General features: G+C 43.4%; 4 protein-coding genes, 5 long non-coding RNA genes, 3 other non-coding genes and 5 pseudogenes across 76 annotated transcripts, besides 67 other annotated features; 8 read left to right on the top strand and 9 right to left on the bottom strand.

Annotated features, from left to right (window-relative positions):
- Window positions 1-30,603: 30,603 nt before the first annotated feature.
- Window positions 30,604-59,913, top strand: MUC13 (mucin 13, cell surface associated). Its single transcript, NM_033049.4, has 12 exons — window positions 30,604-30,694; window positions 37,362-37,823; window positions 41,706-41,828; window positions 43,052-43,158; window positions 45,066-45,121; window positions 48,875-49,038; window positions 51,674-51,793; window positions 52,115-52,244; window positions 53,214-53,251; window positions 54,856-54,940; window positions 57,007-57,208; window positions 58,613-59,913. The coding sequence occupies exons 1-11, from the start codon at window positions 30,643-30,645 to the stop codon at window positions 57,206-57,208; spliced, it is 1,539 nt and encodes a 512-aa protein (NP_149038.3). The 5' UTR covers window positions 30,604-30,642; the 3' UTR covers window positions 58,613-59,913.
- Window positions 57,084-57,585: an enhancer, noted in NCBI's record as "NANOG hESC enhancer chr3:124626617-124627118 (GRCh37/hg19 assembly coordinates)". NCBI's record gives its function as "activates a minimal SCP1, AML or CMV promoter by ChIP-STARR-seq in naive H9 embryonic stem cells {active_cell/tissue: H9 hESC(naive)}" and the evidence as "EXISTENCE:reporter gene assay evidence [ECO:0000049][PMID:30033119]".
- Window positions 59,914-63,936: 4,023 nt separating the features above from the next.
- Window positions 63,937-203,407, top strand: ITGB5 (integrin subunit beta 5). Of its 10 annotated transcripts, none has more exons than NM_001354764.2 (15): window positions 63,937-64,089; window positions 91,824-91,909; window positions 105,909-106,113; window positions 116,797-117,046; window positions 123,804-123,972; window positions 143,881-144,042; window positions 145,521-145,616; window positions 147,645-147,734; window positions 156,199-156,333; window positions 168,538-168,967; window positions 191,443-191,665; window positions 196,242-196,342; window positions 199,010-199,129; window positions 200,798-200,964; window positions 201,637-203,407. In NM_001354764.2, exons 3-15 carry the CDS (start codon window positions 106,077-106,079, stop codon window positions 201,730-201,732), a joined length of 2,076 nt encoding a protein of 691 aa, NP_001341693.1. In that variant the 5' UTR covers window positions 63,937-64,089; window positions 91,824-91,909; window positions 105,909-106,076; the 3' UTR covers window positions 201,733-203,407. The 10 variants fall into 10 exon arrangements, with proteins under 10 accessions (NP_001341693.1, NP_001341695.1, NP_001341694.1 ...); NM_001354765.1 differs by lacking the exon at window positions 63,937-64,089 and adding an exon at window positions 77,671-77,755; NM_002213.5 differs by lacking the exon at window positions 63,937-64,089 and adding an exon at window positions 77,990-78,424.
- Window positions 75,730-76,614: an enhancer, noted in NCBI's record as "OCT4-NANOG-H3K27ac hESC enhancer chr3:124607588-124608472 (GRCh37/hg19 assembly coordinates)". NCBI's record gives its function as "activates a minimal SCP1, AML or CMV promoter by ChIP-STARR-seq in naive H9 embryonic stem cells {active_cell/tissue: H9 hESC(naive)}" and the evidence as "EXISTENCE:reporter gene assay evidence [ECO:0000049][PMID:30033119]".
- Window positions 76,615-77,497: an enhancer, noted in NCBI's record as "NANOG-H3K27ac hESC enhancer chr3:124606705-124607587 (GRCh37/hg19 assembly coordinates)". NCBI's record gives its function as "activates a minimal SCP1, AML or CMV promoter by ChIP-STARR-seq in naive H9 embryonic stem cells {active_cell/tissue: H9 hESC(naive)}" and the evidence as "EXISTENCE:reporter gene assay evidence [ECO:0000049][PMID:30033119]".
- Window positions 77,612-78,051: a silencer, noted in NCBI's record as "silent region_14656". NCBI's record gives its function as "represses an Ori minimal core promoter by ATAC-STARR-seq in GM12878 lymphoblastoid cells {active_cell/tissue: GM12878}" and the evidence as "EXISTENCE:reporter gene assay evidence [ECO:0000049][PMID:35858748]".
- Window positions 78,512-78,601: a silencer, noted in NCBI's record as "silent region_14655". NCBI's record gives its function as "represses an Ori minimal core promoter by ATAC-STARR-seq in GM12878 lymphoblastoid cells {active_cell/tissue: GM12878}" and the evidence as "EXISTENCE:reporter gene assay evidence [ECO:0000049][PMID:35858748]".
- Window positions 79,266-80,150: an enhancer, noted in NCBI's record as "H3K27ac hESC enhancer chr3:124604052-124604936 (GRCh37/hg19 assembly coordinates)". NCBI's record gives its function as "activates a minimal SCP1, AML or CMV promoter by ChIP-STARR-seq in primed H9 embryonic stem cells {active_cell/tissue: H9 hESC(primed)}" and the evidence as "EXISTENCE:reporter gene assay evidence [ECO:0000049][PMID:30033119]".
- Window positions 81,659-81,953: a silencer, noted in NCBI's record as "tiled region #8988; K562 Repressive non-DNase unmatched - State 11:FaireW". NCBI's record gives its function as "represses a minimal TATA promoter and a strong SV40 promoter by Sharpr-MPRA in K562 cells {active_cell/tissue: K562}" and the evidence as "EXISTENCE:reporter gene assay evidence [ECO:0000049][PMID:27701403]".
- Window positions 95,651-96,151: an enhancer, noted in NCBI's record as "H3K27ac hESC enhancer chr3:124588051-124588551 (GRCh37/hg19 assembly coordinates)". NCBI's record gives its function as "activates a minimal SCP1, AML or CMV promoter by ChIP-STARR-seq in primed H9 embryonic stem cells {active_cell/tissue: H9 hESC(primed)}" and the evidence as "EXISTENCE:reporter gene assay evidence [ECO:0000049][PMID:30033119]".
- Window positions 96,152-96,652: an enhancer, noted in NCBI's record as "H3K27ac hESC enhancer chr3:124587550-124588050 (GRCh37/hg19 assembly coordinates)". NCBI's record gives its function as "activates a minimal SCP1, AML or CMV promoter by ChIP-STARR-seq in primed H9 embryonic stem cells {active_cell/tissue: H9 hESC(primed)}" and the evidence as "EXISTENCE:reporter gene assay evidence [ECO:0000049][PMID:30033119]".
- On the top strand, window positions 102,039-103,258 carry ENO1P3 (enolase 1 pseudogene 3; annotated as a pseudogene).
- Window positions 106,010-106,547: an enhancer, noted in NCBI's record as "H3K27ac-H3K4me1 hESC enhancer chr3:124577655-124578192 (GRCh37/hg19 assembly coordinates)". NCBI's record gives its function as "activates a minimal SCP1, AML or CMV promoter by ChIP-STARR-seq in primed H9 embryonic stem cells {active_cell/tissue: H9 hESC(primed)}" and the evidence as "EXISTENCE:reporter gene assay evidence [ECO:0000049][PMID:30033119]".
- Window positions 119,544-120,043: an enhancer, noted in NCBI's record as "H3K4me1 hESC enhancer chr3:124564159-124564658 (GRCh37/hg19 assembly coordinates)". NCBI's record gives its function as "activates a minimal SCP1, AML or CMV promoter by ChIP-STARR-seq in naive H9 embryonic stem cells {active_cell/tissue: H9 hESC(naive)}" and the evidence as "EXISTENCE:reporter gene assay evidence [ECO:0000049][PMID:30033119]".
- Window positions 122,052-122,551: an enhancer, noted in NCBI's record as "H3K27ac hESC enhancer chr3:124561651-124562150 (GRCh37/hg19 assembly coordinates)". NCBI's record gives its function as "activates a minimal SCP1, AML or CMV promoter by ChIP-STARR-seq in naive and primed H9 embryonic stem cells {active_cell/tissue: H9 hESC(naive and primed)}" and the evidence as "EXISTENCE:reporter gene assay evidence [ECO:0000049][PMID:30033119]".
- Window positions 122,552-123,053: an enhancer, noted in NCBI's record as "H3K27ac hESC enhancer chr3:124561149-124561650 (GRCh37/hg19 assembly coordinates)". NCBI's record gives its function as "activates a minimal SCP1, AML or CMV promoter by ChIP-STARR-seq in primed H9 embryonic stem cells {active_cell/tissue: H9 hESC(primed)}" and the evidence as "EXISTENCE:reporter gene assay evidence [ECO:0000049][PMID:30033119]".
- Window positions 129,619-129,913: a silencer, noted in NCBI's record as "tiled region #831; K562 Repressive non-DNase unmatched - State 7:EnhWF". NCBI's record gives its function as "represses a minimal TATA promoter and a strong SV40 promoter by Sharpr-MPRA in K562 cells {active_cell/tissue: K562}" and the evidence as "EXISTENCE:reporter gene assay evidence [ECO:0000049][PMID:27701403]".
- Window positions 129,876-130,085: an enhancer, noted in NCBI's record as "active region_20407". NCBI's record gives its function as "activates an Ori minimal core promoter by ATAC-STARR-seq in GM12878 lymphoblastoid cells {active_cell/tissue: GM12878}" and the evidence as "EXISTENCE:reporter gene assay evidence [ECO:0000049][PMID:35858748]".
- Window positions 130,326-130,415: an enhancer, noted in NCBI's record as "active region_20406". NCBI's record gives its function as "activates an Ori minimal core promoter by ATAC-STARR-seq in GM12878 lymphoblastoid cells {active_cell/tissue: GM12878}" and the evidence as "EXISTENCE:reporter gene assay evidence [ECO:0000049][PMID:35858748]".
- Window positions 130,780-131,279: an enhancer, noted in NCBI's record as "H3K27ac hESC enhancer chr3:124552923-124553422 (GRCh37/hg19 assembly coordinates)". NCBI's record gives its function as "activates a minimal SCP1, AML or CMV promoter by ChIP-STARR-seq in primed H9 embryonic stem cells {active_cell/tissue: H9 hESC(primed)}" and the evidence as "EXISTENCE:reporter gene assay evidence [ECO:0000049][PMID:30033119]".
- Window positions 134,754-135,417: an enhancer, noted in NCBI's record as "H3K27ac hESC enhancer chr3:124548785-124549448 (GRCh37/hg19 assembly coordinates)". NCBI's record gives its function as "activates a minimal SCP1, AML or CMV promoter by ChIP-STARR-seq in primed H9 embryonic stem cells {active_cell/tissue: H9 hESC(primed)}" and the evidence as "EXISTENCE:reporter gene assay evidence [ECO:0000049][PMID:30033119]".
- Window positions 135,418-136,081: an enhancer, noted in NCBI's record as "H3K27ac-H3K4me1 hESC enhancer chr3:124548121-124548784 (GRCh37/hg19 assembly coordinates)". NCBI's record gives its function as "activates a minimal SCP1, AML or CMV promoter by ChIP-STARR-seq in primed H9 embryonic stem cells {active_cell/tissue: H9 hESC(primed)}" and the evidence as "EXISTENCE:reporter gene assay evidence [ECO:0000049][PMID:30033119]".
- Window positions 137,410-138,073: an enhancer, noted in NCBI's record as "NANOG-H3K27ac hESC enhancer chr3:124546129-124546792 (GRCh37/hg19 assembly coordinates)". NCBI's record gives its function as "activates a minimal SCP1, AML or CMV promoter by ChIP-STARR-seq in primed H9 embryonic stem cells {active_cell/tissue: H9 hESC(primed)}" and the evidence as "EXISTENCE:reporter gene assay evidence [ECO:0000049][PMID:30033119]".
- On the bottom strand, window positions 137,655-148,863 carry LOC124906277 (uncharacterized). Its single transcript, XR_007096042.1, has 3 exons — window positions 148,693-148,863; window positions 144,675-144,838; window positions 137,655-137,695 (listed from the first exon to the last, which is right to left on the bottom strand). It is a non-coding gene; the product is annotated as an uncharacterized LOC124906277 (long non-coding RNA).
- Window positions 138,074-138,737: an enhancer, noted in NCBI's record as "OCT4-NANOG-H3K27ac-H3K4me1 hESC enhancer chr3:124545465-124546128 (GRCh37/hg19 assembly coordinates)". NCBI's record gives its function as "activates a minimal SCP1, AML or CMV promoter by ChIP-STARR-seq in naive H9 embryonic stem cells {active_cell/tissue: H9 hESC(naive)}" and the evidence as "EXISTENCE:reporter gene assay evidence [ECO:0000049][PMID:30033119]".
- Window positions 152,293-152,897: an enhancer, noted in NCBI's record as "H3K27ac-H3K4me1 hESC enhancer chr3:124531305-124531909 (GRCh37/hg19 assembly coordinates)". NCBI's record gives its function as "activates a minimal SCP1, AML or CMV promoter by ChIP-STARR-seq in naive H9 embryonic stem cells {active_cell/tissue: H9 hESC(naive)}" and the evidence as "EXISTENCE:reporter gene assay evidence [ECO:0000049][PMID:30033119]".
- LOC124909422 (uncharacterized) lies at window positions 168,980-174,239 on the top strand. The gene is made up of 2 exons (XR_007096043.1): window positions 168,980-171,434; window positions 172,083-174,239. It is a non-coding gene; the product is annotated as an uncharacterized LOC124909422 (long non-coding RNA).
- Window positions 173,729-174,261: an enhancer, noted in NCBI's record as "H3K27ac hESC enhancer chr3:124509941-124510473 (GRCh37/hg19 assembly coordinates)". NCBI's record gives its function as "activates a minimal SCP1, AML or CMV promoter by ChIP-STARR-seq in primed H9 embryonic stem cells {active_cell/tissue: H9 hESC(primed)}" and the evidence as "EXISTENCE:reporter gene assay evidence [ECO:0000049][PMID:30033119]".
- Window positions 180,122-180,361: an enhancer, noted in NCBI's record as "active region_20405". NCBI's record gives its function as "activates an Ori minimal core promoter by ATAC-STARR-seq in GM12878 lymphoblastoid cells {active_cell/tissue: GM12878}" and the evidence as "EXISTENCE:reporter gene assay evidence [ECO:0000049][PMID:35858748]".
- Window positions 184,199-184,258: an enhancer, noted in NCBI's record as "active region_20404". NCBI's record gives its function as "activates an Ori minimal core promoter by ATAC-STARR-seq in GM12878 lymphoblastoid cells {active_cell/tissue: GM12878}" and the evidence as "EXISTENCE:reporter gene assay evidence [ECO:0000049][PMID:35858748]".
- Window positions 187,536-188,249: an enhancer, noted in NCBI's record as "H3K27ac-H3K4me1 hESC enhancer chr3:124495953-124496666 (GRCh37/hg19 assembly coordinates)". NCBI's record gives its function as "activates a minimal SCP1, AML or CMV promoter by ChIP-STARR-seq in primed H9 embryonic stem cells {active_cell/tissue: H9 hESC(primed)}" and the evidence as "EXISTENCE:reporter gene assay evidence [ECO:0000049][PMID:30033119]".
- Window positions 189,681-190,396: an enhancer, noted in NCBI's record as "H3K27ac-H3K4me1 hESC enhancer chr3:124493806-124494521 (GRCh37/hg19 assembly coordinates)". NCBI's record gives its function as "activates a minimal SCP1, AML or CMV promoter by ChIP-STARR-seq in naive and primed H9 embryonic stem cells {active_cell/tissue: H9 hESC(naive and primed)}" and the evidence as "EXISTENCE:reporter gene assay evidence [ECO:0000049][PMID:30033119]".
- Window positions 190,397-191,111: an enhancer, noted in NCBI's record as "H3K27ac-H3K4me1 hESC enhancer chr3:124493091-124493805 (GRCh37/hg19 assembly coordinates)". NCBI's record gives its function as "activates a minimal SCP1, AML or CMV promoter by ChIP-STARR-seq in naive H9 embryonic stem cells {active_cell/tissue: H9 hESC(naive)}" and the evidence as "EXISTENCE:reporter gene assay evidence [ECO:0000049][PMID:30033119]".
- Window positions 191,828-192,542: an enhancer, noted in NCBI's record as "H3K27ac-H3K4me1 hESC enhancer chr3:124491660-124492374 (GRCh37/hg19 assembly coordinates)". NCBI's record gives its function as "activates a minimal SCP1, AML or CMV promoter by ChIP-STARR-seq in naive and primed H9 embryonic stem cells {active_cell/tissue: H9 hESC(naive and primed)}" and the evidence as "EXISTENCE:reporter gene assay evidence [ECO:0000049][PMID:30033119]".
- Window positions 192,543-193,258: an enhancer, noted in NCBI's record as "H3K27ac-H3K4me1 hESC enhancer chr3:124490944-124491659 (GRCh37/hg19 assembly coordinates)". NCBI's record gives its function as "activates a minimal SCP1, AML or CMV promoter by ChIP-STARR-seq in naive and primed H9 embryonic stem cells {active_cell/tissue: H9 hESC(naive and primed)}" and the evidence as "EXISTENCE:reporter gene assay evidence [ECO:0000049][PMID:30033119]".
- Window positions 194,199-194,278: an enhancer, noted in NCBI's record as "active region_20403". NCBI's record gives its function as "activates an Ori minimal core promoter by ATAC-STARR-seq in GM12878 lymphoblastoid cells {active_cell/tissue: GM12878}" and the evidence as "EXISTENCE:reporter gene assay evidence [ECO:0000049][PMID:35858748]".
- Window positions 196,358-196,407: a silencer, noted in NCBI's record as "silent region_14654". NCBI's record gives its function as "represses an Ori minimal core promoter by ATAC-STARR-seq in GM12878 lymphoblastoid cells {active_cell/tissue: GM12878}" and the evidence as "EXISTENCE:reporter gene assay evidence [ECO:0000049][PMID:35858748]".
- Window positions 203,779-204,073: an enhancer, noted in NCBI's record as "tiled region #9344; HepG2 Activating non-DNase unmatched - State 1:Tss, and K562 Activating DNase unmatched - State 12:CtcfO". NCBI's record gives its function as "activates a minimal TATA promoter and a strong SV40 promoter by Sharpr-MPRA in HepG2 and K562 cells {active_cell/tissue: HepG2 | K562}" and the evidence as "EXISTENCE:reporter gene assay evidence [ECO:0000049][PMID:27701403]".
- Window positions 204,610-205,199: an enhancer, noted in NCBI's record as "H3K27ac-H3K4me1 hESC enhancer chr3:124479003-124479592 (GRCh37/hg19 assembly coordinates)". NCBI's record gives its function as "activates a minimal SCP1, AML or CMV promoter by ChIP-STARR-seq in naive H9 embryonic stem cells {active_cell/tissue: H9 hESC(naive)}" and the evidence as "EXISTENCE:reporter gene assay evidence [ECO:0000049][PMID:30033119]".
- Window positions 205,200-205,789: an enhancer, noted in NCBI's record as "H3K27ac-H3K4me1 hESC enhancer chr3:124478413-124479002 (GRCh37/hg19 assembly coordinates)". NCBI's record gives its function as "activates a minimal SCP1, AML or CMV promoter by ChIP-STARR-seq in primed H9 embryonic stem cells {active_cell/tissue: H9 hESC(primed)}" and the evidence as "EXISTENCE:reporter gene assay evidence [ECO:0000049][PMID:30033119]".
- Window positions 207,340-208,309: an enhancer, noted in NCBI's record as "NANOG-H3K27ac hESC enhancer chr3:124475893-124476862 (GRCh37/hg19 assembly coordinates)". NCBI's record gives its function as "activates a minimal SCP1, AML or CMV promoter by ChIP-STARR-seq in naive H9 embryonic stem cells {active_cell/tissue: H9 hESC(naive)}" and the evidence as "EXISTENCE:reporter gene assay evidence [ECO:0000049][PMID:30033119]".
- Window positions 213,685-214,351: an enhancer, noted in NCBI's record as "NANOG-H3K27ac hESC enhancer chr3:124469851-124470517 (GRCh37/hg19 assembly coordinates)". NCBI's record gives its function as "activates a minimal SCP1, AML or CMV promoter by ChIP-STARR-seq in naive and primed H9 embryonic stem cells {active_cell/tissue: H9 hESC(naive and primed)}" and the evidence as "EXISTENCE:reporter gene assay evidence [ECO:0000049][PMID:30033119]".
- On the bottom strand, window positions 216,082-234,903 carry UMPS (uridine monophosphate synthetase). 4 transcript variants are annotated; one of them, NR_033437.2, is made up of 7 exons: window positions 234,728-234,903; window positions 233,751-233,849; window positions 230,109-230,262; window positions 227,116-227,787; window positions 225,156-225,331; window positions 223,089-223,203; window positions 216,082-221,440 (listed from the first exon to the last, which is right to left on the bottom strand). NR_033437.2 is itself a non-coding variant. In NM_000373.4 (6 exons), exons 1-6 carry the CDS (start codon window positions 234,881-234,883, stop codon window positions 221,271-221,273), a joined length of 1,443 nt encoding a protein of 480 aa, NP_000364.1. In that variant the 5' UTR covers window positions 234,884-234,903; the 3' UTR covers window positions 216,082-221,270. The 4 variants fall into 4 exon arrangements, 1 of the variants encoding a protein (NP_000364.1); NM_000373.4 differs by lacking the exon at window positions 233,751-233,849; NR_033434.2 differs by lacking the exons at window positions 230,109-230,262; window positions 233,751-233,849.
- On the top strand, window positions 231,601-231,937 carry RPS26P22 (ribosomal protein S26 pseudogene 22; annotated as a pseudogene).
- MIR544B (microRNA 544b) lies at window positions 232,839-232,916 on the bottom strand. The gene has a single exon (NR_036088.1). It is a non-coding gene; the product is annotated as a microRNA 544b (primary transcript).
- Window positions 234,646-235,245: an enhancer, noted in NCBI's record as "NANOG-H3K27ac-H3K4me1 hESC enhancer chr3:124448957-124449556 (GRCh37/hg19 assembly coordinates)". NCBI's record gives its function as "activates a minimal SCP1, AML or CMV promoter by ChIP-STARR-seq in naive H9 embryonic stem cells {active_cell/tissue: H9 hESC(naive)}" and the evidence as "EXISTENCE:reporter gene assay evidence [ECO:0000049][PMID:30033119]".
- Window positions 234,824-235,233: an enhancer, noted in NCBI's record as "active region_20402". NCBI's record gives its function as "activates an Ori minimal core promoter by ATAC-STARR-seq in GM12878 lymphoblastoid cells {active_cell/tissue: GM12878}" and the evidence as "EXISTENCE:reporter gene assay evidence [ECO:0000049][PMID:35858748]".
- Window positions 239,030-931,986, bottom strand: KALRN (kalirin RhoGEF kinase). 51 transcript variants are annotated; one of them, XM_006713810.4, is made up of 60 exons: window positions 931,542-931,986; window positions 737,291-737,365; window positions 730,412-730,526; window positions 700,665-700,857; window positions 696,100-696,612; window positions 666,442-666,564; window positions 639,184-639,375; window positions 635,363-635,494; window positions 630,860-631,090; window positions 618,090-618,212; window positions 580,319-580,510; window positions 570,012-570,220; window positions 566,484-566,658; window positions 551,690-551,885; window positions 542,377-542,543; window positions 534,580-534,699; window positions 530,830-531,048; window positions 526,318-526,467; window positions 523,296-523,410; window positions 519,079-519,194; window positions 518,470-518,592; window positions 509,996-510,178; window positions 508,627-508,745; window positions 503,399-503,465; window positions 502,722-502,831; window positions 490,623-490,692; window positions 488,021-488,110; window positions 482,455-482,547; window positions 477,040-477,151; window positions 474,471-474,661; window positions 473,931-474,032; window positions 472,473-472,615; window positions 468,942-469,044; window positions 402,266-402,512; window positions 332,652-332,935; window positions 331,402-331,506; window positions 328,052-328,147; window positions 314,417-314,547; window positions 309,688-309,754; window positions 307,804-307,907; window positions 307,552-307,621; window positions 306,838-306,924; window positions 305,898-305,990; window positions 304,382-304,432; window positions 303,427-303,504; window positions 298,721-298,906; window positions 298,172-298,343; window positions 293,457-293,695; window positions 290,741-290,994; window positions 287,042-287,165; window positions 285,838-285,897; window positions 271,524-271,551; window positions 270,852-271,023; window positions 269,100-269,221; window positions 267,631-267,762; window positions 265,322-265,486; window positions 263,239-263,317; window positions 252,220-252,420; window positions 247,970-248,108; window positions 239,030-246,430 (listed from the first exon to the last, which is right to left on the bottom strand). In XM_006713810.4, exons 1-60 carry the CDS (start codon window positions 931,612-931,614, stop codon window positions 245,885-245,887), a joined length of 8,967 nt encoding a protein of 2,988 aa, XP_006713873.1. In that variant the 5' UTR covers window positions 931,615-931,986; the 3' UTR covers window positions 239,030-245,884. The 51 variants fall into 51 exon arrangements, 48 of the variants coding, with proteins under 48 accessions (XP_006713873.1, XP_011511581.1, XP_011511582.1 ...); XM_011513279.3 differs by having other exon boundaries at window positions 290,741-290,991; XM_011513280.3 differs by having other exon boundaries at window positions 331,402-331,503.
- Window positions 264,332-267,404, top strand: LOC124906276 (uncharacterized). The gene is made up of 3 exons (XR_007096039.1): window positions 264,332-264,506; window positions 265,202-265,439; window positions 266,762-267,404. It is a non-coding gene; the product is annotated as an uncharacterized LOC124906276 (long non-coding RNA).
- Window positions 321,741-321,790: an enhancer, noted in NCBI's record as "active region_20401". NCBI's record gives its function as "activates an Ori minimal core promoter by ATAC-STARR-seq in GM12878 lymphoblastoid cells {active_cell/tissue: GM12878}" and the evidence as "EXISTENCE:reporter gene assay evidence [ECO:0000049][PMID:35858748]".
- Window positions 326,591-327,185: an enhancer, noted in NCBI's record as "OCT4-NANOG-H3K4me1 hESC enhancer chr3:124357017-124357611 (GRCh37/hg19 assembly coordinates)". NCBI's record gives its function as "activates a minimal SCP1, AML or CMV promoter by ChIP-STARR-seq in primed H9 embryonic stem cells {active_cell/tissue: H9 hESC(primed)}" and the evidence as "EXISTENCE:reporter gene assay evidence [ECO:0000049][PMID:30033119]".
- Window positions 330,034-330,535: an enhancer, noted in NCBI's record as "H3K27ac hESC enhancer chr3:124353667-124354168 (GRCh37/hg19 assembly coordinates)". NCBI's record gives its function as "activates a minimal SCP1, AML or CMV promoter by ChIP-STARR-seq in naive H9 embryonic stem cells {active_cell/tissue: H9 hESC(naive)}" and the evidence as "EXISTENCE:reporter gene assay evidence [ECO:0000049][PMID:30033119]".
- On the bottom strand, window positions 342,823-343,645 carry MEMO1P6 (MEMO1 pseudogene 6; annotated as a pseudogene).
- Window positions 344,442-344,531: an enhancer, noted in NCBI's record as "active region_20400". NCBI's record gives its function as "activates an Ori minimal core promoter by ATAC-STARR-seq in GM12878 lymphoblastoid cells {active_cell/tissue: GM12878}" and the evidence as "EXISTENCE:reporter gene assay evidence [ECO:0000049][PMID:35858748]".
- Window positions 345,299-345,368: an enhancer, noted in NCBI's record as "active region_20399". NCBI's record gives its function as "activates an Ori minimal core promoter by ATAC-STARR-seq in GM12878 lymphoblastoid cells {active_cell/tissue: GM12878}" and the evidence as "EXISTENCE:reporter gene assay evidence [ECO:0000049][PMID:35858748]".
- Window positions 371,915-372,034: an enhancer, noted in NCBI's record as "active region_20398". NCBI's record gives its function as "activates an Ori minimal core promoter by ATAC-STARR-seq in GM12878 lymphoblastoid cells {active_cell/tissue: GM12878}" and the evidence as "EXISTENCE:reporter gene assay evidence [ECO:0000049][PMID:35858748]".
- Window positions 372,215-372,294: an enhancer, noted in NCBI's record as "active region_20397". NCBI's record gives its function as "activates an Ori minimal core promoter by ATAC-STARR-seq in GM12878 lymphoblastoid cells {active_cell/tissue: GM12878}" and the evidence as "EXISTENCE:reporter gene assay evidence [ECO:0000049][PMID:35858748]".
- Window positions 380,393-380,572: a silencer, noted in NCBI's record as "silent region_14653". NCBI's record gives its function as "represses an Ori minimal core promoter by ATAC-STARR-seq in GM12878 lymphoblastoid cells {active_cell/tissue: GM12878}" and the evidence as "EXISTENCE:reporter gene assay evidence [ECO:0000049][PMID:35858748]".
- Window positions 380,796-420,113, top strand: LOC105374076 (uncharacterized). 3 transcript variants are annotated; one of them, XR_001740872.2, is made up of 4 exons: window positions 380,796-380,881; window positions 388,592-388,691; window positions 410,134-410,268; window positions 419,975-420,113. It is a non-coding gene; the product is annotated as an uncharacterized LOC105374076 (long non-coding RNA). The 3 variants fall into 3 exon arrangements; XR_007096040.1 differs by lacking the exon at window positions 419,975-420,113 and having other exon boundaries at window positions 410,134-410,752; XR_007096041.1 differs by lacking the exons at window positions 410,134-410,268; window positions 419,975-420,113 and adding an exon at window positions 407,424-407,509.
- Window positions 387,367-387,656: an enhancer, noted in NCBI's record as "active region_20396". NCBI's record gives its function as "activates an Ori minimal core promoter by ATAC-STARR-seq in GM12878 lymphoblastoid cells {active_cell/tissue: GM12878}" and the evidence as "EXISTENCE:reporter gene assay evidence [ECO:0000049][PMID:35858748]".
- Window positions 400,119-400,413: an enhancer, noted in NCBI's record as "tiled region #5497; HepG2 Activating non-DNase unmatched - State 8:EnhW". NCBI's record gives its function as "activates a minimal TATA promoter and a strong SV40 promoter by Sharpr-MPRA in HepG2 cells {active_cell/tissue: HepG2}" and the evidence as "EXISTENCE:reporter gene assay evidence [ECO:0000049][PMID:27701403]".
- Window positions 400,119-400,413: a silencer, noted in NCBI's record as "tiled region #5497; K562 Repressive DNase matched - State 12:CtcfO". NCBI's record gives its function as "represses a minimal TATA promoter and a strong SV40 promoter by Sharpr-MPRA in K562 cells {active_cell/tissue: K562}" and the evidence as "EXISTENCE:reporter gene assay evidence [ECO:0000049][PMID:27701403]".
- Window positions 409,474-409,665: a silencer, noted in NCBI's record as "fragment chr3:124274537-124274728 (GRCh37/hg19 assembly coordinates)". NCBI's record gives its function as "represses an EF-1alpha promoter that drives an FKBP-Casp9 reporter gene in an ReSE screen in phorbol 12-myristate 13-acetate-treated (for megakaryocytic differentiation) K562 erythroleukemia cells {active_cell/tissue: K562(+PMA)}" and the evidence as "EXISTENCE:reporter gene assay evidence [ECO:0000049][PMID:32094911]".
- Window positions 419,726-419,895: a silencer, noted in NCBI's record as "fragment chr3:124264307-124264476 (GRCh37/hg19 assembly coordinates)". NCBI's record gives its function as "represses an EF-1alpha promoter that drives an FKBP-Casp9 reporter gene in an ReSE screen in K562 erythroleukemia cells {active_cell/tissue: K562}" and the evidence as "EXISTENCE:reporter gene assay evidence [ECO:0000049][PMID:32094911]".
- Window positions 453,955-455,154: an enhancer, noted in NCBI's record as "CDK7 strongly-dependent group 2 enhancer chr3:124229048-124230247 (GRCh37/hg19 assembly coordinates)". NCBI's record gives its function as "activates an origin of replication core promoter dependent on BRD2, BRD4, P300/CBP, MED14 and CDK7 cofactors, with strong dependence on CDK7, by STARR-seq in HCT116 cells {active_cell/tissue: HCT116}" and the evidence as "EXISTENCE:reporter gene assay evidence [ECO:0000049][PMID:35650434]".
- Window positions 473,476-474,675: an enhancer, noted in NCBI's record as "MED14-independent group 3 enhancer chr3:124209527-124210726 (GRCh37/hg19 assembly coordinates)". NCBI's record gives its function as "activates an origin of replication core promoter dependent on BRD2, BRD4, P300/CBP and CDK7 cofactors, and independent of MED14, by STARR-seq in HCT116 cells {active_cell/tissue: HCT116}" and the evidence as "EXISTENCE:reporter gene assay evidence [ECO:0000049][PMID:35650434]".
- Window positions 522,844-523,343: an enhancer, noted in NCBI's record as "H3K4me1 hESC enhancer chr3:124160859-124161358 (GRCh37/hg19 assembly coordinates)". NCBI's record gives its function as "activates a minimal SCP1, AML or CMV promoter by ChIP-STARR-seq in naive H9 embryonic stem cells {active_cell/tissue: H9 hESC(naive)}" and the evidence as "EXISTENCE:reporter gene assay evidence [ECO:0000049][PMID:30033119]".
- Window positions 526,049-526,618: an enhancer, noted in NCBI's record as "OCT4-NANOG hESC enhancer chr3:124157584-124158153 (GRCh37/hg19 assembly coordinates)". NCBI's record gives its function as "activates a minimal SCP1, AML or CMV promoter by ChIP-STARR-seq in naive and primed H9 embryonic stem cells {active_cell/tissue: H9 hESC(naive and primed)}" and the evidence as "EXISTENCE:reporter gene assay evidence [ECO:0000049][PMID:30033119]".
- Window positions 554,578-555,777: an enhancer, noted in NCBI's record as "BRD4-independent group 4 enhancer chr3:124128425-124129624 (GRCh37/hg19 assembly coordinates)". NCBI's record gives its function as "activates an origin of replication core promoter dependent on BRD2, P300/CBP, MED14 and CDK7 cofactors, and independent of BRD4, by STARR-seq in HCT116 cells {active_cell/tissue: HCT116}" and the evidence as "EXISTENCE:reporter gene assay evidence [ECO:0000049][PMID:35650434]".
- RNU6-143P (RNA, U6 small nuclear 143, pseudogene) lies at window positions 557,572-557,664 on the bottom strand (annotated as a pseudogene).
- Window positions 590,918-591,023, bottom strand: MIR6083 (microRNA 6083). The gene has a single exon (NR_106731.1). It is a non-coding gene; the product is annotated as a microRNA 6083 (primary transcript).
- Window positions 592,169-592,697: an enhancer, noted in NCBI's record as "OCT4-NANOG hESC enhancer chr3:124091505-124092033 (GRCh37/hg19 assembly coordinates)". NCBI's record gives its function as "activates a minimal SCP1, AML or CMV promoter by ChIP-STARR-seq in naive H9 embryonic stem cells {active_cell/tissue: H9 hESC(naive)}" and the evidence as "EXISTENCE:reporter gene assay evidence [ECO:0000049][PMID:30033119]".
- Window positions 592,179-592,473: a silencer, noted in NCBI's record as "tiled region #1098; K562 Repressive non-DNase unmatched - State 24:Quies". NCBI's record gives its function as "represses a minimal TATA promoter and a strong SV40 promoter by Sharpr-MPRA in K562 cells {active_cell/tissue: K562}" and the evidence as "EXISTENCE:reporter gene assay evidence [ECO:0000049][PMID:27701403]".
- Window positions 695,311-696,081: an enhancer, noted in NCBI's record as "NANOG-H3K4me1 hESC enhancer chr3:123988121-123988891 (GRCh37/hg19 assembly coordinates)". NCBI's record gives its function as "activates a minimal SCP1, AML or CMV promoter by ChIP-STARR-seq in naive H9 embryonic stem cells {active_cell/tissue: H9 hESC(naive)}" and the evidence as "EXISTENCE:reporter gene assay evidence [ECO:0000049][PMID:30033119]".
- Window positions 698,393-698,916: an enhancer, noted in NCBI's record as "NANOG hESC enhancer chr3:123985286-123985809 (GRCh37/hg19 assembly coordinates)". NCBI's record gives its function as "activates a minimal SCP1, AML or CMV promoter by ChIP-STARR-seq in primed H9 embryonic stem cells {active_cell/tissue: H9 hESC(primed)}" and the evidence as "EXISTENCE:reporter gene assay evidence [ECO:0000049][PMID:30033119]".
- Window positions 707,801-707,860: a silencer, noted in NCBI's record as "silent region_14652". NCBI's record gives its function as "represses an Ori minimal core promoter by ATAC-STARR-seq in GM12878 lymphoblastoid cells {active_cell/tissue: GM12878}" and the evidence as "EXISTENCE:reporter gene assay evidence [ECO:0000049][PMID:35858748]".
- Window positions 716,319-717,518: an enhancer, noted in NCBI's record as "BRD4-independent group 4 enhancer chr3:123966684-123967883 (GRCh37/hg19 assembly coordinates)". NCBI's record gives its function as "activates an origin of replication core promoter dependent on BRD2, P300/CBP, MED14 and CDK7 cofactors, and independent of BRD4, by STARR-seq in HCT116 cells {active_cell/tissue: HCT116}" and the evidence as "EXISTENCE:reporter gene assay evidence [ECO:0000049][PMID:35650434]".
- Window positions 747,546-747,746: a silencer, noted in NCBI's record as "peak4803 fragment used in MPRA reporter construct". NCBI's record gives its function as "represses an SCP1 promoter by STARR-seq MPRAs in K562 erythroleukemia cells {active_cell/tissue: K562}" and the evidence as "EXISTENCE:reporter gene assay evidence [ECO:0000049][PMID:32103011]".
- Window positions 757,413-757,462: an enhancer, noted in NCBI's record as "active region_20395". NCBI's record gives its function as "activates an Ori minimal core promoter by ATAC-STARR-seq in GM12878 lymphoblastoid cells {active_cell/tissue: GM12878}" and the evidence as "EXISTENCE:reporter gene assay evidence [ECO:0000049][PMID:35858748]".
- Window positions 793,643-798,347, bottom strand: LOC105374077 (uncharacterized). The gene is made up of 2 exons (XR_924424.4): window positions 796,841-798,347; window positions 793,643-793,922 (listed from the first exon to the last, which is right to left on the bottom strand). It is a non-coding gene; the product is annotated as an uncharacterized LOC105374077 (long non-coding RNA).
- Window positions 806,658-807,303: an enhancer, noted in NCBI's record as "OCT4-NANOG-H3K27ac-H3K4me1 hESC enhancer chr3:123876899-123877544 (GRCh37/hg19 assembly coordinates)". NCBI's record gives its function as "activates a minimal SCP1, AML or CMV promoter by ChIP-STARR-seq in naive and primed H9 embryonic stem cells {active_cell/tissue: H9 hESC(naive and primed)}" and the evidence as "EXISTENCE:reporter gene assay evidence [ECO:0000049][PMID:30033119]".
- RPL7P15 (ribosomal protein L7 pseudogene 15) lies at window positions 812,793-813,474 on the top strand (annotated as a pseudogene).
- On the bottom strand, window positions 832,330-832,426 carry MIR5002 (microRNA 5002). The gene has a single exon (NR_049798.1). It is a non-coding gene; the product is annotated as a microRNA 5002 (primary transcript).
- Window positions 932,011-932,470: a silencer, noted in NCBI's record as "silent region_14651". NCBI's record gives its function as "represses an Ori minimal core promoter by ATAC-STARR-seq in GM12878 lymphoblastoid cells {active_cell/tissue: GM12878}" and the evidence as "EXISTENCE:reporter gene assay evidence [ECO:0000049][PMID:35858748]".

The raw sequence follows: 964,181 nt of genomic DNA, 5'->3' as shown, positions 1-964,181 counted from the left end.
CTGCAGAACTTTAAGATGGTGGGCCATGGATCTTACACTCATGGTGGCCGAGGGATGTGGCTGCCTGTTTAGGTATACATTCGTGAATGAATTGCTTCCTTGGATGCCTTGCAGGTCAGGGATGATGAGCCTCTCATATGCTTTATGGCAAAAACCTTGGCACTGGGGGAGGCCAATAATGGCAGTTTGGGGCATGAAGGTGACCTTTTGGCAGGTTGGATCAGGGCTACGGCCTTCCAAATGAATGGAGGTGGCCAGTAGCACTCTCCTCTCCTGAGCCAGCCCCACCCACTCAGCTCTCCCTTCCCCACAGCTCACAATCCCAACTGAGGTCTGAGCAGGAACCCAGGACTGACCCCTTTCTTGTTCCCACTCAGCTTAGGCAGACTCATAAACATCGCATCATTTCCAGACCTTCTCTCCCCTCATACTAATTTTTGTTTGTATTTTATTTTTAAATTGTGTATATTTAAGGTATACAACATGATGTTTTGAAATACACAGTGAAATAGCTATTATAGTCAAGCAAATTATTGTATCTATCATCTCATTGATACGTGTGTCTGTGTGTGTGGTAAGAGCGCCTAAAATCTATTCTCTTAGCAAATGTTCAGTATACAACACAGTATTACTAACTATGGTACTCTGACCGTACATTACATCTCCAGGCTGATTCATCTTACATAAGTGCAAGTATGTACCCTTTGATCTATTTCTCCCCATTTCTGTGCCCTCCCACCGTTCTACTCTCTGTTTCTATGAGTTCAACTTTTTTTAGATTCCACATGTAAGTGAGATCATTCAGTGTTTGTCTTTCTGTGCCTGGCTGATTTCACTTAGCATAATGTCCTCCAGGTTCCTTGTTGCCCACATTGTTGCAAATGGCAGGATCTCTGTTTTTAATACTGAATAATATTCCACATGTGGTAATACGCAACACAGTTTCTTTATCCATTCATCTGTTGATGGGTACTTAGGTTGTTTCTATGTTTTGGCTATTGTGAATAATGCTGCACCCTGGTGATTGTTTTGAACCTAAAATGGAAGGAACTTCTGTGCATGATAAGCTAGCCTGAGTGCTTTATCCTACTTGTGCCACTGACCTGGCAACACAGAACCTCCACCTCAGGCTTTGATTACCAGCAAGTAAAGAGCTAAAAAGTGATTTTAAACTGTTGGGCTAAACCTCAGCAATGTGCAATGAGCCATTTTCCAGTTGCTTGGGAAGTAAAAGGTAAGGGGCACAATGCATAGATCATACAGGTCAGAGTCCTCTCCCGTACTGGATATTGAACGGCTGTGGCAGCTTTCAGTTCCTAGGGCTGGATTGTGGTAGCCACTTGGCACAGTGAGCAGGAACTTCAGGTCAGAAAGATAAAAAGATGCCAGGAGTAAAGGTATTTATGTCGATGTGTGTTGACCCCATAAATACTTGCAGCACCATCAGCTGGTACAAGACACTCTCCAGCCATTTTGTGGCTGTTTTCCCAGATCATGATGTCAGGCCTAAGAGGCTGCCCAGTTCTCTGAGCCTCAGTGTCCTGATCAGTAAAGTGGGGATAATAATCATTGCCTCACAAAGTTCTCATGAGGGTTAAAGGGGAGAACTCACAGGAAAACACTATGAGTGTTTCCTATGATTTTAATATAAATCAACATAAATATCTTTACCCCTGGGATCTTTTTATCTTTCTGACCTGAAGTTCCTGCTCTCTGTGCCAAGTGGCTACCACAATCCAGCCCTAGGAATTGAAAACTGTGAAGAAATAGCACATTGGTTCTCTTCAATAGGTCCCTCCTGTTACCAAAAGAAGGAAAGATGCCACTGTGGGAAGCCGAGGTGGGAGAATCGCTTGAAGCCAGGAGTTCAAGACCAGCCTGGACAACAAAGCAAGACTCTGTCTCTACAAATTTTTTTTTTTTAAATTAGCCAGGCATGGCGGCTCATGCCTGTAGTCTCAGCTACTCAGGAGTCTGAGGCTGGAGGATCGCTTGAGTCCAGGAGTTCAAGGCTGCAGTGAGTTAGGATCAAGCCACTGTACTCCAGCTTGGGTGACAGGGTAAGACACCACTACCGCCAACAAAACAATAGCAACCACAAAATAGAGGAAAGACAGTTGCAGAATTGAATGTCATCTCCATACTGATATGCTAGTAACTCCCCCTGAAGACCTTGGACTTGTGGTCAAAATGTTCTAATATTTCCCCTTTACTCCTTTTCCAACCTGTTTCCTATATCATCAAGGGATTAATGGGCTCAAAATCATAAATCCTGTGGGGATAGGAACCAATCCTATCCTTGTTAAATATTATCTGCTCAGTGCCTGGCACCTAGCAGGCATTCACTAAAACAAAGAATGAGTAAGTGGGCAGACCAATCAGCCAACAAAATAAATAAATCATGGCAATTAAAGATTCTGGAGCTCTAGCTCCTCTAGTAGCTGCAGGCTGATGACTGGCTGACAGTGGAAAAATATATAGCTGTGACATATCACTGAACAGGAGCACTTAGCAAAGATCTCTTGTAGCAAAGCCCAGGCAAACATCTGTGGAGGAAACACTTTTAAAACACACTAGAAAGTCCTTTCCCTGGGGAATTGTGGAACTGTGCAATAGAATCTCACTCAGCAATTTAAAGGAACAAAGTACTACAACAGGCAATGACAGATGAGTCTCAAAGTGTTGTGCTAAGTGAAAAAAGCTGGACACAAAAAGTCTCAAAGCATTGTGCTAAGTGAAAAAAGCTGGACACAAAAAGTCTCAAAGCAATATGCTAAGTGAAAAAAGCTAGACACAAAAAGGACACAAAAGGCTTTTCCATTTACATTACATTTGAGAAAAGATAAAACTATAGGAACAGGACACAGATGAGTGGTTGCCTGGAGGTGGAGGAGATTTCTGCTATTTACCAAATACGTCTTGCTTTCTTCCTTCCAGGCGCATGGTAGGATGTACTTTTCTACCCTTTTGAAATGTAGCCACATGAGTTGCTTTGACCAAAGAAATGTAGATGGGAGTGAAATGTGTCACTTCTGGGAAGATACATTTTTTTTTTTTTTGAGATGGAGTCTCACTCTGTTGCCCAGGCTGGAGTGCAATGGCATGATCTTGGCTCACTGCAACCTCTGCCTTTTAGGTTCAAGCAATTCTCCTGCCTCAGCCTCCTGAGTAGCTGGGAATACAGGCATACGCCACCATGCCTGGCTAATTTTTTTGTATTTTTTTAGTAGAGATGGGGTTTCACCACATTGGCCAGACTGATCTCGAACTCCTGACCCTGTGATCCACATGCCTCAGCCTCCCAAAGTGCTGGGATTACAGGCATGATCCACTGCGCCCGGCCCCAGGAAGATGTTTTAAGAGCCCGTGTATGATGTTCACTTCTCTAGTCTCAGCAATCATGGAAATATGTGCTGGGATGGAGCTGTTGGTGGCCTGGGACACTGACCGCCTCAAATGAACATAGTGCCTTGCTGACCAGAGTTGGACTGGTATGAGAAATAAATGTTGTTATGTTAAGGTACTGAGACTTAGGCATCACTTGACTTACTGCAGCATTACTTAGCTGGAGTGCTGATGAGTACAGCTCTCCAAAAGTAACCCTATTACTACAGTTCATGCAAATTGTTTGATTCCTAGTTCAATGCCATGGGACATTTATGTTACCTTTTTTTTTTTTTTTTTTTTTTTTTTTGAGACAGATGATTTTTTTTTTTGAGACGAGGTCTTATTATATTGCCCAGGATGAAGTGCAGTAGTACAATCACAGCTTGCTGTAGCCTCGAACTCGGCCCAAGCAATTCTCCCATCCCACCACAGCCTCCTGAGTAGCTTAGACTACAGGCGTGAGCCACCATACCCAGCTAATTTAAAAATAATTATAGAGATAAGATCTTGCCATATTGCCCAGGCTGGTCTTGAACTCCTGGCCTCAAGCAATCCACCTGCCTTGGCCTCCCGAAGTGTTGAGATTACAGGCATGAACCACCATGCCCAGCCCCATTTATGATTATCATTAACATTCTTCAACAAAGTTGTTTTAATTTGTTTTTAAAAATTTAAATCAGAAGCACTTATTGTGTGTCTAATATTTGCCAAAGCTGCTGTGTGAAGCTTTGTGATATGAGTGTGCTGTTGAACCAGAAGGACCTAGATTTGAAACTCACCTCTACTGCAGTGAGACCTTGATGAATATCTTAACCACTCCAGTCATTTGTTTCCTCCTCTATAACATAGAAGCAATGAACTAGAGAATTTAGACGTATGCTGAGGGATTGAATGATAGGATGTCTCTAAATTGTGTCTAAACGATAGGGTGCATCTGAGGGTCTGGGCCTGAAAGGAAGCAGGTGTGAGGAACTGTGTATTAGGCTCTGTGGCAGGCATACTTGAAGCAGCTGTCTTGTTACAGAACAGAAAAAACTAAAACATTAATTCCTCTGCCCTTCCCTCCTGCTTACTTCACGGTTGTGCAAGTAAGGCATTATCACTGTGATACTATTATCATCAATAAGATAAGAGCAGCTGGGCATGGTGGCTCACACCTGTAATCCCAGCAGTTTGGGAGGCCCAGATGGGAAGTTCGCTTGAGCCCAGGAATTCGAGACCACCCTGGCCAACATGGCAAAACCTTGTCTCTACAAAAAAATACAAAACTTAGTCAGGCATGGTGGTGTGTGCATGTAGTTCCAGCTACTCAGGAGGCTGAGGTGGGAGAATCGCTTGAGCCCAGGAGGCGGAGGTTGTAGTGAGCCAAGATCATGCCACTGCACTCCAGCCTGGGCAACAGTCAGTCCCTGTCTTAAAAAAAAAAAAAGACAAAAGCTGTATTGGACAATACATCACAATTTGATAATCCATGTAGAACTCGATCTATATTTAGCCTGGTGATAATTAAGTTAATCAGGAGCAAGGTCCAAGTTTCCTGCCTGTCCATACCCACCACTCCCAATGTGGAGTCCCTTGTCCCTCATTTCCTTTCTGGTTGCTTCACATGTTGCACTGAGGCTAATTCCTTTATAAAGATCAAGGGACAGATTATAGCCATCTTAGCCTGTAAAATAGGAGCAGCTTTCCCTTTAATCAAAGTATCAGAATGTGAGACCTGGACAACTTTTTAGTGAGGTCATGTGGGCCAGGGCTTTAAAAATCCTGCTTATATATATAGAGAGAGAGATGCTGATTCAGGAAGACGTTATCGCTGGGCAGAGGCCAAATGCATAAAATAAGTAGGGAGATTTTCTAAAAGCAATATTTACTCAATTTAAATGCTACCTCATTGATATGCGATAATGTCCTTTCTACATTTTTGGTAATAAAAAGTCCCTTATAATGGTGATAGAAGATGGTAGTTTTCTGTACCTACACTTAGTCGGCAGCTCCATGTCAGTCCCCTCCACAATCAATTTTTTTTTGACATGTCACTAATTTTTCTAAGCCTTTAAATCTATGAGCCACTAATGTAGTCCAGTCCTGCCATGTTACAAAAGAGGATTTTCAGGCCCAGTGAGGCTGAATGACTTTACCCAAAGTTTCCTAATGTCCCTGGTTGTATTTTCCCCAGCAGGACAGAAACATCCTCATATGGTGGGATAGAAGAATGCAGGCTTCACAGACAGATCTAGATGCAAATCCTGGGCTCAAATGAGCTACTTACTAGGATAGGACCTTGGCAAGACCATGGAATTCTCAGATCTTAGTTGTTGCTTTTGTTTGCTACTTTTAAAACCAGGACAGTTCTGGCATTAAAAGGAAGTCCTGGCCAGGCGCGATAGCTCATGTCTGTAATCCCAGCACTTTGGGAGGCTGAGGCAGGTGGGTCACCTGAGTTCAGGAGTTCAATACCAGCCTGGCCAACATGATGAAACCCTGTCTCTGCTAAAAATACAAAAAGTTAGCCAGGTGTGGTGGGCGGGTGCCTGTAACTCCAGCTACTCAGGAGGCTGAGGCAGGACAATCGCTTGAACCCGGGAGGCAGAGGTTGCAGTGAGCCAAGATCGCACTACTGCACTCCGGCCTGGGCAACAAGAGCAAAACCGTCTCAAAAAAAAAAAAAATTAAGTGAAGTCCCTTTCAAAGGGCAGAACCAGACTTCTTCACAGCAACATGCAAAGCCAGAAGGCAATGAGTCAACATCTATGAGGTTATTAATTTAATCATGAAAGCAATAGGCAGATTTTGTCCAACAGAAATGATTTTAGGGAACCTGGCATGCAAGGAAAACCACTCCACGGGGACATCTGCCAACTAAGAGAGGAATCAAAATGCAGAATTTGGGAATGAAAAAGCTATGAGGGATAAGTATTGGATGTGTTTAGATATAGAATTAGTGCTAAAAACTGAATGAATTAAGATTTGGAAATAGAATATGTTATAAAACTCTGATAGAGTAAAAATAATATAGGCAACAAAACAGGAGGTATGGAAAGAAGAATGAGATGTTCTTCTGCTTATTTTTGGTGTATATCTATATATATCCTAGCACAGTTCCTGGCATATTGTAGGCACTCAATAGATGCTGAGGGCTATTATTATGGCTTTCTTGAGGAGGTGAATAAGAGCTTTAAATTCTAACTATCATACCCCCCTGTATTAGTTGGGGTTCTTAGTTGCAGACGTAAGCATCCAATCTGTTTGATTTAAAGGATATCAAGTGACTCACAGAATTTCCAGAGGGTCTTGGAAGATCCGCAGACAGGAACAGGGGTCAAATCACTTTGCAGGAGGGCTCTAGTGAAGACAGCCACACTGCCACCACCACAAGGCATGGACCACACAGTACCCACCACTGATCCTGGCAAAAAAAGGACTCTGTTTGTGCCTGCTTCCTTTCTCTCTTCTTTTTTTTTTTTTTTTTTTTTTTTTGAGACAGAGGCTCACTCTGTCACCCAGGCTGGAGTGCAGTGGCATGATCTTGGCTTGCTGCAACCTCTGCCTCCCGGGTTCAAGCAATTCTCCTTCCTCAGCCAGCTGAGTAGCTGGGATTATAGGAATGAACCACCATGCTCAGCTAATTTTTGTATTTTTAGAGAGATGGAGTTTCACCATGTTGGCCAGGCTGGTCTCAAACTCCTGACCTCAAGTGATCTGCCTGCCTCATCCTCCCAAAGTGCTGGGATTACAGCCATGAGCCACCGCATCCGGCCCATTTATCTCTTCTAAATACAAGTCCTAGGCAGGTGCCTCTGACTTATGGTGCCAAGTAACAGGCCAGTATCCCAGCAACAAGAAAGGCTGTGGTACCAAGGTCCTGGCTTCTACCTTGCAGAGGCTGGCCTCATGATGCGGGAGATCCCCAGCTGCAGGGAGGGCTGCAAAGATGCCATGCAGCCTCAGAAAGGGCAATTGCTGTCCACTCCACCTCCTAAATACCCCTTCCGATGCTTGGTGATCCAAAAACCAAAAGAATCCTGAGAGCACCTGAAACCTATGGTAAATTGATTTCTTACTTATTCAAAGGTTCTGCTAATTCACGGAAATATATTTACGTAAAATTCTAAAATCTCAGAGAAGGGACCCCTCATCCAATGTAAAAACACTGTTATCAGAGACCTCTCAGTTCTTAGCTGAAAGAAGGAGAGAGTTGATGTTATTAAAAAATATAGGCTGGGCATGGTGGCTCACACCTGTAATCCCAGCACTTTGGGAGGCCGAGGTGGGTGGATCACCTGAGGTTAGGAGTTCAAGACCAGCCTGGCCAAGATGGTGAAGCCCTGTCTCTACTAAAAATACAAAAAATTAGCCGGGCGTGGTGGGGGGCACCTGTAATCCCAGCTACTCAGGAGGCTGAGGCAGGAGAATCACTTGAACCTGGGAGGCAGAGGTTGCAGTGAGCCAAGATCGTGCCATTGCACTCCAGCCTGGGCAACAGAGAAAGACTCCATCTCAAAAAAATAAAAAAAATAAAAAATATATATATATGTGTATATATATGTGTGTGTGTATATATATGTTATATATGTTTTATATGCATGTTATATATATGTTATATATGTTATATATGTGTTATATATATGTTATATATATGTAATATATATAACATATATATTACATATATATATACTTGGTGTAAAGAAAAACATAGTTTTACTGTACATATAGAGTTCAGTACTATCCATGGTTGCAGACATCCACCTGGGGGTCTTGGAACAAATGCTTCATGGAGAAGGAGGAACTACTGTTCCTGACCCTTAGCCTGCAAGGACACAGGCATTCTGAAGAGGATGGCTATAGAGAAGGAAGAAGTAGAGAAACCTCTCCAGATGAAGCAGATGTGTCCCAACAGCATCCTTTGTGATAAACAACAGTATTAAAGGTAAAACTAGCATAGGTGGAAGAGAAATGTTTTAAGACATCAGATGGAGATCCTTTGCTTTAAAAAATATTAAATACACCTCAACAAACTAGGCATAGAAGGCACATGCCTCAAAATAATAAAAGCCATCTATGACAAACCCACAGCTAACATCATACTGAATGGGGAGAAGTTGAAACCATCCCCCCTAAGAACTGGAACAAGACAAGGATGCCCACTGTCACCATTTCTGTTAAATATAGTACTGGAGGCCAGGCGCGGTGGCTCACGCCTGTAATCCCAGCACTTTGGCAGCCTGCAGTGGGTGGATCATGAGGTCAGGCATTCAAGACCAGCCTGGCCAACATAGTGAAACCCCGTCTCTACTAAAAATACAAAAAATTAGCTGGACGTGGTGGTGGGCACCTGTAATCCCAGCTACTCGGGAGGCTGAGGCAGGAGAATCACTGGAACCTGGGAGGTGGACGTTGCAGTGAGCCAAGATGGCGCCACTGCACTTCAGCCTGGGTGGCAGTGTGAGACTCCATCTCAAAAAAAAAAAAAAAAAAAAAAAAAAATATATATATATATATATATATATATATATATATATATATATATATACTTATTTATCTATTATATATATGTATCTGGAAATCCTAGCCAGAGCAGTCAGGGAAGAGAAAGAAAGAAAGGGCATCCACATTGGAAAAGAGAAAGTCAAACGATCTCTGTTTGCCAATGATATGATTGTATGATTGTATACTTAGAAAACCCTAAAGACTCCTCCAAAAGACTCCTAGACTGATAACTAAATTCAGTAAATTCTCAGGTTACAAAAATCAATGTGCACAAATTAGTAGCACTGCTATACACCAACAATGACAAAGCTGAGAATCAAATCAAGAACTCAATGCCTTTTACAATAACTGCAAAAAAATAAAAATAAATAAAATACCTACACATATACTCAACCAAGGAGGTAAAAGATCTCTACAAGGAGAATTACAAAACACTGCTGAAAGAAATCACAGATTATGCAACCATATGGAAATTTGTTACATTCCATGCTCATGGATTGGAATTATCAGTATCAAGAATAAATATACTGCCCAAAGCAGGTTGAATGCAATTCCTATCAAAATACCAACATCATTTTTCACAGAATTAGAAAAAAAATCCCAAAATTCATATGGAACCAAAAAAGAGCCCATAGCCAAAGCAATCCGAAGCAAAAAAAAATTAATAATAATAATAAATAAATTCTGGAGGCATCACATTACTCAACTTCAAATTATACTGCAAGGCTATAATAATCAAAACAGCATGGTTCTGGTATAAAAGTAGATACATAGACCAATAGAACAGAATAGAGAACCCAGAAATAGTCAAATACTTACAACCAACTGATTTTTGACAAAGCATACAAAAATACAAACTGGGGAAAGGACACCATATGCAATAAATGGTGCTAGGAAAACTGGATAGCCATATGTAAGAGAATGAAATTTGATCCCTATCTCTCACCTATACAAAAAATCAACTCAAGATGCATCAAAGACTTAAAATAAGACCTGCAACCATAAAAAGTATAGAAGAAAACCTAGCAAAAACAATCTTGGACATTGGTCTAGGCAAAGAATTTATGACTAAGACCCCAAAAGCAAATGCAATAAAAAGCAAAAATAAATCAATGGGACCTAATTAAACTAAAAAGCTCCTGTACAGCAAAAGAAATAACCATCAGAGTAAACAGACAACCCACAGAGTGGGAGAAAATATTTGTAAACTATGCATCTGGCACAACTAATATCCAAAATCTACAAGAAACTCAAACCAGCAAGAAAAAAACAAATAATCCCATCAAAAAGTGGGCAAAAGGCTGGGTGCAGTGGCTCACACCTATAATCCCAGTACTTTGGGAGGCCCAGGCAGTAGGATCACTTAAGCCCAGGAATTTGAGACCAGCCTAGGCAACATGGCAAAACCCTATCTCTACAAAAAATACAAAAATTATCTGGGCTTGGTGGTGTGACCCTGTAGTCCTAGTTACCCAAGAGACTGAAGTAGGAGGATCACTTGAGCCTGGGAGGTCGAGGCTGCAGTGAGCCTTGATCACACCACTGCATGACAGAGTGAAACCCTGTCTCAAAAAAAAAAAAAAAAAAGAAACAAACAAACAAAAAGTAGGCAAATGACATGAATAGATATCTCTCAAAAGAAGAAAAAGAAGATATACAGGTGGTCAATAAACATGAAAAAATGCTCAACATCACTAATCATCAGAGAAATGCAATTAAAACCACAATGAGATACTACTTTGCCCCTACCAGAATGGCTGTTATTAAAAAGCCAAAAAACAATAGATGCTGGTATGGATGTGGTAAAAAGGGAATGCTTATATACTGCTGGTAGTAATGTAAATTAGTACAACCTTTATGGAAAACAGCATGGAGATTTGTCAAAGAACTAAGGGTAGATCTACCATTCAATTCAGCAATCTCACTACAGGGTATCTACCCAAAGGGAAAGAAGTCATTATATCAAAAAGATGCCTGCATGCATGTGTTTATCACAGCTCAATTCACAGTTGCAAAAATATGGAACCAACCTAAATGCCTATCAACTGATGATGGATAAAGAAAGTGAGATATATATACACCATGGAATACTCCTTAGTCATAAAAATGAGTGAAATAATGTCTTTTGCAGAAACTTGGATGGAGCTGGAGGCCATTATTCTAAGTGAAGTAATTCAGGAGTGGAAAACCAATTGCTGTATGTTCTCAGTTGTAAGTGGAAGCTAAGCTATGAGTATGCAAAGACATAAAGAGTGGTATAATGAACATTAGATATTTGGAAAGGAGGGTTGGGGGTGAGGGATAAAAAAAACTACATATTGGATACAATGTACACTACTCAGGAGACAGATGCAGTAAAATCTCAGAATTCACCACTATACAAGTCATCCATGTAACCAAAAACCACTTGTACCTCAAAAGCTATTGAAATAAAAAATATATATATTAATAACACCAGAAATATAGAATACTGAAATCTCAAGATGAGAAGAGATCTTAGCCATCAACTACCCTAAAATGCCTAAAAACTCTTCAAAAATGCCTAAATCCTCTCTCATCTGAGTAAATGTCCCAGGGACAGGGAGCTCGTTTGCTCCGATGAAGACCCCTATAGAGCTCCGTAGCTTCAACTGGAGGAACGTCCTTTCCTAATTTCAACCCAGCGATTTTCTCTGCTTGGAAGAGAGTCCTCTCAGAAGGGGTAAGGAGCTTGGAGAGAGGAGTGGAGAAAGTGGATTTAGGTTAGGGCTGCATGGGGACAGATATAAGCAAACTAATCAGGAGAGAGGAGAGTTGACAGTGCAGAGGAGGGTCTGTTGTCCTCCTACATGAAGGTAGGGTAGGCTCCACATACTGAGAAGCACTGGCCAAAGGGGACAGATTCTTTTGCTCTGGGTCCCAGGGTGAGGCCTCAGCAGACACAGCCAACTTTCCAGGGACTCTGGAAAAATGTGTGAAGAGCAAGAACTCCCTGCTCATCTCTGTGACTTCTCCCCAGCCATCCTCACAGGCATGGTGGGGAGGGCAGAGGCTGAAGAGATAGTGGGTGAGGGTGGATGACATTGGCTATTCATGCAGGCTTCCTGGGTGCACATCCCCACTTACTAGCTCCGTGACCCTGGGCACATTATTTTTAATCACTTTGTGCCTTAGTTTCTTCAAATGTTAACAATAATAGAATGTACCTGTTGGAGTTATCATGAGAATTAAACGAGTCAATATTCATGAAATACGGCATTTATTAATACAATCATATGTATTAAATTGCATGTATAAATGTACCTATTTGTTAAATGTAATACATTTTGTAGTTCACACTGTGAATCAATCAATTGAACTGTGACTTGGGTTTCACCATGTATGTAGCTGATTTCACATAATGCCGTGTTTTTTTTTTAGCATATTCCCAACAACCTCCTAAACTGTGAAACAAGTTGAGAAGCACACTGTAATGAGAGGAGCACATCCTACTCACTCTCTTGCCCCCTAACACGGTGCTTGTGTCCAAAGAATTAAGTCAGAGTAACCTTTAATGGTAATGGAAATTTGAGGCCATGAATATTCACTGAGCCTCTCTCTGTCCCCTTATTGATAGGCATCACAATAAAGCAAATTTTCTCCTCCTACTTCTCTACAGTGGCAGATAGGTCGAAAGACTCACTGACATCAATGCTATTGATTCATAAATGTGTATTATTCTTAAATTTCTATTATTAGCTTCTTGGTCATCACCCACTAGACTGTGGACTCCTCAAGAACAAAGACCTCAGTCTTACTTATCTATTTGTTTTGGTATCAACCCCTACTCCCCCTGTGAACACATGGTAGGTGCTTAATAAGTACTTGTAAAATTGGCTTTCATTTCAGTCCCTCCCCATTCCATAATGCCCCATTCTCTACCCTCTTTAGTTCGTGCATTTGGCTAAAGATCAAAGATCAAGTTGGCCTCTTTGGCTAATTTATTCTTTTTTTTTTTTTGACGCCCAGCAGGAAACGCAGTTAATTTTTTCTTAAATACCCTTGTGAATGTGCCAACCAGTTGACATTTCAGGGGTAGTATGCTTAGTAATAGACAATTGTGTCATATACCTAAAACAAGGTTCAGGGTCCATGATTCTCTGGTCTATCAGCAGTAACAACTTTCTGTAAGTTACTAATAATGTGACGTTGCAACATGTGGGTAATAAAACAGGGAATCAATTGACTTATGGAAGGCTAAAATTAGAAATGAGCTCAGGAAATGTTGGTATCACTCAACTTCCCAGTCCTATTTTACAGATAAGAAAACTAAAGATCAGAGAAGGCAAAGTATTTTGCAGGTTACATAGCTGGTTTATAGAAGGTTGGAATAAGAGTCCAGTTTATTATCCTTTCTGTGGCATACGTAGTCATTGAAAGTGTGTGTCATAAAAGCACGTAAGCTACAGAAGCGTACGGGAGAGGGCAGGCCCACAAGCACAGCTGTGTTGACTGACTAGGCAGGATACAGGCAGATGTCATCGGTGATTCTGGAAGAAGGCCTGGTTGGAGAACATGGGCAGGGATGTGGGGCAGGCATAGATAAGTGTCTAGATTAAACAGTGACAGTGTGGCGTGGTGAGTACAGCATGGCCTTGAAACCTGGGACTTAATCCCAGATCTGACACATATCCCTTCGTTACTTAACTTCTCTATTGCTGAATTTTTTAGTCAGTAAAAATGTGCCCGTAAAACTGACTTCTCAGAGTTGAGTTAAAGGAGACAATGGATGTCTTATAATATTCAACCTAGCCTCAGGAAAGAGTTCTGAAAGATGGTGGTTTCTGACATCCTAATGGAGGTCAAGCCTTGTGGTCATTCTAGGAGGTTAAAATTGAGAGCCCATTTCCCCTGTCAATCTTTGGGACACTGCTGGACAATGATGAGCTCTTATGTTGGTGAGGGAGCACCTATCCTCATTGAGCTGATAGCTCTCTAGATCAGGGGTTGGCAAGCTATACGCCATGAGTTAGAATCAGCCAGTTGCCTATTTTTGTAGGATCCACAAGCTAAGAATTATTTTTGCATTTTAAATCACTAAAATAAAATTTTAAAGTAATAATTTGTAAAATGTGAAAATTATATAGAATCCAAATTTTAGTGTCCACAAAGTTTTATTGGAACACAGCCACACTCATTTGAGTGTATATAATCTGTAGCTGCATTTGTGCTGTAATAGCAGAGTATAATAGTCATGACAGAGATTGTATGTGATGCTGTCACCACTGCACGCTGAAACAGAACACTACACATCCCAGTGATGAAGCTATGACTCAACAATATTTCAAATGCCATGCATATGGTCATACCGTGACATTATCTTTCTTTCTTTCTCCCTTCCTTCCTTCCCTTCCTTTTCTTTCTTTCTTTTTCTTTTTCTTTCTTTCTTTCTTTCTTTCTTTCTTTCTTTCTTTCTTTCTTTCTTTCTCTTTTCTTTCTTTCTCTTCTTTCTTTCTTTCTTTGTTTCTTTCTTTCTTTCTTCTTCTTTTCTTTTTTTTTTTTTTGAGATAGAGTCTTACTCTGTCACTGAGGCTGGAGTGTAGTGGCATAGTCTTGGCTCACTGCAACTCTGCCTCCCAGGTTCAAGTGATTCTCCTGCCTCAGCCTCCCAAGTAGCTGGGATTACAGGTGCCTGCCACCACACCTGGCTAATTTTTGTATTTTTTGTAGAGACAGGGTTTCACCATGTTGTCCAGGCTGGTCTCGAACTCCTGGCCTCAAACAATCTGCCTGGCTCGGCCTCCAAAAGTGCTGGAATTACAGGCATGAGCCACAGCGCCTAGCCCATTTTCTTTTCTTTTTATTAAATTACCAATGCATACCCATCATGTCAAAACAAGAAAAGAAGAGAAAAGGGGACTTTAAATGTCATGCATTTAAGTCACAGTATGAATTATTTTGGGGTGTGGAATAGGGATTATTTTGTTATCAAAATAGATGGCAAAGCATTGTGTGTACTATGCAATGACAGTATAGGTAGGCTAAAATAATAGTTCATGTTAATATTACTACACTAAGCACATATCACAATATTCCCAAGTCATAGGAAAGCAGCCATAGAAAAAAACAGAAAATTTAAAATGGAACGTCTCATCATAGCAGAATTTCTTCTTAAAATTAAATAATGAAAAGGAGGCTGCAACTAAAGCAAGTTTCTGAGTGCTTCATTTGTAAGCCAAGCAAGGAAAGCCATTTAGGGATGAGTTGATTACATTGTGTTTGATTGCAACAGCCAAAGAAATGTATCCAGAGGAAAGAAACTTGTTCAAGACCATGCAAAACTTGCTTAAGACTGCTTTGGAGAGAATAGTTGCTCGGAGAGTTGAAATCATTGGGAACAGTATCAACAGTTAATTTAAAAACAAGGCAAATGACTTTGGGTGGTTTTCTTTGAATCTTGATGAGCTGACAGTTGCTACCAATACGGCTCTGCTGTTTATTTAAGGAGTCAATGACAAGTTTGAAATGACTAAAGAATTAGCCTATATAGCCTCTGTGGAACAACTATAGGCAAGAATAATTTTAATGGAATTATACACTTTAAATGGGTGCATTTTATAATATGTGGATTAAATCTCAATAAATCTGGGTTTTTTTTGTTGTTTAATGAATATTTTCAAAGAACTTAGAAATGCAATATTTTGGTATAAACTGAAGTAGACTCCTCTAAGATGTATTACAATTGACGGTGGTAGAAATATGTTGGAACAGAACCATCTGCAGTTGGGCACGCTTGCAAAGCTTGTAAAATTGTGAGGCATTTAAAATATATGGTTATTCACTGTACGCAGGAGCAAGTATTTTGCAGAAAATGTTTGAATACATCATGTGTTATTGAACCAGTAGTGTCGAGTGAGCCTTATACCCTCTAAATAGACTTAATCATCATTGGTTCCATGAATTTTTGTCAGATAGAGAAGCTGAATACTCTCACTCACCCTACTGTACAGCAGTTTCATGGCTTAGCAGTGGCAACATTTTATTGCAAGTTTTTGAGCACAGTGCTAAGATTAAAATTTTGAGTCAGAAGAACCACTTTCAACCACTATTATCAAACACTGGATGGCTTTTGAAATAATCTTTGGTTGAAGGTTAGATAATACTTCTCTTTTTTTGTTTGTTTTGTTTTGTTTTGTTTTGTTTTTTGGCTTGAGATAGAGTCTCGCTGTCGCCCAGGCTGGAGTGCAGTGGCCCAATCTCAGCTCACTGCAACCTCCGCCTCCTGGATTCAAGCGATTCTCCTGCCTCATCCTTCTGAGTAGCTGGGACTATGTGTGTGCCACCACACTCGGCTATTTTTGTATTTATAGTAGCAACAGGGTTTCACCATGTTGGCCAGGCTGGTCTCGAACTCCTGACCTCAAGTGATCTGCCCACCTCAGCATCCCAAAGTGTTGGGATTATAGTCATGAGCCACTGCACCTGAGCAGATAATGCTTCTTAATGAATTCAACTTATAATTACCAGGCAAAACGGCACTTACATGCAAATTTTATCCTTCGGTAAAGTCATTTTAACAACTGATGTTGTATGACTCATGAGTAATGTAAAGCAGTTTTCCTTACTTACCAGGTGGTCAAAAGTTACAATGAGAAGCAAGATCTCCCTTCCCACACAAATTTGCAGCAGACATATTTTATGAAGTTAAACTATCGTCTCAACAGCTGCTTTCTGTCCCCCAGTGCAAGTGCAAAGAAAGTTTTTTGAAATTTCCGTATCTCAAAATCTATTTTCTGTGGTCATTGCAAAAGATTATGTGTAGCAGAGGAAGGCCTTTTCTGAGTAAAAATTTCCTTTAAGTCGGTCCTGTCTCAAATTGCCCTGGAGGGGTTTCCATCTAATCAGTCCTAACTCATTAAAAGAAAAAAATTCTTTTTTTTTTTTTTTGGTAACAGTTTTATTGAGATATAATTCACACACCAAACAATTTAATTCACTCATTTCAATTCAGTGCATCAGCCAGGTACAGTGGCTCAAACTGCACTTTGGGATGCCAAGGCGGGAGGATCACTTGAGGTCAGGAGTTTGAGACCAGCCTGGCCAACATGGTGAAACCCCAACTCTGCTAAAAATACAAAAATTAGCTGGACGTGGTGGTGAGCACCTGTAATCTCAGCTACTCGGAAGGTTGAGGCAGGAGGATCACCTGAGCCCAGGAGGCAGAGGTTACAGTGAGCCAACATCATGCCACTGTACTCCAGTCTGAGCAACAAAGTGAGACTCTGTCTCAAAAATAAAAAATAAAAATAAAAAGTAAATTCAGCGCATCACCACAATCATTAACAATCAATTTTAAAACATTTCCATCATTCCAACAAGAAACCTGAACTTCTCAGCCATCATACTCCAAGCCCCCCATGCCCCTCAATCCCTTGACAACTACTAGACTGTTTTTCGCCTCTGTGGATTTGCTTATTCTGAACATTTATTATAAATGGAATCATACAATATGTGGTCTTTTTTGTCTGGCTCCTTTCACTTAGCATAATATTTTCAAGGTTCATCTATGTTGTAGCATGTAGTTAGTACTTCATTCCTTTTTATGGTCAAATAATATAGACGGTCCTTGACTTATAATAATTTGACTTATGATCTTTTGACTTTACAGTGGTACCCATACTGTTTTCACTTTCAATACAGCATTCAAGAAATTACATGAGATATTCAAAACTTATTATAAAATAGACTTTGTGTTACATGGTTTTACCCAACCATAGACGATGTAACTGTTCCAAGCATGTTTAAGGTAGGCCAGATTAAGTAATAATGTGTGGTAGGTTGGATGTATTAAATGCATTTTCAACTTATGATGTTTTCAACTTATAATGGGTTTATTGGAACATAACTCTATTGTAAGCTGAAGAGCATCTGTATTCCATTACATAGATATACCACGTTTTGTTTATCTATTCATCAGTTGATGACATTGAGTTGTTTCTACCTTTTGGCTATTATGAATAATGCTGCTATGTATATTCATGTATGAGTTTTTTGTGTGGACATATTTTCATTTCTCTTGAGTATATATTTAGGAATGGAATTACTGCATCAAAATCATAACTCTATGTCTAACTTTTTGAGGAATTGTCATACTATTTTCCAGATTGGCTGCACCATTTTACATTCTCACTAGCAGTGTATCACAGTTCCAATTTCTCCACGTACCCACCAACACTTGCAATTACCTTTTTTGTTGATGGTTATTCTAGCGACTATGAAATGGTATCCAGCTCACTCTTAATTCTCCAAGTTGGGGCAATGGGGAAAGCAATCATTCATACTACTCCATGCTTGGTCCATGTGAGGACACCACCCTAGGAGCTCAGCTCTGTAAGAACTTCAGGTTATTTCCATTGAAAATGTAAGTTTTTTTCAAGGTAGGAAAGAATCCCAGAGATTACGTCCTATTGGTAACTAGTTTTTATTTTCTTTTTCTGTTTTTTTTTTTTTTTTTTTTTTTTTTTTTGGCAGAGTCTCACTTTGTCCTTCAGGCTGAAATGCTGTGGCGCGATCTCGGCTCACTGCAACCTCCACCTCCTGAGTTCAAGTGATTCTCGTGCTTCAGCCTCCCAAGAAACTGGGATTACAGCCATGTGCCACCACATCTGCCCAGTCTTTCTTTCTTTCTTTCTCTTTCTTTCTTTCTTTCTTTCTTTTTCTTTCTTTCTTTCTTTCTTTTTCTTTCTTTCTTTCCTTCTTTCTTTCGTTCTTTCCTTCGTTCTTTCTTTTCCTTTTCCTTTTTTTTTAGATGGCGTTTTGCCATGTTGGCCAGGTTGGTCTCGAACTCCTGGCCTCAAGTGATCCACCTGCCTTGGCCTCCCAAAGTGTTGGGATTACAGGCGTGAGTTACCACGCCCGGCCAATAATTAGTTTTTCAATTCACAAACCCACATATTATGTCACCCTCTAAGAAGCCATTATTGGCAATATGGAGATATTTTTCAAGGCACTGTAAATATTTGCAGGGCAGGTTATTTACGCAGCAGGCATTAGGATGTGATCCCTTCTGGAGAGTTCCATAGACAGTATTGCCCCAGCCTCACCTCTTACCTCTCACCCTCCTTCTAGTGATTTATAGAGACCCTAAAGGATCTTTCTGACGAAGGGAGGTGACTTGAATTCTGCAAACAGTATTAAGACAAATGCAAACACTGACCAAGGCTAAATTGCAAAGGAGAAACCAGGACCTCTGGAGAGGAGTTGCTGTAAAGAAAGGAGCCTCATGAGGGAGTCAGGCCCAGCATCAGGGCAGGAGCTCAGAGGGAAGGGTGGTTTCTGGTCCTGACCTGCATGGCAGCTGCTAACCAGGGTAGTGCTGAGATTGGGATATTTGCCCCTAAAGAAACTCAATCAAGGGCTATTTATTGAGTGCCTACTGTATGCCTACCCCTGCTGGGTATTGTTCTTACTGGGTGAACATCACAATGTTTCAAGGTGAGGTTTTCCTGTTAAACATGCTCCCACCATATCCTGAATGTGTCCTTTATAAAAGTACTCTGCACAGTTCTTGCTGCAGAAATGATGGCTCTAGTTCATTGCTGTATCTCCAGAGCCTAGAACAGTGTCTGTCCCTGATAGTGCTCATGGTACTCTCAAGTATTTGGTGAATGAAGGAAAAACCCTAAATTCAACATATTGTTGCAAGTTTCCTTTGTTATCAACTATAAGCTGAGTTTTAATGGCTACACAAGACCCTTCTCATGAACTCACCAAATTTGTCTTGACCAAGCCACAACTTTTAGACATTTATATAGTTTTACTGGGTGTGGTGGCTCACACTTGTAATCCCAGCACTTTGGGAGGCTGAGGCAAGAGGATCACTTGAGCCCAGGAGTTTGAGACCTGCCTGGGCAACATGGTGAGACCTTATCTCTGAAAAAAAAAAAAACTAAATTTTTTTCTTTGAAAAACAATAATGAGACCGGGTGCGGTGGCTCACGCCTGTAATCCCAACACTTTGAGAGGCCAAGGCGGGCGGATCACCTGAGGTTGGGAGTTCGAGACCAGCCTGACCAACATGGAGAAACCCCGTCTCTACTAAAAATACAAAATCAGCTGGGTGTGGTGGCACATGCCTGTAATCCCAGCTACTCGGGAGGCTGAGGCAGGAGAATTTCTTGAACCCGGGAGGCGGAGGTTGCGGTGAGCTGAGATCACGCCACTGCACTCCAGCCTGGGCAACAAGAGCGAAACTCCATCTCAAAACAAAACAAAAAAACACAAAAAAATACAAAAATAATGATATATTTATACAAATGTATTTGAGCATATGTCTGGCTATTTCCTTGGGATAAATTCCTAGAATGGAATTGCTTGATCAAGAGATAGATCCATTTTAAAGGTCTGTGATACATATTGCTGAATTTCCCTCCTCCAAAGGCTGTTTAAATACCTTCCCTACTGCTGTGTTTGAGGCCTGTTTCCCACACATCATTGCCAACAGCAACCATTGCCATTCTCTTCATCTTTGCCAGTTAAATAACCTCAACATCATGGTATCTAATTGGTTCCCAGGGCTAAAGCAATCTCTAGGAAATTGCTTATGAGTATGTGTCAAAGGCAAATTTGCCATCAAGTAAAAGGTTTCTGAGAAAGTCAAATCAAAGATTTCCTCTGGCAAAGGTGACTTGGAGCAACAACAATAAAATAGAACGTGTAGTTAAAGATTATGGAGATAGTTGTGAGTTGAGTTCAAGCTTTGCATGTCTGTCTAAATGTCATTATGTTCTCCCGGAACTGTCAGCTACACGGAGAGACTTTCCAGGAATGGGTTCCTATTGCATTAAAGTTGATAAGTTTAGCTCTAGCTCTGGCATTGTTCAATTTTCTCTTTTATTAGCATGTTGTGACATTTTTCATGTGGTAGAAAATGTGTATTTCTTTTTTAGTTAACTCACCTGTTTGCTTCTCTGCTCTCACACTTTCGAAGGCCCTCTTCCTTGCCATTCACCCTACGGTGTGCCCTAGCACAGTGTTTTCCAAACCTGTCGGTTTTGTACCTCCCTCATGATTTTTGACAAATCATGTATTATCACTACACTTTCTTACATATTTTTGTTGAAATTGACCTTTTTTAAAAAAATAATTAACTGAATTTTCTTTTTCTTTTTCTTTTTTTTTTTTTGAGACATTGTCTGGCTCTGTCACCTAGGCTGGAGTGCAGTGGCACGATATAGCTCACTGCAGCCTCAGCCTTGAACTCCTGGGTTCAAGCGACCCTACTGCTTCAGACTCCTGAGTAACTGGAACTACAGGCATGTGCCACCATGCTTGGCTAATTTTTATAACCTTTTTTGTAGAGATGGGGGTCTCACCATCTTGCCCAGGCTGGTCTCAAACTCCTGGCCTCAAGTGATCCTCCTGCACTGGTCTTCCAAAGCTCTGGGATTATAGTCATGAGCCAATGTGCCAGGCCAAACTTAATTTTAAAATAAACTTTACAGCTTGGTGTGGTGGTTCACACCTGTAATCTCAGCGCTTTGGGAGGCCAAGATGGAGGATCACTTGAGCCTAGGAGTTTGAGACGAGCTTGGGCAAGATGCTGAGACCCTGTCTCTATGAAAAAAAAAAAAATTTTTTTCTGATTTAGCCAAGCATGGTGGTACATGCCTGTAGTTCCAGCTACTCAGGAGGCTGAGGCGGGAGGCTCACTTGAGCCCAGCAGTTTGAGGCTGCAGTGAGCTGTGACGGTGCCACTGTTCTCCAGCTTGGGTGATAGAGCAAGGCCCTGTCTCCAGAAAATAGATAAATAAATAAAAGCAAATTAACTTTACATCACCACCCCAAATTTAGAAGAAAAAAAAACTAGTTTCCTTTGCCATGGATAGAAAATAGCCATAAGAAACATAAACAAAAATAAAGTGTTATTAGATTACCAGGAGTTTGGTTGCCAAAGGCTCTGTGTCTGGGGCCTGAGCTCTCTTCCTCACAAAGAGAAATATGTAATTATTAGAGAAGAGTTAAAGATATCTTAGCAATACATGAGATTTTCTCATTGTGTAATCAGAATGACTGAAATTTGAAAAGGCATAACTTTCCCCTCCAAGTGAATCACTGTTATCTAACGCTGTGTCCATGGACACTTAAAATCATCTTGTGTGCCACGAAGGCAGTGGTCCTCAGAGCTGAGCACCAGCAGAGTCACACTAAAAATACAAAAATTATCCAGGTGTGGTGGCACATGCCTGTAATCCCAGCTACTCAGGAGGCTGAGGCAGGAGAATCACTTGAACCTGGGAGGCCGAGGTTGCAGTGAGCTGAGATCATGCCATTGCACTCCATCCTGGGCAACAAGAGTGAAACTCCATCTCAAAACAAAACAAACAAACAAACAAACAAACACAGATTGCTGATTCAGTAGGCCTAGGTGGGGCCTGAGAATATGCATTTCTAAAATGTTTCCAGGTCATGCTGGTGCTGCTGGTCTGGGGAACACATTTTTGAGGACTGATGCCCTAGTTGTATCATCTCTCATTTTAGGAATAACTGGACTGGGTAAGGCTGAGAGGTACAAACCCCAAAGAGGGGCAAACCTACTCCCACCCATTGTTTTCAGTTTTCCTCAGAGCAACAAGTCCAGGCCTGGTGCTAGCATCTCTGAGGACAATGTTTTAATCTCTGGAACCACTCGCTTCCTCTCTGAAGAGATCTGAATTACAATTTGTGGCCACCGCAAGAGCTTTCTGATCTCAGTCAAACCTCCCATAGTCTTGATGGGTGAGTAGAGGAGGAAGTGGGTGAGAAATCAAACTCCTTCCTGGGGAAAATCTCTTTATAGAACTTCTCCAAGAGTTTCATTCCAAAAGATAATAAAATGAAATAAAATAACAAAATAAGAAGCCCACAAAATCTCTCATGATGTGAAATTTATTTTTAGAGCTGACTAAACTCAGTGAGGTGAGTAGATAAGCAATTGTGAAATTTTATAAGCCAAGACTCAAAAAGCCAATGCCTGCTCCTTTTGAAGGTCAAGGTGTTTTGGAACACATCTCCAGTGGTTAAACACATGGCTCGGCGCAGCGGCTCTCGTCTGTAATCCCAACACTTTGGGAGGCCAAGGCGGGCAGACTCCTTGAGCTAAGGAGCTCAAGACAAGCCTGGGCAACATAGTAAGACCCCATCTCTATTAAAAATACAAAATTTAGGCAGGCGTGATGGTTGCAACGCCTGTAGTCCCAGCTACTTGGAAGTCTGAGGTGGGAGGATTAGGCGGAGGTTGCAGTGAGCAGAGATTGCACCACTGCACTGCAGCCTGGGCGACAGAGTGAGACCCTGTCTCTCAAAGAAAAAGAAAATCTATACATTCGTACTTGACCCTTTCTCTGAGCCCATTACATCGTGGGTGTAAGAAGTGGAAGTCGCCATGAGAGTGCTCGACCGCCGTCCTGCCACCCAACAAAGCAAGTCATTTTCATGTGTTCGTGTTTCCTGCCAGCGCTTATCTTTATGGAGGCAAATTATGGAGGCATGGTTTTTACATAATTAGAGATATAATGAGAATCCTGCCTCTTCAACTTCTATTGTAGTAGAATAAGCACTTCCCCATAAGCACTTCCCCTCACGGCTGCGGTCTTCTGCATCGTACCGTGTGTGGATAGAGTCCTACCTCTCATCAAGGGTGGTCACCACATTTAAACCTCTGTTGTTGGGTAAGGTTGTTTTCAATTATTTATACTGTATATATGTAATACTGCAGCAAACATATCTGTACATATAATTTTCCCTTCATTTGAAATTATTCCTTGACCAGGCACTGTGGCTCACGCCTGTAATCCCAGCACTTCGGGAAGCCGAGGCAGGAAGATTGCTTGAGGCCAGAGTTCAAGACCCCCGTCTCTACAAAACTTAAAAAAAAGATTTTTTTGAAGAAATTATTTAAGATAAAGTTCCAGAAGTAAATTTCTCAGTCACAGGGTAAAAACTTTTTTGTTTGTTTGTTTGTTTGTTTTTTAAGACAGGGTCTGGCTCTGTCACCCAGGCTACAGTGCAATGGCACAATCACAGCTCACTGCAGCCTCAACCTCCTCCCACCGGCTCATGAGGCTCAAGCAATCCTCCCACCACAGCCTCCTGAGTAGCTGGGACCACAGGCATGCAACACCATGCTCGACTAATTTTTTAATTTTTTGTAGAGATGGTGTCTCACTGTATTGCCCAGGCTGGTCTCAAACTCATGGACTTAAGTGATCCTCCCACACTGGCCTCTCAAAATCATGCCCAGCCAAGAACATTTTTAAATTGCTCTTAATACCTGTTGCCAAATTGTAGCATATTACAACGTAGCAATTGTAAAGCATATTGAATTATTTGCACCCCCACCAGAGTTGGATATATCATTGTACACATTTTTAAAAGATGTAAAATATTACACCAGTGTGGTGGCTCACACCTGTAATCCCAGCACTTTGGGAGGCCGAGGCAGGTGGGTCACTAGAGGTCAGGAGTTCGAGACCAACCTGGCCAATTTGGTGAAACCCATCTCTACTAAAAATACAAAAATTAGCCAGGTGGGGTGGTGTGCACCTGTAATCCCAGCTACTCAGTAGGCTGAGGCAGGAGAATTGCTTGAACCTGGTAGGTGGAGGTTGCAGTGAGCAGAGATCATGCCACTGCACACTAGCCTGGGTGGCACAGTGAGACTCCATCTCAAAAAAAAAAAAATTAAAATAAAAAAAAAGAGGTAAAATATAATCTCACTTTTGTTTTAGTTGTAACATCTTTAAGATGAGTAAAGGCCGGGCACAGTGGCTCACACCTATGATCCCAGCGCTTTGGGAGGCCGAGGCGGGTGGATCACGAGGTCAGGACATTGAGACCATCCTGGCTAACACGGTGAAACCCCATCTCTACTAAAAAATAAAAATAAAAAAATTAGCCAGGTGTGGTGGCGGGCGCCTGTAATCCCAGCTACTCGAGAGGCTGAGGCAGGAGAATGGCATGAACCCAGGAGGCGGAGCTTGCAGTGAGCCGAGATTGCGCCACTGCACTCCAGCCTGGGTGACAAAGCGAGACTCCCTCTCAAAACAAACAAACAAACAAAAAAAGATGAGTAAAAAGCTAAATATTCTTCCCCCACATATTTACTTACTAATAATATTTTCTCTTTTGAATAATTTGATCATGACAACCAACTTTTGGAAGATAAATTGTCTGAATGCACTGTGGGTCTGAAGACCCCAAACTGTGTCTTATTTCTTTGCATTCCCTGTTCCCTGCACCTAGAACAAATCGGACGGCCTTCATTCATTCCTTCCTTTCTTCCATAAATCTTTACTGAGCACCTGCCATGTGCCAGCTGTTCTGGATGCTGGAGACAGAGGAGTGGACAGGGAAGAGAAACTCTCATGGAAGTTAGGCAACAGGTAGCTAAACCAGCAAAGAGACAAAGTAATTACATATTGTGATGAGGGCTATGGAGGAAACGAACTGAGGTGGGATGGTCAGGCGAGTAGACCAGCTCCTTTAGATAAGGCCCCCAAGGAAGATCTGGCCTGTCGTTCTCCTGCTTAAATGTTCCCATGGCTTCTGCCATTGTGCTTAGAATAAAATCCACATTCCTTTCCACAGCCTCTAAGATCCTGTAGGATCAGGCCCCAGCCTGCCTCTCTGACAACATCTCCCCCCAGTCTCCTCCTAAATCATGGTGCTCTTCAAACACACCAGACTTGTTCTGGCCTCAGGCCTTTGCACTTACTACTTTTCTAGCTGGAATGCCCTTTTTCTGATGTTTATATGGCAGGCTTCCCTTCAATAGCAGCTCTCAGTTCCGATATCAGCTCCTGCAAGAAGGTTTTGCTGACCATCCTATTTAAAGTAGCACCTCATACCCCACAAGTCACTATCCCATTGTTGTGTTTTATTTTCTTCAGAGCATTGACCACTCTCTAAAATCATTGTATTTAATTACTTTTTTTGCCGACCTCCACTACCCATGATCTCACAGAAGCTTCAGGAGAGCAGAGACCTTCATCATCTTGTTCACTGCTTCATCTTCGATACCTGATGGATGTGCAGAGATGCCTCGAGTACCTGGGAGTGACTGAACAGCCCCCTCCTGAACATTACTCATGTAAAGCAACCATTCACTGAAAAGTTAATTTCAGAGGGTATAAAAAGCAAGAGTGGAAATGGTTCTGTCAATGTGTCATCAATTAGACATTTGAGTTGGGAATATTGCATTCCACAAGTCATTTCTCTGGGAATGGTCTTCTGAATTAGAGAGGAAAATGCTGATCAGCTTCATGTAGTATCTAAATGTGATATCCGTAAATGGTAGTAGTGACTCTGGGAAGGCTATACTCACACCTCTATTGAGGGGCTGGAATTAGTGAGAAGGAGATAGGAGCTTAACATGTATTTACATTTGGTTCTATAGACAGAAAATAATCTTTGGGTCTAACTATTTAATCTTGATAGAATTTTATGTTTTAATGATCCTCTAGAGCCTTATCATGGTACTGCAGTGTTGCAGAATCAAAGTAGCCAAAGAGGAGCTCTTTTGTTTGAGACAGGGTCTCGCTCTCTCGCCCATGCCGTGGTGCAGCAGTGCAATCTCGGATCACTGCAACCTCCGCCTCCAGGGTTCAAGGGATCCTCCTGCCTCAGCCTCCCAAGTATCTGGTACTACAGGCATGCATTACCATGTTAAGATAATTATTTTAAAATTGTTTTGTAGAGACAAGGTCTCACTATATTGCTTAGGCTGGTCTCAAACTCCTGGGCTCAAGCAACCCTCCCACTTTGGCCTCCCAAAGTGCTGGGATTACAGATGTGAGCCACCTCACCTGGCTAGAGAGGCTCTTGATGGATCAAATTCTAATTCTAAATGGCTCTGATATAGCTCTCTTGAGTTTATGCCTAAATAACTGGATATTGCTTTAGATTAATGGGCATGTCCCATTCCTCTGCATAGTCAATAGAATTATTGAAAAGCTCACCCTGAACAATAGTTCTTTTGCAACCAGGTAATTATGGGTAAACAGCTTTTTTTTTTTAGCTGACTTGGTGACAACGTTACCAACATATAACATTGTTTCTGTGGGAAAATGGAGTCTGTGTTCTTGACTTATAGATAAATACTTAGAATTTAGCCATTTCATACTAATAAATATCAACCCTTTTTCCTATCCAGGTTTTGAGTTCTGTGAGAAGTAAAACACAGAGTACAACAGATGGAGACAAAATATTACTTTTATAGAAGCTTATTTTTGAGAATGTGGCTTAGGGCTCCCTCCTTCTGGATCCTTACCTTCTTGGGCACAACAATCCTGAATCCAGGTTATCTCCCCAAATGGAAACTGCAGGATCTGAGGTGAGTATTCCCAGTTTATTCTGAAATAAGTCACTACTCTTCCTTTAGGGCAAAATGAATAAAGACATGCCAAGAGGCCAGGAGTGTTTCAGGAATTAAACTCCCTCCATTAGTGAGGAAACATCAGCCCTGAGGAAGAAGAAGTTTCCCTCATGAAAGCTCTGTGTATTGTCTCTGTCATCCTGCAGTACTGAAGTCCTGTGTGGATGCTTTAGGAGCGGGCATACCGGTGATTGCTGATTTATACTTTGAGGACTGCCTGACTTTCTGGCTGCCCATATTTTTCCAGATGATAAGGCCAGGGAAGAGTCAGGGAGCCAGATGCTTGGCAGTACTCCATGCCTTCCTGGTTATACTTTTCATTCTATGCTCAGCAGATAAGTAATATAGAAAACCATGGAAATATTGACACTGTTGTAATATGGTGGCATCAGTAGACATTAGTGATAGAGCACTGTGGGCGCTACTCACTTGATATCTTGAATCTAAGACATGATGGGGTGTGATAGGCTTCTCCCAGTTTAGGAGACAGGATTTGAGACCCTGCATTTGAGATCCTGCAGCTACTTATGTGACCCCAGGCCACTTTTTCAATTTTTCTAGATTCCTGGTTAGGCTTTTATAAAGTGAATATAGTAAGTTTAAAATGCCATATAAAAATGACAGAAAAGGAGAAAAGATTTGCAATACATATGTAAAGAACTTTTACCATTAAAAACCAAGAAGAAAACCAATTCAACGATACAATGTGCAAATTATTTGAACAGGTACTTTACAAAAGAAGAGACACGAGTGACTAATATGCACATAAAATGATGTTCAACATCATTTGTCATCAGGAGATGCAAATTAAAACAAAAGTGAGATGCCACTACATACCCTTTAGGGTAGCTAATATAAAGACGGACAATACCAAGTGTTGGCAAGGATAGGGAACAACTGGAATTCTCATATATTGCTGATGTAAAATGGCATAACAACTTAGGAAAACCATTTGACCATTTATTAAAAAGTTATATAGCTACCATGTGATGCAGCCATTCCATTCTAAATATTTACCCTAAAGAAATGAAAGTGTATGTTCATACAAAAACTTGTACATGAATACTTATAACTTTTTTTTTTTTCTCGAGATGAAGTCCCGCTCTGTTGCCCAGGCTGGAGTGCAGTGACGTGATCTTGGCTCACTGCAAATAATACTTCCGGGGTTCAAGGGATTCTCCTGCCTCAACCTCCTGAGTAGCTGGGGTTACAGGTGCCTGCCACCATGCCTGGCTAATTTTTGTATTTTTAGTACAGATGAGGTTTCGCCACATTGGCCAGGCTGATCTCCAGCTCCTGATCTCAGGTGATCCACCTGCCTCAGCTTCCCAAAGTGCTGGGATTACAGGTATGAACCACCACACCTGGCCTTATTTATAATCTTTTTGTTTGTAATAGTCAAAACTAGAAACAACTCAAATGTCCATCGACAGATGAATTACCAAACACGCCATGGTACATTGATACAGTGGAATAGTGTTCAGATATAAGAAGAAACAAACTATGAATTCACACAGCAAGGATGAGTCTCAAAATGGTTATAAGTGAAAGAAACTGGCTCAAAAAACAAAACAAAACAAAAAACTACATCTGTATGATTCCATTTACATAAAATGCTAGAAAATGCAGACTAATTTATAGAGACAGAAAGCAGATCAATGGTTACCTGGGGTTGGGGTGGAGTATAGGGGATGTAGCACTAAAAAGGGACAAGAGGAAAGTCCCAAAGGGTGTGTTGGGAATGCTCGGTATCTTGGTTGCAACGGTAGCTACACATGTATATACATCAATCAAAATTCGTTGAACTGTACACTGTAAATAGATACAGTTTATTGACATAAATTATAGCTCAATAAAGCTAGTTTAAAAAGAAAAGAAAAACAAGCCTTTGTTTAAATCCTGATGCCAGGAGTTATTCAAGCTGAGAATAATAGCATAACATAATGGGCCTTAGAAGTGTCTTTGCTTTGGAAAAAGTGTTTAAATGGACCTCTCAGCCATGTAAGAACAAACCCCTGTCTTATTCTTGAATGGAGACTCTAGGACAATAAGCAGCTTATCTGCTGGGCGATCATACAAAAATGTTTTGTTTTCATCAAGGTCAGGGTTAAAATTTAAACCCAAAGGCCAGGTATGGTGGCACACGCTTGTAATCACAGCACTTTGGGAGGCTGTGGTTGGGGATTGCTTGAGTCTAAGAGTTTGAGACCAGCCTGGACAACATGACAAAACCCCATCTCTTCTGAAAATACAAAAATCAGCCAAGCATTGTGGTGTATGCCTGTAATCCCAGCTACTTGGGTGACTGAGGCAGGAGGATCACTTGAGCCCTGGAGGCAGAGGTTGCAGTGAGCTGAGATCGTGCCACTGCACTTCAGCCTGGGCGACAGAGTGAGACTCTGTCTCAAAAAAAAAAAAAAAAAAAAAAAAAAACTTAAACTCAAAACTCTAGCCACAACTCACAAGGTATCATTAGTTTATATTCCTCTGGCTGGGGCTAGACACAGTAGAGTTGGGGCCCTGGACTTTAAGGAGGGAAAATTAGATTAAGAAGACCCAAATCCAAGCAGTAAAGCTGGTTCCTGACACATGGTGAGAGGTGAGGGGCTGAGGAACTAGAGAGAGGGTGAGAAAGGGAACTGAGAAGTGGGGCCTGCCCAATGAGTGGCCAGGAGCAGAGAGATCAAATCAGCTGTTCTAAGTTTTCTCTTTTCTGTACTTTATTGCCAACTCCCCAACACACCAGTCACCCACAAGACTTCAGTAAAGTTAGGTTAAATGCCATGATGTGATGTCCATTGTGCTTGGGAACTTTATTGGGGGCTGTATCCAGGTAGAGTCACAGAAGCTTGGAGATGTGATTACAAAGTTGCTAGACATGACCATCAGAGAGGCCCGGAATGGTAGTCCCCAGCATACAGTGACAAAAGTTAAGCAACTAATAATTTTGGGAAACATGTAAGTCCTCTTCAGGGATTCTCAGAACTACAGCTGGAGGAAAGTGGTTTCCTGCACTCATATGTGGGTGAGTAGAGCACAGTTTGTTATTGAATGTTTAATGGAATGGTGACCTCCTAAAAGATGGCGGCTTGGAGACATTTGAGATATCAAGAGATTAACCAAACTCATGTGCCACCAACCTCACAAGGATATTTGGAATGTCCTGACTTATTTTGGGCTTTGAGTCAGAAAAATGATTCGTAAGGCCAGCTCCACCTCTTCTATCTCAAAAGCTCGGAAGAGATCTATGGTATTTGGCCAAATGCTAGCTATAATTGCCTTTCTGTGGTTTGACGTCAATTAATGACTGGACTTTGTACCCGAAAGACAGTTAAAACGAAAGGTAGCCAGGAAGGGAAATCATTTCCTCCTCAGATTACCAAGCAAGAACAGCTAAAATGAAAGCCATCATTCATCTTACTCTTCTTGCTCTCCTTTCTGTAAACACAGGTAAGGAATATTTTTACATTTTAATTCTTCCAATCATGTATGTTGTCTTTGAGGTAGAATCAGCAGGCCTATAGCTACCAATTCTCCCAGCCCAGCACATGGTCTATTTTATAAATGAAGTTTCCTCTCCAGCTCAGCTCAAAGACACAGACATTTTATCCTGTGATGGGGAAGATAGAGCAATAGCAAAAGTGGTCTGTGGGCTGGGCGCGGTGGCTCACGCCTGTAATCTCAGCAATATGGGAGGCCGAGGCAGATGGATCACTTGAGGTCAGGAGTTTGAAACCACCCTGGCCAACATGGTGAAACTCCATCTCTACTAAAAATACAAAAAAATTAGCCAGGTGTGGCGGTGGGCACCTGTAGTCTCAGCTACTCAGGAGGCTGAGGCAGAAAGAATCGCTTGAACTCGGGAAGTGGAGGTTGCAGTGAGCTGAGATGACACGGAGTGACAGAGCGAGACTCCATCTTGTAGGGGTGGGGGGAAGAAGTGGTCTATGGAGTGAGATCTGGGGGCTCAGCAAACCAGAGGTTTCTCTTTGAGAGTTCCTGAGGCCAGATAAGAAGGACTAAGTAGGTTGCAAGGACCCAGTTCTCTACTATAGCGTTCTGGATCCCCTCTCATGATAATCAGAGAGCTGACCACAGCAAAAAGCCTCCTTTCACAAATGTACTTGAATTTGAGAATGCTAAACCATAGGGAGTAATTGTCACGTTGATTAGACTTCAGACATGTACTCTCTGTTCTGAGTTAGGAAGGGTTCTATGGGCCACATGTGGGTGAGGTCAGCAGTATGTTGAGAGGTGAGGGTTGTGGAGGCCAATTGGCTTCCTAAAATTTTGCAGAAAAATCACTGGCATGAAGTAGATGGACTAATAGGAAAAAAGGCATACAACTGTATTTAATGTGTGTACCCAGGAACCTTCAGCATGAACACCCAACTTCCTGATGAGGTATAGAAGCTTATACACCATCTTGAGGTTACAGAAAGAAAGGGGGCTTGGATCTTGGTAAAACAAGTTATGGAAGAAGGGAGAAGAGGAATTCTGTTGAGGGGCAATAAATGATTATTAGGGAGAATAATTGGATCTGGGAACAAAAATGAACTTGTAGATAATTCTCCTTGGAATTTAAAGATCCTTGGAGACAGTCCTTATCTTGATGAAGGGTCAGCTCAGGGGTGGTTTCCTTCTCGGTCTTCTTTCCTGTAGTGGATAATGACATAACAGGGAGGGGAACAGGAGCAATAGTTCTTCTTTGGTGGATCAGTCCTTACAGCGCTTGTTGACCTCTAAGAGTTTTTAATTTAAAATACTCATTATATCATGGAGCTATATTTGGGGGTGAAATATTTTTATTTCCTTCAGGTTCAATGAGTTGAAATCTAGAAGCTGCTTGCAGAAAGGAAGAAAGTATTTGATAAGGCAGATGTATGAAGAGAAATTAAGCCCTTTCAGAGAACTGGAATGAATGGCATCAGGATTAGAGTTTTTTGAGAGCTGGTTTCAAGCTCTTAATGCTGGAAGGTTGGAGAAGGCTAGCTGCACAGGAGGGGAGGGCTCACCAGATCTCTCCTGCCAACCTTGGGGGCAGATGCTAGGTCCAAGCCTTCAGGACAAAGGAAGAATTGGTGAGGCTTGTATGACTTTCAGGAGCCACTGTTAAAAAAGGCTTGACTTTTTAAAAATAGAATAGAAGGGCGGTAGAAAGGGGAAAGTTGGCTGGGAGGGGACAAGGAGATGAATAGAGAGTTAAGGGAATCAGGAATCATTGAGGCTCAAGGGACCTTAGGGGAATGGAGATGTTTCTTGACCCAGAGAACCCAGGGGGAAGGGCAAAAGTAGGGCAAGCAGGGATTCAGATGGCATGCCACCACTTATTAGCTGTGGGGTGTCTCTGACCCTCAGTGTCTTCCTGTGTAGCAATAGAGGGGAAATCCCTATACTGAAGAGTGACTGAGAGGATTAAATGAGACAAAGAGCCTGATGTGCCGGGATACTGCCTGGCACATAGGGGCTTAATAAATGATTTCCCTTTTTGTCATGTCTGCACTTGGATCTGATTTTCTTTTCTTTCTTTCTTTTTTTTTTTTTGAGACCGAGTTTCACTCTTGTCGCCCAGGCTGGAGTGCAATGGCACGATCTCTGCTTACTGCAACCTCCGCCTCCCAGGTTCAAGCGATTCTCCTGCCTCAGCCTCCAGACTAGCTGGGATTACAGGCACCTGCCACCACACCTGGCTAATTTTTGTATTTTTAGTAGAGATGGGGTTTCACCATGTTGGCTAGGCTGGTCTCAGACTCTTGACCTCAGGAGATCCACCTGCCTTGGCCTCCCAAAGTGCTGGGATTACAGGCGTGAGCCACCACGCCCAGCCTGGATCTGATTTTCAAACTTTGGTTTTGATTTCCTCTTCTTTGTTTAAAAAAGTTATACAAGTAATGCAGACCCACTGTAACAAATCCAAACAATACAGATGTATATGAAATAAAAATTGAGCATCCAATCTGACTTCCCACCCATCTACCTCCAGATATATTAATACTGACAGTTTTGTGGCTACTAAGGTTTGCTTTTGAAAAAAATATTTATTTTATTATTTATTTATTTATTTTGAGACAGAGTTTTGTTCTTGTTGCCCAGGCTGGAGTGCAATGGCGCCATCTTGGCTCACTGCAACCTCCGCCTGCCAGGTTCAAGCAATTCTCCTGCCTCAGCTTCCCAAGTAGCTGGGATTACAGGTGCTCACTACCACACCTGGCTAATTTTTTTGTATTTTTAGTAGAGACGGGGTTTCACTACATTGGCCAGGCTGTTCTCGAACTCCTGACCTCATGATCCGCCCGCCTTGGCCTCCCAAAGTTCTGGGATTACAGGCGTGAGCCACCGCGCCTGGCCTTATATTACTTTTTGAGATGGAGTTTTGCTCTTGTCGCCCAGGCTGGAGTGCAATGGCACTATCTCAGCTCACTGCAACCTCTGCCTCCCAGGTTCAAGTGATTCTCCTGCCTCAGTTTCCCGAGTGGCTGGGATTATAGGTGCCTGCCACCACGCCCAGCTAATTTTTGCATTTTTGGTAGAGATGGCGTTTCATCATGTTGGCCAGGCTGATCCCAAACTCCTGACCTCAGGTGATCTGCCCGCCTCGGCCTCCCAAACTGCTGGGATTACAGGCATGAGCCACCGCGCCTGGCCTGAAAATTTTTAAAAAGTTGCTTTTTTTTTTTTTTGAGACAGAGTCTCGCTCTGTTGCCAGGCTGGAGTGCAGTTGTCACGATCTTGGCTCGCTGCAACCTCTGCCTCCTGGGTTCAACCAATTCTCCTGTCTCAGCCTCCCAAGTAGTTGGGACTACAGGCGTGTGCCACCATGCCCAGATAATTTTTGTATTTTTAGTAGAGACAGGGTTTCATCATGTTGGCCAGGATGGTCACAATCTCTTGATCTCATGATCCACCCACCTCAGCCTCCCGAAGTGCCGGGATTACAGACATGAGCCACCGCTCCTGGCCTGAAAATTTTTAAAAAGTTGCTTTTTAATGTAACGTTAAGGATTTTGGAGGTGTGTGTAAGGAATCACTACTTCAAACATGAGTTCCATCTCAGATTCTGAGCAACCAAGGGCAGGAAGTGTGTCTTGTACACCTTTACGTTCCTCCTCACCCCTATGCCTTGTATAGCACCTTGACTGCAAGAACCCCCGCACAAGCATTTACTGAAACAAATGAAAAATGTGCCAGTGACATTTGAAGAGCCTTTAACAGGCAAAACTTCCCAGGTTGTTTTTGCTTTCTCTGAGAGACTAGGACTGCATTATTCCACAGAATCTGATGAGTGCCTTTGGGAACCAACATCTCATCATAATGAAGAATTCAGATCTGGGAGAAAGGCGTTTGATTGTGACTTTCAGCTAGCTTTGAATAAAGCAGTTATAGGTGTGCCCTGGACAGGGGTGGTGATTATGGAGTGTTCCCCAGAAAGAAACCAGGTCAGGGCATATATTTTCCCATTGAAACCTATGATTTGTACCTCTGTGGACGTTGTGCTATCCTTGTGTTATTTAGAAGCTTTAGGACCTAAGGAAATAAAAAGACTAAAGTTATTTCTACTGCACAGATGTCTTCATATATTTCTGTTATCTATAGATTGAACAAAATAGGTTATTTTACAGTTCCTCTTGGGTATTTTTACTAGATAATTTAAGCCTGGGATATCAGCTCTAAGCTGTCTTCCCTGAAATCTATACAACCCTCAGATAAAACACATATATACACATAGACACACACAAGTGTATTTTAGTTTAAAAAAAAATCGTAGCTATTCACAGCAATGAATTGCTGTCAGCTTGGAATGTGTCTCATTTATTAAAACTAATTGAGCATTCTGAAATGTATTCTCCCTAGTGAACAGAAATTTAAAACCAAAATAAACAAGCCACCAAGTCCAAAACTCCTTGTCATAATTCCAAAGACCTGCAAAAACCTCTCAAGAAGTCCCAATTTGTTTTATGCACATCTACAGAAACATGTTGGTTCTTTGGCATCGGCCGAGAATGAATATTCCCAAAGCATGAAATTCAGGGTCTGGTGGGGTTGGGGTTGTTTGCACCCACAGTCTGCCAAGTCCTTTTCTTCTGTCCAGAGTTTTCCACAGCGAGAGCCAGCCCCTGGCCACTCTCACTGCTACTCCGATGATAGAGGGCACCGTGGAGGTCACTTCTATTTCCACCGCTTTCATTCTGATCCCCAATTTTCTCTATTTGCTTTTCTTGTGTTTGTTCCTCGGGGGTCTTGGCTTTTTCATTAAATGGATGGCCTTCCCCATAACTTTAATCAAGTGATAGTTAGGACATTGTCATCTCACAGACCTGGCTTTGCCTCTGGGCAAATTCCTTAACCCTTCTGAGTATTGGTGGGCTCTTCTGTCAAATGTGGGCACTTATGTCTACTTCACAGGTACAGTCGGGCACAGGGCCAGTGCTTGATAGATGAGAACTATCCTGAGTGGCAGGAATAGGAAGACTGGCAGTCAACATTGCCAGTTGCTGATGTATTTCTTACCTAGGAAGAGCAATTGCTGATCTCTTCAACACTTCTGAATGGCTATGTTAGCCAAGCCCTCTTCAAGGTGAAGAATCAGGCTCTGCCCTCAAGGGGCTCATAGACCCATCGGGGAATCAGGAAGCATATTCTGCAGTTCTCTGCACCCTAAGGTTTAGAAATTGCTTCCTCACTAAACCTTTTTCTTTCAATAATTTTTTTAACCTATTGTCAAGGTCAGAGTTCTTAGAGACAAGGAAAAGTTCTAGAAAACTTATCACTGGGCCAGGCAAGGTGGCTTACACCTGTTATCCTAACACTTGGGCGGCCAAGGTGGGAGGATCACTTGAGCCCAGGAGTTTCAGCGCTGCAGTGAGCTATTATGGCACCACTGCACTCCAGCATGTGTGACAGAACAAGACCATGTCTCTAAAAAAAAAAAATAAAATAAAAGAGTGGGGGAAGAAAATGGATCACTGGATCCCTAGAGTTTACTACTCCATGTGTCCAGGGGTTCCTAAAAGTTGTGAAAATGCGACTTTGATATCCATCATAGCTCAGAGGGCAAAGATCACTTATTCATCTTACTCTTAGTCAATGTATCTAGAATTGTGAATGGGAAAACACTACTAGAATAAAATTTTGGAAGAAGTATAATAAGCACTTAATGAGGTATTTTTATTTTATTATTCTTTAAATTACCCAACCCTAACCTTTCCCTCCCTCAATCTATCAAGGTAATGAAAAAATGGGACAGTTGCCTTAAAGTGCAGAAAGACAAAAGTAGTCCATTTCTGGGTAGTCACTGCGCCACCTTGTGGCATTCTCAATTGTCCTCACTGAGAATGGTCTGAAGTATATTAAACCCTGATCTACAGTTACGTGACTACAGGCATAAATAATATTACTTCTTAGTATTCAACTTAAAAAACATTAACTCTTCTGCGGGACTGGTGGGTCACATCTGCAATCCCAGCACTTTGGGAGGCTGAGGCAGGAGGATCATTTGAGGCCAGGAGTTAAGAGACCAGCCTAGCCAGCATAGTGAGACCCTCATCTCTAAAACACACAAAAAAATTAGCCAGCCATGGAGGTGTTACAACTGTAGTCCTAGCTATTTGGGAGGCTGAGGTGGGAGGATTGCTTGAGCCTAGGAGCTCAAGGCTGCAGTGAACTATGATCACACTACTGCACTCCAGCCTGGGTGGCAGAGCAAGACCTTATTCCTAAAATAAATAAATAAACATTAACTCTTTATTTGTCACATTTTTCAATAACATTTTTTCCAGTTTTGTCTGTTTAATTTTTAATGTTATTTATTGTGGGTTTTTTGTGTTTAGAAATAACCATGTATTTTAATTTTTAATGTAGTCATATATTTTCATTTTTCCAGAAAAGAATGAGTTGAGGCTGGGCATGGCACTTCATACCTATAATCTCAGCACTTTGGGAGGCCAAGGAGGGTGGACTGCTTGAGCCCAGGGGTTTATGACCAATCTAGGCAACTTGGGGAAACCCTACCTCTAAAAAAAAAAAAAAAAGAATGAGTTGGATATGATTTAGTATTAAGTAACTGCCATTAGTTATTCAATGTACTGTCTCCTCAAACTTGGTATCTTTGTTCCTCCAGCCACCAACCAAGGCAACTCAGCTGATGCTGTAACAACCACAGAAACTGCGACTAGTGGTCCTACAGTAGCTGCAGCTGATACCACTGAAACTAATTTCCCTGAAACTGCTAGCACCACAGCAAATACACCTTCTTTCCCAACAGCTACTTCACCTGCTCCCCCCATAATTAGTACACATAGTTCCTCCACAATTCCTACACCTGCTCCCCCCATAATTAGTACACATAGTTCCTCCACAATTCCTATACCTACTGCTGCAGACAGTGAGTCAACCACAAATGTAAATTCATTAGCTACCTCTGACATAATCACCGCTTCATCTCCAAATGATGGATTAATCACAATGGTTCCTTCTGAAACACAAAGTAACAATGAAATGTCCCCCACCACAGAAGACAATCAATCATCAGGGCCTCCCACTGGCACCGCTTTATTGGAGACCAGCACCCTAAACAGCACAGGTAAGGACAATTCCCTCAAAGACTCCCCAAGGATGGAGAGTACAATTGTGGAGGGAGGGAGGTGGGTATGTTCTGGTGGGGTAGGAAAATGGGTCTAAAGAGGCCCAAGGTTTCTTTGGAAATGAACTGTGGGCTTGAAATCTGTGTCACAATGTAGTGACAGCAGAGGCCCTAAAATCCTCAGTTTCCTTCTGTTCTCCTTTCCTTCCCTCCCATCCTACCTCAAGTTATTTGCTAGCTGTGCAGTATTTTTTTTAATGAACTTGGGCTTTGTGAAAGGTAGCTCTATAGCTTTCCTCTCCCTAGGGGATTTTTAGAAATAGTTTCAGCTGCTCTGAGAAGACCAGGTCCAAATAAGCACAGACTGTCCAGCACCACTGGTCTAGCTCTCTGGTCTACCTAAGGAAGAAGTCAGTTCTACCCTTGTAAGATGGTGGCTGATCACAATGTGGAACTTGAGCCAAGTCATAGAATTTGAGACTGAGGGGTAGAAAGCAAAACAACAGCAGTGTTCAAACAATCCTAGGCATAACCAGGGCCATTGTCCAAAGGACAGATGCTTTGGGAACACTAAGAGATGACAAGTGACCTCAAGCAGAAGTTAATGAAACAGGAACCATTTGCTTCACTTCCCCAAGCTCAGCCTATAACAGAAATCAACTACGTTTATCAGTAAAGGCTAAATGGCCTTGTGGGCCATGTGGGGTCTCTGTTGTAACTCCTGCACTCTACTATTTTAACATGAAAGCAGCCACAGTTAACAAACAAAAGGTTGGTCAGATATGACTCGTGAACCATAGTTTGCCAGCCCTTGATCTAGAAGAATCGTCACACTTTAGAGCCTAAAGAATCTAGATAAATCCTATCATTCTCAGATGGGAAATCTGGGACCCAGTGAGGGCCATGACTCACCCAGGGTCAAAGATCAAGTGGATGTCTCCCTACCCTTAACTTCTGGTAGCTTCCTCAATGTTCTTTGATAGATTTAAGAAATAGATGGTTAAGCAAGTAGACCCCAGAGGCTGTATCTAAGACCTCTTTCCCCAATCTTTCATGTTTGGAGGGGCCACTCTGAAGGCGGGATCCAATGGGACACAGCTGTCCTGGGATCAGGAAAGAGAGGTTTTCTAAGCCATTTCTGCTTCGCCAGGTGTTCCCTCAGAGTCAGGCCATCTTCCTGTGTTCTGGCCCTACCATGAACAAACTGTGGGGCATGGGGCAAGTCATTTCTCTCTTGGCTTCAACTTAGTGATCTGCAATAAGGCGAGACTGAACTAAAAAGCCCCCCAAATCTCTTCTGGCTGTAACATCCTGTGACTTAATCAATTCCTGGCCATGAAACAAGTTAATGAGTCTGTCCTTCGTTGCTGAAGAGAAAGCACCTCAGAGTTGTTTGTCTGGTGTCTCCAGAAGGAGACACATTCTTCCTTAAGATTTCCCAAGTCATCTTTGCAAGGTGGCTGAGGCTTTTCTTAAAGAAGCCATTAATTTTATTTAGAAGACTGGTTCATACTTTGTCAGAGGGGTGACGCTTATTTTTGTTTATAAGATACTGAACTATGCCTCCTTTTATCCCATATAGTCTATTTTTTTTCTCTTTAAAAAATTGTTAATGGAAGCCGAGCATGGTGGCTCACGCCTGTAATCCCAGCACTTTGGGAGGCTGAGGTGGGTGAATTGCTTGAGCTGAGGAGTTCAAGACCAGCCTGGGAAACATGGCAAAACCCCATCTCTACAGAAAAATACAAAAATTAGCCAGGTGTGGTAGCATGCACCTGTAGTCTCAGCTACTCAGGAGGCTGAAGTGGGAGTATCACTCAAGCCTGGGAGGCAGAGGTTGCAGCCAGCCAAGATTGTGTCAGTGCACTCCAGGCTGGGCAACAGAGCAAGGCCCTGTCTCAAAAATATAATGTTAATGAACTTTATTTTTAGAGCAGTTTTAGACTCACAGCAAGATTTAGAGAAAGGTACAGAGGTTTCCCATATACTCCCTGGCCTGACACATATATTATCAACATCCCCCACCAGAGCAGTGTGTTTATTACAATTGATAAACCTCCAGTGACACATCATTATCACCTACAGACCATAGTTTACATTAGAGATCACTCGTGGTGCTGTGCATTTTATGAATTTGGACAAATAAATGTATAATGGCATGCATCCACTATTATAGGATCACAACCCTAAATATCTTTTGCACTTTTCATCCTCCCCTCTAACTCCTGGCAACCACAGATCTTTTTACTGTCTCCACAGTTTTGCCTTTTCCAGAAAGTCATATAGTTGGAATCATACATTATGTAGCCTTTCGAGATTGGCTTCTTTTACATAGTAGCATGCATTTCCTCCATGTCTTTTCATGGCTTGATAGCTCATTTTTTAGTGCTGAATAATATTCCATTGTCTAGATGTACCAGTTTGTTTATCCATTCACCTACTGAACGGTATCTTGGTTGCTTCCAAGTAGTGGCACTCATGAACAAAGCTGATATTAACATGGATGTGCAGGCTTTTGTGTGGACATAAATTTTCCACACCTTTGGTTAAATACCAAGGAGGGTGACTCTCAGATCTTCTCGTAAGAGTATGTTTATTTTTGTAAGAAACCACCAAACTTTCCTCTCAAAGTGGCTGTGTCATTTTGCATTCCCACCAATGAATGAGAGTTCCCATTGCCCCATATTCTCACCAGCATTATTTTACTTTTTATTTTTTAATAAAAGTAAATTAGGCCTATAATTATGGAAAAAACAGCTCAAACAGGGCAAAATCATGTACAATAAAAAATAAATCTCCCTCTCATCCTAAACCCCCAGGACCCAGACCCCCAGTTTCCTTCCCCAGAGGCAACTTCTGTGCCCAATTCCTTGTATCTCCCTCCTGAAATTACCTATGCAAATATAAGCAAATATTTGCTTGTGTATAATCCTTCCCTTCTTTTATTCACAAAAGAGAGCATGTTATACACATTGTACCTTACATACAGCTTTTAAAGAAATCAGTGGTTTCTACATATAGGTTTGTAAGACTCTCAAGACAGCTCTGAAGGTTATCAAACACATAAGCTATTCTGACATCACAGCTCAGAATCATTCCACTTGACAGAAGTGAAGAAAACTCATAGCCCAGATCACCACTGGACCACTGAGCTAACTCTCCTCCTCAGATCTCATCAGTTCCCCAGAGAAAGAAAGATGCTACACCCTGCCTGGCCTGGGAGTCTCAGCCCACAGTGTAGAACCCATTGCAGTGTTATTTTCACCATTTATTCAGATGATCCACTTAGAAAGCCAGAGGCTGGAATGTCTTCTCATGGCCTCTTAGAATTTTCACTGAGTTAATCCACATTTCTCTCCTTTACTATCCCATTCCTGTTTTTATGGCTATGTCTCCTAGGTATGCCTAACAGAATGTGACATCTAGTTTCTTTTGGAGCTTCTTGGCTGTTTCTTCCTATATGACAATTATTCATACCTTTCTAAAAATAAGATGTTTTATCTAGAATGTTTTGGGGAGCCCCACCTAGTGTTAGAGGACCATGCTTCAAGGTTCTGGAGGGACTTTGAGATCTGAAGATTCCTGACTCCTTGGAGTCAGAAGACTGCAATCTCTCTTTCTTTGGGCAAGCCCTTGTACACTAATCTCTGATCTTTACTATTGACAAGTATTATACTTGGCTCTAGAATTTCAGAAACAAACTCTCTAGAGACCTAAGCAAGCAAATATTTGTTTTTAACTCTTCCAAAAGTGTGCTGTGGAGTAACACAAGCAAGGAATGGAAAGGGCCCAGGGGGGAGGCATGAAGATGGAAAAATACGTTTCCAGTTGTTATTTATTGTCATTTCTCTGGATTTCTAATCTCTTTCTACTCCATCTAAGGTCCCAGCAATCCTTGCCAAGATGATCCCTGTGCAGATAATTCGTTATGTGTTAAGCTGCATAATACAAGTTTTTGCCTGTGTTTAGAAGGGTATTACTACAACTCTTCTACATGTAAGAAAGGTGAGTTACAAGGGATGAGCCATGGCTGAGCTCTGTATCTCACACCAAAAGTGGAATCGAAAACTCAAAATGATGGCAAAAGGAGATTCCAAAATATGAGAGATAAAGAAAATGCAGAGGCAACAAAGGCCAGCAAAGTAGAGAAAAGTGCTGTTACCTAGGGACACTGAGGCAGAACAAGGTGATCTATCAAAGACCACACAGTCCAGCAACCCTGGGAGCCTGATCTTCAGTTCTGTGTCACAAGATTTGTTTGCTCCATAACATCAGATCCCCCTCTTAGAGACATAAGAGCCCTTCAGCTCTAAAAATGGATTTCAGGAGTACATTTATACACTTGTGGCATAATGATGTTTTGATTAGATCACCAGGGTGCAGTGAAGGTCTGAGGGCTGACTGTCTGAGTTCTGTTTTTTTTTTTTTTCTGTTTTATGAATGAGAAATATCTTCATTTTCCAGAGCAGCCAATTCTATAAGAAATGAATGCATTGCATTGCCCACTGGGGTTAGGGATATACCAAAAGGCCCCCAAATGCTCATATTTTTAGCACTAATAATCTCACTCCTGGGGATTTACTCTAAGTAAGTGACCCCAAATACAGAAGAACAGTTTGTGTGTGAAGATGTTCATTGCAACTTTTTCTTTTCCTTTTAAATAATTAAAAGCACTAAGTCCAATAACAAAAAATGATTACATCAAGGAAGGGGACATGTACTTCACAGAATATTATGCAACCTTTAAAAATGATGGTTATGAGACCAGGCATAGGAGCTCACACCTGTAATCCCAGCACTTTGGGAGGCCAAGGCAGGAGGATCACTTGAGCCCAGGAGTTCAAGCCTGCAGTGACCCAGTTGTGCCACTGCACTCCAGCCTGGGTGATAGAGCAAGACCCTATCTGTCTCTCTCTCTCAAAAAAAAAAAAAAAAAAAAAGACTAGGCAACGATTTGGAAAATACCTATTATATAATAAGAAGAAAAAAAATATGGCATAAACTTGGAATTACAACAATGTAAACTGTAAATGGAAAGAAATATACCAAAATTAAAATGGTTGTGCTAGGTTGGGCAGGATGATGGGTAACTTTTAAAATATTTCCAGATTTCCTGTAGTGTCGTTATATAATGTTGGGAATTCTAAAAAATAATCTATGTTTTAAAACAAAATGGAAATGACCCTCTTTTCATCAAATAGTACAGAAAGATTCTGCTTAACTTTCAGGAAAGGTATTCCCTGGGAAGATTTCAGTGACAGTATCAGAAACATTTGACCCAGAAGAGAAACATTCCATGGCCTATCAAGACTTGCATAGTGAAATTACTAGCTTGGTAAGTATTTTCCAACTTTCCTTTCTGTAAAGCATTCTTTGTTCTAACACTGAGTTGCAGAGTGTAGAGCTGGTCTTCAGGTGGTTCACGCTCGTACCATCGTACCAGTTGTTCAAACAGTGAAATGTACCTTTACTGGTCGGTAAACAGCAGCTGTCCTGAGCGCCTCCACCGGTGCCACCACTTCTTCATTGCCCAGGCCTCTCCCCTGGGACCCTTGGACCACCCCATGGTCTTGCACCTGGAGGCGTGGCACCTGGCCTGGCATGGCAGAGGGCCTGCAGAAGCTGGCTCCAGCCATACCATACCCATTGTTTTATAAGCTATTAACACAGTTTTAAATGGACAGATAAATATCATGAAGTTTTAAAATAAATTATTTCCACAGAATGAAAGAGAAAAAATTTAAAGATGTTGTTTTTCTTTTTTATATTCAAATTTGCATAAATTTTCATACTAGTCTGGCTTTTAAAAAAATGTCTAGAAGAAGAATTACATCTGAATATCTGTTACTTATTTTTCCCATTTTCAAAAATGTTGGCATGAACAATAGTTTCCCATCATTTAGATTATTGTGAGCAAGTGCACACATGTGAGCAAGCATGAAAGGAAAGGGTCTTTCCATTCTGCAGCCACAGATGTTAGCTCTGGAAGGACCCTCAGAGCATGTCCAGCCAATACAGCTCAAAGTTCAGTTTTAAAGGAAAAAATATTAGCCTTAAATATGTCTTAGAAGTTGAGGTGGAGGCTGGGCATGGTGGCTCATGTCCGTAATCCTAGCACTTTGGGAGGATGAGGCGGGCAGATTACTTGAGGTCAGGAGTTTGAAACCAGCCTAGCCAACATGGTGACACCCCATCTCTACTAAAAATACAAAAATTTAGCCAGGCGTGGTGGCAGGCGCCTGTAATCCCAGCTACTCAGGAGGCTGAGGCAGGAGAATCTCTTGAACCCAGGAGGTGGAGGTTGCAGTGACCCAAGATCATGCCACTGCACTCCAGCCTGGGCAACAGAGTGAGACTCTGCCTGGAGAAAAAAAAAAGGAAGTAGAGATGGAGAGACATTTTTTTAAAGCTGAAGTCTTATTCCATGACAATGTCTCTCAATTTGAAATTATATCACTATTAGAACTGGTAACATGTAAAAAATGTATCGTGGAAATGATTTTACAGATGGTGCAAAGAGAGCTAGTGCTTCCGACTGCACAGCCAGCCAGTACGTGACAACGCTAGGATAGGATCTGTGGCTGCTGTCTCACAGAGTTTGCTCTGTCCCTTTGCCATGTCACCTCTGCCCTGTGGGCCAGCTGGCAGTGACTTGCCCTCTCATCTTGGATCTGCTTTCAAATGTGCCAGCACGGATGTTTTCAGTACATTGAAGACAGCAACATCAATGTGGTCCTACTTCCAGGGAACCCCTGAAGAACTTCATGTGGCTTTACTGAGCAATGGTCACTTAGCACTACTTTCCCCAAACTTGACTTTGAGTGTGAGTGTCACAAAAGCCCCCTCCAGTTACAGGCCTTATGCCCCGGTCTTCAGAGATCAGATTAGATACTTGATCTCAGTCAGGGTTTGATGTTCCTGGGGGAACCAGTGAGGGGATGAAGCATTCTTATAGTTTCTGGGAGATTTGTAATCCAGAAGGGATGCACCAGAACTCCCTTGCAACCATTAGAGTAGAGTTAGGAAAATAGAGACAACTTACTTTCTTCAAGGTCCTCTTAGCAGCCTTTGTGGGGGCAGTCCCAGCTCAGACCCTAAGAAGTCTCCCAGGGTCCATTTTCTACCCAGTTGGATCCTGTTAAAAGCTAGATAGAGCATTATTTTTTTCTGCCTCATTTGATTTGTAGAAAATGTGAAAAAAAAATTTTTTTTACTTGTTATTAAATCTGTTTTCCTCCACAGTTTAAAGATGTATTTGGCACATCTGTTTATGGACAGACTGTAATTCTTACTGTAAGGTAAGTTTGTTATGGACAATTTTGGAGGCAGATGTGTGTCTGTCTAACTTCCGAGCTTCTCTTGAGGTCTGCATGTAACATTAAGGCCCTCTGTGGCAAGTCACAAGTTAAGAGGAGAGGGTCAGTCTCAGTCTGAGCACTGCAAAGGGGACTGTGTGCCTTGGCCCTGCCTCTGATGTCACCCCAACTCTGGGCAGGGCATGGCCTGGGGAAGGCAAAATTCTGTCTGTGATTGGCTATGCAACAACTTGTGCACATGGTCCAGGACATCATCTGGATCTCTTTGTTTGTCTTGATCCCATGGCTGCAAACCATATCTAGTCAATCTCTGGAATGTGCATTCCAGTGGGCCGGGGGGAGACTGAATGGCCCGTGATCATCTCTTCCCTCATATGGCAAGTGTGAGGGGGACAAGAACACCCAAATCACACTCCTGGCTAGAGAAGGGTCAGTGGTGAGCTTTCTGCAGTGAGAACAAGCACTTATTGAGCACTTCAATATGTAATGGCAAGTGCTGGGTGCTATTTAGGGAAACAAAGAGGCAGAAGATTCTCAAGAAATTAGCAATTGCATCTCAGCCTCCTCTGGAGCACATTAATACACACGTACTTAGGCTGAGGAAAGAATGCTCTAAGACAGATGAAGTTAGGTAGGAAAAGCAGCCCTCGTGTAGCAATGCACCATTTACATCTTAAGTCTTACTATTGTATTTATCCTTATAAGCCATATCAAATCCTTTGTGAAGGCCAGACATGGTGGCTCACATCTGTAATCCTAGCACTTTGGGAGACTGAAATGGGAGGATCACTTGAGGCCAGGAGTTCAAGACCAGCCTGAGCAACATAGTGACATTACATCTCTACAAAAAAAAAAAAAACCATTTTTTTTTTTTTTTTGAGATGGAATCTCACTCCTGTCATGCAGGCTGGAGTGCATTGGTGTGATATCAGCTCACTGCAACCTCCACCTCCCAGGTTCAAGCGATTCTCCTTCCTCAGCCTCCCAAGTAGCTGGGATTATGGGTGTGCACCACCACGCCCAGCCTAATTTTTGTATTTTTAGTAGAGACGGGGTTTCACCATGTTGGCCAGGCTGGTCTCGAACTCCTGACCTCGTGATCCACCCGCCTCGGCCTCCCAAAGTGCTGGGATTACAGGTGTGAGCCACCACTCCCAGCCTAAATAAAAACTTTTAAAAATCTTTGGTGGAATAAGAGAGAGAGAGAGAGTATGTGTATAAAATTTCAGAGAGGTATTTTAAAAGTGATGGATTTCTAGCTTGGTCTTGAATGAAGGGCAAGTCTGGTTGGCAGTGAAGAGGCACAGTTTTCATGGTGGGAGGCTGGCAGCAAACAGACAGGCTGGGCCCAAACACAGTGGCTCTGAAGCTGGAGGTGTACAGCGGACAGCTGCTGGAGGGCTGTGAATTGTTTCTGGGAATTAGGTTTGGTTTAGTGGACAATAGCCAGTTCATGTGTAGGGGATGACTGGATACAAACAGGAATGGTGAAATTGGAATGGAGTTAGCTAAGCCTGTACTTGAATCCTGGCCTTGGCACTTTGTCCCTGAGTGACCAGGCAGGTGTTCTAACCTCTCGGAACCTTTGTCACTGCCTCTGTATAATTGGGATAATCTGATCAACTTCCCTGGAGCCTTGTGAGGAGTAACTGAGATAAAATTTGGAAGATTCCCTGTATGCAGTGCCTGGCACATAGTTGATTTCAACATCATCTGTTTCCTTTCTAGAATATGGGACCCTGCAGTGTGATGGACAGCTGGTCCCACAAGGTCATTTGGGGGATCCCCAAAACTGTGGCACTCCTTTGATTCTTAAGGAGTTACTAAAAGGGAGCCAAGGGTGTTTGGAGGCAAACCTTCACCTGTGAGCTCAGAGGCATGGAGGGAACTACTTCCCCCACCTCAGGGGCCAGTGCAGGGCAAATGCACCTGGGGCTCACCTAGAAAGGCATTTCTTAGGCTCCAGCCCAAAATTATCTCTCCACTCTGACTCCCCAAGCTCTTTCAGCCCCAAATTGTCTCTCCCCTCTGACTCCCCAAGCTCTTTCCTACTATAGCAATGTTGGAATTGGAAGGATCCTCAGAATTTCTCTCTTTAAAACCTCTCTTTGGACAGAGGAAGAAACTCGGGCCTGGAGAAGCTGACTGGTCTCGGGCCACAAGGGTCCGGACCTCCTGTCTTAACTCCAAGCCTAGTGCCCTCGTCATTTATACTCAAGTGTGCAGTGGCTCCAATGTTCCCTTTAACCGTTTCACAGGTGTAACGTCTTGCCTCTCCTGAATTAGTGTATAAACTGGTAGATTCTTTTAATGAATAAATTATGGATGGCATTTGCTTTCCTAGTCCCAGTGCAAAGCTATGCCATATATTTCAACCAATATAGAATAATTTTTATCAAGTACACCTTTCTCACTGCCCTATTACATTCCACTGCCACTCCCTGCCGCCTCCCCCGCCCCCGCCCCCGCCCCACCAAATCCCATCATAAATGAATTATGGTAGAAAATATTAAATTACAATGCTGAAGCCCATTACATTTTTTGGGCTCCCTTTTGAGATGATTGTGCCTAAAAATGGAATTTGATTCATGTTTTGGATTTTTCTTGATTGTTCTGAGGACCCAAGGTGGCTGCAAACATTGCTTAAATAGGTTGGCTATATTTTCAGGCTTCTGCATTTATTCGAGAGTCAAAATGAAATTTTAGCTGGGCACGGTGGCGCGTGCCTGTGGTCCCAGCTACTTGGGAGACTGAGGCGGCAGGATAAGCTGAGCCCAGGAGGTCTAGGCTGCAGTAAGACGTGATCTCACCACCGCACTCCAGCCTGGTGACAGAGCAAGACCCTGTCTCAAAAAAAAAAAAATGTCAAAAAGGTGTATAGAAAAAAACATTTAGACAACAAAAATATATCCTGAGGCTTAAAAGCACAGAGCGACAAATCAGATAGTGAATGTTTTTAAAAGTCATTTTTCCCCCTGTTTCAGTGATTGTATCACTTGATTCATTTTGGACAATGAAATAATTAAACTTGGCACAGCTGTGCTTAGGGCTCCGAACTGCAGTGCTGATTAGAGAGAGAGAGAGAGAGACAGTGACAATGTCTTGCTCATGGCAGGCACTTCATATTGCTGGTAGGATTTGCTCATGTTTCCCGCAGCCCCGGCCCTCTTTGTTTCAGTTCTCCTCTGGGTCGTGTGTGTCCAGGCCCAATCATGTTCCCACTCTGAAACTGCCTGCTGACTTCCTGGTCCTTTCTGGGAGTGATCCAGGCTCTCTATGGCTGGTTACTGCTTTCTCCATGCAGAGGGAGGGACACGCGCCCCTCTGTCTCTCCCAAAGAACCAGACTGAGATTTAACAGCTGCTGTCCTACAGAAAGTGACAATTTCCCATTTCAGGTATTACTTGTTCTAATTCTGGTTAGCTCTAGGCTCCTAGATCCTTAAAATGTGATTCATAATTTTTCCAAAAATGGTTATCCACAATTTTCCTAAGTTTTCTCCAACAGAACATTGTTTTCACCATAGGTTTCCTCTGAATACACATCAAATAGAGACCTCCAAGCCTGTACATTGCCATCTTTTTGCAGCCCCCGGCCTCCATATGTGGGTCCGAATCATAGGGACAGGACAGCGGGTCAGGACTAGGGCCGGGAGATTCGGGAGTCTGGGAGATTAGAATTATTTGTTGATTCTTCAGTTCAATTCATTAAGTGACAGATTCATCTCATTTTTAGCACATCTCTGTCACCAAGATCTGAAATGCGTGCTGATGACAAGTTTGTTAATGTAACAATAGTAACAATTTTGGCAGAAACCACAAGTGACAATGAGAAGACTGTGACTGAGAAAATTAATAAAGCAATTAGAAGTAGCTCAAGCAACTTTCTAAACTATGATTGTAAGTATTGTATAATTTTATTCAAAGTTCACCTGAAGACCTACCTACCTTTTTTGTAAACCTTTTCATTATATGTGAAAAGGAGACAAGAACTGCATCATTGAACTGACAACTGTCTCTAAATTTCTTTTTATCCAATTCTTCTTCCCTTTTCTTGTTCGCTTGCCCTCTGCTTCTTTCCAACCATGTCCCAAGTCATCAAACTGACCAGTGTGTTCCTCTCTACGAAGGTATAAATGACCAGACAAACCACTGCTGGGCAGGGAAAGAAAAAGGAGAAACAACAGGGCTTTATGTCAGGTTAAAGATTTCCAAATGATTACAGAAAATTTTACCTGTGGCTGGGTGTGGTGGCTCATGCCTGTAATCCCAACACTTTGGAAGGCTGAGATGGGCGGATTCCTTGAGCCCAGGAGTTTGAGACCAGCCTGGGCAACATGGCAAAATCCCATCTCTACAAAAAATTAGCCAGGTGTGGTGGTGCAGGTCTGTGGTCTCAGCTACTTGGGAGGCTGAGGTGGGAGGATTGCATAAGCCCAGGAGGTTGAGGCTGCAGTGAGCTGAGATCACGACACCACACTCCAGCCTGAGCAATAGAGCAAGACCAAGCATTACCCGTACTATTTTCCCCTTTAGACACACACGAACCCACCATGTAGCTGTAGCAATTTGCGTTTGCTGTGTTACGAAGGTAGTGGCCAAAAACAACCATCATTTATTTACTGCAACCCTAGAATTCTATGGGTCTGAATTTGAGCTGGGCTCAAGTGGATAGTGTGCTGATCTGGGCCAGGCTTAATTGATCTCTGCTGGGCTCACTTAAGCATCTGCCATTAGCTGCTGGGTATAAATGGTTTGTCTCTGCTCCACATGGTCTCTTATCAGCAGACCCATCCAAAGGATTTCAAGAGCAGCAAGAGGGTAAGATTCAATGCACAAATATTTCTCAAGTCTCTGCTTACATCACAGTTACAACTGTCCAATTGGCTAAAGCAATTCGCATTACCAAGCACAGTGTGGAAGGGCCCTGCCCAAGGGGTACAGAAAGGTGTGAGTAAATTGATGTCATGACTGCAGTCAACCCACCATAACAGTCATCAGAAGTTCCTCACCCCAGAGGTGACCCACTGGGGCCAGTCCCGGGAAGAGGTGTTTGCAGCTGGTTCTCAGTCCTGGTTGCCAAATCCAGAATCCTCTGTTGAGCCACAACTTATTTGACTTTTCTATAGCATTTGACACTAGTATCCTTCCCTTCTAGATGTTCCCTTCTTCCTGGGCCCGCATCCACCATTCTCCTAATCGCCTTCGTGCCTCCCTCATCCTTCTTTTTGCTCCTTCTAAGACTCCTTTCTTCATCTCTTAAGTGTTTGCTTTTTTGTTTGTTCATTTGTTTGTCAGGGTCTCACACTGTTGCCCAGGCTGGAGTGCAGTGGGATGATCTTGGCTCACCACAACCTCCAACTCCCGGGTTCAAGCGATTCTCCTGCCTCAGCCTCTCGAGTAGCTGGGATTATAGGCATGTGCCACCACGCCCAGCTAATTTTTGTATTTTTAGTAGAGACGGTTTTCGCCATTTTGGCTGGGCTGGTCTCGAACTCCTGACCTCAGGTGATCTGCCCGCCTTGGCCTCCCAAGGTGCTGGGATTACAGGTGTGAGCCACCATACCTGGCCGGAAAACACTTTCCTGTTCTCCGGCTTCAGTGGCAAAGATAAATTGTTTTCTTTGCCCAAAATTGTAGAATCTCTTGCTCTAGGCTTTTAATCAGAGGCATTTTCATGTGGCAGGTGATGAAGGAGGCTCAGTTACAGTTTGGGATGTTTAGTAGAGAGGAGCCATATGACTCTACCTACTCCTATTCTCTCCCCCACTCCATTCTCAGACTCATCATTTTTTTTTTTCTCCCCGAGACGGATTCTTGCTCTGTCACCCAGAGCTGGAGTGCAATGGCACGATCTCGGCTCACTGCAACCTCCGCCTCCTAGGTTCAAGCAATTCCCCTGCCTCAGCCTCCTGAGTAGCTGATATTACAGGCACATGCCACCACACCCAGCGAATTTTTGTATTTTTAGCAGAGATGGGGTTTCACCATGTTGGTCAGGCTGGTCTCAAACTTCTGACCTCGTGATCCACCAGCCTCGGCCTCCCAAAGTGCTGAGATTACAGACGTGAGCCACCACACCCAGCCCAGACTCATCTTTTAACCCTAATGCCTTCCAACCCATTTTTATTTCTTTATTTATTTTTATTTATATTTTGAGACAAGGTCTCACTCTCGCTCAAGTTGGAGTGCAGTGGCATGATCATGGCTCACTGTAACCTTGAACTTCTGGGCTCAAGTGATCCTCCCACTCCAGTCTCCTGAGTAGCTGGGACTACAGGAGCTTGCCACCATGCCCAGCTAACTTTTAAATATTTTCACTGTGTTGCCCAGGCTGGTCTTGAACTCCTAGGCTCAAACGATACTCCTGCCTTGGCCTTCTAAAGTGCTGGGATTACAGTTGTGAGCCACTGCACTTGGCCCCAAAACTTATTAAAAGGCAAAGTATAACAGCAATGGGGTGGGGTAATTTTCACAAATTACCTTATCCATATTGTCATGCTGAATATATTTTTAAACTATTTGTGCTTCTCAGTGACCCTTCGGTGTGATTATTATGGCTGTAACCAGACTGCGGATGACTGCCTCAATGGTTTAGCATGCGATTGCAAATCTGACCTGCAAAGGCCTAACCCACAGAGCCCTTTCTGCGTTGGTAAGTGTTTCACCTGCTTCTAAATGTTCTTCATAACATCACTTTCTCTTCTTTTGCAACATAAAAAATTCACTCCTTTAGTTTCCACATGCATTTCAGAGTCCGAGTGATCTGACTTCTGACTTTAGACATATGGACCATGGCTGGGACCTTTGCTAGCCCATGTCCAGCTTCACAGGGGGCACATCATGTGTGGAGTCAATAAGCATCTCATTTTACCTAGAAAAAGCAATGTGAAAGACACTGTCATGTTGTCACATGTGACTTTGGGGTTAAAGAGATTGTTTCTGAAAATTACCCAGAAATCATTCTGTTTTGAAGCTTCCAGTCTCAAGTGTCCTGATGCCTGCAACGCACAGCACAAGCAATGCTTAATAAAGAAGAGTGGTGGGGCCCCTGAGTGTGCGTGCGTGCCCGGCTACCAGGAAGATGCTAATGGGAACTGCCAAAAGTAAGAAAAATAACTTTGTTTTTGTCTTGCCACAGCTGGAGCTAGGCAAAGTAGAGAGACCTTACAACACGTATATAGGTGTTGAGTCAGGAAGCTGGTAAGCTGTCATAGGTTGGTAGAGACAGCATCCTCATCATTGTCATCATCAATAGTTTTTTTTTTTTTTTTTTTTTTTGAGATGGAGTCTCACTCTGTCCCCCAGGCTACAGTGCAATGGTGCAATCTCGGCTCACTGCAACCTCCACCCCCCAGGTTCAAGTGATTCTCCTGCCTCAGCCTCCCGAGTAGCTGGGATTACAGGTGCCTGCCACCCTGTCCAGCTAATTTTTGTATTTTTAGTGGAGACGGGGTTTCATCATCTTGGCCAGGCTGGTCTTGAACTCCTGACCTCATGATCCACCTGCTTCGGCCTCCCAAAGTGCTGGGATTACAGGCGTGAGCCACCATGCCCAGCATCATCAATAGTTTTTGAGCATTCTCTATGCTCCAGGAAACACACTAGGTAATACCTATCACACAGCAACATTGTCAGGAATGTCTTAATTTCCATTTTCAGGTGAGGAAACTGAAACTGATTGTAAATAACATCCTCCAGCTCACAGGGCAACAAATAAGTGGCAGAGCCATGTGGCGTCACAGCCTGAGATGGTCCCACTACCCTCCATGCCTCTTGGGTTCAGCTTTGCCTGAACTGCAGAATCTTCCTGAAGCCCGGAGGATGGAGTGTTCAGTCAGTAGCAAATGAGCCTGCATGAGATTGCGTACCCCCCTCACCCTTCCAGAACCCCATGGAAGGTGGTCTCCTGGAAGAATGAGAGTGTAAGGAAGGCAAAAGAAAGAGGAAAAAAAGCAAGGGAGGACAGAATAAAAGGAAGATGGAAAGGAAGAGGTGGAGATTGGGGTGGGAACTCTGACATGCTCCCCACAGGGGCTCTTTAACACTGTTTCCTATTGCTCACTGTATTTCAGGTGTGCATTTGGCTACAGTGGACTCGACTGTAAGGACAGTGAGTATGAAAGTCTTGCTATTATAAACAAGTTATTAAACATCTGAGAAATCAATAGTGACCCCATTCAACATCCTGCCCAGTCCTTCAAAGTCTCTGTCCTCTTTCATAAAGAGAGAGACCATCTGCCTCCAGTTTGCCTTCTGGGTCCTGCCATGCCATGCCCACCCTTAGGTTATGAACAGCAGCCCCTCTGCCATAGAAAATAACAGAACTCAGCACCAGGAGTGGGCTGGCACCTCTGGACTTGCTTGAGACCAGAGAAGGGCATCTTAGCATTATGTTGATTTCCTGCATTAGCTTACATATGCATTATCTGCTGCTACTAGAGATAAAAGACCAGTAATTCCAAAAATTCTGGTGGTTATAGAAGAGCAGACCTAGAAACCAGACATTTAAATACTCAAATCCTTTTGTCTCAGAGCTATTTACTGGTTTGGGATATTTTGCTGCAAATTCAAATTCTGTACCCTCCCATGCCCCACCCCCACCAGATTAAGACAATACTAACTTTAAATTTTCAATTATTTTATATTCTAAAATTTACATAATGAACTAAAGATCAGTCTTCCAAGATGAAGGAAATATTACTGTCAGCCTTCCTGCCAGCCATGAAGATAGTGATGAGTGACATTCTCCATTTCTACTGTATTTTATTGCAAGGAATAATTTGCTAAGTCTTTCTTCAGGGCTTTCAATTTCCACATCTATAAAATGAGAAGTTTGGACCAGACAAACTTTGAGGTCTTTCCCAGATTTGCCAGTCTGTGGCCCCATGAATTCACATTAAAGGCAGCATTTGGGGAAGCCATATAGCAGAAAGAGACGAAGAGGTCTAGAGCAGTGTTGTGCAATAGAAATATTATGTGAGCTACACATTTCATTTGAAATTTTAGAAATTTCAAGTAAATTGTTAGAAGTAAAAAGAAACAGATGAGGTTGATTTTAAGAACATATTTTATTTAATCTATATATCCAAAATATCATTTCAACATGGAATCAATAAAAAAAGATAAACCAATTCTCTCACATTTTTTTCACATGAAGTGTTTGCAATCTGGTGTGTCTGTTACATTGTGTCTCATAGCCGCAGTCAAGTGTCAATAGTGCCAACCAGGGCAGAGTTAGGAGAGGAGAATGGGTGATAATGAACGTCTAGACTCTTCCCTCATTGATGTTATTATCAAGCCATTAGCTGGCTCCTCTAGCAGTGACATTTAACTCCAACCTAGTTTCCTTAGCTTATCAGTAAGGTGAGGTATGGAGGGCAGGCAAAGGCAGCAGAGGTAAGGAGGGAGGTGTGGCCCTCAGCTGATACTCCACTCCCCACAAAGTCCAGGAAGACCCTGCCACCATCCTTTGTATTTACAGTGTTTTGTCTGGCAGGGCTGCCCTTTCCAATTGAGTTCTGAAGACACAGTTTAGGAGGTGTGAGGAGGGAATGCTAAAGGAAATAGGCCAACTACCCAACCTGGCCTGGAGGGTTGGAGACCAGAACCTGATCGTCTTCACAGCTAGGAGTCCCTGGGAATACACGAACCTGTGCAGTAGACAGTTGGGGGCCAGCTTGTTGGAGACTGTTCTTATTTTCTTCTTCCTTTCAGAATTTCAGCTGATCCTCACTATTGTGGGCACCATCGCTGGCATTGTCATTCTCAGCATGATAATTGCATTGATTGTCACAGCAAGGTATGGGATGAAAGTGTCCTTTTTAAATTTTTTTTTTTTATAGAGAGATGGGGGGGTCTCACTATGTTGCCCATGTTGGTCTCGAACTCCTGAACTCAAGCCATCCTCCCACCTTGGCCTCCCAAAGTGCTGGGATTACAGGCATGAGCCATCACACCTGCCAGAAGTGGCCTTTTCCTGCGGCACAGGACCACCAGCATGACACTCTCTAGTTTCCAAACATACTCATCCTCTCCTGGGCAAGAGAAGGGAGATAAGGAGAGGCCTTTCTAGTACCACTGACTTTTTTTCCTTACCTTAATTGTCTTCTTATTATATAGGCAATAGCAGGACCATGGAAGAAAATCAAGAAAATAGAGAAGTGGGTAAAGGGGCGGAATTTAAAAATCACTCACAAAACCCACCATGCTGAGGCAACTAACATTTTGAGATATAACCTTCCAGATTTATTTCTATCTTTTAAAATAATATTATATACATAATTTTGTGTCTTTTGTGTTTTTAAAATTTTGGATTGAGGTTTTTTTTGGTTTAACACCGTAAGATGACATAGCAACCATTTCCTTATGTCATTAAAAACTCTTTGTTAATGTAATAATATTTAACTCCACTGAAGTTGTCAAATACAATTTTCATCAGGTCACTTCCCTGTCCAGGACTCTGCTGCAAATGGTCTAAAATCAACCTCAACTGAACCCCCTGGGTTGTTGTTTTTTTTTAACTTTTTTTAAGAAAGTTTATCACGTTAGCCGGGCATGGTGGTGGCACCCCTGTAATCCTGCTACTCAGGAGGCTGAGGCAGGAGAATTCCTTGAACTGGGAGGCAGAGGTTGCAGTGAGCCAAGATTACCCCACTGCACTCCAGCCTGGGTGACAGAGCAAGACCCTGTCTCACATACACACACACACACACACACACACACACACACGCAAGCACACACGTGTCATCTCTGCATGGCTATTAGCTTGGTGCCTTAAGGTCTCTTCTCTTAAGGAAGGGGCACTAGAGTTCATTCATTCAACAAATATTTAGATAGACTAAAGTCCCCCCATTAACAGGGAGGCAAATGCTGTGATCTTTTTCCCATTCTCAATGTGCCAAGTGGGGATCCACTTTGATTTTTTAAAGCTACTGTTTTCTAACATTTAGTTCATATCTTATATTTTGGCAAAATAGGTAGTTTTCCACTATAATGTGACAGGATAAACAGATTTTAGGTTCCTACAATATTTTGTTCTTGTTTTTTCTCTTTTTTTTTTTGAGACAGAGTCTTGGTCTGTCGCCCAGGCTGGAGTGCAGTGGCATGATCTTGGCTCGCTGCAACCTCCACCTCCCAGGTTCAAGCGATTCTCCCGCCTCGGCCTCCCGAGTAGCTGGGACTAGAGGCACATGCCACTGTGCCTGGTTAATTTTTGTATTTTTAGTGGAGACGAGGTTTCACCATGTTAGCCAGGCTGGTCTCGAACTCCTGGCCTCAAGTGATCTGCCCACCACGGCCTCCCAGAGTGCTGGGATTACAGAGGTGAGCCACCAAGCCCAGCCTCGTTTCAAGTCTTTGAACTTGTTTTACTCATTTTACCCACCAACGTGATTCTTAGATGTTGACTTTGCTGAATGAAATGCTGTATCTCAAATTATTTTCTAATATTATGAGCAAAATATGAATGAGGCCAGTGGAATTAGATTGTTATGTTGGATCAGCATTGAAGTCCAGGTTTTGTCGCTACACAGAGCTCATGACCTTAAACTTAGGAAACCTACACTGAATAAAATAATGAAGTGCTTTATTTCATTATTTGTGGGGCATCAAGTCTGCAACTTATTCTTTCATAAAACTGTTAGTGTTCTTTGGTTATGCAACTTATTCTTAATTGGTTCAGAAATGTTAATAATTAGGGAATCTGGGTGATAAGTGTGTGAGAACGCCGTAATATATGTATTTTGTAACTTACAAATAAATGTGAGATTATTTCAGAATTTAAAAATATTTTTAAAAAGAACATTAACATTTACTTCAAGAAACTTTCTGCCATTGTCAAATCCTAATTCCTCTTACTGATTACAGATCAAATAACAAAACGAAGCATATTGAAGAAGAGAACTTGATTGACGAAGACTTTCAAAATCTAAAACTGCGGTCGACAGGCTTCACCAATCTTGGAGCAGAAGGGAGCGTCTTTCCTAAGGTCAGGATAACGGCCTCCAGAGACAGCCAGATGCAAAATCCCTATTCAAGACACAGCAGCATGCCCCGCCCTGACTATTAGGTGAGTCAGTGGGCTTTTTCTCCTGCTTTTGGGAGTGAATGCACCAGGGCAGAGCAGAGACCTGGTTGCTGAATCTTCAATCCTTGGCTGCCCCGCAGGCTTTCTTTTTCTTTTTCTTAATTGAAAGAGAGAGAGAGAGAGAGATCAAAAAGGAAGTTCCCTGCTGTCGTAACTCTGAGCATCTATGTGACTACAGACACATCACTTAATTTCCCTGGCCTTTGATTTTCTCATCTGTAAAAAGGTCAGCTTAATTTAGATACCCCTAAGGTCCCTTTAGATTACCAACTCCATGAATACGACTCCAGAGATTATGATGATGACACTTCTCAGGCTGTTTGAAGACCTAGGTCCTCAGCCAGGACCAGGGAAGGACACTGGATGTAAACATAGTTCTGTGGGATCCTTTTCACCAGGCTGTGTAAAGGCAACGCTCTCTTTCCCTGCCGCTTGATCTCAAGGCAACTCTCTCTCTCTCTCTCTCTCTCTATATATATATATAAGTTCTATTTGTTGTTGTTGTTGTTTTGAGACAGGGTCTCACTCTGTCACCCAGACTTGAGTCCAGTGGTACGATCTTGGCTCACTGTAGCCTCAACCTCCTGGGCTTAAGTGATCCTCCTACCTCAGCCTCCCAAGTAGCTGGGACTACAGGCACATGCCGCTATGCCTGGCTAATTTTGGTATTTTTTGTAGAGACAGGGGTTTCTGCCATGTTGCCCAGGCTGGTCTCAAATTCCTAAGCTCAAGTGATCCTCTCGCCTCGTCCTTCCAAAGTGCTGGGATTACAGGCATGAGCCACTGAACTGGGCATCAGTCCACTTCTAAAGAGATGAAATGGAACTTAGCTTGTTGGCTCATCCCATACTCCTAGCACTTTGGGAGCCTGAAGCAGGAGAATTGCTTGAGCCCAAGAGTTCGAGACCAGCCTGGGCAAATAATGAGACCCCATTTTTACAAAAAATAATAATAATAAAAGATAGCTTTTTAAAAAAGGAGATAAAGCTAGTTAGGCTGGTGATACTGTATTTCTCTAGGGAGAACTTTCAAGGACAACAGCTTGTACCCACTGGGTTTGTATTGGATAATCATAGCTGTCACTGCTTAGTGTGATTGAATGAAATGTTGAAAGAAGGAAGCCTGTAAGAGACTTTAGGAGGAAGAGTGACAGGAGACAGATGGAAAGAAGGAAGATGGTAAAGGAAGAGGAGAAAGGGAGCTGGGAAAGAGATGGGGAATGGAAGAGACGTGAGAGAAATGATAGGGAGAATATGGGATAAAGCTGAAGAAGACAAATAATGTTAATGAAAGTAATGTTAATAATTTACAGATCTAAACGATCTCATATGTTTCTGTTGGAGTATTTTCTAAGAGTATTGTCTCTCCCTCTCTCTTTCTGTCTAGAATCATAAGAATGTGGAACCCGCCATGGCCCCCAACCAATGTACAAGCTATTATTTAGAGTGTTTAGAAAGACTGATGGAGAAGTGAGCACCAGTAAAGATCTGGCCTCCGGGGTTTTTCTTCCATCTGACATCTGCCAGCCTCTCTGAATGGAAGTTGTGAATGTTTGCAACGAATCCAGCTCACTTGCTAAATAAGAATCTATGACATTAAATGTAGTAGATGCTATTAGCGCTTGTCAGAGAGGTGGTTTTCTTCAATCAGTACAAAGTACTGAGACAATGGTTAGGGTTGTTTTCTTAATTCTTTTCCTGGTAGGGCAACAAGAACCATTTCCAATCTAGAGGAAAGCTCCCCAGCATTGCTTGCTCCTGGGCAAACATTGCTCTTGAGTTAAGTGACCTAATTCCCCTGGGAGACATACGCATCAACTGTGGAGGTCCGAGGGGATGAGAAGGGATACCCACCATCTTTCAAGGGTCACAAGCTCACTCTCTGACAAGTCAGAATAGGGACACTGCTTCTATCCCTCCAATGGAGAGATTCTGGCAACCTTTGAACAGCCCAGAGCTTGCAACCTAGCCTCACCCAAGAAGACTGGAAAGAGACATATCTCTCAGCTTTTTCAGGAGGCGTGCCTGGGAATCCAGGAACTTTTTGATGCTAATTAGAAGGCCTGGACTAAAAATGTCCACTATGGGGTGCACTCTACAGTTTTTGAAATGCTAGGAGGCAGAAGGGGCAGAGAGTAAAAAACATGACCTGGTAGAAGGAAGAGAGGCAAAGGAAACTGGGTGGGGAGGATCAATTAGAGAGGAGGCACCTGGGATCCACCTTCTTCCTTAGGTCCCCTCCTCCATCAGCAAAGGAGCACTTCTCTAATCATGCCCTCCCGAAGACTGGCTGGGAGAAGGTTTAAAAACAAAAAATCCAGGAGTAAGAGCCTTAGGTCAGTTTGAAATTGGAGACAAACTGTCTGGCAAAGGGTGCGAGAGGGAGCTTGTGCTCAGGAGTCCAGCCGTCCAGCCTCGGGGTGTAGGTTTCTGAGGTGTGCCATTGGGGCCTCAGCCTTCTCTGGTGACAGAGGCTCAGCTGTGGCCACCAACACACAACCACACACACACAACCACACACACAAATGGGGGCAACCACATCCAGTACAAGCTTTTACAAATGTTATTAGTGTCCTTTTTTATTTCTAATGCCTTGTCCTCTTAAAAGTTATTTTATTTGTTATTATTATTTGTTCTTGACTGTTAATTGTGAATGGTAATGCAATAAAGTGCCTTTGTTAGATGGTGTCCTTGTGTCTGGGGCTTTTTTTTCATTTCTTTTTCTTTCTTTCTTTTTTTTTTTTTTTTTTTTGAGACACTGTCTTGCTCTGTCACCCAGGCTGGAGTGCAGTAGTGTGAACATGACTCACTGTAGCCTCAAACTCCTGGGTTCAAACAATCCTCCCATATAAGCCTCCTGAGTAGGTGGGGCTACAGAAGTGTGCTGTCATGCCCAGCTAATTTTTTTTTGTTGTTGTTAGAGACAGGGTCTCACTATGTTGCCCAGGCTGAGTTTGGGGGTTTTGATGATGCACACAGCAGTTAGTCTCATTTTAAATAGCAAACGTGACACATGGTAAATGGGAGTGACTGATATCTGCTATCCTTATTAGGGGTTATTGGATTACCCAAGATAACGTTCTACTGCATAGTAGACATTTGCTTCCTCCACGCACATCCCACTCCTACCCCATGATGATGAGCATTTTGGGTGGGGCTGATCCTGCTCCCAGCTACAGAGGTTGGCTCTGGTTGGCTCAAGCCAATCAGCGAAATCCCATGCCTCCTTGCCACAGTAATCGTCCTAAAAGTGAACGTGTGGCATAAGTGGATACAATTAGAATAAAGCCTAAACTTTGGTAGGAAGTTTGGAGAAAGAGAAACTTTCTTCTTCTGGAAAGTGGGCTTGAGGGTGTGAAGTCTTGAACTGCTTCTGTTTTGCTGGGGACAAAGCTGACACACACAGAGGAGAAGAACTGAGAGAACCAGAGAGAAATGGACCTGGCACCTTGATCAAACCATACCTGAAGCCTCTGGAATTTCCTCTGCTACAAGGCCAGTTTGAGTAGTTTTTTCCTGTTATTTGCAGTCAAAAAATCCTCACTGATACCACTTATGTTTATTCTTGTATTCTCATGGCTAAATGGTGAATCACATATAAGAAACATACTCTTATGAGCTATTAATGCCCACACTGAAGACATTAGCCATAAACCAATCAGTTAACAGCAGCAGAGTTATTGCAGGCAGAACTTAAAATTGGCTGGCCACTGTATTTTGTCATCACAGACTCTATTTCTGACCTGCATATTACCCCCTTTGTATTTAAATATGATTCTGGATTCAGTACTAGTAGAAGGCTATTTCTAAAGAGGCCTTTCCCCCTTCCTGATCCCCCTTTGGACCAGAGCATGCCAACTCCTGTCACTTCTCAAAGGTCCTGAGCCATACTAATTCTGGGCTTCCTGGGCCATTCTTCAAAGACTTGCATTGCTATTGTTTGACTAAAAATAATCTCCTAAAGATATATATGTATAATGTTTATGAAAATGGCTTTTGCATTTGGATTCAAAAAGTTCTTTTTGATTATTGTGCAATATGACCTATAATTCATTTGTTTCTGCTTGCTGGTAACTTTGCAAAGGTTCTCTTACTAATTGTTCTGCCACTTTGGAGGGCTGTCAGAGTGAACTTTCTACGATGCATATCTGATTGTGACACTCCCTTGCTTAAGCTTTCAGGGGTCATCCACTGAGAAATAGAGCTCATAGAATAAAGTCAGACTCCTGGTGGCATGGCACTCCTAGACATCCAGTTACTGCCGCTGATTGTGCTGGCTTTGCCTCATGACCCTCCCCACGATGCACTACCACTTTGGCCATACCTGCTGTTTCCTAAACATACCACCTCTTTAATTTATTATTATTATTATTATTTTATTTTATTTTTTTGAGACAAGGTCTGGCTCTGTTGCCCAGCCTGGAGTGCAGTGGTGTGATCTTGGCTCATTGCAAACTGCCTCCCAGGCTTAAACCATCCTCCCACCTCAGCCTCCTGAGTAGCTGGGACTACAGGCACTTGCCACCACACCTGGCTAATTTCTGTGTTTTTGTAGAGACGAGGTTTTGCCATGTCACCAGGCTGGTCTCGAATTCATGAGCTCAAGCAATCCACCTGCCTTGGCCTCCCAAAGTGCTGAGATTACAGACATGAGCCATCGTGCCCAGCCAACATATCATCTCTTCATGCCTCCATTCCTTTGCTCATGCTTTCCCTCTTGCTTTTCCTCATGCTCATGCTTTCCCATTTTGGAATGCCCGTTTCCTTCAACTACCTAATGTCTTAATCTGTTTGAGCTGTATTACAAACTACCACAGACTGAGTGGCTTACAAACAACATAAGTTATTTCTCACAGTTCTGGAGGCTGGGAAGTCCAAGATCAAGGTGTCAGCCAATTTGGTGTCTGGTGAGGACCCAGTTCCTCATAGATGGCCATCTTTTCACTGTAACCTCGCATGTTGGAAGGAGCAAGAGATCTCTCTGGGTTTTTTTTTTTGTTTGTTTTGTTTTTTTGATGGAGTCTTGCTCTGTCACCCAGGCTGGAATACAGTGGTGCGATCTTGGCTTACTGCAACCTCTGCCTCTTGGGTTCAAGCAATTCTCCTGCCTCAGCCTCCCAAGTAGCTGGGACTACTACTGCAGCCATCACGCCCGGCTAATTTTTTGTATATTTAGTAGAGACGAGGTTTCACCATGTTAGCCAGGATGGTCTCTATCTCCTGACCTTGTGATCCACCCGCCTCAGCCTCCCAAAGTGCTGGGATTACAGGTGTGAGCCACTGCGCCTGGCCTGGGGTCTCTTTTATAAGGACATTAATCCCATCCATGAGGGCTCCACCCTCATTAACTAATAACTTCCCAAAGGTCCCACCTCCTAATAGCATCATATCAGGCTTTAGGATTTAATACATGAATCTTGAGGGTACCTAAACATTTAGACCACAGCACCTGATAAATACCTCCATCTGTCTAGATCAACTAAACCATTTTCTCCTCTGGCTACCCCAGTACTCTCAAGTAGAGTTGCCTCCTTCATGTCCCAACTGGTCCTGTAACCAGTTCCCCCAGAGAAGTGGTTGTATCCATGGTTCCTTCTAACCCAGCACAATGCCTGGCATAGAACAAGTATTAAATAATTGTGAAATGGGAGTGTAAAACAGGACTCTTGCAGCTCAACCTTGAAGAATATGATCATTATCTTGATTGTGGCACTGGTTTCACAAGTATACACATGTCAAACATTGTCCAATTGTACACTTTATAAATGTACACTTTGGTGTATGTCAATTATACCTTCACAAAGCTGGGTTTTTTTATTTTTATTTTTTAAGTGGGGAGTGAACTATTATGCAGAGCTGTCTCCAACCTTGAGGGCGGCACCTTCTAGGCACAGCCCTAAGACAGGACGAGAAAACGCACATGTCACACTGCTGGCTTGTCGCATTAGACCGAAGGTCCTCTGAGGTTGGCTTTGGGTGAAACAACAGGAATGGCCCGCTGCCCTGACAGCGGCAGGTCTTAGCTTCACATTGGGATCCCCTGAGGAGGTATAAAAGTTACTGATGCCTGGGTCCCATTCCAGAGCACATCAGTCTAGGGCAGACCTGAGTCTCAGGAGTATTTAAACTCTCACCTGCACGTTTTTTTGTTTTGTTTTGTTTTGTTTTTGTTTTTGACAGAGTCTCCCTCTGTCACCCAGGCTGGAGTGCAGTGGCACGATCATGGCTCATGGCAGGCTCTAACTCCGGCCTCAAGCCATTTTCCCCGCTCAGCCTCCTGAGTAGCTGGGATTCCAGGAGCCACCCGCCACGCCCTGCGCTCCCAGGTGCTTCTAATGTGCGGTGGAGTTTGAGAACCACTGTTTCAGGTCACTGCGTTGGCTAATGGTCCAACTCGAGGTCACATCACATCATTTCCCATTCCTTCCTCCAAGAGTCTAGAAGCCAAGAGTCACATTGTGGACAAGAAGCCCCAGTAAGCTCCAAGTCTCTCTATGGAGAAGGTGACCAGGCATCCAGATTGCATCAACACCAAAACCGTTTGAGGCTGAACTCTTTTGTGCCATTTTGCCCCCAAACCTACCCTGGCCTTCCGCCCCTTTCTGCGGCTGGGCAAATCTCGGGGCCGGTAGGTGGCGCTGTCTCCTATGGCTTGCAGAAAACTCAACTTCCGGCGGGGCGGAGCTTTTAAAAGGCTTTTTTGAAATCATTAACTTTCATTTTATTATTTCTTTTTATCGAGACAGAGTCTCACCCTGTCGCCCAGGCTGGAGTGCAGTGGCGAGATCTCGACTCACTACAACCTCTGCCTCCTGGGATCAAGCGATTCTCCTGCCTCAGCCTCCCGAATAGCTGGGATTACAGGTGAGCACCACCATGCCCGACTAATTTTGTATTTTTAGTAGAGACAGGGTTTCACCATGTTGGCCAAGCTGGTCTTGAACCCCTGACCTCAAGTCATCCTACCGCTTTGGCCTCGCAAAGTGCTGGGATTACAGGTGTGAGCCACCGCACCTGACCTTAAAACCATTAACTTTTAATGCACCATTTCTAAATTTCTCCTTGGACTTTTCCTTGGTTGGTCTCTTTATTCCTTGTTCTTGTGCTAGGGAGAAATGAATGTTACGCTGTTTGCTCTTGTTGAGATATTTGCATCATTTTTACTGAATCATTAGAGATCATATATTGTCCTCTTTATTGCTCTTATAATACATAACCATAAGCAATGTTAATGTCATATTAATGGTGCATAAAGTTTGGTACAATTGTTCAGAGAAATCAATGTTTTATTTAGCGGTGATTGTACAAAATTAAAAAGGAGATAAATCCATTTTCATTGAAAAATTCTTCAGTTAAATAAAAAACAAAATGCCACCCGTGGGAGGTGAGGTGAGCAAGATCTGTCTGGGTTTTCCCTGAGGGTTCTCCGAGAACTCCAGTTTGCCATTAATTGACAATCCACAGTGCAAAAAGCAAGGTTGGAGATTAGGTTGGGGAGAGCCCTGGAAAACATATGGGGGTGTTCTTCTCAGTCTCAGGGCTATGAAATGTGGTGCTTTTATTCAAAGACAGAAGCCTGGGGCAAACCATCAAAGGCCTCATAATTTCTGCAGGCCTGGTAACATTTTTCCTGAGCCCACAATCACGACATGTGGGCCAATAAGGAAATTCTCTGCTACTTCCAGGTGAGAGAGCCAGTTTGAAAATCAACAACAACAATAATATTTCATATATTATGAAGCACTCCCTATATGCCAGGCACAATTCTTGTGCCTCACACATATTAACCCCTTTAATTCTCACGATAATTATGAAGTAGGTACTGTTTTCATGCCTGTTCAATAGTAGGGGAAATAGAGGCAAGTAACTAGTCTGCAGTCACATATCTAGGAAGTGACACAGCCAGGATTTGAGCCAGGCAGTCCGACTCCATTGCCTACCTCTCTGTCATTTAATGTTAAAGTATTAACAGAGGTAATATATTTCAATAGTCAGTAGGAACAATGTGACATATATTTGAAGCTGAGAGTGTCCTGTATTTACCAGGACCTGGTGCCAGATGCAAATAGAGTGGTGGATGAAACACAGGCTTCATCGTCCTGGAGCTCTCAGGTTAATGGCCTTTATTACCAAAAGTGCAAAACTCTTTCTTTACTTATGTCATTGTTCAAATTTCATAAAGTATTCTCATATTCTCTCCAGTAAAGTAACTCATCTAAAACTACCTGCAACATGCCTGCTGCTGCTTTTTTTTTTTTTTTTTTTTTTTTTTTTTTGAGACAGGGTCTTGCTATGCTGGCGAGGCTGGAGTGCAGTGGCATGATCATGGCTCACTGCAGCCCTGACCTCCTGGGCTCAAGCAACCCTCCCACTTCAGCCTCCTGAGTGGTGGGACCACAGGTGAATGCCACCACACCCAGCTAATTTTTAAAATATTTTGGAGCGATGAAGTCTCACTATGCTGCCCAGGCTGGCTATGATCCCTGGGCTCAAGTGATCCTCCCACCTTGGCCTCCCAAAGTGCTTGGATTCCAGGTGTGAGCCACCATGCCTGGCCTGCTTCTCATTTATTACCCCAGATATGACTTCCTCTTTGTTTGGGAACCCTCCAGCTTTTCTATCTTGTGTGAAGGCTCTCCATTCTCTAATCAGCTGTGGTGTCCTGCCCTTATGCAGTGATGGGAGGAATCTTGGAGGCTTCTTTCCTTTTGGTGGAAACAATAGCCTCCTGACTGGGTCCAAGTCAAAAATGAATCCCCACTGGACAGCCAGCCCCTTTGCTGCACCTGAACTTCCTGAGGGAAAATCCTCTGTTTTATTTCTTTGCTATGTAAAAAGCCCTCAACAAAATTTATTGAATGTAAAAATTAAGTCCCTATTTCAATGAAGTGGCATGGCATCCTAGAGCAAAGCGTGTCCTGGAATATGAAAACAAATAAATAGAATCAGGGCTAAGATTTGAAAGCATCTCTTAGCCAGCCCTGAGTAAGGGGTCTTTACCATTTTCTTTCTTTCTTTTTTCTTCTTTTCTTTTTTTTCTTTTCTTTTTTTTTTGAGACAGAGTCTCACTCTTATCACCCAGGCTGGAATGCAATGGCGCAATCTAGGCTCACTGCAACCTCCGCCTCCCTGGTTCAAGTGATTCTCCTGCCTCAGCCTCCCAAGTAGCTGGGATTACAGGCATTTGCCACTTCTCTGGCTAATTTTTGTATTTTTAGTAGAGACAGGGTTTCACCACGTTAGTCAGGCTGGTCTTGAACTCCTGACCTCAGGTGATCCGCCTGCCTCGGCCTCCCAAAGTACTGGGATTACAGGTGTGAGCCAGTGCGCCCGGCCTTTTTTTTTTTTTTTTTTTTAAGACATGGGGTTTTGCGGTTTTGCTGTGTTGACCAGGCTGGTCTCAAACTCCTGGCTTCAAGTGATCCTCCTGCTTCAACCTCCCAAAGTGCTGTCATTTTCTTTTTTTTTTTTTTTTTTTTTTTTTTTGAGACGGAGTCTCGCTGTGTCGCCTAGGCTGGAGTGCAGTTGCACAATCTTGGCTCACTGCAAACTCTGCCTCCCGGGTTCACGCCATTCTCCTGCCTCAGCCTCCCGAGTAGCTGGGACTACAGGTGCCTGCCACCACGCCTGGCTATTTTTTTTGTATTTTTGGTAGAGATGGGGTTTCACTGTGTTAGCCAGGATGGTCTCGATCTCCTGACGTCGTGATCCGCCTGCCTCGGCCTCCCAAAGTGCTGGGATTACAGGCGTGAGCCACCGCGCCCGGCTGTCATTTTCTTAATGAAGAGAATTAACTTACACGATATCCTCTAAATGGTACATAAGTCTCATTCCATAATAGAGTATCTGTCATTTTTAACTAATCATTTTTTGCTGCTGTTATCCACAGTCTCAAGTTAAAAAAAAAAAAAGACCTCAAAGCATCAATACAAATAGATATTTGGACAATGGACCTCACCTGAATATTCTAATCAAGCCACATCTATTATTGCTCATGTGTCTTCCTGATAAGCCCCCTACCCCTACCCCCATAAAGTGGTGATTCAGGTCCTTCCTGTTTTGTTTTCAAGGTCATTACTGCTCTGCATCAATCCAGTAGAAAGCCAAAGAATATAGAGGATTTTGCAAGAGAGATTTTTTTATGAATCAAGTCTGGTATTACTGCACCTCATTTCCCCCCACATCATATTGGCTTAGAACTTGTCACATAACAGCACCCAACACCCCAAGGGAGGCAGGGGGAATATAGAAGAGCTACTTGTCTAGGAAGATAGCACTTTGTGAACAGCTCTCTAGTCTGTTTCTCTCCCTTCCTTCACCTTACAAAATTTCCTTATCCTTTGAGACCCAGCATAAACACCATTATTTATCCCTAACCCTGGAACAGTATTTGTCACATGGTATACACTCAATAAATACTTGTTGGATAAATGCATCATTCCACAAACATTTAAAAAAAAATTTTTCTTTATTTTGTAGAGATGGGGTCTTGCTATGTTGCCTAGGCTGGTCTTGAATCCCTGAGCTCAAGCCCTCCTGCCTCGGCCTCCCAAGTGCTGGGATTACAGGCATGAGCCACTACGCCTAGCCAACAGACACTTTTTTCAGTGCCCACTCTCAGGGAGTTGAGTAATAAGTCAGAGATTAATTACATAAGCAAATAACTTCAACCTCAACTCTTCCAATGGAGGCAAGGACCAAGTTCTCTAAGAACATGAAGGAAGCCAGCTGTGGTGGCTCACACCTGTCATCCCAGTACTTTGGGAGGGCAAGCAGGGAGGATTAATAGAGCCCAGAAGCTCAGGCAACATACTAGGTTGATCAGACTGGGCAACATAGTGAGATCCCACCTCTCCCTCCAAAACAACAATAACAACAAAAACAAACAAAAAAGAAGGACATGGAGGAAAACATTCTGTCAACAGTAGTTCTGGAAGGCTTCACAAAGGAAGCAACATTTGAGCGGGGTATCAAAAGACAAATAGGAGTTTACCAGTCAGAAAAGATCAGGGATAGGGCCTTTGGAGGAAGAAACACAATCTGCAAAGATAAGAATGTATCTGTCTGTGAGGGTGGGAGTAGGGGCCAGGCTCTGAAGGGCTTTGTGAGTTGTGCAATCTGATTCCTGGTCTACTTCAGTATACTTTGATCTTTCAAATATACCTGGTATATGTGCTCTGCCTCCTTTTTCTTTTTAAATTTTTTTTTTTTTTGGCTTTTCTTTTTTCTTTTGTAGAGACAAGGTCTCACCATGTTTCCCAGGCTAGTCTTGAACTCCTGGGCTCAGGTGATCCTCTCACCTCAGCTTCCCAAAATGCTGGGATAACAGGCATGAGCCACGTGCATGCCCAGCTTCTTCTTCTCCCTTTTTTTTTTTTTTTTTAAGACAAGGTCTCACTCTGTGTCCCAGGATGGAGTACAGAGTGGTGCAATCATAGCTCACTATAACCTCGAACTCCTGGGCTTAAGCAATTCTTCCACCTCAGCCTCTCAAGTAGCTGGGACAACATGCATGTCATTACTGTGCCTGGCTAATTTTTCATGAGACGAGCTTTCACCATATTGCCCATGCTGGTCTGTTTCAAGCTCCTGGGCTCAAGCAATCCTCCTGCTTTGGCCTCCCAAAGTGCTGGGATTACAGGCATGAGGCACCACACTCAGCCCCCTACATCTTTTTGAGTTGACTAAAGCCAAGTGTGGTCTCTGAAAGGCTAAGAGTCTGAATGTCTAGTCTAACATAAGAAGAACCCCTAGTGAGCATTGCAGGCATCATGTTTTATATTATGGTCTCTGAAATATTGGAGGGGACAGTGATCAATCTCCACTGAAGCTGGGAGAAGAGGAAACTATCAAATGCCCCTGAGTTACAAGGAATGAAGTATTTCCTGATTGATGATTAAATAATTGGGGTGGATTCGCTAGGAAGCTGATGGAGGCCTCTTGGGACAGCCTTTAAAGAGGAAAGGTGATCATTTTTAGAGTCCACCCGTAAGACAGGCCCTCATAGTCTTCCCACATAAAGAACACGTTCAAACAGGCATTCCGTCTTCTATGCAAGCACATTGCTTTTTTGTAGAAGAATTTTTAGTCGGCATATCAGGTTATGTAAAGTAGAGCCTGCTGCCAAGTGCGGAACACATTTGGCTTTGCAAGTGGTAATTATAGAGCCAGCTCTGGCAGGGACCAGGCCCTTCACTTTCCAGATGAGCAAACTGAGGTCCAGAGGGTGGCAGGCAGTTGCACGGTTGCTCAGCTAATTGATGGCAATGAGGACTGGAACTCAATTCTTCTGATCCTGGGCCCAGATTTCTCATTTTCCTCCACCAGCAATTGAATATGAGGGGCCGTATTCTACAAAAGGGGCATCAGCTACTGCAAACAGGTGAAAGCTGGGTCCTGGGCTGGTGGCTGATGGCTGAGCCATGGCTTCTTGTGTACCTGGTCCTTGAGCAGCTGCTCAGCCTCCATTCCCCACCCCAGCCCCAAACATGACACCCCAAGAAGGGTAGGGGTCCAGAAGCTTGTCCCATCTTTTGAAAGGCTGCTGAACTGCTAGCTAAGCACTGTTTTAAAGGCCACTAGTATACCTAAGACAAGGTAAAGGTGAGAGGCATGATGGTTCATGCCTGTAATCCCAGCACTTTGGGAGGCCAGGGGCAGGAGGATTGCTTGAGCCCAGGAGTTCAAGACCAGCATGAGCAACATAGGGGACCCCTGTCTCTACAAAAAATAAAATAATTAGTCTGGTGTGGTGGTGCCCACGTGGGCCCAGCTACTTCAGAGGCTGAGGCGGGAGGATTGCCGGAGCCCACAAGGTTGAGGCTGTAGTGAGCTATGATGGTGCCACTGCACTCCAACCTGGGCAACAGTGTGAGACCCTGTCTCAAAAGAAAAGGAATTCCAAGAAAGTGGTGCCGAGGTGGCTGAGGAATAATGCTGGCTCAGCTTCCAAGAGTGTTCCCATGTACTGGTTCTTCCATCTTCAGGTATCTCTGTCCTTGCTTGGAGCTGTGATATTCTGGGCCTTCTGTCTTATCACTCCACTCCTATAGCATTTCTCCCCAAGCCACATCTGTGTAGAACAAGCTTGTTCAACCTGTGGCCTGTGGGCCACATGAGGCCCAGGATGGCTTTGAATGTGGCCCAACACAAATTCGTAAACTTTCTTAAAACATTGTAAGATTTGGGGGGGAGGGGGGATTTTTTTTTAAGCTCATCAGCTATCGTTCGTATTAGTGTATTTTATGTGTGGCCCAAGACTTCTTCTTCCAATGTGGCCCAGGGAAGCCAAAAGATTGGACACCCCTGGTGTAGACCATACCTGTTCTGTGTCTCTTCTCCATCTCCTGCCTACTCCTTTATTACTGGCATTTACTCAAGAAGTCTCTAAACATGATTGGTTTAAAATATAGTGTGTGTGTTTATGTGTATTTGTATTCATTCATTCTACTTTTTACTGAAATAACTGGAAAGGAATCTATGCCCTTTAGGTGATATGAGAAAACATCCAGGAAAAGAGGAACGCATTGTGATTGCTTTGCTCCAGCGGAAAGAGGGCATTTAGAGAAAGAATCCAGGAGAGTTTCCTCCATGTCTAAGCTCTACTGATAATCTTAAAGAAAATTTTACATAAGCAATATCCGATGTGAAAAAAATAAAATAAAACAAGCATGGCCAACTTAATTGAAAAATGCTGGGGCCGGGTGCAGTGGCTCACGCCTGTAATCCCAGCACTTTGGGAGGCCGCAACGGACGGATCGCAAGGTCAGGAGATTGAGACCATCCTGGCTAACACGGTGAATCCCTGTCTCTACTAAAAATACAAAAAATTAGCCGGGCATGGTGGTGGGCGCCTGTAGTCCCAGCTACTGTGGGAGGCTGAGGTAGGAGAATGGCATGAACCTGGGAGGCGGAGCTTGCAGTGAGCCGAGATCGTGCCACTGCACTCCAGCCTGGGTGACAGCGAGACTCTGTCTCAAAAAAAAAAAAAAAAAAGAAAAATATCACAACTTTTACTATAATTTCATTAATGGATTTGTTAACATCATTCATGAAAGCTGGAAAATATATATTTCCTCTAGAATATATAATTAAAAAGTATTTTCAAAATTAACCTTTCAAAAATTGCCCTCAGAAAGATGTAATAATTAATGAGTATTTTCGGAATTGGTCATTAAATGCTTGTGTGTGCTTCTTAACAGCGTCAGAGAAATATGACATTTCTATGACTTACAGCTACATTTGCACATTAAGAGCAACAACACCAAAGAGAAACACCTATCCCTATGTTGAAAATTTCTGTCGAGACTTGTTTGGTACTCCGTTTCTCAACATGAAATTCCACCCCCCTCACACTTGGCAATGACCACTATGCACATGCTGAACCTAAAAATAAGCCATCAAACAAAAATTACTGAGATCTACTATATGCCAGTTAGCATAATAGGCTATTTTCACTAACAGGGAACCCAGTGTGCCCCTGGACTTGTCACCTGCTTGTCTCCCATGTTCATCCATCATCTAGGTGTCATTTTTGGGTCTGCCCTCAGTAGTCCCTTATTGGCTGTGAACTCTGAGAGCTGGCACAGGGATTACTTTTTCCTAACCAGGACCATGGTGGACAGGGAAAGAAAAACTTATGACAGAGCATTTTCCTATAAAAAGGAATATAATTTGGTATTTTTCAAATAAAAAGTTAATCATTTTAATTTTATTTTATTTTGAGACAAAGTGTCACTCTGTTGTCCAGGCTGGAGTGCAGGGGTGCGATCTTGGCTCACTGCAACCTTCACCTCCTAGATTCAAGCAACTATCATACCTCAGCCTCCTGAGTAGCTAGGATTACAGGAGCACGCCACCACATCCAGCTAATTTTTGTATTTTTAGTAGAGATGGGTTTTCACCATGTTGGCCAGGCGGGTCTCGAACTCCTGACCTCTGGTGATCTTCCTGCCTTGGCCTTCCAAAGTGCTGGGATTACAGGCATGAGACACCACTGCACCCAGCCTAAAAAGTTAATCTTAACATTAAAGAAAATTGTATACATGTGTCATAGGCCTATCAATCTCTACAAAAGAGTCACCAGAGTCACTCATTTCTTGCAGTGTGGTAAATCCTAGGCATGACTACTAAAAGCAGAGTAAATTAAGTGCCTTATCTAAACTAAGGGGTATACTGTAGGATAGTTGTTTTTCTGCCCCGAACTCTTTTTCTCCCTGCATGTTAAATTACAGGTATGCCTCAGTGAAATATTTCTGACTTGGATTAAAATTGAATTGCCCAACATAACAAGTCACTTTGGGAGTTGGTAAATCTGAATTGTGAAACAGGAAACTTAACGAATCTGATTTTTAAGTTTTTTTGTTTATTTATTTTTACAGGTAAAATAGACATAACATAAAACTTACCATTTTAACTTTTTTTTTTTTTTTTTTTTTTACAGAGTCTCCCTCTGTCACCCAGGCTGGAGTGCAATGGCACAATCATGGCTCACCACAGCCTCAACCTCCTGTGCTCAAGCGATCCTCCCACCTCAGCCTCCTGAGTAGCTGGGACTACAGGCACTTGGCACAGTGCTAATTTTTTTTTTTTTTTTTTTTTTTAATAGAGATGGGATTTCACCATGTTGCCCAGGCTGGTCTCGAACTCCTGGACTCAAGCAATCTACCTCCCTCCCCCCTTCCTCCCAAAGTGCTGGGATTATAGGTGTGAGCGACCACACCTGGCCCATTTTAACTATTTTTAAGTTTACCATTCAGTGGCATTAAGTACATTCACCATGTTTTGCAATTATTACTACCATCTATTTCCTGAACTTTTCCATTATCCCAAACTGAGGCCAGGAGTGGTGGCTCACTCCTGTAATCCCAGCACTTTGGGAAGCCGAGGCAGGCAGATCACTTGAGGTCAGGAGTTTGAGACCAAACTGAAAGTATTTACACATTAATTTAATTAATACTCTAAATTCTCCTCTCCCTCTAGGGTCTGGTAACCTCTATTCTACTTTCTGTCTCTGAATTTTTCATTCTATGTACTTTATACATAGTATGTGGAATCATACAATATTTTGTCCTTTTCTATATGGCCTATTTCACTTAGCATGTTTTCAAGATTCACCCATGCTGTAATATAACAGAATTTCTTTCCCTCTCTTCCTCACTCCCTCCCTCTTTTCCTTCTTTTTCATTTTTTATTTTTATTTTTATTTTTTTTTGAGACAGGGCCTCACTGTCCCCCAAGCTGGAGTGCAGTGGTGCAATCATGGCTCATGGCAGCCTCAACTTCCCCAGGCTCAGGTGATCCACCTCAGCCTCCCAAGTAGCTGGGACTACAGGCATGCCACCACACCCAGCTAATTTTTGTATTTTTTTGTAGAGATGGGGTTTCACCATGTTGCCCAGGCTGGTCTCAAACCCTGAGCTCAAGCAATCCTCCTGCCTCGGTCATCCCAAAGTGTTGGGATTACAGGCATGAGCCACTTCTCCCAGCTGCATGTCAGAATGTCAGAATTTCATTTCCTTTTTTTTTTTTTTTTTTGAGGCAGTTATGCACTCTGTCGCATAGCTCACTTTAACCTCCAGCTACAGGGCTCCAACTTGAGGGCTCAAATGATTCTGTCTCCTCAGTCTCCCTATGTTGCTCAGGCCGGTCTTGAACTCCTGGCCTCCAGCAATCGTCCCATCCCAGCCTCCCAAAGTTCTGGGATCATAGGCATGAGCCATTGCAAAGGCCTTCATTTCTTTTAAAGGCTGATAATAGTCCACTATAAGTACCTACTACATCCTGTCTTCTGTTCATCTGTTGATGGACACTTGGGTAGTTTCCACCTTTTAGCTATTGTGAATAATGCTGCTATGAACCTTGGTGTACAGGTATCTGTTTGAGTCCCTGCTTTCAATTTTTTGGAGGATATACCCAGAACTAGAGTTGTTGGGTCATATGGTAAGTCTATATTTAATTCTTGAACTCATCATAGTTTAAAACTAACAATAAGAAACATAAAATTTCTCTTGGTTATCCATGCTCAAACCCCGTCGTCAAACTGATCCAAAACCAGCAGCCTCCTTTGGGTCCAGAAGCTTAGCAGTGATCAGACATGGAATGTTCCAGAAGTAGCCACAAAGGAAACTGTTCCAGTGGCTGGGGGGGGAGTTTTGCCTCGAGGTGAGCAATCAGTGCATACTGAATTTAATGAGTAGATGAAAGTCAAAGCATTTGAAGGGCATCTCCACTCTCCAGCTTAATAAAAAAAAGGAAGAAGAAGAAGGGACAAGAAAAAAGGCATAAACCACAAAGCAAAAGCTCAGAGCAAAGGCATCTCTAAACCAGTTTTAAGATATTGGAGCCTGGATCACTCAGGATTTAGAGCTTATGGCAGGTCTGGGCAAGTTAGGGGCTCAGGAAACCACCAGGTGATAATAGGAGGGGGGCTAGTAAGAAGGGAACCAGGGGCAGGTTTGATCGCAGAACTTTCCAAGTGCAGTTTAGGTAAGTGACGGACTGTGTTGGATCTGAGTCTGAGACAGATCAAACTGATATTTCAACAGTTTGTAAAGCACTGGAGTTGGAAGAAGGAAGGTGACACGCAGAAGATCCGCTCCACAGGGCCTAGGCTTAAAGAATGCTAGATAAGGCCGGGCGCGGTGGCTCATGCCCCCAGCACTTTGGGAGGCCGAGGCGGGCGGATCATGAGGTCAGGAGATCCAGACCGTCCTGGCTAACATGGTGAAACCCCGCCTCTACTAAAAATAAAAAAAAAATCAGCCAGGTGTGGTGGCACACGCCTGTAGTCCCAGCTACTTGGGAGGGTGAGACAGGAGAATTGCTTGAACCTGGGAGGCAGAGGTTGCAGTGAGCTGAGATTGTGCCACTGCACTCCAGCTTGGGCGACAGAGCGAGACTCCGTCTCCAAAAAAAAAAAAAAAAAAAAGCTAGATAAGTACTAATTTTTATTGTAGTTATTAAGGCAGTATTTACCCAGTTTCCAGGACTCCACGCCCCGTCCATCTAATCCATCCTACACTCCCCTGACAGACAAATCTTTTAAAATCACCACTTGGCACGCAACATCTCATAGCTCAAGCTCTTTCAGGGCATTGATTGATTGATTGATTGAGACAGAGTCTCGCTTTGTCGCCCAGGCTGGAGTGGAGTGCAGTGGCGCTATCTTGGCTCACTGCAACCTCTACCTCCTGGATTCAAGCGATTCTCAGGCCTCAGCCTCCAGAGTAGCTGGGATTACAGGCACCCACCACCATGCCCAGCTAATTTTTGTATTTTTAAGAGACAGGGTTTCGCCATGTTTAGCCAGGCTCATCTCGAACTTTGGCCTCAAGCTATCCACCCGACTGGGTCTCCCAAAGTGCTGGAATTACAGACATGAGCCAACGCGCTGGCCCCATTATTTATAATCACTGCCTCTCAAACTGGCATAAGAGTAGCTCCAAGGCCACTGACCTAAGAGACAGGTAGCTCCAAGATAAACCCAGGACAGCTCCTGTAAAATGTTTAGGGACAAGCGTTTTACATCAAAACAAACATGAGGATATTATAGAATATGTTAACCCCAAATATCTGAGACCAGTCTCAGTCAATTTAGAAAGTTTATTTTGCCAAGGTTAAGGATGTGCCAGTGACGGGAAGTCCTGACAATATGTACCCAAGGTGGTCGGGGTTACAGTGTGCTTTTATACGTTTTAGGGAGACATGAGACATCAATCAATATGTGTAAGACGTACATTGGTTTGGTTTTGTAAGGCAGGACAACTTGAAGTGGGGGCTTCCAGGTTAGAAGCAGATAAGAGACAAAAGGTTGCATTCTTTTGGGTCCTTGATCAGCCTTCCACTGAATACACAATTTAGTCTGGCTCAGTGAATCTGCATTTTTACATAAACAATAGGCCAGAGGGAGCAATCAGGTATTCATTTGTCTCAGGTGAGCCTCAGAGGGATGACTTTGAGTTCTGTCTGTCCTTTGTCCAAAAGGAATTTCCTGTGGGTAAATTGTGAGGGAGGTATGTAGCTTCTTAGCTATCTTAATTAGGCATAAAATGGGAGGCAGGTTTGCCTGACACGGTTCCCAGCTTGATTTTTCTCCTGGCTTAGTGATTTGGGGGCCCTGAGATTTATTTTCCTTTCACAAATACTATAAAGGAGCTTGCTATGGACTGCTGCATCTTTGCCCCCAGGCACACTATATTGTACTTCAAGAAGTTTACTTCCTCAGGCATTGAGGCACCACCTTGTTAGAGTTTGGGAGGAGGCCAAGAAATAAAGGTTAACATCCAAACTCCTTGAGCTGGGCAGTTAGGACAGTTTTCCACTGGGCCCTCCAAGCCATTCTTCCACCAGGTCCCTGGCCTGCAAAGGTGAGACCCCTTTGTTCTTTCCCCCTTACTGCTTCAGTTTTAGCCAAGCCATGCTGCACTTTTGAACGAGGCATCCTAGCTGTCACTTCCTCCAGCAGTTAACCCCTCTGTCCCTCGGTTCCTCAACTGGATAACAGTAGGGTTGTCGGAGGATGAAATGAGTTAATATGGGTAAAGGACTTAGAACAGTGCCTGGCTGGCAGTGTGCTCTCTGTACTTGGTAGGTATTCTATCGTTATTTTCCCCTACCTGAATGTCGCCTCTTCTCTTGCCTATCAACCACTCCACTCTAAACGCACTTGTAGCGAATCCAAGCCCAAGGCATCCTTTCCTGCACCATCTGAGGAAGACCCCACCCCACTCTTTATTGGCTAGTTCAGATCCAGCTTATATGTAAATGATAAGATGAAAGCCTGAGCATATGTTTTTGAGTCTATCAGTTTGATCATGGAAACTGACAGATTATCAGTAAGGACAACGAAATATAGCGGCATATTGGCCAGTCTCAAATCCTTGAAAGGTGCAAAAGTTAAAAAGTGAAAAGTGGGCCGGGCACGGTGGCTCGCACCTGTAATCTCAGCACTTTAGGAGGCAGACACAGGAGGAATGCTTGAGCCCAGGAGTTCAAGACTAACCTGAGCAACACAGCGAGACCCCCATCTCTACAAAACATGTAAAAATTGTCCGGGTGTGGTGGCGCGCGCCTGTAGTCCCAGTTACTCAGGAGGCTAAGGTGGAGGAACCTTTGAGCCCAGGAGGTCCAGGCTGCAGTGAGCCAAGACTGGGCCAGTGCACTCCAGCCTGAGTGAGAGCAAGACGCTGTCTCAAAAAAAAAAAAAAAAGAAAAGAAAAAGAAATGTAGGTTTTACTTGTGCCTCCACGCCCCACCACGCCCTCCCTTGCTCATCCAGAAGTCGCTTTGCGGTTCCACGCGCGGGCGTCTACGTCCCATCTCAGGCCGCCGGCAGTGAGGCTTTGGGAGGATGAGGCGGTACCGGCACGACCCCCGTACCTGCTCTCCCTCTCGCAGTCTAGCAACCGCCTTTGGCCCAAGTAATCTCGGCTCGCCTAATACAGCGTGCCCCGCCCCTTTCCCGTGGCGACGGGCGGCTAAGCAACGGGAGCGGGCTCTACTCAGTGGTTTCGAGCCCCCCACGCCCCAAGTGAGTCGCAAGCGACTTCCACCTGGGCCCGTAGGGCCTCCGCGTCCCGGGCCGGTCCCCGCACAGGGCGGAGCTGGCCCGGCCCGGAGCTCGCCCCGCCCCGCCTCACCGTAAGCTGACCGTGTGGCGGCCGGGCGAGGGCCTGGCAGGGGAGAGAAGGGGAGGAGAAAGGAGAGGAGGAAAGTGGAGCCTGGCGGGCCGGAGGGAGGAAGGGAAGGGGCGGAGGCCAGGGGCAGAGTGTGCCGGCGCGCGGGGGAGTCTCGGCGCTGGGCGCGTCTCGGAGCCCAAGTCGCGGCCGCCGAGCGGAGCCAGCCCCTCCCCTACCCGGAGCAGCCCGCTGGGGCCGTCCCGAGCGGCGACACACTAGGAGTCCCGGCCGGCCAGCCAGGGCAGCCGCGGTCCCGGGACTCGGCCGTGAGTGCTGCGGGACGGATGGTGGCGGCGGGGCGCGGGCCAGCGCGGGCGCCGTGAGCCGGAGCTGCGCGCGGGGCATGCGGCTGCGGCCCCCGGCCCTCGGCCCCCGCGCTCCGGCCCCAGCCCCGGCCGCCGGCCCCCGCGGAGTGCAGCGACCGCGCCGCCGCTGAGGGAGGCGCCCCACCATGCCGCGGGCCCCGGCGCCGCTGTACGCCTGCCTCCTGGGGCTCTGCGCGCTCCTGCCCCGGCTCGCAGGTAAGCCGCGCCGCCCACGGCGCCCAGAGAAACTTTGTCGCACACTCAGCCGCGGGCGGGCGTCTCGGAGGGGCGGGGAGCGCAGGCGGTGCCTGAGGGCGGAGGGCGCCTTCGGGGCACTCCCTGGTGGGCCAGTCGCTGGGGGACAGCCCCGCGGGGCGCTCCCCGCGCGCAGCCCCGCCGGGCTGTCGTGAGTCTCCTGTTCCCTCCCGGGCTGAGGAGGAGCTTCCCTTCCTGTGTAAACAGGCTGGCCGGCCTGCTGACCTAGCCCGCCAGGGCCCGCGCCCAGGGCACGGGGAGGACCGCCGCCAGCCCTGCCTTGGGGCCCGGGCTCTCCGTTGGCGGGCACAAAGCGGTCCTTGTGGCCGGCCGGGAGCGGGCGGGCTGCTGGGGGGATGCCGTCGGTGCCCTGTTCCCGGAGAAGCAAGGGAGTCTCGAAACCCCAGCCAAAGCCCGGGGCCACCTCCACTCCGGAGGGCTCGCCTCCTGGAACAGCGGGTGCACAGGGCCCACAGCGAATCCTGGAGTTCGCTGCGCCTAGGCTAGCCGCCTGCCTTTGAAGATGCAGCCCCCACCCTCCCCGCCCCCCGCCTGCTTCCTCCTCGCCTAGGCCACCGCAAACCCGAGGGGGCACCCGCGTCCCAAACCACAGCCCCACCTGGGACTTCCCTATTAAATTCCTTCTGCCCGACTTTATCCCGCGATTTGCACACGCTCGGAGCCTCACACTCCCCTAACTGTGGAGGATTCTGGAGCAGAGGACAGGGGCTGTGGAGATTGCCTTAGCCCGACGCTGCGGTGGGCTGGCAGCGTTGCAAGGATCCCTCGGTTACCTGCTCTAACTTTTCAGAGTTGGGAGATGATTGGACGTGGTAGTTTGGAGGCCCTCGAGGAAGGATGCACTTGTTTGGGATGCGGATTTTCTCCTTTCTTTTAGGAAATAATAGTGCTCTATTAACTTTCAAGCCGGAGATACTTGATTGCTCTTGTGAGCCAAGTGGTTGCCTGGCTGCCCGAAGGGAGGACTGTTCCCCCACGGTGTCTCATTTACATGAAGGCAGTGGAGGTTTAGGTTTAAGAGCGGAGGAGGGGTCTGAGCAAACAATAACTTCGTTCAGACCCTAATTCAAACTTAATACTGTAGCAAGGTTTTTGGTTTTTGTTTTAAATGGGAAAATAATCACTCCAGAGCTTGGAGAGTAGATGAGTGGATTCCAAACACCCATCCGGCAGCCAGTGCCCATCACGGATATTTTCATGGGTCCCTAGGGAAAGCGAGGAGCAGGAAGATGTAGCCTGCATCACACAGGAATGTATTGTTGTCAACGCTCCCCTGCTCCACAAGGACTTTCCTTTAGTTTGAAATTAGGCACTTTTTCTTTTTTTGGTGGGAACATTTTCTTTTAATACTTCTTAATAATATTAGTAGTTTTTAATTTTGGCAAAATAAGAAAATCTGACAACCCTATGTTAAGCTCCCCTTCTCTTTTTCTGTTTGTTTCTTTTGTTTTGTTTTTAAATCTTAGTTTTCTTTGAAATCCAAAAGTTCAGAAACTGCCAAAGGAGATGGCTTTTAAGTTCCTTTCCAGCTTGACATTCTGTAATTCTGACAAACAGAATTATAATAATAATTTCTAGTTGCAAATAATTTTTTTTTTTTGAGTCAGAGTTTCAGTCTTGTAGCCCAGGCTGGAGTGCAGTGGTGCCATCTCGGCTCACTGCAACCTCCACCTCCCAGGTTCAAGCAATTCTCCTGGCTTAGCCTCCCAAGTAGCAATGATTACAGGCGCTGCGACCATGCCCGGCTAATTTTTGTATTTTTAGTAGAGATGGGGTTTCACCATGTTGGCTGGGCTGGTCTTGAACTCCTCACTTAAGGTGATCTAACTGCCTTGGCCTCCCAAAGTGCTTCAATTACAGGCATGAGCCACCACGCCTGGCTGCGAATAATTTCTAAAAATACATTATTTTCCACTTGCATCTTGCTTTCTCTTTTTCAGAGTTCACGTACATCTTCACGGTGATGTCCATTTTCTCATATGGGCTCAGGAAGGAAGTGACTTGCCCTTCCCCTCTACTTGGGTCAGGAGTGGTGGACCAGGGACCATGGCTTTTGGTCCAGTGCCCTTTGTCCTACCGACTCAGCTTAAGGAAGAGAAAAGCACTGAGCATGGTGGTTCATTTGCAACTCTTTTGGGGTCCTGTTTTCCCATTGCCTATCTTTTCTTTTCTTTTTTTTTGAGACAGAGTCTCACTCTTGTTGCCCAGGATGGTGTACAGTGGCATGATCTCAGCTCACCACAACCTCTGCCTCTCAGGTTCAAGTGATTGTCCTGCTGAGTAACTGGGATTACAGGCATGTACCACCACGCCTGGCTAATTTTGTATTTTTAGTAGAGACAGGGTTTCACCATGTTGGTCAGGCTGGTCTCTAACTCCCAACCTCAGGTGATCCGCCCGCCTCGGCCTCCCAAAATGCTAGGATTACAGGTGTGAGCCACCACGGCTGGCCTCTGCCCATCTCTTTGACTACAGGTTTTGGTGGTGGTGGTGGTGGAGCAAGCCATGGCACTGGCCTCCAGAACTTGCTGCTTACCTCTTAGGGCCCTGAAGCTTCTCAGGATTAGCAGAGGTTGACTCACATCTGTGTCATTTCTCCTAGTTTTTCAGTGTTGCTGAATTAACTTCAACATTCTTTTTTTTTTTCTTTTTTTTTTTTGCTTCCCTTCCCTTCTTTGTTTTCTTGAAGCACTACAGGTACTTTATTCAGGGAGTGTTTCTGTCTTGCCACTAGGAACATTATTTGAAAGAAAAAAACCTAGTTACTCAGAGAAAAGAAAGAGATGACCCTCAGGGCCATGCCTGCCTGGGTGTTCCTGGACCAGTGGTTGAGTGCCTCTCTCTGTTGCTCTAACCCCACTTTCATCTCAGTACGGATTTCCAGCAGGAAACTGACCTTAGGTTTCAGGGGCTCATTTCAAACAAGTCCCTGGCCGGCTGACAACCCCCTCCCGTCCCCACCAAGGGCTATCTCCTGCTCTTTTTATTATCTTATGGCCAAGAGCCTTCAGACAGAATCCTAGGATGTGGTCTTCCCACAAAACCAGGGGTCTCACTGAGGTGAGGCTTTTCCACGCTGCCTTTGCTAAGACAGAGAGAGGAACACCGTCTTATAAAGAGGATCCTGCAACACCGCTGGAATTATGTGTGCTATCACATTCATTTCTTTTTAAAAAAGCAATCGAATGTTCTTCTAGTGAATGCTCTGCACATCCTAAGAAAGCCCTTTGTTTTATTTAGTGGACTCATGTTGGCAGCACCCTTCCTCTACCCCCAACCCCCTACCACATTTCCTGTGGTCTGTGATGGGGTTGTTGGAATTTGGCTGGGTCTGCAGCTCTCTGTAGGTAACCAGGCACAGGTTTAGAGCTGACAGGACAATGAAATACAAACAGTGGGTTTGGTCTGTAGACTGCTGTTTATCCTATGGATTTACATTTTAACTCCATCATCCTTGAGTTGGGGGAGCTTTTTATAAAGGGGATTGAGGCAGAAGAGGGCAGGGTCTAATTAGCTCTAATTAGTATTCCCCGCCTGCTTGTTCTCCATGCTTATTTAGCTACTGAGGCAACGGGGAATTAAAATATCTAAGTAGTTTGGCAAAAGGCCTTTTGTGCCTGCGTGGCCTGGTAACTACTTTTTCTTATTCAGCCTGGCCATGGAAATATTCTGAGATGCTTTAACGATATCAGTAATGTGGGACAATTACAAACTACTTAAATAATAGGGCCCCTTTCACATGGCAGTGTGCAGCTGGGTTAATGGGATAGGGTCTCTTTTCACAGGTATTTCCAGTTGGCTGGAGCCGAGGGCCTTGGAGAACTGACTGCCGTGGTTTGTTTTCCTTCTTTCCGGTTCGAATGGGATTAATGGCCTCTATAAATGTAAAGGAATGCTTTATTTAGAGGCACCCATTTGTTTCTGAGGCTTCTTGCTTCCGTTGAATGCAGGGTTTACTTCCCGGGCCTCATGGTGAAAAGTTTGCTCTAAGACAGGCTTGACTCATCCCCTAAGGCTGATGCTTTGAAGGCACTGCGGGGTACCCTGCCCTCTCTTTATAGGATTCCCTCCCCAACTCCAGCCAGACATTTTCAGAGCTGGTTGTCTCTTGTAGAGCTGGGACCTACTTCTGCAACTTGTTCTCTTTAGTTATTCTCAACTGTCCCTCAGAGTGATCCTGAGATCCAACTCAAGTCAGATCATATCTCTCTGCTTAAAACCTTCGAATGGTTTCCCAGAGTCCTGCCAGGCTCCACGAACTCTCCACCTACTTCTCTGACTTTCCTTCACCACTTTCCCTTCGATCCTTTGCTCCAGCAGCATGGGCCTCCCACTGTCCCTTCAGCGTGCCAGCCATGCTCCCATGGCAGCCCTTCTCCCTGCCTGGAATACTGTCCTCCAAGATATCTGCATGACCGGCTTCCTCCACCCTGCAACCCTTTTTCTAGCATCTCCTGCTCAGCCAAGTTTTCCCTGGCCGCTCCCAGCTAAAGCTGCAACCTCCTCCCTATATCCCGAGTTCTTTTTATCTGCTTTTCTTCTTTAATTTTTGTCCTTAGCACTCACCACCATCTAATGTAACTACATATCTTCTTCACTATTTCCCCTAAGTAGAATTCTCCCCCAGCCAGGATGTGAGCTCCGTGAATAAGGGAGTCTTGTTGGTTTTATTCATCTCTGTATCCTCCATGCCTACAACAGCACCAGGCACATATTTGTTGAATGAATAATGGATGAACCTGAATCTTGGTAATTGGGAGGTGAAGAGGGCGATGCATCCCGTCCTCAACTCCCTGTTGCCTTCCACAGCTAGCTTTGAAGTCAGGGACTATGCATGCGGCTTGTTAGGAAGAAACATCCTGGGAGAAAGAGATTCTGTTGGAATGTGTCAGGATTTTTTTTTTAATTGGAGTCTCACTCTGTTGCCCAGGCTGGAGTGCAGTGGTGCAATCTCTGGTCACCGCAACCTCTGCCTCCCAGGTTCAAGCGATTCTCCTGCCTCAGCCTCCCGAGTAGCTGGGATTACAGGCGTACACCACCGCACCTGGCTTATTTTTTAATTTTTAGTAGAGATGGGGTTTCACCATGTTGGCCAGGCTGGTCTTGAACTCCTGACCTCAGGTGATCTGCCCACCTTGGCCTCCCAAAGTGCTGGGATTACAGGCATGAGCCACCACTCCTGGCTTTGTGTTAGGATTTTTTGAGCTGGTATGGAGGCCATTTGGTCTACTCCCTGAGTTGTTTGCATGAGGAAGCTGAGGCCTGGAAAGGTTAAGTGACTTGCCCTAGGTCACATAACCAATAAGTGACAGAACAAGTCCTCTGATCTTTTATACCCAGTATATCCTGTTCTCCTTCCCTACATCCCTGGGTGGAGCAGAACTATCTCCTCCTCCTCCTGCTTTCATGGCCCATTCCATTAGAGAGACTGGGGGCTGCAGCTGGTCTGTCTCACCTGCTACCTGGTTAATAGCCCTGGTCTTATTTACCTGTGTCCCTGACACAGCCACAATGCTTGGTACTCAGATGATCCCTTCTCTCACCCCAGGATTTTAATGGGCTTAGAAAAACTTTATTTAAAAGATTTGGCCAGGCAGGGTGGCTCACACCTATCATCCCAGCACTTTGGGAGGCCGAGGCAGGCAGATTACCTGAGGTCAGGAGTTCGAGACCACCCTGGCCAACATGGCAAAATCCAGTCTCTACTAAAAATACAAAAATTAGCCAGGCATGGTGGTGTGCACCTGTAATCCCAGCTACTCAGGAGGCTGAGGCAGGAGGATCGCTTGAACTTTGGAGGCCGAGGTTGCAGTGAGCTGAGATCACACCACCGTACTCTAGCCTGGGAGACAGAGACTCTGTCTCAAACAAACAAACAAACAAACAAACTTTTACATATGTACTTTTTCTTTTCTTTTTCCCTTTCTTTTTTATTTTATTTTGAGATGGAGTCTCACTCTGTTGCCCAGGCTGGAGTACAGTGGTGTGATCTTGACTCACTGCAACCTCTGCCTCCTAGGTTCAAGCCATTCTCATGCCTCAGCCTTCCAAGTAGCTGGGATCACAGGCACGTGCCACCATGCCTGGCTAATTTTTTGTATTTTTAGTAAAGATAGGGTTTCACGATGTAGGCCAGGTTGGTCTTGAACTCCTGACCTCAGGTGATCTGCCTGCCTCAGCCTCCCAGAGTGTTGGGATTACAGGCATGAGCCACTGTGCCCGGTGTCTCTTTTATTTATTTATTTATTTTTTAAAAAAAGACAGAATCTCGCTCTGTCACCCAAGTTGGAGTGCATTAGCGTGATCATGGCCCACTGTAGCTTGAACTCCTGGGCTCAACTGCTCCTCCCACCTGGTCCTTGCAAATTGTTGGGATCACAGAAGTGAGCCAGTGTGCCTGGCCCTTAAAAAAGCCTTCAAAGAATTTAGAGCAGTTTTAGATTTCCAGAAAAATTGAGAAGATAGTGCAAAGAGTTCCCATCTACCTCACACCCAGTTTTGCCTATTATTAACATCTTACATTAGTATGGTACCTTTATTATAATTAATGAACCATATTGATATGTTATTATTAACTAAAGTCCATCAGTTTAGATTTCTTTAGTGTTTACCTAAGTCCTTTTTCTGTTCTAGGATCCCATCCAAGATACCACAATACATTGAGTTGTCATGTCACCTTGGGTTCCCATGGCTGTGACAGTTTCTCAGTCTTTTCCTTGTTTTTTATGACCTTGACAGTTTTAAGAAGCACTGGTCAGATATTTTGTAGATCATCCCCCTCTTGGGATTTTCTGATTTTTTCCCGTGATTAGACAGAGTTAGGTGATTTTGGAAGAAGAACATAGAGGTAATCAATTGCCTCTTTAAAAAAATACCTTTTGATAGGTAATATAGTCCCATAATTTTTAAAAGTATAACTCATATCAAGCGAGAAGCCTCTCTTTCTTGTTGCCCATCAGTGTGGGATATTTCTGTGACCCCCTTTTCTAAATAAATTGTGCCTATATAGTTCCTATTATAAAGCTAATAAGCTTTCTTATGTATCCTGAGGGTTTCTATGGATATGTTACGAATATCCCTCTTTCATTTTTATTCAGAGGCAGCACAAAACACAGTATGTATCTTGCTTTTTATTTTTAACTTAGCGATGTATTGGGGTAAGCTTCCTGTCAATACAGAGAGCATGCTCATTCTTTCTTTATAGCTGTCTAGCACTCCATTATATGAATTGGTGTTTTAAAAATAGAAGTCAGATCTGTAAGGCTGGTATTGTTGAGTGTTGTGCAGATGTCTGATGTTCATAAAGGCAGTCTTGAATGAGAACTGCTGGGATAGAACCTTCCTAGGGCATATTTGCATTTCATGGTAACATTTAGACATATGGCTATTTAGTTGCTGGAGTCTATACTGGGACTCTTTTGTCCATTGTGTGACAAATGTGAGGGCCTGGTTCAGGGTGTGGGGAGAAGCATTCCAGGGCATTGCCATCTTCAAGGCAGAAAGGCCATTTCAGCTTCTGTATTCACTTCTGTTATCCTACTGAATATTTTGGATCAGGAAATTCCAACTGCAGATGTATGTTTTAGTAGTAGTTGTCTGACCTTGGACCCATGGGGTGTACAGAAGTGGAGAGAGGCTGAATGGAAGGAGGCCAGCCAGGAGGCTATGGCAGGAATTTAGACCAGAGGGCCTGGCTTGGGTTGTTGGGGCTAGAGGTTGCAGACAGGAAGGGTTGGCTTAGGATAAACATTTCTTGCATCTTGAAAGGAGTGATCAACCGGATGCGGTGGCTCCTTGAATGATTGATGAAACACAGGGGTGAGTCAGTGAATTTTGGAAGAACATATTTTTAGATTACAGTTTGCAGTAAACACTGGGCTTCAGAGACGTGAGGCAAAAGAGATACATGGAGTTGCCACCGAGCTGGGAATAGTCACTATGCAAACAGCAAAGAAGATGAGATGTGGCTATCATCTGGGCTGCTAGTTCCTGTTTCCATGACCTAGACCTAACACTGACATTTGTGAACTCCGTGTGTTTAGTTTTTTATTCATTGCTTCCTTCCTTTTCAAAATGCTTATTGGTGCCAAATGACTCATCCAGCAAAGTCCAAACTCTGAAATATTAATAGGTGGAGAGAGGAGAGATGCCAAAGGGAGTGAGTCTGACATTACACATACCAGCACACAGCCTGTGGTTTTGGATCCTGGAGTACCTGTCTGGTACCTGGTACCCGGCACACTGTGAGTTCCTGGACATCAAGGGCTGGTAGGTCATTCACCTGTGCATTTCTAGCATCCCCCCAGTCCAGTGCTCAGCGTTTAGGGTGTGTTAAGTGCAGAGTTTCTTGAATTTGAATGTGTCCCAACAGCAACTGAATTTTAGGGCAATCATTTTGAGTACAAACGACTTTACTTTTCCATGTGAATATTTAATAATAACAGAAACAGTTAGTAATGCTATATGACAAATTGTTTTACAGTTGTTCATGATGTTTTCATACCAGGTGACTATCACATCCTTTGAGTTTCTTTGGTATTGTGTCCAATTAAGTAAGGGCTTTTAGGCTGGTGGACCAGAAGACCAGAGCTCAGTCTGATCTGCATCAGAATTGAGGAGCTCTTATTGTCCTGAGCCCTGGACCTCCAGCCCAAGTTCCCAGAGCTCATGATGAGGCTCTGGTAATTATAAAGTGTTGTTTGCAAATGTATGTGGCTTTGAAGCTGGATACGGTGGCTCACGTCTATAATCCCAGCACTTTGGGAGGCTGAAGTGGGCAGATCACTTGAAGTCAGGAGTCGAAGTCAGAAGACCAGCCTGTCCAACATGCTGAAACCCTATCTCTATTAAAAATACAAAAATTAGCCAGGCGTGATGGCATATGCCTGTAATCTCAGCTATTCAGGAGGCTGAGGCAGGAGAATCACTTGAACTTGGGAAGCAAGGTTGCAGTGAGCCAAGATCATGCCCCTGCAGTCCAGCTTGGGCAACAAAGCAAGACTCTGTCTAAAAAAAAAAATTATGTGGCTTTGATCAGAGTCCTACGTGAGGCCTTTGACCTCAAATTCCTTTCTGATAAAGGGGCTGTTACAGATCTCCAGAGGACCCTAGAGCTCAGCAGGTCACACCAGCCCTACATCCAAGATGGCAGAGGGACCACCAGGCAGGTATCCCATGTGGGCACTTGCTGGTCAGGACCCCGTCTGACCTCTTTTTTGTAGATAGGGCTCCTTGTTTCAAGTCACATACTCTCATTATCTTACATTTTCATCTATAAAAAGAGGCAACTTGACTAGCTCATCTTAAAACAATCCTAGCCCCAAGGTGCTATAATCTCATGATTTTATGAAAATGATTTTATATATCAAAGAAAAGGATATGCCACAACGAGCCTGAGTTTGTATTTGATAAGGTTGAGGAGAGGAGGAGCAAAGTTACTTTCATTCTAGATTTATTTTTTTTCCCCTGCAGATAGTGATTGCTGACAGGTACGGGGATTTGACCAAAAAATGGGACTGACATTTTGCAACTCTTTTCCTGCACACACTTTTGTTTTTAAAGGCTTAAGTGCCTATTTAAAAATCACTAAGTGAGCCAGGTGTGGTAGCTCACGCCTGTAATCCTAGCACTTTGGGAGGCCCAGGCAGGAGGATCACTTGAGCCCAGGAGTTTGAGACCAGCCTGGGCAACATGGCAAGACCCTGTCTTCCACCACAAAAAAAAAAAAAAAAAATTAGCCAGGTGTGGTGATGTGTACCTGGAGTCCCAGCTACTTGGGAGGCTGAGGTGGGAGGATCACTTGAGGCTAGGAGTTTGAGGCTACAGTGAGTTATGATCACACTACTGCACTCTAGCCTGGGCAGCAGAGCTAGACCCTGTTTCAAACAAAGAAAAAAAAACAAACAAGAAATCAAAAAAAAGAAAAGAAAAGAAAACTCACTGAGTGAGTGAATTCATTTAAAATTAGGAGGTTGTCAGCACATACACAGGCAGGTCCAGCTTCCCAGTAGGTTGTGTTCTCAGACCTTCTTCGTCCACATTTGGCCCTGGATGGCTTTTCCTGCTGAAGTGAGGTCAGGCAAGGTGGGTGGGTCCCAGCAGCCTCAGATCCTCCTGCTGTAGGCCTCCCTGGGTGAGGTAGATAAGGATGAGGAGGCCTAGGGTTCAGGGTTAGGGCTGGTGGAAACCTTTGTTCTCACCCCCTGTGGGTTCTCAAAGCCTCTCTTCCTTTCTTCCTAGCCTCTCAGCTTCTGCCTGTTTCTCCCTTCCCTCTGGTCCCAGCTACTATCCTTATGCCAATTGGTATTTCTTCCTTCTAAAGTCCCTGGGGTGACATGATAAAGCTTCCTTCCCCTACCACCACCTCCTGCACCCACCCCTCTGCCAGTCAGCAGTTTTGCCGTTTGCGATTTCTGTGAGTTTTTACTGCTAGTGACAAAGGAGAAGCAGGGAGTTAAAATTAGCAAATTAGGGAAATGTTCCAGTTGCAAGATACTGGTTTGTTTTTTTTTTAACCCCTATTTTGGCATTTCTTCTCTTTTACTTTTTAAATTTTTCTTTTCTTTTTCCAGCTTTATGGAGGTAGTTGACAAATAATTGTGTATATTTACAGTATATGATATGATGTTTTATTATATGTATATATTTGTAGTGATTACTACCATCCAGCTAATTCACATATTTATCACCTCCCATAGTTATCTTTGTGTCTGTGTGGTGAGAGTATTTAAGATCTACTCTCTTAGCAATTCTCAAGTGTGCAATACATTATTATGAACTATTTTCACCATTCTGCACAATAGATCTCCAGAACTTATTCATTCTCTCTAACTGGAACTTTGTACCCTTTAACCATCTCGCCTTTCTCCATCCCACCTCAACCCCACCAGCCATGGCAACCACCATTTTACTCTCCGTATTTCTGAGTTCAGTTTTTTTCCACTCCACGTATAAGTGACATAATGCAGTATGTCTTTCTGTGCCTCGCTTAATAGTGTCCTCCAGGTTCATCCATGTTGTCCCAAATGACAGGATTTTCTCAATTTTTTAAGGCTGAATAGATTACATTGTATGTGTATACCACTTTTTAAAAATACCACATTTTCTTTATTCATCTGTCTGTTGATTGCATATCTTGGCTGTTATGAATAGTGCTGCAAGGAACATGAGAGTGCAGGTATGTCTTTGACATACTGATTTCATTTTCTTTGACTATATACCCCGAAGTGGAATTGCTGGAACACATAGTACTTCTGGTTTAAGGAACCTCCATATCATTTTCCATAATAGCTGTACTAATTTACATTCCCACCAACAGTGTACAGAGTTTCCCTGGTTCCCTTTTATCCACATTCTTGCTAGCACTGGCTTTTGTCTTTTTTTTTTTTTTTTTTTGAGACAGAGTCTTGCTCTGTCACCCAGGGTGGAGTGCAGTGGCACTATCTCGGCTCACTGCAGCCTCCGCCTCCTGGGTTCAAGTGATTCTCGTGCCTCAGCCTCTCAAGTAGCTGGGATTAGGAGGTGCACCACCACACCCAGCTAATTTTTGTATTTTTAGTAGAGATGGGGTTTCACCATGTTGCCCAGGCTGGTCTCTAATCCCTGATCTTAGGTGATCCACCCACCTCGGCCTCATAAAGTGCTAGTATTACAGGTGCGAGCCACGGTGCCTGGCCCATTGCTCATTTTTGTAACTGGGTTATTTGCTTTCTTAATATTGAGTTGTTTGAATTCTTTATGTATTTGGATGTTAACCACTTATCAGATGTGTGGTTTGCAAATATTCTCTCGCATATAGTAGGTTGTTTCTCTGCTCTGTTGATTGTTTCCTTTGCTGTGCAGAAGCTTTTTAGTTTGATAGAATTCCATTTGCCTATTTTCATTTTTGTTGCCTGTGCTTCTGGGATAATATTCAAAAAGTCATTGCCTAGTCTGATGCCAGAGAGCTTTCCTCGTGCATTTTCTTTTGGTAGTTTTACATTTCAGGTGTTATATTTAAGGTTTTAAACCATATTGAGTTGATTTTTTAAATATAGTGTGAGATAAGAGTTCAGTTTCATTCTTCTGTATATGGATATCTGGTTGTCCTAAAACCATTTATTGAACAGACTGGCCTTTCCCCATTGTGTGTTCTTGACAACTTTGTTGAAGATCAGTTCACTGTAAATGCCTGGATTTATTTCTGGGCACTTTATTCTGTTCCATTGGTCTACATGTCTGTTTTTATGCCAGTACTGTGCTGTTTTAATTACAGTTGCTTTGTAGTATATTTTGAAATCAGGTAACACAATGCCTCCATCTTTGTTCTTCTTGCTTAAGATTGTTTTGGCTATTTGGGTTTCATACAAACTTTTGTGGTTTTATAAAAATTTTAGGATTGTTTTTTCTATTTCTGTGAAAAATGACATTGGGATTTTGACAAAGAGTGAATTAAATTTTTAGACTGGATAGCATGGACATTTTGACAATATTAATTCTTCCAAACCGTGAGCACAGGATATCTTTCCATTTTGGGGATATTCTTCAGTTTCTTTTTCTTTCTTTCTTTTTTTTTTTTTTTTTTTTCCGGCTTTTGAGACTGGGTCTCCCTCTGTTGCCCAGGCTGGAGTGCAGTGGTACGATCATGGCTCAAAGTGCACACTACCACACCTGGTGAAATTTTGTTTTTCTTAGAGACAGGGACCCTATGTTGCCTAGGTCGGTTTCAGACTCCTAGGCTCAAGCAATTCTCCTGCTTTCGCCTCCAAAATGTTGGGATTATTATAGGCATGAGCCACCATGCCTAGCCTTGGGTTTTTTTTTTTTTTTATTTGACCTATTAATAGATATATTGAATCAATGGATTTCCTCTATCTTAATTCAACATTGTATTCCTGGGATGCATGGCTTCTTTCAGTACACTGTACATTTTGATGTGAGAGTATTTGATTTAGAATTTTATTTTTTTAAAAAAATTCTTGAATAAAACCAATGTATTCTTTTTTCTTTTCTTTTCTTTTTGTACTATTTTTGTCATTTTGGATAGACTAAGTGTAAAGGGGCCTTGTTTTCTCTCAGCAAGAGAGGATTTGCTGAGTTATGGGGAAAATGAGAATCCAAGTGGGTCTAGCAGAAGAAATGGAAGTCGCTAACACAAGCGTGCATGCTTGGTGAATGCTTCAAAAACTCAATGTTCAGCCTTAGCAAATGAGCCTTAACCTGCAATTAGCAATGGTACCTGCACCCTTTAGACTCAGAGAGGCCTCCTGTTAAAGAAGGATGTAATTCCCCCTATTCAAAGGCTTGATCCATGAAGTTTATAGCCAGGAACTAATTAGTGCATCTTTATCTTGCTTTAAAGGTCTCAACATATGCACTAGTGGAAGTGCCACCTCATGTGAAGAATGTCTGCTAATCCACCCAAAATGTGCCTGGTGCTCCAAAGAGGTATGTAGGTGGGGGAGGGGAGGAAGAAGGGAAGGAATGCTGCGAGGGTGAGGGTGAGAAGGAGGCCAACACCACAACACACTAATTCACTATACATAAAAATCCTGTGCAGATTCTGTAAGCTGCCTCTTCCCCATCAGGGCAGAGTGATGACAAATCCAAGTTTATGAGACAATAAGATAAACTGGGTTTCTTGATACTGTGGAATGCTAATCCTGTTTTGGGGAAACAAGACTTTCCTTCCCTTTTGTTTGGAGACCAGTTAGGATTCATCTATAGTTTTCTGATCTTTGGTATAAGAACTCCAAAAGACCTGAGCTTGTGAATTGAGTTTGTTGCATAATGATTCAAAACATATCTAGATGGCTGGCATGTTGGTGGAAGCCAGTCATCTTAGTGTGTTTACTTGAGAATAAATATTAGGAATTAGCCTTTATGGAATGATTTTATTTAGAAATAATGGCTGCCATTTCTTTAAGCCTTTTAGAAAGAGATATAGGTTTGGGACAATGTTAGGCTATTGGTATCATAAAGCAATATGGGCTGGGTACTGTGGCTCATGCCAGCATTGTGGGAGGCCAAGGCAGGAGGATTGCTTGAGGCTTGAGCTCAGGAGTTTGAGTCCAGCCTAGACAACATAGCGAGATTCTATCTCTACTAAATAAATCAGGAAAGAAAGAAAGAGAGAGGGAGGGAGGAAGGAAGGAGGGAAGGAAATGTAACTTGGTGGACTAATCAGAAAATGATCGATTTCTAAATTTCCTCTCTTGAAGGAAATTTCTGGGTCACAAACCCTCCCTGTAAAAGTGCCCCATTAAGGTTATTTGTAAAGGAATCCAGGACTTTTTGACTGGCTCAGTCTGCAATGCAGTGCGTGGTCCCTGTCAGGAGGACCAAGAGATGGCTCACGGGAGGCTGGGGTTAGTCTCCATCATGGCAGCCTCAGAGGTCTAGGGATTCCTTTAACCTATGATGGCTAAAAATGATCATGTGGGGACTCTACTAGATGTCATACACTTTGTACATCATACAATATCTCTGATCCTCACAATAGCTCTGTCAGGTGGGTGTAATACACTTGTTTTATTGATGAAAATCTCAGACTCAGAGCAGTAAAATAACTCACTCAAGGTCACACAAGTGTGCCAAAGCTGGGGTTTTAATCTGACCTCTGAGCCCAAGCTTTTCCCTCCAGACTATATGGCCTCTTGCTTGCTATATGAACTCTCTAAAATGCCAATTTTAAAACTTTGGGAGTTCTCAATTTACTTTGAGAGTGGAATCTTCCCAACATATAAACCTTTAATCATATTTGTGATTAATTGTACCATCTTTGTTATCACCCTTCTTTAAAATCTTCCTTTCGTTCTCTATGACCTGCAGGGCAGATCCAAGCTCTGTGGCTCTTGCCTTCCTCCTACCATCATCTCTTGTCTGACCTGACATTTAGCCAGAGGGAACCACCTGCAGATACCCAGAGAGCCCAGCTTGAGAAACCCTGCCTGATCTTCCCGGTGTTTCTCCCCTCCCTGGAGAGCCTTCCTGGCTTTTTCTTCCTCCTTTCCTTCTTTTATTTATTTATTTATTTATTATTTATTTTTATTTTTATTTTTATTTTTTGAGACAGGATCTTGCTCTGTCACCCAGGCTGGAATACAGTGATGTGATCATAGCTCACTACAGCCTCCATCTCCTGGGCTCAAGCAGTCCTCCTACCTCAGCCACCAGGTAGCTGGGACTACAGGTGTGGGCCACTGTGCTCGGCTAATTGAAAAAATATCTTTTAGAGGTGGGATCTCTCTATGTTTCCCAGTCTTGTCTGAAACACCTGACCTCAAATGATTCTCTTGCCTTGGCCTCCCAAAGTGCTGGGATTACAGATGTGAGCCACCATGCCCGGCCCCTCCTTTCCTTGACTGATACCTTGTTTTATCGTTTTTAAGAATCAATTCGGCCAGGCGCGGTGGCTCACGCCTGTAATCCTAGTACTTTGGGAGGCTGAGACGGGTGGATCACAAGGTCAGGAGTTCGAGACCAGCCTGGCCAATATGGTGAAACCCCATCTGTATTAAAGATACAAAAAATTAGCCAGGCGTGGTGTCATGCACCTGTAATCCCAGCTACTTGGGAGGCTGAGGCAGGAGAATTGCTTGAACCTGGGAGGTGGAGGTTGCAGTGACCTGAGATCAGGCCATTGCACTCCAGCCTGGGCAACAGGGCGAGACTCTGTCTCAAAAAAAAAGAATCAATTCAGGCCTGGTGTGCAGTGGCTCACACCTGTAATCCCAGCACTTTGGGAAGCTGAGGTGAGTGGATTGCTTGAGCTCAGAAGTTCAAGACCGGTCTGGGCAACATGACGAAACCCCGTCTCTACAAAAAATACAAAAAATTAGCTGGGTGTGCTAGTGCATGCCTGTAGTCCCAGCTACTTGGGGGGCTGAGGTGGGAGGATCACTTGAGCCCGGGAGGAGGAGCTGTAGTGAGCCAAGATTGTGCCACTGCACTCCAGCCTGGGCGACAAAGCAAGACCCTGTCTCAAAAAAGAAAAAAAAATTAATCAGTTTAACCTCATCTACTCCATAACGACCTGCATACCTGACTGTCTCCATCTGTCTATCCATTCATTTATCCATCCATCCATCTGTCTATTTATCTGTGTATCCATTTGATATGAGAATGTAAGCTCCCTCCACTGGGGTTTTTTTTTTTTTTTTTCTTTTGAGATGGGGTCTCATTCTGTAGCCCAGGTTGGAGTGCAGTGGCATGATGTCGGCTCACTGCCACCTCCACCTCCTGGGTTTAAGCAATTCTCTGCCTCAGCCTCCTGAGTAGCTGGGATTACAGGCACGTGGCACCACACCCGGCTAGTTTTTGTATTTTTAGTAGAGACGGGGTTTCACCGTCTTGGCCAGGCTGGTCTTGAACTCCTGACCTCGTGATCCACCCACCTTGGCCTCCCAAAGTGCTGGGATTATAGGTGTGATCCACCATGCCCGACTGGGGCAGGGGTTCTATCTGTTTTCTTCATTGCTGTATTCCTGAATGGCGCTTACCACATAGTAGTTGCTCAAAGGATTTCACTGGATGGCTATTTATTGTGTGTCTGCTAGGTGCAGGCCATGACTACCTCTTTGTCTCCGTGTACTCTGTGCTTCTTTAGTATTTATAACCTCTTTTTGTTTTAATTTGTTTTCATGCCTGTTACCAACTAAATCATCATCTCCTTGAGAAACTAAACTGTCTTATCTTGGATACCCAGTATCCAGCCAAGAATCTGGCAGGAATTTGTATTTGATATAAGAGTACTGTTAAAAAGACATGAAGTTAGAAAAACCAAAGTTTCAATCAGTTTTGCTGTGATTTACTCTTAATTTCTTGATATGTAAAATGAAGGTGATTGTTCCCACCCTCCAGCATGACTGGGAGTGTAAAATGAGATCCGTGCATGAGAGGACTTGTGGACAAGGCTGATTAGCTGAGCCTCCTGAATGGCTGCCACTGTCATCCATGAGTATTTTCTAGTGACATGTGGCTAGAAAATCCAGAAGCCAGGTCCATTTTTACTTTAAATAGCTTCTTTCCTTGTGCTAGTACTTCCACAAGTCAGACTTCCTGATGCTGACAGTAAATGAAGGTGTCCCTAGGAGCTTGTTATCACCCCAGCCCACACTTAGGTTCCCTGTCCAGCCCACTGGGCTCCCTCTCTGCTCATCAGGAGCCTCATTCTTAGCTGAAGAAATTCCTATGATCCCTGCCCTGGAATGCAGCTTCCCATCTTCTTTGGGGGTGACTTTTCCCCAGGACATGGGTGTGTTTTAGAGAGCCAGGTTAGGAGAGTTCAGGAATGGTTATTTATTTATTTATTCATTTGAGGCAGGGTCTCACTCTCATCATCCAGGCTGGAGTGCAGTGATAGAATCATGGCTCACTCTAGCTTCAACCTCCCAGTCCCAGGTGATTCTCCTACCCAGCTTCCTGAGTAGCTGGGATTACAGGCGCGTGCCACCATACCTGGCTAATTTTTGTATTTTTAGTAGAGACGGGGTTTCACCATGTTGTCCAGGCTGGTCTCAAACTCCTGGGCTCAAGTGATCTGCCTGCCTCTGCCTCCCAAAGTGCTGGGATTACAGGCGTGAGCCAACACGCCTGGCCACAAATGGTTTTGATCAACCTGTACCCCTTAGCAAGACAGAGTAAGTGTGGCTGGGTGCCTTCTTAACCATATATCCCAGGACATCATCAAAGATGTAATAAGCATGTGATGTGTGTGTACACTGAGGGTTGCTGCCCAGTAGACAGCCGGTGAGGGCCAGGTTCCCAACCTATGAGGATGAATCCCATGGTACATTCCATGGGGATTCTCCTGCTCCAGATCCCATGAAGACTTACCCTTATTGTACTTGAAGTGGGCATGAGGATTCCTTATCCCTGCAGTTCACATTCCTTGTAACCTAATTCCATGCCTGCTGGCCACGTCTCCTCCCACAGGTATCATGTATGAGTCCATCAGTGTCCTTTCCCACCACTCCCTGCACGGTGCTCTTGCTGGTTCTCTCTTAGTTGGCTCTGTGTCACATCAGCCCTGGCTCTCTTGCTTTTGTTTACTTTTTTTTTCATTTTTAATCATTTAGTTAATTTATTTTCGGAGACAGGGTCTTACTCTGTTGCCCAGGCTGCAGTGCAGTGGTGTGATCATAGCTCACTGCAGCCTCAATCTCTCAGACTCAAGTGATCCTCCCACCTTAGCCTCCCGAGTAGCTGGGACTATAGACCTATTCCACAACATCCAGGCAAGTTTTTGATTTTTTTTTTTTTTTTTTTTTTTTTGGTAGAGAACAGGTCTCACTATGTTGCCCAGGCTGGTCTCCAACTCCTGGGCTCAAGTGATCCTCTCACCTTGGCTTCCCAGTGTGCTGGGATTACAGACAGTGAGCCACTGTGCCTGGCCTCTTGCCTTCATTTTCTCACCATGCTTTACCTGAGGGTTTCAGACTTACTTTCTGCCCTCATATCCAGAGTCGCCAGACTCTCCCCTACTCTGAGACCAGGATGTATGGGTCACTGCCTGTCTTGGCCTGTCCATGCTGCCCCTGCCTCTCTGCAGCACACTCTCTACCTTGTTCTAGACAGCCTTGGCCGCCTGCTTCTCAGCCCTTATGGTGCTGTTTGTACAGCACAGCTTAAGACACATGTATTAGTCTGTTCTCACATTGCTATAAGGAAATACCCAAGACTGGGTAATTTATAAAGGAAAGGGGTTGAATTGACTCACAGTTCGCCATGGCTGGGGAGGCCTCAGGAAACTTACAACCGTGGTGGAAGGTGAAGGGGAAGCAATGCACCTTCTTCACAAGGTGTCAGGAAGGAGAAGTGCTGAGCAAAGGGGGAAGAGCCCCTTATGAAACTATCAGATCTCAGGAGAACTCACTCACCATCAAGAGAACAGCATAGGGGAAACCGCCCCCATGATTCAGTTACCTCCACTTGGTTTCTCCCTTGATATGTGAGGATTATGGGAATTATAGGGATTACAATTCAACATGAGATTTGGGTGGGAACACAAAGCCTAACCATATCAACACACAACAAATCCCAGCAGTTTATGATCTATTTTGTCCATCATTTTTTAAAATGGACATTTTGTTTCCCCTCTAACATTGTAAATTTTACAACCTAGCCAGTTGTCATGAGGAATGTGCCTGGAGGAGAGTGTGCGGATGCTTTCAAGCAGGGCCTAGGGGTAGCCCACATTCTTCCTACTAGCACTGTTGCCTAAAACCCAGCCACATGGCAATGCCTAACTGCAATGAGAACTGGGAGACTTGCTCTAGCTTTGTGCCCCAGAAGAAAGGGAGAATGGGCTTGGTGTACTGGCAGCTTATGCTCGTGTCACTCGCAAGAGGACAGTGGTTTGGGAGAAGTGGGCAAGGCTGAGGGATCAGTGCTCCCTGTGAGAACAGAAAGCAGGGTTGGGGAAAGCAAGAAAGGAGGCAAAGGCAGACAGAGAGATTGCACTTAGGGTTTGCAGAAGTTGGGAGGTTGTCAGGGTGTGAATACGAGGCTCCGTGAAATGGTGTGGCTGTGGGCAGTACCAGGCTGCTGTGAAATCCGGGAGAAGGACCAGGTTAGGCAAGGCCACCACTGTGGAGCTGAATTCCCACAGGGAGAAGAACAGTGAGGCCATGGATGCATGGAAATGGGGTCGGGCATGGGAGAAGACTAGTGAAAAGAACAGTGAGGCCATGGATGCATGGAAATGGGGTCGGGCATGGGAGAAGACTAGTGAAGTCTGGGCTGGGGTGAGCGGTCTTTGCCTGGGGAAGTGGATGTGGAGAAGAAGCAATGAAGCATCAGTAGGATTGGAGGTAGGAGCATGAGGAGGGAGACAGGTGAGAGGCTGGGAAGCAAGATGGGCCAACTGAAATGAAAAGAATCAATATTCAATCCAGCTCACATAAACTATAGATTCTTTAAAGAACATCTCCTTGTGGTCAGATTCAATGAAAGAAATAATATTGGCCTGTTGTAGACACTTCATAAATATTTGTTCAGTGAATTAATAAGTCCATTGAAAGCTGGCAGAGGGATTTCTCCATCCCCCAGGCAGGGAGTATACGTGGCAGTGTGTTGCTGGCACACAACACACATCTTGGTTGTCATCAGCTACCTTCCCCTCAAATCCCTGAGGGTTCTGCCAAGTTGGAGCTGCAGGTGTGGCTGGTCAGGGGGCCAGGCCCTGCCATATCCCAGCCAGAAAGGTCGGCCTTAGCAAGAAGCCAGCTCCCCGCCTGTGTCCACTTCTCCCCTGGGCTCTCTGCCTTTTTCCCAGTTTGTTTTCTTCCCTCTTCATCCCAGGGATTGGGCATGCTGGCCTCCTTTCTTGCTTGGGTTCCTTTTGTTCAAGGGCCTACAGTTTCTCAACTCTTCTACTCTGTTTCAGAAACAAACAAGAATTTGTCTTTTCCCCCAAAACAATCACCCTCACCTTTTTAGAGTTTTAGCCTTCAGCAATGGTAGGCAGGATGGCACTCAAATAATGTAATGTCTGGTCTGGCATAGAGGAACCTGAATGCACTGGCTGTGATGCTGGACAGCCAAGCACCCATTGAACACTAGCTTTGACTGCAGGGTAAGAGACCTTGATTAGCAAAAAATATGTAGGGAGCTGGGCATGGTGGCTCATGCCTGTAATCCCAGCACTTTGGGAGGCTGAAGCGGGTGGATCACTTGAACTCAGGAGTTCAAGACCAGCCTGGCCAACATGGTGAAACCCCATCTCTACTAAAAATACAAAAATTAGCCAGGCATAGCAGTCCCAGCTATTCGGGAGGCTGAGGCATGAGAATCACTTGACCCCAGGAGGCAGAAGTTGCAGTGAGCCGAGATCATACCACTGCACTCCAGCCTAGGTGACAGAGCGAGATTCCATCTCAAAAACAAACAAACAAAATATATATGGAGTCAGGTGTTAACATATTATAATAAGTAGCAGACCTCATCTTATCCTCCATGTAACAGTGATGATGGGGTGAGTGAGCATGGTGGCTTACAATAAGTTGCAAACACCAGTGTTGTAACAAACTAAAAACAATCTAAATTTTAAACACCTCTCTTTTCTCTTTTATATTATTACCACTTAGTAACTAAAAGCAGCAAAAGGCCAGGCATGGTGGCTCACGCCTATAATCCCAGCACTTTGGGAGGCTGAGGCGAGAGGATTGCTTGAGCCCAGGAGTTGTAGACCAGCCTGGGCAACATAGTGAGACCTGGTCTCTACAAAAAAAGTAAAAAATCAGTGGGATGTGGTGGCACCTGCCTGTAGTCCCAGCTACTTGGGAGGCTGAGGTGGGGAGACAGCTTGAGCCTAGGAAGTTGAAGCTGCAGTGAGTGGTGATCACGTCACTGCACTCCAGCCTAGACGACAGAGCGAGACCCAGTCTCTCAAAAAAAAAAAAAAAAAAAAAGAAAAAAGCCGCAAAGGACACTTCAACTTTCTATTGCCATTCTGCTGCTTTTCCCCTTTGGAGAGTTTGATAAGGGCATTTCTGGAGACCAGGGATCAATGCTTTGTTTGTGTACAGGAACCTCTTCCAGCATAGAGCATGGGGAGCATCTGCAAGCAGTTGTGTTGTGGCCCATTAGAAGCCCATCCTTCTTGCTTGGGTTCCTTTTGTTCAAGGAACAAAAGGTTGCCATTTTTGCCTGTTGAGATGAAGTCTCCCCTCCTCTTCTATAGGTTGAGGCTCCTCTGTACCTGTTTCTCTGCAAAAGGATATTTATCCCTCATGTTTGGTAGGTAACAGATCTCTGAATTTGGGGCAGCAAAGAAATGCTGCCTTCAGAAGGATGGAAGCTTTGGGCCCAAAGTTAGTTTCCTGCTGCAGAACTTGGCAGTGGCCTTGGCTAAAATGGGAGGCGGCACATGCTGCAAAGAGCACTGGATTTGGGCCCAAGAAGCCAGGGCCAGATGAACTTCAACTTCTTGGGTGAACTTAGGTCTGTGGACCTCTGATTCCCCACCTGTGGAAGCCAGGGGATGGCACCAGGTGATGCAGTCAAGGGCCCTTCCCCTTGGAACTTGCTATGTCTGACACCTGGCAGAGGGTCTGAGTGTCAGGTCTCTGGGATCTGAAACTGTTACGCCATCAGACATCAGGATGTCATTCATGTGAGGAGGACTTTCTTTTTCTTTTTTTTTTCAACTTTCATGTTAGATACAGAGGGTATATGTGCAGGTTTGTTATATGGGTATATTGCACTCTAAGTAGTGAGCGTAGTACCCATTAAGTAGTTTTTCGACCCATAAACTCTCCTGTCCCAGTAGTTCACAGTATCTGTTGTTCCCATGTTTATGTCTGTGGGTGCTCAATGTTTAGGTCCCACTGATAAGGGAAAACGTAGTATTTGGTTTTCTGTTCCTGCATTAATTTGCTTAGGAAGGAGGATTTTCTTAAACATCAGTCTGCCTTTTCTCTAAGGCTTTATGATATGAGGCATCCGTATTCATTGAATATGGAGCTTAGAAATATAGGTATTGAGGGGCCGGATGTGGTGGCTCACACCTGTAATCCCAGCACTTTGGGAGGCTGAGGCGGGTGGATCATGAGGTCAGGAGATCGAGACTATTCTAGCAAACACGGTGAAACCCTGTCTCTACTAAAAATACAAAAAATTAACTGGGCGTGGTGGCGGGCACCTGTAGTCCCAGCTACTCCAGAGGCTGAGGCAGGAGAATGGCTTGAACCGGGAGGCGGACCTTGCAGTGAGCTGAGATCGTGTCACTGCACTCCAGCCTGGATGACAGAGCAAGACTCCATCTCAAAAAAAAAAAAAAAAAAAAAAAAAAAAAGAAATATAGGTCTTGAGACATTTTTTCTTTCTTTCTTTCTTTCTTTTTCTTTTTTCTTTTCTTTCTTTCTTTCTTCTTTCTTTCTCCTCTCTCTCTCTTTCTTTTTTTTCTTTTTTTTTCTTTTTTTACCTTAAACTACTAAGGGTTAAGAGACATTTTCCAGATTTATAATGTTTGTATACCTGGAAGGTCATAGCCATTACTAGATATGCCCCTGGTCTCTGTCATTTTGGTTTTCTCTCTTTAAATATGCATCTATCCTTGTTCAAAATTAAAATATCTAGGCCAGGTGTTGTGGCTTATGCCTGTAAGCCCAGCATTTTGGGCGGCCATGGCGATCATCTGAGGTCAGGAGTTCAAGACCAGCCTGGTCAACATGGCAAAACACTGTCTCTACTAAAAATACAAAAATTAGCCAGGCATAGTAGCACATGCTTGTAATCCCAGCTACTCCGGAGGCTAAGGTGGCGGGATCACTTGAACCCAGGAAGCAGAGGTTGCAGTGAGCTGAGATTACACCACTGCACTCCAGCCTGGGTGACAGAGTGAGACTCCGTCTCAAAAATGAAAATAAAAATACTTAGAAAGGAACACATGGAATAGAGGCGAAGCTCTTGGCTTGTGACCTAACTCCCTCTGTTGAGTCCGCAGCACTCTCAGTTCCTTTTCTTGGGCAACAAGAACCTATAGCTACAAATCAGTTATGGCTTACTCTTTCCTTATCGGGTCAAAAATAAATCAAAAGAAATTAGTCACAGCAATTGTTTGGACTCCGTGCCAAAAGAGATCTTTACCTCTTAGGGGAATTTCCCTGTTAAGGTAGCTGCCTTACCCTCAAAAGCTTCTTCAGACCTGCCTTGCCCCGTGGTGCCTCAGCTAGTGGCTCTGAGTCCCTAGAGCTCTGGGAAAATAATGACAGGACTCGATATATAGGTAAAGATGCCTCAAAGTTGTTGAGCACATCAACAAAACCATATGGCCTGACCTAGATAGCAAGAAAGCGAACTTTGACACTGATGATAGAGATGCCTGGCACTGAGAAGAAATCTAACTTTGGTCCGCGTGGCATATGGTGTGTCCTTTGCTGTCTATAAAGCTGGAGTTGCTGAGAATAGGACTCCCTTTGTACCATCATGTTGCTGACTTGGTCTGTGCTTCCGAAGTCAGTGCAACCCTGCAAGTTGCAGCTTTAATGTGATTAATGGTGGTTTCCACACTGGCAACCAGGTGACAGTGCAGGAGCCCATGATTCTTGTTGTTGGTGCAGCTAACTTTAGGGAAGCCTCGTATGCACTGGAGCTGAGGTTTATCACAACCTCAGCTGAAGAATGTTTTTAAGGAGAAACATGGGAAAACTGCTACCAGTGAAGGGCATGAAGAGGGCTTTGCTCCTAACATCCTAGAGAATAAAGAAGCCCCAGAGCTGCTACAGCATGCACTTGGGAAAGCCAGCGACACTACTAGGGTTGTAATAGGCACTGACCTGTCCGCCTCACAGTTCTTCAGGTCTGGGAAATATGATTTGGACTTTAAGTCTCCTGATGGTCCCAGCAGATACATTTGGCCCTGTACAAGTTCTTCTGCAATGATGGGTAGTATCCATCAAAAATCCCTTTGAGCAGGATGTTGGGAAGCTCAGATGAAGTTCACTGCCAGTGCAAGTATCCCAGCAGTGGGGGGGATCATCTCATTGACCAAACTGAAGGAATTGTGCACCTGCCTCCTGCTTAGGTGAAGCAGGTTGGCTCTGTGCCCTAGTCTATTCCAGAGTGTAAGCTGGTCCAGACCAGTGAGAGAGGTGTCAGGGGTTCTCATTACTCTGAAAAAACTGACCATGCTTCCGTTGCCACCCTGGTGGTGGGGCTGTGCACTGGACTGATCAAAACAGGTGCACCTTGACAAACAGAACTGGGCCAAGTATAGTCAGTTCCTCAGAAGCAGAGGGGCTGGATAGCAAGGCTCAGTTCGCCAGTGAGAAATTCAGAAATTCTCTAGCAGAGTAAGCACTGGGCAGGCAAGCCCCTGAGCTCTTCAAGCTCTGGAAAGCTAATTAGACATCTACTTCAGACAGCTCAAGACAGCAGACCCAAACTGGCAGGGCCCTCAGGTCGTTACCCCTCCTTTTCCAGAACCCTGTGTTTTTCTTCTCACTGCTTCACTAGAACTGCTATATCAGAGCCAAGCTTGACCACCTGGAACCCCATTTAGAAAGTTCTGCTTTTAAATCTAAGGCCAGAGGCCGGGTGCACTGGCTCACGCCTGTAATTCCAGCATTTTGGGAGGCCGAGGCGGGCAGATCATAAGGTCAGGAGATCGAGGCCATCCTGGCCAACATGGTGAAAGCCCGTCTCTACTAAAAATACAAAAATTAGCTGGGCATGGTGGTGCGTGGCTGTAATCCCAGCTACTCGGGAGGCTGAGGCAGGAGAATTGCTTGAACCAGGGAGTCGGAGGTTGCAGTGAGCTGAGATTGCGCCACTGTACTCCAGTCTGGTGACAGAGCAAGACTGTGTCTAAAAAAAAAAAAAAAAATCTAAGGCCAGAATAATATATATATGTGTATCTCTCTGTGTGTGTGTGTGTGTGTGTGTGTGTGTGTGTATATATATATATATGTTTTGTTTTGTTTTTTTAACAAAGTCTCACTGTCGCTCAGGCTGGAGTGCAGTGGCATGGATCATAGCCCACTGCAGCCCGGAGCTCCTGGGCTCGAGCGATCCTCCCGCCTCAGCCTCCTAAAATGCTGGCATGAGCCACCATGGCTGGCTAGAAAACTCATTTTTCTAACCTTGTTGCACAACAAGTGTTTATGGAGCCACTTATACCTTTGATGTAGTCCTGGAGGTTGTTGACAGGCAAGATCCTCGGGGATTTAATGCACAAATAAAAAATCGTTATTAAAAAAAAACAACCCAGAATATAAACAAACATACCGTAGGCTTAGGACAATACATCTGGCTTTACTTATTTAAAAACACTGCAGCGTCTTCTTGACTTCTTGTTCTTTTTTGTGTTTGTTTTTTGTTTTTCTGAGACAGGCTCTTGCTCTGTCGCCCAGGCAGGAGTGCAGTGGCACAATCGCAGTTCACTGCAGCGTTGAACTCCCAGCCCAAATGATCCTCCTGCCTCAAGTCTCTCAAAGTGCTGGGATTACAGGTGTGAGCCACCACACCAGGCTGACTTCTTGATCTTGAATTTTATAAGGATTCTAAAGGGCATTGGGTAGTTCCAGGACATCTGAGACCTTGAGGGAGGGTGCATTCCTCTGATTTTTGTGCCTCTGCCAGCAGTCTGGCTTCTAACAAAGTGGTCAAGGGATGCTGACTCACATGAGGCTTCTGGCAAAGTGTTCCAGAGGGAAGAGGAAGGGACCAGTGTCCTAACTCCTCCAGAAAGACTCATAGGACAGCATTGGCTTCCAGCCTGCCAGAGTGGGGGGAATCTTGTTTTTCACATTCACCAGGGAAAAGGTGAAACCCCTTTGCCGGAAATGACCAGGGAGGCTTCATGATTTATAATAAAGTATATTGTTTCATTTTAAAGTTAATACCTTAACCTTCTGGTGTCCCAAATGAGGTTGAGTTGTTCTGATGTCCAGCTTTCTCCCAAACCCAAAGAAAGATTTTTCTTATCAATGTGTCGTTATCATACAAACAACAAAGATAAAAACAAAAATGTTTTTGTCACTTTACTATAACACCTCATTTAAAATTGTTCTTTCAAATCCTAATAAATACAATTCTATATTTTGGGTTTTTTTTTCCTCCTTAGTGTAAATATTTTAAATTTCTTCTTAATTCCCATAATTATTTGTAATGGCTGTCATCTATTGAAGTGATATGCTATGTTATTCTTATGGTTTAAGGATTTAGGTTTGCAAGTTTTAAAGATTATATTATAAGTAATACTGCCGTATATATCACATAGAGTTTCTCCTTTCTCTTTAGATGATTTTCTTGTAATAAGTTTCTTGGAGTAGAGCACTGGGTCAGTGGATATGACCTGTACTGCCACATTGTTCTCCTGAATGATTATCCAGCATCCAATGCCTGTGAAAGATGATAAGTGAACAACTTAAAGGTTAACTCTTGAATGCCCAAGGGAAGACTTTTCAGCTACTTATATGTCATCTTATTTATTTAACTATATATTATTTCATCTACTTATTTATTTATTTTTAGAGAGGAGGTCTCATTATGTTGCCCAGGCTGGTCTCAAACTCTTGATCTCAAGCGATCCTCCCACCTCAGTCTCCCAAATAGCTGGGATTACAGGCATGAGCCACCATGCCCAGCAATATATAACAACTTTTAAAAAATTTTAGCTATACAACTTCTGATCATTTCTGTTTCTCTTGCTAATCATGTAGGCAGTTAGGAGCATTTTAACCATCAAAATAACAACAAAACCGAACATTTTTATTATGTGTTTACAGTTTACAAAATGCTGTCATGTCCAGCAGCTCAGTTAATCCTTACAATACTTGGTGAAGCATCTGGGATAGGGATTACCATTTCCTCCATTTTCAGACAATGAAAATGGAAAGTAGAGAATTTAAGGTCAACCAGATGGAGACGCAGCCACGACATGCGATGTTTTCGGGAGACACCCTGACCACCTCCTGCTCTCTTCCTCTTTTTCCCTGCCTAGGACTTCGGAAGCCCACGGTCCATCACCTCTCGGTGTGATCTGAGGGCAAACCTTGTCAAAAATGGCTGTGGAGGTGAGATAGAGAGCCCAGCCAGCAGCTTCCATGTCCTGAGGAGCCTGCCCCTCAGCAGCAAGGGTTCGGGCTCTGCAGGCTGGGACGTCATTCAGATGACACCACAGGAGATTGCCGTGAACCTCCGGCCCGGTGAGTTGCCCACAGAAAGGGCTGGATGCTCTGGGATCAGGAAGGCCCATGGGGGAGGTGGGACTTGTTAATAATGGGACAATGAGTCAGGCCAGGCTGAGATCAGAGCCACGAGATGGTGATGGGGAGGCAAGGCTCAGACCTCAGGAAGCAGAGTATATTCTTATTGATGTGTCTGTGGACAGGCTCCTGTGGACAGAGGAAGATCTTTGCTATTTTTAAACAATTGTGGTGAAATATACATAACATTTACCATTTAAGCGTTTTCAAGTGTACAGTTCAGCAGCATTAAATTCACAATATTGTATAAACATCAGCAGTATCTATTTCCGGAACATTTTCGTCGTCCTAAACAGAAAATCTATACCCATTAAACATTAACTCCTCATTCTCTCTTTCCCTTGGTTCCTGGTAACCAGCATTCTACTTTATTTTTTATTTTTCATTTATTTTTGTTTTTAAATTTTGTTTAAATCAGGGAGCAACTGATGGCAGAAATTACAGTCATTCAGGGTGTAGTGGCTGCCTACTCTACTTTCCGACTCTGAACTTGACTAGTCCAGATACCTACCATAAGTGGAATCATCCAATATTTGTCCTTTGAAGTTTGACTTGTTTCACTAAGTGTAATGTTTTCAAGTTTCACACATATTTTGGCATGTGTCAGCACTTCATTCCTTTTTTGGCTGAGTAATATTTCATTGTATGGGTGTATCACATTTTGTTTATTCATTTGTCAGTGAACATTTAGGTTGTCTTCAACTTTTGGCTCTTGTGAATAATGCTGTGGTTTATTCTAGGAGGATGCTGGTAGATTTACTCCTTAGTGAATGCAAGTTGCTCAGGAAACACGCCACTTTTAGGAAAAAGTGTTTTTTCCTGTCAGCAAATTCCATTTGAGTCTGTAGCATTCTGCAAGGACAAACTTTTAGAGTGGAGATATTTTGTTTTGTGACCATGGGGCCCTGCAAGCCTTAGAGTTGCTTAATATAAGGAAACGGTAATATAATTACTTATAATGTAATATAAAGAAACAGTTTTGCACACCTACTATGTGCTAAACACTTGACCTAACTTTAAGGTAGCTATCTTTTTTTTTTTTTTTTTTGAGATGGGGTATCGCTCTGTCACCCAGGCTGGAGTGCAATGGCACAGTCTTGGCTCATTGCAACCTTCACCTCCCGGGTTCAAGAGATTCTCCTGCCTCAGCCTCCCTAATAGCTGGATGTGTACCACCACGCCCAGCTAATTTTTTTGTGTGTGTGTTTTTAGTAGAGATGGGGTTTCACCATGTTGGCCAGGCTGGCCTTGAACTCCTGACCTCAGGTGATCTACCTTCCTCGGCCTCCCAAAGTGCTGGGGTTACAGGCGTGAACCACCATGCCTGGCCAGGTAGCTCTCATTTTACACACAAGGAAACAACCTGCTCAAGGTCTCTCAGTAAGTGGTGAATCGATTCAGCCCCAGGTCTTGGTAACCACAAACCCATGGCTGTTTCTAGTTCACCACTTTTATCATTGAATATTCTGCATATTAGAAGCCTTGCAATGTCAAAGGGTTAGATGTGCATGTGGCTAAATTGGAAAGTATTACGCTATTGGGAAGGGGCAGATTTTTTCACATTTTACTGATTTTTTGCTGTTTTCTTCTATCCCATGGTCTAGGAAACCATTGGCAGTAGCTATTTGTAGATGGTTTATTTAGACTCCAGGGAAGCTTGTAGCAGTGGAAAGATCATGGATCTGGCTGGCTCTCTTGGGTTCTAGCTCTGGCTCTGTCCCTAGCTTGGAGGCCCTGGGCAAGTTACTCCATCTCTCAGCATCTTAGGGTCTTTGTCACCTTTGTTCCTCATGGGCATGTTCAGAGGCTTAAATGGACTTTTTGTATCAGTGAACTTTTCAAAGTTAAAATTTTTATTATTTTCAAAGAGCAGTGGCCGAGGGTACCAGATGGAGGTTTGACCAGGGATGCTCAGTGCCTTGGAAATGGATTAACACAGTGCTGCATGTGGTAAGCACTCAGTAAAGCTCGTTGTTGTTGCTGTGGTTATCATTGTATGGTCTGCACCAAGAGTTTTTAAAGAAAGCTCCAAGTCATCATATAGTTGAGAAATGTTTTATTTTGTCTATTTTAATTGTCTTGAAAATAAGAAACAAAAGAAGAGTGTAAGTTGGCCCTGCTGGATAGAGAAGCTTAAACTATTGGGTTGCCTGCCCAGGAATCAGTGTTGAGATTAATTGAAGTTAGGATTTTTGCAAACCTTCTCACTGTAAGCAACACTCAGCCTTTTTGTTTAGTGAGATACTGAATTGAGAGAGAAAAGGAAGGGAACTCTTACAGAGCTGTGTGAGTGGGTAGAAAAAAGTCAGCTGAGCACTTATGTGGGCAGATGGTTGGTAATGTCCTCTGGGGAAAGAGAAATCTCTTATGTGAAGACAGACTCAGGGTCCAGGGTTTGGACCGAAAGGGATATAGGAGTTGTTATAGACCCTTAATATGTTGGAACATCGTGTTGTATAAGAATAGTGTATTTTCTTTTTTATCATAGTAACAGTATAGCAATAACACATGAAATTCTAGAAAAATAATCCACTTTAACATAAAATTATTTTTCATTTTTACTATGTCCTCTGTATTATTCACCTTTTTGTATTTTTCATATACTTATCATAATGTATGTATAATCGTGCTATTTTCATTCAATAATCTTTGAAAATTAGGAAAAAAATTCACACCTCCAAAAGAGTTTGTAGTTTCAGAGCCATTGTGGAGGAAGGTTTTAATTTACATTTTCTGAACTCCTCATCTAGAATAGCTCTCAAAGCCTGTGGTGTTCTCTCCAAGAAGTATCCTTTATGGTGGCAAGTCTCTCTTCTTCAGGATAGACTTAACTTAGACAAGAGTTGCATCACACAAATCCAAAGATGTCCACACTTTAATAATTCCAGTTTTTAAAATGAGAATTAAGGTGTGAGTGTGAGCAGAGATGGTTGTCTGGTTTGACTATCAACTGGCTTTTACAGCAGTTCCTGTAGAAGAGTTAGAGAGTTAGAGAAGGCCGGGTGTGGTGGCTTATGCCTGTAATCTCAGTGGTTTGGGAGGCCAAGGAGAGAGGATCGATTGAGGTCAGAAATCTGAGACCAGCCTGGGCAACATAGTGAGACCCCGTTGCTATGGGGGAGACTGAGGTGGAAGGATCCCTTGAACCCAGGAGTTTGAGGCTCCAGTCTAGATGAAGATGAGACTCTAAAAAACAAAAACAACAACAACAACAAGAACCCAAAATAAAAAATAAGTGATTTGAGTAACGGCAGGTTTGCATACAATCCGTATTTATGCATAAAACTCAATATATGCTCAGTTAAGGAAGAAAATCATTCTTATTTGGTATAGTTACATCTCCTGCTAAGCATTATGATATGATTTCTGGTATTAGAAATAAAATGGAAACCGTGATCCTATGTTGATACAAAACCACAGTGTGGATGCTGTGTAGCTCTGTCTTGCGGAAGGTGTCGTGGTGGAGAGCCCAGTGCTGGTGGTGTCAAGCAGTTGGAGGAGCTGACTGCCTCCTGAAAACACACCCAGACTATGAAGAGGGTTCAGTCTGAAGAGATGAAGACTAGGAAGAGATCTGATGAAAATACGAGTTCCTAAGACCTACAAGCATTGTGAATATGTTTCCCAAATGTAGAAACACTTGAAACCAATGATGCCTCTTAAAATTTTGAAAATATAATTTTAACATTTACAAAGAGAAGTACAGGCAAACCTGAAGAATTTGTGGGGAGAGAAAAATGGTATGTGGCAGTTAGCAAAATTTTCAGTCATGCAAAATGCATATTTGCCTCAGGGTATCTCCCCCCTGACTCTAGGGAGGGCTTTCAGGTATATAGGGGTTGGTTTTTCATATATCTATCTATATATATGTAGAGAGAGACAGAGTCTCGCTCTGTCGCCCAGGCTGGAGTGCAGTGACGTGATTTCAGCTAACTGCAGCCTCCAGGTTCAAGCGATTCTTATGCCTTAGCCTTCTGAGTAGCTAGGACTGCAGGCACACACCACCACACCTGGCTAATTTTTGTATTTTTAGTAGAGACGGGGTTTCACCATGTTGGCCAAGCTGGTCTCGAACTCCTGGGCTCAAGTCATCTGCCCACCTCGGCCTCCCAAAGTACTGGGATTACAGGTGTGAGCCACTGCGCTGGGCCTCCATTGTATATTTTTAGAAATGCTTTTGTGTCTTCTTCCTTGCCCTACCCCCCATGCCTCATAATAGTTATTCGTTGAGTGAAATATAAGACTTTGCCAGACTTATCGCAGACTAATCAAGGACAAGCCTCAGCATAATATGAAAGACACTTCATGAAGGCAAAGTAATTGTTCCAAGGTAAGTCTCAGGAAGGAAATAAAAATTAAAAAGAATTTCTGTCTACTTTAAGCAGGACATTTTTTATTTTTTTAAATTGAGATATAATTCACAGACCATAAAATTCACTAACTTAAGGTGTACAATTCAGTGGTTCTTAGTATATTTGCAAGGTTGTACAGTCAACACCACTGTCTGATTCCAGAACATTTTCCAAAAAGAAGTCCCATACCCGTGAACAGTTACTGCTTAAACTACCGTCTCCCACCCTCCCCTTTCAGCCGCTGGTATCCACTCGTCTACTTTCTCTCTATATAGTTTTGCATATTCTGGACATTTCCTATACGTCATAAAATGTGTGGGTCTTTTAGCTGGTTTCTTTCACTTAGCAACATGTTTCAAGGTTCATCCATGTTGTAGCATGTACTTCATTCCTTTTTATGGCCAAATAATATTCCATTGTGGAGGTATAGATATACTATATTTTAGTTTATGGACATTTGGGCTGTTTCTACTTTGGGACAATTCTTTTTTCTTTTAATAACTCCACAGTTAACACCCTATACTTTGGGGCAATTATGACTAATGCTGCTATGAACGTTCATGTACACACTATTGTGGGGACATATGTTTTCAATAATCTTGGGTCTATAGCTAGGAGTGGAATTGCTGGGTCATATGGTAATTCTATGTTTAACTTTTTGAAGGACTGCCAAGCTTCAAGCAGGATTTTGTGTAAATATAGGATCATGTTTTCCATTTTATTTCAGTACTGGAAACTACATGTCAGGATAAGAACCTTAGAAAAAATCATTAACAAAGAGCATAAAATCCTTAAGAAAGGACATAAACTTGAAAGTAAAGCTTATTGAGAACCGTCAAAAGCTAAAGGTGGTTTTGAAACACTGAGCAATTAAGAATAGTTTATTAAAGTCATTATTGGCCTCAGTCCTTTAACCTCTTAAAAAATGACCCTTGATTGGTAGCTTTCTTACATTTTGAAATAATTTTAGACTCACAAGAAGTTGCAAAAGTAACACAGAGATGTTCTATGTACCCTTCTCCGCTGTCCTCAATGATAGCATCTTAATATAACAAAAGTACATTCTCAAAACCAGGAAACCAACATGGTTACAATACTATTAACTAAACTACAGGTAATTGGTTGCTTTTGGGTTTCCTGCCAGCCCCTATTTTTTTCCTCCCTTCTCCTTCCAGGTTCTACTTGGAAGAACCAGTTTTTAGGTATTGCTTCTGCAATAAAGTTGCCACCCTGGGTGACAGTGTACATAGCTTAAATAGACGAAGAAAGTCTTTTGATGATGGCTGGATAAGGGGTTATTTTAAAGGAAACCAGAAGTATCGAGCCCTGGGCTTGGAGGCAGACACTGTGGAGGACAACTGTGTCTTCAGGTGACTTGTTCCTTGGTTCCATAGGTCAACAGTCACAATTCTGAGGTGGAGAGGGGGTGCAGTACAGCCTGGCATCCTTGTTCTAAACCAGTGAGGCAATAATTTGGTTCTAGATCTGGATTTAATCCTGGGATACTAAGTGCCTTCTGCTGTAGTGACTGGAAGAGCTGTCTGCTCATTTATAATGTGTGCACCAGGGCCTTAATTTTCTGTTCAGTTGTAGTCCTGTTATAATAGAGTTGATTTTTATGTTTCCCTTCTTTCTTTCAGTTTCCAGCACAGAATAGTACTTCTAGGGAATCAAAAACCATTTGCATTTATTTTGGGATGGCAAAGGTCTTTATTTGCTGAGGTACTACTTTGTCTTAACACTTTGAACAAAATCAGTCTTAAGAGTTTTTGACTCAAAGGCAGGAAACCTGAGGGAAAAGAAGAAAGAAGAAAAAATAAATAAAAATTAAAAAAAGTTTTTGAGGCTGGGCATGTGGCTCACACCTATAATCCCAGCACTTTGGGAGGCTGAAGGGGAGGATCACTTGAGCTCAGGAGTTTGAGGCCAGCCTGGGCAACATGGCAGGACTTTGTCTCTACTAATAATTTTAAAATTAGCCAGGCATGATGGCACATGCTTATAGTCCCAGCTACTTGGGAGGCTGAGGTGGGAGGATTGCTTGAGCCTGGGAGGTTGAGGCTGCAGTGAGCTGTGGTTGTGCCACTGTACTCTAGCCTGGGTGACAGAACAAGACCGTGTCTCAAAAAACAAAAAAGTTTTTGCTGGAATTCTCAACTCATTCTCTAGAAGTGTTTGTCATTTGATATATATCCCTAAGGAAAATGCCAACTTTTCACTTTTTATTAAAGGGAAGGCAAAGAGAAGAAAGCTTTAAAAATACATTTCAGATAGAATGCTAGTTGATACCCGATTACAGTGGAAGAACCTGTACTTACAAACTGAGCAGTGCAGAAATTCTGTGCAAAATGCAGTTGGAGCTGGCTACTCTGGAACCAGGAACAAGCAGAAGGACATGAGGGGGGCTGCCTGGGGTAGCATTTCACAGGTGCCAGGTGATCAGCTTCTGTTTTGAGTTTGCCATTTCTCTGGTCCTGCCCCTGGTCCTGAGGCTGGCAGGAATTACGTGGAACAGCCCCAGAGAGAAGGGATATAGCTACAGGGATACATGAGCCTGTAGAGACCCTAAGTGGAGAGGGAAGGAGCAGAGAAGGATGAATCCTGACACATGGGCCGGGATGGTGTCACCAGAGACGGGCACAGACCAAGACAGGCAAATTAAAGGCGAGAAGCGCTTCCCACTCTGCCGGGCAGCGGGAGGTGGCGATTGGCTTAAAGTCTCGGGTGTTTTTAAAGGAAAGCAGCGTGGCCGGGAAGGAGTTGGAAGGGAGGAGAGTGCTTAAGCGTGCATGGTTCTGGAAGTGTACCCAAAGTTGGAAAACATACCCAAGACCTTCTCTCAGCAGAAAGTGCACTTCACATGCATTAATGGCTTCACCTTCAGGCTGTTAACGTTAGAGGCCTCCCTTTTTGGGGAGTTGTTGGTACACTGGAAGCTTAATGCCCACACCATGGATCTGACCAGGAATGTCAGTCCCTCCAGGATCTGCTGACAGAACATTCTGTCATTGCCACGGCCTATTCAGGAGTCTGTGGCATTTAAAATCAAGTATATTAGAGGCAGCAATAAACCCTCATTCTGAACATCAGTGGTGTTACCATCTTTCTTACATCCCTCTCTTTCTGGAAAAATGGCACACTATTTCTTTTTAACAACTGCAGCCTTCCTTTGGGAAGGGATGTGTGCGTGTGTGTGTGTGTGTGTGTGTGTGTGTGTGTGTTTTCTTACTGATCAATTTCTCTTAGAATGTAATGCCAAGAAGTTTCTTGCTTCAGAATAGATAGCCTCTTAGGATACAAAGGGACCTATATATCATGCCTTCTTTCCCTCAGCCCTCATGTCTGGAAAATTTAGGGTTAAATTTGTATGCCCAAGGCTGTAGCTGTTGAAATTCAAGTTGCTGGCAGGATTTTCTGTCTCTCTTTTTATCCTCACAGGAAATTGCTTCAGTAATTGACTTTTGGGAAAACCGAGGCCAAAGTTTTCTTTGTGTAGGAACATTTGTGTGGTGTTTATCTCTTTTAATCCCTATAATAGTTAATATCCTCCCCACTTGACTGATGCAGAAACCGAGCAGTGAGTTGAAGAGAGCCTGAGTTCTCCCTAGTCCTTGGTGACAGGGTCTGGATTCAAACCCAGCTTTCCTGCTTCCAAGCCTCTATCCCATAGATGCCTCTCAGCCTCCCGGAATCCAAGCCAATTATTTGTTTCCTGGTTTTAAAGTGCCCATCTGTTAATTTCTTATAATTCGTAAAAAAGTAGAAGTAGATTTTGGATAAAATAAGTTGTAGGTGGGAACTTGGGGGGACAGGTGGCAGAAAATGCAGAAGACCTGTGAAAAGATCATGGCATCAGGCAGAGGAAATAGGATTGCAGGCTCTGTCCATTTGGGGTCTGTTGTCTGCCCATGCAAGGGCCAAGGAGGGAGCTCCCTTCCCCCAACTCCCCCCTCTTCCCTGCCCCTCCCTCACTGTGATGTGGCACCCAAGGAGCCCTCTGGCGGGACAAGCTGTGTCTGTCTGACCAAAGGCAGACACTGCAGCAGCCTGGAATTCATTCTGGAAGAAAACCTTGAACATTCCTCTGTTTGAGTCAGACTCTGATGGTTTTTTTTTTTGTTTTTTTAAATTATTATTATTATACTTTAATTTTAGGGTACATGGGCACAATGTGCGGGTTAGTTACATATGTATACATGTGCCATGCTGGTGCGCTGCACCCACTAACTCGTCATCTAGCATTAGGTATATCTCCCAATGCTATCCCTCCCCCCTCCCCCCACCCCATGGTTTTAAAAAATAGGCTTATACCAATAGGCAACTCAAACTCCATCAATCCTGAGGCGCCTAGAACAGTACACGCAAAGACAAGTCAGGGGAAGCAGGCTCAGAGCTGCCACTCTGACTGCAAGCAGTAATGATCATAATCATACTTCATCCGTGCAAGCCTGTACTGCTCATAAAACACTGCTCTCCCTCATGAGCGCATCATAGGCTTAATTGATGCTGTGAGCATTGTTACTTCCATTTTATATTTCAAGAAACCGTGGCCCAGGTTGCACTCCTATTCAAGGGACAGAGCTGGAACTTGAACTAAAATCTTTTGATCATTGGATTCTTCGTGATCTAGTTAGTGAAATATGCCTTGTTGTCACGGTGGGAGGAGGAGAGGAAGCATAGAGGATTGAGTTCCCTGCAAGTTAAAGAAGGCTTCAGCTTGCTAGTTGTCAGCTTGAGATGAAAGACTGGTTGCTCTGAGATGTGGCTGCCGGCAAGTCAGGTGTAGACCCGCTGGGCAGGAGTGAGGCCACCTTTGCTGTTGTGCCTCTACACACACAAAGAATCTATCCAAATTTCAAGTATGTGTAGACAGTTCTACTGCAGGATAAATAGGGCATCTCTTGGCACTCCTGAAAGGTTAATAAGCCCAAGGCAGATAGAATGATCTGGTATGAGTTGAGCCTTAAAGTTGGTTCTAAGTGATTTGTTTTTAGAAATTATGAAATGATTTCAAGATCATTATCGTGGCCTGGGTCTTCCAGTTATTGCCCTGACTTGAGCCTCTCTTTGAACTCTATAGGGTGAGACAGAAAAGGCCACACCTGCCAGACACTAGCTTTTCTCTTTGTTCTTTTCCTCTGAATTAATTCCCCTTTTCTCTGCCTGTTGGCTATCTTATTGTAGCTGGTAGACAAATCTAGTGCTGTCTTTTCTCTTTCTTCTTGTTTTCTTTTTTCGATAGAGCTAAAATTTGGAATCTGTCTTCCTGTATTTATATATGTAGTTTCCAATGATAATGAGTTGTGCCTGTGATGTCCCAAAACATCAAATATGCCCCCCAAATAAATACTAGTCTGGTAAATGGCGAGAGAAATAGAAACAAACACAGGTGATGTGGCATAAGCATGCATATTTTTGCCCATTGGGGTATTTTAAACAACGATCTTTGTTTCTCTGCCCTCCCTTGCCTTGCACATCTCTCTCCCCAACTTGGTTCTTCCCCACTCAGGCCCACACCCCTCTTTTGTTCATTTCTTCCCTGCTTTTTGTTTCAAACGCACATTCCCATCGTGACTGGGTCTTTCTCTGGAGTTGGTATGTGGTTGGTGGGCTACTCTCCACCCAGTTTGTGTTCATGAAATTGTCTGGTTCACTGTCCACTGATTACTCAAGGGTCTTTGTTGCTGAGAAGACAGAACACTACCAAGGAGCCTGGTTGTTAAGGAGTTTCCTTAGAAATGCTAAGCCCAGGCCAGGCGTGGTGGCTCACACCTGTAATCCCAGCACTTTGGGAGGCTGAGGTAGGTGGATCACTTGAGGCCAGGAGTTGGATACCAGCCTGGTCAACATAGTGAAACCCCGTCTCTACTAAAAATGCAAAAATTAGCCAGGCATGGTGGTGGGCACCTGTAATCCCAGCTACTCAGGAGGCTGAGGCATGAGAATCGCTTGAACCTGGTAGGCAGAGGTTGCAGTGAGCCAAGATCGCACCACTGCACTCCAGCCTGGGCGACAGAGCAACACTGTCTCAAAAAAAATAAAATAAAATAAAAAAAGAAGTGCTAAGCCGAATGTTTAGGAAGGAGAACCCAGGCCTCCATTCTCAGCACCGTATTCCCTTCAGGCACTTTACTTCCAAGAAAAATCTTCTGTGAGGCACACAATCACTAAAGAAAAGTAAGAGGCAAACTAGCTTTGAAAGCAAATCCCATCCCTCAGCCCTCAGCAGGTTGCACAACCTCTAACACACGTGGCCTCTCTGTTGGTGCAGGTGACAAGACCACCTTCCAGCTACAGGTTCGCCAGGTGGAGGACTATCCTGTGGACCTGTACTACCTGATGGACCTCTCCCTGTCCATGAAGGATGACTTGGACAATATCCGGAGCCTGGGCACCAAACTCGCGGAGGAGATGAGGAAGCTCACCAGCAACTTCCGGTTGGGATTTGGGTCTTTTGTTGATAAGGACATCTCTCCTTTCTCCTACACGGCACCGAGGTACCAGACCAATCCGTGCATTGGGTAAGTGACCAGTTGCCCTTCTGTTGGGTACTTAAGGGTGGGAGAATGGAGAAGCAGGAAAATTTAGCTCAAAGAAAGAATTAAGGAAGGCATGGTTAGGAGGGGTGGCCAGGCTTAGGCGTTTAATTTGATTAATGATAAGCATACATTCTCTCCTTTCCTGACGTGTGAAGAAGTGAGTGAACTGTCACAAGGTTGTAAAGATAAAATGATCACAACCCCTTGATTTTCCTGCCTGCCATGCACAGCACCATTTGCTCACATTAATAGAATTCAGAAAATGTCCTCAGGGAGTGATGGATCCAGATTATCAGGGAGGCAGCAGGCAGGGCAACTTAAACTTTCCCCTTGCTTGTAGTAACTGAGGTGCTTTGGGAGAAATGAATTCAAAATTTGTCCCTGTTGTTTTTCTATAAATAACTATAACTTATTTTCACATAATTAGATTAAAATCCTATTTTAAATGTAAGAATTTTTTTTTCAACATAAACACCTGAACTAGAAAAGATTTGACATATTATTAGAAAACAGGTGTCTCTAACTGCTGCCAGATTCTATAATAACAAAGTGTATAATGGCTCAAACTTGCTGGAAGTTTATTTCCTGCTCCTCAAGTCCAACTGGGTCTCTTCATCCATGGAACTTCTCCTGCAAGCAGTGACTCAGGGACTCAGGTGCTTTCCATCTTCCAGGCTTTACCATCTTCCACACATGGCTCCTAAGGTCATGCTGCCTAGAGGGTCATGCATAGGAGGATAGGCCTTTGCCATGCCCGCTCCCACATGCTATTAGACGGAACAGGACTGAGCCAGGAGGCTGGGAACTAGTGTAGCTGTAGGCCCAGGAATCAGAAGAAATAGGATTAGTGAGCAGGTCTCTGCCATGGGACGTTTGTATGCATGCTGGGGTGGGTGGTTGTATGAGGGGATTGCATTCTTCAGCCCATGCAACACAACCTCTACTAGGTTGGTTTCTTTTCTTTTTAGTCTTTCAGGAGTTTCTTTAAATGTCAAGATTATGCAAGTGACTGCAGTGAGTGGTAACTTCCAACTCTTGCTTTCCTCATCTCCACATTTAACTTTAGTGAGGGTTTGTGTTGTAAGGTCCAAAACTAGTCATGAGATAGGAAATAACTAAGACTTAAGTTTTTACTAAGTGTCAAGCCCCATACTAAATATTTTCTGTGGATTATCTCATTTAAATCTCATAACAATCTGTTGAGGTCTCTAAGGTAAGTGTAAGCCAGATTTTAGAGATGCAGAAACTGAGGCCTAGAGAGAATAACTTACCCAATATTATACAAACAGCAAGGGGTAGAGCTGGAATATGAATACAGACAAACTACTTTTAGAGTCTGCATTTGCATTTTTTTTTGAGACGGAGTCTTGCTCTGTTGCCCAGGCTGGAGTGCAGTGGTGCAATCTCGGCTCCCTGCAACCTCCGCCTCCCGGGTTCAAGCCGATTCTCCTGCCCCAGTCTCCTGAGTAGCTGAGATTATAGGTGCCTGCCACCACACCTGGCTGATTTTTGTATTTTTAGTAGAGATGGGGTTTCACCATGTTGGCCAGGCTGGTCTTGAACTCCTGACGTCAAGCGACCCATCCACCTCAGCCTCCCAAAGTGCTGGGATTACAGGCATGAGCCACTGCATCCGGCCTGCGTTTGCGTTTAATATAATGTCTTCTTCCCCATTCAAATCACACTACAACACAGACACTTTACCTTAGGCTGAGTAATAATACCTGTCCCTAAACCACCCTACCCCCATGTCCTAGGGGCTTACCTGAGGATCATGGTAGGTTATGCTGCAGTAACGTAGAGTCTCCAAATCTCAGTGGCTCAACACAATGAACGTTTTTTTTTTGTTGGTTTTTTTTTTTTTTGCTTGTGCAACATCTGATGAGGGCTGAGCTGCTTTCCTTGGCAGCTCTCCATGCAGTAACTCAGGGATCCAGCTCCTTCCATCTTGTGATGCCATTCTCAATTCTTGGTCTTCCAGCTGCCACCAAGGGGAGAGAGCTGTTCTTAAATCCCTGAGCCCTCCCCTCTCCACAAGTCCTCTTTGGTAGCCTTCAGAGCTCCTAGCTCCAAGTTGGGCTGGGTGATAGGAGCAAGTTAGTGTGCTGGTGGCATAGGCTCTTCTGAATCCCTCCAGATCCTTCTGTATACTCTCCCAGAAGCTGACTTAGATCTTTTCAGGTATTGGGAACTGACACTGGTGGAAAAACAGACAAGAAAAAGTTTTAAATACAAATGAACTCTAAATTCTTTAACCACGAAGAGGCACTAGGCATCATCATTTGCTGGGTTTAGCTTCCTCCTGGCGACAGGTGGCCACAGGGACTATTACTACTTTGATTCTGTCTCCAAGGCCCTTTTCAGCTAAGTCTGGGTGTCAAATGTTTTTGTTGAAATTTTGCTGCTTACCAGGAGCAACAGCATCTTAACTGCAAGCCTTAAGCCTTTTTTCAATTCATCTGAAATAGTGATTTTATTTGCTTCTTTTCACCTCTGTCCTAATTGGGCCCTGTCTCCAGACAGATAGGGTGTGTCCCCACTTTCATTCTTCCAAGGCCCTTCCACTGACCGAGACACTAGATTGGAAGCTGGCAGAGAATCAAGGGCTGGCTCTAGGCGCTCAGCATTTAAATATTCAAAGTTATGACACATCATTACTTATTCAGAGCTCACTCTCTAAGTCCTCTAAGGCAGAGCCTGTTGCAGACAGTAAAACTCCTGACAGTGAGTACAAGGCACACTGAAAAGCTACTTGTAAGGCAGGAAGTCCAGTGAAGAATGAGAATGTGGAAGGAAACCTCGGGCCTGAGTTATGTGAAGCTCTCTTCTCTGAGCTGGGGAGGCACACGCAGCGTGGGGGCACACTGTGGCTTGGTGAGCAGGCCGAGCTTTGTCTCCCCACGTCCAGGCAGCACGGCATCCTGTGTCTCCTGGGTTCAAGTGATTCTCCTGCCTCAGCCTCCTGAGTAGCTGGTATTACAGGCACGTGCCACCACACCCAGCTAATTTTTGTATTTTTTAGTAGAGATGGGGTTTCACCATGTTGGCCAGGCTGGTCTTGAGCTCCTGACCTCAGGTGATCCACCCACCTCAGCTTCCCAAAGTGCTGAGATTACAGGGGTGGGCCACCACGCCCAGCCTAAAGTATTTTAAATTATTCTGTTTCTGTTTCTTGAATTGTGGATCCTTCAGGTGGATCCACAGCCAGTCAGTGTATTGGACCTGCTGACATGCCTTCATGAATTGTTTTTCATGCAATTTATAAGCTTTTCATTAGCTCTTCCTTGGAGGTTGTGGGGGCATCCCTGCAGAGCAGTTTTATGTTTGCCGTTGTCGAGAATCTCCAGGTTCACCGTGGGACTAGTTTTTCTGTTAATTTTTCAAATGGAGATGTCTTCACCATAAAAGCAGTGTATTCCAATTGCTCAGGCCTGGAGTTACAGTTTTTATGGGTAATTCATCTCATTCATGGTAGATGGTCAGCTTCCGTGCTGCTTTCCTAGACCAGTAGCTGGAGTTTTTCTGTTTCTGGTTTTAGTAGCACAGCAGCTCATTGTGCTGTTCGGCTTTATGCAGACAGCCCTATTCCAGTGTTCAGCCCTCTGCAGGACTGAGGCTCAGCATCTATTCCTGGTAGACCCTGCTCCAAGCCTGTAGGGCCTCAGTCAAGGCCTGACCCATTGCGGGGGTCCTTGGCATGAGTGCCTGCCCATTTCCTACCTTTTTTTTTTGAGACCGAGTCTTGCTCTGTTACTCAGGCTGGAGTGCAGTGGCGGGATCTCAGCTCACTGCAACCTCCACCTCCTGGGTTCAAGTGATTATCCTGACTCAGCCTCCTGAGTAGCTGGGATTACAGGTGCCCACCACCATGCCCAGCTAATTTTTGTATTTTTAGTAGAGATGGCGTTTCACCACGTTGGCCAGGCTGGTCTTGAACTCCTGACCTCAGGTGATCTGCCTGCCTCAGCCTCCTAAAGTGCTGAGATTACAGGCGTGAGCCACTGCACCCAGCCCCCACCTATTCTTTTAAGTCCATTCATTTGTTTTTTGGTGTTTTCTTTTTTTTTTTTTTTTTTTTTTTTTTTGCCAAAACCAAATACTTCTGAAAGGTCCATTCATTTATTGAATGGTTTCCTCTTCGTTTCTGGGATTTACTTTCTAAGCTTCCAGCCTAGGCTATATATTAAAAAATTTTAAATTACATTTTATCCAGCAGTTGTATATGTTTAGAGTTAGAAGAAGCAGATAAGATGTTTTCATTCCTGTTCCATGACATGGAGAGCCTTTCCATGTCAGCTTGATCCATGATATTCTCCTGAGGCATTAGATTGTTTTCTGGATTTGCCTAGGTCTGGTGTCTTCAAATTGGATTCACTTTTTATACATACAGACACTCCCTTGGCTCTTTAACCATATATATTTTATTTTTTATCTCCCTTGTTAATAATCCTTAATTTAGTAACTCTGTATGCATGGCGCTTATTTGGGGTCTCACAGCACAGACACATGAGAGGGGTAGGATAGTCTCCTGGCATGACCCCAGAACGTCCGGATCTTCAGGCCACTCAGACAGCTGCTCTGGGGTTAAGTCAGATAACTCATCACAGGTGACATCCTATTCCAGTGTCAGTGGAGACTCTCCTAGCGTCTGTGTGACAAAGCTCTTTTCCTAAGTGACTCTGACTTGGTTATAGTAAATTCTCTACAATGAAGGCTTCTCTCTGGCAAACACATCTTCTAATTCCTAACTACTTAACAGTCATTCTTTGCAGTAAAAATGTATCTGCTCATTGCTGTTTGCGGGAGTGAAAGGGAGGAGGTAAAACATGCTGAGCTGTAGCTGAGTTTGTCACAGCTTTCCTGGTTAAACAGCAATCATTATTCAGTTTCTTTTCTCCCTGTCCGCAACCAACCGGACCAAGTGTAAAAAAACCACACACCTGAAGTCCTAAATCATGGGCCAGAGCCACATAGGCCAGGGCAGGATCTTGGAGGAAGAGAGAGGGGGAGAGTTTGGATAGACTTACTTCCTTCTGGGCCTATGATCCACTTGCCAAATAGCTACAGATGGGACCTCAGTTCCTTCTTCCAGCTGGGAATGTAATTTCCATGATTGTTCTTTTCATGACAAAATGAGGAGGTAATGGAAAGTTTGGGTGGCCCGAGGCTGAGGTTAAAAGAGAGTTCCACCTGTCCAAGTACAAGGTGTTCATGAAGACTTCGGGAAAGGAGAAGGGAGAAACACAAAGGAAAGCCAGGCAGGGAGATCCCATCGCTGCCGCCGGCCCCGAGAGGGAGAGCGCGACTATCACAGGAGTGGGGCTGATTGATTCTGTGCAGGGTGGGCCTGTTGCTGGGGACTCTGTGCTGTGCTGTTGTGACTGTGTGGATGGAGAAGGGACTGTAGCCCTGAGAGGGAATGGAATAGCCCCTTAGAGAACCAAAGATTGCCCCTTTACAGAAGGGAGCCTGCCCAGACCTGCCCTGGTGAGTCTGCTTTTTGACAGCATTTAAGGCAGGGTCCTCCTAGCTGTTGCTAAGGCTGTTTTCTTTCCCATGTATGCAGCTTGAATTAGATTATAAAGCCTTTCCCTCAGGCCTGTTAGTGCTCGTTTTCCATCATTTATCCTGAAAGAGCGACTTCCTTAACATGGCTGGAGACCCTGCACAGTCTGGCCCAGCCTGCCTCCCAGGCTCCTCCTCGCCCATCCTCACCCGTTACTCTGCACCACAGCCCCCCGACCTCCCTCTGTCCTTGGGCTCTGTGCTCCCTTCTGCCACAGGACTCTTGCACATGCTCTTCTCTGGCTGGGACACTCTCCCCTCTTCCCTTTACTTTGTGAACCCATTGGTAAAACAATATAAGCTCTCTCTTCCAACTTTATTAGTTCTAGATCAAGCTGAAACTCTTAGAGCTGTAATGGAAAGTAACTCCCTTCAGGAATAGGGCCACTTGGAGTCTCCACAGGAGACTGAAAAGGAGATCACCCCATATTTCAGGAGAAAGGCTTGGTATTAACCTATTATTGATGTGTAATACTTCCTTCTTTTGTAATTTCCAGACATAACTTTCCATTTGAAGATGCTTAGTTTCTAAATAATTTTTATTGCATTTAGCAGAATTGATAGTTTGTTGGTACAATATTTAGAAACGAATGAAGAAGCAGATAAGATGTTTTCATTCCTGTTCCATTCAGCATTTGTCCATGTGCCTGCACATCCTGGTCACTGAGTGGATTGACATGACAAGATTATGTGATCCTGTGATCCTTTGTTGCGTGGCAGCAACATTGATGTAGAAGCTGGTTGCATGGAGTAACTGCACTTACATTGCCCTCACTGGGCATCATCCATGTTCCTTAGCCCAGAGGACACTTCCTCTCCACTCTGCCTAGGCTGGCCCACACCCCGGGTCCCACATACCTTTCAATGCCTATGTCAAGTCTTCCTCCAACCACAGTAGCCTACTATTATCTCTGTTTCCTTTGAACAATTTGTCCATACCATTCATTTATAACTTGGCATATACTGCCTTGCCTGCAGTTTAGGGCTGATGTTTGGAGAACAGGAACTATGTTATTTATCTTTGCTCTCTCTGCTGTGCCTGTCCTGGGGCATGTGGTAGGTGCTGGGTAAATAGTTATTGGTGCCTCTCAAGGCACTCAGTGAATGCTCAGAACACTTGGTTAAGATTTACAGACAATGATGGAAAAGTGACTCTTCTCTTCTTCCTCTCTAGTTACAAGTTGTTTCCAAATTGCGTCCCCTCCTTTGGGTTCCGCCATCTGCTGCCTCTCACAGACAGAGTGGACAGCTTCAATGAGGAAGTTCGGAAACAGAGGGTGTCCCGGAACCGAGATGCCCCTGAGGGGGGCTTTGATGCAGTACTCCAGGCAGCCGTCTGCAAGGTAACTTTCCTTTCTGGTCCTGTCCCTGCATGGGGAGGTCAAGGTAGAGAGCGTCAGTGGGTGTTGGTACTTCCTGCAGGAGTCTTTGAGTGCCCCAGCATGTGGCTCCTGACCACTCTGAAGTCAGAGGGTGAGCTCAGTGGAACTTCTGGGAAATCTACAGCAGTCAAATCAGCCGGAGCTCGGGAATGGATTGGGCTGGTCTGTGTCTCTGTGTCAGGGTGTGGTTGTGTGCAATGGAGTACTGTCTGCTAGAAGACAGCTGTCTGCATTTATACATTGGCTTTTTGGTTTATTTTCAGGGGAAAAAAGTAAAGGTCAAGTCATAGGCATAGAAGCTTGTAGAGCTTTCTGGACCAATTTTGGCAAACCTTAGAGATTGCTCTCTTGGGAAACCCAGTTGAAAAAGAATTGTGTGAGGCCGGGCGTGGTGGCTCACGCCTGTAATCCCAGCACTTTGGGAGGCCGAGGCAGGTGGATCACGAGGTCAGGAGTTCAAGGCCAGCCTGGCCAACATAGTGAAACCCTGTCTCTACTGAAAATACAAAAAAATTAGCCGGGCATGGTGACGGGTGCCTGTAATCCCAGCTACTCGGGAGGCTGAGGCAGGAGAATCGCTTGAACCAGGAGGCGGAGGTTGCAGTGAGTGGAGATTGTGCCACTGCACTCCAGCCTGGGCGACAGTGTGAGACTCTGTCTCAAATTTAAAAAAAAAAAAAAGAAAGAAAAAGAATTGTGTGGCATCTTTGGTTGCAATTCTAGTTGTTTTCCTCCTGCTTCTCTGTGATATATGAATCCAGAGGGAGGGCCTAGACTTAGATCAGAAATGAACTCATGCTTCGAGAGGTTCCAATCTTAGCAAAATATATAAATGGAATGTTGGTGATAACATAGTCTTAAAATAATTTTCTACTGTTGAAACAACCCAATAACAATAACAAAAAAAAAACACTCTTAAATTCACTATCATAACACATACTTTAAAAATCTGTGAGTCTCTTCTTAGTCTTTGTGCATACATTTCATATTTTTTCAAAGTGGTCATCAATAGAGTGTGAATAATTGGTAATACTTTCTTGAAAATTCAGGCAGATTCCTCAATAGGTGGGGACTCTTCCATTTGGTGAGGGCAGGGTCAGAGGCTAGAACTCAGTCTAGAGAGCCTGCATATGGCAGCTGCTATTCACTTATTAAGTGATAAGCACTTAATTGCTCACTTACACAGTTTCTGACCTCAGAGCCTGAATCTGGTGTGTCACACAGACTCCTGTTTCCTCTCCACTCAATCCTTGACAAGATGGGAAGAAAACCCCAGTTGTCCTTTCTGAAATAAAAAACCAAAATGGCAGAAGGAAATGGATAAGGAGAAGGTAAAATGTAAAGAAAGCAGCAACAGCCATCTGCCATTCTCTTGATCCCACTGTGGTTCTGCCCATCACAGAGTCTGTGGGCCCCTCCTGGAGAAGAAGGTAGCAGTGGCTTCCTATCCAGGAAGGCTGCAGTGTGGCCTCTTCCCAGCTACTGGCCAGAGCCAAATTGTTTGATTCAGAAGTCCCTGGTGTCTCTTAGCAGTCTGAGAGAGACACATGGAAACATGGTTAGAATGTATTCAGTCCTGAACCTTTCAAATGTTTCACAAAATAGTTTATGAATTTGATTCAGAAAGAAAAATTATATTTTTGACTGACTTTCAGATATTGACTATAGGAGGCGTTTTCTCCACAGACATTCAGCCAAATTCTGCTTCTTGGTAGGGAAAAAAATAGTGCAGAGAAGACATAGGATCCCCCTCATCTCCCCACCTTGAGGATTTTATGGATTTTCTTTTTTTGGAGAGAGAAATTCATCTTTCTCTGGAGAAAGAACCCAATTACAGGCCTAAGCAGTGTCTGAGTATATTTTATTCAATTAGATGAATTGAAAGGGCATGATTGATCACTTGGACCACAGTGGTCTTTGAGAAGCCATTTGATCCAGTCTATGTCTATGGAACCTTCCTGTGCCATCCCTGATGGATGAAATCTTCAACCCTTTGAAAACACAGTATTTCAAGACTCAAGCATTTCAGAGGCGATGCTAGCAGATTTTCTCAGTTCATTGTCTGGACCTGGTGAATTATTGTTGACGGAGAGGCACTTTGTGAGCAAGTTTCAGGCTTATACCTGTTGAAATTTGCTCTTTATTCCTCACCACGACCTTTGCAAAAGGGAATACCTGGAAAGTTAATGATTGCTCAGAATTATGCAGCCAATGTGCCTCCAGCATCTCTCTTTGCCTTTTCTTTTCCATTGTGCTGTCAGTTTATGTTCAGGTGCATACTAAGCAATTTATTTCTCACTTGACATCACCTACTTATAAAACATGTCATCCTTCCTGGCTCACCACAGCCTTATGGTGACAAAAAATTGGAAGTAGTTTATGGACTACTTTTGGATGAAAGACTACGCAACAGTCATACTACTTAAAATATTTAATGACTTGAGGCTGGGCGCGGTGGCTCACGCCTGTAATCCTAGCACTTTGAGAGGCTGAGGCGGGCAGATCATGAGGTCAGGAGATCGAGACCATCCTGGCTAACGCGGTGAAACCCCGTCTCTACTAAAAATACAAAAAATTAGCCGGGCGTGGTGGCAGGCGCCTGTAGTCCCAGCTACTCGGGAGGCTGAGGCAGGAGAATGGTGTGAACCCCGGAGGCGGAGCTTTCAGTGAACCGAGATCATGCCACTGCACTCCAGCCTGGGCAACAGAGCAAGACTCTGTCTCAAAAAAAAAAAAATTTTAATGACTTGAATAATATGTAAGGTATTAGTATCAGATGGCTTTAATAGTAACTTTGCTCTCTCTTGGCTCCCTCTTCTAGGAAAAATTGTCCTTAGGGAAGATACAACCCAATGTTTTATGTTTTAAGAATTTCCAGAATAATATGTAAGATAAATTAAGATTGGCATGGGAAGCAGGTTATAAAACAATATGGACAGTATACTTCTGTTTTGCAAACAAAAGAAAGAAAAAATGTGGAAAAGATTGGAAATGGAACAAAATGGTAACAGTGGTTGTCTCAGGTGACAAGATTATATTTTTCTGATAGGTGATAGGCTTATTTTCTTCTTTGGCTTTTTGTTTAATATTTACCTAAATTTCCACAGTGAATAAGTATGATTTCTTTTTTTTTTTTTTTATTCTGGAACAGTTTCAGAATAAAGAATAGTGAAATGAAACCCCATGTACTCATTGTTCGTCTTTAATGATTACTAACTCATGACCAGTCTTGTTGCATTTGTATTCCCAACCACACCCATATTTGAAGCAGATCTTGGCTATCATTTGTAAGTCCTAAGTATCCCTTACTTTGTTTACTGAATGCTGTGTCTCCTCCTGATCTGGCCAGATTAAAGGCCCTTCCACTGAATCCTGCAAACAGTGGAACAGAGGGAGAAGGCCTGGAATCTTGTGCAGTTGGCTCTGTGCGTCATAGGGGCTGGAGTTGGCCAGGCAATTCCCCGGCAGCGCTGCACGCTCTACTTCCCCTGACCCTGTGCCCTGGAGATGGAGCTGATAACAGGCCTATCTCCCAGCGCCACAGGGAGCTCTTTGTCCTGGTTTTATTCTCACTCTGGTTTTATTCTCATTCTTGTTTCCCTGAATGGACTGTTAGTTATCAACTTGTGGGATTTAGGGGTATGGAATATTCACATGTCTGACTTTAAATCCACCTCTGTGGCCTGCTCTTGAAAGATGTTCTTTGCAAAAAGAAGGAAACTACCTGTTTCTATTTAGGATTCATTCCATTTATGATAAGGACCCTGTTTCTATGAATGGAGGTTTTGAGTTGCTTTATTTATCCCCTGCAGGTCACATTGCTGTGAGAGGCCATCTAACAGCATCCACAGCTAAGGGATGCTTCTGTCGTCAAGGCGGGCATTTTTTCTAATGCACTGTTCCTGGCTGGGTTGGAGTTGGAGAATGCCACTGCCTGTAATTTCTTATCTTTACCCAGAGCCTATGATTGAACCTGTTTATACTTTTTTATGGTCAGAATAATGGTTTCTCTGCCAGGACCTTCTAGAAGTTGACTCTAAGTTGTTTGTTCTGAAATTGTGCAGGCGGAAGTGTGATGTGTGGTTCAGACTGGAAATATGGCTGCTTTCCTCTTCTCTCAAAACAGGGCACGCCCTTGGCCTAGGGAGGACAGAGGGTGAGCAGTTGCCTGGAAGCTCTGGGTCCCAAGTTGTCAGTTATCACTTTGCTCTTCTTCATGGCTCTCAGGTTAAAGAAGTTACTTGTACATTTGAGCTTGGCTGGGTACATGCTGGCTGCACAGTATTCTATGTGCTGCTTTTTTTCGTCAGCCAGAAAATAAATCAGTGCAACCCAATGCGTTTCCCTGTTTGTCTCCACTGCTAGAGCCCTGGCACTTATCCTTTGTATTCTTTAGACAGAGTTTCTGTTTTAATCCTGATTCTTTTAATTTTGCCTGTGTTCAATTTTTAAAGCATTTATTTCCTCTCAAAAATAGTTGGATGAGTAAGTCTTAAAGCAAACAAGGTAAATTTATGTATTGAATAAAATTTTTTTGGCAGGAATTGAGACCTTTATTCTTCCCTGGCCAGAATATCTTATCTAAAATGAAGACCACAGCCTCAGAGGAGCCGTGATTCTTGTTGGAGGATCCTTACCAGAATCCTACAGTATATTGGTAGGACTCTGATAAGGGTTGTTCCCATTTTACAGGGGTGGAAACTGAGTATCACAGGGACTAATTGCATTTAGTAAGGAGTAGAACCAGAATGTGAACCAGTTCTGTTGATTTGAAATTCTGTGCCCTTTTTATTACTCAGTGACTGTGTGCTCTGGGAAGTAACAATAATGCACTATTGAGTAAGGGGCACTGCATTTATTTATTTAAAACAATTTTTTTTTCTTTTTCTTTTTTTTTTGAAAGGAGATCTCATTCTATCGCCCAGGCTGGAGTGCTGTGGTGTTATCATGGCTCACTGCAACCTTGCCCAGCTAATTTTTTTGTATTTTTAGTAAAGACATGGTTTGTCCATGTTGGCCAGGCTGGTCTTGAACTTCTGGGCTCAAGTGATCTGCCCACCTCAGCCTCCCAAAATGCTGGGATTATAGGTGTGAGCCACTGCACACAGCCTGTTGAATTTTTTTTTTTTTAATAATACATTCCAAACCTAGGAAGGCACTGAATTTAGAGTCATGTTTTCCTTACTCAAGCTCTGCCTCTTCTGTTATCGGCTGCCTCCATGGAAGCCAGTTGACTTCTCCAGGCCTCAGAGAGCACATCTGGGAGATGCAGGGAGGCATGGGACTGGAGGGAGGTGCTCCAGGTTGCCTTCCATCTGTGCCAGCCAGTGCCACTTCTCGCAGAGGACTTGGTCACAGCCCTGTCTCCTTTGCTCAAGGCCTTTGATTTTGCTTTTTTGTCTCTTCTGGCTCAGGCTTAAGCCTCAGACCCAGTAGAGGCTGCTGCAGACACCTGTAAAATGTGGAAAATTCCCCAGTCCCAGAGTCAGGCACAACTTTGTCAGGGTTTCCTCTTGCTCCCTCCCAGCTCCCAGTTCCTGCAGAATTGACTCGCTTTCTTTTGACTTATTGCCTGATTTCTTTTAGACCTCAGACTTGTGTCACTTTTCCAAGCATGAGTTGAGAAATACAGGAAATTGCCTTTCTTTCCTCAAGGAAGGCATCCCCCCACTCCTCAAACCTCTGCACCACCTGAAGAGAGGGACCCGCCACATGTTCTGCTTCCCAGCTGTCTGCGTTGTCTGTCTCAGCATGTGTGAGCTGCTTCTGCTAGCAGATCGCACCACAGGTTTCCGGGGCTTGATCCAGCGCCAGGCTGCCTGCTCTTCCTGTGCTGCCGTGTCTTTGGGGAAGCACCATTAAAGTATTGGATTTCTCTGGGCATTGCGCATGCAGGTGTGCAGACCCTCTGCCCTGTAGGGTTGTTGTCAGACAGGTGTGGCGCAGCTTCCCCTTGGCTTTCTATGTGGCAGACGGCAGTGGTTTCATGTGCACTTCTGAATCCTTCTACTGTTTTGGTCTCTGAGGCGACATCCCAAGTGCAGGACTCCGTGGTTTCCTGGCTCTGCCTTCTGCTGTGAGCTGTGTTGTGGGCTCCGCAGCCCCACCGACAGCTGCTGTTCTGGGTTGAGCGGTGGGAACTGGCTGAGTCATAACTCAGTATCGTGAACAGGGCACGTGGGAGAGTTTGCGTTTCTTTTTGCCCTCTAGTGTAAACAAGTCACGTGCCTGCCTTGCACCTGTGCTTAGGAGGTGTCTACACGTGCTGGTGGCTCCCTTCACTGACCAAGGCAGGGAATAATCATCCTGGGGAAAGGGTAGGAGGCCCCTTTGATGGCTGGGGCTCTGTTTTCATACCAGGTGAGAATGTCAATTTTTTATTTTAAGTCAGAGGCTCCTTCTTGCTTGGAATGTCCACTGAGCAAAGATGAAAGGAGACAGGAATTTGCTCTTGGGCTCCTGTTGCAAGGCTCTCTGCCTGTGGCCTCTACCTGTGGCCTCTGCATTCCAGCCACAGTGACCTGGAGTGCGTTACTCTGACTCAGGCAAGGCCTTTGCATGTGTTGTTTCCTCTGTTTGGATACTCCATTCCTGTATTCCTGGTTTTCTTTGATACTACTTCCCTGTATTCCTGGTTTGCTTGCTTGCTTCCTTCCTTCCTTCTTTCCTCCCTCCCCTCCCTCCCCTTCCTCCTGTCCGTCCTTCCCTCCCTCCCTCCCTCCCCATCCTTCCCTTCTCTCTCTCTCTTTCCTTCCTTCTTTCCTTCCTTCCTTCCTCCCTCCCTCCCCCCGCTCCCTCCCCTCCCTCCCCTTCCTCGCCTCCCTCCTTCCTTCCCTCCTCTCCCTCCCTCCCTTCCCATCCTTCCCTTCTTTCTCTCTCTCTTTCCTTCCTTCCTTCCTTCTTTCTTTCTTTGTTTCCTTCTTTCTTTCTTTCTTTCAGTAGATTTTATTTTTTATAGCAGTTTTAGGTTCATAGCAAAAATGAATAGAAAATAAAGAATTCCCACAACTTCCCTCTGACCACTGCGCACACAACCTCCCCCACCATCAGCATTCCACATCAGTGTGGTATATTTGTTACAATCAGTGACCCAGTCAGTGTTGACACATCATTATCAACCAGAGTCCATAGTTCACATTAGGGTTCACTCTTGGTTTGTACAGTTCTGTGGGTTTTAACAAATGTACGACAACAGGTAGCCACCATTAAATATCACACAGAGTAGCTTCCCTGCCCCGGAAGTCCCTGTGCTCCACTTGTCCATTCCTGCTTCCTCCCCCGGAATCTGTTTTCCTTTTAATGTCTAACCTGTGCCTGTTTGTGTTTCAGATTTCAGCTTCACTGTCTGTTTGTCAGAGAAGCCCTCCCTGGTGGACTTCCCTGAGTAGGTCAGGATGCCCTGGCTCCAGGCAAGCCCTTAATCACTTCTGTCCTAGTTATCATCTTATTTTTATTTATTTGAAGCATTCCTGGAATGCCTGCCTCCCTTTGAGATAGTAAACTCCCTGAAGGCAGGGACTATGTCTTTTTTCTTATGACTATATTCCCAGCACCAGACACTGCTGGGCACATAACAGATGCTTGTTAAACATCTGGGAACAAAGGCTTCATTCTCACAGGTGCCTTTATGCTTCTGAAGTTCAGGAATACCAGGTTCTTCTGGCCCCAAGCTTGTCCCATCCTGGATGGGACTTCCACCCTCCCATCCACCAGGCTGCCTCCATGGAATTTACAGTGCTTCATGCAAATTCATTAAAGCAGAACCAGAAGTACTATTACTTGGTAATACTTTTCCATTCAGAAAGCATTTATTGGCTGTCCAATAAATGCTCAGTGGCAGGTATGGTGGAGAAAATTAAAGATAGATGAGAAGTCTCTATCCTCTGGGATTTGATTTGAGCCTGCAGATCCATTAGAAGGGAAATAAAACAACCTGTTTGGAAACATTAGATTGAACCATATAAAATTATTGATATTTATTGATGATATTTGTTATTTGCCTATTGATGTTTTTCCTGCAAAAATGGAAAATTCATATGGTTCAACCTTCTTCATTCCAAAATGTTCTATAATTCAGATTGGACTGTGTCACAGAGTACAGATTAGAAATGTCATCCTGCACATTGCTGGGATTTGAGCTCAAGAGGAATGTCTGTATCCTGAGTCATAGGCCAAGATTTCTTTTTCCCAAGGAAAGAAATGCTACACTTTTGGCCTCATTAAGTTTAGCCACAGAACAGATTTTTTTAAAAAAGATATTTCATTGCAAACAGTGGATGGAAGTAGGAAAAACAAACTAAAAAGAATGTGTATATTGTTTTAAAGGGATGGAAATATGCCTGAATGTCAACATGATTCGGGAAACCAATCACAGAGACCCTCTAACCTTGTTTTCCCTTATGTGCTGTGGAGACTCCTCTGTCCCCAAGCTCAGATCTACTGTGGGAGCTGCCCACTGGCTGCCCAGGTCAGTCCCCTTTCCTTCCTCATTCCTGCCTTGAAACCTGTCCCCTCTTCCTCAGTGCTTGCCTGAAAGGTTAATGGACAGTGTTTTGTTATTACATTTGAAAACGTCTTGAGTACTTACTGTGTACAAGACGTCCTGTTAGGTGCTGTGGGGAATGCAGAGTTGAAGTAGCCGTGATGCCTGTCTCCATGAGCATCACTCTAGTTGTAGGACTGATGTATGTGTAGGATCTAAGGCACAGCCAGAGAACAGACTCTGTGGAAGGACTGGCTCCTTCAGACCCGTGGTTCAGTTAGAGTATTCTTCTCTCTCAAGGGGTCATCCTGGTCTCTTGCTTCCTGGTGAGGTGCTGGTGCTAATGATGCTGTTGATCACCACTGGCTGAGTGCTTTTGAGAGCCAGGCTCTGTACCAGGCATTTAACAGGGTTTCTTTCACATACTCCTTTGAAGGTGGCTTTACTATCTCCTTTGATGAGGAAACAAGCCTAGAAAGGTGAAGTAACTTCCCCAAAGTTTTACAGCCACAAAAGGCAGCACCAGAATTGGAAACCTTATCTACCTGCTGGTATGGCTTAACCTTGACATTAGAGTATCTGCCATCTTTTGAAGTCACACAGGAACACAGAAGTGGGAAGAGTGTGCTTCCAAAGAGAGCACAGTCCCAGTCTATGGAACCATCACAATTACCCACATGACCCAGTTTGCCAACTGTAGAATGGTACTGAAACAGTCCCAGGGGAAGAAAGTTGCATGTGCCACTCTTTTCTGGAGCTAAGAGTTTCCTCTCTATCAGAAACAGTTATCATGTGACTCTATCAGCCCTCAGGATTTTCCAGGGAGGCCACTGGTACTGTCCCAAGGTTAGCATGCTGATGGATATGTGAAATGCTTATCTTTGCCTCTGGCTTCCCTGTCTGTAAAATGGAAACTCTGATATCTGCCTTCTCATTCCTAATTTGGAGGGTGTCTCAGACCCATCGGCTCTTCTCCCTTGGGCTTGCTCAGATAGCACTGAGGCACAATGCTGCTTTTCACGTGGTGGATCTTTTCCAGCAGAGAGAGTACATGTGCCTGGTGACTCTTCTGTGATAACTGGGGCCCCTGGGCTGCGTTGATAACAGTCTTGAGGGCCTCTTCATTTGGACAATTGTTAATTTTAATTAGGCAGATTGACCTCGGGATCAGAGAACCTAGAAATTTAAAGCTACAGTCTCTGGGATGGCATCTTTATTCCAGAACTCCCTTGTGTTTGAACTAGCAAGCCAAGCTCAGTGAGCCAGCCCATGTTCAGGCAGGCCCCACTTGTGTTTTCCGACAGCTGAGTGGGACGTTGGCTTTCCTCAGATTCCCAAGAATTGGTGGTCTGGGCCTTCCCCTGCACCTTCCCACGGGGCGTCCTTGAATCTGCCTGTCTCACTTGTCATGCTCTGCCATTGTCCATTTGCGTAAATAAGTTACTATGAAATGGACCTGGGGATCCCCAGGCTTAACATGAGCCAGTAGGAAGATTCAGCTGCCAAACACAGGCCTCATGCTCCAGGTCCAATTCAGAGCCCACAGGCCACTTTTCCAGCCTAGTTCCTCTGTGCAGGTCAGACCACATCCAGGGAACCATGCCTGGCCTGCCTCTGGGAGCTGTGTTTAAGACAGACATTGACAGCGAGAGAGCAGAGGGGATAAGTGGGTGGTGCCGGGCATGGGAACCACATCCTCAGAGGAGAGACACCATAGGAAGTAGCATGGTAACTGACCTCAGATATCATTATAAAAGAGGGAATAGACCCTTTTGGCTATTCCAGGGGATGTACTAGGGTAGCCACAGGAAAGCAGGTTGGAGTCCAATGTAAGGAAGAATTTTCTTGTTTTTTTGTTGTTGTTGTTGTTGTTCGTTTGAGATGGAGTTGTGCTCTGTCACCCAGGCTGGAGTTCAGTGGTGTGATCTCAGCTCACTGCAACCTCTGCCTCCTGGGTTCAAGCAATTCTCTTGCCTCAGCCTCCCAAGTAGCTAGGATTACAGGCACGTGCCACCACGCCTGGCTAACTTTTGTGTTTTTAGTAGAGACGGGATTTCATCATGTTGGCCAGGCCGGTCTCAAACTCCTGACCTCAGGTAATGCATCTGCCTTGGCCTCCCAAAGGGCTAGGATTACAGGCATGAGCCACCGTGCCCGGCCAAGGAAGAATTTTCTATCAAGGAGAGCTGCTTAGCAGTGTGGCAGTGAGTATGTGTGTGGGCCCCATACCCAGGTGGCAGATGCTGGAGGAAAGATCCCTGCACTGGATGGGAGGCTGTACAAGAACCTCTGAGGTTCCTTCCAGAATTCAGGTGCTACATGTTTTCTCTGTTTTTCTACACAGTCATCCATTGGTGCTTTTGTCCTGTTGTAGCCCCTTGGAGCCTGTCTTCTCTGGTTCTCAGCAGTGCACCCTCTAAGCTGCCCCTGTATTTGGCCACAGTGACCATGAACTCTGCTATACATGTTCATTTTATTTGCCAAGTGCAGCTGACTTTGAGCTGACTTCTTCCTGGCTCCTGTTGGCTTCCCATGGAGCCACCTTACCATATGGGTGAAAGTCAGGTGGGACCGAGACCAGGGAAAAACTGTGGAGGGTGGGGCAGAGAAGGATGGAAGCTGTTCTTGGTTCTCTGTGTGAGCTTCCTTTTTTGTCAGACCTGTAGCCAGAGTGTGACTCCTTTCAGCCTTAAGAAGCCAAATTGCTCCACAGGCTGGAAGCTTGCGTCCTCAAACTAGTGAAACCAGGTCCTTTACTCCCTAACCATTTGTTTCTCTCTCTGCCAGTCCCTGTTCTCTGGGGCCAGATGTTGGAAGTGAACAAGCCAGCGAGTCTGTCTTCACTCCTGGGAGGAGTCCATTTTTGTTAATTTTCTCAGTGACTGGGAAGGGCTGGTCTTCCATCTCATTCCTGCTTCCCCTTTTCATGGATGACTGAGAGTGAGGTCAGATTTTAAGGAACTGAGAGGAGGAAATAGGTCTGCTGGTCTTAAAAGAGAGAGGCGAGTGATGAGAGTTTGGTGGCGTCGCAGGGTGAAGAGAAGGCTTGTTATTAGTGGGCCATGAACATATTTGTAGGCACATGGAAGGGACCAGAGGAGACAGTGACAATGGAATAAATTCTCCAAAGAGGGTGGGGTTTGCAGGGCTGTGTTTCCTCAAGGAGGGAGGAGCACTTCTTCCCTTGGGATGGTGAGATCAGAGCGAGGCTGGGAGGACATGCCAGTTTGTTTCAGACGGAGAGGAGAGCACTGGCTGAAAGGCATCCTAGGGCCTAGGACCAGAACTGTGAGATCCTGGGAATAGGTGAAGGGAGAAGTCCTTTTACCTATCTCTGTGGGTGACGAAACAAGTGAGGTCGTTCCCTCGCATGAGTGTGGAAGCAGGAGTTGGAAATAGACCTCGTGGTGAATTTGACAGTGAACAAAGAAAAGTGACAGGACTCGCAGCCCTGACCGGATGCCTGGCTTCATGCATCTGCGTCCAGTGCGTTTCCGCCCCACGCGCTCCTAACGCTTTCATCTGAGGCTGACCTCTGTCATGTTTAGCGAAATTGGTTTTGTTTACATTTTGGCTTTACTTAAAGACATAGAGAAAAGTTCAGCTAAATAAATAGGTCTTCTCCTTCTTTTAAAAACTATTTATAAAAAGAGAATATATTCAACATAAAAAATTAGAAAATGTAGATAAGCAGAAAGGAAATAAGCATCACCCATAATTCTATTAATATAAAGATAAGATGATGTTTTTCTGAATTATAGATATAAGTGACAGTTTTTCAACTCCGTGGAAATACTATGATGATAACTATTAATTACTATTGATCCCATACCAGATACTGAATGGGGTGCTCAATGTGTATCATCTTCTTTAATTCTCTCAACAACCCTATTTTATCAATACTATTATTACCTCCCTCTTATAAACAAGGAAGCTGAGATAGGGAAAGATTAAGTAAGTTGTCTAAGATCACAAAAACAAGATAAGGGAGACATGGGACCGAAATCAGATTAGCCAGATACCTGAGCCCATGCACCTAAATTCTGTGTGAATACTGCTATTAAATAAAAAAGTATTTGGGCCCAGTGTGGTGGCGCATGCGTGTAATCCCAGCACTTTGGGAGGCCAGCACTGCGATGGCTTGAGCCTAGGAGTTCAAGACCAGCCTGAGCATCGAAGTATAATTGATGTACAATGAGCTACACATATTGAAAGTGTACAGTTTAACAAATTTTGACATTTATGTACACTCACGAAAGCAACTCTGCGATCAAGGTAACAAACATATCCTTCACCCCTAAAAGTGTATTTGTGCCCCTTTATCATCATTTCTTCCTCTTCTCCCTCCTGCCTCCCTTACCCCAGGCAATGAATTTGCTTTCTGTCACTACACACTAGACTGCATTTACTCAAATTTCATATGCCTAGTATACACTCTTTTTTTGCCTGCCTTATTTCCCTTAGCAGTTATTTTGAGATTCATTCACGCCGTTAGTGTATCCATTCATTCCTTTTGTTGCTGAGTAGTATTCCATCGCATAGATATGCAACAGTTTATGTATCCATTCATCTGTTAATGGACATTAGTTTTTGCCTGTTATGAGAGAGCTGCTGTAAATGTTCATGTTCATGTCTTTGTATGGACGTATGCTTTCATTTCCCTTGGGTCAGTACCCAGGAGTGGGATGGTTGGGTCATATGGTAGGTCTTTAACTTTTTAAGAAACTGCCAAACTGTTTTCCAAAGTTTCACGCACGTCCCTGTGAAGAGACCACCAAACAGGCTTTGCGCGAACAATAAAGCTTTTTAATCACCTGGGTGCAGGCAGGCTGAGTCTGAAAAGAGAGTCAGCGAAGGGAGCTGGCGGCGGGGGCGTTGGGGGGGTGCTGTTTTATAAGATTTGGGTAGGTAGTGGAAAATTACAGTCAAAGGGGGTTGTTCTCTGGCTGGCAGGGGTGGGGGTCACAAGGTGCTCAGTGGGGGAGCTTTTGAGCCAGGATGAGCGAGGAGAAGGAATTTCACAAGGTAATGTCATCAGTTAAGGCAGGGACCGGCCATTTTCACTTTTGTGGTGGAATGTCATCAGTTCAGGCAGGAACAGGCCATTTTCACTTCTTTTGTGATTCTTCACTTGCTGCGGGCCATCTGGATGTATACGTGCAGGTCACAGGGGATACGATGGCTTAGCTTGGGCTCAGAGGCCTGACACAAAGAACATTTATCATTTTACATTCCTACCAGCAGGGCGTGAGGGTTCCGGTCTCTACATATCTTTATCAACATTTGATGTGGTCAGTCTTAAATTTTAGATACTGTAAAGGCATGTGGTAGGATCTTATTGTAGTTTTGAATTAATACAAGGCTTTTAAATTGTTTAGCATGCAATAATTTATATTCCCTGTAACAGTTATATAGCTTCACATATCAATTAGTAAAAGGAGAAGAGAAGAAATGTAAAAATTATTACTGGTCCTGGAATAATAATTACAAGTTCCCTTTATAGTCCCTTTTGTGTGTTAACTATAATACTTTTTAATACATCCTGTCTAAACCTAGCAGCAGCTCTGCAAAGCAGGCTTATTTCCATTTTACAGATGAAGAACTGAGGCTGAGGAGGTGAAGTGACTGACTGAGGGGCCCACAGTTAGAACAGAGCAAAGATTTGACCTCAGAATCTGTTCCAAAGCTGATGTACTCTGGCCCTCATGCTATATTCCATTTGTAGTTCATTGTTTTTTTTTGTTTTGTTTTGTTGTTTTGTGTTTCAATCCACTTTCCCACTTTTGCTTCCTTCCCCAAACGTGGAATACAGAACTCAAGCCTTCAAAACAGCTAGCTCTGCCAGCCAACCCAACAATAAGGGAAATTATTTTTAATGTAAATACTCTGTGGAGTCACCACTTGTAAAGCCTCCAAGCCTGAAAGCCTGGGTGATGAACGAGCATGTCCTGACTCATTCGCAGCAGCCCAACCTCTGGGCCAAGTTTGTTAACACCATTTACATAACAAGAGCCCACTTCACAGAAAACAGAATTATTATTCTTATGCTGAGCCATCCTTCACTTGTGGAGCTATTTCCATTTTAGATGCAACCTTCCATTCAACAAACATTTATTTTGGATCCAGCAGCCACAAGTTGAGAGCCCATCATGAACCAGGCACGTTTATGAATTATCCCATTTATTACATGCACAGTTCTTCTCTGTATACGAATGTGGGCAAGAGTTTGGTCATCTGAATCTGGCTTCTCTGGCCCTTGCTAGTTGATGGGCTGGTCACTTCATCTCTCTGAACACCAGTTTCCTTACCTATGAGATTGCAATATATTACCTATGTCACAAAGGTTGCAGTGAAGATTAAGTGGAATAATGGAAGTGCACAATACATGTTTTATATTATTATTCCTGTTCTACTGATAAGAAAAAAGCTTTTGAGGTGTTGAATAGTTGGCTGAAACTGCACAGGTAAGTAGGGGCAGCAAGAAAATTCACATGCTCATCAGAAGGCACCCGAATTCCACATTGTTCTGTCTTCTTACTGCCACCCCACTTTGTGTCCCCACAAGACCCTCAAGAAGCTGGCGTGGAGGAACTGGAGACTGAAGAAGTTAAATGACAGAGCCACATTCAGAGCCCAGTTTTGCAGAAGTTGTGCCCGCCTATTAAAGACAACTTGGAAAATAATGGGAAAACAAAAAATTGTCTATAACTTTAACCCCAGTCCCAACCACAACCACATTATGGGGTATTTTGTTCTCTTAATGGAGAGTTATGCTTGTTTCTTAAGTAGTTTGTAATCACACTATAACTATAGTGCTGAATTCTTTGTTTTCATCTTATATTGTAGATATTTACATATAATTTTATCCTTTCTATGAATAATTTCTGATGGCTGTAGAGGAGATATCTGAGTTTATTTACCTTTTCCAGCACAGTAGGATATTCATGCCTTTCCCTTTTTCTCACTATTAATAAAAATACTGTTGCATATATTTCAGAATACTTCTTGTGGATAGATTCCCCTGAAGTAGAATCACTGAGTCAAGGATAATTTACACAGAGTAAAATTGACCCTTTTTAGGTATAAAGTCTTATAGCCACCCCCACAATTGAGATATGGATTATTTCCATCACCCCGGAAAGTTTCCCAGCATGCCTTTGTCATCCATCTCCTCCCATGACCCTAAGCCACTTTGGCGACTACTGATCTGTTTTCTGTACCTGTATTTTTTTCTTTTTCTGGATACCATATGAATGGAATTAGCCTTTTGAGTCTGGCTTTTTGCCCTTAACGTAATGCTTTGAGATTCATCCATGTTGTGGTGTGTTATCAGTAGTTTGTTCCTTTTTATTGCAGTGTAGTATTTAATTGTATGGATGTATTATGATGTGTCTGTTGATTACTGATGGACATTTGGGTTGTTTCTAGTTTATGATGATTGCAAATAACATTTTTATAAATACTTGCATATAGGTTTTTATTTGAGCATAAAGTTTAATTTCTTTTGGGTAAATACCAAAGAGTGGAATTGCTGGATTGATAGTAAGTGTATATGTAACTTTGTAAGAATCTGTCAAACTGTTTTCCAGAGTTGGTGAAACATTTTGTATTCTCTTAGGCAATTATGAGAGTTCTAATCTTTCCACTTTTTTTTTTTTTTTTTTTGAGACGGAGTCTCGCTCTGTTGCCCAGGCTGGAGTGCAGTGGCATGATCTTGGCTCACTGCAAACTGTGCCTCCCAGGTTCACGCCATTCTCCTGCCTTAGCCTCCCGAGTAGCTGGGATTACAGGCACCCACCACCACGCCCAGCTAATTTTTTGTATTTTAGTAGAGACGGGGTTTCACCGTGTTAGCCAGGATGGTCTCGATCTTCTGACCTCGTGATCCACCCACCTCGGCCTCCCAAAGTGCTGGGATTACAGGCATGAGCCACCGCGCCAGGCCTCGTTCCACATTTTTATCAGCACTTGATACTGTCAGAGTTTGTTTGTTGGTTTGCTATTCAAATACGGATCTAATGGCTATCTCGCTGTGGTTCAAATTTGCATTTCCTTAATGACTAATGATGTTGAGAACCCTTTTGTGTGCTTGTTTCCACCCATATCTCTTCTTTGGTGAATTGTCTGTGCAAATCTTTTGACCACTTTTTAAATTCAGTTGTTTGGGTTTTTTCTTAGTGACTAATGACAGTTCTTTATATATTCTGTAAACAAATCCTTTATCAGATTTTAATTTTTTCAAATATTTTCTCCCAGTCTGTGCCCTGTCATTTCATTTTCTCCACAGTATTTTTCAAAGAAGGTTTTGAACAAATAAGTTTTTGTTTTGATGAAGCCCAGTTCATCAACTTTTTATCCTATGAATCATCTTATCTAAGAAATCTTTGCCTATGTCACAGTCACAAAGATTTTCTCCTAGGTTTCCTTCAGAAGTTTTATAGCTTTAGGTCTACGTTTAGGTCAATGATCCACTTTGAGTTAATTTTTGTGTGTGATGAGACATATGGGTTGAACTTCATTTTTTTTGCATATGAATATCCAGTTCCAGTATTTGCTGCTGAATTGACTAGATATGTGTGGATCTATTTTTGCTCTATCTATCCCAGTCCACTGATCTATGCATTCTGTCATTGCATATATTTTGTCATGACCATAGCCTTGATTACTGTAGCTTTGTAATAAGTCTTGACCTAAGATACGAAGTCCTCCAACTTTGTTCTTTTTCAAAATTGTTTTGCTAGTTTCCATTGCTTACAATTTCATATAAATATTATAATCAGCTTGTCATTTTCTCAAAAAGGCCTTCTAGGCTTTTGATTGTGATTGTGTCAAATCTATAAACCAATTTGCAGAGAGATGGCGTCTCAACACCATCGGCTCTTCCAATCCTGAAATGATATCTCTGTCCATTTATTTAGGTTTCTGATTTTCCTTAAGGTTCTTAATACAATTTGTCAAATTAAAAGTTGGTTTTCTGCTTCCTTGCTAGGGTGTTGAGCACATGGCTGTGCCCTTTTGGATAACAGATTCACATGTTTCCTGCAAAAAACTCTACTAGTTTATACTTTCTCTCTATTGTATTTTATTTCCCAAGCATCTGGCTCCCTCTTTTCCACAATCCATGGCTTATAATGCATTGCCTTATTTATTTAATAGGTTTTAACTCTTTATCAAAATGTACACATCAAAAACTATAGTTATATATATAGTTTATATATATTTATATATAGTTTATATATATACTATACATCTCGATAAATGCTCATAAGGTCAAGAAACAGAACATCACCAGCACCTTGAAAGCCTCTTTGTGACCCCTTCCAATCCTGACAGCAAGGAGAACCACTATTCCAACTCCTACCCATAAGTAGTTTTGTTATGGCTTAGCATTTCATTGCAGTAAGGGACCTTCTAGGCTTCTCACTCCAGGTTCCTAAAATGTGTCTGGCCTCTTCACTGTGCTCCTTTCCCCTCTGAGCTTCTGTTAGCGCCTAGAATGCCCACTTCCTCTTCTGCCTTCTCCCTTCTTATTCCTTCTTTCAGCTTCCTTTAATTTTTTTAAAATTATTTGTTTTTATTTTTATTTATTTATTTTTTTACAGACAGGATCTTGCTCTGTTGCCCAGGCTGGAGCACAGTGGCATGATCATAGCTCACTGCAGTCTCAAACTCCTGGGCTCAAGTGATCCTCCTGCCTTGGCCACCTGAATAGTTGGGATGACAGGTGCACATCTCCATGGCTGGCTAATTTTTTAATATTTTTTGTAGAGATGGGGTCTCCCTATGTTGCCTAGGCTGGTCTTGAACTCCTGGCCTCATGCCGTCCTCTCACCTCAGCCTCCCAAAGTGTTGGGATTCTAGGTGTGAGCCATCCCACCCTCTTTCAGCTTCCTTGAAGTGTCCTCCTCATTTTTTCCAGCTCAGTTTAAGTTTCGTCTGCGCTGGGAAGCCTCTCCCTCCTCCTCCTCTCCCTGGCTTCCATTAGCATTGGACTTTCCTTCATTAACACTCCTGTCATGGTGTATTGAAGTTGCTGTTTCCATTTGACTATAAGCTCTTTGAGGTCTGGAACTAGCTTTTCTGTGGACCCAGTGCCTTCTGTGGGGCCTGGCATGCAGTAAGAGATCAGTGATTGAATGCTGGATGAATATTGAGTGTCTAGGAAACTGATTCTCCAAAAGGCTAATCCCTTTGTTCACTGTAGGTCTCCTGGCTGTCAGTCCTCACTGGCTTCTTTTCAAACTTCTTTTCCTCCTCATGTTGGCGGGCTCTTTTGTGATTTATTTATTTTTTATTTCCATGCCGCCTCTGGAGCAAGTGAGAAAATATCATAGCTCTTTTGGCTGTTTTATCCACCATTATGATGATAAGTAAGAGAGGATGATACCCTCTACTCTTCATCTGTCGTAAGAGAGCAATAGCTTTTAACCTGTAAGGTCTGTGAATCCAGTCTCCTATTTCAGTAGCAAGTGTGCAGGTATAGAAGACTCTCAGCAGTGTTTAAATCCTTCATTTATTCATGCTGCTACCGACGCATTTGGGGATGCCCGTTCACCATTACTATGAAGGCGACCATATCCCAGTGTTTCTTGCTCTGTATCAAGGTCTAGCTGCTCCTAAAAATGATGACTGGGAGTGTTTTTGTGTAGAGTTGGCACCACAGTGGCAGAGTATGAAAAATGTAGAGTCCTTCCTTTCCAATACAGACTGTATTCAGCTGTGCCTCCATCTGAATTCTGGATAAATTTCAGATAGTGGAGCAGAAAGGGAGAAAAGGGATCTGATTGACTTTAACTACCAATGTGGCTCAAATAACAATTGGAATGGTTTATATCTACCAGAATAGACGGCAGGTTTTACAAACCCTCAAAAGACAGACCCATCTATTGGTCATTTGAGTGCTCTGTTCTGATTGACTCAGGTCTAATGGGGGGACTTAACAATCTTAACCATCATCTTAGACTAGCTAGCCCAGCCAACCAGGGGATGTTGTTGGGGGAAAGGTTAAAAGTTGTTCTGGGGAAGGAAGAATAGCTGAGGCCAAAAGGGGAAGCATCCAGGAGGAGCAGCTCTCAGGGGTCATCAGTGAAAGGAGCAGAGAAGAGTATGATGAGCTGGAGGGAGGGGGTTTCAGGTGCATTGGCCAAAGTGGGCAAAGACTTGGACATTTGTCTGTGTGCATCTGGGCTTCCCCAGTCCAGGCTGCGTCTCTTCGGAGCCTCTGTGGAATCCCTCCCCAGTGGTTTTGTGAGTGTGCCCCAGGTACACATGGCAAGGGGAATGCCTCTGATTCAGGCCGTGACTCCTGGAGAGGGGCCAGTGCCCTGCATGACCAGGGCAGGACTGGGCAGAAAGACTGGTGTACCCATCCACCTTCTGTCCTTCAGGAGAAGATTGGCTGGCGAAAGGATGCACTGCATTTGCTGGTGTTCACAACAGATGATGTGCCCCACATCGCATTGGATGGAAAATTGGGAGGCCTGGTGCAGCCACACGATGGCCAGTGCCACCTGAACGAGGCCAACGAGTACACTGCATCCAACCAGATGGTGAGTGCCGGGAACCAGATCCCCCCTCCCTGTTGCCTCTCTTGTGACCCTGCCCGTGGTCTTAGTACTTGCCCAGCCTTGAAACCTTCCTCTGGCCCTCAGTATTCACTGGCTTTCTGATCCCTTCTTGGGGTTGGGTTTCATTATTCAGTCTTCTCCAACTGGGTTTCCGGAACTCCTAATTGACTTACAACATTTCTCAGGGATTTCTGTAGCTGGTTCATCTTTCTGTCAATGTGCGTCTAAATGGGAAGTGTTTGGTTGGGATACGGGTGGCCCAGGGGAAACAGGATAGATCTCATAGTGGGGAGGGTGTCTTAAAGGAGGGTGGGTGCTGTGCCCCTGCAGAAGTCACAACTGGTATAGAAGTTATGGGGCAGGACTTCCTGACTTCTAGACGTGGGCTCCCAGAGGTGGTGAGTTGCCTGTCAGTGTTAGTGGTGGTGGGCAGAAGTGTTCTGCATGGAATGAGAGGTCCCAAGGACCATCTACTCCCAACAGTCTATAACCACAACTATGCAATTTGAAAGAATTTGTGCAAAATTTCAAAGATATATAATAATAGACCAGTAAAATGAACCCTACATGCCCATCACCCAGACCCAACAATGATCAAGATCTTGCATACTCACTGTGCAATTTTCCTGCCAAAATCTGCATCCTTTTCTTTCTCAAATCCATTCTGGTGGCCAAAGAGGAATTCTTCCCAATTTTCTTCCTTAGAGAAGCCCATTTTCTCCAGTTTCAAGAGGTGGTCAGTGCCCAAGCCTTCCATCTTGTTTAAGAATAATGGAATCTGAAAAAAGGACTATAACTGTAGGACCTCACCAGATGCGGGCCCCTGTACCCATCATTAGTCCTCAAAATCCCTCAGGACACTGTTAAACTGCCTCTTAGCTTCCTCTCTTCTTCCTCTTTCTGCACCCCTGCCCCATGGCCCAACTTTTAGTCCAGAGCTCGGCACCCTCCTCTGCCCGTCTGAGCCACAAGCAGGATGAAGCAGGACCTGTGGGGGATGTTGGCAGACCTAAGCTTTAGGCATAGGAGAAGGAAAATAGGGCAAGGAGGCAGGGAGGAAAAGTCTTAGAGGAGAGAGGACAGGTAAGAGGCACTGATGACAGAGGGTAGGATGTGGTGGCTGTTCTCTAGGGCGTCCCCACTAGTCCCCCTCCCTGCTGAAAGGATGGAGACACAGACAAGATATGGAAAACCTCCACTCATCACCTCTCCACTCTGGGGTGAGAGGAGTGAATCTAGTTTGGTGAATGCCAGAGGGTCCTTTCCTTGAGGGTCTCCTCTACTCAGTTCCTTAGTTCAGGAGCTACCAAGAAGGCTTAGTTATTAAGGGACTCTAAGGGGCCACCTAAGGAAAAGGTGCTTCCCTGGCAAATGCTGGCTGCTGACTGTGCATTGGAGCCAGGTGCTGGTATCTACACCTGTTAGGAATGTCATAGCCTTGACTTTTGCCTTGGCCCTAGGACTATCCATCCCTTGCCTTGCTTGGAGAGAAATTGGCAGAGAACAACATCAACCTCATCTTTGCAGTGACAAAAAACCATTATATGCTGTACAAGGTATGCTGGGAGGGAGGGAGGCTAGTGATTTGTGGGGTGAAGTGGGTGGTGAGGAGTGTTTACAACTCTGCCTATCTGGGGGAAATTCAAAGGAGGGGTGGAATATAGCCCAGTCTTGATCTAATGGAAAATAATAGGAGGAAACAATTAAGCATTCGCATAGCAGTGAATACCTTACAAGAAATTTGAACATATAGTATCTAATTTGATTCTGAGAAAAACCTTGAAAATAGCATGAATTCCCATTTTTTTGGGTGATGAATTGGAAACAGAGAGGCACACTCTACTAGAGAAGGAAAATATAAAATGAAATGAAGATACACACAAAGAAAAGTAAGGCATCTCATCAGGCTACGTCACTAATCTCTGTATTCCAGAGCTTTATGCCTGAGCCTGCAGACTATAGGAGACCAGTGGGCTAGTCTGGCGCAGAAATTCCCAAAGAAACCAATAAATGTCCTGAGTGAATACAGCAGTCTGCATATGGATCTGTTCCATTTAAAGAAACTGTTCCTGGGTCACCCTGGACTGCCGCATTTAGTCTGGGGCAGGAATTCCCAAAGAAACCAATAAGTGTCCTGAGTGAATAGAGCAGTCTGGGTATGGATCTGTTCCGTCTAAAGAAACTGTTCCTGGGTCACCCTGGACCATCTTCAAAAACTCCCCACATGAACGTGCTCCTTCTCACAATCACAGATGAGCCAAGTTTGAATTACAGATCTCCTCGGTGTGCTCATGTAAGCTAAATGTAAACTCGTCTCTGAGATTCTTTTACGTGATGAAGCAATGAGAACTTAATCTGGAATCCCTCTCCACCCTCCACCCCCAGAACAGCTGGCCATAGTTCCCTCTCCTTCTTGCTCTTGAATGTCCACAAAAGAACCTTTGTCTGATTGTGTTTTTCTATTGCTCCTGCCTGAGATTATCACTGATAAAATGCCACTTATATTTTCTTGAGTTCTTTATCCTCCTTTAGTTCAAATCAATGTTAGAAGATGAAACAAGGGAAAAGGATTGTTTTTCTTTTTTTGTTTAGTGGAAGATAGCAGGATAAAGCCTATTCAGGGCGTGGTGGTGTGTGCCTACAATCCCAGCTACCGGGGAGGCTGAGGCAGGAGAATCTCTTGAACCCAGGGGGCAGAGGTTGCCGTGAACCAAGATTGCACAATTGCACTCCAGCCTGGGGGACAGAGTGAGATTCTGTCGCAAAAAAAAAAAAAAAAAAAAAAAAAAAAAGCCTATGCACTTACAAATAACGTTTTATGTTTTTAGAGGGCTCAATTGCACAGACTGTATTGGGTTTCCAGATATTTCCAGAGGGAAGAAGTCCATACTGGCTTAAGCATCCTTCCTCAGAGCTAAATACACCTTGCTTGGGGGAGGAAGCCCATCCAGTCCCAAGGCAGGCAGAGGGTGGGAGATGTCTCTGTCACTGTTAGAAGTGGAAGACTCAGGAGTTAGTACAGATGAAAGAGGAAAGGTGGGTACTTCAAGGCTGCCCCTTTGCCACAGGACCTCAGAGGTCCGTGGGAGGGCGCCATTCGTTCTCTCAGCTTCCTATTAAAGAAAGGGTCTATACTTGAGACCCTTGGAAAAGTTGCCCTTTTCACGCCTTCTGAACAGATTGAGCAGATCCTGAAAGCTGAACCTGTGAATACCTCAGAGACCGGGGGAGAAATGGCAAGAAACTGTCAGGAGCTGTCGACCTTAGAAGATGGGCTTTTACAGAGCTGTCTGTTACCGTGGGAGGGGCGGGGTCTCAAGACATTATCTTTTAGAGAAAGATCTTGTGAGCCCCTTTCCTATGGATCTATAGGGCTGGATATTCCACGGCGTACTGTAGCAACTCTTCTTCTGTGCCATTTCTTCTTGCTTTTCCCTGTGGGATCTTCTTTAGTTCATGGTGGGAGAAGGTGGCAGGATATGGTTCTAGGAGCCTTTACTGTTCTAGCCCAGTATAGCAATGCTCACTCTGATGGTTGGCAGGGCAAAATGAACTTATTTCTTTTCTTTACTTTTTTTCCCAAGAATTTTACAGCCCTGATACCTGGAACAACGGTGGAGATTTTAGATGGAGACTCCAAAAATATTATTCAACTGATTATTAATGCATACAATGTAAGTCATCAGTTTCTTCCCCCACTGCCACCTCCCTTCCACCCTCTCCCACTGAGGCCCTGCAGCTGCCGCGGGCTCAGGTGGGCAGTTCTCCGTGCTGCTCTTCTTGGCTCTGCTCCCCCATCCCCTTGAGTTTGGTATCTTCTTCCTGCTTCACTCAGGGTCAGGGTGGAGAAACCCATCCTTGCTTGATGAGTCTCCCTCTCACCTCTGCCATCTTGACTCTCATCTGCAGATCTCAGTGAGCCAAGGAGTGGCTCAGACTCAGGCTGGTGGCCTGGGAAGTGCTTAGGTTCTGACACCTCGCATAGGCAGGCAGTGGTATTCTCCACCTACCCAGTGCCCAGGCTAACGCTGCCACCGTATTCTCTGCCTGAGGGAGCAGAGCATCCACCAGCCACAGGACCACACTGCAAGAAGTGAAAAGTTCGCATGCTGAGCTCACCTCACAGTGGCAGGGCGGGAATCCCTCAGGCTCATGGAGCTCAGGGTAGAGCTGCAGACTAACATGGGAGAATCGACAATCCATTTTTTTATTTTTGTTTTTAATTTAAAAATATATATAGAGAGATGAGGTCTCACTATGTTGCCCTGGTTGGTCTGATCTTGAACTCCTGGAAGCAGTCCTCCCACCTCAGCTTCCCAAAGTGCTGGCTTTACAGGCATGAGCCATCATGCCTGGCCAAAGAATCAATGTTTTTGCCTACCTACTTAAGATGTGATTGTAATGAAGTCCTTTCAGAGGGTTCGTGAATGGGGCTATTAAATTCTGTGCTATTGTAACATATCATGTGAAATTGGCCCTAATATAATAAGTGTAAGTTCTTATAGAGGTGGTTTAGGAATCACTTTCACATTCCAAGCCACGCATCCACAGACTCACCTCCCAAGCCTTTCTCTTTCCTACCCTCCTTTCCCTCGATTCATAACACCCCAAAAGTACTTGACTCAGACCTACCTTCTGTCAGGCAAACGGCAGGCAGAGCTCTTGTGTTGGGAAGTGTGGACCTTCTGCTATCCCTTCTCTTGTGGGTCCCAAGATGGTTATGGCATCCATTGCCTACCCACCTGCTCAAGGCGCCAGGTAATTTCTAAATTGGCATTCAGAGTGCATCTTCCTGTTAAAACTAAGTTATACACAGACTAAGTGTGGCTTAAGTAACATTATTAATCCTAAACTTAGGTAAAACAGGTTTTTCTGGCTAACCTGGGAACCTAACGAATCAGTACGGCATCACACATCTGTGAGAAAAGTCATCTTGCCTTCCCAGCAGTGACTGATTACAAATGAGTGTTTGGAGCTGGGCCTTTCCCAATGTTGGCCTTGTCCATCTTCCAATGTGGCCCTGTTTTGAGTTGCAAAGTACTGCCCAGCTAGGGGGAACCCTGGGGCTTGGGGTGTAGCCAGCCCTGCGCTTAGTTCCCTGGAGCCTCAGTGTCCTGAAGGCAACCGGGTGGGCAGCAGTGAGGATTTTTGGCTTGTTTTTACCCCCTTTCTTCCCCCTTCCCACTGCTCCCATCTCCTGTTGTAGCCAAGGGTCCTCTTGCTCTCACAGATTCAGATACTCCTGGAACTTCCTATTGTGAGAAACTGAAGACTTCCTTCTCTCCTACCCCATTGCCCACATACTAACATCCTCTTTTCTGTTCTCTGGCCCTTAGAGCCTCACCAGATCCCATAGGCACTTCAGAACCCAGAGTGCAGTGAGACAGGGTTTCCTAATTAACTTTACACCGTAGTGCCTTTCAGATTCCACGGTGAGTGATTTGCTTTACACTTCAGGAAGAGGGGGAACACGTAAGCTGGTTATGTGGGCACAATAGGTCTGCTGAAGTGCGACACCCAGAGAGGGTTTGGGATGTGAGCCTGCATGGGAAGGAGGGGCAGGCCTGTGAATGTCACCCTCTTTCCTGGGGTGAGCTGGTGTGAGCTGTGAGCCGCTTGGGTCTCAATCTCTGGACACTGAACTAAGAGAACCAAATCAAGAGCCAGAACCCCTGCCTTGCCACTCTCCCCTTCCCTCTGAGGATGCCAGAGCTGGGAGACCCCACAGGGCAGAAGGTGCACTGCTGCTGGACCCACTCTCACAGGCAGGGAGGCCACCGCTTGCCTCCTGCTGAGTCAGGGCCTTTGGGAAGAAATGGCTGAAGAGCAGCTCATCTGGGCTCTGTTGAGTGGGGTGAGGTCCCTCTTTAAGGCTTCTGCGGAGGGGCCACTTGTCAGCATTTCATTGTCAGCCACCTCCTGAATTCAGAGCTCTGGAGCTCCCCAAGAGCATTGGCTGGTGAAGGCCCAGGCCCCCTGCTCCTGGCGGCTTTGATATCAGAGGGCATCATGGCGCACAGCTCCATAGACCTGGCTGGGCAGCCTTGCAGCAGCAGGGAAGGCACACTGGTCAGCCAGCTTCTATGTGACTGGTGGGTTCTGCGTGTCTGTGCTTCTGCTGGGACCGCTGAAAACCAGGGAGCAGGAGGCTTTCTTATTGGTTCCATGCATGGGATCTCATAAGTGCTTAGCCCTGAGCAGGATTTCTCATATATCTACATTCATTTTCCTAGTGGAAATCCAGGTACCCAGGGTCAAGGAGTGACAAGGGAAAGCATTCCCTGTGTGGTAGGCAGAGGCCAGGAGAGGAGTGTGGATCCCTCCCTGCTGATGGGGAGTGGGGAGCAGGGGTGAGTACAGGGAACAGTTGTTCTGGGCTGGAGCTGCTTTTGGAACCTGGCACGAATTCCCAGAGGAACTGTGGGAACCTAGCACTGTCGCTTGATTCTGCGAGTTAAACTGGTTCCTGTAAGTAAACATGTTGTGAAATGAAGCTGATGACTTATGAATGAACTTTGAAACTCAGCACTTTTAAAAATGAGTGATTATGACCAGGCGTGGTGGCTCACACCTGTAATTCCGGTGCTTTGGGAGGCTAAGCTGGGAGGATCACTTGAGGCCAGGAGTTTGAAATCAGCTTGGTCAACATAGCGAGACCAAAAATTTTGTGAAAATTAGCTGGGCATGCTACTTGGGAGGCTGGGGCAGGAGGATCGCCTGAGCCCGGGAGTTCAAGGCTGCAGTGAGCTATGATTGTATCACTGTGCTCTAGCCTGGGTGACAGAGTGAGACTCTGTCTCTTTTTTTTTTTTTTTTAAATTGGAAAAGAATTGTAAAGCCTTATTGACATATAATTAACATACAGCAAACTGTACTGATTTAAAGTGTATAATATGAGTGTTGGCACAGGTATACACCTGTGAAACCGTCGCCACCATAGAGATACTGAACATGTTCATTACTCCAAAAAGTGACCCTTGATAATTCCCTTCTTCCACCCCTCCCTTCAGGTGAAATTTAAAATATATATATTAAATATAGAAATGTAAAACTGCAAGATATTTGAAGCAAGTTCAGTTGGTCAAAGCCATGTCAGGGGTATGTTGGTTTCCTGTGTTGATTAGAACCTGTGATACTGTGGTACGATAAGATATATATATAGGTCTCTGCCCCTAGTTCCTAATATAAAGCCCCTAAAACCTTTATAGATAAGGACACTAGGAGAATCTTTTGTTATTATATTTGGTCTTTAACGCTGGTTCCCGACACAGAGTTTCCAAGACCATTGTAGTTTCCTGGGTAATAGGAACATCTTTTGTTCTAATGAGGTGACTCTTGGGGGGTGCTCCTGGACAGCCTCAGGATGGTGGCTGGTTGCCAGGGGAACCAGCCATGTGATTAGAGGGTTGGAACTTTCAGCCCCACTCCATGACCTCTGGGGAGGTAGAGAGGGGCTGAAGGTTGAGTGGATCACCAGTAGCCAGAGATGTGACCAGTCATGCCCATGTAACAATGCCTCCATGAAAACCCAGAAGGCCTGGATTTGGAGGGCCTTGGGAAAGCTGTGGGACAGGTTCCTGGAGAGTGGCACCAGAGAGGACAGGGAAGTTCTGCACCCTCCTCACACACCTTGCCCTGTTTCTCTTCATCTAGCTGTTCATCTGCAGCCTTTATCTCTTATTCATATGTGGGTAAGTGTAAACAAACTGTGTCCCTGAGTTCTGTGAGCCATTCTAGCAAATTGATGAAAGAAGGAGAGGGGTCATGGGAATTTGAATTTATAGCCGATCAGTTGGAAGTATAGATGACAACCTAGTACTTGTGATTGGCATCTGCGGTGGGGGCAGTCTTGTGGGCTGAGCCCTTCACCTGTGGGACCTGACACTATGTCCAGGTAGATAGTGTCAGAATTGTGCTGAATTAGAAGATAACCAACCAGTGTCCAGTAGAGAATTGCATGGTGTGTGGGGGAAAAATCCTCACATCTGGTGTCAGAAGTGTTGTGTTGAGTGGTGTGTGAGAGTAGAGTAGGAAAAACAGTTTGGGTTTTTCCTTCCAAGTACTCATCTTACTTGCTCCTGTCCTGGCCAACGGGAAAGGCTGGGCTGGGCTTCAAGCTCCTTGCACTTGGACTTTTCCCAACTTTGAGCCCCAGCACGGGCCCCTGGTCCATGTGGGGTGTGCCGGGGCAGCAGGAGAGGTTTTCGTCAGCTCTGCTCTCCTTTCACCTGCTCCGCATCCGGCCAGAGTCCAGTCACAGCTCTCTCCAGACCGCTTGTGTTTTTGTCACCTCACCGTCCGAGTGGTTTGTGTTGGATTTCATGAGTCATGCAACACATGACTAAGTGTGGGTGTTGGCTTTTACCTCCCCTAGAGTGCTGGCAGACCATCTGTGGGGACATTCTGAGCAGATTTGGGTTGGAACATATGTAACAGATGCAATGGCTGTGGTATTTGGCCAGGCTGAGGAGGGAGCAAAATGGAAAGGGTATGTTTAATTTCATGTCTTGTAGAATCAAGTCTGGTGTACACATCTCTCCGAGTGTGAAATCAAGTTGGATTTATACATTTTTTCTTGCTGTGCCAAATTCTTCACTGTGAGAAATCACCAAGTCTTCCCAAGGGAGTTTGGCAATGTGGTGCTTTGCTCTGTAATAAGTGCTGGTGAGAGAATCCCCTCCTGAGCTCAGCCGTGGAGCCCTGGGTCCACACGTGCAGAGGGGGCTGGCCTCATGTTGCACCCAGAAAGGCCTCTTTTCAGTGTGGGAGCGAACAGAATGAGTTGGAAAGCACTGGAGCTGCATGTGGAGGGTGACTTCAGAAGCTGTGGTGTATTTTTCTCTAGCAGAGCACATGTTTCTCTTTTTGTTGTTGCCATAAAGTCTGCTCCCACCCACTCCACAGCTGGCCCGACTTAAAGCAATTGCAGATGTGACCTAACCTGACCGAGTATTTAATAGCCTTTACACTTCTGACATTCCCAACATCATCTTGTTTCCTACTGGAGAACTAAGGAGTGCACCTTGAGGGGCGAATCTGGTAGGAGTTAATGGAATTTTAGGAGTCACACATAAAAGTCTTCATGTGTAAGAACTGCACTTTGACTCCATCCATTCACTTATTCAACAGATATATACCAACAGCCTAATGTGTGACAGGGATCATGCTGCACCTTGGAAATAAAATAGTGAGCAAAACACAGTCCTGCCCTCCAGCACTCATAGTTTTGGGGGCAGAGACCCTTACAACCACGATACAACCTGATGATCTCTTTCCAAAGTCACAGAGCCAAATTCCTTTTTATTTTTTTATTTTTGTTTTTTACCTTATCTGTGGACAGAGAGCCAATTTCCAAAGAAAGAAGTGCATATCAGGTGTGGGGATTAGAAAGAGCCCTGGGGTGGGTCAAGAAAGCCTGCACCCGGTCCTGTGCAGCAGAGTGGTCCCAGGCCACCTTTTCCTTGCCCTGACCTCCAGCTTCCATACATGAGAGGTTTGGGCTGCATCATCTCCACGGTTCCTGCTGCCTGAAATGTCTTAAGAGTTTCTGATTCCAGAGACTCTGTGGGTAGCAGGAATAATACAAACTTTATATCAGAACATGGGGCTTATGGCCTGAGTAGAACATAAGAGTCCATTTCCATCTAATTCTTAGTTGCTGACTCACAGAGTAGGAGTCCAAGTCCCTCTTGCTTTTTCCCAGATCCTCCCTTGGGGCTTTCGAGTGGCGGCTTGGGCAGATCTTGCTGGGGAGCACTGGTGTTTCCTTCCAAAGTTTTATTTGTGAACGACAGGGCCCCCATATTTCAAGTTATCGTTCCCAAGTAATTTTTTTACATGCCTTCACTCTTCAGCTCTTTTACAATACTGTTTTATTTCCTCCACTACTTATTCACGGTTATAAATTTATTTTTTAATATTTGTCTTAAGAAATATTTTCATCTACTTGGCCTGAGACCTTAGCATAGCTGTTAAATCATTCATCTGTCTACCCATCCATGCGTTTATTCATTCAACGACAGATTGTACTAAGTCACAGAGAGATCTATGATACAGCCCTTGGACTTCACAACATGGTAGGGAAGACAGATCTGCAAATAGCTAATCACAGGCAGCAGGAGAGTGCTCTGTGTATTGAGTGGCGCTTTTGTGACCCTTGGCCAGTTAAGGCTGGCAAGTTGCAAAGGGAAGTGGATTTAAGACGGATCATATTTTTAGAGTTGTAGAAGCACTTAGATAATTTGTTGCAAAGGGAGAGACTATTTTTTACAGAAAGTATTTTCAACAAGCTGTTAATTTGCTGGAAAACTACATATTTCACTTATTCAACTTTAGCACTATATGCTCAGCAAAAAAGAGAAAGAAAGAAAGAAAGAAAGAAAGAAAACCCACAAGAGCAAGAGGCAAGTCTGTCTGCTGTTCTCTCCAACAGCCACACTCCCTAGAGTGTACCCGAGGAGGGAGAGGGAATCCGCAGGGCCGTCTGCGGATGTTGGGGTCCTTGTCTCTCATATGGGTACATCATGCTATACTCTGTGTTGAGTGTATAAACAGACAGTTGTTTTAAATTTTCTGGTAAAATATGACCTCTGAATAAAAGCTACTTACTTCATTTGGCCTCAGTCTCCAAAGTGGAATCTTCCTTAGAGATTTTCAAAGAAATTATTATTATTATTATTATTATTCTTAATTTTTTTAAGAAACAATCTCACTCTGTCTCCCAGGCTGGAGTGCACTGGCATGATCATAGCTCATTGCAGCCTTGAACTCCTGGGCTCAAGCGATCCTCCTGCCTCAGCCCCCTGAGTAGCTACAGGCATGTGTCACAAGGACAATTTTTTAAACTAACAGACGTATAGAAAATTTCACACACTTTTCACAAATTAAATAAACCTGAGTATCCAGCACCAAGGCCAAACACACAGAACATTAGCCAGGCCCAGAAGTCCCTATTCTGCCCTCTTCCATCGCAATCCCTCAAGGGCAACCATTAATTTTGCCTGTTTTTGAATTTCATATAAATAGAGTTATACAATATATATGCCTTTGTCTCTGCCTTCTTTCTAGTAATGTTATATTTGTCAGATTTATCCATATTATTACATGTAGTCATATTTTATTATTTCTCATTACTGTATGGTATTCCACTATATGAACATACTACAATTTTAAAAAATCCATTCTACTCTTGCTAGGCACCTGAGGAATTTCCAGTTTCTAGCTATTACAAGCAGTATTGCTGTAAACATTCTTGTCCATGTCTTTTTGGTGACGCATACACTTCTGTTGGATATAATCCTGGGTGAATGCTAGGTCTGAGGTTGGCCTAAGCTTTAGTAGATATAGCCTAATGGCTTTCTATAGGATTGCACGAATTTTCACTCCCACCAGCAGGGTTGGGGAGCCCTAGTTGCTCTACATCCTTTCCCAACACTTGATGTTCTTAGTGTTGGGAAATAATAGAAAAAAACTTTACTTTTTTTCTATTCTGATAGGTAATTTTGACTTGATTTTTGTTTGATTCACTGTCTTAAGAATATAATCCACACATAAGATTGGAGTCTCTCATTATGTAGTTTCAAACTCAGGCATATGGACCTCATCTGATGGGGATAGGTATGGATGTGAATGACAGGGTGTATTCCTGGAGAAAGTGCCTGCTGAGCTGATTTTGAAGGATGATAAGGAGCCAGCCAGGAGGAGGAGAGAGAGGAGCCATTGTGCAAAGGATCATTGCCCTGGGCACATGGAAAGGCTCAAAGCCTGGAGTACACACTGCAAGATTGAGGAACTGCGTGTCTGAAGCCGAGGATGGGGATGAGAGGTGGCTCTGGAGAAGCAAGCAGGGGATGGGGCATAACCCGTTTGAAGCAGATAATATCATATGGCAGGTCAACCACTATCAACTTCTCCAAACTCACAGAGGGAGACCTCAGGCTGGGTCTAGCAAGATGTTGTGTGAGTGCAGAGAGAAGGGAAAGGATGAGGGAGGGCCAGGGAACCAAGCTCACTGGCTCTTCCTTTGGCTTGGGATTCCTGAGTTAGAGGAAGCCACGTGGGCCTCAGAAAACCAGTGTGGGAGCACCTCAGCCACAGCCTTTATTAAATGGTTGGGCTTCATTTTCTCTCTCCATTCAGAGTATCCGGTCTAAAGTGGAGTTGTCAGTCTGGGATCAGCCTGAGGATCTTAATCTCTTCTTTACTGCTACCTGCCAAGATGGGGTATCCTATCCTGGTCAGAGGAAGTGTGAGGGTCTGAAGATTGGGGACACGGTAAGTCTCACCCCAAGTTTGTATGAACTCTTGTTAGCATTGGTCATCAGTCTTTGGGTTCTAATAACTTTTGTGACTTATTAAGAGTCCTTTCGGAATTTATATTCTGTTTTCCAATTCAGCATCCCAGAGGAGTCTCCTAAGCCTGTTTTGCATGATGTGTTCAGAGTCTCAGGTGAACTTGTTAAAGAGCCCAGTCAATAGACAGCCCTCAGCGCATTGCTACCTGAGGCTTTCTTAAGTTGGCATCGTGACTTTGGTGTTTTAAACCATTATCCTCTTAGCTTGACACAGTTGTAATCAGGAGAAAGAGTACAGGTAGGAATCCAGGAGACCTGTCTTTCATTCCTAGTCTTCTGCAAATAGCTCTGTTCCTTGGATAATCTGACCCTCACTTTTCCGTTCTGTGAAATGTAAAGAAAGCCACTCCCCCCATTCTGTTTTGGTGAAATAGAATGGATGACTCTACAGCAGTGGAGGACACAGATGCCTTGTCCAGATTAAGTTTATTCAAATGATGTGTGAAGATGTGTGCCTCTGCGCTAAACCAAGGACTTGCGTGAGGGAGCAGGGAGGAGGATATGTGGGCAACAAGAACACAGACACAGACACGGGCACAGAGGCCGCGAGTGGTGATGGAGAGCTAGCCACACATCTTCTGGAGGTCCTGCTGCTAGAAGCAGATCATGAGCTCCATTCCTGACTTGCTTTGTTGACAGGTCCAGTGCTCAGAAAACAGAAAGCCAGTGAGGGATAATTCTCTTCTACACTTAAAAGAATCTAGTTAGAAACAAAAAAATTATAGAGACCTTACAAATAGGTGGCTATATCCTCTTGGCATTCATAGCACTCATGACGGCCAAGGCGGATATAAGCTGACTCATCCCCCTGGCTTCAGGGAAAGAGCTTGCGGAGACAGGGACAGTCTCGTGGCTGGTAGCAGTGGTCTCCTCGGGTTTCTCCATATTCCACTGTAGATCCTCTCCCATCCCTGCCTTCACACTTGTCCCTCACCCACTTCACAACACACAGACATACCTCTTTTTTTTTTTTTTTTTTTTTTTTTTTTTTTTTTTTTTTGAGATGAAGTCTCGCTCTGTCGCCCAGGCTGGAGTGCAGTGGCACGATCTCGGCTCACTGCAAGCTCTGCCTCCCGGGTTCACGCCATTCTCCTGCCTCAGCCTCCTGAGTAGCTGGGACTACAGGCGCCCGCCAGCCCGGCTAATTTTTTTGTATTTTTAGTAGAGACGGGGTTTCACCATGGTAGCCAGGATGGTCTCGATCTCCTGACCTCATGATCCACCCGCCTCGGCCTCCGAAAGTGCTGGGATTACAGGCATGAGCCACCGTGCCCAGCCACAGACATACCTCTTACCCTTCTCAAATCTTTCTGCAGTGCCTCGCTCCCCCAAATAAAGGGACAGTTCAAAATATCATATGGAAGTTGAGAAAATGAAAGCCTCTTATGACTGGCTACCAAGGCCTTTTCTAAGACACGTTGTTTCCAAGTTTCTTTTGCTTTTAACAAGATTGAAAGAAGGCCTAATCAAGCTGTCTGATGATAAGTCATTACAAATGATAATTTATTTATTTATTTATTTATTTGGAGAGAGAGTCTTGCTCTGTCACCCAGGCTGGAGTGCCGTGGCACGATCTCGGCTCACTGCAACCTCCGCTTCCCAGGTTCGAACGATTCTCATGCCTCCGCCTCCCAAGTAGCTGGGATTATAGGCATGCACCACCACACCTGGCTAATTTATGTATTTTTAGTAGAGACGGAGTTTCACCATGTTGCTCAGGCTGGTCTTGAACTTCTGGGCTCAAGGGATCCTTCCACTGCAGCCTCCCAAAGTGCTGGCATTATAGGTGTGAGCCACCATGCCTGCCCACAAATGATTATTTATGGCTTTTAACTCAGAAGACATTCATAGAACAAGGTGACATTGCTGTTACAAAACTCTTGTTCCCATCTTCCTATTTATGTGAACTTTTTTTGTGCTTAAATCTCTACAAATGAAAAATAGAAATATAATTGATGTGGATCCCTGTCTTGTTTAGCAATAATTAATATTATTTTACATCGGGGGGAAAGCCTCATCTCATTAAAGAGGTACTTCCAATAACATTTTACTGTTTATTTTTAATAATTGTAGGAAGTTGCAATGTATTTATGTTGTTTTCATCCATTATAATGATTGCTCAATCCAGATGATTAAAAAAAAAAACACTAATGCTTTACAGTGACAGGACAGGATTTAAAGAGATAGTTATAAAAAATGGAATGAGGCCAGGCGCAGTGGCTTACACCTGTAATCCCAGCACTTTGGAAGGCCTAGGCGGGTGGATCATGAAGTTAGGAGATCGAGACCATCCTGGCTAACACGGTGAAACCCCGTCTCTACTAAAAAATACAAAAAAAAATTAGCTGGGAGTGATGGCGGGTACCTGTAGTCCCAGCTACTCGGGAGGCTGAGGCAGGAGAATGGCATGAACCCGGGAGGCGGAGCTTGCAGTGAGCCGAGATCGCGCCACTGCACTCCAGCCTGGGCGACAGAGTGAGACTCAGTCTCAAAAAAAAAAAAAAAAAAAAAAAAAAATGGAATGAGGCAGAAATACCAAAAAACCCCAACAACATGTAAGTGAATTCTATAGATCTGTGGGTGGAATGTTTGGTGTAGCATGTCAGGAAAGCTGAAGGATAATGTGGGAAATATACCCAAACAAGGAACCCTTTACTTGGAGAAATAGGTATGATGGAAAAGAGATGGGAGAGGGATGGACTGTCTAATCTAGCATACGCCAGGTTTCAGGAAGGCTCTTGACAATTTCTAATGACATCCTTATAAATAAGGCAAATATTTAATAATATGGGTTGACAACAGCACAGTCATGCGGATTTGTAGCTGGGTGAACATGTTTTCTGAGAGTGTTGATAATGCAGCCAGAGGGAGGACTTGACTGAGGTTCCAATGTCTCTTGTCTGTTGTGTTTATCATTGGCTTGGGTTGAACTCATAGGAGACCTTATCAAATGTGGGAAGGCTGCAGAGCTGGAGAAAACAGCTTATGTTATAAAGCAGGAAAGCCAAGATTTAAAAATATTTTTCGAAATTGAGATGGATTGAAATCATGAAGATTAATGTCTTATGTTTTAGTTCAGAATGTTACTAGGATATAGGAAACTTGGTTTGATAGTAAAAGAAAAACATCTGGCAGACTATAATGGCTCAAAGGCTCAATGCAAATAAACAGTGATTAAAAAAAAAAAGTCCGCCAGGCGCAGTGGCTCATGCCTGTAATCTCAATACTTTGGGAACTCAAGGCGGGAGGATCACTTGAAGCCAGGAGTTTAAAACCAGCCTGGACAATGAAATGAGACCCCCATCTCTACAGAAAATAAAAAATTAGCCGGGCATGGTAGCGCACACCTGTGGTCCCAGCTGCTCAGGAGGCTGAGGCCAGAGGATGGCTTAAGCCTAGAAGTTCAAGGCAGCAGTGAGCTATGATCACACCACTGTATTCTAGCATAGATAACAGAGTGAGACCTCGTCTCTTAAAAAAAAAAAGTAATGGCAGTAATGGCTAGGCACAGTGACTCACACCTATAATCCTAGCATTTTGGGAGACTGAGACTTGTTAATTGCTTGAGCTCAGGAGTTCGAGACCAGCCTGGGCAACATGGCAAAACCCAGTCTCCCCCAAAAATACAAAAATCATCTGGGCGTGGTGGAGAGCACCTGTGGTCCCACCTAGTTGAGAAGCTGAGGTGGGAGGATCGCTGGAGTGTGAGAAGTTGAGGCTGCAGTGAGCCATGACTGGGACACTGCACTCCAGCCTGGGTGACAGAGTGAGACCCTGTCAGAAAGAAAGAAAGAGAGAGAGAGAGAGAAAGGGAGAAAGGAAGGGAAAGGAAGGAGAGAGAGAGAGAGAAAGAAAGAAACGGAAAGGAAGGGCAGGGCAGGGCAGGGAGGGAGGGCAGGGCAGGGCAGGGCAAAAGAAAGGAAGGAAGGAAGAAGAAAGAAAAAGAAAGAAGGAAGGAAGGAAGGAAAGAAAGAAAGGCGGGCACGGTGGCTCACGCCTGTAATTCCAGCACTTTGGGAGGCTGAGACGGGTGGATCACCTGAGGTCAGGAGTTCGAGACCAACCTGGCCAACATGGTGAAACCCTGTCTCTACTAAAAATACAAAAATTAGCGGGGCGTGGTGATGTGCACCTGTATTCCCAGCTACTCAGGAGGCTGAGGCAGGAGAATCGCTCAAACCTGGAAGGCAGAGGTTGCAGTGAGCCAAGATTGCACCACTGCACTCTAGCCTGGGTGACAGAACAAGACTCCTTCTCAAAAACAAACAAACAAAAAAGATAAGTGAATAAAAAGTAATGCCAGTTGAAGCTGTGTTTAATAGAGATATTTTGAAACCTCACACCTGGAGTTCTGTATTTTGTTCTTTATTTTATTTTATTTTATTTTATTTTTAGAGACAGGGTCTTGCTCTTGTTACCAGGCTGCAGTACAGTGGCTTGATCATAGTGGACTGTAACCTCTAACTCCAAGGCTCAGGCAATCCTCCCGCCTCAGCCTCCCAAGTAGCTGGGACCACAGACCTGCACCACCATGCCCAGCTAATTTCTTTGTGGTTGTTTTTTTTGTTTTGTTTTGTTTTTTAAGAAACAGAGTCTTGCTATGTTGCCCAGAATGGTTTTGAACTCCTGGCCTCAAGTGATCCTCCTGCCTCGACCTCCCAAACTACTGGGACTACAGGCATGAGCCACTGTGCCCAGCCCGGTTCTTTTTTGAAAAAGAAAAGTGACAAGCAACTATCATGATGAATTGTTTAGAAGCTAGAAAGGTCAAAGGAACTAATGTTTGTCAGCAGAAAGATTGTAAAGTCAGAACTCTTTCCAGATGCAAAAAAAACTGAAGCCACTTTATGCTGCCCAAAGTGAAAAGGAGAGTCATTCTAAATATATTGGGGTTCCTTATGGAAAGCAGGAATACAGTTAGTCTTGGGAAGGACCAGAAACAACCTAGACAATGAGTGGTCTGTGGTCACTAATTGCCTGTGAGGAAGACATTGTTTTTCATGCTGACAGATGGGGAAGACTGAGGCACAAAGCATACAGGTACATAGCCTGAAGTGTCGACATGAAAATTCAAAGCCAGGGCTTTCTGTTCTGAAGCCAGCTCCCTCACCACCTTTATCCGGCTTCTTGGTGCCCACGATTCTATTCTACCAAACCTATTTCAAAGGACTCTACCAGCACAAAGTACAATCCTGAGGAACAGGAGCCTCCACGGGAGAGTGCCGCTGACTGAGCCCCCCTGCACCATGTGGGGAGCCCAGCGCTCGCGCACTGCTGACAGGCAGCCTGGGATTTGAGGATGAGCGTGACTTGCCCCAGCTCACCCAGCTAAGAGACAGTGAACTCACAAGCCAAACCAAGGCCGTTCCCCCTCCACACCAGGTCATCTCGCTCATCACTGCCTCCCCATTACAGAGCAAATTGTATTTGTTTGCATGGAATGGGGACATCCAATGTGCCGTGTCCAACGTGCCCCTTACTGTGGTGGGGGCATTACTGCTGCTGTCTGCCTCTTACAGCAGCTTTATAAGGGAGCTGTTCCTTCGCCATTTTATGTATGAAAAACTGAGACTCAAAGTGGGGCCTGAGAAGCGTGCCAGAAGCCTCAAGCATCGGGAGCCAAGTTGGGGGCTGCTTCCGAGGCCACAGTGCATGCGTTTCCCACACACTTTGGGGAGTAACAGCTTTTAGGAAGCATACAGTGGTGTCATGGCCACTTATGGATGGACACCCTAGTGTACAGATTTTGATTTTTGCTGGGATACCTCAGAAAAATGGGGAAATTGTCCAGAACTTGAAAAAGATTTTACATGATTTTTCAAATGCTCTGAAAATCTCAGAGGTATTGAAGTGGTTTTTAGAGCATTCGAAGCGACACTAAAGAGGAGGGGAACTTCTGCTCAGGCCGGCACCTTTGACAGCTCTTCCTGTGGGATTGGATGGGCCGCAGCCCTGTGGGAACAGCAGGGGTCCTAGGCAACTGACCCGAGCTGGCCCTTTGTTTCTACTCACTGTCCCAGTGTTGTTGTCTTGCTGTCCGAGGGCCATGGTCACATGGCCCCTGACTCCACTGCGAGGGCTGTGGGGTTTTTGTTTTCTGTGGATGAAGACAGGCTGGCACAGGGCAGTGGCCACTCTGCTCTTCAGAGCCAGACATGATTCTGTTCACAAGAGCCACACCAGGCCATGCAGGCCAGGAGAGGCAGCTCTCTTGAGGGCCTTGGAGGCCATCGGGGGCAGAACTGGCTCCATCATTTGTAGGTCCCAGTGCAAAATGAAAATATGGGGTCCATGTTCAAAAATCATTAAGAATTCCAACACAGCAACCACAGAGCATTAGAGTAAGCGTGGGCCCTTCTGAGTGGGGGCCCTTGTGACTGCACAGGCATACACCAGGGAGCCGGCCCTGGCACGGGGAGTTGAGGGGCTTTCCCTCTTCGTTGAAGGAGAGGGGTCTGTCAGTTCCTCTGATCCCCAAGACAGAAGGGGTGCACTTACAGCTGGGACCAGTCTGGTTTTCTTAACCCTGGCCCAAGAAGGCAAACTTTCCATCCCTTCTCTCAGGCTGAACTGTCTCCAAAGCATTGACAGTTGGGCTTTGGCAAGCAGGGGTGCTACTGAGTGTGTGAGTATTTCCCTCTGGACGTGTGTCCCCAAGCCATACATTTCAGAACTTGCCAGTGACTGTGCTGACATCCACTCGTACTCAGTAAGTGTTTATGTACCAAATCCCGTGCTCACTCAAGATGGACAAATGAGGCCACAGATCAGGGGCTCAGAGTCTGGTGGAGGAAATAACATGCAGAGGAGTCAGCCCCGTAGAGGGTGATGAGTGCTGTGGGAAAGCCAGGTGTGGCACTGCAGGAGCCCAAGGAAGAAGGGCCCAGCACTGCAGAGGGAGCTGTTGGAGCTGAGGCTCAGAGCACCAGTAGGAGTTTCCCAGACAGAGAAAGCCGGGGTGGGCTGGTCCCATCAGTGGGCCTCCCATGTGCATATTGGCAAGATGTGTCTGCTAGGGTGTGAAGAGCATCATCCTTTGGCCAGTGGAAAGCAGCTGATGGTGACGGCCATGGAGGCAAGAGGAGTGGGCTGGGGAGGGAGGGGAGAGTGGCTGGCTTGGGCCACAGTGGTGAAATATACCTGCCAACCTAAGGGGTCTGGCCATTCTGGCCATTGTTTGGCAAGTGGGTTCCATTCTTTGGTGGCAGGAGTTGGGAGGGCTATGGGCAAGTCAGGGAATGGTGGTGGGGGTAGACAAGAGTATCAAGCATAGCTGGAGGGTCTGGGGACTCCCCTGGAGAAGAGGGATTAGGAAAAGCAGACACAGTTCAGGTGTCATCAGGGATCTCAGGGTCTGGCCTGTGGACAAGGACACGGCCCGTATGAGGGGCAGCCAGATGGACCTCGCCTCCTCATTATCACAGCTTCCTGCAGAGGTGGAAGAGGTGCAGGCTGTGGTTCTGTGACAACCCTGTGTGCTCTGGGTCAAGACAGATGTCTAGCAAGAAGCAGGAGAGGTGGCAGGGCAGGGGCTGAGGGGCAGGGATGTCCTCAAAGAGAAATACGGCTTAAATCAAACCTTGAAAGCCCCAAATCCAGTGAGATTCTCTTTCCCAGTGATTTCAATTGTTTCCCTAATTTTCCTCCCTTTATCCTACACCAACCATCGGGAGTCAGTTTACTCAGGAACTGGCTTCAACAAATCAGTATGCAAGTGGCTGGCTGTGAGGCTAGCACAGACGCCCAGCACAAAGCAGCCAGTGAACCCCGTCATGGGCTTCCCACAGCACCCCCTCCCCGCTCCCGTCCACTCCTCGGGACTCTGTAGCCTGTGCCCATCCCAGCTCCTTTTTTGTTGAGATCTGAGCAGACTTGGCATCTGCATAGGATAGCCCTGGATTTGGTGGGTTCAGGGTGGGGGCTGGGCAGCCCTTTTGAAAGGGTGCATCAGGCCAGTCAGCTCCACAGGGGAACCAGGAGAATCCCAATGAAGTTCTAATAACAAGACCGAGTGGGAGGGCTGCTGTGTCTGTGACCTTCCTCTGGAATCTCAGAGCGAATGAATGGAAAGTGTCCAGGAACTGGGGAGCCTTCAGTATCAGTTGAAGTTCTCAGGAATCAGGGGAGGGACTCGAAGAGGCCTCATTCCAGCTGCCTTCCAGCCTTTCTGGATTCTTTCCAAATCCAGTAGGGAAAATGGACCCTCTGAAAGGAGGGGTAAGCAAACAGATTTCCTTGCTGGTCCTGAAGTGCTTTTTATAGCACTTCCCGTGCCCAGCAGGAGCTGAGACCCAGTGGCTGAAATAGACAGAACATTCTCTGGTTATCAGGCATCTGGCTACACTCCAGGCTGCACAGGGCCAGACAGATAGCACCTCACTTGGACCGAAGGCTTGGCTGGGGAAGGCCTCAGGACCTGCTTGAAAGCTGGGCCCTCCTTGCTTGCCCAGCTGGGCAGACAGTGCCCAAGTGTTTCTACATGCTGGTGATTGAGTGCCAGAACTTTAGGGGTGCCCTAACCTCCCACTTTCTCCCAGACACATCAGCAAGATTCTGGAGACTTAACTCTCACTTTCATTGCTTTAACCCCAAGGCAGGCAAGTTTCCATGAGACAAGGTTATACTCACAGGTGTGTACTCCCCACAGTCTTTCAATAATTAAATGCCTTTGGCTCTTGGTCCAGGTCATTCCTCTGTAGTTTATTCAGTTTCTGACCCGCAGATGCCTCTGTGGAGCACAAGTCCAGCAAGTTGTAGCCCTAGAAGTACAGGGTTTCAGCTGTAACTTGAAGCAAGCTACAGGTAGCTTCAAGCATGTCACTGTTGTGGGAGCTTCAAGCAAATAGTAATAGGAGATGCAAGCAAGTTTCTCTCTGGGCCTCAGAAGGGAGGGATGGCATCTGCCCCTCAAAGCTCCATTCACCTCTGCATTCTTGATGGCCCCACGGGTGGCTTCGGGCAGGCATAGTCCCCACTCTTATCCTATCTGCAGGCTCAAATCGTTCCCAGCCCACGGCAGAAAGATGTGGAGATGCCTCTGGCCACCACTTTGGGGATCACCATCAAGGGGTCCCTTTAGTAAGCCAGGCTGGCTCTCCCTGCGCACCCCGATGAGGTAGACCTCATTCCCCCGTCTAGGAGGTGGATATGCTAAGGAGAGCGCGGGCCCTGCTCTAGGCCTGGCCCCACTCATCAGCTGTGTGAGCATGACTAAATCCACCAACCCCGCCAACCCTGTTTTCTCTCTGGTAAAATGAGGACACTTCCTTCTAGGGCATTTAAAAGAGATGCTTGTGGAAAAGTCCAGCACAGTGCCTGGTACATAGTAGGCACTTGGCAACTAATAATTATTAGTGTTTTGTTTTGCTTTTTTTTTCTTTTTGAGACAAGATCTCACTCTGTCGTCCAGGCTGGAGTGCAGTGACACGATCACGGCTCACTGCAACCTCCCCCTCCCGGGCTCAAGCCATCCTCCCACCTCAGCCTTCTGAGTAGCTGGGACCACTGGCATGTGCCAAAATGCCCGGCTAATTTTTTGTACTTTTGGTAGAGATGGGGTTTTGCCATGTTGTCCAGGTTGGTCTCGAACTCCTGGCCTCAAGTGATCCTCCCAGTCTGCCCACCTCAGCCTCCCAAAGGGCTGGAATTACAGGTGTGAGCCACTACGCCCATCCTATTCGTGTTATCCTTTAACCAATTTCAGTGTCCAAGTGGATTGAATCTTTACTCACCTTGAGAGACTCCCTGTACCTCGAGACCTTGGAACTTAGCCTTGGAGTTGTTTTTGTCAATCTCTCCCCTTTGTCTCTTCCTACTCTTCCTACCCCACAGAGATGGAAGGTAAGGTGGAGCTAGCCCAAGCTGTCTGCAGCTGGCCTGGTCCCCCGAGTGTCTTCTGATCCTGCTCCCCTAGCTATCCTCAGCTCACCTATCCAGAAGCCTCTCCTGTTGAGCCTCTTGGCTAATGCTGAGTCCTGGGTGTCTGTTGTCAAGTCCTTTGAAACAGCAGTTTGCTGCCACGCAGGACTTTCTGCAGGACTTATAGAGCAGGATCTATCCTCCTGCTCAGTCCCATACCCTCTCCCCTCTCCCCGTGTCCCTAGATGTCACAGCATCTGAGGGGAGGCCTTTTAGAACCAGTAAAAATCTCAAAGTAATAGGGATCTGTATGTTTAGAAACAGATATTTATAATGTTCTCAAAAAATGAACATCGTGGGCCGGGCGCAGTGGCTCACGCCTGTAATCCCAACATTTTGGGAAGCCAAGGCGGGTGGATCACTTCAGGTCAGCAGTTTGAGACCAGCCTGGCCAACACAGTGAAACCCCATCTCCGTCTCTACCAAAACTACAAAAATTAGCCAGGCATGGTGACAGGCACCTGTAATCCCAGCTATTTGAGAGGCTGAGATGGGAAAATCGCTTGCACCTGGGAGGCAGAGGCTGCAGTGAGCCGAGATGGTGCCACTGCACTCCAGCCTGGGTGACAGAGAGACTCTGTCTCAAACAACAACAACAACAACAAAAACATTGTTACCTGAAGATTGTCCAGTAAATCAAGTGAATGATGACATTTTAAAAATTAGCTTTAATGACTGGGCGCAGTAGCTCACACCTGTAATCCCAGCACTTTGGGAGGCCGAAGTGGGCAGATCACGAGGTCAGGAGATGGAGACCATCCTGGCCAACATGGTGAAACCCCATCTCTACTAAAAATACAAAAATTAGCTGCGTGTGGTGGCGCGCACCTGTAATCCCAGCTACTCTGGAGGCTGAGGCAGGAGAATGGCTTGAACCCGGGAGGTGGAGATTGCAGTGAGCTGAGTGCATGCCACCGCACTCCAGCCTGGCAACAGAGCGAGACTCCACCTCAAAAAAAAAAAAAAAAGCTTTATTCTAGCCGAAAGAATAGAATTAAGAATAGTAATAGCTGAAAGTGGTTTTTAACCCATTCTGAGCTTCAGAATGATCTGAGGAGCCTTTTGAAAAATAAAGACATTTGGACCCAGATCCAGTGAGTCTGTTTGTGGGGTGGGCCGGGCCTCTGTCTGTTCAGGGAGTAAGGGAGAACCCACCCCTGAGTAAAACTTTACAACGGCATTTCATCAGGGCACACTGGCCACCTGTCTGTGCGTTTTCATAGAATCCACAGTGACTTGCTCTCAGGGCCCTGATGGGTGATTCAGACCCCACATGGCTCTCCTCAGGGGGGTGAGGAGGAGAGGGTGGGGGAGTCAGGCTCTAGTTCCTGAATCAGACCAAGCCTCATTCTTGCTTTCCTTCCATCCCAGCCCTGTGGGCAGCTGACAGGCATCCCTCCCGCACCATCTGCCACCCATCCAGGCCCACCTTGAGCCTGTTTTCAAGGCAATCTGTGAGAAGCTCCTGAGTGAGAAACACTTCCTTACATATTCTGTTTAAAAAGAAAAGGTCTGTCCATGTGCATGGTGCATTTCATCAGTTGGAGACTCTTCTTTAAGACCTCAGGGGCATGGGGGGATTGTGAAAGATGCAGCTATGACAAGCACTCACAGAGGAGGAATTGGGGCACGGGGGACTCGGGGGTGTCTGGAGAGCAAGCTCTGGAGTCAGCTGAGCCCTTTGCCAGCAGGCACAGAGCCCTCTCTATGGCGGGCCAGGTGGGTGCCCTTCACCCGGCACCCTGTGAGAGTGCCATTGTGCCTGGCACAGAGGCAGCGCCCAGGAAATGTTTTTCCACCAAATGACTTTTTAAGTGAGCAGAGAAGAGGCATCTGCAGCGGGGCTGGGAAGAGGATAGGACAGAAGAGAAAAGAAAGGGAGAATAAGAACTGTGTGAACTCAAGGAAGCCCTATAGCTTTCCGCAGGGGCCCATTTCCTCAGGGTCATGGGGATGCAAAGAGATAATGAATGTTAAAGAATTCACCTGTCAAATGTGAGCTCACCTGTGCATTCTCTTCTCCATGAAGCATGGGAGCTTGCTGGTTCTGAGGTCTCTTCCTACTCCGGCCATCTTGGTGGTTCTACCTGAGTGCGTGGAGAGGGCTGGAGTTCGCAGCTGCTCTTCATCAAGGGCCCTGCCCCTGGGTGAATGGGAGACCCTGGCTTGCCGCAGCCATGATATCCCTTCTCTTCCTTCTGCCCAGGCATCTTTTGAAGTATCATTGGAGGCCCGAAGCTGTCCCAGCAGACACACGGAGCATGTGTTTGCCCTGCGGCCGGTGGGATTCCGGGACAGCCTGGAGGTGGGGGTCACCTACAACTGCACGTGCGGCTGCAGCGTGGGGCTGGAACCCAACAGCGCCAGGTGCAACGGGAGCGGGACCTATGTCTGCGGCCTGTGTGAGTGCAGCCCCGGCTACCTGGGCACCAGGTGCGAGTGCCAGGATGGGGAGAACCAGAGCGTGTACCAGAACCTGTGCCGGGAGGCAGAGGGCAAGCCACTGTGCAGCGGGCGTGGGGACTGCAGCTGCAACCAGTGCTCCTGCTTCGAGAGCGAGTTTGGCAAGATCTATGGGCCTTTCTGTGAGTGCGACAACTTCTCCTGTGCCAGGAACAAGGGAGTCCTCTGCTCAGGTAAGTGTCCCCAGCAAGCACTTTAGCTCTGAGCCAGGCCAAGATGCCGTTAGGACACCCTCCCAAAGCCTGCCTTTTACTCAGTGGTGGTAGAAAGTGTCACTACCATGGCTCTCCTTGGAGAAGACAGTGGGCAAGCCTTGCTACCCGTAGGCAGGAGGTGGGGATCTGTGTGCAGAATACGAAAGCAGAAGGTATTGCCATAAATTGTGGACTCTCAGAATTCGAGGGGCCTGCGTGGGTCATCCACCTTACTTCCCAATTCATGCAGGACTGGCCTGCACAGCATTCCTGACAGGTAGAGATGTTCAGCCTCTTCTTGATTGCCTCCTGGGACGGGGAACTCACTGGGGCTGGCAGTGGCCATCTGTCCCTTAGCCAATGAACTCATATCTTATTGCTGCTCCCATAACTCACCACAAACCTGTTGGCTTAAAATAATACACATTTAATCCATTACAGTTCTGGAGGCCAGAAGTCTGAAATGGATCTTATTTGGCTAGAATCAAGGTGCCAGCAGGGCTGCATACCTCCTAGAAGCTCCAGGGGAGAATCTGTGTCCCGGCCTTTTCCAGTTCCTAGAGGCCACCTGTATTCTTTGGCTTGCAGCTCCTTCTTCCATTTTCAAAACCAGCAGAGTAACATCCTCAGATCTCTCTGACTCTGACCTCTGCTTCTGTTGTCAAATCCTTCTCCCTCTCCTACAGACCCTTGTGGTTACAAGGGACCCTCAGTCGAACCCTGGAAAGTCTCCCCATCCCCAGGTCCTCAGCTTACTCACATCTGCACAGTCCCTTTCACCACGTAAGGCCACACAGTCACAGGTTCCAGGGATTAGGATGTGGACATCTCTGGGGGCTCTTATTTTTCCTGCCAGAATTCCTCTTTTTTTTTTTTCTGAGATGGAGTCTCACTCTGTTGCCCAGGCTGGAGTGCAATGGCAGGATCTCGACTCACTGCAACCTCTGCCTCCCAGGTTCAAGCAATTCTCCTGCCTCAGACTCCCGAGTAGCTGGGATTATAGGCGCCCGCCACCACACTCGGCTAATTTTTGTATTTTTAGTAGAGACGGGGTTTCACCATGTTGGCCAGGCTGGTCTTGAACTCGTGATCTCAAGTGATCCATCCACAGCCTCCCAAAGTACTGGGATTATAGACGTGAGCCACTGTGCCCGGCCCAGAATTCCTCTTTATACTGAAGAGAAACTTGTTTCTCAATAACTTCCTCCCAATGGTTAACATTCTAGAGTCCCCCTTCCACGTGACAACCTGTCAAACATCTAAAAGCTGCTTTATGTTTCTCTGTTCTCTCTTCTGATCTAGGCTAGACACCCCAAGTCTCTTCCTTGTCCGAGGGTGCTATCATTTGTGAAGCATGCTTCACATAATCAAGTGCGTTACTTGTCATGCTGGATGATGAGGGCTTGGTCCAGGGTTCAGTGAAGCATGCGTTTCCTGTGATTTGGACATTCTGCTTACATGGATGCACCCTGACAATACATTCACCTTTTTTTATTTTCTTCTTCTTCTTCTCCTTCTCCTCCTCCTTCTCCTCCCTTCTCCCTTCCTCTCTCTCTCTCTTTCTTTCTTGTTTCTTTTTTTTTTTGAGATGAAGTCTCGCTCTGTTGCCTAGGCTGGAGTGCAGTGGCACAATCTCAGCTCACTGCAACCTGTGCCTCCTGGGTTCAAGTGATTCTCCTGTCTCAGCCTCCTGACTGGCTGGGATTACAAGCACCCACCACCACGCCTGGCAAATTTTTTTTTTTTTAAATAGATATGGGGTTTCCCCATGTTGGCCAGGCTGGTCTCGAAGTCCTGACCTCAGGTGATCCACCCACCTCAGCCTCCCAATGTGCTGGGATTACAGGTGTGAGCCACTGCGCCCAGCCCACCTTTTCGTTCTGTTAAACAGTCACAGTATACTCTTGAGCTGGTTTTTAACTTCACTACCAAAAGTTTGAGGCTTTTAATTTATTTTATTTTTTAGAACTGTGGTTCAGAAGGAGAGGTACTTTTTTAGTGTGTTGTGTTGGAGCCCTTAATTTTCTGAATCTAAACACAGGAGTTTACACTGATTCCAGTTAAATGACAAGTTGGCAGTTCCCACTCTGGTATTGCGTTCTGATTAAATGCTTCAAAATTGTATCTCAAAGTTTATCTAACACCATGCCACCTGTAAAGGTAGTAAGTAAAACAGTTTTAGGCAGGGCTGTGGTTTCTTCTACACATCATGTATTCTGTGGTTTCCAGGGCTCCCTCCTTAAGAATGGTCTTCCAATTGGGATGGGTGGATTTGAAAGGAACTAAGGGATCAGCTGGGAAAGAAAGCACAAGGTGCATCTGAAGCAAACCAGGAACGTGCAGATACTCCGTCCTATGGGAGGAGGAATTGTACTGCCACACAGGGTTGCACAGACGTGGGTTAACAAGGGAAGCTTCCTGGAGCGGACCTTGCCGTGACACAAGCGTGAGTACACCCATGGGCGTCGTGGGACCAGCATGTCTAAAACTGGAGTTGCCCTGGAGAGTGCAGGACTTAGCAGTGTCATTGCAGAGTAAAGTAGGTGGAAAAATCAGGATTCAACATGCCAAGCATGCAACAGGGATCAACGCTTTCCTCAGCAGAGTGATGATAGGTTGGTGTTAGCTAGATGGTTCTGTCTGGTTAGTAGAAAAAGTTTGGGCTCCATAGCAGGAGGCCTGGGCCTAAGTCCCATCATACCATATCTGCTAGTGTGACTTGGGCATAGAGTTGTTATGAGGAATAAGAGATGTGTGTGAAGCACCCAGTATTTTGCCTGGCACAAAAGGAAAACACACCCAATGCTGGCTCCTCTATGAGTCAGTGCCACACCCCTCTGGGGGGGCCACACCTGGTTCCCCATGTGCAGGAGGGCCCCGCCTTCCCCCAGACAGTCCCCAGGCTTTGCCTAAAAAATTCCAGGGTGGTGGAATGGAGTTTCCATTCCTCTTAGTAGCCATAATAAAAGCTCTAAGCAGCCTGGCAGGCTTTTTAGCAGTTTTTCTTTTAAAGAGATATTAGCAAACGTGACAGAACCATCCCTCCTTCCCCTTCAGGATCCTGAAATAACCCTCTGGTATGTCTTCACCCTAGAAGCCTGCGTGTGTCCATGCAGCCTGGGAGCAAGGGCGTTTGAGTCAGATGCTGTGTGCACGTTTCATCTCCACAGTTCATCAGGCTGTGACCTTGGTTGTCTTGGACTTTGGCTTTTCCTGTCTCCTAAGATGGGCCAACACCATTTGTTTCTGCATTATTTTGAGAATTGAAGGAGAAGACAGAGATGAAGGCCCTGGCCTGGTACTCGGTAGGGAACAGGACCCAGTGGATGTTAGATGCCTCCTCTGTCTTGCTGAGACTGGGCATTTCTCTGAGTACAGAGCCTGGGAGACAGGGCAAGTGGGAGATGGGGTATGAGAGGCCCTCAGTGGGGAATACTGGTCATTTTGGAAACAGGAATATTCCATAGCTGCGTGAAAATGCAGCTTTTTTTTTGCTTAATCATCAGAACCCACAATCCTAAGTTAATCCTGCATTACAGAATTCTGCCAGACTTCATATCCAAAAACCCCTGGTGCTCTATCTCTTTCTCTTCCCTTCACCCCATACAATCCTGCGGGATCGGGAAATGCTCATGTCATGGGGTAGAGAAACCGGAGGTTTGCCAAGCCCTTGAGGCTCCTAGATCAACGATGCCTAAAGTCACTAACTTCCCTGAGGTTGCAGAATGAATGTCTTTTTTCTTCCCCACTGGAAAAGCCATAGACAACCATTAAAGAAAACTTGAAAAATACAGGGAAGTTGATGGATGTGTGGCCAGTTGGTGCTGTCTGTCTTCTTGGTGACCAGGAGTAATTTGGACCATCTGGGAAACCAGACCTCTTTTCACCCAGGCTGTTTCGTGTGCATCACTTCTGAGGCTGTGTGCTCAGTCAAGACCTTGCCAGAGAGTTGGGGGATTAGCCTTAGGTCGAGAATATTCTGAGCAGTAGTAAGAAATTTAAAAATCATCCATAATTTCATCACTCTTATTTTAAGAGATTAGTTTATTTCCTTCTAAACCTTCCTCTAAGTTAGTGTATGTGTGTTTATAGCTGCATACAATTTTGTATGATGCTTTTTTTCCTATAATATTATATCCTAAGGAGCACTTGAAGTCGAATGACTTTAGTAAATCATTGATGAGAACATTTTGAGTGTCTTTCCATTGCACTCCCAACTAGCCTTCTCCACCTCTTCACTTTAAAAGCAACAACTAGTTGAAACGTGACGCTATCCAAGTCTTTCCGGAGAAAATAGTTTCTGGAGTGAGATCATTGTTGTTTGACAATTTGGGAAGGACTTAAACTGAGTCCAGCTCCAGGCAGGACTTGATAACATGTTCATGCAGTGGCTTCTTTCACAGCGTTATAGCACCAGCCCTTCCTTGTCTCTCAAACCTTACAGCTCAGGAGGGGCTGTGAATGGATGGGTAAGGAATTCCAGTCCCTGGGTCCTTGGCACCTGTGGTCAGCATGGGGCTCCCACTCCAGAATTGCGTGCGGTGGTTTTGAGCTCTTGGGTCACGGCTACATCTGGAGTTGTTGTGGCAGAGAAGCCTGGTTCCCAGCCACCACTCTGCTCTTGAAGGTGCTGACTCAGAGACTCCCAAGCAGCTGACTTCAGCATTCTCTCACAGCTTTACACCCCCTCTTCCCTGCAGCCTGTCTTGGAAGGAAATCGTGTGGTTGTGGTCTGTCTTCAGAGTGGGGTTGAGGGGTGCACTTGAAGAAGTGGCTGAGGCAGAGCCAGGGCCAGAATAGGTAGGGTCACCCCAGAGAAACTCCTTCCACTTCACTGGACTCTCTATCAGTAGGAGGCTTACAGTCCTTGTCCCTGCCAAGACAGGGCTAGGGGCAAAGCGCAAGACATTACAGGTTTGCAATATGTTATCCATCATCAAAATGAGCAGTGAACAAATCCGACTAAGGTCTGGAAGCAATTGAACAACTCTGTTATTACTTTTGTGACACATTGTCATGGGAATGTGTGTGAGCTTGGGGCTCTTGTGTCTCTCTGCGGTTTCTAGAGGCAGCTTGACTTAGAGAATGGTTCTGTCCACAGACTGTTTCTGTGTGTGCGAGGGGAGCTTCCTGGGGCCATCATGAGGATTTCTTTTCTTTTGAGTCTTGTAAAGTATTGACCCATAGAATATGAGAAGCAGGACATGTTCTGTTCAGTTGTTTTTCATGTAATAAAAGATTCTTGCTCAAACTTTGAGTTTCTTTGTTAGTTTCTGTGTCCAAACGGTGCATTTTCTGGGATTTGAGCTACTCCCTTGTGGTACATTGCTGAGGTCAGTTTCAACCCAGATGCTTTCAACCTTCTCTACACTTAAAATGACTGCACTGGAGTACATTGAATCCTTTGCTAATGGTCAGCCTCATTCTTGGATTCCACATAATGAGGAAATTTAAATCAAATAGGATATAGAATTTTGAACACAGCCCTTTTGGTCTCGTGGCTGTAAGATCTCAAAAGCACCTCTGAGTAAGGTCTCATGTATACGTCTCACCTTTATTTTACCCAAAGTTTGAGCAAGAATCTTTTATTACTATGTGGCAGGCAATTAGAAGTCAAGGGGCATCCTCCGTTCTCTCCCAAACAAAAAAAAAAAGAACAAGAAGAAGCATGGTACTAGTAGCATCATTCCTAGCAGGCCAGGGCCAGCATCCAAGCATGGGTTCTGGGTCTGGGCTAACAGTTCCCGGCCGATTTAGCAAAGTTCTGATAACCCTGTCTAGTTAAAGGCAATTCTGTTAACCCTGTCTAGTCAAAGGCAGTTCTGTTAACCATGTCTAGTCAAAGGCGGTTCTGATAACCCTGTCTAGTCAAAGGCGGTTCTGATAACCCTGTCTAGTCAAAGGCGGTTCTGATAACCCTGTCTAGTCAAAGGCGGTTCTGATAACCCTGTCTAGTCAAAGGCGGTTCTGATAACCCTGTCTAGTCAGAGGCGGTTCTGATAACCCTGTCTAGTCAGAGGCGGTTCTGATAACCCTGTCTAGTCAGAGGCGGTTCTGATAACCCTGTCTAGTCAGAGGCGGTTCTGATAACCCTGTCTAGTCAGAGGCGGTTCTGTTAACCCTGTCTAGTCAGAGGCGGTTCTGATAACCCTGTCTAGTCAGAGGCGGTTCTGATAACCCTGTCTAGTCAGAGGCGGTTCTGATAACCCTGTCTAGTCAGAGGCGGTTCTGATAACCCTGTCTAGTCAGAGGCGGTTCTGATAACCCTGTCTAGTCAGAGGCGGTTCTGTTAACCCTGTCTAGTCAGAGGCGGTTCTGATAACCCTGTCTAGTCAGAGGCGGTTCTGATAACCCTGTCTAGTCAGAGGCGGTTCTGATAACCCTGTCTAGTCAGAGGCGGTTCTGATAACCCTGTCTAGTCAGAGGCGGTTCTGATAACCCTGTCTAGTCAGAGGCGGTTCTGATAACCCTGTCTAGTCAGAGGCGGTTCTGATAACCCTGTCTAGTCAGAGGCGGTTCTGATAACCCTGTCTAGTCAGAGGCGGTTCTGATAACCCTGTCTAGTCAGAGGCGGTTCTGATAACCCTGTCTAGTCAGAGGCGGTTCTGATAACCCTGTCTAGTCAGAGGCGGTTCTGATAACCCTGTCTAGTCAGAGGCGGTTCTGATAACCCTGTCTAGTCAGAGGCGGTTCTGATAACCCTGTCTAGTCAGAGGCGGTTCTGATAACCCTGTCTAGTCAGAGGCGGTTCTGATAACCCTGTCTAGTCAGAGGCGGTTCTGATAACCCTGTCTAGTCAGAGGCGGTTCTGATAACCCTGTCTAGTCAGAGGCGGTTCTGATAACCCTGTCTAGTCAGAGGCGGTTCTGATAACCCTGTCTAGTCAGAGGCGGTTCTGATAACCCTGTCTAGTCAGAGGCGGTTCTGATAACCCTGTCTAGTCAGAGGCGGTTCTGATAACCCTGTCTAGTCAGAGGCGGTTCTGTTAACCCTGTCTAGTTAAAGGCAGTTCTGATAACCCTGTCTAGTTAAAGCCACTCCTGAGATTAAGGCCACATCCTAGGCTTCTTGACTCTTGTCAAACAAAACACCTGCCATGGCAACAGTTATCCAGATACAGTTTTAAAAGTGTTTCTCACCATATTTATATTGTTTTCTTTAGTAATGTAATTTTCACACTCAGAATCAGTAGCCTGGCAGCCGTCCTTGGGGCTCAGGTTGCTGCTGTATCTCTGTCATTGCAATTGGCATATTTCACAAATGGCTTGTTACAGTACTGTCTTGAAGGTGACTTCCATGACAGAGGTCTCCAAAAGTACCTTTTGTTTGTTTTACAATAGAGACAGGGTCTCCCTATGTTTCCCAGGCTGGTCTTGAACTCCTGGGCTCAAGGGATCCTCCCACCTCAGCATCCCAAAGTGCTAGGATTACAGGTCTGAGCTAAAAGTACCTTTTGAATGAACCTAGGCTGGACATATTTAATCTCCAGGAAAGGGACCTCTTGGCAGGATCACCACCACTGTGTGCTTCTGGTAGGAGCACCTAGAAATTCTTCGGGTTTTTTCACATACATTAATCTCTGCTCAGTTTGATGTTCACCCAGATGCTTCTAGCAAATACAAGGATGCAAAATATATCTTCCACAGGAAGGACCCCTCTCTCCCAAAGGAAGCCCCCAGGCAGAGCTTCAGAAACCAGTGTAGCAATTTCCCTTACCTGGTATCATAGAAATCCTAAATATGTACATGACAGTGAGGGCCAGGAGAGTCCGGTTCCATTTTGGAACAGGTGGCTCTGAGAACAGAATTTGTTACAGGATTCTTCAGTAACTCATCATAAGGAATGAGACACCTGTGAGTGGTAGTAATACTTCTGCAGGCTACCACGTACAGGGTGGCTAAGGACAATGCATGTTCCTTAGGCAATGATAACACAGGCAGAGCTGCCAGAAACCATGGCAGTAACCAGCACAGAGATGTTTCTCCTTGTCCCCTGCCAGGAATACTGCAAAAGCCTTTAGAGGCCTCCTTATATAATGGAAAGGAAATGGCTCTGGAATTTCCTACCCCAGAAGGGAGTTGTGAGGAACCAACAGGACAGTGTCTATAAAGCTCCTTGCAGGGGCCCTACCACCAGGGGCACTGAGTATATTTTTCTCCCCCGGGGCTGGGTGCAGTGGCTCACACCTGTAACCCTAGCACTTTGGGAGGCCAAGGTGGTGGGTGGATTGCTTGAGCTCAGGAGTTCAAAACCAGCCTGGGTAACATAGCAAGGCCCCGTCTCTACAAAAAATTATCCAGGCATGGTGGCGTGTGCCTGTGGTCCCAGCTACTTGGGAGGCTGAGGTAGGAGGACCACTGGAGCCCAGAAGGTGGAGGTTGCAGTGAGCAGAGATCATGCCACTGCACTCCAGCCTGGGCAACAGAGCAAGACCCTATCTCAAAAAAAAAAAAAAAAGAGCTATCTGTTTCTAGCCACTACTCAAGTTCACTTGAAAAGCAAAAAGGTACCAAATTGTAGGGCTTGTGATCCTATAATGAAATAATACATCTTTTAAACTAGTCACATGAGCCAGCTGGGCTGCTCATCTCTGGAGTCAGCCAGCCTCTTGCAGCTTGTGGTTGGAGAAACCAGAGCTTTGGAAAAACCAGAGCTTAGTAAGTATCTGATCTGAGACAATGCAGCTACAAATATAGAAACAACAATCTCTCATTGAAGGTCATTTTGTGTTAGGCAGGTTGCTGCATTCATCTCATTCAACAAAAGTTCATTGAGCGTTCTTCATAAGCCAAGTGTTGTACTGGCTGCCAGGGATATACAGCTGGAGTTTCAGTCTTGAATTAATTTCTAAATTTTTATTGCCCCTGGAATTTTCCACTTCTTTCTTGAAACTTTCTGGAAATAAGGAATGGGAACATGAATCATCTTATGCTTCTACCTTTACCATTAAGACTTCTTTGAGATCTTGAAAGACAAAAAACAGAGTGTTGGGAAGCATTTTGAGAACCTGCCTTCTCGGTGCTCTGAGCTTAGCTCAGTAAATGGAGCTTTTTCACTGCTTTTGCTTACCGCTCAGATCCTGTGTCCAGAAACATCTTAAGCAACAATTCACCTGTGATTCTGAAAATCTAAGCGTTGGGCCTCCCCTCACCGTCCCACTCCCTCTACTTAGGAAGAGAAGTTTGCCAACAGAACCCCGTGGCGAGGATTCTGTGTGTGCCTTTGAACTTCAGGCCTGGTGCTTAAGGTCACGAGGTTTGGCTTGTGAAGGAAATAATGACATTTAAAAAGCAAAGGAAAGTACTAGGAAGACCTAAGAATGCCAAAGATAAGATCTTAGTCATGTAGGCTTGAGGTGTGCGTGGTATTAGCCTTTTGATATTATAGGATAACATGCTGGAAACTTTTCCATGTTTAAATTTAAAACTGTGAGAGACCTCTGGTGGCTGAAATGGTTATTCTTAAGGATTCTTTTGTTCCATTTCTTAGGGGTTGAGCTGACACTTTGAGTTTGGTCTTGGTTTTAGATACTTCAACATAGTTGGTTATTTACAGGCTTCTGCTGCTCAGTGCCTCTGGTGAGGTGGGGCAGGTCTGGATGGAGCTATGTTGATCTTTGGGGTGAGTGTCTGTCATGCTCAGAACACTGACCTAAGAGCTCCACCCAGATCCAAAAGCTCCCTTGAGTCTGGAAGTTGCTCCAAGTCTGATCTGCTCAAAGGTTTCCTTCCTCTTTCCAGGGCTCCCTCCTGGGCTCTGACTGTTGTTCTCTGACCCAGAGGAGGGAACCTGCTGTCACTCCACCCCATAGCCACCACTCCCAAAGTCTATCAGGTGAGTCCAGATGTCCCTAAGCTAAAGAAATATGCAACCCAGGTTGGTATGTTATTTGACGTCATGAAGTTGGCCTTTAGCAACAGGCAAAACTATAGTAACACAAGGAGAATCTTTTTTTTTTTTTTAAGAGACAGGGTCTTGCCCTGTTGACTAGGCTGGAGTGCAGTGGTACACTCAGTAGCCTACTGCAGCCTCAAACTCCTGGGCTCAAGCAATCCTCCCTTCTCAGCCTTCCAAAGTGTTGGGATTACAGATGTGAGCCACTGCACCCAGCTGAGAATCTGTTTTAATGGCCTTTTCACTATATTGAGATCATTTCCTTGGAAACAAACAGGCTCGTTTGTTAGTGTTTTGCACTCATCATGAGCAAGCCCTAACTGGGAGGATTTTTTTGCATCTCATGCCTTTCCTAGCAGAGCCTGTCACACACGGTGTGTCTACAGTGCATTGCCTGCTTCGACTATTTACATTGGGGAAAATTGAAGCCCAGAATCTGAACTAGGGCTCCTTGTGATTTTTGATTATAGAGTCAGACAGGGAGAACCTTGCACTGCCTTTTGCAGGTAAACAATTAGCTCATTTCTACCTAAATTTACTTTTTTTGGTTAACTTAAGACCCTTCCCACCACCCTGGCACTTAGCCTACATTTTCCAAGTCCTACCTTATAAGCGTTCTTTATCTCTGTCAAAATTTTAGGAAATATTTAGCCCGTTTTCCTAAGTGAGTTTCTCTAGGTTACATAAGGATATGTCAGACACAGTGAACCAGGCCTGGAGGATACACATGGACCAAGCAACTGCCTGAGGTACTCATCGTTTCGTGACTATAATTTGATGAAAGACATAGAGCTCTTCTTAGTATTCAGTGGGTATCTGGCTGTTGTTATTGGTGATGCTGAACCTACAAGTGCACCTTTGTTTTTTTGGGGTTTTTTTTTTTTTTTTGAGATGGAGTCTCGTTCTGTTCCCCAGGCTGGAGTGCAGTGGCACGATCTTGGCTCACTGCAACCTCTGCCTCCCGGGTTCACGCAATTCTCCTGCATCAGCCACCTGAGTAGCTGGGATTACAGGCGCCTGCCACCACACCTGGCTAATTTTTTGTGTATTTTTAGTAGAGACAGAGTTTCACTATGTTGGCCAGACTGGTCTCGAACTCCTGACCTCGTGATCTGCCCACCTTGGCCTCCCAAAGTGCTGGGATTATAGGCGTGAGCCACCGCGCCCGGACACAAGTGCACCTTTGTTAGTCTCTTCTAATTTATAAAACGCCCTTGACGTGAATGATCTCATTTACTTGTTATTACTGTGCCAGGAGATTGGTGTGCTGTCACTCACCCTGCCCTTGTGGGAGGCTACGGCTGAGAAGACTGGCATGTAGGCCACACTCCCCACTGAAATTTTGGGCCAAAAGTCTTGACCCAAACAACGTCTACCTCCCCTAACCCTAGGGGGCTGCTCTTCTGCTGAGCAGCTGCTTCCCTGCCGCCTCATGGCTTGACTGGGGTCCCGGCAGCCAGGCTTCAGTGTGGCCTACACATGGGACATTCCAAACCACCTCCGTCCTTTGAGAAGGCAGCTAGTCTCTGAACAGTGGCCAGCCTGGGGTGGAATATGGGAACTGTTAACCAACCACAACACCATGACAGTTTCCAGTTTGAAAATAGTAACCCTCGCATCCTGTTGCGGTGACCAAGAGGGTGGCGAGTTCACACTTTCCAGATGTGATTGGCATTTCCCCAGAAGTGCCTGCCAGGCGGATTGGGCAGGTTAAGCCAAACCTAAGGTGTTGACCTGAAGTACCTCTGTTTCTTTTGGCTACAGCCTTCTGTTTTTCTTTCTGAATCAGCATTCTCAGGGTCCTAGAAGAGGACTATGGTTGATTTCACTCAGCTGGTTTTAGACTTCTTTGAAACTGGAAAGGTGAATTCATTAAAGAACACAGGATTTGTCCATCTTCCCTCCACTGCCTTAATCTCCCTGTGACATGGCAGCTGGGCATCGGCATTGATTTTGTTTGTTGTTGTTGTTGTTTGAGATAGGGTCTCACTGTCTCTCCTAGACTGGCGTGTGAATCACAGCTCATTGCAGGCTTGAACTCCTGGGCTCAAGCTATCCTCCCACCTCAGCCTTCCAAGTAGCTGGGACTACAGGCATGTGCCACCATGCCTGGCTAATTTTTAATTTTTTCGTAGAGATGGGGTCTCACTGTTTTGCCCAGGCTGGTCTACAACTCAAGGGATCCTCCCACCTCAGCCTCCCAAACTGCTGGGATTACAGGCATAAGCCACTGCACCCAGCTGGCATCAGCATTGAGAAATCAGGTGGCTAAGACCAGAAAGGCAAAGATAGCCTTTGAGACGGTTCTGTTGCTTTTTACAATGGAGTCTTAGATTTCTAGCCAGTACCATCATCTCAGAAAGTTAATGCTGAGGTTTGGAGAACCTTGGCTTAAAGCAATATCACCTTATTTTTTTTTATAGCAGTGGTATTTTGCTACTCAGATACAGAATGCCCCATGTAGTCCAGCCGATGAAGGACAAAGGGTGAGGGGCTTGTCAGGGCATTGCCTGTTGGGAAACACCATCAGCTGACTGATGGGGCTGGTTTGTTAACAATATGCCGCGGACAGAGGAGCAGCTGTCCCTGAGACTAAAGATGTGTCATTGTTTGTATCTCTAAAGAGCTTTTTGCTGGAGAAACCCAAACAATGTGCAAGAAAAGTGGGAGATGCAAGGCTGCGATTTCAGTGTGACCACAACCATGTTCTTCCAGAGAAAAGAGAATTCTTAATTGTCTTTTTCTCATGTTACTCTGAAGTCTCTGGGTTTCTTGGACATTTGTTAAGAATCTGAAATATCTCAAGAATCACATTTAAGTTCTTCAGGTATCAATAATACTTCTGTTCCTTTTCTTATGTCCAGCATTGGATGTCTTCCCCCAGGGTTTGAGGTTTGTCCTGGTGATATTGTCAACCACAACCAAAGGACAGCATGTTCTGAGCATCTTCTACACGCCTGACACCATGCTAGGTGTGGGGCACAGAAACATAAAACAGAGGCTTTGATTGCGTGTGGGTTTGTAGGCTAATGAGATGAGGCAGACCAGCAAACAAACAAGTCCATCAGTGTGCCAAGTGATTCTATACCTACGTCTCTTAACTAAGTCTTCTGGTCAGCTTTTGAACATGCTCAGGTCTGTTTAATCTCTCTCTCTCTCTTTTTTTTTTTTTTTTTTTTTTTGAGACGGAGTCTCGCTCTGTTGCCCAGGGTGGAGTGCAGTGGTGCAATCTTGGCCCATTGCAACCTCCGCCTGCCTGGTTCAAGCAATTATCATGTCTCAGCCTCTGGAGTAGCTGGAATTACAGGCGCCTGCCACCACGCCCGGCTAATTTTTGTATTTTTAGTAGAGATGGGGTTTTATCATGTTGCCCAGGTTTGTCTCGAACTCCTGACCTCAAGTGATCCACCCACCTCAGCCTCCCAGAGTGTTGGGATTACAGGCGTGAGCCACCATGCCCGGCCTGTTTAATCTTAAAATATTAAAAAAGAAAAAAAAGAAAGAAAGGGAAAATAATAGAAAATAAAAACCCTGTCATCAGTCTGCACCACACTCACTGCAAGCTCCCCTTTCCTCCATATTCACAACCACATTTTTTTTTTCTTTTTTTTGAGACGGAGTTTCACTCTTGTCGCCCAAGCTAGAGTGCAATGGCACAATCTCAGCTCACTGCAACCTCCTCCACCTCCTGGGTTCAAGCAATTTTTCTGCCTCAGCCTTCTGAGTAGCTGGGATTACAAGCGTGTGCCACCACACCCAGCTAATTTTTGTATTTTTAGTGGAGACAGGGTTTCACCATGTTGGTCAGGCTGGTCTCAAATTCCTGACCTCAGGTGATTCTCCCGCCTCGGCCTCCCAAAGTGCTGGGATTACAGCCGTGAGCCACCGTGCCCAGCCCACAACCACATCCTTAAAACAGTTGTCTACACTTGCTGCCTTCCTTCACTGACTCCCTCTCAGTCCTTAACTCAGTCTAATTTGGATTCAGTCCTGTGACTCCACTAAAATAGTCTTCCCATGTCCCCAGTGACCTTGTCTTGATAAATCTATGGGCTCTCAGCCCTCATCGTACTTGACTTCTCGGCTGTAGTGGACTCCGTTGGCCATGCCCTCCTTGAAATGCTCTCTTCCCATAGTGGTAAGGAGTATGGGCTTCTGGTCAAACAGATATGGGTGAAATTCCAGCCCTGCCACCTACCTGCTGTGTGGTTTTGGATCAGTTACTTGGCTTCTCTGTGCCTCATTTCTATATCTGTAAAAATTAGAGTAATAATTGTACCACAACATAGGGTTATTATTGGGAGGACTAATGAATGAGATAATCCATGTAAAATGCTTAGAACCATGCCTCGCCTATTGTAAGAATTCCATAAAGTTTTACTATTATTAAGAGATTTTAATGGCTTGTTATCTCAGTGGAATTACAACTTCCCAGAAGGCAGTAAACATTGAAGTACAACATACATTTCTCTATTGCACATTGACTAAGAATATCCCATGTCCTATAAGATAGACAAGGCACTATTCCTCTCCTACTGGTGAGGAACCTGGACCGCTGCCCACAGCCAGCAGGTAGGTGGGTGAGGTTGCACGGCAGCACTGCTCAGAGAGGACTTCCCCAGCAAGTCTGAGGAGTTGCACAGTGGAGGGACAGGGATAGGACCTAGGAGAGCAGGGGAGACGTTCCACCAAAGCTGAGTTCTAGGGGTGGTTTTAAGCAAGGGAGAGCTGTGCTTTCTTTGTGAAAGAAACAGCCCTTAGTTGGCAAGTTCTCCAATGCATAACTCCCCCAGGCATGGTAATGCTGTTTACAAGCGCAGGAAACCCATGGTGAGAACAAAACTTTTCAAGAGCAACTTCTCTCTTGCCCTTGGAGATTTATTTAGTTGCTACTGAGGTGCCTGGACCCAAGCTGAGATCCCTTGTGAGGAAGTTGGGAACACGTCCTGTGCGTTTCAGAAATCTCTGTTCTTTACTTTTTCTACAATCAACACCAGCACATGGAGGGGAGAGGGAAAATAGTGGGATGGGCATATTGCTGTGGGGACCAGGCTTGGAGACACCCTGAGAACACCAGGCAGCACAGGTCAGGTGGGGACACACGAGGGCATGGGAGGACAAGGGGTCTGTTACGTAATCCCAACCTGCTTGTCAGCAGAGCCAGGAATAGCGCTTCTTAGGAGGGATTTCCCCCCAGGAAATCTTCAAAGCCCCAGACAGAGGCCGCAGTCCTTGGAAGCTTATGTATGTGTTTGGCCACAGTGAGCCCATCCCGGGTCTGGCTCTGGTGCTCCAGAGAGGACTGTGGTTGGCCCAGCATGTGAGCGCCAAGCAGGTCTGTCACCGAGCTCTCCCCAGCCACTGCGCATTCCGCACTTTGTAATCTCATCCCAGGCTGCCCTGGCTCGGCAGTGTCACACGGCCCTCAGCCACACAGACACCAGCGAACTGAAGCACACAGCTGCTGACTTGGCTTCCTGCTCTGCCTACGACAGTTGATGGAGAGTTCCAGAAACTGGGCCCAGAGTCTCACACAGAGCTGGCTAGAACACACATGAAATCTGACTTTGGGTGATGATAGGGAAATTACCTCCCATGTGTAAAGGCTTCCAGCCACACTCCCTCTATGTCTTTGAGCCACTTCCTGTTTACATGGCCACCTTTTCGGAGGAGAGGGGAAGAGGGAGGAGGAGGGGACACTGCCGGGGAGAGGGGAGGGTTCCCTGGGGGATGTGAGGAAAGTGGGGAAACACGGGGGGGGGGACACTAAGGCAGAACTGAGATGAGACGATGAGAGGAGGTGAGTGTATGTGCAGGAGACACTGACCGTGGGCATGGGGGTGGGGGACAGGGCCGTGAGAAGAGAGAAGGGGACGGCCCTCCTGTCTCAGGCGCTGAGCCCAGTCCTCCCTCTTCAGCCTTCTGTGAGCCAGAATGGACTCCCGGAGGGGATGGAGCTGTGCTGAGGGAAGCCAAGGAAGCCACAGTGCATTCCAGAGCTAGTGGAAACTATTTTTGAGCCAGCTATGGAGAGATGATTTGTACCCTGAGGGCCTGACGTCTGCCTGGTTATAACACTGAGCTGGGTGAGGATGGGAAGAAGAGAACCCCTCCTCATTTCTGCCCCATCCCAAGCTGGCTCCTTCCTTCCTGCAGCCCCACTGCGGTCCTGCTAGCCCTCTGCGGTCACCCATGGCTGCCTTGGGCCTCTGCAGACCCAGAGTGGCGTTTGGGGGTGAATGGAGCAGTGGCTTTGTTCCTGGGCCAGAGTTGAGGGTCCCCGTGCCCTGCCTCAGAGGCCCTGCTGAGGGTCCCCATGGTCCCTGTGCCCTGCCTCAGAGGCCTCCCTGAGGGTCCCCGTGCCCTGCCTCAGAGGCCTCGCTGAGGGCCACTGTGCCCTGCTCTGGCATGCCTCAGGGAGCTCCCCACGCAGGGCAGAAGGGGGCCTCTGTGGTGTGAGCCTCCCCGCCAAGGCTCAGACTGGCCGAGCAGCTCCCTCAGGCTCTGGGTGTTGTCAGTCCTGGCTGTTCTTGCTTCCGACTGGGCATGGCCTCGGTCACCTCATGAGGCCCTTTAACTGTGGAAGTCTGTGATTTAAGCTGACAAAAAGGGTACCCCTGAACATCCTCCAAAAAGACCTGTGCCAAGCTCCCCCCACACCCCGCCATGATAAGGCAGTGATGTTTAATGAGCCAACACTATTCTAAGTGGTTTATAGAGGTTAAGCGAGCTAACTCACACAACAACCCTACCCGCAAGGCATTTTTACTGGCCCCATTTAAATATACAAAGGGGTGAAACGGCAGCCACTGCTGGTAAATAGCAGATTCAGGAGGCCAGCCCGGGCAGCCTGATTCCAGAATCCCTGTGTTAACCACCGCACTCCACTGCCCCCTTTTCCAGGTGGTTCTTCATAGCCCAGCTCTGTTCTCCACTGCCCATGTTTCATGGTGAACAGGCTCCTCTTCATCCTCAGCCTTATGCACAACTTCCCACCTGCTCCTTCTCCTGGGTCTGTTGGTGCCTGAGACCACAGGGTAGGGGGAGGTTGGGGAGGCTGGTGGTGGGAGGCCTCCCACACCCAGGTCACACGTTTCTCGCCCCCCAGTACTGCCTTTGGCTCATTGCCTTCCATCCCCTTTGCTCCCTCTTTTGAGATTGTCTCATCCCTCCACTTTTCCTGTCACATACCTCCTGGTTACCCCCTACATTCCCCAAAGACCTGATCCTGCCTCACACTCTCGCCCTCTGCCCCGAGTTCTGCTGTTCTGGGTGCCTTGCCTTTCCCTGTGGACAAGCTGTACTACACGTGGGTCTCCGAGTTCCTAGAGTGTCAACTCCAGTGGCACCCACGGCAATGCCAGCTCCCGTGTCCTGATGCCCCATGTGTCAGAGATCACTTGGAAGAGCACTGATGTTTCTGACAGCATTCCTGCAAGGGAGGCATTATCCTCATCAACACAGGAGGAAACGGATCATCAGAGAAGTTTAGGGACCTGCCCAAGGTGACCCAGGGATCTGAACTGAGCTCCAGCCCACACCCTCAGCTTGTCACACAGCTGGTCACCCTGTTTCCCTGAACTCCTCTGCTGTTGGAACTTAAGGCTTCAGCATCTCCCCATGGCCACACCCTCGCCCTCAGCCCAGCCTCTCCTTCCTCCCACTCCATCTCTACTGTGATCTCTTCAGAGTTTGCCATTCCCTTGATTCCTTCATTTCCCCATCCTGCACGACTTTCTTCTGAATGGTTCTCTTTAATCTGAAGAATGCTCAAATGTATCCCATCTGCAAAATCCCCCATCCTCCTTGTCCCCCATCTCCGCCTGTCCCCACACAACTAGGTTACCTGTGGGAGTCCCCTACGCTCACTGTCACCACCTCCTTACACCCTGCAGGCTGGATTCTGTCCTCACTGCTTTGTGGTGCAGCCTGGTAGCTGCTTTAGGATTTGCCTGCCTTGACCTCCACAGAGCGTCGATGCTGGGGCTTCCTCTCACGTCTTCCTGGGCTGACAGGGCCACTGGCTCCCCTTCTGCCTCCCAGCCTGCCCCTTCCTCTGAATAGCCAGGATTCAATTTTATAAGAGGAGGCAAGAGGCTGTGTCTTGGCCCATAGCCCACACAAGCACTTTTGCTGATGGAAAGCTGTTGAATTCTATACAGCTGAAAATCTGTATAAATAGACACATTTACAACTTCCTGTCCATTTGGCTATCAATCATTGTAACAAAGGTACTAATAATAACAACTTGCATGTGTAGCAGTTCACAGCTTGCACAGGGATTTCACATGTCCTTCAGTATCCCTATCTATGTGTAATGAAAATATTTTTTCCGCAGGCACTATTAAATTCAACTCACTTTGCCAAGGTAGCATTAGATGTTAGCTTTGTTTTGATGAAGAGTCCTGACTTAGGTCCTCTGAGCACTGTCCGCCAGGATGTTGTTCCCAATCCCCATGATGGTGATTGATAGGTTATTGATCCTTGGGACAGGGCCAAATGACGCTGGTCCTTTTGATGACATGTGTTCCTCCTAGGGCAGTAGGAGGGTCTGGGGCTGACCAGAAGATGCAGGCAATCTCTGAGCACGCAGGCTGAGGGAAAGGCAGGTTGAGGCTCAACTGCAGGAGCTGAGACATTTGGATTGGGATAAAATGTGACCAGGCCTATGTAGCTTTTGACTGTCTGTGTGGGTCACGCTTTCTGAAGGAGTCTTGGAAGTCTTGGTTTCAACCAAGGTGGCCCAGTAGTTGTGACTTGTGTGCCAGCTCCCACCACTTGGTAGAACCTACTTGGAGGACTGCATTGAGGATTCTGAGGGCAAGCCCAGGCCCCTTGGAGAAGACTCCTATGAGGAGACAGCGATGCCTGCCACAAGTGTGGAGAAGGAGATGTGCAGCGTCTGCTGTCACTGCTTTAGGCTGTCTCTGAAAGGCAGGGAACTACCCAAGGTAAACTCAACTGGGACTATTATCAGAGTCACAAAGGACAAGCATTCTGGTGGCTTCAGTGATTTCATCAAGTGTGAAGCCTGGGGCTTATTTTCTGGTTTGGCTGGCTAGGGCTTTGCTTTGAAGTCATCAAATATTGGAGGCCAAAAAGCCATGCAGATGAAGGTTTTCTGATGTCCCACAGCCCCTCCGTGGCTCCCACTGGCTCACCCCCAGAAACGGGCTGGGCTCCACACACCACTGCTTTCCTGGCAGCTTCTGGCTGGGCTCAAGGGTGGTAGGAAGCTTTTAGGAATGGCCAGCAGCTCTGGCCTTGGGTCTTGTCCCTCTCCAAGGAACGGTGGTGACCTCTGGTGAGCCACCAGCTCTCACCCTCTCCTACCCTTGACTCCTGACTCCTCTTCTTATACCCTAGGTCAGGGGCACACTCAACCGCCCTGACCTTGGGCTAGGCTGTGGAACTCTCGGGCCTGCAAGGTATCAGACATACTTAAAGCAGCTAGGCTTCCCTGCCCCCCAGCCATCCCAGGGGAAATGAAGAGCAGCAGGCACCTTGCCTGGCTCCCCTCTGCAGCGAACAGGCCTTTTCACAAGGAAGGCCCGTTCCCTTAACACACATGCCTCACCCCAAGCCCAGGCCCTTCAGCAAAAGAATAGGCTACCTCCAAACCTTTGACACTTCGGCATATTGTGCCACATTGTATTTGGATAATTTTATGGTGCAGCCAGCAACAATTAGAGTAGGAAAGAAAACAACACCCGCCTGGCCTCTGTGCCATCTTTGTTGCTTAGCGCTGAGCATGCCTTTTACTTTTTATATGTTTGTGTTGTGGGGATCGTGTGATGGACAAGCCATCAGAGAGTGCCAGAGCCGTATTAAGTCTACCCTTGGAGTGCATCAGTGTCTGCAACTCACTTTGTAATGCATCTTTAAAAATACGGGTTGATGGAAGGGCAGACAGGTGGATAGATAAGCAGTCAAGCAGCATGTCACATGTGAAGGTAGGATCTGGGTGGGGAGGATATGTATGTGCACTGCACAATCCTTTCAACTTTGCTGCAGGTTTGGAAGTTTTCCTAACAAAATGTTGGGGGGGTGGGGAATAATCCCCTCACAGTGAGCCATTTTAATTGAAACCAGGCTCTTGACCAGTGTGCTCCCTGAGGCCAGAGGGTGAGGGAGTTGTGTGGATTGGATCCATTTCACCTGTGAAGGCTCCCCGTGGGGAGTTCCTGCTGCCAAGGCTCAAAAGTGGTGCTGGTCCCAGACTGGTGGAGAGGAGGGGCAGGACCGCCCTCTCCCTTCCAGGGATGAGCTCATGCTGCCCATTGCCCCAGCCTCTGCTATGGAACCCTTGAGCTGCGAGACACTGCCCTTTCCAGTGGCTTACCCCTCACACGCCCGCATCTACACAGTTAAGACTGCATTCCACAGCGGACTCCGGGCCCGAGTCTGGCTTTCCTTCCCTCTCCTGGAGGGCTTGCCATCTGCTTCAGCGCTGCCTGTGACATGGGAGGGCACCTGCTCAGCACACATTTGCTGTGGCTCTGAGACCCCTGGGTAAGCAGAGAGGCTGTCTGAGCACAGGAGGGTTGGGAGGCTTGGCTGTCCAGATGGTCCCCCTGCCGCCTACAGGTTCTGGGCACCAGAGAGTGGACGGAGCCAGGGGAAGCAGGGGCAGGAAGTTAAGTGGCGGGTGAAGAGGCTTTCTGGAGTTGAGTTCTGACCTATATTATATTGTGGGTCACACACATTGGTCGTCCAGGGAAGGTGCTGGGATCCAGTTAACAAGCCAGGTAACTGACTCAGATGTGGAAGTAAAATGAAAGGTCTCCCCACCCTGCCTCTCCAGTCACCCACTAGTTGATGAGTGGTGCTCAGCAAATGAAACTCTTGGTTGTATTAATATCAGCCTTCACATAATGGCATTAGGGAAAAAAATAATACAAAGTTGATTTTTTAAAAAATACCAATTGTAGCACTGCGTTCTGCCTCTGATTGTGTAGAAAATGGAGACTCCACTGTCAGGCCCTTGGTCCCCTTGGAAGACGGTGCTATCTAGTCTTTTCACAGTCCAGCACGCTCACACTCCAGAACAAACACTCACACTCCAACACACCCTCACACACACACTCCAACACACACAGATGCTCGCACTCACACACATCCTCCCTCACACTTGCACTCCAACACACATACACTCACACTTGTACACACTCATGCACACTTGCACCCACTCACAAACATACACTTAAATACTTCCTCACACACACTTGCACTCACACACTCATACACACTCACACTCGCTTTCTCACAAGCACACACATTCCTCTGAGCCGAGTGATATTCCTGCCCCTCACACCTGCTGAGTGGGGGCAGCCCCCGCCTCTCCACCCTTGCAGGCGATGGAGAGGACCCCCTGCAAGGAAGGGCCAGGGCATCCCCCTGCAGGTTCTAGTCCTGGCTGCCTGTGCTCATAGGAGGCAGTAGACTTTGGCACTGAGATCATGGACTCTGGAGCCAGACTCTCTGGGTTTGAGTCCTGGCTCTGCTGCCACTAGCTGTGTGACCATCAACCATTGCTTCACCTTTCTGGGTCTTGGTTTCACCCCTTATATAACAAGGACAATAATGCCTGCCCCATAAGTCACTGTGCGGATTCATCCCATTTCTACGTGTAAGGTGCTCATATAGGAAGCACTGGTGAGTGTTAGCTGCTGCTGCTGCTGCTGCTGTTCTCAGCATCTGCTCCTAAATCATCCATTTCTGGGTTTCGGGTCCCTGGGCAGGAATTCAGCTTCTAACTAGGACTCAGGGAGAACAACCGTGTTTTCTGCTATGGCTGTAACAGATGACCGCAGATTTAGTGACATAAAGCAACACGGATTTATTTTCTTACAGCTCTGGAGGTCAGAAGCCTGAAATCATTTTCACTGGGCTAACATGGAGGTGTCGGCAGGGCTGCATTCCCTCTGAGGCTCCCAGGGAGCATCGGCTTCCTGGCCTTTCCAGCCTCCAGAGCTGCATTCCTCGCATTCCTTGGCTCTTGGCATCCTCCCCATCTTCAGAGCAGCAGCCAGCATCCTGGCTTCTGTTGTCCCACTGCCACCTTCCTCTGTAGTCCAGTCTCCCTTGCTCCCTCTCAGAAGAACCTTGGTGATTACATTTAGGGCCCACAGAGACAATCCAGGAGAATCCCTCATCTCAAAATCCTTAACTTAATCTCATCTGTGAAAGCTCTTTTGCTGTAGAAAGTAACAGTGATACTCTGGGGATTGGAGTGGGAACATATTTGGGGGCCATTATTCACACAACTGAAGCAGGAGGAAGCTTCCCTGGGTCCTGGCCCTGTGGCCCAACTTGGCCAAGTTCTGGACCAACTTGGAGCACCAGTCTAGACCCAACCCAGCCACACCCGCTGCCAGGGTCCCCTGCTGTCCCTTCATGCTGGCTCTAGGCCCTCTGTCTATCTCCCCAAACAGGCTCTGAGGGCAGAGTTGGTGTTCCATTCTCTGCTGAATCCCAGTCCTGGCATGTGGGGCACCAGATGGTTATGTGCTCATGTGTAAAGGTGAGCAGGTGCTGATGTGCCACATGTATCCTTTTAGGCCATGGCGAGTGTCACTGCGGGGAATGCAAGTGCCATGCAGGTTACATCGGGGACAACTGTAACTGCTCGACAGACATCAGCACATGCCGGGGCAGAGATGGCCAGATCTGCAGCGAGCGTGGGCACTGTCTCTGTGGGCAGTGCCAATGCACGGAGCCGGGGGCCTTTGGGGAGATGTGTGAGAAGTGCCCCACCTGCCCGGATGCATGCAGCACCAAGAGGTACTGGTTCCACTGACAGCCCCACCTTACTTCTCACCCAGGCCAGGCCTGTGGTCCAGCCAGGCAGCCCTCAGGGCCGGCTAGCCTCCACTCCTCACCTCCTGCATCTCCCACCCAGCAAGCCTCGCTGGGGAGCCGCATTCTTACCAACCGTAACTGAAACTGTGGCTTTCAAATGCTGGTTCCATAAGGGTTTTGTAAGAAAACAAAAACAGAACAAGAAATACAAAACTGCTACTCTGTTCCTAAACACGTTTAGAAATCACGAAATCACAGAGTTAAATGAAATTAAATTGGTGTTGGTACCAAAAATAGCACCTTCTCAGAGCCTTGAGTGTACTATTGTGTGCTTTCACAGGAGAATACAGTGTGCATCTTTTTTCAAATGAATTAAATCCCCCACACTGATATCTCCCAAACAGTGTTTCACAGAACCCTTATGGGAAATGCTGACAAACATCATCAGAAGGTAAATTGGAAAGAGGCCGGGCATGGTGGCTCACACCTGTAATCCCAGCTCTTTGGGAGGCCAAGACGGGTGGATCACTTGAGGTCAGGAGTTTGAGACCAGCCTGGCCAACATGGTGAAACACCCGTCTCTACTAAAAATACAAAAATTAGCGGGGTGTGGTGGCACGTGCCTGTAATCTCAGCTGCTCCGGAGGCTGAGGCAGGAGAATGGCTTGAACCTGGGAGGCGGAGATTGCAAGATCGCACCACTGCACCCCAGCCTGGGCAACAAAGTGAGACTCCGTCTCAAAAAAAAAAAAAAAAAAAAGTAAATTGGAGAGAAAGGCACCCGACCTAGATAAGGCATGCCAGAAACCACTGCAAATGGCTTTTGAATTTTCTGCTCCATTTATACAGATAATAGAACACGGGCTCTGTGCTGCTGCTGAATGCAGAGATTGTCTAGACCTGGGCCCCAGCCTTCGCTGACTCGGCCATGGCCTCCCATAGCCGTGCTGACCTCCTCCTGCTCAGCCCCGCATGCTCCACCAGAGTGCAAATGAGAGGGAATTACAGAATGATGCCCCTGGAAAGCAGGAGTGACATTTGCTCTTGGAGTTTGCTGGAGAAACAGCTGTGTCATCATTACCCATGCTAAGGAGGAAGGGACACAGAGGATCAGAAACAAATCATAATACAAACGTCGCTTCTCTTTGGCTGAGGAACGCATCTGTGATTTTCTCTTGGCAGATTTCCCTTCCAAATGTCTGGCTCGGGCTGATAATGAAATGAGTTCATGCTCCCTGCGCCTGCAGCGGCTGCTGGTCAGTCTGTGCTCGGAAACGTTCTGGGTGGCAGAACCCCTGGTTGGACATTTGCCATAAATAACCCAGGCGTGGGTAATTGAAAGCTGGCTGCAGATGGAGAGACAAGATAGACAGGGCTGGGTTTTAATGTGTTTAATTGGAGGAGATGGGGGAGAGTAAGGAAGAAGAAAAACAGATTCACTTTAGACCTGCTAAGAGCAGAGAAAAAACAGATCCAAGTAGAAACAGCCCGGGGAAGGTTAGGATCCTGGATCTGGAGCCCAGATAGCTGTGGCCATCCCAGCACAGAGTCAGCCATTATCCACGTTTTGTATCCGAGGGAGGTGCCCCCAACCTCCAGCTCCCAGCAGCAGAACCTTTTTGAGCCTATGCTTCTAGTCCTTGGGGCACACTAGGTAAATGGGGAGTTGGGGTCAAGCTAGGACAATACACATGGAGCTCATCAAATGAGTCTTGCCTTCCTATGGAGCAGCAGGCAATGGAGGATTGGCTTTAAGTCAAAGGCCCAGGGGAAAACAGCTCTAGCTTTAAATGTTTAAAGCATTTATTTCTTAGAAGACATAGACTTAATAATTTATTATTCATTACACAATATGAAGGGAGCAAGGAGAGCAAAGAGATGCCACAAGGGAATATCACGATTCCTTTTTTTTTTTTTTTTTTTGAGACAGGGTCTCACTCCCGCCACCCAGGCTGGAGTGCAATGGCACCATCACAGCTCACTGCAGCCTTGAACTCCTGGGCTCAAGTGATCCTCCTGCCTCAGCCTCCCAGGTAGCTAGGACTATTGGCTTGTACCACCACACCTGGCTAATTTTTATTTTTTTGTAGAGACAGGGTCTTGCTATGTTGACCAGGCTGGTCTCAAACGTCTGAACTCAAGCAATTCTCCCACCTCAGCCTCCCAAAGTGTTGGGATTACAGGTGTGAGCCATTACACCCAGCCCACTATTCCTTCTTATTTGTCTCTGGGCCACACTGACCCTCTGTCTCTTTCACAGCCTAGGTGGAACTTTTTTTTCTTTTTAAACGAAGTCCTTTTGATGGTGACTTACATCAGAGTCTGTTTTTTCTACTTGCTGCTTGTTAGGAGGCACCAGGTTTTGAATGTCCTACATCCTTTTTTTTCTGGGGGTTTCAGGGCAGCCAGTCTTCGTTTTCTGGATCTAACTAACCACACTTTTCACTTTGGGTGAGTTCACACTCAACACCCAGCTGATTTCAGTTAACAGGCTCTCAAGAGCAAAGTGTCTCTAAACAACTTAATTTTTTTAAAAGGCAGACTTATTTTAGTACATGACTACAATATATTACAAGTTTCAACCAGTACATGGGGCATATGAGTTAGACTGATATGTCCACATGGATACTTAGGGAGTGTTTCCTGGAAGCAGCCTGGAGCTATGGTTTAACAACAGAGAATCAGATGGCAGGGACAGAGAATCCTGGCCGGGAGAGAAAGCAGCCCTCTTAGCCCTGTGCTAATCTGGGAGGCTGGTGCAGGGGGAGGGTGGGGGATCGGGGGCAGCTGGGTCAGCATGAATGACTGAAGCTGGAACCACCCCTTCCTGGCCCCCAGCCAGGTCTCAGCTGCCCGCCTTCCGGGGCTGTGACTGTGGGGAGAGTTACCATCTTGTTTCTAACTTCAGAATATTTCCATAAAGTCAGTCCCAGGAGAGTGGGATTTTGTAGCCATTTCAGGGATGGTTGAGCTCCTAAGCATGTTAGAACCTCTTAGGAAGCCTAGTCTGAGAGGTGGGGCACCTGGCTGCAGAACCTCAAGTTCTCCTCCGTAAAATAAAGGGGACTTAGTGAAATGGTCTCAGAGCTCCCGTCCAGTTCTGCTCCTCCACTTCGCAGTTTCTGCACTGGAAATGTTTTAGTAGCTGGCCTCTTAATCCCGAGGAGTTAAGAAACAGATGATGATAAAGGCTCTACATTGCAGTTGCACATCCCTCTGTATTTTTGCCAGAGAGCTTTCTGGACACCCAGCCCCTTTGGTCCCCACAGGCCTGTGGGGGCACAGCGGCTGTCCCTCGTGTAGCTGAGGTCACCCCCTGCACTCTGATGGCCTCCCTGGCACACCTGGCTCTTGAGTCCTGACCCGGTTTCCTAGGGGCCTCTCCTGGTGTCTCACCCTCCTCGAAGGCCACCAGGCAGCACTGCATCACAAAGTCCCTGAGAGCAACATGCCCCAGCCCACTCCTCCCTGGAGCTTCGAGCTCACCATCTTATAGCCCCATCCCCCAGCCACCAGAGGAGCCTGGGACCTCTCCCCTTGAACATCAGCTTTACAGCCCGGCAGCCAGAGCTTAGCTCCCCACCCTGTGACCTCAGGAATCCTGTTCTCCCAGATGTCTCCGAAGACAGACAAAGAATGTGTGCAACTTGGTTTTGATGATATAAAGTATAATAATGACCATTTAATTGAACGTTGTAGTTAAGCATTTTCACCCACTATCTGAGCCACCACCTGCTGTTAGCCTGAGGTGGGAGGAGAGAGGCTCAAGGTGTCACTTTTTGGCTGCTCATCCATTTTCTAGAGGAGGCCCCTGTTAAAGAACAAGGGTTCCCTGGGAGGAGCCATCACCCTAGAGCCTGTGCCAGAGCCTAGTGTAGACTGATTCGTGGGTAAGTGGGCAGCAGGCCACGGGGGACCTGGCAGATGGGCTCTATCTGAGAGGGAGAAGGGGGCTGGAGCCCGAGATTCTCCGGGACAGTGGATCTCAGCCCTCGACATGCATCAGAATTGCCCAGGAAGCCCAGTCCCCGGAGGTGTGGTTGGGCCCAGGTACTGGGAGTTTCTCTTGAAAGCTCCCTGGAGAGTTGAACGTGCAGGAGGGTTGAGATCCCCGCCCTGGGTGATGACCAGGGCGTGATGTGGGGAACTAGGACAATGTTGGGGCATTGAGCTCTGACCATGGGAGTGTGAGGAGCTCTGGGAGGCCAGGAATACTGTTTTATCACCCAGAAACCTCTGGCTTGGAGCAGACTCCTCACCAGGCATTAGATGGACCAGAGTGCAGATGGATTTGTCTCCTGGTGTCAGAATTTGAAAGGTCTGCAACCTGACATGTAGACAAGACATGCCACTAAACTCACACAGGCTCCTCCAAGAACCCTTGGGCTTCCTCCCATAACAAGAAGAAAGGCAGAGCAGAAACATTCCCTGAGGCTGAACATCTGCAGCTGGAAAGAAGTGAAAGCCTTCCCAGGTCCTGCACTGTCAGGAGCTCAGGGACAGGTGTGGGACTGTTCTACATTATCTGACACCCACCTTTATCTCCTCTTTTCCAAAGAGATTGCGTCGAGTGCCTGCTGCTCCACTCTGGGAAACCTGACAACCAGACCTGCCACAGCCTATGCAGGGATGAGGTGATCACATGGGTGGACACCATCGGTGAGTGTGCTGCCACCACCCGGGCAGTCACGGTTTTTCTCCTTCCTGGGGAGGAGGGTAGTTTTAGCCTTGAGTCAGGAGGCACTGCCCAGGCTTCCTGGGCATAACTGTGGGCTCCCCATGAGGACCCGGTGCTGGAACCATCATCCACAGCTGATGGGAATGTAGAATGGTACGGACTTTGGAAAGCAGCTTGGCAGTTTCCTAAAAAGTCAAACGTAGAATCACCATACAATGTGCCAATTCCACTCCCAGGTATACAGCCTAGAGGATTAGGTCCATATGTCCATGTAAAAATACGTACAAAAATGTTCACAGCAGCATTATTCGCTATAGCCAAAGGTGGAAATGAACCACATGTCCATCAACGGATAAATAGAAAAGAAAACAAAGTGTGGTCCATCTATACAGTGGACACTATTGAGCCACTAAGAGGTGTGAAGCACTGAAACACGCTACGGCACGGTGAGGCCTGACCACAGTGCGGAGCAAAAGAAGCCATGTATTATATGGTTCTGTTCATATGAAATGTCCAACACAGAGAAAGCCATGGAGACAGAAAGTACATTAGTGGTGTCCTGATGCTAGGGAGAAGGGAAAATTGGCATTGACTACTAACAGGTGTGGATTTCTTTCTGTGGTGATGGAAATATTCAGAATTAGTGGGAATGGTTACACAACATTGTGAGTTGAGTAAAACGACTGATTGTACACTTTAAAATGGTTTAAATGGTGAGGGGGAAATTATGCACCTTGAAAGGGAATCTGTGTCTCAGGCTCCCCTCACTGGCAGGCTTCCCCTCTATCTTCACCTCTGGCTTCTGCAAACTCCTGGCCCCCAGCTGCCTGTCTGTCTTGGTCCTAACGTACATCTTTTGTAGACTTCCTTGTTCCCACCTGCCTATTTTGACTGACTACAGTCACGGCTTCTGAGGGTTTTTTGTCTCGAGACAGGGTCTCTGTCACCCAGGCTGGAGTGCAGTGGCACCATCATAGCTCACTGGAAGTCTCGACCTCCTGGGCTCAGGCAAACCTCTTTCCTCAGCCTCCCAAGTAGCTGGGACCACAGGCATGTGCCACCATGCCTGGCAAATTTTTGTTTTTGTAGAGACGGAGTTTCACCATGTTGCCCAGGCTGGTCTCAAACTCCTGGGGTCAAGCAGTCCACCTGCCTCAGCCTCCTAAAGTGCTGCCATTACAGGTGTGAGCCACCATGCCCAGCTCCTTCTTAATATTTGAGCTATATATGCATCCAGCACATATTCGTTGAGCGCCTACTGTGTGCCAGGTGCTGTCTATCTCCTTAGGAGACTGTGGGGAGTGGACCACAGTCTGGTTCCTCACATGCCTGTCTTCCTGCCCCTGCTTCTATCTTGCAGCTCAGGGCCTGGCCGACCTCAGGTTCTGCCAGCAGACCTGGGCTGGTTGCCCCTAACTAGGCACACATGGTCAGAGAAGGAAACAATGCCTTCCTGTGGCCCAAGGACTGGTTCGCTTGGTTTATAGCAGTGACAGCCGTTCATGCACAGCTGCTTCCCAACCCAGTCCTCTGAGAGAGCAGCAGAGAAAGCTTATGTTCCAATCCATCATTTACCCTTTTTCTTCTTTCTTCCAAGCTTTTTTCATACACACACTCACATGCTCACTCATACTCACCCAGCCCAGAAGGGAGCTGAGACAGAAAGTCCAGGCTTTCGTGTCTGATAACCACACTAATTCATCTGCTTCCAGGTTACAGCTCCGTCTAGCAGCAAGGTTGAAAAGGTTAAAAAGGCAAGAGCTGGAAAGCATTTACCGCCCTAGTGTTCACCTTCTGTTCCTCCCCAGGACCCATTGCCATTGCCACTGCATTTCCTCACCCCTTGCCTCACTTTGCACTTCCCCTAGTTCCTTTCTCTCCAAAAAACAGCCCGCTAACCCTCTCCCAGGGAAGCCTTGGAATGTAGGTAATGCCTGGACAGGGGACTGTGACACCCCCACCTTGGGGAATGGCAGCAAGGGGGCAGGGAGTTGCTGAGGCAGCTTGAGGAAGGGGCTTCTTAATATGGAGGAGGGAGGCCGGGCCACGTTCAGGGCCAGGCTGGGGACAGCCTGAGTTCCACACTGTCTCACTTTATCTCCAGGCATGGCCACCACGGTGGGCACCAGCCTCTCACCCAGTGTCCTCACTGCCCTGTGGTTCTTTTTGATTTTGCATCCCAGGAAGGAGTTGCTGCCTCTTGGCCTCTGTGGCCAGCTCTCAGCCCCAAGTGGCCTGGGCTGTTTCTCAAATATGAAGCCCCACTCAAGCCTCAAAGGGGGCTGGGATGGTTTTTCTTTCTTTCTTTATCCCTTTAATTTCCGTGGCCAATCCCTTCACCCGTCCCCACCCCGAAACCATTAAAACCTTCTGTTATTTCACATCACCCCCGACTAACACTTCAGAGGCTTGGAGATCCTCTAATGTGTTCCACGTGTCCCCAAAGCCATCTAAATTCAGCCCTGGGCCTGCATTCTTGGTGTGAGAAAACTGAACTCATCTTCAAAGGCCCAGCCTCCCCTTAAGATTTTCTGCCCACACCCCCCATGCCCTTTCCTTTTTCAAGGCACTCGGCTCCCTGCCCCGACCATCAGTGGCTGTGGGCTGCTCAGAGAGACTCAGGCCATTCCCGCTTGGTTTTCTTCCAGTGAAAGATGACCAGGAGGCTGTGCTATGTTTCTACAAAACCGCCAAGGACTGCGTCATGATGTTCACCTATGTGGAGCTCCCCAGTGGGAAGTCCAACCTGACCGTCCTCAGGGAGCCAGGTAGGTGAGGGCTGCAAGGGCTCGGCCCACTCAGCCAGCCCTCAGTTCTGATTTCTGATGCCATTCTCTGCTCTGGGACCACTGCCCTTTCTGTCCTCATCGGCCTTTTGAAACTGCAGGGAGAGGAGGGATACAATTTCTTCTTTTTCTTTTTTTTTTTTTTTTTGACACAGGCTGTCACTGTGTCATCCAGGCTAGAGTGCAGTGGTGCCATCACAGCTCACTGCAGCCTTGACCTCCTCGGGTTCAGGTGATCCTCCCGCTTCAGCCTCCCGAGCAGCTGGCACTACAGGCATGCACCACCACACCGGGCTAATTTTTGTATGTTTTTGGTAGAGACAGGTTTTCACCATGTTGCCCAGGCTGGTCTCGAACTCCTGGGCTCAAACAATCCACCTGTCTTGGCCTCACAAAGTGCTAGGATTACAGGTTTGAGCCACTGCACCTAACCAGTACAATTTCTCATGAAGACCAGATCTGAGGTCACTGCTGCTCCACTCCTAGAGTTTAGAAGAAAGATGAATGTGCAGCTGGGGGCCCATTCTTGGGGCAAGCGCTAGTGGGAGCGTGAGTCAGGGCAATGGGAGTTATAGAAGGATAGGGCCCTGTCCCTGGGGAGGGTCTCATCTTGGAGGAGCACAGACGTGAAAGTAACCACAGAACATACCTACCCTGCACAGCCAAAGGCAGCAAGGAGCTGCTGTGTTCTGCAGGGAGGGTGCAGGGCATCTAGACCACCAGGGCTGGGCAGGGTATCACTCAAGTCAGGGAGCATCCAGCTCCACACACAGCCTGGGCGGGGCCACTGCTGCTTCCCAGCATGGATTCCAAGGACAACGGAGCACTGGGTTCAACATTCCTGCTGCTCCCATGCTCAGCTCCCAGCACCACTGAAGAGGTCAAGCTTTAATCCAAATACCAACATTCTGCCTCTGCTTGGACCCAGGGACCAATAGCCTTTGCCTTGGAGTAACTGGAATATCTGATATCACCCCTTACATTCTTCTTGGGGGTAGGGAGGCAGGGGTGGAGCAGAAAAAGATTTGCTCTCTTCAATCGACAGCACTGCAAACTATTTTTCCAAATTGAGCCCAACCACATAATGTGCCTTCCTGAGGCCAGAGGCAGAGAGAAGTGTGGTACCAGCCTAGGATGCACGCCTGTAAGAATGAGGCTTTGTTTCCAATGCTGTGTCTGAGGTTCTTTGAAAACAAGCACATTTACTCCAAGGGACACCACGCTAAAGGCTTACAAATGTTGGCCCCCAGCCCAGACCTTGTGGAAGTGGCTTCATGTGGCTTCATGGTACCTCCTGCCTGCCCAGTCTGCTCCTGAAACCATGTACACGAAAGCTGAGCGGGTCCAGCATCCTGCAATGGAGACTGGGCCAGGCGGGATGTGGGTGCTGCCCATGAGGGGAAAGGCAGCCCTGCCCCAGGGCCCTCATCTAGACTTTGCCACACTTGCTGTGTGACTTTAGAACAGTCACTGTCCCTTTTGAATCTTTCATTTTTTGTACATTGGGGAAACCCTCCTGAGGATCTAAGGGAGAGCCGAGGAGAAGGCCTTTGGAAGGGGTGCAACTTTCATCTCAGAAATGCCTGCAGTTGCGTGAGAGGGGCATGGTGATGCTAGTGGCTTTGCTTACCATGCTTCTGGTCCCCCCAGAGTGTGGAAACACCCCCAACGCCATGACCATCCTCCTGGCTGTGGTCGGTAGCATCCTCCTTGTTGGGCTTGCACTCCTGGCTATCTGGAAGCTGCTTGTCACCATCCACGACCGGAGGGAGTTTGCAAAGTTTCAGAGCGAGCGATCCAGGGCCCGCTATGAAATGGTAAGCACGTGGGAAATGGGAAGCAGAGGAGACTTCAAGCTCAGAGGCGTGGTTGAGTTCAGCGGTATGTTAGCAATAGAGGCTCACTAATGTCTTTGGCATTAAAAACAAAAGAATCAACACCAGAAACGCTGTGCCCAGTTCTGGAGAGAGAGAATTGCACAGCCCCAGTGCAGAGTGAGCTGCACAGATCCCTGTTCCAGACCCAGGTCAGGAAGGTCATGGGGGCAGAGGCGCTGGGCGTGCCTCAGGAAGAGTCTGACCAGTCTCAGAGAGAGCACAGACCAACAGGAAAGCTCAGATTCTTATGGTCCATTACAACACTCACACCTGCAGTCTGGTCACCCCAGGCAGACTGCAAATGCCCAGAGGACTGAGCGCAGTCAGTTTCTGCTGAACCTGGGCTTGGTTTCTGTTAAAGCTGGAAGGGACTTCAGAGACCTTCTGACCCAACTCCTCCTTCCAGAGGTGGATAGTGAAAGCTTAGAGAAGGCGATGGCTTTCCTGGGGAACACAGAGCTGTCCTAGAGCCCACGGCCGTCTCCTCCTGAGTGCTCTGCCTGCTGCTGTCGCAGGGGGCTGACCTGGGAAGGGATCCTAGGGCCTGCGTCTGTCGGTTTGAGTGTGTGAGCTAACATGTGTCCTCATCCTCTTCCCCGCCGTGTTCTGTAGGCTTCAAATCCATTATACAGAAAGCCTATCTCCACGCACACTGTGGACTTCACCTTCAACAAGTTCAACAAATCCTACAATGGCACTGTGGACTGATGTTTCCTTCTCCGAGGGGCTGGAGCGGGGATCTGATGAAAAGGTCAGACTGAAACGCCTTGCACGGCTGCTCGGCTTGATCACAGCTCCCTAGGTAGGCACCACAGAGAAGACCTTCTAGTGAGCCTGGGCCAGGAGCCCACAGTGCCTGTACAGGAAGGTGCCTGGCCATGTCACCTGGCTGCTAGGCCAGAGCCATGCCAGGCTGCGTCCCTCCGAGCTTGGGATAAAGCAAGGGGACCTTGGCGCTCTCAGCTTTCCCTGCCACATCCAGCTTGTTGTCCCAATGAAATACTGAGATGCTGGGCTGTCTCTCCCTTCCAGGAATGCTGGGCCCCCAGCCTGGCCAGACAAGAAGACTGTCAGGAAGGGTCGGAGTCTGTAAAACCAGCATACAGTTTGGCTTTTTTCACATTGATCATTTTTATATGAAATAAAAAGATCCTGCATTTATGGTGTAGTTCTGAGTCCTGAGACTTTTCTGCGTGATGGCTATGCCTTGCACACAGGTGTTGGTGATGGGGCTGTTGAGATGCCTGTTGAAGGTACATCGTTTGCAAATGTCAGTTTCCTCTCCTGTCCGTGTTTGTTTAGTACTTTTATAATGAAAAGAAACAAGATTGTTTGGGATTGGAAGTAAAGATTAAAACCAAAAGAATTTGTGTTTGTCTGATACTCTCTGTGTGTTTCTTTCTTTCTGAGCGGACTTAAAATGGTGCCCCCAGTGGGGATTGAAGCGGCCGTGTACTTCCTCAGGGATGGGACACAGGCTGGTCTGATACTCCAGACTGCAGCTTGTCAAGTAAGCATGAGGTGCTCGGGGCAGTGAGGGCTGTGCAAGGGGGAACACTGAGCAGATACCTTTGGCCCCTTCCAGCTTTTACTGACAGAGAGTTCCAGGCTAGACACCATAAAAACCACCCCTTGTTCTGAGGGGCTGAGGCTGGAAATAGATTGTACAGACAAGCAAGGGTTGAGTGGTGGTTCCCACACGAAGTCATCTCTTAATCATCATTAGCAATAGCAGTTCCCTTCCAAGGCCTCCCCTCACTCCCGAAACACTTACGTCCCATGCAGGCCCAATGCAAAAAAACACATTTGAGCTTTTTTCCCGCAGGGCCATGAAGTCCCCTTAAGTTCCCATATCTAAGATGGTTGACTGACCCTCTCCCCTTATGTACAGAAGAGGAAACTGATTCTCAGAGAGGGGAAGTGGCTTGCCCGAGTGTTTGTTAGGAGGTTACTGAATGACAAACTGTTCCTAAGACCCCATCTCATGCTGGCCAGAGGGCCAGCCTCCTCATTCCTGCTTGCTCTTAGAAAATCTTTCACTGATCATTTTTTGTCACTGGAATAACTTCAAGGTTATTATGCTTTCATTCCAAATGGATCTGTCCTCAGCTCTGGACCCAATTCCCCTTACTTCATTTTGGCAAACACTAAGTCAAATAGTGAAATGCCTGTCACTACATAGAACCTATTACCTGGGGCAAATACGAACAGATTGAGTTTCCTTCATCTTGTGTAAATATGATGAAACAGAGACCTGGTAACTTGGTGACACTGTTAAACCCTTTTTGGGATAAAGCCAAATGTAAATGAAAACATTAAACAGATAAATTGTGGTGTTGAGACTTTTCTGAATTGAGAAAAATAAATGTAATTTTGGAAGAAACTTTGGGTTTCTCTCATGTTTAATTTTGGGTTTCCTGGAGACAAATCATTAACTGGCTCAGAATCTCATTTTCTCTAAGGGCACGACATTCTTTTTTTTTTTTTTTAAGAGAGGATCTCACTGGGTCACTCAGGCTGGAGTGCAGAGGTGCAATCTCAGTTCTCTGCAGCCTCAATCTCCTGGTCTCCCGTGATCCTCCCAACTCAGCCTCCTAAGTAGCTGGGACTACAGGTGTGCACCATCACACCCAGATAATACTTTATTTTTTGCAGAGACAAGGTCTCACTATGTTGCCCAGGCTGGTTGGTCTACAACTCCCAAGCTCAAGCGATCCTCCCACCTTGGCCTCCCAAAGTGTTAGGATTACATACGTCAGCCACCGCGCCTGGCCTGGGCACAACATTCTTGAGCCACAGATAGCAAAGGAGGATTTGTTCTAGTTCCACTTGACGTGGAAAGTGAGGGTGTTTTCGTCTGACGCCGAGGGATGTTACGGAACCAGTGCTCACGGTGCCTTGCTGCCCCCTGCTGGAAGCTCTTGGCATGAGCTGTTTGGAGATCTGACTCCCGAGATTCCGACCCAATGTATAATTTTAAAGGTTATCCAGCGAGCTGCAAGTGACCACAAAGATAATCTATTCCAAACGCTTCATTTCACAACCCACCCCCAGATGGGTCATTTTGTAATTTTAAGATATTTTTATCAAAATGGGCCTTTGGCCGAGCATGGTGTCTCACGCCTGTAATCTCAACACTTTGGGAGACCAAGGTGGGAGGATTGCCAAAGCCCAGGAGTTCGAGACCAGCCTGGGCAACACAATGAGACCCTGGCTCTACAAAAAAGAAAAAAAAAAAACCAGGGAATTCTCATTCAGCTTGATTGACTAGTACTTTATTAAACTAACCAATCGCTACCTCTTCCAGGGAAGAAATGTGATTTTTAAATTTGTTTAATTAGGATCAAAGCTTGAGGTGATTATCATGAAACTCTTGGGATGAATTTCAGGTAAGAGCAAACAGATGGGGAAAAACGGGCAGGGAGGACAGAAGGTCCTTCTCTGCTGGAGTATGCCCTTTAGCTCCTCCCTCTCCCTGGAGGACATCCAATACCATGGTTCCTACTTGCTTCTGAGGACATCCTTGTATACTCAGCTGTTATGGAATGGATTGTGTCCCTGCAAAAATGCATTTGTTGTAAGCCCTAAAGCCCCAAAGTGATAGCATTTGGAGATGATGGAGCCTTTAAAGAATGAATTGCGATTAAATGAGGTCATAGGGTGGCACCCTAACTCAATGCAGCTGGTGTCTTTATAAGACCAGGTAGAGACCCCAGGGCTGCAGAGAGGAAAAGCTGTGTGAAGACACAGTGAGAAGGTGGCTGCCTGCAAGCCAACAGGAGAGGCCTTAGGGGAAACCATTTTTGCTGACACTTGATCAACTTCCACAGCCTCCAAAACTATGAGAAAGTTAGTTGTTGAAACCACCCAGTCTGTGATATTTTGTTACGGCAGCCTGAGCAGACTAATACAGCTAGTAACAAGCTTTGAGACTGGCAGAGAGGAGGCGGGGAGAAGTAAAAGACGCAAAGGCAGTGACAGTGACAGTGCTGGGATGAGGCTCCGGAAGAGGTGTTGCGCCTGTGGGGTGTGAGGTGCCTGAGGAAGCTGGGGGTTTGTCCAGTGGGCACTGGAAATGCAGACAGGGCATGGCATGTGAACATGCCTGGAGCTGGGTCACTGCCTGCATGGAGGCTGTGAGCACTCAGACAGCTGTGGCCTGGCTGCGACTCAGCGTTGGGGCTCCGAGGTCCTGGCTGCGACTCAGCGTTGGGGCTCCTCTGGAGGTCCCCCAGCTGAGAAGGCCTAGTTAGGTCTCTCCCACCCGGCATCCTGTTCTCCCCCAGCTCTGGGGCTCCAGACTTCATAGTCAGGACCCAGCTCCTACTCAGGCCTTCAGACCCTCCAGGGGTGCAAACATAAGAGCTGGAGGGAGAAGAATAGGAGAGACAGCTGTGAGGGGGCTGCGCCTGAGGAACAGTTCTTCTCAGCCCCCAGAGGCCCTGCCTGCTCAGTTGCTGCTTTGGGAGGGACCCATGGGAAGGAGGGAAAGACAGTCGCTGCCTGGCCAGCCCCCCATCTGCGAGAGCCACCTCCAAGACGGGTTGGGTGATGTGTCAGTGAGAAGGCCTTCATATCCAATTTCTTTCTCTTGGATGTGAATGTCAGGAAGTCCATCTCTCCCCATGACTGATGCTTCCTTCTGTCATACAATGGGGCCTGTATAATAGGTTTGGTATCTTGATGGTTAGGAAGCTGGGAACTGAATGCATTTAGTGGACCAGAGACTGTTCATAACATGGGGACAAGAGAAAAAGAGGCTCGGGTTCTTAGTGCCACCCCTTTTCCTCTCAACCCAACCCCACTGCCCCCTCCATTAACAACCCCCATCCTCTTCCTACCTTCCCCCTCCACACGTCCTGATCCTTCTGATAGATACCCAGCTGCATAACGTCTTCACTTTAAGATGCCTCGAATTCTTGGTGGAAAAAGGCAAGCTCTAAACAGCAAGGGGCAACCCATCAGGGGCAGCCACCTCACTGACCTGCTACAGTAGGAGTTCCTGACCCTTTTGGGTCATGGGCTGCTTTGACATTCTGGTGAATGCTACAGACACCCTTGTTAGAACAATGCCTATAAATGTGTAACAAAGAAGATGCTAAAAAGTCCAATCCTATTTCTCAGGGTTATCATCTCAGTTTGATTTCAAAAACACCCTCCCTGGAAGACACATCATTGAAAGCTTCATTGGTCCCACCCACATAGAATATCAGATCCCTGTGACTGAAAGCAAACTCCTCATTTGATCCTCACAACTACCCCACAAATACCACATTCAGGGAAGGTATTTCCCCATTTTACAAAAGGGGAGATTGAGAACAGTCACACCTTGAGTGACAGTTGGTGAGACCCAAGCTCAAGAATCCCTTCTCTAGAGTCCTCTGCCCTGCACCTGCTCCTGGAAGAAGTCTGTCTCTTCTTATCCCAGAATTCTGCCGCATGATTGGGGAGTCATCTGAGTCTCTGTCTTGGGGGCATACATCTCTACTGAAATAAAGTGAAGTGCTCTAAGAGCAGACTGATACATTATAAAATGTCTCTCCTTCCTCCTTGAATCTTTCTCTTTTGTCCTCATCACATGAGCAGTCTCTGGTACACACATGTGGAGGCCAAGGCAACTCCATCTTGGAAGTGAATCTGCCATGTTGACTTCTGATTAATTCCTGTTCTGGAAAGCTCTCTAAGATTTCCAGTTTATCTATTGTTCCTTGTGTAAGAGTAGGTACTAACTAAACAACCTTGATGTTATTGTATTTACCACAAGTTCTGCCCTTAAGCCATTGTCCTACACACCCCTTCTTTTCACATCCATCTCTTCCCTGTGGTCTGTAGCCCTAGGTTTAGGGGATAATGGTTCAGGGATCCAACAACTTGTCTCACCACTGCCCAAGAGACAGACATAGCTTCTGTTCTTAAGTCCCTATTAAATATTTCTTTCTGAGAAACTGGGTTTGTCAGGCTCTCTCTTTGACTTCTCAGCTTCCTCAGACTTTGAGGGGTAGGTGTGCACAGGCCTGCCAATGCAGAACAACACACGTTAACAAAAACCCCAGGAACTGTTCTATTTTTTTAAATGAAGGAAGATGACAACTGACACAAATGTCATGTTTCCTCGCACAGAAGTTCAATCCTTCAAAGACTCCTTTCTGTCAGGCCTCTGAGCCCAAGCCAAGCCATCGCATCCCCTTGTGACTTGCACGTATACGCCCAGATGGCCTGAAGTAACTGAAGAATCACAAAAGAAGTGAAAAGGCCCTGCCCCGCCTTAACTGATGACATTCCACCATTGTAATTTGTTCCTGCCCCATCTTAACTGAGTGATTAACCCTGTGAATTTCCTTCTCCTGGCTCAGAAGCTCCCCTACTGAGCACCTTGTGAACCCCGCCCCTGCCCACCAGAGAACAACCCCCTTTGACTGTAATTTTCCATTACCTTCCCAAATCCTATAAAACGGCCGCATCTCCCTTCGCTGACTCTCTTTTCGGACTCAGCCCGCCTGCACCCAAGTGAAATAAACAGCCATGTTGCTCACACAAAGCCTGTCTGGTTGTCTCTTCACATGGACTCGAGTGAAATTTGGTGCCGTGACTCGGATCGGGGGACCTCCCTTGGGAGATCAATCCCCTGTCCTCCTGTTCTTTGCTCCGTGAAAAAGATCCACCTACGACCTCAGGTCCTCAGACCGACCAGCCCAGGAAACATCTCACCAATTTCAAATCCGCTAAGCGGCCACTTTTTACTCTCTCCTCCAACCTCCCTCACTATCCCTCAACCTCTTTCTCCTTTCAATCTTGGCGGCACACTTCAATCTCTCCCTTCTCTTAATTTCAATTCCTTTCATTTTCTGGTAGAGACAAAGGAGACAGGTTTTATCCGTGGACCCAAAACTCCGGCACCGGTCATGGACTGGGAAGGCAGCCTTCCCTTGGTGTTTAATCACTGCAGGGACGCTCTCTGATTATACACTCACGTTTCAAGTGTGTCAGACCACGCAGGGACGCCTGCCTTGGTCCTTCACCCTTAGTGGCAAGTCCCGCTTTTCTGGGGCAGGGGCAAGTACCCCTCAACCCCTTCCCCTTCATCCTTAGCGGCAAGTCCCGCTTTCCTAGGGGGTAAGAACCCCCCAATCGCTTATTTCCGCACCCCAACCTCTTATCTCTGTGCCCCAATCCCTTATTTCTGCACCCTGACCTCTTATCTCTGTGCCCCAATCCCTTATTTCCGTGCCCCAACCCCTTCTCTGCTTCTGGAGGGCAAGAACCCCCCACCCCTTCTCCGTGTCTCTACTCTTTTCTCTGGGCTTGCCTCTTCACTATAGGTAAGCTTCCACCTTCCATTCCTCCTTCTTCTCCCTTAGCCTGTGTTCTCAAAACCTTAAAACCTCTTCAACTCACACCTGACCTAAAACCTAAATGCCTTATTTTCTTCTGCAATGCCGCTTGACCCCAATACAAACTCGACAGTAGTTCCAAATAGCCAGAAAATGGCACTTTCAATTTTTCCATCCTACAAGATCTAAATAGTTCTTGTCGTAAAATGGGCATATGGTCTGAGATGCCTGACGTCCAGGCATTCTTTTACACATCAGTCCCTTCCTAGTCTCTGTGCCCAGTGCAACTCGTCCCAAATCTTCCTTCTTTCCCTCCCGCCTGTCCCCTCAGTCCCAACCCCAAGCGTCGCTGAGTCTTTCTAATCTTCCTTTTCTACAGACCCATCTGACCTCTCCCCTCCTCGCCAGCCCAAGCTAGGCCCCAATTCTTCCTCAGCCTCCGCTCCTCCACCCTATAATCTTTTTATCGCCTCCCCTCCTCACACCTGGTCCGGCTTACAGTTTCATTCCGTGACTAGCCCTCCCCCACCTGCCCAGCAATTTACTCTTAAAAAGGTGGCTGGAGCTGAAGGCATAGTCAAGGTTAATGCTCCTTTTTCTTTATCCCAAATCAGACAGCGTTTAGGCTCTTTTTCATCAAATATAAAAATCCAGCCCAGTTCATGGCTCGTTTGGCAGCAACCCTGAGATGCTTTACAGCCCTAGACCCTAAAAGGTCAAAAGGCCGCCTTATTCTCAATATACATTGTATTACCCAATCTGCTCCCAACATTAAATAAAACTCCAAAAATTAAATTCCGGCCCTCAAACCCCACAACAGGACTTAATTAGCCTCATCTTCAAGGTGTGCAATAACAGAAAAAAGTTGCAATTCCTTGCCTCCACTGTGAGACAAACCCCAGCCACATCTCCAGCACAAAAGAACTTCCAAACGCCTGAACCGTAGCAGCCAGGCGTTCCTCCAGAACCTCCTCCCCCAGGAGCTTGCTACACGTACCAGAAATCTGGCCACTGGGCCAAGGAATGCCCGCAGCCCGGGATTCCTCCTAAGCCGCGTCCCATCTGTGTGGGACCCCACTGAAAATCGGACTGTTCAACTCACCTGGCAGCCACTCCCAGAGCCTCTGGAACTCTGGCCCAAGGTTCTCTGACTGACTCCTTCTTGGCTTACCGGCTGAAGACTGATGCTGCCTGATTGCCTCAGAAGCCCCGTAGACCATCACGGACGCCGAGCTTTAGGTAACTCTCACAGTGGAGGGTAAGTCCGTCCCCTTCTTAATCAATATGGAGGCTACCCACTCCACATTACCTTCTTTTCAAGGGCCTGTTTCCCTTGTCTCCATAACTGTTGTGGGTATTGACAGCCAGGCTTCTAAACCTCTTAAAACTCCCCAACTCTGGTGCCAATTTAGACAACACTCTTTTATGCACTCTTTTTTAGTTATCTCCACCTGCCCAGTTCCCTTATTAGGCCGAGATATTTTAACCAAATTATCTGCTTCCCTGACTATTCCTGGACTACAGCCACATCTCATTGCCGCCCTTCTCCCCAACCCAAAGCCTCCTTCGAGTCTTCCTCTCATATCCCCCCACCTTAACCCACAAGTATAGGACATCTCTACTCCTTCCCTGGCAACCGATCACATGCCCCTTACCATCTCATTAAAACCTAATCACCCTTACCCCGCTCAACGCCAATATCCCATCCCACAGCACGCTTTGAAAGGATTAAAGCCTGTTAACACTCGCCTGCTACGGCATGGCCTTTTAAAGCCTATAAACTCTCCTTACCATTCCCCCATTTTACCTGTCCTAAAACCAGACAAGGCTTACAAGTTAGTTCAGAATCTGTGCCTTATCAACCAAATTGTTTTGCCTATCCACCCCATGGTGCCAAACCCATATGCTCTCCTATCTTCAATATCTCCCTCTACTACCCATTATTCTGTTCTGGATCTCAAACATGCTTTCTTTACTATTCCTTTGCACCCTTCATCCCAGCCTCTCTTTGCCTTCACTTAGACTGACCCTGACACCCATTAGGCTCAGCAAATTACCTGGGCTGTACTGCCGCAAGGCTTCACAGACAGCCCCCATTACTTCAGGCAAGCCCAAATTTCATCCTCATCTGTTACCTATCTCGGCATAATTCTCATAAAAACACACGTGCTTTCCCTGCTGATCGTGTCTGATTAATCTCCCAAACCTCAATCCCTTACAAAACAACAACTCCTTTCCTTCCTAGGCATGCTTAGTGCGGTCAGAATTCTTACACAAGAGCCAAGACTGCACCCTGTAGCCTTTCTGTCCAAACAACTTGACCTTACTGTTTTAGCCTAGCCCTCATGTCTGCGTGTAGTGGCTGCCGCTGCTTTAATACTTTTAGAGGCCCTAAAAATCGCAAACTATGCTCAACTCACTCTCTACATTTCTCATAACTTCCAAAATCTATTTTCTTCCTCACACCTGACACATATACTTTCTGCTCCCGGCTCCTTCAGCTGTACTCACTCTTTGTTAAGTCCCACAATTACCATTGTTCCTGGCCCGGACTTCAATCCGGCCTCCCACATTATTCCTGATACCACACCTGACCCCCATGACTGTATCTCTCTGATCCACCTGATATTCACCCCATTTCCCCATATTTCCTTCTTTCCTGTTCCTCACCCTGATCACGCTTGATTTATTGACGGCAGTTCCACCAGGCCTAATCGCCACACACCAGCAAAGGCAGGCTATGCTATAGTACAAGCCACTAGCCCGCCTCTTAGAACCTCTCATTTCCTTTCCATCGTGGAAATCTATCCTCAAGGAAATAACTTCAGTGTTCCATCTGCTATTCTACTACTCCTCAGGGATTATTCAGGCCCCCTCCCTTCCCTACACATCAAGCTCGAGGATTTGCCCCCACCCAGGACTGGCAAATTAGCTTTACTCAACATGCCCTGAGTCAGGAAATTAAAATACCTTAGTCTAGGTAGACACTTTCACTGGATAGGTACAGGCCTTTCCTACAGGGTCTGAGAAGGCCACCACAGTCATTTCTTCCCTTCTGTCAGACATAATTCCTCAGTTTAGCCTTCCCACCTCTATACAGTCTGACAGCAGACCAGCCTTCATTAGTCAAATCAGCCAATTAGTTTTTCAGGCTCTTAGTATTCAGTGAAACCTTTATATCCTTTCCGGTCCTCCATCTTCAAGAAAAGTAGAACAGACTAAAGGTCTTTTAAAAACACACCTCACCAAGCTCAGCCACCAACTTAAAAACGACTGGACAATACTTTTACCACTTTCACTTCTCAGAATTCAGGCCTGTCCTCAGAATGCTACAAGGTACAGCCCATTTAAGCTCCTGTATAGATGCTCCTTTTTATTAGGCCCCAGTCTCATTCCAGACACCGGACCAACTTAGACTGTGCCCCCAAAAAAACTTGTCATCCCTACTATTTTCTGTCTAGTCATATTCCTATTCTCCGTTCTCAACTACTCATACATGCCCTGCTCTTGTTTACACTGCCAGTTTACACTGTTTCTCCAAGCCATCACAGCTGATATCTCCTGGTGCTATCCCCAAACCGCCACTCTTAACTCTTGAAGTAAATAAATAATCTTTGCTGGCAGGACTATGCTGAATCTCCTTAGGCACACTCTAATCAGATGTCCTAGGTCCTCCTAATTCTTAGACCTTTTATACCTGTTTTTCTCCTTCTTATTCCATTTAGTTTTTCAATTCATACAAAACCGTATCCAGGCCATCACCAATCATTCTATACGACAAATGTTTCTTCTAACAACCCCACAATATCACCCCTTACCACAGGATCTCCTTTCAGCTTAATCTCTCCCACTCTAGGTTCCCACACCGCCCCTAATCCCGTTTGAAGCAGCCCTGAGAAACATCGCCCATTCTCTCTCCACACCACCCCCCAAAAATTTTCGCCACCCCAACACTTCAACACTATTTTATTTTTCTTATTAATATAAGAAGGCAGGAATGTCAGGCCTCTGAGCCCAAGCCAAGCCATCGCATCCCCTGTGACTTACACGAATATGCCCAGATGGCCTGAAGTAACTGAAGAATCACAAAAGAAGTGAAAAGGCCCTGTCCCACCTTAACTGATGACATTCCACCATTGTGATTTGTTCCTGCCCCACCTTAATGGAGTGATTAACCCTGTGAATTTCCTTCTCCTGGCTCAGAAGCTCCCCCACTGAGCACCTTGTGACCCCCGCCCCTGCCCACCAGAGAACAACCCCCTTTGACTGTAATTTTCCATTACCTTCCCAAATCCTATAAAACGGCCGCACCCCTATCTCCCTTCGCTGACTCTCTTTTCGGACTCAGCCCGCCTGCACCCAGGTGAAATAAACAGCCGTGTTGCTCACACAAAGCCTGTTTGGTGGTCTCTTCACATGGACTCCAGTGAAACTTTCCATTAGGGAGACACAACAGGTTGGCCTGGCAGGATTTCATATCAGGGAGGCCCCAGGTATGAGCTGACATGCACTGGTTGGCATTCATGTCCTGACACATGATCATAAAAAATTTTTTTAGAAAACGTGGGTGATGAGCTGCACTGCACCTTAAGGACCCAGGAGGATGGGAAGCCAGGGATACTTGGGTTTCCCTCCCACTCAGCACCTTTTCTTAGGGTCTCTTTTCAGCTCAAGCCACAAGGACTGTAGGCGTGATTTCAGTTGGGAGACATCCCCCATTGGATGGCACTGGAGTTGAAGAGGGGAAGAAGGCAATAGAAGTGAGGAAGAGGTAATGCTATAGCCCAAGAAGAGAGCACAGGCGCTTGGGGAAGTCAGAGGGCAGCAAGATGGTGGGAGTGAGGGAAGTGTCAACAGAAATAGTGGAACTCTGTAAATATTTGAAGAGATTTATTTTGAGCCAAATATGAGTGACCATGGCCCATGACACAGCCCTCAGGAGGTCCCAAGAACATGTGCCCAAGGTGGTCAGGGTACAGCTTGGTTTTATACATTTTAGACAGGCATGAGACATCAATCAAATGCATTTAAGAAATGCATTGGTTTGGTCCTGAAAGGCAGAACAACTCAAAACCAGGGGCAGGGTGGCAGGGTGGCGGGGCGGGGGGGCGCGGGGGGGGGGAAGGGTGAGGTGGGGCTTCCAGGCTATAGGTTAATTCAAACATTTTCTGGTTGACAACTGGTTGAGTTTGTCTAAAGACCTGGGATTGATAGAAAGGGAATGTTCAGGTTAAGATTGCGGAGACAAAAGTCTTATAAGTGGCTGCCCTTAGAGACAATAGATGACCGATGTTTCCTATTCAGATCTTAGTTAGTATCTTTAGGATTGGGAGAGTCTGTAAGATAAAGATCTAGCTATGTTAATAGAGATTCCTTACAGATGCTAATTTCCCCCCACAAAGAACAGCTTTGCAGGGCCATTTCAAAATATGGCAAATAAACATATTTGGGGGTAAAATATTTTGATTTTCTTCCTTGTCTCATAAGGTTATACCAGAGTGAGGCTGGAAAATAAGTCATGATATGTAGGGTTAAATAAAACCCATCTGATAAAAATTTATGACTTGTAGGGCATGACTCCCCAGACCCCTTAGATAGGAATGTGGGCAAGATTTAAAAAAAAAAAAATCCTCTCCCTTTCCCTCTCCCTCTCCCCTCTTTCCACGGTCTCCCTCTGATGCCGAGCCGAAGCTGGACTGTACTGCTGCCATCTCGGCTCATTGCAACCTCCCTGCCTGATTCTCCTGCCTCAGCCTGCCTAGTGCCTGCAATTGCAGGCGCGCACCGCCACGCCTGACTGGTTTTCGTATTTTTTGGGTGGAGACGGGGTTTCGCTGTGTTGGCCGGGCTGGTCTCCAGCTCCTAACCGTGAGTGATCCGCCAGCCTCGGCCTCCCGAGGTGCTGGGATTGCAGACGGAGTCTCCTTCACTCAGTGCTCAATGGTGCCCAGGCTGGAGTGCAGTGGCGTGATCTCGGCTCGCTACAACATCCACCTCCCAGCAGCCTGCCTTGGCCTCCCAAAGTGCCGAGAGTGCAGCCTCTGCCCCGCCGCCACCCCGTCTGGGAAGTGAGGAGCGTCTCTGCCTGGCCGCCCATCGTCTGGGATGTGAGGAGCCCCTCTGCCTGGCTGCCCAGTCTGGAAAGTGAGGAGCGTCTCTGCCCAGCCGCCACCCCATCTAGGAAGTGAGGAGCGCCTCTTCCCAGCCGCCATCCCATCTAGGAAGTGAGGAGCGTCTCTGCCCGGCCGCCCCGTCTAAGTGAGGAGACCCTCTGCCTGGCAACCGCCCTGTCTGAGAAGTGAGGAGCCCCTCCGCCCAGCAGCCGCCCCGTCTGAGAAGTGAGGAGCCCCTCCGCCCGGCAGCCACCCCGTCTGGGAAGTGAGGAGCGTCTCCGCCCGGCAGCCACCCCATCCGGGAGGGAGGTGGGGGGGTCAGCCCCCCGCCCGGCCAGCCGCCCCATCCGGGAGGTGAGGGGCGCCTCTGCCCAGCCGCCCCTACTGGGAAGTGAGGAGCCCCTCTGCCCGGCCAGCCGCCCCGTCCGGGAGGGAGGTGGGGGGGTCAGCCCCCCGCCCGGCCAGCCGCCCCGTCTGGGAGGGAGGTGGGGGGGGTCAGCCCCCCGCCCGGCCAGCCGCCCCATCCGGGAGGTGAGGGGCGCCTCTGCCCGGCCGCCCCTACTGGGAAGTGAGGAGCCCCTCTGCCCGGCCAGCTGCCCCGTCTGGGAGGGAGGTGGGGGGGGTCAGCCCCCCGCCTGGCCAGCTGCCCCATCCGGGAGGGAGGTGGGGGGGTCAGCCCCCCGCCGGGCCAGCCGCCCCATCCGGGAGGTGAGGGGCGCCTCTGCCTGGCCGCCCCTACTGGGAAGTGAGGAGCCCCTCTGCCCGGCCAGCCGCCCCGTCCGGCCAGCCGCCCTGTCCGGGAGGTGGGGGGGGGTCAGCCCCCCGCCTGGCCAGCCGCCCCGTCCCGGAGGGAGGGGGGGTCAGCCCCCCGCCCGGCCAACCACCCCATCCGGGAGGTGAGGGGCGCCTCTACCCGGCCGCCCCTACTGGGAAGTGAGGAGCCCCTCTGCCCGGCCACCACCCCGTCTGGGAGGTGTATCCAACAGCTCATTGAGAACGGGCCATGATGACAATGGCAATTTTGTGGAATAGAAAGGGGGGAAACGTGGGGAAAAGATTGAGAAATCGGATGGTTGCCGTGTCTGTGTAGAAAGAGGTAGACATGGGAGACTTTTCATTTTGTTCTGTACTAAGAAAAATTCTTCTGCCTTGGGATCCTGTTGATCTGTGACCTTACCCCCAACCCTGTGCTCTCTGAAACATGTGCTGTGTCCACTCAGGGTTAAATGGATTAAGGGCGGTGCAAGATGTGCTTTGTTAAACAGACGCTTGAAGGCAGCATGCTCGTTAAGAGTCATCACCACTCCCTAATCTCAAGTACCCAGGGACACAAACACTGCGGAAGGCCGCAGGGTCCTCTGCCTAGGAAAACCAGAGACCTTTGTTCACTTGTTTATCTGCTGACCTTCCCTCCACTATTGTCCTGTGACCCTGCCAAATCCCCCTCTGCGAGAAACACCCAAGAATGATCAATAAATAAATAAATAAATAAATAAATAAATAAATAAATAAATCAGAGTTTAGTCCTCAGAAGGAAGAACAAAGGATAAGGGAGGAAAGGAGGTCAAAGACTACCTATACCGGTTTTCCTTGAACAAATGCCATGAGGCAAGTTTGAATTTTTAGGCCATCTATTCAGGTTGAAAAGAACCCATATTTTTATGTATATATTTTTTTTAACTCAACATCATCTCTGCTTCAAGTATCTATTCAAGTTGTGGCAGAAAACAACATTGCTAGGTTCCAGGTAAACAAGGACAGCATGTCTTGTTAAATACAATCATTTCAGGATCCTCCCCAAGTCTCACCCTGCAGGGCTGCTAAGTGCAGGGAGACAATGCAGTGTTGGGACATTGGAGGCAGGACTATGGAGCTGTCTGTGCACAAGGGCACCCCCGAAGACATGGTTGTCCTCATGAGAACCTTGGTTGTGCGGCCCGTCCACTTCCCACTGACTGTCCTTACCTGACGATTGAGACTCTCAGGCCCACCAGGTCTGCTTCTCAGCTAACTCCCATGCCCTTTTCAGAAAAACAGGAGAATTCAGCTTCTCTATAATGTTACTCTGGAGCCACAGGAAGCTCAGGCCACCTCAGGCTCTGTCCCAGACACACATGGCCGAGCTGGGGCGAGGGATCTCTGGATCTTCCTGCTCTCCTGGGCTCCCCCCAACCCCAGCGCTGAAAAACATGACACAGACCTCCTCTGCTGACAGTTCCCCACCCTTATTTTGGGTGTCAACTGCCCTTCCTCCCTCCTTCCCTGGGATTCAGCAGCAGCACGTGAGAGCCCACACCAGGATCTGACTCTGAGGAGCCCTCTGCCTCTTGTCTAGAGGAAGACTTTCCCCCTTGGTGGGAAGGAAAGGGCTAGGCAAATGTGCTTCTAAACCAGACTTATGCCAAAACCTTGAACTTTAGAAGTTAAAAAATATTCTAATTATTTTGTTTCTCTTTGTATTTCTATTGCGGCCTTCCTTTGGAAGGGTTATGGGGAAAACAAAGGGATTGCAGGGTAACTCATACAAGGCCAAATTACAAATGTGAAAGGCCCTATGATCTAAGAAAAATATGGCATTCTACATCCTGTAATCCAAAATAAAATCCGCATTTAATAAAACAGCATTGATTATAAAATAAATGTAAAGAACTCCAACAGGCCGGGAGCAGTGGCTCACACCTGTAATCCTAGCACTTTGGGAAGCCAAGGCAGGAGGATCACTTGAGCTAAGGAGTTCGAGACCAGCCTGGGCAATATAGTATTATTTATATATACTATTATATATTATATCTAATATATATAACTGTTAAAATATATATTTTAAAAATATAACTCCAACAAGTCCTGATTTTTCTCATGCTTTGTGTTTAGTATCAGATTCCTTCAAAAAGGAATGCCCTTTCTCATTCAGCCCTGGCACTGAAGACACGATTCATACCCACCTGTTAAGGGGCAAAGGAACCAAGCTGCAGAGAGTCCACAGGGTTACTCATGGTCATTTTCAATGACTGACACTTGGTCCACTGTGTTAAAGTACAGGATTCACACAAGACCAAGCAGCTATTTCGCTGGGAGAGATCGCTGATGCAGCCAGAGGTGATGGTTGGGAAGGCAGAAGACTGGTTCCTGGTGGAGCCCAGTTTTTGTCTTCCTGGTAACCAGGCTGGATCCAGAGAGCTGCAGCAAGTTAAATGTATTTAGCTAGATATTGCCGTGTAATAAACCACCCTGGAACTCCATGGCATGCACTACTAAGCATTTATCACGCTCCCAGGCTTACAGATCAGCTGGGGCTTTCATACATTGGACGGGGGAGGCTGGAGTAGGCTCTGCTCTACTTTCTCTTGCTCTTCAGAAGCCATGGGCTAACCAGGGCATATTCTTCCCATGTGGTGGCAGAAGCCAGAGAGGGGTGAGCAGAAACACGAGAGTTTGGGTTCAGGCTCGGAACTGGTACTGAGTGACTCCCACCCACCGGGTACTTTGGATGAGAACTGCACCCAGGCCAGCATTAGCAGCTAGCTCAGCGGCCAGCACCCTCTGCTGTTGGCTCTCCTGTGGCTGCACCCCTGACAGCCAGGTCTGATGACCCAGATGGCAACCACTGCAACTGGAGTGGTGTGGGCTCTGCTGTCGGGCACACACTGAGTCACAGTGAGAACCTCCTCCACCGTCTCTACAAAAAATTTTAAAAATTAACCAGCTGTGGTGGTGCACGCCTGTAGTTCCAGCCACTCGAGAGGCTCTTGAGAGCTACTTGAGAGTAGTTCCAGCTACTTGAGCGGATCGCTTGAGCCCAAGTCAAGGTTGCAGTGAGCCATGATATACTCCAGCCTGGGCAACAGAGTGAAGACCCTGTATCAAACAAACAAAACAAAACAAAAAACCAGCCCTCGGCCTACTTTTGGCAGATTTTCTTAGAGCTGACTCAGTAGCACAAGGGTGAGTGTTGGGACTGAGATCCACAGGCTGGCTGTGAGACTGAGCATATCCCTTTACGATTCTGGAGCTACACTTTGGGAGCTCTAAAATAAGAGGAAGTGCACCAAATAGTTTCTTAGGTTCCTCCAGTGCGCACGCGCGCGCATGCACACACACACACACACACACACACACACACACACACACACAATCTATGGGCTTATGTTCTACAGAATGCCTCGAGTAGCTGGAGAGGCTGGGGGATGGCGTTCTCCACTCCATCAGTCTCACAGACATTCTGTGCACCCCATGGAGACATGGGGTCCCTATATTCCCCACTAAGACCAGGAGTTACAATGCCCAGAGATCATGTTCTGTAAATATTCCTTGACTGAGAAAGGGTTAAACTATCTAATGCCTCCAAAATACTTCAATGCTGAAGAACAGCGCTTGTATAGCCCAAGTTCTTCTCTGCCTGAATCAACTTGTCCTCTAAAGCTTTGATGCCAGACTGGGATTCTGCTTAGGTAAGAGGCCTGCAGTACTGGGCTGACTCTTCACAATAGAAATACAAATCAGAAACAGATCACTTGAGGCACCCATTAGAAATGCACACGCCCAGGCTGCTGGGCAAACCACAAATCTGCTAACGCAGAAACTCTGATGGTGTGGGGCACAAGGACCTACACTTTCAGTAAGTGGCAGGGGCTGGGTGATTATTTGAGCCTCCTCTCATTTCCCCTCAAATCACCTTAGCAGGGGTCCTGTGAAATAGGGTTCATCAACAGGAACAGTGCCTGCGTCCTGGAGATGGCAGGAGCCCACATTTCTAAAGGACAGGAGCATGTGACTCTTAGCAGGAGGCAGACCTCAAGGCTGTCTCACTGCAGAGGCAGAAATGTGAATAACCAGTGAAGTGGTTCTCAAAGTCCAGTCCCTGCGCAGGCAACCGCAGCATCACCTGGGACCTTTTTGGAAACGCAAATTCTCAAGCCCCATCCCAGAGCTACCCAGAGTCAGAAACGCTGCGGGTGGGGCTGGTACCTGTTTTGACAAGACTCCAGGTGACTCTGATACCTGCTAAAGTGGGAGAACCACTGACACATGGAAGTGACAGCCAGGGAGGTGGGCGCCTGAGACCTCAGCACATCACTCCAAAGGCCTCTCAACATATCACTCCAACACTGAAGACACCTAAGAGATTCCTGCAAGTTTTTGTCAGAAAATTCTTCTCCCCTTCATGACTTTTGGCTTCCCCAGAGTAGCCCTGAGGGCCAACTCCCTTCCTGCTCCTTCTGTGGCCACTTCTTCCTTGAGAGTTGGTCTCTCCCACAGACAGCATTTCCCTGGAGATGCAGCACTGGGGACATGAAGCCCAAATTGGACTTTAGAGCAGAAGCTCTTGAAGTAAAAACTTCAGGAGGGAATATAATAAAAACCTGAGTTAAAAATCCTAGGCTTGTAGTCCCAGCTACTCGGGAGGCTGAGGCAGGAGAACTGCTTGAACCAGAGAGGCAGAAGTTGCAGTGAGCCGAGATCGTGCCACTGAACTCCAGCCTGGGCGACAGTGAGATTCTGTCTCAAAAAAAAAAAAAAATCCTAGGCATTCCTCTGAGTCATTAAAGAACAGTGGGCCATCAGCTGACAAGGGTGGGGAAATGGCTGATCCTGTGCCACTTCCTGCAGGTGGGCCCCAAATGAGAAGGAATGTGAGTGTGCTGGTGCAATGAGCACCGGGACAGCCCTCACCCTGCCCCTGCTCAAACACCACCTTGAATGTGGGCTTTCTCTTTATTATTAATGAAGGCTTACCTCCCCTCTACTAATGACCGTTGGGACAATTATGTGGGATCCTTAAGCAAATACCCAAATGGAATCTTAGACCTCCTAATTGTGAAGTCAGTCACAGGAAGCTGTCACTTGTGTTACTACTGGTCCATAATTGCTGGCTAGGGGAAAAAATGAGCCCAAACCCCAACTCCGGTTGTTGAAATAACAGCCAGATACTAGCTCAGGAGCTGAGCTATAGTCACCTTCCCCTTCCCCACCTTCCCCTCTTTGGAGAGTGAGCAATGGCAGTTCTGGGAACCAGCCCATGTGGATACCTGGACTATCACTTTTAGGCCAGAGATGGAGGGGAATGGCTAACAATTAGGTATTATTTGGGCAACACATTAGACAGAGAATACAGGACACAAGAAAAGCTGTGCTGACTTTAGCCTCTTGGTGCCCTAGAATTTTTGTCTTACTGCAATTAGGCTGGGCACAGTGGCTCACACCTGTAATCCCAGCACTTTGAGAGACTGAGGCAGGAGGATCGCTTGAGCCCAGGAGTTGAGACCAGCCTGGGTAACATGGCAAGACCTCATCTCTACAAATAATAAAGAAATTTAGATGGACGTGGTGGTGCATGCCTATAGCACCAGCTAATCTGGAAGCTGAGGTGGGAGGATCACCTGGGAGGTCGAGGCTGCAATGAGCCGTGATCTCACCACTGCACTCCATCCTGGGCAACAGAGTGAGATCCTGTCTCGAAAAAAATTAAAAAATAAATAGAATAACAAAGCAGTCTAGTCCCATGGAGAGATAGGAAGGATCCTCAAATGTGGAAGACCCTAACCCAGACAGGACTGTGGCTGTCTAACAAACACCAGTCTCAAAAAAAGCAAGCTTAAGAATGAACTTATTATAGTATCAATGCGGTGATTACAAATTACTCAATATTTCCTAAAGACCATGAGAACTCCAGAACCCATTCTTACACAGGCCCTGTGGAAGAATCCAAGCAGGAATAATTGGATTATTTCCAGCCAGTGACTTTCAGGAGGACCACATATCTTCAATGTCTTCACATTGTATCTGAAAAATGTATCTGAAGCACTCAAACACCAAGTCTACTCAAATACGCTTCCCAAGCAGCTTTTCTGTACATCTCTGCTGCTTCCAGACGATCAGCTGCTGAGATTATGCCACGACCTACAATGATGATATCGGAACCTCGTTTGCCAATAACTTCTTGTGGGCTATTGTACTGTTGGCCAAGATTATCTCCTGCAAGAAACACAAAAATTGTTGTTTCACATAATACAAAAATCAGAAAACCTGTCACATGACTTCTCTGAAAAAGTATCTAACCAGCTTTAAATAAAAACATGCCCCTACTTTCGTTCCCCTTTTGTACAGCAACTGCGTAAAAACAGGAGCTGAAGAGACTCACTGGGTAGGCCAGAGACGTCAAATGGAGAAAGATGATCACCAACTCCTTTTCAATGGTAAAGTTTATTTTATTTATTTATTTATTTATTTATTTTTATTTATTTATTTTTTTGAGACGGAGTCTCGCTCTGTCACCCAGGCTGGAGTGCAGTGGTGCTATCTCGGCTCACTGCAAGCTCTGCCTCCCAGGTTCATGCCATTCTCCTGCCTCAGCCTCCCGAGTAGCTGGGACTACAGGCGCCTGCCACCACGCCTGGCTAATTTTTTGTATTTTTTAGTAGAGATGGAGTTTCACCGTGTTAGCCAGGATGGTCTCGATCTCCTGACCTCATGATCCGCCCGCCTCAGCCTCCCAAAGTGCTGGGATTACAGGCATGAGCTACTGCGCCCCGCCCTATTTATTTATTTATTTTTTTGAGACAGAGTCTTGCTCTGTCACCCAGGCTGGAGTGCAATGGCACAATCTCAGCTCGCTGCAACCCCCGCCTCCCGGATTCAAGCGATTCTCCTGCCTCAGCCTCCCGAGTAGCTGGGATTAAAAGCGTGCACCACCACGCCCGGCTAATTTTTGTATTTTGAGTAGAGACAGGGTTTCACCATGTCGGCCAAGCTGGTCTTGAACTCCTGACCTCAGGTGATCTGCCCACCTCGGCCTCACAAAGTGCTGGGATTACGAGCGTGAGCCCCCGCACCCAGCCTTATTTATTTTATCATTATTTTTTCATGTAATTTTTTTCCAGAAGCATAAATTCAAGTTGCCCTAAATATTCACCCCCTCAATGTCAAATTTTAGATCATCTGTAGCTTAACAATATATTAAAAAAAGAAGTAAAACTCATATGTTGCAAAGAAAGGTTCAATATCAAAAAAATACAATAAAGATTGGCCTCACAATTGAAGAAAATTTTAGCACACATCTTAGAATCACCACAAGGCACTGCTGAGCAAGTCTAACCTGACCACTACCATATACAAGAACCCCATCAAGTGGTCACACAGACTATCCATAAACCCGAATCCTTAAATTTTGCTTTTTTATTAAATTCCGCTGTTTCAGAAGCATTCTGTTAAATGGCTTATTATCTTCCAAATCCAAGATACTTTAAGTATTCTTAAAAGCCTAGACCCTAACTATAATATCTAGTCAAACAATTATTAGGGCTTACGAATAAGGGCTTATAAGTACAGAGTGTTTACTCTGTGCCAAGACATTGTGTTAAATATTCTACATGTTATCTCATTAAAGCATCTTGATTACCTTATGAGGTCAATACTGTTATCATCCCCATTTTACAGACAATTAGACTAAAAGAAGTAAACTGACTTGTCCAAAGATACATAGTTACCAAAGGGCTCATTCATTATTGTTCTAGACTAAGAAGGCTTTTCTTAAGCAAGTGTATAATAATATGCAAAGTTTTATTTTGCCTGCCATGGGTAAAGAAGCATTTTTGGAAGAGCCACGACCAGTGACCAGATTTACCTCCTGCTTCCAACTGAACTCCTGGAGTCAAGTGAAGAAATTCTGGTTTCATGCTTACTCGGGAGCCAGAAATAAAACCAACAACAAATTCAGAGTGCTCCTCAGCCATTCTAACCTAAATGGAATGTAATAGGACATATTATAAGAAAACAGTTAATCACACAGAATAAAAGTAAAAATATGCTCTATTTTTTCAAAACTTAAAAAAAAAAAAAAAAGACATGAGGTCTCCCTATGTTCCCTGGCTGGTCTTGAACCCCTGGGCTCAAGGGATCCTCCTACCTTGGCCTCCCAAAGTGCTGGGGTTACAGTTGTAAGTCACCATGCCTGGCTTATGCTCTATTATCTAGTTAGAAACTTTGCTGTATTATAGATGCCTTTTCTCATTCCATATATATAAAGTTACTATATCTGAAACAGGTCATCTTAGATAGAAACCATAATAAAACACATCTGCTTCATTAAGACTCTGAGATGACCCTTTCCCTTCCCTTCCCGCAATAAACCATACGTAAAGCAGAAATCCTATACTATATGCATCTAAAATCAAGATGCTGCATAATTTCTTATTTCTAATAATGCTTGGTGACCCACCTACTTCCAAAAAGGATTTGAGGCGAGTACTCTAGAACATATTATAATGGTATGAAACCACATTCAAGGCTTACTGACTATCTACAGACGGGGTACTCCATATCCAAAGGCAGCTGTCATGTAAAGAACAGCTACGCTTTCAAGAGCTAAAGAAATCTCACCTCTACCACTTTCCCTCTTCTGTAACATCAACTGGTCTCCCCAATTTCTATACTATTATCTCACATTCATAAAAGTCTCTTTAGAAGGTCTGCCTGGCTTTCTGATTCGGTAGGTACTTTCCCCGAGACGTGACTCCCATACTTCCCTTCTTATTTGATACTTCCCGGAGACCAGACTCAGTACCACCACTGCACTCCAGCCTCGGTACTTCGAGACCTGAGACACACATTGATACATTCATTCTTGCCACCAAGTACTACTGCCAACAAACAAGTCATGTCTTGTCCTTGAGCCAGACCCAGACTCCCAGAATGCCAAATATTAAAACTGACTCATGGCCCCTGTGATTTTGAGACTTGGGAAATCAGACAGTTATAGTCAATTCAGGGATAGGGTTAAAACCTGACTGTAGGGCCATATGAGTTAAGTCTCCAAATAGTCTGAAATAATATGAAAAAATGGAAATCCTTTACTTCTAGAATCTTCACATGGGGATTGTCTTGGGGATTTCATTTTTAAAAAAATCATGGGGATTTTCTTGGGGCTTTTTATTTTTAATTTTTTTTGACAGGCTCTTACTCTTGCCCAGGCTGAGGTAAAGTGGCATGATCATGGCTCCCTGCAGCCTTGAACTTCAAGCTCAAGCGATCCTCCCACCTCAGCCTCCCAAGCAGCTGGGACTATAGGCACGTACCACCATGCCTGGTTATTTTCTTTTTCATTTTTTTGTAGAGACGAGATCTCACTATGACGTCCAACTCCTGGCCTCAAGCAATCCTCCCGCCTTGGCCTCCCAAAGTGCTAGGATTACAGGTGTGAGCAACTGCGCCCAGCCCCCTATGGCAATTTTTTTAAAGTAATATTATATTCTAAAATATCTGACAAGAATAAGAGAAAGCCACTGCATGTGGGCTGCTGTCATGGGAATGTGCATCTCTGTAGGACTTGGGAGATTCTGAGAAACTGCATGTCTGGGAAGCTCTTCTCATCTTCTCTCAATTCATGGTAAGATGAAAAAGACATTATCTTAAAGTCCTGGTAGATTTAGTAAGTGTTTGTTTGACTAACTATCTGGGTCTCAAAGTTTCTCTTGGAGTATAATTCAAATTCCTGAAGTGTCCACTACATGATATAAAATGCTATTAACTATCAAGGAATTCTATCCAACTAGTATTAATATACTGTCACACTAACAAGAGCTGGATTTTTTTTTTGGCAGAGGTTCCAGAAACGCCAGATTAGGAGATATCTTCTTGCAGCATGCAGCATAGCAGCCCCTGCCCCCTCTCACCCAGTCCCCCCACCACTTACCGCTGCTCTAGTGTAGTCCCCAGTGGCCAGGGAGCCGGTGGAGCTCATTTCCGCAATAAGGAGGCACCCCCGATGCAAAGGCAGGCCCACTTCTTGCAGGCCTTTCACAACTCCTGAGCCTGGCACCACGTGAGCATTTACTAGATCTGCCCAGGAAGCTATTTTAAAGATACCTCCTAAGAAGAAGGGGGAAAAAAGATATTTGCTGATTTTCAAACAAAACCTCTAACGTCTTGTCCAACCAACCAACTACAATATGAAATAATCTCCCAGTAACATGTTAATGAGAGAATCAAAACTCTTCAGGAACTTTAGTGATTATCAGCAGACCCATGGTTCCATCTGTGAAAACTGTATCTGTTATTCAGGTAAGTAGCTGGGTGAGAGATCACAATGAGAAAAAACTTTCAAGGTCTGCACTTGGCTTATCTGGAACACTAACAGGACTCTTTTTCCTTGAAGGCTGAAGCTCATGACCACAAATAAAGCTCATGCTATTAGAAAGGGACTCCAGTGAAGATAAACATTTATTGATGTCAAGGATAACATTTAAAAATTCCTCTTGAAGCTGGGCATGGTGGCTCATGCTTGTAATCCCAGTACTTTGGGAGGCTGAGGTGGGCAGATTGCTTGAGTTTAGGAGTTCGAGACCAGCCTGGGCAACATGGCAAAACTCCATCTCTACCAAAAATACAAAAAAATTAGCTAGGTGTGGTGGCGCATGCCTGTGGTCCCAGCTACTTGGGAGGCTGAGGTGGGAGGATCACTTGAGCCCAGGAGGTGGAGGTTGCAGTGAGTCAAGATTGCACCACTGCACTCCAGCCTGGGCGACAGAGCAAGACCCCATCTCAAAAAAAATAATAATAAAAATAAAATTCTTCTTGAAGATGACAAGTTTTCACTCTGCAGGGGTCTCTCAGCAGCTTTACTATCGCTCAATATTTCTACGTGTTCCTTAGATCTCCTTAGCTATCTAATTTCAATAGGCAACTATATTCCTTTTAAAAGCGGACAGTAACAAGCCTGATTTTCGAAAAAACTCTATGCAGAGCTGAAGAAAGTTTGTATAAAACTCTTATGTCAGTCAATCAGCTAAAGTAAGCTAGGCAATGTGATGAGGGCAGGACATCTTAAGCACATGAAGAAGTCACTTAAAGACAAATCTATTTTAAAGAAATAGCTTATGAACATGCATACATTAAAGAAAAGTTACCTCAAAGATGCCTACAAAAAATGTTATATGACACAACCAAATATCTGTTACCAGGTTAAGTGAAAAATGCATTAAATATAGTCTGATCACACAGTTGTAAAAACATAGACAGAAATTTGCATAGAATAGGCAGTAGAACTAAGCATTTTTCTCAACCAACACATGCACTACTTTGAGTCCCTATTTGATAAAAGAAAAATCTTTAAATAATGTTTATCAATAGAACTTTTTCTGCTACAAATAAATCTTACCATTTTATATTTCTTTTTCATTGTTTCCTTTATGTGGAATTTTCATTCAAAACATCATATTCTGCCAAGGACATCTGTCAAATTTGCTTGCCCAGGCACATACCCTTCTTCTGGTACTAGCACATCCATTTTCTTTAAGGAAATTATCCCTGACTGGTTCTTATTTCAAGAAGGTCATACAGAGTTAACAACCTCACAGTTGCAGAGCAAATTGCCCAGGCTAGTTAATGAAGGTATTCTACATCCCAAGCTAGAGTGATTGGTTTGGGGTGAGCATGCAGAGTATGCCTACCTGAGAAAGAAGTCAACAGAGAAGAAAGCAGAGCTGAGAGATGGAGAGAAAGCAAGTCATGAAGATATCACTTGAGCTCCTGGATCCAACCACGCTTGACAGCCTGCTCTATGAATGGACTTTCAATGACATGAGCATTTCCTTTTTCTTCTTCAGTTTAAGCTGGATTTCTGATTCTTGCAGATTCCTGAATAATACACTTACCTTCATACTGCTTTTTCACTGTGTTTCCTATATCTGCAAACTTCCGGTCTTCAAATATCAAGAACTCATGGCATTTTGCCAGAGTTATCAACTCCTTCATCACATCCAGAGTAAAATCATTCAAAATATCTACATGAGTCTTCAGCATGCAGATACTAGGTCCTAAAGCATCTGCTAGCTGCAACAGCTCTCTGGCCAGTGAAACATCAGCAGATAGACACAGATTGGTCTCCTTCTTTTGCATAAGCCTGAGAAGCTTCGATGCAACTGGGTGGATCCTGGGCAGCTCTGCACGTGCACCGAAGCTGAGTTCTTTGGGTGCTTCCTTTATAGAAAGGGGAGAACCATTATGATTCGCTGCCACAAAGACATTCTCCTGAATAAACCTCTTCACTCTCCCAACTGTCTCAGCATCAACTTTTTTCTGCTGCTCGAGAATCTCCAGCATTTTGGACAATGTACACACTGAGTGGAGGCGGATCCCGTGCGCCTGCAACTTGTCCTTGCCTCCCTGCTCTCTGTCCAACAGCACTATGGCATCAGTGACCTTCAAGCCCTCCTTCTGAAGAACCTCAACAGTTTCCAAAACACTAGATCCACTGGTGACAACATCTTCAATGATTAAACAGGTTTCTCCTGGATTAATAGTTCCTTCTACAAGACGCTTAGTTCCTAGAAAAGAAAAAATTTTGCTGATTCCAAATTTAAATATGTATGTATATGTGCGTATATACGTACACACACTCTGTATACAAAACTTGCCAGTTACACATACAGTATATGTGTATACCAATTCTGTATACCAAACTTGCTAGTTGCACATACAGTATATTTATGTATAAAGCCAACTCTGTATACCAAACTTGCCAGTTACACATACAGTATATTTATAGTAAATCAAGTAAATTATTTCACATTATAAACACTGCTTAATGTGTTTTATGATCAAATTTTCAAATAGAGAGGTTTTTTTTTTACTTTAAAAAAATCTGTTTTATCATAGAGATGAGGTCTCACTATGTTGTCTAGGCTGGTCTTGAACTCCTGAGCTCAAGTGATCCTCCCGCCTCAGCCTCCCAAAATGCTAGGATTATAGGTGTGAGCCACCACGTCCAGCCTAAATACAGAGTTTCTTACAGCAAGATCACCTAGATCAAGGAAAGTTATGAAACAGAATAATCCAGTATCATGAATGAAATAATTCCTTTTTCCATCAAAGTATTTTAAGTTCACTATTCAAGATCAGCCAAATAATTGACTTTTTGAAGACACAAATTCAGAAGGAAAAATATTCAGCAATCATTTAGACCCATTACTACAATCTAAAGAATTATATAATGCAATGTGATTAAATATATACTTCTCTACCCAAATCCCACTAGACTATTTTCAGATAATCTACAAAACGTAAATAACTTGGGCTGTAGACTTTAGACTCATCAAATCCTTTCCGCTTCTTGAACAACTGGTAAGTTTAACTGAATCAGCTTAAGCTAGAACACAAGACTGCAAGTATTTATAGTATATTTAAAAATGCATAATTTCATAGAAACAGTTTTTAAAACATAAAATAATAGAAATAAGAGTTTTCTTATGGGTAGGGATTCATACAGTTTTTTTTTAGCTCAGAAAGTCTCAGCTGGGTGCAGTGGCTCACACCTGTAATCCCAGCACTTTGGGAGGATGAGGCAGGAGGATGGCTTGAGACCAGGAGTTCAAGACCAGCCTGGGCAACAGAGTGAGACCTTGTCTCAAAAAAACAAAAAACAAAAACAGAAAAACTAACACTGCCCTTACGCCACAAAAACTCAACTAATATGTTTCTTTTTTTTAATCATAAAAATTTTCAGAATGCATCTGTAGAAGAAGGATTTGTTTTAAAAAAAGTAACAAAACACTAATAAACCAACATAAACAAAAAAGCCCATTAATTCCTTACTATCATTAAGATTGCTTTTCAGGTTTTATTTATTTATTTTTTGACAGTCTTGCTCTGTCACCCAGGGTGCAGTGCAGTGGCATAATCATAGCTCACTGCAACCTTCAGCTCCTGGGCTCAAGGCATCCTCCTGCCTCAGCCTCCCATGTAACTGTGACACTCAGCTAATTTTGTATTCTTTTTTTATTTTTGTAGAGACAAACGTTGCCAAAGCTGGTCTCAAACTCCTGGGCTCAAGCTATCCTCCCACCTTGCCCTCCCAAAGTGCTGGGATTACAAGTGTGAGCCACTGTGCCTGGCCAATTTTCAGGGTTTTTTTTGTTTGAAATAGGGTCTCACTTTGTCGCCCAGGCTGGAGTGCAGTGGCGCAATCTCAGCTCATTGCAACCTCCACCTCCTGGGTTCAAGCGCATCTCCTGCCTCAGCCTCTCCAGTAGCTGGGACTACAGGTGCATACCACCACGCCCAGCTAATTTTTGTATTTTTAGTAGAGACGGAGTTTTACCACGTTGGTCAGGCTGGTCTTGAACTCCTGACCTCAAGTGATCCGCCTACCTCGGCCTCCAAAAGTGCTGGGATTACAGGCGTGAGCCATGGTGCCTGGACAAATTTTCGGGTTTTAAAGCAAGTCACCTGATAATCTATTGCCATGAACCCACAAAAATATCTCTCTGAGGTGTTTACACTGCTTTATGAGAGTAATTTTATCCATGGATTACTTTTCATGAAGTTTAAATACAAACATACTGGGAAAGTATGTGCTGTTACAACATTTTGCTGATGAGGGAAGGGCTGGTAAAAAAAAAAAATGTTGGAGTTTCATAGATACAGTACCAAAAAAAGCACTTTTCATTTCCTAATCAATACAAAGCATTTCACCCCAAGTCTAAAAAAAGGAAGGTGACTTATAGTAACAATTATAAATTCTACAAGCAGTAACAACTTAAAGAACTCAAGATGACTGGTAAAACATTAGTGCACAGAAGCGGAAAAATTCTAAGAGTATGATGTTACAGATTAATTAACTTCATGCTTTATGTTACTTTTATTTTACCATAATCCTTTGTTTCTTTCCTTCTAATAAGCATTGGAATTTGATTGGTTGAACAGATAACTGTAGCCAATGGCAAAGCTGTATAAGGCACTCCACACACGGTGTCAAAACTGATGCCTGCATTTTGGGCAGTTTGGAATAAAATATCTGCAACCTGTAAGAAAATGAACACATAAACAATGTTTTATTGTAACTATTTTATTTTATTTTATATTTTTTATTTTTTGAGATGGAGTCTCGCCCTGTTGCCCAGGCTGGAATGCAGTGGTGCGATCTCGGCTCACTGCAACCTCTGCCTCCCAGGTTCAAGTGATTCTCCTGCCCCAGCCTCCCAAGGAGCTGAGATTACAGGCGCGCACCACTACACCCAGCTAATTTTTTTGTATTTTTAGTAGAGATGGGGTTTCACTATGTTGGTCAGGCTGGCCTCAAACTCTTGGCCTTGTGATCCACCTGCCTCGGCCTCCCAAAGTGCTGGGATTACAGGCGTGAGCCACTGCGCCCAGCCTATTGTAACTATTTTAAATAGTGTATAAACATGTAACAACGTAACAGAAAAGACAGTAATAAACTAGTGGGGGTAAGTCTCAAACTTGATTGGAGAAAAAAAAACAAATGCCTTTTTATTACCCTCTCCATAAACCCAGTACACAAATATAAATCTAAAAACACAAGAATGAATCTATTCAACCAGACTCAGAATCTGTTCTGAAGGCAACCTGAGATGTGCTGGGGAAGCTCATGATGTTGACCCCAAAGACTAAGGACGATCCCGACTTCCTGGTTTCCTCAGTAACCCATTAGGCTGAGTATCTAAACCTATCATCTTTTAGTTATATATCCTGAAAGAAGCCTTCAATTAGGAAGTTTCATAAATACAGACTATTGTGTGAATTGCTATTTTATAATCTCCTTTTCCACATAAATCATCATATTTTAATGTTAGGATACATATTCCCACCCAAGACCACCTCATTTTTTTTTTAAAAAAGCAAACAGTCACTGAGTTGCTTTGTGAACTAGATCATAGGTTTACACCAGTACTTCTAAAGAGTAAAAAAACAAACAAAAAAAAACTATGACTATTTTAAGTTGCAGAGAATGTAATTTCTAGTACTAAAAATATTAACATATTATCTTAGAACTGTTTTATCACTCTTTTTAAGGAATAAACTTGGAATACAAATGCTAGTGACTGGATATCCACCATCTCCATTTAAAAAAACAAAACGTGAAATTGCTGGACTATGAAAAGTTTAAAATTTTTTACATCTTTTTCCAACTCATATTTTCACTCCACTGTGTCCACAGAATTTTATTCTAAAGTAATATATGATTATACTTGAAAAGCTTTTACTGATCCCTCTGTCATACTTGTCTATATGTATGTAAACTGAAATTTAAAATGGTAATTAAAAAAAAATTTCCCATGACCATAAGTCTCTAGATGTCAAGAATTCTTCTGTAGCTCTCTCAGGTCCTTACTTCCAAGATGACAAAGAAAAGAAAGGAACAATGATCGTGCCAAAAAGGGCTGTGGCCAGTAGTGGCACATACTATGTCCGATGCATGCCCAAGGAAAAGACCATTAAGAAGCTCGTCGTGCAAAACATAGTAGAGGCCGCAGCAGTCAGGGACATTACTGCAGTGAGCAACTTTGCCTCCTATGTTCTTCCCAAGCTGTATGCGAAGCTACATTAAGGTGTGAGTTGTGCCATTCACAGCAAGGCAGTCAGTAATCCATCTTGTGAATCCCACAAGGACCAAATACCCCAATCTGATTTAAACCTGTGGGTGCTGCCTCATGACCCTCACCAAAGCCCATGTAAGGAGCTGAATCCTTAAGGACTGAAGAGAAACTATTCTCTTGAGGAAAAGAAAATGGAAATTGTACTTTTTAAAGAAGAGAATTCTTCTGTATATCATTAAATTATAACAAGCATATGATTAATTCAAACATGATTTGCAAATTTTGACAGAGAGATAAAAACAGATTTGGAAAATGCATTTTTAGTGAGTTAATGCTACCTTTCCTCTCCAATTACTTTATGTACACTAATGTGTATATAGTACTATAGTCAAATATCACTTATTATCACTTATTAAGGGAAGTTAGAGTTTAGCATAAATTATATTGCTTTTTGGGGTGTAAATACTGAGAAATTCTATTCGCATAAGATGTGAAAAGAAGTTTTGTTATACCCAAGTCTCTCCATGTTTTGAACTCCTCCCCAGTTAATCACCAAAATACACACACACACACACACACACACACACACCATGATCTAGTTATCAAAAAACTTTTTCTGTCATTTATCAGCTGGCTTATTAAAATAAATCAATTTTTCCCTAGAAAATCCTTAGTAATTCTCCACATTGCTAAGATACACCATAGCAAGATTCTGGATGGTGAGAAGTTAATGGTCCAAAGTACCGCAACCTTAATAGTCCAACCTATCTTCAATACTTTTTACAATAACCACACAAAGTGGTCCCTAGTGAACATAAACCCTTAAGTGGGCTGAGGAAACTTATATGTCTTCTTGATAGAACTTTCTGCAATGATGGAAATGTTCTCTATCTTTGCAGTCCAATATGATAGCCACTGGCCATATATGACTATTTAAACTTAAAAATTCATAATGCTCAATAGTAACACGTGGCTAGTAGCAAACTGTATTGGAAAGCATATTTACGGCCCTCTACTCAGTGTGGTCTGCAGTTTCAGCTGGCACTTTGTTAGAAATGCACAACCTCAGGTCTAGTCTCAGAGCTACAGAAATGGATTCTGCATTTTAACAAAATTCCCAGGTAATTCATATATACTCAAAGTTGAGAAGCACTGTATTAGAAACCTCTAATTTGTACAAAAATTTTCCTTATATTGACTAAAAACCTGCTTTCCCAATATGTCCACCTTCTAGTCTTAATTATTGCTTCTGGCCGCACAGTGCAAAATTCAACTCCCCTTTCCAAACAGCCCTTCCAAGTGTGGACCTAACAGGAAGAGGCTGAGGCAAAATTAATATGAGTAGTTGCCCTGACTATAGGCTTCGATTACAGTAGTTACAAGTGGATTTTTAAAGCAAAAGAAGGGGCAGTTCCTATATTCACCAAGAATTTGCATTGAAATAACAGGAGGTAGCCCGGGGGTGGCACCAGGCATTTGTAGTCCCAGCTACTTGGGAAGCCGCCAAGGCAAGAGGATCTTTTGAGGCCAGGAGTTTGAGACGAGCCTGGGCAGTATGGTGAGACCTCCTCTCTACAAAAAAAAAAAATTTTTAATTTGGTGGGCATGATGGCACATGCCTGTAGTTCCAGCTACTCAGAGGTTGAGGTAAGAGGATCTCTTTTTTTTTTTTTTTTCTGAGACAGTCTCCCTCTGTTGCCCAGGCTGGAGTGCAGTGGCTCAATTTCGGCTAACTGCAACCTCCTGATTCTTCTGCCTCAGCCTCCTGAGTAGCTGGGATTACAGGTGTGCACCACCATGCCCAGCTAATTTTTGCATTTTCAGTAGAGACAGGGTTTCACCATGTTGGCCAGGCTGGTCTCGAACTCCAGACCTTAAGTGATCCACCCGCCTCAGCCTCCCAAAGAAAGCCTCCCAAAGTTGGGACTACAGGCATGAGCCCCTGTGCTCACCCGAGGCAAGAAGATCTCTTAAGCCCAGGAGTTCCAGGCTGCAGTGAGCTATGATCACAGAGCTGCACTCCAGCCTGGGTGACGTAAGAGAGATCCCATCTAAAAAATAAATAAATAAAATAATAACACAAGCGATTGATTAGCTATACATTGTTCTTTGTATCACACATTCCAGGTACATTAAGATAATGGGAGAGGCAGCTAGTCAGGGACAAAATTCCTTTAAATAATTGTCCCGGGGCTGCATAGGGGAGTATGGTTGAAGTCTCTCTGGGCTCTGATAAATTTTGTATACATCACAGAGTTCTGGTTGTTCTATTTTCCTTTTCTCACCAGTAATTTCCCAGCTACTGAATTCTCTGCCTACCCACGTTTTCCCGGTCTATTTGTTTGTTTTTTGAGGGCAGGGTCTCACTTGTCGCCCAGGCTGGAGTGCAGTGGCGCAATGACAGCTCATTGCAGCCTTGACCTCCCAGGCTCAGGTGATCCTCCCACCTCAGCGTCCCAGGCGTGCGCCACCACACCCAGCTAATTTTTTGTAGAGACGGGGTCTCGTCATGTTGCCCAGGCTGGTCTCGAACTCCTGGGGCTCAGGTGATCTGCCCACTTAGGCATCCCAAAGTGCTGGTATTACTCTCATGAGGCACCACGCCCGGCCGCAAGTCTAATTTTCTTAAAGAGTTAAATATACAGAATTCATTCAAGTGTGCTTCAGTGCCAGAAAGCGTTCCAAACTGGGTTTCCCGACTTTTGCAAAACACGTGTCTAAGCGTGTGGGTGAAAGAACAGACGACTCTCGAGGAGCCCAACCCCTGGCCTCTGTGCTTCTCATGCTTACTCCCCAAACCAAGAGTAGGGTCGGTCTGCCTGCTTGGCTCTTTTGCTCTCACTCACGGCCCAACTCCTGTCACCCTCTTCCATTTCCTTGTCCTCCTTCCCGCCACCAAGCCCTGTCCTTTCCCTTCCTAGGCCAGCACCTGACTCAGAAGACGCGGTCGAGACACGATGCCCCGCAGATCGATGTAGATGGGGGAGGAAAGCCCGCTCTTCAGCACGAAGTCCCCAAACTTGAAAGCCTGCACGTCGTACAGACCCGTCACCAATGGCCCCAAAGCTGCACGAGCGACCGCCATTGTCGCGCGCTGCCTGTTTGCTTCAAATTCCCAGGCGCCCCGGGCCTCCGGCGCCCCGATGACGTCACCCGCGAAGTCCCGCCTCTTCCGCCTGCCTCGTCTGCAGCTTTCCCGGCTTGCTGCACCCGTGGGTTTCCCCGGGCTCAAGGGTCAGGTGGATGGTAGCGAACCTAGCGCCAGTTTGTGCTTCTCCTGGTTTCTTCTGGATGGGGTCGCTGGGGTTCAAAGCCCAGAACAGCTAGATTGACTGTAGGATCATGAAGTCCCACCTTTCATGAGAGTTTGCATAAATCCTGTCCATTTTTTAATAGCCAATGCCTTCTCGACTAGTTCTCTTAATTATCTCTACTCCTTGGCCTAACATGTTATATTTGCTAGTTATTAGCCAAGATTTACCCCCCATGTTTCTCCAAATAGAATATAAGTTATCAAAGACAGGGACCTTTACTCAATTCTTTTATTAACTTCATAGCATCTAGTACGTGACAGTTCCATAGCAGTTTGCACATAGGAATATATAGCACTTAGATCATTACAGTATTCATTACCTCTTTTGTCTGTACTCTGCTTCCTGGAGGAGTACTTTTTTATTTCCTTTGGCGTACCTCAAATGCTTAGGTAATAGGTGTAGAAAAGGTAAGGGAGGGAAGGAGGAGAGTTAGAAGACGGTTAATTGATTGGTATCAGGGTTATCCAGGAGGATAATATTGCTAGACAATCTGAAAATCCAAACATATTTGGTCTTTACAAATAAATCCCTTAAAGAAATAATCAATAAATAATCTGTACAAATAAATCCCTTCTCCATTGTGTATATAAGGCAATACTTTATTCTAGCTTAAGGAAAATAACCCTTAAATTCACATAAAGAATGAAACCTTGTCATTTGCAGCAAGGTGGATGAACCTGAAGGACATTATGTTAGTGAAACAAGCCAGGAACAGGAAGATAAATACCAAATGTTCTCGCTCATATGCAGAAGCTAAAAAAGTTGATCTCATGGAGCTAGAGAATAAAATAGTAATCACTAGAGGCTGGGAAGGGTAGGGGGTGGTTAAAGGACACAAATTACAGCTAGATAGGAGGAATAAGTCCTAGTGTTCCATTGCACTGTAGGGTGACTGTAGTCAATAATAATTTACTATATATTTTAAAATAGCTAGAAGAGGGGCGTTTGAATGTTCCCAACACAAAGAAAGGATAAATATTTAAGGTGAGGAATATATGAATTACTCTGATTTGATCACTGTACATTGTGTGTATTGAAATAGCACTATGTACCCAATAAATGTGTACGATATCATGTGTCAACTATAACAAATACTTTTTTAAAAAAGAGGAACAGATAAGGCATAGCTGTATAGTGCACTACAAAGAACATGAAGTTTCAAACCAAAACATTTGGATTTTAGTCCCATTCTACTTACTGGCTGAGTGATCTTTGGCAATGCATTTTGAGCTATATGAGTCTCAATTTTCTCAAAAATAGAATGAAGAAGCCGGGCGCGGTGGCTCACGCCTGTAATCCCAGCACTTTGGGAGGCTGAGGCGGGCGGATCACGAGGTCAGGAGATCAAGACCATCTTGGCTAACATGGTGAAACCCCGTCTCTACTAAAAATACAAAAAAATTAGCTGGGCATGGTGGTAGGCGCCTGTAGTCCCAGCTACTCGGGAGGCTGAGGCAGGAGAATGGTGTGAACCCGGGAGGCAAAGCTTGCAGTGAGCCGAGATCGCATCACTGCACTCCAGGCTGGGCGAAAGAGCCAGACTGCGCTCAAAAAAAAAAAAAAAGAATGAAGATAATAATATTAACTTTCTCCAAAAATCACTATGAAGATTCAATAAGATAGTTCACTCAAAAACACTTGATAAAAAGTTGGTAGAGCTGAGTGTGGTGGCTCATGCCTGTAATCCCAGTACTTTGGGAGGCCGAGGGAAGTGGATCACCTGAGGTTGAGAGTTCGAGACCAGCCCAGTCAACATGATGAAACCCCGTCTCTACCAAAAAATACAAAAATTAGCCGGGCATAGTAGCACATGCCTATAGTCCCAGCTACTTGGGAGGCTGAGGCAGGAGAATTGCTTGAACCCCGAGGGGGTGGAGGTTGCAGTGAGCCAAGATCATGCCACTACACTCCAGCCTGGGCAACAGAGACTCTGTCTCAACAACAACAAACAAACAAACAAACAACAACAACAACAAAAAAAAAAGCAGAGGAACATAGATTGTACCAATTCATTTTGTGTTCTCCATTTCATTTACTTAGGCTGGGTAAAGGATCTTGGCTTTAACCAATATTTAGTCTTACTATTTTAGGTATTTACCCTAAAGAGTTTCCATGAATGTAAAATTTCATGCAGTAGTTCAATCTGAGCCTTTTCATGGACCTAGCTCTATATTGCTTACTGAATCCCTTCTGTATTCTACTCTGATATCTATTTTAGACTGAGCTTGTGGGGTTCTGATTATCATTTGTATTAGGGCTTTTGCTAATATTCCATAACTATATTGGTGATTCCTCTGAACCACTCCCCTTCAAAAAAATATAGGCTGAGGTACTGTTATTTAATTATTTATTATTGTTTGACCTACACTATACACACACAGAGACACTGAAACACACACATACACATTTATTTTAAGTTATGTTCTAGGGCCAGGTCAGTGGCTCATGCCTGCAATCCCAGCACTTTGGGAGGCAGAGATGGGAAGCCCAGGAGTTTGAGACCAGCCTGGGTAACATGATGAGACTCTGTCTCTTCAAAAAATAAAAAAAATTAGCCAGACATCATGGCACACACTTGTGGTCCCAGCTACTGGGGAGGCTGAGGCAGGAATATCACTTGAGCCTGGGAGGTTGAGGCCACAGTGAACTGTGATCATGCCACTGCAGTCCAGCCTGAGTGACAGAGTGAGACCCTGTGCCAAAAAAAAAAAAAAAGTTATCTTCCAGTGAATGTCTCAGTGACCTTGAACAATCACCTAGATTCTGTGACTCAGTTTTCTCTAATCCAAGTAAAATAACTTACTTCATAAGAATTTGTTGGGATTAAATGAAATATTAATTACAAATGGGCTTCATAAGCTATATAGGTGCTAAAATACATACAAATTCTAGATAAAAAAAAAGCCCATAAGGGGCTTATGATTTTAACTCATAAACCTGATTCTGATTTCATTTCTAATATTCTTTATTATCTATATTTTCTCAGGAGATTGTGCTGATGAGCCAATGTGAAGAGCCCATGCTTTTGACAAGTGTTTCTCATTACAAATAAATGCAATAAAATCTTAATGAAATAGAAGCCAAATGTTAAAACATGTTTTTGTTTTCTTGGCAAAATAAGCTAATCAAAACACTTTAACACTCTGGCTAATTGACAGTATACCATGAATCAGCCTCATTTGCACGTGGGTGGCACATTTAAACTTTCAAAGCCTGATCATATCTGTATAGGCTAACCCAAATTGCTGGAGTCCACACCAGAATGTATAAACTTGTGAGATCCAGCCCAAAATACCCTCCAGACAGTCTAACAACATTATCACCTGAAATACCAGTATGAAATTAACAACAACCCGAGGCTTTTTTTTTTTTTTTTTTTTTTTTTTTTTTTTTTTTTTGAGATAGGGTCTGGTCTCACTTTGTTGCCCAGGCTAGAGTGAGGTAGCATAATCACAGCTCACTGTAGCTTCTACCTCCCGGGTTCAGATGATGCTTCCACCTCAGCCTCCCAAGTAGATGGGATCACAGGCATGCACCAACACACTCAGTTAATATTTTTAAAACAATTTTTAATATGTGGGGGGTTGGGGGGACGTGGGTGTCTCCTTATTTTGTCCAGGCTGGTGTCAAACTCCTGGGCTCAAGAGATCCTTCCACTTTGGCCTTTCAAAGTGTTAGGATTTACAGGTGCTAGCCACCACACCTGGCTCTGAGGTTTCCTTGGCATTTTTGGGTAAATGCCTTAGAATACTCTAGGGCACAAAATTGTTGCTTTCTCTCTAAAATCCTGGGCCAAACATGTTGTAATAATCCTGTGATATTTTTACCTTTTCTAAGTCTTTCATATATTTGGAGAAAGAAAAAAATTACTCTTTTCTTTGAACAAAGGTTTAATTAGGAAAAAAGAGACAACCATATAGTATCTTTAGTATAGTATATTTATAGGAATGCATAACATGTGAGATGTACATTTTGAAGTTTCATCCATAACTTATAACATTTACTGTAGCAGTAACAAGACAGCAGGTCATCACTTTACAACATTACACATGAGTGATTTTGACTTACAAATAAAATATTTACAACCTACCTTTACAAAACGACATTGTGTGCATACAAAATGAACAACAGCAGAAAAATTTAAAAATAATAAAATAACCAAAAACCCAGAAGATACACTTAAGGCAGACCAGCAAGACACTGAAATAATTAAGGCTGTGGAATTCTTCTGCACCTTGAAAATATAGAGCTATTTATCAATACTGTGGAGTGATTTTAAATCAATTGTTACAAGCCTGATGGAAGTATGTACTTATATGTATATGTGCGATGGTCCCTATGGGGAAACCTGTCCACTTATGAATAAGGCCCTTTGTCTGAATGGCCAGTGAAGCCCACTCCAAATTCTCAAAAGACTTGAGGGGGGCAGGGGTCACTCAAAACCAAGAGATGCCAATACAGTTTGCAAATCAACTATTAATAGTTCAAATGTAAAGATAGTTATAAGTCCAGATAAACAGAATAAACTAAATGATGGCCCCTTTATGTTTCACACTTTGTTAGTTTGGCTTTGTGGATGTCAAAAGACAGCAAATTAATTCCAGAATGAGTAGAATTCGTCTCCACAAATTAGCCCTAATGGTTTTGAATGGCCCTAAATGGTTTTCCATTAGAAACATTGACCCACCTGGGCTGTCTGCAAATGGATAGATTTCTGCATATGAGCAATAACATATACATACATATTATACACTATATACATGTACAGATGTACATATATCCATATTTTCCAACAGTTTGCACTTTGATCACTACTGTTCTCTGAACAGGATCTCATTATGAAGAGTATGTTTAGTTTTTTTCAGTCTTCATATTTGTTCTAACTACTAGTTTTACTCACCTTCCCCATAGAGTAGGCTGAAGTTTGGCAGAAACAGAAGTAAAAGCACCAGGGTCAGAAAAATCAAACATAGAGTTGACAGATATGGCTTAAGTTAGTAAGAGAAGATGTATGTCTTGTTAACTTCAGATTCGTAGCCACAGTCTTTGAGGTCATAGTAACAGTCTCTGTAATACTCCAGAACATGGATTCAGTTGTTGATGGAAGTCAGGTATTGATGGAAACTCATATGATGGCCATCCCTGGGCCAACAAATTAGCTTGGTTAAACTAAGCCTCAGGAGTTGGCATTCCAAGAATTGTTATTTGCATTTCTTCTACCATGCTTCCTTTTCTCAGCTAACCTCACTATCTGAAATAGCAGTTATCTAACTAATGCGTTATCTTGATCATTTGAATAAAAACTAAATCTGAACACATTTTAGAATCTCACAGCAAAGGGGCACATTTCTCACAGAAAAATGCAATAGCCTGTGCGTATTAATTTCAGGCTTATCATAATGTCCCTCAAAGACGAAAAGTTGTCTTAGAGTGATTGCTTTTTCCTCTCCTCTAACTTCTTCATATTTATTGAAGATGAGGAAGAAATGCCTTTCATAGAAAATATGTTTTATGATAATCTGTATTCTACTACTTCTGCTTAAATTTTTTATGTGAGTAAATTTCCTATTAAAAACATTTAGTGCTATAAACAAATTTCAGCCCTTTTTAACCCTTTAGAATTAATGAAACAACTGAGAGCCTTAATATTTTTAGAAAATAAATATTAACATAGTAGCTTTCCTTTTCTTGATGGAGCGTGTGTGAGCTCTGTCGTCTCTAAGCCCACCATGGGTTTAATCATTCATCATCAAATCATCCCTAGGCTTTAAATAGTGAGGAAAAATCAAGGTGCAGTTTTATAAATAAATTCACTGAAAGGTCACATATTGCATTTGTCTAACCCAGACTCCACAGAGGTGCGACCCAGGAGAGAAAGGAAGAAGGTCTACATTCCTCGAAACTCATCCAGCACAATTCATTGACCATACTGAATAAGGACATGGTGAGTTTGAACTTTGCCCTACTACAAAGACCTCTTACGTACAAAATAATTTCCTCCTGTATTAAATGCATGGGACAAAGTTTTAGTTAATGCAAAATTTAGTTTATATCATATTTGCTCCCTCATATTCTCACAAATCTAAATTGCCATGCTCTTCCACAGAGGCAAGAAAAAAGTAATGCCTAACTCGTGGGCTCTAATCATGGAGGTTATGGGATAGCAAATATGCAACTCCTAAAAGACCTAACCACCTAAAAAAAAAAAAAAAGATTCAAGGTTTGTCCTCCAAAAATGAGCAGTCCAATTCATTTCTATGCATTTAATTTGCCTGTGCATTTAATTTGTCTCTTAGATTCCTGTGAGGCTGTGAAAAATAAATTGTGGTATGAGAAGATATTTTCTTCTCACTTCTGCCCTCCCAAGTGAAGAAAGTGGTTGTTGGGTTCTTCTCTGTCCTTTTTTCCAGAGCATAAAGCTTGAGAAGGAAGGTAGCAGTTGCTTTCAAGGGCATTTTACTCTTCGCATCTGCCATAAGAAATACTGGAGAAAACAACTTATGGACATAAGACTTCATCAGCTCTCCTAACCCTTTTCGGTAGACAAGCTCTTAAATGATCGAAATTATAGGCTAAGACCAAATAACATTTAGACAAAGAGCACCTGATACTTCCAACTGAAAACAATTTACAGAATTTAATCTCATGAGTTTATAATTGGTATCTAAAGACGTGAATATTGAAAACCTGGAATGTTCAAAGTTACTATCAATAAAATTCTTAGCACTGGCAGTGTGTAGCACTTAAAAAAATCAAAGTATTTTATAGATGTCCCCACCAAGGTTATTTCTCAACATTCCTGTAAGATTAATGTCCTCCCTCCTTCCCCATCCCCCAACTCCCATTTTACCAATGGGGACATTTGGGGAAGGAAAAACAAAGACTTTCTGTAAGAAAAGATGAATCAGGAATAGCTGAGATTGAAACTCAAACATTCCTGGTCCCACCCCTATATTCAGATGTTTTCATTTACAAGATATTTTAAAGTAAAGAAAAAATGCTGCAATATCAGTACATCTAAATGCAATGAACTTCTTTATCTCCCATCCTCCCCTCTGAAAGGCACTACTATTTATAAAGGCTTTGTGGACCACAAAGCAGTGAAGCTAGCTTTCTCCTCTGCTTCCTCTACTCCCCCTTACATTGTTTATGGCTGAGAGAGACCTGAAGGATATCTCCAACATTACCATTTTTTTCTTAAAAATTTTACCACATTCAGCTGTAAGTGGATATATATCTATTTAATTTGAAACAAATGTAAAAGATGTAGGAAATCATTATATTAATACTTCTTAAAAGTTATTATGGGTTGTCCCTGATCTTTTCATTCTTTCTGTATCCCACCCTTACAAAACAAAACAAAACAAAAAGCTCAAAACCCTATGCAATGAATAAAAGCCAAGCAAGAAACTTGTGACCTTGACCATTGTTTGTTTTTCCCATTTCAGCTGAAAGTTCACTCCCACTGTGAACTACCATCATAATGATAGAAATGGACCATTTTCTCTTCTCTCCTCTCTTCTTTACTACCAAGTAATAAATCTCTCCGCCAAAACAGGAACAAGAGTGGCCCCTGATCCTTTTTCCCTAAGCACGGTTGCCCTCAGAGCAACCTAAAGTACATTCCCCAGGATCATCATCATCTGGGATTCCTTGTTATTTCCAACTTGCTGTGGAGAACTCTTGAACCAAGACTACTCTCTTATCTCTGTTGGGAGGGACCAGGAGCTTTGCAGACAGGGAGCCTCCCTGTTAGTTTCCCTCCGTTATCAAACTATATAAAATATACCCCCTTTCTCTTGGGGCCTCTATTAAGTTCATTCTAGTCTAATGATTGTACCTTGGCTCCAGTTAACAAAATCATCCTACTTTTCATTTCTAGGTCCCTCCTTTCCTGTCTTCTCACTTCCCAAATATGTGTACTTGGGGGAATTCCATGCAACCCCACATCTGGATCCTCCCAACTCTGTTGTAAAAGCTGATATGAAAGCTTGGGGTCTGTCTAACATTCTGTCAACTGCCCCCATAACATAATTTCAAAAATACCCTCCTTGTCCCCCACCTGCCGTGGTCTGCACACCATTGTTCTGGGCCCTGGCCTTCTCAAGCAGAAACTCAACTTGTTATAAAAACTCAGAATGGCTCAGCAGGGGGATCTTGATTCAGGTCATCCACAGTGGACAGAACAGAACTTGCCAAGCTGGACTTTATGGATATTGGGAATCCTCAGAGCCTACAGTTTGTCCCATGACAAACCCTATGGGCCAGGCTTTCCTTTTTTTTCGAGACAGAATTTTGCTCTTATTGCCCAGGCTAGAGTGCAGTGGTGCAATCTCGGCTCACGGCAACCTCCGCCTTCCGGTTTCAAGCGATTCTCCTGCCTCAGCCTCCCAAGTCGCTGGGATTACGAGTGCCCGCCACTACGCCCAGATGATTTTTTTGTATTTTTAGTGGAGACAGGGTTTCACCATGTTAGTCAGGCTGGTCTCGAACTGCTGACCTTGTGATCCACCCGCCTCGGCCTCCCAAAGTGCTGGGATCACAGGCGTGAGCCGCCGCGCCCGGCTCAGGCTTTCCTCTTTTATGCTGTATACCATAATGAAGACATGTTTATTGAAAGGGTTTTAGTAAACTGTTTACTAAAAGGATTTTTAGTAAATATGTTTTAAATTTTTTAAACACAATGAAAACATGTTTACTAAAATTTTTTTACTAAATATGTTTTACATTTTGAAAAATTTTAGTAACCATGTTTAATGTATGTTTTAAATTTTTATGTATTGTATCATAGAGTGTTTGTAAATACATAAAGGTCCAAATGAAGACTATAGGGGTTAGTCGAGAGACCTCTGAGGGAGTGAGGCTTTATGACCCAGGGCCATTTGAAAATTAAGAAACAAATACAGTCGGAGTCGGTTTCCATATATTTGGTTAATCCCAAAAATACTAAGTGCTATCTAGTCTTATTGCTTATACTTTCCATTAATTTATCAATCTATAATCTTGGATGGGATGAGGTGGAGGGCGAATGAGGAAGTTGTCTTTGAAACCAATGGAAAAAAAAAGATGATGATTTTTAATTTTACATTTTCTCTGTGGGAATAAGTGTTTTTTATATGTTAAAGTTCAGGCTTAGTTTCCACCATTTCTTTTTCATTTAGATAGGTTTGTAGTTCTATTCATCCTTCATAAATTCTCTTCTTGCACTTCTGTACTACGTGATTTTAATTTTCTCTATCCCATTATAGGAGAGAAGCAACACCATTAAACCTGATTTGAACAAACACTTGAGTTACATTTTTAAAATCTTACTTGTATAATCGCAATTTTCAACACACATTCTAGAAAACTAAGGGTGGATCATGTACAAACACAAAAAACAAGCTCCCTCCCTCCAAAACAAATGAACAAAAATAAAGAAAGAAAACCCATGAAATGCCCAGGTTTAATTTTTTTTCCACCAGAGGGAAAAAGAGCAGTTAATAATAATCTTGTATGGAGAATATACACCAGAAAGCAGCATTGGCCTCAAAGTACAATTAGTCCTTTTAGTTCAGAGAACTATCAGCGGCTGCATGGTGACAGGTATTGCAATCTCAGTTACAACTTAATGCTCTGTTAGGGTGATGTATCAGGTTTTGTTCCATGGCTTTAAAAAGGACTTAGAACCAGGCCTTTAAAAGGCCTATATGGCTGCCTCCTTTTAGTAAGCACCCCTTAGCTTCAATAAGGAGTTAGAAATAAAGCCAGCCAACTTTCTGAAAGATGGTATTCTACAGCTGTAGAAGAAATCAGAAAGTGTTGGTACGTTGTTCATAGGAACTGTAGGAAAGGTTTTCATTTGCCCTTTTATATGAACCTCTTGTATTTGTTTACTTATTTCAAACCTGGTGTAGACACAAAAATATCCCCGCAGCTCATACTGTATTTGAATTTATTTCCTGGCAGGCTTTCTTTCCAGAATAATTCTGAGCTGCCAGTGAATTTGCGGGGAGCGTTTCATATACAGAAAGAACCTATCTTAATCAAATAACCTGCGATTGACAGAAAAAATTTTCTCATTCAAAAGGGCAACATTGCTTTCTCTTAATGCACAGGTTCTGGTAAAAGATTTCTATACAAGATCTATAAAATGCTCTAAAAAAACTTGTCATCTAATTGTGCTTAGTCAAAACAATGTAATGATTCGGTAAATAAATTACTGTCTTAACTGGAGCACTCAAAATTACTTGTGATTGATTTAATATATATATCTCTATATTAGAAAACTCTGAAACCTGAATGGGATATATTATACTGTATGTGGGTATCTATCCTATTAAGAAACTATATCTAAGTTATCTAAACCAGAATAGTTGATATACATGACATCTCCATTAAATAGAACTTCTTGCTTAAAATTTCAGCAAAGCCAGAGATCTTTTATACTCTTGTGAGCTTAAGGTTTGCCCAGTTAACCACTCATTTTGGAAGATACAGTTAAAATTTCGTAACAGCTAATATTGTTCTTATCTTTGCCCTTCTTCTGAACACTTCTGTGACCCTTTGCCTCTTTATTTCTTCAGAATGACCTTCTGAAAAGCCCCTTGATTTAGGGTGACTTTTACTGCTGCTCAGACCCTGAATAACCACTGACGAGGTTTAAGAGGTACATCTCTCAATTCAGAGAACTGCACGGAGTGAAATGATGAACAGAATTATTTACAGTCACATTCAGTCTTGCTTTGGTTCACACTGCACGTCTATGTGAAACCATAGGGGCTGGGAGATGGCTACGTCCCTTGGTTCACCCGGTTGACAATGTAGCTCTTGACATTGGGAATAGGCCGCACATCATTCTGGTGCTTGCGACGTTCTATGAAGCATGCTAGGCGGGAGGTGTCCAGGGGGATCTTAGAGTAGCTGCCATTATGGGGCTGCAGCCATGGATGCTGCAAGCATGTGGCTGCTGTGGGCCGCCTCCGAAAATCTTCCTGTAAGATCACATTGATGAAATCTCTGGCAGCATTGCTCACACCACAGAAGTATTCATGGGGGAAGCTGAAATCCACCCTGCATACGTTGATACATGTCTCCTCTTTGCTCTCATCCAAGAAGGGGGAGACCCCACTCAGCATGACATATGTCAGAACCCCGATGCTCCAGATGTCTGTCCCCAGGGAGACGGGGATGCCTTGAATGACTTCTGGGGCAGCAAACTCAGGGTTCCCCAGCAGGTGGTGAATGTGGAAGTGACCCGAGATCTGGACAGCATCCTCCAAGTCAATGAGCTTCACTCGAGGCACTGGAATCCGTAGGTCAATGAGCAGGTTTTCAGGCTGCAGAGATCCAAGGAAGCAGGGAGAAAAGAAGGGAAGTTTAGGCCTCTATTTTGACTACTCAAAATACCTCATTAATTCAAACACAGTTATGCTATTCTTTGATAAAGCCTATGGTGTACAGAAAATTCCCTATGCACTACGGAAACTGCATAGGATACTTCAAACTATCATTTTGAGCTTACTACACTTTGAGTTTGGGTGGTAATTCAGAGAAGTTGTTTGACATTGAAAATCATGTTTTCTTAACTACACTGCTTCTGCATTGAATCAAGGAAATAATAAATTACTCATTTTGGTGAACAGGGGCTTCTTTTTGAGAAGCATGGAAGAGAAGGTGACGTTTGTTGGCTTACTTCTATGAAGTTAGATTAGGTAGGTAGAACTTCCCTACCTTCTCTCACACCAGATGTCATTGTGGCTCTGGCATATTCTCATTAATTCATGGATGATACACTTAAATTGTGTGACAGCCCAGATTCTCTTTAATAGTCATAATGGGGAGGCCGGGCACGGTGGCTCACACCTATAATCCCAGCACTTTGGGTGGCCAAGGCGGGTGGATCGCAAGGTCAGGAGTTCGAGACCATCCTAGCCAAGATGTTGAAACCCCATCTCTACTAAAAATACAAAAAAATTAGCCAGGCATGGTGGTGGGCGCCTGTAATCCCAGCTACTCAAGAGGCTGAGGCAGAGAATTGCTTGAACCTGGGAGGTAGAGGTTGCAGTGAGCTGAGATCATGCCACTGTACTCCAGCCTGGGTGACAGAGCGAGACTCCATCTCAAAAAAAAAAAAAAAAATAGTCATAATGGGATGGATGTGTTGGCTCACGCCTGTAATCCCAGCACTTTGGGAGGCCAAGGCGGGCAGATCACTTGAGGTCAGGAGTTCAAGACCAGCCTGGCCAACATGATGAAACCCTGTCTCTACTAAAAATACAAAAATTAGCTGGGCATGGTGGTGAGCGCCTGTAATCCCAGCTACTTGGGAGGCTAAGGCAGGAGAATCGCTGGTACCTGGGAGGCGGAGGTTGCAGCGAGCCGAGATCGCACCACTGCACTTCAGCCTCGGCAACAGAGTCAGACTCTGTCTCAAATAAAAAAAAGTTATAATATTCTACTCTAAGTAAATAAAATGAATTTGAATTTATATTCCTTATGAGTAATGACTGGTAAGTTGGACTTGGCCATTTAAGGTATTCCCTGCAAGGTTGCCACTTCTTTTTTTTGAAGGGAGTCTCGCTCTGTCGCCCAGGCTACAGTGCAGTGGCGCGATCTCGGCTCACTGCAAGCTCCGCCTCCCAGGTTCATGCCATTCTCCTGCCTCAGCCTTCCAAGTTGCTGGGACTACAGGTGCCCACCACCACTCCTGGCTAATTTTTTTGTATTTTTTGTATTTTTAGTAGAGACGGGGTTTCACCGTGTCAGCCAGGATGGTCTCGATCTCCTGACCTTGTGATCCGCCCACCTTGGCCTCCCAAAGTGCTGGGATTTCAGGCGTGAGCCACTGCGCCCAGCAGGTTGCCACTTCTTATTACCTTTATGTCCAAATGTGCAACCCTGCAGTTGTGAAGGTACTGCAGAGCCTCCATGATGTCTCGGATATAGAAAGCTACTTTTTCCTCCATCAGTTCATCATGATTCATAAGGTAGTCTAAGAGCCGGCCATCATCCATCCTGAAAGTAGGCAGGGAAAGGCAAAGGAAATATGTTTGAAATGAAGAAATAGAAAAATAACACATGTACAAATCAGTAAGATCTCTAAACTCTCTCATACTTATTGTTATACATGAAGACCAAATGTGCAACACATGCATATTTAGTTAGAGCCTAAAGTTATTGTAATATTCAGAACTAAAATAAATATATTTACAAATATGGTATACTGCAGGGAGTGTGTATAACCTTGTTTAAGAAACATTCTCCTTCATTAACTCTAAAAATTGCTCACAAGAAAAAAGTTGTGACACCCATTTAAGAGGTTTGATTGCTAAGTAAAGAAAGCCTTCACCAAGAGAGACTTCAGCAATATCCTGATTAACCATAACCTAGTGGCTGCAAACAGCCCCACATGTGTTTTGCAAAGTACTTCTTAATTTTATTTTAAGATTAATTTTAGAGATGAAGTCTCACTGTGTCGCCCAGGCTGGAATGCTGTGGCACAATCATAGCTCACTGCAGCCTCGAACTCCTGGACTCAAGTGATCCTCTTGCTTTAGCCCCTCACATAGCTGGGATTTCTGGAGGAGGCCACTGTGCCTAGCCAAACTACTTTCATTTGTCAGTTTTAAGTTGGGGAAAACAGAAAGTAGGCAAAGTTTGTTCTTTGCATTATTGATTCTCTGTCCCTCCCCTACCCCACCACCTTTTTTTTGTTGTTGTTGTTTGTTTGTTTTGTTTTTGAGACAAAGTCTCTCTTTCACCCAGGCTGGAGTGTAGTGGCATGATCTCAGCTCACTGCAACCTCCGCCTCCCAGGTTCAAGCGATTCTGGTGTCTCAGCTTCCCAAGTAGCTGGAATTACAGGCGTGTGCCATCACACTCAGCTAATTTTTGTATTGTTAGTAGAGACAGAGTTTTGCCATGTTGGCCAGGCTGGTCTCAAACTCCTGGTCTCAAGTGATCCACCCGCCTGGGCCTCCCAAAACGGTGGGATTACAAACATGAGCCAGCGTGCCCGGCTCTTGATCCCTTTTTGAATCCTTTGCCTTCTGGGCAACTTTTCCAACCTTGAGAACTGTGATTGAGAACATGGTATATGGAGCCATCCAGACCCAGATTCGAATCCTGGTTCTGTTACCTACCTGCTGAAGGCTGGGAGCAAGTCATTTGAACTCTGTGTTTTGGTTTCACCAAAGTGAACCATCTTTAAAGTGGGAATAAGAACAGCAACAAAATAATAACAATTATTATTCATTATATTAATATAATATAATGAATTAATATTATCATATAGTGGGTGAATATTACTGTTCACCTATTTGATTATGAGGATTGTGCAAGGATGGAGTGAGATGATGAAGCATTTAAGCATAATTGGTAGCATAGGTAAGTGCTAAATAAATGGTAACTATTCTCAGCCACCCTCTGTCCTCTTACAGCAAGGAGTTACCAAATGTCAGGTATTCTTTAGTGTACATTGAGTTGTTAAAGGCACATGCCCAGGAAATGCCCATGCAGAGGAGCCTGATGCAGGGTCAGAAATGACTTTCAGTTACAGCTGAAATCCCCCTGGTCAAGTTTACCTCTTCCCCTCTAGCTTGCTCCTTCCCACTGGTGTCTTCTACTTTCCCTGACAGGAGCAAAGGCTAGAACCCATGCAAGCCTCTTTTGCTTTCCTCTGACCCTGCTAAGGGTGAGGTAAGAGTGATCAGAGTAGAGTGGAGTAGGATTGGGCTTGTTAAATGTATTCCCCTGAACTTCTTGGAGTCATTAAGGGAGCAATTAACAGCAGCACTGCTCCAAGTGAGAGAGTCTTAGCCACCAAGTTCACCTTTAGAGCTTTTGGATAAGGCAGATGCCCACATCCTACCCTAGACTAGGGAATCCAAATCTCAGTTGCCTGGTAAAGAAAGGCTCTCCCAGCAATTCTGGTGACCACCTAAGGGGAGGCCACCGTCACCTAATTGGCAGCATAAGTATTTGCCAAATAAGCATAACAGGATAATGAGATCCAGCACAGGGGTTAGCTCAGGCACTGCCTCTCCACAAACTTTCCCTGAACTTCAGGTCCAACCAAGCACCTATGTTCTCACAGCAATCTTCTCCAATGCATGCTTTTCTTTCTTAGTATTTATCATGTTATATTAAAATCATCCATTTATCTATCTATTGGTCTTCCTCATTAGACTTGTAACTCCTCGAGGGCAAAAACTATATCTTTTCCCCCTATTTTTTTTTTTTTTTTTTGAGATGGAGTCTCACTCTGTCGCCTAGGCTGGAGTGTAGTAGTGTGATCTTGGCTCACTGCAACCTCCACATCCTGGGTTCAAGCAATTCTCCTGCCTCAGCCTCCCGAGTAGCTGGGATTACAGGTGCCTGCCACCATGTCCAGCTAATTTTTGTACTTTTAGTAGAGATGGGGTTTCACCATGTTGGCGAGGCTGGCCTCGAACTCCTGACCTCAAGTGATCCGCCCACCTCGGCCTCTCAAAGTGCTAGAATTACAGGCGTGAGCCATCGTGCCCAGCCCTTTTCCCCCTATAAACTATACCTCTGCCTCCTATAAACTACCCTTATAACTATAACTTTGTTCCCCCGACCCTGGCCCTGGTCTGGATGGTAGTTGGTGCATAGCGAGGGCTCAGTAAACGTTTGCTAAACTAGTTCAACCCACTGTTCATCTAACTTAATCCCTGCAACATCTCTGGGAAGTTGGAGGAATTTCAATCTTCACAGATGAGGACTCGGGGCCCCAGCAAACTAAGTATTCTGCTTCAAATCACAGAGCTGGGACGTGAGCCCAGATTCCTCATTCCAAGAGCAGCTTCTTTCCATTGCACTACAGTAGCCCAATATCAGCACCTTCCCTTGAAACAGCAGTTGGCAAGTCTGAAGGGGCAGAAGTTCTGGGTCAGCTGAACTCAACCTGGTACACAGTGACAATACCTTTCACTGGAACACAAGCACAGATGTTGTCATCTGTGGACAAGTATAGTTCACTAGCAATAGAATAATGTCTTTTGAGTTAGGAGGTTCCCTACAAACAGATCAGGCTCTGAAAGAGACTGTTAAGTCTGTTAAGTCTAAAGTGACAAACTACCAACTACTTAACTACATAAAGTTTAAGTTTCACAAAAGGATTACAGATGCTAGCAGCATGGGGTTTGTCCCCTCTGTTTTTTTTTTTTTCCAGCTGATTTTAAAAATAGCCAAACTTGTTTGCATTTTTGCTTTCTTATTTTATCATAAATAAATTTGTGACAAGTTACTGACTCAAACATCCCGTACACACACACCTAGACTAACAAGCACGCAAGAGCCGGACTAACATGGTAGTTGAAAAGCTGAAAATGCAGGCACTTCTCTACTGAAAAGGGGTTCTTGTGGAGCCATACTCGGCAATGGTCTTTGGCGGAAATGTCTGTCTCCTGTCTAGGCCAAGGGCCTCAGTAGCACCAATCTGATCACATTTCTGTTACTTGTATCACTTCTGAAAAGACTCTGTTCTCTTTAATCTCTGTGATATTTATCTAAACCACAGAACATACTGTCTCTTCTTAGCCTGGGGTAGTGGTGGGGAGAAAGGGACATTATTGCTTTATTACATCTATTCTAGGGGTCACGTATATGGTTGCCTAAGTCCCTAGAAAATCTGGAATGAGTGGAATGTTTTGAAGGTAAGGCTCTCCCCTGGAAGGAATTTTTTTGGGTGGTAGAATGGAGTTGCTATGGTGGTGAATTGACACACAGAGCCCTGTCTTTCAACTCCACCCTGTCAATCAGCCTACTGTCGACAAGCTCTTCCCAAACTCCTGCCCAGCCCAAGAGTCCATAATAGAAAGAAAATAAGCATGGAAGTGAGAGAGATATGGGTTCAAGTCCCAGCTTCTCCATTCCTAGTCTTAAGGAGCTAGTTTTAAGGACTTCCCTTATTCCTATTATGATTTTTTAATCTTTGAAATGGAAATGACATTGATTATAAAATGGGGGAGAGAGTGCATGTTATATGCAGCACTTTGCAAATGATAGGACCTTGTATAAAATGTAACTGTCTTTTCCATTAATTGTGGGCAAAAGCTAACCTAAATGGATGCAGGCGACTTTAGAGAGATGGCGTCTGTACTTACAGTTCCAAGATCAGGATGTAGGATGTGGGGGACTCATAGGTGTCATGGAGAGTGATGTACTGGGGGTGCTGTAGGTGCTGAAGCAGGGCAGCCTCGTGGGCAGCCTGTTCTTTCTTCTTCATTTTTTTGCTAACAAATTTCACAGCCACATCTTTGCGGGTAGCTTTGTGAATGCATTTCTTTACTATAGAGAAACGGCCTCTGGAAAAACAAAAGGGAGAGTTTGCCAACATTCATTAATTAACTAGATATATTTTATTCATGGATAAGTAAAGTTTTGTGGGAAGTGGTCAGATAGATCTTATTAGGAATCCTACTCTCCTATATTTTTAATTATAATGTTATTCAGAGAATCCATTTTTCCTTCTTTAGCATTTTAGGGTTTTTGAGATGTCAAAAACTTTTTATATTATATATAATCTAATTACATTATAAATTATATTTTTATATGTAATATAAAGCTTTTTTTTTTTTTTTTTCTGAGACAGGGTCTTGCTCTGCTACCCAGGCTAGAGTGCAGTCATGTGATCATGGCTCACTTCAGCCTCAACTTTCCAGGCTCAAGCCTCTTGCTTCGGCCTCCCAAAGCGCTGGGATTACAGGTGTGAGCCACTCTGCCTGGCCTAACTAATGTAATTTTTTAAACCAACATTTTTCTCTGCCATTTTAACCATCAATGGCAGTTCAGTTTTCTTTTCGAGGCAGAATATGTATTTCTGTGAAATACAACAATAGAAACAGCAATAATGTTAAAGAAGGAGGAATTCTACTCAACGATAATTTTAAAAACATTTTTATTATTTTTTTCTCCTTCTCATACATACCAATTCTACTTCCTTCAAGGTCTAGCACAAATGCTAACTCTTTGTGGGGCCATGACACGATGAAAAAGCCAGACTGTAAAGCCATTGCAAATTGGATTTTTGTTTTTTAATTTCAATAGGTTTTTGGGGAACAGGTGGTGTTTGGTTACATGAATATGTTCTTTAGAGGGTGATTTCTGAGATTTTGGTGCACCCATCACCCAAGCAGTGTACACAGTACCCAATGTGTAGTCTTTTATCTCTCACCACCCTCTCACCCTTTCCCCCAAGTCCCCAAAGTCCATCATATCATTCTTATGCCTTTGTGTCCTCATAGCTTAGCTCTCATTAAAAAGATTTTAAAGAGTCCATCATTTCATTTTATTTTATGTTTGTTATCTTCTTATTATGGAAACTTTCTAATATACACAAAAGTAAAGAAAATAGCAAAATAGATCTCCTATGCAGCCAACTTCAATAATCATGAACAATTTAATCAATTTTGTTTCATCTATCTCTTTTCTATCCCCTGCTTTTTTCCACCCTGGAATATTTTAAGCAAATCCAGATATAATGTCATGTCACTCATAAATACTTCAGTTTACATCCCTATCGACAAGAACACTTAGAAATATACAACCACTCTGCCATTATTGCATCTGACAAAATTACCCACCCCTGAAATAGAATGGTTCCCAGATACAGCTGTTGCCCTGTGGAAGGTGGCAAGAGAGCTCTGTAGGGCACAGGTCAGCAATGGGGCAGATGAAGGGAGGGTCAATGAGGTGACAAGGCAGCACCATCCAAGCCCTGCCCATGAGGTGTCCTAACCCACGAGCAGAGGAGAGAACAGTCTGAAGACCAGCCCATTCCTCCAACAGAAATGGGTGTGTCATGGCCACCATGAAGATGATCTAACTGCCTCCTTGACCTGGCTCTGTGCTCAAAAGACAACTTTCTAATAATACTTTTTTTCTCATCATATATTTGCATAAAATAATGTGCTAATAAGGCCAGGTGCAATGGCTCATGCTTGTCATCCCAGTGCTTTGGGAAGCTGAGACAAGAGGATTGCTTGAGCCCAGGAGTTTGAGACTAGCCTGGACAACATAGTGAGATCCTTTCGCTTTAAAAATTTTTTTTAAAAAAATAATGTACTAATCAGTAAAACAAGTCTTAGACAAGTATTTATTGAATATATATTATTTACCAAATATCATTCTTGGCACAGTAAGCAAATATTTGGTCAAAATGGCAGTTTTGTTTCACATCATAAATTAATAAATTGCCATTCTGGTTTTAACAGCACTCTCTTTGTGAGTTTGATTATCATAAGTTACTTCTTGCAGAGGAGTGAAATGAAACAATGAAAACAATTGAATGCTGAGGATAGCTCTCCCGAATTTAGTGGCCATCTCAAGGTACTGCTAGCTTAATTTTTAGAAAAAGGTTTGTAGTTGTCAAAGTTATGCAGACCCATGGTTTAAAAAGTCAACTATCTTTACAGGTTTGTTATTTAAAAACAATTCATCCCCATTTTTCCTTCCCTGGAGTCTTGCTCTGTCACCCACGCTTGAGTGCAGTAGCATGATCTTGGCTCACTGCAATCTCTGCCTCCCAAGCTCAAGTGATCCTCCAACCTCAGCCTCCCAAGTAGCTGGGACTATAGGCGTGTACCACCATACCTGTCTAATTTTTTGTATTTTTTTGTAGAGACAGGATTTTGCCATATTGCCGAGGCTGGTCTTGAATTCCTGAGCTCAAAGCGATCCGCCCACCTTGGCCTCCCAAAGTGCTGGGCTTATAGGTGTGAGACATTGTGCCTGGCCTGAGAGGCAGTTTAATATATCAATTTAATATAGTTTAGCAGATTATTGAAATATTTACTTCTATGACTCTCAATAGTATGCTTTGAGTGGCTACTTCTTGATTTTTCAGTTTTAATTATTTCTGTTGACATCCCACTGTGGAAGATGAGATTTTAGCCTCCTTCCTCCCTCTGTCCCTGCCACATAACTACTATCCCCAACCACTGTCTTCCCAATAGAATTATAATCAATATTCAGTATCTACATTACTACACTATGTCCATGCTATTCACAGTTGAGCCTCTAGTAAACTATGAATACTTTTCCTTTTTGTGATAGAATGCAATCTTCAATCATTTCTGACAAAGAGTGCATGGGAAATAAATTGTTTCAGACTTGCATATCTGAAAATTTGTACTTATTCTACTTTTATACTTGATTGTGAGTTTAGCTGAGTATAATCCAGTTGGGAAAACTTTTCATTCACAATTTTGAAGGAATTATTCTGTTGCCTTCCAACTTCTATTGTTGCTGGTAATGTTGACTGCTAATGTCTAAAGCATTATGATTCCTAATCCTTCATGACCCCTTTTCCTCATGGAGAATTTGTAGGTTCTTCTCTTTTCCTGGGTGTTGAGAAATTTCACAGTTATGTGCTGCAGTATGATCTATTTTCATCCATTAGGTTGGGCACTCGGGTGCTCTCTCAATTAGTAAACTCATGTCTTTTCATTCTGGGAATATCTTATTTTTTAGAAACAATTCCTTCTTCTCTGTTTTATTTGTTCTATTCTCTCTTTCTGGAATTTCTGTTTTTCAAATTGGAACTTCTAGTCTAGTCCTCTAATTCTTCTTTTCCTATTCTATTTCCCATTTATTTTCCGGTTGCTCAGATTTCTGGGAAATTTCCTCAACTCTGTCTTCCCACACTTCTATTAAGGTTTTCAGGTCAGGTGCAGTGGCTCACGCCTGTAATCCCAACACCTTGGGAGACCAAGGTGGGTGCATCACTTGAGGACAAGAGTTCAAGACCAGCCTGGACAACATGGTGAAACCCTGTTTCTACTAAATATACAAAAATTAGCCAGGCATGGTTGTGCGTGCCTGTAATCCCAGCTACTCAGGAGACTGAGGCACAAAAATCACTTGAACTTGGGAGGCAGAGGTTGCAGTGAGCCAAGATTGTGCCACTGCACTCCAGCCTGGGTGAAAGAGCAAGACTCTGTCTAAATAAATAAATAAATAAAAATAAAATTTTAAAAAAGGTTCTGTTTTCATTTTTTGTTTCTTTTTTATTGCAGGATTATGCTCTTGTTTTGTAATTTCAATATTATCTTTTATCTAAGGATACTAATGAGAGTTTTTGGAAGTCTTTTGCTATATAGTTTGTTTCCTTTCTTCTACTTTTGTTTTGATTTCTGTCTTTCATTTTAAAGATTTTCCTCAACTGTTCAGAAATTCTTAGTAGTCAATTCATTTCACCTGGAGGATATTTTTGCTAGATTTAGAATTCTTGGTGGCCAGCTCTTTCCTTTAAGCATTTTAAAGATGTTGGTTCTGCTGTCTTCTTGCCTCCATGAATTCTGATGAGAAATCTGCTGTCATTCGAGTCACTGTTCTACCTAAATGTAATATGTTGTTTTTTTCTCTTGTTTCTTTCAAGATTTTTTTTCATATATTTGTTTTCAGCAGTTTGATTACAATGTGTTCTGGGCATGGTTTTTGTTTGTTTTTTATTTAGGTCACCAAGCTTCTTTAAAAATTTGTGTCTTTTACCAAATTTGGGACATTTCCAGTTGTTATTTCTTCAAAAATTTTTTCTGCACCAATCACTTTTTTCTTTCCCTTAGGAGTTCTAATGACATGAATGTCAGACCTTTTGATATTTTTCCATAGGTCCCTGGGGTTACGTCTAATATTTGTAAAACATTTTTTCTCTCTATTCTTCATGTCAGATAATTTATATTTCTTCCTCTTCAATTTCACCAACTCCTCCATCAGCTTTGTTCTGCTATTGAATCCATGCTGTAAATTTAAAAATTTTAGATATTGTATTTTTTGTTATGCAATTTAAATTTAAAAATCATTTCTATTTCTCTGTCAATAACTTCTATCTTTCCATTCATTTCAAGAGTATTCACCTTTACCTTACAGAGGATGGTTGTAATTGCTACTTTAAAGTCTTTGTGTGATAGTTCCAATATTTGGATCATGTCAGAGCTGGCATCTGTTGATTGTTTTCTTCCCGAGAATTTTTTAAGTTTTTTCTGCTTTTTGTAATGTTGAACAAATTTAGATTGTATCCCAAACATTTCAAATGTTATGTTGTGAGACTGATTCTGTTAAAATCCTCTGGAGGAGTTTGATTTTTGGTTTATTTGTATGTTTTGGTCAGCAATCAACTTGGTTAGGTTCAGACTGCAAGTTCTGTCTCACCTTCTGTGGGAGGTGGTTCTATTGTCAGTTCAGTTTTCAGTGTTTACTATGCTTTTAGGTCTGCCCCTTGTGAGCACCACACAAAGATTAGTCTGAGACTAAACAGTCACTGAGCAGTGGTTTACATCATAGTCCAGTTCTCAGAGCCTTGCTATATTTCTTTGGATGTGCCTCATACAAGCACAGCTGGAAGGTGGCCCAGGATTTGAGTCATTTCATATAGAATTAGGAGATCTTCTTCTTTTGCTTTCTCCTGAGATTTCCCCTGCATTCTTTATCTCCCAAGTGCCCCTTTTTGAAGTTGTCTGGCCAGAAAGATGGGATTCCCTCAGAGGTTTAGCTTCCTGCATTGTCATGCAGTTTCACATGACTGCCCTCGGGGTGAAGCAGTGACAGTAAGGAGACACAAAAAAACAATTAAGCATGAATTATTCTGTTCTCTCCAGCTCAAAGGGTTCCCTTTTCTTTGTCCTTTGGCCAGAAATGTGGGGTTTTCTTGGAGTTTTTGCTGTTTGTGCATGCTACATAGTTCTTTGATTTGGCCCACACTTGTATCAAAGCTGGGGAGATAAAGGAGAAAAGAGGAAAGAAGAAAAAAGGTAGGAAGGAAGAAGGGAAGGAAGGAGGGAAGGAAGGAAGGAGGGAAGGAAGGAAGGAAGGAAGGAAGGAAGGAAGGAAGGAAGGAAGGAAGGAAACTGCTATTCTCCTTGTCATTAGCCATTCTTCAAGTTTTTACTTTACTTTCTTTCCTTTTATTTTTTTGAGACAGGCTCTTGCTCTGTTGCCCAGGCTGGAATGCAGTGGTGCGATCTCGACCTCCCAGGCTCAAGCAATCCTCCCACCTCAGCTTCCCAAGTAGCTGGGACTACAGGTGTGCACCACCATGCCTAGCTAGTTTTTTCTTTTATTTTTTGTAGAGATGAAGTCTCGCCATGTTGCCCAGGCTGGTCTTGGACTCCTGGGCTCAAGTGATCCTCCTGCCTCAGCCTCCCAAAGTGCTGGGATTACAGGCGTGAGCCACCACACCCAGCCCAAGTCTTTTGTCTTTCCACTCTCATCTCTATTATTTAATTTGATACCCAGGTATTGCTTTTTGTATCTTGTCCAGGGATTCTGGTTGTAATCAGTGGGAGATAAAGGCTACAGTGGGCTTACTCTATCTTGGGTGGCATTGGGAGTTGGCTCATTTTGAAAGTTCAGGAATAAAAACGTGTTTGGTGGCAGGGCACGGTGGCTCACACCTGTAATCCCAGCACTTTGGGAGGCTGAGGCAGGCGGATCACCTGAGGTCAAGAGTTTGAGATCAGCCTGGCCAACATGGAGAAACCCCATCTTTACTAAAAATACAAAAATTAGCCGGGCATGGTGGCAGGCACCTGTAATTCCAGCTGCTCGGGAGGCTGAGGCAGGAGAATCGCTTGAACCTGGGAGGTAGATGTTGCAGTGAGCCAAGACTGCATCACTGCACTCCAGCCTGGGAGACAGAGCGAGACTCTGTCTCAAAAAAAAAAAAGAAAAAGAAAAAAGATGTTTAGAAGCTCTGAGCTTGTGGGTGAAGCCTGTCACCTTTTACTTTACTACAGAGTGATTTGACAAGACTGCTCAGTTGGGAAAGCTCCACAATCAGTATCTTTAAGTCTTTCCTTTTGGGCTGGTTAGAGTTCCCAGAGAAAGAGCCCTCTGCTTTCTGCCTAGAGGGTGAAACCCTGGCTGTCAACCTCTGGAGGTCCAGTGGATAAGAGAGCTGGGGTTCTGAGTACCCAGCATGCATACATTCTCATATTGTCCCTGTTTGCAGAATGGCTCCACTGCCTTCAACTGTGCCTGGTGTCCCCAAGGGCAGGGATGCTCCATTTTTCCCTTTCCAGAAAATAAAACTCCAGGCCAGGCACGGTGGATTATGCCTGCAATCCCAGCACTTTGGGAGGCCAAGGCGGGAGGACTGCTTGAAACTGGGAATTCGAGACCAACCTGGGCAACATAGGGAGACCTTGTCTCTATGAAAAATTAAAAAGTTAGCTGGGCATAATGGTGTGTGTCTGTAGTCCCAGCTACTTGGGAGGCTAAGAGGATCACTTGAGCCCAGGAGGTCAAGGATGCAGTGAACCATGATTGAGCCACTGCAGTCCAGCCTAGGTGACAGAGTGAGACCCTGTCCTAAAACAACAACGACAACAAAAGAAACAAAGAAATAAGAAAGAGAGAGAGAGAAAGAGGGAGGAAGGAAGGGAGGGAGGGAAGGAAGGAAGGAAGGAAGGAAGGAAGGGAGGAAGGAAGGAAGGAAGGGAGGGACCAGTCTTTTCTTGGATGAAGAAAGACAATCACACAGATACTTGAAGCTGGGGAGCAGATTTGGAGCCAGCTTATCCCTTGGGAATGCTGACTGGTTGCCTGTATAGAATCTAAATTGTAGCAGGACCAGGCCTCCAGGTAAGGATGGCAGGCTGAACACAGACATCAGTTTTCACTCCCTTCTGAGACTCAACTTCTCAAAAAATTTCAGCCAATCCTTTCAATTTTAGCATCCTCCTTTTACCTACTTCCAGAGGTACGTGATGCTCCTAATACCTGAGCTTTTGGGTAATTCTGCTGCAAAAATTATACTGGCCCTCATTTGACCCCATGACTGACTGACTCACTCAGGTCTTGAAGGTCATTTATCATTCTTTCATCTGTTTTTCTGTAGAAGAAAAACATGAATTTCTGTGAAAAACATCTGTATTTCTGTGAAAATAATACTTTATTTTTGTCTCTTCTTCCAATGTCCTCATTCTTATATGCCTACTTAAAAAAATAAAATAAAATAAAATAAACCCTGCATTATAGTTTCAATGAAGTTTAGGAAGAAGTGAAGATAGATGCCTGTGTTCAACCTGCCATCTGACCTGGAGGCCTGGTACTGCTACCTTTTTATATAGCAATGGGTATAGGCAATGGGTCAGCATTTCCAGTGACAATCCCCTGCCTTCTCTATACTGCATTGTTGCCTGTATAGTTCATTCCTGGTTAAACACGCCATACTCAAGTGCCCTTTCCTTCTATGGATGTGCTGTAGGAGAGAATCTTCCTGCACTGTGGCTTTTTATAGTATTTAATTACCAGAGCACTCCTTTTAACAGAATAGTCACAAAGGCCCAGAATTCCAGATTTAGGTGTGATGAAGCAAGTCGATTGACTTCTACAGCCCTGGCACAGATATCTTTCCTGTGTCTCACATTAACATCTCCATGTATTATTTGGGCCTGGTGGGGTGGCTCACGCCTGTAATCCCAGTACTTTGGGAGGCCAAGGTGGGTGGATTGCTTGAGCTCAGGAGTTTGAGATTACCCTGGGCAACATGGTGAAATACCGTATCTACAAAAAAAATGCAAAAATTAGCTGGCTGTGATGGCTCACGCCTGTAGTCCCAGCTACTTGGGAGGTTGAGGTGGGAGGATCACTTGAGCCTGGAAGGTCGAAACTGCAGTGAGCAGTGATCATGCCACTGCACTCAAGCCTGGGCAACATAGTGAGTCCCTGTCTCAAAGAAAAAAGAAAAAAGAAAAAAAAAGAATTTCCATGTATTATTTCCATTCTGTTAATGTACAACATTTTGAAAAGATCTTCTGAAAATATAAGGACTATTCTTAGGAGAGAGGACAAGCTTCAGGCTGTTAGAGACTTTAAAACAAAAACATCGATTACTTTTGAACAGATAAGAAAATTGATCTTCCCTTTGAGAAATATCAAATCAGCCATCTGTTTTAGCTAAAACATGACTTAACCTATGGCTAATAATAGCAAACACATGCCTCCAGGAGGAATTAACTGGGGCATCCGGGTGATGAAACCAATTTCATTTAGAACTAGCTGGGGATTTAATCGGCCCATTATTGGGGGTCATGTTTAGCTTCACAAATTTCAATATAATAAAGCAAACTAGATTTCAGTTACTAGAGCTTATTTTGGACAATAATCGATATGATGAGAAACAATATATGCTAGTAAAACAAGACCAGGCTTGGAGTTGGGTAGCCCAGAATTTGAATCCTGGCTCCACACCTCCTAGTTGTGGGGCTTTAAGAAAGTTACTTAACCTCCCTGACCCTGAGTTTCCTTTACTGAAAATATACTTCAGGCTGGGTGAGATGGGTGGCTCACACCTGTAATCCCACACTTTGGGAGACTGAGGCAGGAGGATTGCTTGAGCCCAGGAATTTGAGACCAGCCTGGGCAACATAGTGAGAACTCCATCTCTACAAAACAACAACAAAAGATTCTTTTAAAAGTTTGCCAGGTATGGTGGTGTGCACCTGTAGTCCCAGCTACTTGGAAGACTGATCATCCTCCCCGCAAGCGTGGGAGGATAGCTTCTTAGGAGATTGAGGGTGCAGTGAGCTATGATACTGCCACTGCATTCCAGCCCTGGTGACAGAGACAGACCCTGTCTCAAAAAGAGAAAAAAGAAGACAAAAAGACAATATACTCAGCCTGGTGCAATGGCTCAGGCCTGTAATCTCAGCACTTTGGGAGGCTGAGGTAGGAGGATTGCTTGAGCCCAGGAGTTCAAGACCAGCCTGGGCAACATAGCAATAACCGATCTCTATCTTTTTTTTTTAAATCTGCTCAAACAGTATCTCATAGTGTTGTATGGATTAAATTAAATAATGTTTGTGTATTAAGCAGTAGAGCTCAAACAAACAAAAATAACATTTGTATATAGTATCTGCTTAGTATCTAGAATACTATAGATACTGAGATCATCATTATCATCATCACCATTACATAAATTTCCTTGGCTTTTTTTCTTCTGTTTGGCTACACAAAGAAGACAGGAAAGGAGAGGTAGAGTTTGTTTTTGATGAAAGGTGCTGTAACGGAAGGCAGTGAATGATATTGTGACTCCTGCCTAAGACACAGGCAGAAGGACCATTTTGGTTTCCTCTACAACGTCGGTCACAACCACGTCAGTTAAAAAATGTTATGCTTCACTGAGAAATGCTAATCAGAGCTAGAAATGATGTCAATGGCCCATCGTTAGTGGGTATTCTTTTATTTATACATCCGGGGGGAAGGATCTTACGGGTGGGCAACCTGTAAGATCTACCTACATTCCCTCACACAGACCACCTGGAGACCAAAGCATGCATAGGGATGAATGCCTTTTGTTTCTTTCCCATAGACTATTTTGTGGGCCAGGTGATAGATTTTTAATTTTTCTGTTAAAAGTCATATTTTTATCTGTTTTATTTTTGAGGACACACTAAATGTTCTCTAACCAAAATACTGCAAGTGAGAAAGAGAGAGAAAGAGAAAGGTATGGAGTGTATGTGTGTGGCAGGGGGAGGATTGGGATTAGAAATACTCATAAAATAATTAATGTGCTTGGTACACGGGCAATATAGAGATGTATATCCAACAATTAGTGATTGCACAGTCTTCCCAGGAACATGTGGAAATTTTTACAAAAAGTAACCATGTACTACTCATAAAGCAAGTCCAAACAAAAACCAAGGAATCAGTACCATATAGATTTTCTGACCACAATGCAAATTAAGTTAGAAATCAGTAATAAAAAGATACTTTAAAAAAACTCATACCTTTAAAAATCTCATATATATTAAAACATGTTTCCATTATAACCAGGTCAAAGAAAAATTCACAGTTGAAGACAACTACATATAACTTATAAGGAAAATACTGCATATCAAAACTCAGGACCTATAGCTAAAATTGTACTTTGAAGAAAATTTTGGGCCTTAATTTCTTATATTAGAAAAGAAGAAAGGTTGACAACTGATGAATGAAGCATCCAACTTAAGAAGTTAGAAAAAGAACAGTAGAAAATACAAACGAATATTTTAGTTTTTTTCTTGCTATGGAGAGAATTGCATTTGTAAAAGAAATAAACAATGACAACAACAAAAAGTTACTGTTCTGATGTGATGTTGCTAGGTGTTCATGAATGAAGGAATATAAAACTGTGTCATTACCTTCCAATTTCATTCAGCTCAGTGTAAGCTGAGTCAAAATTTTCCTTCCAAGAAATGGTGGCACCATCAGCAGCAGCATCTTCGGAAGAAAGAGAATCCATTTACAATATCGAGGATGTCATATAAGAATAAAGAAAAAATTAACAGAAAAGCTCCAGAGTAACCCCAAAGCAATTCTCATGACCAAATATGGAGTCTGACTCAGTGGGAAAATGCCATGATTCTCTGGAATGTTATTTTAAAAAATCATCCAAGGGGAAACTGACATGACAGAGTCAGCTTCTCTCTCCCATCTACTTAAACAAAGGGAAAACGCAGTACAATCAGAAATATGACTTATGGATATTTTATAAGATAAATTTAGGAGAAAAATTTAAAAGGGATAAAAGAACACTTTGAAGACCTAGAAAAGCTCGTGAAAATCAGGGGTGTAAGGAGGATGCAGAGAGAGAAGGGAAAAGTTACAAGGTCAAGAAAGGAGAAAAGGAAAAGACATTTTAGAAATTTCTCTTTCTAACCTGAGCCACATAGCAAGACCCTGTCTCTACAAAAAAATCAAAAACTAGCCAGGTATGGTGGTGTACACTTGTAGTCCCAGCTACTCAGGAGGCTGAGGTTGGAGGATCACTTGAGCTCAGGAGGTCGAGGCTGCAATGAGCTATGATCGCGCCACTGCACTCCAGCCTGGGAGACAGAGCGAGACCCTGTCTCCAAAAAAAAAAAAAAAAGAAAGAAAGAAAGAAAAAGAAAAAATTATCTTCTTATCCCGCTCTTCTCAGGCATTAATGAGCTTATCTGGTATACTGAAGGATTTAGCTTAACCCACAATATATGCCTGAGTAGATTCTTTGGCAGTATTACCTTGTGTGATGTGTCAATTCCTTGGCAATGATTCACGCACGCGTGCACACACACACGCACACAGAGCAAGCACAGCAATACGCATTTGTGTCATCTGTTGGGGACCAAGGTTCACAAATAGCAAAACACACAGCATCATCCGGGGCTGGAGCAAGTGAGCAGCCTGGGAGGAGAGGGGTCACATGAGCAGCTTGGCTCAGCTGACCCTGGAGCCAGTTCCCTCAGGTTTCCCAGAGCACAGCCTGGCTGAGACTGAAGGCGGCTTATCCATCTTGAATTCTGAGGAAACAGAGACCCAGGGCGTAGGTTTCTGCAAGAGTCACAGGCTCGTGGGAACAAAGTCAAAGTCACTGGGAGAAAACCGGGCTGACTGTGGGACTGGAACTGGAGAGCATTTCTGGATTCAGGTGGGGGCAGAGGTGATTTAGAGGGTTTCCCAAACCCCTCTGGAGACTCCAGAATTCCCTTAACCCTAAGGCACACAGGTCCATGGTCTTTCGAGTACAGTCAGCTGCCCCCCACCCACTGCTCTCCCCAGTACACACAGACCACTCCCTTGCACTGCCCAAAATCTCACCATTTGGAGATTTCTTTAGGATAGCCAAGTTTTCTCTTTCAAAATGTCCCTGGGACGAAGATGTTTTGGGCAAAATAAGAACCTTATTTGTAAAATACTCATATTTAGCTAGCTATATGTGTATCTTAGTTACTTTTTCAACAAATCTACATAAAATTATACCCATGTTGAAAAAAGAAATTCTGGGATGATTGGGGGTGAGGAAACTATGAAATCCTCATGTTGTAATGAAGTCCTTCAGCCAGGTTGCTTTTCTTTCCCCCATTTGAAGTGGGTGAGTCCCTCATGCAGGGAGGTACATTTACGGCTGGCAGGGGTGCCCGGGTGGGAGGAGGCTTTGTATTACTGTCTCAGAAGAGGGGCAGAGAACATCCACAGGACTCATGACTCCTGCCTGTAACTCTCCATTCCTGGGGACATACTCATTCCCCAGGGAACTTGGCAGGTGCAGGGGTAGGCATGGGTGCAGACCTAACATTTGCCCAAGATGCTTGGAGCTATACTTTACAGAAACATTCTTCTTAGTCCTCTAAAAGGTGCCTCTTGCATGGTGGCCTGACATGTCAACGTGCCCAGGAGTCTGTGACAGGCAGCCAGGTGCCTCAATCCCACTGCCTGGGGGGCCAGGGCTGGGCTGGGACTCACCATATTCTGGAAGTCGCACAAACTCCGAGGGCTCGCTGGGAAGGCTGATTCCCCAGGGGTTACTGGCACTGACTCTGAACTGATAAGGACACCCGGGACTAAGGTCTTCGATGACGAGGTAAGTGTCCAAGGTCGAAGCCACTGACTGCTGCCAGATCTGAGAACCTAGTGTACAGTTTCCCAGGAGAGGGAAAGAGAAAAGCCAAAGGGATATTGTTTCAAAGACCTTCAGCAAACAAAGACAGGAAAATAGACACATTCAATTCAAGGGATGCTTGTGGTTACCGTGTCAGGCTCTGAAAGCCTGTAGGCTAACTATGGTAGTTTGGATTCGGTTTCCTAAATGACGGAATAAATGGTGAGAGGCGTGGAAGAAGCTGGCCTATAGATTCTGTTCACTTTCAAATGTGCAAGTGCCAGAGTAAAAAGACATAGATAATACAGAATTTACAGGGGACACATGGCAAACTTTTAATAAGGCCAGAAGAGTATATTTTTAGTTAATAACATGAGAGAAAATATGCATTTGGAAATGGAAACAAAATGGAAAGTAACATGTATTGAACACTACGTACACGTAAAATACTGTGGAAGGTGTTTTCAACATAATTCTCTCATAGTTAAATGAGATTTAAGACAGAAAGTTAATTCTGTCTTAAATCCACAGAAACCCAGTGAGGTAGAGACCGCTAATCTTACTTTACAGATGTAGAAACTGAGCCTCAGAAATATTGAACAATTTGCCCAAGAGAACTTAGTTAATGAGCTGAACTATGAACTGGATAATGCTAAGGTAAACATGAACTTTGTAAAATGTGTCTCCCAGCTCACTATTAATACTTTTGTGCTAACCTGGGAGACACAAGAGTGAACAGCTTAAGAAGGATGCAGAAATAAATGGGTTTATAACTGCATAGGGCCTGTTTAATAAGAAAGAAGGAGAAAGAAGAGTTAAAATAATAAGCATAATGGAAAGTAGAATAAAACAAATGGTTTTGGTTCGGGGGATAGGGTAGCAAGCACTTGCTTTCAGTTCAATTGTGTAATTCCTAATGTTATTCAGAGTAATTGTGTTATTACTGTGAATAACTGTAGTTGTGTTATTAACAATTAGAGCTATCTGGCAGCTTCTTATTTTAACTAATTCTTGCTAACTAGATGGAAGTCTCAGTTGTTTCTAACTGCTGAAGAAATATATTCACTTTTAGCATGTAAATGTAACAAATTTTAACAGTTTAAATTGCACAATTTTAAACGGCACAATTAAAAAATATATATTCTCTTAATTTTATCTGGGGATAGGGGGTGTAGAACTCCACCCGTACTACACTAGTTATTTCTCTGGGAGAAAGATCACAAATTATCCAAGTAGACATCTGGGTTCTAGTGCTAGCTCTGCCTCTCACTAACTATAATCTTGTGTTTCTTAACTTTCTTTAGGCCTCAGCCTCCCACTCTGTAAAATGGGATTGATCATCCCTGTCTGGGTGATCGAGCATGTTAAGTAGGGATACATGCATGAAGACACCTTGAAACCTGCCCTGGGTCATAAATATGTCAGGGAGGTTTGGATCATCTTAGCCAAAACAGCTGCTCGACATCTGGGATCAGAAGGCAGCTGTAATCTGGCACTGAGGCCTCTGTGCTGAGTTGGAAGACACAACAAGGAACAACTTCTGAAAGATGAGGAGGCTAATATGTTCACAATTCTGAAGGACCTCCTAGAGACGAAGAGAAGACAGAAAAACAAGAGCAGGAGGCCGGGCGCGGTGGCTTACGCCTGTAATCCCAGCACTTCCGGAGGCTGAGGCAAGTGGACTGTTTGCGCTCAGGAGTTTCACAGCAGCCAGCAGCCTGGGCAGCATAGTGAGACCCTGTCTCTACTAAAAATACAAAAATTAGCCGGGTGTGGTGGTGTGCGCTTTAGTCCCAGCTACTCAGGAGGCTGAGGTGGGAGGTTGGCTTGAGCCCAGGAGGTGGAGGCTGCAGTGAGCCCACATTGCACCACTGCACTCCAGCCTGGGTTGATGGAGCCAAACCCTGTCTCAAAAAAAATAAACAATAAAAATAAAGGAAAATAAAAGTGGCTCATGCCTGTAATCCCAGCACTTTGGGAGGCCAAGGTGGGAGGATCACGTTAGCCCTGGCGTTTGAGACCAGCCTGGGCAATATAGCAATAGCCTGTCTCTATTCAAATTTTTGAAAAAATGGTTAGCATGGTAAATTTTATTATGTGTGTTTTACTGCAATTTTAAAAATAAATGTTTTAAAAGAAGAGAAAAGAAAAAGAAGAGCAGGAGATAGTGCACCTTCCTCTCTGTACTCCACAGTGTAACCAGAAATAGTGCAGTTTCCTGTGCTGGAGGGGGGCAGCCAGCGGAGAATCACGGAGGTGCAGCTTCTCTCCTGGGCAATGGGGCGGTTAGGGGCTGCTGGAACACCTATGGAGACAGAAATCAGGATCAGGTGCTATTTCTGCAGAACTTGGCATTTTACACCAAGGTATAAGTCATCTAGGAAACATTACCTAACCGATGTCACAATTTTTTCCTGTGACCTTCTCCACCAAGTGGCATACCTTTCTCCAGGCCCAAGGCAGATGTGGGAGACACACCATGCTGTCTGAAGTTCTTCCTTGGGCTAAATACTGCACCCTGAAGATAAAGCTTGGCCAGGGAACTAACATGTTGATGGTAGGTTTATGGTAGGCCACAGACAGCTCTTAGCAAAGATTCGTTCTCGTCTCATTTGCCAGAACTTTATTTTTGAATTTTTACAATGGACATTTTCTCCCCCAGGTCGCAGGGAGCCCTTATAATGTTCACTTAAAACGTAGTGCCAGGTGTGCTGGCTGACGCCTATAATCCTAGCACTTTGGGATGCCAAGGCAGGAGGATCACTTGAGCCCAGGAGTTCGAGGCTCCATCACTACAAAAAGTTTAAAAAATGAGCTGGGCATGGTGGCACATGCCTATAGTCCTAGCTAGTTGGAAGGCTGAGGTGGGAGGATAGCTTGAGCCTGGGAGGTTGAGGCTGCAGTGAGTGGTGTCATGCTACTGCACTCCAGCCTGAGCGACAGAGCAAGACCCTGTCTCAAGAAAAAATAAAGTTTGAGTAACACAAATTGATAGAGACAGAAAGTAGAGCAGTGGTGGCCAAGAAGCACTGGGGAGGAGGGAATGGGGAGTCATTGTTCAACAGGTACAGATGCAGTTTCAGAAAGATGGGAAGATGAAAAAGTTCTGTGGATGGATGGTGGTGATGGTAACCCAAAAATGTGGATGTACTTAATGCCACTGAACTGTACACTTATTTATTTATTTTTAAGCTGTACATTTAAGATGGTTCAGATGGGATGGGCACAGTGGCTCATGCCTGCAATCCCAGCACTTTGGGAGGCCAAGACGGGAGGATTGCGTTAGCCTTGGAGTTTGAGACCAGCCTGGGCAACATAGCGAGACCCTGTCTCTATTTGAATTTTTTAAAAAATGGTTAAGATGGTAAATTTTATTGTGTGTTTTACTGAAATTTAAAAAATAAATGTTTTAAAAAGTATTGTAGAAAACACAGCAAAATCCCATCTCTACAAAAAATGCAAAAAAAATTAGCGAGGCATGGTGGTGCATGTCCAGCTAATCGGGAGGCTGAGGTGGTTGGAGTGCTTGAGCCTGGGAGGTCAAGGCTGCCATGAACAGAGATCATGCCTGGGCAGCAGAGCAAGAACCTGTCTAAAAATATATATATATTTCAAAAGGTTTGACTAACAAAGAGGCTGTACCTTGCACTTTGACTGTTGCAGACGTTGATGTGGTCCCGTGGTCATTTGTTGCTATGCAGGTATAAATCCCACTGTCTTGGGGCATCAGATTACAGATCTTCAGGGTGATTTCTCCAGAATCACTAGGGACACCAAAAGGATGCTCTTCAGACTCCAGTAATGAGACACTTGACTGCTGGGTAAAATCCCATAGGGTTGGCCCATGGTGTGCTGAGCTGAGAGTCCTCAGGCCCGAGGTCAGTCCCTGGTCTGTGAGCTACCTACCACCCTGTTTCTCTACATCCCCAGTTCCTTATATGGAAAAAAATTTTCTGGCCATGCCCATCTCTCAAGTTTGTTGTACATGAGGGATAAAATAAGGAATAAAATGACATAAGAATTAGAGCATTGTTTGAAATATATAAAGTTGTATGCAAGTTCTGGCTCATAGTATTATTAGTATTATTACCACTAGCAACTTTGTCCTAGAATATTTTCAGTTTCACAGATCGATAATGAATGATGGAAAAAAAAAAAGGAAAGACTCAAGAATAAAAATATTTTAAGTATTTCAAATTCTAGATGTGGGATCCTCAAAATAATTAAGTGAATTTCTAAGAAAGAGTAAATTCCATCACCTAAATGATAACTTCCCCATTCACCCCAATACAAGGTCCAGGAATATCCCCAGGGGAGAACTGCTCTGAAATACAGAAGTCACAGTCAGCTCTGCCCCTTCCCTAGGGTTATGATATCCCCTGGCGCTTTTCATGATCCTCACCAACCACTGCGTCTCACACTAGGCTTCTTGGACCCACTGATATTTTATGACCTGGCCTCTTTATGGTCTCTGCTGGGAATACCAAGGAATGATGGTCTTCTTCTTTTTCCCATACACACAAATTAAGTCAATGAATGAAAGTTTCTTGATTCTAGGTGCTTCTTCCACTAATGTTTCTCAAGCATCTAGGGCTTGCTACCACTTGTCCACTGTAAGCAACAGTACACAGTCCAATTCATAGTTAGTAACAATAAATGCTGACACAATGATTGGGAGGCAGTCAGCTAAGTTTTGTTAAATGGACTCTGTGTGTAGAAGCATCCTTGCGGCTTGATTTTCTATTGCACATTTTAGAATTAGTCGTTTCTTTTTCTAATAACACTGTTCTTAGGTGAGGAATTAAACATCTCACTGTTTCACAGCAACCTGAAAGGCACAAAAAATGTCAGGATGTCCAGATGTGAGGATTACATTTTTACTACAGGTCTGGAGCCTTCGCCACTTAAATCAGAAGTCTAAATCTTCTGACTTAGAGATTCACTTGGGGATCTGTAGGGAAAGATCATCTACCAGGGTGAATGTAAGGCAGTGACTGTAAAAACTCTTCATAAGTATGGTGCATGCTTGACTTGAGATATAAAGGTTTATGTTTTTCCCTATTTGTTTAATGTGGGTCTGGAGCACAGTCTTTACAAACCATTCTGTTGATCCCAGGTATGTCTACGTGGTGCTGAGCACCGTGGGAAATGTGTGCTGGTGCTGCTGCAGGTGTCCATCAGGCTGCAGCGTGAGTGGCAGAGGCTCTGACTAACACTTGAGTCTCCTCAGTCTCTCTCTAATCAAGTCCAAGTGTTTGCCCAAGAACAGGCTCCAGGGCAGCTATTCTCTTGCAGAGCCCAGTCACCAGAGCAGAAGTTGCACCCCAGATTCAGCCTCTCAGTGCTGTGTCAAGCAAGGGGCTGCTGTTGCTGATGTTAGGGCAATCGGCTTACCAAGAGGAGACCGTGTATGTGGCTGAGCTGTTATCAGTGTCAAGGATGTTCTGGTCTGGACCCTTCCAAGTGATGGTGGGCTTTGGCCGCCCACAGACTTTGCACTGCAGTATCACTGTGTCCCCAAGCAAGCAGGTCACATCCACCAAGGGCACAAGGAATTCTGGGGCCACTGTGATCAAATCAACATACATTAACATCATTCAGAGCAAATTTAGAATAAAATGGCCATTTTGTTTTAACACACCTCTCTCATTTCCCACCCATGTCATGTAATGATTCAAATAACCTTCAGTATAACACTGGTGAGTCATCTGGGTCTCTTTAAAAAGTGTTTAAAAGAGATAACTGTTTATTATAGAAAAAAATAGGAAATATAAACAGAAAGAAAGAAAAGCTCCATAATGTCATAATCCAGAGATAATTACTGTAGGCATTCTGGTATATACCCTTTTGGGCTTTATATAAACAGACTTCTTATAAAACTTGGATCCCATTATACATATCGCAAGCTTTAGTCTTTTTCATCTAATAATTTATCATAAACCTCTTTCCTTGTCCATTGATACAGAACTATATCACCATTGCTTACAGCCAGTGCTTTAGTGCTGGATTAACTATAATTTATTTAACCAATCCCCATGTTTCCAATTCTAATGCTTTTTAACTCACCTTCTTGGATGAAATTTGGATTTAAGATCTGAAAAACAAAAAGACACAGAAAATTGCTTGAATCCTAAACTACTAAAAGAGAACAAGGGACTTCACCGTATTGAGTAAAAAGAAAGTACAATTTAGGGAGATGAGGCCTGGAGCCCAACTTCCCACTGTGTTGTGACTGTATTACTGTCACATTAGTAAAACCTCTCTTTAGCAACAATTGGCACTTGGTTTACTCTGTCTAATTCAGTTGTTCACATTCCTGCCTGGCAGCGTGCGGCCCCAGGCAGGTTTATTGTAACTTGGAGCTCTGCTAGCAGAGGTCTTTCTGTCCTCCCTCTTCTCAGTTGCTTTTCTTCCCTTCACAGGCAGAAAACCCACTCTCTTGGTCATTATGCACACAAGCAGTGTGGTGGCACTGATTCTTCCTAGCATCATAAACTCAAAAATAGAGGACCTGAGACCTATCAAACTGGAAGGGTCATTGAAATTCACTAATACAGTGGATTCCTTCCAAATGTCCTCCCTTTACCCTTTACTCATCCCCACGCAGGGGAAACGACTCTTCAAGCAGCTAAACAACAGAGCTTCTCTGGATGAAGGGGAATAAGAGAAGTCGTCTGTCTCTTCTTTCTCAAGCATGATCTCCTATAGCCCAGGCCTGCATGGGGCAACTTGAAGCCACTGACCCAACCATTCCAACCCTTTCCACTTCATAGGTGAGAAAATGAATACTAAGTGACTAAGCCGACTAACTCTGGTCACAAGGCTGGTTCAAGGGAGGAACTGATAGGGCTCTTGGTATATACCATGCTGCCTGCCTCAGGACACCCTGGAGATTTCACAGTAGGGAAAACATTTTAGCCAACTAGCCATTCTGGAAAGCTACATCTTCTTGAGGAGATGGTCACTTTTCCCCCCATCTTTTGTATTACCACTAATCATCCATGTCCAGATTGTACAGCCTGGCATTGTTTTAAAAAAGCACGGACTTTGGAGATAGGCTGAGGTCATCTGTTTTGTTTAATGTGATTGTATGTTAATTACGTAATAACTGATGTTCCACTATAATATGGGGATAAATAATACCTAGTGTAAAGTGTTATCACAAAGATTAAATAAAATCTTGTACATCAAGTGCTTAGCACAATGCCCGGCAAATAACAGGTACTCAATACCTATTTAAATAAAGATGATCTCATTTTAATCATCTTCCTTCTGCTAAGCAGACTGTTATTAAAGTGGCTTACCTTTAATAGCTTATTTGGCAAAATTCTTCTTTCCTTTATCATGAAGCCAGAAAACTCACAAGCCTTACAAAATAGCCCAACTGGGGCCTCTGCACTTATTTCCCTGTATGTATGCATATCTTTGTGAACATGCATGGTTTCTGTGTGTTCTTCCCTTATAGAGGAATCCATATAAACCCTTTGGAAGAAAGACATTATTTCCTTCTTTGCGTTCCCCTTTGCAAATCAAGTGCCTGCTTATACCACCCAGGTTTTCTAAAAAGTGGGCTGCAGAAAACCCTTGTGAAGCCAAGTTCTGGGCTGAGTGCCCCAACTCTGGCCATTGCAATGCCCTCTGCTAGTCTCAAAAGACCACTTACACCTCTGCTTAGCCTATCTTTAAATCAGTGGTTCTCAACGCCTGACCTGGGCAGCCTTAAAAACACGAGAGGCTAATGCCTGGGCCTCATGCCTAGAGATTCTGTTTTAATTGGTGTGAGGTGGGGCCTGGGCATTGGGATTTTTTTTAACTCTCTAAAGCGAATCAACATGCAGCCTTGTTTAATGAACCTGATGAAAGTCCCCCTCTATTCCAGGGAACTGATCTTGGATAAACCAACTTCCTGCCCCGGAGGCTTTTCTGGGGTGGGATGGGGGAGTGGATGAGAACATCTGGTAGAACCTACTGCATTTCCCACACCTAAAAGAGTTCTCTGTGTGAAAAGGTTTCGAGGCATGGCATGGGGAAGGATGTAAAGGGTTGCTCCACTCAAACTATTAAATCAACCACGAGCAGCACTGCATCACCTGTAGGGGGGCACTAAAGAGGCCAAACATTTCTCTTCCTGGTTTGGATAAGGCAGGGAGAATGGCATCCCAGTCAGTCATTTGACAGTCAAAGAAAAGAAGGCTAAGAATATTTTCTAAATGTTAACAGTGGTTATCTCAGGGTGGTAGGTTTAAGGGTGGCTTTGTCCCCATTCAAAAAACATTAACTGACCTTGTCATACTCTCTAAGTACAGTTTTGTGGGTAGAGAAATACTAAGACATAGGCTCTACCCTTGGGATTTATAAAGCATCTTGATTTGGGGTGACTGTTGTTTCCTTTCTTTTCTTATGTGGGCTTCCCAAATATTCTGCAATCAGCATGTTTCGCTTTCTTTATTTAATTTATTTATTTATTTTGAGACGGAGTTTCACTCTTCTTGCCCGGGCTGGAGTACAATGGTGTGATCTCAGCTCACCGCAAATTCCGCCTCCCCGGTTCAAGTGATTCCCCTGCCTCAGCCTCCCGAGTAGCTGGGATTACAGGCATGCGCCACCATGCCCAGCTAATTCTGTATTTTTAGTAGAGACGGGGTCTCGCCACGTTGGTCAGGCTGGTCTTGAACTCCTGACCTCAGGTGATCCGCCTGCCTCGGCCTCCCAAAGTGCTGAGATTACAGGCATGAACCACCACGCCCGGACTCACTTTCTTAATAATTATTTTTGAAGGAAAAATACAGCACGGTCGAACCTATTAGACTATAAGCTCTTCAAAGACAGGAAGTATTTGTCACTCACCTTTGTACCTCAGGGCCCTAGCCCAAGGGTCTGTCACATAAAGGGTATTTAATAAATGTTGGTGAATACATATTTGACCTTTGACTTCATTTCAGACCTTCCAAGAACTTATGAACCAGTAATTAAGTCTTATTCGCAATCTTTCTTTCCAGTGTCTCTGCTAAGGACTACACTCAAATTAGGAATATTTGCTTTTGTTTGGGCATGGTGGCTCACACCTGTAATCCCAGCACTTTGGGAGGCCCAGGCGGGCGGATTACTTGAAGTTCGCATAAGCTACTCACAAACTCCTTCATGTGCTCCTCCAAAACCCTGGAGGAAGTGCAGAGCAAATGTTATGTATCCCCATTTCCTAGGTGAGATAGGGAAGTGAAGTGTTAAGATCACAGTGACAGAGGACTGGCTCCGAGAGCTCTTGAATTTTATTCCAGTGCTCGTTCCATCATAGCATTCAGCAAAGTGGGAGGGTCTTAGGAAAAGCATTGTGAAACTTTGTCATTGACATCAAAGGCCTACCTGCTTATCTTTGCTCTCCACCTCTCTATCTATCCTATCTCTACTCAGTCCTTTAATTTAAAATCCTCCAGCAAGGACCAAGAGCCTGGGCAAGGTCCACACTAATGTTTTTTTTCTAACTTTGACTCTGGACTACGGTCATAGAAGATTCCTCCCTCATTTTTTCTCTTTCTTCTTTGAAGCAAATCAGAGTACGAACTGGAGGAGAACACCCTTCTCACACAGTAGACTAATTACCGATATATTTGTCTGTGGCTCCCTATGGACTGCAGGGCCCATGAGGACAAGGACCATATTGTTTTATTTATTATTACTTTTTATTTATATTCTTAAATTTTTTATTTTCTCTTTTTTTGAATTCTAATGGGCCATATTGTTCGCTAGTATTGCCTCCAAGCTTAGCATGATACCTGGCACATATGTGCTCTGTTGATATTTGTCAAATCAATGAAAAGCTTAAGTGGTGGGATCCTAATTTTGGGGAGGAGAGCTGAGAAAATGTCCTGCCATGAACTTGCTCAGGAATCTAATCAGTCAGTCAATGTCTGAGATGTAGCCAATAGTGATCTTCCTCCTCTGCACTCTTCTAGGGGCTGTAGGTACCTCTAAGTCTCTGACCATGAACTGCTAAGTACCATAACGTCTTACTGAACTGTATTTGCCCTACCAGACTTGTGAACCTTTTGAAGGTAGTAACCCTTTCCCGTGTTTTATGCACCATCAGTCATAAATTTTTTTTGCTATGAACCATCAGTCATATTTTTTTTTGCTATGAGTCTTGCACATAGCAGAAAAATCAAATATTTGTTGAATGAAATTAACTGAAGTCACCCAATTAGTAGACTAGAAATTAGGCTTCCTGACCACCTTGTCTAGTGGTCATTGCTGGTGTGTGCAGGATCCTGAGGGCTTTATATAAGCTGCACATTTTTCTTGAAATATAATGTTTTCCTTCCTTAGAAACAGGTTGGAGTCAATGTAAAATGATAGATGGGAAGGAGGAGAGAGCTGGAATCCAAAATAGTGGTTGTGGGCTGGGTATGGTTGCTCACGCCTGTAATCCCAGTACTTTGGGAGGCTGAGGCAGGAGGATCACTTGAGCTTAGTTCAAGACCAGCCTGGGCAACATAATGAGACCTCATCTTTACTAAAAAATAAAAACAAATGAGCTAGGTGTGGTGGTGCACAGCTACTCGGGAAGCTGAGGTGGGAGGATTGCCTGAGTCCAGGAAGTTGAGGCTGTGGCAAGCCAAGAAAGTGCCACTGTACTGGGCAACTGTTGCCTGGGCAACAGAGTGAGACCCTGTTTCAAAAAAATAAAAAAAAGAAAACATAGACGAAATAGTGGTCGTGGAGGAAAGATGACATTGTTCACATAAAATGCACATGTTCTCTCTCTGTGAAACAGCACAAGAGAATGCTGGGCCAAGTCCGGGAGGACAGGGCTGGTGTAGACACCGTGGGAAAGAACTACAGGTTCCTAAAGCTGGTTTTATTTGACCAGCAGAGGGCAGCAGGTGGCAGCGCTTCCTCCCAGGCGAGAACAAGAACCACCACAATGTGATCCATCAGCAACTTAGTTTCCTTCTGGAGAGAAATCCAATAATTTTATCGTTTTTTCTTCAAAATGGCAGGGCAGTCAGGTAAGAGGAAAGAGTTACAGGTAATATTAACCAGCACTGACTACCATAAGCTGAGCTTTGAGGAAATCTTGGCGTCTATTTTCCTTGTCAGCCAATGTCTGACTGACTCTAAGACTTAAGAGTGAGGGTGAAATTCTGTCTAGAAAATGAGTTGTTAACTGACTCCAGAAGAAAAAGACCTCCACTCCCATTTTTCCCAAATTCCTTATCACAGTCACAAAACAGAGCTCAAAACTACGTATTGAGAACACTGAAGGAATAAAAACGCTCAAATAAACATAAACCAAATACCCTAAACCCAACTGACAGCTGCCCAGAATATATTTCTATATTTTTCCTTTTTCTATTCCTTTTACACTTGTTTCATATGAACCTGTATTCAGAGTAGGCAGGAAAGGAATTTTAGATGATGAGATCTAGCAATAAAATAAAGATATAAGAAAAACAATTTTTAAGAATTTAGGTATAATAGTAGGGTTTGAAGGTTTAACCCTTCGTGTTTTCAATCTGGCCAAACTGGACTCGAATTTCTAAAGTTTTAGAAAATATTCCTACCTCTGCTCTTTTTTTTTTTTTTTTTTGACAGGGTCTCACGCTGTTGCTCATGCTGGAGTGCAGTGGCATGATCACCACTCACTGCAGCTGCAAGTTCCTAGGCTCATGTGATCCTCCTGCCCCAGACTCCCTGAGGAGCTGCGACTACAGGTGAACACAGCCACATCCAACTAATTTTTTCTATTCTTTATAGAGATGGGGTCTCGCCATGTTGCCCAGCTGGTCTTGAACTCTGGGCCTCAAGTAATCCTCCCACCTGTGCCCGCCCAATGTGCTGGGATTACAGGTATGAGCCACCACACACAGCCTCCTCTGCTCATTTCTAAATGAGCATAAGACAAGCTGTAATTTTAAAAAATGTAAATGCAACATAATCCCAAGCAGCGATAGACTTGTCTCTTTCAACTAGTTCCTTACTCCCAAGTATTTTCGTTATCATTTAGTTCTAAGTGTTTTTCTTCAACTATGATTTTTTTCTTTTACCCAGTTGTAATGAGTATGTTTTTACATTTCCAAAGATGTGAGATTTTTAAAAAGGATATTTTTGTTGATGATTTCTAACTTAATTGCATTGTGCTTGGAGGACTTGGTCTGTATGATACTGATTCCTTGTTTTTTGTTGAGGTTTGCTTTGTAAGTAGCACACATGGTCAATTTTTGTAAAAAAATTCCATATGGTTTTCCAAAAAATGTATAATCATTAATTTGGGGGTACAGGTCTCTATATGTGTCCATGTGTCAAGTACATTGATTGTTTTATGGATATTTCTAGTCCAAATATCCCCCTTTACCCCTCAATATTTTGGTTAGAGAACATTTAGTGTGCTGTCAAAAATAAAAAGGATGAAAATATGGCTTTTAACAGAATAATGAAAGCATCTATCACCCATCTCACAAGATAGTTGGTTGCAAAGGACCAAAATGGGGGTGCGTTGCTGTGTATGCACTGGTCTCCAGCTGCTCCTGGCAGCCTAGGAGTCAGTTAGGAAGGGACTGGAGGTGGGGGGCTGAGGAGGATGCAGTGGTGGAGTTACAGCTTCTTCTTTATAAATCACATTTCCAACCTAGCCATGACCTTGACTTTGGATAATGCCTTTATGTATGAGTGTTTTGGAGTCTTATCCCTTAATGATTTGGCCCTGATTATGCCCTGATTATGCCCCAATCCCCTAAACTTCCCAGAGTCTTCGGAGCTATGTAACAGATTAACATTTGTTCTGAGGACCCAGTGCCATGGCTCATGCCTATAATCCCAGCACTTTGGGAGGCTGAGGCACGAGGATCACTGGAGGCCAGGAATTCAAGACCAGCCTGAACAACATCGGGAGAACCCACTTCTAAAAAAATTTAAAAATTAGCTGGCCATGGTGGCACGTGCCTGTAGTCCCAGATATTCAGGAGGCTGAGGGTGGGAGGGTCACTTGAGCCTGGGAGGTTAGTGCTGCAGTGAGCCGAGATCATGCCACTGCACTCTAGCCTGGATGACAGAGAAAGACCCTGTCTCAAAAAAAAAAAAAAAAAAAAAAAAAAAAAAAAAATCTCACCAGTGTTTGCATAGATGCTGGTTACCTTCCTAAAGCACAGGACGAATCATATGGACTGCTTAAAACCTACTGCTGTTCCTTGGAGTCCATGGATCAAGTCCTGGCTTCCTAGCAGGTCCTTCCATGCCTTTGTTGTCTGTCTGGTCTCAACCCATCTGCCAGGCTTTATCTCCTACAGCTCTTCCTACATAACTAACCCCAGGTACTCAGACCATATACCTGCTCAGCATGTGCCAGGCACCTCCCACCTCAGGGCTTTTGTTCATGCTCTCTCCTCACCCTCTGCCTTCTCTAAGACTGCCCACATCCTATTAGTTCATCCAACCCACACACTGCTGCCCAGTGAATCAATGACCACACTCATAGGCTCCCTGGGAGACAGGCTACCTAAGAATACACAGTCCTGGGAAAGTCACTTAACCTCACTGTGCTCCAGTTTTCTCATCTATAAAGTGGGAATAACGCGAATAGTACCTATGTGATGATGTTGTTGGGAGCTCAGCACAGAGCCAGTTACACAGGAAAGACTGCTAAGTAGTAGCTACTATTATTGTGAGCCCAGTGCCTGAGTGGGTGCATAAATATCCACAGAATGAATAAATGGCTCCAGGCAGGATTAATCAGTCCCTCACCATGACTGTTAGAGCAGGTTTTAAAGTTTGCTGTGTAACATGGGCATTTATTTATACCTGCCTCCTTCTTATGCTTCTTAAGCCTTAAGCATGGGAACCAATCTTACATTGTTCGTTAGTCCTCCATAATAATCACTGCAATGCCTTGTGTTAATCAAATTGTGTGAAATTGAACTGACTAGGAACTCACGCTGAGTGAACTTTGACAGCATGGGGGTGGGGTTGGGGGGTGATGGTCTTTGCTTCTTCAATAGCAGGCTCTTAGAGGAACTTCTGGGTCAATGGTACCTTGTAATCTCATTAGTGTACAACGTAAACGAAACGGGTTAGGCCCCCAGTCTAGGGTGAGGGTGCGATGGAACATGCATGACAGGGCGTGCTGAGTGACTATGTTGACCTGAGAAACCAGTTCAGACATTTCCAACTCATGTAATTGGACTTCCTTTCTTGGTTGCTCTGGCTGGGCTCTTGAGTCATTGAGAAAGGGCGTGGGTGAGGCCAAGTAATTATCCCAATAGTCAAGAGATTTGAAAAGTTGTTGAAGAAATTCTCCTCCTAAAACAGATGTGCAGCAAAAGAGGGCCTGAGCCTGACCCTTGTTAAGAAAGTACTTGAGCCATACGAGTAGACTTCCTCTACAGCACATGCTAAGTTTGGTCTCTCAAAGCACCACCATCAAGACTTGCTCTTTTTATTAGCTGTATGACCTTGACCTCCCTGAACATGTTTCCCCCAGGAGGGTGAGAAACTCTACCCTACTTACTTCACAGGGCAATTGCAAGGAACAAAAAGCATAATAGATGTGAATCTGCTGTGGACGATCTTCTTAAAATTCTCCCAGGAGAGGGAAGCAGCCACTAAGCTCAGCTCCCTTCTCTTGGTGGCGGAATATAAATCGGTCTGCATGGAGAGTCAGAACAAAGCCAGGCAGGAAGTCTTCAAGCCACACCCTTCAGATATATTACAAAGAAAATATTTTGCAAAAATAAAACGACAGGAATGTGATGCTTCACTTTCTTTTCATCCAAAGGGTTCTTTTCATGAAAAAATTCTTTTTATAAAATGCGGAACCAGGCATCAGTGGACACACACTGGGGATGCCAGGAGGTTGGTCACCTGGCTGGGGGTGTAAAAGTTTCCTTCAATCCGTCTGGCCGGGTTATTTTGAAGCTCTAGGATAAGGAGGCCAGAGTAGCTGATGTGGTAGTTGGCGGGGAGTGGGGTGCGGGGAGTAGGCTGGCTCTTCAGATCTGAGGACATGAAAGGCGGGCCAGGGAACTGTAGGTTTGAGGAAGGAAAAAAGTACCAGCTCTGGCCGCTCAAACTTCCCAGAGCCAGGAGTGGACACTCCAGTTGAGTCTCAGAAGGAAATCTGCCCAGGCCATTCCCGCCACACCCCCTGAAAAGTGAATTGCTGGCCAAAGCACAGAATCTTCCACGTCCTCTTCGGTCGGGATCTCAATGTTTTCAAAGTCAGAAGTGCTGGAGAGCAAAGTCCTTTGTTAGCACACCTTAGACGTGCATGGTGCTCAAAGGGTTACACATCACTGTATAAACACCTGTACACTTGGAGCTGTGCAACTTTCCAGAGGAACTTGGGGCTCAGAAAGGCTAACTGGCCAGCAGTCTCATAGCTGGCGGTATCCAAACTAGAATCCAGGTTTTTGACTCCTGTTCCAGTTTTCCATGTGATACTGCCTTTGTGGTTTTTGTTTAAGTTACACTTCAGCCTCGGAAAGCCAAGATGGGCAGAAATGATATTCCTTTTTATTGAGCTGGAAAATGGAATAACACACTTATACACAAAAATTGGCACTAGGAGTTAGGTCTTCTCGTCTGCCAGGATCTGTGTTTTAGGTTAAAATCAACCTGGAGATGGGGTACCAAGTGGCCGCAGGATGGTGTAGGTGGGGGAATAGCAAGCAGAAAAACCAGAAGCTGCCTCAGAAACTAGAGCACCTTCCAGTTTTCAAACAGAAAAGGACAAGTTCCTGTGGCTCTGTTAAAGGTGAAGGGGCTGCAGGGATGGAGAGGAATAGAGAGTTGTTTACTGGGTCCACTAAAGAATTTCTGTTTGCGATGATGAAAACGTTCTGGAAATGGATAGTGGTGATGGTGGTATAACATTGTGAAGGGACTTAATGCCATTGAACCACACACTCAAAAATGGTTAAAATGGTAAATTTTTGTTATGTATATTTTACTACAAAACATAAAAATAAATAAATGAAGAGGTTAACTAAATGTTTCCCAGGTTCTGTTTATTCTGAAAGTGTGATTCTTACTCCAATGGGGAATTTCCTCCAAAATCAGCTTCACCTTCCCAAGTGCTTTCTCTCTCTAATCTTTCAGAGCCCTCTCCCAGAAGATCCCAACACTGTTTTTAACTCCCCAAGCTAAATATCTGGTGGCTGGTATATGACTGAGGATAACGTCTGCACTTAGTCTGTGTTGTGGATGAGGCCAGTGGCATGTTGAATGGCTGGGGCAGAGGCAGGGTCTTTTTGGAATGATGACAACCTCTCACTCTGATGAACTGACTTTCTCTGCTACAAGAGGTATTGGGTTTTGTTTTGTTTTAGTTAAAATGCATGTAATTACTTGAGCTTGGTGTAAAAACTGGGCTGAGAATCCTTATCCTTGAAGGCCCAAGTCAGGGAGGCTAGTTCAGGACTTTCAACCCCATCCTGTGATGTAGGCAGGTGGCAATGCTGGGGCTAGGGGGCAGGTACAAAAACAGAAGTGAGCATTGACACAGTTCTCAGACAACTTTTCAAAGGTGGAAACCTGCCTCACCTGGGTCCTAAGAAAAACCTAGTATAGGCCAGATGCTGACCCTGAACACGTGAGCCTGGGGTGTCAGTGCAGATACCGGGGTAGAGACAAGACTGAAAAAGGTGGTGGCTGGGCATGTGGTTCTCAGCCCTGCAAAAGGCACAAGGCAGTCTAACCTTACTGGAAAAAATGAATTACTATTAACCTGTTCCTAAGGTACCCTTGTGTTTGGTTTTCAGCTTGGTTTGACTCTTCTTCCATGTAGAAACATCTCTTTCATGTATGATGCCCCCCTTTCACCCCCACCCCAAAGTTTAATCAGTACAAGGTAAAGAAGTAAGCTGAACTATGGATGATACTCGTCATCTTTAGAACAGTTCTCCATGAGGTATGGTCACAGATCAGCAGGAGACTTGGCTGCAGGAGACTTGGCCACGAGGGGATGGCATAGACCTAGAGCCAATCTTGCAGTGGCATTGGTGTGGCATGTACTGCTGGGAGTAGGAGTTGTACTTGAAAACATTCACAAGCAGGGGAAGGAAAAGGATGTAAACATTAGAGCAGAATTACCTCCCTTTACCTAATTGGGTATTCTTGGAAAGCTTTGTAAATCTGACTCCTAGGATTCAAGGTGCTTTATTTTCTTCTTAATTAACCTTCAAGGATGCGCCTGTATATCTCCCCAAAACACCATGGTGGGACAAATGCCAGCCTGAAGGTAGCAAGCAGCCAGTGTGTAAGTAAAGACCCCAGGAAACTGCCCTTAAAGGAACCATTTGGTCCACTTATTGAGAAAAAGTAAAGAATGTTTTGGTGACATCATTCCCATGCAGGCAGGAGATGAGAGCCTATGCACAGCTAGGGCTGGGATCAACAGGCTGGCCTCAGGTTAAAGGGAGTCAGTCAGGGCAGGATTTAACATCTGGAGATCTAGCACGGAGTGAACACACAGGGTGCATGGTCCCATTATGTCAGCTGGGGTTCCAGGAACAGAGACACCCTCAGCACAGGATTCAGCTCACTAAGAGTAACAGACACATTCCCAGAGAGACAACGCCCATTGCAGCATCAAGTTCAGAAGACAAGGGTGAGGTTGGGGGCCAGGCTGGGTCTGGGAATGATGCCCCAAATGACCACTTGAATAGTGAGAGGCCTTCAAGAGGTGGCCTGCTCACCTATATTTCAATTTGGATCTTTAAGGTATAGCCTCTCTCTTCAGTATGCACTCCTCATCATTTTCTTCTTCTGCAGTGTACATTGCAATAAGGTTCTACTTACACATGCCTTGAGAAAATTCTCAACTCATGTTGATCAGTTTAACTTTCTATATCTTATTTATTTGCATCTGAAAATACCAAACTAGCAGTGCCAAGTTGCCTGCTTTCCCTCTGGACTTGCTCATGTGCTCAAAGTTAATTTGAAGCTGGCAACACATTCAGAGAATGACTGAAGTTTAGGCCAGGTGCATTGGCTCACACCTGTAATCCCAGCACTTTGGGAGGCCAAGGCAGGCAGATCACTTGAGGTCAGGAGTTCAATACAAGCCTCGGCCATGTGGTGAAGCCCTGTCTCTACCAAAAATACAAAAATTAGCCAGGCATGGTGGTGTGCACCTGTGGTCCCAGCTACTCAGGAGGCTGAGGCGGGAGGATCCCTTGAGCCAGGGAAGCAGAGGTTGCAGTAAGCCGAGGTCATACCACTGCACTCCAGCCTGTGTGACAGAGACTCCACGTCAAAAAAAAAAAAAAAAAAAAAAGACAATCACTGAAATTTAAAAGGATGTATATGTAATATATAAGGGCTACATCCACACATACTGGGGATATTGCTGCTTCCAACAACATGCCTCCTTGAGGTTCCAGCTACTTGAAAGTTTGTGCCTAAAGGAAACTTTGTGTCTCAACTACTGTATTTGAAAACTTTTCGGACATGCATCAACACAATTTTTGGTTTTCCTCTGTTCAGCACGAATATTCTAATGTCTTTGCTCATGCACTCCACAGCACCTCCTGAGGACCCATCTCACTCAGCCCATGCAAAGGACTAAAAGCCTTAGATGAATAAGAACCTTTAAAATGTGTTCAATTAGCAAAGCAGAGTTAAGATGTGTATATGCACACACATGTTTTTTATCTAAGTGTAGAATGGGGCATTCGATGACCCCAGTTAATTTTCTTAATGTGTGCTGCTCCCCTGGCCCCACATCCCTCTGTGCCCATTTCTTCCTACAGAGTGGGAACATCACTCTTCTCCCCTAGTCCACAAGAACTGGACAAGGTCCTAAATTGTTTCCTGGAACACAGGTACCTGGCTTTTCCCCTGCCTCTGTCTGGCCTTCCTCCACTTGCAGCTGACATCTATAATACATGCTGGCAATACTTAGGTCTGGGGATACAGGTGCCACCCAGTATCTACAAGCTGACAGGTGTGAACTCCAGGAGAGCTGGTGCCTATCCTGTGAAATGCAAGGAAAACAGAGCCTGAAATTTCCCCTGGCTTCCTTGTTCTCTAAGATACATTTAGGCTACAAATGCCACCTCCACTTTCTCCCACAGTGGGGTACGTATTGAGCCACACCTACCAGATTTAGCTCTGTGGTAATACCCACATCTACAGGGGACTACTCTATCCTGGCAGAACTCCCATTGTCAGCCGATTGCCTCGGGCCTGATTCAACTCAGTTGGCTCCTTCTGCAGCTGACTTACCGGCTCTTAGGCCTCATGATCTCTCTTGGGTTTTGTGGTGGCTGAAACAACATGGTGCTGGACTTCTCTGGGATTAGGTCAAATTAGAATAAGAATAAAAGTCTATCTAATTAAGTGAAATGTTTGGGATGATATAAATTTCTTTTTAATGTTGTCTATTTTGTACTTAGAAGAAATCTCTAAACTTGTACCCATTACTGGAGATGGATGCACAGATCTGGAGAAAAACATTCTCTGAATGAAAAAATGGCAAGGAAAGTCAGCTCCATGTTTGCCCTCATTGTCTAGGGTTTGTAAATTTATCATGGTTGTTACTCAGTGGCAAGCCACGTAAGAGCCACGTTTCTATAACCCAACAGACTGGGAGTTGGAAGTGGAATGGATGTTCTTGTTGATACAGGCGTTGGTTCCACTCCCACATCCCTGTAAGCCTGGGGTGCGAGAAATGTCCCCTGGGCAGTGTTTCCATCTCACCATCTCTGGAGAGGCCTCTGCCGTGGCTCCAGGAGACAGGCCCTCCCCAGGGCTCCTTTTCCTTCACACGGTGGGCACAGCCACTGCTCACGGGCCCAGCACTGGGCTGAAGTGTGCTCTGGAGTTGCTACAATTACACCTTATTTGCTATCAGCTCTACATAGCAACCAGGTGCCATACTTCACCCGTTATTTTTCTGGAACACTGAGCAGGGAATAAAACCCAGTAGAAGAGCAAGATGAAGAGGATAAAGGGCTAAAGAAAAAGAAGCGGAGGAGGGGAAAACAAAAGCGGGAGAAACTAAACACGAAATGAGTCCTTGTCATTTAGCTGGGACTCATCCACTCTTTACAGTGCTGTTTTCCATGAAAAAATGTGTTCTAAGTTTCAAATAATGAAATTGGATATTTTCTACATAAAGTCAAACCTGCCAAAGGAGAAAATATTTAGCAAGCATTCAAGATAACAAGTTTTTGTTTTTTAAAAAAATCTAGGTAGAGTTTTCTACCAACACTGAACTGAATTATGTTTTTGTTTGTTTCTTTTATAGCTGGGATGGGATACCCAGAGATGCCCCAACATCACAATTTATCTTTGAATGGCTGGTCATTTTAGCAAGGTCACTGTTACAGAACACATCAAAAAAGGCAATCATTGTAGGAAATAGGACAACAATAGCTGCTTCTACCTCCATGCTAGTATTAGGGTCAAGATCATCACACTCTGATTCCTCGGAACTGTTCGTCTCCTTGATTGGCAGCATGAGGAAGGGGGAAGAAAGAGAACACAGTTAGAACACAAGTAGCTTTTGCTAGAGAGAGAGGAGAACTTCAGAGAAGCATGGGCGATGGGATCTTGGGCAGAGAAAAAACCAGGTGTTTTTAAAGTGGGGGTGAGAATCACCAGGGGCAGCAGCATGCTCTTTTCAGGGAGAGGAGGCGGGGGTTGTGTACAACTGCTTATCTCATGGGAAACAGCAATGGAAGCAAAATGAAGCATGAGTGTTGTCGAATTTAAACTGTTGTCTTCTGTGAGGCTGGACTTCCCAGATGAGAGTGAAGGAGAGTATACAATTTCTTTTCCCCAAGAAATCTCTTAGACTGGGTTTTAGTTGTTCTTACTTTGCTAAGGAAGGGAAACAAAGTTCCAGGTAGATGATCACACATTATAGCATAATTAGTGCTATAATAATCAGTGTCTAGTTTCCATTGTCCATTGGTCCATTGGCAGATCTTTCCAGAGGTTCCAATTTAAAGAAAGCAGATGACATTGTTTCAAGATGGGGGTAAATAAGAGTCTGCCAAGCTTAGAATTCATGAGTTCAAAGTAGTAGATGGATTATTTAAAGAAATAATTTGGGCTTCACCAATGTGCCCCCCTACTGTGTCCATGCAAGTAAAATGGCCTGAAGTTGATGTTGTCTGAACTCTGGGGAAAAGAAATGAAACTTTACTAAGGACACAGTGGCCCTTAAATTCCAAACCTCAGCCTTCACAGGGTTGGGGGTTTGGAAGGCATCCCTAATTGCTTTACCCTGTGTGTATTCTCAAACCTAGGGTACCAAATGGCAGCTTTGATAAATTTAATATGAATCAAGCATCTCACATTTTTAAGAGAATGCTGCAGATAATTTTGCTGTAAAACATCTGCACAGTATAAAGAGAAAGGTATAAAAGAAAAAAAAGGTACTTACTTGAATTGAAGTTGCCAGGAGAAATAAAAGATAAAAAATAAATTGATCTTGCATGCAAAATCCTGCTAAACTACTTCCCCTCTGGTACCCATACTGGGAAAAAAAAAAAATAACCCATCCACCCAAATTGGCTTGTGAGAATGCTGCAGGGTGGGAGTGGATGACAGGTGGGGACGCAGCTCCGGAATACCTTACTCACTTTAACAGAGACTTTGTTGCCCAGAATATCCTTGGGTTTACGAGGCCCTGTGGCTTCATTTTTACCCGTGTTCTCCACTTCCGCCCGCTTTCTCATGCGTAGAGTATGCCATGAACATGACTTCCTGTTGTACCAAAAAATGCACCAATCAAAATGGCAGGTCAGGGACAGCGATGTGGAGGGCGGGCTCACCACCCTTGGGTGAGTCAGCAGGTGAGGTGCTCCATCAAGCCCGGGCTTCAGAGGCCCCAAACCTGCACACCAGCTCCAAGGGTGGCTGGCGGCTGACCTCGCCTCCAACTGGAAGTGAGCAAGGATGAACTCTGACCTCCCCTGGTAGATGTGCAAGGTTGACTACGGCATTTAAAGAAAATATGAATGCTAGGTTACTAAACTCTAATAAGGGAGTTTGTATACCATACCCATGATGCCTCACAGGACTGAGGAATTCCTCTTGAGAAGGGCACGGTGGATGGGTGAGGAAAGGGGGCGAAGAGTAGAATAGGAAAGTCAAGGGAAGTATATTCTAGAATGCATATGCTACTGACACTTTCCCAGGACCAGACAGAAAGACCTAAAAGGATGACATTGAGAGTTCTACCTCATGATTTGTATTTGGGCAGGGCCACTCCCAAACAATGTTGATCAGACAGGATTTTCTGTGGCAGACATTTGCTTAATAAACAGTTGAGCACCACTCATTTACCTGGATATTTTAGGGCAAAGAGTTTCTCGGTCTATATTCTCCATATCACTCAGTGTTTGTGAATATATGGCTTTGTCAGCCTGTAGAGGTCCTAGAGCTTCCCTATTGGGACAAGAACTAATGTGTGCTCCCAGGGAGGTGAGAGCAGCAATGGCTTTTCAATAGGCCTTTCATCCTAACTTCTTTCTTCCCACAAAGGGTCTTGGGAGCAACTTCTTCACAGACCTATGAAGACAAGCTCAGAGCAGAGCCCTTACATTCCATAAATATCAGATCTCAAAGACAGAGATACCAAAAGCCAAGTCACAAACAGCATCAGTGACCCTGAGCAGGCATCATCAGTTTCAGGTGAGGTCACAGAGCTTGAATGAAGTTCTAATTGTTGTCTGGAATAAGTAAGACGTGGCTTCCCCTCAGTATCTCCTTGTCAAAGGTGGGCCTATGCAGACAGGGCTCCATGAGATGAGCGTCCATTATGGGAGAGAGGCAGAGGAGATTTAGGAAAAGGAAGCTGCTGCAAAATACAGAGCATCCCTCCAGAACACTCCACATACATCAGGATTTTAAGGGTACTTTGAGGAAGGTGTTCCAAAAATATTTATCCGCTAACACACAGGTTCAACCTTCTGAGCAGGAAAGAGCAATCACAGTAATATTCTTGAATCTTGTGGGAAAGTGGGCTCCTTCAAAAACTCTTGTATCTCCTAACTAGTCAGGCTCTCTACTGTCCCCTGCATACCAGCACCTTGCTCCAACCGTTGTATAAGTGAGAACCAGCCATAGAAGCTAATCTTAGATGGCATCAGCCTGTTAACTTCAGACTTTGATAACTTTACTCCCAAACCCATGTCCCTGGCTCCTTCTGAGAACAACTTGAGTCAGGGAGATCCCTGCTGAAAGGACTCCCAGGGCAGGCAGCACGTTGTGTATGTGTGTGTCCTTGTGGGGGTGTGTTTCTACATTTATTAAATTCTCTGGGTTATTTAATATGCTTGGTGAAAAACTAGAAATATGAGCAATAACATTTCATGTTCAGAAGGAAGACTGAGAGTAGTATAAATGGCAGGGCAGGCTTGGTTTCATATTCTTCCCAGAAGAACTCGTCATCATGGTTTGGGGAGCTTCCATCTCTTGGTTGCAAGCCCAGGGACTGATGTGGACACAGGGTTTCAGTGACGTTTATCCTGTAGGCATCACAACCAACTCTGACCCCTGTGGTTATGGCAGGCCTTGGGGAGGGTGTGCTGAGTGTCCTCCACTGGTAAATGCTGACAACCTTTTTCAGTCCACTGCTCCCCTCCACACACACCCCCAACCCTTTTGCAAGAGCGGCTGACAAGAAATCAAAATGACCCATTTGTATTTCAATCTGCTCTCTTTTGCTCGGTCTGACATCCTTTTACCTTCCCTCCCATGGAAGGTATGGATAAGTGGCCAACAGAACCAAAGGTAGGGAGGAAGAAGTGTTTAGTGCCTGGATATTTAGAGGATAAATCATTAAGAGTTAGCTCTGCAAGTCCCCTGATTAGTAAAAACTTCAATGCTTTGAGGGCCTTTATCCCAAGGCTTACCTAAAAGGCACCCAAAACAAGTATACTTAGGATAAAATGCATGGGGGCTATTGTGCCTTAGGGGCCACTGTGGATTTTTGGCTGGGCCTGTGGTTACCTAGTGAGGCCAGGGTGATGTCAGTAGCTGCTATCCCCTGACCTAGAGGGCCAAAGCAGTGCAGTTATGCTGGTGCCACTGCTCAGATAGCTCATGGAAGCCCCCTGCACCACGTCTTCCATGGATTACTATGCAGCAGGGGAAAGCAGCGGAGAATGCCAGTCAAACACTGCCTTCTACTCTGGTCATTAATTGACATCAGCACCTCAGGGCTGCCCAGTTGCAGGGAACCAGTTGGACAGCATCAAATCTGTACCTTCCCTCATCTCAGAGGTTAGAGAAAATCAACAGGGGCTATTTAGGAGGGAAGGCCCGGGTCAGAACTTCAGCAACAAAAATACTTTTTATGTAGGAAAAAAAAATGCCAATGCATTCACCCAAATCCTAAAATACAGAAAAGGGAAAAAAAAAAAAAAAAAAAGAAGAAGAGGAGGAAAAGAAGAAGAATTGTTTGCACATTTGAAAGTCCAAGAATAGTGAAACAGGGGAAAAAGGGTCAACTAGTCTTTAACTTCATTAAAACATGCTCATGGTGAAAATTTATTTTACATATTTAAAATAGTACATTTAAACTGATTAGTTACATTACAGGTACAACGATGAGCACTGTGACGCCATCATATTGCACATCCTGACTTCATCCATATGGGTTTCTTTAAATAGTGCAAAATACTTTATACAGGAATGTGTTCGGAAGGGTCTTGCAACCAAAATAAGGAAAAGAAGTATCTTACAAATTACTATGAACATATATTCAAGTGACGGGGTGAAGGGAAATTTTTAAAAAGTTACAATCTGTACAGAGGAATTGCCACAGACAACCAAAAAGTTCCCTCCCTCCTGGGAAAAGCAGCGGGCCTCTGACCTTCACAGGTCTGGCATTTGTGCCAAGGTAATTTTTTGGTGTCAATCAAAAATATATATATATATATATATCAGTTACTTAATACAATATAAATAGAAGTCCAGTCCAGTGAGTCCTGTGGTGGGTCAAATGTGGCAACAGAAGGCACACCTTTTGTCACCTAGGGTTTCAGTAGGGTTCTTAATGAATGTGGGGGAGAAAGGGGGAAAAATGAACAGAAAATTATAAACCAAAAGGAAAGAAAAATCATCGCCACCACCAACTAAAAAACTGGATCACTCCAGCCCGGATGCCCCATGTTGCATATGGTGTCAGCACTCAAACACTGGTTCTGTGGTACTGTTGAGAATAAGCAGTAGTAATTCCCTACCATGTGTTTGCATTTTTGTGTTCTTTTGTTTGTTTCTGAATATTTTTAATCCTCATACTCCTCTCCCGGGGAAGCCAACGAGGCACTTACTTGATGCTCCCGTCACTACTTTCTGCTGCTGTGGCTTTGGTGAGGGGCGCCAGGATGCTGCCTGGGACCCAGCCCTCGGCGGCGGGGGAATGGTCGCTGGCAGGCTGGTACACCAGACACATGTTCTGCTGGTTGACGGCGAGGACCTGGACCACCTCACCTTGGCTCACACAGATTTCATTCTCCTTCAGTGCATAGTAATCTTTGATCACGGCCATGGACGAGGTCCCATTGCAGCCTCCCAGGTCGTTCTGCTGGGAGATAAGGGTGAGAGGGGCACAAACACAAGGACGCTAGTTCACATGGGCTTGCTCTGCACCCTACCCAGTGGTTCAAGGCCAAATCTCCCACTAGCAGGGTAGGCAGCAGGCAGCATTCTCTCTTGAGTAATGACATGATATTAATAAACATGCTCTGAAAGTATATTTTTTAATAGCAATGTTTCAACAATATTATCATCCAGGGTGAATGGCTCCACCCCACATAAAGGTATAAACACGCCTTTGACCTGGAAGCCCCTTCCCAGCATACAACCTTCCTGCCAGCGTTCTCTTACAAGTGAAAGGAAGAACCTGGCACTGGCATAGGGGTATGTAAGCACCTGGGCAGAATGAGGTCAGGGCAAGTGTCATGTCAGGGGTCACAATCCTTCAATGGAAAGAACACGGATTGTTTGATATTAAATTTTTCTCTTTTTGAAAGTGCGCTGGCTTTACTTTATATTCTGACCCTCTTTGAGACAGGACTAAGAATGATATCTCTGCCCAATTCAAAGGCAAGACCATGACCTACCCTTACCCAACTTCCTGCAGGCACCAGGTACCCTCCCCTACTCATTAATATAAGAGATGCTGCCCATGACCTTTTCATGTGAGTCTATTTCAGGGCAGCTGCCTCTAGACAGACTTGTAACTTTCCTAGGAGGACTGGCTGCCTCATAGAGCATGGTAAGAGCCAGAAATTCTTCAGTATATACATATATATTCTATATGCATATACATACAGGATATACATATATATTCTATATGCATATACATACAGGATATACATATATATTCTATATGCATATACATACAGGATATACATATATATTCTATATGTATATACATACAGGATATACATATATATTCTATATGTATATACATACAGGATATACATATATATTCTATATGTATATACATACAGGATATACATACAAATTCTTCAGTATATACTTTTTGTTTGTTTTTGAGACACGGTCTTGCTATGTCACCTAGGCTAGAGTGCAGTGGCAGAGTCATAGCTCACTGTAGCCTCGACTTCCCAGGCTCAAGTGATTCTCCTGCCTCAGTATCTGGGACAACAGGTGCATGCTACCGTGCCTGGCTAATTTTTTTTTTTTTTTAAAGTTTTATTAGAGATGAGTTCTTGCTATGTTGCCCAGGCTGGTCTTGAGCTCTTAAGCCCAAGCCATCACCCTGCCTTGGCCTCCCAAAGTGCTGGGATTACAGGCGTGAGCCAGCGCATCTGGCCCGATATGTTTGACAAAATGCCAAAGTGACTTCAGTTTATTCACAAAGGCAGGATTGTTTTTTAAGGTGGAAAATCATTTCCAGGTGATGTGACGGAACAAATCAGTGTGGTTACTCTAATACAGGATTGAACTTGGACACTAATAATTTTTTAATATAACCAATATAAACTAATAATTTTGAGGAGAAATAAAACTATAAAACTGGAACATGTAGATAAAAAATGTAAGTGTTCCTATTCATAGAGCCACTGAGTTCTAGAGAAAACTGAGGCCTAATGAGGTTAACTAACTCGGCTAAGGTTCTAAAGCAAGTGAGTTGCAGAACTGGGAATAGAAACCAGGTTTGCCTGATTCCTAATCTAGCACTTTTCCCATTTCTCTCCTGTTCTACCTACCTTGTAGGGGCAAAATAGCTGTGTAGACTAAGTCTATGGTTGAGTCTTTGACTCTCCTTATGGTGATGTTTGAATTGTGGATTATCGACGACAAACATTCAATCCAAGTCAGACTTCTCCCATTCACACACTGATGATCGACTTCCCTTCCACATCAGCCAATAGATGGTGAAGAACTGGGAACTTCTTTCAGTAGGTGCTCGAGGCAGATCATCATTAGAAAGGGTGAACTCTTTTTAAGGTGTCAAACACTACAGCTGTGACTTTTAGATGACGATGATCCACACTGAAACTACTCTATTTAGCAAAAATCATCCATTTTTATGATGATTTATGCCACAGGGAACTGGTATAACTCACTCAGTTTATAGGGAAAGGAAAACATAATTGAGACTAGACTGTACTTAGTGTGCTGTTCCTGCTAAAATAATCAGCAAGCATTAAAAGATGCTACTTCCTGGCCGGGTGCAGTGGCTCACACCTGTAATCCCAGCACTGTGGGAGGCTGAAGTGGCCATATCGCCTGAGGCCAGGAATTTGAGACCAGCCTGGCCAACATGGTGAAACCCCATCTGTACTAAAAATACAAAAATTAGCTGGGTATGGTAGGGCGCCTGTAGTCCCAGCTACTCGGGAGGCTGAGACAGGAGAATTCGCTTGAACCTGGGAGGCGGAGGTTGCAGTGAGCTGAGATGGTGCCATTGCACTCCAGCCTGGATGACAGACCGAGACTCCTTCTCTTCCTAAAGTAACCCCTGAGGCTATGCCATCGTAGTGACAAGGGTGGGAGTAATGAGTTGTCACTTACCTTGCTGGCTTCGAACTTGTCCCCAGGCTGGTGGTATTCAAACCCTGGACTGCCATTGGAGGTAGATATCTTCAGGGGAGGCAGAGGTGGGTTATAGCTGGAGCCCTTTGGGGGCTTCTCTGAGCCCGCAGGAACAGAGGAGTAGGGCCTGGGGCTGGCTTGGGGAAGCCTGGCAGGTTGAGACCTCATCACAGCTGTGCTCCTTTCTTTCCGTTGATACTCAATGGGCGATTGCAGTGCTGTGGGATAAGAGCAGGTGGTTACTCTAAGCTTTGGGAATCCCACAAGGATTTGGAGGCCTCTTAGGTCCAAGGCTTTGTGTTAGGCATCGTGTGGATAAGTGAGAAAAACACTACCCTTGTTTTTAAGGCAATGGGAGAACTAAGACATCTACCTAAATAATGAAAATACAAAAAACAAAACGGTGCCATATGTGAGGTGCCAAGGGTTGTGCAAAGAGAGAGAAGGCTCTGTAATATGTGTGTGGTGGTAATAACAAAGAGCTTCGGAAGAGAGCTGTGGCCAGACTCTGGCACTTAGGCTGCAGGAAGGAAGCAAGTGTGACGTGTTGGCGAGGGGAACAGGAAGTAGTCAAGGGTGTCTAGGAGGAAGAGGAAACCAGAAGGGTCTGTGAGGTGGGAAGTGCCATGGTATGAAAAGTCTAGAAAGTGAGTCCAATGAGTCTGGACTGAATTCTGAAGGTCATGAAAAGTAATTGGATGGAATGAACTTTAAAGCTTTAAATTGAGATTCTATCATCAGAGAGCGACATTTGAGGAACACTGACCTTGTAGTGGTTAGGAGGAGGGACTGGAGAGGATGAGACAGAAGGCTTCTTGTCTAATTCAGAAGCCACAGAATGGTAAAAGCGAGAGGTAGAAGGTCTAGGAGAGCGGGACCAGTGGGATGTGGAATGGATGTGGGCGTGGTGAGGTCGGGAGAGATGAGACTGTGACAGCCTAGGTGGGAAAAGCAATGCAAGAATCGAGGATGGCTCAGGTTTGGAGACTCGGAGGATGGCAGTCAGTGGAACTCAGAAGACAGGAGAATAAGCTGATGTGAAGGAGAAGACTGGAGCTTTGTTTTATTGAGTTTAAGGTAACAAGGTTGCAAGGTCTGAGAACTAAAGAGGGAGAGCCAGGCAAATGTCATACAGGTCCAATTCTTTAAGAATGACTTCAAAGGTTGGCCGATTATGTCATTTTTATCAGTTTGCACTGTAACAGCTATTTAAGTGGGTTAACAGCTGGGGCCCAGAGAACTTCTCAATTACAAGGATATTTCTACTGTGATAGGTACATACCTCAACAGGACTCAACATAGGGTCACACTTCCTTTCTACTTGAGGTCTCAGAAGGAAAGATTGGCTCTGAGATGCCTGCACACATCTCTGTAAGTAGAAGCCTGGCCCTGGTCCGTCATCACATCCTTGTCTCTTGTATGTGTCAAAGTAATAACAGGCCCACCAGAGCACTGCCTCTCTCACTGAGGAGTGTTTTGTGGCATTAAGTATTTAGGAGATGATAACCTAGTTCAGTAATACAGTCAGCCCACTGTATCTGTGAGCTCCACAACCATGGATTCAACCAACTGTGGATTGAAAATATATGGGAAGGGCCAGGTGCAGTGGTGCATGCCTGTAATCCCAGCACTTTGGGAGGCCAAGGCGGGTGGATCACTTGAGGCCAGGAGTTCAGGACCAGCCATGGCCAACATGGCAAAACCTTGTCTCTACTAAAAATACAAAAATTAGCATTTCTGTATTTTTGTATTGGTGGCATACACCTGTAATCCCAGCTTCTCAGGAGGCTGAAGCATGAGAATCGCTTGAACTCAGGAGGTGGAGATTTGCAGTGAACTGAGATTGCGCCACTGCACTCCAGCCTGGGCGACAGAGCGAGACTCTGTCTCAAAAAAAGAAAAAAAAAAAAAAAAGAAAATATATGGGGGAAAAAAGGATGGTTGTGGTCTGTACTGAACATGTACAGAGTTTTTTTTCTTGTCATTCCATAAACAATATAGTATAACAATCATTTACATAGCATGTACATTATATCGGGTATTATAAACAATCTAGAGATGATTTAAAGTACAGGATGATGTACACAGGTCATATGCAAACACTATGCCATTTTATGTAAGGGACTTGAGCATCCACAGACTCTGGTATCCTCGGGAGGTCTTGGAACCAATTCCCTGTGGATACCAAGGGCTGACTGTATCTCCATGATTCATTAGGAGAAAGGTCTCTTGGAACGAAGTAAAGGTCTGAATCATTGACTATGCCTAAATAAATACAGTTCCAAGTTCTAAGTACATAGCAGAGTTATAAAGTAGGCCTTATCAAACTGATTTTATGAATCAATTCCCATCACATGGAATTGTGATATTACCTGGTTATTTACAATAATTGTGCTAAAACATTTGAAAATAGAATGCCTTCTTAAATAAGCTAAATGGACAGCCTGTATTCTTTCACCAGCCTCCATTTGCATAACTTAATTCTCAGAATCAAGAAAACTGTGCGTCCCTACAGGGTTTGTTTTTGACTGATCGATACAGTGTCTTATGTCTGATCCTGTTTCTTTCTTCACTTTGGTTGCTAGGGAGATCATAATTAAATAAATGAGTGCCCTAACACTAGCACCTATACTGCAGTTTTGTGGTTCACAACCTTAATTTGAAGTCCTATAGCTGTGGATTCAAGTCCTGTTTCTATCACTTACTGCTTCTGTGACCTTGGACAAGTTCTGAGTCTCCTTTTCCTCACTTGAAAAAAGTAGGACAATAGTACTTACCTCTCCATGTTGGCGTGAGGATTAAATGTGAAAAACCATGTAAAATGCTTAGCATAGTGCCTGGCACAGAGCAAGGATTCAATACACAGGAGCCATTATTGTTATGTCAATAACTTCTTGTTTCAACTTACTGTTGCACCTTATTTTTCTTTTGTCCCAAATTGATGAATTTTAAAATTCCTAATTTCAGCTTAGAATCTATCAGAAACTCCTAATAGAATGCAATTTAAACAGATATTTTTATATATGAACACATTTTTGCATAAAATTATTTTATCAACAAAAGTGTTCATTTGAAGTTGTATATTATATTCAGAAATCATAAGCCATATAAAACTTTCATTACCATCCCTCAGGGCTGGGCTGGTGTTTAATTTTAGACATTTTAGAGTGAAAAGAATCCTAGAGATCACTTAGTCTAGTTGTTTTTCACCAAATTTTTTTTACAGTTGAGGGCCAGGAGCCTGGCCCAAAAATACTTTCTGTAAGTGCAAAATTGCTTTGAAGTCTCATGTTCTATCTTAAAAAGTCGTGGCATCCTGTTACATGATCTCCTTCTATTTGTCTTTAAAACACTGTGCTAAATCCCTTATAATACAGGGAAACTGATATTGTAGGGAGGATGCCAGGTGTCCTGCTTCCAGGAAGACTGGCCCATCACAGAGCATGCCAGCATGGGCAAAGTAGATCTACCTGAACTCCCTTTTTCACAAAACCAGCCACAAGGCCCAGAGAAATGTCATGACTCCTCAAGGTCCTCAACTCGTATGGCACCTTTTATCTTTCCCTTCAGCATTCAGTTCCATTCTAGACATCCAGAAAATGCTGTATTTGGATCATTTGAAAGAGTCCAGATCCTAGTACTGGCATGAAAAGGTGACACACCCGAGGGTGGGCCTGTACGTGTGTACATGCATGTACCTGTGTGTGCGCTCCTGTGAGCACGTATGGCCATGTAGGACGGATCTCAGGACAGGCAGGAAGAGGTGGTATACCCAAAGGTGGTTGTGTGTGTGTGTGTGTGTGTGTGTGTGTGTGTGTGTGTGTGTGTGTGTGTCTCGATATACAGGCATATGTGTTTTCTGAGTCTTCAGGTTTACTTCATTACTAGTTACATTTTGCATTCAACTTCAAGCTCTATTTCTGCTTGGTTAGACTTCTGAGCTAACCAAGTCAGCAGAGATCAGCCACTAGCTTAAAATCGCATACCCCTTTCCCATGCCAAGCTCAGTGTGAAGAAAACCCCAGCAGGGGAAAAAATAAAGAAATATATACAAAGTGGCAACTCTACTTCACTCCAGTTCACACCACCCATGAGGGAGCTCCTGCAAGGGCCACAAAGAGCTACACCCTCTGTGTAACCACAAATTTTCTTCTAGGAAGTTTCAGGGTATTACAGAAATTTAAAGTTAGCAATCATCTCTCATTTAAAAGGGGTAAGGTTGGCTAGTAATGTGGCTTATGTAGGCTCTCACACTGTTGGGAGCAGAGGAGGGATTTGAACTGATTGGTCAAACTCTCATTTATCTCTAGTTAACACTACAGAAGCTGTGAAAAGTGGAAAAACACATATCATTTCTAGCCGGTCCTGGTTCCTTAGACACAGAGGATGTGCCTATCTCAGACTTTTGCCCAAATTAGTACCAGGTGGTAGTGATGGCCACAAGACATATATCCTGTGTCCTATAAGTGAAATCTCTTCTATCAGAAAGATGGAGCTTCTTTTTCATACCCTATCTGTTGTGCTTGTGTATTCAGCTTCAGAAAAATTCTAAAGTGTTTCTGAAAACTACAAAGTTGGAGTACCTATAAAATGTGATCTGGGTTCATAACTCAACATGAACCTAGACCCAAGGAAGCTCAGAGGTCGTGGAGTCCCCTGACACAGCCCTGCAAGGAACCAAGCCCAGCACCCACCATTCAAAAAGTCTCGCTGTGTTTCTAAGACTTGATTGATGTCCTGCACCCAGGCCTGCTGGATGTCAGCGTTGGCGGCTTGCAGAACAACCCTCTCAGAAGTCTCTCTGTTCATGAGTGCAAACTTGCAGGGATCATTGTCCACATTCTCCTCCAGGACCAAGTAATTCATCTGGAAGAAAACGAGTTGATCCTTTTTACATTTAAAAGATTTTTTAAAAATCAGCAACATATTACTCTTCCTCAAAGTTTCTATTTCAGGACAAGCTTCCAAATTTTGCCCTGGATCTAGCAGGACAGTACTTAGGTTTTTGTCTCTGGGTGAGTGACACGATCCCAGGGAACCTGCAGGATCATGCCAGAGACTGGCTCAGCCTGTCACTTCAGCTCACAGATAATCACTGTCGTGCAGCCTCCATGACCGAATGTTATTCGGCTGAAAGATCTTCACGGTTCTGGATGTCACAACTCCAGGGCCTCGTCTTAGGGAAGCAGCTCCCAAGAACTGGGCTCTTCCTTGCCTCTTCTCATCACCATTGGGATCCTCACCTTGATGCTCCTTTTGAACATGTAGCCAGGGGTGAGGGATCCCTTCCTGAGCAGTTCACTGAAGATGACAATCTGCTCGAAGAGGAACACGCGCCTCTCTTTGGTCCGGGACTGCATGCCTGCATCCAGCTCGATCACATAGAATGTGTCCTGCTGCAGCAGCTTCCCCTGAGCAGTCAGAGTGCCCTGAAGGAAAGACGGGCTGGGGTGAAGTGAATGAAAAATGGGGAGCGAGCCACTGCCCTCTGGGTCCACAGAACCTCCCCATCTGGGGATACGGGCAACAGATTTGACAACAAAAGCCTCAGGGCTCTAGGAAGAGACTGAATTAGGACCCACCCACTCATCCAGGGGCCGACCTTGGCCACTTTCCTGTTCACACAAGGGCCCTGGAGGGAAAGGGAAAGCAAGCTGCGGAACCACTGAGAAACAGCTCCAGGCAAATGCCAGAAGGCAGGAAGGTAATATCATTAGCAGAAAAGCCATAATCCTGGCCCTTCTTGTTTTTTATTGAAAGGACAATAGAAAGTAGGTGACACTTGGAGCTGCAAGTGGCCTTTCCATCCTCAGAGCTCTGAGAACGGTGCCTGCCTGGTTCCTTTGCAGTATGGGCCAAGGACCAAGGGCATTCTCATGGCCACCAACCTTGAACTCACCTGTAGACAAGGGAAGTGATGAAGGCAGGACCACAGATACTCTGATAAGTCACTCCCCTCTCTTCTTCAATTATTTTAGGATGGAGAAATTCTGAAATCTTAGTTTCTAGTTATAGGCCAACAGGTAAAGTTGGGGGTACTATAGATAGGTCTCCATATTTTATAAGCTGGTAGATACTTTTCTGGGTTCTGTGATTCTTCTAAAAATGACTCCAGGGTGGGTGTGGTGCTCATGCCTGTAATCCCAGAACTTTGGGAGGCCAAGCCAGGCGGATTACCTGAGGTCAGGAGTTCAAGACCAGCCTGCCCAACATGGCGAAACCTCATCTCTACTAAAAATATAAAAATTAGCCAGGGGTGGTGGCGTGTGCCTGTAGTCCCAGCTACTTAGGAGGCTGAGGCACGAGGATCACTTGAACCTGGGAGGCAGAGGTTGTGGTGAGCCAAAACTGCACCACTGCACTCCAACCTGGGCAACAGAGTGAGATTCTGTATCTAAATAAATAAATACATGAATAAATTTTAAAAAACTAATAAAATAAAAAAATAAAAATGATTCCAGCTACTAGGCCACCTGACACCTAGCTGAGGAGGTAGAACCTATTTGGTTTGCCAGTTTCTAATGAGATTTTCAGAGACATCTTCACAGCTTCAAAGGGAATATGGCCCAACCCAGAAAGTCTTCCCAGACTCTGTCAGAGCACCTTGCACTTCTATTGCTTTGCAACAAGAAGACCCTGACATCAGAGAGAGCAATCAGAGGGCCTCCTCTGAAATGCAGGTGCTCTTTCTCAGGCGGCAACTCTACCCTTTGGCACAAATGTGGCCATTCCCTTCATGTGATGCCTTATTCCAAACACTACCCAGCAGAGGGGTCATTTTTCTTTTGTGTTCCTGAGAAGTGCCTGCCCTCTGCCTGGATCATGGCTCCTTACTGCCAATGTCAGCAGCCAAACAGGCTTATCTCTACTGTGGTCTAAAGTTAATATTAAGCCAGTGACCAGCTAGCCAGGAAAGCTCTATTAATATTACACAAGAACCTATCATGGGTTATAGCTCGGCCAGCACCAAAGGGAAAGCCAGAGGATCTGAAAGTGGGGAGGAATTTAAAAGAGGAGGCTCTAACTTCTCTCAAGCCCAAAGCCATGGGCTGAGGGAATAGACACATGCTCACTGTTCTTCCCAGTTAGCTGAAGGAATGCAAAAAGCAGGTTCTGGTGGCTTGACAAAAACAAGAGACAGCAGTGCTTAACTTAAAAGCTTGATTCTGGGCTGGGTGCAGTGGCTCACGCCTGTAATCCTAGCACTTTGGGAGGCCAAGGCCGGCGGATCACCAGGTCAGGAGATCGAGACCAGCCTGGCCAGCATGGTAAAACCCCATCTATATTAAAAATACAAAAATTAGCCAGGCGTGGTGGCGCCTGCCTGTAATCCCAGCTACTTGGGAGGCTGAGGCAGGAGAATCGCCTGAACCCAGGAGGCGGAGGTTGCAGTGAGCTGAGATCATGCCACTGTACTCCAGCCTGGGCGACAGAGCAAGACTCCATCTCAAAAAAAAAAAAAAGCTTGATTCTGTGCTTGTGGGTGCCCTTATATGCGCGCGCGCGCACACACACACACACACACACACACACACACACACACTCACATGTACAACACAGCTCCTGTGAAGTTTAACTTGGGATAGACAGCACAATCAGACACCACTCCTCCTGAGTGGTCACTTCCTCCAGAGACCCAGAGAAGCACAGTTAGACTCCTGTTCAGAAAACATGGGGTCTTCAAGGTTGAAGAGCAAAAGGGATCTCTTGGTTTGTCCAGTATAGCCTCAGACCTGATGTAACGCCAAGGGAAAATGTATAAAACTCCACCCAGTATGACGGAAGAAAAATGGTTAAGAACTCAGTGTGTGTCTGCCGAGTAACCCTGCTTACACTAATGTCTCCAGCCTGCTTTGGAAGACCAAGAGCCTATGAAAAATGCACAGCAAAGAAAACCATCCACATAGTTCCTGTCACAGCAAAGCATGAAAACCAGACAGGGACACATGGGATGGGCTGAAAGGGCAAGGAGGAGAAGAGAATTTGGCTCAAGAATGTCATGAATCCAATGCATGAAAGCTAACTTAAATATACTATCCCGTAAATTATTCATACAGTGGTATGAGTATGAGTCAACTATATCTCTGTCTTGTATCTATTTCATTCTAGTTTAGCCAGAAAAAAAACAAAAAACAAAAAACAAGCCATTTATTTCTGAATTATCCCAAATTCTAGGAATCCCTTTGCCCCAAAAAGGAATAATGAAAGCTTAGGTTTCAGACTGCTGGGAAATAAAAGATCCACATCTTTCTCTAAGGGGATCAACAACTACTAGGTACCAATCAATAATTGTGTCAGTTCCAATTTTATCATATTAATCTTAAAAACATATTGTGTGTGGTTAATTTATTAGGTTTGGATATACGTTAATAACAGTCAGTTATTAAGTTTAAATTAGAAAGTCAATTTCCTCTTCAAAGGTTCACTGTTATGGGCTGAATTGTGTTTTCTCTCCTTCCATGCCCCCATCAATTCCTATGTTGAAGTCCTAGCCCCTAAAATCCCAGAATGTCAGCATGTGACCTTATTGGGAAATGGGGTCTTTACAGAGGCAATCAAGTTAAAGTCAAGTGGTCATGCCAGTAAGCCCTAATAGAATATGACTGATGTCCTTATTTAAAAAAAGGAAACGGCCCAGTGTGGTGGCTCACGCCTATAATCCCAGCACTTTGGGAGGCCGAGGCGGGCGGATCACCTGAGGTCGGGAGTTCGAGACTAGCCTGACCAACATGGAGAAACCCCGTCTCTACTAAAAATACAAAAAATTAGCCAGGTGTGGTGGCACATGCCTGTAATCCCAGCTACTCAGGAGACTGAGGCAGGAGAATCGCTTGAACCCAGGAGGAGGAGGTTTTGTTGCCACTGCACTCCAGCCTGGGCAACAAGAGCAAAACTCTGTTTAAAAAAAAAAGGAAACTTGGCCACAGAGATAACACAGAGGGAAGGGAATGTGAAGATACAGGGAGAATGCCATGTGAACATAAAGACAGCCATCTACAAGCCAAAGAGAAAGGCCTGGGGCAGACCCCTCCCTCACAGCTCTCAGGAGGTACCTGACAGTACCTTGATTTCAGACCTCTAGCCTCTAGAAATGTGAGACAATAAATCTCTGTTGTTTAAGCTGCCCAATTTATGGTACTTTGTTTTGGCAGCCCTAGTAAACTTGTATGTTCACTTAAACCAAAATCTTTGGGACACAGCCATTTCCCTGCAGACTTGATTCCCCTCTTCAAATAACAGAACTTTGTACTGTAATGTTTTAGAGTTTTAACTATTCATTTAACTGAAAAGCCAGAACCACCTTCTCAAAAAACAGGTGTTCCATTCTCCTGCCTAATTCCACTTCTATCACATAGCCCTGCTGTCACTCACAGTCCCTGCTTTATCAATCAAGAAGGGAAAGGAAGAGGTCACTATCAGGTCTAAACACTCATAAAGAACTCTGGGTCTTTCCTAGCCTGGCAACATGGCAAAACCCCATCTTTATAATATAAAAAATATTTAAAAATAAGCCAGGTATGGTGGTGTGTGACTGGAGTCCAGCTTCTCAGGAGGCTGAGGTGGGAGGGCTGCTTGAGCCCAGGAGGCTGAGGCTGCAGTAAGCCAGGATTGCACCACTCTGCACTCCAGCCTGGGTGACAGGGCAAGAACCTGTCTCAAAAAAAAAAAAAAAAAAAAAAAAAAGAATTCTGGGTCTTTCCAATCTCCTTGGAATTCTGACTTTGGTTTGGCTAAATGCTCTGTAACTTCTTATGACCTCCCTACTGCTGGACTTCCTAAAGAGATGCATCTTCCAGGACTGTGAACCAGAGGGGCCCGGGTAGGAAGGCATAGTGGTGAGTGAAGGAGGCACAGGCAGGACACAAGGCTTCAGGGGGAGGAAGCCGCAACAGTCTGGACTCCTATTGTCCTGGAGAGAGTGGGCTTAGACGCATTCTTAAAGACTCACCTCAAAGCCCTGCAGACGTCCTAGATTCATCATGTCATTGCAGCGTTTGGGAACAAGGCACATTAACTCCACTGCTTTCTGTGGGAAAGAACAACTGTTACTCAGGAGGGGGAACAGCACTCAGGCAGGAAGCTCTTGGTAATTCAGTGCTGGAAAACAGGGACTTCATCTCTGGTGGCTCCTTTATTCTAGGAAGGGATGCTGGTTCTGGCTGTCCACTCTCAGAGAGTGTGGGGCTTTCTGTTCTAGAGGGAGGGTGTTGGTCCTCAGCACAGGGGCTCCATGTCAGTCACTGAGCATATGTTGGGGGAATATTACTCAGCCCCTCCTTTCCCTACCTTCCTGTTTTTGTTCATCAATTCCCTTGCCTTCTCAGATTTTCTTTCTTCTCTCTGTTGCTTCCTGGCTGCCCAGGCAACAGCTTAGCCTGGCTTGTGAAACACTAGAGGTTTTCAACTAAAATAATCTGTCAGAATGGTCTGTAACCTCCCTGGCTTAAAATAATCCCATAGTGACATTGTCTCAAAGGACTTCACTTGGAAGTAGTCTGCAGGGTTTGGACAGGGAGGTGAAAATGGAATACTTTATATGTTTGACTCAAATAATACTTGCCTTCACGAATAAAATTGCATACTGAGGCTTTTGTGCAACTTACATCTAATCTCTGAAGGATATTAAGGGGTTACCCTTTCCCACTATGTGTCACCAGGAGCCAAAAGAACACCAGTGGGGCTAAGCTCTAGTGCACCCCAGGACAGATTTCTTTAGTTCTAGGAAACACTGTGTTAACACTTGCCATTCCTCAAGCAGGTACAAAGCTGTTTACAAGAGCCTCTTACTGTCTGAGAGGGGTCCACCTGGATCCACGGTCCTCCTGAGACAATCTTTTCCCCTCTAGAGAAAGATATCCAATATGGTCCCTAAGAACAGCAAGCATTACAAGCAGAAAACTCACCTCAATATCTGAACACTCCAAACCAGCCTTCTCACTGTATCTCAGGAAGTCCTAACAAGTAGGGGAAGCAGGCAAGAGTGTGGGAAGGGGTAAAATTAGTAAAATAGCTGGGAAAAAACTTATCATAAAAATACAATAACACCCTGGAGACTTTCCTTCCCAGCAGAAGTGGCAATGGTGTAGAGTAGCTGAGAAATGAAATTATGAGTCATGTAAGATGTAATAACATAGAGAGAACTCCCAGAATATTCAAATTTCTTTTCTTTCTTTCTTTCCTTTTTTTTTTTTTTTTTGAGACATAGTCTCACTCTGTTGCCCAGGCTGGAGTGCAGTGGTGCAATTTTGGCTCACCGTAACCTGTGCCTCCTAGGTTCAAGCGATTCTCCTGCCTCAGCCTCCTGAGTAGTTGGGATTACAGGCAAGTGCCACCACACTCAGCTAATTTTTGTATTTTCGGTAGAGATGTGTTTCACCATGTTGGCCAGGTTGGTCTCAAACTCCTGACCTCAGGTGATCCACCTGCCTCAGTCTCCCAAAGTTCTGGGATTACAGGCGTGAGTGACTGCACCCAGCCTCAAAATTTCAAAGCTATGGGAGAAGGAAGAGTGAGAGGGAGGGAAGACAAAGGAAAGGGGGATTATGACAAGAAAGGAGAGAAAGGAAAGTTAAGTCTCTCTTTTCTATTTAGCCTCCTAGTTCCATAAGATGAATCAAGTTAAGCCATTGTTTAAAATATAATTAGGCCGGGCACAGTGGCTCATGTCTGTAATCTCAACACTTTGGGAGGCCAAGGTGGGAGGGCTGCTTGAGGCCAGGAGTTTGAGACCAGCCTGAGCAACATAGTGAGACCGTGTCTCTACAAAAAAAATAAAAAATTAGCCAGGCATGATGACATGCATCTGTTGTCCTAGCTACTTGGGAGGCTGAGAAGGGAGAATCGCTTGAGCTCAGGCATTTGAGGCTGCAGTGAGCTATGACTGTGTCACTGCACTGCAGCCTGGGTGACAGAGTGAGACCCTGCCTCAAATATATACATACATATTATACTTTATAATATATATTGATTATATATAAAATATATTGATTTTATATAATATATTGATTTTATATATATATAAAATCAAATTTTAGGTATTACTAATCTAATATTTCTAAAGCCTTGCCTTTCCCTTTCTTTCTCCCTTGTAGTTCACTCTGATATCATATTCTTCTTATTTTTTAAAGGTATCAAGTCAATGATTGAGACAAAGTAAGAATGTGAATTGAAAAAATAAAATCAAGTAACAACCCACCTTAAGGGTAGGAAGAACAGCCATGCAGTTTATTTGGGAGCAAAGCTGACAGAGTAACCAGCAGTCAGATAAAAGTTCCCACGTCCCTACCACCCCTCCCACAGTTCACAGTCCTTTGGGACAGTGTGGTGGAGACAGAACCGCTAGCTCTACCCCTAGCTCAGAACCTGCTCTGAGCCTGATGGATCCTTCTCCAGCCCTCACCCAGGCTCCCAGCTTCTTACCTTGAGGAGCAACTGGTATTTTGTTATTCTCTGAATGGGCTTGATGAGGAAGTCACTCAGTGTCAGCCTCTGATTTATCTCCTGTTTTACCTCCTGAAACACAGGCAGCAATATTAGAAGAAAAAGGAACTGAAGAACTGGGGTGCTTTGAATAAGGGTTCAAAGGCATGGAAGACAGGTCTGCATGTTTTCCAATGAAGTTGAAGAATCTTTAAGTAATGTGAGAGGTAAAATTGCCTAGAGGACTGTTCACTTGTTATGAACAACACATAACACACATCACCACTGGCTTCCTGCCTTCCTCCCATGCTTTTACAGTGAGTACTTCCACACCTTGGTCTTCATCCCAGTCCTGGGAGAAAAGCTGGAGGGGCCTTATTCTCTCCACCACTTCAGGGCAAAGGCAGGGAAAAGGGGCTTCTTCTAGGACACACAAGCCTATGGAGCCAGGCCCTAAACTTAGATCTCCAAACACTCAGCTGAGTGCTTTTTCTAAGTGATGATGCTGCCTTTCTCCCAGCAAAATAAATCCTTCTGGGCTAGACCAAGCAGACTAGGAAGTGGCTGCAAACCCTTCAACCAACAGAAGACTCCTTAGTAAGTGGTCCCTGGGGGACTGGTGGGTACAGTCTGCTCCAGGGTCACTTAAGAAGAACTGGAGCTTCTCAAACCATCTCTGTGTTCAGGCTTATTCTGCAAATGGGGGATTCTCAAATCAGAACCCAGACTGGGCCACCTCAGCTCCTCTCAAGTGAAGGTGCTCATGAGAATTTAGCTAAGAAGCTGCTTTCTCTGTTGAGGCAGCTATTCCTGCCATGAATGGGTCAACGGTGCTGTGTGGGGGTCACATATGGATGGATGACGTCTGGTATTTCTGAAAGTGGCTGTTTTGGCCTGAGTTTTCCTCCCACCCCAGTTCAGCAAAGCCTGCACAGCTTACCTCAAAGTAGGCGTCATACTCAGCAACGATGTACTCTGAGCGCGGCTTATTCTGACAATACCACACGTAGATGTGCAGCTTCCGCTCCTGAAAGAGCAGAGAGAGACATGTGGACAGTCAGGCATCTTGTGTCTTTTGTTCAATCTCAGAGTGCCGTGCTGGCCTCCACGTGGACAAAGGACAAAGGCGCACTTGGGGACGCACCAAGGCAGCTGAATATCAAGGATATAAATGTGGTGGGCAAGAGCCACTTTCCAAATCGCCAAGGTGGTCAAAAAAACAAAAAAACTTAGAGAGGGCTGAGAAAGAAGGTCACTCAAGGAAGAGCAGAAGAGAAGAAATTTTATTTACTTTTTTTTCTGAGACAGGGTCTTGCTCTGTCACCCAGGCTGGAGTGCAGGGTGGGGCCATCATGGCTCACTGCAGTCTTGACCTCCCAGGCTCAAGCGATCCTCCTGCCTCCGCCCCCCCAAGTGGCTAGGACTATAGGCATGTGCCACCAGCCTTGGTTAATTTTTAAATTCTTCGTAGAGATGGGGGCCTCACTATGTTGCCCAGGCTGGTCTCAATTCCTGGGGTCAAGCCACCCTCCCACCTTGGCCTCCTAAAGTGTTGGAATTACAGGTGTGAGCCACTGTGCCTGGCCAGGATTTTAAAATGAATATAAATGAGCCTAGTGAAGGAGTTGGGGAGGAGGTGATGGGAGACACTCACGTGCTTAATAAAGAGCTGTGCCAATCTGTCTTGCTCCTGGATACACTTTTCCAGTTCCGCCAGGAAAAAACTAAAAGGAGAAAGGGGATAAGAGAAGGAAGCCACATTATTCAGAACTGTATTATTTCTCAATAATAAGATGAATTACAGAAGACTCTCCCCTAAGCCCTACTCCTTGAGTCAGATGCAGGAAGAGGACTCAAGTCCTGGATTCCCAGGACACTGGATCCTCGGGGCAGCATTAACACTTACTCCTTATGCCAGTCATAAATCTGATGAATATTTCCAAACACGATTTTGTCCTTTCCTCGCATATCCTCAGGGACACCCTTTTCTTCTATTCTCTTCATGAAGCCCTGCAGCAGCAAAGGCAATGGTTAGTAGCATATTTTCACAGGAAAGCTTTCTGGGCCATGCCACACACCACAGCACCCCTGCAAGCCCACACTCTCTGCGTGAGTTTGCGGACAAATGCTTCTGTGGTTTCTCACTATTCAACCAGGTCTTTAACCCCTGGTGCAGAGCAATAGAGAAAACTTTTATGAGTTTCAGGATCCCCTTCTTTGTCTCCAGTCCCCTTAAGAAAGCAGAGCACAGAAGAAAACAATAAGCTGTCCCTCTTCCTTCTCCCAATCCAAATTAATCAGGTCTATAAAGGCTCAGAACTAGATACATCTGGCCTAGAAATAAGTCTTAATATGTTAATACTTTATAGTCTATAAAATGTGATCATAGAGAATTTCATTTCTGTTTTAAAATCAGGTTTTGAGGTTGGACAGGTAGCATTATCCCCATCTGACGGACAAGAAAACCCAGGCACCTGGGTGTTGGATGATGACTTGTCCATAATCGCACCACTGATGTCTGAGTTCCCTGCATTTCAGCCTCCCAGTCTTCAGATTCCCTCGTCCTCTACTCCTGGGCTGGACTGCATATGGAAGCTATTGTACCTCTTCCACCCCCCAGCCCCACAAAAAGACAAGAATAACTTTCCGTAAGTTAAAATTCAGGTTTTCTATATGGCTGGTTAATCTGTTTATCCAAGATTCAGAATAAGCAAATACAAAACCCTAAGTCAGCAGATTTCACAGGATGGGAACTCAGGCCAAATGTAAGGAACCAGCAGGCAATGTAGGCTTTAGGCATAGAATTTTTATTTTTTTGTTTTATTTTTACTTTTATTTTTATTTTTTGAGATGGAGTCTTGCTCTGTCGCCCAGGCTGGAGTGCGGTGGCGCGATCTCAGCTCACTGCAAGCTCCGCCTCCCAGGTTCACGCCATTCTCCTGCCTCGGCCTCCTGAGTAGCTGGGACTACAGGCGCCCACCACCACGCCCGGCTAATTTTTTTGTATTTTTAGTAGATACGGGGTTTCACCGTGTTAGCCAGGACGGTCTCGATCTCCTGACCTCGTGATCCACCCGTCTCAGCCTCCCAAAGTGCTGGGATTACAGGCATGAGCCACCGCACCCGGCCGAGAACTTTTAGACTTCATGTTCTTTCAAGATGATTAACAATAGGGCTCTAAGCCATTCAAGTTACCCATTTACTTTCTCAGGCTTTTTTTTTTTCATCCAAGTGTCTAAGTCCCTCTTAAGTGAATCCCTACAGAGCTAGATTTGTTTAATTTACTACCAAGTCGACTCTTAACTGTGGACCTGTCAACCTTGCTCATTGGTGGGTTTTTCTTTTATCTGTCTTTTTGCTAGCTGTAACACTTACCCTTGAAATCTATGGAAATGTATAAGCCCTAAGATCCCACTAAGAATGAACTGTTTTATGCCTATGTGGCTCATAGCTCTGAAGAATATATGTCCACATAGTTAAACATCAAAGAAAAGCTCTTAAGACAATAGCTTGGTCACCTAAAACAAAGTGGAATGAGTTCCACTCTAACCAAGAGGCTCCCCCAAATGCTATAACATTCAGGCCACTACTTCCCTCTAAATATCTTATTTCAAGGGGAAAAGAAAAATATTGCCTACATATTCTACTTATTACCATTTTTATTTTCATTTCTGCAAGTGCTCAGACAGTAAAGTACATGTAACCATCAGATTAAAACACCTTGGCCTAGGTAGGGTCCAACGTGCTCCTGGTTGGGTGACCACAGACCCACCTGGAACCCTCTACTTACCTCCACCACAATGCCCAGATCCTTGACATAGTCTTTCTCTGTCTGTACCAGCTCATTCAGGACAAACCTGAGCAGGAGATTAAGAACAGTGAGTGTTCCTCTTCATTGTTAAGCCAAAAATCTTCACTTAAGTTCACAGAAAAGTTACTTTGGCACCTTTATAACAAGACCCCTTAAAACACCCACACTTATCTCCTGGGAAAGATGCTTACGGATGCTTTCCCTAGAGGAGGCCCTACTGAAGGGCTGAGGACACCAAGGCCAGAAAGGACTTCCCCAGGTGACATACAATAGTCACACGAAAAATGACGCTCAGTACCTAGCATTCTTCTTTCTATTCTTCATGTGTTTCTCCCTCACCTACAACTGAACGATTGTATAGACAGAGGGCAGAAAGATTGACAACCATTTTGGCAAAACTGCGTTCTGAAAGCTTTGAGGCTGGGCAGGGGTTAAGATGAGACTTTTCTTCCTTCATTTCAGCTCCATTCTTCACTTAACAAGAAGAGAAAGACATTTATTTGATTACCAACCTGTAAGTCCTCCAAGACAAGGATAGATATCAAGTGAAGTTTTTAAGATATGGAAGCTGCAATTATTCAGATAGGTATCATGGTAACTGGCCTGGAAAACCCCCAGTCAAGGCCAGAAAGATGGACTGCAGACATTCCAAAATCACACATTTAATGCAGCACTACCTTCTCCAGGATGCAGGATTTAACAATTACAAGGACATTTGCTCTCTTGGTTTCTTTCTTGTTAATTCTTTCTACCATTTACTATGTGCCACTCCCTTCATCTGGGTTTTCCCATGCTTATAATAAGGTAGGTATTGTAAAACCTATTTTATATAAATGAAAATGCAGAGACAGAAAGATTAGGTAACCTGACCATGATTGCAAAGTGAGTAGCAGAGCCAGGATTTGAACCCAGTTGTGCAAGAGTCCAAAGACCATGCTCTTTCCCAGCAGCCCACTGCTTGGTAAACTACTCTGACTGGCTCTTGGGAGTCCTTGAAGCCTCAAACCCAAACACTCTTTCTGTCTTTTGTCCAGACACTAAAGAGCTTTACATAAAATGCTAAAGTTGTGCACAGGGGCAGGGTGGTGCTGTGCAACCTACTGGAGTCAAACTCTTCCAATCTGATTGGAATGAGTTTTGCCTGGGACCACACAATTGCATTTTGGGCACAAGTAGCAGAAATGATAAAGTTCTGAGATGTCAAAGTGGGACCCCAGCACAAGGGTGGTAACCATTTTTAACCCAGGAAGCAATTCATCTGAAACTCTTGCTCCGTATAGCCCCAGAAGCCACCACATTCCTGGAGCCTGGGGCCTCTGGGCAATGGGGAGGAAGCAGAGGAACACATGCTTCTTTATCAGTGCACCCAGCACTTCCAACAGCTCCCTCTCCAGCACAGACAATCATGTGTTTTAGGCCACAGGAAGGAACTGGCAAGGCCAAATGAAAGCATTTAAATATATCTTTACCATGGCCCAAGTTACCGCCTGGTAGAAAGTGGCAAAAGAAAACCCACAGGAAAGTTAGAGTGGGAATATGGGGCTGGGAGGGCCCTCTGGAGATGAAGTCCAGCTCTCTGTCTCCAGGCGATATTTTTATCCTAAGCTATTTGCTGACAGATGAGGGCTATCTTTGGCTTCTCAGCCTTTAGAGAAGGGAACTGTATTAGGTGCTGCTAGTGGACCTGTCATCTCTTCCCTTGAAGGGTTAATGAAGGAGACCATGACGTATTAAAAGACATTCTGAAAAGTGACATCAAGGATTTAAATTGCAGGCATTGCAAGGCAGTGCACAATTAATTGCCAAATGAACTGACAACAAGGCATGTTTTTCATGATAAGTTCTTATTAGTAGAAGTTATTTACAAACAAATGTTATTCTTTGGTCCAACTAAAATTATTTCAGCTACTGGTTAGAACCACTTCTAACCTCCTTTCACAGGGATAGGGAATGGCTGGTCTTCCACAGAAAATCTCTTAGATTCATTGCACTGGCTGTTCTCTCTCTTGAGAACACTTTTTCTCCATGGCTAATTTACCTCCCCCGGTCTTTGTGCAAATGCCAGGGCCATTTAAAATTGCAGCATGGCCTCATTTATTCTCTGGATCTCCCTTACACTGCTCTATTTTTTTTTCTTTTTCTTGTTTCCAACATAATACATAATTTATTTTGTTTATTGTCTGATTTCTCCCACTAGAATTTAAACTTGCCATGAGAGCAAAGACTTATGTTGTTATTATTTGTCTTATTCACTGATGTATCCCACTGATGGTACATACTGGTGTTAGACCAGTATTTGTTGAATGACTAAAACTTGAAGACAAGTAACTCCATTCTCAACTTTTTTCTTCTCCTGGACAAATGACTATTTGTGTTCATCTTTTCTCCACAGAGCTCTCATTTAACCCTTTGACGCCCCACTGCCATCTTCTGGATTGAGTCTTGGTTCGCTACACCCCTCAGCCTCTGGCCTCACATATGGTTTACAGTGAAACACCTATACAACACCCTTTCATCAAGACCATAAAGTACAGCAGGAGAGAATAAGGATGAGATATAGTAAGAGGTATGAGATACTCTAACAGCTGCATTTTCAAGATAGCTCAGGATGTGAAGAGGTGTGGATTTTGGCAAGAATGAGAAGAGGGAGAAGAGATGCGTAAAGTGGGCAAAAGAGACAGCAAACTTTTGTGGCCTGTTGAATCTGGACAATGGCTTAAATGACTGCTCAAAGGCCGGTTCAAGCTACATGCTAAGAGTAGTGACTGGCGGCTGGGTGCGGTGGCTCACGCCTGTAATCCCAGCACTTTGGGAGGCTGAGGCTGGCGGATCACGAGGTCAGGAGATCGAGACCATCCTGGCTAACACGGTGAAACCCCGTCTCTACTAAAAATACAAAAAATTAGCCAGATGCGGTGGCGGGTGCCTGTAGTCCCAGCTACTTTGGGAGGCTGAGGCAGAAGAATGGTGTGAACCCGGGAGGCGGAGCTTGCAGTGAGCCGAGATAGTGCCACTGCACTCTGGCCTGGGCAAAAGAGAGAGACTCCATCTCAAAAAAAAAGAGTAGTGACTGGCTTTTCCCAGGGTCACCTGCCACCTCAGAGGTCACCTTTCTGACTTAAGCTTTGCTTTGACTTGACAAAGGACTAAGACATCAGCTCCAACTTGGCCTCACCTGTGTAACAACAACCTGAGAAGCTAAGGAGACTCAGCTTTGTGCAAGTGCTAGGAAATTTCCCTTTGGGTATGGCATTTATCAACCTCTATTCCATTTACCAACTTCTTGGGGTTCCCCCTGAGTACTCACAAAGCTGAGGGGGTAAATACAGAATTTCAAGATTTACATGCTACTTGTTCATCTCCACTATGAAGTGATAGCCCTGCTTTCAAACCAGGCCTTCACTGTGATGTTCTCACTTTTGTTTCCTAGGAAACAGAAACTCATAAATAGACACTTTGTACATTTCTAGGTAACAGAAGGACCTGGCCTCACTTATTTTTGCTAGTTTTCATGTCTGTGGCTAGGCTAAAGGAGTGATGAATTTGAGAGAGAAAGGCAGGCTAATTAACAACAGGGAGGGACCCTTCACACCTGCCTTCCCAATTCTCACTACTGCTTATAATCTCTCACATGCTGAGCTATGTCTAAGACTCATCAGTAGCTCTGCTTCCAACACAGAGTACAACCCTAAACAAGAAAACAAAAGTTGGCCAAGTGCAGTGGATCCTGCCTGTAATCCCAACACTTTGGGAGGCTGAGACAGGAGGATTACTTGAGCCTAGGAGTCCCAGACCAGCCAGGGCAACCAAGCAAGACTCCATCTCTACAAAAAATAAAATAATTAGCCAGGCATGGTGGCGCACACCTGTAGTCCCAGCTACTTGGGAGGCTGAGGTGAGAGGATCCCTTGAGCCCAGGAGGTCAAAGCTGCAGTGAGCTATGATCATACCACTGTACTTTAGTCTGGGTGACCAAGCAAGACCCTGTCTCAAAAAAAAAAAAAAAAAAGATAGAAAAGAAAAAGAAAATGAAAGTTTTGGAGGAGTTCTGCTTTTGCACTAGTGGTATGTGGTATATTCTTGATCAACTCAAATAACAGATTGACTTCATATCAACATAGGTAACTCTTGCATAACATGGGATTGTTCTGCATTATGAATTTTATTTTACCACTAACTATTCAAAGTGGAGAAGAAGTTCTCTTGGAACTAATCCCAGAAACAGATGCAAAATTAAAACCTTTGGAGAAGGAGTAGAGACAGGACCTGCTTGGTGGTACAACAGCTCCTTCCTCTATATATAACTTTCCTACATTTGGGGAAATGTTTTCTTAGGTGATCTCTATCAGACTATCTGCCACGGTCAGAGACTCTCTGATTCTATAGGCCCTCAGTAACAGTCTCATAGTTTCCTCAACTTTGCCATTTTCCTTTTATCACTATGTTTTAAATTTCTAACAGACCTACAACCACACTTTGTCAGTAATAGCTGCTATCTCACAGAATATACTTTAGCCTAAACTTCAATCAAGTCAGTGCCAAAGTGGCTCAATGTTTATCAGTGCTATGCTGTACAGATCTGAGTCTTAGAATGAAAGATGTCAGTGGAAACAGCGTGGGGAACCCCTCTCGAATTTTCCCCAACCTTTGTCCATTGTCCACCGCACTCACATGTGCACCACAGGGAGGAACTGGGGAAGCCACTTACATCCTGCCTCTCAGGGCCTTGGCTTTCTGTTCTTCTTCTGGGTTTTTAGGAGGTGTGGGTGGGGCCATCCCCTCATTCAGGCAGCCTGCAGGGTCTTTCAAGCTCCCCCGGTATGAGCTTCCTTCTAGACTCTGAAAAGAGAGAAAAACAGGCTTAGAGAAGTGTACTTTGAAAAGTCATTTGGAATCCCTGTGTCCTCCCAGCCTAGCCACAGACAACATGGAAAATCAGTAGCCAAGGCTGTTCTCACCAAACCACAGTGAAGCACTAGCAGACCAGAGACTTTATCCTCCTGCAGCAGGGAGCCCAGAGCTGCCACCTTCTCAGGCAACCAGGATGTACTTGGCATCTATGTGCTGCCAATTTCCCAGACATAATGAAATTGTCAAAGTGACTATCTCTAGTTAAGAGCTCCAGAGGTAATGCTAACGATCGCAATTCTATACCAAATATGCAGTTACAAAAGAAAACAAGTGAAAAGGGTGAATATGGTACTCCAGAGGGAACTAAGGGTAAAAGAACCTAAATTTGAATCCCAGACCTGCTAGTCACTGAATGATTTATGTGAGATAGCTAAAATTGTTCCATGCTTCAGTTTTTCTCAGTTTTCAAATTAAATCTTCCCTCTCTACAGATTTCTAAGGAATAGGCCGAGATAATAGCTGTACAACCCCTTTGAAAAGTTAAAAATGTCCTATGATGATGGGGTTTTCCCCTGTCCCCATGGATGGAACTGTTAACGATAAAAATATTCAAAATGGAGTCAATCTTAACACTTTTACAAGTGTCCTGGAAGAAGGATTACACAGTGACATTTAGCATTTCATTATGCAAATTGGCAGAAGTAGTGTGGATACACAGTGAGGCTGGAGAGTAAGGTCAAGTTGGGCAACTGTAAAACAAATAATGAGAGACTAATCTAAGGCTATTCTTTATTATTATTATTATTATTATTATTATTATTATTATTATTTTATTTTAGAGACAGGGTCTCACTATGTTGCCCAGGCTGGTCTTGAACTCCTGGGCTCAAGTGATCTTCCCGCTTCAGTCTCCCAAAGTGTTGGGGTTACAAGCATGAGCCAATGCACCCAGCCATAATATCTATCTATCTATCTATCTATCTATCTATCTATCTATCTATCTATTTTGAGACAGGGTCTCACTCTATTGCCCAGTCTGGAGTACAGTGGTGCAATCATGGCTCACTGCAGCCTTGACCTCCTAGGCTCAAGCAATCCTCTCACCTCAGCCTCCCAAATAACTGGGACAGTCATGCACCACCATATCCAGCTAATCTTTTTTGTTTGTTTGTTTGTTTGTTTGTTTAAGAGACTGGGTCTCATTACATTGCCCAGGCTGGTCTTGAACTCCTGGGCTCAAGTGATACTCCCACCTCAGCCTCTCAAAATGCTGGGATTACAGGTGTGAGACAGCGTGTCTGGCCCTAAACTGCTCTTACAAGATGCCTGCCTAAACCAGCTACTGCAGCTAACAGAAACAGTTTCATTTAGTAGTTTTTGAAAACATTAGCCCTAAGGTTAAAGTCACAAAGATTTAAAAAAATGCAGTCCAAAAAGGTAGGAATGAAAGGCTTCAGCTTGGCCTTCAGTGAGCTGCACTTGGAGTATTGTCATGATGCTCTCAGTTGCTCTATTTTAACATAGGCTAAACAGGTAGAACAGAAAGGTCCAGAGAAATAAATCAAAAACTAATGAGGTTCCTGATGGTCCATTTTATAAGAAAAGATGGAGAATATGAAGATTTGAATCTGAAAAACATAACACTAAGCAGATATCAAACCTTCCATTCCCCCACCCCCAAACTGACAAAATGTGCCAAGGGCTAAACATGAATTTGTTACCAACACTAGAAACTGGAACTAAGAGGACAGGGTCTTCAAACTCAAGAGAGAATTTCTTTTAACTTGAGATAAAAGTATTCACAGAACAAGTAATCAGCCATGGAAGTTGTTATATCCAGAGCAGCAGTATAGGCTAAAAATATGGAAAGGTCAAGAAGGGTTTAGCTCAATTTATAGATACAGGATCTGTAACCTGTTATTAAGGAAATGAGAGTGTCTGGTGCTGAGGCTTGACAACCAAGCACACAGGCAGGCATTCCAATGACATGTCTCCTGGTGCCATCACCAGAGACAGGCTCCTGGGCAGATGGGCCCAGCTGGTGATTGATCTGATTACATGCCTTTTACTTCCTCTTCTCTCCTTCTCCCCATTGTCCTGTTTCAGCCTTTGTTCTGCAGCCTGTTGAGTGGTAGCATGGTGACTGCAACGCCTGGGAAACAAGCCTTGGTTTATAGGCTCGCTTGACCATTAGATGCTGCTGAAGTTCATTCACAGTTCCATCCCTTTGCCCTTAGAAGAAATGAATGTTTTCCTCTAGTGAATTGCTGCTCAGTGGTATCCTCTGTGCTCCTACCCCTTCCCAGGGAGACACCTCTGCCCACGGGCACTCCCATGGAGCATCCAGCTTTGTGTGGTCCACTCTCAACCTTTCTACAGAACAAAGAACATCTGAGGAGTCCATTATGTCAAATGGGGAAATACTTCCATCTCCTCCTACCTGACCTGTTCTATAAGCAAAGTAGCCCAGGCTATCTCTAGGGGAGGACTCTCTGGGATGGCAACAGTGAGAGACAAGGACAAGAGGAAGAAAGAATTTGGCTAAAGCTATATGCTAGATAGTCTGCCTAAAACAATGGGTTTGATTTTAATGCTTGTAATAATTCAAGAGTGATGGCCTCTGAAGACCTAGCTACCTATGCTAGAGTTGGGATACTGAGCCCCAGCTAAGGGCAACTAGGGTTGACCTAAAATTCTCTGTTCTGCTCCTGGGAGAAAACAGGCAGTGGTGGCCAGGTTTCTGCCACAGTGAGGACTTATGCCCCACCTGGAGCTCAGGGCACAAATAGTCTCAGAGGACAAAGGAAAAGGTACATGGGGATAGAGCAACAAATGTTCCCATAGTCAATCCAAGGATGGGGAATAGAAATGCAAATAGATTCAAATATGTGACGAAGTGTGGAGGAAGGTCATCCCCATATTTAAAATGAACACATTTCCTGGGCGCTGGATCTGGGATCATATACTCATAACCTGCCCCCTCTCTGGGCACCTATAGACACTCTTTACATACTCCCTGCATGGCTTTCATCACATAGTATTGTAACCACTGGTTTGAATTCAGGAAAATATTTATTGAACATCTACTACATGCTAAATATTTGCAAAGTGCTGGAGAAATGAGGATGAATAAGACAAAGCTCCCTGGCCTCCATAATCTAAGCCAAAATGGGCACTCTTGTAGAGACACAGGGTACAATGGAGGGTGAACAAAAGGAGCAGGTGGCTCTATGGTGGGATGGAGAAGGAAAGACTTAATGGAAGAGGCAATGCTTGAACTGAGAATGGATAAATAGGAGACTTTCACTGGATATGCCAATGGGAGGACATTCCAGGCAGGAGCAGCATTGTGAGTATAGGGTGAAAGAACAAATGACATGGGGGCAGCCTGGGAAGCTGAAAGTAGCCTGGTGTGGGCAGAGTACAGAGTGTGAGGGAAGGAGGGTGGCAAGTAACTGTGTGTTTTGTGAGTCTGGGTGAGTAGGTATTAAAGGAAGAGGGGATGAGGAGTGAAAACAGAATCCTGGAGAAGTTTGCAGGGATCAGATCATAAGGAACCTGTCTGCATGGTATTAAGAAGTAGAGACTTGGCCGGGAATGGTGGCTCACGCCTGTAATGCCAGCAGTTTGGGAGGCTGTGGTGAGAGGGTCATTTGAGCTCAGGAGTTTGAACCGAGCCTGGGCAACATAGTGAGACCCCCATCTCTATTAAATAAAAAAATTAAAATTAAAATTAAAATAAAGAAGTAGAAACTTTACCTTCTAAGACCAATGATGGAAGGGTTGTAAGCAGGGAAATAGCATGTTTTGATTTAAGACTTAGAAATGTCAGTCTTAACGTTCCAAAGATATTTTCATAATTTGGGACAATGTCTCTGATGTGATAGTAAAGAGAAACAGAACTTAAATTTTAAGTACTCTGTGATTAACTATACTATTTTTAAAAGGGTCTAGAAGAAAACATATCAAAATTTCAATACTGAATATGTCTAGATGATGATTTATGTTTATACTCGTCATTTTTCCAAATTTTTTTGAATAAGCATATATTTCTTATATTCGTCAGAAAAGAACTATTAATTAAAAAAAAAAAAAATGGAAAAGAGGCCGGGCGCAGTGGCTCATGCCCGTAATCCCAACACTTTGGGAGGCCGAGGGGGGCAGATAACCTGAGGTCAGGAGTTCAAAACCAGCTTGGCCAACATGGTGAAACCCCATCTCTACTAAAAATACAAAAACTAGTCAGATGTGGTGGCACATGCCTGTAGTCCCAGCTACTCGGGAGGCTGAGGTAGGAGAATCACTTGGACCTGGGAGGTGGAGGTTGCAGTGAGCCGAGATCATGCCACTGCACTCCAGACTGGGTGACACAGCAAGGCTCTGTCTCAAAAAAAAAAAAAAAAAGTAAACAAAAGATCCCTCTAGCAGTCACATAGAGAGATGTCGGACTAAAATCTAAGAGGAAATGATTTCCAACAGTCCAGGGAGGAGAGGATTTTAAGCATTAACCCTAGAGACTGCGAGCTCCATATAAGGAAAATTCTGTGCTTGATTCCAAAGCCTGGTGTACAGGAGGACTCCAAGAATTTATTAAATATGCTATGTAACTTGGGAAGAGATCAAAGCTCATGTGATGAGACAATGGGTAAGCTAGCTGGTCCAGTGCCACCTACCACACCAACCAATCACCTCTTAGTTGCTCCTCTTTGATAAAAATTTGCATATCACAACTGTTAGGATGGCTATTAAGAACAAAATAAGAGATCAGGGTCCGATTCCCAGACAGGGAGGCAGCAAAAAAATAAAAATAAAAATGAAAAATAAGAGATAACAAATGTTGGCAAGGGTGTGAATAAAAGGGAGCCCTGGTACGTGTTGGTGGGAATGTAGACTTATGTAGACATTTTGGAAAACAGTAGGGAGGTTCCCAAATAAATTAAGAATAGAATTATCATATGACCCAATAATCCCTCTTCTGGGTATATACGCAAAGGTAATGAAGTCAGCTTTTCTTAAGACATCTGCACCCCCATGTTCATTGCAGTATTATTTACAATAGTATGCTATGGAAACCCCTAAGTGTTATTGATGGACAAATGGTTAAAGAAACTGTGATACACACACACACACACGCACAGAGAGAGAGAGAGAGAGAGAGAGAGAGAGAGAAATATTATTCAGCCTTAAAACACAAGCAGTGGGGAAAGGATTCCCTATGTAATAAATGGTGTTGGGAAAACTGGCTAGCCATATGCAGAAAACTGAAAGTGGACCCCTTCCTTACACCTTAAACAAAACTTAACTCAAGATGTATTAAAGACTTAAACATTTTTAAAACCTAAAACCTAAAAACCCTAGAAGAAAACCTAGGCAATACCATTCAGGACATAGGCATGGGCAAAGACTATGATTAAAATACCAAAAGCAATGGCAACAAAAGCCAAAATTGACAAATGGGATCTAATTAAACTAAAGAGCTTCTGCACAGCAAAAGAAACTATCATCAGAGTGAACAGGCAAGCTATAGAATGGGAGAAAATTTTTGCAATCTATCCATCTGACAAAGGGCTAATATCCAGAATCTACAAAGAACTTAAACAAATTTACAAGAAACAAACAAACGACCCCATCAAAAAGTGGGCAAAGGATATGAACAGACACTTATCAAAAGAAGACATTTATGCAGCCAACAGACACATGAAAAAAAGCTCATCACCACTGGTTACTAGAGAAATGCAAATCAAAACCACAATAAGATACCATCTCACGCCAGTTAGAATGGCGATCATCAAAAAGTCAGGAAACAACAGATCCTGGAGAGAATGTGGAGAAACAGGAACACTTTTACACTGTTGGTGGGAGTGCAAATTAGTTCAACCATTGTGGAAGACAGTGTGGTGATTCCTCAAGGATCTAGAACCAGGAATACCATTTGACCCAACAATCCCATTACTGGGTATATACCCAAAGGATTACAAATCATTCTACTATAAAGACACATGAACACGTATGTTTATTGCAGCACTGTTCACAATAACAAAGACTTGGAACCAACCCAAATGCCCATCAATGATAGACTGGATAAAGAAAATGTGGCACATATACACCATGGAATACTATGCAGTTGTAAAAAAGGATGAGTTCATGTCCTTTGCGGGGACATGGAGGAAGCTGGAAACCATCATTCTCACCAAACTAACACAGGAACAGAAAACCAAACACTGCATGTTCTCACTCATAAGTGGGAGTTGAACAATGAGAACACATAGACACAGGGAGGGGAACATCACACACTGGGGCCTGTCTGGGGGTTGGGGGCTAGGGGAAGGATAGCATTAGGAGAAATACCTAATGTAGATGATGGGTTGATGGGTGCAGCAAACCACCATGACACGTGTATACCTATGTAATAAACCTGCACGCTCTGCACATGTATCCTGGAACTTAAAGTATAAAAAAAAATTTTAAAAAAAGATCCTGCCATTTGCCACAACACAGATGGACCTGAAGGACATGATGCTGAGTGAAATAAGCCAGATACAGAAAGAAAAATATTGCATGATCTCATTTATATGTGGAATATTTTTTTAAAAGGTCAAAATATACACAAAAATATACACGGATAGAAAATAAAACAGTAGTTACCAGCAAAGTGGAGAAGGCAGCTAGGAAACCGGGACATGTAGGTCAAAGGATACAAAGTAGCAAATCTGTAGCATGAACAGGTCTAGAGACCTAATCTACATGAGGATTATCATTAATAAAATTGTATTTGGAATTTTTGTTAAATAAGTACATTTAGCTACTCTTTAGGTACTAATTTAGACTTCCACCAAAATTTTATTTAACTAATTAAAATATAAATTTTAGCTACTTTTGTCACACATACTCAAAAAAGTAACTGTGTGACATGATAGATATGTTAATTTGCTTCACTACAGTAACCATTCTACTATCTATGGGTATCTCATAACATCATGTTGTAAACCTCAAATATACACAATAAAATATATGTAAAAAAATAACATATGGCTGTGGCTGTCACTTTGGGAGGCTGAAGTGGGAGGATTGCTTGAGCTCAGGTTCAACGCCAGTCTGGGCAACAAAGCGAGACCTCATCTCTGCTAAAAATAGAAAAATTTAAAAATCAGCCAGGCATGGCGACACATGCCCATAGTCCCACCTACTCAGGAGGTTGAAGTGAAAAGATTGCTTGAGCCCAGGAGATCAAAGCTGCAGTGAGCCGAGATCAAGCCACTGCACTCCAGTCTGGGCGACAGAGTGAGACCCTGTGTCAAAAAAACCGAACAACAACAAAATCCTTAAGTAATATTCTCTGGACAAAAAGCATGAGATCTAAGTAATTCCTAGGCAAACTGTTGGGGGGTGTAGGGACAATACACAGTTGAAAAGCTTAAGTCTGGATTTTCCAGGCCAATGACATTTCAGATTTGTAACTGGGCTAAAAAAAAAATTTTGTGGAGGCTGGGCATGGTGGCTCACACCTGCAATCCTGGCACTTTGGGAGGCCATTGCAGGAGAATTGCTTGAGGCTAGGAATTTGAGACCAGCCCGGGCAACAAAGTCAGACCCTGCCTCCACAAAACAAAAACAAAAACAAACAAACAAAAAATGGTGGAAATCTAAACTTTTACCTTCTTACAAGAACCTCAGTAATTGGCCTGGTGTGGTGGCTGATGCCTGTAATCCCAGCACTTTGGGAGGCCGAGGCAGGCGGATCACGTGAGGTTGAGAGTTCAAGACCAGCCTGACCAACATGGAGAAACCCTGTCTCTACTAAAAGTACAAAATTAGCTTGGTGTGGTGGCGCATGCCTGTTAATCCCAGCTACTCAGGTGGCTGAGGCAGAAGAATAGCTTGAACCCGGGAGGCGGAGGTTGCAGTGAGCCATGATCACGCCATTGCACTCCAGCCTCGGCAACAAGAAACAAGAGCAAAACTCCGTCTCAAAAAAAAAAAAAAAAAAAACGAGGCTTGGGAATCTCTTCCACAGAAGCATGCTAGAAGAACCCAGTCCCTGGAAACATACACCTCTGCAATGGATATGATGAGGCCATTATTTTTTCCCCATCTGGATTCTGAACTTTTGCTAACTCCACCCGGCTATTGACAAAACAAGTTAATTCTTCTAAAGGGGGGCAAAGCACACACACAAATACAGCCTGGCTGTGGCCATGTTCTTCCATGACCCACAAGGCTGGCCCAAGGAGGAGATGAATGCTGTCAAAATAGGAGAACCAGAGGGTGGAAAGTCTTGCTGAAGCAGGTAGGGCACATTCTCAGGGTGCCAGGCCACCAAGTAGACTAAATAGGAGTTCAGTCCTGGCCAGTCTCTTCCCTAAAGGCAGAGGATTATTAGCCAGGGTCCACTAGGGCCATCCTGAGCCCAGTGAACTACGCTAGTGTGCCACCCAATGACGAGCTCAGAAAGGGGCTTTCTTTTCTTTTCTATCTCTCTCTCTCTCTCTCTTTTAATTTTTTGTTTTTCTGTAGAGACAGTCTTGCTTTGTCACCCCAGGCTGGAGTGCAGTGGCGCGATCTCGGCTCACTGCAACCTCTGCCTCCCGAGTTCAAGCGATTCTTATGCCTCAGCCTCCGGAGTAGCTGGGATTACAGGCGCATGCCACCACGCCCATCTAATTTCTTTTGTATTTTACTAGATATGGGGTTTCACCGTGTTGCCTAGGCTGGTCTTGAACTCCTAAGCTCAGGCAATCTGCCCGCTTTGGCCTCCCAAAGTGCTAGGAGTACAGGTGTGAGCCACCACACTTGGCCTAGGGGCTTTCTTTCCAGAGGCTTGGTCTTTCATGCCAGGAAGATAGTAGAATTCTGGGGCTCCAGGACTTCAGTTTAGAGATACACTAGATTCTCACATGGCCAGGAAGCTCTTGTTTCTCAAACTTGGGAAATAAAACCAAATTGTATAGACTGTCAAACTATTACCCTGCAACATTCACCCAACCAATCTATTGCTGGCAAATACTAAGTTTCCATGTGCCCAGCTTCATACCAAGCTACAGGAGATAAGGATGACACAGTTCCCTTTCCCTGTCCTTCACAAGGCAGTCGAGGTGGCTAAGAACTAACATTTGTAGATGCTTGATTATCAGTTTACAAAGCCCATTCATGCCTACTCAATTATCATCATAACTCTGTTGGGATTAGATTTGAATAGACAGAATCAGCATCACTAATAAGTGAGGTAAAAGAGAACCCCAAGTAGACTAAGTAATTTTCCCAGGACTATACAGTAGATAGCAGAGGCAGGACTAAATCCTAGGTCTTCTGATTCCTTACACAGTCACTGCCAGCAGCAACAGTCCACACGTCTAGAAAAGGCTTTATTAAAAATCACACAGTGAAAGCAGGGGGAGCCCTATTCCTGGCTCAAAGATAATCCCTTAATGCAAAACCCAGAAAAAGTGTGTTAGTTCTATCTGGGGAGATGGGTGAGCATCTTTCTTAATAAACAAAAGCACGAATTAAAGACCAAGGCTGATAGCAAGACCACAGAAGGGCCCATTAATGTCCAGAAGGACTCATGGGTGGGTGGTGACTCTTCGGGAGTTTTATCTGCACTGCAGATAAACCCTGTTTTTGTTCCTTAACAGTAGGTCTTGTGCAGCAGAGATCCTAACTCACCGAGGCAGAAGCTTTGGTATAACAAATGACCAAGTGACCATAAAGCACCAGGGGCAGCTCTGGGAGATAGGAACATGGGGGATCTCATGGCCTTTGGGTGGAGCCAGGGAGCCAAACGAATTCTAAAGCAGAATTCCGTGCCGCGGCTTGAGCAACCAATAAAGCGGAAAGACTTTAAGGACTCAGTAAAGTCCAAGAATACCAGATGCTCCTGTAAGATGGAATTGAACTCTGTAAAGTGGAAAGAACTTTATTAGTTCTTCCTCATATGGAACGAAGAAAACTCCCACCCACAGGTCTAGATTCTGCCCTCTGGGGTAATAAAGAGTTAGTTGCTCTTTGCAACCTCATTCCCATGGCAGTGCTTCAATTACTAGAAGACAGCTCTCATGTGTCTTCTCCTAACTTCTCCCCATAGTTAACCTTGGTTTCCTCAACTTTCCTTCAAATTACATGGACCACATGGTTTGGTTACCTCCTCTGGGCCCCTCCAGTTTGTTCAAGAACATTGTAGAAGGTTGCATTTAGAATAGAATAATAGAATGCATTGGCTGGGCGTGGTGGCTCATGACTGTAATCCCAGCATTTTGGGAGGCTGAGGTGGGTGGATTACTGTGGTTAGGAGTTTGAGACCAGCCTGGCCAACATGGTGAAACCCTGTGTCTACTAAAAATACAAAAATTAGCCAGGCATGGTGGTGTGCCTGCAATCCCAGCTACTCAGGAGGCTGAGGCATGAGAATCACTTGAACCTGGGAGGTGGAGGTTGCAGAGAACCGAGATCATGCCGCTGCACTCCAGCCTGGGCGACAGAGTGAGACTCTGTCTCAAAAAAAAAAAAAAAAAAGAAAGAAAGAATCGAATGCATTAGTCACACACAGCTCATGATGTGTATGGTTTGAATACCTTTGAATACTATTGCTTCTTTTGATCTGTACATTGTACTTTCATTAACCAAGCCTGTGATAATACTCACTATCTTCGCAGCTATCACACAGTTGTACTTAGTCAAATAAATACTCCAGAGCTTTTATGAGCTCTGAATCTTTTCTTCTTCTAAGCGGAAGAACTGATAAGGAATAGGACTAAGAGTCTCGAAGGTGAAAATGCAACTTAGTGCTCCCAAGCATGGCTGAGATATTCTCAACCTAGTATTGTTACATTGCTACCACATGTGGGAAGGGGAGAAAGAGAAAGTGGTGGAAAGGACCAAGAATCAAATTTTGGTAGGAAGATTCTAAGAAACCAAACCACGGCTTCCTCTTTCCTTTCTGTGACGTGAGCTTGGTTTTACATGTTAAGCCAAAGATAGCTCTAATTCTGGGCTTACTGTAGGTCCTCAAGAGTAGTTATTGCTGGAAGAAGTTATATCCTTCATTATGGCACACTCACCACAGAAAGGACATTCATTCAACAGACATTTATTGAGAGCCTATAATAAAGCCAATCAACACCAATGCCATCCCACATCCCCTCTTCTCTAGAAAATTTGCTGTGATGGGACTTTTCTATGTCTTTGCTTACATGTTTAACACCATCGATCACACAAATTAGTGGTCTGGAGACTGTCAGCAGTGCAAAGCTTAGCAGTAGTAGTGGGCAAAAAGGTAATCCAAAATATAAAAATAGACTCTGGAAACAAGTGTTCATGAAAAACCCACTAAGTGTAAAAGACTTTTTTATACTAATAGAGCAAAAAATAATAATATCCTAAATGACTTACCATCTAGCTAGGGAGGTAAAACGCAAATGAAATCATTACGATATTTTAACAAATTACACCACAGAGCTGCTTAAGAGCTGTCCCAGGCAGTATGTGGCTTTAGTAATTACCATGGGATTATAATGGAAATTTGGCCTGGGCTGGTCAGAGAAGCCCTTGTAGAGGAGGAGATCTGAGTAGGACCCTGAATGACCACTATGCTCTAGATAAGCAAACATAAGAGGGAGAACATTCCAGAGAAATGGGGCCATATGAACAAAAACTTGGAGGGAAGAAAGCCAAGTGTGAGTTCGAGGATAGCAAAGAAAACAATTTGTTTGGAACAGAGTTCAACAACCAAATAAATAACTAGATGGTGGAAAGGTAGGTTGGAGAACAGGCTACAAAAATATCAGAATATTAGGTAAGTGTGGACTTTATGTATAGGCCAGTGATTCCCAAACTTTGATTATATATCTCTGTCACTGAAAATAATTTTGCTCGTGTACCCCCAAACATGTAACTTGTTTATAAATTCTATATTTATGCTACTGTACTATCATTATATACATAAGAAAACACACACAAAACCATTTTAAAATGATATAAAGAGGCTCTAATATTTTCTTCCCATACCCCAGTAAGTTGTCTTATGTACCTGAGGGCACCCCCCCATTGGAGACCACTGCTTATGTAGCCAAGAGGGAGGCAATAAGCAGTGTTTACAGAAGACCAATTGGGTGTGAAGGCAGACTTAGCAGAGAAAAGGCAGGCAATGGCTACTGCAATACTCCAGGAATGAATTCAGGGCCCATGCTCAGATGGTAAAAGAAAAAATGCAAAAAAGAAAGAAAAAGGATGACTTTAAGAAAAAAATTAAATACAGCATTTGTAGAATGAAGAGGGTATATAGGTTGGTGTGGAGAGGGAGAGCAAGTGAGAAGCAGTCAGAGAGGGGTCTTTGAAAGTCAATGTAGTGCCCAGAAGAGTACTTAACTCCTGCTGGTAGGAAAAGGAAAGATGGCAGGAAAATAGACGATTTTCAGGAGTTTGACACTAGGTACTGAAAACAGCAGGTTTTTGTTTTTTTTTTTTTAATTAGAAAGGAAAATTTAGCAGGAAAAGAATAAACTCATATGTATTAAACCTCATTCATATAGTATATGCTGGGATATCTGAAAAGGGAGTTACTATAGTCAAAATTATTAGGTAGCTTTCCATAGAGAGCATCCATCATTTTCCTCTAGCTCCTGGGCCAAGTGATTAATAAGACTGCCCAATAGAAGTCTGGCAGAAGCACAGACATTTATCCTAATGAGAATTGCAGGAAAAGCTAAATGGGTGATATGGATGAGAGTGAAAGAAAGGAAAATGCTTCCAATTGTCATCCTGTGGTGATACACTTAAATGTAAAAACAGGAGAGTGGAGGAACAGCTCCATCCTAATGAGCTATCCAAAAAGGGGCCCTTTCACCAGCATTATGCCAAAACCCCAAACCTGCTCAGACTCATCACCTATCCCTCCAACGGGCTGATGGGTCCATGAGACAGTCACAGGCTAGACAGGCTGCCAGTGGCTTATGTTCAGTTTTTCCCCCCATTGTAGGGCTAGGCACTGACTCTCTTAATTTATTGTGGTGAGGTATCCACACACTTTTGCCCATTCCCCTTTATAATCAGCAGTCTACTTTTGAAAGACTTTGCACGCTGGAAGGCTACCCAAGTCCCCATAAAATTTCCTAGTGCTGTCAAATATCCAATCAGTGTGTTCTGGGTCTCAGCATCGCGGTGTACTAGCTTCTGGGCTAACCAAATACATATCAATCACTGACTGAATGCCACTTGCCTGTGGGCCGCTGGATCAGGCTTGCAATGAGGTGAGTTTGTCTTGAATAGTTTTCAACTTTCATCAACACTGCAGCCCCCAAATGATGTATTAATTCCCTATACCCATTCCCAAACAAAGTCAAAAAGGACTCTGGGGTACAGCTTTTTAGAAACCATCATTAGCTGCAATCACATAGGAAGAATGAGGACAGGTGCAAAGGAGAAAACGGCAGACAGATGCAAGCCTGGAGCAGTGTGAAGGTGAGACACACACAGAACTGCCTCCAGGACCCCCACTTACCAGCTTGTTTTTGACCAACTTTTCTATTGCATTGACAAGGTCTGCAGCAGTAGGTACTTCAGTGGAAGCCTGCCGGGCTGCTAGCAAAGAGGAGGACTGCAAGACATCGGGCAGCAGAGGAAAAGCAGATTAGCAAAGAATAAGGAACAGTGATCAGGAAATAAAACAGAAAGTCCAAAGCTCAAGCCAGGGAAGGGAAGCAAAGTTCTGTGTTTAGACGGAAGAGGTGACAGAGGGAGAAGAGTGTGGGTGTAATACATACAGGCCTGCCCAACCCCTTATTAGGAATTCTAGCCAGCAGCAAATGGATGGTACTAGGCTATCCTTAGGCAAGCCTATGAAGGAGGGGAGAGGAGAAATCACTGACTTCCTGGGAGGCCTACAGACTAGTGTTGTACCTACTGACAGCAACAGCTTGGAGGGCGGGGGCTACTGCTCTGTGGGCAAACGAGACTTTGGCCACTACACAGCTGCCCGTTGCTGTTTTGGGGTGTGAAGGATTCAACAAACCCAGCCTTGAGTGTGTCCAAAAAAGGGAAACAGTCCTTGCTTTACTACAGCCTTAGATATAGATCTTTATTATGTGTCCAGCAAAAATGCTAGGGGCAGGACCCTTAGAGACCAGCAAGCTAGATACTCCCTTCCTATATTCTCTCCCTCTGTCTTCCTCTCCCGCTCTGCCCCTGACACACATACACCCTTACCCCTCCACAAAGCATAGCTGGCTCTGGTAAGGCCCCTGAACTGGAACACTAGGAAGTAATAAAAGGCTTTAGCAGGAGTCCTGAAGCAGCTAGGAACTACCCTGTTCATAGTAAAGAGAGACGACTCCAGGACCTCCCTGTGTCCCTTTTCCCCTGCACCAGCAGTGAGGAGTTGTCCATGTGGTTGTTTGTGTGGTCAATGGTTTGGGGCTTCCTGCTCACTGAAGGATGGTGGTTTTTTGTTTGGCTTTTTCTTCCTTCTTCTACCTGAGAAGAAACTGGGGGAGAAATAGTTAACCCTGCACCGTTTGTGTGTGCTTTTACTTCCAGCTTATCAGAGCAGGGGGCAGTGGTGTTCCCAAGGCCAGGACATAGGCTCCTTCAAGTTTGCCCCTTGGGTTAGAGAGAAAGTTTCAAAAATGAAGCTTCTCATCTAATCTAAGTTACTTTATTAAGTCTTTGCTTCTGAGATGGGAGGAAAATAATTATAATTAAGGAAGATATAACAATATTCTTTTTCCTCTCTTGGGGACTGCAGGAAAAAGCTTACGTCCATGTGGAAAATCAAGCTATCCTCTTTTTAATCTAGTAATCCTACTCCTGGGAATTTATTCCAAGGACAGAAGTCAAAAGAACAAATGCTGTATATACACAGTGATCTGTATGTAGTAGTATTAGCCATAGTAGCAAACAATGGAAACACCCTGTTAGGATGTCCCCAACAGGCTGATCAAACACATTATGGAACAGCAAATAAGCAAAATTTTCTCCAGCTATTAAAATTACAGCTAGGAAGAAAAAAATTCATGCAATTTTAGGAAATGGTAGTAAATAAAACATTGGACACAACATATGCATATTATAATTGTAAAAGTAAAACGTACACACATAAGAAAAAGATTAGAAGGAAACAAGGAGAAGACAATTGCACAATATTACAACGGTGAACTTTTAAAAATTCCTTTGACAGTGTTGTAAAAATTGTTTTAATACATCCAACTCCATTTGCTAGATGCTCTGAAGTTCATCCCACTCCCAAACATTTATAAAAAACATACAGAAATCAAACAAGCAGGAATAAGGAGAGTTCATGTATCTGAAAGGAGACTGTTGCCATCTGCCCCATTTCTGCATAAGGAAAAGGCTACACAAATAAAGGTAAGTCAGAATTCTGGGTTAAAAATTATCCAGAAACAATGTAACATCCATTTCTGTAAACAAGCTGTGTTTGAGGGAATTAGAGAGAGAAGGTGGTGACCTTATGCAAGTGGGGCCCTTGCACAGAGGGCTGTGTGAGACATGGGCACCCTACTCCTTAGGCCATGATCGCTGTTTATAAAATACATTACAAGTAGGCAGGTCTCATTTCCATCTCAAGGTGAAGCACCAGCACTTCTGTCTCAGGAACCCAGGATGGTATAACACCAGCCTTCCTACTATGTCTCTTCCCAATAATCCAGAGTCAAAGAGCTGGCCCTGAAGACAGGGCCACCAACATCACCTAGGAGGGGCCACGACTAGGTGAGTCACATCATGGGGGCAGCTGCCACATCTCAGAGTCCCTAGACTTTGTCCTTCCGGCCTAGCACAGAGGAAGACTTCAGTTAATGTCTGTGGGTTAACAATTCAAATGCAAAGCAGAGAGAATTAAAATAAGAACTGAGATGTCACCAGAAAGGACACACCCGCAGGAGGCTGTCCCACTACAGGGCAGAGCACTAGAGAGCACAGGAGAGCCTGGAGGGACAGGTAGACAAGCTGCCACATCCACTACCACCACTGCAACAAAACAGCACTTGAAAAAGCAAATGGAAAGTGCCATACAGTCAAAACCCAAACCTGCCGCTTCCACGTCCAGAGTCTAAGAGAATCAGCAACACTTAAGGCAGAAAAAAAAAGGTGATGTGAAAGCAGAGCTGCAAGGAGACTGAGTGACAAGTGAGGGAGAACATAAAGCTGCCCCAAGCCTCGGGTCAGTACCTGGAAGCACGTCTAACCTACGCTTCTGCTCCAGAACAACTGGGATGATCACCGGGTGACTGGAGACACAGGGGGCATCGATATTTCAAATACCAGTGAGCCTATGCATGCCAGCGGGCCGGGGAATCTTGCAAAGCAAAGTCAGGCAATTTCGCATATTAAGTTTGCCCACCTTTGACAATAACTTCCCCTTAGCAGCATCTTCATTCCTCATACCGTCATTGCAAAATTTGACCAACACTGGGCTTGACTGGTAGCTACCATTAGTTAGAGTTTAGAGTTGACTATAGGGAAAACAACTAACATGCAGGTTGTACAGTCAGGTACGACAAAATGGTTGTGGACTGGAACTACCTGGAATTGCTCCTTTTAGGATGTGCTGCTTCCAAAGACAGAGCCATTACCCTTTATCAACAGGACAAGACACCAGGCAGATTCCCACTTTGAGAATTCTGCACACACCCCCTCCACTGCCTAGAATGAAGTTGGACCTCCAGGGTTGGGGAAGGGACACCTACCAAATAGAGACACAATTGGTATCAACATGGATTCATGTGGACGACGAGATAACATGGGAGAAAGAGTATGACTACCCCCATCACACACAAAAAACAAAATCACGCACGGCACGTTGCTCTTTTAAGTGAGCAAGTAAAGAAGTTCTACCATTTCATCCTGTGTAGGGTCGTTGTCAAAAATCTTCATAGGTGGTGGGAGGGGTGTGTGTGACTCTTCATCCGGCTCATCTTCACCCCAACCTTTCTTGCTCTTCTAGAACAAAAGAGCAGCATTAGTTACTGTGTCACAAACATGCCAGTGGTTCTGGACTTGACATTAACAAAAATAATACATAGGAGGAGAGTTCCTCTCTCAACTCACTCTTAACTGTTCAGTCGCAATTTCCTCTTTTGATACATGGATACACCTGCTTATTTCAAATGAGAGTGAGCACCAGTGGGGAACACACACACACACACACACACCCCCAAAAAGAAGCAAAACCAGAAACTATCTATCTTATCGATTAGCAAGAAAAGAAAAAGCTGGAAGTAGTCAGAGAGAGCCTAACTTTTACATTTTTGTAGGGCTATGAAACCATAGCCCAAATGCCGCCAGGCTTAGCTGCCATTTCCAGAGGGAGAAATGGCAGGTAGCATAAAATCACAACAAGAGGGGGTCCAGTTACACATCACAAAGAATTTCTTAGCCACATCAGTGATTAGAGCAGGATTGTGTGCCAAATAAAACAGGTATCTCATTTCCCCAACCAAAACATATCCACTGTCTTTTGGTTACAGAATCTCAGCTTCATCCAGCCTAACTTTGGCTACAGTCTCTCAAACCTTCCAGTATGGGCGTTCATTAGTTTTCATGAAGGCCCATTTAATCACTGACTGACTCCTAGATTAAACTTTTTCTTTGAGCGGAAACCCTGCCTATTGTAATCTTCATCTGTTCATCATAGTTATCTGGAGTAACTCTGGATGATCTATTCCTTTTGATGTGTGGCACTGCTCAAGAGACTTGAAAACAGCTACAATCTCCCAGCACAGTCCTGTTTTCAAAATGAAACAATCTTCATTCTTTTATTCTAAATCTAAACAGGTCTAGCTGGTTTTAATGTAGTCCTTAGTAGAGGTAGGGAACTAATGACCAAATGACTCCCCTCAGGCCCAGGTCCTATCTCCAAATCTGGCAAATGGTTTCTGTCTGCTGGAAGTCTTAGGGGCTAGTCAGCTTCTGAATCAGCCACAAATCAAACTGGCCAATGTCTTAAGAATAAAAAGAATCCAAATCACTTAGGCTCAAGGTAACACACTAATGGAGATTTGAGATGGCCTAGTTGACAAAACCTGAGGAAGGAGACATGTCAGAAGGCCCTCCTGATGGACAACTCCAGGGCCCCCTGTAAGTACCTCATCAGCGCTGTCTCCCTGAGGGGTTGTTTCATCCCCAGGCTTGGGAGATCCCAGGTCAAAGCTCTTCCGACCATCGCGAACTTTCTTCTGCTTTTTGATGTTTCCATCTGCCTTCCCGCTGTTAAGCCGACGCACAGGACTCGTCAGCCACTTCTTAAGAGTGTTGGTGGAGCGCTTGGGACCCGGGGAACTGTGGATGGAGTTCAGGGAGGGCTGGGCCTGCAGGTTGGCCACGGACTCGGACTTGCCTCCATTCTCGCTTGAGGAATGAGAGTATGCATCTGAGGAAAACGGACAGACACAGCCATGTCAGAGGTGGTGAAGGCAGGCCGCAAACCTGGGACTGAGACAGCTCCATCCTCAGGAAGCTAGGACACAAGGCAGAATGTCCAGGCCAGCTGTAGACCCCAGTCCAGAGAACCCTCTCAACAACAGTAAGAAAGGCAAACGCTCACTCAATTTTTAAAGTATGAAGCACCATTCCCGGTACTATGGATACAGGAGTGGGCAGAAGACAGAAACTCCTGCCTTCGCGGAGTTTACATTCTGGTGGGAAACACATATAATAGACTATAAAAATAAAATAAGCAAAATGAAAAGTATGACAGGTGGTGAGAAGTGCTACATCAAAACACAAAGTACGGGAAGGGATTAGGGAGTGCTGGGGTTGGAAAAGGGGGTGCAGATTGAAGAGGTGATCAGGGCCAGTCTCATGACATGACATGTGAGCCAAGGCCTAGTGGTGGTGACGCCATCTGGCGAAGGGCCTTCTGGGCGGAAGAGCAAACACAAAGGTCCCAAGGCAAGGCCTGGGGTGGCCTTGGTGGAGTAAGCCGGGGGGATCAGTAAGAAAGGAAGTCAGAAAAGCTACTGGGAGCTGGGTCAACAAGCATGTGGTAAGCCAGTGCTATGCCTCTGGCTTTTACCTGGAGTGAAAACCCACTGGAAGATTCTGAGCCAGAGTGATTCAATCTGGCTTATATTTTTAAAGGTCATTCTGGTTTCTATATTGAGGGCAAGTGGAAATAGGGAAACTGGTTGGGAGGCCACTGCACTATTCCAGGTGAGGGATGTTGGTGGTTTAGAAGTAGGGTGGTCCTAGTGGTTGTTAGAAGTGATCAGATTCTGGAGATGTTTTGCTGGAAGGGCCAATATGAATTGCTGACAGACTATGTGTGTATGGGATATGAAAAAAGAGTCAAGGGTATCTCAGGTTTTGGGTCTGAGGTTAGGATGGGGTTCCTGAGATGTGGAAGAATATAGGAGGAACAGGACTCAGGGAGGAAATATAGGAGTTTAGGTTTAGACATCTTTGAGATGCCCATTAGATACCTGAGTGGAGAAATTGAATAGCAGCTTGCCTTCAAGTCTGGAGCTCAGGGGAGAAAGTGCTGGTGAGCTGGAGATAATTGCAGAGTTGTCAGAGGAGAGATGGGGTTGGAAGCCATGAAGCTGGGTGAGATCAGCGAGAGGCATGGGTATGGATAAAGACAAAGTCCAAAGACTAAGCCAGAAGCAGGAAGACGAGAGGACAAGAAAGTAGCCAGTGAGGTAGGAGTAAAACCAGGAGGGTGGGGTGTTCTGGAGGCTGCACGTGGAAAATGTCTTACAAAGGGAGAAATCGGCGTGTCAAATGCTGCCTGATAGGTCAGGAGAGTTGACCTAAGAATTAAGTCTTAAAACTGAGCAACATGGAGATCATTGGTGACTTTGAAAAAAGCAGCTGTAGTGGAATGGAGGGGGCCATGGCCTAATTAGAGAGGATGCAAGAGCATGGGTGTGAGAAACAAGACAGAGTATAGAGAATTCTTGTACTGTTTTAAAGGCACAGTGATTGGAGAACAAGAGTTTGTTTTGTTTTGTTTTGTTTTTTAAATCTCAGCATATTGTTTGTAAGCTGTATGCCATATATTGACTATTTTCAATCGTATATGCTTGCAATAGCCTAAACATTTTATGTGGACTATCATTTCATTCTCCGTATAACTCTATGAGGTAGGTTCTGTCATTATCCTCATTTTACAGAAGAAGAAACTGCAGACTTAAAGAGTTAACTTGCTTAAGGACATACAGCTCATAGGGGCAAGGTGAAATCTGAACTGCAGACAGCCAGACTTGAGCACTAAACTACACTACTGGAGCCGGGTGTGGTGCCTCATGCCTGCAATCCCAGCTACCCAGGAGGCTGAGGCAGGAGAATCACTTGAACCCAGGAGGCGGAGGTTGCAGTGAGCCAAGATCGCACCACTGCACTCCAGCCTGGGTGACAGAGGGAGACTCCATCTCAAAACAAACAAACAAACAAACAAACAAACAAACACTACTGGGCCTTTCATGTCTACACCCGCCCAGTTCTCTAGGCTCCCTCTGAATATGGGGTTAGGGATGAGGTTTGAGGAAGAGCAAGTCCAGGGAAAGCCACGCTGCCATGGAAGAATAGAGAGGCTAGAACAGGCATGTGGCAGATGTGGGCATGCAGGAAAACCACATTGAGCAAACTTTATTTAATTTTCCCTAAATCCTTGATTTCTGAATACTCATTAAACTCGGAGGAGATCAGCATTAGCATCTACCTACCTTGGCTTTAGAGAATAGTTTTGAGTTATTCAAAAGAAAGCCCTTTAAGTCCACTTCAGATGTCTTCCTAGTTCTCAGTGCTTGTTTCTACCAGTATTGAGAAAGCTGGGCATTCGAAAGTTGCACAGGAGCATCAGCATGCAAATCAAGATCCTCAGTGAAAATTCCTAAGTAATAATTATGTCATGGAGCACTGATTAGGTCATGTATTATAAAGATATATAAGACAGATTTTTATTTTCGCAGACCTCTTACCTAGCTATACATAGATATCCATACACAATAGAGAGAAGCAGAGAGAGAGAGAGACAGAGAGAGAGAGAGAAAAAATGAAAAAGCAAGATTAAGCATGCAAAATAAAGATAAATTCACAAGGCTGTATGTGATTAATTGCCAGAGGGCTGGTATGGACTTTAGCTGACAAGTAAGCAGAGTTCAGAGGAGGGTGAGATCAGTGTAGGCGGGATTGATCTGAAAAGATTTAATGGAAGAGCTGTATCTGAATAGAAGGGTGAAGGAATTCCAAAAGGGAGAAACAGCAGGAACAAAAGCACAGAGGCAGGAAAAATGAAAAATAAGTTAACAGCCAGTAATAGATCCTTTGGATGAAATAAAGATTAGTGGAGAAAGAGAACCTGGATAGAAAAATTTGTGAGGACATTCAATAATAAACCAGAGGAGTATAAACTTTATTATGAGACTACTGGGAAATGACATGATAAAAAGAGTTTTTTTTGTTGTTGTTGTTACTGCTTTGTTTTTAACGAATCTTGGCAACTATATACAGCACAGCCCTGCGAAGGAGGAATTAGAGCCCAGAAAACCACACTAGGGCTGTGCACAGGGAATATAAAGAAATGAACGTGAGACACTTCAAAGCAAGAAGTGATACCATTAGCATCTGAACAAATCAAAGGTGAGTTGTCTCTGTGTATGCTGATGCTTCTCATCATCACCATGATCTTGGGAGAATACCTGACCAGCTCTACCTCACCCGCACATAGGCCCCCTGACAGTGCCGGTTTGCATACTGATATTTAAATCAAACACAGGACTAGGTATTTAAACAAATTATTACAGTGGCTTTTCATACCTACTCGAAGACTGAGTCACCTTTTCCTATAATGACTTTGCCCTAGACCTAGACTAGAGGTCTAATCTACCTGGGAGGCCCTCTGGCCTACATGCAGCCAATAGAGAAGAAATAAAATCCTGAAATAGGGTGAAAGGATATGGCTGGGCATGGTGGCTCATGCATGTAATCCCAGCATTTTGGGAGGCAGAAGTGGCCAGATCACTTGAGGCCAGGAGTTTAGGACCAGCCTGGCCATCATGGCAAGACTCCGTCTCTACAAAAAAAAAAAAAAAAAAAAAAAAAAAATTAGCCAGGTGTGGTGGCACATGACTAAAATCCTAGCTACTTGGGAGGCTGAGGCATGAGAACAGTTTGAGCCTAGGAGGCAGAGGTTGCAGTAAGCTGAGATCACACCACTGCACTTTAGCCTGGTCAACAGAGCAAGAGAAAGAAGAAAAGAAATGAGAAGAAAAGAAATGAAAAGAAAAGAAAAGAAAGAAAAGGAAAGAAAGGAAGGAAGGAAGGAAAGGAAGGGAAGGAAGGGAAGGAAGGGAAGGGAGGGAAGGGAAGGAAGGGAAGGAAGGGAAGGAGGGGAAAGGAGGAGGAAGGGAGGGAGGGAAGGAAGGAGGGAGTGAAGGAGGGAGGGAGGGAAGGAAGGAAGGAAGGAGGGAAGGAGGGAAGGAAAGAAGAAGGGAGGGAGGGAAGGAAGGAGGGAGGGAGGGAAGGAAGGAGGGGGGAGGGAGGGAATGAAGGAGGGAGGGAGGGAAGGAAGGAAGGAGGGAAGGAGGGAAGGAAAGAAGAAGGGAGGGAGGGAAGGAAGGAGGGAGGGAGGGAAGGAAGGAGGGGGGGAGGGAGGGAATGAAGGAGGGAGGGAGGGAAGGAAGGAAGGGAGGGAGGGAGGGAGGGAGGATGGAAGGAAAGGTGAATGGATGCTTTTGCCAATAGACAGCTGTCTCCGGTGGCTACAACTGGCTGGTCTCATGGGCACAAATCTCAGGCTTTCTGAGCCTTGACCCTGCTGGAACTTTCTTGGATATTGCTTGAGTTTTGTGCATAACTTGGAAAACAGCAGCAGAATATTTGTATTTGGAAGCATAAAAATTGAGCTTCTAAAATTCTCTGGTATGAAGGATAACTCACAGCGTTGCTATACTCAGGGAATATTAGGAGCTCGACTAACTTGGTTGGCATCTCTTTAAGGAAAAAGCTGTAATCTTATCTCAGAAAATTCCTTGCTGGCTGTGGTCTTGGGTGTGTTGACATTGTTTCTGAAGTGTTTGGTATGGGTCAAACTACTGTTCTCAGAAGGCTGGGTGATAAACATCTTCAGAACACTGGTAATAGAAGCAGGGCCTCTCTGCTATCTTTCTGCTGATAAGTTTGCAGAAGCTTTTCATTCACTAGACCCCTGTGATGCCATGTGGCTCTACTGAATCCAAGCCTTCAAGACTTATTATCAGCACATGTCGTGTCAGCAGAACTAGAAGTCCGGCCACATTAACTGTGCCTTGCGTTACCAGGCGAGACAGATGACTGCCTAAGATTTCTGTTCCATGGTACATCATGGCCTGGTTTTGAGATTCACAAATGCACATTTTGAATGACCATTCCTCTTCCCCTGTTGTCATTTACTTCTGCTTCTTTGCTTTCTGTGAAAATTAATGGCAAGAGTATAAAGTACAAATTAAAAACCAAAAGTAATCTCTATTTTGTTGTTTCAAGTTTGTTCCATGCAAGCAACTGGAGCCATGCAACCATGGCCCAAGTTATGGGAATCTCAGAGCTGGAAGCAATGTAATTCATCACCTAGTGGGTGTCCTGACTTGGGATAAGACCATTTCCAAGACACTTTAAATGTCTGGTTATAAAGGAATGTGGCATCATTTAGATTAGAAACATCTACTTAGTTAATCGCTTCTTCAGAGGGATTGGCATGTTATGCTCATCCCATCTTTTTTGGAAAATGGCTGCCATTAGCTGCTAGAGAACTTATTTTACTATCTTTCTAGATAAAACAGCTAAGTGACAGATTTGGAATAACTACAACAATAATATCGTTCTCTCGTCAAATCATCCCAAGTCCAGGCAGGTGTTATTTATTAGGATTCCCACCTTAGGAAACAGAAAATGAGACTGTTTTAGGAAACTGAGGCTCATAGTGACTGGCAAAGGCAAGACTTAAACCCAGATCTGACTCCACCACACATGTATTTAATCTTATCTCTACATCCAAGTTCATTCCATGTGTTCCTTTCATCTTTACCATTATTATAGAAGGGAGCATCAAGTTGCTTAAAGGTTTATATGTGGAAAACCACTTGTCACAAATCAGTAACAAAACTAGTACCAGCATCTAGGCATCCCTAGGCCTATTCTAGGGCTCTGAACCAATGCTTCCTCTTTAGCAAAGAAGCTTTAGAAACTGCCCAAAGACCAATGACTGGCATTAAGTAAATGGGAAGACAAATGGATCCCTGGACACTGCAAATAATAAAGAGCCCCTAATGTTCTGGTATGTACAGTTGGCTTTCTATAATTAAAAAAAATTTTCTGAAGCGAATTTTATCATGAAATAGTTTTAAAATACAGAAAAATATAGAAAAAAATTGACATCTATGTACTCATCACCTAGATATAGTGTAAACATTTTTCCATATTTACTCCAAGTTTTTTAAAAATAAAAGATTACAGATATAGTTGAAGCCTTTTATGTTGCCCAGTTGCAATCCTACTCTCTAATTGCCCTCATCAAAGTTAAATTCTCTTCTGAAGCTAGTGTGCATCTTTCTTATCCATGTTGTTAAACATTTACTTTTATGTGAATATAGTATTATTTTGTGTTTTATAGTTTATATAATTATCATAATGTAGGTATTACTTTGCAACTTCATTTATTCAAAATTATTTGAGATTTATTCATGTTCATACATGTAGATCTAGTTCATTCATGTTAATTTTTTTTTTCTTTGAGACAGAGTCTTACTCTGTTGCCTAAGCTGGTGTGCAATGGCGCGATCTCAGCTCACTGCAACCTCTGCCTCCCAAGTTCAAATGATTCTCCTGCCTCAACCTCTGGTGTAGCTGGGATTACAGGCATGCACCACCACACCCTGCTAATTTTTGTATTTTTAGTAGAGATGGTGTTTCACCACATTGGCCAGGCTGGTCTCAAACTCCTGACCTCAGGTGATCTGGCCACCTCAGCCTCCCAAAGTGCTGGGATTATAGGTGTGAGCCACCGTGCCCAGCCTCATGTTAATTGTTGAATAATATTCTTTCATAGGCTACATCATAATTTTGTAATATATTTTCCTAATGAACATTTGGGCATATGGGGATATAGAGATAAATAGATATATAATTGTACAAATCCATTTGCATGAGTGTGAGAATTCTTCTAGGCAGTGCTTCCCAAACTGTCTGTGGTAAAGAATCAGTTTTACTTGTTTCCAATCTATTTTGGACCAGTACTTTTTTTTTTTTGGAAGAAGATAGAGATGGGGTCTCATGATGTTGTCCGGGCTGGTTTCGAACTCCTGAGCTCAAGGGATCCTCCTGCCTCAGCCTTCAAAGCGCTAGGATTACAGGCATGAGCCATCATACCTGGCCAGACCAATACTTTTATGAAATACATCACACTCTTGGATGTTGTGGAACTGTCAAAACACTCATTTTCTGGGCTCATCTCACTGTGGATTGGACTTAGTTCAAAGACCTTGGCTGTCTGTGGTCACACACTGAACAGCACTGCTTTTACTCTAAAGCATAAATCTCCAGGTGGAACTGTCTGGCTCCACCACTGGGCACTGTTATGACTCTGGGCAGGTTACCTTGGTTTCTGTATCTCTGTATCTTGGTTTCCTCATCAGTAGGGAATATTAGAACCTATCTCATAAGGTTGCTCCTAGGATTAAGAAGTTAATATTTGAAAAGTGTTTAGAACAATGTCTAGACCCAGAGAAGCATTTGTTAAATAAAAATTAATAAAACCATAAAAACCTCCCCTAATTCCATGACTGACTTTTTTCTGTGTATTCATTCATTCTATCTGTGTGTTCTTCTACAGGCTAGTCTCGATATGTTAAGCGTCAAAAGTTTTAGCTTCAAAGTTCTGTGTCTCATGAAAGCAAAAGAAAAACCTAATACTACCAGTTGCCACCTGGTAATAGATTCTCCCTATCTCCAGTAAGTAATGATAGCTCTTTAACCACTCCTAAGACCAATGCCTGCAATCTCTTCCTAGAATAAGGTAGCCTCATCCTTTGGCTATCAGGCAATTTTCCCCCTCCCTCACCATTTGGAAGTTTAAGCAGCACAGGTTATTCCCTGAAGATGACACCTGCCTCCTTCTATCTATCTACAGGGGTATCCCTCAGAATGGGAGCCTCTGAAGGACTCTATGAGGAGGTAATTGAACAACTGTTGAGATTATGGTCTCAGATACCATCTTGGGGGTTAGAATAAGCACGTTGATGTTATTAGCCTAAGCCTTGGGGCAACAACTCCATGATTTCAGGTATTTTAATCACAGTACAGTAATCTCCCCCTTATCCATGAGGGAAGGGATGCAGTCCAAGATCCCCAGTGGATGCCTGAAACTACAGATGGTATCAAACCCTATATATGTTTTTTTCTATACATGTGTACCTATGATAAAGTTTAATTTATAAATTAGGCCTTAAGAGATTAACAACAACAACTAATAATGAAATTGGACAACAATAACAATATGCCAGCATCACTACTCTTGCGCTTTGGGAGCCATCATTTAGTAAAATACGGGTAACTTGAACGCAAGCACTGCAATGCCAGGACAATTGATCCGATAACTGAGGCAGCTACTAAGTGACTAATGGGCAGGTAGCATATACAGCATGGAGATGCTGGACAAAGGAATGATTCAGATTCACATCCTGGGCAGGACGGAGTAGGATGGTGTGACATTTCATCACACTACTCAGAACAGTGTGCAATTTATAACTTATGAACTGTTTATTTCTGAAATTTTTCATTTAATATTTTCAGACCTCAGTTGACTGTGGGTAACTGAAACTGTGGAAAGTGAAACCTCAGATAGACGGCGACTGTTTTAGCATGTTTCCATGCAACACACATAAGTGCTACCTGCTTCAACTGAAGACAAAAATCAGAATAAAGCCTAGGAGAGCTTGTGCACTGAACATATCCTAACCAGTCCATTGTCTGTGTCAAACATTGTCCTTCTTCTACTTAGGTAGCCTTTCATTAGTGTGATGGTTAATATTGAGTATCAACCTGATTGGATTGAAGGATGCAAAGTATTGATCCTGGGTGTGTCTGTGAGGGTGTTAACATTTGAGTCAGTGGGCTGGGGAAGGCAGACCCACCCTTACTCTGGGTGGGCACCATCTAATCAGCTGCCAGCGCAGTTAGAATATAAAGCAGGCAGATAAAACGTGAAAAGACTAGACAGGCCTAGCCTCCCAGCTTACATCTTTCTCCAGTGCTGGATGCTTCCTATCCTCAAATATTGGACTCCACGTTCTTCAGTTTTGGGACTTGGACTGGCTCTCCTTGCTTCTCAGCTTGTAGACAACCTATTGTGGGACCTTGCGATCATGTGAGTTAATAAACTCCCTTTTGTGTGTGTGTGTGTGTGTGTGTGTGTGTATAAATAAATATATATATATATATATCTCCTATTAGTTCTGTTGTCCCTCTAGAGAACTCTGACTAATACAATTAGTAACCAAATAAAAGGTACCTGCATAGGCCAGGCGCACCGGCTCACACCTGTAATCCCAGCACTTTGGGATTGTAATCCCAGCAATCCGAGGCAGGAGGATTGCTTGAGCCCAGGAGTTTGAGACCAGCCTGGGCAACATAGCAGAATGAAAGAAAAAAGCAAAGCAAAGAAAAGAAAAGGAAAGAAAGAAAGAGACAAAAAAGAAAGGAAGAAAGAGAATAAAAAAGAGAGAGACAAAGAAAGAAAAAAAGAAAAGAAAGAAACCTGTATAGACATCGGTAGGAACTGAATATACCAGAAATTTATTATATCTGATATAACTAATTTAGAAATTTAATTTCTTGTTTCTAAAGTTTCAACTCATACTTACTTCAATGTTACACCTAAAAAAAATGCTACTCCCCTTTCTGGTTTAGTGTAAAATTTGCCAAACGATTCTGAAATCAGAACACACTGTACACAAGTCATCAAAGAGTGCAAACATAGGCTCTGGCGAATACTTTATTGTTGCATCCACAGGACTGTCACCCATTACTTTTCTAATCACAAAATACTGACTTAGCCTTGTTTCTACTGACCCCAAGGCGATTTGGAAGTAGAGAAGGACTACAATTCCCAGACAGAAAAAGAAGATAATTCTAATAGTGTTAGGAGCTTAGTGTCCCCAAAGACCAGTAGCAGTGTCTTTGCAAGGGGTAGGCTGGGACCCTAGAGAGCAAGCATATGTGCAGGTGGCATCCGAGGCTTCCATGGATTGCGGGCATCACAAATATATTACTTATGAGGCTGGCTCACTATTTTCTACATTGGCTTGAGTAGTACAACTCAAAAATGAAAAAACTCGGTTTCAATCCATTCTTCTGGAGTTCAGTGATGGTATTCAAGCACACCCCAAAGGCATGTCTTCTATATAATGCATCATGTGATTGTTAAAAGACAATGGGGTCCAGTTGCTCCATATAAACCATACCTGTTTTATCTAGATGGTCAATAGGTCTATAAATGTCCACCTGGTGTTAATCGTAATACTGAATTGGAAACTTTGACTCCAATGGCTGAAATCAGAAGAAACCACAAAGATTTCTAATATCCACTAACAATTTACAGAGGGGTCCTTTGACCTTCTGTTCTTTTGCTTTAGCTCCAATGGCATGGGAATAATTGCAAACTCATTCATATTGCTTTCATATGGCTTGAGTTGTATAAGGCCAATGTACTTCAATACATCTGTCTGAAGATATTATATACTCAAACATTCCTATTTTCTTTGCTTTCCAGAAATAATTTGCTAATATAAAAATTATAGAAATATCATATATACATCTTTGTTCACACTGGAAATTGAATATCTAGAGAAGGGCACGTAATGGGAGGGCCAAAGGTGAAAATTTCCTGGGTAGCCAATGGATAAATCCATATTTGTTCATAAGCATTGACAGCATAAGGCCTGCAGTAAGTATTATTACATAATATGTCCTGCATGGTGTACAATAATACTCTGGCAAAATTTAACAGAATACAAGCTCCTGGTTGCATATTCAGCTGAGGTCCTGAGGCTATGTACGGCCAGGTTCTGGCACGGCTGGCTTCTCAGCAAACCATCTGGTTAGCCATCTTGGTGCCTGGGCCACTTAGTGCTGGAGAATGAAGATAGCTGCTATGGTGACAGCAACAGGAAATGGGGCCGGGAAGTGGGGGGAGCTAGAAATACTATTCCTTGACACTAGGAAACTTGTTGCCCTTGCAATTACTCTTAACACAACTTTAGACTAAACTTGGCAGATGCATCTTGGCTCAGAATATTCCATCTTCCATCTCTTAGTCATCCCCAAGTCTCAAATGCATAGCGCAAACCCCTGCCTCCCACTTACTATGCCACCACTTTTAGACCTAGTTTAGGAGTCTCTTTTCCAATGCATCCTTTACCAACTCAACATCCTTTACCTTACCACTTCAGTCAGACTTAACTTTGTGTTTTTATAAATTCTGTACAACTGAATCCTTATGCATTTAGAACATCTGTATCTATTTTTTCCCATTAAATTAAAAGTACAAAAGCAAGGGCCACATCTTAGTTCGTTTCTAGTTATTGTCCCCCTTCTTTTCCCAATACGGCTGCTCCTGTCCTGGCAGAATGTGTACAGATATCTGAGCCACAGAAATGATTCCAGATCCAGTGGCATCCACATAGGGCAGGGATCCTTCTCATCTTCAGAGCCCATTGGGACATTGGCCCTCAACAGGAATATTTCCAACAGGCAATCTCCAAAGACTCAAAAGTCAGCACCTCTGGCTTCAAATTAGAAGTCTCCTAAATTTTGTTCTAATTCAGTGCAGATCTCCCTCAACTACTGCAGGCTTCTTCAGTGCTGTCCTCCCCACGACCCTGGCCCCACGCTTTGGCTCCTGTTAGGATGGCATTGGAAGCAGAGGATAAAATGAAAGTTCCCAATTGACTGTCCTCAAGGTCTCCTCGACCTCGGGTTCTCCTGTGTAATCCTCTGTCTGAGTCAGAGACAGAGGGAGGAAAGCCCTCAAAGGGCAATGAACTCCACCCTCTGCCCCTAGATAAGCACTTCCTGAAAACACAAGGCCGCTGCTCTGATATACTGCTGTGCTGACTCACTGGACTCACTGCCCCATCTAGCTGTCTCTGGAAGTTAAAGGCGAGAAAATTCTCTCTATATTCCACCAGTGGTGGATTCTGAAGCTTGATATGTGGGATCAAGCAAAAGTCAGTGAAAGCAGATCTGCTGCTCTTCTAAGAGTAAATATTCTAGATATTATTTCAACCTACACACCCATTTACTTCTGCTAGAGTTTGCTGCAGCTTCTGGAGAGGGAACACACATTTTTTCTAAACTGTGGAGTAGAAAACTTTCCCAAAAGACTTCTGAAGAGTTCAAAACATAACCACCAAGGCCGGGAGTGGTGGCTCATGCCTATAATCCCAGCACTTTAGAAGGCTAAGGTGGGAAGATCAATTGAGATCAGGAGTTTGAGACCAGCTGAGCAACATAGCGAGACCTCATCTCTACTAAAAATAATAACAAAAATTAGCCTGGTGTGGTGGTGCGCTCCTGTTGTCTCAGCTACTTAGGAGGTTGAGGCAGCAGAATTGCTTGAGCCCAGGAGGTCAAGGCTGCAGTGAGCTGTGATTCCACCACTGCACTCCAGCCTGTGCAACACAGTGAGACCTCTGTCTCAAAACCAAAACCAAAACCAAAACAAAACAAAAACCATAGCCGCTGAAAGAATATGGTGAAACTTTACAAATTCAGACTGAAGAAAGGGCACATTATATTAGTATAAAATACAGGCCTTTCATTGTGGAAAAAAAAAAAACCAAAATGGTTTCACTATGATATCATCTCATACCTGTTAGAATGGCTATTATCAAAAATCAAGAGATAACAAATGCTGGTGAGAATGTAGAGAAAAGGGAACCCTAGCACATTGATGCTGGAAGTGTAGATTGATACAGCTATTATGCAAACAGTATGTAGGTTCCTAAAGAAATTAAAAATAGAATAATCAGGCTGGGCGCAGTGGCTCATGCCTGTAATCCCAGCACTTTGGGAGCCCAAGACGGGCGAATCATTTGAGCTTAGGAGTTCAAGACCAGCCTGGACAACATGGTGAGACCCTGTCTCTACAAAGAATACAAAAATTAGCTGGGTGTGGTGGCATGCACCTGTAGTCCCAGCTACTCGGGAGGCTGAGGCAGGAGAATTGCTTGAGCCTGGGAGGCGGGGTTGCAGTGAGCCAAGATCACGCCATTGCACTCCAGCCTGGGCAACGAGAGTAAAACTCTATCTCAAAAAAAAAAAAAAAAAAAAAAGAAGGAAAATAAAAAGGAATTATCACATGACCCAGTGATCCCTCTTCTGAGTACACATCCAAAGTAAATGAAGTTACTACCTCATAGAGATATCTGAACCCTTACATTCATTGCAACATTATGCACAGTAACCAAGATACAGCAACCATCTAAGTGTTTGCCAACAAACCAAGGAATAAAGAAACTGATGTATGTATTTATATACACAGACAATGAAATATTACTCAGCCTTTAAAAAGAAGGCAATTCTGCCACTTGGATGAACCTGGAAGGCACTATGTTAAGTGAAATAAGCTAGACATAGAAAACTATTGCATGATCTCCCTTATATGTGGAATCTTAAAAAAAAAAAAAAAGTCAAATATACAGTGATGGAAAATAAAACACTGGTTACCAGGGGCTGGAGTAGGGGGAAGAAACAGGGAGATGTTGGCCAGAGGATACAAAGTAGCAGATAACTATTTATATGTATCCTATAACATCATGTCATATACCTAAGATATATACCATAACATTCATTTTAAAATAGACAAACAAGAAATGCTTACTATTTTCAAGTGATGGCCAGCAAGAATTAGTGGATAAGTAGGAACTGAGATTGCCTGAAATCTGCACTCGCCTACGAAGACATCACAAGCACAACAAGGAGGGTCATCTAATTATGGCACAAGGCACCTACCAATTTCCGAGGCTGGAGTGGGCACCTTCTCCTGGATTTAGCTCTCTGCATGCAGCCCTCCCAAGCTCCATATCTGGCAGGTAAGCCCAATTTCCCCATAAATCAGGGCCACTCCTGAGTCCATGGTATGTCTTAGGCCTTCAAACAAGCCCTCAATGAGCTCCGTAAAGCACCGTTAACTCTATTAGCTTATCTAGTAATATTTTCTCCTTTTCTTTTCAGATGGTATGAACATAAACAAGTTCAGCCCTAGTAATAAGCACAAAGACTCAAAATAGCACTATACAAATGACTGTATATAACTGAAGACTCTCCCACAGAATGGGCAAGGCTAACTTCCAGTTTTGTTCTCCTACCAGCAGACTTTTCATTCACTAAGATTTCTGCATGGCTGGGCGCGGTGGCTCACGCCTATAATCCCAGCACTTTGAGAGGCCGAGGTGGGCGGATCATGAAGTCAAGAGATCGAGACCATCCTGGCTAACATGGTGAAACTCCGTCTCTACTAAAAATACAAAAAAAAAAAATTAGCTGGGCGTGGTGGCAGGCGCCTATAGTCCCAGCTACTCGGGAGGCTGAGGCAGGAGAAGGGCATGAACCCCGGGAGGCGGAGCTTGCAGTGAGCCGAGATCGTGCCGCTGCACTCCAGCCTGGGAGACAGAGCGAGACTCCATCTCAAAAAAAAAAAAAAAAAAAAAAAAAAAAAAAAAAAAAAAAGATTTCTGCACTGGTATTTTCTTTCCATTCCCACTGGCACTCAGATAGTTTAAATCTACTTGCTTTAACTACATAACAGCTCCAGACTGTCTCTCTGCCCCCAGTCTTTTTCTCCTATTCATTTGATATATCTCTGCCACCAGAGCAATTGTATCGCTTTGTTCAAATCACATTCAAAACTTCATCAATAGTATCTAATTTGTCAGCCTACTTTTTTATGGTAGTTCCACGATCAGGCCTGATCTCACCTTGCCTGTTCTCTGAGTTCCACTTTTTGATAATCCAAAGTTTTCAAACTGTGGTCCCCAGATCAGCAAGATCAGTATCATCTGGGGACTTGTGGGAAATAAAAATTCTTGGGCCCTACTCCAGAGCTAGTGGATCAGGAACTATTGGGGTGGCTTAGTATCCTGTGTTTTAACAAGCTCCCCAAGTAATTCTGATGTGCACCAGAGTTTGAAGACCAGTGTCCTATAAGAACCCTTCACTTTAGTCTAATTTTTCAGTTCACTGTACTATGTTGCATTCTTCCCTGCTTATACACCCTTTAGCTTTTCTGCTTTTCTGAAGCTTACCAAGGACTTCTTCGTTGTAAGCCCAGCATGTTCTCCTTTTGCTCTGAATACCTTTTTGTGCTATTTGTTTGGCACTGATAAATGCTTGTTTACATATTTTCCCTCACTGAGCAAAGTCCTTGAGAGGAGGTCTCCTCCATCTTTGCATTGCCAGCACAAATTCTTTGTTCATTTGTGTGAGACAGGGTCTCACTCTGTCACCCAGGCTGGAGTGCAGTGGCTCAATGACAGTTCACTGCAGCCTCAACCTCCTGGGCTCAGGTGATCCTCCCACCTCAGCCTTCTGAGTAGCTGAGACTATAGCCTCATGCCACCATGCCCAGCTAATTTTTTTAAATTTTTTGTAGAGACAGGGTTTCACCGTGCTGCCCAGATTGGCCTCAAACTCCTGATCTCAAGTGATCCACCTGCCTCAGCCTCCCAAAGTGCTAGGATTACAGACGTGAGCCACCACGCCCAGCCAACACAAATTCTTTGGTCATTAAATGGCTGGTAATGAAAAGCTAGGGACAAAACTTAGCAATATAACTTTTTTTTTTTTTTTTTGGAGATGGAGTCTTACTCTGTCACCCAGGCTGGAGTGCAGTGGTGCAATCTCAGCTCACTGCAAGCTCCGCCTCCTGGGTTCACGCCATTCTCCTGCCTCAGCCTCTCAAGTAGCTGGGACTACAGGCGCCGGCCACCATGTCCGGCTAATTTTTTGTATTTTTAGTAGAGACGGGGTTTCACCGTGTTAGCCAGGATGGTCTCGATCTCCTGACCTCATGATCCGCCCACCTCGGACTCCCAAAGTGCTGGGATTACAGGCATGAGCTACCGCGCCTGGCCAGTTCCTTAAGAAGTTCTAAGTGCTGCCCAGTCAATTAAAGATGAGTTAAGAAAGCCACCTTTTTCTTTACTGCAAGACTTCTGGGAACCTCTAATATGCTAATGTAGATGATGACCCCAGAGGGAACATAGAGCATTTACCAAATTTCATTGAGCTTGGCTATTATTCCCTAGATCTGGAAGAAAAAGGGTGAGTGAGACTCCTGGAGATGGTATTCTGACAGCAAGGTAGTCAGTCAAACTCAAAACCTGTTATGAATGCCAAAGTAGGAGCTAAGTTGCAGTCTAGCCGAGTTATTTTAGGCTTATGTACTATCACATCAAGTATACCCAGAAGCCAGTGGGAAGCCTGGCCTGGATTCAACTCACAATGTGCCCTTCAGTAGTAACCTTAACCAAAGGTAACTGCAACAGGCTTAATTATAGAGGCTGGGGGGAAGAGTTAAGCAGGGTGGCTCTGGAAAGTTTAAGACTGTAATTAAGTGCTACTTAACTGAAAATGTCACAATGGAAATTCTCCTAGGAAACCTGAGAGAAGAAGCAAGAAGAGGAAACTGCATATATGGAGGAAGTAACAGGTGGCTAGAGGTCAAAGACTGCTTGTTTGCAGTGTCCTTTTTTGGTAAACTGTATTTTTGGGTGGAACAGGAAAGAAAGTGTGAAGGCTTAGGGTCTCTTGGACTTAATGTAATAGGAGGCTCTACAGTCTTAATCTGATCCTCCTTCTCCCAACCACCTGTGCCAAGTGGGTTTTCTTCTAGGTCTTCACTACCTGGCTTAGGAAAAAGCAGTAGACAAGATTGAGTTCAGTCTAAGCCTCCTGACCAAGCTCAGTGTTTCATCCTACACTTTCCAAGTCTGTGCTCTTCCCGCAAAAGTCTCTCTGTGGTTCTCCTCTCTGGCCTCCTTGCTACCGGGAGCACAGATTCCACACTAAAGATACACACGGCTAGGAAAATGAACTGCCTGGCCCACCCTGCAACCGGATTCGCCAGTATGATCCCACTGGCACCAGTTCTTTAAAACTTTTTATTTTGACATAATTTCAGATTTAGAGAAAGGTTACACGACTAGTACAAATAATTCCTATATACTCTTTACTCAGATTCCTCCAATGTTAACATTTTGCCCTTAGCTTTTTCATCTTTCTCTTTCCAAACTGAGAATAAGTTACAGAGAAGATTCCCCTTTATTCCCAGATACTTTAGTATAGGTTTCCTTAAAACAAGGACATCTCTTATATAACCATAGGACAATAAGCAAAATCAGAAATTTAACAGTGATATCCTGTTTTTTTCAAATATTGACAGTTATTCCAATAATGTCCTTCATAGAGAAAGATCATGTCTTTTATGATCTGCACATCTTTTATAAGTACAGGGTAGTTATTTTGTAGAATGTCCCTCATTTGGTTTGCCATGTATTTCCTTATGATTACATTTAAGGTGTGTGTTTTTGGTAGGAATATCCCAAAAATGATGCATCAAATCAGGAGGCATACAATATTGATTTGATTAGACTATAGTTATGTTAACTTTGATCCCCTAGTGTCTGTCACTGGGACAGTGTTCTAATCCACCAGGTAAAACTGCATACTCACTTAGCCCAGCTGTTTTAAAACTCTGATATAATTTTGGCTTGCCTAACCCTGGTCATATATGTGACAAATTAACTATAAGTAATGTTTGAACATAATTCCCATGTAAAATACTCAATTCCATTCATGAAACAATTTCCTGATCACAAACATGAGAAGAGGCTAATTTTCTACTCCATTGAAGACAGACTGAACAGTGTATAATGAAGGTGGTTAGCTGGGTGTGATGGCTCATGCCAGTAATCTCAACATTTTGGGAGGTTAAGGTGGGAGGACTGCTTGAGTCCAGGAGTTTAAGACCAGCCTGGGAAACATAGTGAGACCCTGTCCCTACCAAAATAAAAAATAAATTAGCTGGGTGTGTTGGTGCACACCCATAGTCCCAGCTACTTGGGAGGCTGAGTGGGAGGATTGCCTGAGCCCAGGAGGTTGAGGCTGCAGTGAGCCATGATTGTGCCACTACATTCCAGCCTGGGTGACATGGTGACACAGCAACACCCTGTCTCTGAAAAAAAAAAAAAGAAAAAAGCCAGGTGCAGTGGCTCATGCCTGTAATCCCAACACTTCAGGAGGCTGAGGTGGGCAGATCCCTTAAGTCTAGGAGTTTGAGACCAGTCTGGGCAACATGGCGAAACTCTGTTTCTGTAAAAATTAGTCAGGCATAGTGGTACATGCCTGTAGTCCCAGCTACTTGAGAGGCTGAGGTGGGAGGGTTGATTGAGCCCGGAAGGTCGAGGCTGCATTGAGCCGTGATCGAGCCACTGCCCTCCAGCCAAGGAAACAGAGTGAGACCCTGTCTCAATAAATAAATAAATAAATAAATAAATAAATAAATAAATAAATAAGAATTTTAGAAAAAGAAAGTGGTAATTACACTAAAGACTAGAACTAGGTTTTGTTAACATTTTATAAGCTATGCTTTAACATTCTATTTAAAGTTCATTTTAGCCTTTGTGGGCACACAAAATCCATCCAGTTGAAGTTTTCACGTGAAACAGAGATTCCCAAGTGAGGATTCTGAAAGCTAGTCTGAGGCCAGGTTTATACTCAACCCATGAGTCTCTTCTATAGATCTCAAATTGTCACTGAAAATGGTGTTGGAGGTTTTTGGGGAGACATAAATCCAGGCTGGCTCTGTAACTACCCAAATATGTTACTAATAAATACAGAAAGATCATCAGGACATAGAACACTGGCTGCTCTTGAGTCTTGAGTATGGGAGCTGACCAGCTGGAAAGGCCACAGGCTGAAGAATGGAAACAGAATTCTAGGACCCTAGTAGACAGTGAGGCACTTCCAGTCTCATGAATCAAATTTAACAACATTAAAGGCAGGAGAAATGGCAAGTAGGTGATGAGAGAATAGATCAGTGAGAACCTTAGAAGCTCAAATGTTGGCTTCTAGTTTAGAAAACACTGATTTAGGTTACCTAACTGTTGTAGCAAGTAATAAGCCTTCAACTCAAGAGCTGGGTAGAGAGGCTGGATTTGAAAGATGACACAAGACCCTGGACAGATCACTTCCCAATTATAACATGTAGGTTATTTGCATAATTGGGACCAGAAACTCCCTTTAGCAAGCATCCCCTGCCTTTGGGCAGATAAAACAAACTGATATCTTGCCCTGTTGCCATGAGCCTAATCCTGAGACTTACTAGCAGTATTTCAACTTTCCTTCAATCAGGAAAAACATCCAATGTACCCACTAAGCTGCTAGAGAAAGGGGCACTTATTCACCTAGGGCAAGAGTCAAAGCTCAGATGTCTTCAGAGACCAACGGATAAGGCAAACATGAAAAGATGGACACGGAACAATCAGGAGAGGTATGGGCTGTGTCAAACTGGGAAGTGTAAATCTGCTGGGGAGTGTAAGACATATTTTTTTTTTAAAGGAGGCAACCACTCTGCTGCCAAATACTATACATCTGGGACCAAAGGCCCAAAGATTGCTACTCTGCCTTGCTTGCCTAATGGTGGCAAGGCCACTTTTCCTTTACTATAGCTAAAACCCCTGGCTCCATGATCAGCAATGATTGGTATGGAATGTCACCAGTACTACAGGCATCCCTGCAGATATCCTTTGCAGAGAAAATACTCAATCAGACTATTTCCATAAGAATGCCCTTTTCCTGGAGCTTGCCTAGACCTTGCATCATTATAATGTCTCTTGTATTATTTAAGTGGGGATCCCATAGGCTCGATTTATATAACATTTTATATTTGAAGATACTACTTTATTATTCGTTCATTCAACACATGCTTGTTGAGTGCTTCCTATATGCCAGGAGCTGTTCCTGATGCTGAGCTATAGCAAGTGTAGGAGACAGACAAAGTCGCTGAAATTAGAAACTTGTCATTCTAGTTAGGGTAGAGAGGGAGTCAGATAAGAAACTAACAAATGAATGAGAAAAATTTCCAGTAGTATTGAACAGTTTTAAAGAATTAAACTGACGGCTGGGCTCGACGGCTCACATCTGTAATCCCAGCACTTTGGTAGGATGAGGCGGGCAGATCACCTGAGGTGAGGAGTTCAAGACCAGCCTGGCCAACATGGTGAAACCCCATCTCTATTAAAAATACAAAAATTGCTGGGCGCGGTGGCTCACGCCTGTAATCCCAGCACTTTGGGAGGCCGAGGCAGGTGGATCACCTAAGGTCAGGAGTTCGAGACCAGCCTGACCAACATGGAGAAACCCCATGTCTACTAAAAATACAAAATTAGCTGGGCATGGTGGCACATGCCTGTAATCCCAGCTACTTGGGAGGCTGAGGCAGGAGAATTGCTTGAATCCGGGAGGCAGAGGTTGTGGTGAGCCGAGATCATGCCATTGCACTCCAGCCTGGGTAATAAGAGCAAAACTCCGTCTCAAAAAATAAAAATTAAAAAAATTAAAAAATTAGCTGGATGTGGTGGTGCATGCCTGTAATCCCAGCTACTTGGGAGGCTGAGGCAGGAGAATCGCTTGAACCTGTGAGGCAGAGGCTGCAGTAAGCTGAGATTGTGCCATTGCCCTCCAGCCTGAGCTACAAGAGCGAGACTCCATCACAAAACAAAACAAAACAAAAAACACTGACTAATGGGCTAGAGAGGGCCTGAGGACTTCTTCAGAATGAGTAGCTGGTGACAGTTCTCTGAGAAGTGACATTTAAGCTGAGACCTGAATGATGGGAGTGAACCAGCCACATGAAGACGGAAATAAGGCTTTCTACCAAGGTCATAGACTATGCAGAAATCCTAAGGCAGAAACGAGTTTGGGATGTTCAAGCTTCCTGAAGGAAGTTCTTGTGGCTGGAGCGCAGCTGGTGGGTGAAGGGACATGAAATGCAGTTGGAAAGTAGGCAGGGCCTAGAACCACAGCCTTGCAGGGCACAGCAGGAAGCTGGACTTTATCCCCAATGCAATGGGAAGCCACTGGAGTGTTTTAAAAGGGGCCGGGGTGTGACATAGGTGATGCAATAGGATTCATTTTCATTGACAATCTTTAATTTCTGACCACTCTATGTTATATAGCCAGATAAATCTCCCTCCAACTAGAATCACCTTTGCACCAAGAATCACCTTTTCTTCTAGTGATGAGTAACAGATATGGGGAGAAACAGCTTACTACATATGGATGAATAGGAACCATCAGGATATTCAAATCTGGTCTCTGGACAAAACACTCCATATCCAGCTCACACATACAAGGCCATCCTATGCCTCCTTACTATCTGCTCATATTTCCCACACCAACAAGTCACCTGGTATCTCAACTTAATTCTTTCTGCTATGGTCTAGGGTGTGTTGACACAGTTTTAGGTAACATTATCAATGAGAAATGCTCCCATCTCTGATGTTACTTCTCTCTCTACCTAGGCGGTCCTTCCCCAGATCCCACAGAGCCCATTCTCTCTCTTGCTTCAGGTCATTACTAAAAGGCTGCCTTATCAGCACAGCCTTCCCTGATACCCTATTGAGAACTACAACACCCACCTCCACATGCTGCCACTCTGATTCCCTAGCCCTGTTACCTTCTCTATAGCACTTACTGCCATCTAGCCAACTGTATTGTTTCTTTATTTTTTGAGACAGGGTATCACTCTGTTGCCCAGGCTGGAGTGCAGTGGCATGCCTGGTTCACTGCAGTCTCGATCTCCCAGGCTCAAGCAATCCTCCCACCACAGCTTCCCAGTAATTGGGACCACAGTGTGCGCCACCACACCTGGCTAATTTTCTTTTCTTCTTTTCTTTTCTTTTTTTTGTAGGGACGGGGTCCTACTATGTTGCCTAGGCTAATCTCAAATTCCTAGGCTCCAGCCATCCTCCTGCCTCAGCCTCCCAAAGTGCTGGGCTTACAGTTGTAAGCCACCCTGCCTAGTCAAGCCAATTGTATTCACCATGTCTTTTTATTTCCTGTATTATTTGCTTTGATATCTGGGGTATTGCTGATCCTGGAGGGATAGCCGCCCCCCCCAGGGTTAGTTAATATCTAGAGAGAGGCGACACCTTTCCTATGCAAACCCACCAATCCAGAGCCCACACCCCCAACCACCCTCTTTATCAAGCTTTCATTTTTGGGCCAATATCCACCTGCCCTAATCACCCCAGGACCAGGTATCAGACAACTAGGGACAACCCCTTGTCCCCCCAGAGCCCTCTACAATTACTCAAACTAGCCAGTCCTAAACCTGCTTACCTTGCCTCACCTCTTAAAGACTCCAGCCCCCTAGTTCCTTTTCTCTCTTTGCCTGCATGCAACTTCAGTGTTTTCTTCTGTGGCCCGGTGTGGGATGCCCCATCCTCTTGGGGAACTGTGAGTAATAGACTATCTTTTCAGTCACCTCCTCATCTGTTGGCATGACTGAATTTCAAATTTCTATTAATATTAATGTACTATATTTAAAAATACTTACTATGAAATTTATTTCTTATTTGTTGCTCCTACTCTCCTCACTAAAAGCTCCATGAAGGCAGGGAATTTTTTTCCCCTGTTTTTGTTCATTGTTGTGCTTCTAGCAGCTAAAAGAGTGCTTAGCACAGAACTAAAGCACTCAATAAACATTTGTTGGGGAAAAAAGATTTCATAGAAAGTGCTCAGTAAATATGTTCTAAATATTAAATGAATAAAAAGGAAGCCAAGATGCCTGTTTCTGTGTGCATGGATGAATACAGAAGCCAAGTGTAGAGTGAGGTGACCTTGGGATTTGAGTTCCAGTTCTACCTCTTTACCTTTCTGAACCTCAGTTTACTCATCTATAAAATGAGGATAACTACCACCCACCTCTGAGATAACAATACTTACTTAACCCAATAGTGACAGCTTATTATATGACAATAAATGGCAATGACAGTAATGACTATTAAATGGCAGTGAACAGTATTGTGTTGTAATACAGCAATGGCTGTGAGGCCTCAAGCCTGCAAGACAGCCAGCCCTCATCCTCAGACTGCAATGCCTTGAGTCATCTGCCGGAATGGATTCACTCTCATTTTCCTTCCCAGGCAGCAACAAAGGGAGAATGCACGTCTCTCTTCTAAGCAGATTTAAAGCGCTCTATGCCCTTTACCCACTTTTATAACCTACTACTCATCAGTCACAGATGCAGAAGGATCCTAGCTAGTGCAAATACATGTATACACTCATAGGTGTGTCTGGCAAGCATGAACACATGAGTTGCATGACATACTTAGGACTTCCACAAACTCAGGTCAGAGACCCCCAAACTATCAGGCTCACATGGAAGAGGGGATTTATGTGGCTGATAACATCACCCACCCATTTCTTATGCCAAAGTAGGAAGTACTCCATGACCTCAACAGATAAAAACACTTAGACCAACAGGAGGACTTAGTTTAAAAAGTCAGGATTTCAAAAGTAATATATAAGCATTACAGGAAAAAAAAAATTGAGGAAAAAGAAAAGTTTCTGTAATCCACCTATTTTGTGACCTTTAACACTTCAGAACATTTCCCAAATCTTTGTGTAGCTGTGTGCACATGTATACCTGTAAAGCAGTATATTTGTTGAATAAATGAACAAAACTCAAGCCCACATGACCTTTCTTCAGTCCGCTGACCCTTTGGCTAAGTCTCAGAGTTCCAGGCTGCCTGAATGCTGCTAAGGTACCTTTCATGGTACCTTCAGTGCTAGGCCAGGCCTCAGGCTCCCAGCGCTCAAGAAAAGGAGTACAGTAAAAGCAGCACTGGGCCACACAAAGAACCCCACGTATGATTTCCAGCTTAACTCTTAACTTGCTGCATGATCTTAGGTAAAACCCAATCTTGCTGGCTTTCAATGTACTAATCTGTCAAGTGGAAGAACAACTCTAGATTATCCTTACCAGCACTTTCACCTTTAAACCTTGGAAATACAGAAGATTCAGTTATGTGTTCTAAGCAGACTTTTAAATGCCATTACTGCAGGGGAGGGCCACCATTGCAAATCCTGGTCTTTGTTCCCAACTCTTGGGCAGGCCTGCAGCAGAAAAGGCAGCTCCCAGAAGCCAGAATTAGAACCTGAGCTAGGGAGAAGCAAAAACATACGGTCCACAGACTATCAGGAGGGAGGGGAAGAAGGGAGACAGGATGCTGTAAGTTCTCCGCTGACTTCCAGCAACTAGTCTCTGGGTGCTTGGGCCTTGGTTCAGCTGCCCTCTACTTATCAGTACTCTTCCTGAGGAGACAGAGCGAGGACTCATCTGCTCTTCATGGCCCTTGAAAAATTTACTATCTATTCTAGAGACTTAAAGTGTGTGAATTTGTAATAAACATTTAAAGGTTGCATGAGAGGGTATAAATTTGTGGCAGGGCATGGTATCTCATGCCTGTAATCCTAGCACTTTGGAAAGACAAGGTGGGCAGATCACTTGGGCCCAGGAATTTGAGACCAGCCTGGGCAACATGGTGAAACCCTGTCTCTACAAAAAAAAAATTAGCCGGGCACGGTGACGACACATGCCTGTGGTCCCAGCGACTCAGGAGGTTGAGGTGGGAGAATCACTTGAGCAGGCAGGCAGAGGCTGGAGTGAGCCGAGATCAGGACACTGCACTCCAGCCTGGGTGACAGAATGAGACCCTGTCCTAAAAAAAAAAAAAAAATTAAAAAAGAGAGATTATAAATTTGTAAAACTGAAGGAAAATGCTTAGATAACATTCAGTGGAAAAAAAGCAGGATACAATGTTAATTATAAAAACTGAACCAGCTGTGGAGGCACTGTGGCTCACACCAGTAATCCCAACATTTTGGGAGGCTGAGGCAGGCAGATCACTTGAGGCCAGGAGTTTGAGATCAGCCTGGTCAACGTGTCTCTACTAAAAATACAAAATTAGCCAGGCATAGTGGTACATGTCTATAATCCCAACTACTTGAGAGGCTGAGGCAGGAGAATCACTTGAACCTAGGAGGTGGAGGTTGCAGTGATCCGAGATTGTGCCACTGCACTCCAGCCTGGGCAGCAGAGTGAGAATGAGAGTTGAGTAAAGTCAAGGTCTCTAGGATTATAGGGTGATATATTTTCCTTATTTTCTCCTATGTCTTCCAAATTATTGGCTACAAGTATGTATTACTTTAAAAAGTATGTCATACATAAATACATGCTCATGAAATTTCATAAAATACTTTAGAAGATTATAGGGTAAAAAGTTCATCTCTCCCCAACTTACTCCCAGTTACTTCCCCACACCCAAATCAATTCTACTCTGCTACCTAGAAGTAACCACAGTGATTCAGTATATATCTTGGCTCATTTTCAATGCATTCACCCACATAGACACACAGTTTGTTCTTGCACAATGTTTATACTATGTCGTTGAATGGTTCTGTATGGATTTTTTCCCATTTAACAAATGGGAGATCTTCCTATGTTTGGATCTTCTATTTTGCTGTTTGTTTCAGATGGCTGAATACCACACCACTGTAAAATTATACCACAATCATTCCCCTATTGGAAACAATGTCACTGTCCATGTTCTTGTTCGCTATTACAAAAATTATCACTTGAAATCCTGTGACAAATGGAGACCTTCTTTAGGGTACAGTACAAGAAGTGGTATTGATGAGTCAAAAGACATACACATTTTCAATTTTTATAGATTTTGCCAAATGGCCCTGAAGAAAGAGAATCAATTTATGTTCCCATGAGTGGATGAATATCTATTTGGCCTTACCTATAATTTTGCCAATCTGAAGGGTGAAACATAATCTTATCGTTTTTATTTGAATTTTTGATTACTAGATGTTATCTTTTGAAAAGTTTATTGCCTTTTAAAAAGTCTTACATCTTCATCGCTTTTGCCCTTTTTTAAAATATTGGGTTAATTAGCTTTTTTCTTAATTTATAAGAACTCTTCATACATTCTGGGTCTTAATCTTTTATCTATTAGGCAGGTTACACGCATTTTCTCCTAGTCCATCATTTGTTTTAACTTCCTTTATAGTGTCTTTACATTTGCCTGAAATCCTTCTGAAATTTATTTTTATGTATAATGAGATCTGTGGATATAATTTACCTGACTTTAACGTTAAGAAAAACATTTTAAAGTAGAAACTTCAAAGAACCTCTGCTTTATATTTGTCTTTTATGGTTCTCATATTTTATAAATCAAATTTATGGTATTTTTAAGGAGACAGGACTATAAGAAAGGATTAAGAAGAAGCCTTGCCACACATCACATGGCCTGGGCGTTTTCATAGCTAAGTGAATGCTGCAAGCTATGCCAGCACTGAGCTTGTCAGACATGTGAGATTTTGGGCTCTAGCTCTTGGGCAGTTTCCAAGGTCCTTTGGGTCACCAATGAGGACTCCCATCTAAGAGAGGAGACACTCCAGTCTAAGTATCATGCAAGGCCAAAGGAATGCCCCAAATGAGAACAATATAATTGCCCCGAAGTATAATTCCTCTTGTACACAAACTCCAATCAATGTGATTTTATTTCTCTCTGTGTTTTCTGAAACTGTGAGCTTAAGTTTCAGTATGCTTAAGTTCAATAAAATTTGCTGAACAGATGCATGACTATGTTAAGTCAAGTCTTTAAGCTATTCATGATGGGGATAAATCAGAGAAAGTCAGCAGTGGACTGAAATGATAAAGGAGGGTGAAGTTGGTGGTTAATCAGAAGTAGGTTTTCCAATCAAGCCTCCCTCTTGGAAGAGATGCAAAAAGCTGCGGCAAGCATTACATTTTGATGTGTGTGTTGGGATAGAGGGGATTTCACTCGTGTAATGGAAGGGGTGGTGATGGAGGCAGATCCAAGTGCTACTCCGTTCTTGTTTATTTTGACGAATCACACTGCCATGGGTGAAGCACAGCAGCTTAAAAACCTGGGTGTACATGCATATTTATTAGATATATGACACCAAAACCCCTACAGTACTAAAGCTCTATAATCAGGGGGACAGAACCAATATCCAAGGCAGGTCTATGGAGCTTCAAAGTCTATATTCTTACACAGTTTTGGGCCCCATTTGGATACAGGACCACAGTGGGATGAAACTATCTTAATGCACCTATTCTCTCTCTCTCTTTTTTTTTTTTTTTTAGATGGAGTCCCATTTCTTCGCCCAGGCTGGAGTGCAATAGCGTGATCTCAGCTCACTGCAACCTCCGCCTGCTGGGTTCAAGCAATTCTCCTGCCTCAGCCTCCCAAGTACCTGGGATTACAGACATGTGCCACCATGCCTGGCTAATTTTTGTACTTTTAGTAGAGATGGGGTTTCACCATGTTGGCCAGGCTGGTCTTGAACTCCTGACCTCAAGTGATCCACCTGCCTCTTAGCCTCCCAAAGTGCTGGGATTACAGGCATGAGCCACTGCATCCAGCCAATGCACCTATTATCTCTATAACCACACACAGAAAGGAATTTAGGCCAGATGTGCTGGCTCATGCCTGTAATCTCAGAACTTTGGGAGGCCGAGGCAGGAGGATCCCTTGAGGCCAGGAGTTCAAGACCAGCCTGGGCAACAGAGTGAGACCCTGTGCAGTGCAATAGCGTGATCTCAGCTCACTTCAACTTTCGCCTCCTGGGCTCAAGTGATCTTCCCACCTCAGCCTCCTGAGTAGCTGGGACTATAGGTGCACACCAGCATGCCTGGCTAATTTTTGTATATATATATTTTTTGTAGAGATGAGGTTTTGCCATGTTGCTCAGGCTGGTTTGGAACCCCTGGCTTAGGCAATCTGCACACCTTGGCCTCCCAAAGTGCTGGAATTACAAGCATGAGCTACTGCACCCGGCCTAATTTTTTTTTTTTTTTAATTAGCCAGGCATGATGGCACATCCTTGTGGTCCCACCTACTCAGGAGGCTGAGACAAGAGGATCGCTTGAGTGCAGTAGTTTGAGGCTGCAGTGAGCTATGATCGTACCACTGCATTCCAGTCTGGGTGACAGAGTGAGACCCTGTCTCTAAAATAATTAGTTAATAATTAAAAATTTTAAACGAAATTAAAAAACATCTAGTTCAAATTTTGAATCAGGAAAAACTCTGAAAAATTCTAACCCAATAGAATGGAAATTACATAGTAATCACTATTATTCCCCTTAGTGGAATAATTTATTTTAAGGATCATAAAAATATTTATAGGGCTTTCATGAGCTCATCTCCAACCTTCGTTTCCCAAACTATTTTCCACCATTAAGCACCTTAACTTTCAATTCTATGATCACAAGGTTATAAAGAAACAACCTTTGTGGTTTGGGAAGAGCAATATAGTCCAACAGCAGCACCAAGAGTGGCTCTTTTCAGGCTCGATGCATAACTTCCACATCCTCACTCTGGAGAATACACTATCCAAGGCATAGAGAAAGCTTAAAAAACATGAAAGCATTGGGAGATATACCTAATGCTAGATGACGAGTTAGTGGGTGCGCGCATCAGCATGGCACATGTATACATATGTAACTAACCTGCACAATGTGCACATGTACCCTAAAACTTAAAGTATAATAATAAATTTAAAAAAAAAAAACGTGAAAGCAGTCCTGACCATCTATTTGTTCAGAGTTCTTACTTTGTGGGGGTTTTGGGTCTACCACCCATGTTTCACCCCAACTGTTTCAGAGAAGGGATCTCTCGGTGATAGAATCCAAGTCCAAAGCATGCAACACAGAATCACATGTGTGAGCTGATGTTGTTCACTCTCTTTATCCTAGTGATGGCTCTGAGAATGACCTTCTCAAATAAGATCACCAGGCTCCATCTGAAGCAGTTTTTCTAGCCTGGTATAATGTATTATTCTAGAGAGGTGGGAGGGCATAGTTAGATACTATAAGGTAAAAACACCTTCATTCTCCCCCTTTTGCCCCCATCAAGTTCAAAGTCAAAATGAGGCAACCTTTACTTTAAGGCAAAGGAACCCAATAGACTAGCATATGGGAATATTGACTTTCTCTGAGACAGAACCTCAAAGCAAGGACACACATTTTTAATATCCATGCTCGTGGGAGAGTTGTGGGGAGAGATGCTCCATTTCAAAAATTGACTGGGTCTCTCCCTATAGGTCAGACACAGCTTGGCCTTTGGGCTACTATCCTCTGGGGAAGTCGACACCTGCATATTGGCATGACCTGTAGGGAGAGCCAGGGACAGGAAGGAAGAATAGCTGAGGAACATCTCAAGCAGAGCCACACTTCAGTTGCCTGAATCAACAGGTGGGCTCCGGGAGGTAAAATCCACAAGGAGAGGTCTGTGAATTTTAAGGAAGGATTCAGGAGTGTTGCCATACGGAGCAAGAAAATTAAGTGAATCAATTAGAGGCTGCCAAGGCTACCAGGAGGAGGCAGGTAGAAGGAGATAGATATCTGGGAGGGCTTTGAAGACTAGAAACAGCCTCCTCCGGAGAGTCAATACTATTTTAGGAGACAAACAAGTGTGACTGTGGTTAAAGATAATCACAGTCAGATGCTGGCAAAGGTAGACAAACATTTCCAGGCCTCTGCTATTTAGGGTATAAAAGTCTGTGTGTGTATGCCAGGCAATGCTTGTGTTAAGAGCTTTGGCGGCAGAGGGTTTACATATGCAAATAAAAATAATACCCCACAAGAAAAGGCTGCTTCTGGAAGTGCTAACCCATCCCATGGTTTCAGGCACATGATGTGAAATTGCACTAGATTCCACTGTAGTAATTAAAAGACAAAACAAAAACAAAACAAAACAACAACAAAAAAAAAACCACGAAAACTGGAATTAACTGGGGCCAGCAGAGTAAGTGAGAAGAAACCAGGACTGAACACACAAACTAAGTACTCTTGGGAGAATCATTTAATCTCTCTAAGCCTCAGCTTTGTCATTTGTGAAACATATAGGCTGACTCCCAAAAGCTGAAGACCTAAGGATGCTACAGTCACACACCTGTTCATCGTTACCATGGATATTCCATTCCTATCCAGGTCTCTATGTCCTTCCTGGTGCCATTTTCTTTGCCTAACTTAGATGGAGTATATCCCTCCTGACCCTTTAAGACCCAGCCCTGTGTCACTTTTCCACAAGGCCTCCCCTGAACACATTCCCCTCACTCCTTTAGAAGAGCTGGTAGTTCTGTCCTCTGGGCACGTACAACAGGGAAGGCAGAGGGATTTCAGTTCTTAAACTCATCATAGTTTCTCATTAGACTACAGGTCCTAGGTTGACACTTGACATAGAGGACATCTGCTGGCACCCATCCATCTCCCCAGCATCCATTTCTCTTCATGGGAGCACCCCAGATTTCACAGCTTTGTGAGTTGAAACCCTGTCCTTGCTGAGTCTCCACTCCCAGGGTAGGTCCGACAATAAGAGAAATATTTCACTCAGTGGATCGTTAACTCAAGGATGGGCATATCACTTAACTCAGGGTAGACAGCACCAAGGAAAGTCAATTTGGGGGACTTCTGACTTCTTCCTTCCTACTGAACATGAAGGTCTATATGTGATTTTCACTATTGGAAAAAGCCTACTGCAAACTATAAATCTAACCAATAGTATATTTAGCCAAAATGTCATTTCTTTTTGCCTAAAACTGGTATGTATGGTTATTGAATACAAGAAGCTCTGATGGGTTGCTGCCAACAGAACAGAAATTTTTCTTTTCTTTTTTTTTTTTTTTTTGAGACAGAGTCTTGCTATGTTGTCCAGGCTGGAGTGCAGTGGTGTGATCTTGGCTCACTATAATCTCTGCCTCCCACACTCAAGCCATACTCCCCCCTCAGCCTACTGAGTAGCTGGGACTACAGGTGGGTGCCACCAAACCCAGCTATTTTTTTTTTCCTAGAGATGGGGTTTCGCCATGTTGCCTAGGCTGGTCTCAAACACCTGGGCTCAAGCAATCCACCCACCTTGGCCTCCCAAAGTGCTGGGATTATAGGCATGAGCCACCACACTGGCCAGAATAGAAATTTCTGAGCCGTAAAAGGCAGAATATTTACCACAGCATAGCAGATAATGGTAGAAACTAAAGGAATACATCCAAGATCATCAACTTTGAACATGAATACAGGATAATAGTACAAACTAATACATACATATAAAGGTCCTTAATAGTGACCTGGTTGAAGAATTACTTAAGAATCCAACACACTGGGAGGAGACCATCTCTTTTTAATAACAATTGTCATCGTGAATCAGCCATAGGATCTACCAGATCAGCAACTTGTTTTGAACACGGACACTCCCAGGGCTCAAAACCTGGGCAAAAGGCCAATAGTTTGAGACCTAGGTTACAAGTCTGTTTTCCTTAAAAGCTTTGAGAAATAGTCATTAATCTACTTCCATCCTACATAATGGCTCATTTAAAGCTATTACCCTATAAGTTAGAGAAATGTCTGATAATGGGAAGAATGTTGCTGTTCTCAAGCTAACACTTACTGAGTGCATTCCATATACCAGGTAGCCAGGAACTACCCTAAGTGATACACACATACTTTTTCACTTGAATCTTCACAACCACCCTCAGGGATAGATGCCTGTATTTCCCCAAGTGCGCAGATGAAGACATTGCCATAAAGTTAGGTCACCAGACTAATGCCATACATGTAGTAAGCTCTAACGTCAGGAGGGGGACTCAGTCTGACCCTCCTAACCCATGCTTGGCTCTTAGAGGTCTGAACTAAAGACAGAGAATTGCCCACAAAAAGCTCTAGCTTACTTAGAGAAAATGACGCATGAGCACAAGAGGGCCAACTGGCCCATGTTCCTTCTTAGTCATAGCCCTGTTTATGATTCTACCCTGGGCACTTTCAGAGAGTGCTAGAACCCCAGCTTCAGAAGCTTTGTAATCTGGTTTTCCTCTTTACTTCGAGCTGGGGCATTTTGGAAAAACACATGCACTCAAGGTAGCCTCTCCAAACCTGCCTCTAGGCTACTTCCAAAATATATGTTAGCAATCACAATCAAACAGAATAATAAAGATTGCTCTATTTGAATCACATCTGATGCCACTCTAAAAATGTCCTACATATATAGTCACATATATGATATCACATATATATATATATAAATTTCATGGTATAGGATGCTAATCACAAATATAAATACAAATTGGAGGTGTCACTAAATCATAATGAGTTAAACGTTACAAACTAAATCAGTTTCTATGCTTTGCAGTTTCACTTTCTAGTACCTGACTTGGCAAAGCCATTCCACAACCAGAATTATAGCCACTGCCCTGTCCTGTCTTTGAAATACGTACCCATTGATACAGAAAAACACAAATAAAGATGTGAGCCAGGCAACCAAACAAGAGTTGAAACCAATATAACATAATGTGCAGATTGTATCTCATAAACCAAGGATCTGTGACTTTGGAATAAGAGACAAGTGCCATAATGCTTGGCAAGAAGCCATGGTAATGACAAACCCAGGTGAGTTATGCCATTGGTATGTTACAATGAGAGGAAACAGAGGATGGTGAGTTTGGCTGACTTTCTCCAAGGGACCCAGCCATGCTACAATAAACTCCAACAGTCCCTTGGGATAACTGCACTTATCCTCACCCTGAACTCCTGCTCTTCTTTCCCCGCGGCTGGTCTACCTTTTGGGAAGCCTTGCCCACTTTCTCTTCTAACTCCTACACACACATCTCACTGAGAACAGTTCAGTTCTGATTTTGCTCTTGCAGCCCTGGCTTGCATATGCTGGTAGAAGGGTCATAGTTTAAATTTAGACTTGACCACCTCACTGGGAATTCACTGGGAAACAAGCTGTGTGTGGAACCCATAGACACTCTGGCAGAGTTGGCTGCTAACACTCTAAAATGGAAGCACTAGTTGGTGGTGAAGCTGTAAGTTAAATTGGGAAAGGGGTAGAATTTCTAAACCAAAGCCCAAAGAAATGGGAACTTCAAAATTAGAAAGGCTGGAAAAAACCTTAAAAGGTTATTGAGGTCTTCTGCTTTGAAGCAGAACCCAAGTAAACAAACAGGATTATCTCTGGTTTTTAAATCCCTTTGTGGAATGGGAATTGGAAAAGATCGTAAAGGCCACTGAGTACAACGTCCCAAATGTTACAGAAACAGGTCTACAGCATTGCCCAAAGAGGGTCATGCAGACTCAGCTGAACCCTGCCAGCACACCCTGAATAACAGTTATCGCAGCAGGAGGCAGCAGCTGTGGATGGCAATGCCTCAGAACAGAAATGAGAGACAGATGGGAAAGGCCAAGGTGGGTTGCAGGGAATGGGACTCTGGTTCTTTTAATCTGGATCCCAGTGCCAACATAATTATGACGAGACTCAGGTTGCAAATCAGGAAGTAAGAGCCCTGGCAGTGATCCTTTGTGACTTAGGTACAGGTTCCTCAGAGGTTCTTATAGACCAAAGAACGGCAGGAGAGCTCTTGAAGCAAGTCGGCTTCAAGCAAGGTCCTAAAAAATGTGAGCATGATAAGGCTATCCAGCTTTATGCCGCTTTTACTCTACTTCCCTACCTTACGTTCTCCCATAGTAGTTAGCAAAACCTTTCGGAAATACTTTTTAAACTTGGTAGAGAACACAAATAATACCCACTTGCGGGCCAGAAGAGGGGTAGTAACAAGACTCTTGGTAGCTATGTCAGTTCCTCAGGCAGGGTCCCGACTGCCCAATCTAACCCCCACCCCACCCCTGTCCCCAGATAGTCTCAGAGCATCTTGTTCTTTTCCTTGAGAGTACTTAGAAATGTGTGTGAGGCCAGGCGTGGTGGCTACACCTGTAATCCCAGCACTGTGGGAGGTTGAGGTGGGCAGATTGCTTGAGCCCAGCTGTTCCAGACCAGCCTGGCCAACATGGCAAGACCTTGTCTCTATTAAATATAAGAAATTAGCTAGGCGTAGTGGCGTGCTACTGTGGTCCCAGCTACTCTTGAGGCTTAGGTAGGAGGATGGCTTGGGCCTGGGATGCGGAGGTTGCAGTGAGCCGAGATTGAGCCACTGCACTCCAGCCTGGGTGACAGAGCAAATGTCACCTGTCTCAAAAACAATGACAAAAACAACATCAAACAAACAACAACAACACAAAAAAACAAACAAAACGTGTGTGAATGAGACAGAGGGGGTAATGAGGGGAAGAGAGAGAGAAGGACCTATATATGATGCCCCTCTACACTGCAAAATTATGACAGCAGTTCCTTGTCCTCTTTAGATTTCTGATTATTGAGGGGACCAGGAGTCAGGAGGCCTCCAGCAAGGCCCCAGAATACTCTGGCAGCCACTGGCCTCACTGGATCTCTGGGAAGACTTCACAGGACTGGATTAAATTAGAGCACACTGGCAATCAAGGTCTGGCTTCAGGTCAACCTTCACCTTGCACCTGGCTACGGGAAGCCCCTTGGGATGTCTCAAGAAAGTCTTCCGACCTTCTTTGGAGATTCCAGGCCATTGGAGTAGCCCTTGATTTCATCAAGACCAGCTGGACCTCTCTCTCCTAGGTTCTGGAAATCAAGCTGTGATTTCAGATGGACTTGGGCCTCCAGAGGAGCAGCTGATTTCCCCCAGAATCCCTCTGGACGTTTGTAAATACCAGAAACAAGTGGCCACTGTGGGACAGATTTCTGTGGAATCAAACTGGAGCAGGTGGCTAAAATACAGTTCCAGGAACCTGAGAGTGAGTTCCAATTCACTGGGGTCCTTGGCCCTCCAGATTCCTTCCAAAGAGCTGGGTCTTCCCTCAGACTAGATCCAGTACTCCACCCTCCCTGTTCCTCCAAACATAAGGGCAGGACCGTCCTACACTTCACTATCTTCTCTACAGAGATATATAAAATTTACTACAGATAGAATGGAATCATTTCACTAATTATTATAAAGTAGAAACAAACAGGTGAAATTAGTTTTATTGCATTACATTTAACCCAGTAGCTCCAAAAGTTTTTTTTTAATCTCATATTTCATTTCAAAACAATAGCTCCAAATATCATTTCAATATATAACCAATATAAAAATTGAGATGCTTTAAATATTTACATATACAGCATATCTCAATTTGGACTGGCCTCATTTCAGGTCCTCAGTAGCCACAAATGGCCAGTGGCTACTGGATTGGACAGTGCAGCTTTAGAAAGCAGCTCTAACCAAGTTTTCCTCTGTGGTCCCCTGAATATCCCTGCTGCTTTGCTCCCACTATGTCCTTGGCCCTTTAAAAACCCCTTCCTGCTCTTTAGCACGCAGTGAGAACCCTGCATCCCCTGGGGAGTCCTCCCAGATCATCCCAGGCTGCTATGCTCACATCAGCTTCTACGTAATTATTTTAGCCAGCAATCTGGCAGGACCTCGCAGCACTGTTCCCCTTATTGTCTTTAGCAACTGATTTTTCTTTTCTTTTTTTCCCCTTTTTGTTATCACTGTTTCACATTTATGGAATAGCTCCCAACTTGGTTTACTTGGGACCAACTCGGGGCAGAGAAATATCTTAAGATTTCTATGTCACTAGCCTAATATCTGCCACACAGTATTCAAATATTTGGGAATCAACACAAAAAGTGCTCAGCCTAATTTCCTGTTTGATTAAGGAATTAATGAAACCATCTGAATGTGATGGTTGGCACAGGTCCACAGAGACATCTATGTACTTATTTTTGTTGTTTTGTTTTGTTTGTGTTTTTGTTTTTGTTTTTTTTTAAGACAGAGTCTTGCTCTGTCACCTAGATTGGAGTGCCATAGCACAAACTTGGCTCACTGCAACCTCCGCCTCCCGGGTTCAAGGATTCTCACGCCTCAGTCTCCCAAGTAGCTGAGACTACAGGCATGCACCACCAATGCCTGGCTAATTTTTGTATTTTTGGTAGAGATGGGGTTTCGCCATATTGGCCAGGCTGGTCTCGAACTCCTGGCCTCAACTGATCTACCCACCTCGGCCTCCCAAAGTGTTGGGATTACAGGCGTGGGCCACCGTGCCCGACCCTATGTACTTATTAATGATAGTAATAATCCAACACCTACCTAGATTTACCACAGGCCAGGTGCAAGTGATTTACATACATCAACTCACCTAAGCCTTGCAAAAACCCTATGAAGAGATTCCATGGTCTTCATCTTCCAGATGAAGAAACTGAAGAAACTGTACTGTATATTTAAATTACACACCAGATTTCAAAGACTTGGTACAAAAAAATAATGTAAAGCATCTCAATTTTTATATTGATTGTATGTTGATATGATATTTGGAGCTATTGTGGGGTTTTTTTGTTTGTTTGTTTTTAAGACGGAGTCTTGCTCTTGTCCCCCAGGATGGAGTGCAATGGCGCGATTTTGGCTCACTGCAACCTCCACCTCTTGGGTTCAAGCGATTCTCCTGCCTCAACCTCCCAAGTAGCTGTGATTACAGGCGACCACCACCATGCCCAGTTAAATTTTGTATTTTCACCATGTTGGTCAGACTGGCCTCGAACTGCTGACCTCAGGTGATCCACCTGCCTCAGCCTCCCAAAGTGCTGGGATTACAGACATGAGCTACTGCACCTGGTCCTTTTTTTTTTTTTTTCTTTAAGATGGAGCTATTGTTTTGAAATGAAATATGAGATGAAAAAACTGTGAGCTATTGGGTTAAAAGCAATACAATAAAACTAATTTCACCTGTTTGTTTCTACTTTTTAATAATTAGTGAAATGATATCATTCTATTTGTAGAATCATTCTATCTGAGTTTATGTATCTTGCACAGAGTTACAGCAGAGCTGGGATTCAAATTCATTCTGGCACCTGATTCCAAGTTCGTAATCATCATGATATATTGCCTTTCATTCCAGAATGCCACAAAATATACTTTTTATACCCTACATATCAGTCTATATCCTATGAATTAAAGGCATTCGCTTATTATACTCTCAGCCAGGGTATTTCCTTATATAAAAAGAATTCATTCAGAAAATGTAAACAGAAGTAAACAGGAGAGACATGAAATTCTTGGTACTAGAGGATGTTTCTCATAAATCCTCTTAAAACAAAAATAGTACATTCTTCCTTTCAAAGGGTATGAAACTGAGGGTACTTGGTAACAAGTTCTTGTAATTCCAGACACCCTTTGATTCTGGAACTATTTCAAGGAATGTATCCTAAGGAAGTAATTATGGATGTGTACTAGGACATCCATGATTGCCATTACATAGTGTTTATAACAGCAAAAATCAGAAATAACCTAAAATAGGGAGATTATTTCAATCAGAACAAATCACATTTACATGATAAAATGTGTATATAGTGGTATACTAATAAACCAGCCCTCTAAATAAAACAAGAAGCCCCAATTCATGGTGTCTGGTAACTTCCATGGTATAAATACTCCCACCATGGCTGATCTCAAGCTACTAATAGTTTAATAATCTGCTCTGGAAATCCTGACTATTTAACAATCCCTGTCTGAGCTGAGCTGGCTCCAGTATACCATGGAATACATTCATTAAAATGTAGTAGAAGTCGTTCAATATGTTAGGTGAAAACAGTTTGTAACACTTCTGTATCATATTTCTGAGAAAAAAAAACACACATGGAAAAAAAAGACCAAAAGAATGTATGTTGTGTTAATACTAGTTATCTCTAAGTGATATAATTTTATCTTCACTTATCTGTATTTTCAAATTTTCCCATTTATGTATGATTTTTCTCAGAAAAAAAAATCAAGGTTCTCTTCCTAGTTGCAATAATTTAAAAATGAACTATTTCCCATGGTATATCTCAAAAAAATAAATAAATAAAATTTTTAAAAAAATTTAAAAAAAGGAAAGAAAAAGAAAAAAGGAAAGAAAAATCCCTGGACCTGCTCAGTGACATCAGCTGCACAATGAGAAGGCCCCAGGGTGAGAAGATTCCCAATACCTCATAACTAAGAAAAAGAGGGGAGGGGTAAATCCTGAGGCTCCAGCCACAGTGCTTGCTGATCTCCTGGGGAGGAGAGATAAAGGCTGATCATTCACTGGTCCTGCAGAAAGGCAAGGTGGGAAGTGGGACTGGAGATATGTCAGTCCCAGGACAAGAATTAGTCTGTTTATATAATCTGATCCTGGAAAGATCTATTTCTTAACCCAGGACTCTTCCCAGGATCTTCCCACCGAACTCTTAACCATTATATTAAACTAATACTAATAGTTGTCAAGTTTAAGTCTTGTCTGCAATGAAACACTTTTATAGTCATTGAAAATATCCTGGAAGGCTGGGCGCGGTGGCTCACACCTGTAATCCCAGCACTTTGGGAGGCCAAGGCAGGCGGATCACAAGGTCAAGAGATCGAGACCATCCTGGCCAACATGGTGAAACCCCATCTCTACTAAAAATTCAAAAATCAGTTGGGCGTGGTGGCGCACGCCTGTAGTCCCAGCTACTTGGGAGGCTGAGGCAGCAGAATAGCTTGAACCCAGGAAACGGAGGTTGCAGTGAGTCAAGATTGCGCCACTGCACTCCAGCCTGGTGACAGAGCGAGACTCTGTCTCCAAAAAAAATTCCTGGAAATGCATCCATAGGGAAAGATGTTCAGAAGATTAAATGAAAGCAAGTTATAAAAGCAGCATGTAAAAATGAACCCATTTAAGTAAAAAGCGGTAAACATACGGAAAAGAATATAGTAAGTGATTAGGTAGTGGTTGTCTCTAGATGGTTAGGATTATGCTATTTTGGTCTTTTTGTTTGCCTAAGTTTTGATTTTTTTCTGTAGTCAGCATAGTTACTTTTAAGAGTAATGAGGAGGCCGGGTGTGGTGGCTCACACCTGTAATGCCAACACTTTGAAGGGCTGAGGTAGGAGGATTACTTGAACCCAGGAGTTAGAGACCAGCCTGGGCAATATGGCAAGACCTCGTTTGGCAGGGGAATGTGGCGGGAGAGGGTAATGAGGAAAACAAAATAAAAGCAAAGTAATCTTAAGTGAGAAGAAAGATGCAACAACCTCCCTTACTGGATCTTTGGGCTGTTAAGCTCGTGGAAGACATAGATAATTCCTGATTCCTAATTCCTATTCCCTGACACCCCTGTGAAAGCAAATAGCAAATGGGCCTCTACAATGTCTCAAACCAAGAATTCCCCAGGGACACAGGGAGCCTTCCATTATGGAATGTTTTGCTGGAGCTGGGGAGAGGAGGCAGGTTAGGGGAGGGTGGAGGGAGAAAAGAGAGAAAAGAACAAATCAAAAAGAAAAAGACAAGACTGAGAGGAAATCTACCTTTTCCCTCCAAGTGAGCAGCACTAAGTTAGTAGTCCTCAAATTTGAGCGTGCACCACAACCACCTGGAGGGCTTATTAAAACACAGACTGCTAGAGCCCATCCCTCAGTTGTGGGGTGAGGCGGGGCAGGGTGGTCAATGGTGCCTGGGAATCTGCATTTGTAACATGTTCCCAGGTGACCACACTTTGAGAACTTCTGCTCTAAGTCATTCTGTGAGTAGGCAGACAAAGAAGAGAAGGAGCACTGCACAGATATGAAACTGAGATACAAAATGTGTGGCAAACAATGTGTTTGCAATTCTTTTAAACAACAAGGCTTGGTTTCCCCTTTGAATGGGAAAAGATAACATCCCTTTCCCCACAGGAGCAATATGAAGATTCTCATGGAGAGAGAGCAGAAACTGAGAATATCCTGACAGCTGATGACACACCAGATGCTGTAAAAGAAGAGATACAAGCCCACAACTAATCCTGCGCTGGGAAGAGCACATACCTGGAAACAGAAACATTTTAGGAGGTACTGCTTTGACCTAGCAGCAGAAGGGGTTTCCCTCCCCTTCAATTTGACAGTTTCCTCACTGTGGTCACCAGAAAGGCAAAAAGAATGTGGAACAACCTGTTTTAGTAACTCTGATCTTTGCTCTTTCACTTGGCAAAAGCTGCCTGGCAGCCTCCTGGCTGCCTCACAGGTGTAACCAGGGTTCCCCTCCTTCCAGGAATTGTAACACAGTTCTGCCAAGAGCAAAAGATATGCTCTATTAGTCATTGATTACAGCAGGCAGGGAGGCAAGCCACCCGTGGGCCTCACCTACAAGGGAGGGGGAAGATACTGGTGGAGCCTCAGTGAAACATCCAGCACCATGGGGGCTGGAATAATGGCCTGAGGGCAGCCGGTTATGATTTTTATCTAGGCAAAAACAGTCTGAAGAAGAACCAACAAAGCCTCAAACATAAAAGATGTGCAATAAATATTGGCCAAAAAGAAGAGAAAAACGTTTCCAATGATATTGCTAACCAAAGTCAAGGCACAGGCAAGAAAAAGCAATTGGCTATCTTTTTTTTTTATAATGTAGATGCTCAGCATCCAAACTTCAAAAATCGGGTTGCTATTCTCCAGTTCTTGTACCTTGTGTTGCCCCTAAGAGAAGGATAACTTAGGGATATGTAGGCTTCTTGCCAGGATTTTTTCTTTTTTTTTTTTTTTTTTTTGTTTCTTTGAGACGGAGTCTTGCTCTGTCACCCAAGCTGGAGTGCAGTGGCTCTATCTCGGCTCACTGCAACCTCTGCTTCCCGGGTTCAAGCAATTCTCCTGACTCAGCCTCCCGAGTAGCTGGGGTTATAGACGTGCACCACCACACCCAGGTAATTTTTGTATTTTTAGTAGAGACGGGGGTTTCACTATGTTGGCCAGGCTGGTCTTGAACTCCCAACCTCAGGTGATCTGCCTGCCTCAGCGTCCCAGAGTGCTGGGATTACACGTGTGAGCCACTATGCCCAGACTCTTGCCAGTATCTTCTGTTGAATCTTCTTTTATGTAACACAAAGAAATTACAACACTGGAAGTGTTATGTGGTTTTTTATTGGTCTAATTAAGTTTTTTAAAAAGGAAATTCCCACCACACATCTAGATCACAAGTTTTCTTCCCCACAGTGACAACTCCACAGCACTGAGGCACTGTTGACAATGGTTTGAGCCAGGGCCATTAAATTGCTTTGGAACTTACATTTACAGTGTTACCACCAACTGGACCTACAGATATTTAGCTGGGAGTCCCCTGAGGATGGGGTCTATGTCTAGTATTACAATTACTGCTATGGTTAATAGCTAATTTTTTTAGAGCACTTTATATGCCTGGCATTATGCTAGGCCCTTTACTTACATTGTCTTAACCAATCTTCACAGCTCAATGGGGTAAATGTCATTAGATTCCTTCTTGTCCACTCTCCCAAGCACCTAGCACAGGGCTGGCATGCAGTCAGCATAAACATTTGTCAAATAAATTAAAACACTGTGTTACACAAAAAGCAATGTTCAAAGATGCAATGACTGTGAAAGGGTAAGCTTCAAGAACAGGGACAATGGCTGGGCATGGTGGCTCACACCTGTAACCTCAGCACTTTGGGAGGTAGAGATGAGAGGATTGCTTGTGTCCAGAAGTTCAAGACCGGCTTGGGCAACACAGTGAGGCCTTGTCTCAAAAAAAGAAAAGGAAAGAACAAGGACAAAAAAGGGCGGGGAAAAGGGACCTGAATTAAGTTGAACCAGAGAGAAAAACATGAACAGATATTAACTAAGAAAACGTGTACAAGCTGCTCTGGGAGAGAGAGATGTGATGGTGGTCTCTGACATCTTCAGTTTTGGGACAGAAGAGTCCCTTGAAAGCAGACCACATTTGAAAGCAGGTACATTTAATTCCAAATGGCTCCAGGCAGTGCATTCACCCCCAGAAACAACAGATCAACACAGTCAACACCCGATTTAGAGTTTGGGTACTATCTCTACCCTTCTCAGTTGGGTCAGTCCTGCCTCTGTTCAGACGAAGACAAGCCACATGCCCAGGAATGAAAAAGAGTTGAGGAAAGAATATCAGAAAAGGATGCTAGTTCTGATCCTGCTACTAAAAGGCTGGATCTCCATTTTCTCCTGTATAAAAGGAGTAGGAGGAATTAAATGATTCCTGGTGTTCCTTCTGGCTGTAGCTTTCCATGATTTAGTCCCTTCTGCTTGAGAAGACACCCTCAGGTTTCAGACCTCAGCCTTTTCCAGAGCCTTCCTTCAGGAAAAGCCTGGGGTTAGGTCTGAAGGAAGGGGCAGGATGTGCTACTCACTGAAAGAGTAGCACTTCAAAAAGATGGGCAATCACTTCTTGGCCTTTTGGCTAAGATCAAGTGCAAAAAGATGGGCAATGTTTTTAGGGTAGAAGAAAACAGTATGAAGATTCTTAAAAGGAATACCACAAAATAGAATATCAGCAACACTACTCCAGAAGGTATGCCCAGTGTTGTATGGGCTCAAGAGTAAAGTCCTCAACATTCAACTTGCTTTTTTATTTTTATTTTTAAAGTTATTTTGCATTAAAAAACAGATACAGAGTCATAATTTGCACCTTTTATTCCCAAGGTAGGATTTATGAACCTATACCCTATGGAACCATTGCCTACAGGATTATCAGTGATTGTTGGGCATGCAGCTGTACCACAGGAGGGATATTCAGCTTCAGTTTCCAAACTCCACCTCACCCCACCACCTTCATACACCCCCATTTCTACCATGCTGTGGTTTGACTGGCAGTCAGTACTGTTATCCAGATACTAATTGATACTGTATCTAGGTAATAAATGATACACCTATCACCATTCAGTAGATTAGATAATCAGACATGGAAAGAGAAGCATAGGATTCGGGTTGAAGACAGTAAATATGTGTGCTACTTCTTCCCAGGTTGAGTATATCCCTGGTTGATTCTGCTGAGACATTTAATTTAAAAAAAAGAAAAAAAGAAAAAAGAAAGATAGAAATAGAGTACATCCCTGGGAGGCAAAGAAAACCAAGAGACATATCGCAAAAGCATACAGTAGGCCCTGTGTATCCACAGGTTCTACATCCTCAGATTCACCAAACTCTGACAAAAAATACTGTATTTGTGGGATGCGAAACCCATGGGCACAGAGGTCTGACTTTTTGTATCTGAAGATTCAATAAGGCCGACTATGGGACTTGAACATCCTTAAAGTTTGGTACCCGCAGGGGTTCCTGGAACCAATCCCCTGTGGCTACTGAGGGACAACTGTATATGCTAAATAATCAATTCAGTTTCCATCATGGTAAAGGCATTTCCTAGAAGATGAAGAAATAAAAGGATACACATCAAGGCCCCAAGGATTTTATCCCCTGGATGGTGAATTTTTATTTTTGTTTATTTTTTGGAAACAGGGTCTCACTCTGTCACCCAGGCTGAGTGCAGTGGTGCCATCATAGTTCACTGCAAACTTGAATTCATGGGCTCAACCGATCCTCCCACCTCAACCTCCCGAGTAGCTGGGACTACAGGTGCATGTCACTACACCCAGCTAATATTTTAATTTGTAGAGATGGGATCTCCCTATGTTGCTCAGGCTGGTCTTGATCTCCTGGGCTCACACAGTCCTCCTGCCTTGGCCTTCCAAAGTGCTGGGATTACAGTGGATGGTGAATTAAAGTCAACAACAGTGAATGTCATAATGGTTCCTTTTTGCAGTTACCAACACCTTTGTAAAGGAACTTGGTGTCACGGTTTCACATATTAAACTCCATTTATCAAATGGGCTATATTAATTTAAGGACCAAGGAAGAGATATTTACGTCAAGTCATAAGGTTTCTGGCTGAGAATTCTGGAACAAAGTAGGATAAGACAAAGTTATAGATAAAAATGCCTTTGGATGCCCTGTGAATCCCCATACACTTACCCAAAGCCCATGACATCAGAGACAAGCAGGAAGGACTACCCAAGTAAAGAAAGAATCATAGAAACCAATCCCTGCACCTCCCCAGTGAAGTGATTCAGTTTGGGTAAGTCCCACCTCCTTCCTCTCTTTACCTCTGAGATGTTCAGGTGGCTGGACTATCTCAGTCTAAATGTGAAGACACAATGGCACGTGGGCTTGGGATGCAAGGACAATGATACAGCAATAAACAAGTATAAATAAATCCCATGCACACTGTGGAGGATGGTAATCAGGAAAAGCTTTCAAAAGGGGACTTTTGTCCACATACCTAAAGCTAATGAAAGTTGACTAGAAACTTAAGTCTCTTGGTTGGGCACGGTGACTCACACCTGTAATCCCAGTACTTTGGGAGGCCGAGGGGAGTGGATCACTTGAGGTCAGGAGTTCAAGACCAGCCTAGACAAAATGGTGAAACCCCGTCTCTACTGAAAATACAAAAAATTAGCCGGGCATGGTGGTGCACGCCTGTAGTCCCAGCTATTCAGGAGGCTGACGCATGAGAATTGCTTGAACCTGGGAGGCAGAGGTTGCAGTGAGCCAAGATTGTCCCACTGCACTCCAGCCTGGGCGACAGAGCGAGACTCCATCTCAAAACAAAATTAAGTCTCTAAAACTGGCTTCTACCTAGAAAGGTCAGAAAAATCTCTGGGCTCCTTGATCACAAATTCCAGTGCAATACATAACTTAGCAATTTCCAGGTGATTTGAAATCTTTTCTGAACTGACCCACTTTTTCAGGCTTGAAGGACAGTCTAGCTAGTCAAAGCTATCCCAAAACTAACTCCCCACAGAGTGTGACATCAATGATTTATCACCCCTTAGACACATGCATGCCATTATCTCACTTTTGGTTGTTTTTCACCTTCAAAAAGGCAGTTATAAATGCATTTGCCTTCTTTCTTCCTTCTTACCCGATATCTATTTCCTTTCTATCCTTGGTTTTCAGTTTTCCTGCCTTTCAACACCAGTTTCAAGATAGGGAAGAAAAATCATCTTTCATCAAACCTGCTTTCTGTACTCATACTCAATAGAACCAAAAAGGCTAAGTGCAGTGGTTCACGCCTGTAATCCCAGCATTTTGGGAGGCTGAGGCAGTAGGATCACTTGAGCCCAGAAGTTTGAGACCAGCCTGGCAACATAGTGAGACCTTGTCTCTACAAAAAATAAAAATATTAGCCTGGGGTAGTGGCATGCACCTATGGTCCCAGCCACTTGGGAGGCTGAGGTGGGAGCCCAGGAGATCCTGGTTGTGGTGAACCATGATCAAACCACTACACTCCAGCCTGGGCAACAGAGTGAGACCCTGTATCAAAAAAAAAAAAAAAAAAAAAAAAAGTGGAGGGTGGGGGTGGAGGGAAAAATACAAGATAGTCGCTTTCCATACTCTTCCAAATCAAAAGATAAGTTCAGTGAAATTCATCCATATTTTCCTCAAATGTGATATTTAAAGACCACACAGGTACTTTATCTAAATCCTTGACTCTGACCCTAGTGATGACAATTACAACCACTCAGAATTCACCAGAGAAATCCCAATGTAGCTCACTTAGCTTCAAGTCAAAAATAGCCAAAACATTCCACTTCCTCTTGGTTCTTTTACTTTTGTCCTTTTCCTCAGACTTTAGAAGGAGGTATCCTTTAAATCCTGCATGACTGGAAGTCAGATGGTCAAGTCCCCTTGCCTTGGGAACCACAGCAGTGGGCTCTGAGTCATTGCTTCAGAGTCAAGCTACTCAAGCCGCAGGAGACAGCCAAGTTCTCCCTGAGAGAGAAGGGATAGAGACCAAACAACCGGCCGCCTTTATCTACAAGGTGGAGTGTGGAGGTTGCCTTTCCATTGTATTTTCCCTAAGACCAGAGGAACTGGTTCAACTGAAAAGGGAGGCAGTCAGTCCCCTGCAGTGCACACCCTCCACTTGAGAGACAGCCTCAAGACTCTCCCCTCAGCCCTTTTGGGTGTTGCAATTGGGCAAGCCTCTTCCCAAAGAGTCCACGGACTCTGGGCCATGCACTCAGGCTCAATACAGACCTTATCTTTTCAATCTGTTTTCAAATTGATGCCTACAGGCTGAGTGGAGACTGTTTTCGGTTAGAGTGAGCCTGAGGGAGCCTCAGGGCATGCCCAACACCTCAGACACGACCCCCAGCCTAGCCACAGGCAGGAGTTTTCTTTGGAGAGTGGCTAACTCACCTCCCCCACCATCGTCCTCTGATGAGCCCGTTTTTCATCTTCACACATTTCAGATCTAGGGGAGTGAGGAGTAAAGCAGGAGAAGGCCCCGGGCACCCACCTTGCCACCCTTCTTTTCCCTTTTAAACTGGTCTCATTGCTTGGACCTCTGACTCCCTCAGTCTTCATCTGAGGGTCGCTAGCCTTTTCAGCTCCCGCTCCTACGATAGCCACTCGCACGCCTCCTCTCCTAGCCACGGAGCCAGCAGCCACTGCCTTCACAGGCCCTAGGCAGGAGGCACTTACCAGGCCCTGGAGCCAGCTCCCCAGCCCTCCCCTGCATCACAGCGAGAGTGAAAGTCGGGCAATTCCTCAACAAAGCAAGGGCCAGCAAGACGCCCAGAGAGTTACCCTGAAGGGCAGCCAGGGCTGTCACACATCTGGACTCAAGGAGGCAGCTGTGGGGACTTCAGATAAGCACCACCCCAGCCCCCACATTCTGTCTGACAGGAAACGGACTCCCAAGAAATCCTGCAGAGAAACTCTTTGCGGGGAAAGCAGGGCAGCCTTCGAGCGAACCCACCCACTCAGATTCCCCTTGGCCATTTCCTGCTTCCTCCGCGCTTTATTCCCCCTTTCCCTCAATTCCCAGCCTTGGTTTTGAATGTTTCTGAATCAGACTTAGAGGGTCCCTGGCCCCTCACATTCCTTCTTCATCTGAATTCTGGTTTCTAGAGCTCAAAACCACACGGTTCCAGGCTGCTCTAATTAAATACAGAGATTGAGACCATCTGATGCTAAGATTATGACCTTAATGACGCGCAGGAAAAGTCATTCAGATTTAATTAGTTTTGGTAACCTTATATCTGCTCAGGATAGAAAATTTCTCAGGGCTATGTTGTGTGTTTGTGGCACAGAGGATGCTGAAAGGTGGCTTGGATGAAGTTTATTCACCAGTAACTCAGCCAGAAAGTTCCATTAGGATTTTGCATAGCAGATGGGATGGGAGACTGGGTGGGGTATTGTAAATGGGGGTGGAGGCCAGAGGCCCAAAAGGTGAAACTTTTTAAAAGGGCAAATGTCAAGTAGGGGGCTACATTCTCATTTCTACCCACACAAAAACAGTCTTCCCCCGCTATCCTAGCGTGTGTTAAAGTGACATGAACAGCCTTAGGAGCATCTGCTTATCCTATTTGGGAAGGTTCTGATTTTTTTTTTCAGAAGAAGCCACACAATTGAGAACCCTCCCTCTGTGATCCTTCTCGCCCTCCTGTTCGCCGGCTGCTTTGGGGGAAATTGGTTGCTTCCTGCAAGTCTCTTCCACGACGTTAAGATTAGCAGAATAATTAAATACAGTCCTAACTGGGCACAGAGAGAGTTGTTAATTAATGAGCCAAGCTCCGGCCCGGAGCTACAAATCCACGCTGGCCTGTGAAAACCCAGGCAGAAAAAAATGTGCTCCAGTCCCACGAGAAAATTGTCACTTGGCAAAAATAGTTCCTGGTGTACAGACAGGTGTCAAACACATTCCTGTAGCCAGGAGTCACACGTTAATCCCGCAGCTGAGATCCATGTGTAAATGAGAGGTGAGGTACTTCTCCGCCACTATAGGGACACACGCGGCTCTGCGTCCCCTTCCCACCCCCGCGTCCGCATCCCACTCCCTAGCAGGCTGGCGCCCTGACATCCAAAGTCGCTGCTAGGTGACTGAGTTCCCAAACAGCAGCTCCGCATCCAAGTCAGAACCTCACCGCCAGCCAGCGAGCGCGCGCGTTCTGTCTGGGAAACTGTGAAACGGATCGCAGCAAACTCTCTCACTTCGCCGCCCTCCTGATCCCCAGCCCCATCCGCCTACCCCAGAGGCCTCCCCAACCCTTCCCTCCCTACCACCCTCCCTCGCGCTGAGCGCGACCAGTCTGGCTAACAGAAGGCACCAAGGCCGCCGACAGCCACTCACCTCTACACGGGAAGCAACAGCAGCACTTAGCAAAGAGCCACCCCAAAGAGGGACCTCGGGTGTAAGCCCTGTCGCCGCCCTTCATGTTGCCCCGCCGCCCCAGCGCTCCCGCATGGCACGGGGCGCCAGCCCGGGGTGAGAGCGCGGCGGGAAGGAAACTTCAGCGCCGCCGCCCGAGAGCCGGCTCCCGCCCTCCCCGCTGTGCTCTCCCCGCACCGCGGCCGCAGCTCTGACTTACTGGGAGCCACTGCCACCTTGGGAAGCGGGGAGGGGCCAGGCGGGGAGGGAGGGCCTAAGGGGCGGAGTTCCAAGGTCCAGCTGTGGGCAGGAGACCTGGCCAGCAGCGGCCGGAGCCTCATGTAACGCTGCCTGTGGCACCAACGCTGTGGGCACGGGGCAAACGGGTGGAGTTTGAGCCCTTGGCACCAAACAGGTAGGTACTCCTTATGTGCAACTTCCTCCCTTCAAAGGCCACCACAATGGGCGTTGGCTTAAAAAATACAACTAGATGGGGCCAAAGAGGTAAGAGAGGGGCAGACTTAGATGCTCCAAGACTCAAGGATGCCCTTTTCTTCCTCGCAGCCTCACCCGTTCCCTCCCCACAGCCTCCTCTGTATTGAAAACACCGTCCCCAACCCTTTCCTTTCCTTCCGTGTAATGCTGATTACTAATAATGATAACAGTGCCTCATATTGATCAGCTCTCCAACTGTAATGACGTGAAAACACACTCTGGGTTTGGAATCATACAACCAACCTTCAAAGCTCAGTTTTGCCACCTGCTAGCTGTTTGAACTTAGGCAAGTCACTTCACCTTTTATCTTCAGTTTCCCCATTTAAAAAAAAAATGTAAAAGAATTCCTATATTCCACGGTTGTAGATTTTCTTTAAAAAATTTTCTTTAATAGAGGCAGGGTCTCGGGTCTTGCTATGTTGCCCCAGCTAGTCTTGAACTCCTGGGCTCAAGTGATCCTCCTGCCTTAGCCTCCCAAAACATTAGGATTAGAGATGTGAGCCACCACATACAGCCGATGGTAGAATTTAAAAATATCTATGGATGTCTCCCAGAGTTGCTGATTTAGTAGGTAGGAGGTGGGGCCCGAGAATTTGCATTGCTACAAGTTCCCAGGTGATGCTGATGTTGGTATAGGACCACACTGAGACCTACTTGAGATTCAGACTTTTTCCTTGCCTATTTGGCAACTGTCCCCTTTTCTTTTTGTAACAGCCCCTTGACTTGTCTTTGAGGAACCAGTCCTCCTCCCTTCTCAGGCCATGTTTCTGGGCTAACATCCTGTTACAGAGGTGAAGTTTAATATTTCCAGGTGAATGAATGCCTACAGAGAAACTTCGAACATCTTACTTACGGTGCAAGACTTCCATTCACCATCCCCTCGGCCCAATATGCCCAGTAGACCTATCATTCCTTTACTTATATCCCTATCCCTATCTTTTAAATCTTTTTCATGTTTCAAGGCCAAGCTTGCTTTCCACAACCCCCTTGAAGCCCACTTGGACCACATCAGTGGGACCTTTCCATGAACCACTGTATTACTCACAGGGTGTCTCTCCCATTCCTTTGTGTCCAGCTTTAGGGCAAAGGGCCTGCTGGAAACACACAACACTCATAAAGAGGGCCCATTCATCAGAAAAAAGGGAAGTTTGTGGGAGGAATGAAAAACAGAAGCTTGATCACCCAGGTAACCAATGCCTTCCTGGAAGAAACACACTCATGGGACAAGGCTTTTAAAAGTTACCAGGATTTGGGGCTTCCTTTCCCAGTTGGAACCATGCTTAGATTTGTGCTTTATTTATCTATGTGACAGCCAGGCATGGTTGCTCATGCCTGTAATCCCAGCACTTTGAGAGGCCAAGGCAGATCACTTGAGCCCAGGAGTTCAAGACCAGCCTGAACGATGCAGGGAGGCCCTGTCTCTACAAATAATAAAAATAAATGAATAAGTACATAAATGAGCGGTGCTTGGTGGACCATACCTGTGGTCCCAGTTACTTGGCAGGCTGAGGTGGAAGGATCACTTGAGCCTGGGGATGTCAAGCCTGCAGTGACTCATGATTGTGCTGCTGCACTCCAGCCTGGGCAACAGAGTGAGACCCCATCCCCCCCAGCTCAACCCCCCCAAAAAAAATGTGCCAAGGCATCTGCCACATGGTTGGGATACCAGTAAATGATCGAAGCATGACCTAATGAGTAATAATAGCTTACATTTATTGAGCATTTATATGCTAAGCAGTTTCCTCCATGTTCTCCATATACTATCTCATTTATCCTCATAAAAAAACCTTGTAAAGTAGTGTCCTGTTTTACCTTTGAAGAAACTGAATTAATAAACTATGATGAGGCTTTAATGGTTTAATTCTAAAGAAAAGCTCTAAAAAGCTTCACCCCTTTGGAACAGTAGAACATAAAGTCAAAAATCTACCCTCTAGTTCTGCTACTGCCATCTCCCTGATGGTTTCTCTTGGCAAGGTTTACATAAGAACGTCACTGTCAAGCAGGAAATGAATCTCTGGTGCTCTTTCTAACACATACAAAAACAGAGAAATTACAGTTCAAATTGCTCATGTTGGCTGGGCGCAGTGGCTCACGCTTGTAATCCCAGCACTTTGGGAGGCCAAGGTGGGCGGATCACCTGAGGTCAGGACTTCAAGACTAGCCTGGCCAACATGGTGAAACCCCATCTCTACTAAAAATACAAAAATTAACTGGGCATGGTGATGCATGTCTGTAATCCCCACTATTCGGGAGGCTGAGGCAGGAGAATTGCTTGAACCCGGAAGGCGGAGGTTGCAGTGAGCGGAGATCGCACCATTGCACTCCAGCCTGGGCAACAGAGTGAGACTCTGTCTCAAAAAAAAAAAAAAAAAAAATAGCTCATGTTGTCTGCACCCAAGATTCCTGATTCACTGACCATCCTGATAATTGGTCAGTCTCATTTTGCCAGACTGAATTACTGCAGGATCCTTAATCCTCACATAGTTATCCTGGGTTCCAGTTCTGACCCACAACAACCAGCACTATTATTTAGTTCTCTCTTCCATGTCACCAAAGACAATACCTATTTTGTTTTTCTTGCAAGCCCAGACCAAAACTGTCTGTAAAAATTAACTTTATTTGCTTGTGATCCATAGTATGGATGCTATGGTCCAAGGTTCAATATTTGGTTTACCCACCCAATCCCTCTCTTTTTACACTTTGGGGGCATTATGATGGGAATTCAAAGATGCTTCAAAATTTCATGGGGAATAACCAGTTTGTTTTTTACTCAAATCTTCCCTCTTGGTTTTTGTGTTCAGATAACACTGGATCACTTTTTTGTCACAATTCTTTGCAAGAGACTAATGACATCTCATCCTGCTGAAACTGGCTTGAGTTACATGTTTGAGAAAGACCCAACTCTTACTTTAGAAATCAAATACCAGTAGACCCTAAAGTAGTCCACTATAGGCAAAATGGATCCACTGGGCATGTTTCCACCGATACTTTTTTTTTTTTTTGAGCAGAGTCTCACTCTGTCACCCAGGCTAGAGCGCAGTGGCACGATCTCGGCTCACTGCAACCTCTGCCTCCCGGGTTCAAGCAATTCTCCTGCATCAGCCTCTGGAGTAGCTGGGAATACAGACGTGCACCACCATGCACATCTAAGTTTTGGGATTACAGGCGTGAGCCACCATACCCAGCCTCTACTAATTCTTATAACCCAGGAATTCATCCTACTCTCAATTTAAAGGCATAAAACCATTAGGAACCTCTTCCTATCTTAAGTTGGCAAGGTCAACACATTTTTGGCCATCATGGAGATTCATTCTAGGGTTAGACACCAATAACCCAAGAGTCCCATTGCCATCCTTACATGCCTTCCAGAATGAGACTAGCCAATGTCTATAACCTAACAAGGAAATCCTTTCCTTTCCTTTATTATTATTATTATTATTATTATTTTAATAGAGACAGGGTTTTGCCATGTTCCCTGGGCTGGTCTTGAACTCCTGGGCTCAAGCGATCTGCCCCCCTCGGCCTCCCAAAGTGCTGGGATTACAGGTGTGAGCCACCACACCTGGCCATCAAGGAAATCTCAAACAACATGGGGACACTAACTGTTTGTGGACCTACTCGTTAATTCATCAAATACTTACTGAGTGCCTACTCTGTGTCAGGCTCTGTTCTAGGTACTGGGTCTACATTGGTGAACAAAAACAATTTCAGTCCTTCTGAAGCTAGCTACTAGGACAGACTCATCATGAATGTGAGAGAAAAGTGAATCCACATCAGATATGTGACCAGGTTTATTAGTTGAGAGGGTTAATAGATGCCTAGATTCTCCAGCCTGCATCCAGATGTTTTAAGTTAATATTCTCAAGACAATTTAGAAGGGATGGTGGAGAATATGATTTTAAAACATTGGTGCTGATAAGAATCAGGAGGGAAGCATTTAAAAATATTAGGCATTAGCATTTTTTAGGCTCTGAGGTGGAACCAAGTCTGAGGCCATTGCTGCCTGAGTCCCCCCTCCCCACCCACCCCCACACACACCCTGAGATTTAGATCAATTGACTTTGGGTGCAACTGGGCGCAAGTATTTTAAAAGTTCCCCAGGTGTCTGTAATACGCAGCATAGTTTGAAAACCACTGGTGCAGTGCGGTGGTTCTCAAACTCAAGTATACATCAGAATCACCTGGAGGGTGTGTTAAAACACAGATTATTAGGCTCCATTCCCAGAGCTGCTGATTTAGTAGGTCTGGGGTGGGGCCTGAGAATTTGCATTGCTATGAGTTCCCAGGTGATGCTGATGTTGTTGGTACAGAAACACATGGAGACCTACTCGAGATTCGGACATTGTCCTTGCCCATTTGGCATTTGTGCCCTCTTCTTTTTGTAACAGCACCTTGACTTGTCTTTGAGGAACCAGCCTTCCTCCCTTTGGAGACCATGTTTCTGGGTGTGGCTGACATCTTCCCCTTGTCCACCCTCTACTCCAAAGATAAGCCCATGACCTGGGTGTGGCCAGGCAGCCACAGGGATTGGTTCAGATTTAGCACATGACTCGAGTTTATGCAATGAGCATAAACCTTGTGATCTTAGCAAGAACATCTGAGAAAACAGCCATCCCTTTCAACAAGATTTCTAAGTTGATGGAATGTTAGCCTAAAGCAGCTGGGGGTATTTTGCTATAACAATGTGGGAAGAAGCTCTCCGAGAATGAAGCCAATACAGGGAAAAGATGAGAGAGAGAGGTAGGTTTCCCATGATATCATTTGAATAGCTAGAGAGGCTTCTTCCTAAAGCTTTATTCCTGGACCTTACTTGTGCCCGCCCCTCGCTTATACATTCCTTTTTGTGTAAGCCAGTTGAATGTCTATTATTTCAGGGTTTTCACATACCTACCCACCCACTCCCAAAGTTCAGGCTAAAAGCTCCTGAGCTATAAGCAATATATTTAAAGTAGTCTTACTTTTCAACTAGATGGCTGAGTCTCATTTATATTTTTGGCAGACTTTGTCTTCAGTGATACCTGCAGCCTAAGTCCATTTTACATGAATAAGGCTTTCTGCCTACCTACGTGACCACTTTATGTCCCACCCTCATTTCCAACAACAGTGAACCCCAAAGAATTTCTGGTATCAGCCTGCAGATGTAGTAGGCCAGGTGTACCACAATGTCAGGCCTGACATCAGGCACCAGTGTGACTGCCTCTCCCTCCACATTAACCACAGTCTTCAGTAACACTGGACCATGACCTCAGGTACCTGTCTCTTACACTAACAGACATATGCCATTTTTTTTTCCTTTAGGGTTATTCTCTTCAGATGGACAGGAAAAGAATTTTACTAAATCACAATCATTTCCCCACATTTCTTAAAGCTCAGGATAGAGAAAGAAGGAACAGCAACCATGCCCCAATTCAGGCCTAGAGATTCATAGGAGACCCTTCTTACTGTGACCTTTTATAGAGCATAGGCTTGGTGAGCCGTGATCATGGTTCCTGGTGAGTGCAGAGGCCAGGCCCTGATCTCCTTAACTCCACTCCAACCATTCCCTTGCTCTCCTTTCCCCACAGGGGTGATTCTCACCTGTAGCACTCACCCCCATATTTGGATTCTATAGGTTTTTTTTTTTTTTTAAATGGAGTTTCACTCTGTCACCCAGGCTGGAGTGCAGGGGCACATCTTGGCTCACTGCAATCTCCACCTCCCAGGTTCAAGTGATTCTCCTGCCTCAGCCTCCCGAGTACCTGGGACTACAGGCAAGCGTCACCAAGCCCGGCCAATCTATGGGTTTTAAAAAGCTCTGCAGAGGATTTCAATGTGAAGTCATGGCTGAGAACCACGGACTTTAGGGCCCAAGGCCACTCACACTGTGGATGAGTTCCTGCATTGTAGAGTTTAGGAAACACTTGAACACAAATGGTTTTACTTTCTCAAACTCTGACAATCGGTCCCTTGACCCATTCTTCCACTGCCTGCCATGCTCCCTGGTTGCTAACTGCAGGTTCCTTAATTCTCATCTTCCCTGTGTAGATTTCTGATCTATGAACTGCCTGATTGCTGATATCGGGATGGCTAATCAATATTCCCAAATTACCAAGCCCTGGCCTCCATTTGTGGCTGTGGCCTAAACATCTAAGATTCTTTCCAAGTACTAATCATTTATTCAACAAATAATTGGTCTTGGAATATTTACTATTTGTAAGTCACTAAGCTAACCTATACATGGGAGTTTATAAGGAAAATGTAAATTAAATAAGGCCTGTTCCATGAGAAAAGACAAAGAAGAACAGGGTGAATTCTAGCAGAAGTTGGTTTAATTTTCTGTGGAAGAAAAAAGAAATGGAAACAGAATAGTACTGGACATAAGGTTGGGGTTTCTTCTTTATGTGAAAAAGAGGAATTGAGACAATAGTCATCAGTAACCAGAAACACTTCAATTAGAGAGAGGAGGTACAATGTGTACATTGCTTCTATATTTAATTTGAACTCCAAATATGGTGGGGGGTTTTGTTTGTTTGTTTGTTTGTTTGTTTTGTTTTGGAGGTAGGGTCTTGCTCTGTCATCCAGGCTGAAGTGCAGTGGCATAATCAGAGCTCACTGTAACCTCAAAATCATGGGCTCCCACCTCAGTCTCTCAAGTAGCTGGGACTACAGGCATGCATCACCACACCTGCCTATAGAGATGGGGTCTCACTACATTGCCCAGGCTGGTCTTGAACTCTTGGCCTCAAGCAATCATCCTACCTCAGCCTCCCAAAGTGCTGAGACTACAGGCATGACCCACTGTGTCCAGCCCAAATATGTTTTTTTTCAAAAGTGTATAATATCTGTGTGGGTAACCATTCCCAGGTAATATGCGTTATTTTAACAGTAAGGTGTACAGAAAAAGTGTGCTTGCCAGAATCACGCATAGTAATCTCTTCTCCTTCTTATCTCTGTTTAGTGTGGTCTAACCACTGCACCACTGCTGGCCCTGTGGGTACCATCATCCACTTGGTGACAGACAGCTCCTGGACTCTAATGACTGAACCATTACTGAGCTCAGTCCATATGTCTTCACCTACTGACCTTTAAATGTGTTCCTCTGTACTTGCCCAATTGACACCTGTTTGCCTCTTTCTAGCTGTCTCACTTATCCTTAAGAGAGGCCCCAGCTCAGCCTGCAGCCACCCTCTTTTTTTTTTTTCCAGGAAGTATTACTGATCACTGTCTTGTCTGAACCAGGTTCAAGGTAGGGGGGTGGTTCAGGCCATACTGAGAGGACACAGATGTCTCCCCAGAATGGCCAACATTCCTCTTCTGTGAGGACAGAGAGGAAGAACTGCTGGCAACAAGGACAGGTTCCTGGATATCTGTACTGAGCAGCCGCCTGAGCTGGCCTGAGCTCAGGGGCAGATGAGCTATTTATCAAAGTGAAAGATGGCTGCAGCTGGAATTGCTAAAAACAAACCACTCCAGGTTTTATCTACTTCCAAAAACGTTTACCTCTAAGTAGGTCAAAGTGTTCCCAAAGTAGGGCAGTATAAGAGTGCCAGTCTATCACTCTGAGTTTCAATTAAGGTAAACTTATGATTGCTAAGTGTCCACTATGTGGGATGGCATTTTAATTCTGCCAACGCCACCTTCCCTCCTACAGGCACAAATAGCAGCTGCAGCAGCATGTACATTCACGGAGTACAGTGCAGAGGTTTCTGATGAGTCAAATGGAAAGTGGATTTTGTCTTGATGTAACTCAGGTGAGTTTATTGAGGATTTCCAATAATAGAAAGGATGTACATCTGCCAATAATGGAATGTGGATAATGACCTGCTCATCCTTCAACCAGTCCAAATAAATGAGAGGTACTTAACCCATACGTCCCCAGAGAAGACTTCCTCAATCAGGACTCCTAGCATCAGAACATGATTCCCCATTCCCATCCTGAAGTCCTCCTGCTAAAGCTTAAGCCAGTTTCCTTTACCGTTCTACATGCTGAGCCTGGTCCTTCACATAAGAACTCTGCAGAGGTCCCTGATGCATGATCCGTCCCTCCTTTCTATAAATATTTACTGAGAACTTCTTACATGGCAGCTACTGTTTTAGATGCTGGGGATAGGGCAATGAACACAGTAGACAAAATCCCTGTATTGGTAGGGGGGATTTGCAGAGGAATATTAACAAATATGTCAGGTAGTGATAAATGCAATGAAGAAAAGTAAAACAGAGAAGGGAGTATACACTGTGATGGGAGAGGGTGGGAGTTAGGGAAGACCTCTCTAATCAGGTGACATTCAAGCAGAAGGAAGTGTGACAGCAAGACATCCAAGTCTCTGAGGATCTGGGGTATCTGGTGTGTTCCAAGCAGAGGGAACAAAAGATCAGGCCCTGAGGTGAGCGTATGCATGGCTTGATTGGTAATGGCTCAGTGAGGCAGGCTGGTCAGGTGAATGGTAGACAGAATAACGTCCGCCAAAGATGTCCACATCCTCCTCTCCAGAACCTATAAATATGTTACCTTATATGGCAAAAGAGACTGTGCAAATGTGATTCTGTTAGGGACCTCGAGGCAAGGGGATTATGCTGGATCATTCTGGTGAGGACAGTGTAATGGTGGGTGTTCTTAAAAGCAGAGAACCTTTCCCACTGTGGCCCAGGGGAAACATTACCATGGAAGGAGGATCAGAAAGATGCAACATTGCTGGCTTTGAAGATGGAGAAAGTGTGGTGGTCTCTGGAAGCTGGAAGAGGCAAGAAATAGCTTTTCCCTAACAGCCTACAAAAAGGAATGTGGCCCTGATTGCTGAAACTGTGATTTTAGCCCATGGGGACTCATGTTGCATTTCCAACCCACAGAACTGTACGATAATGAGTTTGTGTTGTTGTTTGAAGCCACCATGTTCATGGTAATTTGTTACAGCAGCAACAGGAAATGAATACATAGGAGATGAAGTCAGAGAATAGGCTCCAGAACAGGTTTTGTGGAGCCTCTTTGCAGTCACAGAAAGGACTTCGTTTTACTGGAAATGAGACAGGAGACACTGGAACATTCTGAACTGAGATGGGTCTTCAGCCTGGGCCACCTCCCTGCAGCTGGGGGCAAGCAACGGGGCAATTATCTGTTCGCCCTCCTGTGTACAAAGGTGAGGAGCCAGACTTCCTGTGGCCTAGAGGCCCATGTGGAAAGTAAGGCAAGTGGGCACAATCTGAGAATCAAGATTCTGGCTGGGGTTAGTGGATACGGGGAGAAAACAAGACAACCCAGTCCTACCACAAGGGCAAAGAAAGGGGCAGGCTGTTCAGTAACTGCCCATAGGGCAGAGGGCTGGTATTCAGAATGGCAATTAGTAGTAAATGGAAAGACTTCTCATGCTTGTTTGCAGGGTTTGGGTTAAGGCTGCAGTTTCACCCCCACATAGATCCTCGGTGAGGAGTTGTTCTCAAGGAGCAAGTGAGACAGGGAAGGCAGTGTGGCGGTGAGAGGAGGGTGCTGACTGCTCTGTCCTGCAGAATCCTGTTGCTGAGAGCTCCTAGAGCTGTGGCCTGCAAGGGCTGCTCCTCAAGGCCTTTGAGGTCCTCCCATCTCTGCCCTTCCCTGAGCAGACAGGATGGGCACATCCCAAGATTGTCCAGACCATTGCCTTGCCTTCTCTTTTCCTCAAGTCACATTCAGTGCATGTCATTCCTGGGTCCCCGTGTTCTTCTAGGGGGAAAGTGTTCAGCTTAGCTAGCTGTAAGCAAGAAAACTGCACCATCTTTCCTCTGGGGGAACATTCTGTTTGCTGGGGTAACCTCCTCTCTATCATCTCCAGCTTCTTCTCAGAAAGCAGTCAGTGGCAGCCTTTCTTCTCTGGGATCAAATCCTGAGGCTCTCATTTTAGCTCTGAGCTCCATCAGCTGGTTCATTGGCTCCAAAGAGCATATTCAAGTTTGCCCCTGACTTCCCCTCTGGATGATAAGGGGCATCATCATCATGTAGATGTCACAGATTTACAGTGGGCACCAGCAGGCATGAAAACATGCTGTTGAAATTGGCATTTAACATAAGCAAAGTCACAGCAGGCTGGCTACAAAAGGGAAAAATGCAGGATCTCTGCAGAGGGACCCAGAGAGACCAGCTCTTTCCATGGACACCTGGGTCTTCCTGCTTCAGTTCTACTTGGAGACAGCACGACACTGAGTTGTATTTAGAGAAGGATGTGGCTTGCCCTGACATGTTCCTATTTGAGGCTTTGATTCTAAGCCCTTTCATGTCCTAAATAGTATTAGATGGATGTAGCCACAGGCAGGACATCTCAACCAGAACAAAGCAGGCCTGAGGCAGTTTCCACGAAACTCCTCTCTGTCCTGCTCTTCTTTGAATTAAAGAGTGGTCCCCTCATATACACCCAACACTCACAGTGTCAGCACAACCCCCATCACACAGGTCAGCCCATCTCCATAATGTGGTCCAAATGTTACCTTCAAGTACCACAGAATTAATGACAGAGAATAGGTCATGGAGAGGTGCCAGAGGTACAAGCCAAGGAAAAACTTGAATTTTTAGCTCAAATATATCAAATATTATCTCAATCCTCTGGGTTAAAGTCAAAAGAAAGTTATGAGAGGATTAAGCCATTATTTCTTGGGAAATCACGGAGCCAGATGGACCTGCTGTTGGTGGACTGTAGAAAGGACCCAGGGTAGGTTAGGAATAGAGACTGAGGGAAGGGAGCCAGTGCAGACAGGAGGTTGTGCTGGGGCCTCTGAAAACCTATGGAGGCACAATGGCTCGCACTTGTAGTCCCAGCTACTTGGGGGTTGCTGAGGCAGAAGGATCACTTGAACCTGGGAGGTCAAGGCTGCAGTGAGGCCTGATCATGCCACTGAACTCCAGCCTGGGTAATAGAGTGAGACCCTGTCTGGTAAAAAAAAGAAAAAAGAAAACCAATGGAAACTAGAAAGAGAACCCTGACCCCTTGAACAATCCTGGGGATGATTCAGGCTGGAAACACCCTGTACTCAGCCCTATAGAAGTATCAGAACTTAGACAAAGAGCAGGCAGGGAACTTCACATTAACTGACCACCTTTGGTGGGGCATAACTGGACTGCAAAGTCTACCTTGTTGGAGTTTAAGTGCTATTAATCAATTTCACAGATTTTTTAAAGTTAGAATTTTTAGAAATGGAGTCTTGCTCCATTGCCTAGGCTGGAGTGCAGTTGTGCAATCATAGCTCACTGCAGCAATGAACTCAAGCCATCCTCTCTCACGTCCCAGACAGCTAGGACCACAGGTGTATGATCACATCCGGCTTATTTCATAGATTTTAAGTGTCTTACCCAAGGTCATCATCTAGCCAGTGACCAGGATTCAGACTCAGGCCTTCCACCCCAAGACATTTTTTTGGAGACAGGGTCTCGCTCTGCCGCCCAGGCTGGAGTGCAATGGCTCAATGGCAGCTCACTGCAGGCTCGACCTCCTGGGCTCAAGTGATCCTCTTACCTCAACCCTCCAAGTAGCTGAGGCTATAGGCACTCACCACCATGCCCGGCTTTTTAAAAATTTTTCCTAGAGACGGGGTCTCGCTCTGTTGCCCAGGCTGGTCTGGAACTCCTGGGCTCAAGAGGTTCTCCTGCCTCAACCTCTGAAAGTGTTGGGATTACAGACAGACCATGTTTTTATAGTCTACTGCATACCGAGGTAAAGCCACAGACAACTTTTGTTTTATCCTAAACAATCAGCCTGTGCACATAATAATAAAACCAACCTCACAGTTTAAAAATCACTTTTACTTAACATTTCTACCCTTGAGCCTCCCAGCAACTCTGTTACATAGGCATCTTTATCAGCTTCCTTTTGCATAAATGTGGAAGCTAAACCCAGGAAGATTAGGTGACATTCTACTCAAAATAAGTGGCTTCTCATTTCATACCCTGTCTTCTTCCCACCCCATCTGATTCCCTGAGAACTAAATTCTGTTCCGTTTTCAAAGATTTGCCAGTACCCTTTTAAGGAAAAAAAACAGTAGATTACAATACATTAGGTTGGGCCATTTTTAACTGAAATTGCTGACATTCAACCTGTTTTTTTTTTTGTTTTTTGTTTTTTGTTTTTTTTTGAGATGGGGTCTTGCTTTGTCACCCAGACTGGAGTGCAGTGGCACAATCTAGGCTCACTGCAACCTCCACCTCCCTTCCCACTGCAGCCCTTCCCCCACCTCCACCCCCAGCAGCTGGGACCACAGGTGCATGCCACCATGCCCAGCTAATTTTTTGTATTTTTGGTAGAGATGGGGTTTCACCATGTTGCCCAGTCTGGTCTAGAACTCCTGAGCTCAAGTGATCCATCTGCCTTGGCCTCCCAAAGTGCTGGGGTTAAAGATGTGAGCCACTGCACCCAGTCTCAACCATTTTTTACTACAAAAATGGAGATTTCATGCACCCCAAATTAAAAAATTGGACCTCAAAATGAAGATATTTATGCTATGCTTATATGCATCAAAAATAGGATACTTTGGCTGGGTGCAGTGGCTCACACCTGTAATCCCAGCACTTTGGTAGGCCAAGGCAGGCAGATTGCTTGAGCTCAGGAGTTCGAGACCAGCCTGGGCAACATGGCGAAACCTCATCTCTACAAAAAAATACAAAAATTAGCTAGGGATGGTGGCAAGCACCTGTGGTCCCAGCTATTTGCCACTGCACTCCAGCCTGGGCAACAGAGTGAGGCCCTGTCTCCAAAATAAAAAATAGAAAAAAAATAAAATAAACACAGGATACTTTGGTTAATCCCTTTAAATTAACAAAGGTAATTACCTGATGCAGAGAGAAAAAAACAGACATTTTTAGAAGTGGAAAGGATCCTAGAGGTAATTCAGGAAGACATGAATAAAAGGTAATAAAAATGCTACTTTAGAACAAATAGCAATATGAATGACTGTAGGGAATAACCAGGAAAAAAGTCCAGCCTATAGAGAGTCTCAGAGTAGAAGGCACTTGCCTCTAAGCTCTATGCCCAGAGAGGACAACAGATCAGGTGTCTGTGAGTGAGAAACCAGGGGATGCCCAAAGTTCAAGGGTAAGGATGGACTGTGAAGTTCTCAAATCCAAGGACATTGGAAAGGACTATTAATCCATAAACACAAACAATCACTTTAAACAAGTCAGGATTGTTGAATTTAATTAAAAACATTTTGTTCTGCTCTAAGCGTTTAATAAAAGGATTTATGGAGAAATTGCTAGGCTTATATAGCTTAGGAAAGAAGTGTTTAACATTTTATCTGCAAATTGTATTACTTTCTTCTAGATACAGATCAGAAGGAGAGGGAGAATAATAATTAGCACTGGTGGATTTACACTCGGGGCTCGGACGGGGGAGAATAGAAGGAGACGTGGGTAGAAAGTGTTTGGATTTCAGTGCAATATATGAGGAATATTCTAGCCCTTAGAATTACACTAAAATCCAACAGGCTCTAGAAGTAATAAGCTCCCAGTCCCTAGAAGTGCTCAAGTAATGCTTAGCTGACCACTTGTCAAGGACATTGTGGAAGGGGTTTCTTGTATTTGGAAAGAGAGTGAGCTAGAACACCTTTCACCTGCTTTTCAATTCTAAGATCCCAGGAGCCAAAAGAAGCCAATGTTCTGGAGTCAAATTAAATCTATTCAAGAACCGGTTTTATCCAGTTATAAAAAGAGTAAGTTTCAACTCTAACTTTTTATGATTCTGAAAAATGTCAAGGAGCTCCTTTTAGACTCTCTCCATCTATCTTTAAACATACTTTTCTTCAAAAAGTATCAGTACTCAAATAAATTACAACATTTCTTATTCAAATGCATTATTTTTGGGTTTCAGCTATTCTTACCCAACAGTATTATAATTTTTAAAAACACCATACCACACCTTTTCATTGCAAACATAGGGTAATTCAGCTATGCTAATATAAAGGAAAATGTTGTGGGCTAGTGTGGAAACCTGTTCTCACCCTCATTGATCATACTCCCATGTATACTTCTGCTTCTATGAGGAAGTGAGTTCTGAATCTCAAAGGACTACCTCACATCTAGTCAATTACCAGTACAATCCTATACAAATGAAGAGGATTGAAGGATCGTACTTCAATCCTGCAATTGAGGACTGTAGGATAAAGTAAATCAGCAAGCTGCAATTTATAACATGTCACTTCGTACCTGAAAGGAAATGTTTAGGGAATATTCATCCTCTAATTATTTTTTTAGCCTCCCATAGTGAAGCCATGTTAGGCATTATGGCATAAATGAAAAACCTGAGGGTAGGGCTCCTAATGCAGAATTATACTGAAAAGTAAGAGGTAGAGAAAGACCTTTGGAGGACTCTCCTGGTAGGCAGAGGAGCCTGAACTTTTTGGCATTTTGGCTCCTGGCAGCAGAAAGTGCAGGGGACTTCCATCCTGCAGACAATCTGTTGAACAGGCTGGGCCAGCACCAGGGGTTGGCAGGCCGCTATCAGAGTTGGACTAAGCTCAGCCTGCTGTCCAGAGTGCTCCTTGGAGTCATTCTGCTCCAGCTGAGGACATCAGAATCTTATTAGTTGGCAAAGCACCCACAGGACAAAATCTGTCTCTGATTACTACCACTCCTCCTAGAGAGTGGGGCATTTGGGGCCAGAGGTGAGAGGGAGAGTGGGAAGGTGGGTATGTGTAACTATAATGGGGTTAATGCTCTTAGATTCAGCTAGACTGGCTAACAAGCCAAGTCAGATGGGAGAATAAACTAAAGTGCCTGTCTCAAAGGCTTTCAGACTTGGGAGGGTGTAGAACACAGTGGTAAAGTGAGACCTTGGGAAATGGACAGGCGTGGGTTCAAATTTAGGCCCACTGCTTGTCAGCTATGTGACTTTGAGCATATTACCTAATCTTTTTAAGACTCAGTGTCTTTATCTGTAAGATGAGGAAAATATTATTGCTATTAGCATAAAGCAACCCAGAACCTGACCCATGGTAAAGCTCAATAAATGTTAGGTATTTTTGTGAGTTGGTGACACACTTAACACAAGTCGACATTATCAAACTTGCCCGGCATTCTCAGGCTGTTGATGGTAATTGCCTTCAGAGCCCAAGTTTTATCCACGGTTCTCCACCACCTTCTGCAGCATGGGGAAGCTGTTCCTGAGGCCAAGTAGGTGGTAACAGCAGAAATCATCAGGAGGCCTTCAGGGAGAGGACTCCTCATGAACAAGCCAGGGGTGCCATGGGCCACTGTCCCTCTCCTCTAGAGCATCTGCTTCTGAGGCTCACGGGGGAAGCCTTGGACTTGGTTTCATAAGCAGAGAGGTATTTCCTTACAGCTTCTCCAGACCCTCAGCCCCAGCCAGGGAAGAAAGTGCACAGGAAAAGGAACACAGGTGTCCTGTACAGCCAGGTACAGAAGAACCTAGACTGGTTATTGGAGCCTGGGGCAGAAGTACCCAGGACCAATACTTTTTAAAAGCCATTCTCACCATTTTTAAGTGTACAGTTCAGTGGCATTAAGTCCATTCACATTGTCATGCAACCATCATCACCATCCATCTCCAGAACATTTTTCATCTTGCAAAACTGAAACTCTGTACCCAACAGGCACTAATTCCCCATTCCCTCCAGCCCCTGGCAATCATCATTCTTTCTACATCTAAAAAGTTGACTACTCAAGGTATTTCATTTAAATGGAATCATATAGTATTTGTCCTTTTGTGTCTGGCTTGTTTCACTTATCCTAATGTCCTCAAGGTTCATTCATGTTGTGGCATGTGTTAGAATTTCCTAACTTTCTAAGGCTGAAGAGTATCCCATTGTATGTATATATTCAATTCACCTGTTGCTGGACACTGGGGTTGCTTTCACCTTTTGACTATTGTGAATAATGCTGCTATGAGCATGGGTGTACAAATTTCTGCTTGTGTCCTTGCTTTCAATTCCTTTGGATATATACTCAGATGTTGGATTGCTAGATGATATGATAATCTTATTTTTACTTTTTTGAGGAATCCCATACTGTTTTCCATGGCAGCTGTACCATTTTGCATTCCCACCAGCAGTGTACAAGGGTTCCAATTTCTCCACATCCTCATAACACTTGTTATTTTCTGTGTGTGCACATTTTAAACAATAGCCATCCTTTGCAGTGACATGTTATTGTTGTTTTGATTATCATTTTCCTAGCAATAATTAGTGATGTTGAATATCTTTTCATGTACTTATTGGTCACTTGTATATCTTCTTTGGAGAAATTTCTGTTTAAGTCCTTTGTCCATTTTTAAATTTAGTTTTTGGTTGTTGTTGTTGAGTTGCAGGAGTTCTTTATATAATCTGGACATTAACCCTCAACCTTTCTAATACATCTTTAAGTATCTCCTAAGCTTGACACCCTGGGGGTGCTGAGTCCACAAAGCAGTGGTTCTCAACCCTAAGGGAACATCAGAATCACTAAGTTTGTTCTTCTTCTTTTTTTTTCCCCCTGAGATAGAGTCTCACTCTTTTGCCCAGGCTGGAGTGCAGTGGCGTGAACACAGCTCACTATAGCCCTGAACCCTCAGGCTCAAGCAATCCTCCCATCTCAGCCTCCTGAATAGCTGGGACTACAGGTGCATGCCACTATGCCCGGCTAATTTTTTTCTTTTTATTTTTTTCACAAAAGAACTTAAAAATATACTGATGTCCAGGTCCTTGGCAGCTGGATTAATTGTTCTGGGGTGGATATGAGGCATCAGTATTTTTAGAAACCTCCTCCAGGTGGTTTCTAAGGTGCATCCAGAGTTGGAAACCACTGCTACAAAGGCTTGCCTCTTGGGAGGTGCTGCCCTCCACCACCTGCTGCTGTGAAAGTGAGAGGGGCCTGTGGAAAGGCAGGACTAGGGCTGGAGGGCCCAATCCCAGTGAGAAGCCCTAAGATGTCAGAGTGGCAGTAAAGTAGCAGGAAAGGCAGCCCCACCCCAATTCTGACACACAGCCCCACTCTTTTTCACCAACCCCATCATGAATGACACCAAGACTTATCAGGAGGAAATAACCAACCACTGCTCCCACAGAAGGCAGAGGAGGGAAGGGCAGAGAGGAGCCCTAGCACTACCCAGAAGCTCAACAGGTGCTGGGAGCCCTGGTCTGCTCCAGCTTGGCCACAGACTCCCTGTGGCTTCAGGGAGGTCACCTTGCTTTCCTGAGCCTGAGTGTTCTCTTGGAAGAGAGGAGACCGGGCTAGTGCAGTGGTTCTCAACCCTGACTGCACCTTAGATTCACCTATGGAACACTTAAAAATACTGACCCTCAGGCCCCATCCAGAGATTCTGATTCCATTTGTTCTAGGTGGGGTCTGGGCATTGTCATTTGGAAAAGCTCCCAGATGATTCTCATGTGCAGCCAGCGTTGGGAACCCTGTGCTAGTGGATCATCAAGAACCATCCTGTGGTTCTTTTGTCCCCATTTCTGGGGTGATAGTCATGGCCTGAGCACTCACAAGGTGCTTAGCCCTCACACATAGTCCCTGCTTCACACAGCCTGCAAGAGTGCTGACTTGGTGCTCTCTGCAAATGCTAAGAGGACCAGTTCTCTTATGGGAATTGAAAAAGGAATTGATTCCAACCTCCTGACACCAGATGAGACCACTCTGTCCTATTCCACAACCCCCAGAGGAACATTTTATTCTCAATCTAGTTGTGCATAACTTATAAGGTAAAGCACCCACTGGAGACAAATTACTGCTGAGAGAAGAAAAGGCGGTTTGCCAAGCAGGCAGCCAGCTGGAATAAGAGAAGGAATAGCTTATTGGGTCTTAGCTAAGGCCAACACTCTGGGCAGACCCCAGAGAGACAGGGAAAGGGTTTTGAGGCTGGGCTATGTGCATAACTGCACACACTTTCAAATGGGGTCTAGTTAAGGGCATAAGGAGTGCTCCATGGAGAATGCAGACTTAGGTCCTTTTTTTTTTTTTTTGAGACAGGGTTTCACTCTGCAACCCAGGCTGGAGCACAGTGGTATGATCATGGCTCACTGCAGCCTCAGCCTCCCAGGGTCAGGTGATCCTCCCACCTCAGCCTCCTGAGTAGCTGGGACTATATAGGTGCACACCACCCCACCTGGCTAATTTTTAAATTTTTTTTGTAGAGACAGGGTTTCGCCATGTTGCCCAGGCTGGTCTCGAACGCCTGAGCCTGAGCAATCCACCTGCTTCAGCCTCCCAAAGTGCTGGGATTACAGGAGTGAGCCACTGCGCCTGGCCGACTTAGGTCCTTGACTGTTGGGAGTCGGGGACCTCTGTATTCAGAGCTCACATGGGTGAGAAGATAGTAAGACCTCACAGGATGCCATTTGAAAGCTCAGCATAATTGGCCTAAGCTTGGGGAAACAGGAACCAACCTGGAAATAAAAAGCCAAAGAAATGGGTGATAGGCACTGCTGGTACCTTTAAGAAGCTATGCTGGTTGGCAGAATTAGCTGGAAAGTTCTATGACAGCCTCCCTCCCAGCTTTGTCTCTTGCCTCTATTTTCCATTCCTGGTCTTCATCTCCTATTTTTAGTTAAATCTCCACTAATCTGTCCTATAGTCGAGACAACCCCCAGTCCTGTGCAATTCTTACCCTGAATGCTTCCACCTCCCACTTCGGGATCACAGATTGACTCTGACACTGCTCTCTGGCTTTCCACCTTGGGTTTGCTCCTGCGAAGTTGCACATGTGGCAGCCCCAGCAGGGAGGGAGTGCACATTTTACCCAGCCTCAGGCTAGGAGGCCAGGTCTAGGTCAGGAAGTCTCATCTTCCCTTGAAGCTGAGTCCCTCCTGATGAAAACGACCCACACCTGGGGATCCAAGGAACGTTAGCCTTTTGCGGCAAATGAATTGCTGTGCTTGATTTTGTCTCTGCAGATGGGTCTCTCAACTGGACTTGTGGGAGTGTGTAGTTATTTTGCTGGATAATCTATGGCAAATGATATAATAGCAAAAACTTATCATGACAACTAAAGTGCATTGAATGCCAGGCACTGCTGTGTTTTGTCTCCATTACCTCATTTTACCCTCACAATCTACCTTCTGTGTACCCTCTTCTCCTCTTGGCTAGACTTCAAGCGGAACCAGATTCCTGAGTTTCCTTGATTTTCCTCTTGTGCCTGCAATTTCAAATTCCCACACAACTTCCTGACACAGTCCCTCCTTAGTCCTCAGAGGACAGGGGGGAAAGCAGGCAATGATTAAATTGGGAGTGGAGGGCACGAGGAGAATTAGGACGTCGGTCTTAGCTGACATTTTTCTCCTGGTGGAAAAAACCCTGGAAGGCTGGATGCAGCACAAACAATTCAGCCTGCTGCTGCCATCTAGTGGAGGAAAGGAAGTCAGGCTTTGGAGGTAGACCAGATGGCACTCCAGACACCGGAGTGTTTTAAATATGTTCTGAGTTCACAGTTAACCATCAGGAAGCCTGCAGCAGGTCTCCATGCTGACCCTCGTCCCCATCTTCCTCTCCTAGAAATATCTAGCACAGGTCTGCATAGAAGGCATGCCTGCTGCTGATTATCTGGCCAGTTACAAAAATAAGCCCAGAACTAAGGCCTGGCTTTGGCTTCCTCAGTGTAAAATGCTTGGCTGCAAGGCCTCTGCCACTTGGACTTCACAAGTCAGTGGATCTCAAACTCAAATGTGCATCAGAGCCACCTGGAAGGCTTGTTAAAATACAGACTGTTGGGACCCACCGGCTCTGGAGGAGTGGGGGTTCTGATCATTTGCGTTTCTTTCTTTTTTAAAATTAAATTTAAAAACACTTTTTGAGGCAGGACCTTGCTCTGTCACCCAGTCTGGAGTGCAGTGGTGCAAGCATGGTTTACTGTAATCTTGTCTTCCCAGGCTCAAATGATCCTCCTGCCCCAGCCCCCCACTGAGTAGCTGGAACTATGGGTGTGTGCCACCATGCCTGGCTAAAATTTTTTAGTTTTGTAGAGATGGGGGTCTCACTATGTTGCCCAGTCTGGTCTCAAACTCCTAGCCTCAAGCCAGCCTCCCAAAGTGTTGGGATTACAGGTGTGAGCCACTGTACCTGGCTTTTAACTTTGATTTTTTATTTTTAGAGGTGCGGTCTTTCTCTGTCAGCCAGGTTGGAGCGCAGCGATGCAATCATAGCTCACTGCAGCCTCAAACTCCTGGGCTCAAGTGATCCTCCTGCCTCACCATGCCCTGAGTAGTTGGAACTACAAGTGAACACCACCTTGCCCAGCTAATTTTTTTTTTTTTTTTTTTTTTTTTTTGAGACGGAGTTTCGCTCTGTCGCCCAGGCTGGAGTGCGGTGGCGCGATCTCGACTCACTGCAAGCTCCGCCTCCCGGGTTCACGCCATTCTCCTGCCTCAGCCTCCCGAGTAGCTGGGACTACAGGCGTGCGCCACCATGCCCGGCTAATTTTTGTATTTTGCCCAGCTAATTTTTTTAATTTTTTTTTTTTTTTTTTTGAGACAGAGTCTCGCTCTGTTGCCCAGGCTGGAGTGCAGTGGCACAATCTTGGCTTGCTGCAGCCTCATGGCAACCTCAGCCTCTCGGGTTCAAGTGATTCTCCTGCCTCAGCCTCCCAAGTAGCTGGGACTACAGGTATGTGCCGCCTTGCATTTTTAAATTTTTGTAGAGACAGGGTCTCACTAAGTTGCCCAGGCTGGCACCTGCATTTCTAACAGGTTCCCAGGGCATGCTGATATTACTAATCCAGAGACCACCCCTAAAGAAACACTGTCATGAGGAGTTTAGTCTCCCTGGCATGAGAAAAAGTGAGTAAACAGGCATGTGAAGGGAACACAGAGCTTACATACAATAAAAGCCAAGGCTAGAATACTTTATCTGTTGAAGGCACATAAAGGAGTCATGGACCTCAAAGCCTGGCTGGGCTGAGGGAAGGATCAGATCTGACTCAGCTGTGGCTCCTCCCTGGGTGTGCCTGGTGTCTCCAGGTCAGCATGTGAGTACTTGGTCGGGGGTCAGAGAGCCAGAAGTTGCTGTGGAGCGGGAGTGGGTCAGTGGAGAAAGGATGAGTCTAAACCATATTTGGCCAAAGGTAGAAGAGGACTTTCCCGAATGTAGTGTGATATGATGGGAAAACTGGAAGAGATCTTGGAGGTTACTTAATTCAACCTTCATTTCCAAGATGAAACTGACTCAGGAAGGCTAAATGACTTTCCCAAAGTCACACACAGTTACTCGGGAGCTCTTCCTCTCCAAGTTCCCAACCCATTCTCTTCACAGTCAGGTCCCAAAGAAACCCCACAGGGTAAAAATGGGTCTGTGAGACAGGTCACTTCCATGGTGGTCTTCAGCTAGAGTCAGGCCAGCGCTCATGGCCTCCTTGGTCTGTGCCTCCCACCCGCTCTGTTCTCCTACCTTTCACCAAGGGGAAGAAGCAGTCCATCTCCACGCTGCTTCGGGAGTGTGAGATGCACAGGGCGCTGCTGGGGACCAGACCCTCCAAGGGCGGGCTCCGTTCGGTGGTACGGACCAGACACCAACCAGGCCGCTCGCTGGGCCGCTCCAGCAGCTCTACCGTCTGCCCCACCTGGATGGTCAGCTCACTGCTGTGGCCCGCACTGAAGTCCTGGAGGACCACTGTCAGCTCACATCCACCAGAGAGCTTTGGAGGGTGGTGGTGGAGGGAGTAGAACAGGAGGGCATGGAGGAAGGGGGGAGAAATATGGGAGAGGGTTGGTGAGAGGGGACGAAGGATGTGTGAGAGCAGAGGTAAGGAGGAAGAGAAGGGGAATAAAGAGGAAAAATGGTGTTTAGGGCAGAGAGATGGCAGAAGATGAAAAGGAGAGTTGAGAACAGGAAAGAAAACAAGAAAAAAATGTAATTAGCACAGTGCTATTCAATCACTCAGGCTTTCTAGCTGTAGCCACAGTCTGAAGCCTGCCCAGAACCAGGGCTTTGATTCTAATTCCTCTTACTTCGTTAGAGCTCATTATTCCTTTGCCAAGCTTCAGCTAATTGTGCCGTTAAACCCCTTCCCTATATGCCCCTTTACTCCTTCCAAGGGTTCTACCCTGTGCCCTGTCCCTGCCCTGACTACCACCCTCAGACTCCTATTGTATGGGCATCTATTCTAACTCACCCCTCCCATTAGATTCTCACTAGATGATAGGGAATAATGGAAGAGACAGCCTTCCTTCCTTCTAACCCCTGCAACACCTCCCATCCCCACCCCTTACTGGAGCCATCAGCCTAAAATCGAGGCTACGAGGACTACAAAAAGAATGGGGCTTCAATTCAAAGGCAGAAGTAAAGCAATGTCTGTCTGGGAGGGGAATAGCCTCAAAGGCTCAGGCACTGGGGACCAGGAGGAAGAATCAGAAGGGAAGACGGGCCACTTCTTACTTAGGAGCATACGCCCAGCCCTCATGCTCCATGCTGGCTTGTCTCCACACTGGCATCTTCCTAATTCACTGATCCTGGGGCAGAAGCAATAAAAGGGGTTGACAGGAACAACCCCTACTGGCTGAATGCTGAGACTTCTCACTTTTTCACCTTGGGGATTTGGCCCCACTTCCCCCCTTTCTTCTGGCTTCATATTTCCATGAGAATCCATTCGGTTATTAGTTTGTCTCATAGAACTAAGTACAGTCTCCCTCTTGGAAGAGCAGCTGCACTTAGAGGCAGAGTGACAGGTAGGGAACGGAAGGAATGAGGAGGCTGAGGCCCAGCTTGGTAGCCTGTTATCCTCTAAAGTTCACCCCAAAAGCAGTTTGGAGGCAAAGTCCTTGCACCACCTCCAGGAATTCGACTTCAGTCTGTGCATCTCTGATTTAAGCCTTCAGGGCCCAAATTTTCTGCACCAGTGGCCATATTAGTGCACTTGTCCAAATATGTTGTGTAGCCATTTCACACACATTCTGGGAAGCTTCTGCCCAGTGGCATACACAGTGAACGCCACAGTGAGTAGATAATTAACAGTCCCACCAGGACCAAAAGCTCAGCATTCAGGACTGTGAGAGATTTACACTAAAGGGACTTCGATATCAGAGGGGGCTTGAAACGGTTAAAATAATGCATCAGACTGATGTTGGCAATATGCATCACCACCAGTTACAGGGCAGGGAGTCTGTGCTAACCACGTCCCCATAGGACTGCCATTGGGATCAGATCAGGAAATCTGCAGGACAGAAGGTAGAAGGTAGAAGGTGGAAGGAGACAGAAGAAAATATTTTTCCATTTAACTCTCCTGGTCCCATTAAATGCAGTCTTCACTCCCCCACTCTCCTGGTGCTATCCTCCTTAAAAACATCACAGAGAGAAGGATTTTGTGGGATGGAAACACCTCAAATCTCTAGAGTACTTTTACAGTTAGCAAAATACCTTTGCATTAATTATCTACTTGGTCCTCACAATAACCAGGTGGTACTATCATCTCCATCTCATACATCAGGAAATTCAAGCTCAGAAATGTCAATATCAGTGGTTAGGCATTGAGTATACATAAAAATCATGTGGAGAGCTAATAAAATGGAGATTCCCTAGCAGTTCCTTCTCTTGCTCCACCCCTCAATCACACATCATGATTCAGTAGGCCTGGGTTAGGGCCTGGGAATGCCTTCCACTGCCCCCAGACAGGGTCTCATTCTGAAACCCAGGCTGGAATGCAGTGGTGCAATCTTGGCTCACTGCAGTTTCTACCTCTCTGGCTCAAGTGATCCTCCCACCTCAGCCTGCTGAGTAGCTGGGACCGGTGTGTACCCAGTAGGTGGTACAGGTGTGTACCACCACACTCAGCTAATTTTTATTTTTATTTTTGTAGCGACATGGTCTCACTATGTTTTTCTTGAACTCCTGGGCTCAACTGATCCTCCCGCTTCAGTCTCCCAAAGTGCTGGGATTCAGATTCCAAAGTGCTCTGTAAGAAATACACTTCATATTTTGACCAGGGAACACTACATGTGAATAGATTTATCACTGAAACACAAGCTCCACTCTGACATTCTATTTTATGTTTTTCTCTATTGCTGTTGACATCCCACTAATTTGATTCCACCTCGCTAATGGACTCTGTAGAATGCCGGCCTAGATGACTGAAATTCTTTCTAACTGAGAGACTCTCTATCACTGAGCTTCTGCACCTCAGTAGAGCTGCTCCTCTGCGACCACGCCAGGGGCTCAGGGTTGCTTCTTGAGGCCAAGCTCACACATAGCTGGGGATGCAACTTGCAGCCCTTTCAGGGCAACATGGTTGAATCCAGGGATGAGTGTAGTCCTTTTGCAGACTGTTAGAGCAGAAGGGGCCTGAAGCTCTAGTTGCAAACAGCCCAGCATGGCACCCAGATACAAGACCCACTTCCCTCTAGGGTGGGTTACAATCAGACCCATGGGCTGGACGGGAGAGGATAAAAATCAGGCTTCTGTCTCTCTACAATTCAAGACACAGTTCCTGGCGAGAAGCCTAGATACGCCACTAGATGGCAGTGTTTGCCTCCTGTAGGCTGCCTAGTCCAGCCAAAGGAAGAAGTGGAAACAAGATCAATGGGCAATTTCTTCCATGCTCACACGTTGTAGACAACCGGGCTCAAGCTTTAGATACAGCCCAAAAGCCATTATGGTTCAAATAGATGATGAATATCCTGGTTCACTTCACCTCAATGGCTTGATCAAAAAGATATACTACACCAGGTCCCTACCCTGGCAAGAAGCGAATTCCAAAGAATGGCCAACAAGGGAGGGTGCTGGGGAAATGGTTTGAGGGGTCAGGCAGAGCTGCTCCTGCAACAGTCCCTCCCATCCTCTCCTCCAGGGATGCTGTAGGGTAAGATTCTAAGACCAAAGTTATTCCTACTCAGGGAGATGCTGGGAGCTGAGTAGGCAGCACAGAATCTCGGCATGCATTCAGGTTATGTTTTTGATTCTTCTCTGATCTTGTACCCCTGCTTCTGGAATCTTCTCTCATCTTACTCCCCTCACTGTATGCTCCCACTCCAGCAGCGAGTCCCTGTCTGGCCTTTCATGCCTAAGTCTTGGCCCCCTTCCCAGGAGCTCTCAGATATTTTCTCTGCCTAATTCCCTAGAACCCTGCCTAAGGCCTGCTAAGCCTTCTTGATGCTAATTGTCTGCCTGGCTTCCCTCCAAGTGCCTGCTGCTGAGTCACCATCCAACTCCTTGTCCTTACTTTCCCAGTCTCTCTCCTTTCTGGGTCCTGGCCATTCCCAGTGGGGCCTGTTCCCCTGCTGACCAATCCCTGGGTGGACACGGCCTCCTTCACCCTCCGCAATGCTTCCCAGAGGGGCAGAAGGAGCTCCTCCTGTCCTCACTTTCCTCCAGCTCCACAGTGATAGCTGTGCTGGCTTCTTTCCAGCATGGACCGCTACATACATAAGGGACATTTCGTAACCACTCTTTGTAACTCCATCTGCATTTTCAAAGTTCTCACGTTCACCAGAAATGATCATTTTCATTTAGGTCTATTTTTACATGATTAATATTTGGGGATTAACTGAACCTCCTTCTTGTATAAACTGTGTGAGCTAGATTGTCCCTTTGAGCTTCCTCATGTTATGGAAAAGACACAGTTATTCTGTGATGGTTTCCCAATGGCATCCAGAGAGTGAGGACAGGACCCCTGAAGAATTCTCCTGTTGTCATTTCAGAGCTTCCATTTGTGCACCTCTGTGTCTCTGCTCCATTCTCCAAGGCAGCATAGCCTCGTTTAGGGCATGGGCTCTGCAGCTCCTCACCAACTGTGTGACCAGGAGCAAGTTACTTCACCTCTTTGTCTCAATTTCTTCATCTGTCAAATGGGGATAATGACAGTATCTACTTCACAGCTTGTTGTGAAGATTAAATGAGATAGTATTAAAGCACCTAGGATAGTGCCTTAAGCAGAGAGAGCTAAATGATTGTCTAAAAAATAAGTTCTGGGCTGGGCGCAGTGGCTCGTGACTGTAATCCCAGCATTTCGGGAGGCCGAGGGCGGTGGATCACTTGAGGTCAGGAGTTCCAGACCAGCCTGGCCAACATGTTGAAACCCTGTTTCTAATAAAAATACAAAAAATTAGCCAGGTGTGGTGGTGCACACCTGTATTCCCAGCTACTCAGGAGGCTGAGGCAGGAGAATTGCACAAACCTGGGAAGCAGAGGTTGCAGTGAGCCGAGATCATGCCATTGCACTCCAGCCTGGGAGTCACAGTGAGACTCCCTCTCAAAGAAAAAAAAAAATTCTGGCGGTATTAGTGAATTATTATTTAAATTTGGGAGGAAAGGAGTACAGAAGAAATTTTAAACATCAATTTTGATGGCATGTTGTTTGGTAACAGACTGTATCAACTGTATATATGCATATACATTATTATGTAAGTGAATCCTTTTTTTTAAAGTAATCTTCATGGAGTTTTGCCCTAACTAGAAGAACTGACCCTGAGGCTCACTAGGGAAGGTGACTCAGACCTCCCTCAAATCAGCACATACTTTTCCTGTTATGATAAAAACAAAGACATGGTGGGACCGAGGAATCCCTTATGCAAAATGAGGATTCACTCTTGCCTCTTCATTCCGCATTGCTTTCCAGGAAGCTTCCATGTGAAGAAGCCCCCTTACCCCAGAATCTGATACCTGCCCTCAATACTTGCCAACTGAGCCTTCTAACTGTGAATACTGACTTCTGACACTGCCTTGCAGAGCACTTGGATCTGATACTCTTGACAGAGGGGGAGCTGTGCCCAAGAGCGCCCATCAGATAAGTCCGACCTCCTCTTCCTCCCCTGGCTGCCTGCCCTGCAACTTCTTCCATCTGATCATCTGATTCCTCCACAACTCTTAGCCAGCCTTAGGCACCAAGTTCACATGAATTAACATCTACATATGAACAGCCTCACAGGAGGCCAGAGCTGGCTGGCAAAAAATGTAAAGCTGGAGCATATCTACTTGGCACAGTTTCAAGGGCACCGTGAAGTCCTGCCAACTCCTGTGCAAAAACTGTCTTTCTCTCCTCCCCTCAACACTCCCTGCACCTGCTGCTAATGCCTGGAATTCCTCCATCAGAAAGTGATTTCATTTAATTAGGTAATGTCCCTTAACATGAAACACCTCAAACCAGACTATGATTCCCTTCCAAATGCAAAAAGATGAGATGCACCACACAAGTGACATGCAGCTGTACTTTAAGCATGAAAATGCTCATAATAGCATTTTTTCAAATGAAGAAAATTTTACAACAATAACATCACCGCCCCCCTGCCCCAATACTAAAATATAAAAATCTACCCAGTGGGAAGTGGATGAGGGTTAAAAAGCTACCTATTGGGTACTATGCTCACTATCTAGGTGACGGGATCATTTGTACCCAAAACCTCAGCATCACACAATATACCTAGGTGACAAAACTGCATGTGTAACCCTTGAATCTAACATGGAAGTTGAAATTACTTAAAAAACCTAACAGGAAGGGAATGGTTAAATAATTATGATATATCTACTAAGTGAGTAATTAATTATGCAGCCATTAGATTATTTATAAAGCTTTGTAATAGCTTAAATACTTATATAAAGTAAAAAATTTTTTAAGAGGACAAGACGTACAGTTGTATATATAACTGTGTGAACATCATCAACAACTTAGCAACCCTATTCATAGGAAACAGAAGGAAAATTCGTTGAAATGTTAACACTGGTATTGTTGGGTGGTGCACTCTGGGTAATTTTCCCTCTGGCTTTCTGATCTCCAGTATTGCCCAGTGTTTCTCACATAAGTGCTGCTTTATAATGAAAGTAATGATAACATCAACAATAACAATCTCTAAAACAAATCAACAAAGGTAATGGGGAAAAATGCAAATATTTCAAGGAGGTGTAACACTTTGAGGGGAGAAATGGGGGAGCGGATAGACAGTTTCCAATTTTGCTCTAGGGCCACTATAGAAGCTTCAGGAAAGCCCCAAATTGCTGATGATGCTTTAGTATAGCTGCTTCAAATCCTTCCTCTACTAAACTTCTGTCCTCGCCCTACTATAAAACTCTGAAGGCTTCTCCAGAAACTAGGTTCCATTAAAAGAGCTTAGTGCTGTGCTTTTATCTTGAATTGATTATAATTTTTTTTTTAGCAAATGTGTAAAGCAATGTCTGGGCATTTAGGAACATTGTCGTGGAGCTCTGGGATTTCATCAGTTTGTATGTTGGAAGCCCATGGAGCTGCCAGGTCCAATTAAGAGGCTAAAGCTTACAATTTACTTTATCTTTGCTTGCTGGAACTGTGGCTTCTACTAACTGCAACTGAAGGAGCTGTTTGGTTTAGTTGTTTCCCATGGTGTGTAAATGAGCACCATGGTCCCCTGGTCTTGCAGGTCTTGTGAATTGCATAGTAATTAATAGTGGGAAGAATGCAGGAGTGGGAATCAGGAGGCCTTGGTGCTGGTGCAGGTTTTACCCATGTATGACACTCAGCAAACCCCTTCCCTTCTTCATACCTAAATTTCCTCATTTTTAAGATGAGGAAATTGGACTCCAGGGCTGCTTCCAGTTTTAATATTTGATAAATAGAGTAGTTTCTATATTGAATCTCTAACACACAGTGCTACTGAATTTTCTTGAGCACTTATCATTAATGTGTTGCCTTGTTTACATAAATTATGTGTTACTCTTATCCTATGTAAGATACAGAAGAGCAGAGCATTCCGTCTTGCTCATGGTCCTATCTCCCGAGTTTAGAGCAATGCCTGGCACACAGCAGGTGATAAATATCTGTTGAATGCGCGAGTGAATAAATTCCATGAATTATTGCCTGATATATAACTGAGATGCCTAGTTACAATGTCTGAGAGGTGTCTCCCATTGGCTGCCCACCTATTCCTATTAGTATCTTACAGATAACTGTTAATTTTTTTTTCTCAGCCCCTTTCAACCAAATTTATCTTGCCCTTTAATCATGTGACTATATCTCCATGAATTCCTAAACCTGACAAAAACAACATAAGGTGTTAGTGGGGGGAGACACAAATCCACAAGAACAAAGAGAATGGGAGGTAGTAAACAAGATAACTTTATTTATTTATTTATTTATTTATTTATTTATTTATTTATTTATTTATTTTGGGACAGAGTCTCGCTCTGTCACCCAGGCTGGAGTGCAGTGGTGCGATCTCCGCTCACTGCAAGCTCTGCCTTCCGGGTGCACGCCATTCTCCTGACCTCGTGATCCGCCCACCTCGGACTCGCAAAGTGCTGGGATTACAGGCGTGAGCCACTGCGCCGGGCTGAGAACTTTTTTTTTTCTTTAATGATAGAAAGCAGATGCAAGAATGATACTGACTTGGTAGAATGAGAAGATGAGATTCAAGCTCCTGCCAGTTATCTCTGCTCAACCCTCAGACAGCCCCAGGGAGTGGAAGCACCAGACGGCACTGAGGATGGACCTACAGGTGGGGCTAAAACAGGAAGATGGGACTCCTAGATCCCTCTTCTATCCTATGCGCACTTTCCTGAAAAATGAAATTCAGTGAAGGCTTAAATGTAGAATGGAGAGATGGCTAGTATCCTTGTCCCTCTTGGATCCCAGAATGCTAGCAGCCACATATAAACATGTTAGGGAGATTTTAGAATCATTCATGGGAGAAACCAAAAGATGTACAGATACTCAAATACTGACACTTAGAGATCCCTCTCTGCTCCCAAAACCTCCAGTGTCCTGCCAGATCACTTCACAGTGAGAACTTTAAGTCAACAAGTTCCTTCCTTTACACAGAATATTGAGTCAGCCTTTGTGCCTCAGTCATAAATGTGAATATTCAGCTATAGATTACCAGACTTTTCAGAAAAACCTCTCTAACAGAGACCAAAATAAATAAACAGAAAAAGGACCAGGAACTCAGAGGAAACAAAATGCAAGCAGGACAATAAAACATCAGTAACACTATAAAATCCTCAGAAAGATAAGAGAGGATATTGTATCCATGAAAAAAGAACAAGCTGTTACATAAAGGGAAAAAGTTGTAGAGTGAGAAAGAGCTCTCAGAAGTTAAAAATGTTATGGCTGAAATGAGACATTTCATAGATGAGTTGCAAGATAATGTCAAGGAAATTTTCCAGAAAATGGAACAACAACCCTGAAAAAGGAGAATGTAATCTGAGGGCCTTTTGGTCAAGTTGTGCTGCTGGCTTCCTTTGAGCATGTAGCCTACTAAAAACCCCAACTTAATTCACAGGGGCTTCTCAAACCTCCACCTCCCAGGTCAAGTGATTCTCCTGCCTCTGCCTCCCAAGTAGCTGGAATTACAGGCGCATGCCACCAAACCTGGCTAATTTTAGTATTTTTAGTGGAGATGGGGTTTCGCCATGTTACCCAGGCTGGTCTCGAACTCCTGGGCTGAAGTGATCCTCCCACCCTGGCCTCCCAAAGTGCTAGAGTTACAGGCGTAAGCCACGGTGCCTGGCCTGTGCCTGTTCTTTATCTCTGTACTCCCTGCCTAGGCTTCAGAGAACATCTAACTAGACACTGACTCAAGTTTGGGTGAGAAGGGCAGAGCCATACTCTCCTCGGGGAAAGAAGAGGCAGTAGTAGCAACTGGTATTTATTCTCCCTTCTATCTTCATCTCATTGCCCCTGGGGAACCCACACAAGTTGTCAATAGAGATGCGGCTGGGAGGATTAACCCACTGGCAACTTTGCCTCTGCAACACTGACCCTCAGGCTGGAGGTAACTGTCCAACTGTCCTGTCTACAGGGAGGCATCTCCTGGCTCCTTTGTGCTTAACTGAGGCTGTCTATACTGCTGTTTTGATTGTGCTTGCACAGGAAGGCATTTCCTGCAACACACCCTATAGCTTTGGAAGGAGGAAAGAGCTCATAGACATGATTCTGAAAATCCCAAGGCTACCTATAGAAGAGGGAGGAGAGGTGGCTGGGTGAAACCTGATCAAAAAGAGCAATTCATGGTTAGAGAGAGAGAAGAAGTTACGGGCTTCTCTGAAAGCCCCAGGCATTCCTGCAAATTGTCTACTGTATGGACTGTGCAACACTGGAAAACTGAGCTTCAGAGGAAACCAGGCCAAAGACCAGAGACGATTTTCACAGAAGTGCAAAATGTCATCAAACCTCAGTTATTCAGATGTGGGTAACCATTTCCCTTTCTGTGGATTACTGGGTCTGGAGCTAGACTGCTTAGGTTTGAATCTGTCTCAATCGCTACTATCTGTATCATCTGGAGCAAGTTAATTAGTCTCTCTTTGGCTCATTTTCCTTATCTGTAAAGTAGGAATCATATTAATTCCTGCCATATAGAGTTATTGGAAGGATTACATTAACACAGGTAAACCCTGATATGCATTACATGCTTAATAGATGTTATATATTGTTTATCCAGTAATCATAACTTGGCATGCACTTGAGATGTGTTTTCTTGCACTGATATCTTGTGTCGAGGGAGTAGAAATCCATTTCCAGGGCTGGGCGCGGTGGCTCACGCCTGTAATCCTAGCACATCAGGAGGCCGAGGTAGGCAGATCACCTGAGGTCAGGAGTTCGAGACCAGCCTGGTCAACATGGTGAAACCCTGTCTCTACCAAAAATACAAAAATTAGCCGGGCATGGTGGCGGGCGCCTGCAATCCCAGCTACTTGGGAGGCTGAGGTGGGAGAATCACTTGAACCTGGGAGGCGGAGGTTGCAGTGAGCAGAGATTGCACCACTGCACTCCAGCCTGGGCGACAAGAGTGAAACTCCATCTCAAAAAACAAACAAACAAAAATAAATCAATTTCCAAAGCACCCTTAATGACATATCTTGAGATAATCTGGCAGACTAGAAAGAAAAAAATAGTAAACTATTCCCAAACCCACGGTTCAAAGATTTAGTACCCTAAATTTAGGCTATAATTTCCCTTTGTAGGGCCACGGATGTGACTTTCTGCTCTTCCTATACTGGGCATCCTAGAGAAACAACAGATTGGAATCAGACTGGGAAGAGAATTCTTGGAACTGGTTGCCAAATCAGGGTAGATAATACATGTTTATTTACACTGTGGTTGTAGGGTGGAGGTCAAGGTATCCAGTCACACATAGAAACCTGGCAAACTAATTCCTGGAAAGAGGCCAAGCTCTCCTCTGGTTGACCAGGAAACTCTGGTTGGTCTAATTATTGTTAGGTAATCTGGGGACGGGCAGCCTGTCTGCCAGGACTGGAGATGGGAAGAGGGCACATGCGGAGCACCTGAGAGGGGAACAACCTGCCTCTGTAAGGGGTCTGGCTGGGAGCGGGGTGACTTACAGATTCGTGTTCAGAAGAAACAGCGCATTCTAAATGCTTTGATTCAGAAAGCAAATACTCCTGGTCACTGTCTCTCAGGCCAGAAGAAATGTCAGCAGACATCTTGTTAATTTTTCATCCTCAGGCAGACTAAGATAATAATTAACATCTGTATGGCCCTTTATAGTTTATAAACTATTTCATAGACATCATCTGACCCTCATAGATCTCATAAGGTTGGCATTATCATCCAATTTTATAGATGAGGAAATTGAGGCTCAGAGAGGTAAAATGACTAGCTAAAGATTGCATCCTAATAGCTAACTGCAAAGGCAGGACTCCAAGCCTAATGAGTCCAGCCTCCTCATCCATGCACTTATTCTTCTTCACCAGCCAGCTGCTGTGCTGGGCATGGGGCATACAGCAGTCAGGGAGACAGCTGTGATGTCCCTACCTGCACCATGCTTACAGTCTCTAAGGAGACACACATCACGTGTATGCATGCTGAATGTGACAACAGGAGAAATGAGGGATGCTGGCCCAGGGTTGGGGAATGGGGTCCCTCAGAAAGTGATTGGCTCTTACCAGTGCTGCCTCAGTCCATTGCTCCACTTGCTACTGCTGTGGTTGTGTCTTCTCAGAGCTGTTTATCTTGTTAGTTTGTGAGCCCTCCCTTGGCTGCAACAGTCAATAACATCTTCACGCCCGCTTAGCTAGGAGCCAGCAGGACCCTCGAGCATCTGCCTCTTTCTAGGTCAGTTGCTGAGCACCACCAACATGAGCCCATCTCCAGCTGTGCTGGCACCACCCCAGATCCAGCACATGTGCCCAGCAATGAGTAGAATTGGTATCAGCAACGGAAAGGGTTCCCAGCATCTTAAAGCATCTTCATGTCAAGTTTTTGCCCTCAGCAAATTACTGTTAGGGTTTCCCCTTATCCCTGACCTTACCTTCTTCAGTGTAAAGACAGGCCTTTATCTATGACCCCATACTTTCCATTTGCTCAGGTTAACCCACTTACTGGGTGAGTCCTAATGTGATTTTCTGCTCCCATCTGCTATTGTTGGTTGGTTTTGCTTTGGGACTGACTGCTTCCCCATGCCTCACCTCTGGTTCATGACATCATGCCTCCTTTGTCTCCTCCTCTCACCATCCTCTCTGGATACCAACCATCATGACATGCCCTCTAGGGAACACTTTGTACTGTTCCCTTGAACATGTGCATGGTTTATGATCCAGCTCCATCTTAACTTTTTATTTATTTATTTATTTATTTTGAGACGGAGTCTTGCTCTGTCACCCAGGCTGGAATGCAGTGGTGCGATCTCGGCTCACTGCAAGCTCCATCTCCCGGGTTCATGCCATTCTCCTGCCGCAGCCTCCCGAGTAGCTGGGACTACAGGCGCCCACCACCACGCCCGGCTAATTTTTTGTATTTTTAGTACAGACGGGGTTTCACCGTGTTAGCCAGGGTGGTCTCGATCTCCTGACCTCATGATCTGCCCACCTCGGCCTCCCAAAGTGCTGGGATTACAGGCGTGAGCCACTGCGCCTGGTCTTAACTTCTTAATTTTCAATTCAGACTGGCTCTCCAGGGACAAAAAGAGTAAAGGCAGAGGTCTAGTGGCACTAAGTAGCCACTAGAGGGAAGCAAAAGCTAGGCTTTTCTAAAGGAAACACGTGCTTGGGTTCCTTGATCAGAAGACTGGTCCCAAAGAGACTCATACTACACTGGCTAGGGCAACCACCAGCCCTCAGAGGAAATATAAGACAAAAAAAATTGCATACAGTAGGTGGCACATATTGGGGGCCCAATACATGTTTCCTGGATGAAATTCCTAATTTTAGAAATGAGAAAGCAGAGACTAGGGCAAGTAATGGGATCTGATCACAAAACTAGGTAGCATCGGGGCCCAGTCTTGCAGATTCTCTTTCCCTTACCCTGTACCAGGCCTCTTCCTCTTCCTCCCTTCCGGCTCCCTCCACTATAGCTCAGCCCAGATGAACTACCTGTCCATCCCAATCTCAAAATATTTTTGGAGAAACTGTAGTCATTTGAGAGAGACTCTTTTCTCTACCCCTTATGTCTGATCTATCACTTAGTCCTGCAAAGCTATTAAGTCTTTCCTTTGTCTCTTGGAAGCCCCTATGCTCATCCAGGTGTTCATCACCTGCCTCTCCATTTCTGCAGGTGTCTCCTCATTAACTGGTCTCTCCCACTGTCCATTCTTCTCATAACACTCTCTTATTTCAGAATTTACATGGGCTCTGCCATCCTTGTCCTGGCATTCAAAGCCCTTCATAACACTTCCCCACCCACTTCTTCAACCCCAGCTTCCACTACTTGTCTGTGTATTTTATCTGCTTGATCTCTTGAGGGTGCCCCAAATGTGTCCTGGCCATTTCTGCCTCTGGATTTCCATGGATGGGCAATGTTCCATCTCAATTGTTTCCCTTTTCCTCTCCAGACCCTGTCTTTCCTGCTTTTGGAGGTCAAGTACAACTCTCAATTCCCCACCTCTCTCACATTCTTTCACAGTGATTTCTACAGTGATGTCCCCTTCCTGGGACTAATTTTGTTCATCTTACACATTTTAACACTGAAGCGGTGAGAAGGACATATTTTGGATGGCTTGTGTGTATATATGTATATATTATAAAACTTTTGTGTATATATGTATATACTATAAAACTAAAATAAAACAGTATTCCCTATTTGGCTTACTGAATAGTCATTTTTAGAGTGGCTTCTTAGTTTTATCACTTTTCTCCTATTTTATGGCATTGTTTCAACAATAAGGCATCCCAGAGCTCTGTGTTTGGCATTAGTCAGAAGGACCCGTGTATGTGTGTGTGAGATTTTGTGTGTGTGTGTGTGTGATTGTGTGTGTGTGAGATTATGTGTGTGTGTGATTATGTGTGTGTGTGTGTGTGTGTGTGTGTGTTGGCTTCTTGGGGTTTTCTTTCCTTAAAAAAAAGTCAGTATTTCTAGTCCATAATCTGTGTTTCAGTTGGCAGTGGCAAGATAGAGGAGGCTGAGGGAATTGGTAAGTCTAGGAGCTTATAGACTACATCATGGTGATTTATAATCTGGGTTTTGAACTCAGCAGCCCTGAGTTTGAATTCAAGTTCCACCACTGACTAGCTGTTAGCTGTGTTACTGTAGAAATGTTAAAGATATAAGTTCTCTTTCTAAGCTTCAGTTCCTCGTCAATAATATTAGAACACTCAGTTCAGTTCCTCATTCAAAAAGATTAAGATAAGTACCAACTTAATAGGGCTGCTGTTTCAATTAAAGATTATCATGCATGGGACCAGGCACGGTGGTTCATGCCTATAATCCCAGCACTTTGGGAGGCTGAGGCAGGCAGATCACCTGAGGTGAGGAGTATGAGACCAGCCTAGCCAAGATGATGAAACCTCATCTCTGCTAAAAATACAAAAATTAGCCGGGCGTGGTGGCACATGCCTGTAATCCCAGCTACTTGGGAGGTTGAGGCAGGAGAATCATTTGAACCCAGGAGGTGGAGGTTGCAGTGAGCTGAGATTGCACCATTGCTCTCCAGCCTGGGCAACAAGAGTGAAACTCCATCTCAAACAAAATAAAACAAAAAGATTATAATGCATGTGAACACTTGATACCTACTTAATGGCTGTTGTTATTATTTGGTGTGATTGAGCCACTGAGGTCACATGGAATACTCCCTTCTAGACCTTCTGTCCCATTTTCCTGCTGAATGGCTCAGTGGTGCTGAGCAGAGAGGGTTCAGAAGAATTGGACAGTTTTGCCTTCCATTTGATAGCTGTAAGAGATGGGGGCTAGATAGTATGGGAGATAATTAAAATGTAGGTCCCATTAGAATATTTGGGCTAGATTTAAGATTTAATAGCTATGGCAAAATACAAAGTCAAGATGGCAGACCCTCCAAAAACTGGGAAGAGAGGGCAATTTTATCCTCCTTTAAATATAAGTCAACCATACCAATATGGATTGAGAGCAGCCAGATAGTTTCAGAGAAAGCAGAGAAAGTTCTACTTATCTTATAAATTTTTACAGTTCTTTCTTTCCTGTACCCCTTCCCCTGTAGTTATGAGTTTGGTAGCTAGAGAGAGCCAGCTTGACTTGAAATATGTCCTGGACAAAATATTATAAAAAAGAAAGTGAACAAGGACTTGGTGATGAAAACTTAGGCCCTTGGGAATACCAACCACACTCGCTGAGAGTTCCTTGTGGCAGTGCTTAGATGGAGAGCAAATTTCTTTTTATCTTTAGGAAAAATCAGAACCTGGAGGAACACTTGGGCAAGTTATAGAAAACCTGGAAATTGCCCCTGTGAGAAGGCTCCTATGCCCCCATTTTAGCAAACAGGGAGAAGAATGAGCTCTTAGCTATGGAGATGGTCGGTAGTATCAACCTCACAACATGTTTGGTACATGTAAGAGAAAAAAAAGAGAGTCCCCTGCTTGAGCCAAAAGGTTTGGTATACATAGGGGTAAGGGGGTAGCTGGGGGGTGGGGAGGGGCACAACCATAACCAGCATCATGACAGGGGAGCCACATTGTAACCATCAGATATCCTTTCTCCCTTCCTGCTCTCCTGGGACTTTAGCTACAGGCAATATATTGGATTCCAATCTAGAGACAGTCACTCTGGGTACAGGTTGGGCATGGTGGCTCATGCCCTATAACCCTAGCACTTTGGGAGGCCCAGGCAGGAGGATTGCTTCAGGCCAAGAGTTCAAGACCAGCCCAGGCAACACAGCCCTGCCTCTACAAAAATAAAAAAATTAGTTGGCATGGTGGTATGAGCCTGTAGAACCAGCTACTCAGGAGGCTGAGGTGGGGGGATTGCTTGAGCCCTGGAGTTGGAGGCTGCAGTGAGCTACGATTGTGCCACTGCACTCCAGCCTAGATGACCAAGCGAGACCTTGTCTGTAAAAAATACTAAATAAATAAAAATTATTTTGGCCTGGCACAGTGGATTATACCTACAATCCCAGCACTTTGAGAAGCCCAGGCAGGAGGATAGCTTGAGGCCAGAAGTTCGAGGCCAGCCTGGGCAACACAGTGAGATCCTTGCCTCTATAAAAATAAATAAATAAAATTTAAAATAAATTAAAATAAATTAAAATGGAATTTAAAAAAGAGGTGCTCCTCTCCCGGTGCTTTGACCACCCCTTCTGGAGGGTTTTGGTCGACTTCAAACCAATTTGGTTTCTAAAAGGAAGAGACTGCATAGAAAGTTCTCCTTTAAGGCTGACTTCAAGTTCTTTGTTCATTCATTCGCTCATTCATTCATTCAACAAATCCGTGTGAGTATTCTGCCTCTGGATTCACAGCCAGGACAGAATGTAGTTCCCAAATACCTGCCCCAAGCCCACAGACATGTATCCCCAGCATATATGGGCCAGGATGTCTCTGTATTCTCGAAGTTCTCTCACAGCTAAGACCTTCCTAAACTGCATTTTTACCAGCCTCCTCCACCTGCTTCTCATCTCCCTGAAAAGGCTTCACTAGACTCTGAGACCTACAAGAGATCCTTCCGAGACACTCCCTCTCTCCTTTCAGCTGCATCTAAGATGGATCCACACTGGGCGCTTTTGGGTCTAAGACCATCCCCTATATTGTGAGGGTACAAGGTTTCCATGGTGAAGGAGGCATTCTGATTTTGTACTTCTCTTTCCCTAACCCCCAACCCAGCTTCCACAACAACCCTCTTCTATATTGGAGTCCATATGAAGTCACTGTTAAAATCACCACTGTCTGCCTTTCTTTCTTTCTCTCTCTCTCACTCTTTTTATTGACATAAGGTCTCACTCTATCACCCAGGCTGGAGTGCAGTGGCATGACCACGGTTTATTGCAGTCTTGACCTGCCAGGTTCAAGTGATCCCCCCAGCTCAGCCTCCCAAGTAGCTGGGACTACAAGGTACATGCCACTATACCTGGCTAATTTTTTTTTTTTTTTTTTTTTTTGAGAGATGGGGGTCTCACTATGTTGCCAGAGCTGGTCTTGAACTCCTGGGCTCAAATGATCTGCCCACCTCCCAAATTACCAGGATTACAGGTGAGACTGGCCATATCACTGCCTTTTAATCACTAAGCACTTTGACAAAGTAACAGAGTTGTCAACAAAAAGGACAATGGTGGTTATCTTCTTTTGAAAATGGCCATTGTATTTAAAAATGGGATTAGTGGCTAAGTGCCTTCCCTTTCCCATAGTAAGTTACTCTCCAGGTTTTCTAGTTGCTTCTGTTTATATTAAGGGAACTAGAAAAAGGGAGACGACTTACGGAAAAAATTCCTATGTGTGATCTCTGCTTTCTCAACCATAATGCATCTCTTTTCTCAGTCACGTGTGGGTGGGGTTATGTTCTGAGCTTGGGCTGAGAGATTTCAGAGTTAAGACGGTTGCTGTCCTTATCTAAAATAATGTTCCTTTAGAGAGGTCTGGGCTCTCTAGGACATCAAAGAAGCATCATCAAGGTGAGGCTGCATCATAAAGTCTCAGCCAGCATCCCATACCTTCCTTAATGGGGACGCTGAACAGAGGTTACATGAGACATCCACAATTAAGGTGGGATAGCCCCCTCACAGCAGGTGGGGCCCAACCCCCTGCCCTGGCCTCTGGGTTGAGGTTGTTGAGACCCAGCCTAGAGACTCCATCTCTTCTAGCAAAGGGCAGGAAGCAGAGGTCCCTCACCCCTGGGCTCTAGGACAGTCATGTCCCTGTGTGAGCTTCCCACACTGCCTACAGTTGCTGCCAGCAGCAATGAAATGGATTCTTGAAAAAAAATCTCAGCATATAAGATTTGAGAAAAGAAAAATACCCTACACATCAGGGACCCTTGAAATTATAGCAATAAATTTATGATTCATTCCCTAGGCATAAAACTACTGTGTTACAGCCACTACCAATGCCACTGAATTTCCCAGGGTCTAATGTTGACCTCAGGCTCGCCAGCAAAGGAGGAAGAACATAAGAGACCTCAATATTTAGAGGGTTTTACATTTCCTATACAAAAAAAGAGCAAACGAAGAGTGAAGAGCTAGCTGCTACAGTAAAAGAGGTAGGATTATTGGTCAATGTGTAGCAAATCAAATGTTAGGTAATATAGGAATTGTGGGAACCTTCCTGGTATCACATATTCTTAAATGCAGCAAGATCATAGAGAAAAAGCATGGATATCACTCCTGGCCTTAAAATTTAAGTGGGCTCCCTTTGTGTACAACAAAATCCTAACTCCTTCACAAACATCCTCTAGTACCTGCCTTTCTGATCTCACCTTATTCCACAGCAACTACAGTCTGCAGGCCCAGCCACACAGTGGCTTTGGTCAGCTTCCCTTCTGCCTAGAGCACCCTACCCTCCAGTCCACATCTGCCAAGTTGTCCTGCCCCTTTAGGATTGAGCTCAGTTTCCATACTAATTGATTAATTATCTTACTGATTCATTGAACAATACTTACAAAGTGCTTATTATGTGCCAGGCACTCCTTTAGGCCCTGGGGATACAGCACTGAACACAACAAACACTTTTGCCCTCATGGAGTTTGTATTCTTGAGGATGTAATCAAGATAATGACAAAATAATCAAGATGTTACATAGTGAGATCTATATCTATATCTATATAGATATATAGATATACATAGATATATCTGTATCTATATCGATATAGATGTATCGATATAGATAGTTTTGTTTTGTTTTGAGATGGAGCTCTGTCGCCCAGGCTGGAGGGCAGTAGTGCAATTTCCTCTCACTGCAACCTCCGCCTCCCGGGTACAAGTGATTCTCCTGTCTCAGCCTCCCAAGTAGCTGGGATTACAGGCACCCACCACCACGCCTGACTCATTTTTGTATTTTTAGTAGAGACAGGGTTTTGCCATGTTGGCTAGGCTGGTCTCGAACTCCTGACCTCAGGTAATCTGCCCACCTTGGCCTCCCATAGTGCTGGGATTACAGGCATGAGCCACTGCACCTGGCCCCCTTGTGATAAGTATTGAAGGGAAAAATAAAGCAAGGAAAGGATATGAAAAGTGCCAGTGTGCATGTATGGTAATGGAGTGGTTTGCATATCTTCTGCAAGGCTTTACAAACCCCACAGCTACTGAATTGTTTCCTTCCTTCATGTTCCCAACACACATGACAGTTTCCTTTATTACAGTATTTAACATAAGCTTAGGTAACTTCATGACAGAATTTAATGTAAGCTTCCATGTTATTTATATTTGGGCTAGTTACATATATGGGTCATGCTCTGCAACTAGAGTTGGGGTACCTAGAGGCTTTGTACCTTCAAACCCCTGCCCCTAGACATGATTCACATAGCATCTGTTCACTCAGTGTTTCCTGAATTGAAAGAAAACTCTGCCCACAGAAGTCAGAATCTAATGCACCCTTGCTTCTGTTTTTCCCTTGTCTTTCTTTTCTTATACTGTTCTCTCCCTGTTTTACCCTTTTGTTCACATTAGAGGTTTTCTCAATATTATCCTGAGAAGACATCCTTATAAATTAATTTCTCTTCTACTAATTACTGCCGAATGAGAATTATCTTTCATCAAGTAATAAAAAAAAAAAACCTGCTGATTTCTGATGGAAACTCATTTATAAAGAAAATGCCACATTAAAAGAAACCTGTGGTGTTTTGAAAATATGTCCACAAGGCCGGGCGCGGTGGCTCACACCTGTAATCCCAGCACTTTGGGAGGCCGAGGTGGGCGGATCAAGAGGTCAGGAGATCGAGACTATCCTGGCTAACACAGTGAAACCCCGTCTCTACTAAAAATATAAAAAATTAGCTGGGCGTGGTGATGGGTGCCTGTAGTCCCAGCTACTCGGGAGGCTGAGGCAGGAGAATGGTGAGAACCTGGGAGGCGGAGCTTGCAGTGAGCCGAGATCACGCCACCGCACTCCAGCCTGGGGGACAGAGTGAGATTCCGTCTCAAAAAAAAAAAAAAAGTCCGTAAATTTTTTTAATACCTCACCCTTCAGGGATTGGTGGAATTGAATTCCTCTCTCCTCTACTTGAGTGTGGGCTGGGTTTAGTGACTACTTCGAATGTGTAGAATATGACGGAAGTGTTGATGCGTGACCTCTGAAACTAGGGGATAAAAGGCATTGCTGCTTCCTCCTTGTTCTCTACTAAATCACTCACTCCGGGGGAAGCCAGCCACCGTGTCGTGAGGACATTTAAGCAGCCCTAGAGAGAGGTCCGCAAGGTGAGAAACTGAGGCCGCCTGCTGACAGCCATGTGAGGGAGCCACCTTGGAAGCAGATCTAGCCCCAGTCAAACCTCCAGATGCCTGCAGCTCCAAGCAACACCTTGACTACCGCCTCACAAGAAACCCTGGGCCAGAAACACCAGGCAAAGCCAATCTTGGATTTCTGACCCACAGAAACTACTACATAATAAATATTGTTTTAAGTCTCTAAGTTTTGAAGTAATTTGTTAGGGAGCAATAGATAATTGAGTGAGCGTTACTCTGGTACTATCAGTGACATTGAGGAAGTCAATTAACCTCTCTAAGCCTTGGTTCCTCATCTGCACATAAAGGGAGTTTGGGTCAGAGGACTCAAAGGAATGCCAATGCTAACAACTTATTCTCTCTGAACAAAGCACTCTAGGAATAATGCAGTTTGGGTCAGCTATGTGTAAAGGGTAACAACCTTGAGCTCTCTGGGCTATTTCTGCAGATTCTGACAACAAGGGGTAGTCATCTGAAACCAGAGGTACAAGCTTTGTGCCGGAAAGTGACATTCAATTTAGAAAGGGATATCCAAAAATCCTACAAATGGAATATTTTATGCTTCGAGGGACTTACAGGAGGTAATATAATATGCTTTACGTGGGTGTGGTGCTTCATAGTTGACAAAGTGTTTTCATGTGTATCATTTCATTTAACCCTTATAAATCCCTCAACAGAAATTTGAGGCTCAAAGTTGCTCCAAGTCACACGGCTACTAAGTTCCAGAGCTGAAAACTGAACCACAAACTCTTTGTTGTTAAATTCTATTTTCCATTACTTTCAGCCGCCTCCCTGATGATTTACTTATTTTATTTTGATTATAATATTAAATTAAGCAGGCCAAGGACATTGTCTAACATGGCCACAACCCCTTCTACAAGAAGCTGCCCTGCTTATAGCTGCTGACAAGGCAGGCCTGAGGCAGCAGCATCTTCTATCACATAACGCCAGTCCATTCTGTGCCCACAGGTGATTGGACTAGGGTGGGCACTTGGCCCATGAAAAGCTACCCTAAGAAGATCTGGGCTTTTCTTTTGAGACAGCGTCTCCCTCTGTCACCCAGGCTGGAGTGCAGTGGCACCATCTCGGCCTGGGGCAAAAAAATGATCTGGGCTACCTTTTTTTTTAGACAGAGTCTCCCTCTGTAACCTGGGCTAGAGTGCAGTGGCACCATCTCAGCTCACTGCAACTCCCACCTCCTGGGTTCAAGCAATTCTCCTGCCTCAGCCTCCCGAGTAGCTGGGACTACAGGCATGCACCACCATGCCCGGCTAATTTTTGCTTTTTTTTTTTTTTTAGTAGAGATGGGGTTTCACCACGTTGGCCAGGTTGATCTCAAACTTCTGACCTCAAGTGATCAGAAGTGAAATCCCAAAGTGCTGGGATTACTGGCGTAAGCCACTGTGCCCGGCCGATCCAGGTTATCTTGAGAGAGCTCTTTTCCAAGCAACTAAATGAATTTAACTAAAGTCGGTAGGACTGATGTAAAATTAGCAAAATAAAACTGCGTGGTTATAAAGGTCCAAGAATTATATGGGTTTTTTTTTTAATTTTAATTTTAATTTTTTGAGATAGAGTCTCACTCTGCCACCAAGGCTGGAGTGCAGTGGCGTGATCTCGGCTCACTGCAACCTCCGCCTCCTGGGTTCAAGCAATCCTCCTGCCTCAGCCTCCTGAGTAGCTGGGATTACAGGCATGTGCCATCATGCCTAGCTGATTTTTGTATTTTCAGTAGAGATGGGGTTTCACCACGTTGGCCAGGCTGGTCTCAAACTCCTGACCTCAAGTGATCCACCTGCCTCAGCCTCCCAAAGTGCTGGGATTACAGGCGTGAGCCACCATGCCCAGCTGAATCATAAGGGTTTTCTAAAACAAAACACATATACACAAAAACCTTCATGAATTCTGACAGTTAGGTAACAAAAACAGTTCTGTCGCCAAAGACGGCTTATATTTTATGCCACCAAGACACAGGAAATAAGTTCCACTCCCTCACAGAACAGGCTGTGACTAGCAACTAACCAACTGTTTTTCAGTTTTTAAGAAACTGTTTCCAACTGTGCTAAAGAGGTGACAGTCAGCCCAGAGTAATAGGGAGAACAATTAATACTTACATAGTTCCTAAGCTCTGCTGTGGGGGGTTGACTGGCATGCAGCTAGGGAACATGATCGTGAACCCCTAAATGTCAGCTGTGATGGACATAAACCAGTGCCTCACATAAGGCTTAGTTTTGGTAAGTGGTGCCCACGGAGTGGCCCTAGATCTGCCAAAAAATTGACCTTCACAGCACCATGATAGAGAGATACAATGTCAAGAGTTCTGGACTGAAAATGAAGAGCCCTGGATATGATTCCCAGCTCTGTGGCTTGGACAAGCAACTTTAACTTTCTAAGCCACGGTTATTGCATCTGTAAAACAAAAGGGTTGGACTAAAAGATTTCAAGGTCCACTCCAGCTCTCCAAAATTGTGTATATGTATGATTCAGAGTCTCAAATACCTGTGCATGGCTACCCACCCAGCTAGCCCTTCACCTTACACCTATGGTAACCATGTTATCATATTATGTCTAAAAAACTCCCAAATGAGAAACCAAGAAACATCGTCTGGCTACACGACAGATTTCTTTAAAATGAGAACTGCTCCATAAACTGCTTTATATATAGACCTGGGCGCATGGCTACCCTGACATATATTTTTCTTCTAAAAGAGCCTGAATGGGTGACTAAAAATAAAAGGGACTTCTTTGCATAGCTCATTTATCACATATGCATTTATAATAATTTAAAGTATTAAATGTGGCCGGGTGCAGTGGCTTACACCTGTAATCCTAGCACTGGGAAGCCAAGGTGGGCGGAATGCTTGAGCACAGGAGTTTGAGACCAGCCTGGGCAACATGGCAAAACCCTGTCTCATAAAAAATACAAAAATTAACACAAAAATTAGCCGGGTGTGGTGGCAGGCACCTGTAATCCCAGCTAATCGGGAGGCTGAGGCAGGAGAATCGCTTGAACCTGGGAGGCGGAGGTTGCAGTGAGTCAAGATCATGCCACTGCACTCCAGCCTGGGTGACAGTGAGACCCTGTCCCCCCCCCCAAAAAAAATTAGCTTGGTGTGGTGATGCATGCCTATAATCCCAGCTACTGGGGAGGCTGAGGTTGAGCCCGGGAGGTCAAGGCTGCAATGAGCTGAGATCACACCACTGCACTCCAGCCTGGGCAATAGAATGAGACCTATCTCAAAAAAAAACACAAAATGATACAAATAAAGTCAAATGCACAAAAATATACAAAACTCTGACTCTTGCTCTTTTTTTCTCCCTTCCTTCCTTCAAAAGAATCTGGAAAACCCAAGGCTTGTCTACCTTCTTTCTCTCAGGTTTTCCTATAAAAACACCAGTGGTCATAGTCCTTTCTTTATTCAGCACCTCACTAAACCTCTGGGCAAAGTATCTGCATTCCCCTCTGTTTTGCTTTGTGCTGAGCCATAGAGCTTGCAGCCTGCCAGGGGTGTGCAGGTGCGTCTGGTGGGTCTCAATGAGTTGGGTGCTCAGCTGTGCAAAAGTTAGATAATTATTGTCATGCTCATCCTTCCTAATGGAACAATGGTCGATGTTTTAAAGCTTCCAGCCTTCTACCTCTCAGATGGGAGAGGATTTGGAACTTTGTGGTCTATCTCCCTCAGAGGATCAATGCATTTTAGAGAGAAGATCTATCAGTCCCCAGAAGGCACAGAAAGCCTAAGTGCATGTGGGAGGTTTGCACTGCATTTTAATATCCCTGAAACAGGGTGGTAAGTAGATTTTTTCTTCTAAAACCCTCTCAATACCCATTTTAGAGCATTTCCTGAAATCCCCATCTGACTGCTTCCCTTGGCTCCCCTTCATCTGGCAGGCTACAGATCACATCCCCATAGTTGCATCTTTGGGAGTGGCACGTGCAGCCATCAGGGCTGCACAGAACTCAGTGGCACTTTCACAGTGATCTGCACCAGCCCCCCAGGCACCATGCGACAGCATGGTAGAAATGGCAGGAGGAGCACTGGGCTATGAGTCAAGAGTCTGGATGGCCATCTAGTTCTGCCCCTATGTGGACAGTGATCTTGGGCAAGCCACTGACTCTCTCCGGACCTATTTCTTCATCTATAAAGCAAATCTTCAAAAAAAGATCGAAAAGCATTCTTAAGTTCTAACTTAGTGCTCCAATTCGCAGCTTTCCCCAGGCAGAATTACAAGGTGGAGATGCCAAGACTCAGCGTGAGTGTGGTGGGAGAGTTGCTCCAGCCACTCTGAGCTCTGTGGCCTTTTGGGGCCCCACTATTCGCTCTGCTACAGGGTCGTCATTCTGAAAGGTATTCTGCTTAAATCTCCACATTCATCTTTACTGTTACAATGCCCTTGTGAAAGAAGTAAGGGGAAAGGTCTGTCTCCCTCCTGCTCCACCAGATAATATCTCTTAGGTTATCATCTAAGTTTCTCTTTGTACAAGTTTCTCTATGGAAAATTATCTTCTTTTAGTGTCATTTTGACCCAGAATACTCAGCACTGCTTTAAAAACTCATCCAAATGTCCCACCTTATTCACAATGCACACACACAACCTTCTCCTCTGACCAACAACTATCACCCAGTGATAATTTCTTCTTAACTACTTAAGACAAATAGTGCTCCTCTCTCCTCCCCATCTCTCGCATCCTGTCTCTGTCTCTGCCTCTGTTTCTCTGTCTCTCACACACACATACATACACACACACACACACAAACACACACACACACAAACACTCTTTGGCTCTTCAATATCACCTTCTTTGGTTCCTATATCAAGGTCACTCAAAATCGTCCTGCTGTGCTGAAAGAAGGCAGTGGTGAGAGAAGGTACATACGTTTTTGCCTCATGGTATATGTACTTGCACTTGTCAAAAGCCAAAATGTTATTTAATCTAATACATTTTACTTTTGTCAAAAATGTGAAGACAAATTCACTTCCAACACCTCCGTGGGGACTTCGACGTTTCTCACAATTCTTTTGCTTGTTTCTTTTTTGATTCCTTACCATATTATCCTCTTCTAAACCCTTTACATTCTTTACAAACTAACAAACATCTCATGAACAGAAGATTTGCTCACTACTTACTGAGAAAACAGAGGTCATAGAATGTGAGCATGCTCATCTTCCTTCTTCTCCTATTCCTCTACTGCCCAGAGAACCAGGTCCAAATCCCTGAGCATACCACATAAGGTTTCTCAGATCAACCTCTCAGTCTTTCCTACTCATCTGCTACCTAGACAGATCCTGCACGCCAAATCTCACCTATGCTTGCTGATTCTCAGACAGAGCCAACATTTTCCCAACTTCTTGACTTTTATTTATGATGTTTTTCTCAGCCTGGAATAGTTCCTTCCTTCCTTTCCCAAACCACACTTCTGTCATCTTCTGGAAATCCTTTTCCATCCTCGAGGCCAGTTCAAAGGCCACCTCATTCACGAATCGCCTCCATAAGCAGCTCCTGTCTGCATCATCACCACCAGCAGTTCCCAGTAACATCTCCCTACCTTTTCACTCTAGCAGAATGATATTTGTATCTCTATTCCAGCACATTTTTTGCCTTGGATGGTATTTGTCTACATTCCTGTACCTTTCACTGGATTGAAAGTATCGTGGTTTTAAAAAATTTCTCTTGGCCAGGCATGGTGGCTCACACCTGTAATCCCAGTACTTTTGGAGGCCAAGGCAGGAGGATCACCTTAGGTCGGGAGTTCAAGACCAGCCTGGCCAACATGGTGAAACCCCATCTCTACTAAAAATACAAAAATTAGCTGGGCGTAGTGGCACCTGCCTGTAGTCCCATATACTCAGGAGGCTGAGGCATGAGAATTGCCTGAAACCGGGAGGTGGAGGTTGCAGTGAGCCGAGATTGTGCCACTGCATTCCAGCCTGGGTGACAGAGTGAGACTCTATCTTAAAAAAAAATTCTCTTATGGAGTAGGTTTTCAATTATTGTCAACTGGAGTTTGCTGAAGTACATGGAAAGTGCTGTACTTCGCCTCATCATAAATTTGAAACTTCTACATCCCCTGCATGAAGATGTGGATTCTCTTATGTTTACTTTTTAAATTTCACATCTTTTTTAGTGTTTTAATTGAACTTTCTCAAGTCCTTTCAGAAATAAGTGTAGAGTGTATATTTTAAATGCCTTTTACTGGTTTATAACTTTGGGCTTTTCATTGTGGCATCATCAATTTTGAGGAAAATGTCTCATAACTCTTTAAAAATTGATCTGTCTTAAAATATATTTTAAATGTTAAGAAGGAAAAATACAACGCTTCTTTATGATATATGGAATAAGTTAGGAGTTATGAGTCTCAAGGATACCTTTGCTATACATTAATACTCTTCTGCACAAATAAAGTAACATCTTTTTCTGTACAAAGTAAGTACACAATGTGGAGGAGGAAACTAATTAGATATGTACAATGGATTGCTACTAGCAATTTTTCTGGTAATACAAAATAGAATGGAGGCTGGACATGGTGGCTCACGCCTATAATCCCAGCATTTTGGGAGGCTGAGGCAGGCGAATCACCTGAGGTCAGGAGTTCAAGACCAGCCTGGCCAACATGGCAAAACCCCATCTCTACTAAAAATACAAAAATTAGCCGGACGTGGTGGCTCATGCCTGTAATCCCAGCTACTCAGGAGGCTGAGGCAGGCGAATCACTTGAACCTGGGAGGCAGAGGTTGCAGTGAGCTGAGATTGCACCATTGCACTCCAGCCTTGGTGACAAGTGTGAAACTCCATCTCAAAAAAAAAAAAAAAAAAAAAAGAGTATGGATGGCAAAGACTTGCAAGTGCCTCCCAGAGTCCATCGTGCCCTTACTTCTTAGTAACGAAGACTCATTTTGGGTGGCTGGGGGAGACACATTGTTACCCAGTAAAAGACTACATTTCCCTGGTTCCCTTGCAGCTATTGCAGGCATATTATCACACTCTGGCCAATGGGATGTAACTCTTAGTGTTTGTTGCAATGGTCTTTTTAATATGGGGGATGGCACATTTTCCCTTCCCTTCCAACCTGCTCCCTGGAACACCATCCATCTAGGATATGAGAATTAGACTAAACCCTGGGAATGGTGAAGGAATCAGTTAGAAGGAGCCGGGTGCCTGAGGACTTTGTGGATCTTCTTTACCAGTCCTGGACCGCTTACCTGCAGTTATCTGTTATGTGAAAGAAAAATAAACTTCTCTGTTATTTAAGCCGGTGTCACCTGGGGCTTTTCTTTTATATGCAGCCAAGCCTTCTGATCCTGATCTAGATGACAGAGTCTTATGAAGGTAGACAAGGAAAGGTTGGAGATGTTTTTTAATCTCTGTGTTTTTCTATTCTGATCAGAAGAGAAAAGAAAATTCAAAAGCAGCTTGGATCAAAAAACCATATCTCATTGACAAAGGAGACAGAGAGTGAGGGGAATACCAGAGAGCTAATTATGAGTGCTCAGCCGACAGCAATGCCTGTGACACTCCTGATCTGAAACCCAAGTGACCAGACAGATTGAAGCAGACTGAAGGGGCAAGTTTTCATATCAGGTTGTGCTGTAGCACTCTTGGAAAACTTAAGTATAGCTGGTATAAGCAGAGCCAGAAAGTCTCTGCCTAAAAGAAAAGATGAGAAACAAGCTGTAAATTGGTGTAAGAAGTGAATACAGGGAACACTTGGAGTGACTGATGATGACTGAGTTTTGTGAGCATATCTGTACATAATCTTTTTCCAAATTTATTTCATTTTATATATTTTAATATATTCAAGGGTGTTTACAAGTTGCTAGTGTTTTAAAAAAAAAAACTTCTTTATAGGAAATATCCCCCCATCCACCTCATTTACTATATAATCATGCACTGTTTTTTAATTTTAATTTTTATATTTTTTGAGACAGGGTCTCATAGGCAGAAACAGAGCCAAGTTTAGTCTAGGATTTATTATTCCCCACTACTCAGGTTAAGACCCTTCTGAGTACTCTTCCTGATTCCTGGGAATTTGAGATTTTTTTACTCTGGCTAGAAACAGGCATTCTACCCCTCCCCGCATTGACGCCTGGAAACTCAAAGCAGTAAGCTGGGGTATTTGCAGGGTTCGCTTGGTTTGTTTATTGTCTCTCAGGGATCACACTGTCCTTGTTGTCTGATGTCCAGTGTCTTGAAAATTATTGTTTCTTATATTTTGCCCATTAAAAAAATTGTTTCAGGCCAGGAAGGAAATCTGGTTCTTACTTCTCTATCTTGCTTAGAATTAGACACCTCATATCTTCCTTCCTTACCACAGCTTCCTCTCCTTCCAATTTGCTCATTCAGGTACTCACACCTTTTGATCACCCCACTAGACTTCCAGTTCATAGAGTCCTTTACTTTCTCCCAATCCATCAATACTCTCTCTTCATCGGTTTCCTTCATATGTAGCTTAGATGCCATGACTCATTTTTATTTTATTTTACTTGAAGTTCTGGGATACACACGCAGAATGTGTAGGTTTCTTATATAGGTATACATGTGCCATGGTGGTTTGCTGCACTTGTCAACCCATCATCTAGGTTTTAAGCCCTCTGTGCATTAACTATTTGTCCTAATGCTCTCCCTCCCCTGGCCCCCCACGTCCCCACTGGCCCCAGTGTGTGTTGTTACCCCTCCTGTGCCCATGTGTTCTCATTGTTCAACTCCCACTTATGAGTGAGAACATGTGGTGTTTGGTTTTCTGATAAATGAACCAATTTTAACTAAAGTTCATATATTATTCAGATTCCCTGTTTTTACTTAATATTCTTTCTCTCTTCCAGAATCCCATTCAGGATTCCACATTACATTTAGTATGTCATCTTAGAATCCTCTTGGGTGTGACAGTATTTCAAGATTTCCTTGCTTTTGAATATATTGAGTTTTGGTGAGGTATTTTGTAGAATATTTCTCAATTGGATGTATCTGATGTTTTTCTCATGAGTAGACTGGGGTTATGGATTTGGTGAGGAAGAGCACCACATCATATCAAGGGTACGTGCTATCAACGTGACCTCTCACTGTTGATGTTTGATGGAGGTAACCTGTTGATAATAACCTGACTGAGGTAGTGTTTGCCAGATTTCTCCACTGTGAAGTTACTCTTTCCCTCCCTTTCACACTGTACTCTTTGAAAATAAGTTACTATACACAGGCCATAGTTAGAGTGGGGAATTATGCTTCACCTTTTGGAGAGTAAAGTGCATGGCTCATTATTTTAGTAATGCTCTTGCCAGTGTCCTTAATGTGCTTGCACCTCTCCACTCACTTAACCCAGCTGATTACATGACATATGCTCAACAGTTTCTTTATTTGTTTTTGGTTTTTTTGACACAGGCTCTCACTTCTCCCATCACCCGGGCTGGAGTGCAGTGGTGCGATCTTGGCTCACTGCAGCCTCAACTTGCCAAGCTCAGGTGACCTTCCCATCTCAGCCTCCTGAGAAGCTTGAACCACAGGTGTGCTCCACCATGCCAGGCTAATTTTTTTGTATTTTTTAGTAGAGATGGGGTTTTGCCATGTTGCCCAGGTTGGTCTCAAACTCCTGGGCTCAAGCAATCTGCTCAACTCGGCTTACCAAAGTGCTAGGACTATAGACATGAGCCACTGCACCTGGCCTTGCTCAATATATTTTTAAATGAATGGATAAATAAATGAGAGAGAAAATGGAGCATATATGTTAATTTCTGAAAACATCTGTGCCTATATTTCAAGCTAAATAATTTTTAAATTATTTTTTATTTTAACTTTTAGTAGAGATGAGGTCTTGCTGTGTTGCCCAGGCTGCTCTTGAACTCCTAGACTCAAGTGATCCTACCACCTTGGCCTCTCAAACTGTTGGGATTACAGGCATGAGCTACCATGCCCAGCCATAAACAATTTTTTAAAAATTACTATTTTACAGTATCTATGTCTCTTTTATCAGTATAGATAATAATTATGTATATAATTATATATATAATTAGGTTATTATTTATATATAAATATGTTTTTTTCCAATTCAACATTACTTAGGATGTGTATTTGTTTTTTTTTTTTCCCATAAAAGTCATGGAATTATTGGTAAGAACTAATAGGAAAGTATACTGATTAAAAAAGAAGGAAATGTAGAAATCAGTTTATATTACTTTCCACTGTTACAGATTAGGAAACAGTTTTTTTCTTTTGTTTTGTTTTGGAGACAGAGTCTTCCTCTGTCGCCCAAGCTGGAGTGCAGTGGTGGGATCTCAGCTTACTGCAACCTCCGCCTCTCAAGCAATTTTCCTGCCTCAGCCTCCTGAGTAGCTGGGACTACAGATGTGTGCGACCCTGCCTAGCTAATTTTTTGTATTTTTAGTAGAGACAGGGTTTCACCACATTGGCCAGGCTGGTTCTGAACTCCTGACCTCAAGTGATCCGCCCACCTCAGCCTCCCAGCATGCTGGGATTACAGGCATGAGCCACCATGCCCAGCCTAGGAAAAAGGTGTGGATAAGAGATGATTGGGCTAACACATTTTTCAAAGCTCATATACCTGATCAATAGCAGAATTAGGATCAAAACTAAATTTCCTGATTCCAACCCAGTGTTCTATGCCATTACAGTGCTACATTTTCTTGCCCAGGTTTGCAGATAATCTGAATGTGGTTTACATTGGAATTTGCCCTGGCAGTGATACCACAAGCTACGTAATAATGGAGTAACTATGTGATTTCTAGAGCAATGTCATGCAATCTTATAGGATTACTTATAAGAGGTGACATGACATATGTGGCATGTTCTTACACTTATGTAAAACATGCTTTGCAACATTGGTCAGTGACTCTGCTATTGGGGATTCAGTAAGTTCACTTCCCTACCATGCATCATCTACTGTGTAGAGAATCTTATGCCAGATGCCAATAGAGAACTCCACTGGTTAGCATATGAATAATATAATAAATTAAGCTCTAAGATACAGAAGGCTCATGTCCCACTAGACTCACCAGGCCATTGTACCCTAAGAATTGGTTCTCTAAGTCTTGAAAAAGTTCCAAGAAGAACACGAAGCTTTCTTACCTTTATACTTTAAACATTGACGTTAGCACTGACCCCCTACATATGAGACCTATCATTCATGGACAGGGGTGAGTAGAAATTAGGGTAGTAGGACTGATATGGTTTGAGTCTGTGTCCCTGCCCAAATCTCATGTTGAATTATAATCCCCAATGTTGGAGGCAGGTCCTGGTGGGAAGTGACTGGATCAGGGAGGTGTTTCTCATGAATGGCTTAGCACCATCCCTTTTGTGCTGTTCTTGTGATAATGAGTAAGTTTTGTGAGATTTGGTTGTTTAAAAGTGTGTGGCACCTCCCCCCTCACTCTCTCTCTTGCTCCTGTTCCTGCCATGTAAGTTTCCTGAGGCCTCCCTAGAAGCCCAGCAGATGTGAGCATCATGTTTGCTGTACAGCCTGTGGAACCACGAGCCAATTAAACTTCTTTTCTTTACAAATTACCCAGTCTCTGGTATTTCTTTATAGCAATGTGAGAATGGACTAATACCAAGATTAACAGAAAGCAAACCATGAGCTAAACATAAATAACACTACTTCAAGGTGTAAATTGGAAATTCACATATACAAATCTGTTGAGTAGAGCCAAAATTTGAAAATCTATTTGAGTTAAAGCCAAAATATAAATATTAGAGTCCAAATGTAAATTATTTGCAAGTATGATTTGTTGTTAACTGCTAAGGTAGTCATTCTGACACTCACCAAATATTTCTGCCTTCTGGATATATAACTCAATTGCTTTTCCTGGGCTCTTTGTGATTGAGTAGGTCTATGTGACTAGTTCTGGTCATTGGTGTTGAGTCATTTCCAGTTTGGAGCATTTAATTGTGGGAGTAAGAACATTCAGAATTATCTTTCTGTCTGGGATGGTAACTGGCAACTTTAGAAGTTGGTCAACCAGAGAATCCCTGAGGGCCTATAATGAACAGAGCCCCCTGCTATGGATAAAACTACATTACAAACATGTAGTGTTAACAAGAAGTAAGTCCTTGTTGTTTAAATCCACCAACATTTTTAGAGTTGTTACCATAGCAAAACTTGGCTTATCCCAACAGATATATTCACTTTTGTTCTCGATTGAATTGTCTTAGGGATGAGTATTGGTAGGAGTCCGGGAACTTTGAAAGAGTGGCAGGAAAAATAAAGTTAAGAAAGGGAGAGAGTTATAATGGGGCCATACTAAGACAAATACAAACTGAATGCAATTATAGCCGACTTACTGGATTTTATTATTGTTGTTACTACTACTATCATGATTATTACTAGCAGTTCTTAAAACAACCCGGCTTGTAATCCTCGCACTTTGGGAGGCTGAGGATTACTTGAAGTCAGGAGTTTGAGACTAGCTTGGGAAACAGTGAGACCCCATCTCTACAAAAAAATACAAAAATTAGTTAAGTGTGGTGGTACACATCTGTAGTCCCAGCTACTCAAGAGGCTGAAGCAGGAGGATCACTTCAGCCCAGGAGGTCAAGGCTGCAGTGAGCTATGATCACACCACTGCACTCCAGCCTGGGCAACAAATAAAAAAACAAAAACAACCTGAAGATGACTGCCATTACATCAAATGACTCATCTTCGGTGTTGGACAGAGATAAAAAGGGAGGCGAGATCATTCTAACTTTTGGACCTCTCAGGATAATGCAATAGCTATTCCTATCCTACATGGTATGAATTTTGTTCCCTGAGTATTTATATTTTCTCTCTCCCAAATGGACTATATGATTCTTCTAATTAAGGATATTTTCTATCCCTTTTATGTATTTTTGGAACAGTCCTAAAGCTCATTAAAATCAAGCTGAAGATCAGCTTCACTTGCTACCAGGGAATTGGCATCAGATGCCACTGTTGACCATTTCTTGGGCTGACTCACAATAGATGGATTGATTCTCACATTTTCATTTCCTGGAGCTTCAGGAATGTTGAATGAGATGGGGGTGGGGCAGGGCAGAGAGAAGCGCATTTGCAATCAACACTGTCTTTGAGACTTCAGTCTTTCTCATTGGTAACCAACTCAGTGAAGCAAACCAAATGAGGGACATTTTTCAAATCTGACTTCTCATAGCAGTTGTTTCTTTCTTTTTTATTTGACATGTGCCCTGTTGGATTTATTCTCTTGTTCATTGTTCTTGGCCCTTGGTGCTTTTTTTTTTTTCCATCTTCCCATTTTCCATTCTTAATTAGAAATGATCTACAGGGCCCCAGAAGTCAAGTAGCACATTTAAAAGCTCATGTGTAGAATAAAACTGTGTTGAGAGAAGAGTTGGCATTTATCAGAATTATTTGAATTGTCAGTGACCAAACCACCCTGTAGTTTCCCACATCTGGCTGTGCACCTGGGTTCCACTGTCCACCTTGATTATGGCCTTAGAGCTTCTTTGCTACCTGAAAACCTAGCAAAGAAGCTCCAACGCTATAATTTGCTAGGTTTAACAGGCCCTACCTGTTAAACGACCCTGGCCCTCGATTCTGGATTTGAGTTTTGCCTACCAGATCATGCATCAGACCTGTCTTCCACTCTTGCATTATCAAGAACTGGAACTCAAGCAGCATGCTCCTTGTTTTTGCCAAGTATAACATCATTCTGGAGAACTTCCTACTCTTCAGCACTGCAACAGGGGAGGTCCTCATCTACCAGTCTGCTTGCACTAAAGATGGGAAGTTTTTCTCTCTCTGTTTCTGTACACTAAGGAGACTGCACTTGCTGTACATGCTATGTAATTGTACTTGCATTATCTACAATGTGTCAGATACTAGCATAGGTACTGGGGATATAGCAGTGAAGAAAGCAGACAAGAATCCCTACCCTCATGGAACTTATCCTGTGGCAATTACCAGTTTGGGTACTAGTATGATTTGACACGAATTTTATAAAACTATACTGATTCTTTATCCAGCTAATGATCTACACGTACATATAAGTTCAAAAGTTTTTGCAATCTACAGATGAGTCTGAGTCATGTTCAAAATTAAATTTTTATCAGGATAGGACAAAAAGATGGTTGACCTATATGGGTATGTTTAGAGCCCCCCCTGCTGAGCACAAGTATAGATCCAAGAAAATAGAAAATAACCAAGTATTACATTTGATTTCTCATAGCCACATAGAGAATGTGATTTTGTTTGCTGTTACATTACTTGGCTCCTATAACAAGACCTGAGTTGGAATGAACCTGCCCCATTCAGCCATTATCTGGAAAGGCTAACCAATGCCATCTTAGACTAATTTTTCAACATAGCAATGGCAAACAACCTCCTGAACTTAGTCTTGCAATGTATCTCTCTAGAGCTAACCTTAGCATTAGATGGTAACTAGTACACAATGAATGGGAGGGTGGGTGTGTGTGCTGGTACTCTAAGCTCCCCTCCCATTTGGCTTCAACTTTAAAAGCTTGTCTCTTGAGGGCACACTGAGGCAGTTGGGAGGAGAGAGCCAGGTTCTCCTTAACTCTCGAGTCTGCTGCATAAATTTGATGAGTCCTAAGTGGGGCTTGGGGAGAGGACATAGGGAAGCTACATTTACCCACAACTGTGACTGAGCCATATTCCTGCTGTCATGGCCTCAGATCTAGGTTGAACATACCTACTACTTGGGCACAGGGAACCAAGCAATAGGTATACTCTATATGAATTATTATCCAAAGACCGTAACAGGAATTCCTGCACCTCTTCACTGGGTCCCCTGGAGTTCTGTCCTATTTGTGATAAAGCAAACCGGGACTTTCTCTGTCCTTGTACTAGTTACCATGGTGGGTCTCCATGCAGGCATTGTTGGAAACCATGCTTCCTGCTGCTGCTGAAACTTTATCAAACTAGACTGGAGGGACTGTACAGTCTGCTGGGAATCAGGAGGAAGTAGCCAAAGGGAATTAATATTTTTAAACCTCTTAGGGACAAAACAAATACCTGTCACACTATTCAGAATCTGCAATGCCCCTTTAAGCTTCCCTTGATTTATAAACAGTGCATGAATAGTATGAATTCTTGGCTCCCAGATTCATATAGAACTTGGACCAAACCTTGATTTGTTTTCACGAATCTCGCCATGTGAACTTGAAGGATGTTTAACCACACCATAGGTGAGGTCATCATCACTTTGAATGGAATCTAGGTTCTTCAAACCTAGGCTGATGTCATATCAGAAAGGCTTCTCTTGACTGCTGGTAAAGGATGGGGGAATAGTTTGAGGTTCCCACTTGACTTCTGGGGTACATTTCTGGGCACCCTCTTCGCTTCAGTGGAGGCATGAAGACTGGGGCAGACGCTATCTTATCTGAGAGTTCCTACTTGCTCCTAGATAAAATTGCTTCTCCCCAATGCTTCTTCTTCTTCTTCTTTTTTTTTTTTTAAACAGTCTTGCTCTGTCGCCCAGGCTGGAGTGGCACAATCTCGGCTCACTGCAACCTCTGCCTCCTGGTTTCAAGCGATTCTCCTGCCTCAGCCTCCTGAGTAGCTGGGACTACAGGTGTGTGCCACCACATCTGGCTAATTTTTTGTATTTTTAGTAGAGACGGGGTTTCACCGTGTTAGCCAGGATGGTCTCGATCTCCTGGCCTCATGATCCTCCTGCCTTGGCCTCCCTAAGTGCTGGGATTACAGGTGTGAGCCACCATGCCCAGCCAATCTTCATGCTTTTTGTGGGAAGTAATAAAGAGAGATTTATAAAATCTTCTGTATGTTTCTTGCAAAACCCTTACCTCTCCATTTCCCCCGACACTCACAGACTCATTACTACTATCTGCCTTGAGATCATCTGGATGAATTTCCTAGTGCTCTGTAGCCCTGATTGTGTCAGTCATTGGATCTTAGTTTCTCCCTGCACTCCTTCCTCATCTCCTGCACTCCCTACATTCCTTTGCAGCTTTATTTTTCACCATAACATGTATCATCATCTAGCATTTTATATACCTTACTTATTTGTCTGTATTTCCACCAGAATATAAACTCCATGAGGGCAGGAATTCTTGTCTGTGGTTGTTGTTGTTTTCTTTTTCCTGTCTAGAATAGTGCCTGACACATAGTAGGTATCTAATAAATAGCTGTTGGATGAATAAATGAATGATGTGATGGATACCCAGTACTTCTTGAGAGTCACTAATTATTAGCAATACACATTCTCTTGTTTTGGAGACGTAACTCCTTCATTGGCCTCTGGGGGAGGTATTAGCCATTTCTATAGTCTCTGATAGTGGAGGGACTCTCCAGAATCCCAATCATTATACTATTTTGGACATAACCCTTTATAGCCCTTCTCATGTCAAACATTTACCAAAGATGTGACTAGTGGTGCTACTCTATCTAACCCTCCACATCCTTACTCCTCCTACCCCTGCTCCCATATGCACTATTATTATCATTATTATTATTATTTTTTGAGACACAGTCTCGCTCCATTGCCCAGGCTGGAGTGCAGTGGTGTGATCTTGGCTCACCACAACCTCTGCCTCCTGGGCTTAAGTGATCCTCCCACCTCAGCCTCCCAAGTAGCTAGGACTACAGGTGCACGCCACCATGCTGGGTAATTTTTGTATCTTTTTTGGTAGAGATAGGGTCTCGCTATATTGGCCATGCTGGTCTCGAACTCCTGGGCTCAAGTGATCTGCCCGCCTCAGCCTCCCAAAGTGCTAGGATTATAGGCATGTGCCACCCACCTGGCTCCATATGTATTTTTATAAGACTTTTAATCGAGAAAAAACAAGTTATCCAGATTTTTTACTATTATAGCCAAATTTGAGGTCTGAGGCATGTTGGGAAACTGGCATGTGGTGATGATCTAAGCAATCCCCTTTGAATGACCATCACACTCACTAGGCTCATTATTTTCTCACTTTAATTTCTGAATCATTCACTCCTCAGAAGCCAGAAATGCTGGGATGGCTTCATGGCCTCTCCTGGAAGGCTGTGAATGTGTGTAGCCCTACAAGCAACATATTGCTGTGCCATTAAACTGAAATGTCATCACTTTTATTCTACAACACCAACCAATCAATCAAGGACTCCAAGGACCCTGTCCCCCTCCCACCCCTCCACCTCTTTAATGACCTATTCCATCTCCAAGCCTGCCTATGTGGCTTTGCAGGGTAGACAGAGAGTACTGTGTTGGCCTGGCTTTGAGGGTTATACCTGTGGCTCTCCTACAAGTTTGTTGGTTGAATAGTCCCAGAAATACCAAAACATAAAGCAGTAGGTCAGCATCCTTAACAGCAAACGAGAACACAGGAAAGTCTGAGAAGTACAAAGCCTCCTATTTTCATTGCTAACTTCCAGCTGGCCTTGGAGAAGCTCAATTGTGTCAATCAATTTTATCAACCACTTGCTTTTCTCAAGGCCAAGATCCCAGGCAAGTCCTCGTGAATCTGTGAGACACCAGAGCAACACTCAGAGTGCTATCCTTACAGGTCACTCTCGGAGTGACAGTGCCATACCAATAAAATCTAAACTCTCTTTCTACATCAATTATTTTTTATCCCCACCCCCAACCTGGTACTTCCCTTTACTCAGATGCATGCCATAACAACCACCCAGCAGAACTCAACACAGGCAAATCTAAAACCTCCACATTATGTTAGGTATAAAGCTGATTAGAAGGTCACCATTAATAGGTAACAGAATCACTGGACATCCTTACAGATAGAATAACTTTCCTTATTCCACCATCCCAGAAACTCAAAAGCAGACACATAGAAACCCCCTCTCCCATCACTGCTATTTCTGAACTCTCTAAATTCTAACTACGGCTACCATTATCCATGTCCACATCCACCCATGGTAGGCCTGGCTGTACTATCATGCCACTGGCACCTTTGATGGTCATTAGTAAGCCTGGATATAAGCACTGTGCTGAGAAAACTCTCTTCAGGGCCAGGACAGGTTTTCAGAACCAGTAAAAACAGGTTTCAAAGGACAGATCTGAGAACCAGCTGCATATCTACCCTGAACCCCTGGCTTGTGATTCTATTCACGAAGCCCAATCTAAAAAAGAGTGGTCAGAGGCTGAGCCCCTCTAAGCTGCTGAGAGTGTGAAAGGTGCTACACCTTCAGGTAGCTCCACACAAATGGGAGGAAGATGTGTGGTCACCTAACAATCTTATCTTTAACTCTGACTGCACTTTTGGTTTTCTAAACTTGTCTTCCTTTCTGGATTATAAGTTTGAAATATATTTAAGAGACTCATCCTCATAAAAACTGGCCTTTGACACATTTCCTGTGCATATGTATTTGTGTACCTATATGCACATACATACACATTGTTGGACTAGGATCTGAATCTTTCTTATGGGTTCTCTAATACTGATTCAGCTCATTGAATCTTGCATTCCACTCTCTCCCACAACTCAACCTGTTTTCTCTTATGTTCAGTCCTTGTGTTGCAGTGAACATTAATTTTTTTAAAGGATAGTCATTTTCACAGCACACTTTGGAGTCTAAAGCTCAGCAAAACCACATTCACACTGGATCTTTCATCAATATGAAACTTCTAGTCATCCAAGCTTTATGACCCACATATATCAGTTTCCATGGTCCACACATGGAATGTCTACAGCAGATATTAGATCCTATACTGCTCCCTGTTTACCATGCTTTTGGGCTGCCGATACATACCTATCTCTGTGTGTACTCAGAATCGCAGACTAGTTCTCCTTCCTCATCCCACTTTTCTCTTCCCCAGGTGTATTTTATTTCCTAATGGTGCCTATTTTATGTTGGAGCTGAAAAAACTCATCAACTAGCTTTCTTTGAGCATAGAGTACAGAGAATGAAAATGGGGAGCAGCTTGCGTGGGACTGTAACCCACATAGAGAAGACATCCGGATGTTTATGACTCCATGTGATTTAGGGAGTGGTTCTATAACATGCCATGTTCTTTGAGGATAGGATTATTTCAAACTCATTTTTGTAGCCTGTTCAGTGGCTCTTAGAGTGTCTGATACATAGTAAATGTTTACTGAATAAATGAATGGTCCCAATGGCAGTAGAGAAGGAAGAAGATGTAAGAATATCAATGTATTGGGTGACAGATGAGAGCAGATTTAGAAATTAAGCTTCTAAAGCCTTGGGCTGCTGGATAGTCAAAGACAGTATAGAAGCAGAAGGAAGATAGCTCCTTGTGACCCACAGGGTCCCTACCATGAGAGTCAATGGGAGACCTCACTGTCTCACCAAGAGGAGACAGTGCAGACATGGAGAAAATGACTAGAAGGACAAGAACTGGAAAAAAGGATTTTATGCTTCATTTCCATTTTTTGTGGAGGGGTAGGTAGATTTAAATACTCAAGAATGTGATTAACCAGTCATCAGATATAACAAAATCTACTCTCATTTTGCTGGGTACTTTCGTGAAACAGAAAACTTTCAATTATCTCTACTAATGGAATGAAAGCAATGGTACATATAATCAAAATGTCTTTTCTATTTGCCTTTGGAAAGGATTATGTGTGTTTTCCCCCAGCAGGTTTGCTTTCATAATGCTAAGTTCTAGCTTAGGCTAATAACAAAATGAGTTAGCATTTTCTCCGTAAAATACCCAGTGGAGAAGAATAAAAATGTGTTTATGGCAGAAGAAACTGATGCAGGGCCTAGGACGTGACATAGTTAATCACTTATATGAATAATCTACTTGCAGCAAGTGGGATTCTGAACAGGGCAAAAGACCAAGAGCAGCTGTATGTCCTGGATTTTAATGATCCCAGAATAGATGTCTCAGGCGAAAGCTATAGCTAGTGTTATGAAAAATGTTAATGGAGAAAGAAAAATGGAATAGGAGTAAGAGATCTGGGAGTCTCAGACTTGATAGCTCAAGGGAGGCCATATAACCTCTTTTTGTCTCAATTTTCTTATTTATAAAATGTAATAATTCATTTGCACTGCCCACCTAGTAGGTTAACTGGTCAAAAGAAAGTAGTGGTCAAAAGGGCTTATAAAAGTATTACGTTATGAAAATGTAAAGCATTGATAGACAAATAATGAAATACTGTTGGCACCTCCTTTCAGGACACATCCCTTGTTTAATTCCTCCATGCTTGGGGTCTTTGGCTGTGGCTTCTGAAACTTACCCCTGTTCAAAAAAATAGTCCAATTTTTAAACGATTCTGCTGTTTAAGGATAACTACTTTGATAACATCCATGCATCCTAATGAATGGATGCCTCATTTCTCAGGCAATAGCTTCATTTTAACAGGAACCTCCTAGCTATAACAGCTTAATTTAGTGGTTCTCAGACTGTGGTCCCTGGACCACCAGCATTACCTGGGAATTTGTTAGAAATGCAAAGTTTTGTATCCATCCAAATCTTATTGAACCACAAACTCCGGGGGTGCAGCCCTGCAGTCTGTGCTTTAACAATCCTTCCAGGCAATTCTGATGTACACTCAAGTTTGAGAACTACTTCTTTAGTGCCCCACAAAAAGGGAATGCTAGGAATTGGGCATTGGTACATGCCATGAGAAGCTTTTTTTTTCTTTTCCTTTTTCTGTAAGGAGTAGGAAGCAGCTTGTGGGACTTTTCAAATTACACAATATGCTGGCTATTCAGAGCTAGGCCCACAGCGACATGTTAAATCATGTCAAATGCACTGTCACACTTAAAGAGATATATTTATCACCAATTCATTTGTATATTTGTATATGTATAGTATATATATGTATGTGTATATGTACATATGTATATATATAATGATGACTCAGTACATCATTTTCTCAGGAAGGTCTTACATATGTATCTGTATTATATAAATTATATGTATATATGCCTGTGCATATGTACATATGTATGTATATACATACATTTATTTGTCACTAAATAAAGAAAATGATGTACTGAGTACATCATTTTCTCAGGAAGGTCTTTTTCCTGACTACCCTATTTAAAAATGCATCTCTACCTTTGGCACTCCCTACCTTCCTTTCTTATTTTTCTTTGATTCTTCTAATATGCTGTGTTATTTATTTTGTTTATTGTCTGTTTCTCCCAGCTAGAATGTATGCTCCATGAGGGCAGCCTGTTTTGTTCACTGCTGTGTCCCTAGCTCCAAGAACTGTGCCTGGCACCTAGTAGGCACTCAGTATATATTTGTTGAATTAATGAGTGAATAAGCAACTGCTGAATCTGGGAGATGAGAAAGTATTGGGGTGAGACCAAAACACTGAAACACCTGTAAGCACCCTTATTAGTCAGTGTCGCTACAGCATGGGAGCCTTGCCTCTCTCTGTTTCTGCTCTGGGCTCCGAGATAACTCTGAAAACAAGCTTTGGTAAGTGCCACCCTGAGGGATTTAGTTCACTATACTCTTTAATTATCATTTCAAAATACTCTCTGTTTTTTTCTAAAAATGGCAATAGTGTCCTGATGGATCAACATGATTATATGGCTGGCTGGGGCTTGGGGGCAGTCTATTATGGATATGCAGCAGACCAGAGTGTGACATATTAGGGTAGGGAAAACAGTTTAAGAATGAAAATCAGGAGTTCTGAGTTCTAGTCTTTATTCTGGCCCTAACTTGCTACATGGTCTTGGGCAAATTGCTTGGGCAACTAGCATTTCTGGGTCTCAGTTTCATCAGTTGATCTCAATGATCTCCAAGGTCCTTTTCAGTTGTATTTATATATCCACTCATGTGTTACTTGACTAATATCTGTCTCCTCTACTGGTAAGCTCTGTGAGAACAGGGACTGTTTACTCACCCACTTCATAATGCCCAGCGCTTGGAGGCACTCGAAAAATATTTGCTAAGTAAACAAATCCCTATGAAAACCAAATGGTGATTTCCGCCTCATCAGCCTGTGCTCTACACAACAAGGCAAGGGTACATGGATGTGTGCTGCAAAGACCCTGGCCGTCAGGGATCTCCAATCACACAAGGAAGAGCAGGACACTGGTCTGCACCCCGAGGGCATACAGAACTGCATAGTTCCTTGATGTGAACACCTGTGGGAGGTGTGCAAGGAAGACCCCAGGCTGGGCACCTGGGCCATCAGCCCAGTGACCTGGAAAAGCATGGATTTGGGGATGAGAGATCTGAATTTGAATCACAGATCTGCTATGTTCTGGCTGTGAGTTTAAGTTATCTACTTCTCTTCATTTGGAAAACAAAGTACTACCTGCCTCTCAGGATGGCTGTGAAAATTAGAGGATATCAAGTGTCTTCCTGGTACTTGGTGTCAGAAAAGCGCCCAGTGAATGGAAACCTCCTTGACTGGTTCTGCCTCCCCTTCCTTTTATGAAGCCTTTAAGCCATGAGGTTCTTAACAATGCCTCATTTCCCAAAGAGTTGGCCCAAGTTTGTTACTAGCTCATGGGAGTGCCTTAGCTCAGTGGTCCCCAACCTTTCTGGCACCAGGGACTGGTTTCATGGAAGGCAATTTTTCTATGAATGGGAGGGGCGAGCAGGTGGGTAGGGGATGGTTTTGGGATGAAACTGTTCCATCTCACATTATCAGGCATTAGTTAGTCTGCAGCCCAGGGGTTGGGGACCCCTGCCCTAGCTAGTCTTGGCTGGAGGGGCATAAAGATTAGGATTAAAAGTGTTTCTCAAAATATCTACCTTCAGAGATATATATATTTCCCTTTTGCTTCCAGTTTGCCTAATGAGATTTTGAGATTTGTAAATTGCTATAGCTTGATATCAAAAGGTTTAATTTTGTAAATAAAATTTTACCATTGATTATCACTTGAACGTGCTGAGGACTACCACTGAAAAAAGAAAGTTTGAAGTTTGCCTTTCTCTCTTTTTGGCTGCTTTTCTCTCCCTTCTACCCTGCTCCCTCATTCCCTCCTGGGGGAGTCAATTATACTCCTGTTCCTGCCCTGCCCCCTCCTCTGCCTTCCCCCCACCACACTCCTGTTCTACCTATGATTATCTTTATTCTGAAAAACAAATTCTGTTGCTAGGCAACCAGAAGACAAAATTGCTGTGGTTGATATGATTCTCATTAGTGCTGCAATTGCAGTGGTGCCGCCATCATGCCGGACACACGCTCATTGCATCTGTCCCCAGCTTGACAGATCTTTCTGGAAAGTGGGATGGGAAGGGTTCTTGGCAGAGAATTAAGGGCCTCAGCACTCAACAGAAAGTATTTATAAATCACTGTATATCAACAGCCTGCTTTAGAATCATTTTATTAGAACACATTCAAGAAAGTGACATACGGAAAAAAGACAGCAGCAATTCTCAGTCATGCAAATGCCCGTGTTAAAGTTCTCCATTGGATTTAAATTCAAGTACAAAGACAGTCCTTTCCTGAGCCAGGTGCAATTCCAGAGAATGACACTTTGCATTGAGAGCACGATTCCTTCGAAAAGTTCAGAACACTGAACAAGTCACATCCTCACAATAAGATTGTGAGATACATAGAAGTGTAAACTTTTTTAAGGATCCCTTTACCCTGCCCTCCCCCATAACCCAGCCAGGGAAATAAGCCCAACTTCAGGACCTCTCAGAAATCAGGTTTAATCTATTGAAAATAAAGCAGTGGGCCTTTAAAAAAAGTTAGAAAATGAGTGTATATATGAAATGGAATCATCATCTCTGCCTCTTGCCTTGGTGTGGGGTTTCCATGAAACTCTGTGTTTGGGGTTGGGGCTCTCTCTTGAGTGTGTTGGAAACTGGAGGACTTTTAAAACTTTTTTATTATGAAAAATTGCAAACAAATACAGAAGTGGGGAGAATGGTATAATGAATGTCCACGTACCATCATCTAGTTTCAACAATTATCAACATGTGGCCAGTTTTTCATTTATATCTTCTCACTCTTCCCACCCACCCTCAACAGGATAACCTGAAGCAAATAGGGGCTGGTAGGGTGGTCTTTGAACCAGAGACCTCGGGAGGGAGTGAGGTTATGGAGGAGCTAGAAAAACCTGAAAAAATCTGAGTAGGCTGAAGCAAATAGAAAAATTGTTGAGGAAGTGGTTGTTGCCAGTGTTTGGGAAAGGCTAAAGTTAACCCTCATCTTCTCTACCACACATCATCCCTTCTTCTTCTTCCCTCTTTCTCATGATGTGGGGATACAAGCTAGATTAGAATGATGGGTTTTTCCAGATTAGGGGCCACTGATAATAGAAATGTTCAGCCTGGAGAAAAACTTCAGAGATAAGTGTGTCCCTCTAATTAACCTCTTCACTCATGTTGCAGACCTCTAGGGCAGCAGGAGCCTGGGCGTACCTGCTGTTCTGAGTGGGATCTGGGGGAAGTACATTGGGCCATTGGGCCTCTCACAGGTCCCTACTGCCCCACCATTTTAGACTTTGGAGAGAAGCTCAGCAACCTCGAATTGCACCCAGTAGAGAAGAAGGGAGCCCCGAGGGTGAGCCCATGGCCCAGGCGGGGAGATTTTGCTTGGAACATGTTGCCCTCTGAGCAAAGGCTGCACCCCACACCAGCCCTGCCAGAGAAGTCTCAAGAGAGGTGGGTGATTGGAGTCCTGGTGGGAGGTCCCAACGGTGCCACGGCTAACCCGGTGAGCTGCAGGGACAAGTCCCAGGATGCGCGCTAAACGTAAGTGGAGAAAGGATCTCCAGGTCCCAGGTGCCACCGAGGAACAAGGTTGCCATCCTGTTAAGAAAAGGGCCGGGCTCTGTGATTTGCATATAACTTTGCAAAAATCTGCATGAGATCCCGTAGCCCTTATAGAAAACAGAGTTAAATCATCAGTGCAACCTACTGTATTTCTAGTAACCCAGTGCAGAGTGCAACCTGAAAAATACACAATCATTTTGTAGAAGAGGATATAGAGGAAACAGTGTGTGTAAGACTTTCCTTGGTCTGACGGTTCAGAAGAAGCCCACCAGGTCCACAATCCAGAGGAGGATCACTGATGAACCACTTTTACTAACTTGGTTGGAACTCAAATCCATACGCTTTCATCCCATTAGACGCCTGTAGACCAGTCCTGCAGTGGCTTCCCAACGTTCCAGACCCATAAGCAGGAGTAGTCAGGAATAATAGAAATGGGGATGCATTAAATGTGAGATCCTAGTGACAGTGATCATTAGTGTTTATTTCATATCCTTTATTTGTTTTCTTGTTTAAGCTCTTTTAGGGTCCCTGTGCCCTACCAGCAAATCTTGCTATATAACATTTAATTGGGAGAAAGAAACTGACAAAAGTTTACCCATTTATATAGTACATCGTTGACAGTAATGGACTTAAAATTCATGATTTAACTGTTTCCAGGGACCATGACAGGTGACAATCTGTAATTTTTCCAAGGCATGCAGCTGGTTTGGGTAGACTGCAAGGCTGGCTGAGGGAGTGAATTCCTGAGTGAGAGAGTGAACGAGTGGGGAGCCAAGCTGGAGACCCAGCTTCCATATCCAGCATGGCTTCCACCATCTCTACTGGGCCATCTGAAGCAATGAAATCACTGTTTCCTTAAGAAAAATGACCTCTCAAGGAAGGTCAACTTGTAATGCTCTTGGAAGAGTGATATATTCTAAAGAGCAATGGCTCTTGGCCAAAAGAAAAGTTCAGGATCAATTCCAGAGTATAATCTCACAGTCTCACATTGACTGTGGCTCAGCTCCATGATGTGAAAGGTTCTATCACACTTGCCGCATGGAAATGAGAAAAACAGTCTGAAACTCTCTTAGTAAGAACTCCAGCTGGGCAAAAACTGTTCATTTAGTGAGAGAAAATACTTCAGCATCAAGCTGAAGTGGCAGTTACCCTGAGCTTCCAGGAATATAAGGTATACTTAGGATTCAGAGAGGAGATGAGATTCTGAAGAAAGCCAGGAGCTATACACATGCATTTGTGAAGTAACTCACAGCAAAAGGACTGGTGAACTCACTGAGCCCAACTTTACAGGGCAAAAGTGGCTTAAGAATTTTAAATCACGGCCGGGCATGGTGGCTCACGCCTGTAATCCTAGAACTTTGGGAGGCTGAGGAGGGCGGATCACGAGATCAGGCGTTCGAGACTAACCTGGCCAACACAGTGAAACCCCGTCTCTACTAAAAATACAAAAGTTAGCTGGGTGTGGTGGCAGGCGCCTGTAATCCCAGCTGCTAGGGAGGCTGAGGCAGGAGAATCACTTGAACCTGGGAGGCGGAGGTTGCAGTGAGCCGAGATTGCACCACTGCACTCCAGCCTGGGTGACAGAGTGAGACTCCGTCTCATGTACTCTAGAACTAAAATATAATTAAAAAGAAAAAAAAAACAAGAAAGAAAGAAACAAAAAAAAGAATTTTAAATCACATTTTTTCTGTGTGTAATGTCATTAGCATGGAAGGTGGCATCAGCTGTCCTGATTAGCTAGACACCCCCACACACACCATAATTCACTGTCATTACCAGGTTTTTTTTTTTTTTTTTTTATAGATGTGCTACAAGGCCTACAGAATTTATTTTAGTGGCAGGATTTAATAGTCTTATAAATGCTGAGTTTGGCATTCTGCTCTTTATACGGTTGTTAAAATTCTGAAGAGGATAGCAGTTTAAAAATATTTTTATTGTTCTTATTAATAGCTAACATTTATTGAGTGCTTACCACATGTCTGACAAGGTGCTGAGTGTTTCACATGCATCATTTCACATGATCTGCACCACAACCTCATGGAGTGGGTAATACCATTGCCCTCATTTTGCAGACTGAGGCCTGGAGAAGTCCTGCCCAGGATCATACAGCTGGCAAGTGGAGGGGGTGAGATCTGAACCAAGGTTTGTGTGACTTCAAAGCGGTTCTTAATCACTGTACATGTTGCCTCTTCTAAAGGAGAATCCATCTTCTAAATAATATTTGTACATTTGTATGTTTGTGGATTCTAAAAATCTTGGAAAGCATTCCTCACATAAGAATCTATCCTGTCCCTGAGGACCTAACCTGAAGTGGTTTGGGTCACTTCATTATATATATCCATTGGGGGTTAAAGAAAATTTCTTATCCCCTTTTAAACCTTAAGCTATGATGATCTCTGTATATCCACAAATCTTTCTCATGATGGTTTGATGTGTGAGAAATAGGAAATAGGTGATAAACTCATATGGGTGATACTGAACACTTGCTCCCTTAAGCCCTGAGAAAATACATACACAGTTATCCAGGAAGCCATTATTTTATATAGCCCACTTGGTACCTTAAAAGAGTGGTTAAACTAAACATCAATGCATAGCTCTTAACTTTAAAAATGATAGTCATTCATGACATTATTGAGATGATTTTTCAAAAATCTGGCCTAGGGCAAGGACTAGTGGAAAAAGTTTAAGTGGAAGTGTGAAAAAGAGACCATTAAATTTTTTTTTGAAATGCCAGTAATTTCTCTTCTTTGAGAAAACAGCTCTCAGCTTAGAGTTCATATACATTTCATATCCAATAACTCTATACTTTGGCTTTCTGATTCCATAGGCCAGTGTAGAGCCTGAGATCAACTTTTTGAAATATTTGCCTGGTAATTCTAAGGGTCACTTGCCTTGGAATGCTTAGCACAGAGGTCTTTTCTTTATGCCAATCACTCCAACATCAGAAAAGCTGAGTTTTGCAGGATATCAAGCACATTTTCACATTTTCCAGCACACATTGTCCAGAAGCACTTGTCTTTGGCATTTTCCATCAGGGGCAAGAATCAGTGAGACCCACTTTATAGGACAGTGGCTTTTATTAACCAAACCTTCTCAGCATTCTTTTTTATGAGGGGAGGGTATGCTAAAATTTCCCCTATCTCCCCCTATTCATGTACAGACTCCTTCATATAAATGCTGTTTATTTAATATACTGTAGGCCCCATTCTAATGTTAGACTTTTGGAATAAGAGCTGAGCTATAGTGAGACGTTTTGCATTCATTGGACATCCAGTGATAGAAAAATAGCCACAAAAGGAGAACATGTTTATTATATTATACCTTTTCTCGTTCCACTAAGAATTTGAGGCAGTTATTTTGCAATAGATTTTCAAATGCATCTTCAGTCGACTGCATGTTTCCAATGTTTTTTGTCTGATGGATTAGAAAACCATGGAGGCAGGGATGTGCTTGAATTGCTATTCGTATGGCTAAGACAGAATAAACAGCCTCCTCTAAATTCCTGACTCATGCCATGCTCTGCTTGGCACAGAAGACAGTGAGTGATTAACAGACAATACATGGAACACAGAATTTTCTTGGTTTTTAAATTCAAGTGTGTTTTATTCAGCTTATGAGAAGAGGGAACTGATAGAATTTATATTATTTGGGCCAAAATGTTGCTTTGTGTGTTTTTGCCTGAATCATCCAATTGTTTTCTTTAGTGGACTTGGCCAGTGGAAGGCAGTGTGCATAATGGATATCAGAAACACCTGGGTTCAAATCTCATCTCTGCCACTTTCTGGTTGTGTGACCCTGGGTAAATTATTCAACCTCTTGGAGTGACGTTTTCCTCATCTGCAAAATGAGGATAATGATACTTACCTTGAAGAATTGTTGTGGGAATGACAGGAGAGAGTACATGTAAAATGCCAGGCTCATATTAGGAGTTCAGTAAGAAAGGCAGTGGTTACTGTTAGTTGCTTAACCTCTGGATGGCTTGCTTGCAGGCAGCCTTTGTGATTTTCTCTGCCTGCCCAATTATAGCAGTGACTTCTTAGGGAAAGGCCTGTATCTCTTCCATTAGATCGGGTGGGGAATTCTGTCCTTGGCAGGGACTTTTAGGGAAAAGCCTGTATCTCTTCCATTAGATGGGGTGGGGGATTCTGTCCTTGGCAGGGACTTTATGTATTCTGTGTTCCTTCATTACCTACAGAGGAACTCTGTGAATACTATATTAACTGGTTTTAAAAAGGCTTTCTCCACCTCAGGTTTCAAACCAGAGCCCAGACTGGAAATATCACTTGATGCAGCCATCAGAATTAAAAACTGAGATATACAGTAACAAAAATATTAAATACTGCATAGAGAGAAGACATAAATTAATACCATGAAACACACTTTCAGGTCAGCTCTTTTCAAGGACTGATTTTTGCGACCTTCTTATTTGTTTTATCATGCATCCTACTCTGCCTGAAGGGTCTCCTTTTGAATCTAGATGTTTGTGTTTGCTGCTCATGTTGACCCCAGGGCTCTTCTTCCCAAATTCTATAAGGAGGTTACTGATAAAGACAGGCTGGCTGAGCGGTCAGCGATGAGCAGGAAGGCCTCGTAGGTGGTGCGGAGGTATGCCCACCTGTTATGCTGCCTCCTGAGTGACAGGCTGGCCACACCCACCCCAGTGCAAAGACATCAGCCACAGCCAGCAACATTCAATCTATGTTTTTCCTCTTGCCATTTTTCCCTCTGCTCAGGGAACCCTCTGAGAGAACTCTGAACCTAGGCAGTGTGGGAGAGACATCCTGGAAAATACTTGTTTCATGTCATTTTTTGTTTGTTTCCAATTTAGAAAGGTTAGAAATAGTTTCTTTACCAGAAAACCTTCCCTCTGTCCTTAGACTGTGGGAGAGGAGGGAAGAGAGGGTAATGGGTTCGGGGGAGCTGTCTTGACCCACCTCCTGTTTAAAAGCTTGCTGCTCACACAGTGGCAAACGCTTTCCCTAGTGGGCGCTCTCTGTGTCCTCCTGACCTGGGTCCCCGTGTCCCCATGCTGAGTCACTCTGGGAACCCCTCCCTCTGGAATCACAGAAAGTAAACACCAAACTGGAAACACGTCTGCTTCTCTCTCCCACTGCATATCTCTTCATGAAAATGTCTCATGAATTTGAAGCTATATTTCAAGCTTTTCCTCACCTTTTCCACAGGTCTCTAGACTGCGGGGTTTTGGGGTAAACCTTCAAGAACTTCTTATCCCCTTCCTGCTCCCAGCCCCCTACCCCCTGAATTTTCTTTCTCTTTCTTTTCACAGTCCAAGGCTCCTGACCTTCACAACCAAACAAAGTTGCCAGTTCTTCAGCTCACAACCTCTGCCAGTCCTGCAAGTCAGCCTGAATTCACTGTCTGACTGCCTTCTTGAATCCCAAGGTCCTGAGAGCGGATCACCCTGTTCTCTGCTAGGCACCTGCTCGTCCCTCACCCTTGGTTCATGCAGAGGGTGGACCCCAGCAACTATCTGATAATCTTGTTCCTTTCTGGTCTTTAAAAAATAATATCTATTAGGTTTTTGTTAAATTTATTATGTCATGTTGTAAGACATAATACAAAAACTAAAAAAGACACCACCCAGAAATACCCATTATTTACATTCTGGTGTATTTTCTTCATATATACATATATGCATACATACATGCACATACGTATGTATGTACATATGCATAAACACACATACAAACACACATGTGCACATACATATTCCCCCTTCATGTTTTTTTTTAAATTTTTAATTGTTTTTATTTTTTATTTTTCCAAGACAGAGACTTGCTCTGTTTCCCAGGCTGGAGTGCAGTGGTGTGATCTCAGCTCACTGCAACCTCTGCCTCTGTGGTTCCAGCAATTCTACTGCCTCAGCCTCCTGAGTAGCTGGGATTACAGGCGTGTGCCACCATGCCTGGCTAATTTTTTGTATTTTCAGTAGTGGCAGGGTTTCACCACGTTGGCCAGGCTGGTCTCAAACTCCTGACCTCATGATCCACCCGCCTCAGCTTCCCAAAGTGTTGGGATTATAGGCGTAAGCCACCGCACCTGGCCACCCCCTTCATGTTTAAAAGCAAAATTAGTCTTTCATATTGAGAGAGAATAGGAAGTGGGGGCAAAAATAACTCCAGGCTACAGCTCAGGTAAGCCCTGTATTGCGCCAGCGACAGTCATGAGCTTGTGGAGGACCCGACTTACTAGTTTATGTCACTGGCCTAATGGCCAGGGAAAATATCCAAGTTCTTGCCCCTCAAACCACATAGATGAATACTTCTTACAGAGTATATGGGAAACACACTGAGGAACACACACACAAATTCATAAATATACACAAACCAGAGATATATACATAAAACATATCATTCAAATTACTGTTTGTGCTCTTTCTGTGAAAAGCTACTTCTACCTCAGTGTGCTGCAGGTAACACACAGTAGCAATCATAAGCCTGTGTTCATGGATCTTGTGATTCAGTGGTTGAGATTAAAAACTAACCCATGAGAAACAATAGCAAACCAGAAGGAGATACAGTCTCACAAAATGCTGAGGGATGGGATTCCAGTAATCACTCTAATGATGAAGATGTGTTCCAGGAATACTTTCCTGAGGTCAGAAATGTACCTCTCAGGACAGATAAATAATTTTGGAGACACAGTGATGCAGTATAGTTTGGTAGATGAAGGCAATTTTGAGATCATTATCTGTTACTGAAGCTGATCACACACGTACTGGAAAACACACATTGGAGGAGAGGTTTGCAGACTGCCTGGGACCCAGGGGAGGAGCAGGGGCAGAGGGAAGGGGCCTGCTCACTGGAGGCTCTAGGTCCTAGAAAGTGCTATGTGGTTTGGGAGCCATGCTCTTCTTCTAGAAGCTCCCAGGGACAGACCTTGCCTATTATACAGAATATGCAGCAGGCTGAGGAATATGCTATCATGAGAGTCCTCCAGTGGAAGTCACTTGAGCAAGAGGATAGAGAGTGAAGGAGGGCCACGATGTCTACAGACAAAGCTGTGGATGGAATCTGAGAAAAGAGTAGATCAAGGATGTGGTATATGATGAGTTTAGTTTCAGTTCTGTCGAGTAGAATGCAAGAGGTCATCCAAATGCAGTTATGTCATAGACAGTTGGAAATACGGTGCTGGATCCCAGGGTGAAAGGCAAGCGCTAGGAACAGAGAGTGTTCAACTCATTGTTAAGAGTACAGCTTTATGCTAAGCAACATGGCAAATACAAAGTAAATTCAGGGCAACGTATGCCCTGAATGTTAAAGAATAATGTTTGACTAGGGGAAGGGGAGAGGAGAGGGGCAATATTAGTGTAGGTGGCTCTGTGGGGATGAGGGGAAGGGCATGGATTAATGTGGAGAGCAGTGGGCATTTCCAGATATGAAAACCAGCCTGTTTTGTTTCCCTGCCGTGTTTCCACCCTAGAGCAGCACTTAGCACCTAGTAGGTACTCAGAAAAAAAATGTGGAGAATGAATGGGTAAGTGAATATGAAATTGGCATTAGCAGTACAGTCACTTCAGAGACATACTCTTGTGTTTCGAATTTTGATCATAGATATCAGAAGTGAAGCAACAAAAACTATTGTTGAAGAATGGGGAGTTTTAAAGAAAGAAGATTCAGGAGTAGAAGTTCAAGAGCAGTTCTCATTGGGAGCATGAGGTAACAAATAAGCATTAGATGGCAGAGGAAAAGGAGGTGTTTGACAATATGAGAAAGAGAAGAGGTGCTGAGTTGATACACTGACGGCAGCTACAAAGAAGGAGATCCAGAACTTGTGGATGGACTAACAATAGACTGTTTTGGAGGCTAGAGAATGAAAGAATAAAAGGACAATGACGCATCAAGGTGAGGATAAACGTAATTCTATAATCATCATGCTGAAACAAAAAAAAAACCCTCAGCATTTTTTGTGTGCTACTCAATAAAGTCTAAATTCCTTTGAATGGTGTTCAGCATCTGCCATGATGTGACTCAGCCAATCATTCCAGTTTTATTTCCCAAACCTTAATTCACAAACCCTGAACTTGAACCAGGCATACTGACTCTCCATGCCCCAAACTTACCCTATATTCTCCTTTCTCCCTTACCCCTCACTCTTGCTGTTTGATCCATTTGGAATGATCTTCCTCCTTGCTCCCAACACGAATCTTGCCTGGATAAATTCTACCCATTCAGTAAAATCTAACGTGGAACATTCTCTGATCTTCCCAAACTGGAAGCTTTAGTTTTCTTAATTACATTTGGTCCCAGTTTCTAGATCTCTCTCTTGCCCACAATGCCAAACACATCACATTGTGCTTGTTTGTTCTGGTGTAGTGCGAAATACAAGCGATGACCTCAGAACACACCCAGCCATATAGCACTCCTGATAGCTTCACTAAATAGAACCACACTATTGGAGTTAGTTCCTCCATCAGCTTTTGCTTTCATAGCTTTTCTGTATCCTCCCTTGCTGTCAACAGTTTAGCCTTTGTGGCAATACATGTGCCTATAGAGAAGTAACTTTCTCATCTTCTAATATCCTTTGGGTTGAGTAACTAGATGGCAAAGATCATAAGGATTATATATAAAATTAAGATTTGAAAGGCTTTCCTGTGAGCAACAGATGTTTAGTTTTGCTAGTTTCTTCCTAGATTTTGGCTGTTTGTCAGACATCTAAGATCCAAAACCAACAAATTTAGTACCTTTTTTCTAGCATATTTCATTGCTGCATCTCTATTACCTGCATATAATGTATAGAGTGAAATGTAACAAACATTAATTTAAAAAAGTCAACTTCTTATTCCTTCATTAAAATAGAGGCATACTTAAGGATTAACATAAACTTGCATTATATATTAAGTTTCCATGTTGGTACACTATTCTGTGGAGAAACAAATGGTGAACTGTACCCTAAAATACTAAATGTGGTTGGGAGCAGTGGCTCATGCCTGTAATCCCAGCACTTTGGGAGGCCGAAGTGGGTGGATCACTTGAGGTCAGAATTTGAGACCAGCCTGGCCAACATGGTGAAACTCCGTCTCTACTAAAAATACAAAAATTAGTTGGGCGTGGTGGTGTGCACCTGTAATCCCAGCAGCTCTGGGGGCTGAGGCAGCAGAATTGCTTGAACCCGGGAGGTGGAGGTTGCAGTGAGCTGAGATTGTACCACTGCACTTCCAACTTGGGTGACAGAGCAAGACTCGGTCTCAAAAAAAAATACAAAATGTAAGAGATGCCTCATATGTCACATCACATGAGCCTCTAACTTACCAATGTATAGCCTTCAGAATATCAAAGTGTATGTGTTTATCAAGACACAATAAGGAGAACGAAAAGATTTGCCACAGGGTGAAACATATTACATACATGACCAACAAAGGACTAATATCCAGAATATATGAACTTCTAAAAATAAATAAGAAAAGCCAAACAACCCACTGTACACACAGGTAAAAGCTTGAACCAGGGACATTATAAAAGAGAAAATCAAAGGCCCAATACAAACAGGAAAAGATGTTCAACTTGATTAGTAAGCAGGGAAACACGAATTAAAGCCATAAGTAGATATCAATACACATCCACCAGATCTGTAAAAATTTTGAAGTCTAACAATACAAAGTAGTGGTGAGGATATAGAGCAATGGAAAACTTCATATATATTGGCAGGAGTGTAAATTTGGTATCGGCACTTTGAAAAATAGTTGACATCTTCAAGTAAAGGTGAAAATATACACACACATCCTATCACCTAACAATTTTACTTTTAGTTTTATACCCTAGAGAAATTCAAGTACACATGCACAGGGGTATGTATACCAGAATATCCATAGCAGCATTGTTCACAATTGCCCCAAACATTGCATGTACAGAATGGATACATTGTGGTATACTCACACAATGGAATACTATATAATGATGAAAATGAATGAACTATACACATCAGCATCGATGAATCCCATAAAAATAAGTGTTGAGCAACAGAAGTGAGACACAAAAGGATATATGTAGAATGATTCTAGTCATATAAAAACAGCCACATTGAGATGAAATTGTTTAGGGATACCTGCATAGAAGGTAAAATTATAAAAAAAGTAAAGACACTATTATGCATGCAAGGAGAATGGTGACCTCCAGGGTTGTGACCAGGGAGGGGCACAAACGGGGATTCTGAAAAGCCAGCAATGTTCTATTTCATGACCTGCATGGTTTTTACATCTATGTTCACTTCATAATTATCCATTAAATTGTTCAGTTCTGTTTGTACATTTTCGCATATATATTTTGCATTTTGAAAAATTTAGAAAGTTTGATATAAATCAGATGTTTGTACTTAAGAATACATTTTATCTATAGAAATAAGATGGTAAGTAACATTTAATCAGATTGACCCATAACTTTCAGTTAGGTAATATAAATACTGTACATTTCAATTAAAAAATAATATAGAATAAATATTTTGGGACCAAAATTGATACAAAGAAGGAAAAACAGAAAGGAAGATGAACTTCAAGGCCAAGCTAAAATTTCACTTCTGATGTAAAAGTCTTCTTTGGTTCCCAGGCAAAATTTATCTTTCAAAAAGTATGCTTCTGGTTTAAATGTAACATATTGGGTGGTAAATGTGTATCTCATCTGGCACATTTGTCTTTGTAACTTCTCTGAGGCCTAGCACAACAACTGGCTTAAAGGAAGTGCAAGTACAACTGTCCCCCTTCATAAATACATATAATGTGTATATAGCCACCCTATCATCACATACTGTCACATATTATCAATTGGGGTGTGAACTCAGAAGACTGGGCAGAAATAGAAGTTGTTTTGATATATTCTGAATCTCCGTGGTATCTGGTCATCAATGGACACAATTAAATTTTGTTCAATAAAAGAATGAATTCAGTGTACCAATATACTTGAAATAATTTTCTGTTCTGCCTAAATTTCATTCTTCCGTGTTAACAGAACTTTCTGTTTGGGCATGTATCAGTGGTAGTTCCTAGTAGTTTGCCCTCCAAATAACAGCAAATTTCATGGTTGGGACTTCATATTCCCCTGTTGGCAGTATTGTCTTAAATTTAAATGTCAGAGAACATATTTTAGAAGTCTTTCTCTTTTAAGATTTTTAAAGAATTTTTTAAATTAATGCAGTAAGCATTCCCCTTTAAGAGACTGTGTGGAAAAAGGCCTAAGAACCGTGACCGTTCTCATTTTGGGGGTGGCAGGATGAAGTGGGGTGGGGAGGTGAAATAAGTTACAGATTTCAGGTTCCATGATTTGAAGTACCTCTCTTTAACAAACTACACCCACTCCATATACCTTCAAATCCTTTTTCAAGAAGAATTTTTCTTTTTTTCAAACAATAATCTGAAATGTCTCAAAATTGGGCATATTCAGGCTATCAGCACAGCAGAGAAAGGTCTAAGCAGGAAACGAGGGTGCTGTGTGTGCTTTCTTCATTGCCATATCCTCTGTGTCTACAATAGTGCCTGGCACATGGTAGAAGCTCAGAAAATGACTGATGAATTAATTAGTAAATGAGATAAAAAGACAGCCTACATGAAAATCCCAAGTAAAGGAAAATATAATGAATTTTTAATATCTTCTATTGCTCATTAAGCCAATCTGTTTTCCATGTGTAAATGAGGAACAGCAAACAGTAAGTGAAACTTTAAAAATTCTATTCTTGCAGAAAGGACACTAGCTAGCAGGAGAGAGGGTACAGATGTAGTAAAAAAAATAGAGCCTGGGTTTTCCTCCAGCACCTCATAACATTCAAAGAGGTATTTAAGTCCTTGCAGTTGAGTTGCCACAGGGCAGAAAGCAATGTATATAGGAGCATTCACAAAGCATTCTTTAGCCAGGATCAGCAGCGGTCATGCAGAAAGCATCTCTCCTGAAATTCTAGTTAATGTATACCTCTCTCTGCAATTAGCAATTTCAAAAAGAACTAGAATTCTTAAAGAAAAAAAAATTAGACTATCTGAACATTCTGAACATGTAAGACTCAACTTTAAGTTCCTACAAATGGGAGAGACTGAAAACAAACTGCCAGCCTGATATGAGAACATGCGTGCTCAACACAACCAGGGCCATATCTGCATGGGACATGGCGGGAGAAGGATGAGAAGGCTGATTAGTAGTGGGGCAAGTGTCTGGTTGAAAATAGGAGTGGACATCTGTCCTGGTCTGATCTATACAGTTCTGCATCTTCTTTTAGCAGTTTTCTCCCCAAAAGAAGAGCTCTCAAGCCTGAGGCAAGGTGCCCTTAACTGGCATCTACTACTACTGACCACTCCTGGAAGAAGCCCTGAGGACATTACGTCCTCACTGTTTCACCATAGAGGATCTTCGAACTTGTTTCTCTTGACAAAGCCGGCTTTTTAGCAATGTGGAAGGTCTCACCTCACACACCCATGTATTCACCCACTCCCATCATCCAACTGCCACTTTGGTTGTGGCAGACAGTTTGGCAGTAGTCACCAGAAGTGATGAAGTGACACTAAACTGCCAGGTAGGTGAAACCCAGGCAAGAATTTTCAACCCAAGCTCAAGATCACAAAAAAGAGTTACATTTTCCCACTTGTCTGGTCAACAAGATCTTTCCAAGAATTCTATGTTATGGCCACAGATGACATTGTTATGTTTTATACCACAGCACATACGGTAAAGGGAGCTCCAGCGAAAGCAGAGCCACAGCTTCAAAGCCACCTCCAGCCTGCCCCACCTACTCTACATTGCTTTGGCTCCAGAGGTTCTTGTCTAGCAAATTTTCGCTTAAAGATTTCTTGTTTTATTTTTTGTTTGTTTTTTTGAGACAGGGTCTCACTCCAGGTTGGAGTACAGTGGTGCAATCACAGCTCACTGAAGTCTCAATCTCTTGGGCTCAAGCAGTCCTCCCACCTCAGCCTCCCTAGGAGCTGAGACTAAGGCATGTGCCACCATGCCTGGCTAATTTTTGTTTATATATTTTGTAGAGATAGGGTTTCACCATGCTGCCCAGGCTGGTCTTGAGCTCCTAGACTCAGCTGATCCACCCACCTTGGCCTCTCAAAGTAGTAGGATTACAGGTGCAAACCACCATGCCCAACTCCTTCTGCTTAAAGTTTTTAAGTTTATTTTCATGCCTACCAGAAGAGCTTGCCTCTAGGTACCACACTTCCAATATCACTTCTAGTCATCCTGGAACTCAACTTTTGAAGAACAAAATTTCCCATTCCCTGTTTCCCCTACCATTAGTTTTGACAATGTGGATTCAGTCATTTTGTTCTATATGAAAATAACTTTTTCTCCTTAATTGATACAGAAGGAAGAAAGGGTAAGTGATACATCAAAAGGTCTGTACAGAACACTCCAGTAAAATCCTTGCCCTGAAAGCCACCACTTCTCTACCTGCAGGCTCCAAGCTTTGCTCTCCCCTCCCCTCCCTCCAACCATGCCATCTCCCTTCTTGTACCCCTTCCCCTGGCAGAACTGCAAGTGTACTCACTTGAGCCTTGTTTGCCTTGGACTGTCTCCAGCTAATCCACTTTAACATCTTGGCTTGCTCTCAGATTTGCTTTCTCCTTCCACCAAAATTCTAATAATAAAGTGGATTTCAATTTGAGTTGGGCTGTGGTGGGGCTGAACTGGTTCTGGCAGCTCAGTCCTCCCAGGCAGCTCTGAAGCAGGGATCTGCCTTGCCACATCCCAGTGCTCACTGCCAAGCTCTCAGAGCCCAACCAGAATTTGCTTGAGAGGCTGGAAGATTCTGTCTAGGGCAGAATCACACTCCCACCAAGGCTATGATGTGAGTCACGAGTACTTGGCATCAATGAGTCTGTGATAGGCATTAATACTTGCCACATGCCAACCCTGAAGCCCCTGGACTGGGCTACAGAACCACTTTGTAATTTACTTTGTGTTGCTGTGGATTTGCTGGGGCAGAGTGGGAGGTGATGCAAGGACATTCAGCATAGTGGGTGGATGGGAGGGTAATAGTAGGGTTTTCTTTCTGTTGCAAGGATCAAGCTGAACCATCAAGGTTACTACAAAAGCACTGCTTTTAATCCAACTTACCAGGCAGGAGATTGACCTGGTTTTGAATCTTAGGTCTGCTGTTAAGTGGCTTCATGACTCTAGGCAAGTCACTTTTTTTTTTTAAACAGAAGGAAGAGGGCTAGATGATCTCTAAGGTTCCTTTCCTTCCTAAGATTCCATGATTTCAAATTCCAAACTCACATTGAATCAGATCTAGTCTCTGGTTACCCTTGCAGCTATCACCTATAGATCTCATCTACTGGCAAATCACCTTTTCCAGTGTCCCTATTTCTGTAACAAGTACTTGTATAAACCTGAAACAAATTTTTATGCGGGTCCAAGTGCTCTGAGTACCACGAGAGCACTTCCGAGGTTTCCTGCAAGCTGCGTGTGTTCAGCAAACTACTCACTGTCTGCTATATTTTATGAAACTTACTTGCTTTTGCAGACGATTGGCAATTTTAATGATGGGTTTCTTGAGGGAGGTTTTTAAGCTATGGAATATAAATCAAAATATTAAGTAAAATAATGCTGATATGAAATATTTTGCCCTGTGAACCTAGGTTGTATTTTTCAGCAAAGTATATTTCATACCCTTTGGTGGTATGCAACAGCTGGAAGCCAGTCATTTATTTGAAGAAATTTCACTTAGAGGAAAACCTGTGACTTCGATTCCTCACACTTTATCAACTTGTTCTGAAAAGCCCACACATTTGTACTGTGTCGAATGTCTCTGAGGAGAGGATGGAGTTGTGCTTCTGGGAGGTGAGAGGGCAGCCAGAGGTGGGGAGCTGCAGGCATACCGAGTACCACAGAAACCTCTGCATTTTGTTGCTCTCTGCTCCTTCTCCTCCTCCTCCAGCCACCTGCCTACCACAGATAAAAGTAACAAAGGAACTATACTGGGAAGAAAGTTATTTTCAAACCTAGCTCTGGACTTGAATTATTAAGAAAGCTAAAAAAAAAAAAGAAATTACAATTTGGGCTTAGAGTGGAGATGGTATTTTTCCTACTTTGGGGTGAATATCAAGTCCTTGAGAAAAATCAGAGTGTTTCTATCGGATTTATACAGCAATTCTAATCCTGTATGCTGTCAGGTGTGGGATGTGACTGAGACTCGAGATTACGCAGCTATATTATAAAGCCCAAGTTTAGACTTCAGATATATCTACTCCAGGCCCTGGTAACAGGAAGTGCAATTATATATACTTTTCAGGTATTTATTTAAGGGTTTGAAGTGTTTTTTACTAAATGGCAGGCAGCATAATCTCTCCCTAATAAGAAATATTTCATGGGCCCCTCCAGCCCCACTGAGACAAAGGGCAGAGTAATACTAGTGCTGAGGAATTTTTCCCAGAGACCTATCCCATTTTTCCTGCCTTTAAGATAGCACACTTAATGGGCTGGATCTCCAGTGTGTGGTGCCACTGTCCAGGGACCACAGCTAAACCTAACATGCTGTCACAGCCACATGCTGGAGACCCGGTCTTGGATGGACCATCGTGATGGTTTTCAAGAATGTGTCAAGTGAAAAATATTACCATGTGAAGTGCTAAGATTTTTATCAATCCTAATGCTGCCAAGTCTCCACATTTCCAGATGTTTGGTTTTCTCTTCAGTGGCAAAACACAGTGGTCTGTGGCCCCTTGAAACTCTAGGGGGCATGTTGCTGCCTGTTTTCTTGCACATGAGTGCCCCACAGTCCCCTGGGCAGTGACCTACCCCAGGTCTTCTGTGCTCTTTCATATAGAATCTCAGCTAGTCCTTCAAAATCCCAGGAAGTAGAAATCACTGCCTTCATTGCACAGATGAGGAGATGGAGGTATGAAGTGATTAAAGGACCACTCAGGTCATGCAGCTGGTACCTAGTTGGGGATTGAATCCATACCTGATTTGAAAACCCATCCCCTTTCTTTTACATCACATTTCCTCCCTGCAGGAGACACTACTGGCAGCCCACCCAGATCCCCTTTCTTGCCAGGGCACCCATGTCCCAGCTCTTGTGCCTGTTGGCTGCTCACAGCTCACAACCGACACAAACGGCTGGCCCCCTTGCCTCAAGGCAGGGCAAACTCCATGCAATTCCTACTGCAGAGCTCTGGAAGGGACCAGCCTTCACTCCTTCCCCACTGGACCCTGCTTCCCTTCCCTCTTTCCCCCCGTAGGAGCACATCCTCAAATCACAGGCATGGGAATCTCAGTCGGAGACTCCTTCTAGGGGATGGGACCTAGGGTGCTCTCCTTTGACCTTTGAGTTGTCCTAACTCCATCCCTATTCTGTTTTTGTTTTGTTTTGCTTTTTTCCTATTTGTGAGCCCATTTAAGTAAAGACTTTCAATTTTTCTCTCAGTCATCTGTCCTCCATAAGCACTAATCCCTACAGGGAAAATAATGTCTTACATCTAATTCAAGTCCTTTCAGTTGCAGCATTAGCCCACTTTTTCTCAGAAGAAAAACCAAGCAGTCTTTTATCTCTGACGCAATTTACAGAAGACTAGAAATGGCCATCCTTTCTCCTTCTGGTTTTCTATGTACCAGAATGTAAGCTGGAAGATGGCAGGACCTCTTCTCATTTACTGCTGTACTCCTAGCATGGAGAACAGCTTCTGCTGTAGAGTAGGTAGGGCCTCTGCACAGTTCATGAACGAAGTGGGTGGGAATATGCCAACACAGGGGCTAGGCGTCCCCTGGTGCAGGGAGTGGTTCCTCTCTCTGGCTACTGCCCTTGCATCTAGTGGCCTCCCAGTGTGCAGGTGATGAAATTGTCAGTTCTGATGAACCAGGTAAGGCTCTACAGGAGGTCTGTTCTCAGAAGGCTCCTGCAGCCAGGCTGCCCTGCCTCTTGTTAACTGGCGTCATGCTACGGCTTATTATAAAGCAGCAGTGACACTGCAGGAATCCTTTGAATTTCCCCTTAGTTGGACCCTTACCATCTCCTACCCAAGCCTTCCTTCCCAATTGGTAAAACAAAATCTTGGTCATGACCCACTACATTGATGTGATAATTCAGGGTTTAAAAACCATTGAGTTATATCCGAAAATCTCAGGGGTTCTCCAGGTATTTCCCTGTTCTTCTTTGGCATATCACCATTATCAGCCCACATTTCACCTCAGCTCACATTAGCTTGTTACTGAAGTTCCTCTTCAAACCACACACCAGCCTGAAATGTTTCAGCAGTGTTCCTTCCCTTATAATTTTTTCAGAGAAGAGTACCAGCAAGTCAATTTCACTTCAATCTCCCTCTCTCCAGCCAACCCGGACATGTCTGGAAATTTATAGTGATTTTCAGATGGAGAGTATCCCAACTAGGATAGGTTTGTAATGTTCCATTCAATAAGCATTTATTTTATGTTTCCAGCATGCCTGGGCTAAATGGCAAATACATGCACTGGAACTATTACAGTGCAGATGGCTACTTTTGTACCATTAGCTGGATTCAGCAGATATCCATCAGGTTAAACAAGAAGATATTTGGCTGTCACCTCATTACTCAGCCCTGCTTGGCTAGAATTCTATAATTGTAGATTTCTTCTAAAGTGTGACTGCAAAGCCCCGCCATTTAGTAATGCACATATAGTCAAAAGACTATTTACAGTGGAATGACCTTTTCAGAAAACCATGAACTTACTCCTGGACAGAATAGGGAAGGTGGGCTCAGACCACCATGGAACAAAGTGAGCACACCTGTTTGCCCCTTGGGGAACTACCACTTTTGCATTAGACAGGTGTAAGGTAGAAGCTATACAGATCCATTTAAGTATTGAACAAAAGCAACCCTGGAAAAGCTACTAATGCCATTTACTGAGGCACCCATATTGTGTTGTCAGTGTTTAATGTAGGATTAAGAATATTAGACTGTTTTCTCATCAAGAGAGGATTTACAGCTTAAGAAAACAGCTCAGCTTCTCTGCTATAGAGAAAAGTGGTTGCATTTCTTTCCCTGGAGATGTTAAAGAAGAGTCAGACAAGGAGGTTTCCAAGTTACAGACCCTATGTGAGAAATGAGGAGGGGTGTTGGGCATTGGTCTTCTGCTCCCAATCTTGTCTTTTTAGCAAGAATTTGGATGAAGCTGCAGAAGATGCATTTATCCAATATTGCAGAGCGATATGGCTAACACACTGGACAAGATAATTTGTATTCAATACATGCTAGAACACTGAGATGGAACTAAATAAGAGAAAATCTAATAGACATAAAGTAGTCCTACACTCAGGTTACTAAGTCACCTGCCTGAATAAGGGCAGTCCATAAAAAAGGGCATGGAGATTTTCTGAGCCAGCACTGGACACATATGCTAAACATGGCATACCTTAAGGAGGATCCGCACACAGCAGCTAGTCCTGGAACAAGGAGCCATGTTTACATTAGTTAGAATACTTCTGCAGTATTATGTACCTTTTAGATGTATTTATATTTAGATGTATTTGTATTTAGATGTATTTATAGGACCCATTTTATGTAGAAATTACACACTAGAGTAAATCCAGATGAAGGCAACCTGGATGTGAAAAATATATAAATATAAGGAACAGACACAGAAACTGAGGACTTCTAATCAGAGATGATTTGGAGAAAAGATGTGACAAGCATCTTTCAACACTTAAAGGCTTAAGGGCTGCCACTGGTAAAACGTGGTACAATTTGAGCATTAAAATTAATACGTGACGGTAATAGACTATAACTAATTAAATAATAAAATAACCCATGAGCCAATGCTAACAGCAAATATCCAAACCTTAGATTCTAAGGGCTAGCAGATGGAAAAGAGAGTAAAGTTCTTTTTATAGACAGGTGAGTTGAAGCTACATCACTTTAGGTCTAGTACAGAGAAGAACCTGCTGACAGTTAATAAACAATAAAACCACAGGGCAGAACTAGCTCAAGCATTTTCAAAGACCCTCACAGTCTGCCAAATAATTGTGCAGTCTTATTCATAGTATCTAAACCTTTGCTTCCCCTCTAGTAAGAGTGGGAATTAACCTTTACTGAATGTCTAATGGTTATCAAGCAAATATTTTATGTAATCTTACCAATGACTTAGTGAGATAGGTATTATTATCTTTGCTTTACAGAAAAACGAAGGTGCAGTAACCTATGCAATGTGACACAGAGTGTCAGAGCTGGGATTTGAACCTAGGTGTATCGAACTCCTTCCACCACACCACAGCATACGTAACACACATGGAGTGGTTGGAGGAGATCCTGGAGCCGCCACAGCTCCCCAAGTTGGTGTGTCATGGCTCTTTAATGGTTATGCTTTCCTCATCTACTCAGCCAGACAGGGAAACTATTACTGTCATTCCTCTGGATTGTAAGAGGAAGACTGGGGCATTTTTCTAGAAGCCTACTGTTAGATGAGTCTGAATTGGGTGAGCTGTCTCCACCCCTTCCCCTCCCACAGCACCCTTGTTTGCCCTTCTGTTGAATATGAGTCAGTTTACCTGAATCAGTCCACTTTATTATTTTCCTTTTTTTCAGAGACTGTTCATCTGACCACTTAGAAACCAGCGTTCCCTGGCCATCTAGTATAGTCAGGGGAAAATCTGACACTGCTGATAACGTCTACAAGTTCAAACATACCAATGAGTGATTTAACAGAAGAAGAAAAGTGCAGTCACGGAGGACACATGGCTGCCCTGTTATCACTGTTTTGTGTTAGAAGAGTAAGAACATTTAAATTACAGTGCATAGTACTAGACTGATCTTCCCCTTATTTTGAAAGTGTGACTATGTCTAAGGAATTTTCTAGGTTTTGTGTACACACATAACATAGAATCTCCTGACCTGCTCATGTCTCCTAAGGCCAGAGAAGGTAGTTGGGATTTGATCTTTCTTTAGCATATTTAAAAATACAATGTTCATATATCTGTCTGCTTTCAGACCACTGGTTTTAGCTGCCTCTTAATCCTGGAGTTTCCTGAGACCAGCCATTTTGCCCCCTCTATTTATTTATTCCACAAGTATCTCCTGAGCCTCTATGTGCTGCATGTCAGGAGTACGGCAATGAAACAGACAGACACAGCTCTTGCCTTCATCGGGGCTCAATGACCTGGCTATTGAGACAGACATGAAACAAAAAACTACATAAGTAGAGATTCACACTCAACAAATAGTCCACATCTCTCTACAGCATCCAGCACAGAGCTTGGCACATGATGGGTGCTTCTACATGAATATGTGAGCACTGTTTCTGTGAAATATGCAGAAAAACTGACCAGCTGAGTTCATCCTAGTATCAGGAATTCAACGCTTTGACTTTCAGAGTGGGGGAAAACACGAAAAATCAGGAGATCTGTGTTCTAGTTCCTGCCTTCCCACTAACTACTAGAATTGTCTTGGGTGACTCACTTAGTTTCTCTGAGCCTGCTTCCTTACTTGTAGAATAAAGTCTAAGTACTAGGACCCCTCATTAATAGTAAAATGGCTGCCGTCAAAGGTCTTCTAGTCCAGCCCCACATACCTTGCCAGAAAGACAAGGAATAGCTGGAGCTGAGGTCTTCCTAAAACAAATGGCTCTAGCATAGGGGTCTGTGTCAAAGTCAGAGCTGCTGGGAAGATGGATTAGCAGCTGGAAGGGATGAATTCCCTGGACCATGACACTAATAATCTATGTCTCAACATGGGAAACACTGCACTTGACTTACCACCCACTGACTGTTTAAAGAGGAACACTTTTTATACACTAGGAACACTAGGTTATATTTCTAGACAACAGGTCAGAGGAGACAGGAAATTACAGAAATGGTTTTTCATTGTATGTTTTCACAAGTGGAAAAAAACCTAATTTTCCATCCACTCTGATAGTCAGTAGAAAATGGCTTAAAAACTTGAGGGCAGTTGTCAGAATTACCTTGAATGACCTTGAGCACTAGTCTAAAGCATGATTAGGGTGATTTGGCACCATAATTTCAGCAGGTTCGGGGCACAGTCCCCACACTAAGGTCTCAATGGTTTTTTTTCTCCCAGCAAGAAAAAATAGGAAAAATCCTAATGAATGCAGATCATCTTTAAAAGAAATACCTATAACTTAGAAAACTAAGATGAAGCAATGACACAGCCTGCTGTCTGAGCCTGAAGGAGCAGGCCAAAATACTAGGTCTGGATAAACTAGGGACAAATAGTCTTTGGAAACCCAGAACTTCATTAATAAGATCACTAAGAGGCAACAAAAGATCATCTCATACTCTTTGGATTCTAGAGTAAGCAAATGAGAGTAGGCTCAGACATGGACCCTTTCCTCCCCCTGCTACAAATTCCGGCGGTTGCATTCCTCACCTAGCTGGGGCAGATACACAGAGCCTTTGCTACAGTTTCTTTTCTTTTGCTTTCCCATCAGAGCTACTAACTTTTGCTTACTTGCTCCAAAATGTTAGAAAGCAAGTGGCCAGGCTTTCTCACACAACAACTACACCCTTCGTATACCACTTCCTGGTCCTCCTGTCTCTCAGCAACTGAGCCCCAATAATCTGGCCAGAGGAAAGCATCATTTCCACTAGAGTCCCTTTGGATAACAGGCTGCTACCAAACAGCATCTCTGTGGCCATTTCCCAAACCTTTAATCTTGGTCTAACTTTGAGATGAGCTCTTCTCAAATCACTGTAAATTTGAGCCAATCACAGCCACTAAGGTCTCAGGACACTATTCCAACTCAGCCTCACTGAGATCCATCCCCCCAGAAGGCACAGCAGCCCAAGAAGCCCAGGTGGGGCATCTCAGAAAGAGAAGAAACCTAGACTCCCTCACTGCTCAGCCTTCCCACTTCTGTTAAACTCTCCCAGTGTGAGAGGTCAGCCTGAACCACCGCAGTCTTCCATCCCCTCAGACCAGATCTCGTGCTGGGACATGCCTCCTCCAGCCCTGTTCTTTCCTCCTTGGCTGGCACAAAGAGACAACTGGCTCCTGAAGGTAGGATCCATAGTGAGAGAAATTCTCTAGGGGTACCTCTCCAGGGGTGGTTGAGCCATCAAGAAGTCTCAGGGGAAGGAAGGTTAGGACTCTGTCCTACCTTGTCACTGTCCACTGTGTTCTGAGAGGTCCTAGAAGCAATGGAGATGGTGTCTGGTTGGCTGCTCCCATCCCCCTGGCTGTCAATATCCTCCACTCCATCCCTGCAGGAAGAAGAGAAAAAAAACAGGGGTGGGGGTGGGGGGAACCACTGTGGGTTTAGAGCACACAAGGATTTCCGGTTGGGTGGGCAGAGCAGCGCCTCAGCACTTTCTAGCAGGGATTTGTCTAAAATTATCCTGCTAAAGAGAGTGGCCCTATGTGATTTTCAGTGATGTCACTTCTTGCACTTAGTAAACACATAATCACTATGTTGATAACTAAATGCAAAATGACCCCCTTCCCCAAAACTCCTCCAGCCCATGCTGCAGAGGGGGTGTATGTATGTATATATGTGTGTGTATATATATATATATATATATATATATATATATATATATATATATATACATACATACACATACACACACTTGGGAACGGGTCTGTAAGAGGCAGTAGGAAGATATATATCCTACTTAGAGCCTAGGCTTCTATCCAGGTGATTAGGTCATTTTAATAATCCCAAATTCAGGGTATTCAAGTTTTTGTACATGCTGTAATTAAGATGAGGGTTCATTTACAGCTGGCCTATAAAGAAAACAGAAGTGACAAGATTTCTTCTTCTTTTTTTTTTTTTTTTTTTTTTAAGATGGAGTCTTATTCTGTCACCCAGGCTGGAATGCACTGGCATGATCTTGGCTCACTGCAACCTTCACCTCAAGTGATCCTCCTGCCTCAGCCTCCCAAGTAGCTGGGTTTCCACGTGCCTGCCATCATGCCCAGCTAATTTTTGTATTTTTTTGTGGAGACGTGGTTTCACCATGTTGGCCAGGATGGTCTCAAAACTCCTGACCTCAGGTGATCTGCCCGCCTTGGCATCCCAAAGTACTGAGATTACAGGTGTGAGCCACTGCACCCGGCCAAGATTTCTTTTAAACTTGAGTTTCTTCTGTTCAAGAAAACAGGTTGTGTGGAATATTGTCTCCAGGGGATATTAACTTTGGGAAATTCCTGATATTAGACCTTCAACTCCTGGGTGTGGAGAAGGAATTTATTGCCTTCATCTGGCTGGGTTTTGAGGATCTCATGCATGTTTATAATGATTTCTTATCGATACAGAAGGCCAAGGCATTTTCTCAAAGATTGGTGAACAGTCACAGGTTCCACAGCAGCTTTGGAGCCAGCTGTGCTTCTGTGTGTCAGCTAAGGCCATCTCCTGAGTGCACTCCTGGCATTTAGACCCCTTCCTGGGCCCCGGACCACACAGCTGTCCCCATGTTCTTTCAGCTCTCCAGCTGTAGAACTGTGCCCCCATCCTGTACCAAGCCCACAGCCATGGCCAAAAGGGATTGCATGTCTGGAAACTGATGAAGGCTGCAAGGTCTGTGCCAGGAAAAGCTGGGGGAGATGTGGAGTTGGAGTTGGGTGAATTAGCACAGGAAATGACAGCTTTTCCCCAGGGGGCTTTTATAAAAGATACCCTGATGCTGCTTGTGGAGAAGTAATGGCATCAGGGGACAGGGAAACTGAAAGCCTGAGAATCCTACCACATGAACAAAGTGCCACAAATAACGAATTCACCTCAAAGGGTCTAAATGATTGCACTCTGGTGTATGTGTGAATGTATGTGGATGTGTGTGTGTATGCAAGTACCCATGCATGTGCACATGTATACACACAATGTCTATTCATCATAAAAAGTATTTTCTCCCATCCAGAACATTTCTAAGTCAACTGCTCTCTCACCATCATTTGTGGGCTTGGGAAATGCCAATTTATTTTAATAACATAAGCCACACATTCATAGGAAGGAAAATCTGCTGTAAAAAGACTTTATGTGACGCATTTCAAAACCAAAAATAAAGGACTTTTAGATCATCTGTTGTTTTGGATTATCTGGGCCAGCGCTCCCCACCATGTGTAGACAGTTGAGAGCTGGCTGTACTTTCTGCTTCCCGCTATTCTGGCCCATGGTGGGCCCTTCTGGTCCACTCCAGGTGAAGCCACTTCTGGGGGGATGTGGGGAGGCCACCTAGGACTGTGGGTAGTATTCCCCAACCAATGAACTCCTCTATAAACTGTCCCCATATCCAGGAATCCAAGATAACGGAATTAAAGACTGCTTGGTTATTCTCTGCAGAGTATGCCAAGGTTTCTCACCCACCCATTGTAGGACAAGAGAAAAGGTGGGAGCAGAGAAAAGGTGGGGGCATTTCCAAGATATGCCTTTCCCATGTTCTGGAAATGCTCAAACTCTCCTACTATAGGAAAAAGGGGCTATGTCAGGGTAAATAAGCCTAGTCAGCCTCACCTGAGTATCCTCTTTCACTATGATCCTAGACCATCATTTCTTTGTAATTGTTTCCTTTCTAATTTATTTATTAAAGTAGGGATTCCCTGAGGCATGGCCTGTCTCCACTGCTAGACTTTAGTCCACCCCCTCCTTACCTGGACTCTGGACATAGATAACTGGCATCAAAATGACCCCTTCACCAGAGCAGTTATAATTTGTCCATGCAGCACTGAGGAGGTGAACTTATCCTGGTCATGCAGGTCTTGGGGCTTCCGCCCCATGGAGGTTTCTCCACCATAGTCACACCCTTCTTTTGGCTACCACCTCACTCAGGACCAATGCTGCTGCGGCTTCATAGGCCCTGAAATGGCTCCCTACCCTGCTTGTCCTGGTTGGTGCCTAAGGGTCAACTAAATCCTCCAGATTTATTCCATTCAGGTACAGGGGAGGAGGGAAGAACCTGTTATCACCAATGGCCATCTCTGCTAGAACCCCATTTTTTTTTCTTCAAAATGTACGTGAAGTTTTTGTATGCTTTCTTTGGAACTGTCCCCCAAAAGAGTCATTGTAAGTGTAGGTGTCACATGGAGACTTGGGAAAGAAATACTTAAGAAGTCATCCATGGGTTTAGAGGAAACTGGGATTCAGAAGCATCCAGAAAGATATAAGTCCTCTTCTGCCCAATGACGTTGCTTATCATAGGTGAATGAAGGTGAGGTCTCTGTGGGGGTTGCAGTAAGACCTGCAATGAAACCACCACTCCACACATTACAGTACACAAAGCCCTTTGACTATCCAACCAGTCCAGAGAGTTCCTCCACTCTAGGACTCATCTAAAGTCCCCTTTCTTTGAATTCTTATAGAATTTATGATCCCTATACGTGGTTCTTCTGGTCTATTTCATGTGTCAGACATGACTATTAGATGGCTCTTAAGGGAATCGACTCATCTTACACTTCCTTTTATCTTGTAGAACCTAGCAGAGTGTTTATCATATAAGAGGTGCTCAATGAAGCCCTGCTGAATTTGACACTAGTGAGATGCTTAAAGATCAGATGACTCATCCTAGGTAGAACTCACAGGCCTTCCTGGAGAGTGCCACCTGCTGGGCACATCCCCCTTCAGAAGCAAAGATTCATCCCATTCCCGCACCCGGAAGCCTGTGAGGCAGGCAGTGCTGGAGGGAGAGGTGCTGGTTACCTCTTACTATTGTTCCTCTGTTTGGCTGGTGTTTTGGGGAGCTGAAGTGGCTCCTTTAAAGCTCCTTTCAGGTGAATGATCCTTTCTTGAATCACTTCTCGAATGTTCTTGATCCACTCCTGCTTGGTTTCAATGTTGGAGGCCTAGAGTGCCACAGGGAGAAAGACTGAGAACCCCAACTCCCATCACCTTACCAAAAACAGTTCTCAACCCTCCTGCAGTCTTCATCTGTTATTTTCAAGGATTCCAAATGTCTGGGGAGTTTATTTCTCATTTCATACTTATGACTCTTCAATACCAGAAACAGGCTTCTCCAACTCCCAGAACAGTGCTCCGACCTCAAGATTCAATGCAGAATTACTTGTACGGGAGTAACTGTCAAAGTATTTCATAACTCATAAGGCACTGACCAATCCTGATATCTGCCCTGGAGGTGGAACAGTATCTGGAAGTTCCCCCTGGGACAGGGATTAACACCTGGGTTGCTAGATCCTGGGGAGGTCTGGTGGGCACTGGGAGGGGCAGCATCTACTTCCCAATCAGTATGGATATATGTCAGGATGTTCACCTAGCATGGCTCCACAGACTTGTACTGACTAGAAATCAGTCCTGGGTTTGTGGCAAGCTCTGTTAACTAAAGGCACTGCTATCATTTTATGATGATCCCATTTGTCTTGGTAGAATTTTTTTTCTGGTAATTCTGCCTCACAACAGGTAGCAGCTATGCTGGCAGTTCAGAGTGAATACATGTGAAGCTTTTGTCGGGGTTGGACCATTTTTTCCTTGGTGATGGGCACTTTCCTGACAAGCAAATGACTGCTGGGAACTTCATCATCTGCATTATCGCTGCTCAGACAGGCTAACATCACTGCTGTGCCCCAGAGAGCTGCAATGACTCCTCAAGGCCGTCTTCTGGTGAAAGGCTCCCTCTTGACATTTCTCTCCATCAGCATGGTCCCCATGCTAATGTGATTTAGTAGGGGTTCAAGAATGTAGGTTCCCAGGGAATAAGGTCCATATCTTATACATAGTTATCCCCCACCACACTAGGCACTATACCTTTTACACGGAAGTTATTTAGGAAAAAATGTCAAATGAATGTGGAGCAAATCAAGGTGTCTTTTGTCAAAGCGTCAATTGTTCTTGCCACTTGAAGGAAGAGATACGGACAGAGCACAGTTTAAGCGGGCCTTGCTGAGCTGGTCCCACAAGCCACTCCCTGCTTTCTTCCCTCTTGGTCACACATGTGCATGCACTTGAGGAGACCATGCGTCTTTGAGATTCTGGGTCTACTTTCATGATAGAATTTGCTTCTCAATGCCCACGTGATGCTGCCATTCCCAAAAGAGGCCCATGGCTCAGTAGAGTCTCTGGGCCTTAGCTTTGAGGTGTCACTTGCCCACCCCCACTTCTATTATCCCCAACCCTAGTTTGTGCCTAGCAGAGAGCAGTACTTACTTTCAGCACTGTTTTATTGTCTGAGGATGGGGTGCGCCCAGACCACAAGGCGAATTTGCAGGGATCGCCCTCCACGTGCTCGGTCACACCCAGCTCTGAGGTCTGTAGACAGGAAATGCCTATGAGAGGCGGGGAAGGGGAGGGCAGTGGGGAAACTTAGGGCTGGGGTGGGAAGGGAAAGGCAACAAAGAGGAGAGGACCGAGGGAGGGGCTTCTGTCAATCAAACTTTAACAGATTGGATATTCTGTTCATCTACCCAGGATGAAAGGACCTACAGGCACGTGCCTGATTAGCAGGTACCAGGGAGGGAAGGTGAAGAGGGAGGTGCTAAAAGCAAACAGAAAGAAGAACTGTGAACTCTACAATGCAGACGTGGGAGGTGAGTGGGGTGCTTTCCAAATAGGAGACATTTTCATTTGTCCAGGATGGTTTTGGTGTGGAGGCCGGGGAGGAGATGAGATGAGTGTGTCCAGATCCCTTCCTGCCCATGGGTTCTATGAAAGCAGGGAGTCTTGTCTTACCCCACCTGCCCCACCTACCAGTAGCTTGTTCTTGTAAACATATTTCGTGTGTCCTGAAGAATCTTTGATCTCCTTGCTAAAAACCAAGGAGATCTCAAAGAGGAACAAGTGCCGCTCCCGCCCCTTCCGGATCAGCGACTTCGGGTCCCACACTTGAAAGGCATCCTGGAGAATCAACTCCCCCTGCACATCCAGGTTCTCGTCGAACCCTGAAAAACATCCATTTCCACCCTGTGGAGTTTCTCTACTGCCACAGTCAGGGGGCCATGTTCCACCCCCCTCTTGGAGAAAGGCCTCTCTTATTGTTAGTCTTCAGTTACTGAAGGGTTTTTTTCTCTCTGCTAACTCCAGAGACTGCTGAACACTTCCATAGACATCTCTGAGAATTGCAATTAGATCTCTCCTGCCCCCTTCCTGCACCATGTCTTTTATATACATAACCAATATTAGTGGAATCTCCTGCAAAGGTCCTATGCAACCTCACACCTTCACACACCCACAGTTGGCCTCCTGCAAGGGCAAATCCCATAGCTCCTTTGTCCTCCACAACTTTCTACTGTTCCTGACTTGTAGCTATGAGTGGGGTTGAGGACAAACACTGCCTGACTGAGTGTCTTCAGCTCCTCTTTATGTGTCATTCATTACCTTAATTCTTCTTATTATTATTTTTTATTTTTTTTGCAGTGGCATGATCGTGGGTCACTGCAGCCTTGAACTCCCAGGTTCAAGTGATCCTCCCAGCTTAGCTTCCCAAGTAGCTGGGTCATAGGTACATGCCACCATGCCCAGGTAATTTTTGTATTTTCTGTAGAGACAAGGTCTCCCTATGTTGCCCAGGCTGGTCTTGAGCTCAAGTGATCCTCCCACCTTGGCCTCCCAAAGTGTAGGATTATAGGCATGAGCCACTGTGCCTGACCTACCTTAATTCTTATATTCCATTTCTAGAATTCCTCCCTTTGATTACTTTGCACAAGCCTTCAACAGTTTATATTTATACCACTTGAAGTTTTTAAGAGATGCTCTCAAACTTTACTGTGCATAAGGATCACCTGGAGAGCTTGTGAAAACACAGATTACTGCCCACCCTCCAACCTCCCCAGATATTCTGATTTAGTAGGTGTGGGGTGAGTCCATGAATGTGCACTTCTGACAAGCTCCCAGGTGCTGTTGCTGCTGCTGGTAAACAGACCATGCATGGAGTAGCTGGATCCAGAGCATAGGTCAGGGACAGACTGGAGGAGCTGGGTACTTGCAGGTACTTCCAGGGTGGGGTGGAGGGGAAGGTACAAACAGAGAGGAAAGGAGTGGAGAAAAATGTCAACAGGAATACATTGAGATGGTTCCTGCTCAGCCTAGGGAAAATAGCCAGGGCTCCTTTGCTCTAAGAATTGAGGCTTCTGGTGCTAAGGATGGTCTGGGAAGTATGGAGACCGTATCAAGTCTCCCAAGGTGGTGTTGGTGGTATTGGCGGAGTAGGATGGAGTCCAGAAGAGAAAAAACAGCCCACGTGTTTACATATTTGCAACAGACTATACACATTTCCTTTAGCACCCATTAAAAATGTTAAGTCTTTTTGTTTGTTTGTTTTTGTTTTTTGAGATGGAGTCTTGCTCTATCGCCCAGGCTGGAGTGCAGTGGTGCGATCTCAGCTCACGGCAACCTCTGCCTCCTGGGTTCAAGCGATTCTCACACCTCAGCCTCCCGAGTAGCTGGGATTACAGGCATGCACCACCACCCCTGGCTAATTTTTGTATTTTTAGTAGAGACGGGGTTTCGCCATGTTGGCCAGGCTGGTCTGGAACTCCTGACCTCAGGTGATCCACCCACCTTGGCCTCCCAAAAAAATGTTAAATCTTAACTCATCTAACAAATTCCACCCCAGTATGGCTGCTCTGCCCACTCATTCTGCAGTGTTAAGACCACTTTATTGGAATCTTACTCTACAGGTTTCTGGTCCCAAGAAGATAGCTTCATCTGACTGAAGTCTTATCAGAGTTGTTTGGCTGGACTTACTAACCTTCTAGAGGACAAAATGCTGGTTGCACAAGAATGTGAATGTATTTAATGCCACCGAACTGTACATTCAAAAATGGTTAAAATGGTAAATTTATGTTATACATATTATGTATATTTTACCATAATAACAAAAAAAGAGCATAAGGCTGAAGATGGTATGTTTTGTGTGTATGTGTGTCTGTGTGTGTTTATGTGATCAGGCTTTCTATTCATTGTGATGACCAAGGCAATGTAATGCAGATGCTATGCAGACTAACAAGACTGCTGTAGGTTGGAAGCTCTAGCACATCAACAGTGAGGGTGATGGCCTGTCCTGGACTGTCTCATGGGCAGCAACATGTCCACATAACCTCCAGTGGCTTAGGCCTGGTCCTTCCTAGAAGCAGGGTGCTAGCCAAATTGGTCCTTGTGGAGCCCCTCTCACATGACAAGGGCCTATGTAACTACTTGTCATTTCTTCTCTCTTCCAGCCTTGCACCTTGTCTAACTTCATGCCACTTCCCTCCCATGATACAAGCTCCCCCGTGTCAAGGAAGAGAGGAGGCTTCCCCAGTGCTGGGAGGACAGCTACCTTCCAGCATGCTGACATGCATGGCATCATTGGCTTTCTTTGGGACACTGAGCATCACCTCCAGGCCATCCTTGAGCTCCCCTTTCCCTTCTTCACAGCAAGTTAAAAGTTCCTGGGGAAAAAAAAGTCCGGACATAATTAGGGCCATCTCCCCCAGCTTCCTCCCACCACCTAACCCAGCAAGGAAATTATAGACCAGCTTCGCTCTCTGTAATGGTTCCCTCTGAGCTATAAAGAAAGTGAGGTGGGGTAAAAGGGGTTATCTCTAAGAATTCAAGCACTATTTTTCTCCCACACTGAGCATTCTCAGCCCAATCTAGCCCAAACTAACTCAATCCAACCCAACTCCCAAATGGCTTGACCTGTAAGGCAGCAACTGAGGCATTCTCTGTCACTGGACTGCCCTCTTAGAGAAGGGACTACCCTGGCAAAGCACGTGAACAGAGGTGCAGTATTGTATAATCCAATAAAGAGAATAAAGAGAAGAATGAGGAGGATAAAGGGAAGATAAAGAGTGTGCTATGCAGTACCCAAATATCCCTGCATGCTTACTGCTGACACCACTTTTATTTACAAGCCTCTACAGCCTGAATGCTGACTTCCATCCCACTGGGAACAACTTGAGGTTGGAGACTTAATAGGCTTATGACATCCCAGAGTAATAAAATATTTTTAGATCATATGGATCAGGAGTTCCTAATCTGGGGCCAATAGATGGGCTTCTAGGCTATTTCATTGTCAGATGAGGTAAGTGCGATTAAGAGAGATGAAGTGATTTTCCTCAGGTTATATAACTCAGTGGAGGCTATGCAGGGGCCTGAATCCAGGTCTCCTGAATCCAAGTCTGGCACTTTATCCACCACATCAACCCTGTCTCTCCTATATTCTGTCCCCCATTGAGGCTTCCAGGGGCAATACCCTCTTTCTTTTACCTCCTGGGGAGCTGGGGAGTGTGTCCTTTCTTTTGTATTTCCTCATTGGAGACTCAGTCATCACCATCCCCATAAAAGATATATAGTATCTGGTTGGTGGAGGAAAGATCATTTCCAACTATCTTGAGAATCATAAGACCACTTGGAATGATTTTTGCCCAAACCAGAAGAATGTTGGCTTTTCATTTTTCCTATCAGGGTCACTGTATCTTGCTCCCTTTGACACTGAGAAGGGAATGGTTAAGCAACAGATCTGCAAACCATACTCTCTCCTCGAGGGGGCAGGGGATGCATGTTGAGTGGAGGTGCCTTTCCCAGAAATAAAGAAGTTCACCAGATCAAATCTTGTAAACACGTTAATGACAGACCTCTTGACAAATAACCTAATGGTACTTGCTAGCAAGAGAGGACTTATCTAGGAAATGCTTTTAATAGGATAAATCTGGTCTGTCTAGGGCTTCTTATGGTAAACAATCCTAGAATCTGTGGCTTTAGAGGCATAGCTCTCTGGAAGGTGTCACATAAGCTATGCAACTATCTAAGTAAAAAGGGAATATCTTTCATGACCAATTGGCTCTCTTCAGGGCAAGTGATACAATGTGACATACATAATTTACAGACCTTGTAGATCAACCTGGCCGCAGCACATCCTGGCTGCAAGAAAGGGCTTGGAGCTGCACTGGTGGTCCTGGCCCTTTCCTGTGTCACCTCTGTCTTGGAATTACTTGTATCCTTGAAATTTTTAGTCAAGCTTTATACTTGGTAAGATATCTAATTAGTGAGGGTTTGATCGAAAAATCCAATCCTTGGATACATTCCCCTAGGAATAAGGGAGCTTTGAGTGTACAAAGAAGAAGTGCACCCCCTAGAGCACATGTTTGAGAGGGAGAAGTGATCAGTGCTCAGCTTTGCCCTTGGCTCCAGTCAGTATAACGTCACCCTTGTTCAGAAAGTGGTATTTACTTCTGCCAACCTAAAGTTCTCAGATTCTCCCACCCCTTTCCTTATTTTAACCTTCCCAATCTTATTTTCATATATCATCAAAGAAAATCCTGAGGCAAAACATAAGAGAAAAAACAAGAAATATGCTTCAATTTGTGACAGAAAACATGAATTAGTTTAATCCCCCCCTGCCCAAAACAATTTAGCAAGTCTACCAATCTACCAGCTGGGCCAATAAATTTTCCCTGATCCTTGCTATACTTTATGATAAGGAGAAGGCTCCACATTTAATTTAGGATCCTTTTGTAAAGCCACAGCAGATTTACATGAAGAATATTGAGCACTCTGACGTAAAGTTTCTACTTTCACGCCATACCTAAAGTGATGAACCCAGAGGATACTGACAATTAAATATACATGTATTTGAAATAAAACTGACTTTATGAAAATAAATCCCATATTATTTATAGTAAAAGCTCAGCAAACTGTTTTTCTCTTACTCAGCAGGCACTGTGCCACCAGAACATTTAAAAAAGACCAAAACTATCTTCTTCTTTTTTTTGAGACAGAGTCTCGCTCTATCACCCAGGCTGGAGTGCAGTGGTGCAATCTCAGCTCACTGCAACCTCCGCCTCCTGGGTTCAAGCAATTCTCCTGTCTCAGCCTCCCAAGTAGCTGGGACTACAGGTGCACGCCACCACGACTGGGCAATTTTTATATTTTCAGTAGAGACGGAGTTTCACCATATTGGTCAGGCTGGTCTCAAACTCCTGACCTCAAGTGATCCACCTGCCTTGGACACCCAAAGTGCTGGGATTATAGGTGTGAGCCACTGTGCCCAGCCTATTTTCTTAAAAAAATAAAAATAATTTGATGACTTCCTCACAATCAAATTCCTGCCACTTTATTTTTCCACTTCTTAGCTACCTCTATAGGCAATTCTTCCTAAAACACTCAATTCCCGAACAAAGGTCCAGAGCCCACTCCTTCGACTGCCCACAGCAAAACACAAGCCTATTCCATCCTCAACTTCTCTCCCTTGTCTATGCCACATAATTCATCCTAGGGGGCTTACACCTTACAGGGTTAAAGGGAGAGGTAAAAAGCTATATTTCTTTTAGAACTGCATCTTAGTTGATTTAAGACACTGGCAGTGTGGATAGTTGAGTCAGCATTGGTTTGTCTTTCTTTCCTTTTGTTTTTCCTTTTTAAATTCACAACCCCACCAATTCCTGAACAACCTTTGGGTGGGATACATACATTCAAAACCATAAAAATCAATTTTTTTAAGTCTGTTAGCACAAGAAAAATAATTTCATTTTTTATTTTATTCATTTATTTTTTTTGAGACGGAGTCTCACCCTGTTGCCCAGGGTGTAGTGCAGTGGCATGATATTGGCTCACTGCAGCCTCTGCCTCCGAGGCTCAAGCAATTCTCATGCCTCAGCCTCCTGAGTAGCTGGGATTACAGGCACACACCACCATGCCCAGCTAATTTTTTGTAGAGACGGGGTTTCGCCATGTTGGCCAGGCTGGTCTTGAACTCTTGACCTCAAGCAATCCATCTGCCTTGGCCTCCCAAAGTGCTGGGATTACAGGCATGAGCCACCATGCCCGACCATGAAAAATAATTTTAAAAGGCCAAGCATCAAGTGGGATAGGAAAGAAGAAGATAATTACACACAAAATCTGGGCTAAGGGATTCTACTGTAAGCAACCACAAAATTCAATGCTAACTTTCTAATAGCCACACGTAAAGAATGGCCTATGCAGCTGTCATCTAAAGATAGAACGTATACCCATTTCTCAGGAGAGAGGATTCCCTACACCCCTGTCCTGAGATCTCACAAGAATTTATTATGTCTTCATATAAGAAATTTCAAAAAACAAAGAAGGGAAAGCAGTTCTGTCAGGACAGCTGGGGTGGCTGCACACTCTTTTCTCACACTAGTCCTCAGGAAAGGCCGAGGGTGTGATGTCCAGTTGTAACACTTTAAGCCATTTCTGCAGGGTTGGTTGGCTGGAGCACTGGAAGCAGATGTCTGTAGCCTCTTCTTGGAGATGAGGAAGGAGAAGAATTGCAGGGATGAGGCTGAAGGGAAATGATGTGGCACGGCCCCACTCTGACTCAGAGGACAGAAAACCCTACCAGGGCACAGCCTCCTGCACCTTCACTGCACTGCTGCCCTCACGCCTCTCATAGTGCTAAGCCAGGGAGATTCCATGGGCTGGGAATGGTGGACTCACTCCAGTGTGACTAGAATGGCAGATTTAAAATTAGACTGGTTTTCAGGTTCAGTGAAATGAGATTATGCAAGTTTTTGCAGACATCTCTAAACATGAGCTGAATTACATCAGATTTTCTCTGAAATTACACAATGTACTTATAACATGTCCCCTACTATCCCTTTATCTTTGCATTAAAGGAGCAACCAGCAGGATATTTCAAATGAGGGAAAACTCTACCCCTAAACTTTAGGTATTAATATAGATGGGGGTTATTTAACTACTTGTGTCAATTCCCCAGGCTTTCTGTGGAAATGACATTATTTTCAATGTATCAATGCATTCTTATATGACAAGGATGAACCCAAATTACTTAGTGTTTTGCATATTTGGTTATTTAACTTTTAAAGATAAGATTTTGAAGGAAAATCCAAATCTCTTGGTTGGCTCCAGAAGAACCCCTAACATGCGAGAACCTACAGATATAAGAATACCCTTGTGTTTTAATATGTACCCTTTGACTATTTTCCCTCAAAATCCTCATCGTCTTGACAAACACAGACAATGGTAGGTGCCACCCTGGCCTCGACTACCCATGTAAACTGGCACTGCCCTTAGGACTCTGACCTTTTATTTATTTATTAATTATTATTCTTATTTTTTTGAGACTGTGTCTCACTCTGTCACCCAGGCTGCAGTTCAGTGACACGATCTCGGATCACTGCAACCTCCGCCTCCTGGGTTCAAGTGATTCTCTTGCCTCAGCCTCCCGAGTAATTGGGATTACAGGTGCACACCACCATGCCTGGCTAATTTTTTGTATTTTTAGTAGAGATGGAGTTTTGCCATGTTGGCCAGGCTGGTCTCAAACTCCTGGCCCCAAATGATCTGCCCATCTCAGCCTCCCAAAGTGCTGGGATTATAGGCATGAGCCACTGTGCCTGGCAAGACTCTGCCTCTTGATTTCATCAAAAGCAGGGGCTACCAGGAGGAATCTGCTTCTGTAAGGAGGGACAAGAAAGCCTCTAGGAGCCAGTCAGTGCCTGAGAAGGCAATTGCTAAAAGCTGTGCAGTGGTAGGTAGATGAGAAAATAGTCACAACTTATTCCTGCTCCCTTTTCTCCCCCTTCTGCCTTAAAATAGGCATCTGGATTTCCATGGGATAGGACAGCGATGCCAGTGTGGGCTGAAGTTCTGCCCTAGGTAGAAGAAAGGTCTTCAGGTGGAAGCATTCCTATCCTTAGGGGCCAAAGCTGGGACTCCCTTGCCCCAGGCAGTAGGCAGTGGAGGGGGATGTAGAGGGGAGGGGAGGTACCTTCAGGAGCAGTTGATATTTGGTGATCCTTTGGACAGGCTTAATTAGGTAGGAAGAGATGGAGTTGGCCAGACCATGCCGCTGTTGTATCTCCTGCAGGGATGAGAACAATGTGCAATTAGACACAGAGGGGTGTGTGCATGTGTGTGAACTCTGAGAGGAGAAAGGCAGGGGTCAGAAGAGAGGAAGAAAGAGAAAAAGGTAGACAAGTATGAGAACATGTTCTTTCATAGGGAGAGGGGAGTAAAAAGAGAAACAAAAGAGACCAAGATGCATATAGAGAAAATAGGAGAGAGAGTAAAAAGGGAGAAGGATTAGGGAAAGAAGCAAGTGTGTGAAACAAATAGAAATTGAGCAAAAATGGAGAAAAAGAACAGTAGAAAAGAGAGCAATAAGGTAAATAACAGAGCGGAGGGTAAGGAGAGATGAAGTAGGAGTAAAAGGAAATCAGTTCCAAAAAGGGGAGATGAGAGTACAGGGAAGGCAGAGAATGAGGCTCTGACATCTATTCTGATGGCTCCTGAGGAGTGTTTCCCTGCCTTCAGTCTCCTTAAAATAGCACAAGGATATATCTCCTTTATTAATACCATCCTTCTCTTTAAATTTAACACATCCCAACTTAGGGTCATCACTTTATTTCTTATAAATGTTCATTGTGATAAATAGCACCTCCTTCATTCTTCAGGTCTCCTAAGCTAGAAACCATGGAGTCAATTTTAGTCATTTCTCCTCTGTTATCCCTGGTGACAAATCTTTCCTTTCCATTTCCAGGGACATCACCCTCATCACTCATGCCCAGGCTAGGGCCGTGGCCTCCAACTGCTGTTTGTGCTTCTAGTCTCTCCTTTTAATCTACTCTCTATCCTACCTCCAAAATGATCTTCTACTCCCCAAAGTCTAGGGGTTCTAAGGGTCAGAGAAAGGTATATTTTTCTCCCTCCCCTCAAAAAGCTTACAGTCTAGATGAGAATACTCAACGCACATGAACTAGAGATCAACAAAAGACAATAGAGGAAATGGTATAGCCAATAAAAATTGAGAGATTACTGGGGTTGGGAGTGGCCGGGTGGTTAGTAGAGATAAGGCCTCAACCTCACCTGGGGCTAAGAGGTGAGGTGGGCAGTGGGGGTGGGTTAAGTAAAAGGTTGGAGGAATGACACTCACTTACATCAAACACAAAACTGTATCGGCTGAAATAATCATTGTGTGTTTAGATGATGATGAGGACCATGACTGAATGGTACAGAGGATGCACACCCACCTTCTATAAGAAGTGAAAAATACAGTTAGATATGCAAGGTTGGGTCATTGATGGGTTTGAGTTAGAAAAGAGTTAGGATATGATGGTAAGTTTTTCAATGGTAAAGCATCACAGATCTTAAACAGAAAAAACAGGCGGGGCATGGTGGCTCACGCCTGTAATCCCAGCACTTTGGGAGGCCGAGGCGGGAGGATCACTTGTATCCAGTAGTTCAAGACCAGCCGGGGCAACATGGCCAGATCCCATCTCTACAAAAAATACAAAAATTAGCTGGGTATGGTGGCACGTGCCTGTAGTCCCAGCTACTTGGGAGGCTGAGGTGGGAGGATTACTTGAGCCCAGAAGGTCAAGGCTGCAGTGAGCTATGATCACACCACTGCACTCAACCTGGATGACAGAGAGAGACCCTGTCTCAAAACAAACAAATAAACAAACAAACAACAAAAAAGAGAAAAAAACACATGATGAAAGTAATGTTTCAGAAAGAGTAATATATATACCTAACAGCAACATGGGGGTAAATCTTGGAGAAATAGAGACAGAAAGACAAGTTATGAGGCTATTGCAAAAGCCCAGGTGTATAGATATGAAGTTACCACACGATCCAGCAATTCAAGTTCTAGGTATATACTCAAGAGAAATAAAAAATATATATCTATGCATGAAAAACCCAAACATCCATGAATTGATAAATGGAAAAACAAAATGTAGAATATTCATACAATGAAATATTATTTGGACATAAAAAGAAATGAAGTTCTGATGCATGCAACAACACAGATGAACTCTGAAAACATTATGCTAAGTGAAAGAAACCAGTCACAAAAGACCATGTATTATGACTCAATTTTATGAAATGTCCAGGCAAGGCAGATCTATCTGTAGAGACATAAAGTAGATCATTGGTTGCTTGTGGGTTGGGGTTTGTGGTGGAGAGCTGGGGGGTGATGGCTAAAGGATACAGGGTTGCTTTGTGAGGTGATAAAAGTGCCCTAAAATTGACTGAAGGGATGGTTGCACATACCTGTCAGCGCACACACAAAAACACTGAATTCATACTTTAAATGGGAAAAATGTATGATCTCTGAAATCATCTCTCAATAAAGCTGTTATTTTAAAGTAGGTCCAGGTATGCAATGTAGGGGCATGCCCTAAGCTAGAATTAGTGAGAATAAAGCATTGGGAAGAATAAAAGAAATATTTTAAAGATGGACTAGATAGGACTTGTTATGGGGCTATGAAGAAGGGTGGAGGAGAGATAATAATAATTTAAAAAATTATTCCAATGCCTATCAGAAATGATTTCTATCCCAGAAAGTAGCAATTTTGTCACCATTTGCCTCTTTCCCAGAGGTGTGTACTTGCAAGACTTGTTTGAGGATGATGGGCAAAACAGATGCAGCTTGACTCTCTTCAGGCAACTGAACCTTGTGAGTTTATCTGGGAGCTTTGGCAAGAAAGCACAAGCAACAGTGCACCTTTGGCACTCTTTCCTCTCTGATGAAAAGCCCAGCTTAAGGAAAGCTGCATGTGGAGCAGAGAGGGAGGGGCCTACATCAGTCAAACCAAGCTTAGACATCACACCCATGCTGTGTGATGGGTCAAACATTCTGGATCGGCCGGGCGCGGTGGCTCACGCCTGTAGTCCCAGCACTTTGGGAGGCCGAGGCGGGTAGATCACGAGGTCAGGAGATCGAGACCATCCTGGCTAACACGGTGAAACCCTGTCTCTACTAGAAATACAAAAAATTAGCCAGGCGTGGTGGTGGGTGCCTGTAGTCCCAGCTACTCGGGAGGCTGAGGAGGGAGAATGGCGTGAACCCAGGAGGCGGAGCTTGCAGTGAGCCGAGATCGCGCCACTGCACTCCAGTCTGGGCAACAGAGCGAGACTCCGTCTCAAAAAAAAAAAAAAAAAAAAAAAAATTCTGGATCGTGTGAATGTGTAAGCCTTTCTAGGACTTTAATTCTCTGTGTTCTCTTTACAGTAATGGATATTAGGTGACTGCCTTTATTAAGGGTTTATCTCATTTATAGAATGAGGGCCTAAAGCAAATGGTTCCTAAGTGTAGAACTTAGGGAAACTCTTCTGATGGAATGAAAGTAAGCCACAAAGATTATGCCTTTTGGAAAGTTTTGAAAGCAATAGAATGAGGGCCTAAAGCAGATGGTTCCTAAGTGTAGAAGTTAGGGAAACTCTTCTGATGGAATGAAAATAAGCTGCAAAGATTATGCCTTTTGGAAAGTTTTGAAAGCAATCCGGAGAGTTTACTGTCTTCTGTCCCCGCTTCCAGGGCAGACTTTAAGAACTCCTACTGGACTGGTTTTGTGGCTTCCATCAGTCTTTCCAACTAATGTAGAAGCTCACTAGGCACTATGTTGGAAACGGGGTATAGGGTGGGAAATTTGGGGATATATCTGACTTATCAAAGCCTAGAAATTGGCTAGAAATGGGGATGCGAGGTATGTAGTACTAAGGGAAAATACATTCTGGTGCCAGGCACTGAGATGTGACAAATATGAATCAGGCATAAGATCTCAAGGAGCTCACAGGTGGAGGGAGATGTGAGTAACAGAAAGGTGCATTGTTCACCTGCCAAAAGGCAAATCATTACAAATGCTATAACAAAGATACAAAGTACAAAGGAAAGGATTCATGCAGGAAGCAGCATGTGACCTTTAATGGATAGGAAGAATTTTGAAGAGAGAGACAGAAGGGTGTGTGTGTTTGTGTGTTTGTGTTGTGTGGAGAGGACACAATCTATCCTAGGCAGAGAGAGCGGTGTGAGCAAAGACAGGAAGCAGAAGAGTTTGAGACATGCTCAGAGCACAGGACATGTATGTCAGAAAAGTGCTAAGTGGAAGACAGGACACAATGCATTTAAAACTTCAAAAAGACCCTTCTGGATATTGTTCATGAATAATCAACAGAAGCATCCTAAGGGAAAAAGATTCTCACTCAGAGGTAATGGTGGCAGAGGGCATCCAATATGATACCCAATAATATCAGGTGAGAGGAGCACTTTTCTTGGGTTCTTCTGTGGTTCCAAATCTAACCCCAGGTATTCTAGTGTGGGATACATAGAGCCATTTCCATATTAATGCTCCATTAAAAAAATCATGTGCATTTTTCCTCATCTGGCTTCCTTCCATTCAAGTGTCATTTCTTTACTGAGCAACAAGACATTTGTAGGATCATTTCTGTTGAGGCAGTGCCAGGCTAGAAAGATGCTCAGGGAAGGTTTCTTTTGCACACTTGAGTACAAGGACCATGTTTAAATGTCTTTATATTCTCCACGGGGCCTAGCCCACTATCTTGCATAAAGTAGACATCCAAATATTTATGAAAAAAATGAAAACAGGTAGGCATATAGACAGATAACCTTTAAAAAGGGCTGAGTTTCTAGTTTCTGTCACTTCTGATATGACTGCCAAAATAGCCATCACTGCTATAGTCTGCCTCTCACTAAATTTTCTTTTTCCCCAATTTCATCTTTCCCTCTTATTCATCCTTTGAATCCTGCAGGGACCCCTTTGATTTTGCTTACTGTAAAGCCAATAGGTCACTTTTGGCTTTATAGATCCCACCATTTGCCAACAGGATTGTGTCATAATTCCAAACCAAAGGATCTGACAAGGCACATCAGCCTCACTCTTCTCCTGGCTTCTATTATAGCAGAGGTGTTCAGCCCTGGCTGCACATCACTCTCACCAGAAACTTTAAAATATCCCAATGCTCAGGCCACAGTCAGGCCAATCATAGCAGAACCTCAGGCATGGGATTCAGATATCAGTTTTTTTTTTCCAAAAAAGGTTGAATCAATTGCATTAGAGAAGTGATTCTCAAACTTGAGTGGAGTTCAGTTACCCAGAGGCCTCCTTAAAACTCAGGTTGTTGGGCTCCCCGCAAGAGATTCTGATTTAATAGATGTGGACTGAGGTCCAAGGATCACACTTTCGGAAACACTACATTTGTGAGAGCTGTATATGAAGCAGAAGTGAAATATATTAATCAACAACTGCATCATAGTGGCCCTCCTCTAAACATGTGCTTTATGACTTCCTAGGTTTGGTGTGGAGGCATGGAGACAAATTTGCCTCGTACAAAATCACTTTGGTCAAGATAGGATGAGATAAAACAAAATACAGACATATACTGTTTTTGCTTTTTTTCCATGCTTAAGGTTTGCAGTGGCCAGTAAAGAAAAATTAGGAAAAAAGGATAGCTAAATATCCATCCATTATGCCAAAGCAGAGAAGCATTTCCACCTGCTCATCAGCTGCTCAAGAATGGAAAACACAGCTTACATCAAAGAAGGTGCCCGCATGCTCCAGGATAAGCTGGTTGGAATCAGGCTTGTTTTTACAGTAGGTGACATACATCTGAAATTTGTCTGCCTAAAAAGAACAAAGATAATAATAGATAAGCATTCATTAGTTGTTCCCTTCTGTCCACCATGCTGAAGGACCCAGCAAGGGCTGTACAGTTAAGACCCTCAGACACCAGTGTCTAGATTTTCTATGGCAAATGTTCTATGCTCATCCAGCCCCCATGGTCCCCTAACGGACATTGGGATGTCTTTCTCCTGTCAGCACGTGGAGAAAGCTTCTGAAACTGAGCTCCTTTTAATAATAGTTTGTGCTGGAAAGAATCAGAAAAAGCAACTCATATATCCTGATATATTCTGAAGTTGGACAGAACTTATTTACAGATTTTACCCTTTTTTGGATTATCTACAATTGTGCTCCCCATCTTGAAAAAGGACAGCATTTGCTCTGAATACAAAAACAAATAATGAAGATGAAGTATTATCTCAGAGGTAGATCTGCTTGTACTCTAAATGTCTCCATTGGAGAAAGGTTGAGGGGCATGGCAAGGGACTATGCCATCCCCAACTTCCCAGAGCAATCATGGGGAAAAAGAAAGCAGAGTGACCCCCTGGGGCAGAGGCTAAACAATGGTTCCTAACTAGATTGTTGCTTCAAGCCAAGAACCTTACGGCTGGGTGAAAATTCAAGACTCTGAAGACTCTCTGGGTTAGCGTTACTGGGAAAGGTATGTGTATTTTGGCCACCAAATACTTTTCTTATTTGGTGAAATGCTACCCATCTCAGTGCCTTTGGAACTTTGTGTTGGCATCCTCTTCTGAGACAGCAGCCCAAATATGTGTTTATTACAGCAGGTTTCATTTATGCTAGCATTGTTCTAAGAGCTTTACATGTATTAACTCATTTGGTCCTCATGAGACCTCTATACAGTGAGTTCTGTTATCATCCCCAGTTTGCAGATGAGAGAACTGTGGCACAGATTGGTTAAGTGACTTTGAATTCCCACAGGGCTCTGCTACCTGTGGGAATTCAAAGTCACTTAACTAAGCAGAGATCTGACTTTAGGCTTCCTGGTCTTGACCACTGCCTTTCAATACATAACAAACAACTTCTTCTACCCTTCATTTCTGCATTACACTCATATATTAAGATTATGAGACTTAAGAAAGTCACCTTGGGATAATTCTTGGCAAAAGATGAATATTTTATCCAATCAAAAAATTTTCTGAAACCAGTTTTTGGAACTATGTACTACCTAGGAGATGATGATAAATCATTCTTATGACTGATTGTAAAGGAAATCCACAAATTTCATGAAAGAAGATGCAAAAAAAAAACCCTTTACTTAATGGTCAATCTTGTCATTCTCTATGTTTGCTGTGCAAGGGATCATAAATTATTTATCAGCATTAATATGAGCTTTGTATTGGCTCATATATTTAGGGGTAGAAAATGTATTAGAACAAAATAAGATGGTAGCTAAGACTTTCTGAAGAAACAAGAGTGCTTGGAAGCAAATATTAAGATTTCATGAAAAAAAGCTTATCTGAGAATCAGGTCTTGAGTTGTGGGACTGGCTGTGATATTTATTACATGTCAGTGAACTAGTCAACCTCCTATCTTATCTGAAATTTTCCCATGTTTAAAATCTAAAACATAAACATAGTGTTGTCTATCACATAGGGCTGTTGAGAACATAAACTCTCTGAATCATGAAGACACTTTGAAAGGCAATTAGCCCCTTATGGGTGGAAGTTATTATCAGGTAATTATTAAATAGTAGAACGCTTGACCCTGGGGGAGGATTTCCATGTTTGCACTCAGTGTCCTAAGTGGACTTCCCTGGAGATGTTTGCATTCATATATTGTACATGAGCCTGAGTTCAGAATAATGCGGAGTAGAGAGCCAATGAAGACTAACGTTTCAGTTTATATAATTAGAATCTGGTACATTCAGCCCCTTTACTTGGCCCATGATAACAGCATGAAGGAGGATGAACAGTCACTCATCTTGTGGGTCAGATTGGGATGGATACCCAAAAAATCTGTTTTTCCCTATTAAAGAAGAAAATGTAACCAATTGTTAGGTGGAACTCAAAGGATACATGCTTGAGGAGATGGACACCCCACCCATTCTCCATGATGTGCTTATTTCACACTGCATGCCTGTATCAAAATATTTTGTCTCCCCCATAAATATATACACCTACCATGTATCCACAAAATTAAAGATAAAAAATTTTTTTTAAATGGTTAGGTGGCTTCCTAAAGTTCTAATTCCCTAATCCATATCCTGTAACAATAGCTAATGGACTGAGCTGACACATTTCCTCTGCCAGGGGTGGTAGTCTTGTTCCACTCTTCCAACCTCACAATTTTAGAAAGTTCTTAGACAGCTTAAGATGGAGCTTAATCTTGATGTCTAAGAACTTTTCCCAAGGCTTCTCTCAGACCTACTCATGGTCCCTCTCAGTAGCCCCTGGTCTTGTGTGAGACTGGCAATGACTCCAGTCCTTAGGTCAGGCACTGAAGAGTGGTGCCATGTGTATGGGCAGTGGGAGAAGGATTTCAGGTTGGTTACCCAGGTAACAAAGCAGTGTCCCACATCCTCAGGCAGTTGCTCGTACTTCTCCAGCTCTTTGAGGAAGATGCTGCAAGAGGAGAAAAAGACTGAATCAGACACCTCTGTGCAGCTGACCCCCCAGAGGATTGCACTGAGGCCAGCACAACCATAACTTCTCAATTATTTATACATGGCTTCTCTACTGTCTAAGTGATAGATGGTGAGGTGCAGTTTTTAATGTCGGAACTAATTTCATTAAAATGTATGTTAATTGATTAATTAGTGCTACTTAAAATAATATTCTTTCTCTCGGAGTGAACACTTCTAGAAGTGAAAGTAAATAATAAAATATTTTGTTTGTGTTGGACTTTTTATCAGCAAGTAAGAATCTACTTTTTTACACAAGTAATCTAAGCACATCATAAATATTTTAAATAATATAGATATTTCAAAGAAACAAAATAAAATATCGCTATCCTAGAGATAAAGTAGAAAAAAATTCAGCCTACACTGGCCTCTTTCTAATTTTTGGCCTCTGTCTTCCACCAGTAGCCAATTTGTACTAAAAACTATGTATTAAACAATGTTTTATAATACAGACACCATTAGGAAAGAAAACTTAATGGGTAAAAATTCACAATATATTCCAAAGCTGAATTGAATTACAACTGTTATCCACCAGTGTGGATATCTGTGCCATGGCTCCTTTCCACGTTAATAAATAATAAAGAAATAATTACACTGACTTCAAAATAATGTATTAAATCATTGGTTTGGGTTCATAGGATATAAATTCTAACAAGCCAGCATGCTTTATTAGGATGGTATTTGCTGTAAAAAACAAAATATTTTTCAAATAAAAAGTGATTATGAGGCTTTGGGGACACATAGTGACAGAAGTGGAAATGCTACGATCTTTACAAGGAACAATTTGACAGTACCGATTAAATCATGAATGCGCTTATCTTTTGACTCTGCAATTTGAATTCTGTAAATTTTCCTGTAGCTATTTCTACACATATAAAATGATGTATATACATGAGTATTAACTGTGACACTGTTTATACAAGCAAAAGATGGTCTGTAAAGAACAAAGCGTTTAAACTATGGTACATCCACAGAGCTATATACTATGCAGCTATGAAAAGAAGACACAGCTCTCTATGTTTTCATATGGAAGAACTCTGGGAGAAGCTAAGTGGAAAAAGGTACAGAAGAATATGTAGAACATGCAACTTTTTGTCTCAGTAGGAATTACGTATTCTTATTTCCAACCCAAAAAACTAAGAAAAGACATTACCACAGGGAAGCAGGTGAAGGAACAGAATAGAGGACAGTGGTGGGTGACACTTCTCAATGTTTACTTTTCTATCTAATTTTGATTTTAAAACTGTGACAATACATTACCTTCAAAAATTGAATTAAAGGATACACGATATAAAGTGGTTCTGCATTACTCTACTACTTACCTGTACCATAGAGGGAAAAATGTTATTTGACTAACTTTACCTAGCTTCTATTGTCCACGCATTTTGGCAGTATAATTAATTACAAGTGGTTATGGATTTCACATATGTGTTGTATGTGTTCCTCCTTCCGTGACATAGAATGACATTGTTTGGAGCTTAAAAATATGTATGTGCAATTAAAGATGTTTGGCAAGTCCTATTTGGAAAGCCAAAATGCTAACAATAATTGATGGGATAATAGATGACTTCTTTGTCCATCTGCAATTTAATTTTTTCTACGACAAATGAGCATTGCTTTAGCGATAAGCAAAAAGCCATTTAAAAAAAATCTGGGAGACTCCTAGCTGTACCCAGTTTGTCCTTACATAGGTGATTTTAGAGTATTCTGACCTGAATCAAAGAGTAATTATAATGATATTTGGGCTTCAGAAATGCAAATATGTAGTGCTCAAAGTCAATAAAGTGTCATATTTGTTGCTACCTTTTAAAGAACTACAAGTGACACATTTAAACTAATATGTACTTTATATGACCATTAAAGTGCAAATTTTAAAAAGTGCTATATAATGTTATAATTGAGGATCAAACTTAGTTTAAGACCCAAAGGGAAATATACTTTTCTGTTGAGAAAAGAATCAATCTGCCTCATCATCATATATATACACACACACAGGTACACACACACACACACACACACACACACACATATACACACACACATTTTAATTTAAAATTAAAAACAATTTTTTATAATAATAGAGACGAGGTCTTGCCATGTTGCCCAGGCTGGTCTCAAACTCCTGTGCTCAAGCAGTCCTCTTGCCTTGGCCTCTCAAAGTGCTGGGATTACAGGCATGAGCCACCGTGCCCAGCCTGGGCCCTTCTCCCTTAAGAGTAGCCAAAGAAATGGTAAAACAGCCTGGATCAGGACATTCCACACAGGATAAAAAATTGTTTTATTGTGTCAGAAGTGGCAAGGATACCCATGATGACTCAGGGAGAGCCATTCCTTGACTTATGACCCAAGGATAATTGGCCTGGTCACTTTAATTTGAAGTAAACAATGATAATTATGTCTAAAGAATTGATCATTGATAGAAAGACAGTGCTGGCAATTTTATTTAAAATCTGATCAATTTCAATAGAGCAACACCCTGACTTTTGTGATAGCAGCTACCAAAAACCTATGGGAAGATGCACAATTTGAAAATCCTCAGGAAGCAAAAATACTATAACCAGAATTAAATGCACAGCATATAATTTTCATGAGGAATGCCTTTCTGTAAAATGAAGGTTGTTTTTTTTTTTTTTTTTTGAGACGGAGTCTCACTCTGTCACTCAGGCTGGAGTGCAGTGGCGCAGTCTCTGTTCACTGCAAGCTCTGCCTCCCAGGTTCACGCCATTCTCCTGCCTCAGCCTCCCGAGTAGCTGGGACTGCAAGCGCCCGCCACCACGCCTGGCTAATTTTTTTGTCTTTTTCTTAGTAGAGACACGGTTTCACCATGTTAGCCAGGATGGTCTTGATCTCCTGACCTCGTGATCCGCCCACCTCGGCCTCCCAAAGTGCTGGAAAATGAAGGTTTTAACAGCAGTTACCACTAGCTCACCCATCTGCCTACCCCCAGGTCTGACTTTCTTCCCCTCCCACAACTGAGCACAAGTTAAAGAATCAGCATTCACACTTGGTCACAGTTGTGAAAGGGTCTTCCAAAGCTTCATCCTCCTCATCTTTAAATAACAACTTTGCTGAGGTGGGCAGATCACCTGAGGTCAGGAGTTCAAGCTTAGCCAACATGATGAAACCCCGTCTCTATTAAAAATACAAAAAATTAGCCAGGCGTGGTGGTGGGCGCCTGTAAGCCCAGCTACTCAGGAGGCTGAGGCAGGAGAATCGCTTGAACCTGGGAGGCGGAGGGTTGCAGTGAGCTGAGATCGCGCCATTGCACTCTAGCCTGGGCAACACGAGTGAAACTCCATCTCAAATAATAATAATAATAATAATAATAATAATAATAATAATAATAAAACTTTGTGGGGGTGCTTGTAAGGATTTAATAAATCCACAGGTAAAAAGAACCCAACCCAGTGCCTGGCACACAGTAGACACTAAATAAACAGTAGTTCTTCATGATCAGTGCTTCTCAATCTTAATAAACTCATATTCTCTTTGGTAAACATGTATCTGACCCTCTTCCCCACTCCTGGAGACTTATATTTAGGGGGAACTCCCTACCAAGCCCTTGCTGAAAAATCTGCAGCAGGTTACTTTCTCCTAAACCATATCCTGGGAAAATCTTGATTGGTTATTATGTAACATTTAGATTCCAAGGTCACCTTGTTTGGGAAATGTTGGGCTAAGGTGGTTTTTTTTGCTGAAGAACTTCCAAAATCCTATAATATGTTGAGTTACACTATAAACCTCTGAAGTAAATACAATATGCAGTGCTTCTCAAACTTCTTTGTGCTTGCAGCACTTTTGGGGCGAGTATCAGACTTTGTCTCAAGGAACACTCTTGGAAAACTCTAGTTAGCGGTCCCACACCTGGTTGTACATTGCCTTCTGGGGTTACTATCTGAGCAAATGCATTGTTTAGAAATGCTTCCTGGGTAATTCCCACACATCCAGTCCATAGATGAGCATTTAAAGGCAACTGTCCTAGATTCCAGGATGCTTCCAGATGGCAAATCCTACATCGGCTCTATAGGATTTAATTTAGGGGGAGAAAGCTAAGAACATTTTTTTTTTTAAAAAACCTATTCAGCTTGTGCCAGGCATACCAATTGATAAGTTTGAATAAGATATTCATTACCATCTCAATGTAAATGTTGAAAGTAAGTGGCAATATTAAACTCTGTTTTACTTCTTAATTGGAAGCTTATGAAGATGACAGATTATGTAAGTCTGATCCATATTATTCTACTTACTTCAAATAGACATGATGAATTCAAATTAAAGCAAAACAGCTCACAACTCTCTTCACAAATGATGAAACATTTCACCTTAGCTGTTCTATAGCAGCAATTTGGCCCTCACTACTCCAATAATTACATGTAATAAATTGTGAAGGAATGAGCAAAGCAAGTCATTTGTGTGAATGTCTGGGGTTCTTTCAGAAAGGAATAAAACTTTTAAAGAAATGTCAAGATCAAGGCAATGCCATTACTCTATTAAATTATTATAATTTAATATATTATGCAGTTACTTTATGAGGAAAATGCTTCCTTTTGGCTTTGTACACAATCCTGGGAAATGAAACTGCTGGCATTTATTAACAGAAAGCTTTCTGAGTTTTGTCATTAAATATGATAGAAACAGCACTATTTCAAAGGTACTGGACTGGTTCTGTTATTCTCTCTGAAGATGAATTTGGTCTAAAATCTCACTGCTTCTGGGGAAGTGTATCCTTCATTAAGGAGCGCACAATCTTGTCAGCAAACAGACTTTACATCAAGGGTGCAGTCTGCATCTAAATGGAAATAACTATTTGATGACCTTGTATGTCAATGTGCATTTGCTTGTTGGAACGCCAGAGGTGGTGATAGGGGAAGGGGCCTGTTGTGGCAACGGGAAAAAGAGGAACAACGTGGAGCATACATTTAAAAATTAAGTCGGAAATGGGGTGGGGAGAAAGGTGTGAGGTTCATGTATTTATAGGAAGTCCAGGACATTGCCTTCTTTTCAAAGCAAGGCTGGGTAACTGCCTTCATGCAAGTAGAGCTAGAGATTATTTCTAAAGAATCCATTAATGACCAGGCAGATTCAGAGCCTAGAACATAAGAGGCTCTAGACCATAGGGGCTAAGATAGCCGGTTAGCATACTGGAGCAGGTATTAAACTAATGGAGGGTCATGTACACTCAGGGAAAGGTGCTGGATTTTTCATGTAACAGTTCCAGCACAGTTGGATCACCCAGGCTGAGCCATGAGAAGCACCTGGCTTTGTCCCTTCATTTCACACTTGACACTTTAGCTCAGGTTAGGGATGAAGAGGAAAGGTCTGCAGGGCTGGACGCCCATTCAGCACATCACACTCTCAGCCTCCAACCACAAGCAGCAAAATTTACCTTGCTGCATGGTTACCTGTTGAATATGTTTTTGCCAATATCTTCTAACTTTGTCTAATTTGTGTGATCAGATGAATAAAGTTATTTGCATAGATATATACCAAGTTTAATGTTAAAATAAAATACAAAAGATTAATCTTATGCTTAATGTTACTCATCTCCAATAAGGTGGTGTTTAGCAACCAGGCATGGATGCTAAGAAGTTAGTGTGTAAAACAAAAATTAACATTACTTTGACACATCCAAACGAAGTGTTTAGACTTTGTCTTGTTTTGGGTATTCCCTAACGTCTATAATCAGCCCCAATGTTGATAGCTTACTGAAAACACAAACAACAGTAACAAGACCACAGCTACATTTGTATAGGGCTCCTCTGATGGGTTCTGCAAGTTACCTCTTCAAGTGTGCGTTTGGGGACCAAAGAAAAATCACAACAGGCCTTCCCCTTCCTCTTTCCTTAACATTTGACTATTAAGAAAATGACAGCTGGATTCTTTGGCTGTGTCACTAATTTTGGTTTGGGCAGATCATAAACCTTTGTAAGTTTCAGTTTCTATAGAGCAAGGGAGAACTAGATTATCTTTAACGATTTCTTTCGGGCTTTTATATTTGATAATTCTATGATTTTCCATACGTGAGAAACCACTAACACCAAAGGCATTTGGAGTGGGGGAAGAAGCTTAGAAAGCATAGAACATGCACATTTTAAGCAAGGGTGTGTGTGTTGGGAAGGGGTAGGAGGGGCAAAGAGGGAGGAAAAGGTAGCAGCAGCCTGACAGGGCGGCCTTTCCCCAGTGGCCTGAACTGCACATCCCTTCTCTCACCACCTGGTGGAGCTAGCGCTCTGCCGTGCAGCCATGGATCAACCCCCCCCTTGTGTTTCAAGGGGTTGTAAAATCAATTTATGGGTGGCAACCAGAATTTTAAAAAAGAGGAGGAGGAAGAAATAGAGCCTAACACAAAATACCACAGTGCATCACACATAATGCAGGTGTTTTTCAAAATTTAACTTCCCTGTTATATATAGCATATATGCATGCGTATATCAGGGCATAATGTACAGTCTTTTTCTTTGGTTCATGATAAAAATGGTTTGAAAAACACCACCTTGCTCATTCTCCCTCAACAGGATGGTAGCTCTGGGAAGGTCTAGGTCTTTATCCATCTCTTTCCCTCGATCTCCTTCTCCTCATCCCCTCCCCTTTCCCTAGGGCCTCTTTCCGCAGATGGATCTACCTACCTACCTACCTGCCTGACTACCTACCCTACCTACCTATCCACCCTCCCACCGTCATTGCCTCCCTCTGGCTCTCCTGCTTCTCTCCTTCTCTATCTCTTCCTTTCTCCTTATTATCTGTCCACTTCATGGTTTTCTCACTTATCCTCTATCCACCTAGCTCTCTCTCCTCCTTTCCTTTTGTCTCTCCCTACATTTCTGAATTGCACTATCTCTGCCCACCACCTCTCCTTTCTTTTCCTCGTCTTACAGACATGGATGTGAGAAGACCCAGCCTACCTGGGAGTGCGACAATGAGACCTCTCTCTGCTTCCCATGACCCAGGATGGAGCCCCACTCCCAAACCCCCTATTGCCTCTCTCAACCTCCCTGCTAGACTTCACCACTTTTCTCCCTTGCAGGGCCTTTGTTCAAACTTTATTCCATCATCAAGGAAGCCATCCCTGCCTGTAAAAATCCCACCCCTTATTTAAATTATATCTCAAATGCCCCCTTCTCCATGAGGCCTTTCCTACTCTCCAACTGAGGCTATTTTCTTTGTGCTCCACTTGTGCCCACCTCCACCCTTATTGCAGACAGATATGTCATTCTCAGAACCCAGAGGGCAGAGGCTGGGTTCAATCACAGGGTACCAGCTTCATCTCCAATCTAGCCACCTTTGGCCCAAGGGAGGAACTCTGGGAAGTTGACTGAAATGTGGCTGTGGTTCAGTCGCTCATTGGGGTGCCCTTCCCTAAATTCCCCAGCCTCGATTTTACCCCTGCTGCTCACCCCTCACTGCTCCTGGCTGACCCTGGCCTGGTCAGTGCTCCCAGTTCAACCTCACACATCTCTGGTCCTGCTCCTTCGGAGCAGGGAACACCAGGTTGGGAGGGCAGTGGCTGGTGGCCAAGGCCAAATCTAATAGCTTCCAGCCAAGCCTGGAGGGAGGGAGTGTGCAGAAGGGGCATCTAACCTTGGTGGTTGGTCCCTAATTTGAAAATCTAGACCTTGCTGAAAACTGATTTATTTCAGGTAATTGTTGTAGGGGTGTGGCACAAGAATGACATAGCTCTGGGAGAAATGGGTAGAAATATTCATCAAATTCTAAGATCCACATGGAAGCTGTTTCACTATGAATTAAACCAGCCAGATGTGGCAGCCACCATTGGTGGTCTAGGGAGTGAGAGAAGGGGAGAGAGTGCTGAAGTGGGAGACCAAGCCCTGGAATCTAAATCCTCACTTTTAAGGAAAGGGGAGGGGCGCACACTGGGCAAGTAACGACTCCTCTGGGATTGTCTCCTTGTCTGTACATGGAGAGGGTTGTACTTGATGGTTGAGAGGACCCTCTGAGCGCTGGGAGTAGAGATTTTATGAAAATGTTATTGCTCAGACTCACATATGACCCTATCTCCAAAAAACCAAAAAGGAAGAAGTTCAGATTTAACAGAAGGTGATGAGCATTTTAAACAAAAAGCTGTCCACAGCAAAGTTGCAAATCTAATAACAGCAAGCTGAAAACAAATTATTTTCTTGAATTACAAGTTGTATGCTAGGCAAAATGGGAAGACTGCATTAACAAAATCATTACTGTCTAGGGATCTACTAATGGAATATATTCTCCTGTCTGAGTGCTCCAGGAATGCTTATAAAATGCAATCAAAATAGGTCTAAGTCTTGTGTAGATAAGTAAATTTCATGATTATATAGTTATTTCTGTAGGAAAGAGAAGTAGTGCAAAATGGGGAGAGTGGAGGGCAAAACGAAGTATCATTCCACTTCAGTCTCCGGTTTGTGTTAAAGCCAATGTTTGCAGGTATTAAATTCTACATATTAAACTGTTCTTTAAAGAAGTTTTGGTGCTGGGGAATTTCCCCATTCAATACCTATAAAGACAAAGGTCCTTGAGACAGACAGATCACAGACACACACACACACACACACACACACACACACACACACACACAGAGCAAGAGAGAGAACTAATCCTGGTTGCAATTTTTCAAAGTGACACCATTTAGACAGATCAATACTATCTAGTTAAGATATGTATTCACCACATAACCCTTGGTCTAGGTGCTAATTTTCTAGTGACTTAGCTAATTAAGTTAGCAAGGTCGTGTCAATCTCAATCCCTTTCTCTCTCAATCTCTCAATCTCCCAATATTCCTTCCTCCTGCTCTCCCTCCCATAGGCTCTCTCTGGATTACAGGCAGATAACCTGAGCTATGCACTAGAAATGAGAGGAGCATGTTTCCGTTAGACAATGCTTAATTGCAACTTTGGAATAATACAAACAATTGGGGTTAAAAAGCATCCTTTGATTTTTTTTCATATTCAGAAGTGACAATTTCGGACAAGTATTTCTGAAGAATAAATAAGTATTAGGACAACTGCATGGTCCAGCCAGTAAGAAGCTTCCAAGAAACTCCTTCATGTAGAAATTAAGTTATTTTGCTCTTCCAGATGGTTCTTGTAGTGATGGGGAAAAAATCATACCTAATGGTTTTCTCTGTCTTGAGACTTTTACAAACAAAAGATTAAATTATGACTTGAATGGTATTAGCCATAAGTCTGCAAATAGTAATTTTATCTTCAGTTTGTTCATCCATGCATTCACCTACCAAACAAATATTTACTCAATGTTTACTTATGTGCCAGGTACCTGATTATGCAGTGAAAGATGTTCTCCCCTCTAAGCTGTCCCTTAGAGTTTACAATTCCTGCATTTTCTAAGTTGGCTAACTGCCATTCTATCTCTTATTTACTAGAGATTTTAGAGGTGTTATGTTTTCTTCATTAATCAAAATTTGTAGGACACAAGCAGAAAGCATACATTATGAGTACAGTAAAGACAGCCCACAGATCCTGTAGGAAATTAATATGAAGCTTGATTTTCTTAGATATTTCCTTAAATTGCAGATAATTAAACCATTAATTTATTTTTGGTCAATAGCTTTCTAAATGCAGTACAGTTATTTGCCTTTAGTGCGGAACATATTCATGACTCAGGGTTACTGCTAATATTAAGTATGCTATGCTGTAACACAGTGGCTGTATTGGGCCCTATGGTGGGATACAGAATGGTTTGCACCAATACTGAGTAGCCCTTGACCACTATGAGGTTTTTTTTTTTTTTTTTTTGGTTCTATTGCCTACTGTTTTTGCAGTTTGTCTTCTTTAGACAGCTGCTGGTATCCCACTACTCACTCAAGTTCTTGATTCTTGTTTGCTGTTTCTAAATAGCTGTGGGCTTACAAACTATATAATCAAGAGGTAAAGAGGTTGTTAGGGAGGATAGAAAGATGCTTCTATGAAAAGACAAGAACTTAATTTTTGTGGCATCTTCTCTGGTTGTTGAGAGGCTAGTTGTTATTTTCTTTTTCTTTCTTCATAATATTCTAACTCGATAATATGTGCTGGGTAGCTGTGTTCTTGATAGTTGGATTTATTCCTCGATTTACAGCATGCGAGATTCTCTATGGTTTAATTTGATTTTTTAAAAGGATTTCTTAGAACTATATATTGTAACTGGTAGGTAGATTTTCAGCTATTTAGAAAACTACAAAACTGTTTACCATGGTTTACCAGTGATATCATGACAGCAGAATAAGAGGCATGATTATGTTAGCTATTTTGTTACAAGTGATCAATTTGGAAATGTATATTCATTCCCCTTATAAACTGATTGGCAAATGTAGGGCTCCCAGAAAGTGCGTGCTGTGATCTCTAGGCTTCCGTAGTTAGTCAATTGGCTAAGAACATGGGGAAAGTGAGACTTGTTGAGTAAATCCCAGAGACCATAAGCCAGAAAAGTAAGGTAACACGACTTACCGTTTGCCAGTCCGATGTCTTCTCAGATATCCTGAGGGAGATGGGATGATACTGAGCTGGGCTCAGATGATGGAATTTGGGATCAATGGTCAAATAGTTTTATTGGGCTCTTATCAGTGATAAGCATGAGGACATGATATTTCTACATCTGGAAATTTCCAGACAAACCAAATGGATCGTGTTAAAATTTATGATTAAAAAAACAAAAGACTGGGAACTTATATCACATATTCCAGAAAGTCAAACAGTTATTTTTCCCCCAGAGCGTATTGCTTCAATAATCTCACAAGGTTTGCATGCCATGGGAGCTACATATATTATGTTCTCTTTAAACTGATGCCATCTGATGACATACCAGGAATTAATAACCAGGAGGTGAAGAGAGAGGAGTGACTTTCCACCCCTTATCTGGACCTATTACAGCCCAGGATCATTTTACACCCAATTCTTGCTTGCCTCTTGGTCATTCTTAGCACAGGGCTATTCTAGAGCTGAGATATCGAATATGGCAGCCACTTGCTACTTGTGGTCTATTTAAATCTGAATCTATTAAAATTAAATAAAATTGAAAATTCAGTTCCTCAGTAGCACTAGCCACATTTCAAGTGTTCATTAGCCACACATATCTAGTGCTACTGTATTGGACACTGCAGATATAGAACATTTCCATCATTGCAGAAGGTTCCATGGGACAGTGCTATTCTGGAGTCTTGCCTCAGGGTGGCTGCTACACCTGTACACATGGCCCTTCTATCTCCAGCAAACCTACACAACTCAGTAAATGCCTCTGCTAGCCTGGCACAGCACTGCTCTGCAGCAGGGTCCTGAGAGCTCTAAGACTTTATGCCCATGTTCTTCTTTGTGTCTTGAGATTCTATTTGTATTTTGGAAACACAGTTATTTCTATTGGTTGGTTATGTAACTTATCATGCCAATTTTTTTGCTGATCCTTTGTTAACCATGGAACATGCTGTTTTGTATGGTGTGGGAAAAATTCTTAAATCAAGTTGGAAACAATGACTTGTGAAGTTTTAGGGCTCTACAATTCTACTTATTCCAACAAAACAGAGTATCGGTTGATATCCTTCCCTCCAAACTGTCAAGAAATGTGAAATAAAATGAGGATGGAGGAAATATTTAGGTTGATAGAAAACTTCAATGGAATTCAAAACCTAAAGATCACAAGGTGGAATGGTTAGCCTCAGATGAATTCTAACGTCAGGATTTCCCACAAGATTTAATGAGGAGAAGCTACTTTTATTTCTTCAAAGCCTGCTATTCATTCTGGCTGAATAAATGAGGATGTTGAGGAGAGATGGGGAGGAGCACTGCTGAATACTTGACTTTACTCTCCACTAGGACTTTCGGACAATTATGGAGAAAGGGGAGTGAGTAAAAAAGAAGTCTGACAGCAACTGCCTTAGAAAACTGACCAGATAAGATTCACCAATCGCCTTTGATCCACTTCTTGGGAACCCTGTTGTCTGGTTTTTACGGCCTAAGTGTGCACCTCTGAGACCCTCCACAAACCTACTTGTTATGGAAATCGTAGATCTCTTGGATGTTGCCAAAGATGATATGCTCTTTATTGAGGATCCCAGGGGGGATCTCCTCCACACCACTGGTCATTTCCCACAGGTAGGTCTGTAAGACAGTAACAGTTTCATCACTGGCAAGTCTGGCAGGCCATATAAAATACAGACAAAATACACAGGTGCTCAAACTTGTGGGGCAAGACTCAAACTGTAAATGCGTGCAGAGTTTAAAAAGTGACGTGTTAAGTAAACATAAGAGAAAGAAATAAAACCTGAATATTTCATTATCCTGAACTTTAGCAAGAACACAAACTCCACAGTCTCTTGTCATTTATTAAATGTGTGTGGACTTTTATGGGGGTCAGGATGCAGATTTTCAGACCCAATTTAAGTTCACTGACTGTGTCATGGTTTTATTTTGAATTGAAGTGCCTTACACACTTCTTGTTCCTGGGTCTAGCTCCAGTCTGAGAAAAGTTTAAACTTTCTTTTCAAAAGTACTTTAAACTCTCATGTAATTATTGTTGACTTTAGGAGAAAGATTTCCTCTTGTTGACTTTTTAATTCATTACTCTCTGGGAGAAGACCAATAGCACCAAATTCCAATTGAGGACTTGATGCTGGCAAGGATGTCATTTTTCCAATATAGCTGTGAACGGATTACTGGAAGACTCACCTCTAAGCACTCATGCAAATCCCTTACATAAGCCTTCTCTGTCTGGAGTAGTTCAGCCATAATAAATCTAGAAGGAAACAAATGGGCTTTTACTTGGATATAGATATAATGTCTCTCCTCCTTCAAACTTCACTTCCCCACCCCAGCATGTATGACATTCTTAAATGTCTTATTTTTCTACTTCATCAACAGGTCTTTTCCTTTCTTCAAAATTCCTTCCCTTTCCTACAAGTATCTTCCTATGATACTTGTGATATTTCCTGACCATTGGCCCTGTAACCCTTTAGCAGGTTTGTGCTCAGCTAGGTCCATATTCTCTCTCCCTTTTCCACCCCAGTCCTACTATTAATACTTGTGATTCTGTGGTGATATTCATGTGAGTACAGGCATGTAGGACTGTTCATATTCTGTCTCACCAACTAAACTAGATAGCTTGAATCTCAGCTTTCCACATTTCTCCTACAGCTCCCAGAATGAAGATTTCTGTTCAGTAGAGTTTGTAGATATATACCAAAACAGTTCTTAGTATCATAATAAACCAGGTTTCAAAGCCAGGAAAAGAGGTCCAACACACCGAGATCAGGGGTTAGCAATTTTTCTATAAAGAGCCAGATAATAAATCTCTGTGGGCAATTCGGTCTCTGTCACAACCACTCAACTTTGCTGTTGTCATGTGAAAGGAGCCATAGACAATGTGTAAAAAAAAATAAGTGTGGCTGTTTTCCAATAAAAACATTTATGGACACTAAAATTTGAATTTTATCTAATTTTCACATTATAAAATATTCTTCTTTTGATAATTCTTCCAATTATTTAAAAATATAAAAGATAATTTTTAGTTTATAGACCATATGAAATAGTTGGTAGGTCAAATTTGGTCTATGTTTGCTGACCTCTGACCTAGATTATCCTCTCAGCTATTTCAGTACTATTTCCAATGGGACTTGTTTACAGCATAAACGGATGTGTAGAAAACTGAACGTGCAACCATAAGCACAGTATAAATTAGTAATAAGTGACTGCTTCTCAGTCCCCCATAAAGAGAAGTCTGTGTTATGCATCTTTAAAGAGAGGGTTCTCTTCCTCCTTGGGCCTCTAAATAATACAATGTGCTTAGACAATTGTTAAACTTACGATACATGGCCTCGTTGTGGTATATTCTATATTTTTCTGTTCTTTGAATTGAACTCTATTGGTAGAGTAAAAAGTGCATAAGCTTTGGAGTCAGACAGATAGGAACTGAATTACAACCAGAGGTAGGACTTGCCTCTCCAGGTCTCAGACTCCTTACTTATAAAATAGCTGATCACACAGAATTGCTGCAAGTATTAAACAAGATCACGTAAGCAACATGCCTAGTGCATGGTAGGTGCTCAGGAAACATTCCATGATTAAATGAGCTGTAGATTGCGATGAAATGAGGACAGAAGGGAGATCAGAAGGAACATAAACTGACGGCCTTTGAGAACTTGCCTTTGATTTTATTGCCTTAAGTTTTCTAGAATTGTTCTTTTGTTCTCATCCGCTTCCTGCAGTTTTACCTGTCTTTCCTCACAATTTACCTCTGCTATCCCCACCCCATTTTATTTTCCACCCATCCTTTAATCTCTTCTGGCTATTTGTTGTCACAGAAGGAACCAAGGAGGAAGATCTGGCCAGGTATAGTCCCCTCATCCCCCTCCCAGATATGGGCTGAATTATGACGCCTCTGAAATTCATATGCTGAAGTCTTAACCTCCAATACCTCAGATTTTGGTCTTATTTGGAAACAGTATCACTGCAGTACTGGAGTAGAGTGGCCCCTGGATCTAACAACTGATGTCCTTACAAAAGGAGGAATTTTTGATACAGGCATATATTCTGGGATTATGCCACGTGAGCACGGAAACAGCCATCTACAAGCTATCAAGGAGAGAGGCCTGGAACAGACCCTCCCCTCACTGCCCTCAGAAGGAATCAACCCTGCTGACACCTTGAGTTTAGGCTTCTAGTCCCGAGAGCTGGGAGACAATACATTTCTGCTCTTTAAACAACCCAATTTGTGGTACTTGGTTACAGCAGCCCCAACAAACAAATCCACTCCCCATATGAACAAGCTCTGATTCACACAGCAGCTTTAGTTTCTTCATCTCCAAGGAACCTGTGGTCCTACTTCATCTTGATAAAATAAACTATATAGAGCTTCTTAATCTTAGGACATACTATTTTTTTCTAGTAATTCACAAACAGAGTGTCAAAATATTCTTTATAAAGTCCTCCAGAAATCTCTAGATATGTGTTACTTTGTAACTCCAGCATAAAGGAAGCAGTGTCAAGAAATGGTTTATAAGATTGGTACGGTTCATTGTTTACCCTGTCCAATGCTCTGTAATTCTTGATTAGAGTGAAATGTTGGTAGACAACTCCCTACCAAACAACCAAAGAAGAAAAATGTGTTTTGCCTACCTGGAGTCAGGACTTTTCTGAAAGTGGAGCTGAGATACTTAGAGAGCAAAGCAGGAATCTAATGATAAGTTGGTTCCAGCTCACTAAATGAATTCTGGCCCCTATTCATTCTTATTCTGAGAAAACAGAGTTCAATTTATGAAAACCTCAGCTACTTCAGATTCTTGCAAAATGTTTGAATCTCAGCATCCTCTACTCTCTTCTTGCCTATTTTCCTCTGCCTCATCTCCTCATGGGCTATTGCTGACCTAGGAGTAAACTTAGGTGGCAGCTTTACATTCTAACATCTACAATTCACTCACTGGACCAATTTCCAAGCACCTCTTTCTTCCTTTTGAAATCTGAATACCTAGAGCAAGTCAGGGGAGGAGGGCCCATCTGATGCTGGAATGCCTCCTAAAGCATGCCTTATTTTCTTCTGGCCCAGTGGTATATCCCTCAACTTCAAGTAAAGAAATTGATGTTACAGTCCTTATTTGTTTTGTGATTTTAAATAACGTCCTGCCCTTCCCTCAAGGTTTCAATTTCTATATCCAATTATATTCCATAAGATTTTCTTTTCCTTTCTTTTTTATTTTGAGATGGATTCTTGCTCTGTTGCCCAGGCTGGAGTGCAGTGGAGCAATTTTGGCTCATGGCAACCTCTGCCTCCTGGGTTCAAGGGATTTTCATACCTCAGCCTCCTGAGTAGCTGGGATTACAGGTGCACACCACCATGCCCAGCTAAGTTTTGTATTTTTTTTTTAGCAAAGACAGGTTTTTGCCATGTTGGCAAGGCTGGTCTTGAACTCCTGGCTTCAAGGTGATCTGCCCACCTCAGCCCCCCAAAGTTACAGGCATGAGCCACTGTGCCCTGCCTGACTATAAGCTTTTCTTGATCAATAATTATGTTATCTTCATTTTTCTGCTAGTCCCTTGATCCATACTACAGAGTATAAAATACTTCTTGTTTTCAAGGAGTCTACAATCTAGCTAGGGACATATGCTTAAGAATTGGCTGAATAAGTAAAATGGGAATCAGTACAGAAGTAAAGGAGTTCATAAAAGGATGGGCCAATGACAGTGGGGGCTGTAGATAAAGGATTTATAGAGGCATAGGATATGAGCTGGATTTTAAAGAATCAATAGGACTTACACAGAGCAAAATAAAACCAAACAGGAAAAAAAGGAAGGGAAACGAAAGGGAAAATAACAAACAGAAAGGAGAGCATTCTCTTTTTTTTTTTTTTTTTTTTTGAGACAGAGTCTTGCTCTGTCAGCCAGGCTGGAGTGCAGTGGCGTGATCTCGGCTCACTGCAACCTCTGCCTCCTGGGCTCAAGCAATTCTCCTGCCTCAGCCTCCCAGGTAGCTGGGATTACAGGCGTGTGCTACCATGCCCGGCTAATTTTTGTATTTTTAGTAGAGACGGGGTTTCACCATGTTGGCCAGGCCGGTCTCGAACTCCTGACCTCAGGTAATCCAACCGCCTCGGCCTCCCAAAGTGCTGGGATTACAGACGTGAGCCACCACACGCGGCCAGCAGAGTATTCTCAATTATATACAATTTATTCTTAGACCTGAGAGGAGTCAGTGAAAATGATCTGACTGAAGGGTGTGATCTGAACTAGAAAGTATTTTGAAGTAAAATTGACTTAGATGAGGACAAACGATAGCAGTACCTTGAGTTTTATCATTATTCCAGGGGTAGTAGCAAACCATTTACAATTTGAAGCTGGTGAGAGACATAATGGAAAGAAATCAAAGAATGCTGAAGAGTCAAAGCTAGATTAAATTCTGGCTTCATTGCTCACCATCTGTGTGGTTTGGGGAAAATTACTTGACTTTTCTAAGACTTATTATATGTAAAATGGGAATAATCATAGCTGCCTGAAAGAAGCGATAGAAAGATACAAAGAGAAAATGTGTGTAAAGGCACTTTATGTAATGTTTAGGACATAAAAAGTGTAGGTGCTGGTGGCAGGAAGAGTATTGATATTAGCAATAATAAAATGTACTCCAGAAAGGTAAACCTGGCATCACTGTGCAGGTGAATTGGGCAGGGACCAGCAGCAGGAAAGCTATGGGAAGTTTTTGCAAATAATCCAGACAAAACTAGAAGGTTAGTGACACTATTGATGGGAATTAGAAAATCAGAAGGGAGAGGCTGGGCGTGGTGGCTCATGCCTATAATCCCAGCACTTTGGGAGGCTGAGGCGGGCAGATCACTTGAGGTCAGGAGTCCGAGACCAGCCTGGCCAACATGGTGAAACCCCGTTTCTATTAAAAATACAAAAATTAGCTAGGCATGGTGGCGCACACCTGTAATCCCAGCTACTCGGGAGGCTGAGGCAGGAGAATTGCTTGAATCCAGGAGGCGGAGGTTGCAGTGAGCTGAGATCATGCCACTGCATTCCAGCCTGGGTGACACCGTGAGGCTCTGTCCCAAAAAATAAAAAACTTAAAAAAAAAATCAGAAGGCAGAATAAAATTTGGAGGAGAAGAAAAAATATTTGATTTGTTCCAAGTTGAGTTTTGACATTGTGAAGTAAAATGTGATGATCTATGAGGAAGGGTTTGTCTAGGAAGTTACTGAAATGTAAAGAGAATTCAGGTGAAGGACAGACTGGAGAGACTTCAAAGCCTTCAGAGGGAACCCATATTCTCAATGCAAACATTATGTCTGTCCATCCCAATCCCTGTAGGTGGCCATGAGAACATATTAAGCTATCCAAAGGGACAAGTAGCGGTGAAAGCCCAGCATAGTCACGGGGAGCCAGCTAGCTGGGCGGAAGCCAACACGTACTCTTTCTTCCGGGCTGACTTCCGCTTCTCTTCATTGACTTCGTGGTTGGCGTCCCGCAGCTTGACCTCCCGATCCGAAAGGCTTGCTGGGATAATATCCAGCTCCAGGTCCTTATTATCCTGCACATGGAGGGATCACAAAGGTCACCTTGTGATGCTTTGGGAAAGCAACTCACTGGAGTTGAGGGAGGTGGTAAAAGGGGGAAAAAAAGATATAATGGAGAAGGATAAAAACATGAGGGATCTTACAGACTCATACCCATAAGCACTCTTCTTCATGGTATCATTATTGTTTTTTCAAATAAGAGAGAAATAAAATGTTCAGGTCAAATGTTTAGGGTAAATATCCATAGTAAGAAAAAACAATGAACATATTTGATAATTATGTGTCTATTTCCCCAAGGCCTTTGGTCCTAATTAAATCTAAACACACCCGTAAATTAGTCTAAGACTGATTCTTAACCATTTAAAATAGATGTGAAACAAAAACACATAAAGATATAAAAACATCTTTCATTTGTCAAAAGAAAATAATCAAATCAAATATATTTATTTAAACAAGAAATTTCCCTTGGAAACAGAAAGCTAAATAACAGAGCAATGACTGAACTTTCTCATTGCTCATCCCTGCTAATTTTAACCACCATTTGGTATTTATATATGATGGAACTTCCTAGATAAAAACTCACAGATTAAAGCCTGGGGGAGACATTAACTCTCTCAACTTTAGGTAGTTTGGCCACTTCACTCTCCAGGCTGCTCTGCTTCAGATCATGAGCCTATTTGAAGATTTAAGAATTAGACATCCTAGGATTAAATTGCCAGGCTGTATTAAGCTCTTAATTCACAGGTTACTAACCCCTATTATAAAGAAGAGATTAAAAGTCCATCTTCCCTGGTTCATGGCAAATTGTACCTCTGTTCGGTTGAAATGTCAAATAACCCTTGTACAAATTGCACCCCTTATTCTTGAAAGAGTACTATTATATATACTGGGGACTCTAATCATTTGCTGATTAACATAATTGGGTGGAAGATGGTACTTATGAAGCCAAGATAAAGCTTTTGGTTCTCAAAGTCAACAGTTAACTCTATACAGAGAAAAACTCTGTTCTGTAGCCATAGGCCCCACTACTGGCCAGTCGATTTTGTAATGTATAGAGTACTAATCACAGGGGACTGAAGGTTAATGGATCAGCAAGATCCACCCAGCACTCCCCACTAGAAAAGCCACACAAGTCAAGCGCTCTAGGAGTCAATAGCTCAGAAGAACTGCTCTGGAAACATGCTTTTCTTCCATGGCGATGAGGGCAGTGGTGCTCAGGGAGATGAGAAGGGAGGATGTCCCAGAGGACAATACCCCTGCCTACCTCTGTGTTGACTCCTAGGGCTTTCTCCAGTGAGTATCGGTACTTTCCCATCCTCAGGGAGAAATCTCTGTAGTGCTTGTCCACCGTGGTCACCCATTTCCTTATCTCCGTGGCATGAATGTGGCCTTTTTCCACAAAGCTATCGGCCAGCTGAATCAGAAGCTTCACCTTCTCCTTTGTTTGCTGCCCCAAAAGATGGCCTTAAGTTACTGGATTACATTTATTCTCCTGCCCCTTCACCCCAAATCCTCTCTTCCTGTTTAGAGCAGCCATAGATACCTCATAGCTGACTACCTGGGTATGTATCCCAGCTTTGTTACTACTAACTGGGAGATCTCGAGCAAGTTATTGAAACCCTCTGTGCCTCCATTTCTTCATCTGCAAAAAGGAAATCATAATATTACAGTCATCCCTCAGTGCTGGGGTGGGGGGAACTTGTTCCAGGGCCCCCCATGGATACCAAAATCCAGATATGCAAGTTCCTTATATAACATGGTGTGGTTTTTGCTTACAACTTACCCACATCCTCAGGAACACTTCAAATCATCTCTAAATTACTTACAATACCTAATACAATGTAAATACTAAGTAAATAGTTGTTATTCCGTATGGCTTAGGGAATGATGACAAGAACAAAAAAAGTCTGTATATGTTCAGTACAGGCACAACCATCCATTTGAAAAAAAAACATTTTCAGTTCATGGTTGGTTGAATCCACGGATGCGACACCTGTAGATACGGAGGGCTGATCCTACTTCAGAGGGCTGGTGTATTAAATGAGTTGACAAATGTAGAATGCTTAGTACAGTGGAAGACAGTAAGAACTCAGTAAGCCATAAACATTAACCATTATTATTACTGATGTAAGAATCTCTTACATTAATATGCTTTTAATTTACATAGTGTGTTACTGTATCTGAAAGCCATTTGAGTTTAGATGCATCCTTAGGAAGTAGGTGGAGGGAAGTGATGCAGGTCTCTTTGAACCACAGATGAAAAAAATCTGAGGCTTAGAGAGGCTTAGGGCTGGTCCAACTTCATACTACCAGTGAGCAAACAGAGCCTATTTGTCTCTGCCCTTTAGTTCCTAGTTTCCCTCTCCACTGTACCAGCTCTAAACCTCATATAAGTTGGCACATGCCAGGATCTAAATAAATACAATGAGCAGATTTAAGAGTTAACTCTGTCCCTGTCACCACCAGAATCTTGTCTTTAGTTTCCATTAGAGAGCAGGAGAAAGAGGTTAATAAAGCCATCATCTATTATAGGACTAGGTAAAGTAGAACTCTGATGTTTACTGGATTAATTTCATTTTTAGCAAGAGTTTGTTCAATACCTACTTGGTCCGTAGTACTGTGTAAAGAGCTATAGTTTAGGGCTTGGGGGTCAAACAAAAGGAAAAAAATCTTCATTTCACACAGAGTAGGTAAATAACTCAGGGCATTATGTAATTGAATGTCAAAATGGGAGAATGTAGAGTTAACACTATAGGAATTTTAAAAGGAGAAAATGAAGGCGGACAGGCATGGGTAGGGGAGGTCTCACGGAGAAGCAGTACTTAAGCTGGGTAAGTCATGGGAATGAGAGAGACACCCAACAAGCAGACTGCTGCTTATTTTTTAATCCTAAGTTTGGATTTTCAAACTCTGAAATTGCTCAGGGAAAGGAAAGAACATTTAAATACTATTCTAAGAAGAAAAATTATCTTTTGGACTGGAGGAAAGTGGGTCCAAGGTTTAAACCATGCTACAATCTAGATATCAGGGAAACTGAGGCAAAACATCACTGGAGCAACAGCAGAAAAAACAACAGAGCCCTTCTTTCTTTATTCTACTATCCTCACCCCATCTGCTCCTTCCAGGCCTATCTACAGCCCCTCCCATGAGAGATCAACCCTCCCAAGAAATGCTGGAGAAAGAGGGCGTCAGAGAGGAGAGTTGAGAGTGCTCTGCCTGCCGCACACATGGCCAGGGACCAGGGACCAGGGATCCAGCTCTCCAGTAGCTCACTCGGCACATGGAGCCTCTCCTATCTCAGGACAGTAGGCTGGTGCCTGGCACTGGAAGATAAAGGGCAAGAGCTTTGGTGTGAAGGAAAGGAGGTAGGTGTGAGGATAGCCGAAACATCTCCTCAGCCATGAAAAGGCAGAGTAATAACAGGGAGAATTGGTTAAGATAGAATTAGCAGATTCTATTCAAAATAGAATCTACTTGATTCTATCTAAACTAGAATTATTGAACCCCTTTTTAATCATCTTATTCATTTATATATCTCCAGTGTCTAAGCATCCTGAGGACTTTCATCTTATTGCATGTAGGGTGTTTTTTATTTTTATTTTTCCTGAAAACAATTTTCTTTGGTTTTCTATTTACTTAAAACAGAGACCATGTGTTTATGGAAAAGTCTTGGAAATACATATTCTCTGCTCTTGGTAAAGTGACTCCACCTATAAGAAAGGGTTTTACAGCCAGCTGGTGGCAGCAGCCATACTAGGGCAGCTCTACCAGAGAAAATTATATCTTAAAACATCAAAATTGTGATTCGGAGTCAGCAAAGCAAATAGTTTGTGACCAAGAGTATTCTAGGTATGTGTGGGGACTAGAGGAGCAAAGAGACAGTAAAATGAGTTTAGATGCATCCTTAGGAAGTAGGTAGAGGGAAGTGTAGACACGCCCTTCCCCATGCGGCTCCACCTACCTTTGTAGCAGCCCTGTCTCCACTGCTCTTCATTCCCTACACTGCAGCCATGTTGAATGTTGCATGCCTCTCCTGCTGTGATGAGTGGTTCCTACTCATTCCCACTCTCAATTGAATGCCCTTTTTCCTCTCCTCTCCTCCCCAAAAAACAAGTGGGCAATGCCTTCCCAGTGTTCCCACAGTATCACATACATGCTTCTATTTTAGCATACATCACATTATTTATAAGTCTCCTTCATTAGACCATGAACCCTAAAAGGTAAGTATTATATCTTATTCATTTGTATATCTCCAGTGTCTAGAAAATAGTAAGCATACCATCAATGTTGACTGAATGAATGAATGAGCAAATCTTGTGTTTGGAGGTGAGTAAAGCTAGACCAGCAAGAGTTGAAGATTTTTATTGGGAAGAAGTAGATGATAAATTTGGCCCATGAATTGGATAAGTGCACTTAGACATCAACCATGGCCATGGTCCCCACTGGGAGTATTCTGAAATGGTTTCTTATACATAGGTGATTGTGGTGGCACCACATGACCTGCCAAATGCCTGGTCACAGCTTTTGAGATCAGAGGTAAAAACTTGTCTTATGAGGGCAGCCCATCAAGATGCAGCCAGTGACTTCTGAGGTGTCCTGGCCTAAAAGCTGTGTCTAAATAGGGGACTAGAAATAAGCTGGGTCAATTGGGGTTGTTTCCCTGAGGATTTAAACTGTACAGACAGGGATCTGGGTGATTGCTTGCAGAGTAGAAGTGAAATCACAGAAAGCAGAGAGGAAGAAGAAAAAGGAAGCTGTGGTATAGAAATGGTAGAACATTATACAGATTCTGGTCTTCCACTCTCAGATGATGACCAGATGACGTGGCTGCTTGAGACACCCTTGGTCTTGGGTGACATTCCAGTTTTCATCTCCAGAGGTGACACTATGCCACATTTCTTGTTCTTCCCATGGGGCTGAGTCACTGAGCTTTTTCTGGGTTTCTGGGAGGTTCAGACACATCGCTTCTATCTTCTTTATTTCCACACGTGGCCATACATATCTTTTCTCGTTCAACCTAAGCCCACTTGAAACTCAAATCTTTCCTCCAAAGACAGTAACTTATAGAAACTAATAAAATGGGGTCAGACTGCAGCAGTTCTTGAATGAAAAGTTCAGAAGTATGGACATGATCTTGTGGCCAAAAGGGAAACTTTGGGTACCATAATTCATCTGGGCCTGGAAATCTAGACCTGAGAGCTCACTTATCTTGGGCTTCATGTGTCCCCTAATTTATGTCTTGCCTCTCCATTTTGAATTCTAGTTATCTGCTGGAAAAGACAGAGGTTCAAAAGAGGGGTTCAGTAATTCTATTTTTTTTCTATCCCTCCCTCTCTCTTTCCCTCCCCACTCTCTCTTTTCCTCCTTCCCTTTCTTTCTATCTTTGGTTATGATCTTCCTCTAATCAGTGAGCCTCACTCTGAGTAAATTTTTTTAAAGCCCTTTTGACTTTAGCACATTTTACAAGACTTTAAGATTTTGTCTTCTTGATAGTAATCTTATAATCTCATAATTTTCTATATTTGCCTTTCATTATTGATATTCCTTATAATGAGATAATAATAAGGAATATTGATATTCCTTATCAATTTTTTTTTGTAGACACAAATTTACTGAGCTCCTTGTGCAGGTGAATAGGTTTCTTGAAATACATCTTCTGATTCATTCAGCAGGGGATTGTTTGTTATTATACATAAAAGAACCAAAATTTTCAAAACTTTCCATCACATATGAACTATATTCCTCTTCAGAGTCTCAGAAAGACCAGGCGCGGTGGCTCATGTCTGTAATCCCAGCACTTTGGGAGGCAAAGGCAGGTGGATCACCTAAGGTCAGGAGTTCAAGACCAGCCTGGCCAACATGGTGAAACCCTGTCTCTACTAAAAATACAAAAATCAGCCAGACCTGGTGGCAAGCACCTGTAATCGCAGCTACATGGGATGCTGAGGCAGGAGAATCACTTGAACCCAGGAGGTGAAGGTTGCAGTGAGCTGAGGTCACATGACTGCACTCCAGCCTGGGCAACAAGAGTGAAACTCCATCTCAAAAAAAAAAAAAAAAGAGTCTCAGAAATAGCATCACGCCTATCTTTTATCTGAACTGTTTAGATTCTACCTCTCTCGGTCTAAAGTACCATCTGACAACCCCAGTGTTCCCTTTCCTTGCTATCTGAATCTCAGGAAATCATAGTTTAGTTCAGCTAAGGCTCCAGTTGCTTTCATTACTACTTAATTTTCTTTTGTCAAGATGAATTAAGTCCAGTTTATCTCAAGGCTTCTTTCATTTTCAGAGATGAAATTACCAGCTTAAAAAAGTATTTTCTTAACATTATTAGTCATTGGCAAATGCAAATCAAAACCCACAATGAATACCACTCCACACCCTCTAGGATGGCTATATAAAAAGACACAGTAACAAGTGTTGGTGAGGATGTGGAGAAACTGGAACCCTCACAAACTGCTGGTGAGAGTACAAAATGGTATACCTACTTTGAAAAACAGTTTAGCAGTTCCTCAAAAAGTTAAACATAGTAGAACTCCATATAACCCAACCATTCCACTCCCAGGTATGCACATAAGGGAACTGAAACATCTGTTCACGCCAAAACTTGAATATAAAGGTTTATAGCAGCATTATTCATGACAGCCAAAAGCCAGAAACAACCCAAATGTCCATCAACTGATGAATAGTAAACAAAAAGTGGTATATCAATGAAATGGCATGCTATTTAGCAATAATAGGACAAAAGGATTGATACATGCGAATAGCATGGATGAATCCTGAAAGCATTAGGCTAGGGGAAGTAAGCCAGTCACAGAAGATCTCATATTGTATGATTCCATTTATATGAAATGCCCAAACAGGCAAACCCATAGAGACTGAAAGCAGATGAGTAGTTGCCAGGGGTTGAGGAGAGTAGGGAATGCAGAGTGACTGCTAATGGGCATGAGGTTTCTTTCTAGGGTAATGAAAATGTTCTGGAATGAAACAGTGGCAATGTTTGCACAACTTTGTGAATATAGTAAAAACCATGGAATTTGTAAAAAATGAAAAACAAGATAATCTTTAAAAAGTTTTACTTTTAGAAGAAATGGAGTTCTTTCAAATGTCATGATGACTAAGCTTCCCCATCTCCGTGTGCCTTGACCCCTTATACATTTTGAAACCCATAATAGGAAAATACCATTTCTATACTTTTAATGGACTGTCTATAGGCCTACCACAACATGAAAATGATGTTTTCCTTTTTTCCTCATTCAAACTTTTTATTTCATTTTTATTCTTGTATTTGTGAGCTTTTACATAGAAAGTATCTTTCTATATCCAATGGTTCTTCTACTTGGTCTGTTCCTTTGGACCACAGTATTATTAAATTCAATGTACTCCACTGCCCTATTCAACCATAAGGGCCACTGTATGTATTCTCTTGTGGCTAAAGGTCAATTTGGTTTCCATTTCAAATTCATTTTATTGGTTATAAAGATTATAATCAAAGACAGCTGATTAGAAGAGGTTTACCTCTGGAAAGTGGGATTAGGGTGGGGCAGGAGGCTGCTGCCTCTAATCAGAAGCTCCTCAACTGGGTTTGTTATCCTGTAGATATTCTAATATGAATAACCATGAGATTTGGAACATGATAGTTACATCAGGAGGGACAGAGAACATAGACAGCCAAAGTAGAAGATTCATATTAAATATAAATGAGGAGGGGGTGAATCTACTCAAACTTCCTTTTTTCCTTATGGTCTTGAATGGTTGTAGCCTCCTTTGAATGTGTAAAATGCAGTTAGGTAACCTAGGGAACTCAAAATGAATAGTGTGGTTCTTGTCTTTAAGTATCCTGTCGGCTTATATAGGCAATAACATTGCATAGATTACTGGAGGAGAGATGGTCTGTGCCAGGTGAAGGGTTATACGGACAAGGGCCGTAGTGCAGGGATGAGCTGGATCATATCCTGGTATGTGGGAAGGATCATAGAGGAGGAGGCTCTAGAGTGGAAAGGAGGGGCTCCTCTTAAAAAGCACAAACTAGAGGGAAGGGAAGGGTATTCCAGGCAGAGAAATGTATGAAAAAAGGCACATAGACAAAAAAGAATATGATGTATCTCTCAGAGGCTCAGAGAATACATCCATTCAGCTGGAGCATAAAGCCTGCATAAAATAATAATTGAAAATAAAACTGGGGAGGTAGGGTAGCACAGCTGTAGAGTTGTGGAGCATTATCCTAAAGGCATTGGAAAATCATTAAAGTTCTTGATCTGGGTGGTTATGTGACCAAAGTAGCATTTTAAAGATGAATAGCAATAAAGGACAGGGTGGATTGGAAGGAAGGAAAGACCAAAGGCATGCAATCAAATTAGGAAGCTACTACAGCTCAGGGTAGTAGCTATGTGAATGAAAAAGAGGAGAAATATATGAAGACAGTTACAAAGGTAGGATGAATAAGATTGACTGAACAATTCTTCACATTTCCACTTTGATTATGGAAAGATTTTGATCCTATGACGTTCTGGGTATCTGCTGTGATCCACCCTATGCAGACAGGAACACCAATGGATCTCATACTATTCAGCCTGTTAATGGCTCATTATAAGCCCTATTTGGAGAAGGGCGGATAAAGCCAACTTGTTAATTCACAGCCATTTTAATTTGGATTTGAATAGGGTTCTGTGCATCTGCCACCTTCTTTGTGCTGTTTGCTTTTACTGGTATTGAAATGAGTCTCTTATCTGTGCTCATAGCTTTTTGCATTAGACAAAAAGGCCCAAAATTCACAAGGATGCAGGGAGAGGCTCCCCAATATTGAGAGTTCATAGGAAAAGATTCATAGAGTGGATAGCCACTTCTGAAATATCAGCTCAGGAATGAGGCTAAGGGCCTAATTTGTCACACCAAACCAGAGGAACATTCCTTATAGTGTCAGAGGGATCTCCGGATAGGATGTTTCCCACCTTGACCCCAACAAGAACATCTCTTAACCTGGGAAGAGCATATGTTTTGTGTGGAAGTGATGCCAAAAAAGCCTCCTGTGTGGCAAGGAGCCCCGTGTGAGAGATGAGGACGTTACAAAGAGGAACTTGAGACAGATCAGATTTTCATTCAAACCCAAGCATCCTCAGATCAAATCCTGGCTGTGAAAACAGATGAAAATCAGGTTTCCTTCTATTATAGCATTTCCCACAATCTTGGTATGAATTGGTATGTACATCCTTGCACATTTTGCTCCCCAGAGACCCAGCCTAGCCTAGCTCATGAGCGGGTTTGAGGCCAGATGGAAATAGCTCAGAAAAGGAGAAATTCACCTGTTTTGTGTACCCATATATAGTCACTAGCCCTTCTAATAAGGTGGACTTCCCAAACCACTCAAAGTGCAAGAATATGTGGATATCTGCAGTGTTCACATGCACATGTGACATTTTTACATGAATACACCCTTTTCCCTGATTTGGTCTGAAAGAATACAGCAGATTCCAGAACCTGAAGCATGAAGATGAGTATCTGGAAGCACAGTATATAGCAATTGACTTCCTGCATACAGCTGCTCTACCCAGCAGCTGCAATTCTTTGGGTATTCAGGTTTCTAAAGAGACAATCCTTTAGGACATTTACATGCTTCCCCCCTTGCCACTGTAGCCAGGTATTTTTGCTTACAGAAGCTGTCTTTGCTTCCATAATGTGAAATTGGCCAGAATGGAGAGTTCTGGGTGGATCTGGGGGAGGCTCTGGGATGTTTCCTACCTTGGCAGGCACCCTGAATTCCCCATATTCTTTCAGCAGTTCCTGAGTCTCCTCTGTGGTCTCTCCAGTGGAGGTATGTGTTGAGAGGTAAAATTCACCTGTTTCTTGGATCCAGTCAAGCGCCTATGGGAGGAAACAACTCATCCAGTCCCCAAAAAGGCAGCTGTCAGTAGGAAAACATGCCATACTACAATGAAGGTTATTGTTGGGACAACTTAATGGACCCAGGAAACACTGACAATTTGATTGGTATGTAGCTCTGGAGTTTTTTTTTATGAATGAGCCCTCCCTTGCTTTGGAACATTTACCAGCAAAGAGAGGGTCTCCCCCAGTAGACTGAGGACTCTTCTAGGCCAGGCCTAATATCATCCACGAATTAGGGGCATAGTGGGTGACCTAGCATTTCCTCACATCTCCTGGTACCAAACTCAAAACATAGAGCTTGGTAAATGCTGAACTGCTGACAGGTGACAACCTGCTTTCTTTCTTCTTTATTCCCCACTCCCATCCCCAATCTGCTGCTGTGGCCCTCTTCTGGACTAAGCCTTGGTGATGGGCCTCTGTATGCTCCCCAGAACTGAGATAGTGCCAGGGAAAGCTTTGGACAACCTGCTTAGCGCTGCGCTCGAACACCACATATTGCTGGCATTGGTCTAACCGCCGCTTCTTCAAGGTCCAGAAATGCAGCACGCGATTCTCCCTCTGCAGGAGCTCACTCAGGATGGCTGTGGGCAGAGGAGATGCATGATGGTCACAAGGGGCTCTGAGCAAATCCAACCAACCCCTTCAGCCCCACGGCCCAGGTGCCAGGTGACCATGACTGTGATTTCAAGCATCCCCATGAGACTAATCCAGCATCAGAAGAAAGGGAGCAAAAGCTGGATACAGAAAGGATTTCCTAGAAACGAGCAAGGTCGAGGAGTCTAGGGGGAGAGCCCATTGATGAGAGTTCCATCAACTAAGGTGGGAAGAATATAACACCAGTGACTTACAAATGACCCCGATTCTCTTTATAGCAAAATTAGTCCTTGGTTCTAAGAAATCTTAAGAAGCAACTAATTCAATTGGCCCCCAGAGTCTAATGAGCATGGGTGGACCTTGACAGGAATCTCAGTCATTCTTAAGGACTCATTAGAAGAGAGGCAGGAGATTTATAGTGGAATGAGGGCTGGTATCACTGGCTTGACAACCCACATCATGAGCAATGTTCTTGGACCTGCACAAGAGGTTGTGCACACAGCACTTTAACGGCACAGCCTCTAAACACTTCTAAATAGTGGTCATAGGGAAGCTGTGTTGGAATTATGTCTTCCTGTTGTCTCTGGGCCCATGTTGTTTTGGATGTGATCATAAGAAAAGCTAAAAGTGGTGTTAAATGAGTGTATATACAAGGCATATAGCAAAGCAAGTGGGCCATGGTTAGGTATTCAGTCCATGCTATTTCCCTCTCTAAATTTTCTGTTGTTTCAGGAATAGCTGGGTACGTGGATAGATGTCTTAAGCGTTTTAAATAGTATGTTCTATGCTGGAAGCAATCAAATTTATTTTATTATGTCTTCTTCCTGCTTCCTGTTGCTATATTAGATATTAACAAAATATACAATAATAACCATATGAATATCACATACTCAGTATGTGGAAGACACTCATTTTTATAATACCCCATAATGCATGCACCATTATTATCTCCATTATACAGATGAGAAAACTGAGGTTTAGAGAAAGCTTTTGAGAAAGCGTAGGGAAGGTAACTAGCTCAGGGTTGTTCAGATAGGAAAGGGCAGAGTTCAGATTCGGGCCAAATCTGACTTCAGAGCCTGAGTTGTTAGTCACCTTGGTCTCCCATATTACTAAGACTATAAAGTACAACTTTCTATGCTTTACGAAGATGGTACAACCCAAAGTGAAGTGCTTGCACTGAGAAGTTTTTGTTGATTTTATGTACTTTTCATACTCCTTCATTCTCACCTCCCCAGCCAAGTTTGGCTTTCTGAGGACAGAATCTGTTTTTCATCTTTTAGGCTAAGTGCTTTTTTTTCTTTCTCTCTCTTTCTTTCTTTCTTTTTCTTGTTCTTTTTTTTTTTTTTTGACAGGGTCTTGCTCTGTCACCCAAGATGGAGTGCAGTCATAGCTCATTGCAGCCTCAACCTCCCAGGCTCAAGTGATCCTCCCACTTCAGCCACCTGAGTAGCTGAGACTATAGGCACACGCCACCACACCCAGTCAATTTGTAAACATTTTTTTTTTTTTGTAGAGATGGGGGTCTCACTATGTTGCCCAGGCTGGTCTCAAACTTCTGAGCTCAAGTGATCCTCCTTCCTCGGTCTCCCAAAGTGCTAGGATTACAGGCGCGAGCCACCGTGCTCAGCCTTTTTTGGGTCCAATCATTCACCCTTCCCTGTATCTAAGCCTTTATCATGTAACTTTTTCATTCCTTCCCAAAGAGGCAAGTACAGTTGCTCACTCCCCAACTGATCTCTGGCTTAGCTACATAACTTGCTTTAGCAAATGAGTTGTTAACAGATAAAACACAAGCAGGGCCTTGAAATGTACTTGCAGACTTGACTTTGCTCCTTGTACCTCTGCTATCACCACTATAGGAAATTCTCCTGGGTAACTGCTGCCCCTTCGACCCAGGTCCCAGAATAAATACACGTGGAGCAAACAAGCTCTTACCTGGAGTGAAGGAGCCAAGCTAGCTAGACTTGCAGACTGAAGCACAACTGCACTGCTGAGCCCAGTTGAGATGCTGCTCCTCAGCCAATGCACAGCCACTTCAACAACATATGTTTACAGTTGGATATCATTGAATTTCTTGGTTGTTATGCAGCCATATAACAACCAGCAGCATAAAAAAGCCAAAAATATATGGCACTGGCTTTGAGTCTAGGTAGTAGGTGAAAAGGAAACTGATATATAAGGGATTGTAGGTCCCTGCTCAGGTGGAAGCTTCAATTGGGCAAGGAAGGAGTAGAAACCCATTTCTTTTAGTCTTTATGTTCCCTAGCCAGAGTTTTGCTCATTGAAGCTCCCTCCCTCTATGGTGTGACTGAGGGAATCAACCCAGATCTGGCAGAAATCATAAAGAGTTTCAGGATTATTTTCCCCCCTCTTCCTGAAAGCTTTTACATGGGCAACAACTTGGTCTTGCCTCCAAGAAGATGTAGGCATTTCCCACTGTCTCTGGGTGCCTGTTATTCTTCAGCACGCAGAGGTGTAGGTGGGATATGTGGTCTCTCAGTAGGCAGCTGGCCTCACCCAAGCTCCCATCTACATTTGGAAGCCAGAACATATGCTTTCAAATGTGCTGGAAGAAGTGACATAATACCAGCTCCCCACAGGTCCCCTGACCACAAATAGAATAGCACATTTGGAAGAGAAACTCTGCTCCCTCCTCTCTGTAGGGAACTTTGATTCCATTCTTTCCAGTGGTCTCTGTTCTCTCCAACTCTTGAGCTATCTGAGCAAAGAGGGAAGCTCTTCTTAAGCAGACCACGCACCCTACCCTGTCCATGGTGTCTCCAAGCCCATACCCCACTCCTCACTCCAAGTCGGCTTGGGTTCCATTCCTAGCCTCGGACTCCAGAGTTATATTTCTCTGCCTTGGCAAGATGACATTTGTTAAACTCTTCACTCACTCAAAGGCTAATTTCTGCATGGTCAGAATAATTCCACAGATAATGATTTAAGTTTCACATGGTCAGATAATAGGCAATTTTTAAAAGTTATATATTTATTATCATAGACTTTCTAGAATTCGGAGATATTAAAGATTATGTAGAATAGCACTTATCTAAATTTTATGAACACACAAATTACCTGGTTGGTAGAATTGGGCAGTTTTGCCAAAATGCAGGTTCTTTGTTCTTTTTTTCTTTTTTTTCTTTTCTTTTTTCTTTTTTTGAGACAGCGTCTCACTCTATTGCCCAGGCTGGAGTACAATGGTGCAAACATGGCTCACTGCAGCCTCCAGCTCTTGGGCTCAAATGAGCCTTCCATCTCGGCCTCCTGAATAACTAGAGCTATAGGCACGCCACCATACCAGGCTAATTTTTTAATTTTTTGTAGAGATGGGGTCTCAATATGTTGCCCAGGCTGGTCTTGAACTCCTGGCCTCAAGCAACCCTCCCATCTCAGCCTCCCAAAGTGCCAAAATGCAGTTTCTGACTCAGTCGGTTTGGGTGTGGCCTGAGATTCTATATTTCATACACTCTCCTAGGGATGTCATTGTGGCTGGTCTGGGAACTACAATTTGAGGAGCAAGAGTCTAGATGCTCCCCTCATTTTAAATAAGAAACTAAAGTTTTAAAAGGCTTAATCAATCAGTGACAAATCCAGGGTCAGCATTTGGTTTTAGGATTCTCAGTCCACATTCTGTTCCTAGGCTATAAGACACCCTAGTCTTGTGCTGTTCAATATATTAACCAGGAATCAAAATCAGTAATTTACATTTAAATTAGTTAATATTAAATACAAGTTAAAATTTAGTTCCTTAGTTGCACTAGCTCAGTAGCTGCTGTATTGCACAGCGTAGATACAGGCAATTTCCATTATTTCAGAAAATTCCACTAGGCAGTGCTGTCCAGACTCTAAGATAAATGAAAATACTTGGGGAAATTTTATCCTTGTTTTTGCCTTCCAGATCTTGATGCGTGTTTAAAAATTGACCATGAATCATTACTGCCCACACCATCCCACATCATACATTTTCATTTCTAAGGAGAAGCAGCAGGAAATTTGAGATTGTGTGAAAACTGGGTACATGGTATATTTCAGGGAGGGGCTGTCGCTGAAGTGACTGGTGGCTGGGCAGGTCTCTCACTGACCTTTCACTTGTTGCTCGGGTCCCCGAGTGTGGCTGGCGACACTGGGCATGCTGACGTTGTTCCTGTGGATGTACTTGAGAAACACCTCAGCATTCCGCCGAGCCAGGGTGCAGGCCTGCGAAAGACAAAGCTGTGAGGCCCCTGTCCCAGCAGGTGTATGGAATCCAAGACAATGGAGAAGGCATACCCTCCTTCCTTCCATATTTTCTTTTGCTTTTTTTTTTTTTCTTTTTTGAGACAGAGTCTCACTCTGTTGCCTAGGCTGCAGTGCAGTGGCATGATCATAGCTCACCGCAGTCTCCACCTCCCAGGCTCAAGCAGTCCTTCCATCTCAGCCTCCTGAGTAGCTGGGACTACAGGTGCCCACCGCCACACCTAGGTAACTTTGTGCATTTTTTGTAAACATGAGGTCTCACTATGTTGCCCAGGCTGGTCTCAAACTACTGGGCTCAAGCAATCTGCCCACCTTGGCCTCCCAAAGTGCTAGGATTACAGGCATGAGCCATGGCACCTGGCTCCTCCTTATACTTTTTAGGAGGCTCAAGAACTCTGAAGGAATCTAGAAGGAGCAGAGCTCTGGAAGTCACCACTGGTTCATGGAGACTCCAATTCCAATTTATGGAGCTCACCCTTCTGAGCTTTCCTTTTTTCAAGTGAAGAATTACTCCTTGTGTCTCTGCCCATTCCATCTCAGATAAAAATCAGAAATGAGCCACCTCTCGTCTCCTTCTATGTTGATCAGGCATTACTAACATTCACTCTCAGCCTACTTTTCCTCAGCCACCAGAATGCCTCTTACGTGACCACTGGTGTAAGCTCAGGAAACATAAACCCACTTGAAAATCAGTGTGACTTAGACTTGAGCAAGTAAATTTGGTAAACACATCTATTAACCCTACATTCCAAATCTAAATGGAAATTACAAACATTTTTCAGACTTATTTGCCCATGAAGTCCCCCTCATCTAAATATCACTAATAAGCATTCTATTGTTGAAGAATGCCAGTCTACATAAAGGACTAACAGCTGTTATATTACCTACCCCCTTTACGACTCATATTAGCTGTGGGTGGCAGAGAGAGGGCTGATCACATTCTCCTTGCTGTGCTGATGGACAAGACTGGTGCCCAGAAAGGGCAGGAGCCAGGAAGCAACACAGATCTAGGATCTAGGATGACTGACAGTATTTCTTGTTCCTCTCAAGCCTAGTACTTTCTGTATTTCTCTACAAAGCAGGTTTTTTTTCTGGTTGTAAAGTAATAAATACTAGCATACTAATTTTTAATCCATAGTTTTCAGAATTAAATTATCTCTAGATAAACTGAAATTTTATTTCATTTTTCTTTGAAATTTTTTTCTTCTACACACCCTGAAATGTAAAATTTTAGAATCTTATACTTTCCCTCTGATCCTACAAATAATATAATTAAAAATTATTATATAATTAATAGAAACAATTATAAAATTTTATAATTTTCTGGTTATATAAAAAAATTAGCAACAAAGGCATCTGGAATATCTGGTACACAAACGCCTGCTGGTGTGTCCATGAACACAGAGGCTCCTGAATAAAACAGCTTGATGGTGGTCTCAGCTTAAGGAGTTTCAAGTGGATCAACTAATGAATATAAATAAAGAGCTCAATATTCTATTTACTGGGCATATCATTCCCACAGTGACAGGGAGCTTCTCACTATGGTTTCAGGGACATATGGAAAACATCAGACCAGAGGGTTTTCTATTTCTTTCTTCAATAGAAACATTTTCTTTTAATTTTATGAAGAAATATATTTACACTTCTGTTTGAGATTTTTATATGCTCTACTTAAATTGTTCCATTTTAAAATTTGCTTTGTAATAGGGAAAACTTTAAAAAATCATCATAAGCTCTGCACAGAAGAATTTCTATTTAGTCTTACTAGTAAGAGCTGATTACTAGAGGTTCTGACCCATATAGGTGCGGATACCAGATAGATAGGAGGAGGGCAGGGAGAGGCCAGCTTAAAAAAAATAAAAATTAAGCTCAAGGTGGTAGTCAAGTAGAGAAAATCCCTAATAAAAGAAAGGCAGTTAATTACAGAATTGAATAAAATCAATGGCAACATGTCAGGGTATAAAAATTGTCTCTTCTATTCCCAGAAACCTGAGAGGAAGCAGAACATGAAAGCAAGAAATCTGAGAGCAAATGCAGCCTTTAGATGAGCTTGAACACAGAAGAGAGGCGATCAGAGGAGAAGATCAAAGGCTGGGGAAGGAGGCTCACAAGGACTTCCCACACCAGCTGACAGTCTGTGCAGAGCAGGCCTGTGCTTCCTCCCTCAGAAGGCAGGGCTCTAGCAGAATATTAGGAATAAGGCATTTCTCTCTTAATACAGAAGAATGAACAGTGTCATGTGTGTTGGTAATTGGTAATTGCTAGATTGATAAATAAATAGGGCATCCAAATTCATTTCTTTAATTCTTACCCTAATTTTTGCATCTTCCATTTATAAAATATTTTAATCATGTTTTATATCTAAGCTTATATGTTTTTGATATTACTATCAAAAAATAATTTAATTAGCCAAACACAACTGAATGAAAGCATGTCTTTTTCTCAGTTAACAACATCCACGGGATACTGGGATATCTGAAGATTGCAGTAGTAGTAACAGTGTATCCTGATCGCCTAACTATACAAAAAGTGCAAGAGAGAAATAAATGTTGGAAATGTAACCTTTCACCCTTTGAAATTAACCAGTCAACATCTTCATTACATTCCCTTACCCCTTTAGGGAAGAGGTTAGAAAAAAAGAGGGGCTGGGAAGCATGTTTGAAGCTGCGTGTGTGTGTGTGTGTGTGTGTGTGTGTGTGTGTGTGAGAGAGAGAGAGAAGGAGAAGAAGGAGGAGGAGGAGAAAGAGAAAGAGAGAGAAAGAGAAAGAGAGAGAAAGAGAAAGAAAGAAAAGAGAAAGAGAAAGAGGATGAAAGAACAAGGCGGCCAAGGCCAGGAGTCTGAGCCCTTGCATGACAATGTGCTCTGACCTTAAGAAAGGCCTCCTTTTGTTCCAAATGTTTGCTGATGAGGGGAATGACATGGTCGATCTCTGCTGCTGGCCCCAGCTTATCTCGTCCACCACACCAGTCCTCATCTCTCCGGTATTCTTGCTCTAAGCTCTCCAGGACACTACACACCTAGTGAATCATGGAAGAAAAGACTCAGTAAATTAATTATTCAGGAATTATTCTCTGAGGACCTTCAGCCTATAGAAGCCTACACATATGACATTTTTCATTAGAAGTTTAATGCCTCTGAGACATCTAAGAGAAATCCAGGAGGCAGTGACAGTCCTGTGTCTGAAACCTGGGAGACATGATGACTGGAGATACAGATTTTGGAATCATCTTTTTATGGGAGTTGATGACATTACCTAGGAATAGTAGGTAAAGTAAGAAAGTAAGACAGTCTAGTATCTTTGGAGTTTCAGTGTTTTTACACATTATATTGTTATAATCTCACAATAACTATAAATTAGGTAGAACAGGAAATGAGGTTTGGAGAAGATACTTGACTTATCCGACCATCTGTACTTGTCCCATAGTAAGGAGCCTCAAGCAGAGACAAAGGAGGAAGTTGCCTATGTTGTATGGTTTACAGGCCATAAATGAATGTCATCTTTTTCCTCCCCTGGGGAAAAATGTCTCAAAAATCCCACCATAGGACATGACATCTCCAGAACCTCTATTACAAAATACACATTTCCTGTAGAGGGGTAACAAATTTGGGTTAACCTGAAAGACAGTTAAGAAGCTTTTTAGTTCTAAAGATGCTGAGAGGTCATGCTAAGTGACCTTATAAATGAACTCAGAAGAGAGCAAAAGCATTTTGAAGGGAGTTTGGAGGGAAATTCAGCCTGGGTCCCATAGTGGAAAAACCAAGGCAGCCTAGTATCAGGGCCTGGAGGAGGATGCAGAAAATTGAAACTCATATACCTATACAGCCATCCTTCCAAATCTGTGGGTTCTACATCCATGATTCAACCAACTATGGATTGAAAATACTTAGTTAAAAAGTATAGCAATAAAAAATAATACAAATAAAAACAATAGCATATAACAACTATTTACTATAATACTTAGGTATTATAAGTAATCCAGAGATGATTTAAATTACATGGGAGAATGTACATATCTGTGAGGGGTCCTGGAACAAATACCCCATGGATACTGGATTTCCTTCAGTAGACTTTGGGAATGATTGGATTTCCTTCAATAGACTTTGATTACTTGTTTGGATACGGCAGTAGGGAAGAACTGCTATGACTATCTTTGGCCTTCTCTGAGAAAGTCTTTTGATGAAAAACGTCTTTTTTTTTTTTTTTTTTTTTTTTTTGAGACGGAATCTAGCTTTTTCACCCAGGCTGGAGTGCAGTGGTGCAATCTTGGCTCAATGCAACCTCTGCCTCCCAGGTTCAAGGGATTCTCCTGCCTCAGGCTCCTGAGTAGCTGGGATTACAGTCGCTCACCACCACATCCAGCTAATTTTTGTATTTTTAGTAGAGACAGGGTTTCACCATGTTTGTCAGGCTGGTTTTGAACCCCTGACCTCAAGTGATCCACCTGCCTTGGCCTCCCAAAGTGCTGGGATTATAGGCGTGAGCCTCCGTGCCCAGCCAGATGAAAGATGTCTTTGGATAGGGCATTCATTGAGTTATGAACTGAACTGAAAGATGTGCTGAAAGCTGTCCCAGGAAGAACGCTCTCATAGCCAGACATGCTTCTCATGTCATGAGAAGATCTGTCACCAAACTTGAGGTGACTTCTCTAGTCCCATCTCTAGCATCACATGAGAAGATCTGTCACCAATCTTGAGGTGACTTCTCTAGTCCCATCTCTAGCATCACATGAGAAGATCTGTCACCAATCTTGAGGTGACTTCCCTAGTCCCATCTCTAGCATCACATGAGAAGATCTGTCACCAATCTTGAGGTGACTTCTCTAGTCCCATCTCTAGCATCACATGAGAAGATCTGTCACCAAACTTGAGGTGACTTCTCCAGTCCCATCTCTAGCATCACATGAGAAGATCTGTCACCAAACTTGAGGTGACTTCCCTAGTCCCATCTCTAGCATCACATGAGAAGATCTGTCACCAAACTTGAGGTGACTTCCCTAGTCCCATCTCTAGCATCACATGAGAAGATCTGTCACCAAACTTGAGGTGACTTCTCCAGTCCCATCTCTAGCATCACATGAGAAGATCTGTCACCAAACTTGAGGTGACTTCTCCAGTCCCATCTCTAGCATCACATGAGAAGATCTGTCACCAAACTTGAGGTGACTTCTCCAGTCCCATCTCTAGCATCACATGAGAAGATCTGTCATCAAACTTGAGGTGACTTCTCCAGTCCCATCTCTAGCATCACATGAGAAGATCTGTCATCAAACTTGAGGTGACTTCTCCAGTCCCATCTCTAGCATCACATGAGAAGATCTGTCACCAAACTTGAGGTGACTTCTCCAGTCCCATCTCTAGCATCACATGAGAAGATCTGTCATCAAACTTGAGGTGACTTCTCTAGTCCCATCTCTAGCATCACACCTTTCTTTCTGCAAGGCCTGAAACGTGCAGGCAGCTCATGTTTTGAGATAAAACAGCTTAAAGACATGTAAAAACTTTAAGAAAAAGAGTACTTGAGATCTGTCCCATGATAGGACTGAACTTAGAAGCAAACAATTTGGGATTAGAAGAAATGAGAAATACTTTAACAAGACAGGAAACAGAAATCCAGAGGGGTAAAGTAACCTTCGGCAAGGTCACTTCAGGGTAAAATTTCTTGACTCTTACTCCAGTGTCCTTCACCATCTTGATCCATCTCAAATTAACATTTGTGTATAATATTAGACAGGAATTAAGCCTCATTTGTTTCCATATGGATATTCAGTTGTCCAGCATCCTTTGCTGAAAAGACTTTCCTTCACTCATTGAATTTTTTTGTCAAAAATCAACTGACTGTATATATGTGGATCTATTTCTATAACCACTATTCTGTCTCATTGTGTTTATTCTTATACCAGATACGATTCTGTCTTGATCCCTGCTGCTTTAGAATAAGTCCTTAAATCAGGCAGTGTGACTTGTCCAAGTTTGTTCTTCCTTTTCAAAATCGTTTTGGCTCTTCTAGTTTCTTTGCATTTGTATTCTTTGCATTTGCATTTTATTTCCATATAGATCTTAGAATCAATGTATTAATTTCTACAAAAAAAAAGCTTGCTGGGATTTGATTGAGACTGTGTTGAATCTAGGGATCAACTGGGGAAGCTCTCTATCATCTTAGTCTGCAGCTCCTCACTTCTGTGGCCATCAAAGGAGTCATTCCTCTGAAGCAACAGAAAGGACTGAAAGAAGGGGTGGAGACTCTCACCCTGGCTGCAGGGCCCTCTGATGCGCATGTCATATTTGCTCCAAGGAAGACTTTCCGATGGTCCCTGTAAGTCATCCAAGGAGAATGATTCTCTGATTTATTTCTACCAGGGAACAATTCAGAGAAGGAAACTACTATACACTGAGTAAAATTACTCCTGTTTTAAACCTGTTTCATAAAAAGAATTCCCTAACAGCACCCAAATCATTTTAAAAATCCTCTTAGCCCTGTGCATATTGCTGTACAGATGAAAGGGTAACACACTGCATCGTTATGGCCCTACTGTCCAGCTCCTGCCTTTTCTCCCACAGCAGCATCATCTTATCTGGTGTGTTTCTAGTTCCCTAATGACAGAGAGCTGTGTTTCCTCCATTAGACTGGGGGCCCAAGGAATGAAAGAACCATGTGTTTTTCAAGTAGTGCATAATGCCTAACTGTGGTAGATTTAATTATTGTTCAGCAACTATTCATTCTCCTCTCCCAACCTTCATAGGAGGCATTGCTGCCTCACTAATGTTGGCTTGGCCATGTGACTTATTTTAGCCAATGAGATGAAAGAGAATATGACACAAGCAAAGACTTGAAATGCACTTGTATGGTAGATTTTGGACTCTTGCATTCCTGCCTTTAACTATAAATGTGCCTGAGATGGCTTCAGGTCAAGGAGGACAAGAGACATGGGAACAGATCTAGACCCAGTCTGCAGCTCGAAGCCTAGTTCTACCAAGTTCAGCCAAAATCAACTGAACCTAAGACACTTAAGAAAAAAATAAATGTTTATTGTTTTATGTCACTGAGTTTTGGATTGTTTTGTTACACAGCACTATGGTGGTAACAGCTGACTAATATACTGCCCAAATCTAGCATTTAGTATACACCCAATTTCTATTTCAACACCTCCCTATAGATCTGGTGAGTTTCAGAAATTTATGAGACAAACCCCATAGTCCAGTGCTCAAATGGAAAGGATGATAAGAAAGTCAACTGTGGTGTTTCCACAAACTATTCTTCAAATGTTAGTACTGAAAGGACAGGCTTCTCGCTGACATAAGCACTGCACATTTACACTGCAAGGCAGAAAATGGCCCCCTGGCAATCTCAGCCCCACAAGCCCCACAGTCTTTTCCCTCACCTGTTCAGAAGTTTTGTAAAAGGCCACAGAGGCATTGACCAATTTTAGCCGGTCTTCCATCTTCAGCATGAGCTGCTGCCAGTGGAGGGCCACCTTCTCAGCACATTCCCGGATGGCATCGGCATCGTAGTGGCCGGCCTGGAGCAGCACCTCGGCTTTCTGCTGTACCTGCAGGGCACTCTGGTGCGTCTTCTGCAAGGAAGTGGCATGAAAGAGGGACTGGGCACAAGGAGAGGAGAGAAAGGTCCGTGGGAACAACCCAGGCGTGGTATGGGAGGGGGTGGAGTGAGGCGTGAGTGAAAAGATGCAGAGAAGTTAAAGAGCTTTAAATGACTGATCCATTTTGTCATGACCATTAATACATTATTATTTTTAAAGCATATTTAAAAAAAGAATATCATACATTTTTATTAGCTAATCTCTCACGACCCTAACTCCTGTCCCCACTTCTTTCTTTTTCCTTGCAGCACTCTAGATTTTAAGGACATTTCAGTTTCTGTAGCAGAGAAACAGAAGTTATGTATCAATCTGCTCACTAATTGGTTCATAAATTTCCTTTACAAATAGAATAATAAAATTGTACATTGAGTTTTCGAAGGAGGTTACTACTGCAGTCCCATTTTACAGATCAAGTATAGACAGCACATGAAAAGAAACTTCATGTAACACAAATCTCAGCTAACAATGCAATCATTTAAAACATTAATAATCAGTTGAAAAAGATTCCAGTTGAAGGAATAAATTTGGCAGGTTAATAAAGCTAGAGAGTAACCTCCTACATCATCCCTTAATTACTTCACTGGGGGGCATAACAGTGCAGGAGATAATTCACTTCAATACATAATCCCCATGTTATTTACATATCCCTTGAGGAGATACATATATATGTAGAAGGTCTATTTTCTTTCCTTTTTTTTTTTTTTTTTTTTAGACAGGGTCTTGATCTATCACCGAGGCTGAAGTGCAGTGCAATGGTGCAATCATGGCTTGCTGCAGCCTTGAACTGGGCTCAAGCAATCCTCTTGCCTCAGTCTCCAAAGTAGATGGATAGCTGGGACTACAGGTGTGTGCCATCACACTTGGCTAATTTTTCACTTTTTGTAGAAATGGGATCTTGCTGTCTGCCCAGGCTGGTCTCAAACTCCTGGCCTCAAATGATCCTCTGCCTCAGCCTCCCAAAGTGCTGGGATTACAGGCAAGAACCACCACATCTGACCAGAAGTTCTTTTTTTTTTAATCCTTTTTATTTATTAACTTTTTATTTACTTTTTTACTTTTTATTTTTTATTAACTTTTTTATTTTCCCTGATGGAACCCAGGGTCCTTTCTTAGGGTTCAAGAAAGAAGTCAAATTATGCTCCCCACCAACAATCATTGTAAAGGCCTCTAGTAACACTGTCAAAATGGGTTAAGCCAAACCCAACTGCTTTCACTCCCTTTGAAATAGCTTATCTTCCCTGGCATATTTTCCTTCTGATGGAGAACCTAGTCTGAACTGAAACATTTAAGGAGAAGCACAGGCCACCTGGAGAAGGAGCATATGTTGCAATTCTGGTTCCGTTCCCTTCATTGTTCTAGGCAATGCAGACTCTGCCTACCTTTCATTCCCAATATCTTCTAGAAATCCTAACTGCTCTGCCATGCCCTCTCGAGACTAAGTGGCCTATATCTCAACATCAATTCCAAGAATATTTGATCAAGTTGTATCCAGATAGAAACCCAGAACTGATTAAGAGGTGTTTATGCTTAGTGAGCCTCTATTCTGTAAAGATGAAATGGTGTCTAACACAAATGAATACATATTGCATATGCAGTCATGTGGAATATAGTCATTTCAAGCACTGTGAATACATTTACCCATGCTTCCTCAAAAGCTCATTGAGATGCTTAAGTGTGTTATGACACTTGGTCTTACTTGGCCACCATTTGATTGAGGCAAACCTTTTCATTGAAGATAAAGAGGAGGTATGGCCAAGAGCTGTCTTCATTCTGCCCAGCATGCCTCATAACTGTGCTATACCTCTAATCTGATCGCTCAGCCTTCATTTTCTTCGTTGCTGCTTATGACTGTGGGAACTTGACTGCTATGTGCCCAATTCTTTTTTTGTTTTTGAGACAGGGTCTCACTCTATTACCCAGGCTGGAGTGCAGTGGCGCAATCTCAGCTCACTGCGACTTCCACCTCCTGGGTTCAAGCAATTATCCTGCCTCAGCCTCCCGAGTAGCTGGGATTACAAGTACCCACCACCATGCCTGGCTACTTTTTTTTTTGTATTTTCAGTAGAGATGGGGTTTCACCATTTGGCCAGGCTGGTCTTGAACTCCTGATCTCAAGAGGTCTGCCCATCTTGGCCTCCCAAATTGCTGGGATTACACATGTGAACCACCATGTCTGGCCCTGATTCTTGATTATAACCCCAATCCTGATTTTTTCTTTATAGTGAATACATGCTAACACTGTGATATTTCAGTGTGTCAGAAAGCTACAATAGAGACAGCTGATGATAATAAAACTCATTTCCTTTGGTTAATTCCGCCTTAGAAAATGATTTGCTGATGCTGTGTGTGCAATATGAAGTTTGTTTTTAAATCTCAAATCCCAGACAGTTCTTCTAGTACTAGTAATGGTTCCTAAGAAAATATCATGCATCTTAACACTGTTTATACATCCAAGATGGTTTCCGGGAAATTAAATGGTTGCAATCAATCAACACTAGCTTAAAAATGTCTAGCAATCAGTTGGATTACTGCATAAAAAGACACAGGCAATTAAAATTTTATTATTTTGCCATGATTGTTGTAGAAATGACTCATTAACAATTTTTTTTTTAGTAAAAGATAACATCTTTGCATTTCTTACACGCTCAGAAGTGGGTTGAATTCTATACTGAACCATAAGTAATGAATGTCTTTGAAGTTTTCATTCTGTCTCTTTTCCCATTGGTAATTAACTTATTTTATTTTTAATATAGTTCCCACGTCCCATTTCCTACTCTTTTTCCTACACCACTCTAAAGCAATCAGTTCAAGTCTCTCTGGGAAGGACAATGTCCTAGTTAAAAAGGATAATTAAGGGTACTTAAAGCAAGACAAAATTTATATTAGATTATCATAAATGAAGTTTTATTTTTAAATAGCCTTCTAAAAAGCCCCTGTTGATAAGCTTCTTCTGGTTGCAGTTTATTCTTTAAATACTGTTCTACCAGCATTATTGAACAACTGCTTTCAGCGGGGTAAAAATATCTGGTGCAATCTGCTCCAATGCTCATTATCCTTGTTAAAAGGCAGACTCTGACAATAGTATCTAAGGGTTACATGTAAACCAAATGGTTAAAAATAGGATCCTAATTTATAATGACCTTTGCACTTGTTTATCCTCAAACCTGAGTGATTTGCACCAGAAGTGACTTCTAAACTTTTAGTTTTACATTTCCTCACATGGTACATATTTAGAATGTATAAAAAAACCAATGTACCAGTGGCCTTAAAGGTTGAAGGTACTGATAGGTAACAAAGATTCTCATATGAAGTGTGAATACTTGTTTTCTAATACCAGGCCTCCCTGGGGGATGAACCCTTGCATTTGCTTCCCTATCAACTCTTGGGTAAGAGGAAGGCTCCCTGGACCATTCTACTAGAAGGGGTACAGCCTTCGCTGCCTGAAGGAACACCCACACCTGAGAATCACCCTGCCTGAGGTACAGAGCAGAAAGGCGAAGGGAGGACAGTGCAGCCAGATTTGGGTGTTACCTCGATGGCCAGTTGGAACTGCTCGTGCTCCCGCTGCAGCTGCTCTGCTTCCGACAAAGAGCTGGCATTGACCAGGCTGGCGTTGAGCATTGACTCTCCATTGCGGATCCATCCCAGAACCTAGGGAATCGGGACAAGCACACAGGTGAATGGCCTTCCGCAGTTTCCCCAGAGCTGTTGCCTCCTCTCATGGGGACTTCAGTTGGAGAGCTCACTATCTTTTATCTTCTGTTGGAGAGAGGACAGCAAATGTCACCATAATCAAAATGGTCATCTCCCCAATCATACAGAGTACCTGTGCCATAAGGTACTTATTTTATGTACCTGCTTTATTCCCAGCTCCATGTCACCCCTCTGTCCCAATTTCCTCACCCACATAGTGTAAACATTACTTAATGTGGTTGTACTGTATGCATGTCTAAACTTCCTTCTGGAACATAGGATGGTATAAATAAATAAATTCCATCTGTTGGTATCCTTTTCTTTTTTTATAAGGTCCAGTTCAAATAACAACAACTTATGGAAATCTTTTGCACCTAATCTCTCCTGCTAGAAACAATCTCTTCTTCATCTAGTGCAAGCATATCATTTTGTATGTACCACCGTTATGGTATTCACCACAGACTTCCTGGTTTCTTTATTTCAACCTATGTTTCATTCCCCACTGAGAACATAAACTTCCTGAAATCTGGGGCAATATATTAGCTGTATTTTAGTCTCACATAGTACCTATCACAGTACTTTGCATATAATGGGTGTGGTGTAGTTTTTGAAGTAATCGAGAATACCCAGGTCACACCTGAGCAGTGAGTCTAATTTCCTCTACCTTGCAAAATAACCAAGAGTAGGCAGGTTTGAACTTCAGTAGGTAAACAACCCCAAAAAAGGAGAAAAGAGAAAGAAAACAAGCAAAATAGAAGTAATAACCCATATTCTGGATCATCAGGAAAAGGGGAGTAAGCTATAATATAATTGACTTAAATTATTTAGAGGCCATGGGTAGGCTGAATACAACTTCTATGTGATGTTAACAATCACTGGGAGAAAGAAAACTCAACGAGGGAATATTAGGATAGAAGAAGAAACAGCTGACACTGTCTAGACAGTTCTAGGTGAAATGGGGATGTGGCAATTATCCAGCTAATAAAGTCAGAGCAAATAATGCAACTGGAAGAGTTAGGCTCTGAAAACCTACCTGGTGTCTGGTCACCAGAACATTGCCAAACACTTTCTTTATTAGGGAGTCTGAGAGTTTTCTTGGAGAAGAAATAAAAGCTATTCTGAAAATTCAAGATCAGTAAATACCACCCATCTGTCACCTCATGCCAAAGGAGAAGACACCACTATCTGTTTCAGATTTGCTTTCATATTTTTCTCCCCTCTACTTCCTCACATTGAACAATTAGAAAATACCAAGCCCAGTCTCGTGCTCTAGAACTCATAGGCACCTCTCAAATTTCATCCTTGGGCAAAAAATGACTCATGCCTTATTGTGCATAGATAACATCAGGTCATAAATCCCACTGAAGCTAGGCTACTTGGATTGAGATGTTAATTCATGGCCAAGCTAGCAGATTGTAGATGAGATGCCAATCTGTAAAGCAATTAGTTACAGGAAATAACTGCTCAGAGTGTTTGCGTGAAATCCCTGTTGTCACTGGTGGACTGTGGCTGGTTGGCTAGAGGTGCTAATGATTTTGAAAAATTGCCTGTAACTTTGGGCACTTGCATTCACAGACTGCATGCCCAAATGCCTCATCTCTTTGGGAAATGGAGCTCACAGTGTCCCTCTGCCATGATTCACTGCATTTTGTTTGGTCTGAAGATTCATTTGAGGGTGTCAGAGAAACCACTTCTCCAAGTGCATCACACATCAATGTCTGTAGGACAATTTGACTCCCTTTGGGTCTCTTCAGTTTTGTTAGAAAATTTTTCTCTCCAGTTTCAGCCAACAGGAAGCATGAGTTATAGCTATGGTGGTGGGATCCCTACTTACAAGCTTCCCATTTAGAAACATCATGGGTTTCAGTACCTACTTTTTAAATTATATAACATCATTTCCTTATTCATTTTTATTTACTAAATGCTGTTTAAAAAGGTATTCCAGGACTTTAAAGTGGGAGATTTGATTTTAGGAAGCTAAAAATGCATGGTAGTTTATATCTATGGCTTAGCTCCAGGGTGGGGCTGAACCCTAGGAATGAGTCAGTCCTGGACATAGAACTGGCATAGTAGAGAAATAACATAAAATTTGGAGTCAGAAATCTGGCTTTTTTACTTACCTGGCAAAATCACTTAACCCCTCTGAGTCTCAGTTTTCTCATCTGTAAAATAAGGATAATTGTACCTTCCCTTTCTGCATTGCAGGGTTGATGCAACAATGTGTAAAATGTAAAGTCTGATGATTATGATGGTACTGGTGGTGATTTTTAGTTTAGAGAAAAGCTGGATAATGATGTGATTATTTATACCTCTCTTAATGAGAAGACAGCTTTATTCCAGAATCTGTATGAGCTTACTGGCATATTCTGATGTGATGTAGCTTCCTTAGCTGTTTTGTCATCATTATCCTTTTACTCTGATCACTGATAACCCTTGTTGGTATAATTTTCTATTACTGGTATTTTTAATCTTCCAGGTTCATAAAACTGGCTAGTTATTCTTCTGTGAGCATACAAATATGTGCAAGTTAAGAAACATCATAATTAAAATGAGAAAATGTTGGTTCTACTAATTTTGAGCTGTGTGACATTGCAAACATCATTTAAGCTCCCTAAGGCTCAGTTTTCTCATCTGTAAAATGTGAACACTTTCCTTGCATAAGGGATGGGGTAAAGAGAAAATAAAATAATTAATGTAAAAGCATTTTTCAAACTGTAAAATGAATATTAACATTGATCAATCATTCTAGGCAACAATTTACCTAATAGGTTAGATGATCTTTAAAGATAATTTCCAGTTCTAACATTCCACACTACTTTCAAAACTCAAAGAGTGCCCCTACATCTATAGGGTATCCAAGAAAATCAGTTAGTAGAAATGAAGGACTGAAAGAATATCACTACTTGGGGACTTAAGAGCTAGGCCAAAAGTTCAGCTCAGTCTGAGCTTGAGGGGGAACTGGACATGAAGATCTTTATTGCTTCTTCATGTCAGGAAAGCTCAGCTAAGCCCAAGTCAGGAGAATGGATTTGATTAAGTGGATGTGGATATCCACAAATGGTGATGCCATTTAAGCTGGGCAGGCTGAGCCTTGTAACCATGTAGGCTGGGAAGCCGCCTGTAGATGGCTGTGTTCTCAAGGTCATACCTACAGCAAAGCTTTGAGGTTGTACTCAAGGCAACTGACTCTAAGGACCACTATTGTAGATGATTTATCACAAGGCATAGTTGTTTCTGAAACGCTAGCCACAGGAAAAATAATCAGCTCCTCAGATGGTAGCAGGGAGCCTGTCATATGTCCAGTGTTCCTTACTTCTAAAAATCCATGGTCTATGAGACTGCACATGTTCATCCTTCATGGTTTTATAGACCGTGGCCATATGTCCTCTTAATTATCTCCATTTTGAAACAAAAGGATAGTACTTGTCCTGTTGGCTGCCCCTCTTTTGGATCTACTTCAATTCCTCTCTTTTATATTCAGCCAACAAAACTGAACACAGTATTCTCCACAGGAGAATAAGGACATGCTAATATTTTCTCCTTTGTCCTAAATGTCCATCTTGATTATATGCAAATTTTGGCCAGCATTTGGTGCAAAGAAGCAAATTAAGCCAATGTCTTTAGTAATCAAATAAATATAACTTCTTTCCTCATAGCTTAGAGACACAACATTTTATAAATCCATTTTAGCTTATTTTCTGCTAAATGCACTGCTTTGCAGGAATACATATGGAAATTCATTTAGTTTTATGCTCATTAGGTAGGTCTTTCAAATCTTTCTGAATTGTCTAATAGATGTGAGGTCATCTTCACCATAGTAGTAATTTTCCTGGTAGCTATCAGAGCACTCTTTCGGGTTTGGAGAGTAATTTGGCATTGAGTGGTTCAGGGATCTGCTCCATGGGCTGTAATCAGTGGAGTGGTTTCCCTTCAAGGTCCACCATTTCTCTAGGGGTGTTTGGGCTATCTATCTTAGATATAAAGTCCTACATAAACCCTCAGAAAGAAAATAAGTTGCATCAATCAATTTCATTTGTTCTGAGTCCATTAACATAATTTTTAGTCTAACGTCTGTGCCTTCCTTTCTTTTCAGTACTTCAGTTTAATATAATTTTGGTAAAACTTAAGGTTATGATGGGCCATGATCAAATCTAAACCTTTAATCTATGAGCTCTAATGACATAGTTGTATCATAATCTATTACTGTCCTCTCCCTCTCTGCCCCCATTAATGGCATTTCAATTAAAGTGTCCTTTTTCTTTCTTTTTTGAGACTATATTCAAAAGAGACTCTCAAGCTACTGTCTAAATTTAGCATCACTGATCAATACCGACATCTAAATTAACTCCCTTTTTCCAAGAGTCAACAGCTTCCAAATCAGTATTTCCCGCTCCACCAATTTCCATCAAACACAAATGCCTTCTCTGAAACTGGATCAAAGCGCTCCCTAAGGAAAGAGCCTACACTGACAAGGAAAACAAGTCTGTCTAATGAGGCATGGTGGCTTAACCAAGCAGCAGTCCCTTGGCACCTCGAGGGCCACTGCCCTTTTGCAAAGGGCTTGGTAGATTTCCTGAGAATCTGGTTTGAGCAATTTTGTACAGTCTTGAACGACAGTCCCACGGTGTGTCATTTTTGTCATGGTAGAAATAAGGAATCTTCCCACCCCCACAAAAGAATTCCTTTTTTGTCTTCCCACTCATGAAATTATAAATGGGAATGTATATAGATATTAGTCCACCCCGGATTATTTATATATAGACAGTCTACTTCCCTATTTAACAAAATACTTATCATCAGCCCAGTCTCCTCCTATATAGGATGTGTAGTTGGAGAATAAATATATTTCTATTTTAATATCGGCGAAGGAAAAGAGAATTAGGGAGTTGAATTTACCACTGATACTGGAGAAAAATAAATTAAAACCCAGGAACAAAAGCAAATTTATATATTTCATTTCAAAGTCAAATAGGAATGATTTTCCCGTTATGTTTTGTTCAGATGGTCATTCCTGCCACCTTCCACTGATGGAAATAACCAAGTAGGTGCAGCAGAGGACTTTGATGACCTGCTGGAGCCCTGCTGACCTCAGACAGGTGCCACCCTCTCCATCAAGCTTAGGCCATGCCTGCTCCTATCCTCTCATACATGGTACTGCTGAGGTCAGGAAAACCTCAGACCATTCAGCTAGAAGGATTCTTATTTTTAAATTTTGAATTGATAAACATAATTGTACATATTTATGGGATACATGTGATATTTTGATGCAGATATACAATGTGTAGTGCACATTGTAACTGGGATAACCATCACCTCATTTATTTGTGTTGGAAACATTCAAATTCCTTTCATTTAGCTATTTTGAAATATACAATAAATTGTTAACTATAGTCACCCTACTGTATTATACCACACTAGAACATATTCCTTCTAACTGTAATTTTGTCCCCATTAACCAACCTCTCTTTATCCTCCCCTCCCCTCTACCCTTCTCTATCTCTTATAGCCACTACTCTACACTCCACTTCTATGAGATCAACCTTTTTAGTTCCCACATGCATGTAGTATTTCTGTGCCTGGCTCATTTCACTTCACATAATGTTGGAGGGCTTCTATTTCTCCTGGGACCACATGGCAAGAGTGGGGGCCAGCAGAGGCAAACTGTAGGACCTTGGATTTAGGAGGCCTAGGCTGAAGTTTCAGCTGACCAGTCAAGAGGCCTTGGGGAGCACTAACCCCATGGTACCTTAGTTTCCTCATTTGAAAAGTAAGCATAACACCACTTCTCCCCATGGGCATGTTCTCTTAAAATGAGATTATAAATGAGAAAGGATTTCTCATATGAAAAGAAAGTCCAGTCTTAACTACTAAGTTGCAGAATTTGCATACTCGTTACTGTTCTGGGCCTGCTAGGATTTCCACCAAGTCCTTATAAATAACATGTCTCTCTGGAGACTCAGGTGTAATCCCAGTGTCATTAAGCAGAAACAATCTGGAGGGCAGCACTGTAACCCGGCCTTGCTTGGGGCTCAGGAATTTAATCTGTGCTGAATACAGATCTTTAGCATGGCATGTGTGGGCTATGGCTCAGCACTGATTGGGAGAGATGGGGAGTGGAGAAGACAGTGTTTTTTTCATTATAATAAATAACAATATAATAACTAAGACAGAGGCATCAGAGGAAGGAATACCTTTAATATAAGGAATCAAGCATCAATTAAACAAAATAAGATGTTTTTGGCTCTCATACTAAATCAGTAGGCTTAATTCCAAAAGTTTCAGCATGCTGAGCTATGGTTTTCTGAAGAAAAAAGGTAAAAGCTCCAGCAGCTGCTATAGACAAGAAAAAAAAATGTTTAAAAGAAAGATGGTTTTTTGCTTAGGATGATTTGGGTAGAGTGGGGCAGAAAGGGGCAACCACAGGAGTGATGTGGTACCTGCCCTGCTGGGAACCCCCCCGGGACCTGTGGAGAGTGGTGGTGTGTTCTCTCCTCAGGGTGACCATGGTCTGCTGACCTCTTAAGCTTCAGTGGCCTAATCTATAAAATGAGAATAAAGTTTACTTCAGAGAATGGTTGTGAGGATTGATGAAGATGTGTGTAACAGGCCCATAGCACTCAACAAAATGGAACTATTATTATACTTTTACTTCTTCACCCCCACCTTTGTACAAATAGGTAATTAAAACAATTACCACTTAGTCTGTTCTTAATATATGTATTTTTTGTAATTTTTATTTTTTGGAAACAGGGTCTTGCACTGTCATCCAGGCTGGAGTGCAGTGATGTGATCATAGCTCACTGCAGCTTCAAACTCCTGGACTCAAGTGATCCTTCTTCCTTAGCCTCCCAATTAGCTGGGACCACAGGCATGTGCCACCACATTCAGCTAATATTGAGAATTTTTTGTGCGGTCTCACCATGTTGCCCAGGTTGGTCTTAAACTGCTGGCCTCAAGTGACTCTCTTGCCTTGGCCTCCCAAAGTGTTGGGACTACAGGCATGAACCACCATGCCTGGCCTGTACTATTTTTAAAATGTGACATTGGTCATTGTGTGTATGTTCCCACAGGTTCCTAGAGATCTAGCATAAAATGCCTAGCATAATGCTTCATGCAGATAAGTTATTTTTCCTTTTTAAAATCAACTTTAATATGGCAAGAAAACTTTCCTATAATAATCATACACACTTTGGAAATAGTGATGGTAATTGCTACTAGTTACTGAATATTAACTTTGTGTCAGGCACACAGTGCCCCAAATTAATTAACCTGACTCTACATCCTAAATATATTTATTGATAAAGGATTTGTATATTTCCCATGGACTGCTTGACAGGACTGAGGATAGAAAGAAAGAACAGATTGAGTGACTGAGACAACTCTGGAATGGATTGTCTTGTAAGAGAGAAATCATGCATTTGTTGTTTGAGCCATTGTATCACTGGGTCTATTTGTTACCGCAGCCAAGCTTTCAGAAACTAATACAAGTAGTCCTTAACTTACCTATTTTCGAAGTGCTGGTTACTTAAAGGGGCACCTGTGGCTCTGTATGCCTTACCTCATACCAGGAGCAGGTCCCAGGTCAGGCTCAGCTGGCTGAGAAACCCAGGCTGAAGGAAGAAGGGCTGGGCTTACCTGTTTGACTTCAGCCTGGAGGTGACGTAATTGGAGGCACTGCTCTAGCCGCTTATGAGTCTGCTCTGCATTGAGCTCCAATTCATGCTGCTTCTCATGGAGAAATTCCAATAACTCTTGCACCTGGGCTGCCAGATCAATGTCTTTTTCACAGATCAACTCAATTCCTGATTTTAAAAAAATGGAAACAATTAAAAACCAGCTAGTACTGTGAAGGCTACATTCCCTTCAATATGCATAAGAAAACTGGAATTTGGAAACAGCCATTATTCATACCCTCCCAAACCCTAAATATTCCTCTGTGAAACTGGGCACCACAATGCGCCCTTGTTTGGGATGCTAAAATTACGCCATCTCTTTTGTATTAACTGATCCTTTGCCTGAGGAGTCAACGGATGATCAGTTCCTTATTATCAACAGGAATTACAGTTATATAGAGGTCCATCCCTAGACATGACAGCACCCAGCAATTCCTGCTGGGGGATTTGCCAACACCCAGAATATTCACAAACAAGCCTCTAAATCATACTGGAAAATCAAAAACCAAACCAAAAGACTGTCTCAGTACTTTGGCCAATGACACACTTTTTTTTTTAGCTGGTCAGATATAATTTATCATTAGATGGTAAGTTCACTTCAATGAGAGTAGCTGCACAATAGTGATTTTTAAAAATTCCTTTTAAATTCCCCGCAAGTGTCGCACATGGACAGTGGTGATTTTATTAGCCAACTACTTAGGCCCTCTAAAAAAAGGCACTGTTAGAAATATAAGCTAGCTCTCATATATTATTTATAAAACTCAGGCAAACACACCTAATAAATACAACCCAGCAATACCACAGGGATAATGAGTGCTTATCCATTTAGAAAAAGCTTCACGTTAAAGTTGTGCCCACTCAAGGAGAGTTTGCTCAATGTTTTTCTACTGATTTACAATTAGTAAGCTCAGCCAGTCACTGACAAGTGTTCCCAATGTTTATGTATAAACCACCCAACATTAATAAACTGTCAACCATCTGACCTACAATGGGAGCCTTGAGTCAATATATGCCAGCCAGAAGCTGTTGCCCCATTCCTTGTTTACCTCCTTGTCTTACTTTTCCTATATACTTTTCCAAATTCATGAGCACAGGTGCAAACACACACTTCCTCTCTTCACCATGCCAGTTCTCCTATTTATACGTTATCATCAGCAGGCCCAAGGTAGCCTTCATCAAATAAATTTCTGCCTCAGAAATGAACGAACTCGGAGAGAGAGCAAAGGAACTGCCTTAGTAACCAAAGTCCTTCTCTCCACTAGTAACTTGAATTTGATTCCTTACTTGGCTCTCAAAGACTACCCGAAAGTGTACTAGCTTTGGAACAGTCCTGAGCTGGAATCCTGACTTTGGGCAAATTACCTAGACTCTCAGAAGCCTCATTTTGCTCATATGTAAAATATGAATTTACATACCTACCTACCTCATAAGCTACCTACCTCCTAAACTTGTGGGATTAAATGAGATGATGCATGTAAAATATCTCTCATATACACATATTACTGTATGTACATGATACACAATAAATATAGACCACTGCTCCTTAGTCCTGTGGCTTTTCTGACTCCTAACTCTTACCTTAAACTTTCAACTTTCTGCCTTCTCACATTCATGTCCTCTTGGTTTCTAACTGTCTCCGACTTGTTGCAAGTTGTGACACATGTTGTTTCTTGATTTGGATTGTCTACATATTTCTTATTCGGCCTTGTTCAGATCCTTAGATCTAGGAAAATCCTAACTCTGAACTACTTGCTTATTCTGATCCCTGAGTCCACCTGGCTCTGCAGCTTCTTAGTTCTGTCCAAGTCCTTTCCCTGGCTCCTCATCCAACAATCTAGACCCAATGCAGGTTTGGTCCTGATGCTGACACTTTTGTCTGAGATGCTGAAGAACAGGATCCTAACCAATGATGGGGTTCAGACTTAAAAGCCCAGCAGATAAGTCACCAAAAGGTAGTATACTTCCATGGGGATCAAACCCAAAGGAGCCTGCCAATCTCAACATATGGCTACCTAAAAAATAAATCCCATTTGGGAGATTTCCCCCTCACTCTAACTCACACCGTCAGAAATCCATCACTGCCACCACCAACACACCTGCAACATATAGTTGGGGAAGTATAAGGAAAGTCTGTACATACTAAGGGAAATTCATCTCTGGAGGCAAAAATAGTGTTTTATATAAGGACAATATGGGAAAGTGGGAACACCTTTTTTTTCTGGTGTTACATGGTAATAATTTCAGTATCTTTTCATGTTTATTTTTTGTGTCTGTTTCATAATTCCAAGTCCTAGCTCCTGAAATATCTGTGGGAGACAGAGAAAAGAACGGCTTGTTCTTTTGGCAGCCAACTCCTTCCAGTTACTATTTTCAATTACCAAGGGGATGAGGTAGAGCACCTCCTTGACTGAAATCAAAAGTAAGAATACAAAAATTTCTACCTCTGCAATGCTTGGCATAGTGGGATGACCCCTGACCCTTATCTTTACTTTCTGGAAATGCAATTTAAGATCCATCTGCAGAAGCAGACGCTCTTTCTCACTTCCAGTCTTGATGCGGATTTGTTGTAGCTCATATTCATTCTGTATGTGTCTCTGGTGTTCAGGATGCTGGGCTTGGGCAAAATGTCTTTCTTTGTGAGCCTCATGGCTCACCTCTGCCACACCACATGTTACTTATCAAAGAGGACAGTCACCTGCTTAGGACATCAAACAGAGCAGGCTCCCAGCATGTCCTGAGACTCAGTCCCTGCATTTTCATCCATCTCATTTGATGTTGTTTTATGTGAGAAAAACACAGGAAATAAAATGGATGAAGACAGTGCTTATTGCACCTCTGCATGCCTCAGGAACACATCATGTTGTGGATGGAATAAATGGGAGGAACATGAAGATTTATTCCAGCCACACCTAGAAGAATAGAAATTACCCCCTCTCCCACTGCCCCCAAACACACTGACACGAGTCCTAGTTAAAGCCCATCAAATGGTAAATATCTGTCAATCGGCAGCAGGCAGAGTTTGCTTGTGTTGACTTTACTGCTCTCAATCTATTGATATATCTGTTTTTCTTAGGGGCTCTTAGAAATGCAAAAAGATATTTTTCCTCTTTCCATCAAGTAGCGGAATGTATTTGTGAGGAAATCATTTGTCAGGCTCTTTTTTAAAAAGTTCTATTGAGACTTCTTTCTGATGTGCCCCCACAATTTCCTGTGCCCATACTCCAATCAGAACACTTCCATTGAGGTTGGTTCCTTATTAACTTATCTATGTTGTTCCAGGAATGCAGGCTTCTTGACGCCAGAGCCATGTCAGTCGTATCCATCTCTGCCTCTTCAGGCCCTAGCACAATGCTTCACTCATATCACCCAATAAATACCTAATCAATGAACAAACGAGCCTCTTCAGAGAACTGAGGTCATATGCTGTGGTGGAAAGTACCTGAGAGCTTGGGGGAAGAACAGGCTTAGGTTTGCTCTGTATGCTATGAATGGTGAGACTCTGGGCTTCTTACCCTCTCTGAGCCTGGATTTCCTTGTCTGTAAAATGGGAATCACAAAGAGGACTTCTCAGGGATATTGTGAGAACTAAGTGAGATACAATGTATACAGTGCTTGGCATCTAGTAGGCTTAAAATATTCATTTTCTCACTTTTTCCTTTCCCTCAGAGAAATTATAATGAATACACTTTTGATTGCTGATGGAACTATTGAATGGCTTGTATAAAATGTAAATATAAAATCTTACTGACAGGTGTTTATGTACTCGCCTACTGTATATCATTGGAAACAATGGTGGCTTTAATGCTGTTAGACTGCTTCTCTCAACTCTGCCTCACATCAGACTCAGCAGAGAATTTTTTTTTTTCTTTTAGACTGAGTTTCGCTGTGTCGCCCAGGCTGGAGTGCAGTGGTGCGATCTCAGCTCACTGCAACCTCTGCCTCCTGGGTTCAAGCGATTCTCCTGCCTCAACTTCCCAAGTATCAGCTGGAGAATTAAAAAAAAAAATCACCATGTCCTAACCACACCCCAGACCAATATCACCAGAATCTCTGCGGCTGGGACCCGACCATTAGTAAGTCTTAAAGCTCCAGGTGTGATTCCAACATGCAACCAAGATTATGAACCACTGGAAAAGACAGTACAGGAAACAGAGATATTCCTTCTGCTACACTCAGCAGAATGCTCTGCACTGGTGTTTCTTTAGGGCTAAAAGCCACAGCTAACAATAATAAGCGTTAGTTTGCTTTCCTTTGTTACCAGATGAGGGTACCACTTTAATTTCCTCAAGGAGAGAGGTGACTGTGGTCTAGAGTAAGATTTAGATATTTCTGGCTATGCTGCCCATACTTGTAACATGTTTTAAAAAACTGTTTGTGTTCTTTAAATATTGGTATCAGCCTCAGATACAGAACATCTTTTCTCTTTTCTTTTCTTCTCCCCTCTCCATTCCTCTGTCTGTGTCACTCCCTCTACCTAACACTCAGTTCAGAAATCACAAAGTCCTTTAATGAGGTTTTTAGATCAGTGTTCTCAACCCTGGTTGTACCTTAAAATCACCTGGGAAGTTAAAAAAAATCTGGGTCCACTCCAGACCAATTAACTAAGCCTCCCTGAGGGATGGAGCCCAGACATTGGTATTTTTAAGAAGTTCCCAGGTGATTCTCAATCTACCGACAGGTTAAGAACCATTGTTCTACATCAAGGTTTCTTCTTCCCTTCGTCTCAGCCCCTCAGATCCACATTCCTATTCACCCCAGAGTAGCTTTCATTTTGAAAAAAAAATAAAAATAAAAAGCCCACAGATTTTTTTTCTTTCCTTTTTGACACTAGTAAAATTATTTGTGCTCCATTATTTTTACCTACATCTGTTCCACCCACACTGATGTTCATTCTCGATTAATTCAGCAAACACTACTATTGAGAACTTGCTAGGCACAAGACACTGGCTCTGCTAGATGCTGGGAATGTAAAGAGGGAAGAAAGAATTTGTTCCTTCATGCTGCTGGAAAAACTACAGGAATACAAATAACTTCAACAGAATGCAGCATGTGCTAGAATAGGAGTACAAAATATACTAGTTGCCAAGCTTCACTGAACCCTTTCCATCCTCCCATGTTATCCCACTTCATCCTCACATGACCCTATGTGGTAAGGATTCTGATGATCACTACTTTTCAGAGGAAGGCAAGGCTTAGAGAGACAGGCGAACATGTACAAGGACACTCAGGTCCTAAGACATGTGGCCGGGATTTCAACCCAGGATTTCCTCTTTTGTATTCTAGCCTTTATGCTCAAGGAGAAGAGTGATCCTCACAAAACTTGATTTATTTTAAGAATTTATTTATTTTTAAACGTTGGGGTTGGGTTCTTCTCAGGCAAGGTAAATTTTAAGTATCATGGCCACAAACTCCAGAGATTTCTCATTTACAAACCTTGTATAAAGAGAGAACTTAACGCGTTGTGTAAATCACAAAAACAACATATCCATAGGGTACGTTGCTCTTGTCTTATTCCTAAAGTCAAGTGTAACAGTCGCACGGTCAGATTTCATGGGAGAGAAGAAGTATGGCCTGGCCGATGAGGGCAGCTAGGCTGAATTACGGAAAGTGAGAACTGGAGGGAACCTTAGGAATCAAGGCGTGCCACAGTAGACAGAAGAAGAAACTAAAGTCTAAAGAGAAAGAAAAGGGACTTCCAAAATCAGACTGCTAGTTGGTGGTGGAACTGGACCTTGAATTCAGCCAGCATGTTTCTCTCAACTTCTTTCAGCAAAACCTACCATCTCCCAACTTGAGGCTCAAATAGATGATTCCATTGTGAGGAAAGAACAATGAGCAAATTAAGAAATTGCTCCTGTTTACTCTATTCCTGAGCCTGATGTTAAGTTAAGCAAAGGCTTTTACTTTGGTTAGAGTTGTAGGCACACCAGAGGGATTTAGTAGAGCCTGGCTCAATATTATAAACTTCACACTTGAAAAGAAGCATATAAAAATTCCCTAGTTCCATTTGCTACTGTAAAATCAAAGCATAAGCCCTTATTTAGCATGGACTAAATACCAACAAAAGTTTTAATATTGCTAATTGTCCTTTTTCTAAGACTACAGTTTATTTTACCTTTAGTCCAAATACAGTCCATTAAACAAAGACTATAAATCCCCAAGCCATTTATTGCCTCAGTCCTGTGTCTCTGAAGTCTTACATTCCTCAGCCATTGGGGGATAAGGCCCACCTGGGCTCACCCCTTACCCCATCCCCACCCTCCAGCTCTGCTGTGAATCTACCCTCCATTTCCCTAAGCCCAGAAGTAAGTTAGATGCCTCCCCTGCAGAACCAGGCATTCAGCCATAGACAGGGAGTGAGCATTCCTAAAACCCCTGGATTCATTCTCTTAAAAGCCTCATGGGCTATGCCAGACTAAACAGCTAGCTGTGGTAGGAGCAGGAGAACAGCCAGCCTCAGTAAGAGGCACTGAAGAGGCCAAACCTCTTTTGACAAAGCTCATTTCTAGAACAGGATATTGTGGGGGTGGGCAGCCCATCTGCCTGGGGTGTTTTCACCCCACTCAGCCCTCATAGTTTAGGTGGACACCAAGCACAGCCCACCTCAGTCATAAGCAGTCCTCAGGGACTTTCAACTCCCAGTTGTCTTTCTGTTACTATGGATACTTGGCTCTTGGGACAGACGTTGGCTTGCCCAGGGTCACATCAGCACCCCGGTAGTAAGTGCTGCAGGTTTCCAGGCAGACAAGCCTCCTTTTCCTGCTGGACACATCTACCATGAGAGATGAAGGGTGAGCATCCCTGCATAGCTTCTCTGTCCATCTCTCTGCTAGATGGTGTGTGTGCATTCTCTTATGGTTCCCAGTCGTAGCTGCATAGACAGCTACAGTAAGTACCATGAGGGCAGGCCATGGGGCTAAATCCCGAGTCCAGGTAAGATTCCCAATCACAGAGAAAGGATTACAGTTTCCCCTACTTCCCTAATAAGGTACAGTCTGTGTCCTAGAACACTGACTCCCAGATTTTAATGTACACACCATTTACCTGGAGATTTTGTTAACATCTACATTCAGATTCACAAGTCTGGGATAAGGCCAGCAATTTTGCATTCCTAATCTGCTCCCAAGTGATGCTGGTGCTGCTGGGCCCAGGGCCCACACTGAGTAGCAACATGTTGGGTCAGTGGTGCACAAAATCACCTGGAGGGCTAATTGAACCACAGATTGCTGGGCCACACTCTGCTCACCCTTAGACTATTTAAGCAACACTGCCTTATTCATGAATCCACCTCTCAGATCAGTCTCTGCTTTGGAATTCTTTGACCCTTAGACTATTGAAGCAACATTGCCACGTACTCTTGTGTACAGGGCTTTAAGAGTATGCACTGTTTCAATGCCTATAGCAACTGCAAAGGAACCGCAGCAAACATGTATGTTATGGGATTCTGATGTAATGAGTTCAGGTATGAGCCCTTGAACTCGCATTTCAAACACATCCTCAGGTGATGCTAATGCTGCTGACATGGGGATCACATTTTGAAAGCCACTGTCCTAGGTCATTCCAGAGATGTCAGATGTTGTGATTTAATTATCACGAATAAAAGCAGTGGTTCTTGGCCCTGGCCACACAGTTGAATCACCCGAGGAGCTTTTTGCTGTTGCCCAAGTTCCATTTAGAGGTAGTTAAATCAGAATATCAGGGCATGGGGCCTGGGCACTGTCATTTAAAAAAAAAGTCCCCAGACAGACTGCAAGGTGAGTAGCCCTTCCTGGGACTACACAGAGCACTAGCTGCATACCTGTGAATAGGCCTGGGTTTCAGCTGCACACCTGTGAAACAGGCCTGGGTCTCAGAGGCAGTCTGTTCACAGCACAGATGAAAATTCAAGGACAGACTATGCTGACAAAAGTGAACAGAATTTACTAGACTGTCTCTCCTCTGGTCAGGAGTGAAGTCCCTTTGAATGCTGGTCTTTACTCTTTCAGGTCATCGAAAGAAACACAGTACTTTAAAGTTCAGTATGACTGCTAAGGTCCCCCTGACAATCTCAGGATTTCCATATCCTTCAGGATAAGCAGGGACATGGCCCAACTGCGTTTTATAGTTGATGGCCTTAGCTCCTGTCTACCTCGTGTTGGAGACTGAGGAACCTGAGCCAACAAGGACCCCGGTAGGAGGGCAGTGGAGTGGGTCGGAAGGTAGAGATCTGGGCTCTAGCACTCCCTTGAGATGTGACCAGCCATGTGACTTCTTTTCTTCTCAACCAGCGGTCCTCAAGATCACCATGGTGCTCTCTCCTTCTAACATCAAAGGATGACTTGGGGAGTGGGAAGTATAATAGTAAGGGCTCACTCATTTGTTAGATAAATTTTGAATAAATCTTGAGCAGGAAAAGAAGTTAAATCTGAGTAACTCAGCCGTGTTTTTCTGAGAAGTTATAAAATTATATGATCTTGTCATAAATTTTTATCATCACTGTTTATACTCACCCAAAGACCAGTGATTAACAATTGAGGAGACTGAGAAACAGGAACCGGAGACAAGGAGATAGCTTAGGAGTAGAGGATAGGGCTGGAGAATGCGTGCTGGCAGCAGGGATCGGGAGCAGAAGAGGAAACAACTACACATGTGTATACAATCCATATGAATGTCTGACTGCTTCTGGTTTGTTTTTCCAGGCTACCATTTTTTAAAGGAATCTGTGCTGATTGCCATCATTGATTCTCTCACTCTGTCTGCAGACCAGGAAACCCTGGCCCTATTCCCAACTTCAGCACAGCCTAACTGGGCAACCTTGGGCACTATTCCAGCTCTCATGGCTTCCGTTTCTTTTCTTTTTTTTTTCATCTGACTCTTGCCCAGGCTGGAGTGCAGTCGCATGGTCTCAGCTCACTGCAGTCTCCATCTCCCAGGTTGAAGCGATTCTCCTGCCTCAGCCTCCTGAGTAGCTGGGATTATAGGCATCTGCCCCCACACCTGGATAATTTTTGTATTTTTAGTAGAGAAGGGGTTTCACCATGTTGGCCAGGCTGCTCTCGAACTCCTGACCTCAAATGATCCACTCACCTCAGCCTTCCAAAATGCTGGGATTACTGGCATGAACCACCACACCTGGCCTCGTTTCCTTTCTTTTAAAAAAAATGTGGGTAAAAATCTCTATTCTTTGTATCTGTAGGAATAAAATGAATAAACGATGTGGCACTGCTCCTTGCAGGCTAGATGGTATGCTTGTTTTCATCATCTCCTCTGCCAGGAGAATGAGCGAGGTCACCCACCTGATGCCTGGACCTCCGTGATGTACTGGTGCAGATCCTGTCCCTGCTGGATAACCTCAAAGGTCATGTTGTTCATGGCTAGCTTCCGTTCTGTGTGGCGCTGCAGCCGCTGTTCTGCCAGGGTTAGGTCCTCTGTGTTGAAGTCATTCATCTGCCGAAGCAAGTCTTCATTCCAGGCGTCTAGCTCTGCTGTCACCTGTGAGGGAACCACTGTCATCAGCACAGGCTCACCAGGTCCACGAGAGATTGTTAGGTTAAGGCTCACAATTCCAAGCCTTATTCATGAATCCACCCCTCAGTTAAGTCTCTGCTTTGGAATTCTTCAACCCTTAGACTATTTAAGCAACATTGCCATGCACTCTTGTATACATGGCTCCAAGAGTGCTCTCTAGTGTTTCAATGCCTATAGCAACAGCAAAGGAACAGCAGCAAACATTCATATTATGAATTATGGCTTATAAAGTTTTTGCATACTCCTTGATGTTCAATCCTCACAATAACTCAATGAGGCAGGCATGGTGGAGATCTCCAGGTCCATATTCTAGGAGAGGAAGTTGACCCTCACACAGACAGATGGGGTTATTTACCCTGCCAGAGAGGGATAAAGTTCTTCTACTAACTGCAAAGACTTTGTCTACCATCCCACAGTTGTTGCTGTTACAATTTTCATAACTAAAGAGGTCCTCAGAAATTAAGTAGTATTTCAAAAACAGAAACTGAGGGCTAGAAAAACCTGGTGAATGGCCCAAAGTTACACAATCAGTTAAAGAGCTGGTGTCCATCAAACCCAAGGGTCCTGCTCTGGTTCCTGTGTTCTATTGTGCAACATTCTGTCCTTCTATTACAAAGGTTGACACCTAAAAATAGTGACTAAACAAAGTATAAATGTGTAGCATACCTCCAGGAATTCAAGCAGATTTAATCAATTGAAAGGCATTAATGATTCTAATGAATACTAAAGCATGTAATGAATGCAAACATTGCCTTAATAGCAGCTTGCTAATTGTTCATTTCTCTACACCTTAACTCACATGACTTCACTGGGTCTACTCTCAGTTTTCTGCAAATCGAGACTAAATCCTACACTTCCTTTACAATCTCTGCAATCATCCACAGACTAGGAAGTCAGAAGTACTGAACTAGATAATTCCACTTGTGTGAATCAAAATTAAAAGTTTTTAAAAGTGATTTTCAGATCTGCTATCTCATGCTACCCCGATGACACCCCTTGAAGGCGACAGCATGTGTACTGTCATCCTCTTTTCTCAGGAGACGAAAGTGTCACTCCAGGTCACACATTTCCAGGATGGCCCAGGCCATCTAAGCATATATCCCAGAGCCTTAGTTGAGTGGTTTTCATGATGCTGGGTCTCATGCCAGCTCCCACATGGCATAACCTTCCAAGTTATCAAAAACTGCTGCTCCAGGAGCATCAGGGACACAGGGAGACAGACGATGGATTGAAGCAAGTGGGAGCGGTGCTCTTATATTCCATGCTGGGGTACACACACTGGGATGGGAAAGCCAAGCAGCCCCTCACAAGGGGCTGCTGTCTGGGTCACAGGATTTCATTTTTTTTGTCTAACAACAAGACCTTTCTTCAAGCAAAATAGAAACAGATTAAATTGTACTTTCTCTCTTTGAAGCAGAAATGGGGAAATTGAAAATATCACTCTCACTGCCCTAGGTTCTCACTTCACACCCCACATCTTTTCAGGTCAATTTAGAGAACTGCTGAGCTCAGCAGGAAAACCCAGTATTACTTATTGTGGGGCATCCTTGGGGGATCTGGGAGCCACTGGGTTGGCAGGCAAAGTAGGTTTTTGTTAAAGCCCCATCTTTGAAAAGTACTTCATTCTCTAACTCAAGAAAGGGGTTAGACTGATGAGGCTAAAATAGATTATTTAAAAAGATAATTTAGCCTGGGTGCAGTGGCTTGTGCCTATAATCCCAGTGATTTGGGAGGCCAAGGCGGGAGGATCACTTGAGGCCAGGAGTTCAAGACCAGCCTGGTCAACGCAGTGAGAACCTGTCTCTCCAAAGCAAATAATAATACATTAGCTAGGCATGGTGGCATGCACCTGTTGTCCTTGCAACTTGGGAGGCTGAGGCAGGAGAATCACTTGAGCCCAGGAGTTCAAGGTTGTAGTGCACTATTATTATGCTACTGCACTCCAGCTTGGGTGATAGAGACCCTGTTTCTTAAAAAAAAAAAAAAAAAAAAAAAAAAAAGCATAATTTAAAGTATACATAGGCTTTTACAGTTTTTATAGAACTAGGCCTTTTTCGTTACTGTATGTTAAAAACTGAAGTATAATTTACATACAAAATACACATATTTTAAGCATTCAGTTCTGAGTCTTGACAATTTTATACACCCATGTAGTCATCGCCAAAAATAAACTATAGAGCCTTTCCATCACTCTAGAGAACCTGCTTGTGCCCCCTTCCAATCCATCCCTCCCCTTCCCAACCCACAACTAGGCACCAATTTCTGATTTCTATCATCATAGATGTAGTTTTGCCTATTCTAGAATTTAATATGAATGAAATCTTACAGAATTTTTTTTTAAACATCTGGCTTTTGTTCAACATGTTGTATCAAGATTCATCCACGCTGCTGTGTGTATGTTTAGTTCATTCCTTGCTACAGCTGAGTAGAGTATCATTGTACATATAGGCCACAGTGTGTTTATCCATTCTCCTCCTAATGAATTATTGGGTTGTTTCCAGTGTTTGGCTAATATGAATAAGGTTGATGTGAAAGTTCTTATAGAAGTCTTTCTGTGGACATAGGTTTTCATTGCTCTTGCACAATTACTTAGGGGTGGAATTATATATAGGTCATAGGGTAGGTGTATGTTTAACTTTATAAGGGAACCATCAGATTTCCTCAAAATGATTGTAATATTTTACATACCCAGGAGCAACGTATTCAAGTTCCGGTTGCTCTACACCCTCACCATCACTTGGCATTATCAGTCTATTTAATTTTAACCATGCTAGTGGGTGTGAAGTGCTATTTCATCATGGTTTTAAGTTGTATTTTCTTGATGACTCACGATGGTGAGAACATTTTCAAATGCTTATTGACCATTTGTATATCTACTTTTGTAAGATGTCTTTTCAAGTCTTCTGCCCTTTTTAAAATACTGAGTTAATTAACTTTTCATTGTAGATTTGTAAAAGTTCTAAATATATTCTAGATGTAAGTTCTTTATCAGATAATATATGTAAAATAGCCCAAATCACAATTTTTACTCCATTTTCTGGCCTACAAACTAAGGGGAATTAGAATAAAACTAAGACAACAAGCATGAAAGGAAGAGCCTGCCTTTTCTTTTGATTTTAGGTTCTGTTTGTTTCTGTGAAACTGAGTCTGAGGTATCTATTTGCTGCAGGAAGATCCAAGGAGTCCCATAGCCAGGAATCTATGGAGTGGAAGGTGCCGACGGTCCTGGTGAGGGAGAAGAGAGTCACGTCAGAGGGCTTTAGTTGAGAGAGTGATCTCAGAGGTCTGGAATCTTGGGAATTCAAATCTAAGCTAAATGTGAAATATGTCCAGGATTCTGTACCTGGTGTTTCTATATTCTTTCATCTCCTCTCCTTACCCTCCTCCACTCTCATCATCTGACACCATTGAATTGAGGAACCCAGGTCTGTTATGAAGCCTGGAGAATGGGAATTTCCAGGGCCTCCTCCTAAGGCTGCCCTCCCTGGGTCCGCAGGCTCTCTCCTCTTTCTGTTGGACTCCCCCTCCCTTCTCTCCCCCAGGCACTGATGCCCACAGCTTTCAATTAGTCTGATTTGTGTGTGTTTAATGTATACTGGAATTTAAATTATTCTCTTTCCTAAGTATTTTCTGTTTCCTCAAGGAATGTTTTTTTCATTAGGTTCTTCCTCCCCACCTTCTTTCTGGGGCATAAGGCTGGAAGACAATAGAGGCTCATTTTTTAAAAAGAAAAATAGTTGTTTTCAAACCTTAAGTTGACCTTACTGCTAATGAACAAACCTAGCTTCCCAGGCTTACCCTGTGCTCTTGTTGTGAACCAGTCAGATGGTTTACTTGCTGATGCTGAGAGCAAGTTCTGCCCTCTCCAGCCTTCTTCACTAGCCTAATAGCCCTGAAACGCCCTTGTCCTTCCTCCCAATCTGCTTAAGCCCTGACCACCCTTCAGAGTAAACCCTCTGGCATGAAGAGCTTCACGACAACACCTAGACCCGAATATTTTTCTCTGGCTTATCTAATAACATGGGTCATGGGTTAGTTTGCTAATACAGAGAGACAAGACTGAAAAGAAAAGCCTGTGCCAGTGAGTGAATTTAGTGATTTAACTCCATCTGGAGAGAATTTGTTCAGGCTAGAAACTAGGGCCTGAAGCCAGTGAATGAAAGATGGAACACAAGGTTCCCAGAGGGCATTCCGCTTTCAGTCAACCTATTTTGCTTTCTCCTTCCACTCAGTTACTTCCACCTCAGTTCCCCACTTGCTCTAGTGGCCTCTGTCTCCCCCACTCTCCTGAATTAACTGCAGTTAGGAAATGATGACTTTTTTGACAGATACATTGGCAATATTTCTATTCTAACAATTGTCTACTCTAGAGACATCAATAAGGGAAATCAGAGAAAGTGCCAAAATAAAATTTAAAAAAGGGTAAGAGGCAGTGGGAAATGGAAAATGGGAAGCCTCACTTCAAAAAGAAGCCCAAGGTGTTCCTGCTAGATGAGATACACCAAATCCAGTATTCTGCCATCAAAATTTGCTTCATAGGAGTTGGTTTAGCAGTCACCTTGAGCTCTGCTTTCAGAGAGCTCTCTCCATTGGTTCCTCCTGTTTTCTTGGTCTTCCCCAGTATTTATGTGTAGAGAAAGCTATAGTCCCTCTTCCCCAGATGTTTTGAACTGTATCTGCCTGAATCAAAATTCACCTGCCCCTCCCTTTTTTTTTTCCCCACTTCCTATGGTCTACCCACTTCAACTCTTTATCACCTGCAACATTGGAAATCTCACTGTATAGTTCTTTCTTCAGATCAGTGTTTAGATGTTGGCAACAATGATGAAGATAGTATGATTGAAGAAGACATTTTACTTTGTATTGTGCATTTATTATGGGGCAGGCAATGTGTTAAGTGTTTGATCAACTTTATTTAATCCTCATAGCACTATAGGAGGAAATGAAAGCACAGAGAAGTCATATAGTTTCTCCCATGGTCTCAGAGCTGGTGGTGGTAGAGCTGAGCATTTAATGACCAAGTCCAATGCTCTTAACCATGGTGTTACAACAATAGGGCTGCTCCAAGAATTGATTTTGGGGGATATCTTTCTTTTTACTATTCTCACTTCAGAAAAGTGCCAGTTTTACCCTTCTTGTTTTCTTCTTCTTCTAAAACAAAAACAAAAACAAAACAAAAAACAAAACCCATAATTCAGTTTTCTTCACTTCACATGAGCCTTTTAAATTAATCATATTTTTTTTAGCAGACCAAGAAATTTTGTGTTTGTGGCCTTAGATAAATGCCAGGCATAATTTATCCTTGCAAGAAAACGCACTGCCTTCCTCCAGTATTTCTTTTCCTTTTTAAAAAAAAGTTTTGGCCAGGCACAGTGGCTCACGCCTGTAATCCCAGCACTTTGGGAGGCTGAGGCGGGCGGATCACGAGGTCAGGAGATCGAGCCCATCCTAGCTAACACGGTGAAACCCCGTCTCTACTAAAAATACAAAAAAAATAGCTGGGCGTGGTGGCGGGTGCCTCTAGTCCCAGCTACTCGGGAGGCTGAGGCAGGAGAATGGCGTGAACCTAGGTGGTGAGCCGAGATCGTGCCACTGCACTCCAGCCTGGGCAACAGAGCGAGATTCCGTCTCAAAATAAAAAATAAAAAAAAAATTTATGGAATGCTTCACGTATTTGTGCGTCAGGGCCCATGCTAATCTCTGTATCGTTTCAGTTTAGTGTATGTGCTGATGAAGTGAGCACAGTATAGTACATTTTTAAAGAGTTTAGTAATTTTTTTTAAACCGACTCTGCCAGATTGCTCAGTATAAAGGTAATATTAACCTATATAGAATTATCTGGTTATCCAGATGCCTTTGTCATGAATAGGAAACACATCTGCAATTTGGTATTGAGACTTAAATTGCAGCAGATAGAAATATGATCTGTTCCCAACACAGGCAGGGTCTCTGTAAGGCAAGAGCAAATGACTTTGGCTCCCACAGCAGGTTCTCTGCATAAACATTCAGGGATCTCCTAATATGACTCAGTAACAAATCAGAAGAGAAACAATGAGAAAGAATAAGAAGGGATGTTTAACTGCTTAAAACCTGGAAGCAAATATATATATATATATAAAAGAAAACATATTATGAATAATAATAACAATGCTGACTACTATGTATTAAGTGCTGATTAACTGTCAGGAGCTTTGCTAAACATATTATGTGTTAACTTATTAAATCCTCACAGTAACCCAATAGGCTGGGAAATATTATTTCGTTTCCATTTCTCAAATGAGGAAACCAAGGCTTCAAGGGCAATTTGCCTGGCTGGGTGCAGTGACTCACGCCTGTAATCCCAACACTTTCGCAGGTGGATCACCTGAGGTCAGGAGTTTGAGACCAGCCTGGCAAGCATGGTGAAACCCCATCTCTACTAAAAATACAAAAATTAGCTGGGCGTGGTGGCGCATACCTGTAATCCCAGCTACTCTGGAGGCTTGAACCCAGGAGAATCACTGGAACCCAGGAGGCGGAGATAGCAGTGAGCCGAGATCATGCCACTGCACTCCAGCTTGGGTGACAGAGTGAGACCCTGTCTCAAAAAAAAAAAAAAAAAGCAAAGCAACTTGCTTAAGGCCACACAATTAGTAAAGTTAGTAAAACAGGTTTCAAACCCAGGCAGTCTAACTCAAAATACTACACACTTGATCACGGCATTACTGTCTCTCAGCAAAGGTGATTATATACATTAATCAACACTACATATGTTGCATATGTTAAGATTCAATCTCATTCCAATTACCAGTAGGAAGAAAGGGTCCATGGCATTTCACTGTGATGGGATGCCATTGACATACCTGGGTTATCAATTGCAAAATGGCATCTTTCTGTTTTATGACATCATTATTTTTGTGAAGATGAGGAAAGTGGAAGACAAATATTCTCCACTGCCCTACAAATGCTGGCTGATAGGGAAAGACATATTGCAGCTGAAGAAACCACCTCATTGCATGGGAAGATCTATTTTATCTATAATTTTTGATATAGGTTACCACGATGAATAAAATAGCTAAAGTACCATGGTCATTTACTCTTCTTGTCCAATATAATGTTGAGTTCCTCTCTGCTAATCAATTCTTACAATGATAAGATTAGTGACTTCTAAAGCAGATTATTTTAAAGTTATCATAGCATTTCCCTGTTTTAGTAATATGTATAATCTCTCTGAAGAGTTAAAATATTTGTTTAAATAGCTAAAGACCTTTGGGAATATTGTAAGAAATTTCCAGAAAAGCAAAGGGACTTGGAAATAATGAAATCCAGTCAGTTTTTAATTTTTGGCAAAATAATGTGAGAACATATTGCAAAAATGCTGTAATTGATGAGTTCCAATGTTCAATTACTTAATTTCTATACCAATTGAATAATTTGGATAATTGGATTATTTTTATGGCCAATTTTATGTTCTTTTCTTCTCTATCATCATGATTAAAACTGAGATCCTTGGCCAGGTGTGGTGGCTCACGCCTGTAATCCCAGTACTTTGGGAGGCCGAGGCGGGCGGATCACGAGGTCAGGAGATCGAGGCCATCCTGGCTAACACAGTGAAACCTCATCTCTACTAAAAATACAAAAAAATTAGCCGGGTGTGGTGGTGGGCACCTGTAGTCCCAGCTACTCAGGAGGCTGAGGCAGGAGAATGGCGTGAACCCAGGAGGTGGAGCTTGCAGTGAGCCAAGATTGTGTCATTGCACTCCAGCCTGGCTGACAGAGCGAGACTCCGTCAAAAAAAAAAAAAAAAAAAAAAAAACCCTGAGGTCCTTGATATAATCACAACTGTCAATTAACAGGGTTGGGAGGGATCTTGGTCATTCCTTTTTATACTTGTGTCCATACCTTTGCCTTTTATCATTTTGAGATTTGTGGAACTCTATTCTCCTTTTAAAAGATCTCTCTTTTGTTGAAGAGCTCCTATAACGTATATTGCTCACTCATTCTAGAACCTAGTTATGCTTGAGTGTCAGAATGTTTTCTCCCCCTGTGTAAGCTGAACACCTTCTACTGCATCCTTACCAGAAAGGAGGAGCATATAGCATTTGAACCTTGATAATTTTACTTGAGTTCAGGTCCACAGCCCCAGACCCACCCCATTACAGAGTGATCTGAACATTTCCATCAGGGATTTTTGACAGTTCTACTGAAAACAGGTGACCTGCCAGAATACTAAAGCTGTGTGAAAAATCCTGATTTTTTTAAAAAAGGACGATAGTAGGGAAAACCTCCCAGTGATCCTGAAATTAATTTGTCAAAAAGTCTAGAAGAGACTATGAAATAAATATTTTGTGAGGATTAGGTTTACTTCATTGTATTCATTCTACATGTTCTTTCCAAAGGTTCTGGGGGTACTTAGAAAATGTGACAGTGATCACTAGGAAGAGTGCACAAAGATGACCTCAAATAGATCTTAGCTTCTTTCTTGATACAGTTGCAATGTTGGTGGATTTGGCATGTTACAAACGTGGAGAACAGCAAGGCCTTGCAGTCTCGAATGGTTTTTATGGAAGAAAAAGTGGCGAAATTGGACTCGATGATGGGCTCTTAGATGATCCACAGCTAACAGTGACTGTGCAGACTAATGGCTCTGTGTCCCCCAGATAAGAACCTGTAGTGATGCACCAGACAGCCCTGTCTTACCTGCCCAACTTTTCAAACAGCCACAACATTGATAGTAATAATAAATTAAATTTATATCTATTTTCACAGGCAGAAGAACTGTGCAAAAAAAAAAAAAAGAAAAAGACTAAATTTGAGTGACAAAATATAAAAGCTGACATTGAAGTTTTTTTTTTTTAAGTCAGTGTACTGGAAGCCCATACTTTCAAATGACAACCAGGAGCTTTTAAGCAAGCAAAGACTAGACAAGACAGGTGATGAAGTCATTAAAAAGGTACCTATCTCCTGGGCTGCACCAGAGCCAGTACTCTGAAGAGGACACATCCAAGCCTATATGTGAGCCAGGCTCCATTCAGCAGACAGTGACCAAGACAGTCAGTGACTAGAGACCATGTCCTATCCAGAAAGAGGTGAATAAAATAGAGGATATATACCATAGAGGGCTGACACTAAGGAGAAATCATTATAACATTTTTAGAGTCACCGGGACTGCAGAAATAACTCATACAAGCTCACCATTTTTCAGATAAAGGAAAAGAGGCCTATGATAAACATTTTCAATTATTTTTAAGGCTCCCAAATAAGAGGGAGCAGACTAGTTCTCTCTTTTTTTTTTTTTTTTCCAGAGAGCAGAACAAAGACCCAAGTGTAAAAGGTGGAGATTTTGGTTCAACACAATAGTGAGATGATGAGCTCCCTCCTTTCTTCTCCCTTCCCTGCTAAGCCCCTTTCTGGGCTCTGGAGATATTCTGGTAGAGGCTGGATGGCATCATCCAAGGATGCCAAATCCTAGCCACCAACTTTTGCCTGCCCTCAGGTGTAACCTCATTGGGAAACCCTCTATGAACATCCTGACTGGGCTAAGCATCTGCCTCTTCCAGTGTTCTCTGCAAACTAGGAGCCTCTATCATAGAATTCTTAAATTGTATGATGATTCTCTGTTTCTGTGTCTCCCTGTTATGTCCTCAATGTCCAACATAGTTTTTGCTACATAAGGAGGTGCTCACCAAATGTTTACTGAGTTGAATTTCTATATAGGTAAAAGGCTGACCGAATGGTCTCTTTCTAATATAAAATGCTAAGGGCCTCTGTGTGCAACTAATTGAAGAGTTGAGACCACCAGTAAGTTATAATCAGCTTATCTTCTCTAGGCAGAAGTTTCTTCCTTGAATGCCATTTCTCCCCAGCCTTAGCCTGGCCCCTATTTGTTTTACATGAACCCCATAGATTTAGAATTGATATATCATTCCCTACTCAAATAAACTTTCAGGTGCATTAAGCATACCTCGCTTGCAATTACACAGTTAGAGATTTAAAAGAAAAACCATAAAGGTGGCCCATATTTTCAGAAAGTCCCTTGTCTAGAATATCCTTCTTAGTGTCATTTCTAAGGCTTTCCAACATAAGTATGCCCATCTCAGAAAATGCCCCAAATTATCCAATGATGGTAGAAAAACTATCTTGATATAAATATGCATATATGTGTATATATATTATATTGTGCACATATATTTTATCAAGCCAATACAAAGTATATAAAATTTCCCAGGATTTTCATTAGTAGACTGGTGCTGGAGTCTCACTCTGACCACATGGCAGATGGCTTTGTGTAGTGCACGAAAAAGAGAGCTCCTCGGGGAAGGGGGGAAGGTAGGAGTGTCACAACTCAGTGGCTGACTGTGGCTCATTTGTTCATTGCTTTCAGCACATTTCAAATTATTGCTTTTTTTCATGTGTCCAGTTAAATAGATTTATCTACTATCTAGTTTTAACTAAACTAACCTTCACAAAAAGACACGTGGTTTAACGAGTTTCCTGCAAAGAAACTGCAGTTTGAAGATAATACCAATCATGAAAGCACAAGAGAACTTTGAATTCTCTGTCAGCCACATTATGGGGTAAGGCAACAATGACAATCTAATCTGATCTCTCAAGAAACCAGGCAAAAAATAATTGGAAATTATCAGAAGACTATTTGAAATATGGAACCCACAATTTCTAATGAAAAAACTAAACCTCTCCCAAAGAGCATGTTGAATTTTGAAATTATTAGGCAGTGACCGAACGTTTTTATAACTTAAAAATGAATAAATATTTATATGTAGGGGGTTGCAAGTTCAAAAAAATTGAGAAGGCACACAATCAAAAATGTTTGGAGACCACTGGCCTATTCTTGCTTCTAAAAATATTTTTCATTTCTTTCTGATTATCCTAATTGTATAAAACTTGGAAATGCAAGAAAGCATCAAAAATAAGAAAAAAAATCACCTGTATTCTTACCATCACAAAATAAACATTTGTATTTGGTGAAATGTCTCTTCTATCATAACTAGTTTATATAAAATGTCTTTCATAGAAGGAGGCTGAACCTAAAGGAAAAAAACGTTATAGAACATCATGTTCCACTATAGGTCACTTTGGTCTCCATGGAGTCCAAGAAGGTATACCAGGAATCCAGCTATGGGCCTGGTTTTGAACATCTGACTAACAAATTTAGGATGTTTCACTTTATGTGGGCATGCCCTATGATCTCATTCCAGGTTATAATGTGAGTACCATTATTATTGAGTACAAAGAGATTGGTGCAGCAGCTCATGTGCTATCCTAATGATTACATTAACTGGCTCATCTGGGCCCTCAGTGATATGGCTAAGGAGTCATGTTTAGATTCCTCAGATGCAGGGTAGCAGTCCTCCTCCAGTGTTCAGTAATCCTGAGGAATTTGGAGCATGTCTATCAAATGCCTTCCTTTAGGAAGGAAACCACACTGTAGGTCCTGTAATCACAGACCCTGCCCTGGCTTATGTCAGCATAAACACGCCTCTCGTTACAGAAACCACCCTCAGTTTCACACCAGAAGCTTCTCTAAAAGTTTGTTCTTCATCCCCACAGTGAGACATAGCTGGTATTTGAATAATCTCAACACCCTCAAAAATAACTTCTGACAATCTGACTTGAAGCAGAACTTTTCTATAGGTTTGGCAGGATTTCCAGTTCTAAGATTAGATGTAGCATTCTCCCCAAGCTTTTGGGCCTCCCCCACAAGACAAGGGAATAAGACCCCTTGTAAAATCCGGACGTTATAGCCTACACCAGAGGATGCAGGATCCTATCATGATTTTTCTCTCCCTCATTTTATGAGGCCCTCACACTCTTGCTCTCCTGCATACCAGGTTGTCCAGTACTTAGGGTGGGACGAGGAATTTTTATACATACAAAGGCTAAAGAATGCAAATCCAATAATTTATTTGTTTATTTTTTATTTTTTTCTGAGACAGGGTCTCACTCTGTCATCTAGGCTGGAGTGCAGTGGTGTGATCACAGCTCACTGCAACCTCCGCCTCCTGGGCTCAAGTGATCCTACCATCTTAGCCTCCTGAGTAGCTGGGACCATGGGTGCTCACCACCACACTCGGTTTTTGTTTATATTTTTGGTGGAGATGGAGTTTCACCACGTTGCCCAGGCTGGTCTTGAGCTCCTGAGTTCAAGTGATCTGCCAGCCTCAGCCTCCCAAAGTGCTGGGATTATAGGCGTGAGCCACCACCCTTGGCTCCATAATTTAAGTGTCAAGTTCCTCTCTCGTAACCTTTAAGCCAGATCCAATTTTAATGCATGTGATTTAAACCCACATTTTTTAAAGGATATTTTCTCCATATGCTTTGGATTGTTTTTTAGGAGTGGAACTTGATTTGCCTACAATCGATGCTAGTAAAGACACACTTGCGATGCCCCCAGCTGATGTGAGGGGTGTAGTCGATGTCAAAGTGAAGCTAACTGACCCATTCCAGCGCTGAACCAGCAACCCTGACTTCCAGGTCACAGCTATCTTTTCAAATAAAACTTAATCCAAACCCTCAGATTGTTTCCTCCCCCTTAAGCATGTTTTGAAGCAGACCTGGAATGACAGGAGAGTAAATAAGAAGTACAACAGCAAAACCACCACACCTGCTAACATAATTTCTCCATGGATATATTCTCTCCCAGTGGGCAAAATGGAGCTGAGGAATGATTGCAGGAATGCCTTGGGCTACTTTAATCAACTTAGCCTGTATTTATTTTTGTACATCTCAATCCATATTACTAAAGAATAATGACCCATACCCTCTCTTTTATCTCTTTATTACCTTGTTACCCTGCCTTTACAATGTTCACTACATACACTCTTCACTACATGTCAATATTTTTATTTTCCCACTGGCATTTTTATTGTTTTTCAAAATGTGTGTTGATACTACTTGCCACCTGAAATCCTGACAGTACATTCAAAATAAATAATAAATATAAATAAATTCTCCTAAGGTTATGAAATCAGTTGGAAGGATAGTTAAGGTCTAGATTTAAAGGCTTAACTTCTCCTTTGTTCCAGGACCTGTCCAGAAAGCACCTTTTAGAACATGAAGTCTTTAAGCAAGAAATTACAAGTTCTCCCAAGGAGGCAGGAGTACAGATGTGCTTGTAAGAGAGTAGGGGATAGAAAGATGAGTACCTTTATGATTGCTTTTCTTTTACATTTCAGATTCTCAATATGAACATTTTTGGACCTAGGATTAAAGCAAAGGGTAGCTGTTCCCAAGATAGTCTCTTGTACTGAGTTGGATTAGGATGGGATATTGGAGCTTTCGATATATTAAAAAAAAAATTCCTTCTAAAGCTGTTCCATTGAAGTTTCCGCAGATATTATTGGGAAGCTCACCAAACCCAGAAGCCCTAACTCCAGAGAGATGGTTGGAATGGAAAACAAAGTTAAGAAATGGTGGGTGGAAAGTTGGCTTTTCCCCCTACCATACCAGCCAGGAGCAAACAGAAGACATGCCTTTAATTTAACCCTTTGCTATCCCTGAAAAGGAAAAAGTGCCTTATGTTGGATATTCCTTATACCACAGAAACCCTATTGGCCTGGCTTTAGTTATGGTTTCAAAGCAGAAAATATTAAAAGGGGGAAATTATGTGAAGGAAGACATTACTAATTGGTATGAGAAAGGGGACATAAATTTACCAGAATATGTGATTCCAACCTTCCAAAAATAAACTGAGGAGTTTATGAGATGAACTAACAAATGGTCTTAGCACAGGCTTACTTTCTTAATAGGTAGAAATCAAACTGCGGATACAGGTTCCCCTTCCTGTGGCGCTTGGCTTCTTAACTGCTGTGTGATTGAATCTAACGCATGATTTATATTATCAGCTCTAAGGAGGCCACCTAATTTTAACATCTATCCATTCATAAAGCTGTGAAATTCAATGACTCTACTCCAATCAGCAAACTACCAGCTCCATGGATGGTATTTCAGGAAAATGCCAAGTAAGAGTCTAACGGATAGCAATAAAAAACTTCTTGGCTAGGCACAGTGGCTCATGCCTGTAATCCCAGCACTTTGGAAGGCTGAGGCAGGCGGATCACCTGAGGTCAGGAGTTCGAGACCAGCCTGACCAACGTGGTGAAACCCTATCTCTACTAAAAATACAAAATTAGCCAGGTGTGGTGGCGCATGCCTGTAATCCCAGCTATTCGGGAGGCTGAGGCAGAAGAATCGCTTGAACCCGAGAGGTGGAGCTTGCAGTGAGCCCAGATCGCGCCAATGCACTTCAGCCTGGGCAACAGAGCGAGACTCCTTCTCAACAGAACAAAACAAAACAAAACAAAACGAACAAAAACAAACAAAAAAAACTTCTCAAGAAAGTAATCTACAGACAGAAAGTAAAATAGAGGGGCTCTGCTCGGCAGTAGGGGATGAGAGGGACTGGAAGGAATATGCCATGGTGGACTGGGAATTTCTTGGGTTCTAAAAATGCATGCTGGATGCTCTAATTTCCTTAGGCTACTGCCCTGCCCCTGGGGCAGTGCCCTTGGCCAGGAAGCACTTCTTGGCCCCTCTCCACCTCCCCTCCTGGCCCCCTGCTACCTCGATGGTGTACTGCTCAAAGATGCGCAGTTGCAGGAAGATGTCCAGCTTGATCTTCCGCTCGTGGAACAGCTCCTCCATCTGCACCTGGGCATCATCAAGCTGCTGCAGGACCGACTCGATGTGGCTGATGGAGCTGCTGTGGGGTGTTTTGTTGTTGGACACAGCCGAGTCCCTGTGGCAGAGTGGGGAGAAAAAAGGGAGGGAGAGGCCTTTCCATGTTAAAAGTGACAGAGGAGGAGGGGGATCTTCCTCATCTGAGCAAGGTGGATGTGAATCAGTTGAGTCATTCAATCAACAGACATTTATCAAACTCCTGCTGTGAGCCTGATGCTCTCTGCTTAATGAGTGAACCAAAGCTACATGCATCCTTTTTTGGGTTCACAAGTCTATTTCCAAGACTAGTTGTTCTCCTACTCCTCAAGCAGGATTGTGAAAGAAATAAGATGAAATAATGCATGAGAAAGGACTCTACAAGGCATAAAATATTAGAGAAATGGAATGGTTCCACACATATATGTAGTCTAATATGTATAGTTCCAACACACACACACATAAATCTATCACAATACGTACAGACAAACATACTAAAGGCATATTTTAAAAAAAATCTTCCTAGTTTTACTTCACAGACTCTTTGTTAAAACAGATGATGTCATGGTTGCCAAAATTGTAAGTATGCTCTTTATAAAGCTATGCTAAAGTTATGGGCTGGTGTTATTATACTAAACAGGCTCAGGCTATACTTAGGAAAGCATAGGATCTGGAGCCTGCAAACCTGAATTAGGTCTCTGCTCTGATACATTTAGGCTGGTGGCCCTGGGAAATCACCTCTCTGAGCCTCAGCTGCCTTATCTGTCAAGTGGACTTAATAATTTCTGCCCTGCTCACTTCACAGTTTGCTGTTAAATAAGAGTGCACATGAACTAAGACCAGTAACATGTATGGATAATTATTAATCCTGAAAGGACACAAGTGAAGTGTCAAGTGCTGATCAGGAGAGTAAAGGCTAGATCCTAAGAAGCTGGGACAACCAACAAAGGCTGCAAACAGTTTTGATTTGGGGGTTTGAAGAAATGGAGAAACACAGTCAAGTAATAGGAGGGGGTGCAGCCTCCTCTGAGCAGGCAGAGTCTATACAAACGTAGTAGGGAGAGGTGATGCCTTATAGAGGGAAGCCGAGAGATAAACAGATTGATTTGCTTAGCAAAATGAGGTGGTGATAACTATAATGGGAAAATGATGGTGGCTAAGAAGTTTAGATTCCATAGGGCCTTGAGTAAGCTAGAGCCCTAAAACTTGAAATAAACTGGCACATTCATTATCTTGTGACATCTTAGCTTCTCATACAATTTAAGGAGTCAAAGGACAAGGGGAAAATCATTTACTTCCAATCATCTCATCAGCAGGCTTTCTGAAAGCCATGTTCTTTTAGCCTGTGTTTGTCTCAGAAGCAATGGTATTTGAGTTCATTCTGTTTCTGAGGATGGCGTAAGGCTAATTTGTCAAGCACCCTTCCGTCTACCGGTCACAGGGCTCCCTATTCCTGCCTCCTCACCCTGGCCTGTTTGTTGTGATACAGGCACAATTTCTACTCCCACAACTGCACGGACATCCCCAGGCATGAAAATAACATGAGATGTACTCAGTGCTATCTGTTATGTATTTGTTGAGGGCTTTGCTGCTGGGAGGATGTGATTATTCTCTTGGACTTCTCCTCTCAGTCTTTCTCCATCACAAATTTTCCAGAAGGAAAGGAAAGATTTTGGACCATTTTATGCAGCACTATGTCAGTGTCACACTCACTAGGAATCACAGAGATGATGCAAAAGCTCCCTTAGGTGCTCTAGTAACAAGTGTCAGAAAGATCAGGAAGACATAGGGAAGATGTTTCTGGTGTGTGTGAGGCATCCTGTCAATGTCCACTAAGCACCATTTACTTCTTTTTCTCTTTGACATGCCTTGATGTCAGGGAGGGGAGCCTAGGCTAGAGTCAGGTTACTGGCATAATGAATGGTCGCCAGTGGCTCTTGGTCATATGCCTACGGTACTCTCTGAAACCCATGGAATTTAATCTTGCAGAGCAGGCATCACCCACATTGTTGCCTTTGCCATCATCAAGTAGCCTTATGCCCTTAGGCATTGTGCAGGTTTACAGTTGTTAAGAACAAGTGGCATCTCCGTAGGCCTAGCCCCACAGAAAGTGAAGCCAGCCAAGCCTGTGAAAAGTTTTTGAATAGATAACACAAAGCCATCACAAAATTCTAGAGCTGCCAGAGCTCCTAGAGTGAACCCCTTAATTACACAGACGAAGCAGCTGAGGCCCAGAGAGGTTAAATGACTGTCCACTATTAGGAATTCTCTTCGGAAGCAAATGACAGTGGAGTTTCCTAGGGAGGCACACAAAGCTGTCATGTATTATATATTCATGAAGATAATTAGGGGAAGAAGGAAAAGAGGCTGTCTTGTTAGCATGCAATAGGAGGATTTGGAGCATCTCATGTGCATATTTGGAATAGAAATTATTAATTTCCAACAGAAAAACATGCCAGGGCCTTCTAAAGGTAATTTCTCATTGTTTATTTAATTGGACAACTGGTATGGGTGAAAAAAACCCTCTCCAATTGACGTAATTCCCTCAGGCCCTAGGGATAGCCTGGGACTTGCTGATGAGATTATTTCTGTCCAGAGCTGGCAGAGGTCCCAGCACTCAGTGATTTTGGGATAGGAAAAAGTCCCTGTGGGCAAGCATCATTAGCACAATCAAATCCTATTTATACAGCACCTAGGCATGGGGTTGGTTGCTGAGGGCTTGCTTAAGGCCTCATGACACTTTATCTAAGGAGCCAGTGTCCTTGACAGGGGCAGAGAACTAGATATTGATGCCAATAGAAAGGAGGCAATGGCCTGGGTAATTCTAAACAAATGAAAAATTTTAGACAGGATTTGTCTCCTTAGTTATGTTTGTTTAGGTTGATGCAGAAGGAGTTTTATTTTCTGGGCAGCAAGGAATGGTAAAAGGTCATAATTGGGTAACAGGGAACTGGTAGGACACCACCACACTTTTTTTATGTCTTCATGGGTCCAAAGTCAAACATCAGCAAAATGATCTGATTTTGCTGACTGGGGCACTGGAGGTCAGAGTTCAGCCTAAGACCAGATGTTAAATAACACTATGTTCCATAATGTCTATTTCTCTGCATGAGCAAATATGCCCTAATTCTTAATTATTTTTTACTTTTGTTTTTTTTGTCTTTTGTTAATTTTTGTTGTATTTATGTTACTTACTGATGGCTGAATAACATCCTGAATGATAAATAATTCTTTGAAACATTAAAGCTTTTCCATTTACTATTTTATTCTAGATTCAAGTTGAGTATGGTGCAGGCATTTTTACATCTTACAGATAAAGAAACCGAAGCTCACACAAGACCACAAAGCAAGATTTTGCTGAGTCAAGACTGGGACAGGACTTATCTCACGTCTAGCCCGAGGCATTTCCCACTGGAAAGCTCTGCCCATGCTGACCTGGCCTCGCTGGGCTCCCCGAGGGAGGGAGGCGCTGACCTGAGCTGCTGGATAAGGTCTTCGCCTTCCTTGATGACATTGAGTGTGGCATCTAGAGTGGCGGTCTGCTGCTGCTGGAACTGCTTGATCAGTTCCTGGACTGCATCCACAGAATCTGCACAGACATCCTCCAACATCTCCTTCTGAAGGTCTTCCATCCATGTCCACAACTGTAGAGAGAGAGCAGAGATTCCACTCAGGGAAGATGGGAGAGGCCAGGGCTGGGGTGAGGGCAAGGAAGCTAGACTGGAATCACCCAACTTACTCTCAACCAGTCAGTGCCATTCTCATCAGCACAACTATGGGTCAGTTTGTGTTTTTACATTTATATTCATCACCAGTCTTTGCTAAGTTTACTCCATTGGTGTTGACAGTCCCTAAAGACAGGAATCACCCCTGGCTTAACTTCCCTGTGGTCAGGGAAACCTACAGGTATGATCTTAGAGCAAGGAGATCAGTCATCTTTGAGACACCACTAGGAAGAACAGGAGACTAGAATGAACGAATATTATTTCATCTTTCAGAAAGGAGGAAAGGGAGTAATGTACTCTGTGCACATTGATTCCTAGAAATGTATCATAATATTGCAAATACACAAAGAATGTGGTGGTCAATAAGAACTAAATGCACATTAACTGAGCATAACCTGTACATATTCCATACTATTTTGTTCTTTTTAAAATTGCTAAATTGGTTAGAAAGCTGAATGCTAAAGATGTGGCTTATCTTAATTTCAATAAATATATGAGACATTTTCCCATAATATTCAAGATGATAAAATGCAACTAGGTATTACTGGCCAGACAACTTTAAAAGAGCAAAGTATAGTGTTTTGAACAAAATAAGCACTGGAAATGATGAGGAGTTAAAACTGAATTACTGAAAAATCATTTATTGATAGCTTTTCCTCATCATACTGAATACAGGTCTCCAGTGGCCTGCCAGAGAGCTCACTTTTGACTACTTTGAGAATTTTCATAAATGAGAGAGGGGAAGATGAGTCTGGTGTTTGCTTTGAAACCAGGAGTGTTCACCTGACTAGCAGGAAAGATAAGCTCAGGGCTCTACCAGGAAAAAAGCCAGTAGAGAGAGAAAATTGATAGATGGAGTCAGAAGATGCAGATTTTGGCTTCTGTTCCTCCCGTTACTCATGGTGCCTTTGCACAAATCACTATACCCTTCCATCTCCATGACATCATGTGTAAAGTAGGTTGGGGAAAGCACAAAATAAATTGGTTAGTTTCCATCTGATTCTAACATCTTGAAGTCTTCCCTGTTAAAAACATAGGTAAATGTCTACCTCAAGAATATTATTTCATCGAGTTGGTTCTCAGTATGGTAAATTACAATATGGCCTTTTCAATAAGGGAAGATTAAAAAAATATAGAGAGACAAAAATAGTCTTCAAGATTTTGGACAAGTTATTCTTTGTTCCTTAGATAGAGAAGCCCTAGATGCGGCAGAAGAGATTAACAGGAAGATTAATAAGCTTTGGAGGCCATGAATAAGAAAGTGTAAAGAATGTCCTTTTTGTACAGGTGAGTAACCTCCTGAGCCTTAGTTTCCTTATCTACAAAATAGGAATAATAAGATTTGCCCTGCTCACTTCAAAGACTGTGAGGACTGAACTATTTTCTTATTATTAATGCTTTAGATAAATTTATGGCAGTATTAATAAGCCTACAGCATTATGCTGATTGCTATAGGGAATGCAAATTATTATTCAGCATCCCTCACATTTATCAGCTTGCAAGTCTGGTTGTAATTAGTTCAGTTTATTTCCTTTTCAAATAAAACACCAAACAAGTTTTCCAGACCATATAAGCTGGGATACATGTTGCTGTGTGAATATGCTAATTTCAAATCAGCATAAAACCAGGACGTACAGGATATTGATAATGATAGCTTAATGTCACTTCATATTTTCTGGCTGTCGTTTTTTCTAGAGAGAAAACACATTTTCTAAGTGTATTTAAGTCTTTAGGGAAGAGATGATGGATTCTCTGAAAAAATATTGTACAGAGAGGCAGAGTTTCAGGGGCCAGGCACAGTGGTTCACACCTGCAATCCCAACACTTTGGGAGGCCAAGGTGGGCAGATCACCTGAGGTCAGGAATTCGAGACCAGTCTGGCCAACATGGCGAAACCCCATCTCTACTAAAAATACAAAAATTAGCCAGGCATGGTGGCAGGTGCCTGTAACCCCAGCTATTCAGGAAGCTGAGGCAGTGGAATTGCTTGAACCCAGGAGGCAGAGGTTGCAGTGAGCCGAGATTGTGCCACTGCACTCCAGCCTGGGGAACAGAGCAAGACTCTGTCTCCGGAAGGGGAATATCACACTCTGGGGACTGTGGTGGGGTGGGGGGAGGGGGGAGGGATAGCATTGGGAGATATACCTAATGCTAGATAACGAGTTAGTGGGTGCAGCGCACCAGCATGGCACATGTATACATATGTAACTAACCTGCACAATGTGCACATGTACCCTAAAACTTAAAGTATAATAAAAAAAAAATAAAAAAAAATACAAAAATTAGCTGGGCATGATGCCGTACACCTGTAATTCCAGCTACTTGGGAGGCTGAGGCAGGAGAATCACTTGAACCCAGGAGGCGGAGGTTGCAGTGAGCCGAGATTGCACCGCTGCACTCCAGCCTGGGTGATAGAGGGAGACTGTCTCAAAAAAAAAAAAAGAAAGAAAGAAAAGAAAATATACAATAAATTGTTAAAAAAAAAAACAAAAAAAACTCTGTCTCCAAAAAAAAAAAGTTTCAAATCCTAGTTCTACCACATATTAGCTATATAATCTTGGGTAAGTTACTTATTCTCTCTGCACCTTGGCTTTCTTTATCAGTAAAATGGGGATAATAACAGTGCTTTCCTCACAGAGAGTTGTGATAAAGATTACAAATAAGTTGATATATGTGTGTATACACAAATATATTATCTATCTTACTTATCAACAGTGTCTGACATATAGTCAATACTTATCAGTGCTACATATTATTACATTTAAAATATAGTTTTAGCTTAGACAACATGGTAAGACCCAGCATCTATAAAAAAATTTTTTTAAAAAACACAAAAATTAGCTGGGCATGTTGGCACATGCCTGTAGCCCCAGCTACTTAGGAGGCTGAGGCGGGAGGATTGCTTGTTCCCAGCAGGTCAAGACTGCAGTGAGCTGTGATTGTGCCACTGCACTCCACCTGGGTGACAGAGCAAGACTCTGTCTCAAAAAAAAAAGAAAAAGGAAAAAAAAGATATTTTTGTTGCAAGCCATCTCCAGTTCCCACTAGAGGGCAAAGGGAAAGTTTGAAGTAGTCCTTCATTTTGGAGTTTGTATAAGATCAACATTGAATTTGGTCCTTCAAGATACTAGACTGGGCTGGGCCTCTCTATTCCGTTTTTGCCACTTTGTCTCAGGATAACCGAGGAAAGCCTAGAAACTAAAAAGTCTTGATAGTTCTAAAAGAAAAATAGATGTAAAGAGAGAGAGGTGAAATTGTGGACATGGTGCACACAGTCACTGCCTGGTGGCAGCAAACTTAAATTGCAAGCTCATAATTTTGAATAAGCACCTCTGAGATTTAGCACCATAAGGTAGATAGAAATAAAAGTTGGTGCTACTAAACCATGAGTAGAGTCAATATCCCATTTATTAGGCTGTAATTTTTCTATCTCTCTCAATGTCCCAAAGGTTTCCTCTATGTATGTCCCTCCGATTTAGCGCTGAAGAACATGCTTTGAAAAGAGTCCAAATTAGAGAGACACTTCTGCTACTACTTCACTGATTATTAAGCAGTCAGTGACATCCAGCCAGAACGATCTTTTCTGTCAAGCTACTACAAGCCAATGTCTGCTGGAACTAATTAGGTAAAATCATGGAGTGAGTGAGGTAGCTTGGCAGCAGCAACCACGCGTGTTTTTTCCCCCACTGTCTTCCACGTTGGTTTCTCTCCCTTGGGTGATCTTCTTTACTTTCTGCTTATCTAAGGTTTAACATTATAGCACTGTACCTTCTTCACCAACCCACCCCCTCCCCAGAAAAGAAAAATCCCATGTTTCAGCCATTTCCAGACCCTCTCTTCTTGATCAAAATATATGTATACTATGACCCTTCTTTTAGAGTCCCGCTCACTTCTTGGCAATGGTTGCTTGCTCCATGCTGATATATACATGTAGATGGTTTTGTGCATTCTTTCTTACAGAAACACATGTAGTTGTGGCCAAAAATATCTACATCCAAAAGAATGGGTCCAATTTGAGAATTTCTAGAACCTTGATAGGGGAACAGTTAAAGGAGCCTTTCCATGCCCTACATAAGATTAGCTCTAATAGTGAACCAGTGAGTTCAGCTAGGGCCAGCCCACAGACCCTCTCCTGCTTGCATAATGGGGCAGCCTGAGAAAGCGGCAACTGAAAAAGACAGGAAGGAAGGAGACAAGAGAGGAAGAGCCTAGGAGGTTTGTAAGAAAAATAACAAGGCTTACGGATGAGTGGTTAAGGAAAGAGGTCATTTAATTTCATCACTTTCTCCTGCTGATTGGCTGTTTCATTTGCACAGCTTGGGCAGCCACTGTGCTGACAACAATTGATTAACAATAATGATATCAACAATCCTTAAGGATGTTGAAAGGCACACCATATCCACCTGGTGAACCTCCTCTTCCCTCATTTTGAAAAGATAATTTTTCCTGGACATCAACCACCAGCTTGTTTCTTAAATAAACAGTACAACAGTACAGCAAGTAAAATAGAGGATAAGGCTATTTTTGTTCTTAAAGCCATCATCTCTCTTGAAGACCAATTTAGTTTTGGTTCCAGAGTTGGCGGATAGAGGAGCATGTGTATATGGGAGTGTCTGTGGTATGTTTGTACCTATTTGAGTAGGAAATGGTGTGGCAGAATGATTCCACAAGGTGAAACAAATATAAGTGGGTATTTAATTAAGCTGTCTAATAAAGAGCAGAGGCTGGTTACTTTGGCCATGTTCCTTATTTAACTTGACTTATATTTATACTACAAAAATATCTAAAAACGGGTATTTTGAAAGCCCAGTGACTACAGCATTTCCATGGAAACACAGCAAGGAAAGAGAATTCTGTGATGACAATTTCTGCAGGGCAGGTGCTACAAATGCCATGTTCCTGGACAAAAAGAATGAGGACTCGGGTCAATGCTTCTCCCAAACTTGCTCTAGCTCTCCAGACCAGAAAACAAAGCTGGCTGCCCTCTTGGCCCCAGGCAAAAAGAATGTATTTAAGTTCAGCATGATTTGTACTAGTAGTGGAGGCTCTGGATGTATAAGAAAGTCCCAAGTACATGTTTGTTGCCTTTCTTTTTTAAGTAGCTTTTCTCTATAAGTAGGGATGAATAGTTTTGCTTTTGAAAAATAACATTTATTGGATTGTTCCTGATTATGAATTTAAAATATCATTGAAGAAATCTTGCAAAACAAAAAAAAGCCAAAAAATTAAATCTCCCATATCAATCTTAAATTCTTGGCATATTTACTTCTGGTAAATATTACTTCTGGTCCTTATTCTATATGTGTTATTGAAATTGTGTTGTACTGGATATACAGTTTTTATATATTATACCACAAGCTCTTCCTCATGTCATTAATAATCTTCGGCAATGTGATTTAGAATGACTGTGTAATATTTTACTATATAAATGCATTATGATTTGTTTAACGAAATCACCCAATGTGAAACATTTAGATGGTCTCTAATTATTCAAGATTATGACTAACACTGTGATGAAACAGTTAGACATTTTTAACCCTCTCGGCTCCTACAATAAATAAAGAATTCAAGAGGCCAATAGGATTAAGCAGACTTGAATTTGTAGAAGAAATGAGCCTGGAGGTTATCTTTTTATATCTTCCTCCTGTTTCCTCTCTGATACTCATTAGAGTAAATCTTTTGATGTGGAAAGTTGGCAAAAGTAAAATTATGAACTTTAGCCTGGGGAGTCCTAGGAAGTCTAGGTTAAATCATTTATAAAGGTGGATATTCACTTCCCACTTAGAAATCTCCTACAAAAGGGGCTTTCATTCCCTGAAAATTATAGACTATGAGGACATTCTTTTACAAATTGGCACCAAGGCAAAAACTCTGCAAATTATTATAGGAAGGAAGAAATGGAGGAAGGAAAGAAAGAAGGAGGAAGATAGCCATAATGAGGCAGAAATGATTTATAACAGTATTTATCAGCAGTACCGAAGGCCACTTTAGCAAAAGTTGAGCAGATTTTCCTTCTATTCACTCTATTCACGGTAAGAAGGAAAAGCAACCACAGCAACTCAAAATTCCCTAACAGACTACTAATCCTGTCTTGAATAAAAAGCCAGAACTTTGCCTATAGAGTCAAGAGGAAGGAGTCAAGAGTTAATGAACTCAGGATCAAATAGGACCCATACTTAGTGATGTTTAAGAGGTGATGAGTCTTGAGAGGTATTAAACAGAGTATGGAAAAACCAAACCACAGGAGTTCTTCCATGAGACCATTCAAGGATGCTCATTTCTGTCTTCTAATAATCCATTTTTGCCTGCTATATATAGGTCCTAAAGGAAAGCTCCCCTCAGCAAGTTAGATTCCCCACCCAGCCTCTCTTATTTACAATATCTGGAGAGCTCAAGTCAAAGAACTGCAGTAGATTAAAATGTGATTGAAGGGACTCTTCCCTCATTTTTCTTCTTCTTTTTCTTTTACTTTTCTTAGGAGAGACTAGCTTCCCATTGTCAAGTAAACCCATTTATTCAATACTTATTGAGCACCTCTGTGTATCAGACACAGTAGTATCTCTAGCTACACATCTAATGCCACGTGTGTACTACACATATTAGCACTCCCAATTTAGTGAAGGAGAGAATCACAGCTCAGTGTGAGGTATATACAGTGCTCTGCTCTTGTCTGGGTGAAAGTTGGAAGCACCCATGAAGAAGTTCAAGAAAAAAAAAATGATGTCTAAGTTGAGTCTTTAAGTTCCTAATTTATTAAAGAAACTTTAAAGAAACTTCCTACTTTAAAGAAACACTAAGAAAAATTTGGGAGGAAGTTTCCTACTAGGAAAAAAAATGAGTGTTGTAATAGTCATCCTCATAATTATTACAAAGCAACAGAGATTAAGAGTAATTCTCCCAAAGGCACAAAGCATAAGAAAATAGATCTGGAAATCAGACCTACCTGGCATCCAAGATCTTGCTGTACTTAGTGTGTGGGAACATTTGCATGTGTGTGTACACATATATGTGCATGTGTACACATATACATGTACATATACATATATGTGCATGTATACATACACACACACCTTATTTTCTACCCTGCCTAGCAAATCACTTAAAGGGGACCTCATACAGACTGGTTTGGATGGGAAGGTGACCAAGAGGGAACATGCAGATACAAAGTCCCACTGCATGTCCCCTGGAACAGCTCCTCTGTGACAGCCACTCAAAATGTTGCTTTTCTGTCCATCCTGAAAAAAAAAATAAAATCTGTATGATCAGAGAGTTGTAGATGTCTTGAATAGAATGAGCCTCATAACCATAAACCCCTTTGTATACAGGCAGGGCTGCTCTAAATTTCTCTCGTATTTTGGGACTGAGGAGAAAGAGACTATGCAATTTCCTGATAGCCTCCTGTTTGAATGAATTCTCTGATGGAAAAAAAAAATTCATTCAAGTCTCTGTTTACTAGCCTTTATATAAAAGTCTTTGTGGCAAAGGAGAAAAAAGCATGGCCTTTAGAGTCAGAAAGACCTGGGGTCAATTTCCGTACTTACTACAACCTAGCTATAAAACCATGGGCAAATTATTAATTTTTCTGAACTTTGGTTTTCCCATTTGTAAAACTGGAATTTTAAAAAACGAGAATTATCATGGCTATGAACTAGATAGCCAGATAGCCTAGCACATGGTTTGTGCTAAATAAATTTCAGTTCTTTCTCTTTCTTCACCTGCCCCCTGTATCACACCACTCCTTCTAGTAGTATTTCACATGAATGTGACTTTATAGCTGAGTTCCAGTGAGGAAACAAGTCTCAGGTTCAAACACGACCAAGCTTAGCAAGATTTGAGAGATATCCGGGAAAACAATAGTCAATAACTTCCTGACTATTCCTGTCTCCCACACACCCAATCCTGGCAACACTGTGTATTTCTCAGCCAAGATCTGTCCTACCCATTAAGCCCCTGATTTGGGGTTTAGAAATGCAAAAAAGAAAAATAAAAGTAAGGAGAAGGAAGAACAGAGGAGAGGAGATAGAAAAGGAAAAAAACAAGAGTGTAGGTAATAGGAAGACAGGTAAAATATCTGCTGTACTACTGAGAAAGTCTGTAACCTTAGAAAAGTTATTTTCTGAGGCTTAGTCTCCTCATTTAAAAATGTGTTTAATAAAATCTATATCATAAGATTATCATGAAGGTTACATGAGATGGTATATGTGTCTGGCAAGTAATAGGTGTCCATTTAAAAAACTCATGTAATATATTTTGAGTGCTTACAATAAACCAAATCTTAGGCTTGGTAAATCACCTATACTACTTCAGCTTAATTATTATTATTATTTATTATCACTACCAATAGCAAATAAAGAAGAAGAGAAGAAGAATGAAATCTTGGATTCACATTAGAACCATAAGGGGCCTTAGGGCCAAGTCCAACTGCATAATTTTATAGATAAGGAAACCCAAGGCCAGGGACATAGTGACTTGCACAAGCTCATATGGTTCTTTAGCAGCAGAATCTGGTCTAGAATCCCAGCCTACTAGCTCTGTGTATAGCAGGTGGGAGATGTAGCTAGAGGAATTCCTGGAAGCCATGGTCACTCTTTTGGGAGTGGTAGTTCCATGGAAACTGACCCCGGTCCACCACTTCTCCATGCAGCCAGCACCACCGCAGCCCTCATGAGGAACATGACTCCTGTTCATTCATACTCCATTCCATCACCTACAGGCTCATAATTAAAAGGGAATACACATGGCTTTGGTTTCTGAGACTTTCATTAAGAATTGGGTGAGCCACTATCAAGCAGAGAACCAGGCAGGAAACCCTGGATTAATGCTAATCCCCTTGTTTTATAGACACTCATCAGAGAGTGGCTGCAGGTCCCGCAGAGAGGAAGCAAATCCAGCTTCAGGGAGCTTGCCAGCCCTTCATCTGCCTGGGGAATCTCAGTTTAGAGAACACTATCTTTTCATGTTTTTCTCTGACAGGCGCTGCAATGGTTTGCATTCATTCCCTCAGTGTCAGAAAAGGCTGTGAAGCAGTAACAACCAAGATTCTTAATGCATTCCCAATATTAAAATTCAACTTAATTAAGTAGGGCTATTTTTTTTTTCCTGAGCAGCAATCAAACTTTAATTAATACTCTATTAAAGGGAATTCCTGGGGGGGGACACAAGCATGCATACACCTAATGAGTTCATCTGCCAAGGCTGTTATTAGAGATGATGCTAAATGTGCCTCCTTACTGGCCACTTATTCAATTTCAGCATGTCCCATGTTAATCAGAAATGAAAAGCAATCATAGGTTTGCAACCATCCTCCTCTCTATGGGGCCCCTCTGCTCTTGCCGCAGCTTAACATAATCTATCCTTCCTTCTCCTTTCTCCACTTGGTGAATTATTCAGGCTGGGCTTCAAGCCCAGCCAGCTTCCTTGGTGGAGGGCATCTCAGTCCCCCTTCTTTCAATGCCTGTCACTCCACAGTCAGGCAAAGTGAGGACCAACTTTAATATCACCCTGCCACAGACCTCATTAAGAAGATTAAATCCCCTGTTAAAAAATAAAATAAAAACACAGAAAAAACACATCTGTAAACTCTACATGTTCCTTGCTGGTAGTCCTACAAGTTCTGTGGGACTCTCATTTCTGACAGGAAACAGCAACCAAGAGAAATTGGGTGTGTAGTGGGAAGAGAGTCTGTGATCCTCTTACATTTCTTCTTGCAGTGACTATTGCTATATCAGGGATTCCCACATTTCTCCAGCTGCAGATTGCATGCTCTAGCAGATGCCCCGAAAACCACCTGTCTCCATGACCCCTTTTCCTCACTAGATATTATAGGAGGAAATTTTGCCCCATTCGGAGAGACCTAAATGCAGGCTATCAGGAATGAATTGTTAATATTACCAAAGTTAGGAAGTTAGTAACCCCCAGACTACCCAGGACCCTGGTCAGACCTTCAGGGCCATTTTACTAGGAAGCCGACCTGACCCTGGCAGGACAGAATGCCCTCTCTCCACTAGCTCCCCTTACCTCTTTGGTGTGTGTGTGGAAGGAAACAGACATGTCCAGGAGAAGCTTCCGCTGCTCCACCCTGCGCACGAAGTCTTGGATGCGCACCTCCAGGTGTCGAGCTGCCTTGTAGATCTCCTCGGGGTCACATTCCCCCGTCTGAGCCAACTGCTCTGCTGCTTCTAGGAGCTTGTCCGCATTGGTGTACGTATTCTGCCAGCAACAACAGTGAGGCAAAGTCAAGTTGCAGTCGCGCCTTCCAGCAGCCCACCCTGGGGCTCCCCGGAGCTGAAGCGGAGGGGCGTGGGCGCTGAGCTGACAGCTCCCTGATCTGGCACTGAGGCGCGGTGCGCGGAGCTGGCACGCCGCCTCTCAGCAAGCGAGCAGCCTGCAGGCGGGCACCAGCTAGGTGCCTCATCCACCCCTGGGATTTCTCAGAGGTGCAGTGTCCCTGGAAAGAAGTGGGGAGAGCGTAGAGAACCTCCATACCCCAGCTGCTCCCTATCCCCTACCTTCAAGAAAACCCATCACTGCCCTCACATCTCAGGCTGTAACTGCCAGGATCAGAAATAGCACACCCACAAAGACGGTCTGTATTTCCATGTGAGAACACCAGAAAAACACTAAGTGGGAGACTCACTTTGCTTTTCTCCTCAAGTTCCCTGTAACCACTGGTGTTTATCTTTTTGGAACAGAGCTATTTCTTTGGAGGGGAAGGGATCAGCAACTCTAGGGAGCTGACAGAAGGCAGCGGCCACAGCCAGAGGGAGGAGATGCAGGCTACTCCCTGCGGGCCCAGGGAATGTTTGCAGGAAGGTTGGGGAAGAGTCTGGTGATTTTGTTTATCATAAGCTACTGCATGCACACACATGCACACACAGTCGTCCAACTCCCTATCTGTACACACCATGGTATTCTCCAGAGCATTTTAAAAGGCAACCGACTTGTAATTATTATTCATCAGGATGGGAGCCACTGCCTTTAGAATAGTTACTACATTATTTGCCGCAGATACAGCTTTTCCTCAGCAGGCTTCTCATTTTGAAAGTCTCCTGATATGTCCTGACTTAGAGCTGGTGACTCAGGTGTACATATATTTCTAAGTATCCCTAGAGTTGGCACAAAACTCTAGAGTGGCGAACAAGCAGAGCAGTCAGTATCAAACACAAAGTGAGTGGAGAATTGAAATGGATTCATGAGCAATGACTCTCTGGTGCTTTGTTTTGCTTATGGAGACAGGGTCTCCGTGTCTGTAAGGAGTGTTTTGGGCTCACTTGAAGACCTGGGTGCTATGGACTGAACTGTGCCCCCCACTCAAATTCACATGTTGAACTCCTAATCCCCAGTATCTCAGAATGTGACCTTCCTTGGAAACAGGATAATTGTAGACGTAATTAGTTACATTAAGTTTAAATCATACTATAGTAGGATAGATCCCTAATCCAATATGACTGGTGTCCTTATTTAAAAAAAAATGCCATGTGAAGAGACAGACATGCACACAGGGACAATGCTATGTGAAGATGAACGAAGAAACTGGGAGATGTATCTACAAGGCTAAGAATGCTAAAGACTGCCAGAAAACTACTAAAAGTTGAGAAAAAGGCACAGGGTAGATTTCTCCCTCATATTCCTCAGAAAGAACTAGCTCTGCTGACACTTTGATCTCAAATGTCTAGCTTCCAGAACTGTGAGAAAACAAATTGTTGTTATCTAAGTCACAGTCTCGTGGTGCTTTGTTACAACAGCCCCAGGAAACTGAGACGCTAGGGTTGAAACTTTCAGAGGCTGTGGAGCCAGCCTCTTGATTGTACTGGCATAGGACCTGGGGAAGATGGGCAGGCAAACACTTGTCTTGGCTTCTAGGAATTTGGAGAGAGGCCTCAGGGGATCCATAAGGAATCCTGCTTGAAAAGCAACTTCCCAAGGTAAACATCGTTCCAATGCTGGTGAGACCGGGTTGAAAAAGAGAAAAAGTCATTTACATTGTCCCAATGCTCCCAACACAGGGTTGAAAAAGAGGAAAAATCACTTGGCCCCAACTGGGAAATTCATGGAAAAACAGCAGCTTCATATGAGGAAAGTAGTTTTGCCACTGGGTTAAAGCAGGGTATGTCAATTCTGGAAAGCAGATGAAGGAAGTCATCCACTCATGAGAGACATGCAGGGAGACAAGGGGAATGACAGGCAAGGGTAGACCTCTACGGCTGTAGGTCAGGTTAAAGAAAGCTCTTATGGGATTGCCCACAATTTCTAGTCTATATGCCCACAGCTGATGGGAGAGAGGTATTTTAGGAATCCCTCAAATTGTCCACCTTTAATCCTAAAGAGTCTCAGGATTCCCCCCGCAAGAACCCTAGAGATTGTAGCTTTATATTCTGTAGACAATAAATAAAAATTTGTGGCAAAGTCAAAGTGAGCTTGCTTGCAAATTAGGTTTGGGACCAATAAGAGATAAATAAAAAGCCAAACTGAACTGTCTACCACACGTAAGGTGATCAATTTGTCCCAGGATTTTCCTGGTTTTAGCATAGAAATTCCTGTGTCCCAGAAATCCCCTCGGTCCTGGGAAAATTGGGATGGCTGATTGCTATAATACATACCCAATATTGTAAGCACCCCAAAAGTACAGATAAATATATAATGTATTTTGTCTCAAAGAAGAATTAAAATCATTCTTGAGAGAAATAACATGACAATACATAAGATGGGGCAGGCAGCAAACTAATAGATAATTAGGGGTTAAAATTTCTTGATACGATATAGATGCTGAAGAAAAGGAGTAAAAACAGAATAATAGTAGCTAATTATTATTAAATATTTCGCACATGACAAGGATTGTTCTAAAGGATTTTATGCATGCTATCTCCTTTAATCCTCGCAATAACCCTATGAAGTTGATGCAGCCATCATACCCATTTTACAGATGAAGAAACTGAGGTACAAAGAATTTCGGGCCAAAGTCACATGGCCAGTAAGTGGCAGAACCAGGATTAAAACCCTGTTGGCAGGCTTCAGAGCCCAAGCAACAACCCATTAAATTACCCTGCCTCTATAAGAATATAGGCAGGAGTCTGAGGATGGGTAGGATTTAGTAGAGAGGGAGAAGGGCTTCTCATAGCCAAGCCTGTCTTCTTTCTGCACCCAGGGTACTCTATATTTAGCCCACCCCACAGCCATCATCACACTTTATAGTAACAATGTATCTCCATGGTATCTCCCTACTGGTCTGTGAGCTCCTTAAAGGCAGTTTCCATGTCTTACTCATCCTTGGTTCCCCCATGCCAAGTGCTGTGGCTGGTATGCAATAGGCATTTACTAAATGTTTGTTGAACAAACAAGACACAAATGAGTAGGCCTGTTTGAATAAGTTGAGTCAACCTGACTAAAATTGGAGAGTGGCAAAAAATCAGGTTGGATAAGTCAGTGAAGAGCTATAAGATACATTTTATAGAGAGAATGGAACAATAAAGACAGGTGGGAAGGCAATGGGGTCAGTGTTAAAGCTGGGCCCTCAGCTTTGTCTCTGCCCAGCTCTCTTCCCCATTACTAGTAGAAAAGAGTTTCTAAAATTCAGACCCAATCACAACTGTCTTCTACTTAAAACTGTTCAGTGGCTTCCCACTGCCTTTGGGGTAAAATGTCTTGACACGGTGTGCAATGCCCTTCTTCACCTGACACTTTTTCCCTTCAGCTTCAACCCACATCACTTCCCTACAAACAGCCTATGAAGTAAATTACTTGCATCCCCCAAAACTCACTGCACTGAATCTTGCCTCTGTGCCTTTGCACATATTCTTCTTCAGCCTGAGATGCCCTTCCCTTCACTCTTCTATTTGACCAACTCTTATTCATTCTTTAAGACCCAGCAAGGGCATTGCTTCTTCTAGGAAGTCCACCCTCATATCCTCTTCTCTCCCAAGGCTAGCTTATGTGCCCTCCTCTGGACTCCTAGATTGATCTATACCAACCCTCTCCATGGTACCTGCTACTTTCTAGTGCAAATTTTTGTCTTTCTCATCTGCTTAGGGGCAGATAATGTCTTTCATCTCTTTCCCTTAGTGTCTGGCACCTAGTAAGTCTCCATAGATATTTAGTAAATGAATGAATGATTTAAAGACGATATCAACCTCCACCAATGTTAATATTCAACCCTCACTCCTCATCAACTACCTGGTACAAGACCTTACATGCTAGAATTCATGTTCAATGTTCAATTTTATTTGGTATATCCTACCTCCTGGCACAGCCTTGAAATAGAAATGTGTACAGAAAATATCAACTAAAGTATTACCAAAGCAATACTTTGACTCTTGTCAATACCCCCAAATTGGGGCAAGGATCACAACAGGTTTCTGCTCACTTTCTGACCAAATCAACAACAGCTTTTGACTCAAAGCCAGAGTCTGACCTTGCTCTGAACATATTTCCTAGGCATTCTTTGGTTTCCCAGTCTCCTAGTCTCTGCCTTGGACTTGACCCCTTATTGACATTTCCCAACAGATATGCCAAAAATGGGTTATGAGTGCTGGTGTATAGATCCCTCAGCTGTTGGAGCTTTCAGGTAGGACCTGTGGTAGACAGAGCCCCTCATTCAGAGATATGGGCCACACTGATGGCTACAGTTCCTGTTCTTCCCTCTCCAACACCCCATGACTGTGTCAACCAGGTATGATGCCCTAAATAATTCAGCCCTTAAGTCTAACTTCAAACACTCTGCTGAAGCCTTGGCCCATTACTTTTAAATTTTCTCCCCAGGGAAGAAACAGAACATTCTAGGATAATTTGTCTCTGAATTCCAGCAATACAGGTATGTTTTCAGATTCCCTGGGCTGAGGCGGAGAAGCAGGAAGCAGGCTTTTTAAAGGCAAGGGGTGGGAGAGACAGTGAATAAAAACACTCTAGAATCAAGAGGCTACTTCCTTGGTAATATGAAGTGAGAATCTTGGCTTTATACCTGGGAATGAGGAGGATGAGGCCTGAAAGTCACCCTTACTATTCAAAAGAGGCAATGTAGATTGAAGAATGAGACTACCAGAGGAGTAGGAGAAAATGCCCCTCACAGTGGTTATTTTTTTCAGGCCAGCATGGCTGAAACCAATACGTAATGAGATGAAAGGAAAAAAAATATGTAAGCATTAAAGACAAAGGAGACACAAAAGCATAGGCATTGGGGAGGGCAGCAATCAAGATAACACCCAAAACCTTACATTTGAATAGTACTTTACAGCTGACAAATCTCTTTCACCTTCCTTCTTTACCCTCTCTGGGGCAGACCTGCAAAGAATCCATGTGTGAGGAAACTACCTGAGGCTAGAGAAAGAACCATCTGAAAGAATTAGAGATAACAGTGCCTAGCACTCATACAGTTAGAAATAGCACCTGCTCCCACCAGTCAGCCTGGAAAACCTCATGGTTCATGGGATGTTGGATGGAGTACCCAGAAGGGTCAGAAGGGTAAATAAGTAGACTTAGAATGAGAACTGCTCTGGTCCTGCCTAGTACATTTTAAGAGAACGACCTGAACAGATCAATTTTTTTCCATGTAACTTTATTGTGTCTCAGAATAAAGCTTAAGAATATTTATAGGAATATAGAAATATCCACAACTGACAAGGTAAAACTCACGATGTCTGGTATCTAGTAAAAAATTACCAGGCGTGCACATAATCAGGAAAATCTCACCTATGAGAAGGAGAAAAATCAATCAATGAAAACTGACCCAGAGCTGAAATAGATGTTAAGATTAGCAGACAAGTATTTTAAAATGGTTATTATAATTGTATTCCATATGTTCAGATAGTTAAGAAATAAAAAAATTTTTAAAAAATCCCTTGTACTTTTAAAGATGAAAAACATTAGACTGTATTAACAGTAGGTTAGGCTTTGCAGAAGATAAAATGACTGAACTTGAAAACTGCAATAGTAAGTATTTAAACTAAAATACTGAGAGAAAAAATTAATTTTAAAAATAAAGCATCTGTGAGCTATGGGATAACTTCAGACAGGCCAATATCCATGTAATTGAGATTCCCTAGGAGAAGAGGAGGGTATTGGAAAAGATACCTAAAGATATAATGACCAAGAAGTTTTCAAATATAACAAAAACTATAAATCCAAGAAACCCAACAAACCCTCAACACAAGAAACACAAAGAAAACTACACCAAGGAACATAAAAATAAAATAAAGTGGCAAAAAAGGGAAAGAAAAGAAAATCTTTAAAGTAGACAGAGGAAAAAAAGACAAGCTATATACAGAGGAACAAAGATAAGGATGATAGCAGACTTGTTATTGGAAACAGTGCAAGCAGACAGTGGAGCAACATCTTTAAAGTACTAAAAGAAACAAAACAAAACAAATAAAAAAAAAAACAAAACCTGGGAATTCTGTGCCCAGCACAAGTATTTTCAAAAACAAAAGTGAAATAAAGACTTTTTCAGATATACAAAGATGAAAGAATTCTTCACTAGCAGATTTGCAAGACAAGAAATGTTAAAAGAAGTCCTTCAGGAAGAAAGAAAATGGTATCAGATGGAAATACAGATCCATACACAGGAATCAAGAGCACTGGAAATACTACAAGGGTAAATAAGGTTTTTTTCCTCTTATTATTTGAATCTATTTAAAAATAATTGATTGTTTAAAAACTAATGATAACAATGTAGTGTGGGATTTATGGTACATATATAAGTAAGGTATATGACAACAGCACAAAGACCAGGAAGGGAGGGATGGAAGTATACTATTGTAAGGTTCCTATACTTTATGTAAAGTGGTATAATACCACTTGAAGGTAAACTGTGATAAGTTAAAATACTATAAACCCTAAGGCAACCATTAAAATAATAAAGAGTTATAGTTGATCAGCCAACAAAGGAAGTCAAATGGGATCATAAAAATATTAAATTAATCCAAAAAAGCAAAAAAAGGGAGGAAAAGCAACAGATGAAACAAATAGAAAAGAAAAAAACAAGGTGATAGATTTAAATCTAAACATATCAGCAATCACATTAAATATAAATTGTCTAAATAACACAATCAAAAGGCAGAGATTGTCAGATTAGATAAAAAAGCAAGTCCCAATTATATGCTGTCTACAGGGAATGCACTATAAGTACAAAGACACAAGTAGGGTAAGAGTAAAAGGACAGAAAAAGATACAGCATGATAACACTAGCCAGAAAAAAAGCTGGGTGGCTATATTAATATCAGACGTAGTAGATTGCAGAGTGAATAACATTACCAGGAAAAAATGAATAATATTATCATTTGATAATGATCAAGGGGTCAATTCATCAAGAGGATGTAATAACCCTAAACAGTTATGCTTCTATCAACAAAAGTTCAAACTATGTAAAGACTGATTAAACCCACAAGGAGAAATAGAGAAATCCATAATTATAGTCAGAGATTCTATGCCCCCTCTCAGTAATTAATAGAACAAGTAGACAGGAAATTTGTAAGGATATAGATTTGAACACTCTCAACCAACGTGGTCTGACATTTGTAGGACACTCCACCCCCACCCCAACAGCTGAACGCATATTCTTTTCAAGTGCTCACAGAATATTTACCAAGATAAACCATATTCTCAGCCATAGAATGAGTCTCAACAAAGTTAAAGAGATGCAAGTCATACAACATATTTTCTCTGACTATAATGTAATTAAATTAGAAATCAGTAACAGAAATATTACCAGAATACTCACAAATTATTGGAAACTAAATAACACATATCTAAATAACCCATAGGTCAAAGAAGGTGGCATCAGTTAACCAGGTGTCCATAGTATGCTATGCATTGTGTTAGGTTCTTTATCGACATTATCTGTAAGCATTGGGATCAATCATAAGATAGGTATTATTAATTTCATTTTACAAATGAGAAAACTGAGGCTCAGAGACGTAAAATAACTTGTTTAAACAATGTTTTATAACTAGAAAATGGCAAGCCGAGTCTCTCTAACTATAACTTCCAGTACTTTTCACTGAAACATGTACTTCTCCAAAACTCACTATAAAATCTCCAGCTCTTCTGCTTCTTTATTACTTTGAATTACATTCATTCTTGGGCCTTTGGTTTTTAAATTATGACATTGTAATTGTGCACGTGCAACAGCCTTTTTTTTTCTTTTGCAATACACTCCTTTTGTGTGCATGTTGTCTTCTAAGGAGAATTGTATTCACTTTAAAGGAAAGAGTCCATCTTACTCATCTTTTCTATCTCAACTATTCCTCGATGTACCTAGTGGGCATAGTGCTCTCCTTTCAATAGTCACTCAACCCAAAAACTCTGCAGTTCAGCAGCTTGTCAGCAGTAAGGTGTCACATTTCCCAGTTCCATTTAGCACTCAGAATGTGTTTGCCATGTAAATGAAGGTTAGGATCCCAGGATAAAATAAAGCAATTCAGTTGAGCACATAATAGGTTTAAAATATAGTACTGACATAGCACATTGTCTATGATTAAGGAGGGTGATATAGAAAAATGCTTTTCAGTTTTCATCCTAGAACTCCAGGAATATATTTCTCCTCCATCTGTTGGCTCTTGTAGTGGGGAAGGGGATGAATTCTGGGAATGGCAAAGTGGTCTTTGGTGGAAAGAAGTAAGAAGAAACAGAGGAAATTACTTCTGGGTACCAGTGATGGTTTGACCCACCACATTACAACTGCTGAAAGAACAATATCTTCTTAGGTGCCCTGAATAAGGGAACAAGTAAGTTCCCTCCATTAGAACAACTTTATGTCCAAATAAGAAGTGTCTAAGGAGTACCCTAAAGAGATGCACCTTAAAGTTGAAGACTATGTATATAAATCTTCAGTTACTAATTGGGACTGATACTAAAAATAACTATTGCAGGTGCCAATACCTCCCAACACAAGTAGTTTCGGTACTGAGACTATCTCTGAGGACTTAAACACCAACTTTATCACATTTACATACGTAATAATCACCCTGTCCATTCTCACACATCTCTACTTGCTGGAGACTATTTTTCTTTATATCTAAAATGCTTTAGCACCTTTTCCTATAAAAGGCATATTTTTAGAACTCCACATTTTTTTTAAAGTAAAGTTTTATTTTCCTACAGTCCAACCGTGTGTGTTTAGGAAGGTACATGGGCCTAGAAATTCTGAGAAAATTATAGTAGTTGTTCTTTGCTGGGGTGCTCTCTTTCACTGATCCCTTTTCTTTCTTTCTCAATAACTCTCTTCATTTACATATTATTGCTTTAAAGGACCTTCAAAATATTCCCTCCTGACTATAAACTAGAAGCTAAATATCTGGTCACTCTGAGGCAGGAAAGCAAAAGAAATAATTAACTGTTAACATTTTATCCATGCAATAACAACAACAATAAAATACCTTGTTTGTGGATTAAAAGGCAAAGTCAATCCTAGAGGTTGCCAATACTAGTTACAAGGTATAATTTGACAGATAACACCAGGTCCAGACTGTAAGAAAAATACAGTCCAGATTCCAGAAAACATGGCCACCCTCTGGGGCCTGAGACATATAGCAGGGAAAGATTCTGTCCCTGACCTCTCCCCACCTAGCCCACCAAGGAATGGGGAGCTGTGGAAGGCAGAGTCAGGGCTGTAAGCTGGGCCTAGGGGAGCCAGGACTAGCACTTAGAATGGGACACAAAGAAGATGGTGCAGAGAGCAAGGGGACTAGAGGCCAGAGGTTGGCCCAGAGCTGCTTCCTGAGACAAACCAGAGGGAACAATAGACAGCAAAGATAGCTGAGCAATTAGGAGACCAAAATGAGGCGTGCGCTATGCAGACACGGAGCTCTGAAGACTGGAGGAAGGCTTCCTCCTTTTCCCACTGAGCAGGCCCCGGATATAGCCAGCGGGTATTCATATTGCTGCTCGGAAGCAACCCATCTCTCCTGGAATTTGATAACATAATCTCCACTCCTCTGGTCACCCTCTCCCTTCCCTCATTTCCCTCTCTCTATTGGAAATGGCAAAACAATGAAGGGGAACATGTAGCCACAACATAAAAATGTGGACAAAAATATTTTAAAAGTGAAGAAGATAGACTTAAATATACAGATGTGGATACATAGACTGCCCAGTGACCCCATCTCGGCAGAAATTCATTCTTGCATGGAATTCCTGAAGCCAAAGAAACAAGCAGTTGGTGAGACAGCATCCCCATGGAACAGAATAAGGCTGCCTGCTGCAAGGTTTGGCAATTCAAGAGGTATGGGGGGAAATGTACCCACAGCAATGTTCTCTCTCAAAAGATGTAACTTTGCAGTGTTGCTGTTTTTCCTGTTTTCTGTATTCTATGTTTGGCTGGCAGTGGGAGGGAGTGGGTGTCAGAGAGAGAAGACTGGGCTTTGGAGAGACAAGACAGTTGGCTTGAAAATACTGCTGAAAACTGTGGGGCTTGTGGATTTATTTTTCTCTCCTGTTCCATTCCTAACGGAGGAAAAGAGGAAAAGGCTGTTCCTGACGTGGAAAGGTGGGTCAGATGGTGAGGTGACCAAATCAGAGGGTTTGGCCACACTTCTGCTTCTATCCCTGTTAGCATAGTGCTCTTTCAAGTCCTTTCACCCTGTTTTGGTCACATATATCTCTGTTGCCTGAGGTTATGCCTATATACATCTGTAGGAAGCCCACAGCCTCTGATATAAGAGCAAAGGTACCTGACCCTCTTAAAGACGATGCTCCTGCTCCCTTTCCACCTTCCCAGACTCTGGACTCTTTTTACCTTAGACCATTCATGCTGCTATAACAAATGCTTTACAATGGGTGGCTTATACATAACAGAAGTTTATTTCTTACAGTTCTAGAGGCTGAGAAGTCCAAGATCAAGGTACCCACAGATTCAGTATCTGGTGAGGGCTTCAATTCCTGGTTCACAGATGATCTTCTCACTGTGTCTTTATATGGTAGAAGGAACTAGCTAGCTTTCTAGAACCTCTTTAAAAGGGCACTGATCACCTCCCAAAGTTCCTGCCTCATAATACAACCACATTGGGAATTAGGTTTCAATATATACATTTGGAGGAAACACAGACATTCAGACCATACTGCTACTTGCCCTGGGTTTTACCTTAGTTAACCTCCCTGGGCTTGGTCCACAGATTATGTGGAACAGAGTTTCTCAACAGTAACACCATTCACATTTTGCACTGGATAATTCTTTGCTTGTGGGGCTCTTGTGGGTTGAATTCTGTCCCTGCAAAAAGATATGCTGTAGCTCTAACCCCAGTACCTTAGAATGTGACCTTATTTGGAAATAACGTTGTTGCAGATATAATTAGTTAAGATGAGATCATACCGAAATAAGGTAGGCCCATAGTGTGGTATGACTGGTGTTCATTCATATAGAAAGATGTCCAAATGAAGATACAGACATACAGGGAGAGCAACATGAAAGCTGAGGTTGGAGTGGTGCAGCCACATGCCAGGAAACAGCAAAGCCACTAGCAAGTCACTGGAAGCTAAGAGAGAGGCCTGGAACAGATTCTCCCTCACAGCCCTCAGAAGGAACAACCCTGCTAACACTGCAATCTCAGACTTCTAGCCTCCAGAACTGTGAGACGATAAATTTCTGCTGTTTTAATCTGTGCGGATTGTGGTACTTTGTTACAGTAGCCACGGGAAACAAACACGGGCTGTCCTGTGCACTGTAGAATGCTTAGCAGCATCCCTGGAATCTACCCACAGGATGCCAATAGCAACCTCTTCCCCAGATGTAATAATCAAAAATGTCCCCAGCTACTGTCAGATGTCCAGGTGGGGTAGAAGTCGGGGGGAGACAAAAATTGCCTTCCAGTTGAGAACCACCATTTTAGACCATAAGACCATAGAGGAAGCTGTATTGAGAAAGATCATACAACCTTCCCAGTTTACAGTATTTTTCTGATAATCCTTCAGATGGCAGAAACCTTAAGGAATCCTCTAATCCGTGGTTCTCACAGGACAGGGGGAGGAGGTTAGGGGGTTGAGGGCCAAGGGGTATGAGGGATAAAGAAAGGAGCTTGGAGGGACAATGCAGGGCCCAGGCTCTGCTCCAGGTTATGTAAATTAGGATGGGCTGGGGGAGGGAGTTGCGGGAATGTCTGGCAGCCACATGTTTTAAAAGCTCCCAGGTGACTCTAATTGTAGCCACTCATCTACCATTGAAACCGCTCATCCAAGGGAAGGGCTCAAAGCCTGGGCTGAAATTCCAACATGAGAGAAATCTAGTCTTTTGCCTTGAAATTGCTCAGAACTTAGGACAGTGATCTATTTAACACTTTGTTTGGCAGTTTAAAAATAGTAACTGTGGGTTATAGAAATGAAAACCAGAAATGACCAAAATGCTCAACAATACAGAATAGTTCACTACACTGTGATAACACGTGATAGAGTATTACCCACTCACTACAATTATGTTTTTGAAGAATATTTAATGAAAAATAAATAATAAATAAAAAAATAAATAATAAAAAAGTTCTTAATGTAATGTTAAATGAAGAAGTCAGAATAAACCAAAGTATGGTTCTAATTTTATTACCAAAAAAACTTACTACTGATAATGATAATGATTATGCTATTATATTATAGATAAGAAAACTGAGGATTAAAAATGTAAAAGAAGCTCACATAAATAGTTGATGTTGATCTGGAATTCACATTTGTTTGATCCTGGGCAAAACAATCTTAGTATTCTGCTGTGCTAAATGGAAATTTATCAATAAATATTAATAATGATTATGTCTCAGTGATAGAGATAAATTTTCTTTTCCACTATTTCCTTGCTTCCTAATTATTCCATGGTGAATATGTATTAGTTTCATAATTAGAAAAAATGGAAAAAATCACTTAAATATAAAAATTATATGCAGGGCATTGTTTAGAAATTACTCCAATGAAGAAAATGTGGTACATATGTACAATAGAGTAGTATTCAGCCATAAAAAAGAATGAGATCCAGTCATTTGCAAAAACGTGGATGGAACTGGAGGTCATTATGTTAAGTGAAATAAGCCAGGCACAGAAAGACAAACATCTCATGTTCTCACTTATTTGTGGGATCTAAAAATCAAATCAATAGAACTCAGGGACATAGAGAGTAGATGGAAGGTTTTTAGAAGCTGGGAAGGGTAGTAGGGAGTTGGGGGTAAGGTAGGAATGGTTAAGAGCTACAAAAAATAGAAAGAATGAAAAAGACCTACTATTTGATAGCACAATAGGATGACTATAGTCAGTAATAACTTTATTGTATATCTTAAAACAACTTAAAGAATTTAATTAGATTGTAACTTAGAGGCTAAATGCTTGAGGGGATGGACACCCCATTCTCCATGTTGTGTTTATTTCACATTGCATGCCTGTATCAAAACATCTCATGTACATCATAAATATATACACCAATATGTACCCACAAAAAATTTAAACATAGTAAAAAATTTTTTAAAGAAATTATTCCAAAAAGTAAGCAGAAACATTTGTTTTGCAAATGTTTCCTTATTTTTGTAAGAAGAAAGGTGTGTAAGACTATTGGTAGGAAGGTAAATTAGTATAGCCATCATGGAAAACAGTATGGAGTTTCCTGAAAAAAATAAAAATACAATTACCATACAACCCAGCAATTCTGTTACTGGATATATATCCAAAGGAAATGAAATCACTATGTTGAAGATATGTCTTCACTCTCATGTTTACTGCAGCACTATTCACAGTAGTCGAGATATGAACTCAACCTTCAAGATATGAACTCAACCTTCGTGCCCATCAGTGAATAAATGGATGAAGAGGACAAAGGGTCTTCAAAAAGTTCATAGGAAATGTGTAGTACTTAAAAGGAAACTATGCATGGATTTCAACTTTTTTACACCAAAATAAACTCATACTAACTTGTCATAACATACCTGAACAGGAAGTAGTTTGAGGTACTAAGAAGGATAAGACATCAGTTTCAAACAGCCCCAATCAGAGCAACATGAATTCTGCTAAAATTGAAGCAAGGACAAACATCAAATTTATGGTGAAGCTTGGGTGGAAGAATGGTGAAATTATTTATGCTTTATAAAAAGTTTATGGGGACAATGCCCTAAAGGAATTGGCAGTTTATAAATAGCTAACTCATTTTAAGAAGGAGTGAAATAATTTTGAAGATGAAGCCCGCAGCAGCAGACCATCCACATCAATGTGTGAAAAAAATTAATCTCGTTCATGCCTATGATTAACAGCAGAAATAATAGCCAACACCATAGACATCTCAGTTTGATCAGCTTACACAATTCTGACTGAAAAATTAAAGTAGAGCAAATTTTCCACTCAATGGGTGCCAAAATGATTGCACCCAGATCAGGTGCAGACAAGAGTAGAGTTTTTAATGGAGATTTTAAACAAGTGTGATCAAGATCCTGAAGTATTTCTTTGAAGAATTGTAAAAGAAATGAAACATAGCTTTACCAGTATGATCCTGAAGACAAACACAATCAAAGCAATGGCTACCAAGAGGTGGAAGTGGGAGCCTGTCAAAGCAAAAGCAGACTGGTCAAGAGCAAAGACCATAGCAACGGTTTCTTGGGATGCTCAAGGCATTTCACTTGTTGGCTTTCCGGATGGCCAAAGAATGATAATATTTGTTTACTATGAGAGTGTTTTGAAAAAATTACCCAAAGCTTTAGCATGAAAATGCCCAAGAAGCTTCACCAGACAGTCCTTCTCCCCTAAAACTATGCTCCTGCTCATTTCTCTCAGCTAAATACGGTTATTTTTTTTTTGAGAATTTTGATGGGAAATCATTAGATATCCACGTTACAGTCCTGATTTGGGTCCTTCTGGTATCTTTTTTGTATCCTGATCATAAAAAAAATCTTAAAGGGCATCCATTTTTCTTGAGTTAAGAACATACATTGACCTGGTTAAATTCCCAGGACCTTTGGTTCTTTAGGGATGGACTAAATGGCTGGTAGCATCACTTACAAAGGTGTCTTGAACTTGATGGAACTTATGTTGACAAATAACGTTTATATATTTTTTTATTTTTAATTCCATTTTCCATAAACTTTTCAAAGTGCTGTCATATATAGACAATGGAATACTATTCAGCAATAAAATACAATAAAATGGAGTACTATTCAGCAATAAAAAAGGAGATCCTGTCATTTTTGACAACATGAATGGACCTAGAATATGTTATGCTAAGCGGGATATGCCAGGCACAGCAAGATAAATACTGCATGATCTCACTTATATGTGGAATCTAAAAAAGTTGATCTCACAGAAGCAGAGAGTAAGGTGGTTACCAGGGGCTGGGATAATTGGGGGTGGTGAGGTGGGGGGTCTTGAGGCGGGGGAGTTGGGGAGATGTTGGCCAAAAGATACAAAATTTCAATTAGATAGAAGAACATGTTCAAGAGATCTATTGTACAACATAGCATCTATAGTTAACAATATATGTATTCTTAAAAAATCCTAAGGGAGTAAATATAAAGTTCCCTCACCACAAAAATGATAACTATGTGAGGTGATGCATCTCTTAATTAGCTATACATTATTCTTCAATGTATATATATTTCAAAACAACATGTTGTACATAGTAAATACATACATACATGTTTCTGTTGATTAAAAAATAAGAAATTTAAAAGAAAAAGAGAAAGATGTGCAAGATAACTGATTACCTTGGGAGTCTGAAATTGGAAAGTGGGAGTGGAGGAATAATTAGCTCTTTACACATCTTTGCAATGTTCCACTTGTTATTACAATAAACAAGACTTTCTCCAAAATTTGAAAAACACCAAAGAAATTTTAAAAGGGAAAGATAAGGATTCAATATAGTTTTGTCAATTGACAGGTAAAAATGTGAGTGCATTTAGAAATACAAATAAATTTCATTACAAATATATTTATCTTAAAGATGAATGCATTTTCTAGTTATGTAGAGCCTGAAGACACGAATGCTTGGAGAAATACAATAAAATAGATTGGTGTAAGGCAAAGGACAAAAGAGTGTCCTCTCCCTCTCCCTCTCCCTCTCCCCACGGTCTCCCTCTCTTTCCACGGTCTCCCTCTCATGCGGAGCCGAAGCTGGACTGTACTGCTGCCATCTCGGCTCACTGCAACCTCCCTGCCTGATTCTCCTGCCTCAGCCTGCCGAGTGCCTGCGATTGCAGGCACGCGCCACCACGCCTGACTGGTTTTGGTGGAGATGGGGTTTCGCTGTGTTGGCCGGCCGGTCTCCAGCCCCTAACCGCGAGTGATCCGCCAGCCTCGGCCTCCCGAGGTGCCGGGATTGCAGACGGAGTCTCGTTCACTCAGTGCTCAATGGTGCCCAGGCTGGAGTGCAGTGGCGTGATCTCGGCTCACTACAACCTACACCTCCCAGCCGCCTGCCTTGGCTTCCCAAAGTGCCGAGATTGCAGCCTCTGCCCGGCCGCCACCCCGTCTGGGAAGTGAGGAGTGTCTCTGCCTGGCCGCCCATCGTCTGGGATGTGAGGAGCCCCTCTGCCTGGCTGCCCAGTCTGGAAAGTGAGGAGCGTCTCCGCCCGGCCGCCATCCCATCTAGGAAGTGAGGAGTGCCTCTTCCCAGCCACCATCACATCTAGGAAGTGAGGAGCGTCTCTGCCCGGCCGCCCATCGTCTGAGATGTGCGGAGCGCCTCTGCCCCGCCGCCCCATCTGGGATGTGAGGAGCGCCTCTGCCCGGCCGCGACCCCGTCTGGGAGGTGAGGAGCGTCTCTGCCCGGCCGCCCCGTCTGAGAAATGAGGAGCCCCTCCGCCCGGCAGCCACCCCATCTGGGAAGTGAGGAGCGTCTCCGCCCGGCAGCCGCCCCGTCCGGGAGGGAGGTGGGGGGGTCAGCCCCCCGCCTGGCCAGCCGTGCTGTCCGGGAGGGAGGTGTGGGGGGTCAGCCCCCCGCCCGGCCAGCCGTGCTGTCCGGGAGGGAGGTGGGGGGGGTCAGCCCCCCGCCTGGCCAGCTGCCCCGTCCGGGAGGGAGGTGGGGGGGTCAGCCCCCCGCCTGGCCAGCCGCCCCGTCCGGGAGGGAGGTGGGGGGGTCAGCCCTCCGCCCGGCCAGCCGCCCCGTCCGGGAGGTGAGGGGCGCCTCTGCCCGGCCGCCCCTACTGGGAAGTGAGGAGCCCCTCTGCCCGGCCAGCCGCCCCGTCCGGGAGGGAGGTGGGGGGGTCAGCCCCCCGCCCGGCCAGCCACCCCGTCCGGGAGGGAAGTGGGGGGGTCAGCCCCCCGCCCGGCCAGCCGCCCCGTCCGGGAGGGAGGTGGGGGGGTCAGACCCCCACCCGGCCAGCCGCCCCGTCCGGGAGGTGAGGGGCGCCTCTGCCCGGCCGCCCCTACTGGGAAGTGAGGAGCCCCTCAGCCCGGCCAGCCACCCCATCCGGGAGGGAGGTGGGGGGGTCAGCCCCCCGCCCGGCCAGCCACCCCGTCCGGGAGGGAGGTGGGGGCGGTCAGCCCCCCAACCCGGCCAGCCGCCCCGTCCGGGAGGTGAGGGGCGCCTCTGCCTGGCCACCCCTACTGGGAAGTGAGGAGCCCCTCTGCCCGGCCAGCCGCCCCGTCCGGGAGGGAGGTGGGGGGGTCAGCCCCCCCGCCCGGCCAGCTGCCCCGTCCGGGAGGGAGGTGGGGGGGTCAGCCCCCCGCCTGGCCAGCCGCCCCGTCCGGGAGGGAGGTGGGGGGGTCAGCCCTCCGCCCGGCCAGCCGCCCCGTCCGGGAGGTGAGGGGCGCCTCTGCCCGGCCGCCCCTACTGGGAAGTGAGGAGCCCCTCTGCCCGGCCAGCCGCCCCGTCCGGGAGGGAGGTGGGGGGGTCAGCCCCCCGCCCGGCCAGCCACCCCGTCCGGGAGGGAAGTGGGGGGGTCAGCCCCCCGCCCGGCCAGCCGCCCCGTCCGGGAGGGAGGTGGGGGGGTCAGACCCCCACCCGGCCAGCCGCCCCGTCCGGGAGGTGAGGGGCGCCTCTGCCCGGCCGCCCCTACTGGGAAGTGAGGAGCCCCTCAGCCCGGCCAGCCACCCCATCCGGGAGGGAGGTGGGGGGGTCAGCCCCCCGCCCGGCCAGCCGCCCCGTCCGGGAGGGAGGTGGGGGCGGTCAGCCCCCCAACCCGGCCAGCCGCCCCGTCCGGGAGGTGAGGGGCGCCTCTGCCTGGCCACCCCTACTGGGAAGTGAGGAGCCCCTCTGCCCGGCCAGCCACCCCATCCGGGAGGGAGGTGGGGGGGTCAGCCCCCCGCCCGGCCAGCCGCCCCGTCCGGGAGGGAGGTGGGGGGGTCAGACCCCCGCCCAGCCAGCCACCCCGTCCGGGAGGTGAGGGGCGCCTCTGCCCGGCGGCCCTTACTGGGAAGTGAAGAGCCCCTCTGCCCGGCCACCACCCCGTCTGGGAGGTGTGCCCAACAGCTCATTGAGAACGGGCCAGGATGACAATGGCGGTTTTGTGGAATAGAAAGGGGGGAAAGGTGGGGAAAAGATTGAGAAATCGGATGGTTGCCGTGTCTGTGTAGAAAGAAGTAGACATGGGAGACTTTTCATTTTGTTCTGCACTAAGAAAAATTCTTCTGCCTTGGGATCCTGTTGATCTGTGACCTTACCCCCAACCCTGTGCTCTCTGAAACATGTGCTGTGTCCACTCAGGGTTAAATGGATTAAGGGTGGTGCAAGATGTGCTTTGTTAAACAGATGCTTGAAAGCAGCATGCTCGTTAAGAGTCATCACCAATCCCTAATCTCAAGTAATCAGGGACACAAACACTGCGGAAGGCCGCAGGGTCCTCTGCCTAGGAAAACCAGAGACCTTTGTTCACTTGTTTATCTGCTGACCTTCCCTCCACTATTGTCCCATGACCCTGGCAAATCCCCCTCTGTGAGAAACACCCAAGAATTATCAATAAAAAAATAAATTAAAAAAAAAAAGAAATACAATAAAATATACAATCACAAAACATATAAAATGTCTCTGTAGCCCCATCAGACATTACACCTTTCACAGTTTGGACTTTATGACATTGCTTATCATAGCTTAGAAGAAACATGATGTTGGTATGACACACATATGCAAAAAAAACTCACTAAAAATGATCACCTATGAAGTCCTAGAAATTATTCTCCCTAGGCACAATGCCAGCATTAGTTATTCATAACCCTGAATTGTTTTCCTCAGCCATCAGAAGTAAGAAACATGTCAAATTTGAAAGTACTTAAAAGTGAAGCAGGTGCTCTGATCACACCCCTAGAGCCTATGTCTGAAGTGGCACTGTAAGTTTTGGTTGAAAGCCTTCCCTATCACCATCATATAAATGTCAAAAGCCTTAGTGTCATGGCATAGAACTAACAGCAGCACAGAATGACAGGCAGGGAGTCTGGACCTTGGGTTCCTCCATGTGTGAAACTGACAAGCTAATATAGATTTAAATGCTTAGGCCTTTTAAATGAGAATTAGCAACACAAACATGGAGTAATGCAAAGTGAAAGGGATAACAGGTAACACTCAGATCTAGAAGAATCATCCTCTCTTGTCTAGTCTCATTGGTTCACTCTAGGATTGGGCTATCAGCATGGCTTTAGAAAGCCAAGTCCACTTTTATCTCACCTTCCTCAGGTACACTGTTAAAATCATCATCATCATCCAGCAGAAATGTAGGTGTCAGGCACACGGCTGCTCTAGAGACTGTATAGTAGCTGATTAGGCCCCGTGGAATGCAGACTAGCCCTAGAACCATACTGTAGTGTTGGGAGAGACACAACAGTGAGTAGAAATAGACAAACTTAGCTTCTGCAGTGGCTCTCAGGGTGTCTCTGCTCATGACTGGGATTTGTGGACATTGCCATAGGTACCCCCCTTCATTTTTAAAGGGGTGAATTATGTTCAGAATGCTCAGTATATAAGGCATGGAAAAACATAAACTGTATTTCAGAGTTCATCATCAATAAAAACAAAAATTGACAAGTTTCTCCTTGAGGTGCCTAGGGTTAAGTCTTGGTTCTCTACACAATTAAGTTATATAGACCCCAAGGACATGAAAGAAATGAAGGGTGACAGTAGCACAAATTAGCAATATAATGCTGAGGTCATACTTGGTAAAGGAGTGACCAGGGCAGGAGGGATAAGGCTGGAGAAATTTTCAGGAAGTGACTTTTTGAGCCAACTTAAAAGCCTAGAATGTGAAGCCAAAGAGTAGTCTACTAGGAAAGGGAATGGCAGGGGCAATAGTACAGATTTGGAAAGCTCACTGTGGGAGCACAGCAGAAGTGTCTAACAGCTCTCCAGGCAGAACAGCTGTCCTCAGAGAAGCACGGTTTGAGAGTCAGAGACCCCAGCTGCAGTCCTCACTGTGGGATAAGCCCTAATGAGTGGCTGTCTGGTGTGGAAAGCTGGTGGGAGGGAGTCAGAGGAGAGAAAGACAAGAGGAAGGAGACCTATGCTAATGACAAGGCCATCTGCACACACTTCTCAAACAGGGCTGGATTGGGAGATTTGCTTTAGGACAAAAGAGACACCACATAGCCACTAAGGACTGTTCACCATGCACTGTCGGCCAAAACCCAGGGCCATCTGGGACCTCTGGCTCCCCACTTTCAAAGCAGGAACATGTTCTTCCCACTTCCTTTCCTTAGGAGATTAACTGAAAAGACATAGCCATTGCAACATTTCCTCAGAGCAGAGAAGCTGCAGGAGATCAAAGTCTCCCCACATAAAGCTCTTCAGGGAAAGGGCAGAATCCAAATAGCTGAAGATTGGACCATGAGACAGGGAAGGGTCATGAGGTTCAGGCTCCCATCCCATCATTCAGCTAATTTTCTGAAACTCTTGACTGTTCCTGACATTCACAGGCCAAGAGCTATCTTCCATGACCACAGACTATACCATAATCCTCACAGTCACAAAAGCCTAGGCAAGAACCATAAGTAATTCCATATGAATCCACCCTCCATATGAGAAAAAGAAAATTAAGCAGTGGTGTTAATGTGGATGGTGACATAATGAAACAAGAACAAGCTGGCTTGGAGGCAGGATCTACCTAGGCATAAATAAGTTCACAGAACCCCCAAAACGTAGATATAAGAAGCACTGTAGCACTCCCTTGCTGTCTTGAAGTGGGGCAACACTGCTTGCTGTTGAGAGGTCACTGGGCAGGGCTGCCCATTTTTCTCTGATTAGAAGGGCAGGGAAAAGAAACTGATGGAGAACTCTAAATGCAAAGCATCATGCTGTTTCCACTTACAACTGCTTTTGCCCCAAAGTCCTACTGACCTAAACTTATATAAATAAACATCAGAACAGGGAGAGATTTTGCTCATTAAATCATTAGCTTTAGCTTTAGAATGTGGAAAGTTTCCTGGCTAATCCTGCTACACATGGGAATCTGGCCCTCAAACAGTGAAAGAAGCCCAGGGCATCAAGAGTTCAGTTAAACTCAGAGACTGGTCAGCACATTCCCTCTCTTGGGAAACTCCTGGGATGGGGCAATATCATCAATCTCTTCTATATCTTTCTTCTTTTCTGGGTGTGTTCCAGACATGATCTCATCCACTGTCACCATATCCCCTGAAAAATAATGATGGCAATTTACATTTGCTCTGTGCTCTAGACTTAAAGTACTTTTAAGTACATTATCTTACTGCATGCCTACTTCAACTGAAATGGAATAGATATCATTCCCATTTTGTAGACATAGAAACTGAGGCTTGGCAAGGTTAGGGGAGCTGTACATATAGGTGGGGTAGCTCTGGCCTCCCATCCAAATATTATAATCCCTGTATACTTCTCACTGGATCTTGTTGCTTCCCACAAGGAAGAAATGCAGGAAGAATCTGCAACTCCCATTTTGTTGATGGGGAGATTGTGGCACTAATTTTTCAAGTGATCTTTGTGTGAGGCATAGAGTGAAGAAAGGGAAAATCTAGGAAATTATCCTTAGTCCAGGTCATCTGGCACCCTGAAGTCATGATAAAATGTAGTTTCTTGGAGTAAATCCCAAACTTTATACTATAATTTTTTTAAAATTTATTTTATATAATAGTTGTACATATTTTTAGAGTAATGTGATATTTTGATACCTGTATGTAATATACAATGATCAAATCAGAGTAACTGGGATATCCAAACCTTGAACCTTTCTAACTTTATAAACTTGCAAAGTTTCATCAGAGTGACAGCTACAGCGGATGAATCAGACTCAAGATCTACATCCAAATAATCCTATTCTCTTAGCTGTATTTTTTTAAGCAAATGAAACTGACCTTGGGAATTCCCAAGACACTAAAGAGTCCATAGGTCAAAGCCTCCTAAAGAAAAAGAAAAATGAAACATGTCCATCATATGGATTTGGAGTTCCCATTTTAGCCTCTTCCATGGCTTCCTTCCCTTGGTGATATTTTAAAATTCTAGGCAGGTGATGAGCCAAAGTCCACCGGAGCTATTTCAATCCATATTTGGCATTGCCGAGGCTCAGATATATTGTGCAAAATAGCCCATGGTGTGAAACACCATGGAGATATGTAATTATAGCTGAAGTTGCCAGTATTTGTTTTGTTGGCTCCTAGATTGCAGCAGGACAGCTGCACCAATCTCTATTTAAATCCAAAGGGCAGTACCTTGGGCTAGCTGGGCATATGCCTTGTGCATCCCAAGACAAATAAAGGCACCAATCCTGATGAGGCTTGGATGTCCCCTGGTATCTGCAGGAGGCCATAAGATCTCAGCTCCCTCTGTCTCAAACCTGGCTACATTTCCAGGTGGAATAACTCAGATGTAATGATCTGTTCCTGTCACAACTTGAGAGTGGGCTTTTCTCCTGTTAAAAATTTATTCTGAACAAAATTGGTTTATGAAAATGCCTCCAGTTGCTCATTGGCAGAGAAAAAAGACAGATCTGCCTGGTGGGTTGCTCTTGTTGGTGATGTGTGTTTATTTTTTGGTTTGCTTAATATACTGCCTGAAGCCCTTTTCCTCAGGGCTCTTTGATGCTGGTTCCTTTCCTCATTGCCTGCACCAGCTGCCTCAGCTACCCACATGTTCTCAAATCTCTTACCCATCAGCCCCCACAACCTGATTTGCCCCCATTACCCTGAATGCCACGGCCAGGAAGTACTTGCCTCATGGAGGTCTCAGGGGGGCTGGAAAGCATTGCCCACCTCAAATCACACCTGGACCAGCAGGAAGGGATGAAGGAGGAAGAGGAAGAGGAGAAGGAGGAAGAAAGAGGCTACAAATGTTACTGTTCTGAAGCTCTCCCCACCACCGCTGCTGCCACCATCACTACTCCCCACCCCCACTGCTGCCACCATCACTACTCCCCACCCCCACTGCTGCCACCATCACTACTCCCCACCCCAGCCGGTTTTATGGACTCAGAAGGTCCTCATAGCCCTGTAATATATGCACACCTACAATGAGGAACTGGAAAGGCTTGGGAGGGTTCTTGTAAATTGCCATTCTCTGAAGCTTTCTCTTGGGAAGAAATTCCGAATGCTTGGCTTAGACCCAGCCCTCTGTCTTCAATGCTAATGTTGCTTCTCTTTACACACTTATAACTGTACCTGGTTTTAATAGCCTGTAAGTTACTAGAATCTGGAAAAGAATATAAAGTTTTAATATTAAAAATGCCACTAGCAAAGAAAAATAACATTGTAGATATGCATCTATTACCATGGCTATATCATTAAATGAGAAAAACTGGTTACTAAATGTACCTATATACACATAAACAGAGGAATAACTGGGAGAATAAACAGAAAGTATTAGCAACTGTTAGTTAGACAACCAAGTGGGTGGATTATTTCTGTTTCTTTTTGCTTGTCTGTATGTTTTACATTGAAAAATATGTAACTTTGTAATTAAACATAAAAAGATAAATAAAGTAGAAACTTCCTTTAGAAAAAAATCAGAAGGAAGGTTGACTAACCCCAGTTTTTTTAATTCCTCTTGTGTGTGTGCTAGAAGTGCAGGCTCTGAGGTCAGCCTACCTGGGTTCACATCTTGCCACCTCCACTTGAATGATCCTCTCTAAGCCTGATTCCTCATCTGGAAAATATTAACAGTAAATCTATAGAGCTGTTTCAAAGATTAAGTGAGGTATTCCTTGTAAAAGCGTGCCTTCAATAAATGATAGTTATTATCAGTTATTCTTGTATGTTTGTCTTTATAGCATAGGTTTAAAACCTTACAAATACTTTTTCAAATCTTTTCGTGAAGGCAAAATAGTCTTGTGAAATTTGCATACATTCCTCCTATATGCAAATTCATCACATGCTCCCTCTTCTTTCAGCGTAGACAAATGCTGGCTTCCCCAGCAGCAAGCACATTCCTGAGGCCCACCCTGCTCACGGTGTCACAGAAACAAAAGAAAGGGAGAAGAGAAAGGAAGTTGATTCTGCTTCTCTTAATCTGGGCAAGTTGACTTGTGTTGAGATTAATTATTGGAAGACATGGTAATAAATGGTTTGCTTTCAGAATCAATACTGGGCAGACAAGAAAGCTTTCCTCTGGAATAGCTTTCCTTGCTTCCTTTCTAAACCATGCCAATGCTCTCTGAGAGACATTAACTTTATTCTTCCTATTGGTGTGTTACTCTCACTGTGCAAGGTAAAATATGTTGTCACATTTGTGAAACTTGAGTGATTCCACTCTTTCTGAGGAGGGCCACTAGGCAGAGAATTCTTTAGAAGGGAGAGTCTGTTCTCACTTGTCTCATAGTGTCTCTCTACTTCTTTCTCCCTTTTCTGGGGCCCCATGGCAGGCTCAGCTCCAGCCCAGTGACATACACCAAATGGAATCGCACATCTCCCTGACAGACTTGTCCTCCATATCAGATTCCACCGGCAGCCAACCCAGCCTTCCCCTGGTACTCAGTTTCCATAACCACAATTTTGTCCTGTTCCTAAGAGCCAGCCATTACCTTACCAGGTACCCCAAGAATCCTGCCTCTGAATTGCAGCCCAGCAGCTACAGCCCGGAAACCTGTTAAGAGCCTCCCAGGTGCAAACTGTCCAGCCTCCACCTTGGGTCGCTGAACACCACTGGCTCCTGGATGCCCAGCTGCTGGGTGTTCCCTGCCCCTAGGCAGGATATACCATTACTCTATTGGCTTTCCTTGTTTGACTGGTCAAATAAGGCACCCATCTCTTCCATAACACTTAACGCTTGATGATGTTTGTCAGTACCTGCAGCTGATCTGTCCTCTTGGCACCTGGCCATCTCAAAGCACAGGCCTACTCTTTCCCACATAGCTAAGTAGACCACACCATGCTGAATCTTGAGAGATGACAGCATGGGACTTAACAGCGTTGCCTGGAAGGGAGTGAAGCTTAAATATATTCTATTACCAGCCACCAGCACCAACATGATCACCATTTGCTGCCACAGAGACCGCCATTTATGGAGCATCTCCTGAGAATCAAATTCTTGATTAGGTACTTTCCATATATTATTTCTAATCTCCACATCACTCTTCAGGGTAGGTGTCACTCTCATTTTAGAGAGAAGAACTCTGGGGCTCAGAGAACTTAAGTGATTTTCACAAGGTCCAGGGCCAAAAGTGGAAAAAACAGATTGACCCCAAATGCTATGCTTTTCTTCACTATATCATATGTCCCAGCAGAGGGGAAATCAGAACTAAAGGGGACATCTCATATGGAGATAGGGGACTACTAGGGGGGTAGATTTTTGAAAGCTAGGACATTTCATTAGTGATAGCTTAATTTCAGCAAAAGGTAAAAGGAAAGGGATGAAATAACTATCTGGTCTGGGCCAAGTATAGTCCACCATTTTGTGCTAGAACATAGAAATGAAGACTCAGGCCAGATACCGGCCAAATCAATTGTTAAATAGGCCAAGCTTCAGCAAAGAGCAGAGCCAGCTGTCACCAATCATTCTTACATGTGCTTCAGATACACCAGAGGACAGGCAGAGAAGGGCAAAAGTCAGTCATATGCAGCCTGAGGCTGCATAGACACCTTTTGGGTTAAAAAGATGTCAAGGAGGACCATGAAGGTGACCCTTCATGATAGTCTGATGAAAATCTTAGAGGCAAGGAGGGAAAAAGTATCACTTAGGGGTCCTACAGCCACAGTGCTAATGTGCAGCTAGCTGTCTGAGGGATGACCCAGATCCACACATGGAAAGAGGGCTAGGAACTGGCTCTGGGATGGAAATGAGGCCTGATCCCCACCAGGCCTGATCCCAGAGACATCCGAGGTTCTTTTGAATCAAGAGACTCCACAGCAGGGTGGTTGACAGCCTGGACTCTGGAGCTAGACTACTAGGGCTTGAATATGAGCTCCACCATTCACTAGGTCTATCAACTTGAGCTACTCATTTAGTCTCTGTGCCTCAAATTCCCTATCTATAAATGAGAATTAGAAATATATATTAATAACTCATGGGATGTTGTGAGAAATAAATAAGTTAACATAAGAAAAATAATTCAAACAGTGTCCAGCACACAGAAAGTACTCAGTAGGTGTTATTATTGTTGTTGTTATTAAGGCCATTTCCTTCTCAAAAAGGGGAAGGAAAAAAATGGCAACCAGTGAACATACTATATTGAATCAAAAGCAGTCTGTGACTAGAAGAGTTGTCTTGGACTCAAAATCAGTATGCTGAATACAAAGTCAACATACAGTATACCACTTCTGTCTAATTTTTGTTTTGTTGTTGCCTTTCGGATCTCTTTGGAAAAGGCCAATCTTATCTGTAATAACAGCGAGTTTTTAAAAAGAAAAAAAAAGACTTCCTTCCATTTCAGCTAACGGAGTGAGAAGGTTAAAGCCTCCTCTGATAGTCAGGCTCAGTGTGATGATAATGATCCCAGCTGGATAAATCATGGAAAATTAGTGGGGCTGGGAAAATGGACACAGAAAGGACTGCCATTTCTTCTTGTCAAGAGTGGTTTCCTATAGCTTCATCTGAATTTTTTTTTAGCTTTCTTTAATTAAAGAAAATACAAAAGAGTCCAAAGAACTCACTCAAAATTTGACTCAAAAGATGCTTCCTCTAAAGTGCCAGACCCTGGGCTGGGGCTAATCAGGGTGACCCCCAGCACAGGGCAGTCTTGCTAATTCTATCAGGAGAGTACTCAGTTATGTTCCAGGTTATGTGGTTCTGGAGCCTGTGTTCTTATAAATATTCATCTGATCTACCTCTCTTATCATTCTTAGAGTTGAGAGGGACCTCAGAGATCATCTGGCCTGATATCCGCCCAACAAAGGCATTCGTTCCATAGCACTCATTCGTTTATCTTTCAAGTATCCATTGCATGTCAGGGTCACCACTGTGCTAGGCATTGGTTTAAAAAGACTGAGACAAAATTACTGCCCTGAGGAAGGTCACAGTCCAGCCAGATAGTGAGGATAGCAAAAAACTGATTATGGCACTGTGCTAACTACCATAATAGAGATATGACCAGAGTAACTAGGTGACTAGAAAAGGGGCATCCAATCCAAACCAAGGAGGCTACTGAGGGCTTCCTAGAGGAGGTATACTTGAGACAAGTGTTTGAAGGTGATAGGAGCTGGTCAGTTAAAGGAGTGAGAAGGATTAAGGAGACAGCATTGAGACTTGAGAGCATGGCATGCTCAGGAAAACTCCAGGACAACAGGAATACAAGATGGGATAGAGGGAACACAGGAGGGGTAAAAGGTAAAGCCAAACAAAGTAATGGGCAGGTCATAAAGGGTTTATATTATCAAGAGTTTGAACTTTATCCTGATGGGGAGCCATCTATAGGTTCCATAACCATTGGAGATCATGATGATGAGATTGCATTTGAGGGAAGCCACTGTTGTGGCAGCGTGAGGATAGATTTAAGACAATGACTGGAGTCAGGGAAAACAGAAGGATATTGCAGTATTCCAAGCAAGAGATAATGAGGCTCTGATCTAAGGCAGTGGCAATGGGGATGGAAGGAAAGAAACACACGAAAGAGGCAGAATCAATAAGACTTTGCAATATTGCAATAGACTCAATGATGAGGAAGAGCAAGAGAAGAATCAAGAATGACTCCCAAGTTTCTGGCTCAAGCAAGTGGGTGGTTGGTGGCCTTCACTGGTATAACGAATGCAGGAATAAGAGCACACCGGAAGGGGTGGGAGGTGATATAATAAACTTTGGACACACGGAGTTTAGGAACCCTCTGAAAATTGCAATAGAGGTGTCCACAGAGCCAATGGGTTTATAAATATCGAACCCAGGGGTGAAACCAGAGATGAGACATGGATTTGGAAGCCATGAGAGTAGGCGTGGCTGTTGAGACTGAGAGAGAGTCTAAATTGTTCAGGGAGTTTGTGTAAAGTGAGAAGAGAAGATCTGAGGAACAAATCCTGGGGAAAAGGGAAAAGAGTTTAATCAGGACCAGCCAGAAAGTCATAAGGAAACCAACAGAGCACGATGTCAAGGAAGGCTTGGAAAAAGAGGGCTTTAAAAGGCAGAAGTGGGTGACAGGATTAAATGCTTCAGAACAGTCAATTAAGACCTGTTAAGTGGCCAGGTGCGGTGGCGCACACCTGTAAATCCTAGCATTTTGGGAGGCCAAGGTGGGCAATCACCTGAGGTCAGGAGTTCAAGACCAGCCTGGCTAACATGGCAAAACTCTGCCTCTACTAAAAATACAAAAATTAGCTGAGTGTGGTGGCGGGCACCTGTAATCCCAGCTACTCAGGAGGTTGAGGCAGGAGAATCACTTGAACCCGGGAGGCAGAGGTTGCAGTGAGCCGAAATCGCGCCATTGCACTCCAGCCTGGGTGACAAGAGAGAAACTCTGTCTCAAAAAAAAAAAAAAAGAAAAAGAAAAAGAAAAAAAAAAGAGAACAATCTGTTCAGTGTCTTTTGGATTTAGCAATAAATAATACAGTTAGCAAATAAAAACCAGAGACTCCTGTTGGAGTCCCTGGTAAGATTAACCTCAGTGGGCCAGAGAGAACAAAAGCCAATGGCAGGGGTCGAGGGGAATGGAGGAGGTAAGGAAGTAGAGGCAGCAAATATAAACTCCTCTATCAAGAACTTGGACTACAAAGGGAAGGAGAAACAGAGGGGAAAGTAGAGTTCAGAGAAGCTGTTCTTGGTGGCTTGTATTTGTATTAATTTGTTTTTAAGATGGGAGAGGCTGGGCGCGGTGGCTCACGCCTGTAATCCCAGCACTTTGGGAGGCCAAGGCAGGTGGATCATTTGAGGTCAGGAGTTCGAGACCAGCCTGGCCAACATGGTGAAACCCCATCTCTACTGAAAATATAAAATTAGCAGGGTGTAGTGGCTCATGCTTTTGATCCCAGCTACTTGGAGGGCTGAGGCAGGAGAATCGCTTGAATCTGGGGGGCAGAGATTGCAGTGAGCCAAGGTTGTACCACCACACTCCAGCCTGGGTGACAGAGCGAGACTCTGTCTCAAAAAAAAAAAAAAAAAAAAAAAAGATGGGAGAGAGTTGAGGGTGTTTAATCCTAAGGAAAAAAGGTTGCCTGTATCGGAAAACCTCCAGTGGGACGAAGCACACTACATCACAAGGCACTTCACTCTGTTTTGGACAGCTCATAAAAATGCAACCCATGGTTAGAAGTTACACCTGAATTAAGCTAAAATTGGCTTCACTATACCTTTTATTCTTATTTCATCTATGGGAAGCCTTCAACTATCAAACTCATCACCCCTGCCTTCCATAAAACATTCTTTACTTAAAACAAAACATATCCAGTTACTTCAACTTCACAATCATGGTAGCCTTCCAACAATTGTGGTGTATTTTGTCAATATCTTTTTAAAAATATATTTTCCAGAATTAGGCGCAATTTTCCACATGTGATCTAAACAGTGACAGTATAATTATTATTTCTCTGGTTTAGATATTATATTTTAATTTATATTATCACTCAAAAGCCTTTAACATTCCTCTCTGCTCTAAGAATAAAGTCTATATCCTTGCATCTACAGGTCAAAGTTCTTGGGAGTTTATACACAAACTACACTTTTTGAACTTTTCTACAATGATTCACATTCTACCACATAGAACCCTTTGCTCTAACCTACTTAACTGATTTCATTTACAGTATCACAGATTTTTCCAGGAGATTCCAGGGAGCTTGAGGACTCCCACTATGACCATAGTTTTCCTTGACCAGAATTGAAATAATCTCAGAACAGCATTTTCCATATCTTCCATTTGATGGAGCAGACTATGGTCCTCTCCACTAACATGATGGCTCATTTCTGTGTTCCTCTTATCTTCATTTTGTTTCTGCATAAGGTTCTACCCTCAGGTTTGTAGATTTCATATAGATGTGAAGCATCCTGATACACTGTCACTCTTCCCATTAGAACAAGTCCTTTCAACAAAGAATCCTCTTCTATTGCCATTTTCTAGTTATGAGCTCAATATCCTGAGGTCTCAGGACTACCTATTATATTTATCTTCTTGTGTTAAAAGTTTAAGTGCACTACTTGTTACACATGCCTTTTGTTGGTTTATTTATAAAGAAGCCTAAAAATATTGTTTGCAACCTGTATTCTTGGTATTTTTTGAAACCTAAGGTTATCTAAGCACATTTTATTTATAACACTCTTTTTCTATGTCACCTATGTAAAGCCTGATATATCTGATTTTGGCTTCACTGGGTTAATTTTCTCCCTCAACTTTAAAATTCATTTAAATCTTTCTATATAGATCATCAAGGTTTCTGCCAATGTATATCCTTCCCAGTCCTTACAAGATGCACTCCATCCCTTGCCAGAAGCCCGTCATCCTGGCTCTGTAGAACACAGTCCAGAAAACTTTTTAAATACCATCTACATAGGCATGCATGTTTCTCAAAGCTTCCCTTCTTTGCTGTAGTTACTGCCATCACATGGAACGAGAGATAAAAACACCACCTGTGCTTTCAAATCTTTCAGTTTGTTACTCAGAACTTATGTCATTAGGAATAAAACCCCAATTTCTTCTGAATGTGCCATTTGTTCCCCAAAGGAAGCAGCAAATGTGGGTGACAGTTCATGGGGTTAATAAAAGGTTCATGGTAGGCTCTCTATAATATCTTGGATATTGGCTCCTGCCCTCTCCCAATTTTCTACATCATATCCACATAAAGTGACCTTCAAAACCCCTGACTGGAAGTTATCCACAAGATATAACATCTTTTTTCATCCTCAGTGTGATCACCAGATGGTCTCCCATCAGCTCATACCAGTAACTTCTCCCTAGTGCTCCAGGGAGGGAAAGTTCTGAATCCACCCCAACGGGAAACGTGTCATGCAAGATCCAAAGGGCAAGACTATCCTTTATTTCTCTGCTGCTTCACATTCCTCCACTTGCCCACTTCATGACATTAATTTTTCTGCATTTTCCTGGCTTTCTTCCTCACTATTTTTTTTTTCATTTGCCTAAGAATCTTTCATCCTTGTTAAGAAGCTAGAGTGTGAAAAAGCATCTATTTAAGCTCTCCCACCTTTTCCTTCTGCTTGCATTTGCAGCTGCTATAATTGGTCATCATCTCTGGCAAGAAGAGAAAGAAGGAACTTACTGTGAAGGTCACTGCATCACTGCATATTAACTGAATTGCCAGATGATGTAGCTTTCACTAGAAATGCCCCTTGAAAATCCTAAAGGAGCAAACATTATGCCTCTTTTCTTGTCACAGAATTTCTTAGAGGGTTAGAACATGTTTGATGCATTTTTTAAAATTAGATTTTGAGTTCCTCAAGACAGAAACTGTGGAACTCTAACTTTTCACAGTGCCCAACACAGAAACTTGATGGGAAATGAAAATTGATGAGGGCTATTGTCCAACTCTGAGGGCACAGACTTTCCATCTCTGTGGATTATCCTATTTTATTTTGCCCTTATTACTATGGTAGGTTTGCTGATTGTACTCAGAGTATCTTCGGTGGGCAAGGTCACTGATAAATCCACTAAAATGCCTTCCTTCTATTCTTACCTATTTTGAATGATTTTTTTTTATAGTTCCAGTTTTACTAAGTCAACAAAGTATCAAGATAGCACAATGCAGTTGCCTACAGAGTTCAGAACATTTGTCATCATTGATTCTTTCTCTTACCACTTGTTTGGATTATCCATTCATTCTGTTAATTCTTCTTTCATAATAGCTCTTATTTTTTATTGTTATACTTTCAGTTCTGGGGTACGTGTGCACAACGTGCAGGTTTGTTACATAGGTATACATGTGCCATGTTGGTTTGCTGCACCCACCAACCCGTCATTTATATTAGGTATTTCTCCTAATGCTATCCCTCCCTCAGCCCCCTACCCCACAACAGGCCCCAGTGTGTGATGTTCCCCTCCCTGTGTCCATGTGTTCTCATTGTTCAATTCCCACTTATGAGTGAGAACATGCGGTGTTTGGTTTTCTCTTCTTGTGTTACTTTGCTGAGAATGATGGTTTCCAGTTTCAGAATGATTTTTTTAAAGTGTGTTCAAGTTTGATAAAAAAAAAAACAAAACAAAAAAACCACAAGGGTTGGATAGAGAAACAAGTAACCAGAGATTACTGAATAAAGTACTTAATTGTGCCCATGTTTTTCTATTTCTTTAAGTCTTTCTTTAAATTGTCTGCTCTTTCAAAAATGTTACATTAATGCTACTTAATATGTCTAGCTGCTTAAATGTGATTTGGTGCTCTGAGGCTTTAGATAATATATATTTGAACATAAACGCTTGCTAATTTTTGACTAAATTAGCGTACAGAAAATCTGGCATTTCAGATAATGAGGCCATAAAGCAGAACACTAACAGAGTAGGCACAGCTGTTATGTAAACCACAGGCACTTGAATACTCGCCTACCTCATAATAGCAAATATCTCAGGACAATATAACAGTACTACATTCTATTCCACCACCTGGGCAGACATGGAAACATCTATCCCCTGACAGCCATCCTATTATGGGCAGGAACTCCATCTTACACTTGTTTATATTCTTGATGACACCTAATGTCTCTTAAAATATGTGTCTCTTAAAAACTACTCGGTGGCCTTAGCCATTTGGGGAGATTATAGGCAAACTGAGTCCATTAGTTGACTAAGGACCAGGAGAGGTTCCCGCCAGTGCCCGGGACTTCTATTTGAGCACGCACAACCTCAGCAGCTTAGACTAGAAAACTGTAGACACAGATTCCCTGGTGTATCCCTTCCTGGGCCTTCACTCTGAATGTTGGATTCCTCTCTAGGGAGGCTGTCATGACTGCAAAGCCTTTCCCCAGTCAGCTCAGCTTCTATGTCAGCCATTCAAAGAGTGCCATCTGCAGGATGAACTGAGGACTCAAATATTTAATTCATCTTCAAATGGCATTTGAAGAATTTGTTTAAAATTTGTTCAAGAGCTATTAAACACAAAAGTTAAAGTTTAATGAAGGATAATGGATTGCCACATAAATTCTTCAAAGATATCATTTACATCTATTTTAATAGCTGCCCTAAATGTCTTTACTACAAAGACTGACCACTGGTAAGAATCACAGATGCCTCCACTATCCCTAGGGTGGAAATGTATTTGTTCAGGGGCTTTACACTGCCTAACCCCTCCCCGTGGGTAGCCATTCCCTCTGTTGAGGGCTTGCTTTTCCTTGCAGAAGGACAAATTTCCAGGAGCTGTGACAGATGTAATAGCTGTCTTTCTGCTTTGATTCAAGACAATTTTTTGAACCTAAATACAGAGAATGGGTGCTCAGAATTCCTTTCTCATTATCAGCCTCAGGTAAAGGAATCCTAAATGATAAGGCTAAAAGAGGTCCCTTCACAGAATCATGATCCTTTAGAGTATTGCTTATAAGTTACCCCAGGCTCCTACCCCACAGCATATATAGCCTTCCTGAACACATCTCATAAACAGCAACCCAAACAAAGAACAAGAGTGTCCATGCTTTGGCTTTCTGTCATTGATCTTCTTACTCGAGAACTTTTCAGTTCCTGATTAAATCCACTCCTCTTCTCCCAGTGGCCATCATCTAATTGAGAGCAGAAACAAGAGAGAAAGAAGAACCCTTTCCTTCCTAGTTTACCCCTTTTTCACCACCTAAACATGGCAATCACGTTGTACAGAACAAAGCAGGTCTCAGACAGGCTGCTACTGACAGTCAACCTGCCTTCACTGTGGTCAGCATTGGTTTTCCTATGTGGACTAACAATCCCAGGATGCTGGGCCACTCAATCTCCCAGAGTGGTGATGAAGGAATAAGGCAGGATTAATTCCCCAACTACAAGATCCAGCTCTGGAGGCTAATTTCAGGGTAATGGGATGGCTCACAAACCCCAGGTAAAGTGCTCCCTTTGTAGCTCACATCTGCTTTTCTCCTTTTCAGAGCAAACATTCCTCCTAAAAGCATGAGCCTTTTGGAAGTTAGAACTCTGTCTTCTCTTTCAAAAAAAATACAGTCTTATCAGAAAGCAGAGTCAGGGAGATGTGGATTATGCCAGTGGATTACTCATTGGAAGGGCCAGAGGAAAGTTGTAATGGATGTCAATAAGGGTGGCAACATCCCCCACCCTCACTCCCTTTCTCTTTGTCCCACACTTCCCATAAGCAAATGGGCACCTAGAAATGAATTTTATGCCCACTTCCTATACCTCAATAAGGAGGGACAGCATGGAATTAGGATAAGAACATGACTGTGGAATCCAACAGACCTGGGTTTGAATCTCAGCAGAGCCCCTGACAAGCTGGATGACTTGGGCACATGGAAGAACTTTCTAAGCCTCAGTGTTGTCTTCTATAAAACAAGGCAAATACTACCTATCATTCAGGATTGGTATAAGACAAGATATATAATGGAAACATAAGCTCTCAAAAATGTGTCCATTCTTTCTTTAGCGTGAATTTAAATTCATGTGTCTTTGCCGCTGATGGAAAGGCATTGTCCCATGTGAAAGGAATATCAGGCATCAGTGAGAAGGTGGAGGAACAGTTGGGAAAAATGGGACTGGGATGGCCATGGGTCTTGAATGGTTGTAACAAAATGCAAAAACTGCGGCCTATAACCAAAACATGGGCCTATAACCAAGGTTGGCATTGCCTCTGAGGCTATATCAGGCAGAGGGCAAGGAAGATTGAGCTGGGTCAGGGCTATGGGTGGCTTTGGGGACGTCCTTTCTAAGTGAGGAATGCTGAGGCATAGGACAGCCCACAGGCAGAAGCCCCAAAGCTATGGGATGGCCCTATTCCAACAGACCACCCCACGTACTACAACCTCCACTCTCAGCAGTCAGGGGATACCTGTGGCCCTCTCCCATCCTTTGCCCCCTAACAGCCTAGAAAGGAATGACCCAGGACCAGATATTGTGGATCTGTGCTGCATCTTGTCCATCATAAGGTGCATTGGGACCTGTGTCTATTACATTGGCAAAGTCCACCTCATTCTGCAGAAGGTCCTCATTGGCTATGAGGCTTTCTTTTTTTTTTATTGTGGTAAAATATACACAATATAACACTTACAATTATAACCATTTTAAAGTGTATAATTTAGTGGTATTAAGTACATTCACAGTGTTGTGGTGCAAGCATCACCATCATCCATCTCTAGAACTCTTCATCTTGCAAAACTGAAACTCTGTTATCAATTAAACCAGGGGTGTCCAATCTTTTGGCTTCCCTGGGCCACATTGGAAGAAGTCTTGGGCCACACATAAAATATACTAATGATAGCTGATGAGCTAAAAAAAAATTGCAAAAAAAATCATAATGTTTTAAGAAAGTTTACCAATTTGTGTTGGGCCGTATTCAAAGCCATCATGGGCCACATACAGCCCGTGGGCAATGGGCTGGATAAGCTTGCATTAAACAATAGCTCCCCATTCCTCCCTTCCCCCAGCCTCTGACAACCACCATTCTACTTTCCATCTCCATGAATTTCACTACTCTAGGTATAAGTAGAATCATAAAATATTTGTCCTTTTTGTGACTGGCTTATTTCACTTAGTATAATGTCTTCAAGGTTCCTCCATGTTGTAGCGTATGTTAGAATTCCCTCCCTTTTTAAGGCTAAATAATATTCCATTATCTGAATAGAACACATTTTGTTTATCCATGCATCCGTCAATGGACATTGGAGTTGCTTCCACCTTTTGAATATTGTGAAAATGGGTGTATAAATATCTGTTTGACAGCTGGGCACGGTGGCTCACACCTGTAATCCCTGCACTTTGGGAGGCTGAGGTGGGTGGATCACTTGAGGTCAGGAGTTCGAGACCAGCCTGGCCAACGTGGTGAAACCCCATCTCTACTAAAAATACAAAAAATTAGCCGGGTGTGGTGGCAGGTGCCTGTAATCCCAGCTACTCAGTAGGCTAAGGCAGGAGAATCACCTGAACCCAGGAGGCAGAGGTTGCAGTGAGTCACGATCACATCACTGCACTCCAGCCTGGGCAACAGAGCGAGACTGTCTCAAAAAAAAATCTGTTTGAGTCCCTGCTTTCAATTATGTTAGGGAGACAGCCTGAAGTGGAATTGCTGGATCTATGGTACTTCTATTTTTAATTTTTGAGGACCCTCCACATTGTTTTCCACAGTGGCTGCACCATTTTACATTCTCATCAACAGTGCACAAGGGTTCTATATGAGGCTTTCTTTATCCCACAGGTTGGGTCCAATCCACCCATATTCCCTGGGCTCAGGTCGCCACTGACATGGTCTTTCTGCCTCCTATGAGGCCTCTCATTTTTCAGCATATGCTTGCAGCTCCCCTAGAGATGCAGTAATGCTCCATGACTTTCCTGTTCTTGCTTGGTTGTTGACATGCCATCTCTTTTTGCATCCATAGCACATAGTCTGTCTGGGGCTGGGAGCCTCCCTGGGTGAGGCCCAGGGCTCTGTACAATGCCCAAAGTAGGGCCCACATTGAGGGCTGTCTGCCTGGTGGGATCGAAGTCAGCTCTGGCTAAAGCAGTGATATGGCAAAACCTAGCTCTGTCATTCTCACTCCTTCAGCAGCACCCACCTCTCTGTCCCATATGGGCACCCTCCCTGCCTTACTCCTCATTATTTTGTTTTACATGGCAGCTAATCACGCCTGATAAAATAACTGGAGAGCAGTATTTCATCTCGAAAATGAAAATTTTCAGGACCCGTTTGGAAAACTCCCCAATGCAGAAATATAACAGAGTTAGGATAACATTTTTGAGGTGGAGGCTCTGAACAAAAACACTTTAAAACAATTATACTATTAGACAAATGGTCAGGGCCTGTCATACAACATCTTTGTATAAATTCAAAAACAGTGCCCTTTTTGGATCAGGTGTGCAGCTCAGCTAAAAGACTGAACATTATATAAATGGCAGTTTAAATATTGTACAAATCACACGAAGGCAGGTTCTCTGGGCACATTCAACCCTGTGAGCGCATGGCTGGTGAGCAGGTGCCACCTATTTCTCCAGGTCCTGGAAGGTATGTGGCTTTGTAAATAGAGCTGGGACTGATTTTTAGCTCTCACTCACTGGCAGTGACAATCATAAGCAGTAGCCCTGGGGTGATGAGGAATCTAATAATGTCATTCCCTCCTGCCAGCACCACCTCGTGGACAAGGCATTTTTAGATCACACCAGCAGGAAGATCTTTTTCAAAGACCATAAATGTGGGCATCTATTTTACCACTCACCTAGAATCCAAAAGAAGACAAAGGACTCCTTGCATCAGGCAGGAAGGCAGCCCAGCAGCCACAGGTTATCAACCCAGCATGCCTCACCAAACACCAAAGCCACAGCCCTGGTCTCCCTCATCTAGACACACACACACACACACACACACACACACACAGCTTCTCACCTGAGCCACCTCTTCAAAGTCATCATGCCTCCCTCATCTAGACACACACACACACACACACACACACACACACACACACACACACACAGCTTCTCACCTGAGCCACCTCTTCAAAGTCATCATGCCTCTTCTGCAGGGCCCGGGCTCGATGTAGGGACTTCCCAACTCCAGTGTGTTTGCTGAGAAAGGCCTCACCATGGTTTTCAATCCAGTCCAACACCTGGTCAAAGAAGGATAACAGCAACAATGACTTTCTAGCAGAAGGAAAGACATGTGACAACATGTGCAACTGCTAGAGTCCTAACCACCCCTATATCCCATCCCAGTTGTAAAGCAGCAGTTCAGGTGGAAATGGTCAATCTGCTGTGAGTCCATGGGATTTCATTACTGTCATTGGCAATATCATAGTCCCACCTTTACCTAAATTCAACTTATCCTTTTTGATCTCCATATTATCCTTCCATTACTTTTTCCATTTTCTTAGTTCATTATTTTAAACAAGTTACACAGACCATCAGGCACAGTTTAACCCCCTCACCACTTCTACCCAATCACATAAAGATATTGGCAGGAAATTAGGTAGTAGCAGTTTGGGCAGTATCTTGGCCCTCATTACTCATCCGTCACGCTGCCATAAGAACACAAACAGCAATGGTGACCAGTCATGGGGATCCTGCCTCATTGTGCTCCGGGGACTCCCCTTCCTAATCTTGAAAGCAAAGTCCAGGGTAGTCAGTCTCCAGTTGGATGCTCATGATATCTGACCACTAGGACAAGAGCCCCCTCTGGCTTCTTTCCATCTCCCTCCTCCAATCGATACCAACCAACCAACCAAACAAACAAATAAATTAAAGTGTTTGCATCCTAAGTCCTTTAATATCTGAGTCTCTTGGGAAGCAGTGGAGACTTCAGGTTCTTCCAGGCTAAAGATCTAGTGATTTGGCTTCAAGACAGTTTCCTTGATATTTAGAGACACTGGAACAGAGACCCCTGGGCAATAGAGGGGTGAGAGAGAGGGGATGCTAAGAAGGGTGGAAAATAAGTTTTCCTGAGGGGCACTTGAGAGGCAGGATGGAAATCCCTTAGTAAAAGCCTTGACGTGCAGGGAGGATGAAAGCCTTTAATACCCATTTTGCATTCTTGCAGATGGCCTAACAAAAATGTGTGTATCCCAGAGATCATCTTTTGATCTCTGAAGAGTTGGCGCTCAGTAAATCAGGTGACCACAATTAAATCAGAATTACAGTATAGACACACCTGTTATAGATCCTGCTAAAACTCAAGTGAGCCCACTCACTGCCTGCAATATTAACCATTAACTAAACATTTAATTAATGATGTACTAGCCTTTCCAGATTTTGGAAGCACTTACTGGAAAATGGTTTAGATGAACTAGGTCTATTTAAAAGGATGGTTTAACTCATTCCTGTGTCTCAAACGGATTGCCCTGCAGCAAACAGAGGTAAAACCAAATCATTCCATTGACTACAGGTATGGGAGTTCTCTGACATTTGGGATATTTAATATCTGCAGTGTGCAAGGTATGAACATTTTCAAAGTCTTTGGTGACAGGATCACAAAGCCCACATCGTGATTGTGCTAGTTCAGAGAAAGGTATATATGAATATAAAAATGAGGCTTAACAAATATCCACTTAATGAAGACAGGCGGAGTAATTGTCCATCATCATGAAGAAAAAAAGTTTTTTATAAATAAAAAATGAATTCATCTAAACATTATGGAGATTTTAAACACTTTATAATATATTCTGGCAATATACATATTTTAAGTATTCTGGAGGCACAACCCTAAAAAGAAATTGTGGTAGTGCTGGATTTTTACCTTTTGCAAACACTGAAAGGCAGCACTGAAAGGAACTTTACATGTTCATCTCTTAGAAGAGCCTGCGTTTCTCTAGAATTACTTACGGTGAAACTTCAACCAAAAAAAATCAGGAGAGTATATTTTTACTTGGCTTGCCACAATTAGATCTCACAATTCTGTACTGTAAAGGAGTTATGAGCTTCAGCATGCAAGGTCAAAGGTAAATACTTGTAGTCACAAAGTTTCCCATATATTAGGTGCGAAGTATAGTAAAGTTTTAGGATTTTAATGCATAAACTTTCATCAATCCCTTTTGAAAACAAATTGAGGTTTGATGATAATTTTTTGCATATAAAAGAACTACCAGTGGTCGTTTATGAATGTGTTGGAATTTATAACAGATTTTTCAGACTACAATTTTTTAAATTTAGTTTTGAGCACTTAAGTATGGCCTGCTTGTCTGGCAATGTTTTCATGAGTTTTGTTTTATCTCATTTTTTATCTCTAGCTTTAAGAAAATTGGTTATTCTGAAGCAAATTGGTTGAAGAGGAATATTTTTCATCTACTAGTTCACCCACATACAGTGTTTGCACTCCCCAGAAACGATTTCACAACTTCTAAATATTTTTTAAACGCAATTTGTTTCCTTTTTAAGTTACTTTGCTTTCTTTAAAATGTCAATTTATTTTTAGTGACACTTAGTTTTACTTAATTGGCTATGCCTTCATCACTTAAAAACCTATTTCTTTCATATTTGAGAAGCTTTTACTTCACTTTAACATAACTTTGATTGCTCTGTGATGCTCTGGTGCCATCATTTAGTCCAATTTCTACCATTAAAATTGAAGCTGTAGGGAAAATATGTGCAATTTCGACGAAAGTTCAGGAGCTATGCAGAAATCAATTTAACAAATCAAAAAGCAAATAATTTAGGGAGTTAACAAAATTACTTTAGTAATCCAGACTGAAAAAGTATTTGAGGCTAGATAAACATAGTTAATATATGAAGTATTGTTAAAGATTCTAATTTCTGACTATTTTGTTTCAGACAGTTCATTTAGAGCCATCATTGCATGATACACGTGTTTAGACCACATACTGTCTGGACCCTGATTCCATGTCGTCCAACCTCGGGAGTACAATCTGACTTTCCATGCAGATCCTGCGCAGCAGAGAAACATGTTCCTGAGCAGACATCAGCAGTGCCTGACAATTACATTACACGCTATAAATTTATGTGTGGCTTGAGATTCTGGATATTTGTCAGTTTCTAGTGCATTCCATTAAGATGAACAAGGTCCCAGAATCTGAACATCAATGGTTAAAGAATAAATTGACTTTCTAGTCAAATCCTGGACCCTACCTAAGTACAAGCACCCATCAAGGTACTCCTTATAATCTTATTCCTGAATAATTTCTCTTCATCTACAAGGCATATTTAAAATACTCAATTACCAATCATAGTCAGGATATACAGCATGATAGTCATTCATACCTATCGATGGCTCTGAATTGGTATTTGAGCATTTCCAGTTTTGGAGGTTTTATCTTTTTGTTTTTGTCAGGCAGCAGAGAAGCATGTGTGGGTATATAAGTATTCACATATTCGGACATTTATTTAATAGTCTTATTGTGCCACAGTGTCAGGCACTAGAGCAGCTCTGGAGGTGGGGGTGTAGCAGTAAACAAGGCAGGCATGGCCTGATGCTGAGAACTCAGTCTATAGGGGTAACAAGCACTAGACACTAAATCACACAATTCATCATTCATTGCAAAGGTGAAAAGTGTCAACAGCCAAACGCATCTTCTCTGGGGAGTCACGGAAGGTTTCTCAGGAGAAGTGAGGTTTAGCTGAGATCTGAGAGAGAGTAGGATTTAACCAAATTAGGAATTGAAAAGACCAGCATGGCTTGCATAGGGGATAAGTAGGAAATGGACCCTGAAAAGGCAGGAACAAGATTGTGGTGAGCCCTGGTGTGCTGAACGGGAGAATCCATTGTTCATCCTAAGAGCCACTGAAGGGCTGCAAGGAGGATAAAGACACTTTTCATTTTCAGTTATAAATTATTGCTCTGACTGACTAGGTGCAGTGGCTCATGCCTGTAATCCTGTCCCTTTGGGAGGCAGAGGCAGGTGGATTGCTTGAACCTAGGAATTTGAGACAAGCCTCTGTAACATGGCAAAACTCTGTCTCTACAAAAAATACAAAAAAAATTGCCAGGCGTGGTGGTGCACACCTGTAGTCCCAGCTACCCAAGAGGCTGAGGAGGGAGGATCCCCTGAGCCTAGGAGTTCCAGGCTGAAGTGATCTGTGATATCACCATTCCAGCCTGGACAATAGAGTGAGATCTTGTCTCAAATATATGTGTATATATATTGCTCTGACTGCTTTGTGGAGGATAAACTGGAGAAGGCAAGAGTAGAGAAGGGAAAACAGGAGGCAGAAATTCTGACAAGAGGTGATGGTGACCCAGGCGAGGCCAATGGCAGTGTCTATAGATAGACAGGCTGGGGGAAAGAATTGCCAGGACTTGGTAATTGGCTATGGGGGAGATGGAGAGGCAGGTGGTAAGCCTGGCCCCCAGGGGCATGTCTTGAATAACTGAGTGGAAGGTAGAACTAGTCACTGGTACAGGAGTGAATGAGTTATAAGGGGTAGCACAGACATAACATATTTTTTTTCCTTAAGATTTTTTTCCCTTTCCATGCTCATACTCTTGTTCTGAGAATGACTATGGAAAGGTATACTCAGGGGCATAAGTGACAGTGATTTGTGCCCCTGAACTGGAATGGGAAATAGTACTCAATAATGGTTGTCAGTCAGATTCTGGGAAAGATGTGCCTTTAGTTTCAAAGAAGTAATTTATACACTAAGGCTTAAAAATAAATTATAAATTGTTAATCTAGCTGAATCCCAATAATAAAACGGAATACCAAATCCATTTTAAAAATATAACTTCAACCTAAGTGCCCATCAATGGATGACTGGATAAAGAAAATGTGGTATATATCAACAATGGAATACTATTCAGCCATAAAAAAGAATGAAATCATGTCTTCTGCAGCAACATGGATGGAACTGGAGGCCATGATCTTGAGTAAAACAAGTCAAGTACAGAAAGACAAATATCACATGTTCTCACTTATATGTGGAAGATAAATAATGCATACACATGGATGCAGAGTGTGGAGTGCTAGACAATGGACACCGGAAAGGGAGAAGGGGCTGGGTGATGAGAAATTACTTAATGAGTACAATATATGTTATTTGGGTGATGGATATCCTAAAAGCTCTGACTTTACCACTACGCAATCTACGTATATAACAAAATTATACTTGGACTCCGTATATTTATACAAAAATAAATAAATAAATAAATAAATAAAGGCATACCCTCAGACTTAAATGAAATTAACCCACGAATTCTCAAAAGGGCTTTTCACCAGGGTATAATTTTTGAGCAGCCCCTTACCTTGACACTAAGTCCCCTATACCTGGCCCTACCCCCTCTTAACCCCACCCCTAGTGAGTTCCTGCCTCACCCCCCAACACCCTAAAAGCTGCCTCTCATCTCCTAAATTTTGCTCTGTTTTTCCCTTCACTTTCCATATCCTTTCCTCTCGTGTACCCACTTTCCAGGCTACCTCCTACTTATCCTTTAAGCTCTGCCTCAAAATCATTGGCTATGGAAAGCCTTAACTCGTTAATAACCCATTCAGGCTGGAGTGGGTGTTTCTCTTATTCTGTTGAAACTACAATTATTGCCCACAGGCCTGTCTCTCACACTAGACTCCAACCTCTTTGTACTCCCAGGACAGAGTGTGGTACTCAGCACAGAGTAGTTGCTTAATACATGTTTAATTGAACTGAGCTCAAACTGACCCCTCTAATGCAGAACTTTGGAGTGAACATCTCCTGCTCTACACTCCCACTGTAACTCTATCTCAGTCTACACTCAAAGTTCTCTCTTTGTGCATCTCCACCTTCCCCACTGCCCCACTTGGCAGGTAGTTAGTTCTTAGAGGGATGTAAAGAGTATGGGTTTTTCACCATTTGTATGCTACCCTTCCCTCTCCTCTATCACACAGCATCCTTGCCTGCATCTTGCACTTGGAAGATACACAATGACTGTTTATAGCCATGAATTGCCACGTGCATATGTGGCCAAGGTCCCTGCCCTGCTCGTCTTGAGAGGAATTTTGCCACCCCATTCAGGAATGTCATCACTAGGGATAACAACGCAGGTGAGCCCAGGCTCCTTGCCACTACAGCAGGCAGGCAGTCTTGTAACAACTTGTAAAGATCTTCTTGGTTTCTCGTCTTGACTTTTCAACCAGAAAGTAGTCTTTTCCAAGAACAGTCTTTTCCAAAAGAGATGCTCACATCCTTGACTAGATTTGAAAGTTAACTTAACAGCCATTATGCATAATTCCCTAATCACCCCCTTTCTTCCTCATCTAATTGTGTTTATTCCAACCAGCATACAATCAAGATGCAATGCCTTTCAGCACAGGAGACAGTCTTTTCTAACTGCCAAGGAGAAGGGAAAATGTTCTTTTCTTTTTTCTTTTTCTTTTTTTTGAAATGAAGTCTCTCTCTGTTGCCCAAGCTGGAGTGCAGTAGCGTGATCTTGGCTCACTGCAGCCTCTGCCTCCCAGGTTCAAGCGATTCTCCTGCCTCAGCCTCCTGAGTAGCTGGGATTATAGGTACGCATCACCATGCCTGGGTAATGTTTTGTATTTTTAGTAGAGACGGGGTTTTGCCATGTTGGCCAGGCTGGTCTTGAACTCCTGACCTCAGCTAATCTACCTGCCTTTGCCTCCCAAAGTGCTGGGATTACAGGTGTGAGCCACCACGCCCAGCTGGAAAATGTTCTTTTGAAGAGAATTATTAACAAACAATCTCTGTATAGTGGCCATGAACGCATCTGAGCTCATGGGAAACCACTCTGGTCTTAAGGACTTTGTAAGTACCATTCCATGTGTCAGAACCTCTTCTTCTTCTTCTTTTTTTGGAGACAGAGTCTCACTCTGTCACCCAGGCTGGAGTGTAATGGCACAGTCTTGGCTCACTGCAACCTCCACCTACTGGGTTCAAGTGATTCTCATGCCTTAGCCTCCTGAATAGCTAGGACCACAGGCACACACCACAATACCCAGCTAGTTTTATTGTGTTTTAGTAGAGACAGGGTTTTACCATGTTGCCCAGGCTGGTCTTGAATTCCTGAGATCAGGCAATCCGCTCACCTCAGCCTCCCAAAGTGCTAGTATTACAGGCATGAACCACAGTGCCCAGTCCCAGAACCTCTTCTTAAACACATCCTTATTGCTCATTCATTCAGCTCTCCACTCACTCATCACCAGCTATCGCCATATGACACACGGCATATTTGCTTGGTTTGGGTGTTGTTTTATTTCCACCCCCTGACTGTAAGCTCTATGTAAACAGGGGGTTCATTTGATTTGCTGCTGTGTTCTTCTCAGAGTATTTGCTGAATAAATGGGTAAGTGAATAACACATATAATTTGAAAACTTCCTGAGTGGGAAGAACAAAACCCATGAAAAGAAATGGAGACGTTTTGCAACCATATGTGGAATCAGAATCTCACCTCTCTGATTCCTCACCTGGTTCTCTCTGATAAGTCATCTTATTTGAAATAGGTTATTCAGCTTGTGTCATAATTTGATCCACGGGGTAAAACAAGAAGATGCTTGATGTTTTAGGTAAACTAAAGAATTATCCTCTCTTAATTCCTACCTCTCAGCCCTCAGCCCCCTACATTTAGAAAGCCATTATTCTGATGTAAATTAAGGATCATCTATATGCCATCAGGCATCTACAAGACATTTTGTTCTGTTAAAGGTTCAAGTACACACAGTGTGAAGAGCACTCAGGAGAGTCTGCCACATCATTATTTCTGTCTCCTCACACAGCACACTGAGCACTAGTTCTGAAGGGGAGCAGCTCCTAGGCTGCCTGTACCACCCAGCTCCCCATCGGCTGCAACTGGAGAGCATGCAGGCACCACTTGAAATGCCCAATTACCAGCAACTCATTTTGCGTCCCCTCTTTGGAACAAATATGATCAAAATAAATGTCTTGCTATGGCAGGAGAAGCCATCATTCTTCTGAGAGGGCTCAGCAGAAACTCATTAGCAGGTGTACGGACTGTGCTTCCACTGAGAGCTGCAATCCTGTCACCTGGCAGACCCAAAGTTGGGTGGAAGCCAGCTGAGGGTCCAGAGACCCAAAGTCTCAGCTGCCCCTAACCCTGGGCCTCTCCAGCCCCAGCCCACCTGCACCCGTCCCCTCCCAGCAGAGCGGAGGCTGGGTCCTCCCACCTCTCTGAGAGAACCTCCTCTGCCTGGTACCTTGCTGTCTGTTTCTGGAGGCACTATACTTTTTAACACTAAGGCTTCAAACTCTTGCCAACAGTTTTGAACTTCAGAATGCTTAAGAATCACCTGGGGTTCTTTTTAAATTATAGGCTCCACCTCATTCCCAAATTCTGAATCAAGAAATGTAGAACACGGCCTGATAATCTGTTTTTAAAAAGCCCTCCACTCTGCCCAGATGATTTTAATGCAGGGGTCCAAGTATCACACTTTGAAAAATATAGTTACATATTCACATGTGATGCCTCCCTCATTTTCTGTAACAAATGGAAAATAATTTTTAGTGATTTTTTTTCCATTTTGGGTTTCCTTGCATCCAATACAGGAGCACCCAGATTCATAAAGCAAGTTCGCAGGGACCTACAAAGAGAGACTCCCACACAATAATAGTGGGAGACTTTAACACCCCACTATAAATATTAGACAGATCAACAAGACAGAAAATTAACAAGGATATCCATGACTTGAACTCAGCTCTGGACCAAGCGGACCTAATAGACATCTACAGATCTCTCCACCCCAAATCAACAGAATATACATTCTTCTCAGGACCACATCGCACTTATTCTAAAATTGACCACATAATTGGAAGTAAAACACTCCTCAGCAAATGCAAAAGAACGGAAATAATAACAAGCAGTCTCTCAGACAACAGTCCAATCAAATTAGAACTCAGGATTAAGAAGCTCACTCAAAACCACACAACTACATGGGAACTGAGCAACCTGCTCCTGAATGACTACTGGGTAAATAATGAAATTAAGGCAGAAATAAAGAAGTTCTTTGACACCAATGAGAACAAAGACACAACGTACCAGAATCTCTGGGACACAGCTAAAGCAGTGTTCAGATGGAAATTTATAGCACTAAATGCCCACAGGAGAAAGCGGGAAAGATCTAAAATTGACACTGTAACATCACAATTAAAAGAACTAGAGAAGCAAGAGCAAACAAATTCAAAAGCTAGCAGAAGACAAGAAATAACTAAGATCAGAGAAGAACTGAAGGGGATTGAGACATGAAAAACCCTTCAAAAAATCAGTGAATCCAGGAGCTGATTTTCGAAAAGATTAACAAAATAGATAGATCACTAGCCAGACTAATAAAGAAAAAAAGAGAGAAGAATCAAATAGACACAATAAAAAATGATAAAGGGGATACCACCACTGATCCCACAGAAATATAAACTATTATCAGAGAATACTATAAATACCTCTACGCAAATAAACTAGAAAATCTAGAAGAAATGGATAAATTCCTGGGCACATACATCCTCCCAAGACTAAAGAAGTTGAATCCCTGAATAGACCAATAACAAGTTCTGAAATTGAGGCAGTAATTAATAGTCTACCAACAAAAAAACGTCCAGGACCAGATGGATTCACAGCCGAATTCTAACAGAGATACAAAGAGGAGCTGGTATCATTCCTTCTGAAACTATTCCAAACAATAGAAGAAGAGGGACTCCTCCCTAACTCATTTTATAAGGCCAGCATCATCCTGATACCAAACCCTGTCGGAGACACAACAAAAAAAGAAAATCTCAGGCCAATATCCCTGATGAACATTGACGCAAAAATCCTCAATAAAATACTGGCCAAATGAATCCAGCAGCACATCCAAAAGCTTATCCACCATGATCAAGTCAGCTCCATCCCTGGGATGCAAGGCTGGTTCAACATACGCAAATCAATAAACATAATCCATCACATAAACAGAATCAATGACAAAAACCACATGATATCTCAATAGAGGCAGAAAAGGCCTTTGATAAAATTCAACACCCCTTCATGCTAAAACTCTCAATAAACTAGGTATCTCAAAATAATAAAAGCTATTTATGACAAACCCACAGCCAATATCATACTGACTGGGCAAAAGCTAGAAGCATTTCCGTTGAAAATCGGCACAAGACAAAGATGCCCTCTCTCACCACTCCTATTCAACATAGTATTGGAAGTTCTGGCCAGGGCAATCAGGCAAGAGAAAGAAATAAAGGGTATTCAAATAGGAACAGAGGAAGTCAAATTGTCTTTGTTTGCAGATGACATGATTATACATTTAGAAAACCCCATCGTCTCGGCCCAAAATCTTAAGCTGATAAGCAACTCCAGCAAAGTCTCAAGATACAAAATCAATGCAATTGATTTTTTGCACAATTCTGGAATGTGCAAAAATCACAAGCATTCCTGTAAACCAATAATAGAGAGCCAAATCATGAGTGAACTCCCACTCACAATTGCTACAAAGAGAATAAAATACCTACGTATACAACTACAAGGGATGTGAAGGACCTCTTCAAGGAGAACTACAAACCACTGCAGAAGGAAATAAAAGGACACAAATAAATGGAAAAAGATTTCATGCTCATGGATTTACAAACAAGAAAGTGATGAACTGACAGGGTCTTAATTTCAGAAAGGCTCTCATTTTTGAAAGCATGATGCAGAACAACCACAGGTGTGGTTTTATACTTTTTCTTAGCTTTAGTTTAGAGTAGCCACAGAAAAGTCAGATTACAGCAGTTCCCTGATAGTTGGAGTCTGGAATGCCACCCTCCCCTTGGGGAGGCCTTTCACACACCCTCCTTGCAGCCCCTCTGCAGCTCTCCAGGACAACAGCTATAAAATCAGCATGAGGGTAAAGAGGACACCATGGATATTGCACAATTCACGGCCCAGATCATCTCTGAGAGTAATGGAGAGTTCACTGAAATAGCAACGCCTCTCCTTTGTGCCTTCAGAGGCTGGTACCTCACTCTGTCTCAATCATAGACTGCCTCCTGTGCTCTCCTGTGCTCAGGAGTGATATATTTATCAGGATAGCTCCAGATGGCAGGAGTAGGCAACTGATTCACTTGCTTCTCCACTCCCGGCAGGCCCCACAAGGGCTTCAGAACTGCAGCCAGCACATCAGTAGTGCCCATTTCTCCTGGGACTGAGGTGTTGCCTCTGATAACTCAACTGATGCTCCAGTCAGAAGAGGACTCTTCAAGGGGAGTTATGACAGCCCAAGAAGTGGGGGCATGCTCGAAGGCCCATCTGTTCCTGGGACTGATTGCACAGTGACTATCCCCCTATTCAGAGAGTGTCACAGTCAGTGATAAGAATGCTCAACTCTCCCTCCACTCTGCCTGACCACTTCAGGCACCCAGCATCAGAGGCCCCTCTAATGACACCTGTGAAGGGAACAGATATCCCAAAGACATGTACAGTTGGCTCTCAATTTTCCATGTGTATTTCACTACACTGGAAATATACAATGGATTACATTGTATTATATAATACAGTAGATAAATTAGATTATACTTGGATTATACCTGGTTGATACCACAAAAGAATGAAAGGAGAGTGAATTGTTATTTTATATGTATAATCCTGGAGTTACACGGTAGCCACAGAAAAGTCAAACAGGTGTTTGAACACGAGTGCGTCCACCCGAGCAGCTTCTCTGCAGCTCTGCAGAGCCCATCCTAGGACAACTAAGCCCATCCTTAGTTTTCCTATGGTGAACTAAGAGGCAGATGACAGTGAGCCTGGATCTCAGTCCCCATCTCCCAGCCAGCTCCCCCCACACTAGTATATTAGTCCTCCAGCAAAGATCCCAGGGTCCTCTGGAAGACAGAAACAGAGAAAGTACAAGGAGAAAAGAATGGGTTATTTCATCTGAAAGGGCATTTGTAGCAAGATTGTCCTTTTGTGGTCAGAAACATAACCATTTCTTTATTATTAGTGGTAAAGGAAAAAGCAACAACTGATGTCATAATACAAAAAAAAAGAAACTACATAAAGTCAGGAATAACCTGTAATCATGAAACATACACTGAACAACAGCCCAGGTTTTAAATCTGATTTTCCTGGTCCAACCTTGTCAAGGAATCCTCTGAAGTTTCCTGTACTCCACTTCACCTTCACTCTGGCAGGCCACGTGCATCCCAGATGGACCGTATGTGGAGTCCAAGCCTGACAGTGCTTGGATAACCCCCCACCCCCAAGCTGTCTAGCAATCATTGCCTGAGTGTGGGTCAAGCTCACCAAAAGAAAAATGTGCCATATTGGCCCTAATCCTAACCCATATTGACACTTTGGGAGGCCGAGGCGGGCGGGTCACCTGAAGTCAGGAGTTCAAGACCAGCCTGGTCAACATGGTGAAACCCCGTCTCCACCAAAAATACAAAAATTAGCTGGGTGTGATGGCACATGCGGTTAATCCCAGCTACTTGGGAGGCTGAGGAACAAGAATCGCTTGAACCCAGAAAGCGGAGGTTGCAGTGAGCCAAGATCACACCACTATACTCCAGCCCAGGCGGCAGAGCGAGACTCTGTTTCCAAAAAACAAAACAAAACAAAAGAAAAATGTGCCACATGACTACGAGGAATTGCAGTTCCTGAGACTGAGTCTCCCTTTACAATACCACGTGGTGAGAAGGCCAGTCTATACAGTCACTTAGGCAAGAAATATGCAATTCACAGGTCCAGTTTTTGTTCTGTGTTTTGGTAGGGTTCTGTGGAGCAGTTGAGAGCTGAATTTCATTATGTCCTTCTATAAATCTGGGCTCTCCTAAGCCTGATCACCTAGGTCAGGGACTTGAGCTCGGTCTGCCTCCTAGAATGGATAATGGACACCGGGGCTCAGAGCCTGTTACCTGCTGTACATCCTGCTGGAAGACGCAGAGCTGCAGCCGCTGGTGGAGCCGCACCTTGCGGTGCTGCCAGATGCTCTCCAGCCGTCGCTGGTGATGTAACACCTCATGCACCACGTCCAGCACCTGGTGCACTGCCTTGGAGTAGTTGGCTGTGGCCGTGAGGGATTCGGAGTTCCCAGGGCTCAGGGGCCGCTGCAGCACATCAAGTAGTGCTTTGCCATCCTGGCTGACCTGCAGGAAAGAGAGAAGTTTAAGTTAAGGGAAAAGGGTGATAGGCAGGGCACAGAGAGAAGCAGGAAGTGTCTGCCTGAGGGTCCCTGACTAGGCCTTCTGAGAATCTCAGGCATTCCATACCCAGACACCTAGCCAGCCAGAGCTGCCATGGGGCCCATCCTCCGGCCTGGTGGAGGGCAGAGCAGCTGGAATCCCCTGATGTGGGAGTTGCTGGAGTGCTGGCCAGTTGTCTGTGAGACTCTCTCCCCTCCTGAATTTCAGCACTGTGAGGGCAGAGATACTGCCTACTTGCTGCTCTCGCCCCAATGCCCAAAACAGTGCCTGGCACACAGTAGGCATTTGGTAAATTTTTGTTTGTTTGTTTGTTTTTGAGACAAAGTCTTACTCTTGTCCCCAGGCTGGAGTGCAATCAATGGTGCGATCTCGGCTCACTGCAACCTCTGCCTCCCGGGTTCAAGCGATTCTCCTGCCTCAGCCTCCTGAGTAGCTGGGATTACAGGTGCCTGCCACCACACCTGGCTAATTTCTGTATTTTTAGTAGAGACGGGGTTTCACCATGTTGGCCAGGCTGGTCTTGAACTCCTAACCTCAGGTGATCCGCCCACCTCAGCCTCCCAAAGTGCTTGGATTACAGGTGTGAGCCACAGTGCCCAGGCTTGGTAAACATTTTAACTGACTCACACCAGGTCAGACAGCATAACTTCATTTCAGAAATGAAGTCAATGTAAGTTCCCACCATAATCCTCTCCTCCTCTTTCTTTCCCAAATTCCTCTATTTGGCTCTAAAATTCTAGATGTGTGACAAGAGGCAAGTTATTTAACCTCCTGGGTCCTCAGTTTCCTTGTCTGTAAAGGAGGGATATTTATGTACATATTTCATAAAGTCATGGTGAGGATTAAATGAGTTAACACACATACCGTATTTAGAATAGAGCCTGACAAGTGATACTGGCTACCAATTTTATCTTCATCATCATCACCATTGATATGGTTTGTCTGTGTCCCCATTTAAATCTCATCTTGAATTGTAGTTCCCATAATCACCACGTGTTGTGGGAGGGACCTGGTGGGAGGTAACTGAATCATGCGGGTGGGTTTTTCCAGTGCTGTTCTCATGTTAGTGAATAAATCTCATGAGATCTGATAGTTTTATAAAAGGGCAGTTCCCCTGCACTCACTCTCTTGACTGCCACCATGTAAGACATGACTTTGCTCCTCCTCCTCTTTCTGCCATGATTGTGAGGCCTCCATGGCCATGTGAAACTGTGAGTGCATCAAACCTCTTTTTTTTCTTTTTTTATAAATTACCCAGTCTCAGGTATGTCTTTATTAGCGGCATGAGAACAGACTAATACAACCATCATCATCATCATCTCTCTCCCATCCTCTTTATTTCCTTGTCATTTTCTTTCGTCTTTATCCTTTTAAAATACTTTGCTCTCGCTCTATACGAGCCCTTTCTTTCTCCTGAAAAGCAGTACAATCCTCATTTTTCTAGAACATGCAGAGAAAGGCTGGGACACTTAGACAGTGGACACACCATCCACTTTCCTCGGTTCCCCAACACTCGCCCACAGTCTGAGAAAAGTGGGATGACACTCTCTGCCATTCTTCTCATTGGAGTTCTGGCACAATCACGGGCATCAATAATTCTGGAAAATGACACATACAATCAACACCTATGGCCCTCCTGTGCTTGACAAAGTACCCAACAGAACATGCATCTTTCCAATTTAAAACAGGGATGACTGGGAATTGATAGAAATGTTGAGTCCCCAAATTTGGTTACCAACTAAATCAAAGCTGGCTTGGAGCCTTCCCCAAAAGAAGGCTTTTGGAGATGAAAATGGTCTTTTATCTCACCAGCAAGGTAGGGAATGAGGTGTGTGTGCTTCCATCTCCACACCTCTGATGATGAAGCTGTTTGCCGGGTTTGCATCCTCCCCTCACCCCTCCTTTGGTCCCTGATAATAGCTTGGATGGGGGTCCAGGAATACAGAAGCAGATGTTACTCCTGCCCATGGGGCCACAGAAATGCTTTCAGGGCAGGGTGGTTAGGAGGGGTGCTGCGGTAGAGTGCAGCAGAGGCCAGGAGAGGAAATCACCACCACCCACCCAATCCTGCCATCCCCATCTCCCATAATTGACTGCCAGGGGAGTGGGGTGGGGGAAGTAGCTTATACATAATGCAGAGGTGATGCCCACCAGAGACATAAATAAGACAAATATCCTATAGTGAAACCCAGGAGAGCTCTCTTTCTGGAATTCTGAGCAAATGCTGTCTTTTGGCACCATGCTATGTCCAGGGTAGGGCAGTTAGAGATGGAGTCCCAAGTCCTAGAAATCCACCCCACATGAGCTCTAATCCTCTGCCTCAGTCTCTACATCTGTAGGAAGCATGGACAGCTCACTGGCCTCTGAAGTGGGCTTGGAGGGAAGGTTTAAGCCTCACAACGCTAGGGCCTGATAATTAATTGAGAGAAATATTGTGTCTATATGTATAATTACACCCACACCTCACATATGTGGAAGTATAATATTAATCTCATTTGTACTCTCTATATTTGTATTTTGCAAGGAGTAAATTTAAAGATTCTTGACCCATGGGCAGAGGCACAGTTCTAAGACAGAAAGCTTTGAGCCATATGGATCAGAGCTGATGAGATCAGATTTGGCTTGTAAGTCCTTCGTTGTACCTTCTACAATGACAGAATACATTACCATTTTTTAGTATTCATTACTGTCAGACACTGGGCCAAGTGCATTACATACATTACCTTCATTTTATTTTTTTAAATTTTTGTTGGGTACAATGATTGATTTATTTATTTAAATAGTTTTGGGGAACAGGTGGTGTTTGGTTAGCTCCCACTTAAAAGTGAGAATATGCCATACTTGGTTTTCCATTCCTGAGTTACTTCACTTAGAATAATGGTCTCCAACTCCATCCAGATTGCTGTGAATGCCATTATTTTGTTCCTTTTTATGGCTGAGTAGTATTCCATGGTGTATTTATACCACATTTTCTTTATCCATTCATTGGTTGATAGACATTTAGGCTGGTTCCATATTTTTGCAATTGTGAATTGTCATGCATTACCTTTATAACCTCAACACTATCCTATGAGACAGGTGTTACTACTTTGATTTCACAGATGAAACCAGGCTCAAAGTGGTTAAGTAACTTGCCTGAGGTCACACAGCTAGTAAATAGGAGAGCCAGGATTCAAACTCAGTTTGACTGTGGCAAAAACCCTTACTCTTACCTAGGAGCCATTGGTTCTTAGACTTCAATGTGCATCAAACTCACCTAGGGTAATAGTTATTAAAATGTAGGTTCCAGGTCTCACTTCTTGATATTCTGATTCAGTCTGGGGTGGGACCCAGGAATCTGTATCAGGTGAGTCCGATGCAGGTGGTCCAGGAACCCATTTTAATACTCCTCTAACTAATCCTGCCCAGAGGAAACACATGGGTTGGATGTGAATTCACTTCTTCTCCTCATCCAGCTTCCTTAATCAGCCCATCTCTCTCCATCCCTCAGTCCCCTTCCTCAGAATTCATGCCAGTTAGCAAACATACTAACTTATGTGTATCTACACAGATATACCTATGTAGCTGTTTCCTTTTACTTTGAGAGGACTGTCAAGAGGTTTTTTCCCTTTCTTAACTTTACAGTAACCCCCTGCCTTTGATTTTTCAATGGAAGAGTCTTTGTCCTTCACATTCATGGAAGCTTCTTACTCCTGCAAACACTTATCTCCACCCTGTGTGTTTTCCTCTGGATCGTCTAGTGAGAAAATTAATCTTTTTTTAATGAGCTGCTTCATAAAAAAGGTGGCAGGGCTAGTGTGTACATCTCCACTCACCAACCAGAAAGCAACCTCCAGAGAAGCACAGCTTCATTTTCTTATATTCCTCCCCCAAGAGGAGAAAGTCCAATCTTCACACACAGGATGAGGCAGGTGTATGGGGTGTGTGTGTGTGTGTGTGTGTGTGTGTGTGTGTGTGTGTGAGAGAGAGAGAGAGAGAATGAATGCGAGTGCACCAAAGTGGTGCCTAATAATGGCCCCAATTTTTTCTGCTTCCTGGCTGGAGACACCATAGTTCATAGATCAAGGTTCCTAAAGATGTCACCAAAAAAAAAGAAAAACAGCCTCTTCTTCTTAGTCCCACCCAGGCTATTTCACAGGGCACAGGCCAGTGCCCTCATCACCCACCCACATGCAGACATGCCCAAGAACCATGGTTGCCCTGCTCCATTCTCACCTCTGTGTAGGCTTGGGTCACCTGCTCATACAAGGTCTGGTGGTGGTGGATTGCCAGCTCTAGGTCTTGCATCTCGGATGGCAGACCACCTTCACTGCACATCTTGCACCAGGCATCCACTCCCGACAGGAACTGGAAGGAGATGCAGGGTGGATCAGTGGGGGAGCACTGGGGGTGAGGAGTTGGGTGGATTATGGAGAGAGGGTCAGATACCTTGGGAAGAAACATCAGGACTTCTGAAAGCCTTCAGAGACCACTGTAGAGGGTAGAGTTTTTTTAATTCTATGAACACTAACTCCTAGTAAGAAATCAGACCCAGGCACCCATTTAGGAAGTATAGTCTCCACAAAATTGACTATTATGAAACTGTAGGTGGCAGGTGAATCATCAGATGTTCAATAGGTTATAGATACACACTAACTGTAATGTCCAGGTATGGAAACAGCTCACCACATTCCACGGATACATTAGAGCTTCTTGCCCCACGCACACTCACAGGCACACGTGAGGGGCTGTGTGTAATGTAAGGAGATGTTCCACATCTGTGCTTTACAGTATGTACATCCAGTTGTGAAGACAAGCAAAAAACACCTCACACAGACCACCAGGAACCCCAGGAAACTTGCAGAGACCATCCCATATGGGACGGAAACTGCCCTCAACAGGTCTCCCACTGTTGGGTCAGTCCCCTGAAGGGTGGAAACGAGAGAGGCAGTCTAGGGGGACAGGCTGTGCTACACCTACTGCATCCCAGGTTGTGATATATAGACATAGATCTTGACAGACATCAAATTATTTAAAAATTAAAATTAACAACTGTGGAAGACTATGGGTCTTCACGCACAAAGGGTAAGCTAACTGAAATCACTCAGATTTATTGGGTGGAAAAATGCACCTTTAAAATGCAAATAATTCACCCAACAGTCTGGAATCGTTCTGTCTGTGATTCCTCTCGTCTGGATGCACAGCTCCATTTAAATTAATTGCCTAAAGACCTCTTTATCCCATTGCCAAGAACAGCCCATATGAGGACAATAAAGAGCTGCCTAAATAAATACATGGAAAAAATAACTTTGAGTCATGTTTTTCCCCAGTTAAAAAGAAGCATGGTTTATGAATGTCCCTGAAGGACTAGTAATACCTGCAGAAATTGCATTAAAAAATAGATACAAATAAAATCGCTTCTGATCCAAACCAGTCCAGTCAGGAAACATGAAATAAACGTGCACTTCTCCAGTTTTCTCAGTTCTGGTACAGCAACCGTTTGCGTTCTAGTTTTGTTGTCACTGTCAGCTTTCAGTCCCTGGCCTGTTGATTGTTGTGGTTGACTTCATTCTGTACATTTTGTAACACACTAGACCATTTCTAAGCAATTCTGGAAGAGTGCCAGGTGCCATCGAGTATCAGATCATATAATATGTACATGCTAAGATCTCAGAAGCTTCTTTGCTCCACCAATAACTACTTTACAAATGACCCTGGGAGCAACTTGACATTCTTGTGTCAATCATGGGGGGAACACTCCTTCAAGGCTCATGGGATTTCTCTGCAATATTCTAACAGGTGGCCTGTAGCATATCCCACAAAACGATCACCTCAAGGAGATAATGCCAGAGAGACAAAGAGAGAAGCAGTTGGGTCTTCCTTACCAATCTGGGCAAACCTTGAATAAAGTATGTAAGTGATAAGGTTGAAGACAGAACAGGAGATTGGACAGCAATATTCTCATGGCCCTAAGAATGAACCAGTCACTATCAGTCACTACCACCAACAACCTTAACAACGGCGACAAAAAGATATGGCCAAATCCCTCTCAAAGTATAGGGTTGTGCTTGACACAAGTATTATTTCAGTCTTTAGGAAGTTCTTAGGTGGAAATAGACACAAATGGAGGAAATAAAAAGATACCAGGATAGTATGTGGTGCAAATACCCATAGTAGTAATGTCCACTGTTTAGTAAGCACACGAGGCACCTTACATATTCCATCTCTCGTGTTGTATCTTTAGCACAGCCCTGTGCCATTTATGATTAGCTCCACATTACGGAAGAGGAAACAAGCTCAGAATGGTGATGTGACTTGCCTAAGGGTGAATGAATGGTGGAGCTGGGATCAGAATCCATGTGTCTTGCCTCAAAGTCTAGACTCTTAATTATGCCATGTTGCTTTCCACACTAGAGAGGGTAACAGAGGGAGAAATTTAAGGTGTGACCAGGTGTCTGACTCTCCTTGGCCTATATTACCCAAATGTGATGCAAAGAAAGAATTGTAGAAGTTAAGACCACAGGCCTAGTGTAAAACACACCTGAGGTGATAGCCTATCTACTCATAGATTGTGTGATTTTAGCAGTGGTGTGTTAGAAAATGTTTAACAACCAGCATATATATGTGTGTGTGTATATGACTATATATTACATATACACAGGTAAGTTCATTTACAAATCCTACTGATATAAAGAATGTATAAAACACAATTTACAGAGAACAACAGCATATACAATACTCTGTATTGTATATTTAATGTAGCCAGTTGATTCTCACAGGATGCTTTTGACCTATGGTTGCAACTGACAAACATGTATAGTTCTGACACACATGCTGGTTGATATTTTCACTATGTTAAGGAGTGAGACAAAGGTGAAAAGCACCTGAATACTACGCCAGAACATCACTTGTTCATCAAGGATGTCAGCAACTTCTTTGCTGAACCAAATAACAGTTTTTGAATATTGGAAGAATATTTCCTTGATTTTTGTGTGTTATTTACAACGTAACAGCTATACACAGGACACATTTTTAAGTTTAGTCTGCATTTTCAAACACTTTCTCCCTCATTTTCTTAAGACTCTAGGCAACAATAAAGCAATAAATCAATCCCTGGTTTGTAGCATCTGATAATTTCTATAATATGAAACTCCTACCATGGTGTATTTTAAGCTACCAATGTGACATCACCAACATGGAGTTGGGAAGAGGTGATCCATACATAGCACACAATTGTACGGTATTTCCACCACAGAAAAAATAAATACATAAAAATGATTTCAAGAACATAGGTAATAACAATATGTTGTAAAATAATCAGGAAGTGATGAATTTTGAGTATTTATTAACTTTGCTTTTAACATAACACATTTAATTATAAACCTACATAATTAAGCAATAGCTAGAATGTGACAACCAGTTCTCAAAATTCCTAAAAATTTAACAACTGTCTCTCCATGAGCTGGTTCAAGACAGGCTCCAACACATCATGGGATCTTAGGCAGGCCAATCACTTAATCTCTCTGAGCTTCAGTGTTCCTCTTTGTAAAATGGGTTAGCAATGTCACTGGCCAATGCCTGGCCACTTAGTAAGTACGAGTAATTATTATCTTGACCCATTATATTATTGTTATATTCCCATTATCCATAGCAAATACTTCATGTAAAATTAGTTTCCCCTGCTCTCAGCACCTCAATGATCACTTTACATTCACCCCTTTGATCTGTGTTCAAAGAATGCACACTAAGCAGACAGTCCACACATGCACACACGCACATGCAACCACTACCAAGCAAAATGTAAAAAGGCTCTGGGTCCCCTCTTGTTTGTATGACAAGCAAAGTCACCAAGAGTTACCAATGTTTCTTTGTGCACACAGGGGCCATCAAAGTGGTAGAACATAGGTTATTGTTGCAATGACTCGGCAGGGTCTTCAGTGTTTCAAAAAGACAGGTGGAGCTCCCTATAGAGAGTGTGTGTGCTCCCATCCAGCCCTCCCCTGCCCATGCCCAACCCTTCCTACCAACAGCAGCTGCTGCAGGTTTCTGCACCTTACCTGCTCAGCCTTCTGGTGGAACACAGCAGACATGGCGAGGATGGTGCTGCGTTCATCCAGGGCAGCAGCGAAGCTCTTCCACTCCTGGTCCAGCTGGGTGGAGATCTGCTTGATTTGTTGTGAGGCATAATGACCGGCCTCAGAGAGGCGGGAAGCCACGGACATGATGCGGTTGATGTTGACATAGGCATTCTGGAAAGAAAAGGAGAGTGCTCAGTGGGGCAGGCTCAAAAGACATCCACTGAGCACTTTCGTGGGGTACATATTTGGGGAAGGGAGCTGCCCAAAACAAAAGTCTGAGAGACGCTGGTACAGTCCATACTAGTGTATTTGTTTTTGGCCCAAGGGAAATCTTTTTCTACAATTCAATTTCAGTAGATAGCAGGGAACTTTCATTGTGGGGAACCAGCATAGATTTTGTGCCAACTATTAATGCACTTTAATGCAGTCACTTTACATGGACTACTTTATGTAATCTTCACAACCATCTTATGAAGTCATTCCCAGGGATGGCACATAACTCTCAAGAGCGTTCTTTGGAAGTGATGGCTCAGACGAGGGCACAAGCTAAAGGAGGCAGAGACATCTCTCTTGCTCAGGGGAGAGCTGTACCCAGGACACTATTGCCATCTACATACAACAAACAGGGCAGAAGTACTCATCAAAGAGGGCAAAGGAGACACAGTAATTCCACATCTTCCTATCACCTAGCAAAGATGTCCCCACCTTCCTCCTACCTCCTTCAGCCCTGCCAAAAGAGCTGAGGCACTGGTCATCAAACAGGGTTTAAATAAAGACAGCATTTGAACCCACACACTTTTCCATGCTAATAATAAGGTCTGTGAAGCCCTTTCTTATCTCTGCTTGATTTAGGAAGATTTCCCCACCTGACCCCAAAAGGCATCTGTGGGTACCCCAAAAGGCATCAAGGAGGGGCTCTCTTGATCCATTGTCTCCTGTCATCTTGTGTTTTGTTTACTTGTTTTGTTTACATTCATTCCCATCTTTACTTGCTAATTAAAAATTCATGAACATGTATGCTGTTTCCTATTAGGTCACTGAAAAATGCTCCAGGAAGGAACGAGACAAAAGAAAAACTCCACAAACATAAGACAGTAGTGATTATGGCTATTTTTAACCGCTATCTCCTATTAGTTGTCTGAGGTGTCAAAACAATCAGGTAAGGTTGTGGCATCCACAGGGAGCTTTTCCGAATCACACAATGTCTGCATGAAGGAGGACCAGGGAGGCAAGTTATTCACACACCTTCGTTATTTGTTACAAATCTTCTCAAATGATTATACATGTTCTGCAGTAACAGCATTTTCTCTAGGTTCTGTTAGCTCAGATGTAGTTCATTAATACTGAGTAGGTTTAATGAAGGTTCTTTATTTTCCTTTCTCACTTCCCTCATGGTCCGCATTCGTCTTAGCTGTCCCTGACCTCTAAGCACACCATCCCAAACCTGGGCCAGGTTGGTAGGGTCTCTCTTAATTTAAAATGTCTCTGTGGAAGTTTAAAAAGTTAAGTGAAGAACTTCCACACAAATCCATCCTGATGTCTAATGACCCCTATGTGTCATCTCTCTTTTTAGTCTGGCCTGAGAGCTTTCTGACATAGTGCATTTCCCTAAGAGAACTAGGACATTACTGATTCTTGTTATGGGAAATAACTATCCCTCAAAGATGTAAGAATCATTCTCAGCCTTGTTTTCTGAGTTAGGACACAAATTCTACTGAAAATTAAACTCTATTTATGGAACTGACAGAAAAACCACTCTGCACTTAGAAATAGAGAGGAAGAATGGGGAGGGGGAAAGCACACACTGATTTCGACAGTTTTATCTTCTATGGGAAGAATAGCATGGGAAGTCCCTCAAATCTCCTGCTCATGTCATTGTCTTACTTTGGGTTCTCCCCAAAGCAGACCTTGAGACAATTATTTGGGAGAGACAGTTTACTTGGGCATGGTCCCAGGAAGCATAGTGAAAGGGAGGGAAATGAATAAAGGATGTGTTAAGTTCTATGAGCAACTGGGGTTCAATCCCTATTGAGACCTTTTGAGAAAGTATAAAACACACCTCTGAGCTGTCCCACTGAGGGGTGAGGAATCTGGGTTACTGATGCACTAAGTCCCATTGATCTTTGGTTGAAGGTCCTTCCTGGGGTAAGTTCCTGGCATTTCCAGCCGAACCCACAAACAGACCAAGCACACTTCTGAGGTCAGAGAGTGATCACCGCCGATAAATGCAGGCAGCTGTCAGTCTGCATGAGAATCACCTGCAGATGACCCCCAGGGCAGGCTGAGGCCATATAGGTGGGACATTGACAGTGTCTGATAGAGCTGTCCTCCCAAACTGGATTCAAATCCTGGAATCCATGCCCCTGCCACCTTACCCAGATCTATCTAGGTTTTTGGGTTTTCCTGTCCTGGAGAAAGGCCTTGTATACTCTGGCCAGATAGAATGCAAGAAAAGCAGTAAGAGCAAGGCACTACCCTGTCCCCAGATATACCCTATAGACACCCAGCCCTTTGTCATCACTGCCTATTACATCCTCCTCCCTCCCATGGCACACAGGGAGGCATATTTCTGCTTACTTTTAGGAAGAACTTTCTAGCTATTAGAGGTGTCCAACTGTGGCTGCCTCTGTAGACTCTTAACACCTTGTCACTCATTCAAATATTTACGGAGAGTGGGCCAGGCTCTGTGTTGGGGGCTGTAGGAGATCAAAGAGGAATAAGATAGGATTCCTGCCCATCCACCCCCTGCCCACAGGGGCTCACAGCTGAGACTTAAGACAAGTCCTCAAATAACGGTAATTTAAGGCAAAATGAAGCAAGTGCTTCCACAGAGGTAGAAGCGACTCCCTGTGGGGATTCAGAGGGAAGGGATCTGAACCACTGGCAGGGCTGTTGGGAAGAGGCTCCCCGCATGAAAAAGGATGGGGAGGCTGGCAGTCCTCCACAGTCCCCTTCAACCTCTAAGCCTGTGATCATAGATTAAAACTAAAAGCAAATAAACAAAAAAAGACCACAGCTTACAGTTCACATTCTAGACTAGCACAGTAAATGCTTTTTTTGTTTCCTTATCAGCAGGCGGAGAAATGTCTTGCTAAAACTAACAAATAATTATGCCTCACAAAAGAAGTAGAGGCAGTATCCCTCATAATAGAGGGATAAATACAATGTTGACTTATGAATTTGCTCATTGTTCTTCTCTATAGCCCCTTTTCAGAATATGAAACACTTCAGGCAAGTCACATCGCTCAAGTTCATCATCTTCTCCTTCATTTTCCTTTGCCCCAGAACCTGAGAGAAATGGGCAGATAGATTCTAAACTGCAGTTGTCCCTAGGTACAACGACAGCCACACAACAAATGAGAAGGGAGTAATGGCAAGGAAGGTCTCCAATGACTTAAAAGGAAAGAATGAGGTTAAAGAGCTGGATTAGGAGTCTGAATAAATAGGAGTGCTTACTCATTAAGCATAAACGACTTTTCATGGCCTTTGGTCAATCCATTTGTGTGGTTCTTCTGGGTGACTGTTTATGCCCCTATTAGGAACATTTGGGAGTTATGTTTGTCCTTGGGACATGGCCAAGAGGAATGGATATTTTGGCTCTTTACAGCTTTCCCATTTCCTACCAGCTGCCCCCTCCACTCTCTTCCATCTGCCTGGCTCTCCCATTCTTCCCTGCCAGCCTTCAATGCCTTTCCATCTGCAGAGCTGCCCATTAGTCAAGGGCATTAAAATCACTGGGCCAGGAATCAAGAGTCATGAGTTTTGGTCCCAGCTCTGGCATTCACTTAAGATATGACTTGACTTCTCTGTGCCTCAGTTTCCTCATCTGTGAGGGAGTCGACCTAATGATCGCAGACATTCCATTTCTGAGTAAGTAATGTCAGTTCCAGGAGACCAGGAGCATAGTGCTGCCTACTCCAGAGGTATATGTAGCCCAGGCCTGCTGTCCATGTCTCAGCACCTCATGCTGGCTCTGCTCACTGCCCAGTAGTGTGAGGACCAAGACTGGAGATGGACCCCTGAGTCCTTCAGCTTCTAGGTGACCAAGGGCCAGAGGCCCTTCTCTCCCTCTCCTCTTTAGCCCCTTCCCCTCATCTGAGATGCTCAGACTAACCAGTTTCCCTGGCCAGAAGGTAATAACTTGACTAATAATTCTAGCTTGATATGTATCTTCTTAAATCCTTTCCTCAAAACTGATTTATTAAATTTAAACCCCCCTATATATGCAGTCTGTTGTTATTAAATTATTATCATTATCCAAAGTATGGCACAGCCCAAGGTATAGACACAATCTACCCTGCAGAAGGCAATGCACCTGCAGCATGGTCCGTTGCATTATCTGCCCCATCTTACCTACGCCCAAAGCCTTTCCTCCCATCATTTTGGTCATAAACAGGAAAAATAACTAAATTCCAACAAAATCTCGATAACTCAAAAACCGTGTATATTGACACCCTGCCCTCACTTTTGTTACCCACAAAATTCTTTTTTTCATCCTGCAGTCCTTAACTGGAGATCACAGGATGGAGAGCCCCTTCTTCTGAGGCCTTGTCCCATGCTGTGATTAACTGAAATCGATGGAGCAGAGTCATTGTCCTGAAAGAACTGCTTGGCAGAATCTTGATCAAAGTTTTCAGCCCTGCCAAAAGGGCTCCCACTTCCAACCTGATTCCTGGCTTACGCCTACCGGCTACAAAAACAAGATAATGATAGCTTTCCATTAAAAACCTTAGCTAAATTTTCTCTTTGTGATTTCTTATGTGGTATACTGAAAGAAATACTGCTTATTCTAGAAATAATCATTTATGCAAGTTATCATTTTGGTAACCTTAAGTTATGTGTCAGGGGCTGATTATAAGAGAAGATCATTGCCAAGAGAAGGTATTATTTGAATCCCATTCATTTCACTCCTAAAAGCTGAGGTGAACTTTACACTTTTGTGGTCATAGGCCCCCACTCTGAATGAGACACATTCTCTGTGGATTACATGAGATAACATAAAGCATCCAGCCAGATGCCTGGCACAAAACCAATAGTGCAAAGAATGTCATATCTTTTCCCTCATTCAGTTCCAGGAGATTGACATTAACTCTAAAAGTTAGGTGTATACCAAATCAAAGTATTAGTAAAAAGTACAACAAAAAGAAAAATCTATCAATGATTCCAACAAGAGGCAAAAAAAGCGAAGTCTCATTGTCTTTCACAGAGAGCACAACACAAGCTTCCTACTATTCCCTACTATAGCTGTTAATGCTGCCCTAGCCACTTACCAGGCTATGCCCCACATGCCACAAACCCTCTGCTGCAGACACTATTTCCCTAGGAGTTAAAGGTCTGGAGCCCAGAATTGTCTATAAGTTTTTCCTTGACCCAGAGAGATCAGAGGATTCAGAATCAGCCAATAAGGTGCTTTCTGAGCCATGCTCTTTCAATACAATGTCCTTCCATACCTTAAGTTGGAGAAATAGGGTCTTTATCTCTTGAGATAGTCTTCTTGGGGTGCCTCAACCACCTTGGCATGTGATAGCCACATCCAGAGCGCTCAGAAGTGGGGCCATCTTGTCCTCATACAAGGAAACAGATCCTTCTCCTTATCACAAACTGTATTACAAAAGGTGAGAGAAGCCTCCTCCCCATGCTGGGTGTTGGGGCTCTTCACTTTGTGGTCTATGGGCAACGTGACTTGTCTTCAGCTCGAGAGAGGCAGAGGAAGCCCATCAAAGAGCTGTTTCATCTCTGCAAAGAACAAGTCCTGAGCACAGGGATCTCAATTCCTTTCCAGTTAATGGGGCTACAGCTTTTTAATCATTACTATGAACATGAAAGGTGTGATCACCTGTCAGATCATCACAGGAGGCAAGGTATAACCACCACTTCGGGGACACTTTCCCTAAAGGGGCCCTGTCCTCTCGACAAGCTCTTGAGACCTTGACTTTCCAAATCAAAAAGTCAAGGGAGGGAGGCCATGCAAACAACCAGCTGAGAGCCACGGTACTCAGCAAAATCACTCAGGTCAAATGAAAATCAAATGCTCAATGAAAAAGCTAATACAAAATATAAACAGTATTGCCTCGACTGAGAAAACGTTATACATACGAGGGAAGCACACCCAAATACTACCAGTTATTGAGTGCTTATTATTATTATTATTATTATTGAGATGGAGTCTCACTCTGTTGCCCAGGCTGGAGTGTAGTAGCACAATCTTGGCTCATTGCAACCTCCACCTCCTGGGTTCAAGCAATTCTCCTGCCTCAGCCTCCTGAGTAGCTGCGATTACAGGCGCATGTCACCATGCCTGGCTAATTTTTTGTATTTTTAGTAGAGACGGGGTTTTGCCATGTTGGCCAGGCTGGTCTCGAACTCCTGACCTCAAGTGATCCGCCTGCCTTGGCTTCCCAAAGTGCTGGGATTACAGGTGTGAGCCACTGCGCCTGGCCTGAATACTTATTTTGTACCAGGTATACATGATGGTGGGAACTTTTCTTTAGGGTCTTTTTCTCATCTCTATTCTCTTATGTATAGAAAAGTTAAAAAAATTTTTGGTATATATATTTTATATATATAATTTATATATAATATAAATAATCAGGGAGAAAAGGGTTATTAAAACTATACAGAGGAGACTCTCCCTCCCCACTGAAGTTAATAATCAAAATATCAGATGTCAAAACACCTGATGGAGCTAGGGAACTTATGTTCAACCTCCTACTTTTATCAATTCACTCTTTTTATTGAGGTGCAAAGGTTGTTGGTTTCTAGTTTCTTTCTTCCCCACTATAAATAATGCTAGGGGTTTATTGGTATTTTTAACTTTAATAGATTTGGTTTTTTAAATTTCCTTTTTCTTATAGATGGAGTCTAGCTATGTTGCTGAGGCTGAACTCCAACTCCTGGGCTCAAGCGATCCTGTCTTCTCAGCCTCCCAAACTACTGGGATTATAGGCATTTGGTATTTTTAATTTTAATTTTAAAAATTATTTTAATATATCTTTAATACATTTAGCTGGGTTGCACTCCATCAAAGTTGAAATTACTCAAATGTCCCCATCTCTTTTGACTTCAGCAAAAAATATATATATTTTTAGTAAAGTACAATTTACATATAGTAGAATAAGCAGGTTTTAATGACCAAAACTGCTTTTCTAAAGACAAGAATACAAAACCACTTTATTTAAAGTTTTTAGAAGCCAAGTTCATGCAACAATCTCATTTTACAGTTAGGAAATAAAAAAAGGAACCCAGCCATTGCTTATATCTACCTAATGTGTGTGATATCAGTCAAGCGACACGTTCAAAGAAAGAGGAAGAATGAGACTAGAGCCCCAGCATCTTGATTTCCTCTCTACACGGCCCCTCTGCTTATTGCTCCCTTTTTCTTGTGCCCTGCAGCTTATATTAACTTAAGTTTTTATTTCCTCAATCTCAAAGCCATGAGGAATAGTATTTGGAGATATTCCAAAACAGTTTTCAGAGACCTTGTGAGTAACATTCAGTATCAGTAAGAAAATAGATTGTGTCAAAGCAATGGAAAAAGCTCAGCCTCATCTCCTTTCTCCAGCTTAATAACACCATATGTATTACTTATATATTTGCCAGTACAAAACTCACTTTGGGTCCTAAAGCTGTTAAATCATTAGTTTATGATTAATTAGTTTAACATTACCATGTAAACCTGCTGATCCCACCTCGAAACATATGGACACTGGGATAGTAACATCTGGAATAAGAACTGTCCATGCTTGAAACTATACTACAATAGCTATGAGATGTGATGAGCTCTAAAGGAAACCTCCAACTTCTGCCTCCCATGAACCACAGGGTGCCCTCTGGGGGGCCAAATGGGGCAGCTGATTGATGACTATCTGATCAGGTCTGGCCAAACAGTAGGCCAAACCATGTGGAGGCCATCTGTCACTGCCGGATGGAGACAGAAAAGGAACAGGAATAGCCCCAGTGCCCAGCAAAGATAACATTGGCTCACGAGTCCTGTCCCTCTGGCCTGGCTTGCCCATAGCAATGTTTCCTCCAGCAATTGCTTTACAAACCATTAAGCAGCCATGAAAACAAGCGCCTGGCCATATGTCCAAAGGCCACAGGAAACCCAGGATCTGGTTTAAGAAAAAAGAGAAGCTCCTCTCTCTCTCTCAGCTCTGAGTAAACCTCCTTGGGCAGGGTAAATGTTTTTGTATGAGGCATCATTGCAAAATTGAAATGGTAGGGAATGATGGGTACAGCTGGAATCAGATTCAGGGGCACCTAGTGAGGCAAGTGATTAGGAAAAATTGCAGCTTTTCTGGGTTAGGATGTAGTAACTTTAGGCTACCTTTAAGGTTGAAATTAGAGCCTCTAAGACTTCCGGGAAATATATTTATCAGCATTTTATCCCCAACTGCCCCCCCAGCCCCCGCCTTTTTTTTTTTTTTTTTTTTTTAATAAGGCCTGGCTACTTAGAGCTTGATCTGTGACACTGGCTTCACCTAGCAGCTTGTTAGAAATACAGTATTTCAGGCCCTTCCCCAACTTTCTGAATCAGAATCTGCATTTTAACAAGATTGTCCCAGGTTATAGGTATGCACATTAATGTTTGAGAATCTCTGCAGTTAGGAGCTGAGGAGCTTCCCCGAACAAGAACTATTTCTTCTAGCACGCCTGATCTTAACAATAGCTGAACATTTGCAAACATAACATCATGCCAAATGTGCTTAAAATGTACAAACACATTTCACCCTTAGGCCATCCCTGACAAAGTCACTGTCATTATCCCCTATTTACAGATGAGGTGGTAAGGTTCTGAAAAATTTAAATAACCTGCCTAGGATCACAGTACTAAGAAGGAAGTACAGAGCTACAGTTAGCACCTACTGCCCCAGCTGTTTTACTTTGCCATAAATGCAATAGCTGGGGCACTTCCCTCTCCCTTGAGGGAAGACGATGAGAAATTTCTACTGAAGATCTAAAAATCACAGCCGAGAGAAAAAGAGCCTCTGGAGAGAGAACTCAGTAAGCGTGTTTTCATCTCTGAAGCTTTCCCATTGGGCCCTTGACGTGCTCTTGGATTTTCCAGAATAGCCTAGCTCCGGAATGGGCAGGAGCCTGGTAGGTGGAATTCTCTTGCCCCCTCCTGCCTTGGAGCAATAATCTCTACCTGTAAATCTGAAGCCAGCTGCCCTGAGGAACAGGTCATTTTCTCCATAGAACCGCAAGAAAGTTCAAGATTAAGGCAACTCTTTGCTTTCATCAATATCTTGCCTTATAGCTGGAGTCTTAAATATGTCATCCTATATGTTTATTCATCCATTGATTAATTCAACAATACAAGACATTGTACAAGCAAGGTACAAGACAGACAAAATTCCTATGTTCTCAGAGTTTACCTTTTAGTAGAAGAGTCAGACAATAAATTAATAAATATTTACTATATCTTTATTTCAGTGTTACATAAAATATGCCTGGGAAAAGGATAGCACGTGATGGGGCTGGAGAGTGCTACATAAAATAGAGAAGCCGGGGCAGGGTGACCCCTGAGCTTGACCCTGAATGAAGTAAGAAGGTGAGCCATGTGGCTATCTGCAGAAAGAGGAGCAGCAGGGGCAAAGGCCGTGAGGCAGGAATGTCTTTGGTGGGTCAAGAAACAGCAAGAATCCCAGGATGACCGGGACAAATGACAAGTTGTAGAGGCTGAGATGTGAAAAGTAAGTGGAGTTCAGTCTATTGGATCCCAGTAAGCCATGGTAAGGGACTTCGGCTTTCATTATGAGGAAAGGAAGACATGAAGGTATTTTAAGCAGAGTGGCAAGATGTAACGGACCTCACCTTTAGGCAGGATCACTCAGGCTGTGGGTCGAGAATGGACTGCTGGGGAGCAAAGGTGGAGGCAGAGAGACCAGGTAGGAGCTACTACAGCAGTCCAGGCAGGAGCTGATGTCAGCTTGGATCAAGGGGGTAACCATGGAGGCGGCAATAAGAGGCCAGATTCTGGATATATTTTGAGATTAGAGCTGAAAGGACTTGCAGAAGACAGTCCTTTAGCTTTTCCTCATTTCCGGGCCTCTGGTTGTGTAAGGAACTGTGACTTCTGCTTTTTGTGCTGCTCCCTTCTCATCCGCCCGTCTCGTCCTGACCTCTCACACCTCTTCAGTTTCCTGACTTGCAAACGTCTCACCTGTAATGTCTGTAATCAGTCTCTGTCCTTCATCTGGTACTCCTAGCTGGCTACCATGCTGTCCCCAAATGGCACTGTCACTGATTATTATCGACACTTCATATTTGTGTTCTGCTTTACAGTTCAAGACTTCTCATGTGCATATCTCATCTGACATACTAGGTTTCACTGACCATTTCATGCCTTTCATTCAACTCCAGGAGACCACAAAGAAAGGCATAAGTCAGCTTTGGCTGAATTTCGGACAAATTAACTGCTTAGCAAATGCAGACCTGACGGAGAACAAGTAGTGGCCATAGATGAGTATGTGTAAGTGGGTGGGTCAACTGAGCTACAGGTCTCGGGGGCAAACACCGAGAGGATACAGCAAATAGCCTGGGTTATGGAACATGCTGACAAAGGACCTGAGAGAGCAGTGGACGGAAGCCAGAAAAGAAGGTCCCAGGATCGTGGGTAGAGAACCAGCAGTGAGGGAGAAAAGGAGGGAGATCTGGGGTCTGAAGGGGATAAGCAATAAAGAGAGATGGTTGAGCCAGGCAGTGCCAACCATGAGTCAGAAACCTGAGTCATCAGCCAAGTCCTGCTGGTCAGCTCAGAGGAGCCTTGCAGAAGGGACCCAGGCCATGTGTGCACTAGAGCAAAACTGAGAAGGCTGCCTAAACCAAGGAGCTTCCCTGTGCTTCCTGTTTGAATAGGAACCAATCCCCAAACATGGCTGATTAGAGTTAGGGCGTAAAAGCAAATGGGACATCTGGAAAGGTTGGGATGGGGAGCAAGGAGTAGGGATTAAAACACAGGCACTCTTTCTCCCTGAAGACTCTTGAGGTCGGAGAAATGTCCTCATCTTCTCCTGTAGTTTAGATACTTGACTCTCCAAACCTCATGTTGAAATGTGATCTCCAATGTTGGAGGTAGGGCCTAGTGGGACTTGTTTGGGTCAGGGGGACAGATCCCTTATGAATAGCTCCTCCTCAAGGTAATGAGTGTGTTCTCACTCTGTTAGTTCCCACAAAAGCTGGTTGTTAAAAGAACCTGGGCTGGGCATGGTGGCTCACATCTGTAATTCCAACACTTTGGGAGGCCAAGGTGGATCACTTGAGGCCAGGAGTTTGAGACCAACCTGGGCAACATAGTGAGACCCTGTATCTACAAAAAATTAAAAAATTAGCCAGCATGGTGGCATACACCTGTAGTCCAGCTACTTGAGAGGCTGAGGCAGGAGGACTGCTTGAGCCCTGGAGGTTGAGGCTGCAGTGAGCCACAATCCTGCCACTGCATGCCAGCCTAGGAGACAGAACCAGATCCTTTCTCTCGTGCCATGTGACCTCTACATGCCAGTGTCTTTCATCTTCCTGTATGAGTGGAAGAAATCTAAGGCCCTCACCAGAAGCAGATGCTGGCACCATGCTCCTTGTATGACCTGTAGAACTGTGAGCCAGACAAACCTCTTTATAAATTACCCAGATTCAGGTATTCTTTTTTTTTAAATATACTTTAAGTTCCAGGGTATATGTGCACAACGTGTGGGTTTGTTACATATGTATACATGTTCCATGTTGGTGTGCTGTACCCATTAACTCGTCCTTTACATTAGGTATATCTCCTAATGCTATCCCTCCCCCCTCCCCCCACCCCACAACAGGCCCCGGTATGTGATGTTCCCCAACCTATGTCCAAGTGTTCTCATTGTTCAATTCCCACCTATGAATAAGAACATGCGGTGTTTGGTTTTCTGTCCTTGCGATAGTTTGCTCAGAATGATGGTTTCCAGCTTCAACCATGTCCCTATAAAGGACATGAACTCATCCTTTTTTATGGCCGCCTAGTATTCCATGGTGTATATGTGCCACATTTTCTTAATCCAGTCTATCATTGATGGACATTTGGGTTAGTTCCAAGTCTTTGCTATGGTGAATAGTGCCGCAATAAACATACGTGTGCATGTGTCTTTATAGCAGCATGATTTATAATCCTTTGGGTATTCTAGTTCAACCATTGTGGAAGACAGGGTGGCGATTCCTCAAGGATCTAGAACTAGAAATACCATTTGACCCAGCCATCCTATGACTCAGGTATTCTCTTATAGCAACACAAATGAACTGACACCCTCCAAGTCCACAGGCTAATTATTTGATAACTTTAGAGTTTGACCTCAGGGCTAATGTCAATTGGCTTATTTCCTTCACCCTGAACCAGTAGTGATTTTCAACTTGGTTCTCAGCCTGGTACAGATTTCCTGAGTCACCACAGTACGGTTAAATCAGAATCTAGAGTGGAACCCATATGTGGTATTTTGGGCATTTTTAAAAAGCTTCCCAGGTGACTCCAGCGGGCAGTCAGAGTGCAGGACTGCTGCCTTAGAGACAAGCACTAGCTTCACCAGAGTTGAATTCAAAGCACACCCTTCTCTCCTTTGGGTCTAGTTTAATGCTGACAATGGTGCCAAGAGCAAGGGTCATAAATTAATCCTGAGCAGATCAGAAAATAAAATCTAATGCTCCTACTGAGTCAGAAGAAAAGGGAAGTTCCATCCACCAGGCTGTCTGTGGAGATACAAACACTGTATCCTGTTCAACTTGATTGATAAGAACAGGTCTGGCTGGGTATACATGCAGTACTTTGCAATCACAGGTTCCCTAAAGGCCTGCCTTAGGAACTGCAGTGTTAACAGCGACCACTGGATCATATTTATTTTTGTCAGGGGGTGGGGGTTTGCTTTTTAGTGGCTTTGCTTCTGTCTTTAGGATGAGAATCCCAGAAACAAAGATGTTTGGGATCAGTGGAACTTGAAAGATCATGCAGTCTGGTAGTTCCTGGATGTTAGTGTGTATCGCCTGGGGACACTGTAAGCATGTCCATCCCTGAAGAAAATCAGTGCTCTCATTCACCTTCTAATTGGTGGTTGTTCAGCTTCTGCTGGAGCCATGCCTTATTGGGCTCCCTCAAAAATAAAGGCCCTACCTTCCTAGCTCTGCATCCTTGATGCTCAAATAGTGTTCAGGGTTGGTGACAGACACTGTGAAATGCTTAACATCATAGTTCATTCAACAAGCGTTTATTTAGGCACCTACTAACTGCCAGGCATTGTTATAATTTCTGCAGATACAGCTGTGAATAAAACAGACAAAGCTCTGCCTTTAGGAGTTTATACTCTAGTGGGCAAAATTCTCTTTGCGTTAGGTACATGAATTTGGGAATGACTAAATTTCAAGCTCCTTGAAGATAGCTTTGTGTCTCATGAACCTTGCTGTTCTCAGTGTTTAGTAAAAGACACAGACAGCAAAAGTTTGTTGAATGCACAAATGAGTGAATACTGTGTGGTACACACAGATCCTCTTACTTCAGCTTCCCTAACACCACCAGTGTTGGTGTCCACACTCTGTCATGGCCATTCCCTTTAATGTTTAGGAAGGTTATATTTTCAAGCAAGTAAAGACCCACTTGCAAAATACTCACTCTTCAGTTGTCTTCTTTTCTTTTTTTTCAACATACCATACAATTTGTCCATTTAAAGTGTATAATTCAGACTGGGCGCAGTGGCTCACACCTGTGATCCCAGCATTTTGGGAGGCCAAGGCAGGTGGATCATCTGAGGTCAGGAGTTCAAGACCAGCCTGGCCAACATGGCGAAACCCCATCTCTACTAAAAATACAAAAATTAGCCGGGCATGGTGGCGGGTGCCTGTAATCCCAACTACTCAGGAGGCTGAGGCATAAGAATCACTTGAACCCGGGAGGCAGAGGTTGCAGTGAGCCGAGATCGCCCCACTGCATTCTGGCCTGGGCAACAAGAGTGAAATTCTGTCTAAATGAAATGAAATGAAATGGAATGAAATAAAATAAAAAGTGCATAATTCAATGGTTTTTAGTATATTAGTATTTAGTATATAGATATGTACAACCAACATCACAATCAATTTTAGAACATTTTCATTGTCTCAAAAAGAAACTCTGTACCTATTAGATATAACTCTCTTATACCCCTTCCATTCTAACTCTAAGCAACAACTAATCTACTTTCTTCTTTAAAGGTTTGCCTATTCTGGACTTTTCAAATAAATGAAACCAAATAATAAGTGGTATTTGGTTACTAGCTTCTTTCACTTAGCAAAATGTTTTCAAGGTCCATCCATGTTGTAACACATGTCAGCATGTCATTCCTTTTTATGGCCAAATAAATATAAGTCCATTATATGAAGATACTACATTTTGTCTATCCATTCATCAGTTTATGGAAACTTGGGTAGTTTCCACCTTTTGATTATTATACATAATGTTGCTGCAAACATTTGTGTACAATGTATGGACATTTTATGTAGACATATGTTTACATTTCTCTTGAGTATATACCTAAGAATTGAATTACTAGGTCATATGGCAACTCTAACTATTTGAGGAACTGTCAGACTGTATTCCAAAGTAGTTATACCATTTTACACGCCTGCAGCCATGTGTGAGCATTCTGACTTCTCCATATCCTTGCTAACATTTGTTATTATCAGAGTTTTACTTTTCTTTTTTTTTTTGGAGTCTTGCTCTGTTGCCCAGGCTGGAGTGCAGAGTGGTGCAATCTCTGCTCACTGCAACCTCTGCCTCCTGAGTTCAAGCGATTCTCCTGCTTCGCCCTCCCCAGTAGCTGGGACTATAGGCGTGCCCCACCATGCCCAGTTAGTTTTTTACCTATTTTTAGTAGAGACCAGGTTTTGCCGTGTTGGCCAGGCTGGTCTCGAACTCCTGACCTCCAGTGATCCACCTGCCTCGGCCTCCCAAAGTGCTGCGATTATAGGCGTGAGCCACTGCGCCTGTCCAGAGTTTTTGATTATAGCCAATCTAGTGCATTCTAGTGGGGAAGAAGTAGTATCCAGCCTGGGTGACAGAGCAAGACTCCATCTCAAAAAAAAAAAAAAAAAAAAAAAAAAAAGAAGTAGTATCTCATTGTGGTTTTGATTTACGTTTCCCTGATGACTAATTATGTCAAGCATCTTTTCATGTGCTTATGACCATCTGTATATATTATTGAAGAAATGTCTATTTAAATCCTTTGCACATTTTAATTGGGTTGTCTTTTTATTATTGAGTTGTAAGAGTTCTTTATAGATTGCAGACATAACTCCCTTATCAGATAAATATTTGCAAATATTTTCTCCCATTTTGTGGTTTTTCTTTTCATCTCTTGACTGTCATTTTTGATGCACAAAATTTTTTGTTTTGATGATGTCCAACTTATCCATTTTTAATTTAGTGTAAGGTAAGGGTCCAACATCATTCTTTTGCTTATGACTATCCAGTTGTCCCAGCACCATTTGTTGAAAAGACAGTTCTTTCCCCATAAAATGATATTGGCACTCTTGTCTAAAATATGTTGACCACAGACACATGGGTTTATTTATGAACTCATAATTCTATTCCATTGATCTATATGTCTGTCCTTATGCCAGTATCACATTGTCTTAATTACTTTTGCTTTGTATTAAGTTTTGAAATTGGATAGTATGAGTCTTCCAACTTTGTTCTCTTTCAACATTATTTTGGCTATTCTGCATCTCCTAAAATTCCACATGAATTTTAGAATCAGTTTGTCAATTTCTACAAAGAATCCAGTTGGGATCCTGATAGAGATATACTGGATTTATAGATCAAGGATTTGAGGAGTATTGCCATCCTAACAATATTAAGTCTTCTAATCAATGAACATGAGATTTTTTTTCATTTATTTGTATCTTTAATTTCTTTCAACAATGCTTTATAGTTTTCAGAGTATAAGTTTTACACTTTTTTCATTAAATTTATTCCCAAGCATCTTATTCTTTTTTATGCTATTATAAATGGAATTTTTTTCCTATTTCCATTTTCAAATTATTTATTTTAAGTGCATGGAAAGACAATTAATTTTTGTTTATTCATTTTGTATCCTGCAACCTTGTTGAACTTATTTACTAGCTCTAATAGTTTTTTACTGAATATTTTGGGATTTTTCATATACATGCTTGTGTCATCTGAAAATATAGTTTTACTTCTTTCCAATTTGGATGACTCTTATTTCTTTTTCCCGAATAATTGCCCTGAATAGACCCTCCAATATTGAATGGAAGGGGCAAGAGTGTCGTTGTCTTGTTCTTGATCTTAAGCGGGGAAGTATCCAGTATACTATTAAGTATAACAATAGCTGTGAATTTTTGTAGATGCCCTTTTTCTGGTTGAGGAAGTTATCTTCTATTCCTAGTTTGTTGAGTATTTTTATTATGAATAGGTGTTGGATTTTGTCAAATGCTTTTTCTGGGTCTATTGAGATGATCACATGATTTTTGTTTTTTTTTTCCTACTGAAGTTAAACCAAGCTCACAATTCTGGGATGACTCCCACTTGGTCGTGGTGTGTAATTCTTTCTATATGTTGCTGGATTTTGTTTCTTTTTGTTTGTTTTAAAGATGGGGTCTTGCTCTGTCCCCAGGCTGGAGTGCAATGACACGATTATAACTCATTAAAGCCATAAAACTCCTGGAGTCAAATAACTCTCCTGCCTCAGCCTCACAAGTAGCTGGGACTATTCGTGAGCACCACCATGTCTGGCTAATTGGATTTGGTTTGATAGTATTTTGTTGGAAATCTTTGCATCCATATTTATAAGAGATATTGGTCTGTAGTTTTCTTGTGTGACAGATTTATCTGGATTTGGTATCAGGGTAATACTGGCCTTGTAAGCTGGGACATGTTCCCTCATCTTTTTTTTTTTAATATAAGCTTACAAAAAATGAGTATTAATTCTTTAAATGTTTGGTAGAATTCAGTGATGAAGCCATCTGGGCCTGGGCTTTTCTTTGAGAATATTTCTTTGATTACTAATTCAATCTCTTCACTTGCTATTGGTCTATTCAGATTATCTATTTCTTCTTGAATCAGTATCAGTTGTTACTACCTTTCTATGAATTTGTCCATTTCATTTATTATCTAATTTATTGGCTTGCAATTATTTATAGCATCTCTTTATAATACTATTTTCTCGTAAGGTAAGTAATAATATCCCCTCTTTCACTTCTGAGTCTAGTAATTTTTTTCATTGGTTGTTCTAGGTAAAGGTTTGTAAGTTTGGTTGACCTTTTCAATAAACCAGCTTTTGGTTTCATTAAATTTCTCTATTGTTTTCCTATTCTCTAGTTAATTTCTACTCTAATCTTTATTATTTCCTTTCTTCTGCTTGCTTTAGGTTTCGTTTGCTCTTCTTTTTCCAGTGTTTTAAAGTGGAAGTTTAGGTTATTGAGAACTTTTTTTTAGCTTTTTTAAGATAGGCATTACAACTATATGTTCTCTCTAAGCACAATTTTAGCTGTATCACGTAAGTTGTGGTATGATGTGTCAAAAATTTCATTCATCTAAAATTAGTTTCCAATTCTCCTTTTTATTTTGTCTCTTAGCTATTGGATATTCAGGAAGATGTTATTTAATTTCCACCTATTCGTGAATTTCTGAAATTCTTTCTGTTACCGATTTCTAATTTCATTCCATTGTGATGGGGTAAATATCTGGCATTATTTCTATCCTTTTTTATTTCATGAGGTTTGTTTTTTGACCTAGGATATGGTCTATTATGGACAATGTTTCATGTCCTGGAGAAGATTATATAGTCTGCTATTGTTGGATGGAGTGTTCTATAGATGTCTGTTGGTTCAATTTGGCTTATAGTCTTCTATTTCTTTGTTTAGGTATTCTATTTCCTTCTGCTAATTTGTTCCATCCATTATTAAAAGGGGGTATTGAAGTCTCCAATTAATACACTTGAATTGTATATTTCTTGCTTCATTTCTGTCAGTTTTTGCTTTGTGTATTTTGGTACTTTTTTGTTAGGTGTATATGTGCTTATAGTTGTTACATCTTCCTGATAGAGTGACATTCTTCTTCTTTAAAAAGTTGCTTTTTATCTTTAGTAACTTTTTGCTGTTCTTTTAAAATGCACTTAAGAATCTGTTATTAATATAGTCACTTGGCTATTCTTCTGATTGCTGTTTGCATAATACATGTTTTTCTATCCTTTTACTTTCCATCTATTTATATCTTTGAATCCAAAATGTGCCTCCTGTATACAGCAATTAGATTGGGTCTTATATTTTTTAAAAATGTTTTTTGACAGTGTTACTAACTGGATCTTGGTTTTTAAATCCAGTCTGACAATTTCTACCTTTGATTGGATTATTGAATCCTTTCACATTTAATGTCATTATTAATAGAGTTTATGTCTGCCATTTGACTTTTTTCTATATGTCTTTTTTATACTTCTATAACCCTGTACTGCTTTTTTTGCATAAGTGAGTATTTTGTAGTGTAGCATCTTGGTATCTTTACTGATTGATTTTTTTCACTATATTTTGGGAGTTATTTTCCTAGCTATTGCTCTAGGGCTTACCATATACACCTTATCAGAATCAGCTTCTACTGTACATTAACTTAATTCCAGTGAGACATAAAAATATTACTCCTATAGAGCTTTATTCCCTTTCCTCACATTTTGTCATATTTTATACATATTACATTTATAAATGTTACAAACCAAACATTAGATTGTTATAAGTATCACTTTCTGTAATTTTATGTCTTTTATAGAAGCTGAGACAAAAAAGGAGGATTACTATATATTTATAGCTTTTTTCATATTAGTCTTATTTATCATTTCTGAATCACTGTATTTGTTTCTGTGGATTCAAGTTATCATCTGGACTAATTTCCTTAGCCTACTACAAATTTGCTCCTACCAACCTCCTTTGTGCTATCACTGGAAAACATATTACATTTTTATGTTATAGGCCCAACAATACATTATGTACATATTATCTTATATGATTGCTTTTGAAATCAATTAAGAGAAAAAAGGAGAAGAAATGTGTGTTTATACTGTCTTTTATAGTCACATAATTACCTTTATCAGTGCTCTTTGTCTTTTGGTGTAGATTCAAATTACCATCAAGGGTCACTTGCTTTTAGCTTGAAAAACTTCCTTTATTATTTCTTATAAGGTGTATCTGCTAGAAACAAATTTTCTCAGTTTTTGTTTATCTCAGAATAGTTTTATTTCACCTTGATTTTTGAATGATAGTTTTGTTGGATATAGTATTCTTGGTTAACAGTTGTTTCCTTTGAGCACTTTTTAATATGTTGTCCTACTTCCTTTGGACCTCCATTGTTTCTGATGAGAAATCAGCTTTTAATCTTATTGAGGTTCCCTTGTAACAGAGAAGTCATTTTCCTCTTGCTATTTTTAAGGTTTTCCTTGTCTTTGGCTTTCAGTATTTTGCCATAATGTGTCTGCTTATGGATCTTCTTGAATTTATCCTACTTGGAGTTTCTTAAGCATCCTGGCCATAAATATTTTAAAATAAACTTTGAAAGATTTCAGCCACTATTTCATCTAATAATTTAATAATTTTTTTCTGTTTCTTCCTCTCTCTCCTCTCCTTTTGGTACTGCCATTATGCATAGCAGTTGGTGCACTTAATGGTGTCTCATGTTTTCCTGAAGCTCTGTACATTTGTCCTCATTCTTTTTTCTCTCTGTTCTTCATATTGCATAATTTCTATTAGTTTATCTTCAAGATTGTTAATTCTGTTTTTTCTTGTCAGTTCAAATCTACATTGAGCCTCTCTAAAAAATTTTTGTCTCAGTTATTGTATTTTTCAGCTCCATATTTCCTTTAAAAAAATAAGCCTCTCAGCCTGAGCAACATGGCAAAATCCCATATTTACAAAAAATGAAAAATTAGCTAGGCATGGTGGCATGCACCTGTAGTTCCAGCTACTCAGGTGGCTGAGGTGGGAGGACCGCTTGAGCCTAGGAGGTTAAGGCTGCAGTGAGCCATGATTGTCCCACTGCACTTCAGCCTGGGTGATAGAGCAAGACCCTATTTCAAAATAAATAATAATAATAATAATGTCTTTACTGATATTCTGTGTTTGATGGGGACATTGTAATTATGCTTTCATTTAATTCTTCAACTATGGTTTGTTTTTTGAACATATCTATAATAGCAATTTTAAGGTCTTTGTAAAATCTGACATCTGGTTGCTCTCACAGGTGATTTCTATTGACTGTTTTTTATTTTTTTTCTAGTACATATTTTTACTCCTTTTTTTTCCTGGTCATACTTTCCTGTTTCTTTGCATGTGTCATAATTTTTTTGTTGAAAATTGGACATTTTAGGTCATATAGCAGCAACTCTGGGTACTGGTCTCCCACTTCTTTTAGAGCTTGTTGTTGTTATTTGCTTATTTGTTTAGTGACTGGATTATTGAAATATTCCCACTCCCCCACAGCTCCACAGTAAGAAGACTCCAATGTTGCTCCCAGGGGGAGTACAGCATTGGATAGGCTCACAGGCACCCTGCAATGGCAGTGGCTTTGGCAGTGCTCTGATTTTCTTTCCCTGACCACACCCAGCTGGTACCAGATCTTGTACCAGGTTTGATTTTTCCTTGGTGCTGTCAATGGAATTTAATTCCATTAATTGCAAGCTGATTGCTCTATTGTTTTCAACAATGTACTGGGGCATAAGTGGTTCCACAGACATATGCAATTAAATTTGGGTCTCTTTGAAGAGATAGTTCCTGAAGTCAATGCTTGAAATTTGTTCTGGCCCCAGGAGATCTCTTTCCCTGATTGTCTCTGGCAAACTAACCTGCCTGAAATGCTGCCTATGTCGCCAATGGATCTACCAATCTTCTAATTTGCTTTCACCAGAACCTCCCTAAGAGCATTTTTGTAAGTGGCTTAAACTTTTCCATCCTCTGTTGCACATGAAATCAGTTCCTTTGGGGAAAGATTTAGAGTTCTTTTTTTACAGTTTGTTTCTACCCCAAGCAAAATCTCTGAGCTGCAGCTCTGGAGCTGGGGTTGGGGACAATGGTGTGCTTTCCTGAATGACACCCCCACTTTAGGAGCTGAATGCTCAGTGGAGTGAGATGAATAGCCTCAGGTCTTCTTGGCTTATCTCTCCCAACATGGAAATTCTGCCTAAGGGTGATTGGGGCCCTGGCACACATTGCACAGCCACTGTTCTAAGAATGAGGGCTGGGTAGAAGGGAGTCTCCATCTCCGGGGGACATTCACCCAGAACTTGGCTTCAGCAACACGTAGTTTGGGGCAGGATAAGAAATGTCCCACCTGGGAAGATACTCCTTCAACTGGGAACTAGGGTGGAGGGTAAAGGAACCCTGTGTTCTTGGTTGAAGCTTTCTGGAGTGGAGTTTCAAACTTACTGAGTTGGGAGGGGAAAAGAAGAGAGTGGGTCTTGGTTCAAATACCACAGGCTCACTGTTCTTATTGAATTTTAGTGTATGTTCTTGAATAAATGTTTTTCATTTGCTGTATGCATTTTGGACCATTTCCGATACTTTAAATGCTTGTTTTAAAATTTTTCACTAGTTTCAATGGATAACAGGTTTGCAGAGTTCTTCACACTGTCATGCTGGAAGTGAACTGTCCTTCAGAATGTATAATGTTTTCTTTTAGAAAGTGATAATTTAATACATATAGATCTTCATAGAGAAATAGTTTTCTGATTTAACGTGCATATAGATCACTTGGGGAACTTGTTTACAATCCTGGGGTCCTACTCCCAGAGATTATGATTTTCCAGAACTAGGGTGGTAATCAAAAAGAAATCTGCATGTTTAGCAAGCTCCCTATGTGATTCTTTGACAAAAAATTATACTAAAAAGACTAATGCTTACTGGATAAGATTGAACTCTTCTTCTTCATTTTTTTAAAACAAGTTCTATGTCTACTAAGGGACTTTGCAGCTATGGCAGTGTCAAACACTGGCTACTTAAACATTACAATAGTGTGTGTGTGTGTGTGTGTGTGTGTGTGTGTGTTTACAACAAAATCTAGAAATTCTGACATTCTAAAAAATGCTGCCTGTTTGGAGATGGGAAGTGCCACAGAATCATGGTTTAGGGCTGCCAAGAATCAAAGATGACAGAGGGCTTGGGGCAAGGTTTCTCAGATTAGGGTTGGGAGATTAGAGTTGGGAGACCACCTGCCTGCCTCAGAATCTTGATTTTTCTCATACCAGATCTGATTTTTCCTTGGTGCTGTCATTTGTAACCTTCCCTCAAAACAAAGAGAGAACACACTGTAGTTTTTTTTCTGCAACTGGTCTGATTTGCACACCATCAAGTGGCAATATGTGCCTTTGGCGAGCAAATTAGTGGGATTAAAACAGCTATCAAGCATGCTGCAGCAGAAAGGATTCCTCCCGCCCAGCTGCACATTGTTATCACTACTGTGAATCCTCACAGTCATAATAGAAAATGAATATCATTTCATATTTTAAAACTCTAGACAGAAGCCATTAGCAATTTATTTTTCCCAAAGAACCAGCTAATTAAAATTGTAAATAAGATTGTGTTACGTTTGCATGTACTCCTGCGAGTCGCATGAAGAACCAGAACATAGATGGTTAGATGACTGTTCTGTGCATATTACCACCCAACTTCACTTCCATCTGCCCATACTCCCATCAGAGTAGAAGGCCACAATCAGGGGAAGGAAAATTTATGCAAAAGGCTTCCACAACAGAAGGCAGAATTAAACAAGAGGAAGGCCCCAGAGAGCTCAGGAAAGCTGGTTGTCTGAGGCACTGTAAGAAGCAACAGAAAATTTTCCTACTGGGTTTAGTAGGTGGGTTGTTGTTATTATTACTATTAATTGAAGATCAAAAGAACTGGGTTTCCCAGTGGGAAATTCAAAAACACATGTTATGATAAAAAATCTAAAGATCAACCAATTTTAACTTTTTTTCATTTTATTTATGTACCATATTTAGTAGGATATCACTCCCACACTCTTGGTATGTTAATAATTGATGGCCTCTCCTGGTACCAATTCATAGATAAAATTTAGAAAATTTCTGATTTTTCTTCTGTGATTTAATGATATGCAATTATTTCTTTTTATTACAGACTGAATAGCAGAGCCCCAAAATTTATATGTTGAAGTTCTAACCCCCAAGTACCATTAAAAACTGACTGCATGTGAAGATAGGGTGTTTAAATAGGTAATTAAGTTAAAATGAGGCCATTAGGGTGGGATCTAATCCAGTCTGAGTGGTATCTTTACATAAAAAGAGGAGGTTAAGACATACAGAGAGATACCAGGGTGTGTGCTCACAGAGAAAAGGCCACGTGGCAGCACAGTGAGAAGGTAGCCATCTGCCAGCCAAGAAGAGAGGCCTCAAGAGAAACTAAACCTGCCATCACCTTGATCTTGAACTTTTAGATTCCAGAACTGTGAGTAAACAAATTTCTGTTGTTCAAGCCACCCAGTCCATGACATTGTTATGGCAGCCCTAGCAAATTAATACTCTCAGTAATGGTCACCTTTGCTGGAATTGGGTCTTCAACCAATGTATAAACACTTGACATGTGAAAATAAAACAGAACAGGTAAGTTATTAGTTGATTATTTTCATTGACAAAATGATACACCTAGGACTTCTTTAAATTATAAGTTCTTTGGTACATTATAGAGTTACTTCAATTCACAGGCCATTAATTTCTATCAATGAATGAACAATCAACATTAAGTCAATGCAGATGGTTGATTGAAAAATGTACCTGACCTGACCACCCCCTCATCTAAATTGGGTCCTTTTCTTAAACTCTGTCCTAACATCCCTTACTCTTCCAACATAAGACTTATTGGTTTGTAATTATATATTTATTTGTGAGATTATATACTTAACATCTATCTCTCCGCTGGACTCTCCATGAGACATAATCATCTCTGTCTTGTTCACCACTATATGCTCAGTATCCAATACAATGTCTGATCTTTAATTATATGTTAAATGAGTGAATAAAGAAGAGATAAGGTTCTTAGAACCTTAAGTTGGGGAGGTTGATTGACAGGTTTTAGGATTCCCCTGAATCTCCGGAAACTGTCTTTAAAAATGTGTTTATGCATACATTTCTCTGAAGAGAGGATTCACAACCTTCATTTGATTTCAAAGGGATCTGTGAACTACCTGAAACATAAGGAACCATTGGCCTATTTCCGTGTGGTAAAATAAGATTCAATACCAAAAGACTTACCTGCAGCCTAAAACAAAGTATGCTATATGTACATTTACATGAATGGATGTGTGGGTATATGTATATGTGTGTGTATAATTTCCAAGAACGGAAACGCTGCAGTGAATCTACACAACAATCCACATTCCCACTTCCCCTGAGTAACTGATCATTCCTGTAGTCACTGAGTTCGAGCAGTAGCCACTTGCATACATGTGTTTCTTGGCAGCAACATCCATCACCCAGGCCAGAGAAAAGGAATCTGTAATTCCCTCTTTTCACCTGCTTGGGATGCTGACCTCCCTCTTTGCAGGAAGTTTCTTTTAATAACAAACCTTAAACCTCCCATTTAACAAAGGCACCAGGTATGTTTATCAAGCACAGGCGGGCAAGCAATTTGATCCAAAAACCCTGGGATTTCCCTTCCCTTACCCTGAAGCCAGAGAGGAGATCCAGCCTAATCAGGCCAAGGAAGCCTCTGAGTGCTGTGTGCATTCACAGTGAGGGAGGCTACAAGATTGGCTGGGACACACTAATTGGCTGTTGCATACTAAATCTCTTCTCTTCTCTCTCCAGTTCCAGAAGATACTTCCCTTCAGTAAATTTCCTCCCTTATTTTTGTCCTAAAAAATGGAGACTTCAACAGTAAATCTGTCTGAAGAAAGGTTTTTGATGTGCTGTTAACTCTCAGTTATCCACACTAGCAGAGAAGAGCAGTTAATTCAAAGATAATTACAGATAATTCAAAACCAAAGGCTCTTTTGATTTAACTTTGCAGTTCACTGTTTCTAGGGGCTTGGTGGTGGATTTACCTCCCTAATTATGGTTGTCTTTGTTGCTTATTAAAATGAGTTTGTCTGCCTTAGGGCCAGGCTGTTGGGTAATGTGAAAATTCTGGCACAGAATTTGTAAAACTCACCAGGGAAAATCCACAAGGCACACAAATAATCAGACTTGACTAGATTTGAGTTCACGTTCTTAATCACCTGTTACCAATTGCTTTGCTGCTCTACACTAAAGGGAGACAGAAATGAGAAATATCTACAGGAGACCAGTGGGAAGAAAATGAGTCTTTACACTGAGATGAAGACACAAGACTGTGTTGTGGCCAAGACTGATAACACAATCAGTGTTGATGATTTCCCTGCCTGGTCTCATAACCTTCATCTCTGCAGCCAGAGTGATCTTTCTATGCAAGTCTCATGATGTTCACCTCTACCTAACATCTTTCAGTGTGCTAGTCATTAGAGCTGTTCACAACCATCCTGCTCTCTCTTTCCCAGCACGTGATAGGACTGCACAATGTCCCCAGCCACTTCAAATTGGACGTGGTTCTGTGACTGGCGTTGGCCAACGGAATGTGAGCAAATGTATCACTTCTAGTTGGAAAGTTTCAGAGCCAGCATGTGTCCAGCATGTGTCCTTGGGTACATGCTTTGCCTGGCAAGACTGGCAGCATCTGAGCTGGCAGATCTGAGCTGGTGACTATACCATCAGCCCAGGTCTCTCTGGGTGGCTATGATAAGCAGAGCTCCTACAAGCTAGGGATGGGTGTGTGGTAGGAACAATAAACAAACCTCTGTTGTTTTCAACCACTGACATTTTAAGGTTCTTGGTTAACTCGGCATATCTCTATCACTGCACATATCAAGCTGCACCATGATTATCTACTTTTCTTTCTCTAGCTAGACAGTGAACAACTTGAGGCCAGAATTATTTAATTAAAAGTAATGGCAAAAGCACAATTACTTTTGCACCAACCTAAAATATTTCTTCTCCAGTGTGTTAACTCTAGTGCATAGCATATTTAAAAGAGCCTGGTAGACAATGAAATTCTCTTCCTTCTTGGCCTCTGTGATTCACCTTGTTTCTGTTTTTCTAACACTTGCCCCACTCCCAACATCACCAGCTACAATGATAAGCTGTCTTTGTTTTTCAGATATATGAGGAATGGTGGAGCTATTCTTCTGGACCAATAATTCAAGTAGAAAGAGCTGGTGGAGGAGATAGGCATTCTGAGGCTGCAGGAGTTTGAAATACAATGGCTTCAAAGAGCAGACACAATTTTGAAATAAAATCTTGGGGTAGCCACGCAGGAAAACAAAAATATATCCCGAAGTGTTAGGTTTATGAGGGATAAGAGTGGTCATCTGGAGTGAACTCCTCCATCCTTATCATTATCATAACACCAGCATTTACTGATGACTTACTATGTGCCAGGCACCGTTCTCATTGTTTTACAGTTAACACATTAAATCCTTACAACAACCTTATATGGTAGCTATTATTATTTCCATTTTATACATAAGGAAACTGAAGCATAGAGAGGTAAAGTAAGTTCTATCTGGCCAAACAGTTAGCAAACATCCCTCTCTGAGTGTTCAGCATCTGCCTGAACACTGCTCATCATGGAGAGCTCACTGTCTCCCACTGCATCCCACCCCACCTCCTGCTCCAAGCCACATCCTGCCGCCCCTTCAAACTGCCATCCCCTGAACATTTCTGCCTTCTAAACAAACATAAAGCAATTCTACCCTTTTCTCTTTAAGGCAGCCCTTTAAATATTCGAAGGCAGAAATCACATGTCCCTTAGGGTTTCTCTTCCCCAGTCTAAACAGCCCCGGGTCACTCAACCATTTCCAATGTGCCACAGCTTGAGGCCCCTCACCATCCCCGATCAGTGACTCACACATGCTGGGGACCAAAAAACGTTGGCTAAGTCAGTGAAGTGGAACTGGTGGAACTCGCCCTTCTAGACTTGAGCTGAGCCAATGCCTCCTGCAACCCGGGACACATTCTTTCACTGTGTAAAGCAGGATCTGGAGGCATAATCTGCTGCAGGAACAGCTGGCTGGCCACATGCCCTGCACTCATCCCCATTCCAACAAATGGAACACCAAAGGGTCAGCATGTTCACAGTTCTTCCTCGGGTGGAAAGTCTGTTTCTGTCCCTCCTCCCACTTCTCCCCACTCTCCCACTCCCAGAGGCAGTGCTGAGAACAGCCCCTCAGCTCACCATGGAGTTCATGGCAAAGTGATTGTGCTGCGTCTGGAGGTCAAGGGCGTACTGGTAGCTGACTCCGATCTCCGTGTGGCTCTGGAGGAATAACTCCTTGTTGTGGCTTATCCAGTCAAACATCTAGAGAGGACAAGAAGGCACAGCATAATCAGAATGGTCATGGGTCGAATAGGGCAAAACTTTCAGAGCTAGTGGAAGGGGAAAAAGCTCTCCTGCTGGTGCTCAGTGAGAACCAGTTATTGTTCTGAGTCTCGGGGTCTTAATGGGGTGGGCCACAGCCTGATTTCTCAGGAGAGCCCTCACTTTTAGCGTAAGACCCCACCAGCAGCCGCTGTGTTGCATTACAGAGCCTAAGGGAAAAAGAGAAAATGAGTGAGATAATTGGGAGATGGGAGAGGAAGCTGTTTACCATTACCAGCATGCTTGCTTTAGGGACAGGTGCTGAGGAGACAAGCTGGGAGGCTTAATGCATCTCCTGCCGCACTAGTAGAAGAGAGAAATCTTTGAAGGAAGCAACAGGGACATCCTTACTCGCCTCTGCCCCCCTTATACACTGCCCAGCCACACACAATGTTGAATTGATTCTGAAGTGAATCAGCTTTTCTCATAACTCTACAGCCTCACAATTCCTGGGTTTCTGCTATAACCCACTGGGAAGCAGAAGATGAGGGTTTTAAGCGTAGTATAAGTACCACCTGGTGCTAGCACAGTGGGCATTAAGCCATCTTCCTCCTCCTAGCTCCATACCCTGGTTTTCACTTAGGTATCCAGCCCTCTTCCAGGCAGCCCACATACTTCAATGGGAGCTGACCAGAACCCCTGGCTTTTTGGGACACCAGACCTAAGCCAAACAGTGCATGACATTTCCCAACCAATGGGATTGTCTCAGATATAAGAATGTGATCCAATTTAGTACAATAAAACATGAGGGAAGTTTGCTAGAAACTTCTAGGAAAACAGAATCCTAGTTATTTAGTTATGGCTTCTCTTCTTCCAGTATTGTTGTATGTGGCTCTGACCTCAAATTGCTGCAGCCATTCTTCTGGCAGCCTGAGGGTGAAGCCAATGGGTAGAGAAAGGGTGGAGCCAAGACAACTGCAGGAAGCAGGCAGAGCCCTGGCTGAGCATTGTCTGGTTTCCACTTTGTCTCTGGACTTCCTTGGACCTGAGCCAAGAAATCCTCTTTATTATTAAAGCCAGTTTAAGTTGGACTTTCTGTAATATTCTGTCCAGAGCAGGAAATTCTACTATTTTCTCCTTAAGGCAGCCCTTTAAATATTTGAAGATAGCCATCACATGTCCCTTACAGTTTCTCTTCCCCAAGGGGATGCGGACTGGAAGGGAAGAGAAAAATGGTTAGGAGGCTGCTACAGAAATCCTGATGTGGGTGAGGACCTGGAAACTCAACCATTTCCAGTGTGCCACAGCTCGAGGCTCCTCATCATCTCAGCTCAGTGACTCACACATGCTAGGGACCAAAAAACAATGGCTAAGTCAGCAAAAGCCAAGAAAGGTGTGAAAGAGTATACTTGGAGAAGAGAACTGCACTACTTAAGCCTCACAATCCATTTGGGATGGACTAAAGGCCACAGCCCAGTTGCAGAGTGAAGCAGGAAACAGCTGAGAACAGAAACAGGCTAAGAAGTGGCCATGATTGCACCAGCTCTCTGGAGCCAGAACTGCAGCCTTATCCAATTATGTCCCTTGAACAGAAGAGTGAGTTACTACTTCAATTACATTCAACCAGTATTTATGGGATACCTGCTATGTGCCAGGGACCGCTGGAGGTGGCATGAGGCAAAAATGACTAAAATATGGTTCTTGAGTATTAGTGGCTTAAAGGCTAATGTGGAAAGTTGACATGGACTCAGATACAACTTTATTATAATCTGGCACACAATGTGATTAAAATTACAACTCAAAAAAACATCTACTGATAAGATAGAGGTGAATATTGGCTGTTGAGGGAGCACAGAAGAGGCCACCTCACCTATCCTTGAGGAGTGAGATGGGGAAGAGCAGAGAAGGCTTCTCAGAGGAGGTGACACCTGAGTCAAACCTTGATTCAGATAGGAATCAGCCAGATGAAGGCCAGTGGGATGCATGCTCAGGCAAAGCGACAGAACTGGGATAGCCCACTGTGTCGAGGGCAATGAAGGGTCCTCAGCTGTGTTTCTGGAGCCTGACATCAAGGAGGAAGTGTGGCTGGGGAGGCAGGTGGGACAGACTGACCACAAAGAGCCTTGCACACAGGCTTCAGGGAACCTGGACCACACATTGTCGGCTGCCAGGTGCTGGTGGGAGGTTTTAAGCTGGGTAGTGAAGTGTGAAGTGAGCTTTGATGACAGTGAGGGATGTGGACTGGAAGGGAAGAGAAAATGGCTAGAAGGCTGCTACTGAAATCCTGACGAGGGCGAGGACCCGGAGTCCTGGATTACGGGAGTGGCAGTAGAGTCTGAGAAATTGGCAGATTTGAGAGCTACTGGGAGCAGGATTGGGGACTTAGTTGTTTAGAGAGGAGAAGGTGGGGAAGAGCTAGAGAGAACAGCCAGGCTTCTGGCATGGCACCTGAGTCCTGGTAATAAAAAGTACCACCACAGATGCTGCCTAAAGAAGAAGGTAAGAAGCTTGGGTGGGAAATTGTATGTTCCGTTTTAGATGTGCTGAGTTTGGGAGGCCTGTGAGAGTTTCAAGGGGAGGTATCCAGTAGGCAGTTAGATTTGTGTCTAAAGGTCAGGAGAGAGACATCAGGGCTGTAACAACTCACACTTAAGTATAAAAACATCACCTTCCAAAGGCAAACGTGCATGATTTGGAGATTATTCTCCCTTTTGAATTACACTTCCATCTACTTACACCAACAGTAAAGAAAGGACGAAAGGACCATTCTTTACTTCTGAGTGTCAGAGAATTTATTTCAGGCTGGGGCTCCTGTAGAGGTTGGGTCGATATTTGTGCTGTGTGCACTATCCTGGGTCCTCCAGCCTCAGCTACCCTCACATCACAGGCATTTGTTCAGGGCTTTTATTTTTTCTTCTTTAATTATTATTAAGGACAAGAAGGAAAAGAAGACAGGAATTTAGAGGACTCTGATTCTATAATTTTTATCTTTAGAATTCTGCCTCCCAGCCCTATTTTAAAATAATTTCTCATTTCTTTTCTTTATTGACAAAAGAATCAATAAAGTTAATGAAAGTCTGAAATGCCTGAAGTCCTTAGAACTTGTGATGAAAAGCGCTCACTCCATACACTTTCTTGGATGTTTCAGTGGCCGATTAGTGACCTTCCCTGTATGTTATGTTAAATGGTCACTTAGATATGCAAATAAGCAGATGAGTTATGTGCTGGCACCAGAATGATTAGATTGCTCAGCACCAGATCCCTCAACCACAGAGTAGGGAAAGCTGAACACAGGCCAATTAGGGTGGAAAGCAATATAAAAATGAGTTAAAGACAGGTGAGAGTTGAGAGTGCTGAAGGAACTGTGCACCTTGCTGAATCAGCTTCTTACAAAATGAGGTCTGCGCCCATGCCATCCCAACTGATTTTGCCTCCTACATTTGGAGCATACAAGCTTGTCACTGGGGTCTGGGACATTCTGGAAAAGTTTAGCTTTCACTGGAGGTGGCGCTCCAAAGAGGTGATACACATCTCAGTAGAGAGAAAAAGACCTGCTCTGGGGATTAGATGGTCTCATGTGATGTCAGGAACCAAGGTTTCCTAAGGGACAATCACAAATCTTCTCTAGACCTAAACTTGCTGCCTACTAGCATATAATCCTCACCCCTGCAAGGCTGGCTGTCTGCAAGGTTCATAGTCATCTCTGTTACATTCAGTGGAACTGGCTGCAGAGGCAGAATGTGTGCATACATGAATGCATGCGTGTGCATGTATACATACAGTCAAGTGAGATGAAGACTACACTGGTTCCAGGCCCAGCTCTGTCACTAACTCCACATGAGACTGTGGAAAAGTCACTTCATTTCTGATCTTCTCCTCATTTGAAGAGATAGTGGTTTGCAGAATGGAGGCAAGCATCCTGGTTTATAATACGCACAATTTGGAAATGTATAGAATGCATTTTTTCCACCCAAAATAAAAAATAGTTTTGTTGATTCTCCTGGATCAGAAGATATATTCATTGCTACAACTTACATTTCTATCTTTTTGAATAAAATAATGTCAGTGAGAAAAATGGCATTGTTTTATAGCCAGAGAAGCTTCTGGATTTGGTGGTGGGTGCCTGTAATCCCAGCTACTTGGGAGGCTGAGGCAGGAGAATCACTTGAACCCGGGAGGCGGAGGTTGCAGTGAGCTGAGATCATGCCACTGCACTCTAGCCCAGGGAACAGTGCGAGACTCCATCTCAAAAAAAAAAAAAAAAAAAAAAGAAGAGAATCTTCTTAGTCTCAGCCCTGACAATTGTGTGATGCTTTAGAGTTCAAAATGTCCACTCACCCTTCATCATTACATTGCATCCATAAAACAATCCCACAAGGTGCTATCATCAGGCCCACTTCCCAGGCAGGAAAACAGGTTCAGGGAAGTAAAGTCCAGGGTGTAGATTTAATTCATTCTACCCAAGGCTACATTCACTGAGTGCCCACTGAGCCATGCTTTGGGGACACCGCCCTGCCTCCCACTCATATGGCTGTAAGACTTTCTCTGCTTGAGCTCCCCAGGGCAGTTATCCCTAAAAGTTAGCTGAAAGGGCAGCTGTAGATGTCCGTGTAATAATCTCTTCAGAACCTGAATGATCTCTTACCCCAGATGGTACTCTATCTGGGGTAAGGTGCTATTCCTCAGTTGGAACACTTCCCTGTCAATATCTAGCCTGCTCCTCCTTCTCTACCTCCTCTTTCTTCTCCTCTTCCTCCACTGCCTGCCCCACCAAGATGGAGTGCCAGGTGTCTGGGGATGGCTGATTCAAATAGCTCTAGTTCTCTCAATACTCACTGAATGAATGAATGAATGAATGAATACTATGAGTTGGTCATAGGTTATTCGGTTGCTAGTCTCCAGATAAGTGGACTCTTTCTAAGCTCCCTTCCAGCTAGGACATTTTAAACTAAAAATATCTCCAAAGTGCCTTCAAACTTGTCTTTGTTTTTTGAGAAGCCACAAATGGTGAGTTCAGCAAAGTGTAATATAACAAAAAAAATTCTACAAAGAGGAAAGTTCGTGTCTAAATAATGAAATTGTATCTCTTTGAAATTAACATAGTTTAGTCTCATTAAGAAGATAGATGTTACATGTAAGTCATTTGGGGTTTTTTTTTCCTTTTCTTTTGGGGTTTTGTTTTTAACCAAGCTAAGTAATTTTTTTTTCTGCTGGCTAAAATCCAGTGAAAATATACAAATCTAGTTCTTAATACAGTAAATGTTAAATGAATCTACTTAAATGCAAATTAGGAAAACAAACAGAAACCTTTTTCTCCTTTCAATAATAGGAATAGCTAAAATGTTATTATTGTTCTTTTTTTAAGAAGCATAAATTATTTCATAGGACAAGTATATTAAGAATCTTATGTTTATTTTCCTTCATTTGCCAAATTTAGCAATAGCATCTGATTTAGAGTTTTAACTTTCAAACCACCTTATTATCTATTGTTAGTATTTTATACTCTAATTATAGATTACATTGGTATTAAATATGTTCATATTCAGCTTTGATGAGCTGATTAAGAGGACACAAGACAACCAATGGCTTTTCTTTGCCTAAATATGTGCATCCCAATATCAATCATGTTCACTATACCCTGTGTACACTACAGTGGTGCATCCATAAAAGCTTGTGCCCTAGAGAGAACTAACAACCTCCTTGCGGGTGAACCTTGTTATATCTGGGAAACTAGCCGCCCAGTCAATTCCAAAATAAAATTGTATGAGTGTTAGAGCGCAAGGAACAGAATTCAAATCAGTACAGACTCTGCTGTATAAACTTTGACAAGTTTTATCATTGGTCTGAAATTCAGTTCCTTATCTATAAAATGTGGGTAATAATTTAAACTACTTAAACCTTAGGGTATCAGGGAGATTCAAATAAAATGATGGCTATGAAAATGCTTTGTTAAGTGCTACATATATGATAGATTCTGAAATCTGCATATGAGCATATATTCTATTGCACATATTTCCTAAATGTTTTCATTATAGTAAAAAACAGATGAAAGGTATGAATTTAAGATTGCAGTAAATGGGGAATCACACCTGCAGCTCATATGCAAACACATCCACCGCCCACCCACCTAGACATGCACCCCCAGAGTGACCGCAGGGCACCGCACAGACACAGCCCAAAGGTGCCTGTCCATCCTCCCACCACCTCCACCTTCACGCACTCAGAGACCCAGACACCCTCTCAGGGCTCTGCCTGAGGGCACTGGTGCCTTCCTGCTGTCCCTGGGTGGCCTGACCAGGGAATCTTACTTCCTCTTGGCTTGCTTCCAGACTCTCCCTTCCCCACCCTCTCTGCTACACCTCAACTCTCACTATTAGAGACTCAGTTCCTTTGGCTCTTAACAGTTTTTCACTCAGGTGAGATGCCTATTAAAATGCAATTTTTCATGCAATCCCTCCTGGAATTAGCTTATCCTGAATATAGAAACAGTTTAGTAGGAGGGCAAGGTCCTTTGTGAACATGGCCCAGGGATGAGATCCTACAAAGTGGCAGAGAGGTCCTAGAGAGTAGGAGGGAAGCCCTAAAATAGACGTGAGAATCAAAGGCAAAATCTCCCCACTTTACAATTTTGCTTTCATGGAACTTGGACTGACCCAGGACACATTTTCTTGTGCAAATAGGGCAACACACAGACCTCATAAAGGACCCCAAAATGTGGAGTTTTCTCCAGGTTCCAAGAATTCCTTACTGAAAGAATGTGACATCTCACCTCTTTCGTATCCTGCAAACCCTGCAGACCACAGAGTATTTAGGTTCTGAAGAGATCATTACACGGACATCTACAGACGGGGGAGGCAGCTGGGATATGGGCCTGAGAGGCTGTAGGTGTAATAAATATCTCTTGAAGCTCTGCTTGTTTCCTTCGTGTTTTTGGCATGTCAGTTGGCATACTTTTATATATTGTGTAAAAGAGAAGCCATTTTTGTCTTTTGTCATAAATCCAGTCTGCTCAAGGAAGGACAGCACAGCCTGGTTACCTGGGAGACACTTTCACTGTATCCTCAGTAACTGGCCAGGATGCCAAACATCTCACTGACCAGGCCACGTCTCTGATCTGTAAACATGCTACGGATCCCCTAACTCATTTCTTACACCTTCCATACCCAAATTCCTTAAATCTCAAATCCCATGTCTAACACCCTTACATGTTCCTCACAATCTAGAACAGGTCGGATTTCTCTGTGAAACAGCCAAATATCCCACTACGAGCAAAGGGTTAACAAAACCCTTTCCCCTCTTACATGGTAATTTGACCTTCAGTTAACATCCAAGTTCAGCTTCCCTGAAAACAGATAAAAGATGGTATGTGCCAACATGTTGCTAAATCATGTTTCTTATGGTAAAAAAAAAATCCCCTGCTTCACAAATTTCATCTTGATTGGGAGGAACTGTAAGTGAACTGCAAATACCTGATGGGTACACCATAGCTTGGACATCCCTGAGGTGGTGATTTTTATAACTGCAATGTTCATTGCAGAAACTCTGGAAGCTGTGCCAACGGAGTTGTTACCAAACATACTGGTTCCCATGGGGCATGGAGTTTATAAGCCATGGCAGCTCCTACAGCTGCCCAATGCAGATCTTACCTCCTTGCACCTAAGCCGATGGCTGAGCTGAACTGCTGCAAGCACTGCTCTGCTGGCAAGCTGTGGTTCCCATCTTCTATCATTCTCAGTAGATCAGTACCCAAGATGGCCCATGGTAGTCTCATAAATCTGAGTGTTTAGTGGGACCTAAGAAGACTCCCTGGTAGGTGTTGTGCTCATATTTTAGAGCCAAACTATACCTACAACAGTATAAACCTCTTGTCTTCTTTTTCTTCCTCTTCCCTTCTCTCCATAACAATTTATCTCCATGATATGTTAATGTTATCTCCATAACATCAATGATGATGACAGTTATGACGATTCCAACAACTAAGATTTGTTAAATGCTCACTATGTGACAGGTACTGTACTAAGCACTTTATATATATTAACTCACTTAATCCTCCTAATAACCTCATAATTATCTCCCCAATATTAACCCTCAATATCATCATCTCCCTTTTATGAATTAGGAAACTAAGGCACCAAGAAATTAATTAACTTGTCTAAAGCCACACAGCTAATAAACATCAGAGTCAAGGTTTCAAACCCAGGAGGTCTAGTTCCAGAGTTGATGCTCTTAACTCTGCTGCTAAACCCTCCAATGAGCCCGGAGCTTCCTTCTGTCTCTCCTTCTCTTCATCACCAGACTTTCAGAAGTGTGTTCTGCCCCTACTGCCTTTGTTTTTCCTCCATCCAATTCCTCCTTCAGCCCTTAAAATATGGTTGCTTTTACTACTTTCTTGAGTTGACACCCACGATGAAACCCAGTCACTTCCTAGTTTCTGAATTCTTTATTCTGTCAGTTCTCACTCACTTTGACCTCGTGTCAGAATCAGATGCAGTCCTTTCTGAAATTCCACCCTGTCTGCCCCCCAAGACCAGGTAATTTTCAGCAGCAGCCCATCTGGCTTCAGACATGATGAGTGTCTCTTCCTGCTTTCACAAGTCTCTAGACTTGTAAACATTTTCTCTGGAGAATCAGTGTTTTCACATACTTGAATTTTCTTCCTTGACACATCATATCTAGTCTCAGCATGACAAAAATGACAGGAAAACTCTAATTTTGAAAGCTTACCAATCCTCCAATCCTACAATGACTTATCTAAACTTACCTCCCACTTCCCTGGCTGCCAATTTGTGGCTTCCTTTTGTGTCCTTCACAGCCTATTGTGACAATCTAAACATGGACCTCAGCCCTTTACCCTTCATCCATCAAACCCTCTCCATGTGAATATCCACCCGGGCCCACAACTTCAACAACAATAATACTATGTCTTATTTCATGTGCCTGTGCCAAGAGCCTTCATAGTGTATGTCACATAATCCTCATAATAATGCTACAAAGAAGATATTGTTAATTCCATTTTAAACATGGTGAAAACTCAGTATTAAGAAGCCAAATAAATTGGCTAAGATCCCACAGCTTGTAAGTGATGAAGATAAATTGGACTCTAGTGTCCATCTGAACCTAAATCCCATGCAAGTTCCTGTTTCATAATGCTCTCTAACAATAACTTCCCAGATAATTGACAAGAATAAATACATGCCAGGCTCTACACAATGAGGTTTACACACATTATCTCAATCCTCATAACAGCCTTATGAAGTAACAGATGCCATAATCACCACCTTTTTATTTATTTTTTTTTTAGGTAGAGAAACAGATTCAGAGAGATTAAGTAACTTGGTCATGGTCACACATTCTGGGTGGCATATTAAAGACTCAAATCTAGGTCCACATAACTCCAAAAGTCATGCTTTTAAACCATTAAATGGTCTCCCCAATACAGACTTAAATCCTGGACTATCTATAGTCACACAGTGCCTGCTATGGTTTGAATGTGCCCCCAAATTTCATGTGTTGAAAACTTAATCCCCAAGTTCATATGTTGATGGCATTTAGAGGGGAGGCCTTTGGGAGGTAATTAGGATTAGATGAGGTCATCAAAGTGGGACCCCCCCCATGATGGAATTAGTGACTTTAGAAGGAGAGGAAGAGGAACCTGAGCTAGCACACTTGCCCTGTCTCAACATGTGGTGCCTTCTGCCATGTTATGATGCAGCAAGTAGATCCTCACAGGATGCTATAAGCTCTTGGACTTCCCAGCCTCCAGAACCATGAGCTAAATAAATCTTTCTCTATAAATTACCTAGTCTCAGGCATTATTTTATAGCAACAGAAAACAAACTAAGACAGTATCTATGGACTCAATATTAATATCCTCTTAATGTTCCACAAGCATCTCAAAACTACTAATTTTTCCTGCCTTCCCACATCTTCGCGTCATCCCTCAGAGCTAACTTTTTCTCTATTTTCTCAAATAACTCTGGAATATGCCTTTTACTTCCATTATTGCTGCTACTCATCCCTCAGCCCACCCTGCCTAGATAATAAATTACAAATACTTGCCTATTTGGCCCCCTTACTCCATTCTGTCCCTTATACTAAGCCATCGGACCCCATCAGGTTCACTGCACTAATACATTGCTTTCCCGTGTCATTATCTCAGTCAAAATAATAAAAAGAAAACAAAAACCAACCCCTACTATTGCTGATACCTACAATGAAAAATCCAATCTTCCTAACCAGGTATTTGAGGCCTCTCTCAACCCCAGACTGGTCCAAATCTACATTATTATTTCACATCACAGTCCTATTCCAAGTATCTTTTGCAGCCAAATTGTTTTATTCACTGCCATGCAGACACACTATATTATGCTCATTCCATCCCTATATTGGTGTCCACATTTCCCCCCACCATGAAATACCCACACTCAAATCTCCAGATTATTCCCATCCTTCAAAATTGAAGTCTCATCTCCTCCTGATGCCTTTCTTGACCAAATAAGCCCATACTGACTTCTTTTTCTTGGAAACTCATTTCTCTAGTGTTTACCATAGTAGTTCACAAACATAGCCTTAATTTAGAACTATCTGAAATGTTTTCTTAAAAAATATAACTTCCTGGCTGGGCATGATGGCTCACACCTGTAATCCCAGCACTTTGGGAGGCCAAGGCAGGTGGATTACCTGAGGTCAGGAGCTCGAGACCAGCCTGGCCAACAAGGCGAAACCCCATCTCTAATAAGAATACAAAAAATTAGCCAGGCGTGGTGGCAGGCACCTGTAGTCCCACCTGCTGGGGAGGCTAAGGCAGGAGAATCACTTGAACCCAGGAGGTGGAGGTTGCAGTGTGCCGAGATCACACCACTGTACTCTAGCCTGGGTGACAGAATGAAACTCTGTCTCAAAAAACAAAAATTAAATATATATATTAAATATACATAAAAATTAAATATATAAAAATTATATACATATATATATATATATATATATATATATATATATATATATATATATATATATATATCTTCCTAGGCCCTACCATTGATTTTCTGATTCCATAGAAGCTCTCCAGGTAACCTCAATATACTTGCATTTTTATTTAAAATGTTCACGTGGAGACTTATGGTCTGTCCCTGACTAAGTAGCTGGTATCATATTTAACCCTACTGTCTATTAGCTATTTGAAAGGCATTGGTCAATAACCAAGATAGACCAATGATCCTTGAAAGGGAGAAAGCATACAGTGTAAGTTCCATATTCACCTCAGCTTTCTCCCTGAGGATATTTTCCTAACTGTGGAGCGGAGAAGTAGAAGCCAAGCAGAGGGCAGGAATAGTCTTGATGGATGTAAAAAATGGGTATCAGCGTTCAGGGACTGGTAAGGAGGCTGAGATTTGGGTGACAGGATATTACAGTGGAGGGAGATGCAGAGGAGCTACCTTAAAGTCTTCACTAAAATTTCCCTCAGGTCCTTAGCCAAATCCCAAGCTTTGCATATGCAGGACAAGACTCCAGAAAGTCTAGCAGAGAACAGGTATGAGAGGTGGGGCATATTAAGAGCTAAAAAGAAATTTTAGAGGTCACACAGTGCTGGGGAAATGCTGGGAGTTCTAATTCAAACAGAGTAGAGAGGCTTTCATGAGCTCTCTGGGCATTCATTTGTGACCCCAGAAACACCAAGCTATAGGAATAAGAGCCACATGTTTAGAATAAGGGCTATACACTAGGATTAATAAAAAGATAAAAATATACCTACCATACCAAAGTCTAAACCAAGGCTCAATTAGATCAATATAATCTTTTGTAATTTAATTGTATTCTTGAATAAGACTTTAAGATATTTAGGGAAAGATAAACTATCAAGAGCCTCTACAGTGTATCATCTACAATATCCACTATACAATGTAAATTATAAGATATATAAAGAGACAGAGAAAAATTACTGATAATCAAAACAATAAAATTGTCTATAGAAGATGATCCAGATATGAATTAGCAGACAAGGCTTTCAAAATAACTATGATTGACATCTTAAAAAAATGGGGGGAAGGGACAAAATGGATTAAAAAATGGAATGTTCCAATGGAGAATCATAATCTATAAAAAGAATTGTATGAACATTCTAGAATTGCAGAGTATAATACTGAACTTAAGAATTCACTGGATGAGTGTAATGGCAGAATAGATGCAGCAGCAAGCAGGATGAATGAACTTGAAAACAAATCAATAGAAAACAGCACACTGGGCAGGGTGCAGTGGTTCATGCCTGTAATCCCAGCACTTTGGGAGACCAAGGCAGACAGATCACAAGGTCAGGAGTTTCAGACCAGCCTGGCCAACACAGCAAAACCCTGTCTCTACTAAAAAGACAAAAATATAGCCAGGCGTGGTGGCAGGCGCCTGTAATTCCAGCTACTAGCTACTCGGGAGGCTGAGGTGGGAGAATTGCTTGAAACCAGAAGGCGGAGTTTGCAGCACAAAAAGGGAAAGGGGAAGAGGAAGGGGAAGGGGAAGAGGAAGGGAGAAAGAGAGAGAGAGCAAGAGAGAAAGAGAGGAAGAGAAGAAAAGAAAGAAAGAAAGAGAAAAAGAGAAAAGAGAAAGGAAGGAAGGAAGAAAGAGAAAGAAAGAAAGACGAAAGAAAGGAAAGAAAGAAAGGAAAGAAAGAAAGAAAGAAAGAAAGAAAGAAAGAAAGAAAGAAAGAAAGAAAGAAAGGAAGGAAAGAAAGAAAGAAAACAGCACACTGAAGCACAGAGAGAAAAGCAAATAGAAGCACAGGACACAGCAGAAGAGATGTGGGACATAACTAAAAGATCTAGTACAGTGCCGTCCAATACAACCTTCTGTGATGACTGACATGTTCTATGTCTGTCCTGTCCAGTTGGTTTGCCACTAGGTGCCTTTTGAATATTTGAAATGTGGCAAGTGAAACTGAGAAACTGAGTTTAAAATTTTATTTTTAAGCAGGGTGCAGTGGCTCACGCCTGTAATCCCAGCACTTTGGGAGGCCCAGGCAGGTGGATCATCTGAGGTCAGGAGTTCAAGACCAGCCTGGCCGACATGGCAAAACCCCATCTCTACTAAAAATACAAAAATTAGCCAGGCATGGTGGCGTGCACCTGTAATCCCAGCTACTTGGGAGGTTGAGGCAGGAGAATCACTTGAACCCGGGAGGCAGAGGTTGCAGTGAGCTGGGATCATGCCACTGCACTCCAGCCTGGGCAACAAGAGTGAAACTCTGTCTCAAAAACAAACAAACCAAAAATTTTATTTTTAATTAATTTTTTTATTTGTATAAATTTAAAGGATACAAATGCAATTTTGTTACACGGATAGATTGCATAGTGGTGAAGTCTTGGAGCTTTCAGTGTATCTATCACACCATAATAGTGTATACTATACCCACTAAATTTAATTAGCCAGATGTGGCTACTGACTGTCCTGTTGGGTAGTGTAGTTTTAACACAGGCATACTTAGAGTTCCAGAGGAAAGGAGAGAGAAAATGGGACATGATAGACTCTAAGGATAAGAAGGATATACTACTCCTTCTAGAGTAGTATATTGAACATTGATTCCCTAACATCCAGTTCACCCCAGATCATTTGTTCAAACCAGTCATACTAATTTCACTCCCCTTTTTATTTACATGTTCAGGATTGGGCAAGTCTTAATGAGTATGAACCAACGAAATTGAGGAGAGATTTGCTTAGAGCTTCTGGGAAACAGAAGTCAATGTCTGTGTTTCTCCCTCCTTCTCCTGCTACCCCTATCACTTGGGGAAGAGTGAAGCATGTTGCTCTGTTACAACTGGCAGCTGTCTTAGAACCATGAAGGGAAACAGCCTTGCAAGGAAGTTCTCGGCCAAACAGTGAGATCTCAGCAGAGGAGTGAGATAGAAAGAATCCTGAGTGCCTGAAGATGGGCTCGCACTGATTCATCAATCTTGAAGCTCACATCATTGTCTCTGAATGACTACTTAAAATGTGAAATAATACATTTCCTTGATATTTAAGCAAATTTTACTGTCTTCTGTTTCTTGAAGCCCAAAGCATTCTGATACCAAGAGTCACACCCTCATGATGTTTAGTGTGATTGTTCATTCACTTATTGAGCACTCGTATTCCAGACATTGGGTTAGACACGGGTGATAAAAGATCAAGGCCACGGTCTAGTGAGGGGGACAAACACATTCCATATTCTGTTAATGTTAATAAAATGTGAAAAATACTATAAGAGACGTATACTGTGGGCTGACAGTAGAGGAGCACTTGGTCCAACTTGGCAGAGATAGGGTTAGGGAAAAGCATGGATGGCTTCTGGGTGGCAACACCTGGACAGCACTTGAAAGACAACAGGATTTCATCAGGCAAAGAAGGTGTAGTTTGCAAGGGCATTTTAATCAGAGGAAATAGCTTAAGCAAAGGCCTGGAGGTTTAAAGCAGCAGCATAAAATGAGGGATTGTAAGAAGCCATAGTAGGAGATAGGGAGATACCAGATCACAAAGGGCAAAAGATGCATTGGGGAACCACTGGAGGGGAGTGATAGCTCAGATTTGCTTTTAACTACGAAGTGAGTGTCTAGACTGAGACCCTCCCAGATATACAGGCATTTATCTCATTGCAAAGGGGAGACCAAGCCAGCCTTGATCTCATAGAACAAAAACCAACTAGCACATTGCAGACTTCTCACCAACTGATGGTCTCTGCCTCCGCTTTCTCCTCCATTTTGTTCCCTCTCCCATCTTTTTCACACAAACTATTCAAATGTCTGGGTCAAAGAAGATAAAGATCATAATATGATAATATATGAAAAGTTCTGAGTATAGCATATGATACATAGCAGATCCAGAATGTATGCTAGTCTCTTTCCACTTCCTCTGGGTTCAGACAAGATAAACTGGCAGTCACAACAAGTAGTTGCTGTCTGATTAGAGAAACTAAGACTGCGAAACTTCATGCTAAAATCACACACTGTTCTTGACAGATGAGCTGCAGTTCAGCAGCTGTCTGGAGAAGCACACACTCAATGCTAAGCCTTAAAAGGCCACTCTCCTCGCACTTGCCCTCCTCAAGTTAAGTGATGTAATAAAAAATCTCACCAAGTCATTAATATAAATATTTTCAGACTTTAAATAAGGTGTTTTTGCATTTTATTTCCAGCCTATGAGCCTGGATGCACTTTATTCCCTGCAGCACTGGCAACACACTCATTACCCTCCTGTGGGGAAGGAATGGTCATCCAGGAGCCAGCAAGTCAAGCAGATGAGAAACAGAACTAACCAAGCCAGGAGTCAGCCCAGACAGCCCCGGGATATTGACTCTGAGTGGCCAAATTCCTTCCATTTGAACCACAAATGCTGATAAAATATTTTCAGGAACACAGTGAGGGAATGTACTTCACTCACTTCCCAAAATGTAGACTTGAAGAGGTCAAATCCTATTTAATCCAGGCTGAGAAAATAATGCCCAACTTTATCCCGGAGCTAAATTTAGACATAAACTGAGATCTGGCCCTTGGCAAGTTAATTTAGATGAGCTAATGGTTGTTCCTGGCATAAGGGATACACTCAATAAATGGTAACTATTATTGTTACTGCAAAAATGGAGTGTCTGTTGGATGTTCTCATCTAGTCCTCCCACACATCCTAAAATCGGCTGTGCCAATCACTTGCACATCTGGGAACAAAGCTCCACATGAGGCTAAGGATGAGGCAGCTCTTTCTTTGGGAGCCCCTCTCTGGGAGGAGGCAGGCTTCCCTGTGGGAGCCCTTCTCTTGGGGAGAAGACCACCACCTAGCTATGCTGGTATGTGCTAGGTGGGCCTGACCTTGAGCTTAGGAGGAGGACTAGGCACCCCATTTTGCCCCTTCTCCCCTCTTCCAGCAGCAGCCTCTGCAATGGGGCTCAGACAGGTAAGGGGCCATGCAGGGAGCCAGGCTGGGCACATCCACAAGGAGAAGCTTGGCAGTGTTTCCAGCTTCCAGACCCTACAGGATATACTCTGCAGGGCTTAGGAAGAACTTACTGAATGAAGAGCCCCATCACTCCTCAAGGCTGCCAGAGGACCAAGGTAAATGCCTGTGTTTAGATAGCATCCATTGTCCCTAAAAGTAGGTTAGAGGCCAGGCGTGGTGGCTCATGCCTGTAATCCCAGCACTTTGGGAGGCCAAGGTGGGTGGATCACCTGAGGTTGGTAGTTCAAGACCAGCCTGACCAACATGGAGAAACCCCATCTCTACTAAAAATACAAAATTAGCCAGGTGTGGTGGCACATGCCTGTAATCCCAGTTACTCAGGAGGCTGAGGCAGGAGAATCACTTGAACCCAGGAGGCAGAGGTTGTGGTGAGCCAAGATTGTGCCATTGCACTCAGCCTGGATAACAAGAGCAAAACTCCATCTCAAAAAAAAAAAAAAAAGAAAAATGTAGGGCAGAAATGCAACAACCAGCTAACACATGATAATGTTTTTAGTAACCTTCATAATCACTTCTTTCACTTTTCTGTGCCTTAAAACAAATTAAAATTAAAATTTCATTTAATTATCCATCCTTCTTCCAAAATGTCTTCGGGAATTGTTCCCACTCGTGTCCCACTGCCAATCCTCCTAACACGAAGGCCTTGGTGCTGCCTTTGCCCCCTGACATCCAGCCAGTCACTGGTCTCATTTTCTTCCCTTGAGTGTCTCGAGGGTTTGTCCCTTCCCTTTCTACTTTCACTACCACCTCATCTGTTCCCACTTGGATTAGTATAAAAGGACCAGAACCAGTTTCTTGCCTCCAAATCACTCTTTCCATTGCAAGGTGAAACTTGCTAACACCCCAGTTTTCAACAGTGAGTGCATTAAGGTAGCGTTCCTAGAAACCATTCAGCAGTAGGTGGTGCTCTTGTGTCAGCTCAGTGTTCACAGGTTTTGTTCTATTCTCAAGCAGCCCAGTGAGTACAGACTGTGTCACGGTCAACTATTTATTTGGCACTAAGTATCTCTGGTCAACACAGAGTAATTGAAGACACTGGTCCTAACCTCCAGAAATTTTCAATATAATTGGGGGAATGAGATCTTTGAGCACCTAGCTATAATGCTAGATGGCATGGAACAGGGACAATTTGAGGGGGATGGATAAGGGCTGCAGGAAATGCTCAGAGGGAGAAAGAGCACCTCCAACAGGGCAGAACAGAGAGAGTAGCATCTGAGCTGGACCTTCAGCTGGGGGAGGGTTTTAATAGGCACATATAGTGGAGCAGGCATTCCAAATGGGAGGAGTGTTGGCATGAACAAAGGCATGAAAAGGTGGGAATGTGCAAAGCACAGAAGAGAATGCCCTGAGGGATGGGAGCTGAATGCCCAAGTCCAGTCTCACTCTCCATTCTAGGGCCCTCATGTTTGTACCCCCTCTTGCCACCTCATGACAAGGTCACCTCCCCAGGGAAATCTGGGACAAGCTGGTCAACCCAATCTCTAAAGAGGATGGAGGAAACCAAACCCTCTTTTATCTCTCCACCAGAACGCATATGTTACAGAGTATATCTTCTCACCACATCAGCAGTTGTTCCTATAGCAGGACATTCTTATGCTAGAGAAAGCTTACTAAGGAGAGACTAGAGGTGAACAAACCAAGAGTGGGATTTCAAAGGGGCCATGGGATGGGGGACTGGGGGAAGAACCCTTCTGGGATTCCAGCTAGAGGCAGATTTCCTCCAAGAGATTAATATTCCTTTGCGTGTTTTTTTTCTTTTTTTTATTATACTTTAAGTTCTAGGGTACATGTGCACAATGTGCAGGTTTGATACATAGGTATACATGTGCCATGTTGTTTTACCACAGGTTTCCGACTCTTTACAAGATAAGAGTATGAGGCTTTTGCTCTCCTTGGGAATGACCTCAGGAAGAGCCATGGGATACAGGAATGGGGTTGAACAGTAGATACCCTTGAGTTGGGCTTTTCCCTGAGAAACAGTAACTACTACTGACCTTGGCACCAGAACACTTTAACTCAACATTTTCATACTGGAAAAATCTCTCTGTGCTCACATGTGAGAAGACATCCTCCTGTATTTATATATGAGATGGTGTCTCTCTCTATTCAAGTGAGAGAACATCATTCTCTGGGTGGGCAAACTCTTGGGGTTTCAGATCAACTAACTTGGGCTACAAAAACTAGTGCACCTACACATACAAAATCTCATTCTCACCTGTGCAAGTGGGACCAAAAGCTGCAGACTCCTCCCATTACCCCTCATCCACTTGAAAAACTGGTCCCAGGAAAGCTGCATTAAAGAGTTTAGAGCCCACGTCAAACGAAAATAGGCTGAAAGAACTCACAGAACTTTATCTGGTGAAGAAAACATGAGGAAGGTCCCCAAGCACTGTCCCCAAGTTATGGGAGAGCTGCCCTGCAGGGGAAGGAAGAGAGTAGTTCCCCAATGACCCTGGGAGACAGAGATGGGACTGCAGGGTGTAACTACAGGAGGGTAGATTCTGGCCTGCTGGAAGGAGGACTTTCTAACAACTGGGGCTACAGAACAGTGGAACAGGCTGCCTCACAAAGCTGTGGCTTCCTCAGCCCTGGAAATGCTCAGAAGAATCTGGAAAAATGCACATCTGGAAGGGAGTTCTGCCATGGGTAAGGGATTGGACCTGAATCAAAGACTTTAGGATTCTCAGATGCTCCTGGCAAGACCTGAACCATTTGCCAGAATCCAGTTTTCCTCGTGGTCCACTGGTTATTCCATGGACTTCTGACTCTCTGTTGTGCTCTGACTCCTGGTAACCCACATGGCATGAACACAGACCTCCTGCACTCCTCTCTGTAGAGCCTGTGCTCCAGCCACACCCAACTGCAGACATTCCCAGGATCCAGCCTGCATTTTGAGGCTGCTGTGCCTTTGCTCACACTCTTCCATCTCCCTGCATCCCAAACCCTGGCTAAACATTTCTCCATCTATGCTCCCATAGCACTAATAGACACCGTTGTGAACTTACCTGTGCAATGGCTATTTGTTTGCTGGTGCCCTCTGCTCCAACATGGCCAGGCCTGAATGTAGCTCATCTTCCAATTGCCCATCCCTGGCACAGTACTCGGCACAGTGATTGGCTTATCTTCAGCAAGTGTTCTCTAAGATCCTGCCAGACTGGTTACAGCTTCCATTTCCTTTTCTCCCTGCTAGCAGCTGACCTTGTGTCTAATACCCACTGATGAGGTCCTCCTCAAGATCCCTTCTTGGTTTCTCCAGCCACCAGGTTCCTCACCTCCATGCTCTGCTGCCACAGGCTGCCTACTTTCCACTCTGGCATCTTTGTTGTGGATGGGGCTGTATTCCCCATGCATGCCCCTCAAGAGAGCCTCCCCAGGCATCTATCCACTGCTGATTCCACTCATTTACATGGGCCAGCACAAGTCTATCTCTACAAATCTACCATTTGTTCCATGTGCTGAATGTCTTCAAGGCTCCAGCCATACTGGTAGATTTATGTACATTTTCTTTAACTCATACAATAATCCTAAGGCAGGTATTAAAATCTATATTTTACAGATAAAGAAATCAGTGTTCAGAGGGGGTGAACTGAACACAGTCACTCAGCTACAAGTGGCCCAGCAGGGATTCAAACCCAGGTTTCTCCAGTTTCAAAGCCAGTGCTCTCTCTGTCCCCCACAGGAGGCCTGAACTGTGCATGGGGCTCTTCCTTAACTCTGACCAAGGAAGGAAGCAGGAATGGAAAAGGAAGGCCATTCAACAAGTTCAGAGAGAACAGGTGCACAAAAGGTAAGGACAGGCCTGAGGAGATGCCAGGACAGGGACCAAGAAGGTCACAAGTGGGAAAGGGAGTAGAAGAGGAACAGGGAAAATGGTAGAAGGTAGAAAAAAGGAAGGAAAGCAGGTTCCTCAAAGCAAAATGCCTAGAAAGAAACCTTGGGAAAGCTTCCTACCCCAAACAGAGACTTTGTTTTATAAAGTCTGACAAATTCATCACCCCAGGCAGGATAAGACTTTGGGTCCTGTTTTGGGCTCTAGGGAGTGACCAGAACTGTTTATACCTTGGAAGGAGAGGACAGGAAATAGAAGTGGATACTTTGCCCAGTGATGGGGCATTCCCAAATTACTTTATAATTTATAAAACAAATTATAAAGTAAAATTGGTTTTACTTTATAAACTCTGATTTTCCCTGCACTGCCCTACACTCTCCTCCATCCAAGGCCTAGGGTAAGAGTAGAGACACATAGTCCCAGCAGAAGGCCTGTCACACAGTAGACACTCAATGTCTGTTGATGAATGAGTCAATGAACTTTTCTCAGTTACTGCCCTGCACCACACACACACACACACACACACACACACACCTGAAGTGTCCTTCATTCTTCAAACAGGGTACCAAAACCTTTCCCCTGTTTCCCCTACTGGGGCAGAGCTGACATGTCTCCTTTTTGCTTGGACCACCTCCATGCTTTTTCTCCCATACATACTAAGACACTCACCCCACCTCCACCAGCCCTACCCCACCCAGAAAGCAACAGAGACCTTGATATCTTAACTCACCTGGGTTCTAGCCACTGGAGTGGTGACTCTCTAAACCATCTTTTCCTTACGATGTATCAAGAATTACATTAGTGCTAACTCTGATTTTCCCTGCACTGCCCTACACTATCCTCCATCCAAGGCCTAGGGTAAGAGTAGAGACACATAGCCCCAACAGAAGGCCTGTCACACAGTAGACACTCAATGTCTGTTGACGAATGAGTCAATGAACTTTTCTCAGTTACTGCCCTGCACCACACACACACACACACACACACACACACACATAGTTCATCTCTGATCAGACCTTCTTTTCACAGCTCACCTCAACTGCTGCAGACAGAGTCAGTGTGACAGCCCAGATTCTGGAAAGTACTGTTAACACAGTGTCTTAGTTCTCAGTTCCAAAGAGTCACTAAGGGGTCCACAGTTCTATGGGGTCCATTCATAAGCAGGGGCTGCATAGGCAGACTTTTTACACACAGCAGTTCAGGTCTTGGCACCTTCCACTCTCTTGAGAGAACCGTGGAAGGGAGCCAAGCCTCATGCCTGAGCATTCTTCCCCATCCTTCCTCCATTCTGTTCTCCACACCCACACTCCTCCTGCAGGCGTGCTAATCTCAGGATACAAATGGGGCTGAAAATGCAGGAGAGGGAAGAAAGGAGAGGGAGAAAGGATTTAAGAGGGAGAAAAACAGCTTTGGGAGAAAACACACACATGCAGCCTGTAGAACACGGTGACTTAGATTATTTTTGGAATCTAATGTTTCTAATGTTCAAGGGGAGGAAATGAGAAAAAGTAAGTCGAAATTCCCAGGACCAGCAGGCTGGAAATAATACAGGACACTGTGTTCTGTGTCAGGGGGCGGGATACAGACACACTTCCTTGCCCTGAGCTCCGTCAACAGGAGGTGGAGGGGTTTGGTGGTTAAGGTCTCAGTAGGAGAGGGGAGAGCAGGAACAAGAGGGCACCGGAGCCTTTCTCCAAAAAAAGCAGGAAATTACAACCACCCCGTAAAGGCCTTGCCCTTCTGGCCAACCCGAAGGTCACAGCTCTTTGAAGCCTCCCTCCCAACATGAAGGGCTCAGGCAATTGAACCACACAGAGACATGACACGCCCCTCTGGAGGCCTGTCCAGTGCTTGTCCCTTCACCACAGCACTGGTGAGGACACATGTCAAGTGACCCTTATCCTCCTAGCCCCCAGCCCCTTTAGCCACCGCCTAGGTTCCTGGCACATGCCACCATCTGTCCTGCACGGCAAGGAGCCTCCAAAGAGAGGGTGTAGAGAGTGTGTGTGTGCACGTGTGCACACATGTGTGTGTGCATGCGCACATGTGTGCGTGCGTGTGTTGGGAGAAGAGGGAGGAGCACCAGCTTCAAAGCAGAGGACTCTATCCCAAGCAAACCACTCAAGCACACCAAGTCTCAGCTTTCCCATCTGTGAAATGATGCCCCTATACGTGCCCACCTGGCCTACCACACACAGTACATGGGAGACTTGGATGATGAACCATGGACTGGATGATTTTGGGTGGGTCTCTGCTCTGGGTCAAAGATTACTATGTAAAAGGAAGGGCTGGGCCAGAAAATCTCTAAGGTCATGGGTGTGAAAATACTTTGAACATTCCGAAAAGAATTACATATTGTAATTACTGCAAAGGCACTTCACTTTGACAAATGACAGTGGAATCATGTTACTGCTGCCTCATGGGGAATGGGGGTGTTGGAGGTGTGGGGAAGAGAAGAGACAGTGGGCCAGGGTCCACCAGGGAAGTAGAAGCAGCAGGATTTCTCTACAACAGCCCCACTGGTTCTGGTCACCCCAGGCAGGATAAGACTTTGGGTCCTGTTTTGGGCTCTAGGGAGTGACCAGAACTGTTTATACCTTGGAGGGAGAGGACAGGAAATAGCAGTGGATACTTTGCCCAGTGACGGGGCATCCTGGGGATGTCCTGCAATGCTAATGTGGCCAACAGGACATACCAACCTCAAAACGCAATAAGCACATCACCCTTAGCACAGTGGTCTGCTGCCTACCACGATGCCCAGTGGTGCCCAGTGTAGATTTTCTCATGGTGATTAACATAAAAGCAGCATTATTTTGTTTGCACAGACTTCCAAGAATATTAAAATGCATAAACATTGCCATAGGAAGTATTTCTGGCCCCAAGTTTGCAAGGGAATAAGACAAATATGCTCTTAGCTATACTGCAAAGCAGAAGGTGACAAGTGTCTCAGATGTAGAGGGTGCATGGGGACAGGTGCTCACCTCTCATGGGACACCAGGAAGAATCACTTTTCTCTGGGGCTGCTTCAAGGACAGACCTTGTTTTTCCAGAGAACTTTCCCTGTGGAGGATGTCCCCACCCTGACTCCTCAGGTGTGACCCCAGTGTGACCTATGTGCTCCTCTTTTGTGCCCTGCCCAGGGGCACTGCATAGCCTGGTGACCTGCAGGACCCCCAAGAATCTACACCATAATTTCCAACTTCTCTCAAAAATCAATTCTGAATTTTGTTCCATTAAGGATAATTGAAAATGATTTAGAGCAGGTTCATTTGGAAGAGAGCATCAGTGACACTCTTCATGGTCTCAGCAGGCACCCATGACTGAAGAGTAAATCATAACTGAAATAGTGCAGGGAGAAGGAAGGGAAGCCAATGTTCCTGGAATAGCTATGCTGGGCCAGGCACCATGCCAGGCACTGCTACATACATAACCCCACTCAATTCTCATAACAACCCTGCGAAGAAGTTTGTCTTTTTTTTAAGCAAACAAACAAACAAAACCTCAAGGGAGTAGGGTTTTATTTGCTGAGAGGTTTCTTATTTTTCATAATTACCCAAGGCAACAATCCTGAAAAGAGAAGAACCCACTATAAATATGTAGGGGAGAATGAAAAAGCACAAAAGCAAAAAGTATTATACAATTGTTAAGTTGTAAAAGGGCTTAGATATTTATTTAGTGGAGCAAGTCTCAAAGGAAGAGGAAGGAAGAGAAATGGATTGGGGTTGGGGTGGGGCTTTATTAAACCACTCTGCAGATTCTGGTACATCTCCTCAGAAGTTTATTCTCTGTCATCACCACCTCCAAAGCTACCACCACCATGACCGTGGCCACCCCACTTCTCCTGTTGAAAGATGTTTTCATGAAGAGAGAGTATTGTGCATGAGAACAGTGCAGTGTGGAAGCAGAAGAAAAGTCAAAAGATGCTGAAGTAGAAGTAATATAAATTCTTTATCTTTGTTTTGTCGGTAACACAATTGGGGGTGATAAGTTAAAGATGTGCCTAATGTCTCACAATTGATACGTGTCACCCCAGGACAAATCCTAACCCCACCCACCACAGCTCCATTTCAGCATGGCACCCATGGATGTGAATAGAATTTCACCGTGCAAAAATGAATATGCAGGAAGGCATTTAAAAATTAGGTTTTCCAAGGTGAGCTTTCCTGTAGTGGTAAAGGCAGGGCTAGGCAGCCACGGAGGCCACAGTCTCTGCTGAACACCTAAAAAAAAAATGAGAGATTCTCATTTGGGCTAGATGTCTTGGTCATGGGGGAGGTAGGCACCAAAATATCCTCTCAAGCAGGGTGATAAGGATATTGTCTTGGGTGTTTCCCAACCATGCATTTACACATTAAACAAATACAATGTGCTGCATAAACCAATAATAGGCATGATTTCAATACTGGAAGCCCCATTAGCCAGCTTTGTTCACTCTTTTGGGGATTCTCCCAAAGTGCGAATATCTTCTCCTTTCCAGAATAGCTTTGGGCAAGGCTAAAAAATGGGCCTCCTGGGTAGACATCAGTAGAGCTTCCTTTATTCAGAAATGAAGTAGATAAAGATTTCTCAATCAGTTAAGTCTAGTTATGCACCGGAACTCTTCGAAGCTCTGCTCCTTCCCTGAAAAGACTGGAAGACTGAGGGCCTTCCCCACATCAGAAGGCAGATGGGAGTTTCGATATTTTCTGATACTTATCATTGGCATCAGCACATTGACATCACGAGGTCATAATGACTGTCATCAGATGGCAAGGCTGGGATTTCTACGGTGTGTGGGAGGTAGACGTGTGGACTTCACGGCTGCTTCTAGTTCTAGCATTAGAAGATGTGCCCTAGGCACCCAGGAAGGGGTGTGTCGGGGGAGGATCTTCCACTGAGTAGCACTCACCCTTCCATTTTCCAAAGGCACATCTACAATGAGTCTACTTAATGACCTTTAAGACCACATATGGCCCCCAGTGGGGAAGAGGCCCATCCCTTCTCTTCAGTAATAGGTTGTGTTTGCAGGGCAGACACCTTCATCACACAGGGTCTACCACAACTGGAGGGGTGGCCAGATGTGAAACATGGCTGCACAGAGAGCCTTAATCTGCACCAGGCCAATGAGTGGTGACCTGGCTTGTGTTCTGCGAATACAGTGGAGGACAGGCCCATTAGTTATAGACCAGAGGGCGCCCGGCTGAGACTGCAGTGGTTCATCTAACATCATGCATTGTTTGAATCATCTCTGAATTACTCTGTGTTTCCACAGATTGCTCATTAAGACTTTCCTGTCATTCCTGAGCAGCAGTGTTCCCTCTTCTCTGAACATTCTCCAAGCACAGAGGCTGTGCCTAGGACAGTACAGCATGCACAGAAAGCATTTAATAAGTAAGAGTTTATGCAAAGGGAAACAAAAAAACTTTTGGAGGTATGGCTATGTCTATTACCTTGATGGTTTTATAGGTGTATACGTATGTCCAAACTTATCAGATCATATATGTTAAATATGTGCCACTTATTGTTTATCAATTATACCTCAATAAACCTGCTTTTAAAAATAAAAAAAAGTGAATACACAGGAGCTTATGTGCTCACTTGCTTAATTAGATGGTGAGCTGCTCCAGACAGAACTTCTGGCCTACCCACCCTTTTGGTGGCTCACGACAGCTGTTCAACATTGATTATTAAATGAATGAGTGACTTGCTTTATGAATTATCTGTGGAACAGAGGCCCTACTCCCTAGATACTTAATTGGGAGAGAGCACGGCCCACTCCCCAGCACCTCCAAGATGGGGAATGTGGGGGCTCACCACAGGTGTCAGGGGAATAAGTGAGAGGCAGCTTCACTCCCCAAGGCCAGCTGGTAAATGGGGAACACCAACCCATTTTCAAGCCCTTGGGAACAAGCTGTCACCCTGCAAGGCCAGGGGCGAGACTGCGCCCACCTCTTTTACAAAAATAGAGGCTGAACTATCACCAGACTCCTCTGATTGCCAAGAGCTTCCCAGATCTGGAATTAGAGGCCTCCGCCAACCAGCCTCCCACCAGAAGGGAGACTAAGACTTGGCTCAGGCAGTAACTACTTCCTCAAGCCCTTGTTTAGATGTGGATCCACACTCACAGCCCTTATTCCAAACCATCACCCTCTTCACCCCCTTCCAAAGCCACCAAATAAGTCAAAGGCTGAGGCACTTAGCTCCGCGCAGATATTTTAAATTAATCTTAAAGCAACTTAAAAGGACTGTTTTTCTACCCTGTCCAGCACTCAGCACATTTTCAGTGGCAGCTGGGTCAAGCTTGAGTGGCATTTTCACCACTGACTCAACCTCAAAATATTCCTGGGCTGCCCTCGTCCCACCCTTCTTTTTGCTCCCTTGTTTTGAATATTCTCTCCCTCTCTCCCCACCCCTCTACTCACATGCACATGCATGAACATACACACGTGCACATTCGCCCACTCCCCCACACTCCTTTTTAAGGTATGAGCACATCACACAACAGACATTCTAAACCTTGGGTTCATGGATAGAATTCAGGGATCATATATTTGGATAGGGAAAAAAATCACGTCTTTATTTTCACTAACCTCTAACTGAAATATAGCATTCTCTTCCATTATGAACACAGTCAACAAACTGCATTAGTGTGTGTCTCTGACTCCAATAGAAACACACACATTTTCATATCACATCAGGGCTGTTGTCCTGAAACATCATTTATTTACATTCATCACTACTTCAGGATTATGGTAGTTATTAGACTTCAAGTAGATCTTATTAGTATGTTAATTAAAAATACATATAGTGCTGCTATTTTTAAAACGTAATAACTATTTCCTTATTTTATTTTTAACGTTTAATTTAGATTCAAGGGATACATATGCAGGTTTATTACTTGGGTATAATCCTATTACCCAGGTATGGGTATAGTACCCAATAGTTAGTTTTTCAACCCTTAGCCCCCTCTCTCTTTACTGCCTCCAGTAGTCCCCAGTTGCTATGTTGCCATCCTTAAGTCCATGAGTATCCAATGATTACCTCCCACTTATAAGTCGGAACCTGTGGTATTTGGTTTTCTGTTCCTGCAAATAACCGTGTTTAAGTAATTGTTTTCCAAGCCTATGTATATTTTTTGTACATTTACAAATGTTATTCTGAGAAGGGGTCCATATGCTTCACCAGACCAAAAGAGTCCATGGCACAGAAAGAGCCCCTGCTGTGGAATGAGCATTAAAATGTAGGATTTGGGATTTTTCTCTAGGGCCATCAAGGCATGCGCCAGGAGACCTAGGGGCTAACAGGTGGTGTTCAGTGGTAGCAGAAGGCAAGCTCTGGGAGCAGAGGGACAGCAGGGTTATTGGATAAGAGCTTGGATGGGCTTTGGAGACAGATTAAAACACTGGCCCTGGCTAACCAACAGTATGACCTTGGGCCAGCCACTTCACCTCTCTGAGTTTCCATTTCTTCAACTGTAAAGTAGTAATTATCAATGTACTATACAATTCTTATGAACATGGATTGAGAGCATATAGGTGTAACAGCAATTACTGCCCTGTTGAATGGAACTTGGCAGGCCCTAGAAAGGCAGCCTCCTTGACCTGGGAACTTCTGGAGCTATGGTATGCCGTTTACTTGGTTTTTCAGACAGGCACTATCTGTGCCCTATGCAGGCTTCCCATGTCCTTGAGCCTGAGGGATACCATGAAGTGCCCCAAACTCTAAAACATACCTAGGCAGACCTAAGTCTCCCACCTCCCTTTCTGTCCCTTGCTCACTGAAACAGGCACCCAGGCCAGGCTGCAAAGCAGATTCCCTGCCCCAGAGCAAAACAGGCCTCAAGAAAAAAGAGATGTTCCAGATCTTTCCAAAACTGGCAACAGGGCCGGGCACGGTGGCTCACGCCTGTAATCTCAGCACTTTGGGAGGCCAAGGTGAGTGGATCACGAGGTCAGGAGATCGAGACCATCCTGGCTAACACGGTGAAACCCCGTCTCTACTAAAAAAATACAAAAAATTAGCCAGGCATGGTGGCAGGCACCTGTAATCCCAGCTACTCAGGAGGCTGAGGCAGGAGAATGGCGTGAACCCGGGAGGTGGAGCTTGCAGTGAGCTGAGATGGTGCCACTGCACTTCAGCATGGGCGACAGAGCGAGACTCCGTCTCAAAAAAAAAAAAAAAAAAAAAAACAAAACAAAAAAATAAACAAAGAAAACAAAACTGGCAACAGAGCCAAAGTACCTGATTCTGGCTTCACAGAACAGCTGGCTCCTGCCTTGGCATCTAATCACTCGGTGAGCAATGCAGGAATTCTGAGGTCTAAGCTGCCCTTCTCAGGGCAGGTCAGGCCAGGGTCAGACCCAGGCTTCCAGGCCACTGGGCAAAGAGCCCCAAGAAAGGTCAGAAGTTCCCAAACCTTGCTTAAATCATATTCAAAAGGTATATAAAAAGTGATATGCTATAAAAAGTGATATGCATTAAAAAAACTGCATATACTAATTTTTTTACTATATGTTATAAAAAATTAGAAAACATTATAAAATTATACAGAGAAATTAAAATCAACCATAAGCCTGCCCCAAGGAAGCAAAACTATTAATATTCTGATAAATTTTCTTGCAGTTATATTTAATACATAAATTGGGATCACACTTATACAGAGAGCTGAAGATCTCGATTTCATCATTTAAAAATACCTAGAGACATTTTTCAATATGAGCTCTTAAAAGACAGAAAACCATGATATCAGACATTGTAAAATTCACAGGTTACTGAGAGATGTCATGGCATCCCTAAGAACAGTATTGGCCATTTAAATATAAGTTATATCCAGAAAACTCATAGGAAGAGAGCCTATTTTATTCTTCTTAAAGCACATATAATAGTAAACTCTTCTTTCTTCTCTTTAGCTTAAAGAGAATCTAGGAAAGATACCTTTGTATCCTCAGCAAAGAGGCACTATATGCAATTTTCCTTTTTTACATTCTCTTATCTTACTTTTCCCTGATAAGGGGAAAGCTTTGAAAATTCACTGCTGGAAAAAATGGTGTCTTACTCAAGAAAGTGCTTAGCAGCTGAAGAGAAACCTTTGGAAACAAGTGGGTATGGCAGGAAGAGCCCTGGACTTAGAAACAGAAAAATGCTGGATTCAGATGTCAGCTCTGTCACTGTAGACCCAAGATCAAAGAACATCCGTTTCCCTGCATGTCAAGAGAGATGCCACCACTCAACCCATAAGGATCAAAGGATTATGCAGATTAAATAAGACTGTGTGAAAGTGGTTTGTCAATGGTAAAATACATTGCAGGGCCATAATCACTAATTAATATTATAGTGGCTGTTAACAGTACTGTTTTTGTTCCTTAGCTGGCTTGAGCCACTCATTGCAGGCACTCGGGGCAGCTTCTAACAGTAGGTAAAAGCAGGGACCCTGGAGCCAGACTGCACTTCCCAGCTTGGTGAATTCTTTAACCTTTCAGTTTCTTCATCTGTAAAATGTGATTATAATAGTACATCTACCTCTCAGGACTCTTGAAAGGATTAAAATGAGTAAATTTACACACAGTGCTTAGAACAATACTGGGCACATAATACACACTATATAAGGGTGAGCTTAAAAAAATTACATTAGCTAAAACTAGTAGGCACACTGTTTTAAAGCTTTCCAGGAAAGTACTATCATTAATCAGAAAGTTGGATGAGCAACCTCTGCTCCCTCACCCCCATCCCGGCTCAGGTTTGGCCTGTTCCCTTCCTACCTTCTCAGCATCCTGCTCGAAGAGCCGCAGCTGAAAGCACTGGTCCAGCTTGAGCTTGCGCACATGCCACATCTGGTGCAGGTGCTGCCGGGTGGAGTGCAGCTTGTCCAGGAGACTGGTGATCTTGGGCACCAGGCTCTGGAAGTCAGCACTGCCCGGGATGCAGTTGCGTCCTGAGAAGCCGTCGCTGCAGCGGATGCACTGCAGCAGCCGCTGCCCCTCCCGGTCCAGCTCCTCCACAGGGGCCTTCAGCACCTTTTTCTTGAGCTGTGTGTGTTCGTCAATGAGCCGCCGAGAGCCCTCCACATCCACAGGAAACTCCTTCCGGGCTAGCATCTCCTGGAGGTCCTCGAGGCGCGAGAGCAGGTGCACGGCGCTGTTGAAGAACTCCTCCAGGGAGAGCCGCAGTTCGATCCACTCCTCATGGTTGTAGTCCAGGGAGCCATCAAACTCCTCCGTCAGCTGGGAGGGGTCCACCAGCTTTGTGAGGCCCTCCACAGATACCATGCTCGTCTGGAAGGGGCAGACACAGACAAGGATACTCAGTGATGTCAGGGGAAGAACAGGGCAGAAATAGGATGAGGGAAAGGACAAGATAAATCCACATAATAATGACCACAGCCTGCCTCGGAAATGGTGAGTGGAGGCCATGGGACTCACTGGTCAGGAGTCACAGATCAGTCAGGATCAGCAGTTTCTACAGACTGCTGACTGCTTTAGCAAGCCTCTACAACTGCCAGCCATTTACCACCCCAGAAGAACTGCTTTTGTGTCCCTCCTCTCCTCATTTTCCCTCCTCCTGACCCCAGTTCACTTCAAAAGGGCTTCAGAGGCTAGAAGCAGAAGCTGGAAGAAAAACTGACCTAGTTTCTGGGGGACAGTTTTCCACAGCTTTAAAACCAAGGCCCGTGGACCCAGGGTATCATCATAGTTGGATTAAGCAACATGGGCCAGTGCTTGGGCTGCAAAGATTTCACAGTCTTATCTTTTCCAAGGCTCTCCCTTTTAGCTCTTCTGTGGTATGGTGAACAGAACTAGGGATGGGCAACAGGGGAGTCTGCGCCCTTGGTTTTCTCTGTGAGGCCCCTACAAGCTCCTGGAGAGCGGACTGGAGAATGTTTGTCTCCAGGAAGGAAAGTGTCTCCAGCAAATGATGATGCAGGCAACCACCTTAGTTTATTAGTAAACATCTTTTCCTTCCTATAGGGCTTTAGGCTTCTCTTCTTTCTCATGAAGAATGAGAGGCTAGCAAATTAATATCTGTGTTTGGGTCCCAGCCCTATGCTTATTAACTGTGTGACCCAGGGCAAGCTATTAAGGTCTCAGAGCCTCAGTCTCCTCCTCTGTGTAATGGAGATAATTATTCCTTCCTCATGGGGCTTGCAGAGATTAAATGTATCAATGTGTGTAAAGCACATAGGGTGCATAGCATGGAGTACATGCTCAATCCCTGTTAGTGCTCACTCTGATGATCTGAAGGCTGCATCATTACTCAAAACCTGAAAAGCAATTTATCTCTCTGTGTCTTGCCACTCTCTGAGCATCCCCTCTTTGTTCCTTCTCTTTCCACCCCTCTCCTAAGAGGAAGGAAGGAGGTGCCATAGGCAGGAGGACTGGTCTGGAACAATGGTTGTCAAACTTGACTGCTCATTAGAATCCTTTGGGGAGTGTGCAAAAATACCAATGCTCAAACCTCATCCCTAGAAATTCTGATTTAATTGGCTAAATGGGAGCTTGGACATCAGTAGGTTTAAGAGTCCCTCAGATGATTCTAATGTGCAAGTAGAGTTGCAAACTCCTGCTAATCTCCATCCTTGCTACTCAAAGCATAGCTCTCAGACCAGCAGTATTGGCATCACATGGGAGCTTGTTAGAAATGCAGAATCTTAGGCCTTACCCCAGACCTATTGAGGCAGAATCTGCATTTTCAAAATCCCCAGGAGATTTGTGTGCATTAAACTTGAGAAACCCTATTCCAAAGTACTTTCTCCTTCAAATTTGGCTCAAAGTTTACCACTTCCGGGAAGTCCTCCATCATTATACTTACCAATTATTATATATCTGTTGTATAAGTATCTGTTGTTGAACAAGCTTATACTCTCATCTCTGTATCACTTGTCACCCCAGTCTGCACTAAGTATTAAATTCACTGTTTTTAAGATACTGCCTTATAAATATTCCTTTGATTGGGAGGCCCCCAGCTATCTCTCCTATCCTCTTATTTAGGAGGCAGAGACAAGCTTGTTCAACTTAGAGTGAAAGAGGTACAGAGAGATGGGACATGCAGGCCAGCAATGCTGAAGCAGAAGTATCAAGACTTACTGAAAAGATGCTTTTCAGTCTCTTCAGCTTATACATCTATAGGCTTGTTGTCACCACCTCTGTATAAACAAGCCAAAATATAGAAAGCATTTCCCTGCAGGACTTCTAGTGTTCTGGAGGGGTGCCAGGAGACTATAATAGGTCACTGTTTTTATACCAAGCCAAATTTCTTGTATTGTTTACACAGAGTGAGAATCGCCTGCATCAAGTGTCAGGTCATTGTGCTCAAATCACAGCCTATTTGACACCACACACAGGCGCTCCTGGCCCCCAGGGCACAAAAGTCTGGAATGGGAAGCTGCTGAAAGATTAAAAGCAGCTCTGTGTTTTCAACACACACACATTTAAAAGTTCATCCCCTTGCAGATGAGGACTAGAATTCTGAGGAAGGGAACAGTTTATATTTGGCTGGAATACAGACGCTTAAATCATTGATTTAATCTGATGTATTGTCATTGAAAATTCTCAGGGGAAACATATACCCTCCAGAAAATTTAGTTTAAAAACATGTTTTCCTTGATTATGAAAGTAATACATCATCCTTGAAAAAAATAAAAACATATGAAGTAAATAAAAACCATCCACTATCCAGTCACGTAGAATAAACCATCACTAACATCTTCAATCTCAGTTTTCTTCTCCATACATGCACTTTAAAAACAAATCTCAGATTATAGTGTCCATATTGTTTTATCACCTGCATTTTACTAAACAATAAATATTTTAATACTATTTTTTCTAAATATGGCTTTTCCTGGCTTCATCGTATTTGGGTTGCTTGTTTTGTTTTTTTGTTTGTTTGTTTATTTTGTTTTGTTTTTTGAGGAGTTTCGCTCTGTCACCCAGGCTGGAATGCAATAGTACGATCTCAGCTCACTGCAACCTCCGCCTCCCGGGTTCAAGTGATTCTCCTGCCTCAGCCTCTTGAGTAGCTTGGATTACAGGCACACGCCACCACGCCCGGCTAATTTTGTATTTTTAGTAGAGACAGGGTTTCACCATGTTGGCCAGGCTGGTCTTGAACTCCTGACCTCAAGTGATCCACCCTCCTCAGCCTCCCAAAGTGTTGGGATTACAGTACAGGCGTGAATCACCACGCCCAGCCAGTATTTGTGGATTAATGTCACCAACAGTCATGGCTAGCAAGGATACAACCTATATATGTGTATGTATATGCACTATATATGTATAAATATTTATGCACATGTGTATATATACTATTGTATAGGAACATGTGAGCTGTGATGAACATTCTTGTAGACATTTCTTGTTTGCAATTTTACCTGGCTTTTTACCTTCTTGTTTGTTGAGATTTCATATTAAGAATATTTTCTTAAATTAGGCTGGGCACAGTGGCTCATGCCTGTAATCCCAGCATTTTGGGAGGCTGAGGTGGGCAGATGACCTGAGGTAAGGAGTTTGAGACCAGCCAGGCCAACATGATGAAACCCTATCTCTACTAAAAACACAAAAATTAGCTAGGCATGGTGGCAGGTGCCTGTAGTCCCAGCTGCTCAGGAGGCTGAGGCAGGAGAATCACTTGAACCCAGGAGGCAGAGGTTGCAGTGAGCCGAGATCATCACTGCACTCCAGCCTGGGTAACAGAGTGAGACTCTATCTCAAAAAAAAAAAAAAGAATATTTTCTTAAATTAGTTACTAGATACAGAAATACAGTCAAATAGAAGGAATAAGTTCTAGTATTCAATAGCACAGTAGAGGAATTATAGTTAACAATCATTTATGGTATATTTCAAAAGCTAGAAGAGAACTGTAATGTTTCTAGCACAAAGAAATGATAAATGTTTGAGGTGATGGATATCCCATTTACTCTGATTTGATCGTTATATACTGTATACAGGCATCAAAATGTCACATGTACCCAAAAATATGTACAACTATGATACAGCAATAAAAAAAGAATTGCTACATCAATGGATATAAACTCTTCCTAAGGTTTTTGTTACAAATTGCAAAGCTGCCTCCACAAACAGTTGTCCCAGTTAACACAACCACCAACAGTAAATAAGACTGTCTAATGAAGGTGTGCATTTGGGACAATCTCGTGAGCCTCTTGTTCCTCCCCATACTCTAACTGGTAAGGCCATGGCGGCCAAGGAATCCTGAAATCTCAGCCCTTGAGGTGTCACATACTGTATGGTAGATAGAGAAGAGGACGTGAGAAATGTGTGGATGGCAGAAGGGGAAGGGAAAGAAGATGCTAAGAGAGAGAAATCTGGCTCACCTCAAAGATGAATTTGGAGCTGCCAAAGTTGGTCTTCTGTTTCTGCCAGAAGTTGTCGGGTTTAATGATGAGGGCCACATGGATCTCAGCTGGAAAGGCTTCCTGCAGCGTTTTGAGGAGGGGCTTGATGAGGTCCCACTTGGAGCCCCGCATGTCGATGATGACAGTGAAGCCACGTTTGCACACGTCCTCACTGTGGGGAGGTCAGAGGTCGGTATGGTCACTCTGGGTAGCTGAGACTTTGGAGTACACAGTCAAAAAGCACCCGGAAACCTGCACTCCCCTTGACCAGAATCACTCTTTCAACTTCATGCCAGGTCTCTTGGCCACCTTCAAACTCAGCTCAAACTGTACTGCCTTAGAAAACCCTTTCTACATCTGACCAATGGTCCTGGCATTCTGCCTTCTCCCAGCACTTGGCAAATAACTTGGCCTTTCTTACGCAGGTTGAGTATCCCTAATCTGAAAATCCAAAATCTGAAGTGCTCCAAAACTTGAAACTTTAAGAGGGTCAACATGATGCTCAAAGGAAATGATTGTTGCAGCATTTCGGAGTTTGGATTTTCGGATTAGAGATACTCACCCGGCAAGTAGAATGCAAACATTCCCCTCCACCGCAAAAAAAAAAAAAAAATCCAAAGTCCAAAACATTTCTGGTTCCAAGCATTTTGGATAGGAGCTACCCAACCTGTAGTCAACTGTACTTGTTGGGATGTTTACAATTTGGATATTCACAATTGTATTTGATTTTTATTTTAATGTTTGTCTCCCTTTCTTGTTCCTAAAATGAATCATGTTTTCCCCATTGAAATTCCAGTTCTCTAAAGACAGAGACCCTGTTGCCTCTTAAACCTGAGATGGAAAGTCCTTGACAGGGGTGTTGTTCTGCCCTGTGCTCACATCAGTGACAGGCACTGGTACATCTTGCCACTAAGCCCAAACTGGGCCAAAGAATACTTTTTCAAAAAAAGGCTCTATGTTGATTCTGCCAGTTGATGAGAGATGGTACACAAAGTATGAATAACATGTATTTATCACCATTGTATTTAAGATGTATTACTTGTAGTTTATTATTATTTCTTTTTACTTTTTTTTTTTTTAAAGAGTCAGGGTCTCGCTATGTGCACTGGCTGGAGTGCAGTGGCTATTCTCAGGCACAATCACAGTGCACTACAGTCTCAAAACTCCTGGCTTCAAATGATCCCCCTGCCTCAGCCTTCCAGGTAGCTGTGACTACAGGCTTGCGCCACCATGCCCAGCTTTGTGGTTTAAAATGTAAGTCAGCTTAAAAAATCAGATCGCTGAGTCATGCTGATCACTCAGAGAGAGCCAAGAGTGGAACTGACTGGAATGGAAGATGCAGACCAGTTGTTTCATGTATTTCCATTGTAAGAGTCACAGTGTGAAATGCACGTATCAGGATGTTGAGGGACGATGGGGGAGGAGTGACTCTTGAAATCAAGGCAAGATGAAGTGACAGTGACCATCTTGAAAACCAAGACATAAGCAGGCTAAATAAATCAAGATGTTGCTATATAACTTAGTAGCAAAGTTTATTTAAACATTTGAACTTTGACTATAACTCCTGAGAATAGGAAGAAAAAAAACGAAGGTCAGAATAGTTATAACATCTCAGTTTGGAAGAAAGTCTATGTTTGGGTAGTTAGGGGTCTTTCCTTCTCTTATGTTTTTAAAGCCAATCCGTTTATTTTATAATTCAAAATAGACATTGGTTACTTCACATTTTAAAATATAAATACCAGCATAGTATTTCCTTAGGGTCTTTCACTTAATTTCCCATTTCCCAGACTGCACTTGTTTAAACCACTATGTATGTTACCTGACCCACATATGTGCCTACCACATATCAGTTGCTTACAGCTGCTGGCAGTAAGGCCACAGAAGGATTCAGGTCACAAAAAGAAATAAAAACCTTTTTGGGGGGCTTTATTCTTAAATTTCAACCAGTGATGAGATTGTTACAGCCTCATTAAGAGACCACAGCTCTTGACTATGTGAGTGTCTCAAGCACAAGGCAGCTTACTTAGGCCTCCCTGGTACATAGAAAAGTCCCCAGGAGAGGCGACTCTCTCCAGCATGAGAGAAAGGATGAGTATTCTCCCCAATCCTGCATCCCAAAGGAAAGGAGTTGCCTCTTCTTCCCTGACACTTATTGAAACAATGAGTGGCCGAAGCTTTCCATAAATAATTTTGTCTATCTTCTTGTCTTAAAGCAATGTGACTTTTTCTCCAAATTACAGGATTTCTTTCCCATTATAAGAGAAACACCTGATAATTACACAAAAGTTGAAGTAGTCAAAGATCCATGCAAGAGATGCTAATGGTAGGACTTTATAACACCCAGGCCTATTTCCTTTCCACCTTTTCTGTGCGTAGAGTTTTCATATCATATACTGTTCTACTTTTCACTGTAACGTAGTTTTTTCTCATGTCTAAAATTTCTTCCAATCTGTTGCATTTAGTGATAGTCCATCTTATGCCTATACCATAACTTATTTGATCATTCTCATGATTGTTTTACAGAAAGGTATGTCAACTTACATGTCCACCAGCAGTGTATGACAGTACCACCCCCTTCCTGTATCCTCACCAGCACTGGTCATAGAATTTTTAAAATCTTTGCCCGTTTTATTAAAAAATATATTATATTATATTTAAATTTGCATTTCTTTGATTACTAGTTATTGCTTTTTGGCCTGTAAATATTTCTTCTGTGAATTACCTGATCAGCTCTTTTGTCCATCTTTCTATCAGGGATTAGTGGCTTTCTATTGGGATTTAGGAGTTTTCTCACTGAGCATCATTTAGTTTAGCTTAACTTATATTTGTTGCATGCCCAACTATGTCAGGTTCGGCAACGTTAACTGTGGGTCTTGCCTTTCCTTAGAGATGATTGTCTTCCTTATTTTCCTGCTCCTCAGACTCCATCTCTGTTGCTGTAATTATGCTGACCTGAGAATTCTTTGTCCCTAACAACAAATATTCTGTGTTGCTACCAAGAGCTGGAGGTCAACAATCCCAGCATCCAAAGCTGGTGGTCAGTAGCAGGTTATGCCCTGTTAACTAATCATTTCTGACAACTAAGAGTAGAAATTAGGTCCTAATATTCCGTAGGAGGTTCTCAATAACTCAGGAGATGGAGAAAGAGGCCCAGGAGCTGAGTGCTGTGACCTAATCTAATTGGCATCTTTCTGTGAAAACAGGCTAATCTTCCAAGGTGCTTTGTGTGTTTGGTTTCAAGTAAGGGGCATAGCTGGGAAAGGGGAAACGACTATTTCATTGTGTGCTCATTCTGTGCTGGGGCTATAGTTCAGTATTTGCCATACATCATTTCATTATATCCTAACAATAACTTCATAAACTAGGTATGGTTATCTCCATGTGACAGAAGATGAAATGGAGGCATAAAATTTGCCTAAGATCACATAACTAGTAAGTGGCTAAGCGAAAATTCAAAACCAGGACTGTTGACTTGAAAACCCAAGCTCAGGCTGGCTCACGCATATAATCCCAGCACTTTGGGAGGCTGAGGCGGGCAGATCACTTGAGGTCAGAAGTTCGAGACCAGCCTGGCCGGCGTGGTGAAACTCCATCTCTACTCAAAAATACAAAAAAAAAAAAAAGAAAACCCAAGCTCAGGTTACTATATCATACTATAACCCACCACACTGACACTATGTGTGGGTGTTTTTGTTTGGGGACAGGAGTTGGGGGTCAGAGATGAGGGGATTAAGTTAGGGGACTCAGAGGAGACGGGATAAATTAGGGCAAGGAGTCTAAGTGAATGATCTCCCTTCTGGAGTCTGTGAAAAACCACAAAGTCAGAGAAGCAAAAGAGCATGGCATATTGAGAAAGTTCAAGTGATTAACTCTGGTTCAGGCCTTTGAATGCAAGAGAGTGCAGCTCTGAGTGCCTTGGAGAGTCCCATTCTGGGCTCTGTCCCTCTTTTTGCACACCCCACCCCCTCCACCCCAGGAGCCAAGATGACTCACCCACATACAGTCTGTGCTGCACATCCCTCTTCCCCTTCTAGGCCAAGCTCCTAGTATCTGAAACCCTAATACTCTCCGCCCAAAGGACCCTTAGCCTACTTCCTGGGCCCATGGGTATCTCTTTCCAGGGTCCAATTCCCAAGGGCAAGTAACACCACCATTATGTGTACCCCTAAGCCTGAGGGGTGGCAAAGGGCTGCTATTTGCAAGGATGTGGCTAGAATATAAATGTGTGAGCTGGGGTGTTCACTTGAATGCATGAGGTCCCCCTGCCATGTAGGGCTGAGCTAGGGAGTGGAGAGAGAAGGCAGGCAGAGCATGAGTGGAGGCTGGTCTACTGTGCTGCCACATTTGGGCCTGGGAGCTCAAAGGAGTCCAACAAATCTAAATTTAAATTTGGCCTCCTAGGTTGCTGTGAAGATATATTTGTCAAGGTAGAAGGACAGAACATGTTTTATTTAACAGTTTGTTAGCTTGCTACATTAATTTCACATATTCAGACAAAGGGTATGTGAGCTTCCATTTGTACTCTTGCCCTAGGCACCACAATGTTAGAATCAGGCCTTGCAAGAGACGAGACTGGAGTGGATGCAGGCTTCAAATCAGAATGCACCTCATATGGCAAGGCAGGAGCAGTGGATTTGTCCTAAAGGCACTGAAGGGTAAGATTCAGAGAAGGAACATGATCAGGTGATTCAGACAGATTACCCTCCAACTGTGCAGAAGGAGGGTAAACTGGGGTCAGCCCAAAGGAGTGTGTAAGAGTAGAAGAAGGGTCTTTGCTAAAATGACTCTTCAAGGAAGTCTTCCATGGACAACCCTATTTAAACCTGTAACTGTCACCCGGCACTCTTTATACCCCTTCTCTTTATTTTTCTCCTTAGCACTTATTACCATCTGGATAATATGTTTTACTTATTTACTGTCCATCTTCCCTCACTGGAAAGTAACCTCAGTAAGGGCAGGAAGTTTTTATTCATTTCACTGTTGAATGTTCAGTGCCTACTACAGTGCCTGGTGCAAACAAGGAAGGGGAGGCAGCAGCTAAGGGTATGAAAACTAGAACCAGCTTCCTAGGCCTGAATACTGGCCCCATCATTTACTTACTGTGGAACCCCTCTGTGCCTCAGTTCCCACAATGTAAAATGTGAATAATAATTACAGGGTTGTCTTAAAGCCTAATAGACATAAATCACTTAGGATGGTGCCATACACAGACTGTTCTGTGTAAGTCTAAGCTGCCATAGGAGATGTCACTGGTGTCCACCCAGGGTCCCTTTACTAACCACTATGCCTTTTCTCCAGTTCCAAGAGTTTTGGAGCTATCAGCTGATGCCTGTAACCATCTCTGAATACTTGCTTTAGCTGATGCCTACGCTTCTCCAAGAGAAACCTGGGCAGTTATACTCCCACACCAGGGCTAGCAAGTGCCTGTCTGGTACAGGTATGTCAGAGCCTAGCTCCTTTACCTCATTGCAGAGTAACTCTGAAGTGTGATGCATTTTCACCGCCTCCCCAGTCTCCCCAGAAGGCTCCAGCTAGACTTCACCTGAAGTCTTCACCTATCCTTAGTTGGTTTTTCCCCTTTCCTAACTCTGCTTCTTTCAGTCTCTTACAAGTTTTTCCTGAATAGCAGACCCTTAATAAATCATTTGTATCCAAATCCCTGTCATATTAAACACAGTCTAAGACAGTTATTTTTATTACAGTGTTATGAATAATAATGTAAATATAAATTGTATACAGTTGGCCCTCCATATCTGTGGGTTCCACATCCATGTACTCAACCATCCTTGATGGAAAATACGTACAGCCACCTCTCTGAATCAGCAGGTCTCAAACTTTGGTTGGTTGAATCTGCCAATGTGAAACCAGCAGATTTAGAGGGCCAATTGTATATTTCATACATATATGAAATTCTGAAGGCAATTTGATATATGGTCTGGAAGTTAAAAGAGAAATCTGGTGTGGAAATTTTTATTCAGGAGTCACACAGTGCCTGGCACATAGTAGGTGTTCAAGAACATTTGCTGAATGAATAGATCCCCGAATGGGTGGTAGCTGATGTGCACACAAGTGGGTGAGATCCCCCAGCAAAATCCAGGAAGAGGAAAAGAACCATCTTCTGAGTCAAGAATAGAATTGACAGGAATATCAGTGTTTAAGAGGTGGGAGAAGGAAGTAGATGACCCTGAGGAAAAAATGAAGAGGTTAGAGAGAACCAGGAGAGGAATGACGTCAAAGAAATAAGGGAGGAGAGGATTGCAAGGAGGAACCACAGTGTCAAATGCTGCAGAGAGACTGGTCATTCACTAAGAGCAGAACTATTGTACTTAGCAACCAAGAGGCCACGGTCTCTTGAGTCAGGGAAATTTCAGTGGGGTGCTGGGGCCAGAATAAATGCTGGAGCAAGGAAGCAGTCTTCCTGGTTAATCTCTGTAATGATTAGCAGGAAGTGCCACAGACATCAGAGGCTGCTTGTGGTGCACTTCCACCCCCTGGCTCTGTCTCCCCAACCCCAGCAGTGGCCAGAGTCTGCATGGTGCTCTCTGGCCAACCAACTCCCGCAGCTGCTCCCCAGCCTGCCCTCTTCCCCAAGGCTGTTCTCTCATTCACTGTGCTCAAATGACAGCAGTTTGAGCAGACCCGTTTACAGTGGAACATAACTAACAGGTAGCCTGCTTTTTTTCCTTTAGGTGATTTACCTTTTAAAAGATATTTATTAGCCCAAATCAAACTTTCAAGGGCAGAAGTTTGCATTGTGTATGGTGAGGACGGGGGCATAGGAGGGTGAAGTTTGGAGCAGCAGACTTTTATATCCTTATTTTTTATTTAAAAATATTTTTCAAAGCAGACTTTTAAATCCCCTCAGGAGGGGAAAGAACAGTGGGTGACCCCCTTCCTGTTCCCACACCTGCTACTTGAGAGGGAGAAGGCAGCCACTGCCCTGTCTCCCCTGTGCTCACCCTGCCCTATAGTTTCCCATCTGGGCCATGGGTCCCCTGAGGCCCCCTTGGCCAGGTTCTCACCCTTTGTGATAAATTACAATCCCTTCAAACTGAGCTGTGTTCTGTTTCATAGACTCTCCAGGGCTCTTGGGCCCAGAAGTCATAAATGTATACCAAATGACTGGATGATTGATCAGCTGTTTCTTGTACCATTTCCTCTTTTGTTCATTAAATGCCACTGGGGCCGTTTTCACTTAGTAAGCCTGTGCTATCTCAGAAAAGCACTTTCACCACTTTATGCCAATGCTTCTCAAACTTTAGTGACTTTCTTTATCACCTAGAACACTTGTTTAAAAATGCTGATTTGGGGGAAGCCTTCCAGATATTCTGATGAATGTTGGTCTGGGATAAAGCTCAGGATTCTCCCCATAGTGATCCAAGGACAACAGTTAAGCACTCTTAGGTGTGGTTTTTGAGAGTTTAATGATAAAAACTCACTTTGTCTAAATCAGATATTACAATATGCATTTAATAAATAGTAGGTAACACACAAATAGATAGAGTAACAATGAAATAAGTCAGAACAACATCTGCAAGGTGAACAACAACTACACCATACAGAAGCCTGTTGAAAATGTTAGTTTCTCTCTCCATGGCCTCAGGGTCTCTCCAGTGGAGTCATTTATTGCAAGAATAGGCTTGGAAGGATTTCTGCCATTGGAGTAAATGTCTGGTTCTTTTTGCAAAGACTGAGCTCCTCCTCTTGGCCTAATGAGGATTTCCCTAAAGAGCTTGGCAGTTTCCCTCCCCAGTATTGCTGCATGTGCTCAGACACCTACTGAAGATTTGCTTTCCCTGGCTCCCCTCTCTAAGTTGCCATGAAATCACTGCGAGGTTTCTGCTTCTTGTCGTACACCTGACCTGGCAGCCACATCTCAAACTTCTGGGCAAGGCCTGGGTGTCTCTCTAGGTGCATGTTAGGTCCTGCCCACACCTGATGCCCACAGAGTCATCTCCTGACCCACTGGGCTGGCTCCAGGTCTGATAGATCCAGGTGTAGAGGGCTTCTGTGGGTGGGTGGGTGTGTGAGGAATGAATGAATAGGCGTGTCACAACTGATCGTTTTCACTAATGGTAGCCTAGCAGAGATCACAATTTAGCAGCCCACTATTGAAGACAATCCCCCAAAGTGGTTTTATTAGGCACAGTTGTTGTTGTCTGTAAAGTTTTTATGTCTTTGGAGAAGGCTTAAAAACCACTCTTCAAGCCACTCCCCGCTCATTTACAAACTTACACAACCAGTTTGTTGGCCTTTGGATTTGCCTTCTCTGTCTTAGTTGCTACTATTATCCCAGCTCTGTTTCACACTTTAGGAGACTCAATTACCTCCACTTCAGGGGCAGGGGGCAATTAGGGTACCAGTGCCTCAAGCCACAGGTCTCTCTGGACCCAGACAGCAGGGCTGAGCACCTGTCAATGACAACCCCAGGCCAAGCTTTGTCCTACATTACAGTTTGGCCTTAGGGAGACAAATGCCACTTTCTCCCATCTTGACTTCCAATCTCTTCTTCCTGAACTTCTTTCCAGGTTCCTGTCTGAGCAAATCCCAGAGTGTCTCTCTGGATTCTCCCCTGGCCACATGAGTGAACCACCTTGCATACCGCCCATTATCATCTGACCACAGGGTTAAATTCAAATGCTACCTTCTATTCTTTCCTGATCTTTCTTCTACATTATTGCCTGATCATCCTCTGTCAGAGCAATCTCCTCCTCGCTAAAACAGACAACACATTATCCATGCCTCTCTTAATGCATTTATTAGTTTCAATTTTATATTCAGTTTGCCCTCTCATGCCTCTATGCCTTTGTGCTTGCCCACGCCAACCCCATCTTTGCCTGGGTAATTTTTACTCACATTTTTACATTCACAAGCCTCACAAGCCTCTTCTTCCAAGAAGTCTTCTCTTACAGATACATTCCCTCCCCACCCTGCTCCATCTGCACTGGGATAAGGGGCTCTTCCTATGCATTGCCATGACCCTGTGCTTTCCCACGTGGCAACTGTCATGGCTATTGTGGGGTATCTACAGCCAGGCTCTGGTTGACCAATTTCTAGAGCCTTACAGAGATTCATACGGCTTCAAAAGGAGAACCTCATTATGAAGGTGCTTCACAAATAATACAGTGTCACATAAATGCACCATATTATCTATTAGTTCATTAATTTATTCATGCAACATACATTTATTGAGCATTTACTTTGTGGCTGGCCCAGTACCAGGCACCAGGTATATATAAATGTGGACAAGACAGAAACATGAAAGTTTCATTCTAGAAGGAGAGGTGGACACAAGACAATGCTAGATAAAGAGAATAAATGCAAGTTATGATAAGTCTTAAGAACTTCTTAGGACAGCCCACATGAGGAGCAAAGACTGAAACTATAAGAAATAATTTGTTAGGGGAACACTAAAAAAATACTAGAGGCCGGGCACGGTGGCTCATGCCTGTAATCCCAGCACTTGGTGAGGCTGAGGCGGGCAGATCACTTGAGGTCAGGAGTTCAAGACCAGCCTGGCCAACATGGTGAAACCTGTCTCTACTAAAAATACAAAATTAGCTGGGTGTGGTGGCAGGAGACTGTAATCCCAGCTACTCAAGAGGCTGAGGCAGGAGAATTGCTTGAACCCGGGAGGCGGAGGTTGCAGTGAGCTGAGATCGCACCATTGCACTCCAGCCTGGGTAACAAGAGCAAAACTCTGTCTCAAAAAAAAAATATATATATATACTTCAGACAGAGGGAACAGCCTGTGCAAAGGCCCTGAGGAGTCAAACAGCCTGGATGCTGGCTGCTCCTCCACTGCAGCCAGGGGAGGAAGCAGAAATCATGAACTTTGGTAAGGAAGCAGGAGACCAGCAGCTACATCTTGGCTAGCCCTCTAAATCGTGAGGACCTCAAATCTTCCAGCTGAATAGACATATACAATGAGAGCCAAACTACTGAAATTTGGGGCAACTTTTTTTGGTAAAAATGAGACATATTCACATATTAGTGGTAAAAGCTAACTTACCGAACACATGAGGCTCTGTATTAACATTTATATACATTATCTTATGAATTCCTCAGATGAAACTCATAAGTAGCTGCTATTTATTATCCTGCCCTACCGTTAAGAAAACTGAGGCTCAGAGAAGTTGCTTACAGTCACAAGGAAAGGGTAAAATCAGGATTTGAATCTTGTTTTGTTTGACTCCAGTATTTGTGCATAAAACTACAATTTTTTTTTTTTTTTTTTTTTTTTTTTTGCTTCATAGATGCATAGAACACTTGATCTTGAAGAAACATTCATGCTTCTTCTTGCTAGCTCCTCCTGTTAGAACTGAGGGTAGAAAGTTTCAGAGGTGGGAAGTGACTTGCTCTAGGTCACACAGTCTGCTGGATATCTTAGCCATTTGGGCCAGGCATCTAGTTGTCAACTGCCTTACTCCAGGTCTTTTATAAAACCATGAGAACTCTGGAAGTGACAGGAAGAAAAATCCTCCCTTGAAGAAGCAAACATCAAATAATCTGGCTTGGAGGCCCAGGGTATCCTGTGTGAGTACTAAAACCCCTAACTCAGGAATAAGGACCATCCTCCTCATGGTTTCCACTGTGCTCTGGCAGCAGAGAAATGGCCTGACCCTGTTTGCCCCCACTCATGTGATGCCACCTGAGATCTACCCCATTTCTATGAATGTCTGGCAGATTCCCACTTAAAACAGCTGCTGGAATAAAGATCACATTGATCCATTCTGATGGCAGGTGGGGAAGCAGAGACCCATAACAAGCACCACTCCAGCAGACCAGTCAGGGGGATGAAGATTTCTGCTTACCTCCTTAGTGTGTGCTGCTGGGGGCTGGTTCCTTTGGCCTGGGTGTGTGTTTCAGGGTATCAGCAGTGTGAAGATGTCAGAATCCTAGTGTGAGGACCAGGAATCCCTAGTGCTTGGGCTGTGATGGAGCACAATTAACCTTCAAATAAGACCTATTCACTAGGATGTCCAGGGAAGGTGACAAACTGAACACGGGTAGAGAGCTAGCCTGGTCACTGAGGAGTGGCTGACAGAGAAGAAGGACAAGGCAAGCTAAGAGTTCCTCATTTAATGAGGGTGGCACTGGCCCTGCCATAGCACAGCTTTGGTCCTACAGGGCTGACAGTGCAGGATGACTTGGAGGAATGATCGGGAGGAGTCTTATCCATGATGCCTGGGCAGCCTTTAGTACCTGCAGACCGTTCACCATAGGCAGACAGAAACCAGAAAAGGGAGGAAGAAAAAGTAGCCCCAAGTAAGTATCCACTTCACACTTTCTCCCAGAACTGTGCTGCACCCATGTCTACCCTAAATCATTACATAAACTGAGTTCTTCCAAATTTGAGGAGAAAGAAAGGTTCCTGGAGTTCTGTAGAGAAAACAATTCTCCTGACCCATTTGTGCCAGAATTCTCAAGCCATTCAGACATGTGGAGAGTCTCTGGCTGTGGGATCTAGACTTTGTTCAAACTTTTGCCCATTACTTGATCTATGTTAAGCTGCTTTCTGCTCCTCAGGGCTATTCTAACTGCCTCTGTACTTCTGCTGATTGCCCCAAGCCACACCCACTTTCTGAAACACCAGAGATCAGCAGGTGTTAAAGAAAAGTGTTAAAGACACATTATCACCTGCTTTAAGTTCTCTAATTGGTATAATCAGAAGTAGTAAAGAGAATATTGGATGAGACAGTGTCTTACAGAGAATGAGCCGCTCTCTAGGAATGGGTTTTGAATGAATGTTTGCTCCCACAGACAGTTCTCAAACTGGTCCTTTAAAATGGGGAGGCCTCCTGGATGGCTGGGTATCCAGAAGGCAGGAGAGAGGTGGTGGGGCTCCCTGTGCTGCTCATGCGCTCTCTCCGCTGGGTCATGGGTGACTGTTCTCCACCAGCTGTCTTTCTGTCAAGCTGTAATCCAGCTGCCAAAAGACCTCCTCAGAATCTACGTTAATTCATCCAGAGGTTTTTGTTGTTGTTTGTACTGGAAGTCACCCTCTGGCCTCTTACCCAGGTTATTATTCCAAAGAGTTAGTGTCTTTTCTACCCATTTAACAACACATCTTTTGCCTCTGCACATCTGATTTGTGATGCCAGGGCTAGTGGGGGCAGTGGGGTGGTGCAAAGGTAGTATCTTATCCTAAATCTAAGTTTCAAGTCCTCCTCTATAAAGTGGTTTGACTCAGTATCTGTGCATAAAACTGCCATGCTATCTTGCCTCATAGATGCGTAGAACACTTGATCTTGAGGAAACATTCATGCTTCTTCTTGCTAGCTCCTCCTGTTAGAACTGAGGGTAGCAAGTTTCAGAGGCGGGAAGTGACTTGCTTTAGGTCACACAGTCGGCTGGATATCTTAGCCGTTTGGACCAGGCATCTAACTGTCAACTGCCTTATTCCAGGTCTATAAAGTGAGGAGATTCTGACTAATTGGTCTGGGGTTGGACTCGATCATTTTTAAAAGTTCCCCCTGGTGATTCTAATGTGCAGCCATGGTTAAGTACCACTGAAGGCAAAGTTGTAGAGATTTGTTTGCCTATTTCTAGGTCTAGGAACTACTCCTTGTCAGTTCCTCACCCTCAAGTGTGCCAGAAGCAAACCCAACTCTTGCCCATCAGAGTCCCAGGGAAACCCTAACTGCAGACCAAATGAGGAAGGTTGATAGTTTCCACCTTTTTAAAGTCTGCTACCTAATTCTACACAAATAATACTATTAAAAAACAAAACAAAACAAAAACAAAAAGACCTCTCATTGCAAACACCTGGAACAGGGATGTGGTGGTTTCTCTTTTTCTCTTCCAGGCAGAGTGTGGTAAAGTATTCAATAGCACAGACTCAGGTCCCAGGGTCACACCCAACATTCCCAGGTATAGCCATAAAGTGACAGGTCCAGAGGCCTAAAATCACTCAGCGGGATCTCTGCATCCAAATCCCAACTTGTCTTCAATGCTGCCTTTAAACAAAATATTCTACAAATCAAGTCCTCTCAAAAAGAACAAAGACAGTGGCTCACGCCTGTAATCCCAGCACTTTGGAAGGCTGCAACAGGCGACTTGCTTGAGCTCAGGGGTTCGAGACCAGCCTGGGCAAGATGTTGGAACCACGTCTCTACAAAAAAATACCAAAAGTAGCTGGGCAAGGTGGCGCATGCCTGTAGTCCCAGCTACTAGGGAGGCTGAGGTGGGAGGATAGCTTGAGCCCAGAAGGTGGAGGTGGCAGTAAGCCAAATTGCACTACTGCACTCCAGTCTGGGCAACAGAGCCAGACCCTGTCTCAAAAAAAAAGAAAAAAAGAAAAAAAAAAAAAAAGCAAAGACTTGCCATGCCACGCCGCAAACAGTCAAAAGAGCATCCCACAGCTGAAGGGAGCTCCCAAAGAGAGCTCCGGGAATGGCGGGGGTGACAGCAGGATCAGGCAAATGCACGCAGTCTTCCAAAGGATGTACACCTTGGAGGGACCAGCATGAGGCAGCTGCATAAACCCTGATGGGTTTGTCAATCAGTAAGGTCATTTTACAGCCTTACAGGCTCTGAAACACAACTCCTGTTCACCAAAGGAAGAGACCCACTTTCTGAATCAGAGTGGCTTGGGAGCACAGCATTTGTTTGGAAGGAGCTACTCTTAGCCAAGAGAAGACATGAAAACTGTGAAAGCACAAGAACCATTGCTCCTAGAGTCTGGTCTAGCTGGCTAGGGAGAGAAGGTGGCAAAGGGGTGGGTTCAGATGGGAGTGGGATGGAAACTGACATCCATTTCAGGACAGCAGCTTCCTGCCCTATTTCCCACCCTCCCTCACAGAGCTGTTCATCCCTTCCTTCTGGGCCATTCAGAACATGCAGCAGAAATGAAATGGAAACCAAAGCACTACAGGGAAAGAAAGAACTGGAAACCAAAACCCACATAGCCCTCCCATTTTCCGCAGCCCTCCTCAGACAACCCCCAAGGTACTCTCTTCTGGCCTTCTCTACCCTCTCCTTCTTTCCCGCTCCCCACTCCCCTTAGTCAGGCTATATGAAAAACAATTCATCTTTTAACTTTAAAAAATATCATTATGATCATAGCACATATATCTGTGACAAAGACTGTGACCTGTCTAAGCACAGTGCCTCAGCCACCCCACTGTAAGACACAAGGAGCCTTTCTAAAACGTGGAGTAAGAGAAGAGAGCTGAGGGGACTCAAGAGAAATGGCAACAGTGCAGCCATGGGCTGCCTCCCACTCAGGTGCTGCACCCGACCTGTCCAGGAGACAGAGCAGCAACTCTCCCAGGCTTGGCCTACTACCATGCCATCACCACTCCTCATTCTCTTGTCACACCCCCACCTCTCCCTGCCCTCTCACAGGAACCCCCACACACTCTCCAGCTGGGCTCTGGTTTCCTGGCAGGCCAGGTGGAATCCTCATTAATAAACCACATGTTTCCTCCAGGAAACAGTCCTTGCTGTGGCTTGCACACACCTCCTCTCCTTCCCTCCTCCTCTTTCTCCTTAAGTAGCAGTCACATTCTTGAAAGCCCAGTGCTCTTTGCCTGCAGCACGCAGACACATGCACAACCATCCCCACCAACACACAATGCAACACGCCACACAAAGCCACCCCCCCCAGGCCATGCCCACTGGGTTTTACCAACCAGTGCAGGAGCTCTATTTCCTGCAGGGCAGGCGGCTGTTACCCTCTAGCTAGCCTGCCTTCCCTCTGACACACAGCCAGGGTTGCCCTGGCAGAGGGGACTGATGAGATCCCCATGGTTTACATGGAGGAAAAACCTTGTGATGGCTCAGACACTAGTGGGAACCTGGGAATTACAAGGGAGGTCAAAGAGCTGGAGTCGGGGAGCCCTGTGGGAGGTGAAGGCTTGCATGTTTGGATCTTGAAATGGAACAGGGAGGACCAAGGGCTCCAGGTCTTTGCTCCAAATCAGAATAAACTAGGCTGCCCCCATGCATAACTAGCTCAGAAGCTCAGGAAGCTCACATATAGGGTGGAAGAATCCCTCCACATATGACTTCATAGAGGCCCTTATCCTGTGCATGCTGCTCTAGGCACCCTGCTGTCCCACAGGCAGGGTCTATGTTAGGGGGCAGTGTATGTATGATTGCAGCAAGCTCAGGACTGGTACCCTAGCCAGCTGGAGGACCCTGAGCCCATGACTGGACCCCTTTAGACAGCATTCTACTCTTTTTAAAAGAAAGAGTTGGCCTGGCAGACCTCTACAGCTTCTTCCTGCCTTTAAGCTCCAGAATTCCAATTCATCTATTTCCTTTACAATCCAGGTCAGATTTTTACCACCAGTAAATTATGTCTGATTACGTCCATTTAACTGACATGCTTGTGTGGCTGCTGCCTTGGAAGCTTTCAGTTTTTGTCTTCTCCTGTGGATTCTGAAACCTTAACCAGACCACAAACCTCCTGAAGGCAAGAACTGGGTCCCTCCCCCATTCCCCACCCCATTAATCTGCAAATTCAGCCAAGAGATCATTTGACCATTCCCTCTGAGTTTGTGTGTATGTAAGAACTAAACAAGTGTCCTGTGTATCCACAGAATTAAATCTGAACCAATGTGCAATCTTCCCAATGCAGCACTCCTTCATAGTCAGAGCTGCAAGAGGGTGAGGAATGGTCTTGCTTTCCTCCAAGTTCAAAACAGGGAGTTTCTCTTCAGCCAATGAGGGTGAAGCCTGAATTTCCTGCAAAGGAAAACAGCTTATGGTCTGGAGATCCAGGACATTCTCTTCCTGTGTAGGGAACCAGGGTGGAGTGCATCACAGGACAAGGTTCAGACCTTGTCTCAGGCACCAGGCCAAAACCTGGCACATGCATTACTAGCGATGGAAACAGATAAAATTCCAGCTCCGGACAGAACAGTCTGGGAGATGCAAGGGAGAAAAATGTACTGATTTTAGAGTTTTTTAGTAGCTCTCAAAACCAAGGCTGGTCCTCACTTGACCTAGAACAAATGGGAAATGCAGAGAGGAAGGAGGCTCTGAGAGAAAAGGAAAGAGGGGCCAGGGCCATCAGGACACATGCTTGAATTACGTCAGTAAATTATCCGAAAAACATTCATCCTTGCTGAGTCACCATGGCTGACAAAGTGCTCCCATCTAAGTTCCAGGAGAAATGGGGCTGGCTGTCATACTTGCTTAATTTAGAAACAAGAATATAGCTCCTTGGTGAGACTGAGTCCACTGCTAGTTCCCTCGCAGGTACATCCATGCTCCGTCCCCTGGCAGAAGGCTCTGCCCCACTCTGCCACAGTGCCAGTCCACCCACCTCTGGCCTGGGTAACCCCCTGTGGTCACAGCCCCGGACAGAGGAAAGAGAACCTCCTGAAGGAAACCTCAGTCTGGCCTCAGGTACTTCATGTCTGAAATAGAGATCCCGGCATTGGCCCTAAGGAGTATGGGGGGGGTGAAGCCCTCTCCTTTTTCCTTGGGGAGCCTCCAGTCTAATTGAATTCAGCCAGTTTGCAAGGTGGTGCTCCACACCCTCAGGGGCAAGAAACAAAACCAACCATTCCAACCTGCAAGAGGTTCACCACCTATCAGAGAGAAAGTTGTGTGGTTTCTCTCAGGACACTCAGATCTCATAGAAGGGATGGGACTCACCCCCATTATATGAGTTTTCCAGATTCAAAAATCTTTAAATGCTGTTCAAATCACTTGTTTTGTTTAGGTAATGCTGGACTTTTGAGAACAAAATTCTGAATAAATCTTTTTTTCTAAAGCAATCTAAGAAAACATGAGATGGGGTGGAGAAGGCGAGGGGGAGACTTTTTTTTTTCAATACAAGTGACAGAGGCAAACTGGTACAGAAATCTTCTGCAACTGATGAGTGCCTACACCCAAGCTAAATTCTCTGCAACAGAAACCCTAGATAGTTTTGTTTTTCTTGTACTCATCTTCCATGTTGAGAGAAAGAAAATATTGTCTGGAAAGGAAGGTCTGAAAAGACAAATTATCTTCAATGTTTTATCTTCAATGTTTGTGGCTGATGAAAAAGGTCAGGGGGACAGTGGGAGCTCCAAGAGATAAGTTCGCTTGGGGCACTGCAACTTCAGATCTACCAAAGATGAAGGCAAAACCAACAGGAATGTTTTTTGTTAGTGTTTTAGTTTTTTTAAATTTGATTTTATTTTAAAAAGAATTATTATAGAAACACCACACTATTTATATCCCCAAAATAGCATTATTATAAAATTCCCAGTTTCAACATAGCAGGTGAAACATTTTCACAAACATTATTTTATCTATCATTTACTACAGTTCTTTGAGAAAGATTGTATCAAACTCACTTGTAGTTGAAGAAGAGTAATCCTTGCTTATTGGTTGCTTAAATTTCAGTGTTTCAATAAAATTTTAAACAGTAAAGCTTGGAAAATCCCAGATTTAATGAGGAGAGAACCAGAATAGAACCATTGGAGCCTCTGACAAAACCCATCTATGTCTTCTTGGGCAACTGAGCTCAGGTACTCTACCACTTGGTGGCAGCACACCTAAACTGCCAGAAGAGTGTACAATAAAGGCAGTCTCTACAAAACTGAAGTGTCGTAACATAGAGTGTCCGTATCAAATATATGCCTGAAAACATACTCAACCCCAAACATCAGTGAAGGGCACATAATCAGACTTAACCAATGATAAGTAAAGAGAGAAATAGAAAACACAGTGAAAATGATATGTAATGGGGGAAAGAGAAACAGCCCCAAATCTGGATCCCCATAACTGAAAAACACATCCTTTTCCCCAGATGCTAGGCTGTCTCTCCAGCATCTATATTCAGGGAACTCTCTTATTTTCAATATTCCAGCCAAATGAATCCCAGCTAAATTTAACTCATCCTGATTACCTACCACAAACTCCAGAAACACCTGAATGCATTGGATCTTATTTCACCTGACATTGAAGTTGACCTAATCAAGGTGACACCAGACACTTCAGCTTCCTAATCAGCCTGCTCTTGGTGAGCCATAGACAACAGTAGCCTAAAAGAGAAATTAAATGACCACATCTAGGCTTTCCAGGCTCATTCAACATTGCTGCCCAGAAAGGCCTTTCTCCATAAAAGGCAGATAAGGACACCAGTTCTGATAAACACAAAAGAGGTTAACCACTTTAAGCCATGCCAGAACTGACTACACAACCAGCCAAGGAGCTGAAACACATCCAGAGGCAAAACTAAAGAATCACCAAGGGCAAAAAAAAACAAGCAAGCCCTTTTTAGATTTCATATCAGATCCTAACTTTAATGTGCGCTCCCTGTTAAGGGGCCATATTAGTTTAGGAAAGTAAAAGGAATCCTTGCCTGGGAGGCCCTGCAGAGCAGGCCCTGTGACCAATCCCTTTAGTCTTTCCAAAGTCAGGATAAGGTTTAGGTACACAATATATGGCCCTAAGTTAGGGTCATTGATGATGGTGATAAGAATGTTTGCACAATGGTGCCTGGGCAATGGTGAGCAAATAAATTTAGGGAAATGCAAAGAATAGGAAATCTCATTGGAAAACAGTACGGAGGTTTCTCAAAAAGTAAAAATAAAACTACCATATGATCCAGCGATCCCATGTCTAGGTATATGGCCAAAAGAAAGGAAATCATAATGGAGTACTAGTCAGCCAATAAAAAGAATGAGATCTTGTCATTTGCATGACCATGGATGGAACTGAAGGACATTATGTTAAGTGAAATAAGCCAGGCACAGAAAGACAAACATTGCAAGTCATACTGGGAGTATAAATTGATAAATTTGGAAATAAATTTGGTGAGTTGTCCCACCAGCTTTAAAAAAAGGTTCATAAAATAAGTAATCTGATTAAAACATGGGCAAAAGATCCGAATAGACATTTCTCAAAAGAAGATATACAAAATGGCCAACAGGTACATGAAAAACATACTCAACATCACTAATCATCAGTGAAATGCAACTCAAAACCATATAAGATATCATCTCACCTCATTTAGAATGGCTACTAAAAAAAAACAAAAAACAACAACAATGACAAAAAAAAACAGAAAATAACAGATGCTGAGGTGGATGCAGAAAAAGGGAAACACTCATACACTGTTGGTGGGAATGTAAGTTAGTACAGCAACTACAGAAAACAGTACAGAGGTTTCTCAAAAAAATAAATATAAAATTACCGTATGATCCAGCAATCCCACTGCTGGGTATGTAGCCAAAAGAAAGGAAATCTGTGTATCAAAAAGATACCTGCACTCCCATGTTTACTGCAGCACTATTCACAATAGCCAAGACATGGAATCAACCTTACTGTCCATCAACAGATGAATGGATAAAGAAAATGTGATATAAATACACAACGGAGTACTCTTCAGCCATAAAAAGAATGAAATCTTATCATTTGCAGCAACATGGATGGAACTGAAGGACATTATGTTCAGTGAAATAAGCCAGGTACAGAAAGGCAAATATTGTGTGTTCTCACTCATATGTGGGAGCTAGAAAAAAACAACTCACACAGGTAGTAAATACAATGATGATTACCAGACGCTGGGAAGAGAAGGGAGAAGGAACAAAGAGGGTGATTAATAGGTACAAAATACAGTTACATAGAAGGAATAAGATCTAGTGTTTGATAGCACAGTAGAGTGACTCTAGTTAACAATAATTTATAATATATTTCAAAATAGCTATAAGAGAAGATTTGGAATGTTTCCAACAAAAAAAATGATAAATTTCTGAGATGATGGAAATCTCAATGCCTCTGATTTGACCACTGCACATTGTATACATCTATCAAAATATCATATGCACCCTATAAATATGTACATTATGTATCAATTTTTAAAAAGCAAAAAAAAATTATATATGTAACAACTAAAAAAAGCCCATGATTGCTACAGATTTATCTCGAAGAAACCACTTAAGATACAGACAAAGGTTTACATAAAAAGATTTTTACTGAGGGTTACTTACAACACTGAACTTCTGGAAACGACTTAGATGCCCAGTGATATGGTTAATTAAATATGATGCATCCCAAGACACACTATTACACATGAAAAGTTTTTAATGTTATGAAAATATTCCTATAGTATAATGCTAACTGGAATAAAGCAAGCAGCAAAACTGAAGAAACAATACAGTCCATTTCTGTTTTTAAAAAGCTCTAGGCCAGGCGCGGTCGCTCACGCCTGTAATCCTAGCACTTTGGGAGGCTGAGGTGTGTGGATCACTTGAGGTCAGGAGTTCCAGACCAGCCTGCCCAACATAGTGAAACCCCATCTCTACTAAAAATACAAAAATTAGCTGGACGTGTGGTGGGCACTTGTCATCCCAGCTACTTGTGAGGCTGAGGCAAGAGGATCGCTTGAACCAAGGAGGCGGAGGTTGCAGTGAGCCAAGATCACGCCATTGCACTCCAGCCTGGGTGACAAGAGTGAAACTCCGTCTCAAAAAAACAAACCTCTAAAAAAAGATAGGAAGGAAATATGTTAATATATTGTTATTATCTCTAGGTGGTGCAGTTACAAGAGCTTTAAAAAACTCTTAAAATATTTTTTCTGCACTTACTTTCTCCAGTAAAAGAAATATCTTTCTAATTTAAAAATATAGGCCAAAACTTTGTCACACTGTTAGGCACATATATTCATTCATTACGTATTAGAAGTGAAGTGTTACTGACCTATGGCTGTAACTGCTATCACTACTAGCTCTAATCCTAAACTTAAGCATAACCCTAACCCTAACTTTGAAAAAGCAGTGCTAGGGACAATAAAGGACAAGTGACAAAAGAAGGTCCCTACTTTCAAGCAAGGGAAGGGAAAGAAACTGCCAGTTGTTGTCAGCCCCTTCTGTGAGCTAAATAATGGGCTAGGCATTTTACATGTGTTATCTCACAGAATCCTCACTACCATTGTGTTTGGTAATATCTTTATGCCTATTTTATAGGTAAGAAAATTTTTAGCAAGCATGCGCATTTCACCTCCCAGAGGGGAGGATTCTGGGGTTCATTCTTCCTGGACTGGAATACCCTACATAATTTCCAGGTGTCAGCATTTTTCCCTGCAGCCCATTCTTTCTCTGCTATTGTTCCACTCCCACCAAGTCAATGCTGATGCCCAAAGCCCCTTCTGAGAGTATACATGGAATATGCATGTGAAGGAGACTCACTACCCTCACTTATTAGGAATTCTTTTGTCCAGTGCTGGGTGGGTCCTTGATTTATCGCTACAGGCACTTACTGGTTCCTGGAATAACCAGGGCTGCTTCTCATAGTTACTTCATGACCAAGTGGTTTCCGCCTCTGATTGCTCCAGTTATTGTTCTCCAGGGAATCACAAATGTGTCTCTCCGCATTTGAAGCATGATAGCCAGCTCTTCCCCACTCCCTACAACCTGTCCCTGTTCACAGCGTTTCCATGAGCCCCTGTAGTCCCTTAGCCCCACATGGACTGTGCAGGCCCCACAGACCTGCCAAGTCCTACAATGGTGGCATGGCCATGGAAATGAAGGAGCCTCAAAATGTGCATTAACTGAGCACTAATTCCAGAATTGTACTTCTGACACTACAGCAATGCCAATATAGAAACAGACAGGCAGGTGGGTGAAGGAAACATCTCGGACTCAAGGAAAATGAACAAGATGATCATCGCTAGAATACGATAGAGACTACCCCACCAATGTAGGCATTAAGCTCGGGGTCCCTGCTACTGATAGTCTTTCATTAATCTCTTTAAATAGTTTCTATGGTCTTAAGTGCTTTTGTTTTCTCCCTACATCTCTTGGTATAATTTGGTAACTAAATCATGGTTGACTATCACCCACAGATGAGCATAAATGAGAGTTAATGCATCTAAAACTGAACACAAACACCTGGGGGAGGAACTGTGAAGGACCCCAACACCACCACCACCCTCACCACCCCTGTTGTCCTGCATATCCACAGCCACCATGGTTGCCTTGGCCAGCAGAAGCCCAAAACTGAGGTAATTACCACCTGTATTTCTCACCTGCAGCAACCTTCACACTTAGGTTCCAAAGAGAAGCTTCAGGAAAGGAAGTCTGAAGCGTAGTGGTCCCTGCCCACCATTGTTAGATCTCTGTGTTGGTGCCCTTCCCTACCGCCCTCTTCCATTGTCCCTCTGTTCCAAATCCAGTCTTAGCCCATCCTTCAGAGTTCACCTTCTTACTCTCCCCAAATCAGTCCTCTCACTCTGCCACCACTGCCACTTCCTTCACTTTGGCCTCCTCATCTCTTCACTGGATAAAAGCTTAGGCTCTGGTGCTAGACCATCTGGCTCCAGATCATACTGACTGTGTGCCAGTAGGCAAGTACTTCATCTCTCTACGTCTCAGTTTCCTGATATGTAAAAGGGAAATAATGATAATTCCCCTCTCAAAGTGTTGTTGAGAATTAAGTTAATGCATGTAAAATACTTATAACAGTGCCTAGAATTGATTAATAAATGCTAGTTGTTACTTTTACTGTCTTTAAGCCACATTATTGGAACTGTTTCCCCATTGCCTAGCCTTCTCTTCCATTTCATCTTCCACTCAGTTGCCAGAGTGAATCTTCTAAAAGGCAATTTTAATTGTCATTCTCCTGCTGAAAAGCTCTTCAATGGCTTTTTTATTGCCTATTAGTAACTAACTTCTTGAACTAGACCCACAGAATTCTACATGCCTCTCTGCCCTATCCTCTGCCATTCTCCCAAAAGACTATGTGTTTCTACATCTTGAGTTTCTGGAACTTAACCTGACACCCCTTCATCTCCTTTGCCCACCCCCAGTGTTCCTTTGAGCCCTTCCCTCTGACTGGCCCATTCCTACCCCTTCGTGCTTTTAGCAAAATTATCTTGGGGCTTCTAAATGCTGCTCACGTCTCTTTTGAAGTCTCCCCACTCCCAGTCAACAGCGAGGCTGTATGTTCCACATGCTGGAAGGCCAGAGCACTGGGTTCAACCCTCTATTTCATCACTTAACTCAGGGTGCTACCCCACAATTATGCACATGCTAGACTTCCCCAGACCATAGAAGGAGACGCAACCAAATGTTTATGGAATCTACTGTGTACCTGGCACTATGTAAGGACTTGATATACTTTATCTTACTTAATACCAATAATTAATAAATTGAAAAGAATTTTACTTTTTGTTTGATATTGACACAAATTATGATATTTATTCTAAAGTATGGAGAAAAGTAATCATTATTAATTTTCCTTATTTCAGTTAGCTAAGAGAAACTTCTCAAGAGACACTTTAGCACTGCATTAATCTATTAATAATTTGGTTTGGAGTTCTCAGAGTCAAAACCTTAGCTTCTTTTTCACTCTAAATTATGTTTAAAGATTCATCCATGTTGTTGCACATCACAATAGTTCAGAAATGCTAGTCACAGAAAACTACACAATGTACAATACCATTCTTATAAAGCTCAAAAACAAGAAAAGTAAATCATATATTGTTTATGAAAATATGTGCTGAACTATACCTCCCAAAAAGCAAAAGAAGGATAAACATAAAACCCAGGACAGTGTTATTTTTGGGGGAAGTAGGAGAGTCAGAATGGGGAGGAGCCCTAGGTAGCATTGAGGATAGAGGTGATGTTCTGCTTGTCAAATTGGAGGGTAGGCTCTCAAGTGCTCGCTTTATTATTGTGCTTCATAACCTTTACATACACTGCATCTAGTCCCTCATATGTAGCAAATATTGCTATCTATGTATGTTCATATATATTTTTTGTTGCTATTATTATCATTATTACTATTACTGACCTCCTTTAGGGGAAAGACTAACAATTACGAGCACCTGGGTGCTAGAGAGAGCCTGCTAGATAATTCCTCACAATACCCTTATGAGATAGACATTATTTTCCCAAAATAAAAATTAGAATATTAAACTTAGAAATGGTGACTAGCATGCCCAAAGTCTCCCTCTGTGCCAAATATCTTCCATTTGCACCTTGAATCCATTCTGTATCTTCTCTCCACTACCCAGTGCCCTGGGGAGTTGACCTACATGGACTACATCAATGGGCTCCCCTGTCATCTGGCTTCTCGGTACATTCAGTCAATGATGACAGGAGATGAGAGAATGGGAAGAGAGTGGGGTCAAGGTACCAATTCCCCTGCTCCCTGTCATGGAGTCACCATGTGTTGGTGGCATCTTCCACTGAAGGCCACAGTTCCTGTCAGGCAGCCTCTCACAAAGCTCTCCTCTCTCTTAGAAGTGGTAATGTTTCCCCTCCGTGCTGTTTCCAGGCCTGCAATGCCTGAGGGATCCAAACCTTGCTGGTTTCTCTGTTCTCTGCCCACAGCCTTATAAACTGTGTCTTGGTTAAAGTCTTCCCAAATTACCCAGGTTGAGGGGCCATATGTTTCCCAGCTGCAGAAAGGTAGAGCTGGGATCCGAAGCTCAGCATCTTCCATCTAGACTAAGATGCCTCTTCATCCTTTGCTGCAAAAGCTGATATGACTCTAAGGAAGGTGATTACTAACGATTGCAGTTACTACTGTGGCTTTATGTTTCCTAGCAGCATGGTAGAATGCTATTTGCTCTTCAGGGCTGGGGTTACATATAGCCAACAATAGGGACACCTAACTGGTATTGCTGGAAATGTGTGTAAAAAGTATCTTGTTTATACATAGAAATTATAAGCTATTTATACATAGGGTTTAAATTCAAAATGGATAAAGAAATCAACAATGATCTTTAAAAGGTATGTTTTAGGGAAATGTAAACAATGTGACCTAAATGTTCTCATTGGTCCTATTATCTGGCCTTTCCATCACCTGATCCCTCCCCTTCCTCCCCACATCCTCCTTTTATTGATGATCCCAGAGCAAAGAGTAAGGTATCAACAACACATCTCAACAGGCCCTTACAACAGAACATGTTTCATGGCAGTAGTTTGGATAGCTCAGGCTCTCTCACGCAGAAAATAGAGGCAGGAAACCCTTGCAGTTTTTACCCCTCTTCTTTCAGCTGTCTTCCTGGTTCTCTCTGCTTACACCTATTTTCTGGTAATGCTGCACAAAGACAGTGCAGGCCATAAGCCCAACTTATGTTTTGCTGAAATCCGTAGAACAAGAGCAAATGTTATCAAATAATAGGCCACAAGTAAAGGCACCTTGATTTGATTGACATTACAGAATAACTCATCCTAATTTCTTGTTATCTTTCCTCACCAATATGATAACCACATTCCTTGGCAGAACACTCAGTATCTCAGTGGAACTGCTAAGAGCAGATTAAGTGTCAGATACATCAACTGGTGCCCTTAGGAGTCACAGAAAGAAGGTCGTGACAAAGCAGGCTAACAGTGATGATGAAGAGGAATTCAATGCAATAAAAGTAACCCAGGATTTCCTTACTAGATGTAGTGCTTAGAAATTCCTATTTCAAGCATTTCGTCAACTCCCAATAATCACAGTGGGTAGATTATCCACACTGTGGGCTAGGCCTGGACAGTTGTTTACTCTCAGGCTGGATTTTCTATCCTGTCTTTCAATTTCTAGGGACATTCATCAGCTGATCACATCTGAGTATTTTCTTTCCACTCCTTTCACGTACAAGTAACTGTAAGCAGACAGCAGACCAGGACAAAAAAATGTTAGATAAGTGTAGGTGGATGACAGTAAAGATAACATGAGGCCTCACCAAGATTCCTATCCAGAACTTGTCTCATAGTAGACACTCAGTAAATATTTGTTGAACTGAGTGGATGGAGTTATTGAAAAGTTGAATTAGAAGACGTTTAAGGTTTCTTCCCACCCTGTTACCTATGACTCCTCAGAATAAGATGATGGAAAACCTGAGTGACCTAGGAGATAGATGCCCAAACTCATCAGGAGCAAGACAGAGAAGTTAAAATGACGGGACTCATCTCAGGCCAAGATGGACGCTGAACGAATAAGTCAGGACTGATCCAAGCTGTTACACCCCAACAGGATCCTTGGTCCTGGGTAATGCCCCAAAATTTCCACCTGGAGTCGAAGGGGACTAAAAAGAAGTTCTCTTAGGATTTAAGGTATAGACAAAATCTTAAGTGAAATCCCAGACCTTAACTTACTTAGGAAGTCTGAGAAGAGAGCACTTAGATGCATATTGGTGGGGGTGGTAATACTCTGTTCTGAGGCCCTGGATTTTATGATGCATTGTTTTTTCCAATATCACAGAAACCTAGAATTCGGGGCAGGAAAGATTCTTAGAAGTTATCTAAGCCCACCTTCAACCCAGTAGAGGAACTTTTTCTACAGCATCCCTAACAGAGGGTCATCTGGTCTCCAGTGACAGGAAGTTCACTTTCTCCAGAGGCAGCAGCAGTGTTGCTAGACAGCTTCCATGTGGGCAGGTTCTTTCTCCTGATTCTAACGTCCACCCGTTAATGCAACAGAGGCCATGCCTGTTCCCTCATTTCTGGGGCAGCTCTCCTGAAGTCAGGAATTGCGTTTTTTGTTGTTTTTTTTTCTTCATCTTCATGCCTGCCAGCAAACATCCCTCATTCCTTCAACTGTGGAGACATGGATTGTGGGTGCCTTAATGTGCTGCTTCCTTGACAGCACTCTAACTGATCTATGTAGTTCTTAAAATGAAGCTGGCCAGATGAATGTTACAGAGTTGAATGCAGTGGTCCAGATATGGCCTGGCCTACAGAGAGGAGAGTGGGACTATTTCTTCCTATTCATTTCTAAATTATCAACACTATCTGTTTAATCATCTATTCTAAAATGGTCCCCCAAATGGCCATTAAGTTTGCTGGTTCCTTAAATTCTAGGATCCTCATTCACCACTCACTTATCCTTATTTGTTTGTCTTCTGCTGGCTGGTTCATCTCCTACGCTACAATGCACTCCCATCTTGGGCTGCCTTTTACTATTACTGGTTTGGCACTGGGTAGGAAAATACCCAGGTTTCCCCTAAATTTCTCAAAATGTGTGTTCCTGTTCACCACAAATCCTCAATCTACCTGGCATAGAGAAGCTCTAAATACTTGTTGACTACATAATGAATAAATGCATGAATAAATAGGTAGCAAATGTTGGTCAGGAGAGGTGGCTCATGCCTGTAATCCCAGCACTTTGGGAGGCTGAGGTGGGTGTATCACTTGAGGTCAGGAGTTCGAGACCAGCCTGGCCAACACAGTGAAACCCCATCTCTAATAAAAATACAAAAATTAGCCAGTTGTGGTGGCAGGTGCCTGTAATCCCGGCTACTTGGCAGGCCAAGGCACAAGAATCACTTGAACCTGGGAAGCAGAGGTTACAGTGAACCGAGATTGTGCCACTGCACTCCAGCCTGGGTGATAGAGTGAGACTCAGTCTCAAAAAAAAAAAAAAGCATCAAATGATCAAATGTCACCTACAGGCTTGATCACACCAGCCTGTAACAATCCACCTCCAACAACCAGAGCCTGTCTTTTTAGCATCCTGGATCTGACCCAGATAAACAATTTCTTCTCATCAGTATCATCTACTGAGTCTAACAGTTAATTTTCATTGTTCCCTTTCTCTTCCAAAGCCATGGCTACAAAGAAGAAAGTGGCAAATATAATCTGACCTGCTAAGTTATTCAGTTTTCCTACCCCAAACTTCACTGTCTTTAGAACAATCCTGTTCCATCCAACAGCCATTATGTGTGACATGTAGCCAAGAGAATTAGGAAGTGACTGGTGGGCATGACTAGGTGAACTCTGCGGCCTGCCAGGCACTTACACTCTTCATGAATGCAGGTCCCTCAGGAGGCAGGGCAGCAGGCATCACAGAACAGTTCTTCCCACTGGCAATAGGGCTCTCGCCTGCCCTGTGAAGAGCCTTCCAGTTCTCAGGAGTGCAGATTGCACTGATGTGACCACCCCCTGAGAAGCAGAGAGCCTGCATCTTGTGTGTTCCTTCAGTGATAATGTATTATTCCACCTTTTTCATGACCTTCCTCTCAGCCCCTCTTGGGTTTTGTTCCCCTTCACCCCAGCGGAAATCTTTTCTTTTTAAATTGCTTCCCGTCTGTTTTGTCCCACTCTTTGCTTAACAAGTCAGAATGAAGAAAAGTATTCTTCCAACTCTTTCCCTCTTTATTCTAAAGAAAAGATGAGCATCAATTAGCTGCAGCTATGTGATGAACACGCAGGAAAGAAAAATTTACCCTTTGTGTCTTCCGGGATCCCAATTTCTTCTGTCTTTAAGAGAACTGAGAGTTCATCACAGCTCCCTATGAAAACTTCTATTGTAAATTGCTTCAGAAAATTCCTGGTTTTATGCCTGTTAGTCACTTACTTAGGAAAAGTGCTTTAAAAAACTGCTTAGCTCCTAGATGGCTAAATTGCTAAATTACCTATATCAATCACGAGTTATTTAGTCTACCTCCTTGCCTCTGAGACAGATAAGAGTATTTCTTCTTTATAATGACCCCCAGAAAAAAAATCTTTCATCCTTATATTCATTGTTTCATGCACTCAAAGTTTATAAGTTCTTCTTCAGATATAACCCAAATCCCTTTTACTGAAGCTTAAGACCTTTTATGTTTTTTCTGTTCCCAGTGGATATCATAAAGAAAAAAAAAAACAGACACTATTCAGCATCTACTTGTTCAGTCTTCTGCCCGAAGTTCTTCAGGGCTCACAATTCCATTCAACATCCTTCCAAGCATGTGATGACTGCTCTTAAAATCCCCTTTACTACCTGCCCATCACCTCCCAACCACTCCTTTACATTCATCTCTTCTTTAGCTCTCTGAAATGCAGTACTTGCCTCACTCAACACCTGCTTCAAGAACTTAATCAGCACATTCAAAAATTATCCCAGGTCTTCCAGCAAAGGCAAAGCTGGATATATAGCTCCTCCCTGTAATTCACTAATTCTTCTATAAAATGCACAGAGACAAGACGAAGGTTTTGAAAGCCCAAAGAACCATTTCTTATTTGCCACAACAAACATTTCACAGGCTTTGGCCCCACTAAGAGACAGAGAGCAGTGCCGTCGCTGCTCAAGAACAAAGATGGTGAGAGAGCACCGGGGCTGGACTCAGGAGGGTTGAGTTCTAGACCAAGCTCTGCCACTGACCCTTGTGAACCACACACATCCCCTGTCAGCCCCTTTCCCTAAGCAGGACATGACATGTATCTGCCTAGATTGCTCCTCAGGGCTCTCCCAACTCTCACATCTTGTGGTTCTCTGATCAAGTGAAGCTCTCTTCTCTTCCGTCTCAACTATGTCCTTGGCGTGTCTCCCACACCCACCTTGTGGCCAGTGCTACCTAGACCAGTGTTTCTCACACTTTTTAAAATTATCATCCTAGGCCCCGAAGGAGCCTTTTTAGATCTTTTTTCCCTAATCACCCTACCCAGTGAAAATTTAATACCACACATATACTGTACCTTGGTAGAGTATGTATACCTGTGTTTAATACATGGAAAAAAAAATCTTTTGCTATCCCCAAGAACCAATTTTCACTCTCTTTGGGGGCAATATCACTCCCACTGAAAATGCATGACCTAAATCAGTGTCATAGAGTGTTTCCTGTAGCTGAGTGATACAGAGTTGAGTGTCCGGAGTTGCCACTTCCAGCTCCCACCCCATTCACATGAATCTCAGCAGTAACAATGGGAATGAGGCAGACAATGGACAATGGTGTTCCAGGAATGGTTAGAATCCACTGGAAGAGCAGAAACCACTAGGGTCCCTGGCAGGGATGGAGGCTCCTTCCAAAACTGGCATCAGCCCAGCTCCCCTCCCGCTCCCCTGCAGGCCATTCCCCTTCCCCTTACCTTGGCACGCTGGCCAAATACGTCACGAGTTTCCGCAGGTCTTCCTGTCTTATTCTGTCATGATTGCTGCGAGCAGGGAAGGTCAGGATGGGTCCGCCTCGCTTATCACGACCCCCTGCAAGAAGGAGGAAGAGAAGAGTGTTTAAGAAAACCAGTCAGAAAGGAAAGCCACAGAGGAAAAAGAAATCTGTCTGAGTGCTGGGTGATCAGACAGAAATAGGGTATCCAGAGAAATCTGGTCACTGCTTAGGACAAGGTGGGGGGGTCTAGATGCAGGTAGCACATATGACCGTGGGCAAGTCTTTTGGCTTCTCTGGTGCCTCATCTGTAGAAGGCAGATGAAAACAGTACTGTGCACATTACAGGGCTGTTGCAAGAACTGATGAGTTGGCACATGGGGATGCACTTGGAAAAGTAAAGCTCTCTACAAATGTGAGATGATAATGAAAATGGTGATAACTGTTCTTATTGAGAAAACAAGCTGGTGGAAAGTGCTATGTTCTTTGGAAATTTAACCTCTAATTTACTTCTCTTTATAGACCTCTGTGAGGTGGGAGTGCTTGTGATGAGCTGACTACTATGGTGAGAAGACCTCAAAGCATCCATCCCAGGATAGCATTACTGGGAAGTTTTCAGATTCATAGAAAAAACATTAAGTATTTTTTACACAGCCAAAAAACCACCCCTGCCTGTCTGCCTGAGGTGCCACCTGTCACTCCTGCTAGAGGAGCACATGAATCTTATCAGAAATCAGAATGCTCAAGGTCTTAATCACTGCAAATGCATACATACATACTGAGATTACAAGTGTTTTCTAAACATCACATTTAAAATAACTGGAAGGAGTATACCAAAATGACAATTTCTGTTGCTATTAGAAGGCCAGGATTTTGGATCGTTGCTTTTTCTTTCCTCTACTTTCCAAATACCCTATTCACTATTTATTACATGATTTTAAAATGTATTCATTAATGGACACTATGCTTAGGAAGTGGAACCAAGTTTCTCAGGGGCGTTAAACAGGAAAAAAGTTAAGGGTAACTATGACCTTACAGGGCACTGGCCATTACACAAAGAAAACCACTATGTCATGATCACAGACTCTTCACGCCACATCTCAGGTGGCCACTGGATATACCCCAGAGTAGGACCACAAAGGGATCTAATGAAAGAGAGTGGAGAGGTGCGAACCTCACCAATACTGGAAAACAAGGATCTCTTACACAGAGGGCAGAGTCTCCCAGGGATCCCGCCCAAGTGTGAGTTCATGAATAAGGTTTCCTTCTGGTTAAGGGGTCCAGAAGCCACACAGATAGAGGGGAGGCTTGACAAAAAAATCAATCCAGAATACCCTTGAGGAGGAAGTAAGGAGGCTGCAGAGAGAAAAGGATTACATAAGATCAGGCCACTGTGAGATTCAGCCCTGATGAAAAAGTGTTTCAGCACCACCACCACTGCCCAGCGCCCCCACTCAGGGCAGATTCATACAGATTAACTCAGAGTTGGACCTTTCATACCACTAGCCCTGGTTCTTTGACGTGATAACCACCCTTGTCTCATCTGCCTTGGAAATGGTCCCCATCTCTCCATTGCCTTCCACATGAGGAAAAGGAAGCGAGAAAATTAAATGGAAGGTTTCCCAAAAGCTGGGAGGTCCTCCAACACTCTCAACCTTCCCCTCTATCCTTGACCTCACCCCAAGCATTGTCACTCTGGCAGTTTGTTTGCTTGTTTTACCATAGCTGTTGTTTTTTTCCTGACCTTCCTTGGACATTATACAAGTAGAGTCTTGGAACCACAAGGAACCACAGCTCCAACTGGCAAAGGGTGGCTTGGAGGGCTGGCTGACACTGCCCCTCCCAAGCTAGAACCAGGGCTGGCCTTGGAGACATGAGATTCAGGATCACGGCCGGGGAGCTTTTTAGATGGCTGGAAGATAGTCACTTTTTCTTTCCTCTACTTTCCAAACTTCCTATTCACCATTTATTATATGATTTTAAAGTGCATTCACTAATGGACACTATGCTCAGGAAACAGAATCAAGTTTCTGCTTTTTTTTTTCCCTGTCTGACACTCCTGAGAAACTTGGTTCCACTTCCTAAGCATAGTGTCCATTAATGAATGAGCTTTCAAATCATATAATAAATAGTGAATAGGAAGTTTGGAAGGTTCAGATGGAAGGGAAGGAGGAGTTAGAAGAGAAAGCCTGGAGAATTCTAATTCCCCACATCCAGAAGTGTAGATAAGGAGTCAAGAGGAGGCAGCAGGATCAAGCCATGTGGTATTCAGAAAGGAAGAGACCTTTGAAGATTATAGAAAAAAGGAGAGGAATGAGCCTAGAGGAAGAGAATCTTTATGCTGGGAAGGGTAGGGACAACAACGGAGCAAGGTCTCAGGGAAGGCATAAGGCGGGGGCCCAGCCCACAGCAGATGGGGCTGCCCCCCTCTCTGAGGCAGGCTGTTGAACTCCAAGAGAGAGGAGGAAATGGAGATACGTGGTGGAGAGGGAAGAGTTCAGCCTGCCTGAGGGACATGGTTCTTTGGGTGGAACAGTAGACAAGAGGCAGTCCAGGGTCAGGGTAGGCTTAGGGTACTGAGGAGAGGGAAATGAAACCATCACTGGAGAACTTCTCTCGAGAATGACAGTAGGACTGGGTAGGACATGAGCTTCAGGGTTGCTGACAGGATACTAGGGCACAGCGAAAGCTCTGTTGAAAGCTTTGGCCACAGTATCTGTGCCAGGCTCCAAGCTGAGTGAAGGCAGAGTGGAGCTAATGCACCATATAAATGGGGTATGCCCAGGGAGGGTGGGAGATGTTCTATTGGATGATGAGATCCCAGAAAAGAGGGAAAGGTGTTGATTTTATTCCTCTCATATCCATCCTCTCCCAAATGACAAGAGGATATCAGAAAGGTCAAAGTAAGGGACTAAAACCACAGATAGACACATCAAGGGTCAAGATCTTGGACGTGCATAATCATGGTAGGTAGGTGGAGGACTTTCGTACCAAGGAGGCTGAGTAGCAATGAAGCTATAGGATTTGATCAATAATTGACATAGATGCTGAAATTACAGAGGACAATAAGCAGAGATGAATAATAAGGACCCCATGATAAAGTCAATGTAACAATAGATCTGCAAGATGTTAATGGATATGCATCACAGACACATAAATTTTTAGGGAATGAGGTTATTCTTTAGTTTGGAAAATGCCAGATTAAAAAAAAAAAATAAAGTTCTTTACTGCAGGACTTCCCAGAGCCTTAAAATGTTAATGTATTTTAATGGATATTGTAATTCTCCAAGAAGGAGAGCTAGAATGTCCAGCATTTCCCAAACTTCTTTGAGAGTAGAACCCCGTTTTCTTTGTAGAGGATCATCCTGTGGAACTGATCTTGGAAAACACTTTGAGAGATGCAGGTCCAGGGTACGAAAGATTGTGCCACAGCAACATAAGGTTCCCTGGGAACGGTGGAAACCAATAAGGAAAACCACATTGGTGGGAGATAGGGAGGCAGAGAGGAATCATGAGGAGGTGGCCAAAAGGAAGGCGTGTATGCACATAAAGACAATAGGATGAAATGGACCCCACATGAGAAGGCTGGATAAAAGGGACAATGGGTGCTGTGACTTCTAAGTAGTACAAAGGACATCAGAGAGGCCAAGGGGAGCTCGTGAGCTGTGAATGACAGAGCAGAATGGGGCAGTGCTGGATAACAACGGAGGCTCACTGAGGGACAGCCCCAAATCCTGTCTCACAGACATGCACACGCCCACATGCAGAAGCTTCTGGGCTGCCCTGGATTATTCCCAATGTACGTTCCCATGGCAGCATGGCTTTCCTTTTGCCTGGCCAAGGCTGGGCGCTAGCAGAGGAGGGCAGGCTCAATTAACAAACAGCCTGTTTCTCTGCTCACCACCTTCCTTGCAGCGCTTTCTTCTTCTCAGAAAGAAATCCAACTGTTAAACTGCATTATTTAATTATAGGTTTCTTCATTTTGTTTTATTTTTGCATTTTATCTTTTAAAAGCTCAGGATGTAAGAGTTGGTTGGTTTGGTGTTTTTTTTTTGTTTTTTTTTTTTTTGGTTTTGGGGGTTTTTTTGTTTTGTTTTGTTTTTGTTTTTTGCTTTTTTAATGCAGCCAGTCATTATCTTCCCAGTTTATTCAGTGTCCTTCCCAGACACGGAAGGGCAATGTTCCCTAAGCCCAGAAGTTTCTGGCACCACAAGCGCAGGTGCAGTTGAATAAGGCTTACCCCAGGCTGTTCGGCTTACGCTGGCAAATGGGGGAGAGCTATGCTCCCAGCCCCCTTCGTCCTACTCAGGGAATTTTCTACCTGCCTCATTCCTGACTGCCTTCCTGGCCACGTTGCTTCTATGAGCTCCATTAGGACAAGCCCCTACCACTTGAGAAGGTTTTTTTCTGAGGCTCTGCCCAGGGCTCTGACTGAATTTACATGGGAAAAAATAAACCATGAACATCAAGCAAGGGTCTCCATGTCAGAGTGTATTGTGCATGCATATGCCCCAAACTGATGTGGAATAGGATGATTCTCAGAGGAATACATTAGATCCAGGAAGGTCTCCTGGAGGAGGTAAAGTAGAAACTGACTCTGGAAGGAGAGGAAAGGCTCAACTTGGCAGAAGTTATGGAGAAGGCACTGCAGAGGGAAAGAAGTGTCAGGCACAAGAGAAATGGGAGTATTGGCAGGATATCCAGGGGACAGGAAGAACATCAGGTTAACTAAGGACCATAAAAAGAAGGAAGAAAAGATAAGATTGGGCTCCCAGAGGGCTGTGGGCCACATCCTTGGGAGCCCAGGCTACGGGGATCAGCAGAAATCAGAGGCCTGGCACTGCTCAGTGGCCTCTAGGATTTCTGCACAAGGTCTTCCCATATGCTTAGCAAGAAATCAGAATCCAAGTTTCTAAAGGTTTTAAAGGTTGTGTTACCTATGCCTCTCCCCATACCCAAATCACTGCTGCGTAATCCTGCCAAGGAGTTGTTCTGCCTGTTCAACATCTTCAGTGGCAGGGGGCTCATTACCTTATAAGATATACTAGCCCCTAATGGGAAGAGGCAGCTGCCAGGTCACTCTCATCTAACAGCAATGGCAATAATAAATTACTATTGCTACTACTGCTAACAATAATTACAATAATATAGAATGCATTTAGTCATTACAAAGTCTTCTGCACACTCCCATTGCATGCCTGCCCTCACCTCCCACACCTACACTCTGAATCATCAGGCTCTCGCCTTTTCTCCGATGAGGTGGGAGACAACTGCTGCTTAACTTCCCCTTTCCTTTATCCTCTTCCCGCCTCCTCTTCTCTCTATTTTGGCTGTCGCCCAACAGCCAGACCAACAGTGCCTGTGGCATGAACCTCTGCTCTACAGGACTGGACTAGCTCTTGCTCTGTGACTCCACTGCTACTCCTTGTAGATAACCAAAATCACCCAGAAATAAAGGTTTGGTCCATGTGGTATAAGCACGTGGCATGTTTCTCAAAATACAATCTTTCGCTACTAACACTGTCTATCCCAGCCTCTGCCTCAGACCCTACCAGAAATTCTGATCCCGGAGGCCTAGAGTGGAGCCCTGCAACAGGCACCCAGAGTGATTCTGGCATACCTTATTGTTTGAGAACAACTGCCTTAGGGGCTCTGGCCAGTCTTTGGCTTCAATTATATCAGGGGTCACCGGACTTTTTCTTAAAGGGTCAGAGAGTAAATATTTCAGGCTCATGGGCCAAATGGTCTCTGCAATAGCTACTCAACTCTGTTGTTACAGCGAGAAGGCAGCCATCAACACAATCTGTAGTAGGTTGAATAATAGCCCACAAACATATCATGGCAAAGACTTTGCAAATATGATTAAGTTAACCATCTTGAGATAGGGCAATTATTCTAGATTATCTAGGTGGGCCCTAAATGTAGTCACAGGTATCCTTAAAAGAGAGAGGCAGAGAAAGATTTGACACAGATGCAAGAGGAGAAGGCAATTTGACCCTGGAGGTAGAGATGGAAATGATGCAGCCACAAGCCAAGGAATGTCAGCAGCCATTGGAAGCTGGGAGAGGAAAGGAACCAATTTTCTCTTAGAAACTCTGGAAGCACAGCCCTGCTGACCCCTAGATTTCAGCCCCATGAAACGGATTTCTGGCTTCCAGAACTGTGCAATAATGACTTTCTGTTGTTGCAAGCCACTAAGCTCATGGAAATTTGTTGCACCATCAATGGGAAACTAATACACTCCATAAACAAATACACATTGCTGTGTACCAATAAAACTTTATTTATAAAAACTGGTGGATGGCCCACCAGCTACAGATTGCTTACCCCAGAGTGAGACATTAAGAGGTCTTTGTGCACAAGATGTATGGGAGAGAGAAGTCAGATATAAATATTTGGAAGTCATTATTCAGAAAAAAACAAAAACTAAACATCTAAACATGAACCCTCACTTGAGTTCCCTTTGCCAGGACAGAAAGATAAGGAGGAAGCAAAAACTCCTTTAAAAATCTCCCGTCCCTGATCCATGCAGAAATGAACTCAGATAAAACCTCCAGGAATGTGCCAAGTGCACAGATTCTCCAGTTGGAGCAACTCTCACAGGGCCAGGCCAGGGGGCTGAGGTTGGGTGGGAAGCTCAGGGAATGTCCCTTTGGTTCTGGGTGTCCTTTAGAACACTCAGCTGGGGCCAGAGCCCTCCTTTCTCCCTCCCCATCTGCCTCAGGAGAAAGAAAGCAGCTGCCCCAAGCATAACTTCCCCACCCCTACTTCTCCCCTACTAACACACAAGTGAATCTGAACACATGTGCACACACACAACTTCTCTAGGTCCTTTACAAAAGAAAGTCCCACAAATACTCACCAGACACGAAGGCCACCTTTTCCTTTAGGATAGGAAGGACATCAGAAGCTTTCAAACCATCATTCCGAAAAGACCCTGTGGGACAACAAACCAGAAGGAATCAGGGTGAGAGGAGCCAGCTGGCTGAATCGCAAGGTCCCATCCTCAGTCTCCCAATCCCATCATCAGCCGGCAAGTCCTGCCTTGTCCAGGTCCTACAGCCCAGCCCGATGGACCAGGAGAGGGTCTGCAACAGAAGGGATACTTCCACATCATGCCAGCCATAGGGGTGATCAGGGCTGCAACCCCCTAGTCCTTCTCAAGGAGAGGACAATCCAAGTCACCCTCCCCACATGGAGAAACCTCCATGCAGTGGGGGCAAAAAAAAAAAAAAAAAAAAAAAAAAAAAAAAAAAAAAAAAACAGCCCTGTTGCTATTGAGCAACTTGAAGCCGGGGGACTTTTAAAAAATCATGTTCGTACCTCTAGTGCCTAGCACAGTGTCTTGAACATACTCAGCACTCAGGAAATATCTGTTGAATTAGTTAATTGATATCAAGATGGATTACAAAGTCCTAAAGAATCCTTCTTGCCTTTCCTCTGGCACAACAACTATTAGTCTTTATTTTACAAACAAGGAAAGTAAACCACAAAACTCCTACAGATGGAAGCAAAGTTGATGACAATACTCCTCTCCCCACCTCTTCCTCCTCCCCTCAATGTCATCATCATTGGTCCACAATAGACAGGAGATGGGGAGATACAAATCTCCTGGGAAGGAAATGCACTACCCACTACCTTGTTTAACTTGTTCTCTTTCTAAATCTTGCTTCTCATTTAGAAAGTCCTTTCTATGTTCTAGTTGAGTTCCTGTTAGGGGGCTGGAGGCAGAATCTTGGGGCTCACAAAGAATGGAAACTAAAGATGTGCCTGGAGGAACAGTAGCCTCAGGAGGCAAAGGACAATCCAGCCCAGTGTGAGATTTGTGGGAAGTCAGGACCCAGCTTCCACATACACAAACCCCAGGCTAGACCATTGCATCCCTATCATTTAACCTAAGAACCCCACAGGGACTCTCAGGGAGAGCCACCCACACTTACAGCGATTCGAGCTATAACTGGGGTCTCTGTTATGTGTCGCCATTAGGGACATGACACAAATAGACCTCAGAAGGCGAGCGGTTGTATGTCAGCTCAGAGAGCAGAACCAGATACCATGGATACCCCCTCTGGTGCCTTTCTCCACTTGGCTTACACCCTTAGGGTCCAAATTTGACAATTGACAGAGGAAAACAACATGCTGGGCAGGACAATCCCACTCAATCCTTCAATCTCTAAACATTGACTGTTTCAAGAAACCCATCCGGGAATTTTGGCAATAAAATTCTGGGCCAGGCGTAAGATCACTGGCCTAGGGAAGTGAAGTGGGCCAACTGCACACTCAACCAAGGAGGAAGAGAGATGTGTGCTCACAATGCCAGTTTCTATGATCAGAGGTCATACCCTAAACCTAAAACAAATTTCCTAAGTGTCTCTGACCATTTTGCCTATTTCTTCTCTTTCATTTTTCACCAAATGAAGACTGCAAGTCTTTTTATTCATCAGTCGTTTCTCTTTACTAGCTGACAGAGAACCAGCTACAAGGCTCACTTTGAGAAGACCTTGAGCAATAGGAAAACAAAGTAACACCATAAAAAAGAATACTCGAATTTCAAAGCCTATAAGCACTATTTTGAACTTTCTATCCTGTTTCTACAGATATTTATGCTCTAATTTTATCTTTTCCACAGAAAAACAATTAAATTTCACTAATAGAGGCTAATTAGGATCAATATAAATTATTACAGAATTTACAAATAGATATATAAAGTATTTTTTTTCATCCTCATGCAATGAGGAGACATTTCAGCTTCCTTGGCAATCTATTAGGCTTTATCTGTTAGACAAGGATCAAGGATCTTTAACTAATACATGACTTGTTTGTGAACAATGATGCTTCTGTATCAAAATACATGATTTTCCTTTGTGAAATATATCTTTCTATACATTAATTTTAAAACGCTTTCCTCTATATCACCATGCACTCCACTAATTTCTATAGAAAAAAATGTAATATAAAAGTTAAATTTCAGTCCTGTCTTCTTTCAGATTATTTACAAGTTCAAAAATAGCAAGGCCCAAACTAATGAGATTTACTATACAAAAAGAGTCCACATAACTCTCTTTTCTCCTAAACTCTTTTCCTATTTTTTTCTACTGCTGTCCCTCTTGTCCTCTACTGTGTTGCAGTACACAAGAGGGTCCTAGTTCTAAATAGCCATAAGATCTTAAGGAAGGGTTTCAAATTTGCTATAATGGAAGCAAAGGGTTCCCCATCCTATCTCCTCTCTACTCCCATCCTTGGAGAGGAAGAGGAAGCTCCAAGTCTCATCCATCACACCCACTCATTGTGCCCCACCTCTTCCTTCTCCCCACCAGGGCCCAGGACCTGAGAGAAGGTGTGCAGCTTGTCCATGCAGCTTGCAGTCATGGGCTCCAGTAAATGTCAATACCTTGGGTTGGGCTGTTCTAGGATTCCTAGGGCTTCTACTTCCCAGGCCAGGGTCCTCCCTGACCCTGTAGAGGCCACTGCTGGGCCTGGTTGTGTGTCCACAAGTAAACCTAAAGTGTCCACATTTACAAAATCCAAACTAGGGGACAATCATTTCCAATTACAACTAAAATTTTCACATTATAAAAGGATTTGCTCCAGAGTCTCTTCAAATAAAGTTCCCCTAGTGATTTGAATCAGTTTTTCACTTGCCAAAAATTAAATTACATATAACTTTTGAACAATATATGTATTATGTAAAGCCAAGTAGAGCTAATTAGCCCAGCAGCTCAGAAATTGGTGACCTTGCATATAAAACCTATTTGCACTGACTAAAGATACTATGTATCATATCAATTCCCCCAGGGCCCTTGTGAAACCAGCTGTTGGAATATATAATAAAGGAGAAGTTCATTGAATGCTAACTCAAACAGGACCAATGAAATAGCAACATGTTTTCACTATCGGGTACGTGTCTTGGTAGACTCACGGTAAATGTTCAATAAATATTTGATGAAAGAATAAATGAATCAATGAAATGTTGACCCTTCCTAAAATGACTTATACAAGGTCAGTGACTTCATTTGTCACACCAAGCACTGGCAATCTGAGTAGATGCCCTCCAGGGTACTACTCAGCTCTAATACTCTGAGACTTTCTAAACCTTCTCTTCATATTTGTTGGCCTTTAAGATCCTCAGGTTATCAGATCAATATGCTTTAAAAGGAAGTACTGGGAATAAATTCCCTAACAAGATTCATTGCACCTTGGGAAGATAAAACATTTCACTGGCTTCCTGGCCCATTTGTCCCCCAGAATCAGTTTACAGATACTCAGGGGCAGATCACCCCATTTTGCAGGTAGCCCAAAATGCCAAAATGGGAGAATAGTGATGGAAGAACTTCAATGAGGCTTAATCTCTTGAAGAAGGCAAGCTTCCATTGCCATTGTTATTTCTGGTATATTTGGTAGAACTATTAGAAAATAAACTCTAGATCACACTTGTGCAACCTGTGGTCTACAGGCCTCATGCAGCCCAGGACAGCTTTGAATGCAGCCCAACACAAACTTGTAAACTTTCTTAAAACATTATGAGATTTTTTTGCAATTTTTTTTTTTTTTAGCTCTTCAGCTGTCATTAGTATTAGTGTATTTTCTGTGTGGTCCAAGACAATTCTTTTTCTTTCAATGTGGCCCAGGGAAGCCAAAAGACTAGACACTCCTGCTCTAGACCAATCATAGACCTGTTTCCATCTAAAAAAAAAAAATCCTGGAAGGCCTGAGAAGACATTAAAAAAAAAACCCCTAAGCCCTTGGAGTTGCTGCAGGAAAAAAAAAAAACAAAATCAGGGATGGCACCTTCATGGACCTGACCCAACGTGGGTGGTGGGTGTTGTGCCTCTTCTTAAGGACAAAGGCATGCTTCACTGGCATTCAGTGCTAATCCCACCCCATTTGTGTCCTGCTGCTGTCAGAATTACAAGCCTGCTGTTCCGTTAATTAGCAAAGTTGAAATGCTCCACATCTATTAAGGAAGTACAAATTACCCCTGCCATCTCCCCAGGATCCTCCAGCATGGGTCTTCTCCAAGCCCCACTTTTGCTTCTCCTTGCTCCAAACGTGTTATGCTTACATTGCTTCTAGTCATCATTTCCCATGTTGGAAAATGCCAGTCAGCCTCACTGTGGCTTCCAGCCTCTGTGTGACCTTACACGGCAATGGTAAAACTGGCCCTTGAGCCCCCCAGCCCTGTCTGTGGTTTTGTGGGTCTAGAGTAGCAGTATATTCCCCAGGGCACCTGGGTGCCTTGTGTTCCATACTAACCTCCTTCAGAAAGCATTCCTGATTTCAACAAGTGAAGAAACAAACAACAGAGTGGGCGTTTATAGAGCATTGGAGGTTCAAGCTGCCAGAGTATCCATGGATTGCTCTTTGTTTCCTTTTGGTTCTCAGTCACACCCCTTTAATGTGCACCTATTTAGAAGTTACTATGTAAGTGTTCTAATGTTGCTTCAAGTGGGCCTGAGCCCTGTTTCTGCACATTTCCCTGTGCTCAGGTTTCTGCCTTCTCTTTCTACTTCACCCGTGTGGTGTCCAGTATAGAAGCCTTACTCAAAATGGCACTGAGTCACTGAGAGGCTGCATAAAAGAGATCTGGCTTACAATTGAGAGGTGCAGGAGCTCATTTGGCTGGACCCTAGTTAGGTTGTAATTTTGAAATTTTCCTATTCCTAAGGTCATTATTTCATTAATTCTATATTGACCACTTACTATGGGCCAGGCCATATGTCGGGCTTCAGTGACAGTAAGACAAATAAGAAATGGATCCTGCTCTCCAAGGGGGCTTCCAAGCAGAGAAAGATGGGTTTCCAAATAGGACAATTAACTGTTATCAGAGACAGGACACCACCTGTACAAAATGCAAGGAGACTAAAAAAAAAAAAAAGAGCTTCTTAAAGATGAGTCCTAAAGCCTTGGTACCCAAGGTAATAAGCATCACATACACCTAGAACCTTGCTGGAAATGCAAAATCTCAAGTTCCACCCTAGACTTACAGAGTCAGAGCCTACATTTTAACAAGAACCCCAGGTGAGGCCAGGCATGGTAGGTCACATCTATAATACCAGCACTTTGGGAGGCTAAGGCAGGCAGACAACTTGAGCCCAGGAGTTTGAGACCAGCATAGGCAACATGACAAAACCCTATCTATACAAAAAATACAACAAAAATTAGCCAGGCATGGTGGCACGCATCTGTAGTCCCAGCCACTCGGGAGGCTGAGGTGGGAGGATTGATTGAGCCAGGGAGGTCGAGGCTGCAGTGAGCTGTGATCATGCCACTTCACTCCAGCCCGGGTGACTGAGAAAGACCCTGTCTCAACAGCCCCCACCACACACACAAAAAAACCCAGCTGATCCATACGCACATTACACTTTGGGAAGTTGTGTACTAAAGTATGTCTTTCCATTCCAGAGTTGCCTCAGAGGCAGAAGATGGAGAAAAGCATGCTGTAGCCTGGCCTAAACAGGACCCCTAAAATCTCATCTAACACTACTCATCACCCCTCTGGCCCCTACCATGGGAAGACCCCTCTCCACTGCCCAGAGATTCCAGAGATTCAGCCATTACCCTATAATCATCTATTATTCAAATTCAGCTTTGGAATAAAAAAGCTATCTGGGAGGTAGATAAATTCCCCCTCCAGGGCATTAAGAGTGGATCACATCTTACTTTTTGGTGGCAGGAGTGTTTATGAATAACACCTGTCCAAACTGCTCAGAATTTTGGTAGCTTAAACCATTCCTTCATGTATCAGATGTTTTAATTTCACCACAAATCTTCCTTCCTACCCTCAGAGCCCTACCTTCTCTAACTACTTTCGGTAGCATAAATACTGTCACCAAGATGCCATCTCTAAGATAGCCCTAAAGGACAGAGAAGCCAGTCTGCTTATGCCTCTTTATCCCACCTGCACCCCCACTCACAGGTACAAAGCCCTGAACACTGGGGAAATGCTGGTCAGGAAACAGAAAGGAGGGGTGCGCCCACCTGGGGAGCTCTGCATCTGAGAACACAGTGCCCATCTCAGGCAATTCTCTCCCTTGGAGGGGAAACCCAATTTCTGCTGAGTTTCCAGCCTAATAAAATACCGAGTGTCCATTTCCCCCAATACCAGGAAGCTACCAGACTGGATAAAAAACCAGTGAAGACTCTGAGATTCTGATAAAAACCTTCCCACCCTTCCCCCAATCTGACCATCCTGTATCCACTATATCTTAATTACTGGTGCCATCATCCACGGAGCTAACCAAACAGAAACCTGGGAAGCACCCTAGACTCCTCCCCCTCCTCCATCACACATATTGATTTGGCTACTTGGTTCTGTTGATCCTACCTCTTAAATCTCTCTCTAATGTGTCATTTCCTCTGTGCTGTTTCCCTGGCCTCCCCATCAAGCTGAGCTGTCTCCAGTTGTACTTTATAATCTATCACTCCTGAATGGCATTTATGTGTTTTCGTTTACTCCCCATTAACTGATCCTGATGCCTTGAGGGTAGGGACCATGTAGTATTCCTTGTTCTACTCCAGAACCTCACACAGGGCCTGTCACAAAAAAGAGTCAAGAAATACTGAAACTGACCACGCACAGGCACAGAGAAGACAGAGAATGGCAAGTTGAGATGATCCATCAGGTCAGTCTCCACAGAGAAGATGATCTTCAAATTAGATTGTAAATAACAGAAGAGGCAAGGGATGGTGGGAAGCAGTACATGCCAAGGCAGAGAGGGAGGGGCAAACAAACTGTACGTCATGGATGAAGGGGTTTTACTCAATGAACAGAAAAGCAGAGTTAGGGGGTGATGAAAAGGAGTGCATGGAGGAGGGTGGGCTCTGTGGTCTGACTCCCAACAGGGTGGACACCTGGGGAGGCATCGGCAAAGATGCCACTGCAAGTGCCTTCGGAGACTCCGAGAGCCAGGTCTGTGCTACATACAGCAAGGGGCAGAGCTGGGTGGAATCTGGCTGGTCCCAGAAGAAGGCTGTGGCTCCTGAACAGGGCTTGGCCCAGCAGGCTCTGATCCCAACCTCCAGGTCACATTCTGCTTTATCTTTGAGGATACGGGGAGGTTGGGACTTGGCCCCTGCTGAGGTTAGTGGTAGAATAGGGGGTAGGGGCACTGGAACTTTGTCTCTTTTGATCTTCTCCCTAAGTCCAAGGAGAGGCAGGAAGCATGTTTGTGGGTAACCTCCTGGGATCTGCTGGGACAGTAGCAGGCTGACAGTTTGTGTAAGACCCCATGAAAGTGCAATGTGAAACTGAATCATAAAGGAAAGAGACTTAAAGTCCTGGTCTCTTCTGTGTAGAAAATGGGTGGAGCCCTTAGGAGAAGACACTGTTAGTCAAACTGGAGTTAGTAGAGAACCTATTAGAAGCAAGATCTTCATTCCCTTCATTCTCCCTTCTTTCATCCCCTCCTTTCCTATGTTAACACAAGAGAAAAAGAGAGAGGTGGCAAGAGTGGGAGAAAACATAAGGTAAAGGGGTAAGAGCAAGAGATAAAGAGCTAGAGAGAAAGATACACACACACACACATACACACACACACACACAGAAAGAGAGAGAGAAAGAAATAGAGGTGAATGTTCCTGTCTCCTCTTTATAGACACTAAGGAGCTATTAAGGAAACTGTTGAAAAATGCCGCCAGTGACTATAAATATGTTCCTTAGAGTTCTCCTTAAAACAGCTACCACCGGCCGGTCTCAGTAGCTCACACCTGTAATACCAGCACTTTGGGAGGCCCAAGTGGGCAGATCACGAGGTCAGGTGTTCGAGACCAGCCTGGCCAACACAATGAAACCCTGTCTCTACTAAAAATACAAATATTAGCCAGTTGTGGTGGTGTGAGCCTGTAAACCTCACTACTCGGGAGGCTGAGGCAGGAGAAGTGCTTGAACCCGGGAGGCAGAGGTTGCAGTGAACAGAGATCACGCCACTGCACTCCGGCCTGGGAGACAGAGGGAGACTCCATCTCAAAACAAAACAAAACAAAAAAAAAACCTACCACCAAGACAGGAAGTGTGTGCTTAGAGAAAGGAATAAACCTGGCAGAGAGAGAGAGAGAGAGGCTGGGCAGCTTTATGTCAGCAACCAAACACACAGCACAGTGTGGAGACCCACATGCCTCTCCCCAACCTGAAAATCTACCTGTGCGCAGTGGGGCCAACCCCCCACAGTCTTCCTTCATCGCTGTCACCCACAAACATCAAATGGACCAAGGAGCATCCCCCTCCTTAGGTGGCAGGTGTGCAGGAGGGATGGTGCAGCAGAGTTCTCCTCCTTGACCATGGGATTTCTAAGCAAAGGACACCCAGGAGCCTCTGCTAACCTGATTTCAACACAAAAAGGGGAAAAAAATGTTCTTCTTTTGGCAATTGCTAAATACTGAGCTTTTCTAAGCAAACTGACCAGGTCTCCTGTAACCTGAGACAACAACCAGGGACTTGGCTGATAACTAGGTCGGGCAGCCTTTACACTGGAGAAAAGCAATGTCTACCTTCTCTCAACTCTGATATGCATTTGAAGTATATTTCCATAAATGACCATCCTCTGCCCTGCACTATAGTGAGCTGGACAGCTTCCTTAGGGTGCCTGCCCTAACTGCTCAATCACCATCTGGGCTGGACTCACTTCTCTGCCTCAGTATATCACTGGCATGTACCTCCCTGTTCTGCCATTGTCCACCACTGCATCTGGCTCCCTCGCTAGACTCTAAGCTCATTGATGGCAGGGGCTGAGTACTTCTCTCAATGACTTTAGTGCTTGGTACACAGCTGGCACTTAATGGGTGACCCAGAGGCAGAGTTTCTCACATCCCAAGTGTCATGACACCTTCTACGTAAAAAGTGTTTAGTAACTGCCATGTCTCTTCCTCCCATGATGCTTCTTTGTGCTTATTTCTACCTTCATGTTCATCTTTCTCCCTCTCTCACATAAACTCTAATTGAGGCCAATTTCAATATGAACTTTCTAAAGTCAATATTAGCTATAAAGACCTGGCTAATGGGCTACCTTTGAGGAATGGAAATTTGTAACACTTTCTACTGCTAAATTAGCTCCATTAAAGATCACTAATAATTAGCACTTTAAACATATGGGTAACGCCTCTCTAAGCCCAGCTAATGAGCAACCATTTCTGTTTATTCTTCACAAGATTTAATATTAGTTTGAGTTGAGACCTCAGCTGCAATACACACAGGCTTACTCACTCTTCCTCCCGCCCTCCCTCTCCAGAAAAGTTGACATCTTGAGTATAGCACAGACACAAGAAAATGGCCACTTCAGAAGTGATTCTATCCACCCACTGTGTTTGTTTTGAAACTGATTCCTTTCTAACTCACCAGGTTACCTAAAGTGCTCATACATCACAGGTAGTGGTGATAGTGGTAGATTTATTGTCTTTTTTGTTACTTTAAGCACTGCTGTTGGATGGGTCCTCAAAGTAACAGAGAACATTAGCTTGTCAGTGATTATTATGATCCAACTGTTGAACATTAGCTGTGTATTTGCTATTATAATATATTTGGAGAGAGTTACAAAGGCGCCGAGGGGCAGAAGGTGTGTGCTGTGCAAGTTCAGACACAGAAAAGCTTTGCTCCTTGGGACCCTCATCTCAGTCCCCCTCCCTTTTCCCCAGCACAAATATCAATAATATTAATACTTAATTTAATCAGGGCATAAAGACTAGTTAAACATGAAATTGCTGACTTGAAAAGTCAGTTTGGGGCTCTGTGATTATGGAAGGCACTCTGGCAGGTATCTAAATATGAAATTGTCCAGCACCTCTTGGATGCTTCTCCCCTCAACCACCTCTCCAACCCCCATATGGGTGGCAGTAAAGTAGCAATGGCTGACCACAGAGTTTAGGGCAGAGGACCCTCACAGGCAGCTCCTGGAGCAGACCCTCTCACCCAAGCCTAGAGTTTCTTCCCACTCCCACTTGCTCTCTTTCTGATTCTACAACCATGCCACTCCTGCTCCAGTGTCCTCACCATGACCATCAATGAGCAATGTCACAGGAATACACTGGCACAGACTGGGCACAGTTCCACCACATACATGGAACAACCAGGACCAAAGTAACAACCAGGTTTGCAGAACTGCAGGTACGGTCTGACAGCTGAGAAGGGACACATCCAAAGGTCATTTTACTGAACAAACTAGCAAACTAAAGCACCCTCTCCCCACTGCCAGGACATGTATGCCGCTGTCCTTGGTCCTGAACTAGTGTGACGTTGCTACTTGGAGTGGCTGCTGTCCATGCTGTCTTAGGATATGCCAACCAAAAGAGAAAGAGGCAGAGATGAAAGAGATGTTAAGATATATCATGGAGATAAAGAAATGTGAAGAAGCATTGGAGGGATATACATACAGAGAGATTACAGAAGAGAGGTTTTTTTGGTATTGTTTTCAAGTTATTGTGGTAACCAAGAAGCAAAGGTCTGTGTACGTACCCATACACGCACACACACACACATACACAGATCCCATGGAAATGAGATAGCATGAACCCTATATGTCCCCTGATACAATGTTCAGGTATCTAGATAAATTGGCTAACCATATCTGATGGATTAGCCATGGAAAGATTCCTGGAGTTTTAAGCAATTTTTGAGTCCCTATTTAAGTTATTGCCTTGGATATCCAAACATATACAATTCAATTCAGTAAATATTTATTGAGCACCTATATGTGTCAGGCAAAGTTACAATTACTGTGGGTACAAAAGTAAACAATATAGAGGTCCTGACCTTAAGGGACTTTTAATTTAAGGAAAGAGTCAGACTAACCAACATGTAATTTCAATATCATGCAAGAAATATAATATAGAGGTACACATGGGGGACAAATATTCAGATAATCCAAAAGAGATACTAAAACTCCAGCTCTAAGGAAGTCTCTAAAATGTGAAAAAGCAGTAAGAAGAGAAGAGGTAATGGATTATGGGATCATTATCTAGGTCCTAGATTGGACAAGACAGGTGATGAGTCTCTGGTGGGTCTAGGAGAAGAGAGGAGACTAACTAAGACACAATGGGATTTTCCCAAGACCTAGACCCTATCCATAATAACAAAGAGATGAGTTAATGTTTGCTGGAGATAAACAACAAAGCTTCCCCTGTGGACCTAGCATAACCAGGGCCCAGCATAAGCTAGAAAATTTGCCATGATTGGGAAAACATTTGACTCATAATGTCTGCTATTTCTTTAGAAAGAAGCATAACAATGTTAAGTGCTAAATAGGAAAGAAGGGGTGATCTGAATATCTCATGAAGCCAAAATCCTTCTCCAGAATTCTGGAGGGTAGACTGGGTAATCCTCAACTCTACTCACCAGAGGACAGACTAAGTTATACTTTTCACCTGACAAACTGAAGCAGGCCTATAAACCCTGCCTCAAAATGTATGTGATGGGGGAAAGCCATGAACCTCATGAAACTGTACACAAACCATTGCATATCTGTCCATATGTGTCCATTTTTCTGAGAGACAATCTTTAAGTCCAGTTGTCAACAGATTTTCAACGGGATCTATGACACCCTAAATCGTTGAGAACCAATAGCCTAGGGCAGTCATAGTGAGAGTCTACAAGTTATCTTGGGTTCAAACCACTAGATCCTATTTTCTAGGCTCTGCCTCCCTCACAGCACACTTTATGACACTCACGGTTTAGCTGAAACCCAATACCATGGTTGGGCTGGCAGAGAAAAAAATGAAATGATTTGATTCCTTAGCTGAGATAAATGGAAACTGTGGCAGATGGTAGAAGGTGAAGGCTGTCTGAAAGATCCTGTGCTGTAAGAATAAGCTTTATTAGAGGTGGTTCTCTCTCATTATGGAGCTACTAAGAGCTGGAAGAACTGAGGTTAGTTGAACACAAAATGAGTTTTGTAGACACCAAGGCAGTACATTTCCAGTAAGCCTTCCAAACTTATGACACCCCCGCCATTGGAGGGATGACAACTTGACCCCAGGCCCTTCCTCGATTCATGACACTGTGTCAAGGTTAGAGCCAGCAGAAAGGGTCTGCAAACATGTTTAACAAGATCTGCTGGAGCCTGGATAATGGCAGGATAAGGTTTCTGGAGTGTTCCTAGTGAGGCTGGCACCATAGGACACACCTGGCCATTACTTGCTCATCATGCTGTCTTCTACTTAAGACAGCAAGCTCTCCCAGGACAAGCATGTCTTGAGGGGAAGGTCACAGCCCTGAGTCAAGCACAGACTTTGGACAGAAGTCTGACTCCCAGCTCCAGTATTTATTAGCTGTGTGCCCTTAGACAGCTTAATCTCTCTGGGTCTCTGTTCCTTCATATGAGATAAGAATACCTACACTTCATAGGCTGTTGTAATGATTAAGGGAGGAAAATTGAAAAACCAGACACCTAGCTGATACTAAGTAAACATAATGCTCACTCTTCTCTGTTCATCTTGATATCTCTTTCATGGGGCCTGACACCTGGTAGATGTTCAATAATAAGTACTGAATATATGAATGAGTGAGCAAGTGAATGAGTAAGTGAACGGAGTAAACTCAGAAAACGGCAGCTAAAAAAATGCCTCCCCAGCTTCCCACTGCATACCAGTAAGCTACACTGCTCACACCCATCTGTGTGGGTCCTCTGAATTTTTATTGTTTCCCTCTGCTACCCAATCTGGGCTATTCGGCGAGTACTACAACTACTCCTGCTCCCCTACCCAGGTGCCCCAGATGTAAAAGAAAGCCTCCTGTTCCCAAAGGAAGACCAGCTGCCCAGCTGATTGTGCATTTGTCCCTCCTCCTGTGGCCAGGGGGCTATGGTCAGGGGCATCTCCATGACCATAGCTGCCAGCAGCTGCCAGCAGTTGGCAGGCCTTGTTCCTTCTTTTCCCAACTCCTCTTCCCCCTGCCCTTATGAGACTGGGTTCTACATAAAGATCTACAGGTCAAGGTGGCATTTCTGAGAAGCATGCCTACTGAAAACACATCCTGATAGCGAGGCCACCATCTGAGATGAAGAAGCCACCACATCTACCTAGTAGGCAGCCTTCAGAGCCCTGTGGAGAGAGGTCTGGGGAGAGTAAGTGACCTGTGAGTCTTTTTCTTAGTTGGCCTTGAGTTGTCAGGCTGTAGTAAGTAGGGGGAGTTCACAGAGAAACAAAAGCTAGAGAGGTTATGTTACCCTTAACACACAGAGCTAGGTGTGAAGGCACAGGAAAGTGGTGAATACAAATCCAAGTGAGTTGGATCCTAAAATCTGCTTGCTACATGTAGAATAAATGTCCCCAGGTTGCTTAGATTCTCAGTTCCATGCTCTCTGAAACGATTTTCTCACCAACTCCCCAGCACTCATAATCCTCTCCCAGTAATCTTAGCAGAAGACCTCTAGGAGGCTGGGATATCTGGTCCCCTGCTCTTTCAGCTCCCTGGAAAAGAGGAGTCCTTGCCATGACTAGGGAGCCATGAGATTGTCTTGTCCATGGATAAATGTGCATGTGAACTCAGAACATAGCCTATATGCTAAGATTAGAATAATTTTAAGTTAGGGAGTAAAGAGATTTATGATAGCTTTATATATTTCAAAAAATCAGAAACAACCTCAAATGTTCAACCTCAGGGATGTGGTTAAATAAACCATATCTACTCAATGCATTCATTAAATATGCATTAAATATTATACAAGTATAATGCCTTGGGAAATTTTCCGGTATATTGTTAAGTGTGAAAAAGATTATAAAATAGTTATGTACAACCATGTCTCAATTGTGCATACAGTGTCTGTGTTTGTGTGTGTATAAAAACCATATATATATACATATATATATGTACACAGCAGTTATCTCTGAAAAGTTGGATTACAGATTTTGTTAATGTTTAACTTTTTTTCTATGTCAGATTTTTCTTATTTATTCTTGAAATAATTGGAAAAGAGCAAATTCCCTCTTTTGTATATTGATCCTTCATATATAGAATATCTGTAAAATATTCATACACTTAAAAAGTTTAATAATTAGGTTGTGGTTATGATAACAAGTCAAATAGCATTTTAAGAGCAACCTTATTTAAAGTTCAGGACAACTGTGTTACACAGCTGTTCACTCTGCAATGTGATCCTGTGGCAAATAAGAAATGGCTACCACTCATCACAGATGAAATTGTCTTATGACTAAAAGAACTGAAGTCCAAATGAGCTGTAAAAGAAAACTCCATTTTTCATTAGGGATAATTTTCCATGTATGCAAATAGGGTTTATCCCTTTGAAATGCAAGATATAAAAGAAGATTCAAATAAAATAAAATTCAAATAAAATCACATGTTTTTGGATTAAAAAGCTAAACATTATAGTGGATATCTGTTGAATGAATCTCTTAGTACCCCCTATGTGCCAAAGGGATTTTCAACTAGATTTTTACCTATAAAAACAAATAGATAAAAATAATTAAACTTTTTTTAAAAAAGATAAATAATGGGTTGGGCTTGCCCTACCAGATATGAAAGTATATTTTTTAAACTCAAATTATTAAAAGGTGGAGCAGACACAAGAATTAACATACAATCAATGGAGCCTGAAACATAGCCCTAATACAGATCTGGCATATTTTAAAATCTAATGGATGATAAGGAAATAATCTAAAACAATGGAGGAAAGATAAAGTAGTCAATAAATGGCACTGGAAAAACTGAATATTTGGAAAAGAAAAATCCAGTTAATCCTGACAACTTCATACCATACACCAAAATAAAATAAATTTTAGAGAGATTAGAGCCCAAACCTTTAAAATGACATTTTTTTAAAAACCTTAAGAGAAAACATGCATGGTCATTTAACTGATCCCTGAATAAGAAAGAGCTCTCAAGGCACAAAAGCATTTAAAGAAATCAGAAAAATATTGATGGTTTTGTTTCTGTAGAATTTAAACTATATGTCAGATTATAAACAAAATTTAAAAGGCAAATGACAAGCTAGGAAACGTGTATCAAATACGATAGAGAAAAAATTACTGCTCCCTATTTGAAAAATGCGCAAAGAATATAAATATACATTTCAAAAAGGAGGGAAAATGGATAATAAACATAAGAAAAAGCAGTCCACTTAATTAGTAATAAAGAAAATGCAAACTAAACAATGAGATGTTTTAAAAATCCATTAAATTTGCAAAGATTTTGAGAAGGCAATAATCATCAATGCTAGCAAGGTTCAGCATTAATTACCTCTTCCTGCCTATAACCCCATTAGTGCAAGTAAAATTGCTTCAACCTTTTCAGAAAGCAATTTGGTAATACGAATAATAATAATAATACAGTGATCTAGTGATATCCCTTCTGCATGTCTATGTGAAGGAACTAAGGAAAAAGGAGGACAGATATTTGCAAACAAGGGGTTTCATGCAATACTTTTTAATGTGGCCCCAAATTGCAAATATCCTAAGTATCCAACAGAAAGGGGATAGTTAAGATAAACTTGAAATAGGTATAAATTAAATACAAATCAGCCATTACAATTTGTATTTCTGAGTAATTTTTAATTTCATGGAAGAATGCTCGCAACATGTAAAGTAGAAATTAGGATACTAATGATACACACACTATATAGGTTAGGCTAAATCATATCAGATTGCTGAGACTCAACTTTTTTTTTTTTAACCTTCTGAAATAGTGATTTGATGTGATCCCAAATATGGACATAATGTATTTCTGGGGTGTGAGATTATGGGGATATTTCATTTTTTTTTTACACTTTTCTATAGTTTTCAAACTTTCTACAACAAATATGTATTAAAATCAATGTTGTAAAAGTATATAAAGACCATGTGAAAAAAATATCCCAAACTTAAAACTGTATGAATCCACTTCTCTGGTTTCTCTTTTCTAGATTTTTATAATCCTCTGCCGCTTTGGTCTCTTAAATGCCCATGCCTTGCCTCATTTTTGTCTGTTATTCTATTTATTTGCATGTTCTGAATTTGCTGTTTGAGGTTAATCCCCAGAATAAGAAAGAGAACTCTAGAAAGGCTCTGACCTCAGCTGTCAATCCCTCTTCCTCCAGGAAGCCTTCCCAAAAAGGCACAAGAGTCATGCAGTTTCTATCCCCAGAGATGGCCCTATGCTTTTCAGTCAATAGAGGTACCACAGAAGGGGAAGCAAGTAGCCTCCTCTCCACTTGTGTTGCCACCACTCCTCTAAAATCGAGAGGCAGAAGAGAGCCCCGAGAAGCACTGGGAAAGGACATGTCACCAAGAGGTATGAGTCCTCATCATGCAGCGATGAAGACTCCAACAAACATCCAACTAGAATATAAAGCACAATGAGACACTAGGCTGGGGTAACTGGGATTACTTCTCACCAGTGTGCTGTTGGAGGGAGGCTGCTGCTGCCCTCTCCTAAGCCCATGGGCCTGTACCTTTTACCTGTGAGCCCACCATAGGGCCACTGAATTCACTGATACAATTAATGTGTAGAGCTAATAAGATCCCCAATGAACATTCTGTTTCTTTTCTACAGGCTATGGACATATTTCTGTATTTGTTCACATATTGTACTATAAAATGATTCATATTACTATTTCAATTTTGAGTCATTTTTCTTATAGCAATAAAGTTATCTCTTGCTTTAAAATGCCCTAATCAACATCTGGAAGGTTCATCAATGTCCACCTCAAAAAAGTGTAACTTAGCATCACTATTCCTTAGTTTTTCCATCTGCAAAATGTAAGTAACATCTCATAAGGCTATTATGAGAATTAGCTGAGACTATGTGTGTGCCTTGTGACTGGTAGATGTCCAGTAAGTGCTAGGTGATGGAGTGAATGAATCAATGAAGTGTCTGAACTGTGTGATTGATTTGCCACTGGGCTCAGCTGTACAAACCTGGGAACAGCCAAACTGCAGAAACCATTCACAATTCAAGACACAATTATCCACATGCTGTCAGCTCCTGAAATTGTAGACATAATAACTTAGAGGAAATGTGCTGCCTCCAGAGAGCATGCTTTGCAAATTCAGACTACAGCAAAGGTGAGAACATTATAGTTCCCACAGGAAAAAAAATTATTCCCTTCAACTCTAAAATTTTAGAATTCTGCGTTTGTGCAAATGGAAGCAGTAGTCAAAATCTATTAATTTCCAGCTTTGTGGCTGTAGGATTAAAATCTTTCCATCAAAATCTATATGTAAATTTGGAAGCATTCACCATCCAACTGGGGCCCAGGCATCTACAGAGCAACTGAGTCATGGTTGTGGGATTGTTCCATGCCAATAACATTGCTGATGGGGGAAAGAACACTGGACTAGGAATCCGAAGACCTCAGTTCCCTTTGTGTTTTTTTCTTCTTTCTCCCCTTTCTGGCCTCCATTTTCAAAACCAGTAAAATAAACGAGCCAGATAAGATGACGGCTGAGGTTGTCACTTCCCCAGCTGTTCCATTGCCTAAATCTGCTTTGCTGTAGAAGAGATAATGGCCTGCAAAAAGTTGAAGAAAGGAGCATCCCAGAGGAGAAATGAGAACCTTAGGGATAAGAACCATGCTGGGGAAATACCATATTTAGTGAATTGCAAAATGTATCATTAGTTTATGTGCCATTAAAAAAGAAAAAACTGCTGCCAATTAAACTATTACACACCATAAGCTATAAGATGCATCCTGATTTCAGAGATGGCAAAATGTAGAAGGAAAAAGAGCATCTTAGAATCAATAAATATGGGAACTAGTATTTACTGAGTATTTGTTATATTCTAGGCACTGAGCTAAGTGCTTTATACATATTATTTCATTTAACTCTAAAACAACCCTGTGAAATAAATGCAAGTATAGGAAAGACTAGCATTTTATAGAGGAAAAACTGAGATACAGAGAGCGTTTACATAATCTGCTTAAGGTCATTTAACTAGTACAGAGAAGAGGTAAGATTTGAACCTACAACTCTTTCACTCCAAACTCCATCTTCTTAACCCTTTACTCTCTGAAGAAACACTGGAGCATCTGATACCAAATGAAAATGAGTTATTTCATGGTGGTAAGACTGAAACATTAAAACTGTCAGAACATATTAAAGGAACTTATTAGGATGAAATACTTTGAACTAAAGGGAACCCTGGAGATGATGTAATACAAGCATATACTTTATAGACAAGGAAACTGAAGCCCAGAGGGATGATGTGATTTGCCCAAGGTGGCATAGCCAGTTAGTGCAAAAGTTAAGATTCTAGAATTTTGCTAGGTCATGAGATCAAGTTTGCAAGTCTAGAATTTTCAGATTCTATTCATTCCTTTCTTTTCAAGTTCTAGGCATTTTCCTATCTCTACCCTATAATTTCTTAGTGGTTTCTCTAAAACCACATAGGCAAATTCCTTTAGCATTTCAGGATACAGTTCCTTCAGGCCTGAGATGCAGAGCTACTCTCAGAGAGGTCAGGGTGGGTGGACACAACAGTTAGACATGGATTTTTTTTTTTTTTTTTTTTTTTTTGAGACAGAGTGAGTCTTGCTCTGTTGCCCAGGCTAGAGTGCAGTGGCGAGATCTCGGCTTCAAGCAATTCTCATGCCTCAGCCTCCCCAGTCCCACTAGCTGGGATCATAGGCACACACCACCACCACCCAGCTGATTTTTTGTATTTTTAATAGAGATGGGGTTTTGCCATGTTGCCCAGGCTGGTCTCTAACTCCTGAGCTCAGACAATCTGCCCACCTTGGCCTCCCAAAGTGCTGGGATTACAGGTGTGAGCCACTGCACCTGGCCCAGACATGAGTTCTAATCTCTCTAGTTCTGAGAACCCAGCATGCTTAATTTCTCAGTTCCTTGTGGACTCATAAGTAAAATAAGGCTAATAACACCAAACTCATAGAGAGACAATGTACATAAAGTCCCTATAAATAATCAATTGCAGCTATTATAGCCATGACTGTTGAAGGAGTTTAGGGCTTTTACTATCCCCTTATTTTTCTTAACTATTGGTTATGATGATGATGATGATGATTATTATTATTATTATTATTGAGACAGAGTCTCACTCTGTCACCCAGGCTGGAGTGCACTGATGTGATCATGGCTCACTGCAGCCTTGATCTCCTGGTCTCAAGCAATCCTCCCACATCAACCTCCCGAGTAGCTGGTACTACAGGCATGTACCACCACACCCAACTAATTTTTTAAATTTTTTATAGAGATGGGACCTCCCTATGTTGCCCAGATTGGTTTTGAATTCCTGCATTCAAGTGATCATCCTGCTACAGCCTCCCAAAGTGCTTAGATTACATGCATGAGCCACTGTACCTGGCTGGCTCTTGGTTCTATATGAATTAATCTATTTTGCATTTTCTAATCTGAAGTGCATTTTCTTGGCTGGAGACAGTGGAAGCAGGAGAACAGGGCTTCTTCATCTCCCTCTGTAACAGACCATCTTCCCCAAGCAGAGAGCTAAAACCCTGCTCTATCACAACTGTTCACAAGCTCACTTTAATTGCTAGGTTTAGTTGAGCTATCTGCCCTTCCTTTAACTTTGTTATATACAAAAAAGTATATACAAGCTCTTTAAAAATCAAGATTCTTGAAGAAGTCCCTTTCCTTTCATAATTCATCCTGCTTGTCTTAAAGGGAAGGCCAATCTCTTTCCAAGGCATGGGCAGCCCTCCAGACTTACAGCATTTGAAGCTCAAGGTCAAAGCAATTTATGTTCAACCTTCCAGCCATTAGAGGCTGAGTGCCAGTACAGGAAAAGCCCCTTCCTACCATTTTAGGGACCTTTGTGCTTCTAGTTACATATGTGCGTGTTAGAAGACAATGTGTAATAATAACGCTGCAGGCTGCCAGGAGAAAGCGCAGGTCCTCAAGCGGTGAGGTGGAAAGTACCAAAGAAGCTGCATGGCCAGGATGTGGGCTGACTTAGTAGTTCTACTTTCCATTTTAAGGACACTGAACTGGGGGGGAAAGCGTGTACCCAGTCTCACTGTTAACAATGTCTGTGGAAAGCCCAGCTGGTAAAGCCAGCAGGCAGACCAAGTTACCCCTGCCCCACTGGTGATCACTTACCTCACAGAACACAATCAAGCATCACATGAGCCCACTTTTCAGCTCCTGCCTTCCCAAGGCCTGCTTACTGTTGTTTTGTTCTTGCTGCTTTCGTGGGACTTTGTGGTAGATGCTTGCTACCATTTATTAAGGGTTACTTCCTAAGTGCAGGCTCCTAAGTGCTTTGCATATCTATATTGCTTAATTCTCTCAATTACCCTAAGGGGTACATATTGTTTCCCACATTTTATGGATGAAAAACTGAGGATCAGAGAAAGCAAATAATGCACCCAAGGTCATAGAGCTAGGAAAGGATAAAGTCAGGATTTGAATATGGGTCTATCCTATTCCAAAGCCTGTGCATGAAGCCTCATACATATAGATCTGTCTCATCTAGCTCCCAAGTCACCCTGGATAGGACATATCCAGAACTTCAATCTCTTTAGGGTTAGGACATAGCCATGTTTGGTGCAGCCTCAAACACGCTGTTTGATGTGCCTGGGATGAATCCCCAGCCCCCGAGTTTCGGGACAGTTACAAGACAGAGAGTTACAGGACAGAGGTTTCTACCTCAGTTTCCTGCTGAGCCCTATAATTAGCAACTTACAGCTAGCACTGTGCTCTGAAACCCCACCTGTCTATTTAGGGCCTTGCCCATCCCTTGCCATACCCCTTTCCTGGCAGGGGAAGGAGGGAAGGATGTCTATGTGCCGCTAGTCACTGCCTGGGGGCCTGCCAGGAATGGAGTGATGGCCCAGTAATGTGGAACCACAGACTAGCCTGATCCCGAATGTCTCCCCCAACTTGCAAACTCTGGTGACTCTCCCTTGCAGGACTCCTCACCTTGGATGATGATGCTGACCTGAGGGAAACTTCTTGTTTGTTGTGATGTTCCAGTGGATCCCATGTATTTCACTGCTGCTGCTTGCCTCTTCCAGCTAGCCCAATAGTCCCTTCACTCTCAGCCAGACATTCTACCAACCCCTTGGAAAGTGCCAACGCCAATGTTCTGAGGTGGGAAATCAGTCTTCTTCATGTAGGCAAGTGACAAAAACAATCCACAGAAGACTGTCTGAGGCATTTTAGACAATAATAAGTGACTAAATGGAAATGAAGAGTCCCATGAAATTCCCCATCCCATTGACTGTTAATGATGTGGTAATTATAAACACAACAGCAAATATTATTACCAATTTCAAGTGTTGACTAAAACCAGCTGGTACACTCAGCAAAGCACTCTAGTCCTGGAAAGTCCTGGAAACTCATGTAATGCTATAAGTCTAACTTAGATGAAATCTTAGTCTAACTGTGGGAATGAAGCTGTATTTCTCAACATGCAACACTACCCAGAAAACCCTATGCAATAAGCACAAGAAGTCGTCTCTGGTGACCTGGACTGACCTATATCCATAGTGGTGACTATTTCCACCAATCCATATAAGGTTGGTACAGAGATTGGCCAGATGCTTACCAAGCTCATTCTCTCTTCTGAAGCACACGACTGTTACATTTCCCAACCGCCCTTGCAGTTAGGAACAGTTGTATGACTGAGCTCTGGTCAATGGAAGGTGAGCAGAAGTATCATATGCCACTTCCAGGACTGGCTCATAAAATCATCCCACATGTATGTCCTCCACATTCTCTCTTCTCATCTATCCTCGGATGGCTGGGTGCAAAGTGTTCAGTGGAGGACTCTGAGGCCCTATGAGCAAAGCTACTGAATAGAAAGGGTAAGTCCTGGGTTGTCATCAACCAGGAACATCTGTAGGAGACTATGACAAGAGCAAGAAATAATCTTCTATTACGTGATCTCTGATACTTACTGGTTATTACAGCCATCAACCTATGCTGACCAATAAGCAGGGAACACTCTCTTATTAATATCAGGGTGGCAAACTGTGGAGACTGAAGAAATTGCTTTCTATCTCTACCTCAAAATCTTATGTCAGGTGTTAATGTATTTTATAAAGAATACACATGGTTTCTTTAAAAGCAACAAGAATATGTCAGTGATCTAGGTACAAAAACGGCAGGAGAACTCAAAGAGAAACAGAATAATGAGCACAGGGGAGGGGAAAACTTGGAAGAATTTAGATACCAGCTGCCAGGGATTTGACAGGTCCTCCATTCTTCTCCCTAAGAGTTCCTCCACTCTCACACCTCTTACAAACACACGTGAAAGTATCAGGTAAATTTTAGAGAGCGATATGAACATAAGGTACTATACTGTTATTGTTCTGATTCCCAAATCTAAATATTTGACCTTGTTTTTCAACCAGTTGCATCTCCAACCTCCAGTAGGTGTTTCCATTAAATGGTACCCAAAGTTCAAAACTCTCCCGCTATCTTCTACTCTGTGTCTCTAGCATTTCAGGGAGGGGAAGAATCATTTGCTTCATACCATATGCCAGGCCCATTATAGTAACTGCCTCATTAAATCCTCTCATATTATTTCATGAGATAGATATTATTGTCTGCATTTCATAGATGTGAAAACTGAGGCTCATAGAAGTCAAATGATTTGCCCAAGGTCACACGACTGTCAAGTAGGAGCTGCGAGAGCGATTTTCATTTGTGTAAAATATCACACCTGATTGGAGTGCTCCCTAAAACAGTTATCTACACCTGGTGGTGTGCTAGAGCCTGCTTGTTCTGGTTTCTGAGAACTAATTGTAATTTTCAGAATTTTTGCCAGCTCGTTGTTAAACAGGTTGGTAGCTTGAAATCTGCTATGATAGGAGTATTTACACAATAGAAATCAGCAAATGTTACAAACACCACAACCAGGGCTTTTATTCTTCCCTGGAAACATTGCCAGCACGTCACTGACTATGCCTTCCTATTTGGACCAGTATGGCAAGGCAACACTATGTCCTGACGCTGTTTTGTTGGAATTTCAGGACCAATAATAAGGAAATAATTCCTGGATTGCAGACTTTGCAAACAAAAACTTGAAACAGTAAAAGCAAATGTTACAAAGACACAAGGGAATGAGGAAGAAGTATGTCTCCCTTAACACAGCTCAACCTTCTGACAGTTCCATGAGGAGTTCTCCTAATAAGCTGATAAGAAATAATTTGGAAAGAAAATACTAGTTTTAGGTGGGGAGGCAGTTAAATTCTGGAGCAGTGCGGAGGACAGCTTTGGAAAGAAAGACCTTAGAGATTTAGTTTTTAAACTAAGAGATGGGGGAGGCATCACAGGTCCCTTGAGGTAAATTCTAAAACAGGGATTATTTTAAAAAAAGAAAAACGTGCAGTTAGCACATTAATGCAGCAGCACAGATAATCCAAAGCTGAAGATAAAATCACATGATGAATTCCAAAGCCAAAGATAAATGACTGGAATTTTTTTCTTTGATCTACACAACATTTAACTTCTTGAATCAAAGTGCATCTTAATTAGATGAGTATGCACCAATCCAATATCTGGAGAAAGGAGCATAGAAGCTTATGGAGTGGTTACAGGCAGTAAGCCTGCATTCATTTCTTTTTCTTTTAAAGTAAACACTCCACATGTGGAGAATAATCCCCATGTGAAAAATAAAGAAATTAGTGTTTTAATTTGTAGCCCACAGCAGTTTGTTCCTAAACCTGGCTGATCATCCCATTTGGTTTAGAAGATTTTTAAAAGTAGAAAATTTGGTATCTACATTTATATTTAGATTCAATGAGTCTAAAGAATTGTGTTTGCCAGAGCTGAACAGACTCATAAAAGCATAATGAACAGACTCATAAAAGCATAAGAGCAAAACAATAATTGTGGCAATTAAAGGGTCCTATGAAGAAACCTATGTAAGGTTGACTGGCCAGAGAACAGAAAAATACTTAGAACAGAGATCTACAGGGGATTCCCATTTTTGAAGAGGTTGCAATTACAGTGGCCCTTCAGTATACACAGAAGTTTGGTTCCAGGACCTCCGCGTATACCAAAACCCAAGAATACATACTCATGTCCTGCAGTTGAGGACCCTATGGAACTCACATATTTGAAAAGACAGCCCTCCATATACAAGAGCTTCACATCCTGCAAATATTGTATTTTCAATTTGCATTTGGTTGAAAAAATCCATGTATAAGTGGACCCACGCAATTCAAACCCGTGTTGCTCACATAGATCTAGCAGGACTCTGAGTGTAAGGTAGAAAGGCTAATTGCCATTTGTTAGCTACCTTTGGAGGGCAATTACTTAATGTCTCTGAGTCTCAGAATCCTCAACTGTAAAATGGGAAGACTCCTGAATTGGTAGGTTACTGGAAGACAGAAAGCACCTATCACAATTCCTGGCATAGAGGAGGTCAGTGTTAGTTATTGCCCTATTATTATTATTTTTCTTTATCACTCGGCTTTGGGAACATTATTCCAAGCAATACGTATAAAGCCATGGAAGCTGCTGCCTGGGTCCCTCCAACCTCTCTCTTCCAGCAGCAGCCCATGGCAGGCTCCAGCAGTCCCCTGAGGACAATAGAAGATGCTAATCACAGCACCAGTAGTCAGAAAACAAGATATCAGCTTTAGCCTGGCTCTGCCCTCAACTCACTACATGACCTGAAACCCAGCCTCCTGGTTCCCTTGGTCTTAATTTCCATCCCCACCAAATGGGCACAATCAAATAGAACCTGTCTTGGTCAGAAGTGCTAATGAAGAGCCCAGGAGAATGGGTTAATGAGAAGGCTGACTCTCAGCTCAGGGATAACGAGCCAGACTATCACTGTCCCTGGGAGCTTTCCCTCCCTGGTCAGGGAGAATGTTGGCACCCCAAACTGCTGCACTGAGTTTCAGCTAATTGGAAGCTTGATGACCGATGACACCAGGTTTCTGGGAAACAAATGATCTCTCTATCCTCAAAGTTCTGCAGTGAGGAGGAAGGAGGAGTGGGAACTTCCCCAGAGTACTGCAACCAAGGTTCCTGGGGGCAGCACATAAAACATTAATGGAACTTGAGCAACCACCAGAACTGTCAGGGAGGAAAGGAAACAAGAAAGCTGCGAGTGGAGAGTGCTGACGGCCCAGCCTGCCAGCTGGCACGACACACTGCAAATGAGATGCAGACAGCCAGAAGGGCAGCAGGATAGCCTCAGAGGACCACAGCAGCATTGAGAGCTCCAGAGACTCTAGAAGATTCTCAGGAATTAAGGGAATCACATTTTGTACTCTCCAGAGGGGAAGAGGTGTGTCTTGAAGAAAAGGTGATGAAGCAAAAGTATGGTGGAAGGGCCCCCATTGTATCTGTTGTAAGAAATAATCACAGAAGGGACAAGCAAATACCACAAATGGAGCAGGCAGGCTGGAAGGGTGGATAGAGAGCCCCACAGAAGGTGAAGGAAAAGAGACCAGGAGGAGGAGGAGGAGGGAGGGTTCAAAGAAAATTAGGTTACCCGACTTCTCATTAAAAAACTAGGGTAGGCTGCACGGTGGCTCAAACCTGTAATCCCAGCACTTTGGGAGGCCTAGCCAGGCAGATCACTTGAGCCCATGAGTTTGAGACCAGCCTGGGCAATGTGGTGAAACACCCATTTCTACAAAGAATACAAAAATTAGCTGGGCATGGTGGCACGCACCTATAGTCCCAGCTACTTGGGAGGGTGAGGTGGGAAAATCGCTTGAGCCTGGGAGGTTGAGGCTGCAGTGACCTGTGATCGCACCACTGCAATCCAGCCTTGGTGACACAGTGAGACCCAGTCTCAAAAAAACAAAACAAACAAAAAAACTAAAGTGAAGTGGCTGCCACTTCTCTACACAAAGAGGGAACTTTCCAGATCTTCATGCTGATGTTTTTCCTAATGTAAAATTTCCAAATCACTTCCATGTAGATGAAACATGCCAAGCACATAAAATTTCATACTTGCAACCTGAGCTAGCTCTGAAGCTGCTGTGCTTTCCCCTGCAAGTGAAGGGAGGTAGGAGACAGGAAGAAGTGGGACTGATTAGATGTGACAAGAAGTGCTTCCCACTCCGCCCCAGCATCTGGCCCAGCCTGGCCCCATCACAGGGCTCCAGCTGGCCCCAGACTGCTGAGTGCATGAGCCTCGTTTTCAGCAGCTGCTGGTCAGGGCTCCAAGGGCCAAACCTAGCTAGAGACATAGATGTGGCCCAAGTAAAAGCCACTTCTCCCCCAAGACAGGAACCACTCCCTTAGCTGCATTTATAGACTTAATTTATAAGTCCTCAAAAGTTAAACATTCTCAAAAAGCAAACACTCCCAGGTCTATCACTTGTTTATGCTCAGTGTCCTCCATTAGATTAGGAGCACCCAGGGGGAGGTCTACACATCTGCCTTCCCACAAGGAGCTCTAGGAGGATGGAGATCACATCCATCAACCTGTACAGACCACAGCATAGCCACCATACACCAAGACTTTATAAATGTTTTTTGACGAGAACAGCATTTTAAATCCTTTTTTTTTCCAAAGGATTCTATTTCAGGAAGGGAAAATTTCTGAATACTAGTGATGTTTTCTTATTTCCTAAAAAAGAAAACACACACAAAGCTCCAGTCCTCCAGGGGAAGTGCCAAGACACTGGAGTGACCAGGAGCTAAGCCAGATGGAGTCAAGGACAGCCATTGTTCCTCCTGCAAGGAAGGGATGGCCTGCACCATGCAGCATCTCCACCAGCTTCTGAGCCCAAGTTCAGCCGGGACTTCCCAGACTTCAGAATCCTACATTAGGATTTGGCAGAGAGTCACGGAAAGCTCTACCATAATGGCTTAAACAAGTAAGGTGCTTATTTGTCTTAAGTAAGAGGTTGGACCTGGCATTCCAGAGCTGCCTCAATGGTGGCTGTTGTCTTATACGTGGCCTTTGTCTCTTGGTCACAAGATGGCTGCAGAATCTCCTGGCATCATATCCCCATTCTAGGGAGGAAGGAGGGTGAAAAGCAAATAGCTTTTTCTTTGGATGGCTTTACCTTTATTTAGGAAGAGAAGATCACCCATTGGCTTGTGCCTGTATATCAATAGTCAAAATTGTGTCACATCTTCCTTAGTGCCAAGGGAAGCTGGGAAGTTAAGTATTTCACTCTCTATCCTTGATAATAAAGGAAGGAAAGAGGTTTTTGGAATAGATATTAAGTACACTAACCTGCATTATCTATGCCATACATACGGATTCACAAATCAAAAGGACACTTACACCACCCTCCCAAGAGGGATGGTGTAGGGTGGCTCTTAATTTCTGCTCTCTCAATGTGAAAAGCTGTGAAAAAAATATACCCCAGACTTAGAAAAGCCTCTCAGGCTCCCAGATGTAACCCCTCCCATGTAACATGCTGAGTCACTTTTGCATGCATTCTCTCATGCATTGTTCACCACAATTCTCTAAGGCATGAACTACAGAATGAAAGTTTCTGTCCCCCTGCCCCAAATTTATATGTTGAAATTCTAAGTACGACGTGATGGTATTTAAAGATAGGCCTTTGGGAGATAATTAGGTCCTAAGGGCAAAGCCCTCATGAATGGGACTAGTGTTCTTTAAAAAAGACCCCAGAGAGCCCATTTGCCCCTGCTGCCATGACACACAGAAGGCATTATTCATGAGGAACATGCCCTCGCCAGACACTGAATCTGCAGGCACCTTGATCCTGGATTTCCCAGCCTTCAGAACTATGAGAAATAAAGGTTTGTTGTTTGTAAGCCACCCAGTTTATGGTATTTTGTTATAACAGCCCAAATGAACTAAGACAGCAGAGACGATTTATTCCACATTTATAAGTTGAGGGAGAGGCTCAGAAAGAAGTTACTTACCAAATATTCCACGGCTTACTAGTGGTAGCACCAGGTTAGGAACCCAGTTTTCTACTGTCAACCCAGTACTTTTTTCATTACACCACTGACCATCTTCTCACACTGCATACCTGAGTTTTGCAGCCACTGCTGCAGCCACCCACCTTCCTGTTTATGATGCTAGTTTCCCATTTCAAAATTTAGACATATGCAGAAGAGGATCGGTCATGGGGAATCTGGCAAATACCAGAGAAGGTTGAAAAACCTTTTCAGGAACCTCTTACTCTTGCCAAAAGAACATGCATCTTGGTAGGATGCTCTATCAAAACTCACCCACAAGAGGTACTAAAAAACCAAATCCAATAATAGATGATGCCTTCCAGTGGCCATCTTGTCTATCTTGCCTCACTCCACCCACCTCAAACAGCTGAAACAGATCTTGACATTCTCTAAAGCTTCTACAATTACCCATCTGATGTGTGTTGCTGTACAGGCTCATATTGCTCAGGCTAGCCACATACCCCTCCAATGGAGCACTTAGATCGCTGCATGGTAATTGCCCGGCCACTGTTCTGACTTCTGCACAAGATCCTTTACTCTTTAAGAAAAAAGGATTGCATCTAATTCAGTATTATTTTCTCAGCATTTAGCATGGTGATTGGCATATGTAACTTCTTAATAAAAATTATTTGAATAAATGAATGCAAAACATCAATCCTTCTTGTTACATTTCTTTTTTCCCTCTCCAGAGTATAAAAGGAAACTAGCTTGTCACTCTCCTGTGGGTGCCCAATTTAGGACTCCACAGATCCCAGGGAGGACAAAATGTGGGCTGTTCAACACAAATCCAGAAACTCTTTAGGATGCAAGAGTCCAAGGAGCCAGAGGTCTAAGGCATTGGGAAAGATCTTTCTGCATTTCTGGGGTGGTGTGGAGTGTGTGAGAAGTTGAGGAGAATGGGCTCTGGAGCCCTGGCAGGGAGAATTCTTGGTGCAAATAAAGCAGAGGAAAGGGAAATGGGAAGAAGCCTAGACTGGAAGCAGCAAGAGTGAATGTCAGGCATGCACTGCAGTATCAATGCTCCAACCTGTGTCTCCCACTCAGGAACTCAGTTCAGCAGTGAAACAGGCAGCCTGGCCTCGGCTTCAAAGTCTCCCTATCTCTAGCCTTTCAGGCCTTTCCTTAGCCTCCTTAGGTCTGCAGCATGCCTTACTTTGATCCCTGGTACCTGTCCCATCCTTGCTCCTGACTCTCTCCTAGCACTGACCGATCACACAATCTGGGCCTCTGGCTTCCTGGTACTTCCAGATTCTGGCTGAGGCCCCATGATCCATTCCCAGCCTCTGCTCTGGATCCCTCATTCCTGCCCAGTATAGTCCGCAGCCACTGTTGATGGAAGAAAACAATGCAGGAGCCAAAGGAGCTTCTAGAGCAGCGATTCCTAACCTCTCTAGAGTCAGTGACCCCTTTCAGAATCTGATGAAAGCCACAGACTTTTGTCTTCGTAAATTGCATGTATACATACATGCACAAAATTTCCATGCAATTATAGGAGCTGAATGGACCTCCAAAAAAGCTCACTCATGAACCCAGAATAAGAACTCCTTATCAAGAGGATGTCATGAACTTTTGTTTGAGGGATGTTGCCCTCCCTGGGAGAAGCCCCTGGTAGCTCAGCCAGGCAGCTCCCAGCTTATCCTCCCCTCAGGGAAGCATTTGCAACAGTGAGAACACAAATTGTCTCTTTGAGCCCTCCCACCTCAGAAGCCTTTAATGAAAACAATATTGAGCACTTACTGTGCGGCAAGCTGTGGAAAGGCAAAGGACTTGACACGCATTTTCTGGAAATCTAATACAATAAACTTAAGTTGCTATTATCCCAATTTCAGATGAGAAAAATCAGGCTTAAAGAAGTTAAGAAACTTGACTGTGTTGCACAAATCATGAGTTATGGAGTGCAGAATCAAACCCAGTGTTGTCCAAGGTCCATGTCTGCTTTTCTCAGCACCACACTCCAGAGACTTCCCAAGGTTAGATGACCTCTAGGAGTAAGCAAGGGAAAGTTCCTCTTGCCATCCAAAATCTACCCTTCTTTCCCCATTTAGCACGAAGCTTTTAATTCCTCGATCAGAAATCTAGCTAAAAAGAGAAGTAATACCTCATTGTTATATGTCTGTCTCTCTGGGTCTGTATAAATGTGGTATTGTTTTTTAAAAATCATACAGTGCCTGGAGAATTGCATATGGGTCCAGAGAATGAATCCATGGAAGTCATTTGAATCACTAAGTGTGCACCATAAGAGAGCTGTGGGTAGCATTCTGGTGGAAACCATCGGAGAGCAGCTGAAGGTGGGGACAGAAAAGAACATGCAGGGGGCATGTTTGGAGATATGACGAGGACAATTACCTGGCAGATAGAAGGAACATTTCTAGATGAACTGCATTGCAAGAAAAACAGATAGGAAGGCTCCTGATAAATCCCTCCCTATGCACAGCAGTATAGGGTCTGTGGTCAGGGCAGAGGACAAGCCCTGCCTGTCACGTCCCTGCTAAAGGGCTGGAGCAAGTGGCAGCCCCTTGGAAACAGCATTAGAATGGTCTATCTTTACAAGATGTCCACAAGAGACACTGAGGTTGGGCTGGAGGGTGAACCAGGCAGAGAACGTGTGGGAAAGTTCTTGCCCACAACCGGAAAAGTGTTCTAGCTAGAAGGATCAAGGCTGAGGATGAAGGCAAGATGTGGTTTGGTAGAATCTGGGATCTACGAGACAAGATAAAATGAAAACAGGATAAACTAAGAAGAAGGAGAAGACTGTGTTCTGGGTGTTTGTTTATAAGTAGCACACAAGGCTTGCTTCCAGAGGCCAGAAGCAAGGGCTTGATTAGCAAGAGGGCTGCTCTTGAATAATGCACCTGCAGAAAGTAAGCATCTTCTCCCCAGCATCATGGATGTTCAGGAAACCAAATAAAAACTTACAATATAGAATACAGAGACAAAGTTTAACATGCTAGGAGTCTGGAGTTACCATGTTATTCAAAGACAGAATTATATAAGGCAAATCTAGTCAAGAAAATCATTATGGATGTATGCAAAGGGTAAACGACAGGGTTTGCAATCTTTTTAAATGAAAAAAAAATCCAAAATGTCCAACACTAAGAGAGTAGTGAAATAAATGATGGTAGCATAGCATAATTGTTGGGTGTGTAGGGTCTGAAATCAGAATGCTTAGGTTAAATCCCAACTCTACCACTCAAGAATTGTGTGACTTTTAGAAAATTACTTAAATTATTTAAGCCTCCATTTCCTCATCTGTAAATGAGCATAATGATAGCACCTGCCTCCTAGTATTATTACTTAGTACAGGGCTTGATATATTCCTAGATAACTGTAGAACAAGAAATCACTCAATAAACATTCGCTATTAGTAGTACTGCCATTATCAAGATGCAGCCATAAGACAGAATACTATTGTGTCATTAAAAGTAATTTCCAGAAATGTAACAACATTGAAAGATGTTCATGAACAATGTGTTTAGGTTTTAAAAAGGTTATAAAGTGTGTACGCTTTATTTTTGTCATATATATGTGTGTATGTATTTAGATGATCAAGAAAACAAAATGAAGATTTAGAAATAAGTAGCCAAGAAGAATAGGAAACTACTTTTGCCCTCAGAAATGAAGAAAAGAAAGACCAACTTCAATGCAGCCAAAAAAAGCTCTAAGGGAAATGTGTTCCTGAGGAATTTCTTTGATATGAGCTTATAAAAAATTCCTGGCTGTCACTGCTGCCCCTCCTCCACCCTGCCCTTCTCTCTTCTTCTGTCTGTGATCCAGGATCTGAGCCTCTCCAATCTAGGAAATGGCAGCAGCAGTCCCCATTATTATTATATTATCTGTAATAACAGCAGTAAGACTTCTCATGGGAAGAGCACCTCACTTTTTTTCAGAGCCCTCACATACCCAACTGGCCTTTAAAACAACCTCAGCAGTGAACCTGAAAAAGACCCCACCTGCAGCTTGTCTGAGACTAAGATAGACAACCTAATAAGGGCCAGGAATTAAATGATAAATCAGGGATGCTTGCTTTGGCCACAATAATCAGAGGGGATCATGTACATTGTGCAAACATCACTGAGGGGCAATTCTAGGGGTTCTCAATTAAGACAAGTGGGGTCACGGAAAACACCCTAATCCTTTCCCATTTATTCCCATTATTCAGAGTGGACAGTTGGGGAAAGAGTTCCAAGCCCTGAGGACAAAGTCGGTGATGAAAGATCCCTGGTGTTCCCCCTTTCCCTCTGTGAATTTCTTCCTTCTCCCAAAGCAAAAGAGCGCTTTTGACAAGAACCAAAACAATTATAGAAGTGCACTAGAGTGCAGGTGAGTTTGATGCAAGCGTCTGAAATTAGATTTCTGGCAGGTAGGCAGGCCTTTGCAGACTTCAGCAGCTGTCCTTTTGTGCAGAAACATGGACAAAGCACCCCATGTTCAGCTGCTAAACTCAGCTCCTCATTGTTATCCAAACAATGGAGTCAAGAGGTAGATGAGAGTGGAAGCAAAGATAGGCTCTTGTGGAGCCAATTCTATGCCCATAGAATCCAGGGGCATGGTTCAGTGAGGTTCTCTATTTCAAGACCTTCCCCTTTTAGGGCAGGTTGGATAAGACAGGTGATTCTACATGGCCCTTGAGGAGGAGGGGAAAAAGATTTCTTCCCTCCTCTCACCCTGACAGCACACGGGAGCCTCAGGACGAAGTGCCACAAATGTGGACATGCTTTATTATGGCTCTTAGAAAGTCAGACCCAGCTCCTCAGGACCCTTTCCCCACCAGTAACAAAGTACTTGTACATGCTCCATCCTTTGATCCTTCCAACACAGGAGCTGGCAACCTATCAGTTTAGCAAAGGCAGCATCCCAAGAGGTAGGTCTCATAGGAGGTCTTAAGAAAGGTAAGTTCATCTGTGGAAGGAGGAATGAGGCCTTGTGAGGTCTGGCAAGCCCCCATCAGCTTGGCTAACCTCCAGGAGAGAAGTTCATTAATGAGGGGCTATAGTAAAAATGTCTTTGCACCCTCTGAAAGAGTGTATGTGGTTTCTCCCTCTTCATTACTTCTTTTCCCCAAATCTCTGCTAGTAGTAATAAGCCAACTTTGCAAACAGATTCCAAAGGTATTTGGGGCCACAGACACTTGTACCAGGCCTATAATATTTGCAACAATTACATATAAATGTTCTCATACTTGTCATTCTCCCATCCCCCCTATACCTACCATCACTGCCTTCTCTTCCTAAAACTCAGGTCTACCAGCTCAGAGTCCTCAAATAGGTGTCCTTAGCAAACATACTTCATTTCTCCTCAGCATGCAACCCTTTTCTCATGGAACAGCAGATAAGGGCCCACCCAGAAAGGGAACAGGGCCAAGCTGAAATCTGAGAAACCACACGGATCCAAGGGCTCTGGCAGTACCTGGCATACAAGGAGCACTGGGAGAGGGCTCAGTGCCCTTGGGTTGAGCTGCACCAGGAGATACACCTTCAAATACTAACTCAGATACTAACTTCCCCTGTCTTAGTAGGGCAAGCCATTTATGCTTTCAGTAACATGAAAATGGAGTTTTAGCTATAGTTAATAATCCATAGCAAGTGTTTACATGGAAGTTATTCATTTCCATCCTCACCTGGGGGAATGTTTAATCCTTGTAGGAAGAAATAAGATTGAACTCTTCTGACTACAGAATTTCATTCCATGCAGTAGGTAGTTCTATCACTACCACCAAGAAACTGAAGCCTCGGGAGGCTCGTAACTTGTCTATCATCACAGAACTAGTAAAGATGACAGAGCCAGAACTAAGACCCAGGTATGCTTGACACCAAAGCCTCCTAACCCTGGAGTTCCTTCCGTCTCCTCCAGACCTACCAGAATCCTGCCCATGGTTCACTCACTATTCAGATCATGTCACAGGAAGAGACTTTTGGGGACAAGTCCAGCCCACATCGATCGCTCCCTCTTCTGCTCTTTTATTATACTCATTGTCTGGAGCACTCCACCTAGCAACTAATTTTTTGGAAACCTTCTCTTGCTCTCTAATTGCTTCATAGGTGTTCTCTTGGCTTCCTAACCAGTCTCTGTCCCCAGATGGTTTCTTCCCTCAGTTCTCCCACCATACCAGGGTTACTGTAAGCACTCAGTGAATATCTGTTGAGCAACTAGTTTGAGAGATACAGATGCAAAGCCTAGTTGGAACACTCTTTTTGGAGTACAGAATTTCATAAGTCAGAATCCTCCCTAATTCTACCTTTTTAGTTCCTTTCACAAGTTAAAAATGATACTTATAAAGAGTTCTTAAAAAAATAGGGAAATGCTTATGATAAAATGTCAAGCTAAAAGAGACTGGATGCAAAAATAGATATACTTTGTGAGCTCAAACTATGTAAAATTGCAAAAAATATTAGGGAAAATATATTAAAGAAAAAAGTGAAACAAAGACTCGAGGGCATATACCAAAGGTTAAAGAGGGGTCATCACTGGCAGGTTGGACTCTGAAAGATGGCTATTTTTTCATTTAGTTTTGTGTCTTTCTTTTGGAAATGCCATAAGTTGTAGTTTAAAGAAATTCCAGAATGAACATTAAATTTGATTGTATATGTAGAAAGGAGTATAGTAGGAGTGAACTTGGAAATAGGGAAGTGTTAAGTGGTTCATTAAATTAGGAGAAAATATTAAAAGAGTACATCTTTCAGGGTCCACCCAGAAAAACAAAAATCATACTAAGAATTAAAAACATACTAGATTCAATTCAGGAAATAGCTTATCCAGATGACAGGAGAGCTAAAAAGAGAGTAAGAATGTAGAAAAAGCCCAGAGATGACCAGGAACCAGGGTCATACCATGGAAGCTGGAACCAGGACAGCTGAGCCTCATTTCTTCACCCATAAAAATGTGGGAGTGAGAGAGGCTGAGGAAGGATACTCCAGTTCCCCGCTTTCTTTCCACTCTTCAATCTCCCAACAGGGCTTTCCGCTGGCTAAACTCTGCCAGCAGCCAACTTTCATGGAGCCTGGGAAATGCAGTCTACAGGGGTTGGCACCCTGCAAAATGGCAGGACAGAAGTTGGGATGGATCTGAAGGCAAACAGGCCCAGGACCAACAGGAAGCAAGTAAACATTAGATCAAATATCAGATAGATTCTAGGTCAGGTCAATAAAGAATAGAAGTACATATGCTGACAATTTTTGGGGAATGTAAGTTTTATGCATATGTAATTAACTCAAGGCAAACAATGCCTAGTTTAATAGTTAACTCATGGTATCAGTGTATTACTTTGCTAGGGCTTCCATAACAAAACACCCCACAGACTGTAGCTTAAACAACAGCAATTTATTTTACATGGTTTTAGAAACTAGAAGTCCAAGATTAAAAGGTGTCAGCAGGTTTGGTTTCTTCTGAGGCCTCTGGTTTGCAGATGGCCGGCCTCTTGCTGTGTCCTTCTACAGCCTCTCCTCTGTGCACACACATCCATGGTATCTCTTTGTAGGTACAATATCCCCTTTTTTATTTTTATTTTTGTGGGTACATAGTAGGTGCATATTATTTACAGGGTATGTGAGATGTTTGGATACAGGCATGTAACGTGAAATAAGCACATCACGGAGAATGGGGTATCCATCCTCTCAAGCATTTATCCTTCGAGTTACAAATAATTCAATTATATTCTTTATTTTAAAATGTACAATTGAGTTATTATTGACTATAGTCACCCCATTGTACTATCAAATAGCAGTTGTTATTCATTCTAATTTTTTGTATCCATTAACCATTCCCACCTCCCCGCTCCCTTCAACCCCCTACTACCTTTCCCAGCCTCTAGTAACCATCCTTGTACTCTCTATGTTCATGAGTTTAATTGTTTTGATTTTTAGATCCCATAAATAAGTGAGAACATGGGATATTTGTCTTTCTGTGCCTGGTTTATTTCACTTAACATAATGGCCTCCAGTTCCATCCATGTTGTTGCAAATGACTAGGACACCAATCATATCAGATTAGGGCTCACTCTAATCACCTGTTTAAAGGCCTCTTCTCTAAATATAGTTACATTTTGAGGTACTGGGGGTTAGGGCTTCAACATATGAATTTTAGGTGGGACAAAATTCAGCCTATACCAACCAGTGTCTCCCAAACTTTCCTGATAACAGTAGTCCCCTAGGGGGTCACTTGTTGAACACACAGGTTCCCAGGCCCTTCACCTGGAGATATGGTTTGATCTGCCCAGACCTAGTGTTGTAGATTAAAAATGGCCACAAATTGTTCCCTAGTCCTCCCATTAAAAGACAGAGTCTAATTCCCATTCCCTTGGATCTAGATTGGCTGTGGTGGCTTCATTGACCAATGGAATGGAGTAAAAGAGACATTCTGGGACTCCTAAAGCCTTACAGCCTCTGCCCAGTGCCCCTGAAACATTCACATTTGGAAAAGCCTACCACCAAATAGGAAGTCTGGCTACCCTGAGACTACCATGCTGTGAGGAAGCCCAAGCTAGCCATGTAGGGAGACTATACAGAGAGAGAAAAACAAAGAAAGAAAAATAGCCAGCCCAACTGTTCCTGCCCAGGCATCAGATATGGTATTAAAAAAACCATCTTAGACATTCCAGCCCCAGCAGACACAATGTAGGGGGAGAAAAAGAAGGCAGCTTGTGATATTGTGGAAATATTAATATATGTGGTCTTTGTCCTACCTCCTGACATACAGCTCCTAAAACCTTTGGAATCTCTCAAGTGATAGTGTCTTTTGTGTGCTAACAAGATGACTGGTGGCTGGGGGCCCCTAGGCAGCTTCAGGATGGGGGCTGGCCACTGGAAAGACCAAAGCATGATTAGAAGGTTGGGACTTTCAGCCCCATCCTGCAACTTCAGGAGTGGGGCAGGGAGAGGGAATAAAGGTTAAGTTGATCATCAATAACCAGTGATTTAGTCAGTCGTGCCTATACAATGAAGACTCCATAAAAAGCCCAAAAGGACTGCCTCAGGGAGCTTCTGGACAGTGGAACATGTGGAGGTTCCTTAAGGGTGGCACACCCAGAAATGACATAGAAACTATTTCCCACATGCCTTGCCCTGTGCATCTCTTCCATCTGGCTGTTTCTCTGTATCCTTTTAGTATCTTTTATAATAAACTGGTAAACCATGTCTCCCTGAGTTACCTGAGGCACTCCAGCAAATTAACTGAATCTGAAGAGGGGATCATGCGAACCCCAATTTTTAGCTGGTTGGCCAGAAGCACAGGTCACAACCTGGGGCTGATGATTGGTATCTGAAGTTGGGGACACTTAGGGACTAAGCCCTTAATCTGTGGAATCCAATGCTGCCTCCAGGTAGATAATGTCAGAATTGAATTTAATTATAGGGCACCCAGTTGGTGTCTGCTGAAGAACTGATTGGCTGCTGGTGGGGAGAAATCCCCACACCTTTTTCTGTGTTGCATGGTTTGTTTGAGACTAGGAAAAACATTTTCATTTTCCTATCTCTACTGTAACTACAGACAGAACTAAAGCCCCCTACATATGGCCCTAATACACCTTTCCCACCCATTCCAACTGTTAGAGCCATCTCAGCTAAGGTACCAAGCATTGTGGAGCAAAGATAAGTCATCTTCACTGTGCTCTGCCTGAATTCTTGCGGTGCAAAATTATGAGCATAATAAAATGGTGGTTGTTTATGCCACCATGTCTTGGGGTCAGAAATAGATAAATGAAACGCCTGGCTAGTGTTCTGGCAGTCTTCAGTGGCAATCTGGTCAAACCCCAGGCTCAATTAAGATTGTGCTCCAATGCCCACAGATGAATGCAGAAATAGTGATGGTGGGAAGGGGGAAGGTAGGGTCTTGAGGATAAATGATGGTGCTCAGACATATAACTCCACTGGGGAGAACATCAGAGGCCCTAGAAGGGTTCAGGGGAGCAGTGGGGGGCCAGCCATACGAAGCTCCCTGCTTGTTTCAGCTTCTGGGCTTTCACACTATTCTTTGCCTATCCGAATGTCCTCTGTTCTTTCCTTCCCTTCTCTTCTTCATCCTAGTCCTTTGCTGTCTTTCAGCCCTGTTCAAGAGTTGCTTCCTGCAGTAAGTGGGATCTGACCTGCTTCTAATTAGTCTCATTTCCTACATTCTTCAGTGCCTATATACAGAAAATGGAGAAATAATTGTCGCTTGGTAAAGTACTTTGTGAACTGTGAAGCTCTGTTTAAAAGTTCATTCTATAAATTCTCGCTTCTATGTTGCTTTTTTTTTTTTTTTTTTGACAGAGTCTTGCTCTGTTGCCAGGCTGGAGTGCAGTGGCGCAATCTTAGCTCACTGCAACCTCTGCCTCCTGGGTTCAAGTGATTCTCCTGCCTCAGCCTCTTGAGCAGCTGGGATTACAGGCGCATGCCACCACACCCAGCTAATTTTTGTATTTTTTAGTAGAGATGGGTTTTCACCCTGTTGGCCAGGAGGGTCTCAATCTCCTGACATTGTGATCCACCTGCCTCGGCCTCCCAAGGTGCTAGGATTATAGGCATGAGCCACCGCACCTGGCCTAATATTTTGTATTATTAGTAGAGACAGGGTTTCACCATGTTGGCCAGGCTGGTCTTGAACGCCTGACCTCAGGTGATCCACCCGCCTCGGCTTCCCAAAGTGCTAGGATTACAGGCATGAGCCACCTTGCTTGGCCCTCTATGTTGCTTTTTACACACTCTTGCATATATGACACCTCCAGAGTCAAGAATTGATGGTCAGAGAGAGGGGTATTTCCACTTGCTGCCTTCATGTCCCTTTTTCAAAACTCCTGGAATCCATTGCATGTTCTGAGGTATGAGCTGACATCACACACAACAGCAACACTTGCAGACTTCGATGTTTACAAGTACTTTATTAGTGTCTCAGAACACTCTCCACTCCATACCAAAACTAACTGGCATGTTCAATCTTCCCTGGAACATGTGGTACATAGTGAGAAGAGGTGGATAGCTTCCACTGCTGGAAGACCTTAGATGTTAAATGTTGGGAGACAGTTCTCCACGGTCTCTGACATTTCTGCACATCTTATAAGCGAGACCCTGATAGCTTTTGTTCCAGATTATCTTTCCAAGGATGTTCATATAGTGAACAGACTTGGAAGACAGAGATATTGTTTCCCTCTGAGGCAAAGGGCAGATTTGTTTACTGACAAGTATAAGAAAGATAATGCCTCCGCCCCAGGACAAAGCAGATTTGTTTGTAGCCTCTTGTAAAAACTGGAATTTCCTAAGCTCAAAGTTCCTCAACTATAATGCAAACCCACAGCACGCGCAGCATCTACCTGGGCCCCTCTGCATTGCTACTGTGGGACTTGGGGGTAAGAAGTACGAATACAAATATGCTAAAGTTCATGCTGCCTGCTTTGCTGTGAGTCATTAAGTCCTTTGTCTCTGATCCAGGAGTCTCATAACTTCTGCCAGCATCCATGAAACTGTGGCAGGCTAACTTGTTAGCTAGCAGGTAGGGTAAATCTCAGACCTTGACACTTTACAGTTCTTGACATCAGGTAATAGAGTATACATGCCTCCCCTCTGAAACACCTGCTCCAGCCCCTCTCATTCTCCCTATCCAAAGTACTTCCTTCTATCATACTCTTAATTACAAGACCCACTGCTTGTGCTGGCACATTACAAGAGACGCTGAAGATAAATGTAATTAAGTGAGTAATCTGGGTGCTAGACACCAATTTCTGTCAGAACCAGCCATGCTGAGGGGATAATGATATTAATGATAGCAGCTTTTGCTCTGAAGGGAAATCTTTTCAGGAATGTCCTTTTCCCTACAGAGCTTCTCTCCTCCACCACCCTTGCGCACCCCTCATGACTATTTTCTTGCTGTCTGGAATGTTCACATCCTCTAATCCAATATCTCTACTGCAGAATCTAAATTATCTGAGGACCTTTTAAAACATGCAGACTCCTCCCCCAACCCCAGACCTACTGAATAGAGTCTCTGGTGGTGAGGCCTAGCAATCTGCATTTTTTAAAAAGTGCCCCAGGTGATTCTTGCGTACGTTTAAGTTTGTTCTAAATGCTGGGGGCTCAACTCTAGCTGCACATAAAAACATAATGCCTGGCTGCAGCCTGAAGAGTCTCAATAATTGTTCTAGAGTAGGGCCCACACGTGGGTTTTTTGTTTGCTTGTATGTTGTTGGTTTGCTTCATTTCTGGGGTTTTTTAAAATGTTTCCCTAGGAGATTCCATTTGCAGTCAGGGTTGAGGACTTCCAGTTTATCTACCCTACTGGGACAGTAACCAGGTGAAAATGCACATATTGAGGACTTTTCCCTAATATTCCTTTGCTCAAACATCCTAATTGCCCTTCAACAAAGCCATTTAGTCTTCCTCCTTCAAATATGAATCTTAAAATCTCTCCCCACCTGGTAACTCTCTAATAATCACTTACAACAGAAATCTACCCCCACATTGTAGACTTAATTGGCCTGTTCCCTTTCTTTTATTTCACCTTGGCACTCTAATTAATCCATTTATAGTTCATCTATCCATCAATCCATGTGCACCTTGCTAAAGATACTTTCAGAAACAACTGGGTTTCTCCTGGCTGATTACTCTGCCATTCATGGCCTCTCTCCTCTCTGCCCCTCCCCACAGCACCCAAATCTCCAGGGGAATAGAAACTTAGGTGAAGATGGCCTTTCATACCAGAGGCTTAGGGACTTCTGCCAATAGAGACTGAACAGCTGCTGAAGATCCTTGCCTCACCTTCCTGACATATGCCCTGTGTTTGGATGGTGTATTAGTCTGTTCTCACACAGCCAATAAAGACATACCCAGGCCAGATATGGTGGCTCACACCTGTAATCCCAGCACTTTGGGAGGCCAAGGCAGGTGGGTCACCTGAGGTCAGGAGTTCCAGACCAGCCTGGCTAAAATGGCGAAACCCCCGCCTCTACTAAAAACACAAAAATTAGCTGGGCGTGGTGGTGGGCACCTGTAATCCCAGCTACTCAAGAGGCTGAAGCAGGAGAATCACTTGAAACCAGGATGAAGAGTTTGCAGCGAGCTGAGATCAAGCCACTGCACTCCAGCCTGGGCGACAGAGTGAGTCTCTTTCTCAAAAAAAGAAAAGATAAAAAACAAAGATAGTTCAATCTACATGTCCAGGTCCTAATTACTGTGTCTTTCAGCAAGATATCCCACCCGCACCAAGGTGAGCTCTGAGCAATGCTGCCAAGTCATTAAGATCCCCCTTCAAAATAAATCACCTGCATAATTCAGCATCATTCCCATCTTCTACCCCTCCTCCCAACTGGCAAACAAGTGTCCCATCACCCCTGTCAAAAACCCTGCTCAGGAGGAATTGGATACACTCAGGCTTGGAGGACTGATGAGGCCTCAGGAGCAAAACATCTTAAGTCAAAGGAACGAGTTACTTTAATGGTTGAAATTTGGACTGTGTTGAACTGAAAGGAATGATTCCCTAGGGGAACTGTGAGAGGGTTTTTACTCCTAGGGAAAGAGGAACATGTTTATTGGCCTTAGCTCCCTGCTGATGAACACATAAACTAGGGAAGTTGTAGATTTCAGTATTTCATCCAGTAAATAACTGGACACCTGCTTAGGACAGGTTCTGGTTGGGCACTGCATGGATTCAGTAGTATATATGACAAGGTCTCACCTCTGGAACTTACCATAAAAGGCAATCACACTTTAAGATTTTTAAAATAGCATCTGTTACACATTTGCTAAGCATTGCTTCTAATCATCTTTAACTTATTCACTCATTTAATCCCTACTACAACCCCATGGAGTTTGCTGCTGCTATTACCCTATTTACATTTGGGAATGCTGAGGAACAGAGAAGGGAAATAACAGAACCAGGACTGAACTCAGGAAGCCTGGCTTGAGAATCCATGTACCTAACCACTGGGGTAAATGTCTTCAAGAGACGCCTGACACACAATATCCAGGAGTGCTATGCTCCTCAAGGGCGGCCCCTTCTGAGGCTGCATTATTCTAAGGGCATTGCTGTTCCTCAGAGGAGTCCTGTATCCTCTCTCTACCAACTTTCCCTCAAGGTCTTATGAAGATACTCCACTGAAAACATCCTTTTTCTCTGATGAAGAAACCATGGTAAAAAAGCTGGGCCCTGAAACCAGGTAACCTGATTCCAGCTCACCATGAAAGTGTGACTCTAACAATGCCTCTGCCACTCCTAACCTGATTCAGAGGGCAATTCCCTTGACCCAGGGGCAGATACCACAGGTCTTCCTCCATCTCCCAGCAACTGGCACCACCCAGCACCTGCCTGTTGCACTGAACCTGCTTACAATCCAGGTAAAAACAAGTATACCAGTGGCCTTGACAATGAAAGGGGAGGGGCACTACCACCCTCTCAGTGCTAGGCTGACAAATGACCCTTGAGTGGCCTTGGTCTACCTCAGATCCTCTTCTCCCTCTCCCCACCTACTTTGCAGGTTTATGAGGCAGCTCCCCAGAGCAAGGCAGAGGACAACTGGTGCCATCTATGCACCAGGTTCGCCTGAGCTGAAGGCATCTCATGGTGAGACTCTGACCAGAGGAACAGGAAGGAACAAACTCTGGAGCAACTACTGCTCACGACAGAGTCAGCACCAGACAGACCTGCCAAGGAAGGCGAGTCCTCAACCTTGGAGGATCACAGTGGATACAATCCAGCACAGAAGCCCCACAATCACAGCTTTAATTAGAGCTCCGAGAGAAAGACAAAGGTAGCAGGGAAGAGAGGAAGCCCAAGGTGGTCCCTTTTCTAACTAGGAAGGGACAGAAATTCAAGCTGCCTAGAATAAACATGGGGCCCAAGAACAAGCTTTGGCCCGAAGCTTGACATAAGTTTTGGTAGCTTGTTGCATTTGTTAGAGGTTAGGTGCAGTGGCTCACGCCTGTAATCCCAGCAATTTGGGAGGCCAAGACGGGCAGATGGTTTGTGCTCAGGAGTTCGAGACCAGCCTGGCCAACATGGCGAAACCCTGTCTCTACTAAAAATACAAAAATTAGCCAGGTGCAGTGGCATGAACATGTAGTCCCAGCTACTTGGGAGGCTGAGGTAGGAGAATCACTTGAGCCCAGGAAGTGGAGGTTGCAGTGAGCCAAGATCACGCCATTGCACTCCAGCTTGGGCAACAGGAGTGAAATCCTATCTCAAAAGCAAAACAAAACAAACAAACAAACCTCCATAAATGGGGAAATTAAGATGGTTGCTAGCTATACTGAACTGGCTCCTCCTATTCATCATTTAAATGCATTCATACAGATCCACCCTTCAAAATCCCTGCTTCCAGGCTCATCCCCACCTATCTGCCCATGTCTAAGACATACTATTACTATATACAAATCACTATTTGTTCATTTTTTTAATTCAACAATCATTTATTGGGTGCCCAGTATGTGCCAGATGATAAGAATACAAAATTTGGCTGGAAGATACATAGTTCCAGCCTTCTGGGTATCTCTGGTCTATTGCGGTAAATGAATAAAAGAACCGGAATATAAACATAAGTGCTACAATTTAGATCTACATCACACAATTATAGAAGTGAGGGCAGGAGGGTCAGGAAAGGCTTCAAAGGGGAGTTGAAAATTGACCTGTGTCTTCAGGAATGTGCAGTTTTATTTCAGCAGTAGGGAGAGAATATGATAGGAGAGGTTGTAGGCATTGCTGTCTTGCAGGGCTAGAACACAGGGGAAGAGGCTGGGGATCAAGGTAGAGCTAGGCTAACGAGTTGGGAATTTATTCCACAGACTTACTACACAAGCACTGAGAAGCTTAACCCAAAGGAATGACATAAGATTTGCATTTTAGAATTATAATACCTAATGCTTATGTAATACTTACATTCTTCTAAGCTCTTCAACCATATTAATTCATCCCATCCTTACAACAACATTATGAGGTAGTATTACAATTAATCTCACTTTACAGATGAAGACATAAGGGCACAGAGTGACTTGCTCAAGGTCACAGAGCTACTAAGTGGTGGAGGCAGATTAAAATCCAGATCCATGTGACTCTAGAGCCAAAGTGCTCACACTATGCTCTTTCCAGCCTCCATGCCTGTGTTCGGTTTGTCTAGATTGGAACAACCTTCTTCCTTTTCTGAGAACTCCACCCCATTTTTAAGCAGCAGCTCACCTGTCACTTCCAATATTTCTTCAACATATAATTGCCCCTTCTTCTGTCCCCACAGCACCATATGTATGGTGATTATGGCATTCATTACTACATTCTGATTTGTTTGTATCTCTCTTGACCTATAGGATTCTGAAGGAGCAGGTCCATCTTTTAAGTCCTCAGTCCTTCTCCAACACATTTCCTGGAACAAAGACATTTTTAAAGCTATACAAGATTAATGAACACTTTAAAACAAAAATGCCCTCGGTACTAGTTTGCTAGGACTGCCATAACAAAATATCACAGACTGGGTGGCTTAAACCATAGCAATTTATTTGGTTGCTCTGGAGGCTGGAAGTCCAAGATCAAGGTCGAGCAGGGTTGGCTTCCTCTGATGCTCCTCCCTTTGGCCTGCAGATACAGATGGCTGCCTTCTTGTTGCCTCCTCACACAGTTGTCCCTCTGTGTCCCATGGTGTCTGATATAGTTTGGATGTTTGTCCCCACCCAAATCTTATGTTGAAATGCAATCCCCAGTATTGGAGACAGGGCCTGGTGGGAAGTTTTTGGGCCATGGGGGAGGATCCTTCATGGCTTGGTGCTGACCTTGCAATAGTTAGTTCTCATGAGATCTGGTTACTGTAAAGTGTAGCACCTCCCCAGCCTCTTGCTCCCACTCTCACCATGAGAGATGCCTGTTCCCTCTTCACCTTCCACCATGATTGGAAGCTTCCTGAGACCTCACCAGAAGCAGATGCTAGCACTGTGCTTCCTATACAGCCTGCAGAACCATGAGCCAATTAAACCTCCTTTCTTATAAATTAACCAGCAATTATAAAATTGCCCAGTAATTAATTAAATTATAGCAATGCAAGAACAGCTTAACACAGTCTCTCTCCATGTGCCCTAATCAATCTTCTCTTCTTATAAGGCCATCAGTCAGATTGGGTTAGGGCCCACTCTAACGGCATCATTTTAACTTAATCACCTCTTGAAAGCCTTATTTCTACAGTCACATTCTGAGGGACTGGGATTTAGGACTGCAACATATGAATTTGGGAAGGGCACAATTCAGTTCACAACACCCTATATATATAATATACAAATACTCAATATTTTGAACTTTCCAGCTCCTCTTCCCCAACACTTTATTTTTCTTTTTATGTGTTTTCAGTATGAAAATCTTTAATGAGGAAGAACAGATGTGAAGATGCGGTTTTGGTCAGCATAGATAAGGAGCACTTGGAACCCAGGCATAAAGCACATCTTTCAGGTCTGGAGGCTGATAGTGAGATGGTTAAAGAGGCACTAGATGAAGCCAGATGGGTCTGGGGCACCAGATCTCTCAATCTCCTGAGTCTTTTTCTTGGTTAATACTCCCTGCCTGTGGCAAGGAGACTCTGGGGAGGCCCCCAATGATCCTCTCTCCTTGAGTATATACTGGCTTTGTAGCTTGCTTCTTAATCAGTATAATAAGGCAAAGGTGATGGGAGATCACTTCTGTGGCTAGGCTATGTGCGACTGTGGCTTCCATCTTGCCAGAGGATTCTCTTTCTTGCTGGCTTTGATGAAACAAGCTACCATGTTGGAGAGGCCCACATAACAAAGACCAGAGATCAGCCTCTGCAACAAGAAACTGAGACCCTCAGCCCCAAAACCCTTGAGGAACTGCCAACAACCATGTAAGTCAAGTCAGCTTTTTCCACGTAGGTCTTCACATAAGACTCCAACCCTGGACGATATCTTGATTGCAGCCTCCTAAGAGACCATGAAGCAGGGGACCCAGAAAGCTGTGTCTAAATTCCTGAACCACAGAAATTGTCAGACAATAAATGTGTGTTATTTCAAGCCGTTAAGTTTTGGAGCAATTTGTTACACAGCAATAAATAACTAATACACTTCCCAAAAAGTCCTCTCTCTAACCTCCAAATATTTACTGCCCTATTGTTTTAATTTCTGACCAACTAATGTCTTCCAGCATCCACGTTTGTATTTAATTCCCTTCGGATAATTTTATCTTGTATATAATTTTCATCAGCTTGATTTTGCCTACTGCAAAAGAATAGAGTCACTATAAAGGCACGCCAGGGACACTAACATGGAAATATCCAAACTCAGGTTGGTAACAAGATGTTTATCCCTGATCTGCTACAAGATCCCTGTACCCTGTACCTAAAACACATGGGAATACTCACTCTACCACTTGACTTGGCTTCTCTTTTCTGTTTCCTCCTTCCCCATCAGAGAAGAGATGCTGTGCTCCTGTCCCTCCTAGGAACCACTTTCCACTACAAACAGTGTTGCACAGCACATTCATATCTATCCTAGGCCTTTCTGCCTTCCTTCTTTCCTCCCAATTCCTTCCAAACGACTGCAGCAAAAGATTCCTCTCCCTCCCCTCCACGTTCTCCTCCCTGCTTTGTTCTATTTTAGAGCCAAAAATAATGCTAATCATGGCAGATAAGTGCAAGATTGGTGCCAGGGATTTACACCTGCATCAGGAAAAAGGGAGAGCCATGCATTTCGTAGTAAATTAGAGCTAATAATGAACCAAAGCCAGCAACTTTTAAAGCCTTTAAAAGCACCCCAAAACCTCACCTCCTCATCCTCTAATTTAATTTAACCTGCTTCTGATCATGAGCAGCTTTCCAGAAAAAAATGTAATAGGACTCTTGCTTGGTGTGGTTTTTGCTATGATTATTAAAATAATGTTGCTCTCTCCTTTATGTTTTTTTCATTGTAACTTATGATATGAGTTATTTTGGGTCTAGCCTGGGAATGTTAACCATCACGCATAAATGTGGATTTTTAGAAAAGCACAAGTGCAGTCTCCATTGCCCAGGCTGGAGTGCAGTGGTGAGATCTTGGCTTACTGCAATCTCTGTCGCCCAGGTTCAAGTGATTCTCATATAACAGCCTCCCGAGTAGCTAGGATTACAGGTGCACACCATCACGCCTGGCTAATTTTTTTTTTTTTTTTTTTTTTTTTGTATTTTTAGTAGAGATGGGGTTTTGCCATGTTGGCCAGGCTGGTCTCAAGCTCCTGAGCTCAAGTGATCTGCTCACCTCAGCCTCCCGAAGGGCTAGGAGTACAGGTGTGAGCCACCCCTAGAAAAGCACAAGAGTAGTTCTGATACCTGACTTATTAATGGATTTTTAGATATAACACACTTGTAAGTTGGGGTCAGATACATACAGAGTGAGGACAGTGTTGTTCATTACAGGAAGTGGGGTGAGAGACAGAGATGAATAAACGTGGGCAAGGGGCCATGGAGAACTCGGAGGAAGGAGAGCAGAGAGAGAAGTGGGCTGTGTGGGAAAAGAGAGCCAGGGCAGGGGCATGGGAGGGCAACCTTTACTGAGTAGCTAATATGTGAGGGTCACTGAGCTAGAGATTTCTCATGTTGCTGTAGTGAATCCTCATGAGTCCAACGAGGGAGGTCCTCTTCTGCCATTTAAGAGATGGCTGCTTCTTAGAGAGTGTATACGACCTGCTGAAGGTCACACAGCTGATAAGTGGTGGGCCAAGATTCCAACTTGGGTCTCTCTGAAGATCTGGCAAGGACCTTCTTGCCAGTTCCCTGTGCACCTTCTTTTCTTTTCCCTTCTTTTTCTAGGTTAGGGAAGAGGGAGAGGAGTCGCTTATTCTACCTTTCTTGATGAAAGCTGGGGGAAGGCAACACTAAAGCACATGGCAGAGGAACTCTGGGGAACCAGAAAGTTTTTATTTCCTAATGGAAAGCTCTATAGCCTTCAAGGTAGGAGCTGGAGGATGGAGACAACAGGTCTAGAACTGCTCAGGAGCACTAGAAAGAGAAAAACCAGGCACTCGTGCCAAAAGTTGCTACAGCCTCCTTTGGCAGGTGAGAAACAAAATAGCCCCAGTGGGGAAGGGCAAAGGCAAGGTCAGCAGCTGAGAAGAGCCACAGTGATGAAACCAAGAAAGGTTGAACATACCCCCACCACACAAGCAGTTACCCCAGGCTCAAGCTCAGCATTGTTCTGATCAAAGTTTGTGTCAATGATTATGGTTAGTGGACAACTGATGAAAAGGAAGCTATACAACTATGTATCTCGGGCATTCATTCCTTTAAAATGTTTGCTCAGGAAGAATTATAGTAGTCCCCCCTTATCCACAGTTACACTTTCTGCGATTTCAGTTACTGGCAGCCAGCCTCGGTCCGAAACTAGGTGAGTACAGTACAATAAAATACATTAGAGTAAGAGAGACCATATTTGCATAACTTTTATTGCAGAATAGCCATGCACCGCATAACAACGTTTTGGTAAATGACAGACCATATATATGATGGTGGTCCCATAAGATTATGATGGAGCTGAAAAACTCCTACCACCTAGTGACATCATAGCTGCTATAACATTGTAGCACAACACACACATTACTCACGTATGTGGTGATGCTGGTGTAAAGAAACCTGCACTCCCAGTTGTCTAAAAGTATAACACATACAATTATGTACAATGCATATTTGATAATAATAAATAACAATGTTACTTGTTTATATATTTGCTAAAAAAACTGGTTCATATATTTGTTTAAAAAGTTAACTGTAAAACAGTCTAAGCAGGTCTTTCAGGAAGTATTCTAGATGGAAGCATTGTTACCATAGGAGACAACAGCTCCATGTGTGTTATTGCCCCTGAAGACCTTCCAGTGAGACAAGATGTGGAGGTAGAAGACAGTGATATTGATGATTCTGACCCTGTGTAGGCCTAGGCTAATATGTTTGTGTATTTATTTGTTAAAAAAAAAGTTTTAAAAGTTTTAAAAATTTTTTTAAAGAAAAAAGCTTACAGAATAAGAATATAAAAATATTTTTGCAGAGCCATACACCTATTCGTGTTTTAAGTTGTGTTATTACAAAAGTATCTATAAAGTAAAAAGAATTACAATAACCTAAGGTTAAACAAAACATTTATTAATTTTTTTTTTTAGAGACAGGGTTTTGCTCTGTCACCCAGCAGGCTGGAATGCCATAGTGTGATCATAGCTCACTGTAGCCTTGAACTCCTGGGCTCAAGCAATCCTCCCACTTCAGCCTCTCAAGTAGCTGGGGCTACAGGTGTGTGCCCCCATACCCAGCTAATTTTTTAAAAAAATGTTTATAGAGACTGGGTCGTTATGTTGCCCAGGCTGGTCTGAAACTCCTGGCCTCAAGCGATCCTCCCCTCTAGACCTCCAAAGCTCTAGAACTATAGACATGAGCCACTGCATCTAGCTAATAAAAATATTTAAATAAATTTAATGTAGCCTAAGTGTACAGTGTTCATAAAGTCTGGTAGTGTACAGTAATGTGGTAGGCCTTCACATTCACTCACCACTGACTCACCCAAAGTAAATTCCAGTCCTGCAAGTTGCATTTATGGTAAGTGTACTATACAGGTGTACTATTATTAATCTTATACCATATTTTTACTGTATCTTTTCTATGTCTAGATAGGTTTAGATACATGAATATTTATCATTGTGTTACGATTGCCTACAGTATCTGGTACAGTAACATGCTACACAGGTCTGTAGCCAAGGAATGATAGGCTATACCATACAGCCTAGGTGTATAGTAGTCTGTACCATCTAGATTTGTGTAAGTACATTCTACGAGGTTTGTACAATGAAATTGCCTTATGACACATTTCTCAGAACATAACCCTGTTCACTAAGTGGCACATGACTATAATTCTTATAATTGTTGTATTTTTAAATTAGTTATTGTTAATCTCTTATGGTGGCTAATTTATAAATTAAACTTTATTATAGGTATGAATATAGAGGATAAAACAGTATATGTAGGGTTTGGTACTATCCACGGTTTCAGGCATCCACTGAAGTTCTTGGAAAGTATCACCCGCAGAAAAGGGGAACTACTATATTTTCCTTTTAGCACTTGCTTAGTGTTCCTTAAACATGACCCTTTTAGTAAAGAGGTATGTTGTAGATACAACAAGAGGGCTATGAAACATGTGTTCATCTTTTATCTCAGGTAGGCATTTGGGTGCCACTGCTTGGACCTATAAATCCAGGTAGAACCCGGGTTTCTGCCCTTTGAAAGAGCAGCCCAGGTGGCACTGATGCAAGTTGTCCAGATCACACTTTCTAAAACACTTGCATGGACCAAGTAGCTATGGTAAAGTCCACCTATTACCCAGAGATCCATGGATTAGATTGGGGCTGATTTCCAAGAGATGGGGCTTAGGAAACTGGGAAAACTGCAGAGGATAAAAAGAAACTTCTGGGCTACTGGCCACTAAAATACAGCGATCTTTAGCATGGTAGGAACCATCCCTCCCCAGCACATCACAATCATCTTGTCAATGACTCCTTATGACCCCTACCAAAGCTTCTGACTCATTTGGGACCCCCCAACTCCCTAATATTCCTCCAAATTAGCTGCCATTCTTGATGCTTTTACTAGACTATAGCCAGTCCAGGATTTTACAAGACACCAAAAATGTATCACCATGTGGGTAATCTGCATGGATATTACTGAGCCTGAAAAATGATCACTTCACCAACTACTACTGCAGGGCTTCCTCAGGGTGGGTTCCCTGGGAACTCCAGTCATCCTGGTCCATCTTCTCCAGGTGATCCTAATATAATCCAGGCTAAGTCACTGTTCTAGGAGGTAAAAAACAACTGAAAAGACTTGCTGTTTTAGGAAGATTGATTTGGGGAGCTAAAAAGGAGTAATGCCAGGTTACCCTGGATATTTATTGTGTTTAAAATGCAACAGAGGGCTTTGCCTGAGTCCACACTTGCCAAGCAATAGTCTTGCCCGGAGTGTTTGAGAAATGGCAGGCCTGTTCTTAGAGACAACACACGCAGAGTTCTCCATCCTGCACAGAGCTGAGTCCTCAGACTCCCAGGCCCTGTGAAAAGGAAGGGACAGAGAATAAAGAAACCCCATTACCATACTTGCCCCAGGCAGTGATGCCCACCAGGCATCCTGTCCACCTCTAAGAAGAGATAGACTGCCCTCTCTCTCTTAGTCTTCTTAGTGTGCCTCTTCTCAGGAAAGGTCAGGTGATCCTTGCTAAGTGCTTTGAGCCCTTGGGACCCAATGGGCCTCTCTGCCCTGGGAGTCTGACAGGAAATCAATCTGCTGTCTCCTTTGCATTGCGAATAGTGTGGATACCCATCAGGTAAGAGGTAATCTCCAAGTTCCCTCCCAACACCAACAGTCTGTAATTCCTTTTAGCCAAGACCTAAGGATGCCTATTTAACATGAAGCAAGGAGAGAACTAATCTACAGTTAGAAAATACATCTCCCAAATTTCCTTGAAAACAGGAGATAGCAGTGCTATGAACAAACCAGACAAGCAGAGCACCTAACTGAACCTTGCTTTGCATCAAAAGAAACTGAGATCAGACTGGAAAAATGACTTAAACACAAGGTGATACAGTTGATGGTTAAGCTTGAGTTGGAGCCGGGACTCCTAGCTTCTCCTGCTTGTCTCCCTCCACAGTTTGGGTCAGCCAACTTCGGCTTGACAGTGCATACCCTGACTTTTGGCACGAGCAGCTGCTTTATCCTCTTCACAGTATTTGGTTCCAATTGATATCCCAAAGTGTCAAAATCCCTGAGTACACACCAGTCAACGGTGAGGACTGAGACCATGGCCACAGTTGGGTGGCAGAGAGAAGCCAATCCAGGATTTTACAAGACACCAAAAACGTATCACCATGTGGGTAATCTGCGTGGATATTACTGAGCCTGAAAATGATCACTTCAACAACTACTACTGCGGGGCTTCCTCAGGGTGGGTTCCCTGGGAACTCCAGTCATCCCGTTCCATCTTCTCCAGGTGATCCTAACATAATCCAGGCCAAGTCACTGTTCTAGGAGGTAAAAAACAACTGAAAAGACTTGCTGTTTTAGGAAGATTGATCTGGGGAAGCTAAAAAAGAGTAATGCCAGACCAGAGAGGCTGGTCAGGGGGCTTTGCAGGCACCTACACAAAAGGTAAAAAGGCAGGGATGGGTGGAAAGGAAGAGATGCAGACAAGAGGTTATAAAGGGGGGCTACTGGGTCTAAAACCTAAGATGAAAGAGCCCCAGAAGAGAGAAAATCATGAAAAAACTCAAAATTTTAGGTCTTGAGAAAGAGGGGCAATGTATCTTGAAGGAGAGGCTGAGTTTAATTTTAGACATGTTAAAGAAGATATTCACATAGAGTCTCAGAGAGGACAGCTAGAGAATAGAGGCTGAAATCTAAAAGAGAGGACAGCTAGAGAATAGAGGCTGAAATCTAAAAGATTTGAGCAAGGCAACCACGTCTGTGCTGGGCCTGGAGAACAGGCCTGGACACTTGGCTGTACACACTTCCACATCCTGGAGAGCAGGCCTGGACCCTGGGCAGCGCACATCTCCACATCCTGGAGAACAGACCTGGACACTTGGCTGTACACATTTCCCCATCCTGGAGATCAGGCCTGGACACTCGGCAGCGCGCACCTCCACATCCTGGAGAGCAGGCCTGGACCCTCGGCAGCGCACATCTCCGCATCCTGGAGAACAGGCCTGGACACTTGGCTGTACACATTTCCCCATCCTGGAGATCAGGCCTGGACACTCGGCAGCACGCACCTCCGCATCCTGGAGAGCAGGCCTGGACCCTCGGCAGCGCGCATCTCCGCATCCTGGAGAGTAGGCCTGGACACTTCGCAGCGCACATCTCCGCATCCTGGAGAGCAGGCCTGGACCCTCGGCAGCGCGCATCTCCGCATCCTGGAGAGCAGGCCTGGGCCCTAGGCAGTGCACACAGCGCTAGGTGCCTGGTACCTCCAGGCATGCGTCTCCCATTCCTAATATTCCTTCCGCATCTTGAGTGCAGAGAACTTGGTCTGTTGATATTCCATGTGCCTCACCATACATAACACAGGGCACGTGGCAAGTACAGAACCAAAGCCTCTCCTGGATGCACACGTGGGCTGGGCTGTGCCTGCCAGCTGCAGGGCCCTACAAATCACCTCATCCTCCACATTAATTTTTTATGACAATAGAAGTCAAGCTGGCCCAGGGATATGGGACACTGGTCCTGCCAGCTGCCCCTTTGGAAGGACAACACAAAGTCCTCACATGGACTGACCAGGCATTAAAGAAAGCCCCACTAGGACTTAAATTCTGCTACTGTTTTCTCAATTCTGAAGATGGTGACTAGCTTACGGAAACCGAGCTATCCTCAAACATCTTCTCCTGCCAAGGATTATAAGAGCTGAAATCAAGAGAGAAAGAGCTCTGACAGACACAGCTTTCCTTCCTCTGGGAAAGCTCTCCTTCTCTGGATATGCTCCATTGACAAGGGGCCTGGACAGTCCTGCTCTGTAGGGGGAGAGGAGTTGGCAGAGGCTCAGCTCCAGGCCACATGCATGGGGGCCTGAGGGGAATCCTGCACTTATGCCCTCCTCCTGGGAGACAGATGCGATTAAGGACTTCTGGGCACCTTGCCAAATGGCCTAACATCCTGGGGATGGAGGAGTGGCCCAGGTGCTCGAAGAAGGGAGCTTGGCTTGGGAGTTTCTAGTAGAAAGGCCCAAACCTGAGGGCAGATTGGCAGCAACTGACAAGCTAGTGAGCCTTGTGTATAAAATGCTATACTTTTTTTCCTTTTTTTAAGACAGAGTCTTGCTCTGTCGCCCAGGCTGGAGTGCAGTGACATGATCTTGGCTCACTGCAACCTCTGCCTCCCGGGTTCAAGAGATTCTCCTGCCTCAGCCTCCCAAGTAGCTTGGACTACAGGCACACACCACCAGGGCCAGGCATTTTTTGTATTTTTAATAGAGATGGGATTTTGCCATGTTGACCAGGCTGGTCTTAAACTCCCAACCTCAAGTGATCCATCCACCTCAGCCTCCCAAAGTGCTGGGATTACAGGCATGAGCTACCATGCCTGGCCCAAATGCTATACTTTTAAAAGTACCCACCTCTCTGCTGCAGAAAGCCCATGGAAGTACCAGGAATTTTTTGATAATGATAAATAGTGGGGCATTTTGTATGTCATGGTAACAATAACAAGTTTTATATATTTTCTTCCAAAGCTCCTGGAGTGAATCTCATCCCAGTCTATCCTGATGGGGATTTCTGAGGCCTTGCCCTGATCTTTCTAGGTAGCCCTGACACATGGCCATTCAAAAGCACAGGGACGGTGGCTCATGCCTGTAATCCCAGCAGTTAGGGAGGCCGAGGTGGGCGGATCACGAGGTCAGGAGCTCGAGACCATCCCGGCCAACATGGTGAAACCCCATCTCTACTAAAAATACAAAAATTAACCAGGCGTGGTGGCACATGCCTGTAATCCCAGCTACTCGGGAGGCTGAGGCAGAAGAATCGCTTGAACCAGGGAGTCAGAGGTTGCAGTGAGCCAAGATCACGCCATTGCACCCCAGCCTGGTGACAGAGCGAGACTCTGTCTCAAAAATAATAATTAAAAAAAGCACAGGAAACCTTGGTCCCTTTCCTCTCACTCCCCCTTCTCCCAATTATCACTAGGCCAGCAGGCCAAGGCAAAAGACAAACAAAGTAGAGGAAACTTCAATACAATGATTTGTTGACTCTCTACATTCCCCTCTCCTCTATCTCCCAAGTAACTTCAGATTAACCTCAGCATCACTTCTGCAAGGCCTAAGAAAGAGTTAGTGTTTATTCCCAATTCTGTCTGTCCTTTGTTCACTACATCCAGTCTGGAACACCCAGGTCCATAATCTAGCCATAGGCCACTACATAGGCTCTGTTCTCCCAAGCTTTCTCTTTTTATTTTTTCTTTATCAAACTTATTTTAACCATTATAAAAGCAATACATGTTCATCAAATTTTGAAAAATCAGCATAGAAAAGAAAATGACCTAATGTCTCAATTCCACCCCATTCTCCATATATTAACCATATTTTTAATTTACTTCCTTCTAGTCTACTTGCTGTGAATTTTTCTTCCCACCATCCCCACCCCCCAATCACCAATCTGAACCAGACATTCTGGTTCCTTGGCTCTTTCACTAACTAGTTGTGTGACCTTAGGCCAGTTATTATTTAATCTCCTGAAGCCTAATTTCCTGGCTAGAATGATGATGCAGGCTGATTGCAGCAGCTCTGTTCATTCCTATTATATCTGTTTTCCAATGAACTCTTTCACTGAGATTAATAGTCAGATTGGTCAATGAGGAAATAGGACCCAATTTATAAAAATCTACATAAAGCACAACTTTTAAAAAATACAGCCATTGAGTCCCAGGAGATGGGTCATTAAAAGCCTGGAATGGTCTTACCCCATTACTTCCTGTGGACAGCAGAGCCACAACACACAGGGAGCACAGCATTGAGAGGGTTGAGAATAATCACAAAGCCACCCTTTACTGTGCACCTACACAGGCCCAGGAACTCTCTATGTTCCAGGGGCGCCCCTGGCAAATTTTCTTCTCCTATTCTCAACGAACTTGCAATACAAAATTCTGATTGCTAGGGTACAGATAAGAAAAGCTAGGCTTAGTAGGTTCAAAGCCTTGCCCAAGACTTCAGAGCTAGAAGGCTCAGGGCCTGGCCTTGTGTATCCAAATCTTACACCCATGTCCTAAACAGTGACTAGATTCTCTGTGCATCATTTCTGGCTATTCCATCCAGTACTTTGGCAGAATTTCTTGTTATCTGGAGCAGACTTTCTGGCTGGTTTTCTTAAACTCTCTCCCTCTTCCTCCTTGTACATTTATCCTACTGGGATAAGCCCTGCTCACAACAATCATGACAGAGTAAGACAGGAAGACCTTAGGAACTCACGGCCTATTTGGCCAGCAAGCCAAGGTAAGGCGAAGGGGAATGGGGTAGGGGTGAGATGGGCTGATTCAGGAGTCTGAATGAGAGGCCTTGAGCTCATGCTACTCTTGGAATTGATTTTAGTTATTATCACCCATTGTTGAATGAATGACTCCTCAACTCAATCATGCAAAATGAATACACTTATTTTATGGATAAGGAAAATAAGATTCAAAGAAGTCAAGTAACCTACCCAAAGCCATGTAGCCAGTCAGAACTAAGACTGAACTGGCTGAATCCAGGTCTGTCCACCTCCCAAACCCCTGCATTTCCATTCCTCCAAGATGCCTTTCTCACCAAATATCCAATAACCTATGGAAGTAGTTCAAGATCTGCGGAGAGAGAGCTTAAGATACCCATCAAAGCCTTTCCCAGGACCCCAGGAGGATGATTTTATTCAGGGACTCTGAAGGCAACTGCTTGCAGTTATTAAACCACCTGCTGAGAATCCAAATTCTAATTTGATCTCCACAGGCAGGAATTCCTCAGGGAACATGTAGTTCAAACTTAAGGGAGGATCAGAAAAACAGAAGTCCTTCTGTGGTAGGTTGTTTATAAGATAGCCAAATCAAGTCCTTCTATCCTTATGTGCCCACTCCTTTACAATGTGACTGCCTTTTTTCCCACCAAGAGGTAGGGTCTATTTTGCTACCCCCTCAGTCTGAACTAGCCCATGACTTGCTTTGACCAATCCAGTAGAGCAGAAGAGATGCTGTGTGACTTCTAGGCCTCAACTTCAAGAGGTGTTGCAGCTTCCGCTCTCGTTCTCTTTCAACACTTCTGCCATCACGTAAAGAAACTCAGTCTGGTCTTCTAGTGGATAAGATATCACAAAAAGATGAACAGAGAGAGTTATTCAGCTGACAACCAGCACCAATTGCCAGACTTGTCAGTAAAGCCATCTTAGACCATCCAGCCCCAGTCAAGCTGCCAAATGACTGCAGCTACATGAGTGACTCCAGGTAAGACCAGCAGAAAAACTGCCCAGCTGATGCCAACCCAAGTAGCTAAGCCAGTAAGCAAATAGTTGTTTCAATCCACTAAACCTTGGAGCCTAATTTCCCAAATCCTTACATAGCATTACTCCATCACTTCTGAGAACAGGGGTAGCATAAAGAATGTAGAAATGGGCCAGGTGAGGTTGCTCATGCCTGTAATCCCAACACTTTGTGAGGTCAAGGCAGGCAGATCACTTGAGGCCAGGAGTTCAAGACCAGCCTGGCTAACATAATGAAACCCTGTCTCTACTAAAAAAATACAAGAAATTAGCTGGGCATGGTGGCACACACTTATAATCCCAGCTACTTGGGAGGCTGAGGCATGAGAATCTTTTGAACGACACTCCAGCCTGGGTGACAAAGCGAGACCATGTCTCAAAAAAAAAAAAAAAAAAAAAAAAAAAAAAAAAAAAAAAGAATGTGGAAGTGGAAGGAGTTTATAAAGTATGTCTTAGGCAAGCAGCTCATGTTGTTTGTGCCCTGAGACTCTGCAGGCTTCAAAAAACCCCAAGTCTGGAGCCAGACAGCACTAAGAAGTCTTGATTGCATAAAGAAGAATCAAGCCCAAGGGCCCATAAATGTGAGAGAGGTTTAGAGCTTGCTTTTATTGATCTACAACTTCTCTGTGTGTACTCAAGAGGAAAACGTCTTCTCTCATATATCAACCTGTTGGTCACAGCCAACAACTCTCTGTTGCCTTTTAAAAGAATTCCAAACTCCTTAACCTGACATTTAGGGGCTCTAAATGATCTAAATTCAGGTCTGGGGTTCTAATCCCAATACTGCCACTTATTCACCAGCCATGTGACGCTGGATAAGACACTTCACATCTCTGAGCCTCAGTTTCTTAATAAGTAAAACTGGGATTTTGCATGCATAGATCATGCAGTTGTTATGAAAACTAAGATGACATAAAGTGACCAGTACTATACCTGGCACACAGTGGATGTTGTAAAGTTCCTTCCCAATGGTTCAACACCCTTCATCACACTCAGAGAAGAGAGATTCCTTCAGAGAAAAGTTTGTGAGATGCCAGGAAGGCGCTAAAGGTTCCTTGGGGTAAAGCCACATCTTGAAGCCTTGATGTGGTTGTAAGGAATCAGAGTGATGGACTGGGTCCCCGTCTTATTTGTTTTTCTTTTTTTACCACACGTCCCAAGTACATCTATAGCTAACTAAAGCTTTACCACGGTATTTTCTGAGGAAAGAACTCTGAAATGCTCTTGGTTGAGTTTCAACCAAGCCAGCCCTCTTCTCCACCTTAGATTCTCATATCCAACAATGGGCATCTGCCTCTTGTATTCAGAACACTGATCCTACACTCGGACTGATCTTACTTCCTTCTCTAGTTTCCTTCGTGGAAAAATACCCTGTTACCCTAATTTCCATAGTTCTACTCCAGCAAGTCACTACTCCCACGTTCAGGACAACTGAGAGTCCCAGAGAGAACTGTCCCCTCTCTCTTCCCCTGACTACTCCCCTATTGCCCACTGTTGATAATAACTCCTTCCCTGTGTCTCTCTCACAAACACATACAGTCACATTCTATAGTGAAACAGGAAATTGAACTAATAGAACTACATCTCCATCAGAGACCAATCAATGCCATTGATTGGCACAACATTTCACTGGACATGAGGCGCCAGGGAGACAGGGGATCCTCCTTCCCTCCCCCTAAACTACACACACTGCCCCTCTGTCAATCCCCGGGATTCCACTGCACCAGTAGTTGCAAATTACCCACAAGTATCAAGCCCTATGCAGCTAGAGCCCACAGCTGAAGAGAAGCCAAAGCTACCAAAACATCAACCACTGGCTCAGGATTAAAGAGAGATAGGCAGTTCCATTCCTGTGAGCCCTTACCCTGTAGGGAGATCCTCCCTGACCCAGTAAGCCAAATCCACCCCATCCCTACCCTATTATCAAACCACAGAGAGCCAACAAGCTTAGTAAAATGCAGTGGTTTCCATTCTTTAAGCATGGACTCTCCATAGTCACTCCACCATTCCCCTCCAAATCACAGCACTGACCCCTCAGAAAGGGAAAGGAAATCATTTATGTGCCTCAATGTGCAAAGCCTTCCACCACTATGTGTTCATCATTCATTCCTAGAACATCCCTGAAGGTAAGGCATTATTATTTCCAGTTTACATGAGTGAACAGAGGCTCACAGAGCCCCAGATAACACAGTCAATAAACAGGATTTAGATCAAGGTCCTGTGACTCAAATCCCATGTCTTTCCACTCAAGAGTCAACACTTAGAGTTGTGCTCTCTTAGTATATACTCTAAATATACTTGCCTGTGTTTGGGTGTTTGTCTAATCATGTGCCTTTGTCACTGGTTCCTATAGCTCCCAGAATAGTGCCATGTGCTTGGAGGTAGTGTTGACAATGAAGACACATGGAGATGCCTTCCAAATCACTCCCAGTGTCCTCTTCCTTGAGAGGCCGATTGAGATCTAATCCAAACCTGAGGCATGTGGCTGTAGTTACCACATTTGGTGCCTTTTCTACAATATTTAACATAATTTAACAGGAGTTAAAACTATGATGCAAAGACATGAGAGGAAGCAGACGGAAAGTTGACCAAGAGATAAGCAGAGAGGGTAGAGTCACCTCTTCTATGAGCTTCATTTGGGAAAGAAAGTGGTATCACTGAGCCTCTCCCCAGGGAGATTCCCCTAGTTTAACTTGGCTGAGCCACTGATCCAGGCCCTCCCAATGACTCTCACCAGCATTCTGGGGACTCCCTTAAAGCCAAGGTAAACATGACTCAAACCAGCAGAAGCCAATATTGCTTGCTCTATGAGAACTTTCTCATAGTTTATCTAACCCAGGTTGCCAGAGCTTGGACAAAGTAGACAATCAGTTGCCAATGGCAACCAAACCCCATCACTTCCAACTTCATTTTGATTGGCTTAGAGGGATGGAAGTCAAGGAGGGTCCAGGAGCAAGTGGCCTTTATATCTAATGCATTCACTTAACAATCATCTTGCTTTATACGCATAACTCTTCAACTTTTTAAACGGCTTTTCAGTATCATTTCATCTTCTCTTATTCTCACTGTAATTCTTGAGGTGAATGATGATCTCCTCAGGCAGACAGGAACTCCCTGCAGTTGTTTTGTACCTCTCCACCAACCTCAGTACTTTTGGAAACCAAAAACCTTTTCAGCAAAGAAAGAGCAGGAATATGATCTTCCCAACACAAAGTCACAGAATCACTCAGCCTTAGAGATGGGTGGGTCCTTAGCAGCTCCCTAACTATACAACTCTCATCTGAGGGCAGGGGTGCACTCCAAACCAGTGCTGTGCAGTAGAACTTCCTGTGATGATGGAAATGCACATATCTGCTCTGTCCAATTGAGAACTGTACTGGAAAGAGAAGATGTGTGCATTTTGATCACTTGAAATGTAGCTAATATGACTGAGAAATTGAATTTTTAATTTTATTTTAACTAATTTTAATGTTAACAGCTACATGTGACTATTGGCTACTCTATGGGAGAACACACTCTATGGCATCCCAACCAGACTTTGCTGCAATGGTAATTTACTACCTCAATTTGATAGTGTCCACAAAGAGAGTCATGCAATTTTATACAGAGAATACCTGTTATCTGTGCTGAAAGAATTACGTGATAAAAACACCTTTTGCCTACAGTTTGAATGTTGATCACTTCAATAACAAAATGCTTACAAACTCTTACAGACTGAGCAGATTAGAAACAGAGAAGCCACTAAAAACCATCTAGCTCAACCCCTTTATTTCACAGATGGGAAAACAGGTTTGCTGTATCTTTCTCCTCGGGTCATACCTTACAGATCCTGTGTTCTCTAGGGAGTCCAGTGCTCTTCCATACAAGTAAACATTGCTCCCAGTGTTTCTGACAACTTTCTGAATTATTCTCTACCTCTAGGTATCCCAGGGTAAGAGCGAAGCTAGGGAGAAGGAATTAGAACTGTCACCACCATGACTAGCAACCAGAGTCTCCTGCTTAACAGGAGCCAATTTCATAGGAGCCACAGGTCAGCAGTAAAGTGCAGGGATCTAAGGGAGCCCTGGGCCCAGTCGCTCAGGCAGAGCCCTGCAAGGACACAGGGTTTACTCTTGGTCCACCCCCACTCCATCTTTACCTGTCCAGTCACCTATTTGGAAAGTCCCCAAATTTATTATTATAATATCATTATTATTATTATTTTGAGATGGAGTCTTGCTCTGTTGCCCAGGCTGGAGTGCAGTGGTGTGATCGTGGCTCACTGCAACCTCTGCCTCCCAGATTCAAATGATTCTCCTGTCTCAGTCTCACAAGTAGCTGGGATTACAGGCACATACCACCAGGACTGGCTAATTTTGTATTTTTTCTTTTAAGTAGAGACGGGGTTTTACCATGTTGGCTAGGCTGGTCTCAAACTCCTGGCCTCCAGTGACCCACCTGCCTCAGCCTCCCAAAGTGCTGGGATTACAGGTATGAGCCACCACGCCGGGCCCTCCAAATTTAGATGTTCAAAAAAACATCTGTTTCCTCTCACATTGGCTCAGAGCAGCGGTGTCAGTTTAAATTTGGGGCTTCTAGGCAAAACTGATTTCCAGAGGAATCCCTTTCCCTTTGTTATATGCTGAACGGACTCCTGGAGAGAGGGAGTCCCCATAGGTGTGGGTCCTGGAAATAAAGATTTTTAAGTTAGGGAGAGACATAATATAATTTTCTTATAAAAAGAAAAAACATATTTACTTTCTCTGCTTTTTAAAGCTGGAAATTAAGAAAATGTGAAAAAAATAATTTTTATGAGTATTATTTGAGCTATCTGGTGGTCCTGCTTCTGAAGGAGAAACATCTATGAAACATCACTCATGAAGCACTTAATGAACACCATCTTTCCAGTCACTACACTAGGCACTGCACTATCTCATAGGGGAGACAACCTTCATCTGTTCAATATTTGTTAAGCCCCCACTAAACAAAGTCGCTATCTTCATAAAACTTACATTCCAGTAATGGGAGGCTTACAAAAATCATGTGTACAAAACAACAATATTACTTGAGATAATACAAGTCCCACAAAGAACATAGAAGTAGTGGGATGGGGTGTGACGCTGGGATGGTAGAGTGGGGGACAGGCTACTCTAGCTAGGGTGGTTAAGAAAGGCCACTTTGAGGAGATGGCATTTGAGGGAGGGCCTGAATGCTGGGGAGCAGGCAGATGGGAGGATGAGCGGGGGAAGAAGACACCCCAGGCAGAGGAGCCACTTGTGCAAAGGCCCTGAGATGAGGACAAGCATGGTATGTTTGAGGGTCAGGAGGCTTGTAAGGCTGAAGTGAAGTGAACAAGCAGGAAGTGGTAGGAAGAGAGGTTTGAGAAAGAGGCCATGGTTCAGGGAGAGCACATGAGAAAGAGATCATGTGAGGCCTTACAGGCCGAGGTAGGTACAGTGCGAAAGCACTTGGAAGGGGTGGGCATTAAGCCCAAGAGACATGATCCAATGTATGAATATAAATATATACAATGGTGGATAAAATATTTACAATACAGGAAGAATGAGTGCAAGGCAGGCCATTACAAAGTACAGGAGCTATGCTAATAAAGAAATCTATACTGTAGGGAGGGGCTCGAGAAAGTCTAAGCCTCTTAGGGCATGGCATTCCAGGCTACAACAGAAGACGCAAAGAAGGAGCAGTGTGAAATGACATGTGTGAAACATGACGACATGTTGGAGGGGACCACATGTGGTTGCTATGGAGGTGGATAGGTACAAGCCATGCATGGGAACCATGCATACATCAGCCTTGGTAATTGAACGTAATTTGTTCTCAATCTTGTCTCTTAAAAATATTGGTACCCAGGCCCCACAACAGACAAATTAGATAAAAACATCTGAGGGTGGGAGGGCAGACACTGGCATATTGAAAAGCTTTCTAAGAGATGCTAATGCACAGCCAGGGCTAATAAGTGGTACTGTAGGCAATAATTTGAAGGGCCCTAAAAAATTTTAGACAAGCAGCAACATTTATTTCTCATAACAAATTTGTTTTTCTAAAGATTATATTTTATAATTCAGTAAAGTATAATATGTTCAAGCAGTGATGACAAATTAATTACTTGTGTTTTCATTTAAAACTCTGAACAATGTTACAAAAGGAATAACAAGTTTCCATTCCTCCTGACCTCTGGCTCCTCAGTTTACGAGAAACCTAGAAACTCTGAACAGAAGAAACCTTCAGCAATGAGAGCTGATAGATTTTATAGCCAGAAGGATACTGCAGAGAGCCCCCCTCATTTTACAAATATAAGGAGAGGCCCAGAGGGGTACTATGATCGGGACAAAGATGCCTGGGGTTAGCACCGAAGGTAGAGCTGGACTCCAAAGGTAGAGCTCTCTCCACAAAACCATGCTGCTTCTTGCATGTGACTTAAATAACAAAAGCCGTCCTAATGTCTAGACTTGGACATTTTCTACAATATTAATTAGATAGTGAAAGATCACTTAATTTTAGAAGAAATAAAATATAAATATAAAACAGGAAAGGGATAGGAAAAAAGAAGTCCAAACTAATCAAATACAGTTTTTAGCAAATATAACTTTATTTTTCAGGTTATCCCCTTAGTTAATAACCTCTATAGTTACTGCTCCTTCTGATGTTTTATTTTGATATTTCCATAGATTTCTGTAAACTGAGAGTTTATTCAATGTATGACAAGTTTTCTATAGGTGCATAATTCTTGTTCAAGGCATATATTTCAAAATGTAGACCCACATCTTTCTCCAGTTTCCAGAAAATAGAGAGTTTGAAGCAACAGACACAGAAGAGTGGGTTTGCTCCCATGCTGCAGAAGGCATTTGCAGGACAGAATTCCCAGCTCTATTCTAGAATCAAACATCTGAGGATTTTTTGAGTCTATATTTGGAAATGCCATTCCAACCCTGAAGGCTTGAAATGTGCTGCTTAAAGGTGTGCCAGGAAAATATGGCAGCAGCACCATCTGCATTTATACTGCCACCTTTTAGCCCTGGATCCAAGATTTATACAGCAACAATGGTCAACTATTCGGCTCTTCTCCATTTCTTCATGAAGTCTTTACTTTCCCCTGGCAGTGCACAGAGATTTTATATGCCGCCTAAATTAATCTGAAACAGAGGTAAAGGATGTCTCAGCCAAGGTCACTGTCCAATCTGGATGCAGTGATAGCTATAAAAACTGACTGTGTACAGTTAAGTGTGTGAGTTCTGCAGTAAATCCAAAACACAATGCTTCTTGCTACTCTGAATGACCACAGAAAAGGTTAGATTCAAGCTGGACTGTGAGCTATGAAAGCTACAACAGCCCTCAGCAGGGGACAGATGTTGCAACTGAGTCAACAGTGACTTGGCCAAGGCTTGGTCATGCAGAGGTGAAAGCAAATATCCAGGCATTAAACATCAGTCAGGTGGCCCAGGAGCAAGATGACATACAGGGAAGTTTGGAAGGAGAAGGAGAGAACTTGGAAGTTGGCTCAGAGCAAGCCTGTAGTGAGAACTATGAGCAAGGTCTATGGTAAAGAGCCACTCAGCTCAGTGTCCTGTTGTAATATTTATACATTTATTCTTCTACCTTTATAGCCTTTCTTCTTTCTTCTTTATGCAGATCCATGTTAGAACCTATTATGTGTTCAACCTATTATGTGTCCAGCAAAACATGTATTTTCATGTCACTGACAGATTTAGGCTAAAGAAATGCATGCCATAATGCAGCATTAGATGGGGACATTTTTTCTTCAAACTGCTTTCACATTACTTGCAACGTGATTTGTCAAAATAAATACCTTAGGACCTCGTCTCTGTAAGACTTCACATACTCTACATGTGGTGGTTCCCTTATATCTTCAAAACTTCTGGAAACACAAAAGCTGGCACAAGTGTCATTATCATGGAATCCATGGCTCCTTCCCTCTGTGCAACTGACCAGCCATCTGTTGGAAAGTCGTGCGCAGTTGCCTGCCTTTCATGGATGCTTCCATTGCCTGTTCAACATACTCACTCTCCAGGCTTGCCAAGAGTGTCTTCTGGACCCTGGGGCTGATGCTCACATGAAACCTTCTAGCCAATGTGCACTTTCAGGCACTCATACTAGGATACCAAGAGAATAGAGTGCTCTTTTAAAAAAAAAATCCTTCTCATATTTCAAACATCATCTTATCTATGAAGTAAGTGTTGTGAATATGGCTAAAGGGATTTCAGGTGTCTTGCCTTTGTTCCCTGTGTGGTCCTGGTGAGGATGCTGCAGTTTCAGAGACAGCAGTAGTAAACATTGGGAATTCAGAGTGCTAGAAGGAGGTACTGGTGTCATCTCCATCATGGGCCTCCTCTCACTCATGAAGAAGTACTTAATGTCAACAGACACTTCACTTCCTACACATGAAGATGCATTCAGTCATCCTTGTCTCCTTTAGATATGCATATATCGTTAGATGGCATTTAGAAGTCATGTTTACTCTTCTCACTTGGAATAACCTACAGTGAGGAAGGGGCTGCACTGTGCAAGGAGGAGCTTCCATTTTGCTAAGGAGGAAAAGGATAAGACTGTAGTTAGTGCTTCTCTAGGTTCTAGACAATCTTCTGCATTGTATATAAATCGGATAATGGCCCCTGTACAGGGCAAAGCACTATTCCAGCTCTGAGGGCCTCACCTCAGGACTAAGACCAGGTGTTTTGACTTTGCCTCAGAGCAGGGATTTGTGATTTAAATACATTATGGAAACATGCCACTGGAGCCAAAACAAACTATAATATTCCGAGTTCAGATAAATTTTAAACTCTTACCTTTCAGCGAGGAGACATTGCTTTTTTTCTTTGTGAATCTCAAGTTGAGGGGCCAAAAGAAGTTGAGTTCCAAGTTCCTTCCAACTCCCACACCTTCACACTGGCTCTCACTCCTGCCTCTCCTGACCACATTAAGGCAGTGAGCTCTTTCTTTTATAATATCCACAGGCTCCAGCAAGCATCTATTCCACCTAGACTTTCAATGCCTCATTAGGAAGACTGGGACCTGTCTTCTAACCTGTGGAGCAAAATTCAACAAGAAGCAGCCCACAATGAAGGCACTGAATTTTTCCTGCCCCCAACCCCCTCTTAGGAAACTGGCTGCCTGTCACACAAGTAGACATAACATTTGAGAGCTGTACCTGGCTCTGTATGTGACTCAAAATCATCTGGCACCATGGGCAGTTCTACATTGAACATTGTTCTCTGCTTCATTTTCTGGGATGATTTAGAGGAGGTACAATACAAGTCCCAGTATTTAAACCCCAAACTGTAAGTACTTTATTTTGTGATGAAGTAAAACAATTTCTCAATCCAAAAGGTATCTATCTTTCAACCCCTTTCTGAGTTACTTTCTGGGCCTTCAGCCTATGGGAGACTCCTCAGAAATGCAGAGACCCTCAAGCAGTAATCATACTTATGGCTCTGATCTTCAAAAACACCTTGGAGCTAGAGGAAGGAGACAATTGGGGGTGATCCTATAAGGCTTTGATGTGGATGCCCACAGGCCTGGAGAATGAATGATCTGGGAGATATGCAAATAGTTCTTGCTTCTTTCTGGGAGCAAAGTCTGGCCCACAGGACAGAGTCCATAATAACACGAGACATTTTTAGTAACATACAGGAGGCCACAGAAGATTCACATGTTTCTGTACTATAGATGCAAATCTGTTTTCACCTTGACCTACTGGGATAAGGAGTAAATTGAGAAACAAAGAAAAAGTAGTGCTAAGGCAGGAGAACAACCTTGAAGGCAGGGGTAGAGGGGGAGAAGCGATCTCAGATCATGTTATTAAGTTCAGCTTATAGTTCACTTCTGTTTCCATTATTGTGACATAATTTACTCCCTCCCAAAAGAATTTCTAGAGCCATCCAAAAGCATTAACAATAATATATTGTGTTGAGTCCTGGTAACCAGTCCTAATTCCTCGCAATGATTGCAAATACAAGCATTCACCACAAAATGTTAATAACTGCTCTGTAAATATCTGGAGTGGCAAATTTACTCACATATCAGCTTTGTCCTGTATGTACATTACTTTTTTGGGGGAGGGATGGAGGTATGACTTTTCTATCATGGTAAAATAGATAGCATATATTATTGACCATTTAATCCATGTTTAAGTGTACAGTTCAGTGGCATTCAGTCCATTCACATTTTCACATTGTTGTGCAACCATCACCACCAGCCATCTCTAGAACTTCATCATCTCAAACTGAAACCTTCATTACTTTTCACACAGTATGTGAGCCTCCCTCAAACCCCAAAGGATTAAGACTCCCCCTATCTTCCTTCTCAGTCCTTGGAGAACTACAGGATACAATATTATACAGCATTTTAAGGTTTACAAAATATTTTTCCTCAATGCTCACATAAACTTTGTAAGCCTTCTGTACATGGGAGAAGACCAAGAATCCAAGAAGGGGACAGACTTGCTCAGACAGGGCACTGACCATGCAGGGATCCAGAGAAGGCTCCCAGTGTGCATCCCATTATCCCTCACCACCTCCGACACCAAGGAGGAGAAAGAAGGTGTTGGAGTGGTACCTAAGGAAATCCTCCAAAGGCCAGGCTGTCTCTTACCCCACCCTCTGCCTGATGTGACTCCATCTGACAGATAGTCAGAGCTGCCTGATGGCCCAGAAAAAAAAAAGACCATTTTCTTACACATCATTCATTGCAAAAAACCAATTGGGTCATTTCACACTTCCTTTCCTTCTCTTCTCTTTTCACTCACATAAAAGCAAACCCACATCCCATCCACTTTTCACAAAAGCACCACAGTACACTCCCCATCACCCTTCTCTCTGCACAGACCTCTTTTATTCCTGATCATTCTAACCAGATTCCTTCTTCATAAAAACGTGAACATTCAAGAGATCCCATCTGATGTGATTTCTCCCTCCTGCACATTGCAGGGATGGCTTGGCCCATGGCTTCCCATCATCCTGAGGCTGCCCTGAGTGCTTGATGGGCCCCTCCATCCAGGCCGGCATGGAAGACATGGTCTGCTTTTCTGTGTATCCTCTGTTCCTCTTACAAGAACACCCGTCATTGGATTTAGGGTCCACCCTAATCTAGTATGACTTCATCTTAACTAATTATATCTGCAAAGACCCTATTTCCAAGTAAGGTCACATTCTAAGATTTCAGATAGATATGAACTTTCAAGGGACATTTATTCAACTCAGTACACCCACCTTCCTTCACCAAGGTATGTCAAATTCAATTTCTTATTTTCTTTGGGTTTCGTTTTCGTTTTTTCATCTAGCACCTGCTCCATCTCAATCCTGCTCATCATCACTGCTATGCTGGAAACCCTTCTGAGAATCCTGCTTCCATCTCCCCCCATACCCATCAGTACCTCTAGTCCTCACTTTACAACGGGTATATGAACACCGGATTAAGAAGGAAATGATGCTAAATTGTCCAGAGAGAGTTCATTATTTCAAGCATTCATCTCTCCCCATTTACCCAAGAAATAGCATGTGTTCATCTCACATTTTGCCCTGGACTGGAGGGTCTAACAGTTCCTACCCTCAGGTATTACGCATCAGAGAAATGGGCTACTGCACAGCTAGAGGAGCAGAGAAGGCAAAATGTAACCAGTTAACTTTAAAAGAGATAGAAAGTTTAAAAAAAAAAAAAAAAAGCCAGCCAGGTGCAGTGGCTCATGCCTGTAATCCCAGCACTTTGGGAGGCCAAGGCTAGTGGATCACTGGAGCTCATGAGTTCAAGACCAGCCTTGGCAACAGGGCAAAACCCCATCTCTACAAAAAATACAAAAAATGGGTCAGGCGTGGTGGCACATGCTTATAGTCCCAGCTACTTGGGGGGCTGAGGTAGGAGGGTCACTTGAGCCCAGAAGCTCAAAGCTGTGGTGATCTGAGATTGCACCACTGCACTCCAGCTTGAGTGACAAACTAAGACCCTGTCTCAAAAACAAACAAACAAAAACGAAAGAAAGAAAAGAAAAAGCCATGTGGGCCAAGGGTTAGGGAGGTGTGGCATAAGCCAAGTACTCAAGGAGGAACTGAATTTGAGCAGATGGAGGGAGGTGAGCTCAGAAGACATGGGGAAAAATCTGGGGAAAGGCATAGAGGTACAAATAAGCCTGGAATTTTTAGGGGACTATGAGAAGACCCCATCTGACTAGATGGTGGGTTTCACTGCAGAGGGCAGGCTTTATCAGTGATAAGGTTGTAAAGGCAATTGTTTGTAGATGTATACCTGATCCTATAGGGCCCTGAGTCCAGGCCAACAGGACCCGTTAAGGGGTTCTAAGCAACTGGGGAGTTTGACTAAGAGGTGTTCAGGGAAGCCAGATCTGGTTGGGTGTGCATCATGGACTAGGGGGAGTAGGGGGATGGCAAGGAAGACCTGGATGGAAGCCCAGTTAAGAAGACAGGCTCCAGAGCCAGAGCTTTATTTCTCCACTGTCAGTGGCCTTGCAAAAGCCAAGTGAATCCCCATCCATTGCCGTAATCTTCCGTCAGACTCTGCAATCAATATAGCCATCCTGACATGGCTTGGCGGGTGGTGGGGGGAGGAGGGTACCCTGGCTGGCCTCCAGCCCTTCTTTCCCATTAACATGATGAGTTGCAGAGGGCATGTCAGGGATTGCTTTCAGTGAATTCTAGGAATGGAGATCCCTTTGCATAAAAATCCCCAAACAGGCAAAGAGAAACTCAACAGTGTTTTGCAAATCACCACATGAATGCCTCTTGGGGACAATGGCCTCTCCAGAGAGGACAGAATCACCATCTCAGCTCAGATCCGGCTTCTACTGATGCACTAGCCTAGGACTGGTGCTGGCATCTGAGAGGTAATGAAGAAACGCTCAGCTCAGGCATCACTTTATACCAGAGGCCATCAGATAAGCAATTATCATCTCCTCAGTAGACTGGGAGCTTCCTGGGAGAAGTGGGCTATCTCTTCCACAATGTTCCCATCTAGGTCCTTCTAGTCACCAGGCAGAAGCCCAGAGGAGGCTGTAAACACACTCCCATCTACTCCACCCTCCTCATTCAGCCACAAACATCCCTGCTTCAGGAGCAGAGGGTGGGGTGGAGGTGACACAAAGCAGGCAGAAACAAACCCTGAGTGTGACGGGTAGAATAATTTCTGAAGTTTACAAGGCACACCTGTGAGCCTCTCTGCGTAGACCAGTCTATCCTAGGAGAAAGATGGGCAGGAAAAGGGGAGCCCTGAGGAGCAGAAGAAGAGCTGACTCTGATGTTTCCTTTCTCCTTAACAGTGCTCTGTACTCCATCACAGGAGGTTCCCACAGGTCCCAGACCCACAGCCACTGCACCTGGAGCAACAGGACTCAGGAAGGAGCTGGGACCAGGGGCATTCGCAGGGGAAAGGGGCAGAGGTGGAATTTTCTGAATGCAGTTAAGACAAAAGGGAAGAAAAGACACACTCTCCTCTTCTCCTCTGCTGCACTGGAAACTCAAGCTTTATCAGAAATACCACACAGGACAGCAGTCCACAAGGAAAAGGACCCTCCTGCAGATGGTTTTCCTTTTTTTAGTGATCAGTGTAACTTGAAAGACATAACTTCTACCCCCCTTATTTCGGAAAGGGATGCAAACAAATGATCTATTTGTACTAAAACTAAACTCCCTCTGCGTGTAACTTCTTAAAGGTATTTATACATTGAATCTGACTCACACTTTTGATGTGGAAAAGTTTTATTAACATAACTACTTATCCCAGCCTACTCCCATTGGGATTCATGGCTCTTGCCCAAAAGACATTTCGGGTATTTCTATGTTACCTTAAATCCTGGCAGTGATTGGTGTTTCATAACAAGCACATTCACAGATTCCACGACAAACTCCTAGCTGTCTTTGGGTTACAATTAGGAAGTGAAATTGGAAGTGAGAAGCAGCCCTGTCTACACGAACAAAGAGCCCCAGACTGAGGGTCTGGAGATTCAGGACCCTATTCCACCACTGCCTGTGTGGTCCAGTCACTTGCCTCCTCAGGGTCCTTGTCTGTAGAATGACATTGCTGGCCTAGCACAGTCCTTAGTTGTCTTCCAGCTCTGACTTCCTGTGATTATAACAGAAGTTTAAAAATATCTCTAGAGAGATAAATCTCACAATATTATGTAGTCATGAAAAGACTGAACTAATGGCATCTAATATCTCTGGGTTCTGAAAGTCTGTGACTCTATTATATACAATGGTTTTTAAATGTGCAGAGATTAAGAAACATAAACACAAAACAGAAGAGTCTCTTTAAAAAGCTATTTTAAAAGAACAGACATTAAAGAGCCTAAAATAGCCATTCTGTGTACATATAGAGCAAATGGGTGAACAAAATCAAAATTATGCAACGTCTAGGGTGGCAAAGGCTTGTAGTGACTGGGACTCTTTCCTGATGAAAATAAGGCATGACAATTGGGACATTATGCCACAGTCCTAACTCCATGTCATTGTTTTATCTTTTGTCATTGGGCACAGGGAAAACACAGGACCCCAACACATGGATGGCATTATGCGAAAAAGATTAATTCTCTCTTGACAAGTGCACTGCTTTGTCCTGAGCTCAATGGCAGATCCTGGGGCAGCAGCGAAGCATCTCAAGATACTTAAGAACTTAGGACTTCGGCTAAGTTGGAGTCTTGCTGGTTAATAGGACATGGATTCACTCAAGTCAAAACACAGGTTCAAAGTGGGGCATAATACACAGCAGACAGATGAGATTCATTACAAAATACTCAGCTAACATGGCGGGGAACAGGAATGAGCAAGACTTGAGGTCAGGTGATCAAGCATTAATAAAGTTTGTCAGGCCCCAAGTTTAAGTAGAGACTATTAGAGGTAAACTAAGTATCCCAAGGACTGGGAATAGATGTTGAGTGCTAATATACAGAAGGTATTCAACTGCACTTGTTCACCAAATGGAAACTTACAAAAGAAGCTGTTGCTCCAATGAGGTTTGTTTGCTGAACAATGTTTCTCATTTATGGCAGCCAAGACTTTCGGGTCAGCCCCAGGAGAGAGAAGCAGAGGTGGAGGGAAACTCCCTGAACTTAAAGGTGCCTAGACCAGGTCCAAGTCCCCTAAGAGGAGGGATTCCACTTCATATACCACCCTGAATCTGGCTGATGGAAGGAAGCTGTATTCTCTGGATGAATGAGGGCTTGGCCAGAGAGTTGATGTTCTCCATAGTTTAAGCTGGATGGGGCCCTTGGATGGGTGTCCATCTATCTAAGGAGACCCTGTCTTATCAGCATCCCAGACCCAGATGAATCTTAGAAATCCTGAAAGATTTCAGGTTGCCAGAAGCGGCTGGACACAAACAAAAGGCCCTTCACAGAGTAATTAAAATAAGCAAGAAGGTAAAGGCTCTGTGTGTCTAATTCTGCACTCAGCTGAGGGAGATGTGATGGATGAACCCCAAGAAATGGGCATGAGCCAAGCCTGTTTCCAGAAAAGCCTTTCCCTTATTGTGAGAACTGGTATTAGACAAAGTAATAATCATTTTCAGTTGAATCTTGTGAAAAACTGAATTTAACCTGAAAGTAGGTATTGCATTTCTTTAAATTCCATTTCATATGGTTCCACTCCATATCCATCTTCTAATGGAGAGGATGGTTTCTTAACTGTCTTGTTTGTGAACTGTCTGTGTGTTCATACTATGATTCTATTAAAGTTATTTTACTTGGAGAAGGATATTTAAACCTAGTCTGTGGGGCAGTGGATCTGGAAATGTTCTAGACCTCTGATCCTGTCCTGGCCTTTCTTAGTCACCCCTGCCTGTGCCAAGAGATAAGCCACTTACTTAGTACAATCAAACTCAAGGTAGTATCAACTACTTGGTGGCACCTCTGATTTAAGACAAAGGTGACATTGTGATGCTGTGAGGAAAGAATGGTATTTTCAATAAATGTCTTCAAGTCTACTGATGACAAAACAGGAGAAAAAAAATCTCTTTTTTCTGGCTGGAACCATGGAGGGTGCAGAAGAGAAGAAGAAGAAGGTTCCTTTGGTGTTTTAGACATGAAGTCCTTGCCCATGCCTATGTCCTGAATGGTAATGGCCAGGTTTTCTTCTAGGGTTTTTATGGTTTTAGGTCCAAGGTTTAAGTCTTTAATCCATCTTGAATTAATTTTTGTATAAGGTGTAAGGAAGGGATCCAGTTTCAGCTTTCTACATATGGCTAGCCAGTTTTCCCAGCACCATTTATTAAATAGGGAATCCTTTCCCCATTGCTTGTTTTTCTCAAGTTTGTCAAAGGTCAGATAGTTGTATATATGTGGCGTTATTTCTGACGTCTGTTCTGTTCCATTGATCTATATCTCTGTTTTGGTACCAGTACCATGCTGTTTTGGTTACTGTAGCCTTGTAGTATAGTTTGAAGTCAGGTAGCATGATGCCTCCAGCTTTGTTCTTTTGGCTTAGGATTGACTTGGCGATGCGGGCTCTTTTTTGGTTCCATATGAACTTTAAAGTAGTTTTTTCCAATTCTGTGAAGAAAGTCATTGGTAGCTTGATGGGATGGCATTGAATCTATAAATTACCTTGGGCAGTATGGCCATTTTCACGATATTGATTCTTCCTACCCATGAGCATGGAATGTTCTTCCATTTGCTTGTATCCTCTTTTATTTCATTGAGCAGTGATTTGTAGTTCTCCTTGAAGAGGTCCTTCAAGTCCCTTGTAAGTTGGATTCCTAAGTATTTTATTCTCTTTGAAGCAATTGTGAATGGGAGTTCACTCATGATTTGGCTCTCTGTTTGTCTGTTATTCGTGTATAAGAATGCTTGTGATTTTTGTACATTGATTTTGTATCCTGAGACTTTGCTGAAGTTGCTTATCAGCTTAAGGAGATTTTGGGCTGAGACAATGGGGTTTTCTAGATATACAATCATGTCATCTGCAAACAGGGACAATTTGACTTCCTGTTTTTGTAATTGAATACCCTTTATTTCCTTCTCCTGCCTAATTGCCCTGGCCAGAACTTCCAACACTATGTTGAATAGAAGTGGTGAGAGAGGGCATCCCTGTCTTGTGCCAATTTTCAAAGGGAATGTCTAAAACACCAAAAGCAATGGCAACAAAAGCCAAAATTGACAAATGGGATCTAATTAAACTAAAGAGCTTCTGCACAGCAAAAGAAACTACCATCAGAGTGAACAGGCAACCTACAAAATGAAGAGAAAATTTTTGCAACCTACTCATCTGACAAAGGGCAAATATCCAGAATCTACAATGAACTCAAACAAGTTTACAAGAAAAAAACAAACAACCCCATCAAAAAGTGGGCAAAGGATATGAACAGACACTTCTCAAAAGAAGACATTTATGCAGCCAAAAGACACATGAAAAAATGCTCATCATCACTGGCCATCAGAGAAATGCAAATCAAAACCACAATGAGATAACATCTCACACCAGTTAGAATGGCAATCATTAAAAAGTCAGGAAACAACAGGTGCTGGAGAGGATGTGGAGAAATAGGAACACTTTTACACTGTTGGTGGGACTGTAAACTAGTTCAACCATTGTTGAAGTCAGTGTGGCGATTCCTCAGGGATCTAGAACTAGAAATACCATTTGACCCAGCCATCCCATTACTGGGTATATACCCAAAGGATTATAAATCATGCTGCTATAAAGACACATGCACACGTATGTTTATTGCGGCACTATTCACAATAGCAAAGACTTGGAACCAACCCAAATGTCCAACAATGACAGACTGGATTAAGAAAATGTGGCACATATACACCATGGAATACTATGCAGCCATAAAAAATGATGAGTTCATGTCCTTTGTAGGGACATGGATGAAATTGGAAATCATCATTCTCAGTAAACTATCGCAAGGACAAAAAACGAAACACCGCATGTTCTCACTCATAGATGGGAATTGAACAATGAGAACACATGGACACAGGAAGGGGAACATCACACTCTGGGGACTGTTGTGGGGTGGGGGGAGGGGGGAGGGATAGCATTAGGAGATATACCTAATGCTAAATGATGAGTTAATGGGTGCAGCACACCAGCATGGCACATGTGTACATATGTAACTAACCGGCACATTGTGCACATGTACCCTAAAACTTAAAGTATAATAATAATAAAAAAATAAAAATTAAAATTAAAAAATTTAAAAATTAAAAAAGAATTAAAAAAAATTAAAAAAAGAAGAAGGTTCCTGCTGTGCCAGAAACCTTTAAGAAAAAGTGAAGGAATTTCACAGAGCTGAAGATCAAGCACCTGAGAAAGAAGTTTGCACAAAGGTGCTTCAAAAGGCAAGGAGGAAGCTTATCTATGAAAAAGCAAAGCACAGCCAGGTGCAGTGGCTCACACTTGTAATCCCAGCACTTTGAGAGGCCGAGGCGGGTGGATCACGAGGTCAGGAGTTCAAGACAAGCTTGGCCAAGATGGTGAAACCCCGTCTCAATGAAAAACAAACAAACAAACAAACAAAAACTACAAAAATTAGCCAGCCACAGTAGCAGGAGCCTGTAATCCCAGCTACTCAGGATGCTGAGGCAGGAGAATCGCTTGAACCCGGGCAGCAGAGGTTGCAGTGAGCCTCGATTGCACCACTGCACTCCAGCCTGGGCAACAGAGAGAGGCTCTGTCTCAAAAAAAAAAAAAAAAAAGAAAGAAAGAAAGAAAGAAAAGAAAAGAAAAGAAAAGAAAAGAAAAAGAAAAAGAAAAAGAAAAGCACTGTAACAAGGAATATAGGCAGATGTACAGAACTGAAATTCGAATGGCCAGGATGGCAAGAAAAGCTGGCAACTTCTATGTACCTGCAGAACCCAAATTGGCATTTGTCATCAGGATCAGAGGTATCAATAGTGTGAGCCCAAAGGTCCGAAAGGTGTTGCAGCTTCTTCGCCTTCGTCAAATCTTCAATGGAACCTTTGTGAAGCTTAACAAGACTTCAATTAATATGCTGAGGACTGTAGAACCATATATTGCATAGGGGTACCCAAATCTGAAGTCAGTAAATGAACTAATCTACAAGCGTGGTTATGGCAAAATCAATAAGAAGCGAATTGCTTTGACAGATAACACTTTGATTGTTCGATCTCTTGCATCATCTGCAGGAAGGATCTGATTCATGAGATCTATAATGTTGGAAAACGCTTCAAAGAAGCAAATAACTTCCTGTGGCCCTTTAAATTATCTTCTCCATGAGACAGAATGAAGAAAAAGACCATCCATTTTGTAGAAGGTGGAGATGCTGGCAACAGGGAGGACCAGATCAACAGGCTTATTAGAATGAACTAAGGTGTCTACCATGATTATTTTTCTAAGCTGGTCAGTTAATAAACAGTACCTGCTCTCAAATTGAATACAAAATAGTAATAATAACCTCTCTTTCTCACCGTACACTAAAAGCATTTCCAAATGAATTACTGATCCAAATGTGAGAAGTAAAACAATAAAGCTTTCAGTAGGAAATATTTACAGTAGACAAAAATTTCTTAAACAGGACACAAAAAGTACTAAATATAAAAGAAAAAATAATAAACTGGACCACAATAAAGTTAATAACATATGTTCATTTCATGAAAATGCATCATAAGGAGTGTAAAGAGACAAGACACAGACTGGAAGAAAATATTCATAATACATATATTCCACAAAGGACTCATATTCAGAATGCATAAAGAACTCTTACAACTCAATAAGAAAAAGGCAGATAATTCAATAGCAAAGATGAGGCAAAAGACATGAAGATTCACCTTACAAAAGAGGATATCCAAATGGCGAATAAACATATGAAAATGTTCTAGACTTCATTAGCCATCAAGGAAATGCAAAAAACAAAAACATAACGCCCACAATGTGACACTACCACATACCTAGCAGAAAAGCCAAAATGGAAAAGACAAATAATACCAAATATTGGCAAAGGTATGAAACAATGGGAAGTGTTCTATCTGCTGGTGAAGATATAAATCATTATAACTGCTTTGGAAAACTTTTTGGCAGTGTTTATTAAAGCTAAACATACTCATACCCCATTCCTTGGTATTTCCCCTTAGGTATATACTCCACAAAACTGGGTGTATATATTCGTCAATAGATATGTACGAGAGTATCCATAGCGGCTTTATTCATAATAGCACCAAGCTGGAAACAACCCAAATACCTTGTACAGTAAGATGGATAAATTGTGGCATATTTATACAATATAGAAATAAATTGCTATACACAACATGGATTAATCTCACATACATAACATTGAACAAAAGAGGACAGACACAAAACAGTGTGTATTTTAGGATTCTACATATACCAAGTTTCAAAACAGGCAAACTAATCTATGATGCTGGGAGTTGCCACAGAGATTACCCTTGAGAGGAGGAGCTAGTCAACAGAAAGGGACCCTGCAGGGGCTAATGTTCTAGGGTGCTCATAATGTTATTGATCTGTGTGCTGATTACTCAAGTGTGTTCACTGGGTAAAAATCCGTGGAGCTGTACACTTAGAATTTGTGCACTCTTCTGTACACTTGCTATACTTCAGTGAAAAGTTTATAACATGAAAATATAAACACAAACTACATTTAAGGAATAAAGTCCATGTAGGAAAATAAAAAATCCATGAAAACTGCTTTGCAAACTCAAATCTATAAATGACAGCAAAATGGATAGCTTCTAATTATCCCGATTATTCTCTTCAAAATGAGAATTTGTTGTGGGGTGGGGAGGAGGGATAGCATTAGGAGATATACCTAATGTAAATGACGAGTTAATGGGTGCAGCACACCAGCATGGCACATGTATACATATGTAACAAACCTGCACGTTGTGCACATGTACCCTAGAACTTAAAGTATAATAATAATTTAAAAAACTTGAACATTCCTTAAGAAAAAAAAAGAAAATTTGCTTTTTAATTTATTTAGTATCTATGTCCCACTTTCAAAAATAATTTGAAGCCATGGTCTTATTTGTTGAACAAATACACATAAGGGGCTTTTTAGTTTTCATTGGAAGCTTTTAGGGCATCAAAGTTGTTCAATTTTGTTTGGTTTACTTTTACTTTTTTCCCCATGTTAATATACAGGTTTATAAAAATACAATTTTTCTTGGCTAACACCCTCTAATGAAGATTAACAACCCTAATATTTACATAACCAGCAAGCAAATTAAGCTGAGCAAGACACAGTCCACCCAATCAGGATCTTTGGAAGGCTTCAGCCAGTGGCTGTAGTTCAGGTCTAACAGCTTGGCATTCATTGGAAAGGGAAGATTGGGAGCAATTATTTCAATAAGCCAAGCCAAGAAACACAGCTATGCTATTCAGGGAAAAGAGGAGGCCACAGAGACCAAGTCTACTTCTAGCAAAACGGAACCCGGCTGGCTAGTAAAAGCTGATGTTTCCCTACTCTGCCGTGTGTATTGGCTTTCACCTCTTCTGGAGGAAAGCTTTTGCAGAGGACAGATGGTTCTCTTACATTTGTATAATGCCTTATTATTTTCAGAGTTTCCTAGATACCAATAGCATCTGAATCTCATACTCACCTTACAATGAAAATAGAGAAGGTTAGTATTATCCCCTTTTCATTGGTGAAAGAACTGAGACTCAGACAACTAAGAGACTCTTTAAAACGACATGGCTGGCAAGTTCCATAGCATGGATAGAACATATTTGTCATGTGCTCTGTCCTTTGTACCATGGGGTCTCTTGGCTTCTCTCCAAGCCACTTAAGAGAATGAGATCCCACTTCCAAAACTTGGAAAAAAATTAAGCTAGGATTATTAGACACTGGGCAGCAGGCAAGCTGGAAGCTGTGCCACAGTCAAAGGAAAGGACAGCATTCACCTTCAAGATCATGCATTGTGGAGGCACTGGGGGGTACAGGGAGATAGGTAGGTGCCAAGACTCCTACTTGTAGCAATGGTTTCAATGCCTGAGTCTGACTCTACTACAAAAGGTCATCAGCAATGGTAGACTCATCTGGGCAGACTTTGCTACAGACAGGGAACTGACACCTGTGGTTATGAGACATACAAGTTCTGAAATCCATTCATGAACATAGTCAGTTTGGATTCTGCTAGGGTTGCATGCCGCCAATAGTAAACAGCATAAAGAGCACTGGCTTTGGAGTCTGCCAGACCTGGCTTTCAGTCCCAGCTCTATTTTTCACTCAATGTGTGCCCCAGAACACTTATCTGCTCTGAGTTTCAGTTTTTTTAGTCATAAAATAATAATGATAAAATATACCCATCAGAATTATTGTGAAAATTAACATAATAATAATATAAAGTTATTGGCATATAGTAGGCAGTAAATACATTTTTGTTCCTTTCTCTTCTCCCCAACTAAAAAATGATGGATTTTCTGTGAGCTTTTAAAACACATGAAAGGAATAGTTTCTATCTTCCTTGCTAGCCAGAATGAAATAAAAACATAAATCATTTAAATTCATACCTTCCAGGTAATCATATATGAATATATAATAACCTTCTCAGGTGGCCTAATTTAAGAACCTTTACCTATTTTTTTTTTCCTTTTTCACCTGAAAGTAATCTGATTAACTCAGCGCATGCTTCATTTCCTGGAATAGAAATTGCAATAATCTTCTCCTTAATTTCAATAATTGATTAACATGACAAAAACATGTCACCTATAGTCAGACTCTAGCACCCACAATATTCTCTAGAACTGATGTTTTGATGTTGCCAAATGCTGCCTGAAAGAAAAGCATCTGATTTCCAGGTTAACTCTAGATGTTCCCCTGGGCAAATTCCACAGGTTACACAGAAACACTAAGAGAAGGGGTTTCATACCTGGCTGCCTATGATCTTCCTTTTAAAAAGCAAATACAGTGTTTTCAAAATCTACAGGTGATCTTCCATGAGAAAGTTTTGCTGTTTCCTCAAACTCCATGAAGATTCCTCTCATAAACTGGTGCCCCTTCCCAGTTATCCTATTTCTGTCCATAAGCACATGTTCTTAGAATCTCAGAAACAAGAAACTGAAAGAGATTTCCATTAAAGCCATCTGATCTAGTACTAAAAACAAAAAATGCATTAATCATCCCACTGAACCCCTGATGGCCTGCTACTGACTAAACACAACCAGTAGAGGGGAGCCGACTACATCCCTGCTGCATTGTTCCCATTGTTGGTCAAGTCCTTCTATACATCTGGGTGGGATGTTTCTTGTTCCATCCTTCCCACTTTCATTAATCCCAGCTCTGCATTCTAGAGCAATAGGGGACAGACAAATCTCACCCTTCTTCCTCACTAAAGGCCCCACAACACGGAAGGCACCCATTATGTGTGTACACAGGTTTTACGCTCTGAATCAAACATTCAATCCAAAAAACATCTGAGGATCAACTGTGTGCCTCACACTGTTTTAGGTGCTAAGACAGGACATGTAAATAACATACAGCATCTATATGCAAAAAGCTCACAACAGTCCCTTAGAATTTCTGGATATGACCTGGCTTCTAGACCAACCACCCTCTCCCTCTTCCAGATACACTTTGGCCTAGTGATGCTTCTTTTAAAATGTGATTCTCAGAATATGGGAGAAAAACTGGATGGATGAGTCTGTGGATTATTTCCTAGTCTGATATTGTACTACAGTTGTGCAAGATGTTAACAGTGGGGGATGCTGGATGAAGGGCACACAGGACTTCCATGTATGTTTCTTTGCAACTTCCTATGAAGGTATAATTATTTCAAAATAATTTTTTTCTAATGGATGGAGATGCCACTAACACAAGCTACTGACAGGACAATTCAAAACCTAATAAAAGGCCCAAACTAGGATAGGTCCACCTACTCAAATACTTCTTGAAATAACACGGAGGCAAACAGACAGCAAGAACTGTCAGATAAAAGTCCACACTCTGTCTCTCCCTAGGAGGCAGAGTATCTTCCATAAGCACTTGCTTATAGAAGATGCTCCATGATCTGAATCTGCAGGGCCTTCTCCTCATTCGTATTCTGGAATGTCTGGATGGGCAGAGCCTATTGCCTGTGCTCCCTCTCACCTGGAGGGGCTGCATGGGGTGGGGAGTTATAAACCATTAGGCTTTGGAGTCCAACACACCTGGCTTTAAAATGTAGGCCCACCACTCACTAGCTGTGATAACCTGGGGACCTTACTTGCTCTTTTCAAGCCTCGCAAAACAAAGATGGTGATGAGCGCTATTATCTCACATAGTTTTGTAAAAGGAGACAATAAAATAATTTATATAAAGCACATGGTATAGTTCCAGCATCCACAAATAACTCAATAAATATTTGTTGTTTTAGAGCCTCACTCATGGATAAGTTCTAGGTTTCCAGGATTTACTAACCCCCACCTCTTTTTTTTTCTTTTCTTTTTTTTTTTTTTTTTTTTGAGACAGAGTCGCTCTATTGCCCAGGCTGGAGTGCAGAGGTGCAATCTCAGCTCACTGCAACCTCTGCCTCCCAGGCGCAAGCGATTCTCCTGCCTCAGCCTCCTGAGTAGCTAGGATTACAGGCATGCACCACCATACTGGCTAATTTTTGTATTTTTAGTAGAGATGGGGTTTCACCATGTTGACCAGACTGGTCTCAAACTCCTGGCCTCAAGTGATCTGCCTGCCTCGGCCTCCCAAAGTGCTGGGATTACAGGCGTGAGACACTGAGCCTGGCCCTTACTCCCTTTTTAACATCCGATAGAACATCTGCCCTTTCCCCACCTTCTAGTACCTCTCTAGCCTGCCAGGATGTCTCAAATTTCCAGTCCAGTGCTTCTCCTCGAGCCATTTGCAGTGAAGGCTCAGTTTGATTTTTTTTTCTGCTTTTATTCTAATCTGTTATAGACTAGTACTTTAGTAAACTATAATGAAAATGAATTACCAGCAAAGTACAATTTTAAAAACAAAAGTTCCAATTTTTTAATTTTTAGATTCAACAGACATAAAATTACTCTGGCAAATTGCTATAAAGTTTCTAAATGCTTCCTTTCTATTTCTGTGCTCCTCATTACTGACTGACAACAAATGGTTGGCAGAGCAGTTCCATGGACCACACTTTAGGGAGCACTTCTCCATTACCTCCCTTCTCCAAGCCTGTAGGAACCTTACTTTCAGTGAAACACAACTGAGGGCTTAAGATCTCTGTGTTTTGGATATTGGTTTTAATTGCCAAGGAGGATTGTATGCTCTCTGAGTGCCAGGGTCATGCCCACTGTGCTCAGAACCAGATGCCTCATGAGGGCCCAATTCCTGCTGATAATCTAAGCACTCAAACAGGCATATTATTTACTTTTACCTTTCCATGATTTCACCTTGATGGTGCACCCTTGAAAACCTGCCTAAAGAGAACACTTTGTCCCTTCAACATCCCTCCCTGTTTGCCTGCATTCCATCTATTTCTGTGTGTGTCTTTTTTACCACCTGCTTCATCTCCATTTAACTGAAACGTACCAGATATAGTCACAGTTTCTTCCACAGAGGGAGAAGACAGGACAAATCTCAGAAAATCCCATTCATCAGAAAAGCTGGCTTCTGGCTCACCAGATAAACATTTAAGGAAATGGAGTGGTTACATTAATTTACTTCCTGGGGATACTGTTAGCCTCATCTCTGTGTCTCTCTAATGCTGGGCACATACTAGCTGCTCAGTAGACGTTTATGTGAAGTGGGCACAGAGTAGCAGCTGCTGCAGTGACTGCAAGTCACACCTTTGGTCATGTCACTCAGAAGAAGAGGGGCAGTGAGTGGCACTGCCACAGGAAGAAGCCTCAGATGTCACTGAGACCAGTGGCTGTCTACCCTGACAGAACAATGAAATCACTCAGGGAACTCTGATACAATACTCACTCCTACATCTCAGACCCAGAGACTTTTTAATGTCATTGATCTGGGGTGAAGCTTGGGCATCAGCGTTTTTCAGGTTCCATAGGCAATTCCAACGTGTGGCTAGGGTGAAAACTCACTGATTTAGAACACTCTCCCATCCACACAGGTACGTAGCAGAGTTCCTTAAATGTTTGTTGAGTAGATGAATGAGGGAGTCACTGGATCAGTAGATCGATAAAGGGAGGAGGATAGGTCTGGAGCAAATGCGAACATGGCCTTAACCCTGTCTCCTCAGATCCCTCACCTCCAGCTGCTGGGCATCTTTTCCCAAGGTCCAGCCTTAAGCTCTAGCCAGGAAGCATCCTCTTGCCCATAAGAGAAGGGCTTGCTCCTCCCCTCAAACACTGGTCCCTAGGAAAGCACTGACTTAGTCCACCCTCACCTTTTTCAAGCAGGAAACTCCTGGGCTTTCTTGAACACACACCCAGAAGGCTCCACAAATACCACTGGCCTCAACTTCTACAGAGTAAGAACACTCTATCTCATCTATTTCATGTTTATTTAATGGCTGCTTGGATTGTTTTCCTGGAAGCCTTCAGTCCAGGGTGCCATCTCAAACTACAGACTTCCAGACGACAGAGGCCCAAGAACACTGTAAAAAGTGACTCGTTTATGAAAGTCTAGTAAATGGATGCTGCTGTGGTAATGCTGCAGAGAGACAAGAGGGAAGGGGAGGATGAGAAATGGCAACCAGAAGGAGGAAGAGGAGGAGGATGAGGAAGAGGAAGAGGATGAGGAAGAGGAGGAGGATGAGGAAGAGGAGGAGGATGAGGAAGAGGAGGAGAAGGAAGACGAGGAAGAGGAGGAGGATGAGGAATAGGAGGAGGAGGATGATGAGGAAGAGGAGGAGGACGAGGAAGAGGAGAAGGAGGACAATGAGGAAGAGGAGGAGGACGAGGATGATGGTGACAATGACAAGGAAGTGGTGTGCATACCTGGAAGGGGAGATGCTAGCTGCCCACTGTGGGCAGGCACAGATGCACAGATGACACAGAAGATCAGGCAGTACCCACTACCCCTTCCTAAGGAGCAGGGAAAAATTTAGCTAAGCTCAGACTTCTCTGCTGGGAATGCGTGCCTGGGGCTGCCCCAGGTTCTGATCTCTGGCTGCTCTTTAGTTGCTGATGCTGCTATTTTTAGCTGAACAGTGGCCCCTTCCCAGCCTCCTCTCCAACCTCTAGTTCCAGGATCTCAGAGGAGCAGCTGGACTTGTCATTCTCCCTCTGGATCCTGGACTTCCTACTCCATGAAGCTACAACTGAGTCAATTTGGGATGCTATTTGGGAATGTTTGGAAGGAGATGAACATAGGGTAGCTAGGGAGTCAGTTGTGAAATCCAACACTTATTTTTCAGGCCAGAAAAAGAAAAAAGGTACATATGTTAGGTCCAAGGAGAACACTCCCTCTGGCCCCAAAAGAGACACTCCTTAGATCCCCCCCTTACTGCCCATCTAATAGCTTCCAATTGTTCAGATTATCCTGTTCTAAAATGAAAACTGGCTTTTTTAAAATTTATTTATTTAGGATATATGCCCCACTTTCAAACAGAATTTGACGCCAGTCTTATTTATTGAACAAATATACATTAGAGCCTTTTTAGTCTTTATTGGAAGCTTTTAGGACACCAAAATTGTTAAATTTCACTTGGTTTACCTTTGTTTGTCCTGCCTGTCTATGTATAGATGGCATTCCATCACTAGCATTAATAGGTATTTTCTGGTATGTTTCTCTCTCTCCATTTAAAGGGGAAAAAGAAACACACACTATTTGGGCACCCTTGTTTCCTAGCACTCTGTGAGGCTCTATTAGTAGTTTTCTTCATGCAATTCTTACAACCCATGAACTAAGTTAAGGGACCCACCCAGGGCCACACAGCTCGCAAGTTGCAGAGCTGGGATTCAAATCCAGGACTTTGTGACTTCAAAGCTCACAGACGTCCATCTTCCCCAGAAAACAAGCCTCATACTCCTGTCATCAAAAAGAGCAATCTGTTCCCAACCCTAAAGCCCCATTAGACTGGTACTTCCCATTGGGCTCAATAAACCATGTGGATTGCCTGAACCACCAGTTTCCAGAAAATAGAGAGGGAAACACATCCACCATCCACATGACAGTGAGATATGAAGAAATATGTGCCTTTTCTTGCTAGATCAGCTTTTTTGGTGGCTGCGGAAAGAAAGGAGGGGAGGCACCCAGCCAAGAGAGGTGAATTATGGATAATCCCAGAGTCTGCAATAACATTTCCCCTTCCCAGAAGCACCTCTTAACTGCAAGAATTCCAATAAAATGATTCATTCATTAATCATCCAATAGATTTTCACTGAACACCTACTATGTGCCTAGTACTAGAAACTGTATTAGGTGCTGAGGGTAGAAAAGTGAAAAAAAAAAGCCATCACAGTTTCTGTCCTTATAAAGCTAGTAGCTATAGGGAAACAATGCTGGGGTTCAGAGGCATTTGTGGGGTGATAGCATCCCCTGACACACTACCTTAAATTTAGCACTGAGGCACTTTTGTGGGAGGAGGAGGAGAAGGAGGAGTAAAGGAAACCAAACTCGTTGCTATGCAACAGTGATGATTTATTCTTAGAGCAGGGAGAGCAGCGGCATGGTGCAGGGAGTGGGTGGGGGGTGGAGATGGAAAGAGGGGAGGCTGGAGGAGTACAGAGTGGGAGGAAAAGTGGTATAAGCAAGCATCGAGGCTACACACACAGGCCTCTCCCCACGGAGCCGCTCACAAATGGACACTCCACAGAATCATTCTCTCCAGAGCTAGGCAGAATACTGTAGGGACAGCCCCAGGAACCACTGAAAAACCCTGGTTCTTAGGTCTGAAATTAACCTTCAGGTACTGTAACCAGGCCTGCAATGAATACCAAAAAGGGACAAAAGCTGAACATAACAATCTTTACTCCCACCAGGGAAGTAGGACTCACACACATAGTTGACCAACAAGTATTTATTAAGCACCTTCTCCATGTTCATTCAACATTGTGCAGGATGCTGTGGGGATAGAGACAGCCCTCAAGCTGAAGGAGCCCATGTGTTGGCTGGGTACAGAGACAGACACCTGCCTGAAACGCAGGACTGAGTGCTGGACCTGGCTCAGCCACTTACCTGCTTGGGGAAGCCTGTGGCAAGTCGCTCCACATCTCTGGACCTCAGGCATCCGCTCTCTAAGTTGAGAGACATAAACAAAGCTTAGCCCTATGTCTCTGACACTGTACATGCCACAGGATCTCAGTAAGAGCAGAGGTGAGTATCACCTGGGGTACTTGGGAAGGGCTGCATGGAGAAGGAGGAATTGAGAATGGAGGGGAGAGGGAGATAAATGTTTCCTGAGGGCCTATTATGTATTTTTACCTAATGATAAAGAATAGTTTCCCCATTTTCAGAGTTGAAAAGGCCAAAGCCTCAGAGAGTGACTTGCTCAAAACCACACAGCAGAGCTGGGATTCAAACCCAGATCCTCCCAGCCCCAAAGCCTGAGCACTTCCCACTGGCCCACACTGCTTCTCTGAGATGCTGAGATTTAATAGGAAAAAGGGGTGCAAGGAACACTGGTTGAGGCAACACAGGCAGAGATACTGACAGGCTGAAAAATAGCCAGGATTAACAAGGGCAGATTCCTGGGGCAAAGACAGGCTGTGACTGAAAGGAAGGTGAGAACGCAGAAAGAATGAGAACCAGGCAGTCACTAACCAACACCCTTCATTGTGCCAAGTGCTATGGAAAAGACAATTTGCAACCAAGGAGATAAAATGTGAAAATTAACAATTAGTGAAAACCTACAAAAAGTGCCAAATGAGATGTACAAAAATAAATCATAGTACAGTTTAAATGGGGATTCTGTGGAAGAAGGAGTTTGGATCTGAGCCTTAAAGGATTCAGGGGGAGGACAGGTGAGGAGAGGATGAGAGAGGTAAGGGCATTTGGAAAAGGAAAAATCTCACCCACATGAGAAAAAGCAGAAAATATGCTCCAAGGAAGATCACTTTGCTTAGAAGACAGAGCTGGTGGGAAACAGTATAAAAAAGTGGGGTTGGGCGAGGCTAGGGAGTTGTGGCTGACAGAGTGAGGATTCTAATCTTCGACCAGGGCTATGAAAACCATCAGCTGTTCCAGTGAGGAAAGACATGGTGAAAAGAGGAGTTGAAGTAAAAGAAACCTGCAGGGTTCAGAAAGCCAGGGAAGGAGCTATTAGGCATGGGATGAAGAGAGTCTGAATTAGGGATGGCATTGGAGGTGGCCAGGAAGGACCGGTTCCCTGGGTATTTCAAGGACAAACAGACAAGTCCTGGTGACTGGGGGGCTGAAGAAGGCGGAATCAAAGTTAACCCAAGCTTCAAGGCAAGAACATGATGGTATCACATTCAGAACTAGAGAAGCCCAACAAAAAATTTGCGGAGAAGGTGGTAATGAGGTAGATTATTTCCATTCTATGCATTTTTAAGATTCTTCTAAGATATCCAAATGAAATAATCATGAATCATAAACTCAAGAAAAGGAAACCTGAGGCTGGGGAAGGGGAGGTGAAGTCACCCATGACCCAGGGTGAGACCAGCCCTCCCCTACTCCCTGTGCCCCCCCCGGGAGGGCAAGGCTGCTGCTTTGGGAGTTGGAAACTGTATGCTCTGGTGAAAGAAGTCACAGGGAGAATGGGAATGGACTCTCAGGGCCAACACTTAATTATTCCCATCAGTAGAGCAAGTGAAGCTTTCAAACAGGGTGAAGCCACTTCCCTGTCCAGGCAAGAATTCCTTCTGTGCTCTAGTGAGGGGTCATCTAGCCTTTGCCATGGGCAGGGAATCACAGGAGACCTCACCCAGCATCTTGCTATAGAGACAGGGGATAAGATTTTGGATTCAGAGAGACCTGGGTAAGAATCTCACTTGTTCCATCTGGGGCACCTTGAACTGAATTCCATCCTCAAGATAAGGTCTGACAGAGACAGAGAAGAGCTCTATAAATGCAGCTCATGGCCCCTAAAATATCACTTCTATTCGCTTGTCAGTGGCAGTTGAAATTCTACCATTAGAGATTTATTTCTCTAGCTTAATATGTTTCTTTTAAACTACACATTCTCCTGTGAGGCATAACTTAGTGAGTTGTTACCAGCCGTAAGTACAAGAGTATGTATTCATTTATCAGATGCCTGGGGGAGCCAGGGTTTTAATGCTTTGGAGAGGAGGAGAGGGGCATTCTGGAGGTGGAATCATTGGCCATATTTGGGTAGGCTACTGAAGTTAGTCAACGATTGACCGGACTGGCAAAGGGACCTAGAAAGCAAGTTTCACAGCTTCACTGGGGATCAGTCCTAATCATCAGATAAAAGAAGTCACAAGAGAGATAACTCTGCTGGTGGAACTACCATATGACAATATGGGCCCTTTAGGGTACAATATGAAAGATAGGGGGCAGGACCTCTCCAGAGAGCACGGCAAAGCGCAACAGAAAAGCCACTTCTATCTCCCGTGAAGGCAGAGTTAGAGAGATCAAGGTGTACCAGGAGAAAGGAGGTCTGAAACCAGGAAGCCCTTTCAGATGATACAAAATCCCCCCTTGTTGCTCACCTAAGCTTTCATTCTGCACCAACCCAGTCCTGAAACTGTTATTTCAAAGATGACCATGATCTCCTCACATCCAATCCCCCACAGTTCTATCTCACTCTCCAATCCTTGAGTGTAGTGCCCTCTCCTTCCTTGCAACCCTTGACAAGGGAACCCCCAGGTGCTCTGGTTTTTCTACCATGTATCTGACCACTCTTGCATTCCCTCTCACTGTGCCCTAAGGCTCTGCCTCTCTCCTCTCTGTACAAACCCTCCTTGTCCCTAACAAGAGAGGGACTGCTGCCCAGCAGTTCTCAGCAAAGCAGAAAGTAGTGGTTTAGAAGAGTCTATACTGTGCAGGGCCTAGTACATAGCTAGTACACAATAAACTGCAGGAGGAATAAAGAAATGAATGCATTAAAACACTAATCCAAGTGTGACTCAAGAGGATCATGCCATAGGAAGCCACAAAAGATGTAGTATTTTGTTCTGTTTCTGTGGAAGCTTCACTTACTTAACATATACACCCAAACTTTGACACATGAGCACCCACCCATTCAGCATGTTTTCTCTGGAGAACAACTTAAAGAGAGTGTTGTCAACATCAGAATCCCTTTGCCTCCTCATTACTCTGGTCTTTTGCATCCAAGGAGATATGGTTCTCACAAAGGACCATGTAACCAAGAGAAAAAAGAAAGGATCTGGGCCCTATAGATGGAACCTGAGAGGAGAGCTCTTCTCTACCACAAAAGGACTTTTATCCCTGGGCTAGCTTCCCCAGCCTCCTGCTGCAAGTCCTCCCATATGCTCCCCGGTCCCCACTCTTGCACCATTTATCTTTGCAGTGAGCTTTTTCTGTGGCCTCACATCTGTATTATATGCGCCATGATACATACATATGTAAACAATATCAGAGAACACCATCTCAACTTTTGGGCTCCCTCACACTAATAGCCTTCCTTTTCCCCCCAGCAGAAGTGTCATGGAGATGAATACCATGGTCTCCTCCAACAAGCTGGGAGCTCTCTGAGGACCAAAGCCATAGTTAGGAGTTACCCCCTCTGTACTCACCATGTCCCTTCAGTGGTCCAGGGGAATACTCTGCCATACAGGCCCCCTAGTTCATGCTGATGACTGATCTATGAAGACCAAAAGGCCCGGGAATTCCACAGAAAGGAGGAGGAGAATACATAAGGAAAGGTGGAGGGAGAGAATATGGGAGAAGGGAAGAACTTCAGTGAATCCTCTGGCCTCAGTGGCTTTCTTGTATCCTGCCTCAGTCACTCTTTTCATCTTTGACCCTGGCATTGATCATTGAGATTTGCTCTTTGATCTGCTTGTCTGTCTCTGCCCATTGAGTGTGAAGCATTGCTATTTGTCAGATATTCTGAGCACCAGAACCCATGCAAGAAAGTTGTCAAGGCAACAGAACCTCTTTGGTATAAATACTGGTGGGTGATACCACTGGTGGAGTAGAGCACAGAGAGCCTCCCCTCCCCCTCTTTTAGTCAGAGCTAACTGACTTCAAAGTTGGGGGAGTGGAAAAGAGTAGGTCTCTCCAAAGACATGCTAAATTGATGTCTAATGGTGATCCAGCAGGGAGAGAGGATTTTGCAGTTCTGATTAGCTGCTCAACTCCCACTGAGCCCAGAGGTGGCAGTGAGGGGCAAAGAGAAAGCTGCAGGAGGGTGGTGGAAGTGGCACAAATTGTGGGAGATGCCTGAAACCACAGTGCTAGGATGTGGCACCCAGGACAGGCTCTGTGAACCTTGAGATACCAGCCTGCTGGGGGCCACTGGGGATCCCTGGGAATGTCCAGGGCCTTAAGCTCCGACTAGGGCTGTTCTGACCTCCCTTGTTCTCTATACTTCCTCCCAGATCCACAAAAACACATACTTTACAGAAGATTCTTAGGGTCAAGCATCCATATCCCAATGCTGTTCAGAGAAAACTGTGCCCTTCACCCCTGCCCTCAGAGGACACTATTACATTCAGATGGCCATTTCAGCCATCTCCCTGCATCCGACCCACACCCAGAGCACCATTTTTAGCCTTTTCCCTTCTCTAGACCTCAGTAGTCCCATTTCTAAAAGGAGAGAGAGCTTTCCTCCTCTTCCTCCAGCCTCCAGTATTTCTGGAAAGGGTAAAAATAACATAAAATTTGCGTGTAAGGACTCCTTGGAGAAACTCTTTTAAGAAGTAGTCAGTTCCAGCAGCCCTGCTAGTCAGGAGGCTTGCATCCTCAAGTTAGTCCCAGCCCTCACACTTGGAGAGAGAGAGGGAACAGCAAACAAGGACAAGGTGGCATTCATTCATTTCCCCTTTTCAACCACATCCTTACATCCTCTGCACAAATGCTCCATTGCTCCCATAATGAGCTGTCCCTCATTAGAGCCCCACCCTACACCTTTGCTCACCCCATTGACACAGCACATCTCACACTCACTCATCCTGCCAGGACCAGCAGGCTCACAGCCTTCCCAGCCACACAGCCAACTGGACTCTTCTCCCCACTCTTATGGACTTGCCACCTGCAACAATCACTTAACACTTACCTCACTCTGCTTTTTCTCATTAACCAGTTTTTGGCAGCCCTACAGCATCTAGAACAGTGTTGTACACGTAAGTAAATATTTGTTTTGAGGTTTCATTTTTTAAATGCATTGTTCAGCAAAACCGGCGACTCCAGTGTCCAGGTAACAAGCACGTCCCTCCAGAATGAGAATCCAGACTCCCCATGTCCTCTGCTATATTCATCAGCATAGCCTCTTCCTCCTCTCCCAAACACACCATTCCTGCTGTGGCCTCAAACATTCTTTCCAGGTGCCCAAACTCTCACAGCTGCTCTGCCCCATCAACCCTGTTCCCTAATCATCCGGGTCTGCTCAGGGCCTCGCTCCCCACCTCTGGCATCACTCCGCCCTGTTTCCATCACTAGTGCCTCCATAATTTCCTGTAGTGCGAAAACAAGAAGTAACTTTAAAGAGCAGTGTCACCAGCTTTGTAACAAACACTCTGGTACATGCACATCCATGACCATCTTTTCCCAGGTCACACTCTGCACTAGGAATCTGTGTCCTGGATTAGGATTCTAGGATCTTCTGGCTGCCTCAAACCTCTACCCAAAATTTCTGGGCCTTTAACAGCCACTAGGTTTCCTGGCAAGAAACTGGTTATTGTTTCTCCCTGTGAGGAGACCCTAAAGGCCAACAAACTCTACTCTCCTCCCAGAGGTTAAGTAGACAGGCAGGCCCACCTCACTCTACCACCCAGGCTCCCCTAGAGCCAGCCTATTTGCTACCTGGTAGGCCAGTATTCAAATCCTGATTCCAATCAATGGGGGGGGGACCTTGGCAATTTGGTAAAATTCAGTCAGCATGTAATGAACAAGTGCCTCCTCTCGTTCTAAAGGATCAGGGGCTCTCATAGCAAGGTCCCCAGACCAGCAGCATCAGCATCACCTGGGAACTTGTGAGAAGTATAAATTCTTGGGCCCACTGTAGACCTGCTGAATCAGAAACGCTGAAGGTAGGGCAAACAACTTGTGTTTTAACAAGTCCTCCAGATTATTCTGATGTGTGCTCAAGTTTGAGTTCCACTGACTTAGGCCCTGGGGATATAAAAAAAAAAATGAAAAACCCATAATCTAAACTATCAGTTCTTAGCCCTGGCTGCAATTAAAATAAGCTGGGGAGCTTTTAAAATAATACCAGTCTGGGCCCCATCCCAGACCAATTTCATTAGAATTTCTAGGTGTGGGGAAGTCATCACAATGCAATATACTGAGTGCAAAGACTGTAACAGGGTATGCAGGCAAGTGAGAAGGGATCCTGCAGTAAGGAGATGAGGACAAGCAGCTGCACCATCTGTGCCTCCATTTTCTCATCTGTAGAATGGGGAATGTAACAGTCCCTTGAAGGACTATTGAGAATTACATAAAATGATATAAGGAAATGCCCAGTATATAGCAGATGCCCAGTGTTCATCACTTCCCTTCTTTCTCCAGAATGGGCCCCTGGTTGACTCTGAGTTGAGCAGCTGGGCTGCTGTGTTTAGAATGTCCCCTACACTGGTCCCTCATCAAGGACCCTTCCCCACCAAGAAAGAAAACTTCATGACTGTTCATAGTTTGGGGCAAGAGTTCTCTTCAGCAGCCATCTCCATAATCCCAGCATCTTGATTCGCTGTCCTTAAAAACAGGCTGGGTCCCTTGGAACCAGACTTTCCCTATAAGACAGCTCACAGTGCAGACCCCAGACCTCTAACACCCCCACACCCTTTCAAAGAACACCTATTTTTTAAATTTTATTTTCCATAAGTTATCGGGGTACAGGTGGTATTTGGTTACATGTGTAAGTTCTTTAGTGGTGATTTGTGAGATCCTGGTGCACCCATCACCCAAGCAGTACACCCTGCACCATATCTATAATCTTTTATCCCTTGCCCCCCTCCCACTCTTCCCCACAAGCCTCCAAAGTCCACTGTATCATTCTTATGCCTTTGTGTCCTCATAGCTTAGCTCCCACATATCAGTGAGAACACACGATGCTTGGTTTTCCACTCCTGAGTTACTTCACTTAGAATAATAGTCTCCAATCTCATCCAGGTCATTGCAAATGCTGTTAATTCATTCCTTTTTAGGGCTGAGTAGTATTCCATCATATGTATATACCACATTTTCTTTATCCACTCATTGATTGATGGGCATTTGGGTTGGTTCCACAATTTTGCAATTGTGAACTGTGCTGCTATAACCATGCGTGTGCAAGTATCTTTTTCAAGTAATGACTTCTTTTCCTCTGGGTAGATACCCAGTAGTGGCATTGCTGGATCAAATGGTGGTTCCACTTTTAGTTCCTTAAGGAATCTCCACACTATTTTCCACAGTGGCTGTACTAGTTTACATTCACACCAGCAGTGTAGAAGTGTTCCCTGATCACCGCATCCACGCCAATGTCTACTGTTTTTTTGTTTTCTTATTATGGCCATTCTTGCAGGAGTAAGGTGGTATTGCACTATGGTTTTGATTTGCATTTCCCTGATCATTAGTGATGTTGAGCATTTTTTCATATGTTTGTCGGCCATTTGTGTATCTTCTTTTGAGAATCGTCTATTCATGTCCTTAACCCACTTTTTGATGTAATTGTTTGTTTTTTTCTTACTGATTTGTCTGAGTCCGTTGTAGATTCTGGATATTAGTCCTTTGTCAAATGTATAAATTGTGAAGATTTTCTCCCACTCAGTGGGTTGTCTGTTTACTCTGCTGACTGTTCCTTTTGCCATGCAAAAGCTCTTTAGTTTAATTAGGTCCCAGATATTTATCTTTGTTTTTATTGCATTTGCTTTTGGGTTTTCGGCTATGAAATCCTTGCCTAAGCCAATGTCTAGAAGGGTTTTTCAAATGCTGTCTTCTAGAATTTTTATAGTTTCAGGTCTTAAGTCTTTAATCCACCTTGAGTTGATTTTTGTATAAGGTGAGAGATGAGGATCCAGTTTCATTCTTCTACATGTGGGTAGTCAATTATACCAGCACCATTTGTTGAAAAGGGTGTCCTTTCCCTACTTTATGTTTTTGTTTGCTTTGTCAAAGATCAGTTGGTTGTAAGTATTTGGGTTTATTTCTGGGTTCTCTATTCTGTTCCATTGGTCTATGTGCCTATTTTTATGCCAGTATCACGCTGTTTTGGTGACTATAGCCTTATAGTATAGTTTGAAATCAGGTAGTGTGATACCTCCAGATTTAATCTTTTTGCTTAGTCTTGCTTTGGCTCCATGGGCTCTCTTTTTGGTTCCAAATGAATTTTAGAATTGATTTTTCTAACTGTGTGAGGAACGATGGTGGTATTTTGATGGGGATTGCATTGAATTTGTAGCTTGCTTTTGGCAGTATGGTCATTTTCACAATATTGATTCTACCCATCCATGAGCATGGGATGTGTTTCCATTTGTTTGTGTCATCTATGATTTCTTTCAGCAGTCAAAGAACACCTCTTTAAAGCAACTTGATAAAGGCCATTTTAGTTATACTAGGAACATGTTGTCCTATTCCGGCTGCCCTGAAACTCTTTTTGCCTGTGGTTCCAGGCAAGCAGACAGGCTCAGGATGAGATCTCTGGACTCAGGTAGCCCTCCCTGATGCAGGATTTGTCAGTATCCAAACTCCTTCTCCAGGAACATGTGAACGATAGGGGACTTGGCAATAGCCCCAGATTCCTCTAGCGCCTCCCTCCCCATAAGGCACAGGAGTGGGTCTGCAATCACAGGCAGTGCCCTGGGTGGGCCCTCCACAATGCCACAGATCCTGACCTGTGGCCTCCTGAATTGAAGACAGAAATGAGGGCTGTCCTTGTTAGCTACCTCCGGGGCTCTGTGCTTATTCTAGCAGACACTAAACATTTTTGAACTTCTGAAAACAGCCTCGACTGTCGTTCTAAATTTAAAAACAAGCAAACTGTTTCATTACTTAATAGACAAACCTTGTGTTGTGTTTTTTTGAGGTGGGGGAGAGAGGAAGGTTGTTGTTTTGTTTTTTAAACTAAAATACTGTCACCCAGCTTGCCCAGATTTGATTCCCTCTTCCCCAGATTTTCCCGAATGGAGTTGGGCTGTTTCCAAAAACCAAATTAGTATTCAAAAACAGTTCTGAAGTTTTAATCACCACTAAGGATATATTTTTTTTAATTTTTAAATTTAAAAAATAAAAAGTAACCCCGCACCATCAGATCAATTGGCTGTTCCCAGAATGCAGATCCACAGTTGGAACACAGGCAGCATCCCTGGCATGAGCTGCCTCAAGGCCGTGCTGTGAGGAGAGTAACCCTCATCTGGAAGTGGTCAGTGAGGCAGTCAGTCATGCTATCACCTACTAAGTGCCTCAGAAACCAAATTCCAGAGGACAGAGAGGAAGATGGATTTGACTTCAGAGAAAACAGTGTAAATGCCCCAGCAGGAGGAACCAGAACAACTCCCAAAGAGACAGGGGCTGCCAGGGGAGAATTTGTGTCTTCAGAGGTTAAGGTCTGGTCTAGTTCCCTGCCTCTGACCCACAAAGCTCTCATGAAAGAACTTGGAATGTGAGACGGGGCAAAAATCCCTGCCAAAACAGCCATGAAGGAGCCAGAAAAATGAAGGTGCCACAAAGCTTTTCCCCAATTCTCTGAGTTACAAGGCCCTGGTTCCTTCCCAGACACAACAAAGTCACCTTCTCCTGGCCTCATCATCCTCCTCTTCCTTCCCCAAGTCCTGCCGTGTGTAAAAGAAGATCTCTGCCCAGGCTGACCAGAGGAGAGTAAGGTATTTTCTTCCTGGCTTTGCACATTCATTCAGCCTTGAAAAGCTCAGGCCAGGAAAGAAGTCCAGGAGTATGTGTTGTGCGGTGCTGCAGTGCTCACTTCCCAGTGATGGAGGCTCCCTCTCACTAAGTTTCTTCTCCTCCCATCAGTGTTCTCACCGGCTCGGGTTCTAGGCTCTGGGCACTTGAAGTGATGATTGAGCTTCCCTCACAAACCTTAGGAAAATGTGGCCCCAAACTAAGCATTACTAATGCACAGCTTTGCTCATCAAGACATGTCCACCTGGGGCTCCAACAGGGTAGAGGAGGCTGGAGGGATAGGAAAGTGGTTGTGTAATTCAGGCAGCACCCAGTCATCAGCACTAATGATGGAAAGAGATACTGGGTTGTTGAAATGATGGATAATCAATATTCCAGAATAATGGATATTGTTTGTTAGGAGACAACATGATTCTTGGCAGCTGAGTTGTCTTCTTAAAGATCTACTTGTAAAAAACAGCCACATGAAAAGAAGACTGTTCCAGATTTAAAACTGACCATATAATACACATACGGAAAAAAAGTGAGAACTGGCTATGTGGGGAAGACATGGAGGAAGTTAGAGCTCAGAGGGACTTATGACATCATTTCCCCCATTTTACAGAGGAGGAACTAAGGTCCAGGGAAGCGAACAGATTGCCTTGTGTCACATAATTATTTGGTGGAAAAGCCAGAAATGGGCCTGGGTTGTCTAAACAGGGCACTGTTCACTTGGCCACAGTAGTCCAAGGGCTTCACCTGGAAAAGAACCATCATTCTAAGCATGTGATGCTGACCTCCCGGCAGTGGCTGCTTCTGTAATCACCACAATTTCCCAACACACAAGTCACCTCATGTGTTCCTACACCCTGATGTCACAGCTGCCACTGAGAGCCCTGAGCCAAGTACCATGATGATTCATAAATCACTGCCCAATTCTTTAAAGTCACAGCATTGTCTTTGTCAACAGCACCTTATGTGATTCTAATCAGTAGCTGCCATCAATTTCATCAAGTTCAAGTACAATCTTACTTCTTAGTATTTGGGTGGCCCTTTTAATGTTTTTCAAAAACTCCTTGATAGCTTATACCTCACTTTATGTTCACCAGACCCCATGGGTCAAAGGTAGAGGAGTGACTGGAAGGTCTATTTCATATACTCCTTGAAGAACTGACCTGTAAGTAAACACAGTTGGTAACTGGGGCTGAGAGACTATAGCAGAGGACTCCTGAGTCACAGACTCCAGTTCTTTCCAGAGCAAGTTGGAAGCAGGAAAAATATGCTAAAATTCACAAGAAGTTTCAGGGGCAAGAACCTTAAGAATATTATCTGTTAACCTTCAGACATATAGAAGACACTGGGGTCTGTGGCAAATTACTCAGCATCACACTTCAGCAATCTCTCTTCCTTTTCTTTGCTTTTTCATTAAAGCATAACTTGCACAAAGTATACAAATCATAAGGGTACAGCTGGGTGAATTTCTGCATATGTTATACACTAATATAATCACCAGACCAAGATTTAGAACATTTACAGCTACCCAGAAGGCTCCCTCATGCCCCCTTCCAGTCAAGAATAGCTATTATTCTGACCTCTGTCCCACACATTAGGTTTGTTTGGTCATATAAGTGGGAGAATACAATATGTATTCTCTTATGTCTGGCTTCCTTTCGCAATCTTCTAAGATGCTTCTATACTATTAGAGTGCCAATAGTGCGCTCTTTATCTTTTCTGTATAACATTCTGTGGCGTTGATATACAATGTATTTATCCATTCTACTGTTGTTGGAAACAACATTTTGGTTGTTTCCAGTTTGAGGCTGTTATGAATAAAGCTGATATGAACATTCTTGTACATGCTTTTGTTTTTGTTTTTAGATGGAGTTCAAATCTATTGGGTATATCCAGGTGTAGAATTATGGGTTCATGGGGTGTGCATAATAGATATCATGAAAATTCTCTTTAAAGTGCTGTATAAATATACACTCCCACCAGCAAAGTAAGTTCCAGGAACTCCATAGTCTCAACAAAACTTGATATTATTGGTAAATAGTCATTTTTAAAGTATCACTGGAAAAGACGGTACCCCATGTATGTTTCCAGATAACTGATGTTAGTCTTTAAGCAGTTTTTAAAAAAAATCTAATAATTTTACTTCTTGAAAATAGTAAACTACCTAACCATTGCAGACTACACTGAGAAGTTCAGAGAGCTCTGAATATACATTTAACATATTCAGAGATATACTAAATATCTAAGGATTTCACTCTCTCCTCCTTCATGGGTAGATATCACTAAGGTATCAGCAGCCCAGAGCACCTCCCTCTAATCTCTGTCCTGGAAAATATTAAAGACGGCCCAATCAGGAACTTTAATTTATACACTACCATAGGTCAATAAGTTCTGGTCACATGGGCTTTCCACTAGAAAGGCTATTTCTATGTCCTGAATGGTAAAAGTTGTCCCCAAAATAGGTAAGTGAGTTGTTATTCATTTCACTTGCTTTTATGTGGCTTGGCAAATGTTAATCAGTTATCAAACAATACACATTTATAAAGCACATATTCTGTTACCGAGCTAGACATTCTGGAAGTTCCTTGAAGGGGCAGGGCTCCAGAACACATCACATGGAATGTTGTCATCTGCCTTCTTTTTCTCACTTTACCCATCCAACCCCTTTCACAGATGAAATGAGGTTAAAACAAACTTCACTGATGACCTTGGCTTTAGAGGGGAAAGCAAGGCCCAAAAGAGGTTTCCTGGGGAATGAAAACAGAAGAAGGGAGAACAGCCCTGCCCATAGGGCCATGGTGATAGAGTGAATGGGTGATTGAAGGCGACGTGATTATTACAACCTCTGGTCTTCTTTACAACAGAAGACCAAGCTCTATCTTATCCTTTATCCAACCTCCACCCATCATGAACTTCCTTCTCCCTTGCCTCTTGGTGCCATTGTCCAGGAGATTGAAGTAGAGCATCACATCCCACACCTAACCACCAAGTGCAGTGCCTAAGACAAGACATATTCCCTGACCTTACAAAACATACCACCCTTAAAGAGTATGTCTCTAGTTGGGTGGGTAAAGTGAGAAGGGGCTCTGTTCTAAATGCAGGGTGCAAACTGGAGTATGAGTCACTATGGACAGGCATTGAGCTGATCCTTAAAGCAGACAGGACTTAAGGCAGAGCAGTGAAGCAGACGTAGAGAGTGCTCTGCCCTCTAGCAGAGCAAAAGACAACAGTAGGAAGAACATGGGACCCTTGGGATCTGTGAATAGACAGCACAAGCCTATCTAAGTGGCTTTCCATGCCACCATGATGCTGGGGCACCGTTCTGCTAATGCTCCTGAGTATGACGGACCTTCCTCAAACAAAAGCTGCCTGAGCACAATGACTGTGACTTTTAGGAATTTTCTTAGGAACACCCAAATATGAGCATGCTGAATACGGCTGTACGCAGTTTTACTCGTAAGCCTCTATGCCCTCAATTTCACAATTCATAGTTTCTGCTTGGCTCTCTAGATGTCAAATGCAAATGTCTGAGAACAACTCCATGATTTTCTGGGATGGAAAGCTGCTTCTATCCCTGTGCAGAGATATAACCAAGCCAACAGGGCAGCTAACACAGAGGAGGGGACAGGGAACAAGCACACAATGTTTAGACCAATGAGATGACTCTGGACCACAGAACTCTTCAGGACCAGTTGAAAAGGACACAGTGAGCATCTGAGAAGGAGGCAAGTAGGAAGACCTCGGCACCATACCACAGTCACCTGCATGAAGTTCTTGGATTACAATGCTCCCCTACAGAAGGCTCACTTCTTCTCCAAATAGCTTTTGGGGCCTAAATCAAGGTTTTTCATGGCTCTGTAGTCTTATTCCATCAGAAAAGACCTTCTACTTCTCTACTTCTTGTTACTTGGTTGAAATTTTCATTCCATTTTCCTGCTTCCCTGTATTGTCAACTCAGAGGGAACATTTGCCCTCTGGATGGGGCAGAAGTATAACTAACACCTTTGAATTGCCAACAAGTGAAATGGCATTGAGCTAAGACTTCCATTCTCAGCCCAAAAGTTTATTTGACCTCAGGCTTCTGTGTTTGCTATCTCAATAGTCTCTACGGAAAATCCATCTTTTTCAGGTCCAAATATCTTTTAATATACAAAAAGTAGCAAGTGGAGAGAGGGGTGAGGAATGGCCACCAGACAAACAAGCATAACACTGGTTGAAAGCATCAATGTCTCAATATCCCAGTCTTCTGGTTTTCTTTGTTCATAAACTGATCTTATTCCACTGATAAATGTGACTATAGTAATAATTAATAACTTGAGAAAAGTTAGTGTGACACATCAGTAAGTGCTTCTTGAGGGTGGGGAGTTGGCCTTAGTCATTGCTAGCACCTACCATACACCTGCCACAAATAAAAGTACTTAATAAATATTGAGGGAATACATGATTGAAGAAAGGCAAAAACTGAGTAACTTAAAACATATTCTACATGTCAAGGACATAAATTCTTAAGGGACACAAAATAATGAAGAGATTTCACCTCTAAAACTGTGGAATAAGCATAAAAAAGTAAATGAAGCATAAGAGAAAGAAAAAAAATAAGGAGACATGGATCAACCAAAAAGTATAACACACTGGCAAAAAGACTGTGTGATAGTAATAACTGCTGTCTCAATTAGCTGAAGGACTTCAAGTAGAAATGAAATTGTATAGCTTTGCATTACTCTAGAGGGTTGAACTAAGGTCAACAAGCCTAAATTAGACAAAGTCAGATTTCAATTACATAAAATAATTTACTAACAATTAGATCTGACCAACAATAAAATTAGCTGTCTCATGGAATCATGAGCACTTTGTCACTGAAGATAAGAATCACCATCACTCAGAGATCATCTAGAGGCAATTTCTGCCTCAAGTGGAAAGTTAGACTAAATGGACTCTAAGATCTCATTCATAACTAAGTTTCTACTAATCTAAAACTCTGTGGTCAAAAGTGGGTAATATCAAGCAAAGCAGACTTCCTGAAAGAGGGAAGTTTGGGGTCAGATTGAGAAGGGGGTAACAGAGAATGGTAAATTAGTCTAGTTTAGAAACACAGGTACATATTGGAGTGTAGGGTCCAGAAACCTCAGTAAGGGGAGGAGGATTAGAAAATAATCACTCTGACAGTATAATTGGTCTCAGGGACACTTTAAGGTCCAGAGATATTATTCTCAGAAACATCTATTTAGAATAAATTGGAGCCTTCCTAAACTGGTAGGTAATCCTAACCTGAATCAAATTTAAATGGGAAAATCTTATCAGATATTTGACAGGTTGAGGCAATATGGAGAAGCAATAGAGTCGCAAATTAAAGGAAGACAATAACAAGGCAAGTCTCACCCACAAATCTGCAACCAATTTGAAATTTATGAAGGGTGATCTCTGAGCTGCCTTGCCACAAAAGTACCCATCCTGGCAGCTTGGGGCTCCTGTCATTATCGAACCAGGGGTCATTATTTTATGAATCCCATATTGTAGTTGAGCCAGATAGACAACAGCACCTTCTTTCATTTCACTTGGATAATGGCCAGATACAAGTCACTTTACTATGACTTAGAGTATTGTGCCCATCTGTTCACAATTGATGGGAATAATTGAGGGGTGGAATGTGCCAGGCACTCTTGGACAAGCTACAGAAGTGGGCTAGGGGCTTTCTTGGCCATTTGCCATGTGACAATGATTCCCTCATCTGTGAACATATGGAGTAGATGAAACTGTCACTTGGAGAGCATGGTACAGCAGAGCTTGGACCATTTCATTTTCACAAGAAACTGTACATGAGTTATAGCAAGGAAATAGCTTTTACATCTTGATTACATCATGAGAAATTCTTCCAAACTTGTGACTGTGTAAATTCTCTTAGGAGAATCTGGCCTTGTGCCCCAAATCAGAAAGAAGTTATAATTGGATGTCATCTATGTCCACCATCTTGGATTTAAAACATGGAGGCAAATCACCCCAAAGGAGAAGAGTGGCCAGGGGATGTCCTGAGACCACACACAAACCTCCGTTTTCCACCTCTCAAGATGCAGGAGTGGTGGGGAGCAGGAAGAAGCCTCAAATATTTGCTCAGACTTTGCAAAAATTTCAATGATTGAAAGAAAGAAATCTGACCAACAGTCGCTGAGAAAACAGTTGAGGTAATATTGGGTTACAGGTATTTCTTAACATAATATTGAGGAAAAAAATAAAGGAATCCTACTGAAAAATCCTTCTGATTGATATATATCTTTTCAAGTTTGGAAAATTTCACTCATGATTAATTTTTTTTTAATAGAGAAAAAAAAACAGAATCATTAAGTTGAGGACTGGTAAAAGCAAGGAAATCTCTCCCAATTCTTGGCCAGACATTCACAAAACCATGATTCTCTCCTATTCAACATTTTGTATTTCAAGGCAAACGATGAAGGCAAAACAGATGTTCCTAAAAGGCAACCTAGAGTCAGAAGAGAATGTTAGTAGGTAAGCTGTCGAGATTTGGGGGTATGAGGTGGTAGAGTCACCTCCTTTTCCTCCAAACCTGCCTCAGAGTCAGGACGCAAACCAAGACGCAGCCTCTAACTCATGGAACCACTCCTGCTCAAAGCAGAAACACCTAATCAGGACAGCCCACTCCTAATTAAGCAGAGCATCTGATGGCCTAACTCTGAATCATCCAGGCTCTTAACAACACCTCTTTACTCCTCCTAAGTATTTCCCTGCCACTCACAGGGGAATCAAAGGCAAGGAGTAGAAGAAATTGACTCCAAGTCATTTTACTTTTTGTGGGCCACTGTGTTGAAAGCATTTCTAGGAAGGGGGATTATACTGTAAGTTAAAATGAGGTGTTTGTGTTTCCTCTGGACCTCCCTTAGACTCCCTCAAATGTCCAGGAATAAGGAAGAGTGGGCCTGGAAGACAGTGACTGCCTGCACTGCCAGGCACGGCACCAGAGCCCTCCACCCACCACATCACAGCTTCCTCTCATCTGTGTGACAGCTCAAGGTCACCAGCTCATGGAGGCTTGCTCATTCACTACACCATCTCTGACCTTGGGCTTCCTCCTTCCCTTCAAACTCTCCTGTCATCATGATAATCAGTATCTTTGAGTCATTTCATGTGTAGTTGTCTGTTCTCATGATTAGAAACTAACATGAAAGAACAGAGCAGGAAACTTGTAATCCAAGGTCCTAGATTCAAGGCTTGTTGCTAGGAAGCCATGGGCAAATCTCTTCACCTTTTTGAGATTCAGTTTCCTCATCTGTAAAAGGGCAATGATAATCCTTGCTTTACTGATTCAGAAGGCTATTGTGGATTCCAAATGAGATAACCCATGTGAAACCCTTTTGTAAATTGTAAATCATCCTATTTCTGTTGCTGGTACAGAGGCCATGTCTCTTCCTTATACTCCAGGTTCTGAACTAGGGTTGTACCCCACTCTGTAGGCTCAGCAAGATTTGGTTTAAATGCACTGAATGCCTTGTCCCTACAACGTTAAACGCAAACCCTCTCCCACGCATTACCATATACAGGTATACCTCAGAGGTATTGAGGGTTTGGTTCCAGACCACCACAATAAAGTGAGTCACATGAATTTTTTGTTTTCCGAGTACATATAAAGTTATGTTCACACTATGTTGTAGTCTATTAAGTGTGCAATAGCATGTCTAAAAAACAATGTACATATTTTAATTAAAAATATTTCACTGCTAAAAAATGCTAACAGTCATCTGAATCTTCAGCAATTCATTATCTTTTTACCGGTGGAGGGTCTTGCCTCAATGTGGATGGCTGCCAGAAATCAGGATAGTGGTTGCTGAAGGTGGGAGTGCCTGTGGCAATTTATTAAAATAAGACAACAATGATATTTGCCACATTGATTGACTCTTCCTTTCATTAAAGATTTCTCTACAGCATGTGATGCAGTGTGATAGCATTTTTCCCACAGTAGAAATTCTTTCAAAACTGGAGTGAATCCTCTCAAAACCAGCTGCTGCTTTATCAACTAAGTTTACAGAAATCTTTTGTCATTTCAACAATGTTCACAGCATCTTCACCAGAAGTCAATTCTATCTCAAGAAACCACTTTCTTTGCTCATCATAGGAAGCAGCTCCTCATCCATTCAATTTTCATCATGAGATTGCAATAATTCAGTCACATCTTCAAGCTCTACTTCTAATTCTAGTTTTCTTGCTATGTCTTCCACATCTGTGGTTACTTCTGCCACTGAAGCCTTGAACCCTTTAAAGTCATCCATGAGGGCTGGAATCAACTTCTTCCAAACTCCCATTAATGTTGATATTTTGACCTCCTCCCACGAACCACAAATGTTCTTAAGGCATCTACAATGATGAATCCTTCTCAGGTTTTCAATTTACTTTACCTAGATGTATCAGAGGAATCACTATCTATGGCAGCAATAGTCTTATGAAATGTACTTCTTAAATAATAAGACTTGAAAGTCAAAATCAGTCCTTGATCCATAAACTACAGAAAGGATGTTGTGTTAGCAGGCATGAAAGCAACATTTATCTCCTTGTACATCTCCATCAGAGCTCTGGGGTGACCAGGTGTATTGTCAATGAGCAAGTAATATTTTGAAAGGGATCTCTTTTTCTGAGCAGTGGGTCTCATCAGTGGGCTTAAAATATTCAGTAAGCCATGCTGTAAACAGATGTACTGTCATCCAGGCTTTCTTGGATTCGGGATTTGGGGGAATGGTAAATGAGCATTGGGTTCAACTTAAAGTCACCAGCTACATTAGCTCCTAACAAGGGAGTCAAGCTGTCCTTTCAAGCCAGACAGTGACTTCTCTTCTCTAGCTTCTTCCAATAGAAGGCTATTTCATCTACATTGAAAATCTGTTGTTTGGTGTAGACTTCTACATCAATTATCCTCTAGATAACTTGCTTCAGTTTTTACATCAGCACTTGCTGCTTCATCTTGCATTTTTATGTTGTAAAGACTGCTTCTTTCCCTCAGTCTCATGAACCAACCTCTGCTAGCTTCAAACTTTTCTTCTGCAGCTTCCTCCCCTCTCTCACCTTTCATAGAATTGAAGAGAATTAGTGCTTTGCTGTGGATTAGGCTTTGGTTTAAAGGAATGTTGTTGCTGACTTGATCTTCTATCCAGATCGCTAGAACTTTATATCAGCAATAAAGTTGTTTCCCCTTCTTATCATGTGTGTGTTCACTGAAATAGCACCTTTAATTTCCGTCAAGAATTTTTCCTTTGCATTCACAACTTGGCTAACAGTCTAACACAAGGCTTTCTGCCTATCTTGCCTTTTTTTTTTTGAGATGGAGTCTTGCTTTGTTGTCCAGGCTGGAGTGCAGTGGCGCAATCTCGGCTCACTGCAACCTCCGCCTCCCATGTTCAAGCGATTCTCCTGCCTCAGCCCTTGAGTACCTGGGATTACAGGCACGTGCCACCACGCCTGGCTAATTTTTGTGCTTTTTGTAGAGACTGGGTTTCATCATGTTGGTCAGGCTGGTCTCAAACTCCTGATCTTGTGATCCACTCACCTCGGCCTCCCAAAGTGCTGGGATTACAGGCATGAGCCACTGTGCCCGGCTGCTATCTTAGCCTTTAACATGCCTTCCTCACTAAGCTTCATCATTTCTAGCTTTTGATTTACCATGAGGGATGTATGACTCTTCCTTTCACTTGAACACTTAGAGGCCACTGTAGGATTATCAATTGGCCTAATTTCAATATTATTGCGTCTCAGGGAATAAAGAGGCCTGAGAAGAGAGGGAGAGATGAGAAAACAGCTGGTAGGTGGAGCAGTTAGAACACACACAATTATTAAGTTTGCAGTTTTATATGGGCATGGTTTGTGGTGCCCCCAATCATAATAGTAACATCAAAGATCCCTGATCACAGATAACCATAATAGATATAATAATAATGAAACAGTTTGAAATATTGTGAAAATTACCAAAATGTGACATAGAGACACGAAGTGAGCACATGCTATTGGATAAACAGTGTTGATAGACTTGCTCAATGCAGGGTTGCTACAAAACTTCAATTTGCAAAACATGCAATATCTGTGAAGTGCAATAAAGTAAAGTGCAATAAAGTGAGGAATGCCTATACACTCAGAAGTCAAGCTTTCATGCATATCATTATAAAAATGCCCACCAAGAAGGCTCCTGCAGTCTGGCTTTGTGCACCCCTACATATAAGACAGGAGAGCAGATCAGGACCTCAGAGTGTGCTGAAGGACACAATCACAGCAGCAGAGTGGAATTGAGCCTCCACCAGCACTGCAGACTGCACTGGTATATCCAGCTCCACTGCCCAGAAAGCAACTATCTTCCATGACAGCCAGGAATTTTTTCTCTTTCTCTTTAGCACCACCACCTGCAGAATTTCCATCACAACCACCGCAGCCAAACTCTCTGGCACCACTCATCTCACCATTTGGCAAGTGCAAAGCCCAAAATTCTCTCACTGGGACTTGTTTCTAGAGTCATAACTAAAATCTCTGATTGCCCAACAGAGAGCACCTGGGAGACCAAAAGGAGAAGAATGCTATGTGACATCTGAAGCCACTAATTGCCCATCTTCCCTGAAGCAATGTGCTGACAGTATCCTGTCCTTTTTTCTGAGTGTCTGCTAACAGGTCTGCCTGTGATTAGGAGGAGCACTTATACTGCTACTAAGTCACTCTGCACCTTCAACAGCTGACACCTATAAGCAGCTCCTTTGTTTTACAGTAAAGCAAATTCAATAATTAATGGCCTTATGGAGAATTCCAATCCACAGCCTCTTTGAACAGGGCTGCAAAAGCATCCCCAAACTGTAAAATTGTTTCTTCAAGTAGAAATAAATCACCACTTCTTGCATTTTATCATACAACCAGGTGCCATGGGCCCCAGAGTCAACCCTTCCCTAATGGTCTGATAAAGGAGATAAGAAATAGCTGAGTGCTCATGGGTGACTTGTGCAATATTTTACAAATATGAGAGAGAAATAAATAACACAGTACTGTAGACATGGCAATGATATCCTCTGAAAAACTTAAAATGCCCTCTCCACTGCCACCCAATTTCTGTCATGTTTTAAATATCTAACTCAAGCTTGACTTCTTCCATGAGGTAGCTTTTCTCTGATTACTCCAGCCTAGAAAAATTTATTCATTCAATATTTCTTTATTGAGCACCTACTGTATACCAGACATTGTGCTAGATTCTGGAGATAGAAAATATAAACAATCAAAACCTCTATCTGGTGGCTACATTCTCTAGTCTACTAATAGAAGTACTGTTTATACTCCTGCATCTTTCACAGATAGCATCTCCTGGAACTCACATTACTCTTCATTTTACAAAATAATTATTAACATGTCTTTTTAAGTAGCCATTTCTGATTTCTTTTTTTTTTTTTTTTTTTTTGAGATGGAGTCTCACTCTGTTGCCCAGGCTGGACTGCAGTGGCATGATCTTGGCTCACTGCAACATCTGCCTCTCGGGTTCAAGCAATTCTCATGCCTCAGCTTCCCAAGCAGCTGGGATTACAGGGTGCACCACCACGCCCAGCTAATTTTTGTATTTTTTTTAGTACAGATGGGGTTTCACCATGTTGGCCAGGCTGGTCTCAAACTCCTGACCTCAAGTGATCCACCTGCCTTGGCCTCCCAAAGTGCTGGGATTACAGGAGCATTTCTGAATTCTTTTATATTCTGCTAAGAGAAGGTGCTGCATAAATACACATTGAATGAATAGTTAGCTAATTATGTGAAAATATATATATATATATATATATATATATATATATTTTTAGTATTCCTATCTGGATTGTAAGTTTCTTGAAAAGTAGGGATTCTTCTGTTCACATTTCTGTATCTTCTAGACCATCAGCACAGTTCTAGGCACATGGCTCATTCTCAGTACATACTTAGTTAAATTCAGTAATTCTGCTAGAAATGGGAGTTCCTATTCTACATTTATACCATTAATCGCACTCTAGATTTAGAAAATGGGAAGTCTAAGGCAAAGGAAAACAAGATGGTCAGTTCTAAGTGACAGTCCCCTCAACATGCTCGCTAAGCTTTCTCTCTGACCAAAGCACTGTGTTTTTGAGAGAGGAATAAAGTCATATTTCATCTGTGGGGATTTACCTAAACCACCTGTGGATTGCAAGAAGAAAACCAGAATGGAATTAGAGCAGCAAGGCTGACTTTGGACAGCAAGACCACCCATAGAAACATCCATCATGTGACCCACACTGGATCTGCCTGCCAAAGGACCATGAACTCAGGAGTCAGAGCCACCTGCCCTGTCGGGGGAACGGCTACAGCCCAAACCAGTCCAGGAAGGCCTGGGTATCCTCATCACCCCATGTACCCACACTGCTGTCTTTTGTTTCAGCCTCTTGAAATCCATCTCCTAGAATAGCCAGTTTTGCTCTGATAAGCCACAACTAAGAAAGTCAGTGAACTGGGGCTGACCTCTGTGGGGAGATGGGTCAATATCCTCTACTACCTTAGGTGAGATTAGATGGATTGATGTTGTTCTCCCAATCCCCAAGGTGTGAGCACACCATTAGCATTGGTAAAGCATACCCAAGCAGCAGCCCAGGAATGGCATCAGGACATCCGTGTATCACCCCCAAAGGCATTAACCTGAATCAGAGCATTCTAAGTTCTAGACACACTTGAAAGCTGTCTCAGGGTTTGCCATCTGAAAATTCAGAGAACTTACCCTGAAGCCATCCTCCCTACTCCTCAAATTAGAAAGTGCCCCAGGACCTTCAAAATCAACCTTAAATAACAAAAAATTAGACAACATTTTCTATTCCAGACACAATGCTAGACCATGCTTCAGTCCTACCCGATCTGAATGATCTGATCCCTGCTCATGTTGGGACAGCCTGGAAGTAGTCCTGCCTCCTCCCCCATCCTTGCGATCTGAGACAGATCCTGAGGAAGCTGCTCTTGGAAGCCAGCAATGGCATTTAGTCATGCAAAGCAATGAGCTGACTTCATTTTCCTCAATAAATATTTCATTGAGATTCAGAGAAATAACAGAAATCTTACTCATGAGATTTATGTTTGTCTTAATGATTCACAGCATAATTTGTTGCAAATTAAATATTTATTTTAATATCTTCTTGGGTCTGAAAACTTCTGTCCATTTATCAGTGAGTCTTTGTACCATCAGTCCCCTCACAGATGTGAAGACATTGGGAACAGTCTAATTCTTCTCTGAAGTGGGAGTTTTTCCTTTCCAGCTCCCTCTTAATGAGGAGCCTGCACCACATCTGTGCAACAGTTGCACTGTCTCTGACACATCCCCCAGGGCCCTGTCAGTCAGCTTCCACTCCCTGTTGCCTCTCGCCTTGCAGGTCTCAAATCTACACACATTCGTAAAAGGCTTACCTGCTCAGCTACCTCTCCCACCTCTCCCAGCCACAGAATCCCAGAGACACTCTCTGTAAAACAAGGTGGGGGTTGAGAGAAGGAAGAAAGCTGGGCTCTCATTACAGTATGATGAAAAGGAGACCGGAATTGGAACAAAGAGCTCTGAGTTCAATGTCACTACTCCATGGACATACAGTCTTATGACAGTCACTTATCTGGCCACGTCCTACTTGTAAAATGGGGATACATATACTGCTGAAAGACTCAAGTGAGATAGATGGTGGACATGCTTTATAAACTGTAAAGAATGACAACTACCTGCCAGAGTTGTGACAATTAAATGAGAAGACGGATTTCCAGTGTTTGGAACAAATCTGGTATATAATAAATGTTCAAGTAAGACATCGTTATAAAAATATGAGAAATTAAATATGTTTACTTTTTTTAGAGTGCAATGACTATTTAGGCCTCACTGCCTGGCATTTACATGTGGCCTAAGGGAACATGTCCCATGACTCACATAGAGAGATGCACAGAAGTCTTAGGAATCTCCAGAGCCCACGTGAGGGACAGAGGGCTTCTGTGGATGCATGGAAGTGTCTCCTGCAACTCCACGGAATGCTTCTGGGGGCTGGAAAGTTGTACTTTTTAAATGTTCACATGTATATCTTTGCAGTCTCCTGCAGAAACCCTCTCTCCCACAGAGATGGCATAATCCTAACTAAGTTGCTAAAACTTCCCTAGATCCTAAGAAAAGCATTCCCTGTTTACTTCACAGGGAGTATAGTCTAAGCCACACACCCCCATCGGCCCCAAGAACAGCCCCCTCCAAGTGGCAGCCAGAGCCATCTGCCATCTGTAGTCCCTCTGTCCTGTCCCCCAGCTGCGAGTCCCACCACGTAGTCTCCCTGAAATATGGCCCAGGCACAGATGGAAGTGTCTCCTTCATCTCCACGGAATGTTTCTGGGGGCTGGAAAGTCTGACAGTCACCCTGAGGGAAGGCACTCTCCTCTGCCTACCTCCATGCCAGCCCTCAGGGAGGTTTCCTGGATGATCCCTAAGAGGAGGCAAGATGGATCTGGGAGGAGGGAATGAGTAGATTCCCAAGACAGCTTAAAACCCAAAGAGATTTTACGTTCAACATTAATTAAATGTCATTTCTAAAATTTTTAAATCCCTGGCACTGTGAGAAAGATTTACAATGCTAAAGCAAAAAGGGCTTCTGAAAAGTAATTATAAAGGCTTATAAGTTAATAATGGCTTTGTACCTTGTACTACTACAGCTAATTCCATTATCTTAGAAACTAAAAACTAATGTTCAGTAACTTGGTGAATGCCTCAATCTGAAGCTTCTGAAAGAACGGTGCCAACAGCCTTCTTGGCCACCACATCATGTTAAGTAATTCTCTCCTCCAGGAAGCCATCCCAGAATATCTCTCACCAAGTCTGAGTCATCCATTCACTCTAAACACCACCCACCCCACTCCCCCGACACACACACTGCCTTAATGTTCCTCTACTTCTTCCGGAAGAATCTTAAATTAACACAAGAGTGCATTATTTTAGCACCTATAAAAGGATCAGCTGAGTGATATTAGCCAAAAGGAATGAATGAACTGTTTAAGGTGTCAAAGCACTACAAGGGTCAGAGAGGTTCTGAGCAGGAGGCACTTTTGTAGCATCCTTCAAATCACACCAATTCTGTCTTCTCCAGAGATGACCCTTAATAAATGTTTAGTTATTTAAATATAAAATAATTTGCTGATTCTCCCCACCCCCAGAATGTTCAAGGGAAAAAAAAAAAACACTGTTTTTCTTTTCCATAAAAGAAATTCCTAGTATAGACCCCTAGCTCAGGGCAGCAGGTCAACAAAATACACTTGACCACACACCAGCCAGTCCCCCCTTCTCTCCCTCTGAGCTGATGCAGATCAGAAGGAAGCCTGCAAGGTCTGAAATCTGACCTTCCATCTGCCACTTGATCTTCCATCTGCCACTTCCCCAATTCAAAAGGGGCTAGGGGCTGGAGGATACAGCAAGAAAGATCTCCAGGGATCCACTTGGTGGTGAGCAGATGTTAATTTGGACTCCAAATAGGATAGAGTAACTCTGCTTCAAAGCAAGAGGCCTAAGGTCACAGTCAAAGACACTTTGGTGGACAAAGGAGATTCCAAGATGTTACTGAACAGTCCAACATCTGACTCTGCCTCCAGGAATCTACAGTATAGGTACAGTAGTCTCTCCTTATGCGTGGTTTTATTTTCCACAGTTTCAGTTACCTGTGATGCAATATAATAAGATATTTTGAGAAAGAGTGATACCACAGTCACATAACTTCCATTATATTGTTATAATTGTCCTATTTATTATTAGTTATTGCTGTTAATCTCTTACTGTTCCTAATTTATAAATTACAGTTTATTGTAGGTATGAACATACAGGGAAAAAACATAGTATATTTAGGATTCAGTACTATCTGTGGTTTCAGGCATCCACTGGGGATCTTGGAACGTATCCCCCTCAGATAAGGGGGAACTACTATATTCTCATCATCATTTCTGGACAGAAGAGAGGAAAGGATACAAGACTTAAGATAAGAAAAGCTAGATTAGAACCTAATTATGCATACCATTATCCAGGCTGAATGACTTTGTCAAGTCACTTAACTTATTTCAGCCTCAGTTTCCTGATCTGTAAGATAGGATCTATACTATTTTGAAGGTTGAGATAAGCACTTAGGACAGTTCCTGGCACATAGGAAGTACTTAATCAATATAAAAAAAATTACTTAGTGATAATACAACCATTATCAACAGGCCACATTCTCCAAGTTCTTTTTCCAGTACAAGGACTAGATTTTTACTATCTGTCTATGCTATTTTTGCTGGCCCTTGCATGACTAATAAAATGCTACTAAAAGACTACCAGCTGGAACAGAAGATGTAGTCTCTAGCCATGACCAAAGAGAAGATATCTGGCCACCAGAGGGAAGAGAGCTGGGCTGCAGCCTTGGCCTCATGAATATAACATCCAGGCCAACTAAGCCAGCAGTACCATACGGATATTCTAAAACATCACTGTCACTGTAAGATAAATATGCACCATACCCTTCATTTGAGTACAGAAGTTTTAAGTCACCAAATTTGATTCTTTGTGGACCATACACTGATAAATAGATCTTATCTTTAAAAATGCATCCCCATTTTTGTTGACAATCCTGTCTCCCACAGTGAGAAATGTTCCTGGAACCAGGGTCTGTTTCAGGAAACCAATTTAAATTCATGAAGCTTCTGGTATTTATGATAAAATGAAAGTAAATCTAGTTGAAGCAAAGACCTACATTCCCAAGACAACTGACCATTCATTTATTAGTTGCTGCCCCTAGCTAACACCCAAACCACAAGCTGCCGTTGCTCGACCTCCCTGCAGGAACCCTGGTCATTCAGAAGTACCAGGGTGAAGCTGAAAAAGAAGGGGGAACAAATAGCTTTAAATCAAGGGACACACCCTCTACAGCCAAGGTCAACACCCAGGAAGGGCAGCAGGGCTCGGACAGTGGCAGAAAGACTCCACCCATACAGCACTTTGAACAGAAGCTCTCTTCCAACTGGAGGCATAGAGCTAGCTGCTAATCTGACGGACGCCCAAAACAGAGAAGTGGGTAAAAATAAAATTACGACTGCTCCCGTGAGAAGGCCAGGAAGAGAACATATCGAAACAATCATGGCCTGCAGCCCTGCCTAACACCAGTGCTGCTAAGTGACCTCAGCCAAAGGCAGGAAATGATTGATCAAGTTACTTTTCTTGCTCAAAATATCCCAATGGCTGCCCATAGACTACTGAATAAAATCCTAGCATGGGACCGAAAGCCCACCCAACCAACCTTTCCAGCTTTCTCTCTCAATATTCCTAATCTCCTTCATACACATTCACAATGTGTATAAACACACATCCACCACATAAAGACTATTTCCCAAATTCTCCCTTCTTCTCTAGGCCTCCTCTATCTCCACAAGCCCAACTTTTACCCATCCTTTAAGGCCCTTTCAAGATCAAATCCACAGCTGAAATTCTCCTCCTCATTTTCTCTGCTCCCATGGCACTTTCTAACTGGGTAATGTCTTCCCTTCACTGTCATTCTCATGAAGACAAAGATTCTGCCTCTCTTGTTCACACTCATAATAGTGCCTGCACAGGGTAGGCATTCAATACATATTTGTTAAATTGGGGAATACTACCTCACTGACGGGAAGTTTCTTCTGTGACTTGAGTTTCCTAGCCTTCACCAGACAAGACATCCCATTAACAGAGGCAATCCAAATTCCACTGGCTTTGGCCTGATCTTCTTCCTCATGTTGCACCTCAGCCCCTGAAAAGTTTCATCTCACTATGTCCAGGAGCCCCACTCATATCTCCCCATGCTCATTCCTGCTCACAAAGCATTGTCAGCCGTACCTGCCATGTCCTTCCTCTGCTGCTCTGGCTGCCCGCTGTTGCTGGAGGATGCCTGGGGTGCCCTCTGTGAGGACACCAGTGTCGGATCCAGAGTGCTTGCTCCAGGGTTCTCAAATCCCCAATATTCCAAGTGCCAAGTAGCCTGAGTTCCCGAAGTCTTCACTATGCCAGGATCAAGCCTTGATGGAAGCTAAGTCCATCTTCCCCACTGTGTTCACAAGATCAGCATCATCTGTCCCCATATGTCACACAGAGCCCTCATGAAAACAGCAGACAGCTCCTTCAACTTTTGCACAGGGTTCCTCTCCTCAGGGCTCAGATGTGAGCCCACGGCATTGGCTAAAGAAGAACCCCTGGGAAAAAGAGCTCATGGTATCCCCAAATCCCATTTCTCTCTTCCTCCCATCCAAATCCATCATACAAACAGGTACCAAGGGGTGCTTGCCTCTCTGATGAAATGGCCAGAACATATCCAAATGCCGATAATGGCCACTTTGAAGACTGAAGTTACACTTCTACCTCTACATAACTGTTCTTCCAACCTGCTCCCTCAAGCCTGGTCCCTCATCCAGCTGCCTGAGGTGGTGACAAAAGGCTGCCTTTTAACCCTTTCTCTTACCTTTCTCCTTTTAAAAATATTTCCACCCAGGGCCTACTCTCTACCCTTCCAGCACTACCAAAGACCCTGTTGCCTCAGCTCCTTCCTTTCTGGGTTGAGACAGATATTCACCATGGCCCTTGGATCCTTCTCTCCTTAAGTGGTTGATAAGAACGGGTTTCTGAAGATACTGCCCAGAATATGATGATTTATCGATGCTGACGCCTTCTAATGCCTGCCAGTTCATGTATTTATTATTCTGGGCTGGGCCACTCAAGCTCTTAATCTTAGGAGAAGGAACTCCAGTGAGGCAGGATGTACCTTGAGCCTCGCAGGCTGAGCCAGCAGGAGATAGCAGGGCACCTGCCCCCTCTGAGGCAGCCCAGCTCAGCCACCTGGCCAGTAGTCTCCAGGTGAGGAGGCGGGGCCTTAAAAGAAACTACCAATGGCTTCACTCCTGCAGGAAACATATCCCAGTCACAAGCAGGTACACAGGTACAGCCTGAAGCTGAAGTTTCCCCCAGGGCCTTGGGCCACACTTCAAGAGAAATGGAAGTTAGTCATCGACTCTCTTCCAATTCAACTTTTGATTATCCTCTTTCAAAGCCCAGATCCTCACATGCATATTCTATCTCCGTACCCTTTCAAAACCTGCCTTCCTAAGCCTTCAGTCCCCAGAGCACCTTATAACCACTCCACCATCCCCTTCTCATCCAAAAGTTAGATTTTAGGCAATACAGGTTAAGAATTAATAACTAACACTTATTGAGCCTTTAACATGCGTAACATCACCTAATCCTTACAATAACACTATAAGGTAAACATAGGATATTATTGGCATCTTACAGATGAGGAAACCAAGGCCTAGAGAGGCTGTGACATGCCCAGTGTCACACAATAGTAAGTGGTAGAGCTATGAGCTAAACCAGGCTGTTTTTATTTCAAAGCCTCCTCCCACTTAACTACTCAGCATACTGCCTGAAAAGCAAGCCAATCAGCTAAACAAACCTCGTCACTGGGCTTGACACATCCGAATTTATTAACTATTTTTCCTTTGGTTTTTTTAAAGGAGTCTGGTACATAAATCAACAGCTTTAACTGGTGGGATTGAAGAATGAAACGGCATGGAGGTAATCAAAGGAGACATGCAGTTATGTAGTACATGAAAGTATATCTACAAGTACATGTAGATACACTTTCAATTCACTTTTACCCTACTTGTCCCCACCCTCCCCCAAAACCCAGCTGTACTCAGCTGCTCGTGACCAAAAATATCACCCCATGCCTACTTTCAACCTGCTTGGCACACTTCCTTTGGGTATCTTCTTTGAGGGACTTTCAAGAGCTAGCAACCTGTGGCAAATGACAAACTAGGAAGGGGGACTTCTAAGATGAGATCAAGCCATAGATATAGGATATGGAAAACAGAAGGTGGAAAGATGGACCCCAAACCTGTGGAAGGCTAGTGTTCAGGAATTGGACCTCTGCTCATTAGATACTCCAGTGGTGCAGTTGGGGACAGGCAGGATAAATTCCTATCTCTCTCTGGGGCCTCTTGTCCAAACAGGAGGATCTGGTTTCTGAACTTCTGGGAGCAAGCCAGAACTTGGAAAAGATCATCTTTGTACCTTCATACCTCGCCTTCTGTGGTCTCCTGCTCCCAGGTAACAAAGGCAGGTATATTAGATCAAGAAAAACCTTCTGCCCTGCTAGGGAAGGGATGCTCATGTTTCCAAGTTTTTGGAGGATTCTTTTTTTTTTTTTTTTTGTGAGATGGAGTCTCACTCTGTAGCCCAGGCTAGAGTGCAGTGGCATGATCTAGGCTCACTGCAGTCTCTGCCTCCCGGGTTCAAGCGATTCTCATACCTCAGCCTCTCAAGTAGCTGGGACTACAGGTGTGCACCACTGCACCTGACTAATTTTTGTGTTTTTGGTAGAGGCAAGGTTTCACCATGTTGGCCAGTCTGGTCTCGAAATCCTGACCTCAAATGATCTGCCCGCCTCAGCCTCCCAAATGCTGAGATTACAGGCATGTGCCACCGTGCCCGGCCAGGATTCTTAAGCCTTAATATTTTCTTTCTTCTGCAAACTGCAGCCCACCTCTACCAGGAGCACTTGGAAGGACCCAGCTCATTCAGTGGAATCATGACTGCATCAGATCTATTCCTATTTTGTACAATATGCATTTATAGAAGTAATTTGTAATATGATTAAGTTTGGGGAGTGAATTTCCAATAAAGCCATTCTTCCTGCTATATATCTTTTTAATATTTTTGATTAAATAAATTTATTATATTTTGAACACAGAGTATCCCAAATTTTTCCAGTTTTTAAGTTACAAAGTGTGTTTTCAATGAACATGCCCCCTATATTTATGAATCCTTTCTGTATTACGTTTGGCTCTATATTTTCTTGCACCATTCAGAGCACGTAGGTCTCAAAGTAGAACAAGAACCATGACTATGCTTCTTAATCTTTAATCCTGAGCACAGACTGTGATAGACACAGTTGGTTGCCTACCCAGTGGCCATTAACCCCCTTCTTCCTTGCTTACAGACCCACATTTTGTTAAGAAATCAAGCATCCATGTGCTTCAGGGGACGCAAAGACAACTTCAGTCCCACAGGGTAAATGCTGACTACATTACACCAATCACGGAAATTGCATCCCCTTCCAGTGACTTGTTTTGGAATTGGTGGCAAAATAATGGCCTTTGAGACATGAGGAAACATCTCCTGGAGGACATCTGGGAAAGGTTTTCTTGCTTTAAAATATATGCATGAAGAAACAGGCTCTTTCAGTTGTTATCGGTTCTGCATGTAACATATGGAGTTACGGCAGCCATCTTGGGACTATCAGGATGGTAGAATGGAAAGATGTAAGGTATTGGGGTTCTAAGATGGTCTTTTCTTGTAGTGGCAGGCTGGGTGATTAGGACCAACCTTCCCACTGAGGACAATCATTTATATTTGTTTTTATTTTCTCAAAAGCATTAAAGAGCTAACAAGATAAAGAATTTCTAGGTCAAAACCTAGGAGAAGTTTAAAATCCAAAGAGGAAGGCCCAAAACACACAAAAAAAGCTTTTGCCTTGAGAGCATTTGCCAATCTGCAAGAAACAATAGTATTTAGTTTAGTAGCAAAACTAAGCTGTGCTTTTGGCAACCAGGAGGAGTAGGAAAGCAGAAAGCAACATCCAGGGCCTCTGCCCCAGAAGACTTTGATAAACAACATTCACTCTAAGCTAGGCTTCCTCTCAGAGGGGAAGCTTCACCCTCAAGATAAAGGTAGCCTAGAATAAACTAGCTGTTAATGCAAACCTGAAACCCAGTTGACTGCAACCTAGGTCGAAGGAATCTTAAGCATTTTGTTAAGGTAGAACTGGACTGGTGGTATCCCAGGGGCTGTCAAAAGAAAATAAAAATCATTGCAGAAGAATGTTATCATTCTTGGCTTCAAGGCCAGTGATCAAGATACAAAGATAAAAAACACAAGGAAAAAGTATACCATGAAGAAGGATCATCAGGAATAGCAGAATACAGAAAGAGACCCACATTTGTGGTAATCATTTCACAATGTGTGTGTGTGTGTGTGTGTGTGTGTGCGCGCGTGTGTATATATGAAATATATACATATATACATACATAAAAATGGAATATATTTACCATGTACCACATGGTATATATATCAAAGTATGATATATATGTCATATATATATCAAAGTATGATATATATGTCATATATATATCAAAGTATGACATATATGTCATATATATATCAAAGTATGACATATATGTCATATATATATCAAAGTATGACATATATGTCATATATATATCAAAGTATGACATATATGTCATATATATATCAAAGTATGACATATATGTCATATATATATCAAAGTATGACATATATGTCATATATATATCAAAGTATGACATATATGTCATATATATATCAAAGTATGACATATATGTCATATATATATCAAAGTATGACATATATGTCATATATATATCAAAGTATGACATATATGTCATATATATCAAAGTATGACATATATGTCATATATATCAAAGTATGACATATATGTCATATATATCAAAGTATGACATATATGTCATATATATCAAAGTATGACATATATGTCATATATATATCAAAGTATGATATATATGTCATATATATATCAAAGTATGATATATATGTCATATATATATCAAAGTATGATATATATGTCATATATATATCAAAGTATGATATATATGTCATATATATATCAAAGTATGATATATATGTCATATATATATCAAAGTATGATATATATGTCATATATATATCAAAGTATGATATATATGTCATATATATATCAAAGTATGATATATATATGATATGTATATCAAAGTATCATGTGGTACATGGTAAATATATTCCATTTTTATTTGTCCATTTTATCTCAATAAAGCCAGGAAAAAAAATCAACCCATAAAGACTTCAGATAATGGAATTATCAAACAAAAAACTATAAAACAAATAGGCTTACTATGCTCAATGCTCAAAGAAACAAAAGATAAGCTTGAAAGTATTTTTCATAAAATTGGAAACCAAAAGAAAGGTGATTTGGGAAATAATTAAATAGGGAAGGGATTTTAGCACTAAAAAATACAATAATTGAAATTAAGAAGTTAGTGAACACATTTAATTGCAGATTAGACACAGCTAAAAAGAGAATAAACTGGAGGATATGTCAGAGGAAATTATCTAGAATGCATCAAAGGGAGATAAAAATATCTAGAATAATAAGAAATATAGACTATACAACGAGAAATTGCAACATACAATCAGTTGAGATCTCAAATGGAAAGAAGAAAAAGAACAGAGATAATAACTGACAATCTTCCAAAAATGACGAACTACAACATTTTATAGATTTAAGAAATCTAATTAACCTAGGCAGACTAAATAAGAAAGAAGCTAGTGATGATGTTGAGCCTCTAATTCAATTGCCCAAATTCTAAACTTCTTGTTAAGAGAAGCAGGAGAAGGAGAAGCAGGAGGAGAAGTGAAGGCAAGAGGAGAAATGCATTTATTGCTTATGCATTTTGAGTTTGGGTTGAATTACCTGCAGCCAAAAGCATCCCAAATTATATTCATGGTGAGAATAAAGTAGCCACCAATTATTGAGTGCTGACTATGTGTACATACGCATTTTGTGTAATCCCCTGCAAAGCCTTATGAGGTAGTATATTATCAGCCAAGGCAGGCTAGGTAAGCTACAGATACAAACCACCCCCCAAATCTTAGTAACTTCACAGAAAATAAGATTAATATTTGCTCATACTACATGTTCAACTTGGTTCAGTAGAGAGCTGTGATCATCATAGTCACTCACAGTCCCAGGCTGATGAAGGATTTATCCCAACAGAGCTACAATCAATTAAACAATGGAAGGAAGTAAACAGTATATTGGCTTTTAAAGCTTCCACTTGGAAATGAAATACCTGACTTCTGCTCACGTTTCATTGGCCAAAGCAGGTCACATGACCAAGGATGTAGAGAAGTACAATCTAACTGTGTGCCCAAACATGTAGGCAGCTAGAAGTACTTAATGAATGGTACTAATGACTACCACAGGTAGATATTATCCTAATTCTCTGAATAAAGAAACTGAGACTCAGAAAAGTATTTAGTCACTAGTTAAATGAGTCAAGAATATACTAATTAATACATTTTCCTGGAGGAGATATTAACATGACTATCTGCCTTTTGGTGGCTGGAGTAGTGAGAAGAGAAATGTACCAGTGATATGATCTCTAAGGAGCCAAGCAGAGTACCCAGTTGGGTCTTATCCTTGGCTATCCCAGAATCACTACCCCCAGGGCAGAGTATGGAACCAAGGTAGCAAGGGGCAAATATCCTAATCCTTCCTTTGTTCCTTGTGCTAAGTGGAGCCTTCCCTGCAAGGATAAGACTGGACTGCAATTGGCCAAACAGACAGTATACACATATATGTACTGTGGGCTCCCATTATCTTATATATTCCAGGTGTTCAAGATGTGATTAACAGAGTGAGGGGCGGAGAAGCCACATAATCAGATTGGTCATGCCAAGCTTGTTAACTCTGATCTGTGTAGGTTCAGAAAGCTTGCCAAAGCAAAGGAGACCCATTCTGTCCAAACACAGAAGGAGCTGTCTTGCTCTCTTAAGTCCTCAAGACCTTCCTATGAGCTGGATTTTCCAGCCTGTAATGTACAGAACATTCCCTACCTCCTTCCATACCTAATGATGACACTGTCTACCTCCTCCCTCCCAGCACCCCACATCTGTTGGCAAGCTCTCTTGGCTGCCCTTCCTGCTATGTATGTGCTGCCTCTGCCAGCGCAGTCCAGCCTCCTCCAGACACAGCAGCATTTGTCTGGGATTCTCTCCCTGTGGCAGGGAAAGAGTCAACACCAGGGTTCTTACTTATTTATTCCTTCCCAGGCATGAGGCAGCAGTTAAGGAGAAGGGAGTTAAGGACAGGGAGGACAAGGCCTAGAAAAGAAGCTCTAGGGGGCCAGGTTGGTGGGGAAAAGTCTCTATAATTTCAACTGCGTTCCAACCACATTGTCTCTAGCTGAGCCCCCTGGGTGAAAGGTCTGTATATTACCGAGGATGGGAGATTGTAGTCTTAATTATGTCTTGAAGCATTTGGCTGTGTTCATCCTGAAACTTCCAACAGGAAAAAAAAAATGTGGTTTCCATTACACTATCACTGAGGGACTTGTACTGGGGTTGGGATCATTAAAATGAAAACACTGATGAGTAAGCCATGGCATTTTGTCTCTAAGACTTAACGTCCTTCCTCCACCCCTAGCCCTGTACTTTATTTTGAGACAAGCTTAAAATAGTCTATAAAATATGGAGCTCATTATCCCATCTAACAGATTTCATTTAGCATGAAAGTAGATTAAAAGCCCCATGCCAATTATTCCTCCTATCCTGGGTTTATAAGGAAGATACTCCTCTGGGTTCTTTAGAGCACAATTCTGCAACAGCCCAGGAGAACCAAGAAGTGCCACTTGCAACCCCACTCAGCTTATTTTTCATAGTGATAACAAGGAAGGATAGAGAAATGCAATCCTGCTTTTGGAGCTTCTTAGAAATTTTGCCTGGAGCCTTTAAAAGCTGAACCCAAACCAGATAACCCTCAAACACATGAATTCTCCATTCTGTCCACATACAATGACTACATCAAGGCTACTGAGCACAGTAAAGGGGTATATATCGGGGAATATAATGGAAAGAGGTCTCAATTTGGAGTTTTTTATTCTGGCTTCACATCCAGGCTCAGCCGATAATTGTATGACTTTGGGGAGTAAAATCATTTCTTTGAGCCTCAGTTTCCTCATCTTATCTCTTCCAACTTCATCTTTCTTATTTTCCAGGTACAGGTGTCATCTCCTCTCCACAGTCTTCTCCAAGGCCCAGCACAAGGCTTTATATAGAAGGGAGGAGGAACTGATGTCTTGATTGCACTGACAGTACCCTCTGAGCTGGCCCTTGGAGGTGAGTTTGATGATAAGAGTATCCAGGTGAGGCTCCTCTCCCTTGCTGCTATACTTTTCAGTCATGGGTCCTCTCTCAGTCCCCTCAGTTTTCTCATGTATACAATGAGAATAACACCCTCCCACAACATCACAGGGTCATCGGAGGTTTGAATGAAGCAGTAAGCACCTATCCAAGGTCTTGAACTATTCCACCTCTCCAGTCTGAGCTCATGACACTGCCTGTTCTTTTTTAAGAATATCAGGACCATCTGAACTGCATTTCCTCATTTTTCACTTTTTCTACTTAAAAATCATTTTCTAAGCACTCTTTCTTCCTTCCTTACAACAGAGGAAGTGTTCCCCCTCCTCCAGTCTACCACTTCCATCTGCACTCTTTGTTCAATCCATTCCTACCTCCTCCAGGTCACTGCTTCACTTTAGAGCACTTATCACAAGCTGTTATTGCAAATTCAACTGTTACTTTGACTTGTGTATTGTCTGCCTTAGTCACTAGAATGTAAACTCCATGAAGATTTCATGCCTTATTCATGTTATATTCCAGCAAATAGCACTGTCCCTGGAATACTGTCAGTGCTCAATGAATATTTATTGAATGGATAAATAAATTCATTTCTGTTTGTCATCTTTAAACTTCTATCACTGGTCCCTTACCCCAGCCTCAAACACATTCAGGCCTTCCTCCTTGAACAAAATCATCACTTGACCCTAATGTCCCACCAACCACCATTCTATTTTTACCTTTCATTTTCTGACATATTTCTCAAACAAACAATATGTGCTTGCTGCTACCTCATCTTCACCACCTCCTCCCACTGCAATCTGGTTTCTTCTCATTGAGGTGCTGAAACAATGCTGTAAGTAGTCACCAATGCCTTCTGTCACCAAAGCCCTCAACATTGCCTCCTCTCCACGCACATGGAGCTCCCTAACTCTCCTTCTCCTCTATTCCCACGAAATTATTATGTCCTGGCTCTCCTCCTACCCTTAAGGAATACTCTTCGTATCTCTCTTATCCTGTCTCCCTTGTCAATACTTTCGAAAAACAGTCTACACTACTCTCACTTTTCTCTATGCTGTCTTCCTTGAGCTAATACCAGTTTCACCATCACTTCTTGGCAAATGACTCAAAATATTCATCTCCTGCCCTGACTTCCCCCTAGAAACACAAACCTACTTTAATGCATGAATGAATCAGGCATCTTGTAATCATCTAAAACTCAAAGTTTCTAAATCCCTTTACCAACACCCCAAGTCCTACTCATCTTTTCAGACTTTTAGTGTAACAGTTGCCACTCCTCAAGTCAAACCTAAGCATGAAAGCTTCAATGACCCTTTAATATGAAGAGTAAGAAATCCCTGTTGCTTTCTCTGACATTATCTTTTACATCCTTCTCTTCCTTCCTCTCCATAGGCCAATGCTTCCTTCACATCCATTTTCTTTTTCTCCAGTTGTCTTTATGCATTCAGATTCATCTTTAAAGAACATGACCAGCACCAGGCTCTTATGCTCAGAAGTTCCCCATGACCCTTGCTCCCTCTTGTGTGCCTTACCTTCCTGATACACTGACCTGCCCCCTTTTCTTTAGCTATCCATCCCCTTCAACCCACTTTGTGCTTCTGCCCATGCTTTACTGTCTAGAATGTTTGGCCCCACCTTCTCCACCAAACAAACTCCTATTAATCCTGCACCCCAAGCTGAACTATCAGATATTCCGAGAAGACTTACTTCTCCAACCCCTCTAGGCAATTAGCTGTTCTGTCCTCTGTGATCCTATGCAAGCCTAGGTAATTGCACTTACCAGTTTTGTTGTAAGGTCCTTTTTACACATCTGAGTCTCTCCTTAAACCATATGAACCCAGTAGTACTTAGTCTACTGGCTGGTACCTTGGTACTGCTCAATACCTTTTCTAATTGAATGCTACAACTCTGGAACCATTTGCCCTTAACCCAACATGCCAATGCAAGAATCTTCACAAGGTAGCCCCAATCTGTCCCTCCAACCTTAACTCTTATCACACAGATGCTCCAGGCAGTCTGATTTAGTCTTCATTCCCCAAGCACACCCTGTATTTGCTGATTTCCATCCTCGTAATTCAGGGCTACTAAAGCTTAACCCTGTTCTCTCCTTTTTATCCTGTCATTGCATTATCTATTGTGTTATTTGTTATTGTCTACTTCCCCCATTGAACCATAACACTTCACGAAGACAAGAAGACTGTCTTCTTTAGCATTGTATTTCCAGAGCCTTGGGTAGAGCAAAGCACATAGTAGGACCTTAGAAGACATTTGTTGAATACATGAACATTTCTTCTTTCATTCAGACCCAATTATTTCTCTCTTGTAAATTCATAGCACTCATCTAGCAACTTAACATGAAAGAGTACCTGCGGCATCACAAAGATATATTATAGGTATTATAGGTAAATATTTTGTAGGTATTGTCCACACAGAACCATGAAACATTAGAGCTAGAAGAGCTCCCCCTTATAAGTATCACTTGAAAGAGGGCCAACAGAGATGCAGAGATGTTACTGTTGATTCTTTTTTTTTCTCTCTCTCTTTTCTTGGAGATGGAGTCTCGCTCTGCCACCCAGGCTAGAGTGCAGTAGCGTGATCTCAGCTCACTGCAACCTCCACCTCTCAGGTTCAAGCAATTCTCCTGCCTCAGCCTCCTGAGTAGCTGGGACTATAGTTGTATGCCGTCACACCCGGCTAATTTTTTGTATTTTAGTAGAGATGGGGTTTTACCATGTTGCCCAAGCTAGTCTCCAACTCCTGAGCTCAGGCAATCTGTCCACCTCGGCCTCCCAAAGTGCTAGGATTACAGGTATGAGTCACTGCGCCCAGCCTTACTGTTGATTCTTGATCTTTCAGGAGTTTGAATTGTAAGCTCCCTAAGGGCAGCGAGCTTACACCTAACCCTAATCACTCCCTGCTCTACCTGGACCCTTAGTAGAGTCTATTACTACTGCTACTAATAACAACAACGATACTAATTGCTTTGGTGTTTTCTTTGATAACAAGCCACCTCTGTCCACAAGGTGAAGAGCAAACCCATCACTTATACTGGGGATCCAACTAGCCTTCTGAATATCCAGGGACACAGCTGTCCCACTGCCCCTTGGTTCTCAGCAACCACTGAGTATGCCACCACAGAACAGGCCCTGGGAGGACATGCCATATCTGGGCAAGTGCTGCTTTACTGTTCTCACATCACAGTAATCTCCACCCCACTGGATGGAAACACCACACCGGGACCTCACAAAGCAGCTATCAGTGTCCTTCCCCTAGGACTTGGCCTAGATACATCTTGCCTGGGTAGTTCACACCACAGACAAGACATCCCAATGATACGCTCTACTACCTGCTGACAGGGAAGGTGGCTGGGCTCCCAGTTTAACATGCATGCTGGAGAGACAGACAGATGGAGCTCTTCCCATCTGTATGGCAGCAGGTAGAGGGGGCAACCCATCCTAGACAGGAGTCCGGGGTCCTGGATCTTGACTTTTCCCTTAGCAGCTCTCTGACTTTAACCAAGCACTTAATCTCTACGAGCCTGTTTCCTATCTGTGAAACGGGAAGTGATATGATCTATCTCAGAAAGGCATAATGAGAAACAAAGGGGTAAGATATTTGGAATTATCAAATAATTACATTTATCTTTTTCCTCCTTAACAATGCTGTGATAATCAATGGTTCCCTGGAGAGTTCAGATACTCTGTTAGCCAAAGTTATTTATTAGGTTTCCTATTAGGATATAACTTTGAATTAGGTATCTAGGTGAAAATACAAAGGATAGTGGGGACAAGGGCTTGCCCTCAGGGAAACTCCACTCTTAATGGAGGGAAATTATCCCTGACAAGAAACTAAGATTCCTAAAGCTGCAAAAATTCAGAAAACAAGCACATACTTACTGAGTACTTACTGGTACCAAACACGGGTCACACATATTAGCTCCTTCAAGGCTCACAACAACCTCCTGAGGTATGTATTATTACTACCCACAGGAGCACATTGTGAATTACAGAACACTAGCCATGCACCTAGTGACCACGAGTCTCTGAACGGAACCAGGTACAGTCAGGGGATATTTTTCTGGAGGACATCAGGGCTAAGAGGTTGGGAGGGAAAAGAATGTGGATTAACTATAAGAAGAGGAGGTTTGGGGCATTTCAAGAGAAAGCACAAGAAAATATGAAGGTTGCTGGTGAGGCTCTGGTATAGAACAACAGGGAATTGTTCTGTGATGGTGTTTCAAACGGGTGTGTGTTCAAACTCTTTATTAGACAAGAGGCCTGGTCCCTTTAGTAAAGTGATCTTGTGCCAAAAGCCAATTAAATAACTCTAATAGGTATATATACATAGATGACTATAAAAGCCAATTTAAAGTAACTTCTTTATGTATTACCTGAATATTTGGCTCAAATGAGAAGGTGATTAAAACAAACTCCTCTAATTAGAAAAACCCTAGCACAGCAGAATCACCCAATGTGCTTTTCATACACATGCTGCGTGCTTTTCTCTTCTTTTTCCCACTGAATATAAGAAAGAAGGAACAAGTCATAAAGGTTGGCACAAAGAACCCACACATCATGCTGGGCACACATATGCAATAGTTAACAAGAACAGGGTAAGCCAGACCACAGTGGGTATCCAGAGTCCATGGCAGGCTAGGGACCAGTTACAAGCAGATGGCCTAAGCACAGATACCAAGTCTGACCTGGTTAGGGGCCAGAGCTGTGCAGATAGCTGAGCAGCAGGCAAGCCAATGACAGAGCAAGTCAAAGACAGGGTATCTGTCAGACATAGAAGATGAGGAGCCAGAAAAAGGCTGCAGGCATGGTGAGGATGAGAGCGAGGAAAAGGAAAGCACAAAGATCAGGGTACCCTGACAACCAAGACCATGAGGTCCAGCTGCCTCTTGACTTCTTGCACCTGAGCAGAATCAATCCTTGACTTGGAATGTTTGGGAGATTTGAAAGTTGAGACAACAAAGAATGGCCAGACAGGGAGAGGTGAACTTTAGTGACAAACCCAAGTAGATTCCTGGTCAAAGTAGAGCCCAACACCATGAAGCCTTGAAAACAGTTATTCTCCTTACCTCCCATTTATCCTGAAGGCAGAAAACGATTTTTCTTTCTCTAATTCTGGCAGAATATGGACAATGCCCACCTAATGCCTTCCTAGTATGAGTTATACTAACCAAGGAAGGAAAGGTTTTTGACATCTACAGTGACAGACCACCATCCCTACCTCCAAACCCCTCAGCAGCCTGAACTGAGAGCAATAAACCCAAAGCAAGCTGAGGCCAAACAACCTCCTGGGACACAGGTCAATTGCTTTTCTGGGAATATGAAGGAAAGTCAAGGTTTATCTAGAAAGTCATTGAAAATGGTTGAAGTTTGTAAAGACAGTTGCATGAGGTGTATCCAAAAGATTGCGTTCTTACACAGTTTGTTCCTTAGCAATGTTCTATGTGTTCTCCTATGTTTACTATTCCCATGTAGTGACTTGTTTTTCGTTCATTTTGTTATTTTGCAACAGAGTTCCTTTTGCCCTTACTCTCTGACATCCATGTTAAAGGATGACAACAAGCAGTTCTCAACTCTGGCTGCCATTAGAATCACCTACAGAGGTCTTTAAAATGCCAGTGTTTAGCCCCCTTTCCAGCTATTCCAATTTAATTGGCTGGAGGTGGAAGTGGGGGTGTTGAAACAGAGGAACTGGACATTACGCTTTCTAAGAGTTCCCAGATGATTCTAGCATACATTGAGAGGTGAGAACAGCTGGTTTCTGGTCCAGAATCCAAAACACTTTGTGGTAGCTACAGGAATGTTGACAGTCCCAAGAAGATAATCTCATTTGTCTACTTTTGTTTTTGTTGTTTGTGCTTTTGAGGTCTTAGCCATAAAATATTTGCCTAGACTAATATCCTGAAGGGTTTCCCTATGTTTTCTTCTAGCAATTTCATAGTTTCTGGTCTTACACGTAAGTCTTTAATCCATTTTGAGCTGATTTTTGTATAGGGTGAGAGATAGGGGTCTAATTTCATTCTTCTGAATATAGATATCCCATTTTCCCAGCACCACTTATTGAAAAGGATGTCCTTTTCCCAATATATGTTCTTGGCACCCTTGTTGAAACTAAAAAGCTTCTGCACAGCAAGGGAAACAATCAACAGAGTGAAGAGACAACCTGTAGAATGGAAGAAAATATTTGCAAATTGTTAATCCAACATGGGACTGATATCCAGAATATACAAGGAATTCACGTAACAGCAAACAAAACAAAACAAAACAACCCAAATAATCCCACTAAAAAGTGGGCAAATGATCTGAATAGACTTTTTCTTTTTTTTTGAGACTGAGTCTCGTTATATCGCCCAGGCTGGAGTGCAGTGGCACAATCTTGGCTCACTGAAACCTCTGCCTCCCTAGTTCAAGCGATTCTCCTGCCTCAGCCTCCTGAGTAGCTGGGATTACAGGTGCGCACTGCCATGCCCAGCTAATTTTTGTATTTTTAGTAGAGATGGAGTTTCACCATGTTGGCCAGGCTGGTCTCGAACTCCTGACCTCAGGTGATCCACCTGCCTTGGCCTCCCAAAGTGCTGGAATTACAGGCATGAGCCACTGCACCTGGCCCGAATAGGCTCTTCTCAAAAGAATACATACAAATGGCCAACAGGTATATTTTTTTAATGCTCAAAATCATTAATCACCAGGGAAATGCTATCAAAACCACAATGAGATATCATCTTACCACAATTACAATGGTTATTATCAAAAAGACAAAAAATAAAAGATGCTGGTGAGGATGTGGAGAAAAGGGAACTCTTATACACTGCTGGTGGGAATGTAAATTAGTACAGTTGTTATGGAAAACAGTATGGAGGTTTCTCATAAAAACTAAAAATAGAACTACTATACAATCCAGCAATCCCACTACTGGGTACTTATCCAAAAGAAAAGAGATCAATCAGTATATCAAGGGATACCTGTACCCTCATGTTTACTGCAGCACTATTCACAATAGCCAGGATATGGAATCAATCTAAGTGTCTATCAATGGGTGAATAGATAAAGAAAATGTGTTATATATACACAATGGAATACTACTCACCTATAAAAAGGAAATCCTGTCATTTGCAGCAACATAGATGGAACTGAAGGTCATTATGTTAAGTGAAATAAGCCAGGTACAGAAAGACAAATATTACATGTTCTCACTCATATGTGGAAGCTAAAAAAGTTCATCTTACGGTGTAAACAGTACAATGATAGGTTGGTGAATGGGTACAAACATATAGACAGAAAGAGTAAGTTCTAGGGTTTGATAGCACAGTGGGGTGACAATCATTAATAACACTATATTGTATAGTTCATAATAGCTAGAAGAGAAGATTTGAAATGTTCCTAACATAAATAAGAAACGTTCGAGGTGATGGATAGCCTTAGTACCCTGAATTGATCATTACACATTGTATGCATGTAACAAAATATCACGTGTACCCGTAAATATGTACGATTATTATGTGTCAATTTTTAAAAGCATCAAGAAGAAATTAGAAGCCTAATTCAGCATATCACTTAAGTTCAACATGTGAGATGCTGACATAATGACAAACATCAGTAATTTTTGTACTTCTGTCACTATTTTAACCATATCCACATACCTCCTACACTGTTGTTTCCTTGATATTAAGTTGACTCTTTTTTACTTATGCTTCTTTATAAAAGAAATTAGTGGACTGCAAGGTGACATAAAAAGGTAGGAGAAAAAGAAAAAAGAAGATCATGGCTGAAAGGGAAAGGCACTCAGGATTAGAGGCAAGGAAGACAGGTAGGCGCAAGTCCAGGATTGGAGACACAGGATCTGTGGGGCGAAGGTGGCCCAGCACAGACATAAGAAGGGATGGAAGCTGGGCAATTAGTTAGAGGATAATAGAGAAATGCCAGGGAATGGGGATACTTGTAGCAGGTAGCATAAAGCTGTGCCTTGAAAGAACACAAGGGACAGACAATAGGCATGAGGGCCAGGGAGGCTGGAGACATACTGGGGCCAAGAAACTAAGGCAGGGCAAAGTGTGAGGCCCAGGCAGGGATGCCAGAAGGAGAAGAGGGAGACCAGAGGTAGGAACGAAGAGAGAGCTGAGGAATGGGTGGGATTAAGGAGGGCCCACAGTGAATGGGTGGGGCAGGAGTGGACAGCCCAACAGAAGCAGGCATCGGGGAAAACAGATTGTCTTCTGGACTGTGCCAAGCAGTGACCAGCAAGAGAAGCTCAAGAAACATCTGTAAATCACCTAAAATCATCTCATGTACTACCAGTGGTGGACATTCCCACATGCTGGGAAACACTGCCTGATGCTCTGTGAATAAAGAGCAGCAGTCTTTCATTCTTCCCATTACCAAAAAAAATTACATGTAAACAAAGGAACGTAAACCCCTACCTTACTTGTCAGGTCCCCATGAATACACCAAAACTCAACAACAAAAAGCAATGTGACTTCTTTTATATACAACTCATGCTTCTTATCTCTATGAGCTCTTTTCTTTTGATAGACAGTCCCCACCATAGCAACCATCTCCTTAGTCAACGTCTATAAGCACAGAATACAATCAGCAGAATTGGCAAACGCCCAGTAACAAACACCACAAAAACAGCATCTATTATTAAGGAGAATAAATCATCAAAATAATGTCTGAACAAGCTGGTAGTACACTGTCAAATAAATTCTTGCATATAGTTAAGTATAGCCCTAGAAACAATACCCTTTATTTTTTAAATCCTTACCCTTAGCTGAACAGTGATAGGGGAGACAAAAGATTAGTCTGCAATCATCAAGCCTACGCTGTTATTTCTTTGTAAAGTTTATTTCAGCTCCATGATGTGTTCTAATGTTTCCTGCCTTTTCCTAGGTGTGTCAAATCACAGATTCACTTATCCTCCAGTCACAGCCAAGTGAGTGACTCAGGCCAGCATACAGCTCATCCATTATTTCAATTTCCTGGGATAAACTCATCAGTTCCCACTTCTCATTTCCTATCCCCTCCTTACTTTCTTGAGGCCTGTTACTTTCAAGATGACATAAGGCACGACAATGATGAGGGCAAAATGATATAAAATCTTCAAACAGATCAAAGGAGCTAAATTCTGTTACACTTAAGAAAGATCAAATCTAAGGGAATTCTGTTCACTGCCCAGAAAGGCAGGTTCATCTTTCATTCATTTACTCATTCATTCCTTCAACAAATATTTATTGAGCATCTTTCAATGAGCTAGCTCAGCCTAACATGCCACTTTAAAGCATGCCATTTTCTATGCAATGTTAGGTAACATTCGTTACAAGAGGAAAGTTGCTATAACTGAAAATTCTTTTTGAATATGGATGTGGGTATGCACACATGTGTAATACTTTAATACTGATTAACCAGAACTGGGCAACATAATCAACACCCAACCTCCAAACACCTGGAAATCAGACACCCTACACAGTCAAGAGCTACTGGTCTAAAACTTCACATTAAGGAAAACCCTATAGATAGAAATACACATAAACTTTCAAATTACAGCCATATGTGGTGATCAAACGTGCATGGAAGACCACATAATTCTTGCAACCAGCTTTTGCTATCCAAGGTGACAGGTTAATCTATCAACCCATAAATTCATTAACCTGACATTTCCAAAACGCCTGACACTGTATATGCACTAACACAATAAATTTCCCCCAAATTCTATGATGTAGGCATTATTATTAATATTCCAATTTTTAAGATTAACAAACTGAGAATTTGGTTAAGTATAGCCCTAGAAAACAAGACCCTTTATGTTTTAAGTCCTTACCCTTAGCCATTTATTCAAGGGCACTTAGAAGGCAATGGAGCCAGAACTTGAGCCTAAGTTTGTGACTCATGGATTCAAGCATTTCTAAAAGATAAAAATAAATTGGTAGTATTATAGCTTATACATTAACATCTAGTTTCTTCTTATAATTAGCATCATATGGTAGTGTGAATCTTGTTTAAATTCATGTAAGTATAAATTGTCTCTAAGCCTCTAACCATTCTTAATTGGACTTTTCTTAGTTCCCGGTTATTATATACCACCTGTTCCTGTCTTTCCCAGGATGTTTGTTGGAGAGTGAGAATTAACTGCCTTGGTAATGAAAACTACCATTTAAAGAGTACTTTGTTTGTGCCATGCACTGGGATAAGTATTTCACTTGTAGTTTCTCACTTAGCCCCTACGGCAACCCTCTGAGTTGGTACTACCATTATCATCATCACCCCTTTTTACGAATGAAGGAAAGAAGATACAGAGAGGTTAAGCAACTTGCCTGAGGTCACAAAGATAAGGAGGATTCACATCTAGTGGTCTCTTCTCCCTTCTCCCAGTCTATAATCTTCATCAGTGTGAAGTTCTGATGCCCTTCTTAACGCCCTCATCTCAAGTCTGGGCTCCCACTGGCCTGTTTCTCGGTGCTAGTGAGAAACTGCTTTTAGTGTGTGCTGGTTTGGTTTCCTCCATCTTTGATTTCTCCCCTGATAAGGGCCCTGTTTCACCTGCTCTGTGCAGCTGTCTGCTTCCACCTGGTATTGATCTCCCGGCACACCAAGACTATTCCTCACAGAGATGAATACACCTTGGGCTGTATAGCAAGGCTTCCCCAGGGCCATCTTTTCCATCAGGAGTTTGATCTCATTCTTGCCAAAACCTCTTAAAGAAGCCAAAGCTTTTAAAAATAATATTCAACATTTTAAAAAATCAATTACCAAACAAGTTCACAGTGGCTTTTCCTTACAAAAGAACATCTGGATTTGTGTCACATTATCAGAAGACTTTAATTGCATTAATATTTGATAAAATGTATTAAGGTCAGATTAACCTGAGAAATAAAACTGATTTTCTCTTTTCTTTCCACTAACTGCAAATTCTGTACCGGCTGTATCTGTAGATAATCAAAAAAGGGAGCTATCCTCAGGATAGGTAGTAATAGTTCTGTGAAGCTAAGAGGTGCATAGGGAGGAACTCAGTATTTACTAAGCACCTACTGTGTGCACCATATATGATGTTATATATTTTACATGTATGAATTAAATAATAGCTCCAGAGCAACCTCAGCACATAGGTCTTACTGTGCCCATTTTATAGATGGGTAAACAAGCTCAGAAAAGTCACATAAATCAGGCTAAGGTCAGTGGCAGAGCTGAGACTTGAGCCTGAGTCTGTTTGCCCCCAGCTTCTTACTGCAGGAATCATTCTCCTTCTGCACTGCTTCTCAGAGAGTTCTATCAAGAGCCCTGCAAGACAGGGCTTAACTTGTATTTGACTAGAGTACTGAGCTTGATGAAAAACCCAGCAAGAAATGAGATCCTGTTATACAGATGCTCCCCAAATGACCCTGTGCTCCCGATTCCCAGCTGGGTCATACATGTCCCCAGAAAAACAGCCTTTCTTTACTTTCCATGGGTTTGCTACTTGCCTCTGTTTCATTCCTTCTCTCTCTTCTTGACCCCCCTCCCCTCTCTGCTGTGTCTTTCTGCATGTCTCTTTATGTCTCTATGTGTATTTATCTCTCTCAGTCTCTCATACAAGCATACACACACTCAGGATACCTCGATCCAGCAGCCGGAGCAAGCGGAGATACCAGAGATACCACTGGTCCCAGAAGCGGTCCGTCATCCCACCCTGAACTCATCCTTCACAGCCAGTCCCCTCGGCAGAGCCTCATCCCACCACCGCTGACTCGAGGAGGCCGGAATCACTTGACGCTGGGCTCGCACACAGCCTGCTCTAAGCAAATGCCTGCCTGCAAAGACAGCCACCAGTCCTCCCACACAGAGGCTGACTGTGCCGGGAGCCGGTTTCACAGCAACAAAGGAACAAGTGCAGAACAACGCCGTGTGCAGACCGAGCCTGCCTGGACCCAAGGGGAGGTCGGAGATGCGTGGGAGGGAGTCAGGAAGGGTTTTCGCAAAGACGCGAGGTTTGCAGTGGTCTTGAGAATGAAAATCCACAGTCAAGTCCATGTCTTAAATTTTTTCCAGCATCTCCTGCCATCCTGGCCTCCATACCTCCCACACCAGAGGCCAGTGGCTCCTCCAATAGAATATGGGATGGGAAGCCAGAAGCTCGGCCATTTTGGACTTTGAGGCCAGTCCAGGAGCCTGGGAGCGTTACTGCCTCACTGCCTCACTGTAGGGACCACTGGCTCTCCTTGCCCAAGACTGCAGGACCTGCATGACTGGTAAAAGGCCACAGATCCTTTTTCCCTACGTCCCTTCATGGAACCTTTGTTATAGTAGAGACAGCATGGGCTTTGAAGTCACACAGTCATGGGTCCAAATCCTGGTTGCCACTTAATACTTGCCTGGCCTGGATCAAGTTTTTCAGCTCCATGTGCCTCAGCTTCCTCCTCTGTAAACCAGAGAGAACAGTATTTGTGAGCCTCAAAGCAAAAGAAGAATATAATGTTTCTGGTGTTGCACCTGGTAGATACTGGTAGATAGAAGGTTCTCCCTTACCTCTCAACCCCTCTCCCTCTTGCCAGACTCTCAGTTCCCCACACATTCATACATCCCACGGTTTTCTATCCCCAGGACTTTGCTCCTGCCCTTCCTGCCAATAGGATGCTCTCCCCACTCTCCACCTCATCATGGCCAAATCCGCCTAATTTTTCCAACAAATAACTCAAATGCCACAGAATCCAGGCAGACTTCCCTGATCTTCCTTCCTTTATATTTTATTTTTTTCATTCCACCTTCTCCTTTGTATATGACTCTTCTCCCTTACTTGCCCATAAACTCCATCTTTGTGTCCCTCAAAGAACCCTGAACTTCGCAGTTACTCGAGTGATTACTAACTAGACAAATGAACATGCAAGGGCATCTGAGTCCCTGATACAATGTTATTTTCAAGGCAAGGAGAAAAGTAAGCTGCAGAGACCTCAGCCCCTGGGCATTGTCTAAGGCCTTTGGGGCATGACGGGGTGCCCAGTCCTTGCCCAATCACAGCCCCTCTTACAGTGGGCCAGCCTGTGACCCAGGTGACTGGGAGTGCTATTCACTGAAATGAAACCTGAGGAGTCCCCAGGTCTAGGATGACCTTGTTCTCCAAGCCTAAAAACTACCCAACAGCCATCTGCACATTCATCACAGCTCTGTGCAGCCTAGGCCATGCCAGCAATGCCTTCTCACTGTCCTAACAGAATGGTGGTCTCCCAGGCCTCCTGGTCTCCATCAGGCAACTGGAGGCATGTCTCCCTCAGCACCAGCTCTTCCTTGGAACTTATACCTCCAAGATGAGAGAGGGTGCAGATTTCTGAAGAACTCAGACTGGGGAGGAGGCACGTCCAGGGGGTAGGAGCAAGGAGGGAGAGGGAGAAAGCAAGCAGAGTCACAACCTCCACCGCCTGCCCCTGCCCCCCAACTGCCTTGTGGTTTCTTCTTAAACGGCAGCATTGGGTCTCGGCAGAGACATCACCACCCAAGAAGCTACCTCTCAGGCTCTGTTAGCATTATTTTCTTATTACCTTAAATGGACAAGACTCCAGTGTGTAGTTAACACAAGAATGCAAACCCCTCCTCCTCCCTCCAGAGAGAAGTAACCCGGTGTTTCTCCCTTCACGAGTAACAAGAATCCATCGCTCACATGTGGCCAGTACTTTTTCGTTCACAAAGTACTTTCATAACTATCATCTCCTGTTTGCCCTGCAAGGTCTGTAGGATGGGAATCACTTTCTCCAGTATACAGAAGAGAAAATCCATGTTCCAAAAGATTAAATAACTTGTTTAAGGTCAGATAACTCGTAGGTGCCCATCTGTCTCCTCCCTGAGAGTTTCTGGGGCACTAAGAGATTCTCTGGGAAATTGTGACACGTTTCACTGAGATACGGGAGCCCTCACAGTAGGGCAGGACCTGGGGAAACACTGCTGTTTCCTAACAGGAACCCTGAGGGAGGCCCCTCCAGGGCAGTGCTGACATGCCATGGGCACAGGTTGAGTGGAGGGTCCAAATGTGGCCACTTATTAACTAAGGGCTTTTCATCTTTTTCTTTGGCCCCTGACTTATAACTGCAGAGAGAGTGCATCTCCAAGTAAGAATGCCAAAAAGGCTTTTTCTAACACAACTTGGGAGAAATCTGAAACGGGAGGCTCGCATCATGGCAGGAGACCTAGACAGAGAGGGGCAGGGGAAGAGCATCTGACTGTGAGGCAGAAAGTCCCAGAGAGTGCTCTAATGGTGCTAGTGCTACAAGCCTCATTCTTGGGGCTGGAGAAAGAAGCTGGCTCTGTTCCCCTCCCTCCAGTAATCAAGGGCAAAACATTCCACACAGTCTCATTTGCAGAGAAAATGGGAATAAAGACTGTCAAGAATAATATGGGTGCAAGCACTTCCCCCGCAAACAGACCTAAGAACATAAGCAATGCCCATTGGGTCAGCCCCAGGGTGAACCCATTCAGCCTGGAGTTTTACTCAAGATTGGCTTCAACCCATCAGGCTGGGCTCCTTGGAGCTCCCCAGCCCACCACTGCTCATTTCTCCATCTCCCACAGAGCCTCATAAGTCTTACTTGAAATGCAGCCCCTCCAGAAGTTGAATAAAATGTTCCAAGAGACTGTCAGCATTGCCATTTAACTGCAGTGCAATTAGAAAGGATATTGGCCAGGACACAGCCTTATTAGTAGGTTTTTGTTGTTGTTTTTGTTTTGTCTTATACAATGCTTCCACAGTGGCTCCTTCTTTCATCATGGTCAAAGCAAGCACAACTATTCCCATTCACGTGTTTCCTCCAGCCCACCCAGCTGGCTACAGAGACATGTTTTCCAGGGACAGGCAGTGACACCAGGCCAGCAACAGCCCATCCACTCCAGAGGGCTGATGCCCATCCGGATGTTCAGCAGTTATTTGATATCACAACATGGATGTGTTCCTTTCTCTTCGATGTTCCTTCTTCTTTCCTTGGCACTGTTCTTTCTCCCTCTCTTCACCCACCCCAACTTGAAAACACTGTGTTCCCAATCAGATAAAGCCAGCACAAGTGTATAGAGCAGAAGGCAAGCAGCACGGAGGGAGGAGAGATCCAACCATATCCCAAATCTTTCCCACTCATCTCCTGGGACGACAATGGCCACTGTCCCCTCAGCAGCACTGGCCCAACTCCTCAGACACATGGACCTATCTGGCAAGTGAAGGCAATACAGGAGGTAGCATAGTTGCTGGTATCTGCAAACCAAAGTGAAGACCGTCCACAGACATACTGATCTCCCTCACCCTGCCCCAACAAGCGGGCTCCACCCGGCTACCATTTTGACCTGCAAGCTGTGCTTCAGTTGTAACATGAATCAAACACTCCAGCAGACAGCATCCTCAGTCACCTCCCACACCACTTCTGTCCCCTTGGCGATTAGCGCCCAAGTGGTGGAGTGGAACCCGTGGCAACACATTCCCAGGGATACCATTTCAAGGGTGGGTTGGACCCCTGCCAGTCTCTCCCATGACAGCTTAGTGTCCCCAGGTGAACGGGCTTCTTAGGTCCACACCTGAGGACAGTATCTACAGCAAGTAAGTATCATCTAGACACTGAAATTCAAGTCCACCCTCCCAAGAGGCCCTTTCCAGCTAACCTCACACATTCTCTATCTCAGAGGTTCTCAAAGTTTAATGGGCAGCAGAATCACCTTAGACGGTTGGTTATCCATACAGATAACAAGGCCTCACTCCCAGAGGCCTGCATTTTTAACAAGCTCCCCAGAGAATTCTGCAATGGTGATCCATCCGCTTCAGTCCGTGCTCTCCTCTCCTACCCTCAGCACCAGCTTCGTGTCACTATCTTGAATTCTAGTGCGTACCCCACCTCCCCCAACACCCTGAGAGTCCAATAGGGAGGGAGATTCTGAGTCCCCCATTAGAGTATGCTCACCTGGAAGGCAGAGGGGCCTCTCTCCTCTCAAGGCCCAGTAGAGGGCCCCACATGGAGGGGTGAGAAGCTGCCACCCAGGAGGCTGAGAAATCAGCCTCATCTCTCCACAGGCTCCAGAAAGCCTTCGTTCTGCCACAGTTCCACTGCACATCTGTACAATGGCTTTAAATGTCACCTCAAATATCAGGCCAGGCAGCAGGAGGGAAAGGCAGAAGCTAATTATTCCTCCTTGCCTCAGCTTTTGTGTAGCTTTCATCTTGCTCACCTCCGACCTCTGCTGAGGATCTTTAACTCTGCCTTGGCTGAGGCATGCCCAGCTCATGGAAGACAACCTTTCACTGCCCTGGGCTCTAAACCACCTTGTTAAGTGGTGAAAACCTGATCCCTCCCTACCCCTTCTCTGGGGGCTTCTAGTTCCCCCAGCAGTCAATAGAACCCCCATGTTGCACTGAATCTCTAACACAGCATGTCACCCCAGTACCCCCCACTGCCCACACAAGAGCCAGTCCCCTCTCCTCCTTCAGGACCTTATAAAGCTCGTCTACCCTGGGCCCCATGCCCTCTCCACTAGGTCCTGTGAAAAGTACCATGACAACCTCATCCCATCCAAGGTATTTATGATGAGAGCTTAATATTTAGGCCCTCAGGAAATATTCCTATCTTGGCAAAAGATAAAGCCTAGGTCAAAGGAAGGCATAGAGGAGGGCAGGCCTTAGGTAAGCAGTGGTGGGGGTGGATATCTGCAGTCAGGGAGCAGAGTCCATGACTCCCTTCCCTAGGTCTTCACAGGCATGTCCCTGTGAGGCCATCCTGATGAAGTCAATCACAGAAGCTGGTGCACCTTCCATCCTCCCTCACTGCCCTGACCTCCCATTTCCTACTCAGCATGAACACCTGGTTGGCTGCCTTCCCCAAGGCACCTACATTGCAAAGGAATTCTTCCTGAAAAAAAAAAAAGCTGGAAATATTTGGAGAGACCCTCTCAGAACTGATCCATGAGGCCTCTGCAATCCAGAGTTCACTGTTACCTCCTCTGTTTCCCTCGCAGCCAGTCATGCAGTTCCTCCATCTCATTTCCACCAAGAGCCATTTCTCTGCCTATCAAAGGAGATGGTGTTACTTCATGGCCAACAGGAGGCCGTTCACCCCCCAGGAGGTTTGGCTTCTCTTAAATGTTCCTCACATCTCTCAGTCCCTGAGGTCACCATCAGAGAATCAGGAAGCTAAGTTGCCAGTTACCACAGCTGAAGCCTCACTCCTCAGCCCAGGCAGAGCCCTCCTGTGAACCTCTACCTGCTCTCTCCATCCCATGCCCTTCTCCATCCCCTCCAGGAACTTTTCCAGATAGCCCCCCTCAGCAGGTCTGCCCAGTAAAATCAGGCACCATACCATAGGACTAGGATTGATAATAATGAATGTGAAGTTCAACCATATCAAAAGGAAACCCCTGTATTGTCAAATAAATGCTAAATTTTGGTTAGCACATATCTAGAGCTCAACATTTTTTTTTCTACTTAGTCCCTTTTTTGCTTTAGTCCCTCGGGTATTTTTTTTTCTTTTTATGGAAAGTATACAATCTGTGTGTGTTCCACAGGGCCACCCACTGTTAAATCAGAATATCTGACTCACCTGAATGCCCTGGCTCCCTACATACACATCAAGCTGGATAATGAAATTACTTGCACACTAGCCAATTTGAATATTCTCTTCCTTGGCTCTTATTTTCAAAAAGAAAAAAAAAACTAGTTGCGAAGATCACTTTACTTTTCAACAAATGAATGCTGCTTATGGTTCTTAAAAATAATTGAGTCTCATAAATTCTATAAACCTTTTTATACCTTTTGTACCATTAATTTGCAAGCCTTCGAGGTACTGGGAAAGGGCTGAGGCTTTAGAATAACTTCCCACATCTCAGTTTCTTCATCTTTTGGATGGAGATAAGACTAATCCCATAAAACTTGAACTTTTCATGAGGAAAAAACAAAATAGCATATAAAATCCAAAGCACTACACTTAATACATAGTGGATACTTCATAAAGGTTAGTGCATTCTCCTGCAACAAAAACAAGCTCAGGTCACATTGAAATTCTCAATTCATGGGACCAGAGTTAAAGTCAAGTCACTACTCCAAGTTTCCCAGGCTTCTCTACCTGCCCTTCAGGAGGGGGCAGATTCTTAGAGCTTATGATTCCTCTAATTCCTGTGACACTCTCCTTCCCTCACTAGGGAAATGAAAATGTCCAGCTGCCCCAACTCATCTGATCTCCTCTTTCTGACACAGGTTGGAAAGTTCCACTGGAGATTCAATTATGAAAACTGTTTTGACTATACCTTGTGACACATGTGGATGACCCTCGGCACTGAGGAAAAAAGAAACTACGAAGTTCCTGATGGACCATCCGCATAGTGAACAACAATTATTTGGCATCCCGAAAAGTCCACCAATCCTGGCCTCACATCATGATACCCATGGGGAAAAAAAAAACTATAAAACTTCAAGAAGAAAAATTTTTATAGTCTTAGGGTGGGATGGTTTTCCTAAGCAAGACACAAAACTCAGTATATTGGCTTATATACATATTTTTAAAATTTTTTTGAAGGATATACAAATCACCAAAGGAGAACAGGAGTCTGAGCAACAGTAGTAGAAGGACAACATTTTACTGTAACTCATCTTACACATTTTGAATTTTGACTCTTGAACTGTATCACCTAACTCTTTAAAAGACGTTTCAAAATAATGGAGTCAATAATAGATACAACTGTTCTTGGCATCTAGCTGCTTTGTTGTGAGAAGGCTAAGCTACATGGAAAGGCCATGTGGAAGAGAACTACAGATGCTGGTTGAGACCCCCAGCTAGTCCCAGCCCCCTCCCAGCCACCAGAGGAAGCCTACCCTGGAGCTGCCAGCTATCCCAGCACCCCAAAAGACACCACATGGAGCAGAAGAACTGCCTGGTAAGCCCCACAATTATGAGAATGATAAATTGATGTTCTAAGTCACTAAGATTTAGGGTGGTTTGTTACAGTGTAACAGGTAACAAAACAGAGTCATTGGTGCATGCAGAGCAAGGTAAAGCCCCATGATTCGATGAGATCGCCAAGGAGATGTTGAAAATGATTGTGCCTTCTTTCATCTAGAAGACAAAAAGCATGGTTAGTCTCAGAACCACATCTATTTATTAATAGCTTCCTCTCTACTCTTAGAATTCTGAAGATGGGGTTGTCACAGAGGGTGCCTAATTAACATGCTTGCTTGAATTATAAAAAGAAATTAGACTTTCTCTGACAGGAAGTAAGTATGTCTAATTTGGCTACTTGCTTTGACAATCAGATTTGCCTTTCCCAATTCATATAAATCTGTAGCTCCAAGATTTTGAAGAAAATACGTTTAAAGCCTATTATAATATGCAACATGCTAGAAAATTTATTATTTGCAACCATTTAGACTCATGGTAAAAAAATGTTTAGGTATCCACTAAAATGCATGAAGGGGCATAAAGGTTTCAATATTCTTTTAGAGCATACAGAAGCAAAAAAAATCTGATGCCCACTGAATGACAGTATACTTTCACAAAGAAACACTATGCAGCTATGAATAAAGAATGATGAGGCTTTCTGTGAATTGATATGAAAAGATCTTCAAGACATACTGTTGGGTTAAAAACGCAAGGCATAGAGCAGGATAGTTAGTATTCACCTGCTGTTGATCAGAAAGGGATAACTTAGGTATGAATTCTGATTTGCTTATATTTACAAAAAGAGATACTGGGAGGGTTCCCGAGAAACTAATACTGATGGTTACCTATGGGAAAAGTGGCTTGGTAGACAGGTATAGGGGTCATATAAAGACCTATTTATTTTGTACTAATTTTTGAACACTGTGAGTACATTATATTTTCATATATTTTAAGTCCTCAGAGAATAAAATAGTAGATAAAGTTGCAAAAACATGAATGTTAAAAGATAATGCAGGAAGTAAATATTTGCCATGTTTGCAACAATAAATTATACAAAGGGTTAATATCTCTAATTTACAAAAAGTTCCTAGAAACCATTAAGAAAAAGTTAACAACATGGTATAAAAATAAGTAAAGATTATGAACAGGCAACCCACAGATAAGGAAATATAAATGACTGATAAAAAGTAAAAAGATGCTGACCATTACTAATGATCAGGGAAATGTTAAGTAAGCAATAACAGCATGCCACATTTTACCTACAAGATTTCCCCCAGCAAAAACACACACACACACACACACACACACACACACACACACACACACAACAAAACAACCAACCTAGTAGGAGACTAAATTGATATAATATTCTTATAAGTCAATTTGGCAGTACAATCAACATTTCTAAAGCATGTAGCCTTCAACCTAGCAATTCTTCTAAGATTCTCACCTACTGAAATATCTGTACTTATACACACATTGCAGTGTATTCTATAACAGAAAAAAAAAGGAAAGAAAAAACCTAAATGTCCCACAATAAGGAACTAATAAGATAAACTATGACACAGCCTACATTATACTTAGAAACCATTAACAAGAGCAAGCAGTTTTATATGTAGTAACATGAAAGGGTTCCATGATCTATTATTGAATGAAAGGATATGATTTGCGAAATAATTGGAAACAATTTGTATTATCCCACTTTTTGTGAAAATAGACATATAAATATATACATACACACTATCAATATGTATTTCACTATGCCTAGAAGAGTTCTAGTAGGATATACATATACCAAACTATTAACAGTAGTTATCCCTGAAGAATGAAGAAAGGTAGAGAATTGTGTTTTGTAAAATTTTATGTTGTTATAATTTTTTTACTATAAGCACTTGTTACTCTGGTAATTTTCAAAGCATTTAAATATTGAAGCTGCTACTAAAGTAGTGGCTCAAATCTTTTCTGAAAAAGGAGGTGCTCCCTCAGGACCATGGCAGCAATTTCCTTCTCTACCCCCTACTCATAAGGTCTAGAATGTGAAATGGTCTTCAGAGAACCCACAGGTCACAGTAAAAAATTCACCCGACTTATCCACCTGTTCAAGTGGCTGGCAGATGGAGTTCTATCACTATATCATGAGAAAATGCTATTCATTCCCCACTTTGTTCCACATCCCTTATTTACCACAAGAGTCAGGATGGGTTCTCCATAACAAGCATTCAGGAAGAACCTCAACTCCTCTCAGATCATTCATTTGTCAGCCACTTAGACACCTTATGGGACTTTGGTCAGCAATGGAAACTATGTTTCATCTCAAGTTCCAGCTCTAACCAAGGGGCAGTGACTGTCCAGAGCTTTGTGTTGAAGATTATGCGGCTACTTACAGGATGGATGGGGAAAGAATGGTGCCATCAATTAGTGATGTCTGCCAAGGACAAGGCAGGAAGAACTGTGATACACTAGCTTTCAAGTCAGCCATCCCTGCCCTTGTACAATGGGCTCTGACTCCCCAAACCTCAAGCTTTAAAACCTGCCATCTCTACTTAAGAGTTTTATGCATCAGGTGGGGGAAGCTGAAGGTGGTGGGAGGTGGCACAGGGTAAAGTAAGGTGAAAGCTGACTGTGACTGTGTCGTTACATGGTACGTCTATCAGAAGACTGTGAAGATGTGGGGTGTCTGAGGGAGGGGAAGGGGGCCCTCACAGGTGGAGCTGTGGCTCCAAACAGCTGCATATGGAAGACTCTGAACATCTGGTTGCACTGCTGGTCTGAGGTAAGCCCTGAGCCTGGATTCCATCTGTCATGTCTAATGGAGTTCCTTATCCCAAAGACTCAGCAATTGTGCCCATGTAAGAAACATGCCTTTCACAATTTTGAAACCTCCAAGTGCCCTGTTAATTGGCAATCCACTCATATTCCCATAACCAAAAACAGAAAAAAGAAGCCAAAGCCAAAAAAATCCCAGAACTTCACGTGTTGTAACTAAAAACACTCAATAAACAAAGCTAGTACTTGGGCTCCCTTGGGGAGTAATTGTCTAAACATGCTTCCTTCTTTCAGCTGGTGAAAGAGACAGATGTGCTAAAACTGTATGGAGCTCATCTTGAAAGCATTAATTTTTCCAAACACTGATGTGCAGCTCATGTGCTTTTCCTGAGCAAGTGGCAACAGGCAGTGAGGAGGCTGCTGAGGATACCCCTCCGTGCTGGATCTGACTGTAGCAGCAACAGGGATTCAGAGGAAGTGGTCATACTGAAGCTTGGGGCAAAGTTGGGAATTCGGAAGGCAGAGGCCAAGGCCCAGCCACCATGACCTGTCACAGGGAGGGGCTGCACAACACCTGTGCACTAAAGACGTGGGGTTGGATTACCATTTACAAACTGGAAGGAAAGAAAGCAGAACCAATGCCTTAACCCCCTTTCAGGCCTACTCCCTCGGGGCCAAGTTGGCAATCAACCAAACTATTCTTCCTCACAGCCTGTAGCTCCAACAACCACACACAGTGGCGGAGCACCAGCAGAGGTCGGCCATTTCTGGGTATTGATCTTTAAACCATTTTCCTTTCTCCTTCTCCCCATTTAGGGATGGGAATCTACTGTGGAAAATGTGATTTGGTCATCCACAGTTAAACTGTTGTTTGAGTCCCAAGTCCCTTCTCGCTAGGAGGTCAGGGACAACCTCCCTGCAGCCTGTTCACATAGGATGAGACATAACAAAACCATCCACTGAGGCAAGGAATCTCATCGTCTGCCTGACAAAGACAGAGTCAACAATTAGGATATGCCAGAAGTTCTGTCAGTCTTAACAAGACAATTTCCAAGTTGATTGTTACCACAAGGCCCATGCACGTCTAACAGCATGCCAGGATTCTCACTGGGAATCAGTGCTACACACACAGGCATAGTAATTGTTTTGTCACCACTAAGGCTCCGCAGCCAACTCCCTTCAAATGCCAATTCTAACAGTTGTGTAAGATCGGGCAAATTACTAAACTTCTTTGTGCCTCCGTTTTCTGTAAAATGGGGATGATAATAGTATTTAAATAACTTCATAAATGTAAGGGGCTTAGAATAATATCTGGCACACAGAAAGCATTATATATGTGTTTATGATTATCATTATGTTGTCAGCCTTCACGTTTCCATGCTAAGCTATCTCTTCCCTTTGGATCCCTGCATATGCTCTTCCTAGGCTTGGAACACTGTTTCCCATCCTGCCTTCATCTAGCTATCTGTGTTAATTCTTCAGGTCTCCAGGAAGCCTTCCTGGCCAACTCAGCTGGACCAGCCATCCCTGCATCTGCACCCACCACATCTTGTACTTTTTCAACACCATATTAATGTCCCCATATTATCATCTGTCTTCCCACCCAGGTCCTGTTCATTGGTGTATCCCTAGCGCCTGGCACACAGAAGTCACTCAATAAATATGTGCTGAATAAATGAAAGGGGAATAGATGAAGGGCAGCTTTCATTCACTCAACAAGCATTTACTAAGTGCCTACAAGATGTCACACCCTAGACTATACCTGGAAATACATGAAGGAACAGAACACCAAGGCTGCTCTCCAAGAGCTCACAGAGTTTCTCCCTTCTAGCAGTAACTCAAGAAAAAAGTGGAGGTGGGTGTAACCCTGCCCAAGGCAGGAGGTCAACCAAGTACCAGAAGGAAGGGGTGCTCTCAGAGAGGAATACAGGTTTACCTAGGATAGGTCTGTTTAACTGGAAACAAGCAGCAGAAGCTTTGATTCTGTTTATCATGCCTGCATGTGAAGAATTAATGTAGCTTTGCACTGATGAAAAATAAAAGGTGGACTCTTCTTTATAAGGGTGGTTTATTTACCCAAGCATCAGTCTAACTCTTTCAAGAGAAACACTGGTTAGTTCATTGCGTTCATGTTGTCTGCATACTATTTTTACCACACTGTAAACTCCTCTGAACCGAAGTCATTGTTTGTCATGATCATATAGTTTATATCCCACCCCACTGCTGCCTTCCATAAGCACCGAGCACCTAACATAGTGCCCAGAGTAAAGGGACACTGCAGATTGCAAAAGGGGCACAATTCACTCATTTGGTATCACTTCCCTTCTGCATTCCTCACTATGTTTTTTAGGTTTGTTAGAGGAGTATTTGTTGTTTCTTCTAATTTTCTGAAGCAGAACTGGCACCACCACCACCTCACCCCCCAAATAAAGCCAGCTGTGGGATTCTGGAGAAGAATTACTTGGTTGTAGCTTTGCCAGAGCCTTCCATAGCTCAGGCCCATTGAAGGAAAAAATAGGAAACAGAATTTCTACTTACAGTAAGAAAAAGTTGGAGCAACTTTTCCCTTGGAGATTACATCAAAGATACTTGAGGTTATGTTTTCCATACTAGTTGCCCTAAAAATGAGGAAACACAAGAACTTTTCCTCAATGAAGAATCTAAGCCTGGCTACCTACAGAAGGGCAATGGTGCTGCCAAACCCCAGCCCGGGAAGCCATGCAGCCTGATGCAATTGCAGCTGGGCATCCAGGGACAGCTACACTGCCTCCATGCTCCACCACCTACCCAGAACCCCTGGACCACAGTCTCATCTTCACTACCATTTTGAGGGTCATCTGTGGCATGTCTTATAACAAATTTCTAAGCTAGATAAAAGTAAGTTAGAAATTAACCTGCTTATCATTTCTATTCTTTTTATGATGATGCAAAGTAAGCCAGTAAGGCTGTGACTCAGGGAAAGTCCTTTAACCATGTTTACAGAGACAACTTTGTGAGGATGACTACATGTCAATGCACACATACATGCACTAAGCCTGTGGATGTCTGTGTGAGTATACCGCTGTTTTTTGTTTGTTTGTTTTTGAAGTTGTTTTTTGTTTGCTTGTTTTTTCTGAGACAGGGCCTCATTCTGTCACCCAGGCTGGAGTGCAGTGGCTTGATCTTGGCTCACTTTCAGGCTCAAGGGATCCTCCCACCTCGGCCTCCTGAGTAGCTGGACTACAGGTGTGTGCCACCACATCCAGCTAATTTTTGTATTTTTAGTAGAAACAACATCTCCCTATGTTGCCCAGCCTGGTCTTGAACTCCTAGGTTCAAGCGATCTGCCTGTTTCAGCCTCCCAAAGAGCTGGGATTACAGGCGTGAGCCACTGTGCCCGGCCCCTTTACCTCTTTTATGTTTTGATAGGGTGGGACAAATTAGCCTGAATAACATTAGAAATATAACCCATGAGCTTTTCACTAAAGCAGCTATGTCTCAGCCATCAGACAGTTTCCCTGGGAGACCAACTAGACTGAGAACATATAGGTAAGACAGGCAACTGGGAGTGGACAGCTTATTTTTTCTTGATATCTTTGAGACTGAATACACTCTTGCATGGAGGTACATAAACACATTGCTCATTAAAGTGTTACCAGGATCTATTTTAAATAACAGATGCCCAGGAGCAACGTGTGCCGTTCTCATTTCCCTCCATGACAGTCCCGCTACAGTAGACAGGAGAATGTCATAGAAGGTGAGTCTGGATTTCTGCTAAGCCTTTTACAAATGTCCTCCATGAAACTCTTGTATATGAGATGGTAAAAAATGAATGGGATGAGCGTATAGTTGGGTAGAATTGCTGTAGATAAACTGCATGGACCAAAGTGTTTGTTAGGAGCATACAGTGAGCTTTAGGTGGAATGCAGGTCTCTGGTAATGGCCACAGAGCTCCTCCCTTAATTGTTGTGTTTGACTTTTAAAACAATCGTTTCCTTAGATCAGGAGATCAAAGATATGCTTATACTATGGGCAAAACTGGTATAGTGGGCTTAATATTATAATAGATGATCAAAATCAAGACATAAAATTATCTGGGCAGATTCGAACACTAGGTCAAAATTAACAAGGGCAAATTTCATGTCTGAGATCTACATTTTAAAATAAACATATATGTATCACTCACCCAGTCTTTTGTATCTACCCTAGAGAAGCACTTGTACATGTGTACAAGGAGACGCTGTTTATGATGATTTTAAACACCAGAAATAATCGAAGAATTGCTAAGAAAACTATGGAATATCCACACTGTGAAATACACTATGCAGAAGATTTCCAGGACATGCTGCATGCAGAAAACTTGCAAAATGATATGTTAACCTCAAACACACATACACAATTTACACATTTCTGATGATATCTATCTATCTATCTATGTAAATGCACAGAAAGATCTGGAAGGACCCCTAATAACTAATACCAGGATCTACCTCCAAAGAGAAACTGAGTTGGTATGGAGTTCAAAAAGGCTTTGGCTTTACGAGTAACCTCTGAAATTTAGAATGTATTTGTGTTAAACTTGTGTCATTAAGCTTTCTTTCTAAAGTACAGCCTTGCTTTTAGCTTTTTAAAAAAAAGTTTTACAGTGTGGGAAAGGATACAAATTCTTGGGCTTTCAGTTACCACAAACCTAAGAGGAGTCAGCATTGTGGAAAGGCTACAGAAAGCTAACTCATACTATACAGAAGGTGTTAGAAGTTTCGTGTTCAGACAGCCTGCAAGTACTAGAGTTCACTAACCTGATCTTGTCTGGAACAATGGGTTGGATCCAATTCTGGCAGCAGGAACACTGGCAACATAGAATGCAACTAGAGGAAAGAAATGCTATGGGGATTCTGAGAAGCATGACATCAGAATAATAAATATGGAACTATGACTGTTTAACCTGAAGACAAAAAGATTATGGGGAAACAAACACGTTCCTGCAAATATTTGAAAGCTTATTATATAGATGAATCACTAAACTTGTGAGTTTTTTCCAGAGGTAAACATGAAGACAAATAAATACAAGTGACTTTTCTATTTAAAAATAAATAAAAAGAAAAAACATTCTAACTAACAAGAATGAAAGACAAAATAGCCTGTCAGGCCAGATCATGAGCTCTCTGTCATTGGAGGCATTCAACTAAAATACTTATATAAAAAGACGTTGGGTTTTATTAGAAGAAAAACTATGTAATCTTTAATATCTCCAACAACTCTATGTTCTATGATTCCATATTTTGACTGCAGAATCAATTTTCAATCAATGTAGTCTCATCAATTCCAAATCCCACAGGTGGTATACTCTACCACCAGGTGGCAGTAGATGTCTTGGGCTCTGGGTCCTAAATGTTAGGTGTGGTTAAAAAGCAGCACAGTTTAATACCTTTAAAAATAAAATAATAAAATAAGAGAACAGAGTACAAGCATTAAGCCAAAAAAGTAATCCCTTTTAAAGAAACATGTAAGTATCATTCATAATCTTTCTGATTATCCATCACAATGATTCTTAATCCATTTGTCTTCCTCTTGTACATTTCTTTTGTACAGGGTCTACGGAGACCCCTTATCTTCTGTGGCCTCCTCTCTCTGGTATCAAGTTTCCTGACTTGTATACAGTTCCTCATCCCCACGTCTGTCCTTGATGCAAAAATCCCCTCTGCTTCCTCTGCAGCTGCAGATCATGTTTGCTACTACAGTCTCTCTTCCCGACCCAAGAAGAACTATCTGTAGGGTCAGAAAAACACCCCAGCCTCTTCCTGCTTCTAGCCTTCCTGCTCTGTATCCACACAGCTGAAGCCACAAAACAAGCAAGCAACAAACAAAAACAGAATAGGCCCCACCCTGACAGCATGAAAGTATATGATTATCTTTTCCCAGATAGAAGAGAATAATCTTCCACCCAGCTCTTAAAAGAGAAAACTTTCTGTCTCCAGCCACAGCTGTTGGCTTGGTAAAAGTTGAATACAATCAACAACCCTTGTCCCAGTCCCTAGAAACCTTCAAATGTTAACAACTGCCTTGGTTGAGAGTGAGAGATCACTTCAGAAAACCTAGTACTAAGGAAGTATTTCTGTAAGTGCTTGCGAGTAAATGCAAATAAAACAAGATTTTTTAAACTGAGACTTAAAGCAATTTTACTATGTACCTGAGTCAAGGTTCTACTCATCTTTCTAGTCTCAGGTGGAAGACCTCTTCTTCCAGCAAGCCCTCGAGATGTTAGGACTATGTTTGTTGTCTCTGCTATGTGCTCCCATATCCTCCTCAGTGTCTCCCGTCACAGCCCTGTACCTCCCCAGCCACAGCCCTGTACCTGCCCTGTCACCATCCTTACCACATGCATTATGGCCACTCTACCAGCCTGTTTCCCCATTACACGACAGGGCCTAGACTGTACCTGATGCATTTACCACTGAGCCCCTAAACACAGTAGGACCCAATAAATATCCATGAGGCTATTATAAATACATTATCAATTAACTAATTCATATGGAACCCAAGTCTAGGCAGCTGTTTCACTGAGGTAAATATCCATTCCACAAACACTTTGTGTCTCTTATGCTAGTATAGTACAGAATGAGTCAGACCCAGGTCCTGCCCTCAAACAACATACAGTTGAGTAAGGAAGTCAAGACAAGTACACAAATACCTACAGCACAAAATATATAAAGGAGCACCACAAAAAGATGAATATTAGAGGATGGAAAAACAGGAGCAAAGGCACAGAGATCACCAAGTAGTTCAAGTCACTGGAGCTAAGCCTATGGGACAGGTAATACCGGGGCCAGAGCGTAGAGGTCCTTGAATAATACCTTTGAGTAGTCGGTATATGCCAGGCTAACTGCTTTACATTCATGATCTCATTTATTCGTTGAAACAATTCTATGTAAAACCCCCTATCACAAAGAAGCAAACGGGTCCACAGAAGTCAAGAAAACTGCCCATGATGTCACAGTTGATAAGTGGCAGAGCTGGGATGCACACCCAGGCCAGCCTTATGACCATGGCAGCAATGCTGTGGTGCTCTGGAGCCTGGGATGCCAAGTTAAGGAGTTGCTACTTTATCCAATGGGAGCTACTTTGAGCAGGAGCATGCCAAGGTTCAAAGACTGTGCTTGGGAAGACGTATCAGACGGTAATGGGGAGAATAGATTGGGAGTCAGGTTTGAAGCCTATTGCAATAGTACCAATGTTGTATCATTAAACTTCTGAACTGGAGAGTGGCGGTAGAACTGGCAAGGGGATTCAGAGCTGAGAAGTTCCAGAGGAAGAGCGGGGACAATTAAGGATGATCCCAAGCTATGCACCTGAATGACTGGAAGGATGCGGATTTGGAAGTGGCCCTGCATATGTGCATGCCATGGGAAAGAGTAGGAATGAATGAGTGGCCCTGCATATGTGCATGGCATGGGAAAGAGTAGGAATGAAGAGTAGGAATGAATGGCCTTAAGTCCTCAGGAGCCCCAAACCAGGGGGCAGCCTAAATCCTCTCCACTCTTTTCCTCTCCCTAAGCATTGCTGCTACCTGCAAAAGCTTCCTGACTTCCCTGAGCCTTCCCACCCATCTGGGGCATCTGAGCTCAGCAACTCACAAAAGCAGAGGGATAATAATGCGACATGAGACATCACACAACCATGTCCACCCAGGTCTACTCTCCTCTGGCCAGCCTGACCCAGCGCAGACAATGTCTGGTCCCAAACCAGCACCAAGAAGTGGAATAGCAGCAGACAGGAGTTAGAGGCCACAGGTAGTGATTCTGACTCCTTCACTGACTCCCTGTAACCTTGGACCAGAAGCTTAACTTCTCTGGATCTGTTTCCTAATCTGTAAACCGAGGAGTTTGAACCAGAATCAGAAGCTGCAAACTAGGGGCACACAGGACAAACTCATCTTGTGAATGGACTCTGACCAACACAATGTCTTTTAATTAGCTTCAACATTTAAAAACTGGGCCACTTCACAAAGAAAGTGCATATTTGCCGCTGTTCTTGAAGCAGGAAGGTCTGGCAACATGGAGCCCACATTCCTACATGGCATCAATCAGCTGGGGCTGAGTGGCTGCTGGGACACCACCCTCCAGTTTGCCACAGTCCCCACCACCCCTACTGTCCCTGATTGCTGCCACTCATCATCTATACATGGGTCATTATGATCTTTTATGCTAATGGTCTGGCCCCTGTAGGGAACTGAGTTCACAACCTCTAGAGAAAATGATCTAAAATATCATCATTGCAAGACTCAGGAGTTGGGGACATTAAACAGAAGCACAGAGGAGTTGGGAGTGATTTTCCCTCAATGGAAGATGCGGGCTCCTCCGAGGAGCAAGGGCTTGCTACAGCGGATGAAGGTTCATTAACACGTGTGTCAGGCCTGCCCACCGCCCCACACCACACCCTCAACAAGGCACAAGGCCAGATGACATCAGCCTTGGACACAGTCAGAGAAGCCCCATCATGAAGCAATTTGCTTCCCCAGCCACTCTAATTTAACAATTAGCTTAACAACTCTGGTCAGGCACTTGCTGCTGGAGTGGAGAAATGATCCTGATCAGCAGAAGCTTCAGCCTAGAAGCTTTAGGAACTCCCTTCCTATCCCCCCACCCTAGCTGCCCTTGCTTCCCTTGGGTCTGCATCTCCTGCTCACACAGATAGATATTCTAAATATCTCCAAAGAGGTTTCACCTTCTCCTTGAGCTTCCCAATTGGGCTCCTTAGAAACTTTCCAGCAAAATTAGTTTCTCCTGCTGCCACTTCAGCCCATTCTCTTAGTCTGTCCTGCAGAGATTCTGGCCTCATCGCAGGAAGCACGTCAGGCCAGTAGCGAGATGGCGTGTGGAAGGAAGCCTGCACATAGGCCACACGCAGAGACAGGGGTATACTCACAAGGCTGGCGACCTTGGGCCGTCCTTGGTGCAGATCCTGACTCAGAGCACAAGCCTCAGAAACAGAGTTTGCCCTGACTCAGACAGCATGCTCAGCTCCGCATCTGCATTGCCAAAAGGCCTCTTGGTAAGAATGCACAATACTCCCTCTCTACAGCTTGTGCTGCTCCTGCCTCAAGCTGCACCCCAAACCCGAATGCCAAATTTCAGAGAAAGAGAGCGAGATTATTAAGGGGACGTCAAAAGGAAAACTTTATAAAGTCACAGTCTATTATTTTTAAATACAGTATTAGAATTCCAGGATAGATGGGGTGAAGCCAGCACCTAAAATAGCAGACCCTCAAGAAAGCAAACATCCCTGCATGACCAGATAGAGATTTCACAGAGAACCTGGAGAAAGAAATGGCTCATAAAAATGGAACAACAACCAGGAAACTAATCAGACCAAAAATAAACCTGAGAGATGCCAATGCCAAGGTCAACCCCAAAGGTTATTTTGTTCCAATGGGGCCAAATCAGTGGAACCAGTTGATGATACTCTTAGTACAAGTGGTGTCCTCAAGAATGAAAATCCTTCCCAACTTGCCCTCCTTGATGGACAGGAGCGAGGTCAGGGTTGAAACTGCAGTGAGGGCATGAGAACCCGACTGACAAATGAAGTGTAAATAAATCACCAGAACCATATGGCACCCACCTGGGAGTCCTAAAGGAATTCAAGGGTGAAATTGTGGCGAGGCTGCCCAAAATGTGTAACCTCTGATTACAAAGTCACTCATGCTCTAGAACTGGCAGAGTGCCCATGTAGCCTCCATTCATATGAAAGGATCCAGGGAGAATTCTAATTTTCATACCAGGAAAGTAGGCAGGACATAGCTTAAGAATAGGACTACTGAGCATGCAAGCAAGCATGATCTATCAAAGAAAAAGACAGTATGGCTCTTACAAAAGCAAAGCTTGTTTGTAATAGTTTTTCAGAGAGTAAATATGAATGCGAACTAATAAAAATCTGTCCATTTACATAAATTTAATTTACATAAAATTTCCAAGATACTATAGTAAAAAGCTTTTTAAAATTGAATAACAATGCAACAGGAAAAACACTTTTTCAGTAAACTACTTGGAGGCCAGAAACAAAATGAAAAAATATACTGACATGTCTCCAAATTAAAGAAAGTTTAAAAGTGGGGTTCATAAGCCATCATGACACTAGAACTTGTCTTATATAACATTCTTATAATCTGTAGGAGGGAGCTAACGTGAGGTACTCTATGGAGCTACACTTTTCCAGGCAGGAGAAAGAAACGCTGATCAAGAGAAATGATAGGACAGTCTTTCCAGGTTCTAAGAGTTGATGTAGAAGAGGTGACTGAGTTTCAGTGTGAGGGATGGATCTACTTCATAATAGTTCCTTAGTCTCCTCTCTCCAGATAAGATAAATTCTGGGCTCCATTCTCTGGACCTTGTGATTGTGGGCTCCAAAACTTACGTATGCCTGGAAAACAGCAACAAATGCAGATTTAACTCACAGAAAATGCTTCTGACTAGACTATCATAGAGATTGTCCACTGAATTTGGTTAAACCCTGACCAGTCAGGCCTGCCATGGCCCTGCCCTTCCTTCTTCATGACAGTGCCCATTCAATGCATGGAACTCCAGCTTTAGAAATTCAGGGCACACATTCATAGAAAAGTCATTCTGAAGCTATGAACTGAGAATTCTAAAACAAACAATAGAGTATGATTGGATTTACCCATTCCTTCTATTTTTGTTACTGCATCTCTGTCTTGGGCATATAGCAGGGAGCTGACTGTAGAAATGCAAACCTGAGTAAGCTCAGCACCCCCTGCCTAGCCCCACTGTTCCCTTGTAACCTATCCCATCCATCTAGTCTGCTTGTCCTACTACCTCCAACCTGGTAAGAGGCATTGCAACACTTTCTTTGCTCTATCTCTGCTATCCAAGTCCATTCATTCCTTCAAAACTACAGGCAACAGAACTTCTCCCCTCAGTCATCCTATAGCATGATGAGACCTTGAAACTTACTACACCATTCTGGGCTTGAGATCAGTGCCTTGATGGAGAAATCAGAGACAAAATACTTCTATGTTGTGTCACCTGCAAAAGCCTATTCCAATAAATTATAGTAGCTATGTCCATAGGTTCGAATCCAGGCCCTCCTAATTATGAGTTGAGTGAACTCAGAGATCAATATCCTCATTTGCCAAACAGGTAAAATAGTGTTTATCTACTTAAAAGGGCAATTCTGGGGATTAACTGTGGTAATGCTTATTTTAAAGAGCTTGATATAGTAGCTAGTGCATAATAAGAAATCCATTGATATTAGCTAGTACTAACATGTTCCTAAACAGAAAATTTATTCCTTTTTTATATTTTCTCCTCAGTCTAAATGCAGCTTTTAAAAGGCTACTTAAAAAAAGTGGGGGTGACTGATGCTAGTTCTCTGTTCTGCAGCTCTGCGGCTCTCAGTTGTCCCTATAGTATCTTTTTGCACAGTATTTTCTTAGGCTTGTCTATATATTGCTTAACAAATTGTGAAGTCCTTCCTATGTGTCAATGTCACTGCTGCCTGTTCTTGAGTAAAGTTTGCATGGAAAAGGCAGTATGCCTGCAATTTTAAAAGGAGTGGGCCATTTACTGCTTCCAAGAGGCTCCACAGATGGCATTGTTCTTGATTAACCCACAAGGTAAAGGGTGTGTACTCTGAAACTAGACTGGATCAGTACTTTGAGAGCAGATCTATCACTGGGTGAAGATTCGTATTAACCAAGCTCACAAGGCTGATGTATAAGCCAGAAACTCCATATCTTGAGTGCCAAAAGTAACAACGAACCACAACTGCCACAGGACCCTGGAGTGCTCAGTTCACTATAATCAGTGTAGGCTGATGCACTGGGGATGCCAAGCCGTCATCGGAACGTTGCATGATGAACATGTAATCAAGGCTTGGGAAGTCTGCAGAACAAGCCATGGTTCAACATCAGCAGGCCATGATGGGATGGACTAGCAAGAACAGTGCTGGTCCTGTTGGAGAACCAAAGGGCCCTGGTGGGCAGCCAGAGTCTGAATGGGCACCACCAGCTTCTGCTTCAACTTGCCTTTCAGAAGTGCCCTGGCTGGCCAGCAACTTCTACACAATCTTTCTCTAAATTGAACTCAGAGCAATTAATTAGGTTTTATATTACTAAATTACAATCGCATTTCAGCCAATATCCCTGAGATTATTTCCAGGTCACACTGATGGAGTCTTTTGCTTCACGTATTTGCAAAACACCTCCTGGTCCGTAGCTACAGATGGTAGATCACATCCATGTGGGATACACGGATGGACCCAATTTAACCCTCAGAGGCAGCTTCATTTCTATTATTTCCAGGTTCCTGGGGGTGTGGGAGGATGGGCTTCACTGTTACCTCCAGGAAACCTCTATGGGCTAAATTACCCTGGGCCAGGATCCCCATCTTCTCTTTTATTTCAAGGTTATTTCACAAGTAAAACAGGAGTTAATTTGCAGCAACCACCTCATCAATGGCATTGATTGACTTATCAGGTAAAACTGCAGATATCTGCTTTATTAACAGGAAGAGACCACTTTCAGGTGTTGGTTGGAAAGAGGGAGACAGACAGAGGAACAGAGACACAGAGAGCAGATACAGGGAGCAGATCGGAACAGAACAAGTCCAGGAATAAGAATGCACTGAGCTGCTGCCTTTACAAGGACTTGCAGAAGGAAGTGTAATATGTTCCTGGATTGTATTTAGAAAATTGATATCCACTACTTAAAAAGGAATAGCTCCTCTCCCACTACATTTATCTGGCCCAATATCCTCTTTTTCTTCCCTGGTGTCAACAGCCCATGGAAGAACATCCAGCTTTAGTCCTTAGAAGAAAAAACTTGAAAACTTGCATAGAAATACAACTTATTCCTCAAGTCTCAGACTCCCTAGCCTAGAAGAGACCTTCAAGAGGTCTTTTAGGAATCTCTGTGACTCAAGAACTGATGTGCCTAAGGGAAATTCTAACAGAGAAGACACTTTGCCATTTGGGAAATTCTCACCTTCCTATATAGTTGTGACATGGACATATTCTGCTCTCTTTCTCTGGGTTTAATTGAGGGGCAAGGCAATGTCGATGAAGAGAGCTATGGTTCAGATGTATCCCCTCCAAAATTTAGATGTTGAAACTTAATGGCCAATGTGATGGTATTAAGAGGTGGGGTCTTCAAGAAGTGACTAAATTATGAGGGCTTCTCCCCTCATCATGACTGAGATTAGGCCCTCACAAAAGAGGACACAGTATTCAAGGTGCCATCTTGGAAGCAGAGACTGAATCCTTACAACAAACCTGCCACCTCCTTGATCTTGGACTTCTCAGCCTCCAGAACTATGAGCAATATATTTCTGTTCTTTATAAATTACCAAGTACCAGGTATTTTGTTATAGAAGCACAGATAGACTAAGATGTCTTCTGCTCTCCTCTTTTGGGTTGAGTTGCAAGGCAATGTTGATGAAAAGAACCCAAGCTTTGGAGCCAGACAGCCTTAGGTGAGATCTTCGTTTTGAACATTTCTGGCAAATCACTTAACCTCTCTGGGTATGTTTTCGCGCTATAAACGGGAGTAACTACTTCCTTTCAGAGTTGTTGGGAGAAATAGAGATTGCATTTGGAAAGTGCTCAGTCAATGAATTTCCAGCAAACTTATACCTGCAAGGGATGGGATGACACCATTACAGAAGTCACCCACCAGGTAACATCTGACTGGGTTCAAATCACCAAGCATCCCAGCACACCTACACAGGCATGTACACCATGCCCCCCATGTCATCTAATCAGGCACAAGGCTGCCTCCCTCCCCTTCCTGATCACCTTCCACATAGAAATGCTAAGTTTTAAACATGAGGTTTAAACATGAATAGAAACCTTTCAATGACAGACATCAGCACACACACAAAAAAAAAAGACAGTGGAAGGGAGCAAGACAAGGCAGAAACTATCCCTAATTAAGGCAATTTCAATCATACAAATATTATATATGTGAAAGGGACTTTAACAGTCATTCAGTGAAATCCTCTCTTTTTATAGGTGGCAAAACTGAGACCCAGAAAGGAGAAGGGACAGGCCCACAACAATGCCAGAGGCATCCTAAAACCAAGACCTCCTGACTGGGCTGAGGATCCACTGAAATTGACACACAAGGCAAATGCCAGAGGAAGGGAAGGCCAAGCTTACATTTACATAGCCGCTATTTTATAAACAACACTGGGATAGGCACTGAGACTTAGGAAACAAGTTCCCAGCTTTCCTCCAGGAGCTTAACGGTCTGTCTAGCTGGGTAGCAAACACCTAACATGTGAAACAGTAATAATGAAAGTGGGTTTGTGATGACAAGTCATGGAATGTGTTCAGGGAGATCAGAGATGGAAACAGGGTGATGTCATAGAAGATCTCTTCCCCACAGGTAGTGGGACATGCTACAGACTCATAAAGACCATGGCTAGGATGCAAAGAACATTCAAGCAAAGGTTCCAGCAGGAACAAAGTCTTGGGAACTAGATTCAGTATGGTATGTTCTCGGTAAAGACAGAATGCCAGCAGGTTCTGCAAGGACCTGGTAAGTATGTATGTGGACGCTTCCTGGACCTCTCACCACGGATCATTGAGCTTGGTACTCAGAGCAGAGACTTTCAAGACTGCAAGTTTTTCAGCCATCACCACTTCACAGTCTCTGCCTTCACTCCACACATGCTATCTTTAACAGTTGTCTCTGTCCATAAGCGTTAGAGAGCAAGTCCCCAGAATATAGGGATCAAATCCAGCTAACTGTACTAACTGTAATCCTATCTTCGTCTCATTTTTCCTACCTTAATTTTTCCTCTGCCTCTATTTCATCACCTCCTTATTTTTCTTCATTTTATCTTGTTGTGGTACATTTTTTTAAGCTGTTGTAAATCCCTTTCAAAGCAAGATGATATCTAAATACATGCCTGCTAGTCAAGCCCATTCGCACAGCAGCCTGATAAGAAAGGCTCTCCAGTAGTCTCTCCTCCAGAAATATCTTGGCCGCCCCACTCACTGACTCACCAAATTCATCCTTCCAGGCCTAGGTCAAATGTTCTACAAACCATTCCCTAACTCCCCCAGGCAAAGCTCACCTCCCTTTCCTCTGAGCTTCAGCTGCATGTGGTATCTACTCCTTTAGAGCACTTACCCTAGTCCACTCTGAAATCCACTCTAAACACTGCTAAAAAATTAATTTTGCTAAAGCAAAGCAGTCCTACCATATAATTCCCTCACTCAAAAACACTCAATGGTTCCCCATTGCACAATGAAGGACTCTCTTACTTTACTACAGTTTACATTGTTTGATTTTCTACTTTTGTGCTATACACCTAAAAATCCAACCTGCCTGCCTTTCTTAAGCATGCCCTGTTCCCTGCTAAAGTGAAAGGGAGCAGCAGATTTCATGTGATTCTCTCTAGCACTGACCCTGGGCTGTGCACGACATAGAGGGACACGTGTCGACTCAGCTCTGGGAGATCCCCAGTCTCTCAGACATCTTAACCAGGTTCCCTCAGTATTTCCTCCTCCTCCTCCTCCTCCTCCTCCTCCTCCTCCTCCTCCTCCTCCTCCTCCTCCTCCTAGGTTTCCATGAGTTCCTTTCCCTCCAGGGTGATCCAATAGAAAGAATGTGGACTACAGAAATAGACAAATAGACTAATTGGTTCAAGTCTTAGCTCTGCCACTTAACAGCTGTGTGACTTTAGGCAAGTTCCTAGCCTCTTTGAGTCTGTTTATCTTAAAAATAGGGCCCAAAAAGGTCATTTTAAAGATTAATGAGATATTTGTGAAAATGCTCAATTTTATACCAAACGTGTGGAGGGTATTCAATAAATACTAGGTATGGTTACTAATGATTATTGTCCTTGCTGTTATTCATGCTTCAACATCCAGACAGACCAAAGCAGGAGGTCAGACACCCACTTTACATCCTCAGTCTTCAGTCTCAATGCAGGCACTGCCAGGGCCTGGAGGCTCTTTTCATATCACAAATCACATTACTACCTCATGCATCCAGTGGAAAATGTCACATTGTTCCTTCCTGAGACCATCACTCAGTGCGGGCTCTTCTTTACCCCTCCACAACTCCTCCAAGCTCCATGATATTTTTTTTTTCTTTTTGTAAAACTGATATGTCCCCAGTGCTTCTGTCAATAATCATTATTCAACTGCTGGGGAAAGGGTGTAAATCAATAAATATTTAAAATCTACCAGGCTTCTCTATCATCTCCAGACATGGCAGGGCAGAGGCCTTGATGTTCATCTATGATGAAGGCAGATGGGGAAGAGGGTTTTGTACTAGCTGCCTCTTATTTGTGTCTCTGGCCTAAGCACAGATATTGAGTATGTCAGGTGGAAACAGAGGTGCTGCTAGATGAACTCTAAAGATTAAATCTCACTCTATAGCACACTCAGCAAAAAAGAATCCTCCCAGGAACTTGAAATGTAGATGGATGTGGGACTGTCATTGGTGTCACTGGGCCAACCAGCCTTTTTGGTTTTAGTTCTAATTTCACAAAGTGGTCTGGATGCTCACATGCTGTAACCTCACAGGATGTCACAGAGGATGCTACCCGTGGAAAGGCAGGTTACACCAAGTAGAGGCTGACAAGGGCCCAGACAAGTATACTGAGTTCCACAGATGGAGGTGGGTGCTTTCCTCCCAGAAAGAAGACCATATCCCTAGCCCCAACTTCTAGAATTGGGATCTAGATCCTAGAACTGGGATTTGGTTAAGTTATCCAAACTTTGTCATCCTGCCCCCTCAATGATGAGATTTTCAGACTAGCCACTCAGGGTTAAAGGAGGCACTGCCTATGGAGTAGAAGCCATTTGTTCCTCTGTGTAAGTCTAGCTGGGCCCCATAGGAATCAGACCCATGGTTTGACCTCCTTAAGGCCACTGCCAACCAGCTGAGCTATGGCGTAGGGCCTCAGGAAACATGTGCAGTACATCAGGAGGCAGCTGGGTGGTTACAAGACTACGTCAGGAGTCTCTCAAACTGTGTCTTCACATCCTAGTCAGGCCTCACCAGTCCTCTGCCCAAGCCATGCACCCAGAACCCAGAGCAGTTCATCAGGATAACTGGTGAGTGGCTCCCCTGGCCAGCATAGCTGCCCCAGAGCCTCTCTGAAAAAGTGAGTGTGTGTTGTGAACAGGCACCTCCTACCTGCTGTGCCCTCCTGCTCGCTTCTCAATTCTGGTTTCCATAAACACATCATCAGTGAGAAAGGCTGACATGGCAAAGAGATACACAGGACATAAACTCTGATATGTCACCTAGAAGTCAGGGATGTGATCCTTCTCCCCATTTCTACCCTATCCTAAGTGCACAGACCTATCCCATATCTTTTCTCTTGTGGTTTTTTTTTGTTTGTTGGGGGTGGTTTTGGTGGTTTTTTGTTTTTTGCTGTGTGCTTTAAATTGATTTAATAAACCATGTGATCTGAGCATCCTAATTTGGCTGTGAGCTTCCAGTTCCATGACCTCTGGTTTGGGTACCAACTATGTGTAGAGCATACTTAAAGGCCACCATTGCATCAGAGTAATTCCCCATCACAACAGGGGTGGGTGCGGTGGGGTGGGGTGGGGTAGGGAAGGAAAGAACCGTCAAGGTCAGGGATGTAGGAAGACAGGATAAGTGCTAATATCATATCTGAGGTCTGAGTAGGATTAGGGCCTCAGAAAATATCATTTTACTGAGAGCCTGGCTGTGAGCATCCCCTTTCTGGCTCTGCCATGAAGAAGTTGTGGACTAATCACTTTGCCTCCTGGGAACTGTTTTCTTATCTGAAGGAATGAGGCAAATAGACTAAATTATCTCTAATGTCTCTTCTGGAGCCTTCTGGATCTACCATTTGGGGATTTGAAGTCTGCTCCAGTCTGCACTGCAGCTAACACTGCATCCTTAGAAAGTGGAGTTTGTGTAAAGATACTAGAGCTTACGTAGCTAGAGTATGGAGATCACCTAGCTCACATATTAGTACTGGGAAACTAACTGAAAGTGGGGTTGGAGAAAACTGTGTCTCCTAAAAGCCTCATATTCTCCTAGTCAACCAGGGGCTCCTGTTTGCCCTTCCATCACTCTCCACCTGTTCCAGGCACACCCTCTGTCCTTCTCCAGCCGGCTGAGTGCCCAAGGCTGACCTAGATGGATCATATGAAGGCTCCCTTGCCCTCTGGAATTCTGCTGAGCTCAGCCTCTGAAAAGCTGTGGCAGGAGATAAGAAGAAGCAAGGAGGGTGAAGCGGTGTTCCCTATTCCCGACATTGTCATGGGTGGCCATGAGCTTTCTATGTCCCTTACCCAGGTCACACCTCCTTTTGAGGTTGCTCTTTCACACATTCTGGTAACCACTCGCTTCCCTCACTCCTTCAAATCTAAATCCCTCCCCACACCTTTGTAAAGAGTCCTTTCATTAAACCTTCCTCAGGTTACCCAACATGGCTGGGCCATCTGTTTCCTGCTAAAGCCCTGACTGGTACATCTAATGAACCCATTTTCACCCTAGTGTCATCTTTGAACAATTGATTCACTCTGAAAATCTCTATACTATGCAACTCAACATATTCAGGACTCTCTCTGGTGCAGTGGAATTTCCAGACAGAAGCTGAGTTTTCTTTTCTCCACACCCCTCTTCATCCCTACCTGCAAAATTTCCTGTGCAACATAGAAAGAAAAAAAATCATAATGGCTAGAACTCTCAGTTCTGAGCACAGATGAGCAACACAACACAATGTTCATGTCATTGTCTAATATGCTCTCCCACCTAGCCTGATGACTCAATATCTCTTCTGGGAGATGACCTGCTGCCCCTCTCCCTGACAACACTCAGGCCACCCTCCCAGGGAAAAGGGTATCATCAGGGATCCTGGATCCCCGTCAAGCCCAGCTCTACTCCTGCTCCCACCAAACTCACCAAAACTGGAAAGTGAGCTGAGTTGGATGTCTCTGACTGGCTTCCAGAAAAGTTATGTTCTCTCTCAGCCCCAGTCTGAGCTTGAAATCTCAACTTCCTGAGATGGTTTCTTTTTAGTAATAATAATAAAACAGTTGTTGAGACTTTATGGACTAGATACTGATCTAAGCATTCCATGTGTTATACAATTCCATCTTCACACAACCCTGTGCAGTAGGAACCTTTATTATCTCATCTCATTTTAAAGAGGAGAAAATGGCACATAGGTTAAAACCACATGCCACGATTTGGGCCCATGCAGTCTGGCTTCAGAGCCTGTACTCTTTTTTTTTTTTTTTTTTTTAACTAAGGAATGTTTTAGTCATATGGAAAAGTAGAAAGAATAGTATAACTAGTCACCATAACCTAGATTTAACAATTATTAGCTTATTGCCATATTTGCTTCATCATTTTTGCTGAATTATTTTGAAGTGAATTGCAGACATCCTGACATTTCACCCATAAATACTACAATATGAATCTCTTAAATATGAGGGCACTCAGCTACAATACCATTACCACACCTAACAAAATTAACTAATAATTCTTAATATCATCTAATAACCATCCTATATTCAAATTTCCCTAACTTCATCCCCAAAATATGTAACCCTTCTGAATTCACACATCCTCCTTGCACAGGGCCGGGCTCATCTTGCTAAAATTGTTGCAGTGTTGGCTCATATGCTGCTGCTGAAGCCACATCAGCACCCAGCCCTATCATCACGATGCTATATGCTCCTTCTATGCTTTTCCTTCTTAGTCTTTGAAAATAAGAAACCTTCTCTCTTACTCCAGAACTCCTTCCACTCAATTCTGGTATAAATCTAGTACAAAGCAGTCTTTCCTGAGTGGAAAAGACCCACCTTCCCAATGTAGCTCCTGCCCCACTGTAGCCAAGACCATGTGAGAGACACAAGTAAACAACACACACAGGACACAGCACTGCCTATGTCCATTGTCACCTACTCAGGGAAGGGGGAACGGAGGGCAAGCTCCCAAATACAGGGATTGGGGGGTCATCCTGGGGTGAGAAGTCTCACCAAGAGGGGAGGAAATTTTGAGGGGTCAACATTTTGTCCTTGTCCTTGTCTGAATACTCTTGTTTTGGAAACAACGTGTGTGTAGCTCAAGGGGTATCAAGTTGGAAAGAAAAGCAAGGCTGTGCCATTCCAGATGCAGAGAGCTACCTTTGAGATTCCCAACCCCAAACCAAAAAGCTGTCCTAAAAGACATACCACATTCTCTTCCTCAGTGCCCAGATAATCTGCTCATACAATGACCAGATGGTGCCTTTGGGCACCCTCTCAAAAACCTTTAGATTTCCTCCTCAACCCTAGGTGGGCAGTGTGTGCGGTGGGAGGTCAGCAAGGGCAACGGGCCTTAGTTACTGTTGCCTTCCTTATTGCTTCAGACCTCTTTGAGTAAGGAAGAAAAACAAGGAAGAGAGAAGTGGAAGAAGAATATAGAGAATATTCTTCTTCTCTATTCATCAAGGCTGCCCTGCCTGCTCTTCAGGAGCTAAAAGTCCTGAAAGCCCCTAGCAGACCTCTACAAACCAAAACCACATGTTCTGCCGCTAAATGGCTGCCACAGAGGAATCACATCATCTCATTTACTTTTTTTTTTCAGTCTCTCAGCAGTTTAAACTCCTACTTGTTCTTTAAGGCTTAATCAGAATCACCTCCTGAGCTCAGTCCCTCTGGTTTATGCTTCCTTAGCATCCAGTGGTGACCCCACTGCAGGATCTGTAGGATAAGCTGTAATTATATCTTCTTGGTTGTCTCCCCTGCTAGACTCTGAATTCTTTGAGGCCAAAGCCATCTTACTTATTTCTGTATCCTCAATCCTTAACATGGGGCCTATCAAACCTCAATCACTTGACAAATGTTGGTCAAAATTAACTGAATTCTAACAATTGTCTAAAATCACCTTCTCTGTCTTGTTAGTGGCACTAAAGTGTGTATTTGTTTACTTAAAACAAAATTCCCTGATTGCTTCTCAGTAGCTCACTTGATAACCAAACTAACTGGAAAGCAACACACATTCAGAACCACGTCTCCTAAAGGCTGGCCCAGCCTTTCTGATCCCTACTAGCCAAAGTCAGTGCTTTACATATGGAACACCCTCGAGACATGCTTGTTGAATTGACCTGATGGTGCCCGTGATGTAAGCTCCCCAGAGAAGTTGACCATCTGCCAAATATAGCTACAGTGTGTTTGAATTATGTTAAGTAGCTGACAAAGTTCAAGTGAGGAAGAAAATTACCAATCCCTCCTGGAAGTGGGCTGAAAGAAGGGCTTTCTTGCTTCCAAAATGTCCTAACATCTTGCTAAATACTGACATCTGTTTGCCTCCAGCTTGCTGCTCCCAATGTTTGCCAACTGGCCGAGAATGTTTGTGTCTTTACCAACTATCTTCCCCCATCGCACCCACATCACTTCCTTCCCAAGCTGGCAACCTCACAGGCACTACCTTGTAAGCACTGTACAGGCACCAAGGGTGAATACCCACCCCTCCACCGAGGAGACCACGCCTCTTGAAATGACCCAGTGTTTCCCCTGTCCTGCAAAAGTGTGAGTAGTACATCATCACAATCACAGACCCCGTCACCCTCCCCTTCTCTGCTTCTTTTCCTGTTGCCCTCTTAAATCACATATAATCTGGCTGCCATGACATGATTAAAGACGCTGAACCCTCATTCCAAGGGCACAAGTCCTTCTGGAGACAGACTGACTGGCATATAGTGTTTGACTATTGACCACCTCCATGCTCTTCTCTCCTGCTGTTCTCACCTCCGGCTGTCCTAGCTCTCCTCTGCCTCTCCAAGCTCTCCTGGAAGGGTTCACTAACTCCTCTTTTCCTCCTACCCTCTAACTCTGAGCAGTCATCGAAGCTGAACCCTTAGGTCCTCTGTGCATCTAGCTCTCTCCTCCCACTGCCTGGAAGACTTTGCTGCCTTATTCAGACATGTGTTCTTACACTTAAATGTATTTCATTCTTTTTCCTTTACATCCCTCAGTGCTCCGAGGTGACCAGGTTTCCAATCCTACATCAGGGCAACCACAAACCCATATAGCTCACCAGTTCTCTACGTATACTTCAGTACCACAGCCTAGTATGTTTTCTAGAGAATTTCATTCAAATCACCAGCTGTCATCACAAATTCATTTTCTCCCCTCTCCAAACTAGCTTCCTTTCACAGTATTCTCCTTTCTTCCATTAGGCCTCCATTTTTCTAAGGCACCAAGGAAGCACGTGACTTTAAAAAACAAGAGAAAGTGATGAGAGAAGAAAACCCCCAGAGACCTTTGTATTTAGAAACTAGCAAGAAAATGTTAATGCTTGCACTCTAATGCAGGGTTAAAGATGTGGATTTCTAGGACCTGTCCCCAGAGACTCCGATTCAGGAAGGCTAAGCTGTGGCCCAGGAATCTGCATTTTCACAATGTCCCCGAGTGGGTCTGATGCAAGCAGCTGTAGGTCACATTCTGGGAGACTGGGTTTTGGCAGTTAGATATAGGATAAAGGAGACAGGGCTAAAAATGTGTAAATGCCCAAAGGTGGCTTTAAATAGAAGCAATAAACTCTTACAAAGCTCTGTTGCTTAGGGATTTTTACTAAACCATAGAACTAAGATAGACCACAGAGTTTATCTGGTCCAACTTCTTCATTTAACAGAAGAAAAACTGAAGCTCAAAGGAGTTTAAGTGCCTACAGAAGGCCACATAAGTCCAAGGCAGAATGTTTAACCTAAGTGACAAAGGATGTCCTTTCATAGAAGTAGTAAAGGAAATAAGCACACAAACACACTCACAGGCTTAAAACAACTTTTTAAAAATGTGCAAATAAATTGCCTGAGGCTTTTTTTAATATGCAGATTGTGATTCAGCAAGGAGGGGGCCTGAGATCCTGCATTTCTAACAAGCTCCCAGGTGATGCCCTTGCTTCCAGGTGAGCATCCACCCTTTAAGCATCAAGTCTTAGAAAGTAAAATAACTGCTCTTCTGTTGTTCTAAATAAATAGTCTGCTTCTTTACAACAAGCACTTGTGCCATAGAATGTGGTCTACTCCTGGTGTCCTCAGCTGCACCGTGTGGACTGTATGGACTCGCTACAGTGCTGCCCCTCAGCCCACCAATCACCTGTTGACAGCCAGCAGAGATGGCGCCTAAAACAAAGGTACTCACACCAAACCTCAGCTCCTGACTGTTACTGTAACAACCATGTTGAAAAGTGTCATGGCCTGATGAAAATTGGGGATTTAAAATGATGTAGCCACATACTGTTCTTGAAAACATATTTGGAAAATTAGATTATTTCATTTTGAAGGAAGCTTTCAAATTAAAAATAAATGTCCTTGTCTAGAAATACATGTGGAATGAAACAAGAGGGTTTTATTTGGAATTAGGAAACAAAGCAGCACTTAGTGCCATTGTTATGAACAAAAGCTGGATGACACCCAGAAAAAGAATGGTGTCCTGGCATGGAGGTAGGCTTTGGCACCATATTGCCTGGCTTCAAAACTTGGCTCTGTCACTGACATGTTGTGGGATTTGGAGTGACTCATTTAACCTCAGTTTTCTTATCTGTAAAATGGAGTTATTATGAAAATTAAATGAGTTACTACAGAAAAAAGCACTCAGCATGAAGCCTGACACATGGTGGGAATTCAGTACAAACTGGCTATAAATACTACCAGAGATCTGAGTGCAGCAATGAACCACAGTTTAGTTAATTCAGCAACAGGGAGCTCAGTCTGATCAGTCACAAGGTAGAATTCCCCTCGTGTATCTGCCTCCGCACAGCTAGTGTCATAGGTGTGTAGTTGCACAGGGTCTTCAGAAGGCCCTGTGTTTGGGATTTAAGGCCCTATCGTCACTGTCTCCAATTTCTTAATAATTTAATTTTTGAACCTGTGCTTTGTAAGTGAAGTCTGAGAGAATGAAGGAGCATGTGCTGGGGGTTGGGACCTAGGCTTATTGAGAGTCCACCTCCAGCTACCTGCCCAGGACAGGCTCTTAGCTAACCATTCCCCCAACCACTGGGGCCCCAGGCCTTGCCTGGCTTCCCTACCCCTTCCACCTAGCAGAGGGAAGGTGGAGGTCAGGTACATACACCCCACAATGTCTCCAGGCAAGTCATGGTGTCAGCCATCCCTCCCTTGAGTTGGCAGCACCATCACCGCATGCTCAGCAACTCAGCAGTAAGCCTCCTGCCCACCCACAATCCAGGTAGCTAGCACTTCCCTGTGCTTGCAATATCCTTGGAGGTTGCCTCCTCTAAGTTGAAGCAGCAAGTCCATGGAAAGAGAGATACCTGGAACAATTTCTCTGCTCCTGGCCAGGGCTCAGTCCTGCAGCTGGGGGAAGCGGGAACCCAGCAGCCAGTAGGCCATGTGCACCAAATCACAAGGTAAGAAGAGAGCCAGACACCTGGAGGTTTGCACTGGCCCCTAAGAGGCTTGTGCTAAGGCAGCAAAACATTAAATAAAAAATAGAAAACACCATGATAGATCAAGAGAGAGATAGTGAAAGAAAGGAAAGCATTTTATATATTAACACCTACAATAGTACTTTTCTTTGCTATTTTTGAACATGAAGCTTCACATTTCTGTTTTGACCTGGGCCCAGCAAATTACAGAGCTGATGCTGACCAGGAGCATCTGGCCCCCACCCCAAATGCTCTACTTGGTGCTGCATTCACCTCCCGCTCATTTTATGTTTGGTGGACCAAGACCTAACCCTTTCTCAGAAAGGACTCCCTGATACAGACTCTAATAAATACCAGTCAGCCTCAAAAATGGTCAGCGAAGCCAGTGGAGAATGGAGAGAAAGAGTCCCTTGAGAATCAAGGCCACTTGGAAGCTAAGAGATTCTCAGGAGAAGTCTGGCAACCTAGAGAATGGCAACCAGGCTGAGGGGATAAAAAGCACCAAAACTGCTCCTGGAAAAGATTTTCCAACATTTATTCCACCATCCCCATGGTTCCCAAACTATGCACCAAGATACCATGGGCCACCATAGAAAATTCATAGGGGCTATGTGAATTTTTAAATTTTTGAGGGAAACACATCAATGCTTGGCATCTGTCAGATATTGCATAAGCTACTAGCAAAAAGTAGCTCTCAGTTTCAACCTTAAACCACACTCCATTCCTTTAAATGACGTCATATCTTTGCAAAACTGGATTTGAGGCAATTTCTATGATAAAAAGCAAGCACAGCACAAAAAATCAATGGAGAACAGGAAATAAGGGGAGCAATATCCAATTTGAGTCCAGCCTCTGAGAAGCTGTGCAGTGCCCAACAGGCACACACATCTCATTAGTAAGTAACTGTGGTTTGTTAAAAATGAAATAAAAGTACTTTTCTTGGGGAGATTGAGAAGGAAATGTTGGTCAAAGAATACAAAATTTAAGTTAGCCAGGAGGAATACATTCAAGAAATCTATTGTATAACATGGTGACTATAGTTAATAACAATGTATTGTATAGTTGGAAATTGCTAAGAGAGTAGATTTTAAGTGTTCTCACCACAAAAAAAAAAGATAAGTATTTGAGGTCCTGAACATGTTAATTAGTATAATTTAGCCATTCCACAATTTCAAAACATCATGTTGTATACCATAAATACATACAATTGTCAAAAAATAAATAAGAAAATACTTTTCATTTATATGCATCATTTTTTTCAAATGGCTACTGGATTGTTAGAACATTAGTACTTATTAAGTTGTTTGGATCTAACTACTTAATCAACAGATCTACTAAGTATTCTGTTTCACGTAAGGGTGCCACAGAAAACTTACTGAGATGTTAAGGTACCGTGAACTGAGAAAGTTAAAGGACCTCCACACTACACAATTCCTTTTTTTTCTTCTATAATGAGAGTCTCAGGAAGGAAGGGACAAGGAAGAGGATTACAAGGAGCACATACCCAGTGGAATTAGAGCTGGTCTCAGACAAGTGTAAACTAACAATCAACAGAGTGATATTTGTCACAATTATGTTTAAAGAAGCTACTTTCAAGATTCAAACTTTAACCTGAATGCTTACAGTATAGAAATAATATAGTTTTTTTAAAAATATATACAAATATATAAAATAAATCTAGACTCTTTCATCTTCAGCCTGGAGGATGAATGGTCCAATTTGGAAAAGGTTAAAAGAGATGTTAAATCTATGAGTGAAGGGTGAAAAGACAGATACTACAGGGAAGCTTACTGATTTAATTGGGCTGGATCAATTCTAGTAAGAAATTCCCAGAAAAATCCAATTGCAGGTCAAGGCTGAAGCCTGCCATGCTGAGCCAAGCCACAGATAAGGCTAGTGCTCTCAGGCACCATAGAGAGATATGTAGATTCAAAACTTTCAAGCTTGAGAAAGAAGAAAAAGGTAATTGGAGGAGAGTTGGGTCAAAAAGCAGGAAGGGCCCCTCTTGGTTACTGAATAAAAGCACAAAGATAAATGGGTATCTTTAGTTCACAACCTGTTCTGCTTGCGGCCAGAAAGACCCTTTGGCCCACCCAACAAAATGAGTGAACTCATCCCAAGGACTCAAGAACACAAAGATAGGGCATCAGCTAAAGACACAGAGAAAGATATATAGGCAGCTCTGTTATCATGAACTGAAGTGGGGAAATTACACATCTAAAGACCATCAAGCTAAAGGATAATATTCTATGGGGAATTTGGATGCTGATATGGTTTGTCTGTGTCCCCACCCAAATCTCATCTTGAATTGTAACTCCCACATTTCCCACCTGTCGTGGGAGGAACTCAGTGGGAGGTGACTGAATTATGGGGGCAGGTCTTTCCTGGGCTGTTCTCATAATAGCGAATGAGTCTCACGAGATCTGATTATTTTTAAAATGGGAGTTTTTATGCACAAGCTCTCTATGCCTGTTGCCATCCATGTAAGAGGTGACTTGCTCCTCCTTGCCTTCTGCCATAATTGTGGAACTGTAAATCCATTATAAACCTCTTTTGCAAATTGCCCAGTCTTGGGTATGTCTTTATCAGCAGCATGAAAAGGAACTAATACAGTTGCCCAGTCTCATTTTCTTAATGTATCCAGGTAGTTTGACCCCTCAAGTTGAAACCCCAGGCTTAGGGAATAAACCTGGATACTTGCAGTCTCACCGATGGAAAGGACAGCGGGTCCTTGAGCAGCAGAAATACAGAGCCTCACAGGATGACTTGTTCCAGAGAGAAGTAGGGAGGCAGCAGCTGATGACATCAACAACTGTGCCTCGGCCAGGTCCTCTCACTGGGCTCCACCACCCAGGCCCAGGCTCCTTCTGCTTGGGAGTTTGGCACGCGCACAAGTGCAGGCAGGGCCAAAGCAAAAAGATTCCTCAATCAATAAGGACTGCTGCAGTTAAACTCACATCTGCTTCCCCTCTCTCTTCCTGCTCCTTCTGCTTCTGCAGATGCCCTGGATGCTGAATGCATCGTATACTGCCTTCCATGATTGAGCTTTCACCATTTTATCTTCTTGGCCTTTATCTACTTCCCTGATCCCTGGCCCCTTGCTGACTCTGGCCAGGCTTCCCCCTCTGGTTCTGACTCTTGATCATTCTATAAACTATGAGAATTTCTTGACCTTTAAAACTTGCTTCTGTTCCCTCAATCCCAGTTCCTCACTCTCTGCCCAGCTTCCAGAATAATGTACTCATACCTGAAGACAGAGTGGCAAAAGTGGGGGCGGTATGGTGGGAGGCACTAAGAAAAAGTACAGGATATGGTCCTGAAGGCTTAATCTCCAGAGGAAGAAGCAGTCTGCAGATCGTCCTCCCCACCAGCTCTTCACAAAGCCAAATGTGGTAAGGGATAAATCAATGGCAGTTAAAACTCCCTCTAAGAGAGAGGAAAAAGATCTGGCAGGGCCAGCCAACATGGATAACTCTGGGGAAAAAGATTTGCCAAATATCCAATTTAAAGAACTTGGAGTTTCTGAGAAAATTCAAACAAAACTTTTCTCCTTTCAAAAAATCCTCTTTATAGACTAAGAGAGGAAACAAATCATGTTGAAGAGTAGTTGTTACACATAGATTATAGCTACCCTAAAATTGTTGACTGAACTTTCCTGGGAAGCCCATAAATATTTGGTGGGTCCTACAAAAAATAAACTAAGGATACTGTAATTGGCTCAGAACTTAGCTTGTAAAGCTCATCCAGAGACTGGCAAGGCTGGAGGTTTGTTGCGGCTGGATTTCTAATAGCTAGGGACAGATACCAGCCAGTGGCAGGTTGTTGTACGTTTTGTGTGTCATGTCTGAGAACAGGGACTCCCAGGCATAAGACAACCATTATAACATGCATTTTCCCAGAGTTGAGATAAGCAAAGGAAGACTTTCTCCTAAATTATCAGAGACCCCATAGACTTTCAAGAGATTAAAGGAACCTCAGTGATCATCCATTTCAGCACTTTCACTTTATAGTGAAGAAACTCAGGCCCAGAGAGGTACAGTGGCCTGCCCAGAATCAGAAAGGAAACCAGTGCATAATAGCTGAGAGCAGCATACAGGAATCCCCTCTCCAGGCTGGGGACATACCCCTTTGCACCACGCTACAGACATAGAACTGCACAAGGCAGCCAGACGACTCGAGGTCTCCACTGACATCCAAAGGACAGACTTCCACTGATCAAATTTTGGGAGATTCCTCTCCTCCCTCAAAAAAAAAATAAACACAAACAAATTTCCTTTCAAAAGCTGAGCAATCCTGTAAAATGCCCCCTCAACTACAGCATACACAAGACCTGCAAGGCAAGGGGCTGGCAAAAAGTTAAACAACCCTGAAAGGGAGGTTAAAGAACACAGGGTTAAAAGTCCTGATGCTTGAAGAGATAAATTGCCTCCTTTGTTCTTAATCTGCACAAAGGCTCTCCAGGAATTCACAAGGCTCTCACCATTCAACCTGACATATAGGAAGGTCACATTAAATCCAACAGCCCAGAAATGGAAAACTCCCGGAGAACAAAGCTTCAGTACTGAGGGTCCTGGAAGGAATGAATAAGGTGGGTACCTGGGTGCAGAATCAATGCACAGGAATGGAAAAGACTTGGCATGGGGAAAAAAATGGCACCCACTAGAGTGATTACAAGAGATGTAAAGCGATTGCCCTCATCCTCTGTACTAAAGAGATTTTGGATGGGATTTTATAGTGCCATCTCTGTAGTCAGATCCCATCAAATCTGGAGTTCTATGGCTCTAGGGCCTCCAGGAAACCTAAAGTAGCATGTGATCGTGATCACACACTCAGCGCATGAGTCTGTCAGAGAGGACCTCCACTGGAGAGCTGCCTTGGTCCTTCTCATAGGAAAACCCAAAATCTAAGGGGGAAATCACAAACAGGCCTATTCAATGCCCAGAATCATGCTAGATAGAGTAATTAAGGTGGTCTGAAAATATGTCTCAGAGAATGACTTCTATGCATAACAAGTTGAATAAATACTTCAAAACAAACTAGATAGAATAGAGTGAATAGCTGTAAGAGCTTAGAAACTAGGCCAGGGTAGAGAGAAGAAATTAGATGACCTCCTTTTGGATTCAAGAGACGTGTTTAGTGGCATCAGGAGCGGGGAAGAGGAAACATTCTCTCTAACAGTTGGCAGACTTCTATGAACCCTGCATCCCTCCAGCAGTCAGTTGCCCTGGCTCAAAAACCAGACATTTACAATCAGATTCTATGGGAATGACAGAAAATTAAATTGTATAACCAAGTCCTATGCATGCCCTCTGCTAAAAGTGATACATTACAAAATCTGTTGGCAAATGCTAAAAATCATTTCTGTTATCAATTTATGTAAAAGCTTTTGGCAAATGGAATCCAAACCCCCTTCCCCCAAAAGTAACTGTTACACCAGACACGGAAGTTTAGCATTTTACCCTCTGAGATGAGGAATTCACCCACTTTCTTCTTAAAGTTCAAGGGTCCTGATGGTTAATGGCTAACTGAGTAAGCTATTTGCTATAAACTCCACTAATTAAAAGGCTGTATTCAGCTAGATTATAGATGATAAACTTCTAGAGATCCTTTGGTTGGAACTACTGATAATCACAACCCACAAAGTTAAACTTAAATTTAACCAATGTTAATTAGGACTTCCAGAAATCCAGGTTTCAGGAAAAGAATATATAACCATTCTCAGGAAGACTGTATCATACAACTCACAAAGCTCCTACTGCCGAGATACAAATTAGTTCATCAGTGGACAATATAGTCTAGACTACCCTGTTGTACAGATCAGTTGGCCAAAGTTTCCAATTTAGGAAAGGCAGTTTGAAGGTCCCTGGTCTGGTGTCTGGAGTCAGGCAAAATGTGGTAAGGCTGGCTAACTGAGCACCATGAAGATAGGGGCTACCTGTTAGGGAAAGGCCTTACAGGTACATTCTGAGGGTCTGCCATAGCTTCAGGGAAGTGTCAGGACTGGAACTGGAGGAAAAACTACCCCAGAGTTCTGTGAAGTTTGCATAGCAGCCAGGTAGGGAAGGAGGGTATTTAGCATGTTCTCCATTTGCCTCCAGAGGCTTCTGCAACATTTTATTTTATTTTTATTTTTATTTTTATTTTTAAGTGATGGGGTCTTGCTATGTTGCCCATGTTGGTCTTGAACTCCCGGGCTCAAGTGATCCTCCCACCTTGGCCTCCCAAAGTACTGGGATTATAGGTGGAAGCCACAACACCCAGCCTCTGCAGCCTTTTAAACAAAGCAGGAAAAGGAAGATATAGAGGAGGATGTGGTACTGCAGCTGATGCTGAAAAAACCCAAGCCTCTCATATGCAGCCATCTCTACCCAGCCTAGGGTTTTCCTGTTGCCTAGAAACAGTCACAAAGCATATTGGAAAGGTTAGCATTAAGTATCCAGGTGCAGGCTCTGTGGCTTATCTAGAACAATTCTTGACCCAAGCCTGACTTTACCCCTATATCTGAGCTTTGCATTTGGCTAGAGGCCTGGGGATTTCCCCCCATTTTGCACATGGCAGACACTGTTCCTGGGAAGGGAAAAAATTAATTTGACACAAGCAATCAATCCCAATGGAATGTTTATGCACAACAAGCCAAGCGGAAATGGATCTTAAAGGGAACACTTCTGCTAGGTGATGGGAATTTTAATGCTGAAAAATGACATTGTGTCAAGAACCCAACATGATCAAAGGAGCACATACATTCATATCCAAAGCATGAGCAACATCATGTGCATGCACACAGCACATATATGCACAGGTAAGCAAGCAGACTTGCCCCACTTGTGGGAAAAGTTGTCTGAGTATATAACTGTCCAACCGTCAGTCACTCTGGGTTTTTTTTTAACGTTTTGTATTCAAAATATGTAGAGTTTGAAGAATGGAGCAGTGCTAAACCCTTTTACAGTAGAAAGCTATAGTAGCATGTGAAGTGTTCCTATACTCCTGTGTGATTCCTATGATGTCAGGCTTGGTGAAAGCACCATCAGTCTTCACCCACAACCTAAGCCAAAACCTGGAGATTGTCTGAGACTTCACCTCTCCTTCAATCCCAACATCAACTAGACATTAAATCCTGCAGATACCCCACCATTAAATTTCTTGTATCATCAACTATATTTCAGTAGTTTCCTATCTAGAATTCCTATCTCCAATTTTGTCCTTCCAATGCCATATTATCCCTTCTAAATTAGATTGTTTTTATTCCATCACTTCAATTCTTAAAGTCTTCTATAACTCTCTAGTGCTTACAAAATAAAATCCAAATCCAGAGGTGGGCATATGCCTGGAGTCCCAGCTACTCAGGAGGCTGAGGTGCAAGGATCCCTTGAGCCCAAGAGGTCGAGGCTATAGTGAGCAACTATTGTGCCGCTGCACTCCAGCCTGTGTGATACAGTGAGACCCCATATCTTTAAAAATATAATCCAAATCCTAGAATATAAAATCCAACTCCTGAGAAAATCCAAGACCTCACATGTCTCTCCAGTCCCTCTCTCCCTACAATCCTCTAATTCTCCATGATGTTTATACAACTCTCTCCCTTTGCTCACCTTTCTTCCTCTGCTAGGAATGCCTCTCCCCACTTGTCACTATGGATAATGAATTCCTCTTCCAAATGCCATTCAATCATCTCCTACTCTATGACAACCACCATATCCACCAACATAGACTTCATTCCTCATTTATGGCCCTGCTATCCACTACTATAGTCTTATCATATAACTGGAATGCTTTAGTGTACTTTTTAGAAATCTAGTATGTTTCCCTCTACCAAAATGTAAGTTCTCTAAAGCTCTAGAAAATGTGGAAGAAAGGAGAGTTCTGCATGGAAGGAAATGTAAGAGAGCCAAGATGGCAATTTACCCTATTTCTCCTTTTGAGATGCTGGAGTTGGGCTGGGTTTGCACATACACTAAGAAAAGAAGATTCTGGACGGCTTTTTACCATCTTCTCTATCTGATGCAAGAGAAGAAAGGTTCAAGGACATGGGATGACAGGAAGATGAATAAGTTAGTCCTCCCTGTACCTTGGAAGAGCCAGAAGAAAGGCGGTCCCTGATGAAGGCATTATCTAGGATGTTTAGGCACACAGACTTGGAATCCAAAAGAAAAGGCTGAGGAAGTGTAGGCTTTTTAACACAGGCCCAGAAACCCCAGAAACATGGTTGTTTGAAAAGATTCTGAGAACCAAAATTGTTTGAAGCCACTCATTTGCTGACTGTCAGGATGATCCTCCCCAAGGGGGCTAGTGCCCCTGTTCACCATATAAGGATGCTGGGTCACCTCTGAGTTCTGGCATCAGGAGGACTGACCAAGCAGTCTTGAGCTGTAGAGATGAAAGATCTCAAAAGGGTAAAGTCTCCAGAGAACCAGGCATAAAGGTCCTGAAACCACTTACCACTTGGTTCCTATGCCCCTGGGCTTCCCTGTCCCCCCACCTGCTATCCATTCAGTTCATAATATTGTAGATGGAAGACGCATTAGAGACCTTCTAGCTCAACTCTCTCTTAAGCCTCAGAGAGGGACACACTTGCCCAAGCTCGGCAGTAACAACTGTTCTTCCGAAACCCAGCCCACTGCTCTTTCCACTTGAACCCAACCATCTGACTCTGCCACTTACCTGTTGTGTTATTTTTGCTCAGTGCTTGCCCCACCCGGCTTGACTTGCCAGGCAACTAGTTTCTCCTCCCTTCACAGGGGACAGAGTTCCCAGTTTCACCAAAGTAGAAATACTGCTCACAGCCCCTAGCGCTGTTTGAACTCCATGGCCCTGGATTGAGTATAGTGTATAAAACACAAAAGTTTTCCGCATCAAAAGAGGTGAAAGAATTTTGGATAAAAACAACAACAACCAAACAACTCCACCACCACAGAAGCAGAAGAACAAAAAATCTAATTTGGGCTTCATTTTTTCCATTGATTTATTACTGACTAAAATTGGTCTTATTTACCACATCCTTGCTATAAAACATATGTTCATGAAAACCCAGACTGATGTTAAAGGAATTCACTTTATTTGAGAAAAGCAAAAGTGACTAGAACTCGTCATTGTTGAAAGTTGAAGAGACTTGGAAAGCAGATCCTAGCAAAGTAAGGAGAAACCAGACCCACTAAAGGCCCCTAGCTCAACCATTAGTCATATTTATCAGACCAAAACACCAACCTCTCAGAAAGCAGAATTCAGCCATGCAGCTCTATAATGTAATCCATCTTCACTCCATCATTCTCCTAAAACCACGAGCTCCTTGAAGACAGAGACTGCGTCATATGCCCCTCTGTACATGATCTGTAACAAGTGCTCACTACATGCTTGCTGGAAGAATCAACAACATCACACCCTTGCATGTTTACATGCACATAAGCATATACATGTATATACATGGAATCCCGATGAAGGCAATCTCGGGAGCCTCATTTCTAAACCTTTCTTCCCCCCAAATTATTGTTTTAACTAGGGTAATACTTTTTAAAATATAATGTACTTTCCTCTTTTGCATGTCTTTATATATATTTAACCTCCTCCTTACTCTGCCAGAAGCATCTATTTGCCTCAAGGAAGTTTAGGATAGTTATAGCAGCAGGCAAAGAGAAAGCGTCAATGTTCAGCTGTTGACATCCAAAATAGGATTTTTTTAGTATGCAGCTTGAATTCTCAAGCTCCCACTAACATATTAAGATACAGCCTGGGTGGACTTGACCATTAAGGTTTTCTTTAAACCAGAGATAGACAGTACTAAGGATATGACATAGGGGAGATCCCTGCCATAAGGAAAGAGGGAAAGCCCTTTTCCTCGGGCATCTGGGGAACATGGGAAAAATTCAGTCTAGATCGGATACCAGGGTCTCAGGCTCCACTATATATACTCCCACCTTAAGGCTCAACCAGAGTTCAGGGAACAGCTTTGGAAATACCCTAATGGTTATGAGGGCACCTGAGAACCCTAAGGCTACTCCTGAGGTGTTGAAGGCCTCTAGAAAAATGCCTACCTTTTCACCAGTTGTGGTGTGGAGGGGAGAGGATGGTGGTGAACAGATGAAAACACAGCACTGGCCAAGGTGAATGTCTAGTTAGGGAGCCAAGTGCAGAGGTTCTGTCTTCTCACACTTGGTGCTGAGCAAGCTGGGATCCATATGCTTCTTTGTTCCCTGCTGATGGTACTCATTCAGTGACTGGGCAAAGGCCTGGAGTCAGGACTAAGAGGCTGCCATATGTAGGGTCTTTGACCGCATAGGCAAAAAGTAGGACATAAATTTTAGTCCTGGGTATTAGCACAATATTCCAAAAAACAAGAGAGGTCATCAGACCAGCCCTGCCTCCATGAAGCAAAGACCAGTGGGATCTAGCTATCTTGCCTTGGCTCCAAGTACCCTTCTTCCTTTGCTCCCATCACTACCACCACAAGTTCATGTAAACACCTCTATGCACCCAGACCCCACTCTGAAGAGAAGTGGAGGAACATAAGAAAAATCTGAGCAACTGAGCAATTTACCTAAATGAAATAGTCATCCAAAAGAGATTAATCCAGAAAAAAGAATAATATATTATAAACTAGCAAAACAGGGGTGGGGGCTTATCAGAAAGACTGGCTCCACTTTAGAAAATTTGAAAAGCTACAGTTTCTTTGCACATCTGGGTAATAAGAAGTAAGTGTGCAAGTGAACTACACTATTACCCACCAGAAAGAAAACCTCAGCCATCTGGGCAGTTAGATGAGCTACTCTTCCACTCTCATACACATGTCTCTTTTCCAAAAGCAAATGGAACATGTCATGAAAAGTTTCACTCCATTTCTAGTGCTGCCAATTTCCTACCAGACATGAAAAAATGTACAGTCCTCAAGTGCAGTACAGGCTGTCACTCCCATCTGAGTCCCCCAGCTCAGCTTTCAACCACACTCAAAACCGAAGGAGACCCCAGAGAAGCAGCTGACAAAATCCCTTTTCATTTAGTCAGCATTTTGTTTTTCCAAAGCATTTTCTTTCTATCATCTCACTTTATCTCATACTATTCCTATGAGGTATGGCAGGGCAAGTATGTTTACCTCTTTCTTCGAATGAGGAAAGAGAGATCCCATCTGTAAAAACAGGCATATTACCGGGTTTGGCCAAGTCACAGAGCTATTTAGTGGTGGGTAGAATTAGAAACCAAGGTCTCCCGAATGACATCCTTGGAGTCTCCTAGCCAACAGCAGGCTATGGCTTTTGCATACACAATCTAAAGTGCTGCCATAGCTAACTGTGGTATTGGAATTAACTTACATTCAAGCTCAAGAACAGATGCGGCTTTTTTGGCTAATTGAGACTGCAAATCTGGCTCCTAAGGCACACTGAAAAACAGGTCAAGAATGGCCTCTACCATTTATTTAAATGTCACTAACAAAAGTGTCCTTAAACGTTACACAAAAAGTTATCCTTCAGAGAACAGGGACTGGTTGTTCTTCCTCTCTCCTGAGGATAAAGGCAGAGAAAACAGCCCAAACCTACAGTTGTCCTACAGTCACCTTTGAACAAGATCAAAAAAATGAATGGCCTTTCTTGCTACTCTTTGGACCAAATAATGTCCCAGAACAAACACCCGTCCACAGAAAATCTGGGTTATAAATGTCTATCATTAGGAGAATGGTTTAATAAAGTAACACATCCTCACAACAGAATGTAACACAACTGTTAAAACAAATGAGGTGGCCGGGTGCGGTGGCTCACGCCTGTAATCCCAGCAGGATTGGGAGGCCAAGGCAGGCGGATCACGAGATCAGGAGATCGAGACCATCTGGCTAACACGGTGAAACCCCGTCTCTACTAAAAATACAAAAAAAATTAGCTGGGCGAGGTGGCGGGCGCCTGTAGTCCCAGCTACTCGGGAGGCTGAGGCAGGAGAATGGTGTGAACCCGGGAGGCGGAGCTTGCAGTGAGCCGAGATCGCACCACTGCACTCCAGCCTGGGTGACAGAGCAAGACTCTGTCTCAAAAAAAAAAAAAGAGGTAAAGCTATAGGTACTGACATAGAAAAATGTCCATGATTATAAAATGATAAAAACAAGTTGCAGAATAACAGGTATAACATGATCCTCTTTTTGTTAAATGAAAAAAAGCTATCCATTTGTATAAAGATGTATATGCAACAGGTGCATGCATGTATATGTTGAATTTATCTAAACATAAGGGAGTAAGAGAGAGAAAGAGTATTCACTTTGACCATATATCTTATACTTTTGTTTTGTGTAAATATTTTTACAACAGTGTCAATACCTTTACCCCTCCAAACAATGAATGGATCCTCTGTCTTCCTATATTGCCCCATATAAAGGTCAATTGGCTTATAAATGTCTTACTTTGTTCAATAGACATATGTATAGGAATGTATCATACCTTAAAGTTAGTTGGAAAAAATGACCTCATTTTGGAAAAAGTCTACCCCCTTCATTTGTTTTTCATCTTAATTCAATAATCGAAAAACAAACCATGGATCAAGGGAGTGAATCCACATAGGAAAAAGGACGAGAAGGAAATACCTCATATCAGCAAACGGGTTCTCTCTGGGTGATAGAATTACAGTGGCTTTTCTATCCTTTATATTTCATCACATTTTTCAAATGGTCTACAGTTAGCCAGCATTAAAATAATGCTTTATATTTTTAAAAACTTCAATATAAAAAGTGTTCTGGCCGGGCGCCGTGGCTCATGCCTGTAATCCCAGCACTTCGGGAGGCCAAGGCAGGCGGATCATGAGGTCAGGAAATCGAGACCATCCTGGCGAACACTGTGAAACCCTGTCTCTACTAAAAATAAAAAAAAATAAAAAAAAATTAGCCAGGCGTGGTGGCGGGCGCCTGTAGTTGCAGCTACTTGGGAGGCTGGGGCAGGAGAATGGCATGAACCCAGGGGGCAGAGCTTGCAGTGAACAGAGATCGCGCCACTGCACTCCAGCCTGGGCAACAGAGCGAGACTCCATCTCAAAAAAAAAAAAAAAAAAAGTGTTCTATGAAGGTATACCTAAAATTGAGTCTCTCTAAATAAAACCTTATTTTACCACTTATTTAAATTATCACTTAGCTTATAGACAATAAATACATATTAAATGAGTCAATGAATGACTAAAACTCCCTTTCTGATTGTTCTCTAATTAGCCATTATTTTCCTAATTCAACAAGACTATAAACTTTTCAGGGACAAAGATCATGTGATAGCCATTTTCATTAGCCCTCTTAGTATCTGGCATAATACTAGGCACATGGCAGACATTCACTCAATATTAATTAGTTGATCCATTTGCATGTTTGAACTTTCCTACTTGGATCTTTCTAAAAGAAGAGTGAATATTTATTTTTCCAGCGCCTGTGAATTATGTGAATATTTATAAGCAAGTGATAAAAGGAGTCCCCTCTAATTAATCCACACAACAGCTGTATTTCACAACGTTGACTTCATAGGTCTTTTGTTTAAAGCAGAATTGCCTGTCGACAGAAAAAAAAAAAAAAAAAAGATACATTTCCTTAGCACAGTGTTTCATTATAAGACTCCCAAGTAGCCTAGACACCAATAAGTAGCTTTTTTGAAAAAAAAAATGGGTCAACAAATACTAATGGAGCAAGTATTATTTGCAAGGCACTAACCTGGGCATTGACAAGAATACAGACAAATCCAAAGCAAAGTGTGTATACAACCTACTTGGAGAAACCAGACATAAACATTTTCCAAAGTAGGGCCTCCAAAAGGCCTTAAAGCCATTGATGTTCCATAAAGTTTGGGGAAGAGAATAGTATCCAAACAAGTGAAGTGCACACCTCATCCTCACCCTAGACATCTCGTCCAAATCACCAGCCAAAAACACTGTTTTTATCCCCGCTCCAGAGTCTCCAGGGCTGAGCAAGAGTCAGAACCAGACATACCCAGCCCATTCTGAAATCAACTGAACAGATCATTCTTTTATGCAATTCCCACTCACTCTCCAGAGAATGGATCCAATCCATCTCCTCTCTTCCCAGGCTCACAGCATCTCCCAGTGCTTGCAGATGACCTTGGCTCCCATTCACTAAGATGACTGAGGTTAGCTTAATAAGAGCTCCAGCATCTGACCTGAAAAACACCTGGTCTTTCCTCATAGCCATAGAAGAAAAGGTGACCATCCATTCCAGAGATAACCTCTTTGCCCAGAAATCTCATTCTTTCCTAACTTTGGGGAAGCTGGTACCCACCCTGGTACCCCACTAACACATATACCACCTTCTAATACTTTGAGTCTCTACCATTGTCTCTTCCTATGACTTTTTCAAACATTCAAAGTTTTTCCTTGATCTGAAAGAAAAAATCACTGGACCTGATAACCTTTTAAAATTTTTGAATTAAGAATAATATACATGCATAAAACTGCACATATAAGTTTACAGCTCATTAAGATTTCACAAAAGAAACATACACCTATGGTCTAGAAGCAGAGCAATATCAGTACCCCCAAAATGTCCTTTTGATTACCATCTTATTTTTCTCCTTACTTTTATTACCAAGCTTCTTGAATAGTGGTCTATGCTCATTATTCTTGTTTGCACTACCTTTTCATCCATTTCAGCCCAAGCACTCTCTCTTCAATGAATCTTCCCCACGCCCATCCGGGTGAGGTTGTTAATCCTTCCTCTATACATTAGTGTGCATTCCTCTTTACTGAACTTATACTACACTGCAATCACCTGTTTATGTATCAGGCAACCCCCCCCCCCCCATTAGGCTGTTAACCTCCTTTCGGGAAAGATTATTTATAACTTGTCTGTGTACCCCCAGTGCCTGGCACTTAGTAGGTGTACAGCTGGTGTCTGACACTTCGATAAATGAGTGTAAGAATAAATGAAGAGATCTGCTCACTGAAATCAGTACTATGCTAAAATTGATTAGTTCTTTCTCCAATTCCCATCAAAAGGAATGATACTTAGCTGTCAAAACTCAGTGGTTGGGATCATGAAGAATGACTAGAAAACTGTACTGTTACAATCTTTGGTTAAGTGTCTCTTTACTTCCAAGTATCTGAGCATGTTATGTGCCAAAGCACTGGTGTACACAGAAGAGGCTTAAAATCTTGCACTTAAAGCTGTGACATTAAAGCTCTGACTTAAAGCTGTGACATTACTCCCTATGGTGTTTTGTCCTTCCACTGCCACACCCTGACACGGAGTCCTACCAATCTTTTCCCCAATTGTTCCTAGAGCCACTCCTCTCTTTCCCCACTACCTCATTTCAGGATAGTAAGTAGTCAGACACAAGAATCCCCCAGGAGCCCAGACCCCTCCTCCTAGCCCTTTTTTGTCACATCCAATTAACCATCTGCCAGTCTCCCGGGTCCCCTTCTAGGCCCACTGTCCAGCTGCCAACTCAATATTGTGCCCCCACCCCATAGATGCCCATTGTCCCTGGGCTGGGTAAGAGTATAAAAGATGGAGATTTTAGCCTCATCCCTAATCCCCGCCTGTCATGCCTTGGAATAATTGTAACTGCAAGTTTAAAAATCATAACCCTATCTCCACACTGTTACCAAATGAATGAAGAGAAGGAAGAGAAGGAAGAGAAGGAAGGAAGGAAGGAAGGAAGGAAGGAAGGAAGGAAGGAAGGAAGGAAGGAGGGAGGGAGGGAGGGAGGGAGGGAGGGAAGGAAGGAAGGAAGGAATCAGTGTTCATGATTTTGAAAATAAAGGGATTCATCTAACTGGTAACATAATCATAATATGTCGTACATGTAATATGTCATACTAGTAATATATAATACCACATTACTAGTAATATCCTATTTACATTACTATTCACAATATGAATATAACTATCAGAATATATCTATTAACATGAGCAATTTTTTTTTTTTTTTTTTTTGGAGACAGAGTCTCACTCTGTTGCCCAGCCTGGAATGTGGTGGTGCGACCTTGGCTCACTGCAACATCCACCTCCTGGGTTCAAGTGATTCTTCTGCCTCAGCCTCTTGAGTAGCTGGGATTACAGGTGCCCACTGAAAGGCAAGGATTTTTTACCCATTTTACAGATTTATAAACTAAAGCTTGGAGTGGTTATAACTTGCACAAAGTCACAAAGCTGGTAAGTTCCTGTTCTAAGATTCTATGATTCTGGAACTGGTCTACACTTTAGGAAACTCCCACCTTCTTGTGTTCTAGGGTAGATAAGCCTGGTGCCCCACAATCCACCCTTTGGTGGCAGCAACAGCCAGATTCCTACTCCCCAGCCCTCTGGAGGGTCGTGTGAGACCACTGAGGAGCCTTTGATGAAATGGGGCTTTTCATCTTGGGTCAGCCCCTGAAACAAGGGGTGGAAGGAGTGTTTGGGTCCAAGAAAGAGAGTATGGCATCTTCTCTTTTGTGTGAAGGATTCAACTTCATGGAGAAGAATGAGCAAGGGGCTCATTCATGAGCCCTAGCCTGCTTCCCCTTTCTTCTAGGACTTCTAGAGACACTACGGAAACTGGAAATTCATGAGCAAATCCCATCACTGATACAGTACCCTGATGGCCAGACATTGACCCCTCCTCAGAAGGCTGCCCAGATACCATCTTGCCTGAGTTTCCCTCCCTCTCTCCTCTCCTCACTTACTTCTTTCCCCGCTTGCCTTTCTGACTCATACTCTGTAGGAGGCAATTCTGCAGACCCCACTACAGCCTAGAGCAGTCCCACCTCGGCTTGCAAAAGAAAGCCACCAGCACTTTTAAACGGATTGCTAACTTTAGATCTCCCAGCCTCGCTTCTTAGCTTCTCTGCCCAAGAGCCTTCTAGGGCCACAACAGCTCAGCCCACCCATTTCACAGCTGCCTCAGCTTGTACTACCCTCCCCAAGCATGGCACCACTAGTCTCTGAGTCTTCCAGCCAGATGATGCTCTCTCTCCTGGAGCTGTCAATCTGGAACATTGTGCCCATTGGTCCTTCCCAGCCAGCTACTTCACTGAGGTCTGCCTTCCCTCCAGAGTCCAAGAAAGAAGCATCCTCCTCTGGCCCAAAGCTGAACTTGAGATCCACCCCTCCAGGCTCATCCAGGACCTTCCTCAATCTATTACTTCTGTCTTTTCTAAATATTAAGTCTCTTCCTCATGCCTGCCTTCTCCCTCTACCCTATCCCTAGGTATTCACATATCTTCCCTCCTAAAAAAAACCTCCCCTCAACTCTGCTCCCCATCTCCAACTACCTTGCTATTTTTAATCTTCCCTTCACAGTCAAACCTTTCCAAAGAGCCATCTATATGCACTCCCACCACTTCCTCCCCATGCGCTCACTCCTCATTCCCCTTGGAATTTGAATTCCACCTCCCATACACAATTGAAACTGTTATTTCAAAGATTACCAATGATTCCTAGTCTCCAGAACCAATGGTATTTGCTCAGTTCCCATCTCCCTCAACTTCTCTGCAGCATTAAACCCTGTTGATCACCTGTGTTTCCCAAGTATTGCTCTCTCCTGGTTCTCCTCCAGCCCTTCTGCATCTGTTCTCCTACAGCCCAACTGTAGATACCCCTGTATATACAATTCTGTCTTTGGCACTCTGCCCTTAATTCTGTGTATGCTTTTCATTTATTATATCATCTATTTTGATAGCTCCAGCCACAACTTCTTTCAGATAGCTCCCAAATCTATATTTCCAGATCTGGCCTCCTTCCAAAGCTCCAGACTCCCTTCATTATCCACCTACTGAATCCACACGTCCCTTAGCTATTTCACTGACACCTGAAATGCAACATGTCCCAAAGCAAATTCTCCAAATCCCCCCTCTTCCCCTGCCTCCCCACAGCTGCTCCTCCTCTTAGCAGTTCCTGACTTTCATTAAGGGTATGTCTGTTCTCTCAGTCACTCAAACTCTAAACTTTGGAGTAATCTTGGGTTCCTATCTCTTTCTTGACACATCAACATCCAAGATGCCAGGCCCTATAGACTCCACCTCCCAAAGTAACTCATATCCATCCCCTCCTCTCCATTTCTGCTGCTGCTTCTCAAGTTCAGACTCTCCTAGCCTATCACAGTGATCTTCTAACCCATCCCCAACCAACAGTCCCTCCCCTACTCCAATGGACCCTCCACAGGGCTGCCAGATTTATCTTTCTGATCATGTCATTTTTAGTGGCTTCCCAAAGCCAACTGCTGAAAGACCAAATTCATTGGCCTTCCATTCAATGCCTTCATGATGTAGGAGCCTAGTAAATATTTGATAAAGGAATCAACTAATCAACCTGGTTGCCACCTCCTGAGTCTCATCTCCCATTGATCCTCCACCAGCCACTGAGTCACATAAACTGGACCATTTACTGCCCCTAAATATGCTATGAATATTCACACCTCCTTTCAATGCTGTTTTAACCTGGGATCACAACACTTTCTGTCTTCCCTGTCCAAACCATACCCATCCTATGTCCCAGATCAAGGAGAAGTAGCCACTCCCTTAAGTGTACAAAGCGTCTGCCACTTTTCACTCTTAAATTTGTTTATCTGTTGCTTCCATGTTCCCTAGCTAGTGTCCAGCTCCCTTCTAATAATGTCATAGGGCAGATGGGGAGGAGACAAAGCTAATTCTCCTACAGTTTCTTCTTTACCTCCCTGAATTAATTCCTCTGTCCACCCATTTGATTCTTTCTGTTCCCTCGCTCCTAGGCAGACACAATTTCAAGCAGCTCTATTGATCCGACAGCTCTGTGGCTGTCAGTCATTTCCTAGTTATTTTCGCTGCCAGTCATTCATACACAAAGGAGTGGCAGGAGGACTCTGAACTTTCCTCTGCATCCAGAGAAAAGGCAGGAAGGACCTGATTCTCTGTGCACACCTGAGATTCAGCAGAAGTAAGAAGCAAGGACCTTCTCCACATGGATCGAGCCACGTGCCCCATGACCCAGACAGGGACTGCCATTCTTCTACTTATGCAGAGGAGGAGAAAAAAGGGGTCCCCTGACCTGCTGTAAAAGGGTGCCCCATCCAGTCCCCTTGGGAAACCAAAATGAGAAGAACTGCATCTCTTCCTGGACTGGAAAGGTCCCATGGAAATCAGATTAAATCAGATAATACTTGTCAGAAGAGGCACTTAGAGTAATAGAATGTTCAATTTGGAAAGATCTACATATATTCGGATAGTATTGTACAACTTTTCAGATACAGTATCTTATTTGAGTCTCTCAGCAGCTCTATAAGGGAAGGGTTGGGGCGGGGGGCTATTATCCTCATCTTACACAGATGTTAAAGTCATTTGTCCAAGTTATTCATGTAAGTAGAGAGCAAAATGGAGTGTTTACCTCCTGCTCTATTGTCTGACCTTCTCAGCCTCCTTCATAGACTTTTCCCTCCCCTTTTAACCCCTTATATCCAAGTGCTCCCAGAGGGGGTATATTTATTTCCATTTCCATTCCTGTTCTACATTCTTTTTTTAATGGCTTTATATACTCCCATAGCATGCGTGGTACATGACTATAGTAAACACTTGATAAATATTTTTCAAACAAATGATTAAATGAATGAATGAAAGAGAGCCAAGGCCCAAAACCTAGCCTTCTGATGCCACACACAGGATCCCTGCACTGCATCATGTTGCCTCTCTGGCACCCTCTTGCATCCCATGTCAAAAGTCCTGCCTAGCATGCCTTCAAGAGACCTTCAGCCTCTGTCCATCACATTCAATTAATAATTAAAACAGCAGGAACAACAGGGATAACTAGGATTTCTTGTGCTTCTAGTGTGTCAGAGACCACTAGATGCTCCATACATGTTTTTTCCTACTTAATACTCTCAACCTGTGAAACAAGCTTTATCAGTCCCATTTTGCAGAAGATGAGGATGAGAGATATTAAATAATTAATGCAAGATCCTATCCCTAGTTAGTGCTGAACCTATTCCATCCAAAGCCTGTCATCCTCTGGCTATACCAGCGTTTCTCCATCTCAGCATTACTGACATTTTGGAGCTGGATAATTATTTGTTGTCCTGTGCATTGTAAGATGCTTAGCAGCACCCTTGACCTCTACCCACTAGATGCCAGTAGCAAACCCTCCCTAAGTTATGACACCAAAAAAATGTCTCCAGGCATTGCTAAATGTTCTATGATGGGGGGTGGGAGGGGAGAATTGCCCTTGTTGAGAACCACTGGGCTATACCATACTGACCACCTCCAGCAGTAAACTATCAAATACCAGAACCAGAGAAAACTTTGAAAAGTAAAAAGTGTTCATTTCCAACATCTAAGAAGAACCTCTAGTTCACCCCTTATAGTGTTTTATTGATTTTATTTATAGTCAGGAAGATTTTCTTACTTCTCAGCTAATTTCTTTCTGTAGCTTCAGTTTATTCTAAAACCTCCTTTCATCCCTCAAGGGATTATCAAATACGACTGGACAGTATGTACCAGTAATAAAGTTATTGGTGATTTGTGGCACAAGGATGAAGCAAAGCTTACCAAATCTTACAGAGGTGGACCTGGATGTCACTGATATGTACTAAAATATATTAATAGTAGAAATAGCCTATAAAAATATAGCATTAGAAATATTAACAACATTCCCTCTCCAGAACCACAAAGTCTTCCCAATACTCCCCCAAAGGCTCCTGAAAAATGATGTGACCAAAAGCCCAGTTCATAATGGGTGAAAGTGGAGGAGATCAAGAAGGGACAACAAGCATTAAATTAAGCATCGTGTTTACACTCTGGAGCATCAAGCATAACTTAAAAAAAAAAAGAGATGTTTTCCTTTGCTGCAAAAGAAAGCTCAGGAAGTAAGAGACTCCTCCCTTTTTAGGTACCTGGCAATGTACAGACTGGGCGGTGACATTTACTCAAGGAATTGCATACCAACATAGATTGTTATTCCCAAATCTCCCTTCTATATGATCTGGACATGACAATAGTTTAAGGTTCCCTGCCTAGATGTGATGGGGTTATTATTTAAGAAAAAAGTTTAAGAAATCATACAGTGAATATAAACAAACCATCACTTAGATTCAATAGCTGCTTATATTTTGCCATGTTTGATTTATATTGTGAGGGGGTGTTTTTTGATTAATCACAAGCTTTTAAAAAGATCCTTTTTCTTACCTCCAAAGAACAAATAACTTCAATGGGGGAGACAAGCCTTCATGTATGGAAAGGCTAAATAACAATACAATACTAATGAAGTGAGAAAATGAGTACAGACAGTGAGTAATTCAAAGGGCTGTCATCGTGAGCTGTGAAAGCTCCCAGAAGAAGGCAGGGATCAAGTCTTAAAGACTGTGTTGGATTTGGAGGGTGCCGGGGTGGTTGATCCAAGGAGACTGTGAATGCAGGAGCCCTTGGGCAGTGTGTGGAGAGCAGCCTGGCTGGAGTTGAGCTGTGAGGCCGACACTTGACCCTGAAGGCACTAGGGGGTTACTGAAGGTTCAAGCACCAAGCAGTGGTGTGATGAAAGTAGTGCTTTAGGAAGTTTAATGTGTCTGCAGGTCCAATTTGGAGTGGGGCTAAGTGAACAGCTTCCAAGGGATGAGAATGAGGGCCAGGAAAGGAGTCCATGGGGGCATATGGGGCCTGGCCTGGGGCCATGCCCTGTGAATGAGCAGCAAGAGCTAACTATGAAAGATAATTCAACAGGGTTTGTTGGAGGAAAGAGAGTCCTCACAGACAATGCCAAGGTTTTAAATATCATGACTGGGAGAGTGAAGGTGTCACTTATAGAATTAAGAAAGTCAAGAGGAAGAGCTAGTTTGGGGAGTTGGAAAGATATACAGAGTTGAGTCTGAGATTGGCTGAAGCCCAAGTAACTGCAAACACTTCAGTTGAAAATGTCTAGATTCACAGAACCAATGCTCAACAGAAGGACAGAGGTAGAAAATATCTCCACATCACTCTTTTCATTTATCTTCTTACTTTTTTTCCTTTGCACCTTAAAGAAAAAGGTTTCTCTGCTGCTTACCAAAGCTAAACTCTTACTTTTGTTAGGGAACCTATTCTTATCTCATTTCTTCAGGTATCAAACTCTACACTCGTTCTAGCCTCCTCAATTTTTCCTCTCCACACATTCTCTCCCTGCCACCTCCAAACCTGCTGTGACTCTAACAAAAAACAAAAATTCCTTTTCTGGATACTAACGTCCCTTCTGGCTAAGCACACACCTCTTTTTCCTTTCACTGATAAACTCTGCAAGTAGCTGATTCCCACTCACCACCCCAAATCCCTCCTCTGAACACCTCTTCTAATCCTGTGCTCCTGGAGTGCACAGGGTCTTTCTTTCATCATGCCCCAGCACTCCTCCTGCTCAACCTGTCTGCAGCCTGTCATCACATCAGAGCCCACACTGACTCCCTGGGGTCTCTAGGATCAAGTCTCCTCTGCTGCCACTTCTGCAATAAGAATTTCTACCCCAAAATCTAACTTTCACCCTTCCCTTTCTTCCTCTACTCCTTCCCTCTGACAGCAGATGCATTCACAAAGCTTCGGCTGCATCCAACCTTCCAAATCAACATCAACAGCCCTAGCCTCCAGCCCATGCTCCTGTCTTGAGTCCCACATTTCCAACTGCTGACAAAACAACTCCATCTGGATTTCCCTGAGTCGCCCCCCCCATGCTTCATGTCCAAAGCTAACAACATTATCTGCCCTGCAAAACCAGGTCCTGTCTTCAACCAGCCCACACCTGTCCATCAGTCAGACACTGTCAGTCCTCTAGGCTCCTCAACCCAGCTACTTCATTTTCCTCATGGGCTTCATTTTCCTCTCCCCCATCACTAGATTATCAACAAGTCCCCACACTTATACCTCTAAAAATGTGTCTCAATGGCATCCCTGACTCCCCATCCTTTCTGCCACCAACCCAGACCAAAGCTCCTCCCCCTCACCTCCAGATCACTTTTGCATCTCCCTAGATTCTACCCTTCTCTTCTCCACTTATTAAATCATATTATCCCAGATTAACCTTTCCAAACACCACATTTTTCATGATGTGTCATTGTTCAAGAATCCATAATGACTCCCTACTGCCCCAGAATCAAATCCAATCTCCACTCTTGTGCTTTCAAGACTCTCCCTATTTGACCCTGCCCCACTTCTCCAATCCTGTTTCCCATTCCTCACTAACCTACATCTTCCTCTATGTCAGCCCAGGCTCTTCAATGCCCAAACTCCCATGTGCCACTGCCCATTCTTCATTCATCCTTCAAGGACCACCCGAAGTTCCACCTCCTCTGTAGTTCTGCCAACTTTTTAACTTATAGCACCACAACGCTTAGCAATAAATCTCTAATTGAACAGTAAATGTCAATCTTCTTCAGAAGTTCTTTGAGGACAGAGACCACTTCGAATATTTCTTTTGTGTTCCACAGCACCGTGGACAGCAGAAGCCTCTAGGGATAATTGAAAAGTTGTTTTTGATTGCTGGTCAATTGGTTTCTGGTCCCAGTTATCAGTTCCCATAACTCCCCTCCTCTGCCTCATAACTATGATCAATAAAATTACTGTAACACACTTTCTCAGGCTTGGAACAGAGAATTCCCAAGAAGACAATCTGGAGTCTACCAATCTAGAATAGTAGGCTGGGTAGGGTGGGATGTCTGTGTCCATGTGCACACAGGGAAGTGAGATTTAGGGAATCTAGCTTAACCAATTGGTCAAGGGATTGAAACACCAAAATGATCAGAAGAGGACAAACAAGGAACCAAAATGACAGAATAATTTGAAACATGCCTAATTAGAAGCACAGTATGCCAGAATTTTGACAAAGCAATTTCCAGTTTGGTCCTTGTGCATACAAAATTTTCCATCAGAAAGAAAGGGGTAACCCTGGTGCTAGGGACTTTGAAAATTTGTTTGAAGCTTTCTCAGTTGTTCAATAGAATACATTTATAATCTATCCAGCCTATCAGGTATAGTGCTATATTCCACAGAGATGGGAAATCAGAAGGGAGAAGGTTTAGAAACATGGCTTTTCTAAGCTTAAGAATCTCCACCAACGCATATGCATATGTTCATTGCAGCACTGTTCACAATAGCAAAGACATGGAATCAACCTAAATGCCCATCAATGGCAGACTAGATAAAGAAAATGTGGTACATGTACATCATGGAATACTATGCAGCCATAAAAAAGAATAAGATCATGCCCTTTGCAGCAACATGGATGGAGGTGGAGGCTGTTATCTTAAGCAAACTAACGCAGGAACAAAAAACCAAATACTTCATGTTCTCACTTATAAGTGAGAGTTAAACAATGAAAACACATGGACACAAAGAGAGGAATAACAAACACCGGAGCCTACTTGAGGGTGGAAGGTGGGAGGACAGAGAAAATCAGAAAAAATACCTATCAGGTACTATGCTTATTACCAAGGTGATGAAATAATCTGTATACGAAACCCCTGTGACACACAGTTTATCTATATAACCCATACATGTACCCCTGAACCTAAAATAAAAATTAACAACAAAAAATAAAAATAAAAAGAAGAAGAAGAATCCCCAGCAAGAGCCTAGGCTAGAGACCAGAAGTGTGGTGACAGTCAGTGAGCCAAGCATAGAGGGCCACACAGGGTGGATGTAGTCCTTGACCTACCCCCTCTTGCAACATGTTACAGGTCATCAGTCATTTCCAGCCTCATGCACCAATGACTTAACCTTTCTCTGATACTAAGTGCACATCAGACTTAGCTCAGCCACTGGGCTGCCCAAGGAGGAGGGAGAATATCCCCAACATAGGAATCCCACAGGAGACTGACCCCAGTCTGCTATTTATTCTGTGATTTGAGCCAGGGTTAGATAATGTGTGCCACACCTTGTGTTTTGAAAGGCCCTGGGAAAAGTAACACATTGGACTATTATTGGCCATTAACACTGTGTGAATTTATTATCAGAAATAAGCAAGCCTCCAGGAACTGAGCTCTGCTACGGGTGCCTGGAACAGAAAATGAACAGGACCTAGTGTTTGGATGATAGGAAAGGGGAAAGAGGAGTGGGCACCAAAAGGTAAAAGTGGAGTCCAGAAAGGGAAGGTGGGAAGGCTCACACTTCAAGATTTTTCCCTCAGAGCTAAGAAAATGCAGACTTTTGCCCCAGTTGGGAGGCAAGGGGGGTCAGCTGGGTTTTTGATTGACTGGTCAATTTGTTTCTAGTCCCAGTTATGAATTCCCATATCTCCCCTCCTCTGCCTCATAATGAGTATTTCTGAATATCACTTAGCCCCCAGAACCACCTTTTCCCTAGATTCCACCTCTTTAGAATCCATGCTTTTGGGTGCTGGGCTGTGTGTGTATGAGAGAGAGAGAGAGAAGAAAGAAAATAGAATCCATGTCTCGGAAGAGGAAGGAGGGAAGGAAGGAGGAAGAAAGAAAAGGAAAGAAGGCTTAGACCTGGGAAGCAGAATAGAATGACAGGGCTCCCTCTGATTTCCCCAGACCCTGGCACCAGCTCCTGTCCTCCAGTTTTTTCCTCTGCACATCAACTAGAGAATGAACATATGAGCCAATCAAGTCTTGACTTCCAAAGCCACAAGTCTCCCCCGCAAAGCACCCCACCCCCTTCCCTAGAGATGACCTCCAGGGCAAGGTAACAGGGTTAGGAAACAGATGGATGTGCAGAGACCCTCCAGAGCTAACCTGACCCCTGACCCCCACCAGTTCATGTCCTCTAATCCAACTTTCCAGAAGGGAGAGCAGATGCATGGGGCCCCGGTAACTTACTGGACTCCTTGGGACAAAGATTCCAGACAAAACTGTTTCAGACATGTGGGGAGATGGGGAGCTACACACAGAAGCTGGTGGAAGCCACAGGTACAGGGAGACGGGGAATCCCTGGCCATCAGAGAAACAGGGCCACAGGTGGTGGAAGATAAGGGTGGTCAGTGCCGGTTCTAGGGAGGGACTGTGTAGCCAGGGAGCAGGAGGAGCAATGGACCCGGGACTTGGACGATGGCAGGGGCGCAAAGAGCTAGAAAGACATCTCAGGGCTCTACACCTCACAGCAAGCAGAGACTTAGTGGGTGTGTATGAGAGGGACGCTAACTCACACTTCCAGGAATGAGTAATTCTTATGAATAGCTCCTCCGTTCCCAGAACTGAAGAGGAGGACAAGGGGGAGGTCCGAGGCGCCCACCGCCCTCCCAGCTGGGTCTGCCTCTCAAGTCAGAGGGACCAGCTCCCCACACGCACCAGGCGAGACCGATGTCTTCCGCCCCACTCCTGTCAGTCTGCAGCCGGCGCGGCTCCGGGTCCCCGCCGCCCCTCTGTGCACATCAGGGCCCCGGGCCCCCGACGGCGAGGAGGGGTGCCGACCCAGGGCGGCCGCCGGGAGCCCCGCTGACAGGCACAGGGGAGGGGGAGCCAAGGGAGGGGCCGGGACGCCGGTAGCCGGAGCGGCGCGCTGCAAAGTGAGCCAACACCGCCCATCCCCGCGCTCTGGGAGAAGGCGGTCCGAGGGGACCGCCTCCCACCTCCCCAACACAGACTCCCGCAACTGGGGTGAAGGCGGAGGGGCGCGGAGTTCCCAGCCCCCACGCCCTCCCCAGACGCAGCCAGCACTGCCATAACAACCAGAATCTCGGCAACTCCAGCCCCGACGCCGAGGGGGCACTGCCCCCCAACACGCACGCGGCAGCAACAGCCCTCCTTCCCCAAACTTGTCCGAGACGCCGCGTCCGAGGCAGTAGCCTTCAGCCCTGGCCCCCCGCGCCCTGCCCGGCTTACCTGTCCGGAAAAAGGCGTCCACGTCCGAGTCTGCTGCTCCTCCTTCCTCCGCTGCTCCCTCAGGGGGGTTCATGACTGTGGGAGGGCGTCCGCGGGCAGCCGGGAGCCGAAGAAGCCTGGGGCCGAGGGCTGCTCGGCGCCCGGTGGGCGGAGGGCGCGGGGCGCAGCTGCTGCGGCCGCAGAGCTGGCGGCCGCGGAGCTTCGAGGGCGGGCGTTGGGCGGCGGGGCTGGGGCAGAGGACGCTGAGCCTCCCTCAGGCGGAGGCGCGCGGCGGGCTGGGGGTGCCTGCCGCCAGCTCCCCCATGGTACCCCTTCCCCAGGGCGCTGGCCGCCTGCTGTCTGGCTGGGGCCGGGGCCCGGGGCCGGGGTGCGGGCTGCCTGGGCGCCCGCTGTCCCCCAGCAGCGGCAGCTGGCTCTCCTGCTCGCCCGTCTGCCTGTCTCTATTGTTCAGCCCTGCTCCGCTCTCTCCTCTTTATTTTTCCTCCTCCCTCCCACCCTCCCTGTCTCCCTACCTCCTCCCTCCCTCGCTCACTCGCTCACTCGCTACCTCCCTCCTTCGCTCGCTCGCTCTCTAGCTCCCCCTCTGGCTCCCGCCGCCGCCGCCGCCGCAGCAGCCGCCTCCCCAGCTCCTCCCCCGGCTCCCGCTCCCTCAGTCCCGGCCAACAATGACCCCGGGAGCGCCGAGCTGAATTGAAGCTCCGGCCGGGGCCGAGGGCTCGCTGCGGGCCCCCGGCGGCGCCTACGCCCCCAGTCCCAGCGGCCCCGCGCCGGCCTCCCGGGGAGCGGAGCCCGAGTCCCGAGCTATTGTTCGAGGCTGTGCTAGGCCGGCTTCCTGAGCTCCGCAGGAAAAGCCCGGGCCAGGGAGGGGGCGGGGCCGCCGGGCGAGCCCGGGGCTGCAGGGCACACGCCAGGCTTGTCCAGGGGGCTCTGCGGCCCGGGCGCTGCGCGCTCAGCTTCTCCGCTCGCGCCGCCGGTGCTCCTCCCGGCCCCGCGGCCACCTCCTCCGTCCACTCCACTCCCAGGTGTGTGAGGGGACCACCAGGCTGCCCGCCCGCCTTCTCTGGATCTTCAGATCGGTCTCCAAGCTGGACTGACCTGTCCCTAGAGGCCGGCCTTTCTTCCCCTCCTTCCTGACGAGCTCTCTTCTGTCTCCCTGCCCTCCTGAGCCTCTCACATTTTCCTCACCAGCTCGCCACAGTTTCTCTCCTTTTTATCTTTTCTCGTCCTTTTCCCCTTTTCAGCGCCCCTTTAAACATCTCCGCCTGTCTCTGTGACTCTTTGTCCAGTTTAATGCTCCTGTGATGTCTCCCTGCCTATCTCTCCCTCCCTCCGTCACTCTCTTGTCCCTCGTTTGTCTCTGTCCTGCCTCCGTACTTGGCCCGTATCTCCGCGCTCCTCTTGGACAGCTGTCAAAACTCTCTAATCCCTGGGGCCTTCTCGGTTTTGTTCTCCCTCATGTGAATGGAGAGATCCAGTTGGCCAGGAGGAAGGAGGTGTTACAGCAAGCTGAATTTCAATTAAAGTGGGGAGAGGGGCTGGGGAGGAATGGGGATGGCTGCAAAAAAGAAAACAGATGCTGTATGGGGTAATTAATGCGGTGATTGTATTGTGCCCATCAGTTTTTAAGCAATAATTAAACAATAATTAGCCAGTAGTGTGTTTATGGTTCTAGTGACTACAGAGCCCACCAAACAGAGGGTCTTTAAGACCTGAGTACTTAATAAGGTCTGCTGAGCGCTGTTCGCTGTTGCCTCATCCAGACAGATGGAGAAGTGGTGGCCTGACCTAATGTGTTAAAACACGCCTAATAGGAAAACCAGGTACTGGTCTGAAGTTAATGACTGCAACCCATCAGACAGAATCTCCTGGATCTGTTTGTCTCTAGTAACCTGTTTGGTTCCACCTCTCTCTGGGGGCCAAGGCAACTGGGGCCTATGCAGATCCACCAACTGTGTAAACTTGTAGCAAATAAAATGAATTAAATTAGTTTTTAGTGAACACTTTCTGGCTCCCTGTACGCATCACGTTCTTCACTGACACAAACAGTCTAATTTTTTTTCACCCATTAAAAAAAAGTACCTGTTTCCAACCTTGGATACACCTATCAGACCTGTCTCCAACCTTGAGTACATCTATCAGACCTCTGTAGTGACTCTGACATCACAAGTTCACTGCCCTGAGATCTAATTCATCTGGCCCTAGTATCTTGAACTGGCTTAAGATGCCCCTTTGCCTATGCCTTTTCTGACAATGAAAATACTTCTCATTTGTCTTTTCAAAATCTTCCTTCCCCTTAATCCTTTGCCTAACCCCTGGTCTGCTCCCCTACCCCCGCACACACATATGTGATGGCAGAGCTGCTATTAATTAATTGCCACCATTGTGCAGCTAAAGAACCAGTGGCCTGGCAAGGCATTAGCTCATCACAATTCAGAAGAAACATTACATGTTTAGAGGAAGGGTCATATCAAAATCTCAAGATATAGACAAGAAAGGGGGAACACCTTATGTAATGACACAAACTTTTTTTGAGAGGAAATTTGGCAACTTCTATTAAAATGTTAAGTGTTCATGGCTATATTAATATCAAAGAAGACTTCAAAGCAAAGAATATTACCAGGGATAAAGAGGAACATTTCAATTCATCAAGCAGACGTAACAATCCTAAGAGTGTTTGCACCTAATAAGATAGCTTCAAAGTACATGAAGCAAAACTGATAGGATTGCAAGGAGAAATATAAAAATTTATAATTATAGTCAGATAATTTAATATCTGTAAAATGCAGTAATTAATAGAATAAGGAGACAGATCATCAGTAAAGATATGGAAGACTTGAACAATGTTATCAACCAACCTAACCTAACTGACATTTATAGAATATTCCACTCCATAACAGCAGATACACATTTTTTCAAATGCACAGGTAGCATTTGTCAAGATAAACCATACACTAAGCCATAAAACAAATCTCAATAAATTTAAAAGGATTAAAATCATGCAAAGAGGTACATAAATTATACCTAAGTTGGTTTTTAAAAAAAAATCAGAGTATGTTCTCTGACCACAATAGAATTAAACTAGAAATCAATAACAAAAAGAATCTAGAAAAACCTCCCAAATATTTGGAAAGTAAATAACACACTTCTAAATAACACATGAGCTACTAAGAATTCAAAGGATGGGCTGGGCACCATGGCTCATGCCTATAATTCTAACACTTTGTGAGGCTGAGGCCAGGGGATCACCTGAGGCCAGGAGTTCAAGACCAGACTGACCAACAGGGCAAAACCCATCTCTACTAAAAATACAAAAATTAGCCGGACATGGTAGCGTTTGCCTGCAATCCCAGCTACTCTGGTGGCTGAGGCATGAGAATCACTTGAACCCAGGAAGCAGAGGTTGCAGTGAGCCAAGATTGTGCCACTGCACTTTAGCCTGGGTGACACAGTGAGACTTTGTCCCCTGCCACCCCCACCAAAAAAAGAATTAAAAGGGGGATATTAGAAAGAATCTCAAAGTGAATAAAAATGAAAACACATTACATAAAAATCTGTGGGATGCAGCTAAGGCAGTCTAAATCTGTGGGATGCAGCTGAAGCAGAAAGACATTTATAGTGCTAAATACCTATTTTGAAAATAAAGATCTCCCATCAATAAGCTCCTATTCTACTGTAAGAGCAAACGAAATCAAAGTGGAAGAACAGAAATAAAAAAGATCAGAGCAGAAGGCAATAAAATAGCAGGAAAACAAAAGAAAAAAATCAATGAAACTAAAGTGGGTTCTTTAAGATCAATAAAATAAAAAAACCTCCACCCAGACTGATCAGAAAATAAGAGAAAAATCTCAAATTACTGCTAGCAGGAATGACAGAGGTAACATCACTACAAATTCTATAAATGTAAAAATAATAATAAGGGAATATTATGAACAACTTTATGCCAACAAATTTGACAACTTTCATAAGATGGACACAAACTACTAAAGTTCACTCAAGGAGAAATTGCTAACTTAAATAGCTATTTATCTACTATAGAAATTAAATTTGTAGCTTAAAAGCTTTCCCCACACACACCCACACACAAAACAACTCAAGATTCACATGGGTTTTTTGGTAAATTTATGAAACATTTAAGGAAGAAATAATATCAATTCCACAAAAACTCTTCCAGAAAAGTGAAAAGGAGGAAATATTTCCCAACTACTTCTATGAGGCCAGCATTACTCTGATGCCAAAACTAAACAAAGGCCATATAAGAAAAAAAATGTAGACTACTTCCTTAGGAATATTTATTAGGAATAAAATTTTTAATAAAATTTTAGCAAATAAAATCTACAATATATAAAAAGGATAATACATCATAACCAAGTGGGTTTATCCCACATATACAAGGTTGGTTTCACATTTGGAAAACTATTCAATGTAACTTACCACATGATATGGGTTGAATTGTATTCTCAAAAAAGGTATGTTAAAGTCCTAACCCCTGGTAGCTGTGAAAGTGGCCTTATTTGGAAATAAGGTGTTTGCAGATATAATCAAATTTGGAATGTGGTCACTAGGATGGACCCTAATCCAATATGACTGGTGTCCCGATAAGAAGAAAAAAAAATTCCATATGAAGACAGAGAAGACAGAGACACATAGGGAAAAATGCCATGTAATGGCAGAGGCAGAGATTGGAGTGACGCAGCAGCAAAGAATACCAAGAATTGACAGCCACCACCAGAAGCTAGAAAGAGGTAAAGAAAGATTCTCCCCAGAGTCTCAGAGGGAGCATGGCCATTCTAACACTTGATTTCAGACTTCTTCTCTTCAGAACTGTGACAGAATAAATGTCTATTATTTTAAGCTACCCAGTTTGCACTACTTCGTTACAGCAACCCTAGGAAACCAATATACCATATTTAAAAAGCAATACAAGTCCGAGTATGGTGGCTTACGCCCGTAATCCTAGCACTTTGGGAGACCAAGGTGGGCAAATCCCTTGATCCCAGGAGACTGAAACCAGCCTGGGCGACATGGCATAACCCATCTCTACAAAAAATACAAAAAGTAGCCGGACATGGTGGCATGAAAGTCAGATCATGTCTCAAAAAATAAAATAAAATTTAAATTTAAAAAAGCGATACCATGTGATCATCTAAGTAGATGCAGGAAAATAATTTGACAAAAATCCAATATCCATTTCTGAACAAAACTCTCAGCAAACTAGGAATAGAAGGGGCTCTCTTAACTTAATAAAGGACATCTACCAAAAATCTATAGTTAACAGCAAGCTTTTTCCCTAAGATCAGAAGAAGGTAAGATGTCTACTCTTACCCCTATTCAATGTACTGGATGTACAGTGCAATAAGAAAAAGAAATTAAAGGCACCCAGATTGAAGAGGAAGAGGTAAAACTGTCTGTATTCAAAGATGGTATGATTGCTACTTAGAAAATTCCATGAAATATATATTTCTTAAACTAGTAGATCTAATAACGAGTTTAGCCAGATTTCAGAGTATAAGACCAATATAAAAATTAAATTGTATTTCTATAACCTAACAATGAAGATTTAGAACTTGAAATTTTAAAACATCACTATAGTAGCATGGAAATAAAAATTTGAAGGCTTAGCCTGATTTTTAAAATATGTAAGACTCATACACTCAAAGATAAAATACATTGCTGAAGGAAATTAAAGAAGATCTAAGTAAATGGGGAGAAATACTGTGTCATGGAATTTTGCAAAGACTCAAAATCCTTAGGACATTAATTTTTCCCAAACTGATCTTAGATTCAATGAAATCCCAATAGGCTCTTTTGTAGAAATTTATAAGTTGATTTGATGAACAGAACCTAGAAAAGCCAAAACAACGAAAGAGAAGAGAGTTGGAGGACTTACACTACCCAATTTCAAGACATTTATGAGGCTATAGTAATCCAGACAATGTGGTATTGGTGTAAAGATAGACAAATAGATTGATGGACTAGAATGGGGTCCAGAAACAGACCCATATGTATATCATCAATTGCTATTGTTGATTTTCAATTATAAAAAAAATCAAAGGGAATTCAGTATAAAAATGGTAGTCTTTACAAATGGTGCTTGAACAATTGAAAAATCTGTATTAGTTTTCTATGACTGCTGTAAAAATTTACCACAAACTTCGTAGCTTAAAACCACACAATTGGCCGGGCTCGGTGGCTCACGCCTGTAATCCCAGCACTTTGGGAGGCCAAGGCGGGCGGATCACGAGGTCAGGAGATCGAGACCACGGTGAAACCCCGTCTCTACTAAAAATACAAAAAATTAGCCGGGCGCAGTGGCGGGCGCCTGTAGTCCCAGCTACTCGGGAGGCTGAGGCAGGAGAATGGCGTGAACCCGGAAGGCGGAGCTTGCAGTGAGCGGAGATCGCGCCACAGCACTCCCGCCTGGGCGACAGAACGAGACTCCGTCTCAAAAAAAAAAAAAAAAAAAAAAAAAAAACCACACAATTTTATTACCTTACAGCTCTAGAAGTCAGATGTCTGAAATGAGTCCCACTGGGCAAAAATCAAGATGTTAGCAGGGATGTGTCATTTCTGGAGGATCTAGGGGAGAATCCACTTCTTTACTTTTTCTAGCTTTTAGAGGACACCCGCATTTTTTAGCTTGTGTCTCCCTTCCTCCATCTCCAAACCAACAATGATGAGCCAAATCAGTCTCACACTGCCATCTCTCTGTGTCCAGAATATATAAACAACTCTCAGACCTTCATGATAAGAAAACAAACAACCCAACTTTTAAAATTGGGCAAAAGATTTGACTAGACACTCACTTTAGAGATATACAGACAGCAATAAGCATTTGAGATAATGCTCAATACTATTAGTCATGAGGAAAATGCAAACTAAAAGCTCAATGAGATGTGATGATTTATTGGAATGTCTAAAATTAAAACGCCTGAACATATCAAGTGCTGGTGAGGATGAGGAGAGGATGCAAAAACGGAACTCTCTTACACTTCGAATGCAAAATGGTACAATTACTTCAAAAAACAGTTTGGCAGTTTCTTAACTAGGTAAACATACACTTACCATGTGACACAGTCATTCCACTCTTGGTATTTACCCAAGAAAAATAAAAGCATATATCCATGTAAAGATTTGCACACAAATGTTCATAGCAACTTCATTTATAATAGCCAACACCAGGAAGTGATCCAAAAATCCATCAACAAGCAATCAGATAAACAAATTGTGATATATCTATACAATGGAATACTATGCAGGACTTGGATGAATCTCAGAATAATTATGGAGCGTGAAAGAGGTCAGACAACAGAGAGTATATTCTAGGTGATTCCATTTTTATAAAATTCTAGGAAATGCAAAGTAACCTATACTGACAGAAAGCAGATCAGTGATTGTCTGGAGATGACCAGAGTCGGAGACTGGGAGCTGAAGGGAGAGAGAGGGGAGTTATAAATGGGAACGGCATAACTTTTGGAGGCGATGGATATGTTCTTGACTGCAGTGATGGCTTTTATGGCTGTATGCTTATGTCAAAACTGATCAAATTGCACACTTTAAATACATGCAATTTGTCAAATGTCAATTATACCACAATAAAACTGTTTTAAAAATCAATTTTTTAAGTAAATGGGATAAAGCTACATGTGCTTACAAGGAAATACCAGTTATCTTGAGGGGACTTTTATAGTCCATAAAATATTTAAATTTTCATAATGTGGATTCTTTACAATGATGTGAGAGAGAGAGACAGGGAGAAAATCATCAGCTGGAGAAACTTTTTCCCATGATGCATAAGAATGCCAGAGTGGAGGAAGGAAGAGCTATGTTCAGGTCTATGTATTTAGAAACAGCTCCCAAGGCATCTTGACATACACCCCCTTTGCTCCGCCCCTACTCAGAGATTTAAAGGAAGGAAGGGACAGGATGGGATAAGATGGAAGAAGTGTTTTCAGAAGGTAGATGAGCCTAGGAGACTGGAAGAAGGAGTTCGGAGTCCAAAGAATAGTGTAGAAGTACTTCAACGAAGCTGTGGCTGTGACTGAAATGGAAAGCTGTGGAAGGCAATGAGAAAGGAAACATAATAGCATGTGTTGATGCCTTATATATGGAGAGAAGCAGGTGTGGGCAGGAAAGAGTGAGCCAGGGTGAGCAGGAGTCCAAGAACCACTAGGTAACCGAGAGAAAACAACGGCATAACAGGAAAAATCGGCTTCTAAAGGAGAAATTTTTCCTCTAGAGAGAGAGGAGAAAACAATCTGGGGAAAGATGAGGAAAGTGATTAAAATATTACTTAATCGAACCCCTCATTTCAACAACAAGAAGATTGAAAAGTAGAGAGTAAAGTGACTTGCCTGAAGATCCACAGCAGACCCCAGAATTCATGAGTCCTAGGCGGGTTCCCATGGTGTTTCCCTATCACACACATTTCCTCACCTATGTTAGGAGTCTGAAGTGATGATGGGCATCCAGGTGGTAATGTCCAATCAGCAATTAGTAATGTCCAATTACTATGGTGATGTCCAATTGGCAGAGCAGCTGAGAGAGGGCTTGGCAGCTGGGAATATTGATTAAGGAGCTAAGAGCTGGTTGAAGCACCAAGAACGAATGAGATAAAAGATTTTCTATCCACTTCCATTAACTTTCCTCTTTGGATGAAATTATCTATCTGTATATCCTGCTTTCTACTCAAATCAAACGTGCCTTAGAACCAGCACCTCTCCCCACTTTTCCGACTTCTTTATTCTAATTTCACAGACTAGAATCTGAAAGACTTCTGGGGTTCCTCCCCTTCCTCCACTTCCTGCATCCATGCTATCATTAATCCTGTGTTTTCCTTTGAGAGAACATCCGTTGCCCTCTTTTCCCTCTAATGCCATCCTAGCCCAGCCTTCAGCTCTATGGTCTTGAATTTCTACAACAGCTTGCCAACTGGCCAGGCAAAGTGGGGAAGTGAAGCCAATGACTGAAAGAAACAATAGGCCAGAGAGACAAGTCACAGGAATATGTCGGCCATGTAGACTAGGGGAAAGGGTGTTAGGAGTGAGACAGGGGTCAAACAGGTCAGATGCCACAGGGAAGTAAGGGGCAGAGAGGATTAAGACATGGAGACAGAATTTGGGTAAGTGGCAGGTTTTAAGCGAGCTTCAGTAGAGAAAGAGGAGCATAGAACTGGGTTATAGGAGACAGTGTGTGGTGAGGGAGCAAAGCAAAGGATAGAACCGTACCACAGGCAGGACAGGGGCCAGTGTGTGGTGAGGGGATGGAAGCAGCAAAGAGGAATTATCTTTTCATGAAGAGTGAGCAGTGAAAAAGAAAAGAAGGGCCGGGCGCGGTGGCTCACGCCTGTAATCCCAGCACTTTGGGAGGCCGAAGCGGGCGGATCACACGTTCAGAAGATTGAGACCATCCTGGCTAACATGGTGAAACCCTGTCTCTACTAAAAAATACAACAAAAATTAGCCAGGCGTGGTAGTGTGTGCCTGTAATCCCAGCTACTGGGGAGGCTGAGGCAGAATGGCGTGAACCAGGGAGGCGGAGCTTGTAGTAAGCCGAGATCGCGCCACTGCACTCTAGCCTGGGCGACAGAGCGAGACTCCTTCTCAAAAAAAAAAAAAAAAAAAAAAAAAAAAAAGAAAGAAAGAAAGAAAAGAAGACAGTAGCTAGACAGGATGATCAAGTTTCCAAATGTTTATTTTTTTCTGTTGTTTTCAAAATGGAGCAGCTGTGCATAGCTAAAAAGCTGAGGGAAAGACACAGCAGAGAGAAAAAGAAAGGAATAGAGAATTCTGAAGCCAGAAGAATATCAGCATCACTCAGATCGTGGAAGGGTGGGTGTCTTCCCTGCTGAAGTGAGCAGCTGGCACCCTGAAGGGTGATCTGCATAGAGGAAGCTGGTGGAAGATATTTGGGTCTCAAATCTTGATTCCCAGCCCTCAGTCCATACTGCACAGGAAATTTCTAACAGAAAGCTGTTTCCTTTGTCACACTATTTTCTGTTTAGAGTGAGGACAGGAAATAATCTGTCCTCTTCTTTTAACAATTCCAAGGGAATGCCAAAACATCCCCTGGTCTTGGCCTTGCTTGATATACAGTTGTGACAGCCCCAAAGTTCTTCCTGACCTCTACTCTTAATCTTTCCTGCTGCAGTGGAAGCCCATTCACTCTCATCCTGTCTTTGGGGGAAGCATGTGGTGACCAAAAACCTGCCTGAATGAGGAAATCTCCAGGAGGTAAAATCATGTCAATTTCCTACAGATCCTCAGGAAGTTGCCCTTACAGACGCCACACTCATGTTCCCTGTCAGCCTTCACCTATTCGGAAGAGATGGGAGAACTCAACAAACTAAAGAACACTCAAATACGCCTCAGTTTCCACTGGCATTTTAAAAGAAAGACCCCCTTAGTCATCTCAGAGATGCAGGTCCCAGGAAGCGAGAGGAATGATGCAGCTAATAAACTAAAACATATCTTAAGCTACCCACAAAGAGTTAGGTGTACTCAAGAAGTGGCCAGACACACAATCCAGTCATCCCAGGAAACTCTCTGTCACCAAGTGGCCCCAAGGAGGAGTGAGGTTTCCTTTCTGAAGTCATCCCACGAGACTAGGAGGATCTGCCAGGCATCCTGAAGGACGTGTCATGCAGCAAGTGACAAGAAAGGACCAAGATGTGAAAAAGAAAGTGAGAAACAGGGAAGTTATGATGAAAAAGGAATAAAGACAAGCGTGGAGGAAAGATGGTGATATGAAGACAAAAAGAAGAAACACAGACAAAGAGCATGCTCAAGGGAAAGAATCTCTTTCTGCTGTTCACTTAGAGCAGGGGACTTGTAAGTAAAGTTGTATGAGAACAAAGCTGTGCGCATTCATTTACTTAGTGTTTATGGCTACTTTTGTGTTACAAGGGCAGAGTCAAGTAGTTGCAACAAAGACCATTTGGCCTACAAAGTAAAAAATATTTACTATCTGGCACTTTAAAAAAATGTTTGCTGACCCCTGACTTAGAGTAATAACAACCTTATAACTTCCCCTAATACTGACAGGCTCTCTGTGGTTCTTCAACTACTCTTCAGAATGGTTGTTTTCTTCAGAAACTATTACCCTGAAAGAAACCAAAACTGGAGCCAAGCAATGGTAAAATTAATCAGAGAGCTGTAGCTTAGACAGTGACCAAAGTAAAATCACTCCAAGATACAAAAGAAATTGCCAAGCTAAAGAACAAGTCTGACTCTCAAAAAGACTGCTATAAAGACTTGGAACCAACCCGAATGCCCATCAAAGATAGACTGGATAAAGAAAACGTGGCACATATACACCATGGAATACTATGCAGCCATAAAAAAGATAAGTTCCTGTCCTTTGCTTGGACATGGATGAGGCTGGAAACTATCATTTTCAGTAAACTGACACAGGAACAGAAAACCAAACACCACATGTTCTCACTCATAAGTGGGAGTTGAACAATGAGAACACATGGACACAGGGAGGGGAACATCACACACCAGGGCCTGTCAGGGGTTGGGGGGGCGAGGGGAGGGATAGCATTAGATGACGGGTTGATGGGTGCAACAAGCCACCATGGCACGTGTATACCTATGTAACAAACCTGCACGTTCTGCACGTGTATCCCAGAACTTAAAGTATAATAAAAAAAAAAAACTACTATATTGACAATAAAATAAGGTCTCAATGTCTATCCAGAAAAAAAAAATACTGCTATAGATGGAAAATATATTTAGGGGAGGAGGGAGTATGTCTGTGTGTAAAATATGATTTTAGATTCATAAATACTAATCAGAAATATATAGAAAAATATATATGTATACTTCTGATTAGCATTATGTTTCTGTATATTTTTTCTCCTGATTATTAGTTAATAAAGCTAAAATCACAATTGTTTCATGCTGAAAGGTTGATATTATATAGTACCCAAGGAAAATAAAAGAGTCAATCAGTATAATATATAAATAATAATGCAAAATTGAAATATAGATAAGAGGTAAATTTGAGAGAAAGAAAAAGCTGTGTTTCTGTCATGTTCTGATACTGACATAAAGGTACAGGTTTGAAAGTGGCATTTTTAATACAACTATCCAAAGTTCTTTCCCCCCACCGGCCCCTGTAGAAACAGGGTCTCCCTATGTTGCCTAGGCTGATCTCAAACCCCTGGGCTCAAGCGATCCTCCTGCCTTAACCTCCCAAAGTGCTGGGATACAGGCATGAGCCACCACACCCAGCCTATCCAAGGTTCTTGATAACATGAGACTGAGGAGGGAAGCAGATGGGAGTAAAGGATGAACACTATCCCATGAAGCATGAAACAGGCTGATCTGGAGCTTTTGCAGAGAAATTAAAGAGACAGGTTAAAGCCACATATCTCCAGCATTTGGCACCTGTTTTCCCACTATTTTCTTCAGATGACTTCTACCCACACCTGTAAAGCTATCCCATCCTATCCCATCTTGTCCTGCCCCCTCCTCAACACACACACACACACACACACACACACACACACACACACACACACACACACCTGCTTCATTCCAGGCACAAGATTCTGCTCTTAATTCTCTCATTTATCCAGCAATCCTTGCCCTGTCCTCATCTCTAGGCTTCTGCTCAAAGGCACAGACCCTGCTAGGTACCTACCCTAAATCCATTCTGCCCCGCCTTGTTACTAACAGAACTATAATAATATTCAGGAGGGCAATATGTCCAGCTACGATGTTCACCTGCCCAGACTCCTTTGCAGCTAGGGGTGGCCATGTAACCTGTTTCTTATCATGAAATACAAATGAAGAAAACGTCTGCTAGGGATTTGGGGAAAATTTTTGCCCTTCTCATAACAGGCTCCACCTTCTCCCCACCCTTCCTTCCTTTCTTTCCTTCTTCACTTTCTTTCCTATCCCTTTTTCTTTCTCCTTTTTCCTGCCTTGTGCACAACATAAGGCTTGAGGTGGAGCAACCATCTTGGGAACACAGATCAACAAAGCCACAAGCTAAGGATGGTGGAGCAGAAAGAGAAAAGAAGCCTAGGGCATTGATGGCTCATTGAAGTTCTGCATTAGCCTTGGGCTTCTTGTATACGTCTCTGTTTAGTTAAGTCCCTTTAGTCAGGTTTATGTAGTGAGTGGCCTAATGCAACTAATTCCCATGCCCTTACTTTCCCTTCTACCTGGAAAGAAATTCTCCCCACCCAATAGCCAACTTTTGAAGTCCTGTACTTTCTTCAAAGCCCACCTTAAATCCTACCTCTTTCAGGTGGACATTCCACAATGCCTCAAAATCAACCTCCCTCTCTCTTGTAGTCATACAGGGCACAACTAAAATCATTAAAATAGTATACCAATATGCTTCATATCATAAATATTCATGTCTGTTTATTCATACATCCTATCCCTAGACTGAGAGCTACTAAGGGCAAGGATCCTTTTTCACTCATTTTGAATGCCCTGCAGCCCCCAGCACAGTGCCCAGAGCAGTCACTCAGTAAAGGATTGTTGAATTTCTTAGACTGCACAAATGTTCCTTCTTTCCCAAGTGTATGCTATGGATCATATTAAAACACCTGGCTTCTATGTAGGTGGGATGGGAAAGTAAATAATTAGGAAAATAAACTTTAGAAATCCTAGTCATGTTTGACCATGTTTTGACAGTTCGAAACTGTGTGGCCCTGCTGCTGACTAATTGCCCAGACATACACAGTAAGGTCAAAAGAAGGGACAGAAATGAGAATGTATAGAAGTCCAAAACTGGTCTATATATCATCAAACTAGTATGCTGGTTTCATCAAACTCAACTTCAAACCGGTATCTATTAGAGGCTGATTTGTATCAAAAGTAGTTAATATAACTTATTACATTGTAATTCCAGTTACACTTATACTACTTATTTAATGCATTTCTTTTGGTTGACAAAAATTTATTGGCCATCTATTATGTGCCAAGTCCAGGTGACCAGCCATCCGTGGTTATCTGTGACTGAGCAATTTCCTGAGACACAGGAATTTTCAGTGCTGAAGCTAGGAGAGCTCCAGGCAAACCAGGATGGTTGGACACCAAAGAAGCTCCGAGCTTGATGCTTGATATAAAGTAGTAAAAAATGTAGATGTTGTCCCTGCCCACGTGGAGCTCTACAATATAGTTGGTTCTTATTTGGTGTTCTTAGCAAGTTTGCATCCTGTAACTGTGTTTTCAAATCATACATGTTAGAGTTTATTTAACAGCAATCAAGGCCATCCAACTCTTCAGGTGCTAACACCATAAATCTCCATAGTACAGTTGGCTGTGTGTGTGGAGGGAAGAAGAAGAACTTTGGAACAGGAGGGTAAGCCGAAGTTCAGTTCATTAATGTGGTCATTGTTCTACCAGCTGTGAATTCCAACCAACTTTAATCACAGCTGGAGCCGGTTGTCTGTTGTTCTCAGATCAGCAGACATGCTCCATCTTCAGGTTCTCAGCCCTCTTTGTGATACTAATTTTGACCTGTTGGTGGGACTGCAGCTTCTTTGGAAAGGACCAGGAAATGTCAACTTTTCCTGGGGGAATGTGGAGGTAATCTGATGGTGGCATCTGCTGTTATGGCCACCACAGCTTGCTGGAGCTGACTTTTTCTTCATCATTTTCTTCCATATTCACTCTTCCTATAGCTGGGTTCTGGGCCCTCCCATTTTTGGCATCTGGATGACCTATTTCCCCTTTTAGAATGCCAGTCCTCCCAGATAGATAATACATACTTCTGAGCTTAATAATCTGAAGATCCTATCCTTCCATAGGAGCCACCTACTCAACAAAGACTGAAGGTCCTGGTTCCTCATGGAGTATTTCTCACTCTGTGGCAGAACTTTTCTCGCTAATCTCCAGCCTTCACCTCTGCTAGGCTTTCATAACAACTTCCATTGATTTTCTACTATTGGCTGGGCATTTTTGCATCCATTATTTTATTTAAACTGGACAACAACTCAAAGTAGATATTGTTATCCTCACTTCCAGATGAAGAAACTGCAGGGCAAAGAAGTTAGGGAACTTTCCCTGGGTCACACATTATAAATGGACAGAGTAGAAATTGAATCTCACTCTATCAGACTCTTTTCTGAGAGTTGACTTGATGACCTGGAAGGGAACAGATCTTGTATGCTTGAAAAGAGCTTGTATCTCTTGGACGCTTGAAAATAAGTGTGAGGAAGATTTCAAGGGAGAAGTAATTTTGTGTCTGTTGACTTCTAAATTTTGCTTAGTGAGGGGGTGGGTGTGCCAGGGAACACTGCAAATCAGGGAGAAAGGCCTGACAAAAACCCTAGTTTACTGCCTTGCGCTAGATCAAATGTTAGTTCATACCTATATGTGAGTTTGTTCTTTGAAGCAATAAGAAATTAACTTTAAAATGGTCTCAGGAGGTTTTTAAAGGACAGATTTTCAACAAATAAAACTAAAATGCTTAATTTCATTTCCATGGAATTTTTATGACAAAGATGCTTTCAGTGATCTGGAGCCACTCTTTAAAAAGATAGAGACCAAGGAAGTTGGAGAGTCTTATCTTTTATATTGAGGCAGCCTCAACATTGAGGCACAGCATTGAAGGTCTCAGAGCCTGACCTCATCACTACCTACCATTAGCACAGTGGTCAGGATAGTCAAGGGATCCCAGAATGAGCATTTACAAATGAGGAAAATGACGCCTATAGCAATATGTCAACAATGTCTGGCAAACAGCCTGGTTTATAATAGGTGCTCAATAATTTTATTGAATAAGGGAATAAAGAAAAAAATAAATGAAACAAGAGATTTTCCAGAAGGTCACACAAACAGGGACAAAAAATCCAATGTTCTAAACCCTCACACCATCTCTTAATCTAGTTATATCATCCTCTGGGTGAGCCTAGCCCACTTTAAAATGGATATTCAGATGTCGGAATGAATAGAGCAGTGTGCCTGACTTAAGTAATATCAAAATTTTAATTAGAGATGTGGAAAAGATGGAGTCGATGAAGCTCCCCTGTTATCCAGAGACCATGACCATTCCGGGTGGTTGGTTTCGTTTCTAATGCACATCTGCTCCACCTCACCAATTGCTTTGCACAATATGAGTTCACATTACAAAGTCAACAATTCTTTATCATCTGCGTGGTCAGTCACCCTTTTGTTGTCCCTCCCTTGTAATTGTTTAATCTGGCCTCCCCTGCCACATTTCTTGGCTGCCTACTCTCCCCGCTCCTGTCAGTCAGGTTGTACTCAGGGAAGGCAAATGCACAGAAAAAGTCCAGAGTCAATTAGAACTAATTAGGTGTTTCATCTGCTGCTTTGGATTATCCGTGCCCTCTATAGACACACAGCATAGGCTGGTTGAACAACCACTCCTGGATTGGGGAGCATTCTAAGATTCACACACAGCTTCCTATTGTCTATGCTAATGGAGGTAAAGGCTGGTGTGAATGTACAACAGAGACATTTAAAAACCAAGGTATAGTTCACACTCATTTTCATTGTACATTTTAGTGAGTGTTTACAACTTTATATAACTGTCCGACCATCACTACAATCAAGGCATAGCATACTTTCAACATCACAAAAAGTTTTCTTGTGCCATCTCAGCCAATCTGCCCCCACCTTAGTCCCAAGCAACCACCAGTCTGCTTTCTGTCACTGTAGATTAGATTTGTCTTTTGTAGGGTTTCACATAAATGGAACCATGGAGTACATATTCACAAGCTATTTTTACTTGACTTTGGAATGGTTTCTCCAATTTCCTTCCCAGTGATGTCTGGTTTAGGCTGATATTAAAATGTGTTCATGTTCCCTACATCCACACTGATTTGACAGGGTGGGCAGAGCTGGGACATGGAAGAAACGTGAGAGGCAAGACGTGGAGGCTGATGAGCATAATTATTGGCAATGAGAAGAATGTTGGCTCTCCCCAGTATTTGTAGAATATGACAAAGCGGTGTGCCCATGTTGTGCCCTGAACCTATTTTCAAGGTCATTCAATACAGAGTCTCCTAAATTTAACTACCTAGGAATTGTGTCTTGCTTTGAATGGACATTTGGAAACTCCAGACTCTAGCCAGCCCCTCTCAGCCACGGAGTCATTGCTCCCCCTGGTGTAAACACAGAGATTTTTTACCCTGTGTCAGGCATTCCCACCACCGCAGCCCTCCCTGGACCACAAGGAGCCAAGGGCAGGCAAGAAAGCTTCAGGCTCCCTCTGGCTGTTGTTAGGTTCCTGGGTCAAAGGCTGAGTTTGTGAACACAGAGAAACACTAAGAGATCAACCGCTTGAGAGAGGACAGGAACAGAGAGAAGGGAAACCCCAGAGACAGAACTAGCTAGACATGCAAGATAGAGAGGTGAGGGGGCAGAGGCACAGCCCAAAAAACAAAGCAAGAAGCGATAGAGGGATGGGTTTTTTCCTCCATTTATGAAACATCCTAAAAATTTACTCCTCTGCCCAAAATAGATTCAGATCCAGGATATGAGAATCCTTGAGAAGTGAATTTTAACATGGGAATGCCGATAAATCTTTTAAACAACTTATACACCTCCAGGTGCTACTGGACCTGCTTAATCTCTTTAAACCTCCAGTAACTCCAACCATGGTGTTTAAAGTCTCATAAATCTGCACTAGCTTAAAATAGGGAAATATAAATCACGTTCAGAAGCTTAGGGGTAAGGACAGGAGACGGGCATCCCAATGCCGTTTAAAACCACAGCACAGGCTTTTCATCAAATTTTTCCAAGAAAAGTTAAAATGAAAAACATTCAGGTTTCTGGGTTGTGGTTTCATAAGTTCTCAATTTGTTCTTTTTCCTTTTTTTCAGGGCGGTGGGCTGGGGTCCAAAGGAGCATTGACTAGCTAGTCAGTTGGAAAGAAAAAAATTGCAAACACCCATCTCACTTAGTCCTTTTACACAAAATAAAACCTAAAATAAAAAATAATGACAAACTACTACCAGAAGTCATTAGAAAACAGCAATGTTTCCGGTAAAGCACCAACAAAAATAATGTCTGGTTTTTGTTAAATTGTTAATTTGTGCCAAAAAATAAAAGTTATAGATACTATTCTACTAATAATAGCTACCTTTTCTTTTTCATTCCTACCACATGCCCAGCACCTACCACTGAGCTGAGGACACACACAACCACCTCCTCCTCATCCCCCTGCTGCAAAGGCTGTCAGACTTTTTCTGGCTCCACATTCGTAATATTTCTCATTACAAGCAGTGATTCTCAATAGCTGTTCGAGAAGGTATTGGAGAAGCCACACTCTCCTAGAAAATCCAGGGGGTACATGAGAGATCCACCAGGGGAAGGCTTTTCTGTGTGAAGAGATTTGGGTACATTATCTAATTTTATCCTCACAGTGGCCCTGTGAGAAATATTATTATTATCTCTGTTTTACAGATGAAGAAGCTAAGGTTCAGACTGTTTAAGTAATTTAACCCAAGTAGCGTGGCTGGTAAATGATGGAGCAAAAATTCCAACCCTGAGTCTGCTTTGGAAGGCCTGATCTTATCCAAGCTGCCATCTACCTTCTGTGGGGCAATGGAACCAGACCACAGAGCATTTGGAAGAATCTCACATATCACACTCTAAGAATTGATATGTTTTCTGCTTCCTCTTTTCTGGCCCAGTCCAGTGATCTTTCAAACCCCAAAGTCTTAGAAAAATCCACTGTGTTAACTGACTCTTTACTGAAACTTCAGTCCTGTAGAGAAAATAAGAGTCTCCAGCTTGTGTCGCTTGCTTCAAGTTCCAGTTGGCCTGCAGGGATGTACCACCAAGTGATCCTGGGAAAACACTGGAACTTTCGTTTCCTTACCTACTAAATAGGGATCTATAAGACCTATCTTTGGGGTTGTTGTGAGGGTTAACATGTGGGAAGACCATCTGGAGCCTGCAAAGCCCAGGCAATTGCTGGGTCATGTGATGAGTATGGTGCCTGAAGTACAATAAAGAGGAAAAGCCTCCCTAAGGTCTGTCTTCACAGAGCAGATATTATGTGGAGGAGAGCACATCCAGCATCCAGCACAGCTCACAAATCTTGGCACAAGCCCCACTGCCTTGGATGTGAGGAGGAAGAAGTAAGAAGAGGAGGAAGTATCTCTCTCCTTTAGCAGCTCTCCAGCAATGTGTGTTTAATGATGCTAACTTATACTGGAGAATCGTCTTAGTTTGGGGTCTTCCAGAAGCCGACCTTGAAACAAGGATTTTAGAACAAGTGGTTTATTTGGGAGATAATCCAGGGAAATACCAGCAAGTGAGTGAGGAAGTGAGTCAGGGAAAGGAAGACAGCCAATAAAAAGTGGATTATTAAGCCAACTACAGAGGACAACTATAGCTTAATCCTGCAGAGAAACTCTGAGAAACTGTCTAAGACACACACCTCAGAATTATTCCACCCAAGGGATAACATCGTTGGGATATTTATACATCATCTCCCACCATTCATTGGTTGACAGATGCTCCTGGGGGATAGGGCAGTTAATTTTCCAGTGTTTCTGAACTGTCATGTGTTTTAAGGCCCATGACCCTCGAGGGTTCCAGGTAAAGTTCTCAAGCACCAAGATGCAAATCCTGGCAGATGGAAGATGTCTGGAAGACACTGAAATGGCAAGGCAGCCTGAGGGATATGTATTCAGTGTTTCTCACACTAGCTCCATATTTCCAGATGGGAAAAACCAAATTGGAAGGAAGTTAAACGTACCACTACTCACTGAGCAACTGTCCCAGGTATTTTTGAGGTGCAGGGTTGTGTTGCACATGAGCTTGAGTTCACAGTCCCATGCTAAGAAGATAACTGAGCTGAGGACACACACAACCACCCCCTACTGCCGTGGCTATCATACTTTTTCCTGGCTCCACATCAGTAATATTTCTCACTACAAAGGACGATTCTCAACAGCTGTTTGAGAAAGTATTGGAGAAGCCATATTCCCTTAGAGACTCCATGGGATACATCAGAATCCAAGGGCAGGGACAAAGTCTGTTTTTAAAATATATACTTACAACTGCCTCACTCCCTCACCATGCCAAGTCACTTGACACTAGGTTATTGCAAGGAGTGGTAATAGGAATATAGGATAAACTAATTCCTGATCAGATGCAGTAAGTCAATATCCTCTGAAACAAACAACTATTCAGCTAAAGGCATTGCCTCTTTTCTAAACCTTTACAAAAAGATACAGTGAGGCATCAAAGGAAGTAGTTTTAACTGTGTGCCAAGGATGGTTTGATTATTTCAGGAAGTTGGCAAAATACCAGAGTTTAGGAGAAGCTTCAAGCAGAGTTGTAAGTGGCTCAGTTTCTGCTGGTTCAGCATGAGACTCTCATCCAACGTCCAGTTAAGTTGGAAGTCAGAGGTCTCCTGCTTTGCTTCAAGGATCTGTTCCCTTATCCCCAAATCTCATCTCTACCCTGGCCCTTCCCTGAGCTCATCTATATTATAAAATGTTTACAGAGTGGTTAAATTGGAGTGATAATGCCAATAATTTATGCCAAAGCAATCTCAGTTACTTTGCCTCCATAATACTCCAAATTACAGGACCTGAATTATGCCTATGATCTGAACCTCTGTTTTGTCAGGTTATAAAAAAATGAGTTAAAGAGAAGGAAAGATAGTAGATGATTCCACCAGGTAAGCTGCGCTTCTTTCAATTTTACATCATGTGATTCTTTGGCTGTTAATGAAAGTCATCGTTGGTGCTTATAATTTTCCCTCTGAATGCCTAAGCATTTTATTATGGCTCACAACACCTCCCCTTCTACTGGAGGTCTTGGTTGCTGGACACAGCCTTAGAGAGGTCAGCAACAGTACTGCTTTACCAGATACTGACTTCTCCAATTGGAGCTTCTCCTTTTTGCAGCTCCTCTAAAAACAATGGCCTTCACATCATTTATGGCAGTGCTAGAAATACTTACAGGGGTGGGAGGGTGGCCTTCTCATAATCACTCTCTAAGGGCTTCAATCCATCTACCCTTTACCTCTGGGAAAAGAAGAAACTCAAGTCATCTTCCCTTCTCCCCGTGCCCCTTACTCTGTACCTCAACTTGATGGAGAGATTTCTCACACTGAGTGGGCATCACTTAGTAAAAGGTGGTGTCCTTCCTCTGCATTGTTGAAGATGCTGTCTGATTCTCAGTTCTCTTCTCTCATGCTTGCTGTGGTACTTTTATCACTTTTGGGATCTGTCCCATGAAGAAAGTCTCCTAACTTGGGCTTTGCTTGGGGGGAAAGAGAGGCACATGTAAGCCTCTGGCCTAGGCCACTCAACAAAGAGAGGCACTTAGCTTTCAGACACAAGCTCAATTAAGAGCTCCTTTCCTTTGTCATTGCTCCCTGTACATGTATGGATCATCCTTAGGAACTTTATGGAGAAGACAGAGAAGACTATGTCCCCTGCTTGGGGACATGATTTGACCATTTCCTGAAGTCTCCTGGCCTCCTCCTTTCTTGGCCCCATGTTTTCTATAAACATTTTCAAGGAGACAGAAAACATTATAAGAATGAAACAATTAATACCTGTTTACCCCATTCCTAATTCACCAGTTGTTCATCTTTTGCCACATTTGCTTATCTGTATGTGTGGTGTGTGTGCAATGTTTTTGTTTTTCTGTCTTTAAGTGTTCCAAACCATTTGAAAGTCATAGATATCAGAGCACTTTATCTCCAAATACTTCAGAAGGCATCTCCTAGGAATAAGGACATTATCCTGTTTTTATATAATGTATAGATATAACCACAATACTATTATTACACCTAAGAAAAGTAATAATAATTTCAGAATATCAGATATCCTCGGTTGTTTCAAGAATGCCTTTTATAGCTGTTTTCATTGTGCTAAAATACACACAACATAAAATGTACCATTTTAAACATTTTTAAATGTACAGTTCAGTGGCATTAAGTACAGTCACATTGTTGCACAACCATCACCACCATCCACCTCCAGAATTTTTTATCTACCCCACTGAAACTGCATCCAGTAGAATACTAACTCCTCAGCCCCTGGCAACGACCATTCTACTTTCTGTCTCTATAAATTTGACAACTCTGGTACTTCATGTAAATAGAATCACAACGTATTTGTGCTTTTGTGACTGACTTATTTCACTTAGCACAATGTCTTCTAGGTTTATCCATGTTGTGGCATGTGTTAGAATTTCCTCCCTTTTTAAAGCTGAATGATATCCCACTATGTGTATATGCCACATTTTGTTTATCCATTCATACATTGATGAATCTGTGGTTGCTTCTACTTTTTGGCTATTGTAAATAATGCTGCTATGAACAGGGGGGTACAAATATCTGTCTGAGTCCTTGAGTCCACTTCTTTTGGATGTGTATGCAGAAGTGGGATTGCTGGATCATATAGTAATTCTGTGGTTAATTTTTTGAAGAATAGCCATCCCATTTTTCACAGCAGCCATACCTTTTTACACACCCACCAGCAATGCACGAGGGTTCCAATTTCTCCACATCCTTACCAATACTTGTTATTTTTTGTTGCCTTTATTTTATTTTATTTTATTTTATTTTATGGATGGGGCTTGCTATGTTACCTATGTTGGAGTGCAGTGGCTATTCACAGGCATGATCATAACACACTGCAGCCTCTAACTCCTGGTCTCAAGGGATTCTTCCACCCAGCCTGTTGAGTAGCTGTGATCATTGCGCCTGGCACTTTCTTTTTATGATAGCCAACATAATGTGTTTGATCTCATTGTGGTTTTAATTTGCATTTCCCTCATAATTAGTCTTTTCTTGTGCTTATTGGCAAGTTGTACATCTTCTTTGGAGAAATGTCTATTCAAGTCCTTTCCCCATTTTTTAATCTTTTTTTTTATTTTGTGGGTGTTGAGTTGTAAAGATTCTTTACATATTATGAATATCAATTTGCAAATATTTTCTCCCATTCAGTGGTTTGCCTTTTCTCTGTGTTGATTATGTCCTTTGATGCAAAGAAGTATTTAATCTTGATGTAGCACAATTTATCTATTTTTTCTTTTCTGTGCTTTTGGTGGCAACTAGAAAATTTTAAATTACATGTAGCTGACATTACATTGCTATTGGACAGTTCTGGCCCAGAAGCTTGATTAGATTTAGGTTGATCAGTTTTGGCAAGAATACTTCATAGTCTGGACACAGTGGCTCATGCCTATAATCCCAGAACTTTCAGGCAGATTGCTTAAGCCCAGGAGTTCAAGACCAGCCTGTGCAACATGGTGAAACCCCATCACTACAAAAAATATATAAAAATTAGCCAGGTGTGGTGGAACACATCTGTAGTCCCAGCTACTAGGGAGGCTGAGGTGGGAGGATCACTTGAGACTGGGAGGTCAAAGCTGCAGTGAGCTATGATTGCATCGCTGCACTCTAAATTGGGCGACAGAGCATGACCCTATCTCAAAGAAAAAAAAAATAATACTTCATAGTTGATGATGTGTACTTCATAGTATATCACAGCAAGAGGTATATAATATCTAGTTGTCCTACTGTTAGTGATGCTAAATTTGGTCATGTGGTTAACTGCCAGATATCTGGATTATAAAATATATTTTCTCTTTGCAATTTCTAAATAATTTGTGAGATGATACTTTGGCACCAGAATACCATTTCAGATATTATCAAACCTTGACACTGGTTAGCCCTCTTAGAGAAATGTACAGAGCAAAATTAAGGAAAAGAGTCAATGAGTCGGATCCTAAATGCATGACCCTCCAGGAAGGCAGTTCAGATAACTCCCTGCCTTTGTATCCTGGCTTTTTGGTGGCTGCAACAGCCAGAGAACATGTCTTGCCTACCCCTTCTGCCTGTCCTTTTTCTTAGTAGCTGCTATGTAATCTGTAGCACTCTCTTGGGCCAGTCATTTCCATTGTAACTATAACTACAGCTTACCCAAGCCTTATTTTCTGTCTTGCTACTAGCAATAACCCAGGCTTGTGCTGTAGCCTCTGCTTCCACATTTCTGAGAGATCCCAAACGGAGCCTCTCATGCAGTGAAGAACCTGTCTCTTTTTCATCTCTTTTTCTTTCTGTGACTACATTAATGTCTGTGCTAATTAATAATATTAATATCTGTGCTACATTAATATTTGTGCTCTTGGAGCAACCAGAGCTGCAAACTCCCACGGTGCCAAAGTGGCCCTAGACTTCCCAGAGTGTTTTCTGGCTAAAACCATGCTGAGTCTACATGAAGTGGGAAAAAGTGTCTTATTCCTCCCCCTTAGGACACTTTCCCTCCAGGTGCCAATGCAGCACCTTTGCGCTCTTCTGTCTCACAACATTGGTTATGAAATCATATCCTTCAGTTTCTGCTTGACTTGCTAGAATTTGGCTCATCATAAATATCCAGGACAGACACCTTGTTGCCTCCTGATCCCCCTGTTCTCCCCAGGCATTTCAGCAAGAACACCTTCCCTCTTCTTTTAGCCAAATCAGCTCCTGGCACTCCACCTACTTTTCTTCAGAGGGATATAAATCCAGTTTAGGCTCCCAAAAGGGTAGCTAGTCTAATTCTCTATTACAGTACCTAAGTAGGAGAGAACACTCTCCTACTGGAATTTTCTTCAGTATGTTTATGTGATTGCAACCCCAAAAGGCTGATGATGTAATCAAAGGACTCCAGTTAGGTCCTAAGGTTTGCTCCCATTACAAGCAAAAAGAGATACTAGTAACCCTTCCAGAATAGCTCCATGAACCCAAGGATCCAAGAGATCAAATGAGGAAGTTAAGAATAAGCACAAGTGATGTAAAAATCTAAAACTATTTCTAGAGGAAAACATAGAAGAAAAGCTTTGCAATTTTGAGGCAGGCAAAGATTTCTTATTATGCAAAAAGCATGGACAATGAATCAAAAAGTTGATAAATTGGACTTCATTAAAATGTTGTTCTTTGCAAGACACTACTTTAAAAGATGAAAAGTTAGCCAGGCACAGTGGCTCATGCTTGTAATGTCAGCACTTTGGGAGGCCGAGGCAGGAGGATTTCTTGATCCCAGGAGTTTGAGAGCAGCCTCGGCAGCATGGCAAGACCCTGTCTCTACAGAAAAACAACAACAACAACAACAAAAAACCCTGGAGTGGTGGTGCACACCTGCATTCCCAGCTACTTGGGAGGCTGAGGTGGAAGGCTAGGAGAAAACATTTGTAATACACATATCTGGCAAAGGATATATATCCGGATAGAAAGAATTATTGCAATTCAATAATAAGAATCAATACAGTTTTTAAATGGGCAAAATATTTGAAGAGACACTTCATCAAAGAAGATATATGAGTGGCAAATAAGCACATTAAAAATACTCAACATGATTAGTTGGTGTTGAGCATTAGTCATCATGCAAATAAACCACAATGAAATACCAATGCACAGTCACTAAAATGGCAAGAAATTTAAAAGACTGACCCTACCAACCCTTGACAAGAATGTGGAAACAACTGGAATTCTCCTATAATGCTCTTCAGAATGTAAAATGGTACAACCACTTTGAAAAAGAGTATGGCAGTCTTTCTTTCTTTCTTTCTTTCTTTCTTTCTTTCTTTCTTTCTTTCTTTCTTTTCTTTCTTTCTTTCTTTTTAACAGACTTTTGCTCTTGTCACCCAGGCAGGAGTGCAGTGATGCGATCTCAGCTCACTGCAACCTCCACCTCCTGGGTTCAAGCAATTCTCCTGCCTCAACCCCCCAAGTAGCTGGGATTACAGGCGCATGCCACCACACTGAGCTAATTTTTATATTTTTAGTAGAAATGGGGTTTCACCATGTTGGCCAGTGTGGTCTTGAACTCCTGACCTCAGGTGATCCACCTGTCTCAGCCTCCCAAAGTGCTGGGATTACAGGCATGAGCCACAGCACCCAGCCAGCAGTTTCTTAAAATGTTAAACATACACCTGTCATATGACCCAGCCATTGGACTCCTAAGTATTCAAGGAAATTAAAACGTATGTCCACACAAAAGCTTATATATGAATGTCTATAGAAGCTTTAATAATAATAGCCCAAAACAAATGTCCCTCAGCAAGAGAAACAAAATGCCTTATATTCATACAATGGAATACTATTCAGCAGTAAAAACAAATAAATTATTGATATGTCAATAACATGAATGAATCTCAAAATAATTATGCTGAGTGGAAAAAAGCCAGACACAAAAGAGTACATACTAAACAATTCTATTTATATAAAATTCTGGAAAATGTGGCTTGCCTGAAGTGACACAAAGAAAATCAGTAGTTCTATGATGCTAAGAGCAGGAGGCAGGATGGACTGCAAACATATACAAGGGAACTTTTTGGAATGATGAAAATGTTTCATGTGGTAATAATGGTGCTTTCCCAGAGGTATGCATCTGTCAAAAGTCATTATATCACACAAATTTGTAAAGTGGCAAAGAGGAAGTTAAAGCAGAGAAGGAGTTGGAAGCTGAGCCGAGAGAGCCCCTCACGTGTCCAGGGAGGTTTAGCAAAAACCTCAGGCTGGAAATAGACTAGACTGAGTTCCAGATAGCTGTAGTCAGAAGAAGGGTGATCTCACTGGTGATAAAGACCACTCAATGGTGAGCCACACACACAACCTTCTTGCCTGGAGGGCTTTCCTCTTCCCAGCCGTATCTGTCCTGCTGGTAAGACGCTCTTCCTTCAATAATTATTTTTTTAACTTTTCCCTGCTCATTCTGCATTTACAGCATGGTTTCCACTAAGTCATCTATGTAGCATTTCCTTTCACAGCTAGTTGTTGCCCATTGCATATCACTTTTTAAGTCAGATATTACCAAGCATTGGCAAAGAGGTGGGGAAAGAGAGCCCTCACCCACTGCAGGTGCACCATTCTGAGGGACAATTGTGCACCTTAAATCCACCAAGCCCACTCCTGGGTATACACCTGGGGAAATTCTTCCCAGGGAACACAAGATGTTCCTAACAAGCTTCACCACCACCCTGCTGGAGACAACCTAGGTGTCCATCTCTAAGGAATGTACAGGCAAAATGTAATATGTGTACACAATAGGAAAATGAACTGTATTTTCATTTAGAAACCTGGATTGATCTCAAAAATGGAGTTAAGAAAAAAAAAGCAAAAACAGAATGGGATTTATAGCACAATTCCATTTATGTATCAAACACACACATAAGGCAGCCTTGTATATTTTTGTAGGGACGCTTATATATCTAAATAAACATCTGTTGGATGGATTGGAAGAACTATATTAAATGTATTAGAGTGGATGCCTATGGGAGGAGGGCAGTGGAATTAGGAATGATAGATGAAGTGGAAAAAACAATAAACCTTTAAAAATGTTTTCATAAAAAGGTTGGTTCTTCTATGATGATAGTATGATAATATTCCACAAACTGAGAAGCAGGATTACCTCAAACATGTACACCTGAATTCCAAAAGATATACAAAAGAAAAAAATTAGATGTAATTCTAGCTTTTTGTCTGTTTTTCATATTCAAAACAAATGAGCTGTTTCTTGCTTTGTGGGTTTTCTATTGTTGCCATACAAATTACTACACACTTAATAGCTTAAAACAACATAAATTTATTGTCCTACAGTTCTGTAGGTAAGAAGTCTACCACATGTCTTATTGGGCAAAAATCAAAGTGTTGGTAGCACTGCGTTCTTTTCTGAGGGCTCTAGGAGAGTTTCCTTGGCTGTTCCAGCTTCTAGAAATCACCCACATTTCTCAACTCATGGCCCTCCTCCTCTGTCTTCAAAGCCAGCAGGGGCAGTGCTAGTCCTTCTCACATCTCCTTCTCTGACTCTGACCTTCTCTTCTGCCTCCCTCTTTCACTTTTCAGGACACTTGTGATTATATGGGGCCCACCTGGATCACCCAGGACACTCTCTCTATCTTAAAATCAGCTGCTTAGCCACCTTAATTTTATCTGCAACCTCCACTCCCCTTTGCCCTGTAAGGTAACATATTCACAGGTTCTAGGGATTAGGACATGGACATTTGTAGTCTGTTATTCTGCCCACCACACCTGAGCATATGTCAAATACTGAAAAATACAAAACCACGTATTCTTTCTCATTGTGAAGAAGTTATTCAGCCAAATGACAAAAGATATGTTGATGCTACTGTGTGCTAGATCCCCATGGTAAAAGCTGAAGTTACAGTAGCGGTCAGGAGTTGGGGGTTTGGTGATCCCTCCCTTGCAAAAAAGATTCCCATTCTGGTATATTTTAGCTAAAGGATAAATGAGAAGTATTCTGATTAAGCTATCTCATTACAATGTAAATGACTGGCCTATAGAAGAGATACTTACGTTCTTTTCAAAAGAAGCACCCTAACCCAGGGCCTTTTAAACTTTAATGGACATACAAATTGCCTGGGAATCTTGTCAAATGGAGTTTTGATCCAGTAGGATTGGCATGAGGCCTGAGCCTGCTTTTTCACAAACTTCCAGATGATGCTAATGCTACCTGTCCAGGGCTGTACTTCTGTTTGAGTTAGAGAACAAGACCCTAACTCAAACAGAGCTCCAATTATAAGCCATAGTCAGTCTGACGCTGCCATCAATCAATCTTTATGATGGGTTTACCCCTTCTAAGAGGTGACGGTAGTCAACCAGCTTTGCAAAACACCACACTTTGTCACTGTGACAAAATACCCCCAGCAGAGAGGATACTTTGTCTACTAGGAATGCCCTCGGTTTCCCACAAGGATGGTTTCTGACCAAGACCCACATTCATCCCCAGATATGGGTGTGCTGTATACAATCCTTGATAGGATAGTGAGTCTCCTGTTTCCCTGGCCAGGACTCCTAACCTCCAAGACTGATGCCCCCCAGACAGTGTGACCCAGTGGCCGTGTCTGAATTCATATCTATTCTCAGAAGTGTATTTGATTGGGCAAAATCAGGACTACATTGGGACAGATTACCCGAGCTATTTGAGGAGTACCTTACTAGATCAAGTTATAAAGGCTGACAAGATTCAACATTATCTCCCTACTAGTGTTTTGCATACTAGTTCCATTAGGGCTGAGAAATAGATGAGTAGAAGACAGAGCAGAAGCAATAGAATCTCCATAGGTAAGTTGGGTTCTCTTTATGGTGACCTCAAAGGGACTCTGGCCAAAGAAACCATCTTAATAAAGCTCAAGGACCAATGGGAGGACACATTATTGCATCAAGGTGAATTGATAATGTAATTTGTAAGGTAAAAGAATGTAAGTTCCTATATATACCATGTGGCTGTTCCTGATTAATGAGTTTGGACAGTACCACTTCATACTACACTTTTGAACGTTGATGTGCTTGGGTGTTCTCTGAGCTGTGACTTCCCCAAATCCTTGTTTGGGCTGCAAAACTTTGATCACTTTGGGGCAACAAAGCAGAACCATACCTGCAGTTCCACACCTTCTACTTACAAAATAACTAGGTGCATCTCATCTCCTCGGCAGAGTGCTATTGTAACATTTCCCCTGAGAATTCCTTGAGGAACCTCCATTTTATGGCATCTATAGGCCTTCTTCCCAAATTATTCTGGGTAGGTAGCTGCTAAAAACCCTCTTGTATGAACAAACACTGTGGGAGCTCCCCCACTCAAGCAGCACAGATCCAAAGTTGGTACCCCTGCAATAGAGCAATGGTGGGAGGCATGGATCGCTGCCAGGTGGAGAGGAGACATATTCTGACTATAGCAGGACTTAAAGCTGTCAATTCATCCAGCATCTCAGCTGAATGACCTCCATGACAGCTGTTTCCTATTGTAGAACAAATTAAGTTAGGGGGTCACTATTCTTTCTCACCCTAAGTATTCATTCAAGTATTAAAGTGTAGAACTTTACATCAGGCAGCAGCTTTTAAAACATAGAGTCTAATACCCATCATTTTGCAGATCTGAAAAAAAATGAAGACTAGCTATGAAGCCCCAGGAAACCAGCTTACCCTCCCACCCTTCTGTTTACATCGCACTCCCACCTCTATGCTTTTTACCACTTTCATACTTTTTATTTCCTCCTTCCCTTTCACTTAACTTGGAATGATGGCTCCTGAATTTCTTGCCTCCACCAAAACTGGATGGATGGCTTTTCTCCCTCTGCTGAAGGGAAGAAAGCTGTGAAAGTCTACAGATAAAGGAAGTAAATAGACCAAGATTAAACAGGCAGTTCATGGAAGAGATGATATCCAAACCCAGCTCACAGAGGCTAGTCAGGTGACTTGTTTGAGGTCACATATCTAGTTGATGGCAATGCTGGGACCAGAACCCACCTCCAACTTCAAGACTTTTTCCCACTAAGGCTTCCTCAACCACAGGTAGAACACCCTTCCCCATACGTGATGAAATGACACCTCATTACAGATTCAAAAATACCTTTGAAGATATTCGCCTTGAAAGGTGAAGGCCAAGTTTCACCTTGAAAGCTGAAGGTCAAGGTCTGCTTTGGGGAAAAGGGTAAATGGAGCTACCTGGGAATGTTACTGATCAGGCCTGGGTCTTTTATCTCACAGTCACATTAGCCTTCCCACCTAATTCCATTTTTAGGGTTTAAGCTTTTTAATTCTTTTCCAACCCAATCCCTGTCTGGCCATGTGTTGTTACTATCTTGTTATTTCAAGTTTCTCTCCAGCTGGGTAAATCTTCATTCTGTGTCCTAGCCCTGGGCTTTTCTCTTTGGTTTCCTCTCATCTGCCCGGGAGGCCAGCTTACCCTCCCACCCCTCTATTCACATCTCACTCAACTCTTCCCACTTCTATACTTTTCACCACTTTCATACTTTCTCCTTCCTCCCTTCCTTCCACTGCTCTTGGAATGATGGCTTCTGAATTTTTTGCCTTCACCAAAACTGGATGACTTCTCCCTCTGCTGAAGGAGGTGGGGGCGGGGGGTGGGGGGAAGCCGTGAAAGCCCAAAAATGCCATCTTTCATCTCACTTTCTATTTGTAGCACATATTCTATTTATAATTCTGCCTCCCTCATAGCAGATTGACACAGCACTCTGCTTAGTTCCCAGAATAAATGCAATTCAAGAATGAGAGGCAAGTCCAGGCTCCCAGGATTCTTCTGCAGTCAGGCATTTGTTAGGGTTTTTTTCTGCTAGCATTTGAGGAGTGTCTCTGCTGGTAGCCCTGCTTCTCTGAACCCATCTTCTACTGTCCTGAAAATGCCTTCCATACAGGATTTTCTTCATGGCAGATTTTCTTTCCTGAACATGTCTGGACTAAGCTTATATCAAAGGCAGCTTTTATTCCCCACACATACATTGACTATGCCATAAAAGATATTTAAATATTTGTTGGATAAACAAATGACTACTGGCATATTAAATGATAAGTCATAACCTGAGTTTGTGGAAGCCAATCTGGAATTATAGTTAATCCACAAAGTAAACAATACATGTAAAAATTTACATTTTCAAATTAAAAACCAATTTTATATGATACTCAATATCTCTGATGTCCCCATAAGCAAATCATTATAAAACCTGAAGGAAGGAGCAACATTTACAGAGTAACTTCCACCTTAGGAATTGTTTTTTCCTTAAATAATTTTATTTATTCTACAACTTGTGAAATACGTATTATTATCCCTACTTTGTAGGCAACAAAACTGAGACCCATGCAAGTTGAGTAGCTTAGCCTAGGTAACAGAAGAAGTAAGTGGCAAAAAATGAATTAGACCCAAGTTTATCTGACTTCAAAGCTCACTTTAAAAACCAAAAGAGGACGTGGGATCTTTGAACACAGCATCTGATGTAGCACATGCTGATGACTTCTGGTGCAGACTGTGTTCCCCTTGACTATTTCTTTCCTGCTTAGCACATAGCAGATGCTCAAACAAATAGTTGTTGAATTAAATTATTGAATGTACCACTTAGACTCAAAGTTCCTTAATCTGGTAGTATGCTAATATTCAGGGCTTGATATAGACACTTTAGAAGCAACCCAGCATCAAGTTTTGGAAGGTTATCCTGTGGAGATGCACAGGCCAATGTTCTCTGTCTTGTCTTCATCAGGGAAAACAGACATGGGATGATGACTTTACTAGGCAATATGTAGGTATGAGCTAAGGGAAACATGGTAAAACACTGGATCAAGCTGCTGAGGAAGACAAAATATTTTGTCTGCAGATGCCTGTCACTCTCGGATAAGCCAGGCTTGAGTGGCTGCAGAGGCACCAGGAGCTGTTCTTCTGCATTTGTGGCAACAGTAAGAAGAGTCTCCTAGCAGAAACTGACCTTGTTCTATAGCATCCTCTCCATGGTAATGTGGAGTCGTTAGTTCCCTTCATTGCTCTCTGATGCGTAGCTTTAATCGTATCTTTGCTTTTATGTAGAGAATAGATTCATGTTCCCAAGAGGATAGCTAGGAAAACCCACTGCCAGCCTCGAATACAAATAGGAACCTGCAGAAACTGCTGCTTCATGAGTGGGCACAGGGAAGAGGAGATGAAAGAGGACAACAACCTCCAAAGGTCTGAGGTTCAGGCATGGAGGCATCACGGTTCCTCTTGCCCCCTTCTAAGGATTGCAAACAGGGGCAATTGTATTCAAAGGAAAATGAGAAAATTGCCTTCTGGGGGATGTTGTGTGGTGCTGGAAAGCAACCATCCCCCCAAAAAGCTGTTCCTCACCCATACAGGAGCTCCCATGGCTGAGGGACAGCTAATACCACTGTTGACATAATTATCTATTACTTTCC

This window comes from Homo sapiens, chromosome 3 (assembly GCF_000001405.40).
Source record: "Homo sapiens chromosome 3, GRCh38.p14 Primary Assembly".
NCBI classification, from domain to species: Eukaryota; Metazoa; Chordata; class Mammalia; order Primates; family Hominidae; genus Homo; species Homo sapiens.
Note: the sequence above shows the minus strand (reverse complement) of the source record. Positions and strands in the feature narration are given on the sequence as shown.

Excerpts from the sequence above, each read along its gene's own strand:
- KALRN (XM_006713810.4), bottom strand. The coding sequence starts at position 931,614 with ATGAACCCCCCTGAGGGAGCAGCGGAGGAAGGAGGAGCAGCAGACTCG. Across the intron at positions 631,091-635,362 it reads TGACCCAAGCCTACACAGAG|GTCAGCCAGGATGGCAAAGC; the intron begins GTGAGAATGGAG and ends TCTTTCCTGCAG. Across the intron at positions 570,221-580,318 it reads TCCACACACACACCAAAGAG|TTGTGGACATGGATGGAAGA; the intron begins GTAAGGGGAGCT and ends CTCTCTCTACAG.
- UMPS (NM_000373.4), bottom strand. The coding sequence starts at position 234,883 with ATGGCGGTCGCTCGTGCAGCTTTGGGGCCATTGGTGACGGGTCTGTAC. Across the intron at positions 230,263-234,727 it reads GACCGCGTCTTCTGAGTCAG|GTTGCAGATATTTTATTCCA; the intron begins GTGCTGGCCTAG and ends ATTTTCTTACAG. Across the intron at positions 225,332-227,115 it reads AGTGAAAAAGCAGTATGAAG|GAGGTATCTTTAAAATAGCT; the intron begins GTAAGTGTATTA and ends CCTTCTTCTTAG.
- ITGB5 (NM_002213.5), top strand. The coding sequence starts at position 78,355 with ATGCCGCGGGCCCCGGCGCCGCTGTACGCCTGCCTCCTGGGGCTCTGC. Across the intron at positions 145,617-147,644 it reads ACCATTATATGCTGTACAAG|AATTTTACAGCCCTGATACC; the intron begins GTATGCTGGGAG and ends TTTTTTCCCAAG. Across the intron at positions 156,334-168,537 it reads GTCTGAAGATTGGGGACACG|GCATCTTTTGAAGTATCATT; the intron begins GTAAGTCTCACC and ends CCTTCTGCCCAG.
- MUC13 (NM_033049.4), top strand. The coding sequence starts at position 30,643 with ATGAAAGCCATCATTCATCTTACTCTTCTTGCTCTCCTTTCTGTAAAC. Across the intron at positions 37,824-41,705 it reads CAGCACCCTAAACAGCACAG|GTCCCAGCAATCCTTGCCAA; the intron begins GTAAGGACAATT and ends ACTCCATCTAAG. Across the intron at positions 41,829-43,051 it reads CTCTTCTACATGTAAGAAAG|GAAAGGTATTCCCTGGGAAG; the intron begins GTGAGTTACAAG and ends CTTAACTTTCAG.